Source organism: Phymastichus coffea, unplaced genomic scaffold (genome assembly GCF_024137745.1).
Source record: "Phymastichus coffea isolate CEN01 unplaced genomic scaffold, Cenicafe_Pcof_1.1 PCOF00005, whole genome shotgun sequence".
In the NCBI taxonomy this organism is placed as follows: domain Eukaryota; kingdom Metazoa; phylum Arthropoda; class Insecta; order Hymenoptera; family Eulophidae; genus Phymastichus; species Phymastichus coffea.
In genome coordinates this window covers 2,805,530-3,958,962 of record NW_026706816.1, presented here as the reverse complement: position 1 = coordinate 3,958,962, position 1,153,433 = coordinate 2,805,530, and the positions used below count along the sequence as shown (strand labels likewise).

The following is a 1,153,433-nucleotide window of genomic DNA, read 5'->3' as shown; positions in this document are numbered from 1 at the left end:
CTTCGGAAGGCCACAGCTAGAAATATTGTACGAGAAGTCCACGATCAAATAGTCACACGGTACGGTGCGCCAGAGGTCTTCCTATCGGACAATGGCACGGAATTTAAAAATAAGTTGGTGGAAGAATACCTCAATAGAAACGGCATCTCGCGGGGCCTGACGCCAATTTATTGTCCACGGGCGAATCCGACGGAGAGATACAACCGTACCCTCAAGACCATGATCAAGTCATACCTCGAGGAGCAGCACAAGAATTGGGATGAGAAGCTTCGTGATCTCTGTTTCGCTCTGAACACCGCCGTCCACAGTTCACCAAGGTTAGTCCCGCCATGCTAAATAAAGACCAGTCGCGGGAAGATTGGGCGGATTACATGAGTCACCTGCCCGGGCTATTCGAAACGGCTATCGAAAGGGCGCGACACGAACAGGAACGCCAGGCGAAAATGTTCGACCAGAAGCGACGCCAAGTCCGTTCAAGGTTGGCGACTGGGTATGGTACCGTAACCGCATCCTTTCATCCGCGGCAAAGAGGATCTCGGTTAGCTTGGCGCCGTTGTATAAAGGCCCGTATGCCATAATCGAAAAACTGGGTGCGAATATCTTCCGAATAGCCAACCACCAGGAGACTATCGAAGGCACGGTACATGCCTAAGATCTTAAACCATTCTACGAAGCGACCAAGGAAGAAGAAGGCGAAGACACTCGACCGCCGGGGGACATCAAGGCGAAGTGCGACCCGCCAGCGACATGCGACGAATCGGACGACGGCAACCGCGAGAGGGACGGCCCCGAACGCACCCCGGACTCAATTGACGCACCCCCGCAATCGGAAACCGTGGATTCCGAGGCGGGGAACGCACCAGGATGGCGACGACGTGGGCGGCCTCCTAGAGGACCACAGAGTCAAGGAGCCCCGATCTCTGAAAAGAGAGGCAGGGGTCGCCCAAGGAAAACCGTACCGGTGGTGCGTCGAGTAGTCAAGCGCGCGGCTTCGAGCGAAAAGCGGGGAGACGAGCCTCCCATACGAAGACGCGGACGACCTCGGAAATCGTAGCATGGACTCGTTAATTGTAATACCCACTCCGGGGTACGAGCAATCCATATAATGTAACCATTTACCTTTTTCTAACATATCGTATCATATATCATACTCATGTCGAACATCATTCATCTACCTCAACCCGATGTCCTCCTCCTTCCCAACCCTAAGATGGAGACCATCATCAGAGGGAATGTCGACTGGATGGAGGAACAGTACCTCCACCTATCGGACTCTGCACAGACGAGGGTCACAGAGATCCTGGGCCGGATGAAGAGGAGGTTGGTCAGGACCCGAGACCTCGAAGACCCGACCCGTGTGGAGGAGACGATGGTGGGCGTAGCCGACGCGGCCCTCAACGAACTGGGCGAGGTGAACATCGGGCGCGTCGCGAGGGAACTAATCGTACACACTCAAGTACGGTTCCTCGCCCAACTCGGACGCGCCCACAGCCAAGGGAAATCGATGCTCGCCCCGGGAGATCGGCCGAACGATCGCCCAATCCGAATCGTCGAGGTGAGGGATCCCACCCCGGGAATCCCAATGGTCACCCATAGAATCATGCCTGTGGCCATCTCCATCCGATGGCCTGAGGGGACTCTGGGAGAAGTTCCTGCCGATGTCCACGAATAAGGGGCGACCACGACCAGCCCCGGGACGCTCAAGTCCACCAGCAGGGGCGAGACAAGTGGAGACGACAGAGGCAGCTACCAACACCGAGGCTGTTCCCTCCACCGACGCACCCGGCTACACGGAGGCTCCTCCTCCCTCCATAGGCTCCTTGGTCAACCGGAAGCCCACCATCGGTCCTAGCGCCGTAGCCACAACACCGAGCCGGCGACCAACGGACACGGGGCCAGAGGACGCTGCTGCTCCACAATCAGTGGATCCCGTTGATGCCACAGGCAGTGGCATCAACGGGAGTACCCCAGGCGAGACCGCCCGTATAACCGGAACGACTGGCCTACCTCCCCCTTAGCCTGGCCAATGGAATCCTCTCTGGAGGATAAGTGGAAGATCCTCCACAATGCCCTCCAAGAGATAGATAGTGCTTGGAATTTCGTGCGACTCTTCACCTACAACACCACCATAAGGTTCGCCGAATTCCAAGACTACCGGCGCTGCCCAGATGGTCGGGGGATGGGCTGAGAAGATCGCCACCTGGTAATCTTACACCACGGCCATCAGGAAGGTCCGAGCCGCCCGGACCCAGGGGCATGAAGATCGGGCTCACGGAGGCCACGGAGAGGCTCCGGGCGAGACCCACAGCCACCGTCCCGAGTCAACCTCCAACGCTAACATCAGCGTGGAGGCATCCTCGTCCAGAGGAGGTACGGTGAATATCACCATCGTCCCGAGCAGGGAAAGGAGCCAGAGTGAGCAGCGCGGACGAGTGCTGCCCGAGGATTTCCATAGAAAGCGGAGTCGGCGCAACCGCGATCCAGACCGGAAGCCAAACTCGAACCAGTGCGATCCCAACAACAGAAGGGAAGGGCTCTCCTTCTCGCAAGCGCAGGGGTGCGCTCGGTGCGGACACCCGGGAATAACCAGATCCAGCAGATGTCCGAACATTCTAAACCACCCACCAATGGGAAAACCAAGCCGACCCCCTTAGTTCCTTTCCCGGAATAAGAAGACCTTATTTTACCACAAAAAGTCGTTTATTCATTTCACCTCATGATCACCCTTGGTCATCCATCGCTCATCATCGCGCAACCGAGGGGTCCGTCCAAACTCCCGGTAAGTTTAGACTAGGAGGGGGCTGTAACGAGCGGGTTCGTTAAGAGGTGGATGAGCGAGTTTCGAAATAGCGCACCATGCGCAAAATACCCGCGCAGCGAGAAAGAAAGAGAGATATAGCTAGGACACGCGGGCCAGAGGAGAACACGTGAGACCTGCAAGCGAATAACACGCGCTCGGAATCCTTCTATTTTCGGGATGTGGAAAAATTGAGCGACGTATCGATCCCGCGGGTTGAAAATTTGCGAAGTGCGAGCACGGTGACTGCGGAAAGAAGGGAGTAAAGATCGACGTGTGAAGACGAGCGAACCGAAGGCCGCCACCGGAATAGGGAGAGCCGGCTCGTCGCCCACAATCCACGAGGATCCACTGATAGGCCTCCCAGCCTCGACAACCCTGGGCGACGATCCCTACGTAACCAGACTCGAGGTATAAAGCGAAGCTGTCTGCAGCAGCGTCCGTTCGCGTAAGTCTCCTCCTTTGTTTCCCGGATTGCGAGCGGAAATTCCGACAAGCGAGCGCTTGTAAACAGTGTCGGCTGCGTGTTGATCAAATGTGTATTTTCTGTCTCTCCCTCACGTGTGCGTACGGTTAGATCGTATACCGTGAATCTCTCGGCCAACGTGAGTTGTCGCGCCTATGTAGTTGTAAAAAGCGAATAAACCCGGCAAAGATATATTATTAAGCCGACATATTTATTCGACAATCCTCTACATTCTCGACGTTCCCTTTTCCCTCGCACCGTTTTCGAAGAACCTTCGACCATCGCTTTTCTTTGTTGCTTCGTGCTTTCGCGCTCGTTTTCAGGTTGCGCGTCCAGCACAGAGCTAGCCAAAAAGAGGAAAACAGCGGTGACATATAGATTTTGCTAACGAACGACGATTTACTTTTGAAGAAATCACCAACCGTTACAGAATATAGCGAAAAATTTTATCATACTTCAGGGGCATGTATACCAACACAATAAAAAAAATTTTGACAATCGGACTCTCCAGACCCGCGAAATTAAAAAATTCCGGGTATTTTTTTAACACACCTCGTATTTATATATATGGTCTATTCTTGGCTATTTCGATTGACTTATAACCCTTGGGTTACGGATTTTTTTTTAATTTGGCAGAATTGTTGTACACATGAAAGTGAGATTTCTCCCAAATTTTGATGTCGATACATTAATTATATCAAAAATTATTAACAATTAAAGAAAAATGATAACAAAATTTGAAACCGCTATATTTTGAAAACTAATAAAGATATCGAAGTCGGATTTTTTTTATAATACTTATAATGCTTTAAAATTTGGAAATAATTACAACAATAAACAATAAAAAATTTTTTTCGAAAGTTATTAATTTTTGTTAAATCAATTGCTAATATCTCAAAAAGTATATTTTTTTTTTAAATTCTTGCTCCTACGTATTCCTGAGGATTTTTGCTATCGAAATCAATCATAAAATTCAAGGACCCGATATATCGGAAGGCGTAGCCCTAATCAAAAGAAGAAGCCTCGGTGTACTCGTACGTCGCAACGGCAGCGGGACGTCTTCATGGTCTTACGCAGAGGCGTTTTCTTCTAATTAGGGCTACACCTTCCGATATGTCGGGCCCTTGAATTTTATGATTGATTTCGATAGCAACAATCCTCAGGAACACGCAGGAGCAAGAATTTTTCAAAAAAAAATGTTCTTTTTGAGATGTTAGCAATTTTTTAAACAAAAAGGTAATAACTTTCGAAAAATAGATCCACAGAGGACGCCATCAGAAGACTATATGAAATAGTAGAAGAGGCAGAATCTGATCCGTCGACCAAGTACGTAGCCGCCATTCCACTGGACGTCTCAGGAGCATTCGATGCCTTATGGTGGCCAAGCCTGCTCTCCCAATTGAAAGAAAGAAACTGCCCGAGAAACATCTATAAGCTCCTCCAGAGTTACTTCAGTGATCGAGAAGTGGGCATATATGCCCACTTCGAAGAAACACTGAAAACAGTGATGAAGGGGTGCCCTCAGGGTTCAGTTTTCGGACCGGTAGGCTGGAACGTCATCTTTGACAAACCACACCGGGCAATCAGGGACGCAGGATACGAAGTACTAGCCTACGCAGAGGATGTGCTTCCTATCATTAAGGCAAAAACACACATTGACTTTGAAAGACAAGCCCAAGAAATCATTAATATAATGACGGACTGGTGCAAGTCTGATAAAATGAACTTGGCAGTACAAAAGTCAGTACTAATATGGCTAAAAGGCCAACTAAGCGAGAGTAGGAACCCTACAGTCAAAATTGGGAAAGACAACAGTAGAACGCACAAAACAGTTAAGTACCTAGGAATCACAATCTCGAAAGGCTTCCGATTGGAAGAACATATTCGAAACGTGATTCAAGACTGCAATAGCACCTACTTCGAGCTAAGTAAAATAGCAAAAGTAAACTGGGGCCTAAAATTCAATTCTATGAAAGAGATATATATCTCTTTATATATAATGGCTTATATATATAATGGCTTCCTACTATCGAAAGTGACATATGCCGCTGCGGGCTGGTGGCAAAGGACCAATATCAAACAGCAATCTGCTTTAGAAAGATTGCAACGATCGGTTCTTTGCAAAACAGTCAAAGCCTACAGATCGATCTCTCATGAAACGGCGCACGTGCTTGCAGCCTCCCGATCGATAGCTTTAGAGCTTGACGCGAGAGTTGCAAAGTACTGCGTCAGGAAAAGGAAATCGATTAAAATGCACGGCATCCGAATTAAATCGGAGGAACTTCGATCGGGCAGACTAAAAATCTCGAAAGCCATACAACTCATCAACGATGAAATCGAAAGGGTATGGCAAGAGAGATGGCAGTCAACCACAAATGGTAGGAGAACGTACTGCTATTTTCCAGTAATCAAGGATAGATTAAAGAAGAGGTGGCTAAACCCCAATCACTACACAGTACAGTTCATGACTGGACATGGTGCTTTTAAGTCATACCTCCACAAAAGAGGATTATGCGAAGACCAACTGTGTAGCTGTGGAGAAATAGAAAGCGAAAGTCATATTCTCTTTAACTGTGAAGAATTAAGGGAATTAAGAAAGCCATTAATAGAGGCTGTTGAAGAAGAGGGCCACATATTGCCCTGCCCAGAAACAGCCCTAGTATCCAGCAGGAAAATCTACAAAGCTTTTGGAGACTTTGCTAGAAAAGTCATAGAGCCCAGGGAAGGAGCACCCATAAAGAAGAGAAAGCGCAGAAACGTAGTTATAAACTACGGTAGAAAGATGCCGCCTCTTACAAGGTCCCTAACCAAAGGACAAAAACTCGCACAATAATCTGAAATTTTTGAATAATTTTTGAACTTGAACAAGCTTATTAAGGTTGAAATTCGAATGATAATTTTTGAACATCGAGCTTCAGAATTGAACCCTGAAGCGAGCTATATTACCAGATTTAGCCTAACCGTCGGAGCTGATTTGAATGCGTGGTATGACCGGCACGAATACTGTGAACTGCCTGGGGAATCGCTTTGTCGGCTAGACGAGACCCCGTCCTGACTTAAAAGTCAAAACAAAAATCGAAAGAGCAAACATCAGTATCAGCCAGTCATAAAAACCACTCCTCAGAAAGCGAGGCCCGAAGTTAGAGCAAAAATTGGGAAACAACCTTTCGAATGACGGATACCCACCAGCGTGAGCGGGGATAACCGAAACGCAATGGGAAGACATGCCCCGGCACGTCGAAGCGATGGACCTGTGAGTCGTGGGAGAAATCCCTTAATACAGGTACGCAGGGTGGGATGTTTTTCGAACGCGAGCCCAGGAGGGGAGGCTTAGTTGGTTGATCGTCTTAGGAATCTTCCTCTGGCTGTCCTGGCTGAGTCTCTCTTCTGACATCCCAATATGGATTGGCCTCTGCGGGGTAGTGGTACCAGATCAAGCAAATCTCGTAAGATTTGTATGCTGCGTGCTTCCGACGTAGTAGACGTTGGGGCAACTAGAGTCCCGTCGCGCTCAAACCGAGGGTCAAGCCTTTAGTTCCGCTCTCCTTGAGCGTCGAACCGTGAAAAGATCAGTACTCCTTTCGAGGAGGTCACCGCCTTAGATCAAAATGGTTCCGACTCGCTGAGTGCGTCAGGGATGTCGTAGCAAACTTGACTTCCGGATCTCCAATGTATTTGAAAGCGAAGGGATGAAAGACAGTGGGCTATGCCAACCTATTGGCGCCCAGAGAGAGGGGTGGAAATGTTTTGATTACGCTATACCACCCTCAAAGCGGAAAAGTGTGAAACAACTCATACACTAGCTGTATCAAGTATGGGGTGCCGTTTGAAATTCGAATATTAGATTCTTGGGAAGATTTAAATAAAAAGTCCTTCGAAATATCACACAGGCTCCATGGTTCGTACTAAACGATATCATCCGAAATGATTTATAAATTCTAACAATGAAAGAAGAAATCAAAATGTTTTACTCAAATACAACATCAAACTGCAAAACTATCCAAATAAATGTATGAGTAAACTGCTCAAGACATTTTTAGCCATCGCCAGACCCAAGATACATAAAATACTGAAAAAATAAATAAAATATAAATAAACTAAGCAGATGTTACATTAACAATACAAAAAAATACAGAATACTCACTGGAGTATTCTGCTGTAAAATATGTATTATATATTAAGTAGTAAAAACATTTACTAGTTGTCTCGTCATGACATTTAGATTGTAAAGTAATTTGAAGTAAATAAAAAAAAATTTTGGAAATGAAAACGATTACAGTAATGATACTCAGGGATATAATAATTCTGGGAGAAAAAACAATTTGAAATGTAAAAATTGTAATATAGACAATTATAGTGTTGATAAATACTTAAATAAGAAGAGTAAATCGTTCACACTGAGAGATCTAAATAGATATTGAAAATTATTCACAAATATAAATTCTGACTCATACGACCGTGTAGTTCGAAATGATCAGAGATAAAATGATCTTCAAACGCACATAAGAAAATAAGGTAACGAAAAGCACAGTTTAAATTCTGAATATTGTAATGAAAACGATCACATTGTTGAAAACTGCCGAAAAATACAAGATAATAGATACTATGCCGATTATAAAACGCCATAACCCAAAAATCTTTGTCTTCCGAGCCATTATTTCCGTTTCAGTGTAAAATAGACGACGTTTTCGATATTTTATAATTATTTATAATAAGTTATTCGAAATTATTTAAAATTATTTGAATATGTAAAAATAAAATCAATATTTTAATATTTATTCAAAGAGTCGAATAAAATTTAAATAGTAATCTGACTCATATAATTAAAAAAATAAATAAAGTTAATGAGTTGTTTAAAATAAATAAAAGCTTATTTATATATTTATTTTTCTATGATATAGTGTGTTAATATTAAAAAATCTAGAATTTTGATAAAATAATTGATTCCATGTCGATTCTAAAACAAACTTGCGCTAAAATATATTACTGCTTATAGCGGATTGTTCCATAATCGGCACGGAGTTGATTATTAATTTAATTTTTTTTATGGATTTAAGTAGTAGGATCCTCAATCACGCCGCTACCCATGAGATTTATGTAATACTACTAATCTCTTCGTTTCTTTACAAAATATTATTTAGAAGTCTTTATATCTTTTTATAGACGGCACTTTTGGACTAAGAATTAGCATAGGACGAATATTTTTCCTAATACTTTTTCCAAGTACTTTTGTTATTCCCCTTGTTTTGTTTCTTCTTTGTCATTGAATTTTGTATATTCATTATTCTAATTATGTCCTATTTTATTCGCTGATTGGCTACCGATCCATCTACGCGTTATTAAGATAGATTATTAAGATACTGAGGATTGGATGATCTTCTATGATATGAACGCACTGTGAATAATTTAGCTTGCTTTACGGTTTCGTAGCCGAGATTGTCAATGTCACAAACAGGTAATCTAATTCCCTGCAGGCACTTTTTGTGTGCGGCCTCGGAGACACTTACTTTTTCCACTTTTTCTAAAATTCCTTTGATGATTTCACTAATTGTGTGTGTCACCCGAACTCCAATAGAAGCCGAAGAAATAAATTCATGCAAAGAATTCTCCTTCCTGTATTTCTGTTTTAGTTATTTCCAGTAAAAGGGTTATTTGAGGAGATACTATAGGATCTTCATCATACTTGAGAGGAATAACGAGCAGCTCTTTCAAGATGAAATATTCTTCAAACTCCTTGATCTCTTGCAGGCCCACTATGAAAAAAAGTTTTCCACCAGCATCTGGTCTTATAGTCATATCTTCTCTTGCTGATCTTTCGAGCCGCTTGTTTTTCAACCAATCACTACAACGCTTTTTTCATATCCTTACTCATAGAATTGTACTATACTATGCGATCGAACTCAAGTCTTAGAATTACTCTATCACCCTTAATTTTCTAGATCTTTTAATCTAAAAGCGTCAAAAACACGTATTTTTTGCTATATTTGATCACTTGTAGCATGATGAAGGGTTTTTTCTGCGCAATTCTGACTACAGTTTCTAAAAAAACAACTATTAGGCTGCTGAAACCCGATAACCTCAAATTCAATATTTCTTAAGCCAGTAAGAATACACATGTCATTTCTTGAGTAATCCTTAAATTAGAACATTTGACGGAATCACATCAAGCCGAGGTCCAGTTGGGCACTGCTCGTGAAGGTTCGAGAGCATTGTTTCTTGTTATTATAACCCTAAAGAAGAATGTTCAGATCCAACATTTTTCAAACGATCATATCTCCGTTAAAAAAATTATAAAATTAATTTTGAATATTGTCTTGTCCTTGGCTCCTCTGTTAATCCGCTGATCAATGATTATATCTAGATTACTAATAGCAATGGGCTGTTTCCCATTAATTTTGCGTTCGTCAAGGTAGACTCAGCATGACTCCTCAATGACGCAGCGTGAGCCCTCGCATTTGACTTCCCCACATAATTACCTTCTCAATGTTGACCGCTACGCATTCTTTCTCTCTCTCTATCTCTCTCTCTCTCTCTCTCTCTCTCTCTCTCTCTCTCTCTCTCTCTCTCTCTCTCTCTCTCTCTCTCTCTCTCTCTCTCTCTCTCTCTCGAACTAAGGCCTGGAACTATTCATTTGCGATTCTTGCACAGAGGATACTCAATTCATTGAGCGTGACCCTGTTCTTCACTGATCGGATCTCTGACTTTAAGGATTGGATACGTGATCCGTTTTTAAATTATGAGGCTACATGGATTGAGAGGGCAACTCGCGAAAAACTAATGCCAGTGCCGGTACTATCCGATTACACTCTCATACCAAACAAGGTCAATCTAGTCGCGTTCTCCCAAAATTATCCATCATCCCACAAATACCCCTCTAGCGACCTTTGTTTCATTAAATAACTAATTAAATTTGATTGTTGTTTAGCCAAATGTACGTCGCTCCCCTTTTACACCTTTCTTCTTTCAGTCCGTTTTGTAAAATAGGTGACATCGCGTTTTTATTGTTTTTTATTATTTTTATTATTTTTATTATTTTTATTGTTCTTATTATTATTATTATTATTTTTCATCTTTTGTTATTGTTATTTTTATTGTTTTATCTGTTATTTTAATTATATTGTTATTTATATATCTTTTATTTTACTATATTTTACATATTATATTCTATTTTCATTTTTATATACATTTTTGAGTCATCTTACTGTTATTGCTATTGTAAACTCGCTGCTCACCGTACATACAATTCTCGAATTTCATCTAAATTAATCTTCTTTAAATAGTTAAATGCGTTAATTTATTCTTGCATCTCTTCTTTTGTCATTTTTTAATTATGTTATGTTTGATTTGTACATTTTCTAAGCTGCCAGACGGGGTTCCACCTCATTGGCGCAATAAACGAATTAATCTAATCTAATCTCTCTCTCTCTCTCTTTCTCTATCTCACTGCGGCTTCATTATGAAAACTTTCTTTATATAATTAAAATCTATAATTCCTTTTACGACATATCGAGCCCTGCGTTTCAACGTCGCACGAGGATCTACACCAGCCACGTAAATAGCTTTTCTGCCTCTTCTCTTGATGAATAAAATCCTTCAATTTTATATAATCGGCAACTCGCTAACAAGCCCGTTACAAAATTTACAAAAGAAAAAAACATTATTTTTGACGTATCCGCTTTCACAAATATAAAATGCATTTGTCAACTTGTTCGACTAAACTAACGAAATGTTTCTTTAATAAATTATTTGTTTCATATAAATTCATATAATTTCATATAAAACATAAGAGCATTTGAAATCATAGACGTAACGGAAAACATTTAAATAATAAGTTAAGGTGGAAAACTGAATAAAATTCATGCAAAAAAATCAATTAAAGAATTGAATCCATATAAAAAACGTCTAACGTTTATTTTCTGGATTAGAAGGTTTTCAATCATTCCAATCATGATTTTCAAACTTTTGTTAATAATTACAATTCTTAGCCCGAGTGATGCACTCATTGGATACCATTGTAGCTCAATAACACCAAACATAACAACCTTGTTCCTACTGGGGTTGGTTTCACGAGACATCAGTCAATTTGACGACAGTGAACATAGAACTCATACAAAGAGTCGAGTTCCGGGAAGTCTAAGTACGACAATCTAACATCGAAATACAGTGTACAGAATATAACTGCAAATGGCTGGGACATCTTATACCTAAGCCTAATGGAGTTCACGAGTATATACCGGGTGTTCCAGACCATCCGTACAGCCATTTTAAAATTGAAAATTCGTGTTTTTGTGAAAAATGTTTCAGATGAAAGTTGTTTACGACAAAGGAGGCCATCTATCTGTAGAATTGGTTTTGATCATGAACATCGTTTTCAAGGTCATTTGAAGGTCGAATTGTTTTTTTTTAAATGGGAACCCCTATTTTTGACATTGGATTCGAAAAGAGCGAAAAATTTTATGTCCACAAAGATATTTTAAAATTTTTTTTCATGGCCTTGAGAAGGTCGATTTAAGGTCAAATGCTTGAAAAACAGTCTAAAAGCGTTTTATTAATTTTTATGATATCGAAAAATGACCTCTACAAAATTTGTTCAGAACAGAGTAGGCCACCCAATGCACCAAAAACCTTTGACCTTTAACCTCATTTTAAAGGTCATTTCAAGGTCGAAGTGTTTTTTGTAATGGAAACCCCTCTTTTTGACCCCGGATTCGCACATAGCGCGAAATCCGACGTTTGGATAAGGTATTATGTTGAGTTTCGATTGATCCACGACGTTCATCGCTAAGGTCATGTGAAATTTAGATCCAATATTATTCGCGAAACATTTACAAAATGTTTCGGACTAAATTTATTAAATTCTACTGGGAGCACGTCGTGGATCAATCGAAACATAATACCTTATCCAAACGTAGGATTTCGCGCTATGTGCGAATCCGGGGTCAAAAAGAGGGGTTTCCATTACAAAAAACACCTCGACCTTGACATGACCTTTAAAATGAGGTTAAAGGTCAAAGGTTTTTGGTGCATTAGGTGGCCCACTCTGTTCTAAACAAATTTTGTAGAGGTCATTTTTCCATATCTTAAAAATTAAAAAAACGCATTTAGGCAGTTTTTCAAGCATTTGACCTTAAATCGACCTTCTCAAGGCCATGAAAAAAAATTTAAAAATATCTTTGTGGACGTAAAATTTCTCGCTCTTTTCGAATCCGATGTCAAAAATAGAGGTTCCCATTTAAAAAAAACAATTCGACCTTCAAATGACCTTGAAAACGATGTTCAAGGTCAAAACTAATTATACAGAGAGATGGCCCTCTTTGTCGTAAACAACTTTCATTTGAAACATTTTTCACAAAAACACGAATTTTTGATTTTAAAATGTCTGTACGGATGGTCTGGAACACTCGGTATATTAATTAAATGAACATTCCCGACTTGTTCATGTAATTGGAATTTTCAAATACGATAATTTCCATTTGATAGTAAATTTAAAAGTTAAAGCCACAACATCGTAAGACATAGATTTTGTGGGCTATGCGGAAGGTAGAAGCTTACAATATCGTATCATACGCGGATAGTTTTGGATCGTGGAATAAGGCATTTGTACAAGGAATAATGAAATTCACACTAGTACAAAACAACGCTAAGGCTAGCTTAAGTAGCGATAAGTTAAGATATATTAAGGTAAATTTTCGGAAAAATCTTACATAGATATGGAAGGGGGTTATATATTTTGGAATATTTTACTCCAAGGAGAATGCTTTAAAAATTTATATATTTTATATAAGACTCTAGCTATAAAATACTCCAGCGACATGAATCACGAAGTAATATATACATTGAACATTACTGATATAACTTTTACTCTGACAGTTAAAGATAAAATAGCAAGATGTAATAGACAATTCATAAGAACAGAGCAATCAAAATTATTCATTGCCGAGGAAAACAGTTACCTAAATGCTTACTAATTTAAGAATGACTTCACTAGCAGTAGGAGTAGTATGAATTTAGACTTACGTCAACTCGAAATTCGTATATGTCAAAAGGGATTTAAGGAGTCAATTAAATAGCTTATATCTAAATTTAATAACTGGAGAATGCGAACCTGAAAGAAAAACAATCCAAAACTCCCTATCCATCGCCACTCTCTTCCCAGATAAATTTGCATTTGATATCATAAGAATTGTTACATAGCAATAATCGAGAGCAAAGGAATACATATGATAGAATATGTACAAATAAAAGTAAAAGTTATATATTTCAAAGAATGCTACAACGAACTATCAGTTCTCTCGGAAATCGAAATCTAGTTTCTTACATCCAGAACATACATCCTAAAAATACAAGGTGTTCAAGTAAGCGCACATTAAACTCGAACACAAAAATCGGATGGCCTTTCGAATTTATAGAATCGCTGGCAACCAGCGGCGTATACTCCCAAGAAGAGCTTTACCAACTATAACAACAATTCATGTTCCCAATAGAAAAGGAATCCCTCTTAAACGTCATTACTAGAGAAATGTCTGGTAAGCAAACATCTGAAAACATCTTTACTGAAAACTCACTGAAAAATATTGTCGAAAGCACCTGGAGCTTGATTACACAGGCCGACAAAAAATTTTACCAAGAACCCGAGTATAGTTTTCCGAAGGTTTTTTGCGCGCTGAATCCGAATCCGAGGTCAGAATTACTCTGGTGGCTCCGGTTTTCGAGATATCCTAACCTTAAAGTGCAAAAAACGCGATTTTTGCCTATATTTGAGGTTATGTAGCAAAGAAAAGAAATTTTTTTTTCAAAAAACTGTATACATCAAATTAAAGTATGAGTTTTCTTCTTTCAAATGCCGTTGAGTATGCTCGGATATCTTTTTTTTTCACGAAGTTACACAAATTTGAAAATTTCAAATTTTATGAATTTAAAAAGCACCACACCATTCAGTCCAAGCTATCTAACAAGTAACCATATTAAAGAGCCACTCACCAATTTAAACCAAACTTGGAAATATGACAAAACACTAAAAAATATTGTGAGCATCGTGCTTCTATTTACAAAATGCTCTCTTACGGGTAGAAACCACCCCTGCCAACCCCTAAACAGGCTCACCCACATAACCCTGGGTAGAGCAAGTTTAATTAACTGCTTTTTGATAAAAAAACTCATTTTCTAATCGCAGGTATGCGTACTAATATGATGTAGATAGGCCTCATTCCAAAATACCTCCTCAACCCTTTAAAACCAGCCCTCCCAACCCCTAAGCAGGCACACCCACATGACGCTGGGTAGAGCAAGTTAGCCAAGTACTTTTTAATGAAAAAATTTAATTTTTCAATCAAAAATGGGCGCACACATCTTTACCTAGATATGCCTCATCCTACTTTTATTTTCGACCCTTAAACCCACCTTTACCTTCTCCTAAGCAGGCTAACCCACGTAAACTTGGGTAGAGCATGTTTAATTAAGTACTTTTTGATAAACAAAGTAAATTTTTAACCACATATCGGCTTACTAATTACATTCTTGATATGTCTAATCATTATACGTACACCATTACAACCCTTTAACTACCTCTTTAAACGCCCAAGCAAGGTACCCTACCACTGTTCACCTGTATCATGGTGAAAAGGAGATCAGTTGTGCTACCGCGCAGCCTCTTTCATCCGACCAATCACGTTCTCATCCAAATCGCCGCCATATTAATTTCTTAAACTAAGCCTGTACACCCTAAAATCTAATACTCTAAGCCAACTTTCTTAAATATTCACCATCTCAAATCCACTCACCCCGAAATTCATACACACAAAGAATCGATCAGTGACTTGTTTTTTCTTTTAGGGCCGGGTGTGTAAGCGTGAGTTTCGTTGGCTCGGGATGTGTAGGTTTGAAGTGGTGAGTTTTGCTTGTGTGAGAAAGTTGAGGATCTGTGAATTTAGATGAGGTGTATTAGTTTGTGGATTTTATGATGTTTTGGACTTGGATGTGTACGTGCATATGTGTATGGGCAGCCTTTTGCTACGTGAGTTTAGGAGTATGTGTGGACTAAATACGATACTGTTTTGTAAGAATTTTTATTTGAACTTTTAAAAATTAAAAATGGTTTATTACCGCTCTCAGCCGAACCCAGAGTCACGAAACGTGGACGTGGCGGTATTAACTCCTTTCGTTTTTTTTTGTTTTTTTTTCATTTTTTATATTTTTTTTTATTTTTTTGAGAATTTTAATTTTTTTTTTGTAATTTTTTATTTTCTTTTTGTTTTATATATGCTCATTTTTTCTTATGGAAGCGTTCACGTGACCAATCAAACGCTCGTTTAAGAGACTTGCGTCTATGATTAGGCGAGTTGTCGTTTCTTTTAAGAGACCAGGCATAATCCCACAGAGCATGAATTAATTCACTGAATGAATTCTTGAATTAACGCAAAGAATTAATATAAAAATAATTTTCTAAGAAAAGAAAATTATTTCTTAATTAATACATGAAATATTACAAAGAAATATTCTAAAATTCTATTAAAAATAATTCAGGTAATGATAAACAAATTAATACATGAATTAATTTAGAAAGGATTCTGAAAGAAACCATGAATTAATTTACAACATAAAACTAAAATTATATCTTAAAATAATTTAAAACTATTTCAAAATTATTTCGTGATATGATTTTTGTAAAAATACATAAATTAAATCATTCATTAATGTTGAATTAATCCAAGAAATATTATAGGTTTTAAGCTCGAAACTAACGCAACAAATGATTCTGAATTCATTTAAAATTAATTCTTAAATTATATAAAAATGCAAAATTTCGATTCACCCGAATTATTTCAGAAAATAATTCAAAATTATTTCTGAATTAATTCGTGATATGATTTTTGTACAAATATACACATTAATTCACGGATTAATGTTGAATTAGTCCAAGAAAAATTATAGGTTTAAAGTTACAAATTAACGTAAGATATAATTATAAATTAATTATTTTGTTACGAGTGCATCTTTCGAATAGTTCTTATTCGAATATGTATCCGCTGCAACATTAATTTGTATATGTTGTTTGTTTATGTTTGTGATAGAAAACACAGAATAGTTAGTTAACACTTGGTTATCTGTTTGTAAACACTTTTTAAAATTAATAAAGTAAAGTCTAAGTCTTTAAGTTTAAACGTAACAATACATTAATTCTTGCATTATATTAAAATGGAAAATTTTGATTTACCTGAATTATTTCAGAAATTAATATAAAATTATTTCTGAATTAATTCGTGATATGATTTTTGTAAAAATGCACTAATTAATTTACGAATTAACGTACCGATAATCAAAGAAATATTATAGGTTTTAATTTCGAAATTAACGGAAGGAATGATTCTGAATTAATTCTGAATTAATTTTTGAATTAAATGAAAATGCAAAATTTCGATTCACCCGAATTATTTCAGAAAATAATTCAAAATTATTTCTGAATTAATTCTTGATATGATTTTTGTAAAAATGCACTAATTAATTTACAAATTAACGTACCGATAATCCAAGAAATATTATAGGTTTTAATCTCGTAAAAAAGCTTTTGTACGCATTACTGAGCATATGAAACGTTCATGAAAGCACCTACCTTACCGGCATTTACAGAACTTGAAATATTGTAGAATCAAAGTTAGATTAAAAATAAAAACGCTTTTTTAGGGTGTAGATATATGTCCAAGAATTACTCAGTTCAAATTTCACACAATTCTATCGAGTGGTTCTTTCAAAATTTGGTCAAGCAGCACCAAATCTTAATTTCTTCGAGGTGTTATCAGGGGCGTTTCATATCTCCTTAAGGGAATTTGAATTCAGGATTATTTAAACCCCTAGCATTGCGTTAAGCACTTCCATTTTTTATTATTTTTCGTTAAAATTGAAAGAAATTCAATGTGAAAATTCGATAAGAAATCTGCTTTATGTAATATTTATAATGTATATCTAATATATATCCATTGTGACGGTAAACGTCAAATTAGCGCTAATAATATAACTTAATTGCTGCCTGCGGGGGCAGCACCTACCGGGGAGACGAAAAACGTAACGAAAGAATTCGGCACGCGAGCAGACGGATCGCGTGCGATTGAAATTGAACCAGTGAAGCTTTGACCATCAACGAGTTCGCCGGTGTGTACGAGACCAGCTGTCACTACCCGAGTTACCGGAGCAGAATTCCGTTCGCAGAGCACCAAGACCTGAGTTCCAGAGATCGTCGCAGCCGAGGTGCCGTGCAGCTCACAAGGGCGAAGGCTTGAGCCAGCAGACAAAGGCGCCGTGCGCGGTGATAACGCTAGTGCGTGCGTGAGATTTCGCCATCGAGGGCAAAGCCACGTGCTTTTAAGTTCGCGACTCGCGACACAAACAAACAATAGACCTTTTCCGAGTGCGACTTATTGGTGTCATCTTCGAGCGTCCGCAAAACAAAGGTAAGCTGGCCAGCTTAATCTCGCGATCGTGGTTGCATGTATAACAATTAATTTCTCGTGTTCGAAGCGTGCATGCAATAGCTCTGTTAACAAAGAGCAGCGAGCGTCCCGACACTGTGTGTCCTCGATGAGCGAGCGCTGATGTCAACATAAACACGCGGGCCGATCCAGTGTAATATTTGATAGACAATAAAAGATTCTGTTCGTGTTATTAACAAGTGCTTTCGACTCGCTTATTCCACATTGCTTCCACTCATTTTCGTAGATTAGTAGATCTATTGGTTGACTGACACCTGTTTCCCCATGCTCTCCGGATTATGTATTGAGCATAGATGATTACATTCGCCCTTCAATAAACTCGCGCGAATAAAAATAATTAAACGGTAAGAAACCCCGTTACACCATATACTAGATAATATTAAAGTAAACATTAAATAAAATACTGTACGTTTATCAATTATTTTATTTCGTGTTCTTCTATAATTATATAAAATATAGCACTTTTAATAATTTTTAAAATTTTATTTATATATTCAGTAAATAATTTATTTATAGTATATCTAGTTGTGTTATATAATTTTAAATATTTTCTATAATAATTCTAAAAGTAATTAGATAGTATTTTATAAAATAATTCTTGTGAAATGGATATAATCTTTTAAAATTATTTCAGTGAATCAATTCTGTATTAATTTTACGTCAGCTTTTTATTACTTAAGTATCATTTTGAAAATTAATTTTGAAACAATTCAAAACATTCTTACTGTAATGATTTCAAAATTATTATGATAATATTTCATAAAATAATTCTTCTAAAATGCATGTAATATTTGAAAATTATTTCAGTGAATCAATTCTGTATTAATTTTATGTCCGCTTTTTATTTCTTCAATATCATTTTGAAAATTAATTTTGAAACAATTCAAAATATTCTAACTGTAATAATTTCAAAACTATTACGTTAATATTTCATAAAATAATTCTTCTAAAATGCATTGCAACGATTACCGAAAATCGTTTGACTCGCGCGATGGAATTAGCGGTTAAGCGAGGTGAGCCGCGTTCGGTTCGCGAGAGAGAGAGAGCGCGTAAGGGGCAACGACCGGGAGGGGAGGCTCCGAGCGCCAGTACGACTGTGTCACTCAGTCATCCCGTGCGCCTAACCTCCGTATTCTCCGTGCCGTTCGTTGTTGTTTTTTTGGTTTTCCCTGGTGACATTGCGAGCGAGTGCGTGGGTGCGTTAGCAGCAGCAGCGGGAGCAGCAGCGATAACTGCGACAGCAGCATCGGCAGCAGCGACAGCAATAACAGCAGCAACAGCAGCGGCAACAACAACAGCAGCAACCGCGTTAGAGGCAGAGTAGCGGGGCAGTTAAGATCTACGTGCTATTTGGATACGGTTGGCCACCGTATCCACGCCGTCGTTGCGGTAGGTGCACCTTCTTTCTCCCCGTATTAATTGTTGTTGATTTTGCGTGCGGATCCGCGCAGCGAGCGCGAAGAGTGTATTGTTTTGCGTGCGAGCAGGTAGTTCGCGACATTGCGGTTTTATCTCTCTCTCTCAAAAAGCGTGTGTTATCATTCACGCGTGCGTGCGTGAGACTCTCGGCATACCCTCCGTGTAATTTATTGGAGTAAATAAATCACCCTTTGTTTCGTTTAAACGAGTTCATTAGTCGTTATTTTGTTATTCCCTTGCCCGAAGGTCGCGCCTCGCATTGTTTACGTTGGCATTCGAATTCGCCGGTAACGCAGCACGAAGTGTGCGAGACGCTAGGCGGGAATCCTCAATTTAGGTTCCTATAGCGGCCGCACGAGCGCTACCAACAAGCAGCGACAGCGCCGCCAAGTGGCGAGTTGGGAGAACCCAACTCGGAACTTTGAAGAGACTCTGCGCAGGCGCACTCCTAGGCAAGGTAGGTCAATGCGCATCGAGCGCATAGATAACAAGGCTTCATATAGTTAGAGTACGGGTACTTTTAGGTGACTTCCGACTAAATGACAGCCTGTTACATGGCGCCCAACTAGAATTAGGACTCACACACGAGGGAATTTGCAAAAAAAAAAAAAAAGAGAGCAACGCGCGCGAGAGAGAGACGTTTGCGCGCGTGCGTAATAAGGTGCGAGCGGGTAAAATAACGCGTGGCTCGTTCGGTACGTGCTCTGCGGTAGGGGAAAGACGCCTCTCCGACCCAATAATAACTGCTTTTGTGAGCCGAGAGCACACTAACCCCAGGGGTCGAAGAGACGTCCGTAGTCGCTCTAACTTGAAAACAAAAGGTGACTAATTGTATTTAGGTTAACTTTTTGCTTTTTAAGTGTTTCATTACACATTAAAGTAGTTAAGTGGGGGTTAGTCACCGAGCGACAGTACCAGCAGAGCGCGCAATAAGGGTGTGTGTAGGGTTAGACTAACTAACCCGGTGGAGCTAACAAACAGTTAGCCTCCACCTATAGGCAGGTAGCTGCGAAGCGGAAGTTAGTACTTCCTTAGACTACGCGATACCTGCACACACCCACAAGCCACGCGTATTGTTGCCTTGTAAATAAAGGCGTAACTGGGTAGTTGGCGATAAAAATCGCAACACCCCGCTCGCGCCTTGGGCGATAGGAGGCGGTAGCGGTCGAGTGCGAAAACTAACCTCAACCGTCACCTGCGCCCTAACATAAGCGTTATGGAGGATACCGCCGACGCGATAACCCGGTGGGCTTCGGAACTGCCTTCGACACAGCTGGACAGATACCTGACGCAACTGGAGTTGCGCACAGATGGTCCCAGGCTGATGCAGGCAGTCCGATTAGCATATTGGTTGCTAGGCGAGTACATCGACCTAGACTTCCAAGGAGCGGCGTTGGATAGGGAGGCCACACAACGCAGGCGACGGAGCCGAGAGAGGTGGCTGGAAACCAAGCGACGGGAGTTGGAAGCAGCCGACGCCGAGGATCTTGTCGCCCACCCGCTCATGCTGCTATATAGGGATGAGGCGGTGGAGGCGAACCTAACGCGGACCCTCGCCGTCTACGAGAACCTGGAAGAAGAGAGCCAGAGCGAGATGGGGGGGCGAGAGCCCGCAGAGGAAGGGGGGACCGGCGAGGTCAAAGGGCCCACGGAGGGGGTCGGTAGTGAGCACAAGGGCTCCACCGGATCGCCGGATAGGCGAAGAGCCCGTCGCTTCGAGAACGCGGAGCTACAACCTCCAGAGGAAGAGGAAGAGCGGTGCGTGACCGAACGACTAAAGGAGGAAATCGAGTGCAACCGGGTCGGGATAAACCGCATATTGGAGATGCTGGAAAAGCACGACCAGGTATGCGCTCGGTGGAGCGACCAGTTGACCGCTCTGCAGGTGGAGTTCCAGCAGTTTAGAAGCAGGGACCCCACCAACCGACGAACGGTCATACCAGAGCGGCCCCGGAGGACCGTGGACTTCCAGTCCACGTATACGTGCCACTACGACCCAAGGGTACCAGGTAGTACCCCGGAACCCCAGCGACCGACCCCTGGCGAACCTCGAGCGGCTCCCCAAAGGCAGGTGCCTTCAAGGACAGAGCAGCCACCGAGAAGAGGTCCAAGAGACTCCGACGCTGAAGAAGAGCAGATGATCCCAGAAGGATCTGCCTGGTACGACGCCAACGCGGCGTCGGGCTACTACGCGACTCGGGACGCGGGTAGGATTGTGAGAGGGTGGAAGCTGCGATACTCTGGTACGGCTTCAGAGTGCGTAGATACCTTCTTGTCTAGGCTAGAAGATCTACGCGCGGGGTCTGGGCTAACGGACGGCGAAATCTTGTGCTCGGTATCAGAGCTCCTCGAAGGCGTTGCGAGGACCTGGTACGAGCTTAACAAGCTTAAATGGAGAAACTACGCCGACTTCGTGGCAGGCGCTCGACGTTGGTTTGGGTCGAGTGAGCTTCAGCAACAGAGGTTGCTGCAAGAGGCCCAAGCTCGGTACCAGGAGAAGGGAGAGCTGGTACGAGAATATGCCTGCCACCTCCTCTTCATGTTAGCCCAGCTGCGTCCCCCGTTACCAGAGCAGAGGCAGCTAGATTTGCTATATGCAAATCTCCTACCCGCCATCCGGATGCAGCTGCGAAGGAACGCGTTCTCCAACGTGGACGAGTTTCACGCCCGGGCGACCGAAATCGAAACCGCTTTGCGGGACGACGAGCGCCCGAGGACCAGGTTGGAGCCAACGTCCACGTTATATCCCGAGCACATGGGGGTGTCAGCTAAGGCACCACCGCCCCGGGCAGGACCCCGAACGGCGGCCATGTCCAGCAAGCCTCGGGGTAGGGAGCAGCGGCAACCCGAGTCGCCGGTTAAAACCCCGGCCAAGAGACCCGAGGACCGGCCCACAATCGCTGCAGCGCAGGCAACAGACCCCATTGAGGATCTGTCGTCGCAAATTGCGACCCTGCGGCGCGATATGGACCGGTACTTTAAGGAGAGGAAGGCTAACTCTCCCAGGCGGCCGAGGGGTCGGCCACAAGAGAAGGGGAGGAACAAAACCCCCCCAGGGTCTCCTGGCCAGCGACGAGAGGGTCAGCGGAGGAAGATAGATTACTCCCAACCCATCAAGTGCTCGTCTTGTGGCAAACTGGGCTTTACCAGAAGGTACTGCCCGGATTGCAACAAGGGAAACGGGCAGGGAAGCGGAGGACGGAGGTCCCCTCCGCGTCCCCAGTAAAGGTGACCTCTCGTCGCAGGTCGTTGGAACGTGGCAGGGGCCCGTCAACGACCTCAGGATTCAGGGAGGTCTCGACAGGGGTAGCGGACCCCGCGAGACCCAGCAGTGCAGCGGCGTTAGAGGCGACAGCGACCGAACAGATGCCAGATCTGGGTAACCGGACATTCTGTATCCTCGAAGGGTACGGAGGCCGGATTCAGGTGGTGGAGCAGGGGTTTGAGTGGGCCGGAGAGGAGACCACCGGACCCAAAAGCTCCAGGAGACCACCTGACGCTCCGGAGGATACGCCGGCGACCCAGACACCTGCGGGCGAGAGCACGTCGACGCGAGTAGCGGCTGCCCAAGGCAAGAAGAGCCGTGAAAGCCTCCCGTTCACAGAGGGGAGAGAGACGGCGAAAGCTCCCCGCAGGTACAGACCCGAGGATGAGACCAGGTGGTGGCTTCAGGTGGGAATAGGTGCCTATAAATTAAGGGCACTCTACGACACCGGGGCCTCATCAACGGTAATGGGTCAACTCGGGCTTAGGTTGGCATCTGATATGGGGCTGGGCCTGGACGTCACGCGAGCGGGAGAAGCGAAGCTCGCTGACGGTCGCCCATGTCCCATCTTGGGTCATGTGATTTTCCCCTTCACAGTGGGGGGAATCACAAAAGACGTAAGGGTCGCCATAACGCCATTGCTGTCGGATGACTGCTACGTCGGCGCGAATTTCGTGAGGGAATTCAGCGCCAACCTGAACCCTGACACGGACCAGCTGTACTTGGCGAAAGCCAAAGTGGCTGTACCGTTGGAAGTGGCAAGCGTCACTGGTACGTCGTGCCTCGCACCCGTAGGCCTGGTAGAAGCCACGGAAGCACAGCGTCAAGAAGTGGCTAGCCTCGTCGATGGATTAATTCCAGACGGAGGCGAGTGTTTAGGCTGTGCTGTGGGGGTCGAGCATGAGATTGACATCGGAGACGCTCGACCCTGTAAACAGAAATACTACCCGGTCTCTGACAGGGTGCGAGACGAAATGCACGCGCTGGTCAAGGCCATGCTGGACAACGACGTCATTGAACCAGCAACCAGCGGGTGGTCAAGTCCAGTGGTGATGGTTAAGAAGGCAGACGGCAAATATCGGTTCTGCGTAAATTACCAGAAGGTAAACGCAGTAACCAAGCCGGACGCCTACCCATTGCCCTTCATGAGCGACATCCTGCGAAGGATCAGGGATGCTAAGTTCATCTCGACACTGGACTTGAGTAGCGCGTACCACCAGATACCTCTTAAAAAGGAGTCGCGCCCCATTACGGCGTTTACAGTCCCCGGCCTGGGGCATTTTCAGTTCAAGAGAATGCCCTTCGGATTGTCCTACGCCGGCGCGACCTTCCAGAGGTTGATGGACAGAGTGATTGGCCCGGATTTAGATCCTTTCGCTTTTGCGTACCTCGACGACGTGATTATTATCTCGCCGTCTTTTGAGGAGCACAAGCGACACCTGGGATTGGTTTTACAACGAATCCTAGGTGCGGGCCTCACTGTGAATAAGACCAAAAGCCACTTCTGTAAGTCGGAAGTCAAGTACCTGGGGGTCCTGGTGAACCGTGAAGGGGTAAGGCCAGATCCAGAGAAGATCAAGCCCATCATGGAGTACCCAGTACCACGGACGATCAGACAGGTGAAGCGATTCATGGGGATGATGTCGTGGTATCGTCGCTTCATACCCGACTTCGCAACCATCGCTGAACCGATAAACCGCCTGACGAAGAAGAGTGTCCCGTTTGCTTGGCAGCAGGAACAGGAACAGGCGTTCGAACGGTTGCGAGATGCAATGGTCTCGGCACCGATCTTGCAGTCGCCGGATCCCAGCGCGCAGTTCGTGTTACAAACGGACGCGAGCGATAGTGGGATAGGCGCGGTATTAACGCAAGAAGTCGATGGACAGGAGCGCGTAATCGAGTACGCCAGCCGCTCCTTAAACAGTGCGGAGAGGAATTATACAGTCTCCGAACGAGAATGCCTGGCGGTAGTATGGGCGATCGGCAAGTTCCGGCCTTATGTTGAAGGGCACCACTTCAAAGTCATCACCGATCATAGTTGCCTTAAGTGGCTCCACAGTATGAGGAATCCTACAGGAAGGCTAGCGCGTTGGGCGTTAGCACTACAAGGACACGTGTTCGATATAGAGTATCGAAAAGGAGACCTCAACGTGGTGCCAGACGCTTTATCTAGGGCCTATGAGGAGGGGGTGGTAGAAGTGGGTGCCATGACGCGTCAGCCGGAGACTGCCGATGCCTGGTACCTTCAGAGATACAGGGAGGTATGCCAGGACCCTCATTCTCAGCCTACCTGGAAGGTAGTGGGTGGGAGACTGTACCATTACCATCCGACTGAGGAGAGCGAAGGGTCCATCGACAACGAGGAAGCCTGGAAGCTAGTGGTTCCTGCCGAGAAGAGGCATCAAGTGCTTGAGGAGGTGCACGATGCGCCAGCAGCGGGACACCAGGGGAGAGAACGAACGTTCTCCCGGGCTAGGCACCTGTATTTCTGGCCAAAGATGTACGATCAGGTCAGAGAATACGTGCGGAGTTGCCCGGTATGTCAGCAATGCAAGGCAGAGCAAAGGCCGCCTTGCGGGCTGATGGGTCGTCGAGAGGTCTCGCGACCCTGGCAGGTGGTGGCCAGTGACATCACTGGCCCCTTCCCAAAGAGCTCGAGAGGGTTCGAATATATTTTGGTCTTTTTAGACCTGTTCACTCGGTGGGTGGAGGGCGTGCCCGTACGCAAGGCCAACGGGAAGACCATCGTGCGTGAATTGCACGAGAGGGTGGTCACCAGGTTTGGGGCGCCAGAGATTTTTCTTTCGGACAACGGGACCGAATTTAAAAATCAAGAGGTCGATGCCTACCTGTCAAGGAACGGCATCCAGCGCGCCCTTACCCCAGTTTACCATCCCCAGGCAAACCCCACGGAGCGAGTGAACCGAACCCTCAAGGCCATGCTCATATCGTATGTGGAGCGGGACCATAAGAGCTGGGACGAGCACCTGCCTGAGTTCAACTTTGCGTTGAACTCGGCAACTCACAGCGCGACAGGGTATAGCCCGGCCATGCTGGTCTTCGGCAGACAGCCTACTCCCCCCTCGACCTTTAGAAGGGCCCAGGATCAGTTGGCTCGGGAAGCGTCCGAGGGCCAAGAACTGACCGAATGGGGAGAGCACATGCGCCAGTTACCAAACCTGTGGGAGCGCGCTGGCTCTAAGTCTAGGGAGGAGGCGGCCCGTCAGGCGGTCTACTACAACCGGAGGAGACGTCAGGCCGACTTTAGGGTTGGGGACTGGGTGTGGAAGCGGAACCGCATCTTGTCTTCCGCAGCTCAGGGCATTTCGGCGAAGTTGGCACCGAAGTATGCTGGTCCCTACGTGATTCTGGAGGTATGCGGGACGAATACCTACCGCCTAGGTAACCAGCAGGAAGAGTTGCCTGAGCTGATCCACGCCAAGGACCTCAAGCCCTATTTCGGTCCATACTCTGACGAGGACGACGAGGAACCAGGAGGCGGGGACTCAGCACCGTTGGACGAAGAGGAGGGCGTAGGCGACCCGCCAGCGAAGATCGAGGAATCCAGCGAGGATCCGATATGCGAGCGCGTCGCGAATGCAGCCCCCTCGAACGAGCGTGAGAAACCCGCGGCGGCTCCGGAAGTACCGATCGAGGCGCCGGTTAAGCGTGGCCGAGGAAGGCCGCGCAAAAATCCCGCGTGCGAACCTCGAGAACCAGGTGGCGACGACCTGGATGGCAATGCGGGAAAGGGAAGGGGCAGACCACGTAGAACCACCCAGCACGTGCGGAAGGTGGTGCTGCCAGCTGCCCCCGCAAATGGGCCATGTTCGCGAGGAAAGCGCCGGGGACCGGGACGTCCTCGTAAAGAATAGCGTCGAGCGTTAAACGGCGACGGGTAGGTTAAGGGCTGAGCCTGAGAAATCCCTTGGCCCCACTTCTTCTCTTTTACAGATGGAGAGGGAGCTGGTCATCAGTGAGGAGGCCCTCGAGACGGCAACCCAGCTGCTGCTCGACCTGGGATTGGGCCCGGGCGCCGATCGGCTGATCGGCGATTTACGTCGCTTCATCCGGGCCCAGGTCGAGACGGCCGCTCGCGAGGGCCGCTCTCGCCAGCGGGTGGATGACTTCCTCCGGGAAGGTATGAGGGCCCAGACATCCAGGCCCTCGACCCGGGAAGTATCCACCCAGACCGACGGCCCATCCGAAGAGGGTCGTCGGTCTCAGTCCACGCGAGACCAGGGTACGCAGACCCAAGGGTCGAGCGCGTCCACGGTGGAGAGCTCGACCCAGTGCCCTGGGCCAAGGGAGGCCTGCGGCAGTCAGCACTGGGTCTGCACCCACCCACGAGTCCCCCAGTAGGTGGGTCTCGAGAACACCTGGAGGCACGTGAGATTGGGCCTCCAGGAGCTCGAGAATGCCTGGGAGTTCGTAGGGGAACTCCAGCGCCAGGTGCATGCGCACCTGGGAGAGTTCCTCGACTTCCGAGGTGCCCAGGAACTGCTGGGGGAGTGGGCTCCTGTAGTCCGGCGGCAGAGGGCCTACGGAGAGGCCCTCCAGCGCGTTGACCGGGGGCTGGAGTCCCCAGAGGCCGCGGGCCCGCCGGCAGTGATGCCACCGGCGGCCCCGACGAGCAGGAATGCGGCCAGGGCTCCAGCCAAGCCCCCGACCAAGGCTCAACATAAGAGAGCGTCGGGGGCCCCCGGCGCCGGGCAGGAATTCGTGGTCCGCGTGGACGGGTCGGTTTCCGACCCTACCGTGGTGGTGCGAACCGAGGGGGGACGCACATCCGCCACGGTGGGCGGCGTCACATTCATCGCCGCCCCGGCGTCAGCAGCCACGCCGTCCCAGCAGCCATCAGGAGGCCAGGGCCCTGGGGCGGAGCCCAGCCTCACCCGGAGACCGGGCAGAGGCTGCTATATTTGCGGCCATCCCGGCATCACGACGACGTCGAAATGCCCCAACAAGGCGGAGCACTGGCGCTACCCCAGGCATAAGGCGCCAGGAGGCTCCGGCAAGTGACGGGGGGCATCCGTGGTCCGGGATGGGCCAATAAAGTATTTGTTGAGAATAGGATGTGTTGATTTCTCTCCTTTCACAATCCTATCCTTGGGGTCGCGAGTCAATAGGGTAGTTCGATCCGGTAGTTCGAAGCTAGGAGGGGGCTGCAACGATTACCGAAAATCGTTTGACTCGCGCGATGGAATTAGCGGTTAAGCGAGGTGAGCCGCGTTCGGTTCGCGAGAGAGAGAGAGCGCGTAAGGGGCAACGACCGGGAGGGGAGGCTCCGAGCGCCAGTACGACTGTGTCACTCAGTCATCCCGTGCGCCTAACCTCCGTATTCTCCGTGCCGTTCGTTGTTGTTTTTTTGGTTTTCCCTGGTGACATTGCGAGCGAGTGCGTGGGTGCGTTAGCAGCAGCAGCGGGAGCAGCAGCGATAACTGCGACAGCAGCATCGGCAGCAGCGACAGCAATAACAGCAGCAACAGCAGCGGCAACAACAACAGCAGCAACCGCGTTAGAGGCAGAGTAGCGGGGCAGTTAAGATCTACGTGCTATTTGGATACGGTTGGCCACCGTATCCACGCCGTCGTTGCGGTAGGTGCACCTTCTTTCTCCCCGTATTAATTGTTGTTGATTTTGCGTGCGGATCCGCGCAGCGAGCGCGAAGAGTGTATTGTTTTGCGTGCGAGCAGGTAGTTCGCGACATTGCGGTTTTATCTCTCTCTCTCAAAAAGCGTGTGTTATCATTCACGCGTGCGTGCGTGAGACTCTCGGCATACCCTCCGTGTAATTTATTGGAGTAAATAAATCACCCTTTGTTTCGTTTAAACGAGTTCATTAGTCGTTATTTTGTTATTCCCTTGCCCGAAGGTCGCGCCTCGCATTGTTTACGTTGGCATTCGAATTCGCCGGTAACGCAGCACGAAGTGTGCGAGACGCTAGGCGGGAATCCTCAATTTAGGTTCCTATAGCGGCCGCACGAGCGCTACCAACAAGCAGCGACAGCGCCGCCAAGTGGCGAGTTGGGAGAACCCAACTCGGAACTTTGAAGAGACTCTGCGCAGGCGCACTCCTAGGCAAGGTAGGTCAATGCGCATCGAGCGCATAGATAACAAGGCTTCATATAGTTAGAGTACGGGTACTTTTAGGTGACTTCCGACTAAATGACAGCCTGTTACAGCATGTAATATTTGAAAATTATTTTAGTCAATTAATGTAGTAATAATATTCATTATATTTCTGAAGGAAAAAAAACGGACATAAAATTAATACAGAATTAATTCATTGAATTAATTCTAAAATAATTATATTATTTCATGAATTAATTTTGAATTATTTTAGAATTAATTCATGCTGTGTGGGATCTGCCATCATTCGCACAGTTAATTTACCTTGATAACGTCGCTCTTGTTGTTTAATGTCTTGATGAAAGCGTTCACCCATCTCTTCACTGAATGCCCCTACATTTTCAGGAAAGTTGTCCAAGTGAGAAAATAAAAAATGCAATTTCATGCTCATTAAACAGCGTAATTTCTGAAAATCCTTTAACATTTTTGTGACTATAGTTGAGTATTGAGGATCTCGATTGTTTCCCAAAAAGTTTTCTATAACTTTTTTGAAACTTAACCAAGCATTTTTTTCATCAGTTTTCATACACTTCACAAATTCTTCATCATTCATCAGAGCTCTAATATCAGGACCAACAAAAACACCTTCTTTTATTTTAGCATCCGATAAATGTGAAAATTTAGATTTAATATATTGAAAACAATCACCATCAGTATCTAGAGCTTTCACAAATTGCTTTATTAGTCCCAATTTTATGTGAAGAGGTGGTAGTAAGATCTTGCTTCTGTTAACAAGGCTCTCATGCACAACATTTTCAGATCCTACTTCCCATTTCAATCTATTTTCCCATTTCTTTTTGATGTAATGTTTATCTCGATCCCGGCTATCCCAAAGACAGATATAACAAGGGTATTTAATATTTCCAGATTGTAAACCAACTAAAATATTAATCATTTTGAAGTCACCGCATATCAACCATTGGTGCAAATTGTAATTAATTTTCTCCAGGAGAAGTTGAAATGTTTCATATGATTCTTTAAGCGTACTAGAATGAGCAATAGGAATTGCCGCATATTCATTTTCGTTATGAAGCGATACTGCTTTGAGGCTCTCTGTAGAAGAATCGATGAACAGACGCCAGTCATCTGGCTTATAAGAATAAGATGCTTCTTTATATTCATTAATAAGTCCTTTAATACCATGGCAATATACTAAAGTATCTTCACTCGTAAAGTACTTTATAAAGTTCTGTTCTCTTTTTCTGTAAACAGTTATTTTTGTACCAGGCAATAGCAAATTTCTCTCCTTCAACCTAGAAGCTAACAGCTCAGCTGAATCTTTGGCAAGACCTAAATCACGGATAAGATCGTCTAAGTCAGCTTGATTATAAAGTATTGGTTTTTCATCATCAGAAAAATATTCTTTTTCACTGCTATGCTCACTTTCAACAGCATCAATTTGCTCAACACTACGTGGTTCTAAGACTGTTTGTTGTGATCTATCAATTTTTCCTCTTTTAGAAGGTGTTACGCTTTCTACAGAAGGAGTCTTAACTTTTTTCCCTTTTTTTTTATTTAATCCTGTTATATCATAAGCGCAAAAGTAGCAGTCTTTATCATGATTTAATGGCTCGCGCCAAATGACTGGCTGAACGATGACATTTTTAATATCACGCCATCTATTTAATGTGTTTCGACAAGAAGTACAAATGATTGTGGGTACCCACGTTTTATCTAAATTTGTTATAGCTATTCCATAACATTCTTTAAATTTTCGTTTAACAGTTTCCTTAATAGATCTGCGGTTACTCTCTGTCTCAAAATTTCCGTAAACGTAACAAATTTTATCTTTTTTACTTGTACAAGGGCATCTTAAAGACATGTTGACAGAATAAATTATATGTTTCAAATTAAATTAAAGAGTAAAATGTAATTTTATATGTTGGTTTTAGATTTTTTTCATTAAAGTTACAAAAGATAAAAACTTTAACAGCTAAATTAAATTAGACCTGATTTAGTGAAGATGATAAACTGATATCTTTTTCTTTCTAAACAATTAGATTGACAATGATGCAGAAAATATAAAAAGTAATAATCGCATTTACCGGAATATTCACAAAAAAAAAAATTTTAAAAAAGGAAACGTTTCAAATTGTTACAATGAGTTTTTATTAAATGAATGTTTTAAAATATATACAATTAACCTTGTTAACATTTAAATATAGTTTTAATATCCTAAAAGTACAATTTAGCCAAATCTGTATTAAAATTAACCTTAACGTTTATTCTAAATTTGTTGAAAAACAAACTATTTCATTTCAGTTTCCGACATTCGTAAAATTCAGGTTTATCTATCCTTAAAAAAAACGTGAGGTCAAAGTTGAAGCCTATAAAGGCTTATAGAGCTGTTATAATTCGTTGAGACAAAGGACAGATAGCACACGCGCGAAAGAGGGGAAAGAAACAATCAGCGTGGAGACCCGAAAGAGGCGAAACGGCGAGACAGAATGAGATAGACAGAGTGCGCGCGAGGCGCACTGGTAGATCGCTATATGTTCAAAAAATGAATTTAGAGGATGGATCTGGCGCACCGAATTTAACAATATTAATACTTAATACTTAATAAATTATACGGAATTATGGTTCGCGTATATGTTGAATATAAGATTGAATCAAGGCTGGCTGGCTTGAGCTTTCAGAGTTTTGGTTGTAACAATTTACGTTGATTGGATTTGCAGAATGTCGAAGTAATATAATAAAATTTAAATATGTATGCCAGCTGGGTAAGATTAAAGGGGTAGTTTTTAATGGTTGTAGCGGTATGTGGCGATAACGCGTACAAAAAATAAGCTGCGTATGTCTATCTGTGATTAATTCCTTCATCGAATTTCACATGATTAAAATAGCTTACCCAGGGTTCTATGATTAGCCTGCCCAAGGTATTTTAAGGGTTGTACATGTATACAGGGATAAGGCATATCCAGGTTAAGATGTGTATGTCTATTTGTGATTAAAAAATTAATTTTTTCATCAAAAAGGATTTAATTTAACTTGGTGTAACTAGGGTTACGTATATAAGCCTGCAAGGGGTAGATAGGGGTGGCTTTTAACCCTTTTCGGCATACATTTTTCTATTGACTATTCTGGCTTAAAATTTCTTACTCGGGGGTTTTCGGGGTCGCTGAATACGAATCTACAGTCAGAATTTTCATTTTTGAAAATCCAAGATGGCAGATTCAAGATGGTGGACGAAAATCATAGAATTAGCATATTTTTGGTTGGAAATTAGTACTCGGGGGTTTTCGAGGTCGCTGAGTTCGAATATACTACCAAAATTTCGTTTTTTCAAATCCAAGATGGCGAACGCCAGATAGCGAATTCAAAATGGTGGAGGATATTTTTTTGAAATCAATATTTCGCTCGAAAAATAGTAACTTGAAGGGTTTTCAAAACCCCCGAGAATGAGTTTTTTTTACCGAAAAGCAGTTGATTAATCTTGCTCTACCCAGGGTCATGTGGGTGTGCCTGCTTAGGGGTTGGTAGGGGTGGTTTTAAAGGGTTCAGCAGGTATTTGGGGATGAGGCTTATCTAGGTCGAGATTAGTACGCATACCTGTGATTAGAAAATGAGTTTTTTTATCAAAAAGCAGTTAATTAAACTTGCTCTACCCAGGGTTATGTGGGTGAGCCTGTTTAGGGGTTGGCAGGGGTGGTTTCTACCCGTAAGAGAGCATTTTGTAAATAGAAGCACGATGCTCACAATATTTTTTAGTGTTTTGTCATATTTCCAAGTTTGGTTTAAATTGGTGAGTGGCTCTTTAATATGGTTACTTGTTAAATAGCTTGGGCTGAATGGTGTGGTGCTTTTTAAATTCCTAAAATTTGAAATTTTCAAATTTGTGTAACTTCGAGAAAAAAAAAGATATCCGAGCATACTCAACGGCATTTGAAAGAAAAAAACTCATACTTTAATTTGATGTATACAGTTTTTTGAAAAAAAATTTCTTTTCTTTGCTACATAACCTCAAATACAGGCAAAAATCGCGTTTTTTGCACTTTAAGGTTAGGATATCTCGAAAACCGGAGCCACCAGAGTAATTCTGACCTCGGATTCGGATTCAGCGCACAAAAAACCTTCGGAAAACTATACTCGGGTTCTTGGTAAGATATTTTTGTCAAATTCTGTCGGCCTGTGTTATCAACAAGCTTATTATGTCCTACACTTGAACTTTTTAGTACAGAAACAGAGACAAAAATTATGAAATCATCAATCCAGACAATAGTAAGATCCCCCACCACTAGCATACCTGAGTCTGCAGTAACAAGCATAATCGAAAACAAGCCACCCGCTCAGAGTAAAAATTCAAATGAACCAGTAAGTCAAAGTACACCTTAGAAATTTACACTTACAATTAGAAATAGTATGCGTTACGTGACAGCATCTATTAAATTACAATTCACTAATCCGCTAACTATACCACACTACACACCAGATATGAGGTGTGTCCGAAAAATATCCAGAATACATTTGTATCTTCGTGTCTGAACGTTTAAGCGCCCTCTGTCAGGTATTAGGATCAACTACAACTCTTCAAGAACTCATTCGGTGCGGAGTTTATGTGAAGACGTCTTCCATCATACTCAGCGTGGTTTTTTTACGGAGTCTTTTTGTCTGTCATCGCTCTTGTTTATTGCTAAAGATGACCGAAAAAGTTTAATTTAATCCTAGTTATACTTTAAACTCGAAAAGACTTGTGTGGAATCGGTTACAATGATGCGAAAGGCCTTTGAAGATGACTGTACGGGTAAAAGTGAGATATATGAGTGACACAAACTGTTTAAAGATAGCCGCCAATCTGTTGATAGTGTTTCGTGCTTCGGAAGTCCTTGAAGCACAACAACACTGAATAATATTGATCTTATGAAACTCGCAATTGAAGATCGTCGGTTGACTGTGCGGGAACTAGAATATGATTTTGGTCTGCCCAAAATCATTCTTTAAAAAATTTTAACCAAGAAACTGAGAATGATACGTGTGTGTGCAAAATCTATACCAAAGTTGCTCACAGAAGAGCAGATAAACCTTCGCTTCAAAATCGCTCATTACAGCATGCAAACTGATTTCTGATGATGCCAATGTACTCAAACTGATCATTACTGATGATGAATCATAGGTTTATAATTATGATTCCGAAACCAAACACAGTGCAAGTACTTTAGTTCAACAAGACCAAAAAAAATCCGTTAAATTTGAAACAATGTCAAGTCAATACTGATTGTTTTTTTTTATTATGAAGGTTTTGTGCACTACGAATATACTCCTAGAGGTCAAACAATCAATAAAGAATTTTATTGTGCAATTCTTTAACGATCACATGACGCAATAAGAAGAAAATGGTCTCAAATTAGATCAAGTGGTAACTAACTTTTTGATCAATGTGCCAACACATTCATTGAACGTTGTGCAACAATATTTGACAAAACATCAAATCGTACAGCTTCACCAGTCTTCGTATTGCCGACACAGCTCCCTGTGACATTTGGCTATTTTTAAAATTAAAATGCCACTCAAAACACAACGGCTTGATAATATAGAGAAGATTCAGGCAAATGCGACGAGTGCACTGTGGGATATTCTGAAAACTGATTTCCTGGACTGCTTCAGAAATTGGAAAAACTATTTGGATTACGTTATTTAATCAAATTAGGACTACTCAAGGATATCACTCATTTGATGACGATAATTAACAGCAGCGAGAAGATATCAAGGTATTCTGTATACTTTTGGGATACACCTCATACGTATCGTACAATACTAATGAGTACTCAACCAAGCAACGTTGTATCCCTCATTAAAAATTTTAGCCTAAAGACGCTGTAACGGTTCAGTCTGATTTGCCCCTTTTTTCCCTCTGCAAACTGGCAACCCGTCGTGCACGAGACAATCAAAGAAAATCAGTAATTGAGCGAAGGCGCTTTTCGCACGCATATGCAAACGTATTAGGCCAACTCTGCGAAAACATTACCATATAAGGAGCGTGACGTCACGACCGTGGGAAATATATTGTTTACTGCAAAATCGACAATTAGAAAGTTTTTCGAATGAACAAAAGCACTTTTTTAGTCAATTTTGATGCGCTGATCCGGAATTTCATATCGTTATAAGTCTCAAGTCGGTATTTATTAGTTTAATTTAATTTACAAGTTAATATTGTTAGTTATTTTGCAATAAATAATCATATTGCTAATTCGAATATGCGATTAGGTCCGCGACGTATTGCAACAGAGAAGCAAGAATTTGACACTTTGGTAACTAATTATTCACTAAGTTACAAGGGTGGTCCGATAAGTACTTAGCCTACAAAAGAAAAACGAAAATTTTGGAAAAGTGGCGTTTTAATTTTTAACATAGTCTCTTTTTAGTTCGATACACTTGGCCCAGCGATGCTCCAACTTCTTTAACCCGTCTGAAAAATACGTTTCCTCGAGGTCTGAAAAGTAGGCTTCCGTGGCAGTGATTACCTCCTCATTCGACTCAAATTTCTGCCCGGCGAGTGACTTTTTCAAGTTTGGAAAAAAAAGAAGTCGCACGGGGCTAAATTTGGAGAATACGGTGGATGGGGCAGCAGTTCGTAGCCTAATTCGACCAATTTGGCCATGACGACGGCGGTGGTGTCAGCCGGTGCGTTGTCATGGTAGAAGAGCACTTTTTTCTTTGCCAAATGGAGCCGTTTTTTCTGCAATTCGACGTCGAATCGGTCCAATAATTCGGCATAGTACAGCCCTGTGACCGATTTGCCCCTCTCCAGGTAGTTGATGTAGATCACACCTTGTGAATCCCAGAAAACGGTGGCCATCACCTTTCCGGCCGATGGGGAAGTCTTCGCCTTCTTCGGAGCACTTTCGCCGGGTAAAGTCCACTGTTTCAACTGTTCCTTGGTCTCTGGTGTACGAGGTGTGATCAAAAAGTAAGGTGAATTTTTATTTTTCTCAAAAAATATTTATTTATTCATCAATTTTTATTTTATCTCCTTCAAAGTAATCCCCCTCGGATATAATGCACTTGTGCCAACGCTTTTTCCAATCCTCAAAGCATTTCAAAAAATCATTTTTTGTGATCTTGTTTAGTTCATCCTTCGATGCCGTCTTTATCTCCTCAATCGTGGCAAAACGCCGTCCTTTCATGGGCCTCTTCAGTTTTGGGAACAAGAAGAAGTCACAGTGGGCCAGATCTGGGGAATACGGTACCTGTGGCATCGTTACTGTGTTGGTTTTAGCTAAAAATTCGCGCACAAGCAACGATGTGTGAGCAGGGGCGTTATCATGGTGCAAAAGCCAATTTTTATTTTTCCACAAATTCGGACGTTTCTGGCGGATTGCTTCGCGCAAATTGCGCATAACTTGCAGGTAATATTCCTTATTTACTGTTCTACCTTGTGGCAAGAACTCATGATGCACCACGCCCCTGCAGTCAAAGACAACTGTAAGCAAAACCTTTACATTTGATCGAACTTGGCGTGCTTTTTTTGGTCTTGGTGATCCAGAATGCCTCCACTGGGACGATTGAGTCTTAGTCTCGACGTCACAACCGTATACCCATGTTTTGTCACCTGTTATAACCCTGTTGAGTAAATCTGGATCATCGTTGACGTCATTCAGTAGCTCTTGGGCGATGCTCATGCGATGTTTCTTTGGTCGAAATTGAACAATTTCGGAACAAACTTCGCTGACACACGTCTCATGTCTAAAACACTCGTCAAAATTGATTGGCACGAACCAAATGAGATGCCAATATCATCAGCAATTTCTCTAATGGTAATTCGACGATTTCCCAACACTATTTTCTTCAACATTCTCATCAGTTGTTGATGTGCTGGGGCGTCCAGAACGAGGTTCGTCGTCGGTGTCTTCTCGGCCTTCTTGGAAGAGTTTATACCACTTGTAAACATTTTTTTGGCTTAAAGTAGACTCACTGTATGCCACTTTCAGCATTTCAAGTGTTTTGGAACATTTGATTCCATTTTTCACACAAAATTTAATGCAAACTCTTTGATCCATGTTTTTAGACAGCAGCAAATCGTGGAGCACGCAAAACACTTTTAACCTTGATGCCTCTCACAAACAAACCAAACATACTACAAAACTGAAATTTGGAACGTATGTTCTAGACGAGTGTACCGACATAACCAAATAAAAAAGTCGAAGATCGAACGGACGTAGCCCGCTAAATTTCAAAATGCATCTTACTTTTTGATCACACCTCGTATACCAGTGGATCTATGTTTCGACGACTGTCACGAAACGACGCAGAAACTCCTTCGGATTGCGCTTAAACAGCGTCAGACATTGCTCTGAAGTTGTCTCACGGTTACGCTTATTGTCCGGAGTGAGCAAACGCGGCACCCATCGCACCGACAGCTTTCTCATGCCCAAAATTTCATGCAGGACATGACCCACGCGGTCTTTTGAGATGCCTACGATCTTAGCTATCTCGCGCACCTTCAATCGTCGATCTGTCAATAGGAGATCATGAATTTTTGTCACATTATCCTCCGTGGTAGCCGTTTTCGGAGCACCTGGACGTGGCTCTTCAAAAATCGACGTGCAACCACGTTGAAACTCGTTAAACCAATTTTTGACGGTCGCCATCGAAGGAGAAGAGTCACCGTACACACCATCCAAGCGCTTTTTGATTTCGCTGCGCGATTTCCCTTCCAAAAACAAGAATCGAATCACCGACCGATACTGATCTTTTTTCATTTTTCAAAAATCAACGGACACACTTGCTTTCACACGCTCTCAAAAATAAACTACAACTCCGATTCGGCTGAAATCTTGACAGTAACCATCGAGAAGGTTGTACTACGTGATAGAATATTTTTTTTGCGAGAGTGGCGCCATTAGGCGATGAGGCTAAGTACTTATCGGACCACCCCCGTATTAATAAATAAAAAATTTATAATTTTTTTAAACTGTTATGTCGCGACTCCGTAGCCGTGACATGTATTTGTTTAGTATGAGTAAAATTTATTTTACCACGGTATGGTTATGATATAATATGTATAATGGCAGGACTTACCTGGGTTATATATGTTGTTGAAGATGTTGATAAATTATTATCTTACTCTTTGTTCCTTTATACTATTTTCTTCTTAAATTGGTTTCTTTATTATTGAGAATATTTCGTATGGAAATTATAGAAATGAACTTGATACACTTTATTTAATAATATTTAATAACACTTTCTTTAATAAATGGATTTCACTCAATGAGTGGCAGAGTCAAAATGGTACAGTAGAATTGTCGCGAGTCGCGAATCAACTGTCTAAAAATTGAAACGCTGTTTTACACATTGACTTACTGACTTACATTTAGTTGTCGAGTAATCAAGTTGATGTTTCAATTTCTCAATTGGGTTTTCTGCTGAATTAATTTTTGCGTTTCGTAAAATAAAAAGGTGATATACATTTTGTGCTTATTTTGCTATTTTCAATTCGCATGATTGCCGTTGATTTCAAAATGATTTAATTTTGCGTCTCAGGACGTAACAAAACCATTAAAATTGCATTGTTAGATAGCGAGTCGATTGTACATATCTGTAAAATTAATGATTATGATTGTAACTTATTTGCTGATTTTTAAATGGTTTAAAAAGAAATTTGCAGATTCGTTTTTTAATTATTATTCAAAATTAGATAGCTATATCAATCGTTTTTAATTTGAATAACGTTCCGCTAATTACAAGCAATTTTTTTATGTAAAAAATTTCCGTAAATTTATTGTAAAATTGGCGTTATTTGATTATTGAATTGTATAACTTATAACTCTAAAAGGCGATTTTTCCTCGAGAAGCGATTTATGTTAAAAAATTTGTTATTTCATATTTAATTTTTTAAATCATAAAATTGCAATCTTGATCGAGCCATTTTGCGACAAAATATATGCAAAGTTTATGTCAATTTCAAAAATAGCGTTGTAGGGGCTACCAAGCATATAAAGAAGCCCATTTCGCAAGTATAAATTCGCTTGTCGCTGCGGCAAGAGGATTCACTATCCTACCTTGCTTAGCAGTGCGAGCACTGTTTAGAAATAAAGCCTCAGCAATTTCCTGAGATAAATTTCTTTATTCAGTGGTTGCCTACTAATTCCTCTCCTTTCGATATCTAAGTGCTCAACTCATAAGACTATCTCTCTTATGAGAAAAAAATAGCCTTAGATATCTCCCTACCTCAAATATAATAATTGTTGAGAAATTAAATTGAGTATTGGTTGCGGCGCTGTCGGGCCTCTCCCTGATAGATGCAATCACGCTCAATTGCATTTCAAGACGATTCATCGAGTTAGAAAACTTTGGGTTTACTACTCGAAAAATTTTCATATTTCATTTAGAATATACACGTTTCTACTTCTTGCTACTCTCGGAAACGCGATTACGAATACAGCAGAAAGAGTCCGAACTATTGTTTTGATAACGTGGGAAAGATTCAAACATTACAGACGCATTCATTTTTGTACCCAGGTTCGACAGATTTAATATTTCATTACTTCTATTTATTTATGATTTATTGATGACTGCTATGAAACACGTAGCATCGTACCAACTGTGAACCAAGGTGACCTATCTAAGATACTAAAAATGTATCTAGACGACGAAACATTAAAAAGTGTACAATGCAAGAATTTTTTAAGCGTAGAACATCTTATCAAATACTTAGATTTATTATTCGGATCAACCAAGACGTGCAATTAACTATTCGTAGAACTAGCTACTCTTAAACAAAAATGATTGTGACTTTTTCATATAAAGTAAAATCAGTAGCACATAAATTATTTGAAGCGGCTATCCGAGAAAATCTAAATTACTTCGGATTCAAAGAACAACTGCAAAAAAATAAAGTGAAATTTTTTTTCTGCGGACTATATCGGATAATTACAGCACGCATGGGACAAGCAATCAATCTCGAATAAACAACTGCAAAATCAATTGATATTGAAAGAGAATTTAACGTATAAGAATACGAGAAACTCACGGAAACAGTAAAATCATTAGTCCAGCTAAAGGTAGAAAACGTTTGACTAGTGTAAACCAATGAACATATTACCAATTGCCAATAGACCCTGCAAAAAACTTATGGAAAAAGTCTTTCCGTCAAATTGTTTCAAAATTCGGTACAAGGTAGCTAAGATTATGTAGATTATAAATCTCCATAGTCTGAAGCTCGTATATGATTAGATTTCGATATATTAGGGTTCAAATACAGACCAAATAATTGATTTCCTGATCACGGTTATTTGCCTTATTTTTATTTGTTAATCAAAATGAAGACATACGCATGTGTTATATATATACATACATATACGCAAACACACGTACACATACGCATACATACACTCACACATACGCAGCCTTAGGCTTCGAACACCGGCCAGACGAGAAGTTAGTTTTCAGAATTACGATTACTTCCCTTATTATTTTTTTAATCAACATGCAGATATATACGTACATAAGTTCCGGATATATATGTAGATATCTATGTCGTCAGCAAAGGATGTCATCATACGTCAATGTTGATTTTTTTCAGCCACCAACTCTATCAGAATCTATTCTTTTAATATCATTGGGGTTGTCGATATTCATTTTTGCGTTCATGAAAGTATCTAAAAGACAGAGGGAAAGATAGTGAACATTTTGTTCATGTGTTGCATAGGAAAGATATCAAATAATAGCAACGGCGTGACCATATGTTCCTAAAGTACCTCGAAACACATCCAATATTACTCTAAAATTGAATCTTCTTCATGTTCTCCGCCATCATATTCTCCATTAAAAGTAATTCAAAATTGATGTCCTGTAGCATTTTAAAAATGGGTAAACAGTCTGATTATTATGGATCCTAGTTTATTTTTGTTTGTGTCGATTTCAAACGTCATATCTTCTAGCTCGTCAACCTCCTGGTCATCTCTTAATAAACTATCCTGGATGTAAGATGAAGCCAAGTGCACTTGGTATGTTTCAAAAGTCAGAGATGGTAAATCAATCAGAGTCAATTAAAAGAATAATGGTATATGCGCTGAAGTTAAAGAACCCAGCGGTTCTTCTACCTGTAAGATTACAAATGTCTATTCTTCCTTGTACTACATTTACTTGTGCTCGATTTAGCATAAGATTAGCCAAGGCTTCATCGCGGCATCTGACATATTAATAGGTCCATAATAATTATTTATGATTGCACCAGCAATACGAGTACATAGGATATCAACTAAATATACTGCATGAGATGTTGGTATTGTATTCGAAAAAAATTAGAAAAATATTTTTCATACAACCATTGCACGCAGTAGGTAAACTAAAAAAGCCACAGATCAGAGGGGCCTCAGATTAGTGTGGCCTTAGATCAATGATCGGAAGTGCATGAGCTATCAAATAAGTAGAGTAAGAGGTTCGGTTGTGGGCACGGTTCGGTTCTGGACACTCATGCGTATGTGTTGACAAAAAGCAGATGAGGTTTTTCTAACAAATGTCATTTATGTATTATGGCAGCACGTTTTTTCATACCAAATATCTAAGCGAACAAACGCGTCTGCTTTGTGCTGTGAACATATTAATTTTTCTGTTTGAAAAAAAATCACAAAAATTTATTTAAACTTTTTCAATAGTATTACAAATCGAAGTGAATCAATGAAGGTAAGTGAAATGCATATTTATTCAATAGGAATATACGAGGGTCGTTTGAAAAGTCCGTGTAAAGTCAGAGAGATGGCGCTACTAGTGCGTATCAAGGTTATATTCAGTTAGTGGCATATCTTGGAAGAGCATACACCAAGTTTCAGCCAGATCGGCCAATTACTTTGCATTTTACATTCGTTTCAATCAAAGAAATCGAGTGGTTGTAAAGAAATGGATGAAAAAGAATTTCGTGTATTGATTAAACATTACTTTTTCAAAAGCAAAATGCCTCAGGAGATTAAACAGAAGCTTGATAAACATTATGGTGATTGTGTACCTTCGATTAGAATGGTTTATAAATGATTTCAAAATTTTCGGAGTGGCCATATGAGCACAAAACACGCTGAACGTTCTGGACGCCCTGTTGAGGTTACCACTTCAGAAATCATTGATAAAATCCATGATATGGTGATGGCTGACAGAAGAGTGAAGGTGCATGAGATTGCTAGTACTGTAGGCATCTCGAGCGAACGAGTACATAATATTTTGCACCAACATTTGGACATGAAAAAGCTATCCGCTAGATGGGTGCCGCGATTGCTCACGATTGACCAAAAACGAGATCGTGTGAAGTGTTGCAAGAATGGTTTGCAGCTGTTCCAGCAAAATCCGCAAGACTTTAAGCGTCGTTTAATCACTGTAGATGAAACATGGATACATCACTACACTCCTGAGACGAAAGAATAGTCTAAACAATGGGTTACCAAGGAGGAATCTGCTCCGAAAAAGGCGAAGACAATTCCTTCGGCTGGGAAGGTTATGGCGAAGGGTCTTTTGGTATTCGCAAGGAATAATCTTCATCGACTATCTGGAAAAGGTGTTGAAAAATACTGTGCTTTATTCGAAAATCTATAGATGTTATTATGTTTTATTAATTCAGCTTTTTATGTTATAACCGTTGCTTGGCAGCAAAAGGCGCAGTAATTTGTTTTTTCATTACGATCATTCTTTCTATTAGCAGAGTTTGACACGAGCACATATAAATAAAAATCTTTTAGAAGTTATTTGTATTTTGTGTCTGTGTACCTTATTTAATATCACACTTTAACAGGTTATGGGCTGTGCGTTGTAATTTGAAGTATACGTGAAAAAGTGCAGTTTTGTGAAATAGAAAAGAAGGTGACGTTAGAGGAGCCAAACGAGTAGAGCCAGCGGACGGAGAATCTTAAGGCGGATTTTGGCAGTTAGACGCGATTGGCTGATTTGGTCGCTACGGCTGTGAGGCGTGAGGCGATCGCAGAAAAGTTTATAAATAAGATGTCATAGTAAATAGATGTAAGTGTCGACAGGAAATTAGATAAGAATTTAGAAGAAAAATGTGCGCGCATATTAAGTATTATATGTATAGATGATTGAGTGATGTTAGTGTGTTTGTGAATATATTCATTTTGCAACATAATTTTAATGAAATTAATCACGAAAATTCATTTCAGTAAAAGTGATTGATAAAAATAAGCCGCAGCAGCACAAAGCTGGTTGTTATGCAACGAGTAAATAACCGCTAGTGTTGTTGTTGCTTCACGAGCTGTACTCATACGATCAGTGTATTTACTCGATCTGTATGAAAAATAATTAGATGGATTTGAGATAAATTTTTTTAGACGGATATTGCATATATGTGCAATGTATATTTATTTTGACATTAGAAGTTGTTTTAGAAGTATGTCAATCTTGTTTTAGAAAGTTTTAATGAATTTCTCATATTTTTGAGATATGATTAGATGTTTATAAATTAATTATCATTCTCTCGTATTTTATTGCAATTAAAATGCAGACTTTCATCGTGGGTATTCTTTCGGCGTAACATGCGTGTGCGATCGGCTCTTCAACACGAATTTGATAGTCGTCCGTCGAGTTACGTCTGGAGAGAGCACGTGTGTTGCACTGGGGAATACGCAAATGATTAGTCAGTTTTTAAGTATTTTCTAACAAGCAGTGCGGTTGGGAAATATGAGAAACACAGATCAGTAACTCAAACGATGACATTTAGAAGAATGTTTGGTATTTATAGAGTTTCGAGTCATCGAGTTAATACTGACGAGAGATGTCGGATTTGACACCAGAGCAGGAGAAAGTACTTTTAGATGAAAGCAATATTGAAATGGTTGATGTGCCTACCGGCAGCAATGTTACGTCTGCTAAGTTTTCACGGCCTCTAGCAGCTTCAACTCCAACTGCATCTCCTGAAACTCATTCTGTGGGTACTGGATTGTCGAACAAAGGTTGTAAACCTAAGAATATCTGTAAACATGATTAAGAGTTTAGATGAAATCTATGGATCCATAGTACTCAATTTTAAAGGTTAAAATCCAAACATTATTCGATGTGTTTACAGATCAACAAGATGCTACAGGTGGTCGAAAAGATGAAACCACACCTACAGGCAAAGATGATCAAACTAACATTCTTGAACAAGCGAAGCTCCAACGAGATTCGCTAAAGGTTGTGAGCAGTTTGTTGGAAACTGCTAGAAAGATGTCTGAAAATTTATTAGAAGCCGAAAAATTGAAACTTAAAAATTTAGAGGTAAATAGAGTTGAGAATTTGGAGGAAAATGGAAGTCGGCAACAAAATAAAAATGAAAGAAGTAATTTAGAAGTTCCGACTCATGTAAATATGACATTAGATGAATTTAAGAAAACTTTTGAGTTTAGCAATGGTTCAACCAAAGTAAACGTGAAAAGAGATTATAAGTTGACAGTAAAGTTCAATTTTAATCTTTGGTTGGATTATCTAAATTCCGAGTTATCAGCCAATGATTTATTAGATGTGATTGATTTAACAGTCAAAGTGCCAAAAGATTTTGATGATGAGATGATTACAAAGAGAAAACGTTTGGTTAGAGATATTATTATTAATCATTTAGATGAAAATTATCATGCAAAAATTATAAATTTAAGAGATCCTAGAGTTATTTTACAAAAATTACGAGAGTTCAAACAATTTGAAACAAATGTGACTGACTCATCTGTTCGAAAACGACTTTGTGTACTTAAATTGAAACCTAATGAGAAAATTGTTGATTTTATTGAAAAATTGGTATTATTAGAGAGTACGAAAATTGTTTAGATACAATACCATTGTCTAACGAAGAAAAGAGATCAGCTTTTTATCAAGCTGTATCCAATACGATTTCTGAAGTTAGATCTGCAAATTTGATTAGAAAGCAAGCGAATTTGAGCACAATGACTTTAGATGAAATCAAAACTTTTATTTTACAGTTAGAGGCAGAAAAGAAGGCTGATAATCTAATCAAAGATGAGCCAAAAGCATAATTTGCACAAAGACCAGTTTATGGTCAAGGGAGACAACATTCTCGTTGTTTTAGATGCAATAAATCTACCGCTTGTCCTCTTGAACCCTATAATATGTGGTTTTGTTATTACTGTTGTTACGTCTCGTGCATCAACTACGAATAGCTAATGAATGAGACGTTCCAATATGTTGACTAGTGGTTGGATATGTCTCACTTATAATAAATGTATGTGGAAATGTATGTCTGATAATTGCACTACCTTGATAATCGTAGTTTTTAATTGTTGACAGGAATGCAGCAGGCTTGTTGAATTGTTTAAATGTAGCAGGCTCTAACTGCTTGTTGAATTGTTTAAATGTAGCAGGCTCTAACTGCTTGTTGAATTGTTTAAATGTAGCAGGCTCTAACTGCTTGTTGAATTGTTTTGGGTAGGTTGTTGAATAATTACTTGCTCAATATTACTTTGTAATAGTCGCGAGATTATTAAGTAAAGTAATCACCAATTGTCGGACCGGTGTGTACGGAGTTGAGTCTTACAGGTACTTATTGACTGACTGACGGACTACTGATCAACTACTGAGAGTAATTTGTTCATTCCTTTTTATATCTTTTATAGCTCTTTTCAGGTCAGTATTGCGATATGGTGTGACATTTAGTTTTTGCTGAATATAAATTTTGCGTTTGGTGACTTTATTTAGGCGTGTCATTTACCTCGTGTTTCGTCAGCTTTTTGCTGACGTGCGAGTATTTTAACAGCTTTGAATTTCACGAATGTGCATTTGTTACAAAAAGGATGCGTCATAAGACGTAACACTGTCAGACTATAACTAAGCACAAGGGTAGTGCTTGTTTCAGATGACAATCGGGAGGTTATGTTAGAGGAAAAACGTATGAAAACAGAGGCAATTTTCATAAAAGTAATAATGATGGACAAGCAAATGGGGATTTAGAGGAAAATAAGACTGTTGTAAATAACAGACGTGGTTATACTAGAGGAAGAGGCCGTGGACGTGGTAATAGAGGTAGAGCAGGTAGAGGAGGAAATTTTAGAGGTCATAATAGAGGTAAAGTTTCCAAAAATTATGTCAGACCATACCAGCCAGGTGGAGGTCAAGACATTGGAAACAAGACTCAAGCACTGAGTGCGGCTGGTGCAGGTATGAAATTTATTGAATCAAATAATGTTAATAAAATAAGTTTCATAGCTGACTCAGGTGCAACTGAACATATTATTAAAAATAAGGGTTTGATATTGAGTAATTTTTAAAAATGTTGAGGAGAGGTTATTAAAAGTGCAAATAAAAATAAAGCTGCTGATATACAAATAGATGGTAGAGGAAATTTATACTTGCAATCAAATGTTCCTAAGAGTAAAATTGTCAAATGAACAAATGTCATAGCAGCTGAAAATATTTCAGAAAACTTGCTGTCCTTAAGACATTTTGCTGATGCAGATTTGGGTATACATTTAGATGATAAGAAATTGAAAATTTTTGATAAAGAGACTGGATTAAATTATTTAGAAGGTAATTATGTAAAGCCAAATTGGATAATTACTCTCTCAGTTCAAAACAATAATTTAGAAGTGAATGAATCTTATGAGAACTATTCTTGTAACGCAAGAATAGTCTCTGTTGACGAGTTTCTAGAACAATCACAAAAGGATATAGTGGACTTGGATTCTAAAGAATCGAAGGGAGTCCAAAATTTAGATGACAATAATGTATCTCCTTCTGTGATTGGGAGGGAAAATGAAAATAAACTCGTTCAAAAAGATTCAAAAGAACATTCTGATATAGATGATTTTGAGTTCAATAGAAAAATTGTTGATTTAGAATGTATAGAAGATTTTGATATAGTCAAAGAAATTTGTAACTCAGAGTTATCAAAATTTGAAAATGCAGATGCCCAGAAACTTGGTGGAGGTATGTTTTGGCATATTCGGTTAGGACATGTCTCTTTAACCTATTTAAGAAAATTACAAAAATTAGAGCCAAAATTAAAAGATGTTAAATTTGATGAGTCTATTCAAGATTGTGAAGTTTGTATATTAGCAAAAATGGAAAAATTACCTTTTAATGATAAAAGAAATAGAGCTGAAAGACCTTTACAAATTATTCACACTGATATGATGGGACCAATCAAACCTCTTTCATTTCCTGGGGCTAATCGTTTTATTATTGTTTTTGTTGACGATTACAGTAGATTCGCTAAAGTTTATTCAGTTAAATGTAAAAGTGAAGCTGGGAATTGTTTAAAAAAGTTTATAAATTCATCACGGAATTTGATTGGTGAAAATGTTAAAATTTGTTTTATTAGAGGTGATAATGCTAAAGAGTTTATTGGAGGACAATTCTCTGAAATAATGAAAAGAGAAAATATAGAGAGTGATTTTGTTCTTCCTTATACACGAGAGTTGAATGGCACTGCAGAAAGGTTTAATAAAACTATACAAGAAAAGATTAGAGCTTTGATGAATGATTCTGGATTGCCTAGTAGTATGTGGATTTTTGCTGCTGAATCAGCTGTTAATTTATATAATAGAACTCCTCATAAAGTTATTGATTTTGAAATTCCTATTCGTAAATTGTAATTGTTCCAAAAGTAAATTTTCATTTTGACAAAATTAGAAGATTTGTTTGTATTGCTTATGTTAAAATTCCAATTGCAAAAATTAAGTTTACAAATAGAGCAATCAAAGCAGTATTAGTTGGTTACTCAACAAATGGATATGATTTGTGGCATCCAGGTTCAGGAAAATTCATTAGATCGCGTCATGTTAGATTTAATGAAAAATTAGTTTACAAAGATGTTTTCAAACATACAATTCTAGATGATATAAAAGATGTTGATAAAGTTGAAGTAGGAATAAATTCTGTTCATGATGATTGGTTGAATGTTTTTAATGATAATAAAACACAGAAAGAGAGTTCTGAAAATAAAAATAAAGATGTAGATGTACCAAGCAAAGATAGTTTATTAAAAGGTAACAATAATAAAGCAAAATCTAAGAAAAGAAAAATTGAAACAAATGAACTAGATGTGATTGAAATTAAAAGACGAAAGCAACCTACTAGACAGGCAAAATTAGATGAAAATAGAGAACAGTACATAAAGGCTCGTAGACTAAGTAATAAAATTGTTGACACAAGCTTTGCATACTTTGTATCTAATACTATAGAAGTTGATAAAATTATTTTCGAAGATCTGTTGATTGATGAGATAACTAGTAATTGTTTAGAGGAAGATGAGTTGAAATTTTCATTCTTTGCTATGATGAATAAAGATCCGATTTCTTTTAAAGAAGCATTAGAAACTAAAAATCATAAAGAATGGAAAAAGGCTGTAGATGAGGAATTAAATTCAATGAAAGAAAACAATGTGTGGACGATTGTAGATAGACCAACATGTAATAAAGATGGGAGTAGAGCAAACATTATAGATTCTCAGTGGGTATTAAAATTAAAAAGTTAAAACTAAAAAATAAAAAATAAAAAAAAATAAAAAATTTAAAAAATTTTTAAAAAACTTTTAAACTTCTATTAAAGTTAAAACTAGTGAAAATACGAAACCAATTTATAAAGCTCGCTTGGTTATTAGAGGTTTTAAAGATTGCAAAGAATATGAATTAAAAGAAACCTATGCACTCGTATCTAGATTGCCTGTCATTAGATCTGTTTTAGCTATTGTAAATAAATATGATTTAGAAGTTTGTCAAATGGATGTAAAAACAGCTTTTCTTAATGGAATTTTAGAGGAAGATATATTTATGGAAATCCCTGATGGGTTAGATGTTGATGAAAATACTAGAAGAACAAAAGTTTGTAAATTACATAGATCATTATATGGTTTGAAAAGTAGTCCTAAAAGGTGGAATAAAAGATTTTCAGAAGAAGCTTTGAAATTGGGGTTAGAAAATGATATACATGAAACTTGTTTATTTACTTGGAGGAAAAATGGTAAAATGGCAATACTCACATTATATGTAGATGACATGTTGATAGCAAGTAATGATGTAAATAAATTAGAAGAAATAAAATTAAGGTTAAGTCAAGTATTTGAAATGAAAGATCTTGGCGAACCTAAAATGTTTTTTGGTATGAAAATTCATAGAGATAGAGCAAATAGAGTAATGAAAATAAGTCGACAAGATTACATAGAGAAAATATTAGAAAAGTTTAACATGAAGGAATGCAAAGCACAAAGTACACCAATGATAACTAGGTAGGTTAAAAATAGAAGTTTAGAACAAAATCAATTAATTGTGTCAAAAACAAGAGCTCCCTATAGAGAAGCTATAGGTAGTTTACTATATTTGGCTGGTGCTACCAGACCAGATATTGCTTTCGCAGTAAACTATTTGTCTAGAATGCAAATAAATGCTACTGAAGATAATTGGATGGATGTTAAAAGAATTTTTAGATATCTTAGAGGTACATCTGACTTAGAAATAGTTTTTAGAGGAAAAAGTGATACACTTGAAGCTATGACTGATGCAAGCTTTAGAGATTGTGATGATTCCACTTCTACTAGTGGTTATGTTATTTCATTATTTAGAGATCCTGTAGCTTGGAAAAGTCATAAGCAACAATATGTATCATTGTCTAGTTGTCAGGCTGAGAATCTATCAATAAGTGAATCCTGTCAAGAAATCATTTCATTAGATAAAGGTGTTAGAGAAATGTTAGGTAAAACATTTTATCCAGTCACGATTTGGAATGATAACAAAGCTGCAATTGAATGTGTTCAAATGGAAGGTAGTCACAAGTTGAAAACTTTTGATGATGATTTAGAAGTTATAAAAATGAATTTAGAAGCTACAGAAAAATCTGGAAGTAGAAAACACATGGGTGATACTCATGGGGATTTTATAAAACAATGTTATTCAGAAGGCAAAGTTACAGTTAGATGGGTTTCGACTATAGAAAATATTGCTGACTAAACCACTTGCTAAAGATGCGCATAACTATTTAAAGAATAAATTATTAAATATCATTTAAAAACAAGTACTTTAGGTATGTCAATCTAAAACATGTTGCTTTTGATTATTTTGTTTACAGATAAAACATCTCCTGCTAATTGATTCCTAGACGCTTTTAAGATGTTCCTGTAATTCCTGAGATAAATTAAGTTTTTCAATAACATTTCATTCATATTATTATTAACTGGTTCTAAAGATCCCTCATTTTGGATAAAGGGAGGGAGTGTTGAAAAATACTGTGCTTTATTCGAAAATCTATAGATGTTATTATGTTTTATTAATTCAGCTTTTTATGTTATAACCGTTGCTTGGCAGCAAAAGGCGCAGTAATTTGGTTTTTCATTACGATCATTCTTTCGGTTAGCAGAGTTTGACACGAGCACATATAAATAAAAATCTTTTAGAAGTTATTTGTATTTTGTGTCTGTGTACCTTATTTAACATCACACTTTAACAAAAGGGTAAAACCATTACAGGCGAATATTATTCATCGTTATTGGATCGTTTGAAAACCGAGTTACTAGAGAAACGTCCACGATTGGCCCACAAAAAAGTCCTCTTCCACCACGACAATGCGCCAGCTCACGCCTCAGCAGTTGTGGCCGTAAAACTGATGGAGATAGGATTCCAACTCGTTTCACATCCCCCTATTCTCCAGACTTGGCTCCGTCGGACTACTATTTGTTCCCTAATATGAAAAAATGGTTGGCGGGGAAAAGATTTCATTCAAACGAGGAGGTGATTGCAGAAACGAATGCCTATTTTACAGACTTGGACAAATCCTATTATTTGGAAGGGATTAACAAACTAGAGCAGCGTTGGATGACGTGTATAAGCCTAAAAAAAGACTATGTTGAAAATTAAAAAAGATTTATTAAAAAAATCAAGCAGTTTTTATTTTTGCACGGACTTTTCAAACGACCCTCGTACTCCTATTTTATGATACAATATGGATTGCAACGACTGACAATAAAAATTCTTTTCACCATTTCTTAAGATCTCTGGCAAGTTCAGTTGTAGGTACCGAAATTAATTCGGTTGTAGGCACCCGTTTGGTTTCTTGAAGAATGGTGAAATATCGTCGTTGATAGAACCTAACTACATAATTAATAATACCTAATGAAATATACGTATGTTGATAAATTTTTATGTTCCTATGCATTTCTTTTACATTAAAATATTAATAATGTTTTCATGTACATTTCGATTTTTTTAGCCTTGTCATCCAAAAATAAATCGAAATAATCGTCCGATATAGATTTTAATGTACTGCTTGATGCCATTAACCGTTGTTCTGTAGTTAATCGACTACCACAATGTATGCGATTTCCCGAACAACTCTTCAACGCTACGTGAAGAAAGTGGAAGAACATTTTGAAGACATCGAAACCGTCGAAGATGATGCTTTATTGTATTTTCTTCGAGCATGTATGTGATCACTTTGAAGGGCACACAACGTGTTGGTAAGGTGGAGACCGCTGAACGAGACACCATGATTATCATGGCGTTGACCGTAGACGCTAATGGAAATAGTTTGCCGCCGTTTTTCTTGTATTCAAGGAAAAATATGCAAAGCTGCTACTTCGATAATGCCTCTTCGGGTACGGATGCTTTGGCAGACGGCTGTGAATGGATGCGTCAGCCGGCATTCACTCACTATATGCGTCATTTTATCGCGTTTGCTAAGCCTACGCTAGCTTCTTCTGTTTTGCTGATTCTAGATAATCACTCCAGCTATCTGTCGGTAGAAGCTCTAGACTAGGCCGTCAAGAATGGCATGCACATTCTTTCATTTTCACCGCACTGCAATCACTGGTTACAATTGCAATTTCCGATTTAACGAAAAAAACAGCTGAGCGGAATGCTAAACAAGTGGCCAAGGAAGCGACAGCAGCTAAGCGCGCCAAACTAACTCCAGTCAAGCGCACCAATCCAATTTCATCTAAACCACAAACTAAGCGCGCCAATTCAACTCTAGCCAAATCATAGGCTAAGTACGCCAAGCCAAACGAGTCTCCGCTATCTGACGACCATGTGGACTTCTGCCTAATTTTTTTGAAGTTACTGCCACGCAAATTGAGGGAGACCAACTCCATCAACTATAGCGAATGCGATCGGCCCTTCAATCTGAAATGTACAGACATGCGCGCAAACTATTTCACATACAAACATTGTGTTTCAGACGAAGAATGATATCACAAATTTTAAAAATGTTCTAAAATAGTTTGTTTTAAAGTATTAAATAGTTATTCTAAATTATAAAATAGTTGTTCTAAAATGTTCTAAAATATTATTCTAAAAGATTTGTGTTCTAAAATAAATAAATTCTTTTTTTCTATACTCTTGGTGATTTTTCTTCATATTTTTCCATTTTCAGCAGATTTTTCAAGGGTGCCCACCACCGAACCAAAAAAAGGTTTAGGCCAAAAGTGATCACTTCACAAAATTAACAAAAAAATTATTCTATTTGACAGAATCGATTTTGTCCCTTCGTTGGTAGTTAGCTAAGGTCTCTAGTTTTCCATAGATACCCATATGCACTTGGTGAAAAGTTATGAGCCAAAAACAAAGTGGTGTCCACAACTGATCCCTTTCCCCTACTCTCTGATCGCTCACGATAGCCCTCTTCAGTATGAAATGCACTTGGAATATACAGGGTGGGCTATTTTAATCAACCCGCTCAAATATCTTCGAAAATAATTGGTAAAAAAAATAGTTCATACAAAATTTATCGGTCCATCACGTCTTCTCTCGTTGTTGGCCTTTGTGCAAAAACAACATTCTTTAAGTAGCCCCACAAGTAGAAGTCAGGAGATGTTATGTCAGGATAGTTTGGGGGCAAGTTAACTGTACTTCCTAGACCTATCCACTATTCATTATAATTACGGTTTAGAAATGCACGTACTATTCACGCGAAATGGAGAGATGCAACTCTTGTTGGGGCCACATTCTTCGTTGTGTTTCCAAATCGAATCCCTTCAAAAGTTCTGGGAATCGATCTATCAACAATTCCAAATAGCTATGTTGATCCATATTTCTATTAAAAAAATACAGCATAATCAGGTAACCGTAGACTATGCCACACCACACTATAAGGCTCCATTTTAATGGTCAACAGCCCTATGCCAGTGGGGATTTTCGTCAGACCAATAATGAAAATTATATCTATATAGTTGATCATCACGCATAAAATTTAGCCTCATCTGAAAACAAAACATTTGAAAAAGTTTGGATCATTTTACATCGTTTCTAAAGCCCACTGACAAAATTTAACATTGACTTGAATGTGATTCAGCCTTAATTTGTGAACTATAGTTATATGGTAAAGATGGTAATGGAGAGCATTTTAAATTCTCAAGACGTCCTTCGTGATAAACCGATTTTTCTATCAATTTGCCGACTGCTTACGTGCGGATCAACATGAACAACTGCTAGGACGGTTACAGTACGAGGATCATTTACGTTGTATTCGCGATGCCCTCGTTGACAAACAAGATGTCCACCCCGGGCCCTTTCAGTCAATTGTCGTATTTTCGCGTGGTTAGGATGCCTCCTCAAAGGATAACGTTCAGTATACAATCGAGCCGCTGCACGGTAATTCTTTTGACATTCTCCTAGGATCATTATCATATTAATAATATCATTCGAACCATAGTCAGCCATGATCAGGTTTTGGTTCAACTATTATTTTTTTAAAGTATGATTTTTTCAGTTAAGATTTTTTAAGTAGATTTCTATTTTCTGTTGGATGATGATATTTGTTGAATATTATTGTTAATTTATTGTTAATATTATTTTGAAATTTCATGATATTCTAATTTATGAGTTATTGGATAATATTGAGTTATTAGGTTATTAGGTTTCTAGTTATTCGTTCTTAAGTTATTGAGGTTCTTAGTTATTGGTTCTTAGTTAATGGTTATTAAGTTATTTGGGTTATTAGGATTATTGGGTTATTTGGGTTATTGAGTTCTTAAGTTATTTCTCATGAAAGTACATCAATCACGATTACTCTATCAGGAAATGCCATTAAATAGCAACCATAGTATATTTTAGTATGTGACCTTGATATACCTTGTAAGGGTCATAAAAAAAATTTTTGGAAATATCGTTTTTGACGTAAAATTTCCCACTCTTTCTAAATCCAGTGTCAAAAATAGGGAGTCTTATTGGAAAAAAATCTTTTATCTTCGAATGAAGTTGAAAATAAAGTCTGCGGTCAAAACGAACTTTATAGTTAGAGAGACCCCTTCATTCGCGACAACTTTTGTATGAACCATTTTTTTACCGATTATTTTCGAAGATATTTGAGTGGATCGATTAAAATGGCTCACCCTGTGTATTATTATTTATTTATATGTAATTTAATTTAATTTATTTATATAAACAATATATTTTATTTATATGTGTTATAACGGGGTTTTGACCCAGCGCGGGTCACTCGTCATATAAATTACGAGGGGATTAAAACAGCTCGATGTGGGCCTCGTAATAGGCTGCGCAAAGCCTAACCCAGCAGCAACAGGAACGTCGTGGTGCAGCGTCTGTTACCTTGGCCCGCGGAGAGCGTCGTGTAGTCCTATGGGCGCTTTGGAGCGATCACGAAATTCAGGCGCGAAAGCCGGACAGAACGGGATTGCTTACGATAGGTAAAAAGGAAGCGCAAAAGAAGAAAACAGATATACGAGCAACATCGAGTTTACTACAGAGAATAGTACAAAATTAATACGCAGCGTAAGCGGGAGAGAGAGTGGCGAAAAGCTAGCGAGAGAGACACGTATTCGAGATGGTACTTACAATAATGTCTCGGCGTTAGCCCTGCAGGCGATATCCTCAGCCTCGCACGTGGCTCGCGATGACGCGCAGTGTGCAGCTCGGGTGCAGTCAAGAGGCGGGCGGCCTTAAAGGCTCGCACGCGTGGTCGCAGGAACTAGCCCACCAAAGGCACTAGGGGCAATCTCGGCACCGAAACCTTACACCGAGTGGACACCCACGTATTCGTAGACAACCGAAATGTCAGTCACAAAAGTTAGTCGCGAAAAGTCGGACAGCAAAAGATCGCAAGCACGTGTATAGCCGCTCGTCACACGTCCACTTGCTTCGAAGTCGCCGGTACAAGAGAGAGTCCTTATCGCGGGGCTTTGTCCTGCCCCACTCTCTTACTCGCGCGCGTCGCACCGGCCTCCCGAATTCTCCCTCCCTAGCTCACCCTCTATTAGCGCTCTCTCTGACTTACCTTTAGCTGCCATACAAGTGAGATAATTATAAGATAATTATATATATAGGAATAATTATAATTATGTACGGGGAGAGAAAGACATAACGAGGGTCTGGCCGCTCGTTATAGTGTATATATAATAAAATGCAGATTTAGCACAGCGAAAATAATTAACAGACTACAGAGAATCGAACTCGCACTCTATGGATCCATAGACCGAAGTTCTATCAACTGAAACACGGCTGTTTTTACCTCTTGATGGTTTTACTGTCTAGATTAGCTGCAAAACTAAAACGAGTAGAACGGTGGCCCCCGTCCCCGTTGATTTGAAGTGCGTTTGAAGATCACGCCTTATCATACATACATATATATATATATATATATAATTGATGCGTTAGTAGCGTATCTGGTGCCATTACTCCAGAGGAGAAAATGTTTTCAGAGCGGGATAGTATAAGAGATGAGGCATCGAGCGTAGCGAGCACAGAGGCTTTTATATCCCGCGGTGCAAACATTTTCTGTTACAGTGTAAAGTTGCTTGTTGTGCTGTTGATGCTTAAAAAATTTTTCATTTCTGGTAAGGGTGTATAAAGGTTTAAATGTTTAGATACAGAGAACAAGTGGTCAATAAATGAGTCATATACGACGCAACTACACACAGTTTATAAAATATTAAATGATTGAATTAGAATTTGAATTTATTGATCCACAAATACAAAGTTTATAGATTATTGTACATTTGTGATTGCCTAAAGAAGTAATTAAGTTACCTTTATATAGGCTAGATACATAAATAAAACTTACATATTACTACGTATAATAAATAATATTTTTGTTTTTCAAGTCTCTTATTAAAAATACTATCAATACTATTAAACGAGCTAATACGAACATGTACTGTCAAAACCATGCCTTTGTCGTGTCAAAGCAAAGCTACTATTTCTTTAGCTAATCATCCTTTAGTGCAATAAATTCCCTCTTCTACCTTCTTCCAGTATCATAGCGTTATTACACTAGGAGGAGCTGCTCATGCGTATGGGACCTATTTACTGAATGGAGTGTGCTCTGAATGTTTAAATTCAAATACGGCCACCTGCAGTGAATATATATTCATGGGTTATTTTTTGTCAACTGGATCCCTTACCCTTTCTAAAATTGGTGATTTTCAAAAAAATCATGCTTTACCTCTAGCTTGTGCCATGTGGTCTTTTTGTAAAAATTACAAATAGTGGACTTAATAAGGCAATAAAACTTTTCGATAATTAAAAATATCTTGTCTAATTTAAATGCTATATTTTTTTAAGGCCGGAAATTAATTCAGCGTCAAATTTTACATGGGAATATGGTATTACGCTCAAGATCAACCCTCATTGTCAAGATCAATTGAAGGTAAAATTAAAAAAATCATGTTAATACCCACACTTTGACCGGACATCATTTTGTTACTGGATGCATTACGGAACTACTATGTTTTTTGTGTCACTGAATCTAAATCCGTGGTCTGTTTGCCTTTATTCGGTCTAGGTCAAGGTGAATTTTAATTTAAAAAGGTCGAGTCAGCTGAAGAGTTTAATATTAAAGGATTCCATGAATTATTTTGAAGTTGTAAGTAATATTTTTAAGGAATCCCGATTGAAAGCTCAGACCTAATAAAATCTTTAGCCGCAAGCCAAAGTTTCATGTCAGGAAAGAATAATTAATTGGAAGGGGCCAAATCTGGAGAATAAGGTAGATGAGGAAGTATTTCGTAGCATAATTCAAATAATGTAACCATTGCAACGGAAATCGTGTGAGATGGTGCATTGTCGTAGTGGAAAAATACATTTTTATTAGCCAAGTGAGGCCGCTTTTCTTGCAATATGACATCAAAGTGGTCTGGTAATGAGATATAATATTCTTCTGTAATAGTTCTTCCACTCTGTAGATAATCGATTAATATTATACCACTTGAGTCTCAAAAAATTATAGCTATGACTTTTCCGGTTGATCATATTCTCTTCACTTTTTTCGACAAGATTCACCTGGCTCGGTCCACATTTTCGAATATTTTTTTATTTCTAGCATATAATGATAAATTCATTCTTCACCAAGAATAAAATAGTGTCGCAAAAACTTCTTTAAATTACGTTGAAACATGCGCAAACATTGCTTAGACGCAACCACACGAGCTCGTTTGTTATCAGTTGTGAGCAAGCGAGGCATCCATCTTGCAGACAATCTTCGCATGCCCAAACATTCATGTAAAATTTTCTACGTGCATTCTACTGAAATGTTAAGAACCTCACCAATCTTATAAACTTTCAATCAACGATCGGCGAGTACGATATAAAGAACTTTATCAATCATGTCTTAAGTAGTCACCTGTGTTGGAGGCCAGGACGCTCAGCATTACTTGTGTTCTTAAGTTCCAATGAAATCTTAGCTACAAAGAAATTCAGTAAACCATTTTTAAACCATCCTAGGAATAAAGTAGAGTCTCCATAATATTTCCGAAACTTGTCTTAAGTTTCTTTGATTGATTTTTCCCGTAGGAAATAATGTTAAATAAGCACACGAAACTCATTTTTTCCATGATTTTGTTTTCATAATAAAAAACTAGATTCAAATGACTAAAAATTGTCTAAACCAATATACTAACTCGAAACTTTGTATACGCACTTCTACTACAGTTGCATGCAAAATTATCCGGGCAATCATGATTTTATAATTAACTGTGGTGGAAATAGTATAAAATAATAACTTTCATATAACGTTATAATCTATATTATTATGCTACATTATTACATAGTTAGATAATTAAATATAACAATCAATAATTAATTATAACAAAATGAAAATTTTTGATACTTCATAAATATCCGGCCAAACAGAAATTACTCAGTATATGTACAAAAAACTTACAAATAAATAAAAGGATTCACGTTGTTCATCAATATTTCGTAGCCATACCTTTTGCAGCTATCACGGCAGCACATCGGTGAGGCATCGATTCAATCAATTTTATAATTCGTTCTTGAGAGATATTTTGCCATTCTTCTAGAACTTTTTCCCACACATCAGCTCAATTTGTACAAGTTTTTAGTCCCTATTCTTAATTTTAATTCTTCCCATAAGTGTTCTATAGAATTAATATCCGGAGATTGACTTGGCCACTCTAAAACTCGGATTTTTTTCTAAGTAAAAACTTGTTGAAGGAGCTGTGATCGATGTTTTGGTTCATTATCCTGCTGAAAGATCCATGCTCTTGGCATATTTTTACGTGCATAAGGCAGCATTACATTTAATATAATGACCCTATACGTGGTAGAGTCCGTAATGCCGTCAATTTTAAAAATTAAACCAACGCCTTTCCAAGAGAAAGTTCCCCATAGCATGACGTTTTCGTTGCCGTGTTTTACAGTTGGTGTTTGATATCGTGGATCATTTCTGGTATCTATAGGTCGTCGATCTTGTCCCATCGTTTCCAAATAAATTGATTTTAGTTTCATCTAAAAACAGCACTTTTTCCAGTCCTCAACAGTCTACCTCCGATGTTCTGTAGCAAATTCTAGTCTGGTCTTCTTATTTTTCTTACGAACCAATGGTTTCTTAACACCAATACGTCCAAAAAGTCCTACTTCGTTTAGCCTTCGAGACACGATACTTTGACTAATGCCAGCTACATTTTCTTCACGTAATTCACGTGTAATAATAGCAGCATTTTTCTTCACATTTGAGACAGTCTTTCTTTATATCACTTTATCAATACGCTGAGTCGTTTTTCTAGGTCGCCTAGGATTGCGTTTAACGTTTACAGTACCAGTAGTCTCAAGTTTTTTTGAGTATATCATTAACTATTGATTTTCCTATAGCCAAAGTTGCCGATATTTCACGTGAATTTTTACCTTCATTGTGTAGTTTCAAAACCATCTTACGTTTGTCTAATGACGTCCGTTTCGGCATCTTGGTAAATGATAACTAATCGGATAATACAGAATAAACAGCGTACTCAATGTTTACACATCATACGGAGCGAAACACATTATTTTCCGATTAGTAAATACTGTTATAAATTTTGGCCGGATATTTATGAAGTATCAAAAATTTTCATTTTGGTTATAAATAATTATTGATTGTTATACAGTGCCGCTTACGCACTTTTACCCCCCCACGGGCAAAATCAGTCTAACTTCAAAGTTTTATATCCCTGGTAGAAATTAACGTACAGAGACGCGCGTGGGTGCGTTTGAAAGATCTTTCGGAGAGCTTTCAAATGATATGATTCACGGTTGCCATCGATTGTTTTTTTAAATTTTGCAACAATTATGCAAAATTGAAAATTCTGAAATTTTTTTATTATTTTTGACAATTAGCCAATTTTGGAAAAAAAATAGTACGAAAATTTGAAGTACACAATTTTTTAGCTATTACCAAGCCCTATCTGAATCACTCATCAAAAATTTATTTTCGTCAAATATGACGCGCGCACGGGCATTTTTTCCTGGAAGTGACAGTTTTTTTCAACATTTTTTATCTCCATCAAATTGTAACAATCCATCAAATTGTTTTTTCACGTAGAATACTGCAATAATTTTTTTTTTGGTTTTTCGAAAAATTTTTTTTTTCGGTTTTTTTCAATTTTTTTTTCTCACAGTCGGTACGCTAAAAAGATGAGAAACCACAAAAAAAAATTTTTTTCCACCCATTCAATAATACTACATAACAAGTATCGTAAATTACATAAAAAAAAATCTTTTTTTTTTCGACCTTGAAAAATAATTTAAACAGAAAAAAAAAATTTTTCGAAAAACCAAAAAAAAAAATTATTGCAGTATTCTACGTGAAACAACAAACATTTTTTCTCCTATAAATTTTTTTCGATTGTTACAATTTGACGGAGATAAAAAATGTTGAAAAAAACTGTCACTTCCAGGAAAAAATGTCCGTGCGCGCGTCATATTTGACGAAAATAAATTTTTGATGAGTGATTCAGATAGGGCTTGGTAATAGCTAAAAAATGGTGTACTTCAAATTTTCGTACGATTTTTTTTCCAAAATTGGCTAATTGTCAAAAATAATAAAAAAATTTCAGAATTTTCAATTTTGCATAATTGTTGCAAAATTTAAAAAAACAATCGATGGCAACCGTGAGTCATATCATTTGAAAGCTCTCTGAAAGACCTTTCAAACGCACCCACGCGCGTCTCTGTACGTTAATTTCTACCAGAGATATAAAACTTTGAAGTTAGACTGATTTTGTCCGTGGGGGGGTAAAAGTGCGTGAGCGGTACTGTATTTAATTATCTAACTATGTAGTAATGTAGCACAATAAATGTACTGTATAATGGTATATGAAAGTCATCATTTTATACTATTTCAACCACAGTTAATTATAAAATTATGATTGGTCGGATAATTTTGCATGCAACTGTAGATAGGATTCTCTTACAGTGTAAAATACGAGGGTAGGTCAATAAGTTCTCATTTAAAATACCTTACCGAAAGAAATCAAAGCTTAGATAGATGCAGTTCATGGTGTATCTGCCCCTGTGTTTGGAACTGTTTACAATTGGATAAATGAATTTAAACGTAACCGTACAGCGACTGCAGATGAACATCGTTCAGACCGTCCTGTAGACGTGAGCACTCCGGAAATGATCAATAAAATCCACGATATGTTGTTGAGTGACTGAAGTTATTTATAGTCATAAATACTTCATAAATACTTTATGACTATAAACTGAAGTTTATAGTCATAAAATTGCGTGAAAATTGAGGCCATAGGGGTTTCAAAAGGTACAGTCATTTCAATTTCGCATGAGAAATTGGATATGAGAAAAATTTCGACAAGATAGGTGCCGCGTTTGCTCTCAGTCGAGAAGGTTATGGCGAGTACTTTGAGGTACATTTCCTTTCAAATTGATTAATAATTTTGTTCCGTGTTTTATCAAGAAATAAAGGTAAGTAAAAAATATAGGTGCCACGTTTGATCTCAGTCGAGAACAGACGCAGTCGAGCGGTGGCCGCTGTGGCCCTCTTGCCGCGTATCCACCGTAATCCGGACGACTTTCTGCATCGATTTATAACTGTAGACGAAACGTGGATACACCACTACACTTTTGAGACGAAGGAACAGTCAAAATAGTAGGTTGTCAAAGGTCAACCAGTTCCAAAGAAGGCGAAAACTATAAAATCGGCCGGCAAGGTTATGGCCACTGTTTTCTATGATGCACGTGGAATTATCTTCGTCGACTATTTAGAAAAAGGTGAAATAATCATCGGAGAGTATTATGTGTCGTTGATGGACCAGTTAAGCGAGAAAATAAAGGAAAAACATCCTCATTTAAACAAAAAAAATTCTGTTTCATCAAGACAATGCACGAGTGCACACTTGCTTAGTTTCAATGGCTAAAATTAAGGAAATGAAGTTCGAGTTTCACAAAAATCGCTATAACTTTGCTTAAAAAGATGTTAGAGAGTTTTATCAGAGGTTTTACCATAACCTTCAAACTAACGGGCTGGAAATCTTCTTATGACGTTCCCAACGAGAGTTACAAAACTTTTAATTTTATACAATTTTGAATTCATGTTGCCAAATCTTTTTTATCACGAGTGTATTTCATGAAATACATTATGAAAGGCAAACTGATAATTGTTCACATAATTATTTTTCCGTGTAAACTGTTGTGTACAATAACGTACGTAAAAATTGATGTATGGATATACTGTGCTATACTATACTACGCACTATAGTTCATGTGTAAAATAGTTACGTGTGCAATCGTGGAATTGCCTTGTAAATTTCGTAGTAAGAAAATAGTGTAGGAAAAAGAGTGAGAAATGAACGAAAAAGAAAACGATTGAAGATTATGATCGAAAATAGTAGCGGATATGTACTCGACAAAACAAATGTGAGGTATGTACGGGCGGTCGAGATAAGATGGATAAAAAAGAAATTAAAAGGTTTTTTTCGATTTTTAAACGAAAGCAAAAACAGTAAATGATTTTCTTTCGATTTTGAGAAAATGATCTATGGAAATAACTATATATTTTTTTATTTACAGCGATCTGCTTCCATCACCGCTTCCATTACCAAATGAACTGGTGTATTTGGAATTGTCACCAGATATATAACATGTCCGAAAAGTAACAAAATACCCGAAAAATTTGCCTAGTAAACTATTATTTGGAAAAGGTCAAAGTCATTCTATGGGTAACTTTTCACGAGGAATCGATTGGTTATTTTGAATTTGACCTTGATCGTGTCCTTCAATGATACTTTAAGGTTAACTTTGTTGCTTTTAATAGAAACCCCTATTTTGAACAACGGTAATCATAAGAGTGGGAAATTTTACATTCAAAAATGTATTTGGATTATGTGTCATAAGGTCATTGGGTCAACGGGATCCAAACCACTAGTTTTGAAAACGGTAATTGAGAGAGCGGGAAAATTTACATATAAAAGTGTACTCAGGTTATTGGGTTATAGTCATAGGGTCATTAGGCTTTTAGTATTGAGATTGGAAATCAAGAGAACGGAAAGTTTTACGTTTTATATTATACTGAGGTTCAAGGTCAACGAAGATCTTCAAGATTTGTTGCTGGTTTTCAAGTTTGATCGAAGTATGGGCTGGGTACACGTGACCTTCAAGGTCATTAGTTTTACATTTAGTGTTACCCAGGAACAATGACGTGGGCGTAGTAGAATCTGTTCCTATTGGGGTGCTTAACTTGCCTGAGGCTCCTTACGCCTCATGATAAAGATGCTAGATTTGTGTAAGTTTCTCAGAGTCTAACTTTAAAATATTAATATCGGTTACTATATTCTCTCTGACGCCTCATTTACAAATACCATTTATTCAATATCTAGCTCCTGGAATGATAACTCAAAAGTTAATTTTGAAGAAAAAATTCTTCATTTGAAAAATAAAAATTAGAAAGTAGGAATCAAAAGATTGATAAAATTATAAAAAAATAGATGAAAATTATGGACGGCATAGTTACTATTTGAAACTTCGTCATTGATACTTGATACTAAAAGAAAAAAACGAATTCTAATTTCTTTTACTCTACAATAATTTCTATTATTTATCAGTGTACTAGTTTTCATGTAAAAATGAGGTACATTTTTCAAATCTAATTAGCAGTCTAAGACTGCCAGCCAAAATGGAACGCTTCACTAAAAGAGAAAAATAACATTTTTTATAATAAAAGGTTGGGATCTACAGCAAAGATCTCTTAGGGCAGTAAAGACGGCTTTCAGTGCCACATTCAGATTTGAGAACTCTGATCGCATTATCGACTGCTCAAAATACTGTTCATAGATTTTCTAATTTCGGCCATGTCAAAGATTTATCTCAATCAGGCAGACCAAGATCAGCAACAAATGTGGATGAAAATCCTCACTGGATTCGAGAAAATAAATCACACTATCCGTAGAAATTGAATGTTTGAGCAGAAATTTTTAACAACGGAATCATCGGACGATTTTTCATTGATGGCAAAATGTATGCTCAAAAGTATGAAGCTTTACTTCGAATCCAAATAATTTTTGTAATTAGAGATATAGCTGGAGACATTGACGAAGAGATATGGTTTCAACAGGATAGTGAACCAGCTCACTATGGTATATATAAGACGTTTACACTTATCTAGATGAGGTATTCTTTATTCGGTAGATAGGACGAAGGAACACAATTGAATGGCCGTCAGGTTACCTGACTTGATTAGATTATTTTTATTGGGATTATGTAAAGGATAGGGTTTTAAAACGAAACCCCAAGATTTAGATGAATTTCGACAAAAGATCGTAGATGAATGAGCCCTCTTTCCTATTCAAATGATTCAAAATGTTGTTGCTACGTTTTATCATCGTTTAGCCTATTGTCAAACAATACATGGAGAACAATTGGAGCATTTCAAATAAAATGCTGTACTGATTAATGTTAGTTATAAAATAAGAAAGAGAGGGGACTCACGTAAATCTAGCACCTGAAACGTGAGAGGTAAGGGGACTCACGTAAATTAAGCACTTCAAAGGGGAGAGATATTACTACGTCCACGTCGTTGTTCCTGATTAACGCTAAATGTAAAAAGTGTAATAACCTTCAAGGTTACATGTATTAAGTCCATACTTAGATCAAATCTAAAAACCATAAGCTAATCTTGAAGGTCTTTGTTGACCCAATGACCTGAGTACAATTTAAAAACTAAAATTTCTCGCTTTCTCTATTGCCACTCTCAAAACTGGAGCTTGGATCCCTACGACCTAATGACCCAATAACCTGAGTTCAATTTTATATATGAAATTTTCCACTTTTACGACTGCCGTTCTCAAACCTAAAAGTTTGGATCCCAATGATCCTATGATCCTTAACCTAAATATATTGTCGAATGTAAAAATTTCCGCTTTTTTTATTGCCGTTGTCCAAAATAGGGGGTTTATATTGAAAAAACAAAGTTGACCTTGAAATATCATTGAAGGACACACTCAAGGTCAAATTGAAGGTCACCAATCGATTCCTCCTAAAAAGTTACCCATAGAATGAACTTAATCTTTTAAAAATAATAGTTACTAAGCAAATTTTTGAGGTATTTCGTTATTTTCTTTATATCCTGTATGAGTGTTTTTTATCAATCATATATATATATCATATAATTATATATACATATCAGGAATTTTCTACTTTTTTTACAGATCTGACTGTGAGATCGTGTGCGTCGTACATCAACCGGGTCGGATAATTAATATTCATCTTGAGACTCCGCCAGTACCTTGCATCGACCTTGTCATGCCTGATCACAGCACCACGTTACATGGTGAAAACGTACTAGACAATGAAGTTCCGCTATATGCAACAATCAAGTTGTGGCAATGAGACGAATCGCTCACCTGTGCCGATAGTCGATCGAGGTACTGCATTAAGCGAGAAGATCTTTTAAAAGGTATTTATATAAATATTTCATTTTATTTATTGATTGAAATTAATTTAAATATTTTTTCCAGCAGGTATAGTGAGACGGCTATTCAATAGCACCAGCGATTCCAGCCAACAAGAATTAGCAGTGGCCGGACATCGTCAATGCTCGCTCCTAAAAAAAAAGGAAACTTCTATGCGAGCCGAACGAGACAACGGCGATGCTAATTGACGAAGAAGGAGAAGAATACTTTATATAATTCTGTATATAATAAATAGTTAATTTTTATTAAATGATTTTATACTCGTATAATAAAATGTATTTTTTTTAATAACAAATTTTATTCAAGCAGAAACAATGTATATATTTATTACGGAACACCACCATTCCCTTTCCGCTCCTCTACTCAATTAACTAATGATAAGTACTGCAACGGAAGTCGTTTCGATTAATCGATACGTTCGCGATTCGGTAGCACTCGCGATGTCAGAGCGAACGTCTAAGAGAGACGGGGGGGCGAGATTTCAATTTTTCAGTTAAGCCACAGCTGTTGTCGATAGAACCGCCAAATTTTCATGTTCTTGCTGTTTTCCAATAGTTGGTTTTCGGATTTCGGATACGTATAGTACGCGAGTGATAGCTCGGAAGCAGAATAAAAGCAGCAGCAATCACAGCAGCAGTAAGTAAAGCAGTAGCATTGTGCAGCTACAGCTAATTTGGTAGAGAGAAGAACCGACGCAGCCTTTCCAGGGAGGAATTCGTTGGCCAACAATAATATTGTTGAACAATTACGGCTGATCACCGTAATTGCACCGCAAGGTAGGTGCATCTCCCTTTTTCTGCGCGACAAAATACTTACGAAAGTAATTTGTCAATCGCGACCGTTTTTGTATTCGCGCCGAGCGTTAGTTTTCGTGGTAGAATTTTGAATTCTCTCTCTCTTTCTCTCTTTCTCCCCGTATTATTGAAAAATTGTAAATTCTATTCGCTTGCGCAGGTCTTTCGGTCCAACGAAGACTGTAGTTTTTCGTCATAAACGATCTTGATTTTATTTGCTGTATGACGTTATTTCAGTTTAGGAGTCCGTAACCAGCTTTTTTCGTATAGAGCACGCTCAATGGGTAATGACTAGGATGTCGTCGAGGGAGCACACACTATACTCCTCACCTAGCACGCACTATACTCCTTGGACGACATCACTAGGATGTAGATCAAGGAGTATACTGTGTGCTACTCTCGCTGACTAACCACGCGCTCACCAGTGAGAGAGACAGCTATAGAGTCTTTGGTATAGCTTTGCTATCTCTTTCTCTCTTACACTGTCGAGCACTCGCGAATAAGAGAGACAGCTAGTCTCTGGTAGGTCTGCTATTTCCTTCTCTCTTTCTCTTTGTCTCTCTTTGTCAGTGCGCGTGAGTGTGAAAAAGACAGAGTTGTAAGCTCTCGGTTAATACTTGCTTTCTCTTTCTTGCCGGCGAACGCGCTGGCCGGTGTAAATCAGCAAAAAAGACAGTCGTGCACGCACGTAAAATGGCAACACAATAACAAATGCCTACTCATCTCGCGTATATAGACTTGTCACAATATCTACCAAATCGTTGATACAAAATAAATATTTGGAAAATGAATTTCGCACAAATGTTTTTAATTAACGAAAACTGTGAAGAAAATAGTGATAGTGACACTGGAAGTGATAACGAGGAGTGTCAAAACCAAATAAACGAGCTTGTGCAGAAAGTAAAATTATATCTAATACCAGAAAATTCAAAGAGGTTATATGAAGCACAATATCAGAAATTTCAAGTTTGGTGTACTCAACTAAAAACTAAAGAAATCGAAGAAAATGTATTATTAGCCTATTTTCAAAAATTATCTGAAACTTATGCTGCTGCAACGTTGTGGTCTACTTATTCGAAACTAAAAGCTATGATAAGATTAAATACAGGAATTGATATTGGAACCTACATGCAACTTCAATGTTTTTTGAAGACAAAAGGAAAACGTCACACGAAAAATAAGCTAAAGTTTTTACAAATGTTGAAATTTCGACTTTCCTAAATGATGCTTCAAACGACGAACATCTTCTACATAAAGTAAATAGAATATAAAATAGAAAACAACCTATGTATACACTATAATCTTATCAAAAAAATCGAATAATAATAATATTTTTCATTTCAAAGGTGGCTTTAATCCTTGGTTTACATGGATGTCTTCGATCCAAAGACTTGTTAAATATTATACCTGAAAATGTGAAACAACAAGGCTCTATTTATCAGATTTCTGTTTATATCAGTAAAACCAGAAAAAATAAATTTATCCAATACTTGAAAAATACATAAGCCTACGTCCAAAAAATATTGAAAGATTTTTAGTTCAATTTCGTAATAAAAAGTGCACACACCAGGTATAATTTATATATAATCTTTCAACTCTTGAAATCTATTTACAATAATTAAATATATAATATAATCTAAAATGAAAATTAATATTTACAGGTTGTTGGAAAAGGCAAACTATCTTCTATCTTGAAAGATATAGCTAAATTTTTTAATCTACCTGAAGTTGAAAAATATACAGGACATGCCTATAGAAGAACCTCAGCTACGTTACTAGTTGACCAAGGTGCAGATCTTATGGCACTGAAAAGACATGGATTGTGGGAAAGTAACAGCGTAGCTGAAGGTTATGTTGATGAGTCTGCTTTCAACAAAACAAATACAAGCAAATTGATATCAGCTGCCATGGGTGTAAAAAAAAGAGAGCCGGTAGCCAAATGTGTTCTGCCAAATAAAAATTCTCAACCAACAGTATTAACTCAAGTCGAATCGAATGAGATAATTAATATTAGTCAAGAAGAATATGCAGAAGTTCTAAATACCGATTTTTTGCCAAAAAGTAAAATAAGAAATGGAGTTTTGTTAGATAAAAATTTGAATGCTGTAATAGCGTCATCCATTGTAGAAAAAGAAAAGAAACAGTTAACACAACTAGAAAGAATTGAAATTGAAAATATAAGTCAGGAAGAATTTGCAGAACTAGAAACTGATTTTGTACCAAAAATAAAAAAAAGTAAAGTCGAGTCTGAAAACTTTAGTCCACAAAGTATTTTAAAAGGATGTGACATTTTAGGAAGTAAACAAAATAAAGAAAAATCTGTTTATATTTTTAATAATTGCACATTTACTATTAACAATAAGTGAAAAAATACAATATAATTTTTTTATGTTATTTTAAAAATACTGGCTTGAAAAGTCTGCATATTAATATTTTATTCATTTAAGTGTTATAAAATTAAGAAAGTCTGTATTAAAAGTTCTATTTATGAACTATTTAATAAGAAATAACATATGATATGATAGTTCTGTTTATGGTATAAAATATTAGTTATTTTATTTATTTACAACTTATATGTTACATTTGGTTTACATTTCTTAAATTTCTATTTGTGTCTCGTATCCAGTTTGTGTAGTTGATTATGTATGTGTTTTGTGTGTATGTGTGTGTGTGAGTGCGCGTGTGCGTGTGTGTATGTATGTGTCGTGTAAATATGTGCCTTTGTAGGTGTGTCTGCAACTCTTGTGTCTCGGTCTTCTGCTCCTGCCTGTTCCTCTTTTCTTCTCATTTTTCTTCTGATTAATCTTCTCTTCCTCTTTCTCTCTCCAAGATCTGCCTTTTCCGCTCTTCTGTTTTCTTTTCAGCTTTTCCTTTATTACATTCTTTTGCCTTTTCACCTTTGCCTTTCCTTTGCTTTTACTCTCCTTCTTGCTAATCATTTCATCTATCTTTCTGCTTGTTAAGGCTTTGACACCTTTTTCTTGTTTCCTATTGCTCCCTCTGCCTTTCCTTTCCTCAACCTCACTTATTTTTCCTTAATATCTTATGATTTGCCTCCTAGTTTACCTTTTTCTTGCTCTTTTTCGATTCTTCTTCTTTTCCATTTTGCTCCATCCTCCAATACCTGCTTCCTCTCGCTTGTGTAGTTGCTTTTACTTGTGTCTTGTGTGTGTGTGTGTGTATGTGTATGTTTATGTTTGCGCGTATGTTTGTGTTTTGTGTGTATGTGTGTGTATGTATGTGTGTGTAGATGTGTCCGCGAGTCTTGCTTCTCTGTCTTCTGTTTCCGTCTCTCCTTAGGGTCTTGTAGCTTCGTCTTCTTGCTTTTCTTTGTCTTTCTTCTCTTCATTTTTTCTTCTTTTCCATTTTATCTCCATCATCCACACTATCTTTTCTTTGCTTCCTATTATTATTTTTTCCCATTCTTCCCCTTCCTTTCTGCTTTTTTCACATTTTTCTACCATGTGCTTCCAGTTTTCTTCCTCTTTCATACACATTCTGCATCTCTTATTTTCTTCTTTTTCCCAATACCTGCTTTCTCTCGTTTCATTGCCTAACCTAAACCTTTCCCTTATTTGCAGGCCTTTTATTCTTCCCTCTCCTTGAATTTCCTTTAACCTATACCTTTTCATTTCTTCTTTCACCTCTTTCCACTCGTTTATGTATCTTGATTTTTCTAGCTTTTCTTCTAATTCTTTTTCATCTTTTTTCTTCAGCTCATCTCTTTCTTCTCCTATTTTGTTTTCATACTTCATTGCTCTTTCTAATGCTGTTTCTTTCATTTCTTGTCTTCCTGTTTCCCATCGTATTAGGTAACTTGGCGTGTTTCTATCTAATCCTAATACCTACTTTATGTATTTTAGCTGTAGTCTTTCTATTTCCTCATATCTCTTCCATCCCCAGATTTCTGCTCCATACATAATCACGCTTTTCGCCAGAGCATCGAACAGGTTCATCCTTAGCTCCCAGTTTTCTCTAAATAGCCTTTCTCCTAGCCCCCATAATTTTCCGAGTCCCATATTTATTTTCCCTTCTACCTTCTTTATCTGCTTTTTATTTCCGTTATTTCTGCTTATCACATATCCTAAGTAGTTGTACTCTTTTACCATCTCTATCTTCTCATCTTCCCATTCGAATTCTTCTTCCTTCCCCCTTCCTCCTCCCCTCCTACATTTCATCATCTTTAATTTTCCTACATTTAGCTCTAACCCCCTTTCTTCCAGGTATCTTTTTAATTTTTTCAGCATTGCTTTCATTCCATTTTCACTCTTTGCCATCATCACTATATCATCTGCGTATCCTAATGTCCATATTTTCTTCCTTCCTATCACTACCCCTCCTTCCTGCACCTACTTGATCTTCACTTCCAGGTCGGCGAAGGCAAGATTAAATAGCGTAGTGCTCAAAGGGCACCCTTGCCTTACGCCTTTGTAAGTCTCAAACTCCCCGATTATTTCTCCTCCAACTTTTACCTTACTCCCTGTTTTCTTGTATATTTCTTCTATTATTTTCCTAATTTTTCTATTTATCCCTTTCTCTTTCATTGTTTCCCATGTTTTCTTCCTCTTTATTGTATCAAAAGCGGCTTTCATATCTGCAAAGAATACGAACAGTTTTCCTCCTTTTTCCCTTATTTTCTTTCCTATTATTGTTTTTAATATAAAAATCGCGTCCATTGTTCCTCTTTTCTTCCTAAATTCCATCTGCGTATCACTTAGCGTTTCTTTAGCTTCTAGTTCTCTTTCCAGCTTTTTTCTCAGTATTTCCGCATATATTTTATATCCCGTATCCATCAGCGTTATTCCTCTATAGTTTCCTACTTCTTCTTTCCTCCCTTTCTTATATATTGGTACTATTATTCCCTTCCTCCATTCTTCCGGATATCCTTCTCCGTTCCATATTCCATTTAAGCATTTTGTCATATCTTTTATCAAGCCTTCCATGCCTTCCACCCACGCTTCATTTGCTATACCATCTTCTCCTGTCGCCTTTTTCTTTTTCATTTTTCTTATTACCTCTTTTACTTCTCTTTCTTTGATTTCTTCACCTTCCTCTCCTTCGCTGTCTTCGGTTTCTTCCCCTTTAATTTCTTCCTGTTCTTTCTCTCCCAATTGTTCCTTCAAGTGCTTTATCCATTCTTCTTTTCCTATATTTTCGTCTAATCCAATTCTTTTCTACCTATTGCCATTCACTTTATCCCAGAATTTTCTTCTCCTCTTATCTGTTCTTATTTCTTCTGCCACTCTTTTCCCTTCATCTTCTTTTGCTTTTCTTATTTCCTCTCTGTATTCTCTCTTTGCTTCTAGGTATTTGCCTCTGTCTCCTTCCCCTTTTCTTACCTTATTTAACTCTGCCATCACCCTGTCCCTTTTTGCCTTACATTCTTTTCTCCGCCAGCTTTTTTTTGATCCTTTTTTTTCTTATCTCCTTTTTTACAACTGCGTTCTTCACTCTATTTTTAATATCTTTCCATTTTTCTGTTCCCTCTATTACATCTATCCATCTCTGATACTCCTTTATACCTTCTTCGCTCCAGTCGTCTATCATTCTTTCTTCCTCTTCTTTTCTTTCTTCCGCTATTTTGTCTCCCAGTTCCACCTCTATTGGTAAGTGGTCCGACTTTACCCTCTCCTTTATTTGAACCTTTTTTATCGCCTCATCACCTTCCTCGTTACCTACTACATAGTCTATCGTTGACATTCCTCTCGCTCCTATATATGTTATTTCTCCCTCTTCATCTCTTTCTTTTCTCCCATTCGTTATCACTAAGCCCATTTCTCCTAGCCATTTTATCATTTCTTCTCCCTCTGCGTTTAACACTTTATCCTTGGCCTTAATTTCTTCTAGGTTTTCTTCTGTCTCTCATTCCCTTCCTTCGTTTCCTGTTGTTGCGTTGAAGTCTCCTCCTATAATTATTGTTTTTCCTCTATTCTCCTCACTTAGGTATTCATAGTTTTCCTTCTTCTCATGTTGCATATACACCGATGCTATCATGTATTCTCTCCCTCCGATCTTTATTTCTCCTACTATTACCTCACTTGTCCTTTCTTTCTTCCATTCGACCTTATTCATCCCTTTCCTCTCTCTTACCGCCATTATTCCTTCCCTTATTTCTCTCCCCCTTCTTCCTTCTCTTCTTGAGTCCCTCCACTCTATGCTGTACCCTTTCAGTTGTTTCTCTACAACAGTTCTTGCCCCTTGCCTCTTCACCCAGGTTTCCGTTAGCCCTATTATGTCGAATTCCCTAACATATTCCCAGTCGTCTTCCTCCATGCTCCTCACCCCTGCCACGTTCCAGAATAGAATTTTTACTGCCTTTCTCCCCTCTCTCTCCCTTCTCTTCTCTCTCTCTTTTATCCCTATTGTTTTCGAAACCCTTCCACCCCCTTTCCTACCATTTTTCCCTCTCTCTCGCTCCACCACCATTCTTCTTCCTCTGATTTCACCCCGTTATGCCACATCTTTACCTCTTTACCTTTACTTCTTATTTCTTTCGCTTTCCTTCTTACTTCCTCTCTTATCTTTCTCTGCTTCCACGTCTAGTTCTGATCTATGTATATCTTTTTCTGTGCCAGATTCTTTTTCTTCTTCATAATTCCTTCTTTTTGTTCCCATGGCGCGCATCTAATTTGCCACATGTTTTTTCTTCTTTCTCTCCGATCATCTCTCTCCGCTGTTCCTCCTATTCTTCTCAGATTCACTATCTCTCCTTTCATTTCTAGTACCTCTCTTAACCAGACCTCTGCCTCTCCCTTCTTTTCCCATCTTAACTCACCGTCTAAGTCTGTTAATATTATATTGTTTATCCTACTTTCTCGATCCATTTTTTCTCTCATATGCTCTAATTCTTCCTTATTGCCTACTTCTGTTCCTCTTTGCTTCTTGTTTCCTCCTTCTATGCTTTCTTTTAGTTTCACGCACTCCTCTTCCAACTGGTCCATCCTCTCTCCCCATTTTTCCTGCAGTTTCTTTTCTCTACGTTCTGCTTTTTCCCTTTCTTCTTTCGTCTCTTTCTTTCTTTCTTCTCTCTCTCTCTTGTTCTTTCCTAACTTATCCTATTTCCTTCTCCCACCTTTTTCTCTTCTTTTCCCCTCTACGTCCATTCTTTCCATTTTTCCCATTATTTCTTTAAACATTTCTGTCCATTCTTTCCTTTCCTCCTCCCATACCTCTCTTAATTCCCTTATGTCTGTCCGTATCTTTTCCATTATTTCTTCTGCACCACTACTTTTTCCCACTTCTCTTAACGTGTTGTCCAATCCTTCTCCCCCCTCCCCATCCATCTCGCTTCCCTCGCTCTCACTCTTGCATCTCTTTGCCTCTCTCATTTCTCCTCTATTATTCTCCCTCAGCCCCTCCCCGCTCTCTCTCACCCTCACCACCTTTACTCTTTTCTTCTTTTCCTCCTCTGGGCCTTTCTGATCCAACCTTCCGCCTTTATCTCTTAATTTTTCTGTTGTCACAAATCTTTCCATCCTATCCCATACGCCTTAATTCGTCTCTCTATAACTACCCGTGATCCCACCTTTATTCCCTGTCTTACCTTTTCTGTCTCTGCCTTTACTTCTTACCGCCCCTCCTCTCTGCCTGCCTTTCCCGCTTTCTGATTTTCTCTCTTAACCTCAACTTTTATTTTTTTCTTTATTCCTTTCTCTCTGCTTTTTCCTGCTCTTCTCCAGGCTTCTCTCTCTCTCTTCTCCACTCCTCCTCCACCTGCACGCTCTTTTCACCTCTATTTCTCTCCTCAAACACTTTTCCTCTTTGACTTTATCACCAAAACTCGTGCTCACATCCAAGACACGTCCACACTCCCCTCGAGTGAAATCTAACCCGGTATAAAATATTATAAATCTAGCTTATGAATGTACGCAAAATCTACATTCAAAGGTTTAGTCTAAACTATATATTTCAAAACTTTGTAATTTATCAATCGTTGAAAATAAATGTTCATTTTTTATGAAATATATAATAATAGTACGTGTCTCTCGCCTAATGTATGTAAATAATTACGCGATAAAAAGCGGGTTACGGACTCCAAAACAGAAAAATTATGTACGTATTTGGGCGAACGCGCTTGACGTCGCTACGCGGCCTCGACCGTTGTTCCCCCTCTCCCTCCAACATCCTTCGCTGACATCAAGTGAGGTTCGCCCAAGATACGTAAATAACTATTTCGTTCCCTTTTAGTTTAACGGATCCGTAACCGGTTATTTTTTTAAACCGATTTCATCTAAGGGATAGTTGGAGTAAACATTAGGTTACTCACACTTAAGATAGATCAAGTGTCACCAGTCAGGTGACTTAAGGTGAGTTCAACTCTGTTGGAAAAGGAAACAGTGGAACGAAAGTATCAAACGTAAATGCGAACACACGTATACTCATACGTGATTAACGGAGCGGCGGTTAGCTCTGCATTGTAAGAGTTTGTTTTTTAATAAATCCATTTTGTACCAACTAATCTACCCCGTTAACAGTACATACATACATGCATGCGTGCATGCATATATACATACATACATACATCCACGGACCTACTTAGTAGTCTAAGTGGACGAGGAGGTGAACCCCGACGTGGCGCGTCCCAGGTGGCGGATAGGGAGGCTCGCTTACTATTGGCTTGCTAATGGTAGGAGGATTTGAGGGAAATAAAATACCTCTCGCGGACCAAACACAAACCCTGTCCAGGGTTACGGACTAGGAGTAGGAGCTCCGAAGATAAACCAACGATGGATAGTACATTTACCAACAATATACCCCAGGTAGATAATCCCTCGAAAGAGGTCAATCCTACCATCGGTTCCGATCGAGTGAAAGCCTCGGTGGCCGGTGCTGGCGCGGGTTCTGGGGACGCCAAAATGTACGAACCAAGAGAGCAGTCAAGACAGAAAGGCCTCGGAGCAGATGAGGAGGAGAACGCTCTCAATCTGCTAAAGGTAAAGCTCAGTGATCTTGTGAAATTTGTTCTAGGCAAGAACAATATTCACAAGGAACTGAAGGAGATGGCAAGGGCTTCCGATAGAGCCCTTGCCCAATACCTGAAGGTGAAGTCAGCGGGAGACAGAACAAAAAGCTTGATATCAAGCGTATGCCAAGCTTGCCAGACATCGCCCATCTTCCGTCCTGGACCTGGAAACCAGAGGTTGCGCGAGCGAACACCCCCGCCTACACTGCCGCAGGTTTCGACAATAAAAGCGCGCAAGGAGGTACGGACTACGGCACCTGGCGCCGCACTTCCATCCTTGGAGCAAGCGACTCACGCTCTTACCACTGACTAGACTACAGTGGTTAGAAAGAGCGGAAAGAAGCAGAAGAAGAAGAACCAGCCACAGGATCGGCAACGAGCAGTAGGAGTGAAACGTGCAGGCAGGTGCAGAGAAGATGAGCTTAAGGCTAGCGCTGGGCTTAAAGCACCTCGGCCGGATGCCATTAAGATAAAGGCATTGTGCGACGTGTCGTATGCTGACCTCCTACGAAAGGTCAAAGCGGCGCCTGAACTAAAAGGACTCGGGGAAAGGGTGACGAAAATCAGGCGGACTAGAGTGGGCGAGCTACTCCTCGAGCTAGGTCAGAAGGGGGAAGAGACACCTGCACTGCAAAAGGTAGTCTCATCTATGCTGAAAGATTCAGCTGATGTACAGATGCTGACTCACAAGGAGACCCTTATCATCAAGGACGTAGATGAGGCTACTACAGATGATGAGGTACTGGAGGCCATCGTCACTGTCACCGGTCTTTCTGGCCTGCCAACTAGTAGCATCAAACTCAGGAAGGCATACGGGGAGACACAGGTGGCCAATGTCTTGCTCCCCTCGGAAGCTGCAAAAAAGCTCCTAAGAAATGGCAAGTTAAGAATCGGCTGGGTCAACTGCAGAGTTCGATTACGCGAAGGGCTACCAAAGTGTTATAGGTGCCAAGAAACCGGACACATCGCAAGGCATTGTGAGAGCGAGATTGACCGCTCAAAGCAGTGCTTTCGGTGTGGCCGGGACGGACATAAGGCAGTGGACTGCACTGCCACTATAAAAGGCGTAGCCATGGAGGTAGCAGCACCAACCAGCAATGACTAAGGTGCTCCAAATAAACCTCACCACGCGAAGTAGCCCAAAACCTGCTGTCGCAGCTGGTCATGGAGGAGAAGGCCGACATAGTCATCGTTAGCGAGGAGTACAGGGATCTCAATGAATCAAACTGGGTAAAGGACGCGACGGGGAAAGCGGCCATTTGGATATGTGGAAACCTCCACATATCTAAAAAAATGGTAGACGCCGTACCAACGTTCACCTGGGTGGAGGTAGCGGGTATGCGTGTGTATAGTTGCTATCTTCCACCTAGGAGAACCGATAGCGAGGACGACGGGCAGTTCCTGAGATCCCTGGATGCCATTGTAGCTAGTGCCAGGTCCTCCTAACTCCCGGTAGTGATTGGAGGTGACTTCAACGCCTGGGCCACCGAGTGGGGAAGCACTAGAACAAACCCACGCGGACGGGCACTCCTCGAGGCCTTTGCGTCGTTGGAGCTGGAAATCGCTAACTGAGGGACGACTCCGACCTATACAAAGGCCGGTAAATCGTCAATAGTCGACCTTACTTTCGTTGATCCTAGATTAATGGGCGTGGGGATCGACTGGAAAGTTGGCGATCGCTACACGGGCAGCGACCATCATGCCATCGTGTACCGGCTCCATACGATGACCGGCAGGAGAGTAGGAGGGGTTACACGACAGAGAGAAAGGAGATGGGCAACAACAACCTTCGACCAAGAGACCTTTCTCTATTCTTTAGAAGGGACAATGGTAGACGGAACGTCGGAAGAAAAGGCTCAGGTACTCACCAAAGCCCTAACAGCGGCTTGCGATGCCTCCATGGTCACACGAGTCAACTCTCGTGGCCGTCCACCGGTGTACTGGTGGAACGAGGACATCGCCCAAATAAGGCGTGAGTGCCTGAAGACCCGAAGGCTACATCAGAGAACTCGAAACGGGCCGCGACACGAATAGCTATCCGCGGCCTATGAGTAAGCGAAAGGAGCTGAAAGCCGCCATCAAAACAGCCAAGAGAAGGTGCTGGCAGAGCTTCTGTGAAGAAGTGGACCGTGATCCGTGGGGCAGACCATACAAGGTGGTCATGCACCGGATCAAGCCCAGGGGACAGGTTCCACCTTCCTGTCCACTACTACTGGACAGGATCGTGCAGCACTTCTTCCCCAATCATGAACAGCGGGTACCTGGCACTGGACTGAGAGGCTGATGGCGGTAGGCGATGAAGCCGAGCTGCCAGAGGTTAGCGAAGCCGAGTTGAGAGAGGCGGCCTCTAGGATATCCGTGCAAAAAGCGCCAGGACTAGACGGGATCCCGGGGCTGGCCATTAAGACCGCGGCGCTGAACGCCTCCAGTTTATTTCGGCACACGTTCAGTGCTTGTCTGGCAGAAGGGTTTTTCCCACCACAGTGGAAGGCTCAGAGGTTGGTTCTTCTCCCTAAGGGAAATAAGCCTCCGGAGGAGCCATTCTCGTACCGACCGCTGTGTATGCTAGACATAGTGGGAAAGCTCCTGGAGCGGGTAATCTATGCCAGACTGGAGGCGGCCATACAGCGGGCAGGTGATCTGTCCGACAACCAGTTCGGCTTTAGGAAGGGTCGCTCAACTACGGATGCCATAGGCAGGGTGGTGACCGTTGCCACAAATGCCATCAACAGTGGCCGGAGCGCAAGGCGTATGTGTGCGATCATCGCTTTGGACATTCGAAATGCGTTCAACTCGGCAAGATGGGACAACATCATGATGTCCCTAGAGTGTTTCAGGGTGCCACTCTACTTGAGGAAGATCATCTCGAGCTACCTGACTGATCGGACCCTGTTCTTTAACACCTATGAGGGCATGCACTCGTATAACATCTCAGGAGGCGTGCCACAGGGCTCGGTCCTCGGGCCACTACTGTAGAACATCGTGTATGATGGAATGCTGAGACAGCAACTGCCAGAGGGAGTTTCGATGGTGGCTTTTGCTGACGACGTGGCGCTAGTCATCGTCGGGAAAAGCATCGAAGAGATAGAATATCTCGGAGATGTTTCTACCGAGGCAGTAGCTGATTGGTTGAGAAGCCAGGGTTTACATCTGGCAGCGGAGAAGACGGAAGCGTTGCTCATCTCTAGGACAAAAGCAAGGAGGTACGCCATCTTCATGGTAGAAGGAAGACAAATACGGTCGGTAGACACTTTAAAATACCTAGGTGTTACTCTGGACGCGCGCCTATCGTTCAAGGAACATTTGGTGAATGCGGGCTCTAAAGCCGTAAACGTCGCCCGGGCGCTAGCGGGCATCATGCCCAATATAGGAGGACCAAACCAGCCGCGTCGGTTGCTTCTTGCGTCGGTGGTGAGTTCCGTCATTTTATACGGAGCTCCAATTTGGGCAGATGCTCTGCACAAGCACAAAAGCTATGGCGACCCATGCCGGAGAGCCTGCAGGGTGGTCGCGCTGAGGGTTGCATGTACCTATCGAACCGTGTCCGATATTGCCTTATCCGTTGTTGCAGGAATCCCACCAGTGGACCTGCTAGCAGCCGATAGGGCTGAAAGATACCGTGGAGAATGGCGTACAGACGGAGACCGACGAGACGTACGATGGACAGAGAGGACGATGATAAAGTGGCATGGTAGATGGGACCTAGCCGCGGAGGGTCGCTGGACCCATCGCATCATCCCAGACGTGAGAAAGTGGACGAACAGAATCCATGGCTTTGTCACTTTCCAGCTAACGCAGGCGCTGACAGGCCATGGTAACTTCCGCAGCTACCTTCACCGCATTAGGGTGATAGATAGCCGGGAATGCCCGGCCTGTCCTGGCGCAGACGAGGACGTGGAACACGTGTTGCTTCAGTGCCCTCGGTTTGGGGATGAACGGAGTCGATTCCAGGCACTGTGGAAAGGACCTCAGACTCCTGAGGGTGTTGGCACGTGCCTCCTGGAGTCCCAGGATGGATGGAATGCGGTGACGACCCTCGTAACGACCATCGTCGATCGGCTGGGTCTCATCAGAAAGGAGGAAGAAAGAAGAAGACGATGAAGAAGAATGAAGAAGCCATCGAAATTAGATAGGTGTCGAGATGTGCGGTAGATGCACCGACTTAGGAGGGGCTGCTACAGCCGATGCCGTCCCTCGCGAAGTAATGCCTCACGGCGGTTCCCGTGGTGGACAGGTAAAATAAGAGTTGGGAGTTTAGTGGGTATGCCAGTCCTTTTACAGGCTGGAGAGTCCCACACACGGTGAGTCCCGATGGCTCACTATGGTGCGTAACGCACTCTCCAACTCTTCGGAAAAAAAAAAAAAAAAAAAAAAAACATACATATATACATATATACATACATACATACGAGGTGTGATCAAAAAGTAAGGTGAATTTTTATTTTTCTCAAAAAATATTTATTTATTCATCAATTTTTATTTTATCTCCTTCAAAGTAATACCCCTCGGATATAATGCACTTGTGCCAACGCTTTTTCCAATCCTCAAAGTATTTAAAAAAATCATTTTTTGTGATCTTGTTTAGTTCATCCTTCGATGCCGTCTTTATCTCCTCAATCGTGGCAAAACGCCGTCCTTTCATGGGCCTCTTCAGTTTTGGGAACAAGAAGAAGTCACAGGGGGCCAGATCTGGGGAATACGGTGCCTGTGGCATCGTTACTGTGTTGGTTTTAGCCAAAAATTCGCGCACAAGCAACGATGTGTAAGCAGGGGCGTTATCATGGTGCAAAAGCCAATTTTTATTTTTCCACAAATTCGGACGTTTCTGGCGGATTGCTTCGCGCAAATTGCGCATAACTTGCAGGTAATATTCCTTATTTACTGTTCTACCCTGTGGCAAGAACTCATGATGCACCACGCCCCTGCAGTCAAAGAAAACTGTAAGAAAAACCTTTACATTTGATCGAACTTGGCGTGCTTTTTTTGGTCTTGGTGATCCAGAATGCCTCCACTGGGACGATTGAGTCTTGGTCTCGACGTCATAACCGTATACCCATGTTTCGTCACCTGTTATAACCCTGTTGAGTAAATCTGGATCATCGTTGACGTCATTCAGTAGCTCTTTGGCGATGCTCATGCGACGTTTCTTTTGGTCGAAATTGAGCAATTTCGGAACAAACTTCGCTGACACACGTCTCATGTCTAAAACACTCGTCAAAATTGATTGGCACGAACCAAATGAGATGCCAATATCATCAGCAATTTCTCTAATGGTAATTCGACGATTTCCCAACACTATTTTCTTCACTTCTTCAACATTCTCATCAGTTGTTGATGTGCTGGGGCGTCCAGAACGAGGTTCGTCGTCGGTGTCTTCTCGGCCTTCTTGGAAGAGTTTATACCAATTGTAAACATTTTTTTGGCTTAAAGTAGACTCACCATATGCCACTTTCAGCATTTCAAGTGTTTTGGAACATTTGATTCCATTTTTCACACAAAATTTAATGCAAACTCTTTGATCCATGTTTTTAGACAGCAGCAAATCGTGGAGCACGCAAAACACTTCTAACCTTGATGTCTCTCACAAACAAACCAAACATACTACAAAGCTGAAATTTGGAACGTATGTTCTAGACGAGTGTACCGACATAACCAAATAAAAAAGTCGAAGATCGAACGGACGTAGCCCGCTAAATTTCAAAATTCACCTTACTTTTTGATCACACCTCGTACATACATACTCATATACAAGGTGTCAAATAAGTAACGGAACAAGGCTGTAGCTTTTTAGGTACAGATTATTAGACCAAGGTCAAGGTCATTCCTTTAGTAACTTTCAACGCGGAATCCGATGGTGACTTTGGATTTGACCTTGAGATTGACCTTCAAGGTTATTTCAAGGTCAACTTTGTTTTTTTAAATGGGAACCCCTATTTTTGACAACGGCAATCGAAAGAGCGTAAAATTTTACGTCCAAATATGTACTCAGGTTGAAGGTCAATGATGAACTTGAAGTTAAGTTCAAGGTCATTGAAACTTCATAACTGCCTGACCTTCTGTAAAGTTTACACCATACTGGTTTTCCGAAAAAGTACAAGCTCATTCCTGTAGTAGCCGTCAACGAGGAATCCGATGGTGATCTTGGATTTGACCTTGAGCCTGACCTTGCAGATTATTTCAAGGTCAACATTTTTACATTTAGCGTTACCCAGGAACAACGACGTGGACGTAGTAAAATATGTTCCCTTTGGGGTGCTTGATTACCGTGAGTCCCCTTGCCTCTCACGATGGGGTGCTTGATTAGCGTGAGTCCCCTTGCCTCTCACGATGGGGTGCTTGATTACCGTGAGTCCCCTTGCCTCTCACGTTTTGCTGAAATCTACTTCATATGTTCAAATTGCCTACCACCAACTTCTTGGCAAGCAGCTATGCGATCATAGAAAGCAGTGACAGCTCTGCGAATCATTTCCCTATCTATGACAGCAGCTTCCCGTAAAATCCTATTTCGCAGTTCTTCTAAAGTTTGTGGTTGTGTTGCGTAAACTTTACTTTTTAAGTAACCCCAAAGAAAGTAATCCAGAGGCGTCATATCAGGCGATCTAACCGGCCACTCAATTCTACCCCTTCTTCCAATCCATTAGCTGGGAATTGATTGTCCAGATATTCTCTAACGTTCTTTCCAAAGTGAGGCGCCGCTCCATCCTGTTGAAACCATTTTTCATCAAAATTATCACCCACTACTTCTCTTATTCTTGGTACAATTTCATTCCTAAGAAGCTCTTCATATCTTACTGCAGTGAGATTGCCTTCGATGAAAAATGGTCCTATCAACGTATCATTTAATATTCCAGCCCAAACATTAACCTTTTGCGGATATTGTGTGTGGCTCTCTAGCATCCAAAAAGGATTAGTGTCGGACCAGTACCTACAATTGTGCCTGTTTACTTCACCGTTCAATTGGAAAGTAGCTTCGTCAGAAAAAACAATATTATACAAAAAATTAGGATCTTCGTCAATTCTAGTCATCATGAATTCACAGAATTCAACTCGGCGATCTGGATCATCTTCATTAAGTTCTTGTACTAAACGAATCTTAAAGGGGTGAAATTGTATAAATTTTAGTATACGTCGCACTGATACATGAGATATTTCGTACTCAGCAGCTGCTTTACGCAATGTATGATGTGGATTTTCAATGAAAGCTTGTGAAATTTCTATTTGTTTTTCTTCAGCAGTAGCAGACTTTGGACGACCGGGTCTTTCAGCATCTTCAATACTGCCATGTTCATTAAAGCGTTGAACAGTTCTATAGACTGTCGATTTAGATATTAGCGTTAAACCGTCTCCATTACGGAAGGTTTCATTGAATAAGATCCGAACCTCATCTAAAGTTCGCATACGATCTCCCCAACCACGCATCATTAACAAACTCACTCTTTCCTGCTTAGAAAGTCGATTATATGCCATGATTTTTCAAGGAAATGAAACCAGAAAATGTAAAAAGCTTCAGGAAGAAAATAAAATTATCGTATTGTATTTATTTAAAAGAGATACAAACAATGCAAAACCAGTTAAATTATAATTGAAATATTCAAAAGTAACAAATTTTATTGTGCCATATAATGTATTAAATAAGTACACTGAAAAATACAAAATAAAAAAGTATATTTTAGTCTTTTTAAATTTTTGTTTCTCTCTAAAAAGAAAAAGTGTCAAAATTATGAAGCGCAAATGATTAATACTTTTTGAAACAATTTACATTCTAACGATACTCAAATAATAAAGATTACTGCAATATTTTTATTATTTGCGAAACTTAAGTGTGACAAAGAAGATAAAAAAATCACGTCGTTCTTCCTGGTAACGCTAAATATGAAAAAGTTAACCTTGAAATAACCTTGAAGATGAAGCTCAAGATCAAACCGAAAGTCACCGACAGATTCGTCGTTGAAGGCTACTAAAAGAATGAGCTTTTCCAGTATGGTGTAAACTTTACAGAAGGTCAGGCAGTTATGAAGTTTCAATGACCTTGAACTTAACTTCAAGTTTATCATTGACCTTCAACCTGAGTACATATTTGGACGTAAAATTTTCCGCTCTTTCGATTGCCGTTGTCAAAAATAGGGGTTCCCATTTAAAAAAACAAAGTTGACCTTGAAATAACCTTGAAGGTCAATCTTAAGGTCAAATCCAAGGTCACCATCGGATTCCGCGTTGAAAGTTACTAAAGAAATGACCTTGACCTTGGTCTAATAATCTGTACCTAAAAAGCTACAGCCTTGTTCCGTTACTTATTTAACACCTTGTATGTACGAGTACATACATGCATGCATATAAAAACATATATATATATATATATATATATATATACATATGTATACAAGCATATATAAATGATAACGCGTGATCTTAAAACATACTTCGGATCACTGGAGCGGGGGGGAGAACGTTCTAGTGGCTTTAGCTGTTTTGCTAATATAGACAGTATGAACTATTAAAAGGTAAGAAAATCCGTTACTCAGTTGGTAGAACTATGGTCCGTGAATCCATCGGACGCGAGATCGATTCTCCGTAGTGTCTGTGCATTTTTTTCGCTAAGCTAAATCGCATTATATTATATACATACACGTATGAAAAAATTATGTTATATAAATAAATTAAATTGAATTACACACACATAAAGAAATTTTATTATGTATTTAAAACGCATTTCAAATAGACGAGGAAAGGGGCTCTCGTGTGTGATCTAAGAGTGCTGATCTGATAGCTGATGCATTTTAGATTTATTGGATTTATTGATCTTAGGCCCCTCTGATTTGTGGCCTCTCTAGTTTACCTACTGTGCGCTTTTATAGTCCACCTTCTTTAGTCACATTAGCGTCTTAAGTTCGAAACTAATTTTCATTCTAATCTAAAAGTGGTATTATTCTCATAATCAGGCCTATTTATTGTAAGATTTCAACTGAGTCTTGATACTCACGATCTTATATTGCAATGTCACCTACTTGAAAATAATTCTGCATTTCATTAACATCTCGATTGAGTTCGTTCAAAAGAATTCGATCACCATTGTTAGCTATATTCGAAAAGTACGGACCCAGAATATCAAGAAAGTGTCCGTTAGGGTCAACAATGATTGATAGTTTGACTAAATTATTATATTTATGCACGCAAAACGATTTTTTTAAAACTTTAAAATAAGAATTCTTCTCGATATCAAGATAAGTGAAATCTATATAGACTATTGTTTTTGGATCTTAGAATGTAAGATTGTACAATTGATTTGCAAATAGTGTGACATGTCTTTCAATGAATTTTTCTCTAATTATGGCGCCAAATGTTTTATGGCAAAATTTTGCAGATAGTGATTGTCTTATAGTAGATATTGCTATATTAGTACTTTGCCTATAACGATAATGAATCATTACACATATAAGCTCGTCGCTCAGATTCTGACTTAACTTACATAAAAAGTTCAAAAGATCCTTTTTGCTAGTATACCTTGTAACGGGTGATGCGATCGTTCAGATTGCTCGCCCTGTTCGCCTCTCTCTCTCTCTCTCTCTTCCGCGTGTCTTCCCCTTCGCCGCTGCCACTTCGATGTCTTGGTAGTTCGAATCAAGTATCGATGCTCTATATGACTTTGTTCCAAGTTTTATTCCTGATCGGCGTCGGTGGTCGGAAAGACTGAAAGCAATAGGTGAGAAGAGGAGAAAAAGAGAGAGAATGAAACATAGAGAAATAGTGTCGCAAGCATAATCCACACATGTGTGCGTAACCGGCGGCGTTTGGCCAATTTTGAGTATTGAGGGGAGAGGCAAGAATACCGCGAAATCGAGAGAGCAGGAGCAGTACTGGCCTGAGCAGCGACGCGACGCTTTACGTGAGTGAAAAAGAAAAAAAGTGTATGTTCTCACAAGTGCAAAGAGAGACTTTTGTGGCCATCTATTTCCTTGCCGGAGAAGGCACTCAATTAAAAGCGTTAAGGAAAGTTGTGACGAACCGCAGTTATCTCCGCTACCAGGAGCAGAAGTATCAGCGAGCACCGGAGCAGCAGCTGCAGCTCACCAGATCTCTGGCGAAGTTCTCTCTCTTAGGTCAGGTACCCTCTCCTCCTTTGTGCGCCACTTCATTTTCTTTCTCTCGGCAAATATTGGCCGGATACGGACGAACAGATGTACGTGCGTTTGAATTGCACCGCATTCGCCAGGACGTAGACGCTTTGTCTCCGGTGCGTACACTCGTACGGAAACAGGCTAACACGGACTTTTTCTCGATGCATAAGACCGCATCATGCAATGTGAATAGAGAATTCCATGAATAAAGAAAGTTAAGAGAGATCATTTCGATTATTCCTGTCCTTTCTCCCGGTTATTGCTAACTGCGATTATTGGAATTATCGAGTAACCAAAGTCCATTGACACTTTCCGCGGCGAAGCGAATGTGCTTACCGTACCTTCCCCCTTTAAATAATCAGTAACACGACGTTATTTGGGCTGATCCTTGATACGCGAATCGTGAAGTCGGGAATTAAATAAATGAACGTGTTACAATATTATTAAATAAAATCATATAAGGGCTGATTCTGACACTAAGTTGCTCGAACCTAACAAAAGAAGAAGGCCTGGGTAAACGTGCATAACAAGGACGATAAGTGTTTCAAGTGGTCGATGCTCTCAGCATTACATCCAGTTGCGGCGAATGAAAATCGTGTCACTAGATATACTATGCACCAACATAAATATAATTTTAAGGATTTCAAATTTACCATAAATCTTAGACAAGTCGTTAAATTTTGAAAAGTAAGCGATTTTCGGTAAATATGTATTTTCTAAATTTGATAAATAGAATCTACAAAGTTTTACCACGACATTTAACTGCCGAGAAGAAAGCAAAGCATGTAAACCTTTTTCTTATAGAAAATTATTACATTGATGTAAATGCTGACGAGAATGAAGATCAAAAATATCGTCCTTATAAACATTATTAAGTACATTATATATGGATAAAAGACTTAGCATGACTGATATATTAACCGATGTGATTTCGAAGATGTAAATCATATATTTGTGACCGTTACCTGCATTATTTTTGCACTGAAGGAAGATTGAAAATATACGAGATTGATTGTAAAAATGCGAATATGTCTAAAATTCTACTTTTCATGAGAAGAACAAATTTCTACAATTTGAAAAATGAGTGTCGTGTACCGTACTTTATGTATACTGATTTCTACAGTCTCTCGAAACCAATGTCTAATGATGACACGTTTGTCAATACTACGAACCGTATAGTATTGATTTTCTCCTAAAGTGTAGTTATGATGATACGAAGCTACAAACAGCAAACTACCGATGATGTTGGTCCAGCCAAATGGTTCGCACATAATCTGTATCACTTATACCTGAACGAGTTTTGCAAACATTTGCAGCATGTGATAAATTTAACTTTTCACGAAACATTTAGCTTTCTTCGTGCTATAATATGCTACATGAATGATTTCCTTGGTAGAGTGAATCTTCTTTTTCAAACAAAGAAAAAATACGCACTAAATAGACAAAAATACACACGAAAAAAAAGCCATTGGAAAATTAAGGAAACAGAAAGAATTCCTAAATTTTCCGGCGAGTTTTGAAAGAGTGTATTTTCGTGAAAAAACATCGTATCGAGATAAAAGAAAAGCATTTAAAATCTTGAAATTTCTTGTTTTAGGATTTTTTAATCAAAATTTTTCATCGGCTATGATTATTGTACAATTCTAAAGAAACGAGCGAGAAAAAAATTTTCCTCGATCTAAAGATATGTAATTTGACATTTGCTTATAAAGTTTTCAAAGACTTCAGCCAATAAGAGAATAGATCCAAGTAGCTCCCTAAATCGGTGATATTGAATAGTCCCCAAATCTAGTCTACATAAGTGTACTCCTCATCGCTGATATCCTAATGGTAAAGACTGTTGTAGAAATCGTGTTTTTGTGGAAGAGATGTTTTGTCAAGTTTCACTAATAATGATATATAATCTTAGGAGAATGAAACCTTTTCTATTCAGTAAAGCGATCTGCTACGCAGTGTATCTATCGTCTTGTTGGAAGTTTTACTCTAGAATATTATAATTTTCCAAGTACGACAACAGCTTGTTGAGAGATGAAGCCATAAATCGGAATGAATCGACAAATCGTAGATTTATGTAAATACCTTCCACATACGTACTTTGTAAAAGATGTACACTATTGGAAAAAATTAAGAGAGCAGAAAATATTCCCAAATTTTTCGGCTATTTTTGAAGAGTTATATTTTCCTGAAAAATGTACAAAAAATATATATATAAAAACAAACGTACGGACAGATAGACGTGAAGAAATATATCAAACCATGCAAACTCTATGTAATATGCTTTGGATGTCGCGAATTCCGGCGGTTGATGAATGACAACATTAAATTGTTTTGTTTTGTCAAACAGTTTTATAATTTTGAAAAAATATTTTTTTCTTCTTTTTTTTCAAGATCTGATCATTTTTCGATGCCAAATTAGCAAGAAAATAAGAAAAAAATATTTTTTTAGTCATTATCATCATTTATTGACATTTAAGGAAATAAAACGTGTTTCTTTAATTCTTTCTAATAGTTTGACGATTCGGTCTGGAAAAATACCTTGACTGATCGCTTTAAAATTGATAGCGTTTTTAGGTATTCTGTTTATAATCTAAGTTAACTTGCACCAAGGAAAAGAAGTTACTATAAGCTAAAATTATCGCTAAAGTTTCAAAATTTAGTGATTAAAAGACATTATTCTATGTTCGAGGTAATTAAAAAGATACATTCTATAAGTAATTTTCTTTCTAGAAGGTAATTTGTTATTATTTATTCTCACTGTCTGTCTCTCTCCTTTGTTTTTTAAAGATGGATTTTACGTAACTGAATATTATTGCTTATAGTGACTTAAATCTACCATAACTGATAATTTTATCAATTTCAAAGAGGATGAGTGGAACTTTGACATATTCATTTCTTCTTTACTGGTTTAAGCGCACCTGGTGCTCTAGCTGCTGGAGTTGCAAGAATCGTAAAAGTTATAAGTGATGCAAAGTCTGCAAAACGACAGTTGGATAAAAGCTAGAGACACAACAGAACGATGGAGGCCATTGCACTAGGAAAAGGCTTGTATCTTAAATTATATAAAACAGACTTTAACTTGTATCTCAAACCTTACTCAGGATCAGGTTAAAAAGAAAAAACTCCGAAATAAATTCACCAGATAGAGCACTCACAGACATTGAATTGATGAAGTATACATCTGAAAAGTGTAATCTAGCCTCAACTAAAGGCAGTATTTCTGGAGCGTTTTTTATAATGTAAAACAATAATTGTAAGTCATATTCCATCACAATCAACTGATCTCAAGCCTAGATTTTTTACAATCTGTATGCTTCGACGTTTTAACGCTATCCTTGAACGACCTGTCAATGCTCTTGCTCTTCATTTTCGACATATAACTTGTTATCGCTGCTTATATAATTACTCTTGCCCAATGATTTCAACTATACATTTTTAAGATTGAATCTAATGGTTGTGATTTTGCCTCGGAAATTCAATAAATTCTCGTTTTCGTTCATAATAGGTAACTACAAATGATTGATATCCTTAACAGTAAATGATCAATATATATCACAGGTGAAGAAATTTACATGATTTTATAGAAAAGTAGTAAGGCTGGAAAAACCTCATGAAAATCATGAACCTTCTTTTCATTTATATGTGCTCATGTGGTGATATTACACTCTATTCTCAAAGCGTTCGCTTTTAGAATCTGAACAGATGGAATCTTGAGGATGGAACAGTGTAACGCTTTATTTAAGCTCACTGTTATACTCGACTTCAAAGATTTACAAAGAAAATTTGTCAATATTTTCAATTTCATAAAGACCCATAGGGATCTTAATAGGAGGTTTGTCACTAACTTAAAATTTATTGTTATTTTTATCGATATTAGAAAATGAATGAAATGTTAAAAGCTCAATCAAATTTAAAACGTAATTTTTATGTGGTGATAGTTCAATTAATGGAAAGTATCAAGCTAGTAAATCTGAAAAGGTACCCGAAAGAGTTAAAATTAAATAATCCTCTTTGGCTGTTCAAGTAAAACTGACAATTTATTTTATACAGTCGTGACTTATATAACTCCACATAAAAACTGCAGACTAATATAACCTAATATGTAAGTACCAAAATATTGATATCTTTCTGTATTATACGTAACATCAGCAATACCAAGATGTATCATGAGATTTCGTTGGGGTTTAAGATCTTCGAAACTGTTAAAGAAAATGACGCCGTTTCCAACTTTTTTATGTCACCCAATGGCTCTTATCTTCTGTAATATCAGCTAGATTCATTATATCTCATGTACGGTAATCTAGTTCGGATTTTGGTACATTGTTTCTCATACACACTCCTCGTTAATTTGGAATCTTCAACATTCGAGCATATTTTATCAACGTATATTAGTAAGAGTTCCCTTAGGCAAGCTTACTTTAACGTTTTTTTTCTTATATTTTGACCCATATAAGGTCTAAGTTCAAATTCTCTTTTACACAGTTTTGGATACAAGCCTTTTCCTAAAGTAATAGCTTTTATCGTTTTTTTTATGTCTTTTACTTTCTTCTAATTTACACTTTGCTGCTTTCACATCATTCACAGATTTCGCAATTTCAGCAGCTTCTTTAGACAGAGCACCAGTATATTTTGTTATCTTCTACAGTGCCGCTCACGCACTTTTACCCCCCCACGGGCAAAATCAGTCTAACTTCAAAGTTTTATATCTCTGGTAGAAATTAACGTACAGAGACGCGCGTGGGTGCGTTTGAAAGGTCTTTCGGAGAGCTTTCAAATGATATGACTCACGGTTGCCATCAATTGTTTTTTTAAATTTTGCAACAATTATGCAAAATTGAAAATTCTGAAATTTTTTTATTATTTTTGACAATTAGCCAATTTTGGAAAAAAAATCGTACGAAAATTTGAAGTACACCATTTTTTAGCTATTACCAAGCCCTATCTGAATCACTCATCAAAAATTTATTTTCGTCAAATATGACGCGTAAACGGGCATTTTTTCCTGGAAGTGACAGTTTTTTTCAACATTTTTTATCTCCGTCAAATTGTAACAATCGAAAAAAATTTATGGGAGAAAAAATGTTTGTTTTTTCACGTAGAATACTGCAATAATTTTTTTTTTGGTTTTTCGAAAAATTTTTTTTTTCGATTTTTTTCAATTTTTTTTTCTCACAGTCGGTACGCTAAAAAGATGAGAAACCACAAAAAAAAATTTTTTTCCACCCATTCAATAATACTACATAACAAGTATCGTAAATTACATAAAAAAAAAATCTTTTTTTTTTCGACCTTGAAAAATAATTTAAACCGAAAAAAAAAATTATTCGAAAAACCAAAAAAAAAATTATTGCAGTATTCTACGTGAAACAACAAACATTTTTTCTCCTATAAATTTTTTTCGATTGTTACAATTTGACGGAGATAAAAAATGTTGAAAAAAACTGTCACTTCCAGGAAACAATGTCCGTGCGCGCGTCATATTTGACGAAAATAAATTTTTGATGAGTGATTCAGATAGGGCTTGGTAATAGCTAAAAAATGGTGTACTTCAAATTTTCGTACGATTTTTTTTCCAAAATTGGCTAATTGTCAAAAATAATAAAAAAATTTCAGAATTTTCAATTTTGCATAATTGTTGCAAAATTTAAAAAAACAATCGATGGCAACCGTGAATCATATCATTTGAAAGCTCTCCGAAAGACCTTTCAAACGCACCCACGCGCGTCTCTGTACGTTAATTTCTACCAGAGATATAAAACTTTGAAGTTAGACTGATTTTGCCCGTGGGGGGGTAAAAGTGCGTGAGCGGCACTGTGTATAATGCATGTAATATACTATATCTATTATCAATATACTCCGTAAAATCTCACATTCAAACTATTATTTAAAGAAACTGTAACCTCTTATGGTACGAAATAGAAAGTACTATTTTTATCTAGCACTATATTAATAATAATGGAGAATATATTTCAACACTTGCAATAGACACTATGATGTAATAAGCACATTTAAAAAAAATTTTGTCAACACAAATGTAATTTTTTTTTCTCATATAACATTATCTACTCATTTATGCAGATAACCGAAGTACATGCTGCGAGCATCGTTTTATTGAACAGTATAGAAATAAATTACTGCAGTTGAATCTTTTGTAGCTCTAACAGACAAATAAATTAAAAAAACAAAAGATTTCGAAAAGGAATATATGTCTCTTTTGTCAGCTTGAAGTCCGCGACCTTATAATGAAGATGAAGAAAGATTATACGAGCGAATAGCAGAGGCCAAAAGCCAAAAAAATTCAGAGACGCGACAACATATTTTTGGAATATTTTGACGCGCTAAATCCGAATCTAGTCTCAGAATTGTTCCATCGCCGAAAATCCTTGAAATATCCTTACCTAAATAGGCTAAAAATACGATTTTTAGCTATATATCAGATTATTTAACATCGTGAATAAATCTTTTTTTCTAAACGGGTTAAGGAATTTCAAAGAAGCACCCTTTCTTTACACAATCCATTTTTCCGATATGAATATCTCTTTTCTTCGTAGAGTCATCATTGATTGAAAGTAAGCATATTATTCATTTTTAAACAGCGTTAAGACACAGCCTATTTTCCAAAAATACATATATAACAAAAAGAAGTTACCCTTATACCCTAATTTTTATGACTATTGAGCCCTGTAACCTGTGGAGCGATAACCTTGGACCCGTAAATTCCAAATTCCTTAACTCCAAAGCCCTGTGACCTGCGACTATACAGGGTGTCCAAAAAGTAACGATACACCTGAGAAATTTTCTAAGCCGGTTATTTTTTTAACCGGGTGAAGGTTGTTCTTGAAGTAACTTTTTACGAGGAATCCGATGGTAACCTTGGATTTGACCTTGAACCTCATTTTCAAGGTTATTTTGAGGTCAACCTCATTTTTTTTAAATGGAAACCCCTATCTTTTATGGCGGAATCGGAAAGAGCGGAAAATTTTACGTCCAGATATGTATTGAGGTATGAGGTTGAGGTAACCCCTAGAGGTCAACTGGAGGTCAAAGTATGAATTCTTAAAAATCTCGCGAATTCAGTGGTTAAACAAAACAAACAAAAGGATAACCCCAGGTAACTTTCAACGGTGCTCTTTAATTTGTCCTTGAACCTCATTTTCAAGGTTATTTTGAGGTCAACCTCATTTTTTTTAATGGGTACCCCTATTTTTTATGGCGGAATCGAAAAAAGTGAACACTCTCACGTATGGATGAGTTGAGGTTTGAGGTTAATGTGACCTCTAGGGGTCAGATGAAGGTCGAACTGTGGCTTTGTAATAGTACCGGGATTTTAGTGGTACAAGGAAGCAAATAAAGGTCATTGAAACCCCCATTTTCGACAGCGGCAATCGAAAGAGCGGAAAATTTCACATCCAAATATCTACTTAGATCATAAGTCTAGGGCGAACTTAAAATTTAAGGTCAGTCGAAGGTCATCCAAACTTAAAGACGCCCTAAAATTTTTTAAAGTTTTTTTCATAATGGAGAAGGGTATTTATTTAGTAATTGCCCATCGGAGATCCGTAACCTTGAATTTAACCTTCAACCTCATTATCAAGGTTTTTTCAAGATCAATTTTTTTTACTTTTAGCGTTACCCAGGAACAAGGACGTGGACGTAGTAAAATCTCTCCCCTTGGGGTGCTTGATTTTCGTGAGTTCCCCTCGCCTATCAACAATGATTTTTTACGCTTATTTTCTTAATAACTTGATTAGCCGGTTAAACTTTTTAAGGTTACTATCCCATACCTATTCATTGAAAATCCACTAACAATTTCACTTGGTTCTATCCTTAGGAAATGTACTATGCCTAACTTTATCGTTTTGAGCTTATTCTTCGGGACAATTACATTTTCAAAAATTAATATTTAAAAAAGCAACATATTTGAAAAGATTTTACCATTCGAAAATCTCCATAAAGCATTAGTGCATTAGTCGGACTGTAGTAGAACTTTTTTGTAAAAGTACTCAAATTATAATTTTCATTTTTTGAAAACATTTATTTGGGTTGCAAACTTTTTGTTTTTAATTCTGATTGATTTTTGAGTAAATTTCGATTCGCTGACTTAAAATGGAACGCCTCACTGAACGAGAAAGAATATCACTTCTTATGATGAGAGGCTGGGGTGGAGTAGAAAGATCTTACAGGGCAGTGAGAAATCTTTTTAATGAGACATTTCGGGTTAATAGAACTCCAATTGCTGTGTCTACTGTTCAGAATACTATTTCAAGGTTTGTAAATTTTGGCCATGTCAGAAATCTACTTAAGTCAGGCAGACCACGCTCAGCAACAAATGAAGAGAATTTATTAAATGTTCTATTATCATTCACTGAAAATCCACATAATTCCATCCGCAGAGTTGCTCAAGAGCATGACATCGTCCGTACATATCATTTTAAAAACAGCAAAATTCCATCCGTTTAAAGTACACCAGTGGTTCACAAGTTGAATGAAGACGATTTCGATCGTCGTGTTGAGTTTTGTGAAGATATGATGGCACGCATAATTGAAAATCCAAATCTTCCATCAAACATAGTTTTCTCTGATGAAGCAACTTTTCAACTTGACGGAACATTAAATCGACATAATTGCAGGTACTGGGCTGCGGAAAATCAACACTGGATGCGAGAAGATAAATCGCAATATCCGCAGAAGTTGAATGTTTGGGCTGGAATAGTGAATAATCGAATCATAGGGCCATTCTTTATTGATGGTAACTTAAACGCTCAAAGTTATGAAGAGATGCTTCGTAATCAAATAGTTCCAGCAATTAGAGAAATAGTCGGAGACAACTTCGAAAATACATGGTATCAGCAGGATGGTGCTGCAGCTCACTATGGACGAGACGTTCGAATTTACTTAGATGAGGTGTTTGATAATCGGTAGATAGGAAGGAGAGGCACAATTGAATGGCCAGCTAGGTCCCCCGATTTGACGCCTTTAGATTATTTCTATTGGGGTTATCTAAAGGATCGGGTATACAAAACTAAACCCCAAAACTTGGACGAATTACGTCAAAGGATCATAGACGAATCAGCTCTCATTCCCACTGAAATGATCCAAAATGCTGTTGATGCTTTTTACCACCGATTAGCTTACTGTCAAGAAGTGAACGGTGAACAATTCGAGCACTTAAAATAAGATGTGCTGATGTAAGATAAATCATACGTGAGAGGCGAGGGGAACTCACGAAAATCAAGCACCCCGAGGGGACAGATTTTACTACGTCCACGTCGTTGTTCCTGGGTAACGCTAAAAGTAAAAAAAATTGATCTTGAAAAAACCTTGATAATGAGGTTGAAGGTTAAATTCAAGGTTACGGATCTCCGATGGGCAATTACTAAATAAATACCCTTCTCCATTATGAAAAAAATTTTAAAAAATTTTAGGGCGTCTTTAAGTTTGGATGACCTTCGACTGACCTTAAACTTTAAGTTCGCCCTAGACTTATGATCTAAGTAGATATTTGGATGTGAAATTTTCCGCTCTTTTGATTGCCGCTGTCGAAAATGGGGGTTTCAATGACCTTTATTTGCTTCCTTGTACCACTAAAATCCCGGTACTATTACAAAGCCACAGTTCGACCTTCATCTGACCCCTAGAGGTCACATTAACCTCAAACCTCAACTCATCCATACGTGAGAGTGTTCACTTTTTTCGATTCCGCCATAAAAAATAGGGGTACCCATTAAAAAAAATGAGGTTGACCTCAAAATAACCTTGAAAATGAGGTTCAAGGACAAATTAAAGAGCACCGTTGAAAGTTACCTGGGGTTATCCTTTTGTTTGTTTTGTTTAACCACTGAATTCGCGAGATTTTTAAGAATTCATACTTTGACCTCCAGTTGACCTCTAGGGGTTACCTCAACCTCATACCTCAATACATATCTGGACGTAAAATTTTTCGCTCTTTCCGATTCCGCCATAAAAAATAGGGGTTTCCATTTAAAAAAATGAGGTTGACCTCAAAATAACCTTGAAAATGAGGTTCAAGGTCAAATCCAAGGTTACCATCGAATTCCTCGTAAAAAGTTACTTCAAGAACAACCTTCACCCGGTTAAAAAAATAACCGGCTTAGAAAATTTCTCAGGTGTATCGTTACTTTTTGGACACCCTGTATAACCTCCGACCATTAAACTACAAATTCCTTAACTTCTGAACCCTGTAACATACGATCATACAACAGTCACAGTCATGGCGCCGAGCGGAACAGAGTCACCCGAAGGATCATTCCTTAAGCACTACAAATGTCATCCTAATGTAAAAGTGGATGCGGTAGTTTGCATAGTTTGTGGAAATTTCTATCACATATCTGAAATAGTGGCAAAAATGAATGCTGAGAGCTTAATTAAAATAATAAACAACTCTTTTGTGATATATCAAGACCATACAGACCTAGTACTAACCTCCCAGCTACCATATAGCAGACTAACAGAAGAAGCAGCAAAATTCATAGCACAAATAAAAACTGTAAGTAGAGAACAAATTAGACAAGAAATACTAAATGAAATAAGTCATGAAAAATAAGATAAAGATGGTGAAATAATGGAAAAAACTACTTTCGAAAATTTTGATGAATTACGAGATCTCTTCAAAAAGTATCACGAATTTTGTATGTTATCAAAAATTATTTATTTATTCATGAATATCTATTTTATCTCCTTCAAAGTAATCCCAGTCGGATATAATGTACTTGTGCCAACGTTTTTTCCAATCCTCGAAGCACTTAAAAAAATCAATTTTGTGATCTTGTTCAGCTCCTCCTTCGATGCCATCTATATCTCCTCAATCGTGGCGTAGCGTCGTCCTTTCATGAGCCTCTTCACTTTTGAGGACAGAAAAAAGTTACAGGGGACCAGGTCTGAGGAATACGGTGGCTGGGCACCATTACTGTGTTGTTTTTAGCCAAATATTCGCGCACAAGCAACGATGTGTGAGCAGGGGCGTTATCATGGTGCAAAAGCCAGTTTTTCTTCTCCACAAACCCGGACATTTCTGGCGGATTGCTTTGCATAAATTGCGCATAACTTACAGGTAATATTTCTTATGACCGTACTACCCCCTGGCAAGAACTCATGATACACCTCGCCCCTGTAATCGAAGAAAACGGTTAGCAGAACCTTCACGACCTTGTAAGCATAAATAAGGGATATGAGTACCAACATAACGCTACAAAAAAATCAAAAATCAAATTTACGTAGCCCACGGAAATTCAAAATTTGCGATACTTTCTGAACAGACCTCGTACATGCATTAAAACTATAAAAAAACTTATTAAAAGAACTTTACAAAGAAACTAAAGAAAAGAATGTATTAACCCATTAATACCCAAGCCAAATCTGGTAGAGATAGCCTTGAAATAACTATTGAGTTCATGTTATAGCTCAAAAATTATTTACATGTGTTTTTTCTTTTTGCATTTCCAATTGTTTATAAAAAGTTATTTAAATAAATTGACAAAAGTTTTAGTTTCTTGAAAAACTATTTACGGCAATCGGTTTTACGGGAAAAACCAAGGCGAAAACCTCTGTAGCGTTTTTTGGTTAGACTCGATTTTGTTGGTGTAATTTCGTTATAAACAATTTGAAACTGAGAAGTGATGCTGACCTCGTTGTATCCCAAGCCGAATCTAGTCGAGATAGCCTTGAAATAACTATTGAGTTCATGTTATAGCTCAAAAATAATTTACACGTGTTTTTTCTTTTTGAATTTCCAATTGTTTATAAAAAGTTATTTAAAGAAATTGACAAAAGTTTTAGTTTTTTGAAAAACTATTTACGGCAATCGATTCTACGGGCAAAACCAAGACGAAAACCTCTTTAGCCTTTTATCATACAATTGTAATTAGAAATCATAAAGCAGTTTCCATCATTTGAATTTTACGAACCGAATGTGAACTAAAAATAACTTGAAAAATATTTTCTACGGTTGTACTGAAATAATCACACCATCAGTAGAAATTCCTCATAATTTTATAATTCTTTCTAATTTTCATTCCTATCTTCATTTCAAATGTAAATCGACTAAATATTTCGGTGTCATATACTATTTCGACGATAGCTTGTCACTCAGTGAAATAGAAGACCATTCTATTATATTGAATAAATTACTCATTTTGTTCTTTTTATATACTTCAATATAAAACTGTAATACCATGACGAGGCGAAGAATTGCTGATTTGAATGAGATGGTTGACGGTGATGATATAGATGGTGACCATCATGTTGATATTGCATTTCTTCCAACAGAGCATGAGAGCTCAGATGAAGGTTCAAGTAATGAAGAAGAAGAATATACTTCATTTCGGCCGCTTCCTACAGGATCGTATGAACGTATAAAGAGTTCTTATACTAGTGACCAGAAGTTACTAGAACCGAATCATAAGTATAATTGGCGTGATAATGCTTTGAATTATGACGATCTTTCAGATGATAACTATGATCTTTCATCTATTTCATCATTTTACTCAAAAAGTTCTTTGGAATTGTTTGAACTTTTTTTTTTCTCAATCAATGAAAAACTTTATTATAGAAGCTACTTCCGAAAACCGATCGTGATTTAGACCGATTCATCGTGATCGTTATGATTACTATAGTCAATTCTGGGATAAAGCAATCTGACTATTGGTCCAACAAACGACTTTTGCAGTGTCCAATAATAAAAGAACTTATGCCAAGGGAAAAATTTGTAAAAATAAAAAAAAACTATTAGGTTTTAGAAACTTCAAGACAAAGATGAAAAAGATAAAGTTTGGAAAGTCAGATATTTATTTGAATTATTTAGGGAAAATTGTATGAGATATGGATTTTTTGATTATAATTTGTCAGTTGACGAAGTTATGGTCAAATATTTTGGAAGGTGCAGCATCAAGCAATGCATTAAGAACAAACCTATAAGATTTGGGATAAAGCTATGGGCACTATGTTCTTCAGATGGATATATATATGATTTGGATATATACGGGCAAGTTTGGTACTGAATCTGAAAATCCTTTAGCTTCTGTTTGTTTGGAATCGAGAGTGGTTATCAAATTACTTCAAAGGTTCCTGGAGACGGTTAAAAATGAAAATCTGGCAAAATATCATTTGTTTTTTGATAACTTCTTTACATCTCCAGATCTCATGATTCACTTAAGAAATATTGGATTATCGGCTACAGGAACTGTTCGTCAAAATCGCGTCAAAGTAAAAATCGATATGTCAAAGAAAGCTGATAGAGGAACCACTATCTCAGTTCATGAAGCCGATTCAAAACTGAATTACATAACGGTGATGGACTCAAAACCCGTATCAGTTGTCTCAACTAAATACGGAGATGAACCGAAAGTTGAAATGAAAAGATGGCATAATAAAACTAAACAAAAAATTCTCTGTCCTCAAGCATTCTCAATGTATAATAGGTACATGGGTGGAGTAGACTTACACGACCAACATTGTAATGCACTTATGCCTACAATCCGAAGCAAAAAATGGACGTGGTGTCTCTTCATGAGACTTATTCAAGCTTCATTAGCTAATGCTACTGTTATTTACAATAAACTCCATCCAGATGAGAAGAAAGGTTCAAAAGATATTGTGGAGGAAGTTTGTGAATATTATATTCAAAAACTCGAAAATACTCATCGACCCAAACGACAGAAAAAAGTTAAAACTCCGACAGAGGAACATTACATAAAGGTTGGGAAACGTAGAAAGTGTGACAACGAAAATTGTTCAGTATTGACTGAATATTGTTGTTCAAAGTGTGATATTTATTTTTGCAAAACTCACAGAGAAAATCATTCGTAATTGTTTTTAAGGATCTGTTTTGAAGAAAGTAGTTCTTTTACCCATAATGATTAACAAAAACAGTTGGGTTGAAAAAAATAATGTTAGAGAGGTTTTTGTCAGCATCACTTCTCAGTTTCAAATTGTTTATAATGAATATACACCAACAAAATCGAGTCTGACAAAAAAACGCTACAGAGGTTTTCGCCTTGGTTTTTCCCGTAGAACCGATTGCCGTAAATAGTTTTTCAAAAAACTAAAACTTTTGTCAATTTCTTTAAATAACTTTTTATAAACAATTGGAAATGCAAAAAGAAAAAACACGTGTAAATTATTTTTGAACTATAACATGAACCCAATAGTTATTTCAAGGCAATCTCGACTAGATTCGGCTTGGGATACAACGAGGTCAACATCACTTCTCAGTTTCAAATTGTTTATAACGAAATTACACCAACAAAATCGAGTCTGACAAAAAACCGCTACAGAGGTTTTTGCCTTGGTTTTTCCCGTAGAACCGATTGCCGTAAATAGTTTTTCAAAAAATTAAAACTTTTGTCAATTTCTTTAAATAACTTTTTATAAACAATTGGAAATGCAAAAAGAAAAAACACGTGTAAATAATTTTTGAGCTATAACATGAACTCAATAGTTTCAATAATTTCAATAATTTCAATAATTTCAAGGCTATCTCTACCAGATTCGGCTTGGGTATTAATGGGTTAATACAAGAATTGCTCACTAAAGAAAGACAAAATAAAACGAGTAACATTTAACAAAACACATGTGCAGAGATTATTGCAAAAAATAAACCAAAAAATAAAAGAGTACCTAGACTAGTTATAAAAAAATAAACTATGTTGATAATTTGAATCTAGAAAATATAATTACTCATTATCCGATCAAAGAAAAAACAATATAAACTAAAAAAGTAATTTCTAAAAACAAATACTATGATTGTTAATTGTATGAATGAAGAAAATGTTAACAAATTAGAAGATACTTTAACTAAAAAACTCTCCAAATCATGCAAAGTAGAAAAAGAATAAATTAAAAAACTAACAGTCAAAGTCACAGGTATAAGTAAATCAATTACAACTAATGAGAAAGATATTGAAATAGATATAAACCAAAGAACTTTTGCTAATTATGAGGAGAAATGTAAAGTTTTACATATCTACACAAATCAAAGAACAACAACTAGTACAGCAATACTTGAAGTACCAGCCAATCTATACAAACACAAAAGAGAAAACAATAATAAAATTTTCATAGGCTATCAGAATTGCAGGGTTTATGACACCATTAATACAATACCATGTCACAAATGCTCCAGATTTAGACATGGTGCAAATAAATGCAGAAACGATGCCACATGTATGAAATGCGCTGGCAAACACACAACAGCCAAGTGCAGTTATGACACACCCAAGTGTCCTAATTGCACTTTTTAAAATATCAAATTTAAAAGTAATTATGATGTTACTCACTGTGCGAATGACAGCCAAAACTGTGAGAACCTTATAAAAAAATTAAAAAATTTATAGAAATGACAGATTACACAATGCAGCCTGATTATCGGAGATTTTTTGATAAAATAGAGCGCAATAATTCACAACGCGAGGTAACGAATATGCGATTCATAAATAACAGCAGTGCGACAATCGTGTCTTTATCTACACCAAGTCCAACAGGTAACAATAAAATAATCAGAATGAATTAATGGAGTCCGACAATGTAATTATCACGAACGAAATAAATGCCGTCATAAAAACGTTATAAGTTATACCACGGATCCAGGGGGTTACAACTCTTATTTTTCACAAGGGTAAAAGTATTTTTTTTTTAATTTTATTCTTGCAAACTAAATGAAACTTCTTTTATTCGGAAGGACATTGAAAACTACTTGTTCTTGTAAAATTAAGAATAAAGGTGATAATAACTGTCCCTCTGCTGATATCGTTGGTTGTACTGTACGTATAGCTGTGTGTAGTTGACGAGACAGATTGTACAAGACACTGTACTTGCGTTTCTCCTTTAAGTGCTAAAGTACGATCAGAATGCATTTTTAATCGAAAACCCCTCTGATCTGAATTAAAGGTATTCGCAAGACCAATTTTTTTTATTAATTGATTGACGTCTGTTATAAATTCCATCTGTTTTGCGTGCAATTCATCTTTATTTTCTATGCTTTTTTGTTATAAATTTATTAATTTTTCTAGAAATAATTCTATGGGTTTCTTGAAATTTTGCAACCCAACCTTTAGAAGCTCTAAATCGCACGTCCTCGTTCCCAATCAATTTGTTCCCAATCATTATATGTCAATAGCACATTCAAGGCGGTAAAAATTACCATCAAATTTCTCTTCTAAAATCAGATTTTTATAAGATTACTCCATTTCTATAGAATATTTTATAAACCTTTAAATACACAATACTTATACGATGGTGCTTTTCTAATAAATTTATTTAATCAAAACGAAGCTTTCTCGAATTGAAACAATACATAAAAATTAGTTATTCGTATCATTAAACCTATTCAAAGATAATAAAAATATGTTTTTGATCAATCAAATAGTTATTAATTTCTTTAAATTAAATATTAAAAAAGAAAGGTCTCATTTTGTAGCCAACAATATTCTACATTCTTTAAATATTGTAATTGTAAAAAGCAGTAAAGTTGACAATAATTACGTTTACAATTATTTACGCGAACAATTAATTACTTCAACATTATTATGACCATAAATTGCATTACATTAATATTATTATTAAGATAAATTTCATATTAGGAAGAAACGAATTTACTGATGTGACTCACTGAAATGTTTTCAACTTGTTTATCTGCTAAAAATGAGCAGGTTTCATCATCATGTGCTTACCACGTATATTTTTATTCTGTGTCAGTCAATCGAATGTTTTGTTGAGAGTCGGTGCTATTTTGCGAAAGAAATTATTGCGAAACGTTCGAAAAAAATATATACATATTTATATTATTTCAAGTTTCAAAAAAATTTCAAGAGTAGTAACGCATGTAAGTTTTGGGTCATATATTTCAACCATGTGAAAAATATTATATTGATGCCAGAATGCTACATATGGATTTTGAATTGGAATATGTGTAGAAATAAATGAACTGAATTAGGCCTTCTACATGTTTGTATTGAAAATAACTTTCGTATTCATCTTTGATTTTTAACAATCTTTTTCTCAAAAAATTTTTGTTTTTCTCTGTTTGTGTGAATAATTCTTTTTGCTTAATTTATATATAATATAAGTTTATTTTTGATATTGTCTCTTCGAGTTATTTTTTAGTTAAATTCTTTATGGAGTACATGCATAAATGTAGTATTCTTCATCAACTAATTTTGAGCCTAGATAAGATAAATTGAAGATTTTTCTTGTATTTATAATTATTTTTACCAGAATTTCATGTTCATTTTAGCATTCAAAATGAAAATCAATCCTTTAAACGTGATAAATATGCTACTCGCTTATTTTCAACAACTACCTATTGAAGAAAGTAATAACAATATTAAGGAAGTGGAAATTAATGATCTTATTCAGTCAATATTATTAGATTTGATGGACTCAAGTAATAACGTCAATTCGATTGTAGAAACTACTTTAGATTTCCAAAAAGAATTTAAGAAATCGAATGCTATTATTGTCGAGGATATTGATCTACATAAACTTCCTGTTGATCCTGAATTTTCGACAGACGATTGCAAGAGCCAAAGTCAGCCATTGAGTTTCGAATACAAGAAAAAAGCTGTGGAGTTTTGGAGGAGCGGCAAAGGAAAGCAAAATTTGTCTCTTAAAACAGTACAAAATTGATTTCGTAAAGTCACATCTGAAATACAGTTACATCGCTGGGTTCACCAAATTAACAAACGTGGTACTTACCGGAAAAAAATTAAAAGGAATTGCGATTATACCTTGGAAAATTTTCAAGCGGTTCTTCAATCTGGATTTATAATTCATGATAATGACATGAAAATGTGGGCTTTACAAGCACAAAAATTGATTGGGAACAAGGACGTGCGATTTAGAGCTTCTAAAGGTTGGGTTGCAAAATTTCAAGAAGCCCATAGAATCGTTTCTAGAAAAATTAAAAAATTTATAACAAAAAAGCATAGAAAATAGAGATGAATTGCACGCAAAAGAAATGGAATTTATAACAGACGTCAGTCAATTAATAAAAAAAATTGGTCTTGTGAATACCTTTAATTCAGATCAGAGGGGTTTTCAATTAGAAATCCATTCTGGTCGTACTTTAGCACTTAAAGGAGAAACGCAAGTTCAGTGTCTTGTACAATCTGTTTCGTTAACTACACACAGCTATACAGTACAACCAACGATATCAGCAGAGGGACAGTTATTATCACCTTTATTCTTAATTTTACAAGAACAAGTAGTTTTTAATGTCCTTCCGAATAAAAGAAGTTTCATTTAGTTTACAATTATTTATATTACAAGAATAAAATTAAAAAAAAATACTTTTACCCTTGTGAAAAATAAGAGTTGTAACCCCCTGAATCCGTGGTATAACTTATAACGTTGTAACATGGTAATAAATAGATTTTAGTTGGTTTCAAGAAGAAATGTTTTATAGAAAAGGAGATATACTGAAAGAACAGTCAACGTATTGAGTAGTTTCCACCCCTTAAATGGTTTCTTCGCCTCACGAATAAATATTTCTGGCTTTTTGTTAGTTGTGCATAGTATATTGAATAGATTCAATGTTAGTTACATCAAGTTCATTTATACAGTTAATTCAAAGCGCTTAGTTTCAATGAAAATAAAAAAATTAATTTAAGGGTAGTTTATCCTTAAATTAGAAAAAAATAAAAAACACGTCAGCTTTGATTCTTATCGCTCTTCTAAATAAAAAAAGTTAGAAGAAGATTGAATTAAATTCACAATTTTAGCAGACAAAAATGTAGAAAAGAAATCACTTTCACCCTTATAAAAAGTAAGGGTCGCAACTCTCTGGAGCTTTGGTACGCTACGTGACACTGTTATTGAGTAACAATGAATATTCAGTTGGTTCCAAGAGAATATCTTAGTTAGAAGAAGAGATATATAAAAAAAAAATGTTTTTGGGGGTGAACTTTAGAGGCAGTTTTCACCCCTTTAAACTACGTATTAGCACATAAAAAAAATACGTGTTGACTATTTTTCAGTTCTCTACCACATATCAAAGTTTCATCGAAATCGGTTACTTACACTTGGTGTACTTTACTTGTAATTCAAGAATTACTAGACCAAGAATTTCTATAACTTTTACTAGAAAATGGTTATTGCCCAGGATAAAACACCATAACCCGACCTTCTATAGGTGATAATAGTAAGGGCTCATGTACAATATAGACAATTTTTCATAAAACTAGAAAATATTAAATACAAGACTTACCTACTTAACATACCTTTAATGATCATTATCAAATTTTAATGGCAGTAAATTCCATTAAAAAACAATATAAAGCAGATTAATAACAATCCAATAATAAATTTCTTCAAATTAATACATTTTGCAAAAACAATAAATTGATCAGAAATAATAACTATAGCAGATTCTAACCAAGCTATCACGAAACCAATAAGAAACATTCAATTATGTGTAAATGTAGCAAATTACATACCAAAAATAATTATAATAGTAACCTACCGACAAATGCCTGGATAACTAAGACAATCATTCATTCATGTAAAACAAAAGAAAAATTCTATGATATCTGGAAAAAAGATCCCAATAACCTAGTAAAAAAAAGAAAATTATAAGAAAAATGTTAAAACGTTATGCCAGATAATTAATAAAGCAAAAGAAAACTTTAACAGAGTAAAAATTAACCTCAATACCAACAACCATTACCAACATATTAGGGAAAAACACTAAAAAAAACTATTAATATCGATTTCATTACTGAGAACAATATTAAAATTACAGACACACAAAAAATAGCTAATAAAATGAACGAATTCTTCTGCAATATAGGAAAAGACTTAAGTAATAAAATCGATACGCCCAACAACAAAAACGTAGAAATGCCAGAGATGAACAACAAAACTATATTTTTGAAGGCAACTAATATATAGGAAATATAAGAAATAATCCATAAAACAAAAAACAAAAAAGGTGGCGTTGACGGAATAAACTCAAAAGTAATTAAAACTTTAACAAATTTCATCTCAGCACCCTTGCTCCACATAACAAACACTAGCATCGAGAAAGAAAAATGGTCAGATGCACTTAAAGAAGCAGAAATAATTTCCATTCATAAAGGCAAAGAAAAACATTTACCAACAAATTACAGGGCTATATCACTTATATCGAACTTAGTTAAAGATTTTGAAAAAACTAATACACAAAAGAATAACTAGTTTTATAAATGATTGCAATCTAAATTCTAACACGCAATATGGTTTTCAGAAAAATAAAATTACAAAAGATGCACTCTACGACATAACGAATATAATATACAATCAACTCGATCAAGGAGATCCTATCATTAACATCTTCCTTGACTTAGCAAAAGCTTTTGATACAGTTGATCACACTATACTGCTAAATAAATTATACTGCTACGGAATACGAGAATAAGCTTATAATCTTATCAAAAGTTACCTAACCAACAGAAAACAAATTGTGAAATTAAATAACTATATTAGTAAACCTGAAACAATGTACATGGCAGTACCACAAGGAACGATCCTAGAACCCCTGCTTTTCCTACTCTACATAAATGATATTCTTTCGAATATGTCAGAAAATTCTATCCTATTTTTTGCAGATGATACAGCAGTTATCACATCTGGTAGAAGTTGAATTGAAGTTGAAAGAATGATGAATAATCATTTACAAAATGTAGGTGACTGGTTAGCGTTAAATAGACTATCATTAAACATTGATAAAACAGCATATCTTCAATTTAGAAATAACTGTAATAGCACACACAAAAACATGAATATTTCTATACAAGGTAAAACAATTGTAACGAAGAATATGCGACCGTTCTCGTCTGGGTAGCTCGCGACCGTCCGCACAAATTATTTATTTGGGGATTCGGGAAGCAAAAAACGTTCCCACGACTAAATAACGCGTCGAGCACATCCACGTTAAACGCACAGATTCAAAGTCGGGATGAGGAGTGATACAGCGGCGAATAAACACAACAGCGGATTAACACACTAATCCTTTAATCGTCAACAATCGATTACAAGACTGTGATCTTACGCCTATACACTACGAGCGGCACAATAACAAACGCGAACGCGAAATTGAATCGGTGACTGGTCAACCGGCCGATTCCGTTGTTAAAACTAATTATTACAATAATGCCCGGCAAATACTTTCCGCCGTTAATTCCTCAACAGAGTAGCCAGCAGGTCTGCCGCACTACCACCCATTAGCTGATGCCCAAACATGCAAGAGAGAGAGAGAGAGAGAGAAATAAGAGAAAAACACGGTACCGACCTCGACCTTCAGCCTGTCTGACGGTTAGAGCGCTCTGCAGTTTGACGTCACTGGTGTGTTCCTTCTCGCTGACCACCTTGCTAATGTTATTGTCGTCGCTATCTGTTCTCTTGCTCGTCCTCTCGTTCACTCTGTCAATCTTGCTGCCTTAACTGTTGTTCCACTCGTTGATTGCTGTTGCTGTTACCTCCGCTGCTCTTCGGTTGCTCGGTACTTCAGCAGTATCGAAGACTCCTCACGCGCGCACTCGCGCATGTCGCTGGTTACTTACACGTACCGGTACCGGATATCCTTCGGGACACGGCTGGGCGCGACCCAGCCACACACACTCCAATATTCCTCCGCGCACCAGGCGTGTCTCCAAAAACGAGAAACGTTGACGACGTCACGGGGCCAACTTCGGAAAACCGTAAACTTCGGCTTAATCCGCCCGCGACTTTCTTGGCACATAGCCTAGCAGAGACTCTCTCAAATTTTCCGCGATGATCGCAACCTGTGAGCTCTCTCTCTCTCTCTTCTTCTGCGTCATGTCCATCGCTCCAATCATCAGCTCAGTCCATGTACAGCATCTCGTAAACAAAAACCAAGCGTGAGTGTGCGTACCACACGCACACACTCTCAGCTTAGTGCAGCGCACGGACATTTGCGAGAGCCAAACGGACGAAATCGGCCTAGCCGAGATTCTCCGTTACACAATTCACAGACAAGACTACATAAAATACCTAGGTATAACTTTTGATAGTAATATGAGATAGGACCTTCACTTACAAAATTTATACAAAAGAACCAAGTATTTAACCTTTATCTTTTACAAATTATCGAGAATAATGAGCACGGAAGTGATCTATTACGCCGTATTCCATTGCATTGCATTTTACGGAATTATTGCATGGGGAGGAGCTTATTCTGGTAAAATGAAAGAACTACAAAATTTACAAAATAGATTACTTAAAATAGTTAATAAAAATAAATTCATCATTGAGAAACAACCTCTTGATATAGGAAAAACCCTCTCATTAGAATCATTATTGTACCATCACGATGAATTTTCTATAACATACAATAATAAAAACAAGAAAACAAGAAACAACAGCCTACAAGTACCAAGAAGATTGAAACAAATCAGTATCAAAAAGAGTATCAATCAGTATCAAAAAGTTATATTAAGGCTACTACATTATTAAATAAATTACCTATAGAACTTAAATCAATAGAAAATTTACATAATTGAAAAACAAAACTCAAATTATGGATACAACAAAACCCATAAAACTTATTATACCGAGTAAGAAAACTAAGAAAGATAAATACAACTTCAAAAATTTACTCATATCATTGAAAAAATATCAAAATGGAATAGAGTATCCGACATTGTAACCTTCACAATAATAGATCCCACTCTAGAATGACCATTTACAATTATAAAAAAAATACTAAATAGACCAACTAAAGAAATGGAAAACATAATTAAGCTAACAAACAAATTCACTGAATTATATAATATAACAACCAATAAAACTATACTAGATATAAACAATGACGACTTCTATAAACCCTACATTAAGGGTTTTAAATCAATAAATTTTTTAAAAGCATTACACTCAGAACCGAAATCATCACCTGATGAAAACATTACAAAATATAATCCTATAGAAACGATTTTTTATGTAATAGACCAAATGGCTGAAGTTAACAACATTAAAGCAATAACAAAAAAAGTTGAGTCAGCCCCAGGCAAGGTAATAGAACAACCAAATTACATTAGAATGACTTATCGTGGCATCAATTATCTAGGCAATAATAAAGCTATTCTTTACTTCTGCAGAGGACTACAAGACACCCAAATTTATACCCATTCCGTTTACGGACTAAAACTCTAACCTAAGCAAAAAGATACAATAGTTGTTGATAACATAGTCTTTACATCAAATTGTAAGTGCTACTCTTCTCAACAACATCAAAGCATATTTACCCATTATAGGGTCACATGTGCAGTAAGACTTATATGCCCGGCCAGACTTAATCATATAGAGAAAATCTGCTATGCAAGTGATAGAAAAGCAACTTACAGCAATAGAACTACAACCAGAACAATGTTCATTCGATTTTGATGATAAGTATATAATATTGTGAAGTACATTAACTGAATTATAATAGTTTGCTTGACTTGATAGCTTTTTTATTATAAAATTTCAAGCGGACTATATAAATGTATTTTTTGTTTCATTCCTTTTATTTTATTTTATTAGTTTTAAGTTTAAGTATATCCAGCAAACAAGAATATTATTTCCTCTGCTCGATTACACAATTTATTAGTTGTGTAATGTATGTATGTTTATTGCGATTATTTAATTAATGTATATATACTCTGGTAAATAAATAAATAACCCGCGTACACTAATTTTCTTGACCTCCGAATCTTGTAAGTAGCTTTGATGCTATAACCTGCAATCCTTATAATACCTAAAATATCTTTACTCCTGAGCCCTGTAACCAACAACTGTACACTCTACCCTTCAAGTTTGCAATTCTTGACCATTAAACAACAATTTATATTTTTTGTTATCGTGATCAGCAACTCTAAAAACCATGTATACATTTTTTAAGTAGAAAAAGTGTGGGTATGGTTAACGTGTTAAGCTTATAGTGCTCGAGAGTTACGGAATTTTGGGGTTAAGGGACCGGGGTTTTAGCATCACGTTATTCACGATTTTTCAATTCTGAGATAAGATTCTAATTCAGCGCATTAAAATACTTCGGAAATATGTTGCTGCTTCTCTGGATTTTTTTTTCTTGAAATTTTGTCAGCCTGTGTTATAGCTTGAAGACTGAAATAAAATTGTTTAAATAAACTTAAATAACTACCATGCATCATCAAGATAGATGCTTAAATCATCTCTCAATAATTTACAGACATATTTCGTCAGACTAGTCATCAAAACCGAGTTAAAGCAACTTTATTTGTATATATTTCATCACTCTAAAATTTCAGTAAACAAATTATAAACTTATATACTCGTTACATAAACAGATTTAAATAATTTTTTATCCATTATCACAATATAACAGCTGTATACGCATGTACTATATTCGTATACTAATCAGAGATTAGTAGGGAGATTGCTGACGGCAATGCTTCCGAGCGTGCCCGACAAATGTTACTGGTTCGAGCGCCCCGTAGTGGCCAAAGCACCGAAGCTGACGCACATTTTCGTTCGGCGCGAGAGGGGAATACCAAACGTGCGTCTAATATACAGAGGAGAAGAAGAGAATGTGCGTCTGACCAATCACGTTAGCCGATAGGCGGGGCGAAGCAAGAGTGCGAGTTTGAGCACTCGAAGAGAATTTCGTCTCGGCAAATCTTTTCTCTTCGACCAGAATAAAGGCTTCGATTCCCACTTGATGCAATTTTTTTTTTTTTTCATAATTAAATATCTCGAAATATCTTAATTATTACAGCAAATATCTACAACTTAAGCCCTTTTTTTAATCACAAACCCTCGTACATTTCTATGAACATATGTAACTTTCGTACAATTGAATCCTAGTGTGTTGATAGCCGAGATGGCTAACGCGTGCTGCTTGATTTCATTTTTGTCGTCCCGGGTTCCAGTCCACGTAGATACCATAGATAAAATTTTTTTTTCTCACAATTAACTCACAATTAATTTGTATGATAACGAGATTAATAAAAAGTACAATCATAAGTTTTCTTATTCTTTGCCATTTATCCCGTTCTTGCCATTACATTAAGTGAATGAATATATAACTTTAATAATAGTTAATTCAACTTTAATAAACTAATATATTATCATATACATCATAATTTTTATATTTATAATTTCAATATAAATTCGAACTTCATTAAGTATGAAGTTAGACCGACGTCTCGAGTTGGGTTCAATTCCTACTCAATGTTATGTTTTTCCTTTGGTTTTAACTTTTTTTTAGATATAATTTATAAAGGTTCTTTCAGAAAATAACTCATGTCTATTTATACAGCTCTTATTAATTATCTGGGTATGAGGATGCAGTTCCTTTTGACAGGGTATTATCACACAAAAGTGTAAATTTATACTACCGACTGATCTTTTTCAGGTACATAATCGTAATGAGAAATAATATTTATTTCTTGAACGGTTATAATATTGATTTTATGTCCAGAGAACACATTGGTACACGTGTTTTGACTTCAAATTTCGAACATAGAAAGCATCTGACATTGACGTTAATATTTTAAAGATCACACGTCTTATTATAGTCAATAGCGTTTCGATAATTACTAGAATTGATACTTTGCAAATTGAGCATTCTTCTGTTAATCTGCGTGCTTTAACATAATACACGCGTTAATATTAATGATTTAATACATCAATTCAATTTAAACAAATCAATTTAATAAGCAACTTCATAAATTATAGCTTTTATAGTATACATATAAAGTTAAGCTTAATAAATTGTAGCTTTTATAGTATACATATACAGATGTTACATCCAAATAATATAAATGGGTAACGTAGATATATCAATATACTTTTGTTTATATAGAAAACTAAACAACACTATCGCATAACAGTTAACAGTCATTGCCTTATTTCACGTTACGCCACTCCTATAAATTATTTTCTCCTTTATTAATAATATTACTTTGATTATTTGCATAATTATGTAAAAAAACGAAAAAATTCCATTATATCCGTCTTGTAGATTTTACAAAATTAAAAGACACGTATTTTTTCTTTTTTCGATCAATAGAAAATTGACTGAGTTACAGCGTGCCAAAGGTACCCACGATTATTCGGATATATGCAAATGCTATGTTATCGTGACGTCACGGAAAGCTTTATCGCGCTCTTTCTCGGCCAGTTTTTGATTGATTAAATAAACAAAAAATACGTGTCTTTTATTTTTTAAACATCTACAAGACGGATATAATAGATTTTTTTCGTTTTTATACATAATTTGGCTTACTATCGAATGTTTTATCATTAATTAATACTAATCATTTAAATGTTTCAACATTTTAGAAATACTTGTTATTCAAGCTCCCAGTTCGTATTGTAATTTGAATTGTCATATTAACCGCCTTTTTTAAATGCCCTTTTCTTTTGTTTTGGCGGTTATTAATGTGACCGAGTATCGGCTGTCAATTCGCGCTCGAATCTATCATTGTCGTTCTGGCACCTACGTGCGCATACTAAGGGCCAGTGATAAAAGTTTTCTTGATAATAGTTTTGTGATAAAAGTTTTCTCGATAATAGTTATCTTAAGGTGCTTTAAGTGAAAATAGTGAGTAAAAAGTGAAAAAAGTGAGTGAACAGTGATAACAGTGCGTGAAAAGTGATTAAGTGAACGTGCAATCAATCGTACACGATGGCGAAAACGTACGATTTTTGCCAGTACAGACTATGTAACAATTCTAGGCTCAGCGGTCATCAACTTTTTCGCTTCCCCGATGCATCGACTCAGGAAAACCGCCACAAGCAATGGATTGACAACGCAGGTAAGTTAAAATTAATTAGATTTAATAAAATTGCTTTCTTTTTGTCTCTGTTCTCTCTCTCTCTCTCTCTCTCTCTCTCTCTCTGTCTCTTAACCATGCCATTTGTTGCACTCTCTCTCTCTTTCTCTCATTCTTATTCCGCGATGTTTGGTACTTTCTTTCTATTTTTTTACGCTATTTGTTGGGCTCTTTAATTTTTTTTGCAACTTCTGGAACTCTCTCTCTCTCTCTCTCTGTCTCTTAACCATGCCATTTGTTGCACTCTCTCTCTCTTTCTCTCATTCTTATTCCGCGATGTTTGGTACTTTCTTTCTATTTTTTTACGCTATTTGTTGGGCTCTTTAATTTTTTTTGCAACTTCTGGAACTCTCTCTCTCTCTCTCTCTCTCTCTCTCTCTCTCTCCCTCTCTCCTCTCTCTCTCTCTCTCTCTCTCTCTCTCTCGCTCTCTCTCTCTCTCTCTCTCTCGTGTTGACGATCGTTATATCCGGATTACGCGCGCTCGCGGGAGCTTGCACGAAAATCACGCGCTCCCCCAACGCGTGCGTATACACGTATTATTGTGATATCCCCGCAGCGTGTAAATAGATTAGCGGCTGAAACGCGCCTCTCTCTCTCTCTCTCACTCTCTCATTTGCTATATCTACGTTTAGGAGATTTAAATAAAAAATTGGTGACTGAAGACAAGATGAATAGTGATTGTCAATTATAAATTTATTAAAAAAGAATTTTTACGCGTTTCACGCATGTTCCTCCGATTGTTGAGAGCAGTTTTTTCAATTTAAGTAGGAATCATACGTGTGAAACGACTGTGATTTGATACTTTCTTACGATCTTAAAAAAATGAATTAAAACAATCAATAAATTAAAAATTGCACACGCGTCGAGCTTTTGCTGACGTACGACGTTTAAAAATCAAACGTATTAATGATGCGAATATTAAAATATGAAATATAGCCAGCGTAATTAGTATAATTTCTCGTTGTTTGAACTATGCTTGACTGTGATATTTTTAAGTCAGACTTCCTTTTGCTTGAGTACTTTTTATTTATATTTTTCTAATGATTTTTTATAGATGATAAATAAGTTAATATAATTAGATTTATGGTTTTACATTGTAAGTTAATTACTTTTTAATTTTTGTGGCTGACTTTCCAAATTATTTAACGATGTTTAGTGAAGAATGGTTTAATTAACGAAAGTTAACATTCGTGAAAAATCAAGAATTTATTTATTTCAAAATACTAATTGCTATTGTATTATTTTAAAGTTGAAAAATTGTTATTAATAATCATAAAGGCGTCATTAAAATCATACATCAGATTTCTTAATTACTTTTTTTAACAGTGAAAAGTAATTATTAATCAATCTTGCATAAACAATTAATGAAACTAAACTTCAATTAAATCTTTGTTCCTCTTAACATTGAATTGTGATATTTAAATTTATGAATCACATTCTTAGTAAATGGGACAATGTACGAGAAAGTAATCAGTATGATAATTGTAACAAACACCCCATGATGTAATTCACTCCCATTTTATATACCGTGCCATAAATGTTGCCAAGGATAGAAACAATGAATTTAAGTTTATGAACATCATTTACATCTAACCTCTGCTTATAAATGTCGCTTCATTATCTAATCCCCAATACCTCAAAAGAATGCTATCTCAATTTAAGGAAAACTCATTACTATATGTAGATTGATAGAAACAAATAGAATATTCATTATAACGTGAAGTAAAAAATATAGAGCTTGAAAAATTGTTCAGATTCTTTTCAAGTATTAATATTTAATTTATCTTGAATGCTTACTGATAATTTTTATATACATGATTAATGCCCTTCTCATTTTGTTCGTGTAAGAGCTTTGTAAAACTATATCGTATACTTTTGAAGGCAAGTTGTTAAGAACTTTGGTGTGAGTCGTGTTCTTTCATACAAAAAAAAATTGATTGTTACAGAATTCTTTGTAAAAATTTAATACTGCGTTTATTTTGCACAAAAAGGAACGGAAAATAAGTACACGAACGCAAAAAAACACTGTTTGGTTCACTTTACACTTTTGTAAATGTACCTGCCACCATAGGCAAAGATTGTACACAAATGTCTTACGGCAATATCTCATCGTTACCCGACGAAAACTCTGTATAACCAAGTTTTAAGTCTAATAAATATAAAATAAAAATGTCGCACATATATGATGGCTGTATTATTCACTTACAACGTTCGTTTATTTCTCTTTTGACAAATACTACATTATATATATTTATATATGAGAAATTGAATCTCATCTTTGCTCAGACATATTTTTGTTATCGTTTAAACCGTTGAAAACGCAAATAAGCATAAATAATTATCATTTACAAATACACTTGAAATAACGCAAATGATTAGAACCAAAAAGACGAAAAACGATAAAATTATCAAAAAAAACAACATTTAATAACAAAATATTAACAATTTTTTTCAAAAAAAATAAACGAAATTATGAATCACCCAATAACGAAAGTACATTTGTATCAAGAGCATTCGAAATTTACGTATCTAAAAACACTTACACCTGAAAATCCGAACAATAACTACAGTATGCATATATTGCACCTTGTGACTGTAAAATACTACGGCACAACACGGTTATAAAAAAGAATTTTTATAACTATGTTGTGTAAAAAATATTCTATATATTATGCATCTGACGATCACGTGACTTCTACAACAGGAAACTACGTTTTACTATTTTACAAGCTTGTAATCACGAGCATATTATCACAATTTTTTTAATACATCATCTTTGTCTTAATTAAACGAAAAATCATTATACGATTAAATTATAATTTTTTGTTTCTTCTGAAGACCATAACCTCGATGCATTTTCCTACGATTGTGGCAAAGAATTTTTAACAATTTAGCAAAGGGGATATTGGGCAATCTCGAATTATTCACAATGAGTTACGCAATTGAGCGACCGTCGTTCAACTTTGCATGAAGTTTATCAAGCTCAAGTTGTATCTCTCTCTCTCTCTCTCTTTTATTTATTTATTGATTTAATGAAAAATACAATTTCTTTATATTTCTCTCTTTCACTTGTGCACTCTATCTTTTAGTTATTTATTTAAAATTAAAATACTCTACAATTCTTGTCACATGTATGGTATTCACATTCTTTATTTTATAATTTTCCATCGAGTTATAAAACCATTGAAAAGTCTAAAATAAAAAATAAACTTGATTTTTCGGTTGAATTTTTTTAAATCCTAAAATTATTATTATTAAGTCCTAAAATTATTATTAACTAATTAAGATATAGTGGAATAAGCAATAATTTCTTTTTAAATCAAATTCAAAATTAGCCGATATTCTAGCTATTAAATATAAAATTTTTAATGATGCAATAGGAATAAAATTGAATAAGCGAGATTGCAATTACTCTTATGATTTGTCTTCAACTATAAGAAATGCCGACTTAACCTCATATATATAGGTATTAGTTATAAGTTATTCCGCTAGAGGTCGCATACTAGATCCCAAGCAAGATACGACTCTATATGTATAAATTTGACCAAACTTCTTGCCTTCGATACGAACGACGAGCTAAACTCCCAAAAGTTTGGGCAAAAGTCTTACTAAGTAGTAACTTGCTATTATAGAAAGGATTATTTTGGAGAAGGAAATAAAGAATGTGATGCCGGACATGTGAAACATGTTACCGTAACAATAATTTTGATTATTGTTACGGTAATAATTAATTAATTCCTTAGGCAACGACAAACTGAAGTATTGGGCTCCGACGTCGCTAAGGACCGCTTCAATTTGCATCGACCACTTTTCGGATGAAGACTTTATAACCTGTGTAAATGGAAAGCTGCGTTTACGAAAAGGTGCGGTGCCGATCCATTGGCAGTCAGCTGATGCTCAAATAGGACTTGTACACGAGACAGAGCAACAGCTGACAGGACAATTAACCATGGACACTGTCCGTAACGAACAAGTAGAACCGGTTTCTACAGAACAGCAATCCATGGAGATTGATGTTGTAATATCAGGTATTAGCGAAATACCTGAAGTATCTGCGGAAAATAATGTTACAGTAGATCACAACATCGTTGAGAATGTAGAAAATTTTAATTTGCATAGAAATGGTAATGATGTTAAATATCCTTCAGGAAAAGAAATTTTTTTTAATATAAATGATGTAGAAGTAGATGAGTCTTATTTAAATTTTGAAATAAATGAACACAAAGGAAATTGTAAATCTACGTATCGTGATAGAAAATTATGTTCAGCTAAGTGTGAACAGCATAAAAGATCCTTGATGCGCGAAATAAATCGTTTGAAATTAGAATTAAATAGATTTAAAAAAAATACAAAAAATACTAAAATGCAAAAATATAGATTACAAAAACGTTTAGTTGTTGAAAAAAAGAAACAAATTAAAAATATTAATGATTTAATGCATGAAAAGAATTTTAGCGAATCTCGTAAAACTTTAGTAGCAATGCAGTTCAAACCGGAAAATAGACAAAAGTTCACACTTGCCGAACAAAACTTATGTAAAGTTATGTACTACCACTCAGCTGCTGGTTACAGTCAATTGTTAAAATTAGGAATTAGATTAGCCGGAGAATCTACAGTAAGAAGTTGGATAGCACAATTAGATCTTGAACCGGGTTTAAATAACAATCTTTTGGAAAAAATACAAGATAATTTGAGCAAATTACCCGTAGAGCAGCGTTATTGTGCGTTAAAGTTTGATGAGATGAGTATAAAAAGCATGGAGGAATATTCTAAAAAATACGATCAGATTGAGGGTCTTGAAGATATGGGGGATAATATTAGAAGTTCAAAAATAGCTAGATATGCTTTATTATTTTGTTTAGATAGCATTAATGCTGTTAATCCTTGGCGCCAAATACTTTCATTCGGATTTAATTCAAGTGGGGCTAGTGCTGATGATTTATTAGAAATTTTACATAAAATTTTAACTGCTTTATTTAGAATAGGAGCTATAGTCAAAATTATCGTGTGCGATCAAGGTTCAAATAACGTAAAATTGTTTTATAAAAATTTAAAAGTATCTGTAGATAAGCCTTTTTTTTATTATGAAGGAAAATTAGTTTTCGCAGCTTTTGATTGGCCTCATCTCATTAAACGATTACTTTATCAACTAAGAGTTCATAGATATATTTATATTGATAATAATATCATTATGGCTTTTAGTGATATAGTAAGAACGTACGAAATCGATAAAACGAACGAATCGTCGAATTTATTAGCTTTTTTAAAAGACAAGCACTTTAATCCTAGTACCTTTGAGAGTATGAAAGTTAGTTTAGCTTTTCAACTTTTGAGTAAAAGAGTAGCAGCTGCGATAAAAACTGCTGGTAAAGCTGGTGAGCAAGGCATTGGAAATGGACTAATATCGGAAACATGGAGACAATCAGCAGATTTTGTGAGGAAAATGGACACTGTTATTGATGCCTGCAATTCGTATAAAATAAATAATGTAAATACTCAAAAGCGTCCACTCTCAAATCGCAATCCAGAAATCGAAAAGTGTCTTGTAGATTTTATAGAATCGTCGAAACAATGGACAACGCGAACTGTACACGCGAATAAATGTAGCAAATCGGAAAAAAAACGAGACCACCGTGTTTTACGGGTTTATCTTTGACCGCGACGGCTTTATTAGAATTGTATAGAAACGTAAAAAGCGAATGTCCATCTTTTGAGTTAGCAACTGGCCTCTGTAATCAAGATAGCGTTGAGCATACTCATTCGAAGATTCGAGGAAGAAATGGATTCAATCCAAATCCGACATGTAGAGCTTATCGTTTAACAATTAGACACATTGTGTGCACTTCATTAATTCATACTAGACAACGGGGGAATGTTAAAATAGATGAAACTATTAATTTAATCAATCCGGATGAGAAGGACTCACACAATGAAAGTACCGAACCGTTAGCCGCTGCCGCATTGTATATACCCGGTATAGAAACTGTACAAAAAGACTTAGAAATAGATCAAGAAATGTTCGAACTTTTAGAAGCCGCGGAACTTATAGAGACATTTCAACCCGTAAATTCGAGTACATTCATTGACTTTGAAAAAAAAGACTTGTACGAGAAAAATGCTATAAATTTTTTCAGTGGTTATACGGCTAAAATATCTATTCAAAAAAGTAAATGTTGTGAGTGTAAAAAAGTATTTATGGAACCGGTAGAAAATGAAATAACTGATTATGAATATTACCTTCAATGTAGAGAATATGAGCATTCCGATAAAAATCTTCCTGAAATTTCGTATTTAACAAGATCGAGTTTAATTTTTAATAAAATTGTGACTTGCCAGCTTTTTGGTTTTCAACAACACTGTACAAGTCTTTGGCATCAAAAAAAATTAGTTGCTAACTTAACCGACGTAGTGGAAAAAATAACAAATGATCACTTTCCAGATTGGTTTGACAGAAATAATACTTGTTATAAACATAGAGTAGAAGCTTTGCAATTTTTAATGAGATTGAAAGTAATTAACACTACGAAGGTTAATAATCAAAAGCGTCAAATAGAGGCCAAAGCCAAAGTAAAAACAAATAATAGAAAATTAAAAATTATACAAAGTGCTTAGGTTTTTTTAAATGTTTCTTTGATTTAATTTGTTTACTTTAATATGTTTACTTTAATTTAATTCATTTTAATTTAATACATTTTTAATTCGCTTCACGTGATTAATAAATTAAAATTTCTTTTATTGGATTAGTTAGAAATCATGATTGAAATAATTTTTCTATTGTTCCCGTTTTATTGGCTATTAATAATATAATGCGTTTTAACTTTTAGTCTTATTATTTATATTATAATAATTATTATTATAATTTTATTTTTGACAAGTACACATTAATAGCTTACTTCACCACAACACATAACACAACCTCATTACATCAACGTTCTCGGTGTGCCTATCACTGGGGTGTGCAGCGCTCCCCCCCCCCTCTTCTTCCCTGAGATCTGGTCGAACAACCAGCGAACGCTCCAGCATCTGCTTCACAACGAGTCCTCCGGCAAGTATCCCTGCTCATCTTCGTGACGGCCCTGGCGTCTGATCACCTGATGTGACAGTTATTTGTCTGGTCGCTCGTGTCAGGCAGCGCTGTCGTCTCCAGGTTGGAAACCTCTCAGTCTGACGAGGAGATCCGGGTTGGCGTTCGCATCTGGGTGATTCTCACGGGAGATCCCATCTATCATCTCCGTGCGGTCTCGCGAATTAGGAAGTGTTTTTCATTTATTTAATTATATTCTCTTCATTGTATAAAGTAAGTCTGGATATTCTGTACGACGGTGACATCTCTCATAACAGCGACCCTATCACTCCTCGATCAAATCGGCATTCCCTAGCGAGCGTGATTCTTTTAGAAGAAACCGATCGACTAAAAATAACCTCGCGAACAGATATTTTCGGGAGTCTTTTGTCATCCATTTCAACGATTTTCGCTATGTAGTTTGTCGCCCTCTTTATTGTTTCCAAATATAAGCCTTCTATCCCTGCCTCTATTTTCCATATATAATCTAGTGTATTCATATTGCTACCTAGTGCCATCTTGACTACCTTTGCTTGAATTTTTTCCATTTCTTCTTGCGGTGTCCAGCTCCATAACTCCGATTCATATAGACATCCCGCTCTCCCCATTGAATTTAGTATTAGCAGTATTCTTTCCAGTGTATTGAGTCTTGCTCTCTTAATTAGACCCCATGTGCTATTCATCGACCTCTGCGCTTTTTGCTTCATCTTCTTTAAATGTGTTTCATATCCACCCTTCATAGTAAACCAAAATCCTAAATATTTGTATTCCTTTACTACCTCCAGTCTTTCTCTTTTATCTATTATTTATATTATATTATACTTGCGTTAATTTTATATAACTTTTATATATATGTTTAATTATGTTCATGTTGTTCATTTAATTATATCATATTGTTCATTTAATATCGTATATATGTTTATATAGCGTTTATATTGTTTGTATATTTTAATTTGTAAATTAAATTGTATTTATTTATTTATTCTTGTACATTTATAGCTTTTTTGGTCTTTTACATTAGTTCCCTTACATCTAAATTACAAATACAGCTTTATTTAATAAATTTCCTAAAGCATTAGCGTGACTCACAGTCTTAATCGTTATTATCGTTACTCATCGGACATTTTCCTTCGCTTTCCTTATAATTGGCTATCTTTTTGAATTTTTCTTGTACTCTTTCTATTGTTTCCCATTTTCTTCAACCCCATATTTCTATCCTGTACATACATTTCGCTTTGATAATACTATCTATGAGATGTAGCCGCTTTCTGAAGCTATCAATTCTTGCTCTTTTCATAACCCCCTATGCTGCGTTGATTGCCCGACTTGCTTTTTCTGCCATTCTTTTAGTATGTGTCGCGTACGTGTTTTTTGTGTAGACCGGAATCCTAAATATTTAAATTCTTTAACTATTACTAATTCCGCACCCTTGTATACAAATTTTTCATTCTTTTTCACTCTCCCTCGTGTAGATTAATATATTGGTTAGGAAAGAGACTCTCGTGGTTACAGTAGGGCTGTAGGCGAGTTTTCCACGGTTTTATTTCATATATTTTCATGAAAAAGTATTTAATAATTTTATTATTGCAGCATACCACGCAATTAATTAAATTATTAATTTATATTTTTTTATGCAATGTTTTGAAGTCAAACAAAAAAAAAAACAACGCGCCGAGTGTGTTATAAGGAACAACGAGAGAAAAAAACTAAAAAACTAAAAAAGATACAAATATTATGTATAATTTTATTCAAATTTAATGTTAATGTGTTAAACAGTCTCGCCTTCTTGTAACATGCTAATTGACAGTACCTCTGTGGTGGTGTGGAAACCTGTCAAAATTAAAAAAAAATTTAAATAATATGCTGTAAACTGCTCTGCCTGAACGTATCATTGGAGCAAAAAAGATGCTATATAATATTATGTATTATTAATATTATGTATTTATTGTACATGTACTATTTCTACCGATATTTTTATGTATTTCAAATATTATTTAGAATAAACATTCATGCTTATAATATAAAAAAAATGTATTTGTGTAATTTATTGTCTGATAAATATACAGCGTCCTATTTTAACTTGGACAGTAATATAATTTAAAACTTTGCAAAGTATTCGAAAAAGTAGAAAAAATGACTTATATCACATTCTGCAGCTCGAAAACAAAACTGCCCTTGAAATGACCTTCAAATTATCTTGAAAGTCAAAGTGGATGCCCCTCTTAAAGTATAGTAACTTTTGTCTTTAAAATTTTTCATGAATCTTTAAAGTTCTTATGTAATTTAGGTAGAGAATGAGTGAAAAAAAAAGATTGAACTTCTATTACCTCGAAATAACCTTGCAGGTTCTCTGGGATACATTATATAAACATAGAATTTTTCACTCTATGGAATCCTGGGTAAAAAAATCGGGTTCCTACTTAAAAAATAAAGTTAACCCTGTAGTAACCTTGAAAATGAAGTTCAAGTAAATCCCTTCATAACTTACAATTTTTTATTGAAAAATTTTTCGAATACTTTGCAAAGTTCGGAGTTCTCTTATAACCTAAATTAAAGTGGGATACCCTGTAGAGGGTTTCCAAGAAGTCCAGAAACTCCTATAACATTTTCTATGTAAATTATTTTTGAAAAAGATTAAGGTCATTTTTCTAGTAACTTTCAACGAGGAATTTAACGGTGGCCTTGGATTTGATCTTGACGATATTCTTGAAGGTTGTTTCAAGGTCAACTTATTGTTTTTAAATCGAAACTGATAGACCGAGGATGATAGACCTCTCAAATAGTATATAAGTAATAATAATACTTGATGAAATAAAACAACACCAACTGAACTCTAAATTATTGTCCCCGCCATGGAAATTAATAATTATTCATTATCAAAAAAAGAAAAAAATATGTGTCTTTTATTTTTGAAAATGTAACGACAAAAACGTTTGAATTGCGGCATCGTATTAATCCTTTAAATTTGTTTCTCCAGAAAGTTTTAATGTTAAGTGTTTTACTCGTTTCATTACCATAGGCCTCGATTGTCCCAGCAAATCCGAGTATTTTTTTAAAAGGCAGACCTACGACGTAACAATTAACATTTTTTAGTGTTTTTTACACTTGCGTTCTTTTAGAGACAGGTGAGTATATATATATTCTATAGGTATTTTGTTGCGGTTGAAAAGATTTTTCCATTATTTTTAGCTTCGCAAAATATCTGTTTTTTAACATATTTATTTATAAATCCCCTATCTTTATATAAGTTCATGCGATGCAGTGAAACTAGTAAACTATGAAAAAAAACGAAAAAAATCTATTATATCCGTCTTGTAGATGTTTAAAAAATAAAAGACACGTATTTTTTGTTTATTTAATCAATTAAAAACTGGCCGAGAAAGAGCGCGATAAAGCTTTCCGTGACGTCACGATAACATAGCATTTGCATATATCCGAATAATCGTGGGTACCTTTGGCACACCGTAACTCAGTCAATTTTCTATTAATCGAAAAAAGAAAAAATACGAGTCTTTTAATTTTGTAAAATCTACAAGAAGGATATAATGGAATTTTTTCGTTTTTTTACATAATTATGCAAATAATCGAAGTAATATTATTAATAAAGGAGAAAATAATTTATAGGAATGGCGTATACGTGAAATAAGGCAATGGCTGTTAACTGTTATGCGATAGTGTTGTTTAGTTTTCTATATAAACAAAAGTATATTGATATATCTACGTTACCCATTTATATTATTTGTATGTAACATCTGTATATGTATACTATAAAAGCTACAATTTATTAAGCTTAACTTTATATGTATACTATAAAAGCTATAATTTATGAAGTTGCTTATTAAATTGATTTGTTTAAATTGAATTGATGTATTAAATCATTAATATTAACGCGTGTATTATGTTAAAGCACGCAGATTAACAGAAGAATGCTCAATTTGCAAAGTATCAATTCTAGTAATTATCGAAACGCTATTGACTATAATAAGACGTGTGATCTTTAAAATATTAACGTCAATGTCAGATGCTTTCTACGTTCGAAATTTGAAGTCAAAACACGTGTACCAATGTGTTCTCTGGACATAAAATCAACTCTGAAGTTTAAGTATGATTTATCGATTACTCTAAAGTGATAAGTAAATCTTTTCTAAAAGCATTATTGACTAAATAAGGTCTGATGAAAATATATTCATGTAAAAGACGCCTAAAAGTTTATTTTATAAACATTAATATATTTAACATCATTTTCTTCCCGAAATTAGAATAATTATTAGACGGTTATATCACACTTAACGCAACGAGAATACGAAACTGTAGTGAAATACGGCTCCAACTTGAAAAAACAAACATATACACATATATAAGATTTAGAGAGCTCGTATTTTTAAGAGTAATAATTACAAGTTTCTGTTGATTATTTGAGGACCAGCAAACGTTCGATTTGTATTAGGAAACATTTTCTAGATGATATATATACACAAATACTTATTGGTAGTCTTTTTTTAAACGTTGCCTTTTATCAAGCCACTTGTGAAGAAATAAATTTGGCAATGCAATGCACTCTATCATTATTTTGGCAAATAAAATTCTATTTTTATCGTGAAAATATATAAATGTCAAAGTCATGTATATTTAAAAAAAAAAAGAAAATTCTAAGTGTGGATGAAGGAACTGAGCGGAAAATTGATGAAAATTGACGTAGAAAAATTATTTAAAAACTGCACATGATTGTGAAAGACCAATAAAACTTATTAACAATTACGCGCATTTTAGTTTTGTTCATAAAAAAAAATTTTTTAAATTGAACATTCCGAGATCAGTAGAAACTGAATCTATGTAGCATATTGATTTAATTTTTATAGATATAAATGGGCTTAATAGTTAGGAAAATCCCGCGCACTTTTCTATCCAATCAAAATATTATAACCGTTCAAGAAATAAATATTATTTCTCATTACGATTATGTACCTGAAAAAGATCAGTCGGTAATATAAATTTACACTTTTGTGTGATAATACCCTGTCAAAAGGAACTGCATCCTCATACCCAGATAATTAATAAGAGCTGTATAAATAGACATGAGTTATTTTCTGAAATAACCGTTATAAATTATATCAAAAAAAAAGTTAAAACCAAAGGAAAAACATAACATTGAGTAGGAATTGAACCCAACTCTAGACATCGGTCTAACTTCATACTTAATGAAGTTAGAATTTATATTGAAATTATAAATATAAAAATTAATCTCGTCATCATACAAATTAATTGTAAGGTAATTGTGAGAAAAAAAAATTTTTATCTATGGTATCTACGTGGACTGGAACCCGGGACGACAAAAATGAAACCAAGCAGCACGCGTTAGCCATCTCGGCTATCAACGCACTAGGATTACGTAGTACGAAAGTTACATATGTTCATAGAAATGTACGAGGGTTTGTGATTAAAAAAGGGGCTTAAGTTGTAGATATTTGCTGTAATAATTAAGATATTTCGAGATATTTAATTATGAAAAAAAAAAAAAATTGCATCAAGTGGGAATCGAAGCCTTTATTCTGGTCGAAGAGAAAAGATTTGCCGAGACGAAATTCTCTTCGAGTGCTCAAACTCGCACTCTTGCTTCGCCCCGCCCATCGGCTAACGTGATTGGTCAGACGCACATTCTCTTCTTCTCCTCTGTATATTAGACGCACGTTTGGTATTCCCCTCTCGCGCCGAACGAAAATGTGCGTCAGCTTCGGTGCTTTGGCCACTACGGGGCGCTCGAACCAGTAACATTTGTCGGGCACGCTCGGAAGCATTGCCGTCAGCAATCTCCCTACTAATCTCTGATACTAATACGAAACGTCCGACGGAAAAACAAAAGACAAAGTGCGTGATAACATTGAAAATAATGAAACTATTGACATGGAAATTGCAAAGGTGATCAATTTTAATAAAATGATAAAATATCATGAATTATTTTCTTTCAATTGTAAAATTATATTAAAATATATAAAATATAATGTAATTATATATAATTGGACTTCGACTATATTGATGTAAGAAAATAGAACACATTAGGTTTAACGAAACGTCTAATATAAAGGTCTGCGCTACACGTGTCTATGACGTATCGACTTGTGGTAGGTCGTAATCATGATCTTCTTATTAAACAGTTGCGATAAACAACATTACTTACACAGAAACAAAGCCCTTCCTTTGTAGTATGTATATATAGACTTTTTATTATGACTTTCATATTTTTGCCAGATCATTTTTTTTATCTTTGCTATTCTGTATATGAACTGTTTTTTTACATATTTTGGTTTTTACAAATTATTTAACGTTACTTTTTTATAAAAATGTTTTTATTTACTTGAGAATTATTTAGACTATTTTACATGATAGGTGCAAATAAAACAACGAAAATAAACTTTAATATAACTAGAGTAATATATAAGAATTCTTCACATAGAAGGCTCGGTTATTAATAATATTTTCGCATATACGTAGTTACAGAGACATAAATTTATTTATTTTTCGGTAGGCGGTGACTGCAGTCTAGTACCTATAAGTATTTTATTATTCATGTTTCAAGCAGGAAAAACGGAAAGAAAAACCTGCTAACTACGCTATCTAAGTTTTTGTTTTTTGATTAGGGGGAGGGGGGGATAAGAGAAGAGTGAGGAGAGAATTGGGAGAGAGGATGGGTTTTCAGTATTAACAGCTATCTTCAGACAGTCCGTACGAATACTAATCGATGTATCGGGTAGACAAAGTGACGATATTAACATAGAGTACAGTCAGCCATATTTATTTTTAGTATAAATTAGTAGACATGATGCTTGTGTCTTTTGCACTGTTTTATTTCATCCTGAATACATGGATCGTCAGCTAGCTAATAATATTTCTTGTTACTTTGCTTGAATGTAAGTTTCGACTTGTCGGACATGGCAGTCGAGTATTTTAGCGGCGGAAGTTGATCCGGATTATCGTATACAATTTTTTTATTCACTGATATTCGCGCCACATGGTATATGAGTGATATGTTGGTTAAGACATGAATGAGGCCTGTTTTGTCAAAGAGAATAAACATGTGTGTCGCGATATAGCAAGATACGTATATTAGCCTGCAGACTTGCATTCGTTTATGTCTAGTTTTGTAGTTTTTTAAAATGTCGTTATCTACGGCAGGGAGATTCGCGAGGTAGTTGTGGGTTAGCTTGAGAATAAATAAATCAATCTTTACGATATTTGCTTCGTTGTATAAATAGACGTTGACGAAGCGCTTACTATCTTCCTGGCGATAGATGTGTAGGCAAGTTTATAAGTATGTACGCTCGAATTTTTCCAGCTTTTTCGTCGTAGCTGCGTTGTGATTCCACCAGATCGAAGTGGCATACGAGGGTGGTCCGATAAGTACTTAGCCTCACCGCCCGATGGCGCCACTCTCGCAAAAAAAAAAAAATTCTATCACGTTGTACAACCTTCTCGATGGTTACTGTCAAGATATCAGCCGGATCGGAGTTGTAGTTTATTTTTGAGAGCGTATGAAAGCAAGTGTGTCCGTTGATTTTTGAAAAATGGAAAAAGAGCAGTATCGGTCGGTGATTCGATTCTTGTTTTTGGAAGGGAAATCGCGCAGCGAAATCAAGAAGCGCTTGGATGCTGTGAACAGAGACTCTTATCCTTCGATGGCGACCGTCAAAAATTGGTTTAACGAGTTTCAACGTGGTTGCACGTCGATTTTTGAAGAGCCACGTCCAGGTGCTCCGAAAACGGCTACCACGGAGGATAACGTGACAAAAATTCACGATCTCGTATTGGCAGATCGACTGAAGGTGCACGAGATAGCTAAGATCGTAGGCATCTCAAAAGACCGCTTGGGTCATGTCCAGCATGAAATTTTGGGCATGAGAAAGCTGTCGGCGCGATGGGTGCCGCGTTTGCTCACTCCGGACAACAAGCGCAACCGTGAGACAACTTCAGAGCAATGTCTGACGCTGTTTAAGCGCAATTCGAAGGAGTTTCTGCATCGTTTCGTGACAGTCGACGAAACATGGATCCACTGGTATACACCAAAGACCAAGGAACAGTCGAAACAGTGGACTTTACCCGGCGAAAATGCTCCGAAGAAGGCGAAGACTGCCCCATCGGCCGAAAAGGTGATGGCCACCGTTTTCTGGAATTCACAAGGTGTGATATTTAATATATTATCTTGTGACTCGAATATGTATTTATCGTCAGTATGTTTGTGCTTGAGTAGATTGCATTGGCTGCGTTTAAGAACGTAGGCATTATCATGGTATATGCAAAGTGAATCGATTTTTGATTGTTTCTTAAGGTTCGGGCGGAAGAGTTTGTTAATTTTCGAAAAAAAGGATTCTGGATTTTTATAATCGATGTTTTTGATGACCGAGTCCTAGTGTTTATTGTACGTCGAATTTAATTCGCTTTTAAGGGACGCTATTTATTAATTCTTTGAGAAACTTGATTTTTTGCGTGTTATTTTGAAATGGGTTTTTTATAGGCTCTATTAATTTCTGTTATTAAGATTGAATTATATTTGTGGCGCTTTCGAATTTTAGAGTTTGTGTAATTCAGTACATTATCTCGTGGCATATATAGTATTTTGGTACGTAGAGTTCGATAACGTTGGAAATCTTTTTTTAATGACTTAAAGATGCAGGTTAATCTCATAGATAGTCAAATTTCTGTCATCATGAATTTCATTGCTGTAGAAGATTGCAGCTTATTTTCAAATTTCGTCTATTTCGTTTTTTTATATGTAAAGCAGTATCGTGATTCGGGATCTATTATGTTGAAAGTCAGTCAAACAGGAAAAATTAATGTAAGGTTTAACGCTCTGTGATCGCTATTGTAATCAGAAGTTATTATTTTGTCGTTTGCTAAGTTAGAGATTGAGAGGCGGTTGTCCAAGATGGCGAGATCGAGAAAGGAGCCAGCGCTTGGAAATGTCGGGTCTGCTGGTGCAACGAAAACTGAGTGCGTCGTTTCATTTTTTTAGGAGCTTACCTTTGGGCTAAGTGGTTGACTCTCCCCAGCTCGTGTGTCTAGCAATTAAGTCTCTAAAAAGTATAAAGAAGTTATCAGGAGATTACAATTTTAATTTGTTGAAGAGAGTGCTTAGTTCAGTGAGGAACGCTTGGTTGGCTTGGTTGTTGGCATACGCGCTGACGATAAATAATTTACCTTCATTTGAATTTATATTAATAATTGCCTATTTTAATAAATTGTTATTGTGAGAGGAGGGCGTATGAATGACTTCGTACGGAATGGATTTTTTCACTAGAAAGGCTATGCCACCGCCTTGGCTGTTATGCCTGTCCGATCGAATAATATTATAGTCAGTAAACTCAAGTTTGCGTTTGCTGTTTAATTTTGTTTCCTGTAGAAGAAAGATATTCGGATGAGATTATTTCAGATATAGAAGCTCATAGCGTTTTTTGAGAGAGACGATCTCATTTGAGTTGATAGATAAGATATTACATACGGAAACGGCCGGTAAGTTAACCTTTGCATTTGTATGCTTATCCATAATTAAGGTTTAAATGATTAAACATTGTATTCTATGTGCGTTGTAGACAACCATGTTAATAAGCTCACCTACTTGTGCAGATAGAGAGTTTATAATACGTTCTGCGAAGTGTTCCAGAGTATTATCTATATAAGTAGATTGAGAGTACAGGTATATTTCGCACAGCGCAGCGTACGCTGCAAGCGGTATGTTATGAGAGTGAGGCACAGAGCGCAGCGCTGACATTTGCGCGTATGAGATATTGTTTGAGACTGGCCGGTTGTATTTTGTTACGTCGCATTGATGCCGCAAGTTCGTGATTTTCTAGTTGATTGGGCTTTTGTTTTTACTTGTTTTTTTAATAGCTTTTATGTATTCATGAAAGAGGTAGACTTTGAAAGAGGCGGGATGCCCATGTGTCTTGCAGTTTACGCAATACATGCGATTTTCTTCTATGTTTAACGGTAATTTGTATTCACCTGGTACGTGTACATCAAGGCATTTTACGCACCTGCAGCCCATTTCGCAGTTAGCGCTTACATGGTTAAAAGTTTGGGATGCTTGGCATTGGGAAAGATCGATTTTACACAGCAGCCCCCATCGGATGCTTTAATGTACTAGGCTTTTAATTTGTTTGAGGTTTTTGGCGACTGTATCATTTGAATATCAAACCATGAAATGAAAGAGATGGGGTTTATTTTTATTAAAGTTAATTTTGTGAATTTTTACGACTATAACCGATAGGATGTTGTGCTCAGCGATCTCTTCTTTGATGTCATCGAGTACGTCCGTTTCTATAAATTCGCTATATATGCCTTTTATCACGTGGTATTGTGATTTTTCATGTTTCGGGGTAAAAGTGTAACTTTTGATGTTGTTATCCCTAAGTGTAATTCGCGCTTTTTCGTGTGTTTCGAAATTAATTGTGTTTATGGTAATGTTATTACTAGTGCCGTGACGCATTATGAACTCGCCTTTTTTTAGACCGAATCGTTTCAGTACATTGACGATATTCGAGTATGTAGTATCGGATGTGAATATTGAGGGGAGGGGGTTTGCCTACGTGTGTAATGGTAGCTCCATTCTCTTGTTGCTATTGCTGCTGCTGCTGGCATTGTTGTTTCTGTTGCTGCTGAGTCGTCGTTGCGTTAGGGACCTTATTAGTGAATGGATTAGTTTGTTGTTGTTGATGCGCGATCGGCGGTTCTTTTGGTGTTGAGCAGTGCTTCTTTCTACGACGGTGCGCTTCTGGTTTTAAAGTGGGTTATCCACTCTCAGTTTCTGACGATTTTGTTTCTGTGAAGTCTATTTCGGAATCGTTAGACTTGGTGTCCGTGAGATTTTCGAATCTGTTTTTGATTGAAGCTCCTGTGAAGAAAGCGGGTTGCTGGGAGTATGGCTTTTTCCGATAAGGGTGAGAGAGCCAGTCATCGTCTTTCGTCAGTGCTACTGATGATCATTTGTAGCTTTGGAGTATTGGAGGTTCTGCGAAGGTTGGTACTTGTCTGTTGTATAGCGTGTAAGTTGGTATGTTCCTCTGAGAGATGTTAGTGGATTTGATCGGCTGCGAGGGTTTGGTGGCGTCCGAGAATATTTTTTTGCAGAGGGTATTGGCGTCGCGATAGTTCGGTAACTTTATCTTTTCAAAAGCACTTGTGAATGTGCTTGTCAGTATCGTTTTTTGTTGTTGATTTTTGGCAAGTTACTTTGGGATGCCATTGTCAACGACTATCGCGCTCTGACTTTGGACAGTTTGGTCCTTGCCATTAGTAGTTTCAGCCACATGTTAATTTCTGGGCGGAATATCGCTAAGTTTGTTACCAATATCATCCATTTTGACCCACCGAGAGCGGTGCGAGTAAGAATCAAAAATAAAGAAGCACGAGAGCGCTACTCTCTCCTACGTGCAATATAGATTTACTTATTCGATAGTGATCACTTATCACTAGTAAATGGGAAATGGATGGGGTACAATATGCCATCCACTGTTTCACTGCAAACTCCACAGGTAATGATAAGTAGGTGTGTAATTATCACTATTGAACTGCCCTAGTGTAGCACGGGAGCGGAATTGAAAAAATGGGTAGGCGCAGAGCGAGAGGCATGCGTACCGGTCGCTGTCATTGCTTAAGCGCGACTCGATTTAACATTATTTTCTGTTGATTTAGATGTCAAGAATATAATATATTTGAATAGTTTTGAACATAATCGATTTCACTCGATTTCAATAGCATTCCTTTTAGATTAAAATTTCAATTGAAGAATATAACTTGTAAAAATTCAAGGTAGAAAATTTTAGATCGACTATAGTAATTAAAAAATTTTCATTTCTGACAATTTAACATTAGATTTTTATCTACAGGTAATATACCATAAATATGGTATGCACCATGAAAGTGCTATACTATACTATTAATCGCAAAAATGTTAGGAACGATTTCAATACATCCAAACAGCGTGAGTGCCCTATATTTTTCTGATCTACGCTATTTATTTGCTGATTAAGTGTTCTCTGTACATAACAATCCAAATATGTTCACTTAGAATTACAAAACAAGAAACATTCAGAAAATGATTTTATTATTTTGAATTTAATTCAAGTCTAGTCATTATAATTCAAAAATAATAAATATTAAACATGCCGCATGTGAATTGACTTTTCTGTAAAAAGAATTCATTTAATATAATAGTGATTTCCAGTTTACTCAAGCTTTAAACTTTCCGTTGAGAATTATAATTATAACTTTGAAAACTATGTGATAAGAATTCATTCAAATATATACATACTCACCTGATGTCTTTACCTTTCTTGAAGGATTAGACACGTGATGAAGATTCTTATTAATAACAATATAAGTATCAGGATATCGATTCACCGTTTTTTCTGAAACGTGAATAAATTGTTGTTCCGTGTGATAGAACATAGTATACATGCTTGAATATGATCGCTAATGTCAAACATTATTAAAATTAAGGTTAACTTTTTTTGCATAAAACTTTAATTTCGAAAAGTATAATAAATAATACAAATTTTATGCTCCAATGTTGTGCCTTCTGAATGAAAATGCCGACCAAAAGTTACCCTATAGATAAAATATATGAAGAAACTTCATAAATCATAACAATTTTTATATCTCTTTCAATTAGTTTTCAAACTCAACGACTCTCAGATCCAAAATCATTACTTTTGTTACCTAGGTAACTTTAAAATTATATTTGGTTTTGACTTTTAATATAGTGTTACTATTAGAATTATTAGACAAGTGCCAAGTATATTTTATACAATTTATATTTCATTTGTACTTGAATATAAAATAGATTTATAAATAAGTTATACATTTATATACTTCCCTGTGTAACGCATTTTTACAAAGAAAAAAGACTTATTAAATTCATTAATTTTTTAAACATTGCATTGCACTTTATGCATGATAAATATTTGAAAAAATTATTACAGCTGATTTCAACTATCGCATGACAAATAAAAAATTTAAGTTAACATTTTTCTTTTAAACTACTTTATGTTTTCTCATAAAATATACTAGCAGCCTTCATGCGTAGTACGGATCGATCATGCTGAATGATAGCGGCTTCTTTAATTATGAAATTGATCGAGTATTATATGAATTCTATTTCTACTACTGCAATATTAATTATCATTTGCAGATCATAATTCATATATTATATTTATTTGTAATTAATAATGGAAAATTAATTATATACAAATCAAATTGAATATTTTATAGTAATAATTGAATTCTTAAACATTAGGGTAGTGCTTCTTACAGAGTAATGTTGTATAATTAATTTTCTAAATCCCGAAAAAGAATACATAAAAATTGATTTAAACTAATAAATAGTGCATTATTTATAATTTAATGTTACCTTTTGTTTTTTTATTGCTAGTTGTTGCTGAATAAACTGATCCAAATAGAAATATACATATTGTCAAATATATAGTTATCATTACGAATACTTTATTGGTGGAATTCATATTATCACTAATGTTTCATAAATTAAATAGTTATTGTTTTCACAATTTTAAGCGTATCAATGACTGATATAAAAAAATAAAAACTAAAGTATGAAACAAATAAGCTTCAATAACCAAATGATCTCATAGAGTTTCGCACATCACAACCATTTCTAGCCATTCCGTCCACGTTGAATCCAAAATCTAAACTTGATTTATTGAATGCAGAGAACGCAACTTAATATATTTTGCTCCACCTTCACATGCTACTATTGGTTTCAGGTCCTTTTTCTTATCCAATAGTACCTTTTCACCTCCTTTCCAGATGCTTTAAGTCAGAAATGTACTTCTTTAAAGAATAGAAGTGCACGTATCTTTAGAATGCTGTTACCTACTCTCTTTCGCTTTTTTTCCATTCTCCTTCTGAGATACTTTCTCTTACTCCCTCCAAACAGTACAGTGGCCCCGGCAAAGATCCGCTCTGTATTTTTTTTTCATCTCACTTTTTTAGAAAGATCCACTGTATATATAAAAATTATATCTATGCGCACAATTGAGTAGTTAGCATTTGCTTCATCGTATACATTCACTGAAAAATTTAAAAAACAATATAAATTTCTTGCAAAATTAAAGTAAAGATACGTAATTACAATTTTTTATAAAGTGTAAATTAATAAGAATTTTTAATAAATTATTTTTAATAGCATCTAGCAGCATAAGGAAAACATAAATATTGATATAGCCAGTTTAGACTTTAAACTACTCTGCATATATTATTTTGTACTTATAGGTATAGCATAGATTATAAGAATTTTCCATTAATTTACAATACAAAGTCACTCCTAGTATGTGTAATCATATATTTGCCTATTAGTACTTTGTTGATATATATGGCAACTTGGCTAATCTACTATCTATATGTAAATGAAATCATCATTGTACCATTAACTAACTAATTTACTTCTTTATTATAAGTGCGACATATATGTTTTTAGTTTTATTAGCATTTTATTTTCTTGAATATTTTGAAAAGTCTATTGGGATTCATGAATTTTAAGCTTTACTTCAAAGTTGTCGCACATTCATATATTAATACTTTAATATCTAAATTATTATTTTCTGGTTTTAGCTATATATTTAATGTTTTAATCAGATCGAACAAATGTACCATCAAATTTTTCCTCGCTAAAACATTTTCAAGGCTATCGTATTATCGCTACCGGTTCATCAGATTCTCTTTCATAATGGCAAGTGTGAAGTTATTATAAAATTTGGAATCTTCTTAATATTTCATAATATCTGTAACATATTGAAACCTAAGAATAAATTATTTTATCAGAAGTCTTTTGGTTTCATTTTACTATAAACGTCTTTTACAATTATTATAGTTAATTCATACTCTTTAGTAATAAGTCTGTATATAAAGGATAATGAGTGATTAAAAGAAGTGGTTTGTACCGAAAATGACATACATATATTCTTATGTATTTTGACACACGCTGAATCCTAGTTCGAAGACCATTTGATCATAGCATGTCAGGTTGAAAGACATTTAAAGGTAAAATCGCAAAAAAATAATTTGAGAAGAAGTGACTAGAGTTTCAGTTGGTGAGCTAAGAATGTACCAGACCTGGGAAATACCAGACCAGGTCTGGTATACGAGACCACATGTGTCGCCATATGAGCAAAACTCCATCGCCTCATTGTGCAATATTACTTTTAAATAATATTTAAATAAGCAATATTTAAATAATACTATTCAAATACTATTTAAATAAATAAGTTTTTAAAATAATCTTTTATGGTCTTTTATTATTTATTTTGTTAAACAGATCTAGTATACTAGTCTATGCGAGGTTTGTTGCGCCATTATACATTTAGTCTGGTATCCTTGACCACGTGGTACTTTGATACATCGCCGTAAATCTTAGGCAAACTTCCCGCATTTCGAATCTCCGTGCGTCCCTCCGACGACTTATATAAAAATTGTTATTTAATAATTTAATTAATATAATATTTCATTATGTTCTAAAAATGAAAAAGAAAAAAAAGATAAGAACATGTGACGGCCAGCCGTAACTTAGTTTTTTCTCAATATTAATTAATAGAAATAAATATATAGAACGGAGTGGGAATCTTCCTGATTTCCCACGATGAAAACGCATTCGAGATAAAGAGTTTATATAAAACTTGATAAAGGCCCGAGCCTGCGACGCTCTATCCTGCTTTGTCCCACGCGGATGTGTTGACAGGAGCCTACGATCATCGCGTATACATCGTGAAGCGTTATCACGCCGATAATAGAAGAGGGCCATAAAAATGCAATTTATCTTTTTTTTTCTTACCGAATTTTAAGGAAATATCCGTAATATTTAATGGATTTTAATCAATTTTGTAAGTTATTATTGTACCATAATGCGCATCTTTTAATCACCAAATAACTAGTAAATAATTTTATATTAGAACAATAATGCATTTTATAATAAATCGTAGAAGTTGTGGATTTTTCTAAATATTTATAATAATTGAATTATTGTAATGATCACTATGTATCGTTAAAATTAACTAAGTTTAGTACGATTTTGTATAAGTAATTATAAACTATGGCATCACTATTGCTCTTAAAAGTGGCACTCCGAGAGCCATCTCTGGAGAAAAGGGCCCAAGTTAAAAAGGGACCGCCCTTTCTCTCTCTGAAAATTCACGCCCACAGACCAATAAAGAAATCCTAGATACGATTGGAAAATTTCCCACCAATACAAAATTTGGCCGTTATCGCTTCATGGGCCTGAGGAAAGGGATTCCCACCCAACCACCCACTGCTTATAAAAAGCTCTGTACTAGACTCGAGGAGTGGAGTGAGTACCAGGAAGTGTCTAACAAAAAGTAACTACCAGTGAGTGAGTGCTGGAGGCATAAGAGAAGAAAATTTTGAAGTATATTATCAAGAAGTCAGCCAAAATTCAATCAAGAAGTCACCCAACTACATCTATAATGGAGAGAAAGAGAGAGAAAGAGGTCAAAGAGCAGAGAGAGCGCAGCCATAATAACAAATAATTTAATTAAATAAAAGTAAGTAAAACCTTATATCTGGCTATCCTTTTCTTTCTTTAAGCAATCCGTTTTTTTGGAAATTCATTAAGCGTGAGTCTGGTGAATTTTCATTAAAGTCCCTTAAGAACACATTAAGCGTGAGTCTAGTGTGTTCGTAATAACATTTGGTTATTACATACCGCGCTAGCATACAGTTTTCTCCACGCAACAATATTGCTCGTCCCGGCTTATAAGTTACACGATAGCCAAATCAGAGCAACCCTGAGTTTACGCTTAGTCCAAGCGTACATGAGAGTGACCCCGACGTCACAAACATATAAAAAAGATTAATATTGAACTATAAGAAATAAATGAATTCATGATATTAAATTCTTCTTTATTAAAAAAATATATTTTATTTTAAACAACTTTTATTTAATAATCATTGTAGAAATTCCATACACTCGCTTATGATATAAAAATACTTCATGCGTTTGACATTATAATGCGCAGGTGTGGTACTGTATCTTCTATTGCGGTTCAGATAAACAGTGACTGGATTTTAAACAGCATTTGAAAGAATAACCCCTATCGTTTAAATTTAAAACTGAAGTTGAATCGTTCTAATCAACTTTTAGCGTATCTTGAATCACGAACTTATGCTCGATACAATCGAGATCACCAGAGCTCCATTCCAATTCGTAATTGTAAAACTTTAGTTATAAATTATGGCGCTTATACTTTTTTGTTAATCATTGCCATAGTATCGTCAGCGATAACCATCCTTCACAGCGTATGTTTTGTTAGATGTCATGAACTCCTGAGTGTCTAGTACGTAGTTCATTTTGATGATAACTATAATGTATAGAGAAAGGTGAATAACTATTTATTAAACTAACTCCCACTCCTTTAAATATGTTTTTAACACAGTTTATGGGTTATTCTTAATTATACGACCGTGCAATATAAGGCAATAAGCAATAGTTCCTTCAAAAATATTTTCTCTTGTTTGAAATTCTAAGTGCACATCCATTGAAGCGCTCGTTAAAATCTCACTTAATTTAGAACAATGAATCAATTGAGTGGTATGTAATTTTTATATTCAAGTCTTATCAACATAAGTTCAAGATCATTACTGTAGTATGATCTTCGAAAATTAACGTACATATCGTGCAATATTGTATGCTATTTTATAACTATATCAATGTTATATTGCCATAGAGATAGTATTGAGATTTGAAATAAAGTTTCATATTGATGATGATGATGATTGATGATGATTTTTGCGATCAGTTTGAAAGGCTAAAATGATATAGCGTGATTTTTCGAGTTGATTTACTTTATTCATAAATAGTATCGGATATTTGTATAAATCTTAACTGCGAAAACTCATTAAGGGGACCAGCCAGTGGTTAACAGTAAAAATTAAATGTTCCTTTGTTATGAAAGTCGTCCTAATAAAGATTTCATAATAAAATTTTGTTATATTTTAAAACACTCGTTATAAGCTTTCATTTTCTTACCTGTGTAACAAAATCTTTTCTAGCGGCCATAGAAAGTTCCTTTAATCGTAAAATTCTATTTTTTGAAATAATAAATTTTACCCCGCCTTTCTGAAGGTAAGCGTGCGTGTGTGTGTATGTGTGTGTGTGTGTGTGTGTGAACGGAAATAATTTTGTGACGACTCGTTGTCTTTGTTAGGATCGATCTGTACTATGAAATGAGTGGAGCCGATTTTCAAAAAAGTTATTTTACATATTTTTGAACCGATTTTTCAGAATTTATTAAAAAAATTAATTCATAATTTCGAGAAAGTTGGTTGACAAACTTAAAAAAATAATTGTTTTGAAAATTGGCTCCACTCATTCCATAGTACCGATTCTAACGAAGATAACGACACTTCCTAAAATAAGTTCCTTTTCGTTGATTCTAATGTTCAAAAAAGCGTGGTAATGTAATCACGTATAGATAAGCCATTCGCTTTATATCACCTATTGTGTTTTGTTGTTTAATAAACGACAATAACGTCACACTAAGGACCATTTCTTTTAGTGTGACAAAATCAAATATCTCGGCTTACAGTGAAGATAAAAATATGATCGGGAAAGCAAATGAAAACTAGACTAATGTACAATCCAGGAAAGATACTATCAAGACGATAATTCTATTATGTGATGTTTAAATAACCTTCGGTACGTATTGCAATCCAAAATTGTTACGATTTTTTCCACTTTTACCAAACTTAACTATTTCAAAGTTAATTTCAAAGCACAATATTTTATACAATTTGGTGCGACAAATGCATGTTTTTATTACACGAATTTTGAACTTTTATTTGTTTGGTTGAATAATTTAAAAATTGTTCCACCTATCTTACGTTTGTAAAAAAAACTATCCTTGCATCCTTTGTAAGTTTAAATTGGAATTTTTCAATGAATAAAATTCGACTATATATAATTAACGAATTTCGATGACTTTCAAAGGTTTGCAATAAAAGATAAATTTTGATGAGTTTGTATATTTTTGATATATTTTTTCAATATTTTCAAAGTAACTTGTTTTAGATAAAGTAAATTTTTAATTTTTTCCAGAATCCATAAAAACTACCATGTTTATACAAATTTCTTTTAACGAATAAATTTTACCGACAATTCCTGGAGTTGAAAAGTTTACATTATATTTTACTCAAATTTCTTTCAATTTTATTCTGTTTAGTTTTTTCGTACAAATTTTTATAGAATAGCTTGAATTCCTCTTTGTTTTTTTCAATATTAATCGTTAACCTGGGCAATTCATTATTTTGACTACTTGAATCAACTTGAGTTTGAATAAATGTATTACAAGATGAACTTTCGTAAAATTTTTCATTAAAATCTATAACATCCTTCTGTTTAAAATATGCACACAAAAAAATCATAAAACTTTTATTTGTATGATGGAATTATTTAGTTGTCAAATGTCATTTGAAATAAGATGATATCTACGTGACAATTTTCAGTTTTTCCAATATTCAAGACATTATTTTGTTGATTTTTAATTGTTGTACAGTTTTTATTGGAGTGGTGACTCATGTAACATCTGCTATTTGATATCATTAAATAATTCTCGTGATTTATTTATTTCATTATCTACATCAGGCTGCCAGCTATCATTTTTTTCACGCTAGAGAGAGAGAGAGAAAGAGAGAGAGAGAGAGAGGAGAGAGAGAGAGAGATTATGATGGAATAAAAAGTTTAAACAAAAAACAAAATTGCACCGTATAACACTATTCGAAATATCTGTCATATTGTACATATAAACAAAACAATAAAAGCCAATTGGAAAATATATTTAGAACTCTATTGACAATATAATAAAAACAATAAATATTAGTCAAGTAATTTGTCTTTTCCTGCTGCTAGAAGCTGTAGTCATAGGAATTTTGTTGTTGTTGTTGCTACACCGAGTTAAATTTTGCTTGTAAGGTCTTCTCTTTACATTATTAATGTAATAATCAGAATATTTTTATATCAAGACTAATTCTCATTAATCAAAATATGCAGTGGTTCTAAAATAAATGAAGGAATCTAATAGGAGTTTAAACATTAATATGCTATAAAAAAAACTATAAATTTTTCTTTGTTCAAAATTGTTGATACCTTCTTCTAATCTCATCTCATACATGTAAATGATCACTTTAAATTGTGCGTATACTTATACAAATATTTCAGCATATATGATTCATTTTTCATATTAAGACACTGGAGAACATATATACTTCCGTTGCAAGATTAAATAAAATAATTACAGATCATAAAATAATAATAGACAAAACTAATAAATATCGTACACTTAAAATTTCTACTGTTAAATAGCTTGAAAACGTAGATTATGTTTATTTTCAAAAGTATATCAGTGTTTATCTGCCTCTTTCATACGTTATACATTATATATCTAGTAAAAAGTAAATACACATACAGTTGAAGATTGCTGATGAAGATAAACAAATATTTTTATAACCAATTTTTAATTATAAAAGATGAAGTGCTCTACAGGAGAATTCAAAATGTGAACTTATATTTATGATTAAAAGAATGATAAGTATTTAAAAATAATTATTAGTTCAATTGCTAATTTTGATTATGAAGTTTATATGGATGATCAAGATAACGAATCAAAAAAGTCCTATGATTATAATATAAATAGAAAAGCAAGAAAGTGCAAGGTATTACAAATTTGAAGTAAGTATATTTTTTAATTAATATTATTAGACCATAAGGTAGTATATATTTGACATCTGCAATTATCTGCTTTTTAGCATGAGCCTAAATTAATTTCTCAATCTAAATATAATTGTATAAAAAATGTACTCTCCATCAAAACACTATTTTCAGAAATAGTAAAATCACTTAACCAGAAAATAGATACTGCAGCAAAGAGTACAAGAGTTCCTAAAAATGATTCTATATAAGATTATAGTACAAATAAGACAAGTGATTTGTCAATCTAAGTCAATTAACAATATCTCAAGCAAATACCATAAAACAAAAATGTAAAAAGAGACATAAAAAAGTAGAGAGTACCCCACCAGCATCAGTAATTACAGATGATGTTCAAAGATCACAGAAAACTCATAAAGTAATTATGTTTTAGTTAATATTTTCAAATTATATAAATAGAGTCTAATTTTGATTTATTTTTGCATCCGATAAGTTTGCATGGTCCGATAAGTACTTAGCCTACAAAAGAAAAACGAAAATTTTGGAAAAGTGGCGTTTTATTTTTCAACATTGTTTCCTTTTAGTTCGATACACATGGCCCAGCGATGCTCCAATTTCTTTAACCCCTCTGAAAAATACGTTTCCTCGAGATCTGAAAAGTAGGCTTCCGTGGCAGCGATTACCTCCTCATTCGATTCAAATTTCTGCCTGGCGAGTGACTTTTTCAAGTTTAGAAACAAAAAGACGTCGCACGGGGCTAAATCTGGAGAATACGGTGGATGGGTTGGGGCAGCAGTTCGTAGCATAATTCGACCAATTTGGCCATGGCGACGGCGGAGATGTGAGCCGGTGCGCTGTCATGGTGGAAGAGCACTTTTTTCTTCGCCAAATGAGGCCGTTTTTTCTGCAATTCGACGTCGAATCGGCCCAATAATTCGGCATAGTACAGCCCTGTGACCGTTTTGCCCTTCTCCAGGTAGTCGATGTAGATCACACCTTGTGAATCCCAGAAAACGGTGGCCATCACCTTTTCGGTCGATGGGGCAGTCATCGCTTTCTTCGGAGCACTTTCGCCAGGTAAAGTCCTCAGTTTCGACTGTTCCTTGGTCTCTGGTGTATACCAGTGTATCCATGTGTCGTTGACTGTCACGAAACGACGCAGAAACTCCTTCGGATTGCGCTTAAACAGCGTCAGACATTGCTCTGAAATTGTCTCACGGTTGCGCTTGTTGTCCGGAGTAAGCAAACGCGGCACCCATCGCGCCGACAGCTTTCTCATGCTCAAAATTTCATGCAGGACATGACCCACGCGGTCCTTTGAGATGCCTACGATCTTAGCTATCTCGCGCATCTTCAATCGTCGATCTGCCAATAAGAGATCGTGAATTTTTGTCACGTTATCCTTCGTGGTAGCCGTTTTCGGAGCACCTGGACTTGGCTCTTCAAAAATCGACGTGCGACCACGTTGAAACTCGTTAAACCAATTTTTGACGGTCGCCATCGAAGGATAAGAGTCTCTGTACATAGCATTCAAGCGCTTCTTGATTTCGCTGCGCGATTTCCCTTCCAAAAACTAGAATCGAATCACCGACCGATACTGCTCTTTTTTCATTTTTCAAAAATCAACGGACACACTTGCTTTCACTGCTTTTAATCCATATGATCCTAATACTCACGTTCGATTCTACGAAATGGCGGAAAGGTCAGCGCGATTCAATAGGCACCGGCATCAACTGATCCACGCGTCGCGACGACCTACTGTACCGAAAAATCCACTCCCGCACTCCGCGATTAATACTAATGAGTGGCACTTTGCCTACTTACGGTTTTCCTTGCTGACAATGAGATTCGGCGAACGAAATTAGCGTGAAAAGAAAGTGTCTAACGCAATTAATCTTGCGTGACGAGAATATCTGGCGCAAACACTCCTTCTGGCTAGAAAAACAGCGGCAAAATGGACGAGAATCGGCTTTTCGCGGTCAAAGATCGCTTTTCTTCTCCTCTTTCCGAAAAGAAATGTTATTATTGGTCGGTATGCTAATTCGGATATCGGTAGCGCCCTCCGAATATTTTATCATTGGTTCGAATGTAAATTAGAAGGATACAGCGCCCTCCTTAACTCTCCTACTTTTATCGTTATTTACCCTCTCTCACCCCCCATTAAGATAGCTATCATTAATTGATGGGAAAGATTTACCCCTACTCTTATCTATTTTTCTATCCGGACGGAAATCAAATTTTATTCTAATTCGCTTATTGGTCGTGACGTCACCAGCGAATTTCGTCAGAGGTTCGAATTCTGTCGATTAATTTATTGATTAAATTTAACGGGGTATTTGTCGCTCGCTATTATAATAGGGGGTGTGTCGGTCGCATGTGAATTTTTGTAAATTCGGTACTTCTTTCATGTGCATTTTCTAATTATAATTTTAATTTTAATTCGTTGTGAATACATATATAATGTACGTCGTTTCAATTGTAGCGCCCACATCTTCATATTTACATATAATTCTATTCATCATTTCATATAATCTGTCTCGCTCGCTCTTGTTTAGTCTATTTCACTCGCTCTGTCTCAGTCTGTCTCGCTCGCTCCCAGTGGATCTCGCTCGCTCATGCTCAGTTCATTTCAGCGCTTCAAAATGGCCGCTCGGTTTCTCGCGTGTACACCTCGTGTTACCGTAACGGTCGTTGGAGCGCCTCCTGGGGCGCTCCCGTGTCGGTTAAGTGATGTGTTCCCGGGTGTTTGTGTGTGGTTACCGTTGTGATTGTGTGTGGCGCTCAGGATGTCGCCGATGGTGTTCGGCAGCCCGACCCAGCTGATTGCCGGCTGCCACTTCATCGGCGATTTTCTGCTCGCCCCAGGGGTATCAGTGTTCCGTGAGTGTTGGTGTTGGTGCCTGGGAGTGTAACGGATCTCCATGTGTCATCAACATGCATTTCCGCTGCATTTCCCAGTGAAGTTTCCCGTTTTTCTTTTGCCGATCGGCAACACGTGGTCGTGAATGAGTGTGTGCGTGCGCTCTCTTATTTCGTGGTGCACTCCTTTTTTTTCTTTTGAGTGTCCGTCGGATCGCCGTCGTTACTTATTTCGTCAATATCTCCGGTTGTGGTATTCGGGCATGAAAAGGGTTAATTGTTTATTTTAGTGCGCGTTTATTTACATTTTATGCAACTGGTTACGGGGCGGCAAGGGACGGGAATGGCTTTCGTGAGGTGTTGCAAATAATGCAATGCTCAGGAAAGGCCTTGTAATGTACCGCATTACAATCTGGAAGAAAGATCCAAATAACCTAGTAAAAAAAGAAAATTATAAGAAATTTGTTAAAACGTGTATAACGTTGTTTTTCATATCCTTTTTCATTTAGTATTTCTTGTCTAATTTTTTTTCTACTTACAATTTTTATTTGTACTATGAATTTTGCTGCTTCCTCTGTTAGTGTGCCATATGGTAGCTGGAAGGTTAGTACTAGGTCTGTATGGTTTTGACATTCCAAAAAAAAAGTTATTTATTATTTTAATTAAGTTGTTTATTTATTATTTTAATTATTAAATTTCTACAAACTATGGAAACTACCGCACCTACTTTTATATTAGGACGACACTTAATGCTTAAGGAGTGAGCAGTCGGACGGCTCCGATCCGCTCGGCTTCATGATCTGTATTGTTAAATATATGTTAAATATGTTGAATAAAATAGAAATCTAATTCAAAGTAAAGGGAGACTGTTGTGGTGGCTCGAAAACCAAAGTAGTGGGGACAGGTTTTAAAAAAGCTGCGAGTCTCGAAGAGCTTCATTCTGTCTCAAGAATCGAGTAGTAGCTATTATAGCAGTAGCAGTAGCAGTAGTAGTAGTGGTAGCAGTAACAATAGAAGACGTAGCATTCTAGATATCTTTATCTGCAGCAAGATAAATTTTGAAATGTTGAATAATATTGGAAAGAAGCTCTTCGATGTACATCCTGAAAAGAGTTATCATGAATTGTATAAAGATCAGAATTGCCTAATAACATACATGAGGCAAGATAAATCTCGAATTATTCTTGAACTCGATTGTGAGTTCCAAATTATTCTACCGGACCGAATTTCAAGACAAATAATTCATCATTATGATTTTGTTATTGATCTATCCGAAATAGTTCAAAGATGTACACTATTTATTCAATATCATGGATGTGATCGATTTCATTTTATTATTTAAATGTATTTTTATATCTTCTTGTACGTCTATAAAGATTGTATTATATAAATTTATTTTATAAACAGGTAAATGAGTCATGAGTGTTTCTATTAAAGCAGGTTTGAACTTGTCTTAATGGACTCACTAGTGACGAAGATAAAATGGAAGTACCTCACAAGTAGGAGCGAAGGTTGGGGCTCTTATCCTTAAAGTAAAAAAAAACAATGTAATATTTATAAATGGAAACAACACTATTTATTTAAATACAAGATAGATACATATAAATTTATATTTGTAATTCGTTCATTTATAGTAGGCCGATTCCATCTCAGATCATGCAGAGCTCCATGTAGACCTGTCACGAAGCTACTCGAAAGTATTATTTTATTGTTGTAGGTCAAAAATAAGAATACCCGTATTTTTTTATTTTTCTCTCAGATACATTTTTGCGTCAATTATGCTATCAGAAAATGCATTGCTAAAAAGAGAAATTGAGTAAAATTTTCTGATTGTATTTTGGTTATTCAATATTTCTTTTATTATTCGGCACGGTAAAATATTTTTTATGTTACTTATAGCGGAAATGAAGCTCTTTAAGTCTACATTATTAAAAATGTGCATAAATACATTTTTTGGCAGAAAATGCATTTTTTCAAAAAAGTGCATCTTCGAAAAAAAACCGTTTATCTCAAAAAGATCATCTTTTTTTTCTCTCAAATTTTTTTGTAGGTTCTTTGTACCAGGACCTTTAAATCGATGTATCCGAAATTTGGTATTCTTTCCCCAGATAGCTAAAAAAATTAAAATTAAAAAAATTCATTTTCGTGTCAAACGCAATAAATTATTCAGTAATTCATTTAGCAACTGTGTAGGTGAAGAATATAAATGCGATAGCATGTAAATCAAACAAATCGTTCGTTTTTATTTATTCATATATGTGTAAATAGACTAAATTTACATGATATATCAACAACTTACTTCACTTTTTTAGCTACCATTTTCACTTTTTTTATCTTATTTCGTTTTTCTTTTTTCTTCTTGTCGGTCGTTCTATTTTTTTCATTTTTTCTTCACTTGAATCCAAGGATGAGCAGCCGTTCAAGCTATAAATCATTCGCTCCCTCCTTCCGAGATAACAGATTTCCACATGTGATAACGCTAAATACCCACATATTTCCGGCAAATGTTTCTATGCTCTTGTTGACTACTACGAAAATCGCAAATTTCTGCAGTTTCCATTAAAATCAGCTTTATTAACGTTGTGTATTTTGTTACATTTTCAACAAACCTTTCAGCATTTTGAATGGCATCGAATTCGGAACTGCGCAAATTATGCACTGTTGCATAATGTTTTATCAAGCCACCTACTCCATCAACAGCACCCTTTCCATGACCTGTAGCTGAAAATATTCACTTTTTATGATTCTCATTTTAAGAATTGTTTAAATTGTGCAGAGCTTATTCCTGCGTATTGGTCTGTTAAGATGGTTTGTATATTATTGTTTTTTTTTACTTTTTTTACTAAATTAATGAAATCATTTGCCACCTGGGTTTTTGATGTGCTAACATATGCAAATCTCGTAAAGTAATCTATTAATAAGTGCAGATACCTCTTACAAAGGAACCACCCCAACCCGACCTCACCGATTTAAATGATTTTGGGGTATGTTGTAGTACTTGAAAAAAAATTAGATACGTATTTTTTTATCGACCCATATGAGCTTTAAAGGGGTGAATCCACTCTGAAAATCAACCCCTAAAATTAGTTTTTTTAATATTTCTCAGCATCAAATGAATATTTTTCAGTAAACTCAACGTTAAAAAATTTCTTATAAAAAGGCGCTTTTAAGGACATAACATTTATACCGAAGGGTTGTAAACCCCTTTTTAATAGGGGTAAATACACTATTTTTTGTACTGTTTTACGACATGTAATATAGTAAATCAGCTCGAGTGATTTAAAAATCGCACTGATAATGAGAAAATACCAAAATTAAATTAACGTGTTTCCGGATTTAAAAAATAATATGTTTAAGGGGTGTTTCACCCCCTAGAAACCACCCCCGTCAAACTATCAGCAGGTTAATCCACCTAACCCTGTGATAAGCAAGTTTAGTCGTTTGTTATTTCTGGAAATAATTTAATCCTATGCATGAGCGAGCTACCTCAACTAACCAACCTGCATCTAACCCACCAAACCCTCATAAGCCACCCTTACCGAACCACATGCAGGCTAACCCACCTAATCCTGGGAAAAGCAACTTTAGTCGTTTGTTATTTCTTGAAATAATTGAATTTTACACCATAAGCGAATTATCCCAGCTAAATCACATACCTCTTATTCACCTACCCCTAACCTATCTAACCCCCACCCTTATAAACCACCCTTACCGAACCACATATCGGCTAACCTTATATAAATAGCGAAAAATAAATGTATTTCTTGAATGACATTCATCTTGCATAACAATATGTCTCAAGTATTACAAATTTTATGTAATAATTATTATTTTCTTTTCATTAGAAATACAAAAAAGATAAAAATAACACAGCCACACAAAAAAAAAAGTGGCAAAACCCACAGACAAGACCATGCAGACTTTATGTTTTTGGGGTCGCTGAGCCCGAATCCGGGGTCAGTTTTGCCCCACCACGTCCCAGTCAAGGGCAATTGAAGGTCAAATTTGCAAAAATGGAGAAAATCAATTTTCTCCAGTCTATATATACGTTTTTGGGGTCGCTGAATTCAAATCTGGGGTGACTTTTGTCCCACCCCCGCGGGGTCAAGTGCAAATGAAGGTCAAATTTGCAAAAATGGAGAAAATCAATTTTCTCCAGTCTATATATACGTTTTTGGGGTCGCTGAATTCAAATCTGGGGTTACTTTTGTCACACCACCTTGGTAGTGTAGTATTCATCAAAAACAAACAGAAAGTCATGCCATCTAATTTTTTCTGCTATACCTTACGCGTTTCTCATCGAATGAACGGTGCAAAGGTTTTCTTTTACGTTTTTTTGCCGTTTTACAATCTCTTTTCAACATCCAACAGTAGTCAGCCAACATGCATGTATCCCATCTTCCTTGATAACGCTTTTCCATCACTTTCACATCTTGATGGAAACGTTCACCTTGTTCTTCACTATAATCACCACAGTTTTCAGGGAAACTATCCAAATGATTGTGTAGAAAATGTAATTAATTGGTGGAGTGTGCTATAGGAACTGAGGCATAATAGTTGTTATTGTGCAGTAATACAGCTTTCAAACTTCTGTTTGATGAATCTATGAACAATCTCCATTCTTCATCTTTATACACATTAGGTTTAATTTCATTCATTAAACCTTTTACGTCTTTACAATATACTATTTTATCACCATCACGATTCATATCTTCAAAGTATGGTTCGAAACTTTTGCTTCTTTTTCTGTAAAAAGATACTCTAGTAGAACTTGCCAACTGATTCATGCCTTTCAAAGCTGAAGCTAAATGTTCTGCTCCATCTTTAGGTAAGTTAAGCTCTCTAACTAGGTCGTTTAGTTTATCTTGAGACCATAACTTTACGCTTTTGTCTTTCTGGCCCGCTGGAAGGAAAATATCATCTTCATCATTATCATCAGTTTTCCATCAATATCACTTTCATAGGATTCATCTTCCAAATCATCACCTACATCATTGGTAGCATTGCCATTATTGTCATCACTTATGTCGTCACAATCTTCGTCATTATGATCTCCATCATTCGTATCCGATTCAATGGATAACTTCTCAAGCACATAAAGCTCTTCATTGGTACTCGATTTTTCAACAGCTTTTTTTACAGAAGTGACTTTAGCGTAATTCACTTTTGTTTTTGATTTACTATTCAATCCTGAAACTTCAGTATTGCAGAAGTAGCAATCTTCGCTTCCATCTGGTTGATACCATTCCATTGGGCTAATAAATATGACATCATCACGTTTTTTTGTCTTTTCCCATTTACAAAGCATTTTACGACATCGTTCGCAGATGCTACCTGGAGTCCACTCTTTTATAATATCATCCGTCTCTAATTGAAAATATGATTTGTGAATTTTTCTGAGGCGTCCATTAAAATCACGACGAAATTTTTTAGGAGTATATACTCCACAGACGAAACAAAAAAGATCACGATTTTTTTTGCAATTATGACGAGAAGTAGAAGGTAAATGTTCCATGATTGACAGTATAACCCCGCACGTTAGGGATCCTGGTCCGATCGCAGGTGAGTCCGCTGTCCCGGATGTGATAACTCTTATACCTCTCCGGGGCTAAGTATAAGAGCTTTTCGACTTTGACGAGGACAGTGTCAACTCGTCGTCAGACACACTACAGCTTCATCCTCACACCCTAACGCCCCCTGCAAGGCAGTGCGCTTACACTGGCATCGTTACCTCGACAAACTAATGAGCGGATCATCCCACACATCCCTATTTAGGGCAGTGTCACCGTCACAGTTTTTGTCGAGGCAGCAGGTAAAGGCAACTTTGAAGAAAAAATTCATATTTGAATTCTTCTCATTCATGTCACCATACATTTATACAATTAGCAAATACATGCTGGTTTTCTAAAAAGTTCTCTACTCATGATACAGAAAACTCTAATGCATTTAGGAAATTGTTGAACGTACGATTTCACAAATATGAAAGAAATAAATATGATTTTTAACTTTTTGGGGGGTAGCAGAAGCCCAAATTATGAAGTATCTGAAATTGTTGAGAACATAACGCCGAAGTAAGTGGCGGCAATGATGAGGATAGAAGTGATGACTCGGATGATGATTCAAGGTTGAATTCTACGAAAGTGATAACGATGGAGAAACTAAAGAAGACGATGATGACAATGACAATGTTTTCCTTCCGGCGGATCAAAAAAAAATAACATAAAGTTATGAACTCAAGGTAAACTGAACGACCTTGTTAGAGAGCCTAGTTTGAAAGATATGAATCAGTTGACAAGTTCTACTAGAGTATCTTTTTACAGAAAAAGAAGCAAAAGTTTCGAACCATACTTTGAAGATATGAATCGTGATGGTGATAAAATAGTATATTGTAAAGACGTAAAAGGTTTAATGAATGAAATTAAACCTAATGTGTATAAAGAAGAAGAATGGAGATTGTTCATAGATTCATCAAACAGAAGTTTGAAAGCTGTATTACTGCACAATAGCAACTATTATGCCTCAGTTCCTATAGCGCACTCCACCACAATGAAGGAAACATACGGTTATCTCAAAATTATACTGCAAAAAATTAAATATGACAAGGATCAATGGCGTATTTGTGGTGATTTGAAAGTTTCAGGAATATTGTTAGGACAGCAGTCTGGTTTTACGAAGACGCCATGTTTCTTGTGCTTATGGGATAGTCGAGATTGAGCAAAGCACTATACTGATCATAAATGGCCTGAGAGAAAATCTCTAACTGTTGGAGAACACAACGTTAAAGCTACCCCATTGGTCGACCCTAAAAAAGTTCTTATTCCACCATTGCACATAAAACTTGGTATCATGAAACAATTCGTCAAGGCTTTAGATAAAGATGCTCAGAGCTTCAAGTACTTGGAAAGCAAATTTCCAAGTAAATCGGATGCGAAATTAAAAGAAGGTATCTTTGATGGTCCAGAGATTAGAAAAATGATGGCTGATGATAAGTTTATTAGTTCCATGACCAGCATCGAACAAACTGCATGGCTTAGCTTCAAGGACGTTACCGCAAACTTTTTGGGTAATCGTAGAAGCCCCAATTACAAAGAAATTGTATCTCAAATGGTGGAGAGCTTTAGGGTGATGGATTGTCTCATGAATTACAAATTACATTTTCTACACAATCATTTGGATAGTTTCCCTGAAAACTGTGGTGATTATAGTGAAGAACAAGGTGAACTTTTCCATCAAGATGTGAAAGTGATGGAAAAGCGTTATCAAGGAAGATGGGATACATGCATGTTGGCTGACTACTGTTGGATGTTGAAAAGAGATTGTAAAACGGCAAAAAAACGTAAATGAAAACCTTTGCACCGTTCATTCGATGAGAAACGCGTAAGGTATAGCAGAAAAAATTAGATGGCATGACTTTCTGTTTGTTTTTGATGAATACTACACTACCAAGGTGGTGTGACAAAAGTAATCCCAGATTTGAATTCAGCGACCCCAAAAACGTATATATAGACTGGAGAAAATTGATTTTCTCCATTTTTGCAAATTTGACCTTCATTTGCCCTTGACCCCGCGGGGGTGGGACAAAAGTCACCCCAGCTTTGAATTCAGCGACCCCAAAAACGTATATATAGACTGGAGAAAATTGATTTTCTCCATTTTTGCAAATTTGACCTTCATTTGCCCTTGACTGTGACGTGGTGGGGCAAAACTGACCCCGGATTCGGACTCAGCGACCCCAAAAACATAACGTCTCCATGGTCTGGTCTGTGGGTTTTGCCACTTTTTTTTTTGTGTGGCTGTGTAATTAATAACGGCTTATAAATATAAGATTTGAGACTAAAATAAATTATAAATAATTATTAACTATTTTGTTTTTTGAAATTAATAATAACAGTTATAGTATCAGTTTTTTTAAAAATATTATTTGCATTGTATTACATATAGCTGTGTATAAAAGAGTAATAATATTAGTTATTATTTTTTAAATGTAAAGTTAATTCGAAATAAAGAAAAATAACAAGTAATAACATGTAACGAGGGCAGCGCCTTATTCGGCACTGACGTCACCAATTTATTAAGGGAGTAAGATAGTAAGAGAGGCACTTTCGCTCTTTAACAATCGGGGAACGAGAGGATAGGTCGAACGAATAAATAATTTTCCTTAATTAGAACACACAACTTAAATCTATTCAGACAAACAAATACAAGATCGGTTATAATAAAAGTTTACATCACGCGCACATGAACAGAACGACTTAAACTAACGCGGGAGGATGAATTGCCCGGCGACTAAATCGCCTTAACCATTTGCCTCCTTACAAGTAAAAGAATACATCGAAACCTCACTACCGCATTACGATGAGCGTAGCCGGCAAGTGATTGCCTGGCTGCCTATCGTTCCTACGCGGCCGCGCATCACCATGAGATAGAGAAATACTGGGAGAGAGAGATAACCTGACCTTTGTCCTTGGCGATGAGCCGGCAACGGGGAGTTGACCTGGCCGCTGGCTGGACGTCTTCTTCGGCGTAGCCCGTGGTGAACCCACTGGAAGTCGTGCCGTGCACGGTGGCGAGGGCGGCACTGAATCCCCTGCTGCAGGTGTTGTCGCCACACGTAGCCTTGTCTCGCCCTGGTCTGGTCACTGCTGCACGTGTACTTCTTTCTCTCTTTGCGCTGCTTCTTTCTCTTCGCTACTTCTAACTTCTCCCTGATACATTCTTCCGGCCGCTGTCTAAGTCTGACGTCTCTCTTTAACTGTTTTCCGGAAACTGTTGCACGTGCCTTGACGCATGGTCAGCTTTCGCACTCTCGCCGGGCTCTCCCCATCAAGCCCACTTATTAGGCGGCGTGCGACAAAAGCGCTAATTGGTCGCGCGTCACACGCCGGCCCAAACCTGCATAGTGCGTGCATAGGCGCGCACTCTAGCATGCTTGCTAACTCTCTCTCTCTCTCTGTCTCTCTCTGTCTCTGTCTCTGTCTCTCTCTATCTCATAGTCGCTGCGATCTTGCTTCTTCGGGCGCTCTCAATCTTGCTCGGCAATCTTCGGCGGCTGGAAAAACATTAAGGCCAGTGGTTAGGCGCAATAAATATATGCGTCCAACGCTGACCACGTCGCCATGCCGAGTGATAAGAGGGAGAGAGTGAAGGAGGGCAGACGAGGAACAAGCGTACAGCTTGCTCTCGTCACACCCCTCCCAAGGCCAAAGCTCACTGCGGCCTGACTCTCTTCCCCCTTTCTCCTCTCTCGACCGGCAACTTGCAGCCAGCGCTAAACGCTAAACAAAATAATAACCTTAATTAATTTCTTAATCATAACTTTTTCTATAACTTAAATTTATTCTAATAACACCTAGATAGAACCAAGAGCAAACTCTTCATTCCCAAAACCTAAACTTAAAACCCTTACAACAAAATAAACAAACTTCTCTCACCAAAGAATCGGCCAACCCCGCACGCCATCATAGCAATTCCAACTCTAAAATAATAAATAAGTCAACAAACCAAAGAAACACTTTACCATTACTGCTGTCGCTCCAATGACTCTAAATACCGGAGTCGGAGCATCCTGAGTTCTTCAGCCGATGGTGAAGAGGCATTGACCCCAGAGAGCCGATGGCCAGCGACCTCCGTCACCTCAAGCCCAATAACCCCGACCGTCTCATCAACCTCGACCGTCTCAATAACCGGCACGCTCGCTGAAATTGGCATGTTTACCTCTCGCGGAGTATCTTCCAAACGCGACGCGTCGCTTGAACAAACCGCGGCGTAGGCTTCCCCAATGGCTCGGTCTCGACGCGCGAGCTATTCGCGAATGCGCCTACCGCAACGGTGCCTAGGCTGCTTTGCCTTCGGCTCCCCGACAGAGGATACAGGGCTTGCCACCATGGGCACTACCCTAGGAGTTCCAGGTGTAGCCTGGAACCTGACCGGTTCCCTAGGACGGTCCTGAATCCTTGCTCCTTCTATCAACCGCCCGTGCGCCTGCTCCGCTTCATAAGCATCGCGGCAGCGCAGACAGTTAAAGACCGAAACATCTAGTCGTCCACAATTCCGACAAACTGGACGGGTGAGGGGCGGATCCTCACAAACTGATCGTTGGTGCGCCCCCGTTCTGCAGTTAAAACAGTGGAACAAGGGCAAATCAACCTCCGGATCCCAAGGAACCGGTGCCAGTCCTCTCAGGAATGTTCCCCTCGTCAATCGTTGACCCGATCCGTCCGCCCAAGTTCGCTGTTCAGAAACCGAGTCTGAACTCACCACCTGAGGAGGCAGAACAGGCGACGACCGAGGAGGGATCGGCAGCTCGGGCGTGACTGGCCTCGCTGCCTGATCAGAAAGCCTAGCCCTTGCCGCCACCCTCCAGTCTTCCACCACCGCCTCCTCGGCAGGAGCGCTTGTCCCAGCTCCCGAGGCCCCAAACGTAGCATGCCCCGCCGATGCCGTCGATGAAGGGCTGCTCGCTGCTTCCACAGTGGCCACCCTTGCAACTTTAGGCAACGACGCGACCTACCCGGAGGATGGCCTCTCGAAGTTACACGCGGAAAGATTGAAACGTATAGTGCGCTTCCTTCTACCCGCGTTTTGACGGGCCACAGCCTCCTCTCTTCGCTCGTCTTCGACATAATCCGCCGGCGGGTAACGCGCTGGCCCACCCCTACGGACGAACTGATAAGCCGGGTCCGACCTCTGCTGCTCGAGCGGCTTAAACGGGAGAGGAGCATGAATGTGCGGCTGGGGAGCCACGCGGGGCGGCTCCTCAGCCTGCATCGACTCATCTTCCGAATCGCTAGAGCTTATCGCCATCTGCAGAATGCCGTTAGTAGCTGACTGCAGAGGGCAAGAGGTTCCTCCCCGCCCTATCGTTGGCCGAAACTTACGTCCTCGGTTCGCAGCCCTACCAGTGGATGTTTGCTATTCGTGGCCAATTCATAAATCTCGGGCGAGATTACCAGAACGATTTTAAACGGACCGTCATATTTCGGATCAAGTTTCGCGTTCTTGCCCGCCGCTGCATTCGAAAGCGTATGCACTTTGCGCCAAACCAAATCGCCTACTTGGAAAAGAGCTCGTCGCCTACCTTTATCGTAGTACTTCTTTTGCTTTTCCTGTGCTTCATCAATATGTTTGGCTACTAAGTCGCGCAACGCATTCAAACGTAATAGCCTATCTTCCCATGCCTTTGTATCCAACTTAACTATCGGCCCTTTAACTTCAGTTTCACGCCTTAAACTCTTTACCGGATGCGGATCCCTACCATAATTCATAAATGCCGGCGATACTTTTGTAGACGCCTGGGACACAGTATTTATAGCATGACGGAATTCATGCAAATGCTTATCCCAGCTTCTGTGGTCGGCATCTACAAACATCGCAATCATTGTCTTCAACGTCCTGTTAACGCGTTCAACCGGATCACTCTGCTGGTGATAAGCGGGGCAAGGCAAGTGCTCAATGCCGTATTCCCGCAGTCTTTCCTGAAATACCTTGCCTTTATACGCCTTCGCGTTATCACTAACAATATATTCTGGCATCTCCCATCGAAACAGAATTAACTCTTCTAGCGCAGCAGCGAGAGCAGGACCGTCTGCCGACCTTAGCGCTTTCAATTCGACCCATTTCATAAATAAGTCCTGAAATACTACCATATATTTATATCGGTTCTTGCTACGGGACAGCTCTACCACATCAGTCGCTATTACTGCCCACAGCCTTTCCACAACGCGTTTTCCCATGAAAATTAGACATGAAAATTTTCCCATGAAAGGCGCTTGCTGCACTACCTTATACCGTTGACATTAAGCGCACTCATCTACAAACGTCTTTACATCATACCAAATTCCCGGCCAGTAATACTCACGAGCTATTCGATCGTAAGTTTTCTCCCGGCCTAGGTGTCCGGAAAACGCTTCACAATGCGCGTCCCTCAATACCCTTTCTCTAAACTCGAGCGGCACTACCATGCGCCAACATTCCTCGCGATTAGTCACTGGGTCAAGCAAATGATCGCGCATGAAACGAAACAGGACGTTATTTTCTACTCTCCAATTTTCGAATTTTTTTGGTCTCTGGAGAACGTCTTTAACATGTTGCAAATACCAAACATCCTGTACTACATCAAATGCGCAAATCTGTAGCCCGTCCTCAAATTCTCGCGAAAGTGCGTCCGGCACATGATGCAGCGCTCCCTTTCGATGCACGATTTCACAATCTAACTGCTGAAATTCGAGTACCCACCTCTCTAAGCGCCCTGTCAATTCTCGTTTGTTCAATATCCTCGTGAGCGCGCTATGATCCGTGACGATGACAAAATGTGAATCTTCAATATAAGGTCTAAACTTTTTTACCGCAAAAAGTACTGCCAAAAATTCGATTTCGCTTACCGAGTAATTTCGCTCATGCACGTTAGCATCCGACTGGCATAACAGATTGGATGTTCGCCATCGTCGAATACCTGAACCAAACACGCGCCTAACGCGAAGGAAGAGCCGTCGCAGTGCAGATAGAAAGGGCGCGCAAAATCAGGGCGCGCAAAATCAGGGCACGCAAGTACTGGCGCCTCTGTTAATGCGCGCTTCAACCTTTCAAATGCAATCTGCTGTTCGTCTTTCCATTCCCACGGTTGATCCTTACGAATGAGTTTAGTCAATGGGACTTTTACCACACTCTCGTGTTCGATAACACGCGCATGCCATCCTACCATGCCTAGGAAACGGCGTAATTGAGCTACATTACTAGATGCAGGATAATTTACTATCGGCGTTACCTCATCACCATCTGGACGCAAGCCCTCACAGTCTAACCTGTACCCTAAGTGGGTTACCTCAGTGCAAAAGAAATCAGGCTTTTCTAAATTGATTTCTAGTCCTACACTTACCAATCGCTTCAAAACCTTTTCTAACCATAACACATGGCTCTCAAAATCTGCACTAACCACCAACAAATCATCAAGATACCAGAAAACATGCGGCTCATACTCTGGACTGAAAAGTGCATCCATAAGGCGCGTAAAAGTAGCCGGCGCGTTAACCAATCCAAACGGCATTTGCTCGAATTCCCATAATCCTGAACCTCGAACCGCAAACGCTGTATTTGTTTGCTATTTTCAGATAACGGAATTTGCCAAAACGCCGCTCGCAAATCTATTTTCGACAGGTAAACCGCTCCGCGCAATCTATCTAAAATAGCGTCAATGCTAGGCATCAGATACGCGTCTACTTTCGTCACCTTATTTACTGGTCTAAAATCGAGGCAAAACCTATAATCACCGTCTTGTTTACGCACGATCACCGGCGCGTTACACCATTGACTATTCGACGGCCTAATTATTCTCGCTTTCCATAGCCGCATGGTTTCTTCCTGCGTAAATGCTAATATTGGAGGCGACATTCGGCGCATCGGCGTCTTTATCGGGCGCGCATCGCCTACGTCGATAATGTGCTCGAAAACCTTGGTGACCGCTGGTGATTCGCCAGGTTCCGGGACAATCCGGCGAACAAGCGCCATGATTGTCTCTTTCTGAGCCTTCTCGTATTTACTCAAACCCGCGCATTCGGCGTAAACGTCTACTTCTCTACTATCCTGCTCTGCTAACTGAAACCAATCGCTTTGGTCACCTGCCCGCCAAGAGCGATTACCGTAGTTGATATTAATATCCCATTTATTCCAAAAATCTGCACCTAAAATCACGTCGTGCCTAAGTGTAGATACTACCGTCGCAATCAACCAATCAGTCCTGCCACCAATTTCCATACTTAGCTTTAAGTCCCCCCACGTTCGCGGTTTCACACCTGAGATACCCTGTACGAATATCGTAGGCGGCCTTAACCGGTCCTTAAACCGTAAGCCAAGATTCGGCCCTACCACTGATACCTGTGCACCTGAATCTAGCAGCGCTGTATAGACTTGCCCGCCTATGTCGACCTTAATAAAGAACCTATTCTCTACTACCGCGACTGTTGCTGCATCCGATTCATTTACTGTTTGGCTAGAAAGCCCTGAGTTACACTCAGACCCTCCCCTCGCCGAAACGGACGGTGCGTCGGTACCAACGACCGTACGTCCATTATACAAAACCAAATCATCAGCAAGCTCATCTGGACCGCGCGTAGCCGCGACCTTTGTCGAAGCTCGCTCCAACGGGAGCGCAGCGCTTGAGCTCGCTTTCTCGAAAAACAATTCTAACCCTGGTTCCTCATTATTTCTTAAAGCAACGGCCTTTTCCGAAGCCTGCCCAACCGTGGGCGAAATACTCGAACCTGTCTCTCTCGCGTTCATGCGCAGCAACGGCAATTCACTTTGCCTCGCTAGACACTTCTCGAGCGAACTACCCGCCAAAGAATTTCTACCATGATCGATCGCATCTCGCGCATTTGTGTCTGGTAAAACTTTCTGTATTTTAGCATTTTGACTATTGTAGAAACCTTCTGCGCCTTCCTGTACCGAGTCGCGAGAATTTACCTGTTCGGGACCATTGCTGGTCTTACTGGGGAAATCTACGGCTACGCTACTTTGCGCCCGATTCCTGTCTAAAATCAAACTCGGCAGCTCACTCTCAAACGCAACTTTCCCTACTCTATTTCGCAAACCTCTCGAATCTACAATCTCATTTCTATCCTCTGCTAAACTCTTACCTTCTACTCTAAATGCACACTTGACTTTCACATCCTCATTTTCACGCTTATCGAATATGCTATCCGAGAAAAGATGCGAAGAACTGGCAATTTTTGCCTTGTTCTCGCCTTCTTTTCTCGCCTCAACCACGGTACCCTTGCCTCTTGCATAAAGCACTCTCTCTACCTGAAGGGCCCGCTCGATCCATCTTAGGCAGGAGTCGTCGAGCGGTCGACGGCTCCCGCCAAGATGTTTCCCTGCCTGGCCTGATTACAAGTAGGGCAATCTCTAAAAACGAAACCAACCGTACCACAAACCTGACACGTCGGCGCGCGCTCAGTAGATCGAGTCGGGCAACTATTGGCATAATGTCCCTGTTGCCGACATTTGTAACAGACAACCAGTGGATTGACTCGAGCCACCGGGCATTGCGCCCTTCTGTGTCCTATCGCGTTGCAATTAGAACATGCCCCTGTGAATGGTCTATCAGAAATATTCCTAAACGCGCCACTATTCTGATCGCGTTGTTGTGGAATCAAGCTAGGAGCTGCATTTGCAGTCGAGGCTAACGAAGCCTGCGCGCTCAATTGAGCCGGCGCGGCTTCTCTTGCAGGTTGGCTTGCCGCCGGCGGTTGCTGCCTATCGGCCGCGGCCGCGGCAACTTCGCCTTCCTGTTTTGCGCCCTTTTTACCTAGCTTTTTCTTTTGCTGCGATTTCTTTTTCAACGGCTCTATTGCTAAAACCTCTTCAACCGCGTCGCTAAGACCTTCAATCATCTCAACCGATTTCTGCTTACTCTGAGACTTCTTACTCTCGGTGTACGCGGATTCCGGTATCAAGGTCGCGTCAGCCGTTGACGGCCGCTGACACCTTTTCCAGCCTGCTATGCGATCTTCTAACGCCATTCCTGCCTCTTTAAAATCGTTTAAATCTCTAAACGTTTTCGTCTCGAGGTATCGTTTATATTTCGGGTATAAACCTTCCACTAAAATAGCTAGTTGACGCTTAACTGAAACCGGTGGATCGAAACGACGTAAGATAGTCTGGCACGCTGCGACGTAATCTACAATTTTCTCGTGTTCACCCTGTGTTCTCTGCCTAAGTTCACCATAGAGCTGTTCTCTATTTAATCGGCGGCAGAATTCGCTTGAAAAACTCTTTTTGAAGTCTTTCAGCGTCTTCCATATACCGCGATCAACTTCGTACCACGAACTCGCTTTGTCACGGAACGCGGTGCCTATTGCTATCAACATTTCTTTATTTAAGATGCCATAATAGCGCTAGCAATCGCTCAAACCTGTTAAAAAACTTAACGCGTTCATGCCGTCTTTACTCGAAAAACGAAGAGACGAGGCATTAAGGGCGCTTACTCCGTCGGCAGGTATACCGTTGATATACTTAACTCTCGGAGGGCTCCTTGTTTTGCCTGTTTTCCTTGCTCTAACTATTTTACCCTTTTTCGTCGACCTAGTTAATCTCGTATCATCACTATCCGTATCCGAAAAATTCGAGCATGTATCGCTCGCACTAACGCTCTCTATCTTTTTTACTTGCTTTAGCCTAGGTCGCCTTACACTAATTACACTTCCTCTTTCTATTACCGAGCCTTTATTCGACAGAGCTTGTATTCGCGCTTCATCTTTAATAGCAGTTTGTACTTCGCGTTCCCAATCTTCCACCCACGAATTTATCCTTGGTGCTTGGTACCTTGTGCGCCGCACGGTTGCCGGACGGCCTGGCCTGAGACGGCAATGAAGCCTGCTGCTCGGCCTGGGCCGACCTACTGTACATCGCTTCTCTTTCGACCCTAAAAACTGCATTCGCACCATCCGTGATGCCCTGTCTAACCTTGCGCCTATAAATCCAACGCGGAACAGCAGTTAAAGCTCCTCAGATTTGGCTTAGCGCCCCAGTGCTACATTCGCCCGGATCTCTGGCTTCTTGCTCGCGAGCGCGTCCGGTCGCATTAACCGACGGCAGGCATGTCACCGGTGGCAACGCGTTGTCATTAACCGGCGCGGCTCCGCTCTCACCCGGCGACCGAACTCGCTCGCGAGGAGTGGCAACACCAGCAGTTACCTGCGTCGCTTGCTTTCTCGCGCGTTAATTCAGTCGCCAAGGGCGTCACAACCGTCGCGAGCTTATCGCCAAGATCTGCGCTCTGTGCCCTATCCGCCGCTGCTTCTTGCTGCTCGTCGCATAGCAAGTCCGGGATTTGGCCCGACGCGAAATCATTAGAATGCAACGGCGGCCGTAAATCTGGTCGTTCTTTCACCAACATAATTGGAAATACCGGTCCTGTAACTCTTCTAAATCACCGCGCAAAGTCAATCCGCGATAGCGCATCAACTCTAACAGATCGGCCGGCTCTATTGAGTCAATTTTACGTTTTAATCTTTTCGCGTGCGCATCGCGTAATATTCTGCGTAAGACGATTCTGTCTCTACACGCTAATGACATTTTGCGTCCGGAAAAAAAATTAATTTTTTTAAGAGACTGAAATGCGAGCTACAAGAAGGAAAGTGTCTCAACCATGATCTATGTAATTCGACACTACTGCCAAATAATAAGACCGATTCTTTCTAGGCTCTGAGCCGGCGAGGAATCGCCTTGCATAAGCCACAGAAAGAAACCGTAAATATATACAAGTGTCCATTTACCAGAAAATATCACAAAACAAAACAGCAAGGCAAAGTTTTACTTTCTAAGAAATAGGAAACTTAAAATGTGTCGAACTCTAGCGCTCGAACGGCTCAATGACGCACGCGCGGCTACCCGACTCCCCGATAAGAAAAGGTCGCCGGGAGGCCCAAAACAAAACAATCCGAGAGAACAACGACGAAATTCCTTCTAAAAAAAAGAAAGTTCATAGCACGCGCGTTTTGCCCTTAGCTAACAAATTATTTTTCCCTTCTTAAAAAAAATTATTACCGCTCGACCATTTCTCTCTGTTATTACCCGACTGTTAATCTCCCCACAAGGGATGCCATGTAACGAGGGCAGCGCCTTATTCGGCACTGACGTCACCAATTTATTAAGGGGAGAGTAAGAGAGGCACTTTCGCTCTTTAACAATCGAGGAATGAGAAACAATAAAAGATTTTCCTTAATTAGAACACACAACTTAAATCTATTCAGACAAATAAATACAAGATCGGTTATAATAAAAGTTTACATCACGCGCACATGAACAGAACGACTTAAACTAACGCGGGAGGATGAATTGCCCGGCGATTAAATCGCCTTGACCATTTGCCTCCTTACAAGTAAAAGAATACATCGAAACCTCACTACCGCATTACGATGAGCGTAGCCGGCAAGTGATTGCCTGGCTGCCTATCGTTCCTACGCGGCCGCGCATCACCATGAGAGAGAGAAATACTGAGAGAGAGAGATAATCTGACCTTTGTCCTTGGCGATGAGCCGGCAACGGGGAGTTGACCTGGCCGCTGGCTGGACGTCTTCTTCGGCGTAGCCCGTGGTGAACCCACTGGAAGTCGTGCCGTGCACGGTGGCGAAGGCGGCACTGAATGCCCTGCTGCAGGTGTTGTCACCACACGTAGCCTTGTCTCGCCCTGGTCTGGTCACTGCTGCACGTGTACTTCTTTCTCTCTTTGCGCTGCTTCTTTCTCTTCGCTACTTCTAACTTCTCCCTGATACTTTCTTCCGGCAGCTGTCTAAGTCTGACGTCTCTCCTTAACTGTTTTCCGGAAACTGTTGCACGCGCCTTGACGCATGGTCAGCTTTCGCACTCTCGCCGGGCTCTCCCCACCAAGCCAACTCATTAAGCGGCGTGCGACAAAAGCGCTAATTGGTCGGGCGTCACATGCCGGCCCAAACCTGCATAGTGCGTGCATAGGCGCGCACTCTAGCATGCTCGCTAACTCTCTCTCTCTCTCTGTCTCTGTCTCTGTCTCTCTCTATCTCATAGTCGCTGCGCTCTTGCTTCTTCGGGCGCTCTCAATCTTGCTCGGCAATCTTCGGCGGCTGGAAAAACATAAAGGCCAGTGGTTAGGCGCAATAAATATATGCGCCCAACGCTGACCACGTCGCCATACCGATCGATAAGAGGGAGAGAGTGAAGGAGGGCAGACGAGGAGCAAGCATAATGCTTGCTCTCGTCACAAACAGTTAAAAATTATTAATTTCAAAAGTGGAAGTTTAATATAGTTATTATTTCTTTTTTAATCATTTAGAATTTGTCAATGAGAAAAGAAATTTTAACAAATAATTGATTATATTAATAGTTATAAATAGTTATTATAGTCTCAATTCCTATACTTATAAACTGTTTACTTTTTTCAATTTTCACTTGTGGTTTAGTTTACTTTTTGTTGGTACTTTACTTTGCTGTACACTTTATTTTATTTACAATTTTGTCTTATCAATGGCTCGAAGAAGATAAGTTATATCAAATCTACGCCCCTTACGATAATAAGACATTCGATACATATTTTATATTCATAGTAGTAGAAGAAAAGTCAAGTATTTAAAAAGTTAAAGTTTTTTTATAGTGCTGAATTTATAAATAAACTTATTTGTATATTTACATACAAATTTCCCGAACACAAAAATATAGTACATAACAAGAAGAAAAGTTTTTGTCTACTACGTAAGTATTTATGTCACTTATCATATATAATTTTATTCAAATATTTTGATTTGTAAACATGTGAAATATAACTGTTAAAAACGTATGATCGAATTCTATCTATAGACTAGGTTTTCTTTTGTCTTTTGTAAAATTATTCAACTGCTAAAAAGAGTATTTATATCTTAATTTTGTTTTAGATTAAAACTTGAAGTTCAATCCTTTGAACGTAGTCAATTTATTATTAGCATATTTTCAAAGTTTACAAATACCAGATAGCGAGCTTAATTTCAAAGAAATTAAATTGTCAGAAAAGTTGAAAGAAATATGAATAGATGCCGTGTATGAGTTTGTGGGGTCAGGACAGTCGCGACCGAGCGACGTATTGCGGCAACACCGGCGGAAGCAACAGCTAGCGCCGCGAATTTGCCCGCGAGAAGATTTAGAAAACAGGTCGGCGCAAGCTCTTGCGTGCATCAATTCGGCTCTCATCGCGTTATCGTCAATATCGGCTGTTCAATTAATATAATTTAATAAATATCCAGTAGATTTTATTCCGCTCAATGTCGACTACATTATTTCCCCTGAATACGTCACGTCCCTAAAGTGGTGACCCCGACGTGATCTGGGAGGATCTCGTAAGCAACACGCGGTCGAACAAAGCATCTCGGAGAACGGCACCGCCCGTTCTCGAGCCTCCACGAGCCTCACGTTTGCCGCTGCCTCGTGTAGCGACAAGTAGTAAGAGCAACCGAACGAGGCCTCTAACTCGCGCGTTGGCGAAACAAAGAGAGGCAAATCCGCCGTCAGACAAAGAGGTTGAAACGGAAGTGACTGATTTCGAGGTTAAGAAGATGGTGCACACTCCTATGAATATCAAGGGAGAGCCGATCAGCGCGCAAGCACTGGTGCAACAACTCCAGCAATTCCAGCTCCAACATTAGCAGTTGCTGCTCACCAATCAAACGACATTGAAATTCCAGAATTCTGGAAATTCTCGCCGGAAACCTGGTTCGTACAGCTGGACTCGCTCTTCAGTTGCCACAACGTGCAAGACGACACGAGACGCTACAACCTCGTTGTAACTTCGCTCAAGCCCGCCGTGCTCAAGAAGCTGCTCGACATTACCCGAGAGCCGCCCGCTGAGGGTAAATATGCAAATCTGAGAGCGAAGATCATTGAGCGTTTTGCCAAGTCACCCGAGCAACAGCTACGTCAGCTCTTCACCGGCATCACGACAGAAGGTAAGAAGACCTCGCAGCTTTGACGTGAAATGCGTCACCTTGCAGGTAGCAACATGGCCGATGACGCTCTCAAGGTCAAGTGGTTGGACCTGCTGCCCGGACACACACGAGGCGTTCTGAGTGTCCTAGGTAACACCACGTTGGACGAGTTGGCCAAGGCGGCCGACCGTATAGCTGACCTTGCCACAGCGCCCACTACAGCGTCAGCTTCAGTAGCCGCACTCCACCCAGTTGGCTCACGTGGAATTTCGCCGCGCCGCCAGGACTCAGGCGTCGCCGAAGGAATCGCCAGCTTAGCGACTTCCATGACGCAGCTGCTTTCAGCAACCAAGCTGATCCTGGAAGCCGTCACTCAACGGCCAAGCGGCGGAAATAACCGTGGCGAAAACCGCGGCCGCAGCCGCGCAGGTAGCAACAGCCGTAGGTCATCACCACCGCCTCATAACGGATATTGTTATTATCATCATCGCTTTGGGGCCAGTGCAGAGAGATGCCGACAGTCATGCACCTTCGGCCAAGCAAAAAACTAGCCTCGCTGCCGTCCATCCAGGCGGCCAACGGCAGCGGGCTGCCATCAGAGAACCGCCTGCACATCATCGACAGGAACTCGGGCCTAACGTTCCTGATCGATTCTGGCTCTGTGGTCTCGTTATTGCCTTGCTCATCAAAGCGCTTGACCTCAGAACCCCTGATAAGACAGGACCTCTGTCTCACCGCGGCCAATATGTCGCCGATTGCTACCTACGGTCGCATCATGCTGAATCTCGACTTTGGATTTCGCCGAATTTTCAGCTGGCCGTTCATAATAGCCGATGTTCAAGCCGCAATCATTGGCGCAGATTCCCTGGCGTACGCCGGACTCCTCGTTGACCTACAGCGCTACCGCCTCGTCGACACGGCCACTGCGTTCAGCGTGCGGGTGCGCGCCTGCACTGCCGTCGGACATTCTGTAGCCATCCTCGAGAGCCCAGCAGACAATCCCGAGACCAGAAGGCAGTATGACGCGCTGCTCACTAAGTATGCGCACATGACTCGGCCCAACAAGCAACGAGCTAATCTCAACAGTACAACCGTGAGGCACCACATGCACACAACGGGACCACCGGTGTATGAGCGCTCACGTCAGCTGCACGGTGATCGTCTCAAAGGAGCCAAACTGGCCGTACAGGAGCTCCTGGATCGTGGGATTGTTCGCCCATCATCAAGTCAGTATGCCAGCCCCATGCATCTGGTAAAGAAGGCGGACGGCACCTATCGCGTCACAGGTGATTACCGACGCCTCAACGCGATCACCGAGCCGGACTGCTACCCCCTACCAGTGATCGAAGACCTGCTGCACGAGTGCCACGGCGGCACCGTTTTCTTCGTCGTCGATTTGGAGAAGGCGTTTTACCAGGTCCCCATGGCAGAAGAGGACGTCGCCAAGACAGCCATGACAAGCTCTTTCGGATTGGTAGAGTTTCTTGTTATGCCGCTCGGGCTGCGTAACTCTGCGCAAACGTTTCAACGGTTTCTCGACGCGCTGTTCCGAGACATGCCGTTTCTCCACAGGTACCTGGACGACATAATAGTATGTTCCGGCTCACATGAAGAACACCAGAAGCACCTGCACTTGCTGTTCGAACGTCTGCATTCAGCGGATTGTCCATCAACCTAAGTAAGTGCCAGATCGCAGTCCCAGAAGTCACATTTCTGGGCTACCGAGTGTCTCGAGAGGGATTCCGACCTTCACCGAAGAAGGTTGATACCATTGAGCGCATCCCGAGACCGACAACATATCAGGAGCTACGCAGTTTTCTCGATACCATTAACTATTACCGACGCTGTATCCCGAATGCTGCGCAGCTACAGGTCCCGCTCGACGACATCCTAGTTGGCGCTCCAAGAAAAGCGAAGAGAGCTAAGCTGCCACCATGGACTCCAACACAGGGAAACGCTTTTCTCGCATGCAAGCGAGCCTTGCACGACGCTGTCACCAACACGTTCCTCGCTCCGGATTCGCCGCTTACCCTTTTTACGGACGCTTCCGATACAGCCATCGGTGCAGCACTGGAGCAAGCAATCGACGGAGCTCAACGACCAGTAGCATTATTTTCTCGGAAACTAACCGCAACCGAGAAGAATTTCAGTGCCTACGACAGAGAGCTGCTTGCCGCCTACGCAGCTGTAAAATATTTTCAGCGCTACTTGGAGGGCCGCACCTTCGAGCTTATGGTGTAAAATTCAATTATTTCAAGAAACAACAAACGACTAAACTTGTTTATCCCAGGGTTAGGTGAAATAACCTGCTGATAGTTTGACGGGGGTGGTTTCGTGAAACACCCCTTAAGTATATTTTTTTTAAATCCGGAAACACGTCAATTCAATTTTGGTATTTTCTCATTATCATTGCGATTTTTAAATCACTCGAGCTGATTTACTATATTACATGTCGTAAAACAGTACAAAAAATAGTGTATTTACCCCTATTAAAAAGGGGTTTGCAACCCTTCGGTATAAATGTTATGTCCTTAAAATCGCCTTTTTATAAGAAATTTTTTAACGTTGAGTTTACTGAAAAATATTCATTTGATGCTGAGAAATATTAAAAAAACTGATTTTAGGGGTTGATTTTCAGGGTGGATTTCACCCCTGAAAAGCTCATATGGGTCGATAAAAAAACACGTCTCTAATTTTTTTTCAAGTACTACAACATATCCTAAAATCAATTAAATCGGTGAGGTCGGGTTGGGATGGTTCCCTTGTTAGTGCTCTTTCCTCTTAAACCTCCGATAGTATCCATAGACATAATTTCAAAGGGTCTTTCTGCTGGTCCCAGTTGAGATAGTGGCGCTTTAAAGCATCCCACTCTTGATTTATTCTTAATACAAGTTTCGCAGCTTTTGCACACCTCCTTTATATGTTTATACATATATTTGAAATAAATCCCGTGGTATATGGTTAAAGTTAATTATTTAATTCCTATGTGTCCCTGTTCTAGGTGAATTTTTTTATAATTGAGATACCTAATTGTTCTGTGATCGAAATTTAATTTTTATTCTTAAGAATTTTATAGTTAGTTAGTTTATTTATTTACAACTTATATGTTACATTTGGTTTACATTTCTTATATTACTATTTGTGTCTCGTATCCAGATTGTATAGTTGATTATGTATGTGTTTTGTGTGTGTGTGTGTGTGTGTGTGTGAGTGCGCGCGTGCGTGTGTGTGTGTGTTGTGTAAATATGTGCATTTGTAGGTGTGTCTGCAACTCTTGTGTCCTTGTCTTCTGCGCCTGCCTGTTCCTCTTTTCTTCTCATTTTTCTTCTGATTAATCTTCTCTTCGTCTTTCTCTTTCCAAGATCTGCCTTTTCCGCTCTTCTGTTTTTTTTTTCTCTTTCTTGCATATTTTCTTTTGCGCTTTTCCTTTAATACTTTCTTTTACCTTTTTGCCTTTGCCTTCTTTGCTTTTGCTCTCCTTCTTGCTAATCATTTCATCTATCTTTCTCCTTATTAAGGCTTTGACACCTTTTTCTTGTTTCCTATTGCTCCCTCTGCCTTTCCTTTCCTCAACCTCACTTATTTTTCCTTAGTATCTTGTGATTTGTCTTCTAGTTTACCTTTTTCTTTCTCATCTTCGATTCTTCTTCTTTTCCATTTTATTCCATCCTCCAATACCTGCTTCCTCTCTCTTGTGTAGTTGCTGTTACTTGTGTCTTGTGTGTGTGTGTGCATGTGTATGTTTATGTTTGCGCGTATGTTCGTGTTTTGTGTATATGTGTGTGTATGTGTGTGTGTGTAAATGTGTCTGCGAGTCTTGCTTCTCTGACTTCTGTTTCCGTCTCTCCTTAAGGTCTTGCAGCTTCGTCTTCTTGCTTTTCTTTTTCTTTCTTCGCTTCGTTTCTTCTTCTTTTCCATTTTGCTCCATCCTCCAATACCTGCTGCCTCTCGCTTGTGTAGTTGCTGTTACTTGTGTCTTGTGTGTGTGTGTGTGTGTGTGTGTGTGTGTGTGTGTGTGTGTGTGTGTGTGTGTGTGTGTGTGTGTGCATGTGTATGTTTATGTTTACGCGTATGTTCGTGTTTTGTGTGTATGTGTGTGTATGTGTGTGTGTAGATGTGTCTGCGAGGCTTGCTTCTCTGTCTTCTGTTTCCGTCTTTCCTTAGGGTCTTGCAGCTTCGTCTTCTTGCTTTTCTTTTTCTTTCTTCTCTTCGTTTCTTCTTCTTTTCCATTTTATCTCCATCATCCGCGCTATCTTTTCTTTGCTTCCTATTATTATTTTTTCCCATTCTTCCCCTTCCTTTCTGCTTTTTTCACATTTTTCTACCATGTGCTTCCAATTTTCTTCCTCTTTCATACACATACTGCATCTCTTATTTTCTTCTTTTTCCCAATACCTGCTTCGTCGTTTCACTACCTAACCTAAATCTTTCCCTTATTTGCAGGACTTTTATTCTTCCCTCTCCTTGAATTTCCTCTATCCTATACCTTTTCATTTCTTCTTTCAGCTCTTTCCACTCATTTACGAGGTGTGTTCAAAAAGTAAGGTGACTTTGTATTTTTAAGAAAAAATATTTATTTATTTATCAATATTTATGTTGTCCCCTTCAAAGTAATCTCCCTCAGATATAATACACTTATGCCAACGGTTTTTTCAATCCTCAAAGCACTTCTCATAAGCACTTTTGGGTATAGCCTTGAGCTCTTCCAGCGATGCAGTCTTTATCTCTTCAATCATTGCAAATCTCCGTCCTTTCATAGGTCTTTTTAGTTTTGGGAACAAAAAAAAGTCACATGGGGCCAAATCCGGTAAATATGGTGGCTGAGGCATGATTGTGGTGTTGTTTTTGGCCAAAAAATCTCTCACAAGCAAAGATGAGTGAGCAGGGGCATTATCGTGATGCAAAAGCCATGAATTGTTTTTCCACAATTCTGGGCGTTTTCTTCGTATTGCTTCTCGCAAACGGCGCATAACTTCAAGATAATACTGTTTATTGACCGTACGTCCATATGGTAAGAACTCCTAATGCACCACGCCATGGTAATCGAAGAAAATAGTGAGCAAAACTTTGACATTTGATCGAACTTGGCGTGCTTTTTTCGGTCTTGGCTCATCTGGGCTCTTCCATTGGGACGATTGGACTTTGGTTTCGATATCATAACCATATATCCATGATTCGTCACCAGTTATGACCCTTTTGAGTAAATCTGGATCGTCCTTGACGTCATTCAACAGTTCTTGAGCGATGCTCATGCGACGGTTCTTTTGGTCAAAATTTAGCAATTTCGGAACAAACTTCGATGACACACGTCTCATGCCCAAAACGTTAGAAACAATTTCATGGCACGAGCCAAGCGATATACCAACATCATCAGCAACTTCTCTGATATTAATTCGACAATTTTCCAGAACAATTTTCTTCACTGCTTGAACGTTTTCATCAGTTGTTGACGTGCTTGGGCGTCCAGAGCGAGGCTCGTCATTGGCATCTTCCCGGCTATCTTGGAAGAGTTTTTACCACTTGTAAACATTTTTTTTACTCAGAATAGTTTCACGGTATGCCACCGTCAACATTTCAAGTGTTTCGGAGCACTTTATTTTATTTTTTACACAAAATGTGATGCAAATCCTTGGATCCATATTTTTCGATAGCAAGAAATCGCCGAGCACGCAAAACACTTATAACCTTTACGCCTCTCACAACTAAACAAAAAATGCTATACACTTGAAACTTGGTACAGATGTTCTTGAAGAGTGTACCAACATAACAAAACAAAAAAATCGATAATAGAAAGTACGTTGCCCGTGAATTTGAAAAGTCACCTTACTTTTTGAACACACCTCGTATGTATCTTGATTTTTCTAGTTTTTCTTCTAGTTCTTTTACATCTTTTTTCTTTAGCTCATCTCTTATTTCTTCCTAAAACTCTTCCCTCATTTCATCTCCCTCTTCCCTCTCTCTGTATATTTTACTTTTTTCCAGCCTTTCCTCTCTCTCCTCCTTCTTACCCTTTTTATCTTTTTCATTTCTTTCCCTTTTCTTTAATTCTCTCCATGCTTCTTTTTTTATTGAGCCATCTCTTTCTTCTCTTATTTTGTTTTCATACTTCATTGCTCTTTCTAATGCTGTTTCTTTCATTTCTTGTCTTCCTGTTTCCCATCGTATTAGGTAACTTGGCGTGTTTCTATCTAATCCTAATACCCACTTTATGTATTTTAGTTGTAGTCTCTCTATTTCCTCATATCTCTTCCATCCCCATATTTCTGCTCCATACATAATCACGCTTTTCGCCAGAGCGTCGAACAGGTTCATCCTTAGCTCACAGTTTTCTCTAAATAGCTTTTCTCCTAGCCCCCATAGCTTTCCGAGTCCCATATTTATTTTCCCTTCTACCTTCTTTATCTGTTTTTTATTTCCGTTATTTCTGCTTATCACTATAACGAGTGAGATTGCCAACCCGTTATATCTCTCTCTCCCTAGTAATGATATGTAAATATAACATATTTCTCCGAACTTATCCTATATATATTTATGAATTTATTATTTTTATATTCATTTATTATTAATATTTGTATATGTAATTACTTTTCGGCTCGAATATAAGGTAAGAGAGAGAGAGAGAGAGAGACATAGTCGCGCTTTAGCGAGTGACCGCGAACACTAATCGACGAGACGCAGAGCAGAAAGAAATCGAGAGCCGAGCAGGCAACACGCTAGGGAGTTGCTATCGTGCAGATTTGTCAGCGGGCAGGTAGATTCCTTCGTCTCAACGACTTCCCCTGCTCGCATCTTCGTGGTGACCTGGTGCTTCCCTCTTCTTCGATCTCGGAGTTGTGGCCTTTATCCGGAGAAGAGTTGCGACATCGCCCGGCCCTGTAGAGGATCTACGCTCGCGTGCTGTAGCTGTTAGAGCGGGAGTTCGTCAGCAGGAAACGAGCCGCGGAGTGCACGTGGTGCCCGATAATTTGTGCGTGTGCGTTGACGCAAATTGTGCGACTCGTTTGCGTATCTAGAGGACGAGCACCGTCATTGTAAGTACCTGCTAGTTGGTTTACTCTCTCTCTATCCGTTCTCTCAGCGTACTCTCTCCCTCCTTCCGACCGCTTTTGTTAACTTATACTGATTAAAAATACTGTTTACCGTTAGTCTCTTTTATTTAATCGTACCCCGACGCCTTATTCAAACGCTCCGCCCTTTCGCGCCTACACCCGCTTTCGAATCTTCGGCTTTTGCGTTCTTCAGCCAACACTACGAATCTGCGCGGATTCGTCTGTCCTGCCACCGGCGTGACGAACACCGGACCTGAGAAGACGGACAGTCCAGGAGGCTTCAGACTTCGCTCGGACATTCCTCATTTAGCTTTAGTTACTTCCTTTTTTTATATTTACGGGGCTAACCGGGCTAAATCCCCGTTATATCACATATCCTAAGTAGTTGTACTCTTTCACCATCTCTATCTTCTCACCTGCCCATTCGAATTCTTCTTCCTTCCCTCTTCCTCCTCCTCTCCTGCATTACATCATCTTTGATTTTCCTACATTTAACTTTAATCCCCTTTCTTCCAGGTATCTTTTTAATTTTTTCAGCATTGCTTTCATTCCACTTTCACTCTTTGCCATCATCACTATATCATCTGCGTATCCTAATGTCCATATTTTCTTCCTTCCTATCACTACCCCTCCTTCCTGCACCTGCTTGATTTTCACTTCCAGGTCGGCGAAGGCAAGATTAAATAGCGTGGTGCTCAAAGGGCACACTTGCCTTACGTCTTTGTAAGTCTCAAACTCCCCAATTATTTCTCCTCCAACTTTTACCTTACTCCCTGTTTTCTTGTATATTTCTTCTATTCTTTTCATAATTTTTCTATTTATCCTTTTCTCTTTCATTGTTTCCCATATTTTCTTCCTCTTTATTTTATCAAAATCGGCCTTCATGTCTGCAAAGAATACGAAAAGTTTTCCTCCTTTTTCCCTTATTTCCTTCCCTATTATTGTTTTTAATATATATATTCCGTTCATTGTTCCTCTTTTCTTCCTAAATCCCATCTGCGTATCACTTAGCGTTTCTTTAGCTTCTAGTTCTCTTTCCAGCTTTTTCCTCAGTATTTCCGCATATATTTTATATCCCGTATCCATCAGCGTTATTCCTCTATAGTTTCCTACTTCTTCTTTTTTCCCTTTCTTATATATTGGTACTATTATTCCCTTCCTCCATTCTTCCGGATATCCTTTTCCGTTCCATATTCCGTTTAAGCATTTTGTCATATCTTTTATCAAGCCTTCCATGCCTTCCACCGACGCTTCATTTGCTATACCATCTTCTCCTGTCGCCTTTTTCATTTTCATTTTTCTTTTTACCTCTTTTACTTCTCTTTCTTTAATTTCTTCACCTTCCTCTCCTACGCTGTCTTCGTTTTCTTCCCCTTTGCTTTCTTCCTTTTCTTTCTCTCCCAATTGTTCCTTGAAGTGCTTTATCCATTCTTCTTTTCCTATATTTTCATCTAATCCAATTCTTTTCTTCCTATTGCCATTCACTTTATCCCAGAATTTCTTCTGCCACTATTTTCCCTTCATCTTCTTTTGCTTTTCTTATTTCCTCTCTGTATTCACTCTTTGCTTCTAACTATTTGTCTCTGTCTCCTTCCCCTTTTCTTACCTTATTTAACTCTGCCATCACCCTATCCCTTTTTGCCTTACATTTTTTTCTTCACCATCTTTTTTTTTATCCTCTTTTTTCCTTATCTGCTGGTCCCAGTTATAGTTTTCCTTCTTCTCATGTTGCATATACACCGATGCTATCATGTATTCCTTTACTCCGATCTTTATTTCTCTTACTATTACCTCACTTGTCCTTTCTTTCTTCCATTCAACCTTACTCATCCCTTTTCTCTCTCTTACCACCATTCTTCCTCCCCCTATTTCTCTCCCCCTTCTTCCTTCCCTTCTTGAGTCCCTCCACTCTATGCTGTACCCTTTCAGTTGTTTCTTCACACTAGTTCTTGCCCCTTGTCTCTTCCCCCAGGTTTCCGTTAGCCATATTATGTCGAATTCCCTAAAATATTCCCAGTCATCTTCCTCCATGCCTCTCACCCCCGCCACGTTGCAGAATAGTATTTTTACTACCTTTCTCCCCTCTCTCTCCCTTCTCTCCTCTCTCTCTCTCTTTTATTTCTATTGTTTTCGAAACCCTTCCACCCCCTTTCCTACCATTTTTCCCTCTCTCTCGCTCCACCACCATTCTTGTTCCTTTGACTTCACCCAGTTATGTCTAGTCCCGATCTACGTATATCTTTTTCTGTGCCAGATTCTTTTTCTTCTTCATAATTCCTTCTTTTTGTTCCCATAAAGCGCATCTAATTTGCCACATGTTTTTCCTTCTTTCTCTCCGATCATCCCTCTCCGCTGTTCCTTCTATTCTTCTCAGATTCACTATCTCTCCTTTCATTTCTAGTACCTCCCTTAACATGACCTCTGCCTCTCCCTTCTTTTCCCATCTTAACTCACCCTCTATGTCTGTCACTATTAGATTGTTTATCCTACTTTCTCTATCCATTTTTTCTCTCATATGCTCTAATTCTTCCTTATTGCCTACTTCTGTTTCTCTTTGCTTCTTGTTCCCTCCTTCTATGCTTTCTTTTAGTTTCACGCACTCCTCTTCCAACTGGTCCATCCTATCTCCCCATTTTTCCTGCAGTTTCTTTTCTCTACGTTCTGCTTTTTCCCTTTCTTCATTCGTCTCTTTCTTTCTTTCTTCTCTCTCTCTCTCTTGTTCTTTCCTAACTTTTCCTATTTCTTTCTCCCATCTTTCTTCTCTTCTTTTCCCCTCTGCCTCCATTCTTTCCATATTTCCCATTATTTCTTTAAACACTTCTGTCCATTCTTTCCTTTACTCCTCCCATACCTCTCTTAATTCCCTTATATCTGTCCGTATCTTTTCCATTATATCTTCTTCACCACTACTTTTTCCCACCTTTTCTTATCGTGTTGTCCAATCCTTCTCCCCTCTCCCCATCCATCTCGCTTCCCTCGCTCTCACTCTTACATCTCTTTGCCTCTCTCATTTCTCCTCTAATATTCTCCCTCAGCCCCTCCCCGCTCTCTCTCCCCCTCACCACCTTTACTCTTTTCTTCTTTTCCTCCTCTGGTCCTTTCTTATCCAACCTTCCACCTTTATCTCTTAATTTTTCTGTTGTCACAAATCTTTCCATCCTATCCCGTACGCCTTAATTCGACTCACTATATCTACTCGTGATCCCACCTTTATTCCCTGTCTTACCTTTTCTGTCTCTGCCTTTACTTCTTACCGCCCCTCCTCGCTGCCTGCCTTTCCCGCTTTCTGATTTTCTCTCTTAACCTCAACTTTTATTTTTTTTCTTTATTCCTCTCTCTCTGCTTTTTCCTGCTCTTCTCCAGGCCTCTCTCTCTCTCTTCTCCACTCCTCCTCCGCCTCCACGCTCTTTTCACCTCTATTTCTCTCCTCAAACACTTTTCCTCTTTAACTTTCTCACCAAAACTCGCGCTCACATCCATGACACGTCTACACTCCCCTCGAGTGAAATCTAACCTCTTCTTAAGAATTTTATATATAATTTTATTTTTTATTTCACATGAATTATCTATTTTAATCAATTTTTGATCCTTTTTAATTTCTTCCATATTTACAGTTTGCTATTTTTATCACAGATTTATTTACAGAATTTTCATGTGACTCTAAAACTGGATTTCGTGACAAGCAATCAGCCTCTAAATTGTCTTTCCCAAGATTGTATATAATGTCGAAATCAAATTGCGATATGTAATTTAATATATCTATCAATTGTTGGTCATTACTGTTTTTTTATTAAAATTCTCTAGTGGTCTATAAGCTGTAAAAATTACAAATTTTTTTCCTATTAAATAGTATTGCCAATAGAGATTTGCTTTTTTTATAGCTAGACATTCGATGTAAATGGCTTTCTTTGTTTTCTGTGTCTTGTTTAATTTTTTTGAAAAGTAAAAAATTGTTTTTAGCGAATTATCTTCCTGCGGTTATTTTAATATAGCACCTAAACGTAATATACTGTCTTGATTCCCTTATGATTTGTTTAAATGATAAATTTTGTAATGATGGAAAGAAGGGAAATAGTGATAGATGGAAAATCACTTAATTTTAATTATATTCAGCAACGTTTTGTCAGCACATTTGCTGACCTCTTGAGGCTTTATCAATAAAAAAAACAACAACAAATTATTAACAATAGAGTTTTCACAAGTAATTTTAAAAGTATATAATTATAAATATATGTCTATACCTGATTTCTCTCGTAGTTAAATTATTATAGGCTAAAACGAATAAATCGTAGCACAGTCAAAATTAAAGTGAGAAATCAAGTATTTCAACTCATATACATACTCTTCATCTATTGTCCCTTCTTCATCGATCTTAATAAAGGCTTATAGGTGTGACTAAGATATTGTATATCCTCTTTTCTATTTAACGTATTTTTATGTACGCCAATGTGTACAATATCTTAGTCACACCTATAAGCCTTTCTTAAGATCGATGAGGAAGGGACAATAGATGAAGAGTATGTATATGAGTTGAAATACTTGATTTCTCACTTTAATTTTGACTGTGCTACGATTTATTCGTTTTAGCCTATAATAATTTAACTACGAGAGAAATCAGGTATACACATATATTTAAATTTTTATCTTGATATAATTTAAACTTTTTTATCAAATCTAAACCCATTAATATATTTTCATTAAAAAATTGTTATTCACTATAAAAAATGAAAAATTTTCTTGTATGTTACCAATTTTTACTTTTAACTCAACAATACCCTCAGATTTTGTTACTCCGTTTATGCCTTTTATTTTTGTTTTCTCACTCCTAATTTTATCTACATTATTTAACTTGTTCAAAAATTTTTGATCAATTAATGATATACTAGAACACCATAGCGTGCTTCGCGCGCCAAAATTATATTACATAAAAATGTTTGAATAATACGTTAATTATACTTAAATGTGGTTTCTAAGCTCTGCATAAATAGCAGGTCACATGTTCATGTAGGTTATTTTTCATGATACAATTCTGTGTAAACATAATTTTTAACCATTAAATTCTGTCTTTGGTTTCCTAAATAAATTTTTAATGAATCCCATGATCTTACTCTGGACATAACGACTTACAGTTGACCGTGATTAAAAACATCTCTTCGAAGGTCGATTCCAATTTTTTTTAATGTTTGTCCTTGAGCTTTATTAATAGTTATAGCAAAAGCTAATCGAATAGGAAACTGTCGTCTCTTAAAAGTGAATGGATATATATTTTCACAATACAATGTAATTCTATTAAGGAATATTATATTGTTAGACTTATCTCCAGTTAATATTTTACATTGTAATAAATGATTTGAAAAATCAATTATTTGTAATCTTGTTCCATTACATAATCCTTCACTGATACTTATATTCCTGACTAACATTACTATGCAAAATTTTCTTAAGCGTAATTTATGAGGAGGAAAGTTCGGTGGGTTTAATGAATTAAAATATTCAGGCAGAAGGACAACTTGCATTTCACCATTGTCACAGTTTTCTGTGCTGTCAATACCAGTGTATATGTGTTCAGTTGTTTTATCTAATAAATTAGTAACTTTCATATTCATTTCATCTACATCGGCATTTCTAGCTGACAGAATAGCACAGTGACTGATATTAAATTTCTTATCTTTAATTAATTTACCGAAAATATTTTGAACAATACATTCATTTACAGGAAGTATACTTTTTCTGGGAGTTGTAGATTATTGTTGTCATTATTTAATGTTCCATTTCCAACGTGCAACAAATATTTAGCAAATTCAATTTCATGAGGTAAAACCCTCATATTTGTTTTCAACTAAAATTTAGAAAAAAGTGGCCATAAATGACTGTTTTTGAGAGATAAATCTAATATTTCACTACGTGTTCCATGAACTTTGATTGGAAGCAGCTGTCTAAAATCTCCATCCAAAATCATTATTTTCTCACCACATGGAAGATCGTTGTTTATTACATATTTCAATGTTCTGTTGACATTTTCCAAAGCATATCTCGGGGCCATTGGTGCTTCATCCCAAATAAATACTTTGGTATGTTTCAAAAGCATACCTTCTTGAGATTGTATTTTGATGTTTGAAGATGAATCATGGAACATAGGAACTGGTAAACCAAAAGTTTTATGAACTGTTTTGCCGCTAGGTAGTAATGTTGCAGCAATACCTGTGTATGCCATTGCAGAACATTGAATGTTCTCTGACATTAAAAGATTGTAAATTGTAGTATAAACAAAAGTTTATCCAGATCTCCCTTGTCCATGAATATAAAAGCAGGTTGAGCCCTCATAATTCTCTGAGCGTGATGCCTCAAGAATATTATCAACTATTTGTTTCTGCTCTGCATTTAATTTTTCATATTGTTGGTTGCCAATTTCTAGTTGTCTGTTTTCGTCACTATTATTATTATTTACAATTATATGAACTGTAACATTTTGATCCATTGATGGAAAATCAGCCAAACTTTTGCCTTCTTTAATTAAAAAATTATTTATTTCAGCATAAGCCATTTGATAATTTATATCCAAGTCATTGTTACGTGAAAAATCTTCAGACAGTGAATCTTTAAATGTTTCCCATAATTTTTCAGGATAAGTTGGTTGACAGTGAATTAATATACGAACAAATAAATTTCTCAGACACTGAGGCATCATCCAAGACACAGCTTCTCTCATAGCTTTATTCCATACCTCGTCATCTTCAATAATTCCTAATGCTAGGCAGGCTGCCGTGAAAGAAGAATGTAGTACATCATCTACAGTTCGCAAATCATTGTAATTTGTGGCACCTTTGACATATAATAATAAAAATCTTAAATGAAATAATTCAACATTTGTAGGGCTTACAGAATATATGCGTCCGATTTAATTAAAGTGTTTTTGCCTAGTTCGCCATGATGAAATCATTTGGCCATTAACTTTTTCTTTTTTGTATGTAAAATGTTTCGGAATTTCATTGTAGTAATACTGTCTTGCTTTATCATTAGTTGCATTTAAACTGAAGTGATCAAGTAACATACTACTTGAATTATTTAAGTGTGCTAATAGTGATAATTCATCTTCATTTTGTGTAATAATCACTGATTGTTCATTAGGTAGATGTATTGGTAATCTTGAAACTGAATGACTTTTATCTTGCAATGCTTTACTAAAGATTCTATAACATGCATCAACTAGACCTACATAACGGGTTTCAATGCAATTACGGCATTCGTCGTGTTCAATAATATTCCCATTTTCTGCTTCGCCAACTACTACTGTAGATGCATCGTGTCCTTTATAAATATATTGGTATAAATATTTCACAACTTTAATACTTGAAACAACTTCCACGTTAATGTGACAGTCAAAAATTTCTAATAATTCAGAACAATATGGAACTACCCATCTATTATCTATTTTATGTCCATTAGGACATTCATACTCGACACCAGGATCTCTCCTGCGATATTGTGGATAACCATTTGCATCCATAGTTGTTTCATCTTGAAATTGCTTTGGAAATTTTTTGGAGCATTTACCATCTTTCATACACCAGTCACCACATGGGCCATTAGTCATAGTTCTCATAACAATATCAAATAAACGTGGATTTCTTATTTGAATTGGTAGTTCAGCTGATATGAATTTGTCAACTATGTCAGCCGTAGTAATTTTATATCCCTGTTCTAATGTGATTAATAAATGCATATGTGGTAATCCTCTTTTTTGAAACTCACTGACATAAACATAAGAGGCTACTTTTCCAATAAAACTTTTTTTCACAACAATATCAAGTAAATAATCCTTTTTTAAATCAAAAACTCTAGCTACTAAATCTGGTCTGTCAGCTACTTGTTGTCCTGGTAACAAATTATCTGTTATTTCCGACCAATTTGGATTACACGTCATAGTAAGAAAAATGTCAGGTTTTCCAGTTTCATTTAAAATTGCCATTGCGCCCTGATAACATCGTTGCATATACCGAGGCGAACCATTAAACGATGAAGATAAAATTATAGTTATCCCTACATAACCATTTACATCGTTTGCACAATTCCTCATGTGATCTTGTAAACCTTGATAAGTATCAGCTCGTAATTCTTTTTGATGATTTTTGCAATATTGAATTCTATCTTTATCAATTTTTACGTAACTATCTACTACCCATTGTTAAAACAATCTACGTCCTCTGATAATAGGATTGAAATCATCCTCTCTGATAGCTATTCTGTACCTAGTATAATCTAATCTAGTGATTTTACGTCTATTATCTGTACGAAACATATTTACGTTCCAACCTCGTGTGCCGTATGGGTAATATAAAGGATAAATCCATGGTTCTACATTAGGATCCAGAGAACTTATAAATTCTAATGTTTTTGTGTTTTTATTTCTAATTGTTATGTACAACTCTGGAATTTCTCCGTCAGCATTTGTCGAAAAGATTGCCGCAACTTCATTTACTTGTTGAAAATTATATCTACGACAGTCTTGGCCTGGCTTTAGTGAAAATAATAGATGTAATTCAGGTTGTGATGAATTGCCATGCATTTCTGCTATTAATTGTTGCATACGAATTTCATCTTTCATCATTTCAAATGATTTAGCATAAATGTTGTTATTACGAATTATGTTGTCAAGTATTGTTATTAATTCATAATCTATTACGGGATTTTGTTGCATTCGATAATGCATTGCTTCAAATTGATCGATGATAAAAAGCTGTCCGTATGAAGGTTTTTCATTTTCGTTAGGATATTAAGCTGTATTTATTTGATAATATACTTGACCTTGGATTTTAAAATAGTACGGACCAGATCGTTGTAATTGAAAATTAACTAAATTTGCATTGAACGATGCAAAAGATAAGGAATTATTATAATGACGTATACGATCAAAAAACCTTGACGATTTATCGTGTTTTCCATTAAATAAACTTTTAAGTTCAGATGGGAAATCTGGTAATGGCTCTAACTTTATTGATCCATGACCACAACAATCATTAAAAGATAATCCTTTATTTGAAATTTTTTCTTTTGTAAAATGTTTAGCTTTGCAATGTTGGCATAAAACATTCATAGGCCCTAAGCAATGTTGTTCAATTGCATTTTGTTCTATTGCGCGATTATTATCAATAATATGTTTTCGATTTGCTTGTCGCCTACGGCGTTGACATTCTGCCTGACGTATACGTCTGTTGTTCTGAGAAAGTTCTGCTTTCTTATTCGCGAGTCTTCGACCAACCCATATTTTTAAAATAATAGTGTAGGAAAATTGTCTTATATTCAGTAAGTTATTACTGTACGTGAAAAATAGTTTTCGAATCTATCTAGCTTAAACTAATTGAAATAAATGTGACCTCATACGAATTTATGCTAAGCATACAGTATTTAATGAAAAAATTTGCGTAAAAATACAATTTGGAAATATATATATAATGTATATATACAGGGTGTCAATTAAGTCCCGGGACGCCTGAATATTTTCTGAAGTACTTCAGTTCTGAAAAAGGTCAAGGTCATTCCTTTAGTAACTTTCAACGCAGAATCCGATGGTGACCTTGGATTTGACCTTGAGATTGACCTTCAAGGTTATTTCAAGGTCAACTTTGTTTTTTCAAATAGGAACCCCCATTTTTGACCCCGGATTCGGAAAGAGCGGGAAATTTTACGTCCAAAACGGTATTTTTAAATTTTTTTTCATGGCCTTGAGAAGGTCGATTTAAGGTCAAATGTTTGAAAAACTGCCTAAAAGCGTTTTTTTAATTTTTAAGATATCGAAAAATGACCTCTACAAAATTTGTTCAGAACAGAGTGGGCCACCCAATGCACCAAAAACCTTTGACCTTAAACCTCATTTTGAAGGTCATTTCAAGGTCGAAGTGTTTTTTGTAATGGAAACCCCTCTTTTTGACCCCGGATTCGCACATAGCGCGAAACTCAACACAATACCTTATCCAAACGTCGGATTTCGCGCTATGTGCGAATCCAGGGTCAAAAAGAGGGGTTTCCATTACAAAAAACACTTCGACCTTGAAATGACCTTCAAAATGAGGTTTAAGGTCAAAGGTTTTTGGTGCATTGGGTGGCCCACTCTGTTCTGAACAAATTTTGTAGAGGTCATTTTTCGATATCTTGAAAATTAAAAAAACGCTTTTAGGCAGTTTTTCAAGCATTTGACCTTAAATCGACCTTCTCAAGGCCATGAAAAAAAATTTTAAAATACCGTTTTGGACGTAAAATTTTCCGCTCTTTCCGAATCCGGGGTCAAAAATGGGGGTTCCTATTTGAAAAAACAAAGTTGACATTGAAATAACCTTGAAGGTCAATCTCAAGGTCAAATCCAAGGTCACCATCGGATTCTGCGTTGAAAGTTACTAAAGGAATGACCTTGACCTTTTTCAGAACTGAAGTACTTCAGAAAATATTCAGGCGTCCCGGGACTTAATTGACACCCTGTATATATATATATATATATATATATATTGTAACGGGGGGATAAATCTGCAAAAATGAGAAATTTATTTAAGAACAAACTCCCACGATGCAGAGCAAACCGCCGCTCCGTTAACACGTATGTTAATACGTGTATTCGCCTTAACGTCAGCTGACTTAACTTAGTTGTCTTCGATCAAGCAGAGTTGAACTCACCTTAAGTCACGTGCCTTGTGACACACGATGAGTTTCAAGTGTAAGCGACTTTACTCCAAATCCACTTAATCCCCTAGCTATAATAGAATTAAAACCTAAGCTTTTTCTAATTGTTTAAACTACTAGGAAAAATCATATGACGAAATCGGCGAATAATTTTAATAGATTTTATTAATAAAAATCTCTACAGTCTTTGTCGGGCCGAAAGACTGACGCATGCGAACAGGATTTACAATTAAATAACTTTCGGTGAGAAAGAGAGAGAGAGAAGATACGAAAATTGGCGCGATCTAACGCTCGGCGCAAATACAAAAAAATATCAACGCTAACACGGTTGAACAAAATACTAAATGTATTTTGTCACGCGATAATTAAGGGAGGTGCACCTACCCTGCGGTGCAATTACGGTGATCAGCCGTAATTGTTGATGTTAGAAAAAACGATCAACTGCCTCTGGTCCTGATTTATCAGCTGCGCTGCCTCGTACCGCCTTTCTGCTGCAAATCTGCTGCTTTCGTAACGTCGCAATCTGTTTATCACCTTGATGCACTCGCGCGCGTAATTAATCTGTATAAAATGATTATTCGGCGAGAAAAACTGTGAAAACAAAATTCGGCGATATCCACTCCAATCAACAGCTGAGACGTAACTGCTAATTTAAAAGATCGCGCGCCCCCTCTCTCTCTCAATACTTAGAACTAACGCGCGAAAATCAGAATCGCGAACGGTTCGATTAATTAAATCGACTACCATTGCAATATATATATATATATATATATATATACATATATTGTAATGCGGTACATTACAAGACCTTTCCTGAGCGCTGCATTATTTGCAACACCTCAGAAAGGCCATGCCCGTCCCTTGCCGCCCCGTAACCGGTTGAATAAAATAAAAACAAATGCGCCCTATGTAAAACAATTACCCCTTTTTATGTCCGAACAACCACACTGGAGATATTGGCAAAACAAACTCGACAAACGCGATCCGACGGATACTCAAAGAGAAGAGAGGAAAAAAAAGGAGAGCACCACGGAAAAAGAGAGCGCACGCACACACTCACTCCCGACCACGTGGCCGTCCGGCAAAAGAAAATGGAAAAACATGACTGGGAAATGCAACGGAAATGCATGTTGATGACACATGCAGATCCGTTACACTCCCAGCCACCAACACCAACACTCACAAAGCACTGACACTCCTGGGGCGAGCAGAAAATCGGCGATGAAGTGGCAGCCGGCAATCAGCTGTGTCGGGCTGCCGAACACCATCGGCGACATCCTGAGCGTCACACACAAGCACAACAGCGACCACACAAACACCCGGGAACACGTCACTCAACCGACACGGGAGCGCCCCAGGAGGCGCTCCAACAACCGATACAGGAACACGAGGCGTACGCGCGAGAGACCGAGCGGCCATTTTGAAATGCCGAGACAGACTGAGAGTGAGTGAAGTAGACTAGATAAAAGCGAGCGAGACAGACTGAGACAGAGCGAGCGAAATAGACTAATCAAGAGCGAGCGAGACAGATGATATGAAATGATGAATAGAATAATATGCAAATGCGAGGATGAGGGCGTTACAATTGAAACGACGTATATTATATACGTATTCATGACGAATTAAAATTAAAATTAAAATTATAATTGAAAAAGAATGAATATGGAATAGATACTGAATTGTAAAATTTGCATGCGACTGACACCCCTATTATGATAGCGAGCGACAACTACCCCGTTAGGTTTAAGCAATAAATTAACCGACAGAATTCGAACCTCTGACGAAATTCGCTAGTGACGTCACGACCAATCAGCGAATTAGAATAAAATTTGATTTCCGTCCGGATAGAAAAATAGATAAGAGTAGGGGTAGAACTTTTCCGACAATTAATGATAGTTACCTTAGTGGGGGATGAGAGAAGGTAAATAACGACGAAAGTAGGAGAGTTAAGGAGGGCGCTGTATCCTTCTAATTTACATACGGACCAATGATAAAATATTCGGAGGGCGCTACCGATATCCGAATTAGCATACCGACAAAAAATAACATTTCTTCTCGGAAAGAGGAGAAGAAAAGCGATCTTTGATCGCGAAAAGCCGATTCTCGTCCATTTTGCCACCGATCTTCTAGCTAGAAGGAGTGATTGAGCCAGATAATTTCGTCACACAGGACTAATTACATGGACATTCTGTACTAGCTAATTTTGTTCGCCGAAACAGTAAGGAAGAATCGTAAGTAGGTAAAGTGCCACTTACTTATATTAATCGCGGAGTGCGGGAGTGAAATTCTCAGTGTCGTAGGTCGTCGCGACGCGTGGATCCGTCGATGCCGGTGCCTATCGAATCGCGCTGACTTCCCGCCATTTCGTAGATCGAACGTGAGTGCTAGGTTTACACGAATTAGAGGTCGTGATTAATTATCCGCGCTGACCTTTTGCCATATAGAATTTTATTGTGTACGCAGAAGTAGGCGAATAACATTATTGATTAATTTATTCGCGCTGACCTGCTCGCCATTTAGCCGTATAGAATTGTCGTGCTTATTGAATTGCGCTGACTTTTCTGCCATTTCCTAGATCTAAAGTGAGTGTTAGGTTTATACGAATTAGAGGCAGTGGTTGAGTTATTCGCGCTGACCTTTCGCTAACAATTTGTTACGAACGTAGAATTGGCCGAATAAACTTATCGTGCTTATTTAAATGTGCCCATCTTCCGGCCATTTCGCAAACCGAACGTGAGCGTTATGATCAGACAAAGAAAATTCGTGATTTAGTTATTTGCGCTGACCATTCCACCATCTTTGTTAATCGAAAACCGACCGGAAAATTATTAATATTTCGATTAATTTGTACCCTTACTATTTTATAATTATTCAGAGTTGTACTCACCGTAATCACTCCGACTTCTTGCTTATAAATTAATAAATACGTCAATAAAGTGATTAATTGTTTTTCTACATATAATTTACTTCTGTTACCCTGCCTCAATTGCATGCTGGTGATTTTTAGCCGCGGGCGGTTATAATTGGGTAACGCTGATTCGCTATATTTTCGGGTCCCGCGATAGGTAACATACGCGCGAATTCGAACGGACTTACGACCTGAATTAAGGAGCCATCATCTGAGCTGCCGGCTTGCCATACTTGAGGAGGAAAAATTGGAATCGAGTAGTTGGACACCGAGGCCTGAACTGAGGAAATCGCGAGCACTCACCCGCTTGCCTACCCTGCGCAGTCGCCGTGAAGGCAAGCCGGGATACCCGCGACGAAACCCCATTTTGGCCCTACCTCCGACGATCGCCCTAATTAGCCGGCGGTCTGGTGCCCTAAATAATCGGGGGTAGTGAGTCAAACAGGCCTGGTGGCGGAAGAAACTCGTAGCGCGGTTAAAACCCCCGAAATTTCCCGCCATAATATATATATATATATATATAGATTTATAGAAGAATATTGAATAAAGTATGACTGAGGAATCATATACTCAAAATTTTATTAAAATTTATAAAATATGATTCAATTAAATGCGATTGAACATTTGCTCTATTCATCATTCATTTAAATTTATAAAAAAAAACTGTTCAATAAAATATAATTAAGAATTGCGATTAGAAAAAATCATTAAAATTTATCAAATGCGATTCAATTGAATATGATGAGTGCTGTATCTATTCATGATTTATTGAAATTTATAAAAAAGTATTCAATAATGTACCATTAAGTAATCCCGTCATAGAAAACTTATAAGAATTTATAAAATATTATTCAATATACGAGGTGTGACCAAAAAGTAAGGTGAATTTTGAAATTTAGCGGGCTACGTCCGTTCGATCTTCGACTTTTTTATTTGGTTATGTCGGTACACTTGTCTAGAACATACGTTCGAAATTTCAGCTTTGTAGTATGTTTGGTTTGTTTGTGAGAGGCATCAAGGTTAGAAGCGTTTTGCGTGCTCCACGATTTGCTGCTGTCTAAAAACATGGATCAAAGAGTTTGCATTAAATTTTGTGTGAAAAATGGAATCAAATGTTCCAAAACACTTGAAATGCTGAAAGTGGCATACGGTGAGTCTACTTTAAGCCAAAAAAATGTTTACAAGTGGTATAAACTCTTCCAAGAAGGCCGAGAAGACACCGACGACGAACCTCGTTCTGGACGCCCCAGCACATCAACAACTGATGAGAATGTTGAAGAAGTGAAGAAAATAGTGTTGGGAAATCGTCGAATTACCATTAGAGAAATTTCTGATGATATTGGCATCTCATTTGGTTCGTGCCAATCAATTTTGACGAGTGTTTTAGACATGAGACGTGTGTCAGCGAAGTTTGTTCCGAAATTGCTCAATTTCGACCAAAAGAAACGTCGCATGAGCATCGCCCAAGAGCTACTGAATGACGTCAACGATGATCCAGATTTACTCAACAGGGTTATAACAGGTGACGAAACATGGGTATACGGTTATGACGTCGAGACTAAAACTCAATCGTCCCAGTGGAGGCATTCTGGATCACCAAGACCAAAAAAAGCACGCCAAATTCGATCAAATGTAAAGGTTTTGCTTACAGTTTTCTTTGACTGCAGGGGCGTGGTGCATCATGAGTTCTTGCCACAGGGTAGAACAGTAAATAAGGAATATTATCTGCAAGTTATGCGCAATTTGCGCGAAGCAATCCGCCAGAAACGTCCGAATTTGTGGAAAAATAAAAATTGGCTTTTGCACCATGATAACGCCCCTGCTCACACATCGTTGCTTGTGCGCGAATTTTTGGCTAAAACCAACACAGTAACGATGCCACAGGCACCGTATTCCCCAGATCTGGCCCCCTGTGACTTCTTCTTGTTCCCAAAACTGAAGAGGCCCATGAAAGGACGGCGTTTTGCCACGATTGAGGAGATAAAGACGGCATCGAAGGATGAACTAAACAAGATCACAAAAAATGATTTTTTGAAATGTTTTGAGGATTGGAAAAAGCGTTGGCACAAGTGCATTATATCCGAGGGGGATTACTTTGAAGGAGATAAAATAAAAATCGATGAATAAATAAATATTTTTTGAGAAAAATAAAAATTCACCTTACTTTTTGATCACACCTCGTATAATAATTGATTAGATTAGATTTTAATTCGGAATATTATTGAAAATGATTCGCTATGATTACAACTAATGGTAACATTTAGTATTCATTACGATTCTCATTAGATTTCATTGACAATGATTAGTGTTTAATAGTTGCTTCGGCTATTGATCCATTCATCCCGTAGAATATTATTGATTATCATTAATTATGAATGATTTTTAATCACGATCAATGGAACTTTTTTAGCAGGGATAATATGGTCTTTTATTTTTGGTTACAGTTATACATGTATATTATTATTCCAACTTTGGTTTGCTTTTGGTTTTGGTTTTGGTTTTAGTTTTGGTTTTGGTTTTGGTTATGGTTTGGTTTGGTTTGGTTTGTCGTTTGGTCAGGCGTACATTGAGATTTAGTAGGTAGATATAATATCAAATTAATTACAGCAATGTTTACAAAAAGATAAATAATTTTTATTCAAAATTTATTCTATTCAAAATAAGACTTTTGTTAATAAAAATGTAGAATCATCTGAAAACTGCACTCGTGAAAGCTTATTACTTGAAAACGAAAATCCGCCGAATGAAACTAATGTTGATGATACACGGCTTTCAGCTTTGAATTACATAAAAAGATTAGAACTACATTTTTACTCGTATTCAGGAGTAGCGTATGAACTTAGTAATGTTACAAAAGAATGAACGAAACCCTATCTTGAGTAGTAGATAACCGGTATGATAAGAACTTATTAATTGATCATTTTAACGACAAAGTTTGTTTCTCTTATCCGCGCCAGAAAAAGATATCTCAACTATTTTTTTCGCAAAAATCAATTCTCTCGATGTAGCTGATAAGCTACGAATAGATACAACCATTGAACATGCTGCCATTACTTTAAGGCAGTCTTTAAGTGAAGTGAATTTTCATCTAAATAATAAATATTGCGATGCAAACGACTTGAAAAGATCCTTGAAAAATACAGAGGTGCCTAAGCTTTGGAAACAATTTTTTTCAAAGCTTTTCAATATAAATATTGCTAGATTAAATAAATTTAAATATTGTATTGCTGACGAATCCAAGTATGACGCCAGAGCTTTCAAGATTTTTTCGCTACTCTAAACTGTTTTTTATTTATATGGCGATGGAAAATAACACAGACCATTACATGTTTTAGTCGGAAAAACTATAGTTCATCTAAGTAAAAGTAATAATTTGCAAGAGTGGTTAAGCCACCGTGCGCCTTGGGCTGGTCTCTGCTAATTTTTCTGGGTTCTTTCTCGATAAAGAAAGCCGGCGCTGATTTTCACAGGCCGAAGATCGCTCTGGTTGGAGAGGTTGATACAAATAATCGGACACTTTAAATCACTTATACTACATATGGCGATCTCATTTGTTAACGCCTTTTCACAAATATCGCTACAAGATTTACTTCACCGTGGTGAGCGCGCTTGCTTAACCTTTCCGCGACCAGAGTTCGCGGGATCACGCGAGCGAGATCGCTCGGCGTGCGCGATAAATTTTCAAAATACGCTAATGTCTGTAATCGAGTGAGAGCTGGCGCGAGAGAGATTAACTGGCTTTGGACCCACCGGATGCCGACGGTCCGTCGACAGAGAGGCGACGCCGGCGAAAACGTAGTCCCGCAGGAAACGGTGCCCTGGCGACGATGGAAGTCAGTGCAGGAAGGGCCGCAGTACGGCCTTTACCTCGTAGACGGCGAATGGTCGCTGCGGGTACTGGCTCTGCTTCGGACAACTGGCTTCCTGGCAAACGTGGCAGTCGCACCGATGGCAGTTGCTTCCTTCCGTCCAAAATCTCGCTTCGTCCAGTCTTCTCCTAGGCGGCCCTAATTACTCGAGAGCTCGCGCCTAACTGCCCTTCCTCTCTCTTAATTTCTCTGCCTCGCGCCGCCGCTCTCCCACTTCTCTCGCCGTCAAAAATCAGTCAAAATCGCTCTCTCTCTCTCTCTCGCTCTTCTTGCTCTCACTCGCACTCACGGCGACACCTCGCCGATCGTCGCGCGCTCCTCTCTCCATATCCTGCAATAACACAAGTATGTAGTCGCTATATAGCGTACACTTGGTCGCTGCGTTCACGCGAGGAGAGTGCCGCACACAGGGCTAGCGAACATCGCTATAACCCTGTCACAAATTTACTTTTACTAGCTATGTTAGATAGCAATGTTAAATCGCATAGGATTATCTGTATCTTATGATGACGTAGAGAGAATACGAAGACATTTAGCAGAGTATGCGGCTAAATCATCCGATTCAATCGTACCTTTACCTACTGACTTTGATCCACATAATCCGGCTTTAGACAACTTTCATTATGAAAAAAATACACCAGGGTTGCATTGTACGCATGACACAGTTTTGGTTTTATTTCAAGAAGAAAATAAAACTATTAAATATAAGCCCGAAATCACCATCAAAAAGTACTTCTCGTTCATTCGATAAATTTTTAAAATGCCAGGAAAAAAAGACTTGTCCAACGATTTCTATAAAAATAAATTTTTACAACATTTTTCGGTATACCTAAATGACACATTGGTGGAAGCAAGTATTTTTCGTCGCACTATTAATCCTAAGGTTTTAAATTGGAGTTTAAGTAGAGTGAATTTAGATTATATCACTAATCAGTCGATATTAAATTACAATGAAAACCAAACAATTCTTTCTTGGTCAGCTTTCAATTCATTATTTACTGTCGATAATATACCGTGTTAGCAAGCAGGATTTTTACGAATACTTCCGCATCCGGTAACAGAGTATGATACTTGATCAAAATGAGGTTCCTTATAGCTTGCGACGAAGGGGTGTACAAAATTGCTCGTCATATAACGATCACATGTACGGAGAAATTTAAAAATCTTTGTATTTCTCGGAAGATTCCACATGCTCAAAGTTGTTTTTGCATGAATAGGAAAATTTTTGAAAGATAGTGATATCGATAATGTGTTCATAGAAACTGAATTGTTTGGCGTAAACGTGACTGAACAAGCTCTGAATGGATCGCACTACCATAGATCAATCAAAGCATATTTGATTTTACGGGAAGCATTAATCCGCTTACAGCTTTAGGCTTTTTTATCTTAAACTGATTTAAAAATATATGAAAACGAAATAGAACTTATAGCTATGTTAAAAGATTGTATAAGATAAAAATCATTTGAAGAAGGTCAGAATATTCTTAACATATTCTTTCAATATTCACAAAATATCAAGTATAATTTCGAAATATTTATTGAAACTAGATGTAATGAGTTAGAGTTGTTTGCTTATTACACATTAATACTGTGTTAAAATTACAACCTATATTTCAAGTACCAGATTGTATTAATTACTCGAGATATGGAGCTATATACGTAGAAGATATTTTGAATTTAAAAAATACATGGCCTGAAATATATGAATATTTTATAAAAGGGAATTTTACGGTAAAACAAACCGACTCGCCATGTAGTTCGACATCAGCAGATCAAACACTTTAACAGCTGATAATTAAGCAAGGTAAATCTTGTCAATCGGATGTTATTGTAATAACACAAAATAAAGCAGCTGTCACCAGGTGGACATTGATTTTTCACGAAACTCAAGCTAGTACTAGTCTGTATCAACAGCTTACTCATACAAACATTGCGAACGATTAATTACACGTTCACCACAACTTCAATGAGACAACTACAAGATTCACCGAAGAAGCTGTTAATAAGATTATGCAATACATAATTCAACATGTAGATCCTTTTCAAGTACGTAATCAGCCTCTTCGAAATATTATTACTGAGCAGTTAGTCGAGTCTGAAGTTGCAAAAGTGAGCATGGGTGTAACATTTATAATCAGTTCCGAATAGACAGAATCATTGAGAAAACTAAATCACTTACTACAACAATACCGAAGTCAAATTTTCCCACCTTTTGGACAAAACTAGATAAAAAAGAAAATAAGTCGAGTGCGTAAAAAAACGGTCAGCCACTTTAGACGTATTTTAGATATTGCACGAGCGCGAAACTACAACGTTAACCAGCTTCTTTCTTATGCAATAACGTCTGATAATTATCTATTCGATAACAGGGGATTTTCAACAAAGGAAATCAATAAAAGCGAATTAATTCATGAATTAGAAAAAAATTTTACAGCAACCGACTATGAAATTATTAAATCAGTTATAACTATTATTGTAGATGTTATGCTCGTATGTCAAAAGGTTCGTAATTGGAGTAATTTGACAACCTTCAAAGATTTTGCTGCATCGTTTTGCTCTATAATAAAATCTAATGTACGCTATGGTACTGTTAGGAGGATTGATTTTGTTTTCGATGATTATTTTGATAATTCTCAAAAATCTTCTGAGAGACGCAGGTGTTACAAAAAAGATATAATTGAATTATATAAAATAGATGAAAATACAAAGCTTCCGAAGCAAAATGATAAATTTTGGTCTTCGAAAAAGAATAAAGAACGTTGAGAAATATTTTTCGAAATGCACATAGAATATGGCCTGGAATAAATTTAGTTTTTGGTACTATTTTTAATAAAGAATATGTATAAGTTCAGCAAGAGAATAATAGTATTGAATTAAATTCTTTGCAAAGATATGATATAGAGTAAGCAGACGTTAAAATGATGCTTCATATCAATAAACAGCTCTATTAATAAAGAAGAAAAGGTATTTTTACTCACCATTGACACAGACATGGGTTATTGGGTTATTGGGTTATTACCCACTATAGAAGAGTTTGTACATAAGTGTGTCTGTAAAGTATGTGCCAATAAAATGTGTCGTTGCGTACAAGCACAAATCGCTTGTTGTGAATACTGTTAGTATTTTAAGGACAAAACATGTAAAAATAAATTTAATTTTGTTTAAAATAATGAAAAATGTTAATGTATATAGTTGATAATCTTTCTCACAATAAAATTTAATGCATACACACATATATACACAATAACTTTAAGAGTCTAAGACTTTGTGGAGCAAGCGCGTGGGCACGTAGCGAAAATGAAAATTGTTAAAAGGGGGCGGGGTATCTACCGAAGTGCTAAATTGATGTCGCGTATCAATTAGCGTTCGTGATAATCGTCTTGAATGAGTACCATCCGCAATAATAATAATATTTTTAAAAATTGCAATAAAATGAAATTTTATATTTTTAAAAAACTTACGCAATTCTTGCACTCGTTGATAGCGGAATGCATGCTGACCGTCCTCTTTCATGATACGTTAGGCCATACTATAAGTGCACCTCACGTTTAAGTTTTCGGACACTTGGCTACTAACCACTCTCAGACTGTTGGTGGGATCTGCCTTGAAAGCTTCAACGACTGGATTGTAGAGCCGATTATGCTGATTACGTGGACGACCACCATTTGGGTTCCTAACCCCGACAGCGCCAGTTTCCCTGAACCTTCGCATCGTATCGATGGTACGAGCGTCGACCGGCCTCCCATGTTGAGCCTGCCACAGTTGAGCAGCTCTAGCACATCTTCTTTGCCCAGGACCAGTCTCACCATAAAAAATCACCATATCTACGTACTCTTCTACCGTAAATTGCGGATGTTCATCCATTTTATTTAATAATCACGATATTAAACACGCACGCTGTAAACATCAACCAACAACTCAACCAAACGTTAAAAACAAATAAATACCAAAACAAATACGACTCTTGTGACGTAGTCATTTCGAATCATTTCTTAACGTTTAACATTTAAATATAAAAACCTAAATATTTTCTATATCACATTTATAATATGTAACGGGCTATTTCATTCGGCGTGCTGACAAAAATCTCACCCGTTAAAGAATGGATGTTCCCAGCGTCGCGAGGCTAACCGCCACCTCGATCAGCTCGTTAGGACAACCTCGATCTTCTGACCTTTCGCCCCAGGGCCCGTGAAAACCCACACGTGGAGAACACGTGCGGCGATCCGGGTTGCCCAGTGACTCAAGGTCGGGCAGGTTCTGTCATGGGCGTCAGGAGAGGAAAACCAAAGGGGATTCGAAAGAAAAACTCTCAGCCAATTGTCGCAAGATTTGCAGTTTTATTCTTTTTTGTCGCGTTCAATCTCACATGGTAACGCTATGGCCGAGAGATTCTGTCGGATATCTCGCGCTCGCGATGAGAGAGAGAAAGACGCGCTATCTAGCTTCGCTTTCCGGTCGCGCGCATTTAATGTCGGAGACTTACGCTACGGGAACGAGTCACTGCTGACAAGGTATCCTCGACGGTGTCCACGGGTCGCGTTGGTTCCTAGCCCTTCCTCGCAACACACCTTTCAGTCGAGGTTTTCCCTGCCCGATTTCGCAGTTGCCCGCGATCCTCGACTGTTGCCTCAGATCGCTCTGGGCAACTGGCAGTAATGGGCAGCGAATGACCTTTCTCTGAGCCGTGATTCCCAGCTACCTTGGAACCACCGGGCCTTCGTATGATATTGGTCGAGAAGCTCCTTGAATTTCCAACGCAATCACTCGTCACTCTTGTTTTTCTTGCCCGCAGGTCCGGACTAGACTGCTCCACGCATTCCTCCTGCGCGCCTCGCGTACGCCGGCCGGCGGCCTAATCGCTCTCATTCCCCTTCCCCTTTTTCCTACTGTCACATGCTATGCGCGCCTAACACGCGCTGGCCGGTGCCCTAATCTCTCTCCTCTCTCCCGCTTCTTCGTTCGTTCGCCTCGCGGGCGCTTTCTGCTTCTACTCCTCTGATTTGTCCTCGCGGGTCGGCTTTTGCGTCGCCCCACGCGATGGAAGCGCTTAGGCTCTACCTTTAACGAGCGACACTCGTTACAAATAAATAAAACTACTACAGAATATTATCATACTTACTTAACAGGACGCGGATATAAATTTTATAATACATAAACGAGGAAGTTGAGCTTGTATCATTGGTCATATCATCCACGGTTCGTTCTTATGAAAACTGCACGTATACTACTGTGGGCAAAAAGTAAGGTGAATTTGTTTGTAAAATGAAAAATCTTTATTTATTCTTCTACATCAATGTCATCCCCTTCGAAGTAATCCCCTCCCGATAAAATACACTTATGCCGACGTTTTTTCCAATCCTCGAAACATGCCAAATAGTCCCTTTCCGGTATAGCCATCAGCGCCTTCTTCGATTCAGCTCTTATCTCCTCAATCGACTCGAAACGCGTTCCCCGGAGTGGTCTCTTGAGTTTTGGGAATAGCCAGAAGTCACACGGAGCCAAATCAGGCGAATACGGTGGTTGCGGAACGATATGCGTCGAATTTTTGGCGAAATGGTCACGAAGAACGAGTGCAGTGTGAGATGGTGCATTATCGTGATGCAAAAACCAAGAGTTGTTGGCCCATAATTCTGGTCTTTTTAGACGAATTGCTTCACGCAAACGACGCATAACGCTCAAATAATATTCCTTATTAACAGTTTGGCCGGGTGGAAGGAATTCATAGTGCACCACACCACGAAAATCGAAGAAAACTGTCATCATGACCTTGATTTTTGAACGACTTTGACGTGCTCTTTTCGGTCTGGCCTCGCCTTTAGCACGATATTCGCTTGATTGGTCGGTTGTTTCAGGGTCGTAAGCATAAATCCAAGTCTCATCTCCCGTAATCATGCATTTGAGCTTGTCCTGATAGTCAGAAAGCATTGTTTCACACACATCAACGCGGCGACTTTTTTGCAAGAAATTGAGCGTTTTCGGTACCAAACGAGATTTGACTTTTCGTAGGCCCAAATGGTCTTTCAAAATTGTTTTCACAGATCCTTCTGATATTCCGATCATATCAGTAAGGTCTCTAACAGTCAACCGACGATTTTCGAGCACTAATTCCTTCACTTTATTGACGTATTGGTCATCTGTTGACGTCGATGGTCGTCCGGAGCTCTCCAAGTCATCAACACGTTTTCGACCCTCTTTGAAGTCTTTGTACCACTTATAAACATTTTTCTGCGACATGATAGAATCACCAAAGGCCTTCCGCAACATCCTCAACGTTTCCGCAGCCGAAATTTCATTCCGCAAACAAAATTTGATGGCACTTCTTTGCTCAATTAAATCAGACATTGTAAAAATCGAAACACGCACTCTTGGTCATTTGGTAAACACAAGCGTAAATATATTACTGATGATGACATTGACATGAAATTTGTCCCAGATGTCATTCGCAGTCCTACCAACTCAAGAAAAAAAGAACTAGCCCGAAATGTTAAGCCCGCGAAGTTTAAATTGAAAATTCACCTTACTTTTTGCCCACAGTAGTATCTGATAAAATCACTTTATTACACTAATATTAAAATGCACCAAGAAAAATGTATCAAGACAACCCTTCATCTCTGGTATAATGCGGTTGTATGTAATAGTGCTTTGACCTTTCCGAAATGAGACTCGTTAGTAATCCCATTCCCAAAGATAGGAAAATAAATAATGAAAATCACCATTTTATTTATAATTAAAAATGCTAATTGTTTTATTTCATTTATTAATTTTAAATTACAAAGAAAAAACTGGAAACTATAAAATTTCGAAAGTGGTTTTTGTATTTTTTTTCAAAATAAATTGCTTTTATTTTGTCAAGTATCACCCAAATTAATCAATTTTTTTTATGCATGTAATTATCTAGCGCACACATCGAATGTATACAAAGGTTAGTCTGCAATAGAGCTATTTATTTATTTACTTATTTATTTTTTTAGTATACAGAGAAGGTTAAGACTGAAATGACTTTCAGTGGGACATTTTTTCGCTAACAATTAAGGAAGATTCCTATGAAGCTTCAACTAGATTCAATAAATCTTTGAAATGAAGCCTTTTTCCCAAAGATGCCGGCTCACCGTAATAGTGTAAGGATGATCATGTTACTGCTACGGCGAGCACTATGCCGCGCGGTTCTGGCCACAAAATCGCAACTTTGGGAAAAATGCTCTATTTCAAAGATTATTTATCTTAATGATTATTAAAGAGTTGAATTTTCGTAGAAATCTTTCTTAATTGGAACGCTAGGGGAATGACAATAGTACGATAATAGATGGCGCGCAGTGGGCGCGAGCTCGTATACTCGGATGAAAGTCACAGTGACGTGCAACAATGCGCTTCGCTTTTTCGCTACCAGTGCAGGTGATTTACCAATGGGCCGGTAAATGTTATTGCACATTCTTATGTAAAAAAGTCCAAGGAACACGATGGTATAAAAAATTTTCAAAATCCAAATGTTAGGTCTTAAAAAAAATACAATTGTATTAAAAATAAAGTACATGATTTTTCACGTTTTGTAGACCAAATTCATCTCGATATCTTCAATAGCAACGAAGTTATAACTTTTTGAAAAAAATCCAATTGATTTTACTTGATTGCAATTATCTGATGATATAAATATTCACTTTGATGATATTAACAAGTGTACCAAATTGAAAAAAATCAGTGTCATGGTGGATTTATAGCTATCGAAATAAACAAGAATGTACCATATGAACTCGCTCATACTGTTGATTACAAATTTTATAATTTTTATTATACCACTGAACACTGGAAAATTGTAACTTTGGAATGAACGAGTTTTAAATTAGTATTTTGCGGCTCGAAATACATGATAAACGGTAGTCAAATTTGGCCGAGCGAGGTTCGCATTAAGAATCTAGCTAGGCAAAAAATTTCTTAGCTGCCGAGTGCCATAGTGCTGATATGCTCAACGCGCCAACTATCACTCACCAAGGTAGCCAGCGCGCTAGTATTTTCAGCCTACGAGCTCGTCGCGGCAGCAGTGCCACTTCGGATCTGGTTGGAAGTTAAACCTCGAACAGTTTGGAAGTCAAACGCCTCCAACTTGGAGGTACATCGGCACCAATTTCGGGGAGATACCTAGATACCATGACTCATGAAGGGTATGTCACGTTTCTTTCCAAGAATGTAGAAACGGCGTGATCAGCCACCATGGTTACGATAACTACGTCGTCGATTGCAAACCCTGATGTTCTGGCTGGCGTTCTGACGGAAAACGCGCTCGTGAGTCTCTGCCATTGGTGTTGATGCTCCTACTATTGGTTCTGTCGACCTTCGTTTCTCAGTTTCTTTCAGCGGGCTGTTGCTAGGAGTGATATCACACTGAAATGCCCTATTGCACCACAAGCGTGGTAATGATCGAGATCACACTTGTATCTGCGTAACACATAGATTTATTAGTATGCATCTTGTAAATATTATTTTTCACTAGAAGAAATTGAAGTCATTTAATTATCATAAAAGTAAAGTAGATATTAATAAAATAATAGCTACTTTTCTGTTATGATAATTAAATAAATTCAATTTTCTCTAGTAAATAATATTTACAATATGTACATTAACAAAACTATTGTAATTGAAAATTACCATTAAAAAAATTAAAATAACATCGAAACAAAGTCGGTGCAAAAACTATTTTAATTTTGTTGTCCGCTTAGAGTGCGGTGAAGAATGTTCCACGGAATTGCACCTATCTGACAACATATCTTGTTCGAAAGTCGAATTCGATATTATATTAAATGTTTGAAATTGAATGTTTGAACATTGGTCAAAATTTAAAAAAAAAACAATACATTTACAGATGTTTTTTTTGTTTATAACCAAAGACGTTACTTTTAGTTCTGGTGCATTCTCGGTGTCGTTAACTATGTCGAAAGAGCTGCGTAAGTTTTGTCTAGTGTTGTGGAAAGAAGAGCCGAAAGAGTTTAGTGTTGTCCCAACGAAGCATGTAAATCTGGCCAGCAGTCAATATCAGGCTAAATATGGAAGAAAGTAGTTTGACATCGAAATAGTTGCATCTAATGGTGAGTGCATAATTGTTTCTACAGCAGCCTCCTACAATACTCTTCTATAAGCTAAGCAGCTCAGTTTTGGCGTTCATAGATGCGCGTAAGTTTAAACGTTAAGAGCACGTGGTTCAACACTTAAACGCCGACAATGTAACGAAAGTGAAACAGTAGTGTTTCCGTAACCGAGAAGCGTATAAATTGCAATTTGAACTGCGCATCGATGATTTTGTTACTATTGCTGCCTCAGCACTGGATAAAGATCTTTCAAGTTCGAAAGCGTGATGGATTTTATTTCTAACATTCACATAAGTGCTGGGATGGCAGCTGTACAAATTATCGAGGCGGTTTTCGAATTTGAGTTTGTACGCATCTTGGCTATGGAACTACTGTCTAACTTCCGCTAAATTGACTACGTGTAATTATTTAACCATATACCTATAACCTCATAAACTTATAAATTTAAACCTTATAAACTAAATAACTTAAAGCTACTTATAAATTATGTGATGTAACAATAAAAAAAGACACTATGTAATAACTAAGATGATTGCATGAATTTACAATTATTTAAATAGATGATGAGGCGTACCTGAATACATTACATGTTTACACTGATGGAACTGTACAGTCGAAAATCAGAGGCTAGTTAATATTACAAACGTAATATATTTGATTCAAAAAGCTTGACTAAATAAAACAATCAATTCTTAGAACCAGGAAACGGAGAAGAAAACGGAACAGGTAAAATAAAAGGAGAAGAAAGAAAAGGAGAAGGAAAAGATGAAGGAAAAGAAGAAGGAACAAGAGAAGAAAAAGGAACTGATAGAGAAGAACGAAGAGAAAGAATAGAAGAAAAACAAGAAGAAGTAGGGAAAGGAAACACAATGCTATCCGTATGGAAATCTCAATTTGAATATCAATCAAAATCAGTATGCTGTTCTCTACGATATGTATACTAATTTTCAAAACGCTTATTATGGTAAAGAAAAGGAGCCGTTACTCAATAAAAAAGATTTCATTAATAAAGTGCCGCTAATAGTTATAGACTGCTCCAAACAAAATGAAACATTAAAAAGCGCGCCAGTCGATGTTCGCCTAGAATTTGAAACTCGGACTGATTTTCCTGAAGATACTGTAGCCTACTGCTTAATATTACACGACCGTATTGAACAATATAACCCAATTAGTGGTGATATTAAAAAATTAGTTTGAAATTAACAAGACATTATGTAATCAATGTATACAATGCTTTTCAATAAAAAAGAAAAGAAATTATATATATTGTTGTAACAAGCTATATGCTGCCCTCTCTTCAAGGGCCCACGTGCCCTACTATCGAAGGAGAGCGAGAGAGAGAGAGAGAGTAGCTTCCTCACTAAACAGCATACGCGTCTAGCAAGCTAGAGACGTTACCCCCTCATCGAGGGTCCACACTCAGCCAGCATAAGCTTACTAAGGAGAGCGAGAGAGAGAGAGAGAGAGAGAACAGCATCCACACTATATGGCGTACGCGCCTAGTAAGCTAGAGACGATACCCCCTCTCCTAGGGCTCACACTCAGCCAGCATAAGCTTACTAAGCGCCCTACTATCGAAGGAGAGCGAGAGAGAGGAATAGAGAGAGAGAGAGAGACCATCATATAGTTTACCAAACACCCTACCGACTTCTGCAGCATCCTATCTTAACAACCTCTGTAGGTGGGAGGGTGGGAGAGTGGGGGGGGGGGCACTCTGTCGAAGGGGCCCACTGACATGCGGGAGGTGTCAAACGAAAAACAAATGCCTTTTAAACACTTAGCATGGGATCTCACCTTAAATTAAAAGGTGTCACTACCGTGACACCTTCATCGAGCGGCTCCTTTGTGTCCCAGAACATACACATATCCCTTATACGTTGGCGGCATCCTTTGTCGGCTCCTTTGTGTCGCAGAACATACATTGCTTATCTACTTCTGCCTACAGCAAAACGTTCACAGCTGCATTAGCTAATATATAGGATTACTTATAATCACTTTGGATCCTACCGTTTGTAATAGGGTCGGCCTTCAATGCCGATAAATCCACTACTATTACCAATTTTTAAAAGGGGGAAGGTAAGGGAGGCGGTGTGTCGCTCCTAACAAGGTAAAGAGAAAGGGTGAACACAAAGATTATTCTCTTTATCTCAGCAAATCCATTTATTACAATAAGCTACCTTGACCGTTAACAGTTCGATCATTCTATCATGCGCCTTATCTTACTATACAAGTAATTACTAATCGCTGAAGGAGATGGCCGGCACGTTAGCGCCTTGCCATCTCACTACCAACTCGATATAAATCAATATACTTAATATACTTAAACTAGCTGTGCCGGCCCGTGAGAGCCTGGCACAGCGCACAAGCCGCGAGTAGCCGTTAGATGAAAATTTAAGAGAGAGAGAGAGAGATTAGAGAACGTCCTGATGTATGCAGATTCCTTGAGATACAGCACCTTGCCGGTAATGGTGGTACGGTGACTCGTAGGCAAATCCGTGGCTGGAAGGGCTCGCTGGACGTATTATGCTGGACCTGGGCAGGTTACTATTGCCGTCTTGGTTTCCTTGCCTTTTTTTTTGTTCGCTACAGGGGGTCTATATACCTTTCACTGCTGTGGGCACCTTTTTACTGCCTCGCGAGTATACTTCCGAGAGCGTGAGAGACTGCTTTTCACGCTCTCCCTACTCACCTGCCTAATCGGCAGCACGCGGCACCGCCAAGCGCGGCCAGTGTCACGCGCCTACCCGCACTGTAGCCGCATTTTTTTCTCTCTCTCTTTTCTCTCTCTCTTTTCTCTCTCTCTCTTTCTCTCTCTCTTTTCTCTCTCTCTCTTTCTCTCTTACAAGAGCGCATATTACTGCGCGCTCTTGCTGACCAATACCGCTGCCTCTCTCTCTTTCCTCTTCTTTCTTGCTGTGGTAAAGCAATGCTGGAAAATAAAGGCTAGCATCAGGCACGTAAAACGGTGCAGGTCAAAACTAACCGGCACCGTTACACGTTTAATACATTTTTAGTGAAAATCATAATACATACAAATATATACTTTTTAGTGTAGTTATTATATTGTTATATTCGTTAAAAATGACTGGGATAAAAGAACGATTGAGTTTGTTTTTAAGTAAAATATAATGTCATGCAAATATGTATAAGGTTGGTCTCATAGTTAGAGACACGGTCTGCCTCAAGCAAACGCTCTCTTACGACTGTACTTATAGTTATGTACAGATACATCTCGCTGCGTACTTAAGCGCTTTTGCGCATGCGCTACTACATACATCTTATACTCTTGAAATATTAATTCATATATTTTAACACACCTCCTTGAATTTATATTTCTTAACAGTAAACATTTTCAAAAAAAATAATATTCACAGGTTTCAAAAAAATCTTACATTCTTTCTCTTACAATTCATTATACAATATTTAAATCTTTCCTGAACATTTCTAACTTATTTTTACCTAGTGCTTTTGTAAATATATTCGCAATATTCTTTTCGTTCTCAACTTTCACAATATCAATTTCATTCCTTACGTAGCTTTCGTTAATAAAATGAAAATGTGTTTCTATGTATTTAGATTTCTTTGTGAGATTACCATATTTGGCAATAGCAATTGCACCAGAATTATCTTCATAGATCTTTATAGGCTTAACAATATTTACGTCTAAATCTTTTAATAAATTTTTAATTACTTTTATCTCACTAACAGCATCAGATAAAGCTACATATTCTGCTGCTGTAGAAGATTTAGCTACACTACTTTGTTTGTTTGCTTTCCAAAAAATCGTATTCCCATAATAACGTATAACAAAACCTGTCGTTGACTGTCTACTATTTTTGTCACATGCCCAATCAGCATCAACATAACAATCTATAATATTATTATTATTTGATTTTCTTATAAAATTCAATTTTTTTTCTTTGGTTAAATACAAATATTTCAGTACTCTTAAAGCATATTTATAATGAGTTTTATCATAACAATTTTGAAACCTACTCAAATAATTTACACTATAGCTTATATCTAGTCGAGTACATGTACTGATATACAAAAGTGCTCCAATTAAATTTCTATATTTGATTTCATTAGATGCTGATTGTGCTGGAGGTATATGTAACCTTTCCTCCATAGGTGTTAAGTACAGTTTAGTATTTTCTAAATTATAAACATTTCCTAATGAGTTTATATAATTAGTTTGATCAAGGCTCAATTTTCCTTTTTCAAGATCATATTCAACATTAATTCCTAAATACGTTTTTATTTTACCTAGATCTTTCATAGCAAATCTTTTCATTAATTTCCTTTTAATTTTATCAATGACAGTTTGATTTTTTGAACAAACTAGCAAATCATCAACAAATAATAATATATAAATTTTTTCTCCATTCTCAGTTTTATAATATAAACAATAGTCGCTTTCGCTTCTTTTGAAATTCATACTATTAATAAAATTATCAAAACATTCGTACCAAGCTCTAGGACTTTCTCTTAAGCCATACAAAGCTTTTTCTAACTTTAAGACTTTATCAGAATTCTCATTAACATTTTCATAACCTTGTGGTATTTTCACATAAATTTCAGATTTAACTTTTCCATTCAAAAACGCTGTTTCAACATCCATTTGTTCAATATAAAATTCATTTTGGTTACAGTAAGCTAAAAGTAATTTCAAAGTTTGCAGTCTAGCTACTGGTGAATATATGTCTTCAATTATTTGATCTTGTTGGTATCCACGTACCACAAGTCTCGCCTTTTTTCTACCATCAGATTTATTTGTGTAAACCCATCTTAAATCTAAAATTTTCTTATCTATTGGTTTGTCAACTTTTGTCCAAGTTTTATTTTTTTCTATACTTTGAATTTCTTTTGCCATAGCATCATTCCACAAAGCAGAATCATTACAATTTACTGCGTCATTATAAGTCTTAGGTGAATCAGCACTAACAGTGTTTACATAAATAAAACTTGTCACTGGTTGACCGTACCAACTAGGTTTTCTTTTCTCTCGCGTTGACTCTCTCTTTTCAAACTTTAAGTTTTCTTTTTCATTATCATTTCCACTTGAATTTGGGCTAGATTTTTTTCTTTTATTAAATTTGTTTTCTTTCTTAATTTTCTCATTATCATAAAATACTTCATCATCACTCATACTTTCATAACTCGTTTCAGATTCACTTTCACTCTCATTATCAATATCTATTCCTATCCATTTCACATCATCTTCAACTACTTCTACGTGTCTAGCAATTATAATTCTACCATTCATTAAAACTCTATAACCTACGTTATCATATCCAACTAAAATTCCCATATCAGCTTTTCTGTCCTATTTTGAATGTCTTTTTTCTTCCGGAGTTTTTACAAAGATTTTACTACCAAAAATTCTTAAATACTTCATACTCGGTCTTTTTCCAAAAAATATCTCGTAAGGTGTCTTATTAAGAAGTGTATTCGCAATTGAACGATTTTTCAAATACGCTGCAGTTTTTACTGCTTCAGGCCAGTATCTCATATTTAATTTTGCTTCCGATAATAAACATCTAGCGGTATCCAAGACCGTTCTATTGTATCTCTCCGCTGTTCCATTTAGTGGATGAAAATACGGTGGGCAAGGTTCAAGATATATACCTTTATCTCTGATCAAGTTAAAAACATTGTTATTTATGTATTCTTTACTATTATCGCACCTCAATTTTTTAATCTTTTTACCTGTTAAATTTTCTACTAAATTTATGTATTCAAGAAAACATTGATATACTTCAGTTTTACTTTGAATTGGAAAAATCAATGTACATTTGCTAAAGTCGTCAATAAATGTGAGAAAATATTTTGAACCTTCGTACCCCGTATTTCTGTGTGGGCCATTTAAGTCAGTATGAACTAATTGAAGGATTTCTGTTGCTTTTATTCTATTGTTTTCAAAACGTAAATTATGCATTTTGTTTTTGATACAAATTCCACATTTCATATATTCTTTTTCTAAGTTTTTTGGAAGTCCTTCGATTAATTCATATTTGCAAAGTTTTTCTAAATAATTAAAATTTACATGGCCAAGAATCCTATGCAATTTTTCTTTTTGACTTATTATTCCAGAATTATTTACGCTAATATTTCTTTTATCAACATATGACGAAATTTTATATAGACCATTATCGTTATACGCAGTACAAATTATATTATTGTTTCTATCGTAAATTTCAGATCGATTTCCTTGAGATAAGATTTTTAAATTTTTATTATTTGGAATTCTTGCTTGACTTATTAAATTTCTATCCAATTCTTTTACATAAAAAACATTTGTCATAATTATTTCTGTTCTAAAACTTTTTTGATAAAATGATTTTATAATATTTCCAACTTTTTCACACTTTATTTTTCTACCGTCTGCAATAGTTACATAAATTGGTCTTTCTAATCTTTTAAAATCTGAGAAATAAGAATCATCGTTTATTATATGGTCTGTACAACCACTATCTAAGATCCAATTTATTTGAGTACTTTGACTCCGATTTATGGAATTTACTCTACTATTAAAATTTTTAACATCAATATTTGCATGCAAATAAATCGTCTGTGGTGTATTATCGTAATACCTATTATTATAACTATAGCGTGCGTCGTGTTGACCTTCTTGTTGAAAACTTCGTTGATTGTTGAACTCTCGGTGACCTCCTCGTTGACCATGTGGCGACGCGCGCACGGCATATTTTCGATATTCGATTGTGAAGTTGCCGTCGTAGAGCTGATTTTGTTATATTCGACGCGCCAATGTTTCTACATGATTTTTCTTTAGTCGTTATTATGACAGCCAAATCATAATCACATATTAATAAAGATATTTACTATATATTGTCTCTACACATTCATTCTCTTCATTGGTGACCCCGAATTAAAGTATATTTAAAAAAAAAAAGAAAGTTAACTTTTGAGAGTGAAGAATGGTGTTACCCCGAGACAACCAGCAAGAAGAGCTCAGTGCACAACTCGAACAGTTTCGCCTCGACAACGAGCGACTCACTCGGGAACTGGCTCAGCAGCAGGAGCAACAACTGCAACAACAGCGACAGCAGAACAATGATGGCCTTGCAGCAGGCGGCGCACCCGCCCCAGTTAACCCCATCCCTGCACCGGCAGTTCATCGTGTTGCTGTCAAGCTGCCGCCCTTTTGGTCGGACCGGCCTAGCATGTGGTTCGCGCAGGCGGATTCGCAATTCATTATCTCCAACATCACAAACGAAGTAACAAAATTCCATTACGTCGTTTCACAATTGGATACTCGTATAGCTGTCGAAGTTGAGGATGTCATCGTCAATCCGCCCGCCGATAATCCGTATACTTTTTTGCGCACCAAACTGATTGAGCGTTTGTCTGCCTCAGAGGAACAACGCGTGAGGCGCCTGATTAGTGAGGAGGAACTAGGTGATCGCAAACCCTCGCACGACAGTCATCCCGGATAACCTCTTGCGTCAGTTTTGGCTCCAGCGTCTTCCGTGTCACGTTCAAGCCATCATCACTGCGCAAATGACGGCTCAACCGATCTTGACCCTCGATAATCAGTCCGAAATCGCTGACAAAATCATCGAGGTGTCTCCAGCAACGCCTTTATCCGTCCGAGCCACCTCTGTTTCAACGTCCACCGAACAAGAAGTATCAAACAACGCGTTGATTTGTGCCATCGAATCGTTGTCAAAGGAAGTCGCAGAGCTTCGTAGAAATCGAAGCAACAGACGAGGACGTCAACGCAGCCAATATAAGCAAGATTTCAGTCCTGATTCATCTCGTCTGTGTTGGTACCATCGCAAATTCCAGGAAAAAGCTACGAAGTGCACTTAGCCGTGTGCTTACAAACCGGGAAACGACTACGGCAGTTCGTAAGGACGGCGTCGAACTGTTTGTCTCCGGGCAGCCGTCTCTTCGTGACCGATCAGACCTCCAAGCGAAATTTTCTCGTTGACACAGGGTCTGATATTTGTTGTTATCCTCGTCGTTTTCTTCGTCAGCGTTATTCACCTACTAATTTTAACTTGGTTGCAGCGAACGGCAGTGCAATTAAGACGTACGGCTATCTCCCGCTTAATCTTAATTTTGGTTTGCGGAGGGAGTTCAAATGGAAGTTTGTCATCGCTGACGTTGATGTCCCAATCATCGGTTCGGATTTTCTGTCGCACTTCCATTTGCTACCTGATTGTCATATGAAACTTCTCGTTGATGGTACCACTAATTTACGAACAAACGCTCAGGTAAAAAAAGTTTTTCAGCTCAGTGTGAAAACCGTCGCAATGTCTTCTTCGCCCGAATTTTCTCATATTCTCGCTGAATTTCCTGATTTGACTCATCCTTGTGGTAAAGATCGTGAGATTAAACACAATACTGTTCATTACATTCACACTACTCCAGGTCCTCCAGTCTCTAGTACTCCTCGTCGATTAGCTCCGGACAAACTCAACGTCGCCAAGAAACAATTTAAGGACATGGTCGAGGCTGGCACAGCCCGCCCTTCTTCAAGTTGTTGGTCGTCACCGTTGCATTTAGCTCCAAAAGGCGAATCGGACTGGAGACCCTGTGGTGATTATCGTCATCTCAATAGCCGTACTATTCCGGATCGTTATCCTGTTCGGCACATCCACGATTTCACAAGTAATTTAGATGGTTGCACGATCTTTTCAAAAATCGACCTTGTCAAAGCGTATAACCAAATTCCTGTTTTCGTTGACGACATTTGCAAAACTGCCATTACTACACCATTCGGTCTTTTCGAATTTCCTTATATGACGTTCGGTCTTCGTAACGCAGGTCAAACTTTCCAACGCTTTATGGATGAAGTTTTGTTCGGTTTAGATTTTTGCTACGCTTATATTGACGACATATTAATTTTCTCTCGTTCTATTGATGAGCATAAAAAGCACCTCAGAATTGTTTTCGAGCGTCTTTCTCGATACGGTGTCTTAGTTAATGCGTCAAAATGTGTTTTCGGTGTTCCGGAACTCAATTTTCTTGGATATATGGTATCTTCGAGCGGTATTCAAGCTCCGCATGAGCGTATCACGGCAATTCAAAATTTTTCTTTGCCTCAAACTGCGCAGGGCTTACGTCGTTTTCTCGGTATGATGGATTTCTATCGACGATTTATTCCGCACGCTTCTGAGTTTGAAGCACCACTTCACGACGCACTAAGTAACCCACCTTTGAAAGGTAAGCAAAAGGTACCATGGACTCAAGAGCTTGAAAAAGCTTTTCAAGCTTGCAAAGATTGTCTTTCCTCGGCTACTCTTTTAGTTCATCCACGAATTGGTGTACCTCTCGGTATATTCGCTGACGTTTCGGGCTTTGCTGCTGGCGGAAGTTTTCAGCAGTTTGTTAATGGTTCTTGGCAGCCGCTCGCATTTTTCTCAAAAAAGTTGACTCCTAAACAAGCGCAGTTACCGGCATATTACCGGGAACTTCTTGGTACATATATGACAGTCCACCATTTTCGTCATTTTCTCGAAGGACATCACTTCACTATTTTCACCGATCACAAACCTTTAATTTATGTTTTCGGACAAAAGCGTGACAATTTACCTCCTGTGCAAAGAAATCAGGTTGCATTTATTTCTGAATATACTACAGATATTCAACATATCAGCGGGGCAGATAACGTAGTTGCAGACGCTCTTTCCCGCATTGAGGCAATTTCAAAACCATTGAACTACGAGTCATTGGCAAGATTTCAAGAAGACGATGAAGAACTCAAGACTTTTCTGAATCAACATACATCTCTTCAGCTTAAGAAGATCAAAGTTTCTGGATGTCAAGGATCAGTGTACTGTGACGTTTCATCTGGTAAGGCAAGACCTTTTATCTCTGCTCCATTTCGTCGTCAAGTTTTTGAACAGCTCCACAGCCTCAGTCATCCTGGAGTCAAAACGACCGTGAAACTTATTAGCGATCGTTTTGTTTGGCCTTCCATGCGGAAGGATTGCCGTATTTGGGCTCGAGCTTGCTTGGATTGTCAACGTTCTAAAATTTCACGTCATGTGAAATCATCTATTGGCATTTTCGATCTTCCAGCTCATCGTTTTTCGCATGTTCACGTCGATATCATTGGTCCTCTGCCTTCCGTTCGCTCTTTTAGGTACTGTCTGACTGTTGTCGATCGTTTCACTCGTTGGCCGGAAGTTTTCCCACTTGAGAACATCACTGCAGAATCTGTCGCTCAAGCATTCCTCAGCGGTTGGATTTCTCGTTTTGGTTGTCCTCAAATCGTTACAACAGATCGAGGTTCTCAATTTACTTCATTTTTGTTTCGTGTACTCGACGATTATTTCAGCATCAAGCACAAATATACCACTAGTTGGCACCCTCCAGCTAATGGCCTCGTCGAGTGTCTTCATCGACCTCTTAAGGCTGCTATTATGGCTCATTCTGATGTAAACTGGGTTGAAGCTCTTTCTCTCGTTCTTCTTGGTATTCGCTCTGCTTTCAAAGCCGATATTAATTCATCATCGGCTGAATTAGTCTACGGCGAACCTCTACGTCTCCCAGGCGAGTTTATTTCAGCCAACGCTCAGACCGCTGAAGATCATCCGACTTTCCTGGCCGCTCTTCGTGATCGCATGGCTCGCCTAAGACCAACGCCAGCATCAAGACATTCAAAGCCTGGAGTTTTCGTTTACAAGGAACTTCGAGACTGCACGCACGTATTTTTACGTGAAGGGCCAGAACGACGATCTCTGCAACAACCATACAGAGGCCCTTTCGAAATTATTGACCGCAACGATAAAACTATGACTCTAAAAATTAACAACAAACCAAACCAAGTTACGATTGACAGATGTGTACCAGCGTTTATTTTAAATGAACCACCACCAGTTTTCTCATCACCATCGAAGCCTACGCCCTCACCTTCACCACCAGTTGAGAAGCCTCTACCTCCACCTGCACCATCACCAGTGAAACCTTTGCCTCCACCTGCATCACTATTAAAAAAGCCAGAGCGGACAACTCGTTCCGGAAGACGTGTGCATTTCCCGGACCGTTTCCAACCCTGACCTTTTTCACTCCGCAGGGGGGTAGTGTGGCGACGCGCGCACGGCATATTTTCGATATTCGATTGTGAAGTTGCCGTCGTAGAGCTGATTTTGTTATATTCGACGCGCCAATGTTTCTACATGATTTTTCTTTAGTCGTTATTATGACAGCCAAATCATAATCACATATTAATAAAGATATTTACTATATATTGTCTCTACACATTCATTCTCTTCAACCGTAACCTCGATTGTTGTTGTTATTATATCCTCTGTTATTGCTGTAGCCTCTGTAGTTGCCGTAACCTCTATTGTTGATGTTTGTATAACCTCTGTAGTTGTTGTTTTGGTAATTTTCTTCTTGATTGTAGCTGCCCCTTTGACCGCTTCCACGAGAGTTGTTGCCTCGCCAGCTGCCTCGGGTTATAGCACCTCCTCGCCAACTTGCTCGGAAATTCGGAAAAGCATTAGTTTTACAATCCTTTTTTGTGGCAAATGAAGCATTCAATATCCTTCTTTTCGACTTTAAATAAATTTGACTTTTTATTATTATCTTGGCTATGTTGAATTTCATACATTTTAATTTTGTTTTTTATATAACTGCAATTTTTCTTGCAAAGTATCGACTAAGTCTCCAATGTATGCGAGTGAATCAGGTAGAGTTTTTAATATATAATCTAATTTTTCTTGTTCTTTTATATCTGCTCCAGCACTTTTCAATTCATTAAATAATTTCTCAAATTCACTAAAGAAACTATCGGCATTTTCAAAATCTTTCAGTTTTAATTTATCCAGTCTATTTCTCAAAACTATTTGTAAAGAAGTTGATTTTTTTAAGTAGATTTCATCAAACTTATTCAATATATCAATTGCTGCATTTTCATCACATACAAATTCCAATTGTTCATTTGAAATACTAGAATATATTAAGTTCATAGCTTTACAATTCTGCTTTTCCCAATCAGTATCTTTCAATTGTTTTTCGTGTGTGACCACCTCATCACACGTTCTAAATTTCAGTAAAAGTAATAATCTTTTTTTCCAAAGGTTGTAATCTTTGCCATCAAAGATAGGAATTTTCATATCCGTATCAGAAGCCATTCTATACTCTACCACTTTCAAACACAATTTTTCACAACTTTATTCAACGTTCTCGTTCATGCACGTATGTCTATCTTTATATATCTATCTTTATATCTTTATATATCTATCTTTATATCTTTATATATCTAATAAAATATTTATTACTTCTTGTTGATATGTTATTAAGCTTCAATGCTTTAACTTTATTTTCGTTTCTAATTGCTTGTTATTGTTTCAAACAACTTCATTTTTCGATAAAAGATTTATTACCTTGATATTTACAGTATACTTATCAATATCCTCGGTGTTTCATTACGTTGAGTACTATATTAACTTGTTTCTCCTCATTTAGTCGTATAGCCTCAAATTTCCATGTGTTCCTGCCAAGCACCGCATGACGGCAAAATTGACAATCGTATTCACTTGCATCTTCTTGATCATTCAATAATTTTTTTACTTTCGCATTTTATACACTTTTTCAACTTTAAAAACAAATTTCAGACAGCATTCATTCATTCCTATCTTCTTCATTCACTTTGTCAACCATACACTGAATCAACCTCACTTTTAATCGATCACACTATTAACCACGCTCTGCTACCATGTTAAAAATGACTGGGATAAAAGAACGATTGAGTTTGTTTTTAAGTAAAATATAATGTCATGCAAATATGTACAAGGTTGGTCTCATAGTTAGAGACACGGTCTGCCTCAAGCAAACGCTCTCTTACGACTGTACTTATAGTTATGTACAGATACATCTCGCTGCGTACTTAAGCGCTTTTGCGCATGCGCTACTACATATATCTTATACTCTTGAAATATTAATTCATATATTTTAACAATATTAGTAATATAGCAATATAAATCTGATTACATTGAATGATGTATATAAAAGTAAATCTGGCAACATCTCAATATAGTAGTCTTTTGACAGCTATCAAAGCTCATTGTAAAACAATTATAAGCATACGTACCGGTAAATTTCAAGAGATCTAACTGTAATTACCAGTTTATCTATCATATAATGAGTGCATATATTAATGACAACTATGATCATGATTATTACAACTTAAAACACGATGAGATTGAATCAATTGTATATAAGAAAGAATATACCAATCATTTCGTTTTTTAAAAATGCTTGTAAGTATATCAACAATATAAAATAAACATAAGTATATTAATGACTATGTACAGTGCTAAAGTAATTTTAATAACCGGGTATAATTTAACTTAATAGTTAAATATAGACAACTTGTTGGAATTGTACAAGAAACTGAAATGCGAGATAAGATTATGAAATTTACTTTGGTTAATAACAAATACGATCTTGTAATATAAACATTAGTGTGGGATAATGTACTCATAGAAGAGTTCCAAAATGGTATATTACCAGGAAATCTGAGTTATATTTTTACATTATTCAATAAAACATATGTGTATATGTTAATAATAGAATTATGCATTTACAGATTTTATACTTAGAAGGATTATTTGTGAACAGGAAGCATCCATCATTAAATAAGAGTACTATTCCTTATGATATCAATGTGTCTTCAAATTCATACATGGGTAATTCTTGGCTATTTCGATTGACTTGTAACCCTTAGGTTACGGATATTTTTTTAATTTGGAACAATTATTGTACACATAAAAGTGAGATTTTTCCCAAATTTTGAAGACGATACATTAATTATATCAAAAGTTATTAACAATTAAAGAAAAATGATAAAAAATTTTCAAATGGCTATATTTTAAAAACTAATAAAGATATCGAAGTCGGATTTTTTTGAAAATACTTATAATGCCTTAAAATTTCGAAATAATTACAACAATAAACAATAAACAATTTTTTTCGAAAGTTACTAACTTTTTGTTTAAACAATTGCTAATATCTCAAAAAGTATATTTTTTTTGAAAAATTCTTACTCCTGCGTGTTTCTGAGTATTTTTGCCATCGAAAACAATCATAAAATTCAAGGGTCCGACATATCAAAGGTGTAGCCCTAATTAGAAGAAAACGCCTCAGCGTAAGACCACGAAGAGGTCCCGCTGCCGTTGCGACGTACACCGAGGCATCTTCTTTTGATTAAGGCTACGCTTTCCTATATGTCGGGCCCTTGAATTTTATGATTGTTTTCTATGGCAAAAATCCTCAAGAACACGCAGGAGCAAGAATTTTTCAAAAAAAATATACTTTTTGAGATATTAGCAATGTTTGAACAAAAAGTTAATAACTTTCGAAAAAAATTGTTTATTGTTTATTGTTGTGATTATTTCGAAATTTTAAGGCATTATAAGTATTTTCAAAAAAATCCGACTTCGATATCTTTATTAGTTTTTAAAATATAGCCATTTGAAAATTTTTTATCATTTTTCTTTAATTGTTAATAACTTTTGATATAATTAATGTATCGTCTTCAAAATTTGGGAAAAATCTCACTTTTATGTGTACAATAATTGTTCCAAATTAAAAAAATATCCGTAACCTAAGGGTTACAAGTTAATCGAAATAGCCAAGAATTACCCACATACGAGGTTTGTCCGAAAAGTATCGGGCCTACCTTTATATTTTCGTGCTAGCGTTATTCTTTATCATTTGGTAGGTAGCATTCTTCAAAGTAATCTCCACTTAATGGAATAACACAGTTTCATCAATGTTTTCACTTTTCAAAACAGTCCTGGAACTCACTTTTAGGGATAGCCTTAAGTGCACTCGTCGCATTGTTTTCAACTGTTGTTTTGTCATCGAATCGGTGTCTTTTGAGTGGTTTTCTTAGTTTTGAAAACAGCCAAAAGTCATAAGGGGCTATTTCGGGATTGTATGGAGGTTGTCGAAGCAATGTGATATTGTGTTTGCTCAAAAACTGCTGCACAAGATTGGATGAATGCGCTGGCGCATTATCGTGATGGAGAAGCCAGTCACCACTTTCCCAAAATTGCGGCCGTCTTGGTGCATGTTCGTGATGAACAACACCTTCACAATCGAAAAAAACAATCAACATTAACTTAACTTTACTCCGACTTTGATGTGATTTTTTTGGTCTTGGCGATTCAGAATGCTTTCACTGTGAAGATTGTTGTATTGTTTCAGGATCATAACCATAAACCCATGATTCACCACCTGTAATAACTTTTCTAAGCACATTATCATCATTATTGACCATTTCCAGATTGTCCAGAGCGATTTCTAAGCGAATGTTCTTCTGCTCTGCTGTGAGCAATTTTGGGATGAATTTCGCACACACGCGTTTAATTCCTAAATTTTCGGTTAAAATTTCTGAAATGATAGTTTTTGGTACCCCTAGATCTTCTTCTAGTTCTCGCACAGTCATACGACGATCTTGTTCGATTGCAAGTCGCACCCGCTCAATATTATCTTGGTATTTATCGTCGAAGGTCGGTTGGAACGAGAATCACTATTGACATAAGTGTGACCATTCTTCAACCGCTTATACTACTCTTTTATTCGTGTTTTACTCTTATACTCGCTTCCGAAGGCCTTTTTCATTATTTCAATAGTTTTCGAACTCGTTTTTCCGATCTTGTTTTTCAGTCATTTTTGACAATATCAAAATCCATCGAACGTGAAAAAGGTAGTGTAAACAAAGATACGCTGCGCATGAACTATACGTCCGGCAGGTGTCAGTAAGTAACCAATAGATTCGTGAGGCTTTACTGTTGATGTCTCTGTCTGGCAGAGGTCGCTCGAACACTATGGCCCGAAGATATAAACGTAGGCCCGATTGTTTCCGGACAGACCTCGTACGTACTTTGAAAAATGCACCTTCGTATAATCCACTAACAATAAGTATATTAAATAGAAATTCTACTCTATCTACAGTTGAAGAATTAGTAAGACATACTGTAATCAAAAAGGTGTAAAATATATGAGATATTTAATTTTTTTTAAATTTCTTGTTAAAAGGAGCACTTTACGATAGTGTGAGGTCGAAACATATCGTTGTATTAGACCCTTGGCTAATATAACTTTACGCACCAGATGAACCTTTCTTCTTTAAAGTTAAAAAATGTCACCGTCTCAACACCTGTGGCTAAGACGACTCTACCTTTTAACTTTAACTATACTCATGACGACTGGTTAGGTTGTGATCTCAGGTCTTTGTAGAAGTTGCAGTGGAATAGAACCACCCAAAAACTTGCCGGGATGATCTATTTTAAAAGACTTTCAGATAATGGATTTTTCCTTTATAACTCACACTTCGTTAAAACAATAACGCCAATTCAAACTTATAGTCGAGAGGGTGTTATTTCTCAAAAAATTTCGCGTTGCGAATGATTTTAAGTCAATGTTAGTGGGAAAAATTAAAAGGAAACAATTTTCTCTTTGATAATACTTTACTTCCTTTTTTCTTGACGGCATAGTCCCTTCACATTATACTAGTATAAGCCTTAGATGATAAGCTATGATGGTTCTAAAACACTTGAAAGATCCCGATGATGCAATCCGCGTTTTAGAACCGCCACAGGGTTTTCGTGAAAACGGAAACAGTTATTTGCACAAGGAAAAATTTAATATTGTTAGTCAAGACGCCCCTATCTTAAAATGCAAAAAAAGACGAAAATTTATTTATTATTATAAATAAATGATAATGCTGATTCCGTACTGAAACAGCTAGGGTTTTAGGCTGTATCAGCTATCTAATATGCCTTTGAGAGGAATCTCGCCCCTATTTATAAATAGTGTTAAAATTTATTTAATAAATAAATTATATATATACCGGGTGTTCCAGACCATCCGTACAGCCATTTTAAAATCGAAAATTCGTGTTTTTGTAAAAAATGTTTCAGATGAAAGTTGTTTACGACAAAGGGGGCCATCTATCTGTATAATTAGTTTTGACCTTGAACATCGTTTTCAAGGTCATTTGAAGGTCGAATTGTTTTTTTTAAATGGGAACCTCTATTTTTGACATCGAATTCGAAAAGAGCGGGAAATTTTACGTCCACAAAGATATTTTAAAATTTTTTTTCATGGCCTTGAGAAGATCGATTTAAGGTCAAATGCTTGAAAAACTGCCTAAAAGCGTTTTTTTAATTTTTAAGATATCGAAAAATGACCTCTACAAAATTTGTTCAGAACAGAGTGGGCCACCCAATGCACCAAAAACCTTTGACCTTTAACCTCATTTTGAAGGTCATTTCAAGGTCGAAGTGTTTTTTGTAATGAAAACCCCTCTTTTTGACCCTGGATTCGCACATAGCGCGAAATCCGACGTTTGGGTTGGGTTGGGTTGGGTTCGGGTTGGGTTGGATAAGGTATTATGTTGAGTTTCGATTGATCCACGACGTTCATCGCTAAGGTCATGTGAAATTTAGATCCAATATTATTCGCAAAACATTTACAAAATGTTTCGGGCTAAATTTATTAAATTCTACTGGGAGCACGTCGTGGATCAATCGAAAAGTTCTTTTTCCTGTATTTTTGTGATAAACTTTCCCAGGAAAAGGCGGTTTGAAGAGCTGTACTGGAGGTTCTACGTTGTACTCAAGAAGAATCCTTGCACGTCCACCATGAAACACATGTCAAATATGAATGACTGGTTGTGCTGCATCTGGTTTTATACCTTTATCTCCTTCCATCGAGCCTCCTTTTTCAGTCAATCATTACACTATTTTTTTCATATCCGCTGTATTAATTGGAAAATTTTCTCTGATCTCAAACTCAAGTCTTATGTCGACCAGCGTACTCTTGAGAGATTCGTTTTGTTTTGAGCAGTCAATCTCTATCAGCGGCACTTTCCCAATAAAATTTTTGTTGTTGGGTATAGATATACTGTAGTAAGAATTTTGAATATTCGCAAACATATCGTAGAGTATGACTTATTGATATTGATTATGTAGAGATTAAGATTTTCATATGGGTAGTACTGCGAATTGAGAAACAGTTTGACGTTGCTGATATTGTAGTGATCAAATTCGCTAACATTAGCAGATTTCTCATCCTTCCGTTTAGTTTGAAAAGCCAATACGACGAAGCGTGATTTTTCCAGCTGATTGGAAGTTTTATTGTTTAAACGTGTCTCGATATGGCCGGTAACTTTGGATATCCGTACAACTCTCAAGAACGGAAACTCATGGTGATTGGTCAAACCTTGCCTACAGTGCCCGTCAATTGCTTTTGCCCATCCAAACAGAGATTTCTCAAAACTTTTAAGCTTAATATCTCAGTGAAAAATTGATTTACAGAGACCAACCAAGGTGCTTTTGAAAGGTCTTTTCAAGACCTTTTACATGGTATGTATTGTAACACGTACGTTAATAAGTTTCGAATTTCGCGTGGAAAATAAGCCCAAACAACGTTGCGTCACAAATTATTTTAAGGGGAAAGGCTCGGAAGGCGTATTCGCTTCGTCGCGGAAAATTAATGAGGGCTTATATCATTCGGCAGTATCAATAATCGCGGTTTACCTAATTACAAGAGAGACAGGTTATACAAAGAAATTCATCCTTTTGAATAGTGATTTACATTTTATTACATATCTTATTCTACATACGGCATTCGACGTGTGCGTCGGCCAAGTCCGGGATAGTCAGTTCCGTGCGAATTAACGCACAGGAGACAGAACATCGCCTTACAACTTTCCCGCGAGTTCCCGCGAGTGCGGTGCGAATTCACGTACGCAGCCACTTGTCCGTGTCCGGCCGATACGATGCTCAGAGAGAGAGAAATCGAGGCGCGCCCCGAGAAATGAATAAGGGTACCTGACATTAGGAGGGAGCGCTGTAATGGAAGTCCACGTCCACTGGACCAACTACGTAGTCCTCGAAGAAGGTGGATATCGATGGCATTCATTTGATCGAACGACATTCTCTCGAATTCCCGGTACCGCGAACGCAGTATACTGTTTACTGCTTTCTTCTAACGGTATCTGCCAAAATACTGACCATAAATTAATTTTCGAGAGAAAAACCGCCCCACGCAGCCGGTCTAAAATCGAATCGAGGTTGGACATCGAATACGCATCGATTTTAGTTACCTTATTCACGGGACGGAAGTCCATGCAAAATCAATACGTTCCATTTGCCTTCTTGACGACCACCGGCGTGCTATTCCACTGCCTGTCCAACGGTCCTATGATACGATCGCGCGTTGCCGACGTCTATGATATGCTTAATCAAGTTCGTCACGTCCGGCGCGGCTTCGGGCTCCGGTACAATACTGTGCACGAGTGCCAACACCTGCTCTCACTGCGTTTCACGATATCTCATCAATCTCGTGCCCTTCGCAAAAATGTACGCCGATCTATTCTCGTTACTCGCAAACGGGATCCACATTCTTGAGCCTTTCGGCCTCCATTCGCGCTTCTCGATACTAAATTCTTCCATCCATTCGATCCAAAAGGCGACACCAAGTATAAGATCGTGCGCACACGTCGCCACTGCGTATGCAGTCAAGGCTCCGCAGTTTCCGCCAATCTCCAGGTACAATTGCAAATCTCCAAGCGCACCTGGTTCTTCACCCGAGACTCCTGTCACTACTGAACCTACTTTCACGACTTGAACCTATTCGCTAACCTAACCCCGGGCCTACAACGGTCACTTGCGCAGTCGAGTCAAGCGGAGCCGAGTAATTCGTGCCGTAATATTAATCTTAATCTTAATTATTAATAATATTAATATTAATCGTAACGAAAAACCTGTTCTCGACTACCGCTATATGCGCTACATCCCTATTACTCGTTTCAACTAATTTAGCGTTATCTCGATCCCTAGTGTCTCTCTTTGCTCAGCGATTTGTATCTAGTTAGCGCGCGCTCTCGGCCATCACGGTCAATCCTTTCTTCTCGGGTTGTCGGCTTTAACTCTTTCCCCAATTACTAGATCATTATAATAATTATATCAAAAGTTATAAACAATTGAAAATTTTTGACGAAAGATTTTAAAAATTTATTTTTTCGCCACCATTTAAATTATCGAAATGAATTTTTTTTAATTACGCGTAAAATAGTGTAGTTTAAAGATATGAAGCGAAAAATACTTTAATATCAATTTTTCCAAAAGTTATTAACTTTTTCTTTTTACAATTTATCATTTCTCAAAAAGTATTATTTTTATTTTAACCATTCTTTTTTCATTGAATTTCTTGACATTTTTTCTTTAAGAATCTGTTTTAAAATTCATAGAGCGATCATTGAATACGACACAGTTATTATATGCGTTGTTCACATTTTTCCGTTTTGAGGGTGGCAAAGCGTAATCAAACATTACCACCCCTCTCCCCGGGCGTCAATAGGTTGACATAGCCCACTGTCTTTCACTCCTTCGCTTTTAAATACTTTGGAGATCCGGAATTCAAGTTTGCTACGACATCCCTGACGCTCACAGTGAGTCGGAGCCTTTTTAATCTAAGGCGGTGACCTCCTCGAAAGGAGTACCGATCTTTTCAAAGTTCGACACTCAAGGAGAGCGGAACTAAAGGCTTGACCCTCGGTTTGGGCGCGACGGGACTCTAGTTGCCCTAACGTCTACCGGGTCGGAAGCACGCAGCATACAAATCTTACGAGATTTGCTTCACCTGGTACCACTACTCCGCAGAGGCCAACCCAAGTTGGAATGTCAGAAGAGGGACTCAGCTAGGACAGCCAGAGGAAATTCCGAAAACGATCAACCAGCTAAGCCTCCCCTCCTGGGCTCTCGTTCAAAAACATCCCACCCTGCGTACCTGTATTAAGGGATTACTTCCACGACTTACAGGTCCATCGCTTCGACGTGCCGTGGCACGTTTCCTCATTGCGTTTCGGTCATCCACGCTCACGCTGGTGGGTATCCGTTATTCGAAAAGTTGTTTCCTGATTTTCGCCCAAATTTCGGATTTCGCTTTCTATGGAAGGCTTTATGACTCTCTGATATAGATCTCTGCTCTTTCGATTAATATTTTCTGACTTGGGTCAGGGTTAGAGTCTCGCCTAGATGACAAGGCGACTCCCCAGGCAGTTTTCAATATTCGTGCCAGGCATGCCACTCATTCGAATCAATTTCCGAAAATTAGGCTTAAATCAGGCGTTTTATTAGCGTTCGAAATTAGCGTTCAAATTGTGTTCTCTCGCACAATGGTGTCGGGCCTTACTCCAGGAGCTTGAGACAAAGAACTTTGGGTGGCCGCTATGACCACGGCCGTGACTCTTTACCCACAGTAGTAGCACCTACCGATTGCCAGTCGATAGAGAGTAATTTGTTATCTACCCGAATTAAATTCGCATTGCCGGGACCATTGGTCCTCTGCAACTAGCTCCCGGAGCGGTCTCCCGTCCTCTAAGAGGGCGCGCGGTACCACAATCCCGAGAGATTTTCCCTCAAGTGACTCCCGGATTTTGGCATTTCTGGGCTTGAGTTGAGCTCTTGGGGTGTGGTAGACTCCGCGTTGAATGTTTGGGCGTTTACAGGCCGCATCTTGCCACGTGTTGTCATGGTCCGAGTTGTTTGTATTTTATGTGGCCGGTTGGCCTATTAGCCCTAGGTTAGCCCTAGGGGCAAGCGTTGTGTGTTTTGAATACTGTTTCTTTACAGAGACAGCGTTTTCAGCCCCACCACGTGAAGATACACACATCCGCACTTGTGGTTGCAAGTCTTCGTTCAAATACACATTGCATTCACTTCGGGTCGACTAGCATTAGCTGCTTGTCGAGGGCAATCGGTGACGCATTTTATACATCAGCATTTGCATTTGCATATGCCCGTACAGAAAAGAGAAGTTTACGACATCTTCTCCCAAAACAACGAATTGTTTGATTAAGAGGTCTCCATTCTCTGTTGAGGAAGACAATTATTGTCCGTCGCTTTGACAAAAGAATTTTTGCACAAAGTGACCTGGCCAACCTCACGGCTGGCCATGTAGTGCACTATATGCATCATCCATGTTTTTGCTAAGCTGATCATAATCGAGCTTCCTGAGAGCGTCGTGATTGCAACCGCTTGAATACGACACAGTGAGCGATCATAGTAGACGCTCACAAGCCCTACGACGCTGATAAATCGGTAAGTTCGGTGGCAGCGCCGGCCCAGCGCCGACGCGCCGTACACAACATATGTTCATTGATAAGAGCTTGCTTTAGCGCTTGGTAGTGGATGATATAACTCTCCTTATGATAAAGAGTAGTGAGAAGATTCTTTTGTGTAGATACTGGAGGAGCTTAATGTTCTGGACAGAGAGGAAGATCCTTGTGCGGATCGTGTAGTTTCTGGGGATATTACAAATCAACTTTCAAGATCTAACCGATGGGACTATCGTCTGCCACGTAGAAATTGAGTATCTCTAGATGCTCAATCCATTGAAAGTTTAATACGTAACATACTGTCTTGATTCCCTTATAATTTTCTTAAATGATAAATTTTGTAATAATGGAAAGAAGGGAAATAGTGAGAGATAGAAATTCACTTAATTTCAATTATGCATTTAATTATAAGTACATTTGCTGATCTCTTTAGACTTTATTAACAATAACAGAGTTATTGTTAATAATTTGTTGTAATAATTTGTTTGTAAACCACTGAAAGTTTGTATAGGGTAGAGATTGCGTCATTGCCCAACTGTAGAGATTGTCACGTTATAGTACATCAGATACTTTATCTGTTCGTTCTTGTTATAGTCCTTACCCATATACGGGTTATTAGCTTTGAAGTACCTTTTGGAATACTAGCTGACTCCTCCTCAAATTTCCTTTTTGATAAATATTACCATATTAATATCTGTTAGCAGTTCCAAATCGATATTGGTACACTTGAACATGACATTCCAAAATAATCCAGGCGTCATACAATGGTGTGCAGGCTTGAGGTTGTAAGCCTCGAGACAGATATTGCGGAAACTCTCAAAAATGTCTAGGAGAAGTACCACGACCATCTTGAGATATAGATCAAAATACTGTCCGAGATTCTTAATATTGAACGACTATCATACGTTCTGCACATGCGCATAGTCCGCATCGCTCACATCTCTGTTGGTAAATCGACTGTAAAAAGCATCCTTAACTGACAGCTGTTTCTGTTCTAATTTGTTGAGACTTATGACAAACTCGTAGGAAAACACATCTATTCTGCGCAGTAGTTGAATTTACTTGAGAGAGTAACCATCTTTCTGGAACTCTCGTTGAGCCATATTCAATTCATCCAAGTAGGAAGATAACATGTCTAACAATGATGGCATGAATCGAAATGAATGGATAAAACGGAAGTGAATATCCATACCATCAATGTACTTGGAGAAGAAGATGTACTTTTCCTTATTTTTTGCGAGAAGTGTAACTCGACCCATGAAATTATTTGCAGTCGCGACCTCTAGTAATAATGAAGTGCAACTCGTATCCGGTGAGATTGTGGAATACTATGGGAACGAACGATGCGTTTTGATAATTGAGATTGCAGAAATTGTGTGCAGCTCCCCTGTAATTGAAATAAACGAGGTAGGTAAGTAACAATAAGGTAAGTAGTTTTTTATTTACTCACCGGCCTGTAAGGTAACAGTGATATCTGACTTTCCTTTGATTCTCTTTGAAAAGTTTGTGACAAATACGAGTATGACAGGTCTTGTTGCGAAGAATAAAAATGTCTCTTGATTTAAGAGTCGCCTCTCTTCAGCAATCTTGTATCTCTTCTGAATCAGTAAATAAATCAGTAAATTAGTCGATAGAATCTGAAGTTGCTGAATGAGCCATTTTGCAGGAGATAATTCCTCATCCGTTACCTTTCTATAAGTCTTGTAAATGGAACGGCTGTTGTCATTTCATATATAAACCAACGCCGTAAGCCTTATGCTCTTCAACCATACGTTCATCATCTTTTACTGGTTTCAAGACACTCTCCAAGTCAGCTTAGACAATAAATGGTACCAATTCAGTGCGATCATGATTCTTAAACTATAAGATCTTGTTCGAATCTTCTCTGTAAGAAGATCAATCCTGCAGATATTTAATTGTGAATAATCCTTTTCATGAGCTTCCAACTTTTCATTGCTTCAAAAGTAGTGCATATAACGATTGCAGACATAGCATTTATGCTCATGGGTAGATAATTAACCTTGGATCAATCGAGACATATTCTTAATCCAGACGTAATGGAACTTTGGAACATATTCTCTATCATCATCGTCTGGTTGATTCTCAAGACTCTCATTGGGGGTCTTTGGGATGTACGGGATATTTACGGTCTTTGCTCTACGATCGTTTGTATAATGATAATAGATAATAGACTCGATGTGGATTTATATTTTTTGGATATAATGCCGAGAGAATAGACCACTTGAAGCACTGATTATTTTCGTTTTGCACGTTGACGCAGGCTCGCTTATCTGTAATGAAGAATGGAAATGGGATAAAATGTTTCCCTTGAGAGGTTTCAACCAGAATCTCTTTCTTGAAACTCTTCCATTTCTTTCATGATCACTTACCTGATGTTATCTTCAAACCATTAAGATAAATCAATAGTCTAATAGATAGTAGCATTTTTCCTGCTAAAATACTTCACTGCAGTGCTTCCTTCGCCACATTTCTGAATAACAAACTCGACTGTTAGCTCAGTGTTCACCTTAACAGCACTGTATCTGTCGAGACCAAGCTTGATTTGCGTCTCGAACACAGGACTTGCTGCATTCAAGAAAGAGATGATGTCCAAGTATCCACGATTAATGTTAACTCCAATGTACATTCAATTGTTGATTGCTGATTGGATGTCTTGCCATACAACTCTTCTCTCATCTAACTATTGTTTTTATACTCTGTATAATCTCAGAAAACCATTGAGTCTATTTTGAATGAAGAAGAAATGACTCATATAGCTTTGACATCTTTGCCTCTCCAATCTGTTTAAGTCAACGTGCAATGTAAACAGATGAAGTGCTTGGATATCAAGCCTCCTTTAGGATATCAAGCCATCTCGTATAATTTTCAGGCTCAACATCTTTCAGCCTCACTAGCTTCCAGAAATGCTTCACCGTCTCCGGGTAGTAGTTCATAGTTGCTATTTTGCTGCTGCTGATGCTGCTGCAGTTGGTGATGTTCTAATAAGTTAAGGCTAATGAGATTTGAGAGCTTTGGCTCAGCCTTTTATTCCCAAAATATACATTTACGTAGCTACCTACTGGTGATGGCGCTGTAAGCTCGAGTGGGAGTTTGCATCTGCGCAGTGAGCTAGCGATTTGCCAGCACCGCGGATTTGGCTATAAAAGGCAGCTTGTATAGCCTCATTTATAGCAGTTGATTGAGTTCAGAAAGACCTTCTTCTTCTAGTAGCAGCAGCAGCATAGGCATCAACAGAACCGCACCTTCCGAGATAAGATACATCATTGATATGCAGGGTTTCAAAGCTCCAACAGGAGATTTCATTTTCAAGAAGCTTGCTTTAGTTCCTGTTAAACGCAATGCTCTTCTTAAGGACTAGGTTCAGGCCTCTTATCACCTGAACCAGTAAATACGCTACCACTTTTCTTTCAAAATGCTAATAATTGTATTGAAAAAAAGCATCACGATATATCTTTGTAAGCGAGAAACATTTCATACACGGAATTTACCATGGTTCTGCAATAAAATTTGCTGTTTTATGAAAAATTGTACGTCAAGGATGCGCCAATGAACTCGGTAAGCCAATAACAACGTTGTCTTTTTTTTCTTATAAATCAGTTGTAGACTGGAAGCTAACATGAGTTGCCCATCCCTCAGCAGTCTTTCTAGCTATGATATAACAATGCGGCTTTCTATGGGTGTGTGTATTTCAGAATGTCAAAAAACTTTTGATATGGATGCTGAACAAGGAGGAGGATGAAAATGAGAAAAAGAAGTAGAGGCGATGTTACGAGGGGGGGGGGGAAACAAGTCTTTACAAAATCTAAGAGAAGGCGCTCGTCACGCTTAAATCATGATGTTTTTGTCTAGCAATACTACTAAATATATATCGTACAAAGTTTCAGCTCGATTCATTAAGTCGTTTTTTTTTTGAGCATTGGTTGAACAAAAAGTTATTGGTTTATTTGAAAAATGGAAAAAACAGAGTTTCGAGCGGTGATAAAACATTTTCATTTGAAAGGTCTTACACCAAAAGAAATCACAGTTGAGTTGAACGCCGTTCATGGCATGTCTGTCCTTGTGTTTAAAACTGTTTATAACTGGGTAAATGAATTGAAACGCGGCCATACAACAACAAAAGATAAACCTCGTTCAGGATGCCCCGTAGAAGTGAGTACACCCGAAATGGTCAACAAAATCCACGATATGGTGTTGAGTGATAAAAGATTAAAATTGCGAGAATTAGTTGAGGCCACAGGGGTATAAATGGTACAATCATTTCAATTTTGCATGAAAAATTGAGGATAAAAAAAATATCAGCAAAATGGGTGCCGCGTTCGCTCACTGTTGAAAACAAACGAACCCGCGTCGTCACCTCTGAGGCTCTTTTAGCACGCATACATCGTAATCCGGAAAACTTTTGGCGTCGACTCGTAACTGTAGACGAAATATGGGTACACAACTACACTCCTGAAACCAAAGAACAGTCCAAACAATTGATTGACCATCGGAGAACCAGCCCCAAAGAAGGCAAAGACAGTAAAGTCAGCTAGCAAGATTATGGCCACGGTTTTCTGGGAAGTGTATGGAATCATCTACATCGACTATTTGAAAAAGGGCCAGACGATCACTGGACAATATTATGCGTCATTATTAGGTTAGCTGAAAGAAAAAATCAGAGAAAAACGTCCTTACTCGAACAAAAAATAATGCCTCTTTCCTCAAGACAATGCTCGAGTTCACACGTGTGCAGTTTCGATGACAAAAATTAACGATTTAAAGTTCGAATTAATTGACCATTCACCATATTAGTCTGATTTGGCTCCCAGTAACTTTTTCTTATTTCTTAACCTCAAAAAATGGTTTGCCGGACAATGATTTACGTCGAATGAAGAATTCATCGACGAAACAAATGCTTATTTTGAGGGTTTTCAGAAATCATATTTTTCTGATGACTTAAAAAAACTGGAAGGCCATTTAATAAAATGTATCGACCTTCAACGAGATTATGTTAAAAAATAAAAAAAAATTACATACGCAAAACTTTTTTTTCCTTCTTTTTGTAAAGACTTATTGACCCTTCCTCGTAGAGTGACTATCCTCTGCATGACCGATGCCTTACCGATACCCCTAGCACTGATTTCACGGGAGTCAACGAAACCAACCACTAAAACGTATTTTGTAAAAAATAATCAATATAAATTAATTGGAGAGGCAAATGTATGGTTGCGTCTCACAGATGACAGCAAGGTTGGGGCTGCTATCATAAAAATAAGAAAAACAAATTAAAATTTTAACAAACCGTTTGAATGAATCTTAAAATCACGACCCAAAACCAGACATATTTTCTCAAATGAATTTTTAAACGCACCTACAATAAAACTTTATTAAAAAAATCGATTTTCAAATTAACGTTCAAACTCGAACATAATTTCTAGAATGAAATTTCAAATTGCGCGCCTAAAATCAAATGATGTTTAAAATATTGTATTATAAATGCGCATCAAACAGGAATGGTCGAATTTTCGAAAAGGAATCTAAAATAATCTATATTTTGGCAGCATGCCTCTAGCTATCAGAATCTCAGATGATTTGGATTTTCTCAGTTAGTCTCTTGCTAGCTCTTTATTGCCTCTGTTATCGCTGTTCTTGCTAAATATGTCTCCGTCCATTGCATTGTCCCCTGCTGTCGCTGCTTCTGTTATATATGTCTCCATCCGCTGCACCTACCTAACTAAAATGTTGAATACGTCACGCTCGCTTTTAAGATCTCAAGAGCCAATCACCGTTCGAGTACTTATCTTCATTAGTTGAGGGAGAGAGTGTGTCTGTTCTTTGTGCTCACCACTAGTGAGGAAGCTTGAAAAAAATTTTTAACAAGCTTATTCAAACATATTTTGGGTTTTCTACAGTGACTGTCTATAACACCTGCTACGACTAGCATTGAGTGTCGTCCTCAATCATAAGGTATGCTTAGTTTCGTCTGCTTTTAAAAGCCGGTAATGCGTGCGAGTGTGAAGGTTTTTTATAAATTTATTATAAAAAAGATAAGTAACTAAATCGTTCTCAAACGTACTTTGTTAGTCTGATTTTTATCTTTTCTTTTCACTTTTTGTTGTTGTTTTGTTGCTGCTATTGTTTTTATTGCTGCAATTACTACTGTTGCTGTTATTATTTTTTATGGCTGTTGCTGTTATCGTTTTGTTCCTGTTACTGTTTTTTTATTGCTGATATTGTTAGTATTATTTTTTATTGTTCCCGCAAGTTGCTGTGAAGATGATAAGTCATATTTTTTATTTATTATTACTTCCAATATTATATATCTATAAGAGGGGTGTTCGAAAAGTAAGGTTACTTTACGGTCTTCTCAAAAATATTTGTTTATTGGTCAATATATATGTTGTACCCTTCAAAGTAATCCCCGTTAAATATGTTATTATAAATATAAATATTATTAATAAACAAATTTTCGTCTTTTTATTGCATTTTTAGGATAGGGGTATCTTGACTAATGAGAATAAATTTTTTTTTCATACATAATTGCATTGGGCTCCGTGAAATCCCTGTGAAGGTTCTAAAACACGAATTTCATTATTTATAATAAATAATAAATTTTTATCTTTTTTTTGCATTTTTAGAATAGAGGCATCTTTATAAACTACAATACATTTTTTTTGCAAATAACTGGATTCGTCTTCACGAAAACCCTGTGGTGGTTCTAAAACACGGATTGCGTCATTGAGAGCTCTTAAGTATTTCATAACCGCCATAGTCTATCTACTAGCCTAACATGCTTATTTTTTCTTCTAACTCCGGGTAGATTGAATGGGCTTCTTTCCTGGAGTAGTGCGGGGGAGCGAACTTGCTTGCAAACTATAGGCAGGCCCTTTTATACCCTTGGAAAGGTGAAAGGGAATCTGCCTTCTTAAGTCCCTCGAGAGTGGAAATACTAATTCGTCCCTTGTTTCATCATTGGCTCTTTTTGATTTTCCTATCCTAATTGATTAAAAGGCGTAAATTTCCCGAGAAGCTAGGAGTGTGGATTCTTTATGTTTGGGCCTTCACTTCAGAGATGGTTCCTTAAGTACGTTTTCTTGGTTTATGTGGGCTTGATTGTTAATAATAGTAAACGTGTAAGGCTTTTCTTCAGTTTTATTACTTAATTAAATTTTTTTACTTTTAGGTTTCAATTTTAGCTGTATTTTTCTTTTTAATCTAATTACTCTTATTTTATTTTATTCGGTTACTTTGTAACATGGTATTCTGACGACTAACAATCACCATGATCCTCGACATAATATAAATTACAAGTTACGATAATTAATTTATTAGATTATTGGGCGCCAGGCACTATTACTAATTAATTAGACATAAATATTTTTTCAAGGGAGTGCCGCCCTGAATAATAATGATTGGTGTTAAGAATTTTAGCTAACACTGCAAGTAATTTTATATAGAGCAGTCTAATATTTTGGCAGACTAATCCCTTTGAACTACGAAGCTGACAAAATATTATTCGCGATTCAATAGGTGTATAGATTTGTTTATCCGCGATATGTATCCGCGGCTAAGCTCAATTTGATGCTGGGTCGTGGCTTACCTTGATAGCAAACAGTCAGAGAAGGTCCAGCTCAAAATATTTACTAGCTTCCTTTTTTCTCTGTGGGATTTAAATAATATCTAAAGTCGGATAGACAGAGGAAGCAGGTTATTGGAATAAGTAAAGTAATTGGAGTGGTATAAAATTAAGCCGATTTATGAAATAACAGTCTATGTAAATCTCTTGTGTAAAATTAATAACAATCGGAATAACCGTTCAGTTAAGCACTTATAACTTAAGACTAATACCAAAATGAAAAATTTCAACTTTGAAATTAGGCACACGTACAATGAGTTTCGAACGCTAACGCGCTATTACGTACTCTTCTTTGCACTATTTACCGAACTCTTAATTCCGCTGATGTGCAATGCAGTGAAATGAATAGACGTGAAATTACTGGTTAACAATAAGTACAGTACTCACTTTTAGACTGGAGTAGATTTGATATCTTTATTCAATCTGAATTGTCTATCGTTAACTTAACGGCTTCTACATTTAGCAACGTGATTTTGGTACAATTAGAAATCAGGCACGGTGAGCACGAGCGAGCTATGGTGCATCTAAATAATTGCACTTCGGTTCTAGGAAAATCACGGAAAAAATCTGCAAAGTGATTCAAGGACACAAAACTATACGTCTGTATTAGGTAAAAGCCATCGGCAAACTCCGGCTAATTCTTCCCTTCCCTCTTTCTCCTAGTCGTAACTTTTCGTAGTCGCAATATAATTTCGATTTCGATGATTTTTGTGTTTAATGTTATCTCTCTCTATCGTATCAATCCGTATACAGGCTTGTCTCTGTCTATTAGGCAAGTTGAGTGTGACGCACCGTCCTTTTCTATCTATTAAGCTATCTCTTTCTATTTGACATAGGCATAGATATAAGTGGGCGTGGCTAATGCAGCATATGAATACAAGGGTGGTCCGATAAGTACTTAGCCTCACCGCCCGATGGCGCCACTCTCACAAAAGAAATATTCTATCATGTAGTACAACCTTCTCGATGGTTACTGTCAAGATTTCAGCCGGATCGGAGTTGTAGTTTATTTTTGAGAGCGTGTGAAAGCAAGTGTGTCCGTTGATTTTTGAAAAATGGAAAAAGAGCAGTATCGGTCGGTGATTCGATTCTTGTTTTTGGAAGGGAAATTGCCCAGCGAAATCAAAAAGCGCTTGGATGCTGTGTACGGTGACTCTTCTCCTTCGATGGCGACCATCAAAAATTGGTTTAACGAGTTTCAAAGTGGTCGCACGTCGATTTTTGAAGAGCCACGTCCAGGTGCTCCGAAAACGGCTACCACGGTTCTCCGTGAATATAGAATATAGAATAAGAATATAGAATATAGAATAACGTGACAAAAATTCACGATCTCGTATTGGCAGATCGACGATTGAAGGTGCGCGAGATAGCTAAGATCGTAGGCATCTCAAAAGACCACGTGCGTCATGTCCTGCATGAAATTTTGGGCATGAGAAAGCTGTCAGCGCGATGGGTGCCGCGTTTGCTCACTCCGGACAACAAGCGCAACCGTGAGACAACTTCAGAGCAATGTCTGACGCTGTTTAAGCGCAATCCGAAGGAGTTTCTGATTGCGAATCCGAATATTTTACGTTGAATTTGTATTCGTTGAGTTAAAACACATAATTTTTGCTCTTATGATTTTTTTAGTTTGACTCATAGTTTTTAAGTTATGAGCTGTTGATAAAAATGTGATTTTTTTTACATAATATTAAAAAATTCCCTAAAAAATAAATAATATTCTGTATACCGCATTTTAAAGAAGAGTACCATAGCTTTAACCTCCATTTTGTTTTTTTTAATCCAATTATTTTTAACAAAGTTATGCCAATTTTAAAATGGACGAAAAAAATTGAAAAATTTTTTTTTTTCATTTGTTTATAAAAAATTAATTAAACATTATTTTTTTTAATATTTTCATCATATATTGAAGGGCTTGGTACAAGCTTCAAAACGTACTTTGAATTTTTTAGATCGGTTGATTCCTTCTAGAGGTACAAAACTTCAAAGTTTGACAAATTTTTGATGGGATGACCAAATTTATGTAAGGGGCAGTGTACATTCACGCAAAATTAAGCAATGAATTACGCAAAAATAAAATACATATTAGAGGTATTTTTCGAACGCTCTTCTTGTGTTAATCGATGTGTCTGAGTTGATTGCTCCGTAATTCCTTATTTTGTTTCTTGCAATATATGTTTACGGCAGCGTCGGTTAGTTTGTGTAGGAGGTTTTGCAAGAATAGCAGGTTATAATAATTATTTATTAATAGTACCGCTGGTGCTCATCGCGTAACAGCACATGAAAAAAAAAAAAATAAATTGATAATTGTAAATTATTTTATAATTCACTGTGCTAGTGCAATTCGGAGTACGGAGAGCTGTCGCTGGCCTTTCCTGGACCACCTTGCAGTAATTCACCGACTGTTGTTATTATATATCATACAGCCCGTTACAACTATTATAGTTTTTTTATTTAACTAATCTATGTAAAATATCTATGCGCTACTTTTGTTTCTTTATTATTCCTATTTTTGTTTATTTCAAAGGCTTTCGGATAAATTTAATTGGCACAAGTATTAATCTTTATTTTAGAATTTGATTCGTTATGGAATAAATTTTATTGATTCTTGACGTGAATATCCTTGGGAGCGAAAAATGTATATTTAGTTTTATTATGATGTTTTTATTCTCAATAATTTGGTATAATCTAAAGTTAGAATTATTAAATTTCTATTTAAGTATTGTTTCGTGAAAAAATGTGAAGTCGGTTACAATGTGGTAAACAGGATGGAGATTGCGTTTTACGACTTCCAAGATGCACAGTCAGTGAGGGCGTACAGTAGGGAGAGCGCATTCCAATGCGGCTCCATGCTTTTCTTATGCTTTTATTTTTTTTATATAGAGATAGTGAGTCTTCCTATTTTTGGCTCTGGCCTACAGTTTTCGAGAGGAAAACTCTAAAAAACTGATCGAAACAAAAGGCGCTCAATATCGCTAAAGGAAAAGCAAAGGTTCTCATATAATTTAAAAAAAACTTTCCGACCTTACAATAGGTTATCTAACAATTGCAAGACAAAAAGGTAGCGTATTTTACAATCAAAATTTTTTATAGAAAACATACTTGAGATCGAATAGTAATGGAAAAAGGCATCTATCGCATTAACTTTCATTTATAATTTTCTGAAAATAAAGATATAAAATAAAAGAATGGCCATTATGCATTAAAAGTAATTGAATTATGTGAATTCAAATAATAGTAACATTTCGATTAACATTTTTATTGAGATCATTTAGTTGAGCAGCGTAGTTTAAAACTATAAAGCCCATGAAAAAAGATATTAAAACCGTATAAACTTACAATATTATCAAGTCGAGTTATTATCGCTATTATGTAATAGATAACAAAACGAAAACTTTTAGAGTAAACAAGTATCTCAGATATTTTCATTTGGATGTAGTTACTGAACCCAATACAATTATTTATACAAGGTAATACAAATATGGATAATTTGACTGTTGTTTTATATGGTCTAAATGACCTTCGTTTGGTGAGTAATTTCATTTTATGTTATATAAATATAAATACATCCATATGCATATAGTAGAAATGTGTCAATGTGTGCATGTATGTATCTTTAAATGTACTGGGATGATTTGAAAAATGCGATTTTTGAACAATCAAACCGTCATGCTCCGATATTGATTTTATAAAATGTCTTACTAAATTATTTCATTCTTTGTAACTAACTGAAGAAATATTTACTGAAAGAATTCTAATATAGATTTTACACTTTTGATTGGTTAAATTTTTGTATGAATTTTATTTCATTATAAAAGTTAAATAAAATTCAGGAATAAGCAATACTACTATCTTTTTTATTGAAAATGATCTAGTCTATAAATATATAATTTTAATTTATAATCTGCATTATATAAAAAAGTAATCATGTCAGCTTGTCATTGTTTAAAAGAATAACAATTGAAACTACATTTAGAAAACTATTTCTGAATAATAAATAGTCTTATTATTTAAATAAATTAAAATAAACCTCTTAATAAAATAAGTATTTTATGTTTATTGACCAGTCGCCATTGTGACATTTAGCCATAAGTTGTTCAATGTTTAAATTTAGATCTAATATATAAGTAAAACATATTGAAAAATGATATACTCAAATAAATGATATAAAATCTTTCTAAGCATAATCTATTAACAAATATAAATTCACCTCCGAAAGACGTTGATTGAATCGTAAAAAAAAAGTTTTTTTATTTCCAAATTAAATTTACAATCTGTCTATGAACAGTGAGTAAATGATATTATCACAATTTCAACAATCAGTTACAATATAATTTATACTATTACATGAAGGTATTTTACTAATGATCTGTAATTCTATGCTATTTTATTTTTGTACAAAATGATGTTTTATATTTTTTAAATCTTGAAGTTGTTGGTGTTGTGTGCATTAGTTCCTTTGCTAGATGATTGGGATACTCCATTATCTTGTTGGTATATCTGTTGGATGGTGCATCTATTTCCTGTTTTACTGACTTTATTTTGATATCGTTCCTTATATATATATTCATTTGTTATGAATGATGTTAACATTTTCTATTTTAGGGAGATCATGGCTATATATTGGGTATGGTATGGGACCAAAAATGCTTCCTTGAGCGACGCCAGCTTTCTGTGGATAGTGATAAATTATTTTGTCATTAAATCTTATCTTAAAAAATCTAGAGCTTAGGTATAAATTTTACGGGGGGGGGGGGGGGTCAATAAGTCTTTACAAAATCTAAGAGAAGGCGCTCGTCACGCTTAAATCATGATGTTTTTGTCTAGGAATACTACTAACTATATATCGTACAAAGTTTCAGCTCGATTCATTAAGTCGTTTTTTTTTGAGCATTGGTTGAACATAAAGTTATTGGTTTATTTGAAAAATGGAAAAAACAGAGTTTCGAGCGGTGATAAAACATTTTCATTTGAAAGGTCTTACACCAAAAGAAATCACAGTTGAGTTGAACGCCGTTCATGGCATGTCTGTCCTTGTGTTTAAAACTGTTTATAACTGGGTAAATGAATTGAAACGCGGCCATACAACAACAAAAGATAAACCTCGTTCAGGATGCCCCGTAGAAGTGAGTACACCCGAAATGGTCAACAAAATCCACGATATGGTGTTGAGTGATAAAAGATTAAAATTGCGAGAATTAGTTGAGGCCACAGGGGTATCAATGGTACAATCATTTCAATTTTGCATGAAAAATTGGGGATAAAAAAAATATCAGCAAGATGGGTGCCGCGTTTGCTCACTGTTGAAAACAAACGAACCCGCGTCGTCACCTCTGAGGCTCTTTTAGCACGCATACGTCGTAATCCGGAAAACTTTTGGCGTCAACTCGTAACTGTAGACGAAATATGGGTACACAACTACACTCCTGAAACCAAAGAACAGTCCAAACAATAGATTACCGCAGGAGAACCAGCCCCAAAGAAGGCAAAGACTGTAAAGTCAGCTGGCAAGATTATGGCCACGGTTTTCTGGGATGCGTATGGAATCATCTACATCGACTATTTGAAAAAGGGCCAGACGATCACTGGACAATATTATGGGTCATTATTAGGTTAGCTGAAAGAAAAAATCAGAGAAAAACGTCCTCTCTCGAACAAAACATAATGCCTCTTTCTTCAAGACAATGCTCGAGTTCACACGTGTGCAGTTTCGATGGCAAAAATTAACGATTTAAAGTTCGAATTAATTGACCATTCTCCATATTCGTCTGATTTGGCTCCCATTGACTTTTTCTTATTTTTTAACCTCAAAAAATGGCTTGCCGGACAACGATTCATGTCGAATGAAGAAGTCATCGTCGAAACAAATGCCTATTTCAAGGGTTTTTAGAAATCATATTTTTCTGGTGGTTTAAAAAAACTGGAAGGCCGTTTAATAAAATGTATCGACGTTCAAGGAGATTATGTTGAAAAATAAAGAAAAATTACATACGCAAAACTTTTTTTTCTTTTTTTTGTAAAGACTTATTAACCCCCCCCCCCCCCCCTCGTAGGAGCAAGCAGAATTCTTTTGGTAGGATTTCATTTACAGTTGCGAGCATAAGTTAGTTCCCACCTTATACTAAAATTATACGAACTTCTTTGTTTTCTAGCTACGTCTATAATGGTCGTAGAAAATTCATAGACGTTGATTTTAAAGAATAAAGCTATGCTTTTCAAATTAGGTTCGTTTTTTGAATTAAAAATCACGTTTCTTACAACAACAAAAAAACTGAACTTCAATTGAACTTAACCTACTGTACAAAGAGAATATCCGACAATAAGTAAGCTCGTCACCTGGCATGATATCGCCGTGGCAACGGCGCGAATACCGGCATAGAGATCCGTCGCAATAGTTGGTGGGTGAATACCTAATTTCGCTACACTCGTCACGGGCGAGGAAGTGCGCCACGTCTAAGAGAGAGAGAGAGAGAGAGAGAGAGAGAGAACTTTGAAAGAGCACCTGACCTTAGTTCTGCTACGACTCCTCGATGAGCGGAAAACGGTAGGCCACCTTTTCTCAAAGGTGCGTTGTCATCTTCCCGTTGAGCAGCTTCCTTCTGGACTTCTTGCTCCTCGATCTCAGCTCTTATTCTCGTGACCTCTGCTGATCTCGCTCCTCGCACTCGACTCCTGACGGCCTCCACTCACTAACTCGATATCCTGCCTCTGTGTCTTGCTTCTTATTCTTCTTACATCTCGTACTTAACTTCCTGACCACTTGTACTTAACTCCTAAACTCTTACTTCTCTCTACGTTCGACGTACCCCCTCTTGACTTAATTTCGCGGCGACACGCGACGCCGCTAATCGGTCGCGCGCCTACCGCGAACCATTTCCCAATACCGGCATTTGATCCCTTATCATTCTCTCTCTCTTTCTTCGCTCTCTCCTTTTCTTGCTCGTTGTCGCACTCGCTAGCCCTTCTCTTGGCTCATTGATCATTATTAGCCGCTGAAGAAAACAAAACTGCGTTAGGCACACTCTTAAAATGTGCCCAATGTCGGTTGCTAGGCCAGCCGAGAGTAGAGGAAGGGGAAGGAACGGCACACGACAAAATGTAATCGCCTGTTCCCTTTCAAGGCTCAAATTCGAACCTGCAAACTCAGCCTGACTCTCTCTCAATCCTTCCCTCTCGACTAGTTATCAGCAACTCGACGTGGGAGCTATCATTCTTACCTAAATTCCTTAAATATAACTTATTTACTATTTATGTCTAATTTGGCAACAACCAGAACGTAATTCAAGGCAAATCAACGGAAGTACAACAAACAAACCAAAACCTCTAGGACAAACGCGACATTCCGTTGCCGCACACAAACTAGTCAAAGAGATCTCACCTTTCCTTCTCCTGCTCCGCAGCTTCCAAATACTAGAGTCTGAGAGCCCCAAGCTCAGCTACCGAGAAAAGAGCAACTACTACCGCGGAGAGGATGTGTCCCTTGGCTTCTACGGCTAACGGTAGTTCGGCCTCAGCCACTTCATCCACAGTCGTCTGTACCGGAACCGAAATGACCATCTCTTGCACCGCGATCTCTTTCCCCAAACCTTGACTGGCGTCTTTGGCCAACGTACGAAAATATTTTTCGCGCTTCCTTTTACCTGCGCGATGGAGAAGTTTCTTCCTCTTTAGCTCGTCGGTCGATGATCCAAGGGTGCTCTCTGCTGTGTACTGTGCAACACCATTGTCTTCGGGCTCCTACCCAACTACCGGGGGCGCCCGAACAACCTGAGCCACCTCAGGAACCTCCAAAACTTCTCGTGTTTCGTCACCTGCTGCTCTGTGTTCCACCTGATCTCCGACATAGGCATCACGTCAGCGCGGGCAAATATAGCCGAACTCATCCAGCCTTTCGCAATTACGACAGATTGGATGAACGAGATTCGGACAGGCCGATCTCCGATGTGTTCCACTACGGCAATTGAAGCATTAGAACATCAGAATGTCCACCTTCGGGTTCCAGGGTACTGGGACCAAGATCTTGAGAAAGGAACCTCTACCACCGTTTTCCTGGCTTCGTTGAGTCAACACGGACAGTTAGAGAAGGTTACCGAGTCCACCACTAAATAAGAGGAGTTACGTCTTACCGAGGTCAAAGGTGACCTTCCCGGCACTACCTCTTCGGCTTCTCGCGAAACCAAAGGTGCAAAAGCAGGCACCTCTCTGCCTCCCAACTCCTCAATCCTGATACCGGCAGTGTAGGGGAGCCTCTCGTTTTCGCGATAGCTACTTCTACTGCCCTAAGTGTCAGAGGTATCTACGCTGGAACTGGCCACGTTTTCTCCATTCGAGCGGCACTACTATGCGCCAACACTCCTCACGATTGGTCACTAGTTCGAGCAAAAAGTCGCGCATATTATGGTACAGGACATTATTATCTACTCTCCAGGTTTCAAATTTCGGTCTCTGGAGTACGTCTTTCATATATTGGAAATACGAATCCTCCTACACTTCATCAAACACACCGATTTCAAACTCGTCCTTGAACCCGTGGGAAAGAGCGTCCGGAACACGATGCACTGCTCCTATCCAGTGAACAATTTCGCAGTCTAACTGCTGAAATTCGAGAATTCATCCCTCTGATCATCCTGTTAATTCACGCTTATTAAAGATCCTAGTTAACGCGCTATGATCCGTGACGATAATGAAGTACGATCCTTCAATGTACGGTTGAAACTTCTTAACCGCAAAAATTACCATCAAGAACTCAATTTCGCTTACCGTGTAATTCTTGTGCGTATTAAACATTTGACTGGCGTTGCCAATAGGATACTCGCTGTCGTCGAACACTTGTACCAAACACGCGCCTACCACGAAGGAAGAGCCTATACCGCCAGTTCTGTTAATGCGCGTTTCAACCTTTTGAAGCCTATCTGCTATTCGTCCTCCCACTCCCACGGTTGATCCTTACGAATGAGTTTAATTAACGGGACTTTAATCTCGCTTTCGTATTCGATGAAACACGCGTATATACCATACCGATAAAACGACGTAATTGCGCGATATTACGTGGCGCAGGATATTAGACGATCGACTTAACCTTTTCATCGTCCGGAAGTAAGCCTTTGCCATCTAGCCGGTAACATAAATACGTCACCTCTGTACAGAAGACATCGGAATTCTCTAAATTGATCTCTAAGCCGACATCAACCAAACACGTCAAGCCTTCTAGCCATACCATGTGACTGTCAAAATCCGCGCTAACTACTAACAGGTCGTCTAAATATTAGAAAATATGCGGCTCTTACTCTGACCCGAACAACGCGTTCATGAGGTGCATGAACGTGGTCGGAGCGTTTATCAGCCCAAATTCTATCCGTTCAAATTCTTAACCTAAGCCCAGAACAGTAAACACCATATACTCTTTGCTTTCTTCCGATAGAGGAATTTGCCAAAACGCGGCTCGCAAATCTATTTAACAAGTAGACCGCACTCCGAAGGCTGTCTAGAATAACATCTATTCTCGGAATTGGATATGCATCTACCTTCGTTACCTTAGTTACATGATGATTCTGATTATTTATATGATCCTTATATCACCTAATTTATGAGCTATCACCGGCACATTACACTATTGGCTATTTGACGGCCTTATTATTTTTATTATTCCTTTCTTCCAAAGGCATATTGTTTCCTCCTGCATAAGCGCTAAGATCGGAGGTGACATGCGGCGCGTTGACAGTTGCGCAGTTCCGCAAACTTGGCATACTAGAATAACTTCCGCCGAACGCCTAGCGCAATTGTTCGCATAATGCCCGGGTTGTCGACATATATCAAACTATGTTTTGTTCTACTCTAGCTACTGGATACTGTGTCCTCTTGTGCCCTATCTGGTTGCAGTGGAAGCACGCACCTGCAAACGGACAATCGCGGTTGTCTCTCTATATACCCGATCTCAGTTCGCGCTGCTGAAGAGTCAGACTCGGGGCTACCGTGGCAGCCGAGGCGATCAGAGCCTACACCCTCTGTTGAAGAGAAGCGGCTTCAGTTGCAGGTTGGCTCGTCGCCGGCGGCTGCTGCTTTTTGACTGCTGCCGCGGCAACTTTGCTTCCCTGCTTTCTGTCCCTTTTACCTGCCTTCTTCTTCGGCTGCGCTTTCTTCTTTACCGGATTTAGCACGAGTATCTCTTCTATTGAGTCACTCAGGCTCTCCACTGCATCCACCAATTTTTGTTTGTCGGGAAACTTTGTTGATTTTGAATAAGCTAATTCCGGTATCAGCGTCGCGTCGGCTGCCGGTAGCCGCTGCCACCTTTTCTAGCTAGCCACATGGTCTTCGAATACCGTACCTGCTTTTCTAAGTTTAATTAGGTTTGCACACGTTTTCGTTTCCAAGTACCGCTTGTACTTTCGATGGAGACCTTCGAAGATCATCGATAACTGCCGCCTATTAGATATCGGTGGGCCGAAACGTCTAAGTATCGCCTGGCAGGCTGCGACGTAATCAGCGATTTTCTCCTTTTAACCCTGCGCCTTTTGCCTAAGCTCCAGGTAGAGTTGCTCTCTGTTGAAATGATGGCAAAATTCGTTGGTAAAAATTTTTCGAAAATCGTTAAAAGAGGACCAATTCGCACGATTCACCTCATATCACGTGCGAGCTTTATCGCTAAATGCGGTACCTATTGCCATTAGCATGTCCACGTCAGATATGACGTACTATCGCTGGCAATCATCTATACCTGCCAGAAAACTCAGCGCTCTAAAATCGTCCTTATTCGAGAAATGCAAAGACCAAGCATTAAGAGCGCTCACCCCGTCAGCGTGTATACCGTTGATGTATTTTACTTTCGGAAGGCTGTTTACTTTGCTTGATTTTTCTTTCTTAACTTACGCTTTTGCGACTTACGACGTATCGTAGCGCAACTTTCTGTGTCCGAGCAACACGAACTTGTGTCGCTAATATCTGAACATGCTCGGTTTTCGGTTCCTTTCGGCTATGCAATTTCTAATAGTCTCAGGAGCATTCAAGGTCGCGTGGTCAGCTGGTAGTTTGGCCTGAAATAACAATGAAGCCTACTGGTCAGCTTGATCCGCCTTGCTGTGTATCGCCTCTCTTTCTACTCTATAAACAGCGTTGTCGCCGTCGATAATTCCTTGCCCAATCTCTCTCCTATAGATCCATTACTGAACTACCGGAATTGTCCCCCACAATTGGCTTAGTATTCCCACACTGCATGCGTTTGATTGGATAGCATTTCTTTTATCTGCTTGTCCATTCGCATTCTCTGTCGGCCTGCTTACCGTCGATGGAGATGCGTTTGACCGACTGGGCTCGGCTACCTGGTCACCCGACGGCTGCGCTTGCACACAGGGAATGACAACATCGGCTCCCGCCTATGTCGCCTGCTCTGTCTTGTGTACCACTTGAGCAGCTGAAGATGTAGCAGTTGTTGCAGATTCGCTACAAACAGTCGACATTTTTACGACGTTCTCCGCTGCAACTCGTTGCTCTAATTACCTTATTACCGTCGCAAAATCTTCCGCGTGCCGCGGCGGGTTTAATTCCGGCAGATCCATACTCAACATGTAACGCAAGTGGCTGTCTCGCAATTCTTCTAAATTACCGCGATGATCTGCAGTTCGAGATACTGCATGACTTCTAATAATATCGTCGGTTCTGCCGCGTCTATTTCCTTCTTATAATGTTTCGCATGCCAGTCGCGTAAGATCCGACGCATTATAACTCTATCCTTGCACGCTAACGATATTTTCGCTTTATTCAGTTTCGTCCAGAAGAATGTGAGACAAAAGCTTTGCCAACTTCTAAATACCAAATTTCCACAACAAGCACGAAATTTGACTGTTCAACTGATACCGAGCGTGCACGGTGTTCTTTCCCTAGGCTCTGAGCCGGCGAAAAGTCACCTAGCTTAGTCCCGAAAAAAAACACTTACCAAGAATGCGATAACATTCCAATAAAAATACACTATTTACCGGGAAAGAATGTTGCTCAGAACTAGTGCGTGCAGTCGTTCAATTTCACGAAACACTATAAAAAAAAATTTGACCGTTCCAGAAACAAAGCCTTCCACTCGGAAATAAATCAATTTTTTGCGCACTTTCTCACATGAATTTGCTCTTAATTTTACACAATTTTTAAATCAAACTTAACACTTACCACGATTTTAAACCTTTCTCTTTCTCTCTCAATTACCTTTCCCCACAAGGGATGCCATGTAATGAGATAGTACGGCTCGTCACCAATTATACAAGGGTGGTCCGATAAGTACTTAGCCTACAATAGAAAAACGAAAATTTTGTAAACGAAAAAGTGGCCTTATATTTTTCAACATTGTCTCCTTTTAGTTCGATACACCTGGCCCAGCGATGTTCCGACTTCTTTAACCCATCTGAAAAATACGTTTCCTCGAGGTCTGCAAAGTAGGTCTCCGTGGCGGCGATTATCTCCTCATTCGACTCAAATTTCTACCCGGCGAGTGACTTTTTCAAGTTTGAAAACAAAAAGAAGTCGCACGGGGCCAAATCTGGAGAATACGGTGGATGGGATAGCAGTTCGTAGCCTAATTCGACCAATTTGGCCATGGAGATTGCGGAGGTGTGAGCCGGTGCATTGTTATGGTGGAAAAGCACTTTTTTTCTTCGCCAAATGAGGTCTTTTTTTTCTGCAATTTGACGTCGCATCGGCCCAATAATTCTGCATAGTACGGCCCTGTGACCGTTTTGCTCGTCTCCAGGTAATAGATATAGATCACACCTTGTGAATCCCACAAAACGGTGGCCATCACCTTTCCGGCCGATGGGGCAGCCTTCGCCTTCTTTGGAGCAATTTCGCCGGGTAAAGTCCACTGTGTCGACTGTTCCTTGGTCTCTTGTATATACCAGTGGATCCATGCTTCGTCGGCAGTCACGAAACGACGCAGAAACTCCTTCAGATTATGCTTAAACAGCGTCAGACATTGCTCTGAAGTTGTCTCACGGTTGCGCTTATTGTTCGGAGTGAGCAAACGCGGCACCCATTGCGCCGACAGCTTTCTCATGCCCAAAATTTCATGCAGGACATGACCCACGTAGTCTTTTGAAATGCCTATGATCTCAGCTATCTCGCGCACCTTGAATCGTTGATCTGCCAATATGATATCGTGAATTTTTGTCACGTTATCCTCCGTGGTAGCCGTTTTCGGAGCACCTGGACGTGGCTCATCAAAAACCGACGTGCGACCACGTTGAAACTCGTTAAACCAATTTTTGATGGTCGCCATCGAAGGAGAAGAGTCATCGTATATAGCATGCAAGCGCTTTTTTATTTCGCTGCGCAATTTCCCTTCCAAAAACAAGAATCGAAACACCGACCGATACTACTCCTTTTCCATTTTTCTAACATGCCCGCTTCCACACGCGGTCACAACAGAACTATGAGTTTGATTCGGCTAAAATTTTGACAGTAACCATTGACCTGGTTGTACTACATGGTAGTATATTTCTCTTGCCAGAGTGGCGCCATCGGGCGGTGAGGTTAAGTACTTATTGGAGCACCCGTACAGCTAGACGTGAAACTTGCTCATTAGATGAAACTAGTTATTTCCGGTAAATTTTAGGTCGGTGAATTAAAATCTGACCTTATCTCTATCACCTTAATTTTTACAAATATTCTAACCTAAACGTGCAGAAGTTTTTCACGGTTTTTGAGGTACCATAACATCTTGAATAAATTTTTTTTTTTGAAAACCAAGTACGCTATCTTAAAGACGCACTCTTACTCTCTAAAACCCGTTTTTTAAGTTTCCAATATCTTTTTTTCTTTCCAAGATATCATCATTTGAAGTATACTGTTGTGGCAATATCATTAAAGCCTGAAAATAGAGTGAGTCATTTAAAAAATAGATGTAACGGATTTTATTGTCATTTGGATCACCGAATCGATACTCATTATTGAAACTGCATCATAACCACAGAATACCCCTTATTACGGATCCAAATTACAGATGTTTTTTCTACAGATATAAAGCTAGTGTGGATGAGTAAAATAGTATTTTTGATAAGACAGAGCATTACTAGACAGCTATAAATACCTAACCTATATTCACTAATACTGCAGGCATTTAAACAGACGTTTGTTCAAGGATGAACACTTTAACCTAAGGCGGTGCAAGTAACTCTTACAGCCCAATTTCTTTGATCCATGAGCCCGGTAACCTGCTGGTTTTTAACTTCCGACACTCTTAATCCAATTCCTTTAACCCTCGAACCCGGTAACCCCCTGGCTTTCAACTCCCAACGCTCATGATAAGAAATATACATTAACCAAATTGTGCCTGCTGGAAAAAATTACAACCCGTACAAAGGGAGTAAAAATACAATATGACTGGAAAAAATTGTACGAAAATCTAATTACATTGTTTTTGTATCGACTCTCTTTATTTAGTTTTTGCATTTTCTGATCATTTGTTAATATTTCGATTAATAATGAATTTTATTCTTTTTTAGCCTTTTAGGTTCTATTAATTACATTTATTTATATTTTTTCTACTGGATTTCGTGACAATGCATCAGCATTTGTATTGATTTTTCCAGATTTATAGGCGATTTTATAGTTATAATCTGTTAGATTAAGTCTTCATTTTTGTACTTTTGAATTATTATCTATCGATTCGAAAAATAGTAATGGTTCATAATCACTAACAATTATGAATTTATTAACATATACGTAATTTCTGAACATTTTTACCGCGAAAACTATTCCGAGAGCTTCACGCTTATAGATAGGATATCGTTTTCCCGCAGGTTTTAAGACTCTTAATGCGAATGCTATTAATCTATATTCTTTCATTTCTTCTTAAGAAAGTACGCAGTCTAAGACGAAGTTTGAAACATCTGATATTATAATAAAGCGTTTTTACATATATTTTTTTTTAACGTCGCTCTATTTATGCTCCATCAGTGCTAATCATCGACGGAGGCTTGCAATGTGTTTGAGAACAAAACACATGAAACTTTTTTCAGTAGTGCTTCTATCAATCAGCAGGGACTGGGAATCGAACCCAGGCCTACCGGGTGCGAGTCCGTTGCTCTACCGACCGAGCCATTGCAGGCCGCATTTTTTACATATACAGAAATTGTAAAATCGGAGCTGTACATAACGCATTTTTCAAATGCTGAAATACTTTTTGTCTATCGTCATTCCAAGTGAATTTATTTTCTTTTTGCAACAGTTGTATAAGTGGTTCAGCTATTTGCAAAAAATTTTCTATGTAGCGTCTGTAGTAACTTGTTAATCCTAAAAATTTTCTAATGTTTTTGATATTTTGAAGAATAATAATAATCTTCAGATATGTTTTAATATGAGTAGATAAACAAAAGAGGCTTTAGCTCAGGGGGAATCAGCTCAATGAGTTGATTCCCTGAGCTGATACTGGTGCGTCTTCAGCTCAGCACAGTCAACTCACCTCCTCTCCTTTTGCGTGCTTCAGCACTACCGATTCACCCCCCCCCCTTACTGAGCTGATGCCCGTGTGTTCTATATTCAGCACTGTCGACTTATCTCCCTTCAAACCCCCCTCCCCTTACTAAGCTGATGCCAGTACGTTCTATGTTCTACACTTTCGGTTCATTGTGCCCCCCTCCCATACTGGGCTGATATGCTCTGATGAGCCGATGCCCGTGCGTTCGCATGATTTCCGTTCATCGTGTGTGTGTGTGTGTGCATGTGTGTGTGTATGTGGATTAAATTTTTTAGACATAATAAGGTAAATTTTTATCGAAAAAAAACGGACGGACAGATCGGTGGATTGAACCAGCATCCTCTGGATCTACAGGCCGATGCTCTACTGCTAGAGCCACTGCTACTCGTACCCCGAGCAGTTCATATCATATATATTAGCTACACGATTGGTATAAGGTCCGAAAGCGCTAATATATAAAACTAATGATGCTATTATATATATTTTATAATTAGTATAAAATGAATTTTTTGCAGGTCAACGTGTGTGTGCGTGTGTCATCTACTGAAGATGGTTTAATAAAAAAAAGTGCAAGTACCTGTGAAGACCAAGAAGAAAAAAAATGCAACACGCAATCCTGCTTACTTTCTTTTATTTGTAGCCTTCGTGGTCGTAAGCTACTATAAATAGCACAGAGTAAAGAATTAAAGAATCATTCATCAACCAGTATTCCAATAAAATGGATCGCTACCCCAAAGTAAAGTACTCTCATCTTCCACAGAAAGACCCGGATAAAAAGAAGAACAAATTATCATCGACATGGAAACAAACTATTTCCAAATTTTCGAGCAATACTGATAATTTTCCTGGACAAAAAGGCTATCAGCAGTTCAATAACAAAATGAAGGGGTAATAATCATACACTGCCCGTCAATCACTTTTACCATGCTTACCTCAAAATTAGGCAAACTTGAAAGTTTTGTATCTCGGTCGGAAATCATCGTATCACAAAAAACCGCAGGGCATTTTAAAGGTAATTGCAAAAGCTTCTATTTAAGACGTGCAGAGACTTAAAAATGAAAATATGTGTTTTTTACAGTAAAAAACCTGATTAAAAAAAGTTCAATTTTTTTAACCTCGACTTAAATCAATGCCAATTTAGAACCAGGCGGTGGAGGGCAAATCGACCTGAGGAGTTCGAAGGGTAATGTCTTTCCCTTTAAAATGAGCTCCCGCGGGGTTCTATCCGATGTTTTTTAACCGAGTTACGGCGTTTTTTGTAAAAAGCAACCTTTTTTTCCAATCCTCAATTACTTCGACTTGCGTACGTTTTGGAAAAAAATGCCAAAGAGAAAAAAGTTTCATTTTGTGTCCAAGAATACGAAAATAAATTCACAATAAAGTAATAGATAAAAAATTTTTTTTCGGTTTTTTAGCGCATTAAAAAAATAAAGGAATTTAACTTTTTTTTTACGCTCAGTTTTAGTTTTTTTGTGATTTACTACGTCCCTAGACATTTTAAAACTAAGCGTAAAAAAAAAGTTAAATTCCTTTATTTTTTTAATGCGCTAAAAAACCGAAAAAAAAATTTTTCTCTATTTCTTTATTTTGACTTTATTTTCGTATTCTTGGACACAAAATGAAACTTTTTTCTCTTTGGCATTTTTTTTCGAAGACGACAGGTGATCGACGATGAGTATTTTTAAATAATCTACAGACTTTTTTGTAACTGGAAGATAAATCACGTGAGAGGGAATTTCAATAATTTTATATCCAGGCGGTACCGCTGGAAAAAATTCGTGAATATTGTGAACAGTGTTTCCATTCAATTAAGCGCCAGCGGTTATGTTATACTAGACTCTTACAGCATTCATGTTGAGAATACTGATGGGAAGATCAGAGTTGTGACAAACGTTTGCCTCTAATATACGTTGTGAAAAACCCAACAATCGTCCAATAGAATTCTGCGGACGAAAATCGACAGGTTCAAAACATTTGATTGTACAATGCAAGGTGTTCTTGTTTGGTTTCAAACTTAATATTATATTGTTATTATCAATGCGGAGACGCTGCACAGCTCTGCGAAGAAATTTGTCAATGTCGTCGATTTCTGATGTCGAGACTGTATGGAGGTTGTCGAAGCAATACGATATTGTGTTATCTCAAAAACTGCTCCACAAGATTGGATGAATGGGCTGGTGCATTATCGTGATGGAGAAGCCAATCACCACTTTCCCAAAAGTGCGGCCGTTTTCTTCTTACTGCATCATGCAAACGTCTCAAAATTTGAACGTAGTATTCGATATTGATTGTCTTACTTGTTGGTGCATATTCGTGATGTACAACACCTTCACAATCGAAAAAAACAATCAACATTGACTTAACATTGATCCGACTTTGACATGCTTTTTTTGGTCTTGGCGATTCAGAATGCTTCCACTGTGAAGATTGTGGTTTTGTTTCAGGATCATAACCATAAACCCATGATTCATCACCTGTAATAACTTTTCTAAGCACATTATCATCATTATTGACCATTTCCAGATTGTCCAGAGCGATTTTTAAGCGAATGTTCTTCTGCTCTGCTGTGAGCAATTTTGGAATGAATTTCGCATACACGCATTTCATTTCTAAATTTTCGGTTAAAATTTCTGAAATAATAGTTTTTGGTATCCCAAGGTCTTCTTCCAGTTTTCGCACAGTCATACGACGATCTTGTTCGATTGCAAGTCGCACCCACTCAATATTATCTGCGGTTTTTGTCGTCGAAGGTTGGCCGGAACGAGAATCACTATCGACAGAAGTGCGACCATCCTTGAACCGTTTATACCACTCTTTTATTCGTGTTTTGCTCATGCACTCGCTTCCGAAGGCCTTTTGCAGCATTTCAATAGTTTCTGAATTCGTTAATCTTGTTTTTCAGTCATTTTTGACAATATAAAAATCTGACGAACGCGAAAAAGGCACTGTAAACAAAGACACGCTGCGCATGAACTATACGTCCAGCAGGTGTCAGTAAGTAACCAATAGATTCGTGAGGCTTCACTGCTGACGTTTCTGTCCGGTAGAGGTCGCTCGAACACTATGGCGCGAAGATAAAACGTAGGCCCGATACTTTCCGGATATTAATTTAATTTCATGGCGTTAGATATAGCATAAGCAGCTGCTTTCTCACCAAAACTAGAATCCTTAGCGAAGACTCTTTTGATCGCTTTTTCAGCTAAAATTTTGTCTGCGATATTTCTAGCCTGGATATTTTCTCGATTTTTCGAGTACGCTATATCGCGTTGCTTGCAAGCTGCGTTGAGAGGATTGATTCCCGGATCGCCGCGAGCTAAACGTGTCTGTAACTTAGTTCCTGGTCCGCAATATGGATAGCCTGGAATATGGAGCTCAAATGGAATATTGATGATATCATTGACCAATCCTCGTCCTTTCTTTGTTCTTTGACGTTTGCATGTGCTCATCACTCGATCAAGCTCAATACACGACTAACGTTTCAAACTATAAAAACAAATATATATATATATAGCCATGTGATCAGTTATCGATCGAATTTTTTCTCGTGAGCATGAATTTCAAAGAATAAATTGTGAAACTTGCCGTAGAAAATTTGGATGTCATCATGAGTAAGAATAAGCAACCAATGCGTCACGGAAATTTACTGCCAAAGAGCATCAGAGCTATTTTTTGTGGTAAGCTATTTTTTGTGTGTTGGTCCAACCGTGGTAAGACCAACAGTTTTTTGGCTTTTATCAGTCATCCCAATGATGTTAGATACGAAAATGTTTACGTGTACTCGAAGTCTCTCAATCAACCAAAGTATAAATTATTGAAAGAGATTTTAAAGCCGTTAGATGGAGTAAAGAATTTTCCTATCAAAAAGCACGAATCCGTGAGGGATCCCGAGCATGCTCTGTCTAATTCAATTATGATATTCGACGATACCGCCTGTGAGAAACAGGACAACGTGCGTGCTTTCTTTTGTATGGGCAGACATAGAATCGTCGACTGTTTCTATCTCTCGCAAACGTATGCACGTATTCCTAAACATCTCGTGAGAGATAGCGTTAACTTATTGAAAATTTTTCGGTAAGACGAAGCAAATATGAAACATACGAGTATATATGAAGATCATGTGAATTCTGATATGACTTACAATCAATTTAAAGAACTTTGTGCAAAATGCTGGTTGGATGATAAATATGGTGTTTTAGTGATCGACAAAAGATAGAGCTATAATCTGTGAAAGATATCGAAAGGGTTTTCATTATTTTGTTATAAATATATCACGATAGTAATGCACTATACAGTCTCTCAACAATCGTTGAAGCGTCATCATGGCTGATTATCAACGGGAAAAACATGTGCTTTCTCAACTTGTAACAGCGCAAGACGCAATAAGACAAAAATATAGTTTATCGAAGCATAGCCGAGATTATACCGACGGAGTCTTGAATAAGACATTCAAACCAATAGTCGATCCTCTTAAAGCCGTAATAAGCGAAGTGGATCAAATCAAAAATTTAATAAGTGAGAAGGAAAATCTTCCCGAAGCTCTTATTAGAGTTAAAAAGCCGAAATTTCTAAACAAAAAAAATCAAATTACTGAATTCTGCTGCTAACGTCGGTAAATAGGACACCGCTCAGTCTAGTGGCAAAGATAGCGATGCTACTGTCACGTACAAAAGTATACAGAATTATAACAGTTTATCCGAGAATAGCGAGAATGAGTATTTAGTTGGCGACAAGTACACGAATGCATTAGATAAAAGTGATTCGAATTTTGTGGACTTGATTTATGGAGTACGTAAAGAACGAAATGGATCATACGTGCTTGGGAAATCTACGGTAATTTTTGACAAAAATAACGTAGACGTCGATGGTATCAAGTATGCAAAAACACAGAATTTAATGGAGTTACTAGTAGCAAAGCAACCTAATAAAAGTTTAATCAGTTCGAATGATCTGAAGAACTACAAAGAAATCTTGGAGATATCTAGTATTCATAGAAAAAAAAATAATCCAAATGAAGCTATACGAGGGCACAATAGTAAAAAATTCAATTACGTAATTGTTCCATTGTTCAATTTAACTAAAAAGACAAAAGAAGTCGGGGGACTACAGACTGATATGTCTTTGCCTATCTACAAGGTTGCACGAAACAATACTTGTATGGATTACGTAACCAGGATGAGTACCATTACGGTCTAGAGAATAGAAGATTGGAAAATCTTACTCCTTCGCGACAAGCTAGAGTTGCTATAAATTGAGAAACTATGGAAAAGATCGTTCAGATGGAAATCAAATCTACGATAAACATGATCGCACGAGTGAGGAATGATCGTGAGGATTTGGATGTAATTATCAAAGAAGAATTATCACGAATAAAGTCAAGTGTTCAAAATTTAGAAAACAGTGTATTAAATGGAAGCGGTGGTGGTGGAGGAGTTATACAAGTCAACGAAACGTAATTATCCAAGACGAAAGTACGACGTTCGAGGTATAGATGAGACGTGGCAAGCCGATCTCGTCGATATGCAGGTCTACTATAAGCAAAATCGCGGCTACAATTGGCTTCTCACGATAATTGATAATTTTTCCAAGTACGCGTGGATTGTGCCAGTAAAAAGGAAAATCGGTAGCAATGTGACGTCGGCTATAAAATCTATTTTAGCGAAAGGTAGACTGCCAAAGAATCTCCATGCGGATAGAGATAAGGAATTCTACAATGCAGATTTTAAAGCTCTCGTGAAAAAACAAAATATCAATCTATACTCTACCTACAGTTCACTCAAAGTTTCAATATGCGAACGTTTTAATCGCATGTTGAAGAACGTTACGTGGAAAAAGTTTAATCTCCGTGCGATCTAAAAATGATTGGATATACTACCAGAGCTCATAGCTACTTACAATAATCGCAAACACAGAACTATTGGTATGAAACCTATCCAAGTTGCAGTGGCGAATCAAGCTCAAGCATTTAAAAATTTTGTACAAGACGTTGAAAAAGTAGATAAAAGAGAAAGTCAAAGAACAAAGTTGATGACCAAGTTGTGAGTGAGTAAAGCGAAGTAAATATTTGAATAAAGATATACACCAAATTGGTCAACGGAAATATTTACAATTGTGCGCATACCAACAAATCCAACTACTTCTCATTTGAAAGATCACCAAAATCAGCCTGTCCTAGGTGGCTTCTACGAGCAGGAACTTCAGAAAATTAAGATATCTATCTAGTAGAAAAAGTTATTAAAAGGCGTAGTAATCAAGTTTTTCGGTAAAGTGATTAGGATTTAATGATTCGCATAATAGTTGGATAAATAGAACAGAATTTAAAAAAAAAGAAAAACTATGTAGACTGAAGAATGAATAAATAAACACATACACACATTTGGTTTGAAAAATATAAAATAAGTGTATTTTGTTTTTTTTTTTCTTAAACGTACATTGATACATATTTATGCAGTTGTAAATTTTATACAGCTATTATCCTTATAGGTGAGAAATAATTTAAGTTTATTAGCGTAATCTGCCATATCGGTCAGCAGCTTTTCATTTACGATCAATGCAGGCGATACTTTGTTTGGTAGAAACAGCTGAAACTCATAGTTCACTTCAAATACGACTAATGCACCGAATGGTGTTTCAAGTTGTTTTAGTCCGGTGATCATATACTTGGATTGTGTCTCCAATTCACAAATCTTTTTAGGGATTTTGAATTGATGACAAGCTATATTATTTAGCTGCGTAAGATCCATCTGTAGAGAAAATGATATTTAAACTCAGTTAACTTGAAACAAAAAAAACAAAAAAAATTCACCAAAATCATAATTACCTCGAGTAATTTTAATCACAGAACTTTTTCTTTTAATTTTATCGACAAAACGAGTTTCCAGTAGCTTTTTTTTCCTTGGAACAAGTTTACTTAAAATGAAATTAGAAGACTGCTGTTGTTGCTGCTGCTACTGGTGCAGCTCACTACTACTCGTCGTTATAGGCAATTTTTTCTCGATGAGAATTAGCTCTGCAACCTGGGCTGCTGATTGATATAACCAGTTCCTCACTCCAGTCTCTTTTGTCGGCTCGATGGTAGTGGTTGGCGGCTCGACTACGACCATTCCCAACGCTTTGATCTCCTCCCTTTCCGCCAATGGAATGCCGTAATGACCCCAAAGAAGTGTATCGGTGGTCCCAGATAGCAAGAAGCATTTATCGTCATGCACACTGAGTGCGATCTTTGTTTGTCTCTCGCTGTACAACTGATGATGACGTGATCTGACTTTTGATAGACTTTTGTTAGACTTTTACTATCAGCTTAGAATCACATTTTCTCGGAGACATTTGATGTAGTCCTCCAATGTTATCGTAGCATTTAACACGGAATTCTTTATACCTTTTGCCTTCTTTATTGGATTTTTATTCTGAACTCTCATGCTATACGTTTTGCTTCTGAGTCCAACCAACTCGAGCAAGAGCATTCCGGCGTTCTCTTCTTTCATCTTACCAACCACTTTCATGTTGGCTTTCGGAATATTGAACCAATTTGGTTCTGGAAAATCCAATATATCGCATTCGCGAATATCTCGATGCATGACTTCGTAAATTGGTGATTTCATACACCAGACTATTCGTGTCGGTGTACAGAAGCTTGCAACGTTCACTAACAGCACTGGTCATGAAAGCGTAATCAAATCGATACACGAGAGTCTTGGACAAGTCGAGAACAGCGAGACCTATGTAAATGGGGGTTTTCACTGTGATTTCCGTCCGTAATCGTTGAATCGCCATTAGTTCGTCGTCGAAAATGTCACTACTGTGGAAATTTGGTTGCGCTATCAGAGCTTCGGCACTGTATCGCCCCTTCCACTTATTCACCAACTTAACATCGATGCCTTTCTTTTCATTTTCCATAGTGTTGTTGTACATGGCATTGTTAAATAGTTTATATAGCATTTTTTCAAATTAGTTTTTTGCTTGTTTACACATCTCACTATTCAAATCAATGTACGTCTTGAGCCATGGGCTCTGATTAAACTTTAAAACCGGATGTATCTTGGCAAGGTGCAAGCCATGCCTTATTGCTTGTTTCAGAGCTCAATAGTGGATTACGTAACGCTCTTATTATCGAGAGTTGTCATGAGCTTTTTCTGGTTGGATTCTGCAGCAGCTTTATGCTCCGGACAAAATGATATATCTTTGTGCGTATCGTGAATTTCTTTTAGATACTCCAAATTCATTTCGAGCATGTAACCAAAGGTTGAATCATCGGGAATATCGAAAGAAAAGTTTGAGTCAATGTCGCAACATTCAAAAACACCGAGTGGAAGGGCCTCGGTTATACTCCATCCGTAAAGGTTATTGACGTCAAAATACATAAAATATTTCTCATCTTTCTGTGGATCATAGTCGTTCCCCATGCATGTATTGTTCGCGGCAGCGTACCTGTTGCAACACTGGCTGATTCTACCACGAATACCGCGCTCGATGAACATGAGCATGTCGTTATCCGTTAAAAGTTCCAACTTTATACCCGTATATTTCAACATGTCATCCTAACTCAATACGGGCGTTCTATTGTAGTGGGCCGGATTCAAACGATGCGCCCTTCGATATTTAGCTCTGAAGTTTTCAAAAACTTCGGTCAACAAGAGAACGTCCGTCTCGAGATACAAATCCGAATAGTTGCCCATATTCACATTTTTACAGTCGATTAGTTAGATTCAGTTAAAAAATAGTGCAAGCAACGATCACATATGTACGACTTACATCTCCGAAATAACAACTGTCGATACATCAATCGAAATAAGTTTTTTATCCAAACATAGTGTACTTTGTAAGATATACTGGGCCGTTCCATTTGCTCTTCATTCACATCGGCATTAACATCGATATAATAATTTTCCACTAGATGAATGTTCACGTGCCTGTCTTTTTTCTCATCGATCAAATGTTGTGGCAAAACATTGTAGGACCCATTATTCAAATTTAAAAAGTAAATGTTCACTGAAACGTTGTTTTGTTTTTCAAATTTCACTAATTCTTTCGGAAATGATAGATTTTTGAAATTATATTTATCTTGATGAGCAATATAGGCAGTGATATGACATACTTTCTTTGCAACTTGATGTAACACCGAAAGGATGGTCCATTTGAAACATTCGTTATCGTTGTTCTGCATATTTACACAAGCTCTCTTTGTTCTAATAGGCTCGGGTAATTCAAGGTCAGAACCAGTTTTCATAGGATCGTACTTGCTGATATTTACGGTTAAGTTTAATATAACACGAAGAGACTAGCCCGAGTCTAGCTCTTTAAATTCATCCGTGCCCTTACTGATTGGTTCTAAAACGTTTTCTATCATCCACTCGTCTATGTCTGTAGTTAGGTATATCGGTGTTATCTTCGTATTGAAATGCTTCACATTGAGCGTTTTATCGCAATTATTCTTTTCTACTGCATACTCGACATCTAATACAGCATTGACTTTTAAAGAACCATGTTTTTTCAATGTCTCCTTAATTTGAGCATGGAATAATGGCTTAGCATGTCTCAAAAATGTATTTAAATCGAGATGTTTCAGATTGGTTATTACACCAGTCTTTATTCTACCTTTGAACGCACTATTGATGTCGTTCCAGCAAACTGTTGAGTATTGAGCTGGATTAACAACAGCCGGTGTAGTAGTAGTAGTAATAGGCGTAGTAGTAGTAATGGTAGTAGTAGTAATAGTAGTAGTAGTAGTAGTAGAAGTAGTAGTAGTACTAGGTGGTTCGAGAACTTCACCAACTACATCCAAAATAACGAGAGGTTCGTATATCGATTATTCGCTATGCCTGTTCACAACACGTTCGGCAATCCACGAAGTGACAATGGAAGCTGTGCCAACAGCCTACTCTTGTATTCATTTATCAGATGTAAAACGCTTCTAATCATGCACATAGCTGCCTATAGCTTCTGCCTGCCAACCGCGATCAAGCTAGTCGAACGTGAAAGTTCATCAGCTTTGCGCAAAGCCATTTGAACCCAGTGTCAACCATCTTTCGATGTCTTCGACACTAGCACGACCAGCATTCGCCCCACGATGTGTACGCAAAAGCAACAAGGCTATGTTCTTGAAGTACTCAGCCATGATGCTAATTACTTAACTGAGCAGATTTTATAAATCCATCGCGTTATATTCACTACTCGTCAATGCTGATTGGTTGAAAAAAGTATGGAGAGTGTGAACGATTGTGATTGATCGAAAAATTATAGTGGTGGTAAAAAAAAAATATTATTTCAAGCGGAAGAGAATCTAATTGGTTAGAAAAAAAATTGGTGCGGAATCAACAAATGCAAGCGCAGCATAAAAAGGCATTTATTCGACTGTACTGACGCAATCGTTGACTCCTTAGTTATTAGGATGGATTTTGTCGTACAGGGCTTCAAAACTTCCTTGAACGAATTCGTATTCAAGTAGATTGCCATTTGTCCTCTGGAAGAAGATCCAATTCTATCGGTGCTACTGTTTAAGTCACCTTACCCATGAGAGTGGTTATTAAAAAAAATCAGTGCGAAACCCGGTGGTTAGCGAGAAATTTTCGTGGTATTCCGTGGGAATCTGGTGATTTACCATATGACGACCTTGGAAAAATAATGAAAAAAAACACTTCATGGAGAAACTATTCTTGTCAAAGGTCTTGAAAAAACAAAATGGTTGAGATATTTGTTGACTAATGCACAGTAAGTTTCTTTTTGTCGCTTATCATCGTGAAAAGAAAAAGAAAATTATATGTAATGATTATTTTCGCTTCTTTTTTTTTACTGAACGACTGTGATTAACGTTGAAGACTTGGGTTGTCCATCACTCATGAATCTTTTAGACGATAGCATTTCCGTATGCAGCAACCATAACTAGTATCTATCAAATCCACCATATGCCTTTAAAAACGCGCTGGCTATCAGCAGATGGATGCTTGCTCGCAAAAGTCGTGATGATAAGTTGGTTTTTATATCTAAGTTTGAAATAAATAAAAAAATTAACGTATCAATTTCAATTGAATTCTTGATGTACATTCCATGCATACAGCGATATATCTACAAGGTATAAAGAGTACAGCAATCCTAGCATCCAAACATATCTTACGTCTAGTAATTTCAATTTGACGTAAAATATTGATGATATGTGGGTGGTCCGATAAGTACTTAGCCTCACCGCCCGATGGCGCCATTCTCCCAAAAGAAATATTCTATCACGTAATACAACCTTCTCGATGGTTACTGTCAAGATTTCAGCAGGATCGGAGTTGTAATTTATTTTTGAGAGCGTGTGAAAGCAACTGTGTCCGTTGATTTTTGAAAAAGGGAAAAAGAGCAGTATCGATCGGTGATTCGATTCTTGTTTTTGGAATGGAAATCGCGCAGCAAAATCAAAAAACGCTTGGATACTGTGTACGGTGACTCTTCTGCTTCGATCGCGACCGTCAAAAATTGGTTTAACGAGTTTCAAAGTGGTCGCACGTCGATTTTTGAAGAGCCACGTCCAGGTGCTCCGAAAACGGCTACCACGGTTCTCCGTGAATATAGAATATAGAATAAGAATATAGAATATAGAATAACGTGACAAAAATTCACGATCTCGTATTGGCAGATCGACGATTGAAGGTGCGCGAGATAGCTAAGATCGTAGGCATCTCAAAAGACCACGTGCGTCATGTCCTGCATGAAATTTTGGGCATGAGAAAGCTGTCAGCGCGATGGGTGCCGCGTTTGCTCACTCCGGACAACAAGCGCAACCGTGAGACAACTTCAGAGCAATGTCTGACGCTGTTTAAGCGTAATCCGAAGGAGTTTCTGCGTCGTTTTGTGACAGTCGACGAAACATGGATCCACTGGTATATATCAGAGACCAAGGAACAGTCGAAACAGTGGACTTTACCCGGCGAAAGTGCTCCGAAGAAGGCGAAGACTGCTCCATGCATCAATACTGGCCGGAAAGGTGCTGGCCACCGTTTTGTGGGATTCACAAGGTATGATCTACATCTATTACCTGGAGACGAGCAAAACGGTCACAGGGCCGTACTATTCCGAATTATTGGGCCGATGCGATGTCCAATTGCAGAAAAAAAAGACCTCATTTGGCGAAGAAAGAAAGTGCTCTTCCACCATAACAATGCACCGGCTCACACCTCCGCCGTCTCCATGGCCAAATGGGTCGAATTAGGCTACGAACTGCTATCCCATCCACAGTATTCTTCAGATTTAGCCCCGTGCGACTTCTTTTTGTTTCCAAACTTGAAAAAGTCACTCGCCGGGCAGAAATTTGAGTCGAATGAGGAGGTAATCGCTGCCACTGAAGCCTACTTTTCAGACCTCGAGGAAACGTATTTTTTAGACGGGTTAAAGAAGTTGGAGCATCGCTAGGCCAAGTGTATCGAACTAAAAGAAGACTATGTTGAAAAATAAAAGGTCACTTTTCCAAAATTTTCGTTTTTCTTTTGTAGGCTAAGTACTTATCGGACCACCCTCGTATATCGCTGTAACTGTTCAACCCTTTCGCTAATTTTATTCATTTTTTCATTCTTTTTGTCAATACTCTTCTTATGATCGCGTAAAAGTTCTTCATAAACAGATATCCTGATGGCTGCATTCGATTCCTTTTCTAATGCACATTTCTCAGTCAAATGTAAATCAGAAAAACATTTTGTAATAAGACTCTTTATCGATGATAAGGCACTCATCTGTACATGCATGCGCACTAGTAGTAGGTACGCTAGCCGTTGCGCGCGCTGGCCCTTCCCTCGTTGTTACTGTCCGATACTTGAGCTTATACCGTTCACAATCATCTCTACTGCTTAAAGGACGTACTGGTACGGGGCTCGATCCGATCGGCACATTGCCGCAACTTCTGTTCAAATTCTAGCATTATTTTTGTAAAAACAAAATCTAGATTCATCTTTTGAAACACATTTTTCCACTGTCTAGCTGTTCAATTTCGATAATTACGGGCGGAGTATAGGCGAGATCGTCGGTGAATGGCTCTTAACATAGGCCCTTTAGCACGAAATTGTGATGTTAAACGAATTTTCCCAAAAAATAGCAAATATCTAAAAAATATTTTTATGGCTAGCTAGGAATTTTCGAGATCGCTTAACACGAATCCACAAACCAAATTTTTTTTTTATCCGTGGGAAAATCCTTAAACCCGGAAAATTAACAAAGGTCATCCGTCGCTGAGATGGCAATACATGGTATTAAATATCTAACGCACATAGAGTTTGGAATAAAAAAATCCTGCGGAAGTGGCGAGCCGCGAGGTACTTAATTTGAGGAATGTTTTACACAATCGGCCCTTTTGAGGACCATAATAATGCGTAAATCTGACCAACAACTTCGTCGTGGTACGCATCAGATAATGCTAATGTTGGCGATATTTACGAAAAATACAGGATTATTTAAAAATGGCATAACTTGGTCAAAAACTCAAAGAAAACCGATTTTTTTAAATTACTCGCTAAAGAATGCACTTTATTACAAAATATATGTAATTCAAAAAAAAATTAAAGTGCTCTAAGTAAAAGTCCAAACTATCAAGTTTTTTAAGAAAGTATAATTGCTGGGCCTGATTAAGACAGAGAAATATGGCTCGCACGTATTTAACATATTCTTCTTATAAAAGTACAGATAATTTTCTTTAAAATGAAATAAAAATCAACTTAAATAATTTTCACTAAAATTTTTTTTTTTTTTATTAACTCCATGTAAATTTACAATCTGTCTCACATAGTGAGACAATAAGTAAATGTTTCTACTTATTGACATACACAATCTAAATAACAGAACACTCCAGTGAGTATGCTGTTTTTGTTTACAGTTTTTGCATAATTAACTTAATATATTTCGTCGTTTATATTTCTTAAGTCTAGTGTTGCTGATCTCTTCCGAGAGCAGTTTGCTAATAAGTTCGTTTGAGTGGTTTTGCAGTCTAGTGTGGTATTTTTTGTAGAAATTGATTATTTCTTCCTTTACTGTTGTAATCTGTAAGTCTTTTCGAATGATCTCGTTTGGCACGAACCAAGGCGCGTTTGTTATGCTGCGTAGGACTTTCGATTGATACCTTTCAAGTATTTTGATGTTTGAGTTCGTAGCGGCTCCCCATAGTTGGATACCATAAGTCCAGACTGGCTTGAGTACTGCTTTATATAACAAGAGTTTGTTTTCGATTGTTAGCTAGGATTTTGCTCCAATAAGCCAGTACATTTTTCTCCATTTTAATCCTAGTTGTTTTCTTTTTGTAAATATATGTTGTTTTCATGTCAGCCTTCTATCCAAGTGAATGCCTAAGTATTTGACATGGTCTTTTTGCGGTATATATTTGACATTTAGTGTAATAGATTGACACGTATTTTTACGGAGGATTAATGTGGTGTAAACTGATTTACTTTCGTTAACTATTATTTTCCACGAATTCAGTCAATTTAGGAGGTAATTATCTATGTAATTTTGAATTGTTTTGGATGCCGTTGTTGTTTCTGGTTGTACAGATAGAATTGCTGTGTCATCTGCATATGTTGCTGTCACAATGTTATTTGATATTGGTAGGTCTGAAGTGTATAACAAATATAGCGTTGGGCCAAGAACACTGCCTTGTGGTACTCCTGCCTTTATTCGATGGCTTTTTGACTTACACTTGTTTATTTTGACTTGAAATGTTCTATTTTGTAGGTATGACTGAAGTAGCTCGTAGTAGCGCACAGGGAGAAATCTCTTGAGCTTGTATAACAATCCTTCGTGCCACACTCTGTCGAATACTTGTGAGACATCGAGAAATATTCCAGTTCAATAATTTCTATCCTCTAACGCCTTCCTAGCCACAGCCACTATTTGGTTAACCTGCTCACACACACACACACACACACACACACACACACACACACACACACACACACACACACACACACACACACACACACACACACACATACACACACACATGCACACACACACACACACAATCGTGGAGTGACTATTCCTGAATCCGAATTGATGCTCGGGGATAAGTTTCCTGTTTGCTATTATTGGAGTGATTCTAGCTATTATTAGTTTCTCAAAAATTTTTGATAATGAAAGTAGAAGGCTGATCGCTCTATAAGACGTTAACAGTTCTGGTTGTTTTCCAGGTTTAGGTATTAATACAATCTCAGCTACTTTCCACTGGGAATGAAAATAGCAGAGACGCAAGCATGCATTAAAAACAATCGTTATGTATCTTATCGCAATTTTGGGTAGCATTTTAATCATTTTTCCCTTAATATTATCGAATCTGGGAGCTTTTCTGTTTTTAATATTGTTAATAATGAGTAATACTTCTTTCATTTTTATCGATTTGATCGGAGTGCTATTTTGTGCATCAGATACTTCTAATAAAATTCTTTCTTCCCGTTTGGTGATTATTCTTTGGTGTGGCTGGAATACAGTGCTAGGGTGATTTGCAAAGGTTTCAACTTTTTCCTCGTCCGATCTTGCCCAGTCACCATCCGGTTTTCTGATAGGCGGTATATATGTTGTTGGTCTTTTAAGTCGTTTTGTGGCTTTCTGTTTGTTCTAAGTATTGGCGTTCTGTATGTTCTAAGATAATTTTGTGTTTGGATATTTTTTTCTTCTTGTAGCATTTTCTTTAGGACTTTAATTGCTTTGTTGAGTTTTGATTTATCTTGACTTGATCTGGTTATTTGGTATCTTTTTCTTAGTGATCTTTTTTCTTTGATTTTTTTGGCTATTTTAGAGGAGTTGATTTCTTGCGTATTATTTCTGGTTGTTATTGTAGAGCAGTCATTAATGGTGTTAGATAAGAGTACGTCGAGTGAATTTACGCAGCTTTCTATATTAATAGTTGTTTTAAGTGGGATATTACACGTAATGCGTTCATCTATGGAAAGAGTATATTTTTTCCAGTCCACTTTTATGTGTTTGTTTACATTGTTGTGTACTTGACGCTAAAGAGTAATTATTACCGGCGAATGGTCCGATGTAAGATCTAGGCATGATGCCGCTTCGAAATAATTTTTGTTTATCCCTTTTACTATTGCAAAGTTAATCAAGTCCGGGAGCTTTTTTAAGTCTGTAGGCTAGTATGTTGGTTCTCCGGTGGATATTTATTTTTTTTGTAGTATTTCATAGAGTACTCTGCCTCTGGGTATTGGAGTTTCTGATCTAGATCCCCACCATCTAGATCAGAAACTCCTGGGTGCTTCGCATTATAATCCCCTCCTGATATAAAGCGGTTTCCTAGTGTTTTAAAAATTCTGCCCATTTTTCCTTTGTGATTGTTTTGTTTGAAGGACAGTAAACAGCTGATATTGTAACCGGTCTCTCTTTATCTTTGATGATTTGTGACGGTGAAATCCAGTCGTCCTTCAATGGATGGCTCGTGACTGCCCGTACAAATTATTTTTCGGGGATTCGGGAAGCAAAGATCGTTCCCGCGGCTAAATAACGCGCCGAGCACGCGCGTTAATCGTACGCGGACCGTTGTATTCGGGATAGGAGTGACTGTATAGGTAAAGAAAGGGGGGGGCGGGGAGTAGGTGTAACAACAAGCTTTAATAATAATCGTGTTAATAATAAAACAAAAGAGTAAGTAAAGCCAACGCAAAATTAAATAACCAAATCAACTCAAATAATTGGCTAACAAAATATAAAATAAAAAAAAATACGAAAGAAAAAGAAATTACAAGATAATCAAAATGAACAAATAAAAGAAATACAAAATAAGAAGAAAATCGTAAAATAAAACGAAACTACAAATCAAAGAAAATCTAAATACAAAAAGAAAAGGTTACAATAAAAAAATAAAAACGACCCGAGATACAATAATGAACGACCTCGCAATCGGCAGAGCTGCCGAACTGCGAGGTGTTTACTCGGCGCCTCGGACAGAGAGAGAGAGAGAAAGAGAAAACACCACACGGACCTTGCCTCGCGTCAACTCCGTCGTCCGCCTCGATACTCCTGTGCTCGTCGACCTCCGAAATGCTCTGCAAAATAAAGGCGGGACGTCTAGGTGATCGCTCTCTTTCGTAGCCTCGTTTCTCTCTTGTTCCTTGCTGCGGTGTTGTTGTTGTGGTTGTTATGTCGGTGTTATTGTTGTGAATGTTGCGAGGATTACTGTGGTTGTCGTTGTTGTTGTTACTGCTACTGTTGTTTCTGTTGTCGTGGTTGTTGTTAATACGTTTCGGGTATATTCGTCTGCTGTTGTTACGAAGAGTGTGTGTGTGTGTGTATATGTGTCGTGCCGTGCCTCGTTCCGCCCAGGGAAGCAGCTCGGTACGAAACTCGCACTCACCAGGCTCACCAAGATGGCCGCACGCGCGCACACGCCCGCGTCACCTCGCCGGTCGCCCACGTGCACCGGTGCCGGCTCCGCAATTTATACCAAACTCTAAGCGAGCACTCCGCGCACCGGGCACGTATCACATATAACTCCAGTCTTCGGCGAGGGCGCGGGAACTCACAGACACAAACAATTGTGTGCGCGCGGCGGACCGTGCGACTCTCCAGCAGATACTGCCGATCTTCTTTCTTCAAGCCGGCGAGATGCGCGCGCAGGTCTGCCAGCGACTCGCCGGCTTTCCCCTATCTTCTGTCTCTCTCTCTCTCTCGCTACGCTCTCCACGTTGGCTCCCTCCAATCACCGCCGTTGCCGTCGTACCTCGAAAGAAAGAGCAAGACGGAGCAATTAGAGTGTGCTCAACTGGCGCACTCTCCCAGCTCGGCGAGGCACACGGGGAATCGGTGAGAGCCCGGCGGAGAGCAACGGTCGAGCCGTGATTCTCCGTCACAGCCCTCCCGAAGCAACCGATCCTTTTGCCAGGATCGGGGGCTGTTTCCCCCGCTCTCACCGCCCGGGCGCCATACTCGAGCTGGGAGGATACCAAATTAAATCAAATAAAATAAAATAATATTAAAGGGTTATGATGGTGAAAGAAGAGGGTCAGCTTAAAATAGACCAGAGGGGAAACAAATTGAATACAAACAAACCAAAAAGAAAAAGAAACGATAAGCAGAGTCAAACATAACTTACCTCGTCGCTTCCCCGTCTTACCGATCTTCCTGACGGGGTGGAGGCTGCGAGAGCTCGCTCGCCTCAGCGACGAACCGCAGCCGGTCCCCAATCGACAGCCCGGCAAGGTATGCCAGGGCAATCGATCGAGGGGAGGGCGGCGACGGTGTCGATGGTTCCGGTGGCGCCAAAGATGGTAAAGTTACCGATGCCACTACCGGCATGGCTGCTGAGGGCACCGGCGACGGCGCCACCGACGTCGCTCATGGTGGTGGCGACGTCCCCATCGACGCCGGTGACGACGATGTGGAGGGGGTGGTTTCCGCCATCCCGTCGGCGTAACGCTCCAGCGCTTGCCAGCGTGGTGGAGCCCGGCACGGCACTCGGCCCGGTCCGGTCCCGGCCTGTCGGCCTGGTGCCGGTTCGGTCCTTGCCGCTGCCGTGGCTTCCGACTGGAGCTCCGGCCGTTGGGTGGCGGATTCTTGCGTCGACACGGGGAGGGGTGTTCCCGACGCACTCGAGTTGGCGGCGAGAAGAACTTGTCGCCTCTACTCTCGCAGTCGGGGTTTTCTGCGAGGGCGGGCTGTCGCCGACGTAGCGGAACTCTACGTCCGTGGAGAAGTTGGGAAGCCGCCCAGCTTTTTTCTTCCTCGAGGGTTCGGGGACGTCCTCATCCTGGTACCCCTCGGGGGGGAAGAGACCCCGTCCGCCGGGCCGCATCGGCGGGAGCGCTCTGCGTGGCCTTTCCTCTGGCTCACCCGACGCCGGGAGGAATTGCACCTCGAGGGGAATTTTTACTTCCCGCCTCGGGGCGTGTGTTGGAACCTTTGGTTGCTCCCGGACCGTCGGTTGGGGGCCATGGTCCCCCATCCTGGCCGCTCCAAATCGCAAACCCGGGGTGCCCGGTTCTATGCGGGTTTGAGGGCCCCGGGTGCGGGCGGTTTGGAGGCCCATGGCCACCCCCGCGTAGACGCGCCCAATCCGAGCGCGGGCCCGCGGTGCCCGGGAAACCAAGTTGGCCAGCGCCTGCTGGAGCGGAAGCGCCTGACGAGCTGGGCCGGTGTTAAGGTGGTTGTCTCACTCGGCCCGACCCGGGTGGGGAACCGAATCAAGCGGGACGAAGTTGGCTTTGAGAGCCTCCTTCTCCCGCTGCTCCCGAGCCTGCCGTTTCAGGTGCGGCGGGAGAGGAGCAGCGGCCGGCGGCGCCGAAGGCGCGCCACCACTGGCCTCGCCCATCGCATCCGCGGCCGGCCCAAGAGTAGAGTCGGACTCCCCCTCAGGGTTTTGCCCATCAGGCCTGGGGCGAGGGGCGAGCTCCCGCACCTTAGGGGGGTCTGCGGGTGGTATGTCCGCAGCGGCATGGCTGCCAGCTGCGGTTACCCCTGACTCCCCCAAAGACTCTGCGGGAGCCGTCGCCTCCCGCCCCTGAGTCGGGCCCACCAGCGCTTGAAGGTGGCCAATCTCCTCCTCCAAGCTCATGTCGAGAACCTCCTGTAAACAGACAGAGACAAAGTAGAGCTCCCGCACCGTACCCCTTTCGCAACTGGGTTAGTAGAACTGGAGTTACCCTCCACCAGATTAGTCCAGGAGTTGACATGCAACACTGAGCAGATTGACGACTCAAACCATTTGGCCGTCAACGATCTATCATGGCGAGAAAAGGTACTCCTCGGGAAAGGGGGAGGGGAGTGGAGCGCGCGCCGTGATCTGCAAGAGTTCCCTAACTAGTGTCCTTCCTCCCTCTTATGTTCTAGGGTTCTCTTCGCGGCGGGACATACCGTTTTAGCTCCTTTACGTGTACGCGATCTACCTGTTTCTTGCTGTCCGTCGTCAGGATATATAATTCCGGGGACAGTACCTCTAGCACTTTGTTCGGCCCGATGTACGAGAGGTCTAACTTCGCGTTCCTACCCTTCGCCGCGTTAGAGAGGGTGTGCGACCTTCGCCACACCATGTCGCCCTCCTGGAATTGGGCAAACCGACGATTGCGGTCATAATGCCTCTTTTGTTTGTTCTGCGCCTGGTCAATGTGCCTAAGCACGAGGCTCCGCAGCGCGTTCAGGCGCTTCATCCGGTCGGCCCATTCCTCAGGAGAAAGACGCACGAACGGTCCTCTTTTTTCCACTTCTCTTCGTAAGCTTTTGGCTGGGCGTGGCTCTCTTTCGAAGTTCAGGAACGCGGGCGATACCCTCGTAGTCGATTGTACGGCCGTGTTGATCGCGTGCCGAAACTCGTGCAGGTGTTTATCCCAATCGCGGTGATCATGGTCTACGAAGATCGAGATCATGGTCTTTAGCGTCTTGATCGCCCGCTCGCAAAAATCGGCCTGTTGGTGGTAGGGTGGGCAGGGTACATGCTCAATCCCGTATTCCTTGAGGATGCCCCTGAATTCGGCCCCGCAATAGTTCTTACCACTGTCGCTCACTAAGTAATCGGGAATCTCCCATCTGAAAAGGATTAGTTCCTCGAGGGCATTCCCCAAGGTCCTTCCCGTAGCGACAGTGAGTGGCTTGAACTCCACCCATTTGGTGAACAGGTCTTGAAATATCGCCAGGTATTTATACCGATTCTTGCTACGGGGTAGTTCGATTACGTCCGTGGCAATGACTGCCCACGGACGCTCGACCACTCGCTTGCTCATTAAGCCCTTCGGTACGTCCTGTTCACCTTTGTAACGCTGGCACAGTTGGCATGCCTGCACAAACTTCTGCACATCGTACCACATACCCGGCCAGAAATACTCGCGAGCGATGCGGTCGTACGTTTTCTCGCGACCAAGATGTCCCACCGACGGTTCGCAATGAGCGTCTCGCATGACACGTAATCGACGCTCCTCCGGTACAACGAGTCGCCAACACTGCTCCTTATGGGTTACTGGGTCCAGGAGTTCGTTGGTACCATATCTGTACAGCATTCCGTCTTCGATTTTCCAATGCTGAAACTTCTGTGGTTTTGACTCCACGTCCTTTAACCGTTGGAGGTACCACGAATCGACAATCTCGTCGAATGCTGCGATGTCCTCCTGGACCCCCGTCCCACGAGATAACGCATCCGGGACATGGTGGAATGCCCCTTTGCGATACACCAGCTCGAAGTCCCATTGCTGTAGCTCAAGGATCCAGCGGGCCAACCGCCCCGAAGGATCTTTCTTATTTTTCAACCAAGTCAGAGCCGTATGATCGGTGACTGCAGTAAAATGCGCGCCCTCGATATACGGTCTGAACTTGTGAATGCCGAACAGCAAGGCGAGACATTCGAGCTCTGACACGGTGTAGTTCCTCTCATGTTCATTCAGTGTGAGGCTCGCGTAACATACCGGGTGGTCATACCCCTCGTCGTCCTTCTGCATCAAACATGCTCCGAGTGCATAGGACGACGCGTCGCAGTGCACATAGAACATCCGGGTATAATCCGGACACACTAGCACTGGGGCCTCAGTCAACGCTTGTTTTAGCGAATCAAACGCTTGTTGTTGTTCGAAGTCCCAGCGCCAGGCCTGGTTCTTGCGCAACAGCTTCGTTAGGGGTACTTTGAGATGTGACTCGTGCTTGACGAACCTGGAGTACCACCCGCACATTCCCAGGAACCGGCGCAACTGTTTGATGTTCCGCGGGGCTGGAAAGTCCAGAACGGGTTTCACGCGGTCGGGGTCTGGCCGCAGCCCGCTCTCGTCGAGAAGATACCCCAAAAACGTCACACTCGAGCAACCGAACTCACTCTTCTCGACGTTAATCTCCAGTCCCGCCTGAACCATGCGCTTCAGCGCCTTCTCGAGCCACACCAAGTGATCCTCGAACGTTTCCGTGACTATAATCACGTCGTCGAGGTACTTGAACACGTGCGGCTCGAAGTCTGGTCCGAACAGTGCGTCCATCAAGCGCATGAAGGTTGCAGGGGCATTGACCAATCCGAAGATCATCCGGTTACATTCCCAAAGACCGCAACCCGGCGCTCCAAAGGCTGTGTACTTCTTGCTGTCTTCTTGCAACGGTACTTGAAGATAAGCGCTCTTAAGGTCAATTTTGGAAATGTACCGGGCCCCTCGCAACCGATCGAGTATCACATCTACCCCCGGCATCGGATAAGCGTCGATGCGAGTGGTTTTGTTCACCGGTCGCAGGTCGATGCAGAGGCGGTAATTTCCGTCGTGCTTTTTAACGACCACCGGTGCGCTACACCACTCGCTCTGGGACGGACGGATTAACCCCTTTTTGTGCCAGTCCGCAATCTCCTGGCGGATGAATTCGGTGACCTGCGGGGAGTACCTGCGCATCGGTGTCTTGATCGGCCTCGCACCCTGTACGTCGATGGCGTGTTCGATCAAGTCCGTCTGCGCCGGTGATTCCTTCGGCACCGCTTGCCGCACCAGCGCCTCGATCTGTAGTCGCTGGGGTTCCTGCAGTGTCGAAAGCCCTCCAACTTCCGCAGCCAAGCTCAGGTTCCTCGGCCGGTCGGGAAAGTATATGCGGTTTCCTACTCTCTGCGCAAAGTGATACCATCTCTCCCGACCCTCGACACTCCATGTGTCCTCCTTGGTGTCTAACCGGAATCCGAACGCACGGATGAAATCCTGTCCCAGAAACATATCGTACTGCAAATCCTGCTCGCACGCATATGCCTCAATTGACCGGACCACCGTGTCGATCTCGATCGTCAGTCGCAGCTTCCCCAGCATACTGACTGATATACCCGAGAAACCATTCACCGCGCCAGAGATTCTTTGCACTCGAGCTCGAAAGTCTTGTGTAAGCCGGCGACCCACAACTGATACTTGTGCCCCTGTATCGAACAGGGCACTGTACGCTTTGCCGCCAATAAGCAGTATGAGCAATGGACGGTTTTCCACGATTGCGTCTAGCACGGGGTTCTTACCATCAGATGCGGCCGAACAGTCAGTCGTGACCTCCACGACCACCGCCCCCACCGGAACCGACGAAGCTTCCAGTTCCTTCGTCGCGTTCCTACCAACTGGAGCACACACTACATCCGATGGTGACCCAGAGGATCCCGGTTGTTCATCGGTGTCCACCGACGTCTCAGACGAGGGGGCAACCCGTGGCGATGGCTCGCCGGCGGGCACTGCCACCCTCGGCTGACGCCTCTCGCTCTCCGGTGCCTCACGTGAGTCCTGGCATTCCTCATCGTCTGTCACTCGCCAACGGCTCTCAAGACGTTCTTCGAGCTCTACCCAATAATCCCCGTCCGTCCCTGTCTCCTCTCGACCTTGAACTCGTACCTTTAGGTCAAATTCATCGTGCCCGAGTTCTGCAGCCCACTGCGGGTCATTGCCGAGAGCGTTGGGCCACCACTCCCCGCAGGCCGGTTTTCCGCCAGCCTCCGTATTGGCTCGCAATTTGCGCCGGTGCGGAATGTGCAGTTGGGGGCCTGACAGTTCTGGCACGATTCTTTCGACCTACTCAGAGGACAACCCGGGGCGTAGTGTCCTGGCTGATGACATCGGAAGCAAATTGGGCTTCCCTGCACTGGGTTAGTCTGGTTTCGGCCGGGGCTTGGGCATTCAGAGATTCGATGGCCTTCTCCGTTGCAGCCATAACACCTCCCCTGGAAGTTGGCCTGATCCTGCCCGGTCCTTGAGTTTTGCTGGCGCTTCGCAGCCTGCGTTGGCGCCTGCAACGATGGGGCAGTTCGCAGGTTATCACCCGCACCCCCGCTGTTCCTCTGAGCCTGGTTGTTGGGGCCTTTCCGCAGTGTGGGCTGCACTGGGCTGCTCGCCGCACACTGCCCCCCCGATTCGCTACCGGATGAACGTCCGGTTGTGGCAGTACCAGAGGTTTTCCCCTTTCTCTTCTTCTTCTTGGCTTTGGTCTTATCTGCCACAGACACCTTCGTCGGGGTGGCCACGGCATTGGCTGCTACGTGCGCCCTCTTTCCTTTCCCCCGGTAAGCGGCGTCTTCCACTGGCAGGTTGTCCTTGACAGACGGAGGGTTCCATCTCTTCTCGCATTCCCGATGTTTCTCTAATTTCTCGCCGTAGTACTCCAGGTCGCGCAGGGTATGCACGGACTTTTCCCTGATATACCTTCCGTATTCAGGGTTGAGACCCGCTTTGGCCAATCGGACTTGCTTCCTTTCCGAGGGAGGAGGTCTCATCCTTCTTATGACGCTCTCGAACGCGGTCAGGTAGTCTCCAATGGACTCGTCTTGGGCTTGCGTTCGGCGAGCCAACACGTCATATAGCTCCTCCCTCGACAAAGCTCGGCAGTAGTGCCGGCGGAAGCTGTCTGCAAAATCTCGGAACGTCCGCCACGTTCCGAGTTTGTTGGCCAGCCATACCTCCGCGCGGTCCAAGAAAATCACATCCAGGGCCGGCAACACTTCGCGGTCCGGGAGTTTGTACATCCGCACGCAACGCTCAAGCTTCTCCAGGAAACGTTCCGCAGCTGAACCCAATGCCCCGTTGAATTTTAGATTCCACGTGCGGAATGCTGTTACGGCATCGGCTCGCTTCCCGTTCAAACGTCCCCTGGATGTGCCCCGTCTGGAGTCGCAGGAGCTCGACCTGGCCTGACCACCCCGACGAGACCGGCATCGGCGACGAGAACGCGGTTCCTCAGGGCCGCTCATGGAGCTCCGAGTGCTCTCCTCACTCGACTCCGAAAAGCTCACCCGTGCTTCTCGTCGCCTTCTGCCGAGGCGCCTTCCCCGGCGTAGCCGCCCTCGATCCGACTCGCTAGATGACTTTGGCGACGACGCCGGAAGGGCGTGGGTTGGTGTCGGCCTGGGTCGGTGTTCCCCCCCACTGGCGCCGGAAGTGGCTATCATTCGCTCAAGTCGGTCCGCAAGGCCGCCGGAGCTCGACCGTCCGGGGGACCGCCCCCGGGTCTCCCCCTGCCCTATACCGGTCGCTGCGCGCGTTGGCAGTGTCCGAGAAACCGGCATGTCAAAGGGGGCCTGAAGCGGTGGGGCCTCACGCGTTGTTGGGACCTGACCCTCTGCGCCAAACCCAAACGCCTGCAGCACCAAAACCAGCTGATCCAGGATCGCTGGATCGATCATGGCGAGACTGGGGGGCAAAACGGGATTCGACTGTCCAGAGGCCGGTGGTACAGGACCCAAGGGTACCACTCGTGGTAATGTCGCTGCTCCCAACCCGTCCTTCCTATTCGCGTGCGTCGCAGTCACCCGCGAATCTAGCGGACCTAACACGGAGACTTCATGTCTTCCCCCTCTTTCGGCATCCGACGAACTACTCGCGTCCCCCGCGCCGATCAGGGTACGATTAGCCAAGTCAAACGGCTCCGCTACCCCTGCCGCGGGGGGGGAGTGCTGGACTTTCTTTCGTCCAGAGGGATGAAGGAGAGAGGTGTCCCCTCCTCCCGACGGGCTAACATTCGCCTCCCGTGTCAAAGCCTGCTCCAACAGCGTAGCCAGGCTCTGATCGACCCCCGAGTCCCGGTCTCCGGCCTGACCGGCCTGACCTGGCTCCGGTAGACGTCCCGATAGGAAATCCTCGGGGAAAAGGGGAGCATCCGTCTCTGGCCGTGCGGCCATAATGAAAGCCCGGAAAAATCGGTCCTGAAGGACGGTCGTCTCCCCCTCGGCGCTCAAGCCCTCCTGAAGCATCAGTTCAGTGAGTTGCTGTGGGGGCATACGCAGAATGCGCGCACGCAGCTGCTGCAGCTCAGGCTGCCTCTTAAGGCGACGGATAAACAATTCTTGTTTACCTGGGATGGATGGCATCGTTATCAAGTTTTGATCTCGAGGCAAAAATGCAGGTAAGCCCCATTGGCAGTACTGCCACCACGCGACTCGAGCACCTCACCCGATGCGTTTTTCCCCTAAACACTGGTCTTTCGCGTTCGTAAAAGTCCAAAAGTTCTCAGGCGTTTTGCTCGAATTTCCCAACCACAAAGCAACTCACGCCTATCCACTGGCAAACACGGCGCACACACAATAGGAACAATTGGTAACAACAATATCAGGTCGCCGCTAGTCACTCCCGAACAAACATCCGAAAAGACACACAAGAATACCCAATCACGCGTACGCACCGCTGTTCCCCACAAGGGATGCCATGTGACGGTGAAATCTAGTCGTCCTTCAATGGATGGCTCGTGACTGTCCGTACAAATTATTTTTCGGGGATTCGGGAAGCAAAGATCGTTCCCGCGGCTAAATAACGCGCCGAGCACGCGCGTTAATCGTACGCGGACCGTTGTATTCAGGATAGGAGTGACTGTATAGGTAAAGAAAGGGGGGGGCGGGGAGTAGGTGTAACAACAAGCTTTAATAATAATCGTGTTAATAATAAAACAAAAGAGTAAGTAAAGCCAACGCAAAATTAAATAACCAAATCAACTCAAATAATTGGCTAACAAAATATAAAATAAAAAAAAATACGAAAGAAAAAGAAATTACAAGATAATCAAAATAACCAATAAAAGAAATACAAAATAAGAAGAAAATCGTAAAATAAAACGAAACTACAAATCAAAGAAAATCTAAATACAAAAAGAAAAGGTTACAATAAAAAAATAAAAACGACCCGAGATACAATAATGAACGACCTCGCAATCGGCAGAGCTGCCGAACTGCGAGGTGTTTACTCGACGCCTCGGACAGAGAGAGAGAGAGAAAGAGAAAACACCACACGGACCTTGCCTCGCGTCAACTCCGTCGTCCGCCTCGATACTCCTGTGCTCGTCGACCTCCGAAATGCTCTGCAAAATAAAGGCGGGACGTCTAGGTGATCGCTCTCTTTCGTAGCCTCGTTTCTCTCTTGTTCCTTGCTGCGGTGTTGTTGTTGTGGTTGTTATGTCGGTGTTATTGTTGTGAATGTTGCGAGGATTACTGTGGTTGTCGTTGTTGTTGTTACTGCTACTGTTGTTTCTGTTGTCGTGGTTGTTGTTAATACGTTTCGGGTATATTCGTCTGCTGTTGTTACGAAGAGTGTGTGTGTGTGTGTATATATGTGTCGTGCCGTGCCTCGTTCCGCCCAGGAAAGCAGCTCGGTACGAAACTCGCACTCACCAGGCTCACCAAGATGGCCGCACGCGCGCACACGCCCGCGTCACCTCGCCGGTCGCCCACGTATCACATATAACTCCAGTCTTCGGCGAGGGCGCGGGAACTCACAGACACAAACAATTGTGTGCGCGCGGCGGACCGTGCGACTCTCCAGCAGATACTGCCGATCTTCTTTCTTCAAGCCGGCGAGATACGCGCGCAGGTCTGCCAGCGACTCGCCGGCTTTCCCCTATCTTCTGTCTCTCTCTCTCTCTCTCTCTCGCTACGCTCTCCACGTTGGCTCCCTCCAATCACCGCCGTTACCGTCGCACCTCGAAAGAAAGAGCAAGACGGAGCAATTAGAGTGTGCTCAACTGGCGCACTCTCCCAGCTCGGCGAGGCACACGGGGAATCGGTGAGAGCCCGGCGGAGAGCAACGGTCGAGCCGTGATTCTCCGTCACAGATTATACTAGTTGCTTGAAGGAAGATTTCACTAGTATGTTTGTGAACGTGGTGATTTATATTTGTTTTGATTAGAATCGTAGTACCTCCGTGTGCTTTATCAAGTAGATGATTTGTTTTTTGTACTGAGTATTTTGGTAAGTGGAGAAAATTTTTGCTAGTAAAGTGTGTTTCTGAGACTAACATAATATCAATGTTTTCTTGAATTAAAAATGCTCTTAACTCTTAACGTCTTCTCGTAAGGCCATTTGCATTCCAGATAGCAATTTTTTTGATCTGACAGATTTGACATGGTTATACTAATTTATTAATAGGTGTGGTTACTAATTTTAACAATATGTCCATTGTTTGCGACATTTTTTCCATTAATTGTTCAAGTTTATTAATTGACTTTTCATCGTTACTGCGATTGTTTTGTTCTGTGTGTACTACTGTTTGTTTTGGTGTTTCTGTTTCATTCTCGTCGTTATGTTTAGTTATTACCTGTGCGTTGTTGTGTTCGGTCTAACTTTATTGTCATTTGGATTTGAATTTGCATTTGTGATTGTATGTGCTTGTGTGCTATTTTGAAATATTCTTTCTCGCAACTTAGGAAATAAGTTTTGCTGTAATTGCAACCTGTGGGACAACCTTTATAATTTTCTGTATGATTTCCTTTGCAGTTTGCACATATTACATCTTTAATTTTTTGTTTGATTGGACACTTCTTGGTTTGATGATATTCAGCACATTTAACACACACTGCACTTTTGAAACAGTAATTTTTTGTAAGTCCGTACTCTCGGCAGTTTTGACACTGAGGAATTTCTCTTTTTATGTTTGGTGGTTCGAATTTGATTATTGTGTGAAGAAATTTGGTTACTTTGTAGATGTCCTGACTTTTATAATCATGTTCAATTTCAACTGTGAAAAGCGGTAATGGTGCTTTTGTGATGCGATGCCTTATGTTATGAATACTTAGTACTTTGTGTCCGTGATTTTCTATGGCAGCTTTTAATTCTTCAGTATCAACTGACGGATGCATGCTTCTTAGAATTACTTTGAAAACTTTTTCTTCTTTACGCTAGTAGGTGTAGAATTGTGTCTTTTTTTCTTTCAGCGCATTTATTATCGGGAGATACTTTTCCGATGTTGTTAAGGGGACCTTTCAATGTGACGGATGGAAAAAATCGATTTTTTTCTTTTTGCATTTTTCGATAGTATTTACCTCCAGAATTGATGTCCCACAGTCGGTTTGGTCGAATTCTACCTTATTGACCGATTTTACTGCTTCAAAAGTGAGAGCGTACCGCGCTCGCTACCTGCACGCGTTTTTCTCAAAACCACTTTTTTGTAACTGGCGTGCACGATAACTCAAGAACGGTTGATCGTATCGACTAGAATCTGTTTGGAAAATGTTCAAAATTATAAAATGCAGGGAATGAACCTCTAACTAAATGTTTGCTTGAACCTAACCAAAGTTACACACGATTAATGGTACAAAAAAAAAGACCTTTTTTCCATTTTTGTGAGAAATGCCGCCATTTTGTTAATTTTCTATAAAATAATTATTCAGAGGTTCATTACCTTCAATTTACATAACAATTTAAGAAACTTTTCGAAATTTCTGTTTCAGATGACCAGAACAGCCAAAATCATGCACGCCAACGAACAACTTTTTTTTTCCATGTTGTCTAATTATTTTATAAATAAATAAATAAACATTTTATCAAACTAAAAAAAAATTTTTTTTTGTTTTTTCGAATCATACCTTTAAGGGGAAAAAAGGTTCATTTGATTATATGCAGTAGTTGCTGAGAAAAAAATTCTTGAAAAATCGATTTTTTTTGGGCTGTCACATTGATAGGTCCCCTTAATTGAATTTTAATTTTATCTTGCCCTTTTTTACTTTTAGTGTAAAATTATTTTTGGCTATCGTGTTTAATAATTTTTCTAATAGTTGGATATCTTCTACGTTGTAAACAAAGATCGGAGGGGATTTGTTTATCGTTTTGTTTTCTTCGTTGCTTCCTGATTTTTCATTTTCACTATGATTATTTACTTTATCATCTTGTAGTATTTCGAATCTATTTCTTGTATTACTTAGCCAGTAGTCTAATTTTGCTTGTTTGATAGTCTGAATAATTTGTGTTTCATTGCCTGGACTGCTTCGACTGCTTGGACTTCTTTTATTAGAAGCCATTTTCCTTTCTCCAAGTTTATCTTTATTGTTGGATGAAGAATCATTACTTACTTTTGTGGTCATTTCGGCCGTCTTGTTTTGTAATTCTGTTAAACGAGTTTCACCTTTAACTTTCACTTATGCTATTGCTATAACTAAGACTTTTCCGGTAAAGCGCAGTTTTAACACGTCTACTCACCTCAATGTTCAAAAGCTAACTGAGAGTAATTTTGTTCACTAAAATAAAATGACAAATATTTGTAATAAAAAGGACAATTAAACCATACATGTTTTGTGCAACGGTAGTCGATTCAATTAATCGATCCGTTCGCGTTTCTGTTACTCGCGCGTTAGTTCGAACGATTAAGAGAGAGAGAGGGCGCACGAGCGTTTGAAATAGGCAGTTACGCCTCAGCTGGTTTCGCGATAATACCGCCAAATTATTTTGCACTGTATTTCGCCGTTTTACAAAGTTTTACTGGGACGATTTTTACGTGCGAGAGTGCAGCAGCAAAAGCAGCAAGCAGCAGCAGTTTAGCAGCAGCAAATTGCAGCCGATTGAAGAGCGAGGCAGCGCAGCTGATTTATTGGAGGAGTATCGGCAGTTGATTTTTTCATCAACAATTACGGCTGATGACCGTAATTGCACCGCAGGGTAGGTGCACCTCCCTTTATTATTGCGTGATAAAATACATTCGAAGGTATTTTGTTAATCGCAATATTGAATTTTTGTATTCGCGCCGAGCGTTAATTTTCGAATCTTCTCTCTCTCTCTCTCTCTCTCTCTCTCTCTCTCTCTCTCTTTCTCACCGAATAATAATTCATTGTAAATTCTATTCGCGTGCGTTAGTCTTTCGGCCCATAAAAGACTGTAGTTTTTATTGATTAAACTTTGTTAATTTTATTCGCCGATTACGTCATGTCATTTCCTATTAGCTTAAGTGATTTATAAAGGCTTAGGTCTTAATCCGATTTCATCTAGGGCATCAGGCGGATTAGGATAAAGCCACTCACACCTAAGATACATCGAGTGTCACAAGTCAAGTGACTTAAGGTGGGTTCAACTCAGTTGGAAAGAAGACACCAAAACGAAATCATCTGACGTAAAGGCGGATACACGTACAACTATACGTGTTTAACGGAGCGGCGATTAGCTCTGCATCGTGGGAGTTTGTGCTTAAATAAATTTTTCATTTTGTTAGATAATCTCCCCCGTGACGTTTGATATTATGTAGTAGGAATTGCTATCCTTAGATTTTATATAAGTAAAATTATATTGTTTTAGAATTTTTCTGTATAAAATTTTACAGAACTGTTATAAAAATATAAAAACATGTATTTTAAATACAGAATGACAAAAGAAAGTTGACGTATTTAGGTATTTCCTTATAGTTCTTTATACCGGAGGTGAAATACCCCTAAATCGTATTATAAAGTAATATAGACAAATAATGCAATAAGTTGATCCCCGATTTTGATAAAATTATGATATATTATAGAGTATTGAAACATACGAGTACAGTTAGACGTGAAACTTGCTATTAGATGAGACTAGTTATTTCCTCTAGAGTTTAGGTTGATGAATTTAAATCCGACCTTAGCATTACTCTATTATTATAGCACAATTTTACTAAAATCGGTGGTACATTTATTGTATTATTTGTCTATATTGCTTTATAAAAGGATTTAAGGGTAGTTCACCTTCGAAATAAAGTACTATGTAAAAACGTCGATAGAAGTCACTTTCTTTTGTTATTCTATATTTGAAATGTTATTAAAATATTTTTATGTTAGTTTTGTAAAATTGAACATGTAAAAAATACTCGAAAAATATAATTTTACTCCTATAGAATCCAAGGAATGCAATCCATCAAAATATGTATGTTTAAATTATATTTTTTGAGAAAAAAATTTTCTTTTCCATTTTATGAAAAATATTGAAGAAAATTGAAGATATTGAAAAAAAATGTGATATTGAGAGTAATTTTGGTAGTTTTTACCCTCTTGAAGTACATGTACACTAATAACAAAAATACGTGTCTATTATTTTTTAATGTACTATAACATATCTCAGTAATATTGAAGTCATGGAGGAATACTTCGAGTAATTTCCTTTGAAAGTCACTGCTGCAAAGATAAAATTCCTCGTTAGTAGCGTGACGAAGATTAAACAAATTCTAATATTAAATATAAGTTTTTATCATTGAGTTCGAGAACGTAGTCTTACAAGACACATTTCGCATTTTCAATGTGCAGTATGAGATTTTACTAAATCCTATCATATCTATCTGATAAAGTAAACAGTGCTGTAACAAAAACTTAGAAAATTCACTGGACTTATAATGTTTGCATTAAGAAAGGAAAAATTGGCTAAGGCTACTTCTTTCTCATAAAAGTAAATAGCTTATATACTTTTATCATAAGAAGACGCAAGCTGAGTGTAATTACTTGGTCAGCTTGTGACACTATTGATTAAATTTACTAGCGCGTTTAGGGCAATTATCCCTTTTAATATCTCCCACGAGCCATGCAAGGGCCCGTGCCAAAGCGCTGTGTTACAAATTATTTAAAGGAGAAGGTAAGGGAGGCTCTTTCGATCCTCTGAACGGTGACGATGGGCCTTTTCACAAACTTGGTGTTTTAGGCGTTGAATCGAGAGAAAGGGAATGGCGAGCGCACACAATGATCACTCCCAATATTCTTTAACTATATTTATTCTCTAACGTTTAATAATCAAAAAGAGGGACGACGCGGATTTACGCATCGTCCTCTGCGGCCGCGTGCCTTCGCTCGTGCGGACAGATGCACGGGGGCACGTTACAATAATTGAGAGGACTTCAAAGGAGGGACTTGCCTTGTTCGTCGATTTCCCTGTACCCGCGAATGATCGCGAGCACTTCGCCGTCGCGTCGCGTACTCGCGAATAGAGAGAGAGAGAGAGATAGAGAGAGACGATTTGACCTGGCGAAGGCTGCTGGCAGGAAAAGCTGCTGGTGCTGCAAGCAGGAAATGCTGCTTGTGCTGTAAGTCGGAAATGCCACTGGTGCTGCAGGCAGGTTTGCGGCAGTTCCAGTTGAAGTCCACGATGCCTTGGACGTCGCTGGAATTTCTCTTCTGGCTGTAATCTGCTCGGCGTCGTTTCGCTTCTTTGTCTCTGCTTGGCTATTCGGTTTATAGCGTGCGCATACTCAACCGTCACAATTGATCCTTCTGTCTCAAGATCTCGGCTCAAACTCTCTCCCCAATCGTTCGCGCGTCGGCTCGAGCAACGCCGGCGGCTTCGCTCCCGCGAGCGCATCGCCGCGGGTCGCTCGCGCTCACTTACTCGCTGCGCGCGACATATCAGTCTCTCTCTCTCTTCTTCTTACCGCAGTTGCTTTCGCTCCTAATTGGTTGCCAATGACGATGCCTGGATCAGGTATTGGCCATGAAATAAAGGGGTGCGAGCATCGGTATCGGTTCGTAATTTCCACCACGCTCGCCGGGGCAACAGTGAAGGAGCAAGCTGCGAGAGAGAAACAGAGCGAGCCAGACAGGGCCGGTCACTCTAGCCAGGGTTCTGTCACAAGCTACGGAGTGGAAAAGGGCGGTAATGGCTTTTATGTGGTAGTTTTATAATATTTTGGTTGCTATTGTTGCCTCTGAATGTACAGTTGAAATTGCTGTATTGTGATGTTAATATCATCTACTATTTATTATTTTATTCGTACTCTCGTGGTCTGTAGCGTTAATTAGTAAGGATTCGTTTTAACTTTGAAAATATTTATAAATATTGAGTTCAAAATAAAATTATAAATGAATATCTATGATTATTTGAATTGCGCTTAAGAAAAGATAGACTTTACTTAATCTATGCCCTAAAATCTATATAAAAAATGCTTTGTTACATTGAAATTACACTTAATTTTATCTGCATTGCAACGGTTCGTCATACGCGGTGGGAGCGTGTTTAGTGCAGATTTTCGAGGACGGGGAGCACCCAATTTGCTATGCAAATCGTATGATAAACGCGCATGAGAAACGATATACGGTAAGCGAAACTGAATTCTTGGCGGTTTGATTCGCAGTTAAGAAGTTTAGGCCGTATATCGAGGGATTTCACTTTGTAGTAGTAACGGATCATAGCACGTTGACGAGGCTTTTAAGCAAGCGAGATCTGAACGGCCGACTTGAGCGTTGGCTGCTGGATTTTCAACAGCTCGATAGCGAGATAGTGCATAGGAAGGGTGCCTTGCACCATGTCCCGGATCCACTCTCGCGCGAGTTTGAGGACGAGGTAGAGGTCGGCGAATTTACGACAATCAAGGACTCTTGGTACCAGCGGAGACGCCAAGAAGTCCAAGACCGGCCGGAGAAATATAAAAATTGGAAGGTAGGGGACGGCCTGTTGTATCGCTATATGACCAACTATCTGCTTGATCCGGTTACCAATCGTGAAGAGTGCTGGCGAATGGCCGTTCCATTAGAGTATCGGAAAAGGGTCTTGCGGGATGCCCATTGTGCGCCCTTGGCGGGACATTTCGGACAGGACAAGACGTGCGATCGGGTAATAAGGGAATATTATTGGCCAGGGGTGCGATATGACGTGCAGACTTTCGTAAATCAATGTCAGGTTTGCCAAAGATATAAGGTCGTGCAGAAAGTACCGAAGGGGTTGATGGGAAGACGGATGATTGAGCGCCCTTGGATGGTGGTTGCGACGGACGTAATAGAGTTGCCGCGAAGTAAGAACCTATTTCGATATATGGTAGTATTCCAGGATCTCTTTACTAAGTGGGCCGAGCTCAAACCGTTGAGCTCTGCGGACGGAAAGTCGCTCTCGCACGCGTTTGAGGAGATGACCCTATTCCGATGGGAAACGCCCGAGTACTTAGTTAGCGATAACGCGAAAGCTTATCAGAGCCAGGCGTTTCAGGATACGCTCCGAGAATACGGCATTGAGCATGTATTCTGCCCCCCTTACCATCAGCAAAGTGATCCAGTAGAGAGAGTTAATCGGACGTTGAAGACTATGATAGTTCTGTTCGTGGACAACGATCACCGGACTTGGGACCGCTACCTATACGAATTCAGGCACGCGATTAACACCGCGACCCAGTCTTCTACAAAGGTTACGCCGGCGTTCCTGAACTTCGGTCGGAATCCTCGGCCGGTGAAAAGCTTAAGGAGGGAAGTAGAGCGGCGTTCTCCCGTGATGAGGATCAAACCTCTGACTGAGCCCGACGCGGAGGAACCGGAGTGGTCCTTAACAAGTAGCATGGGGGGCTAGGATCGGCCGCCACCGTACCGAGGACGCTAGACCAGGGGATTTGTGCGTCAATTCGCACCGTTTCCATGGCGAGGTGTCCGCGGAGGCGATGGCGTTGGGGAGGCGCCCGCGTCGGCTGGAGATAGGACGAGCCCGTGGACTGCCCTAACCCCGTCGCTCCAGGGAGGTGCGTGTTTCGCCTCCGCGTCCTGTTGAGACGCCGGTAGCGGGTGGCCGGGGTAGCCGTGATGGAGGGTCTCAGTGGAGCATGCCCCGGAGCCTCGCAGATTGACTAGCCAGGTGTCGATGGCCGAGCCGCCGCGTCTGGTGTTCCGGGCTGGGCGGTGGGTCCGAGAGACGGACGGGGCCCAGCCGGTTCTGGGAGTTTTTCCCCATCACCGCCGATTGACGTGGGAGACGCCTGAGAAGAGATCGCCTCCATCGGGGATTCCGCACCTGCCCGCTGCTGTCCGACCCGAGCCTGGGCGAGGCGAAGAGGGGGTGCTGATTGCTTCGAGGGAGGACTCACGGCCCCCATTGCGGGACATCTTCCCCGTCGAAACTCCGGTTGCGGGGGCCAGGGAAGAAGACGTGTTGGTTTGCCGCTCGACGGGCACTTTTTTGGCCGGCCTGAGTTCGGTGCCGTTCGGCCGGGAGTTGGACGTGAGGCCATTCACTTGCTTCAACTGCAGCACTGGGAAGAATCGCCGCTCGAGGTGCCCGGCGCCGCCGAGGCAGAGGAATTGCTGCCGGAATTGTGGGCGCTTGGACGTGACGGTCGCCCACTGCGTGCGATGCGCTGCCGCTTACGCCAGGTATTTACGGACTCAGGCGGGGGCCGACGGTGTGGTGAAGGCATCTGGAGGGCAACAGCCCCAGGAGATGGACGGATCCCAACCGCCGAGTGAGGAGAGGAGAAGGACACAAGGGGAAAAGGCTGAAGATGGAACTGCAGCCGAACCGCGTAAGAGGAAGCAGCGGCGTGGTGACCGTCTACGACGAGAGCGGATAGAGAGAAAGCGAGCTCTCGAAGCTGAGAAAGCCGGCCCGGACGCCGTAATTTTAAGGCTGCAAGAGGATGCGCGGCAGGAACACCTGGCTGCAAGTTCCCGTCAGCGAGACGCCGAGGTCACCCTGCGACGCACTCCGCCGGGGTCCGGCGATGATGCGGAGAGGGCTGATCCTGCCCCTGGTCCCTCGGAAGAATCTCTTCACTCCCGAGCGGAGGTGGTGGGATCGATGTTTGCGGAGCCATGGGCGAACGAGCAGGCCGAAGAATTGGATAGATTGGCTGGGGCGGTTGATCCTAACCACCCCACCATGGCCGAGTACATCAGGATGGTGCGGCTGCGACGCTTTGCGTTGCACGCCAGCACACCTGATGTCCAGGGTACGGACTAAGGCAATTGGGTGAGTAGTGGTGAAGGTTAGTTTTAATTAGAGTAAATGTTGAGTCTGGATGTTGATGTGTGCGAGTGTTACCCTTTTGTTATGTTTCCATTTTCTGTCCCTCTGAGTTCCCGGGACCGATGGCGGCAGTGCTCGAGAGATCGAGGTGGTAGTCCACCGATGATCGGGGGTATCGTTGGACTTGGGAGGGGGTGTGACGGGCGAATCAACCATTGAGTTCGATCACCCTGTTCGCCTCTTTCTCTCTTCCGGTGCCTTCCCCTGGTCCACTGCCACATCGGTCTCGGTTGATTAAAACCGAGTATCGACGCACGATGTGGCTTTGTTGCAGGTTTGATTCCTGATCGGCGGAGATGCCTGGCGTTGGAGGGATGGAGCGAGAGCGGGGAACGGAGGAGAGAGAGAAGTAGTGTCGCCGGCATGAGTCGTACGTGTGTGCGTAGCCAGCGGCGCTCGGCCGTTTTGGGTACCTATAGGGAGGGGCGCGTAAGACGTCGCGGAAAGCGCGAGATCGCGGGAGTAGTAGGGCTTTGACCAGCAACAAATTTCGAACTAGTTGGGCCTCGCGACTGAAAAGTGCGTGAATAGTTGATTGCCATCGAGTGAACAGCATCGAAGAGGAAGACCAGCTGCATCCACCTAGAGATCCACCGTTTGAAGACTACATAGTGGGCCCAGCAGACGTGGACTTCCACAGCAGCGCTCCCTCCTATGGTCAGGTACCCTTTTTCGTTTCTCGGTGCGCGCCGCGATTTCTCTCTCTCCGAGCATCGTATCGGCCGGACGCGGACGAGTGGCTGCATGCGTAAATTCGCATCGCACTCGCGGGAATTCGCGGAACAATTGTAAGGCGATGTTCTGTTTCCTGTGCGTTAATTCTCACGGAACGGACTAGCCCAGACTTGGCCGACGCACACGTCAAATGCCGTATGTAAATTGCTGTTTTTAATAAAGTGTAAATATATCCGAAATGATGAGTTTATTTGTGCAACCTGTCTCTCGCGTAATTAGGTAAATCGCGATTGTCGATACTACCGGACGACATAAGCCCTCGTTAATTTTCCGCGACGAAGCAAATGTGTCTTCCGAGCCTTTCCCCTTAAAATAATTTGTGATGCGACGTTGTTCGGGCTTATTTCCCATACGGAATTCAAAATTATTATCCAGCCAACCAACACGTATGAATTAATAGGAGAAATAATATATAATAACTCATCAGAATTTCAAGAAATATGCAAGGAAAGTGTAACGAAGATGGGATACTCACTGCTAGTTGCAGTAATATCAGGACTCACAGTGACACAACAGCCAGCCAGAGACAAACGTTTTACATTAAGAAACAATAATGAGATATTTCAATATCCGGAATATCTTACAGTACCAAAGGATAGTTTATTCAGGAGCCAAAATTTGCTATTTCCAACCGTGAGTGAAAGTACTGATATCTTCATTCAGCATCTGTGTAAGATAAATTATGGTAGTCTTAATACAGATAACCGCCTTACGTTTGGATATTGTGCAGTGTGTCAAGTACCATTATTAGCAGTACGTAATTGTCGTTACTGCAGGGCGTTACATTTAAGCAAACAGTGTGAGGACATGTTGATGCAAATTTTGGAGTGCCCCTTTGCCGAACATCAGAAGTCATTAGAAAATGATGACGAAAGGTGCCGATTCCATCAAGGAGGAGGTGAATTAATTCAGGCGTGGAAAAGGCAAGTAGATCAGTTATTTTCAGAAAACAGTAACTATTGGCTAAATCTTAGTGAATAAATTTTTTTTGGGGGCTATTTTTATATAAAAATAGAAATAAATAAATAAATTATTATTAGAGTGAATTTATACTGCAATTTCCTGGCAAGACTCCTCCAAATACAGTGGACATAGAATACACTAAATTCGACACCTGGTATTCGAATAAATTAAGTGGTATTTAGCAGTAGAAAAGAAACAAAATTAGAATTTTATAGCTAGATTAATGATTAAGTTCCCGGTTTGAAAGGTAGAGTAAAATAAATGGGACTTAGTTGCCAGTAAGACAGAATAGTATCAACTATTTTTGTGTCTGTGTCTCTAGAAGTAATTGTATAACATGTTCGTGACTAGGGTCTTGCAAAAGTTGGAAGAAGTTTATGGAGAAAACCACGGATTTGTGATCACAGAAGAAGGAGTGATAAGTGATCCCGTAAACTTGTTCAACAGTCCGGAACCATACGACAACGTGGTTTTACCGGAAATGTATTGACGAGAAATCGTCTTGTGGTTAAACGGCGAAGCAATGAAAATGGGACGACTATCCAGAGCGGGTAATCCAACAAATCAGGCCCAAGTCTTAGGGCAGATTTACTATGACAGCTGCGAAGACTACCGAAAGGCATCGAAGGATTGCGCTCGTATGATGGGATACGACCTAATCCTACCGCTAGTACCCGGACCGGATATCAGGAATAAGCAACTTCAAATCATCATGAGAAGGTGGGAGTTAAGATACGAAAACGACCAATTGCAGTATGTAGAGTATGTTACTCGACCACCGGATGCATATACGAGAGAAGATATGCAGGTATGGAAAGATTATCTTGTAGCATATTTTCATGGAGAAAGGATCGAACGCGAAAGAACATACGTCGAATTTGTACATTTGCCTTATGGAGGTGTGGGTTTTGCGGACTTATTAACTTTTGATAACTGTGTACAGGTTAGATTTCACTCGAGGGGGGTGTAAACGTGTCTTGGATATGAGCGCGAGTTTTGGTGAGAAAGTTAAAGAGGAAAAGTGTTTGAGGAGAGAAATAGAGGTGAAAAGAGCGTGGAGGCGGAGGAGGAGTAGAGAAGAGAGAGAGGCCTCGAGAAGAGCAGGATAAAACAGAGAGAGAGGAATAAAGAAAAAAAATAAAAGTTGAGGTTAAGAGAGAAAATCAGAAAGCGGGAAAGGCAGGCAGAGAGAAGGGGCGGTAAGAAGTAAAGGCAGAGACAGAAAAGGTAAGACAGGGAATAAAGGTGGGATCACGGGTAGATATTGAGAGTCGAATTAAGGCGTACGGGATAGGATGGAAAGATTTGTGACAACACAAAAATTAAGACATAAAGGTGGAAGGTTGGATAAGAAAGGCCCAGAGGAGGAAAAGAAAAAAAGAGTAAAGGTGGTGGGGGGGGGGGGGGAGCGGGGAGGGGCTGAGGGAGAATATTAGAGGAGAAATGAGAGAGGCAAAGAGATGCAAGAGTGAGAGCGAGGGAAGCGAGATGGATGGGGAGGGGGGAGAAGGATTGGACAACACGATAAGAGAAGTGGGAAAAAGTAGTGGTACAGAAGATATAATGGAAAAGATACGGACAGATATAAGGGAATTAAGAGAGGTATGGGAGGAAGAAAGGAAAGAATGGACAGAAATGTTTAAAGAAATAATGGGAAAAATAGAAAGAATGGAGGCAGAGGGGAAAAGAAGAGAAGAAAGATGGGAGAAGCAAATAGGAAAAGTTAGGAAAAAACAAGAGAGAGAGAGAGAAGAAAGAAAGAAAGAGACGAAAGAAGAAAGGGAAAAAGCAGAAGGTAGAGAAAAGAAACTGCAGGAAAAATGGGAAGAGAGGATGGACCAGTTGGAAGAGGAGTTCGTGAAACTAAAAGAAAGCATAGAAGGAGGAAACAAGAAGCAAAGAGGAACAGAAGTAGGCAATGAGGAAGAATTAGAGCATATGAGAGAAAAATGGATAGAGAAAGTAGGATAAACAATATAATAGTGACAGACTTAGAGGGTGAGTTAAGATGGGAAAAGAAGGGAGAGGCAGAGGACTGGTTAAGGGAGGTACTAGAAATGAATGGAGAGATAGTGAATCTGAGAAGAATAGGAGGAACAGCGGAGAGGGATGATCGGAGAGAAAGAAGGAAAAACATGTGGCAAATTAGATGCGCTTTATGGGAACAAAAAGAAGGAATTATGAAGAAGAAAAAGAATCTGGCACAGAAAAAGATATACGTAGATCGGGACTAGACATAACGGGGTGAAGTCAAAGGAACAAGAATGGTGGTGGAGCGAGAGAGAGGGAAAAATGGTAGGAAAGGGGGTGGAAGGGTTTCGAAAACAATAGAAATAAAAGAGAGAGAGAGAAGAGAAGGGAGAGAGAGGGGAGAAAGGCAGTAAAAATACTATTCTGCAACGTGGCGGGGGTGAGAGGCATGGAGGAAGATGACTGGGAATATGTTAGGGAATTCGACATAATATGGCTAACGGAAACCTGGGGGAAGAGACAAGGGGCAAGAACTGGTGTGGAGAAACAACTGAAAGGGTACAGCATAGAGTGGAGGGACTCAAGAAGGGAAGGAAGAAGGGGGAGAGAAATAGAGGGAGGAATAATGGTGGTAAGAGAGAGGAAAGGGATGAGTAAGGTTGAATGGAAGAAAGAAAGGACAAGTGAGGTAATAGTAGGAGAAATAAAGATCGGAGGGAGGGAATACATGATAGCATCGGTGTATATGCAACATGAGAAAAAGGAAAACTATGAATACCTAAGCGAAGAGATAGAGGAGAAAAGAGGAAAAACAATAATTATAGGAGGAGACTTCAACGCAAGAACAGGAAACGAAGAAAGAGAATGGGAGACAGAAGAACACCTAGAGGAAATAAATGCCAAGGATAAAGTGTTAAACGCAGAGGGAGAAGAAATGATAAAATGCCTAGGAGAAATGGGCTTAGTGATAACGAATGGGAGAAAAGAAGGAGATGAAGAGGGAGAAATAACATATATAGAAGCGAGAGGAATGTCAAAGATAGACTATGTAGTAGGAAGGTGATGAGGCGATAAAAAGGGTTCAAATAAAGGAGAGGGTAAAGTCGGACCAGTTACCAATAGAGGTGGAATTGGGAGACAAAATAGCGGAAGAAAGAAAAGAAGAGGAAGAAAGAATGATAGACGACTGGAGCGAAGAAGGTATAAGGGAGTATCAGAGATGGATAGACCCAATAAAGGGAACAGAAAAATGGAAAGATATAAAAAATAGAGTGAAGAACGCAGTTGTAAAAAAGAAGATAAGGAAAAAAAAAGGATAAAAAAAAAGCTGCTGGAGAAAATAAAGTAAGGCAAAAAGGGATAAGGTGATGGCAGAGTTAAATAAGATAAGAAAAGGGGAAGGAGACAGAGGCAAATACTTAGAAGCAAAAAGAGAATACAGAAAGTAAATAACAAAAGCAAAAGAAGATGAAGGGAAAAGAGTGGCAGAAGAAATAAGAAAAGATAAGACGAGAAGAAAATTCTGGGATAAAGTGAATGGCAATAGGAAGAAAAGATTTCGATTAGATGAAAATATAGGAAAAGAAGAATGGATAAAGCACTTCAAGGAACAATTGGGAGAGAAAGAAAAGGAAGAAAGCAAAGGGGAACAAACCGAAGACAGCGTAGGAGAGGAAGGTGAAGAAATCAAAGAAAGAGAAGTAAAAGAGGTAATAAGAAAAATGAAAAAGAAAAAGGCGACAGGAGAAGATGGTATAGCAAATGAAGCGTGGGTGGAAGGCACGGAAGGCTTGATAAAAGATATGACATAATGCTTAAACGGAATATGAAACGGAGAAGGATATCCGGAAGAATGGAGGAAGGGAATAATAGTACCAATATATAAGAAAGGGAGGAAAGAAGAAGTAGGAAACTATAGAGGAATAACGCTGATGGATACGGGATATAAAATATATGCGGAAATACTGAGGAAAAAGCTGGAAAGAGAACTAGAAGCTAAAAAAACGCTAAGTGATACACAGATGGGATTTAGGAAGAAAAGAGGAACAATGGACGGAATATATATATTAAAAACAATAATAGGGAAGGAAATAAGGGAAAAAGGAGGAAAACTGTTCGTATTCTTTGCAGACATGAAGGTCGCTTTTGATAAAATAAAGAGGAAGAAAATATGGGAAATCATGAAAGGGAAACGGAAAATAAAATAAATAAATGAATGTGAAAATCAGGAAAATAATAGAAGAAATATATAAGAAAACAGGGAGTAAGGTAAAAGTTGGAGGAGAAATAATTGGGGAGTTCGAGACTTACAAAGGTGTAAGGCATGGGTGCCCTTTGAGCACCACGCTATTTAATCTTGCCTTCGCCGACCTGGAAGTAAAGATCAAGCAGGTGCAGGAAGGAGGGGTAGTGATAGGAAGGAAGAAAATATGGACATTAGGATACGCAGAAGGTATAGTGATGATGGCAAAGAGTGAAAGTGGAATGAAAGCAATGCTGAAAAAATTAAAAAGATACCTGTAAGAAAGGGGATTAGAGTTAAATGTAGGAAAATCAAAGATGATGAAATGCAAGAGAGGAGGAGGACGGGGGAAGGAAGAAGAATTCGAATGGGAAGGTGAGAAGATAGAGATGGTGAAAGACTACATCTACTTGGGATTTGTGATAAGCAGAAATAACGGAAATAAAAAGCAGATAAAGAAGGTAGAAGGGAAAATAAATATGGGACTCGGAAGGCTATGGGAGCTAGGAGAAAAGCTATTTAGAGAAAACTGGGAGCTAAGGATGAACCTGTTCGATGCTCTAGCGAAAAGCGTGATTATGTATGGAGCAAAAATCTGGGGATGGAGGAGATATGAGGAAATAAAGAGACTACAACTAAAATACATAAAGTGGGTATTAGGACTAGATAGAAACACGCCAAGTTACCTAATACGATGGGAAACAGGAAGACAAGAAATGAAAGAAACAGCATTAGAAAGAGCAATGAAGTATGAAAACAAAATAAGAGAAGAAAGAGATGGCTTAATAAGAAAAGAAGCTGGAGAGAATTAAAGAAAAGGGAAAGAAATGAAAAAGATAAAAAGGGTAAGAAGGAGGAGAGAGAGGAAAGGCTGGAAAAAAGTAAAATATACAGAGAGAGAGAGAAGAGGGAGATGAAATGAGGGAAGAGTTTTGGGAAGAAATAAGAGATGAGCTGAAGAAAAAAGATGAAAAAGAATTAGAAGAAAAGCTAGAAAAATCGAGATACATAAACGAGTGGAAAGAGCTGAAAGAAGAAATGAAAAGCTATAGGTTAAAGGAAATTCAAGGAGAGGGAAGAATAAAAGGCATGCAAATAAGGGAAAGGTTTAGGTTAAGTAATGAAACGAGATGAAGCAGGTATTGGAAAAAAGAAGAAAATAAGAGATGCAGAATGTGTATGAAAGAGAAAGAAAATTGGAAGCACATGGTAGAAAAATGTGAAAAAAGTAGAAAGGAAGGGGAAGAATGGGAAAAAATAATAATAGGAAGCAAAGAAAAGATAGCGTGGGTGATGGAGATAAAATGGAAAAGAAAAAGAAACGAAGAGAAGAAAGAAAAAGAAAAGCCTAACCTCAAAGTTTTACCCGCACGCGAAAAAAAAAACAAATAAAATAAAATACGTGTTTGAGTTTCGTTATTACCGTGCTGAATTAAATCAGTTGTTGTGCTGCATTTTGTGTTGTTTAGTACTGTTTTCGATTAAGTGTATATTTTTGTGCTCTTGATTGTTTTTCCACTTAATTTGTTGTAGACTTGTTTTGTTTGTGACTTTTGTGAGTGACAGTTGACAGTCTTATTGTTTGGTGCGTCAGTTATGTCTGACAACAGATGTTTTTCGTGCCCGTCTAAGGGCCCTATCAACGTTAGTGATGCCGTGCAGTGTCCGGGTTGCCGATCACTCTATCACAGGAGTTGTGCGAGCAAGACAGCCAAACTTTCTAATGGGTCATTCAAAAAGTGTTGTGGAGGACTTAAGATACCTTCGAGAGCATCATTGTTGTCTCCAGTGTTGTCTCCGATCATGAGTGCCGCGCAAGCCGGATTCGTGTCTAATCCGTCTCCGCCTAAGCCCCTCAATGATTCGCATTGCGAATCATGGGACGATGTTGTGAAATATTTCGATTCGAAATTGAACAGCATCGTCTCATTGATTTCTGGAAGGTGTGACGAGCTGCAGCGCGTGACGGATGGTCTTGTCGCGCGCTCTGATGCCATGGATGCCAGGATGGGCGTCATTCAGCATGAGCTTTCGGTGGTCACTGGCTCCATTGCCTCACAATTTCAGGCGGTCAACCATTCTATCTCGGAGCAGGCCACTCGAGTTGACGACCACGAGGTTAGGCTGGCAAAGGTGGAAAGTTGTGTCGGCGAGTCCTCCACAAAGATTGATACGGTTACTCTCGCGGAGATGAACGAGCAGCGGAGAAGGGAATGTAATTGTATTATATACAATTTCCCTGAACATGTCTCGTCGGCCGAGGACACAGCGGCAGTGGCGGCGCTACTTGTGGGGGCGAGTATCGATGCTTCATTGCTCACCACTTTGCGCCTTGGAAAGAGGGCTGAGGACAGGACTCGTCCATTGAAACTCATTCTTCGGTCTGCTGTTGAGGCGCGGTGGTTCTTGCGTCACTCACCGGATTTGCTTAAATCGGTGCCGAACGCGAAGTGTGGCCCGGAAGGATCTCAAAATTAAATTTTTCAATGGCGTACCCTCCATCACCTCAACAAAAAACACATAAGTGCAGCCGAGATACCCAATCTTCTTTCTATTTACTACCAGAACGTTAGTAGCATTAAATCATCCATCACTACTTTTATTAATAATGTATTAACATGTGCGCAAAAGTTTAATATAATTGCCCTCACTGAATCCTGGTTGGATGACACGGTGGATGATGCTATGCTGAGGATTCCTGGCTACTCGCTCGTGAGATTGGATCGCTGTAAGGTTCGGAGTGGCAGATCTAGGGGAGGTGGTATCCTCGTTTGGATTGAGAGCACATGCTCCTTTGTAACAGTACATACCCTCAATTATGATTTGGAGCATGTGACTCTGAAGCTTGACTATGGAGTACCGCTACTTCTCTCCGTTGCTTATCTGCCGCCAGTTACGTCTCTCTCACCGGTGATATTCGAGTCATCTTTGGATTCCTTTTGCTGTTCTCTGGAGGATTCAGCTGCCGGATATCATGAGTGTGCCGTTCTCATTGTGGGTGACTTCAACCTTCCCCGCTGCACGTGGTCGGCTTTTGATGGTGTGCTTTCATCTGATGCACTAGCAAGTAGGACTATTCGTGATTCGGCATCTAGATTGGAGAGTTGTACGAGCTCTCTTAAGTGCGCTCAGTTGATTCGTTCAACAAATTGCTCTGGAAACACGCTTGATCTGGCATTTTGTAGTATTCCGGCGTCTCTCTGCACGGCTTTGGATCCTCTGGCACCATCGGACAGACATCACGAACCTGTCATTATTAATTTGAACTGTGTTGCAGTGGCTTCACCGAGCTCTCTACCATTTGATACTTCTGCTTCCTTCAACTTTAAAAAGGCAAATTATAGCAGTATTAATGCTGCTCTGGCGTCGACAAATTGGAATGATCTCCTTGGTGGTCATGAGTGGGACGTTGACATGGCGCTTGATTGTTTTTACCGGAAATTATTCGAAATTATTAGCTGCAACGTTCCGCTTACTGGCTCTTTCACTGCTAGATTCCCGAGTTGGATGACAGACGAATTGAGAGCTGCGATTTCTCAGAAGAAGATGGCCCACCGGATATTTAAGGCTTCGGGAGATGGTCAGGCATTGCATGACTTCAGGAGCTTCCGGATAATTTGCAAGCGTCTGACGTTGCGCGACTACAGTCGATTTATTAGTGATGTTGAGGAGTCATTGGAGTCTGATCCTGGAGAGTTCTGGAGGTTTGCTAACCCTAGGGATTGTTGCTCTGGCTATCCTGATAGTATGTATTATAATAGTATCGATGCCCATGATGGCCCGGATATTGTCAACTTGTTTGCGGAGCGATTTTCTTCGGTTTTTTCTTCAACTTCACTACTTAATGGTTTCGAGGGGCTAACGTTTGATTCTAATACGCTGTCGGACATTTCTCTTGATATTGAAGAGGTAACTCAGGGCCTTGCTGGCCTGAAACCGTCATCTGCGGCCGGACCCGATGGAATCCCGTCAACTTTTTTTGTAAATTGTACCAATTGTTTAGCTCAACCGATTATGTATATTATGAATTTATCTTTACGATCTGGTACCTTTCCTACTGCTTGGAAACAAGCTTTTATCATTCCGGTGTATAAGAGGCGTGGTGACAGGAGAAATGTTTGTAATTATCGTCCGATTGCCAAGCTCAGCGTGCTTTCTAAGCTGTGTGATCATCTGGTGTCCATACGACTTTCTCGTTTCCTTCTTGGTGTCATTAATCTCTCCCAGCATGGTTTTGTTCCGCGCCATTCAACGGTTACTAATCTTGCGGAGTTCATTGAATTTCTTACGGACGCATTCGATGACGATCGGCAGGTTGATACGATTTACACTGATCTTACCAGTGCGTTTAATTGTGTTAATCATCAACTTCTGGCTGCTAAGTTGTCGTTCTATGGTATTCATGGCCCTCTTCTATCCTGGTGCTCTTCATACCTATCACATAGAACCTACTCCGTTAAGCTCCTGAAATTCATCTCCTCATCTTATCTGGCTACCTCTGGGGTACCGCAGGGCTCGCACCTTGGTCCACTATTTTTCATTACCTTTGTAAATGATGCATTTTCCGTTATTCGTTCTTCCTGCATCTCTTTCTATGCTGACGACGCTAAAATTTTTAAAGTTATTACATCTAGGAATGATGCCGATGAGTTACAGCTGGATCTGCTGAGGTTTTCTGATTGGTGCTCAGTTAATGTTAAATACTTAAAATTTTAAATGTTAAATATTTAAATGCTCTTGTTAAATACTGATAAATGTGCAGTCCTTTCATTTTCTCGATGTAAAGCGTCTTATATATTCGACTATTTTTGTATGGATCTTGCAATTGGTAGGGTGACGGAGTTTAAAGATCTGGGAGTATTGTTCGATCGGAGTTTATCGTTCACCGCTCACATTAATCAGTCCTGCTGTACGGCATCCCGGTCACTTTTTCTACTGTTTAGGCAATGTCGTGCCTTTAAGCGACCAGCCTCCCTCATTGCACTTTATAATAGTAACATTCGCTCTCGTCTCACGTTTGCGTCAGTTATTTGGGCTCCACGTTTTGACCAGCAATCTAAGTTACTAGAGACTGTTCAGCATCGTTTTCTGCGTTTTTTAGCTAATAAATTTGGCCCATGTATGGATCCCTTCTCTCATGACTACTCTGCCATTGCAAACTCATTTCATATTAATACCGTCACTTCCTTCATTAATTACCAGTCTGCATTTTTCATTTATAAATTATGTCATAATTTCATCGATTCGATTTCACTCTTTAACCGTATCCTCTATATTGTCCCAGCACGCACTCTTCGTGCCCGTAATCATACCTTTTTCATCCGTTCACGTAGGTGGAATCTTAACCATTTATCAATTATTGATCGATCATGCCTCATTATTAATAATTTGTCAACTCCGCTGGATGTTCACTCAGTTTGCTTGGGCGCTTTTAAACGGCTTGTTCGTGCGAATACTGCGGTGTTTCGCTAGTGTCTTATTTTTTTTTTTTGTCTTTTCTTCTGTCACGTGACACCTCACCTATTTCTTCCCTTTTACCCACCTATCTTGGCTGCTTCTCCCTATCTACATGTTAATTTTTGTTATTATTATTTTTTTTTATTATTCTTTTTTATTATTCTTTTATTATTTTTTATATTAGTTATTATTTATTAGTTATTAGTTATTATTCTTTTTTATATTTTGTTTTTCTCTTTTTCTTTTCCTTTATTGTGTTACTTTTTTATTTTTTATTTTACTATTTTTCTATTGTATTGTTTTGTCGACTTTTGGATATAGTTTATAGCTATTCCGTTTATTTTTTTTCTTCGCACTATTGTCGTTTTATTAATTATTTATACTTCTTTTTGTTTATATTATATATTTTATTATTATATTTATATGTATCTTGATATGGGTTTATGCCCGTTTAATAAATTAAAAAAAAAAAAAAAAGCAAGAAGACGAAGCTGCAAGACCCTAAGGAGAGACGGAAACAGAAGACAGAGAAGCAAGACTCGCAGACACATCTACACACACACACATACACACACATACACACAAAACACGAACATACGCGCAAACAGAAACATACACATGCACACACACACACACACAAGACACAAGTAACAGCAACTACACAAGCGAGAGGAAGCAGGTATTGGAGGATGGAGCAAAATGGAAAAGAAGAAGAATCGAAGAAGAGAAAGAAAAAGGTAAACTAGAAAACAAATCATAAGATACTAAGGAAAAATAAGTGAGGTTGAGGAAAGGAAAGGCAGTGGGAGCAATAGGAAACAAGAAAAAGGTGTCAAAGCCTTAATAAGGAGAAAGATAGATGAAATGATCAGCAAGAAGGAGAGCAAAAGCAAAGGAAAGGCAAAGGTGAAAAGGCAAAAGAAAGTAATAAAGAAAAAGCTGAAAATAAAATATGCAAGAAAGAGAAAAAAAAAACAGAAGAGCGGAAAAGACAGATCTTGGAGAGAGAAAGAGGAAGAGAAGATTAATCAGAGAAAAATGAGAAGAAAAGAGGAACAGGCAGGCGCAGAAGACAGGGACACAAGAGTTACAGACACACCTACAAATGCACATATTTACACAACACACACACACACACGCACGCGCGCACTCACACACACACACACACACACACACAAAACACATACATAATCAACTACACAAACTGGATACGAGACACAAATAGTAATATAAGAAATGTAAACAAATGTAACATATAAGTTGTAAATAAATAAACTAACTAACTAACTAGTTTATTGTAAATAGCATTCGAGCTACATATATTTACACAAAGTATTACATCATTTTCTGTGTTTAATAATTTATTTAGAGTGTCTGTGCTGTTGGCATTTATTTCGTTCGTGATAATTACATTGTCAGACTCCATTAATTCATTTTGATTATTTTATTGTTACCTATTGGGCTTGGTGTAGATAACGAGGCGATTGTCGCACTGCTGTTATTTCTTAATCTCATATTCGTTACCTCGCGTTGTGAATTATTGCGCTCTATTTTACCAAAAAATCTCCGACAATCAGGTTGCATTGGATAATCTGTCATTTCTATAAATTTTTTAATTTTGTTTTTAAGAATCTCACAGTTTTGGCTGTCATAATTCATCATAATTTTCGAAAATTCTTATTTCCATTATTTGGCCACCTGTATCTTGTTTTTCATATCCTATTTCGTTTAGTATTTCTTGTTTAATTTGTTCTCTATTTACAGTTTTTATTTGTGCTATGAATTTACTGCTTCCTCTCTTAGTGTGCCATATGGTAGCTGGGAAGTTAGTACCAGGTGTGTATGGTTTTGACATATCACAAAAGAGTTATTTATTATTTCAATTAAGTTATTAATTTATTATTTTAATTATTAAATTTCCACAAACTATGCAAACTACCGCACCTCCTTTTATATTAGGATGACACTTTTAGTGCTTAAGGAGTGAGCTGTCGGGCGGCTCCGTTCCGCTCGGTTTCATGATCTATACTGTTAAATATGTGTTAAATATGTTGAATAAAATAGAAATCTAATTCAAAGTAGAGGGAGGCTGTTGTGGCGGTTCGAAAACCAAAGTAGTGGGGACAGGTTTTAAAAAAGCTGCGAATCTCAATGAGCTTCATTCTGTCTCAAGAATCGAGTAGTGGCTGTTATAGCAGTAGCAGTAGCACTAGTAGTAGTGGTAGCAGTAGCAGTAGAAGACGTAACATTCTAGATCTCTTTATCTGCAGCAAGAAAAATTTTGAAATGTTGAATAATACTGGAATGAAGCTCTTCGATGTACATCCTGAAAAGAGTCATCATGAATTGTCAGAATTGCCTAATAACATACATGAGGCAAGATAAATCTCGAGTTATTCTTGAACTCGATTGTGAGTTCCAAATTATTCTACCGGACCGAATTTCAAGAGTAATAATTGATCATTATGATTTTGTTATTGATTTATCCGAAATGGTTCAAAGATATACACTATTTATTCAATATCATGAATGTGATCGATTTCATTTTATTATTTAAATGTATTTTTATATCTTCTTGTACGTCAATAAAGATTGTATTATATGAATTTATTTTATGAAAAGGTAAATGTGTCATGAGTGTTTCTATTAAAGCAGGTTTGGACTTGTCTTAATGGACTCACTAGTTACGAAGATAAAATGGAAGTACCTCACAAGTAGGAGCGAGAATTGGGGCTCTTATTCTTAAAATAAATTAGAAACAATGTAATATTTATAACGTAATGTAACGGGGTGGTTATCTAGCAAAAATAAGAATTTTATTTAAGCACTAACTCCCACGATGCAGAGCTAACCGCCGCTCCGTTAAACACGTATAGTTATACGTGTATTCGTCTTTACGTCTGATGATTTCGTTTCGGTGTCTTCTTTCCAACTGAGTTGAATCCACCTTAAGTCACTTGACTTGTGACACTCGATCTATCTTAGGTGTGACTGACTTTATTCCTAATCCGCCTGATCCCCTAGATGAAATCGGATTAAGACCTAAGCCTTTATAGATCGTTTAAGCTAATAGGAAACAAAATGACGTAAACGGCGAATAAAATTAACAAAGTTTAATCAATAAAAACTACAGTCTTTTATGGGCCGAAAGACTAACGTACGCCATAGGATTCACAATTATAGATTATAATTTAGTGAGAGAGAAAGAGAGAGCAAGAGAATTCAAAAATTGCTGTGAAAACTAATGTTCGGCGCGAATACAAAACAATTTAAGATCGCGATTGACAAAATACTTCCGAAAGTATTTTGTCGCGCAACGATAAAGGGAGATTCACATACCCTGCGGTGCAATTACGGTGATAAGCCGTAAATGTTGAAGCGAAAAAATCTGTTCCTCGGATCAATCAGCTGTGCTGCCTTGCTCTCGAATCTGCTGCTATCTGCTGCTACTGAAATGCTGCTGCCGCTGCTAAAATGCTGCTGCTTTGTCGTAACTCACCCACGAATCAAATAGTCCCACGAAACTTTAATTTTTTAACGGCGAAACACAGTGCGAAAATGTAGGTAGAGATTAGTAGGGAGCTTGCTGACGGCAATGCTTCCGAGCGTGCCCGACAAATGTTACTGGTTCGAGCGCCCCGTAGTGGCCAGAGCACCGAAGCTGACGTACATTTTCATTCAGCACGAGAGGGGAATGCTAAACGTGCGTCTAATGTACAGACGAGAAGAAGAGAATGTGCGTCTGATCAATGACGTTAGCCGATGGGCGGGGCGAAGCAAGAGTGCGAGTCTGAGCACTTGAAGAGAATTTCGTCTCAGCAAATCTTTTCTCTTCGACTAGAATAGAGGCTTCGATTCCCACTCGATGCAATTTTTTTTTCATTATGCATAATTAAATATCTCGAAATATCTTAAATATTACAGCAAATATCTACATCTTAAGCCCCTTTTTTAATTACAAACCCTCGTACATTTCTATGAACATATGTAACTTTCGTACTACACGATCTAGTGCCTGGATAGCCGAGATGGCTAACGCGTGCTGCTTGATTTCATTTTTTTCGTCCCCGATTCCAGTCCTCATAGATACCTTTTTGTATTAAGTGAATGAATATATAACTTTAACAAAAGTTAACTCAACTTAAATAATCTAATATATATTATGATATACATCATAATTTTTATATTTATAATTTTAATATAAAGTCTAACTTCATTAAGTATGAAGTTAGACCGACGTCTCGAGTTGAGTTCAATTCCTACTTAATGTTATATTTTTCTTTTGGTTTTAACTTTTTTTTAAATATAATTTATAAAGGTTATTTCAGAAAATAACTCATGTCTATTTATACAGCTCTTATTAATTATCTGGGTATGATGATGCAGTTCCTTTTGACAGGGTATTGTCACACAAAAGTATAAATTTATACTACCTACTTATATTTTTCAGGTACATAATTGTAATGAGAAATAATATTTACTTCTCGAACGGTTATAATATTTTGATTGGATAGAAAAGTGCGTGGGATTTTCCTAACTATTAAGCCCATTTATATCTATAAAAATTGAATCAATATGCTACATAGATTCAATTTCTACTGATCTCGGAAGGTTCAATTTTTTAAATTTTTTCATGATCAAAAATTAAAATTCGCGTAATTGTTAATAAGTTTTATTGGTCCTTGACAATCATGTGCAGTTTTTAAATAATTTTTCTACGTCAATTTTCATCAATTTTCCGCTCAGTTCCTTCATCCACGCTTAAAATTTTTTTTCTTTTTTTAAATATACATGACTTTGAGATTTATATATTTTCACGATAAAAATAGAATTTTATCTGCCAAAATAATGATAGAGTGCATTGCATTGCCTAATTTATTTCTTCACCAGTGGCTTGACAAAAGGCAACGTTTAAAAAAAGACTACTAGTAAGTATTTGTGTATATACGAGGTCTGTCCCGGAAGTATCGGGCCTATCTTTATATTTTCGTGCTAGCGTTATTCTTTATCATCTGGTGGGTGGCATCCTTCAAAGTAATTCCCACTTGATTGAATAACACGGTTCCATCCATGTTTCCACTTTTCAAAACAGTCCTGGAAATCACTTTTAGGGATAGCCTTAAGTACACTCGTCGCATTGTTTTCAACCGTTGTTTTGTCATCAAATCGGTGTCCTTTGAGTGGTTTTTTTAGTTTTGGAAACAGCCAAAAGTCACAAGAGGCTATGTCGGGACTGTATGGAGGTTGTCGAAGCAATGCGATATTGTGTTTGCTCAAAAACTGCTGCACAAGATTGGATGAATGCGCTGGCACATTATCGTGATAGAGAAGCCAGTCACCACTTTCCCAAAAGTGCCGCCGTTTTCTTCTTACTGCATCACGCAAACGTTTCAAAATTTGAACGTAGTATTCTTTATAGATTGTCTGACCTGTTGGTGTATATTCGTGATGTACAACACCTTCACAATCGAAGAAAACAATCCACATTGACTTAACATTGCTCCGACTTTGAGGTGCTTTTTTTAGTCTTGGCGATTCAGAATGCTTCCTCTGTGAAGATTGTTGTTTTGTTTCAGGATCATAACCATAAACCCACGATTATTCACCTGTAATAACTTTTCTAAGCACATTATCATCATTATTGACCATTTCGAGATTGTCCAGAGCGATTTCTAAGCGAATGTTCGTCTGCTCTGCTGTGAGCAATTTTGGGATGAATTTCGCACACACGCGTTTCATTCCTAAATTTTTGGTTAAAATTTCTGAAATGATAGTTTTTGGTATCCCAAGGTCTTCTTCTAGTTCTCGCACAGTCATACGACGATCTTGTTCGATTGCAAGTCACACCCGCTCAATATTATCTGCAGTTTTTGTCGTCGAAGGTCGACCGGAACGAGAATCACTATTGACAGAAGTGCGACCATCCGTGAACTGTTTATACCACTCTTTTATTCGTGTTTTGCTCATACACTCGCTTCCGAAGGCCTTTTGCATCATTTCAATAGTTTCAGAGCTCATTTGCTGAGTTGAAAGCAAAATTTGATGCAAATTCGTTGATCTTGTTTTTCAGTCATTTTTTGACAATATCAAAATCCGACGAACGCGAAAAAGGCATTGTAAACAAAGACACGCTGCGCATGAACTATACGTCCGGCAGATGTCAGTAAGTAACCAATAGATTCGTGAGGCTTTACTGCTGACGTTTCTGTCCGGTGGAGGTCGCTCGAACACTATGGCGCGAAGATGTAAACGTAGGCCCGATGCTTTCCGGACAGACCTCGTATATCATTTAGAAAATGTTTCCTAATACAAATCGAACGTTTGCTCGTCCTGAAATAATCGACAGAAACTTGTAATTATTACTCTTAAAAATACGAGCTCTCTAAGTATATATTCGTATATGTTTGTTTTTTCAAGTTGGAGCCGTGATTCACTAAAGTTTCGTATTTTCGTTGCGTTAAAAGTGATATAACCGCCTAATCATTATTCTAATTTCGGAAAGAAAATGATGTGAAATATATTATTGTTTATAAAATAAACTTTTCGGCATCTTTTACATGAATGTATTTTCATTAGACCTTATTTAATCAGGAAAGCTTTTAGAAAAGATTTTCTTATCATTTTAGAGCAATCAATAAATCATACTTAAAGTTCAGAGTTGATTTTATGTCCAGAGAACCCATTGGTACACGTGTTTTGACTTCAACGTTCTAACATAGAAAGCATCTGACATTGACGTTAATATTTTAAAGATCACATGTCTTTTTATACGTTATAGTCAATAGCGTTTCGATAATTACTAAATTTGATACTTTGCAAATCGAGCATCCTTCTGTTAATCTACGTGCTTTAACATAATACACGCGTTAATATTAATGATTTAATAAACAAATCAATTTAATAAGCAACTTAATAAATTATAGCTTTTATAGTATACATATAAAGTTAAGCTTTTTTTACATAATTATGCAAATGATCGAAATAATATTATTAATAAAGGAGAAAATAATTTATTTGAATTTGAAAACTGCACATGATTGTCAAGGACCAATAAAACTTATTAACAATTACGAGCATTTTAGTTTTTGTTCATAAAAAAATTTTAAAAATTGAACATTCCGAGATCAGTAGAAATTGAATCTATGTAGCATATTGATTCAATTTTTATAGATATAAATGGGCTTAATAGTTAGGAAAATCCCGCGCACTTTTCTATACAATCAAAATATTATAACCATTCAAGAAATAAATATTATTTCTCATTACAATTATTTTTTTTTTTACTTAACGTCGCTCTATTTATGCTCCATCAGTGCTAATCAGTGACGGAGGCTTGCAATGTGTTTGAGATCAAAGCACATGAAACTTTTTTCAGTAGTGCTTGTATCAATTAGCAGGGACTGGGAATCGAACTCGGGCCTACCGGGTGCGAGTCCGTCGCTCTACCGACCGAGCCATTGCAGTCCTCTCATTACAATTATGTACCTGAAAAAGATCGGTCGGTAATATATATTTATACTTTTGTGTGACAATACCCTGTCAAAAGGAACTGCATCATCATACCCAGATAATTAATAAGAGCTGTATAAATAGACATGAGTTATTTTCTGAAATAACCTTTATAAATTATATTTAAAAAAAAGTTAAAACCAAAAGAAAAACATGATATTGAGTAGAAATTGAACCCAACTCGAGACGTCGATCTAACGTCATACTTAATGAAGCTAGACTTTATATTAAAATTATAAATCTAAAAATTATGATGTATATCATAATATATATTAGATTATTAAAGTTGAGTTAACTTTTATTAAAGTTATATATTCATTCACTTAATACAATGGCAAGAACGGGATAAATAGAAAATAATAAGAAAAATTATGTTTGTACTTTTTATTAATCTCGTCATCATCCTCTAATAAAAAAGTGATGGAAGCCATATTGAAGCATTTTATTCGTGACCTGATTGGCCCAAATGAAAAAAAAAAAATTTTAATTGATTTTAGTTGATTTTTTTTCAGATTTAATTTAATTTGTTTTTAGCAAAAAAATAAAATATAAAAAATATAATCTTTCATTCATCATTTATAATCATAATGTAGTTCATTGTTTATCAGTTTTATCTCTTATAAAAAAGTAATGGATTCAACGTTGAAGCATATAGTGATCTGATGGCTGAGATATAATTGCGTGATATACTTATGTGGAGGAAAATAAGCGTATAGGTGTGGTTTTGAGTTGAGATTTTACTAATAAAAATTCAATTCATCATAATTTATCATACGGATAATTTTGAAGATAAGGAAGTAAAAAAAGTAGACTGTAATATTGTTTATATACTGAAACTAACAACGAAGAAATCGTTTTATATAAATAATATTGTAACGGGGATTTAGTCCGCTACAATATTTAATAACCGAGAGGTGCATAATAGATGACGGAGCGAGCTCGTGCAACGGATTTGCACGACCGGCCCAGTAGCACAGACTGCCGATGGATTCGCCGGGTGGCAACGGCCCGCAGAGAGCGTCGTAGGTTGCGTAGCTGAAATCGCGAAGGTGTCGGAAACGAAAGGAATGATAGAAGGCGCAGAGTGAAAGAGGCGATAGGTGTAATAGAAATATATATTCTACGTGTATTTGTACAGGCGGTTCTGGAAACCCCTGTCAAATTGCAGACAAAGCAGAACCAAGTGCCCCTCTTCTCGACGGCAGGGCCGTCATATTTGCCACAGGGCCTCGTGGCATTTCGATGGAGCAGCGCCGAATACTGCGGTGTTAGGCCCTCGTTCCCTCGGCAAAATCTGCCGGGTAGCCTTTGGGCCTGTCTCGCAATTTCGCGACGTTCCTCGTGGCTAAGCAGGCGACGCGGCCGATGCCCACGCGTCCTGGACATTGAGTCTCGCCAGTTGGTGATGGAGCTCCTGGATCTCTTGGCGATTCTTCTCTTGAAGGGCCAGGAGGCGCTCGCGCTCCTTTTGGACCGCCTTGGCCTCGTTCCAGCGATCTGCCGCCTGGGCCGGGAAGGTCTGGCGCTCCAACTCGTCCCTTACTTTCTGAACGAAGCTGGGGGAAGCAACGGCTCGGACTCTCGCATCCGGGTGGTTCGCGAAGGCAATCACGGATGCGTAGGCCCGGTGCTCCTTCTCTTGAGCCTCGATGCGCGCCGAGCGACACGATTTTGCCGCGGCCTCCACTTCGGCCCACCTGTCCTCATGGGATCGGGCCTACTTCGGCTCTTCGTCCGGGACGTCGGCGAAGCGCACCGGAGACTGGCGGGGAACAGGGCTTGGATGTTGCCTTTCGCCCTGTTGGTCAAGAGCCGGAAGAGCCATTCGGGCGCGCCTCCATTCCTCTTCCTCTTCCCTATGCTTTGTGGCGAAGCTTTCTGCCCAACGCCGAGCCCGCTCTTCGATGGTAGGTAGCTCCGGCGTGAGCTCCGGCAGCAGGGACACCTGCGACCTAGCCAGTTGGAAGGCGAGTTCCTCCAATCGAGCCAGCAGGTCACGAGAGATGGTCACTTGGACCTCTTCGTCCTTCTCGACTTTCTTGACTGGTAACATCCTCTGCAAAGAATTCCGTAATAATAAATGAACATTATAGGAGATGCTATGAAAAAGCGAGGGCAGTAGAGCAAGCAGAAGCGAAGCAGTAAGCCAGCCAAGGGGCCAAGGGCCGACTTGGAGTGTATGAGCGTGGTGTAGCATTGTAGTGGCGTTATATAGTGTGAGGACGCAGTGAATTTGGGGAATTATTCGTCGAGCTTGCCCCTAGGACCCAAACGCCGAGGCGAAGTTGTGACCAGTAGCGGTACGGCTTTCTTGGAACCGCGTGGTCGGCCCCTTTTCCGAGGAGCCATAGCTATCGGTATCTGAGGGAGCTGGCCCGAACTTGGCTGTGCCTTCGGGTCAGCGTCCACAGACGCCGAGATATCCGCCACTATCGAGTCACCCTTTATAGGTAGAGATACGGCTCGAAGGCTTTCATCGAGAGGAAGCTCTGGATCTTCCCTATTTGAAGCATCGTCTGCGTCACGTGTCTCACCTAAGGAAAATTGCTCGGCATCGTAACAGGGTTTCATGTCGCAGACCGCGACTTTACCTATGTCGACTCCATTTTCAGTCTGTAACTGATAGGAATTCATGCTGAGACGAGACTTTACAATAAAAGGGCCAGCGTATTTCGGACACAATTTAGCTGCTATGGCCTTAGCGGCCGAGGAAAGTACTCTATTCTTCACCCATACCTTATGACCGATGTCGTAACTGACATCTCGGTGTTTCTGGTTATAGTACTTCTCTTGTCGCAACTGGGCGGCTTCACTCCTCTCCTGGGCCTCGGCTCGCAATCTGTCGAGTTTTTGCATGCGAGAGTGCCATTCCTCACGGGCCGTAGATTCTAACTGTCGTAAGGCGGCACGCTCTTCCTCGTGTCGAACATTATATGGAGGTTCAGGATTCCGTCCATAATTCAGAAAGGCTGGACTAGAACGAGTAGTTTCGTGGATGGCCGTATTGTAAGCGAACGCAAATTCACGAATGAGCTCGTCCCACTTATTGTGCTTTTCAGCAATAAATGCAGCGATCATAGTCTTGATCGTGCGGTTTACTCGCTCAGTCGGGTTCGACTTTGCAGAGTAAGGAGCGCAAGTGCCGTGAAAGACGCCATGGGCCTCTAGGAAAGAATCCACTGATGAATTCTTGAAAGGCGTGCCATTATCCGATAGAAATCTATCAGGAATTCCAAAACGTAGGAAGATCCGATGGTTGATCTCTCTCTTAATCGTTTTGGCATTGGCCTTACAGATCGGGATGCACTCGATCCACCTCGTGAAAATATCCATCAGGATGAGAAGGTGTTCATTGCCTCGAGGCGATCTCGGGAAAGAGCCCATCGTATCGCCACAGACAATTTCCCACGGACGGGAGACGACGTGTTTGCCCATAAGTCCAGCGGGGCTCGTTGCTCTACATTAATCTGCTGGCACAATTGGCAGTTGCGCACGAAATGCGCAGTATCTTTATACATACTAGGCCAGTAGTAACGAAGCACTACCCTCTGGTGGGTCTTGTATCAGCCTAAATAGCCGGCCATAGGCTCTTCGTGGCATTCAATGAGAACCTGCTCACGTTGTTCTTTAGGAACCACGAGTTTCCAAGCGTCGTCGACCCCTATCAAGTCATCAACTGTTGGGTCCGGTCGGTAAAGATACAGACGGCTACCGACTATCTTCCAATAAGGATGAGCTTTCGGATCTTGTTTTACCTGCGAAAGCTTGCGTCGATACCAGGGATCCAGGGTATCTTCGTCGACGGTGAGAGACGCTAGCGAAGCTTCCGTGTCTTCGTCTGTCTCATACATGCGAGAGAGCGCATCGGGCACGACATTATCCTTACCTTCGCGATGCACGATATCAAAGTCGTACGCCTGAAGACGCAAAGACCATCGACCTAACTTGCCATTGGAGCTCCAAAGATTCTGAAGCCATACCAAGCTATGATGATCGGTTACCACTGTAAAGTGATAACCTTCTATATAAGGCCGGAATTTCTCTATCGACCATATGACCGCTAGGCATTCGCGTTCGGTAACTGACAGTCGGCGTTCTGTAGATGTGAGAACACGACTAGCAAAGCAAAGCACGCGGTCCTCTTCGTCTATCTTCTGTAGTAGGACACTGCCAAGGACAGTATCGCTAGCATCACACTCAAGGATGAACGGAGCAGCGAAGTCGGGTCTAGCTAGGACAGGAGCAGTAGCAAAAAGTGCTTTTATTTGCTCAAAAGCTGTACAGTGTTCTTCGGTCCACGTGTACTTTGTGTCCTTCTTCGTGAGGGACGTTAGAGGTGCGGCTAGAGTAGCGAAGTCCTGCAAAAACTTACGGTACCACGAGGCCATGCCAAGAAAACGTCGCAATTGCCGTAGATTCCTTGGCGCCGGATACTCTAGGACGGGTCGCACTCTTTCACGGTCTGGCCTGTAGCCCTCACGATTAACCAGCACGCCGAGATAACGTATCTCGGACATACAGGTCTTCGACTTTTTCCTATTGATGGTAAGGCCCGCCTCGTTAATTCTATTTAGAATTAACGTAAGCCATTTTACGTGATCAGCGAATGTATCAGTCGCAATGATCAAATCATCTAAATAGGCAAAAGCGTGAGGCTCCATTTCGGGCGTGATTATTTTGTCAGCCAACGATTGAAATGTAGCAGGGCCGCCCGCCAAGCCGTAAGGCATACGAACGAATTCGTACAAGCCCATACCCGGAAATGTGAAAGCCGTGACTGGTATCGATCTCTCTGTGAGAGGTATTTGCCAAAAGGCTCCAGAACAATCTAGAGCACTTATATATTTGGCGTACTGAATTTTGCGTAAAATCACGTCCATATAAGGCAATGGATATGCTGAAACTTTCGACACCGCGTTGACTCTACGGTAATCGACGCAAAATCGATACGTACCATCAGGTTTCAATATCATAACTACAGGGCTTGACCATTCGCTCTGGGACTTCCGGACTATTCCCATTTGGACTATTCCCATTTGCTCGTGCATTTCGTCCTCTATTCTCTTAGATACCGAGTAATATCTTTGTTTAATTGGGCTCGGCTAGTTGAGATATATGTCATGTGCGATCCAACTCGTGCAACCTAACCGTTCGCACGAGGGATCAGGCAGCAAATCCTGCATGACTTTTTCGATCGTCTCTCTCTGCTCAGCCGTGGGATCTTCAATCCCCAGCGAGGCTAAGGTCATTGCCTCTTCAGCTTTCCCCGAAGAGAGAACTGCAGGCACAGCTTCTTCGCAGCCCTCAAACGTCAACCTGTTAGATCTAGGGTCTAGCATGGCCGAAAAGGCGCGCTTGAAGTCGGCACCTAAAGTGCACTCAGTGTCAACTTCGTTTAAAACGAGAGAGTCAATCGAATGCGTTACCCCACCCAAGGTGAAGGGCAACTCTACGCTATCTACAATGGGTACGTAGTGGCCATCAACTGCCTTTGCTCCTGGGCCCACATACGGTCGCACGCGCTTGTTTAAAGCAACTGCGATTGAAATGGCGTTAGGGCCGAGGACGGTACGAGAAGCTCCGGTGTCCCAAAGTCCTCGAAAAATATAATCGCTGACTTTAACAGTCAGCCACCACCTGGGGAACTTATCGATTAGGGCACTCGCAACGGTACCCCCCATCGCGGGTAGACTGCACACCGGAAGAGTCAGCTCGGGCTAGCATTGAGTCTCACCGTGTTGTGCGGCACCTGCGCTACTCCCATTACGCCGCTAACATCAAAGGTCCTGGTGATCAAGGGAGGAGTACGGACCTCATCTACTGACTCCCTCGCTCTTTTTTTGAATCCTCATCATTCGGCTGTTTAGTTGAGTATTCTGGGCAAGTGGCTCGGGTGTAACCGGGCCAACTGCAATTCCAGCAGAGAAGATTGCCATCAGGGCCAGACTCCTTATCCTTGTTTTTACTGGATTTAGGGGAAATTACTGTGGTTCGATTGACACCTGATCGTCCCCAGCTTCTTCTACCATCTCGGCCACGTCCGTTGCCGCGAGGCGAGTTCCCGCTCGAACGGTGAAAAGTTTCGTTTGGGGCTGCTTTTCCGTTAGAACTTTCGTTCTTCTCGGATGAAGCAGGGAGCTTGGAGATGTCAGCATTTCCTTTGGCTTTCTTCTCCAGGATCTTCGTAATCATATCCTCTAGCTCTGACTCCTTCACTGGCTGAGTTTTCTCACTTAGAGACGATAACGATGGCTTAGTCTTGGCCGTTTTGACCCGCGGGTTGTAGGCCGTTTCAGGGTATAGCTCTGATCTGCTGAGGGCGCTGGCCTCCATTGGCCATCTTCATCATCCTCGGCTTCTTGAGCTTTGGCCAGAAGTACTTGCAAATCTGTGAGATTGTCTCTAAAATGCTTTAATCTCTTTCTCAATTGAGGCAGCAGGTTGTCTATGATGAGGTTAACTTGTTCCTGCACGCTCCATGGAGGATCAACTCTTTTCATGATAGTAAGTAGTGAGACAATGTACTCAACTACAGGCTCATCAGTACCTTGTGTACGCAGCTGGGCTTCTACCTTCAGACTCCTCTTGTTCCTCTTCGATTTGCTGTAAGTCTTAAGGGCCGCTTCCTTAAAGTCGCCAAACGTTTTCCACGAGGGCTTTAAAGCACGATACCAGAAGAGAGCTGCCTTCTCGAAAAGGGGAGTCGTTGAATCTAGTAGCTCGTCATCGGCCACCCTATCTAACCGTCTGTTTTCCTCAACGCGTTCCAGAAATTCTTCGATGCTTAGTCCTTCGCCTCCTGAAAATTTTATCTTCCATTCTCTCACAGTTTTTCCTAAGGGTTTGCTGGGAGAGTACCTAGAGAACGTGGAATTAAACGTAGTCGCTTGCTGTGGGTTAGCAATGAAGCTTTGACTACTTATGGGAACGCTAGTCGTCGTTTGTTGCGATGGCCTTTCTGCTGACATACTGGGCAGGACCCCCCTCCCCCAGCTCGAGGACACGGGGGTGAATGAGCTTGCGAGGGATGCCACGGGGCCAAGCGAAGAAACAATGCTAAAGGACGTTCCCCTCCCCTTGACCGAGCTTGCAGGAAGAGGCATCGCAGGTAAAAACGACGTAGTAATCGGAAATGACGACGGCATTGGCCTTATAGAAAAGACCGTAGAGGGTTGAGTTGTCGAATGAAACAACGGAGCTTGCGGGTTGAGCGATGATTGTATCTGTGAATGTGTAGTGTTGTCAAATTGGCTTGATAAATCATAATAATTTAATTCGAATGTATCTCGGAATTGTATATTCTTACTTTGCGCAGTAGCTAGTCGTTCCTGCTCTGCGAGATGAGCCGTTGACACAACTATTTTTAGTTGTTCCTGCAAACTTTTATTAACTGCATTTAAATCGATCTTTTCCCTTTCAACTTTGGCTAATCTCTCTCGCAATTGTGTAACTTCTGCTATTATTTTATCCATTTCTCGTTTTTCTGCTGCTACATGTCTGAGAAATTCTTTCTGTGCGGCAGAATAATCCAATTCTGCTTGCCAAGCTCGTCTTAGTTCGGATGCTGCGCCATAAGGCATAAAATGCACTTTAGTGTCTGGCATCGTTACTTTGACCATGCGCGTTTCTTCTGAAGTAGCGTAGATTCCTGTGGAGTATCTACTCGCGTTCGCTGCATTTATTGACGTCGTAACGGTTGTTGTTGTTGCAGTTGACGTTATATGTTGTCCTATATTTGGCTGTGGTTCGATTGTTGTGCTGTTGAAATCAAGTCTGCGACGTCTTGTATTCACCATATCATATGTACCTTCATTATCATTATCTTTGTGTTCTTCTTGTATAGGCAGAGTTACAGAATTATCTATGGTTGTGCCATGTGGCGAGCTTGTTGTCAATTGTTCGTTGTCATCTAAGTTCACCTGTTCTGTTGCGTCGAGAGCTTCTTCTGCATCCCTTGCGGTTTGTAGATCTCTCTTAATTTCTGCTGGCAGAGTGTCTGACATGAAGAACATACGGCTAAGATTGTCTCGTCTTTCTTGTGCTTTTTCTTCATTTAAATCTTGCGTTGCTATGAAATCTTCCGTTGTATAATCGCCGTTTAACCTACGGAATAGTCGATTCGCACGCTCGTATAACGATCCGTCGGTTCGCAATTCTAATTGTGTCAATGCGCCGTCAACTTGTACAGTAGACAAGTTTTTGATCCAGGTTGTTAATTTTTTATCAATGTCCTCTTTGAATATTGATAGATCGCTAATTGACCAATTTGTTGCCATTGTATATCTATTTAGCAATGGGTTAAACGCAACGTTGACGTTTTACACAAGCAAAAAAAAGAACGAGAGCAAGACAATCTGACCGGAAAAAAAAAAAAAAAAAAAAAACAACAACAATTAAATTATTGTAATATACATCAAATTCTGCGTCAAACTGCAGCAATCATTACAATTGGTATAAAAAAAAATATTTCATATTCACGTCAAAATGCGGAATCTATAATGGATAATAAGAGAAAAGAATGTAAAACAGTAAAACAATAATATCGGGAAAAAAAATTGATGAGATATTTGAAATAAATATCGGGCTTGTGCTGGTATTAGCAACGTAACGCATAAGCCAGAGTGTTACGGATGTGAGAGAGAGAAGAGAAAATAAGAAAAAAAAAAATTTATTATTAACAATAATTATAATTAAAATTAGTTTAATTATTGTTTAAATATTATTATTTTAATTATGCGTTGCAATTGGACGCAGAGTTGAATTAGCCAACGCCTCGCCAACTAAACTACTCAAAAGAGAATATCGGAACAAATTATAGATTAATCAATATTTATTGAAATCATAAAAAAAATTGTATAAAATATTGATTATATAAGGCTTAGCCACGCAGTATTTACTGTGATTTCGAATCACGCATATAGCATTTGAAATGTACAGTTTTTGTGTATACGGCCAGCGTGGCAACCTTGAAAATAAATATGATTTTCCAACTTCGAACATTCGAATAAAATCTATAGTTCTCCTTTGCTTAGAATATCGGTGTATCGCTCGACGAGTTTATACTTGTTCGCTAGCGTCGCACATGTGGCTCGCCGTGCGGCTCGTGTTTGTCAACAACATGCCGTGAGAGATCGCGCACTCTTTGTCCTTGTAAGAACGCCTACGGAAAAATTTCTCTCGGTGCGATTTTCGCTACGTCGCCAGCACCAGAACGTTTGGGCGCCAAATTGTAACGGGGATTTAGTCCGCTACAGTAGTTAATAACCGAGAGGTACGTAATAGATGACGGAGCGAGCTCGTGCAACGGATTTGCACGACCGGCCCAGTAGCACAGACTGCCGATGGATTCGCCGGGTGGCAACGGCCCGCTGAGAGCGTCGTAGGTCGCGTAGCTGAAATCGCGAAGGTGTAGGAAACGAAAGGAATGATAGAAGGCGCAGAGTGAAAGAGGCGATAGGTGTAATAGAAATATATATTCTACGTGTATTTGTACAGGGCGGTGCAGAGAGAGAAGCAAAGCGGATAATGCGAGAGAGACGCAAAGAACGAGTGGTACTTACATCAGCTGCCGCTGTCGGTGAGATTAGCCACGAGGCTCGACAATCAAAGTTCGGTCTATCGAACGCCGATACACGCAGCAACTGGTAGCACTCAATTTAGCACTCGATCTATCACTCAAATTAGCCACGAGGCGACGCAAAATCACAAAACGAATCTAGTCGTCAATGGCACAGCCAAGCCATGAATTTCTAACGCAGTCGCACGCGTGTCACCAATTCGAGAGGCGTCAGCTAATTGCCTCTTTTCTCAAGCGGCAACTCTCTTTCGCGGCACCCCGGCTCGCCAGTCCTACCAACCTACGCGGTCTCTCTCTCTGCTAGCGTTCTCTCTCTTACCTTAGTTCAGCTACTGTCGTCCACTGCGGCTGCTAGTAGTATAATATAAAAGTAGATACATGAATATGTACATATTTTATTGTTATATAATTAATGTGGAGAGAGAGACATAACGAGTTGTTGACAAACTCGTTATATCCCCCACCCCCAGACGTTGGTAGCACGGTACCAACTCGAACCTTAGGTCTCTCTCGTAATTAAGGTACAAGTTATAGATGGATAAATAGTTTATTCAAATAAATAATAAAATAAAATAAAAATAAGGGACTTTTCCTCATCGCTCTCTCTCTCTCTCTCTCTCTCTCTCTCTCTCTGCGATGACGGGGCCGTGCCAATAAACAAAAGGGGCGTCAATGCCTAATAATACAAGGAGGCACGGCTAAGCCCAATCGAAAGTCCGGATCCGCAAAAAAAAGGCAAACTCTTTAGCGCGCGTTCAAACACGTGTCGCCCGTGTTACGTCCGCCAGTCAATTACCGCGGGAGGCGTCCCCACTCTTTCATCGCGCTTTTCGGCAGCGCGACCACACGCATACACGCGGACGCGACTCTCCCTGCTTATAGGCTCGTTAATATACATGCCGCGCTCTCTCTCTTACCTTATACTTTGACGTTGTCGGCTGCTGCAGGCTGCTGTATAATATAATGTGAATCCAAATATAGTATAAGTATATGAATTATGTATATGCATGCGTGGGGAGAGAGACATAACGAATGAATTAAATTCGTTATAGTACATATTTTATTATTATATAATTAATGTGGAGAGAGAGACATAACGAGTTGTTGACAAACTCGTTATAATATAGGTTGAAATTTGGTTTTTGAATCTGTAAAATAAAAGTTATAATGTTGCAATCTTTATTCAAAAAGTAGAATAAAAGTTTAATAATAAATTAACCTGTTGAAAAAAAAATAGTATAAGATTATATTAGTAGTATAGGCTATAAGGGTTCTAAGCCACTTTTACCATATGATCATTCATTCCTTCCTTACCAGCAGTCGGTAACGTGATTAATCCTGCATTACCGGTCACTGAAATGTTTTATCGGCCGACTTTGTATCGACGGTTTGCATTGTAGCCGACCGTGCATGTGCATGTGTGTGTGTATGCTCGGCCGGTCGATAGTTATCGACATGGATGATGTCCCTCCACAGGTCCCATGGCCCCCTCCCGATGATCGATCGATGATGTGTCAGATTGATGGAAAAAAAGATATATGATTAAATGGGAAAAATTATCGACGGTGGCATACAGGTATGACGCGCTCAGTCAGTATATCTCATGGAATGAGGTGGGGTTTATTATTATTATTAAAAATATTGAATACGTTTAAAATTTTTAAAACACCTTTATTTGATAAAAAAAGCATACATGTTTATTATATTATAATATAATACTTATACAAGTTTTATAATGTTACCACTTATTGGATTATACTTAACTATACGATCGTGTAAAATTAAATAATATGCAGCTGTTTCCGCAGATATGTCATTTTTTGTTTCAAACTCTAGACGTACATCTACAGCAGCTTGTTTCAATGATTCATTTTGCTTAGAATAATCTATTACTATTAGAGGTGCATGCGTAATAAATTGTTTTCTATTTAAAAGTGGATTGTACATACAGTCTCTGTTGTAATAGTTCACTTGAAAATTAGCATACATGTCATATAACATAGAATATTGATTATTACTTATATCAAGATTTAAATTTCCATACGGATATTGCTAAGAATTGAGAAAAAGTTTAACATTTTCATTCAAATCTGCTGGGATTTTTAGTTTGATCAGACTTGCGTTTTGTTTGAAAACCTAATATAATATATCTTGGTTTTTCTAATTGATTGGATGTTTTTACTGTCCAAAAATGTTTTGACGTTTGTGGTAATACTGGATACTCATAAAGTTCCCGCGATCGAAAACTCGTAGAAATAGGAATATCTTTTTGAATGAAATTGAATAACTGTATTTTACACTTATCTGACGTAATTACATAAGACATCAACCATTCGATTCGTATGAGTTCTATTTTAAAAGGTTCATACTGCTCAGTATCATCAATTCTCACCAAGTTTTGTATGACGGCGTTTAAATTATCTCTTGATCGGGTAAGAATTAGTTGCTTACATGCTTTACATTCACAACAATTTTGTGATAGTCTTCAGCGAATCCTAAAATCATGGAAAGTGGTATCGACACATCAAAGTAACCATTGTTGTCAATTATTGTCTTAGTTTCTTCAATATCAAGCCATCCGGCATTTTCGAGGAATGCACTTTGATTTTGATTCAATGAAATCAAACTTTTCATAGTACTCGTCAATCCAACATTTTTACATCTGTCTATCTCAATGGCATTAATTTCATAGTGGATATCTTCGAATAGATGGCATATAGCATTATTTACGAACTTTGTTCCAGTAACAGCATTACCATCACGTCTTCTAATTTTTCCTACAATGTGTAGAGAACTTTTCGATGGTAAGAGACATAAATCTTGATGTTGTATCAATATACGAATTTCATCGCTATTGTTAAATGTTTGTGAATTGTAAGGTTGATGTGCATGAACTTCATAATAAGCTATAGATTCATCAAAGATGATAGATGCTTGCACACTAAGTATTTCTTCCATCTTTGATATGACAACAGCATACAAATATACAGGTAATTTTTTAAACTGTTGACGTTTCTTTTTCTTCTTTTTGTTGCGACGTCTCGAACAATCTTCAGCCCGAGACTTTTTAGGAACTGAATGTTTCGACGTGTTAGACCTCTGACTATCCATCGATGACTGACTTTTTGAGCGCATAATGATGTTGTTATATAGCCACTCCCTACTTTAGCATTATAAACTATTCCCATTATACTGTCTTTATATGTAAACGAATCGTGATTACTTCTCCACGAAAGTTTATTAAATTACTGTCTTGGTTAATTAGTCGTAGCTGTAAATGATCAATAACTCTGACAGTTAGAGGTAAATATATAATCTGTTTAGGAACTTCAATGATCTTATATCCTGGTGGTACAGCTGGAAAGAATTCATGAATGATATGACCTCTATTTTGATTAATATGAGCTCCAGATGTTATATTACATTCAATGCGTAGAGCGTTTACTTTGAGAATGGTTACAGGCACGTCGGAGACATTATTTATATTGGTTGGCAACAATCGTTTAGTGAAACCTAATAAACGTCCTATAGAGTTAGTTGGTCGAAAATCAACAAGTTCATTGCAAATTATTTCACTGCGTAAAGTATTGTTATTAGGTTTTATTTCAATTTTTATATCTGTTGACTTTAATTTTTCTTTCAAATATCGACCTATGTTACCAATTTCATATTTACCTGTAGATAGTTCAATTTCAATTTCACCAACTTTGAATTTATTGTGTCCGACGTAAATATTTGGTATCAAATTAAATGTAAGTAATTCTACAAACCAAGAGTATAAGTTTTATCCTTATCTAGTTCTATAGGTGGAAAATAGTATGTTTCTAATACAGATGATGTACCAGACAAACTGAGGGTCAATGATTCAACCATGTCGAGTGATTATACACACCTGAATTATTTATCCGCAATTCTTACTATTTATACAAATGATAATTGTCATGATGTTCTAACAAATTACATAAAAATTTTAAACATAAATGGCCACAGGTGTAAGTATTATAATTTTGATATTTGTTATAATTGTACTTGATTTGATCAACTTTGAAATATTTCAAGAAGTCTAGAGGTGGTCGTAAATCACAAAAACTATCAAACTAGAAGACATTTTTACCATTTTTTCTGCATGCCACCCAATGTGTACCTGGTCCAGAATTATCATCAAGGTTTACAACTGCACACTCGTTGACGCGTGGTCGCGTGGGTAGGGAGTTTCTCATAAAAACACTACGAATGTTTGGAATTCGTAATTCATGAGCATACTTTTTTATATCGTAATCTGTTAAAGGACGACGTGGCAGTTTTAAATCAAAGTTTTTTTTAATGTCTTTGTAATTTTTTTTTCTTAATAACTTTATTTTTAGGCTTCTTGACTTTACTATTTGTACTGAGGGCTAAACCAAAACCTTTTTGATATGGTCTCAAATATAAACCTTTACCAAGAGCTAAAGCTTCAACACGTTTGTTATGCCTCGACTGTTCTTCAAATTGTTTTTTAGCAGCGTTCGCTCGGTTTACAGCCTGTGCTATTCCTCCTGCATCACCTGCCAAAGATCCAAGTGCGCTAAGTCCCGCGAAAACAGGAACGAGTGCTGGTAGGAAACCTCCAACTTTAGGGATTAGAAGTATTCTTGGTAAATTAATATTTTTCTTTCCACCAACATTTTTTATGGTTTTTCGTGCTGCGTTTAAAGCACTCTTGATTACAATTTTCGAATGATTATTAGGAGTTACACATTTTTTTGTCATGCTGATAAGTTTTTTCATTGTTAAAGTCTTTCTTTTTTTAGAATTTTTTTTCGACGAAGTCTTCCTTTTCTTAGAACGCTTCTTGCTAAGGTCCATTCCGAACATTGATTTTACTTTCATGATGTTTGTAACGGCATATGCTGCAGCTCTTTCACTTAAGTTAGCGTCAGAACTATGTACACGTTGCCAAGCTTTTTCAGCCAATACTTTGTCTGCAATGTTTCATGCTTGAATATCCTTATTTTTAGAGTAAGCAATGTCGTGATCTTTACATGCAGCGTTCAGAGGATTAATGCCAGGGTCTCCTCGATTTAATCGCTTATATAGTTTTGTAGCAGGTCCGCAATATTGATAACCTGGTATGTGAGCCTCAAAGGGTAGATTATTTATCAAGTTATTTACTAAACCTCTACCAGTCTTCCTTTTCTTTTTTCTCTCGTAGACGATCATGGTCGAGTGTTTAGTAGTGAATGCGTAACTTATAAATACACTCTTTTATAGCATCGATTGTCAGTTGTGATTCAAAGTTTAAAGTGAAATGGATGTAGAGGAACAGTCTCTCAAGCTTCCTGTGATAAATTTTGACGCGTTGACAGACAAAAGTGAAAAGGAAAGTAAAAGACATGGGGATCTATTTCCCGACAGCATACGTGCAGTATGCTGTGATGCATCTAATTGTGGTAAGACGAATGCGCTCTTAGCTCATTTAACCCATCCTAATGGTGTAAAGTTTGAAAATATTTACATATATTCTAAGTCGCTTAATCAACCAAAATACAAATTTCTTGAGCAACTTCTTGAACCCATCAAAGGTGTTGACTACTTACCTTTTAGCGAGCATGATCTCGTTGTATCACCAGACGAAGCACGTCCAAATTCTATTATGATTTTTGATGACATTGCTTGTGAGAAGCAAGATAATGTGAAAGCTTTTTATTGTATGGGAAGACATAGAAATGTTGATTGCTTTTATTTATGTCCATCATATGCTCAAGTACCCAATCACTTAGTGAGAGATAACGTGAATTTTTTAATAATTTTCCGTCAAGGTGATATGAATTTAAAACATATGTATAATGATCATGTGAATACTGATATGCCATACCAATGTTTTAAAGAAATTTGTTTTTCGTGTTGGAAAGAAGATTACAGCTTTCTTCTAATTGACAAGGATCGAAAAATAGATGCTGGTAGATTCAGAAAAGGTTTTGATAAGTTCATTATAAATGCGAATCACTCAACATAAAACCGACGGTAGGCAACAAGATTGCAAATAGACAACATGACTGAGTTAGGTTAACGGATTGGTATTCTTTATCAAGTGGAAAAAGCTCGGAAAGCCATAAAACATAAAAATAATTTGTTGAATTCTGACAAATTAGCAACTGAAAAATTTGTCAAAGAGACTTTCAAGCCTGTGATTAAATCACTTGAAAAGTTGGTTGATGAAACAACACTTAGTCAGCAGAGAAAAACCAAACGTAAAAAATTATTGCAACCTAAAAAAGAAGAAAAAGATAGCTATGACATACGAGAATTATCTAAAAAAGAGGAAAAACCATTTGAAAAATTATATGATAGTGGATTGGAAGAAGCATTGAATGCTAATGAACAATTGAAAAATAATGATGTTGATGTATTTCATACTCCTGAAAATGATTCACTTAATAAGTATTTATCAATGTTGCGGAAAAATCAAGTAGCAACATTAGATACTATCTGTGGATTACGTCAAAATAAAGATGGTACTCTTAAGATTGTTGATAGGTCAGTGAATTTTGAAAATAATAAAATTATTATAGGGAAAGATACTTATGAAAAAAGCTCTGGATTGATTGAACTATTATTCAAAAAAAAGCCTGATAGCTCCATTGTAACTCAAGACGATTTAGGTACCTACGGCCGTATTATAAATAAAACGAATGCATATAAAAAGCATTACAAACCTGACGAGGAAATACGCTATCAATCAAGTGAAAAATTTCGAGATATTATATCTCAGTTGATCAGAGTTACACCTTATAATTCACCAAGTGGCAGAGGGTTTTCTTTGAAGTCACCTTATAAAATTGCACGGCCTAATAATCTTACTGATTATATATATTGGAATGATCCCAATGAGCTTGTAGAACGTCTTAGATTATTAATTGCAGAGACATAGGCAGGCAATCAAAATCATGTGAATGAAATTTAGTCTATAATCGAAGAATTAAGAGAAGCTGAAATTATATATTAATAGTATTAGTTAGCTTTTAAGTTCATTATCATCAAGAGCATTGATCTCTTTGGATGTCAATTAAAATCACTTTCCACTGTTACCGCTCAGGGTCCACCTGGCTTGGGATTCAAATTGACCGATGATGGTCAGTTTGACATAGAAAATAAGAGACTCTGCATAGTTGCTGATGTTGCAGACATTCAAGACGCTGTCAATCTTAATGTTTTGTGAAAAGTTATCAGTGACGAGTTGGAAAAATTTTTCCTCGTTATTAATGCTCAGAAGCGAGAAGTGGAAGAAATAAGTTCAAATAATCAGTTGATATACGAGGTGTGTTCAAAAAATAACGAGAATTTTCGTTTTATGAAAAAAATATTTATTTATTCATCTACATTAATGTTGTCGCCTTCAAAGTAGTCCCCTTCGGATACAATACACTTATGCCAACGCTTTTCCCAATCCTCGAAACACTTTTGAAACTCGATCTTTGTAATAGCTTTTAGCTCTTTCAGCGATTCGCTTTTAATGTCATCTATGCTTGTAAAACGACGGCCTTTTAATGTTCTCTTTATTTTTGGAAATAGAAAAAAGTCACATGGAGCCATATCTGGCGAATATGGAGGCTGAGGCATCGTTACAGTTTCGTTTTTGGCCAAAAATTCACGAACAAGCAATGAAGTGTGAGCAGGCGCATTATCGTGGTGCAAAAGCCATGAATTGTTTTGCTACAAATCCGGGCGTTTTTTTCGGATTGCTTCACGCAAACGACGTTGAACTTGTAAGTAGTACTGCTTATTGATTGTTTGACCTTGTGGCAAGAATTCATAATGCACTATGCCATTAAAACGAAGAACACAGTGAGCATAACCTTCACATTCAACCGCACTTGTCGAGCCTTTTTCGGTCTTGGCGATCCAGAATGCCTCCACTGGGACGATTGAGCCTTAGTTTCGACATCATATCCGTAAACCCATGTTTCGTCACCTGTTATAACACGTTTTAGTAGTTCTGCATCGTTATTGACTTTATTTAGAGACTCCTGAGCAACTTCCATTCGCCGCTGTTTTTGTTCGAAATTCAACAATTTTGGAACGAATTTTGCTGCCACACGTTTCATACCCAAAACATTCGAAAAAATTTGATGGCATGAGCCAACTGATATGCCAACATCATCGACGACTTCTCTGATTGTGATTCGGCGATCGTTCATAACCATTTCTTTCACTTTTTTCACGTTTTCATCGGTTGTTGATGTGCTTGGGCGTCCGGGTCGTTCGTCATCTTCAACGTTTTCGTGGCCATCTTGGAAACGCTTATACCACTCATAAATCCTTGCTTTACTCATAGCAGACTCACTATATGCCTTTGTTAACATTTGACAAACTTTACTACACTTTATTTCATTTTTTACGCAAAATTTAATACAAATTCTTTGATCCATTTTTTTTCACAAACGAAAATCGCCGAGCTCGAAAAACACGTCTAACGTTAGCGGCTGCCACTTAAAAAGTAAGCAATGAATATTGCTGAAAATTTTATCGTACTTCAGGGGCATGTGTACCAACATAATAAAAAAAAATTTTATACAAGCGGACTCTCCAAACCCGCGAAATTAAAAAATTCTCGTTACTTTTTGAACACACCTCGTACACTGATATCGAACAAAAATTGTTAACTATTAATAAGAATATTTCATCACTGAATTTAAAATTAAATGCTATTGAAGAAAAACTTTTGCGTTTGAAAAAAATGAACAACAAGTATAAAACAGCTGTAGATGAGCTTCATAAGCCAGCTCGTCGTAATTATTTAAGAAGATCATTTGACATTCATGATATTGACGAGACATGGTAAATCGATCTTGTTGAAATGATACCATATCAATGAGAAAATAAAAATTACAAGTATATCTTGTGCGCTATTGACTGCTTTTCCAAGTACGCTTGCTATGAGGCAGTCAAACAAAAAACTGGTAAAGATGTTGCAAAGGCTATGAAAACCATACTTGAAAAAGGACGTGCCAAAAAAGATATCTCTTGACAGAGGTCGTGAATTTTATAGTAAAGATTTTGAAAGTTTAATGACCAAATATAAAATTCATATGTATTCTACATATAGTAAATTGAAAGCATCAATTTGTGTACAATTTAATAGAACTTTGAAAAATAAGATGTAGAAAAGGTTCTCGCTGAATGGTAATCGTAAATGGTTGGATATACTACCTGATCTAGTTTCACAATACAATAACTCCAAACATCGAACAATTGGAATGAAACCTATCGAAGTAACTGCTGCTAGAGTTTTAGAAATATTGAAACGACTGTCTGCGAAAAAAAACTCTACCTCTAACGAAACGTGCAAAATTCAAAGTTGGTGACAAAGTACGAGTAAGCAAAAGTAAACAGATTTTTGAGAAAGGCTATACACCGAATTGGTCAACAGAAATTTTTACAGTTTATAAAGTTATGAAAACTGTTCCATTTACTTATCGTTTGAAAGATTATCAAGACAAACCTATCGCTGGTGGCTTTTACGAAGAAGAATTACTCAAGACAAAATATCCAGATATTTATTTGATAGAAAAAGTTGTAAAAAAACATGGTGATTATTATTATGTAAAATGGTTAGGATTTGACGAATCACATAATAGTTATGTTTATAAAGATGATATGTAAACGGTATTAAATAAATAAAATGATAAAATATATTCTGCTTTTTTATTTTTTCATTTCTATACATTTTTTTACGAGTACAGGTGTAATAATTTCACTCAAACGATTGATTCTCATTTTAAACCGTTCTCTATCACGAGCCATCTGCATCCATTCTCCATGACGAGCAGTTCGATGTGTGTATGCCCATGTAATCATCTCATGTATTTGAATTTTTTCTTGAAAACGTACAGACTTGGATGGTTTATTTTTCTGGCTCAATTTGAAATTAAACAACACTGATTAAGACTAATTACGCATCTGTTCCATGATTATATATTAAAAAAATATTCATATGTTTTTTAACTTACCTAATTTTGTAATGTCCATGTGCTAGAGTGTCATTACTGTTAGGTAATAGATATCTCTTGTCATCATAAGGATTCAATGCAATTTTTCTTTGTTGAATAGTTTCAACATTGTGCAATTTAGATGTGATCGCACATTGCTGTCTTTTATGAATATGTAAATTTCGTAAACAGTCCAAATAATGATCAAATTCAATAGTTTTCTCGACAACGGAAGCCTTCACACCTTTAATTTTGTTCATAGCATCAATACCATTTACACGAGTACAGTACATTTTACTGCTGAAACCCATAAATTCTGTTAGTATATTTCCATCACACTCGTCCTTCATTAAACCAACTACCTTCTTATTTACCCTTGGCATATCGAATACGTTGTCAGCAGGATTGTCAGAAGTGTCAAAATAATTTATGTTAGCTTTCATATCAGCATAAATGTCTTGACACTTTATTGAGTATATGAAACTATCAGTATCCGTATAGAGAAGCTTACAGTTTTTTCCACACATTCTTTTCATGTAATCATAATGAGAGCTGTACGTTAATGTTTTGGATATGTCTAATACTGTAAGACCGACATAAATACGTTTATTCAAATATACCTGAGTTTTACGTAACTGAACAGCGACCAAGTTTTCTTTAAAAATAGCTCTACTATGAAAGTTAGGTTTTGAAACGAAAGTTTCCACATCATATCGTCCATCCCACTATGTTAAAAGTTTTACATCAACATGTTTGCGAATGTTTTCCATAGTTTTAACATATATACTATTATTCATGAGTCTGAAATGATTTTTTTGAAACTCATTTTTAGCTTTCGCTCTCATCGAACTATTCAGGTCGATGTATGGTTTTAGCCATGCAGATTACTCGAATATCAATACTCTATGAATTTTTACAAGCGTGAGTCCATGTTCAATAGCTTGTTTAAGAGCTCGATAATGTATCACATAATTTCTCTTATTCATTAGAGTAACACATAATTTTTCATACTTAGAACCATGAAGCTTGATGTGCTCTGAGAAAAATGGAAAATCCTTATGCTCATCGTGAATCGATTGCGGATAATCTAAATCGACTTCTAAACTATAACCCGTTGGAGCATCATCTGCAACTTGTAGAAAGTCAATTTTATCAAAATTTTCTTCCCACTCAATTTTATCTCGTGGCAAATATTATGTCATCGCATATCCATACAAGTTATTAGCGTCTAAATAAACAAGGTACTCCTCTTCTACGCTACTCTCAAATTTTTTTTTCATGTATCTGTTGTTAGCTGCACCGTATCGACCTGAGCATTGACTCAAACCACCACGAATACCTAATTCAATAAATAAATGCATATCTATATCCGTCGAAAGTCTTAATGATATCTTTGTAAACTTGAGCATTGCATCCCATGAATAACCTGGAGTTCTGTAACAGTGGGCTGGATCTAGACCTTACGCTGTTAGACATTGCTCGCGAAATTGTTCAAAAACTTCTGCGAGTAATAAAATATCGATTTTCATGTATAAATCGCAATATTCACCTAAATTTTTTATGATGAATGTTTTCCAAACTTGGAGGGCATGCTCGTAATCAGCATCCGATACTTCTGAATCAGTAAGACAACTGTAAAAGTATTTTTTTTCAGGCAAGCTGATTTCTTCAAGTTTTTCCCAGCAATTGATGTATTCACATGGAAGCACTCCTTTCCGTGTAAATAAAAAACAAATTTATTTTTTTTTCTTCAGTATCTTGAAATTCTGAATTCACAATTTCATAACTATCCAAATAAGAAGCCAATTTGTCAAGTGACGAAGCCATAAACTTTAATGAATCAATGAATCGTAATTTGATTCCAGTGTCTGCAACAGTCTTTGTGAATGCAATATACTTTTCTTTCGTCAAAGGTAAAATTTCAATATTTTCAGAAAAGTGATTGGATATATCACGAATAATAAAATGAGCATCATAACCACTAAGATTGTGAAAAACTACAGGTACTATACGAGAATCTTGATAGTTCAGATTGCAACTTTGTTGGGCTGCACCTCGATATATTTTTGTCAAGTGACAATGGTCATAAAATTTCATTGATTCGTAAATTGATTTTTCACAAATATGACATACGTTTGTTGCCTCGAATTGAGTGATTTCCTCTGGCGTAAGATCATTCATAGGTTTTGGATCATCATAAATATTTTTTATGTAATAAGAAATATTTTTTAACTCTTCTGCGAACCATTTCGCTGGCTTAGGCCCGCGATAAGAATTATATCTTGATAAACTGTCATCATAACTACATTTCAAGTAGTAGCCTATGCTAAACATTTCGTGGCGTTGAATAGTAATCGTATTTTTATGAACATCTTGCTCATCAACTTTTGGTTTTTTTAATAAGCATTCACAGTCTCCATAGATAATGAATGGTGATTTTAATTTGAATCCATAGTTCTTGAATTCAATCACATCTTGAACCTTTTCTTGGCATCTGTACACTACAATTATTTATTTGTTTACAGTTCCTTTCATGGACAACGAGTTTCTCTGAGGTGTTAAAATAATGCAAACATTGATCACAAATAAATTTTTTAGTTTTGCAGCGCGATAAACTGCTTCCTACTAATCTTGCAAGGTCTTTTATATAAATATAATGATAATTATTTGATATTTCATCATTTATCAATAAAAGATTGACATGATTTAATTTTTTATCATCTGTATGATAAAGAGGAATTATTTTTTTACCCTCTAAACCAAACACATTAATTGATATGCTGTTTTGTTTTTCAAATTTTGAAATTTGATTCAAAGAGACTGGATATGATATACCATTCAAATGGAGTTTATTCTCGTATGATATGTAATGAATTACTCTTTGAGAATGATTTGTATATTGAATTTTATATAAAGCTGCTAAGATTGCCCATATAAAGCATTTCTTATCATTATTTTCTACATTGATACAAGCATGCTTGTTTTTTAAAAATGTTGGTAAAGGTATATAAGAACTTCCACTTCGCATTGGATTTAATTTATTAATATTAATTTGAAGATCAATAATAGAAAGAATAATAGAATAATCCAAAGACCAACCTGACTCGTTACTTTCAAATTCCTCCACCTCTTTTAATAATGGACTTTTAATATTATCATCAAACCATTTCTTGAGAGGGTTTGAAGGATATACTCGTACTTCAATATTTCGAGTAGTAAAATGCTTTATGTCAAAAGATTTTTTCAATTTATCTTGATTACTTGAATATTTCCAAAATTTGCATGATAGTACAGCATTAATTTTACAAGCATTATTCACTCTTAAAATACTTTTGACATGTCTTGCAAATAAATCGCAAGCATCTTTTAAGAATGATTTAATATCAATGTGTTGAATATTTGCTATAATACTAGTTTTCAAACGGTTTTCGAATGCGCTTTCCAAGTCCACCCATTGTATACGATTTTTTATACTATCATCCAAACCTCTTCCATGAACTCTACAATTTTCTAGTCTTAAATAAATACATTCAAGTTTACCAATGGTACTGAGCAATGATTGTTTTTGTGGCACACTAAGCGATGATGACGGTCTCAAAACTTTTTTCAAAGTTCGCAAAGATAAGACACATTGTTTTTTCCATCGTTCTATAATTATTTCATCACGAAGGTTTTTAGAAATAATAAGAATTACAGCTCCTTCAATCAGATGGAAGTGTTCCAAACAGTTTTGTAAAATTTCCATTTTTGTATTTTAGCATAGACGTTGACTGTTGCCGGTATCGATCACGAATGAATTGAAATCGACTTCTACTATTTTATATATGTATTATTAATCATCTCCACCACATGTACTACAGGTATCTGAAGTTCCTATCTCAGACTCTTCATTTTGGCATTGAAGTGCCATGTCAGACTATAGGTAATTATTTTAAAGTATTCTTAGTAATTTTTTTCTTACAAATTCACTTTTTCCAGATCTGAACAAGTTAGGCTGCAATGCTTTGACAACTGGCCATGCTCATATGTGCAGCCTAGGGATTTAGCAGCTGCCGGATTTTACATTGTGAATGAAATTGACAAAGTTCGATGCTTCGAGTGTAAGATAGAGATTTGTCGTTGGAAAGAGGGTAACGATCCTAAGATGGAACACTAACGATGGGGTGGTCGCTGTCGATTCATTCGCAACGTACCTTGTGATAATATTCCGATCGGAGTTGATCCGAGTACCGTACCTCTACCAAATCCACCAAGTTTTGATGTATGTGGTATATACAAACTTGAGTACCGACCGATTGCAATAAATACAGATTCAATCACATCATCACCATCGAAAATATCGATAAAGTTAGCGATGAACGAATTTGCAAAATATGCTTCACTAAGGAACTTAAAAAAATTTTTTTACCTTGTGGACATATCGCAACATGCTCCACATGTTCAATCAGATTAAGTTCTTGTTCTATTTGCCGCAAGAAAATAAAGCAAATTTATGATGCATATTTTGTTTAATTTAAAGATGAATTAATACTTTCCAATAAAAAATTATTAACACAAGATTTTAATATATTCTTTTTATTATAAAAGTATAAAATTATAAAAGTATAAATGTATAAATGTATAAAAGTATAAAAGTATAAAAGTATAAAATTTACAATCGTACTGTAACGGGGTTGATACCCGTCGTATTATTTATGCGCGCGATCACGTCGAAGAGCGCGCGGGATTATCTACACGTTTAAATTCATAAACCGGAGAGCAGGAGGGAACGGGCGTCAGTCAACCAACTTTCTACTAGTGCGAAATAATAACATCGAAATTATAGACAATGTCACATGCAAGATCGTTTATTTCCTCTTATTTCTGCATTGTATCGCGCGCGCGACAATAACATGCAGTATCGGATCGGTCGCCGCACTTTGTTCGCCGAGTTAATACATGCACGCTTCTTATGGAGTACGAAAGATTAGTGATTAGCAGTCATAGCAATCCCGAAATTAAGCTGGCCAGCTTACCTTATCAACAATTGCACCGTGAACGAGAGAAAAAGTTCGCACTCTAGTTTCGGGAAAGTCTGTCTTTGTCACGAGGTATCTCGCGTTTTCGCACGCTAGCACACACTCGCCCTGATCTGGCTCAGGCACAGCTCCTGTCGATCCTTATCAGTTGACTCATCTTAGCACTCCAAGAAAACTCGGGAAAAACTCAAATTGTCACTAGCAGCAGCTGAGTGTGCGGGTTCTAATCTTAAACTGGTTCATTTTCATACGCGCGCGTTCCGTCCCGTCGCGTGCCGAATTCCCTCGTCACATCTTTCCCCAACTAATAGGTGCTGCCCCCGCAGGCAGCCGCATGGTTGGGCTGTCAGCGCTAATAAGACGTTTACCGTCACAGTACATAAAAAATATTTACATTTTAAAATTTTAAAACTCATTCAGTCGCTTATGTATCGAGGAACACGAACTCGATCGTTTTCGAGAATATTGAAATGGTTTTGGTCGAGATGTGTTAGTGTCTGGAGGAGTACGTTTGTCATTGGAGTCTTGTCTTTGTGGGGAATTTTCAGAAGAGGAGATGCTGGAAGAACTAGAGGAACTTGAACTTGAACTAGAGAAACTTGAACTCGAGGAACTCGAGGAACTTGACGAGCTTATTACAATTTTTTTTGTTGGAGAAGTTTTTGGGGGGGATTTTTTTTTCTTCGGAGGAGGTGAATTATCAGAACTCGTGGTACTGCTAATTGACTTTGAACGAAAAGTTGGTTTTCGTTATTTAATTTTTGGTCGCGATTTACGAGTATTCGTCGCGTCCGTATTTTTGTCTGTCTGTTTTATATTTTTTTTTAATGATTGTGTTGTGGAATGGTGAAGAAGTTTCTGTTCTTTGTCTGTTTTTGTCGCTTCAATCTTATTTATATTTTTGTTTGATACAACGCGCGTCTTCACGTCACTTATTATTTTTGGTAATGTTTTTTTTGTAATTTTTTGGTCATTAGTCTTCTGTTTTTGTCCGTCCGCTTTCGGTATCGTCACGTGTTTTTTACAGAGTTTTTAGACGTTACAGACTTATATGAGTTATTATCCTTTAATTTGTCATCCTTCTTTTTAGGTACGTGTGGCAAGGACTCAATTTTATTATTAGGACTGTAAATGTCCAAATGGTCTACCACGTCCGGGTGCTGTTTCTAAAAAATAGTATTTTTTCATTATATATTCATTTAAATTATGTTAATAAAAGAGAATATACGAGGATAAAAAATAAGTACCTCTACACTTTGATCTGCAACTTTATTAGATTTTTTTCCAGATTTTTTTCCATTTTGCCGTTTTCATTCCACGTACTGTTTCTTCTGATTATACTATAAAAAATAAATAAGTAAAAATGATTAACTTTAAAAATTAAAAAAAAAATTAACGTTAGAAATTAAAAAAATATTTTACCTCTGAAGAGGGAACATATTCCTCGTATGCCTGCGTATTATCTTGATTTTTCGTTGAACTGTGACTGTTTGATGGATTCTGAAAAATTTATGATAATAAATGGGTGTGCAAAAAATTTTTTTATAAAATATGATTTTGAAAATAAAAACTTACGATTGGTACTGGATAATATTCAGTTACAGCCACATTACTTTTTTTTTCGTTATACATTTGCTCAAAATCCTCCTGCAATCAGAATAATAAGTCGTTATGCAAATAATTTTTTTATAAAAATGAAATAGTGTTTCAACATACCTTTTCATAATCGGTGATGAAATTACCAATATCCAAAAGTGTCAAAAATAGAAAAAATTAATTCAACTTAAAAAAAATTCAATTTTTATTCTGACGTTAAAATTTTTTTAAAAAATTTACAATTGAAACGGGCAAATATTGAGTTGCCGACTCTTCATTTTTTTCGTCAACACGTGATTTCTGTAAATTCTGCAATCAGAATAATAAATCATTAGAAAAAAAATTAATTTGAAAATTTCCATTTCCATTGCGATGATAAAATTTTTTTATACAACATCAGGAACGATGACTTCTATAGTGACGTTTTCTTTCGAAGTCACAGATTTTGGATCTTCTATATCGGTTTGCGTTCCAATTTCTCTAGTTTCGCGTTTATACAAATTAAGTGGCTAAAATAATAAAACAATAACTACACTGTTAAAACTACTTTTGAAAAACACATATATCAATGTATAAAAATTAACAAACTTACAACATGCATATGTAACGGTGATATCTCTAAGTGCTGAAGTCGTGGATCCATTAAATGTTCATGTGCACGATCACAATTTTCACTTTTACATATTTCATGGATGAAATAACGCCTCGAATAACGCGACATTTTTCACTTTCAAATTCAGACATTTGAACAGCACCACAGCTTTACACTGACTGAGATTTTTTCTTTCTTTCTTTCAAATCGAACTATCCACTAAAAATAAGATAAAGTAGGTGTATTTTTGTTTTGGGAATTTGTATTATAACATGACCTCGGCGCGACGTTTCAAATTTTTACGACTATGGATCAGCTAACGTAACCGAGAGCACTCGTTACTATACACATGTATAGCAATGAACTAACTGTATTAGACGTATGAATTCTAAGACAAATGATTGAAAAAATTTTAATATTCAAAAATTGTCAAAGTCAATTGAGGATATTGACACTTGTAATATATCGTAAGTCTCGAATATGCTTGCATATAACTAAGTCCTAATATGTTCGCGCGCGACTAAGTTTCTACATATCAATAAATGCATAGCAAAAGAAAAAAAATGATTGAAAAAATTTTAATTTTCAAAAAATTGTCATAGTCAAGTGAGGGTATTAACACTTGTAATTTATCAATCAATGCATAGCAAAAGATAAAATGATTGAAAAAATTTTAATATTAAAAAAGTGTCAAAGTCAAGTGAGGACATTGACACTTGTAATATATCGTAAGTCTCGAATATGCTTGCATATAACTAAGTCCTAATATGTTCGCGCGCGACTAAGTTCCTACATACCAATCAATGCATAAGAAGTCAAAGGCTACTTCAGGATGGGGAGCTCCACGCAGAGTCATTTAACTCTGAACTCTCGCAGCGAGAGGATGAGTTCATTCGGTTGTGGACTTAGAAAATGTTTATGCATGGTGTTTATGCTCGCTCGCGCAACTAAGGCCACTTATACTCGTGCGCGTGGCTATGTCCTTTCATGCATGTACGCTTCTAACTATTACGCTAACTACTTTTTTCTAGCATGAAAAAAGGTCAAACAAAATTCAGAGCAAGAGTCGTCGTCGAACTGGATGCTGAGTTTGACATTTTCCTTCCCAGTAAACTAAGCGAACATTTCATTGTGAACCCGGAATCGTACAAAACTCTGCTTGGTCAACTTGAAAAAAGAATTGTTAAGTATCTTGGCGACAGCTTATTAGAATTTATATAAGTTACAATAATTCAATAAATAAAAAAAACTTAAAGAAATTAAGCATTTTCAATTTACTATTTATCATCCATTCATTTCCTTTTTTTATTCATTTCAACAATGAGCATTGATGTGTTTGGACGCAAGCTCAGAGGAGCTGACGAACTAAATTTGAAAACTTCACATGAGATTCTTTTAACAGAGATTGAAAATATTAAAGATTCTATTTTAAAATTGAAAGCTGAATTAAAAGAAACTTATACATTGATTGATCTGCATCGAGAAGAACTTGATATGAAAATCATATAAGTTTTATCTGACATTCATAAGTTGAATGAGTCATTTACCCTCTCCATGACGCAGTTGCCGTTACAAAAGGAGCGCGATTCATTCGCTGCAGCTCATTTGCCGTCTGCAGCAGCATCAGACACATTATGAATTCATTAAGTACCAACATTCGAAGTCGAGCTATAGCCTGCTTACATGAATATCTTAAGTAAACCGTACAATATAGATGATTTTATGATTCAAACAACGATGAATTATGTACAGTCACTCATTGATGAAGGTGCGTACCTGATACATTTTTCTAACATTTTCAACCTATCAACACATAATCTCACAATAATTGAATATTCTATAGCCTTATTGAAAGGTATCTGGTACATGACAAAGGATAAGAAAACGAACAATTTACCTGAATATTCAATCGGTCTTGGTCATAAATTTACTCAGGAAGATATTCCTAGTTCTAGAACTGATAGGTTAGCTACAAAAGTAGTGATCAATATTAGTCATTCTATAATAAACGTTTTTATACAATATGCTGCTGAATGTGTTCGCATCATCATTGACAATTATCTTCGAAATGAATTGGTTATGGATGTACGTTTGATATTTACAGTTTTATATCTACATTATGAATATACTGATTCCGATCTAAAATTCAAAGTTAAACTTTTCAAAGTGAAAATTATTCCTCTTTACTCGGCCTACACATATTGAAGATGGTTCTGCGTACAACCTCTGAAAACCAAGATTGAAAATTATCAAACACAGAATCCAATTTACTCTCTTGGCTGTGTAACTAACGTAATTGTCAGCTATTATAAATAAGACAACGCAAGGATCAGATTATTCATCAGCCAGCATTTGAATAAAATGGACCGTTATCCGTCAGTCAAGTATTCGCGTCTTCCCCAAGAAGACTCGATGAAAAGAAAAAACAATCTACATGGAAACAAGTCACTTCCAAATTTTCAACCAACACTATTCAATTTCCAGAACAAAAAGGCTACGCACAGTTCGACAATGAAAAGAAGAAATACAAATAATCAGATTACAAAACTTGTATAAGTATTATAATATTGTAATAGCGTGGGCCTTCAATGCCAACAATTTCGCTACTATTACCGAATTATTTAAGGGGAGGGTAAGGGAGGCGGTGTGTCGCTCCTAGTAAAGCAGGAAGGAGAAGTGCATGTAAATAACTTTCACAATATTCCAGGAACTCATCCTTTATTACAACTGCACTATCATAAGTGCTGACGAACTAAACAATTTCACTTATATTAACATAATAGATCGTCGCTTAATCTAAATAAGACGGCCGGCACGTGTGCGCCTTGCCGTCTCATTAACCGGCTCAACAACAACTTATACTCTAAAAAAAACTAAAGCACTGCCGGAATTACGCCGGCTCGGGGAAGCCTGGCACAGCAACACGAACCGCGAAATCGCCGAGGAAAAGAGAAATGCAAAGAGAGAGGAGAACAAATAACCTGACCGATGCTGCCGGATGTTGCTGTCGCTGGCAGCCTTGCAGATGCACCACCGGCTGCTTGGCAGGAAGACTGTTGGTTGCTGCGTTGCTGGCGGTTTGGCAGGAGAACCTGTTGGTTGCTGCGTTGCTGGCGGTTTTGGCAAGAGAACCTGTTGGTTGCTGCGTTGCTGGCAGAGAAACCGGCTCGGCTAATCTGCAGGAAGACTGCTGGCTGTTTGGCTGAACAAAGGGCAGGCTTCACGGCAACGATCACTCAAGCTAGTGCGGCCGATTGTACTCGCATGCGTCGCGTCACTGTCGCGAGTGCCTGAGAGCCTGCTCACGCCTTCTCCCACCACTCGCCTCCTAATCGGCGGCACGCGGCAGTGCCAGTCGCGACAAGTGTCGCGCGCCAAGCCCAACTACTAGACTCATATATTGCTTCTCTCTCTCTCTCTCTCTCTCTCTCTCTTTCTATCTCGCACTCTCAATGCTCGATCGCGTCGTCGCGCCTATGGCTTCGCCTTCTGTTCTCGTGCGTTGCTGAAAATAAAGAGGCAGGCATCAGGCACGTGAAAATAACGTGCGTTTGATGCCAGCCGTGTGCCTTCGCCTGGGAGAGAGAATGCAGGCATACACGGTGCAGGATATGACCAGCCTACACCGTCACAATATAATAAACATGTATACTTTTTTTATCAAATAAATGTGTTTTAAAAATTTTAAACATATTCAATATTTTTAATAATAATAATAAACCTCACCTCATTCCATGAGATATACCGACTGGGCGCGTCATGCCTGTACGCCACCGTCGATAATAATCCCCACTGAATCATATATCTTTTTTTCCATCAATCTGACACATCATCGATCGATCATCGGGAGGGGGCTATGGAACAGGGTGGGGGTTGGGGGGGGGCATCACCCACGTCGATAACTACCGACCGGCCAAGCATACACACACACATGCACATGCACGGTCGGCTTCAATGCAAACCGTCGATACAAAATCGGCCGATAAAACATTTCAGTGGCCGGTAATGCAGGATTAATCATGTTACCGACTGCTGGTAAGGAAGGAATGAATACTCACATGGTAAAAGTGGCTTAGAACCCTTATAGCCTATACTACTTATATTTATTGCAGTTTTTGGTTTAATAAATCATAAATTTGAAAACGTGTTTCATCACTAATACACATTTTCCACTGTGATATGTGTTTTTAAAATAAATTGAAAAATCTACTTTTGAAAAAAGTAATTTGTTAAATATGTTAATATTAATATAACAATAAGAAATAAAAAAGAAGGTAAAAACACGTAAAGTTTATCTAAACCTATATATTTTTATTTTCCTATATGAAAAAGTGATGCTGAGTGAAGTAATTTTATTTATGACCTGATTGCCTGAATTTCGTCACGTATGTCACAATTATGAGTAAATCGGTCATAATAATTAATTAAAGTACTTTACATCTATCAATACTAATAAGTATAATAATTTGTAGGCATTAAACTATAAACGACTTCCACATTTTCTCAATGGCCTAACCTTAAATAAATACGATAAAGTAATGTTAATGCACTGAAATTGCATTTATTTATTGAACATATAAATTAATTGAATATATCTTTATTGTAAAGTTTAGCTTCGGATAAATATGATCAATATTGAGAAGAATGGTAAATTGATATTTTATATGACATTCTGTAAATTTATTTCGGTGCAGTCGGCCCCGTTAATTTATTTTAAATAAATTTTGAAATTTAATTTATAAATGTAAACAAACTCTCCAAATGGTTTCAGATGAACAATGGAAAAAACAGTTAAATTAAAATAATATATCTGTTGATATGGAAAAATCCTATCGTAAGCTTGATACCAACGACCAATACGTTAAAAAAGAAACAAAATTAAATTGTTAGACACAGCTGATGATTCTATCCTATTTATATCCTTGCCTTATATTTATTTTAATTTTTTATTTTTATACTTTTTATATATTTTATTCCTATCTTATCTTTAACAAAAGATGAGTCGCTGACATCCAGCGTTGTGATTTGTTGATGCAAAAATAGAACGCGAAATTTTGAATTTTCCTATACTTTGAAATATTATTATTATTATATATCAAAGAGTGTAAGATTTCTATTTTAGCGATAAATTCAATTTATGAATAATTAACATGGATAATAAACTGCAAGAATGGTAATATGTTAGTAAATTGTTTTAAGAACATGATACATTATGTTTTGAAATTATTTGTACAAATTGTTAAATTTATAACCATCTCCGATACTACAATCAATATCGTTGTGTTAAAATTTATCTTTATATAATATTTATCTTTTGTATATTTTAAATTAAAATGTATGCGAACAAAGGAAAGTAATTATCAAAATATTAAAACCGATAAATTAGAAGAATATTCACGGGTGTTTTCATAATGGCATCAAAAAGTACACGATGTTAAATGTATTACTCATACTAATATAAGATTAGAGCTATAATCACTACTATTGAATATGTAAGTTTAGTGTTGTATAATAGTATAATAGTATAATAGCATTATTGATCTTAGGTCGAATTAATCTTTTGAATAATTTTTCTGATTATCTTGAAATGAGTAAAAGTTCATCGATTTTTGAGAAAAAATGGATGCATGTTCTATTTTTATTCATCAATAAATATTGACGTATGTAGTCTATTTTAAACAGTACGACTTATTCGTGTTCATTGAAATCTTGAAGTTGACATGTAAAATTTCAAATAATGTAATAAATAATAGTAAAACATTAAAAAAAAGAGCGCGAAGCGCGCTAAATAACATTAGTGCAAGTTAATTGTGAGAAAAAAAGGTATCTATGAGGACTGGAAATCGGGACGACAAAAATGAAATCAAGCAGCACGCGTTAGCCATCTAGACTATCAACGATAGGATCGCATAGTACGAAAGTTACATATGTTTATAGAAATGTATGAGGGTTTGTGATTAAAAAAGGGGCTTAAGTTGTAGATATTTGCTGTAATATTTAAAATATTGCTCCTGCACCTGAGATTGGAGGTCCGTTGCGCACCGCCAGGCACTCTCCACCTCGTTAATCCCCAGACGTAGGTATCTGAAGTCGAGGAGGAGAGTTGGCTGATCCGGGATACGAGGGTGGTTGCAGATCCAGTACGATGCCCCACAGGTTTTCCTGTGTCCTAGGCACTGGCTCGCACTGTCCGACATCTGGCGTACGCCGGACTTGAGGGTCTGCACCCCCTGGGCTACGGTGAACTTAGGACGCTTGACCTCTTCCTGGTCCTCCGTCTAGGTACAAGCGTCCCTGGAAGCCTTCTTCGAAGCGACCCACGATGCGTCCCGGAGAACGTCCGCCACCGATGTATTGTGGCGCTCCCTTCGGGTGGCCCCGTCCAACTGAATCCTGGCAAAGCTGCGCATATCTTCTATTAACTGCATCGCATCAGGGCCCAGCTGCAGATCCAACAACATGTGCGTGACCACCTCGAAGGTCTCTTCCTCTACGAAGATACTCCGGTCCATCTGTAACATCCAAAACAAAAACAAATCTAGGATGAAACTCCCTGCGCGAAGAAAAACCCTATCAAATGCTGCATCCCACCGAGACATGCGTTCCCTCGCTATTCATTGCGGGAACGCTCTGGCCCTCGTCGGTTACCGTTTGAATTTATCGGCCCAACCGTCCTTTGCACGACGAGCACAGTTTTTCGAGGCCTACCTCTCCCTCTAGATTCCTTTAAGAGAGAGTTGTTGCCTCTTGCTTGACCTGTGACCGTCTCTGGGATCATTCGAGATCGACCTCGACCTCTCTAGGTTGGGGCAGATACCGGCAAATTCAATGTCTCGGTGGGATCATTACCTACGGCCGTGGGGTCTGCTAATTCGATCCGCTCGCTCGATAAATCCCCCCTCGGATCTTCGCACGCGTTCGCGGATTCGTTCGCCTTCAATGGCTGTTCCTCTTGCAGATCGCGAGGATCGATGAGTTTCTTGCTTTCCTCTTCATCCCTCGAACCGTAGTACGGCTTAAAGTCTTTGGCATGGAAGAGCTCGGGCAGAATCTCCAGCTAAATGCTCAATCTGTACTTGTTGGAACCGCAAACCTCTTCAATCACGTATAGACCGGCGTATTTCGGCGCCAATTTGGCTGAAATGTCTTGGGCAGCCGAACAGAAAATCCTGTTCCCCTTCTAAACCCAATCTCCGACATTAAACTCGGTTTGCCATCTCTTCCGGTTATAATAAGTCACCTGACGCGCAGCTTCCTCCTTTGATTGAGAGTTGGCCCACTCCCATAAATTAGGGAGCTTCTCCATATGTTCAGCCCAATCTACTACAGCTTGACCCTCCGAACACTCAAGGGCCTGCTGATCTTGGGATCTTCTAAATGTGAAAGGAGGAACTGGCTGACGCCCAAAGATGAGCATCGCAGGACTATATCCAGTGGCGCTATGACCTGCCGAGTTCAACGCGAAGTTGAACTCTGACAGTTGTTCGTCGCAGCTCTTATGATCATGTCTCACATAAGACGTTAGGATGTCGTTCATATATGGTAAAAGGTAGGCATCAGGTTTGGTAATTGCAATTACCTTTTGGTAATTTACGCAAAACCTATATTTTCCATCAGTCTTCTTAACCATTACTACTGAAGTTGACCATCCGCTGGTCGCTGGTTCGATTACATCTTTTTCCAGCATATCTTTGACCGGTACGTGCATTTCATCACGCACTCTATCAGAAACTGGGTAGTACTTCTGTTTGATGGGTCGAGCACCTCCAACATCTATTTCGTCCTCAAACCCCACCGCACAGCCTAAAGCCTGACCTCCGTCAGGAATCAATCTTCTAACTAGGTCTTTTATTTCCTCCAGCTGTGTCTCCGTGGCCTCCCACAGTCCTACCGGTGCAAGAACTGCCGCACCATCAATTCCAGCCAATTCCATTGGTACTTTTACCTGGGCCTCCTTCAGCCATAATTCATCCTCATCGGGATCCAAAACTACGCGGAACTTTCTTATAAAGTTCGCGCCTACGTAGCAGTCATCCGTGAACAGTGACGTAATGGCGACTCTAATTTCCCTTGTGATTCCCCCTACCTTGAAGGGGAACAACACGTGATCAATTATGGGGCATGGGCGCCCATCAGCGAGCCTTGCATCGCTCACCCTGGTCACATTCAATCTGAGTCCCATAACCAATGCCAATCTCAGCCCTAATTGACCCATGATAGTGGATGAGGCGGCGGTATCATAGAGTGCTCTAGTTTAAAAGTCACCTATGTCTATCCGCAACTACCACCTGGTCTCATCCTCTGGGTCATATTCACGAGTCGCATCTTTTCCGCCATTCGTCGTGCTTTTCAGCGGCTTCTTCCCTTCCGCTGATGCTACGACGATAGGCTTGCTTGTACTCGTGGATTCCTTCGGCAGGGGATCTTATTGTGTGGAGGGGCCCGAACCTTTCAGGTTGTCGGGGTGCTCGAACCTTACATCACTCGAGTCTTTCCCCTCCTCCACAACTTATATGTGGCCACCTTATCCTTCCAGGATGATCACTCCTCTATTCTGCCGAGAGCTGGCATCGGGCTCGATCGCCTTCTGCTCCGATGTACCGCTAGGTCCTGAGCTCCGTTTATGCCCTACCAGGACCTGTTTGGATCCCTGGATCGCCGACAACTTGCTCTTTCCCGTCGATGACCCGCAGCGAGAGGTCGAATCTACTGGAGACGCAAAGATGACCTCTTCTCTTCGTTCTCCTTGCTGTTTCCCTTGTTGCAATCTGGGCAGAATTTACGACTAAATCCCAGTTTACCACAAGCGGAACACTGGAGAGGCTTGGTGAAGTCGATCTTCCGCCTCTGTCCTTCTCGCCGCTGGCCAGGAGACCTGGGAGAAGGAGAATTATTCCTTCCCCAACACCATCGGCTTTTACGCTGTTCTGAAGGGCTGTCTTACTTTTTTTTGGCCAATTTGCGTAAAATCCGCTCAATGCCCTCTAGACGTTCCTCGATCTTTTTATCAGAAGTAGAAGTATGCGTAGCCGATACCGTCGCTTGCTCGGTAGGCCTCCTGGCAGGGTACTCCGCACCCTGTCCGATCTGTATATGGGTAATTCTTGGCTATTTCGATTGACTTGTAACCCTTAAGTTACGGATTTTTTTTTAATTTGGCACAATTGTTGTACACATAAAACTGAGATTTTTCCCAAATTTTGTAGACGATACATTAATTATATCAAAAGTTATTAACAATTAAAGAAAAATGATAAAAAATTTTCAAACGGCTATATTTTAAAAACTAATAAAGATATCGAAGTCGGATTTTTTTCAAAATACTTATAATGCCTTAAAATTTCGAAATAATTACAACAATAAACAATAAAAATTTTTTTTCGAAAGTTATTAACTTTTTGTTTAAACAATTGCTAATATCTCAAAAAAGTATATTTTTTTTTTGAAAAATTCTTGCTTCTACGTATTCCTGAGGATTTTTGCTATCGAAATCATTCATAAAATTCAAGGTCCCGACATATCGGAAAGCGTAGCCCTAATCAAAAGAAGACGCCTCGGCGTAAGGCTGCGGTAGCGCTCCAGCGGACTCACGGTCGAAAGCGACCGCACACCAAGGCATCTTCTTTTGATTAGGGCTACGCTTTCCGATATGTCGGGCCCTTGAATTTTATGAATGATTTCGATAGCAAAAATCCTCAGGAATACATAGGAGCAAGAATTTTTCAAAAAAAAAATATACTTTTTGAGATATTAGCAATTGTTTAAACAAAAAGTTAATAACTTTCGAAAAAAAATTTTTATTGTTTATTGTTGTAATTATTTCGAAATTTTAAGGCATTATAAGTATTTTGAAAAAAATCCGACTTCGATATCTTTATTAGTTTTTAAAATATAGCCGTTTGAAAATTTTTTATCATTTTTCTTTAATTGTTAATAACTTTTGATATAATTAATGTATCGTCTCCAAAATTTAGGAAAAATCTCAGTTTTATGTGTACAACAATTGTACCAAATGAAAAAAAAATCCGTAACCTAAGGGTTACAAGTCAATCGAAATAGCCAAGAATTACCCATATCTCCTTCCTTCTTCGCACGCCCCTTCCCTTCGCTGGCCATTGCAGCGGTTTGGGATTTACTACCAGCCGTTCTTTTGCTCGGCTGGTAGGCGTGCTGAGGGAAGATCGTCGAGTTGGGGTCAGCGAATACACGTGGACGGCGACCATAAGATAAGGTGTTCTGTACCTCGGTCGCCCTCCTGTTGAATTCGCGTATCGACGTCATCTCGCTCCGACGCAGCTGTATTTGGATGGTTGGCAGGAGGTTTGCATGGAGTAGGTCTAATAACCTCTCCAATGGGATGGGTGGTTCTAGTCTATTGACCAGAGCCACCAGGTTGGACACGTAGTCTCGCACTAGTTCGTCCTCACCCTGGAATCGGTTCTGTGCTTCCTGCAACAGCCTTTGTTGCTGTTGCGTACTTGTGCCCAACCATTCTTGGGCGTCAGCGACGAATTCGGCATAACTAAGCCACTGGTACTTATTGTTATCGTACCAGATCCTCGAGTTACCTTCGAGGATCTCTAATACGGAATAAAGTACTTCGCCATCAGTCAGCCCTGCGCCCACGCGCAGATCTTCCAACTTCGATAGAAACGTATCCACGCTCTGTGCCCTGCTGCCCGCAAACCTCAGTTTCTATCCGCGGACAATTTTCCCAACATCTCTGGTTGTGGAGAGCCCTGAGGATAACTGAGGACCGGTGCTAGACGATCCGCTTCGAGTCCTTTGTCGAACAGGTGCGGATCTTCCGTACTTTATCCACCAAACTATGGCTCAAACGAGCTAACACCTCATTACTCAAAATGCTCTGGAATTACTTTGACCTACTATTTATTACCGCTTTCGGCCCTTTTTACAATAAATTTAACAATTTATAAGAAAAAAGTCGAAGTGATACCATTTTTCCCCTGCAGAGAGCGTACCACTCACGATCTCGTGCTACCATCCGCACAAACCTTTCTAAGCGCTCGCACAATCTCTCTCTCTCTCTCGTGCGTCGATTACCATCGACGCACAAACCTATTCGCACGAAACGGATCTTCATACCAGTTGGGCGCCATGTAACTGGGTGGTTATCTAGCAAAAATAAGAAATTTATTTAAGCACAAACTCCCACGATGCAGAGCTAACCGCCGGTCCGTTAAATACGTATAGTTATACGTGTATTCGCCTATACGTCTGATGATTTCGTTTTGGTGTCTTCTTTCCAACCGAGTTGAAGTCACCTTAAATCACTTGACTTATGACACTCCATCTATCTTAGGTGTGACTGACTTTATTTCTAATCCGCCTGATCCCCTAGATGAAATCGGATTAAGACCTAAGCCTTTATAGATCGATTAAGCTAATAGGAAGCGAAATAACGTAAACGACGAATTAAATTAACAAAGTTTAATCAATAAAAACTACAGTCTTTTATGGGTCGAAAGACTAACGCACGCGATAGGATTCACAATTATAAATTATAATTTGGTGAGAGAGAGAGAGAGAGAGAGAGAGAGAGAGAGAGAGAATTCAAAAATTGCCGCGAAAACTAACGCTCGGCGCGAATACAAATAAATTTAAGATCGTGATTGACAAAATACTTTCGAAATTATTTTGTCGCGCAACGATAAAGGAAGATATACATACCCTGCGCTGCAATTACGGTGATCAACCGTAATTGTTGAAGCGAAGAAATCTGCTCCTCGGATTAATAAGCTGTGCTGCCTCGCTCTCGAATATGTTCTTATATGCTGCTACTGAAATGCTGCTGCCGCTGCAAAAATACTGCTGCTTTCTCGTAACTCACGCATGAATGAAATAGTCCTAGGAAATTTTAATTTTTTAAGGGTGATTTACAGTGCAAAAATTTAGACGAGTCCATGGCGAAAGCAGCTGAGGCTTAACTGCCTATATCAAACTCTCGCGAGCCCTCTCTCTCTCTTAGTCGTTCGAACTAACACGCGAGTAAAAAAATCGCGAACGGATCGATTAACCGAATCGACTACCGTTGCAATAAATGGAAACAACACTATTTATATAAATACAAGATAGATACGAGGGGGGGTCAATAAGTCTTTACAAAATCCAAGAGATGGCGCACGTCACGCTTAAATTATGATGTGTTTGGCAAGCAATACTACTAACTAGATATTATACAAAGTTTCAGCTCGATTCATTAAGTCATATTTTTGTGAGCATTGGTTGAACAAAAAGTTATTGGTTTATTTAAAAATAGGATAAAACAAAGTTTCGAGCGGTGATAAAATATTTTCATTTGAAAGGCCTTACACCAAAAGATATCACAGTTGAGTTAAATGCCATCCATGGCAAGTCTGCCCCCGTGTTTAAGATGTCAATAACTGGGTAAATAAATTTAAACGCGGCCGTACAACAACAAAAGATGAACATCATTCAGGACGCCCCGTAGAAGTTGAGTACGCTCGAAATGGTCAACAAAATCCACGATATGGTGTTAAGTGATAGAAGATTAAAACTATGAGAATTAGTTGAGGCCAGAGGGGTATCAAAGGGTACAATCATTTCAATTTTGCATGACAAAGTGGGGATGAAAAAGATATCAGCAAGATGGGTGCCACGTTTACTCACTGTTGAAAACAAAGAAACCCGCGTGGTCATCTCCGAGGCTCTTTTAGCACGCATACATCGTAATCCGGAAAACTTTTGGCGTCGACTCGTAACTGTAGACGAAACATGGGTAAACCACTACACTCCTGAAACCAAAGAACAGTCAAAACAATAGATTATCGCAGGAGAACAAGCCCCAAAGAAGGCAAAGACAGTAAAGTCAGCTGGCAAGATTATGGCGACGGTTTTCTGGGATGCGTATGGAATCATCTACATCGACTACTTGGAAAAAAATCAGACGATCACTGGACAATATTATGCGTTATTATTAGGTTAGCTGAAAGAAAAAAGCAGAGAAAAACGTCCTCACTTGAACAAAAAAAAGTCTCTTTCTTCAAGACAATGTTCGAGTTCACACGTGTGTAGTTTCGATGGTAAAAATTAACAATTTAAAGTTCGAATTAATTTACCATCCATCATATTCACCTGATTTGTCTCCCAGTGACTTTTTATTATTTACTAACCTGAAAAAATGGCTTGACGGACAACGATTCACGTCGAATGAAGAAGTCATCGACGAAACAAATGCCTATTTTGAGGGTTTTTAGAAATCATACTTTTCTGATGGCTTAAAAAAACTGGAAGGCCGTTTAATAAATTGTATCGACCTTCAAGGAGATTATGTTGAAAAAAAAAAAAAATTACATACGCAAAACTTTTTTTTTCTCCTTTTTGTAAAGACTTATTGACCCCCCCTCTTACATATAAATTTATATTTGTAATTCGTTGATTTATAGTCGGCCGATTCCATCTCAAATCATGCAGAGCTTCATGCAAACCTGTCACGAAGCTACTCCAAAGTATTATTTTATTGTTCTAGGTCTAAAATAAGAATACCCATATTTTTTTTATTTTTCTCTCAGATGCATATTTGCGTCAATTATGCAATCGGAAAATGCATTGGTAAAAAGAGAAACTTGAGTAAAATTTTTTGATTGTATTTTGGTTATTCCATATTTCTTTTATTATTAAGCACGGTAAAATAGTTTTTATGTTACGTATAGCAGAAATAAAGCTCTTTAAGTCTACATTATTAAAAATGTGCATAAATGCATTTTTCGGTAAAAAATGCATTTTTTCAAAAAAAGTGCATTTTCGAAAAAAAACTGGTTATCTCAAAAAAGCCATCTTTTTTTCTCTTAAATTTTTTTTGTAGGTTTTTTGTACCAGGACCTTCAAATCTATTAATACGAAATTTGCTGTTTTTTCTCCAGATCGATTAAAAAGTTAAAATAAAAAAAATTCATTTTCGTGTCAAACGCAATAAATTAATTATTCAACAATTTATTTTAGCGACTGTGTAGGTGAAGAATATAAATGCAATAGCATGTGAATGAAAGAAATCGTTGGTTTTTATTTATTCATATATGTGCAAATAGACTAAATTTACATGATATATAAACAACTTGCTTCACTTTTTTAGCTATAATTTTCATTTTTTTTATCTTATTTCGTTTTTCTTTTTTCTTCTTATCGGTTATTTTATTTTTTTCATTTTTTTTTTCAATTGAATCCAAGCCGTTCGAGCTATAAAATATTCGCTCCCTCTTTCCGAGACAACAGATTTCCACATGTGACAACGCTAAATACCCACATATTTCTGGCAAATTTTTCTATGCTCTTGTTGACTACTACGAAAATTGCAAATTTCTGCAGTTTCTATTAAAATCAGCTTTATTGAGGTAGCGTATTTTGTTACATTTTCAATAAAACATCCAGTACTTTGAATAGCATCAAATTCGGAACTACGCAAATTATGCACTGTTGCATAATGTTTTATCAAGCCACCTATTCCATCAACAGCACCCTTTCCATGACCTGTAGCTGAAAATATCCACTTTTTATTTATTTTTAAATGAAATTCATTCAGCTAAAAACGGTTTTTAAATTGACTTGCCGCGCCATCAGATAGTAAGGTAATAGATTCAATCAAATTTCTGTACATTTCTTGTGTGCATCAGCTTACTATATATCTTCGAGAATTTTTTGTATTGCTAACAATGCATGAGAATAATCATGTTTTAAATCTTCGCTAATTACAGTATAACTCTTTGTAATGTCACCTACTTAGCGTACTGCAGTAAAATTTACAATCTGTTTATTAACTTAATGATTTCCTTGAACTGGATTTTTTAATATAATAGACTAATTTTCAACAAAGTCTATGTGCATCAGCAAATTATTATAATATAACTTTACTCTTTGTTTTTCAGCTTTGATTTCTATTCGCTGTACTTCCTTGATGCGTAAGTGTGAACTTATTGTAATTGTATGATTGGCTAGCTCTTCTTTGAATGTAGAAATAGATACTGAGCGAGTTTCTAAATTTCCTTGATTCCAAACAGCGAAAGTTATATCTTTTTCAGTATCCGATTCACTGAGCCCCAGCAATTCAAAGGTAATACCCTTAACACCAGGACACGAATCACATTCTTGAAAATAGCAAGACTCGTGGGTGATGAGCACAATACAGAAGATAGAACTTCAGAGAGTACAGTTAAAATATCGATATTATTTTGACTGATGAAATTTTTTAAAGCAATTAAAAGTAATTCATAATTAGCACAATATGTACATAAAAATATATTATTTAATGGATTGGTCAAAACATACTTTGGACGCATGGAATAAAACTTAGATTTACTAATTTTTATTCCAGGATTTTCTTTTTTCATCAAAACATAAACTTTTTTCATGCTTCGAGTTAAGAACCGCTTTACTTTTTTTACTTTTTTATCATTGTCTATTACTATAATAACGTCTGATTTATTTGGACTTTGTCTCGAACTATTGAAATCATCGTTCAAAAAATATTCTATGACAATATCTCTCGTTCTTTCATCTATTGGATGCCCACTGTATTTATCTAGCTCGCAAAAAAGACCTAAAAATAATTATAAATTCCAGTTTTTACATGGATTTCGTGGACTCAGTACGTATGTATTATAATGATTTTTTAATTATTACCTCCGTTCGAAGCAAGATTTCTTGCTTCTCTATCATATAGACAGTTACTTGCGGAAACATTGTTAAAATTTAAAACTTCGATAATACAGGTGCTACAATTGTCAGAAGTCTTATTTTTTCAGTGATCGTTGAACAGTTATTAAAAGCTTTGGAATTTTTCTTGTAGTTCAGTAGAAAAGTTATTCGTATCACTTATTGTCTCTTTAATTTTCACATCGTATATTTTTTGTAATTTTTCGCATGTTGCTTCAGAATAAGAAGAGATAAGTTGTCTTTTTTTTGAGAACATACCTTGCAACATGAGTATTTGACAGATCATACATTTTACGTAAGAGCGACACTGGATATTTTAACTGGCAGATGATTTCATTGCTAATTCTCTAATACAGGCCGATGTATCTAGTAGAAATTCACGATCAGTATCATCGACTTGCATTTCTTCGGGTTGATCTGCTTGTTGTTCATTGTAATCATCTAGCTCTGATGAGTTGTGGATATTCACAATACGTTTGTAGCAATTGCTACATACACTTACAGTCGCATCAATTTCATCATTTTGGAGGTTTATTTGCAAATAGTCATAATCACCAAATTTTAAAAATTTTTCACCTCTACACTGATACACATTCTTTTTGTGAATATTGAAATAGTGTGGGCACTTCAATCTCTTTGCAGAATAAAGACCTGCCATGTTGACAACAAGATAATCAAGCTTACACTAACGCTGAATTTTATAAAAGACGTGAATATTTACATACGTCGGGGTGTCTATTCGGTTATGTACTCGATCATCTGTATTTATGAAGTACATACATAAATAAATAACGTATGACCGAATGAAATAATGTCTTCTTGATTAGGCAGATACTTACATCGAAATAATTGTTTTCCAATTTACTTACATAGGCGCTAATATGCATTGCTGAATGTATTTATTGCGTTTGACACGAAAATGCAATTTTTTTTAATTTTAATTTTTTAAGCGATCTGGGGGAAAAACACCATGTTTCGGATACAAAGATTAGAAAGTCCTGGTACAAAGAACCTACAAAAAAAAATTTGAGAGAAAAAAAGATGGCTTTTTTGAGATAAACGGTTTTTTTTCGAAGATGCACTTTTTTGAAAAAATGCATTTTCTGCCGAAAAATAAAAGAAATATTGAATAACCGAAAGACAATCAAAACATTTTCTCAAGTTTCTCTTTTCAGCAATGCATTTTTTGATTGCATAATTGATACAAATATGCATCTAAAAAAAAAAAAAATTCGGGTATTCTTATTTTTGACCTAGAACAATAGAATAATACTTTGGAGTAGCTTCGTGACAGGTTTGCATGGAGCTCTGCATGATCTGAGATGGAATCGTAGTATATAGGCGTAAGATCGCCGTCTTGTAATCTATTGTTGACAAGTAAAGGATTAGTGTGTTAATCCGCTGTTGTGGTTATTCGCCGCTGTATCACTCCTCATCCCGACTTCAAATTTATACGTTTAACGTGGTTTTGCTTGATGCGTTGTTTAGTCGTAGGAACGTCTTTTGCTTCCCGAATCCCCAAATAAATAATTTGTGCAGACGGCCGCGAGCTACCCAGACGGGAACGGTCGTATATTCTCCGTTACAAGTTAAATAATCTTCATTCGCTCACTCTGCTATTTTTATAGCAAGAGAATCAAATCCCTTTTTATACCGTTCATGATTGATTCGTCTATCTCTGTCGATAACTAAAAATCCATGATTATCGTCTGTCCAACATTTTGAAAAAATTGCTTTAAACTTCTCAAAAATAATATCTGAGTTAACATAATCATTGTAAATATGTTTAATATTCACGTCATCTTGTCGAAACAAAACTAGGAAATTCACATTATCTCGAATGAGATGCTACGGTATGCGAGCGTATGATTGCCAGAGATAGAAACTATCCACTTTTTTATGTCTTCCCATATAGAAGAACGTTCTCACGTTGTTTTGCCTTTCAGTGGCTATATCTTCAAAAATCATGATGAAATTTGAATGAGCTTTATCTGATGAAACAATTGTCTCATGCTCGCTGAATGCATGATACTGTATACCATCAATCGATTCCAATAAATCTTTTAAAAATTTATACTCTGGTTGATTAAGGGATTTTGAATAAACATAAACGTTTTCTAATATACACTAATATCCACTAGGATGTGTGATTAGTGTTAGTAAACAATTAGTTTTTCCACAGTTACTAGGATCACAGAAAACTGCTCGAATACTGTCAAGTAGTAGTTCGACATGTCTTTTTTTTCGTTTTTTCATCTCCACCACACTATCAAAATTTATGACTTGCCATTTCAGTGGTTGCTCTTTGAAGTCCATTTTGTTTATAAGTCATCGATCAAACAACGAATGAGTCTACTGAATATAAAAAGACTGCTTATATATTTTTAGTTTCATTAAAACTTTGTCTTCTAAAAAGGTATGGTCATTCGTCATAAAAGAAAGACTGATGTTGGTGGCTTGCAAGTGAACCACCCCAATCCCACCTCACCGATTTAAATGATTTTGGAATATGTTGTAGTACTTGAAAAAAAATTAGATACGTGTTTTTCAATCCCTAAAATCAGTTTTTTCAATATTTCTCAGCATCAAATGAATATTTTTCAGTAAACTCAACGTTAAAAAATTTCTTATAAAAAGGCGCTTTTAAGGACATAACATTTATACCGAAGGGTTGCAACCCTCTTTTTAATAGGGGTAAATACACAATTTTTTGTACTGTTTTACGACACATAATATAGTAAATCAGTTCGAGTGATTTAAAAATCGGAATGATAATGAGAAAATACCAAAATTAAATTGACGTGTTTCCGGATTTAAAAAAAAATATGTTTAAGGGGTGTTTCACCTCCTAGAAACCACCACCGTCAAACTATCAGCAGGTTAATCCACCTAACCGTGGGATTAACAAGTTTAGTCGTTTGTTATTTCTTTAAATAATTTAATCCTATGCATGAGCGAGCTACCTCAACTAACCAACCTGCCTCTAACCCACCAAAACCCCATAAACCACCCTTACCGAACCACATGCAGGCTAACCCACCTAATCCTAGGAAAAGCAACTTTAGTCGTTTGTTATTTCTTGAAATAATTGAATTTTACACCATAAGTGAGTTATCCAAGCTGAATCACATACCTCTTAACCACCTACCCTTAACCTATCTAACCCCCCACCCTTATAAACCACCCTTACTGAAACACAAGCAGGCTAAACCTCCTAACCGTGGGAAACACGAGTTAAGTCGTTTGTTATTTCCTGAAATAATTTAATCCTACGCCTGAGCGAGCTACCTCAACTAACCAACCTGCCTCTAACCCATCAAATTCCCATAAACCACCCTTACCCGACCAAATGTAGGCTAATAGACCTAACTTTGGGAGAATTGAGTTTATCAGTTGCTTTTTCTTAAAATAATTGATTTCTACACCGTACGTGGGGTATCCCATTTTTTTTTTGATAAAATATATCTGTAGCTCAAACATAATTTATGACAAATAAAAATATGTTTAATACATTTTATTTTAATAGTACCAAAATGGCGAGAAATATTTCTTAAAAATAAACACAAGAATAACACGAGGTATAATTATCATTCATAGATCTATACATATATATTTATATTCGTATGTAGATACATAAATATATTTACGTAAGAGCCATCGTACGCGATACTACATATATTTTGATTTTTCATAATAATTTTCATCTTTTTCTTTTTTTTAATTATTGGTAAATCAAAATGTATCGTTGAACGAATTCCTTACAGAAATGATAATCATCGAAAAAGTGTTTGAAACATAATGATCTTTTACACCAACCACACTGTATTATAGCAACATTTTCACATGTTTCTACTTCGCAATGTATATTGCAAGAATCTCCAAAATTAAAATTAATAGGGTTATCTGTTTTAGCTGGGTTTTCAGCTATGTAGCCGCTTTTATACCAAGCGTATTTAAAAATATTTGTATATCTTGGTGAAGAAAGCTGGTTATGGACAAGAGACGGCATTTTTATTATGTTATTTCTTAAATGTAGATTCATTTCATAGTCTATCAAAATTACTTGATCTGATAAACGTCGAACGAAGTTTTTCCAGATACGAAATCCATAAACATCGAGTGGTTGGATGTTCCCTGTCGTTCCTGTGGGAATTTTTTTTATATTAACAATTTTGTCTGTTGGCATCGTTTCCCTTACAGCTTTATCGCAATATCTACTCCAAGAGTCAAGTAAAAGTACAGATTGAGGTCCAACATTTGGGTAAAAAACTTCTTTCAACCAAATTTTAAAATGATCTAAAATAAAAAAATTTCTAAAGTTTTTTATGTCATTACATTATAATAAACAAAAATATACTAACTTGTCGTTAATTTTCCAGATTTAGATGCTTCCACACGCACATTTTCTGGTCTAAATAATGAAGATTCCACTATGGGACCGAACTGACCACTTTTTTCTTTTAATACTATAAAAAGTGGTGATAAAAGTATTCCGGTTGCTGATATAGTTGGCTGAATTGTATAACTGTGCGTTGTCGATGAAACCGACTGTACCGGAGATTGCACCTGCTTTTCTCCTTCAACTGCTAATGTTCTTCCCGAGTGCATTTTTAATTGGAAACCACTCTGATCTGAATTATAAAAGTTTGCAATGCCGATTTCTGGTATACATGATTTAACATCAGCTACAAAAGCATCAGCGTTAGTTTGTAGTTCTTTTTTACTTTCTAATGTTATTTTGGTGATAAATTTATTTATTTTTCTAGATACTATTCTATGAGCTTTTTTAAATTTTAGTAACCAATTTTGAGAAGCCTTAAATCTTATATCTTCATGACCAACAATTTTTTGAGCTTGCAATGCCCATTTCCGTATATCTCGATCATGCACTATCGTACCAGCTGCAATAGCGGCTTTTAAATTATCAAACGTGTATTGGCAAATTTGCGCAATTTTTTCTCCGTAAGTTCCATTTTTATTAATTGTTTTCGCCCAACGTTTAAGTTGACTTATAGATGAAACTTTTTTGAATCTATATTGTACAGTATTTAGTTTTAAGTTTTTGTTTTTTCCGCTCCTCCAAAATTCTACGGCTCTTTGTTTATAATCAAATGTGATTTCTTCATCATCATTTGTGCACTGATTTGTTGGTGCAAAATCAGGATCAGGAAAGTGATGTTAAACTACATCTTCGATTATTTTAACATCAATATCTTTATAATCTTCATGAAAATCTAACGTCTCTTCAACAATCATATCAATATCATTAAACTCATACACGGCATCTATTAATATTTCTTTCAACTTTTCTGACAATTTAATTTCTTTGAAATTAATCTCGCTATCTGGTATTTGTAAACTTTGACTACGTTCAAAGGATTGATCTTCATGTTTTAATCTAAAACAAAATTAAGATATAAATACTCTTTTTTGCAGTTGAATAATTTTACAAAAGACAAAAGAAAATGTAGTCTATAGATAGAGTTCGATCATACGTTTTTAACAGTTATATTTCACATGTTTACAAATCAAAATATTTGAATAAAATTATATATGATAAGTGACATAAATACTTACGTAGTAGACAAAAACTTTTCTTCTTGTTATATACTATATTTTCGTGTTCGGGAAATTTGTATGTAATATAGAAATAAGTTTATTTATAAATCGAGCAGTATAAAAAAACTTTAACTTTTTAAATACTTGACTTTTCTTCAACTACTATGAATATGAAATATGTATCGGATGTCTTATTATCGTAAGGGGCGTAGATTTGATATAACTTATCTTCTTCGAGCCATTGATAAGACAAAATTGTAAATAAGATAAAGTGTACAGCAAAGTAAAGTACCAACAAAAAGTAACTTAAACCACAAGTGAAAATTGAAAAAATAAACAATTTATAAGTATAGGAATTGAGACTATAATAACTATTTATAACTATTAATATAATCAATTATTTGTTATAATTTCTTTTCTCATTGACAAATTGTAAATGATTAAAAAAGAAATAATAACTATATTAAACTTCCACTTTTGAAATTAATCATTTTTAACTGTTATTACTTGTTATTTTTCTTTATTACGAATTAACTTTACGTTTAAAAAATAATAACTATTATTATTACTCTTTTATACACAGCGATATGTAATACAATGCAAATAATATTTAAAAAAAAACTGATACTATAACTGTTATTATTAATTTCGAAAAAACGAAATAGTTAATAATTATTTATAATTTATTTTATTCTTAAATCGTATATTTATAAGCCGATATTAATTATTTTTATCTTTTTTGTATTTATAATGAAAAGAAAATAATAATTATTATAAAATTTGTAATACTTGGGACATATTGTTATGCAACATGAATGTTATTCAAGAAATACATTTATTTTTCGCTATTTATATAAGGTTAGCCCGCATGTGGTTCAGTAAGAGTGGTTTATAAGGGTGGGGGTTAGATAGGTTAGGGGTAGTTGGATAAGAGGTATGTGATTCAGCTGGTATAACTCACTTATGGTGTAAAATTCAATTATTTCAAGAAATAACAAACGACTAAAGTTGCTTTTCCTAGGATTAGGTGGGTTAGCCTACATGTGGTTCGGTAAGGGTGGTTTATGGGGTTTTGGTGGGTTAGAGGCAGGTTGGTTAGTTGAGGTAGCTCGCTCATGCATAGGATTGAATTATTTCAAGAAATAACAAACGACTAAACTTGTTTATCCCAGGGTTAGGTGGATTAACTTGCTGATAGTTTGACGGGGGTGGTTTCTAGGGGGTGAAACACCCTTTAAACATTTTTTTTTTAAATCCGGAAACACGTCAATTTAATTTTGGTATTTTCTCATTATCATTGCGATTTGTAAATCACTCGAGCTGATTTACTATATTACATGTCGTAAAACAGTACAAAAAATAGTGTGTTTACCCCTATTAAAAAGGGGGTTGCAACCCTTCGGTATAAATGTTATGTCCTTAAAAGCGCCTTTTTATAAGAAATTTTTTAACGTTGAGTTTACTGAAAAATATTCATTTGATGCTGAGAATATTGAAAAAACTGATTTTAGGGGTTGATTTTACCCTTTAAAAGCCCTTATGGGCCTATAAAAAAAATCACCTATCTAATTTTTTTTCAAGTACTATAATATATCCCAAAATCATTCAAATCGGTGAGGTCGGGTTGGGGTGGTTACCTTGTTAGTGAATAAGATCATCAATAACTTGCCATTCGAAGCTCATTTGCTTGGTTTTCGGTATTGCGGGCCGGAAATTACATTAAAAAAACGACTTGCTCGAAGTGATCCTGGAAAAAATCTTCTAGTCGCTACTTGTAAAGATCACGAGATTGCTTATTCTCAGAATCAAAAAAACATTGACGCGAAAAACGAAGCCAACAAAATGCTAGCTACATAGGCTTTGGATAAAGTGCGAGCAAAGATAATAGTTTTGGTGAGAAAGTTGCTGCGGTTGCTGTAGTCAACATAATGAAAGTTAATATAAACTTGATATGGGAAAATTGTGAAACGTGAAAAGAATCGAGGCAAGGGATTACAAACCGTCAAGAATAACAACAAAGACGACGACGACGAAAGACACCTGTAAAAAGTAAAAGTCTATCAATTACATTGACAAAAATTATTAACGCTGCCTCGATATATGTTGAACCTAGTAATAGATCACTCTTTGTCATTCGTTTGACTATAAAAGGCGTCAAAGAAGCTGTGAAGAAGGCTGGAGGTAGAAAAAACATAAATATGCCTCGTATTCTACCAATTCCTAGTAAAGTAGGTGGAGCTCTCCCTTTTTTAATTTCATTATTTACCGCGTTGATCGTCACTGAAGCTCTAGCCGGAGGAGCTGCTTTAAAAGTCGTTATTAGTGTTAAGGCCACTCAAAATTAATTGAAAGAAGCTCATAGACACAATAAAACTATGGAAGCTATTGCTCTTGGCAAAGGACTTTATTTGAAACCACATCGTAAAGGTTATGGTCTTCATCTGAAACCATATTCAAGTGGAAAAGGTTTAAAAAAACAAGCTCGAAATAACTTTACCTAATCGAGCACTGACAGATCACGATATAAGAAAATATGCTAAAATACTAAAAATTCCGAATTTTCGAGGTGTTTTCATGCGTAATACTGTGCCAGTCGATGGACCGCGATATTAAGAGACAGCTATTGTATATTACATGAAGAAAGTGGAACAGGTACTCATTTGGTGGTATATAAAAAGAAAGGTAATGAGGTTATGTATTTTGATAGTTTTGGTAATCTGCATCCACCTCTAGATCTATTGCTTTATCTCAAAGTTAGTAGAATCACATATAATTATATTAGATATCAAGATTTTAATACGTACAATTGCGGCCATCTTTTTTAAATTTGTTTTGAACAAACTATAGAAGAGACGACTAGTATAAAAAAATACTTACTCAAAGAATGACTATTGTTTGATATGAATCGGTCATGTAGTATACACTGACATGAAGTCTCTCGGAAACATCATTCGTACCCGAAATACATTATTTTCCAAAAATTGGCTTTCACACAATCTATGTTAAAGCTTTATCGCTGAAAATGCCGGTTAGAATGGTGATAACAACGAAGTTTTGATAGGTAATGCTCTAGGTTATTTTGATGTGAGTATTGCTCTCAGTATATTAATGAGCTTTGCTGAAAATTATCGGAAAATTGTAGTCAATATCAAGCATGAACTTATTCTCACAAGATGAAGAGATGATTTGATTGCTATTTTAAGTACTCTAATAGAAAATCCTGCTCCAGAAAAATAAAAAATTACTTTAACTAAGGTTGAATTGTTACGGACAAAGAAAAAATCAAATTACTTAATTAGACTGGACGAGATCGTGCAATTACAATGAGTTATCATACTTGGGAAATGTATGAGTATCCAAAATTACCTCGTACACAAAGCATGTTTGGAGTGTTAAGACTTCCAATCAATTGGAAAAGCCTCGCTTTGTTATGTTAGCTTTTTAAACTAAACGTATAATTTCAGCGAGCGTTAATTCTAGTAATTCTGATCATTGTAATATTAGTAATGTGAAGCTATTTCTCAATTCACAATGCTATTCATATGGAAATCTGAATTTGAACAACAATTAAAATCAGTATGCTGTTCTCTACAATATGTATACTGTTTAGTTTCAATGCTAATAAATAAGATGATAATTAAAAGTCTCATAAAATAACAAACAAAAGGGAGTTCAAGATTAGGATGAGAAGGTGTGTGCAGTTTATAATAGATACGCTGAGATTTAATGTAACTATTAATTGTAATTTATTCAAGAAAAAAATGAATGAGAATGCGTTATATTTAGTCGGCATAAAAAACATTGGCACAGTAAATGCAGGTAGAGAGAGCCATAAAATAATTATATGTATATACTCGTATATATACATATATATATCAGTGATATATATCAGTGGTCAATTGAGGCTCGCAGAGCCTATGACGCTTCGCACGCTTGAATGGCCATTCAGGTAAATTTTACACTTACTCGTCCTCGCAGGTGATTTGGAAGGAAGGTGTTGCCCCACACACACACGGGCGCATCGCAGCCCCGACGTCTCGGGCACACACACGTACTGCGGTAACACCTAAGTTGCCGAGCTGATGGGCAGAGTTGAATCCTGGGCAACACCTCAGGGACGCGCAGACGTCGCCAGCCAACGCATTTGGCCCTTACTATCGATGATGATCACACACTCAACCCCTTTGATGACAAAACCACGCTCGATCACTCTCAGAACACACAGTTTTCGTCACTCGGTGATTACCCAACAACAGTTCAGGAGCAACTCGGCGCTCGCGCACACTCACACCTACAGAGTTGTAGAACTAAGAAGTGGCGGTGTCGTCCAAGACACCTTTAGTTGATGCAGGCGCGGCGCGGAACTTAGCGAGAGACGAACCGGCAAGGATAAACAGAGTTCGCCGTGCTTAGCTGTTGAATGTTCAAACGGAACTCACTAACAATACTCGATTTGGCATCGAGGGAACCGAGAGAAGCACGGAAAACTCCTCCCTACTCTCTGGGTTCATTCCCTGTGGGCGAATCAGAAACCAGCGATTTTATGGCGCACATCGGTCATCAAGCAATTTGGGTTTCCCCAGGCGTGCTGAGACTGAGAATTGCTCGGATTACGCACATGTGTTTCGCTCTTATATTTTTGGAAAACATCATAAATAGCGGACAACAATTCGAGCTGTTTAACAGACGAAAGACATATGCAACGCGGGTTGTTAAGGCGAACGGACAAAAGTGCTCGAAATCCTCTAATCGCACTCATTCCTAACAGACGTCAGACAGGCCGGCGCGGCATTCGTGATGATTTGCGGACCATCGTTGGTTGTTTTATATTTTCTGCTCTCGAAGCATCGTTTTACACATGCATACACTCTCTCTTATCCTTGAAGCGCAAACGGCGCAAACATATACTAATTTTCGAAACGCTTACTATGGTAAAGAAAACGAGCTATTACTCAATAAAAAAGATTTCATTAATAAAGTACTGCTAATAGTTATAGACTGCTCCAAATAAAATGAAACATTAAGAAGCGCACCAGTCGATGTTCGCCTAGAATTTGAAACTCGGACCGATTTTCCTGAAGATACTGCGGCCTACTGCTTAATATTACACGATAGTATTGTACAATATAATTCCATTAGTGGTGATGTTAAAAAATCAGTTTAAAATTAACAAGACATTATGTAATCATAATATATATTATTTGTTTTATTTGTTATTGGGGAAATATATGAAACTGGCATACTCGATAGATGAACGGACGACGCTCTTGTATAACGACAGCAGTATGCTAGGATCGGTTCCCTACCATGTACCACATAGAAATTTGATAATATTAGTTAATGAGGTACATTTGCTTATAATTTTGTTTACATGTGGCGTAAATGTCATTTTGTAATCAAATATCAGTCCAAAAAAGCGAGCGGAGTCAGCGGAGATGATTTCACGGTCATTAATTTTTATTGCAGTGTAACCAGGATGAATTTTTTTTTTATTAAAGTGGACAAAAACAGTTTTTTATTTTTGAGAAATTTCCAAGTTGAGTGATAGTAGTCTAAGTCGTATCGTTTCTATGGTTCTTTGTAGTACGAGTAGACTGTTCGTCTCCGAGGATGATATTGATGTGACTGCAATTTCGTCGGCAAACTCGAATATAGTAACGCTATCTCTCTGCAGGCCGGTAGCAATTTCGGTAGTGTATATGATATAAAACAGCGGACTCAGCACTCCTCCTTCAGGAACCCCTTTATTGACTCTAATTGATTCATATCCTTCAACGTTTGTGTGAATATATCTTTCAAAAGTGAGAAATTTCGTGAACTTTATGATTTTTTCGGAGCATTTGAGTTTAGTTAATTTATCTAATAAAAGATCTGAAAGAACGATATTAAATGCATCAGATATATCGAGGAAGGCGGTAAGTACTTCTTTTTTATTATTTAAAGCTTCATCTATAATGTAAATTAATTGAGTTAAATTATTACAAGATCTATTTTTGCGAAAGCCTGATTGTGAAGAAGGCAACAGTTTTTCATGCTCCAAGAACCACTCTAATCTCTGATTGACTAGTGCCTCAAAAAATTTACAAGTACACGAAGTAAGAGCTATAGGCCTAACATCATTACGATCGTGTTTACTTATTATATAATGAAAGCTCGTTCGTTAACCATTTTTTTAGGTGAGCAAGTGAGGCGCACTCGCTCATAGCAATTGAGACGGGAAGGGGGAGAAGGCAAAGAAATGAAGATGGTTAGGGAATTATACACAAAACACAAATTCGCATTTAAACAAATCTAATTAAATCAAATCAAAATCAATTTACACTTATATTTCAAAACCGTACATGAATAACCGCATAATAATAAACCGCATTACAAAATGAACTCATAAAATCAGCTTTTACCGACTCTTAATCTAATAAACACTACGGTGTTGCGAACACGTCGTAACACTAAAGAACAATGGAGAACTACTTAACCAACTAATCGCGCTTACATATCTATACGAAATACAACGCGCGTCGCCCGGCAGATGACCGCCTTGACGACAAACCGACTTAGGCTAGTTAGCTAAAAGAGAAAGTCGCCCGGCGAGGGATCGCCTGGACGATTTCTCTTTGAGCGATTTATGACATCGACCGTAATTAAGGTATGTAGCCGGTGTGTGCACGCCTTGCTACCTACCTAACGTTTATAATTACGCTCAGTGCCCTCGTTAAAGAGAGAGAGAGAGAGAGAGAGAGAGAGAGAGAGAGAGAGAGAGAGAGAGAGAAAGATTAACTTGCGTGACTTGACCTTTGATGCTGGAACGGGAGGCCTGGCTGCGTCCTGCGCACGATGTTGCTGGTCGTCGCTGGGCAACTCCTCTATACTGTCGTCAGCGTAACAGCTTCGGACCTGCTTGGCCTCGCTCGGCAATCTCCGTCGGCTGAAACAAAACCATGCATTAGACGCATTCTTAAATGCGCCTAACGCTGGTCACCATGCCTTGCCGAGAGAGGGGGGGAATTGGGGAAAATTCCGACGAGAACAAATGCAACGCTTGCTCTCGTCACAATTAAATGACTAAATGCATGTTTCCATGCTTGTGGATAGTCACTTTCCTGATACATTGTGTTAAAAATATCAAGAAGTTCGAGTTTATATTTGATAGGAATTTTTTTTAGCACTTCGTAATCAATTCCATCTACTATAAGCCTGAAGAAGCTGAGTTACCTCTAGAATCTAAAACTCTACTAAATTCTACAAAAGAGAAATGGCTGTCAAGCACTTCGTTTTTGAGACACGATGGAAGATATTTAGAGTACTTTTGGCGGGCGGCTCAATTTTTCTAAACATATAATGCTTTGTAATCTCGTCTTTTCAGTATCATTCTCATTGGTGTAGATAGTATTGCACCAGTTATTTTTAAGCACTTTACATTTATTCCAGATGAATGATTTATTTGTAGATAAGTTAATGGAGTTAGCAAATGTTTTGAAGTAAGTTCGATTTTTTTGGTTTAAAAGTTCTCTTAGCTATGGCGCAGTTTTTATGGTAATCAATCAAATCTACAAGTTTTTTTCGAAAAATTCCATTTTTTGAAAGAAGCTCGGCGGAGTCTTTTGATTTTGTCACACTCAGAGTCCCACCAAGGAGCAGGTTTTGTAATAAGCTGTTTGTCTTTATTAATGATTTTTTTGCGTTGCTTCTTTAATAGAGTCAGAAATAACATTGATAAATAAATCATATTTTTTTGCCGGAGAAAGATTGTCGTACTCGTAAGTCACAAAGTTTTGATCGAATTTGTCAATGAAATCATCATGGAATTTACTCCAATGAGTACTAATTGACTTAAGTTTAAAGGTTTTTTTTTCATATGATTGTTTCGTCCTATCAATCTCGACAATGATAGGATAGTGATCCGAACCAAATGTTTCGTCTTCTACTGAGACGTTTACTTTGTCTACCAATGGTATTGTAGATAATACTAAATCTATATTTGATTATTTACCAGTACTTTTCTCAAAATGTGTCAATAAGTTATCGTTGTATAAAAATAATTGGTATGTGTCGATGCTATGCTCTAATCTTTCTCTATTTTTATCGGTCTTTTCGCAGTTCCACTTGATATTATGAGCATTGAAATCTCCTGAAAGAATCGCGTGGGGTTGGTTGTTGTTTATCGAATTAACGATCTCATTCCATTCAATTTCAGTCAGAGCATCTCCCGAAATTCTATTGCAAGTAACTATGTCGATATTCGAATTAGTATTAAGAAGTCGAATGCCGGTAATCTCAAATTTTTCATTTTGTACTATACACGAAGTTATCTCTTTGAATGATAGATCTTTCTTAACTAGATATAAAATTCTTCCCCCAGGCGAGCTAATACGATCTTTTCTAAAAGTAGTATAACCGGATATTTGCAGTCGTTTATCAAGATTGTGCCACGATTCCACGCAGAGTAGTATGGCAATGTCTTTTACAATATTGAGTAATTCGGATTGTCGTTGGACTATACTACAAGGATTCCAAAATAAAATCTTTAATTATATATTATTTACTTTTGAGCTCATAATATATCAATATTAAATTATATTTTGAGGCAAAACTTTAAACTTTACCGTTATTTTTTTTTCAAATTATTTGAGCTTTGGGAATCCTCAAAGTCATTGTTGATATAAAAAACCTCCATTTAATTCGCACTAACACTGTGATCTTCGTCAGTAGATAAGGTATTTTCATTGTCGTTATTCTTGTTCAGCAGGTTACGAATGCGAGTGATTCTGGATTTGGCAGGTCGGTTATCAATGTGGGTATGTATCTGAGAAAGCATATTAGTGAGGGCATCTATGTCGTTTGTGTATAGAGTAGCTGTATCGCGCATGTTACGGTACGGAAATTTCAGGAATTTGAGAAACGTGTTGTATTCAAGCGGAAATCCATTTTCCTTCTGCTCAATGAATTAGCGCGCCGGCTCAAGATGAGTGTTGAAATCAATTTTATTTGTTACTTTATTTTTTTTATGCTTAGGCTCGCTGAGTTTGTCATTCTTTAATTGGTGGAAAGGTGAATTTTCATCACTTTTTTCATTAGCTATCACTGTGAAAGTTGATAGCGGGCGTTTTTTGGTGTTATTTTTAAGTGACGGAGTTTTGAATTTGTCATTCTCTTGCAATGAAGTATCTTTTTCAATTAGAGAATTTCTAAGTTTTCTTGAGAGTAGAGGATGTCTTGTAAGTTGCGAACAGGGACAGCAGAGTTGAGAGTATTTTGTGATTTGTGCATGGCAGTGGTGTTGATCGAGCAAGATTTGGCGAGATGTCCTTGTTCGTTGCATTGGAAGCACATCATTTTGTTCGTGTACAGATGAATATAGTAGTTGACTTCTTCGTGCGTAATTTTCAGTTGACTTCGAATTTTATCGATATTGTCTTGTTTGATAAACATTTGTTTTCGAAAACTGAGTAGTGACCAAGCTCAGGAATGTGAATTTCTGCTTTGATTGTACTCAGCTGAGAAACAGGAATTATATCTATTTTACGTAGTTCTTCTATAATAAGGTAGTTGGGTGTACATGGTTGTACATTAGAAATTAATATTTTTATAGCTTTGGAGGTTAGAAGCCTGATTTTCAATGTTTGATCATCGATCTGTAGCTTTGTTCCCTTTTCAACCAAGCTGTCTATATTTGCGACTTTTTCCAAGTAGAAGCAAATACGGCTTTGGCTGATGCGTGACACGTACAGGATTTGTTTGGAAGGTACGACCTTTCGCGAAAACCATAACATATTCTTGAATGGTTTTACCTTCGATAGTATCTATAACAATAGCATTATTACGAGAGATGACTCTTTCTTGCTGAACAATACTCAAGAATGTTTTGGACGATGGAGTGGGTTAAGCGGTGAAATTTATCTTCTTGAAATTATGCTGCGTCTTTTGATAAAATCGCTATACACTACTCTGCGCCCTTCTTATATTAAACTTTATCTAAAACTTGGGCAAGAACAAGTATTACTTGAAAATAACATGGCATTTTTACCAGATACACGTGGTAGAACGTAAACACTGCGAATCAGGAGAGCGCAGCACGGAGAACGCTTCACAAAAAAAGTCACGAAAATTTCACAATAAAACATAGAAAAAAAAGACACAATAAAAATTTCTTTTAATAAGTAAAATTACTTTTAGTAAGTAGAAACTTAAAAGAACGCGGTTTATTTTCGTTGAGAACTGGCGAACGATTGACTCTGGAAAAGATTTTCTGGAAAATCAGGATATTTTCTGCTCTCAAAAAGAAACTAGTCAAATTGCAAAAAGATATTTAAAGGAAGAGGAACATCGATTTCGTTTTACACGCTCAACATGTGGTCGATTGTTATTGCAACTCAACAAGAAGCTAACTTAAAAACCTTATCTTTAAGTAAAAAAAAGCATTAAGATAACTAAGAGTAGTCTCAAACTATACAAGTATATCTTATACAATAGGAAAAGCATACGGTCCCTGAAAAAAAAGAAGGGAAGCTCACGCTGCTAGAGCGCATTTTCATTGAAAAAGTAACATCGATTGGACTTTAGACTCTTAGCATGAGGTGTAGCGTTATCAGAGAGAATGCAAGGTGATGCCAGTGGTTGAAAGGTTCTTAAAATCGAAAGAGAGAGAGAGAGAGTAGCATCCACGCTATACAGTGTATTCGCTTAGCCGGTATATTAGCTTACCAAGCTAGAGATGCTGGTCCCTCTCCGAGAGCTCACACCTAGCTAGCATAGCATAGTAAGCGCTTTACCTACTTCTACAGCGATCTATCTTGACAACCTCTATAGGAGAAATCTACTTTGACAGTCTATATAATAATATTTATCATTATATTATTGACTAATAAGGGGGGGCTCTGGGGGGTCGCGACTAGGTCAAGAAACCATTCTGGGGGGTTGTCGGGAGGCACCACCCACTCCATAACCACCCACGATGTGTACGCAGTGCGCGCGCGCGCATGCGCAAACCTCTATGTATGTTTCAAGCCACCTGAACCTCCCCACGAAGTGGCTAGAAACATACATTGCTTATCTACTAAGAGTGTCTTCAAGAAAATGAACGTGTAGAATTATAATAATAAACAAATAAACGTAATGAGTGAATTCAAATAATCGAGTTTTTTATTTATACAAGAAAATTTACAATATGCACATTAGTAAAATAGCAGTGAAAATATGCACAGCGATAATTTTTATCTGAGCTACCACGAAAGAACAAAAATAGAGAAAGGCTAGGGAAAATATTACACTTAATGGATTTTTTAATAAAGGTAGATAAGGTGTGAAAATCTTAGGATGGTCTAAATGGGATAAAATTGAAAAGGTGCAACAACAAAAATAAATGAATATAGTAATAGGACTAGATAAAAATACACCAAACTATATTTAGGAAATAATAGTCAACAGAACCAGCGTAAATCTACAGGCAAAATATGAGCAATAAACCATTTTAAATTTATACTAAGAATAAGCAACGATAGATGGCTAAAAATATATTTAAAAGCGGAAATTCGAATCCTGATAAACGTATATTCAACGAAATGGAGAAAAAATTAAAGAGTACTTTTGTAATGGTTAAGAAAGAAATCACGTGGAATCAATAAAATGCAGGACAAACAGAAGAATAGATCGAAGAAATTAAATAATATTTTAATGGATTAGTTGGCAGTAGAACTAATAAACATATGTGATAAAATATATAACTCAGTGTACTGTAGAGTACGAGGGTGGTCCGATAAGTACTCAGCCTCACCGCCCGATGGCGCTATTCTCGCAAAAGAAATATTCTATCACGTAGTACAACCTTCTCGATGGTTACTGTCAAGATTTCAGCCGGATTGGAGTTGTACTTTAATTTTGAGAGCGTGTGAAAGCAAGTGTGTCCGTTGATTTTTGAAAAATGGAAAAAGAGCAGTATCGGTCGGTGATTCGATTCTTGTTTTTGGAAGGGAAATCGCGCAGCGAAATCAAAAAGTGCTTGGATGCTGTGTACGGTGACTCTTCTCCTTCGATGACGACCGTCGAAAATTGGTTTACGAGTTTCAACGTGGTCGCACGTCGAATTTTGAAGAGCCACGTCCAGGTGCTCCGAAAACGGCTACCACGGAGGATAACGTGACAGAAATTCACGATCTCGTATTGGCAGATCGACGATTGAAGGTGCACGAGATAGCTAAGATCATGGGCATCTCAAAAGATCGCGTGGGTCATGTCCTTCATAAAATTTTGGGCATGAAAAAGCTGTCGGCGCGAAGGGTGCCGCGTTTGCTAACTCCGGACAACAAGCGCAACCGTGAAACAACTTCAGAGCAATGTCTGACGCTGTTTAAGCGCAATCCGAAGGAGTTTCTGCGTCGTTTCGTGACAGTAGACGAAACATGGATCCACTGGTATACACCAGAGACCAAGGTACAGTCGAAACAGTGGACTTTATCCGGCGAAAGTGCTCCGAAGAAGGCGAAGACTGCCCCATCGGCCGGAAAGGTGATGGCCACCGATTTCTGGGATTCACAAGGTGTGATCTACATTGACTACCTGGAGAGGGGCAAAACGGTCATAGGGCTGTACTATGCCGAATTACTGGGCCGATTTGACGTCGAATTGCAGAAAAAACGGCCCCATTTGGCGAAGAAAAAAGTGCTCTTCCACCATGACAACGCACCGGCTCACACCTCCGCCGTCACCATGGCCAAATTGATCGAATTAGGCTATGAACTGCTGCCCATCCACCGTATTCTCCAGATTCAGCCCCGTGCGACTTCTTTTTCTTTCCAAACTTGAAAAAGTCACTCGCCAGGCAGAAATTTGAGTCTAATGAGGAGGTAATCGCTGCCACGGAAGCCTACTTTTCAGACCTCGAGGAAACGTATTTTTCAGACGGGTTAAAGAAGTTGGAGCATCGCTGGGCCAAGTGTATCGAACTAAAAGGAGACTATGTTGAAAAATAAAACGCCACTTTTCCAAAATTTTCGTTTTTCTTTTGTAGGTTAAGTACTTATCGGACCACCCTCGTATATAAACTATAGAACTTAAACATAGGACGGGATAAATACTAAAATAATGGGGGTATCTGCGTTCGGTTAAAGAGCAATGGGCTAGAATAAGGTATAGAAATAGAAGAAAATTAGCAAACAAAGATTTTAAAAACGCTAACTGCAGAGTATACAAGGTAGTTGAGGAAATTTTTGTGCATATTTAAACTTAGGGTGAATTTGAGCTTAAGAAAGGGAGTAGAAGAAGCTGTGAGGAAACAAGTAAGTGAGATATTAGCTAATACTAGCTGCGGAAATCTGAGAATCACAGAAAATATTGTTACGAATGCGATTTATAATATCTAATTCGTACGTTTGTATCCACGGCAATATAAAATAGTAAATATTATTGTTATTAGTAAATAAATAGTAAATATTATTGTTGTTGTTTAGTTAGTTGACATCTGAGCATCAAATTGGAAGCATCACGTCTGCCTTTTAATAAAGTTCTAAGTTTGTGTTATTTGCATATTTTGCTCATCATACGTAAACGTAACAATATAATCCAAATTATGAAAAGGGTACCAAGAAAAAAATTTTGCCTATTTATTTATTTATTCAAGAATATAACCAGGCCATAAAATGAGGAGTAAGGTTATAATACTTAGAGAATAAGAAAAAGAAATATGTTCTAATCATATACGAATTATTAATTTGAGAAAACTATTTTCAATCAAATTTATATAGGTTATAAATGTAAAAGATCGAAAAGAGTATATATAAGAAATAAATATTTTATTTTCTACGTGATAAATTAATGATATTAATATCAATATAAAGATCAATGACATTAATATCGCCTATCTTTGATTCAAATTTCAGGAACAAACCATGATCGAAGAGCCTAATGATGATGGTAAGTTAAATGTCAATAGTGATATCTTAGTTCATATTATGATTTGGTAGATTCACTAAAAAATAGATATATTATAAAACTTTTAAGTTTCACTCATAAAATGAATTTTTTTGCTATTTATTTTAAAACAAAGGAACTAATACTTCAAAATTAACCTTTAGAGAACGAGGATTTGGATTTTTTCATTGCTCAGTATTTTCTATAGAAAACGCGTAATATGTGTGTTTAATATTGAAGAATACTCATATGTGAAGTGGTGATGGACGGTCGAGCTACTATAGTGACTTTCCCGTCCTCAGGGCTGATGCTAATTTTGACACTGAAAAATTGTTTCATTTGGCACAGGGAGTTAGTACCTAGTTTAGTTATGGTTTTTTTCGTAATTTTGACCTTCGAATTCGATTCAGCATTGAATAATACCTCAGAAAACTATATTCACACTCCCTTACTATAGAAAGTTTATTTTCGCGACTAAAAGTATAGCTTACCCTTATTTTAGGGGTTTCATAATTTTTAACTTATGACATCAAATTCGTAATCAGTATGACCAAAAACCCCAAAATTAACCTATTTTACAGACTTGAGAAACTTGAGAAATTATTTTGAGCCACTATACTGGTTTTCCCACCCTCTAAAGGTTAATAATAAGAAAGGTGTTATTGAACATCAAAAAACAACCTCTTGCACTCCAAGAAATTCTTATGAGCGATTTCATATTGAAACAATCCATGAACCAACCTTTCGGAAAGTTAATGAATTTCCGTTATCAAGGCTGATAATAAAATATACAATTACCATTAATTTGTTTGGGATAGTGTTGAAAGAAATTATAATGTATAATTAGTATATTACTCATTTGTGCTTAAATTAATTCTGTATCATCTTTCGAACTACAATCATACAAATGATGAACAACCATTTTTGTTAAACTAAATATGATTGCTCACAATTGTCTCAAACAGTGTAAGAAAAGACATCTTCCCTTTAACTAATATTTTCTAGTGATCAAATATGGACAATTAGGTAGACAGACGGCACGTAGGTATTTATCTGAAGTGAATGATGTAAAGAAGATAAAATTGAATAAGTTGGACATTTCAGTAGACAAAGAAGGGAAATGCGCTAAATGGAAGGAAAGAGAAAATTGGCCTAAGGTGGATTCGTCTATCAAATTGTAATGTTTATCTGGTTCAGTATTGTAATTTTTCGCGTTACATATCAAATTAATCAATTCTATATAAGTATTTTTAACATAATGGTATCATTTTATCTATTTATGTTGTTATGTGTTTTATAGTTATACAGCATTTTTGAAATCAAACATTAAAATTTGTATTGTACACTATCGATAATAATCTTTACATTGCGAAATTGAATTTTATGATTGTTGTTGTTTGCATGTTCAGCCAAATCCATTGTGCTATCAGTGCTTGCAACGCTGCACTTATGTTTATTAATACGTACTCGTCATTGATGTTTTGTCTGATCTATGGACGTCCTTTCTGACCTATGTTGATATATTACAATTGATAGAATTAATCTGATAAATAACTGAACCTTTTTCCTTATTGTCTACCATATCTGTATCTATATATTGCTTTATGCATGGATTACGTTAATAAAAAATTACTCAAGAGCATCTCTTAGAATGCATAAGTTTGTTTGTAAATACTCGAAGATCCCTACTTCATTATTAATTTTGTGAAACACGTGAGCAGTTCGAAAGAGCAAACACTTATTAATAAGCTTATACGTCACTTATCGTATTATTAGAATCTCCTCGCATTTCGACATCCAGCGCTATGATTGTACAGAATCAATTGAAAATATTAATACTCTAAAAAATGTTGTATGCAAAGATAAACAAGTATATTTATACACAGAATTGAAATATACTTCTACATAACATGCCGAAATTCACGATCCAAGTGATCGCTCTTTACAACAGGCCGATATTCTTACAAATTATTTACTAGAGTTATTTTATTTATTACATTGCAGTTGAAGCCGTGAAATCATAGAATAAGGTACGATCTTTATTTCAACTTTCGACAACAACAACATATAATAAAGTTTCGATCGAGAGTTTTGGAAGCACGCGATGACCCATATAAAAATAAGCGATTGCACTTGTTGATTGCTAACCGCGAACTACTATTGTGATGCGACATATGCACAAACAATGAAGACACTCGCAACGTAAACGATTATTGCTTACCTTGTGGCGGACATTGTAGCTGCAGTTAATGTACTGGCTGGTTCATGAGAATTACCAGCTATGGAGAGCAGTGCTGTGCCAGTCAGTGAGTGAGTCAGACGGTGAGTTTTCCGATGGTCACAATATCATACGTCCAGCTGTCGATAGACGATCATGAACTCAGCTAGTCACCACACTTTTTGGTGAATCATAGTTACGCTCTCGATTCTAGTCACACAAAAAAGATTTCTCTGGTGCGAACCTACCATCGTGCACACGCATGCTTCTCTTCAGTGTGCTCCTCAATATTTTGGCCGGTTGTTTTCTCTCTTTCTTGCTCTCACATTTGCGGTCGCTATTTCCCATTGCGTGATGTGTGGTATGTATTCTCAAAAACTAGCAAAGGTAGTTAATTCATAACAACACAAAAAATTAAATAAGGAAACACAAAGTCGTACATTAAGTGAGAAAACAATTATAAATCAATGGATATTTGAATGTACAAATATTTGGTTGAAACTATTAATACATACCCGCAAATAACTTTGAAAATAAAATAGGTAATGGTTTATTTTACATCATACACTTCTACTTAAAAAGATTTGGCCACCTAAACTGAAAATTGTATAAAATTAAAAATTTTGTAACTCTCGTTTGAAACGTAGTATGAAGATCTGCAGCCCGTCATTTGAAGGTTTTTCTGTCATCCCTCAGCCTATATACGAGGTGTGTTCAAAAAATAACGAGAATTTTCGTTTTATGAAAAAAATATTTATTTATTCATCTACATTAATGTTGTCGCCTTCAAAGTAGTCCCCTTCGGATACAATACACTTATGCCAACGCTTTTTCCAATCCTCGAAACACTTTTGAAACTCGATCTTTGTAATAGCTTTTAGCTCTTTCAGCGATTCGCTTTTGATGTCATCTATGCTTGTAAAACGACGGCCTTTTAATGTTCTCTTTTTTGGAAATAGAAAAAAGTCACATGAAGCCATATCTGGCGAATATGGAGGCTGAGGCATCGTTACAGTTTCGTTTTTGACCAAAAATTCACGAACAAGCAATGAAGTGTGAGCAGGCGCATTATCGTGGTGCAAAAGCCATGAATTGTTTTGCCACAAATCCGGGCGTTTTTTTCGGATTGCTTCACGCAAACGACGTTGAACTTGTAGGTAGTACTGCTTATTGATTGTTTGACCTTGTGGCAAGAATTCATAATGCACTATGCCATTAAAACGAAGAACACAGTGAGCATAACCTTCACATTCGACCGCACTTGTCGAGCCTTTTTCGGTCTTGGCGATCCAGAATGCCTCCACTGGGACGATTGAGCCTTAGTTTCGACATCATATCCGTAAACCCATGTTTCGTCACCTGTTATAACACGTTTTAGTAGTTCTGCATCGTTATTGACTTTATTTAGCGACTCCTGAGCAACTTCCATTCGCCGCTGTTTTTGTTCGAAATTCAACAATTTTGGAACGAATTTTGCTGCCACACGTTTCATACCCAAAACATTCGAAAAAATTTGATGGCATGAGCCAACTGATATGCCAACATCATCGACGACTTCTCTGATTGTGATTCGGCGATCGTTCATAACCATTTCTTTCACTTTTTTCACGTTTTCATCGGTTGTTGATGTGCTTGGGCGTCCGGGTCGTTCGTCATCTTCAACGTTTTCGTGGCCATCTTGGAAACGCTTATACCACTCATAAATCCTTGCTTTACTCATAGCAGACTCACTATATGCCTTTGTTAACATTTGACAAACTTTACTACACTTTATTTCATTTTTTACGCAAAATTTAATACAAATTCTTTGATCCATTTTTTTTCACAAACGAAAATCGCCGAGCTCGAAAAACACGTCTAACGTTAGCGGCTGCCACTTAAAAAGTAAGCAATGAATATTGCTGAAAATTTTATCGTACTTCAGGGGCATGTGTACCAACATAATAAAAAAAAATTTTATACAAGCGGACTCTCCAAACCCGCGAAATTTAAAAATTCTCGTTACTTTTTGAACACACCTCGTATGTTAGAATGCATGTAAATTAGTTTCTATATCAGAGTTGAAGGATTTAAAAAAAAAATTATTTTTGTACACGTTTAGATTCTACGTTATTTTGTGAGAAAAATCACTTTCAATACAAAGTTAAATACCTTAGAAATTTCGATATATAGAGAAAAATATTACTAAGGAAAAATATTCTATTTATGATATAGATAAAATTGAAAAATGTTCTGGAAGATTTAGAGAAGGTAAATTTTTCGATTTTGAGGTTCAAATTATTATTCTATATCTTGTCCATTGGGCAAATGGTATTAATTAGAATCATGAAATGACCTAGGAACATATAATATTTGCATTTTCTCAAATGAATAATCCTATACAAGTATTAATCCTTCATACTATATAATTTAAAACACAAAAAAATAACATCTGATTGTAGTTTCTTATAAGATTTTTTATTATGCCTCCGGCAAAAAAAATGTGTCCGTTACATTAGAGATGCTTATCTCTATTCTACTTTCAATAATATACCCAATTTTTTATGAAAAGGATATACTCGTAGTTCGAGAAGCAAGACAAGATTCTTATAGCTAACAAACGTATTGCAAAAATATTCTAGTAATACAACTTACGAGGGTCATTTGAAAAGTCCGTGCAAATTCAGAGAGATGGCGCTACTAGTGCGTATCAAGGTTATTTTCAGTTAGTGGCATATCTTGGCAGAACATACACCAAGTTTCAGCCAGATCGGCCAATTACTTTGCGTTTTACATTCGTTTCAATCAAAGAAATCGAGTGGTTGTAAAAAAATGGACGAAAAAGAATTTCGTGTATTGATTAAACATTACTTTTTCAAACGCCTCAGGAGATTAAACAGAAGCTTGATAAACATTATGGTGATTGTGAACCTTCGATTAGAATGGTTTATAAGTGGTTACAAAATTTTCGGAGTGGCCATATGAGCACAAAAGACGCTGAACGTTCTGGATGCCCTGTTGAGGTTACCACTTCAGAAATCATTGATAAAATCCATGATATGGTGATGGCTGACAGAAGAGTGAAGGTGCGTGAGATTGCTAGTATTGTAGGCATCTCGAGCGAACGGGTACATAATATTTTGCACCAACATTTGGACATGAAAAAGCTATCCGCTAGATGGGTGCCGCGATTGCTCACGATTGACCAAAAACGAGATCGTGTGAAGTGTTGCAAGAATGGTTTGCAGCTGTTCTAGCAAAATACGCAAGACTTTAAGCATCGTTTCATCACTGTAGATGAAACATGAATACATCGCTACACTCCTGAAACCAAAGAACAGTTTAAACAATGGGTCACCAAGGGGGAATCTGCTCCGAAAAAGCTGAAGACAATTCCTTCGGCCGGGAAGGTTATGGCGACTGTCTTTTGGGATTCGCAAGGAATAATCTTCATCGACTATCTGGAAAAGGATAAAACCATTACAGGCGAATATTATTCATCGTTATTGGATCGTTTGAAAATCGAGTTGCTAGAGAAACGTCCACGATTGGCCCACAAAAAAGTCCTCTTCCACCACGACAATTCGCCAGCTCACGCCTCAGCAGTTGCGGCCGCAAATCTGATGGAGATAGGGTTCCAACTCGTTTCACATCCCCTCTATTCTCCAGACTTGGCTCCGTCAGACTACTTTTTGTTCCTTAATATGAAAAAATGGCTGACGGGGAAAAGATTTTATTTAAACGAGGAGGTGATTGCAGAAACGAATGCCTATTTTACAGACTTGGACTAATCCTATTATTTGGAAGGGATTAACAAACTAGAGCAGCTTTGGATGAAGTGTATAAGCCTAAAAGGAGACTATGTTGAAAAATAAAAAAGATTTATTAAAAGAAATCAAGCAGTTTTTATTTTTACACGGACTTTTCAAACGACCCTCGTATTTTTGTCCCCTAAGTCTCGGAAGACTAGTTTCCCAGTTTCATAGAAAGACGAAACTAAAGCGTTAAGACAAATCGTTTACTCTACTTAGTACCTGTATGAGGACAAGAAGGCCAGACAGTACCTCCAAGTATCGAAGGAAGATTGATCCAAAAATTGTTTATCTAGACTCTTTTTGTTCATGAGAGTAGAAGGTCTCATGAGTTGGTCATCCAGATCTGTGGTGAGAGCACGTTAGGGAGTTTATAGGCAAGTGATGCGTTAAGACCAGAACAATTAGGTGTTAAGCTAACTTTATTTGATCAGATCAAATGCCCAAACTGTAGCCAGTTTAGCTCATCTTCCCCTGGCATACACTTTGGTATATTACAGTATGATACCTATTTTACGTAAAGGGCAGCCGACGCTCCCTATCGGTCGCACTTATAACTAATTTTAGTCAATCTTTTGACCTTTTAGGTCAGTTCATAAAATTGAGTATACTATTCTTTAAGCATTGAGGTTATGATTATAAGTAATAGATTAATTGATGTTACGTTACATCATCATATTCCATTAACTAGAAAACAAAATACAATTGCTATATATATCACAGACTTTAGTTTCAATTGAACAATACTTTATGGTAATAAATAATAATAATGTTTATAATTATAACATATTGATAAACTACATAAATCTGGATCTATGTACATACGCACTATCACAATTCTTTCTTCACATTTAAACATTTTGTTCGTAGGCATGAATATCATTATTTTGTGTCACAGCATTGCATAGTCGAGGCATCCTTACTATTAATTTATCCATGTTCTCACTCGTGATTTCTTTTCATTTTTGTTGTAAAATTTCTGATAAATAGGATTTGGAACAGGTCGATCTAATTCTTTCCAGAGTAGTTTGATTGCATTGAGATCTGGCGATTGCGGTGGCCATTCCGTTACAGTTAATTTTTTCTTTTTCTGTAAATTTGCCATATAAGTTTTACATATTTTGGAAGTATGCTTCGGATTGTTATCTTGTTGAAAGGTAAATTCTTTCCTAATATGTTTTGTATCAGATGGAGTCATATTTTTCTGCAAAATTCGTTTATACTGTTCTTTTTTCATAATACTATCTATTCTAACTCATTCACAAATTTTCGATCCTCCGAAACATTTCCAAATCATCACAGAACCACCTCCATGTTTCACAAATGGTAAGATACATTCTTTTGAGAACTTTCCGTTTACTCTTCGTCGCCCATAAATCCGACATTCGGATTCAAAAACTTCATCTCTCCATAGCACTTTCTTGCACTAACTAATGCTTCAACTTTTATGCGCTTTAGCCCATTGATGTCTCGTTTTCTGATTAATTTTACTTAAAAGCGGTCTTTCCACAGCAACTGTTCTTGATATACCTTTCTGAACTAGTCGCCGTTTTACCGTAGAAACAGTTATTTAATTGTCAACATGTTGACAATTAAATAAGTCAACACGTTGATTTCAGAGCACAATTGAGGAGCAGTAAGACGTCGATTTCGATTAATTACTAAAATTAGATTAAGCTTTATTGAACCTTGGATTATCACCCCGTAGGCTATGAGAGTGTAAGAGTGCAATAGAGTACTTACAAAATAAATAAATAGTAAGCACAATGGGAGTAGGAATAAAACAAAATTCAACACAGAAGTGCTTAAAAGTAAGGTAAAAATACGCAATCAGTGCTTTACAAAAGTCAATTATCGCTAGCAAAATGGGCACAGTAAGGATGAAGTAGATGGTGTTAATAAAGAATGAAGTACAACATAAGCTAAAGCTAAAACTAAAATTAAATTAAAAAAATCATGGGTATACGGCGGGAAATGCTATGTTGTCCAAGTGATGAATGCTTTGGTAAGGAGACTACAGATAATACAGTAAGATAAAAGAATAAATTATACTAAGAAAGACGAGAGAAAATTAATGATGTGCCGAATATAAATGATGGGTGATTAAGGAAGGATATTCAACGAAAAGGAAGGATATTATAACGTAGGTAACGATCTGGAGTTTTGAGGTATTCATATGGACAGGTAAAAGCTGATACGTTGAAGCGGAGTGGAATTGGTGGTAGATTGGAGAATTATTCCAAGTTAGTAGGGTGCTCTATGAGTGCTAGGTGACAAAAGTGTAGCTGTTGAAGAATAATATAGAGGGAGAATAACCAACGCTTTAATCGGGCAAATCTCTCAAGTTTGCAGTCTGTTATTGAGATCTGATTAATGAGATGCATTCTTAGAATTGAGGCAGAGTATTTTCATACCTTAGTTCTGGGATAAGAGAATCCCAGCTTAAGTAGATAAGAGAAAGCTATAGCAGGGTTGGGAGAAGAATGCTTGAGAGACAGTTGATTTGGTGGCTGCAAATAGGTTGTCAAATACTCAGGTTACTGGGTGCAGATAGTCCTATAGGTTAGCAAAATCAGGGCTATGTATCTTTGGGTTTCCAACATTAGCCATCCGAGACTTAGTCTGTGAAACATTACGTGGATTGTGATATCAGAGGAAGGAACATACGGGATATATTCAGTAATGAATTGGACGTACGCGTTTTGTGTTGTCTGAGTTGAGTTTTGTCGAATGCAATAAAGGCTGTGAAAACATAAGTAAAGTGAGAGAAGATAAGGGTTGAACCAGGTGTGTTTTAGTCTTATAGAGAGTGAATTTTTATAAAATTTGAGTGAGCTTAAATCCAGATGAATTTTTCTGACTATGTCGATGTTGTGTACTTTCCATTGGAGAGCGAGGCTTTGAACAATTAATGAGTGGGAAATTTGAGTATTATTGATGACAATTTTAGAGATGAATTTCAAGTTAATAAGAGAGAAGTGTAGTTCACTGCCTATAATTATGATATTGGTTTTTGCCACATTGAGTTCCAGACCTTTTGCTTTAACCCAATCAGCCACTACTTGGGCATCAAGATTAACCTTCTTTATGGCTTCGAGGACATGAAAGGGAAAGCAGAGGTTTTCGATTTCGGTAGTATCCACATAGATTAAGTAGTTGCAAAAGAAAAGGATCGTGGATAAATCGTTGATAAAAAAGGTGAACAGCAGTGGTCCTAGAATAGTACCTTGGAGAACACCCGACTGAGCACGAAGCCGTTGAGAGATACGTAGAATCGCCCTGATCCACAACGACTTGTAGTTTATCTGACAGGTAGCTGAAGAACCAGCTCAGGCAGGCATCGAAGATGATAACATCTATGGCTTTTTGTATAAGGTCATGTAAGATGCTATCAAGGGCTTTAGAAAAATCAAAGAGTACAAGGATTGTAAGTTTTCTATTTTCAATTATATAACTACGGTCATCAAGCAGACCAATCAGAGCAGTTTCCATAAAGTGACGGTTACGAAAATCGTTTATCTCTTATTAAAAAGGTTGTTGGCAACGATATCATTAGAAAACTGTCTATGAATGGATTATCTTAGAATTTAGAAGGATTCGGAGAGCTGAACTATAAGTCTGGTATCAGAGGGAGAATGTGGAGATCTGAATTTAGGAAGTGGACGTGAGCTTCCGCCTGCAGGGAAAAGTATATTCATCAATTAATTTATTAAAGAGTACATTTAGATGGAGTTAATGGCTTCCATCCCCATGATGAGCTGTTAGTCCATCAATGCTTTTTTCACTGGAGAAGAGCACTTTGATCTCATTCTCAACTTCAGTCCGTGACCTTAGTAATATTGAAAGGTGAATAAGGGAACATATGATAGGGAGAAGCCTGCAAATATTGTTAAATTTATTCTGAGTTAAGAAAGGGTGGCGGTTAACAACCTGGGAATAGTGTCTATTAAAGTATACACGGATAAAAACAAATGAAGAGAAGGAACGTGTTTACAAGCTATTCCTAAGTCATGGAGTGAGCACCATTTAGCCTTAGGATGTTTGGCTTCATTGATGTTGCGCGAGATGTAGTGGCTGAGTTAAGTTGGTTGCAAATGGAGTTTTTCAAGACAATATCGAAGGAAGGACTGAGGAGTGAAGTGTTTCTTTGTTTACTCTTAATTAACATATTTTATTCAAATAACAAAAACTATTATATCAGTATCTATAAGTATGTCAGGTCATGCTCCTTATATGGTCATGAAATTTGTCTCTGGTACTATGACAATCAAATAATATGTGAGGTGGCGCCGTTTAATATGCTAATTGATGTAAACAGATTGATGAGTTTAGCGGGTCGCAGTGATTCAGTGAAATAAGAAAATAGCTCATAGTTAGGACCGTTACAAGGAGAAGTTTTGTGATGTGTAACGGGGATTTAGAGCGCTACAATATATTAATTAAACCGAGATCAAGTAGTGGCTAGCACAATTGCAACTCTTCGCGGGATTACGTTCTGCTACGTAAGACCGGCCCGGTAGGTCAGACCGCCAACTGACCCGCGGAGAGCGTCATGGGTTACGCAGCTTAAATCGCGAAAGTTAAGGGAGGCGATAGGAAGGAAAGGGTAGTCCAAAAGAAAAGCCATGCAGTTTTAAACGTATACAAATATATATATATATATATATATATACAGTGCCGGTCAGCCACTTTTACCCCCCCACGGGCAAAATCAGTCTAACTTCAAAGTTTTATATCTCTGGTAGAAATTAACGTACAGAGACGCGCGTCGGTGCGTTTGAAAGGTCTTTCGAAGAGCTTTCAAATGATATGACTCACGGTTGCCATCGATTGTTTTTTTAAATTTTGCGACAATTATGCAAAATTGAAAATTCTAAAATTTTTTTATTATTTTTGACAATTAGCCAATTTTGGAAAAAAAATCGTACGAAAATTTGAAGTATACCATTTTTTAGCTATTACCAAGCCCTATCTGAATCACTGATCAAAAATTTATTTTCGTCAAATATGACGCGCGCACGGGCATTTTTTCCTGGAAGTGACAGTTTTTTTCAACATTTTTTATCTCCGTCAAATTGTAACAATCGAAAAAAATTTATAGGAGAAAAAATGTTTGTTTTTTCACGTAGAATACTGCAATAATTTTTTTTTCGATTTTTCGGTTTAAATTATTTTTCAAGGTCGAAAAAAAAAAAGATTTTTTTTTTATGTAATTTACGATACTTGTTATGTAGTATTATTGAATGGGTGGAAAAAAATTTTTTTTGTGGTTTCTCATCTTTTTAGCGTACCGACTGTGAGAAAAAAAATTGAAAAAAACCGAAAAAAAAAATTTTTCGAAAAACCGAAAAAAAAATTATTGCAGTATTCTACGTGAAAAAACAAACATTTTTTCTCCTATAAAATTTTTTTCGATTGTTACAATTTGACGGAGATAAAAAATGTTGAAAAAAACTGTCACTTCCAGGAAAAAATGCCCGTGCGCGCGTCATATTTGACGAAAATAAATTTTTGATGAGTGATTCAGATAGGGCTTGGTAATAGCTAAAAAATGGTGTACTTCAAATTTTCGTACGATTTTTTTTCCAAAATTGGCTAATTGTCAAAAATAATAAAAAAATTTCAGAATTTTCAATTTTGCATAATTGTCGCAAACTTTAAAAAAACAATCGATGGCAACCGTGAGTCATATCATTTGAAAGCTCTCCAAAAGACCTTTCAAACGCACCCACGCGCGTCTCTGTACGTTAATTTCTACCAGAGATATAAAACTTTGAAGTTAGACTGATTTTGCCCGTGGGGGGGTAAAAGTGGCTGACCGGCACTGTATATATATATATATATATATATATCATTTCTGTACGTGTCAGTGTACAGGATAGTTCCGAGAGAGAACGGCGAGATAGGCAAAGCGAGCGAGAGATTCAAGGAATGGTCGGTACTTACATGAGTCGATGCCTCTCAATTACATATTCCTAAGATTGCTGAATTCTCCTATCTATACAGTTGCTTGTCACGAAGGAGAGGAGGTATCGCACGCACAGTTGCTTCTCACTTACTCGTCACAGTCAAAGGTCACTCTCATGCCACGAGGTGATTCACAAAGAAGACTAAAACAAGTATACGCATGACCGAATGTCTCTGTACGGCTATCAGCTAATTGCCAGCCCTTCGTCACGCGGCGCGTGGCGCGCGGTCACACATATCGTTATGCCTACATGCGCACGCGGTCTCTCTCTGCCGGCGCACTTTCTTACCTTCTTCGCAGTCGTCGTCTGCTGCTGCTAAGGAGAAACATAATTCAAGTAATATAACATTTATATATATGATATTCTTAATATTATCCCCGTAGAGAGAGAGAGAGACATAACGAGTTGACATCAAACTCGTTATATCCCCCACTCCCAGACGTTGGTAACGAGGGCGATACCAACTCGAACCTTAGGTCTCTCTCGTAAAGAAAACTACAGGGAATAATCAAGATAAGTAAATTATTATTTTATAAAAAAAAAGAAACAAGAGTTATCGTCCCTATCGCGCTCTCTCTGCGACATAGGGACCGTGCCAATGAAAGAAAACAAATTAAAGTGGCGTTAATGCCATAATTAGAAAAATAAAAGGGCACGGTAAAGCCTTACATTATAGGCGCAACGGCGCCAAATTTTAATGGCGCGCAGGTCAAGAGGCGAAAGATCTTCGGTTTTAAGTTTCGCTTTTCTCTCTTCTTTCTTCGGTGTCGAGATCTTGAGGCAGAAGATTTGAAGAGAGGTGGCCATTCTGATGGTAGCTCAATGGTAGCGGCGCTCACCAAACTCGTCACCGTAGACGTATCGCGGCTCCAGCCCCTGCTCGAAATTCCACTATTGGAAGAAGTTAGGGCAGTTTTCGGTTCTACTGACTGCCGTCAAGTTGCAGACATAGCAGAACCGAATGCCCCTCTTCTCCGGGGCCGGACCGTCGTACCTGCCACATAGCCTTGTGGCACCTTGGTGCAGGACCGCAGAGTATTGAGGGGTTAAACCCTCGTTTCCACGGCAAAGTCTGCCAGGCAGCCTTTGGGCCTGCCTTGCGATTTCGCAACGCTTTTCATGGGTGAGGAGGCGAGGATCCGGACTAGTTCGACCTGGCATATGGCTCGGGAACAGACCAGGGACAGTAGTGCTTGCTGTCGCGGCAGAAGCCCATGCGTACTGGACATTTAGTTCAGCTAGTTGGCGTTGGAGCTTCAAAATTTCCTGCCGCTTTTGCTCCTGCTGTGCCAGAAGGCGTTCGCGCTCCTTCTAGATGGCCTTGGCCTCATCCTAGCGTTTCCTGGTTTGGGTGAGAAAGACCTGCATATCATCCTGGACCTTCTGGACAAAGCCGGGGGATGCGGCAGCTCGGACACGAGCGTCAGGATGCTCTGTGAAGGCCATAATGGCTGCATAGGCCCGACATTCCTCTTCTTGCGCCCTAATACGCGCAGAGAGACACGATCGCGCTGTTGCCTCAACGTCGGCCCACCTTTCTTCGTGTGTTTGGGCAGGTATCAGCTCTTCATCCGTAACGTCGGTTAGGCGCACTGAGGATCGACGCGACTCAGAGCATGGCCGTTGCCTCTCGTTCTGGTTATCTTGAGCAGGGAGGGCCCTTTGGACGCGTAGATGTCGCTCCTCCTCTTCCCTGCTCTTGGCAGCGTTGTGCTCTCTCCAGCGCCTAGCCTGCTCTTCTTTTTCTCGGTGCTCGGTGGCGTATCGTTTTGCCCAGCGCAGAGCCAGCTCCTTGATTGAGGGTAATTCCGGCTTAACTTCCGGTGGGAGCGGAGCCTGCGCTCTAGCCATCTCAGAGGCGACCTCCCCAAATTGAGCCAGCAGACTTCGGGGAATGGTCACCCGGACAACGTCTGGCTCTTCACGGGTTTTCTTGACGGGTAACATTCTCTGTAAAGGATTCATCTAAATTAATAAGGGCTAACAAAGAAAAAATTGAAAGCGGTGAAACATAAGCGGAGACAGGGCAGTAAGCAAGCCAAGGGCAGAAGTGACTGTAGAAGGTCTTGAAGAGTATAGCGCAGGGTTAGTGCTGTTATGGTATCGTGTAGCACGCTGTGATAGAGGGATGTTAAGCGTCAAGCTTGCTTCTAGGACGCAGCCGCCGGGGCGAGGTCATTACCAATAGCGGCATGGCTTTCTTGGAGCCTTGTGGTCGGCCTCTTTTTCGATGAGCAATGACCCTTGGTACCAGAGAAGCTGGGCTTGGACTCAACTGAGTCTTTGCATCATCATTCACAGGCACAGAAGAAGCTGTTACCATTAATTCCTCCATCACTAGTAGAGTATCTGCGCCGGCGCTTTCATCGATGGAAAGCTTTAAGTCTTTCCCGTACAGAACGTTACCCTCATCCTGTGTCGCGTCCGAAGGAAATTGCTCAGCATCGAAACAGGGCTTCATCTCACAGATAACGACTTTTCCTATATCGACTCCATTCTCGTTCCGAAGCTGATAAGAATTCATGCCAAGGCGAGATATTACAACAAATGGATCAGCGTATTTAGGGCAGAGTTCAGCTGCTATGGCTTTAGCAGCAGAGGAGAGTACTCTGTTCTTTACCGAAACTTTATTGCCGATGTCGTAGTTAATATCGCGATACTTCCTGTTGTAGTACTTTTCTTGTCGCAGATGAGCAGCTTCACTCCTCTCGCGGATACCAGCTCGTAATTCGTCAAGCTTTTGTATGCGAGAGTACCATTCTTCATGGGCCGTAGTTTCTACTGTTGTAGAGTAACGCGCTCTTCCCTGCGTCGAACGTTATATGGCAGTTCTGGATTCCGTCCGTAATTTAAGAAGGCTAGACAGGAGCGAGTAGTCCCATGGATAGCAGTGTTGTAGGCAAAGGCAAACTCGCCAATATGTTCGTCCCACTTATTGTTTATCTGCAATAAATGCCCCGATCATAGTTTTGACGGTACGGTTTACCCACTTGGTCGGGTTCGATTTAGAAGAATAAGGAGCACATGTGCCGTGAAAGACGCCATGTGCATCTAAGAAAGAGTTTTTAAAGGGCGTGCCATTGTCCGATAGAAATCTATCAGGGATTCCAAAACGTAAAAAGTTGCGATGATTAATCTCTCTCTTGATCGTTTTGACATTGGCCTTGCCGATCGGAATACACTCTATCCATCTCGTGAAGATATCCATGAAGATGAGTAAGTGTTCGTTTCCTTAAGGCGATCTCGGAAAGGGGCCCATCGTATTGCCACAGACGATTTCCCATGGACGGGAAACAACGTGTTTTTCCATCAGTCCAGCAGGGGCTCGTTGTTTGACTTTAACTTGCTGGCACACTTGACAGTTATGTATAAAGTGTGCGGTATCTTTGTAGACACTTAGCCAGTAATAATGTAGCATCACCCTCTGGTGAGTTTTGTATCGGCCTCAATGGCCAGCTGTGGGTTCCTCATGACATTCCATCAGAACCTGCTGGCGCTGTTCTCTTGAAACAACGAGCTTCCAAGCATCGTCGTCTCCCATGAGATTGTCGATCACAGGGTCGAGTCGATACAGATACAGACGACCGCCAACAATTTTCCAGTAAGGGTGTGCTTTTGGATCCCTTTCGACCTGCAGAAACTTACGCCGGTAACACGGATCTTTTATATCTTTAGCAACTGTGAAAGACGCTAGCGAAGCTACTACGTCTTCATCTGTCTCATACATTCGAGAAGATATTACGTAGCAAGAAGTGCTTTTATCTGTGTAAAAGCGGTATGGTGCTCTTCCATCCATACGTACTTGGTGTCCTTATTCATGAGAGACGTAAGAGGCGCAGCCAGTGTAGCAAAATCCTTTATAAAATTTGCGGTACTAAGAGGCCATGCCAAGAAAACGTCGCAATGGTCGTAGATTTCTTGGCGCGGGGTACTCTAAGATTGGTCGCACTCTTTCACGGTCTGGCTGGCAACCGTCACGATTAACTAACACGCCGAGATAACGAATTCCGGACGTGCAAATCTCGGACTTTTTCCTATTAATGGTGAGGCTGGCTTCGTTAATTCTTTCCAGAATCATCGTGAGCCATTTCACATGATCTGCAAATGTGTCAGTATCATTAATCAGGTCATCCAAATAAGCAAAAGCGTGGGGCATCATTTCAGACGTGATAATTTTATTTGCCAGCATTTGAAATGTAGCTGAGCCGCCCGCCATGCCAGAAGGCATACGAACGAATTCGTACAAGCCCATACCCGGGACTGTGAAAGCCGTGACTGGTATTGATCTCTCCGTGAGAGGTATCTGCCAGAAGGCTCCAGAACAATCTAGAGCACTTATAACTTGGCGTGCTGGATTTTGCGCAAGATCACATCCATATAAGACAATGGATATGCCGGAACTTTCGACACCGCATTAATTTTATTTTTTTACCGATACGTATCATCAGGTTTCAAAATCATAACTACTGGGCTTGACTTCCTGGCTTTGGGACTTCCGGATTATTCCTAATCGTAACATCTTACGCACTTGCTCGTGCATTTCGTCCTCTATCGTCTTAGATACCGGGTAATATCTTTGTTTAATTGGACTCGGGCAGTTGTGGTCTATGTCATGTGCGATCTAACTTGTACAACCTATCTGTTCGCAAAAGGGATCGGGGAGCAACTCCCGCATGATTTTTTCAATTTCTTCTCTCTGCTCATCCGTGAGATCTTCAATCCCCAGAGAGGCTAAGGCCGTTGCCTCTTTAGTTTTCTCAGAGAAGAAAACTGCAGGCACGTCTTCGTATATGTCAGCCTGTTAGATTTAGGATCTAACATTGCTGAAAAGGCGCGTTTGAAGGTGAGTCTCCCTTGGAACTATTAGAATTTTCCTTAGGAGTTGTCTCGGGCTTCTAACTAGAGCCTCCTTTCTTCTGTGGCAAAACAGAGGTCTTACAAGCTTTAAACTATATGTTTTTCTTCTCGAGGAACTTCATAAGTACGTTTTCTAGCTTTGCATCGTCAATTGGCTGTGTTTTCTCGCTTTGAGAGGACGAACCAGAAGGCTTAGCCTTAGTGGTTTTGGTGCGTGACTTATAGGTTGTTTCAGGCCAAGCAGCATGTTTAATAGGTGGAGGTGGCTTCCACTGTCCCACTTCATCGTCTTCGGTCTGTCTGGCTTTGTTGAGGAGGACCTGTACGTCCGTGAGGTTGTCCTTAAATGGCTTAAGTTTCTTTTGGAGCTTAGGCAACATATTGTCTATAACTAGGTTAATTTGGTCCTGCATACTCGAAGGCGGATCGAGCCTTTTCATAATAGTGAATAATGAGACAGCATATTCAACTATGGGCTCGTCAGCGCCTTGCGTACGCAAATGTGCCTCCATCGTCATAATTCTTTTATTCCTCCTTAATTTACTGTAGGTCGCTAGAGCGGTCTCTTTGAATTCGCGGAAAGTAGTCCACAGGCCTTACAGTGCGATACCAAAAGTACGATATGATATGATACAGTGCGATACCCTTCTCGAATTAGAGAGTCATAGAGTTTAACAGCTCTTCGTCTGATACTTTATTCAACAGTCGGTTTTCTTCAACTTGCTCCAAAAATTCCTCAATGCTCAGCCCTTCGTCTCCGGAAAACTTTATTTTCCACTTTCTTACTGTTTTTCCTAGAGGTTTAGTCCTGGGAAAGTATCCGGAAGACGTCGTATTCAATGTGGTTGCTTGCTGTGAGCTAGCAGTTTGGCTTCCTATTGGTGCGCTAAGTGTTGCCGGCTGCGGTGTAACTCCTGACGAAATACTGGGCAGAACCCTCCTCCCCCAGCTCGAGGACACGGGGGTGAACGAGCATGCGAGGGAAGTTACGGGCACGAGCGACAAAGAAGTACTGGAAGGCATTGCTTCTCCCAGTGCGAGGATACAGAAGAATGCAATGTAGACAAGGATGACGTATTTATCGCTAGCGACAATGGCAAGGGTCCTTGTGAGAGCATTGCGGAGGACTGTGTTGTCGAATGGAATAACGGCGCTTGCGGATTGAGTGAGGATGGCATATGAGAATACGTTGTATTACCGAACTGGCTTAAATGGTTATAATAGTTCGATTCAAAAGTCTCCTACCTTTTTTTCAATTTCCTTTTTTAAGGCCGACGTATAAATCAGAAAGTGTTTATGTGCCAATAACGCATCAATTCCTACTTGCCAGAGCCTTCGAAGTTCGTGTGCTACAGTGTAAGGCACGAAGTGCGTCTTACCGTCTGGCATCACTATTTGCACGTTATTCATTTGAGCTGTGGCTGTATAACTTGCTGTAGGACCGTAATTCGTAGCTGCTACTTTTGTTGACGTGATGCTAGTCGTTGTTGCAGTTGAAGCTATGTGCTTAGCAATAGCAGCGACTTGATTTGATCCGGTATTTTGTGAGGTTAACTGCCGAGGTCTTGGCAACCATCTATCGTTATCTGCAAGGGTCTCTGGTTCTTCGACGGTTCTGCCATGTTGTGAGTTCGTAGTTATATGCTCGTTATCCTCTAAATTCGACTGCCCCATGGTATCGAGGGCTTCTTCTGCTTCTAAGGCAGTTTGCAAATCTTTCCATATTTCCGCTCGCAAAGCTTCTGGCATAAAAAAAGCGACTAAGGTTGTCGCGTCTTTTTTTTGCAGTTTTTTCATCTAAATCATCTGTTGTTATAAAGTCCTGAGCTGAGTAGTCGCCATTTAACCTAGGAAATAATCGGTTTGCTCGCTCATACAGCGTTTCGTTGGTTCGTAATTCTAACTAAGTCAATAAGCTATGTACTTGTAAGCTAGGTAAGTCTCTCATCCAGTTTGACAATTTTTTATCAATATCTTCTTTAAAAATTGATAAGTCACTTAGTGACCAATTTGTCGCCATATTGTACATACTCAGATTGACAATTTACCTACGAGACAATCGAACGATTTGTTTAATGAAAGCAAAAAGTGAAAGGTACGATTATCAGTTCAAAATAAAATATATTAAACAATTGTTAATTTATTAATTAATTATATTGATAAAAGTTACTAAGTTAGATATACAATTGCTATACAAATAATTATATACTAATTATTTATATTGCAAGCTGTAAGATTGTCAACAAAAGAAAATGTTTAATGATGTTTTATAATGTTGTTATGCGTTACGAGTAAACGTAGGAATGAATTAACTGATACTTCGCTGTTCGCAAATCAACTTATAATATAATATAAATCGCACTAAGGCATAGCCTACGTAATGTTTATATCAAGAATATATACAAGAAATAATAAATTTCTATCTGTATATCGGCTAGGACAGCAAGTTGCACTATGGCATGCCAACACATAACTTTATTTGTATTTATGATTTTCGAGCATATTGGTAATTTCAAAAATATGCTCGATTCTCAATACGAGCAATAGCTTCGAAAATATATGTTTTACTAGCGACGAAATTAGATTAGTTTATACTTTGATATTTGATGGCGAACGTCGCATATGTGGCTTGCCGCGCGACTTGTGTTTACAAACAACACGCTATGAGCGAACGCGCATTCCTTGTCCTTCCTAGAATTCGACTTTCCAAAATTTTTATCTCGGTACGATTTTCGCTGCGCACACCAGCACCATAGTGTTTGGGCGCCAAAAATGTAACGGGGATTTAGAGCGCTACAATATATTAATTAAACTGAGATCAAGTAGTGGCTAGCACAATTGCAACTCTTCGCGGGATTACGTTCTGCTACGTAAGACCGGCCCGGTAGGTCAGATCGTCAACTGGCCCGCGGAGAGTGTCGTGGGTCACGCAGCTTAAATCGCAAAAGTTAAGGGAGGCGATAGGAAGGAAAAGGTTTTCCAAAAGTAAAGCCATGCATTTTTAAACGTATACAAATATATATATAATTTAGGTAGGTGTCAGTGTACAGGACGGTTCAGAGAGAGAATGGCGAGATAGGCAAAGCGAGCGAGAGATTCAAGGAACGGTCGGTACTTACATTAGTCGATGCCTCTCAATTACATATTCCTAAGATTGCTGAATTCTCCTATCTATACAGTTGCTTGTCACGAAGGAGAGGAGGTGTCGCACGCAAAGTTGCCCCTCACTTACTCGTCACAGTCAAAGGTCACTCTCTTTCCACGGGGCGATTCACAAAGAAGACTAAAACAAGTATACGCACGACCGAATGTCTCTGCACGGCTCGCGAGCTATCAGCTAATTGCCAGCCCTTCGTCACACGGCGCGCGGCGCGCGGTTCGTCACACATATCGTTATGCCTACACGGGCACACGGTCTCTCTCTGTTGGTGCTCTCTCTTACCTTCTCCGCAGTCGTCGTCTGCTGTTGCTAAGGAGAAACATAATTCAAGTAATATAACATTTATATATATGATATTCTTAATATTATCGCCGTAGAGAGAGAGAGACATAACGAGTTGACATCAAACTCGTTATAAATGAGAGCTGAAAGTTTGGATTGTCAGATTGTTGAGGAGTAGAGTTTAATAAGAAGTGAGAAGTGAAAACTGGAGAGAGATGCTAAAGTGTTATGAGATTCTTGACGAGGGACGTGAATTGAATCGAGCGAGGAGAGATAGATTGTGGGTCAGTAATTTGGGGAGTTTGTAAAGATCAGCTTCTGAGACGATCGGTAGAAGGTCTGAGAGTTGTGTCTATCTGCAAAAAATTCGGAGAATCTTTACCACTCATCAAGCATATCCTAAATCAGCGCTGACTTGTCTTGCCTTTTGAGAAGGTCAAAAACCAGTTTTTGCCAAATAAGACGAATGTAAAACCGAGTGTTACCTTCACAGCCAAAGATGAATAGGGCGGTGTGGATCTTTATTTTGACAGAGTAGCAACGAGCGAATCAACCAGCAAAACGAAAAAGTTTCTGTCGTACGACTGTGAGACGTGAACTTGTTGTTGCTGATGTTGGTGCTGAGAGTTTGAAGAGCGAGGTGAGCTTCATTGTTCTCATGTCTAAGATGGATGGACGATCATAGTTTATACCGAAACCCAATGCAGTCAGGATTAAAGCGGCTGTCTGAAAAAATGTTCCGCTGTAATCCACTGGGAGGTCATGAACCAGGAGTTCAGGTTCATCTAGGACAACAAAGTGTTTGTCACGGATGCTGCTCTTCACTGCCATCTGTGACAAAATACTGTGGAACTTTTCATGTCCCTCTATATTTCGTCGCATCTCTTCTGCAATTCAAAGCGCCCACCTGGAATCACATAGATGCTTCTACCATGTCGTGCTGCTGGGTTAATAGTCGAGGAAGTGTAGAGATTTTGAGCGAAGAACAATGTAAAAGCGGAGTCTCGATGATTGTGTTGTCGGTTAAACTAGTAAGTAAAGAAGAGCGATTATGGCAGGATTGCTTGACAACAGGCAAAAAATGGGTGTGCGGGGGGTGCCAAGCGCTTCTTGGCAGATGGGGCAATTGAGAGTGGCCAGTCAGCGGGGGCTGTAAAGAAGCCCACAGTTGAATTTACTGGAGATGCAACTGGTTTTTGAAAATGGTGAGCCTGGCATATGAAGTCGTCACCGTGATGACTTGTGAGACATGACATCAGAGTCACGCGTAATATGAAAAAACGTTTTACAGTGCTAGAAAATCAAGGTTTGGTTGTAACATCGAAGTTTCGATCTGTATTTGGCACTATTCCGGTCTGACATGAATGCTGCAGTAAAAACAAATTCAAATCTCGTATGCAGTTAGATAGTTGGTAATAGAACGTTAAGTTCTGAACTTGGTAGTCCTGACTTATTATTATAATATATTGTTACGTCTCAAGACGTATCTTTACTCATTTACATTCTTTAAAAGTGCAATCCCGAATTTCGTAAAATCAAAACTATATACACGTCCACCAGAAAACGATACGGCAGCAAAACACAAAGACCATACTCAGCATTACACAACACACAATGAACTCAAAAAGAAAATTACTCAACTACACAAGAAACATCAGCGATTTATTGAGCACAAATTTATGTATATAAGATGAACCACCCGAGAGGTGATCAGCAATTATCGTACACGTCAGTTCGACAATTGACGAATAAACTCTACATATCGACACTACAGTCGCGTGCAAGCCTGTTCGACAATTTGACTAACTATTCAACTATTATTTGTCAAACTACATTATTTGATTTCAATAAATACGCGATCCATTAAAAGTGAGAACGTGCAAATTCATTATTGAACCTATCCAAATACCGAGATCTACGATACTGAAAGTACTCTAGAAACTGTAAGTATAATAAAATAAATAAATACATTCATTCTTATTCATACATCGTATATTATTCATTACTTGTGAGCCTCAATCAGCCACTAGTACTATATTGGTACGTTTCGCACATTTGCTATTCGTAGTTTATGCACGAGACGTAACAATATATTTCTCACGTAAATAATATAACGACTTATTAATAATCTATTTTAAATAACAGGAATTTACCCGGTTCATTTATTGCGGATCAAACGGCTGCTTGGCTCTATCTCGATGAGGTATAAGCGAGGTCAATTAATAAGGATGCGCGAACACTCGATATTCGATACTCAAATAATTATTTATTTATTCAAAATGTTAATAATTAATGACAAGGAATAAATTACGGATTATTCAAATAACTGTTCAGCTGTCGCGCGTCGCGAATTAACTGTCGAAAAGTCCTGTCGTTGTTTAGCGCATTAACTTTATTTCGGTCAACATTAAGTCGAGTAATCAGAAATTCAAGTATTCGGGTAACTCAATTCTCGGGTTACTGAACTTGTAATTTCGCTGAATGCGATCGATTGCTACATCGTGAACTAATAAATAAATGTTAAATATTACGTTTCCGTATGTAACATCTCCATGTTGAGATTGTTGGATATCGCTACGATATTCAGCATAAAAGGGATAAACAAAAAGCTAATGTTCTTCGGCAATTGATCAATTACATTGAGTTAATCCACTGATGTTTACATTTGGGCTTAAGTAATTAATTACTATACATAGCAAAATAACATTTGAAGACTTTGTTTGATTGGGTCTACTGTAGCCGTAAAGTGTAAAATGGAATATGGTTTCGAGTACTGCCAGGAAGGAATTGGGTTTTGGAAATGAAGGGGTAATTTGATTCTCTGGTTTTACATGTGAGATAATGGCTGGAGAAAAGGTTAGAAGAGTTAGTGGTAATTTTATCGGCAAAGCTTCCAATTCCTTGATTTTGATTTCTTTTAATTCGCATTCCCATTTTTTTTACTGTTCCTCTTGTTTCTGGGTGAGGGGTTTGTTTAATGCTATGACTAGATGTGTTATTGAAATGAATAGTGCTCCTGACACATATGCTGAGAATCCATATATGGCATTGAGAGTGTATCCTCTTATTATCATGACTAGAACTGTTTTGAGGAGTTGAAAAATTATGACACTCATAATGACGGCTGAGCTTATTGATCTAAATTGTTGTATATTTCGTGATGAATTGATTTCACGTGTTTTCAGCGATGCTCGAGAGTGGTTTTTCTGTGAGAAAACCAACTTTCAAGATTTGAAATCAATCCTTCTTGTAGGTTCTCGTTACCTTGCATTCCTCTTACGATTATGTTGAGAAATGACGATTTTTCCATGAGGAATAGAACATGGTTCTGTAATTCTTGGAGGTCTTCTTAAGAGTAGATGTCACTGATTGCCAGTGAGTCCATTTTCGTTGGTTTTCACGTTATTGTAGTTGATGGTTTCAGCATCAGGATATTGTTGTCTGCTTTTCTAGGAGTAGTAAGGGCTATAAGGGTTCTAAGCCACTTACCATGCGAGATTTAACTCCTTCCTTACAGCATTTGGTAACGTTATCAATGCTATGTTATCGACCTATGAACTGTTTATCGGCAGATTTTTTATCGACGATCGACCTGTTTGACCAGCATTGCAGCCGACTGTTTTGTGTATCGATATGCAGGCCCTGCCGCCAGTTACCGACTCTTGTATCGAAATGGATAGATGTTCCTGGCACCATGCCCCTGATCGATGAATAAGATTGAAAAAATATATGATTAATGCTGTCGACGACGTACTGGTATGCCTATTCGGTATATCTCGTGCAAAGTTCCGGAGTTACAGGCGTACTCGTGCACAGCCCCATGTGAATACCGCGGTGGGATGAAGTTTATTGAAAAAAATAGAGATGAAAAAAATTGTCTATTTATTGTAGTTTATAATTGATACAGAGATGAGAATATTTGGAGTTGTGTTAATTGTTATTCATTAATTATAATATGTGAACATATGATCATTTGTATTTCTTCTTTTCATGTTGAACTGTTGGTAGCCTTTTTTGGAAAATGATATTTGAAAATGACTAGTGTTGGTTGAAAACTTGGAAGTGATTTGTTTCCACGTAGATTGTTTTTTGTTTTTATCTGGGTCTTTTTAGGGAAGACGAGAGTACTTGACTGAAGGGTAGCGGTTCATTTTGTTTGAATGCTAGCTGATGAATGATCTAATCCTTACGTTGGGTTATTTATAATAGTTGAGAATTACGTTAGTTACACAGCCAAGAGAGTAATTTGGATTCTGTGTTTGATAATTTTCAATTATGGTTTTCAGAGGTTGTACGCAGAACCATCTTCAATATGTGTAGGCCGGGTAAAGAGGAATAATTTTCACTTTGAAAAGTTTAACTTTGAATTTTAGATCGGAATCAGTATATTCACAATGTAGATATAAAACTGTGAATATCAAACGTACATCCATAACCAATTCATTTCGAAGATAATTATCAATGATGATGCGAACACATTCAGCAGCATATTGTATAAAAACGTTTATTATAGAATGACTAACATTGATCACTACTTTTGTAGCCAACCTATCAGTACTAAAACTAGGAATATCTTCCTGAGTAAACTTATGACAATAGCTCATTAAATATTTAGATGAGGTATTCGTTTCTCTATCCTTTGTCATGTATCAGATACATTTCAATAAGGCATAGAGTATTCAATTATTTTAAAATCATTCGTTGATAGGTTGAATATGTTAGGAAAATGTATCAGCTCCGCACCTTCGTCAATGAGTGACGGTACATAATCCATTGCTGTTTGAAGCGCAGAATCATCTATATTGAACGGTGTAGTGGGATATTCATGCATGCAGACTATAGCCCGACTTTGAATGTTGTTACTGAATGTGATGTACCTGATGTTATCATGTACCTGATACTGCTGCAGATGGTAAATAAGCTGCAGCAAATCAATCGCACTCCTTTTGTAACGGCAAGTGAGTCATGGAGAGGGTGAATAACTCTTTCCACTTGTGAATGTTAGAAAAAACTTCTATGAATTTCATATCAAATTCTTCTCGATGTATATCAAACAATGTACAAGTTTCTTTTAAATCAGCTTTAAAATTTAAAATAGAATATTTAATATTTTTAATCTCTGTTAAAAGAATCTCATGTGAAGTTTTTAAATTTAGTTCGTCTGCTTCTCTGAGCTTGCATCCAAACTCATCAATGCTCATTGTTCAAATGAATATAAAACGAAATAATAGGATGATAAATAGTAAATTGAAAATGGTTAATGCTTTACGTTTTTTTTTATTCATTGAATTATTGTCATTAAAATAAATTATGATAAGTTGCCGCTGAGGTACTTAAGCTTAATAATTCTTTTTTCAAGTTGACCGATCAGAGTGTTGCATGATGAAGTGTTCGTTTAGTTTGTTTGGAAGAAAAACGTCTAACTCAGCCTCCAGTTCGATGACGACTATTGTTCCGAATTTCGTTTGAACTATGTGTAGTTTGAAGGTATGTGTAGTTTATGAAGGGATATGAAATAATAAATGCGTAGTTAGGCCAATATGATCGATATATTATAGACCTAAAAAATTGGGATAAAACTCCACAAGGTTCGGTTAGGTTTGATCTTGCGTGCAAACTATGTTTGCATGTAAGCGCAAACGGAAACCGCCTAAATGGAGAAAAACCCTTCGTTGATTTACATGGATAAAATACAAACTGAAATTGTGATAACATGCGATCATGCGTTCAATCGTTTTGTAAAGAAATAAAAACGTGATATGATTAATTGATTACGATTGATATTTAAAGGTATGCATATATGTGTGTCGGATGTAAAAGAAATCGAAATTGGCTAATTTGTGGCTAACCGACCAAATGATATGTGAAATCAAACACGTGGCGTTGTGATGTCGATTGACTACTTTGTGGCTAGTCGACCAATATAATGTACGTGATGTTTTGATAGTTTTTTAGTCACTGTGGACTCGATTAACTATTTTGTGGCTATCAACCAATGATATGTATCAGTGATTGTGTAAATTGTGTTTGTGTTACCTGGGTTCGAGGAGGGTTTGTCTCGCGGCGATTGCTAAAATAGCACTACTCAAACAAAGAGAACTGATTGGAAAAGTTATTGAGAAACTAGAATAAATACGCGTCTATTAAATACTAATAATTGAAACTAATTAAGCTTAACTATACTACATTAACAAATTAAATAAGTTAAAGAAATTCTGTTTAACGAATGTAGAATTCAAAAACGTGCGATTAGTTCGGACGAATGATTTATACTTCCCTGACCTCTACAACTAACCGATAACGCGCCGCCACACGAAACGCATACTCTCCCCTACTCTCCTTAAGTAAGAAAGAAAGAAAAGTCATATAGTTAGATCGTAGTTAGGCATGCTGAGTAAGTATGTCGAAAAAAGGAGAAAAGAAAAGAGAGAGAAAGAAATAGTACGTGGCCACTAGGAGAGAGGAGAAGGCGCGACTACTTATATTACAACCTTATACTTCCCCTTTACTATACAGGAAATACTTTCGTCTTTCGACGAAACAATACGAACTACAGCGTTGATAGCTTCCATGATGAAGAAAAATCTGCAACATGTTGAATTCGAAATATAAAAATTGGAAAAATTCTACGAGTAGAAGTTGATATCCAATTTTTGATTAAAAAGAGTATTTAATCTATATGAAGTATAAAATACGTTTATTTTTAGATGCCATAAAACTAAATGATAGATTGCTGGATGATTACGAATTGCCATCATCAATTGATGAAATTTTATTAAAATGCACAAGAAAACCATTTGTCAAGCTTGGATTTAACCAGTAGCTATTGGCAAATTGGTTTAGTCGAAGAAAGCAAAAAATATACAGCTTTCATGATATTAAACAGGGTTTTCGAGTTTATCGTATCAGCATTTTGAATAAAAATAAGTTCAGCCGCATTAATACGTGCTTTCAGCAAAGTAACAACAGAACTACAAGATTTTTTATTGACTTTTGTTAATGACGTATATATCTTAGATCAGATACCTTTGATCAACATATGCAGCACTTAGAGATATTATTTGAGAAAGCACAGATGCATAATGTTAAATTCAATTTTACCAAATTCGAATTTTGTCACGAAATAATTGTATTCTTGAGATATTTACTAACACCGACGGGAATTATTCCAGATCCAGAAAATATCACGTCAATAAAATGTTTTAAAAGGCTAACCAATGTAAAAGAATTGCAATAATTCCTAGGATTTGTCAACTTTTACACAAGACTCGTGAAAAATTATACAAAATTAGCCGTACCATGACTACAGTTATTGCAGAAAAAAGGTTAAATTTAAGTGGATGCAAAAACATGATCAAGCGTTTCAGAATATTTTAGAAGCGTTTGATAAAGATGCTATATTAGCGTATGTAAATTAAGATAAAACTTTTATTTTAACGTTGGACGCGAGTGACTACGCAATAGCAGCAATATTATCTCAATTAAATGACTAAAACGAAGAATAGATAGTAGGTCGCAGACCACAATAATTCATTTGACAAGGCCAATAGCATCACAACAAAGTGGTGAAATAGGTGAATTGACAGTGGGAATTTCCATAATAAGCAACGAAAACATCAGTTCTCAAAGTATAATGCCCACAAAGTCTGGATTTAAATCCAATGATTTAAGCTTTTACGAGATGGGTACAACAACACCAACAGAAGCACAACAACATAAAACAACTCAGACATCTAAAAAAGCCAACTAGGAAAAAAGAACGGAAAAGAAGAAAATAAAACGAAAGCTACCAAGGGACAAGACAACAGATATGGCAATAAAAAATACATACAATTTCGCAGGAGTACATTCAAATAGAGATGACATTAAATTAAACAACGATTTTGACACATGGATACATAACATAAAGAGACAACAAATAAACGCTTACACAAACATAACACATATAAATTGACTTGTATTGATCTCATATTTATTTACACTTATACATTTAGTTTACCGCTCGGATCCACATGATAGGCCGAAAGGGGGCAAAATTCATGCGATCGCGTCGTCACCTTCCGTGGAAGCGAAAAAAGTCGCACTTTTCTGCAATCATGTTCAAAAGGGGCGATGTAACGGTCGGATATATTGACTCGGGAGTTGACAGAGGAGAGGGGATAACAAAAGGGGATACCCTCTTCACTAGAAAATCTCGAGTCGAACAGTAATACGCAGCTCATGTAAATTGCGAGCTTGGCAAGACACTCTCGTTTGATCCTTCTGACTGATTGGATCTTGGAAAGCCCTACGCATATCTGCACTGTATTGAGACTTCAACGGAACCACAACTCCCACAAAATCATAATCCTTTTCCTTGACCGGACGAAAGTCAACTAGAGACTAAGCTCCGCGGGAATAGGCAGTGCGCCTATCTCTTTAACGAGCAATACCCATTAAATCAAGAAAATTATCGAATTCATCTTTCTACTTGAGTACGCAAGGCGCGAGCTCAACACATGAAATGATGACAATTTCCTTTCCATAAATCTAAGCAAATGCTTTTCTACGGTAGAGTCGGGTCCACGAACTTAACATTAAAATAACATGTCATAAATTCTTGAATCACGTTATTTGTAGGTCCTAAATGACTGAACATCCTGCAGTATAAAACGGTGTTTAAAAAAGTTCTATTATAGCTTGCGTTGAGTTTGTTTGTATCTCGTGGAAGTTCCAGTCTTCTGTGTCTAAAAGGGAATAGGTTGTGATGGTGGAGTTTATTTATCTGCAGTCATATCCTATTATGCCATTAGTTTTTTTAAGGAAGTAGAATAGAATAAAAATTAGTAGGGATCTTCCCATTATGTTTCCTAAAATTAGAAAAGTACACCTATAAGCGATACCTTGCCGTTTTGGCCTACTCTGTAGTGTCTAGGAAATCGCCTCATTATCTAGCTAGAAATCTGTCTGTCCTTCTTGATAGTATCATTATCCGGTGCTCAAGTCACCATCCACCATCGGCATTTGAATACAAAGCTCCTTGAACTGAGGCCTGGAACAATTCATTTGTTATCCTTACACAGAGGATACTCGATTCATTAAGCGTGACTCTGTTCTCCACTGATCGGATCTTTGGCTTCAAGGATTGATCACGTGACCTGTTTTTAAATTACGAGCCTAGAGCATGGATTGAGAGGGCGACTCACGAAAACCTAATGCCAGTGCCGGCACTGTCCGATTATACTCGCATACTAAACAAGGTCAATCCAGTCGCGTTCTCCCAAAATTATCCAACCTCCCACAAATACCCCACTGTCCGATTATACTCGCATACTAAACAAGGTCAATCCAGTCGCGTTCTCCCAAAATTATCCAACCTCCCACAAATACCCCACTACCTTTGGTTCATTAAATAACTAATTAAACTTAGCTGTTTTTAGCCAAATGCACGTCGCTTCTCTTTGACATCTCCTCCTTCTAGTCCTTTCTTGTAAAATAGGTGCCATCGCGTTTTTATTTTTTATTATTTTTTATTACTTTTATTATTTTTTATTGTCTTTATTATGCTTTTTACTTTTATTATTTTTATTATTTTTCATCTTTTATTATTGTTGTTTTATCTGTTATTTTCATTATATTTTTATTTTTTATATTGTTACTTTAATATATGTTACATATTTTATTCTATTTTCATATTTATATACATTTTTGAGTCACCTTACTATTATTGCTATTGTAAATTCGCTGCTCACCGTACATACAATTCACGCATTTATCTAAACTTATTTTCTTTAAATAGTCAAATGCGTTAATATTTATTCTTGCATCTCTTGTTCTGTCATTTTATAAATTTTGTTATGTTTGATTTGTACATTTCTGAACTGTCAGACGGGGTTCCACCAATAAACGAACTAATAAACGATCTAATCTAATCTCTATCTCTCTCCTTTTTTTCTCACTTTAGCTCTCGCTCTGGCTCAGCGTGGACAACGGCGCGCGGAGGAAAAGGGGGGCGCATGATCTCGCTCTCTATCTCTCTTTCTTTCTCTCTCTATAAAAATAATATAATAATATAATATAATAATATAATAAAATAATATAATATAATAATATAATAAAATAATATAATATAATAATATAATAAAATAATATAATATAATATAATATAATAATATAATCTCTATAAAAAGAAAAAAACTCCATAGTCTTATACAGTTTCGTTTTCCTTAGATGAAGCTTCATACAATTAACCTTGCAGATAAATATAGTATGTGTTAAGTTATGTATTGTCGATATATTTCAAAGAGACCGATCGGGGACCGATGCAGCGGTCTTGTTGTTTGTGAAGGGCGAATCGATCGTTGGATTCGATCGCCCTGTTCGCCTCTCTCTCTCTTCCGCGTGCCTTCCCCTGAGCCGCTGCCACATCGGTCTTGGTTGAGTAAAACCGAGTATCGACGCACGATGTGGCTTTGTTGCAGGTCTGATTCCTGATCGGCGAAGATGCCTGGCGTTAGAGGGATAGGCGTGAGCGGGGAGCAGAGGAGGAGAGTGAGAAATAGTGTCGCCGGCATGAGCCGCACATGTGTGCGTAGCCGGCGGCGCTCGGCCGTTTTGAGTACCTGTAAGGAGGGGCGCGTAAGAAAGCGCGGAAGGCGCGAGATCGCGGGGAGTAGAGTTTTGACCGGCAATTAATTGCCAGCTAGTCAAGCTTCGCGACCAAAACCAGTGCTTGTGCGGTTAACTGACATATAGCGACTATCAGCAAGAAGGAAGACCGGCTGCATCCAATCCCGCCTTTCGAAGACAACATCGTTGCTCAGAGGACGTGGACTTCCGCAGCAGCGCTCCCTCTCAAGGTCAGGTACCCTTTTTAGTTTATCGGTGCGCGCCTCGATTTCTCTCTCTCCGAGCATCATATAGGCCGGACGCGGACGAGTGGTTAGATGCGTGAATTCGCATCGCCCTCGCGGAATTCGTGGGACAAATTGTAAGGTGACGTTCTGTTTCCTGTGCGTTAATTCGCACGGAACGAACTTAGCCCGGACGCGACCGACGCACACGTCAAAAGCCGAATGTATAGTATTGTTGCAATACAGAGTAAAATATTCGAATTGATGAGTTTATTCTGTTCGAACCTGTCTCTCTTGTAATTGATTAAATTGCGATTATCTATATTACCGGACGACATAGCCCTCGTTAAATTTTCGCGACGAAGCGAATGCGCCTTCCGAGCCTTTCCCCTTAAATAATTTGTGACGCACCGTTGTTCGGGCTTAAATTATTAACGTACGTGTTACATGTTTACAAGAAATAAATACATGATTTGATTTATTTAAGATTGGTCGGAATGTTTTGGCGGCGTAGAAAGAAGAACTCTTTGGCACTTCTGCATAAACAAATAATAGGATTTTGCCTACAAAATTAAAAACCATACCTGTATTCGCGACTTTTTATAGTTTCCGAAAAATTGATTTACTATATAGCTGGAGTTATATTTTGAAATAAGAAAAATTTTCCAAGGGAGGGAAAAAATTCAGACATTGTGTTGATCAGTTTTCTTTTTAACTGTCAGTCTTACTCAGCTTCGAATCCTTACAAGGTCATTCAGTTCATTTATTATTAATGTTATATAAATATATGAAATAAAAAAGTGTTGCTAATTAGTTTTTTAAATTTTTACTTTTGTAAAAAAAAATTTTTTGTAAGTGTTTAAAGTTATTTAAACTAGTGAAAAAATGAAAAATATCATGAGTACCTATGAGTTTCTGGAAACTGTAAGTAAATATTTTAAAAAATTAAAAATAATTTTATATATATTGTAATGGGGTGGATTAACTGATGCAAATTGGGTTTATTTAAGAATAACATCCCACGATGCAGAGCTAACCGCCGCTCCGTTAATCACGTATGAGCATACATGTATTCGCGACTGATATTTTCGCTCCAATTCTCCTTTCCGATAGAGTTGAACTCACCTTAAGTCACCTGACTTGTGACACTTGCTTTCTCTTAGGTGTATGGAGACTAATGTTTCTTTCTACTATTCCCTAGATATAATCGGTTTGAAAAAATAAACGATGACGGATCCGTTAAATTAAAGGTAACGAAATAGCATAATGCGGCGAATAAAATTAAGATGTTTATGACAAAAAATCTACAGTCTTCGTTGGGCCGAAAGATTTGTGCACGCGTATAAAATTTACAATTATCCGGGGGGAGAGGCGGTTGCAATCACGACGCTCTCAGGAAGCTCGATTATGGTCCGCTTAGCAAAAACAGATGATGCACTTGGTACACTATATGGCCAGCTGCGAGGCCGGCCAAGTCACTTTGTGCAAAAATCTTTTGTTAAAGTGGCGGACAGTAATTGTCTTCCTCAACAGAGAGTGGAGACTTCTCAAACAAACAACTTGTTGTTTTGGGAGAGGATGTCGTACCATGTCGTACTTCTTTTACTTTGATTTCTTCACCATCCTCTACTTCGCTGTCTTCGGTTTCTTCCCCTTTTCTTTTTTCCTTTTCTTTCTCTCCCAATTGTCCCTTGAAGTCCTTTAACCATTCTTCTTTTTTTATATTTTCATCTAATTCTTTTCTTCCTATTGTAATTCACTTGATCCCAGAATTTTCTTCTCGTCTTATCTTTTCTTATTTCTTATGCCACTCTTTTCCCCTCAGCTTCTTTCGCTTTTCTTATTTCCTCTCTGTATTCTCTCTTTGCTTCTAGGTATTTGCCTCTGTCTCCTTTCCTTTTTTTTACCTTATTGAACTCTGCCACCTCCCTAGCCCTGTTTATTCTACATTCTTCTTTCTACCAGCTTTTTCGATCCTTTTTTTTTCCTTATCCTCTTTTTTACGACTGCGTTTCTCACTCTATTTCTTCCTTATTGCCTACTTTTGTTCCTCTTTGCTTCTCGTTTCCTCCTTCTATACTTTCTTTTAGTTCCATTCTTTTCATTTTTTCCATCATTTCTTTAAACATTTCTGTCCATTTCTTCCTTTCTTCCTCCCATACCTCTCTTAAATCCCTTATATCTGCCCCTGTCTTTTCCATTATATCTTCTGCACCACTACTTTTTCTCACTACTCTTATCGTGCTGTCCAATCCCTCTCCCTCCTCGCCTTCCATCTCGCTTCCCTCACTTTCACTCTTGCATCTTTTTGCCTCTCTCACTTCTCCTCTAATATTCTCCCTCAGCCCCTCTCCGCTCTCTCTCCCCTTCACCACCTTTACTCTTTTTTTCTTTTCCTCCTCTGGACCTTTCTTATCCATCCTTCCACCTTTATCTCTTAATTTTTCTGTTGTCACAAATCTTTCTATCACTATTCCGTACGTCTTAATTCATCTCTCTAATTCTACTCGTGATCTCACCTTTATTCCCTGTCTTACCTTACCTATCTCCGTCTTTACTTCTTACCGCCCCTCCTCTCTACCTGCCTTTCCTGCTTCCTAATTTTCTTTCTTAACCTCAACTTTTCTTTTTTCTTTATTTCCCTCTCTCTCTCTGCTTTTTCCTGCTCTTCTCCAAGCCTCTCTCTCTACTCCACTTCTCTTCCGCCTCCACGCTCTTTTCACTTCTATCTCTCTCCTCAAACACTTTTCCTCTCTAACTTTCTCACCAAAACTCGCACTCCCAATCAAGACACGTCCACTCCCTTCCACGAGTCGAAACCCACCGTAATATTTATATATATTTATGTATTTATCACAATAACTGGTATATCAAATAGAGAAAATAGTAAAAGAATGAGTGAGGGCGAGGCTTTGTCGCTAGAAGCGCGCAGAGATAATACGCAAAAAGCAAGAATTCTCTCGAAATATTATTATAAAAATAAAGTGAATTAAAATAAATAAGTAAATAAATAAAACACTTCATTTTTTAATTAGAGAGAGCGAGAGAAAGAAGTGAGATAGTGAGAGAAGAGGGGAGTTTGGTCTTTTTCACAGCTCCACTAGTTCTAAAGGCGAGATAAGATTAGATTAGTGCGTTTATTGCGCCAATGAGGTGGAACCCCGTCTGGCAGTTTGGAAAATGTACATAACAAAATAATAACAAAATTTAAACATGACAAAAGAGGAGATGCAAGGATGAAAAGTGACGCATTTGACTATTTGAAGGAGATGAATTACGTGAAACTGTGTGAGTAGTATATACGGTGAGCAGCGAGTTTCCAATGGCATTAACAGTAAACACTAAGAGTATATATGTAAAAATAAAAATAGAATTAAATATGAAAATATAGTAAAATAAAATATATAAAGAACAATATAAATGAGTTATCAGATAAAACGACAAAGTTAACAATAATAAAAGATGAAAAATAATACTAAGATAATAAAGACAATAAAGGTAATAGAAAACAATAAAAATAGTAACAACAACAAAATACTAAAAGTAGTAAAAAATAATAAAAATAGCAAGAGTAGTAAAGACGCGAATGGCACCTGTTTTACAGAAGGAAGGTCTGAAAAGAGGAAAGGTATAAAGGTGGATAGACATGCGTTCGGCTAGAAAATAACCATTCAATTAGCTATTTCATGAACCATAGGTCGATAGAGGGGTAAGTGTGGGACGATGGATAATTTTGGGAGAACGCGGCTGGATTGACCCTGTTTGGTATGCGAGTATAATCAGACAGTGCCGGTACCGGCATTAACTTCTCGCGAGTCGCCCTCTCAATCCATGCTCTAGCCTCGTAGTTCAAGAATAGATCACGGGTCCAATCCCTGAAGTTAGGGATCCGATCGGTGGAGAACAGGGTCACGCTCAGTGAGTTGAGTATTCTCTAAGCAAGGATAGCAAAGGAATGGTTCCATGCCTCAGTTCGAGGGGCCTTGTATTCAAACGCCGACGGCGGGTGGCGACCCGAGCGCCGGATAATGACACCATTGAGCAGGACAGACAGGTTTTTAGCCAGATAATGCGGCGATTTTCTGGACACAACGGAGTAGGCCAGAACGGCAAGGGCTCTATACCTATTTGGGGTGAGGGATAGCCAGCCCAGGGCTAGTCTATGGTGCGTGATGTGGCTGTTTAAGGATAGAGAAGGTATAAAAGGGATCCATCCTATTACGAAGCGTACGCAGGCGTTTTGTGCAACTTGAAGCTTCGACGAGCGCTCTCCATCAAGCTGAATACAAACCACTGAGAGGTAATCAAAATGTGGGAAAACGAGTTGCTCGACAAGAACTTTTCTGAGGGTAGTCGAGAGAGATTTCCTGTGGAAACGAAGTGAAGCCAGACAGCTGTATGCCCTCCTGTCACGCTTCTCACATGTTCGGACCAGTTTAATGTGGGAGTAAGTGTCACGCCCAGATTACGAGCACTAGTAACATAGTCGAGTGGAACCTCGTTGATGGTGATCTTCACGATGTCATTCAAGTTAATAGCCCTAACGTACTGTTCGCTGCCTAGTATTATGACCTTGGTCTTGGTGAGGTTCAGGGAGATACCGTTTCCTAGTGCCCAATCCGCTATAGCCTGCACATCAAGCTGCACCCTCCCCAAAGCCTCCGCAAGGCTGCTGGGATGACAGTGAAGATAGACCTGCGTGTCGTCGGCATATAGCATATAGTTCATGAAGGAGAGAACAGAGGGCAGGTCCGAGATAAAGATTGCAAATAGCAATGGTCCCAGAATACTACCCTGCGGTACTCCAGTAGCAACCCTGAGCCAATCCGACACCCTGCCATCCTCCCCCATAACAGCCTGAAACCTGTCAGTCAGATAGCTAAAAAACCATCTCAGGACAGTGTCAGACAGGCATAGGTCCCTGAGCTTGACCATCAGACGACCATGGGGGATAACGTCGAAAGCCCTGGAGAAATCCAGCAGGACGAGGATTGTAATTTTACGCTCCTCAATAGCCCTGCGGACGTCATCCAGGACACCCAGGAGAGCTGTCTGGGTGCTGTGAAACCGCACGAAACCCGCCTGCCGTGGATCACGCAACTTGCGGCGGTCCAGGTAAGATGAGAGTTGTAAATGAACGAGCCTCTCAAGCACCTTTGATACCTCAGATAACCTTGCTATCGGTCTGATGTCCGATAAAAGAGCGGGCGAAGGTACTTTGGCAAGAGGGGTGATGAGAGACCGTTTCCAGGAGGTAGGGAAGACGCCGCACAGTAATAATTTGTTGACAAGATGCGTGAGAGATGAGAGACAAGAAGAGGAGACGAGTTTAAGCATCTTGACAGACAAACCATCAGGACCGAATGTTCTGGATGTGGACGAGTTTAGTGCATCCATGACCTCCTGGCAAGTGACTTCACGAAAATTGAATGGGGAGTGGACGTGAGGAACGTTTGGGGGACTCGCTAAAAGGGCGTCCAAAAAGTCAAGTGTCAATGGAGGGGACGAGTTGACTATGTTGGCAAAGTGGGTGTTTAGTACGGCTGGAGAAAAAAATTGAAACGGGGATGGAAGAGCGAACCTTGTGACTCCCAAGTTTCGTAACTCTCTCCATCTGGCCTTGCTGGTGGCAGCGGAAGACAGTCTGCCTGAAATGCAGGAATTTTTTGCAGAGTCGAGGGCATTTGAGACATCGTTGCGTAGTCTTCGATACCCAGCGACGTCACTGCCCGAGCGGGTGGAGGATGCCAGTTTATAGGCAGCGTCACGCTTTATCATAAGCGCAAGAATGCTCGGAGTCACCCAGGGTTTACGCCTAGAAGACAACCTGATGCACCTAAGAGGGGCTACCTCGTCAAAGGATTTTATGAGGACTTCAGTGAGAGAGTGCACCAAGTTGTCAAGGGGATGCACGTCGGCTTCGATCGACGGGTCGAAAGAGTGCTGCAGTCGTGTTGAAAAAATGTCGACCAGATTCGAGAGAAGGCCCCTGAGGGTCCCATTTAAGGCCGCTTTGTCCACCCGATTCAAACTGCGGGACCTAATGACTCTAGTGATATGATTGTTAGTAGCGAAACGATAGGTGAGCGAGATGAAATCATGACCAGCAATAAAAGGAGTATCAGACTTTCCAAATGTCTGGATAGCATTTAGGTCTTTCACTATGAAGAGGTCAAGAGTGGTGTGGGAAGGGGGATTTGTATCAAGACAGTGATGAGTGGGAGCAGTGGATACGAAGTGGAGGTTGTGCAGGTCAACGAGAGATCTCAAAGCTCGAGCATCTGGCAGAGAGCTGGAACCTAGGTCTGCGTTAAAATCGCCGGTAATGATGATATTTCCGTACAGAGAGAGGTAAGTGGCCAAGCAGTTGAAAAAGTGTGAGGGAGAGCAAGCAGAGGGACGTCTGTAAACCACCGCCATCAAAAGCTTGGTGTTGTCGGACTTTATTTCACCCAGGATGAATTCAGGCGTGTTATCGAAAACTGGATCTGAAGTAGCTAGGAAACTGAATTTAAAGTGAGATCTGACGTACAGACCAACACCGCCACCCTGCTTTCCAATTTGGTCAAGCCTGAAAAAATTGAAATCGAGCAGAGAGAGGTGTGAGTCAGAGATATCAGGTGAGAGGAAAGTTTCGGTAATGGCTATGACATCAAAATGTGTAGAAATGGCTTGTGCTTCGAGAAGAGCAAAGTGACGGGGGGAATTAAGTCTGTTTATATTGATGTGGCCGACAACGTAGGAAGCAGAGGGCGGAGTATGGTCCCGGATTAGTTGGCATCATGGGCCAGAAACTGGAGGAGATGAAGTTGGGATGGCTTGAGATAGCTGGGCCGGAAAGACAGACACAGTCGGGCTGAAACAACCGTCTGTTTTGCTAAGTTGCGGAGCCGGATTTTTTGGGATGGAGGCAGTAGGTCGCGATTTGACAACCTGGGGCGCGAAGTTAAGGTTGAGTGGAGCATGTCTGCGAGTGCCGATCGGAGTGGCAGCCACTGACATGGCACCAGAGCGCGGAGCGGCCTGGGCAGGAGGCTGACTAGGAGGCACAGGCGCGCAGGTGTCAAGGTCACTCTCCGACGTGATTGGGATAGGGGTGGAACGTATATGGACGACCATGCCCGAGACGAAAGGGCGCGCGAAACCCAGCTCGCGACTGCGCGCGAGTGCCTTTACAAAGAGATTGTGGATGGGCTGCGGTAACAGCTGGCGGATGAAGACGGGATTTCCGTGACCGCACTTAAAAATGTCCCTCGCCGTCTTCCCAGCGAGCTTGCCCGAGCGCTCCAGTATAACATCACGCACCACCGTTGAGTCGATACGCACGACGAAAGTGGACGTAGTATCGGTCGGATTTGGACGAGAGCGAGTGGCAGTCCATCTTCTGGTGGCCACTATGCGACCATCAGCGTATTCACGAAGCCAGAAAACCATGCTGGTGGTTTGTCGCCCGTGGTAGATGCCATACTATCCAGCAAGTGGGTTTGGTCCTCACTGGAGGGAGAAACAGTGGGAAGGACGGCCGATCGGTCAGCACTACGGAAGTCACTCCGGGATTCCACTCTCGACGCCTTCGATGGGAAAAGCTCGTAAGGAGATGCCTGTCTCTTACGGCCTGAGGTTTCGATAAAAGGCAAAGTACCAGCAGAAGCAGAGTCAAATTGGGTAGAAGAAGGGGATTCCAAAAAAACGCCACCGGACTGACGAGAGTTGGATAAAACCGCGGACTGAAAAGAGCAGGCACGACAAGTAAAGGTCGCAAGATCAGGATTTGAGGTTAAGTGGAAACAGTGACGATGGAAAGATCTGACACAGGACTCGCACCGCAAAATATTAGCACCCAGATCACTCAGCGCTTCACCACACTCGGCGCATGAAGACAAGACCATTTGATAAAAGTGAAAGATTTGAAAATTTAAAACTAGTTAAAACAAAAAATAAAAATTCATAGATTGTGTCAAAAAGTTTCCCATATCTCCTCTCCGGATCTCAAAACTACGCATGAAACTGTAACAAGTGAGATAGTTTAAAGGACCGATCGACACGACAAATTAAGCAGTTTGAATTTCGCGCGAACATTTGAGTCACTGACCAGTCATAAACGGTAGTTGTGAAAAGTCTGGATTTAAAAGATTTGAAAATTGGCGCCTCAATGGCACCAACTCAGTTAGTTAAGGATCAAAATTGGCGGGAGACACGGGAGTAAAATGATGCCATTTACAAGAGACGGTAAGGGAATTCGCAAATTAACCTAGAGATGATTGAAACGCAAAAATAAATGAGTAACTTAGACGCAAGAATGAAATGAGAGAAAATGATTGAGGACGCGAACGCAGAAAAATTACATTACAAATTACGTGAAAAAGCAAGAAAGTAAACGCAATTTGACACAGTCGATAGAATAAAATTAAAATTAAGATTAAAAATAAAATTGTCTAGCGTGTAGATAGCGCTAGATGAAAATACAACAGTATTAAACTAAATAAAACAAAACAAGATGTTGTATAATAAATATAAATTAAAATAAGCTTAAAATTAAAACAGCCATCGCGATGACTGAGCGCAAGAACAAATTAAATGAAGAGAAGTGATGCGGCGAAGAAATAGCACCGGCTATGAGGAGACTCTCCGAGAAGATTCAAATATGTGGATAACGGTAAAGATAGTTGACACTGGTACTTAGCAGCAAAAATGTTGGTGTGTAGTGATGTGTAGTGTGTGTAGTGTGTAGTGTGTAGAGAGTAGCGGTCCTGGAGTGGAGGCTGTGTTGTTGTTTGTGTTGTATGCAGAAGTGTATAGATCAAAACTCGTTCAAATTTGGAGAATTGATGAAGGTTATGTTGTAACCAGGCAGGCGGTTTATTCATCCACTGGCCAAAAAATTGACTGAGAGCCAAGAATTTTTAGCAGGAAGCGCAGTGGCCAGCTGGACGAACTCGCCTGCAAAAATATGCCGCTCGAGGAAGTGGCAAAATTGAGAAAATGATTATTAAGGAAGAGAGCCTCAAAGACCAGTGTGTCGCTACTCACCGAGAGAGAGAGAGAGAGAGAGAGAGAGAGATAGATAGATAGATAGATAGATAAGCTTTATTAAGCCGTGGGGTATAACCCCGTAGGCTATGAGCAGAATACAATGCAGATACATTAAATTAGAGCGCAGTAATAAGCGATAAAGTTATACAAATAAATATTAATTTTAGATGAACATAGGTTAAACAATATAATTAAGGAGTATGAGTGTGAGATTATGGAGCATACATAGCAGTAAATGATACAATATTCGCATGAGATGGAAAGAATAGAGATATATTGATTTACAATAGGTTAGGTGACAAGATAGATGAGATCACAGAGCAAGGCGTACTAAATGGGATGTGATGAACTTAAGTGACTAGTAGTGAACAGGCAAGCATAACACAGTACGTTATGCTGAAGAGGCCAAAATAAACACTAAATAAAATCACCGGCCAAAGAGTGTAATTGGAGCCAGCAAATAAGTTAACAAGCATGGTGGTCAAGCAGATTCAAAACTAAGAACTAACTCGTAAAGCCTGGAGAGATGACAAAGTGACAGTGAAGGTAGATTGTGGATCAGGGTGGAAGTGTCGGTGAGTGTTACAACTAGGAATTGAATGGGGGAAAATTACAGACCAGGTAGCGACCAGGTGATAGGAGGTACTCTGATGAGGAAGTGAAGGCAGAGACGTTGAAAGGAAGAGAGATAGAAGGAAGTTTCAGGAGCAAGGGAAGATTTGTGAGGTGTTCGGCGTCCACCCTCTGGCGAAAAAGGAGCTGTTCGATCACCATAAAATAGTCATAGAGCCAGTGCCTGAGCTCTACATAGCGAGAAATGTCAAACTCAGTGATGGCCAGCTGGTTGAGGAGATACATGCCATAGGCCGCTGCCGAGAACCTCCAAGCCTCAGTTCTTGGAGCGGGATAGGAGAAGGCCATCGGAGGATTGCGGGAGGAGTGCTTAAGATTAGGAGGATTTGGTGTTTTGACATAAGTCGTAAGTTAGCATGAGTGTTGACAGTATACGGTTTTGTATGTACGAAGGATGAGAGAGATGTTGCGCTGACTCTCAAAAGATAGCCAGCCCAGACGCAATCTATGGAAGGACACATGGGAGTCAATGCTTGGTGTGGGGATGAAAGGTATAAAGCCTATGATGAATCGGACACAAGCATTGAAAGCTGTTTGAAGGGCCAGGGTTCTGGACTTATCAAGTTGCATGAAGGCTATGGAGGCGTAAGAAAAGTGGGGAAAGATCAATGTTTGAACCAGGTATTTCCTTGTTTCAATGGTGAGTGACTTTCTGTAAAATTTAAGGGAATTTAGACCAAGGTGAACTCTCTTAACAATGTCGGAAATGTGGGGTTTCCATTGAAGGGTCGAGGTGATAGTAAGTCCAAGGCTTTTGACCGATGATGAGAATGGAATCTCAACATCATCAATCTTGAGCCTGGACAATGAGTTTAGGTCAATAGCGAGAACGTGATGTTCGCTACCAACGATCATGACCTTTGTTTTGGCGACGTTGAGTTGGAGACCGTTCGCTCGCGCCCAATCCGCCACCACCTGTGCATCCAATTGGACCTTCTCAAGCCCCTCAACAATCTGGGAAGGGACGCAGTGATGGTAAATCTGAGTATCATCAGCATAAATTAGGTGCTTGCAGAAAAAAAGAACTCGTGGGAGGTCATTAATGAAGATGGCAAACAGTAGCGGACCAAGGACGCTTCCCTGCGGGACACCCGTTCCGGCACGCTCCCACCGCGAAACAGTGTCCCCATGGTCAATGACAGCTTGCACCCTGTCGACGAGATAGCTAAAGAACCATCGTAAGACGGAGTCACCAACGTGACAAGCTCTGATCTTATTAATAAGCAAGTCATGTGGAATTCCGTCGAAGGCCTTTGAGAAATTAAAAAGGCCAAGGATGGTAATTTGCCTCCTATCAATGGCAAACCTCATGTCGTCAGGGACGCCCACTAAAGCAGTCTCAGTAGAGTGTCCCCTACGGAAACCAGCCTGTCTGGGATGATTAGGTCATTAGCTTCCAAGTGGTCAGAGAATTGTCGGTGCAATATTCGTTCAAGGATTTTTGAGGGTTCGGACAACTGCGCTATGGGCCTAGTATCAGAAGGAGACTGGGGTGATCTGATCTTAGAAAGAGGACGAATAAGGGTACGCTTCCACGTGGCTGGGAAAGTAGATGTTTCAATGGACTTGTTATATATTTCAGTAAGGTTGCAGGCTACGGTGTCAAGTCCAAGGAGAAGCATCCCTCCCGTAAGTCCATCACAACCCCTGCCCCTAGAACGCAACATCCTGATCTCGCTCTCAACATCAGATTGTTTAATTTTTGAAAAGACAAAAGGAGGAAAAGTAAAGGTCATATGCAAAGGAAACTGCAGATATTGTCAAATGTAGTGAGGGTTAGGGCTGGAGATCTGTTGACAACTGTGGCAAAGTGTTTAGAGTTCGTCAGCTGAGAAAAAGAGCAGTGGTGACGGCAGAAGTCGATTGGTTAGGCCGATGTCATGGAGAGTCCTCCACTTGGATTTGGAGCTATTGGCGTGTTCAATGTTATGACGGATGTGGTTATTTTTCCCAGTATCGAGCTCGTTTGAAATGGCAGTTCTTAGGGAGCGATATTGTTGAAGGGCTGAGGATGAGTTGGAGGCTCGAAAGCGTTTGTAGGATGCGTGACGGATCCGCATTTGGACACGCAGCTTATCAGTCACCCATGGCTTCTTTTTGGAGGAGATGGTAACCAGACGAGAAGGAGCTAGTTCGTCAAAAGCTCCACAAACCGCCAGGGTGAAAGTTCGCTCAAGTTGATCGACTGAGGGAGTGTCTCGACGAAGAAAATCACCCCGGTAATCCCGGGAGACCGAGAACTTGATGGTGATGAGAGAGTTCAGGACAGATTTATCAAGACGATGGAGAGAGCGGGAGGCAAAGGTTTTAGGTTGTTCTTGGGGCGAGGAAAAAAGTATGGAAAGCTCAATTAGGTCATGATAAGGTACAAATGGGAAGAGAGATTTGGTGAAACTAAGAATGTGAGTTGAGGGATTTGTTATGAAAAGATTCAGCGCTGTATGTGTGGTCACTCCACTCTCAGTAATAGGATCAGATCACGCAATGTCAGGACGTGAGGAAGATGTGATGTAAGGTCGGAGTTGAAATCACCAGTGATAATGACATTATTGAAGAGAGGAAGAAAGGAAGAGATGGTATTGAAGAAAAATGATGGGATTTTGGCGGATGGACGGCGGTAGACAACTGCAAATAAAAGTTTAGGTGGCTTTTATTTTGGATTTCGGCTATCATGAATTCAGGTGAGTTGTTAAACGTGGGATCAGAGGCAGCGAGTAATTTTACTGTCAAACTATTGCGGCAATAGAAGCCAACTCCACCACCCTCCTTGCCCTCGCGATCCAGTCGGAAAAAATTATAATTGGCTAGAACGAGGTGGTCATCAGAGATGACATTACAAAGTTTGGTTTCGGAGATGGCAATAATGTCATATGAACTTGTATGTGCCTGTGCTTCAAGGAGAGAGAAATGCCACGGTACGTTTAGGCCGTTTATGTTGATCTGCGCAACGGTGAGGGAAGATCGAGATGGGATGGAGGCGGTAACAGAATTATTCAGTGGGACCGTTGAATGTCATGAAGTTTGAGCTGGATTAAGGGTTGGCGACTGTGAAGAGGAGGCAGATAAAGTGAAGCTTGATGTATTTGCAAGCGGTCGGATATGAAGATCAGAGCGAGGGTGTCGGAGATCGTGATGGGCACCGCTAAGAGGAGCAAAAGATACGGCCGAAGGGTGGGGTGGTCTGGGGCTCCCGCCGAGCATGCGACAGGTTGGCGAGATGCCAGCTTCGGCAGACCACGCAGGTCAGCCTCCGAGACAATAGGAATGAGCTCCGATTGCGGCGTGGCGCGGCAGAAGACCCGCAAGTTTCGCACCACAGACCAAGCGTATCCGAGGTCATCACTCACTCTTCTGGCCTTGGATAGCAGCTCGAAGACAGGCTTGGGGTAGATTGGACGCAGTAGTACTCGTAAACCACCTCCACAGCCAAAGATCGTCTGGGCAGTATGCCCCTTCAGTCTGGACGAAAACTTGATTATTCTGTCCCGAGAGGATGGCGAATCCAGCAGGAAGGTGAAGGACTTCCTTCGTGCACCTTGGCTCGAGTGAGAGAAGGACTGCGACTGATCTGTGGGCGCAGTAGAGCGAGAGGCAGCGGTGGGATTCCACTCCCTTGTCGCAATTATCGCAGGGAGGTTGTGCTCTCCACCAAAGCCTAGCGCAATGAGGACAGAGGTAGCGGCCTGGAAGAGGGAACCTTGAAATTCCGCTGGTAACCCATAGACCAAGATTTCAGGCTCGTCGACTATTGCGACATGGACGTCACGCTCGCGAAACTCATCCTGCGTTTTAGTCCAGAGTCCGCACAGTTTCTCAAAGCGCTCAGAATTGAGTTGCGCTTCCTTCGCATTCCGCTCCGCGTTAAGCTGCGACTCCCTGCGAAACCACTCAGGCGCCTCAGACATTGCCGAATAATCGATGTTTCGACCTGTAGTCGGAGGTAGCTCCGATCTATAGGCTTTGGTGATCGGCAGCAGTGATAGCTGAGTTGGTGAGGCAAGACGTTTCCTGGCGTGTGCAAGAATAGAGGGGGAGTATCCTGTAGGCGTAGCGAAGATATCCAAGACGGTATTGGCTAAAGTAGTATCAACGTTCGGCGAGCGCTTGAGGCAGCAGTTAAATTTTGCAAAGTTGTGATTGGCTGGTCTTGAGTTGGGTGAAATGCAAAGGTTATGGTACAGGGAATTGCAGGAGTTGCAGAGGAGGAGTTGATCAGGTCGTCGCACGATCAATCCGCACTTGGCACACACGCGGCTTGACATAAATAGGCGAGATAGGTTTAAAAAGAAATGAAGTGCCTATAATAATTTGAATTTTCGCGCGCAATTTCAAGTGGCGCGGATGCGCACGCAACCAACCAGCTATGATAAACTCGCTAGAGTGACCTCTACCGAGGAAAAGCGAATTATCACAGAGGGTGTGGCGGGAAAATCAAAATGCGCGCGAAGATGATGCTCGCAGTAATGAAGAACGCGAAATAGAGATTAAGGGGAAAATTTGGCGCGGAAAATTCACAAGATGACGTAACCCGACTTAAATATACGTTACAACTTAAGATTAACATGAATGATTATGAAAATGACGATAAAGATGAAGATGTGAATTACGCTAGATGAATCGAGGTGAGATGTAGTCTTCAAAATTAAAAACGATCGATTACAGGTTCGCAGTAATAATAAATAATAAAAGAAAAACGGACAATACAGACTAGTGGCAAAATGTAGGCAGGACAAAATATTCCTCACTTAACCGACGAGAAAATAGTTGTTCTAGCGATGATATTCGTCGTTGATAGAGCTAGAACGGCCTGGTAGGTGATGAGATGTCCTGGTGCAGTTGTGATACAGCAATTGATTCAGTTAGTAGAGTGACGTATGCAGTGTTGATCCAGGTGAAAGAGGTTAGGTGATGCTGGTTGCACAAGTAATGCAAATTTCAGGGCAGAATGCAAATAATTATGCATGAAACAGCGTACACTTGTTAGCCCCGTGGAAGATGCACTACCTGGAACAGTTTGCTCGAAGGTGTGATGCCAGATGATTAGATAAACTGTATTTGTTGAAGAGCCGTTGAAAAGATGCTGTGATGCTTACCAGAGAGAGAGAGAGAGAGAGAGAGAGAGAGAGAGAGAGTTACATATAGATATGTTGTTATGTTTATGTATTAAATAAAGACATATATTCAAAGTTAAATGCTTTTATTCATAAAATTTAACGTGATGTACAGTAAGCTTACACATTTAATTTATTTATCTTATATTTAATTGTATTAATTACATCTTATTTAGAGAATTAAGTAAACAATAGAGGCCTCAACTCATGGGGGTTTCAGCTCACTGAGCTGATTCCCTAAGCTGATGACCGTGCATCTTCAGCTCTGCACTATCAACTCACGTCTCCTCCTCTTAGGTACATCGGCACTGTCGACTCACCTATCCCCCCTTGATTAAGCTGACGCCAGTGCGTTCTATGTTCCACACTTTCGGTTCATTGTGCTTCCCTCTCCTAATGAGCTGATATGCCTCTGAGCCGATGCCCGTGCGTTCGCATGCATTCCGTTCATCGTGTGTGTGTGTGTGTGGGTGTGTGTATGTGTTAAATTTTTTAGACGTAACAAAGTAAATTTTTATCGAAAAAAAAACCGACGGACAAATCGGAGGATCGAATCCGCGTCCTCTGGATATGCAGGCCGATCCTCTACGCCTAGAGCCACTGCTACGAGTACCCCGGAGAGCTCTTATTGTGTATATTAGCTACACGATTGGTATAGGGCTCAAAAGCGCTAATATATAAAATTAATTATGCAATTATATATATGTATATATATTTATTATAATTAGTATAAAATAAATTTTTTTTGCAGTTCAACGTATGTGCGTGTGTGTGCGTGTGAGTGTCTTATCTACCGAAGATGGTTTAATAAAAAAAAGTGCAAGTAACTATGAAGACCAAGTTAACAAAAAATGCAAATCCTGCATACTTTCTTTTATTTGTAGCCTTCGTATTTGTAAGCTACTATAAATAGCACAGTGTAAGAATTATCGAATCATTCATCAACCAGTATTTCAATACAATAAATCGTTACCCTATAGTAAAGTACTCTCGTCTTCCACAGGAAGACCCGGACAAAAAGAAAAAACAATCATCGAAATGGAAACAAACTATTTCCAAACTTTCGAGCAATACTAATAATTTTCCTGGACAAACAGGCTATCAGCAGTTCAATAACGAAAAGAAGGGGTAATAATCATATGTACACATGTCATCATTATACACCACCTCAACTACAATAAATAAACTTTTTTTTTCATCTAAATTCTGTTTTATACATTTTTTTATTGATAAAAATACAAAATTTATTATAAAAAAATGAACTGTTGCTGCTGCTACTGCTGTCGTCATCAAAGTCAGCGAAGAATTTTGCTTTTTTCTTGGATGGTTTAATAAAAGATAAAAGAATATTTTTTTTGTATTAATTGAAAAAATTTTTTTATTGATAAAATATATCTTATTCTACATATTTTTAAAAAATACACGTTATTCTACAAATTATCTACTTAAAAAAAAAAAGTTTTCGCTTTCCGATGACGATTGATGACTGGAGGTCGCCGTATTGACGTTTTCAATTTCAGTCGACGATTGATGGTGGGTTTGTATTTTTCAGTGCTTATATGGCCCCTACCACTCTTTGAATCGTAAACAATTCCCATAATAAGCTTTTGAGGTGTAATCTGATGATTATGACTTCACCACGAAAATTAATTAAATTTCCGTCTTGATCAACGATGCGTAATTTTAAATAATCTAGAGTTTTTCGTAGCTGGAAGATAGATCGTGAGAGGAAATTTCAATAATTTTATATCCAGGCGATACCGCTGGAAAAAATTCGTGAATATCGTGAACAGTGTTTCCGTTCCAGTAAGCGCCAGCGGTTATGTTACACTGGACTCTTACAGTGTTCACCTTAAGAATACTGTACTCCCACGATGCAGAGCTAACCACCGCTCCATTAAACACGTATGATCGTACGTGTATTCGCCTTTATGTCAGATAATTTTGCTTAATTGTCTTCTATCAAACGGAGTTGAACTCACCTTAAGTCACGTGCCTTGTGACACTCGATGAATCTTAGGTTTGGGCGACTTTACGCCTAATCCGCTTAATCCCCTAGATGTAATCGGATTAATACCTAAGCCTTTTACGAATTGCTGAAGCTACTGAGAAAATTAAATAACATAATCGGCGAATAGATTTGACTAACTTTAATTAATAAAAATAACTACTGTCATAGATTGAGATAGCAAACATAACAGCTGAACAGTATTCTAAATACTTGCTTTCAAATAACGTTTGAGATCATTTATTTATTTTACTGGACGATATTTATAACTATCATGAAGAACTGGACATGTTAAAGCAGGTTGCTTAATCGTTTCAATAATAGTTTCATTTGCAATAGATCTATTTTGAACATTATTTTTAATTTTATCAATATTTTCGCGAAATACTGAAAATGTTTCTTTCATTTCCACAGTAACATTATTTTCCGTGCGAATATCATTGAAATTATCATAGCATCTTTCTTTTAAAATAAGAATAATTTCTTTTGATTTTTCTAAATTTGATTCTAAGTTGTTAATTATTTCATCTTGTTGAATAATTTTATTTGTCAATCTGTCGACTTTAGTACTTAAATTATTTATTGTTTCCGAAATTGTTTTAAAATCATTTTGCAATTTAAATTGATCAGTATGAAATATTTTTAACGCATCTACTACGGCCCTTTCCCATTCGTGCGTTCTCTATTGTTGCATAGTCAATTCCTCGTCAATTAGTGATTCACTAAGTTTGTTTAAAACTGTTTCGGGAGTGCACTCAGTAGAGTTATAAATTGGACGTTTTTCGTTTGACATTTTAATAATCAAATCAAAGAAATGCAAAAGATAAAAATAATCCAAAAACTATTTATTAAAACTTAATGAATGATATTTCCTTCATATCAATTTTTAATGATAGAGAAAATTTGACAAATAATTATATAAACAAATTAACCATTATTCAAACTTATTGTTAATAAAAAAATTAAAAATAGTGATATGATTCATATTATAAATTTATTTAAACAAATAATCTAATAAATAACAATTAAGCACCGGGAGCTGGCCTAGATTCCATTATATGTTCCACAGTGTCAGTTAAATGACTTAAATCGGAACTCATATTCCTTAAACTAGTCTCAAATAATCGCATGTTATTCTAGATTAATAAATGCATTAGCAAGTTTCGTGTATAAATTACGCAATTCACTCAATTCTTTTTCTAATGATTCATTTTTATAGATCATCGCACGCATTTGTTTATTTCGTTTCGGCATACTTAATTATAAACTAATAACAAACAAATTAACGCAAACTAATGTTACAAGAGTCCTGTTACGGTCGCCAAATGTGATGTTCGTATCACTTATTATTTATATTATAGTTCGTAGTCTTGTGTTTTGTCTAGTTAATGAGTTAAAATTCGTTTCTTTTGAATATGATTCTAATTATTACTATGAAATAAAGTAATAAATAATATATATGATTATATAAGTGACATTTCAAGGATAGGATAGTCTTTACTCTAGTTTCTTATGGTGCGAATCGTCCCATAAGCAGAGCTTAACCCTTTGTTATAAAGGATGTAATTCAGCCCAAGTTTCTCATAGCGCGAAGTGTTCTATGAGTCGAGCACGAATTACAATAGAAAAAGAGAGGATTTGCTCAGGTAATCACTATGAATGAAAGAACTTTGGTAATAGCCAAATTTATTCAATCTCATGCGCTCACTTTGCAAGGCTAGAAGTGAATACTAGCCTGTGCAAAAATCAGCGTATTTAAATACAGATTTTCCCGCCTATTCTCGCGACAGTTCTCTTCGAGTTATTTACGCAATTGTGAGAAATCATTTTTCCAAATTTACAAGAGAATAAAAAATAATAATGAAATTTTAAAACATGTAAACTTTATAAAAGTAGATATTGATGATTTTAGTATAATTTACAATTATCGCAAAAAAACTAATAATGTTAATAAATGTGATAGCGCAATATTCACAATAAAATAATAATTATCACTAGTAGAAGTAATTTCTAAAAAGAAATACTCAAATTAGTTAATAACATTTGAATTATAATAAATTTTCGTATTTGTAAGATTTTTCTAAAATCTTATAATGCAATTATTAGATTAATTAATTAAGATTAGTAAATCATAAAGTTTTCATTATTATGTACAAAATTTATGCTTTTGATCTATTGTGACGGTAAACGTCTTGTTTGCGCTACCGTCTCAATCACGCGGCTGCCTACGAGGGCAGCACCTACCGGTCCGGGAAAGCGGAAAACGGGAACTCGGTCCGAGATAGGACGGAACGCGCGCGAGTCCTGAAGAACCAGTCTAGGAATAGCCATCGTAACATACAGGAGCATCGCAAGTTAAATCGGCAGCGTACATTAAAAAGAGTGTGGGAACTAGTTCACTGATATGTGTGGTTATTGTTATCGTTTCGAGTGCTCGGCAAAAATCGCCATCGCAGGCCAACCACGAGATCGTGGAATCCATCTACCCGACAGGATCAGCAGGACGACGGAGAAGACCTCTTTTCCAATTGGGAGAGGCGACAACCTGAGCTACCAGAGGCGATACTGATCTGTTACCCCTGATAGTGCGATTGTTCACGCAAGGTAAGCTGGCCAGCTTCGTGTCGCGATTTTTGTTAAACGACCGCGCTTGAATACTCTCTCTTCACACCGGCGATTATGAGAAAATCGGTAACGACCATGCAAGCGAATATCGTGAACGAGAGACTATAAACGAAATGCCGATGCGTAAGATTGTCGCGCACAACAAATAAGTGTAAATACGCGGGCCAAATCTCTTGTTAGAATACTTGATGAATAAACCAGCCTGTATATGATTGAAGTATTAATCTATTGTTGTCTTTGCTAGTAATAAGTTGGTTAACTGCTGATTATTATTATTTGCTTGTAAATATTGAATCGTTTCTCTATACGTTCGTAATTCTATTCTTATTGTGTTTAAAGATTTTCTAAGATTATTTATTGTAGTCGTAAGCGTAGTAACGTTAGTTTCACTAGTTTTTTACAACGTTCGTAAGTTTACAGCATCGTTACTCTCCTGACGATCAGCTATATTAGAAATTCTTTTGTTATCCACGTCGTATTGTCCGTCTTTAGTGCTTTTATACCCTACACCAGGAGGACCTCGATTACCCTCCTTTTTATTCAATATACGTCCAAACACATCTACACTCATTTTATTACTGAGGAATATTTAGGATTCTCTTAATATATATAGCCAGCTTCACGTAATTCTTCAATGATTGAATGAATTTCATTAATATGACTAGGATTACCAGCGGTTTGTTCGGCGATAAGCAATCTCAATCGATCAACGAGCTCGTTTGGATCATCCCAATATATATAATCAAATAATATTCCTTTACTTGCTATTTTATAGTTAAGAAAAAGACCTCTTCCATCAATAGTCAATTTTTCGCTTCTTAGCACTACCACTTAAAGATAAATTTGGACCAATATACTTTTTGAATTTGTTCCATATCTCTTACGATAGTGTTAGTGATTTCAAGAATTTCTATGTAATTTTCAATATCCGATAAACTGATTAATTTAGAATTAGCTTCTTTACGAAGGAGAAGTTCCATTAATCCAGGCGTCTTGCTGAATGCTTTATCATTCACAGTCACATTATAGTTTTGGAAAGAAATTGGAGAATTGCCTATGAAATCTGTATTTTCGTGCAAGCGAACGTCAAATGTCTTGTCTAAATTACTTTTCTGTTAAGGTTAATGCAATAGTCAAATATAGTTTCCTACAATCGAATCATCCAATAGTTTTTTTTGTTGTTTTGTAGTTACATTTGAACTAACTTTGTCTAAATTTATTACAGTTACATCAAGTGATGATTCACTAGTCTTATTAAATTCGTCTTCATCAGCAGTATCATCATCATCATCATCAGCAGCAGCAATTGACATAGCGGATTCAAATGTAGAATCAAGCGGATGTGATGTAGAATTTAAGTAATTAACAGTACTATTGAAATATCAAGATTTATAGCGAGTGTCAGCTGTTGTTTTTGACTTGAAAATTTTATCGGTGATTATCGTCTCTCCAACATGTTGAACAAATTGCTTTAAACTTCTCAAAAGTCATATCTGAGTTATCATGATCGTTGTAAATATGTTTAATATTCACGTCATCTTATCGAAACAAAACTGAGTAATTCACATTATCTCGAATGAGATGCTTCGGTATGCGAGCGTATGATTGACAGAAATAGAAACAATCTACTTTTTTATGTCTTCCCATGCAGAAGAATGCTTTCATGTTATCCTGCTTTTCAGTGGCTATATCGTCAAAAATCATGATGAAATATGGATTAGCTTTATCCGGTGAAACAATTGCCTCATTCTTCCTGAATACATGATACTGTATACTATCAATCGGTTCCAATAAATCTTTTAAAAACTGATACTTTGGTTGATTGAGGGACTTTGAATAAACATAAACGTTTTCGAATCTAAGTCCGTTAGGATGTGTGATTAGTGTTAGCAAACAGTTAATTTTCTCACAGTTACTAGGACCACAGAAATGGTCCATGTCATCATGTCTTTTTTCTCGTTTTTTCCGTCTCAACCACACTATCAAAATTTATGACTTGCAACTTAAGTGGTTGCTCTTTGAAGTCTATATTGTTTTTTAGTCACCGATCGAACGACGAATGAGACTACTAACAATAAAAAGACTGTTTATATATTTTTTAGTTTCATTGAGACTTTGTATTCTGATGAGGTATGATCATTTGTTACAAAAGAAAAAATGGTGGTGCTGGCTTAGTGAATAAGATCATTAATATCTCACCATTTGAAGCTCATTTGCCTGGTTATCAGTATTGTGGGCCTAGAACTAAATTGAAAAAACGACTTGCTTGTGGTGATCCTGGAAAAAATCTGCTAGACGCTACTTATAACGTTCACGATATTGCTTATTCTCAGAATCGAGAAAACATTGTGGCGAGAAACGAAGCCGACAACATTCTAGCTAAACAGGCCTGGGATAGAGTACAAGCGAAAGATAGTAGTTTTGGTGAGAAAGTTGCTGCGTTTGCTGTAGCCAACATTAAGAAAGTTAAAATTAAACTTGGTATGCGTGTTAAAATTTTAAAACGAAGAAATAAACGAGGTAAGGGATTAAAAAATCATCAACAACGACAGCGGCTAAAGTCACGTATAAAAAGTAAAAATCTATCAATTACATTGAAAAAAATTATTAACGCTGCCTCAAGAAGTGTTATACCTAGTAATGAATCACTCTTCGTTATTCGTTTAGCTATAAAAGGCGCTAAAGAAGCTATAAAGAAGGCTGGAGGAAGAAGAAAAATAAATATGCCTCGTATTCAACCAATTCCTAGTAAAGTAGGTGGAGCTCTCCCTTTTTTAATTCCATTCTTTACCGCATTGAGCGCCACTGGAGCTTTAGCTGGAGGAGCTGCTTCAATAGCAAAAGCCGTTAACAGTGCTAAGGCCGTTCAAAATTAATTGAAAGAAGCTCATAGACACAATAAAACTATGCAAGCTATTGCTATTGGTAAAGGACTTTATTTGAAACCATATCGTAAAGGTTTTGGTCTTCACCTGAAACCATATTCAAGTGGAAATGATTTGAAAAAAATAAATTCGAAGTAACTTTACTTAATCGAGAACTGACAGATCATGATATAAGAAAATATGCTAAAATACTAAAAATTGCAAATTTTCGAGGTGTTTTCATGCGTGATGCTCTACCACTCGATGGACCCCGATATCAAGAGACAGCTATTGTAAATTTAGATGATAAACATGGACCAAGTACTCATTGGGTAACATATAAAAGGAAAGGTGATGCGGTTATGTATTTTGATAGTTTTCGTAATCTACAGCCGCCTATAGATCTATTGCTTTATTTCAAAGTTAATAGAATCATGTATAATTATATTAGATATCAAGATTTTAATACACACAATTGCGTCCATCTTTGTCTCAAATTTCTTTTAAACAAACTATATAACAGGCAACTATTATAAAAAATACTCATTCAACGAATGACTATCATTTGATATGAATCTGTCGTGGAGAATACACTGACATTGAGCCTCTCGGGAACATCATCCGTAGTCGAAACATATTATTTTCCACTGATCGAATTAATACCAAACAAAAAATACGTTCTTAGTCTAGTTGAGCTATTAACATTCAATTCAATACCAAATATTGACTTTGGTTGTAATAAATTTTACATTGAAGGTCAAGAAGCTATCACTTTACCAACTAGTAGCTACGAAATAGAAGATATTGAAAGCTTTCTGAAAGAAATATTAGCACCTAAAGATATATCGTTTAGCCTGAAACCAAATAATAATTCTTTACGCAGTGTCATTCAGTGCAGTCAAAAAATAAATTTTGTACGAGAAGATTCTATTGGATCAATTTTAGGCTTCACTAAACGCACGCTAGTTGAAAACGAAACACATAGTTCTGACTTACCCGTCGCTATACTCAAAGTCAACGCTTTACGTGTAGAGTATAATATTACTACAGGCTCTTACATAAACGATCACAAAGTACATAATATACATGAATTTTTCCCAGCAGTTCCACCTGGATATAAGATTATAGAAGTTCCCTCTCACATCATTTACCTTCCAGTCGCTGTAAGGAGCATTGATCATTGTCAAATTCGTATAGTTGATCAAGACGAAAACCTAGTTAACTTTCGAGAGAAGTCATCACAGTGCGAGTACATATAAAGACGATATCTTAGTAATGGGTATCATTTACAATATAAAAAGCGGTCGAGGCTATATTAAAAGACAAAAATGTCAATCAGCAACCAGTCAACAGCAAGCTTTCAGACCGCTCACACTTCAGAACATTCGATTCCTGAAAAGCTTGAGACTAAAAGTCGTCGAAAATCGTGGAAGAAAATATTGCGAATATTAGTGTGCTGTATAAAACAACAACAAAAATATAGAGGGAATTCTAGACATTCATTCAGCTGTCGCTTTCGATGAGTCTATAGCTCATTATGAAGTTCATGCGCATCAGCCTTATTCATTATCATATTTCAATAATAGCGATGAAATCCATATAGCAATTCAATATCAAGATTTATCTCTGCTTCCATCACGCAGTATGAATCATATTTGTGGTCGGTTTACCAAGCCAGGCGGTACTACGCCAGTGGAGAACACTTTATTAGTCAACAACACCATTTGTCATTTGTTTGAGGAAATACGATATGAAATAAATGCTATTATAAAGTGAAAAATGTGGGCTTAACGAGCCTCATAAAAAATTGGCTTTCACTCAATCCATGTCAGAGCTCTATCACTGAGAATTCTGGGTGGATTGATGATAACAATGAAGTTTTAATATGTAATGCTCTAGGTTTTTTTGATGTGACTATCCCTCTTAGTATGTTGATGGGCTTTGCTGAAGATTATCGAAAAATTGTAGTCAATGTCAAGCATGAACTTATTCTCACAAGATCATGAGATGATTTGAATGCTATTTTAAGTACTCCAATAGGGAATTCCGCTGCTTCAGTAAAATCAAAAATTAATTTAACTAAGGTTGAATGGTTAATGCCATATGTGGTGGTTGCAGACAAAGAAAAAATCAAATTACTCAATCAGATTGGAAGAGATCGTGCAATTACAATCAGTTATCGTACTTGGGAAATGTATGAGTATCCAAAATTACTACGTACATCAAAGAATGTTTGGAGCGTTAAGACTTCCAATAAATTGGAAAAGCCTCGCTTTGTTATTTTAGCTTTTCAAACTAAACGTAAAAGTTCAGTGAGTGTTAATTCTAGTAATTTTGATCATTGTAATATTAGTAATGTGAAGCTATTCTTCAATTCACAATGCTATCCGTATGGAAATCTCAATTTGAATATCAATCAAAATCAGTATGCTGTTCTCTACGATATGTATTCTAATTTTCAAAACGCTTACTATGGTAAAAAAAACGAGCCGTTACTCAATAAAAAAGATTTCATTAATAAAGTGCCGCTAATAGTTATAGACTGCTCCAAACAAAATGAAACATTAAGAAGCGCACCAGTCGATGTTCGCCTAGAATTTGAAACTCGGACTGATTTTCCTGAAGATACTGCATCCTACAGCTTAATATTACACAATTGTATTGTACAATATAACCCAATTAGTGGTGATGTTAAAAAATTTGCTCAATTTCGAGGGGGTCAAATTCTTATGACCTTAACTTTGACGTTGGAAGACATGTTCAAGGTCATTTGAAGTTCAACTTTGTTTTTCTAAATTGGAACCCTTATGTTTGACCCCGGATTCAGAAAGAGCGGGAAATTCTACGTTCAGATGATGTAACATATGTGGGGTCCGATTCACCATCCAAGGTGATGTGAAGGGCAATTTATTTTTTTTCTTAATATTTCCACCCGAGTGACCGGGTAAGAGTAATGTTAAGCGAAAAATATCTTAGATAAAAGTTGCTCAACTTTGACGGGGCCACATCCCCATGACCTTATCTTTGACCTTGGAGGTCATGTTCAAAGTCATTTGAAGGTCATCTTTGTTTTCCTACATGGAAAGAAAACAATATGACCTTGAATAAATAGTGCAAAATAGACCGCACACATGACGCCTAAACAAAAAATTTGGTAGAATTTCCCGCTCTTTCTGAATCCGGGGTCAAAAATAGGGGTTCCCATTTAAGAAAACAAAGTTGACCTTCAAATGACCTTGAACATGACTTCCAAGGTCAAAGATAAGGTCATGAGAATTTGACCCCCTCGACATTGAGCAACTTTTGTCTGAAAAATATTTCACAGTTTCCGAGAAAACCTACTGGTCCATTTAAAATGGCCCACCCTGTAGTGACTATAACGTCCTATACTTTCGAATGGTGAGGTATGGTGACTATGACGCCCTCTACTTTTGAATGGTGAGATATAGGCTTTATATAGAACAAACACGTGCCACTACTCTCATAACGGGTTTGGAATCTCGTAGAGTTCACATTAACTTCTACATCTTTTCAAATGGATTTCGTAATAGATTTTCAGGGCTTTCAGAGTTTAAACGAGACTTTTGTTTGTAAAGAACTAACATATTTACTATTAGATGTAGATACTAGATAAATAGTAATTCCAACTGTGTTTTTCTTCGAACCACCATATCATTGATTTCAACTTTCTTTCAAGTGTCGAAAAGTGAATCATTTCTTAGAAACGTGTCATCATGGTTTATTATGGAGATCCCTCATTATTCCATATAAAAATTTAGCACGTGTATTAAACAATCATTTAAATAATTCTATAAATATTTATGTAAAAGGATTAAAAAAGAAACAACGGTTACAAAAAATATTACCCGAAAAGTAAGTATAAAAATTATTTTTATTTTTTGTTAGAAATTAAAATCATTATTAATTAGAAACTTTTTTCCTTCTATAGAAAAATTTTAGACTCTTGAAAGCGAGATGAGATTTCCACGAATGAGCGCATTACCTTACCCATTAGAAACAATATGTATAAACAATATGTATATATGGATAAAAGCTAGACGGAAGCAATCTGAAGTGGAAGGTATTGATGAAGTTGACAATATTACATACTCAATATTTCAATATATCGAAGTCAACTACAGAAAATAGAGATTATAGGCAGACTGTATCATATTCAATGTATAGTTGAATGAACAATAAATTAATAATTAAACGAAAATTCTATCAGTTTTATTAATTAATATTCAAATATAATTAGCTGTGAGCGCTTGCTTAGAGAGAGAGAGAGAAAAACATATAGTTTACCAAGCTGTATGCTACAATCTCTCCAATGGCCTACACGCCTTACTATCGAAGGAGAGCGAGAGAGAGAGAAAGAGAGCAGCATCCACACTATATAGTGTATGCGCTTAGCAAGCTGGAGACGCTACCCCCTCTCCGAGGGCTATATGGCGCACGCTCCTAGCACGAGAGAGAGAGAGATAGCAGCATCTATAATATACGGTGTACGCGCCTAGCAAGCTAGAGACGCTACCTCCTATCCGAGGGTCCACACTCAGCCAGTGTAAGCTTACTAAGCGTCCTACTATCGAGGGAGAGTGAGAGAGACCATCATATAGCTTACTAAACACCCTATCAACTTCTACAGCATCCTACCTTAACAACCTCTGTAGGTTGGTTGGTTGTTTTTATATTTAATATTTTATTTTTTTATAAATAAGTAAATATACACTATTTATTACATTATTTATTTATTTATTTATTTATTTATTTATTTATTTATTTATTTATTTATTTATTTATTTATTTATTTATACATATATAATGTTTTTTAATTTCTTTTTTTGCCTCATGGCTTGGAAGGTTGTGTTGGCCATCGATCAATTCCCGAATACAACATATTCACGTTTTCTATCTTCACAACTTTAACTTTTATTTTCCGCTTGTTGGTGATGATAGCAACGGAGGTGGCAGTGGTTGTGGTGGTGGTGGTGGTGGCAGTGTCAGCGGTATTAGACTTTGCCCTTAGAAGGGCATTTTCAATGCTACTCAAGGGCTCTCGAGCAACATCGTGTATCTGATAAAATAATAATTTTTTATTATTTGTTCGGCTGCAACTTTCTTGGTTGCAGCCCTTTCAGCTGCAGCTTTTTCGGCTGCAGCCCTTTCGACTGCAGTCCTTTCAACAGCGGCTCTTTGGGCATCAGCCCGCTGTCTTACTGAGCGCTCAGCAAACTCCAATAGCTGATGCAACTAAAAAAAACAAACAAATATTTATATATCTATATTAAGCAAATTAGAAAAAAAGTAAAATTTTTTATCTCGATCACCCCCTGCAGCACCTGACTAATCCGCATCTTTTGAGCAGAATCGACCATGACTGTATGAAGCTGAGAAAAATGTACAAGATTATCATAATTAAAAATAAATATATAATATAATTACTCACGACTGATAATATCGCCAACAATAAATTATAAAATAGTGCTGTCGGAATGCCCGCCAGCAGGTTTGGAGGAGTCTAAAAAAGATATATAAATTGAATTATGAGATTAAGAATAAGATTGTTTTTTACTTACATTCGCCATGAATACAATCATGGCTTTTATTGTTCGAATTATTTCCATTGACTTCATAATTCTTGAATGACTTTATATCGCTGGAGATCAATGAATGTAGATACTAGAACATTGAATAACGTACTCAAGCTCAACGCGTAGAGCGAATTTCGTGTCTGCTCACAGACGAGGGAAGAGAAGCGTATACAGTATAAAGGTAACTTGGAGTAAAAATTCTTAAAATGTAATGAGGAAAAGTGCTAGCCATTTTCTCTCCACTTATTGTATCTTCGTGTCTTTGTGCGGCAAGACCAGACCGGACGCACATGTATTTATTCGAGCGCAAACACTCATCCCAGTCTGTCTGCTCAAAATGCTGATTAGCAGATCCGAAAGCAGAGAGTAGCTTGACTTTTGGCGGACTGTGAAGGCGAAGACACGAGAGAGAGAGAGAAAGAGAGAGAGAAAATAGATAGGAAGTTAGAAAGAGAGTTAAAGAGAGAAGAGAGCAAGAAGAATACGAGGGTGGTCCGATAAGTACTTAGCCTACAAAAGAAAAACGAAAATTTTGGAAAAGTGGCGTTTTATTTTTCAACATAGTCTCCTTTTAGTTCGATACACTTGGCCCAGCGATGCTCCAACTTCTTTAACCCGTCTGAAAAATATGTTTCCTCGAGGTCTGAAAAAGAGACTTCTGCGGCAACGATTACCTCCTCATTCGACTCAAATTTCTGCCCGGCGAGTGACTTTTTCAAGTTTGGAAACAAAAAGAAGTCGCACGGGGCTAAATCTGGAGAATACGGTGGATGGGGCAGCAGTTCGTAGCCTCATTCGACCAATTTGGCCATGGCGACGGCGGAGCAACAATTCACTTGAAATAAAATAGCTGTAAAAATTAAAGAAAAAAGATTATTAAGAAAAATATACCGCATAACAAGATCGAGACAAGATGAAACAAAACTAAATAAAGCAGTCAAAGAATTAAAGAAACTACTATATCAAGAAGAAAGCTTACAAACACAAAAGAAACTTAGAGAATTGAGTTCAACAGAAACAACAGATTACTCAGTATGAAATGCTACTAGGAGACTTAATAGATCAACATCATTAAATTGTACCTATCAGAAAACATTATGGCGAATAGGCCAGAGCAGACGAAGAAAAAATGGATACATTTACCAATCATTTATACACACTATTCAAATCATCGAACAAGAAAAGAACACTTTACTGCAAAAACTGAACATCCAAGACCGTACACCAATAACAGCAGTGAAAATAAAGAAAGAATTATTCATTATTAAAAATATAAAGAACAAAAAAGCACTCGGTTCTGATAATATTACCAAAAAAATAATTAAAAAGCAACCTTCTATAGTAGTAATAAAATATTTAATAATTATTTTTAAAGCATGCCTTGTTCGGTATTTTTTTTACTCAATGGAAAAAGGTAGATATTATTTTAATTCCTAAACCTGATAAAATAACTAAAATACTGACGTTATATTGAGCAAATAAGCATAATAGTATCAGTTGCAAGGAAATCTATAGAAAAAAAATAATGTTGCACCTGTATATTCCTTGATGTCGTACAGTATTTTGATAAAGTATGACATAAAAGTTTTCTACATTAACTAAAAAAATGTTTCTCAGTAAACATGAATTACTGAAGTAATTAAAAGCACCATAAATTACCTAAGTCATACCTACAAATAGAAAATTCCAAATCAAAATATTAGATTGAGTCATAAGTAACTTCTGTTTCAACTTTTCCTTATTTTTTCAGGTGGCGAATAACGGTTGATTGCAAAGTATTCAACCCTTCTGTTAAACATCTTATCGATTGGGGTGAATTCTGTTTCAATACTGCTTTTAAAAGGTTGTCATCGAAGTCGGAGAGACACTCCGCCCTTAGTTCGTCTTTTAAAGTCGTATCTGCAGAACAAAATTTAACAAACTGTTCATGTTATGGATGCTCCTGGTTAAAATAATTTCCTCTGTGCTCTATCTCTGCAATCAGAAGCAAAGATTGTGTCTCTGTTCACCGGCTAATAAACTCAAAATGTGTGCAGTGCACATTCGTTGCACGTTAAACAAAAAGAAGAGCGAGTGGTTCGTCTAAAATTCTCCAGATAGAATCGCGTTTCATAACACTTCTGGAAAAAAAACCAACACATGTAGATCAGGCGTACAACATGCAAGATGCGCGCCAGGCCATGTAATAGGAACTTGTCTCTGGTACCATCACCAAATGAGTTAGAAATTGGGGTAAAGAGAACGCGGAGAATTTTCGTGCAGACCGCGTAAGGGTACTGCTTATCGTCTCCCTCCCGAATTCATGATTGGCTCTAAACAAGGGTTTAAAAGAGTAGGGAGGAACCCAAAAGAGTTTTTGTACCCTCTGTGCCGCGGGTAAAATGATGAAGTCTAGTTAGTCAATAGTGGAGAATCGTTAGATTAAGTTTGCTCTTTTTCTTAAAGTATATTCTTTGTCAATAATTTCAGAGACATTGGACTTTTATATTTTAAAATAAAATAATTTTTGCGTTGCTTAGATCAGCGAAAGTAAGAAACTGCATCATTTCGTGTGTTATAAGCGCGTTACAGCGAGTACCAGCGACGTACCCTGAGGTGCTTCCAACCACGCAGCTTTACCCGCTCTATTTCTCGTCGACGACATAGCGAGAGCTGACCTGTTTCCGAGACGTTAAGTCTGGCGCTTTTATAATTAGTCAGGAAAAAGGGCGAATCAGGCGGAAGTACTTCGAGTGCGCGGCTGAAACACCATGAAATTCCCCGCCACAATGTTTACTTTCAAATTAAATTAATAGAATAATAGATTCTACATAACTGTGTCAGAAGTTACTTATGACTCGACTAAATAAATAAAAAAACATCAAAAAGAAAGATATTAAAAGTAGGACTACGGCATGGTATCGTTTTAGGACCAACATTATACTTGTTATTCACCGCTGATTTGTCAAAATCTCCAAACATCATGACAGTAAAATATGTAAACGACACAGCCATTGTCATATGTCACTCGGAAGTAAAAATAGGAATGGAAACGATACAAAATTATGTAGATAATTAACTACAAAATTGACTAAATTCATGGAAGATCAAAGTAAATGAAAGTAAATCAATACCTACAATATTCATACTTAGAAAAAACACTTGCCCACCTATTAAACTCAACAAAAAACACACCACAAAGCAGTCATGTGAAATACTTAGGAATTTATTTTGACCAAAGGCTTACATGGAAAGAGCATATATTTAAAAAACGTAAGCAACTAGAACTGAAATAGAAAAAAATGTACTGACTCATTAGAAAAAATCAGATATTACAATAGGAAATAAGAAATAAAATACTGCTTTCAAAACGATAATTAGACCAATCTGGACGTATATCATTCAACTATGAAGTACTGCTACAAACTCAAAGATCAAAATTGTAAAACGATTCCAATCTAAAGTATTAAGGAATATCGTATGGATCCCATGATTTGTACCAAATAACATGATCAGAAATGATCTACAGATACTATTAGTAAAAAAAGAAATCGAAAGGTTTGATGAAAAATACAATACCAGGTTGAAAAACCACCCAACAAACTTATTAGCAAATTTCTCACGACAACCATCACAGCTACTAGACTAGAAAACATAAACTAATTAATATATAATAAAACAACAATTAATAAAATATAATACACATATCAGTCAAAAATAAAAACATAATACTTACTAGATTATTATGTTTTATACTTTGTTAATTTTTATAATAGCAAAGATTACTTATTGTCTCATTGTCATAGATAGATTGTAAATAAAAAAATGTTTTATATTTAATTTACAGTTGTTAGCTAGAATATGACTAGTTATAGTATTTTTTAGTGTAATAAAAGGTTTAAATCATATTTTTCGGGTGATTACCATTAAATTGTTAAGTTACGAGTTATGAATTATAACGAGGTGCCAATTCCAATTTATTTTCTTTGTCTCGCCCGAAGTGCGGTTGTACCGGAATGCGCGCGGCGAAATCGAAATAATCGAGTTTTGCTAACTAACCGCGGAGCAGGAAAGGACGGATGTCAGTCAACCAACTTACTAATAGCAAAGACAACAATACATTAATGTTTCAATCATATACAGGCTGGTTTATTTATCAAGTATTCTACAACATATTTGGCCCGCATATTTACACTTATTTGTTGTGCGCGATCATCTTGCGCACCGGCAGTTCATTTATTGTCACTCGATCGAAATAGCCGCTCTCAATATTCGCATATGTGTGGGGAGAATTAATACGCGCGGTTGATTAACAAAAATGGTGACGCGAGGCTGGCCAACTTACCTTATGTGAATAGCCGCATTATCAGGGGGGAGCAGATTAGTATCGCCTTTCAATATATAGCTCAGGTCGCTGTTTTTCCTAACTGGAAACGGGGTTTCCTCCGTCATCCTGTTAATCCAGTCGGATAGATTCCGCGACCTCGTGGTCGGTCTGCGATGACGTTATCACCAATCACTCCGGACAGCAACAACAACGGAAATTATCAATAGTCTCGCTTCCGCGCTCTTTTTAATGTCCGTATTCGCGTATGTGTTGATCCGACTCCTGGTACTCCTAGATCCTAGGATGGCTATTCCTCGATTGGTTCCTCTGCTTTCGCGCGCGTTCCGTCCCATCTCGGATCGAGTTCCCGTTTTCCACTTTCTCCGGCCGGTATGTGCTGCCCCCGTAGGCAGCCGCGTGATCGAGACGGCAGCGCAAACAAGATGTTTACCGTCACAGAAAATATGAAATTATGTTTCAGAATATTGTGCGATAATATTTTATTAAATTCTATGTACAACATTAACTTCATATAATATTCAACAAGTCTAATATCACAAATATATATATTTCTTCTTTTAATACCAAATTATTAAAAAATATTTTCTAGTTCTTTTTTTAATAGAAAATTTCAAATGTGGAATAAGATCTTCAGATGACTATGGGAGTAGAAAGAGAGGACTTAGAACATTCAATAGACTTCATATTCACGTGACTTTAACTCATGGAAAAAATGTTATGCTGTAAAATTAAGAATTCCAATACAATAGTATTTTTCTAAGAAAATAATTTCAACATTTCTTTACACTAAAAAAGCATAATTAGTTATATTCTAACTAACAACTGTAAATTGAATATGAAATATGAGTTCTATATTTCTTGAAACATTACAAAGGGAGTATTTCGAGAAACGTAATTAAAAATATCTTTGAACTTCAAATGACCTTGGGAGGATGATCGAGACTTTGGATGCAATAGCAATTTTTTAGAGAGTTTTCAAAATGTCCAGGGTCTTGGCAAAAGTTTATCTTTATAACAGAAAATTATATTGAAAAGTAGAGAAATCTCTTAAGAAAAATACCATGAACAACATTTCCATAGATGACTCCTTCTCAAGAAAGACATGAAGAAATTGAAAAAAGATAAAGTTTACAAGCAGTGATCAACTTAAATGGTCCGAAGCAAGTACGAGTACGTAAGAAATATATTTTGAGCTTGAGCATAGAATTCGGCGAAGTACTCTGTATATTCACTACAATAAGAGTAAAATTGGATTCAGATTTGGAGTTGACTAAATATATTCTTTTTCACTTAAATAAATAAATATTGTATATTCATTTTACAAATATAATCTCTGATTTTTTTTTTTCTTTCATTATATATTTTTGTGGTAGGACATTAAATTTTATTTCATATTTTTGAAATTGATTAAATGCAATTTTATTTTTTTACCTCAAAAATAAGCTTGTACATTTCTGTGACGTCGGGGTCACTCTCAGGTACGCTTGGAGTAAGCGTAAACTTAGGGTTGCTCTGATTTGACTATCGTGTAGCACATAAGCCGGGACGAGCAATATTGTTGCGTTGAGGAAACTGTATGCTAACGCGGAATGTAATAACCAAATGTTATTACGAACACACCAGACTCACGCTTAATGTGTTCTTAAGGGACATTAATGGAAATTCACCAGACTCACGCTTAATGAATTTCCAAAAGAAAGGCGGATTACTTAAAGAAAGAAAAGGATAGCCAGATTTAAGATTTTACTTACTTTTATTTTATCAAATCACTTATTATTAAAGTTGCGTTCTCTCTCTGCTCTTTGGCCTCTTTCTCTCTCTATATGCTCTGAATATACTTGGGTGATTTTTCTTCTTTGATGCTTCCTCCGGGACTCACTCACTGGTAAATACTTCTTATTAGGGACTTCCTGGGGCTCACTCCGCACTTACACTGACTTCCTCTCCAGCCTTGTACAGAGCTTTTTATAAGCCGTGGGTGGTTGGGTGGAAATCCCTTTCCTCAGGCCCATGAAGCGATAACGGCCAAATTTTGTATTGGTGGGAAATTTTCTAATCATATCTAGAATTTCTTTATTGGTCTGTGGGCGTGAATTTTCAGAGAGAGAAAGGGCGGTCCCTTTTTAACTTGGGCCCTTTTCTCCAGAGATGGCTCTCGGAGTGCCACTTTTAAGAGCAAGAGTAACGCTATAGCTTATAATTACTTATACATAATTGTACTAAACTTAATTAATTATGACGATACATAGTGACTATTACAAACATTCAGAAAAATTCAAACCTTTTACGATTTATTATAAAATACATTATTGTTCTATTTATTGGTTATTCGGTGACAAAAAGATGCGCATTATAATGGCTTACAAAATTGATGAAAATCTATTTAATATTACGGATATTTTCTTAAAAATCGGTGGGAAGAAAAAAAAAAGATAGATTGCATTTTTATGGTCCCCTTCCATTATCAGCGTGATAACACTTCACGATGTATACGCGATGATCGTAGGCCCCTGTCAACACATGCGTGTGGGACAAAGCAGGATAGAGCGTTGATTGTAAGCTTGAGTACGCAGGCTCGGGCCACTATCAAAGTTTATATTTCGAATGCGTTTTCATCGTGGGAAATCAGGAAGGTTCCCACTCCGTTCGTCATATTTACTAATTAAATAAAAAAAAACTAAGTTACGGCTAGCCGTCACACCCCTACACTTAAACGATTACTAGAGGAGTGCAACGAGGAAGAGCAATCGAAATTTTTATTCTAATTATAAAGATCTTGTCGTATCATGCTGTAATCAAGGTTTTATCATTATTTTTATTATTTTATTAATCTCGAAGATCTTACCCTAACATGGGAGGAACCCAAACGATGGTTTAACTGCTTGAGATTGTGATGCTGGAATCGAATTACTCTGGTTGTGTTGTGTTATTTCATTTTCTGTTGTATGTAGAGTCGGATATAACTCCTGTCCAGGAGTGGTGGCAATATTTGCTGGTGATTCTACATCCCTTTTCGCTTCTGTGGGTTTTGGTGCTAAATGTATCAGAAACGTAGTTAAACTATTCCATATGGCCCCAATCAGATGAAAAGACAATCCATAAATGCTATGTAGAGTTATTCCATTGATGAGGACTTCTATTAATTTTTTTGTAGTTTGGACAATTAGTATAATTGCAAGTATACCGGCACTGAAAGTACCAAAGGTCATAAATTTCATCAACATTTTGTTCCAGGTATTGACTATTAACTGCTCCATTACATTCTCGTTCATTAACCTTCCAATTATTCCGTTACTGTCTCTTATGGTATGTCCACGAATTTCTCTGGTTACATCATTTATTACTGCAGGTTGCTCCAAGGGGAACAGGATTCTGTTCATTAAATCTTGTAGATCCTTTTCTGTATATATTACGCTGGTGGCTAGTGAGGGAATATTCTCGTACTTCCAAGTTAATCCAGAAAAAGGCTTAAGAGTGGTGGGAGTTTTTGCTTCTACTGCTCTTGGTAAAAACTTATACCAGTCCATCATTAAAGTAAAAAAATGTGGGTAGGAGAGCATTACAATCAACTACTGTCCCATAAGCCTTCAAAATATGTGTTTTTGGAGATAAAAATTTGGTATGGTTGTTATGGATTACTTTTAGTTCAGCATAACATTCGTCTCCTTGCGATACCTTCACATCAACGGGTATACACTTAACGATGTGTACTACCTCTCCTGCTGTCACAGCCATGTATCCGGGTCCTTTCATGAGATTATAGGGAAACTGATCGGCAGATTGACTAGCAATTGCAAGTGCATTTTTCATAATTTCTCTTTCTTGCTTACAGCGATGTACGACAACATCCTTGTACATACGACTTAATTGTACTTTTATGTGACGTTCTACATATACAAACTTAGAATTTACATACGCAAATATATCTAGGTTGTTCATTGATATTTCCTTACTTAGAAAAAATGCATTATTGTCGACAATATAAACAAATAATTTTGGGTGTTCAGTAACTATAATTTCGTAACCACATAGATTACGTTTAGATTTGGATATTAACGCAAAAGCAATGTCTTGTGTTACTAACGAGTATAAAGTTTGTTCTATTTCACCTTCAATTTGATTAGCTGTTCCTTCATACAATATTTGATACCGATTAAATTTGCATACATCTTTAGGTACACTTTCCCAAAAAGTGTATCCTCCTTCAGAATCTATACAATGTTCACTACCTAAAATACATCTAACGCCACTACGTAATATTATTTGGTTATTATCTAAATCGACAGAAGCGGTATATTCTTGTAAAGTTACTTTTATTTTAGCTTGGACAACTACGGAATTCCAGCTTCCATAAGCATCGGAATAACTACCATAGGTACATTCTCCATTATGATCTACGCTTCCTGCAAGTATAGCGGGTCTAACTGTGGTTTGATTAACTTTGATATCTCGAAATACTTTCAGCCTTTCTCCCAATTCCATTACGTGATTCACTTTCACTTTATGAACATTTTCAAACCATTCTCCTATTTTTGCACCTTCTTCCCATTTCGATCCCTTTTTCACTACCAGTGTTCTTTTTTTCCACTCGTCCCATTCTTCTCCTGGTGATTCGTCACTCTCACTTTCCATTTTCCTTTTTTTCTTTTGTTTTTCTCTTTTTTTCTCTCTACTTCCTCTTCTGCTCCTTTCTCATCTCTTTCTTTTCCGCTTTCTTTTAGGTTTTCCTCAATTGTTCTTAGTCTTATTTCCTGGTTCCTAGCCTCTCTTTCCAACTCTTTTACCTTGTTTTCCACATCCCTTCTTTTTTTTCTTTCTATTTCCATCCATTCTTCCAGGTCTTCTTTTTATACTCTTCTGTCTCTTTCTATCTTCGTTATTTTCCTTTCAATTTCATCCATTTTCGTTAATCTTTTCTTTTGCCTTCTTTACTCTATGAATTTTCTTTTAATTTCTTTCTTATCTAGCCGGTCTTCTCACCTGTCCGTATTAGGGCTTTTACACCTTTTCTGCGATATCTTCCGCTCCCTCTGCTTTCACTCATGCTTACTACAATTCTCTCTTACCAATTTCTTTCTTCTCTCTTTTCACTTTTCTTTTTCTTTCTCTTTTTCTTCTTCTTTTCTTCTTCTTTTCCACTTTAGATCCTTCATCCATGCTATTTTTTCTTTGCTCCCAACTATTATTTCTTCCCACTTTTCTCCTTCTTTTCTTGTAATTTCGCATTTTTCTACTATGTGTTTCCAATTTTCCTCTTCTTTTTGGCACATTCTACATTTCTTATTTTCTTCTTTTTCCCAGTATCTACTCCCTCTTGTCTCGTTCCCTAACCTAAACCTCTCTCTTATTTGTAGGCCTCTTATTTTCCCTTCATTTTATATTTCTTTTAGTCTACACTTCTTCATTTCTTCTTTTATCCCCTTCCACTCTCTTATATATCTTGATTCTTCCAACTTATCTTCCATTTCTTTTTCTTCTTTTTTCCTCAATTCTTGTCTTACTTCTTCCCAGAACTCTTCTCTCTCATCGTCTCCTACTTCTCTCTCTGTATTTTTTACTTTCCCCTAGTCTTTTTTCTCTCTCTCCTTTTTTTCATTTCTTTCTTCTCTTTTCCTTTCGTTTCTCTTCATTTCTCTCCATGCTTCTTTCTTTATTGTTCCATCCCCCTCTTCTTTAATTTTATTTTCATATCTCATCGCTCTCTCCATTGCTTTTTCTTTTATTTCTTTTCTTCCTGTTTCCCATGTATATGTTATATATTTCATTTGTAGTCTTTCTATTTCCTCGTATCTTTTCCACCCCCATATTTCTGCTCCATACATTATCACGCTTTTCACTAACGCGTCAAATAACATCATCCTTAGCTTCCAATTTTCTTTGAATAATCTTTCTCCCAACCCCTTACTAGTCCCATATTTATTTTACCTTCTGTTTTCTTTATATGTCTCTTATTCCCATTATTTTTGTTTATTATGTATCCCAGATAGTTATATTCTTTTACCATTTCAATTTTCTTTCCTATCCACTCAAAACTTTTTTCCTTTCCTCTTCCTCCTCCTTTCTTACATTTCATCATTTTTGACTTTTCTACGTTTAATTCCAACCCTCTTTCCTCTAAGAATATCCTTAGTTTTTTCAGCATCTCTTTCATCCCATTTTCATTTTTTGACATCATTACTATATCATCCGCGTATCCTATCGTCCAAATTTTCTTTCTTCCTATTACCACTCCTCCTTCCTGAATTTTACTCATTTTCTCTTCTAACTCCGCAAAGGCAAGATTAAATAGCGTGGTGCTCAGCGGGCACCCTTGCCTTACTCCCTTTTCTGTGTCGAATTCCCCTATTATCTCTCCTCTAATTTTTATTCTGCATCCTGTTTCCTTGTATATTTCTTCTATGCTTCTTCTGATCCTTTTATCTATTTATTTTTCCTTCATTATTTCCCATATCTTCTTTCTTCTTATCCTGTCAAACGCTGCTTTCATATCAGCGAAGAAGACAAACAATTTCCCACCTTTTTCCCTGATTTCTTTTCCTACTGCCGTTTTTAGCACGTATATTGCATCTGTTGTTCCTCTTTTTAGTCTGAATCCCATTTGCGTATCGCTTAGTATTCCTTTTTCTTCTATCTCTCTATCTAGTCTTTTCCTTACTATTTCTGCATATATCTTATATCCTGTGTCCATCAGCGTTATACCCCTATAATTGCTTACTTCTTCTTTTTTTCCTTTCTTGTATACTGGTATTATTATTCCCTTTCTCCATTCCTTCGGGTATCCTTCTCCGTTCCATACTCTATTTAGACATTTTGTCAGGTCATTTATTAGGCTTTTAGACCCAGCCATCCACGCTTCATTTGCAATCCCATCTTCTCCTGTTGCTTTTTTCTTTTTCATTCTCTTTATCACCTCTACTACCTCTTTTACTTTTATTTCCCCTCTTTCTTCTTTTTCCCCCCTTTCCCATTCTTCTCTTTCTTCTTTTTTATTGTAGTCCTTTTCTTTTTCTCCCAGCTGCTTCTTGAAGTGTTTTAGCCATTCCTCATTGCTTATTTTTTCGTCTATTTTTGCTCTTTTTTTCTTTCCTCCGCTCACTTTTTCCCAAAATTTCCTTCTCGTTCTATCTTTGCTTATTTCCTCCGCTACTTTCCTTCCTTCCTCTTCTTTTGCCTTTCTTATTTCCTCTCTGTATTCCCTCTTTGCTTCCAGGTATCTGCTTCTATCCCCAATTCCTCTTCTTAGTTCTTTCAGAGCATTCATTACCTTGTCTCTTTTTACCTTACATTCTTCTCTCCACCAGCTTTTTCTTGTTCCTTTTTTACTTCTTATTTTCTTTTTTGTTATAGCGTTCTGCACTCTAATTTTTATCTCTTCCCATTTTTCCGTTCCTTCTACTGCTCCTATCCATCTGTGATACTCTTTTATTCCTTCTTCGCTCCAGTCTTCTCTTAATCTTTCTTCTTCTCTGTTTTCTTCTTCTTCAACCCTGTTTTCAAGCTCCACTTCTACTGGTAGGTGATCCGATTTGATTCTCTCTCCCATTTGCATTTTCTTCACTCTCTCTTCCCCTCCTATATTTCCTATTACGTAGTCAATCGTCGACATCCCTCTCGCTCCTATATATGTAATTTCTCCCTCTTCATCTCCCTCTTTTTTCCCATATATAATCACTAATCCCGTCTCTCCTAGCCATTTAACCATCTCTTCCCTTCTGCGTTTATCATAGCATCCTTTGTTTTTATTTCTTCTGTCTGTCCTTCGCTATCCCATTCTCTTCCTTCGCCTCCTGTTCTAGCGTTAAAGTCTCCTCCTATTATTAATATTTTACCTCTATTTTCCTCTATTTCTTCGGTTAGGTACTCATAATTTTCTTTTTTCTTGTACTGCATGTAGACTGATGCAACCGTGCATTTCTCTCTCTCTATCTCTATTTCCCCTACTATGACTTCTTCTGTCCTTTCTTTGTTCCATTTTACCTTTAATCTCCCTTGTCTTTCTCTAACTGCCATCAGTCCACCCCCTATCTCCGTACCCCTTTTTCCTTCCCTTCTCGAGTCCCTCCATTCAATGTTATACTCATTCAAATTTCTTCCTATTCCTATTTCTGCTTCTTCTCTTTTCACCCATGTCTCCGTAAGTCCTACTATATCAAAATTTCTAATGTATTTCCAGTCCTCTTCTTCCAAGCTCTTTATTCCCGCCACATTCCAGAATAACATTTTTACTGTTTTTCTTCCCTTCACCTCTTCTCTCTTCTCTCCTCTCCCACTTTTATTTCCGAAACCCTTCCATTCCTTTCTTTGTCATTCTTTCTTCTCTCTCATTCCACCTCCACTCTTCCTTCCCTGCTCTTAACCCGTTGTACCATATTTTAACTTCCTTGCCCTTATTTTTCAATTCTCTTGCTTTTCTTCTTACCTCCTCTCTTATTTTCCTCTGTTTCCACGTCCAGTCGTGATCTATATATATTTTTTTCTCCCCTAGTTTACTTTTTTTCTTCATTATTCCCTCCTTTTGTTCCCATGAGGCACACTTTATTTGCCACATCCTCTTCCTTCTATACTCTGTCCCTTCCTGTCTCTGTTTTATTTCTGGTCCTCCTATACTCCTTAGGCTTATTATTTCCCCCTTAATTCCCATTCTGTCCTTTAACCATTCCTCTGCATCTCCTTTTTTTTCCCATTTCAGTTCTCTCTCCAGATCCGTCACAATTATATTATTTACCCTACTTTCTCTATCCATCCTCTCCTTCATGTGATCCATTTCATCCCTATTATCTACCCCTTTTTCTTTTGCCCTTGTCTCTTTTCCTTCCATGCATTTTTTCATCTTATTCATCTCTTCTTCCAATCCATTCATTCTTTCTTCCCACTTCTCTTGTCTTCTTTTTTCTTCTCTTTCTCTTTTTTTCCTTTCCTCTCTATCTTTCTCTAATTCTTCTCTAAGTTTTTCTAACCCTCTCTCCCATTTTGCCTTCCTTTTTTTCTCCACCTCCTCCATTCGCCTCATCATTTCATTTAGCAGTTCCTCTTTTTCTCTCTTCCCCTCTCTTCTCAGTTCTCTCATTTCTGCTAGTACTCTTTCAATTGCATTACCTTCTCCTTTACTCTCACCCACCCCTATCAATGTTCTGTCCATTTCATTTCCTTCATCCCCATCTGTTCCACTCCCCTCGCTTTCACTTTTGTACCTTTTCATCTGCCTCACTTCTTCCTTGTTTCCTCCCCTCAGGCCCTCTTCGCTCTCTCTATCTCTCACCCCCTTTGCCGTCCTCTTATCCCCTTTACCATCCCTCTCTTTCGCTGTTCCTGGCGTTATGAACATCTCGTTCCTGTTTCCTATTCCAATTCCCCACCTTGCTCCCGCCTTAACTCTCTCTCTTATTCCCTTTGTCTTCGCCTTTATATCCCTCTCCTACGCTCCTCTTTTCCCGCCTTCTGTCTTATCTAACCTAACCTATCCTTTCTCCCTTTATTTTTTTTCTCACCTTACTTCCTTCGCCCTTTGTTTCCCTCACTTTTTCTCTTCTCCAAACCCCTTTCAACTCCTCCTTTACCTTTTCTCCCTTTTTCTCTTCACTTCCCGCTCTCCTTCTCTCTAAAATTGCGTTATACTCAGCACTCACACAAGATACGTCCACACTCATCCAAGTCTCAATATAACCTCCTCATTTTATTTTATATTATATTATATTTTTCCTCTCTACCCCTTTTTCTATTTCGGCTTATTTTCTTTGGTTGATTTGTTTATATGGGAAATTCGGAGTCTATTTGAATGAACTATTTTTGTGCCCTTTTTAGTCTCTATTTTTACATTATGTTTTGGAAGAATACCAACTATTTTATAAGGCCCTGAGTAATGATCCCCGAAATTCCCTGGTTTAGGTCCTGATTTTAAGAAAACGTAATCACCTAAACTAAAGTCTTTTTCTGGATTTATATGTCTATCGTAATATTTTTTTGATTTTTCTTTAGAGCTAACTAAATTTTCGTAAGCTAATTTTCGTATACTACATAAACGCGCAACTAAATCTATTATATATCCTTTATATGTAGGTAACGTATCGCTTTCACGAAAGGGATTATTTGAGGGCATTCGAGCTAAGCGGCCAAATACAACTTCATACGGCGTATGTTTGGTACTTTCTTGTACACAGGTATTGTAGTTTAGGATAGCTAGGTCGAGCCAATCATCCTAATCGTTGTCAAGATCGGTGTATTGCTTTAAGTACTCAATTAATACGTGATGAGACCTTTCTAGGGAACCGTTCGACTGAGGCATGAATGCTGTGGTTTTTAATTTCTTTATCTTGAATCGCTTGGAAATACGCGTCATTAGTGAACTCAAAAAATTTCTGCCTTGATCAGTAAGCACAGCTTTCGGACATCCAAAAACACAAATGAATTTCTTAAGAAATGCGTCCGCTATTGTTGATGATAAGGTGTCTGCTAATGGGACAGCTAGACAAAATTTACTTAATTGATCCTGTAAGGATAAAATATATTCATTTCCTTTTATTGTTCTTTTTAGAGGGCCTACAATATCCATAGCAATTTTATCAAACACTGTAGCACATGTATCAGTTATTATCATAGGTTGTTTGGTCTGTAAACGAGTTAATTTCTTCAATTGACATTCTAGATACTGTTGGATTCGCCTTTGTATATCGTCTTTTAGATTTTCCCAATAATATTCTTGTCTGATCCGGAGAAAGGTTTTTGAAACGCCACGATGTCCTCCAATTGGGGATTTATGGAATTCATAAAAGATTCCGTCGCTTTGTTCTAAGGGTACATACTTTAACTTATCTGTACAAATTATTAATTTTATTCCACTATTTCTAAAGACACTATCTAATAAATACTCTATTTCTAACCAACTTAAATTTTCTACATGTTTACTCTGAGCAATACAGACTTCAGTTTGATTAGTATTAATTAGTAAATCTCTTAATATTTTTAAAGTAATGTGTATATAATCCTTAATATAAGTTAACGATTCTGGGCGGTCTCCTCGTATGCACAGTCCAAATTGATGACAATTCTGCTTTTTCTTTTCTTTTGAGACTTCACCCACTTGTAAGATTACCTTAGTATTAATTTTCTTATTTTCTATCAATTTTCGAGCGCCTTCATCACAAGGTTGTCCATTGCTGCTTATAAAATAAGCAACATTGTCGTTCCGTACATGTATGGCTTCTTTAACCTTAACTATATTAGCGGTGTCGTTGTCGTTATTTACGGACTCATCTGAACTATTATTCATTGAGTCCTCTTCGGAATTGGGATCTTGTATATTGTGAGGTAGATTCTGATTGGGTTGCACAGGTATTTTGGGTATAACTCGTGCCTCACCTTCAAGTTCACTATCGTCTAGATCACTTTCCACGTAATCAGGTATCTCATTTCGAGTTCTTTCGGGGTAACGTTTTGAAACAACTTCGACAGATTCAGGTATAGGCAACTTCTCTACAGGAGGTGTTCTTGGGTGTGGGATAATATTTTTATTATCATTATTAATAGGAATTTTCCGGGGTCGTCCGCGTGGACGTTTTATTGGTTTGATTTCTTCAGTTTCCTGTTGAACTACCAAAGGGGCAGATGACTGTTCCATTTGTTGTCTTTGCCTTCTAGTAACTACATTTATTTCAGGAATTTGATGAGTTTTGTCTGCTTCGGTGATTACAGATATGTAACTATTATTTTCTTGTGTTGGTATTTTCCGTCTTCTAAAAGGAATGTAAGTGTCTCCTATTTTTATTGTCTTTGTGTCAAAATTAACACTTGCTTTACTAAAAAAAAGGAAATCAGATCCTATTATGCCTTCGCAATTTACAGGAAAGTCATTTTGTACAATATGGAATTTCATTGGCATCTCAAATAATTTCAGTGTTATTGATCCTAAAGTTCTATGGGTTAAACCATTAATATCTATTAGGTCAATTTGATCGGTCTCATCACGAATTCCTAAAGCATACTTTTCCTTTATTAGACTCTGTTCAGATAAACTATTAATCATATACTGTGTCCATCCGTATTTTGGATTATATATATTCAATAAAGGAGGTTCTTCGTTAACGAGTGGCGTATATAAATTATAAATTTTTCTATATTTTTGCATGTTACTATCACTAACAACAGGTTTTATTGCGTTACTTTCGTTTATGCTATTGTTATTATAGTTTATCTTCGTACTGGTGTTGTATAAGAAATTTTTACCTATGATTCCGTGATATGGCATTTGACAATTTGCAACAACATAAAATATTATTTCATTTCCGGCTATTATTAACTTGACAAATCCACATTCTTGGTAATCATCTTCAGCAAAAATACTCTGCATGGGTAAGATATTGGACATTTGGATAGGTATATCGTCCGGTACACAACAGGATTTAATGATATTGGTAGTGGAAGTAGAATCAATTAAGAATTGAAACTCTTCACCTGTCTGTTTGCTAATATAAGAGTAAACTAGATTTTTAATTTCTCTATCATTCTGACGTATATGTTTTACATTAATTGGTTCTATCGGATTCCGTGATAATGCATCGGCTGTCGCATTGGCTTTACCTGGGCGATAAATTATCTCATAGTCATATTCAGAAATTTGGAAACGCCATTTCAAAACCCTGGTATTGAGGTCGGCTGACTTAAACCAAACTAAAGGTTGGTGATCATTAATAATGGTGATTTTCCTTCCGAAGACATATGATTTGAATGCTTTGATGCTGTGAATAATTGCGAGCGCTTCTTTTTCGTAAACCTCGTAATTCAACTCCGGACCACGTAGTACTCGAGAGGTGTATGCAATAGGTTGGTCTGATCCAATAGTGCCTTGTGAAAGTATTCCTGCTATTGCAATTCCAGAGGCATCCGTACGGATTATGTAATCTTTATCAAGATTTGGGAATTGTAATAATGGAGCGCTACACAGCAACTCTTTAAGTTCACAAAATGAACTTTCGATTTTATCTGTCCATTCAAACACCGTATCTTTTTGCAAAAGTCTGGTCAAAGGTTTAGCAATTTTCGCAAAATCTTTAATGAATCTACGATAATAGCCACATAACCCTAAAAATTGACGTACAGCTTTAACTACTTTGGTCTTGGGAATTCCTTAACTGCTTCAATTTTTTTCGGATCTGGTTCTAGACCATTTTCACTTATTATATGACCTAAGTAATTAACTCGTCGCATTAAAAATTTGCATTTTCCAATCTGCAATTTCAATCCTGCTTTTCGTAATCTTTCCACTAACATTAGGAATTTGCGATCATGTTCTTCAAGTGTATTTGCATATATAACTATATCGTCTAAATACACGAACAGATCTAACCCTTGAAGTCCGCGGAGCAACGTATCCATTAAACGTTGAAAAGTCGCGGGTGCATTCTTCAATCCGAATGGCATACGCACCAACTCATAGTGAGTGAAAGGAGTACTGAAAGCCGTTTTATGCGCATCTTTTGGGTGCATCTTGATTTGATAAAATCCCATGGCGAGATCAAGTACGGAATAGAATCTAGCACCTCCTACTTGGTCAAAAATTTGTGTAATGTTAGGTATTGGATACGAATCAGCGATTGTTTTTTCGTTCAATCCTCTCATGTCCAACACCATTCTTCCATTACTGTCTGTTGCTTTAGGTACAATCCATATGGGGATGTTGTATGGTGAAGTAGATTCTTGTATTATACCAGCTTTTAGTAATTTTTCGACATGATAGTTAATCTTATCCTTCATCACGTGAGAAAATTGATACTGTTTACTATTTACTGGTACATCATCGATTGTTCTCATCTCATGCAAGACAAGATCGGTTCCCGGTAACTTGTCGCTAGGAAGATAGAACACATCTCGTACTTCCTTAATGAGATTAACAATGTAACTTTTTTCAGTATTGTTCAGGTGACCTAAATCTAAATAATCTTCTATGCTTTTATTACTATCTTCGTTGGTTTCATCTAAGATTACATCGGCTATCCCTAAATCATTATCTATATCTTCTATATCTAATTCTTCGTTAACGCTGTCTTGTGCAATACTATAAACGTGTCTGACGGCCGAATTAAACGGTACTCCAAAATCTAAGGGTATCAATTCGTTTAATATTCTGTCAAACTCATCAGGACTAAGCTGCACTTTATTGACTTGTGGTCTTGGCATGATTTTTCCGAGGTCTCGTTCTAATAATAGAGGTACAACAAAGTTTTCTCCTCTAAAATTATTAAATCCAAAGTCTATGATGGCTTTAGCTTCTTCGAGAAATAAAGCGCTTAATATTCCTTCGTAAGTCATTCCAAAAGCATCATCGACTACATGAAAGATAGTGTAAGTGTCAAATATCCTTATTTCGGTTATACCAAGAGTTGATATTATTTCTTTTCCTATTCCTCGGACTTGTGTTTTTTGCATGGTATCAATTTCGTTTCCAGGTGACAGAAGACGTTTCTTTATTAGATTAACTTCGGACCCGGTGTCTATTAGGAAATATTCTTTGGTACTAGTTGCTGGATTTAAAACTTTGACTTTTGGAGAAATCTTTTGTATTGCATTTATATTAACTTCTTCTATTCCTTCTGTACTATGTAAATAACAAAAATTGCTACATTGAACATTATTTTCTTGAAATCGTATAACATGATCTCCTACAATAAATTGTCGTGTTGCGAAATTTATTACAGAATTGCTTTCTGAAAAATATGTAGCCCCTAAAACTACTTCACAAGGTATTGGAAAATCATCTGGTACTAATTGAAATTCCGTCGGTAAACCAAATATTGATAGTGTAATTGTTCCTAATGTGATAAACACCTCTGACCCTATTCCCTTTAACTGTTTGCATCTAGTATTATTTATATGTTCTGTGTAACTTTGAATCATTCCTATTTTCATTATGTTAGCTTCTGAGCCTGTATCAATCATAATTTGAAATTTGATATCACCTAAGAAGTTTGCATTAATTATTGGGACTTTAGCTGAAATTTTTGGTTCATTTGTTACGGTATAAGACTGAGCGATACTTCCGTCTCTTGTAATTGATGCGCTTGATTCGAATTGGTCCTCTGCATCGCGCTCTGATGAGAGGACTGCTGCCCGTTTCCCTGAAACTGATGGCGATATGGTTGTCTTTTTGGACAATTAGCGATATAATGGCCTGGTTGCTTGCAATAAAAACAATTAGTGTTTGGAGTAACACTATTACTATTATAACATTCTTTTGCTGAATGGCCTGACTTGCGACAAACTTGGCAAATAACTTTTGTGTCACGGTTGATGCTTAAGTTTTTGCGACACTCTTTCGCTGAGTGGCCAGGTTTATCACAAATTTGACAAATAACTTGATTTATCATTCTTATTTGTGTTCGGGTTCGGCAGTCTGCAGCTATATGGCCGTTTCTATTGCATATTTGACATTTGAGATGTGTCCGACAATCACTAGCAACGTGACCTTTCCTATTGCAAATTTGACACGTTCTAATATTATTCCTTAACTTGGAGAAGCATGAATTTTCTTCGTGACCGACCCTTTTGCAGAAATTACATCGTTTATTATTACTTTCTCTAATTATACTATTGCAATTCAGGGCTTTGTGGCCTTCTTTATTGCAGTTTTGACAGAGAGTTATTGATCTGAAAGAACGAGAATTATTAGAGGCTCGTGCTCGCAATGTTGATTGTAATTCTAGGTCTTTTTCGACTTTTATGGCATTCTTTAGCGCATTTAGGATGGTGGGTTCGCTAGGTAAATTTAGCCGAATTTCAGGCTTTAGTCCTCTTCTAAAGCATTCAAATATGTTTTGTTCAATTATCTGTTTTTGTGTAGGCGTTAAAGATTCTAGATTCTCTTCTTTCTTTTTGGCTTCAATAATTTTACTACTTACAGTCGTAACCTATTTCCAAAAGTTAATACCTTTTCTTCATTCCTTTGGAACTCATTGCCTAATAATTGATTTAGTGTTTGGATAGGACCGAATATGTCAGCTAAATGATTTAATAATTCGTCTACACTAGAAAATGTTTGTCCTACTACTGTAGCACGTGCTTCTCCTTCTAGTTTCGATCTCAAGCGTTTGGTTAAATTTTCTTCTATGTTTGGCGGTATTATGCTTAATGCCTCTTTGCATCCTTCTACAAATTGGGTCCATTGGTTTGGTCTTCCATCAAATGTTGGCACTACACTTAATGCATCATTTAACGATACTACATGTCCTGGTAATGCTTTGGTTTCGGCGTATATTTCTGCTTCGCTATTATTATTTATTTTCGGCGGCATTTTGTTATAATTAATAAAAGGGATCGGTAAATCAATAATAGGGTCGCTTAAGATATGTGAAGTGGACGCAGTTTCGACTTGGTGTAAAGTTCTGTTTCGATTAAAATCTGGATCTAAAGCAGGACTGTCTTGAATATCATTTAAGTCAGGTAGTGACTCTGTTGACCGCTTTAGATTTCCGCCAACTTTACTAATTGTCCAGCTGACACTCGAGGTTTTCGACTGGCTGCGTGTAAGTCGCTTATCTTTGTTTTCGCTCATTAATAAATATACTTATGTGCATTTATATATGTCAGACAAAGGGAGAAGAGGAAAAAAAAAATGAAATTTGTACTAGAAGGTGTAAATTTATTTGGTGTTTTATTTTGCTAAATATTACAAGTATTTATATATTTTTACATAATTTTATGTTGACAAATAGTTAAGTAATTACAACTTAATTAAGGAATTCTTATAATCTTTTATTAATGCGAAAAATTTGTCTATTCTAGATATCGGCTCACTAGCAGAGGATAAATTGGGAGAAGCCTTACAATTTACATTCTTTTTTGTTATCAGTGGTAAAGGCGGACTCAAAAGAGCTTTGGGGATAGAAGGAGGCTCTGAAGATTTCTTTTGTATCTTAATTTTTTTAATCGCGCGCAAGGATCTTTGTAAAACTTCTTAAACCTCCGGGTTTACTTGTGTACCATCCTTCAGTATTTTAAGTTTCTCGTCACTTTTTGCAATTTTAATAATAGCGTCTTTAATATTATGCTTTTTTTTTAATCTTTGATTTTCGCAAAACGGTATTTTGTATTCCCTCCTAAATGTTTGTTGACAACGAACACACTTTTCCGGGATAACAAAATGTCGACATAAACATCTTCGAAATTGGGTGACCTTTTCTTCTAATGTTGTAGGCAAGTTACTTGATGAAGGTGCAGATTGTTTGGGTGGACCCTGTACCTCGTTTTTTGGTGTTGACCAAATCTCTATCGGACGAGCTAACTCTATTTTATTCTGCTTATATATCTCTTTTAATCCATTTTCATACTTGTCCTTTGGCAATCCTAACTCGTGCTTTCGAATCTCTCTCCCGAGAGCTCTTCGTTGTGTTTTAGTTAGCCGTTTTCTAGTTGTTCTATATCCTAATTCCACTAGAACAATATCGAAACAAAGACACCAAACTTATATTAATACCATATTTCAATAATTAGAATAATTCTAAAAAAAAGTCTGAACTTCATATACTTTTACTAGAAATCTCAATCTAATTTATTGTAATAAAACCTTATCTAATTCTGTGTATAAACTAAGGATTATCGCGAATTATTTTACTTATAATTGTAAATTTTCAAATGACTTTGCTAATTTATCTACTTTATTTGCTAAAGCCCTTTTTGAAATCATATTCCTATTAATTAGTTTGTTATTAATTTTTACTTGCTTCCTAAGATTTTTAACTTGTTTCTTTAGGGCAGTATTTGTTTTGATTAAATCTACACAAATATTTCCCAAACTAGCTATTTGTTCAATTCTATGCTTATTCTCTAATTCAAGTTTCGCGACACGTGCGCTAAGACTACGACCGTTATTGTTTATTCTTGTGATATCGGAGCTATGATTATTAACCCTATTAATTACGGATATTTGACTGTCCTTTAAATGTGTAATGTCTTCGATTAATTCATCTACCGTGTCGACTATGTCGTTCGAAAAAGTATTAAAACTTACGAACGGTGGCATTACAACTAAAAGAAAGACCAAAAATCTTATCTATCTAACAACAAAATTTTATTTAAACTTATTCGTTTGTAGAATTATGAAAACTGTATGTGAACGTTTTATCAAAATCTTATTTTTACAGATATATTACGGCAATTCATTCCTTAGATATAAATTTTGATTCTTACAAAAAGATATTTATCTTTATTTTTACTTAAACTTTCTTAATTAAACCCTTCATTCTTTGATACTATTTATTTTAAAATTATTTATTTTACTTATAACAGGCAATTTTCTTATTTAAATTTTTCTAATTTGCAAAATTATTTATTTCAAAATTTCTACTTTTATATTATTTTTCTCAGCAAGATTTCCTAAATTTCTTTTAAACACAATATTCTAAAACTCTTTTATTTTTACTCCGAGTTTTATTTATTTATTTATTTTTAAATTATCTTCCGCAGGATTTCTAATTTCTCTAATTAATTGTTATTGCTAATGTATTTCTTTCCGACTCAGACAAGATTCGTAATATTATCTCAAAATTTGTTCTGTATATTATTTTCGATCTTTCTAAATTAACCTTTTTATTTCTAAATACAATTTTTAGAACAAAACATAAATTCAAAACCCTCTTTTTTCTGTAATAAGCATTTATTCTTATTTCTCTCTTCAAGGCACAAAAGAAGACTTTTCTTTGGACAAATTTTCTATTCTGATTTATAATTTTATTTTCATAAAAAATGATTCTTCTCTGAAAACTTTTTTTTCAAATTTCAAATACTTTTCAAACTCTTTTCTTAAACAACTTAATTTTCTTTATTTTTCTCTAACTCTTCTATTAATTTACTCATTCAAATTTCAATAATTTTCTAAATTATTTCACTATTCTTTATTGCAAAATAAATTCCCATTAATTTTCACTTTCAATTTAAGCTAGCTCGTTGTTTAACACAAAACTTATTTTCTATTTTTTCAATTAAATCAGTGATTTTCTGACTAATAAATTTGTATTCTTATTCAAAAAAATTTTATTACTTTATTTTATTCTTCACAGATTTCAAATTCAATAAAATACTTTAAGTAGTATCTATTCTTAATTTTCTTTTACTCTAACCGATCACTGATATAATTTAAAAAAGGAAAACCCTAACAGTTTTCTTTGCAACAATTTAATCCCTCCGGGGCCTCCAAAATTTTTATGTGACGTCGGGGTCACTCTCAGGTACGCTTGGAGTAAGCGTAAACTCAGGGTTGCTCTGATTTGGCTATCGTGTAACACATAAGCTAGGACGAGCAATATTGTTGCGTTGAGAAAACTGTATGCTAACGCGGAATGTAATAACCAAATGTTATTACGAACACACCAGACTCACGCTTAATGAATTTCCAAAAGAAAGGCGGATTACTTAAAGAAAGAAAAGGATAGCCAGATTTAAGATTTTACATGCTTTTATTTTATCAAATCACTTATTATTAAAGTTGCGTTCTCTCTCTGCTCTTTGGCCTCTTTCTCTCTCTATATGCTCTGAATATACTTGGGTGATTTTTCTTCTTTGATGCTTCCTCCGGGACTCACTCACTGGTAAATACTTCTTATTAGGGACTTCCTGGTGCTCACTCCGCACTTACTCTAACTTCCTCTCCAGCCTTGTACAGAGCTTTTTATAAGCCGTGGGTGGTTGGGTGGAAATCCCTTTCCTCAGGCCCATGAAGCGATAACGGCCAAATTTTGTATTGGTGGGAAATTTTCTAATCATATCCAGAATTTCTTTATTGGTCTGTGGGCGTGAATTTTCAGAGAGAGAAAGGGCGGTCCCTTTTTAACTTGGGCCCTTTTCTCCAGAGATGGCTCTCGGAGTGCCACTTTTAAGAGCAAGAGTAACGCTATAGCTTATAATTACTTATACATAATTGTACTAAACTTAATTAATTATGACGATATATAGTGACTATTATAAACATTCAGAAAAATTCAAACCTTTTACGATTTATTATAAAATACATTATTGTTCTATTTATTGGTTATTCGGTGACAAAAAGATGCGCATTATAATGGCTTACAAAATTGATGAAAATCTATTTAATATTACGGATATTTTCTTAAAAATCGGTGGGAAGAAAAAAAAAAGATAGATTGCATTTTTATGGTCCCCTTCCATTATCAGCGTGATAACACTTCACGATGTATACGCGATGATCGTAGGCCCCTGTCAACACATGCGTGTGGGACAAAGCAGGATAGAGCGTTGATTGTAAGCTTGAGTACGCAGGCTCGGGCCACTATCAAAGTTTATATTTCGAATGCGTTTTCATCGTGGGAAATCAGGAAGGTTCCCACTCCATTCGTCATATTTACTAATTAAATTAAAAAAAACTAAGTTACGGCTAGCCGTCACATTTCCATTACCTATTTCGTATCTATTATTAATATTTTTAAGTTTTATTTATATTGCAACGATTGCCGAAAATCGTTAGGACTCGCGTGAACTGCTAAGCGTGGTTAAGCGTAATAGCCGTGATCGGTTTGGGTTAGAGAGAGAGAGGGCGCGTTAGGGGCAATGACCGGGAGGGGAGAGCTAGCGAGCCAGTATGACCGTGTCCTTCGGTCCGCCTACATCGCAGCTTATCGTGTTGAAAGCAACGACGTGTCTTTTCCTTCCGAGTGTGATCCAGGGAGCTTGCGTAGATAATTAGTGAGTGGCGAGGCGAGTGTACACAATGCGGAACGTGTGCACCAACAGTGGTGACGACGTTCAGAGTGGGGTGACGGATGCGCACACTGCCCAACGTGTGTTGCACCGGCAGCAGCAGTCTCAACCTCGGCAGCTTCAACAGTAACGCGACAGCCCCAACGGAGAAGCAGTCGCAGAGGCAGTTCGTCATCTTTAAAAATAGTCGGATACGGTTGGCCACCGTATCCTCGTCGATTCAGCGGTAGGTGCACAGCACTTTTCTAATTGCGTTTAGCGTGCGATCCCGTGCAGCGTGAGCGGTGAATTTACAGTTAGCGTGCGTGCGAATAGTCCGCGACGTCCGCGAGATCTACCCTCTCTCTCCCCATTCGAATTATTGTATCGGAATAGCGTGCGTAAGACTCTCGGCAAATCGTCCCTTATACAGGTTTAGTTTTGATTAAATAAAGTGGTTAGAGATTAATAAGTAACGATCTTATTATTTCGTCTTCCCTTTGTCCGGCATCGGTGTTATTGTTTACATTCGATTCGAACGCACCGGTAATCCAGCACGGATCACGGAAGCATAGTAGGAGCTGCTCGTCGACCGAGGTGTTTACCGCAGGGCGGAGCGCTAGTAAGCTAGCGCACCAACGCCACTTTGCGGAGAGATCGCGCACCCAAGTTGGATCACTGAGTGGACACAGCGCATGCGTACACTGGAGCCAGGTGAGTAAGTGTGCTAGAAGAATACAGCTAACAGTTCACCGTCTGGCCGTATTGAGGACTACAATTACCCGGAATTTGCGGCAGCCTGTTACAATATTTTAAATAAACAAAACTTGTGTCAATATTTGTTGTACTGTAACAGGGGGAGGAATACGATGAAATTAGGGAAAATAACTGCACAAAATCCTGCGATGCAGAGCTAACCGCTGCCCTGTTATGCACATATGTATATACGTGTCTTCACCTTTACCATTGACACTTCGCTCCAACTTCTTGTTGCTTCTTAAGATTAACTTACCTTAAGTCACCTGATCAATGATATTGGTCTCCAGTATTGTGCGAGGAGGATTTCAACTCCTCCTACAATCCCCTAGACTAAATCTATTTGAATGTTTATGGGAAACGAGTATATAGAAGAAAAAGGGACGAATGACTGTAAAGTGAGGAATTAAAACAAATATCCTTTTAATGGTATTAAGCGATACAGTCTCAATCTGGGCCGAGAGACTTACGCTTGCGTGTCACCTTACAAAATTATTCGGGGATAGAGAAAAAGAGAGATGAGAGATGTAATACACGGGCTAAACGCTCGGCGCGATCACAGGAAAAGTCAACGAACACATGCACGAAGATCCTCACCGCGATACACTATTAAACGTTTGGACATCTCTATAACCTCATCACTGGTGATTCTGACACCGTCAGTACTCCTGTGCAATTGCAGCTACTGGCTTTCGTTTCTGGTCCTTTCTTTTACTCTCAGATGGTTCAGATGATACTGTTCGCGTGTCTGTTCTATTTAAAACCCTCGCGTACGCCCCCTCTCTCTTCTAATCGTTCGCTCTCGCACCTCTAGCGTTGCTGAATCGCGAACGTATCGATAGCTATAATCGATAACCGTTGCAATACCTTTAAATTTTTAATGATTCCTTATATTTATTTCTTGGTATTAGTTTTTAGACTCAAATAATGATGGAAAAAATATTATCTCCGATTTCGAATAAATGTATGACTAATTATTTCAGAGGTACTATTAAAAATTGCTTCTGTGGGAATTTGTGGTTCAGATATACACTATTTAATTCATGGAAGAATTGGTGATTTCATTGTCAAAAAACCTATGATCATGGGACACGAATCTTCTGGAACTGTTGTGAAAGTTGGGAAAACTGTTCAAAATTTAAAGGTATGGTGATATATTTCCTGTTTTTTTAAAGAATGATTCAAGTTACAATTAGAATTTAATTTATAATTAGAACATCATAAATACAGAAATAAGTTAGAATGTATGTTTGAAAGAAAGACATGTGAATGCTCTATTGTCGTATAGCACTTTTGTAAATTAAAACACAGACCAGCGTTGCGTAAAGATTTTTCATGCCTAAATCCTCAATACGGCTTATTCACTAAAAACCCTTCCATTTTATGGTATAGGAATGTCCACTCCTACTCAAAAGTCTTTACTCATCCAAACACTAAATCACTAAAATTTCAAAGTTTCATATAATAGTTGGAAAACAATATACAGAGGTCAACAACAGCTCATAAGAAAGGTTTTATAATTTTTTTCTCCATCCTATCATATAAACATAAATAAAAATTTTCCAAAATATTTTGCCTATGTTCAAATACTTGCTGTTTCATGGAAAAACCAAGAAAAAAATATAAAACAACGTTTTCTAGCTCTTCAAGTACATTTTACAAAACGCTCCAATAAAAAATTTTTGGCCTTTTTCTCACGTTTGCACTCGTAATTTCTCTTGCAATCGTTCCTTACCATACGTGAGCGCCTTAACTAATATTTATTTATTACAGCGTCCTCCTAATTTGAGAAGGATCTACACAGACGGTCTCAGGTGCATACGTACCTAGTTGTCGAGGGGAAAGACGACGGATATGAGCAGTGATTCATTCAACTCGCATTCTGTGGCATTCTCTTTTTTCCGAGCTGGTACAGGAGAAAGTACACAAGTTGCCTTATTAGTGTTCGCTTTAGTGAAGGCACAAAACATCTGGTGATGGCTCGATGAACTGCATAACGCGGAAGGTGCCCTCTCATAAATGCGTAGGGAATGTATGATCGATGTTGCGCTGAGGGTGGTATTACCTTCCGGCTGAAAAGTGATGATGAATCTACTGTTGGATATAGCATTCACGCGTAAACCGGTTTCAAGGCCAATCCAATCGTGGCTGAAAATAAGCGGTATAGGATGAAAACACCTATTCTAGGTAGGAGCGGAATTCCTACGTTTTCGCTGAGATGTCATGGCGACCTTGGCGTTCTCTCATCGGATACATATTTGCTCGCTTTAAAAGATGACTAACGAATCCGCTCCTCAATAATGGAGGAATTCGCTGAGCCCTCTGAAATTGGTGGAGCGCTACATATGTTGGACGAAAGTCCATGATTTTTTCACCCTTTTCCACTACTACCTTCTTTTCTTCCAGTGTAGATTAGACGGTAATTAATTATTAATTATTAATCTAAAAGAGAGGAACAGCTCTATAAATGAGCTCCCTCTAGTTTTTCCCAGGTCGAGGACCAGGCGCTGCTGACCTCTGCTTTATTCACCTTCTCAATCATGAACGCAGGATGACGAAAAAATGTATAAGAAGCTGAGGCTCCTTTTCTTTCTACGTGAGGCGTTTGCTCATGGCATGGGCAAGTGCGGTTATCATGTCATTGGCCCGTTAGTTCAGTTTTAAGATCAGGAGCTTCTTGATAGCCTCTTCGGCCACATCTATTGGAGTTTTCGGCCTGCAAAAGAGAAATGTGCTCAAGTATGCCACATGCTAGTAGAAGCTTTACGTGGTTTTCTTTGTTCTCTTTTTGGTTGCCTAACCGCCGAAAACTCGGAGGAGTTTCGAAAATCCTTTCGAACCGAGATTAAGTTAACGACGAGGATGACCTTTACAGTTTGGCCCATCACTTTACGATCGGAATTTTTTGTGCTATAGCAGGATCATTTCTCGAGCGATTCCTATACCGTCGTACCGAAGTTCCATCATTATTTTTCAAGTTCAAGCACGCAACGCGAAAGTCTTTCTGCGGATTCACATTTCGTAGGACGTTTTGAAACTCTCTACTTCATCGGACAATACTACGTCGTCTGGTGGCGGATTGCTCGTCGCCTCCTCTTCTTCCAGCTTCCCTGGCCTTCTAACTCTAGGGTTTCTCCTTCTCTTTTCAGGGTAGCCTTGTAGAAAAGCTTAAGGTTTATAGCGTTGATAAAGGCTTCGATCTCTTCCAGATGATTTTTCATGTGATACGTAGTGGGATCATATCTTTCTGTGATCACGTAGAGTCCAACGTACAGAGGGGCTAACGTAAAGGAAGACAGGATTCTATTTACGCGTTAAACTCAGTCGTCTATCTTGAAAGGAGTGATTCGGCGTTTATCATCGAATATCTTCGCCTGCTTTTCCTACTTAATTTTTATTTGCTCCGCTACATCGTCAAGCATAGCAAGTATAAAACTTAAATACTCTACCTATAAGCTTTTTTTGACTTCAAATTCATTATTGAGCCAGCTGATCTTGTCCCTGCAATACGAACCGGGAGGCAGTGGCTGACGACCATAATTCAACATTACAGGGATCACCTTATTTCTCGTATGTAGTACCGTATTCAGAGTGAACGTGATCTGCTCCGATTTTCCATCTTAACTGCGATGATTTCTCTCTATGTAAGAGATGATCATTGTCTTCGTAGGATTGGCCCTCTGGAATTACAACGGTATCATATTATACTGGATTTCCTATCTGGACAGGTACTCGTCTACCATCATGTTTCTAAATTCTGTACCAGTGTCCGATAGAAAAACCCCCGGTGTCCTTAATCACGTAATTATGTGCTGTTAGATAATAAGTTGAAGTTGAAAACTTGGAAAAATGGAAGCAGAGTAAATCTACAAATTTTTGGCTAACAGGGTATGTGTATTTTTTCCTTTAGTAGAAGCAATATATCTTTCTGGGATTTGATGTACGCAGTATAATAATCTTTTGTAGAAAGACCTATTTGAAAAATGGAAAATGCGTATATTTTACAACGTGATGAAAATTAATTGGCTACGAAGTGAAAAATTACTTAAAATAATAATTTTTTTTAAAATAAATTATGTTGATTTTTGCAATTACTTTAATTATTGCAATGTTAATATTTACAATTGGTATAGGTAAATTTAAATTTGAAATGGCTTTAATACAGCCGAGTGCGTTCCGTAAATGGTGAGTTTAAAATAAAAATTATTTAATTTACAAAAATCTACGCAGCTCTTGTAAAAGATTTTAAATTTTGGATAGTATACTATTTACTTTGGATAAAATATCGCTTAAAAGCGCTAAATTGAAATTTTCATTAACATTATCACCGATTGTTTGTACAATAATAATTATTGACTGTTTTCTGAGAATGAGATTTTTCGTAGAAATTTGTCGAAAATTGGATATTTTCGATCAAATTTTATCGATATTTCATTAATTATGTCCGCGAAGTTGTCTTCGATGGTGAGGTTCCACGTCAATTGCAGTGATAATGTTCTATTTTTCTTTGATGAATTCAATGTCTGCGACCTTTTCAAAGGCAATACCAAGTTGAGTTATACGGCTCAAAAGACGGGTCTTCTAAGCAGGTAGTAGTGGTAATCAGATAAGCACGGATGATCGTGATTATCAGCATTATATGTTCTACAAGGTTTTTATAAAGTAAGTATTTCATTTGTTTATCTTTATATTGCACATAATATTTGAAAATAAATTGGTTCATTCACAAATCTCAATTTAGTCAAAAAGGTAAAGTACTGTTGCAGTTAGTAGGTTAGTTGGTTTTTGTACAATAAGAGCAACTCTGAGTTGTGGGTTAGTTTGGACGTTTGTGATTAATTGCTGTCTGACTACTGCAAATGAGATATAAGATGGTAAGTTATACTGGTTAGCTTGGTAAAGGTTAATGTTCAGTAGTTTAGACGCGTAAGTGAACATAGCTGTTAAATAGTTTATATAGTGTGAGTACTAAAAAACAAGTAATCCAAGTCTATTGTTTGTGCCGTGAAGGTTTCGATGGGCGTCGGGTATAGAGGATGTTTTATATCATATTGAATTTGATTTTTACATATTATACAGAATACCTCTTTGTGAGGTGTGACTGGGGCTTAAATCTTTATTTTTACAGGGAAACCCTAAACCCGACATCACCGATTTCAATAATTTTTTTATATGTTTTGTAGTACTCGACAAAATAAGAGACACGTATTTTTCTTTTTATGCTGATATTCACTTTTAAGTAGAGAAAATCATTCCTAAATCTTACCTCTAAAATTGTTTTCTTATTATATCTCAGCATCTATATTTTTAATAATACCAAGTGGAGAATATTTGTTAAAAGATGTCTAATATATTAGGCATATTTATGACCTAGGTGATTGCAATCCTTATTTTATATTTAAAAAAAATTAGAATTTGATTCATTTTCTTTTCATGAAAATTCAAGTATAAACTCAACAAAATTAAGAAAAATATTACTATTCGCTATATTAAATACTGAAGTTAACGTGTTTTATTGATTTTTAAATAGATATCTCCAAGTACTGATAATTATCCTTTAAAGTTGTAGACTATATTTGGTGATCAAACATTAATTTTTTCTTTGAGAAGTATTGGAACAGAATATAATTTATACCAAAATTAAAAATATATTTCTTTGCAATAGTAGTATTGAACGATCACTCCTAAAATTTAATTATCAAATATTATTCGATATTTAATGGATATTTTTTTCAATGAAAATGATTAAAAATTACTTTTTATAAGATTTATATTATTATTTTTTTTCATAGTTAAATTATAGTATTTTATAACACAAAGTGTTGACAATAATGATAAATTTAAAAAAAATGCTTAAAAAATGATTTTTTACACCAATCACATCGTATAATAGCAATATTGTTATATCGTTCTATTCCGCACTTTATATTGCAAGAATCTTCAAAACTAAACTAAACATGATATTCAAATTTATCTAATTTTTCATCAATGTTACTGCTTTTGTACGAGGAATATTTAAACATATTTTTATATCTCTGTGAAGAAAGCTGATTATGAACAATAAATTTCATTTTTATGATTTTTCTTGAATGTAAATTTAAATCATAATCCATTAAAGTTAACTAGTCTGAAAAATGTCGTACGAAGCTTTTCCAGATGCGATATCCATACATCAAGTAGTTGAATCTTTTCTATTGTCCCTGTTGGTAATTTTTTTTACATTAAGCATTTAATTTTTTGTCATCGTTTCCTCTACAACTTTTTCGCAGTGTCCACTCTAGCAATCGAGCAATAACACAGACTGAGATCGTTCATGTAGATAAAATACTTGTTTTAATCAAATTTTAAAGAGATCTATAATCCAAAAATATAGTCGTCAAATCTTTTTCTTTATTTTTTTATAATATTAAAAAAGAAATAAATTACTCACCAGCAGCTAGTTTTCCAGATAATTCTATATACACATTTTCTAGTCTAATTATAAATAACGGTTTTTTTACAACAAGGCCGAATTAATTAGTTGATTCTTTTAAAACAATGAAAAGCAGTGAGAGTATAGAGAGAAACAACTCCAAGTTTATTCAATCTTGAGCGCTCACTTTGCAAGGCTAGGAGAAAATATACCAGCCTGTACAAAATTCAGCCAGAAAAAAAATATATACAGAAATTTATATTTATATTTATACAGAAATTTTCCCTCCTATTTTCGCAGGATAGCCCTGTTTATGCTGTTTACTCAAGTGTGCGAAAACATTTTCTCTTGTTTACAATAAAATAGACAGCGCTAAAGAAAATTTGAATCTCGTAAAAAATACAGAAGGTGATATAGATAATTTAAACATAATTTACACTTTAAACATAATTTACCGCAAAAGTCGTAGTTAAAAGTTATTAACTAATGAAGTTAGTTAATAGAATAGCGCAAAATTTACAATAAAATAATAAGAATTTTTTACATATAAAAATAGTTTATCACACGTAGATATAATTCCAAAATAGAACTATTTAATTTAGGTAATAAATTTTAAATGATAATTAATTTTCGTTTTTTGCAATATCGTGTAATGTAAATATAAAATAGATTAATTAAAATCAGTAAATTATGACAATTTTATCAATATGTACAATATTAATACTTTCGATTCATATACTTTTATGTGTTTGAATAAATTATTAATTATCTGTTATTGATAACAATAATAATTAAGTTATAATCAATGAAATGAATTCTTACTCATGTTTCTAAGGTAGTCATCTTGAGTTCAGAGTATCCGCTTTATTACAATAATTAATATTTACAAAGTTATAAATAAATTATATTATACATTAAAATTCAATACTATCCAATAGTTAAAAATACTTGAAAATATGATAATATTTAAGAACAATCTCCCACGATGCAGAACTAACCGCCGCTCCGTTAATCACGTATGAGCATACGTGTATTCGCCTTTACGATTGATATATTCCTTCTAATGTCTTCTTTCCAATAGAGTTGAACTCACCTTAAGTCACCTGACTCGTGACACTTGCTTTCTCTTAGATGTAAGGAGACTAATGTTTCTTTCCACTATTCCCTAGATTATATCGGTTTAAAAAAATATCAGGTGACGGATCCGTTAAATTAAAGGGAAACGAAAGAAAGTAATGCGGCAAATAAAAATCAAGACTTTTATAATTGCAACGAAACTTCGTTCGTTATCAATTTAAAAGGTGGGCAAGTGAGGCGCACTCGCTCATAGCAATCGAGGAGGGAAAGGGGGGGAAAGGTGAAGAAATGAAAATAATTAAGAATTTACACACACAATCGCATTCAAATCAAATCTAATTCTAATCAAAGTCAAAATCAAAATTACACATAAACTTCAAATACCGCACATGAACAAACCGTATAATTATGCAAACTCTTAACCTAATGAACACAACGGCGTTGTAAACACGTCTTAACAATACCGAACACAACGGTGTTATTAACACCTATTATAATACAAGAGCAATGAAGAAATTAACTAATTTAGCGCGCTTACTAATCTAACCGACATATAGCACGCTTCGCCCGGCAGGTGACCGCCATGACGATGAACCGACTTAGCCTACTTAAACTAAAAGAAAAAGCCGCCCAGCGAGGGATCGCGTTGACGGTACTCTACCTGAACAAATTTATGACGCCGAACGTAATTAAGGCAGGTAGCCGGCGCGTGTACGCCTTGCTACCTATCTGACTCTTACGACTACCTGCTGTGCCATACTGTTGAAGAGAGAGAGAGATAGAGAGAAAGAAAAATTATGAGCCTTGACTATCGGTGCAGAAATGGGAGGCCTGGCTACACCCTGCTAATGGTGTTGCTGGCCGTCGCTGGGCAACTCTTGCCGGCTTCTCCGAGTAGCATCCCATGCAGATGCTAGAATAATGCACTCGTCCTCTTTTCCTCTCGGCTTCTTCTCGGCTCCTTGGCGGCGTACGTTCGGCTGACCTTTTTGTTCTCAACTGCACTCTCAACTCTGCACCGCTGACCGACTAAACCGTCTTAACTGCTAATCGACTAACTACCGTCTTTACCTCTAATCGGGGCGGTTGCAATCACGACGCTCTCAGGAAGTTCGATTATAATCCGCTTAGCAAAAACATGGATGATGCATATAGTGCACCATATGGCCAGCCGCGAGGCTGGCCAGGTCACTTTGTGCAAAAATCTTTTGTCAAAGCGGCGGACGACAATTGTCTTCCTTAGCAGAGAACGGAGACTCCTCAATCAAACAACTCGTTGTTCTGGGCGAGGATGTCGAAACTTCTCTCTTTTGTGTACGGGCATATACAAATGCTGAAGTACAAAATGCGTCACCGATTGCCCTCGACAAGCAAATAATGCTAGTCGACCCGAAGTGAATGCAATGTATATTTGAACGAAGACTTGCAATCACAAGTGCGGATGTGTGTACCTTCACGTGGTGGGGCTGAAAACGCTGTCTCTGCAAAGAAACAGTAGGCAAAACACACAACGCTTGCCCTCAGGGCTGCAGGCCAACGGCCAAACAAAATATAACAACACGGACCATAACAATACGTGGTGAGGTGCGGCCTGTAAACGCCCAAACATTCATCGCGGAGTCTACCACACCTCAAGAGCTCAACTCGAGCCCAGAAAAGCCAAAATCCGGGAGTCACTTGAGGGGAAATTTCTTGGGATTGTGGTACCGCGCGCCCTCTTAGAGGACGGGAGACCGCTCCGGGAGCTAGTCGCAGAGGGCCAATGGTCCCGGCAATCCGAATTTAACTCGGGTAGATAACAAAATTTCCCCCTACCGACTGGCAATCGGTAGGTGCCACTACTGTGGGTAAAGAGTCGCGGCCGTGGTCATAGCAGCCACCCAAAGTTCTTTGCCTCGAGCTCCCGGAGTAAGGCCCGACACCAGTTGTGCGAGAGAACAGTCCACTGGGCCGAGTAACTCTCGATGACTAGAACGCACTACGGATGCCAAACCCTTAGGAAAAATGTTTCCACAGAAGGGCAGCATCCTTCCTGCTAAGGAATTGTTTTTGAGCCCTAATAACTAAAGCAATTTTGCAATTGAAAGCGAAATTAGTGGCTGTCAGCTCTTTTTGAAAGCGAAAACCATGCACTGAAAGTCCATCAGATCCAGTGCTGCTAATGGCGAACACAGGCTAAGATGATAGTAAAGGCAGAAACCCGGCATGCTCACTCAAATGCTACTTTGGTTGCAACTCGTCTAACACCTAACCCGGACTTGACCAAACGAGGTTTGATTGAAAATCAAACCCAGCGTGAAATAAAAACACGCTGGTACACTCGTAATTAGTTTTAAGTTATATTATAATAAGATTAGTCCTGAGCAATTAACTAAAATTTAAGCAATAGCATAAGCAGTAGTACAGTAAGTAGAAAATTAGTATTAAGATGCGTTAAAGAAAGTTACCGATTAAAAGTTAAAAATTAAGAATCATAAATCAAAAATCAAAATCAAAAATCAATCAAAAATCAAAAATCAAATAAAAGAAAATCAAAACAAAAATCAAAATCAAAATCAAAACTAAAAACAGATCAAAAGCTAGAAAAATAACTAGCTAATAAATCAAAATGTAAATAAAAGAGTCATGGGACCCCGAACCCATGGAGAAACCCGATAAGGTAACCAAGCTCAAGCCCAAGTAAACACGCACACGCACAAGTACTCACTGCTCGCACTTGAACGCCACTCGAACGCCACTTGCTTAGTTGAACGCGCACGTTAACGCCAGGACTAAAATCGAAAGCCACCCTCCAGAATCGCCAGCAGCGATCCCAAAGGAGGAAAAATATAACTAGACATTGCGTTGTACCTTGAAAGCGATATGGTCAACCACTCTAGGTATAACAAGGCGAGGAAACGTAAGCAGGAGACGACCGTTGAGAAACCAGAGCACTGCTCTAACACTCCGGTGTCAACTCAGTTTCCCTCGCAACCAAACAATGACGAAAGCAAAGACGATTGCCCACCAGTTAAAAGGTTTAAATTGAACGCACAACAAAACCCCGAACTGGGCCCGAAATTGAGGATCATACAATTGAACCTCAACAAAAGGCAAGTAGCCAACGATGAGCTGGGAGAAATCATGACAGATAGAAGTCTTGACATACAGGTGGCTCTGGTGCAAGAACCATATCACTGGAATAACGCGATTTCAGGTATGGGCAGCATCGCAGCTATTCATGGAGCCAAAAAAGGCGAAAAGATCCAAGCTGCGATACTTTACAATCCGCACAAAGTCACTGCTACCAAGATTTCTAATCTGTGTGACTCCCACTGTGTTTGCGCACAAGTAGTCGGAGCCTTTGGTGAAATTTACTTCGTAAGCATCTACTGCCAGTTCAGCCACAGCAGGAAGACCTATCTTGACAAATTAGCTAAGACTCTCAAGCAATTGAAAGGCAAAAGAGTCCTAGTTGGAATGGACGCAAATGCCAAGTTAAAGATCTGGTCTAACACACAGGACAAGAATGGAACAGTCATTGAAGAATTCATAGACCAATACGGGCTAATAGTGGCCAATAGGAGGGTCCAACTTCCAACGTGCCGTAGCACGAGGGGCGAGACGGATATCGACGTAACTTTACATACGTCAAATCTGTGAAACTTCTTAGCTAGCTAGGCGGTGAAAGAATGGACCACCAGTGACCACAGGCCCATAGTGATCGAACTGGATTTTGCCTCACAACCAGCCAGACTCATACGAACCGAAGAAACACTAGAACCAAGGTTTAACATGAGAAAAGCTGATTGGGAGAAATTCGGCAAACTTTGTAAATTCGAGAAAGAGAACCTAGCTAAACTCCCTTTAAGAACCTCTGAAGACATTGAAACATATGTTTCAAAACTTGAAGAGGTCTTAGTAAGGGCAGCAAAGAACTCTATTCCACCAAAAAAGAGAAGAACGCGCTCTCTACCCTGGTGGAACCCTGACTTGCGAAGTAAGAAGCGAGCGATACAAAAAGAACGCAAAATCGTCGCTCTGAAGGACAAGGAAGGATCGAATAGAAAACAAAGGAAAGCCCTCCAGAGATCACTTGAGAAATTGAATCAAATGAAATCTGAATATGCAATGGCTATTAAAAAAGCCAAATGTAACAGCTGGAGAGACTTCTGCACTATTGAAAGCGAAAAGAATGCTTGGGCGTATCCATACAAATGAGCATCCAACAAAGTCAGAATCTCAAAAGCAATGTGCACGGTTAACTGTAATGGTTCTGTCCAAAAGATTGGAAAGAAACAAGCATGACTATACTAGAAGAATTAATGCCTGATGACAACCCAAGCTGCAAAAATGATACACACGCAAAGATTCGCAGAGATATGCGGGAGGTTCCAGTAACCGGCGACACAAAGCCTTTCCTAATAAGGGAAGTTGAAATGGCCCTTAAAGCGAACAAGGCAGGGAAATCACCAGGCAAAGATAGAGTCGGAAATGCTTGTCAACGCAAAACCATTACACCAGGAACTGACACGACTTTTTAACGCCTGCCTAAAATGCGGAGTGTTCCCCAGAAGATGGAAAAGTGGAATGCTAATCACGTTGCTCAAAGGGGTTCAAAAACCAGAGAACGAGATTAAATCATATAGACCCGTATGTCTACTCCCCATAGCCGGGAAGACACTCGAGAGGCTTGTGATTCAAAGAATTTCCAACATTCTAAACAGCTCGGACTGGTCTTCGGAGGATCAATTTGGCTTTAAGGCAAATAGATCCACAGAGGACGCCATCAGAAGACTATATGAAATAGTAGAAGAGGCCGAATCTGATCCGTCGATCAAGTACGTAGCCGCTATTCCACTGGACGTCTCAGGAGCATTCGATGCCTTATGGTGGCCAAGCCTGCTTTCCCAATTGAAAGAAAGAAACTGCCCGAGAAACATCTATAAGCTCCTCCAGAGTTACTTCAGTGATCGAGAAGTGGGCATATATGCCCACTTCGAAGAAACACTGAAAACAGTAACGAAGGGGTGCCCCCAGGGCTCAGTTTTCGGACCGGTAGGCTGGAACGTCATCTTTGACAAACCACTCCGGTCAATCAGGGACGCAGGATACGAAGTACTAGCCTACGCAGACGATGTGCTTCCGATCATTAAGGCAAAAACACGCATTGACTTTGAAAGACAAGCCCAAGAAATCATTAACATAATGACGGACTGGTGCAAGTCTGACAAAATGAACTTGGCAGTACAAAAGTCAGCACTAATATGGCTAAAAGGCCAACTAAGCGAGAGTAGGAACCCTACAGTCAAAATTGGGAAAGACAACATTAGAACGCACAAAACAGTCGAGTACCTAGGAATCACAATCTCGAAAGGCTTCCGATTGGAAGAACATATTCGAAACGTGATTCAAGACTGCAATAGTACCTACTTCGAGCTAAGTAAAATAGCAAAAGTAAATTGGGTCCTAAAATTCAATTCTATGAAAGAGATATATAATGGCTTCCTAGTATCGAAAGTTACATATACCGCTGCGGGCTGGTGGCAAAGGACCAACATCAAACAGCAATCTGCTTTAGAAAGATTGCAACGATCGGTTCTTTGCAAAACACTCAAAGCCTACAGATCGATCTCTCATGAAGCAGCACACGTGCTTGCAGCCTCCCGACCGATAGCTCTAGAGCTTGACGCGAGAGTTGCAAAGTACTGCGTCAGAAAAGGGAAATCGATCAAAATGCACGGCATCCAAATTAAATCGGAAGAACTTCGATCGGGCAGACTAAAAATCTCGAAAGCCATACAACTCATCAACGATGAAATCGAAAGGGTATGGCAAGAGAGATGGCAGTCAACCACAAATGGCAGGAGAACGTACTGCTATTTCCCAGTAATCAAAGACAGATTAAAGAAGAGGTGGCTAAACCCCAACCACTACACAGTACAGTTCATGACTGGACATGGTGCTTTTAAGTCATACCTCCATAAAAGAGGTTTATGCGAAGACCAATTGTGTAGCTGTGGAGAAGTAGAAAGCGAAAGCCATATTCTCTTTAACTGCGAAGAATTAACGGAATTAAGAAAGCCATTAATAGAGGCTGTTGAAGAAGAAGGCCACATATGGCCTTGCCCAGAAACAGCCCTAGTATCCAGCAGGAAAATTTACAAAGCCTTTGGAGACTTTGCTAGAAAAGTCATTGAGCCCAGGGAAGGAGCACCCATAAAGAAGAGGACGCGCAGAAATGTAGTTATAAACTACGGTAGAAAGATGCCGCCTCTTACAAGGTCCCTAACCAAAGGACAAAAACTCGCACAATAATCTAATTTTTGAACCCAGGCAAGCTTATAAAGCCTGAAATTTTTGAACGATAATTTTTGAACATCAACTTCAGAACTAATTTCTGAAGTTCGAATACTTGAACGCGATGAACCCCATTTAACCCAACGACGGAGTTTTGAGCCGAATGCGTGGCATGACAGGCAAGAATACTGAAAACTGCCTGGGGAGTCGCCTTGTCGGCTAGACGAGACCCCGCCCTGACATAACAGTCAAAAACTAAATCGAAAGAGCAAATATCAGTATCAGCCAAGTCATAAAAACCATTCTTTAGAAAGCGAGATCTGACTTTGGGACAAAACGGGGTAACAACAACCTTTCGAGTGACGGATACCCACCAACGTGAGCGGGGATGACCGAAACGCAATGGGAAGACGTACCTTGGCACGTCGAAGCGATGGACCTGTGAGTCGTGGGAGAAATCCCTTAATACAGGTACGCAGGGTGGGATGTTTTTCGAACGCGAGCCCAGGAGGGGGACTTAGCTGGTTGATCGTCTTAGGAATCTTCCTCTGGCTGTCCTGGCTGAGTCTCCCCTCTGACATCCCAACTTGGGTTGGCCTCTGCGGGGTAGTGGTACCAGGTCAAGCAAATCTCGTAAGATTTGTATGCTGCGTGCTTCCGACGCAGTAGACGTTGGGGCAACTAGAGTCCCGTCGCGCCCAAACCGAGGGTCAAGCCTTTAGTTCCGCTCTCCTTGAGCGTCGAACCGTGAAAAGATCGTTACTCCTTTCGAGGAGGTCGCCGCCTTAGATCAAAAAGGTTCCGACTCGCTGAGTGCGCCAGGGATGTCGTAGCAAACTTGACTTCCGGATCCCCAATGTATTTGAAAGCGAAGGGGTGAAAGACAGTGGGCTATGCCAACTTATTGGCGCCCAGAGAGAGGGGTGGAAATGTCTTGATTACGCTATACCACCCTCAAAACGGAAAAGTGTGAAACAACGCATACACTAGCTGTACCTCTAATCGACTGAAAATCTTCTGTCACTTGTTCGCTTCCGCAATCGACAGCTTCTTCGCTCGCTCTTTCACACCCCACTTGACCTACTTATCAGGCGGCGCGCAACCAATGCGCTAACTGTTTCGCGACGCGCCCCTGCGTAATACTGCATGGGGCACGCACGCCCCTAACTCTCTCTCTCTTTCTAACACCTCTATACTTTGTCGTCCACTTGACGACTTTGGGCCGGCTCGGCCTCGCTCGGCAATCTTCGTCGTCTGAAACAAAACAAACTTTTAAATGCGCCTAACGCTGGTCACCGTGCCTTGCCGAGAGAGGGGGAATTGGGGAAAAATTCCAACGAGAACAAGCGCAACGTTTGCTTTTGAAACTACATGCGGAAAGGTTAAAATACATGGAGCTCTTCCTCCTTCCCGCATTCTGCCGGGCCTCAGCCTCCTGCTTCTCTCGTACTCCAAATAACCGGCTGAAGGGAATTGCACGGGCCCACCCCTGCGAACAATCTGGTACGCGTTGTCCGACATATGATGCGCGAGTGGCTTGTGTGGACGAGGAGCGTGGACATGCGGCTGCGGACCTACTCGAGGCAGCTCGCGAGCCGGCATTGTCTCCTCCTCGGAATCGCTCGAGCTCAGCACCACCTCCAAAATACCGTTGGTGGCACCTCGCAACGAAGGACTCCTGTTCTCATTTCCAATTGAAGCCCTCGTGCTACGGCTCCTGTTCGCCGCTCTACCGGTGAGGTAACCAACCGCGGCAGCTCGAGAGCCCGGCGATCTCTCGCCTTGGCTACTCGATTTCGCCTGCAGAAAGACAAATTCGCGAATGCAAAGCGTTGTACGCCTAAACGTTGTGCTCCGACGTACCGCTTCATCCCAGGTACGCGTTGGTGGCACATCCAGCCGGATGATTGAGCCTACCTTCCCATTACTCATTAGCAATCGTACCCCTTGTCGATTGCCCACGAACGGCGTCGGGGGGGCAAAGTCAGCGGCAAAGGGATATCCTTTGCGTTTCTCTCATCTCCTCCACCAACCGACGTCCTGGCCAACTGCCAGGTGCAGGAGGCAATCTTGGCGTTGAAAGAGGCCGCCTGCCTTAAGCCCAAAAGCGGGGTGGCAGACCTCGACGCCTGGTTAACCTCCATAACCTCAGCAGCTTTCAGCGGATATACCCGTTTTAACGTGACGCCTGAAGGTACTTGATCCTCGGCAATGTGAGGGATGCGGCCCAAGTCTCCGGACTCAGCCATCACCACTTTTCGTCGTTGCACTCATTAAACCTTTAAAAAAAAGAAACAAACAAACAAAAACTATCATACCTGAATTATCCCATGAACCTATTTATTTACCTTTCGCGGAGGCACATAACGTTTAATTTCAGAAATATGTACTCGAGTAGTACGATGTTTACTGTTTGTTGCTAACTCGTAGATCTCGGGAAAAATTACTGAAATAATTTCAAACGGTTCGTCGAATTTCGGATCGAGTTTCGCGTTTTTACCATCCGCTGCACTCGAAAGCATATGCACTTTACGTCAAACCAAATCACCTACCTGGAAAAGTGCCTGACGCCTATCCTTATCATAGTGTTTCTTTTGCCTTTCCTGGGCTTCATCAATATACCTAGCTACCAAGTCGCGTAACGCATATAAACGTAATAGCCTGTCTTCCTACGCCTTCATATCTATCTTAACGATAGGGGCTTTTATCTCAATCTTGCGCTTCAAACTCTTTACCGGACGCGGATCCCTACCAAAGTTTAGAAACGCTGGTGTAGACGCCTGAGTCGCTGTATTGATAGCATGACGAAATTCATGTAAATCCTAGCTCCTGTGCTCGGCATCTACACACATCACTATCATTGTTTTTAGCGTTTGATTCACACGCTTAACCGGATCGCTTTGCCGATGATATGCAGGGCAAAATACGTGATCGATACCGTATTCTCGCAATCTGTCCTGAAACACTTTGCTTCTATACGCCTTCGCATTATCACTAACGATATATTCCGGAGTTTTCCACCTAAACAAGATTAACTCCTCGAACACGACAGCAAGAGCAGGACCGTCCGCCGACCGTAACGGTTTGAACTCGACCCACTTGGTAAATAAATCTTGGAAAACAACCAAGTATTTAATCCTATTCTTGCTACGGGGCAGCTCTACTATGTCAATCGCTACCACAGCCCATGGTTTTTCTACTACACGTTTACCCATTAAACCTTGAGGCTCCTGCTGGACTACCTTGTACTCCTGACATTGAGAGCACTCATCTACGAACATTCTCACATCATACCATACTCCTGGCCAGTAATACTCACGAGCTATTCGATCGTAAGTCTTTTCACGGCCGAAGTGTTCGGAGAACGGTTTGCAATGAGCGTCTCTCAACACCCTTTCCTGGTACTTTAGCGGCACTACGATGCGCCAGCATTCCTCGCGATTAGTTACCGGATTGAGTAAATGATCGCGCATGAACCGATACAGAATGATATTCTCAAATTTCTTCGGTCTTTGAAGAACGCTTTTTACACGTTGCAGATAACAAGCATCCTGTATCTTATCGAATGCGCAAACGTCGAGCTCGTTCTCAAATTCTCGGGAAAGTGCGGCCGGCACATGGTGCAGCGCTCCCTTTCTATGTACTATTTCGCAATTTAACTGCTGAAATTCTATTATCCATATTTCCAATCGACCTGTTAGATCGCGTTTATTTAGGATCCTAGTGAGCGCTCATGATCCGTAACGATGACAAAGTGTGAGCCTTCCATATAAGGCCTAAACTTTTTTACCGCTAAAAGTACCACCAAAAACTCGATTTCGCTCACCGTGTAAACGCTCGTCCGCATTTAGCATCCGATTGGCGTAGCATATGGGATGCTCGCCGTCGTCGAATAACTGGACCAAACACGCGCCAACCGCGAAAGAAAAGCAATCGCAGTGCAAGTAGAAGGAACGCGTAAAATCAGGGCGCGCGAGTACCGGCGCCTCTGTTAATGCGCGCTTCAACCTCTCAAATACAACTTGCTGTTCTTCTTTTCATTCCCATGACTGGTCCTTCCGAATAAGCTTGGTCAACGGGACCTCTATCTCACTCTTGTGTTTGATAAAACGCGCGTACCATCCCACCATACCTAGAAAACGGCGCAATTGAGCTACCTTACTCAGTGCGAGATAATCTACTATTGGCTTTACTTTGTCATCATCCGGGCGCAAACTCTCGCTATCTAATCTGTACCCTAAATAAGTTACCTCGGTACAGAAGAAATCAGACTTTTCTAAGTTGATTTCTAGACCGACACATACCAAACGCTTCAAAACTTTCGCTAACCAAATCACGTGGCTATCGAAATCCACGCTAACTACCAGAAAATCGTCGAGAGAGCAAAAAACATGCGGCTCGTATTCTGAACCAAAAAGTGTACCCATCAGACGCATGAAAGTAGCAATTACCAAACCAAACAGCATTCGCTCGAACTCCCATAAACCAATACCAGGGACCACGAACACCGTATATTGTTTGCTTTTTTTCCGATAGCAGAATTTGCCAAAACGCCGCTCGCAAATCTGTCTTCGACAGGTAGACTGCTCCGCGCAACCTGTCCAAGATAGCATCAATATTAGGTATCGAATACGCGTCTAATTTGGTGATTTTGTTTACCGGTCTAAAATCGAGACAAAATCTATAACCACCGTCCTATTTTCGTACGATTACCGGCACGCTACTCCATTGACTATTCGACGGCCTAATTATTTTCGCCTCCCATAGTTGCATAGTTTCTTCTTGCGTGAACGCTAATATAGGAGACGACATTCGGCGCATCGAAGTCGTTATCGGGCGTGAATCACCTACATCGATGACATATTCGATAACTATGGTGACCGTCGGAGATTCACTAAAAAAATTGGAAAAAATTCGTAAATATCTATAATAAACAAATTACGTTTTTTGATTTCTTCATAGATACTACCCCTAAGGGGAGGTAAACCACCCCTAACACAAAATAACTATAAATATATAATTCAATACATAATATTTCGTAGAAAGCTTATACGAGGTGTGTTCAAAAAATAAGGTGACTTTGTATTTTGAAGAAAAAATATTTATTTATTTATCAATATTTATGTTGTCCCCTTCAAAGTAATTCCCCTCAGATACAATACACTTATGCCAACGGTTTTTCCAATCCTCAAAGCACTTCTCATAAGCACTTTTCAGTATAGCCTTGAGCTCTTCCAGCGATGCAGTCTTTATCTCTTCAATCGTTGCAAATCTCCGTCCTTTCATAGGTCTCTTTAGTTTTGGGAACAAGAAACAGTCACATGGGGCCAAATCCGGTGAATATGGTGGCTGAGGCATGATTGTGGTGATGTTTTTGGCCAAAAAATCGCTCACAAGCAAAGATGAGTGAGCAGGGGCATTATCATGATGTAAAAGCCATGAATTGTTTTCCCACAATTCTGAGCGTTTTCTTCGTATTGCTTCTCGCAAACGGCGCATAACTTCAAGATAATACTGTTTATTGACCGTACGTCCATATGGTAAGAACTCCTGATGCACTACGCCATGGTATTCGAAGAAAACAGTGAGCAAAACTTTGACATTTGATCGAACTTGGCGTGCTTTTTTCGGTCATGGCTCATCTGGGCTCTTCCATTGGGACGATTGGTCTTTGGTTTCGATATCATAACCATATACCCATGATTCGTCACCAGTTATGACCCTTTTGAGTAAATCTGGGTCGTCGTTGACGTCATTCAACAGTTCTTGAGCGATGCTCATGCGACGATTCTTTTGGTCAAAATTTAGCAATTTTGGAACAAACTTCGCTGACACACGTCTGTGATGATGCGTCATCACACGAAAATATTCACTCCCGGCACTATGCGGCAGAAGAGCCACGACCGCATACACCCGCCCACGCACGTCCGGATCTCGCAAAATATGGCATCCAGAAGTCTCCCTGACCGATTCGCACGACCCTTACGCTCGCGTACAACCCCTCGCGCACTCACGACCCGACCCGACACTCCCCCGGGAAGCTGGAAGCCCTTAAAGTTTCCAGTCGCGATCAGCTGATCGCAAGCCCCTGTTAACTAAGGCAGACCTAGTTAGACTAGAAGTAGGGGCGACCGAGCGCGTGAGAGCGAGCGAGACCGCCGATACGAGACCGATCGGACGCGAGTGAGGGGAATCGGTCAGACCAGCGAGCAATGAATAGGAAAGGATAGACAAGCGACGCTAGTTGACCGGCCAATCGTTATCGGCTTAAGGGTGGTTAGGCTAATGAGACGAAACCGACGCTATCTCCGCGACCAGTAGGCAAATTAGGCGCGAAGAACCGACCAATGAATAAATTAAGCGGGCTAGGAAGATCGGTATAGACGGCGCTGAGACCCGGCTTAGCAACAACCCGACCAATCAACAAATAGTTAAGGAGACGTAAGCTAGGAGAAGCCGCGCGTTGTCGAAAAACGGCGCGCCAGTACCCGTTGAGCCCTGCTGACGAGCGGCACTCATCGATCCGCTGAAGAGCAGTGCCCGCTGAACTCCGGTGCCGACCGGTGCGCCGCTGAGCCCCGGAGCCACAAGGAATTTCCGCGCGAGTACTGAGCATTGTAAGCATTATTGAGCAGTGAGCATTGTGAGCATAATTGAGCAGTGAGCATAATTGAGCAGTGAGCATAATTGAGCAGTGAGCATAATTGAGCAGTAAGCGTAATTGAGCATCGTGAGCATAATTGAGCGGTGAGCAGAATTGAGCAGTGAGCATAAGTAAGCATCGTGAGCATAATTGAGCGGTGAGCATAATTGAGCGGTGAGCATAATTGAGCAGTGAGCATAAGTGAGCATCGTGAGCATAATTGAGCATACATCAGCATTAATAGTCAGCACCTGCACCAGCAGTAATAGCAGCTTAGCAACAGCAACAACGGCAACGCAGACAGCAATAGTAGCGGCCGCTACAGCGGCCTTGGCGGCCGTAGCCGTGACCGTAATCGCTCGTGAAATTTGCCGGAGTAAGTACACCTTTCCGCTATTAATTTTTGCATGACCGACGAACGCGAGATTGCCGCGCATTTGCCGACCGCCGCATTTCGGGAGTGTCGCACGACCTTCACGCGTCCGATGATACTTATTGCCGACCTCTCGAGCATCTTTTGTCGAGCCGTAGTAGTAGTCATTGTCCGCAAGACGAAGTTGTCGCGTGATTGCCGAACGTCCGCGTTACGGGAGTGCCGTATGACCTTCGCGCGCACTACGCCTCACGGTCATGTATATTTGCCGTTGATTTCCCGAGTTTTCCTTTGTTGCGTCGTCTTTGTTCTATGTCCGGAAGGCGAAATCGCCGCATGATTGCCGAATGTTCGCGGCTCGGGTATGTCGTATGACCTTCGCGCGCCCGTCGTCGTTGCTGTGCGTGTTTTCGCCACCGACCTTCCGAGCATCGTCTTGTGCGTCGTTATACTGTTGTCATCCGAGAAACGAGTCTCCTAAGTATGCGCGTCTACGAATTCCTTTTCCGAGCCGATCGAAAACATTACGCGAGTCGCGCTAGACCTTCGCTTGACCGGCAAAGTTTCGGATACACATTGTCGTCTTTGTTTCGTTCGTGATCATCGCTATGAGGTACCAACAACACCGCGAGCAGTGACTAACCTTCGCGCGACCGACCGAATTCCTAGGCGTATTTACCTCGAATGAGCTGGAACTTTCGCCGCGAGTAAACAACTCAAGATTGCGTAACCGTATCCGAAATCTGAAGTTATTCATCCGAGCTATTGTCTGCCTAGATCGACTTCGCGTCGTAGTACGCCACTCGTGTCCCCCAGCAACCTAGACCAGGCTGACCATCGCGAGGGATAGATCACTGGGTTGACCTGGAAAGTTTTGGTCTAATAAATCTGAGTTACATTTAAATTTGGTTTGTTATTGACTACACCTACTTGATCGCCTTATCCCCCGTAGCTTTCGCGATCGGTTTGAGATCGGTAGACGCGTACGCGAACGACCTGATTGCTACCTAGCCGATAACCGCTGTCGCGAGAACCACGCTACCAGTCCACGGAAGGAGCTATCCCCTAGACTACTAGTCCGTCAGTCGGGGCGCCCCTGTGACGCCCCCCCTCGATGTACCCGCTTCTGAATTAAGAGCCGCCATGCCCCGAATTACACCTAGCTAGCCGAACGAGCCGCAGCCGTGGGTGGCCTTGTATACCACCTGTTGCCCCCTTTCCCCTCTCGCTCGACGTGTCTCCCCGCTTCAGACTCGAACGAATTCTTAGCCTAGGACTTCGCGCTCCCACTTCATCCTTCACAGGTGATAGCCACGCGCAGAAGACCGACGGCGACGAGGACGGAGGCAGCGGAGAAACCACCCGACCATCACAGCGACCAGCAGGACCACGCCGAACTAGCTAACGTTGCAGCGCTACCTGCTCTCCTAACGCGAGAGCACGGTAGCTGGCGCCCAACAAACTAAATAAAGCTGCACGCGTTATTTGGCTCCCTGTGCCGCTGGCGACAGTGCGAGACCGGAAAAATCTGTGTCATTTATTTTTCCCCTCCCTCTCCCCCGTCGCACGTCTCATGCCCAAAACGTTAGAAAAATATTTCATGGCACGAGCCAAGCGATATACCAACATCCTCAGCAACTTCTCTGATAGTAATTCGACGATTTTCCAGAACAATTTTCTTCACTGCTTGAACGTTTTCATCAGTTGATTACGTGCTTGGGCGTCCAGAGCGAGGCTCGTCATTGGCATCTTCCCGGCCATCTTGGAAGAGTTTGTACCATTTGTAAACATTTTTTTTACTCAGAACAGTTTCACCGTATGCCACCGTCGACATTTCAAGTGTTTCGGAGCACTTTATTTTATTTTTGACACAAAATTTGATGCAAATCCTTTGATCCATATTTTTCGATAGCAAGAAATCGCTGAGCACGCAAAACACTTATAACCTTTACGCCTCTCACAACCAAACAAAAAATGCTATACACTTGAAACTTGGTACAGATGTTTGGGAAGAGTGTACCAACATAATAAAACAAAAAATCGATAATCGAAAGTATGTTGCCCGTGAAATTTGAAAAGTCACCTTACTTTTTGAACACAACTCGTATATAGAGGTTTTTGAGGTCGCTGATTACAAATCTGATATCAGTTTTTGAAATTTTAAAATGGCGGAATTAATGTGGTGGACGAAAATGTCGAAAAAAAATGTTAACTTTCATAAAAACTTGTTTACAAATGTGTGATCTTTGTAGCCTGTACATGTGAAGTAAAGAGCCTTAAACCCTAAACCCTTAAGCAACAAATAGGCTAGATGCCTGTGCTTTTTAACCAAACCACCTCAAATTCCTAAATTTGTAAACAAGAAAACTCCGTGTGTAAAGCAGTCTTATAATTTCCGTAGAAATTGTTATCAGAATGTTATTGAAATTCCTTTATTGTAAATTTAACTTATAATGTATTTTTATTTATAATATTATGACGAGAGCAGGCCGTGCACTGGCTTTTCGTCTGCGTTTTTCCCTCCTTCTCCACTCGGCAAGGGGTGGTGGTCAACGTTGGGTGCATTAAAGTATGCGTCTAAGATTCGGCCTTTTGTTTTAGCGCCAAGGACTGGCCAGCGGAGCTGAGCGCAAAAAGAAGTTGAGGAACACCTATACTTTACCGAAGTCATGAGTATATACATATTACCGATATTTTATTCAATCATTTTGTATGTAACAAATAACGTCTCGTTTTATGTTTTAATCAAAGATTATTTATTTTTCTGCTTTTATAATTTACCATAAAAAAAAGTCTTTTTGGGGGTTAACTTTAGGGAGGGGTTAACTTTAGAGTTACGGGTTATAGAGTCGCAGGATAACCAGCTTTATGGATAAGGAAATTGGGGTTAAGAGTTTGGTGTTAGAGCGTGGCAGGGTAACTAGCTCGACAGTTGCGGAATTGTGGTGTAGAAATTACGGGTTACAGCGTGGCAGGGTAAACAGCTCGAGGGTTGATGGTATTCGGATGTTGGTGTTACGGCTTACAGCGCGGCAGGGTAACCAGCTTGAGGGTAACAAACTAGCTCGAGCTTGATGAAATTCGTGTGAATTCGGGTGTATATGTTACGGGTTACAGCGTTGCAGGGAAACTAGCTCGAGGGTTGATGAAATTCGGGTGTAGGAGTTATGGGTTACAGCGTGGCAGGGTAACCACCTCGAGTGTTAAGGAAATTGGGGTTAAGAGTTTGTTACCCTCAAGCTGGTTACCCTGCCACGCTCTAATCTTGAACTCCTACACCAGAATTTCATTAGCGTGGCAGCTTAACTAGCTTGAGCTTGATGAAATTCGTGTGAATTCGGGTGTATATGTTACGGGTAACAGCGTTGCAGGGTAACTAGCTCGAGGGTTGATGAAAATCGGGTGTAGGAGTTATGGGTTACAGCGTGGCATGCTAACCAGCACAAGGGTTGATGAAATTGGGGTGTACGAGATATGGGTTACAGCGCGGCAGGGTAACCAGCTCGAGTGCTGATGAATTTCGGGTGTAATAGTTATGGTTTACAGCATGGCAGGTAACCACCTCGAAGGTTAAAGAAATTGATGTTAAGACTTTTGGGTTAAGGAGTGGCATGGTAACCACCACGAGGGTTGATGAAATTGGGGTATAGGAGATATGGGCTACAGCGCGGCAGGGTAACCAGCTAGAGGGTTGATGACATTCAGTTGTAGGTGTTACGGGTTACAGCGTGGCAGGGTAACTAGATCGAGGTCTGTTGAAATTGGGGTGTAGGAGATACGGGTTACAGCGTGGCAGGGTAATCAGCTAGAGGGCTGATGAAATTTGGGTGTACGATTTTGAGGTTAGAGCGTGGCAGGGTTAATAGCTCGACGGTTGATGAAATTCAGGTGTAGGTGTTACGGGTATCAGCGTGGCAGGGTAACTAGCTTGAGGGTTGTTGAAATTCGGGTGAAGGAGTTATGGGTTACTGCGTGGCAAGTTAACCACCTAGAGGGTTAAGGAAATTGGGGTGTAGGACTTACGGGTTACAGCATTGCAGGGTAACCAGCTGGAGGGTTCATGAAATTCGGGTGTAGTTGTTACGGGTTACACTGTGTCAAGGAAACTAGCTCAGGGTTGATGACATTCGGTTGTAGGTGTTACGGGTTACAGCGTGGCAGGGTAACTAGCTCGAGGGTTGTTGTAATTGGGGTGCAGGAGTTACGGGTTACAGCTTGCTGCATTCCCAGATCGTGGATTTATGAAATTGTAGTCGTAGAGTTACGGGGTTACAGCCTGGCAGGGTAACCAGGTTTATGGATAAGGAAATTGGGGTTAAGAGTTTGGGGTTAGAGCGTGTCTGGGTTACCATCTCGAGGGTTGATGAAATTAGGGTGTAGAAGTTACCGATTACAGCGCGGCAGGGTAACCAGCTCCAGAGTTAAGGAAATTGGGTTTAATAGTTTGTGGTTACATCGTGGCATGGTAACCAGCTCAAAGGTTGATGAAACTATCTCGAGGGTTGTTGAAATTGGGGTGTAGGAATTACGGGTTACAGCGCGGCAGGGTAACCAGCTCGAGGATTGATGAAATTCCGGTGTAGGTATTACGGGTTCCAGCAAGGCAAGGTAACCACCTCGAGGGTTAAGGAAATTGGGGTTAAGAGTTTGTTACCATCGAGCTGGTTACCCTGCCACGCTCTAACCTTGAACTCCTACACCAGAATATCATTAGCATGGCAGCGTAACTAGCTCGAGCATGAGGAAATTCGTGTGAATTCGGGTGTAGATGTTACGGGTTACAGCGTTGCAGGGTAACTAGCTCGAGGGTTGATGAAATTCGGGTGTAGGAGTTATGGGTTACAGCGTAGCAGGGTAACTAGCTCGAGGGTTAAGGAAATTGGGGTTAAGAGTTTGGGGTTACAGCTTAGCTGGATAACCAGCTCGTGGGTTGATGAAATTGGGGTCAAGGAGTTACGGGTTATAGCGTGGGATGGTAACCAGGTCCAGGATTGATGAAATTTGGGTGTAGGAGTTACGGGTTACAGCGTGGCAGGGTAACCACCTGGAGGGCTGATGAATTTCGGGTGTAGGAGTTCAAGGTTAATTCGTGGCAGGGTAACTAGCTCGAGGGTTGATGAAATCCAGGTGTAGGTGTTACGGGTTACAGCAAGGCAGGTTAACCACCTCGAGGGTTAAGGAAATTGGGTTTAAGACTTTGTTACCCTCGAGCTGGTTACCGTGCCACGCTCTAACCTTGAACTCCTACACCAGGATGTCATCAGCGTGGCAGGATAACTAGCTCGAGCTTGATGAAATTCGAGTGAATTCGGGTGTAGATGTTACGGGTTACAGCGTTGCAGGATAACTAGCTCGAGAATTGACGAAATTCGGGAGTAGGAGTTATGGGTTACAGCGTGGCAGGGTAACCACCTCGAGGGATACGGAAATTGGGGTTAAGAGTTGGGGTTAGAGTGTGGCTGGATCACTAGCTCGTGGATTGTGGAATTTGGGTTGAGGAGTTACGGGTTACAGCGTGGCAGGATAACCAGCTCGAGGGCTGTTGAAATTCGGGTGTAGGAGTTCGAGGTTTGAGCGTGGCAGGGTAACTAGCTCGAGGGTTGATGAAATTCGGGTGAAGGTATTACGGGTTACAGCAAGGCAGGGTAACCACCTCGAGGGTTAAGGAAATTGGGGTAAGAGGTTGTTACCCTCGAGCTGGTTACCCTGCCACGCTCTAACCTTGAACTCCTACACCAGAATTTCATTAGCATGGCAGCGTAACTAGCTCGTGTGTGATGAAATTCGTGTGAATTCGGGTGTAGATGTTACGGGTTACAGCGTTGCAGGGTAACTAGCTGGAGGGTTGATGAAATTCGGATGTAGGTGTTACGTGTTACAGCAAGGCAGGGTAACCACCTCGAGTGTTAAGGAAATTGGGGTTAAGAGTTTGTTACCCTCAAGCTGGTTACCCTGCCACGCTCTAATCTTGAACTCCTACACCAGAATTTCATTAGCGTGGCAGCGTAACTAGCTCGAGCTTGATGAAATTCGTGTGAATTCGGGTGTATATGTTACGGGTTACAGCGTTGCAGGGTAACTAGCTCGAGGGTTGATGAAATTCGGGTGTAGGAGTTATGGGTTACAGCGTGGCAGGGTAACTAGCTCGAGGGTTAAGGAAATTGGGATTAAGAGTTTGGGGTTACAGCTTAGCTGGATAACCAGCTCGTGAGTTGATGAAATTGGGGTTAAGAGATGGGGTTAGAGCGTGGCTGGATAACTAGCTCGTGGATTGTGGAATTTGGGTTGAGGAGTTACGGGTTACAGCGTGGCAGGATAACTAGCTCGAGGGTTGATGAAATTCGGTTGTAGGAGTTATGGGTTACAGCGTGGCAGGGTAACTAGCTCGAGGGTTAAGGAAATTGGAGTTAAGAGTTTGGGGTTACAGCTTAGCTGGATAACCAGCTCGTGGGTTGATGAAATTGGGGTCGAGGAGTTACGGGTTATAGCGTGGGATGGTAACCAGGTCCAGGGTTGATGAAATTTGGGTGTAGGAGTTACGGGTTACAGCGTGGCAGGATAACCAGCTCTAGGGCTGTTGAAATTCGGGTGTAGGAGTTCGAGGTTTGAGCGTGGCAGGGTAACTAGCTCGAGGGTTGATGAAATTCGGGTGAAGGTGTTACGGGTTACAGTAAGGCAGGTTAACCATCTCGAGGGTTAAGGAAATTGGGTTTAAGACTTTGTTACCCTCGAGCTGGTTACCGTGCCACGCTCTAACCTTGAACTCCTACACCAGAATGTCATCAGCGTGGCAGGATAACTAGCTCGAGCTTGATGAAATTCGAGTGAATTCGGGTGTAGATGTTACGGGTTACAGCGTTGCAGGGTAACTAGCTCGAGGGTTGACGAAATTCGGGAGTAGGAGTTATGGGTTACAGCGTGGTAGGGTAACCAGCTCGAAGGTTAAGGAAATTGGGGTTAAGATTTTGGGGTTACAGCTTAGCTGGATACCTAGCTCGTGGGTTGATGAAATTGGTGTCAAGGAGTTACGGTTTATTGCGTGGCAGTTTAACCAGGTCCAGCATTGATAAAATTGGGGTGTTGGAGTTTAGGTTACAGCGTGGCAGGGTAACCACCTCGAGGGATACGGAAATTGGGGTTAAGAGTTGGGGTTAGAGTGTGGCTGGATAACTAGCTCGTGGATTGTGGTATTTGGGTTGAGGAGTTACGGGTTACAGCGTGGCAGGATAACCAGCTCGAGGGCTGTTGAAATTCGAGTGTAAGAGTTCGAGGTTTGAGCGTGGCAGGGTAACTAGCTCGAGGGTTGATGAAATTCGGGTAAAGGTATTACGGGTTACAGCAAGTCAGGGTAACCACCTCGAGGGTTAAGGAAATTGGGGTAAGAGTTTGTTACCCTCGAGCTGGTTACCCTGCCACGCTCTAACCTTGAAATCCTACACCAGAATTTCATTAGCGTGGCAGCGTAACTAGCTCGAGCGTGATGAAATTCGTGTAAATTCGGGTGTATATATAACGGGTTACAGCGTTGCAGGGTAACTAGCTCGAGGGTTGATGAAATTCGGGTGTAGGAGTTATGGGTTACAGCGTGGCAGGGTAACTAGCTCGAGGGTTAAGGAAATTGGGGTTAAGAGTTTGGGGTTACAGCTTAGCTGGATAACCAGCTCGTGGGTTGATGAAATTGGGGTCGAGGAGTTACGGGTTATAGCGTGGGATGGTAACCAGGTCGAGGGTTAAGGAAATTAAGGTTAAGAGATTATGGTAACAGCGTGGCAGGGTAACCAGCTCAAGGGTTGATGAAATCGGGGTGTAGGAGTTACGGGTGACAGCATGGCAAGGTAACCACCTCGAGGGTTAAGGAAATTGGGGTTAAGATTTTGGGGTTACAGCGTGGCAGGGTAACTAGCTCGTGGTTTAAGGAAATTTGGTTCGGGGTGTTAGTGGATCAGGGTAACATATGAATGCTCTGTTCACTCTCCAATTAAGGGGTAGCAGCCCATGGTGATGGATACTTTACACTTTTGTGTTAGATTTTAAACGGAATTCCATAAACTTCATTTCTTCTGAAAAAATTTTGCAAGGAAATATTTGAAAACTTATCTTTTTTTTCTGGCTACTTAGGGGGTTGCAAGCCCTGTAGACGAAATCCATATATTTAGCTGAAATTTTCTAAAAGAATTTTTTAGAATTTGTTTCGTCGAATACTGTGCGTAAATGATGAAAATTTCGTTATAAAATGGTGTTGAGGGTTCACTTTGGGGGTATCTTTCACCCTCTAAATAGTTTATTCGGTAGAAAAAAAGTATACATGTGTTTGGCTTTTTTGAGCGTCATAGAACATAAAAGATACAGCATAATTTGCGATTAACAACTGCTTATATTGTATTAATAACATGAAGTTGTGATTCACCCTCGAAATAATAGATAATAGGAAGACCCCGAAACACGTCAATTTTGTCTTATCATTTTCTACTAGAATATCTTTTTTAAAATTTTTTTAACATAATTTTTTAATTTTGTAAGGTAAAAGTACACTTAATAGGGGTTGCAACCCCCGGGAACCAAATTGATGTGTCTGTTACTTTTTTTTAAGTATCTTTTGTTTTTTTGTTTCATAAAAAAATATTCATTACAACTAAATATATTGCTATTAAACTGCTTTTGGGGCTGTTTTATGGGGGGGGGGGGGGGTTTCATCTCTTAGATAGCTTTTTCCGCCGATAAAAAAAATACGGTTCTTTTATTTGTAACGTAGAATTCCGCCCGTACCCGTCTGGGTTGTTCGCGACCGTCCGCACAAATTATTGATTCAGGGATTCGGGAAGCAAAAGACGTTCCCACGACTGAATAACGTGTCGAGCACAACTACGTTAAACGCATAGATTCAAGATCGGAATGAGGAGTGATACAGGGGCGAATTAACACAACAGCGGATTAACACACTAGTCTTTTAATTGTCAACAATCGATTACAATACGGCGACCTCGGACTTATACACTACGAGCGGCACAATAACAAACGCGAACGTGAAGGTGAACCGGTGGCTGGTCAGCCTGCCGATTCCCTTGTCAAAACTAAATATTATAATAAATGCCCCACAAAAACTTTCCGCCGATAGACTACCAACGCGTAGCCAGCAGGTCTGCCGTGCTACCAGCCATAAGCGGGCGACCAAACATGCAAGAGAGAGAGAGAGAGACGCGAGAAAAACACGGCACCGACCTCGACCTTCAGCCTCTCCGACGGCTAGAGCGCTCTGCACCGTGACGTCACTGGTGTGCTCCCCGCTGACCGTCTCGCTGATGTTTGTTGTCGTCGCTATTTTCCTCCCTCTCGTTCCCTCGTTCGCTCCACAATACTGCTGCCTCAACCCGTAACTCGCTCGTTGATTGTTGTTGCTGTTGTCTCCACCGCCTCTTGGTTGTTCGGTACTGCAGCACGTCCAGACTGCTCGCGTGCGCACCCGCGCTCCTCGCCGGTTACCCACACTCACCGGTGCCGGGTATACTTCGGGACACGGCTGGGCGCGACCCAGGTACGCTCCAATACTCGTCCGCGCACCGGGCGTGTCTCCGAAACGCACGATCGTCAACGAGGTCGCGAGGCCAACTTGGAAAACCGTAACCTTCGGTTTTATCCGCGCGCGCGACTTCCTCTGCTCATCGCTTAGCAGAGACTCTCTCGAATTTTCCGCGGCAATCTCCAATTCGAGCGCGCTCTATCTCTCTCTCTCTCTCTCTCTTCTTCTGCGCCATCTGCATAACTCCAGTCGTCAGCTTAGTCCGTGTTCAGCACCTCGTAAACAAAAGGTCCAAGCATGAGTGTGTGTACCAAACGCACACACTCTCAGCCTGGCGCAGCGCACGGACATTTGCGAGAGTTAAACGGACGAGATCGGCCCAGCCGAAATTCTCCGTTACATATTTTTTTACGAACTATAACATATCTCAATTGCAGAAAAATCGGAGGCGGAGGGTTGGAGTGGTTCCCTTGTAAGTGTATAGTTTTATCGAACAGAATAGTACAAATTCATTCATGTTATAGTTCCATGCTCTAGTTCAGAGAGAGAAATCCGCTGATTTACTCCTTTTAGAGTGTAAGTCGCTTTATCAGACCCAACGTACTTTTGAGCAATAGAGATATTATACATAGAGACAACAAGTCAGCTTGATATCCGTCAGCATAAAAGAAAGAGATAGAAAGTCAGAGGTCCTGGTCCTTCTCTGATGGCGTGCATGTATTATATGCGCTATATGGTACAGACAGAGATAAACAAACTTTTGACCATCTGTCTCTTTCTTTCTCATCGGAGTTATGAACTGCTATTCTTACTTACACAGTGGCCTATGGTTCGTTACCTCTGTCTATAGTATGTCTATGCTTTTAACCAATTGCTTTTCATATAACCCATCTTCATTAGAATGCAGGGTTCTTAAAATACTTTATGTGAATTTACTAGGTTTTTTCTTTTAAGAACAACTTCCAATCATTATAAAGAATCTTGTTCTTTTTATTTATCCACAAATATATCGTCCAAAAATAATAAGATAATTTATTAATTATACCTTTATGAAAGTAGATTGCTTCACCAGTCAATATAGTTCGTTCGTGGCTAATATTAGTATAAGCATTAGAATAATAACAATAACTATACTGACTGTAATGCCATCATCATTAGTTACTGTTTATTTTTGCCCGAAGTTGAAAAAATACTCAGATATATCATCAGAAACATTAACTTCATCCTATTCATTTTCCTTTCTAACAGTTTTTGATTTATTTGTATTTTTGGAAGTTTTGCTTGTAGTTTTGAACTAATTTCTTGTAATCATAATCAATTCTTTATTATGTACTGAAATTCGAGGAATACCTGATTGTTTGGCAACATTATTATTATCTTCGATTCCTAAATCTACAGTTTACTTATTTTGAGCCTAATAATGAAAAGACAGTAATTTATTATCTAAAATGGCTTTATTGTTTTTCGAAGTATTCTCCATGATGATAAATGCACTTTTGCATGCGCTCGAACCAATTTTCGTAACACTTTTTCCACTCTGATTGAGGTACCTCCAAAACATGGTTTTTGAATGCATCAACGGCTTCTTCAGGCGCCGAAAAACGTTGTCCACGCAATTTATTCTTGATATGCAGGAATAAAAAGAAATCATTTGCTGCTAAATCAGGGCTGTATGGAGGATGACCCATCAATTCAACGTTTTGGCTAGTCAAATAGGAGGTTGTTTTAGCTGATGTGTGAGAGCTTGCATTGTCATGATGAAGAATGATTCTACGTTGTCGCTTCTTTTTTCGTATTTCACCAAGCACTTCTGGCAAACAAATGGTTGTGTACCATTCAGAATTCACTGTTCTACGATGCTCTAACGGTACAATTGCCACATGTCCAGTTATTCCAAAGAAACAGGCGATCATTTGCTTCGAAGTGCTTCGCGCACGAATCACTTTTGTTAGATTCGGCTCGTCTTGGAAGACCCATACAGTGGATTGCTGTTTTTTTTCGGGCTCATATGCATAGATCCAAGATTCGTCACCTGTGTAGATGTTATACACAGCATTTGATGCACCGCGATTGTATTTTTTGAGCATTTCTTTGCATCAATTGATGCGAGCATCTTTTTGAATTTTTCAAGTTACTGTGAACAACACAAATTGCACTCAAATGAAAAAATGTTCTGAAGAAGGTTATGGTTAAAAATGTCAAACTTTCCACTGGAAACGTCAGATGGCGCCTCTAAACACTTACTATTGCCAAGGCTCAAAATATAAGTAGCAACCCTCGTACGTAGCATTATTTCATATGGAATAATTGCATAGGAAGGGACATTATTTTGGAGAATAAAAGGACTACAAAACTTTCCGACTAAACTACACAAAATAATTAATAAAAACGAATTTATAAATGATTAAAATCCATTAAACATAAAACAAGCTATTAGTTTTTAACCTCTATTATACGAGATATTATCTCCCATTATTACGATGACAAATAAAAGAATAGCAAAAACAAGAAAATCAGATATAATAGGCTACAACTACCCAAAAGATCAAAACATATAAAAATAAAAATAGTTACATAAAAACTATAATATTTTTCAACAAAATGCCAACTGAATGGTTATGGATAATAAAAAAGCAGAAAATTAAAACTAAAAAAAACAAGATTAATGAAAACCCATGAACATAAAAACTACTACAAATATGAATAAAATGTATATTATTATAAGTATATTATTTTTATATTATATTAAGAATTGCATTATATTATACATTATAATGGGCTGGATTAGCTGGTACAAAATGGGTATATTAAAGAATAAACTCCCACGATATAGAGCTAACCGCCGGTCTGTTAATCACATATGAGTATACGTGTATTCGCCTTTATGTTTTATACTTGTATTCCAATATCTCCTTTTCCAACAGAGTTGAACTCATCTTAAGTCACCTGACTTGTGACACTCGATCTATCTTAGGTGCGAGTAACCAAATGTTTACTCCAAATATCCTCCAGCTGAAATCGGTTTAAAAAAATAACCGGTGACGGATCCGTTAAACTAAAAGGGAACGAAATAACGTAATGCGGCGAATAAAATTAAGATCGTTTATGACTAAAAAATTACAGTCTTCGTTGGGCCGAAAGACTTGCGCACGCGAATAGGATTTACAAATTTTCAATAATACGGGAAGAGATAGAGAAAGAATTCAAAATTCTACCGCGAAAACTAACGCACGGCGCGAACACACATACGGTTGTGATTGACAAAATATTATCGCAAGTATTTTGTCGCGCAGAAAAAGGGAGGTGCACCTACCCTGCGATGCAATTACGGTGATCAGCCGTAATTGTTCAACAAAATTATTGTTGGCCAACGAATTCCTCCCTGGAAAGGCTGCGCCGGTTCTCCTCGCTACCAAATCGGCTGTACCTGCACAATGCTGCTGCTTCACTTGCTGCTGCTTTTGTTTTACTTGCGATCATTCGCGCACGTATCAAAAAAACCAGAAAAACAACTTTTGATCGGCAAAACGGCAAGAACACAGTAGAAAATTATTTGGCGGTACTCTGTTATAAATATTCTGTTCTTTTTCATCTTTTTTATCTTTTTCCGCATTGCTCAATGAAAAACTCTTCACGTTCTTAAGAAATTGATTTATTTTTTCGTATAACAATGGTCTTAGTAACTTTTTATTTTGCACCTATGCAAATAATGAAATTCAATAACTAGTTTACAGCAATTTATAAATATGTTTTCGTACCAGGTATATATGAATTGTATCAACCTCAGAAAACTTTTCAAAATCATGACTATGATTAAAAAACTTATATGCGATAACATAATTTTACTTTTTTCTAGTTAATTTACACACACACGCACGCGCGGGTACACACACACACATATATATATATATATATTGTAACGGGGTACGAATTCCGTTTTATTCTTTTGTCTCGCGCGATGCGCAGTCGTGCCGGAATGCGCGTGGCGAGATCGGAATATTCACGTTTTGCTAACTGGAAAACAGGAGGGGACAGGAATCAGTCAACCAACTTACTACTAATGACAACAGTAAATTATCGTTTCATATAAACATGGACTAGTTTATTTTCAATAAATTCTACAATACGCTTGGCCTGCGTCTTTATGTTTATACGGTGCGCGCGACAATATCATGCATCGCCAGTTCGTTCACAATCCATTGTTTGCGACATTCGCTTACATGCACGCTACCGATTTTCTTATAATCGCCGATAGGAAGGGAGAGCAATCAAGCGCGATCATTTATCAAAAATCGTGACGCAAAGCTGGCCAGCTTACCTTATAACGGGGTTGTTACTTGCACGCGTTATTTCGCGAGAGAACGATGAATATAATATGCAGCTCGTTGCGGGCATACAATAACCGCACGAGACTATGCCCGGATGCTTAGTTATGCCTTAAGGCCCGCGGGAGCGTCATAGATCCAGCAGCTAGTCTTTGTGTTAATTCGTCGACGAGGAAACGTGGAAGGTTGTAGAGTTGGGTGTAAATAAGAGGAAGGTATACATAAGATAAACGGTATTTATATAGCATGTGGGTTTACATGGAATGCAGCGCAGCGATAAAGAGAGAGAGAGAGTAACTGGCTAGCGAGAGAGAAACAAGGTACGCCAGAAGGTACTTACATAGGCGGACTGGACCACGGATGAGCCCTATTGGACACTCAAATACAGTGGAACTAACGGCAAACTCGCACTCGTTTACTCCCACACACTCTCACACAGCACTCTCGATGCACCAATTGCAATGGGAGGTTTTTCCTTCTAGCTGCCGCAGGGCCAAGTTGAGAGTTTAAATAAAAAGTAGTTGTTGATCTTCACTGCAAAAGCCGGCCGGCGGGAGCACGTGTGCTTTCGGGCGCGATCCACAAGCTAATGTCGCGGAAGAGCTCCCCACTCTCTCTCCCCTTTTCTGTCGAACCTAAGTCGGTTCCTATCGCGCGACCGTCTCTCTCTCTCACACATCAACACACCTTCGGTTTTGACCTACACGGGCTTATCCTTCCTCTCGCTAGTTCGCGTTGCATATTATGTATTCTCTCTCTCTCTCTCTTACCTTGTACTCTATTGTCTGCTGCGGTTGCTACTACTAGGCATTGTACATAAATTAATTTTATGCCAAATAAAGAATATAGATATAAATATATAAGTATATAGGTACATAAATAAGAGTGGTCGTTTGAGAAGGAGAGACATAACGAATGGTTTATCACACGTTATAACCTTAAGTGTACGGTCGCACTATCAGGCGGAGCAAATTAGTATCGCCTTTGGTATCTCAGGATGCTGTCTCTATCACGATCAAGTGTTTATTTTAGCGGGTGGAGGGGTTCTACAACCTCGTGGTTGGCCTACGATGGCGCTGTCACCACTCACTTCAAACGACAATAACAGAAAACTTTGATAGAAGTTATCGGCACATAATTATAACAGATGATTCGAATATTGTGATTGCCCACAAATATTATAATCCAGAAACTAGAAACTATTTTCAATTAGATTCCAAATTCTGTACAGTATAATTTAAGTAGTATAGCAATGTATGTTATACGCCACCCTGCGGGGAATCCGTAACCCTTCGGTCCCCTGGCCTAACCCTTTCATGTTAATAATAGTTATTAATAATTATATTAGTAATCTTGATCTTAGGAGTCATCCCTATAAATAAACTACACACTTATTTTATTATAAACGTTTCGCAATTTTATTTATTGCCACCTCAGTACATCTGTTGAATATATATATTATTATAAATAAATGAATTCTTTCAATATTAGTATTGTATTATAATATAAACATCCATCTTCTCAAACAATTATGTTGTGCCTTTCCATATATTCTTAAAATGTATTTAAAAAAATTACCCATAATTCCCCAATGGAATCTGATCTTAATTTTCAATCACAGATCGTATGATATAAATTATTCTTAATTTTTTCCACCCCTGATGTTTGATAATTATATTAGTAATCTTGATCTTAGGAGTCATCCCTATAAATAAACTACACACTTATTTTATTATAAACTTTTCGTTATTCAACAGATGTACTGAGGTGGCAATAAATAAAATTGCGAAACGTTTATAATAAAATAAGTGTGTAGTTTATTTATAAGGATGACTCCTAAGATCAAGATTACTAATATAATTATCAAACATCAGGAGTGGAAAAGATTAAGAATAATTTATAAAATAATTATTAATGTTAATAATTATTATTAACAATATTTGCGAGGGTCTCTGGCTTAACCTTTACATATTAATTATCACAGGCCAACAAGGTTTCAGAACCAGAGACCAGACATAGTACACCCGAAGGATTTTGGTGCGTGGAATCCAAATCTGAGCTCAGAATTGCGCCAGCACGTCAGGATTTTGAGATATCCTAACCTAAATGTGCGAAAATCACGTTTTTTGGCTATATTCGGTACCTTATAACATTGTGAATAAATTTTTTCATGCAAAACTGACAACGGCATTTGAAAGAGCAACTCTTGATCTACAAAATACCCTACCGATTTTTGTTTTTATGTCTTTTGGTAATGGAGATATCATCGTTTGAAATATAACACCTATGAATTTGTTTATACTGCGACACTACAGAATGAGTGACCAGACATACTCGTAGTACACCTGAAGGATTTTAGTGCGCTGAATCCAAATCCGAGCTCAGAATTGCGCCAGCACATCAGGATTTTGAGATATCCTAACTTAAAAGTGCGAAAATCACGTTTTTTTGGCTATATTCGGTACCTTATAATATTGTGAATAAATTTTTTCATACAAAACTGATAACGGCATCTGAAAGAGCAACTCTTGGCCTACAAAATGCACTACCGATTTTTTTATATCTTTTTCCAGCAGAGATACCGTCAATTGAAATGTGCCATTCATTAATTGATTTATACTGGAGTATGAAAAATCTTGATTTTTTTTGCAATCTTCAGTAGTAGGAAAAACTTACACTGGCATATAAAGGTCTACCATTGTACTAATTTACGGCGAATCTAGCTGAATTTATTAGATGCACTCTAAAATGGCAGCTATAAATTTAGGGCAGGCTAAGGCAGATGGTTATGACCTAAATGCACTGAAAATCCTATAACTCTAGAACCAGCGACAGATTAACTTAAGTGCACTATAACCTGCAAGCTCAAAACCATGACAAGATTGCCTAGGTGCGCTATAACCTACACTCAGCTTAAAACCACGACAAGTTAACCTAAGCGCTCTATGACCCGCGAGAGGTTAAGTTAAGTGCGTTATAATACGGGGCTGGTTGACTCAAGTGCGCTATAACCTACAAGCTCAAAATCACGGCAAGTTAACCTAAATTCGCTATAACCTGCTACAGGTTAATTTAAGTTCGCTATAATCTGCAACAGGTATATTGAGTACGATATAACTTGCAAACTAGAATCCACGACAGTATAACCTATATGCGTAGTAACCTTCGAGCTCTAGATCACTACGGGTGAACTTACGTTCGCTATGATCAGCGAGCGCTAAACTCACAACAGGTTAAACTAAATGCAGTGAACAGTGAGGGTCAAGCACAGGACAAATTAATTTAAGTGGACTGTAATCCTCTTTTTGCTCCATAGCATTTCAACCTAAGCTCCAATGTAGTTAGAGAGGTTACACTAAGAAGCTGACAATCTTTAGAATGTATATTCTTAAATCTATAACCGCCAATTCTGTGATGTTATGCTTTCTTTTTGTGAAAACGTTGGCGCTTCATTTCAAACGATTGTTGAAAAGATAATCGTTTGTGACTAGTAGGGTTATTATCATCCCTTTTCAATGACCAGCAGTAGTCGGCCATCATTTTTTCGTCCCACCTTCCTTGGTAGTGTTGTTTAAAGTCCTTTTGTTTAAAGTCTTGGTGAAATCGTTTACCCATCTCCTCACTATATGCTCCAAGATTTTCTGGAAAATAGTCCAAATGAGAATGAAGGAAGTGTATTTTAAGGCTCATTAGATAACCCATTTTCGGAAATTCTGTAACATGTTGGACACAATAGTTTCAAACTGCGGGTCTCGATTATTGCCTAAAAATTTTTCTGTAACATCTTTGAAGCTCAACGGAGCATTCTTTTCAACGAGAGTCATGGTTTCGATAAATGTATCATCTTTCATGAGTTTTCGTATATCAGGCCCAATGAAAATGCCTTCCTTAATTTTTGCATCACTCAATTTCGGAAATGTGGCTTTTAAATGATTGAAATATTTACCTTCTTTATTCAATGCTTTCACAAACTGTTTCATTAAACCTAATTTGATGTGAAGTGGTGGCAGTAATACTCTCTCTCTCTATCAACAAAACCTACGTAAGTGACACTATGAGAACCTATTTTCCATTCTGATCTTGTGGTCCATTTTTTTGTTACCCAATGCTTATCTCTTGCACGGCTGTCCCAAAGGCAGAGGAAACACGGAAATTTGGTATTTCCCGACTGCAAGCCAACTATAAGATTTATCATCTTAAAGTCACCACAAACAAGCCAATTGTGAGTCTTGTTATTTATTTTTTCCAGTAGAAATTGAAAACTATTTTATGATTCTTTTAGTGCAGTTGAGTGACCTACAGGAAGTGCCGCATACTCATTTCCGTTGTGTAGTAACATAGCTTTGAGACTTTGTGTGGAAGAATCAATGAAGAGACGCCAGTTTTCTGGCTTGTACAAATCTTGGATATACAAGTTAACCAATTCTTCGATGTTATTACAGTACACCATAACATCCTCCATTGTAAAGTACTTTATGAACGCCTCTTCTCGGTTTCTGTAAATTGACACTTTTGTTCCAGGTAATAATAGCTTCCTTTCTTGGAGTCTTGAAGTACAGAGTGCAGCTTTATCCTTTGGAAGATTGAGGTCTCGAATAAAATCATCTAACGAACTTTGGTCAAAAAGCTTAGGACTCTCGTCATCAGAACTATCTTCAAAAGAGATATCTTCAGTTGTATCAATATCCATCGGTTCAACTTTTGCCGACCCAACTTCTTTTCCGAGTTTACTTACTTTTCCTACTTTGGCTGGTATTATACTCGCTACCGCAGGGTAGATGATTTTATTTGAATTTTGTTTATTGAAACCCGTTGTATTACATAAGCAGAAGTAACAATCAGTTTCATGGTCCTTGGGCTCACGCCAGATGGTCGGTTCAATAACAGTCATATTGCTGCTATTATCATCCCACTTCAACATAGTAAGTCTGCAAGAATTACAAATTGAAGATGGTACCCATATCTTATCTAAATTATCGATCGGAACCTTATAACATTTCATATATAGAGTTTTAATTGAATCATTAATCGATCGTCGATAAGAAGTTGTTTCAAACTTCCCACAAACATAACAATAGCATTTACAGGAAATTCAATCGTTAGCCCGCCACTCAAACGTGATCTCTAACACGGAAGGATTAGCATGTCACAAAATCAGTTATCTCAGCTTTCACCTATCTCAACTTCAGCATACAATCATACATTTCAAGTTACGTAATATTCTACATCACCTATCTACAGAACGTCAAAAACGAATGAAAGATTTCACGGTTTTTGATTCCGCTGATCGTATCGGATATCAGATTTTCAAAACTTATTTTATTCAAGCAATTTGTTTAAACAAATTTTTGCACAATTGAATATTTTTGCAAGTTGCACCTCATTTCCATGGTTTTAGGGGTCACTGATTACGAGTTTGATGTTAGATTTGTGAATTTAGATTTATTTAAACAATTTATTTAAACAAATGTTGCAAGCCTCAATGTTTTTGCAAGTTGCACGTACTTTTGCTGAATTTTGAGGTCGCTGGTTATGAATCTGATATCATATTTACAAAATGTGTTTTATTTAAGCCACTTGTTTAAACAAATTTCTGAAAATTGAATATTTTTGCAAGTTGCACCACATTTCCATAGTTTTGGGGGTTACTAGTCACGAGTTTGATGTCAGATTCGTACATTTAAATTTATTTAAACAATTTATTTAAACAAATGTTGCAAGACTCAATGTTTTTGCAAGTTGTACGTACTTTTGCTGATTTTTGAGGTCTCTGGTTATGAATCTGATATCAGATTTGCAAAATGTATTTTATTTAAGCCACTTGTTTAAATAAATTCCAGTATAATAGAATATTTTTGCAAGCTGCACCACATTTCCATAGTTTTGGGAGTTACTAGTCACGAGTTTGATGCCAGATTTGTACATTTAAATTTATTTAAACAAATTATTTAAATTTTTAATTCTAATATTTGTCTGTCTGGCACAGGCCGACAAACTTCAGAACGAAAAACATATACATAGCGCACCCGAAGAATTTCGATGCGCTAAATCCAAATCCCAGCTTAGAATTGCGCCAGCACGTCAGTATTCCGACATATTCTAGAAGGCTATAATGTGCGTTGCTATAACCCTAAATCCGTTAACCCAAAACCCCCGACCTCTTAACCTTTAACTGCCCCCTTAACCTTAAATCCGTTAACCCTGTAGCCTTGAAACCTGTGATGTTATAACCTTCGATGCCGTTACGCAAATCCCTTAATGCCTAAGCCCAGTAATTTGCGCCACAAGGAATCTAGGGCTATTGTATCGCAGGGTACAGGATTCCGAGGTGAAGAAATTCGGGATTAAGTTGGCAAGTTTTATTGCCGCGCTTGTTATATCCTTTTTGGGTTAAAATATTTGGGGTTAAGGGGACGGGGATTATTGCATCGAAGGTCACAGGGTTCGGGGGTTAAGGGATTTACGGTTAAGTGGGCAAGGTTTATTGCCCCGCAGGTTACAATGCTCCAAGATCAGGGATTGAGTTATAATAGTTGAAATTCATTGCGTTGCCGTATAAACCAATTGATAAGTAGTACATTTCAATTGACGATAAAAGAAGACATAAACTAAAGGTTGTTAGTGCTTTTGTGCGATAAGAATTGCTTTTTAGATGCCGTTGTCAATTTTGCACGAAAAAAATTATTCTCATTGTTATAAGGTACCGTTGTTACGTCTTACGACGCATCCTTTTTGTAACAACTGCACACTCGTGAAATTCAAAGCTTCTAAAACTATTCGCACGTCAGCAGAAAGCTGACGAAACGCGAGGTAAATGACACTCCGAAATAAAGTTGTTACACCTTACGACACATCCTCTTTTGTAACAAATGCATATTCAGGAAATTCAAAACTGCTAAAATATTCACACGTCAGCAGAAAGCTGACAAAACGCAAAACAAATAGCACTCCGAAATAAAGCCACCGAGCACAAGAATGTATATTCAGCAAAAAACAAAATGTCACAATTCGATACTGACCTGAAAATTAACATATAAAAAGCAATGAACATCATTACGAGAGAGTTGATCAGTAGTCCGTCAGTCTGTCAATAAGTACCTGTAAGACTCAACTCCGTACACACCGGTCCGACAATTGGTGATCATTTTAATTAATAAACTCGCGACTGTTACAAAGTAATATTCGTGCAAGTATTATTCTACAACCTATCCTATTCAATTCAACAAGCAGTTAGAGCCTGCTACAATTATTCAATTCAACAAGCAGTTAGAGCCTGCTACATTCATACAATTCAACAAGCAGTTAGAGCCTGCTACATTTTATCAACAATTAAAGGCTACGGTTATCAAGGTAGTACACTTATCAAACATACATTTCCACATATACTTATTATAAGTGAGACATATCCGACCACTAGTCAACATATTGGAACGTCTCATTCATTAGCTATTCGTAGTTGATGCACGAGACGTAACACCGTATATAGCCAAAAAAACTTGATTTTCGCACTTTTAGGTTAGGATATCTCAAAATCCTGACGTATTAGCGCAATTCTGAGCTCGGATTTGGATTCAGCGCACCAAAATCCTTCGGGTGTACTATGTCTGGTCACTCGTTCTGGTGTGTCGCAGTATAAACAAATTCATAGGTGTTAAATTTCAAACGACGGTATCTACATTATCAAAAAACATAAAAACAAAAATCGGTAGTGCATTTTGTAGGCCAAGAGTTGCTCTTTCAGATGCCATTGTCAGTTTTGCATGAAAAAATTTATTCGCAATGTTATAAAGTACCGAATATAGCCAAAATATGTGATTTTCGCACTTTTACGTTAGGATATCTCAAAATCCTGACGTGCTGGCGCAATTCTCAGCTCGGATTTGGATTCAGCGCATGAAAATCCTTCGAATATATTATGTCTGGTCTCTGGTTCTGAACCTTTGTCAAATTTTGTTGGTCTGTATTATTATTAATGTTAATAATTATTTATATTTTTTGAAAAAAGATTTTATATTGAGGAAAATTCCTACGACACCTAGTCCCTAGGGATCCTACCTAGTGTTTTCTGTCTAATTTATTTAATGTATTTTAAAGAGTCATACATACTATTGATAATTTCAAGTCTACATTGAAATTGAATAGAAAGCGATAATTGAAAAAAGTTGAAGAGACAGATCGAAGAATCGAACCGGCGTCCTCTGGGTCGGGAGGCTAGCGCTCTATCATTAGAGCCAATGCCATATGTACCTTATAGAATACTTATTGTGTATATTAGCTACATACATACATTTGGTACAGGGCCTGAGCATGCGGAGGAGGGAAGCGCGTGTTCAGCTTGACTTGGTGATATTATCTCTCTCTCTCTCTCGCTCTAGCTCATCGTGGCTTTGGATCACGGCGTGCGGAGGAGGACGAGAGCGCATGATCTCGCTCTCTCTCTCTCTCTATAAAAATAAAATACCCTTAGTCTTATACAGCTTCGTTTCCCTTATATAAAGCTTCATGCAATTAAGCTTGCAGACAAATGTAATATGTATTAAGTTATGTATTTTCGACATATTTCAAAGAGACCGGTCCAGAAACGATGCATCGGTCTTGTTGTTTACGAGAAATAAATACATGATATGATTTGTTCAAGACTGGTAGGAATGCTTCAGCGGCGTAGAAAAGAGAACTCTTTGATACTTCCGCATAAACAAACAATAGGAGTTTGCCTACACAAATTAAAGAACATACCTGTATCCTTGACTCTTTAAGTAAAATTGATTCCAATTTTGAGAGCCAACCCGTTGTAAAAAATAAATCAAACACTCATATTAGGTTACACACGTATGTTTCGTTGGCAGATATCCAACCTCATCAGATCTTTATTAACAATAAATGAAAAAATGGTTACAAAAACAAATATATATAAAAATTAGAAATCACACTAACAAACATTTACCTCAATCTATCAATCACAATCCAATTAACAAAAATTAAAGTATCAAACTCATCTTCTAACTTTCTCTCACACAAATATTCAAATTTCAACTCCGACAACAACTATGAAATAATGCAAACCGACCGGTGTCAGTTACCTTTTATATCAAAACAAATCACAAATATATACGAGGTGTGATCAAAATTTTTATTTTTCTCAAAAAATATTTATTTATTCATCAATTTTTATTTTATCTCCTTCAAAGTAATCCCCCTCGGATATAATGCACTTGTGCCAACGCTTTTTCCAATCCTCAAAGTATTTCAAAAAATTATTTTTTGTGATCTTGTTTAGTTCATCCTTCGATGCCGTCTTTATCTCCTCAATCGTGGCAAAACGCCGTCCTTTCATGGGCCTCTTCAGTTTTGGGAACAAGAAGAAGTCACAGGGGGCCAGATCTGGGGAATACGGTGCCTGTGGCATCGTTATTGTGTTGGTTTTAGCCAAAAATTCGCGCACAAGCAACGATGTATGAGCAGGGGCGTTATCATGGTGCAAAAGCCAATTTTTATTTTTCCACAAATTCGGACGTTTCTGGCGGATTGCTTCGCGCAAATTGCGCATAACTTGCAGGTAATATTCCTTATTTACTGTTCTACCCTGTGGCAAGAACTCATGATGCACCACGCCCCTGCAGTCAAAGAAAACTGTAAGCAAAACCTTTACATTTGATCGAACTTGGCGTGCTTTTTTTGGTCTTGGTGATCCAGAATGCCTCCACTGGGACGATTGAGTCTTAGTCTCGACGTCATAACCGTATACCCATGTTTCGTCACCTGTTATAACCCTGTTGAGTAAATCTGGATCATCGTTGACGTCATTCAGTAGCTCTTGGGCGATGCTCATGCGACGTTTCTTTTGGTCGAAATTGAGCAATTTCGGAACAAACTTCGCTGACACACGTCTCATGTCTAAAACACTCGTCAAAATTGATTGGCACGAACCAAATGAGATGCCAATATGATCAGCAATTTCTCTAATGGTAATTCGACGATTTCCCAACACTATTTTATTCACTTCTTCAACATTCTCATCAGTTGTTGATGTGCTGGGGCGTCCAGAACGAGGTTCGTCGTCGGTGTCTTCTCGGCCTTCTTGGAAGAGTTTATACCACTAGTAAACATTTTTTTGGCTTAAAGTAGACTCACCGTATGCCACTTTCAGCATTTCAAGTGTTTTGGAACATTTGATTCCATTTTTCACACAAAATTTAATGCAAACTCTTTGATCCATGTTTTTAGACAGCAGCAAATCGTGGAGCACGCAAAACATTTCTAACCTTGATGCCTCTCACAAACAAACCAAACATACTACAAAGCTGAAATTTGGAACGTATGTTCTAGACGAGTGTACCGACATAACCAAATAAAAAAGTCGAAGATCGAACGGACGTAGCCCGCTAAATTTCAAAATTCACCTTACTTTTTGACCACACCTCGTACACACTTAAATGTATCCCCTCTCATATGTCGAGAAGAACCGGTACAGTCAGCATCACTGCACATCAAAACAACATTCAAAAACATTCAATCAAGTCAATCAGATAAAATATCAAACAAACTCTTAACTGTTTACATAGCAACCCAATATCCTCTTGTCTGTTTATAGTGTTGTCAGATAAATTAATGTATATCATTTCTGAAATCAGTCTCTTATAATAATTCGACTCTCTATCCAAAATTATTGTGTTATTCCAGTCAAATGCATGCGAAGGATAATTTTTCAAATGCATCGGAATAGGAAGAGATTTTTCTATAGGTGTTTTACTATGTTCATCTATGCGTTTTTTTAAACTTCTCTTAATTTGACCAATATACACAGAAGGGCAACTGTGACAACAAAATTTATAATTTTATTAACAGACAAGAGGATATTGGGTTGCTAAGTAAACAATATAAGAGTTTGTTTGATATTTTATCTGATTGACTTGATTGAATGTTTTTGAATGTTATTTTGATGTGCAGTGATGCTGACTGTACCGGTTCTTCTCGACATATGAGAGGGGATACATTTAAGTGTGTATATATTTGTGATTTGTTTTGATACAATAAAAAAGCTATGAAATAATTTTTTTCGATTTTTTCTACGATTTTTTTTTCGTGAAATGGCGAGCGGTTAAAGAAACAACAAAATTTTCGTAATTTAGGTTTTGACATTAGCCCCCTATACACAAGGGAAATATGTAAGCATAAATTTAATATACGCCATTCAAAAGTGCGTAAAAAGACCTTTCAAATGAACCCCTGCAGAGGTCTGTAGTTTTATTTTCAGCCGAGATATGGAGTTTCAAAGTTAGAGTCGTTTTGTTCTCGGATGGGCAAAGATTATTGGGCGGGAGTGTATATATATATATATATTGTAACGGGGGGGGGGGTAGCTGCAAAAATGAGAAATTTATTTAAGAACAAACTCCCACGATACAGAGCAAACCGCCGCTCCGTTAACACGTATGTTAATACGTGTATTCACCTTAACGTCAGCTGATTTAACTTAGATGTCTTCGATCAAGCGGAGTTGAACTCACATTAAGTCACGTGCCTTGTGACACACGATGAGTTTTAAGTGTGAGCGACTTTACTCCTAATCCACTTAATCCCCTAGCTATAATAGGATTAAAACCTAAGCTTTTTCCAATTGTTTAAACTACTAGGAAAAATTATATGACGAAATCGGCGAATAAGTTTAATAGATTTTATTAATAAAAATCTCTACAGTCTTTGTCGGGCCGAAAGACTGACGCACGCGAATAGGATTTACAATTAAATAACTTTCGGTGAGAAAGAGAGAGAGAGAAGATACGAAAATTGGCGCGATCTAACGCTCGACGCGAATACAAAAAATTAACGCTAACACCGTTGTACAAAATATCAAATGTATTTTGTCACGCGATAATTAAGGGAGGTGCACCTACCCTGCGGTGCAATTAGGGTGATCAGCCGTAATTGTTGAAGCAAATTAAAGGTGCTCCTCAGATCCGAATCAGCTGTGCTGCCTCGATCGCAAATCTGCAGTATATTAGCTGTTGCTTATGCTGCTGCTTCCGTGATGCTGATACTGTTGCTGCTTCCTCGGTCACCCTTGCACACGTATCCAAAATCCAAATAAACTATTTATTGGCAAATCGGTGAAACACTGTGCTAAACTATTTTGGCGGTACTACACAAGTAACAGCTGAGACGTAACTCCTAATTTAAAAGATCGCGCGCCCCCTCTCTCTCTCAATACTTAGAACTAACGCGCGAAAATCAGAATCGCGAACGGTTCGATTAATTGAATCGACTACCGTTGCAATATATATATATATATATATATTTATTTATTTATTTATTTATTTATTTATTTAAAAGCCCAAAAAAGGGCCTTTTTTAAGCAATCTTTGAAAAATCGTAGCTCTGAAACTTTTTGAGATATCTGGACGGCCAAAGTCGCATTCGTTTTGTTTTTTTATATACTATTAGAAAAAAAATAGTCCAAAACCTGATGAAGTGTTCCGTAAGTGCTCTTAGGAAATAAGTGCTTCCAAATAAGTGCTCTGTTAGCAATTTTAGCATTACAGTTACTAGTTATTAGTTATTAGTTATTAACTATTATCAGTTATAATTGGTTATTACTTACTACATTGTCATTATTTTCGTCATCAATCTCCATCGCATTATTCTGTTTAGCTGCTTCGGATAAATCAGTTACAGCAAATGCATGATCAGGTATAGCTTGAGGATTGAATAGAACAATTCCACAAGCTCTGAGTCCACCAATGCCATTGCTCACAGTTGCACTAGATGTCCAAGCTGACTTCAAAAGATCGCCCAACTGCATTGTCGTTACTCGTCTACCAGGATCGTTGAAAATCCAATTAGACACCGTGGCGTAACGTTTTAACGATTTAAAAAAGCATCTGTCTAAAGGCTGCAGATAAGCCAGGAAGTGACTAGGTAAATATAGTAAAATGATATTATTTTCTGCAGCAAAATCTAAGATATTTAGATCAGAGCAATGCAAACTATGGCCGTCCAATATGAACAATACCTTACCAACTGGTTTTCGTGGTATGAAGTGTTCTTTAAGCCACTGAAGAAATAATTCTTTACTTACATAGGCACATTTCTCATTTAATACTACTAAAAATCCTGGTGGCATGTAATCTTGAAACTCTGACCTAAATCGTTTTCCTTTTATCACGTAATAAGGAAATATCCTTCAGCATTGCCACATGCAACTGCCGTAATAGCTCTCCTCTCTCTGCAGATATAACTAAACAAACCTCTTTGGTACCTATGCTTGCAATTATTTTACCAGAATCATTGTTTAATTGTAATCCTGTTTCATCCACATTGTAAATATTTCCTGACGATATTAACAAATTATGTTTATCATAAATATCTTGTCGCAATTTAAAGTAAATATTCACTTCTGCTCTGTTCATCCCAAGATTTCGAGCTATCGATCTTCCTTGCGCTGTTCTAATAGATAGATCGGGATGACGCCCTAAAAAAGCCAAAAGCTAATGTAGACCAGCCATTTTATTTTTTGAATTAAAAAAATGCTTAATTTTATTCATTTCTACAAATGAATAAGCTAAACGACGTATATCATTACGTGTTGGTAGATATCCAGCATTCTCTAATTTTTTTATGTATTCCAATAAAACGTCTTCATGTTGGTTTAAAACACTACGATTTCCAAGTTTTTTTTTATTAGAAGGATTCATATAGTAACGTTTTAAAGTACGATATGTGATACCGAATGTTTTTGATGCTTGCCACACTGTTGTTTTTTAATTAAGCCAGTAAATCTAAAGCTTTTTTCAAAGTATCTTTTGTCCAGATTCCTCAGTCATTTTTTTACATAATTTCGGACCATAATTACCTTTCAAATAAAAGAACAGTAACACTCAATATTACCATCTTTTTTTTTCTCCTTTGTAATAAATTCATGCATTTATAGCGTATCGTTTGATTGTATGTAAACACGTGAGTCATAAGTTGCATTAAATTCAATCCTACGCGTAAACAAATATGTATATACATATTATAACAGGCTGCCGTTTAACCTGTAATTCCTCTTGAATGTATCTACTTGATGGGTTAAACGACGCCTTGTTATCTATTGTGTTAGAAGCACACTAACTCACCTTGTCCGGGAGTGCGCCTGCGCACGGTTCCCTTACCGATTGAAGTTGGGTTCACGTACTCTCCGCTTGGAGGCGCTGGCGCGCTTGCTTAGGCTTGACTCGCGACCCTTGAATTCGACCTCCATACCCTTCGAGGATACAAAATGCCCGGTTACCCAGATCAGGCATCTGCTCGGTCATTGTCTCTTCAAACGCCACCGAACTGCCGGGTCTCGTAGGATCCAATGTCCCTTCCGAGACCTGCCTGAATCCTGGGGTCGCTGACGGGCCTCTGCCACGTTCTAGCGACCCGCGACGAGAGGTCACCTCTATTGGGGACGCGGAGGGGACCTCCGTTTCCCTGTCCGTTTCCCTTGTTGCAATCCGGGCAATGCCTCCTAGTGAAGCCCAGCTTGCCGCAAGACGAGCACTTGATCGGTTGGGAGAAGTCTATTTTTCTCCTCTAACCCTCTCGTCGCTGGCCAGGAGACCCAGGGGGGGTTTTATTCCTCCCCCTCTCTTGCGGCCGATCCCTTGGCCGCTTGGGAGAGTTAGCCTTCCTCTCCTTGAAGTACCGGTCTATCTCGCGTCGCAGGGTCGCTACTTGTGACGACAAGTCTTCGAAACGGTATGTCGCCTGCGTCGCGGAAATTGAAGACCGGTCCTCGGGTTTCCTGGCCTGGCTTTTCACCGGTGACTCGGGTTGCAGCTGCTCCCTACCCCGAGGTTTGTTAGACATGGCCGCCGTTCGGGGTCCTGCCCGGGGCGGTGGTGCCTTCGCTGACACACCCATGTGCTCGGGGTACAACGTGGATGTAGGCTCCAGCCTGGTCCTCGGGCGCTCGTCGTCCCGCAAAGCGGTCTCGATCTCAGTCGCCCGGGCGTGAAATTCGTCCACATTGGAGAATGCATTCCTCCGCAGCTGCATTCGGATGGCGGGCAGGAGATTTGCATATAACAAATCTAATTGTCGCTGCTCCGGTAACGGCGGGCGTAGTTGCGCTAGCATGAAGAGGAGGTGGCAGGCATACTCTCTTACCTACTCTCCTTTCTCCTGGTACCGGGCTTGGGCCTCTTGCAGCAATCTTTGTTGCTGCAATTCACTTGATCCGAACCAACGTCGAGCGCCAGCTACGAAGTCGGTGTAACTCCTCCACTTAAACTTATTGAGTTCGTACCATGTCCTCGCGACACCTTCGAGGAGCTCTGATACAGAGCATAAAATTTCGCCGTCGGTTAGCCCAGAGCCCGCGCGTAGATCCTCCAGTCTTGACAAGAAGGTGTCCACACACTCTGAAGCCGTACCTGAGTATCGCAGCTTCCATCCTCGGACTATCCTACCCGCGTCCCGAGTCGCGTAGTATCCTGACACCGCATTGGTGTCATACCATGCGGATCCTTCCGAGATCGCCTGCTCTTCACCCATGTCGGCGTCTCTTGGTCCTCTTCGTGGCGGCTGCTCCATCCGTAAAGGCGCCTGCCTTTGAGGAACCTCTCGAGGTTCGCCAGGGGTCGGTCGCTGGGGTTCCGGGGTACTTCCTGGTACCCCTGGATCGTAGTGGCATGTATACGTGGACTGGAAGTCCACGGTTCTCCTGGGCCGCTCCGGTATGACAGTTCGTCGATTTGTGGGGTCCCTGTTCCTCAACTGCTGGACCTCCACCTGAGTGGCTCTCGCTCCCCCATCTCGCTCCGACTGTCCTCCTCAAGATTGTCGAAGACCGCGAGAGTCCGCGTCAGGTTCGCCTCCACTACCTCATCTCTATCTAGCAGCATGAGCGGGTGGGCGACGAGATCTTCGGCATCAGCTGCCTCTAGTTCTTGTCGCCTGATCTCGAGCCACCTCTCTCGGCTCCTTCTTCTACGTTGCACCGCATCTCTATCCAACGCCGCTCCTTGGAAATCCAGGTCGATGTACTCGCCTAACAACCAATACGCTAGCCGAACAGCTTGCATCAGCTTGGGACCATCTGTACGCAACTCCAGTTGCGTCAGGTACCTATCAAGCTGTGTCGAAGGCAGTTCCGATGCCCATCGGGTTATCGCGTCGGCGGTATCCTCCATATCGCCTATACTAGGGCGTAGGTGACGGTTGAGGTTAATTTACCTATTCGACCACTACCGCCTCCTATCGCCCAAGGCGCGAGCGGGGTGTTGCGATTTTTATCGGCAACTGTGCTACTCCGCCTTAAATTTCAAGGCTACAACCCACGAGGCTCGTGGGTGTGTGCAGGTGCCGCGTACCTAAAGGAAATAAAAACTTCCGCTCGCAACTACCTGCCTATAGGTGGGGACTAACTGTTGGCTAGCCCCACCGGGTTAGTAAAACTAACCCCGCACACACCCAAATTGCGTGCTCTGCTGATACTGTCGCTCCGTGACAAACCCCCCACCTAAATGCTCTAAGGTGTGGGTAACCACTCGAAAAAAAACAATTTGTCACCTCCTTCATTTCCGTTTGAGCGACTCCGGACGTCTCTTCGGCCCCTGGGGTTAGTGTGCTCTCGGCTTACAAAAGCAGGTGTTATTAGGTCGGAGAGACGTCCTTTTCCCGCAGCAGAGTACGTGCCGAACGAGCCACGTGTTCTTTTACCCGCTCGCACCTTAATACGCACGCGCGCAAACGTCTCTCTCTCCCGTGCGTCGCTCTCTCCCTTCGTGCAAATCGACTCCCCTTGTGTGAGTCCTAAAATTTGTTGGGCGCCATGTAACAGGCTGCCGTTTAACCTGTAATTCCTCTTGAATGTATCTACTCGATGGGTTAAACGACGCCTTGTTATTTATTGTGCTAGAAGCACACTAACTCACCTTGTCCGGGAGTGCGCCTGCGCACGGTTCCCTTACCGATTGAAGTTGGATTCACGTATTCTCCGCTTGGAGGCGCTGGCGCGCTTGCTTAGCAGCGCTCCGACGGCCGCTGCTGGTAACTCGGTTAGCAAGTCGCTTCTCACGGTACCTAAGTGGTCCATGCTATTTAACCGGCGCGTTCGAATTGAATGTAAACATCAACACGGCCCAGACAAAGGAAAGTCAAAACAATACCTTAGTAAGAATAACCACTGACCACTTTATTGAATTTAATCCGATACACGGGAGGGATTTGCCGAGAGACTCACGCACGCAAATTCAGACAACAATACGCGCGGGAAGAGAGAGAGAGAAAATCGCGATCGTCGCGGACTAAACGCTCGCACGCTGTAAACAAGGTCGCCGCGCACGCTGCGCGGGATCGAACGCTAACAACAATTGGAGAAACACCTACCGCGGGATTGTCGGGGATACGGTGGCCAACCGTATCCAATCACGCTCGTTGCGGTCGCTGCCTCCGCGTCTGTTGCTCCGCAGTAGCTGTTGATTGACTCGCTGCTGAAGTTGCAGAGGTTGAGTACGCCGGGACCGAGGTCGCACACGTTCGACAATGCGCGCACTCGGCACTTCGCTCACAGTTATTGTTGACAGGGACGGTGTCACACGCGTGGTGCAGTGTGCGCACCCGTTCCGTCGCACTGATTGTCGTGTTCAATTATCGATGCACACGCTACGCAGTGTGCACCTTCACCTCAACACTCTCGAACAATGTACAAGGCTTCCTGGATCTCACTCAAAACTAAGGAACACGTTGGCAGCTCAAAAACGGTAGCTAAGGTGTAGCCGGACTGAAGGACACAGTCATACTGACTAGCAAACCTTCCCCTCCCGGTCATTGCCCCTACGCGCCCTCTCTCTCTCAAACCGATCGCGGCTGCTACGCTCAGCTGCTTCGTAACCTACGCGAGTCAAACGATTTTCGGCAATCGTTGCAATATATATATATATATATATATATATATATATATGGGTCAAAATTATAGTTCATCGAAAAACCGTGCGCACGGGGTCCTCCGATTTTATTGAAAATTAGTACACGTATTCTACATAAGAAAAAAAGAAACTGCCCAAAATTTCAGCCCCCTAGATAAAAAATTAGGCCCACAGGACTGTTTCAAAGATCAAAAAATCGCCTTTTTTAAGCGTTTTTCGACCTATTTTCAGTTGCTTCTCAAATCTCGAGTTTTAAAGCTACTTGAACAAGCAGGGGCTCATTTTCTTTGTCTTCTCAAGAGCTTTATAGCGCCGTAATATAAAATATAGGTTCGTGTAATAATAAGAATCCTAGAGACCCAAAAGTGCAGAGTGATTTTTACGATTTTTGCCTATGTTCAAGGGCCGTAAGACAGTGAATTTTCAATATTTACAATTTTTGAAGTACGGCATTGGATAGCTCTTGAAAAGACAAAGAAAATGAGACCCAGCCCATTTCTGTAGATTCAAAAGTGACGGAGATATGCTACTTTAAAAATAGCTATTTTCGTGAAAATCGCGTTTTTTGCTGATTTTGACCTAGCTGGAAAAAAATCTGCCTGTTTCGATTTGTCTCAAAATTTCAGAGGATGTTCTTCAAGTGTTCCTCAACAGAGTGCAATAATTTTTTTTCTGTATATCGGCTGATTTGTGTGCTTTTTCAGCTATGAAATATGCGAGTTTTCAGATTTTTCGTACGAGAACGATCAATATCTATTCATCGGTTTCTCTATCTTCTAAGTTTCATAAACGTAATTTTCAGCAAACAGTCATAATTGTATACTCCAAAGATTAATTGAAAATCATAAACTATATTTACATACTTACTGTGCATAATTATTTGGGTTAGTTGCGTAGGTTTCGACAGGAACTTTACGAAGTATTACTCAAAGCTACACATTCAAGTGTTGATGTATTTCAATATAATTCAAGGGATATAATTAATCTTTCTACAACAATTGAAATAAAAAGAAATCGAATTCTTATCAGTACAGCAATAGAAATATGACTAGTCGAATATATTCACAATAAATGATTCTTGGTCGGAAGAATAAAATTTCACTTTCATAGTTTTTTGATCAATTGGTTCAAAAAAGTGATATTGTCTGGTATCCTTAACAGTTTTTGCTGATGAAAACCTCTTAGCGAGTGATTTTCCTCTTGCCTCAACTGCACTATCATCAACATACAATATTCTGTAAAGAAAGTGTACATATATAATTTGTTTGACTAAATTTTCGGCAAACTTCTATCATATTAACTTACTTTATCTTTGATTCTTTAGTGGACAAATAATCGTGCATTTGCTTTGCATTCAAAATTTGAACTCCTTGCTTCGATGCTTTTCTTGCAATGCGCTTTACCACAGCCCCTATACCATCACATGCACTTTTACCATGAGATGTAGCGAAAAAATTGTAGGAAACTATTTTCAGTCCAAAGTCTTTTTCATGATAGCACAAATTCCCAAAATGATTTCTGAAAATGATATAGAATATCAATTCTATTAAGTCTTTTCTTTGAAAGAATACATTTTTTTGATAGGAGTATAGCAACACACAAATAAAAAAAATTTTTACTATTAATTTACAACAAAATACATATATTTAAATATATTTATTTTATAAGTATTTTGTTGTAAATTAATAGTAAAAATTTTTTTTATTTGTGTGTTGCTATACTCCTATCAAAAAAATGTATTCTTTCAAAGAAAAGACTTAATAGAATTGATATTCTATATCATTTTCAGAAATCATTTTGGGAATTTGTGCTATCATGAAAAAGACTTTGGACTGAAAATAGTTTCCTACAATTTTTTCGCTACATCTCATGGTAAAAGTGCATGTGATGGTATAGGGGCTGTGGTAAAGCGCATTGCAAGAAAAGCATCGAAGCAAGGAGTTCAAATTTTGAATGCAAAGCAAATGCACGATTATTTGTCCACTAAAGAATCAAAGATAAAGTAAGTTAATATGATAGAAGTTTGCCGAAAATTTAGTCAAACAAATTATATATGTACACTTTCTTTACAGAATATTGTATGTTGATGATAGTGCAGTTGAGGCAAGAGGAAAATCACTCGCTAAGAGGTTTTCATCAGCAAAAACTGTTAAGGATACCAGACAATATCACTTTTTTGAACCAATTGATCAAAAAACTATGAAAGTGAAATTTTATTCTTCCGACCAAGAATCATTTATTGTGAATATATTCGACTAGTCATATTTCTATTGCTGTACTGATAAGAATTCGATTTCTTTTTATTTCAATTGTTGTAGAAAGATTAATTATATCCCTTGAATTATATTGAAATACATCAACACTTGAATGTGTAGCTTTGAGTAATACTTCGTAAAGTTCCTGTCGAAACCTACGCAACTAACCCAAATAATTATGCACAGTAAGTATGTAAATATAGTTTATGATTTTCAATTAATCTTTGGAGTATACAATTATGACTGTTTGCTGAAAATTACGTTTATGAAACTTAGAAGATAGAGAAACCGATGAATAGATATTGATCGTTCTCGTACGAAAAATCTGAAAACTCGCATATTTCATAGCTGAAAAAGCACACAAATCAGCCGATATACAGAAAAAAAATTATTGCACTCTGTTGAGGAACACTTGAAGAACATCCTCTGAAATTTTGAGACAAATCGAAACAGGCAGATTTTTTTCCAGCTAGGTCAAAATCAGCAAAAAACGCGATTTTCACGAAAATAGCTATTTTTAAAGTAGCATATCTCCGTCACTTTTGAATCTACAGAAATGGGCTGGGTCTCATTTTCTTTGTCTTTTCAAGAGCTATCCAATGCCGTACTTCAAAAATTGTAAATATTGAAAATTCACTGTCTTACGGCCCTTGAACATAGGCAAAAATCGTAAAAATCACTCTGCACTTTTGGGTCTCTAGGATTCTTATTATTACACGAACCTATATTTTATATTACGGCGCTATAAAGCTCTTGAGAAGACAAAGAAAATGAGCCCCTGCTTGTTCAAGTAGCTTTAAAACTCGAGATTTGAGAAGCAACTGAAAATAGGTCGAAAAACGCTTAAAAAAGGCGATTTTTTGATCTTTGAAACAGTCCTGTGGGCCTAATTTTTTATCTAGGGGGCTGAAATTTTGGGCAGTTTCTTTTTTTCTTATGTAGAATACGTGTACTAATTTTCAATAAAATCGGAGGACCCCGTGCGCACGGTTTTTCGATGAACTATAATTTTGACCCATATATATATATATATATATATATATATATATCACGATATATATATATTACGATATATATATATATATCGTAAATAAAACATGTATTTAAACTTATATAACGATGAATTTATTATAAAATTATTTTTTCGATTTCGGGGCAAAATGCCACTAGCATATTACCCTAACTCGTTTTGTGGCATTTTGCCCCGAATGCGCTAAAAAATCTTAAAGTAAAACGAAAAAAATCTTATTTGTTATTTTTTAAAACCTGTGCCGTTATAAAATTTTACACAATATACAAAAACTCGTGTTAAGAAAAACGTATAACTATGAAAGAAAATAAACATTAAAGTAGCAGAAAATTTTAGATTATCACCAAGTTTATGAAAATGTGTCTAGAAAGCAACTGAAAACTACGTCGCTATACTGTAGTATATGCGCTGTATAGTCAACTGTTCATAATAAACATCTCAATTTTGTTCATATCCACATCTACTTATATTTATAGGAGATATCGCAAAGTGGTATATTCCCCGCACTGGCATATTCCCCCGACTCACCTTATTGAAATTAGTTTTCTTGTATTATAAAAATTATGAGGATTATATTTAATATTATTATAATTCAAATCGATATTCTATATTTCAAATAACTAAAGTACGAGCGCCTAATTTGCCCTTTTTCCGTTACTTCAATTTAAGGCAAGCTAGACCTGCGTTATCTCATGGTAATTGTTCAGTCGAGTTAATTATTGAACTTATAAACATTCCGAGTCACTGTGAAACATTTGGTCCGACGTAAGCAACTTTGTATGCAAACAAACAATTTTTCGTCATTTTCCTGCAAATTGTTGGTGAATATGTATAGATTAAGTCATTTCCAGCTTCTAAAAAATACTGGTAGATGTCATTTGATTCATAATCAAAAACCCTCCCAAAAATGTTGTTTAAAGTTCCTTTAGTGCTTAGATTAGCCAAATGCCACCCCGATTGCAATTTTTATTAAATTTTTCCCAATTTTAAAAATAGATTAAGAATTTAAGAAAATTCGCCATTTAAGAAAATAGATAAATGAACATACAAAAAATGTAGTTTAATATAAATCTTGTAACTCTATCCGGATATGATCAAGCAGCGACCATATTATGCGAAAAGAACTAATTTGATTTAAGTGGCTGTAGCTCAGATAGATACTTTGAAATTAATGGTGCCACGGCTTATTACGTGAAAGTAGAGCACATTAGACGTACGTATCTTAGTAATCGATCGATTATTTAATGTACCATTTACAATTAATACAACAATTTATAAATTTAATATCAGAAGCTTATCATTTTCATTTCAAATCTGGTTAGCTTTTCGGACCATGTAATTACAACAATCAATATGTTTAGTGATATCATTGTAAGTCCAATCAGGAAGAAATAACGTTAAAACGTTTGTCTTGTCAGATGATTTAGTTTTTTTATTTAAAGGTTCTTCGTATTTTCTATAACTGCGTGTAGTGAATTACTATCCCTTTGTAATGCTTTGATATCAGAAACTTGAATATCTATTTGATAGGCATCGTTTATATGATCCACGGAGCGTTCTAAAATAGAGCTAGACAAATCAGCGCCTACCTTTACCTTGCGTTTAGTCAACTTTTGCCGTTTTAGCATAGGTAAATCTACAGCGTCTAAAATTTTTTTAAGATTGTTTTCTCTTTTTTTTTTGTTTTTGGCTCTCTGGTAAATATTCTATAATGCTGTGAGAGATAGTTGGTGTATTAGAAGAATAGGTACCATTATCTGATAAAATTATAGCAGTAATAGATGCTTGTGAATCTTGCTTGGTTTTCTGGCTGGCATCCTCTTATATTATCATATTCTGATCTCGTTTTGTTTTTCAGTCTGCGATTGTATTCAGAACTGTTTTTAGACAATTTGTACACAATTTGTTACCGGAAAGTATTATCATGTTAGGAGTTTTATAAAGTTCTTCGCAAATTTCCAAAGAAATTTCCCTTAAGGATGTTGTAACTGAGACGCTATGTTTATTATAAGGATTTCACCATTTTCTCTGATATAAAGAGTAATGTACTAAAATGTTGTTTCTATGCAGAGGACAAATAGTACGATCTGGAAATTGTGGAAAGTTGGGCACTCTATATTTAAGGTTTTTCAAATCTTCATCGATTAGATCAATTATATCCATTTCATTAAAAAAAAATTTATGGTCGTCACATTGCGTACTCATCAATCGTTCCACTAAGTATTCTGAAGAACTCATATTTAATGATATAATAACTTTTAATTCATCTACAAATTTTAGAAACCTGAAATAAATATAATGAAACTTTTTATTATATTTAACAAAAACATTCCCAGTCAGAAAATATCACTTAATAAATTACAGGATTTTTTAGTTTGTCGAATCACGTCACATCACGTGATGTCATATTATAAATAACACTAAAAAAAGATATATTTTGATAATATGAGATTTGGTAAAAAATTACTTATTTACAAAATCTATAAGATAACGTGTGTTCAAATATTGACTGAAATTACAGTTTTTTATTAATAATTACTAAATTAAACGATAATTATATCAGTGTGATTTAGTAAAATATCACTTTATTTAGACTTGTATTTTAATAATAGTGAATTTATTTCAGTGATTTTTTTATCTAAATCTTACGCTGTCGAGATATATATTTTTTTAACGTGATTGATTATATGACATCACTTGATGTGACGTGATTCGTCATACCAAAAAAATAAAGTAATTGTCACATGAGAAATCACGTTAATTTACGCGTGATGTTTTCTGGCTGAAATTTTTTTTCAATTTTGTAACGATACAAGGAATAAAATTAATAATATGTTATAACAAACATTAACCTATAAATACTGTTTAACCATTATTCTTAATTAATTCTAAATTTTCATATAATCTTGTGATTTTTTATTATTTTTTAGATAATTTCTCATTATTTTTTACTTTGAGGGTAGACGGGTCTTTTAATTGATGACAAGTGAATATTAAATGAGTACGAAAGACCACAGGTGTCCGGAAATGAAAAAAAAAATTTACTAAGCTGCCAACACAAATTAGATTAGCAGAATGGTCGAAAATCTATCCCAAAAACAATGCCGGTCTGAAAGAGTATTGTTCAAAAATCAGACTTACAACAATAATCAAACTAATCGCCCCGTTACATTATGCGTATGAAGATAACTTCCATAATCACCTCAACTTGTATGTGCGTTAAGAATTTACTAATTGAAAGTATTCTCATTAGTCAGTATGCTCGACGAACTCACGGCCGTATACACAGATCATTTGAACATACTATATAGTAATATCTGGATCACGATTCGAGTCCAATCACAGTGGTAGATACAGGTATTGCATCTTCCAGGGTGGGAGGGTAAAGCTCTTAATGGTCTACACACATACAAAAGCTTCCATAAATCTCCACGGCACTGCAATCGGGAGGGTAAATGAGCAGCTGCTCAACGATGAGAATCAGGTTACCCAAGATTTGGCTTGTATTTGCTAAAGTCGTAACATTTCTATATCACTTACATATTCATGGCCGTCGTTCCTAAAGCCAACATAACAGTATCGGAATGGCAAACACAGATAGATGAATGAACATAGGAATTCACCGATTTTACCAAACACAAGCAACTGGGTACTCGATTCTCATCACTACAGCTACTGGAAATAATAGAATTTATCTGGTTATAAACAAATCACAATAACGCTCATGAGTGGCACTAAATACGCAAAAGCTCTTGCATAATTCAAGAAAAAACATTGAATATCTGTGACATTTGAAACTTGTTGATCGCAGTTAATATTTTTCTTTTATTTGTTTTATTTGTCTTATATAGACCTGTAATTACATTCCCTGTCAGTCACATTTGATGAATTAGGACCTGAAACGTGAGACTTGACGGATCACGGTTTTTTCGGACTAAGAAATTTTGCGATTTTCAAACTTCAATATATCGAAGGAAACGCAAAAATACAAAAAAACAATAAATAGACCTTCTTTTACTCGATAAGAGCAATCGAATGGCTTTCTGAAAATTGAAAATAATTGATAAGGTATTTTTTAAATCTACTTTGAAAATTGGAATTTTCGCGATATAAGCCGCAAAACCGATTTTTGAATCTACATATCTCCGTTTCCAATCAAGCTAAAGAAATAAGCCGCTGCGCAAATTAAAGCTTTTTCAAGACAGATAAAAAACTGATGTGTCGTTTTTCCGAAACATCAGAACTGACAACGCTACAACTCCTCGAAGATGGCAAAAAAATTGCTAAAAGAGCACTTATTTGGCAGCCCTACTCACGGAACACTTCATCGGGTTTCGGACAAGTTTTTTTCTAAAAGTACATGAAAAAACGAAACGAATGCGACCTCGGCCGTCCAGATATCTCAATAAGTTTCGGAGCTACGATTTTTCAAAAATTGCTTAAAAAAGGTTCTTTTCTGGGCTTTTAAATATATATATATATATATATATATATATATATAGGTTTGAAATGAAATCTGAGATAGAAAAAGGCATTTTTTTGCATGTAGAACCATAGAAAAAATCTACAGCACGGTCGGCTGACCCGGCGGAACGGCCAAAGTTAAAATACTGCTGGAATGACCCAGATATTGTAACGAGGTGGTTATCTAACAAAATGAGAAATTTATTATCACACAAACTCCCACGATGCAGAGCTAACCGCCACTCCGTTATATACGTATGGTTATACGTATATTCACCTTTACGTTTGACACTTTCGTTTCAGTGTCTTCTTTCCAACCGAGTTGAATTCACCTTAAGTCACTTGACTTGTGACATTCGATCTATCTTAGGTGTGAGTGACCTAATGCTTAATCCAACTAATCCCCTAGGCGAAATCGGATTAAAACTTAAGCCTTTATAGATCTATTAACTATTAGGAAACGAAATAACGTAAACGGCGAATAAAATTAATAAAGTTTAATTAATAAAAAACTACAGTCTTTTATGGACCGAAAGATTAACGCACGCGAAATAGGATTTACAGTTATTGATAATAATTCGGTGAGAGAGAGAGAGAGAGAGAGAATTCGAACTTAGCCGCGAAATCTAACTCTCGGCGCGAATACAAAAAATTACGCTCGCGATAGACAAAGAGACAAAGAGACTGAAGATCTTTGGCGAACCGCCAGGAACTCTCCACCTCGTTGATCCCCAGACGTACGTGTCTAAAGTCGAGGAGGAGAGTAGGCTGCTCCGGGATACGGGGGTGGTTGCAGACTCAGTACGATGCCCCACAGGTTTCCCTGGATCCTGGGCACTGGTTCGCACGTCTGGGGTACGCCGGACTTGAGGATCTGCACCCCCTGGTCCACGGCGGAGTTGGGACGCTTGATCTCTTCTTGATCCTCCGTTTGTGTGCAAGCGTCCCGGGAAGCTTTCTTCGGGGTGACCCACGATGCGTCCCGGAGAACGTCCGTCACAGAAGCGTTGTGGCGCTCCCTGCGGGTGGTCCCCACCAACTAGACCCTGGCGAAGCTCCGCAGATCTTCCATCAACTACGTCGCATCAGGACCCAGCTGCAGATCCAATAACATCGTGACGACCTCGAAGGTCTCCTCTTCAACGACGATTCTCCGGTCCATATGAAACGTCCTAAACAAAAAATCTCCGATGAAACTCCCTACGCGAAGAAAAACCCTATTAAATGCAGCATCCCACCGAGTTATGTATTACCTCGCAATTCTTTGAGGGAACGTCCTGGCCCTCGTCGGTTACCGTTCGGGTTTATCGGCCCAACCGTCCTTTGCACGACGGGCACGGTCTTTCAAGGCCTACCTCTTCCTCTAGATTCCTTTAAAGGAGAGTTGTTGCCTCTTGTTCGACCGGTGACCGTCTCTGGGATCTTTTGAGGTCGACCTCGACCTCTCTTGGTTGGGGCAGATACCGGTAAATCCAAAGTCTCGGTAGGATCATTATCTACGGCTGTGGGGGCAGCTAATTCAATCCGCTCGCTTGATAAATCCCTCCCCGGATCACCCGGACCGCAGTACAGCTTAAGGTCTTTGGTATGGAAGAGCACGGGCAGGATCTCCAGCTGATTGCCTAGTCTGTACGTGTTGGAACCACAAATCTCTTCAATCACGTACAGGCCGGCATATTTCGGCGCCAATTTGGCTAAAATGCCTTGGGCAGCCGTAGAGGAAATTCTGTTCACCTTCCAAACCCCATCTCCGACATTAACCCTTTAGCCTATAGCCACGAGTCTGACTCGTGGTAAAGAATTTGTGCCATAAGCGAAAACAACGAGTCTGACTCGTGGTAAAGACTTTGTGCCATAAGTGAAAACCACGAGTCTGACTCGTGGTAAAGAATTTGTGTCATAAACAAAAGCCACGAGTCAGACAGTTGAATGGCACGGCGCGCGAACGAATTTCTTGCGTATTATAGCTCGCGCAATTGGTAGATATCGTGTAGGCTAAGGGGTTAAACTCGGTTTGCCGTCTCTTCCGGTCATAATAAGCCGCCTGACGCGCAGCTTCCTCCTTTGACTAGGAGTTGGCCCTCTCCTATAAATTAGGGATCTTCTCCATATGTTCAGCCCGATCTACCACAGCTTGACCCTCCGAATTTGCAAGGGCCTGCTGATCTTGAGTTCTTCTAAACGTCAAAGGAGGTACCGGGTGACGCCCAAACATGAACATCGCAGGACTATATCCAGTGGCGCTATGAGTTGCCGAGTTCTACGCTCCGTTGCCGACTCCACAATATGAGAAATCCCACAGGAAGACTAGCGCGATGGGCGCTAGCATTGCTGATTGTCCTCCCATTGGCTTTGGGTGTCGCAACGCACTCTACCCAGCGAGTAAATAAGTCTACAAAGACTAAGACGTACTCGAAACCTTGAGAGCTTTTGGGATACGGACCAGTGATATCACTGGCCACCACCTGCCAGGGTAGTGACACTTGTCTACGACCCATCAGCCCGCAAGGTGCTCTTTGTTCCATCTTACACTGCTGACATACCGGGCAACTCTTTACGTACTCCCTGACCTGATCATACATCTTAGGTCAGTAGTACAAGCGCCTAGCCCTGGAGAACGTTCGCTCTTGTCCTTGATGTCCTGCCGTAGGAGCATCATGGACCTCCTGGAGCACCTGGTGCCTTTTCTCCCTAGGCACCACAAGCTTCCACGCTTCGTCGTTGTCGATGGACCCTTCACCGTTCTTATCAGGCTGATAGTTATACAGCCTCCCTCCCACTATCTTCTAAGTAGGGTGAGAGTGTGAGTCTTGGCATACTTCCTGGTATTGTTGCAAATACCAGGCGTCAGTGGTCTCCGGCCGACTATTTATGGCACTCACTTCAATCTCCTTCTCCTCATAGGCTCTAGACAATGCGTCTGGCACCACATTGAGATCCCCCCTTCGATATTCAATATCGAAGACATTGCCTTGCAATGCTAGCGCCCATCGCGCTAGTCTTCCCGTAGGATTTCTCATATTGTGGAGCCATTTCAGTATGACCACTGATTACCCTGAAGTTATGCCCTTCAATGTACGGCCGGAACTTTCCAATAGCCCATACCACTGCCAAGCACTCTTTCTCGGAGACCGTATAATTCCTCTCAGCGCTGGTGAGTGATCGGCTGGCATATTCGATTACATGCTCCTCTCCATCGACATTCTGCGTGAGGACTGCCCCGATCTCACTGTCACTGGCATCAGTTTACAGTATAAACTGACCGTTACTTTACAGTATAAACTGACCGTAAACTGCAACTTCGTGAAAACTCGCTCTTGCTCCTTCTCCCAAGAGAAACGTACATTCTTCTTTGTCAGGCGGTTTATAGGTTCAGCGATCATGGCAAAATCGGGTATAAAACGTCTATACCACGAGGTCATTCCCATGAATTGCTTCACCTGTTTGACAGTCCGGGGTGTTGGATATTCCAATATCGGTCGTATCTTCTCGGGATCTGGTTTTACTCCATCCTGGTTCACAAGAACTCCCAAGTACCTGACTTGCGTCTTGCAGAAGTGGCTTTTGGCTTTGTTGATGGTTAGACCCGCACCTAGAATTCTCTTTAATACCATTTCTAGGTGCCGCTTATGTTCCTCAAAGGACGACGAAACCACAATTACGTCGTCGTCAAGCAAAAGCGAATGGATCCATATCCGGGCCTATACCCTTGTCCATCAACCTCTGGAAGGTCGCTCCTGCATATGACAGTCCGAAGGGTATTCTCTTGAATTGAAAGTACCCTAATCCAGATACTGTAAACGTTGATATCGGACGCGATTCTTCCTTTAGGGGAATCTGATGGTAAGCACTGCTGAAGTCCAGCGTAGATATGAACTTTGCATCCCTTATTCGCCTTAGGATGTCGTTTATATATGGTAGAGGGTAGGTATTAGGTTTTGTAATCGCATTTACCTTTTGGTAATTTACACAAAACCTATATTTTCCGTCAGCCTTCTTTACCATTACTATTGGACTTGACCATCCGCTGGTCGCTGGTTCGATTACATCTTTTTCGAGCATATCTTTGACCAGCGCGTGCATTTCCTCTCGCACTCTATTAGAAACTGGGTAGTACTTCTGTTTGATGGGTCGAGCACCTCCAACATCTACTTCGTGCTCAACCCCCACGGCACAGCCTAAAGCCTGACCTCCGTCAGGGATCAATCTACTAACGAGGTATTCTATTTTCTCCAGCTGTGTCTCTGTGGCCTCCCACAGTCCTACCGGTGCGAGAAATGCCGTACCATCAATTCCAGCCACTTCCATTGGTACTTTCACCTGGACGTCCTCAAGCCATAATTCATCCACGTCGGGATCCAAAACTGCGCGGAACTTTCTTATAAAGTTCACGCCTACGTAGCAGTCATCCATGAGCAGTGGCGTAATGGCGACTCTGATTGCCTTCGTGATTCCTCCTACCTTATAGGGGAACATCACGTGACCAATTATAGGGCATGGGAGCCCATCAGCAAGCCATGTATCACCCGCCCTGGTCACATTCAATCCGTATCCCATCTCCGATGCCAATCTTAGCCCTAATTAACCCATGACTGTGGATGAGGCGCCGGTATCATAGAGTGCTCTAATTTTAAAGTCACCTATGTCTATCCGCAACTACCACCTGGTCTCATCCTCTGGGTCATATTCACGAGTCGCATCTTTGCCTTTCTTCGTCGTGCTTTTCAGCGGCTTTTTTCCTTCCGCTGCTGCGACGACCTGGACCTGTTTTGATCCCTGGGTCGCCGACAACTTGCTCTTTCCCGTCGACGACCCACAGCGAGAGGTCGAATCTACTGGAGGCGCGAAGATGACCTCTTCTCTTCGCTCGCCTTGCCGTTTCCCTTGTTGTAGTCTGGACAGAATTTACGGCTAAATCCCAGTTTGCCACAAGTGGAACACTGGAGAGGCTTGGTGAAGTCGATCTTCCGCCTCTGTCCCTCTCGCCGCTCGCCAGGAGACCTGGGAGAAGGAGAATTCTTCCTTCCCCCACGCTATCGACTTTTACGTTATTCTGGTGTTCTTATCTGCGCTGAGGTTTTCCAACTCGTCACAGACTGTATCGAGCCACGCTTGTCGGGTGCGCATCCTGCGCCCCGCCACCTTTTTACTGCGCGTGGTCTCTTCAAAATCTGTGACGGTGTACTCTCCTAGCAACCATCTCCCAAGCCTAGCCGCTTGCTGGATGACACTTCCATCTTTTCGCAGCTCTATATCCGCCAAGTAGCGTTCGCGCTGTGCGGAGGTCAGCTCTAATGCCCAATTGTCGATTTGAGCAGACAACAGAGCCATCTTGCCTCCGCATGGGTGTAGGATGCGGTCGAGGTTTAAATTTATCGACCTAATCGACCACTACAGCTTCCTATCACCCAAGGTATGAGCGGGGTATACACTACTTAGTGTAACTACCCTTAATACCTCCTTTTTATAAGGCACAAACTCGCGAAATTATGAGCGCGTGCAGTCTCCGAAAACTATCTACTAATATTATAAAAATATCCTACCTAAGGTCGGAGCCTGCTGTTTGCTTGCTCCGCGTGGCTAATATTTTCTGGACTGCACGCTTAGGTCGCGCTCTCTGCCTTTATCGTCGTTCAGGTGCTTCCAATCCCCCTTTATCCACCAAACTATGGCTGAAATAGGTTAACACCTGATTACTCCGAAAGACCTGAAATCACTTCGACCTACTAATAATTATCGCTTTCGTCCCTTTTTACAATTAACTCAACAATTTATAAGCAAAAAGTTTGAAGTGATTTCGTGTTTTCCCCAGCAGAGGGTCGATTACCTTCGACGCACAATCCTATTCGCACAAAACGGATCTTAATACCAGTTGGGCGCCATGTAACCGGGGAGGTTATCTGAAAAAATGGGAAATTTATTTAAGAACAAAACTCCCACGATGCAGAGCTAACCGCCGCTCCATTAAACACGTATGATTGTACGTGTATTCGCCTTTACGTCAGATGATTTCGCTTAAGTGTCTTCTATCGAACGGAGTTGAACTCGCCTATCACGTGACTTGTGACACTCAATGAATCTTAGATGTGGGTGACTTTACGCCTAATCCGCTTAATCTCCTAGATGTAATGGGATTAAAACCTAAGCCTTTTATAAATCGCTTAAGCTACTGGGAAAATTAAATGACGTAATCGGCGAATAAATTTGACTAACTTTAATTAATAAAAATAACTACAGTCTTTATTGGGCCGAAAGACTAACGCTCGCAAACAGGATTTTACAATGAAATATTATTCGATGAGAGAGAGAGAGAGAGAGAGAGAGAGAGAGAGAGAGAGAAGATTCGAATTTTACCGCGAACTAACGCTCGGCGCGAATACAAAAAATCGCTATCACGATTGACAAAATACCGAATGTATTTTATCACGCAATAATGACGGGAGATGCACCTACCCTGCGGTGCAATTACGGTGATCAGCCGTAATTGTTGATGAAATATATCAACTGCCGCTGCCCTCGTATTTATCAGCTGCGCTGCCTCGCTTTGCTTCTAATCAGTTTCTATACTGCTTCAGCTTTGCTGCTGTTAATTGTCACGGAAATGCCGTTGCACTCACGCACGCAATTGTCTCAAGAAAACTTTATATCGGCGAAACAAAATGCAAAACACAAACCTGCGGTAAAGTCGCGTGAACAGCTGAGGCGTAACTGTTTATTGAAATGCTCGCGCGCCCCCTCTCTCTCTTAATTGTTCGTACTAATGCGCGAGTTACCGAATCGCGAACAGATCGATTAATTGAATCGACTACCGTTGCAATATATATATATATTAAATAAAAAAGTGTTGGTGATTAGTTTTTTTTTTATTTTCACTTGTGTAAAAAAAAATTTTTTGTAAGTGTTTAAAGTTATTTAAACTAGTGAAAGAATAGAGAATATCGTGAGTACCTGTCAGTTTTTAAAAACAGGAAGTAAACATTTTTAAAAATGAAAAATAATTTTATATATATATAATTTTAATAATTTTTATTGAATGATTTACAGAGTACAAATGCTATCCCACGAGAGCTGCTGTATCGGCTGCTCATTGTTATTTTAAATACTGTAAGTACTTTTCATATTATTTAATATTCAATATATATATATATATATATATATATATATATATATATATATATTGTAACAGGCTGCCGCCTAGCCGCAAACCTCGGGTAATAATAATTCTAAATACAGCCAGACGGTGCACTGTTAACTGTGTGCTCCTAGCACACTTGCTCACCTTGTCCCGATGTGCGCCTGCGCCGAGTTCTCTTACCGATCTAACCTGGGTTCACGATCTCTCCGCCAGGGGCGCTGGTACGCCTGCTTTACAGCGCTCCGTCGGCCACTGCTGACAACTCGGTTGGCGGGCAGCTTGTCTCGTTGCTTACGCGCTCCGTGCTGTACTACCGGCGCGTTCGAATCAAACGTAAACAACAATACCGATGTCGAACAAAGGGAAGACAAAACAGTTAGTGTATGTGTGTCATCCACACTTTTCCGCTTTGAGGGTGGCGCGGCGTAATCAAACATTACCACCCCTCTCTCTGGGCGCCAATAGGTTGGCATAGCCCACTGTCTTTCACCCCTTCGCTTTCAAATATATTGGGGATCCGGAAGTCAAGTTTGCTACGACATCCCTGGCGCGACTCAGCGAGTCGGAACCTTTTTAATCTAAGGCGGCGACCTCCTCGGAAGGAGTACCGATCTTTTCACGGTTCGACGCTCAAGGAGAGCGGAACTAAAGGCTTGACCCTCGGTTTGGGCGCGACGGGACTCTAGTTGCCCCAACGTCTACTACGTCGGAAGCACGCAGCATACAAATCTTACGAGATTTGCTTGACCTGGTACCACTACCCCGCAGAGGCCAACCCAAATTGGGATGTCAGAGGAGAGACTCAGCCAGGACAGCCTGAGGAAGATTCCTCTGACGATCAACCAACTAAGCCCCCCTCCTGGGCTCGCGTTCAAAATACATCCCACCCTGCGTTCCTGTATTAAGGAATTTCTCCCACGACTCACAGGTCCATCGCTTCGACGTGCCGAGGCATGTCTCCCCATTGCGTTTCGGTCCAACCCGCTCACGCTGGTGGGTATCCGTCATTCGAAAGGTTGTTTTTACTCCGTTCCATCCCAAAGTCAGATCTTTCAAAACTCTGTCGTTGGGTCAAAACGGGGTTCATCGCGTTCAAGTTCGACATTTTTTATCGTGGTCGATATCCACGGCCTTTATTGCTTGGCAAGCTTAGCCAGAGCCGCCTTTTGGCCACCCTTCTGGGTGTTCACCGCGTCACCCCGTTGAGGCGGAGCAGTTGGCACTTGTGAGATCTGCCGTTCAAAGAGACCTCGCTTTAAAACGCGGGGAAGACAAAACAAAGAGATAATCTCGTATTGATCTCTAACTGATTTATTAACTCAAAATATATATAAGGGAGGGATTTGCCGAGAGACTTTCGCACGCGGTTTCAGTATAACAAATCGAACGGGGAGAGAGAGAAAAAATCGCGGACTATTCGCTCGCACGCTTTTAACAAATTCGCCGCGCACGCTGCTCGGGATCGCACGCTAAAAACAAATCGACAAAAGCACCTACCGCTAAGTTGACGGGGATACGGTGGCCAACCGTATCCGATTAACCCGTTGCTGATGAACTGCCCCGCGGCTGCTGCTCCGCTGTTGTTGTTGCGTGGAATTGTTACTATCGGCGACGGTGTCACACACGTTGTGCAGTGTGTGCACTCCCACCTCACAACTCGCCAACAGTACGTACAACTCCCTGGATCTCACTCGCAAAACAATAGGACTCGCTGTTGCCTCTAAATCGTCGATCACGATGTAGCCGGACTCAGTCATACTGGCTAGCTAACTCTCCCCTCCCGGTCATTGCCTCTAACGCGCCCTCTCTCTCTCTCTCTCAAACCCATCGCGGCTGTTACGCTAAGCTGCCTAGTAACCCACGCGAGTCTAAACGATTTTCGGCAATCGTTGAAATATATATATTGATTGATTTATTTTTAGTTGCTCGGGTGCGCAGGCAACAATGCACAGCACGATGCCCAGATAGCGCAAATGATAGCTGTTGTGCATCACGTAAGTTTTTTATTATTATTATTATTTAATTCTTTATATGATTATACAGATTTCTTATTTTTTTATGTTTTAGTGGATCAATGACTCATGAGCGGAGAGGTTACTCACACAAAAAGTGACATCAAATAGAGAAAACAGTGGAAGAAAGAGTGAGGGTACAGCTTTGTCACCAAAAGCGCGTAGAGATAATGCGCAAAAAGCAAGAATTCTCTAGATTAGAGCGAAAAAGAAAAGCTGAGCTGGTCAAGAAGGAGCAAGACGAAATAACACATAAAATAAAAAAATAACGAATGTACGAGGTCTGTTCAAAAAGTATCGTGAATTTTTTATGTTTTCAAAAATTATATATTGCAACGATTGCCGAAAATCGTTTGACTCGCGCGAGGTAATTAGCGGTTAAGCGAGGTGAGCCGCGTTCGGTTCGCGAGAGAGAGAGAGCGCGTAAGGGGCAATGACCGGGAGGGGAGGTAGCAACCGGCAGTACGACTGTGATACTCAGTCAATTCGTGCGCCTAACCTCCATCCGTCCCGAGTTTTCTCGTTTTTGTTTCGCCGTTGACTGTTCCTGGTGAGCGTGCGTGAGTGAAGTGCAGCAGCAGCAGCAGCAGCAATAGCAGTAGCAGCAACTGCGATCGCAGCAACAGCAGCAGCATCAAAGGCGGCAACGGCAACAGCAATAGCAGCAATCGAGGAGGTGCAGCGATCAACAAAGCGGCGTTTCAGCCACTTGTCATTTGGATACGGTTGGCCACCGTATCCCCTGCGGTATTGCGGTAGGTGCACCTTCCCCTTGTGTTGATTGTTAACGATTTTGCGTGCGAATCCGCGCAGCGAGCGCGAAGAGTTTATTGTTTTGCGTGCGAGCAGGTAGTTCGCGGCAACCGTGGTTTTTTTCTCTCTCTCTCGAAAAGCGTGTATTGTCATTCACGCGTGCGTGCGTGAGTCTCTCGGCTATTTCCCCGTGTAATTAATTTGATCTAATAAATCATCCCTTGGTTTTATTCAAACGAGTTTCCGTTATTGTATTTTTCCTTTGTCCGGAGGTCGCGCATATAGTTGTTTACATTCCGATTCGAATTCGCCGGTTGCGAAGCACGAGTCGTGTAAGTATCGATAGACGCGAGTCGGTAACTGAGGTTCCAGTGGTGGCCGCCCGAGCGCTACTAGCAAGGAGCGACAGCGCCGCCACGTGGCGAGTTGGGGGGACCCAACTCGGAACATCGAAGAGACTCTGCGCAGGCGCACTCCGAGGCAAGGTAGATCACTGTGCTATAAGCACATAGATAACAAGGCGTCGTTCAGTCGTATTTAAGGGTACGTTCCCGTCGTTTTAGACTAAATGGCAGCTTGTTACATGGCGCCCAACTAATTTAGGACTCACACACGGGGGAAATTATACAAAAAAAAGAGAGCAACGCGCGCGAGAGAGAGACGTTTGCGCGCGTGCGTAATAAGGTGCGAGGGGGTAAAATAACGCGTGGCTCGTCCGGTACGTGCTCTGCGGTAGGGGAAAGACGCCTCTCCGACCCAATAATAACTGCTTTTGTGAGCCGAGAGCACACTAACCCCAGGGGTCGAAGAGACGTCCGTAGTCGCTCTAACGTGAAAATAAAAGGTGACTAACTGTATTTGGGTTGACTTTTGGCCTTTTAAGTGTTTTATTACACATTAGAGTAAGTAAGCGGGGGTTAGTCACCGAGCGACAGTACCAGCAGAGCGCGCAATTAGGGTGTGTGTAGGGTTAGATTAACTAACCCGGTGGAGCTAACAAACAGTTAGCCTCCACCTATAGGCAGGTAGCTGCGAAGCGGAAGTTCGTACTTCCTTAGACTACGCGATACCTGCAGACACCCACAAGCCACGCGTATTGTTGCCTTGTAAATAAAGGCGTAACTGGGTAGTTGGCGATAAAAATCGCAACACCCCGCTCGCGCCTTGGGCGATAGGAGGCGGTAGTGGTCGAATAGGAAAACTAACCTCAACCGTCACCTACGCCCAAACATAAGCGTCATGGAGGATACCGCCGACGCGATAACCCGGTGGGCTTCGGAACTGCCTTCGACACAGCTGGACAGATACCTGACGCAACTGGAGTTGCGCACAGATGGTCCTAAGCTGATGCAGGCAGTTCGATTAGCATATTGGTTGCTAGGCGAGTACATCGACCTGGATTTCCAAGGAGCGGCGTTGGATAGGGAGGCCACACAACGCAGGCGACGGAGCCGAGAGAGGTGGCTGAAGTCCAAGCGACGGGAGTTGGAAGCAGCTGACGCCGAGGATCTTGACGCCCACCCACTCATGCTGCTATATAGGGATGAGGCGGTGGAGGCGAACCTGACGCGGACTCTCGCCGTCTACGAGAACTTCGAAGAGGAGAGCCAGAGCGAGATGGGGGAGCGAGAGCCCGCAGAGGAAGGGGGGACCGGCGAGGTCAAGGGGCCCACGGAGGGGGTCGGTAGTGAGCACAAGGGCTCCGCCGGATCGCCGGACAGGCGAAGAGCCCGACGCTTCGAAAATGAGGAGCTACAGCCTCAAGAAGAAGAAGAGGAACGGTGCGTAACTGAACGATTGAAAGAAGAAATCGAGCGCAACCGAGTCGGGATCAACCGCATACTGGAGATGTTAGAAAGACACGACCAGGTATGCGCACGGTGGAGCGACCAGGTGACCGCTCTGCAGGTGGAGGTCCAGCAGTTGAGAAACAGGGACCCCACCAATCGACGAACAGTCATACCAGAGCGGCCCCGGAGGACCGTGGACTTCCAATCCACGTATACGTGCCACTACGACCCAAGGGTACCAGGTAGTACCCCGGAGCCCCAGCGACCGACCCCTGGCGAACCTCGAGAGGCTCCCCAAAGGCAGGTGCCTCCAAGGACGGAACAGCCACCGAGAAGAGGACCAAGAGACTCCGACACCGAAGAAGGGCAGATGATCCCGGAAGGATCCGCCTGGTACGACGCCAACGCGGCGTCGGGGTACTACGCGACTCGGGACGCGGATAGGATTGTGAGAGGATGGAAGCTGCGATACTCTGGCACGGCTTCAGAGTGCGTAGACACCTTCTTATCGAGATTAGAAGATCTACGCGCGGGTTCTGGGCTAACAGATGGCGAAATCTTGTGCTCGGTATCAGAGCTCCTCGAAGGCGTTGCGAGGACCTGGTACGAGCTTAACAAGCTGAAGTGGAGGAATTACGCCGACTTCGTGGCAGGCGCTCGACGTTGGTTTGGGTCGAGCGAACTTCAGCAACAAAGGTAGCTGCAAGAGGCCCAAGCCCGGTACCAGGAGAAGGGAGAGCTGGTACGAGAATACGCCTGCCACCTCCTCTTCATGTTAGCCCAGTTGCGTCCGCCGTTACCAGAGCAGAGGCAGTTAGATTTGCTGTATGCAAACCTCCTACCCGCCATCCGGATGCAGCTGCGGAGGAATGCGTTCTCCAACGTGGACGAATTCCACGCCCGGGCGACCGAAATCGAAACCGCTTTGCGGGACGACGAGCGCCCGAGGACCAGGTTGGAGCCAACGTCCACGTTGTACCCCGAGCACATGGGGGTGTCAGCAAAGGCACCACCGCCCCGGGCAGGATCCCGAACAGCGGCCATGTCCAGCAAGTCTCGGGGTAGGGAGCAGCGGCAACCCGAGTCGCCGGTTAAAACCCCGGCCAAGAGACCCGAGGACCGGCCCACAATCGCTGCAGCGCAGGCAACAGACCCCATTGAGGATCTGACGTCGCAGATTGCGACCCTGCGGCGCGATATGGACCGGTACTTTAAGGAGAGGAAGGCTAACTCTCTCAGGCGGCCGAGGGGTCGACCACAAGAGAAGGGGAGGAATAAAACCCCCCCAGGGTCTCCTGGCCAGCGACGAGAGGGTCAGCGGAGGAAAATAGATTACTCCCAACCCATCAAGTGCTCGTCTTGTGGCAAACTGGGCTTTACCAGAAGGTACTGCCCGGATTGCAACAAGGGAAACGGGCAGGGAAGCGGAGGACGGAGGTCCCCTCCGCGTCCCCAGTAAAGGTGACCTCTCGTCGCAGGTCGTTTGAACGTGGCAGGGGCCCGTCAACGACCTCAGGGTTCAGGGAGGTCTCGACAGGGGTATCGAACCCCACGAGACCCAGCAGTGCAGCGGCGTTGGAAGCGACGGCGACCGAACAGATGCCCGATCTGGGTAACCGGGCATTTTGTATCCTCGAAGGGTACGGAGGCCGGATTCAGGTGGTGGAGCAGGGGTTTGAGTGGGCCGGAGAGGAGACCACCATACCCAAAAGCTCCAGGAGACCACCTGACGCTCCGGAGGATACGCCGACGGCCCAGACACCTGCGGGCGAGAGCACGTCTATGCGAGTAGCGGCTGCCCAAGGCAAGAAGAGCCGTGAAAGCCTCCCGTCCGCAGAGGGGAGAGAGACGACGAAAGCTCCCCGCAGGTACAGACCCGAGGATGAGACCAGATGGTGGCTTCAGGTGGGGATAGGTGCCTATAAGTTAAGGGCACTCTACGACACCGGGGCCTCATCGACGGTAATGGGTCAACTCGGGCTTAGGCTGGCATCAGACATGGGACTGGGCCTGGACGTCACGCGAGCGGGAGAAGCGAAGCTCGCCGACGGTCGCCCATGTCCCATCTTGGGTCATGTGATTTTCCCCTTCACGGTAGGGGGAATCACAAAAGACGTAAGGGTCGTCATAACGCCACTGCTGTCTGATGACTGCTACGTCGGCGCGAATTTCGTGAGGGAATTCAGCGCCAACCTGAACCCTGACACGGACCAGCTGTACTTGGCGAAAGCCAAAGTGGCGGTACCGTTGGAAGTGGCAAGCGTCACTGGTACGTCGTGCCTCGCACCCGTAGGCCTGGTAGAAGCCACGGAAGCACAGCGTCAAGAAGTGGCTAGCCTCGTCGATGGATTAATTCCAGACGGAGGCGAGTGTTTAGGCTGTGCTGTGGGGGTCGAGCATGAGATAGACATCGGAGACGCTCGACCCTGTAAACAGAAATACTACCCGGTCTCCGACAGGGTGCGAGACGAAATGCACACGCTGGTCAAGGCCATGCTGGACAACGACGTCATTGAACCAGCAACCAGCGGGTGGTCAAGTCCAGTGGTGATGGTTAAGAAGGCAGACGGCAAATATCGGTTCTGCGTGAATTACCAGAAGGTAAACGCAGTAACCAAGCCGGACGCCTACTCATTACCCTTCATGAGCGACATCCTGCGAAGGATCAGGGATGCGAAGTTCATCTCGACACTGGACTTGAGTAGCGTGTACCACCAGATACCTCTTAAAAAGGAGTCGCGCCCCATTACGGCGTTCACAGTCCCTGGCCTGGGGCATTTTCAGTTCAAGAGAATGCCCTTCGGACTGTCCTACGCCGGCGCGACTTTCCAGAGGTTGATGGACAGAGTGATTGGCCCGGATTTAGATCCTTTCGCTTTTGCGTACCTTGACGACGTGATTATTATCTCGCCGTCTTTTCAGGAGCATAAGCGACACCTGGGATTGGTTTTGCAACGAATCCTGGGTGCGGGCCTCACTGTGAATAAGACCAAAAGCCACTTCTGTAAGTCGGAAGTCAAGTACCTGGGGGTCCTAGTGAACCGTGAAGGGGTAAGGCCAGATCCAGAGAAGATCAAGCCCATTATGGAGTACCCAGTACCACGGACGATCAGACAGGTGAAGCGATTCATGGGGATGATGTCGTGGTATCGTCGCTTCATACCCGACTTCGCAACAATCGCTGAGCCGATAAACCGCCTGACGAAGAAGAGCGTCCCGTTCGCTTGGCAGCAGGAACAGGAGCAGGCTTTCGAACGGTTGCGAGACGCAATGGTCTCGGCACCGATCTTGCAGTCGCCAGATCCCAACGCGCAGTTCGTGTTACAAACGGACGCGAGCGATAGTGGGATAGGCGCGGTATTGACGCAAGAAGTCGATGGACAGGAGCGCGTAATCGAGTACGCCAGTCGCTCCTTAAACAGTGCGGAAAGGAATTATACAGTCTCCGAACGAGAATGCCTGGCAGTTGTATGGGCCATCGGGAAGTTCCGGCCCTATGTTGAGGGGCACCACTTCAAAGTCATCACCGATCATAGTTGCCTTAAGTGGCTCCACAGTATGAGGAATCCTACAGGAAGGCTAGCGCGTTGGGCGCTAGCCCTACAAGGCCATGTTTTCGATATAGAGTATCGAAAGGGAGACCTCAACGTGGTGCCAGACGCTTTATCTAGGGCCTATGAGGAGGGGGTGGTAGAAGTGGGTGCCATGACTCATCAGCCGGAAACTGCCGATGCCTGGTACCTTCAGAGATACAGGGAGGTATGCCAGGACCCACATTCTCAGCCTACCTGGAAGGTAGTGGGTGGGAGACTGTACCATTACCATCCGTCTGAAGAGAGCGAAGGATCCATCGACAACGAGGAAGCCTGGAAGCTAGTGGTTCCTGCAGAGAAGAGGCATCAAGTACTCGAGGAGGTGCACGATGCGCCAGCAGCGGGACACCAGGGGAGAGAACGAACGTTCTCCCGGGCTAGGCACCTGTATTTCTGGCCAAAGATGTACGATCAGGTCAGAGAGTACGTGAGGAGTTGCCCGGTATGTCAGCAGTGCAAGGCGGAGCAGAGGCCGCCTTGCGGGCTGATGGGTCGTCGAGAGGTCTCGCGACCCTGGCAGGTGGTGGCCAGTGACATCACTGGCCCTTTCCCAAAGAGCTCGAGAGGGTTCGAGTATATCTTGGTCTTTTTAGACCTGTTCACTCGGTGGGTGGAGTGCGTGCCCGTACGTAAGGCCAACGGAAGGACCATCGTACGGGAATTGCACGAGCGGGTGGTCACCAGGTTTGGGGCGCCAGAGATTTTTCTTTCGGACAACGGGACCGAATTTAAAAATCAAGAGGTCGATGCCTACCTGTCGAGGAACGGCATCCAGCGCGCCCTTACCCCAGTTTACCACCCACAGGCAAACCCCACGGAGCGAGTGAACCGAACCCTCAAGGCCATGCTCATATCGTATGTGGAGCGGGACCATAAGAGCTGGGATGAGCACCTGCTTGAGTTCAACTTTGCGTTGAACTCGGCAACTCACAGCGCGACAGGGTGCAGCCCGGCCATGCTGGTCTTCGGTAGACAGCCCACTCCCCCCTCGACCTTTAGGAGGGCCCAGGATCAGTTGGCTCGGGAAGCTTCCGAGGGCCAAGAACTGACCGAATGGGGCGAGCACATGCGCCAGTTACCAAATTTGTGGGAACGCGCTGGCTCTAAGTCCAGGGAGGAGGCGGCTCGTCAGGCGGTCTATTATAACCGGAGGAGACGTCAGGCCGACTTTAGGGTTGGGGACTGGGTGTGGAAGCGGAACCGCATCTTGTCTTCCGCAGCTCAGGGCGTTTCGGCGAAGTTGGCACCGAAGTATGCTGGTCCCTACGTGATTTTGGAGGTATGCGGGACGAATACCTACCGCCTAGGTAACCAGCAGGAAGAGTTGCCCGAGCTGATCCACGCCAAGGACCTCAAGCCCTATTTCGGCCCATATTCCGATGAGGACGATGAGGAACCAGGAAGCGGGGACTCAGCACCGTTGGACGAAGAGGAGGGCGTAGGCGACCCGCCAGCGAAGATCGAGGAATCCAGCGAGGATCCAATACGCGAGCGCGTCGCGAATGCAGCCCCCTCGAACGAGCGTGAGAAACCCGCGGCGGCTCCGGAAGTACCGATCGAGGCGCCGGTTAAGCGAGGTCGAGGAAGGCCGCGCAAGAACCCCGCGCGCGAACCTCGGGAACCAGGTGGAGACGACCTGGATGGCAATGCGGTAAGGGGAAGGGGCAGACCACGTAGAACCGCTCAGCACGTGCGGAAGGTGGTGCTGCCAGCTGCCCCCGCAAATGGGCCATGTTCGCGAGGAAAGCGCCGGGGACCGGGACGTCCTCGTAAAGAATAGCGTCGAGCGTTACACGGCGACGGGTAGGTTAAGGGCTGAGCCTGAGAAATCCCTTGACCCCACTTCTTCTCTTTTACAGATGGAGAGGAAGCTGGTCATCAGCGAGGAGGCCCTCGAGACGGCTACCCAGCTGCTGCTCGACCTGGGATTGGGCCCGGGCGCCGATCGGCTGATCGGCGACCTTCGTAGGTTCGTCCGGGCCCAGGTCGAGGCGGCCGCTCGAGAAGGCCGATCGCGCCAGCGGGTGGATGACTTCCTCCGGGAAGGGATGAGGGCCCAAACCTCTCGGCCCGTGACCCAGGAAGCATCCACCCAGACCGACGGTCCATCCGAAGAGGGCCGTCGGTCTCAGTCCACGACGGACCAGGGTGTGCAGACCCAAGGGTCGAGCGCGACAACAGTAGAGAGCTCGACCCAGTGCCCCGGGCCAAGGGAGGCCTGCGGCCAACAGCACTGGGTCTGCACCCACCCACGAGTCCCCCAGCAGGTAGGTCTCGAAAACACCTGGAGGCACGTGAGGTTGGGCCTCCAGGAGCTCGAGAACGCCTGGGAATTCGTCGGGGAACTCCAGCGCCAGGTACACGCACACCTGGGGGAGTTCCTCGACTTCCGAGGCGCCCAGGAGATGCTGGGGGAGTGGGCTCCGGTAGTCCGGCGGCAGAGGGCCTAAGGTGAGGCCCTCCTGCGCGTTGACCGGGGGTTGGAGTCCCCAGAGGCCGCGGGCCCGCCGGCAGTGCTGCCACCGGCGGCCCCGACAAGTAGGGATGCGGCCAGGAATTCGGCCAAGCCCCCGACCAAGACCCAACCCAAGAAGGTCTCGGGGGCCCCCGGTGCCGTGCAGGAATTCGTGGTCCGAGTGGACGGGTCGGTTTCCGACCCTACCGTGGTGGTGCGAACCGTAGGGGGACGCACATCCGCCACGGTGGGCGGCGTTACATTTATCGCCGCCCCGGCGTCAGCAGCCACGCCGCCCCAACAACCGTCTGGAAGCCAGGGCCATGGGGCGGAGCCCAGCCTCACCAGAAGACCGGGCAGGGGCTGCTACATTTGCGGCCATCCCGGCATCACAACGACGTCAAAATGCCCCAACAAAGCGGAGCACTGGCGCTACCCCAGGCACAAGGCGCCAGGGGGCTCCGGCAGGTGACGGGGGGGCATCGGTGGTCCGGGATGGGCCAATAAAGTGTATATTGTTGAGGATGGATTGAGTTGATTTTTCTCCTTTCCCAATCCTAGCCTTGGGGTCGCGAGTCGATTGGGTAGTTCGATCCGGTAGTTCGAAGCTAGGAGGGGGCTGCAACGATTGCCGAAAATCGTTTGACTCGCGCGAGGTAATTAGTGGTTAAGCGAGGTGAGCCGCGTTCGGTTCGCGAGAGAGAGAGAGAGAGCGCGTAAGGGGCAATGACCGGGAGGGGAGGTAGCAACCGGCAGTACGACTGTGATACTCAGTCAATTCGTGCGCCTAACCTCCATCCGTCCCGAGTTTTCTCGTTTTTGTTTCGCCGTTGACTGTTCCTGGTGAGCGTGCGTGAGTGAAGTGCAGCAGCAGCAGCAGCAGCAATAGCAGTAGCAGCAACTGCGATCGCAGCAACAGCAGCAGCATCAAAGGCGGCAACGGCAACAGCAATAGCAGCAATCGAGGAGGTGCAGCGATCAACAAAGCGGCGTTTCAGCCACTTGTCATTTGGATACGGTTGGCCACCGTATCCCCTGCGGTATTGCGGTAGGTGCACCTTCCCCTTGTGTTGATTGTTAACGATTTTGCGTGCGAATCCGCGCAGCGAGCGCGAAGAGTTTATTGTTTTGCGTGCGAGCAGGTAGTTCGCGGCAACCGTGGTTTTTTTCTCTCTCTCTCGAAAAGCGTGTATTGTCATTCACGCGTGCGTGCGTGAGTCTCTCGGCTATTTCCCCGTGTAATTAATTTGATCTAATAAATCATCCCTTGGTTTTATTCAAACGAGTTTCCGTTATTGTATTTTTCCTTTGTCCGGAGGTCGCGCATATAGTTGTTTACATTCCGATTCGAATTCGCCGGTTGCGAAGCACGAGTCGTGTAAGTATCGATAGACGCGAGTCGGTAACTGAGGTTCCAGTGGTGGCCGCCCGAGCGCTACTAGCAAGGAGCGACAGCGCCGCCACGTGGCGAGTTGGGGGAACCCAACTCGGAACATCGAAGAGACTCTGCGCAGGCGCACTCCGAGGCAAGGTTGGTCACTGTGCTATAAGCACATAGATAACAAGGCGTCGTTCAGTCGTATTTAAGGGTACGTTCCCGTTGTTTTAGACTAAACGGCAGCCTGTTACAATATTTATTTTTGAATACCTATTTTATCTCCTTCAAGGTAATCCCCATCGGATATAATGCACTTGTATGAACGTTTTTTCCAATTCTTGAAGCACTTAAAAAAAATATTTTTTGTGATCTTGTTCAACTCCTCCTTCGATGACATCTTTATCCCCTCAATCGTGGCGTAGCGTCGTCCTTTCGTGGGTCTCTTCAGTTTTGGGAACAGGAAAAAGTCACAGAGGGTCAGATCTGGAGAATACCGTGGCTGCGACACCATTACTGTTTTGTTTTTGGCCAAATATTCGCATACAAACAATGATGTGTGAGCAGGGGCGCTATGGTGCAAAGGCCAGCTTTTGTTCTTCCACAAATCCGGACGTTTCTAGCGGATTGCTTCTCGCAAATTGCGCATAACTTGCAGGTAATATTCCTTATTGGCCGTACTACCCTCTGACAACAACTAGTGATAAACCACGCCCCTGTAATCGAAGAAAACTATAAGTAAAACCTTTAATCATCGAACTTGGCGCACTTTTTTCGGTCTTGGCTCATGCTAGAGCTTCCATTGGGATGATTGAGCTTTGGTTTCCACATCATAACCATAAACCCATGATTCATCGTTAGTTATGATCCTCTGGAGCACATTTGTGTCGTCATGGACCGAGTTCAATATTTCCTGAGTAATGTTAACGAGATGCTGTTTTTGGTCGAAATTGAGCAGGTTTGGCACGAATTTTGCGGCGACCTGACTCATGTCCAAATCATTGGTTAAAATCAAATGGGAGGCAATCGATATGTTTAGATTCTCAGAAACTTCTCTAACGGTTATTCGACGATTGGCAGCGCTGGATTAACTATGGTGTTAGCAGGGGCTAGAACCCCGGGCCCCTGAGATCCTAAGTGCCTCTTACTCTCGAAAAATATAAACACAAATAAAGAATATGAGACAAAAAATTGTACGATACAAATAAAAAAATTTTTTTTATTAGTGTACTTGACTTTTTAATAGTATATACTTTGTAACGGGGTTGCTTACCGTTTATTTATTTTTATTACGATGATCGCGTGAACGCGCTCGCAATCACCTATATCAAATAAGAAAGCCGGAGAGCAAGAGGGAACGGATGTCAGTCAACCAATAAATCTATGAATCTACGGGGAGTGGAGTCATCACGGAATAAACACGCTGAGAGCATTTGTTAATATCACGAACAGAACCTTTTATTATCTATCAAATGCTACATTAGATCGGCCCGCGTGTTTACGTTTATATCGGCGCTCGCTCAACAACAACATGCAGTGTCGAGACGCTCGCTACTCTTTGTTCGAAGAGCTATTACATGCGCGCTTCGGACGCTGGAAATTAGTCGTCACACATGCAATCGTATCACGACCGCGATATTAAGCTGGCCAGCTTACCTTTATTCTGTAGACGTACGGAGACGGTGACACAATTCGTGCTACGAGAGAACTGTTTATTGTTTCGTGTCGCGGATCGCGAATTCGCGCACACGTGGTTTCGCCCTCGATGGCGAAACCTCACACACACTCTGTCGATCTCGTAGAGGACGACGCTTCTCCGTCGGCTCAGGTCTGTTCCTTTGGCAGCTGTACGGCACCTTGGCAACAGCGATCACTCCTGGTTATCACTGGCACGGACGATCTTTCTTTGGTTTTCGGTCTTGGCGGCTCGCGAATTGGTAGTAGCAATTAGGTTATATTATTAGCACTAATTCGACGTTTACCGTCACAACTTGAATTAAGTTTTTAAATTGTTTTCTCGATGTATTATAAAAACGTTATTTCTTTAGTTTCAGCTGAAAATTTACTAGACTAGGCATATGGAAATCGTTTACTTTAAAATCAATAATATTTCAGATCAAAGTTTCTGAAAATGTACTCGTAATACATTATATATACACGGAAACTATTATAGTATTTGTCAAAACTGACTGAAAAGTAATAAGACTATGTTATGGTGTCAAATTACGATGCGAGTGGGTTGCTTGTTTTGCGCATTTTGCGGAAAAACAAAGAACTTTTTTCGACATGCCTGCCATGCGAAGCTTACCTACTATCAGTCGAGAGCAAGTTGCAGCCCAAACAACTACTTTTTTCTTTTCTGTCTATGCTCATAAAATTTTATACTGAAAGTGACAAAATATAGTAGTTGTTTTTTTTTGGTGCTGCAAAAGAAAATTACAAAAAACTAAAGAAGCAGCAATTAAGGAGCTGCCTGGTGTAAGAAAATATTTTCCACTCACTCAGCCTGCTATTGAGCAAAATCAACCAACTGAGCAAAGATAACCAACTAAGGATATATTTCACGCAGTTATATCATAAATCGATGCGAAAACAAAATATATCATTTATAGTGCATTTGTATAGAAAATATAGCTAATGATGCATCTGTTTCCAATACGACTGTAGAAGGGTCAATTCAGACTAAACTAGTTAATGATGAAAATACAAACATTCATGTAAATTTACGTACTGCTGAAAAAGCGTTTACGGTTTTAAGATTGAATGATGAGACTAACGAAGACAATTTCAAGCTATTACATTATCAATAAATATCATGCTTATAAATATTCTATAAATAGTATTATATAATTATAATAGCTTATGACTACTTTCAAAATATAAATATATTCGTTAAAGTTGAAGAAAAAAAACAATAATTCCAATTTTAAATGTTACTTTAAAAATTAAAAAATTGATATTTCAATATGCTTTTAGATTAATTTTTAATTTAATAATCATTTTTCAGCAGACGTGGAGAGAGATCCTGCTATGTGGCCTCTGAAATTATATGAGAATAGCCATGAGCGTAATAAATATTTACAGAATAATTGTTCTTTCTCTCAAAATAAGAACTCTAGTTTCAAAACATCGAAGTGAACATATAAAAATCAAAATCGATATTTTTCGTCAAATTATTTGAAAAAAATCTTCAAAATGGTTAAAAATGTGAGAATAAATGGCTCATTTTTTCTGAATCAACTGGAACGGTTTTTTGTTATTTATGCAAGCTATTTTTTAGCTTACAAAAATAACAGTGTATAGTGCAATATTTGGCTTTTTCCTCGAAAAATGTTCGCATAGACAAAAGTACGCGTGAAGCATTTGAAATTAAATTGCAATATTGGCACCAAGTTCTTGAAAGAGTTCTATCAGTCGTAAGATTTCTCGCTGAAAAAGGCCTTCCATTTCGTGGAACAGACGAAAAAATCGGTTCACCAAACAAGACAATTTTTTAGGAATTATTGAACTACTTGCCGAACATGATCCGTTCTTACAACAGCATATCGAATTATGTGCAAATAAAGGTCATGGAAATATTTCATACTTATCGAAAACTACTTACGAAAAATTTATAGACGCTCTGACTAAAAAAGTGTTGCAGTAAATTATAAATGAAGTAAAAAGTGTAAAGTTTTGGGGACTTGTGTTGGACTTAACTCCGGACATATCGCATATTGACCAATTATCGGTGGTGGTTAGGTAATATCTCAATGATCGTGTTTATGAAAGCTTTGTTGATATTATACCGATTAAAAGTCACAAGGGTAGGTCAATATCAAAAGATGTAATCACATTGTTAGATACATACTCTATTGAATTGGGAAATCGTCGAGCACAGACATACGACAATGCTCGTGTCACGTCGATACGAAAGAAAAAGTACGTGACGAATTATAAGTTATGATTTCAAACCAGGTATCGATAATTTAGTTTTCTATTGTACCAACCCTCCCGGGAAGATTTGTAAATCTATCTAGCGAGATAGATTAGTCTAAGCACGTTCCCACAATACTTCCGCGAATATTACTCACCGCATATTAAATTGGCAAAATCACAGGAAGGGGCACATCAGCCCACGGTATAAAAAGGCTGGATTGGAGTTCGCAATAGCAGTTACTCAGTATATAGAATACAGTACGCAATACACAATTTACGACTCAGTAGTTTCGCAAAGTTGTTTTTTAAGTCTAACTATCCGGCTACTTAGAACCGGGATTATTAAGTATTATAATTATCTTTAAACAATAAAATCTAAACTCAAGCGCAAACACCTGAGACTGTCCATAAAAAACCTCTTTTGAAACCCAATCCTAATAAGGTAAGGAACTATTTTATCTACCTAAAACGCCCTACATATAATAAAGGCGCTATCCCTTTAACCAACCTTTGCTTAAATCCTGACTAAGATCCAACCTTTACCAACGCGACATTACTTGAATATATTATTACGTCTGGCTGTAACATCATTTCGCCTAGACATAACAATTGGGGGCCCCTCATTCCTTGGTAATTAGGATCTTATCGCAAAATTACAATGGTCGAAACACCTTACGAACGAAAACTAATCACACTCAAAATACTAACAAAAAAAATTAGCGAAATAGAACCGAATTTTACAACAAACAGGGAACCTACGTTTACAGAATGTCTTACATATCTGCATCAAAGATTTCCACCCACCGAAACAAAGCAAATTACCCGAGTCGAAGAGTTACAAAGATTAAAATATAATTTACAAGACTACATTGATACAAACCCATTAGACTTTCTATGTAAAGATGACTTAATATTTGACATCCTCATTGAAATGACTAGTAAAAATTTAAATCCAGCATTCCTCCTTAACGCTATTACAGATATAAATTTTGAAAAATTAAAATTAGATAAAACTGAAATTCCATTACTCGAACTCATCGAAAATCAAACGGGTTACGAGACAGCAATTGAAAGTTCAGACACGTACAACGCGCCTATTACAAACGTATTTATGACTAACACACCGTCCGCTTCCAAATCACCAGAAATGACTCATAATAAATCGGAAAAAGTTGATTCCACTCCAACTCGACATTTTACCCCTACAAACAAAGCTAATTTTGCAAGCAGCCCATTTACTATGTATTATACGTCAGGGACTTTCAGAACGGGACTAATGAATTCCACACAAAACATAGTATCGCCAATAAAAAATTTTAGCCTGAAAGACGCTGTTAACTTCGTACCTAAGTTCGACGGATTTAACATACCCTTACACTTATTTATCGACGGTTGCCGAGAGGCACGCAGCATAGTCCCGACAATAAATGAAAATGATCTCACCAAGTTAATTAAAATTAAACTAAGCGGTGAAGCACTTAAAAGCGTGCAAGGAAAAACGTTTGATAATGTTGAACAAATGATTAAATTTTTGGACCTACTGTTCGGATCAGCAAAAACTTGTAATCAATTAACAGGCGAATTAGCAACGTTAAAACAAAAACGTGGTAAGAATGTAGTCACATTTTCTAATAGAGTGAAAACAGTGGCTGACGAACTTTTTGAAGCAGCAGTAAGGGAAAATCGAAACTATGCTGGATTTAAAAACCAACTTGAAAAAGACAAAGTAAAATTCTTCATCCGCGGTTTATACTGGGTCATCAAAGCACGTATGGGGGAAGCCGAAAATTTAGAATTAGCTACTACGAAAGCAATAGAAATTGAACGAGAATTCAACGTACAGGAACCTGAGGAAATAACCGAAACAGTAAAAGCGCTAACCCAACCTAAAATAGAGCCAGTTCGATTAATGAAAGCTGAAGATAGTAGCATCTGCCAAATTTGCAATAGACCAAAACACACAGCTACAGACTGTTGGTATCGGATACCGCAGAATCAAAATCAAACTCGGCCAACTTCGCCACAGCAACGGCAGCAGCCCAAACAGCAGCCGTAGGCGGAGCCTCGCGCGGCAGCTAACAATAACACTAATCCCCGCTCCAGCCATCAGCTACTTTGAGCCGCCCAAAATCAAGTAAAAACAAGCGCCCCAGCTAATTTAAATTCGCAAGAAAAGTTACAACAAACTAATTCCTCGATTTGCAATTACTGTAAAGAAACTGGACACTGGAAGAGTGATTGCGAAAAACGAAAACTCAGAAATCAAAAATTACAACAGGCGGAAAAAGACAAGGGTTCCCAGACACTCGGCGCTACCCGGGAGCCCCTGTAAATACAGCGCCTCAAACGTCGCACGCACAAAAAATCATCCTTTTACATTTTAACTGTCAGTCACCAACAATTCAACTCGAAATAAAAACAAGTAAACAAAAATTTAGCTTCATCGTAGACACCGGGGCAGCAGTCTCTCTACTTAAAATCTCAAGCAAACCAAACGGTGTCCACGTAGATATTTTTGACAGATATGAACTACGGGGGATCTCGCAAGAAAGTATCTCGACATTAGGAAAAGTGTCATTAACCTTTCATAACTTTGTACTAGAATTTCACTTAGTACCGGAAAATTTTCCTATATTAGAAGACGGTGTAATAGGAAGCGAGTCATTAAAAAAATACAGAGCGTATATTAATTACGCCAAGAATCTCTTAAAAATTAATGACTTGTTTTTCCCAATTATCACCGAAAGCAAGTCCTGTTACATTGGAGCTATTCCCGTAACAAAAAAAATTAACCAGGCACCCAGCAAAATACCTCTCGCAAACGAAGGACAGGCACAGCCTGGCAATAACTCCTTGCATTCGGTCGACGACCCTACTGGAAAACTACTGGACCTAGCAGTCGAAACTTAGAGGACGAATGCACCTGTATACAAAGCTTATGTTAAAAAAAATGGTCACGAGGCCATAAAACAAGGTGACATACTGACTCCTAAAGAGTATATACCTCAGCTGTCTGAAAACAAAATCCGAGAAGCACAAAAAAAATCAGATTCCGACAAACTGTACAACCTATCTGTTAATTACCTTTCCGAGAACTCAGAAAAAATTAACTCTGTACCTGTAACTTCTGGCATGCGCATGCAAACTCTGAAAAACGAATCCGATTTACTCTACGCTTTAAACAAAGCATCAGAAATGATTAAAAAATCAGAAAAATCAGAATCAGATTACCCGTCAATACAAGAATTAACTAACAGCATTATTAGTTGTTTAAATAATAAAGAATCTGAAATTAATAGCGATCGCTTATACCTGCTCGAAATACTAAAAAGGTACCTCGATCCAATTATTAAATCACAAAGTAACTTACAAAGGCCAAATATAGTTAATAACGCATTAAATGCATTATTAACGGCCCGCTCCATTATTAGGGGAAAAGTACCTAGAGCACATTGCACAGCACTGCTTGTTAACCCAAAAACTAATAATCGCCACGAAAGAGTCAAACAGTTACTTCAGTTGATTAAATTGGACCATATCAAACAAGATCAACGAACAAAAATTGAAGAAATCGTCGAAAATTACAGCGACAGATTTTTTGTTAAGGGCGACGAGCTCGGGGCCACGAGTATTATCGAGCACGAGATCTATACTACCTCCGAAGTACCTATCAGACTACGACAGTTTAGGCACCCCCCGCAGATCAGTAAATTTATAAATGAACAAATGCAGGAATTGCTAGAAAGAGGTATTATTGAAAAATCAACTAGCGCATATTGCGCACCAGTTTTTTGCGTGCCCAAAAAGAATACGGAAGATGGCGAACCGCAACCGCCGCGCATCGTGTTTGACTATCGCGCGCTAAATAAAATTATTCCAGATTATAATTTCCCAGTCCCTCTACCTGTCGACTTATTTGAACGAATGGCCGGTGCGCAACTATTTTCGTCATTTGATATGTATTCATCATATCATCAGATAAGTATTAAAAAGGAACACAGGCATAAAACGGCATTCCAATGCGAGTCAGGCCTTTATCAGTTTTGTCGCTCCCCCTTTGGAGTTAAAACTAGCGCACCAGTCTTTCTGTCACTAATAAATGTACTAGTATCAGATTTAGAAAATGTAGTAGCATTTTTCGATGATATTTGCGTATATTCTAAAACATTCGACGAACACTGCGAGAGCATCATCGAGTTAATGAAACGCCTTCGTGAAACTAATCTGGTCCTCCATCCGAAGAAATGCAAAATTCTACGCCCAGAAATCGAGTACCTCGGTCATGTAATCTCGAAAGACGGACTACGCCCGTGCAACGACAAACTGCGCGCAGTAAAAGAATTCCCGGTCCCGCGCACGCCAAAGAATGTTAAACAATGGCTCGGCCTAGCAGGATACTATAGACGATTTATAGAAAATTTTGCTAAGATCGCCAAACCACTCACTATTCTATTAAAGAAACGCCAGCCGTTCGTTTGGGCGGAAGAGCAGCAAAAAGCTTTCGAGACGCTACGCGATAAATTATGCGAACCTCCGGTGCTCAGACACCCGGATTTCGACAGAACATTTTTTCTTACCACTGACGCATCAAAAATCGGAATCGCAGGGTCACTTTCCCAATTTGACGACCAAGAGCGGGAACACGTTGTAGCATACATTTCACGTACCCTCACACCTGCTGAAAGTAATTACCCCGCTATCCGGCTCAAACTATTAGCAATAGTATGGAGTATTTCGCAATTCAGACCTTATCTGTACGGCCGAAAATTCATCATCATTACTGACCATAGACCTTTGGTACATCTATATTCAATAAGTGACCCAAATTCACAAGCAACTCACCAGCGACTATTATTACAAAATTTTAATTTCGAAGTCAGATATAAAAAAGGAGCATCGAATGTCAATGTAGATGCGCTCTCTCGAAATCCTATACAGGAAGTCGAACAGCTCAATAAGCATTTACAAGCAACTAGGCAAGATCCGGTTCAAGCACTGGTCTTGACAGCTCGACTAGATGATAATACAAAAAGGCCAGGAAATACGCACGCCATGACCACGCGATGCGCAAGGGGCCGACAACCAAGTGCAAAATACTTGGAAGCCATCAAATCCCTCCTGCCGCGTCAGAAAAAGAATCCGCCTCCTCAGGAAGTAGACACGTCAGTAACGGAAACCGACACGAATATTAATTATCCTACAGTTACTAAAAACACGTACTGCTCCGAAGGCAATAAAATTGGCACACAATATAATATGCATAATCAAGACTCTAAAAATAAACAGGACTCACAACCAAAACAGGATATGACCTCTTTAAAAGACGTGATGCTCGAAGACTCAGCCAACTCCCCTACCGCACCCGTGACTACGTTACCCAATGAAAACATTATCTATTGTCGGGATGCACTGTTTATGAGGCGAGACAATTACTTGTACTTCACTGATACCTTTGGTACCCCCCTGGATGAAGGCGCACTCAGTTTATTTAAACATGATAAACTACCACAAATGAACAAATTGCAATTAGCCGTTCCCACTACAGTCAAAATAGGAAACAAGATGCATTTTATTATCCCAATCCGTCATGAAACTAGAGAGACCACCGAAAACATTAGAAATTATACATACCAAGCACTGAAGCAATTAGCAATTGATTTAACTGAAAATAAAATTAAAACCATCAGTATAGCCCAAAGTAAAAAAATTGAGCTCGTCGATTTCTTTGAAATTTTACGTATGATAAAAAATACACTGGGACCTTCTGAAGTCAAGATCATAGTTTGTCAGGGACTTATAGTTTTCGCCCCCATCGAGCATCGTCAACAAGTAATCGAAGAAGCCCACTGTTCGGCTATAGGTGGTCATAACGGTTGCAATAGAACTTACAAACGCATCAAGAATAAATACTATTGGACACACCTGAAGGAAGATGTGCAAGAGTTCATTCAAAAATGCTTACCATGCCAATTGAGAAAATTAAATAGACATAATGTCAAACAAAGAATGATCATAACCGATACCCCGCCAGTCCCCTTTTTTAAAGTCAGCATAGACGTAGTAGGCCCACTCGAGCCTACCAAAACGGCAAACGCTTACTTACTTACCTGCATGTGCACGTTTACCAAATACGCTATAGCGGCACCCATGCCAGACCAAACAGCTACTACTGTAGCTGATAACCTTATTAAAAAACTAATATGTACCTTTGGAGCACCTAACGTCATAGTAAGTGACAGAGGCACTAATTTCACTTCAAAACTAATGAAACGTATTGCAGCTCGCTTCAAAATTAAGCATATTACTACAACGGCTTATCACCCGCAGGCTAACAATGTTGAACGAATTCATTTATCGTTAATCGAGTATCTAAAAATGTTCACTTCCAAGACCAAAAATTGGGACGAGTATGTCGAACTTGCTATATTTAATTATAATACAAGCTGGCACAGCAGCCACCAGTTCTCACCATGGGAACTGCTGTTCGCTCGCAAGCCACGCCTACCAAGCACGGAGCCCCTGCTAGAGCAAGATTTACTACCTACCTACGAAGGCTACGTGGAAAACTTGGTTAAACAGTTACACAATATACATGAAATAGCTAGAGAAAAATTAATAACATACAAAGAAAAAACCAAAATGCAATATGATAAAAAAACAAATCCTAACAAATTCAGAATCGGTCAATGGGTTTTTCTAAAAAGCGGCCCAAAGCCTCATAAACTCACAGGCAGTCACTTTGCCGGTCCCTACTTGGTCCTGGAAGTGGGAGAAAAAGAAAATATTAAAATAAAAATAAACGAAAAAGAAACTCGAACGGTCCACGCCAATCGTTTAAAGAAATCGTACATCGAAACAAGTAGTAATTGAAAAATTATGTTTCAGATGAAAGCAGTAATTCTCAGCATCTTTGTTCAACTATACGTCAAAATAGTCACTCCTTTCATAGCCTATGATTGTTTTCAACGTTTTACTAACTTCACTACCTTCTCTCTTGTAGATATTGCTGAATGCGACATTCCTAATCCAATAATCAATTCTACGATAACTGAAATATCCCTCCTCCAACTTAATGATTTTGCAACTATAAAGGTCCGTTACTGCAAAATAGAGGTCAAACGATCAGCCAAGACATGCGGCGCGCTCTCTCACGAATGGTCCCCCCCTTTTTCCGAAATAGAATATATTAAGGAAGTAACACGAGAAGAATGCGTTAAAATTCACTCTTATCGAATAATGACTATCGGCGATAACCTAGTACAAAACTTAATGATAAATCAAACAACCGTACACCCGATAGAATTGGCAGGATACATTGCCCCAGACGGCACTTACACTAACGCAGGAAGTTTCTCCGACCCTTACGGCACATTCAGCAATGTACACGTTACCGGCTATGTTAAAGTATCACTCGAAGAAAGATTTAACTCTGTAACACTCGAAACAAATAAAATCAAACTCGAGTCCGGAACTTCTTGTCAATTTACTGAAGAACGTTGCATTGATAGCATATTCGGATACGCATTCTGGGACAGAACCGAGTCTCAGGCATGCCAGGCCAACAAGTATACTAATCTATATTCAGGACCCGTCACTAAAGTAACAGAGATCGGCAATGAACGAAGACCACTTTATGTATTAGATTCTGAGGATATATCTTTTGCTTTCAAAGACCTCGGTAAAATGATACAATGCGGTTTTGAAATTATTAAAACAGAACATCCGAGATTATTCATATTAGAAAATCGGCTCGGTGAACATTTCATTTCTAACAGAGTTAAAAATATGCACGATCTAGATCTTTTCACTTATGTAAATTCAAAAATATTATTTGTTGAAAAACATATCAAAAATCATTTGCAAAAATTATACCACGACGTATTACTACAGCAATGCGAATTAGAAAGAAAAGTTATTACTAATGCGTTAAACATTGCCACTTTATCCCCGGACCTTTTAGCATATTATTTAATGAGAGAACCCGGATACATGGCCATGATGGCGGGTGAAGTAGTACACATTATCAAATGCGTACCTGCAGAATTCAAAGCTAGAAAGGCCGAAACGTGCTACCAAGAATTACCGGTCACGCGCGGTGAGACTCCGATGTTTATCACACCTCGTACGCATATAATAAAACAATACGGAACCAAAACCGCTTGCGATACTAAAATGTCGGTAATGTATAAGTTCGGTGACTCATGGGTAAAAGTTATTCCGGATGTCACTAGTCAGGAAACTCCACACGTAATCAAACCACAGGCCAAGCAAAGTTGGGAATATAATAGCCCCATAAACACGGCAACAAGCGGAATTTACACATATAACGACATTGAACACCTTCGCACGTTCATAATGTTCCCTACAGAACGGAACGCGGTCCTTAATCAAATCGCGCTCGGTTTCGCTGGAAAATCCAATCTAGCCCCGGGAATATCCATAGCTAAACTACTCGACGAAGATACCCTGAACCGTATTGCGAATTCCACTTGGGAATCGCTATGGAGTCGATTCATTACATTCGGATCGGCGAGTGCCGCTGTTTTGGCCATCCTTATGATCTTTAGAGCAATTAAGTTTGTCCTTGATACCATTATACATGGTTATGCCCTTCATTCCCTCTATGGCTTTAGCATACACCTACTTGGCGCATTCTGGAATTCTTTGACTAACTTGCTACTTTACCTAGCTAGGAAACCTGAAAGAGAAACAAACCCAGACAAATTAAACAAGGAAGCCCCGTCGGCAATACAGCCTGAAGAGCGAACTACTATCTTTAAAATCGAACGTGACAATCAATTGACCCAGAAACCAAGCTACACACAGAGACAGATATATCCAGTATTATCAGAACCAGAAATTCCACCATTAATCAACAGAATATAAACGTCAACAATAGCTATATGTCTGAAAACATGGATCACAGAGCCAAAAGAAAACTACTAGAAGACTTGATAATAGAAAAAAAGAGATTAAGTATATCAACTCAAATGCAAGACGAAACCGCAATAGAATTCGGACACAGAATAAATACATATTTACAAAAATACATTGTCATGGGGAAGGCCGCGCAAATGTTTTTATTCGAAGTTACAGAAGACGAAACTCAGAGAGAAAAATTAGCTATTTATATTTTTATTAAGGGCCTCAAACATGAAATCAGACGCTACGTTTGCCCTTTTACCTTTTACAACAAACTACAAGACGCACGCTTACACGCCATACAAATAGAAAAGAATCTAATAGACATCAATCACATCAAAAGAAATTCGATCCGCCCCATATCGGAGTCTTTTAGAAAATAACAACACTGAACATTACATTATTTTCTTTTTTAGGATACTGACAAGTAACTACAAACATTGCAGTAGCCACCAGGTGCTAAACACCGAAAGACCTCACCCGTTACCAATCTCCTTCCACAAAATGTACAAGAGTAACACTAATGAACCATCCCCCACCAACAAAATACCTCACACTGAAAACACGTTGCATAACAAATCAAATTTAATAGAAGCAGAGGTTACCTATTATGTAAATAGTAACTTTTCACCTACTTGCACAAGTTGTCATTACACCCTACCCATACAACAACAATTATCATATAACCTTGTCTATGTCAAAATCATCGGTCCTCACAGACTACCATACGCCATACGATGCATTAAATGCACAGACTGCATACATCATGTCGTTCTACACTATCCCAACCTAGAGTTACCTACAGACTCAATTCCTAAACCGCCCGGCATTAACAGCCTTTTACCTTTCCGAACAAAAAACATCCGCTCTTTAAAGCAATTTCATGAACACTACTCTAACTGCTTACAAATAGCCATGAAATATACAGCAGAGATAAGGGATATCCTTGAGAGACACACTGACCAAAACACACCTACACAAACACATTACACCGCTAGTAATCATCGCGACATCCAAGATAAAAATACAATGCTCAGCGAACTACTCAAACCCAGTACCACTTATCCTTCCGACTCGTCCCCACGAGTAGCACCGCTCCTGCTCCGTAGAAACTATAACACCTCTCCAACCACACTAATAAACATCTTTGACCAAATAGACAATTGGGAATGGATGGAGCTTTTTAACAAAATCGCTGTCAACGCTAGACAGAAATTCTAAAAAAAAAAAGGGAATATAAAAAAAATCAACTCTTCCAGCTAACACCAGCAAAATGCCCTTACCCAGAGTACTTTTCGTCAGTCTACTAACTACCGTTATATGCCAAAATCAGCCAACTACAAAGCAATATGATAGTCAGCCTGGAATCGCTTTTGAAAAAGGACCTACCATACGATTTATTCAAGAAAAATGGAATATTATCACCGCTCTCGACATCAACTTAGTGCTTAACTCTCATCACAATTTCACCCAAACGCTGGAAAAAATATCTGCAGCTTGCAACACAATCGAGATAAACGATTTCATCAAAAATTCTATATACACAGCCTACGAAGAAACAAAAAAACTCCAACACATCAACGAAGCAGTCAGCACCTCTCTCAACGCGTACGCTTTTGACACACCCAACGGGGGGCGGGATGCCCTAGCATCGCTGGACAGCCTCTTACTCGAACATGCCGATAAGGCCCTTAAAGATGTCTTGAATATGCGCGAGAGTAATTCGACCGAACAAATGGGCGAGTATGACTTAACTTATATTACCGAAAATAATTTACAATCAGAGACAAATCTTCTGCTTTTTAGAAAATCTCGCGCAGATTTCATTACTAGCGCAATGAGCCCAGTATATAACTCTACACACATTAGCCTTATTTTAGCCGAAATTAACGACATTTTACATAAGTTTACTTACATATCAACCGAAGTACGTCAACTCCTGCAAAACAAACAATTTTCTTTCAATCCGCAATTTTTGTTAAACGCGATAAAAACTATCAAAGCAAGCACTAATTCAAAGTTGCCAGTACATATGTCAAAAATCAATATCATAACACTACAACAAATTGCAGAAGTTAACGTAGTCTACTTTCGTAAGAACATCATTGTCGAAGTAGTTTTTCCCCTTGTCGCAAGCAGCAATACACAAACTTACAAATTGTATTCACTGCCAGTATTCCAGTATCCAAACAAAACTAACCAAATCGCTAAATTCATTAGACCACAAAGTGATTACCTGACTGTGACAGAGGGAGAAGCTACCCATACCTTTGTAAGCAAGAATTTAATTGATAACGAGTGTAAACGTATTTTTTCCTTCTATATGTGCCCGTGCCCGACTATACGCAAGCCAAACAATAATTCCTGCGAGTTTAGCCTGTTAACATCACCGGAAGAGTCAAATCTCGTATTTTGCCAACTTGAAACTAGCTCCGAAACTAACTATTATCTTATACCAACGTTACAAAGTAATGTTTTGCTATACTCAGTGAATCTCAATACTTCCTTTGATATTAATTGTAACGGCATAGTACAACCTTTTCCTTTGAATGGTACCGGATTGATACAGATTCCCCAGCCATGCGAACTTAGAACGAGCCACCATATTTATTTAGGGGCTAAGAAAAAACTAAATGCGGAAAATTTTGTAATTCCAAAAATCTCTTTGGTAACTACAGACAAAATAGTAATGAAAAGCCCAAACACAAACAGTAGTCAGAACAGTCACGAGCACTCGGACCGAGCGAAGTTATTGCACGTATATTTAACTTTAGGTGTAACCATTGTAATCGTTGTCGTATCCGTAATCGCAATAAGTTGCATACTTTGCGCATACAGAGTGTGCAGTGACAGAGACCGCGGTTTCGAAAATATACCAATGCAAGAACTTAATCCACCCTTAACTCCTCAAAAAAGAATGATCTGCAAATCTGCACAGACATTACTTGACGGAAAATATTTTAGACTACCAAACAACTACGACACTCCTCACTCCCCACCCGTGGCCGTGCAAGCGGTCCCACTCCAAAAATCCGAAACAATAGACACTCCTCCAATTCTCCCCACTCCCTAAAATAAAGAAGGTACAAGAACACCAATATACCCTCTGTCATATCAGACACTCCATAAAATTAGCACGATGAAACGCACAGCAGCTACCACACTCGGCCCACCATGCAAGAAGGCAAACCGATCTTGGACAACGGAACAAATATGCAACAGTCGGACATCGGCATCAACCAGGACACGACTATTCGCAAGATGGGAAAACCGGGAGGCCCAGACGAGCATGCAGCATCCCGAACCGCCGCTATTAGACGACGATGGAAGCTGGAACTACCACGAGCTGACCCGGTATATTTTCCAGGAGACTCATCACGGGCATCTTCACTTAAAGTTCCTCTTCGAAGAAACCTATGGAGGAGAGGGATTCGGACGAGCCCCTTTCCATCCATGCCGTGTGTGCGGACAAGACACCGCACATTGGCAAGGATGTTTCTTTTGCCGAGCACGCGTTGCAGCCGCTCCCAAGGACCAACAACTAGCCATGGAGGCCGAATGTGTCCGCCCCGAGCATTTTATGCTCAGCAATGCCCCTTGTGCCAGATGTATTGGCAAGGAATTTTTACGTAGATTCCAGAGGAGCTTGCAGTTTCATCATTTGGAGTTACTATGATCCTATCCCCAGTCCTTCCATTTCTTATAATAATAAACAATAATGATAGTTACAAAATATATATATAAAAACAAAAAAAAACACACACATACAAAAATAATAATTATATAAAAAAAAAAAAAAAAAAAAAAACTATGTATCAAATAATTGCAGTAGCGTTCGGAGAACGCTAGTCCCTTGCTCTATCAGCAAAGGACTCCGAGGGGTGGGCATGTCACGTCGATACGAAAGAAAAAGTACGTGACGAATTATAAGTTATGATTTCAAACCAGGTATCGATAATTTAGTTTTCTATTGTACCAACCCTCCCGGGAAGATTTGTAAATCTATCTAGCGAGATAGATTAGTCAAAGCACGTTCCCACAATACTTCCGCGAATATTACTCACCGCATATTAAATTGGCAAAATCACAGGAAGGGGCACATCAGCCCACGGTATAAAAAGGCTGGATTGGAGTTCGCAATAGCAGTTACTCAGTATATAGAATACAGTACGCAATACACAATTTACGACTCAGTAGTTTCGCAAAGTTGTTTTTTAAGTCTAACTATCCGGCTACTTAGAACCGGGATTATTAAGTATTATAATTATCTTTAAACAATAAAATCTAAACTCAAGCGCAAACACCTGAGACTGTCCATAAAAAACCTCTTTTGAAACCCAATCCTAATAAGGTAAGGAACTATTTTATCTACTTAAAACGCCCTACATATAATAAAGGCGCTATCCCTTTAACCAACCTTTGCTTAAATCCTGACTAAGATCCAACCTTTACCAACGCGACATTACTTGAATATATTATTACGTCTGGCTGTAACATCATTTCGCCTAGACATAACATTTCCTATCATTCGCCAGCTTTCAATCAAGAATTTTGAGACTTGCACACGAATTAACAAAGATTTTGAACGAGAAGAGGTTACTCCTACCATTGACGTAGACACCGATAAGGATGACAATATAAACTCCGAAAAGAATGAGAGTATGGATACCGACGAGGAATAAACTTGTCTGCTTGTCTTATTATTGATAACCCTTTCATCGATTTTTTCTACTTAATAATTAGTTATGAATATATTTATATTTAATACTTAGAAACTATATGTGCAATATGCAAAAATATAAATGTAATCTTTGTTATTAATATTGTGTGATATATAAAAAATAGGAATTAATATTTCTAGAATGTATATACATAAATATTTAACAGTATTTGAGAACTTCTTTATTCTAATAAATAAAAACTAGAAATTATGAGATTAAAGTGTATATTTTCTTATTGATAGTAATGTTGAATGATCCTATAACGAACAAAAAGCTTACTCTTGCAAAAAATTTAAAAAAAATTTTAGTAGTGTAACGGTCCTATATATGAGCTATATGTCTGGTGAATACAACGGACTTCAGGCTTGCATATGCGAAGAAAATCCCTTAGTATTTTACGTTCCTTGCACTGGCCACTCATTAAATTTATTTGGGGAGTATTGCATAGAATTGTGCCTTGTTGCCATAAATTTTGTTGGTGTTTTGCAACAGTTGTATGTATTTATTTCTGTTTCAACTAACAGGTGGGAAATATTAGTGGATCTAGATGCCATTTTGAATAACTTATCCCTGACAAGATGGTCACCCCGATCAGATGCTTGCAGTGCTTTAAAGAATAATTTTGAAGGGATCTACAAGGTTTTGGAAAAAATAGCCAATGACATAAATCAGAAGTCTGTAGTACACAACGAAGCTTTTGCTTTAATGAAACACATCATCGAGCTTGAGAACGCATTCATGACTGTTTTTTGGGACTAAGTATTAAATCGTTTTGATGCCACAAGTCAATACCTGCAAAAAGTCAATGTCGGTTTGATTTCTACCAGTCGGATGCTTTTGTCTTTAGTTGACTTTATCCAGAATATGCGAGAAAAGTTTTCCAAGTTTGAAGATAAGGCTAAAAATTCAGTTTATTAGTAACACAAGAATACTCTGACAACGTTAAGCGTAAAATTACCAAGAAGCTAGCAGACGATGGAGTGCCAAATTGTATTTTATCTGGATCAGATAAATTTTGCATAGATACTTATTACGTTATAATAGACAATCTAGTCTTTGAATTGCAAAAACGATGTGCAGCTTACAACCACATCACTGAATTGTTTGGTTTTCATCTTCATTTGTTGGATATGAGCGAAAATGATTTACAAATTAAAGCAATTAAACTTGTTGAAGTTTACACAAATGATTTAGATGAGAAATTATTTATTGAGTTGAAGCAATTTATTCCACTTTTAAATTTACAAGAGAGGTTTTTTTCAAGCCGGTCCAAAGAAAGTGACAAAAGAAATGACAAACTAATAAGCCCTTTGAAAGTATTGAACTGGATAGCTGATAATGACATGATTCCAGTGTTTCCTCATACCTACATTACATATACAGTGCCGGTCAGCCACTTTTACCCCCCCACGGGCAAAATCAGTCTAACTTCAAAGTTTTATATCTCTGGTAGAAATTAACGTACAGAGACGCGCGTGGGTGCGTTTGAAAGGTCTTTCGGAGAGCTTTCAAATGATATGACTCACGGTTGCCATCGATTGTTTTTTTAAATTTTGCAACAATTATGCAAAATTGAAAATTCTGAAATTTTTTTATTATTTTTGACAATTAGCCAATTTTGGAAAAAAAATCGTACGAAAATTTGAAGTACACCATTTTTTAGCTATTACCAAGCCCTATCTGAATCACTCATCAAAAATTTATTTTCGTCAAATATGACGCGCGCACGGGCATTTTTTCCTGGAAGTGACAGTTTTTTTCAACATTTTTTATCTCCGTCAAATTGTAACAATCGAAAAAAATTTTATAGGAGAAAAAATGTTTGTTTTTTCATGTAGAATACTGCAATAATTTTTTTTTCGGTTTTTCGAAAAATTTTTTTTTTCGGTTTTTTTCAATTTTTTTTTCTCACAGTCGGTACGCTAAAAAATGAGAAACCACAAAAAAAAATTTTTTTCCACCCATTCAATAATACTACATAACAAGTATCGTAAATTACATAAAAAAAAAATCTTTTTTTTTTCGACCTTGAAAAATAATTTAAACCGAAAAAAAAAATTTTTCGAAAAACCGAAAAAAAAATTATTGCAGTATTCTACGTGAAAAAACAAACATTTTTTCTCCTATAAATTTTTTTCGATTGTTACAATTTGACGGAGATAAAAAATGTTGAAAAAAACTGTCACTCCAGGAAAAAATGCCCGTGCGCGCGTCATATTTGACGAAAATAAATTTTTGATGAGTGATTCAGATAGGGCTTGGTAATAGCTAAAAAATGGTGTACTTCAAATTTTCGTACGATTTTTTTTCCAAAATTGGCTAATTGTCAAAAATAATAAAAAAATTTCAGAATTTTCAATTTTGCATAATTGTTGCAAAATTTAAAAAAACAATCGATGGCAACCGTGAGTCATATCATTTGAAAGCTCTCCGAAAGATCTTTCAAACGCACCCACGTGGGGGGGTAAAAGTGGCTGACCGGCACTGTAGATAACTAGTGACTATTCCAATAGCTAATTACGAGATAGAAAGATCATTTTCGGCTTTAAAAAGAATCAAAAATATGTTTAGATTCACAATGATGAATGAAAGGCTAGCCTCTCTAGCAAGGTTGAAATTGAGAAAGAGTTGCTTCGGTCAATTAATTTTGATATAATAGCTGAATTCACTTTATCAAAAGCGAGAAAGAAAAGTTTTTAATTTAAATGTGCCAAAACGTTCATTGTAAATTGATTCATGTGTGTATAGATCATTGTAAATATAGTCCTATGTATAACATATATTTATCATTGATAAATCCGACTTGTTTTTCGCAAAAATTGAGATTTTCTCTGCCCTTAAGTGGACCCCTTCGTTAAATTAGTCCCTGGTCCCTTAAAACCTTAATCCGACGCTGATGATTAGCCAATACTAATTTCTTTACTTTATCAACGTCTTCGTCTATTATTGATGCGCTCGGGCGTCCGGCACGTTGTTCATCATTCACATCTTTTCGGCCCTCTGAGAACATTTTGTACCACCGATAAACGTTGATTTGGTCTACGGTAGCATGACCATATGCCACAGTCAACATTCAGAATGCGTCCGCGCACTTTATATTGTTTTTCACACAAAATTTGATACAGATTTTTGAATCCATTTTTTAGAATAGTCAAAAATCGAAGACGAGCCAAAACACATCCAAGCAAAACAGCTGTCAAAAATTAACTAAACATTCAAAATGGCCGACCTTATCAGCATAAGTAATGGACATGAGTACCAACATAACGCTACCAAAAAATAAAAAATCAAATTTACGTAGCCTGCGGAAATTCAAAATTAGCGATATTTTTTGAACAGACCTCGTAAGTGCTGGTAAAATCGTCGAAGGATCTAACACTTTCAAATATGTAAGCGTTATCGTCATTCTCATCAGTGTTGCCCTCATCATCGTCGAGATGAATAACGTTGTCGTCCTCATCATCATCGAGATGAATAACGTTGTCGTCATCATCGTGCTCGTCGTCGTCTGCGTCATCATCAATATCACAGTTGCTTTGGTTGGAGATTTTACAGCAAGATAATGCAATTGATTTGACTACTATAGTAAGCAAACACTTTATATTTATTATAAAATTTATATATTTTGAGTGTTGATTATAATTAACATTAATTAATATTTTTAATATTTTACAGAGAACTCTACAGAAGAAACCGTTGATCAAGAGTAGAGGCTGTTCGTCATAAAATATTTTAATACCAGTCGAACCAATAACGAGAATGCCGACTTACCCTCTCAAGATTTCAGGATCAACAAAGAAAAGATAAAATAATATAAAATTATATTATTTGTATTATTTAACATATTATTTTAGTGTATTATAAAATAATATAAATTAAAATAAATAAATAAAATGCTTCGTCTTTAATCAGAGAGAGGGAGAGAAAGAAGTGAGAGAGTGAGAGAAGAGAAAAGAGAGAAATAGAAATATCAGCCCCTAGCGATGGAGAGAGGGAGGTCGTTTTTTAGTGCTAGCGGTAGAGAAAAAAGAGAAAGTGAATCACAGAAAGTTACATATAGTTATGTTGCTATGTTTAGGTATTAAGTGAAGACTTATATTTAAAATTAAATGCTTTCATTCATAAAATTTAACGTGATGTACAGTAGCTTACACATTTAATTTATTTAGCTTCTATTTAATTGTATTAATTACATTTTATTTAGAGAGTAAACTATATTAAATTAATGTTTTTACATCACCGCTGATTGGATTATACTGCACAATTCGATCGTGTAGAATTAAACAATTGGCTGTAGTATTATTAGGAAAATCTTCTCTCGTGTCAAACTCGAGGTGGACGTCTACAGGAGCACTTGATAGATTCATTTTGTTTCGAGCAATCTATCACAATTAACGGTAATTTTTCGATGAAATTTATTTTATCAAGCAATGGTTTATTTTCTTTCCTATAACATGAGCTTAGAAAGTTAATGTACATATCATAAAGTATTACATACTGATTTTGATTAATGTTTAAATTAAGATTTCTATATGGATATCATTGAGAGTTTAGAAATAATTTAACATCACAAATGTTGCAATAATCAAAGCGACTAGCAGAAACGGTTACTTCATTTGTTCGTTGTGTTTGAAAGGTTAAAATAATGAAACAAGTTTTTTCTAATTGATTTGATGTCTTCATACTCCAAACGTGTTCAGATGTGCGAGGTAATTTTGGATACTCGTATAACTCCCAAATGCGATAACTCATAGTGATTACTCTATCACCACTAATTTGATTAAGTAATTTGATTTATTTTCTATTGGCTGCTACTACACATGACATTAACCATTCAATTTTATTCAAAATAATTTTAATTTTTTATAAGTAATTACTTCATTTGTATCGAAAGGTGTAGTTATGGTATCATTTAAATTATTATTAAGAAGAGGGGAGCTAGGCCGTCGTTAGAACTTTGGCCTTGGAAGCGGGTGTGACGAGGGCAAGCAGTATGCTTGCTTTTCATCTGCTCTCTCTCTCTCTCTCTCTCTCTCTCTCTCTCTCTCTCTCTCTCTCTGTCTTATAGCTAGGCAAGGCGATATGGTCAGCGTTCAGCCGCTGAAGAGAGGCCTCGAGAGAGGCCGGGAGGGCTCGAGAGAGAGTGAGCGGGCAAGGTGGAATATGCGCGTGTGCACGCACTATACAGGTTTAGGTAGGCATGCACACGCGACCAATTAGCATTTTGTTATTGCACGCCGCCTAATCAGTGGGCTTGGTAGGTAGAGCCCGGCAAGAGCGTGGATGCTGACCACACGACAATACTTGTGCGGCTAGACACGTTTTTGTTTTCCGTTCGGTACGGTCTTTCTAAGCTAACCAGCCCTTAGTTCCTGTGCTCAACATTAAGAGTGTGGTTCTGCATCTCCTTTGCCATTTTGCCTGCGAACCTGAACACCGTGTGCGGCACTACTTCAAGGAAGCTGCCAGCAACCACAAAGGAGCCAGAAGCTAGCAGCTAGATCAACTCCCTGCAGCCATCTTCGTCGCATAAACAAAAGGTCAGGTTTTCTCTTTCATCCATTGTGTCTCTCTTGGTGATGCGTGGCCGCGCGAACCACTAAATAGTCAGGCGATCACTTGCCGGCTCTACTTGTCGTTCTGCGGTAATCAGGCATCGGTTTTTCTTTTAATTGTAAGGAAGTGAATTGTGAAGGCGATTCTGTCGCCGGGAAATCCGCTTTCCCGCGTCTTAAGTTTAGTTATTTACTGTGTTTATGTGTGCGACAATTTAAGTTATTTATAACCGAGCTGTGAATAGAGATAAGTTTTGTTATTTGAAGTTGCAATTAATTATTCATTCGACCTGTCCTCTCTGTTTTCTCCGATTGTAAGAGCGAAAGCGCCTCTTTTTCTCTTCCCTTTATTAAAGAATTGGTGACGTCAGTGCCGATCTAAGCACAACCTCGTTATACGTGATAATCCGTTATGAACCATTTGTGGGCTTTATAATTCAATATTTAAGATAACTGATCTCATTTTCTTCATGAAATATAGAATAAGGGAAGCTCGTTTTTCTCCGGAGAAAATGAGACTATTTTCATTGAAAATAAGCTGAGCAAGACTGAATAGAATATACCATGTGTCCTGGAAATGCGGTAGTATATGTTATTGAGTATGGTAGGTTCTTGTCATAGAGTCAATGTATGAATACCAGGGGTTGGAAAACGGAAAAATCTCAGACGCTTTACCACTTGAGCATAATTTCTGAGAGTTTCGCTTCTCTTTTAATTAAATGGATAATTTGCACATACGAAATAGTGTTAAGGTCAACCTGAAGCCTATTCATAAGTCAGCAAAATGATTTTCCAGTTTGCTTTTTACACGAATTTAAAAAAGCTAAAGAGGATCCGTGTCGTGATAATCCGTTACACATCACATTTAGGCGTTTTAACCCTTTAAAGTCACAATTGTACTTTTGGAGAGCACTAACTTTAATTGAATCTAAAACTATGAAAGCGATAGAATTTTTGGATAAAAACATGTACCCTACTATTTTCGAGGGTGCTCTTTCAGATGCCGTTGACAAAATTTTCAAATTTTCCGATTTTCCAAGAAAATTTTCAAATTAAAGTGAAAAAAACACAATTTTTTTCGGCAATATTTTTTTGTATTCAAAATTTTCGACTCAATTTTGACATGTTAGTGGGGCGAAAACCTTCATAGATCGTGATCTTTTTATCTAATCTCTCAAATGATACGAATAGATTTTGGAAATTGAACATGAAAATTTCCAAAATGGCGACTCAATCCCGGAAATATTTCAAAAAGTTCAGAAATTTTTTACACAATAATAATGGACTTTAGGAAAAGCTGTTATCGAACAAAAAGTTCTTAGAATTGATCAACAAATAAGATAGAATTTTTTAAAAATTTTTTTACAACTTTTGAAAATTTTTGAAAATTTTTGAAAATTTGATAAATTTTTAAAATTGTCAAAAATTTCTGAAAAATTCTATAATATTCTTTAATCAATTCTAAAAACTTTTTGTTCAGTAACATTTTTTCCTAAAGTTCATCATTATTATGTAAAAAATTCTTGAATTCTTTAAGTCCAGTAAAACTTTGGAAATTACAAAAAATTCGTTTTTTTTACTTGTAATGTTGTTATTTTTTATGACGCAAATCAATAGTATGTAGTGTTATTTATCACATTTCATGAGTTTTTTTATAAATAAACAACCATTTATTGACGTACATTCCGAAAAATGTGATTTTTTCACTAATTTTTTGTATTTTTGTCCTGAATTTTGCCTTCTAACGACTCGAGAAGTCTTTTGACGACTATATATATATATATATATATATATATATATATATATATATATATATATTGTAACGGGGTATGACCGTTTAATAAATTATGTCGCGCGATTACCTGGAAAAGACACGCGAAATTGTCAAAGCTCACTGCTATTAATACGGGAGAGCATGAGGAAGCATACGCCGGTCAACCAATTATCGTTTATAACCTAACTGAATTGAGTGGAAGCTATGTGAGGAGAGAATCAACGAAAACACTTGTTAGTATTATAGATCGGATGCTTTATTATCTTTCTAACTCACAAAGGTAGGCCCGCGCGTTTGTTTACACGCACGCTCGCTCTTCGACAACATGCTTCGCCGGTACGCTCGCTGCTCTCTGATATTAGAGCCTTACATGCACGCATCGAATACCGAAAGTTATTTATCCGACATGCAATTCCGATCGCGTAATTAAGCTGGCCAGCTTACCTTATAATCGTGAGAGATCGGAGACAATCACAGCAACTCGCACAACACGGAACAGTCGCTTATTGTTTTCGATATTCGCGAGCCGCGAACGCGCGCACGCACTGGTTTCGCCCTCGATGGCGAAACCTTACACACTCTCCCTGGGTCTGGTCGCTGGCTCGAAGCTGGACAACGCCTCGGTGGTTATGGTCCTGGATCACTCGTTTCAGCTGTTTTTTAAAGCGTGTGTATGACGAGGACACGGGAATTAGCGACGATAGTAACGATAGCGGGCGGACTCCAGGATGGTCTCGGCTCCACTGGTTCAAATCTTGTCGCGCGCGTTCCGTCTGCTCGCGTGCCGAATTCCTTCGTTACATATTTTTGTCCCCCCGGGAGGTGCTGCCCTCACGGACAACAATAAGGTTAAGTAATTAGCGCTAACTTGACGTTTACCGTCACAGCCCCCTTCCAGTCTGGACCTATGGGGTCCTTGACGATGATCCCGTTAGCGCTATACCTTCCGAGGAGGATAAGGGGAAGGATAATAAAGAATCATAGTCCGATTAATGGCAAATTTAAGTTTTATTGGACGACAGGGCGATGTATCGGTGGTCCTGCCCACGGGGGCAGGACATCATCACCTAGCTGGCCTCGGCGGTATCTCCTGGCCCTGGTCGTCCAATGGAGGTCGGCCGCGTGCCTCCCACCCCAGCCTCTCCTGGACCAGGTCGGCGTGTTGTCGCACGCGTGGGCAGCGGTCCGTGCGAGTCACCCCGGGGTAGTGGCATACGTTGCACCCCTCCCACTGAGCGCGGGAGAGGGTGCCCCGTGGGAGCCCTCGCTCTCGGGGGGTCAGAGGCAACCCGTTCCTACGGTTCGGGGCGGACCACAATGGTCTTTCGACCGTGGAATCCGCACCCGAGGGGCCCAGAACCACATTGATGTGGATGGGCCCCGTTGTCTGACCGCCTTGGCTCCCGTCCACATTAACCACCAGGGTTACCCCGCCTTCTTGCGAGCCCTGGTGCGGCGTAATTCCCGACCTGGTTTCCGGGGACGTTGTTCTGGCCCCGGCGGTCGGAGACTGGGGGAGGCTGTCGGTGTTGACACTCGCCGGGCCCTCGAGGGCCTGGCGGAGGCGCTGCTGTACGCCCCTGATCGCCGACGCGAACTGGCGATGGCGGGATACCACCTTATCCCAATAGTCCAAGTCTTCCGGGTGGTGTCCCGCGGCTGTGTACGCATCGAACTCTGCGTACACAGTGCGCTGGAGGGTGTTGAGGGTCGTCCAGCCGCGCTCGACTTCCCTCAACCCCTCGACGATGTCTCCCCAGGTCCGCCCGCCAGACGGGGGTGTCTGGCTGGTAAACCTGGGGCGCCAGGTCGTGTCGGTGGCACCCTCCTCCGTCTGGGTGCCGATGGTCGCGGTCGGGACTTTCCGGGGAATTGGTCCCTTTGGTGGTCCGGGCAGTGGCGTGGTGTCGTCTCGCGCGATGCCATGGGTCCTCGACGGCATCGCGGTTGACTCGTCGGCCGGAAGCTCTTCGATGAGCACGGATGACGAGCTCTCGGGAGCTCGCACCCGTGCTCGCTCCTCTTCCTCCTTCTTTTGGCCAAGCAGGTGGAGCGCGGCATGAACCACCCCCTCGACGGCGGGACCTAAGTCCAAGCCGATGAGGGCGGCTGCCGCTTGCTCGAACTGATCGAGAGTAATCTGCATCCTGTAAATGTCCGGCGAGTTAGTATCCTAAAAACAACTTTGAATATCGAAGGTGGGCGCCTGTTCGGCTGCCCAGGGCCTTCGTCGCCGGAATCGAAGGTGGGGTCCTTGGCGTCGGTCTCCCAGGTCCTTCGTTCGCCGTGTATCATGCATCCACGGTTGTCGCTTTCGGTGGTCGGCCCCTCTTCCTCTTCACGATGATGGGAGGAGGGGCTCGTGTCGTTTGTCGATGTTGTGTGGTGTGTGTAGTTCGCGCGGACTTACGAGGTCTTCCTCGCGGGCGCTTCGTCGGGTTAGTAGGAGGGATATCCAATGGGACTCGGCTGGGGGGATTACGGCGAGTACGGCGAGGTGATTTCGGAGTTGTCGCGTCGTCATTTCGGAGTGTATTATCTGAGGTGTCGGCGCTCCCGTTTCCGTGTATCGATGTATCGCTCGCGTTAGGCGGGACGCTCATCGCCTCGACTCCCTCGGTGGTAGAGGTCTCGTCGTCATCTCGCGTTCGAGGCCCATTTGCCGGTATGTCGTCGTCTCGTCCATAATAAGGTTTGAGGTCCTTAGCATGTATTAGCTCTGTGACCTCTTCCTGTTGGTTAGCGAGGCGATATGAGTTGGCGCCGAGTACCTTTGTGACGATAAAGGGGCCGATGAACTTGGGTGCTAACTTCGCGGAGATGCCCTGTGCCGCGCAGGACAGTACGCGGTTCTTTTTCCACACCCAATCACCTTCTTTGAACCTGTGGTCCCTGTGTTTGGCATTGTAGTACTTAGACTGCCTCAGGGACTCATCCGAGGCGCTCTCGTGAGCTTGTTGAATGGCGGAACGGCTCTTCTGCATGTGCTCGTTCCATTGTCCGATTCGAAGCAAACTCTCTTCCTGTTCGGCGAGCTCGTCCATCCGTTTCCGGAGAGTATTCGGGGCTCCCGGTTGTCTACCGTAATTGAGCATGGCCGGACTAACCCCGGTGGAACTATGGACGGCCGTATTCAGCGCGAACATGAGTTCGGGTAGCGCTCGGTCCCATTCCCGATGATTCCCCTGCAGATACGACGTTATCATCGTCTTCAGGGTACGGTTAACCCTCTCCGTAGGGTTAGCCTGCGGGGTATAGGTTGGGGTGAAGGTTCGTTTTATCCCCTGATCTTTCAGGTACCCGTCCACCAACTGATTGCGGAACTCGGTGCCGTTGTCAGACAAGAAGATCTTGGGTGTGCCGAAACGTAGGATTACTCGTTCCCGAAGTTCCTTCACGATCGTCTTGCCGTTAGCACTACGTATGGGTATACATTCGACCCAACGTGTGAATACGTCGATGAATACCAAGACGTATTCGTGCCCTCGTGGGCTCTTTGGGAAGGGTCCGGCGATGTCGCCCGCGACCACTTGCCAAGGCATAGACCATGTTCGGTCCTGCATGAGCCCGCGCGGTGGCCGTTGCTCGACCTTGCACTGTTGGCAGACCTGGCACTTCTGAACGTATCCCTTCACATCCGAGTACATTCCCGGCCAATAATAGGACTGGGCGACACGGGCGAAGGTCTTCTCGCGTCCTAAGTGTCCGGCTGTCTCTAGGTCGTGATTTTCGAACAGCACCGCTTTGCGTTCCTCTGAGGGCACGACGAGTTTCCATTCGTCGCCATACTGATCTCCTCCTGGATGATCATGATTCGGCTTTTGGTGATACATCACCCGGCCGACAACCTTCCAATTCGGGTATTGCTCTGGTTGGCCCTCGACGCGTTGGAATTGATCCGTGTACCAGGCGCTGTCCCTTGGCTTTGGCTGGTCCATTGCGCCAACCTCTGCCTTCGTGGGCTCGAAAGCGCGTGATAAGGCGTCGGGCAATACATTGTCTGCCCCCTTTCGGTATTCGATCTCAAAAGTATGGCCTTGAAGTTGTAAGGCCCATCGGGCGAGACGTCCAATTGGATTCTTCAGGTTGTATAGCCATTTCAGGCTATTGTGATCAGTCACCACCCTGAACGGGTACGCTTCTATGTATGGGCGAAACTTTTGGATGGACCACACGACCGCCAAGCATTCGCGCTCCGTAGCTGAGTAGTTTTGCTCAGCCGGGTTAAGGACTCTGCTAGCGTACTCTATGATCCGGTCGCCGTCTCCTGCCTTTTGTAACAGGACGGCCCCGATTCCGGTAGCGCTAGCATCTGTCTCCAGCACGTATTGCCCATCTGGTTCTGGTAATCCCAGACATGGTGCGGACATCATGAGTGCCTTAATTTTGGCGAAGGCTTGTTCCTGTTCCTCTCCCCACACATATTCGCTCTTTTTTCCTGTTAACCTCGTTAACGGTTGAGCGTGTGTGGCGAAGTCGGTCAAGAATCTGCGGTACCACGAAGCTACCCCCAGGAAGGTGCGCAGCTGTCGCACATTTCCTGGTCTTGGGTACTCCATGATAGAGCGCACCTTTTCAGGGTCTGGCCTGATCCCTTCGCGGTTGATCAGCAGGCCGAGGTATTTGGCTTCAGACTTGCAGAAGACGCTTTTCTCTCGATTGATCGAGAGGCCGGCTTCGCACACCCTGTCCAATACGGTTTTTAGATGTCGTAGGTGATCCTCGAAACTGGACGACACCACTATGATATCGTCCAAATAGGCGAAGGCAAATTCGCCCAATTCGGGACCGATCACACTATCGATCAACCGTTGGAAGGTGGCACCGGCGTACGAGAGACCGAACGGCATCCGTACGAACTGGTAATGTCCCAGTCCAGGTACGGTAAAGGCCGTAATCGGCCGAGATTCGATCTTGAGTGGGATCTGGTGATACGCGCTACTGAGGTCGAGCGTAGATATATAGCGCGCATTTCGCAAACGTCTTAATATATCTTGCATAAACGGCAAGGGATACGCATTCGGCTCGGTGACTTTATTGACCTTTCGGAAGTCAATACAAAATCTGTATGAGCCGTCCTTCTTGCGTATCATGACCACTGGGCTCGACCAGCCACTGTCGGCTGGTTCGATTACCCCTTGGGTCAACATTTCCCTTACCAGTCTATGCATTTCTTGCTCGACCTTGTGCGATACTGGATAGTAACGCTGTTTAATCGGCTTCGTATCACCGACCCGAATCTCGTGCTCGATGCCTGCCGCACATCCCAAGCCCGTCGGGGCTCGGGATAGGGCCTCGTTGATGGTCTTCTGCAGCGCGGTCTGTTGTGTAGCCGTAACCTCAGCTAGTCCGATTGTGGCTAACCTCGGACCAGCCTCCAAACTAGCTACTTCTAGCTCCATCTTGGCCTGCGATCCCTTGAACAGCAACGTGTTATCGTCTGGATCAAGTACCGCTCTGAACAACCTGACGAAGTTCACTCCTAAAATACATTCTTCGACGAGGGTAGGGAGGATGGCTACTCTCGTCGGCATCGTCAATCCTCCCACGGTGAAAGGTAGCATAGCGTGACCGACGATCGTTAACTTACGACCGTCTGGTAATCCTGCTGTTCCCGCGTGGGTGGTATCTAATCTGACGCCTAGCACAGTCGCTATTTGTAGAGCATTACTACCCATGGCTGTGGTGGAAGCTCCCGGATCATAGAGGGTCCGTATTTGGAAGTCCCCTATCTTCACCGGTAGCCACCAACGCGTCTCCTGTTCCGGGGAATATCGGGAAACAGTTTCGACGGCTCCACAGCTTTGCCCTCTATTTGTTATAGCGCTAATCGTTGTGCTCTTGCGTGGTCGAGTGACGTTACTTGCCGTCCGAGACCCTTTGGTTCGGACGATCGGAGTTTCCATGAGGTTCTTCTTCGACGGTTTACTTGCCTTAGCCCGTGCCCCCGAGGGCGTGTGCGATCCGTACGTCACCGCCTCGGCCGGTCTAGGGTCTTTGGCTTTACCAGCGTCGAAACCTTTCTTCTCCGAGCGCACTCTTCCGCCACGCTTATCTTTGGCGTCAGCAATGGAGTTCTCGTCCTCGACGCCCAACACGCTCGCTGTTATCGGCGTGGGCTGTGTTGGCGGAGGCCGCGAGATCTCTTTGACGGGGTTTGGGTTATTGGATGAAGGAGTGGGATCAACCCCACCTATCCACTCCTTTGCTCGTTTCCCTTATTACACTGGGGACAGAACTTCCTATAATAACCCAGTAGGCCGCACTCGGCACATTTAATCGGCCCAGAGAACTCTCTTCCTCGTTTACGGGGAGTCTCCGGCCTTTTACTTCGGTCCTCGGAAGTCGAGCTTTTATCGGTGCGGTTACTCTTCATTTCCGCCGATATTTCCTTAAGGGATAACAGGATTTGGTTGAATGCGTCGAAGGGTGGGACTTTCTTTTCACCATCGACGGCTTCCAGACTCGGGTTAGGTGCCGCCCCCGGGGGCGTCGGTGTGTAGACGACCTGGTGCGTCACCTTTTCGAGTACCTTCTCCATGCGTTCCAATCTATCGCTGACTTCCGGTTTGTCACCGGACATGGAAGCCACTTTCCCTTTACGAGCCTTGCTCGCGTCGGTGCGGGGATGATATGCCATCTCAGGATACAAAGTCGACTGAGGGTCTGGCATCGTCCGCTCCATCCTCCGCTGATGCAAGTTGTGCTGGGCCGTCATGGCCAGGACGTTTAGGGTTCGTACGGAGTCCACTTCTGATCTCCGTATTTGGCTTTGGATTTCCGGTAGGAGGTTGGTATGAAGCAGGTCTAGCTGACTTTCGTGCGTCATCCTGGGGGTTAGCCGACTCATTAGGCCCATCAGGTTCGCGATATACACGTTCGCGGGTTCGTCTGGGCCCTGATATCGGCCTTGTACCTCTTTGATTAGACGCTGCTGCTGTTGCCTGCTGGTTCCAAACCATACTCTGGCGTCTGCCTCGAAATCCGCGAAGGAGAACCATTCATTCCTCATTGCCTCGAACCATACAAGGGCAGGACCGGTGAGCAACTCGGAGACAGCCGTGAGCATCTCGTCTTCCGTGAGTCCAGCGCTGCTCCTCGAGTTTTCTAATCTCGTTAGGAAGGTGTCGATGCTCGCGTTGCCCTCTCCGGAGAACCTGAGCTTCCATCCCCTGACGATGCGGCCGACGTCCCTTGTTGTGGATAACGGGCTTGACGTCTGTTGGGATGACCACATGCTCGACGGGTGGTTGTTCACTTCAGCATTAACTCCACCGAGTTGATGCTGTCCACCCTCTCCAAAAGGGGGCGTTCGGCGGGGGGTCCTGTCGGGGGCCCCCGTGGGCCTCAGGCCGGGTCCGGCTGGAGTGCTCTGGGGTAGCCTTGCGTCGTAATGGCATGTGAAAGTGTCCTGGAATGCGACACTCCTACGCGTGTTTTCGGGTTGTGGTTCCTCATTGGAATTGTTTGACTCGTCTTGCCGCGTACTTTTGTTCGCGGCATTCTCCAGTTCCGTAATCCTGGTTGCAAGGTTGTTCATGTGTTCCTGCACCCTGACGTTGGTCTGGACGATTTCTTGCATTACTTGGGTAAGGTCGGACGCATTTCTATTTCGCGATTCTTGGACCTCCCATTTCCTCTCATGTTCCCTGCATCGGAAAATGAGGTCTTGTATCATAATTGCGAATGCCGGCGGGAGTTTAAACTGGTATCCTTCGTCAGTTGTTATAGTAATTTCCTTATTACTGTTAATTTTCTCTCCGCTGTCCAGGGCATTCGCGATGTTTATCGCGGTTTTTTGAACCCGCGATATTACGTCCGCACTCTGTAGTAATCGGGCTAGCGGGTGTTCTCCTTCCTGCTCGGATGCTGTGTGTTCCTGGCATAGGGACACGATTAGCTCCGAGCGTAGGGCGGCTCTTCTGGCTGGACTGCTGTTTTGGTGTTCGGCTTCCGCGAAATCTGCTGCGGAATAGTCGCCGAGTAGCCAGTTGTGCAGTCTGGCAGCTCTCGAGAGCTTGCTCCCGCTAGTCTTGAGCTCCAGCTGGTCGAGGTATTCTTCTATCTCCTCTTCCTGGAGCGTCCATACCCAATTCTCTACTTCAGTATGAGTGCGGTCCATGATTTGCTGTTAGGTTACTTGCGGTTGAATTTGTTTGTAAAAATACAGGTATTATACGCGCGTGCGAGTGTTATATTAAAATTCGTGCGCTGAATTGAAAAATAAAAAAAAAATTTTTATTTGCCAACACTGGGCTTGATCAAGGGCGCTTAATGAATTAATTGCCGAAAGATTCTTTGCTCGTAAATGCGCAATATAATGATCCTACCTATCAGACGTACTAACTGTTTGTTAGCACGGCTGTGTGAGTTAGTATCTAAAATATTGTAATGAGCGTTGTGCGTAAACACCAATAACCGCAGACAATAATATTAAAAAATTATGCTAACCTAATACAATGTCGAACAAAATTATTCAATTGAATTAATCCCGTTTGAAAATTGCCGGTGTTAGTTTTTCCCCGGGCCAACGGGTATAATATTATTTGCGGCAATTTTCAAAATTCGTTGGTGTTTACGTTCTAGAATCTTTCGGTCGCATTCGCACGCGTTCACAGGTTTTGTTTACAAATTTTCGCCGCGGCGGGCCTTCGCAAGCTAGCTAACAGGTATTGTTTACACTTGTGGCTTTCGGTGTCGAGTGCGCACAACAACACTTGACTGCCACCTGAGCTATTGGTTGACCGAGCGCGAGGTTAATGTTAAGAACCGGTGTTTTGCGCAATCAAAAACACCGTAGGTTCTTTGACGTTGGGCGCCATGTAACGGGGTATGACCGTTTAATAAATTATGTCGCGCGATTACCTGGAAAAGACACGCGAAATTGTCAAAGCTCACTGCTATTAATACGGGAGAGCATGAGGAAGCATACGCCGGTCAACCAATTATCGTTTATAACCTAACTGAATTGAGTGGAAGCTATGTGAGGAGAGAATCAACGAAAACACTTGTTAGTATTATAGATCGGATGCTTTATTATCTTTCTAACTCACAAAGGTAGGCCCGCGCGTTTGTTTACACGCACGCTCGCTCTTCGACAACATGCTTCGCCGGTACGCTCGCTGCTCTCTGATATTAGAGCCTTACATGCACGCATCGAATACCGAAAGTTATTTATCCGACATGCAATTCCGATCGCGTAATTAAGCTGGCCAGCTTACCTTATAATCGTGAGAGATCGGAGACAATCACAGCAACTCGCACAACACGGAACAGTCGCTTATTGTTTTCGATATTCGCGAGCCGCGAACGCGCGCACGCACTGGTTTCGCCCTCGATGGCGAAACCTTACACACTCTCCCTGGGTCTGGTCGCTGGCTCGAAGCTGGACAACGCCTCGGTGGTTATGGTCCTGGATCACTCGTTTCAGCTGTTTTTTAAAGCGTGTGTATGACGAGGACACGGGAATTAGCGACGATAGTAACGATAGCGGGCGGACTCCAGGATGGTCTCGGCTCCACTGGTTCAAATCTTGTCGCGCGCGTTCCGTCTGCTCGCGTGCCGAATTCCTTCGTTACATATTTTTGTCCCCCCGGGAGGTGCTGCCCTCACGGACAACAATAAGGTTAAGTAATTAGCGCTAACTTGACGTTTACCGTCACAATATGAAACATCTTTAGCCAGCGATTAATTTTATGATGTTGCCCGATTCTTACCGCGTGGAGGTAGATGTTTTCAAAGAATCTTCTTTTTTTTCTTCTTTTTTTGTTTTTGTTTCTTTTTTTTCTTTTTTTTTTGTTTCTTATAATTATTTTTTTTATTTAGATTTATGTTTGTGAATTTAGTGTGTTTTCTGTAAACAGTTCTTACAAAAGTATGCCTGACAGTCAATGCAAAACTTTCTTAATCTTATCTCGCAGCCGTGACAATATTGTAAATTTTTATGATCTGTAAATTGATGTAATTGTTTTGGAGTTTGATGAGACTTAGCTAAATACTCTCTTGCAATAGACATTGTAATGTCTTTTGTACTTTTCTTCGGTTTACCTTCATTTACTCTATTATGCATAACAGTTGCACAAGCAATAGACATTTGTATGAACCGTACCAAGATAGGCCAATTCCATTTTTTGGAACGTATTATTGGAATCACGGCACTGGCCCGTTGATCATGTGTATCTACCCCACCCATGAATTTTTTATACCATTTGAATGCATACGGGAATCCTACAGATACTTTTTTTTTCTCTTCTTTGCTGTACCTGTTAACAGAAGCAAGGGGCGTAACACCAGCTGCTGTAGAAAGAATAGATACTTGTTTAGAATCGACTACGGTAATAAAATTTACTCCACTCACCTTATCATGTTTTACTGCAAATGTTCCTCTAGCAGGATTCTTATCAATGTTATTAGACTCAGTTATACGATCTTTATGAACTGTTCCTGTTGCTTTGATACCTAATCTCTTCAGATGAACTAACAAGTCTGCAGAGCAGAATAAATTATCAAAATAAACATGATATTTTAATAATCTTCTAAGCGAACTTCGCTGTAACAGATCCTGAAGCATTTGTATCACTACACGACTACCCTGTGAACAATTTGGTAAAAAGCTGTTATGTGCATTTCTACCACAGTAAATATCGCAGTGAAATAAAAAACCATCCGAACTGCACAATGCCCACATTTTGATTCCAAATCTGATTGGTTTTGTTTTTATAAACTGTTTCAGTAAACTTCGACCATAAAATTTAATCATCATTTCATCGATACTCGAAGCCGTAGAAAAATAACCGTACTTTTTCAAGTTATTATTAAATACATCTAAAACTTTTCTAACTTTCCATATTCTATCATTGCTATTCTCATCGCCAGGTTTCGAAGTCTTTACATGTTTTTTTATGCTTTCAAATTCCCTCCGCCCCATTGCATCACAAATAACATCTGATCGAAGAAGTGTATCAGTGGACCAATAATCTCGCTGAGAATTGCGCTCGTTGAAACTTGTAAAAATGACAATTCCTAAAAAAACATCTAATCTATCTGCTGATAAATTGTAACCATGCTGTACAGTAGCATCAATTATATACTGCTTCAAAGAGATGGAAAAATAATCTTCAAATAATTCAGTAAGAGAAAGAGATAATATATGCTTCTTCTGCATGTCACTAAGTAAGATATCATTCGTCATAATATCATTATATGTACATTCTCCAGTCATCCAATCATATTTATGATCTGGTTCTAGCTTTTTTTGTTTCGAATCATAACCATCTAATACAGTACGAAATGAAGTTAATTGTAAAGAATTAGTTAGGTCACTTTCATCTTCGTCATCTTCATTTTCATCGTCATAGTTAATTTCAGTTTCAACATCATCATTATTATCTTCATTACCTGAATCGTCAGAACCCGAATCATCTGGATCAGGTATAAGTACAGCCTCGATGTAATCATCATTTTCAAATAATTCAACATTCTTGTCCAAGTGATTTTTTTTTCTAGTTCTTGAACTTTTTCTCAATGGAGTCACCAAGTTGTCACCACTCTTTCTTTTGCCCATAGTCAATATTACAAAACGAATATAAAGATAAAATACAAGGTTATTGTAAAAATTCTGGATGAACTATATTAGATTAGAATAAAAACTAAAATATGAAATATGCAGCAAAATTTTATTTATGAAAATAAAGGAACTTACAATCAGGGATATAAAAAAATTATCAGAAAATTTAAGAATAATATGTAAGTAATATAACTTTTAACAATTAATTATATTATCACCAAATATATTATCGTACAAACTCTAAGAAATATATCGAGAAAAAATACCATTTTCATACTTCCAGATTCACCAAATAAATTTTAGAGTAAAAATATCCATATAAGAAAATTTTCAGATTTCATTTCAACACTAAATATTTATATAAATGATACAGTGAGTTAAATATCATACCCAATATGCTTTATATAATGTAAAAATAAGAACACATACAAATATAACGTAAGTATATATTAAAATACATCTCGAGTCGTTTGAGTGCAAAATTCAGGACAAAAATACGAAAAATTAGTGAAAAAATCACATTTTTCGGAATGTACGGCAATAAATGGTTGTTTATTTATAAAAAAAACTCATGAAATGTGATAAATAACACTACATACGATTGATTTGCGTCATAAAAAATAACAACATTACAAGTATTTGGCAAAAAAAAAAACAGATTTTTTGTAATTTCCAAAGTTTTACTGGATTTAAAGAATTCAAGAATTTTTTACATAATAATGATGAACTTTAGGAAAAAATGTTACTGAACAAAAAGTTTTTAGAATTGATTAAAGAATATTATAGAATTTTTTCAGAAATTTTTGACAATTTTAAAAATTTATCAAATTTTCAAAATTTTCAAAAATTTTCAAAAGTTGTAAAAAAATTTTTAAAAAATTCTATCTTATTTGTTGATCAATTCTAAGAACTTTTTGTTCGATAACAGTTTTTCCTAAAGTCCATTATTATTGTGTAAAAAATTTCTGAACTTTTTGAAATATTTCCGGGATTGAGTCGCCATTTTGGAAATTTTCATGTTCAATTTCCAAAATCTATTCGTATCATTTGAGAGATTAGATAAAAAGATCACGATCTATGAAGGTTTTCGCCCCACTAACATGTCAAAATTGAGTCGAAAATTTTGAATACAAAAAAATATTGCCGAAAAAAATTGCGTTTTTTTCACTTTAATTTGAAAATTTTCTTGGAAAATCGGAAAATTTGAAAATTTTGTCAACGGCATCTGAAAGAGCACCCTCGAAAATAGTAGGGCACATGTTTTTATCAAAAAATTCTATCGCTTTCATAGTTTTAGATTCAATTAAAGTTAGTGCTCTCCAAAAGTGCAATTGTGACGTTAAAGGGTTAATTGAATATATAGGATAACCGTACTAATTTTCTGCAACAAATATAGAATAAAGCTTATTCGTTTTACTCCATAGAAAAATGAGACTATTTTCATCAAAAATAAGCAGAGCAAGACTGAATTTGGACTGAATTAGAAGACGCGGTTACATCAGCATAAACTTGTGGAGACGATGAGGAAACATCAAGAATCAGCTCGATTGGAGCTAAAAAGAAAAGATGACCTGGCTAAAGCAGATCAGGATGAACTTGCCGCAAAGGTAAAGTGAAAGCTTTCGAGTTCGCATAAAATTAAACACTAATCAGCTGGAGTATTGTCATGATCATCGTCGTACTCAGTGTCGTTGACGTTATCGTTATCGGCGTCATTGACATTATCATCGTCGATGATGTCAATATCCTATGTCACTATCCTATCGTGCTTTCGAAGAGTGGAAGCACAAGTCGACATGCATTTGTTAGCTGACTGATATGTTAGCTGGGATAAATATTTAAAATACATATATGTTTTCCACAAATTAAAAAATTGAAATTATTATTTAACTTTCGTTTTGTTGTAGACAAATGAAAATAGAAAAAAAAAATATTTCGATGGTACATTCTATCACAAAACTTAAGGCGAAATCTTGAAAAATTATTCTTATACCAGCTGAGCCCACAATTCGAAAGCCAACTCGTCCTACCAAAATAGTATGATCGAAGAAGAAAGAGAAGACCGAACAAGAAAAAAATATATATCAAAATATTTATAATAATTTAAAAATGAAAATATTTTTGAAATTTTTTAAAAATTAATTAAAATAAAGAAATAAAATAATATAATAGTTATCTATCTCGATTTGAGACAGATAGAAAAGTGATTCTTTAAGAGCCTACAGCAGTATCAGTAGCCTTACTCTATAAATATACACTATGAAATAATAAAAGTATACAGGACGTTATAGAAAAAAAAAGAGCAGATCGTATTTGTCAAATTGATTTGTATTTATTCAGAATCTATAAAATAACAATATAATATATACATTTTATATTATATAATTCTTTTTTTACTAGTTATTGTAACGGGGTAAAACCGTTTAATTATTATATTCGCGCGATTACATTAAAAGGACGCGCGTAATTGTCAATGCTCACTACGTATCCGGGAGAGCACGAGAAAGTATGCGTCAGTCAACCAATAATTATTAATAACCTATACAAAAATGAGTGAGTAGAAGCTATGAGGTAAAAGCGGATCAAAAAACACTTGTTAGTAATATGAATGGTATCCTTTATTATTCCTCAAAATTCACAAAAGGTCGGCCCGCGCGTTTGTTTACATGAACGCTCGCTCGTCGACAACACGCTTTGCCGGTACGCTCGCTGCTCTTTGTTATTAGAGCCGTTACATGCACGCATCGAATGTTAGAATCAAATTATTATTCGTATGATCGCGATCGCGAAATTAAGCTGGCCAGCTTACCTTATGTTTGCAGGCGATCGGAGAAAAACAGCGGTAACTCGCACAGCACGCAACAGTTGTTTATTGTTTTTATTGTTCTGCTCGCGGATCGCGAATGCGCGCACACAATGGTTTCGCCCTCGATGGCGAAACCTCACTCACACACACTCGTCCCGTCCTCAAGCTAGTAGCTGGATGACACCTTGGCAGCAGTAATCTCGGATGACTGGATAATTGCTGTTTCGATGTGTTGTAGCTGATGAGGACACGTGAATTGGCGATGACAATAACGAAAAGCGGGCGGACATTAGGATGGTCTAAGCTTCACTGGTTCAAATTCTGTCGCGCGCGTTCCGTCTGCTCGCGTGCCGAATTCCTTCGTTACCTATTTTGTCCCCCCCGGCAGGTGCTGCCCTCACAGGCAGCAATTAAGCTAAATAGTCAGCGCTAATTTGACGTTTACCGTCACATTATATACTATAATAATTTTTCCACATCACCGCTGATTAGATTATACTCCACGATCCGGTCATGTAGAATTAAGCAGTAGGCAGCAGAATTGTCAGGAAAATTATCTATTGTGTCAAATTCAAGGCGTACAAATACAGGTGTATTCTTGATTAATTCATTTTGTTTTGAAAAATTAATACCTATTAGAGAAATTTTATTGATAAAATCATTCTTGATGAGCAATTGCTCATTTTCTTTCCCATAATAAGCGTTTCAGAAATTAGCATACATGTCATAAAGTACTATGTACTGATTTTCTACAATATACAGATTAAGATTTCCATATGGATAGCATTGAAAATTGAGTAATAGTTTTTCATTACTGATATCACAGTGATCAAATTCACTAAAATTAGCAGTCACTGAATTTTTCCGTTTAGTGTGAAAGGCTAAGATGACAAAGCGAAACATTTTAAATTGATTGGACCTTTTGACACTTTGATCATGAATTTATGTGATTGGTAATTTTTGATGCTCGTACAGCTTTCAAATGCTATAACTGATAGTTATTGCTTTATTGCGTTCAATATAATTCAGCAGCTTGGTTTTTTCCTATCAGCCACTATTATATAAGGCATCAACCATTCTACTTTAGTCAAATTAATTTTAAATCTTTTAAGATTAGGTATTGTGCCTGCTGTTGGGGTAACTTCAACAGCATTCATATTATTTCCTGATCTTGTAAGAACGAGCTCATGTTTTACATTTGCAACAATTTTCCGATAGTCTTCAGCAAATCCCAATAACATACTAAGCGGAATAGTAATGTCAAAATTGCCATAATCAATTGTCATTGTAATCGTATTATTGCCAAATCATCCTGTATTTGCAGCAATTGAACTCTGACTAAGATTGAGTGAAAGCTGATTCTTCATATGACTCATCAAACCAACATTTTTTGCTTTCTTCATCTTAAATGTATTAATTTCGTAACGTATTTCGTCAAATAAATAACAGAAAGTATTATTAACGAAAATGGCATTTGTTACTGTATTGCGTCTATCGTCTTCCGTTAATCGACCACACATAGAAATCGTATTACGAGAAGGTAATAAGCATAAATCCCGATGTTGAAATTGCTATTCAAATTTTATTACTATTGTTAAATTATAACGATGAATAAAGCTGATGTGCATGGACTTCGTAATGAGTGATAGACTCACCAAATACGACACCCGTATAAATGTTTAGAATTTCGTCAATTTATTATTGTTGCTGTTGTAGATAACACTCTAATATGTACAATATTTTGTTCCACAATTTTCGACGACTTTTAGACTCAAGCTTTTCAGGAACTGAATATTCTGACATGTGAGCGGTGTGTAGCTCGTTGTTGACTGGTCGCTGATTGACATTTTTGGTTCTTCATATACCCTCCACCAACCTTTCTATACTAAATGACACCCATTACTATATGGTTTTTATACTCGTATGTACTCGCACTGTGATGATATCTGCTCAAAAGTTCACTACGTTTCCGTCTGAATGAACTATATGAATTTGAAAGTGATTAATGCTCCTCACAGGCGACTGGAAGGTAAATGACGTGAGAGGGCACTTCTAAAATTTTACATCAAGGTGGTACTGCTGGAAAAAATTCGTATGTAATATGTAATTTGCGATCTTTTATGTAATAACCTGTAGTAATATTACACTTTACATGTAAAGCGTTGACTTTGAGAATGCTCACCGGTAAGTCAGAACTATACGTTCAATAAGTATGCGACTAGTAAATCCTAAAGGGTCTAGCCAGGTAAGATAGTGAAATCTGCCTTTGAACGGTGAGGGAAACGGAATATACCCTTTCATTCCTCATGTATAGAAACCCCTTTTCCCAAATTATCAGACCCCTAGACCCCAGGGGGGCCGGCTGAGACGTGAGCTATACGCTTTTCAGTTTTTTAACGATGTCTCAGTCAATTTTGAAGCTAGAAAAAAAAAACAAAAAAACCAAATTGTAGGATTTTTTGAGCCCCACAAACCTATGTGACTCAAAAAATTTTTAGCGGGAAATTCAAATTTTCACAGCCTTTTGAAAACTTTAAAAAGTCGTATTAAAAAAACAAAGACCGACTCACCGCTGAAAAAAATATATCTTACGTATTTTTTGCACAAAAATGCCTGTGTTTTTTTTCAGATTTTTAAAAGTGGTGGAACGACCTTGAAAAAAATAAAAATCTCTAAAAAACACCTTTTTTCGACTCTAGCTGCTTATATATCAATTCTATGCTGAAATCGATTCTACGCAAAAAAATACATCGGAAACGTATATATATTTTTTTTTTCTAGGATTTTTGCATCCCTTCAATATTTCGCCACATACCTTCGATCACTCGCCGCCAGGTGGGACACTTTTGCTTGTACATGTGGATTGGCATAAAAATCATTTTCAAAGGAGTAATTCATGTTTCCAATGTATTTATTTTTACGTAGACTAGAATGACGCAATTTCTTCATAACAAAATCTACCCAATTTTAACATTTTGAGCCTTTAAAGACTTGAACATATCGTTTTATGTACATGTCATATAATATGTCGGAATTCGTGTCACCTTATGAATGTCAGAATCGTTCCGTGAACACCCTAAACATCAAACAAACCCGACAAACCGGCGTCTGTTTTATGCGAAACAGAGACGAAGCAAACCTTCCTACAACGAACCCGTCTGTGATTAATTACGGGGAAAGCTAGTTGATTGTTGCTGTTCTGCAATAAATGTGAGTATAATTTCATTTTTGATCAATGAATTCTTGCTGTGAATACAATTTAATTTCAAATGAAGTCTGGATTGGGCTAGGTTGGATTTGCAGCTAAACATGACAGAGTTGTTATGTTTACAATTGAGAATATTGATAAAAGATTTTCTTTATTTAATAGAGAGCACCAGACATTATTGTTTTCATTCAATTATAAGCGTGATAATGTTTCTGTCTATTTTTGTGAGAGATAAATAGAACTGTATTGGTTTAATAGGTATAGAAACCTGTGGTTATCGCCGAAGAGTTATACGTTCTTTCTTTCTTTTTTGAAAAAAAAAAAAAAAATTAATAAGCTACCCAGTCGAAGACCATACGGGTTTGGTCAAAAAATGAATTTTCCGTGGACTTGGAACATAAGTTTGACAACCAAAAACAAGTATTTTTCCACTGGTTAAACTTGCCCCACTGATCTCTTTAGACTTTCCGTCTGTATCACACTCATTATTCAATATCACATGGATTACCCGAGTACATCATTAGCATAATATACACTGCTAATTTAGTAACCGACCACAACAGAATCATAATTGAAGCCCTCCATCATGTTGAACTAAATTAATATTTGGACGTAACTTTGATAAATAAATTCAATATATTGACATTCTACGAGGTGTGGCTATTAAGTAACGAGACTAGCGCTGCTACAGAAAAAGTACGCATGCGCCAAAGGTTAATGACTGTCAGCTGTTTAGCCTGAAGCCTACTCTTTCGAATGCGATGTCTACCGTGTCTGTAGACAAACCAGTGTAGCCGTGCCCTTCGTTTCTATACGAGCTGTTTTTTTGTTTTGCCGTAAAAATAGAGCAACGGATTGTTGTGAAATTTCACATGAAACTTGGAAAAACTGCAACTGAAACTTATAATTTATTGAAACAAGTGTATGGCAATGAATGTTTGTCGCGTCCACGTGTTTTTGAGTAGTTTAAGCGTTTTCAAGATGGCCGAGAAGGTGTTGAAGATGATTCACGTTCGGGTCGCCCTTCCACGTCAAAAACGGATGAAAATATCGAAAAAGTCGGTAATCTTGTTCGATCTGACCGTCGGCTAAGTATTCGTGCGATTGCTGAATCTATAGGAATTGACAAAGAATGTGTGCGGCAAATTTTACATGAAAATTTTAACATGAGAAAAGTGTGTGCAAAACTGGTGCCTAAAATCCTCACGTTTGAACAACTAGAAGCTCGCAAAAATATTTGTATTGACACTTTGAATGCGATTGAAAAAGACTCAGACTTATTAGAAAAGGTAATAACGTGTGACGAATCTTGGTTTTTTACCTATGATCCTGAAACAAAGCGCCAATCCATGCACTGGAAGAGTCAAACTTCGCCAAGAGCCAAAAAAGCGAAAATGAGCAAATCAAAATTCAAAGCAATGATGATTGCTTTTTTCGATATTCATGGAATTATATACCTTCACTGGGTTCCTGAAGGTGAAACAGTTAACCAACATTATTATCTTCACGTTCTTACTGAACTCCGTGAAAGAATAAGAAAAAAACGACCCAAACTGTGGAAGGAGAAGTCATGGCTTCTTCATCAAGACAATGCGCCAGCTCATTCCGCACTGTCCGTCAAGAAGTTTCTAGCCAAGTACAACATCCCAGTGTTAGACCATCCACCTTATTCGCCGGATCTTGCACCGTGCGACTTCTATCTCTTTCCTAAGGTGAAATCTGCATTAAAAGGAACAAGATTTGAGTCTGTTGAAGCTGTGAAAGAAAAAGCGGCGCGCGTCCTGAAGGAACTAACAGAAAAAGACTTTCTGCACTGTTTCGAACAATGGAAGATTCGCATGGAGCGATGTAGGGATAGAGGAGGGGTATATATTGAAGGTGATAATAAATAAATATACATAATATCAAAATAAAATGTTTTATATCACCAGTCTCATTATTTAATAGCCACACCTCGTAAATGCTTCTGTGATAATCAACAAATAATATCAACCTGTGAGCCAGCTGATCCAAATGTATTTTTCATTCTTTATCCTTTAATCTACTCTATATTATAATACTTAATACATAATATGTATATATATATATATGTCTGTGTGTGTATGTGTGTGTGTGTGGGTGTGTGTGTGTATTAATCATTAATTGGATAATTGATAAAGTCGTTTATTCCAGGTCCAGACTATACCATGTCTACATCAAGTGTTAATGATAAATGTCCGAACTGCGGTTTATCGAAGAAGAAGTTGGTCGGGAAAAAGACAAGAGTTGATACAGAGAATGAAGCTATTGCGCTGTCCGATTATTTTGCTACGACAGTCGTAGTTGGAGATACTTTGTGTCAGAAATGTGGAGGCGCCGCTCGTTTTGCAAAGTTTTTCAAAACAACGAAAAGTCGAAGAAGCGCCAGCCAAAGAAAATACTCCGCAATCCAGCAGTCAAGAATCAACTGCATCTGAGTCATCACAACAAAGCAAAATTGATCCAAGGTATAGCCCAATTAAGAAAGAAGTTATTGAACAAGAATTTATTCAGTTACCTTTGAAAAGAGTAGTTTCCAATCATGATTATTGTTGCTTATGTTCACTTAAATCAGCACTTATTGTTGTTCCTTTCGAAGCTCGGCGGCAGGCCCTTACTGAAAGAGAGATATTTATCCCAGAGGGTAACCGCTGTTGTCGTAAGCACTTGATAATGAAAAAGTTTTATAATGACGAGTTACTGAACTTGAAACCGATATCCCACTCGAGCAATGTAACAGTTGCAGATGTAGCCAAGCTATTCAAAGCTCTAAGTGTAACATCCGACAGAGAATTACACGATAAAATCGGTGATTTTACTATCTCTGAAGATAGAATTAAAACCTTTACTGGACTCAATTGGGAACAAATCATAGAATTGCGCGAAATGGCAGTTTCCCTGAGGAATACTGATAATCGGACAGTTACGCAGGCACTCGTTGTTTTTTTATTTAGATTGAGAACTGGAAATTCCAATGAAATGATTTGCTCTGTCCTTGGTCTTGATCGTCATCAACAAGTCTCGGAATTTTCAAAATCTGTTTTGAGTTCTTTTGAAAGAGACATATTGCCTTCACGTTTTGGTTTGAGAAGCATCGACAGAGATGATTTGATTAAAAATCATTCGACAGTGCTACTTCAAAATCTTCATGATGTTAGTGATGATAACCTTGGGCTAGTTGCCGATGGAACTTATTGGAAGCACCAGAAAAGCTCAAATAACGAATACCAACGAAGATCATTTTCAGGGCATAAAAACTCAAACAAGCCATATCCTACTTAGCTGAAATGCTGGGCGAGAATAATGAGATAAATGTTAGTTATTTCAAAGATCTGCTGATCTTCTGAAAGTACGAGTTAGATCGAGACACTTCGAAAGTAAGACGTATAACTGCTACATCCAGTACAAACCCAATACTATTGGCTGTTCCGGTATAGTCCGTTTTTGCTGTGAGTGTGCTAATGGAATGAGAACAATCGGTTGCTGCTCTCACGTGGCTGCCGTTATTTATTATTTAGCGTATGCTAGATTTCAATCCTGCATTGTTAAACCTGCTGAACATCTCACAAGGATTTATGAACAAGATCATGTGGTTACTTCTATCGAAGAAGATAGCGATGATGATTAACATTCGAAGCGTGGTCACAGATTGTATATAATTATATAGCTAATTTTATTTTTTTTAAATATTATATTATTGAATAATAATTTATTCGTTCATACTTTATTCATCCTCTTATTATTTATTGAGTACACACAAACATGAACTTCAAATATAGTAAAAAAAATATGATGACGCAAACGGATTCATAGTAAAATCTCTCTACAAAGCGTCAGCGGCCAAATACATAATTTTTTTACTTCCAATGTTTTCTGGGTAAGTTCAACGATAGAACAAATTGCTCCATCGTATTCCATGTAAAAAGGAACACTATAAGTATATATTACTTTTTTTTTAAATTACATTCTAAGCTGACAATAATTTCAAACATTGCGAGCCGGTCCGATTAACTTTACTTGGCGAATTATTGAAGGGATGCAAAAATCCTAGAAAAAAATATATATATACATTTCCGATGTATTTTTTTGCGTAGAATACGATGGCGTAGTCGATTTCAGTATAGAATTGATATATAACGAGCTAGAGTCGAAAAAAGATGTTTTTTAGAGATTTTTAATTTTTTCAAGGTCGTTCCACCACTTTTAAAAATCTGAAAAAAATCACAGGCATTTTTGTGTAAAAAATACGTAAGATTATATTTTTTTCAGCGGTGAGTCGGTCTTTGTTTTTTTAATACGAATTTTTAAAGTTTTCAAAAGGCTGTGAAAATTTGAATTTCCCGCTAAAAATTTTTTGAGTAACATAGGTTTGTGGAGCTCAAAAAAACCTACAATTTGGTTTTTTTGTTTTTTTTTCTAGCTTCAAAATTGACTGAGACATCGTTAAAAAACTGAAAAGCGTATAGTCACGTCTCAGCCGGCCTCCCTGGGGTCTAGGGGTCTGAAAATTTGGGAAAAGGGGTTTCTATACATGAGGAATGAAAGAGTATATTCCGTTTCCCTCACCGTTCAAAGGCAGATTTCACTATCTTACCTGGCTAGACCCATTGAACCAATAGAATTCTCTGGTTTACAATTTTTTTTATGACTACACTAAATGACACTATATAAAGTATTATTATTTGGTTCCCGAATGAAAATTACACCTTTGTGTGCTAATGCTTCTTTGAGAAAGAATATATTCTATTTCGATATCTTCTATTCCGTAGCTACCAGTCTGTAAAGTGATAGCTTCTTGACATTCGATATAAAATCTATTATTACCAACGTTAATGATTGGTATTGAGTTAAATATTAATAGCTCAACTAGACCAAAAATGTATTTTTATTTGGTGACAGTTCGGTCGATGAAAAATAATGAGTAAGTACTGATAACGTTCCCGAGAGAGTCAATATTAGTCTATTCTTCATGACAGATTCATATCAAATTACTGTATTCTTTGAATAAGCGTTTTCTATATTAGTCGACTATTCTATAGCTTATTCAAAAGAAATTTAAGACAAAGATTATCATAATTATATATATTAAAATCTTTATATCTAATGTGATTATGCTTGATTCTACTGACATTGACATAAAGCAATAAATATATAGATGGTTGAAGATTACCAATACTATCAAAATACATAACCTCATCATCTTTCCTTTTACATGCTACTCAGTGAGGACCTAGTCCATTTTTAAATTCACATTAACTATTTCTTAGTATCGTGGTCTATCCTTTGGTAGAGCATTACGCATGAAAACACCTCGAAATTTTGCAATTTTTAGTATTTGAGCATTCTTTTTTATGTCTTGATCTGTCATTCCTCGATTGGATAAAGTTACATTGAGCTTTTTTGTTTTTTTTAAGCCTTTAGCATTGGTATATGGCTTGAGGTAAAGACCATAACCTTTACGGTACCGTCACAAATAAAGATCTTTACCAATAGAAATAGCTTCCATAGTTTTATTGTGTCTATGAATGTCTTTTAATTCATTTTAAGTAGCTTTAGCACTATTAATTACTTTTGTTATGGAAGCAATTCCTTCAGCTAGAGTCCAAGTGGTGCTTAAAGTAGCAAATAATAGAATACAAAAGGAAAAGTTACACCTACTTTACTAGGAATCGGTAGAAAACGCGGCATATTAATTTTTTTCTACTTTCAGTTTCCTTTACAGCTTAGTTAGCGACTTTTATAACCGAATTAATAACTAGAAGAGATTAGTTACTAGACATACTACTTTTCGAGACAGCCTTAATAATTTTTTTCATTGAAATTGATGGATTTTTACTTTTTACATTTTTCATTCCTCGTTGTTGATAGTTTTTGAGTCCCTTGACTCGTTTGTTTCCTCGTTTTGTAATTTTAACTTCCATACCAAGCTTAATTTCAATTCATTTTATTAGCTGCAACAAACGCAGTAAGTTTCTCACTAAAACTACTATCTTTCGCTCGCATTCTATCCCAAGTCTGTTTAGCTAGAATTTCATCGGCTCCATTTCTCTCGTCAATATTCTCTCGATTCTGAAAAAAAGTAATAATGTGATGTTTACAAGTAGCATCTAGCGGATTTTTCCAAGATCACCTCAAGTAAGTCGTTTTTTCTATTTAGTTCTTGGTCCACAATACTGGTAATCAGGTAAAAGTGCCTCGAATGGCAAGTTATTAACAATATTGTTCACTAAACCATAATAAGTCTTTCTTTCATGACGAATGACCATACCTCTTTAGAAGACAAAGTCTAAATGAAACTAAAAATATATAAGCAGTCTTTTTATAGTTAGTGGTCTTTTTCATTGTTATATTAGCAATGTGTAAATAACATGCACATCAAAGAGCAACTGCTTAAGCTTCAAGTTATAAATTTTGATACGGTGGTGGAGATGGCAAAACGAAAAAAAAGACATCATGAATTAATACCTGGTAATATACGAGGTGTGTTCAAAAAGTAACGAGAATTTTCAAATTTCGCGGGTTTGGAGAGTCCGCTTGTATAAAATTTTTTTTTATTATGTTGGTACACATGCCCCTGAAGTACGATAAAATTTTCAGCAATATTCATTGCTTACTTTTTAAGTGGCAGCCGCTAACGTTAGACGTGTTTTTCGAGCTCGGCGATTTTCGTTTGTGAAAAAAAATGGATCAAAGAATTTGTATTAAATTTTGCGTAAAAAATGAAATAAAGTGTAGTAAAGCTTGTCAAATGTTAACAAAGGCATATAGTGAGTCTGCTATGAGTAAAGCAAGGATTTATGAGTGGTATAAGCGTTTCCAAGATGGCCACGAAAACGTTGAAGATGACGAACGACCCAGACGCCCAAGCACATCAACAACCGATGAAAACGTGAAAAAAGTGAAAGAAATGGTTATGAATGATCGCCGAATCACAATCAGAGAAGTCGCTGATGATGTTGGCATATCAGTTGGCTCATGCCATCAAATTTTTTCGAATGTTTTGGGTATGAAACGTGTGGCAGCAAAATTCGTTCCAAAATTGTTGAATTTCGAACAAAAACAGCGGCGAATGGAAGTTGCTCAGGAGTCGCTAAATGAAGTCAATAACGATGCAGAACTACTAAAACGTGTTATAACAGGTGACGAAACATGGGTTTACGGATATGATGTCGAAACTAAGGCTCAATCGTCCCAGTGGAGGCATTCTGGATCGCCAAGACCGAAAAAGGCTCGACAAGTGCGGTCGAATGTGAAGGTTATGCTCACTGTGTTCTTCGATTTTAATGGCATAGTGCATCATGAATTCTTGCCACAAGGTCAAACAATCAATAAGCAGTACTACCTACAAGTTCAATGTCGTTTGCGTGAAGCAATCCGAAAAAAACGCCCGGATTTGTGGCAAAACAATTCATGGCTTTTGCACCACGATAATGCGCCTGCTCACACTTCATTGCTTGTTCGTGAATTTTTGGCCAAAAACGAAACTGTAACGATGCCTCAGCCTCCATATTCGCCAGATATGGCTCCATGTGACTTTTTTCTATTTCCAAAAATAAAGAGAACATTAAAAGGCCGTCGTTTTACAAGCATAGATGACATTAAAAGCGAATCGCTGAAAGAGCTAAAAGCTATTACAAAGATCGAGTTTCAAAAGTGTTTCGAGGATTGGAAAAAGCGTTGGCATAAGTGTATTGTATCCGAAGGGGACTACTTTGAAGGCGACAACATTAATGTAGATGAATAAATAAATATTTTTGTCATAAAACGAAAATTCTCGTTATTTTTTGAACACACCTCGTACAAACAGTTTTCTGTGGACATCGTAACTATGGCAAAAGTAACTGTTTTCTAACACTAGTCACTCATCCTAATGGACTTAAATTTGAAAATGTATATGTTTACTGAAAGTCCCTTAATCAATCCGAGTATAAATTTTTTAAAAGACTTACTGGCACCGATTGATGGTATACAGTACCATGCACTTAGCGAACATGAAGCAGTTGTTTCACCAGATAGAGCTCATCCAAATTCCAGCATGATTTTCGACGCTAAAGTCACTGAAAAGCAGGACAACGTGAGAATATGCTTCTGTATGGCAAGACATAAGACAGTAGATAGTTTCTATATCTGTCAATCATACGCTCGCATTTCAAAGCATCTCATTAGAGATAATATGAATTTACTAATTTTATTTTGACAAGATAACGTGAATATTAAATAAATTTACAATGATCATGTTAACTCGGATAGGTCTTTTTAGAAGTTTAAAGTAATTTGTTCAAAATGTTGGAGAGACGGTTATCATGGATTTTTAGTTCTCGACAGAAACAGACCAATAAATCATGGCTAATATAGAAAGGGATTTGATTCATTTACTATAAATATAGCTGAGTAAGCGGAAGAAAATTATTTCACTTTAGGAATTATAAATAACAACATGGTTGATTCTGAATGAACAAAAACGTGCTCGATCAACTATTTAAGGCTGGTGATGCCATTAGATATAAGTATCAACTAATAAAACGTGACAAAGCTGATTTAGAAAAGACATTGATTGAAAGGTTTAAATCTACGGTTAAGCTATTGAAGAAGTGTTTAGAGGTAGCTACTGATAACACTAACGCTACTCCTAGATCCAAAATAAAAAAGAAAAAGGAAATCATGTTCGATAAATTTTTCAATTCAAGAACAACGGCTGACAATTCTAATAAATCTTGATATTTCAATAGTACTGTTAATGAATGAAATTTTACATTGCAATCACTTGATACGACATTTGATTCCACTATTTCTATTGATGATTATGATGATAATAACAAATTTTATAAGAATGCTGAATCATCACTAGATACAACTGCTATCAATTCAGACAAAATTACGTTAAATATAACTACAGAACAGCAGCAACGATAGCGATTGGACGACTGAATTGTAAGAAACTATGTTTTACTATTGCATGAACCTCAACAGAAAAATAATTTAAACAAGACATTTGGTATTCGAAATACATATATCATGCGTAACTCTCCAATTCGTTTCGAAAACTTCAACATGACTGTGAATGAAAAATCATCCACCAAGACACGCGGTTTAATCGAAGTTCTCTTTCTTAAAGAACTCTAAATTAATTAGCACATCGGATATTGAAAATTATATAAAAATTATTGAAAATACTAAAGGTCATCGAAAAAAATGTGTAGTAAATGGAGAATATCACAATAAACACATAAACAAATTCAAAAAGTACATTGGACCAAATTTATCGCTGCTGCTAAGAAGAGAAAAGCGACTATTGATGGAAGAGATCTTTAACCTAACTATAAAATAGCAAGAAAAAGAACATTATTTGATTATGTATATTAGAATGCTTCAAACGAGCTCGTTGAACGTGTGATGTTAATATCACCTATTATTTATAATATTGTTCGTATAGTTATATTATAAGGTATAGTCAAAAGTTATTAACTAATAAAGTTAGTTCATATAATAGCGAAATAATTACAATAAAATAATGATAAAATTTTACATATATCAATAGTTTATTGATAGTAGAAGTGATTCCGAAAGAGCACTACATAAATTATAATCAATTTTCGTATTTGCAACGATTTTTTTCAAAATCTTATAATGCAAATAATAAATCAGTTATATAAAATTAATAAATTATAAAGATGTCGTTGTTATGTACAAAATTAACGCTTTCGATTCATATACAATTATTTGTTTAAATAAATTATTAATTATTTGTTTATTGATAACAATAATAATTAAGTTATTATCAATGAAATGAAATCTTAAACACGCGACGTGTTTGAGCGACAGATCCAGGAGGCCATCGGGGAAGCGGGCAGTGTCAGGGCTATGACTTCCAAGGTACAATTGGAGATCATGGATCTGGACTGCGTTGCGACTCCGGAAGACGTGACGGACGCGCTCAGACGAGAGTCTGGGCGAGACTTTCGGGTCCACATTTTCGGTCCTAACCGCGCTGAGCAGTATATGGCGGTCTGCGAAATGGAATCGCGGGAAGCCGAGGCGCTGCTCCGGCGCGGTCGGATCGGAATTGGCTGGGTGCACTGCCGCGTCCGAAAAAGACTGACGGTGACGAAATGTTACAGGTGCCTGGGCTTCGGCCACGTGAAGGCCGAATGTACGGGCAAGGACAGGACGAAATGCTGCCGCAAATGCGGCGCATCCGGACATTACGCGACGGAATGCAAAGGAGAACCGGTCTGCCCACTGTGCTCCGAGGTCGGGCATGGGGATGTCGCCCACCTCGTCGGAAACGGCAGGTGTGCCGTATTCCGGGCCGCGCTGGAGGAGTGCAGGAGGCGTGCCGGAAGACGGACAGAGTAGTACAAGGAAACCTGAACAGAAGTAGGACTGCAGACATGCTCCTACCGCAGATAGCCGACGAACATGACGCGGATATTCTGATCCTGTGTGAACCATACAGGAAAAGGATGTCCCAGACATACATTACAAACAAGACAGAGACCACTGCTATCTGGGTAAGGGGCGCCGCTCAATTTAGAGTCTCCAACCGCGGAGTCGGGGACGACTACGTCTGGGCTACAGTCGGCGCTGTCACTTATGTCAGCGTCTACCTGACACCCAACTGCACCGCGGCTGAGTTCGAAAGGAAGGCGACGCTGTTAGAAGACGGGATCAGGGACCTGCCCGGAGATGTCATCGTTGCGGGGGATCTCAATGCGAGGGCGATCGAGTGGGGAATGAACGAAACGAACCGACGTGGACGACTGCTGCTGGAAATGGCCGCAAGATTGGACCTAGCAGTAGTAAATACGGGACACACGCCGACGTACAGACGACCAGGGATTGGAGACTACATCCCTGACGTGACGATGACGTCGGACAGAATCCTGCCACGGCTGAGGGGGTGGCGGGTGGTTGAGGACTATACAGCCAGCGACCATCAATACATCGTCTTCGAAGTGGCGGGACGGACGGAAACGAGACAAACGAGAATCCACCAACCCCCGCGGTGGAACCTTAACAAACTTGACCGACAAAAATTTTCGGAAGAGTTGGTGGCGGCATCAGCCCCGGGGTCGAAGATTCCTCCTGAGCTAACGGGCCGGCGAAGAACGGAAAGACTGACAGACGAGACGGCGAAATTAATAAACAACTTGTGCACCAGCACAATGACGAAACGACGACAGATACAAAAAAGACGACCACAATACTGGTGGACGGACGAAATAGCCGAGCTACGCAAGATATGCCTGGCAAATCGGCGACGTGCGACGAGGGCTGGAGGTGGACCCGAAAGGGAAAACCTCCAAACCATATAGAAAACAGCACGGAAGACGCTGACGAAAGCAATACGGGACAGCAAGACGCGATGCTGGAGGAAGCTCTGCGAGGAGGTGAACGAGGATCCCTGGGGAACCGGCTACAAGATTGTGACCGGGAAACTAGGGGCCCGAGTCTCACCAGAACTTAAAGATGCTGAAACAGCAGGACGGATTGTTGACGGATTGTTTCCGACGCACCCGATTAGGACAAACGTGATGGATGACGTGGACGCACAAATGCCCCCCGCTTTTGCCGCTGAGGAGCTCATCAGAGCAACGAATGCGATGAAGACGGGTAAGGCACCGGGACCGGACGGAGTACCATCCGAGATCCTCCGGCTCGTGGCTCGTCTACGGCCGGAGATACTTCTCGACCTGTACAATACGTGCTTGACGACAGGAACGTTCAGCGATCGGTGGAAGGAGGCGAGGCTCGTTCTTATTCCAAAAGGTAAGGGCGACCCTGGCACTCCTTCGGCCTACCAACCGTTGAGTTTACTTGACACTACTGGTAAACTCTTTGAACATTTACTCAGACCGAGACTGACGGACGCGATAGAGGCCGGAGGGGGTCTCTTAGATTTGTAATTCGGCTTCAGGTGGGGTCGGTCGACGATTGGAGCGATCCAAAAGGTGATTGATTCTTTCCTGGAACTAGATAGACACTGCCATGCGGCGCGACCCATTGTGCTGCTAGCGACGCTCGACATCAGAAATGCTTTCAACTCGGCCAGGTGGGTGGATATCTTGGAGGCACTGAAAAGCAACTTTTGGATCCCACCGTGCCTGGTTCGGGTTGTGGAGGATTATCTGAGACACAGACGAATAACGTACGAGACGACCGAAGGACAGGTAACGAGACAGGTCACCGCTGGGGTGGCTCAGGGGTCGATACTGGGACCCGACTTTTGGAATGGTCTATACGATAGTCTGCTTCGGCTTGGGATGCCACTCGGAGTGACCCTCGACGCCTACGCTGATGACGTGGCGGCGGTGATCACGGAGAGATCTCCCGAGCTGGCGCAGCTGACGTTGAACCAGACCATGAGACGAGTTGGACGATGGATGACAGAACACGGACTGCAACTCGCAACAGAAAAGACGGAACTTATGCTTCTCACGAGAAGACGCATACAGACGATACTACCCATGAGAGTGGGTACATACGAAACGGAGACCAAGGGGGAAGTCAAGTACCTTGGGGTAACCCTCGATACGAAGATGACCTTCTGGCCTCACATACAGAAGACAGCCCGAAAAGCGGCAGAGAGGATAACATCCTTGAGTCGCCTGATGGCAAACACGACGGGACCGAGACCAGGAAAGCGGTGACTGCTAATGGCGACAGCTCACTCAATCCTCTTATACGACGCGGAAATATGGGCAGATTCCTTGAAGACAAAGAAGTACTGTAAGACAATGACGATGGTACAGAGACAGGGCGCTCTGCGAATCGCTTGCTCCTACCGAACAGTCTCTGCGCAGGCTGTCCTGGTGGTGGAGAGCGTAATACCCGTGGATCTTCTTGCCTCTGAACGCAAAAGGATCTATGGGAGCAGCGCCGACATAGGACGAAAGAACGCGACAATCGTTGAACGCGAAAGGACGATCGACATGTGGCAAGACCGATGGACAGAAGAACGAGGTAGCAAATGGACGAGACGACTGATACGGGACGTGAGACCGTGGCTTGGAAGGAATTTTGGTGATGTGAATTTTCACGTCACCCAGCTCTTGACGGGCCACGGGTACTTTCGACGGTACCTCCACAATATGAACAGAGTACGAACACCCGACTGCAAGTATTGTGGACACGAACGAGACGACGCGGAACACACGTTTTTCGGGTGCGACCTCTGGACAAGACTCAGACGAGAACTAGAGACAACAGTTGGCAACATCACCCCCGATAACATTGTAGAGGTGATGCTGCATAAACCCGAATGGTGGCGTTTAGTCGCTACCTATACGGAAACCATACTAAGACGTAAGAACGCGGACGACTGTCTGAAGGACGACTGAGCAGACGGATTGACGCGACGTAACGACGTACGGTGAAACGATACGAACGAACGAACACAGACAGAACCCCCAGTCAGAAGTAATATCAACATAGTCCCTGGCTGGGGGAAGGACAACAAGGAGATGGCGGTTTAGTGGGTAGGCCTGTCTTTTTTTGGGGAGTCCCACATACCTCCTTAGATATCAAGACTAAGGGGAATCCGTAAAAAGAATTCCGCAACTTCTTGTAAAAAAAAAAAAAATGAAATGAATTCTTACTTATGTTTTTTAGGTAGTTATAATAATTAATATTTACAATGTGATAAACAAATGAAATTTACTCATTAAAATTTAATATAATTTAGTAGTTAAAAGCAATTGAAATTATTATAATCTGAACCTATGCCCTAAAATCTATATAAAAAATGCTTTGTTATATTGAAATTACTCCTAATTAACGTATTTTAATTAAACAACAAAAACTATTATATCTATATCTATAAGTAGGTGACATCATATTGTTTATATGGCCATGAAATTTGACTCTAGTACTAATACAATCATATAATATATGAGGTGGCGCCGTTTAATATGCTAATTGATGTAAGTAGATTGACGAGTTTAGCGGGTTGCAGTGATCCAGTGAAAATAAGAGAATAGCTCATAGATAGACTATTACAAATGACTGATTTCTTATTACCGAACAAATCGCTGGTCATCCTAATCATGTTAATGAAATTCATGCAATCATTGAAGAATTCCGTGAATCTGACTATACATATTAAGAGAATCCTGAATATTCATCAGTACTAAAATGAGTATTGGTGTGTTTGGACGTAAAATGGATAAAAAGGAGGGTAATCCAGGTCCTTCTGGTAGAGGTTATAAAATCATTAAACACGGACAATATGATGCCGATGACAAAATAATTTGCAATATAGCTGGTCCTCAGGAGAATAACGATGCTGTAAACTTTCCAACGTTGCGAAAAGCTAGTGAAGCTGACTTCGCTACGCTCACGATTGCAATAAATAATCTTAGAAATTCCGTAAAGGTACAAAGGACAGAAATGGAAGTATATCGAGAATGGATTATAAATTTACAAGAAAATAACAAAAAATAATAAGGAAAGAAACCCAGCGGTTGTATCGTATAGCCTTCTATATCGTCAATAACAAATATATTGAAAATAAACATTAAAGAGTAGTTGATAAGTTACACAAACCTGCATGTCGTAATTATCCACGTCTAAAGTAGATATACATCGAATAGACGAAACATGGTCAGCTTATCTTATTGAGGTAGAAGAGGCTATTCCAGAGAGAACAAAGATTTTTGCTATCTATTAATTATTATAGATACATTCTCAAATATGCTCGAGGTGGGTTCCTATTACAACAGAAAACTAGTACAAATGTCGCTAGTACAATGGAGTCTGTATTAAAAAGAGGACGTTTGCCTAAAAATCTCCAATTGGATAGAGGCAAAGAGTTCTTCAATATAAATTTCCAAAGTCTGATGATACAATATAAAATAAATCTGTATTTTACCTATAGCTATTTCAAAGCGTCTATTTGTGAACGTATTAATCGTATATACAAAATTATTATGTGAAAAAAATGTAGTTTATGAGGAAATTATAAGTGGATTAATATTCTTACTGATATAATAGAATTATACAATAAATAAAAACATCGCATAATAGAATGCAAGTGTTGAGATGATTCTCTTACGACCAACGTTTTTTCATCAAGAAATCTTAATTCCAAATAAGTGATAAACAACGAGTGAGCAAGTTCAAATACGTTTTTTAAAAAGGATATACTCCCAACTGGTCTACAGAAATTTTTACTATTCAAAAGATCGCACAGACAAAGCCTATCACATGCCACTTAATTGATTACTAAGACAATCAATGGTTAGAGAATTTTACGAGCATGAACTGTAGAAAGCTATGTTTATCTTATTGAAAAAATTCTAAGGAAACATGGCAATTAAGAATACGTAAAATGGTTGGAATTCGATGACCCGCACAATTCGTGGATAGATAAGACTTTATACACATGAAAGCATAAAGAAGTTCATGTAAAATAACTTTTATTCAAATAAATATCATAATAATAGTAAATAATTTTTGTTTTATTTTTTAATGGTAACAGCCACAACCTTCGCTCTTACCTATGAGGTACTTCCATTTGAATATAATTACTTTTGAGTGTATTAAAATAAGTCGAAACCTGATTTAGTAGAAACACCCATGACTCTTACCTGTCTATATCATATTTTATGGTAAAATTTATTGTACAAGCTTTGTTAAAATAGAGATACATTTGTTACATTAAATAATAAATTAAAATTTAGCAGCGTTATGATATTCAATCTGTAAATTATATCTTTGAACATTTTCAGTAAGTAATATATAAAGTTCATAATGTTTCATGATGGCTCTTGAAATTTGGTCTGGTAAAATAATTCGGAATTCGGCTTGAAGCTCAAGAATTATTCGATTATTATTTTCTTTCTTAAATTCTGTTACTAAATAACAACGATTTTGTTTAAGATCATAATGATTTTTCTCTGGTAGTATATCTAACATCTTCATAGCAATTTTATTTAACATATCAAAGTCCATCTTGCTACTGAAGATTTAGTTTGGGAATAGATGAAAAGAAGAAGAATACTTTTGGTGATGATTCTTCTAACAGAATGACGTTTTTCGAGCTCTTCTGTTTGTCTTAAAACTTTTATCCCCACTAGTAAACTTTTTCAACTCGCTACGACCGCCTCCCTCTTCTTGCTTCTTCTTTTTCCACCTCTAATTAGATTTTTAGTTTATTAAGTGCATATACTGTACAATGATTTTTTAGTGTAGGTTCAAGAAAATGCTTCATTATTATTATATGTTTTTTGAATACTGCCCGCGATATTAATTGTATTACTACTTAGTTGCATAAAGCGTTGTTGGAAGTGTTCGCGATCTCGTGCAAGCTGCTCCCCTACTCCTTGTCTTGAGTCTTTGTCTTTAATAAGGAGATAGTGATTTTTTCTTCGATTCGCAATCTTTTTACAATGCTGTTCTCTTCCATCATTTTGTCTTCTTCCTGCCCCTTATTTTATATTTTTGCAATTCTTTCAGTTTTGCACTTTCGAGAGTTTTATAATGCCTTTGTGGAAATATGTCCGGATTATTATCTAATATACAACGTTTGTCATCATAACGGCTTAGTGCTGTCTTTCTCACTCTTTCTGTTAACACTCGATGTAATTTGATTCGTATGTTACACTGGGTACGTTTAATAACTTTTACTCTTTTCAAGCATTTTTGATAATTTAAATGCGTGATACTATTTTCAACTGTATGTTTTTTCACTTCTTTTGTCTTTTTCAAGGACTCTTTATTTGCTATTTTAATACTATATAGTTTAATTCGTAACCCAATGTAGTTTCTCACAATGAAGGCATTGTACTCATCCTTCATGATTTCGAGAACTCTTTTGTTAGCGAGAGGCATACCAAATTGATTATCAACTGGATAGTTTGTGTGTCAAATTTATAAATATCTTCTTTCATAATCCCATACATATCAACGTTATGAATTTGTAACAATTTTAACACGCTGCTACCTATTATAAAGGAGAAGGCAAGAGAAGCACTTCCGCTCTAAATCGTAATCGGAAAAGTAGGCGAGTAAATGAATCACATTTATTAGTTTCAAAATGACAAAACCTTTTTGTTACGTTACAATCAAATGCGCGCTTAAGCTAATCAAACTAAACTTATTGATCAAACACCTATTATATTATGCACGCTAATTAAACAACAAAAGCGACTTATTCTAATATAACAATCCGCACGAAGAAAGCCGATGAGTGAACGCCTGGTTACTTAACCTTTACAGTAAATCATATGATATAAAGTAGCGATAGAGGGTCGAACAAAGGTAGCCGGCGAGTGATCGTTAGACTACCTATAAGTTCGCGTGGCTGCACATCACTGCGAGAGAGAGAGAGAGAGAGAGAGAGAGAGAACCCGGGAGAGAGAGAGAAAACCCGGGAGAGAGAGATAACCTGACCTTTTACTTTCTCCTCGATGATTTCCGTGGAGCGAAAGTGACAACGGCAGAACAAGCCGATCGCCAGACTTCTTGCTGTTGACGCTGCTGCCTAAATAGGTTGTGCACACGATGACGAACGGCCAGGGTGTGGGCGACGCAGAATAAAAGACAGCCAAACCTCTTGTCGCAGAAAACCACCGAGATGATCGGAAGCGTGAACTAATTTCCTTGGTCGACTGACCTAGATTACTAGCTGATAATGAGTGACGCAACGAAGCACTCCCGCACGGTCAGTGATCGCGCTCTCGCGGACAGTAGGTAAACTAGAGAGGTCTCAGCTAAGGGGAGTATTAGCTCACTGAGCTGACGTCATTCCAGAGCTGGTGTCCATGCATCTTCAGCTCAGCACTGTCAACTCACCACCCCTCTCCTCCTTTTACATGCTTCGGCACTGCCGACTCACCTCTCTCCCGCCCCCCTTATTAAGCTGATGCCCGTGCGTTCTATGTTCCACGCTTACGGTTCATTGTATCTCCTCTCCTACTGATATGCTCTCTCAGCCGATGCCCTTGCGATCGTATGCTTTCCGTTTACCGTGTGTGTGTGTGTTAAATTTTTTAGACGGAGATAGAAGCCACGTACTCTAGATTCGCCGGCCGATGCTTTACCGCTAGAGCCATTACCATTAATATCACGGAATATTCTTATTGTGTATATTGGTTACACGCACGATTGGTATAGGGTCCGAAGCGTTAATATATATACATAAATAATAATTCTATTTATATATATTTATTATAATTTTTATATCATAAATTTTTTTTATATTATACACTAATTACAATAAATAGCATATATATTATAATAAATATTCTATATATTTATTATAACTAGTATACGATGATTTTTTTTGCAGTATAACGTGCGTGTGCGCACGCGCGCGTGTGTGTTTGTATTATCTACCAAAGATGGTTTAATTTAAAAAAAATGCAACTACCAAGATGAAATAATAAATTTACAAAAAGACAAAAATTTATATAGAAACTATAATAAACCTTATTGTAATTACTAACTACTGGTGCTGCTACTGCTACTGCGTCTGTCATCGTCAGCGAACAATTTCGCAATTTCATAGCGCGGTCCACCGTCCAGCCAATCACTTACAAATGTTAGCCGCTTTCTGCCGGCGATGACGGTTTGTAGTGGCTGATTGGTGGTGGTGGTGATGACGCCGAACGATGTTGAGGGCTGCTGGCTATTTATCGATGTCGAGGACTGCTGGCTATTTATAGATGTTGATGCCGACTACTGCTGGCTATTCGTTTCTGTCGGAGACCTTGATTGGGACCGAAACAGTCGACGCACAACATATCTGACGGATCTTGTACTATGAACGTGTCTCCGACTTCCACGCTGTGGAGGTGACTCCACCTATTGCGGCTGCTAACTGCAACGACCAGCAGCACAGTATGCGCGGTCCAAACTCTCATAATCAGGCATGGTATCATCGTGATCGTCGATTTGCAACAAAGCAACGAAAGAAAATTATAATAAATTACCCCTAAGAAAAAGAAAAATTAGAAAAAAGAAGAGTATTATTTGTATTGGAAAAAAAAATGCATACCTTTCCTCGTTGCTCTTGCTTCTTTTGTGAAACTAAATTCACCAAGAGCGGTTGAGGCGTCGCGAGATCCACGAAGGGTGCTAGAGGCGTCACCAGGTTAACGTGTCCTTGTGGTGGTAGTGGACGAGTGACGATAACCTCGCACATCATCTCCATGTCATCATCATCATCGTCAGAGCTGTAAAAAAATTGTATAGGAAAAAATTATTTATATATATTATTATAATGTATATAATATATATTAAAACAATATGTATTGAAATTTAATATACATATATATGTATATATATAACTTACACATGCACCGTCGATGATAATCGGGAGCATGAAGACGACGGTAATGGTTGGAGTGGCGAGCGACGCCTACTGTAATAGAATTAATAAATTAATTAATTAAATTCTCTATATTAAAAAGAATGAGAGTGCACGAAGTAACCCTTCACTATGTTGATAACGATACAACCGAGGTGTCAAGTAGCGTGAAAAGAATGCGATAGAAAACAGAGAACGAAATAAAAATTGTACATGAGACAGAGAGAGAGAAATTAAATTTGAATTAGAGTATATACGAGTATACTCTCTCTCATATATACACATACACCCACGGTTACTTCTTCATGCATTTTCATTCTTCAGAATATATATATATATATATCATACAGTGCCGCTCACGCACTTTTACCCCCCCCCCCCACGGACAAAATCAGTCTAACTTCAAAGTTTTATATCTCTGGTAGAAATTAACGTACAGAGACGCGCGTGGGTGCGTTTGAAAGGTCTTTCAGAGAGCTTTCAAATGATATGAATCACGGTTGCCATCGATTGTTTTTTTAAATTTTGCAACAATTATGCAAAATTGAAAATTCTGAAATTTTTTTATTATTTTTGACAATTAGCCAATTTTGGAAAAAAAATCGTACGAAAATTTGAAGTACACCATTTTTTAGCTATTACCAAGCCCTATCTGAATCACTCATCAAAAATTTATTTTCGTCAAATATGACGCGCGCACGGGCATTTTTTCCTGGAAGTGACAGTTTTTTTCAACATTTTTTATCTCCGTCAAATTGTAACAATCGAAAAAAATTTATAGGAGAAAAAATGTTTGTTTTTTCACGTAGAATACTGCAATAATTTTTTTTCGGTTTTTCGAAAAATTTCTTTTTTCGGTTTAAATTATTTTTCAAGGTCGAAAAAAAAAAGATTTTTTTTTTATGTAATTTACGATACTTGTTATGTAGTATTATTGAATGGGTGGAAAAAAATTTTTTTTTGTGGTTTCTCATCTTTTTAGCGTACCGACTGTGAGAAAAAAAAAATTGAAAAAAACCGAAAAAAAAAAATTTTTCGAAAAACCAAAAAAAAAATTATTGCAGTATTCTACGTGAAAAAACAAACATTTTTTCTCCTATAAATTTTTTTCGATTGTTACAATTTGATGGAGATAAAAAATGTTGAAAAAAACTGTCACTCCAGGAAAAAATGCCCGTGCGCGCGTCATATTTGACGGAAATAAATTTTTGATGAGTGATTCAGATAGGGCTTGGTAATAGCTAAAAAATGGTGTACTTCAAATTTTCGTACTATTTTTTTTCCAAAATTGGCTAATTGTCAAAAATAAAAAAAAAATTTCAGAATTTTCAATTTTGCATAATTGTTGCAAAATTTAAAAAAACAATCGATGGCAACCGTGAATCATATCATTTGAAAGCTCTCCGAAAGACCTTTCAAACGCACCCACGCGCGTCTCTGTACGTTAATTTCTACCAGGGATATAAAACTTTGAAGTTAGACTGATTTTGCCCGTGGGGGGGGTAAAAGTGCGTAAGCGGCACTGTATATTGGTATAGTGAATCAGCCTCTGCCGCTCATTCCCACCGAGTCGCGCACACGAATACTGCTAGCTATACTATGTCCGAACGGAAATCCCGAGAGCAAAATATTATTCGATAGTATATAATTGTAACATAATTAGACGTCACGTAACATCCCTCCCCCCTTAGAATCGTTGCCGTTCTCGGTATCGTTTTGGGTCCAACTAGGATAGTACAAGAATAAAATAATAATATACACAATAATGATAAATAATAGTAAAATAATATAAATGGTCCTCTTTATTCATATATGAACAAAATGATTAATGGAAGAAGGCAAAAGCTCGTTAATTCGGTCCAATTGTTACTTGCGCAACGCAAGTTGACGGTTATCGTGTCCGGCTGTTAAATCTAGTCCCTCTAAATCTAGTAGACAGGAAGCTTGATCCTGGAGTAACAAATCTCGGTCCTTTGGATTGGCTGAAGGAGTTTGCAAGAACAAGGTCAGCTTGTTTATATTATCAAAGGAGGACCCGTTGTAATCGTAGGTCCCTAAATTACATTCTTGTAAATGTTGGTCCCAATCGTAAAGTTACACTGGCCTTCCACAGAACCAGTGCGTTCTCAGCACATTTCTCTTTTGGTATCGGCAAATGGTCCCATGTGCTTCCAATTCTGTCTTAGTAACGTAATGTCCGCAGGCACTATGATAAACATACATGGACCTGTTCCGGAGTTTGGCTGTGAGATGACGAGGTGGCGAATGTTTCGCCTTATAACGTTTATTTAGTTTACTTAATGCTGAAGTGACACTCCAACTAAATATGTATTTGATTACTCCCATAGGCCCGCAAGAGCTTTGCCATGTCTTAATATAATCTACTGGTCCAAATTGCATGAAGTCGTCACGGACCCGCTGTTCTGGCCATGGTTTGCCCTGTTCATCGCGGTGCGGTATGAGGAAATGTAATCGTCGGTCGGCATCATCCTCTTTCACATACGCTGGTGTAGTCGATCGTGGCGTGAACCCAAATGGGTTCGTTGTTTCATCTTCGTCTTCCGAAGAGTGCTCATCTGAAATGTGAGATGACCATTCCCCTACGGTACACGGGAAGAATCGTAATACTGCTGCAACGTAATCATGCTCATGAAGAAATTCAATAATGGTTTCTCCATAATGTGAGGAGGATGGGCCTGCTACCGATGTAGCAGATCGTATGGTCCCCACGGTACTAAATAGTTTGATGACCGCAGCTTCTTGTTGCGGGTCATCAAATTTGACTCGAATTGCGGTGGGGGAGTCGTCTACCGGTGCAACAGCTCGGAGGCGAATTCCGTTAATTTCTTCCATCCTAAGGTAAAAATATGGTCCGGTTAGTTGCATGATCAAGAGAAAGAAAAGTACATAGATTCGAGACTAGACATAGACAAGAGTAAAGAGATAGGTCACAGATCAAAAGTTATGGGTCCACTAAATAACATAATAATAATACAATTGAAAGGGTCAATAAATTTTCCTATGACTTATAATTTATACAGCTGATTCGAAGTATATTCTATCTTCAGGGTCGATTTCTGTTATCCTGTCTTCTTCCGTTAGGTCAATTCGTCGGGCTTTTCGTAAAGTTGCCCGTGGATTAGGAGTAGGGTCTATTGATTTAATTTCTGTGAGCGTAACAAGATCTGTAAAGGGTCCATTTTTGTCTAATCCTATATTAGGTCAGCTTGTTCCGGTAGAGTTTATTTTATACACTCTTCTCACTTCTGATTTAGGGTATTGTTTTTTCATTTTTCCTTCCCTGAGTTTACTTTGGTGCTGCCATTTGCAGGTGGTATCATGTTTCTCATAGATTGATGCGTCTATCCATTCGTCGCAAAGCCAGTGGTGCCTAGTTTCATCACTATGGTTCCATCTTCTTTTCCTTATATCAGCATATCTAGCGCCGTAAATAGGGTCGTATTATTCTAAGGCTGTTCCGGCATCACCAGCTTTGTAATACTGAGCGTAGCCTATAGAAAGGGCTCCTTTGTTATCTCGCACCACTTTATGATACACTAAGGGTCCGAACTGTACGAAGTGTTGGAAAAATGAGAGTTCTCTATAACTCTCTTTAATTGTCCAGGGAAGTCGACAAAATATTCGGGTTTTTTCCGTAGACCTGGAATCATTTGTTCGTAACTGTTTCGGTTTTCTAATACGGGCACGACTTATCTCGCTTATGTTCCAGTTTTTTATTTTTCTTGCTTCAACTGCATGTTTAATTCTAGTAAATTTGCAGAGAATAATTCTTGTACTGTTGTTCGTGAGATTTTGTAGTGAATGAAACTCCTCTATGGGTCCGATACTCTCTAATCGTGTCAGGAGTTCGCTTAGCGCCTTATGCTTTAAGTACCGTATCTTGATGCAGGTCGGGTCTATCGTGAAGTGGTTGGACATGTTACTCATGGCGATATTGGGTACTGAAACAAATGATCAATAATTTATTGATTAAAAAAATTCATACAGACTCCGCTGTCTGGATTTGTAAACCCGAAGAATTTTCAGATTTTGCCAACGGATTAGATATAGTCGCGGAGAGTTTCGGTTTCTTCGAGGGTTGAATGTGAAGGGTTTCAATTTGAGTTTGTTTCTTGGATCGTTCTTCAGGCATCCGGGCAGGCGTTTGCTTTTTCGTAGTCAATCCGAGGCTATGAAGGATTGGTCTGTGTCGAGGATGCGGTGTATGCACGTGACGTGATTCGTGTACTATGGTATTATTTAGTGCTTTTGTGCGAACAATGCAACATTTATAAATTATACTGATAATTATGATAATTATGAATGATAATTATGATGATTAGGATATTAATACTGAATCCTCCATAAATCAGTCCTGATTGCGTTGTTGTGATTTTTTTATGATTTCTTATCATTTGCGTCTTTTCCATGATGTCGCTTAATGTTTTTTCTTGGCTGGTCCAGGTTTCAGCTTGTGGGGTCCATTCTTCCAATTTAATATCTGTTTCAGATAAGTAGGTTAGTGTCGGGTAAAGATTTGTTAGGTTAAGGGTTAAGTTTGGTTGATATAGGTAAACATTCGTTTTGTCTTTGCCCACTTCCGTAAATAAGGTCGCATCCTTGGTATAACCGATGCACCCCGGGGCAATTCTTAATATTCCTACCCCTTGTATTTCGGTTTTTTGGTCCACTTGATTCGGGCAGACAATTCGGACTGTATCTTATTGGTTGGCTGAGTATATCCATGACCCATCTGTTGATATATAATTCCAACTGGTAATTCGTTGTATTCTCAGAACTATGTCACAATGGTATAGTTCATGCCTGGATGGTTGTAGTAGTAGTCCTAGTTCGCATTTACTATTTAGATTAGCATCTAAATCAGGTCCTCCTACCGAACATATAAAGGTATAGTATGTTCGCACACAACTTTGCAATGAATGGTGGTCCATCTGTATATACTGTTTGTGATCCGAACTTAATGCCAAGTACGGGTATTCGTGTCTAATATATGCAGATTTTCTGGTTGAGCTTGGTGATTGCGGTACCAATACTTAGTGCAGACGGTATAGATTATAGTAATTCTTGTCAACTAAGGGTACATAAATGACAATATATGTCTTCCTTTCTCGCTGGATCGCGTCAATGCTGGAGATTTTAATAATTTCTTCAATTCGGAGGTGTTCCGTTGGAATTGGGAAATTGAGGTCCGTTATGATGAATTTTATATCATTTGCTATGTAGTGCAACATGTTAGGATCTATAAGGTCCGGATGTATTTTGCCCCTTTTTAGCGCATGAATAATTTCAAGAAGTTTTTCCGAGCTTTTGTTAAGATGATCTAATTTTGCTTCTAGCATTCTTCTAAGAGAATATATTGAAAACATGTACTCCAGTCGGGCATTTTCATTTTCTAATTTCCTGAATTTTTGTCGCATTTGGAGGTTTAAATTATAAATTCTGTCCCCGTGGACGTCCATCATTTTATATAGTTTATCCATTCCTGTGGTAATTATATGGGTCCTATCATTAAAGAGTTTAATGATATCTTTTGGTCTATAATTGATCTATGTTGGCTTCTATTTTATCAGTTTCGTCAATGGTCACTAATCTAACTAAACTATGACTCAGTCTTCCTATGCCTCCAAAAGGTACTAGTCTTTTCGGCCAGATATTTTTAGGTCCTTGGACATCGGGTGGCTGAATATGTCCCATGTTTTCAATAGCTTCTTGAATCTTCATTCGTATTTGTTCAAGAGCGATTGTCTTCAGATCAACGTGATCCATGCCGATTATATTACCGCAAGTTTCCTCATTGAGATGCCCAGTACAATTTTGCAGTAGTGACTGTAGGTCAATTATAGCAGTGGTCTTCGCCAAGAACAAATTGAAGTTGATAGATATGTATATTTTCCAATCCGCCCTCTTTATTCTCATTGGCTCTATTCTTTCGTAGTAGATTCCTGGGTTGTTGTCTAACTTCTCTATAGAATAAGCTGGGGGGTCCATAATAGACGGGGCAAATAAGGAGAGAAAGGAAAGTAAGATTAGATACATACTACATTGGGTAATTCTAATAAAACGTTCTTATGATTCAAAATTTCAACGATTTTTAGAGGTTTTTTTATAATAACTATCGGCTTTTCCTACCCGAGGTTCGTTTAGTATCCAGGCGTAATCACCGACTTTCCCTTTAAAGGGTCTAGCGTGTTTATCATACTGGTCTTTAGATTTTTCCTTTTCACGAATTTGATTATCACCCGCCGCTATCTTTAGTTCTGTCAAACGTAAGACTAGATCGCGTAGGTATTGGTTATAGGTCCTTAATTTTTCCTCCCTAGGTATCTTCATGGGGAAACGAGCGATTCATCCATAAACTAGTTCAAAGAGGGTGTAACTAGTTCCATTATGTATACTTGTATTATACGTAAAAACCGCGAAGGGGGTTAATCGATCCCAATCGTCAAAACGTTCCGAGTATATTCGTAAGAAATCGATTAATGGTGCATGGCTTCTTTCAAGAGGCCTATTGGTCTGAGGTCTATATCCGGAAGTTGTTAAATGATGGAGTTTGAATAAGTGTAATAATGATTCTACAATTTCTGAAAGAAAGCTTGTCCCGCGATCCGACAATATTACTCTAGGGGCACCGAATTGGCATATTAAGTGTCTGGCTAACGTATCAGCGTTAGTGGTTGCTCTAAGGTCCTTTATCGGCACTACAATTAAGTATTTGGTCAGATTGCATTGCATGGTCAGCAGGTGAGAGTTTCCACCAGGAGTGGTTCGTAATTTTCCTACGGTGTCTATTGATACCTTGTCGAACGCCTCAATTGTTGTGTCCGTAATCAGCGTCGGTTCCTTAGTCTTGTGGCGATCAATTTTCTTCTCAAGACAACTTGGACATTTCCGTACATAATTTAATATGTCCTTTCGTAGTCCTGGCCAATAATATCTTGCTCGAATTTTTTGGTATATCTGGTTAATGCCTTTATGGCCACCCACTAGGCTGTCATGTAGTGTTTTAATTATTTCCATCCGCTGGTTTGCCGGTGGGAGAACTATGTTCCCATAGCAAACAATTACTTTTATAGGACTCTTTTCAAAAATTCTTATTAATATTTCTGTTAGTAATCCTGGTCCAAGGTCATCAGTATAGTCCCCTCGTCTAGCAATCCGAAAACTTACTATATTTCTTTTAATCAGTACCTTCTTCAAATTTGTAAGTCCAACTTTCATAGCCTCTATAGTAATGGAGTCATTATATCTGTCTTTTATAACTACAGAGAAAATATTATGGTTTTTATATTTGGTCTAGATGAGTTTCCATTAATTTTTGCGAATCTTCCACTAGCTTCGTTATTCTATTCGCCATTACCTCATCAGAATCATTTATTTCATCATATGGGTCAAGCCTCCATAGTGTCTCTTGCAGTTCTTGGGGGGGCTCGTCTCCATCTGAGAAATGAGAAGACATTTCTATGGTTCGGTTGTCTCGCGTAAGGCCCATATCGTCCTAATAGTACGATTCATTATCTAAACTTTTATGTCTTTGCAAACTGGCTTCGAATTTTTCTGCCGATTCCCACACTTCGTTTGCCGACAAACTAGTCCTCTGTGCCGGGGCCCGTTCTTCACATCTTTTAGTAGAACTTTCATTTTCTGATAATTCATCGTCTTCTCCAGAGTTTCCGCTGGTTTGAGGTCCACTAACTTCTAGCTCTATTCGTTCAGTGGATTCTGATATATCACTCTGACCTTCATCGCTTGAGTCGTCCCCTTCCGTTTCGGTTTCTCTTCTCAGCCCACTATGCCGCGGATCTTCTATCGGGGGTCTCTCATCCGTACTGTCTTGGACATTTTTCGGACCTTTATCCTCCATCCTAGTTAAGGATAACAAGGGTCTCTGAGAGGAGCTTGTTTGTTTCATTCCGATTTCGCTGTCGGAGTCTGAAACACTGGCACTAATGTTTTCCTTCTCCAGTCGATCTAAAATATCCTGCACCCGTTTATGTCGTCCACTCGGCAGATATTGTCCAAAAGACGAATCTTTAACGAACTCGCTGCTATCGATCTCCTTCACGGCAACTTCGATGGCAGATTCATCCGTCGACGTTACTCTTTCCCGCTCTGTAACTTTAGGCGACGTTTTTTTGTCCGATTCACCGGTTTTCAATCCGGGATCATCTATTGCCGCATCCGATGTCGTTTTTCGTAACGCCTTTAGCCTCTTGGGTAAGGATTTATCCTTGTCTAATTTAGTCCCTTTTTCAACTCCCAATTTGAGTTTAGAAGTGCCGGGTCTGGGCTCATTCGGTAATCGGAGAGTTTTTTCTGTGGTTTTCACAGGCTTCTTGCTTCGGGTTCTTTCAGCAATGGTACTATGATCTAAATTTGGTTTTTCCTTATTCGTCTTGGCCCCAACAGGTCTTCCTCTTGTCCTTGGCTCATTTGAAATCGTATGAGCCCTCTTACGTTTACCAATCGATTCCCGTGGCTCTCCTGTCTCTTGTTCGTCAATTTCTTTTCCTCCGGTCTTACGTTTTAGCATCATTACCTGAATCTTCGGAATATTTTCATTCAGCTCTTTCTCTTTCCGAGCCTTCTCGTCCAAATACTCCTGTAAGTTAATCGAATTCCTTGAAAGTGCGTCTGCATTGCCGTTTAATTTTCCAGGTTTATACTTGAATGTATATTGGTAATCTGTGAATTTAAACATCCATCTCATAAGCCTTTGTCCTGGGTCCTTGCGATTATGCATAAAGTTTAGAGGTTCGTGATCAGCAATCAGGGTAAATTTCTTGCATAAGAGATAAGGTCTAAACTGATTCATTGCGTATAAAACAGCAACACACTCCTTTTCCGTGGTAGTATAGTTTCATTCTTCTTTATTTAACAACCTAGAAAGATATGCTACAGGCCTTTCATGACCATCCACTTCTTGTGATAAAACCGCTCCTATCGCATAATCCGAAGCATCTGTGGTTAAGGTAAAAGTCTTCTCAAAATCAGGAAAAGCTAGGATAGGGGCCTCACAAAGCATCCGCTTCAGCCTTTCAAAAACCTCTTCCTGTGGCGGTCCCCAGTTATATGCTTGATTTTTTTTGTTAAGTCACTGAGAGGCTTGGCTATCTTCGAGTAGTCCTGGATAAATCGACGGTAATATCCGGAGAGTCCAAGAAAAGATCTGACACTTTTCACTCCATTGGGCGTTGGAAATTTCTTTACGGCTTCAATCAATTTAGGGTCCGGCTGAACTCCTTGCGCACTAACAATGTGTCCTAAGAATTTTACTTCTTGACGTAGGAAATTTACCTTATCCGGTTGTAAGACTAATCCTGCGTCGGTAAGTCTCTCAAACAACTTCCCTACCTTAACTTCATGTTCATGTAAATTCTTAGCGTAAACTATCACGTCATCCAAATACACTAACATTTCTACATTCAGCAGTCCTCGCAGCAACGCATTCATCATTCGTTGAAACGTCGCTGGCGCGTTCATTAGTCCTTCCGGCATTCTGATATAATGAAAATGTCCATCAAAAGTTGAAAATGCCGTCTTCTCCCTGTCCTCAACTCTTAAGGGAATTTGTTGAAATCCACTGATTAAGTCAAACGTCGAGAAATACATCGAATCTCCCAACTGATCTAGAATATCAGCAATATTGGATAAAGGGTAGGCATCACCAATAGTCTTTTTACTTAATTCTCTAAAGTCGATGACCATCCTCCACCTTGGTGTGCCATCACTTGCCGGGCTTTTAGGAAAAATCCAGAGCGGCGAGTTATAAGGTGAGTTAGATTCTTCCATTATTCCTTCCCTTAAGCGTTTTTTATTTGTTCCGATATAAATTCTCGGTGGACAGGAGGATGCCTATACTGTTTGGTATTAACTGGTACTCTGTTTTCTAAGTGTATTTCATGCTCTATCAAGTTAGTACATGGTAAAGGTTCTCCAGGGAGTAAAAACACATTCGGATATTTCTTCAATAGCCGTTTAATACTCTTAAGCTCGTGCGACTTAAGGTGTCCTGTTCTAATCAATTGCAATAATTGATTACGCCGTTGCTCGGGTTGATCCATAGTCCGCGATCCCTGAAGGCTACCTTCCTGATCTGAATTCGTGTCACTAGAGAATTCCGATTTGTAATATTTAAATGGAATAATTTCCTTTGGGTCCACTTCTATGGTTACTTTTCTCTCGTGGGTATTGATGGCCATAATCTTACAGGTCTCATGATCGTTAATGACTATGCCTTCCCCAAGAAACACTTTATCATCCGCCACATTTATTCTGGGTAAATACCCTTCCGCGAGCGTACTCTTCAGCAAATTAATCTGTATAACTTGGCGAGTCCTTGGTGCTAATGTATATCGTACCGTGCCAACCGGCAGTCCCTCTTTGCCCTTTGTAGTCTTATTATTCACGTTTTCTTTACAACCCAGTTGTTCTATTCCTCGATCTAGGTCCGCTGTAGTTTCAATATCCGATACCTCATTTTCACGAGCTCTAATACTCATAGCTTGTATCAGATCATCTTGTAATCGGTCAATGGGTACATCATTTGGTAAAAACGATATCGGGTTCATTACGTCGCTATTTACCATTAGGCTGTTATGATAATACGAAATCACTGCATTGGTATCGATCAAGTAATCTCTGCCTAACATCCTGTCCTCTTCAATAGGAAAATTATTCCATACTATGTGGAATTTTGCGGATTTTCCATTAATCATTAATATCGCCGTACCTATGATCGGAACGGTGTGTACCGTAATACCGCTCAAGGTAGTGACCTCCCTCGGATCAAACCTCGTTGTCCATTTTAATGCACTAAACTTAATTAAGTTCACGGCCGATCCATTATCAACCATGAACACGGTCCACTTTTTACAGGTCTCTGTTATACGAAACCTTACTCTTGTTGGCGCATAGATCTGATTATTTCCTGTGCCAAGTCTCCAATTCGAGGCAACTGCGATGACTGGTTCGTTAACGATTGTGGATTCTTTAGTATTGTCATTACTTTTGCTGGGGGTACTCCCGGTTTTTCGGACGTCGATACTTCCTGAATTTCGGTCAACATTGTCTTCGCGTTCGGTTGAACTTTCTCTTGATTCTGGCGGCACGTATGACAGAGGCCCGTTCCATTTGCCGCTGGGCGAGCCCCATCTGAGTTTAAATTACTTGCATAATTGTGTTGCTGGTACTTTGGATTAGGTCTAAGCTCGCCTCTTTGCTGCTGGTCGTAAGCTATTGTTCCATAGCGTTTTCCAGACGGATGATAATAAGAGTCTGTATCTGGGTTATATAGCCGTCCTGCGTGTGGTCCACTGTCCTGAGAATTTTTGTAACGAGGCTTCCAATTCCTATTTTGGTTCGGTTTCTGCCCTTGAGATCGACTCTGTTGCTGTTCTTGATTATTCATATACGGTTGCTGTCCGTGATTTCTCTGTACAAATAATTGTTGGATTTTTGCGGGTAATTCATCCTACTCATCCTCTAATTGTTCCTCTTGGTCGTTTTGTTGATCTTGAACTAAGTTAACATTGAGGCTGCGCAATAAATACGTCCATTTATTAGGGTTCCACTCCCCATGCCTCGCCCTTGATTTGTTTCTGGTTTCTATACGTAATGCTTCCTTATAAGCATCTTCCAGGGTTCTAGGCTGTTTAATATCTACTAAATCTCCAATTTCTTTTGGCAATCCATCTATGAAAACCTTGATAGTCGAATTGCGCATTGGGGTCATCATCGTCTCGGTGTAGTCTCCTCCGAGCTCTTCTTTCAAAGCATTCTGTGCACAGTTCAGCAAAATGTTTATCCTGTCATGAAAATCTCCAACAGTATCCCCTTGTTTCATACGCAGACTATGGATCTTGGAATCGTAGTATGCGAAGTCTTTACAAGGTGCGAACCGTTCCTTTAAGATCCTGATTAAGTCATCGACTGCCTTAATGGATTTTCCATAAATGCAGTCACGTGCGGGTCTTCGTAGTTTAGCAATTAGTAACCGGACCTTCTCGTTCTGTTCCTGTGAATCTATATTCAATGCTCTTCCACTGCGGATATCTTGGATGAAGTCTTTGAGCGGCACATTTTTCCCATCGAACTCCGTAATCCCTTGTACTATATTCTGTAGGGTAAAACTCGCCGACATACTAGTCAATAACTGTAGAGTATGGTAGCCGACTCCATTTCGTTATGGTCCTATATACGTTGCTATCGTGCTAAGTATCTTGCTTGCTTTTCCTATAAGGTAGCACTAAATTTTCTCGCAATAGTTTATGGATTTCATGTGGCCCAGGGTCTTATTTTTTTTTTAATAATAATAATAAATGAATAAAGCCGATAATACAATGATAATAATTCCTAACAAGATAATAATTTATTCAAATAATAATTACCAATAAAATACTAATTATTATTATCAATCAGTAACAATTTATTATATATATATATATTTATAAGTTTTTATTTTAATAATTAATTTATATTGTTCCATTAATCAATAAATAAATTATATTAATAAAATATATAAATCACTAATTAATAAATTAATTTATTAACCAATAAAATATATATCCCATTAACCAATGTATATCTATCGTTTAGTAGTAAAAGTAAAAGTAAAAATAATTAAGGGAAATTTTAATAACTGAATGGTACGGGATAATGCCAAGTGTCAGTCACCTATTACAACAGAATAAAAAAAAAGAAATAAAATATTTCAGGCTTGCGGGCACCCCGGCCCGTTCGCGCGTCAATAATGAAATCCCTATTAATTATAATTCGACACTCGATATCGTTTTTGTAAAATAAATAATTGAACGTTTATAACGTTTTTCGCTTGTTCATTAAAAGAAAAAAATGTAATAGCGATTTTCTTTAATATAGTGGGGAAGCATATGGATACACTTATAGGCGTTTATAATTATAATATTTATTCTAGTCTCTTTCACAACATAAATAAGTTAAGCAGAATAGATATATATATATATATATATATATATATATATAAATTCTCAGACGCGTAATTTTCGCCTCGCGATTTCTATTATTTTTTCGGTTACATAAAAAGTATTACTCACTCTGTATTAATATTGTAAATATAAATTGGTCCAAAATATTATTCGCTTCGTGATGTGGCCAATCACTTTTTCTTTGAATCTGATCAGATCAACTGGTCCAATATATTTTTTTATACAATACTTTAGTAACACGCAAGAAAATGATAATTCCTATGATTTTCGTTGTCCAATATATTCTTTATCCAATAGTGTAGCAACACGCAAGAAAATGATAATTCCTATGATTTTCGTTCACACAAAATTATTAAAACAATTGTACACGACACTTCTAATATTTAATCGCAACTCAAACGATTATATTCTCAAACTCTTATTATGGTTTTAACTTCAGTAGGAAAAATATGCGGCCTTCTTAATTGAGCGCTCTCTCCTAACTGACTAATTCTCTCTGGTGTTGTTTTCGCCGGTTTATTATATAGCCTTTGTCCCTTGCATACCGTCTCTCTCTCTCGCGCATATGCTTTAGACGTTTACGCTTCTCGTAGCGGCTCGTCTTACCTAGCTAAGCACGCTGACTGCAGCATGCTGTCCCAGCATGCTGACGCAGTGTGAATCAGCCTCTGCCGCTCATTCCCACCGAGTCGCGCACACAAATACTGCTAGTTATATTATGTCCGAACGGAAATCCCGAGAGCAAAATATTATTCGATAGTATACAGGGTGACCCATTTTAATCGCTACACCTGGATTTTTTGAATTCCAAGACAGATACGAAAAAATGGTTCAGACAAAAGTTGTAGGGGACGAAAGGGGCCAAACAATGGTTCTATCAAATTTGACCTTGAACTTGACCTTCAAGGTTATTTCAAGGTCAAGTGGTTTTTTTGAATAGGAACACTTGACCCCGGATTCGGAAAGAGCGGAAAATTTCACGTTCAAAACTATATTGAGACATTTTATTCACGGTCATTTCAAGGTCAAATCAATGTCAAACTCCGAAAAATCCATTTTAAGTCGTTTTTCCACGAGTCACAGGCTTAATTGGTTCAAATTGATCGTTGATTTAAAACGGAAACCCATACACCCAAAACTTTCACATCCTAGTAAACAAAAATCGAACTTGCACATCCGAACCCCATTCTCTTCATAGCCTCATATGCTAAACTATTACACCAGACATCCCCCAGTCCCACACATCTCTATCCCATCTATGATGTTTGTTTAACGGAAACTTCATGATCATTGAAGCTTCTGTTGTAAATGTGTCAACCTCAAATGTTCGAAATTACGACCATTTGCTTCCAGGCACATAGTCAAACGCCTTTGGAAGTGTCGAACGGTGTTTAGCAAAGTTTGCCTTGGAATGGCATCGCAAGCTCGACGAATTCTGTCCATCATGTCTAATCTTATGGTGGGCCTTTCCGCAAAAACGGCATTTTTTAAGTACCCCCATAAGTAAAAATCTGGTGATGTAAGCTCGGGTAGCAAGCAGGCCATTCAACAGGACCACCTCGACCAATCCATCTGTTACCGTACTGATTATTCAAAAAAGTCCTGACAATTCGAGCGAAATGTGGTGCTGCGCCGTCCTGCTGGAGCCACATTCTCCGTCGCGTTTCTAAGTCAACATCTTCCATCAATACAGGTAGTTCATCTCTTATTAGCGTTAAATACGTGTGTTGATTAACATTTTTTTCGAAAAAGTAAGGGCCAATCAAATATCCATTAATAATCCCACACCATACCATAATACTCCAACGTCTTTGATGGTTTACAGTTCTGACCCAATGAGGATTAACATCAGACCAGTAATGACAATTATGCCTATTCAATTCCCCATCACTTTGAAATTTTGTCTCATCAGAAAAAAGAACAAAATTAAAAAAGTCTGGATCATTTTTTATCATTTGTAAAGCCCATTGGCAAAACACAATACGCTGTTGAAAATGAGCAAACTGTAGCTCTTGGACCAGAGTAATACTATATGCATGATATCTAAGCACCTTCATAATTCTTAAAAATGTACTTTTTGGATTACCGATTTCCCTTTCGACTCGACGAGCGCTTATCTGTGGGTCAAGATGAATTATTGCCAGAATAGTCACAACCCGATTATCATTTTCATCATATTGATGGCGCCCACGTTGACGAACCATGTGTCCACCACGAGCTCTTTGAGTGAAACGTCTGATAGCCATAGCTTCGGGGTGTCGTCTGTGTTGATAGCGTTCAGCATAAATTCTTGCCGCAGCACGATAATTATTTCGGCTTTCTCCTAAAGCCAACGTCATGTCAACGATCTCGTTGGGCGCGTAGTCAGCCATTTCAGAGGCAGCCATTAATTATTATTAAATTTGAATAGTGAAATGGTATAAAAAATAATAATAATTATAATATTCACACGTATACGGTCGCGACCAAAAAAGAAAAATGTTTCTAGATTACGGTAACTTTATCTGACTAAGTGTATTTGCCACAAGTGTTCCGATTGTCACACTTTTGTAATTGTAAGTTTTATAATAAAGTAATAATCATTAAATTATTTCTAATTTGAATTGCACATAATACTAAAACTTGCTTTTATTTTAAATATTGTGAATTATTTCCGTTCAAACTTAAAAAAAACTAACATTGATAATGTACGTGTGATCATTAAAAGCACATTTACAAATAAATTCTGTTCAGTCAAAGATTCTTGTAATAATATCTGAACTGCTGACCGATTTTAATATTTTCCGCACATTTTTAATATTCAACTTTATTTTTGATAGTTTGATTCTAGAAAAAATAGCTCTGATGCTTTTTGTACAAAAAAGAAATGTTGCATATTTATTGTTTCGAAAGTTATGACTATTCTTTTTAAACAATCACATTATTTACAGCTCATATCTTCAATTTTCTCATAACTTTCGAAAAAATAAATAAAGATACAACATTTCTGTTTTTTACAAAAAGCATCAAATTAGTTTTTTATAAAATTTACAATTAATAAAGTGTGACAAACGTTTTTCTTTTTTAGTCGCAACCACATACAGGCGAATATTATAATTATTAATATTTTTGATACCATTTTACTATTTAAATTTAATAGTAATTAATGGCTGGCTCTTAAATGGTTGACTATCAGCCTAAAAAGATTATTGACACGACGTTACTTTTAGGAGAAAGCTGAAGTAATTATCGTGGTGCGACAATCGGAAATCAGTATTTCAAGGTAAGGGCGAAGGGACTCACTTAAATCAAGCATGCCGTACAGTGTGAGGCGAAGGGACTTACTTTAATTAAGTGATGTAACTAAATCTACGATCAGTTTGAACCACTTAAGCCTGTGACTCGTGGAAAAACGACTTAAAATGGATTTTTCGGAGTTTGACCTTGATTTAACCTTGAAATGACCGTGCAAAAAATGTCTCAATATGGTTTTGAACGTGAAATTTTCCGCTCTTTCCGAATCCAGGGTCAAAAATAGGTGTTCCTATTCAAAAAAACCACTTGACCTTGAAATAACCTTGAATGTCAAGTTCAAGGTCAAATTTGTTAGGACCATTGTTTGGCCCCCTTCGTCCCTTACAACTTTTGTCTGAACCATTTTTTCCTATCTGTCTTGGGATTCGAAAAATCCAGGTGTAGCGATTAAAATGGGTCACCCTGTATAATTGTAACATAATAAGACGTCACGTAACAAAATTATATCCGTGTTGGGAGTAAGATAATTATAACTCCCTTTAAAGGCTTACGATAATATTTCCATTCATTTAAAGGTCTTTGTTTTGAAAACTATATTGCCAGCTTCAAGGTCAGACTACATATGACGTCACGCTCCTTATTTGGATATGAGTTGACCATCTGTTTATGTTATGTAAAGTCAAATATGCTCTGAGTCTTAATACTTTTTTAACATTAAACGATGAGTATGCTATCTTAATGCAGATGCGTTAAACGAGCAAATCAGACTGGACCGTTACACTATGATAGAGCTTTAGAGCGTTGACGTGCGGATGCTCGAAGCGCAGGTTCTATTCTCCATAATATCAACATTTTTTTTAAATTTGTTTTTAATTATTTAATCGAATCCCAGTGATAGGTTTTATAATTTTTCAATGGAATGTATGAAATGTATGAAATGTACTGAATCTATAGAATGTTTGGAATGTGTGTGAATATATGGAATGTATAAAATGTATGAAATGTATGGCATGTATCGCATGTATGTCATATATGGAATTTTTTTAATGGAGGGGAAAATTTCAGTCGTCCACTATAAAAGTAATCTGTATCTCATTAGCAGCAGCAATCGCATCGAGAGTGTACTACGTAGCGTGTAAAGTGTAAAAGAAAAAAAATGTGATACGAGCATTCTACAATGAGTTCCAACAAAATTGACTACAGAAAATTATTTGTTTTATTGTTTATATAACATACCTATATATTTTTTTTCAATATTTTTATTTATGCAGATTTACACCATGGCTTACACCTCGCCAAGATACATCGGGTTTTAAAGTTTAATCAGAGCCCATGGCTCAAGACGTACATTGATTTGAATAGTGAGATGTGTAAACAAGCGAAAAACTAATTTGAAAAAATGCTATACAAACTATTTAACAATGCAATGTACGGCAAGACTATGGAAAATGAAAAGAAACGCATCGATGTTAAGTTGGTGAATAAGTGGGAGGGACGATACGGCGCCGAAGTTCTGATAGCTCGACCAAATTTCCACAGTAGTGACATTTCCGACGACGAACTGATGGCGATTCAACTATTGCGGACGAAAATCACAGTGAGAAAATCCATTTATATAGGTCTCGCTGTTCTCGAAATGTCCAAGACTCTCGTGTATCGATTCTACTACGACTACATGACCAGTGCTGTTGGTAAACGTTGCAAGCTTCTGTATACCAACACAGAAAGTCTGGTGTATGAGATCACCAATGTAGACATGTACGACGTCATGCGTCCAGATATTCGCGAATTCGATACATCGAATTTTCCAGATTCAAATCGGTTCAACATTCCTAGAGCCAACAAGAAAGTGGTTGGTAAGACGAAAGAAAAGAACGTTTGAATGCTCATGCTTTGGTTTGTTGGACTCAGAAGCAAAATGTACACCGTGAAAGTTCAGAATAAAAATTCAATAAAGAAGGCAAAATGGATCAAGCATTCTGTATTAAATGCTACGATTACATTCAAGAACTACGTCAAATATCTTCGAGAAAATGTGATTCAAAGCCGACAGCAAAAGTCTATCAGATCACGTCATCATCAGTTGTACAGCGAGAGACAAACAAAGATCGCACTCAGCACGCATGGCGATAAACGCTTCTTGCTACCTGGAACCATCGATACACTTCCTTGGGGTCATTACGGCATTCCATTGGTGGAGAGGAACGAAATAGAAACGTTAAAAATGGTCGCAGTCGAGCCTCCAACCGTCGCCTCCGTCGCCGTCGAACCGCCATCCACCACCGCCACCGCCGCCGCCTTTAAGCTATCGAAAAAGACTGGATTGGAAAACGAGTTAAATCAATCAGCACCCGAGGCTGCAGAGCTCATTCTCATCGAGAAAAAGTTACATGCAACGACGAGTAGTAGTAAGCGGTAGCAGCAGCAGCAGTCTTCTAATTTCATTTTTAGTCAACTTGCTCCAAGGAAAATAAAGTTACTGGAAGCTCCTTTTGTTGTTAAAATTAAAAAAAAAGCTTCTGTGATTGAAATTACTCCAGGTAATTATGATTTTGGTGAATTTTTTTTGTTTTTTTTGTTTCAAGTTAACTGAGTTTAAATATCATTTTCTCTACAGATGGATCTTACGCAGCTAAATAATATAGCTTGTCATCAATTCGAAATCCCTAAAAAGATTTGTGAATTGGAGACAGAATCCGAGTATATGATAACCAGACTGAAACGAGTTGAAACACGATTCGGTACAAAAGTCGTAGTTGAAGTGAACGATGGGTTCGAGCTGTTTTTACCAAACAAGGTATCGACTGCATTGATCGTAAATGAAAAGCTGCTGACCGATATAGCAGATTACGCTAATAAAGTTAAATTATTTCTTACCTATAAGGGTAACAGCTGTATCGAATTTACAACTACATGAATATGTACCAATGTACGTTTAAGAAAAAAAAAACATTTATTTATATTTTTCAAATCAAATGTGTGTATGCGTGTGTGTTTATTTATTAATTTTTCGATTTACATAATTTTCCTTCCTACAATTCGATTCTATTTATCCAACTATTACGCGAATCATCAACCTATCCACTCTACCAAAACTTGATTACCACCTTGATTATCACCTTTTAATAACTTATTCTACTAGATAAATATCGAGACACTTAATTTTCTGAAGATCTTGCTCGTAGAAGCCACCTAGAATAGGTTGATTTTGATAATTTTTCAAATAATAAGTAGTTGGATTCGTTGATGTTACGCGCACGGTTGTAAGTATTTCCGTTGACCAATTTGGTGTATATCCCTTTTCAAATATTTCCTTCGCTTTGCTCACTCTGACTTTGTCATCAACTTTGAACTTTGGCTTTCTCTTTTTTCTTCTTCTTCTTTCGACGTCTTGTACAAAATTTTTTAATACTTGAGCTTCATTCGCTGCTGCAACTTGGATAGGTTTCATACCAATAGTTCTGTGTTTGCGATTATTCTAAGCAGCTGTAAGCTCTGGTAGTATGTCCAATTATTTGTAACTCCCACGGAGACTAAACTTTTTCAACATAGCGTTCTTCAACATACGATTAAATCGTTCGCACATCGAAGCTTTGAGTGGACTGTAGGTAAAGTATAGATTGATAATATATTTTTTCACGAGAGCTTTAAAATCTGCATTGTAGAATTCCTTACCTCTATCCGTGTGGAGATGCTTTGGCAGTCTACCTTCGCTAAAATAGATTTCATGGCTGCTGTCACATCGCTACCGGTTTTCCTTTTCACTGGTACAGTCCACGCATACTTGGAAAAATTATCAATTATCGTAAAAAGCCAATTGTAGCCGCGATTTTGCCTAGAGTAGGCTTGCATATCGACGAGATCGGCTTGCCACGTCTCATCTATACCTCGAATGTCGTACTTTCGTCTTGGATAATTACGCCTTGTTGGTTTGTGTAACTCCTCCACCACCACCACCGCTTCCATCTAATCCACTGTATTTTAAATTTTGAACACTTAACGTTATTCGTGGTAATTCTTCTTTGATAATTACATCCAAATCCTGAAGATCACTCCCCACTCGTGCGATCATATCTCTCGTAGATTTGATTTCCATCTAAACGATCTTTTCCACAGTTTCCCAATTTATAGCGTCTCTAGCTTGTCGCGGAGGAGCAAATTTTCCAATCTGTTATTCTCTAGATCGTAATAGTACTCACTCGTGAGCTTGAACCCAATACTGGGCGAACCGCGAAGACCGTTGACTCCTTGCTCTTTAAATTTACGACCGAATATGTCGACGTTCATTTTAATAATGCTCAGACGATAGGTGTGCCGTCAATATTTTCAAGAAGAACGCTGTAAGAGTCCAGTGTACCATAACCGCTGGCGCTTACTTGAACGGAAAACACTGTTCACGATATTCACGAATTTTTTTCAGTAGTACCGCCTAAATATAAAATTATTGAAATTCCCTCTCACCTAATTTATCTTCCAGTTACGAAAAAGTCTATAGATTATTTACAATTACGCATCGTCGATCAAGATGAAGCTTTAATTAATTTTTGTGGTGAAGTCATAATCATCAGATTACACCTCGAAAGCGTATGAAAGAGTGGTAGGGGCTGTATAAGCAGTGAAAAATGCAAACCCACAATCAGTCGTCGACTGAAATTTAAAAAGTCAACACGGTGGACTCCAGTCGTCAATCGTCATCGGAAAGCGAAATCTTTAACACGTCAAAGCATAACGTACCTAAAAATTCTTGGGTTCATAGTAGTTCTTGGTGGAAAATAAATTGCTTAATTTTTTTTGCTGCTTTCAATGAAACAATGGAGAACATTCTAGAAATAGAGTCACTTGTCGTCTACGATGAATCTTTGGCTTATTACGAAATCTACGCTCATCAACCTTCCACCAATTCATCGTTTAAAAATAGTGACGAGATTCGTATATCAATTTAACATCAAGACTTGTATTTTTTACCATCTTGCAGCTCGTTACGTATTTGTGGACGATTATGTAGCAACAATAACACTTTGTTAACGAATACTAATTTTGTTAATAATGCCACTTGTCACATATTTGAAGAAATTAGATATGCACTGAACGCTATCAAAGTAAATAAATGTAAGAACGTTGCTCACACAATAGTTATGAAGAACTGGTTATCTCTTACTCAAAGTCAAACTTTGATTGCCCAAAATGCCGGACGGATAAATATAGAACAAGAAGACCATAAAATAATTAATGCGAATAGCGATTTTGATATTTCGATTCCTTCGAGTTTTATACTTGGATTCACTGAGGACTATCGCAAAGTGCTAGTGAATATGAAACATGAATTAATTTTCATAAGACCGAGTAGCGATGTAAATGCAGTGTAAACGATGTAAACGAAGAAGACCATCAACGACGTTGAAGCTTACGAAGAAATCAAGATTGATGTAACACTTTTCGAATGGTTTATGTCCTATGTGATTACATCAAATGCAAAGAAAATACGTCTCCTCAACTTTCTAAAAAGCAAATGAAGTATTTCAATGAGTTTTCATAGTTGGGAACTGTACGAATATCCAGCGCTACCTGGAAACACAAATCACGTATAGACAGTTAAAACGACAAATTAGTTGGAAAAACCACGCTACGTCATCTTAGCCTTCCAAAGTAATCGAAAAAATGAACCAAACTCTAACGCTAGTATATTTGATCATTGCAACATCAGAAATGTAAAACTTTACCTCAAGTCTCAGTGCTATCCATATGGCAATCTCATCATTGATTTCAGTAAAAACCAGTAGACACTGTTTTACGATATGCATGACAATTTTCAAAACGTATACTATGGTAAAGATGCTGAACCAATGCTCAAAAAACTCGAATATAAAAATTACATGCCACTCATAGTGATTAACATAACGAATCATTAAAGACTGTTTCAATGGATCTGCGCTTGGAGTTCGAAACTAGAGAAAATATTGCCGAAGGAATTACAGCATATTGTCTTATTCTACACGATCGTATCGTTCAGTATAATCCAATAAATGGAGATGTGAAGAAACTTATTTAGGAGGGGAGAGGGGTATTAATGAATTGACTCTTTTCTTAAGCACCTCATTAGTAGCTTTCTATTGCAATGAAGTATGTAGTAGATATGCAAGGCTTCAAGATGCGTGGCAAAATTTATACTCTGAAAGAGTTAGGGATACTTCCAGTTAACTACAACGAAGAACCAATCGTACGCTTGTTCAAACCTCTCTTTCTAAGGCGAAGACTAACGGAGAAATATAAGCGACAAAATCTCTGGGTAAAACTCTACTATCATGGATTAACCTGGAACTCTGGCGATTTTAAATACGAAGAGCATAAATTCATCATCACAGATACGCTCAAAGATGTGACAAAAATGTACGTTTCCGGAGATCTGAAAAAAGAGTGGTTAAAACGATATAGCCTCAAAGTTTGCGATTTGAATGATTGGAGCTATTCACTTTACGAAAAATTAAAATCAGTTATCGTGTGCCCTAATCCTAACGGTAAAAAAGTAACGACATGTGTACATCAAAACGTTAAATTAATGAAAAAGTTTTACATCGATGGTTGTTGCATAGATTGGGAAGAGAGCGATGAAGTCGTTGAAGCATTTCTATAGTGATTTTGTTTTTCTAAGTAGCTAATTTGTAGAATAATATGTATTTTTTCAATAAAAAATGTTGTTCAATTGATACAAAAAAAATAATCTTTTAGTTTTTATTAAACCATCCAAAAAAAAAGCAAAATTCTTCGCTAACTCTGACGACGACAGCAGCAGCAGCAGTTAATCTTTTTATAATAAATTTTGTATTTTGATCAATAAAAAAATTTATACAACATAGAATTTAGATGAAAAAAAATGTTTATTTATTGTAGTTGAGGTGGGATATAATGATGACATGTGTACATATGATTATTTGTCCTTCTTTTCGTTATTAATCTGCTGATAGCTTTTTTGTCCAGGAAAATGATTAGTATTGTTCGAAAATTTGGAAATAGTTTGTTTTCATGTCGATGATTGTTTGTTCATATTTTTGTCCTGGTCTTTTTTGGAAGACGAGAGTACTTTACTTTAGGGCAGCGATCCATTTTATTGGAATACTGATTATTTTATGATTCTTATGCTGTGCTATTTATAGTAGCACACAACCATGCGAAACCAGGCGAATGCTACTGCTTGCTTTCGTCAAAAATTTTATACATGAAGTTGTCCGTATCAGTATAAAGTAATTTACATTTTTCACCAATTCGTCGCTTCATATATCCATAGTGACAGTCATAGACTAATGTTTTTGTTCGCAGTATCTGCGTTCGATGTGTGTAACGAGAGTAGAGAGCCATAATTTATAACATTTTTTGTTGTTGCTGTGTAAAAGTGAAAGTCCATTTGGAGATGCAGTCCCTTGTCGCTTATTTTGGATTTTGTCGCGGACAGGGGAAATCCAGAATATGAACACGTGCGGTAGTGCCAACGGTGCGTGCGCGGTGCGAAAAAAAGGGGTATGGTCAACAGGTAATTATCACGCAGGTAAACGCTTGTCGGGAATTTCGGCGTCATAACCCTTGCAACTCGAATTGGCCCCCACGACCAGACCCAATGCGAAGAGAAAACTCTCTGATCCTTCTTCAAAAAGAAGGAAGGAGTCAGTTGATCTCGAGAACTCGATCCCTGTACTCGTTGCTCTCTCAGTTACCTTGTTGCTCTCTAAGTTCTTTACCTCGTTGCGATCTCAAATTGTAATAGCTTCCACGGGTAACGCGTGTGCCGAATGTGAGTGCGAGTACCTGGCTCTTACATCACGTTCTGTGGACAACAGTTGCGTGTAAGCACTGTGTCGTGCTTCTTAGTATTAGCGACTTGGCGAACCCGCGATCGCAACAAGGGCTACCGGTATCCGTTGGTATAACTGAGGATATGCGTAGTATCCTCTGAGACGTTTTCGACCCTGGACAGCTCAAACGGCAGCCACTTGGCCCTACTTATATGGGTAGTATAGTGCTGGTTGGGCCCGTGACCAAGACATTGGCACTGTGCTGCTCTAGGAGATGACCTTCCTTCTCACACAAGATGCAAGTAGCGTCGTGTGGTAAGCGAGTAGCGTTAGATTAAATGGCCATTCACAGGCACAGCGAGCCTGCCGCAATTAATTAATTGTAAGTTAGCAGCGTAACTCTCTGTATATTTTTTGTCAATTGTGTTTGTTCGTATTTAAATGGCTTTTCCCTACTTATGATTGGGGTTTTTATGCCGGATAAGTAGAAGCCTGATATATACTTGATTAAAATTTAGCAAATTGGAACCCATGTCTTTTATTTATTCAAAATTCACGCATCACATCCGTATTAAATTTCAAGGAACTTGACTTGCATGAGACTTATAAATTCTCTCTTATATGTGACTTAAATTTCTGTGCTGAACGTATTTAGCTTGGAAATTTTACTAAAGTAACTGGCCAAATTGTTCAGTTTTTGAAAGATCTAGCTTGTAACATTTGAGCGCCCCATGTTGGATATCACGGTCTACTACAATTCTTCAGGAACTCGCTCGATGCCGCAGTTTATATCAAGAAGTCTTCTACCGTACACAGCATGATTTTTAACGAAGTCTTTTTGTCGATCGTCACATTTGTTTATTGTTAAAAAGGACTGAATAAATTGAATGGCGAAACTGCAACAGATTTTGCTTTAAACTTGAAAAGAATTATGCAGTAACATTTATAATGACGCTAAATGCCTTTGGAGATAATTTTATTGATAAAAAACAGATATATGAGTGGTATAAATGGCTTAAAAATAGCCGCCAATCAGTTGACAGTGATTCACGACCCGGACGTCTTTTAAGTATAACAACACCAGAAAATATCGTTCTTTTACGAGTCGGTATTGAAGATCGTCGATTGACTTTGCAGAAACTAGAGCATGATTTTGGAATTCTTAAAACTAATGTTCAGGAAATTTTATCCAAGAAACTAAAAATAATTCATACTTATGTAAAATTCATTTCAAAATTGTTTATAGAAGAGCAGAAAAAGCTTTGCTTTGAAATCGCTCAGAACAACTTGAAAATGATTGATAATGATACAAATGTACTCAAAAAGAATGATGAATCATGGATTTATGGTTGTGATTCTGAAATCAGATCTTCACAGTATAAGCAACACCTTTCACGAAAGGTAAAATCCTGCAGGCGAGCAGGCCAAAGTGTATCTATACTCAATATTTCTGTTCCTCATAAACTGGAACCTTTACATGATCGTGAAAGTTTTTCGTCATTGATCAGAAAAGAAAATAAGAGATATACTATCAAGTAACTGCTCAGTTCCTCATAGACGTTATACGCTTTTTATTCGTTTTTTATTCTTCAAAAGTATAAACATTAATCATCATCGGGCTATCTACAATAGATACTGAAATGATAAGTACTACAATAAAGCAAGACAATGGATTTCAAAATAACAATATGATGATTATGGAATTAGTTACTGATTTCTAGCGTCTCAAAGCATTTCTTAATAATTAAATATTTATCAATTATAAATTATATTTACAATGGCGAAATTAAGTACAAAGTAAAACCAAAAGTATAATCATGAATTGGAAGTATCAGTAAACTAGAGAATTATGTGAAATCGATTGTATACATAAGGCGAGTATATTGTTGATACAGTTAATGAATTACAATATTTATTATAACTAGCTGTGAACTACAGAATGATGTGAAATCCTCTGTCTACGCCAGACGAGTAGTATACGTAAAATGTTAAATAGAATCATTAGATAGATCGAATAAAAAAAATGGTGAATCTCAAGTTCCTGCAAACTAGAGAATAACGTGAAATCGCTTATATACACGTGAGGAGTAGATTGATTGATACTATTAATGAATAAAATATATGTACTCGTGAGTCGAATAATAAGACGGTAATAATTACCACCACAAGCTTGTATCATAATCATTATTGATCAGACTAACTCTGTACACTCTATGGTATATCTAAGCCTGAATAAATGTCATAAAACTACTCGTCGGGCCCGTGCTTATGGTAATCAAGACGATTCCATTTTCTTTTCTGTTCTCACAATAGAAATTGCAAATAAGGTACAATGCATATAAAGTAACGAAATATTTTGTAGTAAGAATTTCATATTTTTAAAGAAAGTCAAGATTCGTATGTCAGAAAGTTTTTTAAAGTAAAAATATCCTTACCATTAATTGCATAAAAGACATTCCTACACAATATTGCATTTTGTTTTTTTTTATTACTGACACTAAACATTCTTATGCTTTGCTATTTTTATGAATATTTATATTGTAAGTGTAGCAGAAATAAGTGGACTTATTAGACTTCTAAGCTCAGACAGTTGAAATTTCAAAGTTCGACACTTTTGTGAAACGCGGATTAAAATAATTATTAAAGCATTCAACCTATATAGCTATTTATTGGTCACTATTACTTTTTTGTTTTGTTTAATCGTTTAACAGTTTTAAATTATACTGTTGTACTACAGTATACATTGAAGTAATGTTAATATTACTATTTTTCTTTTAGTATTTTAAATCGTTGTATGCAGCTGAAATTCCCGACCACTAACCGTACACTAGCTGTAGCGTCCTGCTGTTGATACCTCTGCGCTATTGACATACAGCGAACATTCAAATAAGATTGAGTTCCGTTATTGATTACCATAAGCACGGGCCCGACGAGTAGTTTTATGACATTTATTTTGGCTTAGATATACCATAGAGTGTATAGAGTTAGTCTGCTCAATTATGATTATGATACAAGCTTGTGGTGGTAATTATTACCGTCTTATTATTCGACTCACGAGTACATATATTTTATTCATTAATAGTATCAATCAATCTACTTCTCATGTGTATATAAGCGATTTCACGTTATTCTCTAGTTTGCAGGAACTTGAGATTCACCATTTTTTTTATTCGATCTATCTAATGATTCTATTTAACATTTTACGTATACTACTCGTCTGGCGTAGACAGAGGATTTCACATCATTCTGTAGTTCACAGCTAGTTATAATAAATATTGTAATTCATTAACTGTATCAACAATATACTCGCCTTATGTATACAATCGATTTCACATAATTCTCTAGTTTACTGATACTTCCAATTCATGATTATACTTTTGGTTTTACTTTGTACTTAATTTCGCCATTGTAAATATAATTTATAATTGATAAATATTTAATTATTAAGAAATGCTTTGAGACGCTAGAAATCAGTAACTAATTCCATAATCATCATATTGTTATTTTGAAATCCATTGTCTTGCTTTATTGTAGTACTTATCATTTCAGTATCTATTGTAGATAGCCCGATGATGATTAATGTTTATACTTTTGAAGAATAAAAAACGAATAAAAAGCGTATAACGTCTATGAGGAACTGAGCAGTTACTTGATAGTATATCTCTTATTTTCTTTTCTGATCAATGACGAAAAACTTTCACGATCATGTAAAGGTTCCAGTTTATGAGGAACAGAAATATTGAGTATAGATACACTTTGGCCTGCTCGCCTGCAGGATTTTACCTTTCGTGATAGGTGAGGAGGGAGGGGGGAGGGGGGAGATTTCAATTACCGTACTAGGTTCATAGATTAGAGTTTTCGTACTGAAAACAACATTGAACAACGCGTAATGTAAATCAGATTGTCCATTAAATGCTGAATACTAATGAAGAGTCAACATTTTTATGCTACCTGCATATAAAAGTATATATTTATATTAAACTAAAATATTGATCAATAATCAAATTGAAAAAATGAGTTGAGTATTTTCGGAAATAATAAAGCACGAGCCCGTGACTTGAAGGAAATACTTACTTCATATGCTTTGAGGTAGGTAACTCACGGAGGAAAAATATATATGCACCCTTAGCGGCTTTTGGCCATTGCTTCTTATCAACGTATAAATTACTAACTTTAAACCAGTGATTATCCCGTTTAAGCATGTTATAATAATTACACTGTGACGAATGTGTTACTACGTGAAAAATTCCACTTATTACGCTGTAATATCTACTGTTTATATTTATTTTTGATCTTGGAACATCTTTAATTTTAATATTTTTAATATCCGATACAAAGAATTTCAGGACTAATAATTTTTTAGGGTAAGAAACATCAATTCTTTTATGAGTTTTTGTAGTACAACCATTTTGGCAAATTTTTTCTGTCTGTAACCAACTGCCCAAGTTATTATCAATAATATTTTGTAAATTCAATACTGTTGGAGAATTAGGAATATTAAGTTGTAATATGTAGTTATCGTTGACTGTCGACTCATTTCTTCCATCGCATGTAAATCATTTAGTTACAGTATGTAAATCATGACATAAAAGTCTTTTAAAAATGTGAAACTTTGCTAAGAAATCTTGTAAAAATATTGAAGCATCCTGTGGTATTGGTAGTAAGTATTCTTACCTCTGAACGATTTCACATCAACGGGTGCTTTTGCGACGAAGTCATTAAGAAAGGACTTTATAATATCTGTTTCCTTGTGTCTAACTATTTCATACCGAATATCATCGCAGTGCAATAGAATCTGAATACACACATTTGCATGTGAAGAGGCACTATCTTCATTTGGAAGTCCTCTTAAATATTCCCAATAATTATCAGCTATTTTGTCGGACTGACTACCGATAGTTTTGAAGTAATATATGTAACGGTACACTCCATTTGACATCGCGAACCAAGAGTTCTTTGTTTTGATTGTCTTCTGGAACAGGTAAAAGTTCTAAATGTGAATCAGAAATTTTCCTTATGCGATTATATTCTATTGTTGCTTCTTTAGAAGCCAATATAGTAGACGGATCAAAGTTAATCAAATGTAACCCTTCTAACTTAGTTACTCTAGAGAGAGCAACGTACGTTTGACCATCACTGAATATTTGATTTCCTGCGTCAATAACAGCATTATTCAAACTTAAACCCTGACTTTTGTGAATTGTTATTCCGAAACTACAGCAAATAGGAAATTGTTGCCTAATTATAAATAAAGTTTTCATAAGAAAGAATTGGTATTGCACCCTCGATATAGGATACGCTCGACCGTCTTTCAAACAAATATTAATTGACGTAATAATATTTGTTTTAGCATCTCTAGAAATGGATGCTACTGTACCAATAGTTCCATTCACTAAACCGATAGAAACATCAATATTTCTGCGAATCATCACCTTACATCCAATTTTAATCTTTATGATTCTATCGATTCCACAAGCATCACCATCATCTTTATTAAGTAAGTTCATAGCTTTTTTGTGTAAAGATTTAGGACCTTTCACGTCATCTATAGCCACTAAAGTAATTTCTTCTGATTCGATTCTATTCAACATAGCATCATTTAAAAACTGGCACATGTCTCTTTTAGGTAGCAAACAAACTGTATCAATAGGTAATTTTTCTAATATTTCACACAGTGAATTAATATTTTCTTTGCAATCAGCGACTGATAACTTTAACCTTCTTGTTTGTAGTGTTTCCATGTCTGACTTCATCAAAATTCCCATTCTAATTCTACCTAAAATTTCGGCATATGTTTTATCATTTCTTTGTCTCATGTTAATTGTTAATTCATCAAAATCAAATAGTGACCATAGGTTATATGAATACTTTTACAGCAGTTAATTCTACGAAAACGAATGATTCTTCAACTGGTCGCAGTTGTAATAAGTCACCGAAAAGAATAATATTTATTTTTCTGAAAAATCCATCTTCGGCTACAGATGTATCTTTAATTTCTCCTAGTCGCAAATTGATGTACATGAACAGAACGTCAGATACCATCGATATTTCATCAATGATAATCAAATCTACGTCTTCAAAACTTTGCCGCAATTTTTTTAATGCCGGCCTAGAAAGTTCTTTGTATTTTCGGGTTGATTTGGGATCGACCGGCAATTTTAAAGCATTATGGATTGTGAGACCGTTAACGTTATAAGCAGCAATTCCGGTGAAAGCAAGTATTAATGTTTTCTTTTTTCGTTCCAATTTATTCAGTGCAACAATACTCTCAATCAAATGGCTCTTTCCAGTGCCTCCTGGTCCAAAAACAGCTAATCGCAATGGTTTATCTGAATCAAATAAGCCATGTTTTACTTTATTAAAAACTCTACTTTGATCAGAGTTGAATTTACTTATGTTATCATTAAGTACACTAGAAGTCACATTTTTTACTTTATCTGCTGCATCTTCAAAATCTTTCATAGCTTTATCTATTTCCATCAGAACACACCCATCAGGTAAATTGTCTTGACTTGTACTATTACCTGGATTATCTAATAAAATTTGTTTTTCAACTAGTTGGTTCATATTATCTATTGCATCACGAATAATTTCAGACTTATCGTGATACGCCAAGGCTTCTGTTAAAGCTTCTTTTTTTTCATAAAAGCATCGAAATAAGTATCTTCAGATCCTTTTAGTTTATTAAGATCTCTCCATGGTAAAAAAAGCAATAACAAAGAATGGAAATAAGCCTCTGGTTGAGCTATTGTATTAAAATTGCAATGGTTTAAAATGTACGGCTTTGGTCTTTTTCTGCAATATACGCCTTTACTTAATTCATAGAATTCGCATTTATTTTTTGGTTTTGTTTTCCATATGTCAAACCATCTTGCAAAATCATACAAAGAAAGGTTTTCTAATTTTTTATGGCGAATCGAATAGTAACAGTCTACAAGATTATCATAAAAAATGTTTTTTGAGTCGGAAGGAAGTTGTTTGATTTCATGGAACGGTTTAATTTTTCTACCTCGGACCATATTGGTATTTAACCATCGAAATGCAGTATTGCTATTAGTAGCGTGAAGTGGATGTGCTAAAAGCGTATCAGTAGCTTCGATTGCTCCACATTCTCTGTGATTTAACATACGCATACCAATAGACCATAGACGACTGTACAATGACTTATTGGTCTTTAGTTCTGATAAATCAAAATCCATTTTGCTTTTCTCACCTTTCGTACCATAAGAACATACGTATTTAGTTAAAAGATAAGATGATTCTCCAATATACTGAGCATCCATATTTCCTTCCCATAAAACTAACAAATTAGGCATATAATCATTAATATTTTGTTCCTCTTGTTTTCTGGGTAAGTCATAAAATCTACTTTTACTTCTGAGGTTTTTTTATTTGCTATAGCCACATCTACACTTCGGAAAATTAGATCTTTTGTTACAGTACGCGGGAATCCAAAGCGACATGCAGTTATGAAGCCAGTTTTTGTTTTCTTCTTTCTCATACAGTAATGTTGTAACAACATAAGCATAACAGCATAACATACTGTTATGCTTATGTTGTTGATATTCTAATACTCGTCTATGAAGTTCAGGAGATACTCGCTTATCAGGTATTGCACAAGTAATGTATTTCATAATGAAATTTTTCACCTCTTCGTTCGAAGATTTACCAAACACTGGCGCATCTTTAATCCAGAATAGACAATGAAAATGTGGCATTCCTCTACCTTGATGCTCTCTCGCGTAATAATAATGTTCAACCTCGCCCATCGGATTGGCAGAGGACTGTATATATTTTAACAAGGCTTGAAATTTGTTTTCAATAAATCGTGCAGAAGATACTGGATCTTTAGCAATTAAAGTACTCGTATCACCTTGAATTTTATTGTTGTTTACTTTGCGTATGTATTCTCCGACATCTGACCACATCCATTCAGAAGGACTTAATGTAACGAAAAAGTTGCCGGTCCATACTCTCTTGTCATGCAATTTCATTCATTTCGAGGCTGTTGCCAATACGTTTCAGTATTTCTTAGGCGCGAAAAAATACTATTGATATTAGATTCAAGTTTATCTTCTTTCAAATGTTGAAGTAAATCTCCAGCTGTCCATTTAAAGTATGGATTTACTATATTCAATTTATGATATATTCCCGCATTAAGTTATCTACAGTTATGATTAAATAGTAAAAAGAATAGATATTGATTATTTAGTCGGAATCGCGAGTGCTTTGAAGTTAATTTACTTTTAATAAAATCAGATTCTCTTACGTTTGGTTCACGTTTCTTATGTTGACCATATCTTCCGGTAGGATATAAATCTGGAAAACATAATAGATCTAATTCTTCTGAGCGACTTTCTAAAGCAGCAGCGTAAACATTTAACATTTGATACAAAACAGTGTCAGAGACATCTTTTGATTGATTATATAGGGGATATATCGTGTATTGATTATAAAATGTGTCTGATTGATTTTTTTGAGTCAATAATGCTTGCGGTTTCATATGTTCAGGAATGTTATCATTCATTTGATCATTGATCAAACGATCGTTGTTCAGTTGCTTCTTGGGTGCATTATTAATAGGATCGTGAATCATATCCTTATTCTCGCTGTCATTTACTTGTAGATTATCGGAGGAGTGAACTGGATTTTCGGCTAATGCAGTCTGTGATTCCATCAGTTTGTGCACTTCATCATTATTTTGATCATTAATAAAATAATCATTATTTTGTTGGTTCTCAGCAGCATTGTTACCGGGATCATCGATCATCATATCTTCATTCTCATTGGCATTTTTTGTAAGATTATGCAACAAGTTGGCTGGATCATTGGGAAGACAAATTTTTTCGTATAGCGGATTGTTTACTTTTAACCAATTCAAAGCATTCCACACTTTACGAATATCAACATAATTTTCCTATATAACTGTATTTTTTGTTGGATTACCTCTTACTAATATAGTATATACATTTCTTGATTTTTCAACAAAGCATCCATTTCAGGACATATCCTTTTCAATGTTTCATCAATTGGGAGCGGTAAATGAAATGTTCCCCCAACAACTTTATCAAATTTGACGTAATGCGGTAATTGTTTCTTCATAACAATTTCCTTCTTTATAACAGTTTGAAAAGCTTTAGCTCATTGTATCAATAGTTTTTCATAATCGTTGAGAATGGCAATTTCACACAGCACTTCATCATTGAATATTTTATTTAAAACGCAGTTGGCAGCTATTTTATTTTGTTTACAATTTTGCTCACAATTATTACAGATATAAGCATTTTCAGTTTCATCTTGATTATATAATTGTAATACTTTGCTAAATGATTCGTTTTGCACTCCCAATATAAATGATACAAATTACCTTCGTCTGCACATTTTTTTAGTAATTTCATCTGTCTTGAACTCAGAAGTCTTTCACATGAAATACACGGAGTAGAAGGAGGATCTCTATCAATTTCATAAAACTCAATAATATCTTTTTGGTGTGTTTTTTTTATTTCAACTTCGTCTAAACATATCACGTTTTCTGCACAATTAAACTTCATGCGTGATTTGTTATATGAATGTGATATTTTTTTCAATTCTTCTATATTACATGAATTTAACGCGTTAGTAATTTTAGAAATGTTATGATAAGTATTTCTGATTTTATAAATGAATCTTTTTACTGTTCTGAGATATGGGTAATGGGCAGATAAATAATTCAATTTCAAAAATTTCGAATTGCACGAAAGTGGTTGATCATAACAAATTTTAGGATGTCCCATTTTATTCGGATTTCGTGTTTCGCAGGAACATAAATCGATGTCTCGATAAAACTCAAAACCATCAGTATATGATACATTCAGTATATTTTTGAATAAATCATTCAAGATTTGTAATATATCTGTGTCAAGAGTTTTACAACTTTCGTTACAAAACCAAGTATTTTCTGAATCTAATGGAAGTATATTCGTTGACTGACCTACTGAATTAAGAACAATATTCTGTAATTTTTGAAATGCGTTTGCAAAATTATATGACGTTTCGGCAAAGTATGCTTCTGCTTTGGAACTGTGCTTTGCTAATCCACATAAAGCAGTTGCAGCAAATACCTCGTTTCCACTAATATCTTCTTTCCCTAAACGAGCTAAAGAAACTTCAACTTTATTTTGACACGCTTTAATCATACGTTTTACATAATTGATTTCCAGATCTTTTGCATATATAACATCAGTGACTATTTTTTCAGCTTCTATGTACCCTGTAAACAACTGATTATCCATCATATTTGCAACAGTCGTTATATAATATTCTTTCGATTTTAAAAGTTTTCGAGTGCTATTTTTAATCAATATCGTTTTACGTTTTCTTTTCATTTGTGAAGTCGAAATTGCAGATTTATTTGATTTTTTCAGAATAGATTGTTTTTTGAATTTCTAATACATTCTTTTTTTCAAGCATATATCCCTAGCTATTTGCTTGTACTGTAATTTCTTCATAGATAAAATTGTACCTTTTATTTTGTCATAATAATTTTTTTTGGCCGTTTTTCTCTTTTCTTTATCAATATAACGTCCAACCTGTCTTTTATGAACATTACTCAAACGTTGATTGTTTATATTTTCGATCAATTTTTTCGAACGATACTGAATTTTACGTTGATCTAAAATTTTTTGTTTATGTGATGCATAATATTTTTTGTATCGCTTTGCAGAAGCTTGCTGAGAATATTTCTTAGGTTTTTCATCCGTGAAAATGTTGGAGCGCTATTAAGTACATTTTCAATATCATTTACATCCTTGATTTGTTGCAAAAATTCTGTGCCATTATTTGAATCATTTACATATTTAGAATTATTGGAAAGTGACTGTTCAAATTCATAATTTTCCTTAATGGTAACCTGTGAATCCACACTTTCGACGTCTACAGAATTCGAATGGAATAAAACCGCCGGAGCAGTATTAATAATATCGAAATCCCAGCATCTATTATTTGTAGTTATGTCATCATGTCGCATTATTGTTGCTTTTTTCCAATTTGTTCTGTTACAGCGACGACTTTTTCAAGTATAATAACATACGCATCAGCCATACATTGAAATCAGCATCTTACCGAACATCTAAACCATCAATTATAACCCATTGATTTGATTCACGAAGGATGTTAGAATAGTGACCACATTTTATTGGCCAAATACTAGATCCTTGATGAATTATTGCACTCTTAACTTGATATATTTCTGAGGATAAGACAATGATTTTATTTTCAAAAGATGATAATCGAAAATCAGTTAATTTTTTTAATTCCCCATCAGTTTTATCACTATATATCAGCAATTGTACAATTAATATATCATTATTACTTTCGAGCGAATTTTTTTTCCTACATTTTATACTACCGCACTCATTTTGACAAGAGGCATCTATTTCAATCCACTGATCGAAACTGTAATTGATAATTTCTTGCAAACTAGCATTTACAATGTTTTGCGGTATAGGTAACGGCATTATACAATCAAATTTCTCAACTAATGTTTTCGTATTGCATTGTATGCACTGAATCTCTGTAATAATACGAAAGTAAAGACTAGATTGTAAGTTTTCAGATTTCAAACGAAGTTGTGTTATAAAATCAACAACGTCTTGTTCCTTATTTTGAATAAAATGATGCCCAGCAAAGATTTTAACTGTTATCATTCGTACTCTTTGTCCAGAAATATAAGCGTGAAAAGTTTGTTCCAATAGGTTATTTTCTGGAGTATTGAAAAATTTGAACCTAATGGAGGAACAGTGAAACAAACTCTGCAATCCTGCAGTTGCATAAGAATCTTTATCCCGGCTTTCAATGCCATAGATTTTCGATAAATTATAATAACCTAGCTTACCTTGGCTGGTAAGAGAATTGTCTACATTCTCTGCGAAATGTTCCTTGAATTTTTTCCTATTCAGATTATCACTATCGCTATCCGAACTGAAATTACAATTCAAATCATCGAATTTTCTTTTATTTTTAATATTTTTTTTTTCCATACATGGTATATTGTTTTGTACACAAGGCATTGATTTATTTCTATCTGTACTCTGAGATATTATATCTTGGTACCTGACCACAAGTCTACTGTTATGAGTATTATTGATTAAGTCATTATTGTTGAGTGAAATACTATTTTGAGTAGTAATAGTTCCTTTCAAAGGAAAGGCAGCTGATTTAATAGGGAATTTTTGAACGAATTTTGGTTTTACACTGTTGTTTTCGAATTTAAATTCATTTTTTTGTAGATTTTCTTCAACTTTAAAGTCAAGTGGTAATCGTGATGAAACAACTTTTTCCAAAAAAAGAACATATGCACCTATGTTGAGGAAGCTTATCACTTCGTAAAACAGCTAAATCATCAGTGACAATCCAATAGTTGGATTGACGAAGGATATTAGTGATAGTAATGACCAGACTCAATACTAGATTAGAGGATAGTAATGACCAGACTCAATACTAGAACCGTGATGTATTATTGCACTTTTTACTTTGTACCTTTCTCCCGAGACGCGTATCATTTCGTGTTCGAAGGACTGCAATCGGAAGTCAGTGATTTTTTCACGTGTACCTTCAGTTATATCTATACGAGTATATTAACAATTGTACAACTAAAATATCATTCACGCTATTAATAGAGTATTTTATCTGCCTTACACCACTACAAGACAATCCGCAAGATGAATCTAAATCAGTCCAATGCTCTAAATTGTAATCAATGATTTCTTGTAAATTGAAACATTTCTTATTTTGGGGGATGGACAACGGTAAAATACAATTGCAATTTGTAACTGTTCTGCTTGTGTAATTACAATACCTACAGGAAACCACTGTAATAAAATCGTAACATAAACTTTTCAATATATTGCTAGATTTGAATGAAAGTTCCGTAATGAAATCTGCAACATCTTTTTGCTCTATTCGAATAAATACATCTCCAGCAAAGGCTCTTACATCTTTTATTTGGACATTAAGCCCAGAAGAATATGCTTGAAAAGCAGATTGTAATGCGTTGGTTTCTGTATTATTTAAAAAATTATATCTCACCGAAAAACAATGAAATAAACTCTGCAAACACGAATTGGCGTAACAAGAAACCTTCGTTCCATTTTCTATTGGGTTTGTAATACCGATTATATTCCATGAAGCATCCGAATATAATACTTCAGATTTATCAACAGCCATTTTCTTTTCATGCTGTGTGTAAGTATATTTTACTTTTTTACTTGGTACAAAATCAATAGATGATTCAATAGTTTGCAACCCGTTTTTATTGGTATCACCTTCACTTACAGGTACGTCATCTAGTTTTCCTTTGCGTTTATCAACAGTTTGTTTCAAAGTTGATTCTATTACGTCATTATTTGTATTAAGTGATGATAGAGGTGGTCAAAAAATTTTCTCAAAAAAAAAAAGTGATGCGCCATCCTCCTCTGGAAATTTAGAACACAACAAAACATTTCAATCATCAACTGTTTTCCAATGACTTGACTCACGAAGAATATTACTGTAATGACTAAATGGAAGACTAGCAACGTAAGATATTACACTTCTCACTCTATACAATGTTCCAGAAATTGAAATTATTTCCTTTTCAAATGAATCTAGTTGAAAGTTGGTTTTCCAGCGTTTGCCTTCAGTGTCATAATTATATATCAACAAGTTTAGAATTAAAACATCATTATCGGTTTGAATAGATTGTTTTCTAATACTTTTTTTTGTACCGTATTGAGCGTGACAACGTTCATTTGATTCAATCCATTCATCGAGAAAACGCTCTATAATTTTTGACAGACTGATTGATTCCACATTGATTGGAACAGGCAATGATAGTACGTAACTAATGTTTGATGCAGATTTACGTAAGATATTGCAATTAGTACAACTTATCTCCGTAATAATCCTAAAGGCTAAACTTGACTGTAAATTTTTAGATTTCTGACAAAGTTCTGTAATGAAATCAACGACATCTCTGTGATCTCTAGAAACAAAATTATTTCCTGCAAATTCTCTCACTTTCGTTATTTTTACTTTATCGCTAGAAGCATACGCCCGGAAAGCCTGTTGCAATGCATTATCTTCAGGGGTTTTCAAGAATTTCAGTCGAATAGAAGGACAATGAAACAAGCTTTGTAAACCTGAACTAGCATAACAAGAAACTCTGTCTTTATTTTCGATACCAATAATTTTCCACGTATTGGAACACTGTATCTGTGAATGTACTCGCGAATTTTTAGATAAAATTTTTGTTGTATTACTCGTGCTTGTCATGCGAACTAATAATAAAATAATATAGTTATCTCCTGTAGCTATAAGAACATATGTCATACACGTGTATTCGTTGCACACGCAGGCCAACTGAAGTAGAAGACATAAGATAGGCCGAAACAAACAAACTATACGCGGTAAATACATGATAGACCAGAAATGAAATAGAACATAGACAGCTGCAAACCTAAATAAACAATTAAGCTATATGAATCTCTCGGTTCCTAGGATATACTTGTTCCTGAAGGAAGTGGTAGGGACTTATCTTAAGTTTGTGAGCCCTCGAGAGGGACAAGCGCAGTCAGTCCTGTACACGATCTCGCCTTGTAGAGACATCTCTCTGGAGCCTTATCACTTTATAATAAAAAGTATTATTATATAACTGCCGACTTCGACGCCTAGATTCCTGCAAGTACCCACACGCGCCTTATAACTCGACCATCGCTACCGCAGCGTGCAAAACTTGCCGTGACAATCATCAAAATTGGATGACATTTGGTGGTAGCAAGGGTGGAATAAAGAAAAAACGGTTAGAAAAAAACTACCAGTAATATAATCGGACCGTTTAGTCAAGAGGCAGCATAGAGATCGCTCGACTCCGGATTATCACTCAGTTCCCAGAGAAGAGGACAGTCCGAACGCACATTCTCGGCTGATATTGATTGGTGCAGCAGTTCTCAGAGAAGCAGCCGACATCGTTCATCAGCCTACACGCACAAATCGTTGCTGATTCAGGAGTCTCGCAGTTGCCAGGGAAGCAGCTCAACTTCAGCGTACGTTGTGCTCACGGATATATTCAGTGCTACCGTTTTTACGGCCCAACAGGGAGGTCCAAAGGACTCAAGCTACGCAAAAATAAATTTTAATAAGTTCAAAAAGTAAAGAACTTATTGCGCCGCGTTATATTTTGTAAACTGAAGTCTATGATTGAGATATTACAGAGAAAGTTGGCCCCACTTTGTCTGCCGTATCAGTGAGGTTATTTACCTTTCAATCATAAAAGCAGTCGTAATTAATAAGCTTTTACACGTGTACATTCACATCACTACACTCGCGCTTGAAAAATACGTTACTTATATGCTAGGTCGCGATACTTTTTGTAACTATCGAAGTGTCGATAACGAGAGTATAGACTCTGACAAAACTTCCGGAACACAATCCTTAACAGACGTAACTGACCGCTCACACGATAATCAGCGACATTCAAACATTTACTTACGACCTTCAAAAATGGATGCTTTTAATAAATTCACGAAGAAAATACGCTCAAGCGAAGATATTACCGAATCAGATAAAGAATCACAGCTGAGGAAGGAGCTTTTGTTACAACGTGAAATAAATGAACAACAGCAGGTGCAAATTGACAATCTATCGAAACAGTTAGTCTATGCGTTGTTGTCGTTCAACACTTTTCCGCTTTGAGGGTGGTGTAATCAAACATTGCCACCCTTCTCTCTGGGCGCCATTAGGTTGGCATAGCCCACTGTCTTTCACTCCTTCGCTTTCAAACATTATTGGAGATCCGGAAGTCAAGTTTGCTGCGACATCCCTGACGCACTCAACGAGTCGGAACCTTTTTAATCTAAGGCGGCGACCTCCTCGAAAGGAGTACCGATCTTTTCACGGTTCGACGCTCAAGGAGAGCGGAACTAAAGGCTTGACCCTCGGTTTGGGCGCGACGGGACTCTAGTTGCCCCAACGTCTACTGCGTCGGAAGCACGCAGCGTACAAATCTTACGAGATTTGCTTGACCTGGTACCACTACCCCGCAGAGGCCAACCCAAATTGGGATGTCAGAAGAGAGACTCAGCCAGGACAGCCAGAGGAATATTCCTGAGACGATCAACCAACTAAGCCTCCCCTCTTGGGCTCGCGTTCAAAATACATCCCACCCTGCGTTCCTGTATTAAGGGATTTCTCCCACGACTCACAGGTCCATCGCTTCGACGTGCCCGGGCATGTCTCCCCATTGCGTTTCGGTCATCCCCGCTCACGCTGGTGGGTATCCGTCATTCGAAAGGTTGTTTTTACCCCGTTCCGTCCCAAAGTCAGATCTCGCTTTCAAAACTCTGTCGTTGGGTCAAAACGGTGCTCATCGCGTTCAAGTTCAGCTTTTTATCGTGGTCGCCATCCACGGCCTTTATTGCTTGGCAAGCTTAGCCAGAGCCGCCTTTTGGCCACCCTTCTGGGTGTTCACCGCGTCACCCCGTTGAGGCGGAGCAGTTGGCACTTGCGAGATCTGCCGTTCGAAGAGATCTCGCTATAAAACGCGGAATCTATCGAAACAACTCAACGAGCTTATGCGAAGTATACGGAAAGATGAGGTAATAACACCGGCAGCGCGAAGACAGCAGGGAAATTTAGCAGCTGAGCCGCCTTTGCCTCCAAATAATATTTCTACGGGACAAGATACGTCCACGCGACTACATATTTACACAGGAATGCTTCGACGGGAAGATCATCAATTTATTCGTGAATTGTTGACTGAAATAAGGGAGTACGACGGATCGACTGACGTAGCTGCATTTATAGATCAAATTATAAGAACAAGTAGACAATTAGACTCTGATCCAGCAATTTCTGCACTAATTAGGAAAGTTTGTGCATCAAAATTAAAAGGAAGAGCCCAGCAGGTAGTAGAAAGACACCAGGTAACCACTGCCATGTAACTGAAAGAATGCTTAGAAACTAACTTTGGCAAGTTAGAGCTTGAATACGATCAACTGTCTGAAATCAGAAATGCTATGAGGCAAAAATCCGGCGAGCCTGTAAAAAATTATGTATATCGCTATAATAATATAAACATGCGAATACAAGTTACAATAGACGGCGAAGGTGGCGATTATAAAGAAATGCATCGTGTTTATGAGTCCAACAAAGCGATAGAAAAATTTATACGCGGATTATACCCAGAGGGATTATGACTCGCCATCCAACAACAAAATCCGCATACTCTTCCTATAGCATATCAACAAGCCATGTATGAAGAATAACGAAGAAATGAAGATGATAGGCTACGCGCTAAAAATCGTATCGATGCTACGTACGAATACGCCGATCAAAGAAAAGAGTGAGAGAAAAGAGAAAGTCGACCTAAAGACAGGTATGCGTGCCCAAATAAACACTACTCCAAGGATAGATACGACTCAGCACCAAGGGAAAGATATTATAGTGACAAAAGAGAAGATAATCATCATAGTAGCTCACGAGAACAGTCAACAGACCACTACCAATCTCGCGATAGAACGCCTCCAAAGGTTACGTTCGAGAAACAAGATAGGCCTCCGAAGCCCACGTGCTCGCATTGTGGAGTATATGGCCATGATAAATCTAATTTCTATAGATTAAAAAATGTACAAGGCAAAAATTTTCCGAGACCAGCCTCAAATCAACATTTGATGAAAGAAGAGAACGCCTCATAGACCGAGGACAACCCGCCACAATGCTTTTAGAACGACATGCAGACGCAATATATCCCTCAAATGGACGACACTGGCACCTATGGCTTAAGCCAACAGGCACAAGAAAACGAATATTAAAATTTTTAGTAGACACCGGAGCAGGCCTCTCAATAATCAAAGACTCAGTACTGGACAAAAAAACATGTAATCCCATTAAACAGCCGATGCATGAGAGAAAAACAATGCAAATAGTGAATGGACCACATACAATGTACGGCCAATGCAAACTCAAAACTTTCGGAAAGGACTTTATTTACAATGTAGCTGCAGACTCATTTCCGCTTGACGCCGATGGACTTTTAGGCAGAGATTGGCTCAAAAACTATCAGGCTATAATAAATACTACAGATGAAATAATAGAAATCCAAGACGAACACAAAAACATATTAAGTTTCAAGTTTAATAGAGAACTCACACCGCTTCAGCCTGGAATAAATATTTTTACTGTCAAAATTAATGAGCCAGACGGAGATTATATCATTACAGATCAGAAAAACATAGTGACGCCTGCAATTTATAACGTAAGGGATGGAAAAGCGAAATTAAGTTGCATAAATCATTCAAAGAAACAAGTCAATATATACACTGACTTACACATAAAACAATTCAAAGAAAACATTCCAATATTAAATAATAACATTCCTAACGACCAGAGGAAAGCGCTTCTACAACAGTTCTATTCTCAAGAAAGTAATATCTATGCAACGCAGGATAGGGACAAACTTATTACTGAGAATACACGGGTTTCACACCTGTCGCAAGAACAAGCCAATGCTATCTTAACACTTGTTAGAGCTTTCTCGGATATATTTCAACTTGAAGGAGATGCCGCCCCTTCACTCGATGACGTATATCACCGAATAGATTTAACTACAGCTCAGCCTATCAGTTCAAAACTATATCGATACCCGATGGCATTGCATAAAGAAATTGATAAACAAATAACGGACCTTGAAGAAAGAGGAGTAATAGTGAAGTCAAATTCGCCCTTCCTTTCGCCCGTATGGTGTGTACCTAAGAAAATGGATGCCTCAGGGGTACAGAAGTATAGAGTAGTAATTGACTTTCGGAAATTAAATGAATATATACTCTACGACAACTATCCGCTACCCTCAATGGATGAAATTTTAGATCAATTAGGAGAAACAAGATACTTTAGCGCGTTTGACCTTTTTAGCGGTTTTTATCAGGTCCCTGTATTACCAAAGCACCGCGAACGAACAGCATTCAGCAACCACAAAGGACATTGGGAATTTAAACAGATGCCATTGGGACTCAAAAATGCACCCGTGACATTTCAGCGCATAATGAATTTAAAATTGCAAGGATTGATTGGCACAATATGCTTTGTATATCTAGACGATATCATAGTATATTCAAAAACATTTGAAGAGCATCTGCAAAATTTACAAACTTTATTTCAACGACTGAGGAAGACAAAATTAAAAGTACAACCAGATAAATGCGAATACGTAAAGGCAGAATTAGAATACCTTGGACACTTAATTACAAAAGAAGGAGTTGTACCGAACCCAAGTAAGATAGACTGTATAAGGAACTACAAACAACCCGTTAATCAAAAGGAAGTACGCCAGCTATTAGGTCTATGCGGATATTATAGAAAATTCATCAAAAACTACGGTAAAATAATCGTACCTTTAAATAAGCTCATGTGTAAGGACCAAAAGTTTGAATTTACTCATGAATGCTAAGAAGCCTTCAAAACATTGAAAGAAAAATTAACCTCAGCGCCTATATTACGTTACCGAAACCTCGAAGAATTATTTATACTCACAACCGATGCAAGTAACGAAGGACTTGGAGCAATATTAAGTCAAGGAGATTACAAAAAGGGAAAAGATTTACCTTGTGCATACGCATCACGAGCACTCAATAGCGCAGAGAAAAACTACTCGACCACTGAGAAAGAATTGCTCGGAGCCGTCTGGGTTATAAGGCATTTTAGACACTTTTTATATGGAAAGCCATTTATTCTCACAACCGACCATGCACCTTTGGCCGGATTAATCAAGACAAAGTAACCCAAAATCGGATCGAGAATATTTAAACTACTTCTTAAAATAGCTAACTTTCAGCCAATGGTTGAATATAAAAAGGGTAGATTAAATACAAATGCCGACGCACTTAGCCGAGCATTTTGCACTGAAACTCTTTGCAGCATTGTATGGACGCGAGACAGTTACCCTGCTCTCACTATCACAAAGGACAAATGGCAATCGCTGCTAGCAACAAAATTATTGAAGGAGTCGACCGAAAAGGGGACTAAAGCGTTAGAATTTAGTGAAGATTCTACACTACAAGAAGTTAAGAATTCGATCAGCCTCCTAAGAATGGTAGCAACATCAAACGGCATTAATCGGCTCTACATAAAAAGAAAACATCGTTATGAAAAACCAGTTGATGCAAACAAAACTATCAAGTCTGCTCCCCTAGCTGACCCGGATATAGCTAGTGAGCAACCTAAAACTACGGCAAGACCATTATCGCTAGTAACAAACGATGTTGAAGATTCAGATCTGCCTTTAAAACAACGACTACCTCGCCAGCGAGGAAGGCCAAAAATAAAGTCGCAAGTTATTATGAATAATAAATGTAAAGGAGACGTAATTTTGGAACCTTCTGAAGAGCTTATAACTAATCCACTGCCCGTAGTAATAGACATTCTTAATAAACTCAAAGCTGATGAAACTCTAGAATTCAGAAAAATTGATCACAGTACATCTCAAAAATTAATTCAAAAATTTGCTGAAATGGTCAGGAAAATGAGGCGGCCAACTCTCTACATTAAAAGCATAGAGCAGCAACACATAAATAATGAAGCTACACAAAAAACACTACTAGGTAGGGCACACGGTGAAACACACTGGAAGCAAGATAAAATGACAACTGAACTTAGAAAATACTGTTGGGAAACAAAAACAGAGGATATTAGAAATTGGATCGATTCGTGTGAACACTGTCGTAACGAGGAGATAAAGAAACGATTCCGAGCGCCAGGCACACTCATTGAAGCACCCTCAGATATCAACGAAATCTGGTACATAGACCATGCGCAACCAAAGAAATATTTATATTTATTTGTAATCGAAGCACTATCAAGATATGTAAAGGTCATAATTCTAAATAGTTTCGATGAAACTACAGATGCCCTTAAAAACCTATTCTGCGAATGGGGGACGCCTAAAAAGATAATATCCGATAACGGCTCAACATTTCATTCAAAGTCATTTTAAAAGCTAGTAGAACAATATGGAGTAAGCCACTATCCAGCTACGCTTCTACACCCTCAATCGAATGGAATTTGCGAGAGAGTTATTGGCACACTCAAAAATAAAGTTAATCGAGCACTAGAAAACAACCGATCACACATACCTACAGTAATGAGCTACAACAATACAATACACCCAAGCACAGGATTTTCAACTTACGAACTCTTTTATGCCCGTGCACCACGTGAAATGATAACCGGTCCTCTGCTACGAGATATTATCGAAGGAAGATTCCACAATGCCAATCGAGATAAAATCACCGCAAAAGTAAAGATCGATAAAAATAAACAGAAAAATATAAAATTTGTGGACTAACGACAAGCATTAAAATTCAAACCAGAATTATAGCAACAAGTGATGTTCAAGTTAGGGAACGAATATCAAGGGTCGGGAACAATACTTACAATAAATCGAAATGCTAATACCACACAGATATTATATAATAATGCTTTATTTAGACGACATTTTAATCAATTAAAGCCATTGCCTGACGTTTTTATTTCAGATGAGGGAACTCTTAGTGCTACTCAACATATTCATTAATGTACAAGGAAAAATCAGTATAACACATCAATCTGTACCATTGCTGAGACAGAATTTCGGCATTGCTTTTCTTTACGAAGATACTTGGACCATAGTCAATCATATTAACTTGACTGTACTCCTACTTAACGGAAGAGAAATTGAACAGCATTTAGATCTCATAACTACCACGTGTAGTGGCTACAAGTGTCAAGCTAAAGATTTCATTTCACACCAGAAACGCCGATTACGCAGTCTAACGCAGAAGTTATCGCAAACAATATTTATGCAGGATACTTTTAACGAATTTTCAAAAGAATTTCATACATTCAAAAATAACGAGTAGGAATTGTTAAATTGGAGTAGGAAAATGAAATATGTATTTACAGACTATCAGGCAAACACAATAATACATCTATCACTTGAAGAAATCGACGTAGCGATTGAAGAATACGATAATTATATTACAGAGTTATTTACGGCTATAAACATTGCTCGAAATGGCTTATTATCACCAGCACTTATGAAGCCAGAAACACTCATACAAGTTCTACGTGAAGCATATGAACAAAATGTATATATCGACATACTTTTACCACCTCACATAAATAATTATTTCTCTATTATACAGTCCATGACATTTTCATCATACATATCCAAAGCAGGACTTACTATTGTTACCAAATACCTCATTGCACATGCAGATCCTTATGAAATTTTAAAGTTACGAGCACTACCTTTTGAAAGTCCCTTAAACGTACTTGGATTGTTCGATATAACACAGCAATACATACTCGTATCAAAGGATAACACTAAATACACGACTATTGATGACGTTAACTCATGCTTACGCAATGATCAAGGAAGACTATGCCCAATTCAGTTCTTTCCAAAACGCCTGCAGTCACTAGATAATTGTGAAAGACTTCTCTTTGACGATGTAACGAAATGCCCGCCAAAGTACTTTGCATTATCGCAACCCTTCATACAAAGATTAAACAACACCAGCTTCTACATACTACCTACCGCTGTGATGCAGTTTAGTCTCTTCTGTCGTTCTTATATAAAGGATTTGCAAATAGAGCAACCAACTGTTGTACAACTATCTGACGGATGTTTTCTTACTAATGTTGATTACAGACTTGAAATCACACATGACGTACGTACTCATACTGAAAGCTACCCAAAAATAGACATTCCATCACTTCCACAAAATACCTCATCCGTGATTCCTACATTAACCTTACAAACGCATCACTTAGACAATTTACACACAAAAGCGTCAAATTTAAAACAAATAGAGGAGGACCTTGAATTATTATCAAGGGAACAACGTCATCAATCTTATATCGCTACCGCCGTAGATTACCTGCACTACGCTGGATACATTGCGCTCGCACTTATAACAATTTATATCAGTCATAAAATAGGGTTGTTTAGTGCCATAACTGTATTTTTACGATATATTTTTAGACGTCTTACAGGACATTGTTGTTGTCATAATCGTGCATCCACTTCAGATACAGTTACCTACACTCTTTGCTCTAACGTTAAAGCTGTTGTCGATCCGATTAATAATGATATTGTCTGTAACTCTTTTATGTTGCACAAAGTGCCACCACAGGTTGCGAACATATTGTGAGATTCTTGAGGACAAGAATCAGCTTAAGGAAGGGATTGTCATGCGAACTAATAATAAAATAATATAGTTATCTCCTGTAGCTATAAGAACATATGTCATACACGTGTATTCGTTGCACACGCGGGCCGACTGAAGCAGAAGACATAAGATAGGCCGAAACAAACAAACTGTACGCGGTAAATACATGATAGACCAGAAATGAAATAGAACATAGACAGCTGCAAACCTAAATAAACAATTAAGCTATATGAATCTCTCGGTTCCTAGGATATACTTGTTCCTGAAGGAAGTGGTAGGGACTTATCTTAAGTTTGTGAGCCCTCGAGAGGGACAAGCGTAGTCAGTCCTGTACACGATCTCGCCTTGTAAAGACATCTCTCTGGAGCTCTGTCACTTTATAATAAAAAGTATTATTATATAACTGCCGACTTCAACGCCTAGATTCTTGCAAGTACCCACCCACACACGCCTTATAACTCGACCATCACTACCGCAGCGTGTAAAACTTGCCGTGACAATCATCAAAATTGGATGACATGCTTGATTCTTTCTGACAAATAGTAGAATTTGTTAAGTTATTTATGTTATTTCGATCGAGTTTATTTAATCGAAACATATCAAAGATATGCTTTCGTATCTGCGTCATCATATAAAACACATGGAGATTTATTAAAGTGTATAGAAGTAGCAAATGCTATAGCAAAAACTCCACAATCCACTGCGTTACTTTAATTCTGAACTTTTGGAAAATGTATTGACAACTCATCAAAATGAGAAAATAATTTTCTCAAATACAGTGTATGGCTTCTATGTAATTTCTTTCGATTTAGTGAATCGTAAATAAATATTGCTTTGGTATCGTAATAACAGCATACCCAATGGCCGTTTTTACACGTACGATTACAATTGTTATCACAACTATGCAATATTTGTAAATGCGGTAAATTATGAGAAAGCGGCTTAAATCGTTTACTTTGTGGATTAGTAACAAATACAGATGTGTACAATGTTGTTTACGGCTTAAAATTGGAATTTAATTGTAACAAAGAGTGAAACTTGTCGATATGACAGTCTTTCAAAAGGGTTGTTAGGTTTAAAACTTGAAGTTCTTCTTGTTTATTGAGAGAATATTGACACATTTTAACAAATATATTATTAACAACTTTTATTACGAACACAGGTAGCAGATACAATAAATAATGTTTACAACGAAAACAAATATATAATATGTATAAATAGATAAATATATAAATTTACTTGATTAACGTAGTTCAAATAATACAATTGATCAATTGAATTTGTAATCTTTATTATTATAGCGCTATGAGCGACTTTATATTTGGCACCTACAGCTGCCTGGTATAGCGCTTGAAGCAGCCGTTTATTCAGCGCTTTTAACAGCCGATATTCCAGCGCTTCGAGTAGCCGATTTTTCACTGATTTCAGCTTTATTTGATGATTATATGATGATATGCGCGGGACGGTCAAACGTTCCAAAACGAGAATGCGGGAGGTAAAATAAAATGCAGTGCCAAATGAACTTGACAAACTTTATTAATCCGTAACAGAAGAAGTAACTCGGTGGCGAGAGAAAAAGAAGTGAGCGCGTGTACACAATTACGTAACACCACGTGGCTAAATTTCCCGAGCGCGATGGTCGGATAACGTTCCGGAGTCGGTGGCGCCCAGCAGGTGAGAGAGAGCGTACAAGAGAGACGGTTCCGCTTTTCATGGAACGAATCGGAGCTACCCCCTCTTGCCGCAGAAGGTGACGTCAAAGGTCGCTAGCGAGCATCAGCGCTCAAGCGGGAAGTTGGCTCGCCTCTTGCCGTCGTTGTCTCCCGAGTGGTGTCAGCACCGACCTCGTGCGGAACGCCACATACTTACCTACTCCAATATGGTATGTCGTATTTGAATTATGTGAGCAATACCTGTAACAATCAAAACAAAGTATATGCCAATTAATTATAAAATTGAACTTTAATTTCTTATGCACAGACATTTCGAATTAAAAATATAAGAAACTAATCATTCTAAATAAATATAATTATAATTGTGAAGTTGTATTTTCAAATAACTACTGCCACATAATTTTAAATTTATACCAATGCAAATAGTCAAGTCAGAAACAGTAATATATAGGCTTCTCTTAAAAACGGAAAAATTTGTTTTTCTAGATCATAATTCTATCTACATTCTGTCACATCTTTTTCTTACAGTAAATACGTTTTGTCCTTTTCAATAACAAAAGGATCAAATTGAACAATTTTTCAAAGCTCAATGTAAGATTCTTTATACATACTAATTTGACCAAAATAGTTGTCTGAAAGCTAATTTTCAAAATTAGATTATGGTAAAAATTATCAAATAACATTAGTAAACTTCCTAAATTTATAAAAAGTAGCCTTTGGAAAAATATTTTGTTAAATTTCCGATGCATCTTTACAGTAGGATGATTGTCCCTGTACTCGGCAACCTAAGCAAGTCAATGTAGCAATTACTGGCCTTTTTATTTTTTTTATAATTTTAAAAAGCTCCAAAAATAAATGTAATATCAAAATTTGTTAAATGTATACTGCAAAACAGTTCAAAGAAAAGAAGGCTTTTGTGTAAAAAAAAAGGTATTCATGTTTATGTTATGGCCGGTACCAGATCTCAATAAACAATTGCAATGTACCACTACCTGTCCACTTTTATAATAGTACCAATATATAAATTTATGATTTTCATACAATGAAACAGTTTTTATTCATTCAAACAGATGAAGTACGAGGTGTGATCAAAAAGTAAGGTGAATTTTGAAATTTAGCAGGCTACGTCCGTTCGATCTTCGACTTTTTTATTTGGTTATGTCGGTACACTCGTCTAGACGTTCCAAATTTCAGCTTTGTAGTATGTTTGGTTTGTTTGTGAGAGGCATCAAGGTTAGAAGTGTTTTGCGTGCTCCACGATTTGCTGCTGTCTAAAAACATGGATCAAAGAGTTTGCATTAAATTTTGTGTGAAAAATGGAATCAAATGTTCCAAAACACTTGAAATGCTGAAAGTGGCATACGGTGAGTCTACTTTAAGCCAAAAAAATGTTTACAAGTGGTATAAACTCTTCCAAGAAGGCCGAGAAGACACCGACGACGAACCTCGTTCTGGACGCCCCAGCACATCAACAACTGATGAGAATGTTGAAGAAGTGAAGAAAATAGTGTTGGAAAATCGTCGAATTACCATTAGAGAAATTGCTGATGATATTGGCATCTCATTTGGTTCGTGCCAATCAATTTTGACGAGTGTTTTAGACATGAGACGTGTGTCAGCGAAGTTTGTTCCGAAATTGCTCAATTCCGACCAAAAGAAACGTCGCATGAGCATCGCCCAAGAGCTACTGAATGACGTCAACGATGATCCAGATTTACTCAACAGGGTTATAACAGGTGACGAAAAATGGGTATACGGTTATGACGTCGAGACTAAGACTCAATCGTCCCAGTGGAGGCATTCTGGATCACCAAGACCAAAAAAAGCACGCCAAGTTCGATCAAATGTAAAGGTTTTGCTTACAGTTTTCTTTGACTGCAGGGGCGTGGTACATCATGAGTTCTTGCCACAGGGTAGAACAGTAAATAAGGAATATTACCTGCAAGTTATGCGCAATTTGCGTGAAGCAATCCGCCAGAAACGTCCGAATTTGTGGAAAAATAAAAATTGGCTTTTGCACCATGATAACGCCCCTGCTCACACATCGTTGCTTGTGCGCGAATTTTTGGCTAAAACCAACACAGTAACGATGCCACAGGCACCGTATTCCCCAGATCTGGCCCCCTGTGACTTCTTCTTGTTCCCAAAACTGAAGAGGCCCATGAAAGGACGGCGTTTTGCCACGATTGAGGAGATAAAGACGGCATCGAAGGATGAACTAGACAAGATCACAAAAAATGATTTTTTGAAATGCTTTGAGGATTGGAAAAAGCGTTGGCACAAGTCCATTATATCCGAGGGGGATTACTTTGAAGGAGATAAAATAAAAATTGATGAATAAATAAATATTTTTTGAGAAAAATAAAAATTCACCTTACTTTTTGATCACACCTCGTATATTAATACTGAACTAAAATAAACAGTCAAAATCAGGGTGATGGCAGAGTACAGGGACTATTATCATCTTATCTAAATAAAGAAAATCTGACCAAACTTGCATGACTAATTAAAATACAGAAGTTTGCTATTGATTTTACGAAACATCAAACTATTTTATTTTTGTGAATAAGAAAATAATTATTGACTCAATAAATTGCAAATATTCAATATATGAATGAACAATTAAGAAATATAATTTCATATGAAACGTTATCACTTTTTGCTAAAGCAACAGATTTTCATGAAGGGTGTAAAATGCAAAATTAAAGGAACGTTACTATAATTTGATTAATCTACTCTACTACTACACAATTTAAAACATTTGGTATAAATTTATATTATGTACATGATTTCTTGACTGTTAAGTGTACTGTAATAACCACATTTCTAAAGAAGAAAAATTTACATAAACTTCCAAATAAATTCAATTTTGACTTTACTGCATTATACTACCTCATTTAAAACACTTGTACTCAATAAAAACTATTGATGTCTTTATTCAAGACAAGACGAATCTTGATCTGCAACAAAAATTAAATATCTATGTAATTTAATGCATGTTATTATTAACATTACGGTCGATAGATATCTAATAAATACTTACACATAAATATAAACGCGAACAAAAATTAAGGCAACTTTTTTAGTTTTGTGAGTGGAGTTTCGTTTTAATGTTTAGATTTTATATATATGTAGGTAGGAAATTGATTGACAGCAAAAGTCAGATTTCTGAATAAAATCTTTGTAATGCCATTGAAACAGAAATATGATAGATGGAACAAATAGTCCCAGTCTGAGTAAGTGCAGTTAAGGGAAAAAAAATCTGCCAATCAGCGGGCGATATACGTAGCTGTGACTACCTTCACTAGTATACGTAGCTGTGACTACCTTCACTAGCCTTCAAAAACTCATCAAGTACTCCTTACTACGTATATTAAAAAAAAATAGACACAGATATAACTACGTTTTCTATATGTCAACAACAACCAACATTGATTGATTCACTGTTAATTTTGTAATATTCATACGTGAAATAAATTAGTCAATCCCATTTTATCGTGTTTAAAATTAAAATTTTTTTAGTTTTTCAAATGTGTTAGATCTACTTTACTGCAGTGAATCATACTTTTTTTATATTATCAGAACTAAAATTATTTTCAAAACATAATGCTTCAAGGCCTGAATGTGTAGAAATTGAAATATAAAATAATGTGCAATGTTATGAATTTGATTTTGTAATTAAAAAAATATATCTTTTTTATTTTTATTGTAATAAAATGCTGAATACAAAGTACTTGGAGAATAATTTATTCTATCGGCGTGCACATGATAGATTAAATAGTTTTAAACGAAATGGATAAAGAAATGGAAAGTTAAAAACGAGCGCCATCAGAATCTTAAGAATTCTTACTCAGGTTCATTATTGATTTGATTATGTGGAACATGAACTCCTTGTCTCACTATAGACCACATCAATTAAGCAAAATTATTGTAGTTATTGCGCCTTATGTGTGCTTCATCAGGATTGTAAGGATGTGCACCTGTAAAATTATTTATATTTAATAATACAAAATTGGAATTGGTAAGTATATAGACTGCCCGTCAATCACTTTTGCCATGCTTACCTCAAAATTAGGCAAACTTGAAAGTTTTGTATCACGGTCGGAAATCATCGTATCACAAAAAACAACAGGGCATTTTAAAGGTAATTGCAAAAGCTTTCATTTAAGACGTACAAAGACTTAAAAATAAAAATATGTGTTTTTTACAGTAAAAAAACTGATTAAAAAAATTTCAATTTTTTTAACCGCGACTTAAATCAATGCCCATTTAGAACCAGGCGGTAGAGGGCAAATCGACCGGAGGGATTCGGAGGGTAATGTCTTTCCCTTTAAAATTAGCCTCCCGCGGGGTTCTATCCGATGTTTTTTAACCGAGTTACGGCGTTTTTTGTAAAAAAATAACCTTTTTTTCAATCCTCAATTACTTCGACTTGCGTACGTTTTGGAAAAAAATGCCAAGGAGAAAAAAATTTCATTTTGTGCCCAGGAATACGAAAATAAAGTCAAAATAAAGAAATAGAGAAAAAATTTTTTTTCGGTTTTTTAGCGCATTAAAAAATAAAGGAATTTAACTTTTTTTTACGCTTCGTTTTAAAATGTCTAGGGACGTAGTAAATCACAAAAAAACTAAAACTAAGGGTAAAAAAAATTAAATTCCTTTATTTTTTAATGCGCTAAAAAACCGAAAAAAAATTTTTTCTCTATTTCTTTATTTTGACTTTATTTTCGTATTCCTGGGCACAAAATGAAATTTTTTTCTCCTTGGCATTTTTTTCCAAAACGTACGCAAGTCGAAGTAATTGAGGATTGAAAAAAAAGGTTATTTTTTCACAAGAAACGCCGTAACTCGGTTAAAAAACATCGGATAGAACCTCGCGGGGGCGAATTTTAAAGGGAAAGACATTACCCTCCGAACTCTTCCGGTCGATTTGCCCTCCACCGCCTGGTTCTAAATTGGCATTGATTTAAGTCGAGATTAAAAAAATTGAAACTTTTTTAATCAGTTTTTTTACTGTAAAAAACACATATTTTCATTTTTAAGTCTCTGCACGTCTTAAATGGAAGCTTTTGCAATTACCTTTAAAATTCCCTGCGGTTTTTTGTGATACGTTGATTTCCGACCGAGATACAAAACTTTCAAGTTTGCCTAATTTTGAGGTAAGCATGGCCAAAGTGATTGACGGGCAGTGTATATATATATATATATATATATGATTAGAAAATATTGAATTTTGCTTACGTCTAATGCCTCTGCCTCGGCCTCTTATAGCAAGCTCTCCATCTGCCTGATGGGGAATACGACCTATATGAAAACATTGAATTATAAAGTTATAAGATGACCATAAAACATATTTTTATAAAAAAATTGAAATAATATTTCAATAGCTTCTGAAATTTGGCTGATTAAAAAAAATTGTCTATAATTTTACTTTCACATAGAAAAAAAGCGAATAAAAAAAAGAACTTAATTGAAAACTATTGACCATACTAATACTAATTAATACTACCTCTCTGAGGAGCATTTGGATGCAATACAGGCAAGGTAATACCTTCTGCTGGGAGGTTTCTGCCAATTATGTCTTCTTGTAAGTGCTGCTGATTTCTTATACCAAGTATTACAAAAATAGGCTAATTAATATTACCTGCAGGCTCAGCATCATTGGCACGAATTCCACCTTCGACTATCGGCAAGCCCTGATGACCTTGTTCGGCTGGGAGATTTCTGCCAATCACAGCTGCTTGTAAATGCAGCTGCTGATTTAGTAAGTTTTAGTGAGCAAAGGCTTCTAGCAAAGCATACAAGCACAATTAATTAAAATTAAAAGATTTTTAAAACGGATAATTATTAATATAATATTACCTGGAGGCTGAGGATCATTTGGACGAAGTCCACCCTGTAATGCAGGCATATTTTGAGGCAATCCACCTTGTAATATGAGTTGACGAACTTCCATAGCTTGTAAATTGCCTTCTGCTGCAGGTTCAACATGCTGTTGACCTATTCATATGTCAGGTATGATGAAAAATGTAGTAGCAAAAATACAGTATTTTTATTGCAAACAACTCATTACCTGGCACGTTGCCTTGGATGTTGCCATCTGGAAGTACTGGTGGATTATTGATGTGAACATTTGCAACAACTTGACCAGCATTTGGAACATTAATATGCTCGCCACGTCCAAAACTAGCTTGATTGATACCTCGATCAATTAAAAATAAACTTAGTCATGACAAAAAAGAATTATAAAAAATTTTTTGAAAAGATAAATTTATTTAAAAATCTTTAATAATATATATGCATTATTACCAGCATTGTTTGTTTCGTTTTCATGTGGTCCTTCCTGTTATGTCTAGGCGAGGAGATGTTACAGCCAGACGTAATAATATATTCAAGTATTGTCGCGTTGGTAAAGGTTGGATCTTAGTCAGGAGTTAAGCAGAGGTTAGTTAAAGGGATAGCGCCTTTATTATACGTAGGGCGTTTTAAGTAGATAACATAGTTTCTTACCTTATTAGGATTGGATTTCAGAAGAGGTTTTTTACGAACAGTCTCAGGTGTTTGCGCTTGATTTACGGTTTATTGTTTAAAGATAATTATAATACTTAACAGAGTATAATCCCGGTTCTAAGTAGCCGGATAGTTAGACTTAAAAAATAACTTTGCGAAACTACCAAACTGCTAAATTGTCAACTGTGTACTGCGTACTGTGTTGTGCGAATTCCAATCCAGCCTTTTTATACCGTAGGCTGATATGCCCCTTCCTGTGTTTTCGCCAATTTAATATGCGATGAGTAATATTCACGGAAATATTATGGAGACGTGCTTAGACTAATCCATCCCGCTAGATAGATTTACAAATCTTCCCGGGAGAGTTGGTACAATAGAAAATTAAATTACCGATACCCGATTTGTTACCATAACTCATAATTCGTCACGTACTTATTCTTTCGAATCGACGTGACATGCCCACCCCTCGGAGTCCTTTGCTGATAGAGCAAGGGACTAGCGTTCTCCTAACGCTACTGCAACTATTTGGTATGAGTATACATTTTTGTTATCTTCTTTTTTTTTGTGTCTTATCATTCTACATACATATTTGTCAAGATTTTTTGTGTTTTGTTATATATATTTTACATATATATATATTTTTTTTTGTGTATTTTTTGTGTTGTTTTTTTTGTAATTATTATTATTATTTATTATTATTCAATTATTCTAAGAATAGGAAGGACTGGGGATGGGATTACAGCAACTCCAAACGATGAACCTGCAAGCTCCTCTGGAACCTACATAAAAACTCCTTGCCAATACATTTGGCACAAGGGGCATTACTGAGCATAAAATGCTCCGGGCGGACACATTCGGCCTCCATGGCTAGTTGTTGATCCTTTGAAGCGGCTGCGACGCGTGCTCGGCAGAAGAAGCATCCCTGCCAATGTGCGGTGTCTTGCCCGCAAACACGGCATGGATTGAAAGGGGCTCGTCCGAATCCCTCTCCTCCATAGGTTTTCTCGAAGAGGAATCTTAAGTGCAGGTGTCCGTGATGAGCCTCCTGGAAAATATACTGCGTCAGCTCGTGGTAGTTCCAGCCTCCATCGTCGTCTAATAACGGCAGTTCGGGATGTTGCATGCTCGTCTGGGCCTTCCGGTTCTCCCATCTTGCAAATAGTCGTTCCATTGTTGCTGCCGACGTCCGACTGTTGCATATCTGTTCCGTCGTCCAGGATCGATTAGCCTTCTTGCATGGCGGGCCGAGTGTGGTAGTTGCCGTACGTTTCATCGTGCTGATTTTATGGAGTGTCTGATATGACAGGGGGGTATGTTAGCGTTTTTATATCTTTTTTATTTTAGAGAGCTGGAAGAGTTGGAGGAGTGTCTGTCGTTTCGGATTTTTGGAGTGGGACCACCTGCACGGCCACGGGTGGGGAGTGAGGAGTGTCCTAGTTGATTGGTAGCCTAAAATATTTTCCGTCAAGTAATGTCTATGCAGATTTGCAGATCATTCTTTTTTTAGGAGTTTAGGGTGCATTAAGTACTTGTATTGATATATTTTCGAACTCGCGGTCTTTGTTACTGCACACTCTATATGCGCAGAGTATGCAACTTACTGCGATTACGGATACGACAACGATTACAATGGTTACACCTAAAGTTAAATATATGTACAATAATTTCGCTCGGTCCGAGTGCTCGTATCTGTTCTGATTATTATTTGTGTTTGGGCTTTTCATTACTATTTTGTCTGTAGTTATCAAAGATATTTTCGGAATTACAAAATTTTCCGCCTTTAGTTTTGTCTTAGCCCCTAAATAAAATGGTGGCTTGTTCTAAGTTCGCACGGCTGGGGGATCTATATTTATCCGGTACCATTCAAAGGAAAGGGTTGTACTACGCCGTTACAATTAATATCAAAGGAAGTATTGAGAGTCACTGAGTATAGCGAAACATTATTTTGTAACGTCGGTATAAGATAATAGTCAGTTTCGGAGCTAGTTTCAAGTTGGCAAAATACAAGATTTGACTCTTCCGGTGATGTTAACAGGTTAAACTCGCAGGAATTATTGTTTGGCTTGCGTATAGTCGGGCGCGGGTACAGATAGAAGGAAAAAATACGTTTACACACGTTATCAATTAAATTCTTGCTTACAAAGGCATGGGTAGCTTCTCCCTCTGTCACAGTCAGGTAATCACTTTGTGGTCTAATGAACTTAGCGATTTGGTTAGTTTTGTTAGGATACTGAAATATTGGCAGCGAATATAATTTGAAACTCTGTGTATTGCTGCTTGCGACAAGGGGAAAAACTACTTCGACAATGATGTTCTTACGAAAGTAGACTACGTTAACTTCTGCAATTTGTTGTAGTGTTATGATATTGATTTTTGACATATGTACTGGCAACTTTGAATTAGTAATTGCCTTGATAGTTTTTATCGCGTTTAGCAAAAATTGCGGATTGAAAGAAAATTGTTTGTTTTGCAGGAGTTGACGTACTTCAGTTTATATGTAAGTAAACTTATGTAAAATGTCGTTAATTTCGGCTAAAATAAGGCTAATGTGTGTAGAATTATATACTGGGCTCATTGCGCTAGTAATGAAATCTGCGCGAGATTTTCTAAAAAGCAAAAGATTTGTCTCTGATTGTAAATTATTTTCGGTAATATAAGATAAGTCATACTCGTCCATTTGTATATCACTTACTATGACGTTAGGTGCTCCAAAGGTACATATTAGTTTTTTAATAAGGTTATCAGCTACAGTAGTAGCTGTTTGGTCTGGCATGGGTGCCGCTATGGCGTATTTGGTAAACGTGCACATGCAGGTAAATAAGTAAGCGTTTGCCGTTTTGGTAGGCTCGAGTGGGCCTACTACGTCTATGCTGACTTTAAAAAAGGGAACTGGTGGGGTATCGGTTATGATCATTTTTTGTTTGACATTATGTCTATTTAATTTTCCCAATTGGCATGGTAAGCATTTTTCAATGAACTCTTGCACATCTTCCTTCAGATGTACTCAATAGTATTTATTCTTGATACGTTTGTAAGTTCTATTGCAACCGTTATGACCACCTATCGCTGAACAGTGGGCCTCTTCGATTACTTGTTGACGATGCTCGATGAGGGCGAAAACTATAAGTCCCTGACAAACTATAATCTTGACTTCAGAAGGTCTCAGTATATTTTTCATCATTCGTAAAATTTCAAAGAAATCGACGAGCTCAATTTTTTTACTTTGGGCTATACTGACAGTTTTAATTTTATTTTCAGTTATGTTTATTACTAATTGCTTCAGTGCCTGGTATATATAATTTCTAATGTTTTCGGTGGTCTCTCTAGTTTCATGACGGATTAGGATAATAAAATGCATCTTGTTTCCTATTTTGATTGTAGTGGGAACGGCTAATTGCAATTTGTTCATTTGTGGTAGTTTATCATGTTTAAATAAACTGAGTGCACCTTCATCCAGGGGGGTACCAAATGTGTCAGTGAAGAACAAGTAATTGTCTCACCTCATAAATAGTGCATCCCGACAATAGATAATGTTTTCATTGGGTAAAGTCACGGGTCCGGTAGGGGAGTTGGCTGAGTCTTCAAGCATCACGTCTTTTAAAGAGGTCATTTCCTGTTTTGGTTGTGAGTCCTGTTCATTTTTAGAGTCTTGATTATACGTATTATATTGTGTGTCAATTTCATTGCCTTCGGAGCAGTACGTGTTTTCAGTAACTGTAGGGTAATTAATATTCATGTCAGTTTCCGTGACTGACGTGTCTACTTCCTGAGGAGGCGGATTCTTTTTTTGACGCGGCAGGAGGGACTTGACGGCTTCCAAGTATTTTGCACTTGGTTGTCGGCCCCTTGCGCATCGCGTGGTCATGGCGTGCGTATTTCCTGGCCTTTTTGTATTATCATCTAGTCGAGCTGTCAAGACCAGTGCTTGAACCGGATCTTGCCTAGTTGCTTGTAAATGCTTATTGAGCTGTTCGACTTCCTGTATAGGATTTCGAGAGAGCGCATCTACATTGACATTCGACGCTCCTTTTTTATATCTGACTTCGAAACTAAAATTTTGTAACAATAGTCGCTGATGAGTTGCTTGTGAATTTGGGTCACTTATTGAATATAGATGTACCAAAAGTCTATGGTCAGTAATGATGATGAATTTTCGGCCGTACAGATAAGGTCTGAATTGCGAAATACTCCATACTATTGCTAATAGCTCGAGCCGGATAGCGGGGTAATTACTTTCAGCAGGTGTGAGGGTACGTGAAATGTATGCTACAGCCTGTTCTCGCTCTTGGTCGTCAAATTGGGAAAGCGACCCTGCGATTCCGATTTTAGATGCGTCAGTGGTAAGAAAAAATGTTCTGTCGAAATCCGGGTGTCTGAGTACCGGAGGTTCACATAATTTATCGCGTAGTGTTTCGAAAGCTTTTTGCTGCTCTTCCGCCCAAACGAACGGCTGGCGTTTCTTTAATAGAATAGTAAGTGGTTTTGCGATCTTAGCAAAATTTTCTATAAATCGTCTATAGTATCCTGCCAGGCCGAGCCATTGTTTAACATTCTTTGGCGTGCCCGGGACCGGGAATTCTTTTACTGCGCGCAGATTGTCGTTGCACGGGCGTAGTCCGTCTTTCGAGATTACATGATCGAGGTATTCGATTTCCGGGCGTAGAATTTTGCATTTCTTCGGATGAAGGATCACATTAGTAAACGCCTTCGTGAAACTCGATGATGCTCTCGCGGTGTTCGTCGAATGTTTTAGAATATACGCAAATATCATCGAAAAATGCTACTACATTTTTTAAATCTGATACTAGTACATTTATTAGTGACAGAAAAATAAGTCGACAGGTAGAGGGACTGGGAAATTATAATCTGGAATAATTTTATTTAGCGCGCGATAGTCAAATACGATGCGCGGCGGTTGCGGTTCGCCATCTTCCGTATTCTTCTTGGGCACGCAAAAGACTGGTGCGCAATATGTGCTAGTTGATTTTTCAATAATACCTCTTTCTAGCAATTCCTGCATTTGTTCATTTATAAATTTACTGATCTGCGGGGGGGTGCCTAAACTGTCATAGTTTGATTGGTACTTCGGAGGTAGTATAGATCTCGTGTTCGATAATACTCGTGGCCCCGAGCTTGTCGCCTTTAACAAAAAATCTGTCGCTGTAATTTTCGACGATTTCTTCAATTTTTGTTCGTTGATCTTGTTTGATATGGTCCAATTTAATCAACTGAAGTAACTGTTTGATTCTTTCGTGACGATTATTCGTTTCTGGGTTAACAAGCAGTGCTGCGTAATGCGCTCTAGGTACTTTTCCCCTAACAATCGAGCGGGCCGTTAATAATGCATTTAATGCGTTACTAACTATATTTGGCTTTTGTAAGTTACTTTGTGATTTAATAATTGGATCGAGGTACCTATTTAGTATTTCGAGCAAGTATAAGCGATCGCCATTAATTTCAGATTCTTTATTATTTAGGCAACTAATAATACTGCTAGTTAATTCTCGTATTGACGGGTAATCTGATTCTGATTTTTCTAATTTTTTAATCATTTCTGATGCTTTGTTTAAAGCGTAGAGTAAATCGGATTCGTTTTTCAGAGTTTGCATGCGCATGCCAGAAGTTACAGATACAGAGTTAATTTTTTCTGAGTTCTCGGAAAGGTAGTTAACAGACAGGTTGTACAGTTTGTCGGAATCTAATTTTTTTTGTGCTTCTCGGATTTTGTTTTCAGACAGCTGAGGTATATACTCTTTAGGAGTCAGTATGTCACCTTGTTTTATGGCCTCGTGACCATTTTTTTTTACATGGGTTTTGTATACAGGTGCGTTCGTCCTCTGAGTTTCGACTGCTAGGTCCAGTAGCTTTCTAGTAGGGTCATCAACCGAATGCAAGGAGTTATTGCCAGGCTGTGCCTGTCCTTCGTTTGCGAGAGGTATTTTGCTAGGTGCCTGGTTAATTTTTTTTGTTACGGGAATAGCTCCAATGTAACAGGACTTACTTTCGGTGATAATTGGGAAAAACAAGTTATTAATTTTTAAGAGATTCTTGGCGTAATCAATATACGCTCTGTATTTTTTTAATGACTCGCTTCCTATTACACCGTCTTCTAATATAGGAAAATTTTCCGGTACTAAGTGAAAATCTAGTACAAAGTTATGAAAGGTTAATGAAACTTTTCCTAATATCGAGATATTTTCTTGCGAGATCCCCCGTAGTTCGTATCTGTCAAAGATATCTACGTGGACACCGTCTGGTTTGCTTAAAATTTTAAGTAGTGAGACTGCTGCCCCGGTGTCTACGATGAAGCTAAATTTTTGTTTAGTTGTTTTTATTTCAAGTTGAATTGTTGGTGACTGACTGTTAAAATGTAAAAGGATGCTTTTTTGTGCGTGCGACGTTTGAGGCGCTGTATTTACAGGGGCTCCCGGGCAGCGCCGAGTGTCTGGGAACCCTTGTCTTTTTCCGCCTGTTGTAATTTTTGATTTCTGAGTTTTCGTTTTTCGCAATCATTCTTCCAGTGTCCAGTTTCTTTACAGTAAATGCAAATCGAGGAATTAATTTGTTGTAATTTTTCTTGCGAATTTAAATTGACTGGGGCGCTTGTTTTTACTTGATTTTGGGCGGCTCAAAGTAGCTGATGGCTGGAGCGGGGATTAGTGTTATTGTTAGCTGCCGCGCGAGGCTCCGCCTACGGCTGCTGTTTGGGCTGCTGCCGTTGCTGTGGCGAAGTTGGCCGAGTTTGATTTTGATTCTGCGGTATCCGATACCAACAGTCTGTAGCTGTGTGTTTTGGTCTATTGCAAATTTGGCAGATGCTACTATCTTCCCCTTTCATTAATCGAACCGGCTCTATTTTAGGTTGGATTAGCGCTTTTACTGTTTCGGTTATATCCTCAGGTTCCTGTACGTTGAATTCTCGTTCAATTTCTATTGCTTTCGTTGTAGCTAATTCTAAATTTTCGGCTTCCCCCATACGTGCTTTGATGACTCAGTATAAACCGCGGATGAAGAATTTTACTTTGTCATTTTCAAGTTGGTTTTTAAATCCAACATAGTTTCGATTTTCCCTTACTGCTGCTTCAAAAAGTTCGTCAGCCACTGTTTTCACTCTATTAGAAAATATAACTACATTCTCACCACGTTTTTGTTTTAACGTTGCTAATTCGCCTGTTAATTGATTACAAGTTTTTGCTGATCCGAACAGTAGGTCTAAGAATTTAATCATTTGTTCTACATTATCAAACGTTTTTCCTTGCACGCTTTTAAGTGCTTCACCGCTTAGTTTAATTTTAATTAACTTGGTGAGATCATTTTCATTGATTGTCGGGACTATGCTGCGTGCCTCTCGACAACCGTCGATAAATAAGTGTAAAGGTATGTTAAATCCGTCGAACTTAGGTACGAAGTTAACAGCGTCTTTCAAGCTAAAATTTTTTATTGGCGATACTATGTTTTGAGTGGAATTCATTAGTCCCGTTCTGAAAGTCCTCGGCGTATAATACATAGTAAATGGGCTGCTTGCAAAATTAGTTTTGTTTGTAGGGGTAAAATGTCGAGTTGGAGTGAAATCAACTTTTTCCGATTTATTATGAGTCATTTCTGGTGATTTGGAAGCGGACGGTGTGTTAGTCATAGATACGTTTGTAGTGGGCGCGTTGTACGTGTCTGAATTTTCAATTGCTGTCTCGTAACCCGTTTGATTTTTGATGAGCTCGAGTAATGGAATTTCAGTTTTATCTAATTTTAATTTTTCAAAATTTATATCCGTAATAACGTTAAGGAGGAATGCTGGATTTAAATTTTTACTAGTCATTTCAATGAGGATGTCTAATATTAAGTCATCTTTACATAGAAAGTCCAATGGGTTTGTATCAATGTAGTCTTGTAAATTATATTTTAATCTTTGTAATTCTTCGACTCGGGTAATTTGCTTTGTTTCGGTGGGTGGAAATCTTTGATGCAGATATGTGAGACATTCTGTAAGCGTAGGTTCCCTGTTTGTTGTAAAGTTTGGTTCTATTTCGCTAATTTTTTTTGTTAGTATTTTGAGTGTGATTAGTTTTCGTTCGTAAGGTGTTTCGACCATTGTAATTTTACGATAAGATACTAATTACCAAGAAATCAGGGGCCCCTAATTGTTATGTCTAGGCGAGGAGATGTTACAGCCAGACGTAATAATATATTCAAATATTGTCGCGTTGGTAAAGGTTGGATCTTAGTCAGGAGTTAAGCAGAGGTTGGTTAAAGGTATAGCGCCTTTATTATACGTAGGGCGTTTTAAGTAGATAACATAGTTTCTTACCTTATTAGGATTGGATTTCAGAAGAGGTTTTTTACGAACAGTCTCAGGTGTTTGCGCTTGATTTAAGGTTTATTGTTTAAAGATAATTATAATACTTAACAGAGTATAATCCCGGTTCTAAGTAGCCGGATAGTTAGACTTAAAAAATAACTTTGCGAAACTACTAAACTGCTAAATTATCAACTGTGTACTGCGTACTGTGTTGTGCGAATTCCACTCCAGCCTTTTTATACCGTAGGCTGATATGCCCCTTCCTGAGTTTTCGCTAATTTATGCGAATGATTAAAATTATTTTTTTATGCGATGAGTAATATTCGCGGAAATATTATGGAGACGTCCTTAGACTAATCTATCCCGCTAGATAGATTTACAAATCTTCCCGGGGGGGTTGGTACAATAGAAAATTAAATTACCGATACCCGGTTTGTTACCATAACTCATAATTCGTCACGTACTTATTCTTTCGTATCGACGTGACATTCCTGTGGTACACGTAAATCAGGTCGGTTTTGAATCTCATGGTTACATCTAACTCCATGTTCTCAAATCCTACTAAAACAAAGTAGACAAAATAGGTACAAACAGATATTTTTTAATCATTTGATCACTTTCTTTTGCTTATCCTTTGATAAATATATATGAAAATTTGGATAAATAAAACATTACTGTACCTTGCAAATCGTTTGGATTATTCTCTCCTAAAAATTCGTTTATTTCATTAATCACGCCGGCCATATTTATGAAATATAAGAGAAAATAAAAATTGTATCAAGTATAAGCAAAGAAATAATGATACATAAAATCAGAAATTACGAAATTTCTATTTTGTTATCGTGATCGTAAAATAAGACAAAGAATGTGTCCTAAAAAGCGCGAGGCACAAATCCAACAATGATGCAGGTTCAGTCCTGTATGTGAGCTTTTGTTTTTAATTTGAAATTTGAAACAAAGATGACGGGGAGGGATGGGGGGCTTCTTGCTAATAGCGTCGAACATTCAAAAAAATGACAGGTTAATTAGATAGAGATTTTATATTCAAAATTTTTCCACGACTCCATGCAAAATAATATTTTCTACCCGATAAATAAAAATTCCTTTTTTCATGTATATCACCTACGAAAAAATTTTAAACGGACTATAAATTTATGTATTTAATTTAACTAGAATAATTAATGACTAATAGCAAATCAACAAACTTTTTTAGAAGATTATAGTTTATTTTCCATAAATCAATTTTACTTTTACTTTTACTTTTAATTTTTACTTTTACAATGTAACTTGAAAAGATACTATAGTAATTCAAAAATAAAAAATGTTCTAATTAGATTTTTTTTTCATATACAATAGAATTTTTTCATATACAATAGAAAAAAAATTGTTGAGTTTAGATATAAAAAAAATGTAATTGCTTGACTTACATTTTTCGATATTTGCACAAAAAAGTGACATAGTAAATTTTTAAAACAAAATACCATATTTATTACAGAATTTTTATGATACATAAAAAAGTATTTTGATTTTTAATTGGTATCTAGTGATTCAAGCAATTAGAAAACAATTAATGCAATAGAAAATTAAAAAAGCTTGAATAATAATAACTTTAGTTAGCTAATTTTACATTATTACTAAAATATTTTTACTTTTTTTATTAAAACACATCGTTTTACCAGATCATTTTCTTTAAAATATAAATTTTTTTTAAAGAGACTATAAAGTGTCCTGCAAAAATGTGCACTTCCTTACTATGGGCAACACAGCAAAGAAAACTATACTTAATAAGAGTACGATTAATCTGGCAATATTTGAAAATTATACCTGATTTTCTGAAACAAAATAAAACCAATTTTTTTACATGAAAAAATAAATTATAAGCACGACAAATTATTATGTATTATGTAGTAATACATTTTAACCTACCGAGTCTAAGTATAAAAAAAAGTTTAATCGATGGATGCTGAAGGACAAGTATCTGAGGAGAATGATTGAGTACTCGAGACTTTGATAATAAATATTTATTTTGTTGCTATTCAGTTAGCTGTCAGAATTGCGACTAAAGAAAAAATGTAGAGAAAACTAAATGATGTACAAATAACAAAAATGCGCTGCAACGGCAACTTCACGCAAGAACGCGGAATTCGGCTGTTCGTCGCGTTCGCCACACTACCCCCTTGCGAAGTGATGATGATCAGGTTTGAAAACGGACCGGAAGTCGAACTCGTCTTCCAGAAGGGGTTGTGACTTCAGGCTTTGATGATGGTGGTACGGGCGGTGGCGTTAATGGAGGCGGATGAGTTGGAGGTGGCATTGCAACAGGTGTAGGCGTAGATGCAGGTGGTGGAGGTGGTTCATCGTCGTTCAAAATAAAAGCTGGGACAACTCTGTCAATAGTAACTATGTTGGGTATATTGTTAATTTTGAGAGTCATGTTTTTGTCATTTCTGTCGATTATTTCGTATGGTCCTCGATATGGTTGCTGAAGAGATCGTCGTTCAGGCCCTTCGCACAGAAATACATGCGTACAGCGCTCAAGTTCCTTGAAGACAAAAGTTCCTGGTTTAGAATGCCTTGATGCTGACGTCGGTCTGAGGCGAGCCATGTGCTATCGAAGAGCGGCAAGGAAAACTGGCATATCTTCAGCATTTGGAGCTTGGGCTGTCAACATCTCTCCTGGGAGACGCAGAGGTTCGCCGTAGACAAGTTCAGCAGAAGAAGACCCTATATCGACCTTGAATGCGGAACGAATACCAAGGAGGACAAGCGGAAGAGCTTCAACCCAGTCGACGTCAGCATGAGCCATAATTGCAGCCTTGAGAAGTCGATGAAGACACTCGACCTGCCCGTTGGCTGAAGGATGCCAACTGGTGGTGTGCTTGTGCTTGATTCCGAAATAATCCTTGAAAACACGAAACAAAAATGATGTGAACTGTGAGCCCTTGTCGGATGTTACGATTTGAGGACAGCCAAAACGAGAAATCCAACAATTGAGGAAAGCCTCAGCGACGGATTCAGCAGTGATGCTCTGAAGAGGGTACACTTCGGGCCATCGAGTGAAACGATCGACGATTGTTAAGCAATACCTAAAAGAGCGAACGAGAGGTAAAGGACCAATGAGATCGACGTGTACGTGCGAAAAGAGATGAGATGGAAGATCGAAAGTGCCAATAGGCGATTTCACGTGGCGTGAAATCTTAGAGCGCTGACAATCCAAACAGGCTCGAGCCCAGTTGCGACAATCCTTTCGCAAGGAAGGCCAAACAAAGCGATCACTAACCAGTTTAACGGTCGTATTGGCACCAGGATGGCTTAAGTTGTGGAGCTGCTCGAAAACCTGACGATGAAACGGAGCCGAGATAAAAGGTCTTGACCTACCGGTAGACACGTCATAGTATACAGATGTACGGGATCCAAGAATTTCAATCTTCTTGAGTTGAAGAGAAGTAGGTTGGTTGAGAAAAGTCTTGAGCTCTTCATCGTTTTCTTGAACTTTCGCCAGTGCTTCGTAATCCAATGATTTAGAGATTGCCTCGACGCGAGAGAGAGTGTCTGCTACAATGTTCTTCGTCCCACTGATATGCTGGATATCCGTAGTGAATTCAGAAATAAAAGCGATCTGATTTCGCTGAACAGGAGGTAATTTATCGCGTTTTTGCTGGAAAACGTAGATCAATGGCTTGTGGTCGGTAAAAATATTAAAATGATGACCTTCAAGAAAATGTCGAAAATGTTGTGTAGACTCGTAAATAGCAAGAAGTTCCCGGTAGTACGCCGGTAATTTTGTCTGCTTAGCGGTCAATTTCTTGGAGAAAAATGCGAGAGGCTGCCAAGAATCATCAACAAATTGCTGAAGACATCCACCAAGAGCAAAGTTTGAAACATCGGTAAAGAGGCCTAAAGGTACACCAAGTCGAGGATGGACCAAAAGAGTTGCCGAGGAGAGGCAGTCTTTGCAAGCTTGAAACGCATTTTCGAGCTCGGTAGTCCACGAAACCTTTTGCGAACCTTTGAGTAACAGTTTGCTGATGGCGTCATGAAGGGGAGCTTCAAATTGAGATGCGTGAGGAATGAATCTACGATAAAAATCCATCATACCAAGGAAACGACGTAAGCCTTCTGCTGTCTGCGGTAGAGTAAACTCTTGAATAGCAGCGATGCGTTCTTGAGGAGCTTTGATACCGGCACCAGTTACGGAATAACCAAGAAAATCAAGTTCCGGCACACCAAATGTACACTTGGAAATGTTCATGACGAGCCCGTAACGAGAAAGACGATCGAAGAGAATATGTAGATGACGTTTGTGTTCTTCGATAGAACGAGAGAAAACCAAGATATCGTCGATGTAGTCGTAGCAAAAGTCTAAACCACGGAGAACTTCATCCATAAAGCGCTGAAAGGTTTGACCAGCATTTCGAAGACCGAACATCATGTAAAGAAATTCGAAAAGACCGAACGGTATAATAATGGCTGTCTTGCAGACATCGTCTTTAAAAATAGGGATTTGATTATAAGCCTTAACAAGATCGATTTTTGAGAAGATAATACAACCGTCTAAATTGCAGGTAAAGTCGTGGATGTGACGGACAGGATAACGATCCGGAATCGTTCGACTATTAAGTTGTCGATAATCGCCACAAGGTCTCCAGTCAGACTTGCCTTTTGGAGCTAAATGTAAGGCTGATGACCAAGAGCTTTCGGAAGGACGAGCAATGCCAGAATCGATCATGTCGTCGAATTGTTTTTTTGCAATCTTGAGTTTCTCCGGAGCCAGACGTCGAGGGGCGTTAGCGAAAGGCGGGCCCGGAGTAGTCCGAATGTAATGGACAGTGTTGTGCTTAATTTCGCGATGCCTACAACAAGGACGAGTTAGATCGGGAAATTCAGCAAGGATAGCTGAAAATTCGGGTGAAACAAATATGTCGACAGTTTTCACACTAAGATGAAAAATCTGCTGAATGTGTGCGGCCGCTCGTAAGCCGGTGGTACCATCGATAAGCAGCTTTGCTCGACAATCAGGAAGCAAATGGAAGTGCGACAGGAAATCAGACCCGATGATTGGGACATCCACGTCGGCGATAACAAACTTCCATTTGAATTCCCTGCGTAAACAAAAATCGAGGTTAATTGGATAAAAACCGTAAGTCTTAATCTTACTGCCATTCGCTGCGCTTAAATCGAAATTGGTAACGGAAAGACGTGCGGGGATGAGACGACGAGGATAGCAGCAAATGTCGGAACCGGTGTCGACCAAGAAGTTGCGTTTGGAAGTCCGATCTGTGACGAAGAGACGGCTCCCAGGAGACAAACAGTTCGACGCCGTCCTTACGAACTGCCGTTGGCGTTTCCCGGCTTCCAACTGCATGGAGTAATGCATTTCTTCGCCCTTTCCTGTAACTTGTGATGATACCAGCAGAGGCGTGAAGAATCCGAGCCCGAGTCTTGCCTAGACTGGCTGCGTTGACGTCGTCCACGACTGTTGCTGCGATTCTTATTTCTGTGAGAATCACGCGTCAAAAGCTCTGTGACTTGTTTGGTCAGAGACTCGATGGCGCAAATCAGCGCGCTATGCGACGACTCTTGCTCGACGGAAGTTGACGACGATGCAGCTCTGATGGATAGAGGAGTTGCCGGTGATACCTCGATAATTTTGTCAGCGATATCAGATTGATTATCGAGGGTCAAAGCAGGTTGGGCAGTTATTTGCGCAGTGATGATCGCCTGGACGTAAGACGGAAGGCGCTGGAGCCAAAATTGACGCAATACGTTATCCGGAATGATCGTCGTGCCAATGAGCGTGCGAAGATAGCGAAGGAACTGCGAAGGTTTACGGTCGCCAAGTTCCTCCTCACTGATCAGACGCTTCACACGCTGCTCTTCTGAAGCAGACAGACGCTCAATCAGTTTGCTGCGTAAATACGAGGTGTGTTCAAAAAATAACGAGAATTTTCGTTTTATGAAAAAAATATTTATTTATTCATCTACATTAATGTTGTCGCCTTCAAAGTAGTCCCCTTCGGATACAATACACTTATGCCAACGCTTTTTCCAATCCTCGAAACACTTTTGAAACTCGATCTTTGTAATAGCTTTTAGCTCTTTCAGCGATTCGCTTTTAATGTCATCTATGCTTGTAAAACGACGGCCTTTTAATGTTCTCTTTATTTTTGGAAATAGAAAAAAGTCACATGGAGCCATATCTGGCGAATATGGAGGCTGAGGCATCGTTACAGTTTCGTTTTTGGCCAAAAATTCACGAACAAGCAATGAAGTGTGAGCAGGCGCATTATCGTGGTGCAAAAGCCATGAATTGTTTTGCCACAAATCCGGGCGTTTTTTTCGGATTGCTTCACGCAGACGACGTTGAACTTGTAGGTAGTACTGCTTATTGATTGTTTGACCTTGTGGCAAGAATTCATAATGCACTATGCCATTAAAATCGAAGAACACAGTGAGCATAACCTTCACATTCGACCGCACTTGTCGAGCCTTTTTCGGTCTTGGCGATCCAGAATGCCTCCACTGGGACGATTGAGCCTTAGTTTCGACACCATATCCGTAAACCCATATTTCGTCACCTGTTATAACACGTTTTAGTAGTTCTGCATCGTTATTGACTTCATTTAGCGACTCCTGAGCAACTTCCATTCGCCGCTGTTTTTGTTCGAAATTCAACAATTTTGGAACGAATTTTGCTGCCACACGTTTCATACCCAAAACATTCGAAAAAATTTGATGGCCTGAGCCAACTGATATGCCAACATCATCAGCGACTTCTCTGATTGTGATTCGGCGATCGTTCATAACCATTTCTTTCACTTTTTTCACGTTTTCATCGGTTGTTGATGTGCTTGGGCGTCCGGGTCGTTCGTCATCTTCAACGTTTTCGTGGCCATCTTGGAAACGCTTATACCACTCATAAATCCTTGCTTTACTCATAGCAGACTCACTATATGCCTTTGTTAACATTTGACAACCTTTACTACACTTTATTTCATTTTTTACGCAAAATTTAATACAAATTCTTTGATCCATTTTTTTTCACAAACGAAAATCGCCGAGCTCGAAAAACACGTCTAACGTTAGCGGCTGCCACTTAAAAAGTAAGCAATGAATATTGCTGAAAATTTTGTCGTACTTCAGGGGCATGTGTACCAATATAATAAAAAAAAATTTTATACAAGCGGACTCTCCAAACCCGCGAAATTAAAAAATTCTCGTTACTTTTTGAACACACCTCGTATGTGTATGGAGTCTCGTTAGAAGGATTGCTAATGATATCTTCGACTTCCACAGCAACGCGCGTTTCCAATTGCGAAACAACATAATGAAATTTCGTTACTTCCACATTAACCACATGCTTGGTCGATCGGACCAAAATGGTGGTAGCTTGACAGCAACCCGATGAACTGCTAGCGCGGGGATGAGGTTAGCCTGGGCGAGCGCACCGCTTGCTGTGAGGCCTGCTGCAAGCGCTCCATTCTGCTGCTGCTGCTGCTGTTGTTGCTGCTGCTGTTGGGCGAGTTGCTGAACGAGTCGCTCGTTGTCGGCACGAAGTTGATCGAGTTGCGCACGAATGTTGGCTGCTTCAACCTCGTCATCACGTGGCAATACATTTTTCTTCTTTTTAGTATTTATTTTTTGTAGTCGGGGTCACCAATGAGGAGAATGATTGAGTACTCGAGACTTTGATAATAAATATTTATTTTGTTGCTATTCAGTTAGCTGTCAGAATTGCGACTAAAGAAAAAATGTAGAGAAAACTAAATGATGTACAAATAACAAACATGCGCTGCAACGGCAACTTCACACAAGAACGCGGAATTCGGCTGTTCGTCGCGTTCGCCACATATCCACAACTGACCATAAAAATTTAGCCATTTCTTTAAGCTTAGATTACTTATTTTGATTTACTGAAACACCAGCCCTATTTCCACGATAGTTCTTGTATTTACCTAGAAAAATTATATAAAAACAATACATATTGGCTATGTAATATATAATAACAGAAAAATACTGTAATAGAAAAATAATTACATTTGAACGATAGAGAATCTTCCTTCCTGTTTGAATCTTTTTGTTGTATCACATTATTAACCGATGCTTGGCCCATAGACTTTTCTTCATGTTTCTTAGTTATTTGTTCATCATGTTGACTTATAGAAGACACCATGCGAGGAAAGGATTCCAATCTATTCGTAATTTTTGTTCTTACGTTTTCTGTAGACAAGTTATATTGAGAATTTACCACGTGTTCTTGGACTTGGTAAGCTGCATCAGCATTCACATTTTCTGTGCTTTTCTATTGCACTTGGTCAATGATTTTATTTTTGATCTTCATAGGATTCTGATTGTATCGTCTACCTTTATTATTAAAAAAACAGTATTAGTACTGAGTTTTGAAATGAAATTGAACTCATGATTTTTTATTATCATTGACAATGAAATAGAAATATCTTCTATTTATCTTTCTTGTATTTACCATGATTACCTTGTTGAACTAAATGAACAATGAAATTCTCTACATTTTTCTTTTGTAATTTTTTTTTATTTTTTTGCACTTTCTTTCCAGCCTTTGTACCTCTGTAATTCTTAATCCTCCTACCTAAAATAGAACAACATTATAACAGCTAATTATAACAACTAAAACCATTACATAGTGTTTACATGATTTCGTTCTAATGAAAAAAACTCACCTTCCATGTTTAATCCAGCAATCCAGCAAAAAGTGATAATATAACCAAAAAAAATAAACGGCCAAGTAAGGCAAAAAATTTTACCTTTTGTTACAAATAATGTTATTATTTATATAACTGACACATGAATTTGTAACAACAAAAGTAACTCATTATTAATCAAATCAATAATATATTATTAACATCAACAAACTTTACATACAGTTTTTTTTTTTTGTTTTTTGTCCATCTACGAGATGATTTTTTTTTCTACCTACGAGATGATGATATGTCAAATACAGTTATTTTAGTTTTAGCGTCACATCCCACACAGCATGTAATATTGCTGCAATATTGCTGCAATGTTTCATGAAAGGTTTGGAACATTTCTGCAAGCTTTCATTGAAATATTTCTAAAATATTGCTATGCCCGTGCAATTGAAGCTGCAGCAATGTTGCAAAAAAGGTTGCAGCAACTTTTCTCGCAATATTTCTACAAGGTTTCCATGCAATTTTCCTAAAATATTTCTAGAAACATTACAGCAACATTTTTTGTAATGTTTCTAAAACGTTTCCTGCAATCTTGCTAAAACATTTCTAGAAACATTGCAGCAATTTTTCTTGCAATATTTCTTTGAATTTGCTTGCACGGATATTGAAATATTCCGAAATAATATAGGAATGTTTTCTAAAAGATTTTGTACATATTTCAAGAAATATTGCAGGAATATCACATTTATAAAAAGTTTCAAATATTATAGACATTTTTCAAGCACATTATAGAATTGATTATCAGAAAAATTTATACTATTCAGAAACATTTCCAAGAAGTATTTGAGCCAATATTACCGAAATATTTTTGCAATAATTCTACAAATATTTCCAGCAACTTCCCTCTATCTTTCCTCAAAATATTTCTTGCAATGTTTCCGCAAGTTTTTTGAAATATTCCCAGCAACTTCGTTAAAATCTTTCCTGAAATATTTCTTGTAATGTTTCTGCAAGTTTCTTGCAAAGTTTCACCGAGATTATTCGAAACTTAACAAATAACATTTCAGTGAAAGGTTTCTGCAAGGTTTCAGAAATATTCCCCGAAACTTCTTTAAAATCTTTCCTGAAACATTTCTTGCAATGTTTCTGCAAGGTTTTCGAAATATTCCCTGAAACTTCCTTGAAATCTTTCCTGAAATATTTCTTGCAATATTCCTGCAAGTTTCCTGCAAGGTTTCACCGAAAGATTTCGAATCGTAGCAAATAACATTTCAATGAAAGATTTCTGCTAGGTTTCAGAAATATCCCCTGAAACTTCCTTGAAATCTTTCCTGAAATATTTCTTGCAATGTTCCTGCAAGTTTCCTGCAAGGTTTCACCGAAAGATTTCGAATCATAGCAAATAATATTTCAGTGAAAGATTTCTGCAAGCTTTCAGAAATATCCCCTGAAACTTCCTTGAAATCTTTCCTGAAATATTTCCTGCAATGTTTCTGCAAGTTTGCTGCAAGGTTTCACCGAAAGGTTTCCAATCGTAGCAAATAATATTTCAGTGAAAGGTTCCTGCAAGGTTTCAGAAATATCCCCTGAATCTTCCTTGAAATCTTTCTTGAAAACTTTCCTGAAATATTTCCTGCAATGTTTCTGCAAGTTTCCTGCAAGGTATCACCGAGATATTTCGAAACGTAACAAATAACATTTCCGTGAAAGGTTTCTGCAAGGTTTCTGGAATATTTGTCGAAATATTTCACTGAAATATTTCAAATAACTTTCTGAAAGCTTCCTGCAATATGTTCACAAGGTTTCTTTGAAATATTTCATGGAATTTTTCACTGAAATATTGCATGCTGTGTGGGATACGTTTCCGTTATCTCGGTGCCGGTATTTTGACGTATCTGACGAGCACATTACAAGCGTTAGAAGAATATTTTTAGTCTTGAGGAAAAAAAAAGTACATCTTGAATACAAACTAAGAATAGGAATAACTTTTTCAAAACTGCACAGATCCGATTGAAGTTTTTTTCGGATGACAGATGGTAATCTGTAAATCTGTATACTTTCCATTCAACTCACCCGAATATCGATTAGTTTATCAGGAAATTAAAAAAAAATATAGAGCACAATCGGGGGAACTCAAAACTGCCATCTTGTTGTAGAGAGTGTGCGGTCGCCTCGTCGTACCGTGCCTACTCGCCTGCGGGTCGCGACCGCGACCCTTGATTTGGATCCACAAGACCGAAAAAAGCACGTTAAAGTCGGAGCAATGTCAAGTCGATGCTGATTGTCTATTTTATTATTATGTAGGCTTATACACCACGAATATGCTTCTATCAAACAATCAATGACGAATTTTTGAAATGTAATTGAAATAATTTGAAATAAAATTGTGAAGTTCTGAAAAGACTGTATGACGTATCAAGAATAAAACGATTTAACTTTGGAAGCGATGACTGGCTCCTTCACTACGATAATACGTCAGCGCATTAATCGAACCTTGTGCAGAAATATTTCACAAAGCACCAAATGTTACAGTGTCTCTAGACTTTGTACAGTCCGAACATAACTCCTTGTGACTTTTGGCTATTTCAAAAATTGAAAAAGGCTGCTCAAATGATATATTGATTTAACGATGCAGAGACGATTCAAGCAAATGTGGCGAATGAATGATGACTGCACCGATGACTATTCCAAAAACTGTTTTTCACAATTGTTTGAAGAATTGAAGAAGGAGCTGAAAATGCATTATTCAATTAAATGAGAAAAACTTTAAATAAAATCACTTTTCCGATGACGATGATTAATACCAGCGTGGATATATAAGGTATTTCTGATACTTTTCAGACACGCTATATACGTATGTCACTTCTCCAGTGGATATTGGTATGCAGTTATTTTGGGTAATATTTTATAAAGCATTCTATATACGAGTATGCTATAAAGCGATTTCTTCATAAGTAGAAAAGGTCTGTTCAATTTTCTTTAGTTATTGTTTTGTGTGGAGGACAGTTCACAACTAACACTGATATCGGGCTTTTGTTGTTATTTACGACTTTACTGATTACTTGTAGATTAATTTGACTATTGTATGCATGACTATAATGATTAATTTTTGTTTTGATGCTGATCGCAATACCTCCATATGCTTTATCAAGTGAGTGATTTGTTTTGTATATCGCGTAGTTGAAAAGTTTGAGAAACTTTTTGCTTGTAAAATGTGTTTTTGAATTTAACAAATGAGTGACATTTCTAAAAGTAGAAAATGCTCTTAATTCAAGGTACATGTGCATAAGATCATTTGCGTTTTGGATATCAATTTTCAGTTTATTAATTATCTCATTTTATTGACTAGTACAGTTTATAAATCGAGCATTGTGTATGTTCTTTTCTGAACAATTATTCCATCATGCATTAAAGTTAGTTGCTGTCACTAGTCTATTTACATCACTCCGTCTGAATATTTGATTATTTCGATATTTTTGTCTTACTTTGATAATTTTATTTTGACATTACCTTGGCATATATAGTGTTTTGTCCGACTTTGTTCATATTCTTATTAAAATTTAATTAAACTTGAGTATGGTTTTGATTGACGTTTTGTCCATAATTTAAAAAATAATTTTTACTGTAGCTGTTTACGTATTAGGTATCCTTTATATTTTGTCGTGCGATTTCCTTTCCCATTTGCACAAATTACTTTCTTTTTTTTATAAATCTGCTCACTTTATAGATTTTTTGGATTTTGAAATCATGCTCTATTTCAACAGTAACAGTAATAGTAATTTTGAACCACGAGACCATATATTATGGATGCTTAATACTATTTCTTATATTTTTGTATCGTAATTTTTAATTCTTCTACATCTACTAAAGGGTGCATGCTTCGTAACACTACTTTCAAACCTTTATCTTCTTTTCGCTGCAATGTGTGCAATTATACGTTTCTTTCCTTTACTGCGCTAATGATTGGTAAGTATTTTTTTAGATTGACAGTTGGATTTTAATTTAGTTTTATCTCATTACTTTTAGTGTGCAATTGTCTCTTATTATTTTATTCATTAAATTTTCTTACAGATCAATGTTTTCTTATTTTTTATCTATCTTCTGATTGTCATAGCTGCTTCGCATTCTTTTGCTGTTCACCGTTTTTCAGTTTTCGTTGTTGTTCTTATTAGAAGTAGACATGTCTTTTCCTATCATAGTGGCATTTCTATCGTTGTTATTTTTTTAAAATTCATTTGGACAATACTAATAAGAATATAACTATCATTCTATTTGATTGGCTAATATTTTAGTTTTTCAGGTTGTTACGTGACGTTTCATTGTGTTATAATTGTATTTTGTCAAATAATATTTCGCTCTCGCAATTTTCGTCTGGACATAGTATAGCTAGCAATATTCGTGTGCGCGACTCGGTGGGAATGAGCGGCAGAGGCTGATTCATGCTGCGGCAGCATGCTGCCACAGCATGCTGCAGTCAGCGTGCTTAGCTAGGTAAGACGAGCCGATACGAGAAGCGTAAACGTCTAAAGCATATGTACGAGAGAGAGACGGAATGCGAGGGACAAAGGATATATAATGAACCGGCGAAAACAACGAGGAGAGATTAGCCAGTTAGCAGTGAGCGCTGAACTAAGAAGGCTGCATTTTTCCTACTGAAGTTAAATCCATAATAAGAGTTTGAGAATATAATTGTTCGAGTTATAATTAAGACCAAGAAGTGTTGAGTACATTCGTTTTAATAATTTTGTGTAAACGAAAATCATAGGAATTATCATTTTCTTGTGTGTTGCCACACTATTCGATAAAAAAATATATTGGACCAGTTAATCTGATCAGATTCAAAAAAAAGTGATTGGCCACATAACGAAGTAATAATATTTTGGACCGATTTATATTTACAATATTAATACAAAGTGAGAACACTTTTTATGTAACCAAAAAATAATAGACATCGCGAGGTGAAAACTACGCGTCTGAGAATTTATATATATATATATATATATCTCTCTATTCTGCTTAACTTATTTATATCGTGAAAGAGACTAGAATAAATATTATAAATATAAACGCCTATAAGTATATCTATATGCTTCCCCATTATATTAAAGAAAATCGCTATTACATTTTTCTTTTTAATAAACAAGCGAAAATCGTTATAAACGTTCAATTAATTATTTTACAATTGCGATATCGAGTGTCGGATTATAATTAACAGGGATTTCATTATTGACGCGCGAACGGGCCGAGGTGCCCGAAAGCCTGACTGCCGCCCGAGTCTAAGGCAGGTCGGCTGTTAAAAAGGTCTTCGTACGGGACAAACTCGCCTCGCGCGAGTTGTCACCTATCAACTGGTAGCAGAGCGTGGTTTCTCCGGCTTTATCTTTTCGCTTTTCTCGCGTTGATAAAATCTTAATAATTTAGTGAATAACTTCACAAAATTAATACACATTGATTAATATATATTGATTGGCACGAGTATTAATGTAATGGGTATTAATACACTATATTATTGGTATGTACGTATTATTGATTGGTGTGTAATATATAGTATTACATAGTGTTAATATGTATTGATGCGTATTAATTAATATTAATATATATTAATTAATCCGCCGTCTTTATCATTATTATTAATATTATTTTTTTTCCTCTCATATCTCATATACGAGGTGTGTTCAAAAAATAACGAGAATTTTCGTTTTATGAAAAAAATATTTATTTATTCATCTACATTAATGTTGTCGCCTTCAAAGTAGTCCCCTTCGGATACAATACACTTATGCCAACGCTTTTTCCAATCCTCGAAACACTTTTGAAACTCGATCTTTGTAATAGCTTTTAGCTCTTTCAGCGATTCGCTTTTAATGTCATCTATGCTTGTAAAAAGAAAGCCATGAATTGTTTTGCCACAAATCCGGGCGTTTTTTTCGGATTGCTTCACGCAAACGACGTTGACCTTGTAGGTAGTACTGCTTATTGATTTTTTGACCTTGTGGCAAGAATTCATAATGCACTATGCCATTAAAATCGAAGAACACAGTGAGCATAACCTTCACATTCGACCGCACTTGTCGAGCCTTTTTCGGTCTTGGCGATCCAGAATGCCTCCACTGGGACGATTGAGCCTTAGTTTCGACATCATATCCGTAAACCCATGTTTCGTCACCTGTTATAACACGTTTTAGTAGTTCTGCATCGTTATTGACTTCATTTAGCGACTCTTGAGCAACTTCCATTCGCCGCTGTTTTTGTTCGAAATTCAACAATTTTGGAACGAATTTTGCTGCCACACGTTTCATACCCAAAACATTCGAAAAAATTTGATGGCATGAACCAACTGATATGCCAACATCATCAGCGACTTCTCTGATTGTGATTCGGCGATCGTTCATAACCATTTCTTTCACTTTTTTCACGTTTTCATCGGTTGTTGATGTGCTTGGGCGTCCGGGTCGTTCGTCATCTTCAACGTTTTCGTGGCCATCTTGGAAACGCTTATACCACTCATAAATCCTTGCTTTACTCATAGCAGACTCACTATATGCCTTTGTTAACATTTGACAAACTTTACTACACTTTATTTCTTTTTTTACGCAAAATTTAATACAAATTCTTTGATCCATTTTTTTTCACAAACGAAAATCGCCGAGCTCGAAAAACACGTCTAACGTTAGCGGCTGCCACTTAAAAAGTAAGTAATGAATATTGCTGAAAATTTTATCGTACTTCAGGGGCATGTGTACCAACATAATAAAAAAAATTTTTATACAAGCGGACTCTCCAAACCCGCGAAATTTAAAAATTCTCGTTACTTTTTGAACATACCTCGTATTATTTTACCTTAATTTTGTGTAATATTTACGTTGTATTTAATTATAATTGCCATTAGAAAAATATAATTTCTTTCCTGTGCTGTACGAAACGCGATACGGGTGAATAGGACGCTCGTTTTTAAGTAGGCTAAAGCCACGCCGGAGACGTAGAATATTGTTTTATTCACACGATCGGGTGCTCAGGGATTCGGTGGAGTTTCGTTCTTTTTTGGTCGCGTAAGCGTAATTAGAGTTTTCGCTTCTGAGACCGGGTGCGTCCTTCTTCCGTTCCCACATTTCGTGCTTAGTTGACGGAATAGCATTGGCAACGTGATTCTTTTGCTTAAAAATATTTGAAAGTCGAAACGCGGTTTAGCAAAATTCCTTTGGGGTATTATTTTATGAACGATCGTTTAAAATTTGATGCGCGCGTTTGCGAAATATTTTCTTCTGTGAAATAGACGAATTTATTTTTTTTTTTATTATTCTGTTTGTAACGAGCCGGCTCGTTAAGGGAAAAATCAGCTTAATAGAGGGCCAGCGCGTGTCGTGCGGGAGCCAGCTGCGCAGAAAACCGTGCGCGAGCGGAGAGAACAGAGAGAGGACCGTGAGGGGTGGGAGGAGGTGCGAGAGGCATTCACGTGTGAACCGGCTTGCCGAGAGGATTAGAATAAAGAAAGAAATAAAACTGAGAATTAAAAGAAAAGAGAGTCCTAGGAGGAGAGCTAAGGAGTGCAAAGATACGAGAATTGGAAGCTGGATCCAACAGGTGCATCGAGTTAAGTGCGTCAAGAGTGAGTGCCATCGCCCAAATCACAAAAGGTTCAACGAGTGTTGAAGAAATTCAAAGGGAGAGAAGGAAGCACCTCCTGGGCGACGAAAGCCAGCGCACGAGCCCGGTAACCGAAGAGTTGATAGCTAGGTTTTGCGCAGGACTACATCGAGAAGGAGTGAGTAATCTCACCGGCGTACAATTATCTGCGAAAACATTGCATTTTGTTAAGCGTGCGAGAATCGGTCCATTTATCTCTCTCTTTTTCTCTTGCGGTAAGATCTCGCGTATTGTCATTGCGCGACGCAGCGGCGCGTCACCCAGTAAAGCTCTCGGCCTCTTTCTCTACGGGATGTAAACAAACTGCTGAATGAATAAAGGGTGTCTGCAATTAATCGGCCGCCTTGTTCAGTGACGTGGGCAGAAGCACACGTGTCTCCTCTGCCTAGCCATCCGAACCCACCGGCTCCCCTGCGCAAGCAGTGCGTCGAGCACGCATTCGACAAAGCAGTCGACACCACAGCCGGGAGGTAAGTCTTCCTTCAACGAAGCGGCGGTTAGCTTCGCAACGTGGGAGTGACGGTGACTTATTTTGTTAACGAGTACCGGTTCATTATTCAGATAAATCACGACCGTTACATGTTGTAATAGGGGATTGACACTTGGCATTATCCCGTACCATTCTGTTATTAAAATTTCTCTTAATTATTTTTACTTTTACTTTTATTACCAAACGATCGGTATATATTCGTTAATAAAATATATATTTTATTGGTTAATAAATTAATTTATTAATTAATAATTTATTTTATTAATATAATTTATTTATTGATTAATGGAATAGTATAAATTAATTATTAAAATAAAAATTTATAATTATATATTGTAACAGGCTGCCGCCTAGCCGCAAATCCCGGGTAATTATAGTTCTCAATACGGCCAGATGGTGCACTGTTAGCTGTATGCTTCTAACACACTTACTCACCTCGATCCGGTGTACGCATGCGCCGTGACCACTCAGCGATCTAACTTGGGTGCGCGATCTCTCCGCAAAGTGGCGCTGGTGCGATAACCTACTAGCGCTCCGTCGGACACCGCAAGCACCTCGGTCGACGAACAGCTCCTACTATGCTTTCGCGCGATCCGTGCTAGATTACCGGCGCAATCAAATCGAATGTCAACAACAACATCGATACCGGACAAAGGGAAGACTAAATAATAAGATCATTTCGTATTAATCTCTAACCACTTTATTCAGTCAACACTAAACCAATATAAGGGAGGGATTTGCCGAGAGACTTACGCACGCTGTTTCGACACAATGATTCGAACGGGGAGAGAGAGAGTAAATCTCGCGGACGTCGCGGACTATTCGCACGCATGCTACCAATAAATTCACCGCGCACGCTGCACGGGATCGCACACTAAACACAATTGAAAAGTGCTGTGCACCTACCGCTAAATCGACGGGGATACGGTGGCCAACCGTATCCGACTATACTGCAGGACGATAACTGCCTCCACGACTGCTTCTTCGTTGGGGCTGTCGCGTTGCTGTTGAAGCTGCTGAGGTTGATCTCGCTGCTGCCGAGGCCGCACACGTTGAGCAGTGCGCGCACTCGGCACTCCACTCACAATTATCTGTACCACTGGTGGCGCACACGTTCCGCAGTGTGCACACTCGCCTCGCCACTCACTAATTATCTATGCCAACTCCCTGGATCTCACTCGGAAAGGAAGGTCACGTTGTTGCTCTCAACACAATTAGCTGCGATGCAGGCGTACCGAAGGACACGGTCATACTGGCTCGCTAGCTCTCCCCTCCCGGTCATTGCCCCCAACGCGCCCTCTCTCTCTCTCTAACCCAAACCGATCGCGGCTGTTACGCTCAGCCACGCTTAGTAGTTCACGCGAGTCCAAACGATTTTCGGCAATCGTTGCAATATATATAATAAATTGTTATTGATTGATAATAATAATTAGTATTTTATTGGTAATTATTATTTGAATAAATTATTAATTGTTAATTATAATTAATTAATAATAATAATTGGTATTTTGTTGATAATAATTATTTGAATAAATTATTATCTTGTTAAGAATTATTATCATTATTGACAGCGGAAAATTTTATTGTATTATCGCCTTTATTTATTTATTATCTATAATATGAAAAAAATAAAAAGTACCCTGGGCCATATATAATCCGTAAACCACTGCGGGAAAATTTACTGCGACCTTATATGAAGAAGAAAGCAAGATACAAATATACATAGGACTATAAGCGAAATGGAGTCGGCTACCTTACAGTTATTGACTAGTACGTCAGCCAGCTTTACCCTACAAAACATAGTACAAGGAATTACGGAGTTTGATGGAAAAAATGTGCCGCTTAATGACTAATGTGCGGTTAATAATTGCTGAACTACGAGGACCGGCACGTGACTGCATTTATGGAAAATCCATTAAGGCAGTTGATGACTTCATCACGATCTTAAAGGAACGATTCGCGCCTTGCAAAGACTTCGCTTACTACGACTCCAAAATCCATAGCTTGCGTATGAAGCAAGGGGACACTGTTGGGGACTTTCACAATAGGATAAACATCCTTTTGAACTGTGCACAGAACGCGCTGAAAGAAGAGCTCGGAGAAGAGTATACTGAGACGATGATGACTCCAATGCGCAACTCAACTATTAAGACTTTTATAAATGGACTGCCAAAAGAAATTGGAGACTTAGTGGACATTAAACAGCCTAAAATCTTGGAGGATACTTATAAAGAAGCATTGCGTATAGAAACGAGAAATAAGTCAAGTGCAAGGCATGGGGACTCAAACCCTAACAAATGGACAAATTTATTGCGCAGTCTCAACGTTAACTTCGTACAAGACCAACAAAATGATCAAGAGGAACAATTAGAGGACGAGTGGGAGGAATTACCCGCGGAAATTCAACAGTTGTACGTACAAAGAAATTGTGACGGGAGCAAGCAGTACGCTTGCTCCTCGTCTGCCCTCCTTCTCTCTTTCCCTCTTATCACTCGGCATGGCGACGTAGTCAGCGTTCGGCGCATATATTTATTGCGCCTAACCACTGGCCTTTATGTTTTTCCAGCCGCCGAAGATTGCCGAGCAAGATTGAGAGCGCCCGAAGAAGCAAGAGCGCAGCGACTATGAGGTAGAGAGAGAGAGAGAGAGAGAGAGAGAGACAGAGAGAGAGAGAGAGAGAGAGAGAGAGAGAGAGAGAGTTAGCGAGCATGCTAGAGTGCGCGTCTATGCACGCACTATGCAGGTTTGGGCCGGCGTGTGACGCGTGACCAATTAGCGCTTTTGTCGCACGCCGCCTAATGAGTGGGCTTGGTGGGAGAGCCCGGCGAGAGCGCGAATGCTGACCATGCGTCAAGTCGCGTGAGGCAGTTCCCGGAAGAAAGTTAAGGAGAGAAGTTGGAAGTAGCAGCGCAATGAGAGAAGAAGAAGTACACGTGCAGCAGTGACCAGACCAGGGCGAGCCGAGGCAACGTGTGGCGGCAACACCTGCAGCAGGGCATTCAGTGTCGCCCTCGCCGCCATGCACGGCATGACTTCCAGTGGGTTCACCACGGGCTACGCCGAGGAAGACGTCCAGCCAGCGGCCAAGTCAACTTCCCGTTGCCGGCTCATCGCCAAGGACAAAGGTCAGGTTATCTCTCTCTCCCGGTATTTCTCTCTCTCATGGTGATGCGCGGCCGCGTAGGAACGATAGGTAGCCAGGCGATCACTTGCCGGCTACGCTCATCGTAATGCGGTAGAGAGGTTTCGACGTATTCTTTCCTTTGTGAGGAGGCAAATGGCCAAGGCGATTTAGTCGCCGGGCCATTCATCCTCCCGCGTTAGTTTAAGTTATTCTGTATATGTGCGCGTGATGTAAACTTTATTGTAACCAATTTTGTATTTGTTTGTCTGAATAGATTTAAGTTGTATGTTCCAAGTAAGAAAAATTATTTATTCGTTCGACCTATCTTCTCGTTCCCCGATTGTTAAAGAGCGAAAGTGCCTCTTTTACTCTTCCCTTAATAAATTAGTGACGTCAGTGCCGAATAAGGCGCTGCCCCCGTTACAAAATAATGGACAACAGTCGTATACGAATAACCAAAATAACCAAGGATAGCAACCGAATCAATTTCAAGGGCAGAGACCGTACCAAAATAGGAACTGGAAGCCTCGTTACAAAAATTATCAGGGTAATGGACCGCATGCAGGACGATTATATAACCCGGACACAGACTCGTATCACCATCCCTCTGGAAAACGTTATGGGACAATAGCCTATGACCAACAGCAAAGAGGCGAGCTTAGACCTAATCCAAAATACCAGCAACAGAATAATGCAAATAATTTAAACTCGGATGGGGCTCGCCAAGCAGCGAATGGAACGGGCCCCTGTCAGACGTGCCGCCAGAACCAAGACAAAGTTCAACATCAACGACCGAAGGCGAAGACGATGTTGACCGACATCCAGGAAGAATCAACTTCCGAAAAACCAGGAGTGCCTCCGGCAAAAGTGATGACGATACTAAGGAATCTGCAATCGTTAATGAACCAGTCATCGCAGTTGCCTCAAATTGGGGACTTGGCACAGGAAATAATCAGATCTATGCGCCAACAAGAGTAAGGTTTCGTATACCAGAGACCTGTAAAAAGTGGACCGTGTTCATGGTTGATAATGGAGCAGCCGTGAACTTAATCAAGTTTAGTGCATTAAATTGGACTACGAGGTTTAATCCGAGGGAGGTCACTACCTTTAGCGGTATTACGGTACACACCGTTCCGACCATAGGTACGGCAATATTAACCATTAATGGATAATCCGCAAAATTCCATGTAGTATGGAACAATTTTCCTATTGAAGAGGACGGAATGTTAGGCAGAGATTATTTGATCGACACTGATGCAGTGATTTCGTATTATCATAGCAGCCTAATGGTAAATAGTGATTAATGAACCCAATACCGTTCTTACCGAATGATGTTCCCACTGACCGACTACAAGATGATCTGATACAAACGATGAGTGTTAGAGCTCGTGAGGATGAAATGTCGGATATTGAAACTGCAGTGGACCTAGATAGAGGAATAGAACGACTGACTTTTAAGGAAAGCGCGACTAATAAGATTACAGATAGCAAAAAGAGTCCGGCGGTTGACACGGTACGATATACATTAGCACCAAGGACACGTCAAGTTATACAGATTAATTTGCTGAAGAGTACGCTCGCAGAAGGGTATCTACCTAGAATAAATGTGGGCGACGAAAAAGTGTTTCTGCGGGAAGCAGAAGATGATGATGATGATGATCATGAGACCTGCAAGATTATGACTATCAATACCCATGAGAGAGAAGTAACCATAGAAGTGGACCCAAAGGAAATTATTCCATTTGAGTATTACAAATCGGAATTCTCTAGTGACACGAATTCAGATCAGAAAGGTAGCCTTCAGGGATCACGGGGTATGGATCAACCCGAAAAACGGCGTAATCAATTATTGCAATTGATTAGAACAGGACACCTTAATTCGCATGAACTCAAGAGTATTAAACGCTTATTGAAGAAATATCCGTATGTCTTTTTACTCCCTGGAGAACCTTTACCATGTACTAACTTAATAGAACATGAAATACACTTAGAAAACAGAGTACCAGTCAATACCAAACAGTATAGGCATCCTCCTGTGCACCGAGAATTTATATCGGAGCAAATTAAAAAACTCTTAAGGGAAGGAATAATCGAAGAATCTAACTCACCTTATAACTCGCCGCTCTGAATTGTCCCTAAAAACCCGGCGAGTGATGGCACACCAAGGTGGAGGATGGTCATCGACTTTAGAGAATTAAATAAAAAGACTATTGGTGATGCCTACCCTTTACCTAATATTGCTGATATTCTAGATCAGTTGGGAGGTTCGATGTATTTCTCGACGTTTGACTTAATCAGTGGATTTCAACAAATTCCCTTAAGAGTTGAGGACAGGGAGAAGACGGCATCTTCAACTTTTGATGGACATTTTCATTATATCAGAATATCGGAAGGACTAATGAACGCGCCAGCGACCTTTCAACGAATGATGAATGCGTTGTTGCGAGGACTGTTGAACGTAGAAATGTTAGTGTATTTGGATGACGTGATAGTTTACGCTAAGAATTTACACGAACATGAAGTTAAAGTAGGGAAATTGTTTGAAAGACTTACCGATGCAGGATTAGTCTTACAACCGGACAAGGTAAATTTCCTACGCCGAGAAGTAAAATTCTTGAGACAGATTATTAGTGCGCAAGGAGTTCAGCCGGACCCTAAATTGATTGAAGCCGTAAAGAAATTTCCGACGCCCAATGGAGTGAAAAGTGTCAGATCTTTTCTTGGACTCTCCGGATATTACCGTCAGTTTATCCAGGACTACTCGAAGATAGTCAAACCTCTCAGGACCGCCACAGGAAGAGGCTTTCGAAAAGCTGAAGCGGATGCTTTGTGAGACTCCTATCCTAGCTTTTCCTGATTTTAAAAAAAACCTTTACCTTAACCTCAGACGCTTCGGATTACGCAATACGAGCGGTTTTATCACCAGAAGTGGATGGTCATGAAAGGCCTGTAGCATATCTTTCAAGATTGTTGAATAAAGCGGAAAGAAACTATACTACCACGGAAAAGGAGTATGTTGCAGTTTTATACACAATGAATCAGTTTAGACCTTATCTCTTATGCAAGAAATTTACCCTGATTGCTGATGATGAACTATTAAACTTTATGCATAATCGCAAGGACCCAGGACAAAGGCTAATGAGGTGGATGTTTAAATTCACAGATTACCAATATACATTCAAATATAAACCCGGAAAATTAAATTGCAACGCAGATGCACTTTCAAGGAACCCGATTAACTTGCAAGAGTATTTAGATGAAAAGGTTTAGAAAGAAAAGGAACTGAATGAAAATATCCCGAAGATTCAGGTAATGATGCTAAAGCGTAAGACTGAAGGAAAAGAAACAGATGAGAAAGAGAAAGTGGAGCCACGGGAATCGACTGGTAAACGGAAGAGGGCTCATACTATCTGGAATGAACCAAGGACGAAAGAAAGGCCTGTTGGGGCCAAGACGAATAAGAAAAAACCAAATTTAGATCACAGTACCATTGCTGAAAGAACTCGAAGCAAGAAGTCTGAGATAACCGCAGGAAAAACTCTCCGACTACCAAATGAACCCAGACCCGGCAGATCTAAACTTAAATTGGAGGTGGGAAAAGGGGCCAAATTAGACAAGGATAAACCCTTACCCAAGAGGCTAAAGGAGTTACAAAAAACTACATCAGATGCGGCAATAGATGATTCCAGATTGAAAACCGGTGAATCGGACAAGGAAACCTCACCTAAAGTTACAGAGCGGGAAGGAGTAACGTCGACTGATGAATCTGCTATCGAAGTTGCCGTGAAGGAGGTCGATAGCAACGAGTTCGTTAAAGATTCGTCTTTTGGACAATATCTACCGACTGGGCGACACAAACGGGTACAGGATATTATAGATCGATTGGAAAGGCAAAACACTAGCGCCAGTGTTTCGGATTCTGATAGCGAGGTCGGATTGAAACAGGCAAGCTCCCCTCGGGGACCCTTGTTATCCTCAACTAGGATGGAGGATAAAGATCCAAGAAATGTCCAGGACAGTACGGATGACAGACCCCCAATAAAAGATCCGCGACATAGTGGGCTGAGAAAGGAAACCGAAACGGAAGGGGACAACTCAAGCGATAAAGTTCAGAGTGATAAATCGGAATTCACTGAACGAATAGAGCTAGAAGTTAGTAGACCTCAAACCAGCGGGCACTCTGGAGAAGACGATGAATTATCAGAAAATGAAAGTTCTACTAAAAGAGACGAAGAACGAGCCCCGACACAGAGGACTAGTTTATCGGCAAACGAAGTGTGGGAATCGGCAGAAAAATTCGAAGCTAGTTTGCGAAGACATAAAAGTTTAGATAATGAATCGTACTATTGGGACGACATGGGCCTTGCGCGAGACAACCGAACCATAGAAATGCCTTCTCATTTCTCAGATGGAGACGAGCCCCCCCCCCAAGAACTACAAGAGATAAGACACTATGGAGGCTTGACCCATATGATGAAATAAATGATTTTGATGAGGTAATGGCGAATAGGATAACGAAGCTAGTGGAAGATTCGCAAAAATTAGTGGAAACTCACCTAGAACAAGACAGTGGCTCGGACACAGATCGCCCGGATGAAAATGAAAATCAACGTCTCTCGGATAGGTCTAAGGAGGAAAGTCCCGAAAGAATTAAGGAAGCCGAAGAAACCTTAAGGCAGCCACGATATCGAGAGATATCAGTAACCCCGACTATTAAGACAGGAATACCGGGAGCCAAAAGTACTCCTATGGTTAAAGGACCTCGACTTATGGTAAGATTCGAAGGACTTGAGGGTATACCCGAAGAGTCAGACCCTAGAAACAAGAACCCTGTGGAAATACACTTTTCAAAAACGCCCGTAGATGATGAATTATTCTTCCTGTTACCGCCGACAGGACCAATTAACCAATATCGAAGACCGGAAGATTATAAGAACCCAAGTTCAAGCAGTGAAACCGGGAGTGGAAATTCTTCAATAGGACCTGCAAAATATATCTTACAAAATAATGTAAGCACGAGCCAACAATGTCTAACCTATCGACGAGATAACATAGTACATGTTATGTCACGAGACTGTAATAACCAAACTGCTATCTCGAAATTATTAAGTGAAATTGGGGCCATAGACCTACGCAATATGAAATCTTTGAAGCCTAAGATCAGACAAATATTAACAACCAAATATAAAAACCATAATATTTTCTCTGTAGTTATAAAAGACAGATATAATGACCCCATTACTATAGAGGCTATAAAAGTCGAACTTACAAACTTGAAGAAGATACTGATTAAAAGAAATGTAGTAAGTTTCCCGATTGCTAGACGAGGGAACTATACTGATGACCTTGGACCTGGATGACTAACAGAAATATTAATAAGAATTTTTTAAAAGAGTCCTATAAAAGTAATTGTTTGTTGTGGGAACATGGTTCTCCCACAGGCAAACCAGCGCATGGAAATAATTAAAACACTACATGACAGCCTAGTGGGTGGCCATAAGGGGATTAACCAGACATGCCAAAAAATTCGAGCAAGATATTATTAGCCTGGACTACGAAAGGACATATTAAATTACGTACGGAAATGTCCGAGTTGTCTTGAGAAGAAAATTGATCGTCACAAGACTAAGGAACCGATGCTGATTACGGACACACCAATCGAGGCGTTCGACAAGGTATCGATAGACACCGTAGGAAAACTACGAACCACTCCTAGTGGAAACTCTCACCTGCTGACCATGCAATGCAATTTGACCAAATACTTAATTGTAGTGCCAATAAAGGACCTTAGAGCAACCACTATCGCTGACACGTTAGCCAGACACCTAATATGCCAATTCGGTGCCCCTAGAGCAATATTGTCAGATCGCGGGACAAGCTTCCTTTCGGAGATTGTAGAATCACTATTACACTTATTCAAAATTCATCATTTAACAACTTCCGGATATAGACCTCAGACTAATGGGTCTCTTGAGAGAAGCCATGTACCATTAATCGATTTCCTACGGATATATTCGAAGCGTTTTGACGATTGTGATCGGTTAACCCCCTTTGTGGTTTTTACATATAATACAAGTATACATAATGGAACTGGTTACATCCGCTTTGAACTAGTTTACGGACGAATCGCTCGTTTCCCCATGAAGATACCTAGGGAGGAAAAATTAGGGAAACTATAATCAATACCTACGCGATCTAGTCTTACGTTTAACAGAACTAAAGATAGCGGACGGTGATAATCAAATTCGTGAAAAGGAAAAATCTAAAAACCAATATGATAAACACGCTAGACCCTTTAAAGGGAAAGTCGGTGATTACGCTTTGATATTAAACGAACCTTGGGTAGGAAAAGCCGATAGTTATTATAAAAAACCCCTAAAAATCGTCGAAATCTTAAATCATAAAGACGTTTTATTAGAATTACCCAATGGAAAAACAATACGGAAGCATATGGATAAACTTAAACTTCAGGCGTAGCCTTATAAATTCAATTACTCACTTATCTTATCTGTTCTATATCCTTCATCTATACTATTTATTTTGTTCTGTTCTTTCAGGTACTATTTCTTTTAGTATATTTCCTTTCATTTAATATGTATCTAATCTTACTTTCCTTTCTCTCCGTATTCGCCCCGTCTATTATAGACCCCCAAGCTTATCCTGTAGAAAAGTTAGACAACAACCCAGAAATTTACTACGAAAGAATAGATCCAATGAGAATAAAGAGGGCAGATTGGAAAATATACATATCCATCAACTTCAATTTGTTCCTGGCAAAGACCACTGCTATAATTGACCTACAGTCACTGCTACAGAATTGTACTGGGCATCTCAATGAGGAAACTTGCGGTAATATAATCGGCAAGGATCACATTAATCTGAAGACAATCGCTCTTGAACAAATACGAATGAAGATTCAAGGAGCTATTGAAAATATGGGACATATTCAGCCACCCGATGTCCAAGGACCTAAAAATATCAGGCCGAAAAGACTGGTACCTTTTGGAGGCATAGGAAGACTGAGTCATAGTTTATTTGGATTAGTGACCATTGACGAAACTGATAAAATAGAAACCAACATAAATCAATTATATGCAGACCAAAAAGATATCATTAAACTCTTTAATGATAGGACCCATATAATTACCACAGGAATAGATAAACTATATAAAATGATGGACGTCCACGGGGACGGAATTTATAATTTACACCTCCAAATGCGACAAAAATTCAGGAAATTAGAAAATGAAAATGCTCGACTGGAGTACATGTTTTCAGTACATTCACTTGGAAGAATGCTAGAGGCAAAATTAGATTATCTTATCAAAAGCTCGGAAAAACTTCTTGAAATTATTCATGAGTTAAAAAGGGGCAAAATACATCCCGACCTTATAGATCCTAACATATTGCACCAGATAGCAAATGATATAAAATTCATGGTAACGGACCTCAATTTCCCAATTCCAACGGAACACCTCCGAATTGAAGAAATTATTAAAATCTCTAGCATAGACGCGATCCAGCGAGAAAGGAAGACATATATTGTCATTCATTTACCCTTAGTAGACAAAAATTACTATAATCTATACCGTCTGTACTCAGTATTGGTACCGCAATCACCAAGCTCAACTGGAAAATCTGCATATATTAGACACGAATAGCCGTACTTGACATTAAGTTCGGATCAAAAACAGTATATACAGATGGACTACCATTCATAGCAAAGTTGTGTGCGAACACACTATACCTTTATATGTTCGGTAGGAGGACCTGTTTTAGATGCTAATCTAAATAGTAAATGCGAACTAGGACTGCTATTACAACCATCCAGGCATGAACTATACCATTGTGACATAGTTCTGAGAATACAACAAATTACTAGTTGGAATTATATATCAATGGATGGGTCATGGATATACTCAGCCAACCAACAAGACACAGTCCGAATAGTCTGCCCGAACCAAGTGGACCAAAAAACCGAAATACAAGGGGTAGGAATATTAAGAATTACCCGGGGTGCATCGGTTATACCAAGGATGCGACCTTGTTTACGGAAGTGGGGAAAGACAATACGAATGTTTACCTATATCAACCAAACTTAACCCTTAACCTAACAAATCTTTACCCGACACTAACCTACTTATCTGAAACAGATATTAAATTGGAAGAATGGACCCCACAAGCTGAAACCTGGACCAGCCAAGAAAAAACATTAAGCGACATCATGGAAAAGACGCAAATGATAAGAAATCATAAAAAAATGACAGCAACGCAATCAGGACTGATTTATGGAGGATTCAGTATTAATATCGTAATCATCATAATTATCAGTATAATTTATTAATGTTGCATTGTTCGCACAAAAGCACTAAATAATACCATAGTACACGAATCACCTCACGTGCATACACCGCATCCTCGACACAGACCAATCCTTCATAGCCTCGGACTGACTACGAAAAAGCAAACGCCTGCCCGGATGCCTGAAGAACGATCCAAGAAACAAACTTAAATTGAAACCCTTCACATTCAACCCTCGAAGAAACCGAAACCCTCCGCGACTATATCTAATCCGTTGGCAAAATCTGAAAATTCTTCGGATTTACAAATCCAGACAGCGGAGTCTGTATGAATTTTTTTAATCAATAAATTATTGATAATTTGTTTCAGTACCCAATAGCGCCATGAGTAACATGTCCGACCACTTCACGATAGACCCGACCTGCATCAAGATACGGTACTTAAAGCATAAGGCGCTAAGCGAACTCCTGACACGATTAGAGAGTATCGGACCCATAGAGGAGTTTCATTCACTACAAAATCTCACGAACAACAGTACAAGAATTATTCTCTGCAAATTTACTAGAATTAAACATGCAGTTGAAGCAAGAAAAATAAAAAACTGGAACATAAGCGAGATAAATCGTGCTCGTATTGGAAAACCGGAACCGTTACGAACAAACAATTCTAGGCCTACGGAGAAAACCCGACTATTTTGTCGATTTCCCTAGACAATTGAAGAGAGTTATAGGGAAATCTCATTTTTCCAACACTTCATACAATTTGGACCCTTAGTGTATTATAAAGTGGTGCGAGATAAAAAAGGAGCCCTTGCTATAGGCTACGCTCAGTATTACAAAGCTGCTGATGCCGCAACAGCCTTAAAAGAATGCGACCCTATTTACGGCGCTAGATATGCTGATATAAGGAAAAGAAGATGGAACCACAGTGATGAAACTAGGCACCACTGGCTTTGCGATGAATGGACAGACGCATCAATCTATGAGGAACACGATACCACCTGCAAATGGCAGCACCAAAATAAACTCAGGGAAGGAAAAATAAAAAAACAATACTCTAAATCAGAAGTGAGAAGAGTGTATAAGGTGAATTCTACCAAAACAAGCCGACGTAACATAGGATTAGACAAAAATGGACCCTCTACAGATCTCGTTACGCTCACAGGAATTCAATTAATGGACCCTACTCCTAATCCACGGGCAACCTTACGAAAAGCCCGACGAATTGACCTAACGGAAGAAGACGTGATAACAGGAATTGATCCTGAAGATAGAAGATACTTCGAATCAGCTGTATAAATTATAAGTCATAGGATGAAAATTATTGAACCTTTCAATTGTATTATTATTTTACTTAGCGGACCCATAACTCTTTAATCTTTGACCTATCTCTTTACTCTTGTTTATATCTAGTCTTAAATCTTTGTACTTTTTCTCTTCTCTCGACCACGCAACTAACTGGACCATATTTTTACCTTAGGATGGAAGAAATTAATGGAATCCACCTCCGAGCTGTGGCACCAGTAGATGACTCCTCCACTAAAATTCGAGTCAAATTTGATGACCCTCAACAAGAAGCTGCGGTCATCAAATTATTCAGTACTGTGGGGACCATACGCTCAGCCACAACGATAACAGACCCATCCTCCTCACGTTATGGAGAAATCATTATCGAATTTCTTCTTGAGGATGATTACCTTGCAGCAGTATTAAGATTCTTCCCGTGTACCGTAAGGGAATGGTCACCTTACACTTCGAATGAGCACTCTTCGGTAGACGAAGATGAGGAAACAACGAACCCATTTGGGTTCACGCCACGATCGACTACACCAGCCTATGTGAAAGAGGATGATGCCGACGGACGATTACATTTCCTCATACCGCACCGCGATGAATAGGGAAAACTATGGCCAGAACAGCGGGTCCGTGACGACTTCATGCAATTTGGACAAGTAAATTATATTAAGACATGGCAAAGCTCTTGCGGGCCTATGGGAATAATCAAATACGTATTTAGTTGGAGTGTCACTTCAGCATTAAGTAATCTAAATAAACGCTGTAAGTCGAAACATTCGCCACCTCGACATCTCACAGCCAAACTCCGGAACAGGTCCATGTACGTTTATCATGGTGCCTGCAGGCACTACGTTACCAAGACGGAATTAGAAGCACATAGGACCATTTGCCAATACCAAAACAGGAATGTGCAGAGAAGGCATTAGTTCTGTGGAAGGGCAGTGTACCTTTCCGATTGGGACCAATATTTGCGAGACTGTAATCTAGGGACCTACGATCACAACGGGTCCCCCTATGATAGTATAAACAAGCTGACCTTGTTTTTGCAAACTCCCTCAACCAAACCACAGGACCAAATTTCGTTACTCCAGGACCAAATTTCCTGTCTGCAAGACTTAGAGGGGCTAGACCTAACAACCGGACAGGATGACCGCCAACCTGCGTTACACAAATAAAGATTGGACCAAATTAACGAGATTTCGCCTCCTTCTATTAATTATTTTGCTTATACAGGGTGTCCAAAAAGTAACGATACACCTGAGAAATTTTTTAAGCCGGTTATTTTTTTAACCGGGTGAAGGTTGTTCTTGAAGTAACTTTTTACGAGGAATCCGATGGTAACCTTGGATTTGACCTTGAACCTCATTTTCAAGGTTATTTTGAGGTCAACCTCATTTTTTTAAATGGAAACCTCTATTTTTTATGGCGGAATCGGAAAGAGCGGAAAATTTTACGTCCAGATATGTATTGAGGTATGAGGTTGAGGTAACCCCTAGAGGTCAACTGGAGGTCAAAGTATGAATTCTTAAAAATCTCGCGAATTCAGTGGTTAAACAAAACAAACAAAAAGATAACCCCAGGTAACTTTCAACGGTGCTCTTTAATTTGTCCTTGAACCTCATTTTCAAGGTTATTTTGAGGTCAACCTCATTTTTTTTAATGGGTACCCCTATTTTTTATGGCGGAATCAAAAAAAGTGAAGACTCTCACGTATGGATGAGTTGAGGTTTGAGGTTAATGTGACCTCTAGGGGTCAGATGAAGGTCGAACTGTGGCTTTGTAATAGTACCGGGATTTTGGTGGTACAAGGAAGCAAATAAAGGTCATGGAAACCCCCATTTTCGACAGCGGCAATCGAAAGAGCGGAAAATTTCACATCCAAATATCTACTTAGATCATAAGTCAAGGGCGAACTTAAAGTTTAACGTCAGTCGAAGATCATCCAAACTTAAAGACGCCCTAAAATTTTTTAAAGTTTTTTTCATAATGGAGAAGGGTATTTATTTAGTATTTGCCCATCGGAGATCCGTGACCTTGAATTTAACCTTCAACCTCATTATCAAGGTTTTTTCAAGATCAATTTTTTTTACTTTTAGCGTTACCCAGGAACAACGACGTGGACGTAGTAAAAATCTCACGATCGGGGTGCTTTATTTTCGTGAGTTCCCCTCGCCTCTCACGATCGGGGTGCTCGATTTTCGTGAGTTCCCCTCGCCTCTCACGATCGGGGTGCTTGATTTTCGTGATTTCCTCTCGCCTCTCACGATCGAGGTGCTTGATTTTCGTGAGTTCCCCTGGCCTCTCACGTATGATTTATCTTACATCAGCACATCTTATTTTAAGTGCTCGAATTGTTCACCGTTCACTTCTTGACAGTAAGCTAATCGGTGGTAAAAAGCATCAACAGCATTTTGGATCATTTCAGTGGGAATGAGAGCTGATTCGTCTATGATCCTTTGACGTAATTCGTCCAAGTTTTGGGGTTTAGTTTGGTATACCCGATCCTTTAGATAACCCCAATTGAAATAATCTAAAGGCGTCAAATCGGGGGACCTAACTGGCCATTCAATTGTGCCTCTCCTTCCTATCCACCGATTATCAAACATCTCATCTAAGTAAATTCGAACGTCTCGTCCATAGTGAGCTGCAGCACCATCCTGCTGATACCATGTATTTTCGAAGTTGTCTCCGACTATTTCTCTAATTGCTGGAACTATTTGATTACGAAGCATCTCTTCATAATTTTGAGCGTTTAAGTTACCATCAATAAAGAATGGCCCTATGATTCGATTATTCACTATTCCAGCCCAAACATTCAACTTCTGCGGATATTGCGATTCATCTTCTCGCATCCAGTGTGGATTTTCCGCACCCCAGTATCTGCAATTATGTCGATTTAATGTTCCGTCAAGTTGAAAAGTTGCTTCATCAGAGAAAACTATGTTTAATGGAAGATTTGGATTTTCAATTATGCGTGCCATCATATCTTCACAAAACTCAACACGTCGATCGAAATCGTCTTCATTCAACTTGTGAACCAGGTGTACTTTAAACGGATGGAATTTTGCTGTTTTTAAAATGATATGTACGGACGATGTACTTATGTCATGCTCTTGAGCAACTCTGCGGATGGAATTATGTGGATTTTCAGTGAATGATAATAGAACATTTAATAAATTCTCTTTATTTGTTGCTGAGCGTGGTCTGCCTGACTTAGGTAGATTTCTGACATGGCCAAAATTTACAAACCTTGAAATAGTATTCTGAACAGTAGACATAGCAATTGGAGTTCTATTAACCCGAAATGTCTCATTAAAAAGATTTCTCACTGCCCTGTAAGATCTTTCTACTCCACCCCAGCCTCTCATCATAAGAAGTGATATTCTTTCTCGTTCAGTGAGGCGTTCCATTTTAAGTCAGCGAATCGAAATTTACTCAAAAATCAATCAGAATTAAAAACATAAAGCTTGCAACCCAAATAAATGTTTTCAAAAAATGAAAATTATAATTTGAGTACTTTTACAAAAAAGTTCTACTACAGTCCGACTAATGCACTAATGCTTTATGGAGATTTTCGAATGGTAAAATCTTTTCAAATATGTTGCTTTTTTAAATATTAATTTTTGAAAATACAATTGTCCCGAAGAATAAGCTCAAAACGATAAAGTTAGGCATAGTACATTTCCTAAGGATAGAACCAAGTGAAATTGTTAGTGGATTTTCAATGAATAGATATGGGATAGTAACCTTAAAAAGTTTAACCGGCTAATCAAGTTATTAAGAAAATAAGCGTAAAAATCATTGTTGATAGGCGAGGGGAACTCACGAAAATCAAGCACCCCGATCGTGAGAGACGAGGGGAACTCACGAAAATAAAGCACCCCAAAGGGGTATTTTACTACGTCCACGTCGTTGTTCCTGGGTAACGCTAAAAGTAAAAAAAATTGATCTTGAAAAAACCTTGATAATGAGGTTGAAGGTTAAATTCAAGGTCACGGATCTCCGATGGGCAAATACTAAATAAATACCCTTCTCCATTATGAAAAAAACTTTAAAAAATTTTAGGGCGTCTTTAAGTTTGGATGACCTTCGACTGACGTTAAACTTTAAGTTCGCCCTTGACTTATGATCTAAGTAGATATTTCGATGTGAAATTTTCCGCTCTTTCGATTGCCGCTGTCGAAAATGGGGGTTTCCATGACCTTTATTTGCTTCCTTGTACCACCAAAATCCCGGTACTATTACAAAGCCACAGTTCGACCTTCATCTGACCCCTAGAGGTCACATAAACCTCAAACCTCAACTCATCCATACGTGAGAGTCTTCACTTTTTTCGATTCCGCCATAAAAAATAGGGGTACCCATTAAAAAAAATGAGGTTGACCTCAAAATAACCTTGAAAATGAGGTTCAAGGACAAATTAAAGAGCACCGTTGAAAGTTACCTGGGGTTATCTTTTTGTTTGTTTTGTTTAACCACTGAATTCGCGAGATTTTTAAGAATTCATACTTTGACCTCCAGTTGACCTCTAGGGGTTACCTCAACCTCATACCTCAATACATATCTGGACGTAAAATTTTCCGCTCTTTCCGATTCCGCCATAAAAAATCATTATTATGTATATTATTATTTTCTTCTTGTACTACCCTAGTTAGACCCAAAACGTTACCGAGGACGGCAACGATTCTAAGGGGGGAGGGATGTTACGTGACGTTTCATTGTGTTATAATTGTATTTTGTCAAATAATATTTCGCTCTCGCAATTTCCGTCCGGACATAGTATAGCTAGCAATATTCATGTGCGCTACTCGGTGGGAATGAGCGGCAAAGGCTGATTCACGCTGCGGCAGCAGGCTGCGACAGCATGCTGCAGTCAGCGTGCTTAGCTAGGTAAGACGAGCCGATACGAGAAGCGTAAACGTCTAAAGCATATGTGCGAGAGAGAGATGGAATGCGAGGGACAAAGGATATATAATGAACCGACAAAAACAACGAGGAGAGATTAGCCAGTTAGCAGTGAGCGCTCAACTAAGAAGGCTGCATTTTTCCTACTGAAGTTAAATCCACAATAAGAGTTTGAGAATATAATTGTTCGAGTTATAATTAATTACCAAGAAGTGTCGAGTACATTCGTTTTAATAATTTTGTGTAAACGAAAATCATAGGAATTATCATTTTCTTGTGTGTTGCCACACTATTGGATAAAAAAATATTTTGGACCAGTTAATCTGACCAGATTCAAAAAAAAGTGATTGGCCACATCACGAAGCAAATAATATTTTGGACCGATTTATATTTACAATATTTATACAAAGTGAGTAACACTTTTTATGTAACCAAAAAATAATAGACATCGCGAGGTGGAAACTACGCGTCTGAGAATTTATATATATATCTCTCTATTCTACTTAACTTATTTATGTTGTGAAAGAGACTAGCATAAATATTATAAATATAAACGCCTATAAGTGTATCCATATGCTTCCCCATTATATTAAAGAAAATCGCTATTACATTTTTCTTTTTAATAAACAAGCGAAAATCGTTATAAGCGTTCAATTAATTATTTTACAATTGCGATATCAAGTGTCGGATTATAATTAACAGGGATTTCATTATTGACGCGCGAACGGGTCGGGGTACCCGAAAGCCTAACTGCCGCCCGAGTTAAAAAGGCCGCTCGGCTGTTAAAAAGGTCTTCGTACGGGACAAACTCGCCTCGCGCGAGTTGTCACCTATCACAGGTAGAGTACAATATTGGCATATCTGCATACCCTAATGATCAAATGTTAACTGAAATTACCTTATTAAGTGAATTGTATTCTTAGAAATATTATAGTATACCACTATTAAATTATAGACAAGTAACAATAAATATATATGTAATACCTATTCTTATTTAAAGGTTGGCGATAGAGTGGCCATCGAGCCTGGTGTTCCATGCCGGATTTGTGAATTCTGTAAATCTGGACGTTATAATTTATGTCCTGACATTAAATTTTGTGCTACTCCACCTGTGAATGGTACATTGCGAAGATTTTACAAGCATGCTGCTGATTTTTGTTACAAGTATGTATGAAATAAAATGATATATTATCAAAATTAAATTAAATAATTTAAAAAATAAAATAAATTCTTCATGTTAGTAAAATGTTATGTTCAGTAAGTTTCTTCGTCACAGTCTTTCTGTGGGTAATCCTGTGAAACGTAAAATCTCTTTATTGATTATCGCAGTAGAGGCCGAGTCGTGGGTGAAGCAAAGTAAGCTTTGAGTTAAAAAAAGATGCGAGAAAGATAGATACTACTCGGTGTGTGAATGCTGAGCATAAGACAACCGGCTTTCTCGCAATAGCGAACAAACGAATTTGAGAGTTTCAGAGCGCCGTTCAATTATTGATTTCTGTTCTGCATCACGTGTTCATCAGCAAACTTGTTACATTGTTTTGTATTTCGAGTACGTGTTAAAAATAACTAATTCATTCTAGACTGTCTGCACATTTTTTGTTGCTTTATGGATGTATTGATCTTACGCAGCGCAATCAGCTGCTTTTTTGTCGTAGTTTAATTTCCATCGATAGTTACGTGACACTGTATACTGCGAGTTTGCACATAAATGATAAGCGCTTTTATAAGCTAACCAATTATCTCAGTAATTATTATTCCGAGCAGAATGACTCTCTATTTTTTCTTTCACTATAGCTTGTCTAGTCCTTGCTTTCTTTAACCTTCACTACGACCTTAGTACACTGCATTGCTTTATAATAATATATGTACTTGTTGAGTCTTACTATGATTCATGCATATTTGTTTACTGTACTTTTACTCCATGATTGCGATACTCTCATACTACTTTACCAGTGTCAAGGGAACTTTGTCACGTAATTTGTTAAAACGCACACAAACTTTATACGGCTATAATAGCATGTAATCAAGAGTTATTCTCAGCGGACGGTCGTATTAAATCCTTACTTGAATAAACAAATTTTTTTACACTGAAAGTGTTTTAAAATATTTGCAAGGGTATGCGTTTTTCTTTTTCTCTACATTTGGTAAATTTATCTAAGAAATTTCTATCAAACTATTCAAATTAAATTCGAATAGTTTGATTTGAGCAATCATCAAATTTGCTGATATTTGTGGAAAAGGATGAGCAGCGAATAGCGAGAGAGAATTGGAAAAGTGAACTAAGCGAAGGAGGGGAAGGGCGCACCGCGCTGTGGAAAACAGGTACGAGCACTCTCCTTGTTTAACATGGAGAGGGAAAGAATAGAGGATGGAGAGTAAGTCAGTCTAGTTCGAGCCAGCAACTAGGCAGTAATTAATAAACGAAAATCTCGAAGTTGCCCATGCAAACCAAGTATTTTCGATCCCCGCGAGTTAACATATTGTTCAGATGAAACGATAGATACATTGCAAAATGTTTGCACATAATCACTGATTTCAGTGACAACTGGCATAATTAATACTCATTTAGCTAGTACTACATCTACAATGCCTCTTCTACGAGTGATAATACCTTCGTCTTCATGCTTCTCATAGAAACCTATTCTATTGCCATATTTGTCGAAACTCTTGACCAAAATATATTTGTTCTCCGAATTGTAAAATAGCCTTTTTTAGTAAATTTATTAAATTCATTATCGTTCATGTGCTGCTGTAATTCATACATATCTGTATATACAAATGCATAGACTTTATATATAAATAGTGCCCGCTTGCATGAAAATATGGATTCATTCGTCTAACAAGGAAAGGTACTCAACCCTAACTCATCGATTTTGATGATTTTGATACATACTGTAGAACATAAAAAAATAAGAGAACGTATTTATTTTTATCGGCTAATTTTCACTTTTAAGGGGTAAAAACCTCCCCTAAAGTTAACCCCCAAAAAGCGTTTTATTTAATATCTCGGCTTAAAATTAATATTTTTCAGTGAAACAAATTGGAAATTATTTCTTACAAAAGGAGCAAGTGTTTCATGGTGATTTGAAGAGTAAGGGTAGCATCCACTATTTTTTAGGGGTTGAAAACATATATTTTTTGGCATAATTTTATAATAAAAAAATTTAAACCGACTAAAAATTTGTAAAAATGTTTAAACATCCATAATAACAAAATTTAGTTGACGTCTTTCGATGTTTTAATAAATATTACCCTTAAGGGAGGTAAACCACCCCTAACACAAAATAACTATAAGTATATTTCAATCCATAATATTTTGTAGAAGGTTTATATATAGGGGTTTTCGAGATCGCTCTTTACAAACAGATTTTGAAAATTCAAAATGGCGAAACCAATATGGTGGACGAAAATGTCGAAAAAAAATTTTTACTTTCATAAAAACTTGTTTACAAATGTGTGATCTTTGTAGCCTGTACATGTGAACTAAAAAGCCTTAAACCCTAAACCCCTAAGCAACAAATAGGCTAGATGCCGGTGCTTTTTAACCAAACCACCTCAAATTCCTAAATTTGTGAACAAGAAAATTCTGTGTGTGGGATTCTGGGATATTTCTTTGGGATATTAATAATAATATGACGAGTTCGCTTAGATAAAAGTGTCGTGTACTAATAAATTTATGACCTGTCCTCTCTTTTCTTCCTTAATTGCAATGAGCTAAAGAGCCTCACTAACCCACGCATAAGAAAATAGTGGCAGTTCGTTAATTTTGTTACAATATTAGAGTATAATAATAATAATCTACAACCTTTCATCTTTTGCCATAGTGTATTTTTTGTATTGAGCATAAAATATATAATTTTACGAAGTTTTTACAATAGTGGTAGTTTTTATCAAAGTGTTTAAAGCACAATGCTTTTTTGCACCAACCACACCGTACAATTGCAATGTTTGTGCACCCTTCTATTTCACAATGTGTTGCACAAGACTTTCCAAAACTGAAATCTATAGGATTATCAAATTTATCTGATTTTTCATTGACGTAACCGCTTTTATACCAGGAATATTTAAACAAATCTATATATCTCGGTGAAAACAGTTGGTTGTGAACCAATGATTGAAGTTTAATTATATTATTTCTCACATGCAAATTCATATCATGATTCATTAACATTACATTATCAGAAAATGTTCGGACAAAGTTTTTTCAAATACGGAATCCATAGACATCAAGTGGTTATATTTTTCCTGTGGTTCAAGTTGGAATTTTTTTTATGTTAATAATTTTATTTTGTGGCATCGTTTCTTCTATAACATTGTCACAATGGCCACTCCACGAATCAAGTAATAATATTAAGTGATGGCCTACATGGGGATAAAATATTTTTTCCAACCAGATTTTGAAGTGATCTGCAATTAAACGACTTACTACTTAACTGATCTACGATATTACAATGTAAAAATTGTTATTAGTTCCCTTGTTGTTAATTTTCCAGATTTGGCTGCTTTCACGTACACGTTTTCTGGTCTAAATATGTTTTGTTCTGCAATAGGGCCAAACTTGCCAGTTGGTTCCTTTAAAACTAGAAATAGCGGTGACAACAGTTGTCCAGTAACTGATATTAGTGGCTGTATAGTATAACTATGCGTTGTTGCTGAAATTGACTGTAGCAGACATTGCACTTGCTTTTCTCCTTCTACTGCTAAAGTTTTTCCAGAATACATTTCTAGCTAAAATCCGCTCTGATCTAAATTATACAAATTTTTGAGTCCAATCCTTGGTATACACGATTTAACGTCATCGGTAAATGCTTCAGCTTTAGCCATAAGTTCTGTACTACTTTCTAGCGTTTTTCTTGTTATGAACTTATTTATTTTCCTAGAAACTATTCTGTGTGCTTGCTTAAATTTGAGTAACCAGTATTTAGGAGCTTTGAATCTAATATCGTCAAAACCAATTTCTTTTTTAGCTTGAAAGGCCCATTGAATTATATCTTCATGATGGATAATTGAACCACTGTCGAGAGCTGCTTTAAAATTATCCAGGGTATACTGACAAATTTGTGCTACTTTTTCTCTATACGTGCCACCTTTATTAATTGAATGAGCCCAACGACGTAGCTGACTAATAGATAATACTTTTTTGAATCTGTTTTGCACTGTTTTGATACTTAAGTTTTGCTTCGGTTTGCTACTTCTCCAAAAATCTAAAGCTCTTGTTTTGTATTCAAAATCTAGTTCTTCATTATCTGCTGTACATTGAGTTGGTGCTATATCCGGATCAGGAAAATAATGTTGCACTTCATCTTCAATTATTTTTGCATTATAGTCTTTATACTCTTCTTGAAAATCCAAAAAGTCATCAGTAATCATTTCTACATCGTTGAAATCATGTGTTGCATCTATTAAAATTTCTTTTATTTTTTCGGCCAACTCTGTTTCATGATAATTAGTGACACTATTTGGTATGTTTAACGCTTGAAAGTATACTAATAATAAATTTAGAACGTTTAACGGATTAATTTTCATTTTTAAATCTGAAAAAAAACAAGCGGTAAAATTTATACAAGCTGTGTTTTTGCATGTAAGGCACGACTGCTACATTTCTACCAGAATAAAACGAGTGAATGTAAATTGAATCAAATCATTAATTTATGCATTGAAGAAGAATTCTCGTTCCACTTTGTGATGTTCGGGAACTCTATTTTTGGTTCACTTTATAGGCGCCGAAAATGGTAGTTTTTATTCACATGTTATAAAAAAACTCTTTGAGTTTGTTAAAAAACTTTATTACATACATGTACCATGGTTACATACATGTTGAAAATATCTTTTTGCCCTGCCACCACCGAAAGTACTATGCTGTTATTTGCATGTAAATCGGGCTGAAAATAGTACTTTGTTGCTCAAGAGCGGAGGATTGAGTCCTTGGACGGAAAATAAATTTATGGGCGAAAAAGTGCGGAAAAGGAAAAAATTTCCATCGTAGGGCTTACATTCCATACTAGGGCTCTCTTTTTCGTCCTAGAGCAGAAAATAGTGCTATAATTTCCACTCGTATTTACATGTATGTAATAACACACTTACGGTGCAGATTAGACAAAAAATGTGGTGTGCATAATGGGTGGAAAGAAGACGATCATAATGAGTGATTGCCACCCTCTTTTCGTGACAACTTTCACACTCGTCTGTAATCGCCTTCTTTCCGCTCTTAATACGTAACATATTAATGATGGTTTATGCCTAATCGCAAAGCGAAAAATCATACGATTTTCGTGGATCTTTTTGAGAAATTAAAACTGTCTTTTTGCTTACAGCAAATTGTTCATTCCAAAGTTGTTATATTGAAAAACTTTCATGAATTTTGGTATTGAAAAATATTGTAAATTAAGAGAATTATAGCCATGTTAAGGAAACCTGTCTTTTTCAGAGTTGTTTTTCGGTGACCAAGATATCTTGAAAATCGTAAAATCAATCGTCTTAAAATTTTGCTTCCTCCTAGAAGAAGCTTTGTAATAATAAAATTTTCAGCTTCATAAAAAAACTTCGTTTAAAGTTCAAAAAACGTATTTTTAGAAAATGTCCGTATGGATGTGTGTATATGTGTATGTATGTACCTATACCATTTTTAAACTGTCCATCGGATATCGATAAAATTGGGTATCCACTTTTGTTCTTTTATACGGAATGTGTGAAAAGAATCCATTTTGATTTTATCATCACGTTTTTGATTTATAGTGAATTTTCGATTTTTGAAAAACGGTTTTTCCATTCTTCAGATGAAAAAAATTAAAATATTTAAATAGTACAAATTGTTTTTGAAAGAATACAGAATACTTATCTTTTCACTAAAAGAAAATTTACTTACAATTAGCTATAACCATAACTTTATTATTCACGAAAGGGTTTCTTTTTTAAAACGTTATATCTTTTAAACTAAATCCGACTAGGCCCAAACATTTTCTAAAAATACGTGATTTGACCTTCAAACACCTTCAAACTTTCTTCTATGAAGTTTTAACTGAAAATTTTACTATTATAAAGCTTTCTCTGGGAGAAAGCGAAATGAAAAATTGAGTCTTCGAAAAACCACGTTATTTCATAAAACGGCCGCCATTTTCTTTAAAATAATTTTTCGAAAAACCCTTTTGAACCAACAATTTTTGTGTAATAAAATACAATTTTTAACTTTTTTTAAAAAAATCACCGAAAATCGCGTGTTTTTTCGCTTTGAAAACAGACATGGCACCTTCAGCGAATTCATATTAGTTCAAAATTTATTTCACACTTTAAATAATCATTTTTTAATTTGTTACACTTTTTGTTCTGGTGAAATTATAAGCCCCGTTGTGTAGGAGTCGTGCCCAAAATGAATGATAACTATTACGATAGTATTCTTACACTCGAAATCGCTAAACAAGTGACTGTACTGGTTTAAACATTTTTATTTCTGAAGGAATTTTGAAAAAAAGAATTATAAATTTTTTTTCGTTACAATAAATTTTCAAAACAAGACGAAACAAAACAGTACAATTCCCTTTATAACGGGGATTTATCCCGGTTTACCCCGTAAAAATAAAAAAAGGAACAATAAATGGGGAATGTCCAAACGAAGTCTGAAGCTTATTTATCCTGAATTTAGTCGTCCTTCCAGGTCCGGTGCTCTTCACGCCGGTGATAGGACGGCCGTAAGTAGTAATAACTAGCAGTAGCAGTAGTAACTAACGCTTTAACTCTCTCGAAAGCCGATTCTTGCTCGTCTTCTCATTCAAACTTGGCGTCTTTACGCGTGAGCGCTGTGAGGGGTTCACAGATCGTTGCGTAGTCACCTAAAAACTTCGTATACCACGCAGCCATCCCAAAGAACCTACGTAGCTGCTTGAGACTTCTTGGTAGTAGCGGATATGTATGACTGAGGTACGTTACCTCAGTCATACATATCCGCGACTTCTTGCGATTTATCTTTAGACCGGGTTCTGTAATCCGATACAGGATCATCTTAAGCCATTTGACATGGTCTGTGAACGTTTTAGTCGCGATAATCAAATCGTCTAGGTAAGCAAACGCATAGGGCTCCATATCTGGAGTAATCACCTTATCTGCCAGCGATTGGAAGGTTGCTGGTCCACCGGCGAGTCCATACGGCATCCTGACAAATTTGAACAATCCCATACCCGGAACAGTAAACTCTGTGATCGGAATCGACCGCTGGGTCAAGGGGATTTGCAAGAATGCGCCTGAGCAGTCCAGGGCCGTGATGTATCTCGCGTGCTGTAGCTTGCGCAAAATCACGTCCATGTAGGGTAAAGGGAATGCGCTGACGCGTAACACTGCATTCACCTTCCGGTAGTCAATACAGAACCGCTACGAACCATCAGGCTTACGTACCAAGACTACCGGACTGGACCACTCGCTGGTCGATTTACAAATTATGCCGGCCTCCAGCGTCTTGCTCCCCTGTGCGTGCATCTCTTTCTCTATCTTTGGAGAAACAGGATAGTAGCGTTGCTTTATAGAGATCGCTTTACCAACGTCAATGTCGTGTTGGATCCAGCTGGTACAACCTACTCGCTCGCACGAAGACTCTGACAGCAGTTCTTCAATCACCTTCCGTATCTCTTCGCGCTGACTTTCAGAAACATCTTCTATTCCTAGAAAAGCCAACGACAGGAACTTCTCCGTATGCAACGAAGAAAGGATGTCAGGAATCTCCTTGTCTTCCCTCCCCATTCGGAATATATTCGTCTCAGGGTCTAATACTGCTGCGAAAGCTCGAATAAAGTCGCCCCCTAGAGTACACTCCACATCAGCCTCCTTTAAGATGAGGGTATCGATGGGGTGTATCATCTCCGCGACTGTGAAGGGTAATTTTACGTGGCCTAACATGAGTACACTATGACCGTCGACAGCCAGTGCGACCTAACCCACACTATAGTTCACTCGGTAGTTCAGTGCTGCTACTATCTGCAAATCTAAGAAGTTAAGGACCGTGCGAAACGCCAGTGTCATATAAAGCTCGAAAAGTGAAAGATCCGATGCGTACCGTCAGCCACCACCTGGGATACTTTCCAACCGAGGCGCTTGCCACATTACCTCCATCGCCTTGCGTTTGCGCACCATTTGAGCTGCCCATGGCTAGTATTGAGTCACCTACATCGTTACGCAGAGCTTGCACTACTCCTGTGACACTATCAGTTTCCAAGGTCCGGGTGTCTAGGTATGTCGGCCTGAGCATCCGGTACCAAAATAAAGCTGGTTTTGCAAACAATGGAGTCAGTGAGTCCAACACTCCTCATCTGACACATGGTCTACATGTCGGTTTTCTTCGACCTGTTCTAAGAATTCCTCGATACTTACGCTGGATTCACCTGAGGACTTAAGTTTCCATTCTCGTATCGTTTTGTCTAGGCACCTCCGAAGTCTGTTCGCACTGTATCCGAATAGCTATGCGTGTTCGTAGGGCCCGTTGTATCATCCGCCGCGCCCGCCCGTGTACCGCGCGCTTGCGAGAGTGAGGACTGTGGCTTTGAAGCCAAAACCCCCCTCCCCCAGCTCGAGCATACGGGGATATCAGCCGGCGAGTGAGCTGCAGAGGCCATAGGCGAAGACGAAGGGTGATATGCCACAAGCGACGGCTGTAGAGCCCAAAATACTGGCGGTTTCGTTGTCAAGTGAAAAAGTTGCACAACGGGATTTAACCTTGAGTCTGGTTGTAACAGTGACAGGTCTTCTATTTGGTTAGGTTGTCTTCAATTAAATTATAAGTATTTTGAAATTGTACTGTTCGACTCGAGTCTCTGTTTACGTTTGTACGGTATTGCGTTTCTGACTGTAGTATTTTTGCACTCGCCACAACCATTTGCATTTGCCTATGCAAGTCCCAGTTCGTGTTTTTTAGTGCGTTTATTTCTAAATTTTTATTTGCTATTCCATTTCCTAATCTAATAGCTTCTTCTGCTAATTTATCGCAGGATAATATTAAATTTATTTCTGCTTTTAAAGCACGTCGTAATAAGTTTTGGAATTTATTGGACGATACCGTTTGGCAGACGCATTTTAATGAGAGGGTCGCATCGTTGCGTGGATGCTCTTGGAGCTACGTAGCTTGACCATTAGGGTAGTGTTCCTCTATTGTACAATGTAGAGAAGAAATCCGACGTCGTAGAGGCTATCGTTGTCGGTTGCGTGTACGCGTCGGTCATTGTTGTAGTCGTTTCTACGTTCTTCATTGTTACTTGCTTTGACGCATTTGTGTATCAAATTCGTTCATGTTTAAGCGGTCTGCGGCATTAGCTGAATGCGTTTTGTTGGATGATGCTGGGTTTGTTTCTGCCGTTGTTATGTGCGACATATCTGATTGATCTGTATTACGCGTAGAGCTGGCCAGTAATTCTTCAGTGTCTGGCGCATTATCGTTGTTATATTCTTTTCCTATTGTATCCGTAACTGAATTGATAAAGTCATTTTTAATGTCAACAGGTATTGCGTCTCCCTGAATGAATGTTAAACACAGGTCATCTCTTCTACTGTGAGCTATACCATCTGGTTTTTTTGTTTCTATAAAATCTTCTGCCGTATAGTCTCCGATTAGCTTATTATATAATCGTGTCGCACGCGCAAACAAAGACAGATCCAAGATACGATCGGGGTAGCGGGCAATGTCAGGGACATGACTTCCAAGGTCCAATTGGAGATCATGGATCTCGACTGCGTTGCGACTCCGAAAGACGTGACGGACGCGCTCAGACGAGAGGCGGGACGAGACACGGACGTCCGAGTCCACATTTTCGTTCCGAACCGCGGTGAGCAGTATATGGCGGTCTGCGAATTGGAATCGCGGGAAGCCGATGCATTGCTTCGGCGTGGTTGGATCGGAATTGGCTGGGTGCATTGCCACGTTCGGAAACGACTGACGGTGACAAAATGTTACAGATGCCTGGGCTTTGGCCATGTGGAAGCTGAATGCACAAGTAAGGACAGGACAAAATACTGCCTCAAGTGTGGCACATCCAGATACTACGCGACGGAATGTCAAAACAAGCCGGACTGCCCACTGTGCTCCGAGGCCGGGCACAGGGACGTCGACTACCTCGCCGGAAGCGACAGATGTGCCGTGTTCCGGGCCGCGCTGGAGGAATGCAGGGGACGGACCAGACGAGGGACAGAATAATTGAGGGAAACCTGAATCGAAGTAGGACTGCAGACATGCTCCTACCTGATATAGCCGACGAATATGACGCGGACATTCTGATTCTGAGTGAACCATACAGGAGAAGGACGATCTAGACATACATTACAAACGAGACAGAGATAACTGCTATCTGGGTACGAGGTGGCACCCAATCTAGACTCTCCAATCGCGGTGTCGGGGACGACTAGGTCTGGGTCACAGTTGGCGCTGTCACTTATCTCACCGTCTACCGCAAGGGTCGATCTAGCAGTGGTAAATACGGGACATACGCCGACGTATAGACGTTCAGGTATCGGTAACTCTATCCCCGACGTCACGATAACATCGGACAGAATTCTGCTATGGCTGAGGGGATGGCAGGTGATCGAAGTCTACATAGCCAGCGATCACCAGTACATCGTCTTTAAGGCGGTGGGACGGACGGGAACGAGACAAATGAGAACCCATCAACCCCCGCGGTAGAATCTAATGATAACACCAGCTCCAGGGGAGAGAATTTCCCTCGAACTGACGGGCCGGTAAAGAGCGGAAAGACTGACAGACAAGACGGCCAAATTAATAGACAGCTTGTGCAGAAGCACAATGCCGAAACGTCGACAGATACAACAAAGACAACCACAATATTGGTGGACGAACGAAATAGCCGAGTTACGCAGGATATGACTGACAAATCGGCGACGAGTGACAAGGGCAGGGGGCGGACCCGAAAGGGAAAACCTCCAAGCCATATACAAAACAGCACGGAAGACGCTGACGAAAGCAATATGGGGCAGCAAGACGCGATGCTGGAGGAAGCTCTGTGAGGAGGTGAACGAGTATCCCTGGGGAACCGGCTACAAGATCGTGACCGGGAAACTAGGGGCCCGAGACTCACCGGAACTTAAAGATGCCAAAACAGCAGGACGGATTGTTGACGGATTGTTTCCGACGCACGTGATTAGGAGAAACGTGATGGATGACGTGGACTCACAAATGCCCCCCCCCCCTCGCTTTTGCGGCTGAGGAGCTCATCAGAGCAACGAATGCGATGAAGACGGGTAAGGCACCGGAACCGGATGGAGTACCATCTGATATACTCCAGCTTGTGGCTCGTCTATGGCCGGAGATACTCCTCGATCTGTACAATACGTGCTTGACGACAGGAACGTTCAGCGATCGGTGGAAGGTGGCAAGGCTCGTTCTTATCCCAAAAGATAGGAGCGATCTTGGCACGCCTTCGGCTTACCGACCGTTGAGTTTACTTGATACGACTAGTAAACTCTTTGAACAACTACTGAGACCGAGACTGATGGATGCGATACAGACCGGAGCGGGTTTATCAGATTCGTAGTTCGGTTTTAGAAGGGGTCGATCGACGATTGGAGCGATTCAAAAGGTGGTTGACTCTTTCCTGGAACTAAACAGACACTGCCACGCAGCGCGATCTATAGTGTTACTGGCGATGCTCGACATTAGGAATGCTTTCAATTCGGCCAGGTGGAATCTTGGAGGCAATGAAAAGCAACTTCGGGATCCAGCCATACCTGCTTCGGGTTGTGATGCCTAAAAAACAGACGGATAACGTACGAGACGATCGAAGGACAAGTAACGAGACAGGTCGCCGCTGGGGTGGCACAGGGGTCGATACTGGGACCTGACTTATTTTTTTGATAAATTCATTAAATCGTATCAAATAGTATTATTATGGAATTCCAGACTGTAAATATTTTACTATAGATAGAATAATCGTTACTTCGAGAATTCATCTAAAAAAATTTTAGCTTACGAAATAATTGTAACAATGAAAAACTCCTAAGTTTGACAACATTAAAATTTATTACAAGACGCAAAAGAGGTTGATAAACTAATTTTATTAATCTATGTTTTTTCATTTGCAAAAAAGTGTGGACTTTGTAAATTTATAAAATTATATAATTATGAAATTTATGAAATATTTTATAATTTATGAAATTACTTTTGAAATTTTGCTGATTTATAAAAACAGAAAAATAAATAATCTTTGATTGAAACATAAACGAGACGTTATTTGTTGCATACAAAATGATTGAATAAAATATCGGTAATATGTCTATACTCGTGTCTACGGTAAAGTATAGGCCTTCGGTCTGTCTGTAGGTTAGGGGTTTGGAGTCATTTGGTTAAAAAGCACAACCATTTAGTCTATTTGTTGTTTAGGGGTTTAGGGTTTAAGGCTCTTTAGTTCACATGTACAGGCTACAAAAATCACACATTCGTAAACAAGTTTTTATGAAAGTTAAAATTTTTTGTTTTTTTTTTGCTAAAAAAAGAGCGATCTCGAAAACCCCTATAATCAAATGTTCGACAAATATTATGGAGTGAAGTATACTTATAGTTATTTTGTGTTAGGGGTGGTTTACCCCCCCCCCCCCCCCTTAGGGGTAGTATCTATGAAAAAACCAAAACTCTTAATTTGTTTATTATAGATGTTTACGAATTTTTTTCCAATTTTTTTAGTCGTTTAAAACTTTTTTATAATACAAAATGTTTTCCGTCCTCCATATTGGTTCCGCCATTTTAAATTTTCAAAATCTGATAACAGATTTGTAATCAGCGACCTTGAAAACCTCTACATATAAACTTTGTACGAAATATAATGTATTGAATTACATATTTACAGTCATTTTGTGTTAGGGGTGGTTTACCCCCCCTTAGGGGTAATATTTATCAAAACACCAAAAGACGTCAACTAAATTTTATTATGGATGTTTACACATTTTTTCCAATTTTTTTTTAGTCGGTTTAAACTTTTTTATTATAAAATTATGCCAAAAAATATGTTTTCAACCCCTAAAAAATAGGGGATGCTACCCTTACTCTACAAATCACCATGAAATACTTGCTCCTTTTGTAAGAAATAACCTCCAATTTGTTTCACTGAAAAATATTAATTTTAAGCCGAGATATTAAAAAAAACGCTTTTTGGGAGTTAACTTTAGGGGAGGTTTTTACCTCTTAAAAGTGAAAATTAGCCGATAAAAAAAATGTGTCTCTTATTTTTTTATGTTCTACAATATGTATCAAAATCATCAAAATCGGTGAGTTCGGGTTAGGTACCTTTCCTTGTAAGTGAAGATAAATGCGTATCAAAATATTTTGACCGATCGGCGAAAATTAATTGTTTCATTATAGAAATCATATCGAAATATTTAAAGTCAAAGATTAGATGTAGGACCATTTTTCTCAAGCTTCTTTCTTATGCGATAAAAGCTCACAAAATAAACTTTCAAATAGTAGTGACATCATACTTTCAAACAAATTAGTGTTATCATTAAATTTGTTGAGCGAACTTTTTTCATCAGTCAATTGTATGGAATCTAGAATACGGTGTACTAAAGTTAAGTGGATGAGAATGTGACCTCTTACAGTTCAAGAATATGCATGACCTGTTAAAATTTTGTAAATTGAATTTTTGGCATAAACTTGACCAAGCAATTGCTGTATTCCATTACCTTCCATTACGTAGCCAGCACTCCCTATAAATAATATTAATGTATGAAACCCACCTAATCTAACTCTTACAGCGGTTGATCGAGAGTAACAAATATTAGACTTTGCTTTAATTCTTTTCGCTTCTCTTCTGCTTGCAATAAGGTAGTATAGACAGTATCGATATGACTCGGTTGAGCATTAATGAAAGGTAAAAATATTATTCTGCTTACATTAAAAGACATCCCTATTGTTATTTCTTCCATAGTCCGGTTCCATTCTTCAAATTAAAATTTATGTTATTTGCAAAAAGCCCATAAAAAATCAGTTTTATCTAATTCACTATTCAATGAGATATATGAATATCGATAAAAGTCTCTAGCGATTTTGTTTTGTAAGCCACTTTGAGGAATAAAAGTATACGAAAACTTTTTATGTGAATTTTACCAAATTTACCAATATTTTCAGAGTTAGGAATTTTTTTGAACTCTCTCAATTACATAGCTAGACTGAACTGAATCTGGAAGAGTAACTATTAAAATACAACCCATTGCATGAAAAGTATTCAAACTATCAATTGTTTCTAAGTTGTGATCAGTATTAGCTGATACTTGTTGACTATAAGCTGTCACATGAAACGTAGTTCTATTTTGATGATTTAAAATTGATGCTTTTAGTTAATTAAATTTCTTTATACCATACGCAAAATTCTAGCGAATGTAATACTTGTATTAATTCTCTAGAGCCATATTGCTTTAACAACATTGTAGCAAGTCTGACTTTAACTGAAGATCTTGTCCGAACAGCAGCAATTATTACGTGAGCTTTAGCTATGATTATATTTTCAAAATTATCAGATTTATTTTTATCATTGAAAATAATGTCAGATAAAAATAGATACAAAGTAATTGGAAAATCTTCCTTATCTTTATATAACCCCTTAACTGGCAAAACTTTTCTGAATTTTCGTGCCAAAACTGGTTGTGGCAATTTATACTTCTAGATCTGCATGAATATGATTTCTAGAGATTTTAGGATCCGATGAATCCATTTCCGTAGTTATTTTTAACCAACAACTCACCCAAAGCGTTCAAAATGTGTTGAAGGGGGTACATTTTGATTGTTTTTTTTATCGAATTTTAAGCTTTTTATGGCCAGTTATTAGTTTTTTTCGTCATATCGACATAGGTTAAAATTGAAAAGAGGGAGTCAAAATAATTTTTATTTTATAAGATAAAAATTTGATTTGTTATTTTTTACTTATAAAGTATATATACTAAGTAAATATACTATTTATATCTGTTGCTCATGTTTCAGTATTTTACGTATTACCTATGGTGGTAGTCGTATTTATTTTGTTCTCTAAAATAATTGAGCTATACAGAATGTAATGTTGAAGTGTGTCAAGTGTAAATATCATGACTGCACTATGTGTGCATTCTTTGTAATTTCAATCAGTGTTAGATATATAACTCAAAATGAAAAAGCGATCAAGAAAAATGGACAGGTCACCCACACATTTGACAAATTCTGAGAGTAATTTTGTGACACTGATGATGAGTTTTTTTTATAAAAGAAGACGATATACATCTAGTTGTCCAGAAAGTTTAAATGATCATGCCGACAAAGACATTGATTTGGACGATGTTCCATTATCTGTGAGATAATGGAATATTATCTAATCTAATCTGGATTAAATGAGACAAGGTCATGCAATCAAATTTTTAAGGCCTTTGTTTCGGAAAATTTTATAGAAATGGTAATCATCCAGACTAATCTCTATAAAGAGAAAAAAATCAGATCTAAGAAGCAGTCATAAACTAAAAAAAATTCTCGGTTAAAGACTTGCAATGGCGTTACTATGAACGAAACTTACACCTTCCATGCTTAGTTGTGATGGGGATAGTCAAAAAACCAAGCATTGAGATGTAGTGTTCTAAAGATATGACTATTGAGACACCATTCTTCTCAAACTCCATGACACTAAGAAGATTCTAAAACGTACTTTCCATTTGTACACTTTTCCAAAGAAAATGATGAATCTGATAAATTATATAAAATATGACCAGCAGTTGATTATTTGGTAGACCGTTTTGAGAGTATTTATAGACCTGAAGAAAACATTTCTATTGATGAATCGCCCTTGCCAAGGAAAGGTCGTCTTTCTTTTAAGCAGAGTTCAATAGAAATAAGCAATAGAAAAAAAGTAATGTTTGTGGAAGGTTGAGAACAAATCGTAAATATCTACTAAAAATAGATAAAAAATGACATTGAGTGATATGAAGGTCTACAGTGCACGAATTATGACTTATACACTTTGAAAAGATAAAAAATTAGTAACTATGTAGTCAACTATGCATTTGCCAGAATTGATTGCAACTGAAAAAATAGATTACCTTACCGAAGAACATAAAAAGAAGCGAAATGTCGTAATGGATTACAATAACAACATAGGAGGTGTCAACTTATCTGATCAGTGTACAAAATCATCTGATATTATGAAAAAGTCTATGAAATGGTATGTGAAGACATATCTACAATTAGTTGACCTAACAATGAACTATACCTTCGTTACTTACAACATTATACATTCAAATAAAAAAATTATATTCCTTATTTTTCACATGCAATTAATAAAAGCATTATTGGAAGAGTACGGTTACAAAGAAAAGAAAGTAAATTAACAAAAATACAAAGAATCGTTTGCTACAAACAAGGAAAAAGTAAATTAGTTTATACTATGTATGATGACTACTGTGGGAAGAGTCTTTTATGCGTTATACCTGGCTTTCAAACCAATCATAGTAAATGAATATTTATAAGTATTGTTCAATGAAAAAAATTATACACTACATTTTTGTTACCTTATAGTATTATAAGATATTTCATAAAATATAATATATTAGATGCATATAAAGTGTTTACGTTCAATATTCCTGATTGAAAAGTGTTATGACGAAAGAAAAATGAAAATAATTAACTATAATTATTGCACAGGCCGACAAAATTTAAAGAAAGTCCTCACCTAGAAACGTTACCTTGTGTGCCCGAAGGATTTTGGTGCGCTGAATCTGAATCTGACCTCAGAATTAACCCTATAAGTCAGATTTTCGAGATATTCTAGCCTGAAAGTGCGAGAAGAGTATGTAAATCAAGACCACAACATTTAAAACGAAAATTTCTTAACTCCTTAGCCCTGTAACGTGCAAGGCTATAACCCCCAATTCTTAATCTCCAGTTTCCTTAATCCCTGAGCAACGGAGCCTGCGAGTCTATAACTCCAAACCCTAAATCTCCAGTTTCCTTAACCCTTTAGCCCCATAACCTGCGAGTGTATATTCTCAGTCCTCTGGAACCCAAATTGCATAACCCCTGAAACCCTGTTACTTGCAAGCGTACAGACCCCTGAATCCCAAATTCATTAACCCTTTCAATTACTCAATGAATACGAAAATTCAATCGTAACTTTAATATGCCACACGTAAATTTTTCGAGTTACTGTTCCAATATAGTAGAACAAATATTTGATATTTGATCTGATTTAAAGGAAATAATCTTTACAATTTTACTTATTTATTTACGAGGTGTGTTGAAAAAGTAAGGTGAATTTTTATTTTTATGAGAAAATATTTATTTATTCATCAATATTTATGTTGTCCCCTTCAAAGTAATCCCCCTCAGATATAATACACTTGTGCCAACGTTTTTTCCAATCCTCAAAGCACTTCTGGTAAGCACTTTCTGATATAGCCTTGAGTTCTTCCAGCGATTTTTTCTTTATCTCCTCAATCGTTCTAAACACTCGTTCTTTCATGGGTTTTTTGAGTTTTGGGAACAGAAAAAAGTCGCAGGTGGCTATATCCGGTGAATATGGTGCCTGATGCATGATTATGGTTTTTTTTTGGCCAAAAAGTTCGACACAAGCAACGATCGTGATGCAGAATCCACGAATTGTTTCCCACAATTCCGGACGTTTTTTTCGTATTGCTTCTCGCAAACGACGCAACTTCAAGGTAATACTCTTTATTGATCGTACGACCTTTTGGTAAGAACTCTTGATGTACTACGCCACGATAATCAATGAAAATAGTGAGCAAAACCTTGGCATTTGATCGAACTTGACGTGCTTTTTTCGGTCTTGGCTCTTCTGGAATCGTCCATTGGGACGATTGGGCTTTATTTTCGACGTCATAATTATAAACCCATAATTCGTCATCAGTTATGACTCTTTTGAGCATAGCAGAATCATCATTGACGTCATTTAATAGCTCTTGGGCGATACTTCTTACACAGTCCTTTTGTTCAAAATTAAGCAGTTTCGGAACAAATTTTGCTACTACATGTTTCATGCCAAAAACATCGGAAAAAATTGCATGGCACGAGCCAACAGAGATGCTGATGTTTTCAGCCACTTCTCTAATAATGATTCGATAATTTTTTAACGTCATTTGTTTAACTTCTTCAACACTTTCATCAGTTATTGAAGTGCTGAGGTGTCCAGAGCGAGGTTCGTCGTCGGTGTCTTTTCGGCCATCTTGAAAGAGCTTATACCACATGTAAACATTTTTTTGACTTAAAGTAGACTCACCGTATGCCTGAGTCAACATTTGAAGTGTTTTGGAGCACTTAATTCCATTTTTTACACAAAATTTTATGCGAACACTTCGATCTATTGTTTTTAGACAGCAGCAAATCGTGGAGCACGCAAAACACTTCTAATCTTGATGCCTCTCACAAACAAACCAAACATACTACAAAGCTGAAATTTGGAACGTATGTTCTAGACGAGTGTACCGACATAACCAAATAAAAAAGTCGAAGATCGAACGGACGTACCCCGCTAAATTTCAAAATTCACCTTACTTTTTGATCACACCTCGTATGTTTCTAAATTCGAAGAGGCTCTAAAAAGGGCAGCAAAGGACTCTATCCCATCAAAAATGAGAAGAACGCGCTCTCAACCCTGGTGGAATCCTGACTTGCGAAGTAAGAAGCGGGCGATACAAGGACATCGAAAAATCGTCGCTCTGAAAGACAAGGAAGGACCGAATAGAAAACAAAGGAAAACCCTCCAGAGATTACTTGGAAAATTGAGACAAATGAATTCTGACTATGCAAGGGCTATTAAAAGAGCCAAAAACAACAGCTGGCGAGATTTCTGCACCATTGAAAGCGAAAAGAATGCTTGGGCGTATCCATACAAACGAGCATCCAAAAAGGTCAGAATCTCAAAAGCGATGTGCACGGTTAACTGTAATGGTTCAGTCACAAAAGACTGGAAGGAAACAAGCATGGCTCTACTAGAAGGACTAATGCCTGAATACGAACCAAGCTGCGAAAACGTTGTACATACAAAGATTCGCAGAGATATGCGGGAGGTTCCAGTAACCGGCGACGCAACGCCTTTCCTAATAAGGGAAGTTGAAATGGCCCTTAAATGGAAAAGTGGAATGCTAATCACGTTGCTCAAAGGGGTTGAAAAACCCAAGAACGAGATTAAATCATATAGACCCGTATGTCTACTCCCCATAGCTGGGAAGACACTCGAGAGGCTTGTGATTCAGAGAATATCCAACATTCTTAACAGCTCGGACTGGTCTTCGGAGGATCAATTTGGCTTTAAGGCAAACAGATCCACAGAGGATGCCATCAGAATACTATATGAAATAGTAGAAGAGGCAGAATCTGATCCATCGACAAAGTACGTAGCCGCTACGTACATACGTACTAACTCCTTCAGAGTTACTTCAGTGATCGAGAAGTAGGCATATATGCTCACTTCGAAGAAACACTGAAAACAGTAACGAAGGGATGCCCTCAGGGTTCAGTTTTTGGACCGGTAGGCTGGAACGTCATCTTTGACAAACCACTCCGGGCAATCAGGGACGCAGGATACGAGGTACTAGCCTACGTAGACGATGTACTTCCCATCATTAAGGCAAAGACACGCATTGATTTTGAAAGACAAGCCCAAGAAATCATTAATATAATGATGGACTGGTGCAAGTCTGACAAAATGAAATTAGTAGTAGAAAAGTCAGCACTAATATGGCTAAAAGACCAACTAAGCGAGAATAGGAACCCTACAGTCAAAATTGGGAAAGACAACATTAGAACGCACAAAACAGTCAAGTACCTAGGAATCACAATCTCGAAGGCCTTCCAATTGAAAGAACATATTAGAAATGTGGTTCAAGACTGTAATAACACCTATTTCGAGCTAAGTAAAGTTGCAAAAGCGAACTGGGGCCTAAAATTCAACTCCATGAAAAAGATATATAATGGCTTCCTACTATCGAAAATTACATATGCCGCTGCGGGCTGGTGGCAAAGGACTAACAGCAAACAGCAATCTGCGTTAGAAAGATTGCAGCGATCCGTTCTTTGCAAGACACTCAAAGCCTACAAATCGATCTCTCATGAAGCGGCGCATGTGCTAGCAGCCTCCCGACCAATAGCTCTAGAGCTCGACGCGAGAGTTGCAAAGTACTGCGTCAAGAAAGGGAAATCGATTAAAATGCACGGCATCCGAATTAAATCAGAAGAACTTCGATCGGGTAGACTAAAATTCTCGAAAGCCATACAACTCATCAACGATGAAATCGAAAGGGTATGGCAGGAGAGATGGCAGTCAGCCACAAATGGCAGGAGAACGTACTGCTACTTCCCAGTAATCAAGGACAGATTGAAGAAGAGGTGGCTAAATTCCAATCACTACACAGTCCAGTTTATGACTGGACATGGCGCTTTTAAGTCATACCTCCACAAAAGAGGACTATGCGAAGACTAACTGTGTAGTTGCGGAGAAACAGAAAGCGAAGTCATATTCTCTTTAACTGCGAAGATATAAGGGAACTAAGGAAGCCATTAATAGAGGCTGTTGAAAAGGAGAGTCATACATGGCCTTACCCGGAAACGGCTCTAGTATCTAGCAGGAAAATCTACAAAGCCTTTGAAGACTTTGCTAGAAAAGTCATAGAGCCCAGAGAGGGAGCACCTATAACAAAGAGAAAGCGCAGAAAAATAGTCACGAACTATGGTAAAAAGACGCCGCCTCTTACAAGGTCCCTGACCAAAGGACAAAAACTCCCACAATAACTTAATTTTTGAAATTTTGAACGAAGACAAGCTTATAAAGCTTGAAATTTTTGAACGATAATTTTTGAACACCAACTTCAGAACTAAATTCTTGAAGCTTGAATACTCGAACGCACTTTGCCCCATTTGACCCAACGACGGAATTTTGAACCGAATGCGTAGCATGACGGGCAAGAATACTGAAAACTGCCTGGGGAATCGCCTTGTCGGCTAGACGAGACCCCGTCCTGACATAACAGTCAAAAATCAAATCGAAAGAGCATATATCAGTATCAGCCAAGTCATAAAACCATTCTTAGAAAGCGTGATCTGACTTTGGGACAAAATGGGGTAATAACAACCTTTCGAATGACGGATACCCATCAGCGTGAGCGGGGATGACCGAAACGCAATGGGAAGACGTACCTCGGTACGTCCAAGCGATAGACCTGTGAGTCGTGGGAGAAATCCCTTAATACAGGTACGCAGGGTGGGATGTTTTTCGAACGCGAGCTCAGGAGGGGAGGCTTAGCTGGTTGATCGTCTTAGGAATCTTCCTCTGGCTGTCCTGGCTGAGTCTCTCTTCTGACATCCCAATTTGGGTTGCCCTCTGCGGGGTAGTGGTACGAGGTCAAGCAAATCTCGTAAGATTTGTACGCTGCGTGCTTCCGACGCAGTAGACGTTGGGGCAACTAGAGTCCCGTCGCGCCCAAACCGAGGGTCAAGCCTTTAGTTCCGCTCTCCTTGAGCGTCGAACCGTGAAAAGATCGGTACTCCTTTCGAGGAGGTCACCGCCTTAGATCAATAAGGTTCCGACTCGCTGAGTGCGTCAGGGATGTCGCAGCAAACTTGACTTGCGGATCTCCAATAATGTTTGAAAGCGAAGGAGTGAAAGACAGTGGGCTATGCCAACCTATTGGCGCCCAGAGAGAGGGGTGGTAATGTTTGATTACGCTGCGCCACCCTCAAAGCGGAAAAGTGTGAACGACACACATACACTAACTGTTGATTGTTGTCGTTGGGGTGTTCAGATGCTCGGCCGCACACCAGCAGAGCCGAAAGGATCAGCGGTCGAATGAAGAACCAAACCGAGCCTGCGTTAAATCGCAGGCGAGGGAGCGCTGTAGCGATAAACGAGCGGTCGCAGCCGATAGCGGCGCAGGGCGACGGGACGGAACTCAACGCGTGGGACGGCAAGCGAGATGTGTGGGACGCGATAGACGGTGGGGCGACGGTCGCTACGGAGGCTCGGAATGAAGGGGCTCCTCACGCGGGAGTAGAAGTTAGAGGCGTTGGGGGTGAGTCGAATGTTTTCGGCCAAGTGTAGAATGTTTTTGCAAGCCTGTCGGGATTGGTGATGCGCAGTGAAGTGCGGGAGGCAATAACAGGAAGCGCAAATAACCTAGGTCGGATGGAAGAGGCAGCGTTGGAAATGCATGCGAGGGCGGGACGGCTGATCAGATACCTCGTGGACAGATGTGAAGAGGGCGGTCTTCTTGTTCGGTATCGCGTCGGTATCCGTACGTGTCGGCCTCGGAGGACGAATTCTTTTCAGACGAGGAAAGCCGTGCCGCCGCGATGGGGGTCTCTAAATTATCGGATAGTAGAACAAGTATCCCGGTTGTATCCCGTGAGGTTGGAGAGGCCATGAGGAATTGGGAGGAACTAGTGAGGAACGTCATGAGAAACTACACTCGAGAGAATTACGCCGTGAAGGTAGAGGAGACGAAACCATCCGTCGTACCACGGCCTGGCTGTTCGGAGAAACTAGAAAAGAAGGATAGGCGATGGGAGCCGTCGACTAGCGAGTGGGATGATAGTCAGAGCACGATATATCAACAATAATCCGGTGGACGCGGTGAAGGCTTTCCGCGCATGGTCACTGAAGTTCTTGAGAGAAGGGGGAGCGGACGTTGATGGCTTTATCAACGACATAGGGAAGTGTCAGGATTTTGATAAGTTAGAAGACGACGAAATGTTGGACGCGGTAAGTATCGTACTCACTGGGAAGGCTGCGCTCTGGTATAGGAATAACAAGTATAATTGGCAAAATATCGAAGAGATTTTCTTGGATTTATGGGAGGAATTCAGAAGACACTTTAAAAGAGAGAATTTATACCAGGAATTGCGGTTGCGGACACAAGCTCAGGGGGAAATATTGAGTGATTACCTCACCGCATTTCAGTGCATCGCACGTCGTTTTGATGGCCCCCATCGGAAAAAAGCAGGTGGCGATTTGTAAGAGGGCTTACATCCCACCTTCGCTAGGTACTTGTATGGGAAGTCGTTCGCCACTTTGTGAGAATTGAAACGAGTACGGTGCGAGTTCGAATGGCAGTGCGCAAGGGAAAAGAGATGGCAACCGCCACCGGCGGCCGAAAGCATGCTTATCCTGGATGCGGCTTATAGGAGTACGACAGGACCCGCGAAAAAAGTAGCAAAAACCGCAGAGGTAAACGCGAAAAAGAACGCGGAAGTGGCGCCAGTAGAAAGAATAAATGACCGGCGAGCCAAGAGGAGGCCAAAAAGGAGGAGTATTGATGCGTCGGAGAGTGAAGTAATAACGACGGCGGCACAGCAAGGTGAGAACAGCAGGCCGGGTTCGGGCGCGGTGGCCAGCCCCGGTATCAGTACGAATAATGTCGCACCCGCGGCCACCCCGACGGACACAGGCTCTGTCCAACCGCGGACTTCGGTTCTGCCGAGTTTGATTCCTCAACAGCGAGGCGCGCAGCAGAGCACATAAAGGATGGACGGATGTTCGCGCACGTTTGAGGGGAATTATTTTACGTGCAGAGGACGGGGGTATAGGAGTTCGCTATGTCCGAGTCGCGTAGATCGCGAGCGAGGTAGGCCACCGCCCACGTGTAATAGGTGTAAGCGTCTTGGCCATTCCGCGAGTGTGTGTCCGGATGCGGCGATTATTTGTCAGATTTGTGGGGCGGTAAGATACATATTCCAGAATTGCTCGACGTGCGCAAGTGACATTGCGCAGCAGGAAAATGCGCAGGCGGGGGCCAACGTTCGCTCGTCGACCTCTGCCTGAGTTTACATGGGCGAGCATTGCTGGTGCTTGGTTGCACCGGAATAGGGTGGCTTGTACGATTTCGCCCAGATCGGGAGAAGGAAACTATGGGAAAAAAGTTGGGCCGGGCAAGGCTGCGTTGATACTCGCATCCGAGCCACGCAACCCGAATAGCGAAAATATCAGGAGTGGGCAGGCGCGCGTAACCAGAGGCGCGCATTCGGCAGTGCCTGATAAGAAAGCAGCAGAGTTTTGGGATAAATTGTTACGTCGTTATGGATAATTGAAAAGGGGGGATATTGATGACGGTAAAATTTTGAGGGCCGTAGCCGTAGTAGAGAGGTACGAAGTACAATAGCCTAGGTGCAAGGACGCGGCTAATAATGGGAAGTTCGAAGTATTAGGTGAGCGACTCGATCGAGCGCGGGTTGGGCACGCGGCCAAGGGACCACCGCGGAGCCCCCTGTTGCTCTTGGATGCGCGCACGAAGGGAGGGCAATCCGATCGAGCGCCGGAGGAGCGGATGGCGATTGAATCGCCGAACGGCTCCCGATCGCTCTCGGACTGCCAAGAGCAAAGGATTCAGAGTAGGCTGGGGGAGACGGGGATGGATCACCCTGCGAGTCGCGCGAAGATGGCAGAAACTCCTTCCGTCTTAACGAGAGGGAGGGCCGAGGCAAGCTCGAGTAGTCAGCCCATGAACCATGCCAATGCCAGGTGGCAGTAGTAAAGAATAGGTTTTGCCTGGCAATAATATAAACGGAAAGGACTACCGCGCCTTATTAGATTAGGGTGCGCAGGTCACAGTCATGGACCCGGGATTGGCGAGCAGATTTACGTAGCGTTTGAAGCCGCCGACAATTTTTGTAAGAGGTGTCTCGAGCGAGGAACCGGATACTTTAGGCGATCTAAAACTGAATAAAGAGGTAAGAGGGAAGAGCGGGACGTTGACTGCATGTGCAGTCGCTCGATGCGCCCATGACTTGATCCTCGGTGCGGATTTCTAGATCGAGTGGATACAGGATATCAGCATCAAGAGGCGGGAATGGTGACCCAAGGGCTTGCGAGAATGGATTCCCTTCGCGAGCAAGGCGGATAGTCGATACAGGTGTTTGCCGAATGTGCGAGACTGGCAACATATAGGGACACTCAGCGGGAGCAGGTGATGTCACTGGTGCATAGCATAGTGCTCGAACCTGGAGTCGCCACGGCCATGACGAAGTTAATTAAGCACATAATAGACGTCGGGACTGCGAGACAATTAAAACGCCTACACGAAGGATGTCACTGCCGATCCTGAGATTCGCGCAGGAGGAAACAACGAGGATGGGGCACACGGGTATAGTTAGGCCATCAGATAGCCAATGGAGTAGCGCGTCGGTAGTGGTGAAAAAGGCAGACGGGACATATCGGTTTTGCTTAGACTTTATACCGGTAAACAAGGTAACAAAGATCTATGCATACCCGATGCCTAACCTGGATTCCATCTTGGATCGGTTGTGCGGCGCGGTATTTTTATCAAAAATTAATCTGGAGTCGGCGTTCTGGCAGATTCCCTTGAACGAAGAAAGCAAGCAGTATACTGCGTTTACGGTTTCGGGGTTGGGTTAGGACTGTGGGAGTTCGAGAGAATGCCATTCGGTCTAGTAAACGTGTCCGCGACAATCATGCGCTTCATGGACGCGCTTTTTGGACCAGAGTTCGCGCAGAATGTATTTTGGTACATGGACGACTTGTTGGTAGTAAGCGCAAATTTCGAAAACCATATGCAGTGATTAGAGAGAGTGTTAGGAGGGCAGGTTAAGGTGGGCCTGGAGATAACCTTGAGGAAATCGGACTTTTTCTGCACGGAAGTAACGTATCTCAGTTAAAAATTGGACAGCGAAGGCCTGCGCCTAGACATGGATCGGATTCAACCAATTATGAACTACCAAGTGCCTCGAAATATAGAGCAACTTTGGAGAGTTTTTGGGTATTGTGGAATGATACGCTCGGTTTATTGAAAATAAGAGCGATAATAAGGTACCGCTCACAAAATTATTGAGGAAGGACCAACCATGGGTTTGGAGAGAAGAGCAGCAGGGGGCCTTTGAGCAACTAAAAAGTGCGCTCACGGAAGCCCTAGTGCTCACGAGGCCGGACTTTGGACGGACGTTCTACTTGCATTGCGACGATTCATCGTATGTGCTGGGAGCATGCTTGGTACAGATATTCGAGGCCGGGGAGCATCCAATTTGCTTTGCGAGTCGTATGTTGAACGCGCATGAGAGGCGATATACGATGAGCGAGATTGAGTTCTTGGCGGTTAGATTGGCAGTTCAAAAATTTAGGCCGTATATAGAAGGATTCCACTTCGTAATAGTGACCGACCATATCGCACTGACGAGATTTCTGAATAAGAGGGACTTAACAGGATGACTTGAGCGATAGGTGTTGGATTTCCAACAGCTTGTCTGCGAGATCGTGCATAGGAAAAGTGCTTTGCACCATGTCCCGAATGCACTCTCGCGCGAGCTTAAGGACGGGCGGTGATAGCAGAATTTGATACGATTAAGGACCCCTGGTACCTGCAAAGGCGCCAAGAAGCCAGATGGTTGATGGGAAGACAAGTAGTAGAGAGGCCTTGAATAATAGTAGCAACGGATGTAGTGGAGCTACAGCGAAACAAGAATCGATTTAGATACATGATTGTGTTTCAGGACCTTTTTACAAAATGGGTAGAGCTCAAAGCATTGAACTCCGCGGACGGAAAATCATTTACGCGTGCTTTCGAGGAGTTGATTTCTTTTCGACGGGAAACGCCGGAATACCTGGTTAGTGATAACGCGAAAGCTTATAAAAATAAGGTGTTTGAGGATGTGCTTCGGGAGTATGGCATTGAGCATGTGTTCTGCCCCTCTTACCATCAACAGAATGATCCGGTAGAAAGGGTTAATCGGACGCTGAAAACGTTGATTATCATGTTCGTGGACGGCGACCACCGAAACTGAGACTGCTACCTTCATGAGTTCAGGCACGTGATTAATACTGGGTGCCAGGCCTCTACGAAGATTTCCCCTGTTTTTGAATTTCGGTAGAAATCCTTGGCCGGTGAAAAGTTTAAGGAGGGAGGTAAAGGAATATGTTCCTGTACTAAAAATTAAACCGAAGATTTGGCAAGACAGGTTACAAAGGCTGAGCGCACTGCGGGACTTGGTAGGCTGTTATATAGAGCAGGCTCACAAAAGACAGAAAAAGGAATATGATAAGAGGAGAAGACATATAATCTTTGACGTGGACGATTTAGTATGGCGAAGAAAGTACTCGTTGTCAAACGCGGCAGCGGGTAGGAATGCGAAACTCGATCCGGAATATGCAGGCCCGTATAGGTTCATTAGAATGATTTCGAACGTAATATACGAATTAGAAGCGGATAGTAATCATAAGCTACCAATGGTCCGGTGGTGCAGCGATCGGCGACCGACGGCTAGTCGAGGGTAGGTTTACTGAATATTACAATCTTAACGAATAGACTTTGGAGTGAGGCGTTATCTGTGTTGTTGTTTTTTTAATGATTTTCCTTTGATTTGACAATAATACTGATGGACATTAAAATTTGCAGATGAAGGAGGAGATAGCGGAGTTCGCAGCTATGACTGCCGAGATTAGCGTCATTAGCGTGCTCTCGTTGAACACAGACGGACCGACGACACCAGAACCGATGCCAACGGAGGCAAGCGTGGCAGAGCCCTCCGCACCAGAGGAGGCTCGGCCCGAGCAATCGCTTGCCAGTACCATAGAAGGTGAAGGTAGGGGAGAGCTGACGGAGTGGTGCGACACAGAGCGCACGCCTAAGGCTGCGACCCCTCCAGGGACTCAGGAGACGCGGAACACCCGGGTGCTTAGGCGGGCGGTAGCTATGGTCACCGAGCTTTTGGCATTCACAGTTCTTAGCGTGGGCTCCGGACTCCCCAATGAAAAGGCTAAGGTAGAGCAAAGAGAAACCGCCAGTTTAGTGGAGCAGCGGAGATGGAGCTGGAGGACAACAACCGCATTTGCTCGAGAATGAGGCGAAGGTGCGTGAATCCACACTCGTTTGGGCCTCCGAAGGCTCTGCGGAACTGTCCGGGTTTCCGCCCGCTATTTCCTTAGAGGGACCAACAGACGACGGGTTTATGAGTGGTCTGCTAGAGATGGTTGAAGATACCTCGCCGAAGAGTGGGAAGACGCCGGCCAGAGCGGTAGTAGTGGTGAGACCCAAGGAGCACATCCACGAGGCTTTGGAGTGGGTGCCCTTAGAATTCTAGAGATTGGACTCTAGATACAGTTTCCGCCGAAACACAGCCCCGCTGAACATACCACCTGCCGTTTACCCCGAGGACTTTACTGCAGAGGAGCATAGAGGTACCAGCAAGAAGAGGAAGAGGGGAAGTAGAGGCGCCGACTTTTCTCCCAGCAATTGGGTCTCTAAGCATAAGAGATCGACGACGGGTGAGACCGAGTCCTACAGCCTTCCCCGAGGCTCAGAAGGAGAGAGCCTGAGCGTAAATCCGCACCGTTCTCTCCGTGAAACGTTAACAGAGGAGCTTGCCTTGGGAAGACGTCCGCGTCGTTTGGAGATAGGCCGGGCTCGCGGACGGACATGTTCTCGGTTCCGAGAGGTGCGAGCCTCACCTTCTGGCCCTGGAGGAGTGGGAACAACAGCCATTAGGGGTGATAGTCACCAAGGAGTATGAGTTTCGTCTGCCTCGGGGGTCAGTGATCCAGCTGTGCGGACGTCGGTAGTAGACGCGCCCCGGTTGGTGCTCCGGGACGGAAAGTGGGTCCGGGAGACCGACGGCACCAAACCCATGTTGGGAATATTTCTCAACCATAGACAGCTGGCGTGAGAGAGGGACGTGGAGGAGTCATCTCCACGGGAGGTCCCATGTCAACCGGACTTGCGTCGGATCGGACCGGGACAAAATCGAATGGCGGTGCCGGGCTTAGAGAGAGGCAACTTGCAGCCTCCACTGTAGTATGTCTCCCCAGCGCTGGCCCCGGTCCTACGTAGCGGTGAGATAGGTCCTGAGAGTGCCCGGTTCATGGGAACCTTTTTGAACGGCTTGGAGCCTGTGCCCTTCGAAACGACATTGGATGTTCGGCCGTATTCCTGCTTTAATTACAGGATCGGAGTCTATCGTCTTTCCAAGTGTCCGGAGCCCGTGAATCCGCGAAAATGTTGCCGAAACTGTGAGCGGTACGATGTGGTGGTGGACCAGTGTGCGAGGTGTGCGCCAGCCTACGCAAAACAAATCGCGACCAAAACGTGACACGAAGGCCTCGAAGCAAAATTTTTTTGATTTTGCTCAAACTATCATGATATTTTTTATGAGATATACACCTGTAATGTAATTTGTGAAACCATTACATATAGATACGTATAAAACACGAAATGATTAGAATAATAGGGGAGGGTTGCAAGTGTTGATAAGGGGTGAGAAATCAATATGACAGAAAGTCGTTGTTTTCTATTACAATCCATCAAAAAGGGGATTTTTGAGTATGACATATTCAACTTCGGTATATAAAAAGTACAGTAACATTCCCTTTTTGATGGACTGTAATAAAAAACGACTTTCTGTCAAATCGATTCCTGACCCCTTATCAACTCTTGCAACCCTCCCCTACTAGTCTAATCATTTCGTGTTGTATATGTAATGGTATCTCAAATTACATTACAGGTGTATATCTCATAAAAAATATCATGATAGTTTGAGCAAAATCAAAAAAATTTGGCTTCGAGGCCTTGGTGTCATGTTTTGGTTGCAATTTTTTTGTTTTTTAAGATTCAACCCAATTCAATATTACTATATCAACGTATTGACGGAAAGTTTCAATGAATTTTAGGCATAGTTAATTACAAATCTCATGTTAGATTTATGATATTGAAGATGGCGAACAACAATATACTATATTACTCTATGGGAATATTAGTGAAAATTTTTACTTAAGTCTTCCGCTTGAAGCTGATTATAAATATTTTGTCATAATACTCAAAATTTTCAAATCTGTTCAACTTCTTTGAACCACTATTTAAAATAATTGAAAGGAATCTAACTTTGACTGAATTTTTTATAATTAATCTGAAAAATCCATCAGTAAAAAATCTCTTCAATGTTCTTGTGAAATAATATTGCAGCATTTGCAATCTTAAATCCACCATTTTAAATCTTGAAAATCTAAATTCAGATTCATAATCAGTGAATCTTGAAAATTTTCAATCTTGAAAATCTAAATTCAGATTCGAAATCTGTGAATTCAGAAATCCAATCCTCTACTAAATATTTTCATCAATATTTAGCGAAATTTCAATTATATAATTTTATAAATTCAATTTATTATTTATATAATTTTAAAAATCTATTGTCAGATTTGTAATCACTGTCCCCAAAAACTCCCGAGCTAAAATTTTCATGATCATAGGATCATTCAAAAAATGTGTATTTCACAGGGTTATAATCTAATAATCATTATCATTGATTTAAATGCTGATTTGTCTTTTTCTACATTAGTTTACACGACACTCTTAGGGATATGATCACCGTTAATTCTTTGAAATTAATACCTCACCACCCCACGTGCCATCGTTTGGCGATAAATATACAAACCTTCGATGAGTAAAACTCTCTATTCATCTCCTGTCATGATTGAATTGTGTAGGATCTAAAATGCAGCATCAACCTTAGCCCTTTAAAAAAATTCCAGGCATCTTTATTTCGTCGATCCATTTGCTGTAAAGGCACGTACTATTTCTAATATCCAGGATCATATCAGCTTTCCATTTAAGGACTCGAGGAATATTGATGAATACTCACCAATACCATTTGTTTGTGATTTGATGCTCTGGCGTTCAATCGCATACTCTGAATTCTTACCAAACATACTAGTTTTGACTTAAATCAGAATATATATGCGTGCCAGAAACATTGCCTACAAATACGTAAAAAGCTTCAATCTCTCTCTGCAACGTCAAGGAATATAAACTTCTCCGACGTTTGATCTTTAATGAACTTGACTCTACACTTTCTTCCTGTACATGCTCTCAACATATATTCTGCTACAGTGAACCAAACTGTCCCTCTCTCTCTCTCTCTCTCTCTCTCTCTCTGGTGAGCGCCGCACGCACTTCATATCGGCTCCAGCAGCTACTGGTATCATCCGGCATCATTTTGCACGACATTGATTTCTCCTGCACACCGGTTTCCTGCAGCATCGGCTACTAAAGGATCACATTATCATCGCCTACACACCGCTTTAGTGAGAGAGATACATCAAAATCGCTAATTTTGTTTCATCTTGTCTAATCTAATTCTCGCCTCGTTAACCGGCTGCGCCCTTAATCAAATTTCTCCTGTAGCCGTCATCGTTACCTTTTGTTGTTTCTGTCAGTCATCTACCAATTTATCATTAAGCGACCAATTTTAAGTACTCATAATTCCGAGCGCCTTTTAGGATAAATTCCTCTACTAATTAATATTCCCGCGAATTTTTCCAAATTTCCCGCGAATTTCGAAATATCATACATTTCATCTAACTGCAGGTAGGAGCCGCAGATCTTGCTTACTCTCGTTCGCGCCAAATTTTCTATCTGCCACATATATACTTTCTTGACCATTTCGACTACGTTAATTCGCTCTTTCCTCTCCAGTTTATTTACTTGTTGAGTTTAACGTAGTTCGACTCGCCCCTAATTCTCTAAATCTTAAACTTGTAATCCCTTACGATTTCTTAATGTCAATTAGAGGCTGTCCTACGTGTTATCTTCCATTACGACGACTCGACAGATCTCTTTTGGATAAACACTTGACATTGTCGTTGAAAAAATCAATCAGACTATTGTTTACATATGGGACTTGACTAATAACATAAGAACTGAAATAGATAAAAAGTTTGGATGGATTACTGAGTACATTGGAACAACGGGAGAAAATTTAGATAAAGTATATCGCATCACTTTGCACCTAGTTTACTTATTCGCAGCTATGGTTGTTGCAGCTTTTTTACAAGCCCTATTTTTAACAAGATCAGCTATATTAGGAATAGTTCCTCTGAATCTAGCTTCATATTTGAAACATGGCTGGCATACATTATTTATTGCGTCCAAAAGATGACAATGATAAAGAAAATATAGAACAACAGTCTGCATCTTTCATTAATAGAACTTCACAATCAAATGGCTACACAAAAGTAGTCTCCCATACACATCAACATACACCCAGACAATCTCTTGGACTTAGAATTGTGAATGACATTTATGATAAATGGAGTTACATCAACTATCAAATCACGCACAGTATAGTAAACTTAAAAAACATCAGCGATTCAATAGGATCTTGGATCAGCCAAAAGTTTGTTTCAACAGAGGAACTTTCATGCACGTATCTACCAAAAAAGCAAAGCCGTGCGTGCGTATCCGAAAGATATTCTAGCATATCAGAAGACAGTGCTGAATTTCCTGATGAACAAGATGGCGGTTATATCATTGGCGATGACGAAAGTAATACTAGTACTGTATTAAGAACAAAATTCTTACAGAGAGATTCTCCACAACAAAACTTCCCGAAAGGACTTCGCGATTTTGCGATTCGTAATACTATGAATGCTCCTAGGGAATCTCTTAAACTACGAAGTTTTACACCAGTTATGACTAAAAGTGTTTGCGGAGCGACAACTCGAAGTGGAAATCCATGCAGAAATGTAATATCAAAGGATCAATTTTACTGCCTTCGGCATACTTCAGGATTGTTAATAATAGGTGGTTAGTTTGGATAGATAATTTTTCGTAATTGTACAAAGATATTTATTTTAATAGTGAGTATATTGCGGAAGAATCTATTTTTTAAGTTATCAGACTGTGTAGTTAAACTACCTTAACTACCTTGCGTAGAATAAGGATCGCAATTATTATATATTTATACTATTTTGTACAAAAACTTAATTTATCTCTTAGTCCAGTCTGATCTAAGCATCATTATTCAATGTTTATTAAGTGATATTTTTACATAAAACATGGTAATTGTATTAGGTGTGTCTCACAGTCCTTCAATTCTTATTGCCTTTCTTATTGCGTTTTTATCCTGTTATGTTTCTTGTTATAATGCCAATGTATAGCGTATGTTATTTAGTGTGTTTTATTGTTTTACTATTATTGTTTACTATTGGTTTATTATTGTTTATTATTGGTTATTATTATTGTTATCTTATTGTTTTATTGTTTCATTATTGTAATAGTACTGTATTTTTCTTGAAGCCTACGGGGTTATACCTCATGGCTAAATAAAAATTGTTTAATCTAATCTCTCTCTCTCTCTCTCTCTCTCTCTCTCCGTGGTACATACAACATCTCCTTTTTTTCGCTCTGTTGATACTCTGCCTTACTCACCTTGTTTTCCTTCTCGGAATGAAAACTCACATTGCAAGGTATTCGCCGACTGCGGCTCTCATGCCTGGGCAATAAATCGCAATTTTTATTGCCTTTTTCGAGCTGCAGAGGCGATTAAATACCCGGCTACACAACATAACCTACAAACATAAACAACAACGCCTTACACACACACGCTTCTGCACACCTGCGCTTCTACACACCACGCTCTCATCTGCGCTACTACACAGTACGCTCTCATCTGCGTCCACTGCATCAGCTGCATCTCGTTGCTGCTGCACCTCTTCAACACACTCGGCTTTGCTCCAACTGGCCGTAGCTGTCCTCGCCTGCACTCTACCTATATGTTGGTGAGAGAGAGAGAGAAAAATCCCAAATCTCGTGCATGCCTATCTGCATCCTTGTATGCGTAGCATAAATTTGCGCTATTGTATTCCCTTGCGTTATCGTGCATTTTCATATAACACGCTTTTATAAGTATTGCCGAGTTTCCAAATATTGTGTTTATGTTTACATTTTGTCTGTTCGTTTGTTTACCTATTCAGCTGGGAAAAGTTACTAGCTAGAGTCTGTTTGGCACGCAATCACCCGCGAAATTCAAAATTTGAAATCTGCCCGTGGCGTCTCCGCTCTTTCTTGACTTCCTCAAACTCTCTACGGTCGGACAATCAACTTTTGCCTCTGCCAGCATCTCTCGCTCATGTAGCTTTCCCCTGTTTGTCCACACCGGCCTGCTTCTATGTCCAGTCAATGCGCTAAATGCCTGTTTCGCTTGCGCTGTATCGACAATACTTTGTTATGCACTGAATGCAACGCGCTCCTTCACATCGACTATGTGTCGCCGTCACTGCACCCCAGGGGATCTGAACCATTCGTCTGCAGGAGTCATCAACATACAAGTAGCAGCGACTTGTTGGCATCTGTCGTCGAGGCTCTTCCCCAGTCTTCATCTGTAGTTCCACTGGCCTCTGGCGCGTCCCTCTTACCATATCTCTCCAAGAAGCGGCTAGCCTCGCCCACTCTGTCTAGTTTACACGCTTCGAAGCTCTGTTGCCAGGGTCCTCCATTGTTACGCCGCAATTCAACTAGTTTAGACAGATCCTCGCCTGCATCGTTGGAGAACTCCTCTACTGCCCCTCACCAGACTATACAGGTAGAGCCTACATCTGAGCCCATCATGTCTGAAAAACCACCTACTTGGTTTGTTGGCTTCCTCAAGGAATTCCAAGACCTCAGAAATGATATCAACTCTATTAGCTCCACTCTCCAGCATTCCGTCAATCAAAATGATCTCAACAATAAACTTGCTGCACACATTGATACTCCAGAGGTTATGGTTTGCGGGCTCCCCTCGCAGTTTAATGGCTCGCTGTATGATGCCGCTCGCTATATACTAAGCGCCCTTGGTTTTGGCCATGGCCATGACATGCCTGCTATCGAGGCCACCCTTGAATGGTATCAGCCAAACCGCTACCAAAATGCGCAAGAAAATGTTGACGCCCCCGCAGAGTCTTCTAACCCACGCCCTCCTTTTCTCACCTTCTCATTCTACCTCTCATCAACCTCCTCTAGCGATCGCGTTATCGCTGCAACAGCTCGTATTCGTGAGCTCACTGCCCAATCCATTTTTGGGTGCGGTGGAAGCACCCCTGTCTACGTGCGCCCAGTCTACCCCAAAGCCATCTATGATCTCCTCACAAAAGCTAGGGCTGCCTGCATATCGCTTGGCTATCTCCGTCCTTTAGTCCGCAATCTTCGTATCTTCGTGCGACCTACATTTAATTCTGAACTTTTGCCGATTCTCTCCGAGGAGGATCTACACCTTCTCCCCCCTAATCAAAATCAAAATCGCTCAGCCAACCTCTCACTCAACGCTATTACCCCTACTCGTGGCTCTCGACCATTCATCCCACGAAAGTCCCAGTGACTGCAGCACCCACAAAATAAACAGCAACAATACTCGCATCAGCTACCCTCACTTCTTCAATATCAACAAGCGCAGCAACCACCACAGCAACAACAAGCAGTAACCGCCTCAACGACAGCAACAACAGGAACTTCAGCATAGTCAGCAGCTACCACAGCATCAGCCACCCCAATTGTCTCAACAGCTTTATCAACAACCCCCGTCCCTGCAGCAACAATATCACCAGCCTCAAACTTTCTATGCCCAACCCCAGCATCAGCCACTTCAACTGCCCCAGCTATCGCACCCGCAAAGCCACGCATCAACATCATAATCAACCGCTTCCACCAACCCTGCGAAATCTTCAACACCCACTTTTGCCGCTTTCTACAATCGGGCCGCTCACACAGGCAAACGCCCCACAGTGTGCAACTAAACTACCGCAAAACGCACGCCTGCAAACTTCCCAAAAATGCTTGCAGAAAAATCGTGTCCAAAAACCGGCGCAAACCACTGGTCTGCATCTGCTCCCTCTTCTGCCTGCCCATCCCTCACTCGCTGTTACAGCATCCTCCACTTCTTACACTAGCCAACCCTAACTTCAAAACATTCCGCGCATCAGTCCCGAAGTTGCCCCTCAAATGTCCTCACTTGCAATGGATACGGCGGAGCCATCACTTTCAAGTGGGACAAACTACTGTCCACCTTGCCACGTCGCAGATGATGCATCCCTCCCCGCTGAAAGCACTACGGGCAATCCACCTACCATCGATTGACCCTCAAGGTCAACACAGCCCTCAACCGTTGCCCCCCCTCCCATTCTATGGTAGCACATGCAAATGTGAACCGCCTGAACCACGGCGACCATTTCGCTCTCCTTGAGGACAGAGTATCCCACTCACACTATGACGCTGTTGCCATCACAGAAACGTTCCTAAAGGATACTGTGGCTGACTCTCACCTATCACTGCCTGGATTCAACCTATTTCGACACGATCGCTCAGCCATGGAAGGTGGTGGTGTTGCTTTCTACATACGTGACAGTTTCTCCGTTCGCACAATCGCCAAATCTCATCCTGATAACTATAATGCGTCAGAATTTTTGGTGGTGGAATTACGACAACAACATGCAAAACTTCTACTTGCGGTAGTCTATCGTCGCCCATCTGCGTTGGCTCCACTGAATTTTTTCCAAACCATTGTCCCTCTTCTCCCAAACTATCATGATGTGATAATTTGTGGGGATTTCAACTGCAATCTCTTATCGTACACACTACACTACGTGAATGTGCTCCGAGAACAAATCGAGCACTACGCCCTAAAAGTCTTCTCCATTCTGCCTACTTGTCATCGATTCCAGGATGGTCAAGCTTCTCACACTCTGCTGGACCTCTTCTTAATTAAAAACGACACAGATATTCACTCCTTTTCAAAAACGCCAGCCCCTTTTATTGATTGTCACGACCTTATCGAGCTGTCTATCTATGCCATGGTTCCCCCCTCAGCCATGAAAATCTTCTTCACTCGCAAGCTCGAAAGCATTGACACAGTGCAGCTAAACTCACTGGTTGCCGAGTGCGTTGCCGCACAGTACCCATCACCGCAGACTACTCTTACTGACCCAACTCAAAGGTGCCTGGATTCACTCGAGCGCCTCCTCTCAAACACTGTGCTGAAAGCCTTCGACAACCTCGCCCCGGTTCGCCAGACAAAACTGTCTGCCAAGGCGAAGCCGTGGGTATCAGTTGACATTCGCATCCTCATGCGTGCTCGCACGGCGGCGTACAAGCGAGCAAAAATAACTGCGCTTCCAGGTGACATTCGGAGGTACAAAGACCTTCAAAACCGTGTTTCAAACGAGCTTGACACTGAAAAAATAATCATATCTCGGCTAAACTTGCATCTGCCATAGATCCCAAGACCAAATGGAGAGAGCTTCGCTGTCTCGGCATTGCCCAAAAATCCATGCCGTCTCCACTATCATTTTTCTCACCGACAGCGTTAAACTGTCACTTCGCCAAAATCGTCAACCAGCTTCCGCCTATTACTCTTTCCTGCTACGACAATCTGACATCGATGCCACTCTCTCGCTCATTCTCATTTCCTCAATTCAACCTAAGCCCGGTGTCGGTCAAGGACGTAGAGGCTGTTCTTGCGGATGCCCACTCAAAGTCAAAAGGAGAGGACGGGATCTCGCTGAGAATGCTCTCGATGGTTTCGCAAACTATCCTTCCGTACTACACCATGCTTTTTAACCAATCAATAGCCAACTCACTTTACCCCACGCTCTGAAAGCGCACGCAAATCGTCCCGCTCTCCAAAGTGAAGTCTCCGACCTCCCTTTCGGACACGCGACCTATCGCTAAGCTATGTGAGCCCTCGAAGCTCTTCGAGCGCCTCGTCCATCGTCAACTGTCAGCCTACCTTCAGCAGCATCACCTACTCGACTCCCGCCAAGCTGGGTTTAGGAAGGGACATTCCACCGAGACCACGCTCCTTGGTCTTCTCGACGATGTTCGGTTCGCTACCGAAAATAGGCTTCTCACCATCTTTGTGCTTTTTGACTTCTCAAAAGTCTTTGATCGTATCTGCCACTTGCGATTGATCACCAAGCTGCGCAACATAAACCTCTCCGACAAAGCCCTCAAATGATTTTTCAACTATTTGGCGGATCGCCTACAAGCGGTGGTAGATGAGGGAGGCGTTGTCTCCGAATGGCTCCGCGCTGCTACCGGTGTCCCGCAGGGGAGTGTCCTTGGCCCCCTACTCTTTGCCATCTACATCAACGACCTCCCGATGGTCCTGTTATCTGCCAAGTATATCATCTATGCGGACGACACGCAGATATATGTGCATTGTTCACCGCCGGACATTGAGCGTGGCATCGCGGAGGCCCAGCGAGATGCACAGGCCGTGGCTGACTGGGCCTTGGGAAATGGCCTTGATCTCAACCTTGCTAAAACGAAGGCTATGATCTTGGGTAGCGAATTGTATGTGACTGCCCTTGACCTCACCACCTTGCCCTGCATCACCGTCAACGGACATATGATCCCCTTCGTGATGGCGGCAAAGAGCCTTGGGGTCACCCTCTCTCCTACGCTCCAATGGAAGTCACATACCTCAGACGTAGTGAGGAAGGTTTATGGCTCTCTTAGCTCTCTTAAGTTCTATCACCGTTCTTTGTCGTTCGCTCTCCGCAAGACTCTTGTTGAGTCACTGGTACTCCCACTACTAAACTTCTCGTCCACCGTCTTCATGGATCTTGACAAGACACGTACTCGTGACCTCCAGGTGGCGCAAAACGCCTGTGTTCGATTCGTCTCTGGTAATATCCCATTCCTACCAAATAACGATCTCACCTCTCACGTTACGTTCCACCGCCTGAAACTACGCTGGCTCACACTCTCATCGACACGTCAACTCGCCCTCGCAAAATTATTTTATAAGGTCGTTTGCAACAATGGTCCGTTGTATCTAACTGGCCACTTATCACTACTGAACCAACTTACTATCGCTCGACGCTCTACCCGCAATGTACCCGCGGCCTTCCATTTTCGCGCTCCACGCACTAAGTCCTGGAAGAGATCATTCGCAATTAGAGGTATGGATCTCCTAAACCAGCTTGCAGTGACCACTTTTTCCTTGGAACGACTCATTGAATTCAAATACTGGTTATTTGATCTTCTTTTACTCCTTGAAATAGACAGATTCTCTATCCGGGTTGCCCAGGAGAATATGACAGGTACAGCCTCTCTCGCTTACCTACCCCATATCTCACGCCCGTATAATGTCTCTGCGTTCGCTCCTAATCCCTCATATCTACTGGTGAACGGCAGATATTTGCATTAATGATTCCTGACCAATGGACCAAATCTCTCCCTCCAATCAAAACTGTAAATACACTCCCCCCCCCCCACTGCGTTAAATTAAGTTTATATATTAAGCTCGTGCGCACCTCTCTGAGGTTTTCTTATTTGTAATTCTTAGATTATACAATTAGCTTGAGTCTTTACACGAACATTTGCGCTGCCTTGCGCTTCTATGTATCAACAAGATTCGACTACTGTCATGCAAAATCCGCTTGCTAAATAAAAACACGCCGTTTATAGGCTTACAATACTGCTATTGTTACAACTACTATTATATATTGTCAATGCTGTATTTCTTCCAATCACACGGAGTCCTACCCCATGGTTTAATAAAGATTAATCAATCAATCAATCTGATTGATTTCTTCAATCTTCTCAACTAACCACCTACTATTTCTTCCATTTCTCCGCTCTTTGTCCTTCAATATGTGACCACACGGGATGTTGAGGATGTCTTGGCAGAAGCGAAGTTTGAAAGTACCAGTGCCGATGATTTCTACTTGACTATATGCTCCACCACCTCAAGGGCATTTGACCACTCTTTGGACTCTGGTATCTCTTCTGCCTTCTGGAACTGTGCGTTATCTTGTTCTCTATTAAAGATTAGCTCAATTTTTACACTACTGAAAAGCAACAAGTAACCATCCTGATATTGTTCGACTTCTCGAAGCTGTTCACCACTCTTGCTCATGACATCCTTATTTGCAAACTAAAGTGCTTTAACCTTGCTAACTCCGTAATTAGATGGCTTTTTATCTACCTAGCTTTTAAGCTCTAGGCTATTCTACGTCAGTGGTTCCATTTTCAAATACTTGAGCACTGCATGTACTTCCTAGATAGAGTCCTTGGTTCACTCCTTTTTACTGTGTTCATCAACGATTCTCTCTCTGATGTTCTCAATTTTACTAGATACGTCATTTATACTGATGATATGCAGATTTATCTCCATAGACTTTGATTTATCCTATGACCTCATTAATGGTATAAATAAAATTTAGTACGAGTCAGGCAGTTACTGTCTGGACCGCCGTAAACAGTCTGACTCTTACCGTTGCCAAGATTAAAGCGATCATCATGGTCAATAAGGTCTACATCTCCAGGCTGAATTTTTGTACTCTCTCTATTATTATGATTAATGGTACTCCTATTTATTACTCGTCGTCAGTAAAAAGCTTGAAACTCATCCTATTATCCATGATTCAGTAAAAGCCGTACACTATAAACATTATATAGAAAGTCCACTGCACGCTGACTTTCTAAAGCTTTACCGTAGATCCCTCTGCTACAGTTTTAGGAATAATCTTGTTCAGTTGCTTTTACTGTCTCTCTTCAACTATGTCTCAATCATTTTATGAATGTCGACAAAATCCACATAGCCAAGCTTTAAACTACCCATAATGCATGTGTGAGTTTCATTGTTGGATATGTTTCATTTATCCCGAATCGTGACTCCACTTTTAACATCTCTTACGAATGATTCTAAGATGACTAATTTAATTTTTGCAATTGCGAAGTAGTCTCCCAGTCGTATGCCTTGAATATCAAGTTATCTGCACTGGGGCTCCCTCATACCTTTCAACGAATTTGTCGCTACTTTTCAAGAACGTCATCTTGAATCGATCACTATAGAATGCTCCTACTGCTTTTACTTTATTTTTTACTATTCGTGGAATGGACTTCTCAATCAACTCAGCGTCAATGAGTTTTCCTGTGAAAGATTTGGAGAATTAAAAACTTAGCTCATTTCTCTTCTGCTTCTGCTCAAAACACAATAACTGGAGTTATAAATAACCAATTTTAGTATCATCTTCAATATCCAAATAGTCAATATTGTCAATATTTTTAACCCACTCAATTTTATCATGTGGTAAAAATGGAGTAATTGCATAACCATATAAGTTGTTACATCTAGATAAGTAATGTAGATCTTTTCTTTATTCTTATCAAAATTTTCCTTCATATATCTATTTTTGGCTACTGCGTAGCGACCTGAACACTGGCTCAGACAATCGCGAATTGTACATTTTATGAATATTTAGATTTTTTTAATCTTTTATCTCAGGTTTTTATCTCGAATAGATTCCAAACTTCTTTCGTATCTTATACGCTTAATATATTTATATTATATGCGCGTAATCTTTATCAGAAATGTCTGAATTACTAATTCTACTGAAAAATTCTTTCTTTTCAGGCAATAAAATTTTGTCAAGTTTTTCTAGCTCTCGATATATCTATATGGAAGTACCCTTTTCCGCGTTTACAAATTGACTTTTTTTGTGCAATATCAGCAAATTGAGGACTAACAATCTTATAAGTTCCCAAATACAAAGCCAACTTGCCGAGGGGACCATAAATTTGAAAGAATCGATGAATCTCAGTTTAATTGCTGTGTCTATGATTGTCTTTGTAAAAGAAATAAACGTTTGTTTTGTCAGAGGCAGAATTTCGAAGTCTCCAGAATAGTGATTAGATATATCACTAATAATGAAATGGGTACACGCTAAGAATATAAAAAATTACTGGTATTATTCATGAATTTGGATAGTTTCGATGATTGGACAGCTTTGATGTGTTACACCTCTATACTTTTTAGTCAAATGATAATGATCATGAACTTTCATTTCTCACATATGCTCATATGTATATTACTCGTATACAACGGTATTTTTGTTAGCGTCTTACTCTGTAACAAATGCTTTTTTGAATAGATGTTCACAGTCTGTATAAATTATAAACGGTGATTTTAATTTAAATTGATAATTCTTTAACAGAATTACATTGTTGTTAACTTTTGGCATTTACAGACAACATTGATTTATTTGTTTGCAATTTTTTTCGTGATCAACAGGCTTATTTAATATATTGAAGTAGTGTAGACATCAATCGGAAATACGAGAATCGTTCAAGTCCGTGACTTCTCGAAAGATGGTGGTGTTACCTTAACGTATTTTACACTGTAAAAGAATACCATCTAGTTTAAGTGCATGTATAAAGTTTCAAGTCAGTACGTTGGTTTGGAAATTTTTTACAGTCATTGAAATTAGTTTTTCATTGTGTCAACAAAATCATTGAAAAAAATGATTGCGGCTGCTACTGCAAAAATACTGCTGCTTTCTCGTAACTCACGCACGAATCAAATAGTCCCAGGAAACTTTAATTTTTTAACGGCGAAATACAGTGCAAAAATTTAGACGGTACTATGGCGAAAGCAGCTGAGGCTTAACTGCCTATATCAAACTCTCGCGCGCCCTCTCTCTCTCTCTCTCTGAGTCGTTCGAACTAACACGCGAGTAAAAGAATCGCGAACGGATCGATTAACCGAATCGACTACCGTTGCAATAAATGGAAACAACACTATTTATTTAAATGCAAGATAGATACGAGGGGGGTCAATAAGTCTTTACAAAATCCAAGAGATGGCGCTTGCCACGCTTAAATTATGATGTTTTTGGCAAGCAATACTACTCACTAGATATCGTACAAAGTTTCAGTTCGATTCATTAAGTAATTATTTTGTGAGTGTTGGTTGAACAAAAAGTTATTGGTTTATTTGAAAAATGGAAAAAACCAGAGTTTCGAGCAGTGATAAAACATTTTCATTTGAAAGGTCTTACACCAAAAGAAATCACAGTTGATTTGAACGCCGTTCATGGCAAGTCTGCCCTGTGTTTAAGACTGTTTATAACTGGGTAAATGAATTTAAACGTGGCCGTACAACAACAAAAGATGAATCTCGTTCAAGACGCCCCGTAGCAGTGTGTACGCTGGAAATGGTCAACAAAATTCACGATATGGTGTTGAGTGATAGAAGATTAAAATTGCGAGAATTAGTTGAGGCCACAGGGGTATCAGAGGGTACAATCATTTCAATTTTGCATGAAAAATTGGGGATGAAAAAAATATCAGCAAGTTGGGCGCCGCGTTTGCCTACTGTTGAAAATAAACGAACCCGCATGGTCACCTTTGAGGCTCCTTTGGCACGTATACGTCACATTCCGGAAGAGTTTTGGCGTCGACTCTTAACTGTAGATGAAACATGGGTTTATTACTACACTGTAACGGAGAATTCCGGCCGTACCCGTCTGGGTTGCTCGCGGCCGTCCGCACAAATTATTTATTCGGGGATTCGGGAAGCAAAAGACGTTCCCACGACTGAATAACGCGTCGAGCATAAACACGTTAAACGCACAGATTCGAAGTCGGGATGAGGAGTGATACAGCGGCGAATAAACACAACAGCGGATTAACACTAATCCTTTAATCGTCAACCATGAGTTACAAGACAGCGATCTCGCGCTTATACACTACGAGTGGCACAACAATGAATCCGAACGCGAAAGGTGAATCGGTGGCTGATCAGCCTGCCGATTCTCTTTATAAATTAAATCGCTACTATAATGCCCGACAAAATACTTTCCGCTGTTAAACTACCAACGGGATAGCCAGCAGGTCTGCCGTGCTACCACCTATAAGCTGGCGCCCAAACATGCAAGAGAGAGAGATAAGAGGAAAACACGGCACCGACCTCGACCTTCAGCCTTTCGGACGGCTAGAACGCTCCACCGCGTGACGTCACTGGTGCGCTCCTCGTTGACCGGCTCGCTGATGTTTGTTGTCGTCGCTATTTGTCTCCTCGCTCGTTCTCTCGCTTGCTCTACAATGCTGCTCTCTCAATCCGGAACTCGCTCGTTGATTGCTGCTGCTGTTGTCTCCGCCTCCTCCCTGTTGCTCGGTGCTGTAGCACGTCCAAATTGCTCGCGCGCTCGCCCGCGCACCTCGCCGGTTACCCGCACGCACCGGTGCCGGGCATCTTGTGGGACACGGCTGGGCGCGACCTAGCCGCACGCTCTATCACTCGTCCGCGCACCGGGCGTGTCTCCGGAATAAACAAACGTCGGCGAGGTCGCGAGGCCAACTCGGAAAAACCGCGACCTTTCGGTTAATCCGCGCGCACGACTTTCTCTGCCCAAAGCCTAGCAGAGACTCTCGAATTTTCCGCGGCGATCCGCGATTCGAGCGCTCTCTCTCTCTCTCTCTTTCTCTCTTCTTCTGCGCCATCTGCGTCGCTCCAGTAGTCAGCTCAGCCCGTGTTCAGCACCTCGCAAACAAAAGGTCCAAGCATGAGTGTGTGTGCCAAACGTACACACTCTCAGCCTGGCGCGGCGCACGGACATTTGCGAGAGCTAAACGGACGAAATCGGCCTAGCCGAGATTCTCCGTCACAACACTTCTGAAAACAAAGAAAAGTCCAAACAATGGATTACCGCTGGAGAACCAGCCCCAAAGAAAACAAAGACAGTAAAGTCAGCTGGCAAGATTATGGCCACGGTTTTCTGGGATGCGTATGGAATCATCTACATCGACTATTTGGAAAAGGGCCAGACGATCACTGGACAATATTATGTGTCAGTATTAGGTAAGCTGAAAGAAAAAATCAGAGAAAAACGTCTTCACTAGAACAAAAAGAAATACCTCTTTCTTCAAGACAATGCTCGAGTTCACACGTGTGCCATTTCGATGGCAAAAATTAACGATTTAAAGTTCGAATTAATTGACCATCCACCATATTCGCCTGATTTGGCTCCCAGTGACTTTTTCTGATTTGCTAACCCCAAAAAATGGCTTGCCGGACAACGATTCACGTCGAATAAAGAAGTCATCGCTGAAACAAATGGCTATTTTGAAGGTTTTCAGAAATTATATTTTTCTAATGGCTTAAAAACCTGGAAGGCCGTTTAATAAAATGTATCGACTTTCAAGAAGATTATGTTAAAAAATAAAAAAACTTTTTTTTCCTTCTTTTTGTAAAGACTTATTGACCCCCTCGTATTGACAGGATATTGAATCAGTGAAAAATTATCACCAATTAATAATAGAATAAAATGATTTGATCTTTTGTTGTTTGTGTGATATATGGGAACTTTTTTTTTCTTCTAAGCCAAAAACATTGAATGATATTTTGCTGTTTAATTTTTCAAACTGAGGTGTTTGATTTAAAGATATTGGAAATTTAATGCCATCGTATAAATTTGTCCTGGCGTATTGTATAATGACTTTACCTCTGAGAATGCTTTGAGAGTGTATTTAATGCTGAAAAAATAAGTCAGATAAAATACTCATCATCATCATTTTCTACATTGATACACTGTTCGTAAAAATCTGTGCAATGATATTATCACGTCGATACGAGAGAATAAGTACGTGACGAATTATAAGTTATGGTAACAAACCGGGTATCGGTAATTTAATTTTCTATTGTACCAATCCTCCCGGGAAGATTTGTAAATCTATCTAGCGGAATAGATTAGTCTAAGCATGTCTCCATAATATTTCCGCGAATATTACTCATCGCATATTAAATTGGCGAAAACACAGGAAGGGGCATATCAGCCTACGGTATAAAAAGGCTGGATTAGAATTCGCACAACTCAGTACGCAGTACACAGTTAACAATTTAGTAGTTTGGTAGTTTCGCAAAGTTATTTTTTAAGTCTAACTATCCGGCTACTTAGAACCGGGATTATACTCTGTTAAGTATTATAATTATCTTTAAACAATAAACCTTAAATCAAGCGCAAACACCTAAGACTGTTCGTAAAAAAACCTCTTCTGAAATCCAATCCTAATAAGGTAAGAAACTATGTTATCTACTTAAAACGCCGTACGTATAATAAAGGCGCTATCCCTTTAAACAACCTCTGCTTAACTCCTGACTAAGATCCAACCTTTACCAACGCGACAATACTTGAATATATTATTACGTCTGGCTGTAACATCTCCTCGCCTAGACATAAAAGCTTCCAGTATACGAGTATGTCGGATTGAATTTATTAATGTTAATTTGAAAATTAATAATAAACTCCAAGAACCCATTACTCTCTAATTCTTCTACATCTCTAAATAATGGAGTTGTAATGTTTTCATCAAACCATTGTTTAGCAAGTCTAGAACGATACCTTTCAACGTTTCGTATAGTGAAGTGTTTTAAATCAGACTTTTTCTAACCCATTTCCCCCATTTAAATACTTCCAAAGTTTGCAGAAAAGTATTGCATTAATTTTGCAAGCATTATTTTTTATTCCAAATATATCTAATAAGTTGTGTGAATAAAATCCGAGCATTTTATAAGAACGAATGAATATCAATGTGTTAAATGTTTGCTATTATACTCGTTCTCATTCGATTTTCAAACGCGCTATCTAAATCAATCCAGTGCACTTGATTATTTAAATTATTAAAGAAACCATCATCATGAACTTTGAAATTTTCTGATCAGAAATAAATACATTTAATACGTGCGATAGTGCAAAGCAAAGACTGTTTTTGTGGCATACTACACTGAGACTGTCACAAAAATTTTTTTCAACGTTCTCAAAAATAAAATACAATATTTTTTCTAATGTTCTATAACAGTTTCATCGCGAATGCCTTTAGAAGTGATGATATTTTTAGTTCCTTCTAATGTACGAACCTACGCATAACACTCATTTAAAAATCCCATTTCCTACCTCATACACGTACAGTTTTTATACAAAGCGATCAAAGAATGAATTAATACACGACACGAACTGTTTTATATACACCGAAATGTTGATTGAGCGATGAAATGACACTCAAGATTCTTTCTCTATGATTAATTCTATCAATGGTAGTTCATTTAAGAGTTCATAAAACTTAATATCTTTTATATGCTTCGAATAATACGATGAATGTGCTATTTGTCGTATAAAAATCGTTTAGTGTTTTCATGCTTTTTGTATTATAAAAGTAAAAAAATTTTACAAAAATAATAAAAGAATGTATAAATCTAACGGGTAAATCTTAAAAATTCGTCTAAATGTGGTATTGCGCACTTATCCAACAACGAGCTGCGTCTATTGCGTTATCTGACATCCAGTCGAGTCTTGTTTTATCTTTTGAATGGTTGGGCTTTGTGCTACTATTAGAGGAGCTGAAAAATGAAGTTGTAGAGCTTGCAGATCTTTTTGGACCTCTGGTCGAATTTTCAGATTTATTTTTAGACGAAAAAAAAGAAAGAAGATGAAGAGAACTTGAGGAACGACGTGAGCGGAATCTATCAGTACCGGAGTCATTGGGTAATGTTAGGATGGGATGTTTGTTTTTCTGTTTTGTTCTGTGCGTAATTGGCATTTGAGTCTTTGTCAACAGTTTTGTTTGTTTTCCTTGTTTACGTTTGCGAAATTGTTTAATATCGATGTTTGTTTCATCTGTCCTAATTATTTTCGGTTTTTATATGGCTATCTCGTTAGTCTTGTTATCTGGCAGTGTAGAAATTTGTTTGTACGTTTTCCTACTATGTCTATTCTATGCTTTAACGTGTCATTATTTCTTCTTTCGTCTGTCTCCGTCAAATTTTTCTTCGACTTTTTGATCACGCTTTTCGTATTTTCTCTTGTTGTTCTTATAATTTTGGAGATTTGTGGAAGCAATGATAACCCCGAATCTTTGCAATAGATTGCGAAGACATCATCTTCACGCATCCATATCAACGGTCGTTGTGACGTCGGTGAATTAACCTGAAATAAAATTTTTTTGTGACGATTTAAAATAAATCAATTATTTAAAATAAATTTTTTATACAATTAAGAATTTTTTTCATTCTGATTTATTTCATTTTTTCAGATAAATCAATTATGAAATCATTCAATAACTACAACTCAACAAAATTATGTGACGTATCTGTGGAAGATGGACATAATTCTCGCTATTGTTGAACAAATTCAGATCCCAAATCATTAAAATGATTCTACAAAATAACAAAATTATTTGATTAGTTTATTTATTAATGTAGTTTAATAAAATTTGAGCGCCGTTTCCGTAAATGTATATATTTTCTTTTAGGTACATGTTATTCACTGCTGAATTAAGAGAAAAAAATGATTGATAGGTGTTGCATCATTATGTCATTATGGATTGACGTACAATTAATATGCACGCTGAGAAATAAAGAGAGAGAGCAAGAGAAACAGGACACAAAATAGGGTTTTGAGAATGCGATAACACATATTACACTAGACGCTATAACAGGTGTTAATCAAATTTGTATGAAGGAACGTAGTCGCTTATGCCTATCGACTCTTAGCCGTTGAAATACATTGGCGTGCTGTTAAGAGAGAGAAAAAAAGAAAGCTCACGATGTAGATTTAGCGCTGTATTAGTCTGTGTTGAGAGAAAAATGATTGATTATAAGGCTCACAAATTAAATTTTTTTAAATAAAATTAAAAAAAATACTTTTATCCATAAGGTTAGATAGATCTGGTAAAGTTGCAATCAGAGACATTTTATTTATCTGAAATAATGCAAAGTCGATTACAGCACCCATATCCGTCTATGTTGCTGCATCGCTGTGTAAATAAGAGAAAACTACTCTTAGTTTTTCAGAACGCTAAAAATATATCGAATGAGAAAAAAAGAGGTAAAATTAGAATTTGAACGATCAAAGATGAAAACTCATCCAACTCCAATAGAGAACTTTAATATTCTTCTGAAATTTAAGATCGAATCTCTGAATTTTCTGAATCCTTGGATTGTTCTTGTGCTTGCTTACACGATCACACGAGTCATTGTCTACACAAATTTTATAACACGCACATCGTGAAGTATACATTTTTCTTCTCTCTAATATAAGCTTTTATTTCAAACGCTATCGAACTAGATGCTTTGACTTAAAATATATACTTATAAAATATATAATTACATGCGATAATTCCAAAAAGTAATGCACACACATTCATTTTAAAATTTAAAAGTGTCAGTCTTCACATCATTACTGCTTGATATTAGCCGCTACATCTTGTTACGTGACAGTTTTGATGTTTTTTCAAAACGGGCACGTGTTAGACCCTTTTAGCTCCGAGTGGTCCTGACTCGGGCGAATTCAACCTTCGGTACGGTACCCCGACCGTCTCAGCGAATGGATCGCGTTTTTGCCGACAATGTCCGAAATTCGTTCACGCGAGGGATAAGCGAGAGTAATGGGGGAGGGGAGGGGCTCGCTGGATTATTAAAATGAAAATACACGGGTAACATAAGATAGATTTATATATATTTAGATACATAAGATAACATGTCTAATATTAATACCTCTATCGCGTTACTATCTAATTCACGATTTATTAAATAAATATTCTAAAATACGTGGTCGGTCGTCGTTACACACCCGGTCCCGGTACGCAAACAAATGGATTCACCGAAAGGGGAATACTGAATATAGTAAGTAGTTATCGAAATAAAGAGAGAGAAAACAAGGAAGAGATTTCGTTTTATCGAGAATAGAGCGTCGAAATACTCACTCTGTTGTTTTGGTCTGTTCGCGGCGAATCCGCTCCCTTATTTTACAATTACGCATTCTCTCGCTTCACCTTTTACTTTTATTTCTCGCAGCAAATCACTCTTCAAAATACGTGCTTATTCTCTAATTGCGCTGGAGATTCCCCAAAAACGTGTTAGGTATTTCCAAAAATAAACGTGTTGAGTCTTCTCTAAATGTGCTCATTGTTTCCATCGTACCGTTACGCTAATCCCATCATAAACGAGTTCGGCACGTCCGGGTTTTCCCTAATTGCCCGGGCCGCTCTGCCCGCAGCGTTGGGCAATAAAAAAGGGGACTCTCGCTCTCTCGCTCGCCGCTGGCCCTCGAGTTGCCGAACTCCGCGCGGACTCTCTTCGCTACGCTCCCGCTAATCTCTGATTGGATCCTGCGAAAGGGACCCAAAGAGAGAGGGTAGTTTTCCCGCCTCTCCGCGCTTTTCGCCATAGTGGCATCCCCAAGAAGACGCCACGTCAGAACTTAGTCTTGAAAAAGAGTTCGACCGGAAGGGTAGCCAACTATTACGCTCCTTCTCGTGCGCATCTCTTTTTCTGCAGTTATACCGACGCGCGATCGCTAACATATTTGTGTCGCGCCGTCTTCGACCGCTTATAGTCTTGTGTGTGCTCGCGTGCTTCGAGCAAAACGCGTGTGTTGTACCGCAGGGTGTGTACCCCTTTGACGACCACCGCAAAGAGACTAGCGACGAATCAACTCGCTGCGCTAGTAGAGGCGACTTCAGTTTCCTCTGGGGTGCTGTCAAACCCCGCGCCCTCAGATCGGCAACTCGGTGACATCGCAGTAAGGGCTGTACCCGTGTCCAAGGCATTGGAGCTGCATGCACCTTTCATACCTGGCAGCACCTTCTCCCTTCGCTCGCTCAATCATTGTGTGCGTGTGCGTCGTCCAAAGGTAAAAGAGCTCTCGAATTCTAATAAGTGAATGGCCATTCCACCGCAACGTTTGTAAAGGCTCTGCGAGCCTTATCACTTCGCATCAGCGTAATCAATTTGCTTTACTCACTCATCATAGTAATAATAATAGTGCATTATTTTGTAATTCCAATCTCTTATCAATTACTATATTTATAATTTGCTTCGCCTTTGCGGCTTTTTTCCTTTTCACTTCGAGGAGGTTTTTTTATGCCATTAAACAAAATCAATTTACTAAAATCTTATCCTATTATTTCGCACAACCCATACACGCTGCCTTACCTCACCTAATTTCATCATCATTAAATTAATTTTATTCTTGACAGTAACTTATTTCACTCAGATTTTATTTTTCTCGATTTATTTATTAAATAAACTAATTAATTTGTTTATTACGTCCTACGCAAACATGGTCCTTTTTTGGTTTATATAAGTCTGATTTGTGGTATTAGCTTTACTATTTGAATTCAAAACACGATAATTAATGCCAAATACTTTTCTCTCTTGTGCTCGGAGACTTAACTCAAGTTGATTTAATTAATACTCTGGCGAAAATAGCGTCCGTACTTTAGAACCGGCTAATTGCAACTGCTGGCGCGCCTGCCTCGCTACTGCAGCCTACTCTCCCTCTCTCCTTCCTATTTTTCGTCTCCTTCTCATTGCTTTGTCTCTGTTGCAAAGGCTCAACAAGCGCGCACACGTGCGCTGCTGACTTCAGCAGCTTATCGCTGAAGTCTTGGCCTTGACGCTTTTACTATGTGCCCAGGCTTTGTTTTAAAAACTGCTCAATTTCCGTCACATAACACCCTTCCCCCGTTAGGAACGTTGACGCCCTTTGCAATGTATCAAGAGTCACAGGGTCTACAATTAATTATGAGAAATGGATCGGTAAAGAATAAATTAGTGACTAAATTAGTAAATATATAGGTCCTTTATTTCTAGTCCATTATTATAATTGATGATAGCGTATAAAGAAAGGGGTGTGTACATATATATAATAAGGGAATAACCCGGTCCTAGATTGTTATCCACGCTAAATCATCCGAGATGGCCTGCGCCGTGTTGTTGGTCCCTGCCGCTGGTTCTGTAGGTCCAGAGAGGTCGATTAGTGCCTGTTCTGGTTCCACGTTACTAACGTAATCAAAGTTTCTAATACTACAGTCCTCCAGGTGCTGGTCCCATTTTCTTAATTATATAGACCTGCCGCAGAAGTAATGTTTTTTCAAATTACCTCCGGTCTGCATATCACAGAGTAAGACGTGCTTGTTACGTTCATTAGAGGTAATCCAGTGGCCGCAGAGATCGTGTTTTTCGTACAGGTCCAATGCGTTTTCGCCGTACCTTACGATCCTGGGGCGAATAAGTCTGGCATTTAACACTGGCCAAGCTTATTCGCGACCACCCTTTCTGCGTCGGAGGTATAAATAAATGCGGCGAATCCCATTAAACCGTTCCCATTCCACATTGGTACGTAATTTATATAGACTATAGGGCCAAATTTTAATAAGGCCTTATTCGCCATTGCTTCGGTCCAATTATAGGGTAATAGAAAGTGAAGCCTATTTAAGCGATCGTGCTTAGGGCCAAGGTTTTTTGTTTGGAGGACCAGTGCGGCACTACTCAGGCAGGTATTTTGCCCGTCCTCTTCGTCAGATGAGTCTGGTTCATTGGTGGCTTCCGAGAGGTCGTTGCCGCCAAATATTGCCTTCTCAAACTGATAATAAGTCGGCAATTCCTCTTTCAATCCCAGAACTTCCTTGGAAAACGGTTTTCGATTGTTGAACAACTGCTCGATTGCCTCCAGGGCATGAATGGGGTCCACAAAGTAAAAAACCGTGCATCCTAGGCATTTCCTGAATTTCTCGGGAATCGCCAGGTCGATTATCTTCTCTAAAGGTCCATATTGGCAAGCGAGCCACATTGCTTCCGCTTTCCTGTTTGGGTCCACGTATACTATTGCAAGCTCGTAGTTTTCATTAAGCATCGGCTCAACGTCATATCTGAGCCGTGGGTCCATGTTAAAGATTCTGTAAATTTTAAGTATGGTCCTTTAGAAAGATGAATGATAAGATAGAGAGAAATCGGAAGTGAAATGTACAACGAGAAGCGTTAGACGGGGTATTACAATTAGTCCACGGGTAGTATCTACAAACATGCAGTTATTCAAGGTATTATCTAATCGTCGATGCGTGTATAACTAAGATTAACAAAAGTGACATTCGATTTGATCGAATTTACATAACACAACTTTTACGCTGCTATTGGCCACTTATTCCAATGCATGAAACTCCTGAACTGGTCCGATCTGTTCCAGTCTGCGTAGAAGTTCATTTAATAGTAGGGGGTCAAGGTAAAGAATTTTTATACTTTTAGGATCCTGTACCGTATTACTGGTTATTTCACTCATGTCGTGTTTTCTTCTCTTTTTTTTTCTGAAACAGATCGTGAGTTGGTCATATATAGATTCGTTAAGTTGAGGTTCAAATTTGGTTGATATAGATAAATGTTTGTGTCATTTTTTTTAGCTTCGGTTAACAGAGTCGCATCGCTCGTGTATCCAATACAGCCTGGGGCGATTTTGAGTATCCCTAGCCCTTGTATGTGGATCATCTGGTCCACTTGGTCCGGACAAGCCATTTGTATGATGTCCAGTTGATGATCAGAGAAAATCCACGACCCGTCCATCGAAATATAATTCCAGTTTCCTGACTTTTCAGTACTATATCACAATGGTACAACTCATGGTTGGATGGTTGTATTAGCATTCTTAATTCACAATTTTTATTCAGATTAACATCTAGAAGGGGTCCTTTTATTGAGCATATAAAGGTGTAGTGAGTTCGAATGCAATCTGATAGAGATTGATGGTCCATTTGCATATACTGTTTTTGATCCGAGCTCAAAGCTAAGTAAGGGTAATTATATTTTATACGAGGTGTGTTCAAAAAGTAAGGTGACTTTGTATTTTTAAGAAAAAATATTTATTTATTTATCAATATTTATGTTGTCCCCTTCAAAGTAATCCCCCTCAGATACAATACACATATGCCAATGATTTTTCCAATTCTCAAAGCACTTCTCATAAGCACTTTTCGGTATAACCTTGAGCTCTTCCAGCGATGCAGTCTTTATCTCTTCAATCGTTACAAATCTCCGTCCTTTCATAAGTCTCTTTAGTTTTAGGAACAAGAAAAAGTCACATGGGGCCAAATCCGGTGAATATGGTGGCTGAGGCATGATTGTGGTGTTGTTTTTGGCCAAAAAATCTCTCACAAGCAAAGATGAGTGAGCAGGGGCATTATCGTGATGCAAAAGCAATGAATTGTTTTTCCACAATTCTGAGCGTTTTCTTCGTATTGCTTCTCGCAAACGGCGCATAACTTCAAGATAATAATGTTTATTGACCGTACGTCCATATGGTAAGAACTCATGATGCACCACGCCATGGTAATCGAAGAAAACAGTGAGCAAAACTTTGACATTTGATCGAACTTGGCGTGCTTTTTTCTGTCTTGGCTCAACTGGGCTCTTCCATTGGGACGATTGGACTTTGGTTTCGATATCATAACCATATACCCATGATTCGTCTTCAGTTATGACCCTTTTGAGTAAATCTGGGTCGTCGTTGACGTCATTCAACAGTTCTTGAGCGATGCTCATGCGACGGTTCTTTTGGTCAAAATTTAGCAATTTCGGAACAAACTTCGCTGACACACGTCTCATGCCCAAAACGTTAGAAAAAATTTCATGGCACGAGCCAAGCGATATACCAATATGCTCAGCAACTTCTCTGATAGTGAGACGATTTTCCAGAACAATTTTCTTCACTGCTTGAACGTTTTCATCAGTTGTTGACGTGCTTGGGCGTCCAAAGCGAGGCTCGTCATTGGCATCTTCCCGGCCATCTTGGAAGAGTTTGTACCATTTGTAAACATTTTTTTTACTCAGAACAGTTTCACCGTATGCTACCGTCAACATTTCAAGTGTTTCGGAGCACTTTATTTTTTTTGTTACACAAAATTTGATGCAAATCCTTTGATCCATATTTTTCGATAGCAAGAAATCGCCGAGCACGCAAAACACTTATTACCTTTACACCTCTTACAACCAAACAAAAAATGCTATACACTTGAAACTTGGTACAGATGTTCGGGAAGAGTATACCAACATAACAAAACAAAAACATCGATAATCGAAAGTACGTTGCCCGTGAAATTTGAAAAGTCACCTTACTTTTTGAACACACCTCGTATATGCCCACTTTTTTTTTGAGATCGATAATTGTGGTACTAATATAGAATGCAATCTATATAAATTGTAGTCATTTCTGTCCACAAGGGGCAAGTGCACCACTATATACGTATGTCCTTCCTTCGCGATGCAATGCGTCAATTTTTGAAATTCTAACAACTTCTTCCGCTCTAAGATACTCCGTTGGAATAGGAAAATCAAGGTCCATTACAGTATGTTTGATATCATTAGCTATTTGATGCAGCACATCAGTGTCTATTAAATCTGAGTGCACTTTTCCTTCTTTTAATGCACGGAGAATTTCTAGAAATCTTTCTGAACCTTTAATGAAATAATCTAATCTAGATTCCAACATTCTTCCAAAAGATTGTACAGAAATCATATATTCTAAGCGTGCGTTTTCACTTTCTAATTTTTCGAATTTCTGCTGCATCTGGGTCCCAAGCTGAAAGATTTTGTCACCATGTGTATCTATCATTTTGAATAATTTGTTTATTCCCGTGGTAATAATGTGTGTCCTTTTATTAAAGAGATTGATTAACGATTTCTGGTCTTGGTATAATTGATCGATGTTTGCGTCTATTTTATTCGTTTCGTCCACAGTTACCAATCCAAACAAACTGTGGCTTAAGCTTCTTATCCCTCCAAACGGTATTAGTCTTTTGGTCCTGATGCTTCCGGGCCCCCGAACCTTAAGAAGTTGGGTATTTCCCATGTTTCCGATTGATTCAGTAATTTCCACTTGTAGTCGTTGAAGCGTGAAAATTTCACATCCAAAATATCTTTGTTTAGCATGTTGTTACACGTCATTCCATCTAGGTGTTTTGTGCAATTCCTAAGTAATATATAAAAGTCATGTATAATAGTTGTCCTGGCCAAGAAGTACTTCGTATCAACTGTAATATATACTTTCCAATCCGCTCTTTTTATTCTCATGGGGTCTAATCTTTCATAATATAATCCTGGGTTTTGGCTCAAATTCTCTATTGTGTAAGCTTGGAGGTCCGTAACAGATAATGCGAGTAAAGAACATAGGAGAAGAAAGAGAAAGTTTCGCATGTTGGAAAGGAAGAACCTAGAAGGTACGAGACAGTAAGTGTAGATTTATACAGCAGATTCTTAGCATAATCTTTTACGTCGTTTAAGTACACTAGCATCTCTACATTTAGTAGTCCGCGCATCAATACATTCATCATTCTCTGGAATGTTGCCGGCGCGTTCATCAATCCTTCCGGCATCCTTTTATATTGGAAATGCCCATCAAACGACGAATAAGCTGTCTTGGGCCTGTCTTCTTCTCTTAAAGGTATTTGTTGAAAGCCATTCGCAAGGTCAAACGTTGAAAAATAAAGGGATCCCCCTAGTTAATCTAATATATCCCCTATATTCGGTAAAGGGTAATCGTCACCGACAGTTTTTTTATTCAATTCTCGGAAATCGATGACCATTCTCCACCTTGAAGTCCCATCACTTGCCGGACTTTTAGGTACTATCCAAAGTGGCGAGTTATATGATGAATTCAATTCTTCTATTATTCCATCTTCCAATCATTTTCTTAACGTTTGAGAAATAAATTATCTATGAACGGGAGGGTGCTTATACTGTTTGGTATTCACAGGAATTCTATTTTCAAGATGAATTTCATGTTCTATTAAGTCCGTGCAGGGCAATGGTTCTCCAGGAAGTAGAAATACGTGTGGGTACCCTTTTAATAGTCGCTCAACGCTTTGGAGCTCGCTTGGACTAAGATGTCCGGTCCTAATCAATTGTAAGAGGTTTTTTCCCCTCTTCTTATATTAATTATTGGCCTGCACGGCTACTTTAGACTCCGACACACATTCGCCTTCAGAGCTGGAAAACTGCGATTTAAACTGCTCGAATGGTAAAATTTCTCTCGGGTCCACTTCAATGGTGACTTCCTCGTCATCATGTGTATTAATCGCCATGATTTTACAGGTATTATTTACATTGGCGACTACTCCCTCTCCAAGAAATACCTTTTCGTCCTTCACGTCAATCCTGGGCAAGTAGCCTTCTGTCAACTCGGTTTTGATCAAGTTAATTTGAATAGCTTGACGAGACCTTAGTCCTATGGTGTACCTGACTTTACCGCGAGTGACGTCGTTCTTTGCTCGACTGGGCTTAGTGTTACTAATCCCTTCTTTAGCAAGTTGCTCTATTGCATAATCCAGGTCCAAATCAGCTCGAAATTCTGATATTTCATCGTCTTTTGGTACTATGCGCATAGCTTTGATAAGATTGTCTTGTAAGCGCTCCACAGGTACATTAACAGGTAAAAATGGTATATATTTTCAATATTTTTACGTTACCTTTAATTTTATACCCACCCACAAAAACTGTAAACAGAGATGACCGCATACGTGACTATTGAAATCTTGATATCTTAATATCTTTTCGTATTATATTAATATCTTTTCTTAATATCTTTTCGTATTATATTTGATCTTGATATTACCAAGATACATCATTAAATCAATAGGTGACCCCAGATCTTCAAAGCTATCAAAATATGTGAAATTTTGTCTGATTTTCCGATAAGCCACCCAGTTCGTCCCTGTTCCTTCGACGTCATCAAGATAGCTGATTCGTTATAATATGGTTCACTTAGAGAACTCGGTAAGTCATTTCTCATGAAAACTCCGCGGAAATTTGGTATTTATTTTAAATTTTTGCATACTTCATCAAGTCATTTCATCCGGTAAATTTATTTCGAACTTTTTTTTTCAGACCTGATCCCAAATAAGGTTTAAGATAAAGTCCATAGCCTTTTTTATAAGGTTTGAGATACAAGACTTTTCCCAGATGGCCTCCATCGTTTTGTTGTGTCTCTTGATGTCTTTCAATTGCTGTTTTCTATACTTTCCATCGTTCACAGCTTTCGCGATTCCTGTAGTGCCGCCAGCTAGAGTGCCAGTTGCACTCAAGCCTACAAAAAGTGATACGAGGAAGGGTAAAACTCCACCCATCTTAGTTGATATTAGTAGATTTCGAGGAACGTTGATATTTACTATTCTACCAGCTTTTTTAACGGTTGTACGAGCTTCTTTCGAAGTAGAACCGATGACTTTGCACGGATAGTTACCTTTGGACCATTTGAATGTGGCCGCTTTGATGAGGCTTTTCAAATGAACTAACTTTTTAGTTTTCTTGCGTCCTTTCGGCTTGATTTTCTTTTCTCTTCTTGAGACCCATACCAAATTTTGATTTTAATTTCATGTCGTTAGATACAGCGTAAGCAGCTGCTTTCTCAAAAAACTTGAATCCTTAGCGTAGACTCTATTGAACGCTTTTTCAGCTAAAACTTTGTCTGCAATATTTCTAGCCTGTATGTTTTCTCAATTTTTCGCTTTATGTGTTGCTTACAAACTGCGTCGAGAGAATTGATTCCTGGATTACTGCGACCTAAAAGTGTCTGTAACTTGGTTCCTGGTCTACAATTTTGATAGCCTGAAATATGGAGCTTAAATGGAAGTTTACTGATGATATCATTAACCAATCCTCGCCCTTTCTTTGCTCTTTGTCGTTTACATATGATCATCACTCGATCAAGTCCAACACACAATTAACGATTGAAATTATAAAAGCAGGTATATATAGCCATATGGCCAGATATCGTTCAAACTTTGTCTCGTGATTTCAAAGAACAAACTATGAAAGTTCCCGTAGAAAATTTTAACGTTATCGTGTGAGAAGATAAGTAACAAAAGCGTCATGAAGATATACTGCCAAATAGTATTAGAGCAGAGAGGCGAAATGGCATCAACTCAGAGAGCATATCAGCTGAGTAAGGGTAGGGGATGAGGTGAGTTGATAATGTCGAACTCAAAATGCACGGGCATCAGGGAGAACATCAACTCAGTGAGCTGATACCCCTCTGAGCTAAGACCTCTCTAGTTTAACTACTGGTCTAGCCTAGTGAGATGGACAATAGTGTCCTCAACGATTACGAAAAGTTTTTTCAACCACTTTATTAGATATGTATAGAAACCTCTTTTATTAAATTTTTAGACCCCTACATCCACCTGGGGCAAAATGGGACGTCATTATGTATTGTTCGAGTTTTTAACGATATGTCAGTCGATTTTTGAGCTAAAAATTTTTTTTTAATTTGTACGGGTTTTCAAAACTTGCAAAATGATTCTATTAAAAAAATATTTACCGCCAAATTAAAATTTTGATAACGTTTTAACATCTTCAAAAATTTTTTTCTCAAAAACAAAGACCGATTCATCTCTGAAAAAAATATATGTTACGAATTTTTACTTCAGAAATATTGAATTTCTTTAATCTTTTTAAAAGTGGTGGAACATACTCAAAAAAAATAAAAACTTTTCAGAAACACAGATTTTAGTTTCTCGCGCTTTCTGGATAGATTATTTAATAAAACTAATTGCATCATCGTATTTTACGGAAAAAAACATGTACGACACATTTTTCGTCAGTGATATTGCATCATGAGACATCCAAGATACAAGTTGCAATCTTATGCACTAGTACGATGTACAATAGATGCAACTTTAATCATGTATTTATCATGACTTATATAATTATAATCACTGTACTACACATGTTTTTAATGTATTTTTTTATATAGAATACGACAGTGTAGGCGGCTATATTCTAATATTTATCTGAAAACCGCTAAAAATGAAAAACAACTTGAAAACATGGATTTTAGATGATTATTAGGCGACTTTTCATTTTTAACTTGTAACAGGCAGTTTTTCCGATAAAACTAAAAAGACAGATGGAAAAAATTATTCACATTATACCATTATCAGTATTATAAAATGTGAAATGGACAATAGAACTCTCAATGAGATCTCGAAGTTCAATAGCTTCTAAATACTTTCAGATACGCTTCTAGCTACTCTGGACGTTATTTTATTACATTAATTCATATAAAAACCTCTTAACATTTTCGTGCATAATAAGTAAGTACTGTGAAATCGATAAGTATTATCTCTTCGAACTTATTGCCATCAAGCTTAGCAGCGTTGTCTAAGAAACGCTACTTTTCTTTAGTTACCATCACATTCTTATCCGTTGCAGTTTAAGTTAAAGCATTTCTCAATTCTGATATTGATGGATTAGAAATACATAAATGGCTTGAAGTGTACATTTTTTTTCAATCAAATATGTAAAATTCGTGAAACGATAATTATTTAATACTAATTTAATTATGCTTTTAGTGAATAATTAATGAATAATTAGGTGACAGATCATCTAATAAATGATTAAAATTATTTGAAGTCGTAAGGTTTTGGGATTTATTTGTACATTTCAAAAAAATATAGTAAATAATAAAATATTTAGTTAATATAAACTACATTGTGATACCTATTCTTTTAATAAATATTATGCATCATCACTGTCTTCTTCAATGATTGAAACTACATGGTTTCGTTCATTAATTTTTGTAAGATGTTCAGCAGGTTTCACGATTTCTAATTGGTATCTAGCGTACGATAATAGATAAATAACAGCTGCCACGTGAGAACAGCAACCAATTGTTCTTTTACCGTTAGCACAGTCACAATAATAACATGAAATACCAGCACTGCCAATTGTATTTGGTTTATAATGTACATAACAATTGTATCTTGTACTCTCTTTGTGTCTAGATCTTACTTTTATTTTAAGTATATCAACTAATGCTTTAAGGTAACTTAAATTGATCACATTGTTCTCATCCGTCATCTCTGCTAAATAGGAAATTGCTTGTTGAAGCAGATTAGTTCCCGTAAAAAATCTTATGATATCTTCTTTTATCATTTCGAGAAAATTAAGCACGTCAGAAGAAGTCAATTTTTTGAATAAACTTTCTTTCCAACTGTATTTTCCATCTAATATTTTTTTATCTAAAGTATTTTCTTACAAATTTTTCGCAAGAATCTGACTGAATATTGATTCATCCGTAGAAGCTCTTGAAACGAGTCGTTTTCCAAACTGATTTATTAAAAAGCAAACTATTCTACAGTACAGACCAACTTCAGATAGGTATCGGCTGTTCAGTTGCTGATGAAAAATATTTTAATTCTGAGCTACAAAGTCATGTACTGCTTCTACAACCTATCGAAGCATCGTAACACATCGAGATTCATTTGCATCTTTTACTGATAATGGTTTTTCATTTTTATTATTTAAGGCCAGCATAATAACACGATAACCATCTTCTTCTAATTGCGATTTTATATCGCAAAAGCCTCCATAAAGTATAAAAACATCATTTTTTTCACACATCAACTTATCCAAATGCTCTCACTCTTCCTTAGGAGTGTTTTCAAAATTTTTGAATCTTTCTCTTTAGCATAAAATGGTTCAAGCACGTCATCCGTAGTGCATAGCGTAAACGGCTTATACAGAGGAACCTTTTAATACTCTGAAAACGATCTTCTTTGGTTGCAATATATTCGTGTGGTTGCACTTTTCTGGTGCTCTAAATAATGGCCATCAATAACTAGCGAAAGATTATTGCTATTTATGCTAAGAACTTATAAAAATAAAATAGGAGAATGATTTCTAATCAATTCTTCTCAATTGATAGCTTTTAGGCTAAAACGTGTAGGCAAAACGTTCTTTTTGAAAGAATGCAAAATGGATATGGAAAGTTCTAACACTTGTTGGTGACACTGAAGACCGAGGATGAAACAGGTAACTTCATTTGAATTTTTTGTTCGTAATCTGAAAATAGGCAACGAGAGCTTGGGTTACTGTTCTATTACATATTCTATTTATCAAAGAAACCATTATTTCCCGTAATTGAATTATCTTCTCTTAACTCGGTCCAGTATATACATAAATCGTCTCTTCCGAAATAGAAAAATCACCAATTGTATCACGTCATTCTCGATCTAAAGTTACAGTCAAAGCATTAAGTAATGAAGTGATATCATTAGCTATAACACAACTTGTTTGAGAAATTATTTTCAAACTCTCTAATTCATTCTTAAAAAATCGCTTCTCTATTAGATGCTTATAGCAGCATCAATTATTTTGTGGAATATACAGTGTGTCCCATTTTAAAGGAATCACCCCGAAAATTTCGACGGTTGGCGTTGTACAAAAAAATTGTTCAGACTATAGTTGTTTGGGATAATGGGGGCAACCTTTCTGTGAAATCCGATTTGACCTTGAGATTTATTGTCAAGGTCATTTGAAGGTCACAGTCATTTTTTGAATAGGAACCTATATTTTTGATCCCGGATTCGGAAAGAGCGGAAAATTCTACGTTTAGATAACGTATTATGTGTGGGGTGCGGTTAACCCCCCCCCCGCCCTTGCCTAAGGTCATGTAGGGGTCAAATTTATGATTTTCTTCACCTATGTACAAGGATGATCGGGCAAGGGTAAGGTTAATTGTAATAACCCAGTAACTCCAATACCCAATAACTCGATAACCACAATAACCCCAATAACCCAATAACCAAGAGATATTTTAAATAAGGACCCCCATTTTTTATCCCGGATTCGAAAAGAGCGGGAAATTCTACGTTTAGATAAAGTATTATGTTCAGCGGTTGACCCCGCCCATCCCACCGGGGCAAGGGTGAGGTTAATAAGGTATTGATTACCCAGCCAGTGAAGACAAAGTATTGATTACCCAAACAATGAAGGTAAGGTATCGATTACCCAGCCAATGAAGGCAAGGTATTGATTATCTAGCCAATGAAGGTAAGGTATCGATTACCCAGCCAATGAAGACAAGGTATTGATTAACCAGCCAGTGAAGGCAAGGTATCGATTACCCGCCACTGAAGACAAGGTATTGATTACCCAGCCAATGAAGGTAAGGTATCGATTTCCTAGCCAATGAAGGCAAGGTATTGATTACCCAGCTAGTGAAGGCAAGGTATCGATTACCCAGCCAGCGAAGGCGAGGTGGGAATGCTCAGCCGATCAAGACAAGACGTTGACTACAGATAGAGTTATGGTCAAGATTGTAACACAAACAGTTATCTCATAAGATGTTCAAAAACACCCCCGTTCAAATTTTTGCAGTGTTGAATTCTACGTTCAAAATTTTCAACTGTGGACATCAAAACGTGAAGCGGAATAGCTCTGCAAGCTTGTATGATGCGTTGCATCATATCTTGCGGTGTTGTTGGTTGCTGTGCATAAACAACATTTATCAAATAGCCCCACAAAAAGAAATCTGGACTTGTCAGATCTGGTGATCTTGGACACCAACCAGTAATGTCACTACCAATTCCTATCCATCGTCTTCGGTATCGTTGGTTCAAGAAGTGACGAACCATTAGTGAACGATGACACGGTGCACCATCCTGTTGAGGCCATAATCGTCTTCTGGTTTCCAAGTCCACATCTTCCAATAATTCTGGTAATTCATGCTACAGGAAATCAAGATATGCTGCGCCGTTGACATTCCCATCGAAAAAATAAGGTCCTATCAGATGACCATTGTTTATAACGCACCAAACTACGAGGTTCCATCCATGCTTATTATCAACATGACGTACCCAATGAGGGTTCTCGATAGACTAATAATGACTATTATGGCGATTGAGTTGCCCATTACCATGAAATGTAGCTTCGTCCGAAAACATGACGTATCTGAAAAATTCAGGATCTTCACGAATCCTTGCTTGTGCCCAATTGCAGAATTCGAGTCCGCGGCGGAGATCATCTGGCATCAAAGCTTCAGTCAAAGTTATGTGATTCGGATGAAATCTTTACAGCCGCAAAAATCCAGCAGCTGTTGATCTTGGGATTACAGTTCGTCTCTGAATTTCACGCAACGAGATATGATGATCCAAATCAACCATTGCTAAAACGACGAGAATTCATGGATCATCGTTGTTCGGCATCATAATGCGACGACGATTTCTGCGTATTCGGGGTCGACGTCTCTCTTTTTGCTCGATGATTCGGATTCTCACGTGGTTCGGGTAGTGAAGCCTTTCTGGGTAATTTTGGCGGTAATACCTTGCCGCAGCACGATATCGGCCTTGACATGCCCCGAGAGACAACAGAACATCAACAATTTCGTTTCTCGAATAATCCGGCATATTCCCTCCTTTAAAGTCGACTAAGAAAATTACACTTGAACTATCCTGAAAAGGACTGTTCGCGAATCACTATTGTCATAAACAATACTCAAAAAGTGTTATTAAACAATTTAGTTGAAACTTTGTAGGCTTGTCAGGAATCACACCAGAAAAAAGAATGTAAATAACATGTTATCCCACAAAATGGAAAATGACACTTCTCATGAAGGCTTTGAATTCATGAAGTCGACTTTGAAAATTAACCTAAAGTTTAAGCTCAAGGTCACTGTTGTTTGACCCTACAATTTTTTTGGGATATTGGGGTTATTGAATTATATTGGGGTTATCGGGTTATTGGATTATTGGGTTATATTTGGGTTATCGAGTTATTGGGTTATTACAATTAACCTTACTCTTGCCCGATCATCCCTGTGCATAGATGAAGAAAATCATAAATTTGACCCCTACATGACCTTAAGCGGGGGGGGGGGGATTGACCGCACCCCACACATAATACGTTATCTAAACGTAGAATTTTCCGCTCTTTCCGAATCCGCGATCAAAAATATAGGTTCCTATTCAAAAAATGACTTTGACCTTCAAATGACTTTGAAAATGATTCTAAAGGTCAAATGGGATTTCACAGAAAGGTTGCCCCCATTGTCCCAAACAACTGTTGTCTGAACAATTTTTTTGTACAACGCCAACCGTCGAAAATTTCGGGGTGGTTCCTTTAAAATTGATACCCTGTATATTTGTTTTTCAACAAAAGTTTATTGTTTGGCATCAAAATAGCAGGAACAGCTATAAAACCTGTCTTGGCTTCACATAGATAACAGCACTCACGCGTAGAGATCTCAATTTTCAAAGATAACTCAATATTTTTTTTAATAATCTTTTGCTTTATCGGACTGTAACGTGGATCCTTTGATTGCTGTGACAATGGTTCTAAACAAGAAGTCGACGTTTGTCTATCAAACTGAGGAACTTTGGATGCGTTTTGTTTTTTTTTCCTGTTTTCGTAGTTTTATCTTTGCAAAACGGCCACTACCACTACATTTTGAACACAGAATATCGTCAATTATGACTGTGATAGCTAAACAAGCAGACAAAGTGATTGCCTCAGCATCCGTATCAAAAATTTGTTTCCATCCGACCATCTTTTTTTTCGATATACTACAGCCAGCGCATTTTTTATCAATATCTGTCGTAGACATAGTGATAGCAATCTACAAATAATAAGAATTTATAACGGCGACTAATTTTGTCAATTGAAATTCAAAAAAAATAAAAAATGCTCAACTAATCAATCGCATTTGGGTTAATAAAAATTTAATACATTAAAAAATTATGAGCATAAGATCTTCTCGTAAATAAATTTTATTTAAAAATATAGAAAATGAATCATGGTATTATATAAATAGAATGTGATTTTCTGGCAGGGAATGAATATGGTAATAGAATATTATTCAAAAACATTCTAGATTTATAACTTGCACTCTATGCCGTCGGCTCTAATTGTAAATGAAAGCAAAAAATTTTATAACGTAAGCTAAAACCGTGCAGTATTTTTCCATGAACGTTTCTCTAATAAATATTACAAACTAATAAATTTGTTATTTGTATTACTATTTTTTCATCATTTTTTGTTAGTCCTGTCACGTCAATACGTGACGTATTACACGGGCTTAAAACGTACGAGGTCTGTCCGGAAAGTATGGGGCCTACGTTTATATCTTCGCGCCATAGTGTTCGAGCGACCTCTACGGGACAGAAACGTTAACAGTAAAGCCTCACGAATCTATTGGTTACTTACTGACATCTGTCGAACGTACTCGTATAGTTCATGCGTAGCGTGTCTTTCTTTACAGTGCGTTTTTCGCGTTCGTCGGATTTTGATATTGTCAAAAATGACTGAAAAACACGGTCAACGAATTTGCATCAAATTTTGCTTTCAACTCGGAAAAACGAGTTCGGAAACTATTGAAATGACGCAATAGGCCTTCGGAAGCAAGTGTATGAGCAAAACACGAATAAAAAAGTGGTATAAACGGTTCAAGGATGGTCGCACTTCTGTCGATAGTGATTCTCGTTCCGGCCGACCTTCGACAAAAACCGCAGATAATATTGAGCGGGTGCGACTTGCAATCGAACAAGATCGTCGTATGACTGTGCGAGAACTAGAAGAAGACCTTGGGATACCAAAAACTATCATTTCAGAAATTTCAATCGAAAATTTAGGAATGAAACGCGTGTGTGCGAAATTCATTCCAAAATTACTCACAGCAGAGCAGAAGAACATTCGCTTAGAAATAGCTCTGGACAATCTGAAAATAGTCAATAATGATGATAATGTGCTTAGAAAAGTGATTACAGGTGATGAATCATGGGTTTATGGTTATGATCCTGAAACGAAACAACAATCTTCACAGTGGAAGCATTCTGAATCGCCAAGACCAAAAAAAGCACGTCAAAGTCGGAGCAATGTTAAGTCAATGTTGATTGTTTTTTTCGATTGTGAAGGTGTTGTACATCACGAGTATGCACTAACAGGTCAGACAATCAATAAAGAATACTACGTTCAAATTTTGAAACGTTTGCGTGATGCAGGGAGAAGAAAACGACCGCACTTTTAGGAAAGTGGTGACTGGCTTCTCCATCACGATAATGCACCAGCGCATTCATCCAATCTTGTGCAGCAGTTTTTGAGCAAACACAATATCGCATTGCTTCAACAACCTCCATACAGTCGCGACATAGCCCCTTGTGACTTTTGGCTGTTTTCAAAACTAAAAAAATCACTCAAAGGATACCGATTCGATGACAAAACAACGGTTGAAAACAATGTGACGAGTGTACTTAAGGCTATCCCTAAAAATGAGTTCCAGGACTGTTTTGAAAAGTGGAAACATCGATGGAACCGTGTTATTCAATCATGTGGGGATTACTTTGAAGGATGCCACCCACCAGATGACAAAGAATAACGCTAGCACGAAAATATAAAGGTAGGCCCGATACTTTCCGGACAGACCTCGTATACGTTTAGATATAAGTCTATGTATGTACACGTATCTATATTATCTAATATTTTTGTATCTACTGATGTAAAACTACGTAGTCGATAGTATATCTGTCATCGATTCGTAGAGCACGATAATGTTTTCTTCGCTATATTACCTGTCGCGTATACTGACACTATAAACCAGCTTTAATTCATGCATGAATTAGGATTTGACGCAATAACTTTTTATGAATCAGTGTCCTAATTTAAAATCGAGGGAAGGATTTTGTAGCCGAGTTATAAAAGGAGCCTTTCGCCGGTGTACTCGCTCTCTTACGATCTTGCTCTTTTGTTCACTCGTTGCGCTCTATCTTCGACTCTTGTCTCGTTTTGCGTTCCAATAAACCTAAACTCTGTCAGTTTAAATATTGTATCGCTTCTCAATTAAAACTTGAGATTACCTAAGTATAAATTGTATTTGTACTTTTAACTTGGATTAAAAGAGTGGCTTGAATATCTGGCACTATTTATTTGAGTCAAAACGCATACCATGCGAATTATTTAACAGAAACTTACTGCGACCAATTATCAACAAAGGATACCTAAGGTAAGAATATACTTAAACTATTGACTACTCTACACATGTATATCGCTATCTTTCTATCTCTGTTCTAGTTATCATATACTTTTACGGATACTAAAACACTAGTTCTAAAACATTACCTATCCGCTTTGAATCTCGCGCCTAAACGTTATTTTGCGTAGACGTAGTAATTGAAGATCCTCCTTAAGTAATTAGGACTACATATAGTGAACATAATAGAAAAACGATAGCAAAATGTCAAACCAGCAAACCGACCAACCAATCGCACACAAAATTATTGCACGTAAAATATCAGAAATTGAAATAACGTTTACGGACAATAGAATACCGTCACTATTAGAATTTATTACGTATTTACAAAACAGATTCATACCGTAGAAAAAGAAATCATTCGCTTGCAAGAACTGCAACGACTAAATTTTAATTTACAAGACAACATGAACACAGACCCACTCAACGAAATCTGTAAGGACAATTTAATATTCGACATTTTTATCCGACTCACATCTAAAAATCTTAATCCTACTAATTTACTACAAGCTATCGTAGATAAAGAAACAGGAAGAAAAAAATGAGAAGCTACAGAAATTCCGACACTGGAATTAGTCGACGCGGAAACCGATAGTAAAACCCTGTATGAATCAATTATCGTGGACGACAATAAAACCGTGGGCGGAGCCTCAGTGCTCCAACGACACCAGCACTATTCCTCAAATATTACCGCAAACAAGCTAAACCACTCGCCAAAATTAAACACAATCACAAAATACTAATACAGCAATTGAAAATATTAATACGCAACAAAGACCACCTCAAACAGATCCATATATTTGTAATTACTGTAAACAATCCGACCACTGAAAATCGGACTACCAGAAAAGAAAACTAAACAATGAAAAATTACAAACAATAGGAAAAGGCAAAGATTCTCGTGTATACGGTGCGACTTAAGAATCGCAATAAAAAGAGTGCCGATAAACCCAACAATAAAACTCCAAGTACAAAAAACCATTTTATTACTCCTTAATAATAATCAATCACCAATAATCTGTCTAGACACGCTATGCTTTTTAGTAGACACAGGCGCAACAGTCTCATTACTAAAAATATCACAAAAACTAAATTACTCTACTGTAGAAAATCAAGAATTTTTAGAACTGAAAGGAATCACCCAAGAAAGCATATTAACTCTTGGCAAAATAACAATACTACTTCATAACTCTTACGTAACTTTCCATCTAGTACCTGATAGCTTTCCTATTCAGGAAGATAGCATAATTGGAAATGATACAGTCAGAATATACAGTTAATGTATGTGTGTTGTTCATACTTTTCCGCTTTGAGGGTGGCGCAGCGTAATCAAACATTACCATCCCTCTCTCTGGGCACCAATAGATTGGCATAGCCCACTGTCATTCACTCCTTCGCTTTCAAACACATTGGAGATCCGGAAGTCAAGTTTTCTACGACATCCCTGACGCACACAGCGAGTCGGAACCTTTTTGATCTAAGGCGGCGACCTCCTCGAAAGGAGTACCGATCATTTCACGGTTCGACGCTCAAGGAGAGCGGAACTAAAGGCCTGACTCTCGGTTTGGGCGCGACGGGACTCTAGTTGCCCCAACGTCTACTACGTCGGAAGCACGCAGCATACAAATCTTACAAGATTTGCTTGACCTGGTACCACTACCCCGCAGAGGCCAACACAAATTGGGATGTCAGAAGAGAGACTCAGCCAGGATAGCCAGAGAAAATTCCTAAGACGATCAACCAGCTAAGCTTCCCCTCCTGGGCTCGCGTTCGAAGAACATCCCACCCTGCGTACCTGTATTAAAGGATTTCTCCCACAACTCACAGGTCCATCGCTACGACGTACCGAGGCACGTCTTCTCATTGCGTTTCGGTCATCCCCGCTCACGCTGGTGGATATCAGTCATTCGAAAAAGTTGTTGTTACCCTGTTTTTGCCCCAAAATCAGATCTCGCTTTCTAAAGAATGGTTTTTATGACTTGGCTGATACTGGTATTTGCTCTTTCAATTTAGTTTTTGACTGTTATATCAGGGCGGGGTCTCGTCTAGCCGACAAGGCGACTCCCCAGGCAGTTTTCAGTATTCTTGCCGGTCATGCCACGCATTCGGTTTAAAACTCCGACGTTGGGTTAAATGGGATGATTCGCGTTCAAATTATCGAGCTTCAGAGTTTAGTTCTGAAGTTGATGTTCAAAAATTATCGTTCAAATTTCAAGCTTTATGGGCTTTGGCTAGGGACCTTGTAAGAGGCAGCGTCTTTCGACCGTAGTTCGTGACTATTTTTCTGCGCTTTCTCTTTGTTATAGGTGCTCCCTCCCTGGGCACTATGACTTTTCTAGCAAAGTCTTCAAAGACTTTGTAGATTTTCCTGCTAGATACTAGGGCTGTTTCCGGGCAAGGCCATGTGTGGCCCTCCTCTTCAACGGCCTCTATTAATGGCTTCCTTAGTTCCCTTACATCTTCGCAGTTAAAGACAATATAACTTTCTCTTTCTATTTCTCCACAACTACACAGTTAGTCTTCGTATAATCCTCTTTTATGGAGGTATAACTTAAAAGCACCATGTCCAGTCATGAAGTGTACTGTGCAATGATTGGGATTTAGCCACCTCTTTTTTAATCTATCCTTAATTATTGGGAAATAGCAGTAAGTTCTCCTGCCATTTGTGGCTGACTGCCATCTCTCCTGCCATACCCTTTCGATTTCATCATTGATGAGTTGTATAGCTTTTGAGATTTTTAGTCTGCCCGATCGAAGTTCTTCCGATTTTCTTCGGATGCCGTGCATTTTAATCGATTTCCCTTTTCTGACGCAGTACTTTGCAACTCTTGCGTCAAGATCGAGAGCTATTGATCGGGAGGCTGCAAGCACGTGCGCCGCTTCATGAGAGATCGATTTGTAGGCTTTGAGTGTTTTGCAAAGAACTGATCACTGCAGTCTTTCTAACGCAGATTGCTGTTTGATGTTGGTCCTTTGCCACCAGCCCGCAGCGGCATATGTAATTTTCGATAGTAGAAAGCCATTATGTGTCTTTTTCATGGAGTTGAATTTTAGGCTCCAGTTCGCTTTTTCTATTTTACTTAGCTCGAAATAGGCGTTATTACAGTCTTGAACTACGTTTCGAATATGTTCTTCCAATTGGAAGCCCTTCGAGATCATGATTCCTAGGTACTTGACTGTTTTGTGCGTTCTAATGTTGTCTTTCCCAATTTTGATTGTAGGGTTCCTATTCTCGCTTAGTTGGTCTTTTAGCCATATTAGTGCTGACTTTTGTACTGCTAATTTCATTTTGTCAGACTTGCACCAGTTCGTCATTATATTAATGATTTCTTGGGCTTGTCTTTCAAAATCAATGCATGTCTTTGCCTTAATGATAGGAAGCACATCGTCTGCATAGGCTAGTACTTCGTATCCTGCGTCCCTAATTGCCCGGAATGGTTTGTCATTGATGACGTTCCAACCTACCGGTCCAAATACTGAACCCTGAGGGCACCCCTTCGTCACTGTTTTCAGTGTTTCTTCGAAGTGAGCATATATGCCTACTTCTCGATCACTGAAGTAACTCTGGAGGAGCTTGTAGATGTTTCTCGGGCAGTTTCTTTCTTTCAATTGGGAGAGCAGGCTTGGCCACCATAAAACATCGAATGCTCCGGAGACGTCCGGTGGAATAGCGGCTACGTACTTTGTCGACGGATCAGATTCTGCCTCTTCTACTATTTCATATAGTCTTCTGATGGCATCCTCTGTGGATCTATTTGCCTTAAAGCCAAATTGATCCTCCGAAGACCAGTCCGAGCTGTTTAGAATGTTGGATATTCTTTGAATTACAAGCCTCTCGAGTGTCTTCCCAGCTATGGAGAGTAGACATACGGGTCTATATGATTTAATCTCGTTCTCGGGTTTTTCAACCCCTTTGAGCAACGTGATTAGCATTCCACTTTTCCATCTTTCGGGGAACACTCCGCATTTTAAGCAGGCGTTGGAAAGTCGCGTCAGTTCTTGGTGTACTGGTTTAGCATTTACAAGCATTTCTGACTCTATTTTATCTTTGCCTGGTGATTTCCCTGCCTTGTTCGCTTTAAGGGCCATTTCAACTTCCCTTGTTAGGAAAGGCGTTGCGTCGCCGGTTACTGAAACCTCCCGCATATCTCTGCGAATCTTTGTATGTGCATCGTTTTCGCAGTTTGGGTCGTCATCAGGCATTAGTCCTTCTAGTAGAGCCATGCTTGTTTCCTTCCAGTCTTTTATGACTGAACCATTACGGTTAACCGTGCACATCGCTTTTGAGATTCTGACTTTTTTGAATGCTCGTTTGTATGGATATGCCCAAGCATTCTTTTCGCCTTCAATGGTGCAGAAATCTCGCCAGCTGTTGTTTGTGGCTCTTTTAATAGCCTTTGCATAATCGGAATTCATTTGTCTCAATTTTCCAAGTAATCTCTGGAGGGCTTTCCTTTGTTTTCTATTCGGTCCTTCCTTGTCTTTCAGAGCGACGATTTTGCGTTGTCCTTGTATCGCTCGCTTCTTACTTCGCAAGTCAGGATTCCACCAGGGTTGGCGTTCTTCTCATTTTTGATGGAATAGAGTCCTTTGCTGCCATTATTAAAACCTCTTCAAGTTTTGAAACGTATGTTTCAATGTCTTCGGAGGTTTCTAAAGGGAGCTCAGATAGGTTCTCTTTATCGAATTTGCAAAGTCTCCCAAATTTCTTCCAATCAGCTTTTCTCATATTGAACCTTGGTTCTATTGTTTGTTCTACTGTTCGTATGAGTCTGGCTGGTTGTGAGGCAAAATCCAGTTCGATCACTATAGGCCTGTGGTCACTGGTGGTCCGTTCTTTCACCGCCCAGCTAGCCAAGAGGTTTGACAGATTTGACGTATGTAAAGTTACATCGATATCCGTCTTACCCCTCGTGCTACGGCACGTTGGAAGTTGGCCCCTCCTGTTGGCAACTATTAGTCCGTATTGGTCTATGAATTCTTCAATGACTATTCCATTCTTGTCCTGTGTGTTAGACCAGATCTTTGACTTGGCATTTGCATCCATTCCAACTAAGGCTCTTTTGCCTTTCAATTGCTTCAGAGACTCAGCTAGTTCATCAAGATAGGTCTTTCTGCTGTGGCTGAACTGGCAGTAGACGCTTATGAAATAAATTTCGCCAAAAGCTCCGACTACTTGTGCGCAAACGCAGTAGGAGTCACACAGGTTAAAAATCTTGGTAGCAGTGACCTTGTGCGGATTGTAGAATATCGCAGCTTGAATCGTTTCGCCTTTTTTGGCTCCATGAATGACTGCGACACTGCCCATACCTGAAATCGCGTTATTCCAGTGATATGGTTCTTGCACCAGTGCCACCTGTATGTCAAGATTTCTGTCTGTCATGATTTCTCCCAGCTCATCGTTGACTACTTGCCTTTTGTTGAGGTTCAATTGTATGATCCTCAGTTTCGGGCTCAGTTCAGGGTTTTGTTTTGCGTTCAAGTTAAACCTCTTAACTGGTGGGCAATCGTCTTTGCTTTCGTCAAGATTGTTTGGTTGCGAAACTGAGTTGACGAGTATTAGAGCAGTGCTCTGATTTCTCAACGGTCGCCTCCTGCTTACGTTTCCTCGCCTTTTTAAACCTAGAATGGTTGACCATATCGCTTTCGAGGTACAACGCAATGTCTAGTTATATATTTCCTCCTTTGGGATCGCTGCTGGCGATTCTGGAGGGTGGCTTTCGATTTTTAGTTCTGGCGTTAACGTGCGCGTTCAAATTAAGCGAGTTGTGTTCGAGTGCGAGCAGTGAGTATGTTTGTGTGTGTTGACTTGAGCTACATTCGTTACCTTGTCGGGTTTCTCCATGGTTTTCCATGGCTCTTATATTTACAATTAATTGATTGAGCTAGTTATTTTTCTAGCTTTCTAATCTGTTATTAGATTATTTAATTATTTTGATTTTATTTCTTTTATTTCTTTCACTCGATTTGATTTCATTTAATTTAATAATTTTAAATCTATAATTTTAAATCTGTAAACTATAATTCTTTCTTATTTTTAATTTTAAATTGATTTTTGATTGGTAACTTTTCTTAATCCTATTCTTATACTACTGCTTATATTACTGCTTAAATTATTGTTAACTGCTTAAGAACTAATTTGTTTATAATATAACTTAAAACTACTTACGAGTGTACCAGCGTGTTTATCTTTCACGCTGGGTTTGATATTAATCAAACCTCGTTTTGGTCAGGTCAGGGTTCGGTGTTTGACGAATTGCAACCAAAGTAGCATTTGAGTGAGCATGTCGGGTTTCCACCTTTTCTATCATCTTAGCCTGTGTTCACCATTAGCAGCACTGGATCTGATGGACATTTAGTGCATGGTTTTCGCTTTCAAAAGGAGCTGACAGCCACTAATTTCGCTTTCAAATGTAAAATTGTTTTAGCTATTAGGGCTTAAGCACTTCCTTAGCAGGAAGGATGCTGCCCTTCTGTGGAAATATTTTTCCTAAGGGTTTCGGCATCCGTAGTGCGTTCTAGTCATCGAGAGTTACTCGGCCCAATGGACTGTTCTCTCGCACAATGGTGTCGGGCCTTACTGCAGGAGCTCGAGGCAAAGAACTTTGGGTGGCTGCTATGACCACGGCCGCGACTCTTTACCCACAGTAGTGGTACCTACCGATGACCAGTCGATAGGAAGTAATTTCTTATCTACCCGAATTAAATTCGGATTGCCGGGACCATTGGTCCTCTGCAACTAGCTCCCGGAGCGGTCTCCCGTCCTCTAAGAGGGCGCGCGGTACCAGAATCCTAAGAGATTTCCCCTCAAGTGACTCCCGGATTTTGGCTTTTGTGGGCTCGAGTTGAGCTCTTGGAGTGTGGTAGACTCCGCGTTGAATGTTTGGGCGTTTACGGGCCGCACCTCACCACGTGCTGTCATGATCCGTGTTGTTTATTTTTGTTTTACCGATTGGATTTTTGCCCTAGGGGCGAGCGTTGTGTGTTTTGCCTACTGTTTCTTTACAGAAACAGCGTTTTCAGTCCCACCACGTGAAGGTACACACATCCGCACTTGTGATTGCAAGTCTTCGCTTGTCGAGGGCAATCGGTGACGCATTTTGTACTTCAGCATTTGCATTTGCATATGCCCGTACAGAAAAGAGAAGTTTACGACGTTCTCTCCCAAAACAACGAATTGTTTGTTTGAGAAGTCTCCGTTCTCTGTTGAGGAAGACAATTACTGTCCGCCGCTTTGACAAAAGATGCTTGCACAAAGTGACCTGGCCAGCCGCGAGGCTGGCTATATGGTGCACTATGTGCATCATCAATGTTTTTGCTAAGCGAATTATAATCGAGCTTCCTGAGAGCGTCGTAATTGCAACCGCCAGTCAGAATATACAACGCCCAAATCGACTATCTAAAAAATCATATAAGAATTAATAACTGTTTCTTCAACTCTCAAACAAAATTTAATGCCTCTCAGCAGCCGTATCATGAATTCAATTACTTATTGAATAGTCAAACTAATGAAATTTATTTTGTTTAACATTGTTTTCTTCTTAAATTTAATAGTTGCAGAAAAATTATCTCGTTTTGTTTTACTTTGTTATAATCAAAACTTTCACTATGGCTGAATACCCAGCAGCTGAAATGGCTAATATTCTATTGGTTTTTATATCTTTACAATATTTATTCTACCAAAAAATTTAAAAAACTAGTTATTAGGAGGTTTTTTGAGCATTTGACCTTCGATTGACCTTCTCAGGCCATAAATACAAACTTGAAATTTCATTTTGGATGTAATTTTTCCCGCTCTACACGATTCCGGGGTCAAAAATAGGGGTTCCAATTAAAAAAAGCACTATGACCTTCAGATGACCTTGAAAATCGACTTAAGGGTCAAAGTTGATGATAGCATTTAGTAGCCCACTCAGTCCCCTACAACTTTTGTAGAGATCATTTTTTGATAACGTTTGTTTTTACTAGATTATGCGCCTAATCGGATTAAAATGAAACACCCTGTATATAATATATATATATATATATATATATATATATATATATATATATATAATCAAACCTCTTATATACTCCCTCATGTCAAAAGTTTTTTCAAATGTTCCAATTTTTGTATGTAATAGAAATACCATACGAGGTGTATTCAAAAAATAACGAGAATTTTCGTTTTATGAAAAAAATATTTATTTATTCATCTACATTAATGTTGTCGCCTTCAAAGTAGTCCCCTTCGGATACAATACACTTATGCCAACGCTTTTTCCAATCCTCGAAACACTTTTGAAACTCGATCTTTGTAATAGCTTTTAGCTCTTTCAGCGATTCGCTTTTAATGTCATCTATGCTTGTAAAACGACGGCCTTTTAATGTTCTCTTTATTTTTGGAAATAGAAAAAAGTCACATGGAGCCATATCTGGCGAATATGGAAGCTGAGGCATCGTTACAGTTTCGTTTTTGGCCAAAAATTCACGAACAAGCAATGAAGTGTGAGCAGGCGCATTATCGTGGTGCAAAAGCCATGAATTGTTTTGCCACAAATCCGGGCGTTTTTTTCGGATTGCTTCACACAAACGACGTTGAACTTGTAGGTAGTACTGCTTATTGATTGTTTGACCTTGTGGCAAGAATTCATAATGCACTATGCCATTAAAATCGAAGAACACAGTGAGCATAACCTTCACATTCGACCGCACTTGTCGAGCCTTTTTCGGTCTTGGCGATCCAGAATGCCTCCACTGGGACAATTGAGCCTTAGTTTCGACATCATATCCGTAAATCCATGTTTCGTCACCTGTTATAACACGTTTTAGTAGTTCTGCATCTTTATTGACTTCATTTAGCGACTCCTGAGCAACTTCCATTCGCCGCTGTTTTTGTTCGAAATTCAACAATTTTGGAACGAATTTTGCTGCCACACGTTTCATACCCAAAACATTCGAAAAAATTTGATGGCATGAGTCAACTGATATGCCAACATCATCAGCGACTTCTCTGATTGTGATTCGGCGATCGTTCATAACCATTTCTTTCACTTTTTTCACGTTTTCATCGGTTGTTGATGTGCTTGGGCGTCCGGGTCGTTCGTCATCTTCAACGTTTTCGTGGCCATCTTGGAAACGCTTATACCACTCATAAATCCTTGCTTTACTCATAGCAGACTCACTATATGCCTTTGTTAACATTTGACAAACTTTACTACACTTTATTTCATTTTTTACGCAAAATTTAATACAAATTCTTTGATCCATTTTTTTTCACAAACGAAAATCGCCGAGCTCGAAAAACACGTCTAACGTTAGCGGCTGCCACTTAAAAAGTAAGCAATGAATATTGCTGAAAATTTTATCGTACTTCAGGGGCATGTGTACCAACATAATAAAAAAAAATTTTATACAAGCGGACTCTCCAAACCCGCGAAATTTAAAAATTCTCGTTACTTTTTGAACACACCTCGTATTTTAGATAGGACATATGCCTCTAATAAAATAATTATAAGACTGTCAGAATATTAATTTATAGTTATTCAAATGAAAAAATGTTCAGAATATACCACCTTTCCGTTATTTTCGATCCAACTAGTATAGCAAAATCGCTCCTTTCCAAATCATCGAATAAATATTCGGCATTGCTTGCTATACTGAAAGACTTGCGTACTTTCTTGAAGCTACGCATCGTTTCTTCTTCTTTTTTTTTAAGATCAGTATCGAAAATTTTATGAACTATTTACAGAATAAATATAAAAATTAATTAAAACTGATATAGTAGTTTAGATAAATTTTGTATTAAATGATTGCACTTCTTTGGTATTCTTTTTCACCAGAATCTAATAAGTCTTGATCTAGCTGTGGTATAATTTCCTATTATGGCATTGTGGTTTATAATGTGTTTTATTCTTTCGCTGTAGTTAAATCTTGTTGGGCAAGTAAGTCCAATTGTAAATGTTGTTCTGTAGTGGAAGAAAATTCTCTGGTGTTGCATTATAGAGATACATTGACGTGTTGAGGTGAATACGATGTCATCAAGTACTATGAGGTCTTTGTGTTTAGGTTGAGGTTCAAGTGAGTAAACAGAGGTGACAAAAGTTTCTTTACCTTGTAAATCTGTATCAAAATAAAGTAAGGCTTTGTTATTTCCTATGTAATTATTGATGTTTTCGTAAGTTATCCTATAGCAATTTCGTTGTTGAATTAGATTACTAGGGGCTGATGCTGGTTTATTTCAAATTATTTTATTGCTATTATCTTCAGTTATTTTGTCTATTACATCAAAAACAGTTTTAATTGGTTTGTATTTTATTTTATCATTTGCTATTGGAGATTCAAATTCGGAGTGAGAAGCTATTACATATTTTATTTATATGAAGCCCTTATGAAATGGCGTACTAAAGTCGCCTTTATTCGGTTTATGTGAGTCTGAATCTTGTTTATAACAATTGTGTCTTATTATTGGTAAGTCAGGGTTGTTTGAGATCCGAAGTTCTTGCGGATTCAATGTAATGGACCAGGACAATTAAATGAATTTCCGTCAAGCAAACGAACAACCTTGTCGTTTGCGTCGGGAATTTCCAAATAACTAGATTTTAGGAAATTTATGTGTTTTTTATTATTATGCTCGAACGTATTACCGGTTAGAGTAAAGCATCGGAGCACAATATTCAAACTGCCTCTACTATGGCTCAATAGAATAGGATGTATTTCCATTATTCAAACGTGATTCTTTTCGTTTCAAGACGAAGTTCAATCGCGCTTTAGCAGAGATTGACACGTCAATTTACTGGGATAGCCAAAGTAAGAATGCCCCACCAAGCTCGTCCGCTCTTATATATCCTATCTTCGCGTGCGATTGTTGTTTACATTTTTTCCTAAGCGGTGGGTCGTTGCTCTCTTAATCCTATGTTTGTGTTACCGAGTTCGGTTAAGGGTATGTTACACAATCTTGAAATTTATTTGCTATTTTAATGATTTTGTTGAAGTTTTCGGTGGATGTACATTGTATTTTATTATAATTAAAGTTTGTTAATCTGTTCTGAGATCTATTGTAATATAAGTTATATTTTCCTTATGAAAATATATAGGTCCTAACGTGTAGTAGTGTTTTGTATTGGAAATTTGTATCCTCATGGACATCCTATGCCGAATACATTTTTCCGTTGTAGCATTTAAGGAGTAGTTGTTTCAATTAATTACAATGTAGTTTATCTTTAGTCTTCTTCATTTTGTTTGTGTATAACATTGTTATGAATTTTCTATCACCTATTTTTTTAGTTCATTTTTTATTGCACTCCTATTGTTAATTGTTTTAAGCTTATTTGATAATTTATTAAACAGTGTTATGGTCCTTATATAACTATTTTTGATACTTATTTGTTTAGATCTTTTTGGTGGGTTTAAGAAGTTAGACCAGGTTTTTTGCTTTTATTTTTGTATATTTGTTATAGATTTTTATAATGATATACTAGAGATTCCAAGAAAAATGTTTGATCAATATTTAAAGGATTTTGGTCAAATATAAAATGATTTTTGTTGATTATTTTTATTATAGCCTAGTCTGAAGGGTTTGCAGTCCTTTTATTTTACCGGAATACGCTCCGCTCCACGCAACTATTCCATAGGTAATTACACTATGGAATCGTGCAAAATAGAGCATCCTTTAGATATCTGCTGTCATAATTCTTGATAACTTGTAAAATATACTGATGAAGTATCTGGTTTTTTAGTATAAATTTTGCAAATGAAGATCCCACTTTATATAATCATTTCATATTCATTTCATATTGAAATCTACTCCAAGATACTTTGTGCTATCTACTCTGCTTATTGTCTTACCATGAATTGATATTTTTAAGATTTTAAGTGCTATTACAGTTGCTGTCGAATTCTATGTAAGTTGTTTTGTCTATCTTTAATGACAGTTTGTTTATTGCAAGCCAATAAATTTCTTTTAAATGTTCATTCATATTTGTTTCTACTTCTTGCCAAATTTTACCAGTAGTTATTATAGCTGTGTCATCTGCGAAAGAGATAATTGTGTTTTCTGGCATTGTAAGCAAAATATTGTAACGGTCTATCTATGAGCTCTTCTCTTATTTTCACTAGATTACTGCAACCTGCTAAACTCGTCAATCTACTTACATCAATTAGTATATTAAACGGCGTCACTTCATATATTATATGATTGTATTAGTACATGAGTCAAATTTTATGATCATATAAAGAGCGTGACGTCACTCTACTTATAGATATAGATATAATAGTTTTATTGTTCAATTAAAATGCGTTAATGAAGATTAATTTCAATGTAAAAAAGTATTTTTATATAGATATTAGGGCATAGATTGAGATTATAATATTTTTAATCATTTTTAACTACGTACTAAATCATATTGAATTTAAATGTGCAAATTTAATTTGTTTATTACGTTGTAAATGTTAATTATTATAATAAAGCCGATACTCAGAACTCATGATGACTATCTGAGAAACATGAGTAAGAATTCGTTTCATTGATAAAGCTTAGTTATTAGTGTTATCAATAAATAAACAATTAATAATTTATTTAAACAAATATATATATATATGAATCGAAAGCAACAATTTTGTACATAATAACCACATTGTTATACTTGTCACGGGGCTAATACCGTTTATTCAATTTAATGCTCACGATCGAATCGAAGAGCGCGCGTGATTACCTGTACGTTCAAATTCGCAAATCGGAGAGCAGGAGGGAACAGGTGTCAGTCAACCAACTATCTACTGTTGAAATAAATACGATGAAATTCTAATCAATATCACATGCGAGATAGTTTATTTCCTCTAAACTGTACACTGTATTCGGCCAGCGTATTTATGTTTACAATACGCTCGCGCGACAACGACATGCAGTATCGGATCGCTCGTCGCTCTTTATTTGCCGAGATAATACATGCACGTTTTCTATCGAGTCGAGAGGTTAGTTATTTAGCAATTCTGTGGCGATCGCGAAATCAAGCTGGCCACCTTACCTTATTAATTCTCGCACGAGAAACAAGTGATACGGAGAAGGAGGCTCTTGCGGCATACACTAGTCTTTCGGCGAACGTTTATATGCGTTTTCAATTTCGCCCTCAATAGCGAAACGGCTCACTCACGCACGCTAGCATGCACTCAGCTCCGTCAGGCTATGGCACAGCTCGTCTCTCGTTATCTCTGCGCTCCGGGAAACTCGGGAAAACTCTCGTCCTTCTTGGTAGCGGCTAAGTGTGCGGATTCTAATCTTTCTGAACCAGTTGAAAATTTTAGCATACTTCAGGGGCTTGTGTACCAATATAATAAAAAAAAATTTGACGATCGGATTTTCCAAACCCGCGAATAAAAATAATTCTCGTTACTTTTTGATCACACCTCGTATGTGTGGGTGCGGTTAACCCCCCCCCTCGCCTAAGGTCATGTAGGGGTCAAATTTATGATTTTCTTCATCTATGCACAGGAATGATCGGGTAAGGGTAAGGTTAATTGTAATAATCCAATAACTCCAATACCCAATAACTCGCTAACCCCAATATAACCCCAATAACCCAATAACCAAGAGATATTTTGAATAAGTACCCCCATCTTTTACCCCGGATTCGAAAAGAGCGGGAAATTCTACGTTTAGATAAATTATTATGTTAGGGGATCGGTTTACCCCCCCAACCCACCGGGGCAAGGGTGAGGTTAATAAGGTATTGATTACCCAGCCAGTGAAGGCATGGTATTGATTACCCAGCTAATGAAGGCAAGGTATCGATTACCCAGATAATGAAGGCAAGGTAGGTGCAGTGTTGAATTCTACGTTCAAAATTTTCAATTGTGGACATCAAAACGTGACGCGGAATAGCTCTGCAAGCTTGTATGATACGTTGCATCATATCTTGCCGTGTTATTGGTTGCTGTGCATATACAACATTTTTCAAATAGCCCCATAAAAAGAAATCTAGACTTGTCAGATCTGGTGATCTTGGACATCACTCAGTAATGTCACTACCAATGCCTATCCATCGTCTTCGGTATCGTTGATTCAAGAAGTGACGAACCATTAGTGAACGATGACACGGTGCACCATCCTGTTGAGGCCATAATCGTCTTCTGGTTTCCAAGTCCACATCTTCCAATAATTCTGGTAATTCATTCTGCAGGAAATCAAGATATGCTGCGCCGTTGACATTCCCATCGAAAAAATAAGGTTTCATCAGATAACCATTTATTATACCGCACCAAACAACGAGGCTCCATCTATGCTGATTATCAACATGACGTACCCAATGAGGGTTCTGGATAGACTAATAATGACTATTATGGCGATTGAGTTGCCCATTACCATGAAATGTAGCTTCGTCCGAAAACATGACGTATCTGAAAAATTCAGGATCTTCACGAATCCTTGCTTATGCCCAATTGCAGAATTCGAGTCTGCGGCGGAGATCATCTGGCATCAAAGCTTGAGTCAAAGTTATGTGATACGGATGAAATCCGTACAGCCGCAAAAATCTAGCGGCTGTTGATCTTGGGATTCCAGTTCATCTCTGAATTTCACGCAACGAGATATGATGATCCAAATCAACCATTGCCAAAACGACGAGAATTCGTGTATCATCGTTGTTCGGCATCATAATGCGACGACGATTTCTGCGTATTCAGAGTCGACGTCTCTCTCTTTGCTCGATGATTCGGATTCTCACGTGGTTCGGGTAGTGAAGCCTTCCTGGGTAATTTTGGCGGTAATACCTTGCCGCAGCACGATATCGGCCTTGACATGCCCCGAGAGACAACAGAACATCAACAATTTCGTTTCTCGAATAATCCGGCATATTCCCTCCTTTAAAGTCGACTAAGAAAATTACACTTAAACAATCCTGAAAAGGACTGTTCGCGAATCACTATTGTCATAAACAATACTAAAAAAGGGTTATTAAACACTTTAGTTGAAGTTTTGTAGGCTTGTCCGGAATCACACCAGAAAAAAGAATGGAAATAACATGTTATCCCACAAAATGGAAAATGACACTTCTCATGAAGGCTTTGAATTCATGAAGTCGACTTTGAAAATTAACCTGAAGTTTAAGCTCAAGGTCACTGTTGTTTGACCCTACAATTTTTTTGGGATATTGGGGTTATTGAATTATTGGGGTTATCGGGTTATTGGATTATTGGGTTATTTGGGTTATCGAATTATTGGGTTATTACAATTAACCTTACTCTTACCCGATCATCCCTGGGCATAGATGAAGAAAATCATAAATTTGACCCCTACATGACCTTAGGCGAGGGGGGGGGGGTTAACCGCACCCCACACATAATACGTTATCTAAACGTAGAATTTTCCGCTCTTTCCGATTCCGGGATCACAAATATGGGTTCCTATTCAAAAAATTTCTTTGACCTTCAAATAACCTTGAAAATAAATCTCAATTTTAAATCGAATTTCACAGAAAGATTGCCCCCTTTGTCCCAAACAACTGTTGTCTGAACAATTTTTTTGTACAACGCCAACTGTCGAAAATTTCGGGGTGGTTCCTTTAAAATGGAACACCCTGTATACTCTACGGAGTACACTCCCGAAACAATTCTAAACGAATAAACTAAATTGCAAAGTTATTAAGAGTGACACCCAAACTTCAACTAAATACAATTGATTATGACAACGTTTCGCTGGTTTGCCTTCCAACTTCCTCAGGTCATTTTATCAAATTGTCAACTGATACAAAAATATACATTATGACAACTCAAATAAATAAACATTAAAAATCAGTAGAATTGCAAAATCAACATACCAACGTAACATGCAGAAATTTAAATTTTTTAAATTCATAATATCATTGCTAATAGCCCAAACTTTAAAGTAATGATTGTCATTAAATTTTAAATTTATAGACATGTCAAACAACATAGTGTTATACTTAGCAATAATACAATATAAGCTTATTCAACAACCAAGGAATTCAAAGTTACAAATCATACTGAGAATTTTAATATATCGCGCACATAATACTATTTCAGAACTAGACAAAGAATATTTTAATAAAAACAGAGTATTAAGGACAAAATTATAAAGGAAACATATATTGAAAAGATAAATGGAATTATTAATAAGTATATTAAGTTATTGATAGTGTAAAGTTATTTAAAAAATTAAAAAATGCTATTGTATTGTTTGCTAAGCATTTGAGTATCTTCTTGTCTATTATAACGGGGAGAGAAATCGGACGGTGCAATACCCCGCTATAATTTATTTATAATAAGTGTCCAATGGATGTTGTAGTAGCACGGAACGGCCTTCTTGCCGTTGGGCCCGCAGAGGCGTCGTGCGTTGATTCGTCTTGGCTAAAAACGCGAAATACAGAAACGGCCACGCAATAGAATAATACCAGGAGAGTGGAGGATCGGGCACAAGTAAATGAAGCACAAAATCGCAATAAAATAGATTTATATATGTGAAGAACAAAGGAAGATTACACGTAGCGGAAGTGCGAGAGAGAGAAGATGTGCAAACAAAAAGAAAAATAATGAGAGAGAGAGAGAGAGAAGTCGGGCTGGTACTTACATATAAAAAGCGCGTTCGCTGGGGCTGTCGTAGCCGTCGCTCTCTATAAGTGTAGCGCGGACGCGTCGTCGCATGTGCAAGTACAAGAGAATGCGTGCGATAACAATGCCGGCTCGCCCGAATGCACCTTAAGTCACTCTGTCCACACGTGGACACTGTCAAAGTCACCGTACTACACACGGGATCGTAAGAACAATGCGCCAGACGCGAAGACAATCAATGTTATCTGTAATGTTGTTTGTAATAATTGGTACAGGAACGAGCACGGATAGCAAACGAGAGGAGAAAAAGAGAAACGTGCTGCGAGCTCGGACGTGTTGCTCTGAATGCCGTCAATAGTACGCCGAAGGGCACTACTCCCTCCCTTTTCCTTATGCCGTACACCTAGCTAAGCTGCGTAAATAAGTTGTCGCGCTCTCTCTCTCTTTCTAATGGAACGGTGACTGGCGCGTGCATTCTCGCGCTCTCGCACTTACCTCTTGGCACTGCTAAAAAAACATCATGTATTTCTGTATGATATGCGTACATATATATATAGTGTATAGACGTGTATAGGTCTGAGGAGAGTGAGATATAATTAGGGAAAAATTCACTCGTTATACTATTAATAGTATTATCATGTGCATTTATGAATATCATTTCAGAAATAAATCTTTTTTTCTTGTTAATCTCTTTGTCTAAATTTTTTACATTATTAAAATCAAAACTGTGGGTCAGATTATCAATAAGGTGTTTTGGAATTGGTAACATTCTTTCTATCGAGGTATTTTCATGTTTGCTAATTCTCTGTTTCAATTTTCTTTTTATCTGTTCTATGTAAATAGTCGGGCACTGATTACATTGGAATTTGTATACAATGCAAGTCTCAAACCATTTACCATCACGATCCTTACCCAGTTTTACAATATTATTCAATTTGTTGCTCATAAGTGGAACTACACGTATATTATATTTTTTAGAGCAAATTTACAAGAATTGTAATACACACTCTCTCTCTTTCTCTCTCTCTCTCTCTCTCTCTCTCTCTCGATGACTAACGAGAGCGCATGTTGTTGCGCGCTCCTAGCCACTAATACTGTTGTTGCTCTCTCTTTCTTTCTTGACGAAGAGAGAAACCGATGCTGAAACAAAAGACTGGCATCAGGTACGAAACATACGTGCGCCAGATGCCCGCCATGAGCCCTTGCCGACGTCGGAGAGAGAGTGAAGGGACGCACGGTGTAGACCATGACCAGCTTACACCGTTACAGAATTGAAAAATAGTTTATTATACGGTAATGAAATTGTGAATTTAGGACCGTAGTTCTTATTTTCTAACGAATTGTATAAATTCATGCTCTTAAATTTTAATTTTTGAATGCGCTGCGAAATTGTTAAATCAACAAAATCCTGCGGATAATTATTATCAATTAAAATGTTTTTTACTATCTTGATATTAATTATGAGAAATTCTTTATGAGACAACATTATTGCTGTGTCAATTGTATTATGTACAATATTACGTTTATGCTGTATACTATGATTGGAATAAAAATTCAATACTCTGCTAGAACTATTTGGTTTTTGATACCAGTTTGTTAAAATTCTGTTATTTCCAATCGAGATTGATACATTTAAAAACGCAGTTTTATTGTTTACTGCTGTTTCATGTGTGAACTTTAGATTTTTATCATACTCATTAAAAACGTCTAACACAACTTAGAAAAATTCTTCTTTTATGTACATAATTGTATCGTCTACATATCTGAAGGAAAAAACAGGGATGCAGTCAAAATTCATTTTCAATCTTTCAAGGCAATAAGTTTCTAAATCTTCCATCACTATGTCAGTAAATAAGGGAGAAATTGGAGAGCCCATAGGTGTTCCAAAACATGTTCACACCTTCTCGGCCCTCTGAGAACATTTTGTACCACCAATAAACGTTGCTTTGGTCCAAGGTAGCTTCACCATATGCCACAGTCAACATTTAGATAGATAGATAGATAAGAATTTATTCACCGTGATGGCAAAACATAAAATACAATAATATATAACATATATACAGTAATTGTCACAGCTTTCAGTCAATTTACATTATACCGTACAGGCATCACATTTCATCACAGTTCGATTACAATTGTCGTTCCTCAGTCAATAAGTGAGATTATGATTGTAGTCATTACGTTAAAATAAATAGACTAGGATTTGACTAGTTCACAGTTCGATATTCCAGAGGAAACAATAATTCTTATCACTACAGTCTAGCTAGCTTATCTTAAAATTAGTAATGCAGTCAAAAGTTTAGACTAGTTTTCGTCATACAGACACAAAACAGCACAATAAATAAATAAATAAATATAATACACTACAAACACGTAAATAAATAACTGTATAAGCAATTATACAGTAAACAATAGAAATAAATGTACTCCAGTGGTACCAACCTACGCATTCAATGACGCAAAGTATCCGCGCGCCCTCTTCTTAAAGCTGCTAAGCGACGGCGCATGCCGCAGGTCAGATGGAAGAGTGTTCCAGAGATGGGCACCCATCACCTGGAAAGACCTGCGAGCCGTCTCCGTTCTAACCTTAGCAACTCTAAGCTCAGCCTGCCCCGCCCTACCCGGATACCTTGACTTGTGCCCTATGAAGAGCTCAGCCAGGTAGCCAGGCTCACGCATGGTCAAGCACCTGTACATTAGCAGGGACATAAAATATTCCCTGCGCACGTCCACGCGAAGCCAACCCAACCGCGACCTATATGGAGAGACCGAGACATCGCGCGGGATACCATAGATGTATCTTACGCACGCGTTGCTCAGTCTCTGTAGCCGCTCCCTCTGCTCCGCCGAGGCTCCCAAACACACCATTCGGAGTATCTCCGCGCACTTTATTTTGTTTTTCGTGCAAAATTTGATACAGATTCTTTGATCCATTTTTTAGTATAGGCAAAAATCGAAGACGAGCCAAAACACATCCAAGCAAAACAACTGTCAAAAATTAACTAAACATTCAAAATAGCCGACCTAGTCAGCATAAGTAAGGGATATGAGTACCAACATAATGCTACAAAAAAATCAAATTTACGTAGCCCGCAGAAATTCAAAATTCACAATACTTTTTGAATAGACCTCGCAATACTGCTCAGCGTATGATTTTTGAGTTTATGACTTTCTTCTTTCCGTGTACAATCTCTTGCTGATTTATTATCACACTAAAGAGTAATTAGATACATTGTAATATCAAAAATTTGTGTCTCTACGTAATTTGTATATTAATATTGCCTCTTGACAAGCTTAGCTTATTGCTAAGTATTCTGTATGACAACTTGAGGCTTTTATTTCATCCTGTTTATATGATCTCTATATAATTGTATTACCGAATAGGAATATACCCATTCCACTCGTAGATGTGGAATCTGTGTTGTCTCTAAAACTAGCATCTGTAAAAATTTCTAATTTTTCACCTTTACCTCTATAAGTCATCTTAAATTTGCAGTTCCTCTAAGTTATGTTTTTATTAGTTATTTAAGTTTGCAATCTCAATCAATGACAGGAGTAAATTCTTCGTGGTACGACTTAGTACAGCGCGAAATAAAAAATTTTGAAGATTTTGAGACATTATTTAAAGAGAAATTTTGGAGTACGGAAATTCGATGAAATATTACTTGTGAAATAGAGTTTGGTAAATATTTTGGAGGAAAATTAACTCGTTATTATTATGCGATACGCAAAATAAATTTAGTGTTTAATATAAATGAAAATTTAGACGAGGAAGAATTAATAGATAAGCTCTCTCGGCATTTTGATAGAGACGTACATCTATTAGTTCAAGCTAGATATATAAAAAAGATTTCGGCATTTATTAAAATCTTATCTTCTCTAGATAATAATGATTATATTAGTTCATGCCATACTCAAAAAAATAGCGGCGTAGAACAACAAATAAATAGTATAACTGTTGAAAATAATAAATCAATTAATAAACATAATAACAATAAAGTAAATAAGAACAAATATAATAACAGTAGAAAACCCATTCCACTAGACTTAACTAGTACTTCATCGGGAAACGCATAAGTGTTGCTTCTCGGAAATCGGAAAAATGCGAAAACTTGCAACGAGTAGCACAGTAAAATCAAATAATACGTTAACATCAAATGAATTATTAACTATTTTTGAAGATCCTAGACAAGAAATTAATGGTGAATTATTAAATACTGAAAATATTAATGAGGACAGAATTTGTCCTGAAATATTTCTTTTAATAGATAATGTTCCGGTTAAAGCTCTACTTAATTCAGATAGCGAAATCTCTGCTATTTCTGAGGAATTTTACAATCAAAATCTTAATATTTTCAAGGATATACTTACTCTCCCAATTAACCAATTAACGGGTATGTCATTAAAGTGGCTACGGGCCAAAAATCGTTGAGATTGAAGAAACAAATTTATTTAAATGTAAAATATTAATATTTATAACGGGGTGGATTACCTAGTACAAAATGGGTTTATTAAAGAACAAACTCCTACGATGCAGAGCTGACCGCCGCTCTGTTAAACACGTATGAGTATACGTGTATTCGCCTTTACGTTTGATACTTTCGTTCAGATGTATCCTTTCCAATAGAGTTCAACTCATCTTAAGTCACTTGACTTGTGACACTCGATCTATCTCAGGTGTGAGTGACTTAATGTTTCTTCCAACTATCCCCTAGATGAAATCGGTTTCAAAATTTAACCGGTGACAGATCCGTTAAATTAAAAGGAAACGACATAACGTAATCGACGAATAAAATCAAAATCGTTTATAACTAGAAAACTACAGTCTTTGATGGGCCGAAAGACTCGCACGCGAATAGGATTTACAATGTGTAACAATAATATGGGGAGAGAGAGAGAGAGAGAGAGAAAATTCAAAATTTGACCGCGAAAACTAACACTCGGTGCGAACACAAAACGGTCGCGATAGACAAAATATTCTCGCTTGTATTTTGTCGCGGAATATAAGGGAGGTGCACCTACCCTGTGGTGCAATTACGGTGATCAGCCGTAATAGTTGAAGAGAAATAACTGAAGGTGCTCTTCTGGAACCAGCTGCGCTGCCTCGGTCACGAATATCGGTGACTGCTGCTGTTTTGCTGCTGCTTTAGTTGCTGCTGCTGTGACGCTGCTGCTTTTACTCAGCTTCCTCGTTATCACTCACGCACGTATCCAAATCAAGAAAAACTTTCGATCGAAATTCGTCAAAACACAGTGCAAAACTTTTGGCGGTTCTATCTACAACAGCTGAGGGTTAACTAAAACTTTGAACTCTCGCGTGCCCCCTCTCTCTCTCTTAGACATTCGCTGTAGCATCGCGAGTGCTACCGAATCGCGAACGTATCGATTGATTGAATCAACTACCGTTGCATATTATATTCATAATCATTTCCAACTTAACAAAACATTGCATTATCGGTTATGGTACAATGAAAAATATAAAGCTTAAACTCGAAACGTAAAATGAACAAATTTATTTCGAAATTCATAATAATTTAGAAAACCTAAACTATAACGATACATTTATAAATGAAAGTACTTTTCAAAGCTTAACTATTTAGTATGATATTGTCTTAGGATTTGGTAATGATCTGACATCACTCATTGATCTAACTCGAAATGAAATAAACGCTGGGATCGCAAAAGACGATTCTGCGGAGCTAACTAGAGGGGAATCAATGAGAAAATAGATAAAAGCTCAAGCCTAACCGATGCTCAAAAAAATGAGATAGCTTCGCTCATGTACAAATTTAAAGATGTATTTCGTAAAAAAGTATTTTTTATACAGAGTGTCCCAAAAGTCCCGGGACTGTCGAAAAACTTAGAAGGAACGCGTTATCAGGAAAAATATTTCAAATAAAGTTGATATGTTCGTTATTGATGAACTTAGTGATGACCTTGCTTTTAACCTCAAAGTTATTTTTCAAGGTCATTTCACGGTCAGCTTTCGTTTTTTATATAGAAACGCCCATTTTCCAATTATTTTTTTTCTGTCTACTCTAATGATCATACAATAATACGGTTGAGCAGAAAATATTTTAGATGAAAGTTACTGGACTTTGAAGGGAACACTTCCTGTTGAACGCGACTTTGACCTTGACGTTTATTTTCTAGATCACTTCAAAGTCATTCTTATTTTTCTTTAAAAAAATCTCGCTTTTAATCTCGTATTCTCAAAAAGCGTAAAATTTTACATCCAGATATGTACTCACAACCGAGGGCCAGAAGAATTTCGAAGGTCATTTGTACAATACTATTGAATTTTTTTCGAATAGATATCTCTTTTCTCGTTCCAAAGTCGATTAACGTAGTTATTCGACAATCAAACATCAAATCTGATTTTGATTTTTTGGTTCATTAAGTTATTTAAAAGAATCTGATGTTAATTAGTACAACTTATACAAAAGAGGTTTATTCAAAAGTATTTTAATAATAATAATGATTATTTTATGTACAGCTATAATACAATTATTTTACATAATAATAAGTATTTTAGTAATAATAACAAACTAATAAGAATAATCACATATTAATGAATTGAATGTTCAAATTGATGACCAGCGACTTCTTGACAGTAAGCTAGTCGATGGTAAAAAGATGTCGTAGGATTTGCAAAAGATTCTGCTGGTATAAGCTCAGCTTCATCGAGAATACGTTGACGTAATTCATCTAAATAGAGTGGCTTCATCCTGTATACTCTATGTTTCAGATGACCCCAGAGAAAATAGTCTAGCGGAGTTAAAACGGTGATCTCGCTGGTCACTCAATTGCACCCGTTCGACATAACCACCGATGAGGGAATCCAGTATCCAAATAATTACGCACCTGACGTCCAAAATGTGTGGTAGCACCGTTCTGCTGGAATCATAAATTTTCAAAATTGTTACCAGCGATCTCTCTTATTGCAGGAATAATTTGATTCCGAAGCATTTCTTCATAAATTGCAGCTGTCAGATTATCCTGAATGAAGAATGGACCAATCAATCTACTATAAAAATTCCAGCCCATACATTTATTTTTTTAGGGTATTGCATAGCATGTTCCTCAAATTATATACGACGATCAAGGTCACAATCATTCAACACATGAACGAGTCTTACTTTGTAAGGGTGGAATTTATTTGAATGCAAGATTCTTCCGATGGATATGGGTTTTTGATCAAGTTGCTGAGCAACTTTTTGAATACATGAATTACGATTTTCCGTAAACGTTAGTAAGATATCCAATGATTTTTCTTCATTTGATGCAGATTTTGGCCTTTCTAATCTAGGTCGATCTTTGACAATACCGTAATAATAATACCGTAAGGTTCGAAATAGCCGAACAGTTCTCTCAACAGTTAATTTAGAAATTTCACGCAAACCATCTTCATTTTGAGATGTTCTGTTAAATAACTGTTTTACATTTCTGTACGATCTTTGAAGCTCACTGCAATCTCGCATCATCAAAATGTTAATTCTATCTCTTTCACTGAGACGGTCCATGTTTAGTGGATACAATACAAAACAGAAGCCATTTGTCGTAAATTTAAGTAGCTCATTTATAACCATATTAGATGAGAGGGAAAAAATGCAAAATACTTTTTAATAAATAGTACGTATATGCATACTATTTATTACAGGTCATTTATTTCAAATAACCTAATGTTCCAACAAATTAAGACCACCATTAGATATTTAATTGTCGATTGATTGCTTAAATTGATTTTAGAACGAGAAATAAGATTGCTGTTGGAAAAAATATACAATTTAGAAGTCAAAGGTGTAGTAAACAATAAAAATTTATTTACATTACTTGGCAACGTTTCGGTAAAAAAGTTACCTTCATCAGGCCTTTTCTTCTAATTAAACGCCAAAACTTCGATACAAATTAATTCTCAGTGAATTTCTCAATATGCAATTTAACTTCTACCAAATGTAACGCTTACGTAACAGATACAAGAAAACTCCAAATGAGAGTAACTTTGTTACCGAAATTTTTGTTGTCAAATAATATAAATACATACGAAATATCCTTATTATTTTGACTCAGTAAGATCAAAGTTCTTATGGCCCTCGGTTGTGAGTACATATCTGGATGTAAAATTTTACGCTTTTTGAGAATAAGAGATCAAAACTAAGATTAAAAAAAAAAAAATAAGAATGACTTTGAAGTGACCTAGAAAATAAACGTCAGATCAAAGTCGCGTTCAACAGGAAGTGTTCCCTTCAAAGTCCAGTAACTTTCATCTGAAATGTTTTCTGCTAAACCGTATTATTGTATGATCATTAGAGTAGACAGAAAAAAAATAATTGGAAAATGGGCGTTTCTATATAAAAAACGAAAGCTGACCGTGAAATGACCTGGAAGGATCTTTCAGACCCCACGCATAATATGTCAGTTAAACGTAGAATTTCCCGCTCTATCTGCATTTAAGGTCAAAAATAGAGGTTCCTATTTAAAAAATCAAAGTTGACCTTGAAATGACCTTGAAAAATAACTTTCAGGTTAAAAGCAAAGTCATCACCAAGTTCATCAATAACGAACATATCAACTTTATTTAAAACATTTTTCCCGATAACGAGTTTCTTTCGAGTTTTTGGACAGTCCCGGGACTTTTGGAACACTCTGTATAAAAAATACTTTGTTACAAAAATTTTACCAGAAATGAGGTATCAACCAATTGTTAAAGAGCTTGCAATGATAAATGTCATTGACAACATTGTACTCGTACATTAGATTTTCAAACCACCATATCCTTGGAAAGAATTACCCAATCATTCCAAGTGTAAATATTTATGATTTATAGTTAACTTTCATGGACTTCATTAGAATACGGGAAATTTACCATACGATCACTACCCGCGTATTATGTGAGACCTAGATCACTTAGTAGCAGGCTCTGACGAAGCCCTTATTTATGTAAAGGAACATCAAAAAGTGGAGTCGCTCACTAAATTAGTTGACCATGTCATCGATCTTAAAAATCTGGGTTGCTCTTCCTTACGTAAACTAGGATTCAGTGAATCTGAAGTTTGTAATTAACATCCTCCAGACTGGACCGAAAACTGTGCGCTCCAAAATGTTGTGCCTCTTAAAAAATGGTTAAGAAACAGTTATCATCGGCAATTAAATCAGTCTTGCCGTTTTTGTGACAGTGATTCTCCAACGTCAGCGTCGGACAGTGACGATGATAAGTACTAAAATGTGATTAGAAAATTAAGATGTTAGATATAGACGTTGAAAGATTGGTATGACACCTTCAACTGAAATGGGAGGTTCAATCTCCCATTCAGCCATTCATAAATCTATACTTTGATTCTGTCGCATATATCCCTATATATGCGACAGAATCAAAGTACAGATTTATTCACTCGTTTGCGCTCGCAGAAGAAAGTTCATATAGCTTAAATATATTTTTTAATAAAAAATTGTATGTCAACTTCTACTCATAGAATTTTTTCAATTTTTATATTTCGAATACAACATGTTGTAGATTTTTCTTCAGTATAGAAGCTATCAAGGCTGTTGCTCATATCCTTACTTGCCAATAAAGAAATTGAAAGAATGAAATCCATCCGTCCTATACGCATTCATTGGCAATCAACAAATTCATATAAAATTCGGAACAATAATCTTCATCGAAGTGGTGGTCGAGTTTGACGTTTTCCTTCCAAATAAACTAAACGAACACTTCGCTGCGAATCCGGAATCGTACAGTACTCTGATCAATCAACATGAAAAAAGAATTGTTAAGTTTAAGTATCTTGGTGGCAACTTATTAGAATTTATAAGTGATAATAATTCAATAAATAAGAAAAAGTAAAGAAAAGAATCATTTTTGATTCACTATTTATCATCAATTCATTTAATTTTTTTATTTATATCTCACTACATTGTCCAATTTAGATGATTCTACGCTTCAAACAACGATGGATTATGTACCGTCACTTATTGACAAAGTGTAGAGCTGATACATTTTCCTAACGTTTATAACTTATCAACAATTGATCTTAAAATCATTAAATACTCTATAGTCTTGTTCAAAGGTATCTGGCATATGATAAAGGATAGGAAATAAAGACTGTAGCTGAAGTAATATCGAAGTTCATATCGAAGATGGTACCGCGTAAAAGTGCTACAACCTCTGAAAACCAAGATTGAAAATTATCGAACACAGAATCCGAATAATATTCCTAGCGGTGTAACTAACGTAATTATCAACTATTATAAATATAGCAATGTAAGGATCCCATTATTCATCAACCAGATAAAATGAAAAAACAATCTACATGGTAACAAATTATTTCCAAATTTCAACGAACTCTAGTAATTTTCCATAGCAATAAGGCTACTAATCTACTAATAGTTCGACAATAAAAAGAAGAAAAACAAAAAATCATATGTTCATATGTAGTAATTAACTATAAACAATTAGCATAATTTCAAATATTCTCTGCTTTCTATACTCAAATATTAACCATAATAAATAGACAATTATTTTCATGTACATTTCATTTTTGTTTTTCAATTAACTTTATCCCACGGGGCATGCGCATCATCGCGGGTAATACGTATAATAATAATAATTTATTATAATAATAATTATAATAATTTATTATTATAATCTGCACGTGCCAGTACATAATACCGATAAAATGCGCCATGATTGCAGGCAAAAAGTTCACGCGTTGGTACAAAGTTTCGGTAAAATGCAATAAATAATTCGGCAATCTATCGGTTACCGACTGCTAGTGTAGTTGAAATCAAAACTTGAATGATAAGTGACTCAGAACTCCCAAAGCCCCTACTACTGCAAAGACAAGCCCGGACAATTGGAGGAGGTGGTATTGAAGGATACTTCCATGACAGAATCATTGAATATTATATCCATCGAGAGCTTGACTATGACTATCCAATACGACTTACTAATCGTCTACGGCGACAACGCTCGAGACTAAATAGGTTTCATCTAATGTCGTGGCAGATAGTTCCATATTTGCGAGGACAGATCTTCGTGTGGTAATAATTATATATTAATATTTATTCAATAAGTGCATGCTGGTTTGTTTTGAAACTAACGTGCAATCAAATCTCAAAGCCGATGCGTTTGTTTTTTCTTGTTACGGAAAAATGTAATAAATTCTTCACCTTTTTCAAGTATAGGAAAGCGGAATGTATGTGAGAAGGTACAAAGTAGTTGCAAAGCTACGGACGCCTCGCTACATTATATCAATGATCACGGGAGCGACCTACGGCATGAATGCTGGAGGCGGGGAAAGCGACATATACACAATAGCTTCGCTATGGGTTCATAAGTCATACGGTTTTTTTAAACATATTATGCGTTTTATTATGCGTTTAATCTACAAAACTATTGATAGTTTATAAAATAAGTGACAAAACTAATAATTTCGTTATTTACATCGACGATTGTTCATTTTTTATCGTTCTTATTTCCGAGGTGATCTAATTTTATTTTCTTCTCCAGCCGTGAAAAATTTATTCAACATTTTGACTGCGCATGCTCGATCATCAAGCACTCGATAATCGATTTCGAGATCTCGATCGATTGTCTGACTTGAAACTGCAACCTGCAGATACATGAATTGTTAATTAACCGGATTTCCGTTTGAGTTACCTCATCATTACCATCACCATTCGGTTCTTCTGGTTGCAATTATTATTATCATTACACCAATAACGCAATTTTTTATAGTGGGCGAAATTTGGAATGTGGAGAATATTTCAACGTACTACGCAAAGACACTAACTGGTTTCATGTTTCTAATTCGAAAATTGTTAAAAAACCGTGGCCGAAAGGGTCGAAAGATATTTATATAATATTTTTAGAACAAACTAATGCCCCTCAAAAAAGACATTAATCTATAATTGATATATAAAGAAAAATTATTATTCATCAGAAGTGTTAAAATTTTTAAATAATAAAAATACTTTTGTCATTTAACAACTATTCCATTTAAATGATTTACATATGGAGACTAACTGATTGCTTTCAATTCATATTTTATTATTATTATTTTGGTTTACATTGAAACTAGTGAAATCTAAAAATAAAAAACTTTTGAAAAAGAAAAAGGTTGCATGAAAGCTTTTGTACAATAACAACAATTATAATTATATTATATTTGTTAGTTTTTTTCTATTACTACTTCTCTTTCAAATACACTATTTTGATATAAATCTTATTTAACCCTTAACTGCTATGTGGGGTAGATTTACCCCAGACAATTTTTAAGAATAAAAAAAAATTTTTTTTTTTTTCAACAATTTTTCTCAGTGTGTGTAACATTAAAAATTGTTAACCTGAATATTTTTTTTGTAGTAAAAGGTTTGAAATATACTAGAAAAAATTTTCATAGCAAAATATCTAAAATTCTCTGATTTATTCGATGTTTTTTGGGCTGGGGTAGATTTACCCCACCGAGCAGGTACGTGGCCAAAATGAGGTGTGCAAGTTAAGGGTTAAATACCATTATACAAAGTTTTACAAAATAAACTATTGCGTAAACAGTTGCCTTATTTACTATACTACTCTTATCAAATCTCTGTTTGACTCATCGCTAATTATTATTTATTATTAATAATATCTATAGCTTACCTTGAAATAAATGATATCTCTAAAAAAACACGTTTAACAATGTAAAAAGTTGCATGAATGTTTTTGTAAAATTCTATATTATTATTACTACTCTTTTAAATTGACTATTTCTTTATCAATCTTATTTAAATACCATTTGTAACAGGCTGCCATTTAGTCTAAAATCACGCAAACGTACCTTTAAATGTGACTAAACGACGCCTTGTTATCTATGTGCTTAGAGCACAGAACCTACCTTGCCTCGGAGTGCGCCTGCGCAGAGTCTCTTCACTGTTCCGAGTTGGGTTCCCCCAACTCGCCACTTGGCGGCGCTGTCGCTCCTTGCTAGTAGCGCTCGTGCGGCCGCCGATGGAAACGCTGTTACCGATTCGCCTCTACCGATCTCAGCGAGCTCCGTGCTACACTACCGGCGAATTCGAACGAAATGTAAACAAATATAGGCGCGACCCCCGGACAAAGGAAAGAACACAATAACGGAAACTCGTTTAAACAGAACCAAGGGATGATTTATTAAATCAAGCAAATTACACGGGGAATTGGCCGAGAGTCTTACGCACGCACGCGTGAATGACAAGACACGCTATTTGAGAGAGAGAGAAAAAACCGCGATTACCGCGAACTACCTGCTCGCACGCAATAAACAAATTCTTCGCGCTCGCTGCGCGGATTCGCACGCCAAAATTAACAAGAGAAGGGAAGGCGCACCTACCGCAAGGACGATGTGGATACGGTGGCCAACCGTATCCGAACAACAAGTTGATAATAAGCTGCTCCGCTGCTTGCTGCACCGCCTCAACAACTATTGCTGCTGTAGTTGTTGCTGCTGTTGCTAATGCTGCTGTTGCTGCTAGGGCTGCCGCCGATATTGCTGCTGCTGCCGCTATTGCTGCTGCTAACGCACCCTCACTCACGTTCGCTATGTCACCAGGAAAACACAGGCTAGAACGGCTCGGAAAAACGGAGGTTAGGCGCACGAACTGACTGAGTAGCACAGTCATACTACCGGTCGGACCCTCCCCTCCCGGTCATTGCCCCTACGCTCCCTCTCTCTCGCGAACCGAGCGCGGCTACTCCCGTTTAGCCGCTCATTAACCTCGCGCGAGTCCTACGATTTTCGGCAATCATTGCAGCCCCCTCCTAGCTTCGAACTACCGGATCGAACTACCCCATTGACTCGCGACCCCAAGGACAGGATTGGGAAAGGAGAGAAATCAGCACAATCCATCCTCTTTGAAATTCGGCTTTATTTGCCCATCCCGGGCCTCCACTCCCCCACGTCACCTGCCGGAGCCCCCTGGCGCCTTGTGTCGGGGGTAGCGCCAGTGCTCCGACTTGTTGGGGCACTTGGAGGTCGTCGTGATGCCGGGATGGCCGCAAATATAGCAGCCCCTGCCCGGTCTTCTGGTGAGGCTGGGCTCCGCCCCATGGCCCTGGCTTCCAGCTGGTGGTTGGGGCGGCGTGGCTGCTGCTGCCGGGGCGGCGATAAATGTTACGCCGCCCACCGTGGCGGATGTGCGTCCCCCCATGGTTCGCACCACCACGGTAGGGTCGGAAACCGACCCGTCCACGCGGACCATGAATTCCTGTCCGGCGCCGGGGGCCCCCGAGACTCTCTTGGGTTGAGTCTTGGTCGGGGGCTTGGCCGGAGTCCTGGCCGCATCCCTGCTCGTCGGGGCCGCCGGTGGCAACACTGCCGGCGGGCCCGCGGCCTCTGGGGACTCCAGCCCCCGGTCAACGCGCAGGAGGGCCTCACCGTAGGCCCTCTGCCGCCGGACTACCGGAGCCCACTCCCCCAGCATTTCCTGGGCGCCTCGGAAGTCGAGGAACTCCCCCAGGTGGGCATGTACCTGGCGCTGGAGTTCCCCGACAAACTCCCAGGCATTCTCTAACTCCTGGAGGCCCAACCTCACGTGCCTCCAGGAGTTTACCAGCCCATCTTGCTGGGGGACCCGTGGGTGGTTGCAGACCCAGTGCTGTTGGCCGCAGGCCTCCCTTGGCCCGGGGCACTGGGTCGAGCTCTCCGTCGTTGACGCGCTCGACCCTTGGGTCTGCATACCCTGGTCCCGCGTGGACTGAGACCGACGACCCTCTTCGGACGGGCCGTCGGTCTGGGTGGACACTTCCCGGGTCGAGGGCTTGGACGTTTGGGCCCTCATACCTTCCCGGAGGAAGTCGTCCACCCGCTGGCGCGAGCGGCCCTCGCGAGCGGCCGTCTCGACCTGGGTCCGGACGAATCTTCGTAAGTCGCCGATCAGCCGATCGGCGCCCGGACCCAATCCCAGGTCGAGCAGCAGCTGGGTGGCCGTCTCGAGGGCCTCCTCACTGATGACCAGCTTCCTCTCCATCTGTAAAAGAGAAGAAGTGGGGTCAAGGGATTTCTCAGGCTCAGCCCTTAACCTACCCGTCGCCGTGTGACGCTTGAGCTATTGTTTACGAGGACGCCCCGGTCCCCGGCGCTTTCCTCGCGAACATGGCCCATTTGCGGGGGTAGCTGGCAGTACCACCCTCCGCACGTGCTGAGCGGTTCTACGTGGTCTGCCCCTTCCCCTTACCGCATTGCCATCCAGGTCGTCTCCACCTGGTTCCCGAGGTTCGCACGTGGGGTTCTTGCGCGGCCTACCTCGGCCTCGCTTAGCCGGCGCCTCGATCGGTACCTCAGGAGCCGCCGCGGGTTTCTCACGCTCGTTCGCGGGGGCTGCATTCGCGACGCGCTCGCATATCGGATCCTCGCTGGATTCCTCGATCTTCGCTGGCGGGTCACCTACGCCCTCCTCCTCTTCCAACGGTGCTGAGTCCCCGCCTCCTGGTTCCTCGTTGTCCTCATCTGAGAATGGACCGAAATAGGGCTTGAGGTCCTTGGCGTGGATCAGCTCGGGCAACTCTTCCTGCTGGTTACCTAGGCGATAGGTATTCGTCCCACATACCTCCTGAATTACGTAGGGACCAGCATACTTCGGCGCCAACTTCGCCGAAACGCCCTGAGCTGCGGAAGACAAGATGCGGTTCCGCTTCCACACCCAGTCCCCAACCCTGAAGTCGGCCTGACGTCTCCTCCGGTTGTAATAGACCGCCTGACGGGCCGCCTCCTCCCTGGACTTAGAGCCAGCACCTTCCCACAAATTGGGTAACTGGCGCATGTGGTCGCCCCATTCGGTCAGTTCTTGGCCCTCGGAAGCTTCTCGGGCCAACTAATCCTGGGCCCTCCTAAAGGTCGAGGGGGGAGTGGGCTGTCTGCCAAAGACCAGCATGGCCGGGCTGTAACCTGTCGCGCTGTGAGTTGCCGAGTTCAACGCGAAGTTGAACTCTGGCAGGTGCTCGTCCCAGCTCTTATGGTCACGCTCCACGTACGATATGAGCATGGCCTTGAGGGTTTTGTTCACTCGCTCTGTGGGATTCGCCTGCGGGTGGTAAACTGGGGTAAGGGCGCGCCGGATGCCGTTCCTCGACAGATAGGCATCGACCTCTTGGTTTTTAAATTCGGTCCCGTTGTCCGAAAGAAAAATCTCTGGCGCCCCAAACCTGGTTACCACCCTCTCGTGCAATTCCCGCACGATGGTCCTTCCGTTGGCCTTACGTACGGGTACGCACTCCACCCACCGAGTGAACAGGTCTAAAAAGACCAAAATGTACTCGAACCCTCCCGAGCTCTTCGGGAAGGGGCCAGTAATGTCACTGGCCACCACCTGCCAGGGTCGCGAGACCTCTCGACGACCCATCAGCCCGCAAGGCGGCCTCTGCTCCGCCTTGCACTGCTGACATACCGGGCAACTCCTCACGTACTCTCTGACCTGATCGTACATCTTTGGCCAGAAATACAGGTGCCTAGCCCGGGAGAACGTTCGTTCTCTCCCCTGGTGTCCCGCTGCTGGCGCATCGTGCACCTCCTCAAGTACTTGATGCCTCTTCTCGGCAGGAACCACTAGCTTCCAGGCTTCCTCGTTGTCGATGGACCCTTCGCTCTCCTCAGCCGGATTGTAGTGATACAATCTCCCTCCCACTACCTTCCAGGTAGGTTGAGAATGTGGATCCTGGCATACCTCTCTGTACCTCTGAAGGTACCAGGCATCGGCAGTCTCCGGCTGATGCGCCATGGCACCCACTTCTACCACCCCCTCCTCATAGGCCCTAGATAAAGCGTCTGGCACCACGTTGAGGTCTCCCTTTCGATACTCTATATCGAAAACATGGCCTTGTAGGGCTAGCGCCCAACGCGCTAGCCTTCCAGTAGGATTCCTCATACTGTGGAGCCACTTAAGGCAACTATGATCGGTGATGACTTTGAAGTGGTGCCCCTCAACATAGGGCCGGAACTTCCCGATCGCCCATACTACCGCCAGGCATTCTCGTTCGGAGACTGTATAATTCCTCTCCGCACTGTTTAAGGAGCGACTGGCGTACTCGATTACGCGCTCCTGTCCATCGACTTCTTGCGTCAATACCGCGCCTATCCCACTATCGCTCGCGTCCGTTTGTAACACGAACTGCGTGCTGGGATCCGGCGACTGCAAGATCGGTGCCGAGACCATTGCGTCTCGCAACCGTTCGAAAGCCTGTTCCTGTTCCTGCTGCCAAGCGAACGGGATGCTCTTCTTCGTCAGGCGGTTTATCGGCTCAGCGATTGTTGCGAAGTCGGGTATGAAGCGACGATACCACGACATCATCCCCATGAATCGCTTCACCTGTCTGATCGTCCGTGGTACTGGGTACTCCATAATGGGCTTGATCTTCTCTGGATCTGGCCTTACCCCTTCACGGTTCACCAGGACCCCCAGGTACTTGACTTCCGACTTACAGAAGTGGCTTTTGGTCTTATTCACAGTGAGGCCCGCACCCAGGATTCGTTGTAAAACCAATCCCAGGTGTCGCTTATGCTCCTCAAAAGATGGCGAGATAATAATCACGTCGTCGAGGTACGCAAAAGCGAAAGGATCTAAATCCGGGCCAATCACTCTGTCCATCAACCTCTGGAAGGTCGCGCCGGCGTAAGACAGTCCGAAGGGCATTCTCTTAAACTGAAAATGCCCCAGGCCGGGGACTGTGAACGCCGTAATGGGGCGCGACTCCTTTTTAAGAGGTATCTGGTTGGTACGCGCTACTCAAGTCCAGTGTCGAGATGAACTTAGCATCCCTGATCCTTCGCAGGATGTCGCTCATGAAGTGTAATGGGTAGGCGTCCGGCTTGGTTACTGCGTTTACCTTCTGGTAATTTACGCAGAACCGATATTTGCCGTCTGCCTTCTTAACCATCACCACTGGACTTGACCACCCGCTGGTTGCTGGTTCAATGACGTCGTTGTCCAGCATAGCCTTGCATTTCGTCTCGCACCCTGTCGGAGACCGGGTAGTATTTCTGTTTACAGGGTCGAGCGTCTCCGATGTCTATCTCATGCTCGACCCCCACAGCACAGCCTAAACACTCGCCTCCGTCTGGAATTAATCCATCGACGAGGCTAGCCACTTCTTGACGCTGTGCTTCCGTGGCTTCTACCAGGCCTACGGGTGCGAGGCACGACGTACCAGTGACGCTTGCCACTTCCAACGGTACTGCCACTTTGGCTTTCGCCAAGTACAGCTGGTCCGTGTCAGGGTTCAGGTTGGCGCTGAATTCCCTCACGAAATTCGCGCCGACGTAGCAGTCATCAGACAGCAGTGGCGTTATGGCGACCCTTACGTCTTTTGTGATTCCCCCTACCGTGAAGGGGAAAATCACATGACCCAAGATGGGACATGGACGGCCGTCGGCGAGCTTCGCTTCCCCCGCTCGCGTGACGTCCAGGCCCAGTCCCATATCAGATGCCAACCTAAGCCCGAGTTGACCCATAACCGTCGATGAGGCCCCGGTGTCGTAGAGTGCCCTTAATTTATAGGCACCTATTCCCACCTGAAGCCACCACCTGGTCTCATCCTCGGGTCTGTACCTGCGGGGAGCTTTCGCCGTCTCTCTCCCCTCTGTGGACGGGAGGCTTTCACGGCTCTTCTTGCCTTGGGCAGCCGCTACTCGCGTCGTCGTGCTCTCGCCCGCAGGTGTCTGGGTCGCCGGCGTATCCTCCGGAGCGTCAGGTGGTCTCCTGGAGCTTTTGGGTCTGGTGGTCTCCTCTCCGGCCCACTCAAACCCCTGCTCCACCACCTGAATCCGGCCTCCGTACCCTTCGAGGATACAAAATGCCCGGTTACCCAGATCTGGCATCTGTTCGGTCGCTGCCGCTTCTAACGCCGCTGCACTGCTGGGTCTCGTGGGGTCCGATACCCCTGTCGAGATTTCCCTGAACCCTGAGGTCGTTGACGGGCCCCTGCCCCGTTCAAACGACCTGCGACGAGAGGTCACCTTTACTGGGGACGCGGAGGGGACCTCCGTCCTCCGCTTCCCTGCCCGTTTCCCTTGTTGCAATCCGGGCAGTACCTTCTGGTAAAACCCAGTTTGCCACAAGACGAGCACTTGATGGGTTGGGAGTAATCTATTTTCCTCCGCTGACCCTCTCGTCGCTGGCCAGGAGACCCTGGGGGGGTTCTATTCCTCCCCTTTTCTTGCGGCCGACCCCTCGGCTGCCTGGGAGAGTTAGCCTTCCTCTCCTTAAAGTACCGGTCCATATCGCGCCGCAGGATCGCAATTTGCGACGACAGATCCTCAATGGGGTCTGTTGCCTGCGCTGCAGCGATTGTGGGCCGGTCCTCGGGTCTCTTGGCCGGGGTTTTAACCGGCGACTCGGGTTGCCGCTGCTCCCTACCCCGAGACTTGCTGGACATGGCCGCCGTTCGGGGTCCTGCCCGGGGCGGTGGTGCCTTAGCTGACACCCCCATGTGCTCGGGGTACAATGTGGACGTTGGCTCCAACCTGGTCCTCGGGCGCTCGTCGTCCCGCAAAGCGGTCTCGATTTCGGTCGCCCGGGCGTGAAATTCGTCCACGTTGGAAAACGCATTCCTTCGCAGCTGCATCCGGATGGCGGGTAGGAGATTTGCATACAGCAAATCTAACTGCCTCTGCTCTGGTAACGGCGGACGCAACTGGGCTAACATGAAGAGGAGGTGGCAGGCATATTCTCGTACCAGCTCTCCTTTCTCCTGGTACCGAGCTTGGGCCTCTTGTAGCAACCTCTGTTGCTGAAGCTCACTCGACCCAAACCAACGTCGAGCGCCTGCCACGAAGTCGGCGTAATTCCTCCACTTCAGCTTGTTAAGCTCGTACCAGGTCCTCGCAACGCCTTCGAGGAGCTCTGATACCGAGCACAAGATTTCGCCATCTGTTAGCCCAGAACCCGCGCGTAGATCTTCTAATCTCGATAAGAAGGTGTCTACGCACTCTGAAGCCGTACCAGAGTATCGCAGCTTCCACCCTCTCACAATCCTACCCGCGTCCCGAGTCGCGTAGTACCCCGACGCCGCATTGGCGTCGTACCAGGCGGATCCTTCTGGGATCATCTGCCCTTCACCACTGTCGGAGTCTCTTGGTCCTCTTGTCGGTGGCTGTTCCGTCCTTGGAGGCATCTGCCGTTGGGGAGCTTCTCGAGGTTCGCCAGGGGTCGATCGCTGGGGCTCCGGGGTACTACCTGGTACCCTTGGGTCGTAGTGGCACGTATACGTGGACTGGAAGTCCACGGTCCTCCGGGGCCGCTCTGGTATGACCGTTCGTCGATTGGTGGGGTCCCTGCTTCTAAACTGCTGGAACTCCACCTGCAGAGCGGTCAACTGGTCGCTCCACCGAGCGCATACCTGGTCGTGCTTCTCCAGCATCTCCAATATGCGGTTTATCCCGACCCGGTTGCACTCAATCTCCTCCTTTAGTCGCTCGGTCACGCACCGCTCTTCCTCTTCCTCTGGAGGTTGTAGCTCCGCGTTCTCGAAGCGACGGGCTCTTCGCCTATCCGGCGATCCGGTGGAGCCCTTGTGCTCACTACCGACCCCCTCCGTGGGCCCCTTGACCTCGCCGGTCCCCCCTTCCTCTGCGGGCTCTCGCTCCCCCATCTCGCTCTGGCTCTCCTCTTCGAGGTTCTCGTAGACGGCGAGAGTCCGCGTTAGGTTCGCCTCCACCGCCTCATCCCTATATAGCAGCATGAGTGGGTGGGCGACAAGATCCTCGGCGTCAGCTGCTTCCAACTCCCGTCGCTTGGTCTCCAGCCACCTCTCTCGGCTCCGTCGCCTGCGTTGTGTGGCCTCCCTATCCAACGCCGCTCCTTGGAAGTCTAGGTCGATGTACTCGCCTAGCAACCAATATGCTAATCGGACTGCCTGCATCAGCCTGGGACCATCTATGCGCAACTCCAGTTGCGTCAGGTATCTGTCCAGCTGTGTCGAAGGCAGTTCCGAAGCCCACCGGGTTATCGCGTCGGCGGTGTCCTCCATGACGCTTATGTTGGGGCGTAGGTGACGGTTGAGGTTAGTTTTCCTACTCGACCACTACCTCCTCCCATCGCCCAAGGCGCGAGCGGGGTGTTGCGATTTTTATCGCCAACTACCCAGTTACGCCTTTATTTACAAGGCAACAATATGCTATAGGTGGAGGCTAACTGTTTGTTAGCTCCACCGGGTTAGTTAATCTAACCCTACACACACCCTGATTGCGCGCCCTGCTGGTATTGTCGCTCGGTGACTAACCCCCACTTAACTACTTTAATGTGTAATGAAACACTTAAAAAGGCAAAAAGTTAACCTAAATACAATTAGTCACCTTTTATTTTCACGTTAGAGCGACTACGGACGTCTCTTCGACCCCTGGAATTAGTGTGCTCTCGGCTCACAAAAGCAGTTATTATTGGGTCGGAGAGGCGTCTTTCCCCTACCGCAGAGCACGTACCGGACGAGCCACGCGTTATTTTACCCGCTCGCACCTTATTACGCACGCGCGCAAACGTCTCTCTCTCGCGCGCGTTGCTCTCTTTTTTTTTTTGTATAATTTTCCCCGTGTGTGAGTCCTAAATCAGTTGGGCGCCATGTAACAGGCTGCCATTTAGTCTAAAATCACGCAAACGTACCTTTAAATGTGACTAAACGACGCCTTGTTATCTATGTGCTTAGAGCACAGAACCTACCTTGCCTCGGAGTGCGCCTGCGCAGAGTCTCTTCACTGTTCCGAGTTGGGTTCCCCCAACTCGCCACTTGGCGGCGCTGTCGCTCCTTGCTAGTAGCGCTCGTGCGGCCGCCGATGGAAACGCTGTTACCGATTCGCCTCTATCGATCTCAGCGAGCTCCGTGCTACACTACCGGCGAATTCGAACGAAATGTAAACAAATATAGGCGCGACCTCCGGACAAAGGAAAGAACACAATAACGGAAACTCGTTTAAACAGAACCAAGGGATGATTTATTAAATCAAGCAAATTACACGGGGAATTGGCCGAGAGTCTTACGCACGCACGCGTGAATGACAAGACACGCTATTTGAGAGAGAGAGAAAAAACCGCGATTACCGCGAACTACCTGCTCGCACGCAATAAACAAATTCTTCGCGCTCGCTGCGCGGATTCGCACGCCAAAATTAACAAGAGAAGGGAAGGTGCACCTACCGCAAGGACGATGTGGATACGGTGGCCAACCGTATCCGAACAACAAGTTGATAATAAGCTGCTCCGCTGCTTGCTGCACCGCCTCAACAACTATTGCTGCTGTAGTTGTTGCTGCTGTTGCTAATGCTGCTGTTGCTGCTAGGGCTGCCGCCGATATTGCTGCTGCTGCCGCTATTGCTGCTGCTGCTGCTATTGCTGCTGCTAACGCACCCTCACTCACGTTCGCTATGTCACCAGGAAAACACAGGCTAGAACGGCTCGGAAAAACGGAGGTTAGGCGCACGAACTGACTGAGTAGCACAGTCATACTACCGGTCGGACCCTCCCCTCCCGGTCATTGCCCCTACGCTCCCTCTCTCTCGCGAACCGAGCGCGGCTACTCCCGTTTAGCCGCTCATTAACCTCGCGCGAGTCCTACGATTTTCGGCAATCGTTGCACATTATACAATACAAAATTTTATAAATTAAACTGTTGCTTAGACGGTTACCTTATTAAATGTTACTATACATTCTTATCAAATCTCTATTTACATTATTTATGTATACAAATACACTTTTTTCTTATGTATCTCAATTGAGCTTTACTTTTTTTTACGAATTGTTTCTCAATTTTTGAAAGAAATGAAATCTATTATGAAATGAAATCTATTATGAAATCTATTATGAAATCTAAATGAAATATATTAGCCTTCGTGCCATTATAAAATAGATTTCATTTCTTTCAAAAATTGAGAAACAATTTGTAAAAAAAAGTAAAACTCAATTGAGATACATAAGAAAAAAGTGTATTTGAATACATAAATAATGTAAATAGAGATTTGATAAGAATGTACTCGTATAGTAACATGTAATAAGGTAACCGTGTAAGCAACAGTTTACTTTATAAAATTTTGTATTGTATAATGGTATTTAAATAAGATTGATAAAAAAATAGTCTATTTAAAAGACTAGTAATAAAAATATCAAATTTTACAAAAGCATTCATGCAACTTTTTACTTTCTTAAATACAATAAGTCGACAATTTGGGGTTTCGCCAAAAAAAATTTTTTTTTTTTCTTACGGCGTGTACTATATTGACCCTATTGAAAAAATCCAGCTGGAAATCCAGGCTGGATTTCCAGGTGGATTCATATGGATTCCATATGGATTTCATATGGATTTCCAAGCTAGATTTCCATATGGATTCCAGATGGATTTTTTTGGAAATCCAAGTGGATTTATCAATGTGGATTTGACGTGAAGTACAATTTCAAAAAATGAATAAATAACGTATTGGTTATCAGTGTATAAAATTCTACTAATAGATTCTATGGAGGATGAATTATAAAAAAAACAACAAAAAAAAAGTGTCTTGACCAAGGCTCGAACCTGGGATCTTTATATTATCAGACTTGTCCTTTACCACTTTGCTATCGATGACTGTTGGGATGCATTCGTTTTCTTTCCTATATCACGTGCAACTTGAAAGTTGCGAATAAGCCATATTTCTACTCATTGTATTGTTCATCTCTGATTATTTGCATGAGTTTCAAATTAAGGACGTCGTCTGGTCCATTTCATATAATGACAGAATTTACTGAAACTCAAAATGATCATAGTTTGAAGTCTTCTGTACTCACACCAGTTTTTTGGGACATATAGTATAGTACTACATAAAGAGAAATATGATGTTAAACATATGCTCTTATGAGACGGCATCGAAATTATGCGTAAAAAAATAAGTTCACTTATGGGGCAGCGTCAACACTATAAGAAAAAAAGGTAAGCTGCTAACGCCGAGACTGCGATGATGACTTAAGAGAGCCTTCTTAAAATAAGGAAAATAAAGTAAAAATAATGAGCGTTAGACTCGCAGGGTACTTCGGTTCTCGCAGGCTCTCGTGGTTTACCTGTCAGAGTTGTAGAGCTGTTACAGATTACGGTTTTCTTTCCAAAGGAAAAAAATTAAAATAATGAGCCTAAAACTCGCAGTGTATAGGGTTAGAAAAGAAAAATACTAATCCGAAATAACGCTACAACAGAGAGAGAGGTCAAACTCAAGAGCCAAAATCCAAGTACCCTGAACCCTGCAAGTTTTACGCTACATATTTTTTCTCACGCTCCCGGTGAAAAATTAAATTTTACGCTCGATATTCTTACACGCATTTTCCATTGAGAAAAAAAAAATAGAGCCGACGCTACACCTACGTCGGCTATTTCCGGGAGCCGAAACCAAACCACCCTGGACCCGCCGAGTTTTATGCTCCAGACTTTTACACGAGTTTTTCTTTCTTCTTGAACAAATTTTGTTCACTCTGAAGAATTTGATCTCGGCTTTTAATTGTTGATCAAGATCAACAACAAAATTTTAAGAAATTTAGCTCTATTTATTCAAAAATTATTTGCTTTCATAGAAATACCTACAGAAAATAGAACATATACTTACGAAATATTAGGTATAATATAAAAAAAATATGAGCACCAAACTCGCAGGGTACAGGGTTCTTGGATTTTGGCTCTCGTGGTTTGCATGTCTAAATTACAGCGGTGTTTTAGATTAGTGTTTTTTTTAAGAAAAAAGTAAAAATCATGAGCGTAAAACTCGCAGGGTACAAGATTTTTGGGTTATGACTGTCGTGGTTTACCTCTCTGAGTCGTTGCGTTGTTTCAAATTAATGATTTTTTTTCTACAGGAAAAAATAGAAAATTATGAGCGTAAAACTCGGCGGGTCCAGGGTAGTTTGGTATCGGCTCCCGGAAATAGCCGGCGTAGGTGTAGCGTCGGCTCTATTTTTTTTTTCTTAATGGAAAATGCGTGTAAGAATATCGAGCGTAAAATTTTATATTTCACCGGGAGCGTGAGAAAAAATATGAAGCGTAAAACTTGCAGGGTTCAGGGTACTTGGATTTTGGCTCTCGAGTTTGACCTCTCTTAGTTGTAGCGTTGTTTCAGATTAGTGCTTTTCTTTTCTAACCCTATACCCTGCGAGTTTTAGGCTTATTATTTTAATTTTTTTCCTTTAGAAAGAAAACCGTAATCTGTAACAGCGCTACAACTCAGACAGGTAAACCACGAGAGCCACAACCGAAGTACCCTGCGAGTCTAACGCTCATTATTTTTACTTTTTTTTCCTTATTATAAGAAGGCTCTCTTAAGTCATCATCGCAGTCTCGGCGTTAGCAGCTTACATTTTTTTCTTATAGTTTTGACACTGCCCCATAAGTGCACTTATTTTTTTACGCATAATTTCGATGCCGTCTCATAAGAGCACATGTTAAACATCATATTTCTCTTTATGTAGTACTATACTATATGTCCCAAAAATACTGGTGTGAGTACAGAAGACTTCAAACGATGATCAGTTTGAGTTTCAGTAAATTCTGTCATTATTTGAAATGGACCAGACGACGTCCTTAATTTGAAACTCATGCATATAATCAGAGATGAACAATACAATAAGTAGAAATATGGCTTATTCGCAACTTTCAAGTTGCACGTGATATAGGAAAGAAAACGAATGCATCCCAACAGTCATCGATAGCAAAGTGGTAAAGGACAAGTCTGATAATATAAAGATCCCGGGTTCAAGCCTTGGTCAAGACACTTTTTTTTTTTTTTTTTATAATTCATCCTCCATAGAACCTATTAGTAAAATTTTATATACTGATAACCAATACGTTATTTATTTATTATTTGAAATTTTACTTCACGTCAAATCCAGATTGATAAATCCACCTGGATTTTCAAAAAAATCCATCTGGAATCCATATGGAAATCCAGCCTGGAAATCCATATGAAATCCATATGGAATCCATATGAATCCACCTGGAAATCTACCTGGATATCCATGTGGAAATCCAGCCTGGATTTCCAGCTGGATTTTTTCAATAGGGGATATTTCGATCGGTAATATTGGCAGTCTAGACTAACATGTATCATCCGAAAAAAGTTTTAGTTTGGTCAATGTAGTTTTATAAAAGTTCTTCGACTAATAAAATATATACATGCTTCATTTTCACGTGAAATTTTGAAATTTTGAAATATACGTCGATTTTTTATTAAATTCGCATCATAATCGTAATCGAAATTAATTTTTTACTGTATGCTATTACTTTCTGTTTATTATGTTCTAAAAATTAATTTGAAAACAGTCTGATATGAACGAAGATCCAGAAGGACACAATCACTCGTAAGTACGAGACACTGACACTTGAATTTCGAATGGCTAGAGCTATCTGCCTTAATCAATTTACCGTCTGAGCGCACGATATTTAATACTTCGAATCGAGCTATCAACACTGCGTAGCATCGACACTTGTAAAACTGAAGGCGTGTGCCCAAATACATTTTTCGAGATTAATAGAAATAAATAAATACTATTAATTAGAGAAATCAATTCGAAACTTCTTTCGTGTAATAAATTCCTTTTATTTATAACGTCAAACATTAGTTTCTTTGGTCCGATATAATATAATTAGTGGATTGTCTAATATATTTGTATTAAATTCTCCTAGTAAGTCCAATATACAATTTGTGATAATAAATAATAAGAAGATCTAAAGTATAAATTATGATAATAAATCTGCAAGTTAAAATACAAAATTGAAATAAATAGTAGAGTATCTCTTGAGTTCGATCTAAATTTTTTATTATTTTAAACATGAATTTTCTGTTAGATAATTAACGTTTTAAGTACTTGATTACAATGAATCCTTTAAATAAATTTCAAAAGTGCAGTACTAATTTCATTTAAATTAACCGAAACGTTGTGAATCTAAATAAATATTGTGCTAAGATAGGCGTCGCTAATGCGTAGTTTACAGCTTATTTGCGAATTTATTAGTTTATGTTTCTTCAGTCTGTTAGCGATGGATATTTTGAAAAGTTTCTTGAAAAGTTTATTTAGGTGGTTTAAAAGTCATATTTTGCATAGAATTTTTTAATTTCTTTTTTGACTGTAGGAATTTGTAAGTCATTTCGAATAATTTCATTCGGTACGAATCAAGGGGCCCTTTTTTCAGAATTTCGATATTCAAGTTGCAGCACCCCATAGTTAAATACCATATGTCCATACTGGTTTAAGTAGAGCTTTATATAGCAGCAGTTTGTTTTCAATTGACAGCTCTAATTTTGTTTCAATGAGCCAGTGCATTTTCTTCCATTTGCAATTCAACTGTTTCCGTTTCGTAAATATATGTTCTTTCCATGTAAGTCTTCATTCTAAGTTAATAGTTAATACCTAGATATTTTAGTTGATTGCTTTGCAGAATATATTTCTTGTTTAATCAAATAGGAGGATAGATATCTCTTCAAAGTTTAAATGTCGTATGTATTGATTTCCTTTCATTTACTATTATTCTCCAGGAGTTAAATCAATTTTGAAAGAAAACTTGTGATGTTTTGTAATATTTTCGTTACTATTGTGACACACTGTTAACATTACTGTATCATTTGCATATGTTGCTGTCAAGATAGTAATAGACTGTAGTAGGTCCGAGATGTATAACAGATATAGTGTTGGACCTAAAATACTGCGGTATTCCTGCTTTTATTAATTGACATCTTGATACGTTTTCATTTATTTTTACTTGATAGGCCCTATTGTATAAATAAGGCTGTAACAATTCGTAGTGTGGTTGAGGGAAAAATCTCTTGAGTTTGTGCAGTAGTTCTTTGTGTCAAACCTTGTGAAAATCTTAGGTAACATGTGTAGTTACGTTTATTTTCGATGGCTTTCCTCGGAACAGATACTATTCTGTTTACTTGCTCAATAGTAGCATGGTTACACCTGAAACCGAATGAATGGTCAAGAATAAGTTTTCTATTTATTATTATTGGATTAATTCTAGATAGAATTAGTTTGTTAAATGATTTTAGAAAGTGCTGATAAAAAGGCTATTCGGTCTATACGATGTTACCAGTTCTGGTTTTTACCGGGTTAAGGTATTAAAACAATCTCTGCTACTTTCTACTGGGAAAGAAAATATCAGAGACGCAAGCTTGCATTTGTGATAGGGGAATTCGGGGGGATAAAGTCACCAGCTGAAATCTTGCCAGCTAATGGCAGTCGGCGACTGCAGTCGGGAATCAGAGTCAAAAAAAGACGCCGAGACCTCTACCATAACGCCTATCGATTACGAAAGGGTTTAGAGATTTCCGGTGTTCAACGGCCGTATTGTCCTTCACAGAATAGCGCGGTAGCTTTATCAACGCTCTACTGTACTCCTTACTCGTGTAAATCCAGTGTTGGTTTGGCTAGCTCTCGTAAGTAACTCTAAATTCCAGGGCAGCAATCGGAATTTTGGCAAAACGGACAATTACTTCTGATACCTTAATTCACGCAGCAAGTCGGTTATGTCTGAAGTCATGGATCCACCTAACAAGTCACGAAGACCGTTAACTCGTACAAGCAGTCAAATCTCTGACTATGTCTGATTTTCCAAACGCGACTGAAAATTAATAATAGCATACACGGGAAAGACATGCAACCTATGTTAGAGAGAAGAGTCAGTTAATCTTATGCTCTTTACTACCTACTAATGTACACTGTTTCTTTTCACGAAAAAGGTGGAAGGTCAGCGCGGCGAACTCGCGTTATATCTCGCTCGGCGATGGATCTACGTCTCCGATTTTATATATACGCGATTTCCTGCGCGCATTCCAATTATCGCAAAAGTTATAGTGGCACTTTACCTTACTTCGCGTCGAATCCTCTCAACACAAATCTTTGTTCAGCTAATCTATCAACGGCTCGTTCTTCACAAAACTTGATCCGCACTCGGCTACGAACAATGGCGAAATCCACACGCAACGGCTCTCTACAGTCAAAGATCTCTTTCTTCTCCTCTCTCCGAGAAAAAATCATTTTATTGGCCGATATGCTAATTCGAATATCGGTAGCGCCCTCAAAATATTCCAGTCATTGGTCAATATGCTAATTTTAAAATTAGCAGCGCCCTCATCTTATTTCCTACCGCGTCGCTATTTACCCTCTCTGACTCCCCACTAAATCAGTCAGCATTGATTGATAAGAAAGATCTACTCCTACTCTTATCTAATTTTCGATGTGGACGGAAATCAATTTTATTATAATTTGCCTATTGGTCGTGACGTCACCAACGAGTTTCGTCAGAAGTTCAAATTTCATCAGTCGATTACGTCGATTTAATTTAACTGACTACTTATCGCTTATGAGTACACCTATGGAATTGTAGCAGTCGTGTACATATATTTCCATTTTTCCTTTCATACATTACACATACGTAAATCGCATCCTTATTATCGCTAAATATTTTCCAGTATACATTATTCATTTCGCTAGTTTCCATAATAGTCATAGGTCAATTTTTATTTTTGTAGCGCCTTCATCATCGAGTTTGCGTTTGAATTAGTATTTTCCTTCAAATTCTAGTTCACTCGCTCTCATATGATCTGTCTCGCTTATTCTTATTTAGTCTGTCTCATTCACGCCCACTCAGTCCATCTCACTTACTCTCGCTGAGTCCATCTCGGCGTCTCAACATGACCGCCTTCGCTCCCGCGTATGAACATCGTGTTTCGCTGCCGGTCTTTGGAGCGCCTCCTGGAGGCCTCCCTCGTGTGTCACGTGTGTGTATTCGGATGTTCGCCAGTGGTTAGCAGCAGTGTGTGTGGCGCTCAGGGTGTCGTCGATGGTGCACAGCAGCCTGGTTGCCGTTGATTGCCGGCTGCCGCTTCATCTACGATTACCTGGTCGCCCCAGGTGTGACAGCTTCCCCGGAGTCTATTTGATTGTGCCCGAGCGTGTAACGCGTTCGTGAATTTCGTTCGCGTGCATATTTGCTTGCTGCGTGTTTCCGTCTGTTTTTCGTGTGCTTTCCTCTAGCCAACAACACATGGTCGGGAGTATGTGTGTATATCTATTATCTTTTTTTTTCGTCGTGCGCTCCATTGTTTTCTTATCCGTCGGATCTCGGGCGAGGGTAGACAAATTTGAAAATAAAGTAGTGTTTTTGTTAGGGAGCGAGTAGGGCAATATCATTCGGCTGGTTACAGAGCGGCAAAGAACGGGGATGGCTTCTCTGAAGTGTTGCAAGTAGTGCAACACTCTCAGACAAAGCCTAGTAATGCGCTGCATTACACAATAAACACAATTTTTAGATATCTTATTGCAACTGTAGGTAATATTTTGATTATTTTTCTTGTGATATTATTAGAATCGGGAGCTTTTCTATTTTTAATATTATTAATAATTTGTAATACTTTCTTTCTATTAATCGATTTGATTGGTGTAATGTCTTGGATGTCAGAGCCTTTTAATAAGATTTCTTCTTTTTTTTTTAATGATTATTCTTTGTTGAGGCTTGAATATGTGCTAAAATAATTTGCTAACGATTTCAGTATTTTTGTTGACCGATCTTGCTTAGTTACCACCAGGTTTTCTGATATGCAATATAAATTTAGTTACTCTTTTAATTCATTTAGTAGCTTTCCATAATGAGTAATCTACTGCTTCTGTAGGACTCAGTGATCTAAGTTTTAACTGCATTTGTGTATTTTTTTCTTCCTATAAAATTTTCTTTAGGATGCTTTGTCTATTTTAGTTTTGTCTAGAATCGATCTAGTTATCTGATACCTTGTTCTTAATAATCTCTTATCTTTGATTTTTTGGGCTATTTTAGATAATGTGATTTGCTGTGTTTTATTTATATTTATTATAGTAGAGTATTTATTAGTATTTTTTTAGTTAGAATTACATTGAGCGAGTTGATGCTGTTTTCTACATTATTAACTATTTTAAGAGAAACGTTGGACGTTATAAGTTTCTCTTTGTATAAAGCATATTTTTTCCAGTCGACTTTAGTGTTATTGTTTACTTTATTAAATACTTGGTGTTGCTGAGTAATTAGTATCGGCAAATAATCTGATGATAAATCTAAGCATGATGTTCCTTCAATATAATTTTTGTTTATACCATTTACTATAGCAAATTCTATACTATATATACTATATATATAGTATAGATAAGTTTTGAAAAAGTATATCCAGTTTTCTTTTGTGATTGTTTTGTTTGGAGGAAAGTAAACAACGTATATAATTATCGGTGCGTCTTTATCCTTGATGATTACACTGATTGCTTGTAAATTGATTTCACTAGTGTAACTGTGGATGTAGTGGTATATTTATGTTTTAATTATAATCGCAGTACCTCTCTGTGCTTTATTAAGCGGGAGATTAGATTTATGTACAGTGTAGTTTGGTATATTAAGATAGTTTTTACATATAAAGTGTGTTTCTGATATCAACATGAGGTCTATATTTTCATAAATTAAAAATGCTTTTAATTCAAGATGCCTTTCCATAACACCGTTTGCGCTTCAGATAGCGAGTTTTAGACTGCTCATTATGCTATTTTGTTTACTAGTATAGTTGAAAGATTTAACATAGTATCCATTATTTATATCAACTGCTCTATCATACGTTCGAGTTTATTATTTGTGTTTGTTTTGTTGATATGTCTACTTAGCTCTGCTTGAACAACTGTTAGTTGTAATATTTCGATCTCACTCTGATCGTTTTATTTTGATATTACCTGTGAATATGTTATATTTGGTGTAACACTATTGGCGTAAGCATTTAAATTTGAATTGATTTAAATTTAAATTTAATATTGATGAACTTAAATACTGTTTAGATTTAACGTTTTTTTCTTACAAGGGAACCACCCCAACCCTCCGCCTCCTGTAATTGAGATATGTTATAGATCGTAAAAAAATAAAAGACCCGTATTTTTTTTGATCAACAAAAAAGCTATCTAAGGGATAAAACCCATCCTCTAAAAACAGCAACAAAAGCAGTTCTATGACAATATGCTTAGTTGTAATGAATATTTTTTTATGAAACAAAAAAACACAAGATACTTATAAAAAAAGTAATAGACACATATCAATTTGGTCCCCGCGGGTTGCAACCCCTACGTTGTAAAGAGGAAAAACTGAGTTTTAAGTGTATTTTTACCTTACACAATCAAAAAATTATGTTAAAAAAATTTAAAAAATGAAATTCTAGTAGAAAATGAAAAACAAAATCGACGTATTTTGGGGTTTTTCTATTATCCATTATTTCCAGGGTGAACTACCCTTTAATGTTAATAATACAATATAAGCAGTTGTTAATCGCAGATTATGCTGGTTATTTCATGTTTTATGACGCTCAAAAAAGCAAACACAAGCATACTTTTGTTCTGCCGAATAAACTATTTAGAGGGTTAAAGCTACCCCCGAAAGTTACCCCTCATAGCAAAATTTTCTTATTTTACGCACAGTTTTCGACGAAACAAAGTCTAAATAACTTTTTTAAAAAATTTCAGCTAAATATATGAATTTCGTCTACAGGGGTACCCCCTAAGTTACCTGAAAGAAAAGCTAAGTTTTCAAATATTTTCATGCTAAACTTTTTCAGAAGAAATGAAATTTATGAAATTCCGTTTAAAATCTAAAACAAAAGAATACAGTATCCGTCACCAGGGGCTGCTACCCCTTCATTGGAAAGTGAACAGAGCATTCATTTGTTACCGTGATCCCCTACCACTCAGAATGCTATTTCCTTGAACTTCGAGCTGGTTACCCTGCCACGCAGTAACTCCAAACTCTTAACCCTAATTTCCTTAACCCTAGAGATGGCTACCTTGCCACGCTCTAACCCCGAACTCTTACACCTGAATTTCATCAACGCTCGAGCTGGTTACCCTGCCACGTTGTAACCACAAACTATTAACACCAATTTCCTAAACCCTAGAGATGGCTACCATGCCAAGCTGTAACCCCGAACTCCTACACCCGAATTTCATCAACGCTCGAGCTGGTTACCCTGCCACGTTGTAACCACAAACTCTTAACCCTAATTTCCTTAACCCTAGAGTTGGTTACCTTGCCACGCTGTATATTTTATCTTGCCACGCTGTAAGCCCAAACTTCTAACCCCAATTTCGTTAACCCTCAAGCTGGTTACCCTGCCACGCTTTGACACCGAAATCCTAGATCCGAATTTTATCAGCATTCGAGCTGGATACCCTGCCACGCTTTAACATCGATCTCCTACACTCGAATTTCATTAATTCCTCGAGCTGTTTAACTTGCCACGCTGTAACAAGTAACTTTTAACCCCAATTTCCTTAACCCTCAGGCTCGTTACCCTGTCACGTTCTAACCTCGAACGATTACACCAGAATTTCATCAATCCTCGAGCAGGTTACCCTGCCACGGTTTAACTCGTAACTCTTAACCCTGATTTCATCAACCCTGGAGCTGGTTACCCTGCGACGCTGTAACCCATAACTATTTACCCCAATTTCCTTCACTATCGAGCTTCTTACCAGACCACTCTGTAACCCGTAAATCCTACACCCGAATTTTATCAACCCTCGAGCTGGTTAGCCTGCCCTTTCCAATTTTCTAGTCCGAAACCCGTTTATTTATAAGACAAGGTTAGATTGAAATACGATTTTGAATCTAGGTGAAGTTAATTGATTATGTGTGATAGACTATAATTTTTTAATATTATTTCCCTTATGTAAACTGATGTCTGATCTGAATAGAATAATGGCATCAGATATTTTGCTTACAAAGTTGTTCCAAAATCGAAAAAAGAATACATCCAGTGGTTGAATTTTGCCTGTCGTACCCTTAGGAATCGTCATCAATCTTAAATTTGTATCTGCTGATGCCACTTCTCTTACAGTTCGTTCACATTGTCCACTCCATGAGTCTATTAATAAATGTACTGTTTTCCCACAGTTAGGAAAAAATACATGTTGCAACCATGTTTGAAGTAATTCACTCGACAGCTTTCCTGACCCACTTCGTCGCTAAAATATATTAGGTACATTGAATAGTTTTTTTGTAACAATGGGTCCAGAGTCTCCGTTTGTTTCTTTTAATACCATAAAAAGGGGTGATTGCAGTTTACGTTCTTGAGATATTGTCGGTTGAATCGTATAACTATGCGTAGTCGATGATACTGATTGTACTACTGATTCGATTGTCTTCTTACCTTTTTCGCACAATGTTCTTCCTGTATGCATTTCTAAATCGAATCCAGTTTGATCGGACTTATATATGTTACTTGCACTTTTGGTTGGTAATTCTGTTTTTATGAGGTTGATAAAATTTTGACAATCTAACTTTAAACTAGCCTAATTTTCAACAGATACTTTAGTCACATATTTAGTTATTTTACGCGATACAATTTTATGCTTTTTGTTGAATAGTAATATCAAATTGGATGAAGCTTTAAACCAAGGCATATCTAACTTATACTTTTTTTGTTAAGCCCATATTTTAAGATCTAAATCCTGCACTGTTAACTTCCGATCTAAAGCATCTTTATGTTATTGTAAAGTATATTCTGAAACTTTAAACAGATTCTCTCTTTTGGTCCCGCCTGTCAAAATTTGCTGTTTCGATGTTCTCAACTGACGTTCTGACGAAACTTGTTTATATTTATTCTGGACGGAACTTAAAGACAATTTCTTTTTCTTACCACTTTCCCAGTATTCAACAGCTTTTCTTTTATATCCATGGTCGAGTACCGTATTTGTTACCGTACAAGTAGGTACCTCAGCATAGTCTACACCATGTATTTCTTCAAATTAATCGTCAATTACTTCTGGATTAATATCAAAATCATCATCCAGAAAACATAAGTTCTCACGTGTCTCACATTCAATACCTGTATTCGTTTCAATGCTTTTTCTCAATATAACTTCAACATAATCGTGCAGCTGCTTCTCTGCATCGTTTAATATAGGTATGCTTTCTACAACCGCACTTATGTGGAATGTTTTCAGTAATTTTTGAATGACGTTGTGAATTTCAATTGCCATTCTAACACAATTTTAATATTCACAAACGTAGATGTAAAGCAAAGTTCTATTACTAATTTACTGAAGTATGCTTATCGAATATGCTTATATATACGGTAAGTGAACAAAACATGTTTTGAAGTTGGCACCACACAAACCGATATCAAATCAAGGTGCCCGAGGTTCCTCCATTGTTAGATCTTGGCTTATCACATACGTCAACGATTGCTACTTCTATCAAGGAAAAAAACAGTTGTAGTTCCAATCTTGCTAATTGAACCACATGAACTGCATTCGTTGATTGTGGTTTCCACGTCACGTCATAGTTTGATTTTGTTTTGCCACGCACATACTCGAGTATGTATAAGGTTAAAAATAAGAGTAACATTATCTCATGTCAGTATTTTTATATTGGCTAAAACCGCCTCGCGAAATACGTACATATATCTGTTAATATGGTAAAATCAGTTTGTCTAATAAATTTTTTCGTAATAACATAATAATCGAATTTCCTGAGGGATAGGAATAATATTCGTTGAACATAATGATTTAAACATGAAATTTCACGTAGCTATATCGAACTTCAAAAATTTGCATGATTTCGTAGTTGCATTTGCTATTTCCTACCTATACATAAATATACGTAATTAATTAAACGTTATCTACTACAAAAAATGTGCATATGTTCTTTTATTTGAAGATACTATAAATATTTCGAAATCGGGATTATGAATGACAGGGAGCTGGGTTCCGGATTTCAGAAAATTGGAATGCAGGAGTTCGGGGTTACAGCGTGTAGGAGTTACGGGTTATAGCTTGGCAGGGTAACTAGCTCGAGGTTCAAGAAAATTGGGTTCGCGATGGTAGGGGATCTGGGTAAAAAAAGAATGCTCTGTTCACTCTCCAATGAAGGGGTAGCAGCCCCTGGTGTCGGATACTGTATACTTTTGTGTTAGATTTTAAACGGAATTTCATAAACTTCATTTCTTCTGAAAAAATTTTGCAAGAAAATATTTGAATACATAGCTTTTCTTTCAGGCGACTTAGGGGGTTGCAACCCCTGTAGACGAAATCCTGTAACGGGCAGTTTTATATATAATAATAACAGTCGGTGAATTACTGCAAGGTGGTCCAGGAAAAGCCAGCGACAGCTCCCCGTACTCCGAATTGCACTAGCGCCGTGAATTGTAAAATAATTTACAATTATCAATTTATTTATTTATTTATTTTTCATGTGCTGTTACACGATGAGCACCAGCGGTACTATTAATAAATAATTATTATAACCTTCTATTCTTCCAAAACCTCCTCCGAAAGTCGTCAGACCAATAAAGGCTGTTCACTTCAAGAAGAAGAAATTAACCAACGCTGCCGTAAACATATATTGCAAGAAAGAAAATAAGGAATTACGGAGCAATCAACTCAGACATGTCGATTAACTCAAGAAGAACGTTCGAAAATGACATTTAATATGTATTTTATTTTTGCGTAATTCATTGCTTAATTTTGCGTGAATGTATAGTCAATTTTCTTTATGCTACCAACGTAGATAAAATATTTTCTTGAATTTTACCTATATAAATGTAGGGCAGTTTTTATGATTCAGTCTGCGTACTCAATTAAGACTAAATATTTCTGATAGCAAAAATATGTAAAATTGTATTAATATTTGCCGCAGAAGTGTATGTCAAAATATTGAAATCATCTTCTCACAAATATGTATCAAAAATAATTGTAAAATTTATCTAATATATTCTGAGTATAATAGCAATTAAAATACTGCTTGATATACATATTCATATGCTGCATTAACCACGCCCACCTATATCTATGCCTACGTTAAATAGACAGTGATAGCTTAATAGATAGAAAAGGACGGCGCATCACACTCAACTTTCCTACTAGACAGAGAGAAGCATGTATACGGATTGATACGATAGAGAGAGAGATAACATTAAACACCAAAAATCATCGAAACCGAAATTATATTGCGACTATGAAAAGTTACGACTAGGAGAAAGAGGGAGGGGAAGAATTAGCCGGAGTTTGCCAATGGCTTTTGACTGATGCACACGTATAGTCTGTGTCCTTGAACCGCTTTGCAGCTTCTTCCCGTGGTTTTCCTAGAATCGGAGTGCAATTATTTAGAAGCATCATAGCTCGCTCGTGCTCACTGTGCGTGATTTCTAACTGCACAAAGTTACGTTACTAAATGTGGAAGCCGCTAATTTAACGATAGACTATTTAGATTGAATAGAAATATCAAATCTACTCCAGTCTAAAAGTGAGTACCGGACGACTTATTGTTAACCAGCGATTTCACGTTTATTCATTTTACTGCATTGCACATTAGCGAAATTAAGAGTTAGGTAAATAGTGCAAAGAAGAGTACGTAATAGCGCGTTAGCGTTCAAAACTCATTGTACCGCTGCCTAATTTCAAAGTTTAAATTGTTTATTTTGTTATTATTTGTAAGTTATAAGTGCCTAACCTAACGGTTATTTCGATGGTCATTAATTTTGCACGAGATAATTACATAAATTGTTATTTATTAAATCGGCTCAATTTTATTACACTCCAATTATTTTACTAATTTCAATAACCTGCTTCCTCTGTCTATCCAACCTTATATATTATTCAAATCCCACAGAGAATAAGAGAAGCTAGTAAATATTTTGAGCTGGACCTTCTCCGACTGTTTGCTATCAAGGTAAGCCACGACGCAGCATCAAAGTGAGCTTAGCCGTGGATAAGTATCGCGGATGTAACGGTCCTATTTATGAGCTATTTATTAAATCACTGAATTACTGCAACTAGTCTAACGTATCTATCTGTTTATTCAAATCAATACATTAAGCGGCGCTACCTCACTGTTTACGCGATTGTATACAAATAAGAGTCGAATCAAAATAAACAGCGTGACGTCACAAAGTAATGGATATAGATATAATGATTTCGGATATTAAGAAAAATATGTTAATTAGAGATAAATTTAATATAACAAAGTATTGATTATATAGATTTTAGCATGTAGATTCATAATATAATAACAAAAATTACATTCAATTATGAAATAATAATGAATATCAATATGCAAAGTTGATTTATTTATTACGTTAACATATGAAATATTAGAAAAATGTAAATAATTCATATGCAAAGTGAATAAGCATAGAACATGAGTAAGAATTAGTTTCATTAATAACAGCTGAATAATAACTGTTATTAGTAAATAAACAATTAATAATTTATTTAAACAATAAGCTATATATAGAACGAAAATATTAAGTTTACACTTGATAATGATAACTTTATGATTTAGAAATCTTAGATAATTAATCTAATAATTGCATAATAAGATTAGAAAAAACCGTTACAAATATGAAAAATTAGTCATAATTCAAATGTTATTAATTAATTTAAATAATTAATTTTGGAGAATACTTCCAAAATTAATCAACTATAAAGTTATATGAAAATTTAATAATTTTCTATTGTAAATATTGTAATATCACGTTAATTAACTTTATTAGTTAATAACTTTTGACGACACTATTGGCGATAATTGTATATTGTATAAAATCAACAAATAACAAATTCTGTAAAGTTTACATGTGTTAAAAACTTAATATTAATAGTTATTTACCTGTAAATTAAGAAAACTCATTTCTCAAAATTCGCGAATGTCTCTCGAATTTTCGATGTCATCTCTCCTGCAAAAATAAGCGGGAAAATCTATGTATAAATAGGCCCACCTCTGCACAGGCTAGCATTCACTTCTAGCCTTGCAAGGTGAGCACATGAGTCTGAATAAACTTGGATTATACCTAAGTTCTTTCTCTCATTGTAATTAACTGAGCAAGACTGTCCCTTTCTTATAATTTGAGCTCGACTTATAGAACATCTCACGCTATAAGAAACCTGGGCCGAATTATATCCTATGAAAGAAAGACTTTAGCTCTGCTTATGGGACAATTCGCACCATAAGAAACGAGGGCATTGTCTGACTTTCCTCGAAATATTGTACTTATTTATGTATATTTGATTTACTTATTGATTACATTTGATTTATTTATCTATTTTATTGACAATTAGAGTAAAATCAGTGGAAACAAATTCTTACTCATTAGCTAGATACGAGAGTTCGAATTATTTTATTTATAAGTGATACGAACATCACACGGCTAAACAAATCTATTCACTTATTAATTCGGGAATAATATTTTGTCAGCTTCGTAGTTCAAGGGGATTAGCCTGACGAAATATTAAACTGCTCTATATAAAATTACTTGCAGATTTAGCTAAAATTCTTAACACCAATCATTATTATTCAGGGCGGCACTCCCCTGAAAAATTATTTATGTCTAATTAATTAGTAGTAGTGCCTGGCGCCCAATAATCTGATAAACTAATTATCGTAACTTGTAATTTATATTACGCCGAGAACCATGGTGATTGTTAGTCGGCAAGACACCATGTTACAATCCATATATTTAGCTGAAATTTTCTAAAAGAATTTTTTAGAGTTTGTTTTGTCGAAAACTGTGCATAAAATACGAAAATTTCGCTATAAAATGGTGTTGAGTGGTAACTTTCGGGGATAGCTTTCACCCTCTAAATAGTTTATTCGGCAGAACAAAAGTATACATGTGTTTGGCTTTTTTTAGCGTCATAGAACATGAAATAACCAGCATTATCTGCGATTAACAATTGCTTATATTGTATTAATAACATTAAAGGGTAGTTGACCCTCGAAATAATAGATAATAGGAAAACCCTGAAACATCTTAATTTTGTTTTATCATTTTCTACTAGAATATCATTTTTAAAATTTTTTTAACATATTTTTTTGATTTTGTAAGGTACTTTACTTTACTTTGTAAGGTCTGTTACTTTTTTTATAAGTATCTTGTGTTTTTTTGTTTCATAAAAAAATATTCATTACAACTAAAGATATTGCTATAGAACTGCTTTTGGGGCTGTTTTTTGAAGGTGGGTTTCATCCCTTAGATAGCTTTTTTCGCCGATAACAAAAATACGGGTCTTTTATTTTTTTACGAACTCTAACATATCTCAATTGCAGAAAAATCGGAGGCGGGGGGTTGCGGTGGTTCCCTAGTTAGTCTAGGAAATAGTTAGTTAGTTTATTTATTTACAACTTATATGTTACATTTGGTTTACATTTCTTACTCGTATATTACTATTTGTGTCTCGTATCCAGTTTGTGTAGTTGATTATGTATGTGTTTTGTGTGTGTGTGCCTGTGTGTGTGAGTGCGCGCGTGCGTGTGTGTGTGTGTGTTGTGTAAATATGTGCATTTGTAGGTGTGTCTGCAACTCTTGTGTCCCTGTCTTCTGCGCCTGCTTGTTCCTCTTTTCTTCTCATTTTTCTTCTGATTAATCTTCTCTTCCTCTTTCTCTCTCCAAGATCTGCCTTTTCCGCTCTTCTGTTTTTTTTCTCTTTCTTGCATATTTTCTTTTCAGCTTTTCCTTTATTACTTTATTTCGCCTTTTCACCTTTGCCTTTCCTTTGCTTTTGCTCTCCTTGCTAATCATTTCATCTATCTTTCTCCTTATTAAGGCTTTGACACCTTTTTCTTGTTTCCTATTGCTCCCTCTGCCTTTCCTTTCCTCAACCTCACTTATTTTTCCTTAGTATCTTATGATTTGTCGTCTAGTTTACCTTTTTCTTTCGCTTCTTCGATTCTTCTTCTTTTCCATTTTGCTCCATCCTCCAATACCTGCTTCCTCTCGCTTGTGTAGTTGCTATTACTTGTGTCTTGTGTGTGTGTGTGTGGATGTGTATGTTTATGTTTGCGCATGTGTTCGTGTTTTGTGTGTATGTGTGTGTATGTATGTATGTGTAGATGTGTCTGTGAGTCTTGTTTCTCTGTCTTCTGTTTCCGTCTCTCCTTAGGGTCTTGCAGCTTCGTCTTCTTGCTTTTCTTTTTCTTTCTTCTCTTCGTTTCTTCTTCTTTTCCATTTTATCTCCATCATCCACGCTATCGTTTCTTTGCTTCCTATTATTATTTTTTCTCATTTTTCCCCTTCCTTTCTCCTTTCTTACATTTTTCTACTATGTGCTTCCGATTTTCTTCCTCTTTCATACACATTCTGCATCTCTTATTTTCTTCTTTTTCCCAATACCTGCTACCTCTCGTTTCATTCCCTAACCTAAACCTTTCCCTTATTTGCAGGCCTTTTATTCTTCCTTCTCCTTGAATTTCCTTTAACCTATACCTTTTCATTTCTTCTTTCAGCTCTTTCCACTCGTTTATGTATCTTGATTTTTTTAGTTTTTCTTCTAGTTCTTTTTCATCTTTTTTCTTTAGCTCATCTCTTATTTCTTCCCAAAACTCTTCCCTCATTTCATCTCCGTCTTCCCTCTCTCTGTATATTTTACTTTTTTCCAGCCTTTTCTCTCTCTCCTCCTTCTTACACTTTTTATCTTTTTCATTTCTTTCCCTTTTCTTTAATTCTCTTCATGCTTCTTTTTTTATTGTGCCATCTCTTTCTTCTCTTATTTTGTTTTCATACTTCATTGCTCTTTCTAATGCTGTTTCTTTCATTTCTTGTTTTCCTGTTTCCCATCGTATTAGGTAACTTGGCGTGTTTCTATCTAATCCTAATACCCACTTTATGTATTTTAGTTGTAGTCTCTCTATTTCCTCATATCTCTTCCATCCCCAGATTTCTGCTCCATACATAATCACGCTTTTCACCAGAGCATCGAACAGGTTCATCCGTAGCTCCCAGTTTTCTCTAAATAGCCTTTCTCCCAACCCCCATAGTCTTCCGAGTCCCATATTTATTTTCCCTTCTACCTTCTTTATCTGCTTTTTATTTCCGTTATTTCTGCTTATCACATATTCCAAGTAGTTGTACTCTTTCATCATCTATATCTTCTCACCTTCCCATTCGAATTCTTCTTCCTTCCCCCTTCCTCCTCCTCTCCTGCATTTCATCATCTTTGATTTTCCTACATTTAACTCTAATCCCCTTTCTTCCAGGTATCTTTTTAATTTTTTCAGCATTGCTTTCATTCCACTTTCACTCTTTGCCATCATCACTATATCATCTGCATATCCTAATGTCCATATTTTCTTCCTTCCTATCACTACCCCTCCTTCCTGCACCTGCTTGATCTTCACTTCCAGGTCGGCGAAGGCAAGATTAAATAGCATGGTGCTCAGAGGACACCCTTGCCTTACGCCTTTGTAAGTCTCAAAATCCCCAATTATTTCTCCTCCAACTTTTACCTTACTCTCTGTTTTCTTGTATATTTCTTCTATTCTTTTCCTAATTTTTCTATTTATCCCTTTCTCTTTCATTGTTTTCCATATTTTCTTCCTCTTTATTTTATCAAAAGCGGCCTTCGTGTTTCCAAAGAATACAAACAGTTTTCCTCCTTTTTCCCTTATTTCCTTCCCTATTATTGGTTTTAATATATATATATTGCATCCATTGTTCCTCTTTTCTTCTCGTATCGCTTAGCGTTTTTTTAGCTTCTAGTTCTCTTTCCAGCTTTTTCCTCAGTATTTCCGCATATATTTTATATCCCGTATCCATCAGCGTTATTCCTCTATAGTTTCCTACTTCTTCTTTCCTCTCTTTTTTATATATTGGTACTATTATTCCCTTCCTCCATTCTTCCGGATATCCTTCTCCGTTCCATATTCCGTTTAAGCATTTTGTCATATCTTTAATCAAGCCTTCCGTGCCTTCCACCCACGCTTAATTTGCTATACCATCTTCTCCTGTCGTCTTTTTCTTTTTCATTTTTCTTATTACCTCTTTTACTTCTCTTTCTTTGATTTCTTCACCTTCCTCTCCTTCGCTGTCTTCGGTTTCTTCCCCTCTGCTTTCTTCCTTTTCTTTCTCTCCCAATTGTTCCTTGAAGGGTTTTATCCATTCTTCTTTTCCTATATTTTCATCTAACCCAATTCTTTTATTCGTTATCACTAAGCCCCTTTCTCCTAGCCATTTTATCATTTCTTCTCCCTCTGCGTTTAACACTTTATCCTTGGCGTTTATTTCTTCTAGGTTTTCTTCTGTCTCCCATTCTCTTCCTTCGTTTCCTGTTCTTGCGTTGAAGTCTCCTTCTATAATTATTGTTTTTTCTCAGTTTTCCTCTATCTCTTCGCTTAGGTATTCATAGTTTTCCTTCTTCTCATGTTGCATATACACCGATGCTATCATGTATTCCCTCCCTCCGATCTTTATTTCTCCTACTATTACCTCACTTGTCCTTTCTTTCTTCCATTCAACCTTACTCATCCCTTTGCTCTCTCCTACCGCCATTATTCCTCCCCCTATTTCTCTCCCTCTTCTTCCTTCCCTTCTTGAGTCTCTCCAATCTATGCTGTACCCTTTCAGTTGTTTCTCCACACCAGTTCTTGCCCCTTGTCTCTTCTCCCAGGTTTCCGTTAGCCCTATTATGTCGAATTCCCTAACATATTCCCAGTCGTCTTCCTCCATGCTCCTCACCCCCGCCACGTTCCAGAATAGTATTTTTACTGCCTTTCTCCACTCTCTCTTCCTTCTCTCCTCTCTCTCTTTTATCCCTATTGTTTTCGAAACCCTTCCGCCCCCTTTCCTACCATTTTTCCCTCTCTCTCGCTCCACCACCATTCTTCTTCCTCTGACTTCACCCTGTTATGCCACATCTTTACCCCTTTACCTTTGCTTTTTATTTCTTTCGCTTTTCTTCTTACTTCCTCTCTTATCCTTCTCTGCTTCCACGTCCAGTCCTGATCTATATATATCTTTTTCTATGCCAGATTATTTTTCTTCTTCATAATTCCTTCTTTTTGTTCCCATGAAGCGCATCTAATTTACCACATGTTTTTTCTTCTTTCTCTCCGATCATCCCTCTTCGCTGTTCCTCCTATTCTTCTCAGATTCACTATCTCTCCTTTCATTTCTAGTACCTCCCTTAACCAGACTTCTGCCTCTCCCTTCTTTTCCCATCTTAACTCACCCTCTAAGTCTGTCACTATTATATTGTTTATCCTACTTTCTCTATCCATTTTTTCTCTCATATGCTCTAATTCTTCCTTATTGCCTACTTCTGTTCCTCTTTGCTTTTTGTTTCCTCCATCTATGCTTTCTTTAAGTTTCACGCACTCCTCTTCCGACTAGTCCATCTTCTCTCCCCATTTTTCCTGCAGTTTCTTTTCTCTATGTTTTGCTTTTTCCCTTTCTTCTTCCGTCTCTTCCTTTCTTTCTTCTCTCTCTCTCTCTTGTTCTTTCCTAACTTGCTTCCTACCTCGGTCATATTGCTGCTTCTGTTTTTCCTGAGCTTCCTCAATATGCTTCGCTACTAGATCTCTAAGCGCATTGAGTCGAATTAACCGGTCCGTCCACGCTTGCGTATCAATTTTTGTAATAGGCATTTTCTTTTCTAACTCCCTCCTAAGACTTTTAACCGGCCGAGGATCCCTACCATAGTTTAAAAACGCCGGCGACACTTTCGTGGACGACTGCGTCGTAGTATTTAATGGGTGCCTAAACTCGTGCAAGTAACGGTCCCAGCTTCTATGGTCTTTGTCGACAAATATTGGGATCATAGTTTTCAGTGTCTTATTAACACGTTCAACTGGATCGCTCTACTAGTGATAGGCAGGGCACAGCACGTGCTCGATGTCATACTCCCGCAACACGCCCTGGAAGACCACAGTCTTATATGCTTTCGCATGGTCACTAATTAAATACTCTGGCGTCTCCCATCTGTATAAAATTAATTCATCCAAGGCAGTGGCCAGAGCAGGCCCATCTGCCGATCTAAGCGATTTCAATTCTACCCACTTGGTGAATAGATCTTGAAACACAACCATATACCGAAAGCTATTCTTGCTACGTGGTAGCTCGACTACATCCGTGGCTACTACGGCCCATGGGGACTCTACTGCACGTTTTCCCATTAAACCAAGCGGCGCCTGTTGTACAGTTTTGTACTCCTGGCACTTTTTACACTAGGAAATAAAGGTACTAACGTCGTACCAAATGCCTGTAGTATTCACGTGCTACTCTATCATAAGTCTTTTCCCTACCCAAATGTCCAGAAGAAGGTTCTCAATGAGCGTCGCGCAATACACGTTCCCTATGCTACACCGGAACTACCATGCGCCAACACTCTTCTCTGTTTGTGATCGGATCAAGCAAGTGATTCTGCATAAACTTATAGAGCGTGCTCTACCTTTTCTCTTCTACTCTCTACTCTCAAAGTTCTAGACTTTTTCGGCCTAGATACTGCGTCCTGAATCCGTTGCAAATACCATTTATCGCTCGTATCCTCGAACGCGCATACCTCACACTCATCTTCAAATTCTCTAGATAGCGCGTTTGGCACATGATATAATGCCCCTTTCCTGTGTATTATCTCACAATCATGCTGCTGAAACTCAAGTATCCATCTTTCTAACCGACCTGTAAGTTCTCTTTTATTCAGAATTTTCCTAAGCGCGCTATGATCAGTAACTACAATAAAGTGTGATCCTTTATGTACGGTCTAAATTTCTTTACAGCGAATAGAACGGCTAGAAACTCGATCTCACTAACTGTGTAATTACGCTCATGAGTATTAAGAATTCTACTGGCGTAGCATATTGGATGCTCCCCGTCCTCGAATATTTGTACTAAGCACGCGCCAGCCGCAAAAGATAATCCGTCGCAATGCAAATAGAAAGGGAGCGAAGTCAGGGCGCGCAAGAACAGACTACACAGTCAATGCGCGCTTCAACTTTTCAAATGCTACTTGCTGTACTTCACCCCATTCCTACGGTTGATCTTTACGAATTAATTTCGTCAGAGGGACTTTGATATCACTTTCGTGTCTAATAAACCCCGCATACCAACCTACCATCCCGAGAAAGCGGCGCAACTGAGCTACGTTGTTTGGAGCCGGATAATCTACAATCGGTTGCACTTTATTGTCATCCTGTCGCTAACATTCGCTGTCCAAGCGATAGCCCAAGTACGTTATTTCAGTACAGAAGAAGTCCGATTTCTCGAGGTTAATCTCTAGGCCTACACTTACTAACCTATTTAAGACTTTTTCTAACTAAACGACATGACTATCGAAATCATCATTAACTACCAATAAATCGTCAAAATACCAGAGAACATGCGGTTCGTATTCAGGTCCGAAAAGTGCGTCCATGACTCTTATGAACGTTGCCGGCGCGTTTACCAAACCGAACGGCATTCTTTCAAACTCCCAAAGACCTAATCCCGGTACTGCAAAAACTGTGTACTGCTTGCTCGATTCCGAGAGTGGAATTTGCCAGGACGCTGACTTTAAATCGATTTTTAAAAGATAAACCGCGCCACGCAACCTATCTAAGATTGAGTCCATGCTCGGCATTGGATACGCATCAATCTTCGTCACTTTGTTTACCGGCAAAAAATCTAGACAGAGCCTATTTGTTTTCGTAAAATATAGACCTCCGTCTTGTTTTCGTACAACTACCGGCGCACTACTTTACTGGCTGTTCGACGACCTGATTATCTTTGCTTCCCACAGGTGCATCCTTTCCTCCTGTGTGAAAGCCAAGATTTTCGGCGACATTCGACGCATTGGTGTTTTGATCGGGCGCGCATCACCGACATCGATGATATACTCCATAACACTCGTGACAGCCGGCGAGTCTCCGGGCTCAGGCACGATCCGGCGAACGAGCGCCATGATCGTCTCGCGCTGAGTTTCCTCGTAGCTATTCAAGCCTGCGCATTCTGCGTACACATCAACTGCCTCGCTATTCTTATTGGCCAGTTGACACCAATCGCTTTGATTGCCTGACCGCCTGGCACGATTCCTGAAATTAATGTTAATGTCCCATTTATTCCAAAACCCGCGCCTAATATAAGATCGTGTTTCAAAGTTGACACGGCCGTCGCGGTAAGCCAAGCGAATCTACCACCAATCTCAAAGCACAGTCTAAGATCGCCTAATATTCGTGTCTTTTTACCTGAAATATCTTGAATAAATATCGTAGGCGGCCTTAAACGTTCCTCATACCTTTGTGCAAGCTTCGGTCCTACAACTGATACTTGAGCGCCCGAGTCTAACAGCGCGATATAGACTTCATTGCTTATTTTCACCTTCAAGAAAAACCTATTCTCGACCACGGCTACTAGCGCTTGATCTGACTCTTTCGTCGTTAGCAAAGATACATCTGTGCCATGCTCAGTCTTTCCCCTCACCAAATGGACGGTGCGTCTCTACAGACAACCGGACGCTTGCCCAAAACTGTAGTGTTAGTGGATTCGTTAAATACTTGTGTATTGTCTATACGCGAATTTATTTAGCCCCCTACGTCATTAGATGTGGAAGAGTCCACGTTCAGCTGATCTTTGTTCTTTCCGACAGCATCCCACGCATCGTACTTAAGCAATATTCCGCTTGTTGCCTCGTCCCGTTGTTTATGACCGACTCTAGCACTAACACGGTGAACGAAGTGTTTTTCGCCTTGTGAATTACTTGATTTTTGGTTCTCTGGCTTTATCGGCTCGTCCAACGCCGAGGAAATAAACTCTCCATTAACTACGAGATCTGATCTCTCCAGCTTCTCGTCAGCTATATCGTAAGTGACTTCCCTACCCGGCTTAAAAACGACTTGTTTTCTTTCGTTTGCCCCCGACTTCTCACCTAACACATTAGTAACAGCGCCATCGAAATTCCTTATTTTCGACGCGTCAACCCAATTACTTTTCCCTTTTCATCGCTCCTCTATCCATACCGCCCGTTCAATTTGCCTTAAGCAGGAGTCGCTGAGCAGTCTACGGCTCCCGCACCCGAGTTTCCCTGTCTTACTTGATTGCAAACTGGGCAGTTTCGGAAGAAAAACCCTACGGTATCGCATACCTGACATACTGGCTTAACTTCCGTCGGCCTCAGTGGACAACTGTTTGCATAGTGCCCAGGTTGTCTGCACTTATAACAAACGATTGGCTGCGCACTCTGCGCGGTCAGGCACTGAGACCTCTGATGGCCAACCAGACCACACGCGCTAGCGAAAGGACGTTGTCCTCTCGCGTTTCTGTTTGAGCGCCGTTCGCTCGCCCTCGTTGTTGAGGAATTTAGCTCGGCGCAGAAAACATCGGCCCTGGGCGGCCGGCGGCTGCGCTGCCTGCTGTGAAGGGCGATACGTCGCCTGCGGCTTGGTGCCTTGGTCAGCAGCCGCGGCAACTTCGTCCTTCGGCCCATTGCCCTTAGCCTTTACTTTCTTCTTATACGCGCGCGTGTTTTTAGCTAACTCTAACGTCAAAACCTCATTTCGACTGCTTTCTTCCCGGCCAGCTTTTTAGGCTCGGAATAAGCAGACTTCGGCACGAGCATAACGTCCGCACTTGGTGGACGCTGCCAGCTTTTCCAACCCGCCATACGGTCTTCTAGAGCTAATTCTACTTCTTTGAATTGACTCAAATTTTTGAAGGTTTTCGTCTCTAAATAACGCTTGTACTGCAGGTCTAGCCCTTCCACTATGATAGCTACTTGTCTCTTATCAGATACCGGAGGATCGAAGAGTCTCAAAATCGATTGAAAAGCTGCTACATAATCAGAGATACGCTCGCGTTCTCCTTGCGATCTCTGTCTTAGCACTCTATACAGCTGTTCGCGATTAAGCCGGCGACAAAAATTAGCCGAAAAAGTTTTTTTGAATTCTATAAGAGTTGCCTACTGCTTACGAATAAGTTCGTACCATGAACGTGCCTTGCCGCGAAAATTAGTGCCAATAGCATTTAGCATCTCTTTATCCGAAATCCTATAGTAGCACTGGCAGTCCTCTAATCCTGACAAATAACTCATTGCGCTCATATCATCATCGCCAGAGAAACAAAGTGACCAAGCAGTCAACGCACTAACGCCATCGACCGGCACGCCATTTATGTACTTAACGCGTTTCGGGCTTTTCTTTTTCTTTTCAATTTTTACTGGCTTATCGCCGTTATGCGACACGCTTTTCCGATCCTCTAGTTCAGACTCGGAGGAGCTCGAGAGGTCAACGGTGCTGCCATGGTCCGGCAAAATTTTGGTTTTCGCCTTGACCGGCCTATTCTCCGACGCTCTCGTCGAAGCTCTAGACTCCGAGCTTGAGTCTTCTCTATATGATTTCGAAGCGCGCGCGCGTTCGATATTTCGCGCTTATGCGGCCAACGAAACATCCTATTTTCGGACGGAGAGCGACAAAACCGGGACACTTAATCATAAAAGTACCGGGCTAGAAACCCGTCGACCCATATCCAATGGATGGCAGTGTTAGAACAGCTGGAGGCTCTTGCAGCACCAGTTAAATGACAAACGTTGCAGTAACGTTTATGAATTAGGTCCTTACGTGGACCGGCGCTTCGGTCACAGGGGCGCTGGGATGTCGAGGCTGACGAACGGGGTAGTTCTGCAGGGCGAGCCGCGGCTGCAGCTGGGCGAGTACCGGCCCGGTCTCGGCTTGATGCTCGAGTTCCTCGGGCTCGGGTCCCGTGCTGGAGGAGCTCCTGCTTCTTGCGGAGCTCGGCCAGCTGAGCTTGGATAGATTCAAGCTCTTTCTTCTTTGCAGATCTTTCCTTCTCTAGCTCCTGCTTCTTCTTTTCCGCCTCGCGGTTCTGCTCCCTTTCCTTCTGTCATCAAGTTGTGGTCGCCTCGAGCACCTTCTTGAGGTCAACTGCGCCCTGGACCCGGTCTATAAATTCACCGGCCAGGATCCATGCGTATCCTCCATGGCGCCAGCAAAATCAAGGACGCTGGCATAAGCCGCGTCCTCTTCGGTGGCAGCCGCTATGCGGGCACGCCGGGCGGGTCGGGCCTTCGCCTCAAGCGGAGCCCATTCTTCTTAAAGAGCGGCCCAATAACGCTTTTCGGGAGTCGGTTTAGCCGTGGACTCCTCTTCTGGATCTTCCAGCTGAGTTTGCAGCATCTCGCGGATGCGAGCCAGCTGATCAATAACATCCGATTCCTGGGTGCTCGAACCTGGTGCTGATTCTTCAGCAGCGGCAATGGCTCGTTGGCCGACAGGTATCGCGGTCCTCACCGTTAAACTGACCGGTCAGCTCGAAAATGTCTTCGAGCGTCACCCCGGCATCCAATGGTGTCTGGGGCCCAAGAGCATTCAATAATCCCGCCACGAAGGACTGGACCTTTTCCAGGTACCCCTTCCACAGGAGGACTGATTTCTTGGGGGTCAAGGCCATAATGCAGCTGAAGAAAATAAAAGACGTTAGAGGATTCAGATATGTATATACGGCGTCAAGCAAGCATGCAAAAGTGGCAAAGTAAAATAAGCGAAACAAAACAAAATAATGGAGAAGACAGGCGGTTGTAGATGTTAATCGCGCTCGCAGGGTTACTTTTTGGAGCGCAAACGTATCGGCGACGCGACAACTATCGCTGGCACGACTTTCTTGGAGCCGCGCGGTCGACCTCGTATTCTCGGTGCTATCGTATGTGTTTTATTAGTGTCGGCTGGGCTCGAAGCACGGTCATGGGAAATCGCAGGTTTAGCGTCGTGTTCAGGAACCATTGCGTCATGAATCTCAACGTTAGTAGGAGAATCATCGTCTCGTGCTTCGCCGGGAAACTGTTTCTGCAGTGTAGCAAGGTTTGAGATCGCATACGGCAGCTTTACCCACATCAACCCCATCTTCACTTTGGAGTTCGTACGTGTTGGTACCCAGGCGTGAAGATATGAGAAAGGGTCCAGCATACTTCGGACTTAGCCGCGACGGCTTGTGCTACAGGGGACAGCACGCGATTCCGAACCCAGACTTTATCTCCGACGTTATAACGAACATCACGGTGCTTTGCATTATAATAATTTTCTTGCCTTGCTTGTGTGGCTTGGGAGTTTTGATGAGCATTAGCCCTACATTCCTCGAGCTTTTGCACACGACAACGCCACTCGTCAAGCGCGTCAGACTCGAGTTGATCAGTGACAGCACATTCTTCAACTCGATGCACTGCAAGAAGTGGTTCGGGATTGCGTCTATAGTTGAGGGAGGCTGGGCTACTTTTCGTAGCTTCGTGTATGGCTGTGTTATAGGCGAAGGTAAATTCGGCTACATGCACATCCCAAGTAGAATGCCGTTCCTTGATAAATGCGGCAATCATTGTTTTGATCGTCCGATTTACTCGCTTCGTAGGATTGCTTTTGGGCGAATAAAGAGCGCAGGTCGCGTGCAAAACTCCCTGTGCTTCGAGGAAGTCGTCCACTAACCTTTAGATTTTAGAAAGGCATGCCATTGTCGGACAAAAACACATCCGGTACCCCGGAGCGCAGAAATATTCGTTCATTTAGCGCGCGCTTTGTGGTTTTGGTGTTTACCTTACGAATAGGTATGCACTCGATCCATCGAGTGAACAAATCCAAGAATATGAGTAGATGCTCGTATCCTTGGGTCGACTTCGGAAACAGACCCATAGTGTATCCAGACACAATTTCCCATGGGCGCGATACAATTCGCTTGACCATTAATCTTTTGCTCAACTTTAACCTCCTGGCAGACTTGACAATGGCGTACATAGTGGGCGACATCTTTATAAATCTTGGGCTCGTAGTAGCGCAGAGCCGCACGCTCATGCGTCTTATAGCGGCCTAGATGGCCTGCTGTCGGCTCTTCATGACATTCAGATAAAATTTGCGCACGCTGCTCGCGTGACACGACGAGCTTCCATGCATCGTCGTCGCATCCTAGCCAGTTGTCGATTACGGGGGCGGTTGCGATCACGACGCTCTCAGGAAGCTCGATTATAATCCGCTTAGCAAAAACATGGATGATGCACATAGTGGACCATATGGCCAGCCGCGAGGTTGGCCAGGTCACCTTGTGCAAAATCTTTTGTCAAAGCGGCGGACAGTAATTGTCTTCCTCAACAGAGAGTGGAGACTTCTCAAACAAACACTTTGTTGTTTTGGGAGAGGATGTCGTAAACTTCTCTTACCTGTACGGGCATGAGCAAATGCAAATGCTGAAGTACAAAATGCGTCACCGATTGCCCTCGACAAGCAACTAATGCTAGTCGACCCGAAGTGAATGCAATGTGTATTTGAACGAAGACTTGCAATCACATGTGCGGATGAGTGTACCTTCACGTGGTGGGGCTGAAAACGCTGTTTCTGTGAAGAACAGTAGGCAAAACACACAACGCTCGCCCCTAGGGCAAAAGGCCAATCGGCCAAACGACAATAAACAACACGGACCATGACAGCACGTGGTGAGGTGCGGCCTGTAAACGCCCAAACATTCAACGTGGAGTCTACCATACCCCAAGAGCTCAACTCAAGCCCAGAAAAGCCAAAATCCGGGAATCACTTGAGGGGAAATCTCTTGGGATTGTGGTACCACGTGCCCTCTTAGAGGACGGGAGACCGCTCCGGGAGCTAGTTGCAGAGGACCAATGGTCCCGGCAATCCGAATCTAATTCGGGTAGATAAGAAATTACTCCCTATCGACTGGCAATCGGTAGGTGCCACTATTGTGGGTAAAGAGTCGTGGCCGTGGTCATAGCAGCCACCCATAGTTCTTTGCCTCGAGTTCCGGGAGTAAGGCCCGACACCTTTGTGTGAGAAAACACAATTTGAACGCTAATCTCGAATGCTAAAACACCTGATTTGAGCCTGGATCTCGGAAATTGATTTGAATGAGTGGCATGACTGGCACGAATATTAAAACTGCCTGGGGAGTCGCCTTGTCGGCTAGGCGAGATCCCGCCCCTGACCCAAGTCAGAAAATTAATCGAAAGAGCGGAGATCAATATCAGCGAGTCATAAAAGCCTTCCATGGAAAGCGAAATCCGAGACTCGGGCAAAATCAGAACACAACCTTTCGAATGACGGATACCCACCAGCGTGAGCGGAGATGACCGAAACGCAATGGGAAGACATGCCCCGGCACGTCGAAGCGATGGACCTGTGAGTCGTGGGAAAAATCCCTTAATACAGGTACGCAGGGTGGGATGTATTTCGAACGCGAGCCCAGGAGGGGAGGCTTAGTTGGTTGATCGTCTTAGGAATCTTCCTCTGGCTGTCCTGGCTGAGACACTCTTCTGACATCCCAATTTGGGTTGGCCTCTGCGGGGTAGTGGTACCAGGTCAAGCAAATCTCGTAAGATCTGTATGCTGCGTGCTTCCGACGTAGTAGACGTCGGGGCAACTAGAGTCCCGTCGCGCCCAAACCGAGGGTCAAGCCTTTAGTTTCGCTCTCCTTGAGCGTCGAACCGTGAAAAGATCGGTACTCCTCTCGAGGAGGTCACCGCCTTAGATCAATAAGGTTCCGACTCGCTGAGTGCGTCAGGGATGTTGTAGCAAACTTGACTTCCGGATCCCTAATGTATTTGAAAGCGAAGGGGTGAAAGACAGTGGGCTATGCCAACCTATTGGCGCCCAGAGAGAGGGGTGGAAATGTATCGATTACGCTATACCACCCTCAAAACGGAAAAGTGTGAAACAACACATACACTAGCTGTCGATTACGGGATCAGGTCGATAAATATACAGACAACCTCCCAACACTTTCCAGTAGGGGTGAGCTCGTGGGTCATCTAAGACTTGTCGAACCTTGCGGAGGTACCAAGGATCTTTAATATCCTTGCCTACGTTCAATGCGGCTATGGCTGCAGGCTGATCCTCTTCAGTTTCAAACATGCGCGAAAGCGCGTCAGTTACGACGTTGTCCTTGCCCTTCCTATGCACGATATCAAAGTCATAGGATTGCATTCGCAGGAACCAACGACCTAACTTCCCATTGGGATGTTGCAGATTTTTCAGCCAAACAAAGCTATGATGGTCAATGATTACTGTGAAGTGGTAGCCTTCTATGTATGGTCGGAATTTTTCCAGAGACCATATAACGACTAAGTACTCTCGCTCGGTCACTGAAAGCCAACGTTCAGCAGAAGTCAAAATGCGACTCGCGTAATACAGTACTCGGTCTTCGCCTTCCACGCGTTGGAGCAAGATGCTACCAAGGTCAGTCTCGTTCGCATCGCACTCGACGGTAAACGGGGCGTTAAAGTCCGGTCTAGCCAAAACTGGAGCAGTGACTAGTAGAGCCTTTATTTGCTCAAAAGCAGCCTGTTGCTCTTCGCCCCACCCGTACTTCGCATCTTTACGAGTAAGAGTAGTAAGTGGAGCCACTATAGAAGCGAAGTCTCCAACGAACTTTCGGTATGATGAGGCCATGCCTAGAAACCTACGCAACTGCTTGAGGTTTGCTGGCGCCGGATATTCAAGAATTGGCCTCACTTTATCTAGATCCGGACGGATCCCTTCCCGATTAACCAAGAGGCCCAAATAGCGCACATTTGGCATACAGATGCGAGATTTGAGGCGATTCACTGTCAGGTGTACTTCGCTAATGCGCCTAAGGACGAACTTGAGCCACTTGACATGGTCGCCGAAGGTTCCGGTGGCAATGATCAAGTCGTCTAGATACGCGAAAGCAAAAGGTTCCATTTCGGGTGTAACTATCTTGTCAATCCACATCTGAAATATAGCGGGAGCTCCTGCAAGTCCGAAAGGCATCCGAATGAATTCAAATAAACCCATTCCTGGTACAGTGAATGCAGTGATCGGAACGGCTCTCTCCGTAACAGGAACCTGCCAAAAGAGGCCAGACAAATCTAGCGCGCTAAAGTAGCGGGCGTGCTGAATTTTGCGCAAAATTACATCCATATACGGTAATGGATAGGCGCAAACACGCATCAACGCATTCACTTTCCGAAAATCGATGCAAAAGCAATAAGAGCCATCTGATTTTCGAATCATCACGACTGGACTCGACCATTCGCTGGTGGACCTGAGGATTACTCCCATGCGAAGCATCTTATGCACTTGCTCATGCATTTCCAACTCAACTTTATGTGTGACTGGATAATATTTCTGTTTGATGGGGCGGGCATCACCGACGTCGATGTCATGTTGGATCCAATCCGTATACCCTATCGTCTCCTCATCTGATTCCGGTAGGAAAGTGTGCATAAGCAGCTCTAATTCCTGGCGTTCGCTATCGGTAACCTCCTGGATACCAAGCGAGGCGAATGACATCATCTTCTCCGTTCGCATTGAAGAGAGTATAACCAGAATGACGTCCTTACTGCCTTTGACTTTCAACGTGTTAGCTTTCACATCAAGATTTGTCGAAAAGGCTCGTATAAAGTCGCCGCCTAAGGTGCAATCAGTATCTGCATCCTTCAGAATGAGCGCATCCACATCGTGCCTAACTCCTCCTATTTTGAAGGGTAACTTAATATTACCTAGGATGGGCACGTGATGACCATCGACTGCTCTTGCTCCTGGTCCAGAGTAAGGTGACACCTCTAAGTTGCAGGCTGCCGCTATCTTTACTCCGATGGGCCCAAGAACGGTTCGTGATACTCCCGTATCATACAAGGCTTTAAACGAGAAGGGGCCGACATGTACATTCATCCACCAACGCGGGTGCCCTTCGACGAGAGCGCATGATATGGTACCTCCATCGTCTTGACGAAATGCGGGGTTCGAGTGGCTCGTAGTTAGCATCGAGTCAGCTGTAACACTCGGCGCTACATGCGCAACTCCCACAGCGTTGATCGTCTTCAAGGTCCCGTGATTTAAGGGCTGCGTCGCAGGAACCTCCTCTACGCACTACACAACTCATTTTCCAACTTAGTAGTCTGGGAGCATTCGGGACAGCGGGTCCTGATGTAACCAGGTCAGCTACAGTTCCAACATAGGACTTTGTCTACGTCCGGGCCAGGCTCCTTGTCCTTATTCTTGTCGGACTTCGAAGAAATCACCCGGGCGCTATTTGCTCCTCGGCCTCCCTTCGGCGTACCTCCGCGGCCTCTATCACTGTTAGATCTGCGCGGGGTTCGCGAAACTGCTCTTGGTTCGCCGCCGCTGGCTGCGTCATGCGCCGACCGGGTCGTCCAGCCTCTACCGCCTTTAGCGGGAGGCAAACTCTTAGCTTTGACAGCTGTCAGGTCCTTCCATTTCTTGTCGAAGAAATTCTGGAAGGCTTTCTCTAGTGCAGCTTCGTCGGTGGGAATAGGCCTTTCTGTCACTGATGCTACCGTCATCTTTGGCTTCACAGCCGTAGCTTTAGGCCTGTAGGCAGCTTCGGGTAGCATACTCTGCTCTAAAGTAGGTGGAGGCTCCCACTGTTCGTCAGACTCGTAGGACTTGATTTCTAGAGCCTTCTCAAGCAACTGCTGAAGCGTGGTAAAGGTATCCTGGTCCTTCTTCAGCCTCTTCTTGAATTTAGGTAGCATATTGTCAATGGCTAAGATTACTTGGTCATGCGTACCAGGGTGTTTCAAAGCGACTAAAAATGGTATTGAGAGCTGATAAGTAGTCGCGTATCGATTCATCTGCACCCTGGGTGCGAAGGAGTGCCTCCACTGACAAGTCCCTTTTAAACTTGCGTGACTTGCTATATGCTCCTAACGCTGCTTCCTTGAATTCCGCATAGGTTCTCCAGGTCAGGCTGACCATCCTATACCAGAACAGGGCCGGTTTCTTAAATAAGGAGGAGAGTGAATCTAAAAGCTTATCTTCTGCGACGCGATCTAACCGACAGTTTTCCTCTATTTGCTCGAGGAACTCCTCGATGCTCATAGAGGATTCGTCCGAGAATTGGATTTTCCATACTCTAATAGTCTTTCCTAGATGTTTACTAGAAAGGCTGGGGCGAGAAGCATCAAAATGATTGCGCATATCGGGCTGCAAGCTCGTTCCGCTATGCCCGAAGGGCGTGCCGATTTACGCTGTCCGTCTTAGCGCAGCACTCTCAGCCAACGACGGCGGAACAAAGGTTGCATTCGCAGAGGCCCCCCTTCACCAGACTAAGCTTAATGCTGGATTAGGAACCGGTGCGAGGGTTGGCGCATCATGCGCACACCGCAATGACGGAATCGCTACCCCCCTTCCCCAGCCGGAGCTTGCGCGGGTTGCTGGCGCAGATCGTAGTGGCGTAAATGGAGCCGATTACTTTTTAGAAGTTATTGTCGGTACGAGGTGTGTTCAAAAAGTAAGGTGACTTTTCAAATTTCACAAGCAACGTACTTTCGATTATCGATTTTTTTATTTTGTTATGTTGGTACACTCTTCCCGAACATCTGTACCAAGTTTCAAGTGTATAGCATTTTTTGTTTGGTTGTGAGTGGCGTAAAGGTTATAAGTGTTTTGCGTGCTCGGCGATTTCTTGCTATCGAAAAATATGGATCAAAGGATTTGCATCAAATTTTGTGTCAAAAATAAAATAAAGTGCTCCGAAACACTTGAAATATTGACGATGGCATACGGTGAAACTGTTCTGAGTAAAAAAAATGTTTACAAGTGGTACAAACTCTTCCAAGATGGCCGGGAAGATGCCAATGACGAGCCTCGCTCTGGACGCCCAAGCACGTCAACAACTGATGAAAACGTTCAAGCAGTGAAGAAAATTGTTCTGGAAAATCGTCGAATCAATATCAGAGAAGTTGCTGAGGATGTTGGTATATCGCTTGGCTCGTGCCATGAAATTTTTTCTAACGTTTTGGGCATGAGACGTGTGTCAGTGAAGTTTGTTCCGAAATTGCTAAATTTTGACCAATAGAACCGCCGCATGAGCATCGCTCAAGAACTGTTGAATGACGTCAACAACGACCCAGATTTACTCAAAAGGGTCATAGCTGGTGATGAATCATGGGTATATGGTTATGATATCGAAACCAAAGACCAATCGTCCCAATGGAAGAGTCCAGATGAGCCAAGACCGAAAAAAGCACGCCAAGTTCGATGAAATGTCAAAGTCTTGCTCACTGTTTTCTTCGATTACCATGGCGTGGTGCATCAGGAGTTCTTACCATATGGACGTACGGTCAATAAACAGTATTATATTGAAGTTATGCGCCGTTTGCGAGAAGCAATACGAAGAAAACGCCCAGAATTGTGGAAAAACAATTCATGGCTTTTGCATCACGATAATGCCCCTGCTCACTCATCTTTGCTTGTGAGAGATTTTTTGGCCAAAAACAACACCACAATCATGCCTCAACCACCATATTCACCGGATTTGGCCCCATGTGACTTTTTCTTGTTCCCAAAACTAAAGAGACCTATGAAAGGACGAAGATTTGCAACGATTGAAGAGACAAAGACTGCATCGCTGGAAGAGCTCAAGGCTATACCGAAAAGTGCTTATGAGAAGTGCTTTGAGGATTGGAAAAACCGTTGGCATAAGTGTATTATATCTGAGGGGGATTACTTTGAAGGGGACAACATAAATATTGATAAGTAAATAGATATTTTTTTTTTAAATACAAAGTCACCTTACTTTTTGAACACACCTTGTATAGTTGTAGAGTGGAAAAGACGCGCGTGAGGATTTAAATTACTTTACGATCGCGTACACGATAACTCGAAGTCATTATTGTCTTCGATTAAATCATACGTGTTTTGGAATTGTACTGTTTTAGCAGTATGCATCGCATTAAGCTTACGTTGAGCTTCTGCTATTTGTTTGTGAGCATTAGCTACCACGTTTTGCACCTGTCTTTGCAAATGCTCATTAACGCATTTTAATTCGCTAATATTTTTGTGTAAGCCGGTCATTTTCCTGCTGAACGCTTGTGCGCAACGTTGTTGCCGTATACGTCGGAGCGGCAGAGGTAACCAAAGTTGCGCTTGTATGCGTAATATTTACGTTGTAATGGTGCGCGGGTGTAAAATTAGAGGTCGACGGTAATGAAAAACTATTGAGAGTATATGTCGTAGCGGTCGTTAGCGTTGGAAGATCGCTGTGTTGCGCTAGTTGCGTATGTACTGGCTCGTATTGCGTTGCAATCGGTGATGGGTCTGCAAGCGTTGTAAGCGACATATCTGCTGCATTCTGCGTAAAGCTAGGTGAACTAGCTAAAAATCTTGAAGTATCGCTTTCTGCGTTAATTTCTGCATCATTTGCCATATCTGCTGTCAACGCAAGAATAAAGTTATCGCTCAGTTCTGCCGGTAGAATATTCGAACGAATTAATATCTCGCATAAGTCGTTCCGTCTGTTTATTGTTTCGTCCCTCTCCAGGTTCGCGGTTATTACAAAGTCCGCTACGATGTAATCGCCTTGAAGTCGTTTGTATAATCTATTCGCATGCTCATACATCGAACCCTCGACGAGTAGTTCTAATTTTCGTAGAACTGTATCGAGTTCGTCGCTCGGTAGGTCTTTAATCCAGTCCGTAATTCGCTTTTCTACGCTTTCTTTAAAAATCGATAATTCATCAAAATCGCCTACACTAGTTGCCATTTTAATACTCAAATAAAGTTATTTTTATAATAATAATGAAGCTTTACACGCGAGATTAAATATTAAATGCTGAGTGTAATTTAAAATAAACGGAAGAAATAAATAAGATTACTTAAGTGTATGATGAATTGTCGCATTTTATTACAATATTTGAGACAAAATAGTAACAAAATAAACAAAAAATTGGCGTAAAATAATATAATATAGATATATATTAAATAATACAAATGCGATATAATTTGAGCATGCGAGAGAATAAGCGAAAGAAAGAGAACAGAAACAATAATACTGTTGTGCGCACACTAGCAGATGTTTACTATCGCTTATACGGGATGTAAACAGCGAAGAATTTTTGGTTTTATCGCAACAGTTGTTTGTTTGCCAATCGACTTTTGCGGAATGTAGGCCTTGAATATGCCTAAAACAAAGCAAACTAATGCGCTGACCTATCCGCACTAAATAGTACAATATAAATATATGTATAAATTAATACGTGTATATACATATACGTGCCTTCATTCGTCTTCAATGTTTTAATAAAGGAAAAAGATCGGCAGAAATAAATAGCGTTGCGTTTTTTATATTAGTTCGCTGCAATGCTGAATTGAAGAGCTGTAATTAGTTCTTTGTTTACTTCGCGCGCACACTTGAGTTCACGAACTAAACACTGGCATCGACGCGCGCTCGTTCCCTGGAATCCGCACGAACTCAATTTTTCAACCGACGCTTAAGCGAAGGTTGTTTGTGTTATTCGACACTTGCAGCCTAACCAACGAGTCTATGCCTTGACGATGGCTTACGTCCACTTAAACGTTGGGCGCCAAATTATGTAATGAGGAAGTCCCGTTAGCATAAAAATTGATATGTGAGGATTCGTGGATAACGCAAGGAAAGAATTCGGGCTTCGTTAGGCAGGAATAACTCGGCTCGTCAGGTATTGTCGGGGCGTCGTGGTTCCAATGCCGAGTCGGGGCGTAAGACTTGCACACCTAAACGCGAAATTAAAAGGTTGACGAGTTAGGCGGAAGCACGGAATAAAGCGGACGCGCGTTGGTTAAACAAGCGTGTTATTTATTAGAACGACAAACAAATGTTAACAAAAATATTATAAGAACGGCGACGTAAATAGCTGAATTTGGAGAGAGAGTGAGGTACGCAGCAGTACTTACAAGTAGCTGTCCCCTGGAGATCGGTTCGCAACAGGCGCTCAGATTACAATTGTGATTAAATAACGAGCCTGAATAGGCTGCCGCCAGTGGCAGGAGGCCGTCACTCACACACTCCACAATCTCGCGATTATTCGGCTCGAAAATTCTCACACGGCACACTCTAATTCACGTTGTCCAGGATTCATAGGCTTCAAGCGCGAGTAACGTGTTGATAGCGAAACGCGTACGTTCTCGTTGAAGTTCGATAACCGAATCTCTCGCGCCAAGAGATTCAAGCGCCCTCTTTGCGGTCCGCGCGTTCGATAGTCAAACCATCTCTCTCTCTCTCCATCTTACTCTCTCTCTCTATCTCTCTCTCTCTCTCTCTCTCTCTCTCTCTCTCTCTCTCTCTCTCTATTACCCACCTTGCTTCAGCCTACTCAAATTAAAATGACATATTATATACATTTGACTTATATTAATAAATTAGAATATGAGAGTGAGACATAACGAATAACATTGACAGTCATTATAACTGTTAGAAGGTTGAAGGATTAGAAAAAGGTATTGACGTAGATTTAGTTAATCAAAAGGTAGATGTTTCAACATTCTACTTAAATTAAACTTGATTATTTCATAGAAACTGTCGATTTAACTTGCTACTCTCTGGGGTAAGTAAGTATAGCCTGCTTGTGGTTTGTTAGCAGTGGTTTTAGAGGTATCTAGAGTTAGAAGTAGATAGTAAGGTGCATTTGGTTAATCAGAAAAATGATAGTTTAACTTTCTCACTGTATTGTACTTGATTGTTGGCTAAGAAACTAGTAATTCAATTCGTTGTTTTCCGGATTATGTGGGTTAGTCTACTTGTCGTTGATTAGGGGTAGTGTCAGGGGGTTCAGGGTATACAGATAGATGTTGAGATAAACTTGGTAAATAAGAAGATAAATGGTTTCACCATCTTACTATATTAAACTAGATTTTTTCATAAAAAATTGGCGATTAAAAACATACTTTTCTGGGTTATGTAGGCAAGCTAACCCCTAGTTTGTTAGAAATGCTGTTGTAGCTGTTGTTAGGGTATTGAAAGGCTAGAGATGAGTATCAATTTACAGATTTGGTTGAATAGAGAGTAAATGATTCAACAATCACTATCTAACTGTATTGCACCATATTGTTTCGGCGATTAAACCTACTGCTCCCTGGGTTATGAGGGTGGGCCTGCTTGTGGTTTGTTAGAGGTAGTTCATACGATTAGGGGTGAATGGTGAGATACATCTGCTTAACCTGAAAATCGATAGTTTAACCTGCTCACCTTCTCTGTATTATATCAGATTGATGCCTAAAAAACTAGCGATTAAATTCCCTGTTTTATGAATTGTGTGAGTGAGAGTGCTTGTAGTTTGTTACGGGTAGTGTTATGAGGTAATAGGGTTAAGGGCCAGCGTTGAAGTTGAAGTTTTCGAATAAAAGGTTAATGCTTTAACATTCTCAATGTTGCAACGATTGCCGAAAATCGTTTGGACTCGCGTGAACTACTAAGCGTGGCTGAGCGTAACAGCCGTGATCGGTTTAGGTTAGAGAGAGAGAGGGCGCGTTAGGAGCAATGACCGGGAGGGGAGAGCTAGCGAGCCAGTATGACCGTGTCCTTCGGCCCGCCTACATCGCAGCTTATCGTGAGAAAAGCAACGACGTGATTTTTCCTTCCGAGTGAGATCCAGGGAATTGGCATAGATAATTAGTGAGTGGAGAGGCGTGTGTGCACACTGCGGAACGTGTGCACCAACAGTGGTGACGAAGTTCGGAGTGGAGTGTCGAGTGCGCACACTGCTCAACGTGTGCGACCTCGGCAGCAGCGAGCTCAACCTCAGCAGCTTTAGCAGCAGTGCAGCAGCCTCAACGGAGAAGCAGTCGCGGAGGCAGTTCTTCGTCTTTGAAAGTAGTCGGATACGGTTGGCCACCGTATCCTCGCCGATTTAGCGGTAGGTGCACAGTACTTTTCAATTGCGTTTAGCATGCGATCCCGCGCAGCGTGCGCGGTGAATTTATATGCAGCGTGCGTGCGAATAGTCCGCGACGTCCGCGACGTCCGCGAGATCTACCCTCTCTCTCCCCATTCGAAGTATTGTGTCGAAGTAGCGTGCGTAAGACTCTCGGCAAATCGTCCCTTATACTGGTTTAGTGTTGATTAAATAAAATGGTTAGAGATCAACGAGAAACGATCTTATTATTTCGTCTTCCCTTTGTCCGGTATTAGTATTATTGTTTACATTCGATTCGAATGCGCCGGTAATCTAGCACGGACCGCGCGAAAGCATAGTAGGAGCTGTTCGTCGACCGAGGTGCTTGCGGTGTCCGACGGAGCTCTAGTAAGCTAGCGCACCAGCGCCACTTTGCGGAGAGATCGCGCACCCAAGTTAGATCGCTGAGTGGACACGGCGCATGCGTACACCGGATCGAGGTGAGTAAGTGTGCTAGAAGCATACAGCTAACAGTGCACCGTCTGGCCGTATTGAGGACTACTATTACCCGGGATTTGCGGCTAGGCGGCAGCCTGTTACAATGTATTGAGTTGGTATTACATACTTGTTTTGTTTCATCTTGAATATTGTCATAGGTTTGTCGTTTTTCTTAAAAGATAATCGTCTTTTTCTACATATTTTTGATTTTGGTAAAAATCCTGACGTGATACAACCAAACTAAAAATTTCTTTGAATTCAGCGTCTAAAAATACATAAGAAAATATTGTCTGACCCAAGATCAGGACAATTTTTTTTTTTGTAAACCTGTGTTATCATTATCATAATCTAATAGTACCTGAAATAACACGTTCTTATTTTTTATTTTGTAACTAGAAAAAGCATGACAAATTCCTTTTTCAAAATGTTTGTAGAATTTATCAATCAATTCTTCTTCAGTATACTCGTATTGCAATTCCAACTCTTTAGCATAACCAAAAATATAATAATCTAGGAAAAGAATTAATACCGATTAAAATGCCATAGAACGTATAGTGTCAGTCACTTACTTTTGCCCACCTAAAATGAAATTGTTCAAAACTTAGAAGTTTTATAAGTAGGTCCACAATGAACGTTCAGAGGCCAGCGCCAGCGTATTTTAAAGCTCTTGAAAAAAGTTTTTAAATGATGTACATATTAAATGCGATTAATGCCCTGCTCTAACTTTTTCTAACGGTAATTCAAATTTAAAAATTCAAAACTTTTTTGTCCAGCTTTGATTTCGGCTTGTATCGTAGAAAAATTTGTAGCAAAATTTGATAAACCTCATTTTTTTATTTTTTTCCAGCGCTATCTAAAACGCTCATTGTAAATTTTAATTCGACGAATACAACGCTTGCAATTGAGTGTTTGCTAGAAATTAACTATTTTTAAACTTTAAAATATCTTGGTAAATTCAAGAGATAGCAACATATTTATTTGAAAGAAAATATTTACTAATCCAAGTAGAATCTAATAGAATTTTTTCAGTTTTTTTTTCGAAAAAAAGAAATGTTTTTTTTTATCTGATGTTGATGTACATAGTAACATTTATTCTGAAATTAGTTGCCAAAATTGTTTAAATACTTTATTTAATCAGGAAATAAAACATAATTTATATTCCTATCATAATATTAAGAATTTCTGTGTTGATAGTAAACACATCGTATTTTCCGAAAAAATATTAGTGCAATCAAATGCAGGTAAATTGCATAAATTTTGGTAAGTATTAAATTTCAGTGTAAAATTTTCTATTTCATAAGTAATATTAGAATCCAATCAAACTTTAAAAAGATTTTTTAATTGGCCATGCCTAAGAAGAAAAACTTATTTACGGAGCAACAATTAAGACCTTGCACAAACTTGGTAAAAGCAATCGCCAAATTACACATGATCTGAAAATTCCCAGACGTAGTATAGATTATAATGTATTTAAATTACGTAAGCCAAGTAATACTAAAAATAAATAGGGGAGAGGAAGATCAAAAGTAATGACCAAGCAAAATGATAATTATATAACAAAAGTTAATTTACGCTATAGCTGATTAATTGTTGCTCAAATGTAATCTTAAGTTCAAATTAATTTGGAAATGAAAATAAGAGAAACAACTATCAAAAGAAGACTTCGAGAACATGATCGTCTTGGTTAAGTTGCTATGAAAAAAACTTAATTTCGAGAAGTTAACAAACAAAAAACATTTATTTGGATCAGAGAACATTGGACTACAGTAGATTGGGCAAAAGTTCTATGGGGTGACGAATCTAAATTTGAAATATTCAGAAACAAGCGGAAAATTTATATGCGTCGAAGAATAAACCAGCAATTTTCAGTAAACTGTATTGTGTCTACAATTAAGCATGTTTTTTGCTTTAAAATTTTGCTTTAATCTGGGTAAAAGTTGTGTGGAAACTATTGAAATACTGCAAAAGGTCTTTAAAGATAAGTGTATAGACAAAACACAAAAAAAAAATGGTATAGGTGCTTTAAAAGTAGCCGCACATCTGTTGACAGTGATCTTCGTTCTGCTTGACCTTTGACAGGAACATCGTCGGATGATGTCGAGCGTCTGCATGTCGCAGTTGAATAAGATCATCGTTTGGCTGTGAGAGAACTGGAAGATGAACTTGCAATACCAAAAAACACTGTTTGACGAATTTTAAAGGAGAATTTGAAAATGGCTCTTGTGTATGCAAAATTCATCCCGGAACTACTCTCAGATCAAAAAAACCTTCGATTAGAAATCACTCAGGACTATCTGGAAATGATCAATAGTGATGAAAACTTTCTTAAAAAGGTTATTAGTGGTGATTAATCATGGATTTATAGTTATGATCTAGAAAGAAAACAAAAATCTTTGCAGTGGAAGCTTCCATCCGAGTTTCGGACGAAAAAAGACCGTCAAAGTCGAAGCAACATCAAGTCAATGTTGATTGTTCTTCCGATTATAACAGCATTGTGCGCCAAAAATATGCTTCTACAGGGTGATTCAGAAGGATTATAGTTCCCGAAAATGGGCTATAGAAAAAAATTTTCTGAATCGATTGCCGTTTTTAAAAAATTTTTGTCATCAATACTTTCCGAGAAAATTAATTTCAAAAATTAATAATTTCAATCAATCAGAGCGCCGTTTCGGTCGACAACCAAATATCTCCTATTTTGCTGTTTTTCCCTCCACTTGGCCATAGCAACCGAAGCGGTGATTGAGATGACGCGGTAACTAATATTGCAAAATATCATTGGTTACTTAACAACGCATCGAAGAAAGAACCGCCTTGTAAATATGCCATTTTCTTAGAATAAACCGTCTAACAATGTCTTATAATTTATTTTTTTTATACCTTTATAATAAATATATAAATTTAAAATAATTTTTCTAATCAATAGAAATACAAATTATGAGGATTTAAATAAAAATTTAATACTGAGACTTTTTATTGAGTGAGATTAATTATTTCTCGCTCACCATTCAGTATTACTCACGGTGACAATACTATTCGTGAAACTTTTGCAGACACTTTTGTCGATACTCGGAAAAGCCTCTTACGTTAGCTACATAGCAGAGTGGAAATACGCGTGAATAAGCGTACGAAAGTACGCGACTTCGATGTCAATCTTGGCAATATTTTGCCACTTTTATTCAAATGAAACCTTTTTCATTCGAAAGCTCATGGTAAGATGTGTCCGCCAATCTTTTTCCGATGCTCGGAAAAGCCTTCGACATTAGCTACAGAGGAGAGGATGAATGGCGCGCGGACAAGCGTACGAAAGAACGCGACTTCGATGTCGATTTAGGCAATGCTTTGCCATTTTTATCGGAATGAAACTTTTCATTCGAATGATCATTAAATTGAAAATTTATGCTACATAGCGTTAAATATACTATGCTATTTAATTTAATCATATTGAAAAATATCATATTGAAGTATATTCAATTATATTGAAAAATTATTTTTTCTTTTGTTGTTGGGAATATTCGAACAAATCTATGTCTTAGTAACTGTTAAATGTTTATAACCAAATTGCTGATAGCGAAGTGGTTAGTTGGAAATTGTATTTTCTTTGGCTATGGCGAAAAATATGTATATTTTGGTTCTGTGGAAAGGTGACCCGAAAGAGTATAGTGTTGTGCAAAGCAAAAACGTGAGACAGAATAGGAATAGAATCGAAATAAAATTTGGGAAGAAATGGTTATTACATAAAATTATGCTGAAACTGGAGCTTTATGCTTTTTGTGGCGCAGTATGTACAAGTTACTTGGTTTAATATGGTATCTTCTGCATCATATAAAAAATAACAATTATATTATTATTTGGTGACATTATCCGTATAAAAATATTCACTCTGCCCTACGAACTAACAGATGACCCGACAATTGCTTTGCTGTCGCGATTGACCCGAGAATATCGAATCGCAGCCCGCTCTAATGTACCGATGCGACGGCTGCCCCGAGGAAAGCCTGTGACGAAAACGTTAAATACTGCGCATGGCCGCAAGAACTGCACACCATGTCGCAATAATGGCGCGATCCGACAACTGCTAGTGTTCGTGCGCGAGCGAGAGAGAGAGAGAGAGAGAGAGAGAGAGCGAAGGGACTCACAGTAGTTGAGGCTGTTAATACTGTTGATGCTAAGCTGTTGCTGAGTTTTTGTTGCTGAGCTGCGGCACTCAGGTCTCTCTCAGGTTGCCCTCTCAGATGTATCGCCCACGATACTTCGTCGTCGTCGTACACAAATCTTGTGTTGTTCGCTTGTTGCTGCGGGATGTGTCTGCTTGCCACTACCGCCGGATAGAGAAGAACATCTCCGCTCGCGGCGTGGACACACGTAAAGTCGCCCTCAACGCGCGGACCCCGCTGTATGCGCGTGCACCATACATGCTTTTCTCTTTTTCTATCACGTCTTGGCTTTGCCCTCCACGTCGCCGTTATCGTTACTGTTGGTCCGTCGCCACATTACCACGTTGCATCTCCAAAATGAAAACACAATGCATCAGCAAAAATTCTCCTTGCTCATGACCTTGTGGCAACGGACAGGCACGGTGGAGCAAGAAACTGGGCAAGCTCGTGAGCGACCATTCCCCGTTACATACTTTATAACTTAGATGAGATCAAACTCGATCAGCGCTTTGATGATTTTACGTCTTTGCAATCTGTAAATTTTATTTGCTATTAGACTCGATTATCACAAAGCAAGTCGACGCCAGAGAGTGCGTGGTGACGGGATTTAAAGTCAATTATAAAAGATAATCAGCGAGCACTTTTCTTTTCCAACTTGAATTTTATTTCGGCAAACAAAACATTTCGTTTCTCGTTTTCATTAAAATCGCGTGACAATTATATTAATTTTGGAGTCGAGTCTTTATCATCATATTCGGATTTCCGTGGCGCATTAATTCGCAAACATTGCTAATTTACAGACATTATCAAAACCCCGTATCGGAAAGGCGATTTGATGCTTACATGGCATGGAGATGTTGAGTCCTCACTTACCCAAGTTAATCAGGTTCGCGTTTCTGGCGATGATGCGATGACATGTTTGAGAGGGAAACGGTCTTCGTCCGATGTACGTCTTTTGACATAGCTTGCCAATAGTAATACCGTTTCAGATAGCATGTTATTTTATAAATACCAGGGTGTTCTAGTTGCAAATGCCTTATCTCTATTAAAACTTTTTCTAATTCGTTTGGGACTATTATGCGCCAACAGTTGTTTTTATTCTCTTTTATAAGTGGTTTGACATTGTACTCGTTGTATAACTGCAAACAGTTATTTCCATTTCCTTTACTTTCTATTATCTCTAGAATCTTTTGACGAACAACATCATTTTTTTGCATTTTGCCGATGATTTTTATGATTAGTTTGCTGTAATTATGTAGCGATGAAATAACGATTGTTTCCTTGGTGTGTTCATGTAATGTAATTTTACGTCGGGGTTTCTACTAAAAAAATCAACTATTGTGTTGTCCTTTCCCCGGGAATGTACAATTGTGTATGTAAATTGTTGAAGGCAAAGCGACTACCTGATCAAACGAGAATTGTGAAAAATCGTAGAATTCAAAAATTCCAATGATTTGTGATTGGTCACGATTTCAAAGTTCTGTCCCATCAGATACATACTAAATTTTGATATACTGTAAACGATTGCTAAAAGCTCCAGCTCTGTGGTCGTCCACCTTGTTTTTGTATCTATCAAACATCTGCTCGCGAGGGAAACTATGCTATCCCCGTTTTCGTCAATTTAAAGAAAGACTTCCAACTACACATTCGGCATGACATGACTCAAACAAACGGCGTTATAAAGTTTTGCTTGAAAACGTCAAATGCGTTGGTATGCTCCTTTGCACAAAACCAGCCACTATCATCCTTCAATAGATCACGAAAAAGGGTAATAAAGTCGTTATATTTTATCGCAAAACATCTGTAGTAGTTGCATACGCCAAAAATATGTTGCAGCCGTTGTTTGTTTCTTGGAATTAAAAAATTTACTATTACCTGAATACGATCCGGGTTAGCTTTGATCCCGTGAAATCATAAAACGAAACTAAGAAAAAGGATTTTGCTTAATAAGAATTGACATTTTTTTAAATTAATAGTAAATCCGCTTACCATTAGTTTCGAGAAAATCACTTGCAGGACTAATATTTGATGTTTGAAAGTTTTCGTTCCGATCGCACAGTCATCAACGTATGTGGCTGATTCTTTGTAAAAATTTTTATCCTTCGGGCTAACAATATCTTTCTGGTCTTTATTAACATAACTCTATAACTCCGGATGTATTTCAAAGATATCGATTATTTTTACTTCTTTAAGTAGCGCCAAGGAAGAAGCGCGAAAACAAGCGCTGCCCGCAGTACTGATTCCAAAATGGACGCGAATTAATTAGTACATTCTACCTTTGAAAACGAACGCTGTAAGGGGACATGATTGTTCGTCAAGCAGAATCTGCCTATAGCCCATTGTCATATCTACCTTCAAGAAAAATTTATATCTGTAAAAAAATTGCATTTTGTCATCTACGATAGGTTGAGCCTCATGATCAGCTTCTAAGTATTTGTTCAGATTTAAAGTGTCAAGACGGATTTGCACTTTGCCATCGTCCTTGCGAACGATTCGGAGCGGATTGCAGTACGGACTTACTGCTGGTTCGATAATTTTAGCTTCCATCATTTTGTTTAGGCACGCCTCGACTTTGTCACGCAGAGCATACAGCACAGGATACTTTTGCTTTAATGTAGGATTTTGATTTTTCGATCTCAGCTTGTATGTAATTATTTACGCATCCAGGTTTGTCGGAAAACAGATACTCAAACATGGTGAAAAAAATCTGTTTTTGTCTTTCGTCAATATTAGAAAAATTTTTCGTGACTGAATCAAGTTGTTTACAAAGACTGGTTCGCTCTTCACTTTTCCGCGTGCATGCATTTATTCCAACTTTATTTGTATTCATTATCCTGTCTATTCCATTTATATATTCATCAAGTTCAATTGCTTTATTTCCTTGGATATTTCACCATTATGCTCTTCATTATTTATATCATATAGTTGCAAAGTTTCATCGTTTTCACTTCTTTCTTTTTCTAATATTTTTTCATTTTCGATGATTTCTCTATCGCAAATAATTATATATATGAGTGTTTTATCTTTTTTGAAGAAGAGATGAAAGTAGAAGTAGACGGAGAAGGAATCGAAGAACAAAGAGAAGAAATGGAAGGAGGAGAAAGCAAAGGAAATGGAGAGGAAGAAGGAGTAATGGGAGATGAAATAGAGAAAGGAGAATCTATGGAATAAAGAAAAAAGGGAAAAGACGAAGAAGAAGATAGTGAAGAAAAAAGAGAAGGTAGGGTAGGAATGAAAGGGAAAAAAGGAGACAAAAATAGAAATGAAGACGCGAAAGAAAGAAAGAATATGAAAGGATCAGAATATCATGAAGAAAATGGAGGTTTGAATCGTATTTTGAGACGACAGTTTGCGAGTTGCGAACCAAAGGCTGGCAACGTATGTATGAATATACAAATACGCATACACTAAAACAAAGACTTAAGCACATACGCATACACTTAAACAAAAACTCACCCAATCATAAACGATTATAGTCCTATTACACTGAAAATTACTATATTTCTATTACTATATTCAGATACGATTAACGCAAAGCCTAGAAATTTACGTTTCGAAGGTGGAAATTGAAGAAATTAAGGCAAAGTTTGTGAAAAATAGCCACCATATGGTCAGCAAACTGATGAATTCCTTGATAAAACGAGAATATTTGATCAAGATGACGCCAACTAGCAAAGGAGATAGTGAACCAATCCCAACGTCAATATTCGAAGAAGTTCTTGGTAAGCACTCATACCACTTATCACAATTTATTGTATTCAATTAAATGAAATCCGAAATGAAATCTGAAAATGTTATATTCTTCTAGAGTTTGTAAATGGCGTAGTCGAAGAGGGCCAGAGAATTTCAAGAAATAGATACAGGATCCTGCTCACGAAATTTTGCAAAAACTTGCGATATCATTAGAATTAAAAAGATGTAATAATTAATTTAGTAAATTTATTTTCTTGTTTTATTATAAAAAAAACTCTACAGCGTTTGGATAATTTATTATTCCTGTAATTAGTCCTAGTAATATTCTCAAAAAAGTCACCAACAAAATCAACCGAAAAGTTCTCAATAAAATCCGCGGAAAACTCCTCTAAAAAGTCCTCGAATTAGTCCTCAAAATTGTCCTCAAAAAAGTCCTCAAATTAGTCCTCAAAAAAGTCCTCGAAAAAGTCCTCAGAAAAGTCCTCAAAAAAGTCCTCAGAAAAGTCCTCAAAAAAGTCCTCAAATAAGTTCTCAAAAAAGTCCTCAAAAAAGTCCTCGAATGAGTTCTTGAATTAGAAAATTTGAAACATTCTGTAATAGGGTCGGCCTACAATGCCGATAAATCCACTACTATTACCAATTTTTAAAAGGGGGAAGGTAAGGGAGGTGGTGTGTCGCTCCTAACAAGGTAAAGAGAAAGGGTGAACACAAAGATTATTCTCTTTATCTCAGCAAATCCATTTATTACAATACGCTACCTTGAGGGTTAACAGTTCAATCACTCTATCGTGCGCCGTATCTTACTATACAAGTAATTACTAATCGCTGAAGGAGATGGTCGGCACGTTAGCGCCTTGCCATCTCACTACCAACTCGATATAAATCTAGATTACTTTATGTACTTAAACTAGCTGTGCCGGCCCGTGAGAGCGTGGCACAGCGCACAAGCCGCGAGTAGCCGTTAAATGAAAATTTAAGAGAGAGAGAGAGAGATTAGAGATTGACCTGATGTATGCAGATTCCTTGAGATAAAGCGCCTTGCCGGTGATGGTGATACGGTGTCCTGTAGGAAAATCCGTGGCTGGACGGGCTCGCTGGATGTACTAGGCTGGACCCGGGCAAGTTACTATTGCCGTCTTGGTTTCCTTGCCTTTTTGTTCGCTGCAGGGGGTCTATGTACCTTTCACTGCTGTGGGCACCTTTTTACTGCCTCGCGAGTATACTTCCGAGTGCGTGAGAGACTGCTTCTCACGCTCTCCCCACTCACTTGCCTAATCGGCGGCACGCGGCACCGCCAAGCGCGGTCAGTGTCACGCGCCTACCCGCACTGTAGCCGCATTCTTTTCTTTCTCTCTTTTCTCTCTCTCTTTTCTCTCTCTCTCTCTCTTTCTCTCTTACAAGGGCGCATATTACTGCGCGCTCTTGTTGACCAATACCGCTGCCTCTCTCTCTTTCCTCTTCTTTCTTGCTGCGGTAAAGCAATACTGGAAAATAAAGGCTAGCATCAGGCATATAAAAACGTATGCGCCAGATGTCCGCCACGAGCCCTTGCCGATGGCAGAGAGATAAGGGACGCACGGTGCAGGTCAAAACCAACTGGCACCGTTACAATTCTATCATTATTTCATTTAATATCAATAAACGTGTTTATAATTTTAAATAAATTATTATAACCTAATACAAACAAAAAAAATTTAATTTACCTTCGTATATTTCATCTTTTAATCTCAAATTCATGAATTCATTTTCAGCAGTACATAGTTTTTATGAACCAAATGGTCTTTGTCTTCAGATAAATTTTCTATAATTGCAAAAATAAAGTATTTTATTATGAATTTATTAGAAATATTTGCAACTTATGACTCAAATAACTATTCGATTCGCTGTATTAGCCTGTTTACTGCGTATAAAATTTACTCCAAGTCATTGCCCTAAACAATTACTGGTTCAATAATTAAATATTTTTACATTCATATTTCTCTCGCTTATTGTAGAAATCATCAAAATTGAATGAAAATAAGAAAGGACTCAACAAGAATATAATTGGAATGGTTTTCTATAAGGCTTTTCGTGACTATAAAGGTTGACTGAAAAGATCATAACTCGCGATTTAGCTAATAGAAAAGTGAAGAAGAGAAAAGTAAAAGTAATTTAATTTTAATTTGTATTTATTCTTTGACTTACTTATATTGAATTGTACTGCATATTAATCCGAAAACTTAATTAATCTCTTTTATAAGCAAGGACTTAAAGCCCCTTCCTCGGCCCTTCAACACCCCAAAAAACTAATCTGCCTGCATTATAAAAAAACTCGACTTTTATAGACAAGAGCAAGAATCCCCTTCCTCAGGCCCTCACGCCCTAAACAAATTGTCTAATTGGAGGAAAAGAAATTTCTCACTCTCTTTTTCTCCGTCCTCCTCACACTTTTCATCTTAAATATAAATTCGACTTTAAAAGAGAAAGAACAACTAATTCAAGTGTTCTTTTAGACCCTAGAGTATTTCTCGACGACTGAGAATACCTCTGGAACCTGTCTCGACGACAGAAAAGACCTCCAGAGTACCTCTCGACGACTGAAAAAACCGCTGCAGTATTTCTTGAACCTCTCGACGACTGAAAATACCTCATCACATTTGTCGAAGACGTCCTCCTGCATAACCAGACTATAGCAAGTTTAACTTCTTCGTTACTATTTTTAGTTGCAAAATATAAATAAATGATGATCGATAAGTACTCGGAATTATATTGAAAGATGCAAGTTGCAATATTTTGAAAGTCGCTTTTTTTAAATGCTAGAAGCATTGCCTCAAAGACATTTTCGATGATCATAAACAAAACTTATTGCTCAATGTTTTAAATATATATTTTCATTATTGCTAGATCTTTCGTTGTCGAGAAAGGCTTCATAGGTCTTTAAACCCCTGGGGAGGTTCGAAAAATACTCCGGAGGTATCTCCAGTTGTCGATACGGGTCCCAGAGGTATACTCAATCGTCTAAAGATTCGAGAAATAGTTCCAGAAGGCTTTTCAGTCCTCGAAAAATACTGCGGAGGTATTCTTAGTCGTCGAGACATATTTCGGAGGTATTATGAGTCTTCGAAGAATACTTTTCGCTATCGAGAAAAGCTCCGTACGTATTACCAGCCGTCAGGAAATTTTAAAAATACCCCAAAGCTTTTTTCAGACTTTGAGAAATAATCCGGAGGCTTTTTGTGTCCTAGAGAGATACTCCGGAAATCTTTGCGTTGTCGAGGAAGGCTCCGAAGGTCTTAACAACCGTCTGAAAATTCGAAAAATACTCCGGAGGTATCCCCAGTTGTGGAGTGATACTCCGAAGGTTTTTTTAGTTATCGAAAGGGCTCCAGAGGTATTCTTAGTCATCAAGAGAAACTCCGAAGGGTCTTTCAGTCGTCTAGAAAGTCTGAACTTCACTATACTGACCAAACAGTAAAATATTATTCTTTCAAGCATGATGTAAATCTCAGATCGCTTAATTGAAAATTGTTCAGCTTTTATAACATCATTGATATAATTGTCGATTGATTAATGACTGTTTAACAAACTATAATCGGTTGTAGTTTTAAGATATAAATTATTTTTCTCAGTCCCTGCCGAAAACCTAATCCACCTGCATTAGTTGTTCTTTTTCTTTTAAAATCGAATAATAAAAAAAAGGACTTTTTTAAAGACTTTTTTGAGGACTGTTTTAAGAACTTTTCTGAGAACTTTTTCAAAGACTAATTGGTAGACTTTTCTGAGAACTTTATTGAGGACTTTATTGAGGAATTTTTTGAGGACTTTTTCCATGACTTTATTGAGGACTTTTTTTGAGGACTTTTCCGAGGACTCTATTGAGTACTTTTTTAAAGACTTTATTGAGGAATTTTATGAGGACTTTTCAGAACTTTTTTGGGGATTGTTCTGACGAATTGCCTGGGGAGTTTTTCAAGGATTTTCCCATAAACTTTTTTGATGACTTTTTCGAGTTATTTTTCATGGAGTTTGCTGCACTTATTTCTTTTTTGAATAATTGTGATGTGATTCATCAGGCACCCATCTTTCCATAGATGATAAGAAGGTAACAATGGTATCAGATTTAAGTAACGAATAGAGGCCTGCTGATTGATACAAGCACCACTGAAAAAAGTTTCATGTGTTTTGTTCGCAAACACATTGCAAGCCTCCGTCGCTGATTAGCACTGATGGAGCATAAATAGAGCGACGTTAAATAAAGAAAAAAAAAAAAGTAACGAATAATTTTCCATTAATTACAATATACAGTATACAATAATAAATTAAACAGTTACAACTTTTTATGCAATTTTTTATGCAAATAATTAACACATTATTTTTACACATTATTTGTAACACATTATATTTTATAACAAAAAAAGTGAATGTGTAAATAAAGAACAATAATATAAGTAAACAAGTAAAACAATGAAACACTGAACCAAATTAATAAAACATATATAACAAAGAATGAAACATGAAAATCATGGAATTAAAGAAAAAATTGAATAAAAGAGGAATAAAAAAACTGTAATTGTAAATCTTTAAAGCTTGTTCTGTACGACCGAGTATAATTTAACCGTGGTTTGCTTGCAACGAAATCAAGATGCTTGTGGCAAAATCGAAACTCGTGCCGACGATAACGTGTGTCTTAATTTTCATGGTGTGTTTCTATTTCAAATTTCTCTCTTTGTCACATGATTCATAGCCGATATACGATACAACTTGTATACGCATACAAAATCCGATAAAGCCTTCGCTCTCGAATCTACGACCGTACAATCAAGTGTCGCCGAGCCGACACTCGAAAAATTCTTCGGAGAAGAAAAATAAATTGCAACGAAATGTACGCGATTATGCCATCTTTTAATATTGTCTCTGCGCCTTTTTAGATTAAGTTTGGCTTGTAAAATGGCAGGATTTTTCCTCTCAGACGGCGAGGTTTTTTATGCCGGCCATTTATTTAAGTTTTGTTTAATTTTACGCCGTTTCACGTTTTCTCTGCGATTATCACTTGTAACCTCCGTAGTATTAATCACCTAGACATAAGCTGAATGAGTGAGCGCAATCATAATTTATTGGCGAAAATTATTGTAAACCGAGCGATTAAAACTATGCAGAATGATGCCAGCCGAGTCGAGTCGAATTATAACAAACATTGAGTAGAATTTGATCGAAAGTAGAACCGTACAATTGCCACATATCATGTTTAAACAAAAAATACGAAAGCTACTGCCACCTGCTCTCAAACTTGCAACTCGAATCGCATGCACACCCATAGATCGGATGGGAGCTATACATACCGCAATATATGCAACCTCGAACATTTGTCGTGCAAAGGCACACCAACCTCGAACATTTATCGTACAAAGGCACACCACCTTCGAATATTTATTGTGCAAAGGCACATCATTGTTGAATTTTTATCGTGCAAAGGCACATCATTGCTAAATGTTTATCGTGCAAAGGCACATTCTCATTTAAGCATTTTTAGCGTGTAACATTACACCATTATTTGAACGTTTGAAAAGCCGTGCAAAGACACACGATCAATTGATAGAGCGAGCAGTTTGGTGCGCATAGCTACGCGTATAGTCCAAATGATAAGCTGAAAACGAAAACTAACGCCTTCCACCCCAGATCCCTTTGAGGGGAAGAAAAGGATGGAGCAGAATAATGCTTTGGTTTCTCGGCTCGTTCGGCAGGCATCATTCAAGTATTAGTCAGAAAGCTATCAGCGAGGCAAGTTGTCTTTTCGTTATTAACTCGATTCAAACACACTTATAATTTCCGATCGTCTAAAGACATTATTTATTTTTATAATTTGATTTCATTTGTTTATTTATAATTAATAAATACTAATAATTTTTTGTCATAATAATAAATTAGATATAATTTTGTAATTGTTCGCGGCATCTGCGCTCTATGTGCGTAGCACTAAAGTAGAGAGTAATAATTTATAACATTTTTTTTGGTTGTTGTAAAAGTTAAAGTTTATTTGGAGATGCGGTCCTTTGTCGCTTAATGTTTTTTTTTTGCGGATGGGGAAAACCCAGAATATGAACACGTGCGGCATTTCCAACGGTGCGCGCGCGATGCAAAAAAAAAAAAAAGGATATGGTCGTCCAGCAATTGACGCGCAGATAAACGTTTGGAGGGAAATTCGGCACTAGAACCCTGGCATCTCTAATTGGCCAGATTTGATTGACTTCGCAATAGTTGAAGGAATGAATAAAACACATATGTAAGCTTCCTCATGCTTTGACCTTACATTAGATCATTCACCGATTATAGTCACTCTAAACTCTACTGTGCACAAAACTGTAAACAACTTCACAATAACAGACTGGAAAAAATATACAAGCTTCCTAGAGGAACGTATAAATGTAATGTACCTCTCAAATCAACTACTGTCATAGCAAACAGTATACAAACATTAAACTCACTCCTAACTGTAGCTATTAACCAATGCTCCTATGCTGTAATGAAGACAGAATATTAACAAATCATCTTTATAGTAGTAGTAGAACAAAAAATCAAAGAAAAATGATTACTGAGAAAAAGGTATTAGATTACAAGATTGAGCCAAGATAAAACGAATCTAGAATAGAGCAGTTAAAGAACTGAAGAAAGTATTGTTCGTACAGAAAAATGCAGAAATACAGAAGAAACACTTTGTCCAATCGAAGTAACGGATTACTCACTATGGAAAGCGACAAAAAGATTAAATAGACCAACCTCATTCCTTCCACCCATACGTAAAAACTGTGGAAAATGGGCCAGATCGGATGAGAAAAAAATGGCAACTTTTGCAAATCATCTAAGCGAAGTGTTCAAACCACATCAACGTATAATCACTGAACAAGAAAAAGAAATCTTACTAGAAGATTATAATGCACAGGATAACACTCCATAGAAACCAGTTAAACTAAAGGAAGTACTCAAAATCATTAATAACATAAATAATAAAAAAGCCCTCGGTTATGATATCGTTACAGGAAAAATGATTAAAAAGCTTCCCACGATAGCAATTCGATATATAACAATAATATTTAATGCATGCTTCCCTCATTACTATTTACCTTCTCAATGGAAAGTAGCAGAGATTATTTTAATACCTAGACCTGGTAAAGAAAATGAACTTGTGACCTCATACAGATCAATTAGTCTACTGCCTGTACTCTGAAAAGTCTATGAAAAAAACATACCAGCAAGAATAAATCAAATCGTAATAGATAGAAAACTTATCCCGGACCACCAATTCGGATTCAGAAGTCATCATTCCACGATCGAACAAATAAAAAAAATAGTATCAACAGCGAGGAAATCCATAGAAAATAAACTGTATTATACAGGCAATTTCTCAACATAGGGGGATTTTTTCCCAAATGTTACAGTGATTTACTACAATCTTACCTGCAAGACAGAACATTTCAAGTAAAAATCAATAAAAAAGTATCAACATGGCAAATAATAAAAGCAGGTGTACAACAGGGCAGTGTTTTAGGATCAACGCTATACCTGCTATACACATCGGACCTACCAAAGTCTCCAAATATTCTGACAGTAACATATGCAGACGATACAGCAATATTAACAACACATCAAGAAACAACAATAGCATGGGAAACGCTATAAAATTACGTTAATAACTATCTCCAAAACTGGGTAAATGTGTGGAGAATAATAGTAAACGAGAGTAAATCAATTCACACCACATTTACTCTCCGTAAAAATACATGTCCACATATTTCGTTGAATGACAAATACATACGCAGAAAGACCATGTCAAATCCTTAGGTATACATCTGGATAGAAGGTTGACATGGAAAGAACATATATTCACAAAGAGGAAACAACTAGGATTGAAATGGAGGAAAATGTACTAGCTTATTGAGGAAAAATCGGAGCTAACAATTGAAAATAAACTTCTGCTATATAAAGCAGTATTTAAGCCAGTCTGGACCTACGCCATTCAACTACGGGGAGCCGCTTCAAACTCGAACATTAAAATCCTAGAAAGATTCCAATCGAAAGTCCTACACAGCATAACACACGCGCCGTGGTTCGTTCCAAGCGAAATTATTCCAAATGATGTACAGATCGCAACAGAGAAAGAAGAAATTCAAACTTTATTCGCAAAATACTACACAAAACTAGGAAACCATTCAAACAAACGTATTAGCAAACTTCTTTCGTAATCGATTACCAATACAGGACTTAACAAACGTAAAATAAAAAAGACGCAATATAACTCAAGATAAAAAGCAGTACCTTCGCATTACAAGATCAAGATAGAATACTTACTGGAGTACTCTGCTGATAACATGTAAAATTGTCTATATCGTAAAATAATTTACTGATTGTCCTTTTTATTTAAGGTTGACAGATTGTAAATAAATTTTGTAAATAAATAAAAAATATATATATTTGTGTAGAAATATATTTGTATATACTTACAACTTCACGATTCCACACCAATAATTCAAGGAAAATCGAATCTGGTGTCTATTTACAATAGCTAATCTGGGATTTTCTACAGCATAATAATGGTTATTATGCATGTTGAACGTTCCGTCTCTCCCAAACGTCGATTCATCGGTAAATAAAATGTTTTCTAAAAAATGTTCATCGTTTTCGATTCTATGTAATAACCTTTGGCAAAATTCAACCCGCACATGGTAATCTGCTTCGTTCAGTTGTTGAACTTTGCGAAAGTGATACGCATGGAGGAAGTTGTCCTTAATGATCCGTTGTACCTAATTTAAAAATATAGAATAGTGATTAGATATAAATTATCGAATATAAATTAGATTAATCTAACGGCAAATAAAACATGTTTTGTGGATTTACATTTACTGCTATTACTAATGTATTACAAATGAAACCATTTAACGATGATGCTGTAAATGTAATACACAAAGGCTCTACACAATAAAATTATTTGAGCAGCCGGTCACTTTCTCTTAATTGTTTTATTTCTAAGTTTCTCGTTGGACCTTGGAAAAACTACTAAACAGAATAGCCAAAGAAAACTATCTTTTCAAAATATTGGGACAAAACAAAATAAATATGCAACCAACAGCATCTGAAATATATCTACCAATAATAAATGGATTAAAAGAAAAAAAACATAACAGCGTAAAGAATAGAAAGGATTTAAAGTGATATTGAGAAGTCTATGCATCTGTCGGTCATCATTGACGATTTGAAATCTGCCATATAGAACATAGATATAAAGTCTTAAGCATTCGGAATATTCGGCATCGCATAACAACCATACCACTACAATTATTCACTGAGTAAATTGAAGATGAATACGTTTTCTCCCACTCTGGTTAATATCAGAGGCTTTTCCGAGCATCGGCAAAAGTTTCACGTATACTTTATGTCCGAATGAAGAAGGTGCCATTCCAATAAAAGTGTCACACCTCTGCCAAAAACGCCATCGAATTCGCGTAATTTCGTATTCTCGGCTGTGCGCTTTCCCTTCTATGTTGCAAGGGACCGAGGCTTTTCTGAGCACCAGCAAAAGTTTTACAGCCTGTTTCCACTATGATCTTTGGAACGAAAAAGATTTCATTGCAACAAAAGTGGCAAAACATTGCCAAAAATGCCATCGCAGTCGTGTACTCTGATATCGTCATAGAGCGAACTAGACTCTTAGGGTTAGTTATTTCAGGGCTGTTATTAAGGGTTATTATTGATTAATATGTAGTTTTATATCACTACTAAGGTCACACGAGTCGACTAAAATAGTAAAAATTAATTTAAAAATAATGTTTTACGTGAAAATGAATGTTACGAACTTCACAATCATAATTTGTTCCGGATGTTCCAAATATCGAGCAAGGGATTATGCAGACGAGAAAGAGTTTTTGAGTTGTACACGTGGTGTGCAGGACGGACCTTTGAAAATGAAAGCGTAGCACATTGGGAAATAGGGAAATTAACGCGCCCGAGAGGGTTAGGCACACGTGTAAGGGTTGTGTTCACTTTCGCCTGTTTTTTTTTTTAAAGAGAAAGTGTAAGGATTGTATTAGCTTTCACCTGCTTTTTTTAAAGAGAAAGCGCAAGGGTTGTGTTCGTTGTCGCCTGTTTCCTCAAAAGAGAAATTGCTTTAAAGCCACCGAAGAAAATTTAGGAAATTAATAATACTTGTAAAAAACGTCGAGGAAGGCATTAAAAATCAAAGAATGGACGAAATGGGTCGCGTGAGATGAGACATGCACGTTCACGAGAAGTGTGAATCATAGTCACCGCACACACTGCTCGACTTCGAACCTTCGGCCGAAATCCGAAGACGCGCCATAAAAAATTAACTGCTGCTCTCGAGTCTGGGTATTATCACGCGGCGCGACAAGTAGGAAAATGAATCCACCACTGAGTAATTGATAAGTTACTTTAATTATGATAGTTAGTTTAGCTTGCGGTTAGAGGATAAGTCTGTGCGAACTCAGAATCGAGCGGCTTACGACAATTTATTGTAATCGTTTGCTTGATAGGAATGGACGTACGAGTGCGATCGTCGATGTTGAGTGTGAAAGGACAAACGAGAACGAATGTCGCAAGGATGTACACCGGGGCGGCTTGTTGCGAACCTGCGATCGAGCCAGTGGTACTGCTCTCGGAGCTGAAACTCGACCCATGGACGTGCACGAGCGCGGGATGCGTTACGTGTCCGTGAAGCCTGAATTTTTAGATTCACGGAGCTTGCTCCCCGAAGGCTGCAGACCCCATTTGAAGTTTTACTCTTGGTTGTATGGGTCACCTCATCTTACTTGATGAATTTTACAGATAAGGCAATGTTGAGATTGCTCCTAGGACCAGCAGGCTGGCGAGTGAGAGCGAGCGAGAGAGTCGGAGGGCGAGAGAGCGGGAACGCGATAAGCGTGCCAGCGTGCCAAAGCGCACCTGCAAGGCCCAAAAGTAAACATGTGCACGCGGCGGAGCAGCGTTGACGGCGAGGCTGGCGAGAAAATTCGGCAACATGCGACGTGAAACTGAGATGCGAGTCACTTTACGTCCAGATTCTAACGAGGCGAGTTGTGCCTCTCTTTGGATTCGTGCGCGTTAACTCGATCCTAGTCGAGATCTTTAATTTGTAAAATAGCGGCTTTTTCCTCACACGGTGAGGTTTTTTACGCCGAATATTTAGTTCTAATTTAATTGTAACTTAGTTTATTAAAAAAAAAAGAAATATTAAACTCAGTGTACTCCTTTATTCAATCTCTCCCGCACAATTGCTCACCCCTAACAAATTAGCTCCCCGGGTGAGGAACATCGTTTAAATTGTGCGAAGTCGAGATTGATGCTATAGTGGTTTGTTGTGCGGTTTCTGGTATTTGTGAAGTTCATCTGTGTCTCTACGATGGTGATGAGAAAATGATGCACGCCGGCCAACAAGCAGGGGCCATCTGCGAAGCAAGTCCAGCGAGAGGTTGTCGCAGCTGTGCCAGCAGCTGCACCTGCGGCACCTGCAACTCCTGTAGCAGTTCCACCAAGGGAAGTCACCCGCACGAGATCAGGGCGCGGTGGTGCACAAAGAGCACCAAGGCCCACCCGCCGTCAACGGAAAAACAACCGAGCCACCTGTAGTGTCACCGACAGAATCGACTCTATCTGATGAACGGCAACGACCGCAACTGAGTCCTTCGCTCGAGCCGGAGGTCAACGTCACTAGTACAGCGTCTTCAACAGCAGCATCAACGAGTTACGTGGTCACCAGCGAGGCGAATCGTTAACTTCACGATCACGGTAGCGCAAGCGTTAGCGATTTTCAAGGCGTAAATTTACTCGGAAGAGCGGTATCATTGTTAACCGGTAGTTTAATCAGTACAGCCAATGTAATCCGCGAGAGCGCAGCAAATAATGTTCTGGCGAGCGATCAATTAGATTATGACAAGCGATTACCGGAGTTTTCCGGAAAGCCTCTACAATGGATTTATTTTCATAGGACGTACGTCGAGTCCGCGAGTAATTTTAGCGATCGTCGTAACATCGGGCGCTTAGAAAGAGCGTTGAAAGGACAAGGCTACGACCTCGTGAAGACACTTTTGGCAACAACCGAGGATCCGAAAGATGTCATAACCGAGTTAAAAAATCACTTCGGGAATAGGTTTATGATAGCTCAGGATTTCGTTCGTGACCTGTATGCGCTGCCGTGTCTGAAATCTGGCAAAGGCAAATTGGTTTCGTTCGCGACTCAGCTGGAATGCAGTATTGACGGGCTGAAGTTGCTGAAACTGAACGAATATTTGCATAGCATGGATTTGCTATTAAGCGTAGCTAGTAAGATCCCGGACGAATTGAAATCGACATACTATCGATACGTCGAAAATGCGAGCGACTTGCTGTCCGACGCATCGTCTCTGGAAAAGCTCGCGAAATTTATGAGCAGGTAGTCGAATATGGCAGTGCGTGCTGGGATATTCGACATCCAGATCGCGTCATCAAGGGGCAGCGACGGTACAGCGAGGAGGCCAAGAGCTGCCGTGATATGGGCTGCAGCGGAGGGATAAGGGGACGATGAAGAAAGACCACCTACGGGGAACAGATGTCTGCATTGTCGCCGCGGGAACCATGAATTGAGAAACTGCCGCGAGTTTAAAAACGAAAGTACTAGGCGCAGGTGGTTTTTGGTCAAGCAGTGGCGACTCTGCTTCAAGTGTTTGGGCGACAAGCACTCGCGAAGAGACTGCGACGGGCCAAAAAGGAAAGCGATGACGTGCGCATTGTTGGATTGTGGAGCAACGGCTAAGCTCCTTTTTAACGTACAGGACGTTAAAAAGGAACACGATATCCCGATATACCCGTACAAAGACGCTAAGTTGAGCATCTTGATAGGACAGGACAATTGGCCGTTGATTATGTGTGACGAATCGCGGCGGATTGGGGATAACGGGCTCGTTGTTTCACACACGCGATTGGGCTGGTCGGTACACGGATACATCGAAAACAGGCAGAATTCGAACAGAGATTCGCAAATACTCGCGAAATGTTTTATCGCTACCGAGGAGGAGATGACGGAACAACAAAAGCTCGCGGAATTAGAAAAATTAGTTCATGATTATTTAAAAATGGAAAATTTCGGAGTAGTTAAAACCGAATCGAGAGACAAAAACAACGAACGGGCTTTAGCGATTTTAGAGGCGACTTCGCGTAAATTTAGCGAGGGATGGCCGAACACCTTCCAGACGTTTTATGGATCTTTTCTCGATTCCACGATTTTTGAGTAATTCAAAGTTTGCGTATTTTGTTGCATAAGCGTTCTTTTTGTTTTTATATCTATAATATTCTCGTAGTTTTAAATTGCTTGTTTTTTGTAATATTCATCGTCGAACGGTTCCTTGTATTTGTGAAATTAAATAAATCTAGAGTGTTATAAAAATTGAATCATGATTCGATTATTCTCACCCACCTCACCTGAACATAATATATGTTACTTACCGTGGAGTAGGTTAGATTCAGCATGCCTGCCACGTTTCTAATGCTCCTAGTCGGATCCTCTTCTAAACACTCTAATACATTTTCTTCATTTTCCACGTTGCGTACAACACGTGGAGCACCGATTACTCCTTGTCCAGCACCTCGATGAGCAAGGGGAATGAGGTTGCCGTTCTCTCGACCACGATGTACCGCTCCCAAAATGACATTTGCATCCGGACACCTTAAATCAGGCGGGTTCCTGCGGTCCAACGCAGCCGCGTACAAACGCGCGGCTTCGTTAGCATTGTGCCCGGCCTCGCCGTAAAAAATAATCATCTCCGTATACTCGGCTCCCGTATACGGTGCACCACGACCGATAGGCCTTCCTCGGCCACCCGCACGACCTCCAGCTCGACCTCCACTTCTACCGCCACGACCCCCGTGATCACCCATAATTAATGCCGGAATGTAGCTTAGAAATTGCCACTTTTATTCGCACCGAACGCAACTTAAACAAAATTGGTTGCACACTGTGATGAAACTTATTGTAAAGGATAGCGCCACCACATGTTTGTAAAAAAAAAACTTTGACAACAAAAACGCATCAAATTTTTCAATAAACATGTTCTGATATTTAATTTTAAATACAAAAGTTTCCGTCAAATTCAAGATTTTAATTTATGAAGTTTATGTTTTTTTTGTACTTTGAATTTTTAAAAATAAGAAATTGTTGAATAATTGATTCAAAATATTTTTTATAACAACAGCGAATGATAAAGAAAAAAAGTTTTATTCCGATAGAAATGGCAAAAAATTTCCAAAATCGACATCGAAGTCGCGTACTTTCGTACGCTTGTCCGCGCGTATTTCCCCTCTCCTCTGCAGCTAATGTAAGAGGCTTTTCGGAATGTCGGCAAAAGTTTCACGAATAGTAATGTCACCGTCAGTAATACCGAATGGTGAGCGAGATACAATTAATCTCACTCAATAAGCAATAATTGAAAATAAAAAGTCTCAATATTAAATTTTTACTTAAATGCTCTTTATTTGTATTTCTAGTAATAACTAAAAGAATCACTTTTGATTTGATTAGAAAAATTACTGTTAATTTATATGATTGTTATAAAGTTATTAACAAAAATGAATGATAAAACTTTCCCTCTCTTCTATCTGGTTAATGTTAGAGGCATTTCTGAGCGCCGGCAAAATTTTACAGCCTCTCTCCTCTATGATCATTCAAATGAAATAGATTTCATTCGAATAACAGTGGCAAAACATTGCCAAAAACGCCATCGAAGGTGGATACTCACGAGGACGCGGCTACGCGGCTTTCTTCCTCTCCTCTCCGGTTAATATCAGAGGCTTTTCCGAGCGCCGGCAAAATTTTACAGCCTCTCTCCTCTATGATCATTCAAATGAAATAGATTTCATTCGAATAACAGTGGCAAAACATTGCCAAAAACACCATCGAAGGTGGATACTCACGAGGACGCGGCTACGCGGCTTTCTTCCTCTCCTCTCCGGTTAATATCAGAGGCTTTTCCGAGCGCTGGGAAAATTTTACAGCCTCTCTCCTCTATGATCATTCGAATGAAATAGATTTCATTCGAATAACAGTGGCAAAACATTGCCAAAAACGCAATTGAAGGTGGATACTCACGAGTGTGCGGCCGCACGGCTTCCTCCCTCTCTTCTCCGGTTAATGTCAGAGGCTTTTCCGAGCGTCAGAAAAAGATTCGTGAACATATCTTATCATGACCTTTTGAATGAAAAAGGTTTCATTCGAATTAAAGAGGCAAAATATTGCCAAGATCGACATCGAAGTCGCGTACTTTCGTACGCTTATTACGTAAAATTATTATAAAATTACGTAAAATTACTTTAAATGTATATGTTTGTTATAAAGTTATAAAAAAATAAATTATAAGACATTATTAGACGGTTTATTCTAAGAAAATGACATCTTTGCAAGGCGATTCTTTCTTCGATGCGCTGCTAAGCAACCAATGATATTTTGCAATGTTAGTTACCACGTCGTCTCAATCACCGCTTCGGTTGCTACGGCCAAGTGGAGGGGAAAACAGCAAAAGAGGAGAAATTTGGCAGTCAACCAAAACGACGCTCTGATTGGTCGAAATTATTAAATTTTGAAATTAATTTTCTCGGAAAGTATTGATGATAAAAATTTTTTGAAAACGGCAATCGATTTAGAAAATTTTGTTCTACAGCCTATTTTCGGGAACTATAATCCTTCTGAATCACCCTGTATAGGCCAAATTACTATGTTGAAGTTTTGAAAAGATTGCGTGATGCAATCAGGAGAAAACGACCACAAGTTTGGGAAACCGGTGACTGGCTTCTTTATCATGACAATGCTCCAGCTCATGCATCAAACCTTGTGTAGCAATATTTATTGGAACAGAGTATTGTGCTGTTCTGCCAGCCTTAATACAGTCCCGATAGAGCTCTCTGCAACTTTTGGTTATTTCTCTGATTGAAAATGCCGTTTAAGGAACATTGATTCACCTATAAAAAGACTGTTAAAACTAATACGACGAATGCACTAGAGATAATTTCAAACTCTGACTTTAAAGAGTTCTTCAATAAGTGGAAACATCGATATAAGCATCTTATTCAATCAAATGGAGACTATTTTGAAGGACGCTACTCATCGAATGACGAAGATTAAATTAAGCACTGAGAAATCGAGGTAGATCGGATACTTTTGAGATAGACCTCGTATATATGCAAGATTTAAATATTCGACTTTTAAGTAGCACCTCATAGTTCAATGCCAAAAATCTAAACTGGTTTGTGTGCAGCTTTGTGTAGCAGTATTTGATTTTCAATTGACTACTCCGATTTTTCTACCATAAGCCGGTTCATTTTTACTTTGGATGAGACCATAAGGTATTTATTTGTCCGGTGTAGGTATTAAAATAATATCTGCTATTTTACATTGAGAAGGAAAGTAACGAAGTTGAAGGTATCTATTGAAAATAATTGTTATATATCTTATTGTTATTGAATGTAACAGTATCGCAAGTATAAATTTGTAACGTATTATAATATAACATTCGAACTCGTTCAAACATTTTTCGAGATAAAATGAGAATTTGACATATGACTTATTTTGAAAGCAAGCTACAAGCAAGTTACAAAATTGAAACTGAAATTAAAAAGCGGAACGTTTAAGCATAATATTAAAGTATTCCCACGCGAATATTGATAATCTCGATAGAAATACTTAGAAATTGTCAACTCCAGGTCATTGCCGCAAGTACAACATTTTTCGATAGCAGCATGACCAAGGGTATATGAATTTAAATAATGACAGTTATATTTTCATCATTGAGTTTGCGAACTTAATTTAAGAAGACACAGATTTCCATCTCTAAGCTTACAACGTACAAAATAAGAGAAACGTGCTGCAGTGGAAATTCAAGTGAAACGCAAAAAAGCCATTCCAATATTGGATTTTATGCCGTCATAATCGTCAAAGGATACGAAATGAGAGCACAACCACTTCGACATTTATTTCGAATTTTGAAAAATGAAACATATTTATAATTAGTGTGAGCTAACTCATTGTGTTGGCATTTCAAATAATTCTTAAAATATACAGTTTTAGAACTAAAATTAGACTAAACCAACATTTCAAACTTATCACTAAAGTTGAAAATTAATTTGATTACATAATATAACTTTTCAATGCGCGTAAATCACATAATTGCAAAGTACGAGAATTAACGAGATGTGATGAAGATAAAAATGGAATGCAGCAAAGCAATTGAACTACGATTAAAAAATAAAGAGCACTAAATAAGGGTACAGATACGTCGTCATCAAATTGTCGCTATCGGTAGAAACATCTATGCACCAGCAGGATTACTGTGCTGTGTCTGTATAAAACCGTTCCTTCGTACTAGGAAATCAATACATTGAAAAAGGTCCGAAATGTATATGTTTAAATTTATTCTAAAATAAATCAAATGAAAGCCTAACGGAAAGTTTTCAATTAGGTATGGTTTTGGCAATAGCACAGGAATCATTCATTGACCTTTCTTATACTCTTTGTTTTATCTTTTAAGTTTACTGTTACCTAAAACATAACATCTCTCTCTCTCTCTCTTTCTCTCTCTCTATTGCTATAATTTTCCTTTTAGAGGCACACAAAAAAATAGGCTGTACTAAAAATGGCACCTGTGTACCCATATGTTTTTTGCTACACTAAATCCGACTCCACCGTGGAAATTGGCCTTAGATCCTTCTGTTACGCGTAATCAGGATAAACTACCTCTAAAATTCGGAAAACCTCTTTTAAACTTGGATTTTTCCGTTTATAATACATTTTCATAGATAAGCTGAACACCGGTGTAATATTTAGAACTACAGTTCTGTATTTTGATGAAGTTATTGGGAATTATTAGTTCAAATTATTAGTTATTATTAGGAATTATTAGTTATTAGTTCAATTTTAGGATGTCAGAGCGATGCAACGCCATAAGTTTGCATACAACCACCTCTAATATGGAAAAATTCTTGTAACGGCAGAACATTACAGGGACTGGCGGAATCGGAGTATCCGGTGCCAAGCTTAGAGAATAAAGTTGCACGTACACTTAGGTGAAGAGTATTTTTTATAGGTTTTCGAAATTCGCGACCCCCTAAGTCTGTAGAAAACCACCCTTAATCTGGAAAGTTCCCTGTTTAGACGAAAAACTGCGGTAATGGTATCAGAGTATCAAATGCTGAATTAAAAAAGTAAAATTGTACGTACTCTCAGAGGCAGAACAAGATTTAATAACTTTCGAAACCCGCAGCTCTCTAAGTCTGAAAAAAACTGTCCCTTCATCCGGAACATAATATAGGAATTTCGATTCGAAAGAAAAAGAATTTCCTTTGCGAATTAACGGTAAGAAAAATTTTGATAGTCAAAAAATTATTCTGCTTCTGCATGAAGTGATTCTATATCAAAATAGCTGTAAATTTATTTAAGAAATTCCTCATTTTCTTCGTTTGTACCAAACTCTCGTCTCTTCAAACGATCTGTGTAGTGTATTTATTTTTCTCTTCTTTCCTTTAATTTCAGTATCCCTCTTTAACATTCAATAGCAATCTGCCATCATGTTTATGTTCCATCTTTCTTGGTATTTACGTTCCATTTCCTGTATATCCTGATAAAATCGTTGACCTCGTTCTTCACTGTAGTTCCCGAGATTTGCGGGAAAATAGTCCAGATGAGAATGCAGGAAATGTAATTTCTAATTCATCAAACGACCATATTTCTGGTAATTCTCCAGCAGTTAATTAACTAGAATCTGATACTGATCACTTTTTTCATTTCCCAGGAAGTTTTGTGCAACTGTTTTGCAGCTGATATATGCTTTTTTCTCGGTATCGTTCATTCTCGTAACAAAGTACTGATCTGCAAATAAGGTTCGATTTTGTGGTCTGTCGAAGATTCCTTCTTTTAACTTCGCATTGCTCATTCCCGGAAATTTCGTTCCCAAGTATGCGAAATAATCACCATCTTTGTTTAATTAACCTGCTTCCGAAACAACCACCTATTTATCAGTTACCCTATCGTGGATCTTTTGCTTTCTTAGTTGATTCTTCCACAGTTCGTGACAGAATTATTCGCTTTTCGCCAAAATTAAGAGAGGTTTTTGTGCAGTCTATTTTTGGTTGTGGTGACGCTGCTAAAGTTTATCTTCGCCCTATTTAAACAAAGCTTGTTTTCGACCTCCTTACAATGGCGAAAAGGGTGAGTGCTAACTTCGGATATGCTTGGCCAATGGTCAGAAATTTACGTTTGTTCTGCAGATCCAACTCTCTAATCTCTCGAGAACTAATGTTAATTATGCGCCATATTGAAAGGCTGACTCCACCCCCGCCTCCTTCGCGCTCAAATAATGTTCCCCTGTGATCTCAATCTGAGTGTGCAAATCAGGTTTCACCTGATATATTGGTCTTTGTTATCTCGACCGCATATATTAATATTAATGGACTAAATGTCACTTCAGAATTTTCCCTTCTTGAGGCTGGAGCGCAACTTAAACATTATGATCTGATTGCTATTTATGCGACTACGCTTCATGTTTTTATTTCTGGTTCGCATCTTTCTTTAATAAACTATAACTTTTTTCGGCTTAATCGTACTGGCAAGAAAGGCGGGGGGGGGGGGGGTAGATTTTATGCTCATGTTAGCTTTGGAGTCAATATACTTTTGTTATCTGATCCAGCCTTCGATATCACTTCAGAGTTTATTATCGCTGAATTTTAAAAGAAAAATAATTCCAAGCTACTTTTTATTGTTGTTTACCAACGTCCATCCGCATCCATTCCTTCCTTTTTCTTTGACTCCATATCTTCTTTCCTTACGCTTATAATGATGTTGTTATTAGTGGTGACTTCAATTCTGATCTCTCTTCTGATCTTCCTCGTGTTCTTGCTTTCCGAGACATCCTTGAATCTTTTACGATCCAAGTTGTTTCTACTGAACCTACTCATCATCCTATCTCAATTAATGGAGAGACGACCCTTGACCTTTTCATTACGAATTATTCCACCCAGGTCTTTAATTTTTCTCAATCTCATTCTCCCTTTGTCCCATACTATGACCTTATCTATCTAACAATCTTATCTTCTTCTCCTCATGATTCTCTTAAAACCTTTACTTCTCAATCTCTTCATCACATTAATCTCTTCACACTCAATGCACTTATTACTTCCAGCATCATAGATCTCTCACTTAATACTCTAAATACTTCCTCTCACCTTGTTGATCAGTCTGAGTTCGCTTTCACTCGTGTGATTGTTGTAGCATTTGATAAGCTGGCACCATTGTGCCTAATTATTATTTTGGCAAAAAAAAACCCTGGGTCACAGAAGAGCTGCGAATCGAAATGTGCGCTCGTGATATTCTCTTAAATTATTTTAATAAAAAATAGGTTCTCTCCGTGCTTTAATTAAATAGAGTACTCTCTGCAACTCCATTCTTAATACTTTTGATATGGTAAAAAATTCGTAAATCTGTAATAATATCTACCAAGCCAACTCGATCAAACATAAATGTCGAACCCTTTTAAAATATTGGTATTGCTAGCAGGATTTTGCCCTCTTCATTGCTCTTCTTTTCTTTTGACACCCTCAATAACCATTACGCTCGGGTAGTCAATCGTCTATCGGCTTTGACTTAGTAGAAGTTTGAAGATACCATTAACGTATCTCTTCACAATCCTATTTTTCATCATCCTTTTCCTCCATTCACGTTCTCTAAAGTCTCTCAACTTGAGGTTGAGCTTGAGGTCAGAGCGCTTTGCTCGAAGGGTAAAGGCTTTGATGGCCTTATTGCTGAAATGCTTAAGCTTGACTTGAATGCCCTTGCTCTGCAAATAACATATATCATTAACCAGTCTATTACTACATCCACTTTCCTTTCCTCCTGGAAGTTCATCTTTATCCATCTGTTATCTAAAACCAAAGCTCCCTAGGTTTCCTCTCATATCAGACCTATAACCCAGCTCTCCAAGCCATTCAAGATTATGGAACATTTACTCTATAGATAATTTTCTTCTTATTTAAGTGCTCATAATCTATTGGATGAGAAACAGACTGGATCCCGGAGGGGCCAATCGACTAAAACCGGTTTGTTGGGTCTTCTTGATGATATAAGGTATGTTATTGAATCGAGACAAGTTACTATCCTCTTGCTCTTCAACTTATCTAAGATTTTTGATACGATTCCTTATGATTTTCTCATTTCTAAAATAAGAGCCTGCAAGGTTGCTGATTCAACATTCCATTGGTATTTCAGCTACTTGACTGAACGGCTGCAGGCTGTTGTTGATCAGGTAGGCTTGGTCTCACAGTGGTTGGCATGCTCAGACTGGTGTCCCTCAGGGTAGTGTCCTGGCACTACTACTCTTTGTTGTTTTTATAAATTATCTGCCTAAAATACTATTATTCTGCCGATACATGATCTTTGCCGATGATATCTAAATTTACTATCACTATTTACCTTTTGAAATCCTTGATGGTCTTGTTAGAGTGCAGCTAATTGGGCCAGGCTCAATGGTTTCCAGCTTAATGTTGCTAAGACAAATGTATTCATTATTAGCAGTGCTATCATTATTGGCAGGTTGGCTCTCCCTTGAGACACATTTGACTTATTCTTCATACTTATAAGACTGTCTCTTCTCTACACTAAACATATCTCACTACCTATTTTCAAACTTGGAATCAATCCCACATTAAACTTTCTGCTCGCAATTCACCTATGGCTTTTTCGTATCCTGTACCTCGCACTGAGACCTGATACAACTCTGCCTTAATTCATGGTATGTTTCTTCTTAATTACAGACTTTGATATAGACAGATACGATGAACTCAAGTCTTGCCTTTTTTCATTTTTCACAATACTTGAGCAGCAGCATCTTCATCATAGAGTCAAGTCCGAATCTTTCTCAAATTTTTCGTCTCTCTTAAAGCTATCAGCCGTCTTACTTCCTTTCAATATCTCAGCCTTTACTTCCACTTCAAATTATCTACATAATCCTGGATCCTACCTTACGTATAATTTTTCTCCCTTTAATTCACTTCATTAATTGTTCCTTTTATCATATCATTGTTAATCTTTATTGTTTTCCCCTTTTTTTCTACCGGGTTACTTTTCTTTCGGTGTTTTTGAACTGTTGCTTATACTTATTATGCTTTCGTTGCCTATATGATTACTTGCTTTATATCTGTGTTTTTCTCTTCGCTGACTCATGTTCACCTCTAGTTGCTTTTTTGCTTTTTATTTATTAATACTCATTTGTTTTATTAAATATTTGCGTTTTTTCACCGATTTTATTCTTAATTCTATTTTATTTTATTTATTTTGTTATTTAATCTTAAGTTTAATTGTAAATTTTTTTACTATGCTTTTTATTGCTTTTTATTATTATTTATTATTTTTTTATTTAGTTTTAAGATCATTGTTTCTCGAATGTGTTTCCGTAACTTCTATTGCCTTATTTTTTAGTGCTTGTTTTTTACTGTAAATTTTATATATTGCGGTTTCACTACCTGTATCCTACGGGGTTATACCCTAAGGTTAAATAAATGGTTAATCAATCAATCAATCTCTCTCAAAAGTGTAGATCTCTGGTATACTGCACTATTTTGTACATCTTCTCTTTCTGTCTCGACTGAACGTGGACTGGTACAGCGCAATACGAACTTATATGTGGAAGAGAAAAGCTCTCACTAACCACGTGGTGCTCACTCATACGACACATGTGGATTCACATGCCGCGGATTGGTATTGGTATAGTACTCTCTTGGAATTGCATTATCGTACATATACTACTTGTTGTGGCATCAGCCTATTGTCGCGTTATCATCAGATATCGACATCGACTTCACTTATGAATGCTGGTCAACGAGGCACCAAAACTGAGTGTTTACTTATAAAACGGTGTGATTATAAATAGATGTACTTAATAAATTGATACATTTTACAACTCACTTGATAAGTATCTATCAATATTATTCATCTGATCCGTTACCATGGCACACGCGAGCGAGTATTGCTAAAGCAATACAGTAGAAGATACAATAATGCCAAGGTTTCTGCAACTACGGCAGAAATAATGAGTGTCAACTAGTCCGATATCTCTCTCTTTCCTCTCTCTCTACAAGCTTTTTATTAAGTCTGTCTTTCTCTTATTCGCATTAGTTATTCTATTGTATTCAAATGCCCCTTTAGTTTTATAAATGTTCAATTTCAGATTCTTCTTTATCCTATTGTTTTTAGAACGCATCTATGCACAGTTTTTCGAAATTTACAATAACAGCGTAATACTGCATGTCGTTATCTCACGATCCACAGGCACAGTTATTCTATAAACGTCGTGTCTGCGATACCGAACTAAGTTTTGTACAAAACACACTAAGGCTTATAATTTCTTCTTATATCTCTACGTGGGGTGGGAGTCAATAAGTCTTTACAAAAACCAAGAGATGGCGCTCGTCACGCTTAAATCATCATGTTTTTGGCAAGCAATACTACTAACTAGATATCGTACAAAGTTTCAGCTCGATTCATTAAGTCGTTTTTTTGTGAGCGTTGGTTGAATAAACAGTTATTTGTTTATTTGAAAAATGGAAAAAACAGAGTTTCGAGCGGTGATAAAACATTTTTATTTGAAAAGCCTTACACCAAAAGAAATCACAGTTCAGTTGAACGCCGTTCATAGCAAGTGTGCTCCTGTGTTTAAGACTGTTTATAACTGGATAAATGATTTTAAACGTGGCCGTACAACAACAAAAGATGAACCTCGGTCAGGACGCCCTCTAGAAGTGAGTACGCCCGAAATGGTCAACAAAATCCACGATATGATGTTGAGTGATAGGAGATTAAAATTGCGAGAATTAATTGAGGCCATAGGGATATCAAAGGGTATAATCATTTCAATTCTGCATGAAAAATTGGGGATGAAAAAAATATCAGCAAGATGGGTGCCGCGTTTGATCACTGTTGAAAATAAACGAACCCGCGTGGTCACCTCTGAGGCTCTTTTGGCACGTATACGTCGTAATCCGGAAGACTTTTGGCATCGACTCGTAACTATAGATGAAAAACGGGTACGCTACTACACTCCTGAAACCAAAGAACAGTCCAAACAATGGATTACCGCAGGAGAACCAGCCCCAAAGAAGGCAAAGACAGTAAAATCAGCTGGCAAGATTATGAACATGGTTTTCTGGGATGCGAATGTAATCATTTACATCGACTACTTGGAAAAGAGCCAGACGATCACTGGACCATATTATGCGTCATTATTAGGTTAGCTGAAAGAAAAAATCAGAGGAAAACGTCCTACCTTGAACAAAAAAAATGCCTTTTTCTTTAAGACAATACTCGTGTTCATACGTGTGCAGTTTCGATGACAAAAATTAACGATTTAAAGTTCGAATTAATTGACCATCTACCTTATTCGCCTGATTTGGCCCGCAGTGACTTTGTCTTATTTCCTGACCTCAAAAAATGGCTTGCCAGGCAACGATTCACGTCGAATGAATAAGTCATCGCCGAAACAAATGCCTATTTTGAGGGTTTTCAGAAATCACATTTTTCTGATGGCTTAAAACAACTGGAAGGCCGTTTAATAAAATGTATCGACCTTCAAGGAGATAATGTTGAAGAATAAAAAAAAATTACATACGCAAAATTTTTTTTCCTTCCTTTTGTAAATACTTATTGACCCCCTCCCCTCGTATATACGTACGTGGAGTTTGCCAGATTGCTGAACTGGAAGCCTGTTACAATATATGGGTATTTCTTGGCTATTTAGATTGACTTGTAACCCTTAGGTTACGGATTTTTTTTTAATTTGGCACAATTGTTGTACACATGAAAGTGAGATTTTTCCCAAATTTTGATGACGGTACATTAATTATATCAAAATTTATTAACAATTAAAGAAAAATGATACAAAATTTTCAATCGGCTATATGTTAAAAACTAATAAATATCGAAGTCGCATTTTTTTGAAAATACTTTGTAACGGGGTAATACCATTTAATTATATTTTTATTCGCGCGACTTTGTTGAGAGGGCGAACGTAATTATTTATGCTCAAAATGTAGTCCGGAGAGCATGCGGAGACAGGCGTCAGTCAACCAATAAGTCATCTAATCTAGGAAAAAGTGAGTGGAAGCCATAAGCATTAAGCAAGTCGAAAAACACTTGTTAGTAACACGAACAGAACCTTTTATTATCACTCAAATACTACATAAGGTCGGCCCGCACGTTTGTTTACATCGACGCTCGCTCATCGACAACACGTATTGTCGGGACGCTCGCTGCTCTTTGTTATTGGAGCCGCTATATGCACGCTTCGAATGTCGGAAATTAATTATTAAACATGCAACCGCGATCGCGAGATTAAGCTGGCCAGCTTACCTTATTATTGCAGGCGTACGGAGCGGACGAAAAGTAGTCGCACTGCGCGGAACTGTTTTGTTTATTTTTGCCGGTCGCGAATTCGCGCGCACACGGTTTCGCCCTCGATGGCGAAACCTCACACACTCTCCTTCGTCGGCTCGGGTCCCTCCCTCTGCAGGCGTGTGGCACCACGTCAACGGCGGTTACTCTCCTGGCACTAGGCTGAATGTTCCTCCCTTATCGTATTAGTGTTAGCGCACGTAGATCGGCGATAGCAAAAACAAAAGCGGGCGGACGCAATGATGGTCAGTGCTTCACTGGTTCGAATTCAATCGCGCGCGTTCTGTCTGCTCGCGTGCCGAATTCCTTTGTCACGTTTTTCGTCTCCCCGGTAGGTGCTGCCCCCCGCGAGCAGCAATTAGGTTATATTACTAGCGCTAATTTGACGCTTACCGTCACAGCCCCCTTCCAGTCTGGACCTACGGGGTCCTTGACGATAATTCCATTAGCGCTATCTTTTCCGAGGTAGAGAGGAGAAAGGGTAATAAAGGTTCGTAGTCCATGATATTTTTAGTTTTATTTTTTATTTCGTCGACAGGAGTAGAAGTGACCCTGCCCACGGGGGCAGGGCAAGATCACCTGGCTGGTCTTGGCGATTCCTCCCGTCCTTGGTCGTCCAGAGGAGGACGGCCGCGCGCCTCCCATCCCAGCCTCTCCTGGACCAGGTCGGCGAGCCGTCGTACGCGGAGGCAGCGATCCGTGCGGGTCACCCCGGGGTAATGGCACACGTTGCACCCTTCCCACTGTGCGCGGGATAGGGTGCCACGTGGAAGGCCTCGTTCCCTGGGGGTCAGCGGCAACCCGTCCTTGCGGTTCGGGGCGGATCACAACGGCCTTTCGACCGTGGGGTCCTCACCCGCGGGCCCCACCACCACATTAATGTGGATGGGCCCCGTTGCTTGACCCCCTTGGCTGCCATCCACGTTTACCACCAGGTTCACCCCGCACGTCTGTGAACCCTGACGCGAAGTGGCTCCCGACCTGATCTCCGGAGCCGTTGACCTGGCTCCGACGATCGGAGGCTGGGAGAGGTCCATGTGGAGGTCACCCGCCGGGCCCTCGAGGGCCTGGCGGTGACGCCGCTGCACTTCCTTAAGTATCGACGCGAATTGGCGACGGCGGGACACCACCTTATCCCAGTGGTCCATATCGTCTGGGTGGTGTCCCGCGGCCGCGTACGCGTCGTATTCGGCGTACACGGCCCGTTGGAGGGCGTTGAGGGTCGCCCAGCCTTGTTCGACTTTCCTCAACCCCTCAACTATTTCCTTCCAGGTCCGTTCGCCAGACGGGGGTATCTGGCTAATGAACCTGGGGCGCCAGGTCGCGTCGGTGGCACCCTCCTCCATCTGGGTGCCAACGGATGACGTCGGAGCCTTTAGCGGGATAGACCCCGCTGGGGGTCCGGGCAGCGGCGTGGTATCACCGCGCGCGATGCCGGGAGTCGTCGACGGCATCGCGGTAGGATCCGCTGTCGAGAGCTCTTCGATGAGCATGGATGACGAGCTCTCGTGAGCTCGTACCCGTGCTCGTACCTCCTCCTCCTTTTTGGCACCAATGAGGTGCAGGGCGGCATGTACCACCCCTTCAACGGCGGGACCCAAGTCCAAGCCGATGAGGGTGGCCGCCGCTTGCTCGAATTGTTCGAGCGTGATCTGCATCCTGTAATAATCCAGCAAGTTAGTATCCTGAATAGTTTTGGATATCGAAGGTGGGCGCCTGTTCGGCTGCCCAGGGCCTTCGTCGCCAGAGTCGAAGGTGGGGTCCTTGGCGTCGGTCTCCCAGGTCCTTCGTTCGCCGTGTCTCATGCATTCACGGTTGTCGTTTTCGGTGGTCTGCCCCTCTTCCTTTTCCCGATGATGGGAGGAGGGGCTCGAGTAGTCTGTCGGTGTTGTGTAGTGTGTGTGGTTCGCGCGCACTTACAAGGTCTTCCTCGTGGGCGCTTCGTCGCGTTAGTAGAAGAGGTATTTAGTGGGACTCGGCTGGGGGGACCACGACGAGTACGGCGAGGTGAGCTCGGAGTTGTCGCGTCGTCATTTCGGAGTGTATTGCCCGCAGTGTCAGCGCTCCCGTTTCCGTGTATCATTGTATCGCTCGCATTGGGCGGGACGCTCATCGCCTCGGTTCCCTCGGTGGTAGAGGTCTCGTTGTCATCTCGTGGCCGGGTTCCATCTTCCAGTATATCGTCATCTCGTCCGGTTCCATTGTGGGTAATCAACAATCCAAAGTATGTGGCCTCAGACTTGCATAAGACACTCTTCTCTCGATCAATCGAGAGGCCAGCCTTATACAACCTATCCAACTCTGTTTTATGACGTTGTGCGTGATCTTCGAATTTGGACGATACTACTATGATATCGTCCAAACAGGCGAAAGAGAAACCGCCAAGCTCGGGTCCGATCACGCTGTCTATTAATCGTTGGAAGGTGGCGCCGGCGTACGAGGGACCGAATGATACTCTTACGAATCGGAGGTATCCTAGTCCGGGTACGGTGAAGGCAGTGAAATGTCGGCGTTCGGTCTTGAACGATTTTGTCTCATTGACTCGAATCTCGTGTTCAATGCCTGTTGCTCGTCCCAGTCCCACGGGGGCCTGCGATAAGGCCTCGTCGATGGTCCTCTGAAATATCGCCTGTCGAGAGGCGGTTACCTCGGCTAGTCCGATAGTAGCTAATCCCGGACCAGCCTCCAAACTAGCTACTTCTAGTTTCATCTTGGTTTGTGATTTCTTGAGCAGTAATGTATCATCATCCGGATCCAGTACTGCTCTAAACAACCTAATAAAGTTCTAAGATACACTCCTAAGATACATTCATCGACGAGGGTTGGGAGGATAGCCACCCTCGTCGGCATCGTCATCTCCCCTACGGTGAATGGCAACGTGGCATGGCCAACGATCGTCAACTTACGACCGTCGGGTAGCCCTGCCGTACCTGCGTGGGAGGTATCTAACCTGACGCCTAGCATGGACGCTATTTGCAGAGCATTACTACCCATGGCTGTAGTGGAAGCTCCCGGATCATAGAGAGCCCGTATTTGGAAGTCTCCTATTTTCACCGGCAGCCACCAGCGCGTTTCTTGTTCCGGGGAATATCGGGAAACAGTTTCGGCGGCTCCACAGCTCTGCTCCTTGCCCATCATAGCGCTAACCACCGTGCTCTCGTGTGGTAAAGTGACGTTACTTCTCGTTCGAACCACCTCGGTCCGGACGATCGGAGTTCCCATAGGGCTACCCTTTGACGATTTATCTGCCGGTGGTTACTCTCCTCTTTGAGATTACTCTTTTTGAGATATTAGCAATTGTTTAATCAAAAAGTTTATAACTTTCGAAAAAAATTTTGTATTGTTTATTGTTGTAATTATTTCGAAATTTTAAGATATTATAAGTATTTTCAAAAAAATCCGATTTCGATATCTTTAATAATTTTTAAAATATAGCCGTTTGAAAATTTTTTATCATTTTTCTTTAATTGTTAACAACTTTTGATATAATTCATGTATCGTCTCCAAAATTTGGGAAAAATCTCACTTTTATGTGTACAATAATTATGCCAAATTAAAAAAAATTCCGTGACCTAAGAGTTACAAGTCAATCGAAATAGCCAAGAATTACCCATACATGTATATTTTATATTATAGTCTTCAATTTTCACTTATTTTTATTATCAAATGTCTGTTACGTCATGAAATAAATAATTTCTTTATCAACCAGTAGTATAAAAGGACTTTAATTATCCGAGTACTCAATTATAAATCTTGATATAATACAACCACTACCATATCTCTTTCAATAATTTATTACAATTATATCAATTTTATAAATAAACTGATTATTTTTTAGATTACCTAACCATGTATCATTGGAAGAAGGAGCATTATTAGAACCCTTATCAGTCGGTGTACATGTTTGTAAACGCGCCGGTATTGGTATTAATTCCAGTGTTTTAATTATGGGAGCAGGCCCTATTGGTCTCGTTACTTTACTTGTAGCTGAAGCAATGGGAGCAAAAAATGTGATTATAACAGGTAAGAAAGTTATGGTACTATCACGTTATTACACAGATAGATCTCTAACGCATTATAAAATTAAAGTTTGAAATCTAAGAAACAATTGCAACTTTTCGAAAAGAACCAAAAACATTATTTATATACATATAATTAAAAGTAATGTAATGAAAAGTAATAAAAATAAAAATTGATACGTGGTTTCTAGACATAGATTGAAACAGTTTACAGTAACAAATTGAATTTTGGTAGTTAAAAATTAATTAATACATATAACAGGTTTATATTCGGAAATTATATATCGAAATTACCTAAAAACGTACTTCTGTTCATTAAAAACTTTCATAGTTATAAATTTTCCTTAGTAAACAATAGTTTTTTTATGAACATGACTACTCCTTCACCTCATCTCATATAAAATATCACCTCAAATAAAATTATAAATATCTGCAGTCGAATAATAAAATTTTTTAGTCTATTAGCATTGTTTAGCGCGCTTGCCATCTTATATTTTGATGTTATTTATTATATTGAAAAAAAAATCGAAAAGTACTGATTAATTATCGCATAATGTTCCTTTCCGTACGCCATCTACGTAGAATGAAAATACTATAAGTAGATTAAAAAGTTAATTATAAAACTTATTACAAAAGCCATATTAGTCATGTTAGAGTTGATATCATTTAGATTTATTAAATGTTCTTCATATATCAGTAGAACTATTTGTAGTTGGTAAAGTTTTTTAGATTCCGTCCTAGGTAACGACTTGGTTGCGTTAAATATTTCAGATACTTGATCAAATATAGGTTCTGTAGGATCAAAATCTGAATTCTCAATGCAAATTTTGGTACTGTAAATCATTTATTATTAAATATCGTGTTTTATATAAATCAACAAAAAAAATTTATGTGGAATGCATATATACGTCCTAGTGTACTTTATTATATGACCTAAATAATATTTTAAGCTCTTAATATAACCTTAAATAGTATTTCTTTACATAGTGAAGTATGTACTTATCATTATCTGAAATGTCATAATAAAAATAAAAATTTAAACTTACTATTGAATCTTTCATTTGATTGCATGATTGCATACATACATTTGAACAGAATATATTTACAACATCAACCTTTTAATGTTATATGAAGGATTATCTAGATTAGTATCAAGTTTTGAATAAAAACGATATTCTGTTTCATTCTCTAGCTTTTTGTCAGACTTATTGCTGTCGTCAGAAAAAATCTTCATTGTGTTATTGAAAAACTAAAATAATTCGAAATTTATGCAAAAGGGGAAGGAGACAGAGGCAAATACCTTGAAGCAAAGAGAGAATACAGAGAGCGAAAGAATCTGAGGGGAAAAGAGTGGCAGAAGAAATAAGAAAAGATAAGACGAGAAGAGAATTCTGGGATAAAGTGAATTGCAATAGGAAGAAAATAATTGGATTAGATGAAAACATAGGAAAAGAAGAATGGTAAAGCATTTCAAGGAATAATTGGGAGCGAAAGAAAAGGAAGAAAGCAAAGGAAAAGAAACCGAAGACAGCGAAGGAGAGGAAGGTGGACAAATTAAAGTAAGAGAAGTAAAAGAGGTAATAAGAAGAATGAAAAAGAAAAAGGCAACAGGAGAAGATGGTATAGTAAACGAAGCGTGGATGGAAGGCACGGAAGGCTTGTTGAAAGATATGACAAAATGCTTAAACGGAATATGGAACGGAGAGGAATATCCGGAAGAATGGAGGAAGGGAATAATAGTACCAATATATAAGAAAGGGAGGAATGAAGAAGTAAAAAACTATAGAGGAATAACGCTGATGGACGCGGGATATACAATATATATGGAAATACTGAGGAAAAAGCTGGAAAGAGAACTAGATGCAATAGAAACGCTATGCGATACGCAGATGGGATTCAGGAAGAAAAGAGGAACAATAAACGCAATATAATTAAAATTAATAAGGTACCAGGAAGAAAGGGGATTAGAGCTAAATGTAGGAAAATCAAAGATGATGAAATGTAGGAGTGGAGGAGGAAGGGGGAAGGACGAAGAATTCGAATAGGTAGGCGAGAAGATAGAGATGGTTAAAGAGTACAACTACTTAGGATATGTAATAAGCAGAAATAACGGAAATAAAAAGCAGATAAAGAAGGTAGAAGGGAAAATAAATATGGGACTCGGAAGACTATGGGGGTTAGGAGAAAAGCTATTTAAAGAAAATTGGGAGTTAAAGATGAACCTGTTCGACGCACTGGTGAAAAGCGTGATTATGTATGGAGGAGAAATCTGGGGATGGAAGAGATATGAAGAAATAGAGATTACAGCTAAAATACATAAAGAGGGTATTACGATGAGATAGAAACACCCCAATTTACTGAATACGATGGGAAACAGGAAGACAAGAAATGAAAGAAACAGCATTAGAAAGAGCAATGAGGTATGAAAACAAAATAAGAGAAGAAAGAGATGGCTCAATAAAAAAAGATGCATGGAGAGAACTAATGAAAAGGGAAATAAATGAAAAAGATAAAAAGGGTAAGAAGGAGGAGAGAGAGAGGAAAGGCTAGAAAAAAGTAAAATATACAGAGAGAAGGAAGAGGAAGACGATATGAAAGAAGAGGTTTGGGAAGAAATAAGAGATGAACTAAGGAAAAAAGAACTAGAAGAAAAGCTAGAAAAGTCAAGATACATAAACGAGTGGAAAGAACTGAAAGAAGAAATGAAAAAGTACAGATTAAAGGAAATTCAAGGAGAGGGAAGAATAAAAGGCCTACAAATAAGGGAAAGGTTTAGGTTAAGTAACGAAACGAGAGGAAGTAGGTATTGGGAAAAAGAAGATAATAAGAGATGCAGAACGTGTATGAAAATGGGAGGAAATTGGAAGCACATAGTAGAAAAATGTGAAAAAAGCAAAAAGGAAGGGGCAGAATGGGAAAAAATAATAATAGAAAGCAAAGAAAAGATAGCGTGGATGATGGAGCTAAAATGGAAAAGAAGAAGAAATGAAGAAGAGAAAGAAAAAGAAAAACAAGAAGACGAAATTACAAGACCATAAGGACAGATGGAAACAGAAGGTAAAGACACAAGACTCGCAAACACATCTACATACGCACACATAAACACAAAACACGCACACACACGCAAACATACACATACACACATACACACAAAACACAAGTAATAGCAACTATACAATCGAGAGGAAGCAGGTATTCGACGACGAAGCAAGAATAGAAAAGAAAAAGAAACGAAGAAGAGAAGGAAAAAGGAAAACAAGAAGATAAAAATATAAGACACTAAGGAAAATAAGTGAGGTTGAGAAAATGAAAGGCAGAGGGAGCAATAGGAAATGAGAAAAAGGTGTCAAAGCTCTAATAAGGAGAAAGACAAGATAAATGATTAGCAAGAAGGAGAGCTAAAGCAAAAGAAAGGCAAAGGTAAAAAGGCAAAAGAAAGTAGCAAAGGAAGAAGTCGAAAAAAGAAAATAAGTAACAAAGAGAAAAAAAGAAGAGCGGAAAAGGCAGATCTCGGAGAGAGAGAGGAAGAGTCTTCTCTTCCTCTCTAAGCAATAGAAAAATGAGGAGAAAAGCTGAACAGACAGGCGCAGAAGACAGAGACTCAAGAGTTGCAGACCCACCTACATTCGTAGACGTATACACAAAACACACATACACACACGCACATACACACACAGAAGACATACATTAACAACTGCACAAACTTGACACGAGACACAAATATTAAAGAAGAATTGTAAACCAAATGTAACATAAGTTATAAATAAATATATATATATATTAAACTTAACCGTAAATATCAGCAAGTACAATCCTATGAGGACTGGTTCTTACGTTGAATTGCCCGAGCCTATTAAAACAAAGAAAGCCTGTGTGAATGTGCAGAACAACGACAACGAATGTTTCAAATGGGCCATCCTTTCGGCGTTACATCCAATCGCAAAGAATGCATGTCATTTTCCTACCTATACTGATTATCAAGACAAATATAATTTCAAAAATCCATCATTTCCGGTACACCCGAAAGAAGTCGTGAAATTTGAAAAACAAAACGACGTTTCAGTGTACTTTTGAAATTTGAATAATGGGTCCTACGAGGTTTTGCCGCAACATTTGACCGATGAGAAAAAAGAAAAACACGTAAATCTTCTTCAAGTTAAAAATTATTATATCGAGGTTAATGCCGATGTGAACGAAGAGCAAATGGAACGTTCCAGTATACCTTACATAATACACTTTGTTTGGATAAAAGACTTATCTCGATTGATGAATCGACAGTTGTCATTTCGCAGATCTAAAACGTACATATGCGATCATTGCTTACACTATTTTCGAACAAAACAGAGGTTAAAAGCGCACGAGATCAATTGTAATAATGTGAATATGTGTAAAATTGTGCGTCCCAGTGAGAAAGATAAATTTTTACAATTTGAAAACTTTAAAAATAAGTGCGGTGTACCGTTTGTTTTGAGAGTCTCTTGGAAGCGGTGTTTAACGATGAACGGATCTATCACAGTCACAAACCGTACAGTGTTGGTTTTTTTTTCGTCAAGTGTAGCTATGATGACTCTCTTTCGTGTTATCAAAGCTACAGACAGAATACCATCCATGACGTTGGTCCAGCCAAGTGGTTTGTTCACAATCTTCATTATTTGACCAAGTATCTTCACGAGTTGTATAAAAGCCCACAGCCTATGGAAAATTTAACCTTCCAAGAAACATTTACTTTTCTTCATGCTACGATATGTCATGTATGTAATAAGCCTTTTGACAAGAAAAAAGGAGGCAGTCTGGGGACGGCCGACAAGAGCGACGTTCAAACTCATATCGTGTAGAAATGGTATATATAATTAGTTTCTAACTAATAATGAAATAATAAGCTCTATTAATTATTCATAAATAAATTTATTGAAGTATTAATAACATTCATTATCGTATGTGATTTCGGTAATAATTAACTCAATACAATTTTAGTGATCATCATCTGTAACTTCGGTTATAGTAACATTGTTTTATTTTGTAATTCTAAAAATGAAATAATCGGTTTGTTGTAACTGAAATAAGTAATATAAATTATTGACTCTAAATTATGTAAATATCTTGAAAATACTGCATCGATCGTAGTTCCTGATTTAGTTGTACATTTCAACGGATCATTATTCATTTTCAGTTCAAATTTTATTTTTATGTGGGTGTATGTACGTGCTACGCTGTAAGCCAGTTGCTAGCGCGCGCAGGTATACAAGTCGCATGTCATTATACTCGAGCCACCCACTACCGCCGTTGAGCAGCCAACCGCCGAAAAAGACTGGAGTGGGGAACGGGTTATATCAATCAGCACTCGAGGCTGCAGAGCTCATTCTCTCAGAGAAAAAGTTACCTGCAATGACGAGTAGTATTAGTAGTAGTAGTGAGTGGCAGCAGCAGCAGTAGCAGCAACAGCAGTCTTCTAATTTCATTTTAAATCAACTTGCTCTAAGGAAAAGAAACTTACTGGAAGCTCGTTTTGTCGATAAAAAATTAAAAGAAAAAAGTTCGCGATTGAGATTACTCGAGGTAATTATGATTTTGGTAAATTTGTTGTTGTTGTTTTTTTTTCTTTAAGTCAACTGAGTTTAAATATCATTTTCTCTACAGATGGATCATGCGCAGCTAAATAATATAGCTTGTAATGTCATTAATTCGAACTCACTAGAAGATTCGTGAATTGAAGACAGAATCCAAGTATATGATCACCGAACTGAAACAAGGTGAAACATAATTCGGTACAAAAATCGTAGTTGAAGTGAACGATTAGTTTAAGCTGTGTCTACCAAACAAGATATCGACTGCATTGATCGTAAATGAAAAGCTGCTGACCGATATGGCAGATTACGCTAATAAACTTAAATGATTTCTCACCTATAAGGGTAATAGCTGTATGGAATTTCCGACTGCATAAATATGTATCAATGTATGTACGTTAAAAAAAAAACACTTCTTTTATATTTTTCAAATCAAATGAGTGTTTATTTATTAATTCTTTAATCTAGATAGTTTTCATTCTAAAATTCAGTTCTATTTATCCAACTATTATGCGAATCATCAAATCCTAAGCATTTTACTAAAACTTGATTACCACGCCTTTTAATAACTTTTTCTACTAGATAGATATCGGGACACTTAGTTTTCCGAAGTTCCTGCTCGTAGAAGCCACCTAGGATAGGCTGATTTTGATAATCTTTCAAATAATAAGTAGTTGGATTTGTTGGTACCACGCGCACAATTGTAATTATTGGTGTATATCCTATGACAAATTTGGTGTATATCCTTTTTCAAATATTTGCTTCGCTTTGCTCACTTTGACTTTGTCACTAACTTTGAACTTTGACTTTCTTCTTCTTCTTCTTCTTCTTCTTTCAACATCTTATACAAAACTTTTTAATACTTGAGCTTGATTCGCCTTTGTGACTTAGATAGGTTTCATACAAATAGTACTGTGTTTGCGATTATTGTCATTTGATTAATCATTTGTAGTTCCCACGGAAACTAAACTTTTTCCACGTAGCGATCTTCAACGTGCCATTAAATCGTTCGCATATCGAAGCTTTAAGAGAATATTGGTAGAATACAGATGGATATTATATTTTTTCACGAGAACTTGAAAATCTGCATTGTAGAATTCCTTGCCTCTATCCGTATGAAGATTCTTTGGCGATCTATCTTTCGCTAAAATAGATTTCATGGCCGCTGTCACATCGCTATCAGTTTTCTTTTTTACCGGCACAGTCCACACGTACTTGGAAAATTATCAATTATCGTGAGAAGACAATTGTAGTCATGATTTTGCCTAGAGTAGGCTTGGATATCGATGAGGTCGGCTTGCAACGTCTTATCTATACCTCGAATGTCGTACTTTCGTCTTGGATAACAATGTCTCGTTGGTTTGTGCAACTCTTCCACCACCACTTCCATCTAAACGACTGTTTTCTAAATTTTGAACACTTGACTTTATTCGTGGTAATTCTTCTTTGATAATTCCATCCAAATCCTCAAGATCACTCCTCACTCGTGCGATCATGTCTCTCGTAGATTTGATTTCCATCTGAACGATCTTTTCTACAGTTTCGCAATTTATAGCGTTTCTAGTCTGTCGCGGAGGAGCAAGACTTTCCAAATCTTTTATTCTCTAGATCGTAATGATACTTACTCGTCAGATTGAACTAGGTGAAATCACATATTTTTGCCGTTGATAAACAGCCATGTTGACGCTTCAACAATTGTCGAGAGACTATATACTGCATTACTATCGTGATATCTTTATAACAAATAAATCAAAATCCTTTCGATATCTTCCACAGTTTATAGCTCTATCTTTGTCTATCATTAAAAACCCATATTTATTATCTAACCAGCATTTTGCACAAAGTTCTTTAAATTCATTGTAAGTCATATCTGAATTCACATGATCGTCATATATATGAGGTCTGTCCGGAAAGTATCGGGCCTACGTTTATATCTTCGCGCCATAGTGTTCGAGCGACCTCTGCCAGAAAGAGATATCAACAGTAAAGCCTCACGAATCTATTGGTTACTTACTGACACCTGCCGGACGTATAGTTCATGCGCAGCGTATCTTTGTTTACACTGCCTTTTTCCCGTTCGTTGGATTTTGATATTGTCAAAAATGACTGAAAAACAAGATCGGAAAAACGAATAATGAAATAATGAAAAAGGTCTTTGGAAGCGAGTATATGAGTAAAACACAAATAAAAGAGTGGTATAAGCAGTTGAAGGATGGTCACACTTCTGTCAATAGTATTCGCTCCAACCGACCTTCGACGACAAAAACCGTAGATAATATTGAGCGGGTGCGACTTGCAATCGAACAAGATCGTCGTATGACAGTGCGAGAACTAGAAGAAGACATTGGGATACCAAAAACTATCATTTCAGGAATTTTAACCAAAAATTTAGGAATGAAACGCATGTGGGCGAAATTCATCCCAAAATTGCTCACAGCAGAGCAGAAGAACATTCGCTTAGAAATCGCTCTGGACAATCTGGAAATGATCAATAATGATGATAATGTACTTAGAAAGGTTATTACTGGTGATGAATCATCAGTTTATGGTTATGATCCTGAATCAACACAACAATTTTCACAGTGGAAGCATTCTGAATTGTCAAGACCAAAAAAATCACATCAAAGTCGGAGCAAAGTTAAGTTAATGTTGATTGTTTTTTTCGATTGTGAAGGTGTTGTGCATCACGAACATGCACTAACAGGTCAGACAATCAATAAGGAATACTACGTTCAAATTTTGAAACATTTGCGTGATGCAGTAAGAAGAAAACGCCTGCACTTTTGGGCAAGTGGTAACTGGCTTCTCCATCACGATAATACGCCAGTGCATTAATCCAATCTTGTGTAGCAGTTTTTGAGCAAATACAATATTGCATTGCTTCGACAACCTACATATAGTCCCGAAATAGCCCCTTATGACTTTTGGCTGTTTCCAAAACTAAAAAAACCACTCAAAGGACACTGATTCGATGACAAAACAACAGTTGAAAACAATGCGACGAGTGCACATAAGGCTATCCCTAAAAGTTAGTTCCAGGACTGTTTTGAAAAGTGGGAACATCGATGAAACTGTGTTATTCAATCAAGTGGAGATTACTTTGAAGGATGCTACCCACCAAATAATAAAGAATAACGCTAGCACGAAAATATAAAGGTAGGCCCGATACTTTCCGGACAAACCTCGTATGTTTCATATTTGCTTCGTCTTGTCGAAAAATTGCCAATAAGTTGACGTTTTCTCTCACGAGATATTTCGAAATACGTGTATACGTTGGCAAGAGATAGAAACAGTCGACGCTTCTATGTCTGCCCATACAAAAGAAAGCACGCACGTTGTCCTGTTTTTCACAGGCGATGTCGTCTAATATCATAATTGAATAGAATGAGATATTTCGAGTACACGTAAACATTTTAGAATCTAACACCATTGGGATGAGCGATAAGAGCCAAAATACTGTTGGTCTTACCACAATTGGACGGACCACAAAAAATAGCTCTAATGCTATTTGGTAGTAAATCTCCCTGACGCTTTGGTTGCTTATCCTCTCGTACGATGACGTCAAAATTTTCTACGAAAAATTTCACAGTTTGTTCTTTAAAATTCATACTCACGAGACAAAGTTCGAATGATAACTGGCCACATGGCAATATGTATAAGTGTTAATAGCAAAAACCGAAAACGATCATTTCTGGCATATCGAAATGAATGAACCATCAAAGGAGAAATGAATTTTTTACTTGTTAACCATTTATTCTATGAAAAAAACGTAAAAGACAAAAAATGTTTAGAATTTAATTTCTGGTTGCCTTATATTTTTTTAATAATAAAGTTTTCCTAATAAAAAAAATGAAAATGGATGGTAGAGGCTGTATCCAAGAGTTATCTGTCATTAATTGGAATTGTATAAAAATGAATATGATTATGTGTACATGCAAAACAACAATTTAATACTAAGTAAATTTTCTTTTCAATCAATAGTTTTCATTTTATTATTGTAAATTATTATAATTAATAATAACATATATATATCACAATTAGCTATACTTTTTAAAGTAAAGTTAAAATTCAATATACGAGCTAAAGTATATAATAGAATAGCTTAAAAAATAGTATTGGCAAATTGTGATACATACTCGTATGTTATGATTAATTGTAATAATTAAAATAATACAATGAAAAAAATTAGCAAATGCAATGGAATGGAAAAAAATCTATTATCTATAATATCAGGCTAAATTAAAAACTGCCATAAAACCCAGAAAATATCTCAAAAGTTATTACTATGTACCACTTTCATTGTCTGAATATATCTATCACAGTTAGCCGATACTTATTTAAATTATTTATTATACACTTTAACTTTCGATATTGAATTGGAAGGTTAATTTGAAAAGTATTAAGTTATACTGCACTTTATGATTCTTATAAATTCATCTTGATTTCAACATGTCTCTTTCTTTGGCTTCTTATTGTACTTTGTAGGGTGGGTGTTCTATTGTGTGGATCACACCCACAATAGAGAAACGCTAACTTCCGGCGTGCATGTCGCGCCCGCTGGAAACGTCAATATCGCGTCAATGCTCTCTGCAGCAGCGCTATAATAAAGACGGCTAGCGGAAGCACTGGCTACAGCCGCCAATAGTGGTAGGCAGTAAGGCTGTACACAACCACTCATCACACAAAACCTACACATCTGATTGACTGTCCGAAAATTTTCTGGGAGCATGAATGAAGGGCCCTATAAACGGGTATTGCCTACGAATGAGATGGAACCCTATAAACGGGTATTTATTCCAAGCGGGTTATAAATGAGGGGGCTCTTTAATCGGGTATCTCCCGATTGGATATGAAACCAGAGGAATGATGGATTAGTCGATCAGACACAAAGCAGAATTTTACCAGACGGTGGCGAGAGCAATCACGAGAGAGTTTGCCCTAGATTGTCTGTGTGCCGACTCTGGAGGGTACAATCGTAAAACTAGTCTCGCACTTCTGGGCCGCTAGTAGTTGGAGGGGGTCGGACCCAGCTCAGTCAGCATGGGAGGCTCGCCCTATACAATGGTATAGCGCCTAATAAGCGCCAAATCTCGCTCTCTGTAGTAATGCTAATTGGTGATCGGAAGGGCCCTTGCTGCAGGGAGAGGGGGAGGAACGGTTGAGGCCACCGGACTCTAGGCACGCTCGGTCAGGGAGTCTACTCAGGAAAGATTGCAGGACCCACTATACCTGGTAATTAGTTCTGACCACTAACGCATAAAACACATAGTAGAATGAAGGAGATGAAAATGAGATGAAAGGTAAAGAAAATTTTGGAGGTACTAGAGTGCCACCTGCGCCCACTGACTCAGGAGAGTCACTGGAGCTGCCCGGCTCCCCTGTTACACCAGTAGGAAACATGGCTGGTGGATGGGTAATTGCGACAGGAAAAAGGACAGGGTCGACGTCACCAGAATCTTGGGACGCTGTGGAGAGTAAGATGCGAGAGCAACTGCTCAGCATACACAGCGTCCTAGGACGAATGACGGAGAAGACGAACGTCCAAAGAAACGTGAGTCGCGTGATTACGAACGGTATGGCTGAGATATATGAGGCTGTAGAAGTTTGTATGTATGAACTAAAGTGAATGCGACAGATCAGACAAAAGACGAATGCAACGGAAAGACGAGCGAATGTAATGGAGGAAACTCCAGAACATAAAAGGCGACGGCTAAAACAGACTCCAAGCCCAGACCAAGTAGATGACGAAAGACGGACAACGCTCCTAGACGTTGCTGCCACACAACAAACGCCAGGGGTGAATGCCGGAAACCGACAGACACCTAACGAGGGGGACACCACGCATACCACTCAACAGACTCCTTCGAAGGATGTTGAGATGAGAGCGGAGGTGTCAGAGGACTGGACCATCGTCATAAAAAAGAAAAAGAAAAGGAACAAGAAAAAGCCCGACAAAGAGACGGTACAAAAGACGACAGACAGACACAGAAGCTGAGGATCGGAGTGTCCCAACCTGAAAACCAGGCGCGGGACCATTCTAATCAAGCAGGCGGAAGGACAACTGTACGACGATGTCTTGCTGACTATCAGATAGAAGGTAGACCCCAAGACAGAGAAGGTAGACGTTCGGACGATTAGAAAAACCAAGGACGGTGCTGTATTGATGTGGCTGAAAAAGTCGCAAGAACAGGACTTCCAAAGGACACTTCAGAAAGTAGTAGAACAGACTGAGACAGTAAAAGACTTAAGTTCCAGGGTGACGTTGGAGCTTGCTGACTTGGACTGCGTCACGACGGTACAAGACATCGCAAACGCGATAAATCACGAACTAAATACGGACTCGGAACGGAAAGTGCATCTCTTTGCGCCAAACGCATATGAGAATGCGCGAGCCGTTTGCGAATTCGACACGACGGAAGAAACGAGACTGATGGGCAGGGAACGCATCAAAATAGGATGGATGAATTGTCAAGTTCGACTCCGCATTCATCCTCAAAGATGCTTCAACTGCCTCGGGTATGGACATACGCGGAGAGAATATAAAGGCCGGATAGAAACAACTGCTGCATGAAATGCGGACAGACGGGTCACGTGGGCAAGGAGTGTAAAAGCACTACTGACTGCTTCCTCTGTAAGGGGATAGAAGGACAGAATCTGGCTCACGTGCCTGGATCAGGCGGGTGCGCCGTATATAGAGCAGCACTGATGGAACTGAAGACGAAACAGAAAAAATATCCCTGACGATACTACGATGCAATGTGAACAGGAGTAGCATAGCACACATGCTCCTCCCTCAAATTACGACGGAGACGAACGCAGACGTGCTTGTTATAAGTGAACCATACAGGAACTAACCTGAACCATCGTGGTTCGCTAGCAAATCGAACACGACGGCGGTGTGGGTACGCGGAAACGAAGCGATGCGAGTCTCGGCAAGCGGGTCCGGGGCGGACTATGTTTGGGTGAGGGTGGGCACTGTCGTTATCGTCAGTGTATACCTGTCACCGAACTATTACGCGTTGGAGTATGCCAACAGACTCGCAGATATCGAAGTGAGGGATATACCCGGAATTACGATCGTGGCGGGCGATTTGAACGCGCGGGCGATTGAGTGGGGTATGCCCACGACAAACAGACGCGGATAACTACTACGGGAGATGATCGCGAGGCTGGAACTAGTAGTGGTGAACGAGGGAAAGACGGCGACATTTAGACGACCGGGGTGGGGTCAATCTATACCAGACGTGATCTTGGCCACAGACAGACTACTAACGCGAATAAGAGGATGGAAAGTGATCGAGGAATATAGAGCCAGTGATCACCAATGCATCATCTTTGAAGTGACAGACGAAAATACGACTAGACGAAGAGGTAACTTGTTACCCCCTCTACGATGGGACACGAAACACCTGGACAGAAAAGAACTCGACAGACTACTACAAAACGCAGAGCCTTTTACGGAAACCACTCGAAGTGGTACGGACCGTGACTCGGCGGAGAAGTTAGCTGAGGAGGCGGAAAAATACCTCCGTCACCTATGCGACGCTACAATGCCGAAAAAACGATACGGATGCGACCTGCGATAGATGTACTGGTGGACGCAAGAAATCGCAGACATCAGACGCGAATGTCACCGACGACGTAGACAGGCACAAAGACAAAGAAACAGACATGACGAAGAAGCCTCAGAGGCATACAAACTTGCCAGAAAAAGGCTGAGACAAGCTATAACGGACAGCAAACGACAATGCTGGACACGACTGACAGACGAGGTGGACTCGGACCCGTGGGGGATGGGTTACAAAATCGTGACCCGGAAACTAGGCGTCTGAGCTCCACCGGAGACAAAAGACGCTAGGACCATGGAAAAGATAGTTGAGGGTCTTTGTCCAACGCATCCTGACAGAATCGATGACATGAACATGGACGAAGAAATGGAATGTCCTTGCTTCACAAGGGAAGAGCTCATACGAGCAATAACCTTGCTGAAGGTGAACAAGGCTCCTATACCAGACGGTATACCGGGTGAACTGCTACGGTATGTAGCGACTCAACGGCCCGACATACTCTTGCAGTTGTAGAGTGGGTGCCTGACAGCGTGTGTTTTCAGTAAACTCTGGAAGAATGCGAGGTTGGTACTCATTAACAAAGGCAAGAGAGACCCCGATAAGCCGAATTGGTATAGGCCCTTAAGCCTCCTCAACATGACCGGAAAATTATACGAACTGCTACTGAGACCAAGACTGAACGCGGCGGGGCAAGCCGCTGGCGACCTATTGGACCGACAACACGGCTTCCGGAAAGGACGCTCAACGATAGAAGCAATCACAAACGTGAGACAAGTAGTTGACAGAATGAACGAGATTTGCTACGGAGCCAGACTTATAACGCTCCTAGTAACACTAGACCTAAAGAACGCCTTTAATTCTGCTAGGTGGGTGGATATTCTGAGAGCACTAGATAGCTTTCAGATGCCCGCCTACCTTCTAAGAGTCTTGAAGGATTACTTAAAGCACCGAAGACTGACGTATGAAACGACGGAAGGACGGAAGTACCGGAAAATTACAGCGGGGGTGGCACAAGGATCCATACTGGGTCCAGACCTCTGGAACGTACTGTACGACGGACTAATAAAGCTCGACATGCCCTCGGACACGCGTCTGGTCGCCTACGCTGACGATATAGCCGTAATAAAGGCCTGTGACACACATCTGGCTCAGCTTGAGCTGAGCCAGGTGATGAGACGTTTGGATGGGTAGATGACGAACCACGGACTGAGCCTGGCTCTTTTTAAGACAGGCTTACTGATACTGACGAGACAGAGAATAGATACGATAATACCGATGACCATAGGTACGGAACGACTAGAGATCAAAAGTAAGGTAAAGTACCTGGAGGTGACTCTAGATAAGAAACTGAACTTTTGGCCCCACATACGAGACACGACCACCAGAGCCAGCGAAAGGACCAAGGCCTTGAGTAGGCTGATGGCAAACACGAAAGGACCGAGACCGAGTATACGAAGACCTTTGACAGGCGTAACCCACTCCATCATGCTTTACGGAGTAGAGATATGGACCGACTCGTTACGGGTGAGGAGACGCGCAAAGACTATGATGAGCGTACAAAGAACGGGAGCGCTAAGAATCGCATGCGCGTACCGAACAGTCTCGGAAAACGCGATATTTGCGATCGCGGGCGTTATCCCGATCAACTTCTTGGCAGGCGAGAGGAAACGTATTTACGACCGAAGTGCGAGCGTAGGGAGGGCCGACGCTGCAACAGAGGAATGAACTAAAACGACAGAACAATGGCAGACAAGATGGACGAGTGACGTTCAAGGACGATAGACCCACAGACTGATACCAGACGTTGGTCCGTGGAAAGACAGAAAACACGGGGAGGTGGATTTCCATCTCACCCAGTTTCTGATCGGACACGGATACTTCCGAAAGTACCTGTAAAGAATTGCTAAGGTAACTTCCCCAGACTGTGTGTACTGTAGGGGGTCTTGGGACGACGCGGAGCACACGTTTTTCGTGTGCGACCGTTGGGCCGAGCAAAGATTGAGACTGGCGACAGAATTAGGGCCGATTACGGTAAATAATAAAATAATAATAAAAAAGTAAAAAAGTAAATAATAATAATAAAAAAAAAAAAAAAATTATATTTCGTGGAATGTTGAGTTCAGGGTTTGTTACATATCGTTTATAAGGTCCTCTTGTTTTTTTTTGTCACATCATTATTTGTTGCCAAAGGCGTGTAATGGCTCGATCAGTAGGGCGACGGACTCGCACCCGGTAGGCCCGGGTTCGATTCCCAGTCCCTGCTGATTGATACAAGCACCACTGAAAAAAGTTTCATGTGCTTTGTTCTCAAACACATTGCAAGCCTCCGTCGCTGATTAGCATTGATGGAGCATAAATAGAGCGACGTTAAACAACATAAAAAAAAAAAAAATTATTTGTTGCCATTTCAATTCTAGATTAGCACAGTATATCTGGAATAATAAATAATTTCCATTAAGACTTAATGAAATATATTGAATATATTGAGTTGTATAAAAAATATGGTGTGAATTTTATTTTTATTTATTAAAACTTACTCATCTTCAGCATAACAATAAAATAAGGGCACTGTTTCTGTCTCGAACTCGGTCCATTACATTCCTCGTTCATATATACATATATACAAGAGCAGTGACACTGACCGAGTCAAGTGTCTCCATGCTCAAGTGTCAGCCCGCCAAATTTCTAGAAAGTTTCTTCGCTCACAAAAGTATGACTATCCAAATAAATAAAAAAACAGCGACTACAATTGTGTGACGTAAATGATAACAATTACGTTATTGTAAAGTGTATTAACAATGAAGATGAATTGAAAGTAGAATTTCAAAATTGGTTTTAAGAAAATTACAATTAAGATGATGCAATAGAATATAAAGAAGAACTCCTGATGTATTGGCGGATTAATCAAGCTGTTAATTTTGCTAAAATAAGCAAGAAATATCTAGACAAGGCAAAATTTAGTAAAAAAATAGTTGTAGTTTTAGCAGAGGGATGTAAGTAAATGTAGAATTATCATTGAAAATATATCTTTGTTTCTCTCTCTCTCTTACTCTCTCTTTCTGTTTTTATATACAGAAAAGTAGTTGTTATTAACATATATTTATTTGTTATTAAATTATAGCATGGATAAAAATGCGTACACAATTGAGAACTTTAATAGAAGTAGGTGTATTAAATGTGTCTAAAGGAAGTCGAAATAAATACAAGAAAATTTCTATGGATAGCCCAAGTGCTAATAACCATCTACAAAAAAATTCCAGCTTTCCATCAAAAGTTAACAAAATGAAGAACTTCTCAAAATATTGCATGAGCAGATATACAGGGTCTCCCAGAATTATGGGATCAAACTTCCAGGGGATATTCAGTGCACTAATAGAAGACATTTGAGTATAAGAACCCATGTCCGGAAATGTCTCCTTAAGGCGCTGCGGCCCTTTAACGCGGTAAGACAGTAATGTGATTTTTTGAATTTTATTTTTGGTTTTTGTACATAATAGCTACAGTAATTGTTCAAAACGCTGAAACATTTGAGGAATTTTTTGATGCCTTATCTTAGGTACTTTTTTAGTACCTCAGTCAAGAAAGAACGAAGAAATTCTTTATTGTTAGTTTAGTGCATTTAGTAGTTAATTCTGGAAATTTTGTAAAATTCGCATAGTTATAGAGAACTACACTAATCAAGAACTTGCAGATATGTATCTGGCATATGGAGCAACAAACTGTAACGCAAAAGCTGCTGCACGGATGTATCAAGAGCGCTATCCTGCAAGGCAACATCCCGGGTACAAAAAGTTTATTGCTATTTATCGACGACTTAGTGAGACTGGCACTTTAAAACCTAACATGTACGATACTGGTGCAGAGAGAACATTAAGAACGGTCCATTTTGAGGAAGAAGTCCTTCAGCGAGTTGAAGATTAACCTTTAACTAGCACTCGTTAACTTGCGCGTGGAATGGGTACGACTCGAAACTCCATTTGGCGAGTGTTACATGAGCAACAGCTTTATCCATATCATTTACAAAATGTTCAAGATTTAACTTCAACTGATTATCAGCCAAGAGTTCACTTTTGCCGGTGGCTACTTCATCAGATTGTTAAGCAACCCAATTTTTTACGCTTTGTTTTATGGACGGATGGAGCCAGTTTCACACGAGATGGCATATTCAATAGTAGAAATGGGACGAAGAAAATCCATACGCGATAATTACCAGAAGTCATCAGCAGCGTTGGTTTGTTAATGTGTGGGCCGGTATAGTTGACGACCATTTGGTTGGAGCATATTTGTTGCCTAATCGTTTAACAGTATTTATCTACAAGCGTTTTCTATAAGACGTCCTGCCAAAACTTCTTGAAAATATCCCATTAAACGATCGACAGCAAATGTGGCTGCAACATGATGGTGCGCCTGCCCACTTTTCTGTTGGAGTCCGTCAGTATTTGAACCGTCAATTAGGAGAAAATTGGATTGGCAGAGGTGGTCCAGTTCCGTGGCCCCCTCGGTCACCCGATCTAACACCTTTAGATTTCTTTTTGTGGGGGCATGTAAAATCTCTAGTTTACAAAACGCCTGTGGAAACAGAGCAGGACCTGCTTGCAAGAATTACTGCGGCATTTGAAGTGATTCAAAATGATTATCAAATTTTCAGTCAGGTCCGCAGAAATCATGTACGCCATTTAAACAGTTGTATTCAACTTCAAGGACGACATTTTGAACAATTACTGTAGCTATTATGTACAAAAACCGAAAATAAAATGCGAAAAAACACATTACTGTCTTAAAGCGTTAAAGGGCCGCAGCGCCTTAAGGAGACATTTCCGGACATGGGTTCTTATACACAAATGTTTTCTATTAGTGCACTGAATATCCCCTAGAAGTTTGATCCCATAGTTCTGGGATACCCTGTATAATAGTTTACACGGTTTTGGTACATATTTAATTAAACGTATTTAAGACATAATTGTATTCATTTTTTAGGAAAACACTGATTATATTATTTCTGATGAAGAAGTTAAAAGCAACTTGAATGAATAACAATGTCAGTACTCCTACTACTAAAAGCAAAGGTCCAACACCAAGTAGACTCTTTCCTGATAACGAACAAGATGGTAATCTTTTAGATGAAATAGAAGTTGAAAGGCGTCCTAATGTCAATAAAAGGTCGCTTGAAGAAAAGGATGTAATTATTTGGAATGCTGAAAACATTCATTCGAATAATAAACGTGAACAGAAAGCATGGAAACATATGGGAATACAAAAAGTGGTCGAGCATTTTTATTTCCATACGCATTACGCATTTTTTCTAAACTCAAAATCACAGTAAGACTAATGCATTGCAGAGGAAAGAGTATTTTTACAATAAATAGTGTTTATTTTATACAATTTCTATTTTCTAAGTTCTTTTCTTGGCCCCATTTTCCAATAGAATTTAACCTAAAAATCACTTTCCGTATAATCAAGAATTAAGACTTCTTGAATGTGTTGGCCACTTTTTAAGTTCATTGAGGGTTTATATTTATCTGCTTCACAATGTAAATTAAAAATATACTTTTTATAGATTACGTTTAAAATTTGACAGTTTTTATTAATTACAATCATACTAACTCTGAATTATTTATGCCTCTTAATTATTAATTATTAGTAAATCAATTATTAATTATTATCAATTAGTTATTTATTAATTTTTGATTATTATTAATTATTAACGACCAATCTTCAATTTGATGACTACATACATACAATTTTATAGTTTTTTTGTACATATTCAAATGGTTCACTGCAACGGTAATCGATTCGATCAATCGATACGTTCGCGATTTAGTAGCACTCGAGATGCTAGAGCGAACGTCTAAGAGAGAGGGGGCGCGCGAGAGTTAAAAGTTTCAGTTAAGCCTCACCTGTTGCTTGTGAGAGAATATCGCCAAAATATTTTCCACTGTGTTTCGCCGTTTTGATAATCAAAAGTTGTTTCCTGGGATTTTTCATACGTGCGCAAGTAATCGTAAGAGACAATCACAGCAGCAACAAACGAGTAACAGCATTAAGTGCAGCAACAACTGATTGGTAGCGAGGTGAACCGGTGCAGCCTTTCCAGGGAGGAATTCGTTGGACTACAAGAAATTTCTTTAACAATTACGGCTGATCACCGTAATTCCACCGCAGGGTAAGTGCACCTCCCTCTTTCTGCGCGACAAAATACTAATGAGAGTATTTTATCTATCGCGAGTATTTTTGTATTCGCACCGAGCGTTAGCTTTCGCGGTCGAATTTAGAATTCTCTCTCTCTCTCCGTATTATTGTAACAGTTAGTGTATGCGTTTTTCATACTTTTCCGTTTTGAGGGAGGTACAGCGAAATCAAACATTACCACCCCTCTTCCTGGGCGCTAAAGGTTGGCATAGCCCACTGTCTTTCACTCCTTCGCTTTTAAATACTTTGGAGATCCGGAAGTCAAGTTTGCTACGACATCTCTGACGCTCACAGGGAGTCGGAGCCTTGTTAATCTAAGACAGCGACCTCCTCGAAAGGAGTACCGATCTTTTCAAGGTTCGACGCTCAAGGAGAGCGGAACTGAAGGCTTGACCCTCGGTTTGGGCGCGACAGGACTCTAGTTGTCCCGACGTCTACCACGTCGAAAGCGCGCGGCGAACAAATCTTACGAGATTTGCTTGACAAGGTACCACTACGCCGCGGCGGCTAACCCAAATTGGGAATTCCCAGAGGAAATTCCTAAGACGATCAACCAGCTAAGCCTCCCCTCCTGAGCTCGTTCAAAACATCCCACCCTGCGTATCTGTATTAAGGGATTGCTCCCACGACTCACAGGTCCATAGATTCCACGTTCCAAGGCACGTCTCCCCATTGCGTTTCGGTCATCCCCGCTCACGCTGGTGAGTATCCGTCATTCGACAAGTTATTTCCCGGATTTCTCCTCGATTTCAGATTTCGCTTTCAATGGAAAGGCTTTCATGACTCGCTGATACTGATGTTTGCTCTTTCGATTCAATATTTGTTGACTTTGAGTCAGGATCGTGGTCTCACCTAGCCGACAAGGCGATTCCCCAGGCAGTATTCAGTATTCGTGCCAGTCATGCCTTTCATTCTAATCAGGTTCCGAAATTAGGCTCAATCGGGTATTCTAACTAGCGTTCGAATTATAGAACTTCAGAATTTAATTCTAAAATTCAATGTACAAAAATTATCGTTTAAAATTCAAGCTTTATTAGCTATTCAAAATTCAAAAATTAGTTTAGTCATTGTGCGAGTTTTGTCCTCTGGTTAGGGACCTTGTCTACGGCGTCTTTTTACTGTAGTTGGTAACTACTTTTCTGCGCTGTCTTTTCTTTATAGGTACTCCTTCCCTGGGCTTTATGACTTTTCTAGCAAAGTCTTCAAAGACTTTGTAGATTTTCCTGCTAGATACTAGGGCCGTTTCAGGGCAAGACCATGTATGGCTCTCCTCTTTAACAGCCTCTATTAATGGCTTTCTTAGTTCCCTTAATTCTTTGCAGTCAAAGAGAATATGGCTTCGCTTTCTGTTTCTCCGCAACTACACAGTTGGTCTTCGCATAATTCTCTTTTATGGAGGTATGACTTAAAAGCACCGTGTCCAGTCATAAACTATACTCTATAGTGATTGGGATTTAGCTATCTCTTCTTTAATCTGTCTTTGATTACTGGGAAATAGCATTTGTGGCTGACTGACATCTCTCCTGCCATACTCTTTCAATTTCATTGTTGATGAGTTGCATGGCTTTCGAGATTTTTAGTCTGCCGTATCGAAGTTCTTCCGAGTCTATTCGGATGCCGTGCAGTATTATCGATTTCCCTTTCCTGCCGTAGTACTTTGTAACTCTCCCGTCTAGCTCGAGAGCTATTGGCCGGGTGGCTGCAAGCACGTGCGTCGCTTCGTGAGAGATGGTTTTGTAGGCTTTTAGTGTTGTGCAAAGAACTAATCGCTGCCATTTTTCTAAAGCAGATTGCTGTTTGTTGTTTATTCTTTGCCACCAGCCCGCAGTTGCGTATGTAACTTTCGATAGTAGGAAGCCATTGTATATCTTTTTCATAGATATGAATTTTAAGCGTTAGTTCGCTTTTGCTATTTTACTTAGTTCGGAGTAGGTGTTCCTGCAGTCTTGAACCACGTTTCGAATGTGTTCTTCTAATCGGAAGCCCTTTAAAATCGTGATTCCTAGGTACTTGACTGTTTTGTGCGTTCTAATGTTGTCTTTCCAAATTTTGACTGTAGGGCTCCTATTCTCGCTTAGTTAGCCTTTTAGCTTTACATTAGTGCTCACTTTTGCATTGTTAAATTCATTTTGTCGGACTTACATCTATTCGTCATTATATCAATGACTTCTTGGGCTTGTCTTTTAAAATCAATGCGTGTCGATGGCCTTAATGATAGGAAGTACATTGTCTGCATAGGCTAGTACCTCGTATCATGCATCCCTGATTGCCCGAAGTGGTTTGTCAAAGATGACATTCCAACCTACCGGTCCAAAGACTGAACCCTGAGGGCACACCTTCGTTACTGTTTTTAGTGTTTCTTCGAAGTGAGCATATATGCCCACCTCTTGATCACTGAAGTAACTCTGGAGGAGCTTGTAGATGTTCTTCGGGCAATTTCTTTCTTTAAATTAAGAAAGCAGTCTTGGCCACCATAAGGCATCGAATGCTCCTGAGACGTCTAGTGTAATAGCAGCTACGTACTTGATCGACGGATCAGATTCTGCCTCTTCTACTATTTCGTATAGTCTTCTAATGGCATCCTCTGTCGATCTATTTGCTTTAAACCCAAATTGATCCTCCAAAGATCAGTCCGAGCTATTTAGAATGTTAGACATTCTTTGAATCATAAGCCTCTTGAGTGTCTTCCCAGCTATGGGAAGTAGACATACGGGTGTATATGATTTAATCTCGTTCTCATGTTTCTCAATCCCTTTGAGCAACGTGATGAGCATTCCACTTTTCCATCTTCTGCGGAACACTCCGCATTTCAAGCTATTCTATTTTAAGCTCTATTCTATCTTTGTCTGGTGATTTCCCTGCCTTGTTCGCTCTAAGGGCCATTTCAACTTCCCTTGTTAGGAAAGGCGTTGTGTCGCCGGTTACTGGTACCTTCCGCATATCTCTGCGAATCTTCGCAAGTGCTTCATTTTTGTAGTTTGGGTCGTTATCAGGCATTAGTCCTTCTAGTGGAGCCATGTTTGTTTCTTTCCAGTCTTTTGTTACTGAATCATTACAGTTAACCGTGCACATCACTTTTGAGATTTTGACTTTATTGGAATCTCGTTTGTACGGATACGCCCAAACATTCTTTTTGCTTTCAATAGTGCAGAAATCTCGGCAGCTTTTGCTTTTGTCTCTTTTAATAGCCGTTGCATCTTCAGAATTCATTTGACTCAATTTTTCAAGTGATCTCTAGAGGGCTTGCTTTTGCTTTCTATTCGGTCCTTCCTTGTCCTTCAGAGCGACGATTTTGCGTTGTCTTTGTATCGTTCGCTTCTTACTTCGCAAGTCAGGATTCCATCAAGATCGAGAGCGCGTTCTTTTCATTTTTGGTGGGATAGAGTTCTTTGCTGTCCTTGTTAAAACCTCTTCAAGTTTTGAAACGTATGTTTTGATGTATTCGGAGGTTTCTAAAGGAAGCTCAGATAGATTCTCTTTCTCTAAATAATTTTCTAAATTTTTAGATGAGGTAGATGCCACCGAGTGTGATGTTATAGTAACTGTTTTATCTGCGTATGTTGCTGTTGTGAAACCTGAGGACTTAGATAAATCTGCGGTGTATATTAAATATAATGTAGAACCGAGAACACTACTTTGAAGTACCCCTGCATTTATTTTTTGACGTTTCGATACGACTTTGTTTATTTTAGTTTGATATGTTCTGTTTAATAGAGATGATTTTAGTAAGTGGAAGTATTGTTCAGGAAAATTAGTCTTAAGCTTATGCAATAGCCCCTTATGTCAAACTTTATCAAAGACCTGGGCTACATTTAGAAAGACAGCAGTGCAGTATTAATTTTATTTGAGAACTTTTCTCGTAGCAGATACTACTCTATTCACTTGTTCAATAATCGAGTGGTTGCATCTAAAATCAAATTGATGATCTAGGATGAATTTTTGATCAAATATTATTGGGTTGATTCTAGCTAAGATTAGTTATTCACAGTTTTAGGCAGTATTGGGAAGAGACTGATTGATCTGTATGAAGTTACATTCAGCTGCTTGTCCGGATTAGGTATCAGTATAATTTCTGCCATTTTCCACTGTGTAGAGAAGTAACATAATCGGAAACATGCATTAAAAAGTATTGCATGTATCTTATTGCTAATGTTAGTAGCATTTTAATAATTTTTCCTGAGATATTATCATAACCAGGGACTTTTGTGTTCTTAATATTATAAATTATTTTTATACTTCTTTTATTTTCACCGGTTTGATTGGTTCGCTATCAATAGTGTATATGGCTTCTAGTAGAGTATTTTCTTCATTTGCAGTAATTATTCTTGGATGAGGTTTGAATACTTCGCAAAGATATTTGGTAAATGTTGTACCTTTTTCCTCATCGATTTTGGTCTATTTTCCACTGGGTTTTCTTATTGGCGTGATAAATATTGTTGGAAATAGTTTTATATCTTTTTTTTAGTGTTCTCTTTTCTTTAATTTTTTAGCTATTTTGATAGGGATATATTGTTCACTTATAGATTTTTTTTAGTAACTGAGCAATTTATAACAGCCGTATTTAACAGTAATTTAAAATTATTAATGTTGTTTTCTAATTTATATTATATTTGAGCGCAATATTACAAGTTAAGCGTTCTTTGATATAGTTTTAATATTTGTCCCAGTTATTGCATACCCTAATCGCAGACAGAGTAATAAATTTAACAAATGCGCTAGAATCCATATCCACCTTTGATAGCTTTTTTGAATAATGGATTCCGTTTACTCAAATGTATAAAGAGGCCCAATCGATTCTTCCACTAGCTTTCGAAACCGATTCAGTAAGATTAATCAAAAATAAATTACAAGAGAAAGCCCGAATCACTATCTTAGAAACGGACTTTAACATAGTAGTAGGGTTATCAACATGTTTAGCCGATATATTTTCCCTATTACAAACAGAGAATCAATTGTTAGGATAATTAGGGAATGAATACTAGCGTGAGAACGAAAAAGTTTTAACATTTGCCTACCGAATAATGGATTACTCAAATCGTATATTCATCATAGATAACCTTTAAGTAGATTTTTAAATGATTAAAAGCTATGTTAGTGCTAGACTCTATTCTATCTATGATAGCTACTTTACCAGTCGATTCTCAAGCTATAAAAAGATCAGATTTGAAAGTCACGCCAAGAACAAAAACCAATCCTCTCCCCAATACTAAAGAATACTTTCAATTAAATACAGGAATAGAAATAAATTTGATAAAGAAAAAACTAATACCACCAGAAAATAACGTCGATAGAACGAAAATCATGGATATTCAACATTATAAAGAACTTGAAGAGATACTAGGAATAATTGAAATAAAGCTCTTTGATACGTATACGACTTTTCACGTTGTAAATGATGATTTAGAAATATCATGTGTCGGTATTTTAGGTCCCTTATTTTTAAAAATAAGGGACCGAAGAAATCAAGGCAATAATAGACTTTCGGTTTAACACTTTTTATACCTATAAATAATTGGTTCCAATCATATTTGATGTTCATTCCAATAGGAAACTTATAAAGAAAACAGATATTGAATAATAATACGATGATCTTTTGCGAAAATTAATAATCGTAGATAAGAATGTACCAATTCTAAATTGTTAAACGTCAGAGGAACAAAATAAAATTTCTACAATAAAATAGAGTGATGTGAACTTATTGAAATCTAATTCATTCGATCCTACTACCAAATAAATTTCCGCAAAAGTTCCTATTATAAATGTAAAAAACAAAGAAAGTTTAATCAAAATAATGTTAGGTACTAGATCTGAAACTAACTTAGTAAAAGCTGGAATAATGTGAGATTACTTGAAGACTGTTAACAATTCGAAAAAACGTTTGTTGAAGGGTATTGTAATGAATCTCGTCCTTAGCTTAGAAGTCGTATGAATAAATATTTTACAGGTACCTACTGAATTTCATCCAGTTCCAGAGAGAAAAATAATATAATTCCTATGAAAAATAACGCTTTGTTAGATACAAATTACTTTTCCCAAAATTACGCCACGATAGACTTCTTTGAAAGAAAATTTATACTTGGAAACCTAGAAATAAATTTAGGAATAGTTGATGATTACTTACCGACTTTTCACTCCAATATACAATTAAGTATGAATACTTAATTCGCCTGGAAGTGAAGAATTCCTGTTTTAGATACCAGTTCAGAAGTCAATAAAATAAAAAAAAGGTTAGTGAAACAATAAATGATTCACAAATCACCTTTATTAAAGGAGTTGCCGAAAATTTGCACACAACTGTAGGGACTACGGAAATAATTTATGTGGAATGCATACGATTTTTCATGTTGTTGATGATTATCTTGACATAAATTATGGTGGAATTTTGGGATCACTGTTCTTTGAGGATTCTAAAGCGGTACTCGTATTCCGTTTTAACTGCATGGCAACAAATCATCATTACTTATCTATGACAATAGACAATAGTGATATATCTTCAGGAGTAAATATCTTAGGAATTAAATAGATTTCTAATCAAAAAACAATAGAGATAAAGATATCAGAAGATCTCAGCCTAGCTATGCAACGTGTACTTACAACCGAAGAACAAGTAGCTTTTGATAAAATTGAATCAGTGAATATGAATATCTAGACGATTACAATTTTGCCAACTTAAAAATAGAAAACGGTAATAAAAACCTAACCCAACCTAACCCAATCCTAAATAGAAGCTAGAAGATTACTTTGAACTGCAACGATTACCGAAAATCGTAAGACTCGCGCGAGGTTAACGAGCGGCTAAGCGAGAGGAGCCGCGTTCGGTTCGCGAGAGAGAGAGAGCGCCTAAGGGGCAATGACCGGGAGGGGAGGCTCCGACCGGCAGTATGACTGTGCTACTCAGTCCGTTCATATCGTGCGCCTAACCTATCACCGAGCCCTTCGAAGTTTTCGCGTGTTTTGCCATTGACATTGCGAACCTGAGTGCGTGGGTGGGTGTGCTAGCAGCAGTAGCAGAAGTAGCAGTAGCAGCGACTGCAGTAGCAGCAACAGCAGCAGCAGCAATAGCAGCAACATCAGTGGCAACAACAACAACAGCAGCAACAGCAATTGAAGCGGTGCAGTAAGCAGCTGATCGGTTGATTAACAGCGTGTTAGTCGGATACGGTTGGCCACCGTATCCTCATCGATATTGCGGTAGGTGCACCTTCTTCCCCTTTTTAATTGTTGTTAATTAGCGAGCGATCCCGCGCAGCGTGCGCGAGGAGAATTCATTTGTTGCGTGCGAGCAGGTAGTTCGCGGTAATCGCGGTTTTTTTCTCTCTCTCTCAATTTGCGTGTGTTGTCATTCACGCGTGCGTGCGTTAGACTCTCGGCAGATTCCCCGTGTCATTGATTTAATTGAATAAATCAATCATTATCTTCATTTAAACGAGTTTCCGTTATTGTGTTTTTTTCCTTTGTCCGGAGGTCGCGTCAGTGTTTACGTTCGATTCGAATTCGCCGGTTGCGTAGCACGAACCGTGCGAATTCCGATAGACGCGAGTTGACTACTTAGGTTCCGGCGGCGGCCGCACGAGCGCTACTAGCAAGGGGCGACAGCGCCGCCAAGCGGTGAGTTGGGGGAACCCAACTCGGAACAGTGAAGAGACTCTGCGCAGGCGCACTCCGAGGCAAGGTAGGTTACTGTGCTTTGAGCACATAGATAACAAGGCTTCGTCTAGTTATAATAAGGGCAATTTTAGAGATTATCGACTGAACGACAGCCTGTTACAGAACTTACAAGGAAAGGTACCCAACCCGAACTCACCGATTTTGATGATTTTGATACATATAGTAGAACATAAAAAAATTAGAAACACATATTTTATTTATCGGATAATTTTCACTTTTAAGGGGTAAAAACCTCCCCTAAATTTAACCCCCAAAAAGCGTTTTTTTAAATATCTCGGCTTAAAATTAATATTTTTCAGTGAAACAAATTGAAGATTATTTCTTACAAAAGGAGCAAGTATTTCATGGTGATTTGAAGAGTAAGGGTAGCATTTCCTATTTTTTAGGGGTCGAAAACATATATTTTTTGGCATAATTTTATAGTAAAAAAGTTTAAACCGACTAAAAAAAATGTTTAAACATCCATAATAACAAAATTTAGTTGATGTTTTTCGGTGTTTTGATAAATATTACCCCTAAGGAGGGTAAACCACCCTTAACACAAAATAACTGTAAATATGTAATTCAGTACATAATATTTCGTAGAATGTTTGTATATAGAGATTTTCGAGATCGTTGATTACAAATCTGTTATCATATTTTGAAAATTTAAAATGGTGGAACCAATATTGCGGACGGAAATATCGAAAAAAAAATTTTATATAATAAAAAAGTTTTAAATGACTAAAATAATCGGAAAAAATTTGTAAACATCTATAATAAACAAATTAAGTTTTTCGGTTTTTTTATAGATACTACCCCTAAGGGGGAGTAAACCGCCCCTAACACAAAATAACTATAAGTATACTTCAATCCATAATATTTTGTAGAAGGTTTGTATATAGGAGTTTTCGAGATCACTCTTTACAAATCTGATATCAGATTTTGAAAATTTAAAATGGCGGAACCAATGTGGTGGACGAAAATGTCGAAAAAAAATTTTAACTTTCATAAAAACTTGTTTACAAATGTGTGATCGTTGTAGCCTGTACATGTGAACTAAAGAGCCTTAAACCCTAAACCCCTAAACAACAAATAGGCTAAATGGTTGTGCTTTTTAACCAAACGACTCCAAACCCCTAACCTCCAGACAGGTCGAAGGCCTATACGTTACCGTAGACACGAGTATAGACATATTATCAATATTTTATTCAATCATTTTGTATGTAACAAATAACGACTCGTTTTATGTTTCAATCAAAGATTATTTATTTTTCTGCCTTTATGAATTAGCATAATTTCAAAAGTAGTTTCATAAATTATAAAGTATATCATAAATTTCATAATTATATAATTTTATAAATTCAGAAAATCCACACTTTTTTGCAAATGAAAAAACATAGTTTAATAAAATTAGTTATTATCAACCTTTTTTGCGTTTTGTAATAAATTTTAATGTTGTCAATCTTAGCAGTTTTTCATTGTTACAATTATTTCGTAAGCCAAAAATTTTTTAGATGAATTCACGAAGTAAAGATTATTCTATCTATAGTAAAATATTTACAGTCTGGAATTGCATAATAATACTATTTGATACGATTTAATGAATATATCAAAATATCTAAATTCAATAATAAATATTATTCTCATTATTATTATTATTTTTCATTATCATTGCTGTTATCAGTATTACTGTTATTATTGCTATTGCAATTATGCTTATTCTTTTTATTATTATTATTATTATTATTATTATTACAAGGAGTTGCGGAATCCTTTTTCCGAATTCCCCCTTAGTCTTTCTGACTGAGGGGTTATGTGAGACTCCCCGAAAAAAAATAGGTCTACCCACTAAACTGCCATCTCATTCATGTCCTTCTCGTGACGTAGAAATTTACATCACCAAATTTCCTTCCGAGCCACCGCCTCAAGTTCCGTATCAACCGTCTCGTCCAGTTACGACCTCGTTCCTCTGTCCATCGGCCTTGCCAAATGTCAATTGTCCTGTCGCGCTCAGCGATTACCGCGTTTTTTCGTCCTATGTCCGCGCTGCTCCCGTAGATCCTTTCGCCTTCAAAGGCAAGAAGATCCACGGGTATTACGCTAGCCACCACCAAAACAGCCTGCGCAGAGACTGTTCGGTAGAATCAAGCGATTCGCAGTGCGTCCTGTCTCTGTACCATCATCATCGACTTACAGTATTTCTTTGTCTTCAGGGAGTCTGTCCATATTTCCGCGCCGTATAGAAGGATCGAGTGAGCTGTCGCCATTAACAATCGTCGTTTTCCCGATCTTGGTCCCGTCGTATTTGTCATCAGGCGACTCAAGGATACTATCCTCTCTGCCGCTTTACGGGTTGTTTTTTGTATATGAGGCCAGAAGGTCATCTTCGTATCGAGGGTTACCCCAAGGTACTTGACTTCCCTCTTGGTCTTCATCTCGCAATGTCCCCATCCTCATGTGCAGTATCGTCTGTATACGTCTTCTCGTGAGAAACATCAGTTCCGTTTTTTTCGTTGCGAATTGTAATCCGTGGTCTGTCATCCATCGTCCGACTCGTCTCATGGTCTGGTTCAGCTGCATCAGCTCAGGGGATCTCTCCGTAATCACCGCCGCCACTTTATCAGCGTAGGCGACGAGGGTCACTCAGAGCGGCATCCCAAGCCGAAGCAAGCTATCGTATAAGCCATTCCAGATGTCAGGACCCAGTATCGACCCCTCTGGCACCCCAGCGGTGACGTGCCTCGTTACTTGTCCTTGGATCGTCTCGTACGTTATCCGTCTGTTTTTTTGGTAATCCTCCACAACCCGAAGCAGGCATGGCTGGATCCCGAAGTTGCTTTTCAGCGCCTCAAGATATCCTTCCACCTGGCCGAATTAAAAGCATTCCTAATGTCGAGCGTCGTCAGCAACACTATAGATTGCGCTCCGTGGCAGTGTCTGTCTAGTTCCAGGAAAGAGTCGACCACCTTTTGCATCGCTCTAATCGTCTATCGACCTCTCCTGAAACCGAACTGTAAATCTGATAAATCCCCTCCGGTCTGTATCGATTATTATTATTATTATTATTATTATCATTATTATTATTATTTATTTTTTTTTTGGTAAAAGGTGGTAAAATAAACAGGAGAAATCCTCATGGACCGTAACTGGTCAAGTATGACGGCGGTTCACCAAAGCTACCCGCCTACACACGTAATCCGCCGTGAGACGAGACTCGCTGGTCCCCTCAGATGGGGCTGTTTCAAGCGATCTGTAACTCGATCGCAAGGAACCTCCGGGTCATCGGAGGCAGTTGACTGTCTAAACCTGCCATGCTTTACCGGAAGGTTAACCGACCGGGAAAGAATAGTAATATCCACCTTCGCCCATCCTCCAGCGAGGAACCGCGTTAGCATTACTTCCCGCTGGAAAACTCGTGTCGTATTCTCTCGCTTTCGTCAGATTCGTTATCTCGTTTTTTTTTTACTATCGTCATGTCTCTCTACATTCATTCATTCATTCATACCCGCTCTCGCACTATCCCATACATTCGCCATTCACTTATCTTCCAGGCATCCATCCACCTTTTTCCCTCTCAAGATGGCCTCGACGTAAGTCGCTGTCATTGTCCAACTGTTTTGGTCTCGTAACATCTTTGCCACTATGTTTGCTGGCGTGATACTACCTATTTCCGTTTCCAGTCTTCGTCTCTCCGTGTTCCAGTGATTGCACTCGAAAAAAGTGTGCTCCGCGCTGTCTCGTTTGTTACCGCAGTATTTACAGTCTGAATTGTTTACTTTTCCTCTGTCGTATAAGTATTTCCTGAAGTATCCGTGACCGGTGAGGAACTGGGTCAGGAAGAAGTTCACTTCCCCAAATGTCCTCCCCGTCCACGGCCTCAGGTCATCAATAAGGCGTCTCGTCCATGTGCTGGTCGTATTCGCCCTCCATCTTTCGTTCCATTCTGTCATCGTCCCGTTTCGTTCCTCTTCCGCAGCTTCCGCCCTCGTTACGTCTATGTTTCGTTCGTATACGTGCTTTCGTTCTCTTGCGAGAAGATCTATCGGAATTACCCTCGCCACCACTAGAGTAGTCTCAGCGGAGACCGTTCTATAGGCGCAGCCGATCCTCAGAGCGCCCTGTCTCTGTACGTTCGTCAGTCGTTTGCTGTATTTCCCAACCTCCAGCGCGTCGGCCCATACTTCTGCCCCGTACAGCATGATCGAGTGGGTCGTAGACATTAATAGCCGTCTCTTCCATTGTCTCGGTCCAAATGTATTGGCCATCAAGCGGCTGAGAGCAGCAGTTCTCTCCGCCGCCTTTTTGGTCACTTCCTGAATGTGTGGCCAGAAGGTCAGTTTCGTATCTAAGGTCACTCCCAGATACTTGACCGTCCCCCTGGTCTGTGTCTGCAACCCTCCAACCGACATGGGAATAAGACTGTCAATCCGACTCCCAGTCAGAAGGATGAGTTCCGTCTTTTGTAAGACCAAGCTCAGTCCGTGACTCGCCATCCATCGGTTAATTCTAATCATTGCACGGTTCAGTAGCATTTGTGCCAACTCTGGGGCTCTCACCACTGCCACGTCGTCAGCATAGGCGACTAGCTCCACCCCAGGCCGCATCTTCAGTCTCAGTAGGGCATCGTACAGTATGTTCCAGAATTCTGGACCCAATATCGAACCCTGTGCAACGCCAGCTGTTATCCGTCTGGTTTCCGTACCGTCGGTCGTCTCGTATCTGATCCATCTTTTCCGTAAATAATCCCTAAAGACCCGCATCAGGTAAGGGGGAACCCCGAAGGTTTCTAGCGCCCTCAGGATGTCCCCCCACTTTGCGGAGTTAAAAGCATTTCTAACGTCTAATGTCGCAAGGACCACTATTGGTCTTGCCCCGTAACAGATGCGTCTTGCTCTCTTGCAGGTTTCCGTGACAGCACGTATCGCCCCTATTGTTGACGAAAGCCGTGCTGATTTTTTATCAGTCCCCCGTTTGTCGTTATCGCGTCTCTCAGTTTCGGTTTCAGTAGTGCTTCGTATAGCTTGCCCGCTGTGTCCAAAAGGCTCAAGGGCCTGCAGGAGGATGGCGCATTCGGTTCTCCTTTTCCTTTATGAAGGAGAACCAGCCTGGCCGTCCTCCATCGCTCGGAGAAGATACCAGCCCGCAGGTTCGCATTGTACATGTCCAGAAGAAGTCCCGGACATGTAACCGCTATCTGTCGGAGGATCTCCCCCGGTATGCAATCTGGTCCCGGGGCCTTACCAGGCCTTAGCGAGGATGCAGCTCGGGTGAGCTACGCCTCGCTGAATTCTGAAACCGGCATCTCTCTGTCGTCCGTGTTGTCGTCCGTCACTGGTTGGTTCGGGAAAAGTCCGTCAACTATTGCCTTCATGGTGTCTCTGTCTTTTGGCTCGTAAGGACCCAGGAACCCTAGTTTCTTGGTCACAATCTTGTAACCCAGACCCCAGGGATCCCTCTCCACTTCCTCGCACAACTGTCTCGAGCACCGATTCTTATTGTCCCTGATTGATTTAGTCAGTGTCTTTCGCGCCTTTTTGTATATCTCCGCTAATATATCTGCGTCTGGACTTCCTTTTTTTCTAGCGCGGTATACCCTTCTGCGGCAGGCAATGCATTCCATACGTTTGAGATTGATCTCGTCCGTCTACCAGTACATTGCCTTTTTGTCCGATTTACCGTTTCGTCGGGTCATCGTGGCGTCGCACAATCTCGCTATCAGGTCCATCGTCTCGTCCGCGATCCAGTTTGCTCGCTGTCTCGCACTGAGCCCCGTCGGGGCAGATTCAGCGGGAGCCGTCGTCTCCCATAGCAGTTCGTCAAAACGAACTTTATCTTATTTTCGCAGGTTCCAGTATTTTGTGGTCCTGTCTCTCCTCTGTCCGTTACTCTGGGTCCGAGCTTGGTCCGCCACTTCAAAGACAATGTGCTGGTGATCGCTGGCTGTGTAGTCCTCGATCACCCGCCATCCCCTTATCCGCGACGAGATCCCGACCGAGGTCACCGTCTCGTCCGGTATAGAGTACCCGAAGCCTGGTCGTCTGTATGTCGACGTCGTTCCCTGGTTAGCCACCTCCAGGTCAAGCCTTGCGGCCATTTCCAGAAGTAGTCTCCCTCGTTTGTCCGTCGTTGCCTTGCTCCACTCGATCGCTCTGGAGTTCATATCACCTGCGACGATGAGATCTCCCGTGAGATCTCTAAGGGCGTCCTCCAGTTTACCAATTTTTTCTTCAAACTGTGCTATTCTACAGTTTGGAGTCAGATATACGCTGACGTAGATAATGGTATCCAACTTCACCCACACGTAATCCTCCCCCTCTGCAGACGCCTCTATTTTTCTCTTAAATTTTCACTTTACCCAGATGGCCGAAGTGCCGGAGGCATTTAAAAACCAGCCGTCTTGTGTGCGTAGGTTCCACATTTGTTCGCTTAGTATGAGTATGTCCGCGTCTCGTTCTTTTGCTATTTGTGAGATCAGCAACTGGGCTACCTCACATGTCCATAGATTACCTTGCAGAATTCCTGTCATTTTGTATCTGCTTCCGGCGCTCCTCCAACGCGGCCCGATAGGCCGAACACTTCCCCGATCCGGGAACGTGCTCACTCGCCCGCACCTCCGCCTCGGAGCACAGGAAGCATTTTGGATTTGTGGTTGCGCAGGCTTTACCGACATGGCCGGTCAAGCCGCACTTCCTGCAGCACAGTCCTCTGTCCTTTCCTTTACATTCGGAACGTCTGTGTCCGTATCCGAGACACCTATAACATCTCAGAACTGTCAGTCGTTCCGGCAGTTAACCCAGCCCACTTTGATTCTACCCTTTTTGAGCAGTTTGTGGGCTAAGTCCCTGTCCGTCTCAAAAACTGCCATGCAGATGTTTCTGTTAGGTCCGAAAATGTGGATTTTAAAGTCCACTTCCTGACCCGTTTCCCGTTTAAGTGCGGGGTTTACGTCGTTTGTGTCTGTTACGCAGTCTAGATCTAGAATTTCTAGCGTCGGACCTTGCGTCAAGTCCTGTACCGCTCCGTCATCTCCGAGAGTCTGCCGCAGCTTCTCCTGGAAGTTCTGTTTTTCCGTCGTGTCGCTGCGGAAGCACATTAATAATCCTCCGTCCTTTGTCTTACGGTATCCCTTGATGTTCACTTTTGAGCTGTCCCTATTTACTTCTGATTTCAGTCGCCGGAGAGTGTCCGGCTACGTCTTTCCTTGCATCGGTCGGACCAGGATAACATTGGTCCCTCCTTTGCGAGAAGGACCAAGAGCCGTGGCCCGATTATGCCTACGTCGCCTGTCTTTTTTCGAGTGGAGGTCGCCACCGAGACTGGCTGTCCCGAGTTCGTCTGAGGTGTCGTCGGAACTGTTTCTGTCTTTTCCGTCTTTTGTTTGAGTCTCTTTCTTGCTTTGCTTTTGGAAGGAACCCTGGTCCAGTCCGAGCTCTCCGCGAACTTTTGGTAGGCCGCGGTTTGCACGGGGCTGGCTCCAGTATGTTCCCTCTTTCTTTTCTGTCCGTCCGTGTTCTGTGCGTTTTCTAATATGGATTTCAGGCGGTCACATTCACTCTAGACAATCTCCACAGCCTCTCTTATTATACTCATACCGTTTGTTATGTCCGTGCTTATGTTCTTCTGTATCCCCTTTCGAGCCACCATCTTCTCGAGCGCTTCATCGATACGTCTAAGTTGCGTCCGTAGAGGCCGAAGGGTATCTCTCGTCTGTCTGTCGTCTGTGGTCTCGTCTGGTATGTCCACAACTTCCATATCCGTGTGGGTCGGAGTGTTTTCGTGCTGGGAACGCACTTGGGGCTGCTGTGAGCCCGCGATGGTAATCGCAGGTGACACTGACCCTGCATTTCTTGTTTGAGTACTGTTCATGGTTTTTTTTTTTTCCTCCCTTACCTACTGAATATGTGCATGAAGTGTCGTGTGGTGGTCAGAATAATTCGTCGTGATTAGTGAGTTCTGGTGATCTATCCTAAACCTCCTCAGTACCAGAGCGCCTCGACAGTCCGGTGGACTTAGAAGACGTTCCAACCCCCCCCCCCTCTCGCAGCAGGGTCTCACCCGATCGCCATTTGGCACTAATACGAGAGGCGAGATTTAATTGTCCACTGTGACGGGGCAGCCTCCCCGCTGGCTAGTGCGAGGTTCGGGCCCCCCCAACTAGTGGTGGCCCAGCAGTGTCCACTGGTGTTAACGCGGTACCCTCCAGAGTGGAGGCGCCCACTCGCATGGTGAGGTCCCCTCTTTATCACTTTTACTCCCTTTCACGACTTATATCTGCTGGTCCAGTCTGCCGGCCTCGTTTTCTCCCGTGAGATAACCGTTTATAGGGCCCACGTCTGACGCATTCTATCTGGGTCTGACCGTTTAAAGGTCGCCCGCTTCTCCGTTCGCTGGTAGCAACGTTAATAGAGTCACCCATTTATACCTCTATGGCAGACTGGAATCCATGAGCGTGTAAGTAATGAGTGGTTGAGCACATCCGCAAGGTACCACTATTCTTGCATCATATGTGAGCCAGAGCTCCATTAGCCGCATCCGTTATAGCGTTGCTGCTATGAGCATTGACGCGACGGACAACGTTGCCCCCCCCCGGGCACGTCGAGGACTTTGAAGGATAGCATTTGCAGAGTGATGTGTTACCTCTCACCCTGCCAACCCGGGATTATTATTATTATTATTATTATTATTATTATTATTTTTTTTTTTACAAGGAGTTGCGGAATCCTTTTTGCGGATTCCCCTTAGTCTTTCTGACTGAGGGGTTATGTTGGACTCCCCGAAAAAAAGGCCTATTCACTAAACTACCATCTTATTCGTGTCCTTCTCCCAGCCAGGGACTATATTGATATTATTTCTGACTGGAGGTTCTGTCTGTGTTCGTCCGTTCGTGTCGTTCCTCCGTATCTCGTTACGTCGCGTTACTTCGTCTGCTCAGTCATCTGTCAGGTAGCCGTCCGCGTTCTTACATCTCAGTATAGTTTCCGTATAGGTAGCGACTAAGTGCCACCATTCGTGTTCACGCAGCATCAGAGCCACGATGTTATCGGGGGTGATGCTACCGACCGTTTCTTCCAGTTCCTGTCTGAGTCTTGTCCAGCGGTCACACGCGAAAAACATATGTTCCGCGTCGTCTCGTTCGTGTCCACAGTACTTACAATTGGGTATTCGTAGTCTGTTCATATTGTAGAGGTACCATCGGAAGTACCCGTGGCCCGTCAAGAGCAGGATGACGTAGAAATTTACATCACCAAATTTCCTTCCGAGCCACCGCCTCAAGTCCCGTATCAACCGTCTCGTCCAGTTAGGACCTCGTTCCTCTGTCCATCGGCCTTGCCAAATGTCAATTGTCCTGTCGCGCTCAGCGATTGCCGCGCTCTTTCTTCCTATGTCCGCGCTGCTCCCGTAGATCCTTTTACGTTCAAGGGCCAGAAGATCCAAGGGTATTACGCCAGTCATCACCAAAATAGCCTGCGCAGAGACTGTTCGGTAGGAGCATGCGATTCGCAGTGCGTCCTGGCTCTGTACCATCATCATCGTCTTACAGCATTTTTTTGTCTTCAAGGAGTCTGCCCATATTTCCGCGCCGTATAGAAGGATCGAGTGAGCTGTCGCCATTAACAGTCGTTGTTTTCCCGATCTCGATCCCGTCGTATTTGCCATCAAGCGACTCAAGGATGCTATCCTCTCTGCCGCTTTACGGGTTGTTTTTTGTATATGAGGCCAGAAGGTCATCTTCGTATCGAGGGTTACCCAAAGGTATTTGACTTCCCTCTTGGTCTCTATCTCGCATGTCCCCACCCTCATGTGTAGTACCGTCTGTATGCGTCTTCTCGTGAGAAACATCAGTTCCGTTTTTTTCGTTGCGAGGTGTAATCCGTGGTCTGTCATCAATCATCCGACTCGTCTCATGGTCTGGTTCAACGCCAGCTGCGCCAGATCGGGGGACCTCTCCGTAACCACCGCCGCCACGTCATCAGCGTAAGCGACGAGGGTCACTTCGAGCGGCATCCCAAGCCGAAGCAAGCTATCGTATAAGCCATTCCAGAAGTCAGGTCCCAGTATCGACCCCTGTGACACCCCAGCGGTGACCTGTCTTGTTACTTATCCTTCGATCGTCTCGTACGTTATCCGTCTGTTTGTTAGGTAATCCTCCACAACCCGAAGCAGATATGGCTGGATCCCGCAGTTGCTTTTCAGCGTCTCCAAGATATCCTTCCACCTGGCCGAATTAAAAGCATTCCTAATGTCGAGCGTCGCCAGCGACACTATAGGTTGCGCAGCGTGGGAGTATCCGTCTAGTTCCAGGAAAGAATCGACCACCTTTTGTATCGCTCAGATCGTCGATCGACCCCTCCTGAAACCGAACTGCAAATCTGATAAACCTCCTTCGGTCTGTATCGTATCCATCAGTCTCGGTCTCAGTAATTGTTCAAAGAGTTTACCAGTCGTGTCAAGTAAACTCAACGGTCGGTAAGCCGAAGGCGTGCCTGAACGTTCCTGTCATCAATCACGTGTTGTACAGGCCGAGGAGTATCTCCGGCCGTAGACGAGCCACAAGCCGGAGGATCTCGGATGGTACTCCGTCCGGTCCCGGTGCCTTACCCGTCTTCAGCGCATTCGTTGCTCTGATGAGCTCCTCAGTGGCAAAAGCGGGGGGCATTTGTGCGTCCACGTCATCCATCACGTTTGTCCTAATCGGGTGTGTCGGAAACAATCCGTCAACAATCCGTCCTGCTGTTTCGGCATCTTTGAGTTCCGGTGAGACTCGGGCCCCTAGTTTCCCGGTCATAATCTTGTAGCCGGTTCCCCAGGGATCATCGTTCACCTCCTTGCAGAGCTTCCTCCAGCATCGCGTCTTGCTGTCCCGTATTGCTTTCGTCAGCGTCTTCCGTGCTGTTTTGTATATGGCTTGGAGGTTTTCCTTTTCGGGTCCGCCCCCTGCCCTTGTCATTCGTCGCCGATTTGTCAGGCATATCCTGCGTAAATGGGCTATTTCGTTCCTCCACCAATATTGTGGTTGTCTTTGTTGTATCTATCGACGTTTCGGCATTGTGCCTCTGCACAAGCTGTCTATTAATTTGTCTGTCTCGTCTGTCAGTCTTTCCGCTCTTTGCCGGCTCGTCAGTTCTAGGAAAATTCTCTCCCTTGGAGCCGGTGCAGCCATTAGCTCTTTCGAAAATTTTCGTCTGTCGAGTTTACGTAGGTTCCACCGCGGGGGTTGATGGGTTCTCGTTCGTCTCGTTCCCGTCCGACCCACCACTTCAAAGACGATGTACTGGTGATCGCTGGCTGTGTAGTCTTCGACCACCCGCCATCCTCTCAGCCGTGGCAGAATTCTGTCCGATGTCATCGTGACGTCGGGGATAGAGTCACCAACACCTGGCCGTCTATACGTCGGCGTATGTCCCGTATTTACCACTGCCAGATCGAGCTTTGCGGCCATTTCCAGCAGTAGTCGTCCGCGTCGATTCGTTTCGTTCATTTCCCACTCGATCGCCCTCGCGTTAAAATCAACGCTAAAAGCAACGATGACATCCCCGGGCAGGTCCCTGATCCCGTCTTCTAGGAGTGCCACCTTCCTTTCGAATTCCATCGCGGTGCAGTTGGGTATCAGGTAGACGCTGAGATAAGTGACAGCGCCAACTGTAACCCAGACGTAGTCGTCTCCGACACCGCGATTGGAGACTCTAGATTGGGTGCCGCCCCGTACCCAGATAGCAGTGATCTGTCTCGTTTGTAATGTGTGTCTGGGTCGTCCTTCTCCTGTATGGTTCACTCAGAATCAGGATGTCCGCATCATATTCGTCGGCCATCTAAGGTAGGAGCATGTCTGCAGTCCAACTTCGATTCAGGTTTCCCTGAATTATTTTGTCCGTCCTCTGATCCGCCCCCTGCACTCCTCCAGCGCGGCCCGGAACACGGCACACCTGCCGCCTCCAGCGAGGTGGGCAACGTCCCTGTGCCCGGCCTCGGAGCACAGTGGGCAGACTGGCTTGTTTTGGCATTCCGTCGCGTAGTATCCGGATGTGCCACACTTGCGGCAGCATTTCGTCCTGTCCTTGCCTGTGCATTCAGCTTTTACATGGCCGAAGCCCAGGCATCTGTAACATTTTGTCACCGTCAGTCGTTTCCGAACTCGGCAATGCACCCAGCCAATTCCGATCCGACCACGCCGAAGCAATGCATCGGCTTCCCGCTATTCTAATACGCAGATCGCCATATACTGCTTAGCGCGGTTTGGACCGAAAATGTGGACTCGAAAGTCCGTGTCTCGTCCCGTCTTTCGTCTGAGCGCGTCCGTCACGTCTTTCTGAGTCGCAACGCAGTCCAGATCCATGATCTCCAATTGGACCTTGGAGGTCATGGCCCTGACACTGCCCGCTTCCCCGATCGTGTCTTGGATCTGTCGTCGAAACATCTCACGTCCGTCCGGCTTGTCTGCGTCTACCTGTAGCTTCAGAAGACATAAGCCGTTCTTCGTCTTCCTCAGGGTTGTCACCTGCACGTGGCTCTCCTTCGGGTCGATCGTCGTCCGTATTTTCCGTACTATGTCAGAGTACGTCGTGTCCGTGCCCGGCCTGATCAGGACAGTCAGACCCCTTTTCCGGTGAGCCGGTCCCCTTCTGTCAAGCCGATTCTTTACGTCCGTTTTCTTTTTTGTCTTGTCTAATCGTTTTCGTGTTACCGCCTGCCAGTCCTTAGTCGGTTCGATCGTCGGTGGTCTTTTTTGTGAGGGCTCCGGCGTGGTTTCAACCGGCGAACATTTTCGTTTCGTCCGTGGCGTTTCTTCGTTATTCGCCGCTGTCCTGTCTGTATTGTTATTGTCTTGGAAACATCTTTCCGAAACTGTGTCCGATCGCTTGTGCAGCGCGATGTCCACAGTCTCAAGAATTGTCTTAATTTCCGTCTTCACTGTCATGTTCATGTTTTTTTGTATGTTTGCTGCCTTGGCCATTTTCGTCGCCGTCTCTTGTATGAGCCGCAGCAGTTCCGTTACGTCTCGTGTATCGTTTGTTATTATCGGTGTTCATCTTGTCGTTGGTTCTTGGCTGTCAGCGGCAGAGGCGTAGCTCACCCCGCTGCCGCCGCTTGACACACTGTCCGTCCTCTGTCGTCTCGGTAAGTTCAGTAGGTTCGTGTCGTGTTTTCGTGTCTTTCTCCCCATTTCCGTGCACAAAGTGCGGTCCTCAAAATCCGTGCCGCTGCCCGTGGCCACCGGGGCTTTCACCCGATCGGAACCCGGGGTGGATTCCTCCTGAGAAGGAATTACCACTTGAGGTACATTAGTGTTTTCATTGTGCATATTCATATTTATTGTTTTGTCCCGTTGTGCTGAAGGTCCCTCGTGGTCGCGACTCCACGAACCACGCTAGGACAACGCACGGCCCCTGAGGTCCCCCCCCCCCCCCCTGTATGTTTACCCTGTGTGTTCAGTGTTCCCCCCCTATGGTGTGTGCGTGTATGTAAGTGCCCATAGGCAAAACTGGCCTTCATTCACGAGGATAACCCGTTTAGAGTGATCCCCTTCACTCGCTTTCGGGCGGCTCCGTTTATAGGAGTCCCCGACAATTCGCTTTTCGGTGAGACCCGTTTATAGGGTCGCCGAGCATTCACTTCCCCGGTTTTCCAGAAGGCGTGTGTGTGTGAGTATTTGCGTAGTGTGTGTATGTGTATGTGTATAAGTGATTAATGGTTGGACACGACGGCAGAATACCATTATCTTTTGCGTCATTTGTGAGCCATATCTTCCTCTTGTCCGTGTCCGTTATGGCGTTGCTGCTCAGAGCATTAACGCGACGGACAACGTTTCCACCGGGCACATCGTGGACGTTGTAAGCTAGCATTTGCCCAGTGAGGTATCACCACTCACTGGACCGGGATTATTATTATTATTATTATTATTATTTTTTTTTTTTACAAGGAGTTGCGGAATCCTTTTTGCGGATTCCCCTTAGTCTTGATATCTAAGGAGGTATGTGGGACTCCCCAAAAAAAGATAGGCCTACCCACTAAACCGCCATCTCCTTGTTGTCCTTCCCCCAGCCAGGGACTATGTTGATATTACTTCTGACTGGGGGTTCTGTCTGTGTTCGTTCGTTCGTATCGTTTCACCGTGCGTCGTTACGTCGCGTCAATCCGTCTGCTCAGTCGTCCTTCAGACAGTCGTCCGCGTTCTTACGTCTTAGTATGGTTTCCGTATAGGTAGCGACTAAACGCCACCATTCGGGTTTATGCAGGATCACCTCTACAATGTTATCGGGGGTGATGTTGCCAACTATTGTCTCTAGTTCTCGTCTGAATCTTGTCCAGCTGTCGCACCCGAAAAACGTGTGTTGCGCGTCGTCTCGTTCGTGTCCACAATACTTGCAGTCGGGTGTTCGTACTCTGTTCATATTGTGGAGGTACCGTCGAAAGTACCCATGGCCCGTCAAGAACTGGGTGACGTAGAAATTTACATCACCAAATTTCCTTCCGAGCCACAGCCTCAAGTCCCGTATCAATCGTTTCATCCAGTTACCACCTCGTTCCTCTGTCCATATGACAGATGAATCGATTTATAATTGATTCGACCACCGATTGCGATGATCTCTCATAGACTCCGGCATTTAACTCGAAAAATAATTTTTCAAATTAAACATACCAATACTTATCTTAAAACTAAATTTACATATGGAAGGAGAGATCATGAAATGGAATTTGACCGTTGTTATTTTATTTTTATAGTAGCCATTATATTTTTTTAAAAATATCCCTCACTTTTGAAAAGGTATACTGTAGATACATATAAATATCTAAAAATCAATGAGTAGTAGATAAATGCGACACGTCTTCGTACAGGTTGTCAGTAATATACAAATATAAAAATAATATTGAAAACTCAATCGCTTTCCCATAAAAGAGAATTCCGAAGAAAAAATTAAACAGACCGATAATAGACAAAGAGGCCAGTGCTATGGTCTTTGGTTTTCAATCATTTTTTAAATTTGTTTTTGGCAAAGAAATTCTTTTTAGGACAGACCATTTACCTAACACGAGTCATTAGAGCTTATTATAGGTAAAAATACAGGAAGTTTACTTATAGTTGTTAGTAGACTATAGCTCTAAGCTTATTTGTTGTCTGTTTTCAATATTAAAATAGAATAGGTTAACGTGGGGTAAATACGACTAAGAGAGTAAAACCAACCTTCCTCTATTTGTGAGAAACGGCAAAACGGAGCGTTTTCGCATTAGTGTTAATATATAGAGCATTCGAAATAACGAAAATGTCACTTTGACAGCTTTGCCGAATTTGACATCGAGACGCTCACAAAACAAGTGTATTTTCGAATTTCGATTTTGTGCAAATTTCATCACTAGTTTTATCTTCTTAAATAAGATGATCGTTGAAAAATAGTAAGTGATTTTTTAGTACATTTAGTGACCTATTCAGTGCATACGAGGTGTGATCAAAAAGTAAGGTGAATTTTTATTTTTCTCAAAAAATATTTATTTATTCATCAATTTTTATTTTATCTCCTTCAAAGTAATCCCCTTCGGATATAATGCACTTGTGCCAACGCTTTTTCCAATCCTCAAAGCATTTCAAAAAATCATTTTTTGTGATCTTGTTTAGTTCATCCTTCGATGCCGTTTTTATCTCCTCAATCGTGGCAAAACGCCGTCCTTTCATGGGCCTCTTCAGTTTTGGGAACAAGAAGAAGTCACAGGGTGCCAGATCTGGGGAATACGGTGCCTGTGGCATCGTTATTGTGTTGGTATTAGCCAAAAATTCGCGCACAAGCAACGATGTGTGAGCAGGGGCGTTATCATGGTGCAAAAGCCAATTTTTATTTTTCCACAAATTCGGACGTTTCTGGCGGATTGCTTCGCGCAAATTGCGCATAACTTGCAGGTAATATTCCTTATTTACTGTTCTACCCTGTGGCAAGAACTCATGATGCACCACACCCCTGCAGTCAAAGAAAACTGTAAGCAAAACCTTTACATTTGATCGAACTTGGCGTGCTTTTTTTAGTCTTTGTGATCCAGAATGCCTCCAGTGGGACGATTGAGTCTTAGTCTCGACGTCATAACCGTATACCCATGTTTCGTCACCTGTTATAACCCTGTTGAGTAAATCTGGATCATCGTTGACGTCATTCAGTAGCTCTTGGGCGATGCTCATGCGACGTTTCTTTTGGTCGAAATTGAGCAATTTCGGAACAAACTTCGCTGACACACGTCTCATGTCTAAAACACTCGTCAAAATTGATTGGCACGAACCAAATGAGATGCCAATATCATCAGCAATTACTCTAATTGTAATTCGAGGATTTCCCAACACTATTTTCTTCACTTCTTCAACATTCTCATCAGTTGTTGATGTGCTGGGGCGTCCAGAACGAGGTTCGTCGTCGGTGTCTTCTCGGCCTTCTTGGAAGAGTTTATATCACTTGTAAACATTTTTTTGGCTTAAAGTAGACTCACCGTATGCCACTTTCAGCATTTCAAGTGTTTTGGAACATTTGATTCCATTTTTTACACAAAATTTAATGCAAACTCTTTGATCCATGTTTTTAGACAGCAGCAAATCGTGGAGCACGCAAAACACTTCTAACCTTGATGCCTCTCACAAACAAACCAAACATACTACAAAGCTGAAATTTGGAACGTATGTTCTAGACGAGTGTACCGACATAACCAAATAAAAAAGTCGAAGATCGAACGGACGTAACCCGCTAAATTTCAAAATTCACCTTACTTTTTGATCATACCTCGTATATCGTTTTTAATGGAAATTTTGTGTAAATTATTTATACGTGTACGTAACATACTGTCTTGATTCCCTTATAGTTTTCTTCAATGATAAATTTTGTAATAATGTAAAGAAGGGAAATAGTGAGAGATGAAAATTCACTTAATTTTAATTATAATCAGCAACGTTTCGTCAGCACTTTTGCTGACCTCTTCAGGCTTTATTAACAGAAAAACAACAAATTATTAACAATAAAGTTGCAAATGTAATTTTAAAGGCAAATTATATATATATATATATATATGTGTATACCTGACTTCTCTCGTAGTCAAATTATTATAGGCTAAAACGAACAGCTCGTAGCCAGTCACGTTACAATACAGTAAGTAATCAAGTATTTCAACACATATATATATTTTTCATCTATCATCCCTTCCTCATCAATCTTAATAAAGGCTTATAAATATGACTAAGATATCGTATATCCTCTTTTCTATTTAAAGTGTTTTTATGTAAGCCGATGTGCAACATTTCGGATATTCTGCGTTTCTTGTAATTCTTTTCATAATCCAATATCTTAGCTTTGTCTCAATCAAATTCATGTGAGAGAGTTCTTCTATGTGTAGCTACTACTATATCGGAGTCAATGTTTTTTTTGTGTTCATTTAATCTAATGTTTAAGGATCGCTTACTTTCACCTACGTAGACAGCTGAACATTGATTGCAGTTAAAACTGTAGACAATACCAGTATTGTCTAATAAATCAGATTTGTCTTTTCCTAAACGTATAAACTCTTGTATATACGTATATGTACATCTTGTATAATGGTTTTTGTAATAAAGATATTGGAGTAATGTCATGTTTTTTTAACACAGAAGAACATTTTTTAAAGATGTTGCAATTATTTGGAATAGCGACTATAGGTAGTTTTTGATTAATTGTTTCTTTAGAATCATTCTTCGCTTTTTTATATTTATTAATCCGTTTGTGTATGTGTTTTTTGATAAATTCAAATGGATAATTATTCTTTTTCAGGATATGAGTAACTATTTTTAAATTGCGTGAATGAAATTTTTTGTCAGCAAGTAAAAACACCCGGTCAACTAAATTTGAAACTATATTAACTTTTTGATGAATTGTATGTTCTGAGATAAAATTTAAAATTCTGTCAGTTTGTGCTGTTTTTCTAAATCAGTCAAATTCTAATTTATGATTATTTCTGATCAATTTTAAGTCGAGAAATGGAATAAAATTATTCATTTCAATTTCAAACGTAAATTGTAGTTAATTATGATAAGAATTGATAATCATCAGTCTATTAAGATAAGAAATTTCAATTATCAATCTTATTATTGAAAAAGAATATGATTATGATTAGTCTATTATGATAAGAAATTTCCCTTTTTTCCATTATTACAAAATGTATTATTTATACGTATTAATGAAAAATGGTGGGGTAAATCCAACAGCATATTTTTATCATTTAGGTATATAAAATTATTTATTTATGTCAATAAAGTGGATTTTATTTTTATTTTTAGAAAAATGGTACAAAATTACAAACGAAAAACAACAAAACGCAATCAAAATGATATTCGCCGAGCAGCTACTGCAATAAATAAAATGTTATTTTTTCAATAATTTTTTTTTATTTATTTAAAAAATATAATTGCTTATAATTATTTCCCAAAAAATCGTTTATTTACAGAAATATTTTCGTACAAAATCAGCCAAAAAAATAGGTATCGTATTTACCCTACCATTTTTGAAAATGGCAAAAATTGACTTTTTTTGAAAATACTGATATCTTAAAAACTATTGATGGTATGAAAAAAATACATTGTAAAAACTTGCTCCTTTATATTACACTTTTAATTCGATGTGCATAACGTTAAGATCCGACCTCGGATAAGCGTTTTATAGCCAAAAGAAATTACTAGGTCGGATTTACCCTATCTTACCCAATATTAAATCAAAAGATTTACTTAAAAGTAATTAGGGCACCTTATTATGCTGTATTATATAAGAGAAGTAATGATAAAAATGAATATATGAGGTACTAAAGCAGAAACAAAAAAGATATAGTATTAAAAAATATAGTTAAATATTATATATTGTAAGATATGTCCTACATTCTATTTTAATCATTATGCTTTTGTTATTTATGCGTTGTCAAGCAATGGCTGGCGCTTGAAAATTTGTTAAAAAACAGTTGAGAATCATTTAGTCTGTCGAATTGTAAACGTCATTCTGAATAAATATTATAAAAACTATAAAACGAGAGCCCTTACAGTTCTCAGAAGTGGGATAGAGCCCACAAAAGTCAAAAAATTTTCTTAAAGATATTTTACATACGAATCTGTTTGTGCAATTGAACTGAGTCGAATGGAAGTAAAAGTAATAATTCAGTGAAAACGAAATGAAATCCGACATGGCTGAATTGCAAGACATAACTGTAACAGAATTGAAAGAAATTTTACGAAAACAAGGGCTATTGACTAGTGGAAATAAGGCTGAATTGATTCTGCGCATCCAAGAAGCAAATCCGGATGGCAGCTGGATCCGAACATATTGTGAAGAAAACAACCCTTTATTGCAAGAGGCCCGACGAGAATCTCAACAACTTATAGAAGAGCGAGATTTGCTAATACAACAAATGGCTGATCTACAGAACAAACTTGAAGAATTGGAAGCTCAGAAGAGAGCGCACGTTCGAGAAGGCATCGTACACAATCCCAACGGAACAACTACGATCAACGGTAGCAACGGCACAAGCAGTGACTTGTCTTTGGCTAGCAGCGGAATACATGTGAACAACAACGAAGCTCCTTTGAACAACGCTGATGCCACCAGCAACCACAACAGCGATGCTGCGAGTCAAGCTACGTACGGCGGCAGCAGTGGAGCTTCCAATCAAGCAACGAGCAGCGGTCACGGAGGCGCAACGATTCAAACTGCGAGCAGCCGCAGCGGCAACAATTTTGATTTCAACAACAGCCGCGGTCCGACGAATGCTGATAAATGCAATCAACACGCAAATGCTGCGACGGGCTACGTTGGAGGTTATCCAATCATCAACACACCAGGAGCGATGACTAGACCATCTACATTCGAGGTTTTAGCGACAGACGTATCTGGCAGACGAGACGACTTGAAGCTTGTGAAGACTGTTAGCGAATTATTAAGTAATTTTAATGGTAATAGCGATAATTTTGAGTGTTGGGAAAAACAAGTTAGATTAATAATTAAGATGTATAATTTATCTGAAAACGCGAGTAGAATTTTGATTAGTATGAAGTTGAAGGATAAAGCTAAATTGTGGTTTCAATCAAAACCTGAAAATTTAGAATTGAGTACTGAAAATTTATTGAATGACTTGAGAAAAATGTTCTTTAGGAGAATCAGTAAAATTAGTTTGAGAAAAGAATTTGAGAGTCGAATTTGGCAAAACACAGAAAAATTCAGTGAATACGTTCATGATAAATTTATTTTAGCAAACAAAGTTCCAATTGACGATACCGAGATTATTGATTATTTGATTGATGGAATTCCAAATGAAAACTTACAAGATCAAGCTCGTATGCAACAATTTATTACTGTCGAAGCTTTGTTAAATGCATTTGATAAAATTACATTGAAAAGTGAGAGAAATATCCAAAACAAAACTAAAATTTTTGATTCAAAATGTACTGGCAAAAATGATAAGATTGAAGTTGAGAGAAAAACAAGGTGCTATAACTGTGGTGATATGACGCATCTATCGTATGATTGTACAAAAGAAAAAAGACCAAAAGGATCTTGTTTCAAATGTTCTTCTCTTGAACACCAATATAAAAACTGTCCTTTGAGAAAAAAGAGTGAGATTGAAACTCAAAAATCTGATATTGCAACTATTGATAGTATACTCACTAAAGATGAGTATATCAGAACAATTGAATTGGAATTTGAAAGTGATGGAGATTTGTATGTGATGAAAGTATATGCTTTATTAGATAGTGGTAGTCCGATTACATTTGTCAAAGAGAAATTTATTAATCCTATTTTGATGCAAGCTTTATAACGATACTATGTCTTCTCACGCTATATTAGGTAGAGATTTTTTCAAAGTTTTTAATTTGAAAATAGTTGAATCTGAAAATGATGCATTTGGAATCGATACATTAGAGATAATGAACATTGATGTTTGTCGAATTGATAATAAATTAGTTGATGATTTAATTATTTGTCCAAAAGTACCTTTCGAGGTTCAAAATAAATTGAAAGACATTTTCCAAAATGATTATGTTCAACCTGTTAGACCAGAGAAACCAGAAACTCATGCTGAATTGAAAATCAAATTGAAATCTGAATAACCATTTTTTTTTAAACCAACTAGGTTGTCTTACACTGATAAGAACACTGTTAAAAATATTGTTGATGATCTTCTAGAAAGAGGCATTGTTAGACCGAGTACTTCTGAATATTGCTGTCGAATCGTTCTAACCGAAAAAAAAAATCACGAGAAACGAATGTGTGTTGATTATAGGCCATTAAATAAGATAATCGAAACGGATCATTATCCTATGCCTTTGATCGAAGATCAATTAATGATTTTGAAAGGCAAAAAGTGCTTTTCAATTTTAGATTTAAAAGATGGCTTTCACCACATACAAATCGAAGAATCATCAATAAAATATACATCTTTTATAACACCATTTGGACAGTTTGAATACTTATGGATGCCTTTTGGGATTAAAGTCGGTCCATCTATATTTCAAAAATTTATAAATACTGCTCTACGAGAGTTACTTGATTCTGGTGATGTAGTAGTATATATGGACGATATACTTGTAGCAACGACAACTGTTGAACACCATTTAGACGTTATTAAAAAATTATTTAAGATTATGGTAGCAAACAAGCTTGAAGTTAAAATTTCAAAATGCAAATTTTTATTCGATATTATTGAATACTTAGGTTATGAGATTTCAGATCAAGGCATTGCTCCTACCAAAAAAGGTATTGAATCTGTTATGAATTTTGGAATTCCAGAAAATGTGCACAGTGTACAAAGATTTATTGGATTATGCTCATATTTTCGAAAGTTCATTGAAAATTTTTCAATTATCGGAAAGCTACTTTACGATCTCAAGCGAAAAGATGTTGGTTTCAAACTTACTAAAATTGAATTAGAGTCAATTGAAACATTGAAACAGAGACTGCTTGAAGCTCCAATTTTGGCTATTTATGATCCTCACGCTGAAACTGAACTTCATTGTGATGCAAGCTCATACGGCTATGGCGCTATATTATTACAAAAAGGTAGAGATCTCAAATTTCACCCCGTATTTTATTTTTCAAAGAGAACCACAGACAGAGAAAGCCGTCTGCATAGTTTTGAATTAGAGATGTTGGCTATTGTTTATGCATTACGTAGATTTCGTATTTATTTGACTGGTTTACGATTCAAAGTAATTACTGACTGTAATTCTCTAGCTCTAGCTATGAAAAAGATAGATATATATCCCAGTATTTCAAAATGGATGCTTGAGATTCAAAACTATGACTATATTACAGAACATCGCGAAGGAAAGCGCATGGCGCATGTTGATTGTCTAAGTCGAATGAATATGGTCTGCGTAGTAGAAGACAATTCTTTTGAATCGAACCTGATTATTGAGCAAACTCGAGACTCAAACATTGTTAAAATTAGGAGTGAGCTAGAAAAATCTGAAAGCAAAATTTTTGAAATGCAGAATGGTATTGTGTATAGAAAACATAATAACTCACTTCTATTTTATGTACCTTGTCAAATGGTGAAAAACATTATGTTTAAGTATCACGATGAATTTGGTCATTTAGGTATTGAAAAAACGCATGATATATTAAAAAAAAACTATTGGTTTCCAAACATGAAAGAGAAAATTAGTGAACATATTAAGAACTGCTACAAATGTATCGCTTACAATCCGGCATCAGGGAAAGTGGAAGGTTTTGTCAATGTAATACCTAAGGGAGATAAGCCATTTCAAACATTGCATATTGATCATGTGTCTATTTCGGATTCACGAGTCACCTCGAAGAAATACATTTTGGTAATTACAGAATCTTTCACTAAATTTACGAAACTCTATCCGACAAAATCTACCACTACCACTGAAGTAATTGTGTGTTTAAAAAATTATTTCAGTCACTACTGTAAACCAAGCTGCATTATTTCTGATAGAGGGACTTGTTTCACTACTGGAGAATTCGAAGATTTTGTTAGAGAAAATGATATAAAACATATTAAAGTTGCAACAGGTTCTCCACCAGCGAACGGGCAAGTAGAGCGCGTTAATCGTACTGTAAAACCAATGCTAGGAAAACTTACGGACCATGAGGTAGGAAAGAAATGGCCAAATGTTATTGAAGACGTTGAATTTGCCTTGAATAATAATATTCATAAGACCACTGGCGAAAGTCCATGTATGCTACTATTTGGAATCAATCAAAGAGGCAAAATCAATGATCATATCAAAGAATATCTGGATCAATTTGTAAATGACAGCGAGAGAGACTTGATAAAAATGCGAGAAAAGGCTAGGGTTCAAACAAAAAAAGCACAAGAATCTTACAAAAAATTTGCTGATAAAAAACGTAAATACGCACAAACTTACGTAGAGGGTGATTATGTAATGGTAAAAAATTTTGATTCTACACCGGGTTATTCATCCAAATTGATTCCTCGCTTCAAAGGACCTTACGAAATATTTAGAGTTTTGAGAAACAATCGTTATATGATAAGAGACATCGATGGTTTCCAACTTACTCAAAGAAAGTATGAAGGAGTTTGGGAAGCTAACAATATGCGACTTTGGCGTACTAAATAAATGTTAAAATTGCAATTGTCCGGGGACGGTCAAATGTCAGGATTGGCCGAACCTGTAAGATATGTCCTACATTCTATTTTAGTCATTATGCTTTTCTTATTTATGCGTTGTCAAGCAATGGCTGGCGCTTGAAAATTTGTTAAAAAACAGTTGAGAATCATTTAGTCTGTCGAATTGTAAACGTCATTCTGAATAAATATTATAAAAACTATAAAACGAGAGCCCTTACAATATTAATTTGGTAATACGAAGATTCATTATCAGATAAAGAAAAAAAATTTTTATAAAAAAACACGGATTAGGAATAGATTTAAATTATTTATTTTAGGGCTAACGAATTGTTATTTCGACTACCTTGCGGCCAATTATATAAAAAAAACGCCATGCTTTGCATTTAGGAATTATGAAATTTAAAATGTTTGCTGGCTTTTGCGTGGTAACCTGGCATTGACAGTGACATTGAAGCTCTTGTAAAAAGTTGTGAAGTATGGTTAGAAAATAAAAAAATATAACCACGCGTAATAAAGTGTGTAGTAGATTACATTACGATTTTTTAGATCCATTTTTTGGTAACATGAACTTAGTTGTTATAGATGTACATTCAAAGTCGTTATAAATTTTTAACAAAACGGTAAGTTATACTGTATAATTGAAGAATTGAAAAATCTTTTGGCTAGAGATGGATTGCCAGACTAAATTATGAACGATAATGTAATGTAATTTGCAAGTCGAGAATTTAAAGATTTAAAAAAGAATAATGGCATTAAACACAGTTTCTTTCCACTTTATCATTCTCCATCTGTGACGAGAGCAAGCAGTACGCTTGCTCCTCGTCTGCCCTCCTTCTCTCTCTCCCTCTTATCGGTCGGCATGGCGACGTGGTCAGCGTTCGGCGCATATATTTATTGCGCCTAACCACTGGCCTTTATGTTTTTCCAGCCGCCGAAGATTGCCGAGCAAGATTGAGAGCGCCCGAAGAAGCAAGAGTGCAGCGACTATGAGGTAGAGAGAGACAGAGAGAGACAGAGAGAGAGACAGAGAGAGAGAGAGAGAGAGAGAGAGAGAGAGAGAGAGAGAGAGCATGCTAGAGTGCGCGTCTATGCACGCACTATGCAGGTTTGGGCCGGTGTGTGACGCGCGACCAATTAGCGCTTTTGTCGCACGCCGCCTAATGAGTGGGCTTGATGGGAGAGCCCGGCGAGAGCGCGAACTCTGACCATGCGTCAAGTCGCGTGAGGCAGTTCCCGGAAGAAAGTTAAGGAGAGAAGTTGGAAGTAGCAGCGCAATGAGAAAAGAAGAAACACACGTGCAGGAGTGACCAGATGAGGGCGATTTAGTCGCCGGGCCATTCGTCCTCCCGCGTTAGTTTAAGTTGTGCTGTATATGTGCGCGTGATGTAAACTTTATTGTAACCGATTTTGTATTTGTTTGTCTGAATAGATTTAAGTTGTATGTTCCAAGTAAGGAAAATTATTATTTATTCGTTCGACCTATCCTCTCGTTCCCCGATTGTTAAAGAGCGAAAGTGCCTCTCTTACTCTCCCCTTAATAAATTAGTGACGTCAGTGCCGAATAAGGCGCTGCCCCCGTTACACAACTAACGAAGAAGCGAAAAATATTTACTAGAGTGCTAGGTCACCGTAGATCAAGGGCCAGGTTCTACAGTAATTATTTATAGTTTCTATCTCGGTTAAGGAAACCGCCGTCGACTTTCATAGGCAACACTAATTGCACTGGTTAGGAGAGGATATAGGTTGACAAAAGAAAATTGGCATGAGATACTATAAGAATTGTGCTCATAAGAGCGACCCACCAGATGTCGTAGGCTCACTGGTAGAAAGGCGACGCTGGTGAATTCGAAGGCCTGCTTGTAGTGGCATCCTGGGAATAACCTACACCGGCTTAGGAGCGACCGCTGTACGGCTCGCGCTTCTTAATCGTAGAATTGTGTGAGTGAAGTTGGCCGCCCTTGGCCTCTGCTAATATTAAATCTTACGGGAATAGACGATAAGGCAGGCGTCGACGCTGGAGCGCTGTTGGTAGCTGATCGTGAGGCCCGATGATGTTATCACAGCTCTTGACGGAATTATTCGTTTTTGAATAGGCGGCCTTCTGAATACTCGGCTCGCGCCTCACTGCCGTTCAGAATTGCCTCGTCACTCCTCAATTTCTTTGTTGCCGCGTGTACCGCTCTTATCCCACTCTTTCAAACCAAAACCTAGGTCACTAGTTCTCTTTCTTTCTTTCGTTCTTCTCATTCTCACTTGCGGCGTTGCGCTACCGGTCGCAACTTTTCCTTCTCCTGACTCTACAACGACACAAGTATGTACACCTTGTAACAATACATGCTCCGCCGTTACGTTCGTGCTAGGAGAGTGCCGCGCACAGAGCTAACAAACTCGCTGTAGCGCTGTTACATGTTGCAGACATATTCATAGATAAAGAAACTAAAATTATAAAAGGAAGAAAAACAGTGGAGGATGCTATTAACTTATTTTGAATGAATTGTCGTAGCACCGAACACCGTACTACACATAAAAGCTCAGTATGATTTTTGTATAAAAGAGAAGTAAAAACAAGATTTGATTTATTTCGTCCAACAATAAAAGATGTAATTAAGTTGTAAAGAAATAAAAGTTATATCGAAAAAAGGTTTTCATACTGTATCATTCAATAAAGGTGATACTTGATATAGATAACGATGGAGTGTAAAGAAAATGTCGAGTAAAAGAGACTTCAAGAGTGAGCTATTGATATATATGTTTAAAGTGCAAGTAGCGCCTGACGTTATATGGACACGTTATACTGATCCGATGATTAAAATAGAAACGTATTCAAACAAGGAATTGCACCATTTAGAATAGTTAAAAAACAAGGCATTACCACTTTCAAAGAATGGGGAGAAACGGTAATGTATTATCAATACGGCCACTAACGACGTTCCGTTGATAAAGAAGAGAGCTACACTGCATAAAATAATGTCTCATGAACTACGTCAATAATGTAATAGAATGAGAGGTTCGGCGTAAATATACTGCATTTTATTACAAAATAGACCATGTATTATTTTAAACAAAAATACTATTGAAACCTATATAAAATATTAATCTAGCCTCAGATTAACACTTCTAGTCATACAACAAATAGCTAAAGAAAATTTACGACAGGCAAAAGTCCGATCCAAAGAATTTTACGAAATAAAATGTATTTCATGCAACTTTGAAATAAGCGATCACGTAATATTTCTCACGAAACCCTGTGGTGGTAAATTTCAACGGTAGTATCGCATCCAATTGTATTGGAAAAATCCGCTTTGCTAGCGATTTCCTATTAGTCCGTTGCCTCTCGGTACCTGCATTCATGCCTTCTTCAGATCGAATGCATATATGTGTGCATAAGCATACCACTAATACCCAGTTAATTTTTATAAGGTGCTGATTAGCGAAGCCGGAGACGAGAAGTGGTACGGCATTTGGCTAGCCGTGAAGGCAAAGACGTGCATCAGGAAAGAAAAATAGAATCGCAACCTGCTTGGCAGGTTACTTTTAATTAGTAGTCGGACCATTTTTACTTTCCTTTCCCTGCACGAATTTCATAAATAGAATTGCGGGCAACGATTTTAAATTTTGAAATCCGACTCTTAATTTACATGACATCCTTTGTGGGGAATGCTACGCATCGCCTTCATTGGGAAGCTGTAAAGGAGCAAATTAAGTGTTGTTATATTTTGTTGAGTGTTTGGGTGAGTGCACACGTAAACAGCGCGTATGCGCGGAGTAATTTTACACATAGATTTATGCGACAATATGTCTGCAAGTACGTACACGTTAAGATGCACTTATTTACATCGATAACGAGTGTATATGAGAGCAAGTAGAAGGAGCGCTATTATGAAACAATTCCTGGGTAAGTGTCATGAACCGGTTTCAAACGACTGGGCATCTATCATGCATGTGCGTGTGAAGTACTACCGGACATATCGCTCGTGTAATTCGTGCATTTGGGTGAGTAACATTAACTATTGGATTAGCGTATGCTGCTGGTCAGGCTAACCATTGGTTATTGTTTGTGTTTGTACATTGTTGAAGTATCGGAATTTGTTGTAGATATGGGTACTTTGCGCTTTATCAGAAAGGTTTGATCTTAGTACGATAGCTACGCTGATCTATAATGATAAGTTGCTGATGCGCCGAATGAGCTAGAAGCCGGAGATCGTAGCGCTGTAAGCGCGGATTGTGGCTACGAAGACCGACAATCTCCGTACCTATATGAAAGACAAGAGAGGAAACTCTGCATGCACAACAAAAACACGCAGATTTCCGTCAGAAAGGATTGCATTGGCGGTCATGTATGCGAAAACAGTGCATGAGTCCGAGCCTTGGGATTCGCACACTTCCGAACCGTGATATGATATAACTCAGTCAAAACGACGGTTAATGAGATAACTTTACGAATTTTGAAGATGAATTTTGGCAACAATTCTGCTGCAAATTAAACCGTAAAGATAAGGAGCTATTGAGAACCTGAGTGTTACGTCCGGAATTTATCAATATTTAATTAAACTTACTTGGAAAATCCGCCTAGAGTAAGCGAAAATTATCGAAAGAGAAAAAAGAAATAAAGGGAAAACCTGTTGTAGCGGGTATTCTTCGCTACCTTTTGAATTGTACATTTATTGTTCGATTTGTTTTTCGAGTTGTTTCCTTTTAATTTGTTGATCTGCAGTCCGTCGCTTGCCAAGGAAATGATTGTGCCTAAAGCACCGGTCACGGCCAGTCACACTCCACAAGACGAGAGGGAATTCGGAAGTATTCGGTTAAGTTGAAATTACAATTTTCAGAAGTATCGATACCTTTATTAAATTAATACTTATACTTGACGTTTACAAGAAAATTTAATCGATTTTAAATACACTTTTCTAATTTTTAAAGTTTCAACACCTTTACTAGACTTTACGCGCACATCTTTACTCCTTCACTGCCGGTTACCGAGTGTCGCGAATCCTCCTGCAATCGAGGAAAAAGCTTTGCTATGACCCGCCCTTGGACCTATTCGCCAATGTCACCGGCCAATGGGCTAATTGCTTAATCAGCTTCGCGAGTCGTTGCATATTCCATTCATCAAATCTCGCGAAAGCCTGAAAGAAGAGCCTTCTCTCTCACCTGAATTGTGTTGTGACATGTAATTATTCTATAACAAAAACTATTTTATATGCTACCCCTAGATTTATGTAAATTTGACTGCTTGTAGATTAAAAGAGGTGGGATTAGTAGGAGTGGGTTAGATTTGGGGTATGTAGGATTTAGTTTGTAGGATTTGGGGTTATTGAAATTAGGGTTGCTAAGTTTGGATTGTCAGGTTTGAGGTTATTGAATTCAAGTTTAATTATTTGGGATTCGTGAATTCGGATTCTCTGTTATACTATATACGAGGGTGGTCCGATAAATACTTAGCCTACAAAAGAAAAACGAAAATTTTGGAAAAGTGGCGTTTTATTTTTCAACATAGTCTCCTTTTAGTTCGATACACTTGGCCCAGCGATGCTCCAACTTCTTTAACCCGTCTGAAAAATACGTTTCCTCGAGGTCTGAAAAGTAGGCTTCCGTGGCAGCGATTACCTCCTCATTCGACTCAAATTTCTGCCCGGCGAGTGACTTTTTCAGGTTGGGAAACAAAAAGAAGTCGCATGGGGCTAAATCTGGAGAATACGGTGGATGGGGCAGCAGTTCGTAGCCTAATTCGACCAATTTGGCGATGGCAACGGCGGAGGTGTGAGCCGGTGCGTTGTCATGGTGGAAGAGCACTTTTTTCTTCGCCAATTGGGACCAATAATTCGGCATAGATCAGCCCTGTGACAGTTTTGCCCCTCTCCAGGTAGTCGATGTAGATCACACCTTGTGAATCCCAGAAAACGGTGGCCATCACCTTTCCGGCCGATGGATTGGGGCAGTCTTCGCCTTCTTCGGAGCACTTTCGCCTGGTAAAGTCCACTGTTTCGACTGTTCCTTGGTCTCTGATGTATACCAGCGGATCCATGTTTCGTCGACTGTCACGAAACGACGCAGAAACTCCTTCGAATTGCGCTTAAACAGCGTCAGACATTGCTCTGAAGATGTCTCACGGTTGCGCTTGTTGTCCGGAGTGAGCAAACGCGGCACCCATCGCGCCAACAGCTTTCTCATGACCAAAATTTCATGCAGGACATGACCCAGACGGTCTTTTGAGATGCCTACGATCTTAGCTATCTCGCGCACCTTCAATCGTCGATCTGCCAATACGAGATCGTGAATTTTTGTCACGTTATCCTCCGTGGTAGCCGTTTTCGGATCACGTGGACGTGGCTCTTCAAAAATCGATGTGCGACCATGTTGAAACTCGTTAAACGAATTTTTGACGGTCGCCATTGAAGGAGAAGAGTCACCGTACACATTATCTAAGCGCTTTTTGATTTCGCTGCTCGATTTCCCTTCCAAAAACAAGAATCGAATCATCGACCGATACTGCTCTTTTTCCATTTTTCAAAAATCAACGGACACACTTGCTTTCACACGCTCTCAAAAATAAACTACAACTCCGATCCGGCTGAAATCTTGACAGTAACCATCGAGAAGGTACTACGTGATATAATATTTCTTTTGCGAGAGTGGCGCCATCGGGCGGTGAGGCTAAGTACTTATCGGACCACCCTCGTAAGCATATGGTTTGTAGGCTATTTCAAAACTATGAAACTTTATAATGCGATATTTCAGCAAAAAAAAGATATCTGAACAAACTCAACACCATTTGAAAGGTGGAGACCTATACTCTAAATGGACTAAATAGTTTTTGGCTGAAGAATTTTTTCACGGTGACATAACACGGTTTGACATAACCTCAAAAATGGACAAAAACCGCTTTTTTCACACTTTTAGGTAAGAATATTTTGAAAACTAGACGTGATAGAGCAATTCTGTGACCAGATTCGGATTTAGCACACCAAAATGCTTCTTGGCAATAAAATAACGTAACAGAGAACCTATCTAATATGCAATCGACCACACGCTTGGCAATCGAGTGTAACTATCTAAAATAAAAAAAAAATAAACATACGTACGCGAAACTAAGAAAGGAAAGAATGAGGAAAGAAATGAACCGAATGAACTAAATTAGAGTTTTAATTTTTATTAAATTAGTTTACCTACATTTTTAATAATTATTTCCCACACACATACTCCAAATAAAAACGGAGGTCCTTTTTATAGAGTTACTGAACTGGAACGAACTGGGATAGAACTGCCTATTTTTCTTCACGAGCTTCCTTTTATGCTTTTCGTAGGAAAGTCCTACTCTGAATTTGTTGTCATTTTTGGGCAGGAAGATCTTAAATTTTCCTGGTATAATTGGTTGGAAAATTTGGGCAGTGTCTCAAGCGTAAACAAATTTCGAACCCTAATTGGTCGGAGGCGGAGTATTCGGGAGTGGCCTCATTCAAGTGTTTTGGGTCCTCTTCACATAGATGGCTCTCTATTTACTATTTTCATCTATACTTAAAAATTTTTATTATTTAAATTAATTGTGTATGGTACTATAATCTTGCTAATGCAAAAATATTATTTAGTCTATAATAAAACTAAAATACTGAACAAGAGTTAAGGATTATATTTATCTGGAAAGAAAAAAGATTTTATTAGTTTTAATCATTAACAAATTACCAAAAGCCCATAGGAAATACTGGAAAATCGGAGTTAATTATTATGAATATAATCATCAACTTTCGTTCAAGACATTCTTATTTTTTAACGCAAAATTGAGTGTATTTATCGAGTAACACACAAAAAAACAGATATATATATATATATATTTTTTTTTATAATGATATAGCCGCATCCTCATTAATAATGATTATGCAAGAGCGCTGTAACGTCGGGCCGTTTACTATCAATAAAATTAATTTTTTTTTTCTCGTGTGCTTTTGCGTGTTTAATACGTAACTTAAATTTTAACTCCGTGAATGAACAAAGGGAGAGCATTCAGCTGAAGCGGCTGGGGACACGTGAAAATACCCGTTCCTTTGTCGCGCGCTTTCCGAATTTTACTCCGAAAGATCGTAGTTTTTTTTGAGTAGGTTTAGATATAGAGTAAAGGAGCCGCGGAATTCCGCCTACATCCTGTTACACGATTTCACCCAAAAGTTTTCCACTTTTAGAAGCTAAAACTTTTGCTATATAGAAAAAATTTAATAATTATTTTTGTACAAATGAATTGAGAAAATAACAGCATGATAGGAAAGTTTCGCAGCTTCTTGAAACCTCCCGCACACTTTTTGATTAGAAACGTAGTTACCGCACAATCGTCGAAAATATCCCAAAGTTTTGAAATTATAAGTTAGGAAATTGGATAAATAATCGAAAACAATTACCTGAATGAACTTTAGTAAATCAATTATATAGTCCACAATTAAATAAAGCCCCTTTTAAATTCCATATTATTTAAACAACGGATTTATTTAATTATTTAAGTTACTAATTGTAAACATGTAGGATTAGAGATTTTCGCGTAAAATATTTTAGATATTTAGAAACTTGCGTTATTATTAAGAATTAATTGTAACAATTTACATAACAAATAAATTAATAATTATAAGAAAATCTGTAATGAAAATGGTACTTGGAGAGCCATCTAACGAGATAGGGCCCATACTCTTGAACACGCGCCCCCAATTCTCACCACGCCCCTGAACCAATTATACGGCCCGAAAACCGAAAAAGAAAAAGAGGGAAAATCTCAGTCAGCCAATTAAAATTTACTGGCATTTCCACACTACCCAAATTTTGAGGTTCTGAAAGAGGGATTTTAGAAAATTATAATAGAATAATATAATAATAATAATAATAATAATATTATAATATAATCCCACCTCGCCGGAAACGGCAGGTGTGCCGTGTTCCGGGCTGCGCTGGAGGAGTGCAGGAGGCGTGCCGGAAGACGGACAGAGTAGTACAAGGAAACTTGAATAGAAGTAGGACTGCAGACATGCTCCTACCGCAGATAGCCGACGAACATGACGCGGATATTCTGATCCTGTGTGAACCATACAGGAAAAGGATGTCCCAGACATACATTACAAACAGGACAGAGACCACTGCTATCTGGGTAAGGGGCGCCGCTCAATTTAGAGTCTCCAATCGCGGAGTCGGGGACGACTACGTCTGGGCTACAGTCGGCGCTGTCACTTATGTGAGCGTCTACTTGACACCCAACTGCATCGCGGCGGAGTTCGAAAGGAAGGCGACGCTGTTGGAGGACGGAATCAGGGACCTGCCCGGAGATGTCATCGTTGCGGGGGATCTCAATGCGAGGGCGATCGAGTGGGGAATGAACGAAACGAACCGACGTGGACGACTGCTGCTGGAAATGGCCGCAAGGTTGGACCTAGCAGTAGTAAATATGGGACACACGCCGACGTACAGACGACCAGGGATTGGAGACTCCATCCCTGACGTGACGATGACGTCGGACAGAATCCTGCCACGGCTGAGGGGGTGGCGGGTGGTCGAGGACTATACAGCCAGCGACCATCAATACATCGTCTTCGAAGTGGCAGGACGGACAGAAACGAGACAAACGAGAATCCACCAACCCCCGCGGTGGAACCTTAACAAACTTGACCGACAAAAATTTTCGGAGGAGTTGATGGCGGCATCAGCCCCGGGGTCGAAGATTCCTCCTGAGCTAACGGACCGGCGAAGAACGGAAAGACTGACAGACGAGACGGCGATATTAATAAACAACTTGTGCACCAGCACAATGACGAAACGACGACAGATACAAAAAAGACGACCACAATACTGGTGGACGGACGAAATAGCCGAGCTACGCAGGATATGCCTGGCAAATCGGCGACGTGCGACGAGGGCTGGAAGTGGACCCGAAAGGGAAAACCTTCAGGCCATATACAAAACAGCACGGAAAACACTGACGAAAGCAATACGGGACAGCAAGACGCGATGCTGGAGGAAGCTCTGCGAGGAGGTGAACGAGGATCCCTGGGGAACCGGCTACAAGATTGTGACCGGGAAACTAGGGGCCCGAGTCTCACCGGAACTTAAAGATGCCGAAACAGCAGGACGGATTGTTGACGGATTGTTGACGGATTGTTTCCAACGCACCCGATTAGGACAAACGTGATGGATGACGTGGACGCACAAATGCCCCCCCGCTTTTACCGCTGAGGAGCTCATCAGAGCAACGAATGCGATGAAGACGGGTAAGGCACCGGGACCGGACGGAGTACCATCCGAGATCCTCCGGCTCGTGGCTCGTCTACGGCCGGAGATACTTCTCGACCTGTACAATACGTGCTTGACGACAGGAACGTTCAGCGATCGGTGGAAGGAGGCGAGGCTCGTTCTTATTCCAAAAGGTAAGGGCGACCCTCGCACTCCTTCGGCCTACCGGCCGTTGAGTTTACTTGACACTACTGGTAAACTCTTTGAACAATTACTCAAACCGAGACTGACGGACGCGATACAGGCCGGAGGGGGTCTCTCAGATTTGCAATTCGGCTTCAGGAGGGGTCGGTCGACGATTGGAGCGATCCAAAAGGTGATTGATTGTTTCCTGGAACTAGACAGACACTGCCATGCGGCGCGACCCATTGTGCTGTTAGCGACGCTCGACATCAGAAATGCTTTTAACTCGGCCAGGTGGGTGGATATCTTGGAGGCGCTGAAAAGCAACTTTCGGATTCCACTGTACCTGGTTCGGGTTGTGGAGGATTATCTGAGAAACAGACGAATAACGTACGAGACGATCGAAGGACAGCTAACGAGACAGGTCACCGCTGGGGTGGCTGAGGGGTCGATACTGGGACCCGACTTTTGGAATGGTCTATACGATAGTCTGCTTCGGCTTGGGATGCCACTCGGAGTGACCCTCGTCGCCTACGCTGATGACGTGGCGGCGGTGATCACGGAGAGATCTCCCGAGCTGGCGCAGCTGACGTTGAACCAGACCATGAGACGAGTTGGATGATGGATGACAGAACACGGACTGCAACTCGCAACAGAAAAGACGGAACTTATGCTTCTCACGAGAAGACGCATACAGACGATACTACCCATGAGAGTGGGTACATACGAAACGGAGACCAAAGGGGAAGTCAAGTACCTTGGGGTAACCCTCGATACGAAGATGACCTTCTGGCCTCACATACAGAAGACAGCCCGAAAAGCGGCAGAGAGGATAACATCCTTGAGTCGCCTGATGGCAAACACGACGGGACCGAGACCAGAAAAGCGGTGACTGCTAATGGCGACAGCTCACTCCATCCTCTTATACGGCGCGGAAATATGGGCAGATTCCTTGAAGATAAAGAAGTACTGTAAGACAATGACGATGGTACAGAGACAGGGCGCTCTGCGAATCGCTTGCTCCTACCGAACAGTCTCTGCGCAGGCTGTCCTGGTGGTGGCGAGCGTAATACCCGTGGATCTTCTTGCCTCTGAACGCAAAAGGATCTATGGGAGCAGCGCAGACATAGGACGAAAGAACGCGGCAATCGTTGAACGCGAAAGGACGATCGACATGTGGCAAGACCGATGGACAGAAGAACGAGGTAGCAAATGGACGAGACGACTGATACGGGACGTGAGACCGTGGCTTGGAAGGAATTTTGGTGATGTGAATTTTCACGTCACCCAGCTCTTGACGGGCCACGGGTACTTTCGACGGTACCTCCACAATATGAACCGAGTACGAACACCCGACTGCAAGTATTGTGGACACGAACGAGACGACGCGGAACACACGTTTTTCGGGTGCGACCGCTGGACAAGACTCAGACGAGAACTAGAGATAACAGTTGGCAACATCACCCCCGATAACATTGTAGAGGTGATGCTGCATAAACCCGAATGGTGGCGTTTAGTCGCTACCTATACGGAAACCATACTAAGACGTAAGAACGCGGACGACTGTCTGAAGGACGACTGAGCAGACGGATTGACGCGACGTAACGACGCACGGTAAAACGATACGAGCGAAGGAACACAGACAGAACCCCCAGTCAGAAGTAATATCAACATAGTCCCTGGCTGGGGGAAGGACAACAAGGAGATGGCGGTTTAGTGGGTAGGCCTATTTTTTTTCTTTTTCGGGGAGTCCCACATAACCCCTCAGACAGAAAGACTAAGGGGAATCCGCAAAAAGGATTCCGCAACTCCTTGTAAAAAAAAAAAAAATTATAATATAATTATAATAATAATAATAATATTATAATATAATAATAATAATAATAATATTATAATATAATAATAATAATAATAATAATATTATAATATAATAATAATAATAATAATAATATTATAATATTATAATAGAAAAGCTCTGATTCTCCAATTGCTCGTCCCGGTTTAGGCGTACGTACGCAAACCAAATAGAGCACCTGAGATAACGTCCGCCTCAGACGTACCTGAGATAGTGACCCGGACGTCACAGCGCCATACAAATAAACATATTATGACTTTCGATCCACCCGTTTATTAGAATTAAATTAACTAATGAAAGAGACGAAAACAACAGTATTTCACAATTCAAATTTTTATAACTACAAATTCGAGTTAATATGGAAATATAATGAATTATTTAAAAACTAAAGCTATTCCAGCAATTGTTATGCCTTACTTATTGTGTGACGGGAAAATCCTTTTTGAATTGTGATTTCTCACTTTACCCCGGTAAGGAAAGATTGGTGTTGGTTATAAATACTTATTTTCCTTGAATCTAAAATTCAATATTCAAGCCCCAATCCTTTCAGAAGGCTCAGTGAATACTTAATAAAAGATTCTACTCAGACCTACAAAGATCCTAATGATCCAAGTTCTGAGCGTTAAACTAATATATCAAGTCTATCCAACTCGTTTTTCAACAAGAGGACCGAGCGATACGGAATTGGGAAGATGAATTGTGAAAGGGGAAGAAATGTGAAAATAAATAATTCAAATAAAACTTACTATTTATTTTAGGTGGAGTCCTTTAAAAAAGATAATTCAACTGATTGTAAAATTTGAGCCTTGAATGTTCACAAATTGAAACTAAAAACTAAGTTTTCAAAACAAAGAAGAATCCTTGGACTTCTAATGAAAGAAAGTGAGTCCTGCGAGCGTGGCACTTCTTGCTGCGGGTGGCGTAGCAGTGGCAAACAGTTCGCTCCTTACTTAGCACATTCCCTTGGGATGCGCTCTTTTTCAAAATAAGGCTCTGAAGGATTTGAGCATGAAAACTTCAAAACTGATTGATGGAAATTTTCTCGCAATAGGGAAGCGTACAATTTTCTTAAGATAGATGAAGTTACTCATGCCAAATCGCGTATAAAGGTACTATTGTTTAAATTTTGAGCGTGAAAGGACTTAACATATTTTTATTACTTAATTATTATCTATTATATGTTATTTAATATATATTTCAACGATTACCGAAAGTCGTTCGACTCGCGTAGGTTACAAAGCGGCTGAGCGTAGCAGCAGCGATCGGTTTGAGAGAGAGAGGGCGCGTAGGGGCAATGACCGGGAGGGGAGAGTTCGACAATCAGTATGACTGTGTCACTCAGTCCGGCTACATCTAGCTACCTTTTTTCGTGCTGACAACGCAGTGGATAATTGTGGAGTGAGATCCAGGAAGCCAGGGTACATCGTCCGAGAGTACTGCAGTGGGTGTGACATTGCAAGGCGAGTGCAGTGACTACTAGTGACGATAAGCAGGGCGGTGGAACGAGTTCGCGCACTGTTCAACGTGCGCGGCTCCGTCACCTGCGATACCAGTGGCGAGTGGAGTTCCGGGTGCGAGCACTGTTCGACGGGCGCGATCTCGGCAGCTACGAGAGTGACCTCGACAGCAGCGCAAAGACAGAGTGCGGAGTTACAGCAGCAGAGCGGCGAGCATCGAAGCGTCCGATCAACAGCTAGTGCGCCGGATACGGTTGGCCACCGTATCCCCATCTGATCCGCGGTAGGTGCTCAAAATTATTTATTGTTGTTTGTAGGCGATCCCGCGCAGCGTGCGCGGTGAAATTGTTTAAAGCGTGCGAGCGTTTAGACCGCGACGGTCGCGAGTTTTTCTCTCTCTCTCCCCTCGTTTACATTGTCAATCGATTTCGCGTGCGTGAGTCTCTCGGCAAATCCCTCCCGTGTAATTGATTGAATTTAATAAAGCGATCATCAGTTATTCGTAACCGAGTTATTGTTTCGTCTTTCCTTTGTCCGGGGTGCATGTTATTGTTTACGTCTTATTCGAATAAGCCGGTAAAAAGGCACGGATCGCGTAGACATCGAGAGAAGCGACTTGCCAACGGAGATACCAGCAGCGGCCGATGGAGCGCTGCGAAGCAAGCGCGACAGCGCCGCCAAGTGGCGAGTTCGCGAACCCAACTCCGCTTGGCGAGGGAACTCTGCGCAAGCGCACCCCCGGACAAGGTAGGTTAACGTGCTTACGGCACGTAGATAACAAGGCGTCGTTTGACCGAAATAACGAGTAGGTTTAATAGGTTAACGGTTAAACGGCAGCCTGTTACAATATAAATAACAATCTGAGAGTTATATTTAATCCTCAAATGTTATTTATTTACATCTTTAACTATCTAAAATAAAATGGAACTTAAATGAAACGTAGTTTAAATTGTAAATCGAACGTCTTAATTTTTATCTAACTGCACAAACTACTCAATAGAATAAAATAATTTTTTAACTTTATTATAACTAAACTAAATGGAAAAATGAAAACTCGGTGAGAAACGCATAAGAGGAGTTTTCTTATTTTTTCTGTGTTCTGTATAGGGTTTGGGCGTCTGCAGCACATGCTGTTAGTGCAAAGACATCCTAAGCATATGGACGCACATAACAAAGTCGTAAATGTTTTTATATCTATTTTCTAATCGCAGACTATTTGGTCAGCTTTTCTTCTCTTGGAATTTGAAGAAACATTGAGAAGAGAAACTTTCCAACGTATTTTCGTTTCTCCAAATTGTACAGTTTGATGTATTTAAGTCGTAATACAAAAAAAATTTTTTTTAAATAAAATAAAATAGTATTATTAATTATTCGACGTTACACAATAAACAAAAACTATTATTCAAAACAGTCTTTTGTTAATTACTCGAAAACTACTTGAAATAGCCAAGTCTCGCAAAATTTTGAGGGATCTGCAAGAAAATGTGCTTCTTTTAATTTAAAAAAAATTTGATAAAATTAAAAAAAGTTAGTTAAAATAAAATAATTATATTATATAGGATGCACATGTGCACTGCAGCTCTCTATTTTCCTGTTATTCGGCAATTTTTGAGATGTTCACAATCTGGCTATTCCGGATGGCACGGTCGTAAACTGTCTCTTTTTTTCTATACAGGCTCCACTTCTAAGCATCCGAAAATTGCCAAATGCAAGAAACGAAAGCTGTCGTTTATGAAATTTTTCTTTTCTCAACTGCACGCGATTAGTAATCTTAATTTACGAGTTAAACGTGTGGTCTGTTTTTTTCCTTCCTCTTTTTTTTATTTTTAAGCCGCCGTTAGATTATAATAATTTTAATAGTTTTTAACTATTAAATTATATTGAATTTTAATGTGGAAAGTTAATATGTTTATTACATTATAAATATTGATTATTGTAATAAAACGAATACTCTAGATCCGAGATGAATATCTAAGAAACATGAGTAAGAAGTTGTTTCATTGATAACAGCTTAATTATTACTGTTATCAATAAATAAATAATCAATAATTTATTTAAACAAATAGTTGTATATATATCGAAAACGTTAATTTTGTACATAACAACGACAATTTTATAATTTATTATTCTTAATTAACTAATTTAGTATTTGCATTATAAGATTTTACAAAAAACCGTTACAAATACGAAAATTTATTATAATTCAAATGTTATTAACCAATTTAAGTATTTCCTTTTAGGAATTATTTCTACTAGTGATAAACTATTGATTGTAACGAGGTTTCTTACCGTTTAATTAATTTTATCCGCGTAATCGTATTGAAAAACGCACGTAATTACCTATGTTCAATACGGAGGTCGGAGAGCAAGAGGGAACGGGTGTCAGTCAACCAACTAACTACGAATACGAAATAAACAGGTCGAAAGTACTGGCTAATATCACAGACGAAAACTCTTTATTACCTCTGAATGTTACATTACATTCGGCCCGCGTGTTTATGTTTACATACCGCGCCCGGACAGCAACGACATACAGTGTCGAATCGCTCGCCGCTCTTTGTTAGTAGAGCTATTACATGCACGCTTCGCTTCGAGTACGGAAAATTGATTATCAGGCATGCAATCGCGGTCGCGAGATTAAGCTGGCCAGCTTACCATAATGATGGGTGTTCGGCAGCGAACGAAACTTAGCACACACACGTTCGGATAAAGTCTGTTGTTCTCCCTTTCTTTTGGGTCGCGAACTTGCGCACGCACGGTTTCGCCCTCGATGGGGAAACATTTCACACACACTCGTGGTGGCAGGGGAGGACACCGTGTCTGCAGGCTCTGGTCAGCACACCCTGGGTAACTCGGCGACAACAATTACTCGATTTCTGCAGTGTGTTCAGGCGATCAGGTTATGAGCCTAGATTTTTGCGGCCTCTGTATCGGTAGCTAGTCCCATACTCGGATCAGCTCGTCTCGGCACTCGGGAAAGCTCGGGAACTATCAACTATCCCACCTTGCACAGCTTAGCGACCGGGCGCTCATCTTTGACTCCTCTCAGGCGATATCGATAGCTGAGCCTCGACTGGTTCGTTTTCAATGGCGCACGTTCCGCCTTGTCGCGTGCCGAATTCCCTCATTACGTTTTTCGCCTCCCAGTAGGTACTGCCCCCCGCGGGCAGCCACTAGGTTAAGCTATTAGCGCTAATATGACGTTTACCATCACATGATATATTTATCATTATTTTATTGTAAATATTACGCTTTATTAGTTAATAACTATTGACTATACTTTTTGCGATAATTGTAAATTATACTTAAATGATCTATATATCTACTTTTGTAAAGCTTACATGTTTTAGAATTTCGCTATTACTGTTTATTCTTTTGTAAATTAGAAAAAATGATTTTGCACAATTGCGTAATCAATTCCAAGAGGGCTGTCCTGCGAAAATAGGCGGAAAAATCTGTGTATCAATACGCTGATTCTTGCACAGACTAGCATTCACTCTTAGCCTTGTAAAGTGAGCGCTCGAGATGGTATAAACTTGGCTTATACCCAAGTTCCTTCTTTCAAGTGATTAACTGAGCAAATCCTTTCTTTCCTATTGTAATTTCCGCTCGACTCATAGAACACTTCGTGCTATGAGAAACTTGAGCTGAGTTGCATCCTTTTATAAAAAAGACTGAAGATCTGCTTATAGGACACTTTGGACCATAAAAAACTAGGGTAAAATCTATCTTAATATTTATAAGCATTTCTGAAAATTGAAACAAATTCTTACTCATTAACGCGACATACCATGAAAGTACGAACAATATTATAAATAGAAGGTGATATTGACATCATATTTGGTGACCATGACAGGACTCTTGTAACTTTAGTTTGCGTTAATTTGTTTGTTAATTATTAGTTGATAATTGATATATGCCTAAGCGAAATAAGTAAGTACGTGCGATGAGTCGTAGAAATGCGTCTTCTGAAAAAGAATTACATGAATTACGTGATTTATATTCGCAACTTGCGAATGCGTTTGTTAATTTAGGTAAAAATTGTAAATATAATATGCGATTATTTGATACAAGTTTGAGAAATATGAGTTCGAATTTAAATCACTTAGCCGACACTGTGGAACATGTAATGGCATCTTAACCTGTTCCTGGTGCTTAATTAATACTTGTTAACTTATTAAGATTGTTTATTTAAATAAAATTATAATATTATGAATTATATAGTTATTTTTTATTATAAAATTTTTTAACAATAAGATTGAGTAAGAGATATTTGCTTATAGAATTTGCTTATATAACTATTTGTCAGAAATTTTCTATTACCAAAATTAACTGAGTTAAAGAAAAATATTATTTATTAGGTTTCAATAAGTAACTTTTTCGATTATTTTTATCTTTTGCATTTCTTTGATTTTATTACTAAAATTTAGAACGAAAAACGTCTAATATATAACTCTTCGAAGTGCTCTCTCGAAACAATTTTAAATGAACTTAGTGAATCACTAATTGGCGAGGAATTTACTGCGCAACAAAAAGGAACGCACGAATGGGAAAAGGCCGTAGTAGATGAGTAAAACATTACATACTGATCAATTCAAATTGCAAAACGATTTTTAAAAAATTTCGGAAACAATAAATAATCTCAGTAATAAAGTGGATGGATTGACAAATAAGATTATTGAGAAAGATGTGCAACGATTACCGAAAATCGTCAGACTCGCGCGAGGTTAATGAGCGGCTAAACGAGAGGAGCCGCGTCCGGTTCGTGAGAGAGAGAGAGAGCGTGTAGGGGCAATGACCGGGAGGGGAGGCTCCGACCGGCAGTATGACTGTGTCACTCAGTCCGCTTATATCGTGCGTCTAACCTGTTCCCGAGCCCTTCGAAGTTTTCGTGCGTTTTCCTGGTGACATTGCGAACTTTGGTGCGGTGTGCTGAGTGCAGCAGCAGCAGCAGGGGTAGCAGCAGTAAGTGCAGCAGCAACAGCAGCAGCAACAACAGTAGTAGCAGCGACAGCAGCAACAACTACAGCAGCAACAGTAATCGCGGCGGTGCGGCGAGCAGCGAAGCGGCGTTTCAGCGATTTGCTAGTCGGATACGGTTGGCCACCGTATCCTCATCGTTCTCGCGGTAGGTGCACCTTCCCCTTTTTACCGTTGTAATTTGCGTGCGATCCCGCGCAGCGTGCGCGAGGAAAATTAGTTGTTGCGTGCGAGCGGTTAGTTCGCGGTAATCGCGGTTTTCTCTCTCTCTCAATCTGCGTGTGTTGTCATTCGCGCAAGCGTGCGTAAGTCTCTCGGCAAAACCCTCGTGTAACTAAGTTGCATAAATAAAGTGAATATTAATCGTCATCTTCAAGTTAAATAGTCGTTATTGTGTCATTCCTTTGTCCGGAGGTCGCGTCAGTATTTGTTTACAGTAGATTCGAATTCGCCGGTAGCGTAGCACGAATCACGAAAATAGCGATAGGCGGGAATCTTCAACTTGGGTTCCAGCGGCGGCCACACTAGCGCTACTAGTAAGGGAGACAGCGCCTCCAAGCGGCGAGTTGGGGGAACCCAACTCGGAATAGTAAGGAGACTCTGCGCAGGCGCACTCCGAGACAAGGTAGGTTGCTGTGCTTTGAGCACAGAGATAACAGGGCGTCGTCTAGTCGTAACAAAGGTACTTTCAAGAGATTGTCGACTAAACGGCGGCCTGTTACAGATGAAATAATTAAAAATTTAGAATCAATTTTAGAAAAATCAAATGAAATTATTGCTGTCTTTAAAAAAAAATGCGATGATAATTTCAATGATATTATTTGCGCAAAAATTAATGTTACTTTGGAAATGAATGAAACATTTTCAGTGCTTCGCAAAAATATTGAGAAACTTAAAAATAATAATCAAATAATAATAATAATAATCTCATTTTAGCTAGAACCGATGGTTCGGATTCCACCTTAAACTGTAGGTCCAGTCATGATTGTGTTCAACTTTATCCTCCTACATCATTTAATAAAATGATAGAGAAGGTGAGTCTGCATATTCATGACTATAGGGAACCAAGACTAATGCGTACAGGTACTTAGTTTACCTCTGTAGCGTTCCACGTAGACGTAGTTCTTGAAGTAATAACAATAACAATAACAATAACAAATATATCTATTGTAAATGAAACAATTATTGAAACGATTAAGCAATCTGTTTTAACGTGTCTAGTTTTGATGATAGTTAAAAATACCATCAGGTGAAATATCTCGAGCGAATTCCACAGAGCGAGGGAACAGGACGCTCAAAACCAAAACCACGTCGTACGTAAGCCGTGATCATAAGAGTTAGGATGAGCACCTGTCAGAGTATAACTTCGCGTTGAACTGGACAACTCATAGCGCCACGGGATATAGTCCTGCGATGCTCATGTTTGGGCGTCAGCAGGTACCTCCTTTGACGTTCAGAAGAACCCAAGATCAGCAGGCCCTTGAATGTTCGGAGGGTCAAGCTGTAATGGATCGGGCTGAACATATGGATAAGCTCCCTAATCTATGCGAACGTGCCAACTCCAAGTCGAAGGAGGAAGCGGCGCGTCAGGCGGGTTACTGTGACCGGAAGAGACGGCAACCTGAGTTTAAGGTCGGGGATTGGGTATGGAAAATAAACAGGGTTCTCTCCTCGTCTGCCAAAGGCATATTAGCCAAATTCGCGCCGAAATACGCCGGTCCGTACGTGATTGAAGAGATATGTGGTTCCAACACTTACACACAGGGTAATCAATTAGAGGTCCTGCCTGAGCTCTTCCATGCCAATAACCTTAAACCGTACTATGGTTCGGGCGAAGAATAAAGCGAGTAAGCGACCGAGAACGAACCTCGCGAAAGCGTGCGAAGATCTTGGCGGAGATTTATCGAGCGAGCGGATCGAAATAGCAGCCCCTACGGCCGTAGGTAACAATCCCACCAAGGCGTCGGATTCACCGATATGCGCACCAACCAAGAGAGGTCGAGGTCGACCTCGGAAGGTCTCAGAGACGGTCACCGGTCAGGCAAGAGGCGACAACTCTCCCTTAAAGTAATCTAGAGGGAGAGGTAGGCCTCGAAAGACCGTGGCCATCGTACAACGGACGGTTGGGCCGATCATCCCGAATAAGAGACGGGATGGGAGCGGTAACCGACAAGGGCCAGAACGTTCACGCGAAAAAAGCGAGGGAACGTGGAACCCGGTAGGATGCGGCATAGTAGGTTATTTCTTCGCGCAGGGAGTTTCATCTAAATTTTTTCTTTTGGATGTTACAGATGGACCGGAAAATTATTGTGGAGGAAGAGACCTTCAAGGTCGTCATCCAAATGCTGTTAGATCTGCAGCTGGGCCCTGATACGATGCAGCTTATTGACTATCTGCGCAGCTTTGCCAGGGTCCAGTTGGAGGGGGCTACCTGAAGGGAGCGTCACAAAGGATCGGTGGCGGACGTTCTCCGGGACGCGACGTTAGTCACCCCGAAGAACGCTTCTCGGAACGCTTTGACCCAAACGGATGACCAGGAAGAGGTCAAGCGTCCTAAGTCCACCGTGGACCAGGGGATGCAGAACCTTAAGTCCGGCATACCCCAAACGTTGGACAGTGCAAGCTAGTGCCCTGGACCCAGGGAGACCTGTGGAGCTCAGTCTGCAATCAACCTCATATTCCTGAGCAGCAGACTCTACTCCTCGACTTCAGACATGTACGTCTGGGGCTCAACGAGGTGAAGAGTGCCTGGTGGTTCGTTCAGGACCTCCAGTCTCAGGTGCACCTGAGACGTTTTCTGAACTGGCAGGTTGCGGAAGAGCGGCTTGGAACGTGAGTAGAGGTGGTTTAACGCCAGAGGGTCTACGGAGAGGCCCCGCTGCGGGTAGATAATGAACAGGAGTCCCCCGCAGCGTTCCCGGCGACAGCTCATGAGAAGAGAGCCCCGGTGCTGGACCAATGTTCACGGTCCACATAGACGGGCTTAGGTCATCTACCATCGTGATTAGGTCGCAGAATGGATGTACGACCGCCATGGTGGGAAGTGTGACAATGACCGCCTCCCAAGGAGTCAGCGCCCAGCAGTCCCCTCGGTCTGCCGAGCAGACTACACCAGATCGGGAGGCTGCTCAGTCCCAATCGCAGCTGAGGGGCTGCTACTTCTGTGAGGAGCCTGGAGTGACCAACTCCCAGCGGTGCCTGAAGGAGGCTACGCACTGGCGCTACCCGAAGCACAGAGTGCCAGGTGTAGCCAAAAAACAATGTAGGCCCTGCATTTAATAAAGTAGCCCTAAGAAAAAAAGAGGAAACGGTTTTTGGTCTTTTGGTTCCTTTCCTCTATTCTTTTTTAGGTTCCTGATGACGGCGAATCGCGGGTATTCGTCTTGTCAGGGTAGTCAGGACTTGGAAGGGGTTGTAACGGTAGTCAATTCGATCAATCGATACGTTCGCGATTCGGTAGAGCGAACATCTAAGAGAGAGAGAGAGAGAGGGGGCGCGCGAGAGTTCAAAGTTTCAGTTAAGCCTCAGCTGTTGTTTGTGAGAGAGTATCGACAAATTATTTTCCACTGTATTTTACCGTTTTGCTAGTCAAAAGTTGTTTCCTGGGATTCCTTGATACGTACGTGAGTGATCGTAGAGGCAATTACAGCAGCAGCAAACGGATAGCAGCATTAAGTGCAGCAACAACAGATTGATAGCGAGATGAACTGGCGCAGCCTTACCAGGGAGGAAACCGTTGGCTGAGAAGAATTTCTCCAATAATTACGGCTGATCATCGTAATTATACCGCAGGGTAGATGCACCTCCTTTTTTCTGCGTAACAAAATACTGGCAATAGTATTTTGTCAACCGCAACCGTTTTTTGTATTCGCGTCAAGCGTTAGTTTTCGCGGTCGAATTTTGAATTCTCTTTCTCCCTCTTTCTCTCTCTCTCTCTCCCTCTCTCTTCGTATTATTGTAGCAATTTGTAAATCCTATTCGCGTGTGTATGTCTTTCGATCCCTCGAAGACTGTAGTTTATTAGAGATAAACGATATTAATTTTCTTCGTCCCATTTCGTTATTTCGTTCCCTTTTAGTTTAACGGATCCATCACCGGTTAAATTTTAAACCGATTTCATCTAGGGGATTAATTATAGTCAACATTGGGTCACTCGCACCTAAGATAAATCTAGTGTCACAAGTCAGATGACTTAAGGTGAGTTCAACCCTGTTGGAAAGAAGACATCGGAACGAAAGTATCAAACGTAAAGGCAAATACACGTATACTTATACGTGTTTAACGGAGAGGCGGTTAGCTCTATATCGTGGGAGTTTGTTCTTTAATAAACCCATTTTGTACCAGCTAATCCACCCCGTCACAAAACAAATAGTGTAATCATCAAGGATAAAGATGGATCAATAACAATATCAGCTGTTTACTGTCCTCCAAACAAAACAATTATAAAAAAAATTGGAAACACTTTTTCAACACATTAGAAAACCGCTTTATAGCATGAGGCGATTATAATGCCAAGCATCCGTGGTAGGGTTCAAGTTCACCAAATCCGACATATAGAGGCAAAGTACTATACGAAGTATTACAAACAAACAATTATATTCCAATATCTACTGAAGAATCAACATACTAGCTAACAGACTTAAACAAGCTTCTGCATTTAATTGACTTTGCAATAGTAAAAGGATTAAATAAAAATTATTTTGAAGTGTTATCATGTTTTTTATTTTTTATTTTGTTTTAACGTCTCTCTATTTATGCTCCATCAGTGTTAGTCAGCGACGGAGGCTTGTAATGTGTTTGAGAACAAAGCACATGAAACTTTTTTCAGTGGTGCTTGTATCAATCAGCAGGGACTTGGAATCGAACCCGGGCCTACCTGGTGCGAGTCCGTCGTCTTACCGACCGAGCCCTTGCAGGTCTCTGTCATAATGTTTAGACTCAACATCAGATCACTCACCGATATTAATTACTCTAACCTCTCAGGTAATTAATACTAAAAACAAACACACTAAAGTTGACTGGAAAAAATATACTCACTTCATTGAGGAACGCATATCATGTAACATTCCTCTTAAATCAGTCAATAACATAGAAAGCATTATCGATTCACTCAACTATGACAGCTTTATAATTTATTAATCTTAATTAATTAATCTAGTAATTACATTATAAGATTTTAGAAAAAACCATTACAAATATGAAAATTTATTATAATTTAAATGTTATCAATTAATTTAAGTATTTCTTTTTAGAAATTACTTCTACAATTAATAAAATACTAATTTATGTAAAATTTTATTATTGTTTTATTGTAAATATTTTGCTGTTATATTAATTAACTTTAATTAGTTAATAATTTTTGACGATTCTATTTGCGATAATTGTAAATCATACTAAAATTATCAATAACTACTTTTGTAAAGTTTACATGTTTTAAAATTTCAGTATTACTGTTTATTCACTTGTGAATTTCAAAAATTCATTTCGTACAATTGCGTAAACAACTCGAAGAAAGCTGTCCTGCAAAAATAGGCAGGAAAATCTGTGTATAAATATGCTGATTTTTGCACAGACTAGCATTCAGTCCTAGTCTTGCAAAGTGAGCTCATGAGATCAATCTCAAATAAACTTGACTAATACCTAAGTTTTTTCTCTCATTGTAATTAACTAAGCAAATCCTCTCCTTTCCTATTGTAATTCGTGCTCGACTCATAGAACACTTCGCGTTACGAGGAACTTGGGCTGAATCACATCCTTTATAAGAAAAACTTAAGCTCTGCTTATGGGACAATTCGTCCCATAAGAAACTAGGGTAAAGTCTGTCTTCTTGAAATTTCAATTATATACTCATATATATTATTTATTGCTTTATTTCATAGTAATAATTATAATCATATTGAAAAGAAACGAATTCTTACTTATTAACACGACAGACCACGAGAGTACGAACTATAATATAAATAATAAGTAATACGAACATCACACTAGATTATTTACACCGGATTATGCGCATTGTTTTCGTAACGTTTTAGAAATGCTTTTCAATCTATGGTTACATTCCCAGATTTACTTTGTTGCTTCGACCCTGTATCTTGCTGTAAGAATTATACATAGGATCTAAAAATAATATCAAAAATTAAAAAAGTGAAAGCGGCAAAAACGGGCGGAACGTGAAAATATGATTCAATCTTAGCAAAGCAAAAGCAAATTAAAGATACAGTGCGTTTCATATCTATAGAAACACTTTTATGTTTCGTGGTATAGATAGATTAATTTTCGTACAATTCTATGAACATTTGCTAAAACTTTTTCTTCATCTTACAGATCCATTACAAAAAATTATTGGTCCATCGTATCACAAACGACATAAATAATTTTTTGAATCATTTATTCAAAAAAAGTCTAAATTATTATAAATTTTGTTATCTTATAACTAGAAAAACTCTAAATATTTCCATTTTTTCAAGAAAATAACTAATTATATTAAATTCTCATATTAATTTTTAATAAAACAATACAAATTCAACTAAACTTAATTGCATACTTCATTCCTTCAAACAAATTAATCAAATAATTTGACTGTATCCAATACTTTGTGTATCCCTAAATGTATCCACCATATATTTGAATACCTTCAAATTTGAAGCAAGTAAGCGGTCATGCATACTGACAATTCTTTTTTTGCAATTACTTTTTTTGAACATTCACGCCATACTTGCTGGTGTTATGCTGATATTGATAATATAGTCAATACATATAGTATATCAGTTGAGTTACTGTAGTCGACGCCATGCTGCAGTCGTCATACGGTGTTGGTGTTACAGATTTTATTTGAATGAAGTTTAATACATACACTGTTACCTTATCATTGTTATTGGAAAACGAAATCCGACGTTAACAATCGCAAACGTAATGCCATGAAGCAAGTATCTAATATTTTGAAAAAAGGGTAAAATTCAAGCATTTCAAGAATTTGAATTAAGTTTGAGAAAGTTATCATAAAAATTAAAAAGATCAGTCAAAGTTTTCCATAGTTTTTTGAAGGACCGTGTGATTAGTAAAAAATTAGCGGACCAAAGAAATAAATCATGCTTTAATAAAAAGTTTAAATCAAATAAACAATCTTTAAACAGTAAAAGTTTCATAATCCACTGTACATCGGGTTGTACAGCAATCTCAAAATATTACAAGATAGAATATGACAAAAGTTTTAAGGTTACTGTTGTATCACAAAGAAGCAAGATTAAATTTTGCTAAATTGAATATTAATGCTAATTAAAAATCGCAAATTCATATGATTTTTTAATCAAAAATAAATTTTAATTATTTATAATTTTGAAAGTAATTTTTTCTGATGGAAAGAAATTTAACCTTGATGGCCTAGATAGTAATGATTCATACTGGAGGGATTTATGCAAAGAACCTAAATACTTTTCTCATAGAAATTTTGGTGGCGAAAGCTTGATAGTTGGAGAGTTCTCTCGGAACATTGTCTTTGTCTTTTCCATCATTTAAAATGAATTCTACAGACTACATTCACGTATTAACAGACAATTTATTACCGTTTTTGAGCAACAATGAACAATTAAAGCTAGTTTATTAGCAAAACAATGAAGCAATACATGGAAGTCGAGAAATTAAAACTTAGTTTAACAATAATGGCATTATAGGTTTAAATTGGCTTGCGTGTTTTCTAGAAATGAATCCTATGTGAAGACTTTGGGGCATTTTTGTTCGTAATGTATAATGAACATTACAAGCAATATAATACTGTCTAGAAGTTTCAAAAAACAATTCTACGAGCATGGCGTGAAATTAACTCAGTCACTATCAACATTTGATTTTTAGTATGCAGAATCGTATTTTTGAACTTATCCAAATGGATAGGGCACAAAAAAAGTATTAAATAATTTAGTTTAGTTAAATTTATAATGTTTTAAGGAAAAGTTCAATATAATTAGTTACTTCCTTGAAAAATGGAAATATTTACAATGTTTCTATACGAGACAACAAAATTTATAATAATTTCAACTTTTTTAAAAATAATGATAAAAAAATTATTTTTGTTGCTTCTGACACCATGAACCAATAGGTTTTTTTGGAGCTATGGAAATATAAGACAATAAAAGTTTTGGTGAGTTTTCATAGAATTTTACAAAATATAATCTTTACTTATATCACGTAAGACGAAGATGTTACTATAGTTATGAAACGCACTGTGTAAGTGTTCAAAGCGTTATATCGTTATTCGCGGTTGATTTGCGATCGGAAACGCCGAAATGCAGAAAGTGGGTGATGCTTCCTCACGACCTCTAGAGTCGATCTTTGACCTAGTCACAACCCCCAGAGCTCCCCTCCCTATTAGTAAATAATAAAATATAGAGGTTGTTAAGGTAGGATGCTATAGAAGTTGGTAGGGTGCTTGGTAAGCTATAGGTAAGCTGACTAGATATGGGCCCTCGGAGAGGTAGTAGCGTCTCTAACTTGCTAAGCTATACTGTTAAGGTATGAACCCGCGGAGAGGGGATAACGTCTCTAGCTTACTAGGCGCGTACATCGTATAGCGTGGATGCTGCTGTGGTCACGGAGTGGTCACATGGTTCGACTCAGAAAAACTTTTTAGAAAACTTTTAAGAAAAAACGCTTTATGATATAGAGCGATATGTTATTAATTATAGAGCGTTAAAACAGGCAAAAAAATTGGACTAAAACTCAAAAAGATTCGTAGGGCGCTAAAATTTAATCAAAAGCCTTGGCTTAAGCCTTATATAGATTTGAATACAGAAAAAAGGAAGCAAGCTATAAACGAGTTTGAAAAATTATTTCATAAGCTAATGGTTAACGTTGTTTATGGGAAGACAATGAAAGATGAGAGAAAACGAAAAGACATTAAATTAGTTACTCAATGGCTTGATCGGTATGGTGCAGAAGTGTAGATTGCCTAATCTAATTTTCATAGTAGCTCTATCTTTCACGAAAATTTAGTTGCAATACAACTATCTTGGACGACTATTCACATTAGAAGACTCTTTTACATTGGTCTTTATGTGCTAGACGTTTCAAAAACGTGTATCTATGAGTTTCACTATGGATATATGAAGCATAGAATCAGAGAAAAGTGTAAATTACTTTATACTGATATTAACAGTCTCATATATGAAATTCAAAACTTTGACATGTATAGAATCATGAAAGAAGATATTGATAAATTTGACACGTCTGACTATCCGATTAACAATCGCTTTGGTATACCTCGCTAACAAAAAAGTTCTTGGTATAGTGAAAAATGAATATAATGGAAACATTAAGAAGGAATTCATTGGCTTAAGGAATAAAATGTATAGTATAGAAGTAGAGAATTAACTAGCGATGATAAAAACGAAAGGAGTTAAAACACATACAGTTTAGAAAACAATTTCACATGAAGATTACCTCAGTTGTTTAATCGATTTGAAAATTATAACTCGAGAGCAGTGTAATATTCTCGCTCCTCTTCTAAGCATATATGGCTTACGAAGAAAATTAGAATTCATCATCTTCAATATGAAAAAAAAGACTCTAGAAAAGGCATTTAGGAGCTGGTAGCACGAGATCGTGTGCGCTTCAAGAGATGTATTGTCGAATTGAATAAAGTTATATCACGAGTATTATTCAAGAAACGCATAATAATGATGAATCGAATGATTGGTCCTTATTGTAAAATCATCACACTATACATATGTTAAATAAAATAGAAATCTAATCCAAAGTAGCGAGGCTAATCCAATACAAAGGGAGACGGTTGTGGTGGCTCAAAAACCAAAGTAGTAGGGATAGGTTTTACAAGAGCAGTCAGCCTCGAAGATCTTCATTTTCTCTCAAGAATCGAATAGTAGCTGTTATAGCAGTAGTAGTAGAAGTAAAAAACATAATATTCTCTATCTCTTTACCTGTAGCAAGATAAATTTTGAAATGTTGAATAACATTCAAATGAAGCTCTTCCATGTACTTCCTGAATTTTATATCACAAGCGAACTATAGTATTTCTGAAGGATTTTGGTACGCTGAATCTAAATCTTGCCATAGAATTATTCCATTACGTCAGGTTTTTAATATATCCTAAACCTAAGTGTAAAAAACACTGTTTTTTGACATATTTAAGGTTATGTAGCATTGTAAATAAATTTTTTTATAAATACTATTCAAAGTATCGTAAAGTACATACGAGGGTGGTCCAATAAGTACTTAGCCTCACCGCCCGATGGCGCCACTCTCGCAAAAGAAATATTATATCACGTAGTACAACCTTCTCGATGGTTACTGTCAAGATTTCAGCCGGATCGGAGTTGTAGTTTATTTTTGAGAGCATGTGAAAGCAAGTGTGTCCGTTGATTTTTGAAAAATGGAAAAAGAGCAGTATCGGTCGATGATTCGATTCTTGTTTTTGGAAGGGAAATCGAGCAGCGAAATCAAAAAGCGCTTGGATGCTGTGTACGGTGACTCTTCTCCTTCAATGGCGACCGTCAAAAATTCGTTTAACGAGTTTCAACATGGTCGCACATCGATTTTTGAAGAGCCACGTCCACGTGATCCGAAAACGGCTACCACGGAGGATAACGTGACAAAAATTCACGATCTCGTATTGGCAGATCGACGATTGAAGGTGCGCGAAATAGTTAAGATCGTAGGCATCTCAAAAGACCGTCTGGGTCATGTCCTGCATGAAATTTTGGTCATGAGAAAGCTGTTGGCGCGATGGGTGCCGCGTTTGCTCACTCCGGACAACAAGCGCAACCGTGAGACATCTTCAGAGCAATGTCTGACGCTGTTTAAGCGCAATTCGAAGGAGTTTCTGCGTCGTTTCGTGACAGTCGACGAAACATGGATCCGCTGGTATACATCAGAGACCAAGGAACAGTCGAAACAGTGGACTTTACCAGGCGAAAGTGCTCCGAAGAAGGCGAAGACTGCCCCAATCCATCGGCCGGAAAGGTGATGGCCACCGTTTTCTGGGATTCACAAGGTGTGATCTACATCGACTACCTGGAGAGGGGCAAAACCGTCACAGGGCTGATCTATGCCGAATTATTGGGCAGATTCAACGTCGAATTGCAGAAAAAACGGCCCCATTTGGCGAAGAAAAAAGTCCTCTTCCACCATGATAACAAACCGGCTCACACCTCCGCCGTCGCCATAGCCAAATTGGTTGAATTGGGCTACGAACTGTTGCCCCATCCACCGTATTCTCCAGATTTAGCTCCGTGCGACTTCTTTTTGTTTCCAAACTTGAAAAAGTCACTCGCCGGGCAGAAATTTGAGTCGAATGATGAGGTAACCGCTGTCATGGAAGCTTACTTTTCAGACCTCGAGGAAACGTATTTTTCAGACGGGTTAAAGAAGTTGGAGCATCGCTGGGCCAAGTGTATCGAACTAAAAGGAGACTATGTTGAAAAATAAAACGCCACTTTTCCAAAATTTTCGTTTTTCTTTTGTAGGCTAAGTACTTATCGGACCACCCTCGTATCATCCCCTTTTAAATGCCGTTGAGTTTGCCCCCATATCTTTGTTTTTGCCGAGATATCGCATTTTCGAATTTTTATATTTATGACTTTCTCAAAATTCGAAAATCCATTAACCCTTTGTTGCACGAATTTTTCTATTCAACGAATTTACTCGAACATTGTTACTCGGGGGTTTTTGGGATCGCTGATCACGAATCTGAAGTCAACGCACACGCACGCATAAATACACGCATACACACGCATTTTTTAAAAATTCTAACAGCATAGATCATAACTTCAGACTATTTTACTGATTTTTTCCTGATTTCTATTCCTGATAAAAGATCATTTGAAAAGAGTAAAAGAAAATTGTCCACTTAGGACATAATGGATTAATGGATTTTCGAATTTTGAGAAGTTCATAAAAAATGCGATATCTTGACAAAAAAAAGATATTTAGGCAAACTGAACGGTATCTGGAATGAAAAGATTTGTACTTTAAAATGCTTTAAATAGTTTTCTGTGATAAAATATACTTACGTTGCTACATAACCACAAATATGTCAAAAAACACTGCTGTTTACATTTTTAGGTTAAGATATCTCAAAAGCCTGACATGATGGAGCAATTCTGAGGCCAGATTTGGATTTAGCGTACTAAAATCCTTCGAAAATACTATAGCTGGCTTGTGATACAGAAAATGACCTATTATTTGTATACCTGTGTAATTCATCATTATGATCTTTTTAGTGATCTATCCGAGAGAGTTCAAAGATATGCATTATTTTGTTGCGTCTCAAGACGTATCTTTACTCATTCACATTCTTTAAAAAGTGCAATCCCGAATTTCGTAAAAATCAAAACTATGTACACATCCACCAGAAAACTACACGGCAGCAAAATACAAAGACCATACTCAGCATTTCACAACACACATTGAACTCAAAAGGAAAAATTACTCAACTACACAGAAACATCAGCGATTAATTGAGCACAAATCTATGTATATAAGACAAACCACCTGTAACGAGTCAGTCATCTTTTATTGTTACTCCGTACACGTCAGTTCGACAATTGACGAATAAACTTTACGTATCGACGCTACAGTCGCGTGCAAGCCTGTTTGACAATTTGGCTAACTATTCAATTATTACCTGTCAAACTATATTATTTGATCTTAATAAATACACGATCCATTAAAAGGGAGAACGTGCAACTTCATTATTCAACCTATCCAAATACCGAGATCTACGATACTGAAAGTACTCTAGAGACTGTAAGTACAACAAAATAATAAAACACATTCATTCCTATTCATATATCGTATATTACTCATTACTTGTGAGCCTCAACCAGCCACTAGTATTATATTGGTACGTTTCGCACATTCGCTATTCGTAGTTTATGCACGAGACGTAACAATTTATTCAATATCATGGATTCAATGTATTATTTAAATGTATTTTTATATCTTCTTATATGTCAATAAAGACTGTATTATATAACTTTATTTTCTGGAGAGGTAAATGAGTCATTAGTGTTTTTATTAAAGCAAGTTTCGACATGTCTTAATGGACTTATGAGTGACGAAGATAAAATGAAAGTACCTAACAGGTAAGAGTAAAGATTGGGGTTCTTATCCTTAAAAAAACAATGTAATATATAAATGAAAAAAACACTATTTCTTCCAATAAAAGCTAGATATATATAAATTTATTTTTGTAATTCATTGATTTATAGTCTCCTTATTTATACAAGAATTGTGAGTATTGTCAAAGTCAAGCCATTTTACGAGGACTTAATTACCCCGTCTTCTGAGAATTTTTTCTACAAGATAGATATCAGGATACATAGTTTTCTGTAGTTCTTGCTCGTAAAAACAACCATTTATGGGATTTTCTTGGTAATCTAGCAGGTGATATGTTACAGGTTTAGTTCTCGAAATACGATATATAGTAAAAATTTCTGTAGACCAATTTGGCGTTTATCCTTTTTCAAAAACTTGTTTAGACTTGCTCACTCGCACTTTATCTCTTACCTGGAATTTTGGTTTTTTGAAAAGACGTTGGTCGTAAGAGAATTGTGTCAAGAATTACATTTCATTTTCTTTTGTCACGTCTTTATGCTTAATAGTTATTGTGCGAAATTTTCGATTATTATAAGATTCTAATAAAACCCACTAAAAATAATAAGACTTAGATCTTATTATTTTCTTGTAAATATATAATAGTTTCTCGATTTACTTGTAATTCTGACTTTATTATATTTGGAGATTTTTAAGATTATTTATTGCAGTCGTAAATGTAACGTCAGCTTACTAGTTTTTCGTAACGTTCGTAAGTTTATGTTATTGTTACTCTCCTGAGAATCGGCTATATTACAAATTCTTTTGTCATCAACATCGTATTGTCTGTCTTTAGTGATTTTATATCCTACACCAAGAGAACATCGGTTACTCTCCTTTTTATTCAATTTACGTCCAAATACATCAACACTCATTTCATTACTGAATATTTAGAATTCTCTTAATATATATAGCCAACTTCATGCAATTCTTCAATGATTGAATGAATTTCATTAATATAAACTTGGATTACCAGCTGCTCGCTCGGTTATAAGTAATCTCAGTCAAACAACAAGCTCTCTTACATTACCCCAATATACATAATCAAATAACGTTCCTTTTCTTGCTCTTTTATAGTTAGGGAAATGACCGGCTCCATCAATAGTCGATTTTCGCTTCTTAGCATTACCGCTCAAAGATAAATTTGGACCAACATAGTTTTCAAATTCATTTAGATGCTTATTACGATATTATCCTTTTGTTTCATATCTCTTACGATGAGCGTTAGTGATTTCAAGAATTTTTATATAATTTTCAATATCCGATAAACTGATTAAGTTAGAATCAGGTTCTTTACGAAAGAGAAGATTCATTAAACCAGGCGTCTTGTTCAATGCTTTATCAATTACAGTCACATTTATGTTTTCGAAGAAAATTGGAGAATTGCCTATGACATATGTATTTTCTTGCAAGCGAACACCAAATGTTTTGATTAAATTACTTCTTATTTGAGATACATGCAATATGTTCAAGATAAAACACAATAGTCGAATATAGTTTCCCATAATCGAATTATCCAATAGCTGTTTTTGTTGTTTTGTAGTTATATTTGAACTAACTTTGTCTAAATTTATTGAAGTTGTATAAAGTGATGATTCAGTAGTCTTATTGAATTCGTCTTCATCAGTATTATCATCATTAGCAGCAGCAATAGAAATAGCGGATTTAAATGTAGCATCAAGCGGTTGCAATGTAGAATTTAATTCATTATCATTATTATTGAATTATCAAGATTTATAGGGAGTGTCAGCTGTTGTTTTTGACTTGAAAACTTTATTGAACGTAAATTTCGTCTCTTTCCTCGTTTCCTGTTCAGTATTAGCGTTCATTTTATCAATAGGTACCTCCACAAGTTTCTTCAATAAATCAACCATAGGTTTAAAAGTTTCATTCAATGTATTTTCTAAATCAGCTTTGTCACGTTTTATTAGTTGATACTTACGTCTGATAGCATCACGAGCCTCAGATAATTGCTCGAGCACCTTCTTTTCTCTTTCAAAATCAGCCACGTTGACGCTTGCAATTTTTAAAGATAAATAATTTTCATTCGCTCCCTCAGCTATATTTATAGCAAAAGAATCAAATCCCTTTCTATACCGTCCATGATTGATTAATCTATCTCTATCGATAATTAAAAATCCATGATTATCGTCTCTCCACAATTTTGAACAAATTGTTTTAAATTTCTCAAAATTCATATCCGAGTTAACATGATCATTGTAAATATGTTTAATATTCACGTCATCTTGTCGAAACAAAAATAGTAAATTCATATTATCTCGAATGAGATGCTTCGGTATGCGAGCGTATGATTGACAGAGATAGAAACTATCTACTTTTTTATGTTTTCTCGTACAGAAGAATGCTCTCACGTTTTTCTGCTTTTCAGTGACTATATCGTCAAAAATCATGATGGAATTTGGATGAGCTTTATCTGGTGAAACAACTGTCTCATGGTCACTGAATGCATGATACTGTATACCATCAATCGGCTGAATTAAATCTTTTAAAAATTTATACTTTGGTTGATTGAGAGACTTTGAATAAACATAAACGTTTTCGAATCTAAGACCATTAGAATATGTGACTAGTGTTAGCAAACAGTTAATTTTCCCACAGTTACTAGGACCACAGAAAACTGCTCGTATATTGTCAGGTAGTAGTTCGCCATGTCTTTTTTATCGTTTTTCCGTCTCAACAACACTATCAAAATTTATGACATGCAATTTAAGTGGTTACTCCTTGAATTCCATACTGTTTTCTAGTCACCGATCGAACGACGAATAAGACTACTAACTATAAAAAATCTACTAGTATATTTTTTAGTTTCATTAATACTTTGTCTTCTGATGAGGTATGATCATTTGTCGCAAAAGAAAGACTGGTGGTGCTGGCTTCGTAAATAAGATCATTAATAACTTACAATTCGAAGCTCATTTGCCTGGTTATCAGTATTGTGGACCGGGAACTTAATTGGAAAAACAATTTGCTCCAGGTAATCTTGAAAAAATCGGCTAGAAGCTGCTTGTAAAAATCACTATATTACTTATTTTCAGAATCGAGAGAACATTGACACGAGAAACGAAGCCGACAAAATTCTAGGTAAACAGGCCTGGGATAGAGTGCAAACGAAAGACAGTAGTTTTGGTGAAAAAGTTGCTGCGTTTGCTGTAGCCAACATAATGAAAGTTAAAAGTAAACATGGTTGGGTGTTAAAATTTTAAAACGAGGAAAAAAACAAGGCAAGGGATTAAAAAATCGTCAACAACAACGACGATGACGAGGAAAAACAGATGTAAAAAGTAAAAATCTATCAATTACAGTGAGAAAAATTATTAATGCTGCCTCGAGAAATGTTGTGCCTAGTAATAAATCACTCTTCCTTATTCGTTCGGCTATGAAAGGCGCTACAGAAACTGTAAAGAAGGTTGGAGGAAGAAGAAAAATAAATATGCCTGTATTCTACCGATTCCTAGTAAAGTGCGTGGAGCTCTTCCTTTTTTAAGTCCATTATTAGCCGCTTTGAGCGCCACTGGAGCTCTAGCTGGAGGAGCTGCTTCAATAACAAAAGCCATTAACAGTGTTAAGGTCGCTCAAAATTAATTGAAAGAAGCTTATAGACACAATAAAACTATGGAAGCTATTGCTACTGGTAAAGGACTTTATTTGAAACCGCATCGTAAAGGATATGGTCTTCATCTGAAACCATATTCAAATGGAAAAGGTTTAAAAAAAAAGCTCGAAATAACTTTACCTAATCGAGCACTGACAGATCATGATATAAGACAATATGTTAAAATATTAAAATTGTAAATTTTCCTGGATGGACCGCGATATTAAGAGACAGCTATTGTAAATTTAGATGATAAACGTGGACCAGGTACTCATTGGATAGCATATAAAAAGAAAGGTGATGAGGTTATGTATTTTGATAGTTTTGGTAATCTACAACCGCCTATAGATCTATTGCTTTATCTCAAAGTTAATAGAATCATGTATAATTATATTAGATATCAAAATTTTAATACATCAAATTGCGGCCATCTTGGTCTCAAATTTCTGTTGAACAAACTATAGAAAATACGACTAGTATAAAAATACTCATTCAAAGAATGACTATTATTTGATATGAATCTGTCATGGAGAATATACTGATATTGAGTCTCTCGGGAATATTATCCGTACTCGAAACACATTATTTTCCACTGATCGAACCGATAATAAACAAAAAATATGTTCTTGGTCTAGTTGAACTATTAACATTTAATTGAATACCAAACATCAACGTTGGTTATAATAAATTGTGATGATGCGTCATCACACAAAAATCACGCTGCCTTATGCTAGCCCCGCTCCCACTAGAAACGCGCGGCCAAGCGCCTATTACCATATACCCGCCCACGCACTCCCGGATCTCGCGAACTATGACCTCTAGAAATCCCTCTGACCGATTCGCACGACCCTTACGCTCGCGTACAACCCCTCGCGCACTCACGACCCGATCCGACAACCCCCCGGGGAGCTAGAAGCCCCTAAAGTCTCCAGCCGCGATCAGCTGATCGCAAGCCCCCGTTAGTTAGGCAGGCATAGCTAGACTAGAAGTAGGAGCGACCGAGCGCGTGAGAGACCGCCGATGCTAGACCGATCGGAAGCGAGCGAGGGGAATCGGTAAGACCAACGAGCGGTAGATAGAAGAGGATAGACAAGCGACGCTAGTTGACTGACCAATCGTTATCAGCTTAGGGGTGGTCGAACTAATGAGGGAAAACCGACGCTATCTTCGCGACCAGTAGGCAAATTAGGCGCGAAGGACCGACCAATAAATAAATTGCGCGGGTAAAAAACATTAATATAGACGGCGCTGAGACCTGGCTTAGCAACAGGCTAGCCAATCGGCAACAACGAAGGGGAAGTAAGCTAGGAGAAACGGCGCGTCGCCGAAAAACGGCGCGCGAGTGACCGTTAAGCCTCGACGGAGATCAGTCCGCCGAGCCTCGCCGTTGCGCGGCACCCAGAAAGTGAACAAGTACAATAGAGAATAGTGAAAGAAATAGGCAGAATAGTGAAAGTGAAAACAGCAAAAGAGATAGTGAAAGAAGTAGGCAAAAGAGAATAGTGAAAGAAATAGGCAGAATAGTGAAAGTGAAAACAGTAACGCAGATAGTGAGAGAAAAAGCAGATAGTGAGAGAAAAAGCAGATAGTGAGAGAAAGGTGTTAGAATAGCATCAACGAGCCCGCCGATAGTAATAGCGGCTTAACGACAACAACGGCCAACAGATAACCATAGTAGCGGCCGCTACAGCGGCCTTGGCGACCTTAGCCGCAACCGTGATTGCACATAGACTTTATCGGAGTAAGTAAACCTCTTTGCCACTGATTTTGCATGATCAATGAAAACGAAATTGCCGCGCATTGCTGACCGCCGCGTTTTCGGGAGTGCCGTACGACCTTCGCGCGTCCGAGATAATAACGCTAGCGCACCTCCATTGCCGACCTCCGAGAATTTTTATCTAGCCGTTGCATTACCATTGTCCGCGAGGTGAAGTTGTCGAACGCTCGCGTTTTCGGGAGTGCCGCATGACCTTCGCGCGCATTACGCCTTGTAACCGAAACGTTTGCCGTTGTCTCCGAGTTTTTCTTTATTACGACGTTCCTTTGTCCCGCACCTGAAATAGTCGCATGACCGCCGAATGTTCGCGCGCGGAATCCCGTATGACCTTCGCGCGCCCGTTGCCGTTGCTGTACATGTTTTCGCCACCGACCTTTCGGGTATAGTTTCGAGTCGCCGTGTTGCTATCATCCTTGAAACGAGTTTTCCTTAGTGCGCGTCTTCGAATTTTTCTCTGAGTCGATCTAAACATCGCACCAGTCGCGTTAGACCTTCATTCGACCGGTAGAATTCGGATACATTCGCTTTTATATTATTCGCGATCATCGCTACAAGTATCGTCAACACCGCGAACAGTAGTTAACCTTCGCGTGACCGACCGAATTCCTGAGCGCAATTGTTTTGAACGAGCTGGAATTTTCGCCGAATAGATAAACCGACGTTACGTATTCGAATCATAGCCGAAGTTCGAAACATTCAACCGAGTTATTGTTCGTCTAAGCCGACTTCGTGCCGTAGTACGCCACTCGCGTCCCCAGTAACCTAAACCAGGCTGACCATAGCAACGGGTAGACCGCTGGGCTGACCTGGGAAATTCTTTCGATTAATAAACTTGAGTTACCCTTAAGCCGATTTATTATTGACTATACCCACTTGATCGCCTCATCCCCCGTAGCTTTCGCGGTCGGTTTGAGATTGGTAAGCGCGTACGCGACTGCCCTGATCACCGCCTAGCCGATAGCCACCGTCGCAGCCACTACGCCACCAGTCCAAGGAAGGAGCTATCATCCCCTGGACCACTAGCCGTCAACCGGGGCGCCCCTGCGACGCCCCCCCCCCCCTCGATGTACCCGCTTCTGGGTTAAGAGCCGCCATGCCCCGAATCTTCTAGCTAGCCGAACGAGCCGCAGCCGTGGGTGGCCTTGAAAACCACCCGTTGCCCCCTTCTTTCCCCTTCGCTCGATACGATCTAGACTCGACCGAATCGTCGCCTAGGACTTCGCGCTCCCGCTTCATTCTTCACAGGTGATAGCCGGCCACGCGCGCAAGAACACCGACGGCGACGAGGAGGGAGGCAACGGGGAACCACCCGACCTCACAGCGACCAGCAGGACCACCGAGCCGAGAACCAGCCAACGTTGCAGCGCTACCACGCTCTCCTAACGCGAGAGCACGGTAGCTGGCGCCCAACTTAATAAAATAAAGCTGCACACGTTGTCTCGGCTGACTGCGCGCCGCTGGCGACAGTGCGAGACCGGAGAAATACCGTCTGTTATTTTTCCCCTCCCTCTCCCCCGTCGCAAAATTTTACATTGAAGGTCAAGAAGCTATCACTTTACTGACTGGTAGCTACGAAATAGAAAATATTGAAAAGTTTTCTCATAAAAGCATTAGCACCTAAAAATATATCGTTTAGTCTGAAACCAAATAATAATACTTATACTTACGTATTGTTATTCAGTGCAGTCAAAAAATACATTTTGAACCAGAGGATTCTATTGGATCAATTTTAGGCTTCACTAGACGCACGTTCGTTGAAAACCAAACGAATAGTTCTGACTTAGTCCTGACTATTCTCAAAGTCGACGTTTTACGTGTAGAATGTAATATTACTACAGGCTCTTACATAAATGATCGCAAAGTATATACTATACGAGGTCTGTTCAAAAAGTATCGCGACTTTTGAATTTCCGCAGGCTACCTAAATTTGATTTTTTATCTTTTTTAGCGTTATGTTAGTACTCATGTCTTTTACTTATGCTTACAAGTTCCGCCATTTTGAATGTTTAGTTAATTTTTTACAGCTGTTTTGCTGGAATGTGTTCTGGTTTGTCTTCAATTTTTGCATATTCTAAAAAATGGATCAAAGAATCTGTATCAAATTTTCTGTGAAAAACAAAATAAAGTGCGCGGATGCATTCCGAATGTTGACTGAGATATATGGTGAAGCTACTTTGGACCAAAGCAGCATTTATCGGTGGTACAAAATGTTCTTAGAGGGCCTAAAAAGATGTAAACATCGGACAACGTGCCGGACGCCCGAGCACGTCAACAACAGATGAAAGCATTGATAAAGCGAAGAAAAGAGTATTAGCCAATCCTAGAATCACCGTTAGAGAAGTTTCTGAGGATCTAAACATATCGATTGGCTCATGCCATTCGATTTTAACCAATGATTTGAGCATGAGTCGGGTCGCCGTGAAATTCGTGCCATAACTGCTCAATTTCGACCAAAAACAGCATCGCGTTAACATTGCTCAGGAGATGTTGGACTCCGTCCGTGACGACCCAAATATGCTCCAGAGGATCTCAACTGCTGATAAATCATAGGTTTATTGTTATGATGTGAAAACTAAAGCTCAATTATCCCAATAAAAGCTGCCGCATGAGCCAAGTCCGAAAAAAACGCGCCATATTCAGTCGAACGTGAAAGTCTTACTCACAGTTTTCTTCGATTACAGGGGCGTAGTGTATCATAAGTTCTTGCCACAGGGTAATATAATCAATAAAAAACCTGCGAGTTACACACAATTTGCGTGAAGAAATCCACCAGAAACGTCCGGATTTGTGGAAGAACAAAAACTTGCTTTTGCACCATGATAACGCGCCTGCTCACACATTGTTTCTTGTGAGCGAATATTTGGCCAAAAACAACACAGTAATGGTGCCGCAGCCACTGTATTCCCCAGACCTGGCCCTCTGTGACTTTTACCTGTTCCCAAAACTGAAGAGGCTCATGAAAGCTCGACGCTACTCCTCGATTGAGGAGATAAAGATGGCATCGAAGGTAGAGCTGAACAAGATCACAAAAAATAATTTTTTTAAGTGCTTCAAAAATTGGAAAAAACGTTGGCACAAGTGCATTATATCTGAGAGGCATTACTTTGAAGGAGATAAAATAGATATTCATGAATAAAAAAATAATTTCTGAAAAGATACAAAATTCGTGATATATTTTGAACAGACCTCTTACATGAATTTTTTCCAGCAGTGGCACCTGGATATAAGATTATAGAAGTTCCCTCTCACATCATTTACCTTCCAGTCGCTGTGAGGAGTATTGATCATTTTCAAATTCGTATAGTCGATCAAGACGGAAACCTAGTTAACTTTCGAGGAGAAGTCATTACAATACGAGTACATATAAAAGCCATATCTTAGTAATGGCCATAATTTACAATATGAAGACCGGTCGAGGCTATATTAAAAAACAAAAATGTCAATCAGCAAGCAGTCAACAGCGAGCTATCAGACCTCTCACACCTCCGAATATTCAATTTTTAAAAAGCTTGAGACTAAAAGTTGTCGAAAATCGTGGAAGAAAATATTGTGCATATTAGTGTGATGTATAAAACAACAACAACAATATGCACGGAATTCTAGACATTCATTTCGGTGTCGCTTTCGATGAATCTATAGCTCATTATGAAATTTATGCGCATCAGCCTTATTCATTTTCATATTTTAATAATAGCGATGAAATCCATATAGCAATTCAACATCAAGTTTTATCTCTGCTTCCATCACGCAGTATGGTTCATATTTGTGGTCGGTTGACCAAGCCGGACGGTACTACACCAGTGAAGAACATTTTATTAGTCAACAACGCCGTCTGTCATTTGTTTGTGGTTTATTACTCATTTATTTTACGAGATGAAATAAATGCTATTCATAATGCTATTGATAAAATGAAAAATGTCGGCTTAACAAGCCTTATGAAAAATTGGCTTTCACTCAATCCATGTCAAAGCTGTATCGCTGAAAATTCCGGTTGGAATGGTGATAACAACGAAGTTTTGATATGTAATGTTCTACCTTATTTTGATGAGATTATCCCTCTCAGTATGTTACTAGGCTTTGCTGAAGATTTTCGGAAAATTGTAGTCAATGTCAAGCATGATTTTATTCTCACAAGATCAAGAGATGATTTGAATGCTATTTTAAGTACTCCAATAAGGAATCCTGCTGCTTCAGAAAAATAAAAAATTACTTTAACTAAGGTTTAATGGTTGATGCCATACATGATCGTTGTAGACAAAGAAAAAAATCAAATTACTCAATCAGTTTCGACGTGATCGTGCAATTACAATGAGTTATCATACTTGAGAAATGTATGAATATCCAAAATTACCTCGTACATAATAGCATGTTTGGAGTGTTAAGACTTCCAATCAATTGGAAAACCCTCGTTTTATTATTTTAGTTTTTCAAACTAAACTAGTTCGGCGAGTGTTAATTTTAGTAATTTTGATCATTGTAATATTAATAATGTGAAGCTATTCCTCAATTCACAATACTATCCATTTGGAAATCTCAATTTGAATATCAATCAAAATCAGTATGCTGTTCTCTACGATATGTATACTAATTTTCAAAACGCTTACTATGGTAAAAAAAAAAACAAACCGTTACTCAATAAAAAAGATTTCATTAATAAAATACCGCTAATAGTTATAGACTGCTCCAAACAAAATGAAACATTAAAAAGCGCACCAGTCGATGTTCGCTTAGAATTTGAAAGTCGAACCGATTTTCGTGATGATACTGCGGCCTACTGCTTAATATTACACGATCGTATTGTATAATATAATCCAATTAGTGGTGATGTTAAAAAAATTAGTTTAAAATTAACAAGACATTATGTAATCAATGTACACAATGCTTTTCAATAAAAAAGAAGATTAAAAAATATATGTATACTCGTATATATTATTGGAATTTAATATAAACTACCTATAATCATACTATATAACTCGGGGCGAGTGACTATGATGCCCTCTACTTTTGAATGATGAGGTATGGGCTTTATATAGTAGAAACATGTACATGTACTCTGATAACGGCTTTGGTATCTCGTAGAATTCACATTAAATTCTTCATCTTTTCAAATGGATTACGTATTCGATATTCAAGGTACAAACGAGTCTTTCGTATATAAAGAACTCGACTATTTACCTATATATATATATATATATATTGATACTTTTCCAACTGTGCTTTTCTTTGAACCACCGCATCATTAGTTTAAACTTCCTATCACATGTCGTAAAGTGAATAAATTCTTAGAAATGTTTCATCGTGGTATATTATAGAGATCTGACATTATACTATATAAAATTTTACCACGTGTACTAAACAATCATTTACATAATTCTAGAAATATTTATATAAGAGGATTACAAAAGAAACAATGGGTACAAAATAAAAAATATTACTTAAAAAGTAAGTATAAAAATTATTTTTTGTCAGAAATTAAAATCATTATTAATTAGAAACTTTTTTTTTCCTTTTATAGAAAATTTTTGAATCTTGAAAGCAACATGAGATGTCCACCATTGAGAGTCCACCTTTGCCATTAAAAACGTTGTGTATATATCATTACGATAATCGAGCTAACTTTGTATGTGCCGTTACAAATGCACAGAAATTGTTTACATGGATTAAAGATAGACAGAAGCAATCTGAACTCGAAGGTATCGATGAAGTTGACAGTAATGCATATAAAAATTCATTTAAATATTTCGAAATAGCTATGTTTACTACTGAAAAGTTAAGATTATAGACAGACTGTTCTATATTCAATGTATAATTTAACAATAAATTAATAATTAAACGAAAATTCTATAAGTTTTACTAATTAATATTCGAATAAAATTAACTATAGAGTCGAAAGGTTCCCGAAATCGAATGAGACTACTATAGCGCTTGTTTAGATAGAGAGAGAGAGAGAACAGTAACCACGCTATACGCTGTATGCAAACTCCCTCTACTCTATAAATATAGCCTGTTAAAGGAGAGAGAGAAGCACGGAGACTGTATACAAGAGGCGAGACAGGCCTATACCGCCCGTGTTAAAGCGTTCGGCAAACCCAAGTCACAATCCCAAAGTAATTAGCCGATTTTAGCGCTGCGTGCGGAGGTTAGTGAACTACTAGAAAACTTACAATATAAGCGCAGCTTATCGACCATGGTACTGTAGGTGACGAAGATAACCCGCACGCGAATATCTTTTTTTATAAAAAGGGATAAATTAATTTTATAGAAAATGAATACCGTTTTACGATAAAAAAGTCTTGCAATTTTGTTTGTAAATCTACATTTTCAAAGTTGAGTGAAGAACGTTGAATTTCCTATCTTGAAAAAATATATTGTAACGGGGTTGCTACCATCTTTTATTTAATGCGCGCGATCGCTTATAAGAGCACGCGGGATTATTCGAATATTCAAACACAAAAGCCGGAGAGCAGGAGGGAACGGGTGTCAGTCAACCAACTATCTACGAAAATGAAATCAGTACGGCGTAAATAAGGTTAATATCACAGACGGAATCTTTTATTTCCTCTAACTAGGCCCGCGTGTTTATGTTTACAGTGGCGCGTACGACGACAACATGCAGTGTCGGATCGCTCGCCGCTCTTTGTCCGCAGAGCTATTACATGCACGCTTTTCGTCGAGCACGGCAAATTAGTTACTAGTATTGCTATCGCGGTCGAGAAATTAAGCTGGCCAGCTTACCTTAATGACGATTGTTCGGCAGCAAGAGAAACGTAGCACACAGCGTGTTCAAGCAGTCTTTCAGTTCTTTGTCGCGGATCGCGAACTCGCGCGCACACGGTTTCGCCCTCGATGGCGAAACACCTCACACACACACTTGACTCCGCAGGAGATGACACATCTTCCGCTGGCTCAGGTCGACACTCCGGACAGCTCAGCAACAACAATCAACTAATATCTGCGCTGCGTTGGGGCAATAAGACTGCGGGTCTCGATTTTGCGGCTTGTGTATCGGTAGCTGATTCTCCACTGGTTCCTTTTAATACGCGCGCGTTCCGTCCCGTTTCGTGCCGGATTCCTTCGTTACGCTTTTCACCGACCGGTAGGTGCTGCCCCCGCAGGCAGCCACCAGGTTAGGCTATTAGCGCTAATACGACGTTCACCGTCACAATATATATATATATATATAATAACTAAATTTGTCGAAAAAGTTTTAGAAGTTTAAGTGAGATTGTCACACACACACATACACACATACATGATGGTATCAAAATATCGACTACAGAAAAAATATTTGACTATTGGTAACGTGTAAACATTAGACAGTTTGAAATATATCTAATTTTTATCTTTTAGAGGGTGCCTTCGTAACATTTAGTCTAGGCAATAGTCCAAATGTCGCGTCTCCCAAACTAAAGAAGATAATTAATTCATTTTTTTTTGTCATTCAAAATCAAAGTAATTGCCAACATTTAGTTTTTACTAAATTCGAAACAGGTGACAATTACTAACAAATTAAAATAAAATTATAGTTATTGTAAATTTTTATGTTAAAAATCTACGATTTTTATAGAAATGAATGATGGCTTTCGTAACAATATTTTTCTATTAAAAAGATAATTATTTTACACGGTAAAAATTTCGTGGATAGTTGACAATGACCACATTAATCATCGTAACTATCATTAAAGTTAAGTATGTCGAATATTATTTATTATTAGACATTATATTGTTTAATAGGGAAATATAAAAACAGAACAAACTATAAAATTATTAAAATCGAGTGATCGAAAAGCGTATTCTATCATCTCAAAAAAATAACAAAAACGATATATTGCAAGACTTTTTCATTGTAAAATAGTATTAATTTTCTATATAATTATTCCTTTTTACAAAAAAAGATATGCATGGGCGGGTTATCTTCGTATAGTACTATGGTCGATAACATGAAGACTGTATACGTCTCCATGGTCGATAAGCTGCGCTCATATTGTAAGTCTTCTAGTGGTTCACTAACTACCGTCCGCGGCGCTAAAATCGGCTAATTACCTCCGAGAAAGAGAAAGGTGCCTAGAGAAAACGTCGCTGCCTCGCCTCCAGTATACAGTCTCCATGGAGAGAAGCATCTACACTATTAGGAATACACCTTGATGGCTAGGTATGATTATATGATTATAGCCTAGCAAGCTAGAGACGCTACCCCTCTCCATAGTGAACACACCTCAAGCGCTAGAGACGCTTCCCCCTCTCTGAGGGCCCACTATGTCAAGCCAGTATATAGCTTACCTAACCGCTTTACCAACTCCTTTATGACGAAGGAAAGAGAAAGAAAAAGAGAGATATTCTTTATTTAAAATGATATATTTATTAAATTATAAAAAATGTTATTATACAAATTTTTTTATTTAATTTTTTTTTCTACCACATGGATTGGTAGGTCGTGTCGGTTTTTGAATAAAACAGGAATATATGGTGGAGTTCCTTATATTTTCTATGCACTTCACTCTTGGAACCACTTTCTGCATGCTAGTGGTAGCGATGGCGGTGGTAATCATGCTGCTGGTGGTAACAGTGTTAACCCTTGGAAGAGCATTTTCAATGCTACTCATTGAATGTCTAGTAGCAGGAGCATCATTATTGATCTAAAAATAATATAAATTTTTGATTTAATTATAAATTAAAAATTTATTATATAATAATAATAAAAGTACCCTTACCTTTATAGTTTTTTTTGGTGGTAGATTTCTAAACGCTTCTAATGGTATAGCGTTTGCAAATCTGTTTTTGGCTGCTTCAATTGCTGCCTTTTCGGCCGCAGCCCTTACAACCATTTTGGCCGCAGACCTCGCAGCCTTCGCTGTTTTTTCGGCTGCATCTCTCACAGCTTTTTCGGCCCCATCTTTGATAGCTTTTTCGGCCGCGGCCCTTTCTGGAAATAATTCAGTCCAATTGAAACTATAAGTAATGATACGAATGCGATTAAGCAATATAAAAGTGAATTTGATGTATATAATTGTCCCGAAATTAATAAAATCTTACATCATTTATATTGATGCATAAGAAAAATTGAATATGATTATTAATACTCAGCAGAAAAATTTGATAGTATCAGTAGATAGTCAATTTAAGAAATTGTCATAAAATGATTATAACAAAATGAGAAATTATGCTTCATTGAACATAATAAAATACAATAATGGCGAAAACTATGACATATTTTTGAATTCAAATTACGATATAAGCGAAAATAACTACAATATATCAAATCAAAATATCTAATTGATTGCACGGATTATATTTATAACGAGTTTAGTCTCTCAAATGAAGAAATTAAACACGAACGTGAATGATATACAAGCTAAGCTTTGATAAAGTTAAGAAATTGAATTAATTGATATTGAAGTATAGAAATGATTTTGTGAAAATCCCGGGATTAATTAATACATACTCGTATGTTCATGAATTACGGATAAAAGGCAATAAGCGATTTTTCTCAAAACCATATGCAGTTCCCATACATTGTAGAAATAAGGTTGAAATTCCTTATTTCTATCGTAGTATAAACATATAAATTGCGCAAAAACAGTCTCATTTAGTATGCTCTGAACTCAACCAAAAAATTTTTATAGAATTGGAATCTTCAATAACGAAGATGTAAGTGACAAAGACGTCGTACATAGTACAGTAGATGCAAGTAACGAAACGATCCGAATCCTGAAGAGATTATTTTCAGTCTTTTGTGATATGGATCATTTTTCTTTTCAGTATAATGTGAAGTGCATTCCTCTTATTTTGCATCTACTGCACTATAAACAACATCTTTGGCCCTTCAATCTTAGTTAATGAAGATTCCAATAATTCAAGAATTTTTTGGTTGAGTTCAGACCATGAATGTAGCCTTACTAAATGAGACTGCTTTTGCGCAATTTATTAAATATTCATACTGCGATAGATATAAAGAATTTCATACATATTTTAATATATGAAATTCTATACATATATGGTGTACTACAATGATCTATTTGGATTGATGAATGGGCTGAAACCAGTATGTTATATACCAAACGACTGAAGAATTTTTATAAGTTCGTCGATAAGAAGTATAAAAGTCGTTCTTTTACACAACACAAATGTTTATGCATCCGTTCCTATAGCACAGTTAGTTATATTGTATGAACTTTACTGTAAAATGGAGGTAATCTTAGACAGAATAAAGTACGATAAACATCGGCAAATTTATGGAGATCTTAAAATTCTCATTATACTACTAAGTCAATAATCAGGATTTACGAAATATCCTTGCTTTTTAAATGAATGTGATAACAGAGATCGAGAATAACATTATATGAAGAATGTCTGGCCTCCGAAAAGAACCTTCAAACCTGGTTATAAGAATGTAATAAAAGAATCACTTGTAGATTTATCAAAAAATTTTACACTACCTCTGCATATTGAATTGCGACTTATAAAACATTGGGTAAAATCTTCAATCAAAGATGGAAAATGCAATAAATATTTCCAAAATCAGTTTCCCAAATAATGTGATGTTAAAATAAATAAAGGGATTTTCGATGGACCTTAGATTCGTAAGATAATACAATAAATGATAGTTTTGTTACAAAAATGAATAAAAAAGAGAAAATTTTGTTGTTCTTTATGGACGTAGTCAAAAACTTTCTGGAAAATCATAAGAGTCTAAACTACAAAAAAATAGTTGGAATTTAGTAAAAAGCTATAAAAATCAAAGCTGCTCAATGCTTTGCCTGCTAAAGACGTATATCTACGTCCTCACAAATCCATCAATTTGTACAAAAAGTATAATTACATGTCATTTAATTTTAATTTTTTTACCCTTATTTTTTAAAGCCTAAGAATGGCATCAAATTTCCAAATACCGTTTTGGTCACTCTCAGTGTCCACTAGTCGCAGTGACTGACAAGTGAAAAACGCACCGCTCGTACAGGTAGATTGTAGGTAAACTAGAGAGGCCACAGATCAGGGAAGCTTCAGTGCAGGGGGAAGGCCTCAGATTAGTGATCTGAAGTGCATGATCTATGAGATCAGCATTCTTAAATCACGCGCAAGAGCTCCCGTTGCCGCCCCTCTCTCCTCCTCAAATTTGATGATCTATGAGATCAGCACACTTAGATCACGCGCGAGGGCCCCCACCGCCGGCCCTCCTTCAGAGATCAGTGATGAAGCGTATGAGCTATCAGATCAGCACTGTTAGATCATGCGGAAAAGTCCCGGTCCCTCGCCCCGCTCGCCCAATGTGAAATGCGTCTTAAATATTAAAATTAATTTATGTTTGATTGAATTGAATTAATTGATACAATTGATTTACGTGTATACAGAGTAACACAGATTGAGCTCAGTGAAAAAAATGAGCAGACACCACGAGGAATCGATCTCGCGTCCTGTGAATCGATAGACTGTAGCCTCTAGCAAGTAAGCTATGACTGCTTTTAGCTCTTGGTAACTCTTATTGCATATATTAGGTACACAATGAAAAAGCGACTAGACTACGGCGCCCCCCCCCCTCCACGGCAAGTTCATCCGTATGTGTGCACGTGTTTTAAGATCACGCGTTATCGCGCGCGCGCGCGTGTGTGTGTGTGTGTTTGAATGCATATATTCATATATATTGTTTTGATATATGGGTTATTTTTGGCTATTTCGATTGACTTAAAACCCTTAGGTTACGGATTTTTTTTTAATTTGGCACAATTGTAGTAAACATGAAAGTGAGATTTTTCCCAAATGTTGATGTCGATACATTAATTATATCAAAAGTTATTAACAAATAAAGAAAAATGATAAAAAAATTTCAAACGGCTATATTTTAAAAACTAATAAAGATATCGAAGTCGGATTTTGTTTTAAATACTTATAATGTCTAAAAATTTCGAAATAATTACAACAATAGACAATAAAAATGTTTTTTTGAATGTTATTAACTTTTTGTTTAAACAATTGCTAATATCTCAAAAAGGATATTTTTTTTAATTCTAGCTCCTACGTATTCCTGAGGATTTTTGCTATCGAAATCAATCATAAAATGCAAGGGCCAGACATATCGGAAGATGTAGCTCTAATCAAAAGAAGATGCCTCGGTGTACGTCGCAACGGCAGCGGGACGTCTTCGTGGTCTTACGTTGAGGCGTTTTCTTCTAATTAGGGCTACACCTTCCGATATGTCGGGCCCTTGCATTTTATGATGGATTTCGATAGCAAAAATCCTCAGGAATACGTAGGAGCTAGAATTTAAAAAAATATACTTTTTGAGATATTAGCAATTGTTTAAACAAAAAGTTGATAACTTTCGAAAAAAAATTTTTATTGTCTATTATTGTAATTATTTCGAAATTTTATTAATGTTATTTTTATTATAAATTTATAAATTTTATTAATTTTATTAATTTTAAAAGATTTTCCTTAAAGTAAGGAAAATCTTTTCAAGGTCAACATTTTCAAGCTTATTGTAATATTGGGGTTGCTATTCATGAGAAAAGGCTAGCAAATAGCAATCATAGGATTTTGTAGCATTTGACCTTGAAATTCCCTTCTCAAGATCATGATAAAAATTTTCTAAATACCATTTTGGACGTAAAATTTCCCGCTCTTTCCGAATCCAATGTCAAAAATAGGGGTTCCCATTTTAAAAAAATACTTTGACCTTCAAAGAACCTTGAAGGTCAAGTTTAAGTTCAAAAGCGTTAGCCCTATTGTGTTGCCCCCTTTGCCCTCTAAAACATTTGTTAGAACCATTTTGCCTTATCTTGCTTAGGTTCCGAGTAATCCGGCTGCGGTGATTAAAATGGGTCACCGTATATATCTATGATTTGAAATTTATATATATATAAAAATATATAAATACATCGTCACTCCTCGCTCCTCCCAAGAGAATATATATATATTGCAACGATTGCCGAAAATCGTAGGACTCGCGCGAGGTAATAAGCGGCAAAGCGAGGTGAGCCACGTTCGGTTCGCGAGAGAGAGAGAGCGCGTAAGGGGCAATGACCGGGAGGGGAGGCTCCGAACGCTAGTATGACTGTGCCACTCAGTCAGTTCGTGCGCCTAACCTCCGTATTTCCGTGCCGTCCGAGTTTTGTTCTGGTTTGCCACTGACACTGTGACTTGCGCGGGTGAGTGCTTGCGACAGCAGCATCAGCAGCAGCAGCAGCAATAGCAGCCGCGACAACTGCAGCAGCAACAGCAGCAACAGCAATAACAGCAGCATCAGTAGCGGCAACAATAGCAGCGGTAACAGCATTAGAGGCAGCACAGCGGAGCAGCTTAGTAACAGCGAGTTATTCGGATACGGTTGGCCACCGTATCCACGCCGTCACTGCGGTAGGTGCACCTCCTTCCTTTGTTGTTAATCGTTGTGTTAATTCTGCGTGCGAATCCGCGCAGCGAGCGCGAAGAGTTTGTTTATCGCGTGCGAGCCGGTAGTTCGCGGCAATCGCGGTTTTTTCTCTCTCTCTCAAATAGCGTGTGTTGTCATTCACGCGTGCGTGCGTCAGACTCTCGGCTGTTTCCCCGTGTAATTTGTTTGATTAAATAAATCATCCCTTGGTTTCGTTTAAACGAGTTTCCGTTATTTTGTCATTCCTTTGTCCGGAGGTCGCGCCAGTGTTTATTTTCAGGAGATTCGAATTCGCCGGTTGCGAAGCACGAATCGTGCGAGTATCACTAGACGCGAGTCATTAACCTAGGTTCTAGTGGCGGCCGCACGAGCGCTACTAGTAAGAGCGACAGCGCCGCCAAGCGGCGAGTTGGGGGAACCCAACTCGGAGAAGTAGAAAACTCTGCGCAGGCGCACTTCGGGGCAAGGTAGGTTACTGTGCTTTAAGCACATAGATAACAAGGCGTCGTTTAGTCGTATTTAAAGGTACGTTTGCGTGATTTCAGACTAAATGGCAGCCTGTTACATGGCGCCCAACTAAATTAGGACTCACACACGAGGGAAATTACACGAAAAAAGAGAGCAACGCGCGCGAGAGAGAGACGTTTGCGCGCGTGCGTAATAAGGTGCGAGCGGGTAAAGTAACGCGTGGCTCGTTCGGTACGTGCTCTGCCGTAGGGGAAAGACGCCTCTCCGACCCAATAACAACTGCTTTTGTGAGCCGAGAGCACACTAACCCCAGGGGTCGAAGAGACGTCCGTAGTCGCTCTAACGCGAATATAAAAGGTGACTAATTGTATTTGGGTTAACTTTTTGCTTTTTAAGTGTTTTATTACACATTAAAGTAATTAAGTGGGGGTCAGTCACCAAGCGACAGTACCAGCAGAGCGCGCAATTGGGGTGTGTGTAGGGTTAGATTAACTAACCCGGTGGAGCTAACAAACAGTTAGCCTCCACCTATAGGCAGGTAGCTGCGAAGTGGAAGTTCGTACTTCCTTAGACTACGCGATACCTGCACACACCCACAAGCCACGCGTATTGTTGCCTGGTAAATAAAGGCGTAATTGGGTAGTTGGCGATAAAAATCGCAACACCCCGCTCGCGCCTTGGGCGATAGGAGGCGGTAGTGGTCGAATAGGAAAACTAACCTCAACCGTCACCTACGCCCCAACGTAAGCGTCATGGAGTAAACCGCCGACGCGATAACCCGGTGGGCTTCGGAACTGTCTTCGACACAGCTGGACAGGTACCTGACGCAACTGGAGTTGCGCACAGATGGTCCCAAGCTGATGCAGGCAGTCCGATTAGCATATTGGTTGCTAGGCGAGTATATCGACCTAGACTTCCAAGGAGCGGTGTTGGATAGGGAGGCCACACAACGCAGGCGACGGAGTCGAGAGAGGTGGCTGGAGTCAAGGCGACAAGAGCTAGAAGCAGCTGATGCGGAGGATCTTGTCGCCCACCCACTCATGCTGTTATACAGGGATGAGGTGGTGGAGGCCAACCTGACGCGGACTCTCGCAGTCTATGACAACTTTGAAGAGGAGAGTCAGAGTGAGACGGGGGAGCGAGAGCCCGCAGAGGAAGGGGGGACCGGCGAGGTCAAGGGGCCCACGGAGGGGGTCGGTAGTGAGTACAAGGGCTCCACCGGATCGCCGGATAGGCGAAGAGCTCGACGCTTCGAAAATGAGGAGCTACAACCTCAAGAAGAAGAAGAGGAACGGTGCGTGACAGAACGATTAAAAGAAGAGATCGAGCGCAACCGTGTCGGGATCAACCGCATACTTGAGATGCTGGAAAGGCACGACCAGGTATGCGCGCGGTGGAGCGACCAGGTGACCGCTCTGCAGGTGGAGGTCCAGCAGTTGAGAAACAGGGACCCCACCAATCGACGAACGGTCGTACCAGAGCGGCCCCGGAGGACCGTAGATTTCCAATCCACGTATACGTGCCACTACGACCCAAGGGTACCAGGTAGTACCCCGGAACCCCAGCGACCGACCCCTGGCGAACCTCGAGAGGCTCCCCAAAGGCAGGTGCCTTCAAGGACGGAACAGCCACCGAGAAGAGGACCAAGAGACGCCGATATGGATGAAGGGGCGGCGACCCCTGAAGGATCCGCCTGGTACGACGCCAATGCGGCGTCGGGGTACTACGCGACTCGGGACGCGGGTAGGATTGTGAGAGGGTGGAAGCTGCGATACTCTGGCACGGCTTCAGAGTGCGTAGACACCTTCTTGTCGAGACTAGAAGATCTACGCGCGGGTTCTGGGCTAACAGACGGCGAAATCTTGTGCTCAGTATCAGAGCTCCTCGAAGGCGTTGCAAGGACCTGGTACGAGCTTAACAAGCTTAAGTGGAGGAATTACGCCGACTTCGTGGCAGGCGCTCGACGTTGGTTTGGGTCGAGTGAGCTTCAGCAACAAAGATTGCTGCAAGAGGCCCAAGCCCGGTACCAGGAGAAGGGAGAGCTGGTACGAGAATACGCCTGCCACCTCCTCTTCATGTTGGCCCAGCTACGTCCGCCGTTACCAGAGCAGAGGCAGTTAGATTTGCTGTATGCAAATCTCCTACCCGCCATCCGGATGCAGCTGCGGAGGAATGCGTTCTCCAACGTGGACGAATTCCACGCCCGGGCGACCGAAATCGAGACCGCCTTGCGGGACGACGAGCGCCCGAGGACCAGGTTGGAGCCAACGTCCACGTTGTACCCCGAGCACATGGGGGTGTCAGTTAAGGCACCACCGCCCCGGGCAGGACCCCGTACGGCGGCCATGTCCAACAAGCCTCGGGGTAGGGATCAGCGGCAACCCGAGTCGCCGGTTAAAACCCCGGCCAAGAGACCCGAGGACCGGCCCACAATCGCTGCAACGCAGGCCACAGACCCCATGGAGGATCTGTCGTCGCAGATCGCGACCCTGCGACGCGATATGGACCGGTACTTTAAGGAGAGGAAGGCTAACTCTCCCAGGCGGCCGAGGGGTCGGCCGCAAGAAAAGGGGAGGACTAAACCCCCCCAGGGTCTCCTGGCCAGCGACGAGAGGGTCAGCGGAGGAAAATAGATTACTCCCAACCGATCAAGTGCTCGTCTTGTGGCAAACTGGGCTTTACCAGAAGGTACTGCCCGGATTGCAACAAGGGAAACGGGCAGGGAAGCGGAGGACGGAGGTCCCCTCCGCGTCCCCAGTAAAGGTGACCTCTCGTCGCGGGTCGCTGGAACGTGGCAAAGGCCTGTCAGCGACCCCAGGATTCAGGAAGGTCTCGTTAGGGATATCGGACCCCACGAGACCCAGCAGTGCAGCGGCGTTAGAAGCGACAGCGACCGAACAGATGCCTGATCTGGGTAACCGGGCATTTTGTATCCTCGAAGGGTACGGAGGCCGGATTCAGGTGGTGGAGCAGGGGTTTGAATGGGTCGGAGAGGAGACCATCAGACCCAAAAGCTCCAGGAGACCACCTGACACTCCGGAGGATACACCGGCGACCCAGACACCTGCGGGTGAGAGCACGTCGATGCGAGTAGCGGCTGCCCAGGGCAAGAAGAGCCGGGAAAGCCTCCCGTCCACAGAGGGGAGAGAGACGGCGAAAGCTCCCCGCAGGTACAGACCCGAGGATGAGACCAGATGGTGGCTTCAGGTGGGGATAGGTGCCTACAAGTTAAGGGCACTCTACGACACCGGGGCCTCATCAACGGTAATGGGTCAACTCGGGCTTAGGTTGGCATCAGACATGGGGCTGGGCCTGGACGTCACGCGAGCGGGAGAAGCGAAGCTCGCTGACGGTCGCCCATCTCCCATCTTGGGTCATGTGATTTTCCCCTTCACGGCAGGGGGAATCACAAAAGACGTAAGGGTCGCCATAACGCCACTGCTGTCTGATGACTGCTACGTCGGCGCGAATTTCGTGAGGGAATTCAGCGCCAACCTGAACCCTGACACGGACCAGCTGTACTTGGCGAAAGCCAAAGTGGCGGTACCGTTGGAAGTGGCAAGCGTCACTGGTACGTCGTGCCTCGCACCCGTAGGCCTGGTAGAAGCCACGGAAGCACAGCGTCAAGAAGTGGCTAGCCTCGTCGATGGATTAATTCCAGACGGAGGCGAGTGTTTAGGCTGTGCTGTGGGGGTCGAGCATGAGATAGACATCGGAGACGCTCGACCCTGTAAACAGAAATACTACCCGGTCTCCGACAGGGTGCGAGACGAAATGCACGCGCTGGTCAAGACCATGCTGGACAACGACGTCATTGAACCAGCAACCAGCGGGTGATCAAGTCCAGTGGTGATGGTTAAGAAGGCAGACGGCAAATATCGGTTCTGCGTAAATTACCAGAAGGTAAACGCAGTAACCAAGCCGTACGCCTACCCATTACCCTTCATGAGCGACATCCTGCGAAGGATCAGGGATGCGAAGTTCATCTCGACACTGGACTTGAGTAGCGCGTACCACCAGATACCTCTTAAAAAGGAGTCGCGCCCCATTACGGCGTTCACAGTCCCCGGCCTGGGGCATTTTCAGTTCAAGAGAATGCCCTTCGGATTGTCCTACGCCGGCGCGACCTTCCAGAGGTTGATGGACAGAGTGATTGGCCCGGATTTAGATCCTTTCGCTTTTGCGTACCTTGACGACGTGATTATTATCTCGCCGTCCTTTGAGGAGCATAAGCGACACCTGGGATTGGTTTTACAACGAATCCTGGGTGCGGGCCTCACTGTGAATAAGACCAAAAGTCACTTCTGTAAGTCGGAAGTCAACTACCTGGGGGTCCTAGTGAACCGTGAAGGGGTAAGGCCAGATCCAGAGAAGATCAAGCCCATTATGGAGTACCCCGTACCACGGACGATCAGACAGGTGAAGCGATTCATGGGGATGATGTCGTGGTATCGTCGCTTCATACCCGACTTCGCAACCATCGCTGAGCCGATAAACCGCCTGACGAAGAAGAGCATCCCGTTTGCGTGGCAGCAGGAACAGGAGCAGGCTTTCGAACGGTTACGAGACGCAATGGTCTCGGCACCGATCTTGCAGTCGCCAGATCCCAACGCGCAGTTCGTGTTACAATCGGACGCGAGCGATAGCGGGATAGGCGCGGTATTGACGCAAGAAGTCGATGGACAGGAGCGCGTAATCGAGTACGCCAGTCGCTCCTTAAACAGTGCGGAGAGGAATTATACAGTCTCCGAACGAGAATGCCTGGCGGTAGTATGGGCTATCGGGAAGTTCCGGCCTTATGTTGAGGGGCACCACTTCAAAGTCATCACCGATCATAGTTGCCTTAAGTGGCTCCACAGTATGAGGAATCCTACAGGAAGGCTAGCGCGTTGGGCGCTAGCCCTACAAGGCCATGTTTTTGATATAGAGTATCGAAAGGGAGACCTCAACGTGGTGCCAGACGCTTTATCTAGGGCCTATGAGGAGGGGGTGGTAGAAGTGGGTGCCATGACTCATCAGCCGGAAACTGCCGATGCCTGGTACCTTCAGAAATATAGAGAGGTATGCCAGGATCCACATTCTCAACCTACCTGGAAGGTAGTCGGAGGGAGACTGTATCACTACAATCCGACTGAGGAGAGCGAAGGGTCCATCGACAACGAGGAAGCCTGGAAGCTAGTGGTCCCTGCCGAGAAGAGGCATCAAGTACTCGAGGAGGTACACGATGCGCCAGCAGCGGGACACCAGGGGAGAGAACGAACGTTCTCCCGGGCTAGGCACCTGTATTTCTGGCCAAAGATGTACGAGCAGGTCAGAGAGTACGTGAGGAGTTGCCCGGTATGTCAGCAATGCAAGGCGGAGCAAAGGCCGCCTTGCGGGCTGATGGGTCGTCGAGAGGTCTCGCGACCCTGGCAGGTGGTGGCCAGTGACATCACTGGCCCCTTCCCAAAGAGCTCGAGAGGGTTCGAGTATATTTTGGTCTTTTTAGACCTGTTCACTCGGTGGGTGGAGTGCGTTGCCCCTACGTAAGGCCAACGGGAGGACCATCGTACGGGAATTGCACGAGAGGGTGGTCACCAGGTTTGGGGCGCCGGAGATTTTTCTTTCGGACAACGGGACCGAATTTAAAAATCAAGAGGTCGATGCCTACCTGTCGAGGAACGGCATCCAGCGCGCCCTTACCCCAGTTTACCACCCACAGGCAAACCCCACGGAGCGAGTGAACCGAACCCTCAAGGCCATGCTCATATCGTATGTGGAGCGGGACCATAAGAGCTGGGACGAGCACCTGCCTGAGTTCAACTTTGCGTTGAACTCGGCAACTCACAGCGCGACAGGGTACAGCCCGGCCATGCTGGTCTTCGGTAGACAGCCCACTCCCCCCTCGACCTTTAGAAGGGCCCAGGATCAGTTGGCTCGGGAAGCTTCCGAGGGCCAAGAACTGACCGAATGGGGCGAGCACATGCGCCAGTTACCAAACTTGTGGGAACGCGCTGGCTCTAAGTCCAGGGAGGAGGCGGCTCGTCAGGCGGTCTACTACAACCGGAGGAGACGGCAGGCCGACTTTAGGGTTGGGGACTGGGTGTGGAAGCGGAACCGCATCTTGTCTTCCGCAGCTCAGGGCGTTTCGGCGAAGTTGGCACCGAAGTATGCTGGTCCCTACGTGATTCTGGAGGTATGCGGGACGAATACCTACCGCTTAGGTAACCAGCAGGAAGAGTTGCCCGAGCTGATCCACGCCAAGGACCTCAAGCCCTATTTCGGCCCATACTCTGATGAGGACGACGAGGAACCAGGAGGCGGGGACTCAGCACCGTTGGACGAAGAGGAGGGCGTAGGCGACCCGCCAGCGAAGATCGAGGAATCCAGCGAGGATCCGATATGCGAGCGCGTCGCGAATGCAGCCCCCTCGAACGAGCGTGAGAAACCCGCGGCGGCTCCAGAGGTACCGATCGAGGCGCCAGTTAAGCGAGGTCGAGGTAGGCCGCGCAAGAACCCCGCGTGCGAACCTCGGGAACCAGGTGGAGACGACCTGGATGGCAATGCGGTAAGGGGAAGGGGCAGACCACGTAGAACCGCTCAGCACGTGCGGAAGGTGGTGCTGCCAGCTGCCCCCGCAAATGGGCCATGTTCGCGAGGAAAGCGCCGGGGACCGGGACGTCCCCGTAAACAATAGCGTCGAGCGTTACACGGCGACGGGTAGGTTAAGGGCTGAGCCTGAGAAATCCCTTGACCCCACTTCTTCTCTTTTACAGATGGAGAGGAAGCTGGTCATCAGTGAGGAGGCCCTCGAGACGGCCACCCAGCTGCTGCTCGACCTGGGATTGGGTCCGGGCGCCGATCGGCTGATCGGCGATTTACGAAGATTCGTCCGGGCCCAGGTCGAGACGGCCGCTCGCGAGGGCCGCTCTCGCCAGCGGGTGGATGACTTCCTCCGGGAAGGTATGAGGGCTCAAACATCCAAGCCCTCGACCCGGGAAGTATCCACCCAGACCGACGGCCCATCCGAAGAGGGTCGCCGGTCTCAGTCCACGCGGGACCAGGGTACGCAGACCCAAGGGTCGAGCGCGTCCACGGTGGAGAGCTCGACCCAGTGCCCCGGGCCAAGGGAGGCCTGCGGCCAACAGCACTGGGTCTGCACCCACCCACGAGTCCCCCAGCAGGTAGGCCTCGAAAACTCCTGGAGGCACGTGAGGTTGGGCCTCCAGGAGCTCGAGAACGCCTGGGAATTCGTCGGGGAACTCCAGCACCAGGTGCACGCACACCTGGGGGAGTTCCTCGACTTCCGCGGCGCCCAGGAAATGCTGGGGGAGTGGGCTCCGGTAGTCCGGCGGCAGAGGGCCTACGGAGAGGCCCTCATGCGCGTTGACCGGGGGCTGGAGTCCCCAGAGGCCGCGGGCCCGCCAGCGGTGATACCGCCAGCGGCCCCGACGGGTAGAGAAGCGGCCAGGACTCCGGCCAAGCCCCCGACCAAGACTCAACACAAGAGAGTCTCGGGGGCCCCCGGAGCCGGACAGGAATTCGTGGTCCGCGTGGACGGGTCGGTTTCCGACCCTACCGTGGTGGTGCGAACCGAGGGGGGACGCACATCCGCCACGGTGGGCGGCGTAACATTTATCGCCGCCCCGGCGGCAGCAGCCACGCCGCCCCAACCACCAGCTGGAAGCCAGGGCCATGGGGCGGAGCCCGGCCTCATCAGACGACCGGGAAGAGGCTGCTACATCTGCGGCCATCCCGGGATCACGACCACATCTAAGTGCCCCAACAAGTCGGAGCACTGGCGCTACCCAAGACACAAAGCGCCAGGGGGCTCCGGCAGGTGACGTGGGGGGGTGGTGGCCCGGGATGGGCAAATAAAGCCGAGTTTTATAGAGGATGGATTGTGCTGATTTCTCTCCTTTCCCAATCCTGTCCTTGGGGTCGCGAGTCAATAGGGTAGTTCGATCCGGTAGTTCGAAGCTAGGAGGGGGCTGCAACGATTGCCGAAAATCGTAGGACTCGCGCGAGGTAATAAGCGGCTAAGCGAGGTGAGCCACGTTCGGTTCGCGAGAGAGAGAGAGCGCGTAAGGGACAATGACCGGGAGGGGAGGCTCCGAGCGCTAGTATGACTGTGCCACTCAGTCAGTTCGTGCGCCTAACCTCCGTATTTCCGTGCCGTCCGAGTTTTGTTCTGGTTTGCCACTGACACTGTGACTTGCGCGGGTGAGTGCTTGCGACAGCAGCATCAGCAGCAGCAGCAGCAATAGCAGCCGCGACAACTGCAGCAGCAACAGCAGCAACTGCAGTAACAGCAGCATCAGTAGCGGCAACAACAGCAGCGGTAACAGCATTAGAGGCAGCACAGCGGAGCAGCTTAGTAACAGCGAGTTATTCGGATACGGTTGGCCACCGTATCCACGCCGTCACTGCGGTAGGTGCACCTCCTTCCTTTGTTGTTAATCGTTGTGTTAATTCTGCGTGCGAATCCGCGCAGCGAGCGCGAAGAGTTTGTTTATCGCGTGCGATCAGGTTTTTTCTCTCTCTCTCAAATAGCGTGTGTTGTCATTCACGCGTGCGTGCGTCAGACTCTCGGCTGTTTCCCCGTGTAATTTGTTTGATTAAATAAATCATCCCTTGGTTTCGTTTAAACGAGTTTCCGTTATTTTGTCATTCCTTTGTCCGGAGGTCGCGCCAGTGTTTATTTTCAGGAGATTCGAATTCGCCGGTTGCGAAGCACGAATCGTGCGAGTATCACTAGACGCGAGTCATTAACCTAGGTTCCAGTGGCGGCCGCACGAGCGCTACTAGTAAGAGCGACAGCGCCGCCAAGCGGCGAGTTGGGGGAACCCAACTCGGAGAAGTAGAAGACTCTGCGCAGGCGCACTTCGGGGCAAGGTAGGTTACTGTGCTTTAAGCACATAGATAACAAGGCGTCGTTTAGTCGTATTTAAAGGTACGTTTGCGTGATTTCAGACTAAATGGCAGCCTGTTACAATATATATATATATATTCTCTTGGAGGAGCGAGGAGTGACGATGTATTCTTCCTTTTTTGAGGGCTGACGTCATCAAATAGCCACCTTACTATACCTGCTGGGAAGAGACATTGAAATTAATTTTAATTAATAAACAAAATCAAAGAATTTTTTATTATTACCTACCTCTTAAAAGATGTTCCTGATTTATGCGATGTCGGATACCAGCACACGTGGATGATTCGGTCCAATGCGGCTGGTTGACGGATCTTCATTTTCATCCTGTAACGTGCTGATGTGGTCAGGCATGACAAGGTCGATTACTTGAGGGCCACCAGATAAATATTTATGATGCCCCTCGGTGCATGTACCTCGCATACAATTTCCACATCAGATCTGTAAAAGTAAAACAGTATAAAAATGTTTCATATACGTAAAAATGAAATTGATGAATAATACTTACATATTTAGTGACAGCTCCACATATACCGGTTCATTTTGTTAAGAAAGCGGTGTTCGAAGTGGACGACTGTAAATAAAAGAATATATAATTAATAATTAAATACATTTTCCCGGAAGAAAATCTCTCATTTCTTTTTTTTCGTTCGGAAATCGAAAAAAAACCGTTTGATTCCTTTTCTCAGTCTTATCTCGACCGCCCCTACGAGTACATTCCTCACTTTTTGTTTTGTCTAGCGCATATTCGTTACTGTTTTCTTCTACAGACATCGACCGTTTTCTTTTTCGTTCATTTCTCATTATTTGTCTTAAACTATTTTTTCACTATGAAATTTACAAGGCAAGTCGACGATTGCGCACTTAACTATTTCACATATAAACCATTGTGTATAGATACAGTGTATCCATACATTAATTTTCACGTATGTTATTGTACACAACAATTTACATGTAAAAATAATTATGTGCTCAATTGTCAGTTTGACTTTTATAATGTTTTATTTCATTGAATAATAATTTTTATATTATGAATTTTGTAATGTTTTATTAAAATTTTGTAAAACAAAATATTAAAAATTTCATATGCAAGAGAGATGAAAAAATTATTATTCAATGAAATAAAACATTATAAAAGGTAAGCTGACAATCATACACATAATTATTTTTACATGTAAACTGTTTAAAATAGTTGAAAAACTGTTGAAAAAATAGTGTAAGAGAAATAGTGAGAAATAAAAGAAAAAGACCAAATAAGTAATTAAACTAATAAGCTTACCTGATTGATTGTGGTGGTGTTAAGGGTATTTTTATTGTTTCCGCCGAATGAATTGATGCCTCTTCCTCTTCATCTGGTTCTCTTATAGGTGTCTGTAGCGCATTGATAATATCTTGCTCCACAGCATCAAGTTCATCGTTTATGGGGAAGTCTTCTCCCAGAGCTTCAATAGTTGGGTCAAGAACATCCCTCCACAAGTCACTTTCCGGCGAAAAAGACTTATTTACAATATCTCCGTACTGCATATTCTTACATTTGACACATACACTTCTTAAAACCGTATACTGATGCAATGAGGCGAACTAAGGAATATTTTATTCATTTTCACCAAATTTGAGCGCGCATCGATCATTGGTCCACTAGTCGAGGGTGGGGGTTATGCAAGAGCACTGATTTTGTCGCGCGTATAAGTCGAATATAATTAGTAGTGGAAGTAACTAAGTCTAAGGGGATTTATGCGGAGCAGCTTGGCATGGGTATATTAATATGTGTTCTTAGTCGCTCGTGAACTTTTCTTTTCACGCATCAGGCAAGATATAAACGTCAGTTCAACGGCTTTTCACACAGCAGACCAGTCGTAAAAATCAACGAACAGGCCATGGGTGGTATAGCTGCAACGACTTGAACGGCCATTTTTTTGAGGACCATTTTTTCAAGACGATCGCACAGCTATTCAAACGTTCAATTAAAATATAAAACAGCACTTTTCAGTGCTAAATTACGTATGAAAAATTATTTGTTCAATAAATAAACGAATTATAATTGAAAAATTTATTGAATTTTCCAGAAAACAGCACTTTTCAGTGCTAAATCAAAAAAATTATTAATAACTTTGTATAGTGTTTATTCTTTTTCCTATCTAATTTTCAGTAAAGTCAATGGGTAAATATAAGATAGGTATTTTTTGATTACCGTTACGTTAAAAGTCGGTCTTATTTTTATAAAAAATTCTAATTATTTATACATAGCCACAAATTAAATTTTTTGAATAATCTTTACCAATTTTTATAGATTTAATTATATTACAGAATATGAATATTTATTAGAGATGATAGATATTATGAATACGCAACGCGCATAGTAACTAGTACTCTCTGAAAGAATGGCTATGGTTCAAGCGGCATAGCGTAGTTGGGCGAACGCATGAGGAACGCGAATTCGATTCCCCGTTGTATTGATATATATTTTTTTATTAATATTATAATTGTAATTAATGATAGATATTGCCTTATTTTTAAAAATTATTTATTTAAATATAATTAAATATTTGAATACAATTAAATATTTTAAGTAAAATAAAATATTTAAATATAATTAAATATCCAAATCTCTTTTTTCTGTTAGAGATTTAAGCGATCGTTTTTCAAATGGAAGGGTATAAGGATATGACTGTCATGAAAGAATAAGTTGATATATTATAAAAAAATTTTAATTTATTTGTTCATGTAAAGAGTACAACATGTTGTATGTAGATGGTTTAAAGTTTTTTATATCCTGACTTTGGTATAGATTTGGTGTTGGTTGAATAATTTTCAGTGTATGATTTCCATTGCAAAGATGGTTTTGTTTTCTTATCATTTGCATTGGAACTTTTACTGATGTCGGGAAGACGCGTGTAAGGTACACTATTATTCTGTCCCATTCTCATAAAAAAATGATTACAACAAGCAAAGCACGTTATATTAATAGTTTAATCTCTAAAGATCAACCACCGATAATTTTTTAAATACTTGTAGTTTCATCAAATTCTAATAACGGACTAAAGCGTTTCCTAAAAATGTGTAGCCTTATAAGTCGATTATTTTGAATGGATAGAAAATTAGGGAAGTGGGAGAAGGGTAGGGGCGGATGGGGGTAATTTTTATCTAGTTCATCTGCTTCTCGTGGTATAGAAATGGACTAAAACTCAGTGACAGTCGCAGTTGACTATTCGCATCAAGCCTATTAGTATTAAAAAAGAAGTGGTAAGATCTTTCAGTAACGCAATGATTTTGTGTAAAAAAGTGATATTCTGCAACGATTATGAGCGAGAAGGTGATGGACTACAGGTAATTATTTTTATTCGAAATTAATTTTTATAATTTCTTTTCATCACATGCATTTTTTCTAAATTTGAGCAAACGAGGCTGGATAACTTCACCGGTAGATGGTCTTGCGAGTATGTGCAACCAACCGATTTAGCCGCAGCTAACTTTTATTATTCAGGACAGATTGATCGGGTACGCTGCTTTGAATGTGGCATAGAAATATGTAATTGGGAAGAAGATGACGATCCTATGACAGAACATCGACGATGGGGTGTTCTATGTCGTTTTATTCAAAATAAGGCTTGCGGTAATGTACCGATCGGATCGAGCAATGTATCCATACTGCCATAAAGAGGTAGGGATGATTGTGGAATGTATGAGCTCGAGTATCGGGTTGGGGCATCAGGACAACCAGCACTCATAACGAGCAGCATAGCTACAGAAAACTTGAATGAAAACAGCCCAGCTGCAGCTAGCGCAAGTGTGGCAACAGCCAAGCCAACTGTAGCATCAGTAAATGAAATCATGAAGGTGCTTGATGATTTAAATTTATTAGAAAAAATGACGAATGTATCAGTTAGCATAGCAACTGTTTGTCAACAACATATATGTAATTTTGAAAAGCTTATTACTAAACACAATAAAGATATGGAAGAAATCATTAAAAAATCAGAACAAGATGCAGCTGATATCTTACAACAGCTTGATTTTAATGTATGCAAAATATGTTTGGATGCGAGAATCGGTGTAGTCTTTTTACCATGCGCGCATGTTGTTTCACGCGGTGGATGTGCAGTAAAACTCAATCACTGTCCGATATGTCGCCAAGTAATTACGAAACGTGTTCATGCTCATTTTGCATAAATTTTCCTTAATAAAAAATTTTTTATTTTAATTGTGCGTATGTGTTTTTTACTATCAATCACTCAATTAATTTTCTCAAAAGGATTAAATATTTCAAATTGTTTATACTGACATATTCATCTCATGATTAAAATCATGTCGAAAAGACTTTTTTTAATAAATTAGTATTCATTTTAATTTTATTTTAAGTTATATAAACTCTAATATATAAAATAATAGTGTAATTATAAATGATTACTAATTATATATTTGACAAGCAAGTATCCATTTGATGATAGCAAGTGTGTTTTTGTAGGCACACGATGGATTTGAGCGACACTTGGTGTGGTTACTACATAAAGAAAAAGTTTGATTTGATAGTTTCTTGTGTGAAGGACAATCCAAATCTTCAATATTGATCACAGTTGTTCTTTTAAAAATGAAATCATAATATCATATATATATATATATATATATATAACCCTTTATAATTATATGTATGAGAAAAAATAAGCTTACGAGTATTTTGCATCGGTCAGCAAAGACCTTAACCAATTTGCTTCTTCATAGCCTTTAACAAAAATAGTAGCTCCAAAGAGAGTTTTTCTCATTATTTTCCAAAGCTCGTTGTAAGGTAAATCGCCATATTTCCAGAGAATGCCATGAAAGTTCTTCAACAGCCAATGATTTTCGGATTGATTTTTTTTAAATAACCAGCTCCACGGATAAGGTGGTTTGAATAGGAATATTGAAGGAGTTGTATCTTTTTCTATAGAATCGATAGCCACCTCCTTGAACACAAATTCATTCAGGGAAGTCTTGAAGTCGTGTACGGCTACGACAAACTCCATCTTGATTGATTAAACATTAAACATTTGAATCAGCGTCTTTTATACCCATTTCCTCACCATTTTTTTTTGACGAATAAAATTTCTTTTACCGTTAAAATAATATTTTTGATCACCCCCTCCCCAAACCCACCCACAACCATAATTTTTAACCAATCTAATTCGCTGACTCCCACCATAATGTTTTTGTAACCAATCAGATTCCACTAGTCTTGAATAGAATGTCATTCAATTTGCTAGATTTGATCAGTTGCTCGCTTGTATCACCGTGAACTGTAGTGAAATATTATTCACATGTCGTTACAATTCCACATTATGGCTCAGTATTTTAAGGACAGTGCCTCAATACTTTTGCGCGCATATCGCTTTACGAATGCTGGTGATGCTACCGTTGCAGATATCGAAAGGTGGTTGACATTGGGTACGTTGGCTTTGCAGAAAGCTGAGAAACTTGCTCAAACTTCAAACTTAACAGTAGCTAACAGACAGAAATTACAGGCAGCTATGTCTACTGTTAGAAGTGTTTATAAATTTATCTACTCAATGTTTATAAAATTAAACTTGTAGCGCGGCCCATTACTACACAACTTAATGCTGTAATATCGTGTGAAGAAACTGGGGCCTCGCAAACATCATCATCTTCACCATCACCATCATCATCATCATCATCATCATCATCATCATCATCATCGGTACACGAACTTTCGAGTGTGATTGGTACTGGTGTGGAAGCATCCAATGCTCCACGTACAACGATAAATGTAGCCGAAGATGCAACAGTTTGTTGGAGTGACATTAACAGTGCTTTCAAAGATAGAATCAAGACTGGTGTAATTACCAATCTGAAGCATTTAGATTTGGCTACTTTTTTGAGATAGCCAAACGACTGTTTCAAGCTCAAATCGATGAAGGTTTGAAGCGACATAATTCTATAAAAGTGAATATTGTATTAGATGCTGAGTATGCAGTTACAAAGAATGACGAGGAAACACTCGATGTAAAGCATTTCAATACTAAGATGATGCCGATATACATAATTACAGATATAAGCGAATGGTATATTGAGAATGTACTCGAGCCTATCACCACCAGTATGGAAGAATTCCAAGAGCAAGATCCAGGGTGGTCTCTTCGCGTTATACTAAATTTAACTGTCAATATCAGTAAATACAATCCTATGAGAGCTGGTTCTTACATTAAATTGCCAGAACCTATCAGAAAAAGGAGGGCCTGTCTAAATGTGCAAAACTATGATGATGATGAGTGTTTCAAATAGGTTATTCTCTCAGTATTACATCCGGTTGCAATGAATCCAAATCGTGTCAGCGCATATACTATGCATCAGCATAAGTATAATTTTAGGAATCTTACGTTTCCCGTGGATCTGAGGCAAGTCGTTAAATTTGAAAAAGAAAATGATGTTTCAATAAATGTGTATTTTCTAAATTTGAAAAATAGCATCTAGGAAGTTTTACCTCGGTATTTGACCACTGAGAAGAAGAAAAATCACGCGAACCTTCTTCTAGTGGAGCATTATTACGTTGATGTAAAAGCTGAAGAGAATGGAAATTAAATACAACGTCCTTATATACCTTATAAAGTACACTATATATGGATAAAGGACTTGTCACGACTGATGTATCGACAATTATCATCTAGGAGATGTAAGTTATATATTTGTGATCGTTGTCTGCACTATTTCCGAACTGGAAAATATACGATATTGATTGTAAAAATGTGAATATGTGTAAAATTGTGCTTCCTGATGAGAAAGACAAATTTTTACAATTTGACAATTTGAAAAATGAGTGTCCTATGCCGTACGTCGTTTATGCCGATTTCGAGAGTCTCTTGAAGCCGGTGTTTAATGATGAACGCGGTTATCAGCATCACAAACCGTATAGTGTTGGTTTCTTCGTGATGTATAGCTATGATAACTCTAATTCACATTACCGAAGCTACAGACAGAACACTATCGATTATTTTAGTACAGCCAAGTGGTTCGTACATAATCTCTATGACTATGTATGCTCTAAGCTATGTACCTACACAATTAATACAAAAATCTACAACCTATGAGAAATTTAACTTTTCATGAGACATTCAACATTATTCATGCTACAGAATATCACATATATAACAAGTCCTTCTACACCGACTAGAAGGATACAAAAGTTTCCGATCATTGTTATTTTACGGGGAAGTATCGAGAACCTGCTCATAGCACATGTAACATTGCTTATCAAGAATCGAGAACTATACCCATATTTTTTCATAATTTCAGCGGATACGATGCATACCTATTCATTAAAGAAATTGCGAATGAGTTCTGAGGTTGAGTGAGTCTTCTTCCTCAAACGAAGGAAACATATATATCTTTTTCCAAATATGTGAAAGGTAGTGACATTAATCTACAAATCGTTGATTCATTCCGATTTATGGCTTCGTCTCTCGACAAACTGTCATCGTACTAGGAAAAACTTGATATTCCAGAGGTATTCTCTCTACGGTATTCCATTGGTGGAAAGAGAGGGGATAGAAGCATTGGGAATGGTCTTGATCGAGCCCCCAGCTGCCGTTTCAGTCGCCGCCGCCGTGACTCCAGTATTGGTTACCGCTAACGAATCACCGACAAATTTGGAGAAGGAAGCAGAAAATGGGGTGGAAGAAACGTTACATCAATCGCAACCACGGACTGCGAAGCTCATTCTCGTCGAGAAAAAGTCGTCAACAATAGCAGCAGCAGCAGCAGCAGCAGCAGTAACCAATTAGCAGCAACAGTCTTCTTCTGATAATATTCTAAATCAAATTACATCAAGGAAAAGAAAGTTACTAGAAGCTAGATTTGTCGCTAAAATTTCAAAGTTTAGTGATTGAAAGAAAAAAATTATTTCATCTTTGAGGTAAATGTAAAATATTCTACAAGTCATTTTTTCCTTTCTACAAGTTGAGTCGTTATTACTAATTTGTTTCTTTTACAGATGAATCTTACTCAACTAAATATTATTGCACGTGGTGAATTTGAGCTCAATGCAATTCGATTCCTGAGATAATTCTACATAAGGATAAGTATGTTCGAAAATTAAATTTTTTCTATTAATAACAATATCTTGGGTTATTTTCAAAATTGCAAAAAAAAACAAACGCCTATATCTTCTTTAATTTTCAATAAATTTTGTCTAAACTTTCAAAACCAATACATCTCTAAAAAATGTATAGTAGGAAGTCTGTCTGATTTTTCGAAAGTTAATTGTTTACGAGCTAAAGCGCGATAAAGTTTCAACTTTGACGGTGTACCGCGGCCGTCCTGACTAGATTTCGGAAAAAAGACCAAATGTAACCTAAGAAGAACGATAAAATCTATCGGTAGAAAAAACTTGATAATTTTTCGATAATTATTTTCCGAGAAAAAGACGAAAGACTAAAATTGCTTAGTTGTAAAATAGAATTGAACAATGAAGCAATAAACATATTAGAATCTAATAAAATACATTCGATTGGCAATTGAAAGACCTTTCATTTCAAAGAAAAAGGATCTTTCTATGATAATTAGGAGCCAAGATATTATTATTTTGGTTTTTAATACATAACTCGTCTTGTTTATAACTTTTTTGAAATTTAATTGCTGATTTTGATTTGCGAAGAATTTACCTATACGCTGAATTTTTTTAAGCTATGCAGGATTTTCATTTCTATAAGCAAAGTTAATTGTGACAATTGGAGCGCACCGCGCGGCCGCACGCGCCCGCTGCGGCGGTGGTTGGGGTCAGAGGAATGATCCTCTCCTCGCGGCTTCAAGGTTTTCGAGCTATCTTAGTTGCTTAATTAATTTACACCACTTCTAAATATGGTAGAGATTTTTTTTTTAAGTATTTTTCTCTACATTCTGATTCTTTTATCAAAATTTCATTGAATATCGTCTGCCTAATTTGCACAATAAAATATGAAATTTAATATTAATTGAAATTTCGAATTAATAGATATTATTAATAGACTTGAAAAACATAATCAAAACTGCCAATTTTAAATGACCATAAAATAAATGTGCTCGAACGATCATCGGCACTACTCTAAAAAGAGCTCATGCAGCCGTTAAAAAGGTTGGTGGAAAAACTAACATCAAAACTCCACGAATTCTGCCAATTTTCAAACAGAGCTTTACCCTTTCTTATTCCTCGTTTTGCTGATCTAGGCGCAACTGGTGCTCTAGCTGGTGGAGCTGCAGGAATCGCAAAAGCTGTAAATGATGCAAAGTCTGTAAAACGACAATCAGAAGAAAGTAAAAGACACAACAAAACGATGGAGACCATTGCACTTGTAACTGGTCGCTCGATTAAGAGCCTTTTAAATAACTGCAGAATGGTCCAAAAAGCCAACGACAGCTCTCCGTACTCCGAATTGCACTAGCGCAGCGAATTGTAAAATAATTTACAACTAACAACTATTTATTTTAATTTTTTTCATATGCTGTCATGCGATGAGCACCAGCGTTACAAATTTACTAACTACTAATACCTGCTATTCTTCCACCGACTACTCCGAAAAGTCAATATATGAATTCAAGCACAGGAAAATAATCAACGCTGCTAAAGAAGGAAAAACCATCCTATGTACGCCTACATGATGCAAGAAAAATAAGGAGTCATCAAATGCTGTACGTACACGATATGGAACTCCAAGATCTACATCCGAAAATGCATATACCATGCCTCAAATAATTATTTTAATCTTGCGTAAGCGTATCGGATATTTTCTTCATGTTGCCTACACACAGAAAATATTTTGTAATTTTGCCTATGGAAAGCAGCGATAACTTTCCTAATTTAATTAATATGCGCAATAATACTCAAAAATTTCGATAATAAGAATATGTAAAGATCGTCTCGATATCTATCTCGAATTTATATACCGAGAGATACAAATTAACCTCTCGCTATTATTTAATAAAATTCATTTTAATATTCGTCTCAATTTAAATGCTGCTCGATATGCATATTCATATTCTACGCTAGCCACGCCCACTTACGTCTAAGCCTATGCGAAAAGAACGAGATAGCTTAATAGATAGAAAAGGACGGCGTATCACACTCGGCTTGCCTAGTAGATAGAGACAGAATAATATCTTGATCGATGCGATAGAGAAAGATAACGTCATGAGCGAAAATCATCGAAATCAAATTGTATTGCGACTATGAATATTCATGACTAGGAGAAAGTGGAGAGGGAAGAATTAGCAAGAGTTTGCCGATTGCTTTAGTCAAGTACAGACGTATAATTCTGTCCCTTTGAATCATTTTGCAGATCTTTTCCTCGTGACTTTCCAAAATTCAAGTGCCTGTGCACCATAGCTTGCTCGTGCTCACCGTGCCTAAATTTTGAGATTAATTGTCACATTACTGAATGGAATAAGCATTACTGGCGATAAGAGATTATTTTGAGTGTATACCAGCTTTACATAAAATTAGAGTGAGTACCGCACGACTTATCGTTACCCAGACTTTTGCTAATTTCATTTCATTATTCATCTCGGTCCGCATAAATGTGCCGTATACCAGCGAAATAACTGGCTTAATGAATAGTGCGAGGAGGAGTACGTAATAGCGCATTCGCGTTCGAAAACTCGTCGTGCCTATCTTTATATTGCGAAATTCCGTCTATCTTGTTTTAATAGTTTTAAGCTAAGAGCCTATATACTTAGACTAACATTTACGCAAAACACTATCGTCATTGTATGTTATTTACTCTTCACATTCACACAATTTCTTTGTTTAATAAATCGGCTCAATTAATTTTAAACTTAATTGTGTGGTATATTCTAAACCTCCCGCCTTGTCCTCTATCCATCCGACCTTGGGTTTCGCTCCAGCTTCGATAGGGAACCAGCGGAGTTAGTAAACATATAACCGACTTTGATCCGACTACTTGCTATCAAGGTAAGCCACGACCAAGCATCGATTGAGCTAAGCCGCGGATAAACATCGCGGATAAACAAATCTGTACACCTATTGATTCGTGAATAATATTTTGTCAGCTTCATAGTTCAAGGGGATTAGCCTGACGAAATGCTAAATTGCTCTCTATAAAATTATTTACAGTACGGGTTGAAAATTCCTAACGCCCGCCCTTACTACTCAGAGTGGCACTCCTCTGAAGAATTAATCCTGCTTAATTAGTAGTGCCTGGCGCCCAATAATCTAATAAATTAATTATCGCAATTTGTGCTTAATATTCCGCCAAGTAGCATGGTAATCATTTAGTCGGTGAAAGCACCATGTTACACACTAGGTAAAGGGATGTATCTTAAACCATATAAAACAGGCTATAGACTACACCTCAAACCTTACTTGGGATCAGCTCTAACAAAAAAAATTTGAAGTAAATTTATCCGATAGAGCTCTAAAAACATCGACTTAATGAAGTATGCCAAAATTTTAAGTATACTAAATTTCCGAGGAGTGCTTATGAGAAATAACTTATCAAAGTCTGGACCACATTATCGAGAATCAACTATAATTAATCTCGATGACGTTAACGGAATAAGCAAACACTGGGTTGCTTATCGGAAAATTGGAAATAATGTCACATATTTTGATAGTTTTGGAGATCGTAGTCCTCCATTTGATCTAATGACAATCTCGGAGTAGATGAGATCAAATACAATCTGAAAAGGTATCAAAATTTCGATACCTATAATTGCGGTCATCTTTGTTTGCAGTTTTTGTGTAGGGCTATATAAATAAAGACACTGTAAGAAGTTATCAGTTGTATTTAAACATTCATGGAAGAATCACTCACTTTTATTCTCTCGGATAATTCTTCTCTACTGGAAGCGCAATATTTTCCACCTATTGAACTATCAGCAAATAAAAGATACGTTTTGGGTTTACTAGAATTTTTGACATTCAACTCTATACCCAATGTAGATATAAATAACAAATAATTTTACGTTGGTGATAAACCACCTGTAATCTTACCTGTCGGTAGTTATGAAATTGAAGATATTGATAAGTTTTTTCGTAAAACCTTAGAGCCTGAAATAACAGTGAGTTTGAAGCCGAACAATAATACTTTACGTTATGTAATTGAAAGTTCAGAAGATATCGATTTCCGTCCACAAGATTCCATTGGTCGAGAACTGAGATTTGCACGGCGTAAACTAGAAAAAAAAACAACTCTCACCATTCGGATCTTTCAGTAAAAATTCTCAAAGTAAATACTCTGAAAATCGAGTGTAACATTACCTCAGGTGCATGAATAAATGGGAGTAAGGTTCACGATATTTATGAATTTTTTTCTACAGTAACACCTGGGTATAAAATTATGGAAGTTCCTTCAAATGTGATTTATCTCCTAGTTATCGTAAAGTGTAGAGATAATTTACAATTACCCATCGTTGACCAAGACGAATATTTAATAAACTTTCGAGGTGAAGTGATAGCAATTATATTACACCTGAAAAGTACATGATGAGAATCGTTATCAAAGCAGTAGTGGTGGCTATATAAGCAGTAAAATATACAAACCAACCATCAGTCTATTAAAAGTAAAAGCGACAACACGGCGAACTCTGAGTGTCAATCGTCATCGAAAAGCGAAAGGATTGACACATCAAAGCATAAAGTTCTTAAAAAGTTTCGGCTTAAAAGTAATTTCTGGTGGAAAGTAAATTGCATTATTTCTTGCTGTTTTCAACGAAATAATGGAGAACGTTTTAGAAATACAGTCACTCGTTACCTTTGATGAATCCTTGACTCATTATGAGATTCATACTCATCAACCGTACACCAATACATCATTCAAAAATAGCGATGAAATTCGCATATCACTCCAAGATCAAGACCTGTGTATTTTACCATCTCGTAGCTCATTGTGTATTTGTAGTAGATTGAACAATGATACGAGGGGGGGGGGGTAAATAAGTCTTTACAAAATCCAAGAGATAGCGCTCGTCACGCTTAAATTATGATGTTTATGGTAAGCATTACTATTAACTAGATATCGTACAAAGTTTCAGCTCGATTCATTAAGTCGGTTTTTTGTGAGCGTTGGTTGAACAAAAAGTTATTGGTTTATTTGAAAAATGGAAAAAACAGAGTTTCGAGCGGTTATAAAATATTTTCATTTGAAAGGCCTTACACCAAAAGAAATCACAGTTAAGTTGAACGCCGTTCATAGCAAGTCTGCCGCTGTGTTTAAGACTGTTTATAACTGGGTAAATGAATTTAAACACGGCCGTACAACAACAAAAGATGAACCTCGTTTAGGACGCCCCGTAGAAGTCAGTCCGCTCAAAATGGTCAACAAAATCCATGATATGGTGTTGAGTGATAGAAGATTAAAATTGCGAGAATTAGTTGAGGCCACAGGGGTATCAAAGGGTATAATCATTTCAATTTTGCATGAAAAATTAGGGATGAAAAAAATATGAGCAAGATGGGTGCCGCGTTTGCTCACTGTTGAAAAAAAACGAACCCGCGTGGTCACCTCTAAGGCTCTTTTGGCACGCATACGAGGTCTGTCCGGAAAGTATCGGGTCTACGTTTATATCTTCGCGCCATAGTGTTCGAGCGACATCTACCGGATAGAAACGTCAACAGTAAAGCCTTATGAATCTATTGGTTACTTACTGACACCTGCCGGACGTATAGTTAATGCGCAGCATGTCTTTGTTTCCAGTGCCTTTTTCGCGTTCGTCGGATTTTGATATTGTCAAAAATGACTGAAAAACAAGATCAACGAATTTGCATCAAATTTTGCTTTCAACTCGGAAAAACGAGTTCGGAAACTATTGAAATGATGCAAAAGGCCTTCGGAAGTAAGTGTATGAGCAAAACACGAATAAAAGAGTGGTATAAACGGTTCAAGGATGGTCCCACTTCTGTCGATAGTGATTCTCGTTCCGGCCGACCTTCGACGACAAAAACCGCAGATAATATTGAGCAGGTGCGACTTGTAATCGAACAAGATCGTCGTATGACTGTATAGAAGAAGATCTTGGGTTACCAAAAACTATCATTTCAGAAATTTTAACCGAAAATTTAGGAATGAAACGCGTGTGTGCGAAATTCATTCCAAAATTGCTCACAGCAGAGCAGAACATTCGCTTAGAAATCGCTCTGGACAATCTGGAAATGGTCAATAATGATAATAATGTGCTTAGAAAAGTTATTACAGGTGATGAGTCATGGGTTTATGGTTATCATCCTGAAACAAAACAACAATCTTCACAGTGGAAGCATTCTGAATCGCCAAGACCAAAAAAAGCACGTCAAAGTCGGAGCAATGTTAAGTCAATGTTGATTATTTTTTCCGATTGTGAACGTGTTGTACATCACGAATATGCATCAACAGGTCAGACAATCAATAAAGAATAATACATTCAAATTTAGAAACGTTTGCGTGATGCAGTAAGAAGAAAACACCTGCACTTTTGGGCAAGTGGTGACTGGCTTCTCCATCACGATAATACGCCAGCGCATTCATTCAATCTGGTGGAGCAGTTTTTGAGCAAACACAATCTCGCATTGCTTCGACAACCTCCATACAGTTCCGACATAGCCCTTTGTGACTTGTGACTGTTTCCAAAACTAAAAAAACTGCTCAAAGGACACCGATTCGATGACAAAACAACGGTTGAAAACAATGCGACGAGTGTACTTAAGGCTATCCCTAAAAGTGAGTTCCAGGACTGTTTTGAAAAGTGGAAACATCGATGGAACCGTGTTATTCAATCAACTAGGGATTGCTTTGAAAGATGCCACCCACCAGATGATAAGGAATAACGATAGCACGAAAATATAAAGGTAGGCCCGATACTTTCTGGACAGACCTCGTACGTCGTAATCCGGAAGACTTTTGGCGTCGACTCGTAACTGTAGACGAAAAATGGGTACACTACGACACTCCTGAAACCAAAGAACATTCTAAACAATGGATTACCGCAGGAGAACCAGCCCCAAAGAAGGCAAAGACTATAAAGTCCGCTGGCAAGATTATGGCCACGGTTTTCTGGGATGCGAATGGAATCATCTACATCGACTATTTGGAAAAGGGCCAAACGATCACTGGACAATATTATGCGTCATTATTAGGTCAGCTGAACGAAAAAATCAGAGAAAAACGTCCTCTCTTGAACAAAAAAAATGCCTCTTTCTTCAAGACAATGCTCGAGTTCACACGTGTGCAGTTTCAATGGCAAAAATTAACGATTTAAAATTTGAATTAATTGACCATCCACCATATTCGCCTGATTTGGGTCCCAGTAACTTTTCCTTATTTCCTAACCTCAAAAAATGGCTTGCCGGACAATGATTCACGATGAATGAAGAAGTCATCGCCGAAACAAATGCCTACGAGGGTGGTCCGATAAGTACTTAGCCTCACCGCCCGATGGCGCCACTCTCGCAAAAGAAATATTCTATCACGTAGTACAACCTTCTCGATAGTTACTGTCAAGATTTCAGCCGGATCCGAGTTGTAGTTTATTTTTGAGAGCGTGTGAAAGCAAGTATGTCCGTTGATTTTTGAAAAATAGAAAAAGAGTAGTATCGGTCGATGATTCGATTCTTGTTTTTGGAAGGGAAATTGCGCAGCGAAATAAAAAAGCGCTTGGATGCTGTGTACGGTGACTCTTTTCCTTCGATGGCGACCGTCAAAAATTGGTTTAACGAGATTCAACGTGGTCGCACGTCGATTTTTGAAGAGCCACGTCCAGGTGCTCCTAAAACGGCTACCACGGAGGATAACGTAACAATAATTCACGATCTCGTATTGGTAGATCGACGATTGAAGTTGCGCAAGATAGCTAAGATCGTAAGCATCTCAAAAGATCGCGTGCGTCATGTCCTGCATAAAATTTTGGGCATGAGTGCCGCGTTTGCTCACTCCGGACAACAAGCGCAACCGTGAGATAACTTCAGAGCAATGTCTGACGCTGTTTAAGCGCAATCCGAAGGAGTTTCTGCGTCGTTTCCTGACAGTCAACGAAACATGGATTCACTGGTATACATCAGAGACCAAGGAACAGTCGAAACAGTGGACTTTACCCGGTGAAAGTGCTCCGAAGAAGGCGAAGACTGCCCCATCGGCCGGAAAAGTGATGGCCACCGTTTTCTGGGATTCACAAGGTGTTATCTACATCGACTACCTGAAGAAGGGTAAAACGGTCACAGGGCTGTACCATGCCGAATAATTGGACCGATTCGACGTCGAATTGTCAAAAAAACGGCCCGATTTGGCGAAGAAAAAAGTGCTCTTCCACCATGACAACACACCGGCTCACACCTACGCCGTCGCCATAGCCAAATTGGTCGAATTGGGCTACGAACTGCTGCCCCATCCACCGTATTCTCCAGATTTAGCCCCGTGCGACTTCTTTTTGTTTCCAAACTTGAAGAAGTCACTCGCCGGGCAGAAATTTGAGTCGAATGAGGAGGTAATCGCTGCCACGGAAGCCTACTTTTCAGACCTCGAGGAAACGATTTTTCAGACGGGTTAAAGAAGTAGGAGCATCGCTGGGTCAAGTGTATCGAACTAAAAGGAGACTATGTTGAAAAATAAAACGCCACTTTTCCAAATTTTTCGTTTTTCTTTTGTAAGCTAAGTACTTATCGGACCACCCTCGTATTTTGAGGGTTTTCAGAAATCATATTTTTCTGATGGCTGAAAAAAACTGAAAAGCCGTTGAATAAGATGTATCGACCTTCAAGGAGATTATGTTGAAAAATAAAAAAAAATTACATACGCAAAACTTTTTTTTCCTTCTTTTTGTAAAGACTTATTGACCCCCCCCCTCCTCGTACTACCATGGATTAAAATAGAACTCTGTTGATTTCAAGTACGAAGAGCATAAATTCATCATCACAGACACGCTCAAAGATGCTACAAACATTTTTGTTTCGGGAAATCTGAACAAAGAGTGGTTAGAACAATATGGCCTGAAAGTTTTTGACTTGAATGATTGGAAATATTCTCCTTCTAAAAATATGAAATCAGTTACTGTGTGTCCTAATCCTAACGTTAAATACGTAACGACGTGCGAACATCAAAATGTCAAATTTTTGAAAAACTTTTACTTAAATGGTTACTGCATGGATTGGAAAGAGAGCGATGAAATTATTGAAGAATTTCTATAAATATTCTTTTAATGTAAATGACTTGTAGAATAAAATTTATTTTTTATTAATAAAAAAAATTTTATTTAAGAAAATACAATTTATATATTTACTATTACCCCCCCCCTCTACTCCACTATTTCATGAATAAATAATCAGTATATATATGCATATATGAAAACAATACATATGAATATATGCATTCACACACACACACACACACACACACACACACGATAACGCGTGATCTTAAAACACGTGCACACACACCGATGAACTCACGGTGGGGGGGAGGGGACGCTGTTGTCTAGTCGCTTTTTGTTTGTGTACTTAATATACGCAATAAGAGCTACCAACAGCTAAAAGCAGCCGTGGCTCACTTGCTAGAGGCTACGGTCTATCGATCCATAGGACGCGAGATCGATTCCCCGTAGTGTCTGCTCATTTTTTTCAGTGAGCTAAATCTGGATTACAGATATACACATAAATAAATAGCATTAATTAATTAAATTTAATCAAACATAAATTAATTTTAATATTTAAAATGCATTTTCCATTGGACGGGCGGGGGAGGAGCTGGGACTCTTCCGCATGATCTTACAGTGCTGATCTGATAGCTCATACACTTCATCACTGATCTCAGAAGGAGGAGGGGCGGCGGCGGGGGCCCTCGCGCGTGATCTAAGAGTGCTGATCTCATATATCATGCACTTCATATCACTGATCTAAGACCCCCTGATCTCAAGCCCTCCTGATCTGTGGCCTCTCTAGTTTACCTACTGTAGATTCGTCCGAGATCACGCAACAGTCAAATGGTTAATGAGCATGAAGTTACACTTTTTACGTTCACACGTAGATAATTTTCCTGAAAATGTGGGTGATTACAGTGATGTACAAGAATAAGAGAGATTCCATTAGGATGTCAAGGAAATGGTGTAGGCATCAAGGAAGATGCAATATCAATATGTTAATAGTGTAACGGATGGTTTGGCCGCTCAAAAGTTGGCTGTTTATCACCGCTGGTCTCTCTCACAGCGATAAGCTCTACTCAAGGTTGCATACCAGCACATGCGTTACAACATAAGACGTATGGTAATTTTATTTATTCTTAGGCAAGCTCTAGGACATTGGAGCAAACACCACAAACAAATCAGCATTCACCACTAAGCCACTCGTCAAGACAAACAATCAAGATTGCTACTTGCTTTGCTTAACTACTAAATCATATACATACTTGTATATACACACACATGCATATACTTGCGTCAGCTCACTCTAATCTATGCAAATTCAAAAAAAGAAGATGAGGCGGGGTATGACTAAGGGATCGAGGAGGAAAAATCGAAGAGAGAGTGGAGACTTCTGCCCGCGCGGCGTAACTAAATTGCGTTTCTCGCCAAGTCTTTGTTACTTAATTTTACATATTATACCGATGATTCCATAAATATTATTTTAATATCAATCGCCACTATCCATTCTGTGCATTTTCCCATAATATAAGTAACCTGTATATAATAATATATTATATATTACATATATATTATATATATATTATGGTATATAATATGTATATGTATATAACCCATAATATAAGTAACCTGTAACCTGAGCGTCTATAATCCCAAACGCTCATTTCCTAATTTTCTTGACCCTTGAGCCATTTATCATGTGGCCATATAACTCCAAAGAAAATTATCAACTTTAAAGCGATCCAGCCACCGATAGCGCCTGCGCTAAAATAAGTTACGATAAGAGTTCGTATTTGAGCGAAATCATCTATCTTCATCTATCATTTTTCTTTAGTTTTCATTTTTGCGCCTAGCTGCGTTTTCGGAGCTTTGTCGATTAAATAGTACAGGTGGATAAAATTTCAAGAAGGAAAAAGCCTAGAAACACGACATTTTATTTCCAAACTATTTTTACGTGCTAAATCTGGATTCATATTTGTTCCATCATCTAAGGTTTTCGAGATATCCTAATGATATCTAAATGGGCCAAAAATACGATTTTTAGCTATATTTCAGGTTCCTAATATCGTGAATAAATTTTTTTTCGAAACAGATAAAACCCTCCTAAAGAAGCACTTTATTCATTTAGAAATAGCATTAAAAGACAGTCTATTTTCCAAATAAGCATTATAACGGGAATTCAGCCAGGTTTACCCCGTAAATATAAAAAGAAAGAAATAATAAATGAGGAATGTCCGAGCGAAGTCTGGAGCCTCCTGGACAGTCCGTCTTCTCAGGTCCAGTACTCGTCACGCCGGTGATAGGACAGCCGGATCCGCGCAGATTCGTAGTGTTGGCCGAAGAACGCGAAAGTCGAAGATTCAAAAGCCGGCGTAGGCGCGAAAAAGCGGAACGTTTGAAGAAGGCGGCGGGATACGGTTAAATAAAAGAAACTGACGGTGAACAGTATTTTTAATCAGTAAAAGTTAATAAAAGAGGTCGGAAGGAGGGAGAGAACACGCTAAGAGAATGGATAGAGAGAGAGTAAACCAACAAGCCGGTACTTACAACAACGGTGCTCGTCCTCTGGGCACGCAAACAAGTTACACGATTTACGTTGACGCACACGCACGAATTGTAGGGCACCACGTAGACTATGCGGCTCGGTTTCTTCTAAAGAAGTCCTGCTCTACCAGCCACGACCCACGTGCGTAAATCCTCTACAGGGCCAGGCGACGTCGCAATTCTTCTCTGGATAAAGGCATAAGCTCCAAGATCGAAGAAATAGGGATGCACCAGGTCACAACTAAGATCCGAGTGAGGAAAGTCGTCGAGACAAAGAACTCTGTCCACTCGCTCGCGAGTCCACACAACAATAACTCTCTAGCGTGTCGCCTGCTCGACTCTCGATTTCTCTCTCTCCAGTTAATCAGTGCGCGCGGTCACTCGCTAAGGCACGACTATGTCTCTCTCTCTCTCTCCGCGCCTCGCTGTCGCTCACGGAAGTGTCCCTGCGTAGTCGCATCTCTCTCTCACCTCACTTACCTTATATCCGAACAGAAGGGTAATTACATATGCAGATATAAATAATAAATGAATATAAACATAATAAATTCATAGATACATAAGATAAGTTCGGAAGGATATGTTATATTTACATATCGTTACTAGGGAGAGAGAGATATAAGGAGATTGCAATTTCACCAGTTATAGCATATGTAGCAATACAAAGTTATAACCTATGATCGTTATACCCTAATTTTCGTAACCATTGAGCCCTATAACTTGTGGTTCTATAACTCTTAACCATTAAACCTCGAATTCCTTAATACCCGAGCACTGCGACCTGCACTCTGTATATCTAAACGCACATATTCTAATTTTCTTGATTTCCAAACCGTCTGAATTGCGATTTGATAACCCAACCCCGGACCCTTAAACTCGCTTATTCCCTGAAAGCTGGAACCTGCAATACTATAATCACAAACACTTACATTCTAATTTTCTTAACCCCCGAGTTCTGTAACATGCAATCATATAACACTCGATTCTTAAACTCCAAATTCACTAACCTCAAGCCCTATAAACTGTGATATTATATCCTCGGCCTCTTAACCTGAAATTCCTCAATACCTGAGCACTGTAACCGGCAGTCATATAAATTCAAACGCACATATCCTAATGTTCTTGATCTTCGAGCCCTGTAACTTGTTACCGTATGATCGCCGATCCTTAATCTCTAATTTTCTCAACCTCCGAGCACTGTAACCTGAGCGTCTATAATCCTAAACCCTCATTTCCTAATTTTCTGGACCTTTGACCCATTTATCATGTGACCATATAACTCCAAAACGTTAAACCCCAAATTTTTTAACTGTAAACTATGATGTTATTAACCCAGCCCCTCACCCGAAATTCCGTAAACCTCGATCACTGTAATCTGTACCCATACAATACCAATGCATGTGCTCTAAGTACCAACATTCCTTAACCTTGAAACCCTATAACCTATAAGGCTATGACCGCTGTCTTCTAACCTGAAATTTCAAATATGAGCAGTCTGAACTGCACTCATGTAAATCCAAACGTACATACCCTAATTTTATTGAGTTTATAATTTTTTTGACCATATAATCTACGAAATGTAATCTCAAATTCCCTAATCTGCAAGCCCTGTAATCGAAAAGGCAATAACTCCAAACTCTCTCACTCTAATTTTCTTAAACTCCGAGCCCTGCAACCTACGTATGGAAAACAACTATAGATTTTATTTCTGAATATGATTGTAGGACCCTTTAGAAAACTATTCCAAATTAAATCAAGATCTAGATCTCAGCCGTTTTTTTTTGCTAATGTACAGTTTTTTATAGACATTTCATAGAACTTACCCGTATTAATCTTTAAGTAAAAAGTAGTTAAGGTTTTATAAATAAATAATATGATTAATTATAAATTAAAGATAATTTATTCATACTTTCCAGCTATATATATAATGAGTTTTACACTTTCGAAAGCGAAATATTGAACATTATATAGCATTTTTCAATATATTTTTTATAGTATCATTGATTTTCCTACTGTATTTCATAATTTCAAACGACCGCATATACAGGGTGTTCCAGACCACCCGTCCACCCCTTCTAGTTTTTCAAAAACGCATTTTCAGAAAATATGAAACATACAAAATTTCAGTAAATCAGTCAAAGATTTCAGCGGTGACCTTTAATTTGACATTAGAAATGATTTTCAAGGGTATCTCAAGGTCAACGTGGTTTTTTTAAATAGGAACCCCTACTTTTGACCTTGAATTCTTAAAGAGCACGAAATTTTGATTCAAAAGTGTTTTTATAATTTTTTTTAATAGGGGTACAGTTTCCGAGAAAAAAATTCATTAACATTTGCAATTTAACATGTGAAGCCTTTCAGATAATTGCAACTCATTGGTTTCACGAGTTAAATTACAAATGTTAATGAACTTCTTTTTTCGGAAACTAAGAAACTTGAACATCCATTCGAATGACGTGGCTTGAAGTCGATACCTTAATGAAGAAAAAAAATATCCATTAATTTAAGCTCTCTCCCTCATTATTTTTCTTTATGCTTGCGCACCTTCTCTCTCTCACACTTACGCTGCGTGTAATCTTCTTCACATATATAAATCTATTTTATTGCGATTTTGTGCTTCATTTACTTGTGCTCGATCCTCCATACTCCTGGTGTTATTCTATTGCGTGGCCATTTCTATATTCCGCGTTTTTAGCCGCGACGAATCGACGCACGATACCTCCGCGGGCCTAACGGCAAGAAGGCCGTGTAAGAGGTATTTCTGCAGCTACCAGATTGGATTTCGCTTAACTACAGCGGCCCGTTCCGCGCTACTACAATTTCCATTGGGCAATTATCTTAAATTAATTATAGCGGGGTATTGCACCGTCCCACTTCTCTCCCCCGTTATAGTACCTATACTTCGTATTTAATTCAGTCACTGCACACTATGTGACAAGGTGAACAGCAATAATTGCTGGATTTGTGTGCGGTACTCTCCACGCACGGACGCAGCGAACAACCGTGGCTGTGGCAACATATCATTCACGCTTGGTTTGTTGCATGGTCTAGAAGATATGAGCGCGGCTGGAAGAAGAGGGCTGGAGATGAGGGCGAGAGCGATAAGAGAAGCGAAAGAGCGAGCGACTAATTATCGTAGAGGGGATTGATCGGCGGATTCTTAAACGAGGAAATTCGCGAAAATCGGAAAAAAAGTCAGAGAGAAACTCCAGAGAGAAGCCAGAGAGAGAGAGAGAGAGAGAGAGAGAGAGAGAGAGAGAGAGAGAGAGAGAGAGAGAGAGAGAGGGTAGACAGAGGCTAGAGAAAATATGTGAAACCGATCTACTCAGAATACTCCATGGAGGAGCAGTACACCGGGGAAACAGTAGGACACGAGTCCGGCACATTGTCATCTCTGCCGAGGCGAAGGCAGCCAAGCAGTCCTGGTAGGATACTCCTCAATTTAATCCTGGAGGTTGGACAGTGGCGCCGGTATTATCATCTCTTGAACGCTTCTACCAGTTGGATCACACTTTCGTCGCCTCCAGACTGTCACCTGCGAACGGAGTACGATGGAATCTGGGGGTCACTCTCCAGAGCATTTAATTTTCCGCTTTGCACAAACTCTCGCTCGAAACTTCGTAACTGTAATTTCTGCCGTTTTCATCGAGGACATTGAATGAATTCGCTCGTGTTCTCTTTGCTTAAGTTACGCTTGATTGTTGTGTTTCTACGAATGAGCGAATACGCTCTCTCTTTTGTAATTTTTCTGTTCATTTTAATACCGATTTATTTGTTGGTCGCGTTTCATGTATGAACGAGTCCACTCTCTCACGTTATAAGTTCGTAATTATATGTGTAATCGATGTTAATAAAGCGTAATAAAGAAATCACCTTCTATAAGTCTATGGAATTAACGTGTCACATTTCTTGATTGCCTCACCTCAATTCTTTCAGCCATTCGCGGTGGGTTTATGTTTGTGGAAGTTGGCACCAGCTTCCTTAACCGAGATAGGACCTAAAATCGCGAGGCATAGCTGTAGCGCACAGTAGCAAGTTTTTCCCCTTGCAACTGTTTCTATGGAAACAGTATAATATACATTTAAAAAAATATATACATGAGTTTTGCAGAATCCTAATCACGAAAATGAAGTCAGATTTTGAAAATTCAAATTTATGTAACATGTGAGTGGTAAATTATAAGTCCCATGCAAGTCTAATTTCTCGAAATTCTATACAGATATAGTGCGTGATTTTTTAATAAATAAAACATAGATTAAATTTGCTAGATTTTATTCAAACGTATATCATGCTCGTATTTATCCGGCATAAAAACCCCAGTGATAAGTAGGGAAAAGCCATCTAAATACGAGCAAACACAATCGAGAAAAGAAATATACAAAGACCTACGCTACTAACTTACAATTAATTGAGGCAGGCTCGCTTGGCCTGTGAATAGCCATTTAAACTAAAGCTACTCGTTACCACACGACGCTAATTGCATACCTTGTGCGAGAAGGAAGGTCGTCTCCTAGAGCAGCACAATGCTGTCTTGGTTATGGGCACAGCCCGTACTATGCTGCCCTTAACGTAAGAGTAGGGCCGAGTTACTGCCATTTGAATTGCCAAGGATCGGAGATGCCTCAGAGGATACCATACGTATCCTCAGCTAGGCCAACGGGTATCGACAGCCCTTGTTGCGATCATGGGTTAGTCAAGTCACTCGTATGCAGAAGCACGGAACAGTATTCGCACGCCACTGATGGTCACAGAATATAATGTAAGCACAAGGTACTCGCACTCACATTCGGTAAACGCGTAGCAATTGAAAGCTATTTCAATTGAGATAGCAACGAGGTAAAAAGGAACTGCGAGAGCAAGGAGGAGGTAACAGGACCGAGTTCACGAGGACAACTGTCTCCTTCCTTCTTCTTGAAGAAGGATCGGAGAGTTTTCTCGTCGCATTGGGCCTGGTCATGGGGGCTAATTCGAGCTGCAAGGGTTATAGGCCGAATTTCCTAACAAGCATTTACCTGCGCGATAATTGCTGATTGACCAACCCCCTTTTTTATGGCATAGCGCGTGCACCGCTGGCACTGTCGCATGTGTTCGCATTCTGGGTTTTTCCCATCCGTGACAAAACCTTAATAAGACGCAAGGGACTGCATCTCCGAATGGACTTTTACTTTTACAAAAAGAACCAAAAAAAAAAGTGTTATAAACTATCTCTTTCTTTTTTCGTATAACACACATGGAACGCAAATGCTACGATCAGCTACATATGTGTAAGTGGAAAATAGGCTGTATTTTAATACAATTAGAAAATAAACAGAATGCTTAATTTCAATCAATAGTAACTGTATGAAGAATAGAGATATTTATAATCGAAAAAATTGCTTTCGTAAGGCAAGAGTGCTTCTTTTAATGTGGTTCAACTCGTTCAGAGAAAAAAATTTACTTGCGATATTACGTAACCTCGAATATAGTTAAAATTCATATTTTTGGCTCTTTTAGAGTAGGATATCTCTAGAACCCTAAGTAATGGCAAAATTACATGGGCAGATTTGGATTTAGCGAGTTAAAATACTTCATAAATATGTTGTCGCATCTCTTGGTTTTTTTTGGCTGTCGGCCTGTGTAATTTGTTCACCGGTTTACTGTAAAATTTGCAGAATTTTTTATAATAGAATAATCCACGGTTCTATAAACTTTGCCATCCGAATTACTTCGACTCATTTTCTGAGTCAATTTCATTTTACTTCATTTCTATTACCGAGTGTAAATTTAGCACAGCTTGCCTTGTGCGCGGCAGCGTTCGACCTTCACATTTGCGTTTCAAGATACCTATTATAATTAATTTTTTCCTTTTCTTGATTTGGATTGTTGTAATAAATTTGTTATTAGTATTTTCTATCACTTTTGATGATAATTCCAACTTTGTCTTGCCTTGATTTCCTCTTGTATTTTTCATCTCAATCTTTAGAGACAATTGCCTAACAAGAATTTGCTCATGCTGGGACAGCAACGTAAGTAAGTACGTCAGGTAACATTCGGATTGCCTGGCCAATGCCTGGTGCTCAAGAATTTAAAATAAAGTAGAATATTACGTTATAGCAGATTACTGGTGGTCCTTAAAAAGAGATTTACGATCAGAACCAAATGGAAGAGAATGAAAGTATATTATTTGAAAACGTAGTTGTGCGATAATATAAAAAAGAATAATAAACTTGAAGGGATTTCTTATCATTCCTAAAGGTGCAAATCCTTTTTACTACTTGAAATATAGCTGACTATGATACATTTTGAATCTGTAATATAAATTTTTTTGCTTTTATCACTCTTTGGAAGTCTGTGTTCTTACTTTGTCTGTATATGCCTATCTTAACGTGTGAAAATATACTTCATCCCTTGTCCTAGCTTAGGTGAGCATTTGTCCAGCTATGTACTTTAATTCAAAAGCGTTCATGAAAAAAATCAAAACTAGCAAGATTAAAATATTATTACTCTAGATACTAAAAGCGAGATACTGACGTACTTTATATTATATTTTTTTATAATGCTTTAATAAATATTATTTCAGATATTAAGCCATATAGATTAAAAATTGCTGAAAACTTAAAAGCAAAGGGAACGTTCCTTATAAAAGAGGACAATACAATTAATTACAATATTGAAAGACTCCATTCATTATTTAATGGGAAACCAGACGTAACAATCGATGCATCTGGAGTGGAATCGTCCATACAGTTAGCAATACGTGTAAGTATAAAACAAAATATTATATATATATACACATGTGTAGCATTTCACGTCAAGCGGATTACCATCACAGCCAGAATTTGCTTTGACCGATTGGGACCTATGAGGTCTCAAAATGTTTGTCTCGGAATAGACTTTTGAAAGCCGTATGGCACTTTTCAAAAATGCAAAATGGCGAACCTAATGTGGCGGTTGAATGCTAGAGAAAACTTGAGTAAGCGACAAAAAGATGTTGTTCAGATTTATATTCGCAACCAACCAGGTCATTTTTTAATTCAAATTATATCTGAGAGATGCCTGTTGAAAGCTGATGTGGTTGGATGAAAAAATCCAAAATGGTGGATCCAAGATAGAATTCCAATTAGAAAAATTCAACCGATTCATACTAAAATTCGGTATATAGGGATTTTCGGAGTCGCTGATTACGAATTGGAAGTCAAATTTGCAAAATTCAAAATAACCGATCCAAGATGGCGGACTGAATTTTAAAAATACAACCAATTCTTACCAAAATCGGTATACGAGGTGTGTTTTCGAAAAGTAAGGTGACTTTGTATTTTTAAGACAAAATATTTATTTATTTATCAATATTTATGTTGTCCCCTTCAAAGTAACCCTTCTCAGATACAATACACCTATGCCAACGGTTTTTTCAATCCTCAAAGCACTTCTCATAAGCACTTTTCGGTATAGCCTTGAGCTCTTCCAGCGATGCAGTCTTTATCTCTTCAATCATTGCAAATCTCCGTCCTTTCATAGGTCTCTTTAGTTTTGAGAACAAGAAAAAGTCACATGGGGCCAAATCCGGTGAATATGGTGGCTGAGGCATGATTGTGGTGTTGTTTTTGGCCAAAAAATCTCTCACAAGCAAAGATGAGTGAGCAGTGGCATTATCGTGATGCAAAAGCCATGTGTTTTTCCACAATTCTGGGCGTTTTCTTCGTATTGCTTCTCGCAAACGGCGCATAACTTCAAGATAATACTGTTTATTGACCGTACGTCCATATGGTAAGAACTCCTGATGCACCATACCATGGTAATCGAAAAAAACAGTGAGCAAAACTTTGACATTTGATCGAACTTGGAGTGCTTTTTTCGGTCTTGGCTCATCTGGGCTCTTCCATTGGGACGATTGGACTTTGGTTTCGATATCATAACCATATACCCATGATTCTTCACCAGTTATGACCCTTTTGAGTAAATTTGGATTGTCGCTGACGTCATTCAACAGTTCTTGAGCGATGCTCATGCAACGGTTCTTTTGGTCAAAATTAAGCAATTTCGGAACAAACTTCACTGACACACGTCTCATGCCCAAAATGTTAGAAAAAATTTCATGGCACGAGCCAAGCGATATACCAACATCCTCCGCAACTTCTCTGATAGTGATTCGACGATTTTCCAGAACAATTTTCTTCACTGCTTGAACGTTTTCATCAGTTGTTGACGTGCTTGGGTGTCCAGAGCGAGGCTCGTCATTGGCATCTTCCCGGCCATCTTGGAAGAGTTTGTACCACTTGTAAACATTTTTTTTCACTCAGAACAGTGTCACCGTATGCCACCGTCAACATTTCAAGTGTTTCGGAGCACTTTATTTTATTTTTTACACAAAATTTGATGCAAATCCTTTGATCCATATTTTTCGATAGCAAGAAATCGCCGAGCACGCAAAACACTTATAACCTTTACGCCTCTCACAACCAAACAAAAAATGCTATACACTTGAAACTTGGTACAGATGTTCGGGAAGAGTGTACCAACATAACAAAACAAAAAAATCGATAATCAAAAGTACGTTGCCCGTGAAATTTGAAAAGTCACCTTACTTTTTGAACACACCTCGTATAGGGATTTTTAGGGACTATAATCAGGAATATGATGTCAGTGATATACACATAATGAAAATGTCGGATCCAATATGGTGGTTAATTCTGAAAAGAAATTGATAAATGGATCATGCCAGACGGCAATGTCCTCCAACAAATGTTCATATTTCATTTATATTTATTTAGCTATAAAAAATGATTTAAATATAAAAAAGTTTTTGAGGGCATTACCGTCTAGGTTATTTTTTCTCAATAATACATAATTAATTTGTATTGCAATTTGATCAATACAATGAAGGAATAAATTAGTCAAAAAGTGATAATATTAGCGTATTTTTTTCAAAAAGCTATGACAGACATGTCAACTCAGATTGTAAGAAATAAAAAATCACAACACAACCGTTGTTATTGGGTTATTTTGTGTTATCAGTGCCCCAAAAAAACTATATATATCCCAAGATCTTATTTTTGTACGAATCGATTAATTTTTTTAAATTTAGTCCGCTATCTCGGATATGTCATCTTAAATTTTGAAAATATGACTTTAGATTCGAAATCAACGATCCCAAAAACCCCTCTATACCGATATTGGGTTATTGAGTTATTACCGATATTGGTATGAATCGGTTTAATTTATCAAATTCGGTCCGCTATCTTGAATCCGCCATTTGGAGTTTGGCAAATCTCACTTTAGAATCGCGTATAGCGTCCCCAAAAATCTCTATATAACGATTTTTAAAATTGAACTATTTTATTTTATTTAAGCTGTCATTTTGGATCCGTCATTTCAATTTTAACTTTGCGATTGGCACTATCTTTAAGAGAAATATAATATGCCACGGATTTTTGAGTATCGCAATTAGGCCTTAAGGGATTCATACTAAAACGTATAATTATTTGTGGAAAAAAAATTTATTTCAGTGTTTTTTTAGTGTTTAGACGCCGTATCAAAAAAATGGCGCTAGATAGATTCATTCTGAAGTTATATTTGAAAAGAGCGGGAAAAATTACCGCGGAATATGAATTTTAGAAACAATCGAATAATTTTTTTATACACAAAACAGCAGATGAAAAGTTATAGAAATTTACGGCATTTTATTTTAACACTCACAAGGAAGGTACACCAAGTGTAAGTAACCGATTTCGATGACTTGATATATGGTAGTGCACTGAAAAATAGTCGACATGTATTTTTTTATGTATTAATACGTGGTTTAAAGGAGTCAAAACTGCCCCTAAAGTTCACCTCCGACAATCGTTTTTTTTATATGTCTCTTCTTCTAAATAAGATATTCTCTTGAAACCAACTAGATATTCATGGTTATTCAATAACAGTGTCAGGTAGCGTACCAAAACTCCAGAGGGTTACAACCCTTACTTTTTATAAGGGTAGAAGTGATTTTTTTTCTATATTTTTGTCTGACAAAATTGTGAATTCAATCCTCTTCTAAATTTTTTATTTAGAAGGGCATCAAGAATCAAGGTTGAAGCGTTTTTTATTTTTTTCTAATTTAAGGTTAAACTATCCTTTAATTAATTTTTTTATTTTATTGAAACTAAGCGCTATGAGTTAACTGTATAAATGAAATTGATGTAACTAACATTGAATCTGTTCAGTATAATGTGCACGACTAACAAAAAGCCAGAAGTATTCATTCGTGTAGCGAAGAAACCATTTAAGGGGTGGAAACTACTCATCATGTTCACCTCCAAGAACTGTTCTTTCAGTATATCTCCTTTTCTATAAAACATTTTTTCTTGAAACCAACTGAAAATTATTTGTTACCATGTCACAATGTTATAAGTTATACCACGGATCTAGGGGGTTGAATCTTATTTTTCACTGAACGGTGACTTTACGAAACCGACTTTTTACTGTTTTAAGAGACAAATTTCGCTTTCCTTTTCCACTCCTCCAAAACTCCACAGCTTTATTCTTGTATTCGAAACTCAATGGCTCACTTTGGCTCTTGCAATCGTCTGTCGGAAATTCAGGACCAACAAGAAGTGTGTTTAGATCAATATCCTCGACAATAATAGCATTAGTTTCCTTAAATTCTTCTTGGTAATCTAAAGCAGTTTCTACAATCGAATTAACATTATTACTTGAGTTCGTCAAATCTAATAATATTGACTGTAAAAGATCTTTAATTTCCACTTCCTTAATATTATAATTACTTTCTTCAATATGTAAAAATAAGCGAGTAGCATATTTATCACGTTTAGAGGATTGATTTTCATTTTGAATGCTAAAATAAACATAAAATGCTGGTAAAAATAATTATAAATACAAGAAAAATTTTCTACTTATGTTATCTAGGTTCATAATTAGTTGATGAAGAATATTATATTTACGCATGTACTCCATAAATAATTTAACTAGAAAATAACTTGAAGAGACAATATCAAAAATAAACTTACATTATATATAAATTAAGAAAAAAGAATTATTCACACAAACAGAGAAAAACAAAAATTTTTTGAGACAAAGATTGTTGAAAATCAAAGATGAATACGAAAGTTATTTTCAATACGAACATGTAGAATGCCTGATTTAGTTCATTTATTTCTACAGATATTCCAATTCAAAATCCATATGTAGCATTCTCTCATCAATATAATATTTTTCACATGACTGAAATATATGACCTAAAACTTACATGCGTTACTACTCTCGAAATTTTTTTGAGACTTGAAATAATATAAATATGTATATATTTTTTTCTAATGTTTCGCAAGAATTTCTTTCGCAGAAGAGCACCGACTTACAACTAAACATTCGATTGACTGGCACCGAATAAAAATATACGTAGTAAGAACATGATGATGAAACCTGCTCATTTTTAGCAGATAAATAAGTTGAAAACATTCCAATGACTCACACCAGAAAACTCATTTCTTCCGAATATGAATCTTATGTTAATAATAATATTAATGTAATGCAACTTATGGTCATAATAATGTTGAAGTAATTAATTGTTCGCATAAATAATTATAAACGTAATTATTATTAACTTTACTGCTTTTTACAGTGTGACGGTAAACGTCGAATTAGCGCTAATAACGTAACCTAATTGCTGCTCGCGGGGGCAGCACCTACTGGGGAGATTAGGAACGTAACGAAGGAATGCGGCACGTGAGCAGACGGAACACGCGCGCTTAAATTTGAACCAGTGAAGCATTGACCGCCATCACGCTCGCCCGCTTATCATTTTTGCTATTACCGATCCGTGTGCCGTTAACGCCAAAAAGAACGAGAGAGGAACGTCCAGATCAGTGTCAGCTAATAGTGATTGCTGTTGCCGAAGTGCCATACATCTGTAGAAGGGAGAGATCCGAGCCGACGGAGAAACGTCGTCCTCAACGAGATCGAAAGAGTGTGTGTGAGATTTCGCCATCGAGGGCGAAACCGCGTGTACGCGAATTCGCGATCCGCCACACAAACACGAACAATCTTCTCGCTGTGCGACTCGCCATTGTCCATCTCGTACGTCTGCAATATAAAGGTAAGCTGGCCAGCTTAATTTCGCGGTCGCGATATAATTGCATATATAACGATCAATTTTCCGATATCTCAAGCGTGCATGTAATAACTCTTCTAACAAAGAGCAGCGAGCGTTCCGACACTGCATATTGTCGTAGTGCGAGCGTCGAAGTAAACAAACACGCGGGCCGACCTGATGTAGCATATAATAGATAATAAAAGGTTCTGTTCGAGTCATTAACAAGTGCTCTCGACTCTCTTATTTCATATTGCTTCCACTCACTTTCTCGTAGATTAATAGATCTATCGGTTGACTGACACCCGTTTCCCCATGCTCTCCGGATTGCGTATTGAGCATAGATGATTACATTCGCCCTCTAATGAATCCGCGCGAATAAAAATAATTAAACGGTATCTACCCCGTTACAACAGTTACAATATTTAAAGAATGTAGAATATTGTTGGCTACAAAATGAGACCTTCCTTTTTTAATATTTAATTTAAAGAAATTAATAACTATAAAACATATTTTTATTATCTTTGAATATGTTTAATGATACAAATAACTAATTTTTATATATTGTTTGAATTGGAGAAAGATTCGTTTTGATGGAAGAAATTTTTTAGAAAAGTATCATCGTATAAGTATTGGGTATTTAAAGGTTTATAAAATATTCTATAGAAATAGAGTAATCTAATGAAAATCTGATTTTAGAAGTGAAATTTGATGGTAGTTTTTACCGCTTTGAATGTGCTATTGATATATATCGATATACATTTCTCATTATTTTAGGCCTTCTTTAGATTGAAATTTCGTTCAAAGCGGTTATCATAGCTATTTGTTAAAAGGAAACTATTTATTTAACTGAAGAAGGACTTTCCGTCTTACTACTGTGGGCAAAAAGTAAGGTGAATTTGTTTGTAAAATGAAAAATCTTTATTTATTCTTCTACATCAATGTCATCCCCTTCGAAGTAATCCCCTCCCGATAAAATACACTTATGCCAAAGTTTTTTCCAATCCTCGAAACATGCCAAATAGTCCCTTTCCGGTATAGCCATCAGCGCCTTCTTCGATTCAGCTCTTATCTCCTCAATCGACTCGAAACGCGTTCCCCGGAGTGGTCTCTTGAGTTTTGGGAATAGCCAGAAGTCACACGGAGCCAAATCAGGCTAATACGGTGGTTGCGGAACGATATGCGTCGAATTTTTGGCGAAATGGTCACGAAGAACGAGTGCAGTGTGAGATGGTGCATTATCGTGATGCAAAAACCAAGAGTTGTTGGCCCATAATTCTGGTCTTTTTAGACGAATTGCTTCACGCAAACGACGCATAACGCTCAAATAATATTCCTTATTAACAGTTTGGCCGGGTGGAAGGAATTCATAGTGCACCACACCACGAAAATCGAAGAAAACTGTCATCATGACCTTGATTTTTGAACGACTTTGACGTGCTCTTTTCGGTTTGGCCTCGCCTTTAGCACGATATTCGCTTGATTGGTCGGTTGTTTCAGGGTCGTAAGCATAAATCCAAGTCTCATCTCCCGTAATCATGCATTTGAGCTTGTCCTGATAGTCAGAAAGCATTGTTTCACACACATCAACGCGGCGACTTTTTTGCAAGAAATTGAGCGTTTTCGGTACCAAACGAGATTTGACTTTTCGTAGGCCCAAATGGTCTTTCAAAATTGTTTTCACAGATCCTTCTGATATTCCGATCATATCAGTAAGGTCTCTAACAGTCAACCGACGATTTTCGAGCACTAATTCCTTCACTTTATTGACGTGTTGGTCATCTGTTGACGTCGATGGACGTCCGGAGCGCTCCAAGTCATCAACACGTTCTCGACCCTCTTTGAAGTCTTTGTACCACTTATAAACATTTTTCTGCGACATGGTAGAATCACCAAAGGCCTTCCGCAACATCCTCAACGTTTCCGCAGCCGAAATTTCATTCCGCAAACAAAATTTGATGGCACTTCTTTGCTCAATTAAATCAGACATTGTAAAAATCGAAACATGCACTCTTGGTCGTTTGGTAAACAGAAGCGTTAATATATTACTGATGATGACATTGACATGAAATTTGTCCCAGATGTCATTCGCAGTCCTACCAACTCAAGAAAAAAAGAACTAGCCCGAAATGTTAAGCCCGCGAAGTTTAAATTGAAAATTCACCTTACTTTTTGCCCACAGTAGTATATATAATTTAAAAAGAAAATTCGAAATACATTACCTGTAGTTTTCAATGTCCTTCCGAATAAAAGAAGTTTCATTTAGTTTACAAGAATAAAATTAAAAAAAATACTTTCACCCTTGTGAAAAATAAGAAATGCAAACCCCTGGATTCGTGGTATAACTTATAACATTGTGACATAGTAACAAATAATTTTCAGTTGGTTTAAAAAAAAATGTTTTATAGAAAAGGAGATATACTGAAAGAACGGTTCTTGAGGGTGAACGTGATGATTAGTTTCCACCCCTTAAATGGTTTCTTTGCTTCACGAATGAATACTTCTGGCTTTTTGTTAGTTGTGCATAGTATATGAACAGATTCAATGTTAGTTACATCAATTTCACTTATACAGTTAACTCAAAGCGCTTAGTTTCAATGAAAATAAAAAAATTAATTAAAGGGTAGTTTAACCTCAAATTAGAAAAAAATATAAAACGCGTCAACCTTGATTCTTGATGCCCTTCTAAATAAAAAAGTTAGAAGAGGATTGAATTAAATTCACAATATTGATAGATAAAAATGTTGGAAAAAAAATCACTTCCATCCTAATAAAAGTAAGGGTTGCAACCCTCTGGAGCTTTGGTACGCTACCTGAGACTGTTATTGAGTAACAATGAATATCCAGTTGGTTCCAAGAGAATATCTTATTTAGAAGAAGAGACATATCAAAGACACGATTTTCGGGGATGAACTGTAGGAGCAGTTTTCACCCCTTTAAACCACGTATTAGCACATAAAAAAATACGTGTTGACTATTTTTCAGTCCTCTACCACATATCAAAGTTTCATCGAAATCGGTTACTTACACTTGGTGTACCTTCCTTGTCAGTATAATATTAATCTCTAATTACCATCACGAGGTGGTGCATACATAATGTATCTATCCGCAAGAGAACTGTATCAGTAAGTATAGAAAGATGAGACACAAAATTCGATTTAATTTATTTGGTCACTGTGACATTTGATTTAATTTGAATTCATTGCTAATTTTTATCTGCGTTCTTCAACAATTCGTTTCAGAATAGTTGGTGAGCAAATTCATCAGTGATTTTTTCACTGCAGGTTTACTCTCCAATAGTCTTTTTAAGGATAATTAATTAGTAAAACTTTCAGTGCTTATTTTCATCTGCATTGTTCCGTTCATCTTTTTAATAATATTTTATAAAAGATTTTTACACTGTATAATTCCTTTTCTTCTTGCTTATTTTGATATTTTCAAGTCATGTCTTGGCCTTCTAAAAAAAGACATAGAGATAGGTGTGCGACTCCATTCAATCTTACAGGACACATCAGTAAGGAGCTAAGGAAGATTTCGAAAGATATGAATAAAATATTTCCTGATATATCCGATATTTCAATAGTTTTTTAAATCATGCAGAGTATTGCATACAAAAAAATTTATTCTTCAGATAACTAAACGATGCTCTTTTAGTCGACGAAAATAATGATAATATGAGCATAAGTTATGAAAATGATGTTGAAGATTCTATATTTTCTAGGACGAAGTTACACCAGATGATCTTATAGAGATATTAAATAGTATTAGAGATAAATTTAATAGTCTACTTAATAATGATCCTATTGTGTTTGTTTCACCCGGCTCTGTTCTGTGAGTACTATAGTTCAACCAGATAAAGGTATAATAAAGTTTACAAAATCATCGTATTCTACGCAAACAATACATAGAAAATATGTACTATCGATCATATCGTATGTCATTATCATTATGTAGCGAAAAATTGGAAATTAAACATGAGACCTTGAATTACCCATACACAGCATGCGGAACATTAATGGTTGGAAATTGAAATGTCTCATTGTACAATAATACTAATGATTTAAGTGAAGTATATTTCTTCGATATATTTTTCATATATGTAATACACTGGTACTATTAGTTTCAACATATAATTCCGCTGAAATGCACTAAAGCAAAAAGCCACTAAAAACATGATTTTTTGCTTTTAGCACTTTTTCTGTAAATTTGATAATAAAATTAATTGTAGAACTGAAAATTATAAAAAATTCAATTAAATATAAGTATGATATATCATGTTTATATTACACTGGTTAATAAATTTTACACCCATGAACGGAAATATAAATCTCTGAAGGTTTTGAGACATTTTAAATAAAAAGTACAATAAACCCTATTTTTTCATGTTATTAGGCTCAAATATTTTGCTAGTTTAGATTTTCTTTAAAGTTCGAAACAACTATTAGAGTGAGCAACTTATAACCTGTGATGTTATTGCATCAAGGTTATAGTTATTACCTTGATGCAATAATATCAAAGGTGAAGGTCGAACCGAGACCTACCAATGGTGGGTTAATTGCTGATAAGTTTGAGATTACAGTTTTCAGCCTACTTGGATGTTAAGCAAGTAAGCTCTAGTTATAAATCATTACTTTCATGAATCATCCTTCGTTCCTGATAAATTAATTTTAACAATAACCAAAATGATAAATGCTGTTATTGTTTTTCTATATAATGGCAAAAGGAAAGAATTAATTTTTTCATATTTCAATCGGCAATATCTTGGAGCATTTTTATAATTCGATATTTTTTTCGACGCGATAATATAGGTTTTATGTTATTCGTAGTAGAGTTCTTGAAATCTATTTTATTAAAAATGTGAACATATGTATTTTTCTGCAGAAAATGAATTCCTTTTAAGGAAGTGCATTTTTGAAAAAAAAATTTTTTGTCTTAAAAATCCCGTAACTTTTTGTTATTGAAATATTTTTGCGTATTATTAGTACAAATTACTTCAAATTTATCTATCCAATATGTTTATTATTTTCTTTATATTGCTTAAATTAAAAAAAAAATTTTTATATTCGTATCGAACGCAATATGTACATTCAGTATTACATTTTAGTAACTGTGCAGGTAAATAACAAAACTAAAATAACATATAAATTAAAGAAAACGTTCATTTATATTCCACATAGCATGAAATATTGTTGCAAGTTTTTAGCATGGTTTTTTGGATGGTTTGACATATTTCTATAATTTTTCATTGAAATATTACTAAAATATTTTTATTTCTGTGTAATTTGAATTCTGTTGAAAATAATGACGTAATTAAAAAACTTCATTAATAGGCATCTTTTAATAACGTCATTGATTCGGTTCACAATTTATGACCAAAATTGATATCATTTAATTACGTCATTTTGTGCTGACGTCATTTTCTGCAGGCTGAGAAATTCGTATGAAGAATTGACTTAAATTTTACCATGATTTTGAAAATGACATTATTTCTCTAAACCAAAGAATTTTGGTAGGACACAATGACATCATCTCCATCATAAAATGACGTCATTTGTAAGAAGCATAGAATTTATTTATTAATATATGTAACGAGGTAGATATTTAATGGGCTACACGGTGCATAGGTTTGCGTGTAAGCGTCTTCGTATGCACACACTTTAGCGGCGCTTTATACGCTTACTGAGGGTTGCTGCCATGAGTAGCCACGAACGCTCCCTCTGCGTTGAACCTTACACTGTGACCTAACGTTGGGCGTGTGCCCTTGTTTTCGGACGAAGTCCGCGTTAATTGCTGCAGTTATTTTTCTTGGGCAGTCTCAGCCTCGCTCAGAAGTATAGCTAAATTCAGCTAGCTGAAAATAGATGGGAAAACGCAAAGGCGTATAATAGAAACGGACATATGAGTATGAGATGGGAATAGGCGCTTCTGAAGGATCAGTCAATGATTAACATAAGTTGTCCTTTATTGTCAGAACAGTATTATTTATTAGTTGACGGTTCGTTTATAAATTGAGATCTGCGCAACAATAATAATTCCTAGCACGTGGCAGGTACAGAAGCCGTCATTTTTTTCGCTGCCACGTGCACGTGGCAATCGTTCATCCCCGAATGTGCTATAACACGCTCACAATTATGTCATCGTGGTTTCCGAGCTCGCGCAAGATCGGTCGGTAATCTACCGCGGGTTATGCCTTATATGACGTGCGTAGGACAATGACGTATCGCGTGCGTGTTTTGCGCGGAACTGGCCAGTTTACCTAGCGATATCTGCGATTTTGCCGTCGCTCAGGATTTCTCAATCGAGAAAGACTACCGGTACTCCTGCAATTCCTATGATGGCTGATATACTTGGAAGAGGATATTCTTAATGTCTCGTGTCTCTGGATGTTCGCTCGCTGAGGATGCCTCTTTTTTTTGAGGAGAGATCACACGCGAATATGACGTTCATCGTTAAAATAATAATCAGTTTTTTATTATTCTATAACTATAAATAACAAAAGATACAGAATATTTTATATTATTATTAAGAAATAAGAAATCGAGTTAAGCAATGATTGAATCTACTTTCTTCCTATTACTAAATCGATACTTGACTACTTTGCTATTGAGGACTATTAGAATTAGTACTATTTTCGTCCATATATTATAATTTGAGAATCGGATTTACTTCGCTACCACACCTCTTCACGTGTAGTAGCGAATTCACGTACTTTCTATTACACACGCATGATAATATTCAATAACACTGCAGCTCCCATTGCTCGGCTAATTATTTACCCGACAAAGTCATTCTCTTTTTATAACAAAGTCACTACCAAAATAATTTCATATATGGTATTCTGATCAAGTATTCAATTAATTTAGAAAAACAAGTATGTTGAACTGTTTTAGATATGCTTATTGCGACGTTTTCGGATGAAAAGAAATTGTCAAGACTCCAAGCTAATTGACTAAATGAATATTTATTAAAACTTTTATGTAATTACAATAAATTATTTTCAATCTTTTGGTGAGAGACATCAAGGCATGCATGCGCTCCAGAGATCAGACTTAAAATATCCGCCGGTAAGTTAGTGTTGTCACTGTGCGGCGTGAGCGACTGTTTCCGTAGGTGCTGTCGTGTCGCGGGATGTTGGTACGGTGAATCAGCCTCCACAAGCTTTACCCAAATATATATAGAATAAAATATTGCTGAAATATTTCTGCATGATTTAATTGCAAGGTTTCAAATATGTACAAAATGTTGCACTGAAATATTTTGAAAATATTTTTATGTCGGCGCAATTTGAGCTGCGGGAATATATAAGAAAATGTTGTTGCTATAAATCTTGAAATTAACCTGGATTATTTTAATAAAAATTACAGTAGTTTTATCAAAAATATTTTAGAAATATTGAGGAAAATTTGCATCCATATTCACTGAAATATTTAAAAATTGGGTTAATCAACCGAATCGAGAATCCGTTCACGAATGCCGGTTTCGACCTGCAATCTCTCTCTTTCACCATGTGCTATGAACATGTGCGACACATGAGCCGGGTTCTTGAGCGGGTGATTGAAATAGGTCTTTCTATAAACAAACACAAAAGTGCGTTCGGAACCTCGGAGGCTGAAAGTACCTTGGGCAATTTGTGAATCGCGGAGGCGTGAGGCCAGACCCGAAAAGGATACGCGTAGTGACCTAATATCCATGATTCCAGAACATTAAGCAGCTGCGCACGTTTCTGGAAACTATGACGTGGTAACGGAGGTTTCTATCGAAATTGACGCAGTCCTTGACGAAATTGACAGGAAAAGACGAAGCGTTCAAATAGGAGTTTGAACAACAAGATGCTTTGCAAAATATCAAGGCTCTTATGATATCGGCATCCTATCTACGACCCTCAGAACCAAAAGATTTCTTCGTCATCGAGAAGGATCCCAGCACTATACGAGGGTCGTTTGAAAAGTCCGTGCAAAGTCAGAGAGATGGCGCTACTAGTGCATATCAAGGCTATTTTCAGCTAGTGGCATATCTTGGAAGAGCACACACCAAGTTTCAGCCAGATCGGCCAATTACTTTGCGTTTTACATTCGTTTCAATCAAAGAAATCGAGTGGTTGTAAAAAAATGGACGAAAAAGAATTTCGTGCATTGATTAAACATTACTTTTTCAAAGGCAAAACGCCTCAGGAGATTAAACAGAAGCTTAATAAACATTATGGTGATTGTGCACCTTCGATTAGAATGGTTTATAAGTGGATTCAAAAGTTCGGAGTGGCCATATGAGCACAAAAAATGCTGAACGTTCTGGACGCCCTGTTGAGGTTACGACTTCAGAAATCATTGATAAAATCCATGATATGGTGATGGCTGACAGAAGAGTGAAGGTGCGTGAGATTTCTAGTACTGTAGGCATCTCGATCGAACGGGTACATAATATTTTGCACCAATATTTGGACATGAAAAAGCTATCCGCTAGATGGGTGCCGCGATTGCTCACGATTGACCAAAACGAGATCGTGTGAAGTTGCAAAAATGGTTTGCAGCTGTTCCAGCAAAATCCGCAAGACTTTAAGCGTCGTTTCATCACTGTAGATGAAACATGGATACATCACTACACTCCTGAGACCAAAGAATAGTCTAAACAATGGGTTACCAAGGAGGAATCTGCTCCAAAAAAAGCGAAGACAATTCCTTCGGCCAGGAAGGTTATGGCGATTATCTTTTGGGATTCGCAAGGAATAATCTTCATCGACTATCTGGAAAAGGGTAAAACTATTACAGGCAAATATTATTCATCGTTATTGGATCGTTTGAAAACCGAGTTGCTAGAGAAACGTCCATGATTGGCCCACAAAAAAGTCCTCTTCCACCACGACAATGCGCCAGCTCACGCCTCAGCAGTTGTGTCCGCAAAACTGATGGAGATAGGGTTCCAACTCGTTTCACATCCCCCCTATTCTCCAGACTTGGCTTCATCGAACTACAATTTGTTCCCTAATATGAAAAAATGGCTGGCGGGGAAAAGATTTTATTCAAACGAGGAGGTGATTGCAAAAACGAATGCCTATTTTACACACTTGGACAAATCCTATTATTTGGAAGGGATTAACAAACTAGAGCAGCGTTGGATGAAGTGTATAAGACTAAAAGGAGACTATGTTGAAAAATAAAAAAGATTTATTAAAAAAAATCAAGCAGTTTTTATTTTTGCACGGACTTTTCAAACGATCCTCATAGTTGTCGAAGCAGTACTACTGTAGTAAGTCAACGGAAAAACTAGTCCACAAAGAGGAGTTACTGCGCAACTGAGTGAAAGTGTTTGGCGATCGTCTGGATAATCTAATAGTTTAGGTTGTACATTGAGGTATACTGGTTTAAGGTAGTGATTGATCACCACAGCCTTAAATGTTTATATAATCTCAAAAATCCAACGGAAAGACTAGCACGTTCGGCTTTATAACTGCAAGTTCATACGTTCGACATCGATTATCGGAAAGTTACTGACAATCTTGCACCGGCTGCGTTATTGCGAGCCCAAAATTAGCGCAATCGATTGTACCGATACAAGAGATGGATGGTATACGGAGAAATGTCAAAAATTGCCTGTCTGTTCGGGGAATTTCTCTACTTGGAAATTGACAGGCGACCAACTGTATTATGAAAAGCTGGATGAAAATTTCGATGGATTGGTTGATAACAACGATGCGTAGAAACTAGTAGTCTCGTGTTCTGATACGAAGCGCGACCTATACGAATGTCATAATACGCAAACAGCGGGACATTTGGGACGCGAAAAGACCTTTTCAGAGTAAGTCAGACTTACTATTGGCCTAAATACTACGAGAAGATACCAGGGAATACGAGCGGAGTCGTCAGGTTTACCAACGAATCAAACTAGAGTAACGGCAACCCTATGAATCGATAGGAAGCAACGCGATTTGCAAACCTTGGAAAATCGTGGCGGGGGATATAATTGATCCTTTCTCCAGAAATCCGCGAGGTATAAATAGCAACCACTCAAACAATGATAATAATAAAAACACAATTGTTAGAAAGACGTTTGTTTATTCATCCAGGTTAACACACTAACGTTAACAAATCGTTAACAACAGAAATACAAACAACAGTGAAGTTAGTAATGAATCGAACCAAACAAATATTCTACATTACTCCCTCTTCTTTCAGTTTGTCGTCCCGACAATCTAAAAAAAACGAAAGGCAGGTCGCCTCCTAAAATCATCTTAAAATCCACTTAAAATCTTCTAACTCTCAAGAGGACTGATCCTTGGACTAATCCGGTCGAAGGGCCCGTCTCTTAATAGCAGAATAATTCAAAAACCATCATTAAATCAGAAAATCTTGAATCTAGAAATTCAATCTTCTAAACAAGCGGGATGCTCTTCTGGAAATCAGCCAGAGGGCCCGTCTTTTGTAAGTTGATATTTTTCTTGTATATCACCAGTAACATCATCATTATGATTTTTCTAAAACTTGTCGAAACTTCGATAAAAATCTTTGAACAAGAGAGGGGAATGACGCGTCGTGGATCCACGCCTATGTTCCTTCTCTGACATTCGTCCAACGACTCACGGCAAAAACCACGACTCAAAAAAACCGTGATCAAAGCAGTAAGATGATTATCGATCGTGATACGTGGCCAAACGATCAATGTGAACAAATTTCTTTTTGTGTTTCAATGTTTTCTGTATGCAATAAACAACATCATTAATATTCTTCACAATCTTGCATGATCCTTCCTAGCTACTATGAAGCTTTGGTGTTTTTCCTTTGAATCTTTGAGGATTGTAAAACCAAACTTTCTGACCATCAAGAAACTGAAGGTGTCGGGCTGTTTTATCGTAGATTTTCTTCGTACGAAAGGATGAATTTCTGATGTTTCGTCTTGTAAAGTGGTATATATTGTTGAGTTTAATCATCAGTTTTTTCATGTAGGTGTTAATATCCATGGGTCCATCCTTGTAAGGTGGAGAACCACGTATTAAATCTAACGGCAATAGCAGATCATTACCAATTAACATCTTAGCTGGACTAACTGCTGTTGTCGAATGTGTCGAGGATCGGTAAGCTAAAAGATACAGTGAAACCCAACAATCTCAATCTTTTTGATTGTCTGATACAAATTTAAACAAATAGTCAAGAATCGTCCTATTTTGTCGTACTACTTGTCCGCTCGACTGTGGGTGTAATGGTGTAGTCCTAGTCTTCTGAATTCCTAGCAAATGTGCTAATTCCATCACTAACCTAGCGTCAAAATTTCGACCCTGATCTGTGTGAACTTCAAGAGAAATCCCATACCTACACACAATCTCATGAACAAATACTTCTGCAACAGTCTTTGTTCGCATGTTAGAAAGGAGAATAGCTTCAACCCATTTAGTGAAATAATCCGTTACAACTTAAAGGAATTTATTTTCAACATCTTTTTTTTTACAAGAAGCCGAATAAAATTTTTCTCGAATTTTTTGTAATGTTTTATTAACACCAAAATGACCACCAGATGGGGAATGATGAGCTTCTTCTAAAATGGAAAGTGTTGATATAAGTTTTTGCAACAACTAATTGAAGAAGTTTTGATGTGAGATTAGATGGAATCCATTCCCTACATAGAACATCACTCACGACAACTAATAAATCCCATTGAGCCGAATACATTTTCATGTATTCATGATTAGAAGAAATATTTTGACACATCAGCTTAACTCCTTTTTTCTTACTATTTAAAATGACTCGGATAACGTCATTTTGACGTTAACGATCACGCCAAATAACATGAGAGGTTTTCTCGAATGCAATTCTTCTAACACAATCATCATTTACATATCTAGATTCTACAATGTGACAATATTAACAACGGGAATCATCACAAGAACGTCTTGAAAGACCATCTGCATTACGATGAGAAGTTTCTTTACGATGTAAAATTTGGAAACTATATTGATCTAACTTTATGATCAAAGACCTGCAATGGCTCGATCGATAGGGCGACGGACTCGCGTCCGGTAGGCCCGGGTTCGATTCCCAGTCCCTGCTGATTGATACAAACACCACTGAAAAAAGTTTTATGTGCTTTGTTCTCAAACACATTGCAAGCCTCCGTCGATGATGAGCACTGATGGAGCATAAATAGAGCGACGTTAAATAAAAAAAATAATCTTTATGACCCATCTTGTTAATTGACCATTTAAATTCTTGAAAGAAAAAAGTCATGTTAATGCTGAATAATCAGCTCAAACGAAGAATCATTTACTACACAAGTAGTGATGAAAATGGCTAACTAATACCATTAATAAAATGGCTATCTAATACTGCTAACAATTCTCGCCGAGTAACACAATAATTTCTTTCTGCTTTTAACAGAACACAACTAAAATATGCAATAAATTTTTCTATTCCATCACGATTTTGAGATAAAACAGCACCTGTTCCATGATCAGCGACATCTGTATCTAAAATGAAAGGTAATTCTATCTCAGGAAATGCTAATATAGGCGGAGTAGATAGAATCTGTTTCAATTTCAAGAATGATTCAGTACAATCATTCGTCCAATGAAATTCAGTAAACCGATAAAGTGATTTAGCAATAGAAAAGAATCTCTCAACGAAACGTCTATAGTAAGAAAATAATCTAACAAAACTCTTTACGTGTTTCTTATTTAAGAGAATCGGCCAACTAACCGTAGTCTTTATCTTCTTCGGATCTGTCTTTTTACTATCTTCTAAAATGATATGTCCTAAATACTCAATTTAGCTGAAAAAAAGTACACTTCTTTCTATTCAACTTCAAGGTAGCTGGTTTTAGTCTCATGAAAATCTTCCGCAAGTAATCTAACATCTCATCGAATGATTTAGCTATAACCATAACATCATCTAAATAAATCAAACAGATATCATGCAGAAGATCACCAAGCACTTTTTCCATCAATCGTTCAAAATGGCCGGAGCATTACACAAACCAAAAGCCATAACAATGAATTACCATAGACCATTGCCGATAGAAAAAGTGGTTTTCTCTCTATCTTCTGGACGAATCTTAACCTGCCAATATCCACTCTTAAGATGTAGTGTTGAAAACCAAGATTTACCAGCTAACTTATCCAAATTTTGTCTATTCTAGGTAATGAATACGAATCTTTGATCGTCCTATCATTTAGTTTTCTAAATCAACACAAAATCTCCAAGTTTTGTCTTTCTTTTGTTTTAAAATTATTGGAGAATACCAAGAACTAGAAGATTATTCAATAACCTTCTGTTCTTGCATTTTTTTGATCATTTGATTGATTTCACTTTGTAAATGAAATGGAAGAGGACGAATAGGTTGTTTAATAGAACGTGGATCATTTAGTTGTATGGAATATTCTACAAGTATACATTTTCCGGCAACATCACAATCTTCGAAAATATCCAAAAATTAAGTTATGATTCGAGCAAATTTCTTTTTCTGTGAAGCATCTAATTTTTGAGAACTATTCTCAAAAACTTCTTTCAAAAAATCTGGTAATTCCCGTTTAAAATCTACAATCTTACTACATGTCAACTCATTGACATTGCTAGGAATAGGGGTATGTTCAAAATTTTTATATATAGATTCTGAAATGCCAGTTTTATTTAGAAAATTACATCCAAGAATACAATCATCAGTAATGCCAGCAATAAAAACAATCATCCTGATCAAATGCTGACCTAACCTAATGTTGACAATTGATCTACATTTAACAGAAATATTTCCACTAGTAGGATATTTTAAGGATTTCCTATCAAGAGGAATTTTTCAACTATGAGAATCAAGAAATGCTGAGTTGCAGATGGTAACATCTAATCCTGAATCAACTTTTAGAATACATGGTTTGTTGTTAATCTGCCCATCAAATTCTAAAGATTTTAAATTGTGAAGAACTCTACGAACACGTTTATTCGAAGGAGCTCTATTCTTATATGCTAAACCCGCTCTTTGAGATTTAACATTATTCAGTTTCTCTGTTCTGGACAACGCGAGCGAATATGACCCTTCTTATGGCAACCGTAACATTCGATATCTTTCAATTATTCTCGAGAATCAAATGGTTGATCCTGTTTGTTATTAATTGCATTACCATTTTATGATTTACTGTCCGAAAGATTTGGATTTTCATATTTTACATTTCGTGATGTAGAAACCTTATTCTGTTCTTTAACACGACTTCACTTCTATCGCACGAGCTAAAGCAACTCTCAAAGAAGTAATACATTCTAATTGAAGAACTTATCTAACTCCCGTGTAAAATATATTATTATAAATATTAAATTATATTATATTCGCTATAAATTGAGCACAAGCTATCTTGTCTTGAATTTCCAACGAGCATTCAGGATAAGCTAATGCTATCAATTTTTCAACTTCAGCTGCTAACGTAGAGAGATCCTCACCTACTCTCTATCGCCTATTCTGAAATAAAGAGTAACTATTTGATTCTAAATATTCACCAAAACGAGCTTCTTATTTTTCGAACAATGACTTAAAATCTAAAACCTCTGTGTCTTTGAAATTAGTCAACACACTTTTTGCTTTATCGTACAAAGATGCAACTAATGCTATTTTCTTGTCATCACTCCAACTATTTGCTTTTGAAATTAAATTAAATTGATTTGAGTATTCCGACAAAGGAGTTGTACCATCATAAACGTCAGGTTTGAGATTATAACCTAACCCTATACTAGCAGAACTATTTGAATTGGCAATCGGTAATGGTAGAAGCATATTCAAATCACTAATCAACCTGTTCGAAGACGTAGTCGTGCTGTCATGTGTAGATGATGTATGTGTAGAGATATGAGAATCATGACTTATCTGGTTTAATTGTTCTTTCAACTAAGCGAGTTGTTGATGTAGGGCCTGTTGTTCTGTTTGGAGTTTTTCAATCGTTCGACGACCTTCGATGATGTCCGCATTGCGTGCACGTAACTCAGCTACAAGGTCCTTTTTTTTCAAAGTACGATGTTCCAGGATCTTCTCAAGTTCTCTCAACTTCATATTCAGTTCGGATGTTGTTCAACTCATGGTGAAAATCATCTATCTGACTCCTCGTCTCATTCAGCTCGAGGAGCGCTTTATAAAATGCAGGCGGTGGAAGAGTCGTTAACGTTGGCAAATGTACGTCATTCTGAGAATGTACTTCGTCAACCACCGTATGCGAAGCATCATCGACACTATCTAAAGTGAGAATAGCCGGCTCAAAAATGGAAGGGTTAGCTGCACTTGGCTGTTATTGTTGTTGTTGAACAGAATTTTCTACAACATCTGTATTAAGCATATCCATTTTGCTTGTTCAAGCAGTCCCAACAACAAGAACAGTGGCAGCTGCTTGCGCCCTTGTTTGCATCTGGAACGGCACTTTGATCAGCGTCCTCTTTATCTTCTGTAATTTTTCTGTGCCACTCATGGTTACGGAAAAATAGTTTCGGACGAGCCCCCCAAAATGTAGCAACCACTCAAACAATAATAATAATAAAGATACAATCGTTAAAAAGACGTTGATTTATTCAACCAGATTGCATACTAGCGTCAACAAATTGATTAACTAGCTCAAAGACAAGAACAAAAACGGAGATGCAAACAACAGTGAAGTTAGTAATAAATCAAACCAAACAAATATTTTACAATATATTAATATTCACCGATCTATTCACTAAATGATTCGAATGTATCGCCGTTCAAAATGCAAACGGCAAGACGATTGCCAAGGAATTACATGAGCGGTTCGTCATGATATATGGCGCACCCAAAGTATTACTCACGGATATTGGCATAGAATTCCGAAATTAGTCAATGAAACGCTACCTGTGTGAAAAAGGCAAGCAAACCCGCAAGCAAACCCTACGAAGCGAGTCAATCGAAAGCTAAAGGTTATGATCGCCGCGTACGTGCACGACACTCGCAAGGATTGGGACCATTATTTTTTGGAATTCACGTTCGCGCTGAGCACTGCGATTCTCAGCACAACAGGAATAAACCTAGCCATGCTAATTTTCAGAAGACAATCAAAACCTTCGAAAACCTTGAAGCGGGGAAAGGACTGTCCGATATGGATGAATAGCCAGCTTTCATCTCCTTTCGCCGGGAGTACGTTCAAGCAAACATTACGGTCAGAGCTCAACACCTCCGGACTTATAAGGGCTCGAGGAATAACACCATCATTTACCCTAGCAGAAATAATCAGCTCGCCCCGAAGGAGGCTACATTGATAGAACCAAGAGCAGGCAATGCCTTAGGATGTCGTACAACGGACGCGATCAAGGACGAGTGCCATGGGCAGAATTCGCTGCACTGATTACTACCTAGAATCAGGCAGCGGAAGTAAATGTGAATGTGATCATTAACACGACGGCGAAGCAGAACGAGACACGACCCTTAAACGTTCACATCACACTCTAGATCGTAGAGATACCCAAACAGCCTATGTGGTTGGCCGCCAATCGTCGCGACCAATATTTTGCGTTTCCAGTGAAAAAGCTACAATATTTGCCATTGCATTCGTGAACAGACTTTCTATTCGCTTGATCAACCCGGCATTTAAAAGAGTTATCGAACGAGTTTCGCTGAGGAACTTCCGACTTGGACGGACCTATCAGAATAGTAAAAAGGACCAACGGCAGAGATAAGTCGAGAGACATGATTCGGTCGATTGACATCGTCCCTTACTGGCCAGCCTGCTCGTACTCAATGGTGACGTCCCAGCCGATTATTGCTAATTTGTAGTCGTCAAGTAAATCGAATGGATTGATACTCGAAACCGGAATAGTAAAGAGGCGCGTTCGTGTTATGCTGTTCGTCGTAATTATTTTCACGATACCGAATTATTTCTCTCTCTCTCTCTCTGTGACGTTAATAATAAGTGCGCAGCTTCCGGTAGCCACGTATAGTTTGATTTATAGATAACGAAGTGATCAATGATCAAGTGATGAAAAATCAGCGTGCCGTAATTGAGTGTACAATCAATTTTTTTATTCCATACTTCCAGTCCGTCGATGACACGACTTCTAAACCTGATCTCTTTTGCACGCGCATCACACAATTTGCATACGTTATCAGGACCAGCTACTATACTGCGAGGAATCGTCTGCGTGCGTGCGTGCAAATACTGTAAGGAGGCACAGAGGGTAAAAGGTGCGTCAACGGCGTGAGGACGATTGACTAAGGTCGTAAGCGAATGACTTCGCTAAATTCGCCTTAATACAAAGTAACTCTAGTTCAAAACAGCCCCTCCCCCCTTTCCCCGCTAGTTCTTCTATACCACGCCAACGCCACCTAATGATCAAAGGATCTAAATAATGTAACCTGTCATCTGCATAAAGAGTTCTGTATATTGTTTTCTCCGGGCTTCAAATAAACATAAAAATTGAATATAAGATCACTACTTATTTTATCTTGCATTTATTTATAACAAAAAAATGTCATCTGTAAAAAAGAGAAACTTCAATCCATTCAACAATCCTGCTAGCAATAATTTGATGTTATTCGTGAAAAATTTTATCTCTGGAAGAGTTATTACATTTCATAATAAGATATGTATTATATTTACAGGCATAACTGTCTTCAATCTATTGCATGATGTATTTACTATTGGTCTGTTAAAATCCTACTATGGCATGTTTGGATCGTAGTTGTCCTGCATGTAAAAGCATTAACCAAGTTTATGAAAAATTTGAGAAAGCCTTCGAAAAAATTTAAATACAAAAAAATCAGCTATAAAATTTAGGCTACAGTAGATCGCTGCACTATATCCATGCTAAATATGACATAGACGAATTTTTAGATATACTTTTTAATAATTTGGATAAACTTATATTAGATAACTTTATAGCTTCAGTAGTATAACAATGTATATTTCAGGCCACCCTGTGGGGAGATACCTAGCCCTTTGGTCCCCTGGCCTAACCCTTTTGTGTTAAGCATTATTATAGTTAATAATTATCTGCGGGCGGGGGGGGGTCCTGGCTAAACACTTTGGTTCCCTGGCCTGACCCTTCTTGGCTTAAACCTTCTGTGTTAATTATTATAGTTAATAATTATTTATATATTTTGAGGAAGAGTTTAAAATCTTTATATTGACGAAGGTTCCTAGGGTCCCTAGTCCCTAGGGACCCTAGTGCTTTCTGTCTCATGTATTTAAATGTACTTAAAACACTATGTGCGGTCTCTGGTTCTGAGATTTGACGGCCTTTGTTATTATTAATGTTTGTAATTACTTATATTTTTTGAGAAAAATTCCTAGAACTCCTAGTGCCTAGGGACCCTACCTAGTGTTTTTTGTCTAATTTATTTAAATGTATTTTAAAAAGTTATAAATATTATTAATAATTTAATTGTTACATTGGCTTAAAAAGTAGTACTAAAGGTGAAGTATTAGAAAATACTGATAAATACGCAAACTCCTTACAAATAAAAATATTATTAGGACTCTGAAAGCCTTAAATATCTAAAATATAGTCCATTTTGGATTATAAATCTAATTAATCTCTGAGATATGTGAACTAAATCGTAACTCAAAGCAGTAATGACTATATTTTTATTTTAATGATCTAGATAAACCCTTCATACGAAATTAATAAGTTAGAGAGTGTTGCACTATGTTTACACCCACTTTTTCGTTTTAGCTATCCCATTTATATGAGGAGAGGTCAATAAGTCTTTACAAAATCCAAGAGATGGCGCTCGTCACGCTTAAATTATGATATTTTTGGTATGCAATACTACTAATTAGATATCGTTCAAAATTTCAGCTCGATTCATTAAGTCGTTTTTTTGTAAGCGTTGGTGATAAAACATTTTCATTTGAAAGGCCTTACACCAAAAGAAAGCACAGTTGAGTTGAACGCCGTTCATGGCAAGTCTGTCCCTGTGTTTAAGACTGTTTATAACTGGGTATATGAATTTAAACGCGGCCGTACAACAACAAAAGATGAACCTCGTTCAGGACGCCCCGTAGAAGTGAGTACGCCCGAAATGGTCAACAAAATCCAGAATATGGTGTTGAGTGATAGAAGATTAAAATTGCGAGAATTAGTTGAGGCCATAGGGGTATCAAAGGGCATTTCAATTATGCATTGAAAATTGGGGATGAAAAAAATAGTAGCAAGTTGGGTACCGCGTTTGCTCACTGTTGAAAGCAAACGAACCCACGTTGTCACCTCTGAGGCTTTTTTGGCACGCATACGTCGTAATCCGGAAGACTTTTGGCGTCGACTCGTAACTGTAGACGAAACATGGGTACATTACTACACTCCTGAAACCAAAGAACAGTCCAAACAATAGATTACCGCAGGAGAACCAGCCCCAAAGAAGGCAAAGTCAGTAAAATCAGTTGGAAAAATTATGGCCACGGTTTTCTGGGATGCGTATGGAATCATCTACATCGACTACTTGGAAAAGAACCAGACGATCACTGGACAATATTAATTTTTTTTTTTTTTTTTTTGTTTTTTTATTTAGCAGTTTGAACTATGTGTTCATTGCTGCTGCAGTTGAGAATAAAGTTGAATTATTTACATGAGTTTGCATTATAAAATTACATGTTGATCTTTTTATACAGTAGATGTCTTATCTTTAAATTTTTAGATTACAATCTTTGAAGAAGTTTACAATATATTTACATGGTTCGCTGTAGGGGTTAGCTAGGAGAGATTCCACATTTATAGGAAATTGTACCTTTGCTATTTTGCTGTTTTTCTATCTGTTGTAAAGCTTGCAGCTCCAGATCACGTGATTTAGATTTTCATTCTCATTGTTACATATACACTTCGGGTTATCAATATATCCCAGACGGTGTAGGGATTCAGCCATGTTATAATGATTTGCACGTGCTCTGTTAATGCTTACAATAAATTCCCTGTTCAGTTTTTTTCCGGCAAACCACGGCTTTTTGCTGTTACTGTGGAATAATTGGAAATATAGCGAGCCTGTTTGGTTACTACGCTGTAGAATTTGTTTATCGGTTTCAACAGAAGCCTCTCTTTTGTAAAGTTCAAATAAATCGGTATGAGGGATAGATTGTACAAGTTGTTCACTAGTTTGGGTTGCTTTTTTCGCAAGACCATCGACGGTCTCATTTCCTAATATACCGATGTGCGCTGGAATCCAACAGAATTGTAGCTTATAATTGCTATTTAGTTTTGTAAAGGTATTGTATTTTTCTTTAATTTGAAAGATGTGCTTGTTGATTTTAACATTTGTTTTTGTAGAGTGTAATGATTGTAACGCACTCAATGAGTCGGATAGTATAATAATGTTGCGACTTGTAATGTTTAGCGCTATATCTAGTGCATCATTTAGAGCGATGCACTCTGCAGTATACACCGACGCTTGACTATCAATTGATTTGGTCAGTGAGAGGTTAGGGTCTGGGCAATAACAAGCCGAGCCAACATAGGGCGCACCTGATATTTTGCTACCGTCGGTGTATATAGAGACTGCGTCGTTCTGTACAATATATTTTGTAAGAGCCGCTGTTGGGTCAAGTTCTTTTTTGATTTTTAAACCGATCTCAATATTGATTGGAATAGGCGTGATAGCCGTCTCGTAGTTATACTCATATATGATCCAGTTATTGTGAGAATCAATTCGATTAAACATATTTGAGGCGTGTGTAGTGCTGATGCATATTAAGCTTTTGAGTGTGAACGGTTTCGTTTTTCTTTTACATAGTTTTACAAATTTATTTATGCTTTTTGCAGTTAGAGAATTTTGATTTGCTAATGATTTGGCCAGGAAGCAGTTGCATAGATATTTGGCTCTTTCTTTAATTAAGCTTAGTTTCGACTCAGCAATCACAATATTATTTGGCGTGCTGTTCCGGTATCCTAGAGCCCGTCTAATAGCAGTTCTTTGTAATTTTTCAATTTTATCAGCGAGTATAGATGTTGAAGGGTAGTAGATTTGTATGCCATATTCTAATATTGACCGGACAAAGCTCTTGTGCAAAGTGATTAAGGTAGAAGGATCGGAGCCCCACCAAGTGCCGCAAAGAAATTTAATAATATTTAAGGCTTTAGCACATTTTTTCTGAACTTGGGCGGTGTGTTGTCTAAATGACATTTTGTAGTCAAAAGTAATACCTAAAAAGCGTGCGGATTCGGATGATTTAATAATGCAGCCGCCAATGTTTAATTCTAGTGATCCCGGTCGGTATTTTCTTCTGTTGAAATGTACAAATTTTGTTTTGCTAGGAGAAAGGTCTAAGCCGAGGGCGCGAAGATTAGCACTAGTTTTTTTAATAGCATTTACTAAGATTCTCTTGTCTCTTTTTAAATTTTTGCATTTTATGTAGAGAGTCAGATCATCAGCAAATTGGGAGACTGTAACAGATTTTGCTAAATTAGCAGTAATTTTGCTAACATATAGTATGTAGAGCAGGGGGCTGAGTACACCACCCTGCGCTACCCCTTTGAAAACTGATCTGTATCCATCTATGTGATATGAGAAAATGTGCCTTTCATGTGTTAGAAATTTTATAAATTGGATGATTTGCGGAGTGCAGCCTATTTCTGAGAGTAAGTTTAGCAGTATATCAATATTGATGTTATCAAAGGCGCCTTGTACATCGAGAAATGTCGTAAGGACGTCTTCTTTTTCTATGAATGCTTCTTCTATTTTGATCGAGAGACCAGCCAAGCTGTCCGCGCATGATTTGGCTTTACGAAAACCGTTTTGATTAGGAGGAAGAAGATTGAAATGTTCGATCGACCAAGTTAATCGATTTTTAATCATGGTCTCAAAGAGCTTGCATATACACGATGTTAGTGCTATTGGTTTAACGCCACTGTTATCAGGTTTGTGAATGAAATGAATGAAGGACTGTTTCCATTCTTGCGGATATTTATTTGTTTTGTACATTTCGTTGAATATGTCAACCAAGATTAATTTGAGTTTGACTGGCATTTTTTGCAGAACTTCGAAATCAATGCCGTCTAATCCGGGAGATGATTTTGGATTTTTGTCATCAAGAGCCACGTTAAATTCTTCAAAGTTAAATGGGGAATCAAAAAAATTGTTTTGTTGGCAAGGAGGAAGCCATGCAGGGTCAGTTTGAGCCCAGGGTGGACTGATTTTGTTTGTTGCGGTATCAATATTGCTATTGGGCTGAAGATTTTCAGAAGTTTCCTGGTTGCAATTTTTTGTCCAGCTATTTTTAAGTACTTTGCACGTGCTCCATACAAAACCGGGGTTAGTGTGAGCGTTTAGGCTGGAAGCGAATTTTTTGAAGCAGTTTATTTTCTTAACTTTGGTTGTTCTCCGAAAAAGTGCTACATATTTTTTATACTCGATGAGGTCAGTTAGCGATTTTGAAAGTTGCCATTTTTTGAGCGAAGCTCGTCGTAGCCTTTTGAGTCGAGCGCATTCAGCGTCCCACCAAGCAACGGGATTGTTTAGCTTCTTCTGAGTGAATTTTACAGGTTTGCGGTGGGTGCAGTCACGAATTGCATTTGATATTAAATCGAGAAATGAGTTGTATTTTTTGCTTGCTGAAAGTTAATCATACTCAAGTGATAAAAAGAGTGAGAAGTTTGCGTCAATGTATTTTACGAAATTAGCCCAATCCGTTTGCACGCTTTTCAGTTTGAAAGTTTTTTTTACATAGTGGTGTTTTTGAGTATCTACGCTTATACAAATCGGAAAATGGTCCGAGCCCCAGGTCTCATCTTTCACCAGACAGTTCATTTGGTCCGCGATGGCATGAGATGACAGAACTAGATCTATATTCGAAGTTTGATTGTTTGCCATATCTATATGAGTGTATGAATCAACATTATGTATAAATAAATTTTGCTCATTTATTGCCTCGTATAGTCTCTCCCCATTTAAGTTAGTATATTTACAATTCCATCTAAGATTGTGAGCGTTAAAATCACCTAGAAAAATACAGTTTTCGCGGTTTCCAGCATTTTCTAGAATGCTGTTCCATTGCGGTTGAGAAAGCGTGAGGCCTGGGGGTCGATAGCATGCGATTATATCTACTGAAGGGTTTACGCTTGTTAGTCGTATTCCGCACACTTCGACAATGTCATTTGGAAATTCAAGATTAGTGATTTTAACAAAGCCTAGATTTTTACGTATTAAACAGATGATACCTCCTCCTTTTTTGCTGATTCTATCATGTCTTAGCGTTAGAAAACCAGGAAATCGGACGCAGTCGTTTGGTTTCAGCCATGATTCCACACAAATTCTTATATCATATTGATCTTTCCTAATTTCAATTTCTTGACGTTTCTTGTTGAAGCTTCTAGCATTCCAGTAGAGGATTTTGAGAGGAGCATAATATGTTTCGCTTGCAGGATCCATTTCTTATAGTTAATTAGTTCTCCATTTCACTAGCCTCGAATCATTTTCTATAGCTTCTGTACTATTTACATTTTTCAAGCGGTGGATAATTCTTTTAATTCTCGATTTTAGATTTTTATCAGCAATGATTTCTACAGTATCTAGTAACATTTCTACGAGGCTGTTGATTTTGGTGGTGTATTTCAGCGCTTCTTCATAGATGTTAGGATTTCCATACGTCATGAACAAAAATTGGTTAAGTTTGTCGAAGTCTATAGGATAACTATATTCGTTGTCTTTTAAAGTCTCTTTGGCTGGCAAAGTTTTGTTTGCGATGCCTTCTACACTGGTGTATCGAGTTTTGTTTTTATTCGTTGTATGTTCCTTTGTATTTTGAGAAAGGTCCATTACAGAACCCGATGTCGAGGAATTGGAGCTTGGAAGCTTTCGTTTGTTTTTAGGTAGACGGGGAACAGCGAAGTTATCTTTGGGCGCTTTTTCATTATTGTCGGAGTCTTTTGTTTTATCGAGAGGAATATCTTCATTCAAGTTATTTACTTGTTCTTGGTTGCGTGACAATGGTTCGTTTAATGATGATAGTTGCTCTGTTGTTTCTGGTTGAGTTGTGTTTTTATGCGGGTCAGTTGCATCTAATTCGCTAGCTTTTGGGCAGTTTATAGCAATATGTCCATCTTTCTTACAAAGAAAACATTTTAGAGAATCCGTGCTAGGATATATATAGTACGTGACGTCGTCGTACACAACTTTGATAAGATCGGGAAGTTTGTTGACATCATTAGGATCGATGAAAGTTTGCCTTCTTGAACTGAGCACGTGACTGTATTCGTCTTTCGAGATAGATGCTTTAAGAGTTGTTATGGGAGCGTGACGTTTGATTCCTAAGCTTTCCATGATATCCTCGATGACATGATGAGGAATCGGAGGGGCTACATTTGAAAAAATGAGCCGCTTCTGCTTAGATATGAGTGGTCTAATAGTGACTTGGTGCGATTGTATTTGAATGTAGGAGTGTTTTTCAGTGAGATCTTCTACGAGCTCTTTCTTGGCTAAATATAAACAAACTCTGTTCTTGGATATGCGCGTTGCATAGACTATATTAGTTGGTTCAACAATTTCACCCACTGCACAGGTATAATCGGTTAAATTCAAATTTTCGACACAATCTAAAACTAATCCTTGCTCACGTACTGGGAATTGGTCGGCTTGTGTGGCTGTTGCATAACTGACACTATTTTTTGCTGCGCTGACTGTATACGTGAAAACATTTGATTTGGGATCTGAACTTTGTTGGCTTTTGTTTAGAAAAGCCATGGTGGTATGGTTTTGCGAGCGATGGAAGGCTCGCAATATTACTTTACTTTGAATGTGGGCCAAGCCCAACGATGCGGAACGTAAACACTATTTACTAAGTCACACCGAGCGCGGAGTGAATTATAAGCACGTCTGCTCTCAATGAAGGCTCAGACATTACTCTCACTGGACAATATTATACGTCATTATTAAGTCAACTGAAAGAAAACAATCAGAGAAAAACGTCCTCACTTGAACAAAAAAAATGCCTCTTTCTTCAAGACAATGCTCGAGTTCACACGTGTGCAGTTTCAATGGCAAAAATTAACGATTTAAAGATTGCGAATTTAAAGATAATTATACTATGGAAAAAATCAATTTACTCAAAAGAAAAATAGTTTTTCCATACGAATATATTCAAAATTTAAATAATCTAACTAAGATAGAGTAACCTCCCATTAAAAAATTTCATAGTTAATTGATAGATAGTGATATTTCTACTAAAGAATATGAGCATACATAAAACGTATGGAACATTCTTGACAGTATTTGGAAAAAAAATAGATTTAGGAATGTACTCTGATCTCTCTCTGAAGACTGATGTACTTCTACTAGCTGATATTTTTGAAAATTTTCGATCAACTATAACGAGCCTGATGTTAGTTCGTTATATATATATATATATATATATATATATATATATATATATATATATATATATATATATATATATATATATCTAGGGCAATAATATAAAATAATTGTAATATACCATGTCTTTCGACTTATATTTTTTCTTAGCTGCAGCAGACGATAACTGCGGAGAACAAGGTAAGAGAGAGTGCTGGCAGAGAGAGACTGCGTGCGTGTGCATGTATAGCTATGTGTGACGAGCCGCGCGCCACGTGACAAAGGGCTGGCAATTAGCTGATAGCTCGCGAGCTCTGCGGAGGCATTCGACGGTACTTACGCCTATCGGTGTGCCATATTATTTTTGTTTTGTGATCCGCCTGGTGGCTAGTGGGTACTCTTCGACGGGGCAGTGATAGTGAGGTGCTACAGTGCGCGCTGCACCTTCTCCTTTGTATGAGGAGTAACAAACTGCATTCGCGTATTCTGCAACCTTGCCGTCCGGCCGATTCATAACAAAGGGGCATCGCCGAATGTAAGTACTAACTATCCTTTACGTCTCTCTCTCTCGCTCTGCCTAACTCGCCGCTTTCTCTGTGCCGCTATGTACACACCTTTCACACGTACATAAACTGTATATACACCTACTGGTATACTTGTATGACTTTTCTTTTAAACATCTTTCCGTCCTATTACTTTCCTCGACTTTCGCGATTTCAGATGCGCGATCCATGATGCTGTCCGCGAGCCTGTTGGCAACTTGATCTACCGAGCCGGCTTTATGTGACATAACGCAAGCCCTCAAAGAGCTGCAATTGTACCAGTAAATACTCTGTCTCGGATAAATTAATATTATAGCGGTCTAAATCCTCGTTACACAACTTGTAAGAATGTATATGAGCTCGATCCTGCTCATTATTACACCGCCCCAGGATTACCACGAGACCCAATGTTTAATATACAAATATTAAGCTTGAACTATGAACAGATATAGATATGGCATTATTCATTCAAAAAGGTATTCGCGGAGGTATTAATCAATGCTGCAATAGATTTTCAAAGGCAAACAATAAATATATGGGAGAAGAATTCAATGAGAATGAGCCAAGTAAAATTTTAATATATAATGACGTAAATAACGTTTTATGATTAGACTATGACTCAATCACTACCATGTGAGGGCTTTAAATGGGTTTCAAATGTAGACGAGTCAAATTTTTTCAATATCACCGATCACAGTGACATTGGCTATATTTTAGAAATAGATCTAGAGTATGCACAAGAACTAGATGATAATCATAAAGACCTTCCTCTTTGTTCTGAACATGCTAGACCACCCGGATCAAAACAGAAAAAACTTTTCACAACGCTTTATGATAAAGAATGATACGTTGTTAATTATAGAGCGTTAAAACAAATTTTTAAATATGGACTCAAACTCAAAAAGATATATACAGCTCTAAAATTCAAACAAAATTTATGGATAAAACCATACGTAGATTTATATACGGAATAAAGGAAGTAAGTTAAAAATGAGTTTGAAAAATTATTTTACAAGCTCATGATTAATGCTGTATATGGAAAAACGATGGAAAACAAAAGAAAAAAAAAATATGTCAAACTAGTTAATCAGTAGGGTAGTACGTAGATATGGTGCTGAAGGTCGAATAGCAAAGCCGAATTTTCATAGTGGTTCCATCTGTCATGAAAATTTGACAGCTGCTCACTTATTCTGGACTACTATCAGTATTACAAAACCTGTATACATTGGTATATAGGTACACACAGACCTGATATACATAGACCACTATGTGTAGTAGATCTTCCAAAAACATTAGTCTATGACTTTAATTATTGATATATGAAGCGACAAATTGGTGAAAAATGTAAATTATGTAATACTGATACGGACAGCCTCATGTATGAAATTCAAGACGTTGATGAGATCATGAAAGCAGACATTGATAAATTTGACATATTAGACTATCTAGTTGACAATCAATTTGGTATGTATAACAAAAAAATTCTTGGAATCATGAAGGATGAGTGTAATGCCGCTATTATAGGAGAGTACAATGAGTTATGAAGTAAACTGTACAGTATTGAAATAGCGAATAAGGAACCTCTGAAAAAGGCAAAAGGAGTGAAAAAACATACAGTAAAAATACTATTACGCATTCAGATTATCGAAAGTGTTTAAATGAAATAGAAATTATTAAAGATACACAACGTAATATTCGCACTAAATTACATCCAGTAATAACATAGAGAGAAGAAAAGACTGCACTAAGGCCTCATTATGACAAGAGTTGCTTTTTTGATAATAATCCGAAGACACTTCCATGGGAGCATTATAAGACTCTCGAAATTACTAAAATGAAAGAAAGAGTTGTACAATTACAAAGTAAGAGGTAGAGAGAAGAAGATGAAGTGATAGAAGAAAACAGCAATGCGAAAAGATCGAGAATTGAAGAAAATGATTCTAGAGGGCAGCATTAGCGAGAGAATTCTACTCTTTCGACAATTAGTAGATGTCGCTCACGACTAGCAATGAAGAGGAAGAAATAACGGATATCAGAGTCTACGTAGTTTGATAATGGCTTCAGATGAAGAATCGCCAGAAACAGGAGACGGAAAGAGAGGGAACCGGAAACGACGGTTGAGCTCTAAGAGTGAGGTTGCCACTAATAATACTGAGAGCTCACTCTTGTTCAGTACAGTTGCTCAGCACTCGCTCAAATAAAAGTCTTACCCTCAACCTCTAGTAGATCTACTAGCAACCATTAAAACAAGTAAAACATTTAAATAAATTTAGTTCATTAATACCCTAAGAATAAATAAATAATCAACTAATTCCTAATATGACTAGGATTACCAGCTGCTTATTCGGCTATAAGTAATCTTAGTCGATCAACAAGATCGTTTGTATCATTCCAATATACATAATCAAATAATGTTCCTTCTCTTGCTATTTTATAGTTAGATAAAAGACCTCTTCCATCAATAGTCGATTTACGTTTCTTAACACTACCGCTCAAAGATGTAACAAAACTCGATCCTTGTTACCAATTCTTTGCGGGGTAAGTGAGGCACTTTCGCTCAAGGCAATTGAGGGAGTAAATGAGGAGAGGCTGATAAATGAATTATAGAAAGATAGAAACCAAATCTCACTTACAACTTATTATTATTAATAATTATTCACACTGAACATACGCGCGCATAACATAATCTAAATTACCGACCAACAAACGACAAATAGAACAATAAACTACTTAAGATAATCACAAATGAACATTTCGCATTTCATCTTAATACCTAATCGCGTACTTAACCTATTACAAACTTACTTAAAAACTACGCGAACTAATACCGAGTAAATTGCCCGGCACGTGGGCGCCTGGACAATTCACCGGTCGCAACTTACATCACTATAGATTAAACTTAGCGCGAACCTTCAGATAGCCGGCACGCGAGTGCCAGGCTATCTCTTTCGACGCGCACCGGCTGTCGCATCACCAGAGAGAGAGTGTAGAGAGAAAGAAGAAAAGAAGGCTTGACCTTTGTTCACCGCTCCTAGCAACGTCGTGGATCCCGGGCGATGTGCTGCCGCAGGAGGTACCGATCGTAGTCGCTGGTCAGATCGTTGCTAGCTGCTGGCTGCTATCGCCGACCAGGTATCCGCAGGCGACGTTGACTCTCCTTGCAAGGGTGGCTGGCTGCGGTCGCAGACAAAGCCGTTGCCGGTAGGGTTGACCTTCCTTCCGGCTATCCCTACTCTAGCAGGACTACTGCACTCTAGCAGGACTGGGCTTCGACTCCCTCACTCTAGTAGGACTAGACTTCGACTCTCTCACGCACTAATTCTTGCGCTCGTCTTGCAGCCGCTCAGCGGCGCTCGCTCTTCTCCCTACCTTGACCTATTAGTTAGGCGGCACGCGACGCGTCCCTTATCGGTCACGCGTTGCGCGCCTGCCAATCCCTGCGTGAGCCTAATACTCTCTCTCTCTCTCTCTTTCTCACTCTCTCTCCGCGCTCTTCAACTTTTCTTTGCGCTCAACTGCGCTGGTCCGTCCTTGGCGCTGAAACAAAAAGACCAAGTGTTAGGCGCATACTTTACCTAACGTTGGCCAACACGCCTTGCCGAGTGGGGGAGGGAGAACGCAGACGAGAGACCGGCACATGGCCTGCTCTCGTCACAAAGATAAATTTGGACTAATGTACTTTTTGAATTTGTTTACATGCTTTTTGCGGTGTTCTCCATTTGCTTTATATCTCTTACGATGAGCGTTAGTGATTTCAAGAATTTTTATATAATTTTCAATATCCGATGAGCTCATTAATTTGGAATGCGGTTCTTTACGAAAGAAAAGTTCCATTAAACCAGGCATCTTGCTGTATGTTTTGTCATTCACACGTAAATTATTATTTTCGAAGTAAATTGGAGAATTGCCTATGACATATCTATTTTTTTGCAGGCGGATACCGAGTATCTTGTCTAAATTACTTTTCTGAGGTTCATACAATAGTCGATCATAGTTCCCTACAGTCGAATCATCGAATAGCTGTTGTCTCCGTTCTATAGTTACATTTGAACTAATTTTGTCCAAATTTATAGCAGTTGTATCAAGTGATGATTTAGCAGTCTTATTAAATTCGTCTTCATCATCATCAATAGAAATAGCGGATTCAAATGTAGTATCAAACGGCTGCAATGTAAAATTTAATTCATTAACAGTACTATTGAAATATCGAGATTTATAGGAAGTATCAGCTGTTGTTTTTGACTTGAAAACTTTATCAAACGTAATTTTCTTCTCCTTTTTCGTTTCCTGTTCAGTAGTAACGTTATTTTTATGAATAGCTCCCTCTATAAGTTTCTTGTATGGATCAACCATAAGTTTAAAAGTTTCATTCAATGTATTTTCTAAATCAGTTTTGTCATGTTTTATTAGTTGATACTTACGTTTGATGGCATCACGAGCCTCAGATAATTGTTCAAATACCTTCTTTTCTCTTTCAAAATCAGCTGTTACGTCTCAAGACGTATCTTTATTCATTTACACTCTCTAAAAAGTGCAATTCCGAATTTCGTAAAATCAAAACTATGTACACGTCCACCGGAAAACTATACGGCAGCAAAACACAAAGACCATACTCAGCATTACACAACGCACATTGAACTCTAAAGGAAAATTACCCAACTACACAGAAACATCAGCGATTAATTAAGCACAAATTCATGTATATAAGACGAACCACCCATAAAGAGTCGGGCAGTCATTATTGTTACTCCGTACACGTCAGTTCGACAATTGACGAATAAACTTTACGTATCGACGCTACCGTCGCGTGCAAGCCTGTTCGACAATTCGGCTAACTATTCAATTATTACCTGTCAAACTATATTATTGGATCTTAATAAATACACGATCCATTAAAAGGGAGAACGTGCAACTTCATTATTCAACCTATCCAAATACCGAGATCTACGATACTGAAAGTACTCTAGAGACTGTAAGTACAACAAAATAGTAAAACACATTCATTTCTATCCATATATCGTATATTACTCATTACCTGTGAGCCCCAACCAGCCACTAGTATTATATTGGTACGTTTCACACATTCGCTATTCGTAGTCTATGCACGAGACGTAACACAGCCATGTTGACGCTTAAAATTTCTAACGTTAAATAATATTCATTCGCTCACTTCGCTATATTTATAGCAAACGAATCAAATACTTTTCTATACCGTCCATGATTGATTGGTTTATCTTTATCGATAACTAAAAATCCATGATTATCGTTTCTCCAACATTTTGAACAAATTGCTTTAAAGTTCTCAAAACTCATATCTGAGTTAACATGATCATTATAAATATGTTTTATATTCACGTCATCTTGTAAAAACAAAACTGTCACATTATCTCAAATAAGATGCTTCGGAATCCGACGGTACGATTGACAGAGATAGAAACGATCTACTTTTTTATGTCTTCCCGTACTTCAGAATACTTTTACGTTATTTTGTTTCACAGTGGCTATATCGTCAAAAATCATAATAGAATTTGGTCGTGTTTTATCCGGTGAAACAACTGTCTCGTGCTCGCTAAAAACACGATACTCTATACCAATAATGAGCTCCAACAAATCTTTCAAAAATGTATACTTGGTTTAAATAAGGGATTTTGGATAGATATATACATTTTTAAATCTAAAACCATTAGAAAGAGTGATTAATGTTAATAAACAATTAGTTTTTCCATAATTACTAAGTCCACAAGAAACGGCACGTATATTGTTAGGGAATAGTTCGCCATGTCGTTTTTCTTGTTTTTCCGTCTCTACTATTCCATCGAAATTTACGATTTGAAGCTTAAGAGGCTGTTCTTTGAAATCCATGTTGTTTATTCGTCACTTATACATCGATGAATGAGTTTGTTGGATATAAAAAGACTGTTTATATATTTTTTATTTCATTAATGTGTTGTCTTTCGAAGAATTATGATTACGTTCTGTAAAAGAAAGACTGGTGGTGGTCTAGTGAACAAGATTATCAATAACTTACCTGTTGAAGCTCACGTATCTGAATATCATTTGAGATTGCATAGCTGAAACGCGCTCTGACTGATTTAGATATGAAAAATATGCTAAAATACTAAAAATTGCAAATTTTCGAGGCGTTTTCATGTGTAACAATTTACCATCCGCCGAACCTCACTATCAAGAATTAGCTGTTATCAATTTAGATGACAAAAATTGACCAGGTACGCACTGGGTGGCATATACAAAAGAAGGTGATGAAGGTGATATACTTTAATAGTTTTGACTATCTTCAACCTCCTATAGATTTATTACTCTATCTCAAAGTCTATAGAATTAAATATTACTATGTGAGATATCAAGATTTTAATACCTATAACTAGGGACATCTTTGCCTCAAATTTTTTTCGAATAAACTATAAATAGGTGTAGTGAATGAGAAAAAAGTAATTTGATGAAAAACTCTGATGGGAAATACACTAATATTGAGTCTGTCAGGAAATTCATTAGTTCTTGAAGGAAATTGTTTTCCGCCAATAGAGCTAACGCCTAATAAAAAATACGTACTAGGCTTAGTGGAGCTATTAACATTTAATTCAATACCAAATATGGACGTAGGCAATAATAAATATTACATAGGTGAACACGAAATCCTTTTATCGACATGTAACTATGTGATAGAAGATATTGAGTTTTCTACAAGGAACGCTAACGCTTAATGAAATATCAATTATTTTAAAACCAAACAATAATACTCTACGTAGTATTATTCAGTGTAGTCATAAAATAAATTTCGAACCAGAAAATTCTATTGGATCAATTTTAGACTTTACTAGACGACAGCTATCTGCAAACGAAAGTCATAACTCGCATTTATCTGTTACTATACTCAAAGTGAACGCTTTAAGCGTAGAGTGTAATATTACTAGAGGTTCTTATATAAACGAACGTAAAGTGGATACTATATACGAATTTTTTCCAGCAGTGCCACTTGGATATAAAATCATTGAAATAACTTCACACATAATTTATTTGCCAGTCGCCGTGAGATGTACTGATTATGTAGAAATACATATTGTTGATCAAGACGGAAACCTAGTTGATTTTCAAGGAGAAGTTATCACAGTACGTATTCATGTCAAACCAATATCGTGATAAAAATCATATTTAACAACAAAGTTAGACGAGGATATATAAATAGGCTGAAATGTCAGTCAGAGATCAGTCGACCGCGCGCTAACACAGCGCTTATACGTCAAATTCAATTCCTAAAAAGTCTAGGTCTATAAGTAATAGGAAATACTTCTCCTGGAAGAAAGTATCGTGTATATTAGTGTGTTGCTTAAATCAAAATGGGCAAAATTCGAAATATTCAATCTGGTGTCGCTTTCGATGAGTCGATACCTCATTACAAAGTTCATGCGCATCAACCTTATTCAATATCACTTTTAAACAATAATGATGAAGTTCGTATCTCAGTTCAACATCAAGATTTATCCATACTTCCATCTTGCAGTATTATTCATATTTGCGGCAGATTAATTCAGAAAAATAGAAATGTAGCAATTAAAACTAAATTAGTTAATAATGCTCTATGTCATTTGTTCGAGGAGACACCATACGAGATACATTCTATTGAAATTGATAAAGTAAAAAATGTTGGCTTGACAAGTCTTATAAAGAACTGATTATCACACAGTCCAAGTTAAAATTTAATTGCGGAAAATGCTGGTTGGACTAGTGACAAAAAAGTTTTGTATATAAATGACGAAGGTTATAGAAAAATCGTAGTAAATATCAAACATGAGCTTATTATTTCAACATCGAGAAATAATTTGATTGCTACCATAACTACACCTACCAATGCAGAAGGAATAATTATTTATGAAAAAATTTCTTTGAATAAAATTGAATGTTTAATGCCATATGTAGCAGTAATCGATAGAGAAAAAATCAATTTATTTAATCAAGTTAGTTGTGATAGAGCAATACTATGAGTTTTTACACTTGGAAGTTATACAAGTATCCAAAATTACCTTGCACATCGAAACATATTAGGAGTGTAAAGACATCAAATCAATTTGAAAAATCTCGTTTCGTTATTTTAACCTTTAAAACACAATGAAAAAATAGAATAAGCGCTTGTGATAGTTGCTTTAATCATTATAACATTTGTAATGTTAAATTATTTCTAAACTCTCAATGTTATCCATATATAAATCTTAATTTAAATACTAATCAAAACCAGTATGCAGTACTTTATGATATGTACGCTAATTTTCAATGCTCATATTATGGAATAGAAAATGAACCATTGTTTAATAAAAAAATTTCATTGAAAAATTACCGTTAATCGTGATAGACTAACAGGCAGTATTGCAGAAGACCATCAACGAGGCCTTATTGCAGGCCCCCGCGGGACTGGATGTGCGGCAGGAATTAAGCGTGAGAGTCGAGTTAGTGATACGAAACCGGTCAAGCAATGCTACTATTCAGTGTCACACAAGGTCGAGCGAAAAATGCATAGATTGGTGAAGCATCGAGTACGCTAGTAGAGTTGTAACACGTACGTTAGTAATTTAAGCCCGAACAACGTTGCGTCACAAATTATTTAAGGGGAAAGGCTCGGAAGGCGCATTCGCTTCGTCGCGAAAATTTAACGAGGGCTATGTCGTCCGGTAATATCGATAATCGCAATTTAACTAATTACAAGAGAGATAGGTTTAAACAGAATAAACACATCAGTTCAACTATTTTACACTTTATTACGACAATAATGTACATACGGCGTTTGACGTGTGCGTCGGCCGAGTCCGGGCTCAGTTCGTTCCGTGCGAATTAACGCACAGGAGACAGAACATCACCTTACAACTTGTCCCGCGAATTCCGCGAGGGCGATGCGAGTTCACGCATGCAACCGCTCGTCCGCGTCCGGCCTATACGATGCTCGGAGAGAGAGAAATCGAGGTACGCACCGAGAAACAAAAAGGGTACCTGACCTTGGGAGGGAGCGCTGCTGCGAAAGTCCGCGTCCTCTGAGCAAACGATGTCGTCCTCGAAAGGCGGGATTCTGGATGCAGCCGGTCTCCTTTCTTGCTGATGGTCGTTCGATGGCAATCGACTACCCGAACACTGATTCTTGTCACAAGGCTTGATTAGCTAGCAATTAGTCGCCGGTCAAAACCCTACTGACTGCGATCTCGCGCCTTCCGCGATTTCTTACGCGCCCCTCCCTATAGGTACTCAAAAACGGCCGAGCGCCGCCGGCTACGCACGCATGTGCGACTCATGCCGGCGACACTATTTCTCTCTCTCTTCCTCTGCTCCCCGCTCATGCCTATCCCTCCAACGCCAGGCATCTCCGCCGATCAGGAATCAGACCTGCAACAAAGCCACATCGTGCGACGATACTCGGTTTTACTCAACCAAGACCGATGTGGCAGCGGCTCAGGAGAAGGCACGCGGAAGAGAGAGAGAGGCGAACAGGGCGATCGAATTCAATGATCGATTCGCCCGTCACACCCCCTCCCAAGTCCAACGATACCCCCCGATCATCGGTGGACGACCACCTCGACCTCCCAGCACCGCCGCCATCGGCCTCGGGAACTCAGAGGGACACAAAACGGAAATATAACACAAGGGCAACACTCGCACACGCCAACAATCAGACTCAACATTCACTCCAATTAAAAGTAACCTTCACCACTACTAACCCCATTTGCCTTAGTTGGTACTCCGGGCATCAGGTGTGCTGGCTTGCAACGCAAAGCATCGCAGCCGCACCATCCTGATGTATTCGGCCGTGGTGGGGTGGCTAGAATTAACCGCCCCAGCCAATCTACCTAGTTCTTCGGCCTGTTCGTCCGTCCACGGCTCCTCAAGCGTCGACCCTACCACCTCCGCTCGGGGCCGAAAAGGCTCCTCAGAGGGACCAGGAGCAGGATCAGCCCCCTCCGCATCGTCGCTGGATCCTAGCGGAGTGCGCCGCAGGGCAATCTCGGCATCTCGCTGAAGAGAACTCGCAGTCTGGTGTTATAGTCGCGCGTCCTCTCGCTGCCTTAAGACTGCATCGTCCGGACCGGCCTGCTCAGCTTCGAGAGCTCGTTTCGTCTCGATTCTTTCTCTTCGGAGACGGCCACCACGCCGCTGCTTATTCTTACGCGGCTCGGTTGCAGTCTCTTCTCCGGCCTCCTCGCCACGAGCCCCTCCACTCTTCTCACTCGGTGGTTGAGGTCCATCCGCCTCCTTGGGCTGCCGTTCTCCAGACGCCCTCGCTACACCGTCGGCCCCCGCCTGAGTCCGCAAATACTTTGCGTAAGCGGCAGCGCATCGCACGCAATGGGCGACCGTCACGTCCAGGCGTCCACAATTCCGACAGCACTCCCGCGGGTTCGGCGGCTCCGGGCATCTCGAGCGGCGATGCTCCCCAGTCCTGCAATTGAAGCAGGTGAACGGCCGCACGTCCAGCTCCCGGTCGAACGGCACCGAGTTCAGGCCGGCCAGAAAGGTGCCCGTCAATCGGCCCATCACCACGTCCTCCTCCCTGGCTCCTACAGCTGGAGTCCCGACGGGAAAGGCGTCCCGCAACGGGGGCCGCGAGCCCTCACCCGACGCAATCGGCCTGTCCTCCCCGCCTCGCCCAGGCTCGGGTCAGACAGCAGCAGGCAAGCACGGAGTCCCCGGCGGAGGCGACCTCCCTTCAGGGATCTCCCAAATCAGTTGGCGGTGATGGGGGAAGAAACCCAAAACCGGCTGGGCCCCGTCCGTCTCCCGGATCCACCGCCCAGAATGTCCCTGGAACACCAGACGCGGCGGCTCGGCCACCGACACCTGACCGGCCGATTCGCGAGGCTCCAGGGCAGGCCTCGCGGAGACCCCTTCATCACGGCCACCACGGCCACCCGCCATCGGCGTCCCAACGGAACGCGGAGGCGAAACACGCGCCTCCCTGGAGCGACGGGTGCAGTGCAGCCCACGGGCTCGTCCTATCTCCAGTCGACGTGGACGCCTCCCCAATGCGATCGCCTCCGCAGACGCCTCGCCATGGAAATGGTGCGAATTTACGCACACATTTCCCGGTCCAGCGTCCTCGGTGCGGTGGCGGCCGATTTTAGCCTCTAGGCTACTGGTTAACGGTCGCTCCGGTTCCTCCGTGCTGGCCTCAGTCAGAGGTGAGACCCAGTTTCTCGCCAAGAAATCCGGGCTCTTGTTTTTCTTCTTTTTCTTCTTGCTGCTGCCTCGCTGCTCCTCCGCGGTCCTCCTCCGCTCGTCTTCCAGGTATCCGGCAGGCGGAATGCTCGACGTCGGTCCCTGCCGGCGGAAACCGAATCTCGGGTCCAGCTGCTGCTGGTGCACAGGCACCCACTCCATAGGCTCGTGGATGTGCCTCTCCGGCCGCACCACCGCCGTCGCCGCTGCCGAGTTTGCTGCAATTCCCGGAGCCGGCTCCCCCGCCAACTGCAGCCGTCCGTTGGTAAAGCCCAACTCCTGGGGCCGGCCCGCTGCTGCTGCCGATGGTAGGCCAGGCAGGTCCGCAGAGCCCCCGGGGTTCGACGGACGTGCGAATTCACGCACAGGCGTCTCGCCCCCCAGCTCCTACGGCTGCGCCGGAGGACTCCTTAGCAGGAGCTCTTCCAGCTCCATTTCCGCCGCGTTGCTGTCAACAATCAGGCCAGCCGCCTCTCCTCCCTCGGTGCTCGGTTTCTCTTCAGGAAACCCCGGACCGATGCTAAGGACGCGACAGGCCGAAAGCTCAGCGACCATGGCCATGGCTCGCCTCAGCACTCGCGTGCCTCGGGTTTCTTGAGTCCCGGGAGCCGCCTCTCCGGTCGTGCACTCCAAGTCGCACGGATCCGGGAGCACTTCTTCTCCATCACCCTCCGTGGAGCCGGCAAGCGACTGCTCGGGCCGAGCCAAAGGTAACGAGGGCTCGGCCACGCTTGCCTCCGTTTTCTCAGGTTCCGGGTCCGCCGTCCGGTCTCGTCCTGGAGAAGGCTCGCTCCTGACGCCTATTTCGGCCGTCAGAGCGGCCAACGTCATAATTTCATCCTCCATCTGTAAATTTAAGGCTTATTAGTTATTTGGTCTTTCTTCGGTCAAAATCAGTAATAAAAAAAACAATTAAAAGAAGAAAAACGAAAATACAATCTAACCCGTCCACTTCATTACCCGACGGCGGTCGGTCGCCGTTCGTTGCCCACACCGCGCGGCGGAACCTAACGCTTCAAGTCCTTCACGTGAACCATCGGGATCCGATAGTTATTGTTAGTCTCCAACTCGTATATTACGTTCGAGACTTTCTTTACTATTTTATACGGTCCGGTGTATTCGGGGTCCAGTTTCGCGTTCCTGACCATCGCAGCACACGACAACGAGTAGTTCCTCCGCCAAACTAAATCGCTTACGCTAAATACTACGTCCCTTCGCCTCTTGTCATACTCTCTTTTCTGTCTTTCCTGCGCTTTCTCGATATGACGTCCCACCAAGTCTCGCAAAGCATTGAGTCTTTCTAATCGGTCCTGCCAAATTTCGGGTTTGATCCTGATCACGGGAGAACGCCGCTCTATTTCCCTCCTTAAACTTTTCACCGGCTGAGGATTCCGACCGAAGTTCAGGAACGCCGGCGTAACCCTCGTAGAAGACTGGGTCGCGGTGTTAATCGCGTGTCTGAATTCGTGCAGGTAGCGGTCCCAAGTCCGGTGATCGTTGTCCACGAACATAGCTATCATCGTCTTCAGCGTCCGGTTAACTCTCTCTACTGGGTCACTCTGCTGATGGTAAGGGGGACAGAACACATGCTCAACGCCGTATTCTCGGAGCGTATCCTGAAACGCCTTGCTCTGATAAGTTTTCGCGTTATCACTAACCAACTACTAGGGCGTTTCCCATCGGAACAGGATCATTTCCTCAAACGCGTGCGAGAGCGACTTTCCGTCCGCGGAGCTCAACGGTTTGAGCTCGACCCATTTAGTAAAGAGATCCTGGAATACTACCATGTACCGAAATCGGTTTTTACTTCGCAGCAACTTTATCACGTTCGTCGCAACCACCACCCACGGGCGCTCAATCATCCGCCTTCCCATCAACCCCTTCGGTACTTTCTGCTCGACCTTATATTTTTGGCAAACCTGACACTGATTTACGAACGCCCGCACATCATATCGCACCCCTGGCCAATAATATTCCCTTATTACCCGATCGCACGTCTTGTCCTGTCCAAAATGTCCGGCCGAAGGCGCACAATGGGCGTCCTGCAAAACCCTTTCCCGATACTCGAGCGGAACAACCATTCGCCAGCACTCCTCACGATTGGTAACTGGATCAAGCAGATAGTCTGTCATATAGCGATACAACAGGCCGTCCTCTACCTTCCAATTTTTATATTTCTCCGGCCGCTCCTGGACTTCTTGGCATCTTCGCAGGTACCAAGAGTCCTTGATTGTCGTAAATTCGCCGACCTCTGCTTCGTCCTCAAACTCGTGCGAGAGTGCATCCGGGACATGGTGTAAGGCACCCTTCCTATGCACTATCTCGTAATCGAGCTGTTGAAAATCCAGCACCCAACGCTCGAGTCGGCCGGTCAAATCTCGCTTGCTTAAAAGCCTCGTCAACGCGCTATGATCCGTCACTACTACGAAGTGAAATCCCTCGATATACGGCCTAAACTTCTTAACTGCGAATCGAACCGCCAAGAATTCAATCTCGCTTACCGTATATCGTTTCTCATGCGCGTTTAACATACGACTCGCATAGCAAATCGGGTGTTTCCCATCCTCAAAAATTTGCACTAAACACGCTCCCACCGCGTACGACGAACCATCGCAATGCAGATAAAATGTCCGCTCAAAGTCCGATCTCGCCAGCACAGGAGCCTTAGTGAGCGCTCTTTTCAGTCGCTCAAAGGCTTCCTGTTGCTCCTCGCCCCAAACCCACGACTGATCTTTCCTCAATAGCTTCGTGAGCGGTACCTTTATGTCGCTTTCGTTTTCGATGAATCGCGCGTACCAACCCACCATACCCAAGAATCTACGAAGCTGCTCTATCGAACGAGGCGCCGGGTAGTCCATAATAGGCTGAATCCGATCCGGGTCCGGGCGCAGGCCCTCACCGTCCAACCTATAACCAAGATAGGTCACCTGCGTACAAAAGAAGTCCGACTTTTCGAGGTTGATCTCCAACCCTACCTCAACTAAACGCCGCAGTACTCTTTCTAACCACTGCATGTGGTCCTCGAAATTCGCGCTCACCACCAATAAGTCATCCATATACCAGAAAACGTTATGCGCAAACTCCGGTCCGAATAGAGCGTCCATGAAGCGCATGAACGTCGCGGGCGCGTTTACCAGGCCGACGGGCATTCTTGCGAACTCCCACAGCCCCAACCCGGGAACCGCAAATGCCGTAAATTGTTTACTTTTTTCGTCCAAAGGGATCTGCCAAAACGCCGACCTAAGATCAACCTTCGACAAAAATACGGCACCGCGCAATCGATGCAGAATCGAGTCGAGACTGGGCATCGGGTACGCATCGATCTTTGTCACTTTATTCACCGGACGGAAGTCCAGACAAAATCGATACGTCCCGTCTGCCTTTTTCACCACGACCGGCGCGCTACTCCACTGACTATCTGACGGCCGGATATCCCTGCATGCCACATTCTTGTCGTCTCTTCCTGGGTAAACTTTAAGATCGGCGGCGACATCCGGCGTATAGGCGTTTTGATCGGTCTCGCATCCCCCACATCTATCACGTGTTTAATCAAATTCGTCACGGCCAGAGCAATTCCGGGTTCCGGCACGATGCGGTGCACCAACGCCAACACCCGCTCACGTTGCGCGCTCACGTAACTCACGAGTCCCGCACACTCAGCGAATACGTGCGCCGTCCCGTCCTCATTATTCGCGAAGGGAATCCATTCTCGCGAGCCCCTCGGTCGCCATTCCCGTCTCTCGATGCTGATATCCTGCATCCACGCATTCCAAAAATCCGCGCCCAAGATTAGATCATGCGCACACTACGCCACGGCACACGCGATCAGCGTCCCGCTCTTTCCCCCTATCTCGAGGTACAATTTCAGATCGCCCAACGGGTCCGGTTCCTCGCCCGACACTCCTCTTACAAATATCGTTGGCGGCCTCAACCGTGACCTAAACCTATTTGCCAATCCTGGGCCCACCACCGTAACCTGCGCACCTGAATTCAACAACTCAAGATAATTGTTCCCATTTATTTTGATGGCTAGAAAAAATCTATTCTCTACTACGGCCACCTGGGCTACGTCATCATCATCACGCGGGCTCGCGAGTTGATCCTCCGAGCCTAGCTCGGCTCTTCCCTCCACTACCACGGAAGGCGTCTCCGCCACCCTCGCACGGCTCGCCGAATCCTCGCCCACCGATCCCTGTCGCATCACTTCACTGTACCGCTCACCGGTGTCCGAGAGCCTTGGCGAGGCTCGCGGTGGTTCCATTTCCCCGCGCCCCCCTCGCGCTCCATCGGACCCCTCTCCTACCTGAGGTGCACCCGAGGGCCCCAGGGAGCGTCGCGGCGACTCGTCGGCCACGCGCTCAACCCGCGCTGGCTCGGATCGCTCACTCATCTTTAGCGCATCCGAGAGCAGCGGGGGGCGTCGTGGTGACTCCTCGGCCACGGGCTCAACCTGCGCTCGATCGGATCGCTCTCTTACTTTTGGCGCATCTGAGAGCAGCGGGGAGCATCGTGGTGGCTCCTCAGCCACGTGCTCAACCTGCGCTCGATCGGATCGCTCTCTCACTACTCCGAACTTCCCTTTTCCGACAGTACGATCTTCCCTTCCTTCGCTTCCTCCCGCTTTCGTGAACTGGACATCCTCAAGATCCGACACGTTCAACCGCTCATAACGGCGCGACAGACTATCCCAAAATTCCTCTGACCTACCCTTAACTATTCCTGGACGTGCGCCTCCAGCTCCGCGCGCCGTTCCCTCAATCGCGCCATTCTTATTCTGGTCCGGCGCCTCGGCCGCGAATAACAACGCAGCCTCCCCGGGCTCGACCTTCTCACTCCCATTGATTTCCCCGTTACCGGTTCTCGTTGCGCGAGCCACCCTGTTCCGGTGCAACTCAAGCGCCAACCGCGCTCGCCCGAGCATACTCAAGCAGGGGTCGACGAGCGAGTTTCGGCCCCCGCCTGCGAGTTTCCCTGTTGCGCCAGACCATCCGCACACGTGGGGCAGTTCTGGAAGACCACCCCCGTGGTTCCGCAAACCTGGCAGCTAACCACGGCCCCCGGACACGCATTAGCAAAGTGTCTGGCCTGCCTACACCGATAACAGGTGGGGGGCGGCCTACCTCCCTCGCGATTAACGCGATTCGGACACTGCGAGCTCTTATGTCCCCTGCCTCCACACGTGAAACAATTACCTTCCACCGCGGGCGAACTCACGCCAGCGCCATCACCGCCTCGCTGCGCGCCCCTCTGCTGGGGAACTAAACTTGGCGGAACCGGGGTCTGTGTCTGCGCCGCACCTGGATCCACCGGAACGACCGAAGGTGCGGAATTATTCGCACTGATTCCCGCGCCGGCTCCGGAACCCGAGGTCGGCCCGCCACTCTCGCCGGGCTGCGCTGTAGCCGCGAGTATCTCGCTCTTGGACGCGTCACTACTCTTTCCTTTTGGCCGCCTCCTAGAACGTCGCGCACCCGATCCGTCCTCCGGTGTCACCTCGGCGCCCTTTTCCGCCTCTAACACAGCGGTCCTTGCCACCTTTCTCGCTGGTCCCGCCAAGCTTCGATACGCCGCGTCCTGAACCAGCATGCTGTCGGCCGCCGGAGGTGGCCGCCACCTCTTCTCCCTTGCCCGCTGACGCTCAAATTCGCAGCCTACCCTCTTCAGTTCCTTGAGCGTAGCAAACGACTTCCCGTACAAGTACCTCGCGAAGGTGGGATGCAAACCTTCTTTGCAAATCGCCACTTGCCTTCTCTCCGAAGGAGGCCTATCAAAACGGCGAACGATACATTGGAAGGCGGTCAGGTAATCACCCAGCGTCTCTCCCTCTGCCTGTGTCCTTAACCGTAATTCCTGGTATAAATCCTCCCGCTTATAATGCCTTCCGAATTTCTCCTTTAAATTGGTGAGAAACTCCCCGAGGGTTCGCCAAGTATTTTCATTATTACGGTACCAGAGCGCCGCCTTCCCCGTTAATATTATGCCTACCGCCCGGAGTACTTCCTCATTTCTCAACCTGTAAAAATCCTGGCATTTCCTAATATCACTTGTGAAACCGTCCACATCCGCTCCCCCGTCGCTCGAAAACTTCAGCGACCAAGAGCGAAAGGCCTTCACCGCGTCCACTGGTTTATAACGTCGGGGCTGACGCAGACCTGAGCGCCTGCGAGTACTCCGGCGCTTCGGTCTGCGACTGACCAACCCCGCCTCATCCGGCCCGTCCTCATCCGAACTCGGGGATTCGCTCCAACTATCTTCCCATTCGCTTGCCGATGGGCACCTCGGCCTGTACTTCTCCCTAAATTCCCCTGGGTCGGCAAACCGTGGCCTGGCCCGCGGCGACATTCCCTCGGTTTTCACAGCGTAATTCTCTCGCGCGCCGCCCTTCAACAGTTTCCTAACTAAATCTTCCCAATTCTTCATGGCCTCTCCAAACTCGCGTGGCAGTGCCGGGGTGCTCGTTCTCCGGTCGAACGACCCCAATACTCTCTCCTCGGTGGCGTCGCTTTCCACTTCGGAGAAAAATTCGTCCTCCGAAACCGGCTCACGCGAGCTACTTTCTCTCCGCCAGCGCGATGCAGAGCGAGACCGTCGCCCCTCTCGCGCCCGTCTACGTGGCGTCCGAGTCGTCGTCACGCCCTCGGCGCGCGGCGCATCCCGCCTACCCGCCTGCATCCCCAACGCGGCCTCTTCTACGCGATATAAATTATTCGCGCTTTCCGATAATGCTGCACGCACTTCCCTCCGCATAACCAAGCCAGGCAGGCTTGCGACGATGTTCCACACCTGTCCGAAAACGCTCGGCCCTCCCGTGACACCCTGGAACGCCACCTCTCCGTGAGACGCCAACTCTTTCCTCGCATCGGCGAGAGCCGTCGCCCCATCATGTGACGCAATTCGGGCGCTATCTGGCTCGTCCTCGCTCCTATGCTCCGGCCCGCTTCTCTGCGCCGCTACCGGCGGCGGCCGCTCGTCCGAGGATGCCAAGCTCTCTCGCCTGCGAATTAACGCAGGCTCGATCTGGCCTTCCAGACGTCCATTACTCCCCTCGCCTCTATCAGGCTGCAGGTCCATGTTGACCTCACGCGATTCTTCCCTCAGAATGGCCTCCGGCGGGCCCGGCATAACGCCCGACTCAAAGTCACCAAGACTCAGGGGCGGATTAAGCTCCGGCCGTTCACGCGGGATCATGTAGCGCAGCATGCGCTCCTGAAGTTCTCCGAAGCTACCCGTCACGCTAAGGCCATAGCTCTTAAGGAGACTCAGTAACTCCGCGGGCGGCGTTTCGTTGATTCGCCGCTTAAGAGCCCGCACCGACCTATCCTTTAATATTTCGCGCATAATCGCGCCCGCCGTCCCGCTTAGCGGCATCCTGTCAAGCCCCCTGCTTCTCACACCGCCCGAACGCTCGATCTACTATCACGCTCGCGATGTGGGCACAACCGACGACCGCGTCGCGTAACTGTCCAATTATAAAACGAAATTAAACAAAAAGAAACACCAATGACCAACTAACTTGCCCCAAATTATCGTCCGGCTAATTCTCATCAACGGCGGATGCGACTTCTACGCATTCGCTTTCTTTCGTTCGTCCGTTATTTGATCAATAATATAAGATAATTTTCAGGCAGTGCGAATTATACGCACTGCTCTGCGTCCTTAATCTCAAAATAAAAACACAAATACTAACTACTCTCTCTCGTCGCGGCTCCCAGGCAAGGGCGCACCTTTTATAATCCGCTAATCCAAACAGATTAGTACCCAATGGCCATACCGTTTACGTATCTAACTAACTACGCTGACAACAACCGCTTCTTAAATGGACTCGTCTATCCGTCCTTTTACTGGCCGTATACCACGGGTATGATGAATAGTGGCCTTCGACACGTTAGGTCGATGACTCACTCGCCCGTGCCTGAGTGTAGCGACGACAACACAACTATGCTACAATTTCGGCCTCGTATCTCTCTCTCGATCGGCGCTCTCCGTGAACCCGAGATGAGGAATGTAAACAAACACCGGCCTCGACCGAGAGGGGAGTCTGTCTATGCGATGGAGTCTGTCTATGGATCCTGTCTATGCGAATTACTTTTCTATTTTACAATTTCGCGTCCTGTCTCTCTTTCTCGCGATCATCTCAATCCCGATTTCCGCGATTTCCCCATAAGGGATGCCATGTAACACGTACGTTAGTAATTTAAGCCCGAACAACGTTGCGTCACAAATTATTTAAGGGGAAAGGCTCGGAAGGCGCATTCGCTTCGTCGCGAAAATTTAACGAGGGCTATGTCGTCCGGTAATATCGATAATCGCAATTTAACTAATTACAAGAGAGACAGGTTTAAACAGAATAAACACATCAGTTCAACTATTTTACACTTTATTACGACAATAATGTACATACGGCGTTTGACGTGTGCGTCGGCCGAGTCCGGGCTCAGTTCGTTCCGTGCGAATTAACGCACAGGAGACAGAATATCACCTTACAACTTGTCCCGCGAATTCCGCGAGGGCGATGCGAGTTCATGCATGCAACCGCTCGTCCGCGTCCGGCCTATACGATGCTCAGAGAGAGAGAAAGCGAGGTACGCACCGAGAAACAAAAAGGGTACCTGACCTTGGGAGGGAGCGCTGCTGCGGAAGTCCGCGTCCTCTGAGCAAACGATGTCGTCCTCGAAAGGCGGGATTCTGGATGCAACCGGTCTTCCTTCTTGCTGATGGTCGTTCGATGGCAATTAACTACCCGAACACTGATTCTTGTCACAAGGCTTGATTAGCTGGCAATTAGTCGCCAGTCAAAACCCTACTGACTGCGATCTCACGCCTTCCGCGATTTCTTACGCGCCCCTCCCTATAAGTACTCAAAAACGGCCGAGCGCCGCCGGCTACGCACACATGTGCGACTCATGCCGGCGACACTATTTCTCTCTCTCCTCCTCTGCTCCCCGCTCATGCCTATCCCTCCAACGCCAGGCATCTCCGCCGATCAGGAATCAGACCTGCAACAAAGCCACATCGTGCGTCGATACTCGGTTTTACTCAACCAAGACCGATGTGGCAGCGGCTCAGGGAAAGGCACGCGGAAGAGAGAGAGAGGCGAACAGGGCGATCGAATTCAACGATCGATTCGCCCGTCACAGAGTCCTTAACCCGGCGGAGCAGAACTACTCTGCCACAGAGCGCGAATGTTTGATGCTCGTATGGGCTATACAGAAGTTCCGCCCATATATAGAAGTTTACCGATTCAAAGTCGTGACGGATCATAACAATCTGAAATGGCTGTAATACTTGAAAAACCCTATAGGACGTCTAGCCCAATGGGCCTTGCAACTCCAAGGCCATACTTTCGTGATAGAATATCGAAAGGGAGCTGATAATGTATTACCCGATGCGTTATCACGTGTGCTCGAGCCCGCGAAGATGAAGGTTAGTGCAATAGTCCAGCCTAAAGGAAGGGACGACGCCTGGTACTCGGAACAGTTTCGACGCATCGAAGCCAATCCGGAGGAATACCCAGATTGGAAGGTAGTGGGCAGGGTGATGTACGATCAAGAGCCCAACAATGATTATCAGGATGAGTACGGGTACGAGGATACCTGGAAGCTTGTTATGCCACCGGAAGACCGAACGGCTGTCCTGTTCGAGAACCACGACATTGAGACCGCCGGACATTTGCGAGAGAAAACCTTCGCCCCCATCGCTCAGTCCTACTATTGGCCGGGCATGTACGCGGATGTTGGAAGGTACGTCCGGAAATGTCAGATCTGTCAACAGTGTACGGTTGAAAAGCGACTGCGGTGCGGACTCATGAAGGATCGAATGTTATCCACACCTTGGCTAGCTATGGCCGGCGACTTTGCCGGACCGTTCCCGGGGAGCCCTCGTGGACACGAATACGTACTAGTGTTGGTGGACTTATTCACACGATAGGTCGAATGTATACCTACGAGGTGTGTTCAAAAAGTAACGAGAATTTTTAAATTTCGCGGGTTTGGAGAGTCCACTAGTATAAAATTTTTTTTTATTATGTTGGTACACATGCCCCTGAAGTACGATAAAATTTTCAGCAATATTCATTGCTTACTTTTTAAGTGGCAGCCGCTAACGTTAGACGTGTTTTTCGAGCTCGGCGATTTTCGTTTGTGAAAAAAAATGGATCAAAGAATTTGTATTAAATTTTGCGTAAAAAATGAAATAAAGTGTAGTAAAGTTTGTCAAATGTTAACAAAGGCATATAGTGAGTCTGCTATGAGTAAAGCAAGGATTTATGAGTGGTATAAGCGTTTCCAAGATGGCCACGAAAACGTTGAAGATGACGAACGACCCGGACGCCCAAGCACATCAACAACCGATGAAAACGTGAAAAAAGTGAAAGAAATGGTTATGAACGATCGTCGAATCACAACCAGAGAAGTCGCTGATGATGTTGGCATATCAGTTGGCTCATGCCATCAAATTTTTTCGAATGTTTTGGGTATGAAACGTGTGGCAGCAAAATTCGTTCCAAAATTGTTGAATTTCGAACAAAAACAGCGGCGAATGGAAGTTGCTCAGGAGTCGCTAAATGAAGTCAATAACGATGCAGAACTACTAAAACGTGTTATAACAGGTGACGAAACATGGGTTTACGGATATGATGTCGAAACTAAGGCTCAATCGTCCCAGTGGAGGCATTCTGGATCGCCAAGACCGAAAAAGGCTCGACAAGTGCGGTCGAATGTGAAGGTTATGCTCACTGTGTTCTTCGATTTTAATGGCATAGTGCATTATGAATTCTTGCCACAAGGTCAAACAATCAATAAGCAGTACTACCTACAAGTTCAACGTCGTTTGCGTGAAGCAATCCGAAAAAAACGCCCGGATTTGTGGCAAAACAATTCATGGCTTTTGCACCACGATAATGCGCCTGCTCACACTTCATTGCTTGTTCGTGAATTTTTGGCCAAAAACGAAACTATAACGATGCCTCAGCCTCCATATTCGCCAGATATGGCTCCATGTGACTTTTTTCTATTTCCAAAAATAAAGAGGACATTAAAAGGCCGTCGTTTTACAAGCATAGATGACATTAAAAGCGAACCGCTGAAAGAGCTAAAAGCTATTACAAAGATCGAGTTTCAAAAGTGTTTCGAGGATTGGAAAAAGCGTTGGCATAAGTATATTGTATCCGAAGGGGACTACTTTGAAGGTGACAACATTAATGTAGATGAATAAATAAATATTTTTTTCATAAAACAAAAATTCTCGTTATTTTTTGAACACACCTCGTATACGTAGTGCCAATGGTAAGACTATCGTGAAGGAACTCCGGGAACGAGTGATCCTACGCTTCGGCACACCTAGGATCTTTCTGCCCGATAATGGCACTGAATTCCGTAACCAGCTCGTAGATGGATACCTGAGGGAACAGGGGATAAGCCGGACCTTTACGCCGGCCTATACCCCACAAGCTAACCCTACCAAAAGAGTTAATAGAACTCTGAAGACGATGATTACCTCGTACCTGTACGGGAATCATAAAGAGTGGGACCGAGTCTTACCTGAACTCGCGCTCACATTGACCACTGCTATCCACAGCTCCATGGGAACCAGCCCTGCTATGCTCAATTACGGGAGGCAGCCGGAAGCCCCGAATACCCTACGTAGACAAAGGGACGAGCTTAGGGCCCAAGAGGAAGACTTGTTCCGAATAGGGCAATGGAACGAACATATGAAGAATAACCGCTTTGTTATTCAGGAAGTGCGATAGATCGCTTCTAACGTATCCCTTAGACAGTCGAAATATTATAACGCCAAGCACAGGGCTTCGGGATTCAAGGAAGCGGACTGGGTATGGAAAAGAAACCTCGTACTATCTAGTGGGACGCAGGGTATATCCGCGAAGTTAGCGCCAAGATTTGTGGGCCCTTAGCGATGCGATACCACACGAAAGAGAACGCACCGTTACCGCGAATAAAACGCCCCAGAGTAAGAACGCGACGAGTTCGAGCCACCCCCATCAAACTCCTTCCAATCACCCCGATAGTACCCCGATAATAGCCCTATCGAATAGTACGGTAAAGTACCCGTGGGGGCGACCTCGCAAGAACGCGCTGACTATTCGGGCCCCGTCGTGCCAACAAAGTCCACGTGTCTCCCCTCCCGTGAAGAGAAAGAGAGGGAGACCCACGAAAGCACCGACCGGTGATATATGATGCCCTGCGAACGAAGGACCTGAGAGATCGACGCAAAGGACCCCACCTTAAATCCAGCGACGAAGGTCCTGGGCAGCTGAACAGGCGCACACCTTCAATATCAATGGGAAAAGATTACCGGTATTGACATTTAGTATATGCGTTGTTCACACTTTTCCGTTTTGAGGGAGGCACAGCGTAATCAAACATAACCACCTAACCCCTCTCCCTGGGCGCCGAAGGTTGACATAGCCTACTGTCTTTCACTCCTTCGCTTTCAAATATACTTTGGAGATCTGGAAGTCAAGTTTGTTACGACATCCCTGACGCTCACAGGGAGTCGGAGCCTTGTTAATCTAAGACGGCGACCTCCTCGAAAGGAGTACCGATCTCTTCGAGGTTCGATGCTCAAGGAGAGCGGAACTGAAGGCTTGACCCTCAGTTTGGGCGCAACGGAACTCTAGTTGTCCCGACGTCTACCGCGTCGGAAGCACGCGGCATACAAATCTTACGAGATATGCTTGACCTGGTACCACTACCCCGCAGAGGCCAACCCAAATTGGGATGTCAGAAGAGAGACTCAGCTGGACAGCCAGAGGAAATTCCTAAGACGATCGACCAGCTAAGCCTCCCCTCCTGGGCTCTCGTTCAAAACATCCCATCCTGCGTACCTGTATTAAGGGATTGCTCCCACGACTCACAGGTCCATCGTTTCGACGTGCCTTGGCGCGTCTCCCCATTGCGTTTCGGTCGTACCCGCTCACGCTGGTGGGTATCCGTTATTCGAGAGGAAAGTTGTATCCCAATTTTCGCCCAAGTCTTGGATTTCGCTTTCTATGAAAGGCTTTTATGACTCGCTGATATTGGTCTCTGCTCTTTCGATTGATATTTTCTGACTTGGATCAGGGGCGGGGTCTTGCCTAGGCGACAAGGCGACTCTCCAGGCAGTTTTCAATATTTGTGCCAGTCATACCACTCATTCGAATCAATTTCCAACATTAGGTTAAATCGGGTATTCTAATTCGCGTTCAAAACATCGAGCTTCGGAGTTTAATTCCGATGTTCGATGCTCAAGTAAGGATAAGCATTGTATATTTTGCCTACTGTTTCTTTACAGAAACAGCGTTTTCAGCCCCACCACGTGAAGGTACACACATCCGCACTTGTGATTGCAAGTCTTCGTTCAAATACACATTGCATTCACTTCGGGTCGACTAGCATTAGTTGCTTGTCGAGGGCAATCGGTGACGCATTTTGTACTTCAGCATTTGTATATGCCCGTACACAAAAGAGAGAAGTTTACGACGTCCTCTCCTAAAACAACGAAATGTTTGTTTGAGGAGTCTCCGTTCTCTGTTGAGGAAGACAATTACTATCCGCCGCTTTGACAAAAGATTTTTGCACAAAGTGACCTGGCCAGCCTCGCGGCTGGCCATATGGTGCACTATGTGCATCATCTATGTTTTTGCTACGCGGACCATAATCGAGCTTCCTGAGAGCATCGTGATCGCAACCGCCAGAGGGAAGTAACAATAGAAGTGAACCCGAAGGAAATTATTCCATTTGAATATTATAAATCGGAATTCTCTAGTGACATCAATTCATAACAAAAAGGTAGCCTTCAGAGACCACAGACTATGGATCAATTTAAGAAACGATGCGATCAGTTTTTGCAATTGATAAGGACAGGATACCTTAGCTCGCATGAACTCAAGAGTGTTAAACGTTTATTGAAAAGATATCCGAATGTGTTTCTACTTCCTGGAGAACCTTTACCGTATACTAATTTAATAGAACACGAAATACACTTAGAGAATAGAGTACAAGTCAATACCAAACAATATAGGCATCCACCTGTACACCGGAAATATATATCGGACCAAATCAAGAAACGTTTAAGGAAAGGAATAATCGAAAAGTATAATTCACCGCTCTGGATTGTTTCTAAAAGCCCGGCGAGTGATGGCACACCAAGATGGAGGATGGTTATCGACTTTAGAGAATTAAATAAAAAGACCATTGGTGACGCCTACCCTTTACGTAATATTGCTGATATTCTAGATCAGTTGGGAGATTGGATGTACTATTTAACATTCGATTTAATTAGTGCATTTCAAAAAATTCCCTTAAGAGTTGAGGACAGGTAGAATACGGCATTTTCGACCTTAGATGGACATTTTAATTATATCAGAATGCCGGAAGGACTAATGAATGCGCCAGCAACTTTTCAACGAATGATGAATGCGTTGCTGCGAGGACTATTGAATGTGGAAATGTTAGTATACCTGGACGACGTGATAGTTTACGCTAAGAATTTACACGATCATGAAGTTAAGGTAGGAAAATTATTCGAAAGACTTTCCAACGCAGGCTTAGTCTTACACCGGACAAAGTAAAGTTCCTATATCGAAAAGTAAAATTCTCGGAACACATTATCAGTGCTCAAGGAGTTGAGCCAGATCCTAAATTGGTTGAGGCAGTAGAGAAATTTCCAACGCCCAATGGAGTAAAAAGTATCAGGTCTTTTCTTGGAATCTCTGGATATTATCGACGCTTTATTCAAGACTACTCGAAGATAGCCAAGCCTCTCAGTGATTTAATGAAGAAGGACCAAGCATATAACTGGGGAGCGCCACAGGATCAGGCTTTCGAAAAGCTGAAGTAGATGCTTTGTGGGGCTCCTATTCCAGCTTTTCCTGATTTCGAGAAGACCTTTACCTTGACGACAGATGCTTCGGACTATGCAATAGGAGCGGTTTTATCACAGGAAGTGAATGGCCATGAAAGGTCTGTAGCATACCTTTCGAGGCTACTGAATAAAGCAGAAAGAAATTATACCACCACGGAAAAGGAGCGTGTTGCAGTTTTATATGCGATGAAATTTTATGCATATTCGCAAGGATCCAAGACAAAGGCTAATGAGATGGATGTTTACGTTCACAGATAACCAATACATATTCAAGTATAAACCCGGAAAATTCAACTGCAATGCAGACGCACTGTCAAGGAACCCAATTCACTTACAAGAGTATTTAGATGAAAAGATTCAGAAAGAGAATGAGCTGAATGAAAATATTCCGAAAATTTAGGTAATGATGTTAAAACATAAAACTGGAGAAAAAATCGGATGAAAAAGAGACAGTAGAAGAATGGAAATCAACTAGTAAACGTAAGAGGGCTCATATAATCTCGAATGAGCTAAGGGCGAAAGGAAGACCTGTCGTGGATAAGACAAATAAGGAAAAACTGAATTTAGATCATAGTGCTATCGCTGAAAGAACCCGAACAAAGAAATCTGTGATAACGACAGACAAAACCTTCCGACTACTGAATGAACCCAGACCCGGCACTTTTAAACATGGATTGGAAGTCGAAAAAGGGACCAAGTTGAACAAAGATAAACCCTTACCCAAGCGACTGAAGGCATTGCGAAAGACTACGTCGAATGCTGCGACAGATGATTCCGGATTGAAAACTAGTGAACCGGACACAGAAACTTCGCTTAAAGCTACAAAGCATGAGGGAGTAACGTCGAGTGATGAATCTGCTATAGAAGATGCCGTGAAGGAAGTTGATAGCAACGAGTTTGTCAAAGACTCGTCTTTTGAACAATATATGCCGAGTGGTCGACACAAACGAGTGCAAGACATCTTAGATCGACTGGAGAAGAAAAGCATTAGTGCCAGTGTTTCGGATTCTGATAGCGAGATTGGCATGAAACGGGCAAGTTCCTCTCGGGGATCCTTGTTATCCTTAACTAGGATGAAAGATAAAGATCCGAAAAAACTCCAAGACAGTACGGATGACAGAGCCCCAATAGAAGACCCGTGACGTAGTGGGTTAACAAAAGGAACCGAAACGGAACCATGGGACAACTCAAGTGATGAAGTTCAGTTCAATTAGAAGTTAGTGGACCTCAAACTAGTAGGAGCTTCGGAGAAGATGATGAGTTCGGAGAAAATGGAAGTGCTACTAAAAGATGCGAGGAACGAGCCCCGGTACAGAGGACTAGTTTATCGGCAAACGAAGTATGGAAATCGGCAGAAAAATTCGAAGCCAGTTTGCGACGGCATAAGAGATTAGATAATGAATCATACTGTTAAAAATGACTGGGATAAGTTAAAACTATTGAGTTTGTTTTAAAATAAAATGTAATGTCATGCAATATGTACAAGGTTGGTCTCATAGTTAGAGACACGGTCTGCCTCAAGCAAACGCTCTCTTACGACTGTACTTATAGTTATGTACAGATACATCTCGCTGCGTACTTAAGCGCTTTTGCGCGTGCGCTACTACATACATCTTATACTCTTGAAATATTAATTCATATATTTTAACACACCTCCTTGAATTTATATTTCTTAACAGTAAACATTTTCAAAAAAATATTCACAGGTTTCAAAAAAATCTTACATTGTTTCTCTTACAATTCATTATACAATATTTAAATCTTTCCTGAACATTTCGAACTTATTTTTACCTAGTGCTTTTATAAATATATCCGCAATATTCTTTTCGCTCTCAACTATCACAATATCAATTTCATTCCTTACGTAGCTTTCGTTAATAAAATGAAAATGTGTTTCTATGTATTTAGATTTCTTTGTGAGATTTCCATATTTGGCAATAGCAATTGCACCAGAATTATCATCATAGATCTTTATAGGCTTAATAATATTTACGTCTAAATCTTTTAATAAATTTTTAATTACTTTTATCTCACTAACAGCATCCGATAAAGCCACATATTCTGCTGCTGTAGAAGATTTAGCTACACTACTTTGTTTCTTTGCTTTCCAAAAAATCGTATTCCCATAATAACGTATAACAAAACCTGTCGTAGACTGTCTATTATTTTTATCACCTGCCCAATCAGCATCAACGTAACAATCTATAATATTTTTATTATTTGATTTTCTTATAAAATTCCATTTTTTTTCTCTGGTTAAATACAAATATTTCAGTACTCTTAAAGCATATTTATAATGAGTTTTATCATAACAATTTTGAAACCTACTCAAATAATTTACACTATAGCTTATATCTGGTCGAGTACATGTACTGATATACAAAAGTGCTCCAATTAAATTTCTATATTTGATTTCATTAGATGCTGATTGTGCTGGAGGTATATGTAACCTTTCCTCCATAGGTGTTAAGTACAGTTTAGTATTTTCTAAATTATAGACATTTCCTAATGAGTTTATATAATCAGTTTGATCAAGGCTCAATTTTCCTTTTTCAAGATCATATTCAACATTAATTCCTAAATACGTTTTTATTTTACCTAGATCTTTCATAGCAAATCTTTTCATTAATTTCTTTTTAATTTTATCAATGACAGTTTGATTTTTTGAACAAACTAGCAAATCATCAACAAATAATAATATATAAATTTTTTTTCCATTCTCAGTTTTATAATATAAACAATAGTCGCTTTCGCTTCTTTTGAAATTCATACTATTAATAAAATTATCAAAACATTCGTACCAAGCTCTAGGACTTTCTCTTAAGCCATACAAAGCTTTTTCTAACTTTAAAACTTTATCAGAATTCTCATTAACATTTTCATAACCTTGTGGTATTTTCACATAAATTTCAGATTTAACTTTTCCATTTAAAAACGCTGTTTCAACATCCATTTGTTCGATATAAAATTCATTTTGGTTACAGTAAGCTAAAAGTAATTTTAAAGTTTGCAGTCTAGCTACTGGTGAATATATGTCTTCAATTATTTGATCTTGTTGATATCCACGTACCACAAGTCTTGCTTTTTTTCTACCATCAGATTTATTTGTGTAAACCCATCTTAAATCTAAAATTTTCTTATCTATTGGTTTGTCAACTTTTGTCCAAGTTTTATTTTTTTCTATACTTTGGATTTCTTTTGCCATAGCATCATTCCACAAAGTAGAATCATTACAATTTACTGCGTCATTATAAGTCTTAGGTGAATCAGCACTAACAGTGTTTACATAAATAAAACTTGTCACTGGTTGACCGTACCAATTAGGTTTTCTTTTCTCTCGCGTGGACTCTCTCTTTTCAAACTTTAAGTTTTCCTTTTCATTATCATTTCCACTTGAATTTGGGCTAGATTTTTTTCTTTTATTAAATTTTTTTTCTTTCTTAATTTTCTCATTATCATAAAATACATCATCATCACTCATACTCTCATAACTCGTTTCAGATTCACTTTCACTCTCATTATCAGTATCTATTCCTATCCATTTCACATCATCTTCAACTACTTCTACGTGTCTAGCAATTATAATTCTACCATTCATTAAAACTCTATAACCTACGTTATCATAACCAACTAAAATTCCCATATCAGCTTTTCTGTCCCATTTTGAATGTCTTTTTTCTTCCGGAGTTTTTACAAAGCTTTTACTACCAAAAATTCTTAAATACTTCATACTCGGTCTTTTTCCAAAAAATATCTCCTAAGGTGTCTTATTAAGAAGTGTATTCGCAATTGAACGATTTTTCAAATACGCTGCAGTTTTTACTGCTTCAGGCCAAAATCTAATATTTAATTTTGCTTCCGATAAAAACATCTAGCGGTATCCATGACCGTTCTATTGTATCTCTCCGCTGTTCCATTTAGTGGATGAACATACGGTGGGCAAGGTTCAAGATATATACCTTTATCTCTGATTAAGTTAAAAACATTGTTATTTATGTATTCTTTACCAATATCGCACCTCAATTTTTTAATCTTTTTACCTGTTAAATTTTCTACTAAATTTATGTATTCAAGAAAACATTGATATACTTCAGTTTTATTTTGAATTGGAAAAATCAATGTACATTTGCTAAAGTCGTCAATAAATGTGAGAAAATATTTTGAACCTTCGTACCCGGTATTTCTGTGTGGGCCATTTAAGTCAGTATGAACTAATTGAAGGATTTCTGTTGCTTTTGTTCTATTGTTTTCAAAACGTAAATTATGCATTTTGTTTTTGATACAAATTCCACATTTCATATATTCTTTTTCTAAGTTTTTTGGAAGTCCTTCGATTAATTCATATTTGCAAAGTTTTTCTAAATAATTAAAATTTACACGGCCAAGAATCCTATGTAATTTTTCTTTTTGACTTATTATTCCAGAATTATTTACGCTAATATTTCTTTTATCAACATATGACGAAATTTTATATAGACCATTTTCGTTATACGCAGTACAAATTATATTATTGTTTCTATCGTAAATTTCAGATCGATTTCCTTGAGATAAGATTTTTAAATTTTTATTATTTGTAATTCTAGCTAGACTTATTAGATTTCTATCCAATTCTTTTACATAAAAAACATTTTTCATAATTATTTCTGTTTTAAAACTTTTTTGATAAAATGATGTTATAATATTTCCAACTTTTTCGCACTTTATTTTTCTACCATCTGCAATAGTTACATAAATTGGTTTTTCTAATCTTTTAAAATTTGAGAAATAAGAATCATCGTTTATTATATGGTCTGTACAACCACTATCTAAGATCCAATTTATTTGAGTACTTTGACTCTGATTTATGGAATTTACTCTACTATTAAAATTTTTAACATCAATATTTGCATGCAAATAAAACGTCTGTGGTGTATTATCGTAATACCTATTATTATAACTATAGCGTGCGTCGTGTTGACCTTCTTGTTGAAAACTTCGTTGATTGTTGAACTCTCGGTGACCTCCTCGTTGACCGTAACCTCGATTGTTGTTGTTATTATATCCTCTGTTATTGCTGTAGCCTCTGTAGTTGCCGTAGCCTCTATTGTTGTTATTAGTATAACCTCTGTAGTTGTTGTTTTGGTAATTTTCTTCTTGATTGTAGCTGCCCCTTTGACCGCTTCCACGAGAGTTGTTGCCTCGCCAGCTGCCTCGGGTTATAGCACCTCCTCGCCAACTTGCTCGGAAATTCGGAAAAGCATTAGTTTTACAATCCTTTTTTGTATGCCCTTTTTTATGGCAAATGAAGCATTCAATATCTTTCTTTTCGACTTTAAATAAATTTGACTTTTTATTATTATCTTGGCTATATTGAATTTCATACATTTTAATTTTGTTTTTTATATAACTGCAATTTTTATCTTTATCTTGTAAAGTATCGACTAAGTCTCCAATGTATGCGAGTGAATCAGGTAGAGTTTTTAATATATAATCTAATTTTTCTTGTTCTTTTATATCTGCTCCAGCACTTTTCAATTCATTAATTAATTTCTGAAATTCACTAAAGAAACTATCGGCATTTTCAAAATCTTTCAGTTTTAATTTATCCAGTCTATTTCTCAAAACTATTTGTAAAGAAGTTGATTTTTTTAAGTAGATTTCATCAAACTTATTCAATATATCAATTGCTGCATTTTCATCACATACAAATTCTAATTGATCATTTGAAATACTTGAATATGTTAAGTTCATAGCTTTACAATTCTGCTTTTCCCAATCAGTATCTTTCAATTGTTTTTCGTGTGTGACCACCTCATCACACGTTCTAAATTTCAGTAAAAGTAATAATCTTTTTTTCCAAAGGTTGTAATCTTTGCCATCAAAGATAGGAATTTTCATATCCATATCAGAAGCCATTCTATACTCTACAACTTTCAAACACAATTTTTCACAACTTTACTCAACGTTCTCGTTCATGCACGTGTATCTATCTTTATATATCTTTATATATCTAATAAAATATTTATTACTTCTTGTTGATCTGTTTTTAAGTTTCAATGTTTCAATTTTATTTTTGTTTCTAATTGTTTATTATTGTTTCAAACGACTTCATTCTCCGATAAAAGGATTTATTACCTTGATATTTACAGTATACTTATCAATATCCTCGGTGTTTCATTACGTTGAGTACTATATTATCTTGTTTCTACTCATTTAGTCGTATATCCTCAAATTTCCATGTGTTCCTGCCAAGCACCGCATGACGGCAAAATTCACAATCGTATTCACTTGCATCTTCTTGATCATTCACTTATTTTTCAACTTTAAAAACAAATTTCAGACAACATTCATTCCTATCTTCTTCATTAACTATGTCAACCATACACTGAATCAACCTCACTTTTAATCGATCACACTATTAACCAAGGCGGCTCTGCTACCATGTTAAAAATGACTGGGATAAGTTAAAACTATTGAGTTTGTTTTAAAATAAAATGTAATGTCATGCAATATGTACAAGGTTGGTCTCATAGTTAGAGACACGGTCTGCCTCAAGCAAACGCTCTCTTACGACTGTACTTATAGTTATGTACAGATACATCTCGCTGCGTACTTAAGCGCTTTTGCGCGTGCGCTACTACATACATCTTATACGAGGTGTGATCAAAAAGTAAGGTGAATTTTGAAATTTAGCGGGCTACGTCCGTTCGATCTTCGACTTTTTTATTTGGTTATGTAGGTACACTCGTCTAGAATATACGTTCCAAATTTCAGCTTTGTAGTATGTTTGGTTTGTTTGTGAGAGGCATCAAGGTTAGAAGTGTTTTGCGTGCTCCACGATTTGCTGCTGTCTAAAAACATGGATCAAAGAGTTTGCATTAAATTTTGTGTGAAAAATGGAATCAAATGTTCCAAAACACTTGAAATGCTGAAAGTGGCATACGGTGAGTCTACTTTAAGCCAGAAAAATGTTTACAAGTGGTATAAACTCTTCCAAGAAGGCCGAGAAGACACCGACGACGAACCTCGTTCAGGACGCCCCAGCACATCAACAACTGATGAGAATGTTGAAGAAGTGAAGAAAATAGTGTTGGGAAATCGTCGAATTACCATTAGAGAAATTGCTGATGATATTGGCATCTCATTTGGTTCGTGCCAATCAATTTTGACGAGTATTTTAGACATGAGACGTGTGTCAGCGAAGTTTGTTCCGAAATTGAGCGAAAGAAACGTCGCATGAGCATCGCCCAAGAGCTACTGAATGACGTCAACGATGATCCAGCTTTACTCAACAGGGTTATAACAGGTGACGAAACATGGGTATACGGTTATAACGTCGAGACTAAGACTCAATCGTCCCAGTGGAGGCATTCTGGATCACCAAGACCAAAAAAAGCACGCCAAGTTCGATCAAATGTAAAGCTTTTGCTTACAGTTTTCTTTGACTGCAGGGGCGTGGTGCATTATGAGTTCTTGCCACAGGGTAGAAAAGTAAATAAGGAATATTACCTGCAAGTTATGCGCAATTTGCGCGAAGTAATCCGCCAGAAACGTCTGAATTTGTGGAAAAATAAAAATTGGCTTTTGCACCATGATAACGCCCCTGCTCACACATCGTTGCTTGTGCGCGAATTTTTAGCTAAAATCAACACAGTAACGATGCCACAGGCACCGTTTTCCCCAGATCTGGCCCCCTGTGACTTCTTCTTGTTTCCAAAACTGAAGAGGCCCATGAAAGGACGGCGTTTTGCCACGATTGAGGAGATAAAGACGGCATCGAAGGATGAACTAAACAAGATCACAAAAAATGATTTTTTGAAATGCTTTGAGGATTGGAAAAAGCATTGGCACAAGTGCATTATATCCGAGGGGGATTACTTTGAAGGAGATAAAATAAAAATTGATGAATAAATAAATATTTTTTGAGAAAAATAAAAATTCACCTTACTTTTTGATCACACCTCGTACTCTTGAAATATTAATTCATATATTTTAACACATACTATTGGGATGACATGGGTCTCGTACGAGACAATCGAACTATAGAAATGCCTTCTCATTTCTCAGATGGGGACGAGCCTCCGCGAGAACTACAAAAGACATTATGGAACCTTGATCCATATGATGAAATAAATGATTCTGATGAGGTAGTGGCGAATAGAATAACGAAGTTAGTAGAAGATTAGCAAAAATTAATGGAAACTCATTTAGAGCACGACAGTGATTCGAACACAGACCGCTTGGACGCATATGAAAATTAACGTCTCTCAGGCACGACTAAACGAGCAAGTCCTGAAAGAAGTAAGGAAGTTGAAGAAACTTTAAGACTGCCACGATATCAAGAGATATCGGTAACCCCAACCATTAAAACAGGAATACCGGGAGCCAGAAGTACTCCCATGGTTAAAGGACCTCGACCTATGGTAAGATTCAAAGGGCTTGAGGGCTTACCCGAAGAGTCAGATCTTACTAGGGAACCACCCCAACCCTCCGCCTCCGATTTTTCTGCAATTGAGATATGTTATAGTTTGTAAAAAAATAAACGACCCGTATTTTTTTATCGGCGGAAAAAGCTATCTAAGGGATGAAACCCACCTCTAAAAAACAACCCCAAAAGCAGTTCTATAGCAATATCTTTAGTTGTAATGAATATATTTTTATGAAACAATAAAACACAAGGTACTTATATAAAAAGTAACAGACAGACATCAATTTGGTCCCCGAGGGTTGCAACACCTACGTTGTATAGAGGAAAAATTGTATTTTAAAGTGTATTTTTAACTTACAAAATCAAAAAATTATGTTGAAAAATTTAAAAAATGATATTCTAGTAGAAAATGATAAAACAAAATTGACGTGTTTCGGAGTTTTCCTATTATCTATTATTTCGAGGGCGAACTACCCCTTAATGTTATTAATACAATATAAGCAGTTGTTAATTGCAGATTATGCTGGTTATTTCATGTTCTATGAAGCTCGAAAAAGTCAAACACATGTATACTTTTGTTCTGCCGAATAAACTATTTAGAGGGTGAAAGCTACCCCCGAAAATTACCCCTCAACACCATTTTATAGCGAAATTGTCGTATTTTATGCACAGTTTTCGAGGAAACAAAGTCTAAAAAATTCTTTTAAAAAATTTCAGCTGAATATATGGATTTAGCAGGGTAACTAGCTCGAGGTTTAAGGAAATTGGGTTCGGGGTGGTCGGGGATCAGGGTAACAAATGAATGCTCTGTTCACTCTCCGATGAAGGGGTAGCAGCCCCTGGTGACGGATACTATATACTTTCGTGTTAGATTTTAAACGGAATTTCATAAACTTCATTTCTTCTGAAAAAATTTTGCAAGAAAATATTTTAAAACATAGCTTTTCTTTCAGGCGACTTAGGGGGTTCCAACCCCTGTAGACGAAATCCATATATTTAGCTGAAATTTTTTAAAAGAATTTTTTAGACTTTGTTTCGTCGAAAACTGTGCATAAAATACGAAAATTTCGCTATAAAATGGCGTTGTGGGGTAACTTTCGGGGTTAGCTTTCACCCTTTAAAAGTTTATTCGGCAGAACAACAGTATACATGTGTTTGGCTTTTTTGAGCGTCATAGAACATGAAAGCATATTACGTCAATTTTGTTTTATCATTTTCTACTAGAATATCATTTTTAAAATTCTTTTAACATAACTTTTTGATTTTGTAAAGTAAAAATACACTTAAAAATACAGTTTTTCCTCTATACAACGTAGGGTTTGCAACCCCCGGAGACCATGTTGATGTGTGTCTATTACTTTTTTTATAAGTATCTTGTGTTTTATTGTTTCATAAAAATATATTCATTACAACTAAAGATATTGCTATAGAACTGCTTTTGGGGCTGTTTTTTGGAGGTGGGTTTCATCCCTTAGATAGCTTTTTCCGCCGATAAAAAAATACGGCTCTTTTATTTTTTTACGAACTATAACATATCTCAATTACAGAAAAATCAGAGGCAGAGGGTTGGAGTGGTTCCCTAGTTAGTAATAAGAGCTCTGTGAAATTACACTTTTCAAAAACACCAGTAGATGACGAATTGTTCTTTTTGGTACTGCCGCCAGGACCAATTCAAGCAGTGAAACCGCTAGCGATAATTCTTTATTAGAACCTGCAAAATATATTCTACAAAATAATGTAAGCACCAGGCAACAATGTTTAACCTATCGACGAGATAACCTTGTACATTTTATATCTCGAGACTGCAATGACCAAACCGCTTTGTTAAAGCTATTAAGTGAAATTGGGGCTATAGATCTACGCAATATGAAAGCATTGAAACCAAAAGTGGGGCAAATCCTAACGACTAAATATAAAAAGCATAATATTTTCTCTGTAGTTATAAAAGACAAATATAATGACTCTATTACTATAGAAGCTATAAAAGTCGGACTTATAAATTTAAAAAAGATACTGATTAAGAGAAATGTAGTAAGTTTCCGGATTGCAAGACGAGGGAATTATACCTATGATCTTGGACCTGGATTATTAACAGAAATACTAATTAGAATTTTTGAAAAGAGCCCTATAAAGGTGATCATATGTTATGGAAAGATGATTCTTCCACCGCCAAATCAGCGAACAGAAATAATTAAAACACTACACGACAGCCTAGTAGGTGGCCATAAGGGTGTTAATCAGACATATTAGAAAATCCGAGCGTGATATTATTGGCCAGGACTACGAAAAGATATATTAAATTATGTACGGAAATGTCCGAGTTGTCTTGAGAAGAAAATTGATCGACACAAGACTAAGGAACCGATGCTAATTACGGACACACCAATCGAGACGTTTGACAAGGTATTAATAGACACTGTAGGAAAATTATCCTAGTAGAAATTGTCATTTGCTGACCATGCAATGTAATCTGACCAAATACTTAATTGTAGTACCAATAAAGGATTTTAAAGCAACCATTATCGCTGATGCGTTGGCTAGACATCTAATATGCCAATACGGTGCCCTAAGAGCGATATTGTCTGATCGCGGGACAAGCTTTCTTTTAGAGATTGTGAAATTATTATTACACTTGTTCAAAATTCACCATTTAACGACTTCCGGATATAAACCTCAGGCTAATGGCTCTCTTGAGAGAAGTCATGCATCCTTAATCGATTTCTTACGAATATATTCAGAACGATTAGATGACTGGGACCGATTAAACCCCTTCACCGTTTTTACATATAATACGAGTATACATAATGGAACTGGTTACACTCCTTTTGAGCTAGTTTATGGACGAATCGCTCTTTTCCCTATAAGGATCTCTAGGGAGGAAAAATTAGGGACTTATAACCAATACCTACGCGATCTAGTCTTACACTTGACAGAATTAAGGATAGCGGTGGATGAGAATCAAATTCGTGAAAAGGAAAAATCTAAAGACCGATACGACAAACACGCTAGACTCTTTAAAGGGAAAGTTGGCGATTACGCCTGGGTATTGAATAAACCTCGGGTAGGAAAAGCCGATAAGTATTATAAAAAATCCTTAAAAATTGTGAAAATTTTAAATCATAAAAACGATTTGTTAGAATTATCCAATGGAAAAATAATTGGGATCTTTTGGAGGCATAGGGAGGCTAAGTCATAGTTTATTTGGATTAGTGACTATTGACGAGACTGATAAAATAGAAGCCAATATAAATCAATTGTATGCAGACCAAAAGTATATCATAAAACTTTTCAATGATAGGACCCATATAATCACCACAGGAATGGATAAACTTTATAAAATGATGGACGTTCACGGGGACAGAATATACAAATTAAACATTCAAATGCGAAAAAAATTCAAGAAATTAGAAAATGAGAATGCTCGACTGGAATACATGATTTTAGTACAATCACGTGGAAGAATGCTAGAGGCAAAACTGGACAATTACATCAAAAGCCCGGAAAGACTTGAAATTATTCGTGCGTTAAAAAAAGGCAAAGTATATTGGAACCTTATAGAGTCTAACACGTTGCATCAAATAGTGAATAATATAAAATTTATGGTAACAGACCTTGATTTCCCAATTCCAACTGAATACCTCAGAATCTAGGAAGTTATTGAAATTTCCAGCATTGATGCAATCCAGCGAGAAGGAAAGATGTACATTGTCATTCATTTACCTCTAATTGACAGAAATTACTATAATCTATACCGTCTGCTCTCAGTATTGATACCACAATTACCGGGCTCAACTGAAACATCAGCATATATTAGATACAGATACCCGTACTTGGCATTAAGTTCGGATCAAAAACAGTATATACAGATAGATCACCACTCATTCCAAAGTTGTGTGCGAACACACTATACTTTTATATGTCCGGTAGGAGGACCTGTCTTAGATACTAATTTAAATAGAAACTGTGAATTAGGAATACTATTACAGCCATCCAGTCATGAATTATACCATTGTGACATAGTACTAAAAATACAACGAATAACTAATTGGAATTATATATAAATGGGTGGTTCATGGATATTCTCAGCTTACCGACAAGATATAGTTTGAATCGTTTGCCCAAATCGAATGGACCAAAAAAACCAAATACAAGAGGTAGGAATACTGAGAATTGCTCCAGGGTGCATCGGATATATTAAGGATGCAACTTTGTTTACGGAAACGAACAAAGATAATACGAATGTTTATCTATATCAACCAAACTTGACCCTCAATCTAATAAATCTCTACCCGACGTCAACCTATTTATCTGAAACAGATATTAAATTAGAAGAATGGATCCCACAAACTGAAACCTGGACCAGCCAAGAAAATACATTAAACGATATTATGGAAAAGACAGAAATGATACGAAATCATAAGAAAATCACAACATCGCACACAATCTAGAATAATTTATGGAAGATTCAGTATTAATATCATAATCATAATAATTATCAGTATAATTTATAAATGGTACGTCGTACGCACAAAAGCGTTAACTAATACCACAATACACGAATTATCTCACATGAATACACCAAAGTCGTTTCAACACGACTCACTGGATCTCCGACACAGATCAGTTTTTCATAGCCTTGGACTGATCACGAATAAGCAAACGCGTACCCGGATGTTGGAAGAACAATCTAATAAACAAATTCAAACTGAAACCTTCCATATTCAACATTCAAAAAAACCGAAACTCTCCGCGACTAAACCTAATCCGTTGATAAGACCTGAAAATTCTTCGGGTTTACAAATCCAGACTGCGGAGTCTTTATGAAAATTAATCAATAATTTATTGATCATTTGTTTCAGTATTCAATACCATTATGAGTGACGTATTCAAGCATTTCATCATAGATCCAACATGCATCAAGATACGATATTTAAGACATAAGTCGCTGAGTGAACTTTTAACACGATTAAAAAATATCGGACCCATAAAGGAATTTCATTTACTACGAAATCTCATGAATAATAGTACAAGAATTATTCTCTGTAAATTTATTAAGATTAAACATGCAATTGAAGCAAGGAAGATAAAAAATTGGAACCTGAATACGATAGACCATACCCGTATTGAGAAATCAAAAACATTAAGAACAAACAATTCAAGACCCACGGAGAAAACCTGATTATTTTGTCGACTTTTCTGGACGATCGAAGAAAATTATAGAGAAATATCTTTTTTCCAATCCTTCGTACAATTCGGACGTTTATTGTATCATAAAGTGGTGCGAGACAACAAAGGAGCCCTTGCTATAGAATATGCTCAGTATTACAAACCTGCTGACGCAGCAACGGTCTTAAAGGAATGCGATCCTGTCTACGGCGCTAGGTATGCTGAGATACGGAAAAGAAGATGGGACTAAAGTTACGAAACAAGACACCACTGGCTTTGCGACGAATGAGTAGATGCATCAATCTACGAGGACCATGATACTACCTGCAGGTGGCAACACCAGAATAAACTCAGGGAAGGAAAAATGAAAAGACAATACCCGAAATCAGAAGTAAGGAAAGTAAATAATACGAATTCGACCAAAACAAACCGACCTGGCATGAAAATAGACAAAAATGCTTCTACCGACCTTGTTACGCTTACGGGAATTAAATTACTGGACCCTATTCCTAATCCACGGGTAACCTTACGAAAAACACGACGAGTTGACCTAGCAGAAGAAGATGTGATTACAGGAATCGACCCTGAAGATAGAACATATTTAGAATCAGCGGCATAGTTTGTAAATTATAGGATAAAAATTATTCAGTCTTATTAATCGTATTTCTATAATTTTGTTTTTATTATTTTACTTAATGGATCCAAAACTTAATAATCTTTAACCTATTTCTTCACTTTCGTCTATGTCTAGCTTTAAACCTATGTACATTTCTTTCTTTAGACTATGCCATAAACTGGACCATATTTTACCTTAGGATGGAAGAAATTGAAGGCATTCTCCTCCGAGCTGTTGGACCAGTAGATGATTGTTCTACCGCACTGCGAGTCAGATATGATGATCCTCGACAAGAGGCTGCAGTCATTAAATTATTTGGTACTATGGGGACCATATGATCTACTACGACAATATTATCTTCATTTTTCTCTCATTTGAAACGTGGTTCAAGACTGCAACAACACCTACTTCGAGCTAAGTAAAATCGCATAAGCGAACTGAGGCCTAAAATTGAATTCTATGAAAAAGATATATAATGGCTTCCTACTATCGAAAGTTACATATGTCGCTGCGGGCTGGTGGTAAAGGACCAACATCAAACAGCAATCTGCGTTAGAAAGATTGCAACGATCCGTTCTTTGCAAGACACTCAAAGCCTACAAATCCATCTCTCATGAAGCGGTGTGCGTGCTTGCAGCCAGCCGACCAAGAGCTCTCGAGCTCGACGGGCGAGTTGCGAAGTACTACGTCAGGAAAGGGAAATCTACAACACTGTACGGCATCGGAATAAACTCGGAAGAACTTCGATCCGGCAGATTAAATATCTCTGAAGCCATACAACTCATCAACGATGAAATCGAAAGAGTATGGCAGGAGAGATGGCAGTCAGCCACAAATGGCAGGAGAACGTATTATGATTTCCCAGTAATCAAAGACAGATTAAAGAAGAGATGGCTAAATCTCAATCACTATACAATACAGTTTATGACTGGACACGGTGCTTTTAAGTCATACTTCCATAAAGAGGATTATACGAAGACCAACTGTGTAGTTGTGGAGAATTAGAAAGCGAAAGCCATATTCTCTTTAACTGCGAAGAATTATGGGAACTAAGACAGCCATTGATAGAGGCTGTTGAAGAGGAGGGTCATACATGGCTTTGCCCTGAAACGGCCTTAGTATCTACCAGGAAAATCTACAAATTCTTTAAAGACTTTGCTAGAAAAGTCATAGAGCCCAGGTAAGGACGACCTATAATAAAGAGACAGCGAATAAAAGTAGTTACTAACTCGAATAGAAAGAGCCGTCTCTTACAAGCTCCCTAACCAGAAGACAAAACTCGCACAATGACTAAACTAATTTTTGAATTTTGAATAGCTAATAAAGCTTGAATTTTGAACAACAATTTTTGTACATTAAACTTTAGAATTAAATTCTGAAGTTCAATTATTCGAACGCTAGTTAGAATACCTGATTGAGCCTAATTTCGGAACCTGATTAGAATAAATCGCCTTGTCGGCTAGACGAGACCCAGCTCCTGACCCAAAGTCAACAAATATTAAATCCAAAGAGCAAACATCAGTACTAGCGAGTCATAAAAGCCTTTCCATAGAAAGCGAAATCCGAAATCAGGGCGAAAACAGGGAAACAAATTTTTCAAATGACGAATATCCACCAGCGTGAGCGGGGATGATCGAAACGCAATGAAGAGACATGCCACGGTACGTTGAAGAGATGGACCTGTGAGTCGTGGGAGCAATCTCTTAATACAGGTACGCAGGGTAGGATGTTTTGAACGAGCCCAGGATGATAGGCTTAGCTGGTCGATCGTCTTAGGAATTTTCTCTGGCTGTCTTAGCTGGGTCTCTCTTCTGACATTCCAATTTGGGTTTACCTCTGCGGGGCAGTGGTATCAGATCAAGCAAATCTCGTAAGATTTGTATGCCTCTCGCTTCCGACGCTGTAGACGTCGGTACAACTAGAGTCCCGTCGCGCCCAAACCGAGGGTCAAGCCTTCAGTTCCGCTCTCCTTGAGCATCGAACCTTGAAGAGATCGGTACTCCTTTCGAGGAGGTCGCCGTCTTAGATTAACAAGGCTCCGACTCCCTGTGAGCGTCAGAGATGTCGTAGCAAACTTGACTTCCAGATCTCCAAAGTATATTTGAAAGCGAAGGAGTGAAAGACAGTGGACTATGCCAACCTTTGGCGCCCAGGGAGAGGAGTGGGAATGTTTGATTATGCTGTGCCTCCCTCAAAACTGTGACGAGAGCAAGCAGTACGCTTGCTCCTCGTCTGCCCTTCTTCTCTCTCTCCCTCTTATCACTCGGCATGGCGACGTGGTCAGCGTTTGGCGCATATATTTATTGCGCCTAACCACTGGCCTTTATGTTTTTCCAGCCGCCGAAGATTGCCGAGCAAGATTGAGAGCGCCCGAAGAAGCAAGAGCGCAGCGACTATGAGGTAGAGAGAGACAGACAGAGAGAGAGAGAGAGAGAGAGAGAGAGAGTTAGCGAGCATGCTAGAGTGCGCGTCTATGCACGCACTATGCAGGTTTGGGCCGGCGTGTGACGCGCGACCAATTAGCGCTTTTGTCGCACGCCGCCTAATGAGTAGGCTTGGTGGGAGAGCCCGGCGAGAGCGCGAATGCTGACCATGCGTCAAGTCGCGTGAGGCAGTTCCCGGAAGAAAGTTGAGGAGAGAAGTTGGAAGTAGCAGCGCGATGAGAGAAGAAGAAACACACGTGCAGCAGTGACCAGACCAGGGCGAGCCGAGGCAACGTGTGGAGGCAACACCTGCAGCAGGGCATTCAGTGTCGCCCTCGCCGCCATGCACGGCATGACTTCCAGGGGGTTCACCACGGGCTACGCCGAGGAAGACGTCCAGCCAACGGCCAGGTCAACTCCCCGTTGCCGGCTCATCGCCAAGGACAAAGGTCAGGTTACCTCTCTCTCCCGGTATTTCTCTCTCTCATGGTGATGCGCGGCCGCGTAGGGACGATACGTAGCCAGGCGATCACTTGCCGGCTACGCTCATCGTAATGCGGTAGGTTTCGACGTATTCTTTCCTTTGTAAGGAGGCAAATGGCCAAGGCGATTTAGTCGCCGGGCCATTCGTCCTCCCGCGTTAGTTTAAGTTGTTCTGTATATGTGCACGTGATGTAAACTTTATTGTAACCGATTTTGTATTTGTTTGTCTGAATAGATTTAAGTTGTATGTTCCAAGTAAAGAAAATTATTTATTCGTTCGACCTATCCTCTCGTTCCCCGATTGTTAAAGAGCGAAAGTGCCTCTCTTACTCTCCCCTTTAATAAATTAGTGACGTCAGTGCCGAATAAGGCGCTGCCCCCGTTACAAAACAAAAAAGTGTGAGAAACGCATACACTATTTGCCAACGTCTTGGTCACGGGCACGGCCCGCACTATGCTGCCCCTAAGAGTAGTACCAAGTTGATGCTGTTTGAGCTGCCCAGGGTTGGAGACGCCTCAGAGTATATCACGCATATCTTCAGCTAGACCAACAGGTGCCGGTAGCCCTTGTTGCGATCGCGGGTTCGCTAAGTCACTTAACACAGAATAAAAAGCACGATACTGTGCTCGCACGCTACTGTTATCCGCAGAACGTGATGTAAAGCCAGAAACTCGCACTCACATTCAGCACACGCGTTACCAGTGAAGGCTATTACTATTAGCTATCACAACGAAGTAAAGAACTGAAGGCAGCAAGTAAACTGAGAGAGCAACTAGGTAACTGAAAGAGAGAGCAACTAGGTAACTGAAAGAGAGAGCAACGAGGTGCTGAGAGAGAGCAACGAGGTGTAAGTATCGAATTCTCGAGAACTACTGACTGCTTCCTCCTTCCTGAAGAAGGATCAGAGAGTTTTCTCCAGCATTGGATCTGTTCGTGAGGACAATTAGAGCTACAAGAGTTATAGTGCCGAATTTCCCTCCAAACGTTTACCTGCGAAACAATTACCGGATGACCATACCCTTTTTTTATTACATCGCACATTCGCATCGCTAGAACTGCCGCACATGTTCATATTCTGGGTTTTCCCCATCCGCAAAAAACCCATTAAGCGACAAAAGACCGCATCTCCAAATGAACTTTCACTTTTACAGCAACCAAAAAAAAAATGTTATAAATTATTGCTCTCTACTTTCGTGCTACGCACTTGGAGCGCAAATGCCGCGAACAAAGAATTTATTTAAACATTAAATTGTATATAGATCGAAAGCGTTAATTTTGTATATAATGATGACAGCTTTATAATTTATAAATCTTAACTAATTAATCTAGTAATTACATTATAAGATTCTACAAAAAACAGTTACAAATATAATAATTTATTATAATATAAATGTTATTAACTAATTTGAGTATTTCTTTTTAGAAATTACTTCTACAATTGATAAACTATTAATCTATGTAAAATTTTATTATTGTTTACTTGTAAATATTGTAATATTACATTAATTAACTTTATTAGTTAATAACTTTTGACGATACTATTGTAACGGTCCAGTCTGATTTGTCCCTTTATTCCCTCTGCAAAATAGCAACCCGTCGTGTACGAGGCAATCAAAGAAAAGCGGTAATTAAGCGAAGGCGCTTTTCTCACACATATGCAAACGTGTTAGGGCAACTCTGCGAAAACATTACCATATAAGGAGTGTGACGTCACGACCGTGGGAAATATATTGTTTACAATGCAAACTCGACAATTATAAAGTTTTTCGAATGAACAAAAGCACTTTTTTAGTCAATTTTGATGCGCTGATCCTGAATTTCATGTCGTTATAATTCTCAAGTCGGTATTTATTAGTTTAATTTAATTTACAAGTTAATATTATTAGTTATTTTGCAATAAATAATCATATTGTTAATTCGAATATGCGATTACGTCCGCGACGAATTGAAACAGAGAAGCGAGAATTTGACACTTTGGTAACTAATTATTTACTAAGTTATCAATAAATAAAAAATTTATAATTTTTTTAAACAATTAAAATTGCATTGTTAGATAGCGAGTCGATTGTACATATCTGTAAAATTAATGATTATGATGTTCACTAATTTGCTGATTTTTAAATGGTAAAAAAGAAATTTGCAAATTCGTTTTTTAATTATTATTCAAAATTAGATAGCTATACGAGGTGTGTTCAAAAAGTAAGGTGACTTTTCAAATTTCACGGGCAACGTACTTTCGATTATCGATTTTTTTGTTTTGTTATGTTGGTAAACTCTTCCCGAACATCTGTACCAAGTCTCAAGTGTATAGCATTTTTTGTTTGGTTGTGAGAGGCGTAAAGGTTATAAGTGTTTTGCGTGCTCGGCGATTTCTTGCTATCGAAAAATATGGATCAAAGGATTTGCATCAAATTTTGTGTAAAAAATAAAATAAAGTGCTCCGACATACTTGAAATGTTGACGGTGGCATACGGTGAAACTGTTCTGAGTAAAAAAATGTTTACAAGTGGTACAAACTCTTCCAAGATGGCCGGGAAGATGCCAATGACGAGCCTCGCTCTGGACGCCCAAGCACGTCAACAACTTATGAAAACGTTCAAGCAGTGAAGAAAATTGTTCTGAAAAATCGTTGAATCACTATCAGAGAAGTTGCTGAGGATGTTGGTATATCGCTTGGCTCGTGCCATGAAATTTTTTTTAACGTTTTGCGCATGAGACGTGTGTCAGCGAAGTTTGTTCCGAAATTGCTAAATTTTGACCAAAAGAACCGTCGCATGAGCATCGCTCAAGAACTGTCGAATGACGTCAATGATGACCCAGATTTACTCAAAAAGCTCATAGCTGGTAACGAATCATGGGTATATGGTTATGATATCGAAACCAAAGTCCAATCGTCCCAATGGAAGAGCCCAGATAAGCCAAGACCGAAAAAAGCACGCCAAGTTCGATCAAATGTCAAAGTTTTGCTCACTGTTTTCTTCGATTACCATGGCGTGGTGCATCAGGAGTTCTTACCATATGGACGTACGGTCAATAAACAGTATTATCTTGAAGTTATGCGCCGTTTGCGAGAAGCAATACGAAGAAAACGCCCAGAATTGTGGAAAAACAATTCATGGCTTTTGCATCACGATAATGCCCCTGCTCACTCATCTTTGCTTGTGAGAGATTTTTTGGCCAAAAACAACACCACAATCATGCTTCAGCCACCATATTCACCGGATTTGGACCCATGTGACTTTTTCTTGTTCCCTAAACTAAAGAGACCTATGAATGGACGGAGATTTGCAACGATTGAAGAGATAAAGACTGCATCGCTGGAAGAGCTCAAGGCTATACCGAAAAGTGCTTATGAGAAGTGCTTTGAGGATTGGAAAAACCGTTAGCATAAGTGTATTGTATCTGAGGGGGATTACTTTGAAGGGAACAACATAAATATTGATAAATAAATAAATATTTTTTCTTAAAAATACAAAGTCACCTTACTTTTTGAACACACCTCGTATTAATCGTTTTTAATTTGAATAACGTTCCGCTAATTACAAGCGATTTTTTTATGTAAAAATTTTCCGTAAATTTATTGTAAAATTGGCGTTGTTTGATTATTGAATTGTATTACTTATAACTCTAAAAGGTGATTTTTCCTCGAGAAGCGATTTATGTTAAAAAATTCATTATTTCATATTTAATTTTTTAAATCGTAAAATTGCAATCCCGATCGAGCCATTTTGCAACAAAATATATGCAAAGTTTATATCAATTCCAAAAATAGCGTTATAGGGGCTACCAAGCGTAGAAAGGAGCCCATTTCGCAAGTATAAATTCGCTCGTCGCTGTGGCATGAGGATTCACTATCCTATCTTGCTTAGCAGCGCGAGCACTGTTTAGAATTAAAGCCTCAGCAATTTCCTGATATAAATTTATTTACTCAGTGGTTATCCTGCTAATTCCTCTCCTTTCGATATCTAAGTGCTCAACTCATAAGACTATCTCTCTTATGAGAAAAAAGTAGCCTTACATATCTCCCTACCTCAAATATAATAATTGTTAAGAAATTAAATTGACTATTGGTTGTGGCGCTGTCGGGCCTCTCCCCGATAGATGCAATCACGCTCAATTGCATTTCAAGACGATTCATCGAGTTAGAAAACTTTGAGTTTACTACTCGAAAAATTTTCATTTTTCATTTAGAACATACACGTGTCAACTTCTTGCTACTCTCGGAAACGCGATTACGAATACAACAGAAAGAGTCCGAACTATTGTTTTGATAACATGGGAAAGATTCAAACGTTACACTATTTATGATAATTGTAAATCATACTAAAACGATCAATAACTAATGTTGTAAAGTTTACCTGTTTTAAATTTTTAGTATTACTGTTTATTCTCTTGTAAATTAAGAAAATTCATTTCTCAAAAATTGCTAAGAATTCTCGAAGATTCGAAGAGAGCTGTCCTGCAAAAATAGGCGGGAAAATCTGTGTATAAATACGCTGAGTTTTGCACAGGCTAGCATTCACTCCTAGACTTGCAAAGTGAGTGTATGAGATTGAATAAACTTGGCTAATACCTAAGTTCTTTCTCTCATTGTGATTAACTGAGTAAATCCTCTCTCTTCCTATTGTAATTCATACTCGACTTATAGAACACTTGGGCTGAATTATATCCTTTATAAGAAAGACTTTAGCTCTGCTTATGGGACAATTCGCACCATTAGAAACCAGGGCAAAGTGAGTCTTTTTCTTGAAATTTTACTTACATACTTATATACATTATTTGTTGATTTATTTCATATTAATAATTAGAATAAAATTGAAAGAAACGTATTCTTACTCATTAACGCGACAAGACCACGAGAGTATGAACAATAAAATAAATTATAAGTGATACAAACATCACAGCACCCGAAAAGACCTGCGCGCCGTCTCCGTTCTTGCTTTGACAACTCTTAGTTCGACCTGTCCCTCCCTACACGAATACCTTGACCTATGCTCAATGAAAAGCTCAGCCAGGTAGCCAGGCTCCCGCATAGGCAAGCACTTGTATATGAGCAGGGACACAAAATATTTTCTGCGTACGTCCGCGCCAAGCCAGCCCAACCTCCGTCTAAATGGAGAAACCAAGGAATCACACGGGACACTAAAGATGTATCTAACGCATGCGTTGCTCAATCTCTGGAGCCATTCCCTCTGTTCCGTCGTAGCTCCCAAACACACCACAGTGAAGTAATCCAGGTAAGGTTGGACCATCGGCTCCACTAATTTACGCCGGAGTAGTTCTGTAGTGCACGGTCTAATAAAACGTAGACTGTACAGAGCACTCCTGACTTTCGCTGTGATGCAGTCGATGTGTGATCTCCACGACAGCTTACCGACCAGCATGACCTCAAGACTAGTTATCTCCTCACTTAAGGGAACAAATACACCCTCTCTCACCTCAACATCAGGCAAGTCTTCCGCATAGATGTCATTTATACCTTTGTCGGTAGCGAAAATTATTGCTTTAGTCTTGCCGTCGTCAGGTACAGGTCCAAGTCGCGAGCCTAGTTTGCAGAGAGAGATCAAACCTACGGTCGTATATACAGGTCTAGATACTTCAGTGGTAAGGGGTGTCATGATTTTGAGCCAAACTGTGTAGTTCATGAGTTGGCTGCTTGGAGCGCTGCAACCAAGGTCTCTAGTATATAAGATATATAGTCTCATAGCCTCCAGCTTTAATCGTGGCTCTAAAAAATCCAACGAAACCTCTTCAATTAATTAATAATAATGTCGGCACTCCTAAGTTATAAGCGTAATTGTAAGTTGTAGCGCTAGTTGGCCTTAAGGAATTTTCAAAATTAATTTAGTATTAGTTAGTTTAGGCTATTAAAAATAACACATTTTCATCTGATATAAATCTATCTTTTAATAACATAACATTTCAATATATAAAAAACCTACGGTCTTTTTAATTTGGTTTGTATTTTCAAGAGTACAAATGCTTTTCCTACGCCTTGATTTATTTGAAGAGTATACTGTTTCATTCTTAATCAAATATAATATAGAGAACAGGATAAAATATTAGAAACACGTTCTACACAAGGAAAAGTAAATTTATATGAAGAAAAAACATCCTCCATAATTAAGTCTAATGCATTTTAAAATATAGCATGGTTAGAAAAGCAAGTATTAGTAAAATTTATAAGATCAAAAAAACTGGAATTACTGTTCACTAATTCATCTCTTGATTTTATATTAATCAATTTAGCGATAGGCTTTGTTGAATTGGGGGTTGTAATGTATTGTGGCATCTTGTATTTTTTCAAACTTGTTCGCTATTTTTGTAAACAAGTTCGCTATGAAAATGATCTTAGAAACTTGTCAGAGACAAACCGAATTGTCGTGAGCTCTTCTCAAAGCAGTTTTTAATGATAAAGTAATAAAAACTTGCTCTATGTCAGGCTAAAAATCAGGAGTGAAAGGCAACGATGTGCTTGTCTAACCTGGTTTATGCAAGGAAGACGTTGAAACTATCATCGATAATTTGACTAATATTTATATCAAAATCATAACTTCTATTACATTTGTTTTTTTTTAATTTATAATTTTTGTGAAAACTTACGCAAAACATAAAAATTGTCCAGAGAAAGATACACAAATAATAAACAAAAACATGGCAGAAAAGTTGTTTGAATAACAAAATAATTGATAACCTTTATTTTACATAGTTCAATTATTAATGTTTGTTTATTAATTTATTATTTGAAATTAATTTTTTTTAATAAATTAATAAAGAGCAGCGGTTTTATTTTTCATTAATTCTGATGAAAAATATTAAGAAAAATTTGACTTACGCTTAATAAAATTTTATTTCATTGTAACGGGGTCGGTGCTCCGTCTTTTTATTTATGCGCGCGTTCGCATCGAAGAGTGCGCGGGATTGTCGAAACGTTCGAATTCATCAACCGAAGAGCAGGAGGGAACGGAAGTCAGTCAACCAATCTTCTACCAGCGAGAAATAATAACTTCAAAATTATAGTCAATATCACGTGCGAGATCGTTTATTTTCTCTTATCTCTACAATACGTTCGGCCCGCGTGTTTATGTTTACAAAGCGCGCGCACGACAATAACATGCAATGTCGGATCGCTCGCCGCTCTTTGTTCGCCGAGTTAATACATGTACGCTTCTCACTGAGTACGGGGGATTAATGATTAGCAATCATACAACAATCGCGATATTAAGCTGGCCAGCTTACCTTATTAACGGTCGCACAAGGAACAAGCGAGGTAGAAAACACCTGCACAGCGCACGCTAGTTTCTCAAACTGTTTATCTGCGAGCAAGGTATCTCACGCTTTTTGGTTTCGCCCTCGATGGCGAAACCCTTCACTCACACATGTTCACACGCACACGCTCTCGTCGAATCGTTAGCTCGTCTCGGCACTCGTCGAAACTCGGAAAAACTTATCTTTTGTCGCTCACTGCGGCTAGGCAATCGGGTTGCTGATCCTCGACTGGTTCATTTATATTCGCGCGTGATCCATCCCGTCTCGTGGCGAATTCCCTCGTTATATTTTTCCCCAACCGGTAGGTGCTGCCCTCGCAGACAGCCGCGTGGTTGGGCTGCTAGCGCTAATGGGACGTTTACCGTCACATCATGTAGTTAAATTAAATGTTGTAATTTAAAATGATAACCAATTTCTTTTAACCGGCTAAAGCTTTGTGATTACTAACTCAAATATCGATATTTATTCTCGGTAGATTCTTGCGTATGATTGTAAACAATATTGCTGCGCTTATTATGCTCAATGTACTTAAAATATAATATATTACAATGACTATAAGTTTAATTTACCGCAATAATAATAGTACAATATAATAAATATAAACATTAGAAATTTTCACATACTTTCTCAATCAAAGATTGAGAAGTACATCGAGTTCTCAACCTCACTGAAATTATGAAAAACTATTGATATTAATTATGAATCTTAATAGTTCAGATTACAGTCTCAATGTTCGTAATTTCAATAATTACGAACTTTGTTGTGTCATTAATAGGCTTTTTACAGATATGATATATATATTTGCTGCCTGAAAAACACTAGCGTCCTCTGCAGTAAGATAATATTTTTATTTTGGATGATTATAAAAACTTTGTATATAAAAAACTATAGTTCGTAACTTTACAGCAAATCATTACGATGCTTTGGACCCCCGATAAGATTTATAACTTGATAAGCTCTGATTATAGCTTCATTCCATGTTCTTGAAATACAACAGTATGAGGGTCGTTTGAAAAGTCGCGCAAAGTGAAAGGGATGGTGCTACTGATGGGTATCGAATTTATTTTCATTTAGTAGCATAGTATCTTGGAAGAACATACACCAAATTTTAACCAGATCGGTCTATTACTTTGTGTTTAACATTCGTTTGAATAAAAAAAATCAAGTTATTGTAAACAAATTTCGTGTGTTGAATAAACATTACTTTATTGAAGCCAAAACGCTTCAGAAGACTAAACTGAAGCTTGGTAAACATTATGGTGATTGTGCACCTTCGATTAGATTGGTTTATAAGTGGTTTCGAAATTTTCGGAATGGTCATATGAGCACAAAAAACGCTGAACGTTCTGGACACCCTGTTGAGGTCATCACTCCAAAAATCATTAATAAAATCTAGTGCTGTAAGTATCTTGAGCGAATGAGTACATAATAAATTTTGTGTCGCTCTTCTCCTCCCTCAATGGCTGTAACAGCTGAATATGCACGACCATCTGTGTGCGGTGAATCAGATCTGGTATGTAAATAATAGTTTGTGAATCATGTTCCATAGGAATATATAATTAATTTGCAAAACTTTTATATACTTTGCTACATATTCTATCCAGGTTATAGTTCCAAAACAAATTATTTTTTGGGATGAAACTTGTCGATAAAAATTGTTTCGCTATAGATATTTCCATGCCATTATCTTGTCTTCATGAAGATTAAAAGACTGTAGGCTTTCCACTCCTCCTTGTACTAATACTAGGTTCCAATAAATATGACACATAATAATTACACAGGCTATCAAAATTTTATAAAAATGAAGAATCTGAAACCAGACATAGTGTACCTAATAGATTTTCATGCGCTGATTTCCGATTAGGGCTCAGAACTGCTTTATCATCCTTGGTTTTCCAGATATCTTAACCTAAAACCGTTAAAAATACGCTTTTTTGCTACATTTGGCCACCTACAACATAATAAAGCATTTTTTCTTCACAATTTGAACCACAGTTCCTAAAAGAGTAACTATTGGGCTACCAAACACACTATTCAAAATTAATTTTATAACTTTTTCAATGGAGATATGGTCGTCTGAAAAATGTTGAATCTGAATATTCTACTATAGGCTTATAATAACATGAAAATCAATATTCAACGTGCTCTCGAAACTCGATGAGGAGTGCCCGCCTGGGCGTCAGCTTGATGTGATTTCGTCAAATGTTCTGGTTTGAGTAGGTTATGGGATTTCAGCAGACTGAACACTGCGCTATACACAAACTCTCGTACTTCTAATGCTATTATGCGTGTGCATTTAAAGGCATGACAAGTGAATATTGAGTTTTATGTTTTTATAAGCCTATAGTAGAATATTCAGATCCAATATTTTTCAAACGACCATATCTCTGTTGAAAAAATTATAAAATTAATTTTGAATAGTGATTTTTGTATTCCAAAAGTCGTTCTTTTAGGAACTGTGATCTGAATTGCGCAGAAAAAATTCTTTGTCATGTTACAGGTGGTCAAATATAGTAAAAAAGCGTGTTTTTGACACTTTTACGTTAAGATATCTGGAAAACCAAGGATTATAGAGCAATTCTGAGCCCAGATTCGGAATCAGCGCATGAAAATCTAGTAAGTATGGTATGTCTGTTAACTTTCTTAAAAATGTTGGCCTGTGTTATTATTGACGATATGAAATATGAAAATTGAAATATAAACTTGAAATTATATATCTGCATTAAAGACACTGTAATTTCATATAAAATATTTCACAGGTTACTAAGACCGGCGGATGTGTTGTATTAGTAGGAATGGGACGATCTGAAATGAGAATTCCAATAATTGATGCTCTCATTCGAGAAGTTGATATAAAGGGTGTTTTTCGATACGTGAATAAGTATGTATATTTTGATATTTACAATCATATAATGTTTGATAATTTATATTATTTATATTGTAAAATAACTTTATGATTTCTCAATATTTTCTTAAAAATTAATCTGCAAATCTAGTGTGTTCTTCGCTAAGCAACAAAATTATTGCAATAGAAGTTTTGATTGAAATATTGCCATTATTTAAATGTACGTATTTTCATTAATTTTCAGTAGTATCAATACCATTCTCATTTATTTTATATTATAGATAATTGGTTATTTCATATGCAAACTGAACAAAATCTATTTCTTATTTAGTAGATAATTATGTTTATTTGATAGAAAAATCAAACAAAGTTCGTAAGGGAGAATATCGTCTATGTATTTTATTAAATTTCAAATATCTTTTTCCATTAAAATCCTTTGAAGATAAACAGTATAAATCAGGCATGTGATTACTTGATATCACCCAGACGTTTGACACAGTTTTATATAAAAGACTCATGTACAAGCTCGAAAGATGTTCCTCTCAACTCAACTACAAGTTACAACAGTCATGTCAGCAAAAAAGAAGTTTTTAAATAAAGATAAATTAAGCCGTAACTTAGCATCAATTAATAAAAGCAGGCCAAACACTTTAATTTTTCCCGGACCTAGCAAAGACTCCTGTAATCATGACAGCAGTATACGCAGTTCGAACTGCTATTTTAAGATCACACTCGAAGACAAAAATATAAAATATATATATATATATATACAGTCGGACCTCTGCTACTGCACGCTCTCGGGAGTTGGTGCCCTCCGCCACTGCCCGCTACGGGCTCTCTGGTGTTAGCCAATAAGAGCGCTCCGTCAGGTACGGGCATTGAGTGACGTGCCGCGCTGGTCTTGAGGGGGGGCTCGGAGAAAATGTTACAAATTTAGGTACATATCCCCCCCACAAATTACAAGAGTCATAAATTACAAGGAGTGTAAATCATAAGTCACAAATTACAAGGAATCATTTTGTACTTGGAGATATGCAAGATATAAGAGCGACGCGTCGGTGCCAGACTCATAAAGTGCGCCTCCGATAGGTGCCAGGTAAGCGACCGAGAGCGTACGACACTGCGCTCGAGTCATAAATCGGGCAGTTAGAGAGGCTAGGTAACGGGCAGTGGCAGAGGTCGAGCTGTTACGGAGGGTGCAATAGCAGAGGTTCGACTGTATATATATATATATATATAAAATAAGAAATGAAAATCAAAAAAGGTGTAGAAATTATAAATGACAAAGAGTATGAGTATGTAAATATGGGAGATAATATGGATGGAATTGATGTACCTGAAGCAGAAAATGTTCTAGTAGTCATGATTGTCTGCGAAAATGGGAAATTAAAAATTCCCGTTTCCTATTATTTTATAAACTCCTTAACTGGAGAAGAAAAAGCTAATGTAACGATCCAGTCTGATTTGCCTTTTCCTTCGTTTTCCATTGCAAAATAGCAACTCGTCGTACGCAAGAAAACTGAAGAAAAGCGGTATTTGAGCGAAGGCGCTCTTCTTATATACGCGTAAATATGTTAGGGCAATTAGACGAAAACAAGACGATGTAAGGAGCGTGACGTCACGAGCTTGGGAAAATAATTGTTTACAATGCAAAATCGATAATTGCAAAGTTTTTTCTAACGAACAAAAGCATTTTTCAGTCAATTATCATGCGCTGGTCTCGAATCTCAAGTTATTATAGTTATTTAATATGTATTTGTTAGTTTAATTTAATTGACAAGTAAATATCATTAGTAATTTTGCAACAAATAAATATGATGCAAATCCGAATATACAACAGCGATCCAAGCACCTTAAGACAAAGAAGCAAGAATTTGACACTTTGATAAATGATTTTTGACTGAGTTATCAATAAATAAAAAATTTATAATTTATTTAAACAATTAAAATTGCGTTGCGAGATAGCGATTCGACTGTACATACCTATAAAATTAATGATAACGATCGTTACCCGTTTATTGATTTTGTAATGGCTAAAAGAAGAATTTACGAATACGTTATTTAATTATTATTCAAAAATGGATTGTTAAGTTAGTGTTTTTTATTTTGAATAATATTCCACTTATCACAAGTGATTTTTTGATGTAAAAATTTTCCGTTAATTTATTGTAAATTCCATGTTATTTAAATATCTAACTTATATCACTTATAATTTTAAAAGGTGATTTTTCCTTGAAAAACGATTTATATTAAAAAATTCGTTGTCTTCTACTTGATTTTTTAAATCATTAATTTTCAATTTCGATCGAGCCATTATGCGACAAAACCTGTACAAAGTTTATGCTCATATCAAAAATAGCGTTGTCGGGGCTAGCTAGCAAGTATAGAAAGGAGCCGTTTTCGCAAGTATAAATTCGCTCGTCGCTGCGGCAAGAGGATTCATAATCCTACTTTGCCTAGCAGCGCGAGCATTGAAAGAAATAAAGACTCAGCTATTTCCTTAGACTGATTTCATTATTCAGTGGTTAGCCTGCTATTCCTTTCCATCACGATAATCTAAGCGTTCAACTCATAAGACTCTGTCTCTTACGAGAAAAAAGCAGCCTTAGATTATCTCCTCTTTAAAATCAATATTACTTAGAAATGAAATTTAGTATTCGTTGCGGCGCTGTCGGGCTTCCTCTCGATAGATGTAACAATACTCAATTGTATTTCAAATGGCTCATCGAAGCGGCGAACACTATGTTCGCTATTCATTGATTGTAGAAATATAAAAACTAAAAGAACTTCACGTGTCAACTTTTTGCTTACTCGCGGAAACGCAATTATGAACATACCTTAGAGTCCAGACTATTTATTTTGATAACATAGGATAAGTTTCAAACGTTACAGTAGTTTTAAAAAAACTTGAAGGCTTCGCACGAGACAGGTATTACTGTAACATTATTAACCTTTGATGGTTTACAATCGTACACCGCAATGTGCAATATCTTAGAAGGTACAAAATGTTTGAATAATAATGGAAAATATTTTTTTCCACATCCTATTACGTAAAAGCAAATATATCTAATTTTTGATGGATGTCTTGTACTTAAACTAATAAAAAAAGCTTTAACTAGTGGTGAAGATATGTATGATTCTGAAGGGAATACTATATATTGGACATTTTTATGTCAGCTACATTTTCAGGAAATGAATTGGTTAAATGCAGCAAATAAATTAAGACAAGAGTACAGTAGATAAGCAATGTATGTCCTGGGACAAAAATAATGCCGCCAATGTACGAGGTGTGATCAAAAAGTAAGGTGAATTTTGAAATTTAGCGGGCTACGTCCGTTCGATCTTCGACTTTTTTATTTGGTTATGTCGGTACACTCGTCTAGAATATACGTTCCAAATTTCAGCTTTGTAGTATGTTTGGTTTGTTTGTGAGAGGCATCAAGGTTAGAAGTGTTTTGCGTGCTCCACGATTTGCTGCTGTCTAAAAACATGGATCAAAGAGTTTGCATTAAATTTTGTGTGAAAAATGGAATCAAATGTTCCAATACACTAGAAATGCTGAAAGTGGCGTACGGTGAGTCTACTTTAAGCCAAAAAAATGTTTACAAGTGGTATAAACTCTTCCAAGAAGGCCGAGAAGACACCGACGACGAACCTCGTTCTGGACGCCCCAGTACATCAACAACTGATGAGAATGTTGAAGAAGTGAAGAAAATAGTGTTGGGAAATCGTCGAATTACCATTAGAGAAATTGCTGATGATATTGGCATCTCATTTGGTTCGTGCCAATCAATTTTGACGAGTATTTTAGACATGAGACGTGTGTCAGCGAAGTTTGTTCCGAAACGTCGCATGAGCATCGCCCAAGAGCTACTGAATGACGTCAACGATGATCCAGATTTACTCAACAGGGTTATAACAGGTGACGAAACATGGGTATACGGTTATGACGTCGAGACTAAGACTCAATCGTCCAGTGGAGGCATTCTGGATCACCAAGACCAAAAAAAGCACGCCAAGTTCGATCAAATGTAAAGGTTTTGCTTACAGTTTTCTTTGACTGCAGGGGCGTGGTGCATCATGAGTTCTTGCCACAGAGTAGAACAGTAAATAAGGAATATTACCTGCAAGTTATGCGCAATTTGCGCGAAGCAATCCGCCAGAAACGTCCGAATTTGTGGAAAAATAAAAATTGGCTTTTGCACCATGATAACGCCCCTGCTCACACATCGTTGCTTGTGCGCGAATTTTTGGCTAAAACCAACACAGTAACGATGCCACGGGTACCGTATTCCCCAGATCTGGCCCCCTGTGACTTCTTCTTGTTCCCAAAACTGAAGAGGCCCATGAAAGGACGGCGTTTTGCCACGATTGAGGAGATAAAGACGGCATCGAAGGATGAACTAAACAAGATCACAAAAAATGATTTTTTGAAATGCTTTGAGGATTGGAAAAAGCGTTGGTTCAAGTGCATTATATCCGAGGGGGATTACTTTGAAGGAGATAAAATAAAAATTGATGAATAAATAAATATTTTTTGAGAAAAATAAAAATTCACCTTACTTTTTGATCACACCTCGTATACGATATATATATATATATATATATATATATATATATATATATATATGTCCTGGGACACAAAGGAAGCCACTAATGTATAAGGGATATACGTATGTATGTTCTGGAACACAAAGAGGTCGCTCGATGAAGGTGTCGCAGTATCGCGATACCGCGAAACCTCTCTGTATTATCGCCATAAGGTGAGACCCCATGTTGAGCGTCTAAAAGGTAATCGAAGTACCTTTTACATTGAAGATGCGTCGCCAAAGTATAAGGGATTCTTGTATGTCCTAGGACACAAAGGGGCCGTCCGATGAAGGTGTTGCGTTTTGGCAATAATTTGACATCTGTTTGTCCGCTAGTGGGCCCTTCAGCAGAGTGCACCCCTCTCACCTACAGACGTTGAGATAGGACGCTGTAGAAGTTAATAGGGTGTTCGGTAAGCTATATGACGGTCTCTCTCTCTCGCTCTCTCTCTCTCTTTCTCTATCCCTTTCTCTCGCTCTCCTTCGGCAGTGGGACGCTTAGTAAGCTTATGCTGACTAAGTATAAGTCCTTGGAGAGGAGGTATAGTCTCTAGCTTACTAGGCGTGTACGCCGTATAGTGTGGATGCTGCTGCTCTCTCTCTCGCTCTCCTTCGATATTTGGGCGCTTAGTAAGCTTATGCTGGCTAAGTGTGGGCCCTCGGAGCGGGGGTAGCGTCTCTAGCTTAGTAAGCTATATGCTGCTCTCTCTCTCCCTCACTAAGCAAGCGCTATAGTAACCTCATTGGATTCTGGAAACCTTTCAAACACTTATACCACCCGCACCACCTTACACTATCTCTGATAACACTATACCTCATGCTGAGGGTTTAAAACGCAATCGATGTTCCTTTTTCAATAAAGATGCGTTCGAAAGTATGTATTGTGCAGCGGGTGATTGGAGAGAGGGTAGTCTTAATAACGAATCGTCCTTTAGTTATCTTAATGCTTTTTTTACTTAGAGATAAGATTTTTAAGTTAGCCTTTTTTCGAGTTGCGTTAACAACCCCCCACATGCTGAGCGTCTAAAGCGAAATCAATGTTTTTCTTCCTTTAAAGATTTTTTTACAATTTGACTAGAGTTTCTTTTGGAGAGTAGGTATCATCCTGATTTTTCCGAAAATCTTTTTCGGAGTCAATCGTTCAGTAGTGCTCAAGAAGAACACATCGACAAAGCATTTTAAATTTATATATATATATATATATATATATATATATATATGTGTGTGTGTGTGTGTGTGTGTGTGTGTGTGTGTGTGTGTATTTTTCGTTCTTAGTTACAGCGCGATGTTGAGAGATCAGAAAGACTGATGAGGCAACGAGCAACGCAGGAAAGGACTGCGGTTAAGAAAGCTGCGGCCGAAAGAGCTGCACTCGAAAGGGCCGCAAAGGATACAAAATATGCTGATAAAAGGGCTGAAAGGTCTGCTAAAGCTGAGGCTGAGAAAATGGCGAGGGCTGCGAAGTCTGCAACCTCAAAGGCTGCGAGGGCTGTGGCCGAAACGGCAGTCTAAAAGCAGCAAAATAAAGATGCCTAAACACTGTATCGTTAGAAGCGAGGAAAAACAATTAAAAAAAATTTTGTATTTATTCAAATCTATTTAAATTTATTAAATAAATTGGTTGAAATTAAAAAATACCTCTCTCTCTATCCCTCTTTCTCGCTCTATTTCGACAGTAGGGCGCTTAGTAAGCTTATGCTGGCTAAGTGTGGGCCCTTGGATAGGGAGTAGCATTTCTAGCATGCGAGGCGCGTACTTTGTATAGTGTAGATGATCTCTCTTTTTCTCTCTATCCCTCTCTCTCGCTCTCGTAACTTTTCTAGCTTGAGGTGCGCTGGTTAAGCTATATGTTGGCTAGGCGTATTCCTAATAGTGTAGGTGCTTCTCTCTCTCTCTCTCTCTCTCTCTCTCTCTAGCATTTGTTACGATTTATCTATAAATTCAAATTATATAAACATTTACCCCACTTTTTTGTATGACTATCAACTCTTCCGTGTATACAGCTGAAATCGCTGCTTACAGCGCCACCATAGTGCTTAAAAGCCGTGTTCGACTGGAAAAGAGCGCAGTTTTTCGAGACAGTCCGCTTCACTAGCTTTCTTAGCAGTGGCATTGAGTAGTAGTAATAGTAGTGGTAGTAGTAGTAGTAGTTATCCTACGCGCATTTCCAACACAACGGCTTCTATTTCTTATTTTGAAAATACAGTACGCGATTTAAGGAAAGCCTATTACAATTTAGACGTACATAAAGATGATTTTATTGGATGGAAAGATATAATAATAACCTGATATGATATTTGAATTCCCTTGGAGAATATATGTTGCAGCCTAACTTAAGTGAAGCGATACGACAGAGATATCAAACTTGCGTTTCTCATTTAACTTCAATTGAAATCAATTTGAATTATTCCATAAAAGTCGGCGAAAATGTTAACCCATTACGAGTCATTCCAAACCAAATTCAAGGGGATAGAGTTATTTGGCGTGAATTAAACTCTGCATTTGAAAAACGTATCATTACTGTGCATTCATATTCAATCAAAAATATACAGATATTAATTCATTCTTAAAAGCAGCAAATAAACTCTTACAATTATAAAACCAAAATATCAAAATACCAAAATATCAAATAGGACAATTTCCCAGATTTCGAGCAAGTTATAAAAATGTTTGGAAATTCTTTCGACATTGCCTCTATATCTTTCACAATTTTTGAACCAAACACACCATTAACCTCTTGCAAACATATAAAAACTTTTGGTAGAAGTTTACCTGCAACACTAATTGTATATTGAACTGTGTAGCTATGGGTCACTTTATTGTAATTACCAAGGTATGCTTCTATAGTTTTCATAACAGCGATCTCCAACGTACTATTTACATTTGGTCTGTATTCGCAACCCATTTGATCTGTGTTGAAACCATAGCTCTTATCCATACTTTTTATTGTATTGTAACACTCATCTTGAAATTTTTCAGCTATTGAAAATATTTCTGTAACTGACATCATTTCTGTAGGTTTTACATATCTCGTGACTTTCCTTTCCTTTATTCCATAAACTTTTTCAAATCTGTTTATTATCCAAGATAAGGAAGCACTGAATTGGCAGTCTTTTTGATTAAATTACATAGCACCTTGTATGCCCATTCTTGTAAGTTCCAAGTACTCACAGGAAGTTTTCTTTCTCTGGCATCTAAAAATCTATTATATGTCAATTTGTTTATGAATTCCTGTTTATTAAATTAAGTACCTACTTTTTGAATATCTTTTTCCCATCTCTTTAGTACGTTCAATCTAGTCAAAAATGAGATCCTCTTTGTTGCAGAGTGGTAAGCGTAAGGATGTTCTTTAGCTAAATTTACACATTTAATTTCAATTTCCAATGGAATAGCTAAATAGTCTTTTTTATTTTTTTTTGGTTTCAGGTTAATAATCACTCCCTTAACTGTCAAGAAATTTATCTAGAAATATACGAAAGCTAATGTATAAGTTTATCTAAAAATTGTTTAGTGTATGAGTAATTATTTGGTGGGTTTTCCAAATGATTTCTATTGTTATGAAGACTTGATTTTTGTAATTCAAACCCACCTTCTTCTTGACTTTCTAAATTTTCCAATATATAAAATTCTTCTGGTGACATTGATTGGTATTGATTAAATTTATATATTCAGCATCTGTATACGATATACGAGGGTCGTTTGAAAAGTCCGTGCAAAGTCAGAGAGATAGCGATACTAGTACGTATCAAGGTTATTTTCAGTTAGTGGCATATCTTGGAAGAGCACACATCAAGTTTCAGCCAGATCGGCCAATTACTTTACGTTTTACATTCGTTTCAATCAAAGAAATCGAGTGGTTGTAACAAAATGGACGAAAAAGAATTTCGTGTATTGATTAAACATTACTTTTTCAAAGGTAAAACGCCTCAGGAGATTAAACAGAAGCTTGATAAACATTATGGTGATTGTGCACCTTCGTTTAGAATGGTTTATAAGTGGTTTCAAAATTTTCGGAGTGGCCATATGAGCACAAAAGACGCTGAACGTTCTGGACGCCCTGTTGAGGTTACCACTTCAGAAATCATTGATAAAATCAATGATATGGTGAGGGCTGACAGAAGAGTGAAGGTGCGTGAGATTGCTAGTACTGTAGGCATCTCGAGCGAATGGGTACATAATATTTTACACCAACATTTGGACATGAAAAAGCTATCCGCTAGATGGATGCCGCGATTGCTCACGATTGACCAAAAACGAGATCGTGTGAAGTGTTGCAAGAATGGTTTGCAGCTGTTCCAGCAAAGTCCGCAAGACTTTAAGCGTCGTTTCATAACTGTAGATGAAACATGGATACATCACTACACTCTTGAGATCAAAGGATAGTCTAAACAATGGGTTACCAAGGGGGAATCTGCTCCAAAAAAGGATAAAACAATTCCTTCGGCCGGGAAGGTCATGGTCACTATCTTTTGGGATTCGCAAGGAATAATCTTCATCGACTATCTGGAAAAGGGTAAAACCATTACAGACGAATATTATTCATCATTTTTGGATCTTTGAAAACCGAGTTGCTCGAGAAACGTCCACGATTAGCCCACAAGAAAGTCCTCTTCCACCACGACAATGCGCCAGCTCACGCCTCAGCAGTTGTGGCCGCAAAACTGATGGAGATAGGGTTCCAACTCATTTCACATCCCCCCTATTCTCCAGACTTGGCTCCGTCGGACTACTATTTGTTCCCTAATATGAAGAAATGGCTGGCGAGGAAAAGATTTTATTCAATCGAGGAGGTGATTGCAGAAACGAATGCCTATTTTACAGACTTGGACAAATCCTATTATTTGGAAGGGATTAACAAATTAGAGCAGCGTTGGATAAAGTGTATAAGCCTCAAAGGAGACTACGTCGAAAAATATAAAGGATTTATTAAAAAAAATCAAGCAGTTTTTATTTTTGCACGGACTTTTCAAACGACCCTCGTAGTTCGTCAATTTCATCTAATATCAATTCCTCTTTTCAATTCAACGTTTAAAAAAAGTCGCATAGAACTACTGCCATATCATTACCAATTTTATAAGCTTGCTTTGATGAGTTTTGTGAGAACTCTTCATCAAATTTATATTTTTAATTTTCAAGGCAAACTTATAAACACTGATTCAAAAGTTTTGAGTTTGATTCAATATTTTTCTATTGATTAGTCATTTTCGCGAACAATTATATTTAATTATAATCGTTTCATGGAATCCTGATGGAATACTAAAATAGAAATAAATAAAAATTAAATAAATCTATCAACCTTTTAATATTAGCTATACAGGGTGTCCCATTTTAAAGGAACCACCCTGAAATTTTCGACGATTGGCGTTATACAAAAAAATTGTTCAGACTACAGTTATTTGGGATAATGGGGGCAACCTTTCTGTGAAATCCGATTTGACCTTGAGATTTATTTTCAAGGTCATTTGAAAGTCAATGTCATTTTTTGATTAGGAACCTGTATTTTTTATCCCGGATTCGGAAAGAGCGGAAAATTCTACGTTTAGATAACGTATTATGTGTGGGGTGGGGTTAACTCCCCCCTCGCCTAAGGTCATGAAGGGGTCAAATTCATCTATGCACAGGGATAATCGCGCAAGGGTAAGGTTAATTGTAATAACCCAATAACTCCAATACTCAATAACTCGATAACCCCAATAACCCAATAACCAAGAGATATTTTGAATAAGGACCCCCATTTTTTATCCCAGATTTGAAAAGAGCGTGAAATTCTACGTTTAGATAAAGTATTATGTTGGGGGAGCGGTTCACCCCCCCTTATCCCACCGGGGCAAGGGTGAGGTTAATAAGGTATTGATTACCCAGCCAATGAAGACAAGGTATTGATTACCCAGCCAATGAAGACAAGGTATTGATTATCCAGCCAGTGAAGGCAAGGTATCGATTACCCAGCCACTGAAGACAAGGTATTGATTATCCAGCCAGTGAAGGCAAGGTATTGATTACCCAGCCAGTGAAGGCTAGGTATCGATTACCCGGCCACTGAAGACGAGGTATTGATTACCCAGCTAGAGAAGGCAAGGTGGGAATGCTCAGTCGATCAAGACAAGACGTTGACTACAGATAGAGTTATGGTCAAGATTGTAACACAAACATTTATCTCATAAAATGTTCAAAAACACCCCCGTTCAAATTTATGCAGTGTTAAATTCTACGTTCAAAATTTTTAACTGTGGACATCAAAACGTGACGCGAAATAGCTCTGCAAGCTTGTATGATGCGTTGCATCATATCTTGCCGTGTTGTTGGTTGCTGTGCATAAACAACATTTTTCAAATAGCCCCATAAAAAGAAATCTGGACTTGTCAGATCTGGTGATCTTGGACACCACTCAGTAATGTCACTACCCATGCCTATCCATCGTCTTCGGTATCGTTGGTTCAAGAAGTGACGAACCATTAGTGAGCGATGACACGGTGCACCATCCTGTTGAAGCCATAATCGTTTTCTGGTTTCCAAGTCCACATCTTCCAATAATTCTGGTAATTCATTCTGCAGGAAATCAAGATATGCTGCGCCGTTGACATTCACATCGAAAAAATAAGGTCCTATCAGATAACCATTTATTATACGGCATCAAACTACGAGGCTCCATCTATGCTGATTATCAACATGACGTACCCAATGAGGGTTCTGGATAGAACAATAATGACTATTATGGCGATTGAGTTGCCCATTACCATGAAATGTAACTTCGTCCGAGAAATTCAGGATCTTCACGAATCCTTGCTTGTGCCCAATTGCAGAATTCGAGTCTGCGGCGGAGATCATCTGGCATCAAAGCTTGAGTCAAAGTTATGTGATACGGATGAAATCTGTACAGCCGCAAAAATCTAGCGGCTGTTGATCTTGGGATTCCAGTACGTTTCTGAATTTCACGCAACGAGATATGATGATCCAAATCAACCATTGCCAAAACGACGAGAATTCGTATATCATCGTTGTTCGGTATCATAATGCGACGACGATTTCTGCGTATTCGGGGTCGACGTCTCTCTCTTTGCTCGATGATTCGGATTCTTGCGTGGTTCGGGTAGTGAAGCCTCCCTGGGTAATTTTGGCGGTAATACCTTGCCGCAGCACGATATCGGCCTTGACATGCCCCGAGAGACAACAGAATATCAACAATTTCGTTTCTCGAATAATCCGGCATATTCCCTCCTTTTAAGTCGACTAAGAAAATTACACTTGAACTATCCTGAGAAGGACTGTTCGCGAGTCACTATTGTCATAAACAATACTAAAAAAGTGTTATTAAACAATTTATTTGAAACTTTGTAGGCTTATCCGGAATTACACCAGAAAAAAGAATGGAAATAACATGTTTTCCCACAAAATCGAAAATGACACTTCTCATGAAGGCTTTGAATACATGAAGTCGACTTTGAATATCAACCTGAAGTTTAAGCTCAAGGTCACTGTTGTTTGACCCTATAATTTTTTTGGGATATTGGGGTTATTGAATTATTGGGGTTATCGGGTTATTGGATTATTGGCTTATTTAGGTTATTACAATTAACCTTACTTTTACCCGATCATCCCTATGCATAGATGAAGAAAATCAAAAATTGGACCCCTACATGATATTAGGCGCGGGGGGGGGGGGGGGTTAACCGCACCACACACATAATACGTTATCTGAACGTAGAATTTTCCGCTCTTTCCGAATCCGGGATCAAAAATATGGGTTCCTATTCAAAAAATGACTGATCTTCAAATGACCTTGATAATGAATCTCAAGGTCAAACCGGATTTCACAGAAAGGTTGCCCCCATTGTCCCAAACAACTATCTAAACAATTTTTTTGTACAACGCCAACCGTCGAAAATTTCGGGGTGGTTCCTTTAACCCATTAAAGCCCACGCTAAGACTGGTTGAGATAGCGACAAACAAACTGTGCTATCTTTTGCATAAGTGAAAAATAAAATATACGTATTTTTTTTTATGTTATTTTCAATTGTTTATAACAAATTATTTAAACAAATTACAAAAAAATTCATAATTATCAAAATCTAAATGCGGGAATCGATTCTGGAGGTGAAATCAAGACGAAAACCTATATAACACTTTTTTGTCAGAATTCAATTTGTTAGTGTAACGTAGGAATAAACAATTGCATGTTGGGGAGAAAAAGTGACCATGTCAAGTCCCAAGCAAAATCTATCTGGAATAGCAAAAAATAAACTGTGCTATCCTTTGCATAAGTGAAAAATAAAATATATATATTTTTTCTTATGTCATTTGCAATTGTTTATAACAAACTATTTAAACAAATTATAAAAAAATTTATAATTTTCAAAATCTGAATGCGGAAATCGATTCTGGGGGTAAAGTTTAGACGAAAACCTATATAACACTTTTCTGTCAGAGGCCAATTAGTTATTGTAATGAAGGAAGAAACATTCGGCCTCCTGAGAGTGTTTCAAAAAATCGTATAAAATGAAGCTAATTATTGTATTTATCCATCAATATTGGCATGAATTATTGTAAATATAATCGGTGGGATTGAATTATTGTTCATTGCCATGTCCTTCTTTATGACTTTTGCAAACAGGCATAGAACATTTCTCACAATACCATTCCGTTCTTGTCCGACATGTTGAAATTCCACATTTCCTAAGACTCCCATGTTTCATCACGTGTTCTTGGGATGAAGTTTCACTCTGTTTCTGTCGTTTGGGGGGACGTTTGGAAGATAACTTGTCAATATAATATTCACAAACTTCTTGAACAATATCTTTGGAACCTTTTCTTTCGTCTGGATGTAACTTATTGTAAATCACTGTAGCGTTTGCTAAGGATGCTTGGATGAGCCGTAATACAAGGCACCATGTCCATTTCTTACTTCGAATTGTAGGCATCAAAGCATTACAGTGTTGATCATGTAGATCGACGCCACCCATGTGTTCATTATACATAGAGAAACAATGAGGAAAAAGAATAGATTTTTTCGATGATTCCTGCCATCTCTGCATTTCAACTTTTGGTTCATTTCCATATTTCGAAGAGAGAATCGATACTGGCTTTGAGTCCATAACTGTAATATAATTCAATTTTGAATTCACTTCATGCATTGAAATAGTGTATCCTCTTTTAGCTTTTTTTGGCATTTCGACTTTCACTTTCACACGATTATGCCGAACAGTTCCTGTCGCCGATAAACCATTTTTTTTCAAATGAATCATAAGATCTGGGTTTGTGAAAAAGTTGTCAAAATAAATATGATACTTTTTCAGTTCTTCTCTCTGTGTTTTTTCTAATAAATTCGAAAGTAACTTTATCACCACTCTAGACCCTAAACCAACGGCAACTAAAGGATTTCGTTCATCGATTCCTGATTTACCAGTGTAAATATCAAGATCATATATATACCCATCAGAAGAACAGACTGCCCATTCTTTTATTCCAAATCTAATGGGTTTATTCCTTATACATTGCTTGATACCAAACCTACCAAAGTATTTTACCATTATCTCATCTATTGATAAATTATAGTCAAAGAAACCAAATTGCATACAATTCTCACGAAACATATCATACAGAGTTCTAACCTTCCAGACTTTATCATTTTGATCAGTTTCTTGAAGTTTATAGAATCGTATGTTCTTTTTTATGGCAACGAAATTATTTCTAGACATAAGTTCCGCAATTACTGGACACTGAAGTATTCGCTTTTTTGACCAGTAATCACGAATACTTTTTCTAGAATTGAAGATAGTAATCATTATGATTGTAATAAATTTTTCTAGATCATCCATACATAAATCAAAATGATTTTCAGAAGTGGCTTCAATGATATGGTTTTTCATTGATTTCGAAAAGAAAACCTCAAACAACTCAAAAGCATTTTTGGATTGCAATGATGAAATAGGTGAAATATTGAAGTTGCTCTCGACATGCGGAGAAATATCATTCAAAGCATCATTTTTCCAACTGTACTTATGATTCGGTTCCAACAATTTCTGAGTACTTGTGTATGTACTTTTAGCATGTTCGTAAGAACCTGATGGTAATTCATTTGATAATGTATCTTCATTTGGATCACCGTCCGAATCTCCATCTGAACTTTCATATTCATTAGGAATGAATGCTATATCAATATGTTGACCTTCATCACTATCAGAATCTTCAACTAAATTTGGTAGATCGCTAATTCTCCGTCTCGGCATTATCAGTAACGTTACCAATTTAGAACAAAATAAAAACTAAAAGTTTTCCGAAATTATTATTTCAAAGAATAGATCCAATGTATAAATGTTTTCAACCGTTAGCCCGCCACTCAAACGTGATCTCTAACACGGAAGGATTTACGAAATGAAATAAACTTATCCAATTACAGTATAAGATCTCAAAATTTATCAGTAAAAAATACTGATATGATTCCAGATACCATGTGTGAGAATGAAAACACTTATTTGTCAATAGTTTATTTCTACATAAAGATATCAAATTGAACTCTGACAAAAAAGTGTTATATAGGTTTTCATCTCAATTTTATCCCCCGAATCGATTTCCGCATTCAGATTTTGAAAATTATGAATTTTTTTGTAATTTGTTTAAATAATTTGTTATAAACAATTGCAAATGACATAAGAAAAAATATATATATTTTATTTTTCACTTATGCAAAGGATAGCACAGTTTATTTTTTGCTATTCCAGATAGATTTTGCTTGGGACTTGACATGGTCACTTTTTCTCCCCAACATGCAATTGTTTATTCCTACGTTACACTAACAAATTGAATTCTGACAAAAAAGTGTTATATAGGTTTTCGTCTTGATTTCATCTCCAGAATCGATTCCCGCATTTAGATTTTGATAATTATGAATTTTTTTGTAATTTGTTTAAATAATTTGTTATAAACAATTGAAAATAACATAAAAAAAAATACGTATATTTTATTTTTCACTTATGCAAAAGATAGCACAGTTTGTTTGTCGCTATCTCAACCAGTCTTAGCGTGGGCTTTAATGGGTTAAAATGGGACACCCTGTATAAGAACAATTTATAAGACATAATGTAATTTGTTTGAGTCAAAAATCTTTGAAAAACCTTTCATCAAGCGCAAAATAATGTTTGAGTATCACTTTTCCGTTACTATTAGTTACATATTGAATTTATTATAGAAAGCCATACCAAATTTACTTTTGATAACTTTTGGTTTTTTGTAATAAAATGTCAGTAATGTATAAATTCGGTGAAACATGGGTAAAAGACATTCCGGACACTAGCCAAGAAGCTCCGCATGTAATCAAACCTCAGGCCAAACAAAGTTGGGAATATAATAGCCCCATAAACACGGCAACAAGCGGAATTTACACATATAACGACGTTGAACACCTTCGTACGTTTATTATGTTCACTACAGAACGGAACGCGGCTCTTAATCAAATCGCCCTCGGTTTCGCTGAAAAATCCAATCTAGCTTCAGGAATATCCGTATCTAAATGATTTGACGAGGATACTCTGTATCGTATTGCGAATGCCACGTGGGAATCGCAATGGAGTCGATTCATTACGTTCGGATCAGCGAGCGCCGCTGTTTTGGCCATCCTTATGATCTTTAGAGCAACCAAAATTGTCCTTGATTCCATTATACATGGTTATGCCCTTCATTCCCTCTAATGCTTTGGCATACACCTACTTGGCGCATTCTGGAATTCTTTGACTAACTTGCTACTTTACCTAGCTAGGAAACCTGAAAGAGAAACATACTCAGACAAGCTAAACAAGGAAGCCCTGCCGGCAATACAGCCCGAAAAGCAAACTGTTATCTTTAAAATTGAACGTGACGATCAACTGATCCAGAAACCAGGCTACACACAGAGACAGATCTATCCGGTATTATCGGAACCAGAAATTCCACCGTTAATCGACAAAACATAAAAGTCAACAATAATTATATATCTGAAAGCATGGATCACAGAGCCAAAAGAAAATTACTTGAAGACTTATTAATAGAAAAAAAGAGACTAAGTGTATCAACATAAATGCAAGAAGAAACCGCAATGGAGTTCGGACACAGAATAAACGCACAATTACAAAAATACATTGTTATGGGAAAGGCCGCGCAAATGTTATTTGAAGTTGCTGAAGACGAAACTCAGAGAGCAAAATTAGCTATTTATATTTTTATTAAGAGCCTCAAACATAAAATCAGACGTTACGTTTACCCTTTAACCTTTAACGACAAATTACGAGACGCACGCTTACATGCCGTACAAATAGAAAAAAATCTAATAGACATCAATCGCATCAGAAGAAATTCAATCCGCTCCATATCAGAGTCTTTTAGAAATTAACAACACTGAACATTACACAAAAAACAACTGTTTTGCATTATTTTCTTTTTTTAGGATACCGACAAGTAACTACAAGACATTGCAGTAGCCACCAGCTGCTAAACACCGAAAGACCTTACCTGTTATCAATTTCCTTTCGTAAAATTCCACAAAAATGCACAAAAATAACACTAATGAACAATCACCCCAGCAAAGTACCTCGTACTGAAAACACATTGCAGTTGAAGCAGAAATTACTTATTACGTAAATAATAACTTTTCACCTACTTGCAGAAACTGACATAGGGCCCTACCCATACAACAACAATTATCATATAACCTTATCTACGTCAAAATCATCAGCCCTCACAAACCACCATACCCCATACGAAGCATTAAATGCACAGACTGCATACATCATGTCGTCCGAAAGTATCCCAACCTCGAATTGCTTATAGATTCATTTCATAAACCACCCGGCATTAGTAGCCTTTTACCTATCCGAAAAAAAACATTCGCTCTTTAAAACCATTTCATGAACACTAGTCTAACTGCTTACACATAGCCATGAAGTATATAGCAGAGATAAGAGATATCTTTGAGAAATGCACTGACAAAAACGCTCCTACACAGACACATTACACCACGAGTCATCATCGCGACGTCCAAGATAAAAATTCAATACTCATGGAGCTACTCAAACCCAGAACTAGTTACCCTTCTGACTCTCTCCAACGAGTGGCACCACTCTTGCTCCATAGAAATTATAACACCTCCCCAATCACACTAATAAACATTTTTAACCAAATAGACAATTCGGAATGGATTGAGCTTTTTAATAAAATTGCTTTCAACGCTAGACAAAAATTTTAAAATAAAAAAAAACATCTCTTCCAGCTTACACCAGCAAAATGCTCTTGCCCAGAGTACTTTTCATCAGTCTACTAACTACCGTTATATGCCAAAACCAGCCAACTACAAAGCAATATGATAGTCAACCTGGAATCGCTTTTGCAAAAGGACTTAACATACGATTTATTCAAGAAAAATGGAATACTATAACAGCTCTTGACGTCAACTCAGTACTTAACTTGTAACAAAACTTGATCCTTTGTTACCAATTCTTTTGCGGGGTAAGTGAGGCACTTTCGCTCATGACAATTGAGAGAGAAGAACGAGGGGAGGTTGATAAATAATTATACACAGACAAGAATCAAATCTCACTTACAACCTATTATTATTAATAATTATTCACACAGAACATACGCGCGCATAACATAATCTAAATTACCGACCAACAAACTACAAATCGAACAATAAACTACTTAAGATAATCACAAATGAACATTTCGCATTTTATCCTAATACCAAATCGCATACTTAACCTATTACAAACTTATTTAAAACTACGTGAACTAATACCGGGTAAATTGCCCGGCACGAGGGCGCCTGGACAATTCACCGGTCGCAACTTACGTCACTATGAATTAAACCTCGCGCGAACCTTCAGATAGCCGGCACGTGAGTGCCAGGCTATCTCTTTCCACGCGCACCGGTCATCGCATCAACAGAGAGAGAGAGAGTGTAGAGAGAAAGAAGAAAAGGAAGGCTTGACCTTTATTCTCCTGTTCCTCGCAACGTCGGGAATCCTGAGCGATGTGCTGCCGCAGGAAGTACCCGGTGTCGTCGCTGGTCAGATCGTCGCTAACCGCTGTCGCTGACCAGGTATCCGTAGGCGACGTTGACTCTCTTGGCAGGTGGGCTGGCTGCAGTGGCTGGCAAAGCCGTTGCCGGAAGGGTTGATCTTCCTTCCTCCCGGCTATCCCAAACTGCTCTCTCTGCTGGGCTCGGACTTCCGCACTCTCGTAGGACTAGGCCTTAGACTCCCTCACTCTAGTAGGGCTCGGCTGCGACTCTACTCACGCACTAATTCTTGCGCGCATCTTGCAGTCGCTCTGCGGCGTTCGCTCCTCTCCCTACCTTGACCTATTAGTTAGGCGGCACGCGACGCGTCGCTTATCGGTCACGCGTTGCGCGCCTGCCAATCCCTGCATAGGCCTAATACTCTCTCTCTCTCTCTCTTTCTCACTCTCTCTCCGCGCTCTTCAACTTTTCTTGCGCTCAACTGCGCTGGCTCGTCCTTGGCGCTGAAACAAAAGGCCAAGTGTTAGACGCATACTTAAATGCGCCCAACGTTGGCCACTACGCCTAGCCGTGTGGGGGAGGAAGAAACGCGGACGAGAGACCGGCACGCGGCCTGCTCTCTTCACACCCCCTTCCAAGGCCAAAGTTCGCACCCGCGAACGGCCTGACTCCGTTTCTCCCTCTCTCTCTCTCTGTCGACCGGCAATGGCAACCAACGATAGACGCTAAGTCATATAAGAATACCTTAGATTTAGCTTAAATCATAATTAATTCTAAGTTGGTAACAACCATATCAACTAAGAGCAAAATCTAACAAACCGAATAGTTTAATCCGAGTGATATGCCCAACCTTTCGTCATAGCAAGCCGACTAATCCACTGCGCCAAGATCGCGACTATCTCAGTACTCAATTAAACCAAGAATCTTACCATTTACTGCCGCTCCAACGACTCCAAATACCGGAGCCTGAGCGTTCGAAGTTCTTCCGCCGAAGGAAACGAGGCACTTGCCCCGGAGAGTCTTTGGCCGGCATCATCAGTCGCCTCGGACCCAATCACCTCGGCGCTCCGATCGCTCGGCTCACCCGCGGGGACCGACGCCTGCTTCGTCCGCGACGCAACTTCCATCCCCGTAATTTCAGTCGAACTGGCTTCAGTTCCGGCTCCCTTTGCAGCAAGCGTCTGTGACCTACGCGCGAGCTTAGCGCGAAAACGCTTGCCACATCGGTACCTGGGCTTTTTCGCCTTGGGCTCCCCGAGGGAGGATTCAGGGCTGGCTACCTCGAGCATTGACCTAGAAGCTCCGAGCTCCGGCTCCACAGTCTTTGGCTGCGTCGCCGGGAGCTCTACTGGTTCGCCCGGGCGGGCCCGAACCCTTACCTCCTCCACCGATCGTGCGCGCGCCTGGTCTGCCAAAAAGGCATCGCGGCAACGCGGACAGTCTTGCACGCGGACATCGAGTCGCCCACAGTTCTTACAAACCGGACGCGAGAGAGGCGGGTTCCTGCAGGCCGACCTGGGATGTGACCCCGTTCTGCAATTAAAGCAACGGAACGAGGGCACGTCCAATTCCTCATCCCAGAGGACCGGAGCCAGGTTTTGCAGGAAGCTACCTCTTACCAACCGAAACCCTGTTTCGTCGACCTAACACGGCGACGCAGAGGACGAGGCCGGGCTCGCCACCTGAGGAGTCGGGACAGGTCGTACCGACCTAAGGGTTGGTCGCTCCGGCACAACCGGCTCCACTCCTCGTGGAGTCGGCGGCACCACCACTTCCATCCTTGTGCCTGCCTCTCCCGTCTTCTCGGTGACCGTGCTCGCACTAACTCCCGAAGCTCTCCCTTTGCCAACAGCCAACGAAGCCGGTGGCTGGAGGGCGCCTGTTGCCTTAGCAATGGCTCCCTCCGCCATCTTGGGTAGAGTTGGTGTTGAACTGGAGGATGGCCTCTCAAAATTACACGCGGATAGATTAAAACGCATTGTGCGTTTCCTTCTACCTGAATTCTGGCGAGCCTCGGCCTCCTTCCTTCTCTCGTCCTCCAAATACCCCGCTGGGTAGAATTGCGTGGGCCCACCCCTGCGGACGAATTAGTACGCGGGGTCTAGCCTCTGTAACGCGAGCGGTTTGAAAGGGAGATTAGGATGGATGTGTGGCTGTGGAGCCACTCGAGGCAGCTCCTGCACCGGCATCGCCTCATCCTCGGAGTCGCTCGAGCTTAGCACCACCTCCAGTATACCGTTGGTGGCGCCTCGCTTTGTGGGACTCCAGTTTCCCCTTCCAATACAAGCCCTCGTGGTACGGCTCCGATTTGCCGCCCTACCCGCGAGATATCCTCCCGCGGCAGCTCGAGAGCCCGGCGATTTCTCGCCTTGGCTACTCGTGCCCGCCTGCGAGAAGACAATTCCCTCTTTTGCAGTGATAACTCTCGACTTCTCGGATGCTTCGCGTATGCAAAGCGTCGTGAGCCGAAACGCTGCGCTGCGACGCACTGCCTCGTCCCAGGTACGCGTGGGTGCAGCCAGACGAATTATCGAACCCGCACGGCGATTTCCCGTTAGCAAACGGACCCCTCGCCGGTCGCTCATGAACGGCGTCGGGGGCGAAGGCAAAGGCGGCGGCAAAGGGAACCCCTTCGCCTGCCCGTCACTGTCCCCGCCAACCGACGCCTGTGCCAACTGAGAAACACAGGAGGCAACCTCGACGTCAAAGGAGGCCGCCTGCCCAAGGCCTGAAAACCGGGCGGCAGACTCCGACGCTCGGTCTACCTCCATAGCCTCAACAATTCCCGCCGAGTTCACCGATGCGGTCACGTCGCCTGTAGGTGTTTGAGCCTCGGCGACTTGAGCGATGCGGCCCGACTCCTCGGTTTCAGCCATCATCACCTGACGTCGATGAACCTCTTGTACCTTAAAACAAAACAATTCAGTTATTACACCTGTCCTATTTCGCAAACTATTTATTTACCTTACGCGGTGGTATATATCGCTTAATTTCGGAGACGTGTACCCTAGCTGTACGATGCTTACTGTTCGTCGTTAGCTCGTAGATCTCGGGCGAAATCACTGAAATAATTTCAAACGGTCCGTCAAATTTCGAATCCAGTTTCGCGTTTTTACCATCCGCTGCGCTCGAAAGCGTATGCACTTTGCGCAAAACCAAGTCACCTACCTGAAAAAGTACCTGACGCCTACCCTTATCGTAGTATTTCTTTTGCTTTTCCTGAGCTTCATCTATGTGCCTAGCTACCAAGTCGCGTAATGCATTTAAACGTGATAGCCTATCTTCCCACGCCTTCGTATCTATCTTAACAATAGGGGCCTTTGTCTCGATCTCGCGCCTTAAACTCTTTACCGGACGCGGATCCCTACCAAAGTTTAGAAACGCCGGCGATACTTTTGTAGACGCCTGAGTCGCCGTATTGATAGCATGACGAAATTCATGCAAATACCTATCCCAGCTCCTGTGATCGGCATCTACAAACATCGCTATCATCGTCTTTAGCGTACGATTTACGCGCTCAACCGGGTCGCTTTGCTGATGATAGGCAGGACAAAATATATGTTCGATACCATATTCTCGCAACCTGTCTTGAAATACTTTGCTCCTATATGCCTTCGCATTGTCACTAATGATATATTCCGGAGTTTCCCACCTGAACAGGATTAACTCCTCAAGCGCGGCAACAAGAGCAGGGCCGTCCGCCGATCGTAGTGGTTTCAGCTCGACCCACTTAGTAAATAAGTCTTGAAAAACCACCAGGTATTTAAACCTATTTTTGCTACGGGGCAGTTCTACGACGTCAGTCGCTACTACAGCCCATGGTCTTTCTACCACGCGCTTACCCATTAGACCTTGGGGTGCCTGCTGGACTACCTTGTACTTCTGACATTGAGAGCACTCACTTACGAACGTCCTCACATCATACCATACTCCTGGCCAGTAATACTCACGAACAATCCGATCGTAAGTCTTTTCACGGCCGAAATGTCCAGCGAATGGCTCGCAATGAGCGTCTCTCAACACCCTTTCTCGGTACTCCAGCGGCACCACCATGCGCCAACATTCCTCGCGATTAGTTATCGGATCGAGCAGGTAATCGCGCATGAACCGATACAGGACGTTATTCTCTACTCTCCAATTTTCGAATTTCTTCGGTCTTTGAAGAACGTCTTTCACGCGTTGTAGATACCAAGCATCCTGTATCTTATCAAATGCGCAAACCTCGAGCTCGTCCTCAAATTCTCGCGAAAGTGCGTCCGGCACATGGTGCAGCGCTCCCTTTCTATGTACTATTTCACAATCCAACTGCTGAAATTCTAGTACCCATCTTTCCAATCGACCTGTAAGTTCGCGTTTATTAAGAATCCTAGTGAGCGCACTATGATCCGTAACGATGACAAAGTGTGAGCCTTCTATATAAGGCCTAAACTTTTTTACCGCAAAAAGTACTGCCAAAAACTCGATTTCGCTCACCGTGTAATTTCGCTCATGCGCGGTCAGCATCCGACTGGCGTAGCATATGGGATGCTCGCCGTCGTCGAATACCTGGACCAAACACGCGCCGACCGCGAAGGAAGAGCCATCGCAGTGCAAGTAAAAGGGGCGCGTAAAATCAGGGCGCGCGAGTACCGGCGCCTCCGTTAATGCGCGCTTTAGCCTCTCAAATGCAACTTGCTGTTCTTCCTTCCATTCCCATGGCTGGTCCTTTCGGATGAGCTTGGTCAACGGGACCTTTATCTCACTCTCGTGTTCGATAAAACGCGCATACCATCCTACCATACCTAGGAATCGGCGTAATTGAGCTACGTTATTCGGTGCAGGGTAATCTACTATCGGCTTCACCTTTTCGTCGTCCGGACGTAGACCCTCACTATCTAACCTGTACCCCAAGTAAGTTACCTCGGTACAGAAGAAATCGGACTTTTCTAAGTTGATTTCTAAGCCAACGCTTACTAAACACTTCAAAACTTTCTCTAGCCAGATCACGTGGCTGTTAAAATCTGCGCTAACTACTAACAAATCGTCAAGATACCAGAAAACGTGCGGCTCATACTCTGGACCGAAAAGTGCGTCCATGAGGCGCGTGAAAGTAGCCGGCGCATTTACCAAACCAAACGGCATTCGCTCAAACTCCCATAAACCAAGACCTGGGACCGCGAACGCCGTATATTGTTTGCTATTCTCTGAAAGCGGAATTTGCCAAAACGCCGCTCGCAGATCTATTTTCGACAGGTAGACTGCTTCGCGCAACCTATCTAAAATAGCGTCAATACTAGGCATCGGATACGCGTCTACTTTCGTCACCTTATTTACTGGTCTAAAATCGAGACAGAACCTATAGCCGCCGTCCTGTTTACGTACGATTACCGGCGCACTACTCCACTGACTGTTCGATGGCCTAATTATTTTCGCCTTCCATAGCCGCATGGTTTCTTCCTGCGTGAATGCTAATAAAGGAGGCGACATTCGGCGCATCGGCGTCTTTATCGGGCGCGCATCGCCTACGTCGATAATGTGCTCGATAACTTTTGTAACCGTCGGAGATTCACCAGGCTCCGGGACAATCCGGCGAACAAGCGCCAAGATTGTCTCTCGTTGAGCCTCCTCGTAGCTGCTTAAACCTGCGCATTCCGCAAAAACAACTATCTCGTTACTATTCTGCTCTGCTAACGGATACCAATCGCCTTGGTCACCTGCCCGCCAAGCGCGATTACCGTAACTAATATTAATATTCCACGCTATCCAAAAGTCGGCTCCTAAAATCAAGTCGTGCTTCAGCGTAGATACTACCGTCGCAATTAACCAGTTCGTCCTACCGCCAATTTCAATACTTAACCTCAAATCGCCCCACGTTTGCGGCTTCTCGCCTGAGATGCCCTGTACAAAAATCGTAGGCGGCTATAATCGGTCCTTAAACCGTAAACCAAGATTCGGCCCTACTACCGATACCTGAGCACCTGAATCTAGTAGCGCTGTATAGACTTGCCCGCCTATGTCGACCTTAATAAAGAACCTATTCTCTACTACTGTGACTAACGCTGCATCTGATTCATCTACCGTTCTCTTCGGGATTTCTGAGTTCCACTCAGACCCTCCCCTCACTAAAACGGAAGGTGCGTCGGCACCGACGACCGAACGTCCAAACAACAAAACCCTAGTATCAACAAGCTCACTTCTATCGCGCGTGACCATGACCTTTGTCACAGCCCGCTCCGACGGGAACGCAGCGCCTGAGCTCGCTTCCTTACCAACAGATTCATTCACAGGTTCACCCTGATTTCCTGAAGCAACGGCCTTTTCCGAAGCCTGCCCAACCGTGGGCGAAATACTTGAACCTGCCTCATTCGTGTTCGTGCGCGACGATGGCAACTCATTTTGCCTCGCTGGGCACTTCTCAGGCGAGCTAGCTATCGCGCAAAATTTATTAAACCCTATCGGATCACGCATATCCTTATCGGGCAAAGTTTTTCGCGCGATAGTGTGTCGATCTTTTTGAAGACTTTCCGCGTCCTGCTGTAACGAGTCACGTTTATTTGCCTCTTCGGGTTCATTGCTGATCCTACTAGGGAAACTTACGCCCTCGTCACTCTGCGCCTGAACTTCTTTCAATGTCGAACGACTAAACTCGCCTTTAAACACGTTTTTGAACTCAACGATTTCCTTACTCCCTTTTTCCGGATCCTCATATTCTACAAATACTGCACGCTTGACCTTAGCCTTGACTTTCAAATATTCTCCTATTACCTCGTCTAAGAGAGGTGGCGCAGAACTGGCAGTTGCTGCCTTGTTCTCGCCTTCCTCTTTTACTAAATTCATAAAAGGAGGCGCAGAACTGGCGGTTTCTGCCTTGTTCTCGCCTTCCCTTTTCATCTCAACTCTATTCCCTTCTTCTACGGTGCTTTCGCTCCTTGCGCGAAACACTTTCTCTACCTCAATAGCCCGCTCAATCCATCTTAGGCAGGAGTCGTCGAGTGGTCGACGGCTCCCGCGCTGAGGTTTCCCTGCTTCACCTGATTACAAGTAGGGCATTCTCTAAACACGTAACCGATTGTCCCACAAACCTGACAATATAATGTCGACTCTGAAGTTCGCGTTGGACAGTTATTAGCGTAATGCCCAGGTTGTCGGCATTTATAACAAACTACCCGCGGATTGACCTGAGCTATCGGGCATTGCGCCCTCCTATGTCCCACCGCGTTACAATTAAAGCAAGCCCCCGTGAATGGTCTATTTAAGTTGCTACCTCCCTGATTGCGCTGCTGCGGGACCAGACTAGGGGCTACACCTGCAGCCGGGGCCAACGAAGCCTGCGCGCTCTGACGAGCAGGCGCGGCTTCGTTCGCAGGCTGGTTTCTTGCCTGTGGCTGTTGCCTATCGGCAATAGCCACGGCAATTTCACCGTTCTGCTTCTTGCCCTTTTTACCTAGTTTTTTGTTCTGCTGCTGCGCTTTCTTTTTAGGAGATTCGACTATTAAGACCTCATCAATCGCGTCGTTTAAACCGTCAATAGTTTCGACCGATTTTTGCTTACCGGGTGACTTCTTCGTCTCTGTATACGCGGATTCCGGAATTAGCGTTACGTCAGCCGTGGGCGGCTTTTGCCACCTTTTCCAACCGGCCATGCGATCTTCGAGCGCCAAAACCGGCTTCTTTAAAACTATTTAGATCTGAGAAGGTCTTAGTTTCAAGATATCGCTTATATCTTGGATGTAGACCCTCTATGGTCATAGCTAACTGGCGTCTCACCGAAACGGGCGGATCAAAACGGCGTAAAATCGTCTGAAAAGCCGCGACATAGTCCGTAATGTTCTCATTCTCGCCCTGTGTTCTTTGACGCAATTCGCCGTAAAGTTGTTCTCTGTTCAATCGTCGACAGAATTCGCTAGAAAAACTCTTTTTAAAGTCTTTCAGTGTCCTCCACATACCGCGATTAACCTCGTACCACGGACGCGCCTTATCGCGGAATGCGGTGCCTATTGCTATCAGCATCTCTTCATCCGAGATACCATAATAGCGCTGGCAATCACTCAAACCTGATAGAAAACTTAGTGCGTTAGTACTATCCTTACCGGAAAAACGGAGAGACCAGGCATTGAGCGCGCTTACTCCATCCGCAGGTATACCGTTTATATACTTGATTCTTGGAGGAGCACTCATTTTGCTCGGTCTTTCGCTCTTACTTGCTCAGTTTTCCGCGGCGATTTAACTTTATAGGTTTTGCAGCTATCAGTATCCGATAGACTCGAGCTAGTGTCGCTTCCACTGATATTTTCTACCTGTCTCACCTGTTTTTGTTTAGGTCGCCTTATGCTCATTACACTTTTCTCGCTAATAATCGAACCTTCACCTAATGGAGCTGGTATTTCCATTTCCTCTCTAGTAGCTACCCGTACCTCGCGCTCCCAGTCTTCAACCCATGAACTTACTTTAGGCGCGTGATATTTCGTGCTCGCCGATCTATTTGAATCGGCATAGAGGAATGTACTATCTGCTCTATTGTTTGGTGCGTTCGCGTGGGCCGATGGCTCAGTCGCAACCGCTGGCGCGTTTAGCGTCTCGCGATCGCCGAGCGGCTTGGCCTGAGGCGGCAATGAAGCCTGCTGTTCGGCCTGAGCCGCTCTACTGTGCATCGCCTCTCTTTCAACTCTAAAAACTGCATTCGCACCATCCGTGATGCCCTGTCTAACCTCGCGCCTATAAATCCAATGCGGTACTGCAGTTAAAGCTCCCCAGATTTGGCTTATCGCGCTAGTGCTACGCTCGCCTTGGTTTTCCGCGATTTGTTCGCGTGCGCGTTCGGTCCTGCTGTCCGACGGCGAGCGAGCCGCCATCGGTAACACGTCGTTATTACCGAGCGCGACTGCATTTTCGCCCGGCGGTCGAATTTGTTCACAAGAAGCGGCAACACTTGCTTTAGCCTGTGTCGCCTGCTCTTGTTCACATGATAATTCGGCCGCCAAAGGTGCTGCAGCTGCCGCGAATTCATCGCCCAGGTTCGCGTTCCGCGCACTGCTTACCGTTGTTTCTTGCTGTTCGTCATACAGCTTTTCCGGGATTCGGCCTGACGCAAAATCGCTCGAGCGCAACGGTGGCTGCAAATCTGGCCGCTCTCTTAACAGCATATATCGAAAATACCGGGTTTGTAATTCTTCGAGATCACCGTGTAGACTAAGTTCGCGATAGCGCATTAATTCCAACAGAACGGCCGGTTCTGTGGAATCAATTTTGCGTTTTAATTTTTTCGCATGCGCATCGCGTAATATTCTGCGCAAGACTATTTTATCTCTACACGCTAGCGACATTGTTATTTCTAAAAGTGAAAATCCGTAACTTGACTACGACGCGAGCTTATGGTGCTAAGCAAGTCTCGACCGGTCCGTGTAACCTGATACCTTACTAGCTCATTTCTTTCCAAACTATAAGCCGGCAAGAAATCGCCTTGCTTACGCCTATAGAAAGAAATTATAATTTATCAAAATTTACTTACCGTAATTTTGAATAGGCAGTTTAGTAAAATTCTTAAAACAAAGAAAAACTAAAGCGAGGAAAGAACGCAGTCGTCTAGCGTCAAAGCGACTCAATGACGCACCGTTGTCATCCGACACCGCTATTAAGAAAGGTCACTGGCAAGCACTAACAAGGAATTCAAAATACCGAGAACTCGAAATTCTTTTACGCGCACTCTTTGCCCTTAGTTCACAAAGAAAATCAGTTAACCGTTATTTCTAAAATTCATTATCAAACCATTTCTCTCATTTATCTCCCAATTGCCAGACTCACAAGGGATGCCATGTAACAAAACTTGATCCTTTGTTACCAATTCTTTTGCGGGGTAAGTGAGGCACTTTCGCTCATGACAATTGAGAGAGAAGAACGAGGGGAGGTTGATAAATAAATTATACACAGACAAGAATCAAATCTCACTTACAACCTATTATTATTAATAATTATTCACACAGAACATACGCGCGCATAACATAATCTAAATTACCGACCAACAAACTACAAATCGAACAATAAACTACTTAAGATAATCACAAATGAACATTTCGCATTTTATCCTAATACCAAATCGCATACTTAACCTATTACAAACTTATTTAAAACTACGTGAACTAATACCGGGTAAATTGCCCGGTACGAGGGCGCCGGGACAATTCACCGGTCGCAACTTACGTCACTATGAATTAAACCTCGCGCGAACCTTCAGATAGCCGGCACGTGAGTGCCAGGCTATCTCTTTCCACGCGCACCGGTCGTCGCATCAACAGAGAGAGAGAGTGTAGAGAGAAAGAAGAAAAGGAAGGCTTGACCTTTATTCTCCTGTTCCTCGCAACGTCGGGAATCCTGAGCGATGTGCTGCCGCAGGAAGTACCGGGTATCGTCGCTGGTCAGATCGTCGCTAACCGCTGTCGCTGACCAGGTATCCGTAGGCAACGTTGACTCTCTTGGCAGGTGGGCTGGCTGCAGTGGCTGGCAAAGCCGTTGCCGGAAGGGTTGATCTTCCTTCCTCCCGGCTATCCCAAACTGCTCTCTCTGCTGGGCTCGGACTTCCGCACTCTCGTAGGACTAGGCTTAGACTCCCTCACTCTAGTAGGGCTCGGCTGCGACTCTACTCACGCACTAATTCTTGCGCGCATCTTGCAGTCGCTCAGCGGCGCTCGCTCCTCTCCCTACCTTGACCTATTAGTTAGGCGGCACGCGACGCGTCGCTTATCGGTCACGCGTTGCGCGCCTGCCAATCCCTGCATAGGCCTAATACTCTCTCTCTCTCTCTTTTTCTCACTCTCTCTCCGCGCTCTTCAACTTTTCTTGCGCTCAACTGCGCTGGCTCGTCCTTGGCGCTGAAACAAAAGGCCAAGTGTTAGACGCATACTTAAATACGCCCAACGTTGGCCACCACGCCTAGCCGAGTGGGGGAGGGAGAAACGCGGACGAGAGACCGGCACGCGGCCTGCTCTCGTCACAAAATCATATTACAATTTCACCCAAACACTGGAAAAAATATCTGCAGCTTGCAAGACAATCGAGATGAACGATTTCATCAAAAGTTCTATATACGAGGTCTGTCCGGAAAGTATCGGGCCTATCTTTATATTTTCGTGCTAGCGTTGTTCTTTATCATCTGGTGGGTGGCATCCTTCAAAGTAACACCCACTTGATTGAATAAGACGGTTCCATCGATGTTTCCACTTTACAAAACAGTCCTGGAACTCACTTTTAGGGATAGCCTTAAGTACACTCGTCGCATTGTTTTCAACCGTTGTTTTGTCATCGAATCGGTGTCCTTTGAGTGGTTTTTTTAGTTTTGGAAACAGCCAAAAGTCACAAGGGGTTATATCGGGACTGTATGGAGGCTGTCGAAGCAATGCGATATTGTGTTTGCTCAAAAACTGCTCCACAAGATTGGATGAATGCGTTGACGCATTATCGTGATGGAGAAGCCAGTCACCACTTTCCCAAAAGTACGGCCATTTTCTTCTCACTGCATCACGCAACGTTTCAAAATTTGAACGTAGTATTCTTTATTGATTGTCTGACCTGTTGGTGCATATTTGTGATGTAAAACACCTCCACAATCGAAAAAAACAATCAACATTTACTTAACATTGCTCCGACTTTGACGTGCTTTTTTTGGTCTTGGCGATTCAGCATGCTTCCACTGTGAAGATTGTTGTTTTGTTTCAGGATCATAACCATAAACCCATGATTCATCACCTGTAATAACTTTTCTAAGCACATTATCATCATTATTGACCATTTCCAGATTGTCCAGAGCGATTTCTAAGCGAATGTTCTTCTGCTCTGCTGTGAGCAATCAATCGATCAATGAGATTGTTTGGATCATCCCAATATACATAATCAAATAATTTTCCTGTTCTTGCTATTTTATAGTTAGAAAAAAGACCTCTTCCATCAATAGTCGATTTTCGTTTCTTAGCAGTACCGCTCAAAAATAAATTTGGACCAATATACTTTTTGAATTTATTTACATGCTTATTGCGATATTCTCCATGTGTTTCGTATCTTTTACGATGAACGTTAGTAAGTTCAAGAATTTTTATATAATTTTCAATATCCGATGAACTGATTGATTTAGAATCAGATTCATTACGAAAAAGAAGTTCCAGTAAACCAGGCGTCTTGCTGTATGCTTTATCATTCATAGTTACGTTATCATTTTGGAAGGAAATTGGAGAAATGCCTATGACATATGTATTTTCGTACAAGCGAACACCAAATGTTTTGTCTAAAATACTTTTCTGTTGAGGTTCTTACAATAGTCAAATACGAGGTGTGATAAAAAATTAAGGTGACATGGTATTTTTAAGAAAAAATATTTATTTATTTATCAATATTTATGTTGTCCCCTTCAAAGTAATCCCCCTTAGATACAATACACTTATGCCAACAGTTTTTCCTATCCCCAAAGCACTTCTCATAAGCACATTTCGGTATAGCCTTGAGCTCTTCCAGCGATGCAGTCTTTATCTCTTCAATCGTTGCAAATCTCCGTCCTTTCATAGGTCTTTTTAGTTTTGGGAACAAGAAGAAGTCACATGGTGACAAATCCGGTGAATATGATGGCTAAGGCATGATTGTGGTGTTGTTTTTGGCCAAAAAATGTCTCACAAGCAAAGATGAGTGAGCAGGGGCATTATCGTGATGCAAAAGCCATGAATTGTTTTTCCACAATTCTGGGCGTTCTCTTCGTATTTCTTCTCGCAAACGGCGCATAACGTCAAGATAATACTGTTTAGTGATCGTACGTCCATATGGTAAGAACTTCTGATGCACTACGCCATGGTAATCGAAGAAAACAGTGAGCAAAACTTTGACATTTGATCGAACTTGGCGTGCTTTTTTCGGTCTTGGCTCATCTGGGCTCTTCCATTGGGACGATTGGACTTTCGTTTCGATATCATAACCATATACCCATGATTCGTCACCAGTTATGACCCTTTTGAGTAAATCTGGGTCGTCGTTGACGTCATTCAACAGTTCTTGAGCGATGCTCATGCGACGGTTCTTTTGGTCAAAATTTAGCAATTTCGGAACAAACTTCGCTGACACACGTCTCATGCCCAAAACGTTAGAAAAAATTTCATGGCACGAGCCAAGCGATATACCAACATCCTCAGCAACTTCTCTGATAGTGATTCGATGATTTTCCAGAACAATTTTCTTCACTGCTTGAACGTTTTCATCAGTTGTTGACGTGCTTGGGCGTCCAGAACGAGGCTCGTCATTGGCATCTTCCCGGCCATCTTGGAAGAGTTTGTACGACTTGTAAACATTTTTTTTACTCAGAGCAGTTTCACCGTATGCCACCGTCAACATTTCAAGTGTTTCGGAGCACTTTATTTTATTTTTTACACAAAATTTGATGCAAATCCTTTGATCCATATTTTTTGATAGCCAGAAATCGCCGAGCACGCAAAACACTTATAACCTTTACGCCTCTCACAACCAAACAAAAATTGCTATACACTTGAAACTTGGTACAGATGTTCGGGAAGAGTGTACCAACATAACAAAATAAAAAAATCGCTAATCGAAAGTACGTTGCCCGTGAAATTTAAAAAGTCACCTTACTTTTTGAACCGACCTCGTATAGTTTCCTACAATCGAATCATCCAATAGGTGTTTTTGTTGTTTTGTAGTTACATATTAACTAACTTTGTCTAAATTTATTGTAGTTTTATCAAGTGATGATTCATTAGCCTTATTAAATTCGTCTTCATCATCATCATCATCATCATCATCAGCAATAGACATAGCGGATTCAAATGTAGAATCAAGCGGTTACAATTCATTAACAGTACTATTAAAATGTCGAGATTTATAGGGAGTGTCAGCTATTGTTTTTGATTTGAAAACTTTATTGAAAGTAATTTTCTTCTCCTTGTTCGTTTCCTCTTGAGTATTAGCGTTAGTTTTATCAATAGCTATCTCCACAAGTTTCTTCAATGGATCAACCATAGTTTTAAAAGTTTCATTCAATGTTTTTTCTAAATCAGCTTTGTCCCGTTTTATTAGTTGATACTTACATCTGATGGTATCACGAGCCTCAGATAATTGTTCGAGCACCTTCTTTTCTTTTTCAAAATTAGCCATGTTGAAGCTTGTAATTTCTAAAGTTAAATAATCTTCATTCATTTAATCCACTATATTTATAACAAAAGAATCAAATCCTTTTCTATACCGGCTATGATTGATTGGTCTATCTCTATCCATAATTATAAGTCCATGATTATCGTCTTTCCAATATTTTGAACAAATTGCTTTAAACTTCTCAAAAGTCATATCTGTGTTAACATGATCGTTGTAAATATGTTTAATATTTACGTCATCTTGTCGAAACAAAACTAGAAAATTCACATCATGTCGAATGAGATGCTTCAGTATGCGAGCGTATGATTGACAGAGATAGAAACTACCTTCTTTTTTATGTCTTCCCATACAGACGAATACTCTCACGTTGTCCTGCTTTTCAGTGGCTACATAGTCAAAAATCATGATGGAATTTGGATTGGCTTTATCCGGTGAAACTACTGCCTCATGCTCGCTGAATGCATAATACTGTATACCATCAATCGGTTCCAATAAATCTTTTAAAAACTTATACTTTGGTTGATTAAGGGATTTTGAGTAGACATATATGTTTTCAAATCTAAGACCATTAGTATGAGTGATTAATATTAATAAACAATTAGTTTTTCCACAATTACTAGGTCCACAGAAAACGACACGGATACTATTAGGCGATAGTTCACCATGTCTTTTTTCGTGTTTTTCCGTCTCCACCACTCTATCGAAATTAATAACTTTGAATAAACATAAACGTTATCGAATCTAAGTCGATGAGGATGTGTAATTAGTATTAGGAAACAGTTAATTTTCCCATAATTACTAGGACCACAGAAAAATGCTTCTATTCTGTCAGATATAATTTTGCCATGTTTTTGTTCTCATTTTTCCGTCTCGACCACACTATCAAAATTTATGACTTGCAACTTAAATGGTTGCTCTTTGAAGTTTTATAGTCACTGATATATTGTTTTGTAGTCACTGATCGAACAACGAATGAGACTACTAACTATAAAAAGACTGCTTATATATTTTTTTCTAAAGCAGAGAAAATTCAAAATTAATTGGAATGCTGATTGGAGATCCTGCCATACGACCTTTCTCTCATCTAAATTGTAATGCTCCACCAAATCTCAAAATGCCATTTAGTCTATTTTAAATATAGAGAAAATGACTCATATAGCTGTGACATCTTTGTCGTTCCGATCTATTCAAGTCAGCTTTCAACGTAAATAGACATAGTACTTTGATAGCCTCCTTTAGGATATCAAGCCATCTCGCGTAATCCTTAGACTCGAAATTTATGAGCTCCACTACCTTCCAGAGCTGCTTTACCGTCTCTCAGTAATAGTTTACCGATATCATCTTGTTGCTGCTGCTGGTTCTTCTGCTCCTACTACTACTGCTGCTGTTGCTGCTATTATTCTAGTGACCTAAAGCTAATGAGCTTTGAATGCTCAGGCTCGAGCTTTTATGCCCAAAATCCGTGGTGGTACAGTGATCTAATGGCAACGGCGCTGCGAGCAGGAGTAGGAATTCAGGGATCTGGTTATAAAAGGTCGAACTCGAGCAGCCAGAGTATCATTCTCAGTCATTAGGAAAGATCTTTCAGCAGTAACAGCAACAGCATTAACTCTAGTAGTAGTAGCAGTAGTAGTAGCTCCAGCAAATCCTCACCTTCTGAGATGAAATACATTGTCGATATGCAGGGCTTCCAAGCTCCAGGAGGCAATTTCATCTTCAAGGAGCTTGCTATTGTTTTGGTTCAACGCAACGTTCTCCCCAAGCTGCACTTCTTCTCATCGCTACTTACACCATTAGATACTCTATCAGCATTTTTCGTAAACGTCAATAGGTGGCTAGAGACAAAGCAACATTGCATCTCTTGGGAAGAAGGAAATATTTCGTACACGGAGCTGACTATGGTACTGCAATGAACTTTGCACTTTGCTAATGAAGTATATGTGAAAGGAAGGCAAAAAGTAACATGGTTGAGGCCATATCTGAATAAAATGTACGCAATCGCAATGTTAGAGAGGCTCGATTAATTAACTAATCAATTAGGAAAGTGACATAGAATGTCCAGCTTTAAGTAAGCTTCCAGATGCTGATATATTCTTTTGCAGACATCATGGCACCTGCAAGTGTGAATCGGAACACAGAAAAATTATTGACGTGGTTGCTGAAAGAGGAGGAGGAGGAGATAATGAAACACTGTCAGTACAATTGTATTATAGATAGCCGGTTTCGGATCCATACCCCTTTAACCTATCAATTCACTGGAGTAGATGAAATGGACATCTAACGAAATTTTTTTGTGAAAAAAAAAGAAGAATTTAAAAAACAATTAAAAAAATCACAGGGGTGAAGTTATGATTGAGCCTAAAAGGTTGCAACGAGGTTGGAGCTGCCATCAATAAAACAAAAAAAAGATTAAATAAAATTACTTAAAATAAATTTTCAAATTACGCGCCTAAAACTAAACTCTGTTTAAAAATCGAATCTTAAATTTCGCGCTTAATATTAACCATATTTTATAAAAACGAATTTTGAAATTACGCGTCTAAAACTAAAGTCTATTTTCAAATCAAATTTTTTAATTTCGCGCTTAAAACCAAACATACTTTCTAAATGAATTTAAAATTTCGCGCTTACAATCAATCTTCATTTCAAAATATGCGCCAATCTAAAAATTTTTCTAAAAGAATTTCAGTCAGCCTCTCTCTACGAGTAGCAGTATTTTAGATAACTACTTTTATCAATTAACATCTCACAATCAGATGACCAATACATAAATTTTTCTCAGCTACCCTCTCTCTCTAGCTCGATGTAGCTCCTGCTATATGTTTCCTCCGCTGTGGCTACCTGACTGAGCTCTTTGTCTCGTTTGCTCTTGTTTTTAAAATCTCCGGAGCCAATCAGTGTGCATCTTTGCCAAAAGGTAAAGTGACTGCTGACTGGTTTTATTACGTGCCTGTAGCGAGAGAAATATAAAGTTACTTCAGGAACACGTGTGTAGAGAGAGAGAGAGAGAGAGACAGACAGACAGAGAAACGAAGCAGAGAGAAGATTTGACACTGCTTGTGACAGTAAGTTTTTATAATTGAATATTATAAAAGAGATAAGTTTGCCATAATCGTTCGTCGACCATTCTTGTTAAGCTGACTGTTTTTCTTTTTTATTTTTTGTTTAAGATTTTCCTGTTTTTATTAATTTTTCTTCATCTTGCTGATGAGGAGTAAATAAAAAAATCTCTCTCTTCTGCTGTTACGTCTCGTGCACCAACTACGAATAGCTATTGAAAGAGACGTTCCAATATGTTGACTAGTGGTCGGATATGTCTCACTTATAATAAATATATGTGGAAATGTATGTCTGATAATTGTACTACCTTGATAATCGTAGCCTTTAATTGTTGATAAAATGTAGCAGGCTCTAACTGCTTGTTGGATTGTATGAATGTAGCAGGCTCTAACTGCTTGTTGAATTGAATAAATGTAGCAGGCTCTAACTGCTTGTTGAATTGAATAAATGTAGCAGGCTCTAACTGCTTGTTGAATTGAATAGTATAGGTTTGAATAATACTTGCACGATATTACTTTGTAACAGTCGCGAGTTTATTAAGAAAAATGATCACCAATTGTCGGACCGGTGTGTACGGAGTTGAGTCGTACAGGTGCTTATTGACTGACTGACGGACTACTGATCAACTGCCTGAGTGTGTTTTGTTTATTGATTTTTATATCTTTTATAGTTCTTTTTCAGGTCAGTATTGCGATATTGTGTGACATTTTGTTTTCGCTGATTATAAATTCTTGCATTTTGGTGACTTAGTTTCGGAGTGTGTTTCGACAGATTTTTGCTGTCGTGTGAATAGCTTAGCAGTTTTGAATGTGCATATGTTACAAAAAGGATGCGTCGTAAGGCTTAATTTCGGGGAGTCATTTACCTCGCGTTTAATTAGCTTTTTGCTGACGTGCGAATAGTTTAGTAGCTGTGAATTTCGCAAATGTTTATTTTATAAAAAGGATGCGTCGTAAGACGTAACACTGCAACAAGCATCGATCAATCGTCTCAGCAGCAGCAGCAGTCGAAAATGAGGAGGATGAGTCGGGTAAACGACTCAAAAAGAGACCTCATCTTAGACCTATCAAGGAAAAGGGAGAAAACCTCTCTCCTCATACTGTTGCTGCTGCTGACTTGCAGAGGAAAATGACGTCAAAACCATCACTGATATAAACAACCGTCAAGTAGTAAAAGCAGGAGTACCGCAGGATAATGTTTTAGGTCCAACATTATATCTGTTATACACATCAGACCTACCAGAGTCTCCAAATATTTTGATAGCAACATGCGCAGATAATACAGCAATATTAAAGATACAAGCAACAATATTATCAGAAACGCTACAATATTACGTAAATAATTATCTTTAAAATTGGCTGAACTCATGGAGAATAATAGTAAACAAGAGTAAATCAATTCACACCATATTAATTCTCCGTAAAAATACTTATCTGCCTATTAAACTGAACAATAAATACACTCCGCAAAAAAACCGTGTTAAATACTTAAGAATGCACTTGGATTGAAGACCGACATGAAAAAAATATATTCACAAAATGAAAACAGTTCAGACTGAAATGGAGTAAAATGTACTGGCTCATTGGAGGAAAATCGGAGCAAACAATCGAAAATTCACTTCTGTTTCAAAAAAGCTGTAGTCAAACCAGTCTGGACCTATGACATTCAACTTTGGGAACCCACTTCGAATTGGAACGTTGAAATCTTAGAATAATTTCAATCAAAAGTCCTACGTAACATGGTACACACACTGTGGTTAATTTCAAACGAAGTTATCCAAAATTATTTATAAATTGTATCAGTTGAAGAAGAAATTAAAAACTTTTAAGTAAAATACAATATAATACCATAAAACCAATCAAATAAACTTATCAGCAAATTTCTTTTGGAATCAATTACGAACACTAGAGTGCTCACTCCCAAAACATTAACTTCGTGACAAGATCCATCGTCACCGTTCAGAGGAGCGAAAGAGCCCTCCTTACCTTCCCCTTTAAATAATTTGTGACACGGCGCTTGGACACGGACCCTTGCAGGGCTCGTGGGAGTTATTAAAAAAGTATAATTCCCCAAAACGCGCTAGTAAATTTTATCATATGTGTCACATTAGTATAAAAAGAATTTTTTACAGTTTAACGTGTGTGTATGTGTATATGTGTGCGTGTGTGTGTGCGTGTATGACTCACCTACAAATTATTTCCAAAACAAATTATTTCCAAATTTTCAAACAATAATAATAATTTTCCTGGACAAAAAGGCTATCAGCATTTCAGTAACAATAAAAAGAACTAATAATCATATACGAGGTGTATTCAAAAAGTAACGAGAATTTTTAAATTTCGCGGGTTTGGAGAGTCCGCTTGTATAAAATTTTTTTTTATTATGTTGGTACACATGCCCCTGAAGTACGATAAAATTTTCAGCAATATTCATTGCTTACTTTTTAAGTGGCAGCCGCTAACGTTAGATGTGTTTTTCGAGCTCGGCGATTTTCGTTTGTGAAAAAAAATGGATCAAAGAATTTGTATTAAATTTTGCGTAAAAAATGAAATAAAGTGTAGTAAAGTTTGTCAAATGTTAACAAAGGCATATAGTGAGTCTGCTATGAGTAAAGCAAGGATTTATGAGTGGTATAAGCGTTTTCAAGATGGCCACGAAAACGTTGAAGATGACGAACGACCCGGACGCCCAAGCACATCAACAACCGATGAAAACGTGAAAAAAGTGAAAGAAATGGTTATGAACGATCGCCGAATCACAATCAGAGAAGTCGCTGATGATGTTGGCATATCAGTTGGCTCATGCCATCAAATTTTTTCGAATGTTTTGGATATGAAACGTGTGGCAGCAAAATTCGTTCCAAAATTGTTGAATTTCGAACAAAAACAGCGGCGAATGGAAGTTGCTCAGGAGTCGCTAAATGAAGTCAATAACGATGCAGAACTACTAAAACGTGTTATAACAGGTGACGAAACATGGGTTTACGGATATGATGTCGAAACTAAGGTTCAATCGTCCCAGTGGAGGCATTCTGGATCGCCAAGACCGAAAAAGGCTCGACAAGTGCGGTCGAATGTGAAGGTTATGCTCACTGTGTTCTTCGATTTTAATGGCATAGTGCATTATGAATTCTTGCCACAAGGTCAAACAATCAATAAGCAGTACTACCTACAAGTTCAACGTCGTTTGCGTGAAGCAATCCGAAAAAAACGCCCGGATTTGTGGCAAAACAATTCATGGCTTTTGCACCACGATAATGCGCCTGCTCACACTTCATTGCTTGTTCGTGAATTTTTGGCCAAAAACGAAACTGTAACGATGCCTCAGCCTCCATATTCGCCAGATATGGCTCCATGTGACTTTTTTCTATTTCCAAAAATAAAGAGAACATTAAAAGGCCGTCGTTTTACAAGCATAGATGACATTAAAAGCGAATCGCTGAAAGAGCTAAAAGCTATTACAAAGATCGAGTTTCAAAAGTGTTTCGAGGATTGGAAAAAGCGTTGGCATAAGTGTATTGTATCCGAAGGGGACTACTTTGAAGGCGACAACATTAATGTAGATGAATAAATAAATATTTTTTTCATAAAACGAAAATTCTCGTTATTTTTTGAACACACCTCGTATACACATGTCATCATTATACACCACCTCAACTACAATACAATAAATAAACATTTTTTTTTCATCTAAATTCTATGTTGTATAAAATTTTTTTATTCATAAATATACAAAATTTATCATAAAAAGATGAACTGCTGCTGCTGTTGCTGCTGCTGCTGTCGCCGTCAGAGTCAGCAAAGAATTTCGCTTTTTTTTGGATGGTTTAATAAAAAATAATAGAATTTTTTTTTGTATCAATTAAAAAAATTTTTTATTAATAATAAAATTCATCTTATTCTACATGTTCTTAAAAAAATAGCCCCAATCATTCAAATCGAAAATTTTTAGACCATATAGTTCTAACACTTTTTTTCAGATCTCCGGAAACAAAAATTTTTTGGCATCTTTGAGTTTATCTCTAATGATGAATTTATAGTCTTCGTATTTAAAATCGCCAGAGTTCCATGTTATTCCATGATAGTAGAGTTCTAACCAGAAATTTTCTCGCTTATATTTCTCCGTTAGTCTTCGCCATGGAAAGGGAGATTTGAACAAGCGTACGAGTGGTTTTTCGTTGTAGTTAAGTGGAATTATCGATAACTATTTGATAGCATAAGTTTTGCCAGGCATCATGAAGCCTTGCATATGCACTACGTATTCCATTGCGATAGACAGCTACTACTAAGCTGCTTAAAGAAAAAGTCAATTCTTCACTACCCCTCTCCCCTCCTAAATAAGTTTCTTCACATCTCCATTTATCGGATCATACTGAACGATATGATCGTGCAGAATAAGACAATAAGCTGTAGTTCATTCGGAAATATTTTCTCTGGTTTTGAACTCCAAACGCACATCTACTGGAGTAGTCTTTAATGATTTTTGTTTCGAACAGTCAATCACTGCGAGTGGCATGTAATTTTTATATTCGAGTTTTTTGAGCATCGGTTCGACATCTTTACCGTAGTATACGTTTTGAAAATTGGCATACATATCGTACAACATTGCGTTTTTACTGAAATCAATATTGAGATTCCCATATGGACAGAACTGAGAGTTGAGATACAGTTTTACATTTCTGATGTTACAATGATCAAATATAGTAGCGTTAGAGTTTGGTTCATTTTTTCGTTTGGTTTGGAAGGCTAAAATGACGTAGCGTGGTTTCTCCAACTGATTTGTCGTTTTAACTATCCAGACGTGATTCGTGATGGATATTCATACAGTTTCTAACTACGACAACTCATTGAAATACTTCGTTCGCTTTTTAGAAAGTCGAGTAGACGTATTTTCTTTGCATTCGATGCAGTCACATAGGGCATAAGCCATTCCAGATGTGTTACATCAATCTTGAATTCTTCGTAACCTTCAATGTCGTTGACGGTCTTCTTCGTTTGATAAACTGTATTTATATCGATACTCTATCTTATGAGAATTAAGTCATGTTTCATATTCACTAGCACTTTGCGATAGTCCTCAGCAAATCTAAGTATGAAACTCAGAGGAATCAATATATCAAAGTCGCTATTCTCATTAGTTATTTTATGGTCTTCCCGTTTTATATTTATCCATCCGGCATTTTCGGCAATCAAAGTTTGACTTGAAGTGAGAGATAATCAGTTCTTCATAACTGTTGTGAGACCAACGTTCTTACATTTATCCATTTCTATAGCGTTCAGCTCATACCTAATTTCTTCAAACATGTGACAAATGGCATTATTAACAAAATTAGTATTCGTTAACGAAGTGTTATTGTTGCCACATAATCGTCCACAAATATGTAACAAGCTGCAAGATGGTAAGACACAAGTCTTGATGTTGAATTGATATGCGAATTTCGTCACTATTTTTAAGCGATGAATTGCTGTAAGGTTGATGAGCGTAGTTCTCGTAATGTGCCAAAGATTCATCGAAGTCGAGAGGTGACTGTATTTCTAGAATTTTCTCCATTCTTTTGTTAAAAGCAGCAAAAAAAATTAGGCAATTTTTTTCCACTAGGAACTACTCTTAGCCCAAAACTTTTAGAAACTTTATGCTCTGACCTGATAAAGCTTTCGCTTTCCGATGACGATTGATGACTGGAGTTCACCGTGTTCACGTTTTCAATTTTAGTCGATGACTGATGGTGGGTTTGCATTTTTCAGTGCTTATATATCTCCTACCACTCTTTAAATCGTAAACAATTCCCATCATACGCTTTTGAGGTATAATCTGATAGTTACAACTTCACCACAAAAATTTATTAAATTTCCGTCTTGGTCGACAATGTCTATGGTAATTAAGAAAGAATCTTCATACGGACAGAGTCAAGGAATTCTACAATGCAGATTTCAAAGCTCTCGTGAAAAAATATAATATCAATTTATACTCTACCTATAGTTCACTCAAAGTTTCAATATGCGAAAGAGTTAATCGCACGTTGAAGAACGCTATGAGGAAAAATTCAGTCTCTGTGGGAGCTACAAATGGTTGATCATACTACCAGAGCTCACAGCTGCTTACAATAATTGCAAACACAGCACTATTGGTATGAAACCTACCCAAGTTACAGCGACGAATCAAGCTCAAGTATTAACAAATTATGTACAAGACGTTTAAAGAAGAAAAAGAAGAAAAAAGAGAAAGTCAAAGTTTAAAGTTGGTGACAAAGTCAAAGTGAGCAAAGCGTGGCAAATATATGAAAAAGGATATATAGTACACTCAATTGTTCAAAGGAAATATTTACATCCACGCGTGGCACCAACAAATCCGACTACTTATCATGTGAAAGATTATCAAAATCAGCCTATCCTAGGTGGCTTCTACGAGTAGGAACTTCAAAAAATTAAGTGTCTCGATATCTATCTAGTAGAAAAAGTTATTAAAAGGCGTGGTAATCAAGTTTTGATAAAGTGGTTAGGATTTCATGATTCACATAAGCTACATAAGCAGAATCGAATTGTAAAAAGGAAATGTAGATTGAAGAATTAATAAATAAACACGCATTTGATTTAAAAAAAATAAAAATAGTGTATTTCTTTTTCTTATACGTACATACACTGCCCGTCAATCACTTTTGCCATGCTTACCTCAAAATTAGGCAAACTTGAAAGCTTTGTATCTCGGTCGGAAATCATCGAATTACAAAAAACAGCAGGGCATTTTAAAGGTAATTGCAAAAGCTTCCATTTAAGACGTGCAGAGACTTAAGAATGAAAATATGTGTTTTTTACAGTAAAAAAACTGATTGAAAAAATTTCAATTTTTTTAACCTCGACTTAAATCAATGCCAATTTAGAACCAGATGGTGGAGGGCAAATCGACCAGAGGGGTTCGGAGGGTAATGTCTTTCCCTTTAAAATTAGCCCCCGCGGGGTTTTATCCGATGTTTTTTAACCGAGTTACGGCGTTTTTTGTAAAAAAATAACCTTTTTTTCAATCCTCAATTACCTCGACTTGCGTACGTTTTGGAAAAAAATGCCGAGGTAAAAAAGTTTCATTTTGTGCCCAAGAATACGAAAATAAAGTCAAAATAAAGAAATAGAGAAAAAAATTTTTTTCGGTTTTTTAGCGCATTAAAAAAATAAAGGAATTTAACTTTTTTTTACGCTTCGTTTTAAAATATCTAGGGACGTAGTAAATCATGTAACGGGGGGATAAATCTACAAAATGAGAAATTTATTTAAGAACAAACTCCCACGATGCAGAGCAAACCGCCGCTCCGTTAACACGTATGTTAATACGTGTATTCGCCTTAACGTCAGCTGACTTAACTTAGTTGTCTTTGATCAAGCAGAGTTGAACTCACCTTAAGTCACATGCCTTGTGATACTCGATGAGTTTTAATTGTAATCGACTTTGCTCCTAATCCACTTAATCCCCTAGCTGTAATCGGATTAAAACCTAAGCCTTTTTCAATTGTTTAAACTATTAGGAAAAATTATATGACGAAATCGGCGAATAAGTTTAATAGATTTTATTAATAAAAATCTCTACAGTCTTTGTCGGGCCGAAAGACTGACGCACGCGAATAGGATTTACAATTAAATAACTTTCGGTGAGAAAGAGAGAGAGAGAAGATACGAATATTGGCGCGATCTAACGCTCGACGCGAATACAAAAAATTAACGCTAACACAGTTGGACAAAATACCAAATGTATTTTGTCACGCGATAATTAAGGGAGGTGCACCTACCCTGCGGTGTAATTACGGTGAGCAGCCGTAATTGTTGAAGCAAATTAAAGGTGCTCCTCAGATCAGAATCAGCTGTGCTGCCTCGATCGCAAATCTGCTGTATAATAGCTGTTGCTTTTGCTGCTGCTTCCGTGATGCTGCTACTGTCGCTACTTCCTCACTCACCCTTGCACACGTATCCAAAATCCAAATAAACTATTTATTGGCAAATCGGTGAAACACTGTGCTAAACTATTTTGGCGGTACTACACAAGTAACAGCTGAGGCTTAACTGCTAATTCAAAAGATCGCGCGCCCCTCTCTCTCTCAATACTTAGAACTAACGCGCGAAAATCAGAATCGCGAACGGTTCGATTAATTGAATCGACTACCGTTGCAATCACAAAAAAACTAAAACTAAGCGTAAAAAAATAAATTAAATTCCTTTATTTTTTTAATGCGCTAAAAAACCGAAAAAAATTTTTTTCTCTATTTCTTTATTTTGACTTTATTTTCGTATTCTTGGGCACAAAATGAAACTTTTTTACCTCGGCATTTTTTTCCAAAACGTACGCAAGTCGAGGTAATTGAGGATTGAAAAAAAGGTTATTTTTTTACAAAAAACGCCGTAACTCGGTTAAAAAACATCGAATAGAACCCCGCGGTGGCTAATTTTAAAGGGAAAAACCTTATCCTCCGAACCCCTCCGGTCGATTTGCCCTCCACCACCTGGTTCTAAATTGGCATTGATTTAAGTCGAGGTTAAAAAAATTTTTTTAATCAGTTTTTTTACTGTAAAAAACACATATTTTCATTTTTAAGTCTCTGCACATCTTAAATGGAAGCTTTTGCAATTACCTTTAAAATGCCCTGTGGTTTTTTGTGATACGATGATTTCCGACCGAGATACAAAACTTTCATGTTTGCCTAATTTTGAGGTAAGCATAGCAAAAGTGATTGACGGGCAGTGTATATATATTTATGCAGTTGTAAATTCTATACAGTCATTACGTTTATAGATGAGAAATAATTTAAGTTTATTAGCGTAATCTGCCATATAGTTCAGCAGCTTTTCATTGACGATCAGTGCAGTCGATACCTTGTTTGGTAGAAGCAGCTGGAACTTATCGTTCAATTTAAGTACGACTTTTGTACCAAATCGTGTTTCAACTTGTTTCAGTCCGGTGATCATATAATTGGATTCTATCTCCAATTCACGAATCTTCTTAGTGGGTTTGAATTTATGACAAGATATATTATTTAGCTGCACAAGATCCATCTGTAGAGAAAAATCTGATGTATCAATGTCATGAATATCTCGATGCATGACGTCATACATGTCTACATTGGTGATCCCATACACTAGACTGTCCGTGTCGGAAAGCAGAAGCTTGCAACGTTCACCAATAGCACTGATCATGTAGTCGTAGTGGAATCGATACACAAGAGTCTTGGACCAGTCGAGAACAGCGAAACCTATGTAAATGGGTTTTCTCACCACGATTTCCGTCCACAATAGTTGAATCGCCACCAGCTCGTCGTCGAATATGTCACTACTGTGGAAATTTGGTCAAGGTATCAGAGCTTCGGCTCCGTATCGCCCTACCCACTTATTTACCAACTTAATATCGATGCGTTTCTTTTCGTTTTCGGTAGTCTAACGGTCCGATATATGAGCTATTTATTAAATAACTGAATGACTGCAACTAGTCTAACGTATCTATCTGTTTAGTCAAAACAATACATTAAGCGGCGCTACCTCACTGTTTACGCGACTGTATACAATTAAGAGTCGAATCAAAATAAACAGCGTGACGTCACAAAATAATAGACATAGATATAATGATTTAGGATATTAAGAAAAATATGTTAATTAGAGATAATTTTAATATAACAAAGTATTGATTATATAGATTTTAGCATGTAGATTAATAATATTATAACAAAAATCTCATTCAACTATGAAATAATAATGAATATTGCAACGGTAGTCGATTCAATTAATCGAACCGTTCGCGATTCTGATTTTCGCGCGTTAGTTCTAAGTATTGAGAGAGAGAGAGGGGGCGCGCGATCTTTTGAATTAGCAGTTACGTCTCAGCTGTTACTTGTGGAGTACCGCCAAAATAGTTTAGTACAGTGTTTCACCGATTTGCCAATAAAAAAGTTTACTTGGATTTTGGATACGTGTGCAAGGGTGAGCGAGGAAGCAGCGACATTAGCAGCATCACGGAAGCAGCAATAAAAGCAACAGCTATTATACAGCAGATTTGCGAACGAGGCAGCACAGCTGATTCTGATCTGAGGAGCACCTTTAATTTGCTTCAACAATTACGGCTGATCACCGTAATTGCACCGCAGGGTAGGTGCACCTCCCTTAATTATCGCGTGACAAAATACATTTGGTATTTTGTCCAACAGTGTTCGCGTTAATTTTTTGTATTCGCGTCGAGCGTTAGATCGCGCCAATATTCGTATCTTCTCTCTCTCTCTTTCTCACCGAAAGTTATTTAATTGTAAATCCTATAAGACTGTAGAGATTTTTATTAATAAAATCTATTAAACTTATTCGCCGATTTCGTCATATAATTTTTCCTAATAGTTTAAACAATTGAAAAAGGCTTAGGTTTTAATCCGATTATAGCTAGGGGATTAAGTGGATTAGGAGCAAAGTCGATTACACTTAAAACTCATCGAGTATCACAAGGCACGTGACTTAAGGTGAGTTCAACTCTGCTTGATAGAAGACAACTAAGTTAAGTCAGCTGTCGTTAAGGCGAATACACGTATTAACATACGTGTTAACGGAGCGGCGGTTCGCTCTGCATCGTGGGAGTTTGTTCTTAAATAAATTTCTCATTTTGCAGATGTATCCCCCCGTTACATGGCGCCCAACTGGTATTAAGACCAGTGTCGTGCGAATAGGATTGTGCGTCGAAGGTAATCGACGCACGAGAGAGAGAGACGATTGCGCGAGCGCTTAGGAAGGTTTGAGCGCGTGCGAAAAAGGAGGGAGATCCGCAGCGCGGACTGGGCGTGGAGAACCCCGCCAGGAGGCCTACCGAACAAGCATCGGTATCGGCTACGCAAGCTTTCACTTCTGATAAGAAGATGGAAGAACGTCTGGAGGGCATCGAGCGGATATTGCGCAAGTTGGCCACTGACAAGCAAGGCAGCCCTCCAGAACAGCGTAAGAGCCGATGGCGTGGAGGAAGGAAAAATTCTCCTTCTTCCAGGTCTCCTGGCGAGCGGCGAGAAGAGCAGAGGCGGAAGATAGACTTTACTAGCCTCTCTAGTGTTCCGCTTGTGGCAAGCTGGGTTTTAGTCACAAGTTTTGCCCAGATTGCAACAAGGGAAACGGCAAGGAGAGCGAAGAGAAGAGGTCATCTTCGCGCCTCCAGTAAATTCGACCTCTCGCTGCGGGTCGCCGATGGGAAACAGCAAGTTGTCGGCGACCCAGGGATCCAAACAAGTCCTGGGAGGGCATCAAGAGAGCCCAGGACATAGCAGTATATTAGAGCGAAAGGCAATTGAACCCGATGTCAGCCCTCGGCAGAATAGGGGAGTGGTTATCCTGAAAGGACCAGATGGCCACATACAGGTTGTGGAGGAGGGGGAAGACTCCAGGGAGAGCCCCTCCACACAAAATGCTCCTCTGCCGAAGGGATCCACGAGTAGAAGCCAGCCCACCATCGTCGCGGCAGCGGAAGGAAAAAAGCCGCTGAAAAGCACGATGAAAGGAGGCGAAGATGGGACTCGTGGATATGACCCAGAGGATGAGACCAGGTGGTAGTTGCGGGTAGACATAGGTGACTTTAAAATTAGAGCACTCTATGATACCGGCGCCTCATCCACGGTCATGGGTCAATTAGGGCTGAGATTGGCATCGGAGATGGGACTCGGGTTGAATGTGACCAGGGCGAGCGATGCAAGGCTTGCTGATGGACGCCCGTGCCCTATAATTGGTCACGTGATGTTCCCTTTTAAAGTAGGGGGAATCACGAAGACAATCAGAGTCGCCATTACGCCGCTGCTCACAGATGACTGCTATGTAGGCGCGAACTTTATAAGAGAGTTCCGCGCAATTTTGGATCCCGATGAGGATGAATTATGGCTTAAGGACGCCCAAGTGAAAGTACCAATGGAAGTGGCTGGAATTGATGTTACGGCATTTCTCGCACCGGTAGGACTATGGGAAGCCACGGAGTCACAGCTTGAAGAAATTGAAGACCTCGTCAGAAGATTGATTCCTGACGGCGGTCAGGCTTTAGGTTGTGCCGTGGGGGTTGAGCATGAAATAGATGTTGGAAATGCTCGACCCATCAAAAAGAAGTACTACCCAGTCTCAGATAGAGTGCGAGAGGAAATGCGCACGCTGGTCAAAGATATGCTGGAAAAGGATGTTATCGAACCAGCGACCAGCGGATGGTCAAACCCAGTAGTAATGGTAAAGAAGGCAGATGGAAAATATAGGTTTTGTGTGAATTATCAAAAGGTAAATGCAATTACCAAACCTGATGCCTATCCTTTACCTTATATGAACGACATCCTAAGACGAATAAGGGATGCAAAGTTCATATCTACTTTGGACTTGAGCAGTGCGTACAATCAAATTCTCTTAAAGGAAGAATCGCGTCCAATATCGGCGTTTACAGTTCCTGGATTAGGGCACTTTCAATTTAAGAGAATGCCCTTCGGACTGTCATACGCAGGAGCGACCTTCCAGAGGTTGATGGACAAGGTGATAGGCCCGGAGATGGATCCATTCGCTTTTGCTTACCTTGACGACGTAATTGTGGTTTCGTCGTCCTTTGAGGAGCATAAGCGGCACCTAGAAAGGGTATTGAAAAGAATTCTAGGTGCGGGCCTAACCATCAACAAAGATAAAAGTCACTTCTGTAAGACGGAAGTTAGGTACTTGGTAGTTCTTGTGAACCAGGACGGAGTAAGACCAGATCCCGAGAAAATAAGCCCGATATTAGAATATCCAACACCCCGGACTGTCAAACGGGTGAAGCGGTTCATGGGAATGACCTTGTGGTATAGACGTTTTATACCCGACTTTGCCATGATCGCTGAACCTAGAAACCGCCTGACAAAGAAGAATGTACGTTTCTCTTGGGAGGAAGAGCAAGAGCGAGCTTTCACGAGATTGCAGGAGGCGATGACTTCTGCCCCAATACTGCAATCACCCGATCCAAACGGTCAGTTTGTACTGCAAACTGATGCCAGTGACAGTGGAATCGGGGCAGTTCTCGCACAGGATGTCGATGGAGAGGAGCGTGTAATAGAATACGCCAGCCGATCGCTCAACAGTGCCGAGAGAAATTATACGGTCTCCGAGAAAGAGTGCTTGGCAGTGGTATGGGCCATTGGAAAGTTCCGGCCGTATATTGAAGGGCATCACTTCAAGGTCATCACTGATCATAGTTGCATGAAATGGCTCCACAATATGAGAAATCCCACGGGAAGATTAGCGCGATGGGCGCTAGCATTGCAAGACAATGTCTTCGATATCGAATATCGAAGGGGGTATCTCAATGTGGTGCCAGACGCTTTATCTAGGGCCTATGAGGAGGAGGGGATTGAAGTGAGTGCTATAAATAGTCGGCCGGAGACCACTGAGCCTGGTATTTGCAACAATACCAGGAAGTATGCCAGAACCCACACTCTCACCCTACTTGGAAGGTGGTGGGAGGGAGACTGTATCATTATCAGCCTTATGAGGATGGTGAAGGGTCCATCGACAACGATGAAGCGTGGAAGCTTGCGGTGCCTAGGGAGAAAAGGTACCAGGTGCTCCAGGAAGTCCATGATGCTCCTACTGCAGGACATCAAGGACGAGAGCGTATGTTCTCCAGGGCTAGGCGCTTGTACTACTGGCCTAAAATGTATGATCAGGTCAGGGAGTACGTAAAGAGTTGCCCGGTATGTCAGCAGTGCAAGGTGGAACAAAGAGCACCTTGCGGGCTGATGGGTCGTAGACAAGTATCACGACTCTGGCAGGTGGTGGCCGGTGATATCACTGGTCCATTTCCCAAAACCTCTCGAGGTTTTGAGTATATCTTAGTATTTGTAGACTTATTTACTCGCTGGGTAGAGTGTGTTGCGATACGCAAGGCCAATGGGAAGACAATCGCAAGGGAATTACACGAGAGGATAGTCACTAGGTTAGGTGCGCCAGAGGTATTCTTGTCGGATAATGGAACCGAATTTAAGAATCAGGAGGTCGATTCAGACCTGCAGATGAACGGCATCCAGCGCGCTTTAACTCCCGTGTATCATCCCCAAGCGAATCCCACAGAGCGAGTAAACAGGACACTCAAGACCATGATCACGTCTTACATAAGCCGTGATCATAAGAGCTGGGATGAACACCTATCAGAGTTCAACTTCGCGCTGAACTCGGCAACTCATAGCACCACCGGATATAGTCCTGCGATGCTCATGTTTGGGCGTCAGCCGGTACCTCCTTTGACGTTCAGAAGAACCCAAGATCAGCAGGCCCTTGAATGTTCGGAGGGTCAGGCTGTAGAAGATTGGGCCGAACATATGGAGAAGCTTCCTAATTTGTGGGAGAGAGCTAACTCTAAGTCAAAGGAGGAATCTGCGCGTCAGGCGGCTTATTATGACCGGAAGAGACGGCAACCCGAGTTTAAGGTCGGAGATTGGGTTTGGAAGAGGAACAGGATTCTATCTTCAGCTGCTCGAGGTATTTCAGCTAAATTAGCACCGAAATATGCCGGCCCGTACGTGATTGAAGAGGTTTGTGGTTCCAACACGTACAGGCTATGCAATCAGCTGGAGATCCTGTCTGAGCTCTTCCATGCCAAGGACCTTAAACCATATTACGGTCCGGGTGAGGATGGGGAAAGCGAGGAGGTCATCGAACCTCGCGAGCCGCCAGATGAACTGCCGTCGGAGGATGCGAACGATTCCGCGAATGCGCGCGAAAATCCGGGAGGGGATTTATCGGATAGCGAGCGGGTCCAATTAGCAGCCCTCACGGCCGTAGATAAAGTTCCCACCGAGACGTCGGATTTACCGGTATCTGCCCCAACTAAGAGAGGTCGAGGTCGACCTCGAAAGGCTCCAGAGACGGTCACCGGTCCAGCGAGGGGCAACAACTCTCCCGTGAAGGAGAATAGAGGGAGAGGTAGGCCTCGAAAGACCGTGCCCGTCGTACAAAGGACGGTTGGGCCGATAAAACCGAGCGGTAACCGACGAGGGCCAGGACGTTCCCACAAAGAATCGCGAGGGAGCGTATAACTCGGTGGGATGCGGCTTATATTAGGATTTTTTCTTCGCGCAGGGAGATTCATCCGAAATTTGTTGTTTTGGATGTTTCAGATGGACCGGAGAATCGTCGTCGAAGAGGAGACCTTCGAGGTGGTCACGCAGATGCTGTTAGATCTGCAACTGGGCCCTGATGCGACGCAGCTAATTGAAGATCTGCGGAGCTTCGCCAGGGTCCAGTTGGAAGGGACCACCCGAAGGGAACGACGCAATGCCTCGGTGGCAGAGGTTCTCCGGGATTTATCGTGGGTCGCCCCGAAGAAGGCTTCTCGGGACGCTTCGACACAGACTGAGGACCAGGACAGTGTCGAACGTCCCAAGTCTACAGTGGACCAGGGGGTGCAGACCCTCAAGTCCGGCGTATCCCTTACGTCGGACAGTGCGAGCCAATGCCCGGGACCCAGGGAAACCTGTGGGGCCTCGCACTGGGTCTGCAATCATCCCCGGATCCTTGAGCAGCCTACTCTCCTCCTCGACTTCAGACACGTGCGTCTGGGGATCAACGAGGTGGAGAGTGCATGGCGGTTCACTCAAGAACTCCAGTCTCAGGTGCAGGAGCACCTGAGACGCTTTTTGAGCCGCCAGGGCGTAGAAGACCTGCTCGGGGAGTGGGCAAGGATGGCTCAGCGTCAGAGGGCCTACGGAGAGGCCCTGCTGCGGGTGGATAACGGACAAGAGTCCTCCCCAGCGCTCCCGGCGCCGGCTCAAGAGAAGAGAGCCCCGGGAGCTACTGACGCTGGACCGACGCTCACGGTCCATGTGGACGGGCGCATGGCTCCTGATACCACCATCGTGGTCAGGTCGCAGGATGGACGTGCGACCGCCACGGTGGGAGGCGTGACCATCACCGCCTCACAGGGAGTCAGTGCCCAGCAGTCCCCTCTGGCTGCTGAGCAGCCATCACAAGATCGGGAGGCTGCTCAATCTCGGTCGCAGCTGAGGGGCTGCTACATCTGTGGGGAGCCTGGGGTGACCAACTCCCAGCGGTGCCCGAAGAAGGCTACACACTGGCGCTACCCGAAACATCGCGCGCCAGGTGTAGCCAAACGATGATGTAGGCCCTGGAGGGCAAATAAATTAGCCGAAATAAAGAAGGGAGTTTATTATTTTGTTTCCTTTCCTTCTTTATTACTTTCAGGTTCCTGATGGCAGCGAATCGCGGGTATTCGTCCTGCCCGGGTAGTCAGGACTTGGAGGGGGCTGCAACGGTAGTCGATTCAATTAATCGAACCATTCGCGATTCTGATTTTCGCGCGTTAGTTCTAAGTATTGAGAGAGAGAGAGCGATCTTTTGAATTAGCAGTTACGTCTCAGCTGTTACTTGTGGAGTACCGCCAAAATAGTTTAGCACAGTGTTTCACCGATTTGCCAATAAAAAAGTTTACTTGGATTTTGGATACGTGTGCAAGGATGAGCGAGGAAGCAGCGACAGTAGCAGCACCACGGAAGCAGCAATAAAAGCGACAGCTATTATACAGCAGATTTGCGAACGAGGCAGCACAGTTGATTCTGATCTGAGGAGCACCTTTAATTTGCTTCAACAATTACGGCTGATCACCGTAATTGCACCACAGGGTAGGTGCACCTCTCTTAATTATCGCGTGACAAAATACATTTGGTATTTTGTCCAATAGTGTTCGCGTTAATTTTTTGTATTCGCGTCGAGCGTTAGATCGCGCTAATATTCGTATCTTCTCTCTCTCTCTTTCTCACCGAAAGTTATTTAATTGTAAATCCTATAAGACTGTAGAGATTTTTATTAATAAAATCTATTAAACTTATTCGCCGATTTCGTCATATAATTTTTCCTAATAGTTTAAACAATTGAAAAATGCTTAGGTTTTAATCCGATTATAGCTAGGGGATTAAGTGGATTAGGAGCAAAGTCGATTACACTTAAAACTCATCGAGTATCACAAGGCACGTGACTTAAGGTGAGTTCAACTCTGCTTGATAGAAGACAACTAAGTTAAGTCAGCTGACGTTAAGGCGAATACACGTATTAACATACGTGTTAACGGAGCGGCGGTTCGCTCTGCATCGTGGGAGTTTGTTCTTAAATAAATTTCTCATTTTGCAGATGTATCCCCCCGTTACAATATCAATATGCAAAGTTAATTTATTTATTAACATATGAAATATTAGAAAAATATAAATAATTTATATGCAAAATGAATAAGCATAGAACATGAGTAAGAATTGGTTTCATTAATAACAGCTGAATAATAACTGTTATTAATAAATAAACAATTAATAATTTATTTAAACAATAAGCTATATATAGAACGAAAATATTAAGTTAATACTTGATAATGATAACTTTATGATTTAGAAATCTTAGATAATTAATCTAATAATTGCATATTAAGATTAGAAAAAACCGTTACAAATATGAAAAATTAGTTATAATTCAAATGTTATTAATTAATTTAAATAATTAATTTTGGAAAATACTTCCAAAATTAATCAACTATAAAGTTATATGAAATTTTAATAATTTTCTATTGTAAATAATGTAATATCACGTTAATTAACTTTATTAGTTAATAACTTTTGAGGACACTATTGGCGATAATTATATATTGTATAAAATCAACAAATAACAAATTCTGTAAAATTTACATGTGTTAAAAACTTAATATTAATGGTTATTTACTTGTAAATTAAGAAAAATCATTTCTCAAAATTCGCGAATGTCTCTCGAATTTTCGATGAAATCTCTCCTGCAAATATAAGCGGGAAAATCTGTGTATAAATAGGCCCTTTGCACAGGCTAGCATTCTCTTCTAGCCTTGCAAGGTGAGCGCATGAGTCTGAATAAACTTGGATTAATACCTAAGTTCTTTCCCGCATTGTGATTAACTAAGCAAGACTATCCTTTCCTTATAATTTGAGCTCGACTTATAGAACATCTCGCGCTATAAGAAACTTGGGCGGAATTATATCCTATCAAAGAAAGACTTTAGCTCTGCTTATGGGACAATTCGCACCATAAGAAACTAGGGCATTGTCTGACTTTCCTCGATATATTGCACTTACTTATGTATATTTGATTTATCTATTTATTATATTTGATTGATTTATCTATTTTCTTGACTATTAGAGTAAAATCATTGGAAAGAAATTCTTACTCATTAGCTAGATTACGAGAGTTCGAATTATTTTATTTATAAGTGATACGAACATCACAGTAGTCTTGCCGTACACAGCATTGTTAAACAGTTTGTATAACATTTTTCAAAATTCGTTTTTCGCTTGTTTACGCATCTCACTATTCAAATTAATATATGTCTTGAACTATGGGCTCTAATTAAACTTTAAAACCCGATGTATCTTGGCGAGGTGCAACCTATGCCTTATTGCTTGTTTCAGAGCTCTATAGTGGATTACGTAACGCTCCTTATCATCGAAAGTTGTCATGAGCTTTTTCTGTTTGTATTCCGGACTAGCTTTGCGCTTTATTATAGTATTTTTTCATTCAGGCTTTCCCATTTTATTTTCGAAAAAATGAAATCTAATTGTTTTTCTTTGATTACATATACAAGAAAAATATAGTAGTATTATTGAAATATTATTTTTGCATACATGCCTCGCATATTCATGTGTGCTGTACTTTATGTACAGTATATATTAGTATAAATATAGTATATATAAGTATATGAAATAAAAAATTATTGACCTTTATTAAAAAAGTTTGGTGTTGTAAAATACCAGTTATGGTTATTATCAAGTATGCCTCGACGTAAAGGGCACCCAGTAAATTTTAGTGAACTCGCAAAGAAGAGATGAAAGAAAGCCAAAATCGATAAAGAAGAAATTGTTAGTAATAGTAGGACTAATTTAGAAAATATATCATATGAAAGAAACATAAGATCTCAAATAAAATTTGATTTTATTTTTAGTATTAGCCAGAAAAAAAATACTGAAAAAACGATACATGAATCTCATAGTGTAATGAAGTTGCATAAATCTTATTCTGAACAAAATATTGATAAATCTTATGCTGAAGAAAAGATAGAAATGTGAGTATATCTTCTTGATTTTTCACAATTATCATCATTATTATCAAAAGAAAAGTGTGCAGATTGCAATCAAAACACTTTGAGTTTTGAATTGCATCTAACATGTTGGGGATTTTCTCGGAAAGTCGCGTTGAAATGTTCTTATTGCGAGATGAGTGGATATCAATCTTCTATCAAATTACAGGTTTATATATGAAAACTATATATACTATATATCAAGACAGTATGTTCGTTTATATCAAAACTATGTTGCAAAAAATCTAGTAGCAGAGTTTCTTTTGATGTAAATACGAATCTTAGCTTGGAATTTTAACATGCAGGAAAAGGATATTCGTGCATTCGACAATTTACTACGATCATGAATATGCAATCTTACTCCCTTGACACTTTTCAAGAAAATATGCAACTTATATAAAATGCTGTTGATGAATCTACCAAAGTGATATTAGATGAATGTCAGACTATTGTGAAAAATACATATAAAAACTTAAATTCCGATTGTTATTCTGAGCTAGTTAAGAATGAATCTGAAGAAATTTTTAAATTATATTCTGATGATAATGAAATTGATGATGATTCGAAAACAAATTCTGATTATCAGTTGATTTCTAATAAGTCTGATAAGAATCCAGTATTGGATTCTGATGATAAATATAGTGATAATAATCTTGATAATGATAATAATCTAATGAAGTAAGATTCAGAAGGCAAAATAAATTTAGGCGTAAGTTACGATGGTACATAGCCAACTAGAGGCTTTCAATCAAAAGTTGGAATTTGCTAGCGTTATTAATTTGAGTATGGGATTCATAGTTGATTTTGATATAGGAAAAATGATTTGTCAAACATGCGTGACTACAGCTCTTAATTAGGTGGAAATTCGCCGGAATTTCATTTTTGGTAAGAAGGACATGCCGATCAATGTTCCACAAATCATTGGAGATCCTCTGGTACGATGGAACTTACGATTGTTGAAATGATATGGAAACAATTCAAAAGTTTTGGATTTTGATACACAAAAATGCTCTCAGATGGAGTTTCAAAGGCTTTTACGCACATTGCTTCATTGAATATTTATGGAGCTGATCATGAAGTAGAAAAGGAAGAATGTGTAAATCATGTCGTAAAAAGGTAGGTATCCATATTTCTATACAAAATTCCTGATATTTATATTGTGTATGTATATATTTCGTATCAATTTTGTTTTTTACATAATATCGCACAATTTGGATAAGGTATATTTATCATCTACTTTTTGCAGGGTTTATGTAGGCATAAAAAGTATTGTGAAAGATGAAAGAAGCAGAAAAATTACTTTAGAAGGCAAAGAGTATGGACAACTAAAAGTCCTAAAAATAAAAAACTATCAGAATATTACAAAAAAGCAATTTATAGAAATAAAGGTAATATAAAGGTACATATGAACAACTTTTTCGATATGCTTGAGCAATGACATATTTATTTTCTATATTTTCTATTTTCTTACATGTACTCGTAAACATGTCAATTTATGTGTTATTTATAAAATATGAAAGAAGCCATACATGCGTCTATCCACCATTGTGCTTCTACTGACGAAAAGCCTCAACATTCACATTGTCCAAAAGGAGAGTCATCGTGGTGATTTTATCAATCAGCATTAGTAAAAGTTACTGATTCTAAAACTCACGTTTCTAATATAAATACACCAATAAATGAACTTTATTTGAAAAAAATAATTACTCTTTATGCTCGCCTGACTGATGAATTATTACTGACACGATGTGCTTGATGCATGACACAAAATACCAATGAGAGCCTACACATCTTTATATGGAACAGATGCCCTAAACAAACGTATGTTTCTGCAAGGACAGTAAAAATAGCAGCTTCCCTAGCTAAATTATTATTTTTTTCTTAACAACTTTCTTTGTTCTTTTGTTAGTTTTATTATTTAATTTTGTTAGTAAGTTTAAGTGCCGAGCTTACACACTCACACACATACCAACACTTTACATCCTTTTATTTGTAAGTTTTTACTCCATACAAATACTCGTTAGTTTTGATTTAATAAATGGGCTCATTTTTAACTTACCGATGTTGTCGTCAATTTTTTTATCCTAGAATTCCTTTCCAAAAGAAATCTATTCATTCGCTAACATATTTATCTAAGAAGACAATAAGGGATTGAATCGAACAACATTGTTACCCCGAATCCGACATTATGATATCGAGGTAATCCACGACCTATCTAGCAGTAGCTAAGCCGAACTAAACTTTAACCTGCCAAAATAAACTATGATGCTGTTTTTTTTCCGGCCATGAGTATTGTGCCCCCTTGAAACCTCGAATATTAGTGGGAATATTCGCCGTAGACTTTGTAATAACTAATTGTTCTCCAAGAGTGATACTCCTGTAGAACCCAATGATTTATCAAATTATATTACAAAAGTGACTGGCGTTCAACTTCAAGCTTAATTAATTAACTGAGCCGCGGTACAGCCTGTACCGTAACTTAATTTTCACGTAACTCAAAAGATTTTTGTTGATCTTAATTCTGACCACTATAATTTATTGTTAGCTACACGGCTTAGTGTCATAGTTATTCGTTGTCGGAAAAATACTATGTTACAAGCTAGAAGAGAGAGGAGAGAGAAAGCCAAGTCATAAGTTGGTTCTTACAGTTTTTCGTTGTACGTTTGATACCTCCTAGCGCGCACGCTTTATGCGTGTGAAGACACAAGCACTCTCTTTCTTTGTCAAAGCTTGCGTCTTCAACTATTAAAAATGTGTGCTCTTTCTGGTCAATTGTTAACTGTGCTGATGGCATCTATTCTCTTTCTCTTTCTTCTCGCAATAATCCACGTCACGTACTCATAATTGATAGTCGATCTAAAGGCCCCTTACTTATCAGTTCGCTGACGTCCGCTCTGCGTTACAGATGGTCTTATAAATTATTACATGTAAATAATTACAAATATTTCGATTACTGGCTTTAGGAAAAGAGAGACATAATGAGCTACAAACCGGTCATTATAACGCATATTTATATGTACACTGTAACGGGGAATCAGACTTCCCCGGGGTGGGTGGTGCTAAATAGCTACTCGGCTCGTTGCAGGCTTGGTATGGGGTTACGCGGAATCCAGCCCAGTGAAATTTTAACTACTTTTTCCTGAATAATGAGCCGTCTTTTTCTTTTTCATAGAGATTAACTATAAAAATTTCATAAATTTGAGTAAAATTCATCTAAACGAAGTTTTTGAGATCAAAGTTGAAAATTTAACTGTATACTCGTATATAGGAATATCTATTAATAATATATTAATTATCTATATTTATTAAATATATTTTTATACACATTAAATTTTAACGGTTGGTTAAATAAATATTGTTTTATTCAACGCTGATAAGGAAAATTCCATACCTCGGTGTAAGGTTCACCTTTATCTCGATCAAATACTTCGTAGACGAATATTGCAGTACCTGTATTTCGTACGACTCAAAACGGGCTCGATGACTTGGGCAAGGATTGAATTAACGTCAACAACGAGTACAGAATCCATTGTGACTTAAAAGTAATTTAAAGGAAGAAACTTATTCCGGCTAGCAATGCGCGAATAAAGGAAGACTCCTGGGAACCACTGCTATTGACAATAATAATAATAATAATAAGTCGTGTTGGGCAGTAAAGTAATAAACGACGCGCTACTCAGCAATGCTTCAGCTCCACTGGTTTTTTCCCTGCTCCTTTTCCTGCTGCTTCTCTATGTAAGAACAGCAGGGAGAGCGAGATAGTAAATAAAAAATTACCACGCATTTTTGAAAGATCGCTATTTGTCGGGTAAAGCTGTATTATTTTTTCTAGTCACTTGACGCTCTCATGTTTCCTCTCTACTCTCACCGCTGCCTGAATAATGATGAATGCCTTGACTAGTCTCTCTTTTACTCTCACCATCTATCCGCTATCATGCCCACGTTTTCCAATAGAAGCGCGCCTTAACAAATATCCATTTATTACAATATATTTATATTTGAAATTGCATTAATAAATATAATAAAAGAAATAGCTAAACGATACACGTATATTTAATTCGGAATATATAGTTTTTAACAATATAAAAGGTCATTAATTTATCTATTTGTATTTTTCAGTTATCCAGAAGCTTTAACTTTGGTGACTAATAATAAAGTGAATGTTAAACCTCTCATTACTCATAATTACAATATCAAAGATGCTCTCCAAGCTTTCGAGATTGCTAAAGGAAATCAAGATGGTGTTATTAAAGTTATGATACACTGTGGATTATAAAAAAAATATAAAATTTTATGAGATTATATTACGTTGACCAATTACATTATATTAAAGATTTGAGAATATTTTCAATAAAGTTACTATCTAAGTATTATAACGAGTGACTGCTACTCGTTATGTCTCTCTCTCCCATGTCCTAATATACTTTTGTAAATTAAATGTATATTAATATATATCACTTAAGTTTCAGCAGGCTGAAGTAAGATAGGTGAGCGAGAGAGAGAGAGAGAGAGAGAGAGACGGGTTCGATTATCAAACGCGCGGACCGCGAGAAAGGCACTCGGTTTCTTGGCGTGAGAGATTCGGCTGTAAGGATTCGACGCGAAGACATCCTCGATGTCGGTCCCCAGCGATCCGATCCCCTTTGTTTAATACACTCAAGTCTTCGTCGACGAGATTGACGATGAGATCCAAGGGTGAAGAGCTCGGAGAGTCGACGGATAGAGAAAGAGAGCGAGAGTGTTTTGTGTGTGTGTGTGACGGCCTTCTGCCACCGGCACCTGCCTCTTCGGGGCCTTTTCTTTGTCGATTGAGCGCCTGCTGCGAAGCAACTTCTACAGGGCAGCGATTTGTAAGTACCGTCGCGCACTTTATCTCTCTCTTAAATTGGCTTCTTGCTCTCTCTCTCTCTCTCTCTGCTTAGCCGCACTTGTATACATATATTTTATTTCTTTCTTGTTTATTGTATTTATCGCTAATAAATACTACGTCTACTGTTCTCGCGCGATTTGTCTTAATTCGTTATTCCGCCTATTCTGTCAATCCTTCGTGTTTCGCGTTTAGGCGTGCGGGCCTGGCGCCCCGACTTGGCATTGGACTCACGACGCCCCGACAGCACCTGATGGACGGGAGTCCCGGGTAGGAGACAAGCCGAGCCATTCAGCCTAACCGAGCCCGGATTCGTCTCAACCCTCTTATTATTATTTATTCTTTATGTCAACGGGATGAATCCCCGTTACAGTATGATAGATTATTATATTAGTTGTGTTCGATTATCTAGAATTGTATTTATGAAATGTTATATTACAAATATTTTTATTTTTTGTGTCTTTATTTACATTATTATATATATAAGTAACGATATTAATGTTCGTGGTCAGTTCCACATCAAGTCCCTAATGAAAATATTTTATATTATTTCTTAATAACATTAATCGAAAATATTTTTTATCACAAGTCTCTGTAGAAATTTGTAGTCTTAAAATTAGTTTTTACAAAGTATTTCAAAATTGTAATTTGTTTAATTTTCAAACCCCTTTTTAATATGAATTTTTAGAATTAAAAAAATTTCACCTTTAAATTAACTTTTACTAAAAAAATGTTCCATGATTTTTAAACGTTACATAAAAATTATACAGAGTGAAGCATTTTAATTGTTCCCCCTGGATTTCTCTACTTAAATAAGGTTTGGTGAAAAGAATGAATGAAGGTGAATAAAGGTTGTGATCATGGTGAATAAAGGTTGTGATCATCTTGCTCAAGGACATTTCATGGTTAATTTTATTTTTTCAAATTATTTTTTCAAATACTAATTTTTTTGACCCCGGATGCGGAAAAAACAGAAAATTCTACGTTCAACTGAAATAATGTAGTTAGGGTCCAGATGATCCCCTAAGATCATGTAGATACTAGTTTCTTTTCTTATAGTTTCTACCAGAATAACTGGACATGGATAATGCTATGTTTCAAGAAGTAAAGCACGTGGATATGTATAATGAAGATGAAACATAGGATTAATATAGGAGATATAATTTATTCGATCGCTCCAATACAATTGTTCGCTGAGCCGTAAGCCGCGGGTGCCAGCACTCGAATTGTACATCATATCTGCTGAGCCTATACCTCTATATCATACATCACAATTTCTCCCTTGTTTCAGTGAGGGCTTTACACGGTTTAGAAAACGCTTCGCATGCCGTATCAGTATTACAATTTCATTCACGTGTCGCTTGATAATAATACCCAATTCAGTTTTTACTTTATACGTAGAGGGTAACAGTTGTTTTCGTACTCTGCCTGATATGAGTTTTTCACTGGACGTTCCGTTGTTGTCAACATAACAACAAAGTGACCTGGTTCTATCTTTGTTTTGCGAAAGTGATTTTCGGCGGCTATTTGTTTTTCTTGTTTTTCCTTGAATTTAATTCATAACTGCGGACAAAATAGATCAAACCTTGTTTTAAGTTCTTGGATATACATCAACTTTGCTGGTGATTTACTCGTAGTGTGTACTTCAATAGCCAAATAAAAATTTCTAGATTGCGTTACTCACACTCTCTTCTCCTTGTACAACTTTTCTTACCTTGTCCTTGAAATTGCCTATTAAATTCTCTTCTGCTCTGTTTGTAGAAAAATGGTAGAAGTGAGAAACTTTGTTTCACTCCGCTGATTTTCAAAAAATTTCGGAAATCAGTGCTTGCAAAATTTCGGCCATTATCCGTAATTACATGGTTTAGTAAGCCATGCCTAGTGAAAAATTCTTGAAAAATTTGGGTTAACCAGTTTGCTTCTGTATTCTGCTTGCAATTAACTACTTCCGACCCTTTTGAGTAGTTATCGATAATGACAAGGTACATATCGCTAAGAAAAAGTCCTAAAGAAATCTGTGTGTATTCTATCGTAGGGATTACTTTGACTGATTGTTTTTGATTTACTACATATATTTTATACAACTTTAGTAGGTTTTATATGTCTGCGTCAATTCCCGACTGACAAACGTACGAACGTGCTAAAGCTCTCAGCGTCGGAGCATGCTGTAGCGGTAAATGATATACTCCGTTTAGATCCACAAATTGTTTTTAAAGGCCTATAATCCGTATGTAAAATTATTTTTCGTCCATAAACAAAATCTTAGAATTTTTTAAATCAAAATTATAACAGCCACTTCTTTGTCGTTGATGGTTTTATTCAACTCTTTGTCCGGTATACGTTTTGAAACGTAAGTAATAAGACGTTCTGTACCATTCTCGTACCTGCGTGATAAAATTACCAACAGGCCGTAATAAGACGTGTCACATGCTAAGATTAACTGCTTTTCTGGGTCGTAATGCGCAAGTACTTTAAGTGGAACCAATTCGTGCTTTACCCAGCAGAATGCTTCTTCGCACACTTTAGTCCATAAGAATTCTGTATTCTTTGCGCAATCAAAAAGCGCTTTTAATTTTTCTTCTCTGTTCTGCAATAATTTAGCGTAAAAATTAATAAGATCAAGGAAAGAAGCTGACTACTGTGTATTTTCGGTTCGCGAAGCTTTGCACATTGCTTTTACTTTTAATTTTGCTTTGTGTAGACCATCCTTATCAATAACAAAACCTAATACTTCTATACGTTTTTTTGTGATTTCGCATTTATCTTTATTTTCAAGTGATCATCGTTTGTTTTGTCTATTACATAAATGTTGTCCAAGTACGTGATAGTATTCGATATTCCCTGTAAACATATGATCGTGACCTACTGGAATTCAACAGGCGTGACCGCGGTACCTTCTGTTAGTTTTGTGTAGCGTAACAGTGCGATATGTGTTGTAATTATGAGTAAATCGCTCTACTCGTTTGTTACTGGTTGTTAAATATTGTTATGCAGGATCGATAAATAAATCTTCTTTAATTTAATGTTTCATACTTTAAGGAATAAACAATTTAGAATTTATTATATAACTACAAATTTTTATATATTTTAGTTATGTTACGTTTCATTACGTAATGTATATATATATATATAAGAGCCATTACGAGATCCGCTCGCTCTAGGGCAACGTGGCAGACTAACTCAACTGCTCGCGCTCTATTTACATTTACATACGTCGCTGCGTGCGCATCCTCATACTCATACTCGCTTGTATACAATATACAGCATACACAATTACTTCAAAATCAACACTGGTATTTGCAAGTATGCGTGTACCAAATTGAGTTCTAAGAACGTCAAGCCGTATTGTCAGACCTCGAAAATATCGCTGATCTTAGGGAACGGATATTTGGTCACTTAAAAATTCATATTAAGTGTTATTTAAAATTGCCACAAATTTGAATTTTACCGTTGCTTTTTTGTAGCGGCACAATAGACGTTACCTATTCGCTCGTGTTCAGTTTTTTTAAATGTCCAAATTTCAGAAGTCGTTGAATTTCTTCTTCTCCTTTTGGTTTTAAAACGTATGGTTTGTGCCTTGCTGCAAGCGCGACTGGTTTCGTGTTCGATTTCAAATGTAGCTTGATTTATCTTTTGTGAGAAGGCGATGTAATTTTGTAAACCTCCTTAATTTTGTATGCTGTAATAAACTTAGTACAGTTATTTTTCTGACTATATGAATTGCAATAATAATATTTGATTTTTATAATAATAGTAATAATATTTTTCTCTTAATAATAATAAATTGTTTTTCAAACAACATTAATAACTCAAATCTTCTTTCATAATCAATCTTAAATAAATAATTTCAATAAATCATAAACTTTAGACTTTCAAATTTAAAAGTGATCTCAGCTTTTCAAATTTGAATCTACCAAGAGCTTTTGTGAATATATCTGCTAAATTATTTTCAGAGTCTATTTTTACAATATCAATTTTTTTGAGCTCATAACATTCATTGACGAAGTGATAATGTATTTCTATGTATTTTGATTTTTTAGTTAAATTTCCAAATTTTGCAATTTCTATTGCACTTGAATTATCTTTATAAATTTTAATAGGTATATTTATTTCAATTTCGAAATCATTTAATAAGAGTTTTATAAATTTAATTTCGCTTACAGCTTCTGACAGAGCTACATATTCTGCAGAAGTCGACGACTTTGTGACGCTACTTTGTTTCTTTGTTTTCCAGTATATTATATTTCCAAAAAAACTTATTACATAACCAGATGTAGAACGACAATTTATCGAATCGCCAGCCCAATCAGCATCAACATAGCACTCTAAAGTATCTGCTTTCAAATTCCTCATGTATGTTAATTTTAAATTTTTTGTTAAATATAAATATTTTAATACTCTCAGAGCATATTTGTAATGAGTTTCATTGTAGCAGTTTTGAAATCTACTCATATAATTCACACTATAACTAATATCCAATCTTGTATACGTACTGATATATAATAATGCTCCAATTAAATTACTATACGTTACTTTATATCATTTGACGCCGATTGTGCTATTTCTAAATTCAAATTTTGTTCCATAGGAGTGTTATACAATTTACTATCTTTTATCTTGTAATTTTCTGTTAAGGACTCAATATATTTACATTGGTCTAATGTCATTCTATTTTCTTCAAAATTGTATTCAATATTTATGCCAAGATAAGTTTTCAGTTTACCTAAGTCTTTCATTGCAAATCTATTCTGTAATTTAATTTTAATTTCGTTTATTTTTTCAATTTTCTTGCCACATATTAGCAAATCATCAACAAACAATATTAAATAAATCTTTTCTCCATCTTTTCCATGGAAAATATATAAACAGTAATCGCTGATACTTCTTACAAAACCTAGACTTCTTATATATTTATCAAAACATTCATACCACGCTCGTGGACTCTCTCTCAAACCATACAAAGCTTTTATTAACTTATAAACTCGACCAGATTTATCATCATAACCATTTGGTTGTTTAACGTAAATGTCAGATTTAATGTTTCCATTTAGAAATGCTGTCTCAACGTCCATTTGCTCGATTTGATATTTATTTTGAACACAATAGGCTAACAATAATTTTAAGGTTTGAATTCTCGCAACAGGTGAATAAATATCATTTACAATTTCTTTTTGTTGAAAACCTCTTACAACTAATCTCGCTTTTTTAATATTATTTGCTTTGTTTGTAAATACTGTAACAGGCTGTCGTTCAGTCGATAATCTCTAAAATTGCCCTTATTATAACTAGACGAAGCCTTGTTATCTATGTGCTCAAAGCACAGTAACCTACCTTGCCTCGGAGTGCGCCTGCGCAGAGTCTCTTCACTGTTCCAAGTTGGGTTCCCCCAACTCACCGCTTGGCGGCGCTGTCGCCCCTTGCTAGTAGCGCTCGTGCGGCCGCCGCCGGAACCTAAGTAGTCGACTCGCGTCTATCGG

General features: G+C 39.3%; 2 protein-coding genes across 5 annotated transcripts; one reads left to right on the top strand and one right to left on the bottom strand.

Moving 5' to 3' along the window:
* Nucleotides 1-175,679: 175,679 nt before the first annotated feature.
* Nucleotides 175,680-177,374, bottom strand: LOC131667852 (uncharacterized). The gene is made up of 2 exons (XM_058941583.1): nt 176,407-177,374; nt 175,680-176,250 (listed from the first exon to the last, which is right to left on the bottom strand). The coding sequence occupies exons 1-2, from the start codon at nt 177,372-177,374 to the stop codon at nt 175,680-175,682; spliced, it is 1,539 nt and encodes a 512-aa protein (XP_058797566.1).
* Nucleotides 177,375-229,080: 51,706 nt separating this feature from the next.
* On the top strand, nt 229,081-1,147,466 carry LOC131667620 (sorbitol dehydrogenase-like). Of its 4 annotated transcripts, none has more exons than XM_058941163.1 (8): nt 229,081-229,209; nt 358,214-358,247; nt 443,964-444,124; nt 683,284-683,447; nt 866,856-867,040; nt 1,003,693-1,003,871; nt 1,088,170-1,088,291; nt 1,147,209-1,147,466. In XM_058941163.1, the coding sequence occupies exons 1-8, from the start codon at nt 229,162-229,164 to the stop codon at nt 1,147,363-1,147,365; spliced, it is 1,050 nt and encodes a 349-aa protein (XP_058797146.1). In that variant the 5' UTR covers nt 229,081-229,161; the 3' UTR covers nt 1,147,366-1,147,466. The 4 variants fall into 4 exon arrangements, with proteins under 4 accessions (XP_058797146.1, XP_058797170.1, XP_058797152.1 ...); XM_058941169.1 differs by lacking the exon at nt 229,081-229,209 and adding an exon at nt 309,778-309,911; XM_058941178.1 differs by lacking the exon at nt 229,081-229,209 and adding an exon at nt 338,013-338,029.
* The last annotated feature ends 5,967 nt before the right edge of the window (nt 1,147,467-1,153,433 follow it).

Bases quoted from the DNA above. Each gene is read 5' to 3' on its own strand.
- LOC131667852 (XM_058941583.1), bottom strand. From the start codon at position 177,374: ATGGCAATTTTAAATGAAACTGGAAAACCTGACATTTTTCTTACTATG. The intron at 176,251-176,406 runs GTATTACTACAA...ATTTCATTTAAG, and splicing joins ACTAATGATAAAGCAAGACA to ATTTTTATTATTATATGTCA.
- LOC131667620 (XM_058941163.1), top strand. From the start codon at position 229,162: ATGGATAATTTGACTGTTGTTTTATATGGTCTAAATGACCTTCGTTTG. The intron at 229,210-358,213 runs GTGAGTAATTTC...TTCAAATTTCAG, and splicing joins GTCTAAATGACCTTCGTTTG to GAACAAACCATGATCGAAGA. The intron at 1,088,292-1,147,208 runs GTATGTATATTT...TGTATTTTTCAG, and splicing joins GTTTTTCGATACGTGAATAA to TTATCCAGAAGCTTTAACTT.